The sequence below is a fragment of the Lutra lutra genome, chromosome 8, assembly GCF_902655055.1.
Source record: "Lutra lutra chromosome 8, mLutLut1.2, whole genome shotgun sequence".
In the NCBI taxonomy this organism is placed as follows: domain Eukaryota; kingdom Metazoa; phylum Chordata; class Mammalia; order Carnivora; family Mustelidae; genus Lutra; species Lutra lutra.
In genome coordinates this window covers 106614517-107767949 of record NC_062285.1, presented here as the reverse complement: position 1 = coordinate 107767949, position 1153433 = coordinate 106614517, and the positions used below count along the sequence as shown (strand labels likewise).

The window sequence follows — 1153433 nt, the reverse complement described above, 5'->3', positions numbered from 1 at the left end:
AACTTAAAAGGTAAGCTCCAAATGGGAAAAAAAATACCATATGTTAAAGATTATAGAATACAGCTTAATATTAGAAAGAGCATACATTTCAAAATTTAGGCATTTTTTAAAAATACAAATGATTATTAGATGTACAAAAAAAATTCTCATCAGAAAATGCAAATTTCAACAATGAAGTTTTTTTTCCCCCCCTTTCAACATGGCAGTTAAAAACAATAATATGGGGCGCCTGGGTGGCTCAGTGGGTTAAGCCGCTGCCTTCGGCTCAGGTCATGATCCCAGGTCCTGGGTTCGAGCCCCACATCGGGCTTTCTGCTCAGCAGGGAGCCTGCTTCCTCCTCTCTCTCTGCCTGCCTCTCTGCTTACTTGTGATTTCTCTCTGTCAAATAAATAAATAAAATCTTTAAAAAAAAAACACAATAATATGTGTTTTAATTTGGGGAAGTCATTACTCATATGCATTTCCAGTGAATGTCTAATCTAATGCAATTTTTCAGGCAGATGATACTTATCAAGAGGTTTAAAAATATCTGTGCACTTTGACTTAGTAATTCCATTCCTAGAAATTTATCCTAAAGATATATTCAGAAATTGGCACTTTACATTCACTCTTTCCTTTACCTGGAAGCTCTTTCTGGAACTACATGGGTAGCTCCCTCACTGCCTTCTCATCCATCTTCTGCAGTCAACTATTCAATTAAGACCTTCCCTAACCACCCTATTTAAATAGAAAATCCCAGTTTTCCATCCAAAACTTGCTTATTTTATTCCTTTTTCTTTATTCCTTGCACATAACATCTTCCAGCATACCCTCCAATTTACATATTTATCATGTTTTCATTGGAAACTCAATAGGACTGAAATCTTTATCTTGTCCCCTGATGTCTTGTACCTCCAATTGTCTGCAGGAGTATCTGACATACAGTAGGTTTTTAATTAATATTTATTGAATGAGTGAATGAATGTCAATGATTCTAGCATTATTTATGATAGCAAAAGAAAAAATATGGCAAAAATTCCTCTAAGAATGGTTACATAAATCATGGTCTGTCCACAAGTGTGCTAGTTTCCTGGCATAGTCCAGACAAATTACCACCAACTGGGTGTTTTAAAACAACAGAAATTTATTCTCTCACAGTTCTGGAAACTAAGAGCCTGAAATCCAGATTTGGGCAGCATTTTGGAGACTCTGAGGGAGAATCTAGTCCATACTTCCTACCTTGTGGTGGTTGCTGGCAATCATTGGTATATTACTGTGATGCATTCTTCACATTACCTCTCTGCTGTCTTCTTTCTTTCTATTCTCATAAAAAGACACTTGTCATTGAATTTAGGGCCCACCCTAATCCAAAATGATCTCTTTTCAAAAAAAATTTTTTTTGACAGTTCATATTTATTTTTTTCTAAGATTTTATTTATTTATTTTACAGAGAGAGACAGCGAGAGAGGGAACATGAGTAGGGGAGAGGGAGAAGCAGGCTTCACGCTGAGCAGGGAGCCCGATGCGGGGCTTGATCCCAGAACTCTGGGATCATAACCTGAGCTGAAGGAAGACATTTAACAAATGAGCCACCCAAACGTCCCTCAAAATTCTTTTTTTCAGAAGTTTTTATTTATTTATTTGTGAGAGAGAGAGAGTGAGAGAGAGAGAGAAAGAGAAAGAGAGAAAGCACAAACAGGGGGAAAGGTAGGGAGAGGGAGAAGCAGGTTCCCTGCTGAGTAAGGAGCCCAACAGGGGGCTTAATCCCAAGACCTTGGGATCATGACCTGAGCCAAAGGCAGATGCTTAACTGACTGAACCACCCAGGAATCCTCATTTCAAAATTCTTAATTGCATCTTCAAAGAAACTTTTACTAAATAAGATCACATTCACAGGTTCCAGGAGAATATATCTTTTCAGGGGAATCACCATTCATCTGACTATAGTACATTACATTGTTACAGTGCTACTAAAAATAGTAGGTTAGTTACAGGTTAAAATTTTGAAAAATATTTATGATATAATATTAAATTAAGAAAGGATGATGACAACTATATTTATGTGTGTATATAAATATATAGCTAAACATACACACACACACACACACACACACACACTAAGTAAACCTAATTTTACTTAAATTTGTGATTAAAAAAGCTCAGGAGAAAATATACCAAAACATGAAAGAAAATTAAATGCTGAGATACTGGTTGACAGGAATACAAGTGATTTTTTTTCCTCTTCAAGATTTCCACAGCTTTCCAAAATTCCTACAAAGAAAATAGATTTTAATTTTTATATTTAAAATTCTCTTATTGCAAGAAAAATAAAAATTAAATGAAACGCCCCATAAATGATTTATTGTGAAAGTAAGAAAAATTAAGTTTCAAAATGACGCAGTGATTTAATCATCTCTTTTCTATCTAACACCATTAGGTTTATCCTCATAACATTTTTATGTCAATCTGCTCAGAAAGATGTGTAGTCATTTGTCTCTAGAGAGTTTCTAGAAAAGATGAGAGAACAATTTTGTTGGAAAGCTTAGAAGTGTACCTTTCTGAGAACAAGGGAGTGGAATTAATGAACTCTTAGACTCCCTTGTCGTCTGAAGATTTTGTCAGTTTTAACATATTGCTTATATGATTTATCAAAAGCATATAGACTAACTAGAAAGTTCTTTATTTCCCTGATGCTTTTTGTTTTGCTTTCTTTTAAGATTTGACGCTATCATGCTCACTTTTTTAGATTCTGCCACTTATCCTTGTCATTAATTAATTAAATGATTAGATGAATATTCATCATGTGCTCCTTGCATCCCAGGCACTGTAACCAGTAAGTTGGAATTTGGTGGAGTATTAATGCTGAGTTGGGGAGCAGGTCCTGTAACAGGGGGCTTATTCTTGGGCTGTCTGAATACTGACATCCCCTAAATACCAGCTTCATAACACATACATGGCCACTTCCTCTGAAGCATAAGGGGTTCTGGACGGGAGCCTTAGAGGGAAATCTTGCAAATATAACTCACACAGAGATTCCTGGGGTCTCATCCTCTTTTACTTGCACTTTGCTTGACTGGTGTTGGTTCTAAACATCAAGAATTTCCCCACATGAAATCTGAAACTGGTCTCCAGAACAAGAAAGGCAAGGAGAGACCAAAGAAAGACGCAGGCCACTCCAGATGGCAGGTGGCAGTCTTAATAAGCAAGGGGACTTACATACGAAGCTTTTCCTGGATGACCTCAAGACAAGTAGATCTCTGCACAAGCCTGCCAGAATCTTAAAAGTTTATATAGAGGCCCTGACGGGGTTTAATCAGGTCTAGATGGTCTCAACAAGGCATTGCTCTCTCAAGGTTGTATCCTTGAATGGCTCTGGCTGTGGGAATGGTTGGGCAGCATTTACATTCCAAAGACAGGGGAGGAGGAGCACCTGATTGTCTAGGACCAGTTTGGAGTCAAGGTGGTCACATACTCTAGATGAACTCCTCCAACAATTGGGGTCCCATGTGCAAAAAACCTGGGTAGAAACATATTCTTCAAGGTAACTGGCCATGTCTGTTAGATCATTCTGGGAGGAGAGTAAAGATAAAGAATTTAAAAATTAGTAAATATTTCTGTTGGTAATATTTTAATTCTAATAGTTAAATGCTATTTTATGCAATTGGTAATGTTTGATTAGTGATATATAAGTAAGGCCTTTCTCTGGGGCCTAGAGTGTAAAACAATCAAATATACTTAAACATAATTTTGTATTTATTAATAAACATGAATTCATTGAAATAAGGAAGAACTTGGTTTGAAAACCTTACCTGTATTATTGGAGGCACAGGTGAAGGCAGTTCCTAAATTTCCTAATTATTCTGTCCTGCTGCGGGTACTAGCTACAAAGAGGACTTTTAACACCCACATGAACACTTTCATTTTGAATCTGCTTTAAAAGATGATCCCTCCAGGTATTTAGCAACCCTTTCCATCACTTCAAAAAATCTATCTAGTGTACCTCTAGGCAAATCTACTGGACTGCCTCTCAATTAGCTTTCTAAGTCCGTTTCTCCAAAAGCCATTTAGCACATTAGTGATCCCCAGAAGCTACTTGTATCAAATCACACTTAAACTGGTAAAAAGAGCCACTTCCTTTGTCCTGTAGGGGATGCCAAGTACAACTCTGTTTATGACCATCTGGGGCTGTGGGGATCCCATGCCTCAGCCTTTCAATGTATGTCAGTAATGCATGGGGAAAGCAAGGAAGTCTCAGGTAATGTTCTGTCTTGAGCTCACTCTCTGGTTCTTCCATTCACCTTTGATAATATTTGTAAATTACAGAAGGGAAGATTAAAATTTAAGATAATAACCTAAATGTTTTTGCATGCAATCTCTGATGGCTTCTGGAGGTAGACAATCATCTACCAGAAGGAAGAGTGACTGAGACCAAGCCTCTGACTTATTTCCAGCCTCAGGTTTTCCAAGGGTTAGATTTTTTTTGTAGGTTAATTTTAGATGAAGCATGATTGCTTCTACCCAGTGACTGAGAATGGTGAACTATATCCTGGATGAAACACTATGAAGTCAGGGCTATGCCATATTCATTTATAATATCCATCATGTGATTGACATATCAAAGAATTTTAATACAATTTTCTTCAATGCACCTCAGTTCAAGTCCTAGCTATGTCACATAAACCTGGGCCAGCCCTTTATGGTCCCTGATGCTCATTTTTTCTAATTTGTAAAACAGATTTTTAAAGTTGCTATTCCTTCAGCTTGAGGGGAAAAGGAAAACAGGTGAGTATTAATAAATGGATTTTGAAGGTATGATTTTGTGTGGAAAACCAGTTATTGCTATGTACATATGCTAAAAGTGTTTACAGATCCTGCAAAGCTGAAGTTATGAGGGGAAGTAAAGAGGTGGTTGGAATACTCAATTTGAGTCCTGAAAATGGATGTAGATGTATTATATTTGTCTTTTTACCCAATTTAAATGTTCTTCATAGCACTTAAATCACATATTTTTCTTTTGTTTTAGAATATTTTTCTAACTAGTTAATAACATTTACTGAGGTAGAGACCTTTCCTGTCATGTTCCCAGCTGAATTCCAAGCATTTAAAACAAGTCTAGCACTCAGTAGATATTCAATTATTTTAAAAATAAATCAATACTACCACATTGCAGAGAACCAGTCGTCACTGGATCATTATCTGCTAATGTTTACGGCTAGTTAGTATTTTTGAATCTACTTGAGACTAGAGATTACAAGTGACAAAGAATCACATTTTTAGTATCTTCCATACATAAAAAAGAAAAGTATTTTTTTTTAAAGATTTTATTTATTTATTTGAGAGAGAGACAGTGAGAGAGAGCATGAGCAAGGAGAAGGTCAGAGAGAGAAGCAGACTCCCGCGGAGCCGGGAGCCCGATGTGGGACTTGATCCTGGGACTCCAGGATCATGACCTGAGCCGAAGGCAGTCGTCCAACCAACTGAGCCACCCAGGCGTCCCAAAAAAGAAAAGTATTTTAAAATATGATGGGTAGACAAGTATGTTTTGCTGCTGAAAATTAAGGGATTGTGTAAGAACATATAATTATTAAATCACTATCTTATGGTAGGCTGTATGTGTTTTACTTTGGTTCATTAAACTTAACTTTTGTGTAATTAATATCATACTGTTATTTATGTTACATTTTCTAAGAAACAGATTTCAGTATTTATTTGATATTTAAAAGCATTATTGGGGGGCACCTGGGTGGCTCAGTGGGTTGATCCTCTGCCTTTGGCTCAGCGTCCTGGGATGGAGCCCTGCATCAGGCTCCCTGCTCAGCAAGGAGCCTACTTTCCTCCACCCCCATTCTCTGCCTGCCTCTCTGCCTACTTGTGATCTCTGTCTCTCTGTCAAATACATAAAATCTTTTAAAAATTTTAAATAAAAGCATTATTGGCTCTCCTACTAAGAGAAAACATTTTTGAATGGAATCTAATAACTATATGACAAAATCTTATCTTTAACCAGCATATCCAAATATTGTTTCATGTTTATTCAAGCATGCACTAAAGTAGCAGGCATATTTTTGGCAGTTCTGGTTAAATTACTTCATCTTTTCAGAAACATTTTAAACCAAACTGACAGTTTGGATCATCTGACAGCTTCTATCCATGATTGTCTAATTTTTTTCACAATGTAAGGCAAACGATGTTCTTGCTTATAAAATTAATCAAAAATGTTGTCTCCAGAACTGTTACTTTGCAACTGGAGAATGTATGGAAACATTATAGTTACACTTAAAAACATGTATAGTTGGTATGAAGTGTTCCTGGATGTACTATGTTATGGACTTTAGAAACTTTTTCTAAGTTTTTATTTAAATTCCTGTTAGTTAGCATATAGTGTAGTATTAGTTTCAGGTGTACAATATAGTGATTCAACACTTCCATGGATCATCACAGCAAGTGTCCTCCTTAATCCCCATCACCTATTTCACCCATCCTCCCACCCACCTCCCCTCTGGTAGCCATCAGTTTGTTCTGTAATTAAGAGTCTATTCCTTGGTTTGCCTCTCTCTTTATCTTCTATTTCTCGGTCTCAGTATCATACATTCTAGTAATTTGTCCTCTGGTGGATAAGAATTTTAACAATTTGAATTTTAGATGAAAACTGTTTGATTATTTGGCACTTTCTCAGCTCTTAAAAAAAAGGATCTTATAGGTTTTTGTTTGTTTCTGCTTTGGCAGAAAAACTTTAAAAGACTGACAATTTGTTTTCATTAGTGCCCATCAAGATTAATGGCATTCCATTTTTTAACTTTGAGAAAAAGATCCAAATTCTCTAATACCATTATCTTCCTTTTTCTCATATTGTGATAGTAATTTCAATCCTAAAATAAATATCTGTATCAGTATGTTATATGCAGGGGGAAAAAAATTTAAGGCCCACTAATGTGAGAAACAACTTCTGTATATCATGTGAGACTCTATACTGTATTTTATTTGATAGAGAAATATTAAGGAACTAGTTAGTATCTTTGCCTTAATTAAAATTCTGCTGACTGCAAACAACAGAAATCAACTTGAGCAAATTTAGGAAAACCCAGAAATTTGATGATAGAATTGACTTGCCCAATAAAAAGGGCAACTAGGGCTCTCCAGTGACTCTGGGCAAGATCAAGAAAGCCAACAGTACTCCTCCTAGCTAAAACCTGCCATTTTTCTTTTTTTACTGCAAACATTTGCCTTGCTTTTTCTTTCTTTGTAGACTGACTTCTGCCTCTCCATGACCAGGATGGGAAAATGGTTACTCACTGATACCAAGTTTACATCAACATTGTTTCATCTATGTTAATTGGCTGTCTTTGACCTTCAATTCCAAGTTCTTGGTGAAAGCTTTATTTATTTATTTGGTTTTGACATTGTGGTAACCGTTATGCTATTCACCACATATTTCTTTCTCCTTTATAAGCATGACGTAGGATTGTACTTCCTAGCTCTGTTGTAGTTGGGCAATACCATGTGATTATTCTGGTCAATGAAGTGTGAGCAGTAGTGATGTGTGTTCTTTAAATACCAGTAAAAGACTCCCTAGAGTGTGCTTTTCTTCTGCCTTGATGATCAGCTACGTTATAGTCAATGGATACTTTGTCAGCTTAAGTTCCCGAATGAAGATACATCAGATTAGGGTTCCCATGCATCCATCAGTGGAGCAAGAAATAAACATTTATTGTTTTAAGTCATTGAGTTGTTGAGTTTCTTTGTTATCTCAGCATAGCCAAACCTGTCTTGACTAATATATAAACATATTTGGACTTATATTAGATTTGCAATATTTTTGGATTTGATCTGATATTTAAAACTCCTCCCTAGGCCCCTGCTTCATTCCTGTTTGCCCTATACTCATACTATTTGTCTGTCCTGGCTGAGTACCCATTTTGTTCTGTCATGCTGTGTTGCTGCTGTAAGAATTCTCAGAGGACATATAGACATGGCATTAAACACTAGCTTAGGAGTTAGAAAAATATATTTTATTTATTACTCAGTTACATGATCATGCAGAATTTTATATTTTATAATTTTAATACTCAATTTCTTCATATGAAAATGACTACATTACACATTACCTACCTCAATTATAATATGTAAAGAGTAAAGTATGCATTATACAAATGTAAGTTATTGCTATGTATCTATCTACCATCTCTTATAAATTGCCTAGGTATATTTCCTAGGGTATTGCTGTGTATGATTTCACTTGCTCAATTTAGCCAATGAATACGTAAGTGTATAAGATCATAAATGTGGATAATGACATGTAACAAATTAGTCAGGATTCCTTTTAAATATCTGTATTGCTTCTAAGCCTGTCTTAGTATTTCTTAAATTATGCTTCAATATAGTGATAAAACCAAATAATAATAGTTACATTACTCTAATTACATACTTTGAAACAGGATGCAACATGTCCAAGCAGTGATTTAACTCTATTGCCTCTCTCATGCCAGTGGTAGCGCTAAGTCTATACCTGTGTAGCTTTGTTTCTGGTTCCATAGTGGAATCTATCAATCACAGGCACTGGTGTAAGATTTGAGAGGCAGAAGCCATCTTTGTGTCCTCTCTGACTGTTATTCTGTGAGAAATAAATTCCTGGAGAGGTGAGATCCTTCTACTGTTGCTTCTCAGACTCCAGCCTCCAGCTTGAGGTACGAGGCATACAGGAGGAGGCAGTAATGATGGCTTCTTAATTTCAACATCCTGATGCCCCCCGCGGTCACAGTATATGCTCTTGAAATCAGTCATTCCAGTAATGGATGCACAAGTGGTAGTTCCCCCATTGGGTCAGTTCTGTCCTAGTCTTTATTTCTGGAGGCCCAGTGCAGAGTTTGCTTCTTCAGCAGCCTTCTAAATGGGTCTGTAAACTCCTAACCTGCATTTAATTTATTATTACATAAAATATCTAGAGCAGTGGTTCTCAAACTTTAGTGTGCCTCAGAATGACCCGATGGACTTGTGAAAACACTAATTATCTGGCTCCATTCTCAGAATTTCTGATTTATTAGGCATGGGGGCAGAATCTAAGAATACTATTATATAAGAAGTTTCCAGATTGCTGAATCAGAGACTACATTTTGAGAACCATAGATCTACAATATTTTGTTTCTTACCCAGAATCTGTCATAAAATAAGCACTGTCCTTGAATGTGTCAAATAATCCAGGCCAGTCACAATTGTTGCTCAAAAGCTGAATAACCAGACTCATTAAGTGTTACCTTAATATTAATTATAGGTTAATATTAATATTAATACCAGAATATTAACTGGATTTACAAAATATATATTAAGAGGTGTTAATACAGATTTAATAATTCATCAGTTATGCTAGATCAGCTTATATCATGCTGAGTATACTTTTTAAAAAAAAGATTTTATTATTTATTTGACAGAGAACAACACAGGGAGAGAGAAAACACAACCAGGGGGAGTGGGAGAGGGAGAAGCAGGCTTCTTGCTGAGCAGAGTATGCACTGTGAGGCTCCATCCCAGGACCCTGGGATCATGACCAGAGTCAAAGGCAGAGGCTTAACAACTGAGCCACCCAGGTGCCCCTGAGTATACAATTGTAATTTTATTCTTTGGTATAAAGACTGAGTGATGTCATATAGTAACATTATTATATGGTAACATACTTTTTTCCTCCTCTGTATGAATATCAATCAGTATAGACAGGTAATACTTTTGTCATATAGTGTTTTTCTATAAATTCTGTTTTGAAAATAGAAGCTTAAACAGAACTATCATTTAAGATTAATCATCCTTTCATACTGCATACTTAGATAATCTTAAATTTTAGCTTAATCATCTATTTAACTTAATTTTTACATAAAAGATTTTGAGGCCCAAAAGACATAAGCATTTAGAGAAAAGAGATGAAGGTAGCATCTAAATCTTTGGACACCTAAGTCCAGATTTCTTTTAATTACTGCTATTAATTTTCTCTGGATTGTGGGCTTCACTGTATAGTCAAATCAGCAATGGAAAATTTTTGCCATATTTGAAACAAAAGTTTAAAAAATACATTAGTATGAATTAATTGCCAAACTCATGTTAATATTTAATATTTAACTAGAGATCACTAGTTGCTACCAATTTTTAAGTAGTTATTTAAATGCTATTTAAATATCAAATTATGCTATTTTAGGTTGTTCTTTAATTCTTAGAAATAAGTAAGATATTTGGATGCCCTCCAGTATCTCCCTCTGAATTAAACTACCTCACTCTATAATCATGTCATTTAATCAAAAATTAACTTCCTGCCAGAATGGCTTGTTAAGGATTTGCTAATTCTGACTTTCTTCTCTGAAACTTAATTGAACTCAGCGGTCAATAGCTCTTCTCCCCAGGTCTCAGATAACAAAATGCATTTGGCTTTTTCTTTTTTTTCTTCAGGTTTATCACTTTTCAAACTTGTAACTTTTTTCTTTAAAAAATACAGGGGCACCTGGGTGGCTCAGTGGGTTGAGCCTCTGCCTTCGGCTAGGGTCATGATCTCAGCGTTCTGGGATCGAGCCCCACATCGGACTCTCTGCTCAGCGGGGAGCCTGCTTCTCCCTCTCCCTCTGCCTGCCTCTCTGCCTGTGATCTCTCTGTCAAATAAATAAATAAAATCTTTAAAAAAAAAAATACATTCTTACAATGATTAAAGCAAGTGAAAAAGATAAACAAACAACCATTAATTGTCCTGAGGCTTTGCTATTTTTAAATCAATTTAGGATGATTTTCAATCTCTTCTAATATGATTTTGCATCTAATTAAAAATATATAACCGTCTGGAATTTTTAATATGTTTTTAAACCTCTTGGGTAACTCAAAGAGGTTTGGTTCATTCTTGTCTTTGTGTCAGCTCTGATCCACAGAAAGTATCCTTCCCACGGTGACATAGGCTACCTCATAATGTATCAGAACACAGTGAACATCTCTCATGGAGCTGTGAAATGCTTTAAAAACTAAGATTGTGAGTTAAAGATCTAATCTCATAATGTACTGAGATTTGAAGAGACGAAACTTTTGCAAAATAATTTCTGATTTAGGATTAAGTGATTGATAATTGTCACAGGTGGGTAATGGTACAGTGGATTTACTCTACCAGTCTCTCCATATCTGCATATGCTTCGAATTTTCTGAAGTAAAAAGCTTTGAAAAACAAACTGAAATGATACTGACACGAATTGCGTGGCAAGGTGAGGTGCACTGTGCATAGGTATTTTGCACATAATACACAGAAAAAATATGTAAATATCCTTCTCGTTTAGTGAAAAACAAAGCAAATGTAGCTCCACTGTAATTTATTGTGTGCAGCTAGACTATGACTAGTAGAAAATGAGTTAAAAAATAAGTTGATATGTTAGCGTAGGGATAAATTATTTCCTTTGGTGTTTTATACTGTTGTTTACACAAAAATACAAATTTTTAAGTGTACTTAATTTTTTTAAGTAACTTCATAAAGTTCAATGAAACAAAATTAAATTCAAGAAATGAAATTTAGTTCTCATTCTTTTTTTTTAAAAAAATATATATTTTTTAATTGACAGAGATCACAAGTACGCAGAGAGGCAGGCAGAGAGAGATGGGAAGCAGGCTCCCTGCTGAGCAGAGAGGCCGATGTGGGCCGGATCCCAGGACCCTGGGATCAAGACCTGAGCCGAAGGCAGAGGCTTTAACCCACTGAGCCACCCAGGTGCCCCTAGTTCTCATTCTCATTGCCAAATAACAATTAGTGATGAAGATTGCATTCCTGCATTTAACAGTGATAACTGAGGGATGCCTGGGTGACTTAGTTAAGCAGCTGCCCTTGGCAGGTCATGATCCCTGGGTCCTGGGATCTGAGTTCCACATTAGGCTCCCTGCTCCTTGGAGAGTGCTCTCCTTCTCCCTCTGCCTGCCACTCCCCTGCTCATGTTCTCTCTCACACTCTCTCTCAAACAAACAAACAAACAAATAAATAAAATCTTTAAAAAAATAAAAACAACTGAGTTTTGTAGGACAAATGAGAGCAAACCCCAAAGTCTGAAAAAAAAAATGCTTTAATTCATGACGAAGAAGTAGCTTTAACCTTTTTTGGTTAAGATTATGGACTATCATCCAGGAAAAATTGGCATATATATAAATCAAATATTATAATATTAGAGCATTCATTGAGCACACCCATGGAACTCCAGGTTAAGATCACTTAAGAAAGCATTTCCATTCTAGGCTTCTAAGACAAGATACGGAACTATGAATATTAGAAATTCCTTGCATTGGAGACAAAAAGCACCACTAAAAAATTACGATAAGAATGTAGGCTTAATATATTTAGAGTTTAAAGACAAGAGAAATTATAAAATAAACACTCCACTAGATACATGTGTGTTGACTTCGATCTTTCAATTATTGAAAGAGGTCATCGAGAGGACATGATCTCCAATTGAGCCCAGAGCTGCACCTGGGTCCTGGAGGCTCCTCAAGCCCCCCCCTGTCCTCTGAAAGTGGGTTCCGCCTACCATTCCCCCAGGCCGAGCCATATTCAAGGACACAGCCTTGACAGAGCAATTCGTTGCTCAGACGTTCTGGACCGTACCTGTCGCTGACTCCAGTTAGCGCCTTTATGCACACCTTTAAGATTCCGCTTGTGGGGTGCAGAGATCAACCCGTGTTGCAGTCCTCCCAGACAAGCCGCATATGTAAGTTCCCTCACTTACTACAGCTGCCACTTACCACCAATCCGGAGTGGTCTGCTTCTTCAATCTCTCCTTGCCCTTCGAGTTTGAGCGCCAATTTCCATTTCACCTGGGAAGCCTTCTCAAGGGTGCGAACCAAAGGTAATAAATACTCGGAAAGACGGTAAATTTGAACTCGGAAAAGTGTTTATCCTTTGTTGAAAGTTCTAAGGCTGGTACTAGGTTAGAAGCCAGCGAGATGCCCGGGGAGCGAAATTTAAAGGGATACTCACTTTCTGCATCACCGAAGTGCAGCGCGGGCACCGGAGAACGAGGGCCTCCTTAAATTTTGCTCCCAAGATGCCTCACTGTCCTTACCGGTCTCCCAGCCCTGCTTTGCATTAATCAAAGAAATTCAGGTTACAGCTGGTATCACCAGTCTCTTGAGATGGTTCTCATTGATCCGCTGGTCATATTGATGGCATTCACAAATATCCGGGATTCTGTAGGACCAGTAGAATATGTCTAACGTGACAGTACGTGACATCCTGGCTCTCAGAAGCCAGCCGCCATTTTGTTGGGCTAAACAAACCGCTCGAGGCAGAGGTCCGAGTGTTAAGGAAAGGACGCCTTCTGCCAACAGCTGGGAGAACGAGCCATCTTAGAAGCAGATTTTTTTTAGCCCCACTCAAGCCTTTAAGTGACTCGTGCTAGTCTCGCCAACATTTTAATTGCAAGCTCATAAACCCTAAGCCAGAACCATTCCAGCCCAGCTACTCCCAAATTCCTGACTCCCAGGAACTTTGAGATAATAAATGTTTATTGTTCTCAGCCAGTGGTTATGCAGCAATAGATAACGAACACAATCCGACTCGGGGGGTTTTATCCATTGTACCTAAAGAAAAAGGAATTCTGTGTTGGCGATACAGTCTTTTTTTTTTTTTTTTAAACATTTTATTTATTTGTCAGAGAGAGTGAGCACAGGCAGACAGAGGCAAAGGGAGAAGCAGACTCCCCGCTGAGCAAGGAGCCCGATGTGGGACTGGATCCCAGGACGCCGGGATCATGACCTGAGGCGAAGGCAGCCACTTAACCAACTGAGCCACCCAGGCATCCCTTGGCGATACACTCTTAAACACAATGGTTCACACAAGCTCCGGGGGCGCCTGGGTGTCTCAGTCAGTTAAGCATCTGCCTTCTGCTCAGGTCATGAACCCAGTGTCCCGGGATGGAGCCCCTCATCAGGCTCCCTGCTCAGTGGGGAGTAGCTTCTCCCTTCCTCTCTGCCCCTCTATCCACTCATGCTCTCTGCCTCGCTCTCTCTCAAATAAATAAATAAAATCTTAAAAAAAAAAAAAGAAAGAAAAAGAAAGAAAGAACACAAGCTCTGGAGCCAGAGTCTCAGTTTGAATTCTGGCTGGGTCCTTTATTAGTTGTGTCGCCTTAGAAAAATTACTTGTGTTTTAGTTCTTCATCTATAAAAGAAGGGAAACAATACAAGATTGTTACACCGTACTACAAGATTGATGAAAGAATTATACACAAGAATATATGCCAGGTGTTTATCAAATAATAAGCATTATGAAAGCATTTGCTGTTATTACTATTTCTAACTACTTTTGTCAGTGCTTATTTCTCTATAGATGCATGGATTATTGTTAACACCTGAAATATAGCTTTCCTTATATGCAAATGTGTTTCACTAATACCTTACATAAAAATACTTGAGGATAGATGTGTATGGCTTCTCGAAAAGGTATTTTGTACCTCCAGAGAAGGAGAAATGAAATTCCTCTCACCTTGGTTTTAGGTGGGGAAAATACTTTTCTTGAATATGGAGTCAGGAGAAGTTTCCCCCTATTATTCACATTTTATTTTATGTTTATTTCCGTTTTGCCATTTCAGAGTTGCTCCCACTTTCAGTAGCTGGGGTTAAATGTTTGCATGTTTCCTGTAATAAAAGACTTGAAAAGGTTTATTGTCCATACGTTGCATGCCTACAACATGCAGCTTGCACTTCTCTGTAAATGAATGTCTTATTCCCTTGTATTGTATTTTTGTGTGTGTGTGACCTAGATGCATTCTTCTCTTTAAAGGAATGTTCTTATTGCTCTGCAGACATCATCTAGCCTGAGCTGGAGGTTACCATGGTGATATGGCCATACAGGATGACTTCAAGACTACATCATGCTGAGTTGTTTTCAGGGAGAATTGAGGACTGTTGTCTTTTGCTGATAGGCTCTACTTAATTTGACCCTCTCTGCCTTCTTCTAAGAATAATTAAAGAACTTTGCTGTTTGTGGATGTCCAGGCTGGCTATTGCAAAAAAGTAAAGTAGGTAACATTTATCTTTACACTTTCATTTTTGTGACCTTTCCCCAGTAGTAGCATCCTTTTATTCTCTAGGTATGTGATGAGCATATATTATCTGAGACCTTCATAACAGGGAATAAATTAATCTGGCAAAGTTATCTATGATTAAAAAATTATGACTGTATTTGAGTTGCATTATTTAGGTTTACCACAAAAGTCATGATTGTAGAGAGAACTATTCTAGAGAAAAAAATTTTCTTGGAAACACACATGTGGCAGAAATCTCTGCATTTAGAAATATGCAATGAAATATTTATTTTAAAATTACAACTTATACATATACATAGCTTTCAGATAATTCCCAAAATATGTATACTAGGCAGAACCACCAAGTGTGCCAATTTCTGTCTAAAACAGCACAAGCTTTTTCTTCTTTGTCCTAAACACTAATGCTTCTGAAAATGACATCAGTTTAATTATTTTTTTCTTAGTAACATTTCTATTTTTTGTCTTTATTTTTCTTGAATTGTCTGAAATAGTTTTTAGGGTTTCTCAAATTTTTTTTTATATTCAGTTGGGCATCAAAATCTTCAAAAAGTCTCCACTGGTTACACTTCAATAGTGAAGCAAACAAAAGTCACTATTACTGGTAATTATCCTGTGAAGTAAATGCATTTAAGTCTTATACTATTTCTCCTTATTCATAGTTATATCATCTGGCATTTAATATTTGTTGCCTGGTATGTAACTTCATGTGTGTAGTTGTCTCTTTCCTAAATTGAAAACTACTGGATGTAAGAGATCCTGCTTTACATTTTGTTCTTTGTTTCCAGGCAGCATTTATTTAGAAAGTTCATAAACATTAATTAATTAAAAAGTTTATTTAGAAACAATTAAAAATTTAGGGAAAGTTTCAAGGGAAGTGATTACTCATCATTTTCCTCCAGTGAAATATCTTACACTAAGTCTTCAAGTTCTATTTTTCAGTTGTAGAGAGGAGTCATATGTTTGTTTATGCATTTAGCATATTCGTTTGAATACTAGGCTCTGTTCTTTGAGATGTGAACCAAGGTTTGAAGATCCCTACTTTGATGGAGCTTACCTTGGTTGGAGGAAGTAAACAAGCAATTAAGAAGACAATTTATAATTCCAGTGAATAAAAAGAAGCTTATGATAAAGAGACCATGTGGCTACTTTAGAATTAGCCTCTCTATGCAGGTAACAACCTGGGAAGGTTTAGTCCTAACTATATTGGATTTGAAGATACAAAGAAGCCAAAGTTGCTGAAGTGTAGAGAACCAGTGGCAGGATTATTAAATACAGTAGTGTCCCCTTATTTGTGGTTTCACTTTTTGTGGTTTCAGTTACTGTGGTCAGCTGTAGCCTGGAAGCAGCTAGTCCTCCATCTGACATATCATCAGAAGTCAATAATAGACTAATGTTACTCACAATGCCTATGTCATTGATCTCACCTCATCTCATTACCTAGGCATTTTGTCATCTCACATCATCACAAGAAGGGTGAGTACAGTACAATAAGATATGTTGAGAGAGACCACATTCACATAACTTTTATTATAGTATATGGTTATAATTGTCCTATTTTATTATGTTAATCTCTTCCTGTAACTAATTTTTAAATTAAACTTTATCATAGGTATGGCTATGAAGGAAAAAACAATATGTATAGGGTTCAGTACTATCTGTAGTTTCAGGCATCCTTTGGGGGTCTTGGAATATATCCCTCCTGGATAAGGAGGGTCTACTGTAATGTCAAAGAGAGAGAGAGAAAAAGGCCATGGAGAGAAAAAGCCCTTTGTACACCAGGTAAAAGACTTTGGATTTTTTAAAACAAGTATAATAGGAACCCATTGGAAGGTATTAAGGAAGGATGAAACAAGATCTGATTTACATTTTAAAAAGCTATAGTACTAGGATGTGAAATGAAGATTTGGACAGGATATAGTTGAGATAGGATTAGGAGCATAGGTCAGGAGTTCTGATTTTTTCTTTGTTAAGTTTGAAATATTTATTTAATGTGGACGTAGAAATATGAGGTAAGAGAAAGGTGAGTGTAGGGTTAAAGACGGGGATTTTGGAGCCATTGGTATTTAGTTGGTCTTTAAAGTCATGGAGTGGATGAGATTAGCTAGAAATACTACTTTGTGAGAATATTGACATGACTTGAAATTGAAGCTTGCAGCACCTCAACATATAGAGATTCAGTAGAGGAGAGAGGATCATAGAGGAGACAGAGAATGCTCTAAGTGTGGTGAGAGGACAGAAGCATAGGGAATATAAGATCAGAAAGGTGTGATGGGATTTGGTTTCATGGAAGTCATTGGTGACTTGACATAAGCAATAGCAATGAAGTGGTGGGGACAAAACCTGACTAGGGTGATTTACCTATGAAAACAGTGAAAAGAAGTGTCAAAAGATAATATATGTGTCTCCTAATATGTATAGTGGGTGATAACAGTAATGGAATGAAAACGCTACTGTTTAATGGGTGTTAGCTTTATGTATGGCATTTTATAAGCACTTTTCAGGTATTATTTCAGAATATGCTTGTAACTTTGAAATCTTTTCATTAATTTTATTTTAAAAGTAAAGAAATTGAGATCTAGAAAATGTATGTGAGTTGCTGAGGTCACATTGCTTTATCACAAGCAGAAGATTTGCTGCATTAGTCTTAACCTAAAGAATTAATGGAGTGATATAATTATTGTGTATATTTTCTATAAATTTTTGCTCTTTAATTAAGGTAACAGCTCACATATGTTAAACTCCATTTTTGGAGTTTGTTAGCATAATTGGATCACAAGAAAGTGATAATCACCCCAGCACTATAAAGAATTGATGGCTGCTCAATGTGGTATTTTTTTCAATTCTAAAATCCAAACTTGTAGAACTTAAAATATCTCTAAAATGTATTTATGTCAAAAGTCCCAGATATAATGAATGCATTTCTGACTGAGGGAAAAAATCTTAATTCATTTCTTATTAATTTTTTTAATGTCATTGTAAAATAGCTAGAATAATCCATAACAATATGTTAAAATCGACATGGGTAATTTTAGATGATTAGACTACAAATGTGAAAATGTGCAATGATAATTTAATAACTTACGTTGTCAAATTAATAGAAAATAATTAACTACCCACTTGGCATTATACTAAATTAATTTCCAAAAGATTGAAGATTTATATATGAAAGCATTAACACATCAGGAAATATAGAGTCTTTAAAAAATAAAGTTGGATTAGGAGTGGCTTTATTTATTTATTTATTTATTTATTTGACAGGCAGAGAGGCAGGCAGAGAGAGAGGGAGAAGCAGGCTCCCCACTGAGCAGAGAGCCCGATGTGGGGCTCGATCCCAGGACCCTGGGATCATGACTTGAGCCGAAGGCAGAGGCTTTAACCCACTGAGCCACCCAGGCACCCTAGGAGTAGCCTTTTTAGCATGACAAGAAATAAGAAAAGGAAGCACTGGCAGGTTTGACTACTCAAAAAAAAAAAAAAAAAAAAAAAAGGAATAACACTATACAAAAATTGAAAGAGAAGGGAAAAACTGGAGAAAATATATAGAGAGTATACAAAAGAAAAATGGATAGTATCCATATAAATAGGTTCTATAAATAAATAAAAGATGACCAGCTTAATAAAAGTGGGCAAAAATATGAAAATATAATATAAATCACAGAAGACAACATGTCCAATGAACAAATAAAAAAGATGTTCAGTCACAGCAGTGATTCAAGAGATGCAGATTGAAACAGTGTTGAAGTGGTCTCCAACATAACTAAAGAAAGCAAAGAAAACTGCTAATGTTAACAAAGGGTATGGGGAAATAAACATTTTTAAACACTGTGGGTGTGAGTGATAAACATTTGTTTTGGGGGAGTTTTCAGGAAAATCACCAATTAATGCCACTTGTTTACATTTTTTTTTCTTACAATGGGACTAACACTATCGATACCAATTATAAGTGAAGCTGTCACCAAACTGTCACCAAACCCCCTTTTTCCTAAGGTACAGGTTCTCACCAGGCTGCACAAGAGAAACACCTAGGTAAAATAGCCCCAACTAATCAGATGAGAATTTCTGGGAGGGGGCCACAGGCACTGCTAATATTTAGAATCTTCCCTGTAGAATCTAATATGCATTAGGTTGAGATCTTTTATAAGTATCTTCACCTTTCCGATTAGGGAGAGTAAATAACAAACCTAAAGCTAATTTTCAAGTCTCTGTTGTTCAAGAAAATTGCTGACCTACCCTACTTAAGGCAGAGGAAAGAATTTATCTCTTAGCTGAGCTGGTCTACAGAGTTTTATTTGTATCCCCTAAAGATTTCTCTTATCCCTGAAAGGGAATAAGCCTGGGGATGTCAGCTAGATTTCATCAGCAGCATGTGTTCCTGTCTACAGAAAACAATAGTGAATCAGAGAGTCTCTTCTTCCTTTTCCTTGTTTACCTTCTAATGTCTCTGGAGCTCTGGAACCTTCAGAGGAGCAGACTCCCACCGTCAGGCAGAAATCTGAAATCAGATTAGGTCATACTCGCGTCCTTTAGGTACATTATGCTTAGTTAGAACTAAAGTACAGATGAAGACATTTGATTTAGCTTGTTCTCTTGTGACTTAACATTTCCTTTTCATGGAATTAATGAGAATCATAGTAAAATCCATTCAAGAGAGGGAGGCTGACCAAGAAGTCCAGGCTAGAAAAGTGAATGATTAGAGGCCACATGGAGAGACCACATGGAGAAGACATCTTTGATAAGCTCCCAGCAGACTGCAGCTGCAGATGAGTGAGACTAGTCAGCAGTCTTGAAAGAAACAAAAACAGTTCCAAGCAGAAAAAAATGAAAATATAAATGGGGATGTACTAAGAACAGAAGAAAGGATTATGCGGCTGTTGCGCAGTGAGAGATGGGGAGAGGAAGTCAAGTAGTCTGTTTAGCATCTTGTTAGCCATATTAAGAATTTTAAAATTTTGTTTCAAAATTGAAATATGTTAGGTACACTATGGACTCATTTAAATATATGTAAGTATATGAATACATTACATTGAATATGTAATAAGCTCTTCATAATAGTTATCTCTGAAGATGGCTCTCAAGGGGCATTTTTACTTTTGAAAGTGTATTTTTATAATGTTTTAATTTTATATAAGTATTTAACAGACTCTTTCTTCCAAAATTTCTCCATTTTCTCTTTCTATATAATGAGATGTGGTCATGAACATGTTTAGACTATTTATCTCTAACTCCCTTGTGGTTAAAATGTGGTTAAAGTGAATGGAAATATTAAGTAGCATTCTTGTCTCAGGCTTTTATAGTAGTGGGTTGGTATCTTCCATGATTTCCTTCCTCTTGTTTTAGCTGCCTTCAGAGACAGATGAGAATGATAGAGCCATAAAATGGAAGGGCACTTAGTCCTGAATAAATTTTATGGGAGAGAAAGACACTAATATATGAACAAGAAAAACTTGAGTGTATTAAGCCCCCTGAATTTGGGAATTGGTCACCACAGCTTAGTCTAAGCTAGCTAAATACAATGAAGTACATGCATTGCTTTCATTATGGGATTATATTTAATGTAATAATTGCAGTTGTACCTGAGGTTAAACCTAAAGTCTTTATGAAGCTTTGCTACAAATAGGCCAAGGAATTAATCAGAGCACTAGACCAGGTGAGTATTTAAGGGTTTTGTGAAACAGTATTTAATAATTCCAGTGACTGATCTTATAGTTTTTGGGAGATACTCAAGGATCCTCAGTGCTCTTACCCTATTGCCTTATATGTCAAGCAGCTTCTACTAGTATATAGCATGGACTACCAAGTATCATTAGATAATACATTTTGAAATCACATTTCACTCAGTGTATTATGAAAATGTGATAACATATAAATTTTTTACCTTGTCAATTTTCTGAGACCATAATTAGATTATTAAACCAAGAAAAAGTTTCTTGCTATAAAAAGTAACTTGTACTCCAGTGACCAGCATATTAAATTGCATCCGTATGAAACTTACACCATCTATTTACATTTTATTAGTATTTGTGTCATGTCTGCACAGAACTTGAGGACATAATTCTAAGTCTGCGTGTCCATTTAGATAACAAATCTAGAGGTCATGCAAAAATAGTTCAAAGACAATTTCAGAGGTCATGCAAAACTCTTAGTTCGCTCTCCTTTAATTTATGTTCTTTCTGCCAAGCACATCCAATAAAAAATTCTTTTCTATTATCTTTTTCATTGTTTTTGGCAAAGTGCAACAAACTGGGTTCATAGGATTATATATATATATATATATACATATATATATATATTCCCTATTCCCAGCCTAATATTCTTGAAAATGACACCTAACCTAGGTCTGTTCTCTGCCTAAAACAAATAAGACATTTAAGGGAAATTTGCTGTGCTGTTACTTCTAAAACAGAAAAATTTGATTTAAAAACTTCAACAATTTAGTAAATTGTTATATACCTAATAAAACATAAACAGCCCTAGAAATACACAATTTGAACACTCTGGTAACCTGGAAAAATCTTGTGTTAAGGTAAAATTAAGCAATGGAATAAAAATTATATTTGTGAAGCTGTGACTGAAACTATATAACTAAATAATTTTATACGGAAAAGAAACATAATTTAGAGACTTGATTTTTTAGGATGGCAAAATTATGGGTTGATATTTTCCTCTTTTACTTAATATTTTATTAATGGTGCTATAATGTTTTTTATGCATCCGGTAATTCACTTATTCTTTATTTAATCATAAATAGTTATCAAGTACCTACTTTATCCTAGATTCTTTTTGGGGCATTGGGATTAAAACAGTGGAAAAGACAAACTCACTTTAATAGAACTTACATTCTTCTGAGGGAGAGATGCAATAAATGAATATGGGATATAATTTGCTGTGTCTGTTAGATCCTCCAGGAAGTAGGCAGTGAAATAGACATAGGAGTGAAAATGTTTACAGGAGACTAAGACCAGTGAAGGGAAAAAGGAGAAAGAGATCAGCTATTAATGCTACACCTGACAGTATCTCTAACAGTCTACTGAGGCATTCCAGAGCAAGGAATTCTATTAGAAATGCCTAGATCCTTGTATGGACACATTGCTCAGCCATTGGCTGAAGTCCCCTGGAGAAGAGTGTCTCACCTGTACTTGAAGATGCGTCAGGTCCTGATAGAATGAATACCTGGGGGCTGTTAGTTAACCCCACTAGTCACTTTTGGGTAATAGAAGAGATGTCTGAAAAGAGCATCTCTTTGTCCACAGTTTTTGTAGATGAAAATATGGTAAGAATAGCAAGTGATGTGGGAAGTTTATTTGACATAGGACAGTGAGGAAGGCCACTGATAAGATTATAATTGAGTAGAGACTTGGAAGTTAGCCTTCAATCCATTAGATGATCTAGAATAAGGATATTTCAGGAGATAGGATAGCAAGTGAGAACATCCTGACAAGCCAGTGTGGCTGAAGTGAGGAGAGTTAACAGAAAAAGGTAGGAGATGAGATTGGGAAGATAGGTTGAGAGCGTAAGTAGGAGCCTAAAGGCTATGCTCAAGATATTTTCTGAGTGTCATGGAAGGCTCTGAACAGGAGCACATGGTGAGCTGATTTACATTTTTATAAAGTCACATTGGAAAATTGTAATTTGCACTAGGATGTTAGTGGTGGTGTGGTGAGAGGAGGAAGGATTCAGGTATACTTCCAAACTCTGCCTTTTTAGTGAGTTCAGTGTGAGAGATGAGGAAGAGAGACATCAGGGATGACTTCTGGGCTTGTGGCCTGAGGAAATGTGTGAATGGAGGGGAAGAAGAGGGGAAAAACAGGTCCTAGTGGGGAGATAGAGTTGTTTTGGATACATTAAACTGTGTATTAGATTCCTAGTTAGTTTAGGAAGAGCAACAGGAAGCTCAGAGGAGAAGTAGAGATAAACTTTGGGAATCCTTAGAGTATAGATGCAATTTATAGGAATGAGATTGGAAGAGATCACCTGCCGAAGTGAGTGTAAATAGAGACCTGTACCCTTGATTAAGGCCCAACGCATTCCACAATTCAGAAAGCAAGATAAAGAGGACGGGGTAGGAAAGGAGACAAGAGAAGGAGCATACTGGGAGGAAGAACACCAGGAGATGGAGTATCTTGGAAAGACAAGTATTTAGGGGAAAAAAAGAATGGGATTGGGGAGGGTGGCAATGATTAACATGTCAGTTGTGGCTGAGAAGTCAAGTAAGATTAGGACTGGGTGTTGACTTTTGGAAATGGTAGAGTGGAGATCACTGTTGACCTGACAAAAGCAATTTCACAGTGAAATAGTGAAAAGCCTCGTTTGAAAGCAAGGTTAAGGAAAGGGCACTGAAGCTTGAGAAAAAAGAAGCAATGCAAAGGTGTGTGTATGTGTTTACATTTTATCCCTGAGTTGAGTTCACCAAGCCAGTCAAATTCTTTGTTACAGTTTTAGAAGCTGGGTAGTACTAAACTCTTTCAAAGTAGTATGCTTTGGTAAAAAAGAGTTGGGTGAATTTTGCTAAGGCCAAAGTTTCTACCTTGGATGCTGTTAACCTTAAAAATAAAATGGACAGTTATTTTACCAGCCAAAAAAAAAAAAAAAATGGGTTTAGGAATAGGAATAGCTGGAATAGCAGAGAATTGCAACTGGGGACAAGCACACTATAGCAAAACCCTAGGCTGGTCCATTGAACCAAGGAGAGGAACACCCTTTTATAGAGGGGAGCGGAAGTAGGGAAGACTGTCAAAAAACAAAAACCACTGGAATAAACTAGAAAGTATAGTCGCTTCTCACTGGCTGAGTTGTGACTGTTTCTTATTGGCTGGGTTATTTCGTGGTCAGGTGGGGAGAGGTAAGCCTTTTTACTTCCTGGATATTAAAATCGTATGCACTCGGAGGCTCTTTCTCTTTCTCCTATTTTTGCTGTTGATGAGGAATGCTAGGATGTGAGCGCTCCCCCTGCCAAACTCCTCAGCTCCATTTTAGTGAAGTTTCGCTTTATTTTTCACAATGCCAGGGGCTAAATATATCAATATAAATGATATGAATTTTTTTGTTTGGAGCAGCATCCAATTTACATTTCTGCATCTGTAATTAAACCAGTAGAGGAAAGATTAATTGGTAGTTAAGTTACAGTAATTGCCCTCAGCTCATACATACTATTATTATTAGATTGTTTCCACATACCTTCTTTAGTACTGAGAAGGATCCTCTGAAAGTCCTTTATAGATGAGAAAATGGAGGCTCTGAGCTTCAGGTAATTTGCTCAAAATCATATAGTTTTGAACATGGAATCTCAAGTCTGACTTTAGGCTCTTGCTCACTCTGGCATACAGTGCATCTTCTTGATTTAAAATGACCAAAGGGGGAAAAAATGACCAAAGGGCTTAAAAGGGACAAACATTTATGCCCACCCCAGCCAAAACTTTTAAGTACTTCAGAATGAATTACAACTCAGTAATTAGAGACCTAGAATTACACATCTAAATTAAAGTCAATTTTTTTGGTTTTCCTACATAGAGATTGATTGGTTGAATGATTATGATAGTTGACCTAATTAGTAGAAATGAATATCATATTAAAAATCTTTTGGGGGTTTCTATGTTTTGTATAAATTTTTAGCATAGAAATGTTTTGACATTTCTTTTTTTACAGCAATTCAGTTGTATACTGCTAACATCTTTAAGACCAGTATAAATGCATATACACCATTATGAAATTTTTAAAAATTCTTGATCTTGAGGGTAATAGGAAAGGAAGAACAGATTTTAAATTGGAACTTGAAATATTGACAATAAAGGAATAGATAGGTATATTTCTGTTGATAGATAAACAATGCAGAGGCGTTTACTTATGGTTGTAAAATAGTGATTTGAAGCTATAATGTAGCACCAATTATGAATATAATGTTATACTGATTATGCATCCAGAGCTATGGTAACTATTACCTAGGTAACCACAAAAATATATAATCTTGAGCTGAATTTATTAAATGAAAAGTTTTGTTTTGGATTCCTGCTATTGCAATATATAAAATGATAAGATGATTTAAGTGATTTGGAACTGTGTGAAACAGATTTTAAATTATATTTTACATGGTTAGAAAAGATAATTACAAAATTTGTTTCAATTACATATCCCAAACAACATGTGGTGACGATTTACATTTTATTATATATTTTCCCCTAAAGAATTGAATATGCTCTATATTGTTATTAGGGAATTCTGAGAATTTTTGTATGAATTAGCTATTAGAGATTTTTATATTATACCCTCTTTTATTCAATGAGAAAAGAAGCACTGACAGAATTTTTTAAAAATCGAAGTTACATAGATACACATCTTTAATTCTCATTTTTATTTCTTTTTAGTTATTTTTTAAGATGTTATTTATTTGAGAGGAATGAGTGAGAGCGCATAAGGGAGGGGGAGGGGCAAAGGCAGAGGGAGAAGCAGGCTCCTGCTGAGCAGGGTGCTCAATGAGGAGCTCCATCCTAGTACCCTGGGATCATGACCTGAGCCGAAGGCAGATGCTTAACTGACTGAGCCACCCAGGTGCCCCTCTTTTTAGTTATTATTGCATCATTTTGTTATCTTAATATTGAGACAGACCCCACTCTTCACCCCTAAGATGCCCCCCCCTCACCCCACAACCCCTGTTCCCCCATCCCTCATTTAAATCTGTTTCCAAATTAGGTGTGGTCATGTGACTAAATTTTCTGTAAACACATATGAATAGAAGTGATGTATGCCACCTCTGGAATTAGAGCTGCTTATGTGCCACTGTACTGTCTCCTGCTTGTTAGTCGAATGCAATCTTAATATGGTAGTGACCAGACTTTAATTATACTATAAAGACAGACATTGTGGGATGGTGGAGGAACATGAAGGAAGGAACCTGGGTTTTTGAATGACTGCATGGAGCAGGGTAACTTTTTGACCTAGACTGCTCATTTCAGACTATCAGGTAAGAGAGAAGTGTTTGTCTTCTTTAAGTTACTCAATTATTATTAATTCTCTTTATTACAGCAGCCTAGCCTAAGTAATATACACTGATTTGACTAGATTCATTGAGTGGAGGAATAAATCCAGATGCTTTCTCAAATTCATGAGTTCAAGTTAGCTCATTGCACACATTTTTCCCCGTAATGACATGTGTCTTGGTGCTACACTCTCACGCTCCTCCCCAGTTCTCTCATACTTCAGACAATATGTGGCTCTGCCTCTAATTAATGCTTGCTGTATTTACCTGTGCTTTTTCTTATTATATTGCTATTACCATAAGTAGGGTGGGGTTGGTGTCTTGCCACACTTATATACATTGTAATTTTGTAAGACATTTAACTCAACTTGGTCAGTTTCTTTATGTGTTGTTGGTTATGCTTATTCTTGTGATTAAAAAAATCCAAAGTATCCCATGGTCTGTTTCCTCTCTTTGTTTTATTTTTTCCATCTCTGATGATTTACATAGATTCTATTGAAAATATAAAATTATTGATTGATGCTTTTAAAAATGCAATATATACCATGTATATTTTTCTAAATATATATTTCATACTGGATATTACTTTATACTAGATATTACTTATATGTATTTTTATATACAATATATTTAATGTATATTTTCTGTACAGTATTTATTATTTGTATATTTTCCCATACAATGTATTCCTCTTTTTAATTTATTTTCTGGCCAACACTTCCTGATTTTACAAAGGAGTAAGCTGAGAGATAAGAAGGGATAACTAGCTTAGGCTATTACACATAGCTGCTAGATAGAGGAGCCAGTTCTCAAAGATGGCCACTCTGACCCCAAGTTCATTTTTGTTTTCTAAATAATAATGGAGTGAGGTTCCAGGATATATAGTGGAAATAGAAGCAGAGTCCAGAGCTTGAGGGAAGAAGGGACATAGAATAGGAAAGAAAAGTAAGGGATAAAGAGAGATTTGCAGGCAGGTGGGGAAGCTGGCCTTGTTTTAGGTGACCTAGCATTGACACCACCTGGTTGAGAGGCTTCCTGGGAAGTAACTGTTCTCAGATATCCCAATATTGGAAGAACACTTTTGTTATCAGAACTGGTTAAGCATTCTCAGTGATCTGTAGAGAGTAACCTTTTATGTCCGGAGTGGACAGAAGAGGCTTGGTCTTTTCTGGGAGTCTTAAGTTATGTGGCTGTGGGGAGTTGGAGATCTTGTTCCAACACAGGTTCTGTTGACACTAACAAGAATCTCTTTATTGGGTCTTGCTAATTTCCAAACTGAAAGCAAAACAGAAGGCATCTTTTCCTTGCAACTGGTCATGGTTTGGCTCTCGTTTCCAGCTTAGTTACAGATTTATTTATGGCTTTATCATCTTCCTGGTCCTCTTTGACTAATGTCCCTGTATTCTCCCTATGTGGACTTTAGCACATACTAATTAGAATGTATGAAGTTATAAATGTATACTTTTATATACAGTAGTATTTAAGATGGTACACTGAGGGCAGAAAGAAAAATCTGTATGAGAAGCTTTAAAAAAATCAACAGTTAAAAAAATCTAAGAGATGTTAACTATTTTAAATAATGGAAAAACTTATTTCATGTTCTCATTGATATCTTCATGTACAGATTTTAAGAAATTACAACTGAAATTTTTGGGATTATTCAGCCCCTTAATAATGGCTAACACTTACTGTATCAGCATTAGTTTGCTAGGGCTGATATAACAAAATACCACCAAGTGAGTGGCTTAAACAACAGAAATTTATTTTCTCAAGTTCTGATGGCTAGAAGTCCAAGATCAGGGTGTCAGTGTGTTTGGTCTTCTGAGGCCTCTCTCATTGGCCTCAGGTAGCCGCCTTCTCGCTCTAAACTTACATTATCTTTTCTCTGAGCACATGCATCCATGGTGTTTTTTCTGTGTGTCCAAATTTCCTCTTCTTATAAGGACCCTGTTCAGATTAGACTGGGTTTTTGAATGATGGCATGGAACAGGGCAACCTTTTGACCTAGGCTGCTCACTTCAGAATGTTGGATAAGAGAGAAATACAGAGCCCCATTTTAGCATAATTAACTTAACTGCCTCTTTAATGGTCTGTCTTTCATACAGTCACATTCTGAGGTATTGGGAGTTAAGGCTTGAACATCGGAATTTGGGAGAGATGCCCAGTTCGGCCTGTAATAGTAACTAACACTTAATAAATGGTAATGAGGGATCTGCATTGTTCTAAACCCTTCTTATGTACCAAGTTATTTAATCTGTGCAACGACCTGTGAGCTAGCTACTATGAAACATTTTATTTTCCGGATGTGAAAACTGAGTTACAGAGAGGTGAAATGACTTTCTCAAAGTCACAAAGGCAGTAAATGGCAGAGTTGGGAATCCATGGAAGTGGCCTGATCTCAGAGCCGCTCTCTCAGACACCATACTGCTAAATGTTAGTTTGTACCAATTTAAGGGTGAACATTTTAAGATCAGATCCTCAGGTCAGAACATGACTTCATGTTTTGGCTTTACTAGTCTATGCTTTTCAGAAAACCATCTGAGTTCTTCCGGTCATCTATAGTCTCCTGTCTGTGAGGAATAGCTGACAAGATGATATAAAGCTCTTTGGCAAATAAGAAGGACTACATAAATGTCAACTGTTGGTAGTAATTTCATCAGTATAGGTGTGTTTGCTGCTTGTATTTATGGGCAGCCTAGCTACTGAACTGATACAAGATTGTGTTGATTTCCAGAGAAAACAGGTCTATGACAATGGAAACAAAAGATCATACAGTATGTGGCAATAAACCTTTTGACTCCACTGGTAAATCCAACATGGTACCAGAGATCTCAAGCCCAGTCTGTTGTGTACATTTTGACTTCACAATTAAGTGCAAGACTTATTATTCCCCAAACAAGCAGAAATGAGAAAGAAAAAACACAGCTCTTGACCATGGGGAAATGTCTGACATAGCTCTAGGTTTCAGGGTTATTTGAAACTGGCCTGGTACTTACACCTAGTGGTTGTCTTGTTGGGCATAAACAATCTCATCAAATACCAACGCAAGATGAGGCCATTCTGAGACCATGAGACCATGTCATGAATTTTTAGGCACACAGGAAACGGGGTCACTGTGCCATCCCCAACTAGCAAACATCCCCCTCTCTGGCTGACATGAGAAACTGCTGCTTTATCATCCGTGACAGCGCTAGGCCTCACTCAGGCCTGGCATCTATACTGACAGGATTCACTGAGATATCCAACCACAGAATTGTTCCTGTTTTTTTATAGCATCTAGAGTGAATCCTTGCTGCTTAGACTCTCTTAAGAGCACCCAACCAAAGCCAAACTCCTCTCATAGATTCTTGCTAACACCCTCTTCCTAAAATGGCCCACAGTTCCCACACATCCTTTCCCTTGCTTCAGTGAGTTATGAACCTAACTGGTTCAACTACAGGTGTGTGCCTGGTGGTCTTTAGCTGAAGGGCATTGATAAAGGCAGTGCAGTTGCCCAAGTTAATGTTAGAGAAATAATCCCGTTTATGTTACTATTTCCCCAGTGTGAAAGACTTAAAATCATCTTTTTAGCACATAAAGCTTTGGGGGTTTTCAGGAGAAAGGCCATTGGAAGTTGCCACTATTTCAGTAGGAGAGAAAAACCTCTATTTGTATATCTCTGTTTTGTGCTTTTGCCTTTGTAGATCACATAGGCTGTGTTTACATATATTTCTAGTGTATTTTTCCTTTTTGCTTGCATTCTTGCAAAAGTGTGAGGTTCTGAATACCATGTATTCCATCTTGTTACAATGACTGTCACACATGATTTAGTACAAACTCTCCTTCTATATATTCTTATGCTCTTCCTACCCAAAATAGAAGAAGAAAAAAAAAAGAGTTATACTGGTATGTGCTGCCTGCCCAATTTAGTTGCTAACTGTCCACCCACTGTTCTTTTGTCTGTGCTGTATGCCTATGCTGCGGTTTGAGTGATCAAATTAAATGATAAGCCTAATTAACTGAAAGAACTTTGTAAGCTTCTCACTGGAAAAACTGCTTCTTCTGGCTTCTTTTTTCCCCCTCTCACAGAAAAACTGCTTTATACTTTCAGCTCATTACTGTCTGATAATTTATACAGTATTTGCCTACACATACATGTACACATTCAACTAATTTTATTCTAACACCTTAATTCATGTGCTGTGTTCTGGTTCTTGAAATTTCTCTTTCTCTCATTATGGTTGCATAGCAACCTCTGCAAGTTGTGAACAGCAAAATGACTTGTTATTGGGTGCTAGGAGAGAGTCGTCAAGTACCGTTGAGCTAGGGATTCCACGTGTAAATAGTATTGTCTTATACTTTGGTGGAAGTATATTCAAAGAGGGGAAAATTAGAATCTGTGATCAATCTAGGAAAAATAGAGTTATTTACGTAAAAGAGAAGTGTTTATATAGGTTGATAAATCAACTGACATGATGGATTCGAAGATTTCTGTCCTTTATTGAGATGTGAGTTTTTACGTATTCATTTGTATTTCATTCATTCAAAGTATAGTTGATTATGCAATGTTATATTAGTGACTTGAATTTCGTATGGTGTGAGTATAGAGGTTTATTTTTAAGCCTCTGTTTTGGATTCATTTGCTAATATATTGAGGCAACAATCAACCCTTCTACGTGTGATGCCAGGGTACTGAAGGTAAAGATGTATCAGACATGAACATTAGCGCCAAAACATTTTATAAAATAGATTAAATTCTGTTTTTCACAGGAGTTTATAATCTATCCTGGATTTGGATTTAGGCTTTGAGTCTGACTAAAGGTACAGAGGTCAGAAAGCTCAGTGCCTGAGGACCCTACTCTCATTACAAGGGCAGTTTATTCTTTCAGAATAAAATCTGTGGTTTTGCTGTGGAAGGTCCAGCCTAGAGGAATCCAGATTGAAAAAAATGGATATATTTTTTTTCTTATTCAAGGAGGTTGCTTTTGTAGAATATGTAGTATAGAAAGTCCAATTTTGTCTGCCTAATGTACCTCATTAAAATAGATACACACAGAGAAAACCCCTACTCCTGATTGCAGCTCACAAGGGAGTATTTTTGGTACTGTGCTTTTTCATCTGACTGCATTATACTATACCTTCTCTAGCATCTTACTCCTCTAAAATTTTTTGAAGTACTTGTTTTCTGTCTGAGATCCTTATTATTGTCTAAGTAGCTTCAATTTGCTAAAAGGTAGTGGCCACAATAACTATTTTTATCCATTCTGAATTTAGATCCTATCCATTTAAATTGTGTTTCAGAAAATTGTGTTGGTGTTAATGAACTACTCTTGGTGTTCTGAGACTGAACTGTTGATGAGATCTATGTTTTACATTTTGTACTCTAAAAAAATTTAAGAACAAATACTTCTCTTGACTCTGGATCTGATGTCTATGATAAACTCATGATGGTTAGTTTTATGTGTCAACATGCCTGGGCTACAGTAGCCCAGACAGCTGTTTAAACATTATTTCTAGGTATGTCTAGGAGGGTGTTTCTAGGAGATTAGTGTTTGAATTGGTGAACTGAATAAAGCAGATGTCCCTGCCCAATGTGGGTGAGCATCATCCAATCCACTGAAGGCCTGAATTGAGTTAAAAGACAGAGGAAGGATGAATTCATTCTCTGCCTAACTGCTGAGCTGGACCATCAATCATCTCTTGCCCTTGATGCTTCTGGTTCTCAGGCCTTGGACCTGGAATCCATAGTCCACTCTCTGGTTCTCAGCCTTTAAACTACAATGCTGGCCTTCCTGCATCTCCAGCATACATGGGGCAGATTGTGGCACTTCTCAGCCTCCACTGGTTCTGTTCCTCTGGAGGACCCTGACAAATATAAAACTCTAGGATCAAGACCATATAAAATCAGTCATCTAATGGAAGGAAAGCATAACTAATGTTATTGAGCACCTACTATATGGCTGTATTCATACACTTTCTCACTTAATGCATACAGCAGTAAGGTGGGTATTACTGTAGGACTGGTAACTGAAGGGGTAATCACATCCCAGAGAAATTAAGAAAATTGACTTTTGTCCCATAGCCAAGAAGTAGCAGAAGCAGGTATTCAAACCTGTTTGGCTGACTCCTAAACTCATTCTTCCCACCCTGTACTGAAGTTCAGGGAACTAGCATTTATTGGTTGTCTACTACTTGTCAGACATTGGATGGAAGAAATATATATATATTTATATATATATAAATGTTTAGTATATACTCTCAGGTGCTCTGGATGCAGTGAAGAATTTTAAGCCATGGCTTCTGAACTCAAAGACCTTGTAATGTATTTAAGGAGATTAATCAAATGAGGCAACATTAAAGTGCCAGAGGAGAATTGGAGATAATTACTGTAGGAGCAGAGGTGAAGGACTTCACTAATCCTCTCAGGTCAACTAGCAGCTGGATATCCAGGAAGCATATGTTCATTTTTTCTACTTTTCATCTAAAATATCAATAGAGAGTTTGCTGCTTTTGTCATAAAATAGAGCTGTTTTCAGCTCTATTTTTCAACTATAGTTTTATGATCTTTTGAATCTTGAGTGACTGTGGTGTACATAGGTATATCAGTTTTGTCATGTGCTAGATGTGTGATTCTGGGCAAATTACTTACCTCTCTTTGTGTCCAAGTTTCTCCATTTATAGAATGTGCATAATAATAGCACCTAGTTTATAAGTTTGTTATGACAATTAGAATGATCTAAAGTTATGTTATTAGGTATGTACATATTCAGTTTATAATTATAATGCCTTCCTGGTGAATCTTTTTATCATTCATTCACTCTTTTTTAACATAACAATACTTTTATATATATATATATTTTTTTTTTTGGTCCATAAATCCTGTTATCTTATGCCAGCTTTCTTTTGATCAGCATTTTGCTATAGTATTTGCTGTCTTTTTTCTAGCCTTTTGTCTGCAATTGTTTGGGGTCCATATGTTTTAGGTATTTTAAAATTACATTTATGTTTATTGTAGTTATTGTTAATTTTTATTTCCATTTTATTTCATATTCCATATTCCATTTATATTCCATTTTATTTCCATTTATTCTGTTGGATTACTAAATCTATTTTGCTTTTACTCTCTCTATTCATTTCGAAATTATGTATTTCCACTGAAGGGAGATTGTCTATTTTCCTGTAAGTGTTACCCTTAAAATTTTAACATATATATTTAACAAAGTTTAAAGAAATCAGAATTTCTGCTTTCTTCCTCCCAAATATAACTTACCTAGAATGTTTTCTCTTTAATAACTCCCAGCATGTTTCCATGTTATTATGATCAAATATTTTTTTGTTTCACCTTGATTTTATGTCCCCTGTATTAATCATGGTTCTTGTATATGGTCCTTGTTTTCTTGGTAATTTTCTCAGCACTAACAATTTACTAATCATGTTTTCAGCTTCATTTAATTTTCGGTTCTTACTCTCTAGTAATTTCTAGAATTTGTATTTCTAGAAATTGTATTTAATTTTTTTCCAAATCTGCCTGTCTTTTTCTGATTTTTTAGTTCCATGTTTCTAATTCCTTATTTACATATTTAAGCATTTAAATATGTTTAGTATTTTCTATGAGATTGTTGTGTTATCTGAAGTTATAGGTGTCTTACCTGCTGTTTATAGTATCTGCTTATTCTTGCTCTCAGTGGCGGTTTCCTTCTGTGCTTTCTAGTTTTGGATTGCTTATCCTCAGTAGGCAGTTTGTTAATGGGATTTAGGGTGTATCCTTTAGGAATGATTTTATATTTAGTTCTACCAAGAATCTTAAGAATTAACCAGCTTCCAGGCAACATTTTATATTAATTTCTAAGCTTTGGAGATTCAAGCCCAGAAACCAGTGGGAACTCAAACACCAAATTTGGCTGAGGTCAGGCCTGTGGTTACAAATTGTTGGCAAAGATTTGTTTTCCTCTCTATTATAAAGCCAGAGCAGAACAGTATCCATCCTTACATTTTTCTCTGGTGGAAGATAGGTGCATTTTTATAGCTTATCCTTTCAGGTGAAGATGCCTCCTTTGGCAAGTCTAGTTTTATGGAGGGAGGGGCAATGGCTCAAAGCAGGAAATCCCTAAGTCTCTTGGTAAAAAGTCTTTTAACCAAGACTCCATCCATGTATATCAGCAACTTGGTGTTTCCAGTTCTGGATTTCAGTTCACTCTTCACTTCTGAATTAGTCTTTGCTTTTTCTTCCCCCCCCCCCCCTTTCCTTGAAATGTTACTTCTAAACCTGTGCTGTATTTAAAAAAAAAAATACATTTTGGGGTGCCTGGGTGGCTCAGTGGGTTAAAGCCTCTGCCTTCGGCTCAGGTCACAATCCCAGGGTCCTGAGATCGAGCCCCGCATCGGGCTCTCTGCTCAGCGGGGAGCCTGCTTCCTCCTCTCACTCTCTGCCTGCCTCTCAGCCTACTTGTGATCTCTGTCTATCAAATAAATAAATAAAATCTTAAAAAAAATACATTTCTTATATTTACTTAGTATGTACTTAGGAGTTTTGTAGTTTGAGGGCTCTTAGAATTTCTAGTTTACCATATTGCAAGAAACGGATCTGCATTCATGGGCAAAAGAAGGTGGATTCAAAAAACAGCAGAGGTTGTTATGGCAGTGATGAGGAATGTCTTGTGTTCTTATTTTCCTTCTAAATCATAAATCTTTGTATACCTTTGCATAAAAACTCTTCAGTGATTTTCCATTGCTCTTGGGATAAATTCTAATTCTCTTAGCATGTCTTTCACAGATTCTCATTATCTGTCCCTTATTTGCCCATCTTGTTCTCTTCTTTTTAAATATGATTTTATTGGGGTGCCTGGGTGGCTCAGTGGGTTAAAGCCTCTGCCTTTGACTTGGGTCATGATCCCGGGATCCTGGGATCGGGCTGGAGTCGGGCTCTCTGCTCAGTGGGGACCATGCTTCCTTGCCTGCCTCTCTGCCTACTTGTCGTCTCTGTCTGTCAAATAAATAAATAAAATAAATTCTAAATAAGATTTTATTTATTTATTTGAGAGAGAGAGAGAGAGAGTGCAGGTGCGCAAGCACAAGCCTGGGGAGGGGCAAAGGGGCACAGAGCCTGACATGGGGCTTAATCTGAGGACCCTGGGATCTCAACTTGAGCAGAAGTCAGACGCCTAACTGACTGAGCCACCTAGGCAGCCCAATCCAGTTCTCTCCTTCTCCTGTGGCTTTTTTATGCAGCTAGAATGAACTTCCTTAATTTCTTCAAGTTTGTCAGGGGCTTTTCACCCCCAGCCTTTTTATTATTCTGATTCCTCTGCTTGGAGCTCAGATTTTTTTCCCTATCTCTTCCCTTTACCCCAACTCCTTTGATTATTGTCTAATTTTTAAGCTTCAATTTAAGCTTCACTTTTTGCAGGGAGCTTCTCTCGGTACTTCCCTACCCCACCCCACTCCAGTATGCATTCCGATTACATGCTCCTCTAATGTCCTGTACTTTCTGTTTTCTTTATTGTGTCAGAAAAATCAAGTTTATATGTACTTAGTAATATATCGGTCATGTTTGCCAGGATAATAGGCACCCAAATTATTCCCTCACTATTGATTCTCTATATGCTAGCATGCTGTCGTATTTTCAGCAGTTAGTAAATATTTATAGAGATTTGATTTTATTTTATAGAGAGAAAGAACAAGTGAGAGATCACAAGCAGGGGGAACATCAGAGGGAAAGGGAGAAATAGGCTCCATGCTGAGCAGGGAGCCCAGTGTGGGGCTCGATCCCAGCACTGGGGTCATGATCTGAGCCAAAGGCAGACACTTAACTGACTGAGCCACCCAGGCACCCCAGCAGAATATTTCAAATTAAAATTGCTGTGATTATAATTACTATTTTTAGTGACCATCATTTATGTTCCAGTACTGGGTAGAAATTATAAGCATTATGATATTAAAAGTAAACTTTTGGTGTTATTTATGAGACCCTTTCAGAAATAGAAAATGACCATGTCCTGTAATCGTAATTACCTACTCTGTGAGGCTGTGTATTCAGATCTGTCATTGAAAATGGAGAACATTTTGACTATAAAGTTTACTTTCAAGCCATATATCAAACAATCCATTTTGTCGAGAGTCCATGATGACAAGACTGGCACAAAGGTCATTAGGGTCACTGATACATTCCCCTATGGTTGTGCCATGTTTGTTAGCATGAAGACTGGGAAACACCTTGGTGTTTTTCAGAGTAGTCTTTCATCTAGGCATAGACATCACACCACACTTAGGACCTGTTGAGTTACCAAATGTCAAATAAGGGTAGAGAAAAGTCCAGAGAGACATTGTGGAGAGTATGGCTCCAGGTAATGCTGGGCTCGCCAAAGTAGATGGGCATGGGCCTTCACTGAAGAAACATATACACAAAAATGCACATATAGAAGCATACCAATAATTGAGTATGTTTAGGGATACAAATAGGAGTTAATATGATTATCAGTAAGTCAGATGCGCCATTAGGCCAGTTTGTGCTGCTATCAGGTAAGGAAGGTGAAGTTCAAGGTAGGCTGAGTGATGATGAATTTCTTATTCTAAAATGGGGCTAAGGCTATTTTTAGGGATTAACAGTTCCAGCACAGTCAGATATTCTTGCCTTTAGACAAGATATCTGGCTTAGATATTTAGGTTTTAGGTTGGATTTCTGGCTTATTTACGATCTTGGAGTTGAGATATACAAAGAATGACGATTACTATTTTTATCACCATTTAATTATGTAATTGTGCAGAGTTGTTCTAAGCTGTAGCAGTTAGTTCCATTTGTTATTTTGTGATATATCCCCACCCTCCTAGTAAAGACATCCCACATTAAATGTTGTTCTTGAGGTTTCATTACTCACATGGAGTGAATCTTTGTATTCTCTTAGGCTGAGCTCTTTTAAGAACTACATGAACAGGGCGAAGAGCCAACATTTAGAGTTCTTCTGGGCCTCCAAGGAAGCCGTGATCATTTAGGTCCATCAATCTCAATCTCAAGCATCTGACAAAATTTTTATTTATTTATTTATTTATTTTTTTAAAAAGAGTTAATTTATTTTTTATCTGACAAAATTTTTAAAGTGAAATTTGAATCTGGAGAATATATTATGCCATCAGGAATCACTAAAATTAGGCAGTCTTTTTCAGGAGATGTGTACAAAGGACTGGGTGATGTCAAGTATTGACATCTATTACCAATAGAACCAATAAGAACTAAAGATCTCTGGAATCATTGAAGGTTTTCATTGCTAAGTGAATTACTATAATAATAATTTTTTTTCAGGAATGTTTGGATTCCCTTAAGGAAATAGATATAATATTCAACTCTAAGACAGTCAAGCACATCTTGCTTAGATCTTATATACAAATGATACTGTTACAAATGGCCCGGGATAAACATGCTAAAATGGTTTTCTGAGTTGGGAATACATGAGCATATTAAGTTGATTATGTTGCCATTCAGATAATTCCTTGGCCCAGAATCCTTTGTGGGTTGTGTGTGTGTGTGTGCGTGTGCACATGCACGCACATGTGTGCACATACATGTGTTTTTTTTTAAGATTTTATTTATTTATTTGACAGAGGGAGATCACAAGTAGGCAGAGCAGCAGGCAGAGAGAGAGGAGGCAGCAGGCTCCCTGCTGAGCAGAGAGCCCAATGTGGGGCTCGATCCCAGGACCCTGGGATCATGACCTGGGATCATGACCTGAGCTGAAGGCAGAGGCTTTAACCCACTGAGCCACCCAGGTGCCCCATACATGTGTTTTGATAGAGTGGGAACAACTCTTGGGTAATTGTGGGTATAATTCATAGGCCAAAAGTCCTCAATACACAGTTTAGTGTTCCAATGTAATTTTGTAAAGCATATTATTTGCGCATAATGAACCCCGATATAGCAGCTCATGGAAAAACAATATTGGAAGGATTCTGGTAGGGTTTTCAGAGTTTAAGGCAGAGTAAAACATTAGCTTCAGAAAGACAAAGAGTGAGGACAATTCTGGGGTCCACAGGTACTGAGTCAGCAGCCTGAAAGCCATCAGGATGTTAAATCTGTCATCTTGGTCTTCTCTGTATTTTGGCATGCAGATGAGCTTTTTATGTATAGGGGCGGGAGAGAGCAATTTCTTGGGTTCCTTGCAATTTATTCATTAGGTATCAAAAACTCTTTATCCTATCTCCTGCTCCAGTTATTAAAAATCCCAGAGAAGGGCTTAGATTGATCATGTATGGGTCATGTGCCTATTCCAAAGAGATGGAAGTCAGATCTCATATGAAACATATGGTTTTTTGGGGTACCTGGGTGGTTCAGTCAGTTAAGTGTCTGCCTTTGGCTCAGGTCATGATCTCAGGGTACTGACATCGAGCCCCACGTCAAGCTCCCAGCTCAGTGGGGAGTCTGCTTCTCCCTCTCCCTCTTCTGCTCTCCCTGCTTGTGCTCTCTCACTCCCACTCTATCTCTCTCTCAAATAAATAATATCTGAAAAAAATAAACATATTTTTTTGTTTTTATTTATTTATTTTTTAATTTACTTTTACTCTGTGACCTTCCCCCTTCTCACTAGCCCAGGCTGCTAAACATGATTAATACATCTCTTTTTTTTTTTTTTTTTTTTTTTTTGGTGGGAGGGGGGGCTTAGTTTTCCCTGGAACATGGAAAAAATAGTATGAATTCTTACTTTTTTAAACTTAGACAAAAAGCCATGATCCAGACATCAGACTACATTGTAGGAGAACATTTGCTGAATCAGTTTTTATAGCTACAGTACAAAGGGGAGAGAAGAGTTGGAGAAGACAGCAGCAGTGTAGGAGAATGAATGGCTTGGGACACTCCAATGCTTTGGATCTCATTCTGGGATTAGTTCCAAGCTGGGTGGTAAAAAGTTGAAGCCCCCTCCACCCCACTGGGTTTGAAGATGGGAGATTAGAGGGGACTTGTGATTCATCTTCCACCTGGTTGCCTGGGTAGCAGAGTGGCACACCCCTCTGATATCCACAATGTGAGAAAATAGAACAGGCATAACCGTATCAGATGCCTGGGCAGAAGAGTGTACAGTAGGCTCATTAAATTGAAGTAAGCCTTTTTACTGTTGTTGAGGTTCTCCAGAAGCAGATCTGAGGCAGAGTTTGGGATACAAGATTTTTTTTTTAGGGGTTTAATATCTTTGAAGGGAATGGGGGAAAAAAAACAGGACAAGACAGAAGTCTAGCTGTGATACAGCCTTGACCAACCTCAAGGGAAACTTTGGAGCAAGAATCACCAATCAGAGTGTTTTAGGCTTGGCTGAAGTGGCTGGTCTGTGGGCCCTGATCTTGCTCTTTCATTGGTATGAGCCACCCAGCAATGTGTAAGCACAGGCAAAGACAGCACACTGCTGGTGAGGCAGACCAGGAGGTGGCAGGCAGTGAGAAGTGGTCTGTTAACCACACTTCCTACAACTGGAGTCCAAACTGTTCTTTGAAAGGAGATTTGGGGATGCATCTTTGGTCTACACATGTCCTCATGTGATATGGGAAGAAGCCATTATTTTCTTTTTGTGGCTGAGAAAGATGAAGACCTAGAGGATCTTGTGGTGATAACAGCAGGCCAGAGCAGAAAACAGCCATGGCTTATGTGGTTGTTGACGCAGTGAGAAGGCAGAATCCCTCAGTAGTCACTAGTATAGTGAAAAGAACAAACCAGTAAACCCACCAGGATTTTGAACTTTAATAGATGAGAAAATAAAACAGATTTCTATTTCCTACCTCTACCTTCAGCCTCCTACCTCCATGTCATGTGTTGTGCAGGCCTTCTGGAATCTCTGTCACTGAAGGAAAGGGTCTGAAATAACTTTACTCACTTGAACATCGGTAAAATGTTGATTCAAAATGGAGAAGAAAATGAGTTAATAGAGAAACAGAAAATTTAATTTGCATATGCGGGAACATGGCCTTGAAAATTCATGACCACCTCAAAGTAATTGAAATAAAACTAACTTTTGCTATTTGCTTTTTCAGGAGAATATAGATAGTTCTCAAAGTCTTTGATTAAACTGGGCCAACTGTAGGGTTGCCTTCAAAAGTTTTATAATTTTTAGGTCTTATATCCTTATTTGACAAAAGCGAAACTTACTGTTGTGTTGTTATTTGAATCCATGCCCACCTCTTAGTCCTTTCCCTTTGTATTCTGTCATTCTGGAACATTCTTCAGCATCATTCTGTTCCTCTGTTTCATTTGTCCTTTGTTCAGATATCACCTCCCAAAACCTTTCATGGCTAACAAAGTATTTCCTTAACATACTATAATTTTCTTGAACTGTATATCACTATCTGAGATTATATTCTGTGTTTATTCGTATGGTTATTGACTATCTCCTCACAAGAAAGGAAACTATAAGAGCAGGACATTCTTTATATCCCCAGTTCCCAACACTTGGTAGAAGCTCTATGAATATTTTTTGAATGAATGAATCAATGGTACATAAAGATTTACCAATTCTAGAAATTCATTTTAATTGCTTCTAATGGGAAAAATGATACAAATTACTTTTCTTTACATATCTTACCATATAAAATACTTATGCACCCATTTCAAATAATGCTTCTTAAAGGAATTTTAAAATATCAAGTCAATAAAGGGGCCTCATTTTAAACTTTTCAAGCAGTATTAAATTGGAGCTTCAGATATATGTTTTTCTAGATTATTAAATTAGAATGAAATATTGTCAAATGCATTATTGGACTATTAGTGTTAATTATATATTTTTATTATGATAGTTCATGCCATAGCAAGATCACATTTTGTTAAACAGAGGTAAGGCACTTTTGAGTGTAGCTCAATGTGGACATCCTCAGAAAAATGGCATTGGGGCCAAAGGTAAAAGTAGACACTCACACTTTCCAGCTATGGGATTTGAAAGGAAAAAGTGCTTTTGCTTTTTCTTCCCCTTCCTCCTCCTCCTATTATTCTTCTCTTTCCCCTTCCTTCTCTTTCTCCTCTTCTTTCTTTAATCCTTTTGTAAAGTCATCCCACTGGCTGGAAGCATGGAGCTAGTTTGACCAAATAAGAGCAGTAGAAAACAACACTTCAGCACGGTGTTGCTGTTAGAACATATCAAAGCTGTGAATCTTAGAGAATAGTTTTGTATTTTTGGATCTTCTACAAATTGAGGAGAAATGACAAATGGCATCAGGGGATGTTGATATCTGACAGACTGATAACACTCATCCAGACAGGGTGGTTGGTACTTTCGTTTACCTTAAATGTCTTCTGTTTATAAGAAGACCAGAAAAAAAGAAAGAAAGAAAGAAAAAAAAGTGCTCTAGAATTGACATATTTCTTAGCTTATTGATTAATTTCCTAGTCACATAAATTTTACAATTTCAGCTTTTCCTTTATCAAGATTGCTGAAAAAATGATAATGGATTAATGAAATAAGATAGCTCAGAGGAATTGAAAACTGGCTAATGCTCATATTAAAAGTATAATATAAGGCTTTGAATTGGTGCCTTAAGCAGACAATCATGTTTATCTCAGAGGAAAATCTTAAATGTGTTACTGTGCATGGGATAATATTAAGTTATTTCTTATTTTCATGCCTTAAGACACATCTCAGAGAAATGTGTAAATGTCATAGCAATAATATTTTATATTACTATATATATCTGGTTATTGACTGGAACTTTTACATATAATTTTTTTTTCACCACCAGTATTTCTTTTAATGAGACATGGAAGGCTGTATGACTGGGAAATGGGAAGGGGAGTCAGGTATGATCATTTACAACCACAAAAAGAAAAACCTCTGTACATGTCTTACACCTGGAAGAAGGGAGGGCAAGCAGAGGTGAGGCAGGCTGGGGTCAGGCCTATTTGTAGATGATATCACAGTCCAAGCTGATAGAGAAGGTAGGTCATGGTTGATTCAAGAGCTGGTCATCAGGGGCGCCTGGGTGGCTCAGTGGGTTAAGCCGCTGCCTTCAGCTCAGGTCATGATCTCAGAGTCCTGGGATCGAGCCCCGAATCGGGCTCTCTGCTCAGCAGGGAGTCTGCTTCCCTCTCTCTCTCTGCCTGCCTCTCTGCCTACTTGTGATCTCTCTCTGTCAAATAAATAAAAAATAAAAAAAAAATAATAAAAAAAAAAGAGCTGGTCATCAGTACAGGATAGCTGCACAGCAAAAATGTTTGCAAAACTTTAGAAGAAGATTGTAGAAGAGACTGCTTTTGTCCTGAGGCCAGGAATTGCTACTAAGATCCCATGGTTGTTGAGCAAGGACTCAGTTGCCTCAATGGGCGTGGACTCGGGAGATGACTACTTTCAATGGAAGCAGCTCCAGAGAAGATCTTTTATCCTAGCTTTTGAGAAGAAATAACACATGCAGAAATGAAAGGCCAGACTTACTGACTATGCTAAACACATTTGAAACTTGCAGAAGATTAAGGGGAAGCTTGAAATTACATTAGAAAAACACCAGGATTCTTCCATGTGAAAATTTTTAGAGCAGAATGAGACATTCCAAGCCAGCTGAGCCAAAATGGTGGAAGTTGGTTTGGGCATTAGGGAGGACAAGGAATGGGCAGAAGGAAAAAAAAAATGGATCAGCTAGATAAAGGAAGAAGTTTCTGATAGCTCAACAGATTCTGGTTCAAGATGGTGGCATGGGAATATCCTGAACTTACCTCCTCCCATGGACACACTGAGTCTGCAGCTAGATATGGTACAATTCCTCTTAAAAAAAAAAAAAACTTAAAGGCTGGCTGAGTGATGACTTCATATTCGACAAATGAGAAGAAAGGCAAGTAGGAGAGGCTGGGATACAATCTTACTTTAAGTCTCCCCTCCAGTGCTGTGACCCACAACTGAGAGTATTCAAAACCAGAGCTTCTTCCTGAAGAGAGAAGGATTCGAACCCCCCATCAAGCACTCCAACTTTTAAGACATGGGTTTACATTATCATTATTATATTTTAGAAAAAATGCCACTTACATTTAATAAATTTCAGAAGCAGACACTACCAAGAGAAGCTTGGTTGAGATGTATGTGATGTTGTGACTGCAGACAAACCATGTTGTGAAAAGAGATTCAAAAAGATTGTAAGCATGGCTAGCAGAGTCATTTTTAGAATGGAGTCAGGAGGCCATAAAGGAAATGTAACTTAACACATCCAGATGGAACCTGGACTTTTGACTTTTGCTAACCACAACCTATCACATCCTAGAAAATATCCTTGGCCCTTGACCGAAATAGAGATAACAAAATCCTGTTAGCTAAACAGCCAATCATGTATTAGTCAATTTAAACTTAACAACACCAATCATAATTCTTTCAAAATACTTGCATAAGCCTATGGCTTTTATCTTTAAAAACTCCTGCCTCTTGCCTGTGATTTGGAGCATACTTTTGATTTTGGTCTACTCTTCACCTCCTGGATTATAATCCCTAAAACCCCGAATAAATGCATACATTTATTTTCTGGCTTTCAGTTTTGCCTTTCTTTAGCCAACATTACCTATGGTAATTTAAACAGCATTGGATATGAGAGTTGGGAATAAATACCTTAAATTTGATATAGATGTGAGAACAAGTCACCATGTACTCTGATGTTATTCAGTGTGATGAAGGAATAATTTGCTCTTATACTCTGCAACAATTCTGGGCTCCAAAAGAGCAGAGAGACAAGAAGTAAGCAGAATAGAGCTCCAAACTGTAGCCAAAACAATCTTACAAATGAAAATGAAAAGATAAATCTGTTAATGTCATCACTTTGAATAAAGCCCTTTATCTCTTCATAATTGTTTTCAGGTTCAGGACCAAAATCTTTATCCTGATCTATAAGGCTCTTTGTGGTCTCACCCCATTTTTTTTTCTCCCCCAGACTCTGCCTCTTTCTTTCTCTTCTGTTCTAGTAACAATGGACTTTCTTCATTTGCTCAAATGAACTGTGTCTCCTGCAGCTACAGGCTCTTCCTGCTCTTTGGAGATAGGGAAGACCCCAGTTCCCTTGCCCACTTTACTTGCACTCATCCATCGAACTTCAAGTATCAGTTCCTCTGGGAAGACTTCTCTGCCCTCTCAGGCCAGTGAAGCTCCCCCGTTACAAACTTTTAAGGCATCATGTTTTACTGTATGACTATTTGACTAATGTATTTTATTCAAGTTGACTGTAAGCTCCATGAAGTCAGGCACTGGGTTAGATTTCAGTCACCATTGTACTCACAGCTCTAGCAGTTTGTGATCCCATTCCCTCTCTAACCCATTTCCCTACATCCTACTTGGTTTTGAATGCTCATTTTTGAAATTCCCATGGTACTGTCAGACTCTAGCCACACCAGTTCCTTCTCTTCTACAAACATACGATCAGAGATCGAGGATATGCATCAAACCTTGAGAGATAGTCTACCATCAAGAAAAGTAAGGTGGCATTTGAGAAAAAAAAAAAAAAACTTGGTAGCAATGCATGTAAAAAGCTATAGCTTTTCATGAATTATCTTAATTCAAGTCATCAGAGAACAATTAGGTGAATATAGGAAAAGAGTCCACTCCAAACCAAAAAAAATCAGAGTGGTTAAGCTTGTAAGCCACATCTTGGACTGTTCAAGTGAAATTGGCTTCCATGGTGAATTTACTGTAGTTTTCACTTTCAAAATAAATGCAAATAGAGTAAGTGTTAAGATTGGTGCATGAAAGAGAAAAGTATTTTCTCCAAAATTAATATTCATTCCCTTTTTTTATTGGTTTAGTAATAAGACCACCATCTCAGACCAAAATGATACCCATGATGAGGTCATTGTGCTTCCTACTTGGGGGAAAGTGAGGAAAGGAATACAAAATCTTATGATTTAATTATCAGTGGCATCACTTATTATTTCCTTAGATGTAATTACTTTCTTCATCGATTTTCTCAAAGTCCCTGACAAAAGTAAAGTGATTACAATGCCTCATACCTCATAGTGTGGGAACTTTATGTAATGAGAAATTTTTTCTTTTTTCTTTTCATAGCCTGCCAAACTAGAAGTCATCTAATCTAAATTCCTCATTAGCAGGTGAGAAAATGATACTTGTACTGTGAATGAGTGATATAAACATATGTAGGTTGTTTTTTCCATTTAGGGTATGTGTGTATGTGAGTGGGTAGGTGTATACATATGTACTTTTTTTTTTTTTTAGTGAGGTGGTTCATAGCTAACTAATTTTTTCAAAGATGTCTATATACTCACCACCATTTTAAGAACTAGACATAATCTTCTCTAGATAGTTGGGGTCAGAAAACTCAGGACATTCAATAAAAGAGGGGGAAGATAAACAATAATTGAAAAGACAGAAAACTTGAGAGTTCTGTGTAGTATGTTATTCATCCCCTGCTAAATGTGTATCTGTTACTGCCTATGAAATCTGAGGCTCATTCTGCATTTGCTAACATTGCTGTATTTGGATATTGATATAGTATGTTTTATAATGACGAGCTAAGAAGTTACGCAAAATGAGAAAGTAAGGAAGAAGTATAACTGTGTACTGACATCCAGGTGGGAATACAAAAATGTCTTGGATTTAGAAAAAGCTGCAAACAGAATACAAATAATGATGACGTGGACACACGACATAGCTCACTGCCACCAACTGATGATGAAAACCACAGCTGTACTGAGAAGTGACTAGAGGGATGCAATACATTATGTATGGAAGATGCTTTATATTTTAGAAAAAAAGAGATGGGGTAGTTTCAATCAATTGTCTAGATCAAAATTTGTAACCCTACAAAATTATTCTAAGCCTGCAAAATGTGTGTGAATTTAACAGAAAATTTTACTTGTTGATATTAAAACTTTTCCCCCCTTAGACCCAGCAAACACAGGGAGAAGTAATTAAATATGTCCTGTTTTGCATATATCTGTGTTCTAAAAATAAGGTTGAAAATGTTCACTTTGGTTGCTACAACATTTTGGTTACTTAAAGTTTTGCAAGTTTTGCAAGTTTTACTTATAGACATATTTTGTGGACTTTTGTCAGTATTTCTTGATATGAAGGTTTTAGGATTTTCTTTTCAAAGATTCATCAAAGATTCATTTCAAAGATTCATTTATTTTAGAGAGAGAGTGAGTGAAAAGGGGGAAGGGCAGAGGGGGAGAGAGAGAATCTGAAGCAGACTCCCTGTTCAGTGGGGAGCCTAACTTGAGACTTTATTTCCAGACCCTGAGATTATAACCCAAGCCAAAATCAAAAGTTGGATGCTCAACTGACTGAGCCACCCAGTTTGCCCTGAATTGTTTTTTCAAAAGTAAGATCTAATACACTAGTATAGAATTAGAAAACAGTGGTATAATTTATAGCTCTAAGGAGATCTCAAACATGAAATTATAGCATCAATAGAAGCAATTATATTAATATTGAATAAATACTTACCAATCCAAGTAAGATTGAGATGCTAAGCAGGTAAAAAAGGCAATAAAAGTAATCAAACTTAATATGGCAGAAACCCGGTATAATGTTTTTGGAAATTCAGATTAAAATGACCATATACTGAATTACTTTCTATGAAACTTTGGTATAACTGAAGGGACGACCTGCTATATTTACGTTATTGCATAGTAACCCAGAGTGTGGGCTCCAGATACAGGATGCTTTTATCTGGAGCAAGTAACTTATCTTCTCTATTCCTCAGTATCGAATTCACAGAATTTTTGTGGAGATTAGAGGTCTTAGTATATTTAAAGATCATAGTACAAGCCTGCACGTAATGAATTGCTCCAAATGTTATCTGCAGTCTCACTGTTACTACCAGTATTGATGTTTATCATCTTTATAATTGATAATATTTCGAATCTGCAAGGATCTTAAAGAGGATGTATAAGGCTAAAGAAAGTTATGATAGTATTCAAAGAAATGACGAAAACAGGACCTATACATAACCTTGAGACCTTTGTTCTTGATGTCAACTCCTGACCAAAAAAAGAAAAAAGGGAATGAATTATTTAAATGGTGGTTTGTGAATAGCTAGAAAAGGAACGAGTGGCCATCAGAGGCCAAAATGGATTGAATTTGAATGAATCATGTTAGTCTAAGTAAATTCCTTTTGACAGAGATGCTAGACTGATGAAACACCTCACCCCCTAAATATCATTAGGCATAGTGTTTCCAAACTTTAGTAAGTCACTCAATAAGCTCTTTAGTCTTGTGAACAAGATAGGCATTTTGTTGTTGTTGATTCAATTCAAGATGCCGGACTTATTAATTAGAAAAATAATCAGTCTTGTAGCTTTACTCAAAGGGTCTGGCTTAATGAATTAGTGTAGACATATAAGGTAACTTCTAACAGTGTCTTTCAGGGATTAACTTTGGCTGTCTCCTGTAGGATACATTTTATCAATTAATGTACTGAATAACAATAATGATGAAGAATAGTAGTAGAAACTTCAGAAGACTTTATTTCTACTCACAGCCTATTTCCTCCTCTTCTTCTAATAAAAGTCCAATTTTCTTCAGCTATTAACGTCTTATAGCAACTATGTGCTCATGTGGATAAACGTCATCCCCAACTCCAGGATCATGACTGGTTTAAGACAACCATTATGTCCAAAACCATTTGCCAATGATTGATTTGGAAATGGGCATTTTGACTTATAAGGAAAGTTGGCTGGGAAAGTTTCTGAGAGACAGAAGAGAGACTATGTTTCTTAAGGCCTTTTAGACCTTATCGTGAAGAAAAAATGGCTGAAGCTGCTAATGCCATGAGGAGACCGCAGAGGAGAAAAAAGGCAGCATGTTAAGAAGAGCAGGGAAGGATGATAGACCCCAATCACTGAGAGTATCTTTGAACCACTGAATAAACTTACTTCATGACGTGTGTGAAGTAAAACTTCCCTGCCTTGTCAGTTGAGGCAAGAGTTTTCTGGACCATGTAACTTAAAACATCTGAACTCATGAATCTTGTGTTAAGTGCTGTGCTACATGTCTTAAACCCACACTCCCATTTAATCATTTCAGCAGCACTGTGTATCTACACTTTACAGAGAAGTAAATTATGGCTCAGAGAGGAGAAGTGATTTGCCCAAATCTCACTGTTAGTAAACTGCAAAGTTGAGATATATTGTCAGGTATCATTGACTTTAGCATTTGCCTGGTTGGCTATTATAATATACAATGTTTCCAGTTAGATTAAAAAAGAATGATTATATGGGCGCCTGGGTGGCTCAGTGGGTTAAGCCGCTGCCTTCGGCTCAGGTCATGATCTCAGGGTCCTGGGATCGAGTCCCGCATCGGGCTCTCTGCTCAGCAGGGAGCCTGCTTCCCTTCCTCTCTTTCTGCCTGCCTCTCTGCCTACTTGTGATCTCTGTCTGTCAAATAAATAAATAAAATCTTAAAAAAAAAGAATGATTATAAAGTTTTGAGGGGGATAACAAAAATGTCAAAGGGCAAACTTCAAATTCTAAGAACTTTGACAAATAGGCTGAGTGTTACAGCTGCTTTTGTGCCGAGAGTGTCTTGTTAGAACTAGACTGTCTTGAGTTTCAGATCTGATGACCTTGTGAGGAACTGTGTGTGGTGTCAAAGCTTGGGGATACCCTTAAAAAAGGGGGGGTTAGGAATTCTGAGGCCCCAATAGACGATAACCTCAGGATAAGTGTGAACTAGAAGCTAAACCTGTCCCTGCTCACTCTCTTCCCCAGGATCTCACCAAAAAAGTTTCTGTGCAACTTAGCAGGAGAAAAAAAAAGTTCTTTAGAAATTGTTGCCATATGTGAGATTTTGAATTCAGTTGTAGTAAAAATTCTCATCACTGGGGGAGCAAGAACAACAATAGCAAGAACAAAATAATCCTCCAACCATGAATAGTTTGCTATGCAAATACTAGCAGAGAGAAAACATGTGCAGCTCCATTACCATCAGATTTAGAGTACGAAAGAATTGCTAGAGATAGAGCAGTTACTTCACAGAGATAAAAAATAAATTTCAATTCTCAAGGGGGATAGAAAAAGTAAACATATAGGAGTATGTAGTTGCATAGCCTCAAAATATACAAAGGATGAATTTTTAAAACTACCAAAATAAATAAATCAATCTCTGTACATGGTGATAGATTTTAGCAGGCATCTCTCAATAGTTGATAGAACAAACAGACCAAAAAACGAGTATGTGAACAATACCATTAGCATTCTTGACCTACTAGACTTCTCAAGTCAGGGATATATATACTTTTCAGATTATATAGGGAAAAGTTAAAAATATTGACTGTGTTCTATAAAGACAGTTTCAGACAGAAATGCTACACAATATGTTCTCCCCCTGAAAAACATTTAAATGTAAGAAGCAATAAGAAAAAAAGTTATCATGAAAATCTCCATAAAAGGCCACCTGGGTGGCTCAGTGGGTTAAAGCCTCTGCCTTTGGCTCAGGTCATGTGATCTCAGGGTCCTGGGATTGAGCCCCACATCAGGTTCTCTGCTCAGCAGGGAGACTGCTTCCTCCTCTCTCTCTGCCTACTTGTAATCACTGCCTGTCAAATAAATAAATAAAATCTTTAAAAAAAATCTCCATAAGGTGGGGAATTAGGAAACCCAGTTTTATATGATTCATGGTTCAAAGAAGAAATCATAATGGAAATTAGAGGTGTTTAAGAGATAAAATTCAACTGAGTAAATGTAAAGATCTAATTGGCTTTATTCAACCATCCATGAATGGAGTAGCATCCCATCCAAAGGAGCTCCAAAGAGCTATACAAAATGGAAGGATTTTATAGGCAGAAATGGGGCAGAACAAGGTTCTTAGCAAAAGAAAAGAAAGCATTATTTCAGGCCAGGTTACTTTCCCTTAGAGGAAAGCAGGGGATCTTATCATGCCTAGTACTTTACTAGTGCTGATCAGGAAATTGTAGATTACTTGCTTTAAAATTCCACTCCTGGGAGAGCCTGAAACTGCAGTTAGGTTAGTTATTAAGTCTTGGTGAGGTTTAACATAAGTGGCTCCTTTTTGAAACTGTTTCTTTTAAAGAGGATATTTTTAACTTAGTAATTACAATCCTAAATAGGAAATCTAAGGGGGTATAGGCTAACACAATAATTAGAAATTTGGAGCCTTAAATACTTAGAAAATAAAGCTGAAAGTTAATGTCAGCCACATGTCTCTAAAAGTTAGAAAAGTACAGGGGCATCTGGGTGGCTCAGTGGGTTAAAGCCTCTGCCTTCGGATCTCAGGGTCCTGGGATCTAGCCCTGCTTTGGGCTCTCTGCTCAGCTGGGAGCCTGCTTCCCTTCCTCTCTCTTTCTCTCTCTGCCTGCCTCTCTGCCTACTTGTGATCTCTGTCTGTCAAATAAATAAATAAAATCTTAAAAAAAAAAAAGTTAGAAAACTACAGCAAAATAAACCACAACCATATATAAGAAAGAATATAAGAGCCGAGATTAATAATTTAAAAACAAATATGCAAGAGAGAGTATCAACCAAGGCAAAAGTCAGCTGATTTTGATAGAAAAGATCAATAAAATTGACAAACCCCTGGCAAGTTTGATCAAGAAAAAAGGAGAGGAGACCTAAATAATACATATAAAGAATGCAAAAGGGACATTACTACAGGTGCTGCAGACAATAAACAGGTAGACGGTATTATAATTAGTTCATGCCAGTACATTTGAAAATACGGGGGAAAGTGTTCAAATTCCTAGGAAAACGTAACTTTCCAAAAGTGAGTCGAAGTAGAAAAAGCAATAGGAGTAGTTCTATAAATACATGAAATGAATTAAGTAACCAAAAATTGTTTTCACAAAGTAAACCTCAGACCCAGATGGCTTTACTAGTGACTTTTATCAGATAATCAAACAAGAAATAATTCTTATCTTCTGTAAACTCTTCCAGAGGATAGAATAGGAGAAAACACTCTAGTTCATTTGATAAGGCTCATGCAGTTTTTTCAGTAGCATACCAGTTTTCCCACAAGATACTGAAAGCGTTCTCTCGCATCTGGAACCTGGATACCCGATAATACTAGTTCTATTTAACATTGTATACATAAATTATGCAAATTTTAAAAAAGTTCATCAAAGATTCTGGATGCAAAATCAGTACCTAGCAGTAAATTGATAGATGATGCCATATCAGCTACAAACAGAAAATGTAATTTTAGACTACAACATTCACAAGAGCAACAAAAATGTCAAATACTTAGGAACAGATTTAACACAAGTGTGCAAGATCTTTATGGATATAATTATGACTTTTTTGAAGGTCTTTAAATATGTAAGTAAATAGATATATTACAATCATGGATTAGAATACTTAGTATTGTAAAGATGTCAGTTGTCTCCAAATTGATCTGTAGGTTTGATGCATTGGTCACTAAGGTCACAATAAATTTGTTTTTGTTGCTGTTTTTATTGTTGAATTTGAGGAGTTGATTCTGAAATTTTAAAGAAAATGTGAACGACCTAGATAGTCTTGAAGAATAATACATGATTATTAGAAAACTTACTCTGACAGGTATTAAGACTTCTTATATATAAGTATATGTAAAGTAATGAGTGCACTGTATTGAAGCAGGTTTAGACAAATAGAACAATGGAATTGAGCACAGTCCAGAAACAGATCCAGGGATGTAATTCAGGTGGCCCTAGTGTTAGGTAAGACAGTAATAGACTTTTCAATTTCTGATAGTAGGGTAATTGAGTATTTGTGAAAAAATGAACAGAAGTTACAACTGGTTTATTATACCATATACAAAAGTCAAATGAGGGCATTTTAAAGTTAAGATTTTAGAATATCCATTAAAAGAGTATATTTATATATTGATATAAAGAAAGATTTCCTCATTAAGACAAGAAATAAGACATGAAGATTTCTGGTTATTTCAAGAAATACTGGTTAATTCAACTACATTAAAATTGAAAATTTCTTTTAAAATTTAAAAGAATGAAGAATCACAGAGTGGAAGTTGCAGCATATGTAAGCAGTAAAATATCATATCCAAAATATTTAGAGATTCTTACAGATTACTGAGAAAAAAAAAAACAAAAACCCAGCTGTTTCAACAGAAAAAACAGGTGGAAGACTTGTACAGACTTTCACACAATAGGAGATCCAAGCAAATAAAAAGCTGATCTATCTTATTCATAGGTGAAAATCATAGCTAGATATCCTTACTTACTCAAGAGAGAAAGATGTGAAATTTGAAAAAAGAAAGTGAGGCAAAAATGAGAAGTGTAGGTTTTTCTGATAAATATTTTTGGGGAACAGTATGCTATTATTTAGTAAAGTTGAAGATAGGTAAAATACTTATTCCTCTTCTAATATATTCCCTGAAGTACCACCTGTATGTATGTACCAGGAGATAGTTAATAAGAATTTTTATAGCATCAGCTTTTAAAAAAATCTCCCAATTGAGAGCAACACAAATGTTTATCAATAGGAAAATGGATAACAAAAAATTGTGGAATGTAATGGAAAGTATGGATGGAAAGAATGGAAAGTAATACAGCAGTTGAATTTATAGTTAGATGTAAAAATAAATGAATAATCTGACAAATGATAAACAAGACTAGTAAGTTATTTAATATTGTGTACAATATTATTCCAATTAGTTAAAGTTCAAAACCAAGAAAAACTAACTTCATTGTTTAAAGCAAGGGTTAATTTTTTTAAAAGTCAGAGTATTGCGTATTTCCAGGCAGGAGGGAGAATGATCTGGTAGAAGGAGGCATAATTCTAGGCTTTCCAGGATGTTGTCAATGTCCTAGTTCCTCACCTGATTAAATTATGTATCTGTTTTATGAATATACCTTGAAGTGTATGTTTTACGTAATTTTTAATGTATGATATATATCAAAGAGCTATGTTTAGAAAACAAGCTAAAAGTGAGTAATATTTGACATTTTTCTTCATATAGAGCCAATTTCATTTCATATGAATCTGGATATTTTACCAGTATTGTGCATGAATGCATTCAGATGTGTGTGTGTGAATAAAATTAAGTGATATATATTGATATATTTTTAACTTGAATGTTTCATTGGACAGTATATTTCATTTCTTTATTTTTTATTTTATTTTATTATTTTTGAGGGAGAATGAGAGTGTGGAGGGGCAGAAGGAGAGGGAGAGAGAGAATCTTAAGCAGGTTCCCAGCACAGAGCCCATTGCAGAGCCCATTGTGAGGCTTGATCTCACCACCCTGAGATAGGGACATGAGCTGGAATCAAGATTCTGAAGCTTACCTGACTAAGCCACCCAGGCGCCCTATTTCATCCCTTTAAAGATAATTTTACAACATTTAAATGAAGTGTAGTTTCATAATTTATAAAAATATTAGGGTGAATTTTTACATACAGGCACACAACATATATAGTTATGCCATAGATTCAAAATAGTACTGGTCATGGAATGGTTGTACACATATAAAGAAAGCAGCAAAAAATTTTAAAATTTCATTAATCTGTAAGATCAATATGATCCAATAAGAAGTAGTGTTTGAAGTATAAACATTAATACCAAGGAAATAAAATTCTTAACTTCCTTGAACTTTTCTAGATAATAACTGAATTACCCAGTTCATACTTGAAGATGGGCTATGTTCATTATGGAAAGTAATGAGTGTATTGAAAAGACTTGACATTAAAGACTGTTTGATAAAGAAATCTGGATCCAGTGCAGTGTAGATTTAATGCAGACAGTAGAGCTATTTTCCAATATTGGAAGGGTCATTATGGGAAAGAGATAAATTGGACTTCAGCAGAATTAAAAACTATTGTGCTGCAAATAATACCAGCAAGAAAGTGACAAGAACCCTCAGAACTGGAGAAAATATGTGCAAATCTTATATGTGATAAAAGACTTCATAGAATATATACAGAACTCTTATACCTGGATAATTAAAAGATAAATAATACAGTTTAAAAAAAATAGGCCAAGACTTGAATATTTTTCCAAAGAATATATACAAATGGCCAAAAGCACATGAAAAGAAGGTAACATCATTAGGCTTCAGGGAAATGTAAACCCAAATCACAATGAGATGCTACTGCATACCCACAAGAATGGCTACAGTAAGAAAGATGGATAATAATAAGTGTTGATGAAGATGTAGAGAATTTGGAATGTTCATACTCACCGCTGTGGGAATGTAAAATGGTACAACCTTTTGGAAAAGAGTTTGGCAGTTCCCCAAAATGTTGAATGTAGAGTTACCATATGACACAGAAATCCCACTCCTAGAAATATAGCTGATCCTTGAACAACATATATTTGGACTGTATGGGTCCACTTATATGTGGATTGTTTTGAATAAATACAGTAAGTATATGAATATATTTTCTTTTTTTTTAAGATTTTATTTATTTATTTGACAGAGAGAGTACAAGAAGGGGGAGCAGCAGGGAGAGGGAGAAGCAGGGGTTCCCGCTGAGCAGGGAGTCCAAGGTGGGGCTCGATCTCAGGATCCTGGGATCATGACCTGAGCCAAAGGCAAATACTTAACCAACTGAGCCACCCAGTTGCCCCTGTAAATTTATTTTCTTTGTTACAATTTTCTTAAGAACATTTTCTTTTCTCTAGCTAATTTTATTATAATAAGTATATAATACATGTAATATAGAAGATTATGTGTTAATTGACTTTATGTTATCAGTAAGGCTTCTGGTTACTAGTAGGCTACATTGAAGTTAAGTTTTAGGGGCGTCAAAAGCTATATGCAGATTTTCGACCACATGATATGTTCGTGTCCCAAACCCCTGCATTATTCAACGGTCAACTGTATACCCAAAAGAAATGGAAGGATATACTCACAAAAAAATCATGTATGCAAATATTTATAGTAATACTATTCAAATCGCTAAGAAGTAGAAATGACTCAAATTTAAATGCATCAGCTCATTAGTGGGTATATAAAATGTTTCAGAAATGCAATAATATTCATACAATAGCATATTATTCAGCAATAAAAAGGAATGAAGTATTGATACATGCTATAATGTGGATGAATCTTGAAAACTTTATGCTAAGGAAAAGAAACCAGTCCAAAAAAAAAAAAAAAAACCAAACATACAAAACCAAAAACCCCATGATTCCATATTTATGAAATGTTCAGAATAGGTTATCTGCAGAGACAGAAAGCAGATTATTTGTTGTATGGGCTCAGTGGATCATTGTAGGGAGATGGTGAGTAATTGTTAAAGGGTACAGAGTTTCTTTTTGTGATGATTAAAATATTCTAAACTATAGCTGTTAGAAAAGAATAGCTCCAAGAGATAAAATTAGGATCAGCAAATAGAAGGTATAGGAAGACATTTTGGCTCAATATATGAGAAAAAGCTATGTAAATGAATTCCTAGTGATGGAATGGTCTGCCTCTGTACATGGTGAGTTTCTATTCACTTCTGATGCTTCAGCCTATGTAGATAAATACATAGGAGGATTGAAATAATTTATGTGTGGTTGATGTAGATAGCATTCCAGGTTTCCTTCAACCTTACAATTCTTGGTTATATGAGGAGGGACCTAGCTTGATTTCATAATTAACATTGTATGCGTAACTCAATTCCTTTGTGGGATGGGGTAGGGCCTAAATATGTAAACAAGATAATAAAATATGGAGTGACTATATGATATTTTTTAAATTGCATTGTGAACCAGTTGTCTTTCTAAAGCATGGAAGCAACTCGCTTATTTTGGAGGACATAGAGGATTTTAGAGGACTTATTTCCATAAAGAGATAATGCATCAACTGCCTCGTGCACCAATTGAGGAGATACAATGCTTCCTCTTTACTCTGTTTCTTCTGTTTCCTTGACAAAAAAAAATCTTAAACTTTAATGGGGGAAGTGCTTAGCTTTAGAAGAAAAGAAATGACTCATATATGCTTCAGTGACCCTTCTGATTTAAGACCCTTCTGATTATTCTGGAAGAAACCTTCAGCTTGACCAGAACACATGTATTCTACCTTTATCATCTTCTGCAAATTATGTAGCTCTTTAAATCCCAACTTCTTTATCAGTGAAATGGGGATAATAACAGCACCAATCTCACTAGGCGTTTGGAAGCACTGAATTAAATGACATAATCCATGTACGTCACTTAGCACAGTGCTTGATATATGTGTGGTAAGGACTCTACACACGTATATTCAAAAGCCCAAATAAAAACATGCAACCTCTGACCTGAGAATGGGTAGCATTTAAAGAAATTTTCAGAAATGCAATGGACATCTAGGAAAGAAAATGGGATTTAATCAGGGGAACTGCTATGGGACTTATTTATATTTACTTTTATCTCAGCACAGTTTTCCTTCCAGTTGCCCCACTTGTCTCCTGCTAGGAGTTGTACAGGATGGATCAGCAGGCAGGGATTTCTAGGTAGACATAAACATGTCACCTCACATATGCCCCTTGAGGCCAAGGATGCATCTGTTAGTGGATTGGCAGAAGACAATAGGGAATAATGTGTTGTATATAGTTATCAGAACATATTACTGTCTTTCTGAGGACATATGTGGAACCTCACAGGGCATTTTATAGATTAAACTTATTAAACTTATCAAATCTGTCACTTCATTCTTGATGTTTAGAATACATTCAAGATAAATCCAGCATGAAACAGTGACAATTTCAGCTTCAATACTGACACTAAAAATATAAAAGCACAAATAAGTTATATGTTGGATGCCTGTCTACCTTAAATTTTATTTTCAGATTCCTCCAACAGTTTTTTGCTTTGGACTGATGGGCAGTCACCATCTGAGTTCTGAATTTATAGCTTTTATATTCAGATGCTAGATCAATAATGCTTTCATTCATCTTCAAGATGATACAAAACTAATTTTTAGAGACTAAGGGAATATGTACATCTGTAAATACTTGTAATATGTAAGTGATATGTTTTCATTTTCTGAATTTTTTTTAAAGATTTTATTTATTTGATAGAGAGACAGTGAAAGAGAGCATGAGAGGGGAGAAGATCAGAGGGAGAAGCAGACTCCGCATGGAGCTGGGAGCCTAATCCCGGGATTCTGGGATCATGACTTGAGCCGGAGGTGGTTGCTTAACCAACTGAGCCACCCAGGCACCCCATTTTCTGAAATTTTTTATTCGTTTCTAAAAATGAGCTTATGAAACAAAATAATTCTACAATAACAATTGGCCAATTTCTTTCTCATTCTTTTATTTTGACTTTCATTTTCCCACTCTTTTTGGTGGTGTAGATTTAGCTAATAATAGAGATACTGAAATGCACTACATCATTTAGATACAAAGGAAACCAGCAAGATTGGTAAATATCTTGAAGAGTCTGTATCTTGGTGTAAAGTTTTCTGTCTCCTCCTACCATTGAAACTGCAAAAAAAGTAAACTCCTGTTTATAGAAATTCTTTTTCTCAGTCTCCACATTCAAGATCCAAGTTCAGATTATCAAAATCACTCATCAGCTTTCTACCTGGTCATCCAGGTTCTTATTATTTTCTTTTCTCTCATTCCTCATATTGATATCACTCTCCCCTAAATCTTCTCTACCAACACATTCACACCCATTATCAAAGTGGGTAATAAAATTCTACTAATCTTGTAAGAAAAAGCCAAGAGATCTTTTTCCTAATAATTTCTTTTACTATCAAAACCAGAATTAATTTATTTCTTATGTATGACCCTTGGCACTAAAATACTCTCTTAAATTTAGCATGTATGATGTGGTCTTATAGTTCTAAGAATGCATGTTTTGGTCCATGTTGTTAAATTGAGAACTCTTTGAGAAATGGGTTTGTATCTTTTTTTTTTTTTAAGTGTAGCTCCCAAACCTACCATGATTCTGGTTCTTTGGGGATGAAATAAAGTAGCAGTGGTAGAAATGAGAAGTAAACAATTTCAAATATGTATTAAGGATAAAACTTAGAAATTGTTGATGGATTAGATCTAACATATGAAAGGATTATAAAGATAAATCCTATGTTCTTGTCTTGGACACCTGGAGCTATTGAGTGAGATGTGGAAACATAAGGAATATGATGTGTGAAAATCAAGAGTTCTTTTTTGTAGATGTTAAGAGAGCAGTTGATCAGGGAAGAAATGCACATTTGGATATCATTAAATTACAGTTAATATTTCAGTGCCATTGGAATTGTAGAGATAAACTAGGAAGAGAGAATATATATAGAAGAAAAGCTTGCTCAAATAATCTTGGGAATTTTTCAACTTTAAAAAGGAAAAGTATGAGGAATAGATAAAAAGAGACTAAGAAGGAAGAAATCAAATTGGAGCAAATTCAGAATATTGTATCTCAAAAATTGTAATAAGATTGTATCATTATACTTAACTATCCACTCTGTCTTGCAAGAGGACTGTTTATTTATCCCTGCCTGTTGCCATAACAAGTCTTAGAGAAGGATGCTTTCACACTTTGATTTTGGGCTCAGTTGTATGACTTACATTGGCAAATGGACTGTGAGCAGACATGTATGCTATGTCCAAACAGAAGATTTAGAAGCATAGCAAGTTACTGCCAGGCCTTTTGTTCTAGAGCACTCTGCCAAGAGAGAAGCTGCCCCTTTGACATGGGTCTCCAAATGAGAAAACACGTGTAACGGGTATGAACCTAAAGTACAGCTTGGAGCAGAGCTATGACAGGCAAAGCACAGAGAGGGACTTTTTTTTTTTTTTTTAAGATATTTTTTATTTATTTGACAGAGAGAGAGAGAGAGAGAGGTCACAAGTAGGGAGAGAGGCAGGCAGAGAGAGAGAGGGAAGCAGGATCCCTGCTGAGCGGAGAGCCCGATGCGGGGCTCAATCCCAGGACCCCGGGATCATGACCTGAGCCGAAGGCAGAGGCTTTAACCCACTGAGCCACCCAGGTGCCCCCAGAGAGGGACATGTTTAACTAGACTCAGAAATAGTTATTATTCTTTGAAGTCAGTACTGTTTTGGATTTTTTTTTTTTTTTAATCATGATCCAGCCAAAGCAGACTAATACAGAGGCAAAGAGACAAGAATTTCAAGGAGGAGGAGGAGTGGTGAGTTAAAATTGTGTAAGTAGATATGTATAGAATTTGTTTTTAATCTCCTTTCCTTTGCTGAAGTGTGTAGAATGCTGGTAATGTGGGGGAAATTCAGCTTACAGAAAAAATACAGACACAGAGTATTTTGGATTAAGGTGTCAGTGCACTGCAACTTTACAAAGGAAGCCAGATGTGGAGTTGGAGACTGTAATGAAGGGAAGCTGGGCCTTTCTTTGAAATCAACTGAAACAAGACTTAGTACAAAAAGTTTTTACCTTGGGCATATGTGTAATCATATTCTAAGGACAAACCTACAGAAGAGATTGACAATTATGTTACAACTTTACAAAGAGAATAAAGAAAGTTTCTGCAAAGGCACTTAGCTCAAATTTTGTGATTCTAAAAATTAAAGCTGTATGGATAAAAAAGTATGCTATAGGGATATATTTTCTGAATAGCTTGAACCATTGTATATTGACTTTCAAAAAGTTAATATTTAGAAGCCTCCTAAAGCCACAAACACAAAAATAGGCTTGAAATCTTTACAGTTCTTGTCTTTTATAAATGCTATTATAATAGCAGCCTTCTTCTCTCATGAAATCTCAAAATGAATGAAAGCAACTTCCCAATATTCATTATTATAATGTTGATATTAAATATCTCATTACTATTTCCTTATAGTTGTTTTGTACTTCTTTTTTGTTTTAGTACAAGTAAAATGAGTTTGTCTTATAAGTTTACTCATGGTCTTTCATCTCTTAACAGTATTTTTATCCATAGGCCTTGGTTTCCTCAACCATGGTATCTCTAGTTATGGTTTAAAAAAAATTAACCCTAATGTATTTTCAAAAGTCTCATTTGGAATTTGGGCAAACATTACTATTCAGAGTTGTTTGTGGGGTGAATGGGAGTAGATAGCTGGGTAAAATGCCAAGACACCCAGTTAAATTTGAATTTGATATAAACAACAGATAATTTTTAGTATAAGTATGTTCCAGGCAATATTTGAGATTCAAATTCTATCTGAAATTCAAATTAAACTGGGTATTCTGTATTCTTATTTGCTATATCTGGTGACCCTAAATAGGAGTGTCTACAACCTGCCCCTTCATGTTATTTCCCCAGTGTTGCCTTAGACCCTCTTACTAATGTATCCTGGGACCTCCAAAAGCCGGTGTGAATGACAGGATATGAACATAGTGGCCATTTTAGGACTTGATTGGCATAAAATTAAAATGCCAACTAAAGAGAAATTGGAGAGGAGACTAAGACAATGGGTTGTAGTATGTAGCTCAGGGCCCAGTCAGACCTGGAAGAGAATCGCTATTCAGAATTCCACTTTCTGTGCATTCCTAGTCATGGCTGTTTTTCTGAGATACTCCATTTCATCACCACGTGAAATGGGAATGATAATAATTACTTTTAGTATTTTTGTGAGGTTTACATACAGTTATGTTTATATAATGCTTAGGACAGAGTCTGGCACAGAGTGTCATTGACTGCTACCTAATGACTACTTTCAACTAATAATTTTACATAAATTGTTGTGAGGCAGAAACAGAATAATTATTCTTTTTTTTTAAGATTTTTAAAAAAAATTTATGACAGAGAGAGATAGCGAGAGAGGGAACACAAGCACAGGGGATCTGGAGAGGGAGAAGCAAGCTCCCCGCTGAGTAGGAAGCCCGACATGGGACTCCATCCCAGAACGCTGGGATGATGACCTGAGCTGAAGACAGCCGCTTAACTGCTGAGCCACCCAGGTGCCCCTAGAATGATGTGTTCTGCTCAAAATGTCAAAAGGTTAGCTTCAGTGTTGCTTGTACATTGTGTATTTTATTTAGCCATCAGATTTTAATTTATGTCTAAATGTAATAGTTACTGATTTAACTATTAATAGTTAATAGTCTATATGTAATAATTACTGTCTTGATAATTTTCTTTCAGATATAAATGACTGTGAATATCTACCTATATAAAATCTCATATTTATATTTAAGAACAAATGAAATTTAACAGATTAGTAGAATTAATTATATCCCTTATTCATATGCTAATGGCTTCTTTATTAGACTGATAGCTAGCTATTGACTTGATAAACTTAGTGTGTCTAAGTGATGCTAACTATGTGGAAAGGTAGTATATTGGGCTCAATTTAATTTTTTCTACTGGTTATTATTGTTGATGTTTTTAACTACATATGATATCTTTAATTGCAAAAGATTATGAATGGACCCAACTACAAAAATCTTAGTTATAGACCAAATTTATTCAGCTAAAGTTATGCAGAAGAAACTGTATTTAACCAGAAAAATGAGTTATACAAATGTCTAAAATATAATTTTTCTCAGTATTCACTTTTAATTGTCATGATTACATAACCCTTACATTTCCTTTTCTTGTTGAGAATACAGATGAGTGTGCTAAAATATATTGTAGACTATTTTAATGTAATATTTGGAATTTTAAGAATGATCTCACAATTGAAAGAATACTGGTGGGGAAATTCTTTGGAAAATAACATCTGCATTAATATTTTTTATAAAAGTAATAGTTCAAATTCCTAAAATACTGTATAACATTGGAACTACCTAATTTATAAGGAAAGAATGTCACTTCCCTATCCTATGATCTTTTGGCTGAATCCCAACTAATGTTGAGCTTTTGCGTTGTCATTCAAAAATGCCAATTTATAGCTAATTTGTTGCCATTTCACCCTTAGTTCTATATGGCATAGTCAGAGAAATTATTTAAAAGTATAGAAATTCAAGATGCCTGGGGATTAAGTAGAGGAATGAACAATTGCAAGACTCAGTAGGATTCTGAAATATCTGGCAGATATATTATTTCTAAAAGATGTATTTTTTAATTGGAGATTTTCATTTTAACTGATTTTATAGCAGATTTTGCCCAGTACAATATAAAAAGGAGAACAAAATTTTCTGATTTTGGGGGAGGAAAAAACCTTAATTGAAATAATGAGGTATTAGATTCATTGGTTACTTTGCTGTCATAGTAAGTTAAACTTTTAAAAATAGAGAAAATATGTAAGTTTTGAAATTACTTTTACTATAAACATTTTATTTCCAGTAGTGCTTAGGATGTAGTGTACTTCTCTTTAATATAACACAATTAATTCCATAGTATTTCTAGAAGATGCTCTCATGAGATTCCTATTTCAGAAACCAGAAAAAAGAACACTTGCCTATATCAGAGCATATGAGACAAAATTTTTTTTTCACCTTCTATTTTTCAGGAAATGTAAGACTGTCCTACAGTGTTGGTTCTAGAACAGATTGTTCTTTAGGTAGAGAATAATCACCAGATTTTGTCTAGGGTTGAAAGTTATAGTGTCCTTGTACTAGGATCTGCTTATCTAAGATTCTTGGATAACTAATGGAGCATTGTGACAGACTATTAAAGCATATTTTCTTAAGCTAACTAGACAAGTTAATTTTAATGACATCAACTTTAATCCTTTTCAATGGGAATTTTTACTTTTTTCCCCAGTTAACTGACATATCAACTCTTCATGAGGATGCATCTCAGGAAATAGTTTGCGTAATTTCTAACATTAATAAAGAGTTAAAAGTTGTAGTATTATAAAAATTAATTACCCTATAGTCTCAAGATCAAATATTAAGTGAGAATTAACAATGGGTCAAGTCCTGTTTTAAATTTCCAGGAGCACATTGATGAATAAATCATAGCCCCAGTCCTCAGGAGGCTTATGGCTTAGAGGGAAAAAGACAATTAATGGGGCCATTAAAATAGTGATGTGTGATGTGGTAGTTAGTGGGTGTTCAGAATTCTGTGGAAGCAAGGTCCACTTCTTTCAACTGCAAGGGATCATGGCAATTTCCCAGAGTAGGCAATTTATAATCTGATTACTAAATGGGAGAAAGGCAAATGGTATTGTATGGGAATGTTGGGAAAAAAAAAAGAACTTTGGTAAAGAACTCTCAAGGGAGGGGCATCAGAAACTTTGTTGCCTCATGTGTTTGGAATTAATGTTAAATTGTGCCCATGGAGAGACAATTCTCCATGGGTCTCTCCTATTTCTGTATATTTTGTGAGCAGATGCATTGCTGCTGTTTTTCCAGACTACCTTTTCAGAGGTGTGTGTATTGTGAACAGCTTAGAAGATGGAGTGGTATCTTCTTCTGGAGCACAGGGTAGATCTGTTTATTGTTCGGTATAGTAATGTCTCCCTCTGGAGAAGTCGGGCTGATGTACTGTCCATTATAAAATCTGTCCTTAGGTTCCTCAGGTCAGGGTTTTTCCTCCATAGTGCGGTCCACTAGTTGGGTAGGCATTATGGGGCTCTGCTCAACATTCCCCTTGGGAACTTGGGCTCAAAGAACTGGCTCAAATGCCATTACTCTCACCTTTGCCATTTCTGTGAGTAATGATATTTAGTAGAAGAAAAACTCCTATTTATTCAAAGTTTGATACATTTATTCTTTATTATAATTTTTTAAACAGAATGAAGTGTTTATGGAAAAAGTGACAGGAACCAGTATGAAATAAAAGGGGAAAATCATTATTGTAATAGTAACAAATCTCTTTCTACTCTGATACTTTTGAAATGAGTTATCAGAAATATTATTCATAAAGATACATAACAGAAATGAAAATTATCTTGGAAAATATGGCTAAGAGGGAGCATTCATCTCCTCATGTTTATTGTTCGCCTTTTTTTTTTTAATTTTTATTTTTTATTTTTTTATATTTTATTTTATTTTTTTTTTTTATTTATTTTTTTTAATTTTTTTATTTTTTTCAGCATAACAGTATTCATTATTTTTGCACCACACCCAGTGCTCCATGCAATCCGTGCCCTCTACAATACCCACCACCTGGTGCCCCCAACCTCCCACCCCCCACCCCTTCAAAATTCTCAGATCGTTTTTCAGAGTCCATAGTCTCTCATGGTTCACCTCCCCTTCCAATTTCCCTCAACTCCCTTCTCCTCTCCATCTCCCCTTGTCCTCCATGCTATTTGTTATGCTCCACAAATAAGTGAAACCACATGATAATTGACTCTCTCTGCTTGACTTATTTCACTCAGCATAATCTCTTCCAGTCCCGTCCATGTTGCTACAAAACTTGGGGATTCATCCTTTCTTATTTTCTTTTTTTTTTTTTACAGCTTTATAAACATATATTTTTATCCCCAGGGGTACAGGTCTGCGAATCGTCAGGTTTACACACTTCACAACACTCACCATAGCACATACCCTCCCCGATATCCATAACCCCACCCCCTCTCCCAACCCCCTCCCCCCATCAACCCTCAGTTTGTTTTGTGAATTAAGAGTCACTTATGGTTTGTCTCCCTCCCAATCCCATCTTGTTTCATTTACTCTTCTCCTACCCCTTCGACCCCCCATGTTGCATCTCCTCTCCCTCATATCAGGGAGATCATATGATAGTTGTCTTTCTCCGATTGACTTATTTCGCTAAGCATGATACCCTCTAGTTCCATCCACGTCGTCGCAAATGGCAAGATTTCATTTCTTTTGATGGCTGCATAGTATTCCATTGTGTATATATACCACATCTTCTTTATCCATTCGTCTGTAGATGGACATCTAGGTTCTTTCCATAGTTTGGCTATTGTAGACATTGCTGCTATAAACATTCGGGTGCATGTGCCCCTTCGGATCACTATGTTTGTATCTTTAGGGTAAATACCCAGCAGTGCAATTGCAGGGTCATAGGGTAGTTCTATTTTCAACATTTTGAGGAACCTCCATGCTGTTTTCCAGAGTGGTTGCACCAGCTTGCATTCCCACCAACAGTGTAGGAGGGTTCCCCTTTCTCCGCATCCTCGCCAGCATCTGTCATTTCCTGACTTGTTAATTTTAGCCATTCTGACTGGTGTGAGGTGATATCTCATGGTGGTTTTGATTTGTATTTCCCTGATGCCGAGTGATATGGAGCACTTTTTCATGTGTCTGTTGGCCATCTGGATGTCTTCTTTGCAGAAATGTCTGTTCATGTCCTCTGCCCATTTCTTGATTGGATTATTTGTTCTTTGGGTGTTGAGTTTGCTAAGTTCTTTATAGATTTTGGACACTAGCCCTTTATCTGATATGTCATTTGCAAATATCTTCTCCCATTCTGTCAGTTGTCTTTTGGTTTTTTTAACTGTTTCCTTTGCTGTGCAAAAGCTTTTGATCTTGATAAAATCCCAAAAGTTCATTTTTGCCCTTGCTTCCCTTGCCTTTGGTGATGTTCCTAGGAAGATGTTGCTGCGGCTGACGTCGAAGAGGTTGCTGCCTGTGTTCTCCTCGAGGATTTTGATGGATTCCTTTCTCACATTGAGATCCTTCATCCATTTTGAGTCTATTTTCGTGTGTGGTGTAAGGAAATGATCCAATTTCATTTTTCTGCATGTGGCTGTCCAATTTTCCCAACACCATTTATTGAAGAGGCTGTCTTTGTTCCATTGGACATTCTTTCCTGCTTTGTCGAAGATGAGTTGACCATAGAGTTGAGGGTCCATTTCTGGGCTCTCTATTCTGTTCCATTGATCTATGTGTCTGTTTTTGTGCCAGTACCATGCTGTCTTGATGATGACAGCTTTGTAATAGAGCTTGAAGTCCGGAATTGTGATGCCACCAACTTTGGCTTTCTTTTTCAATATTCCTTTGGCTACTCGAGGTCTTTTCTGGTTCCATATAAATTTTAGGATTATTTGTTCCATTTCTTTGAAAAAAATGGATGGTACTTTGATAGGAATTGCATTAAATGTGTAGATTGCTTTAGGTAGCATAGACATTTTCACAATATTTATTCTTCCAATCCAGGAGCATGGAACATTTTTCCATTTCTTTGTGTCTTCCTCAATTTCTTTCATGAGTACTTTATAGTTTTCTGAGTATAGATTCTTAGTCTCTTTGGTTAGGTTTATTCCTAGGTATCTTATAGTTTTGGGTGCAATTGTAAATGGGATGGACTCCTTAATTTCTCTTTCTTCTGTCTTGTTGTTGGTGTAGAGAAATGCAACTATTTTCTGTGCATTGATTTTATATCCTGACACTTTACTGAATTCCTGTACAAGTTCTAGCAGTTTTGGAGTGGAGTCTTTTGGGTTTTCCACATAGAGTATCATATCATCTGCGAAGAGTGATAGTTTGACTTCTTCTTTGCCGATTTGGATGCCTTTAATTTCCTTTTGTTGTCTGATTGCTGAGGCTAGGACTTCTAGTACTATGTTGAATAGCAGTGGTGATAACGGACATCCCTGCCGTGTTCCTGACCTTAGCGGAAAAGCTTTCAGTTTTCCTCCATTGAGAATGATATTTGCGGTGGGTTTTTCATAGATGGCTTTGATAATATTGAGGTATGTGCCGTCTATCCCTACACTTTGAAGAGTTTTGATCAGGAAGGGATGCTGTACTTTGTCAAATGCTTTTTCAGCATCTATGGAGAGTATCATATGGTTCTTGTTCTTTCTTTTATTAATGTGTTGTATCACATTGATTGATTTGCGGATGTTGAACCAGCCTTGCAGCCCTGGAATAAATCCCACTTGGTCGTGGTGAATAATCCTTTTAACGTACTGTTGAATCCTATTGGCTAGTATTTTGGCGAGAATTTTTGCATCTGTGTTCATAAAGGATATTGGTCTGTAGTTCTCTTTTTTGTTGGGATCCTTGTCTGGTTTTGGGATCAAGGTGATGCTGGCCTCATAAAATGAGTTTGGAAGTTTTCCTTCTATTGCTATTTTTTGGAACAGTTTCAGGAGAATAGGAATTAGTTCTTCTTTAAATGTTTGGTAGAATTCCCCCGGGAAGCCGTCTGGCCCTGGGATTTTGTTTGTTTGGAGATTTTTGATGACTGTTTCAATCTCCTTACTGGTTATGGGTCTGTTCAGGCTTTCTATTTCTTCCTGGTTCAGTTGTGGTAGTTTATATGTCTCTAGGAATGCATCCATTTCTTCCAGATTGTCAAATTTGTTGGCGTAGAGTTGCTCATAGTATGTTCTTATAATTGTCTGTATTTCTTTGGTGTTCGTTGTGATCTCTCCTCTTTCATTCATGATTTTATTTATTTGGGTCCTCTCTCTTTTCTTTTTGATAAGTCTGGCCAGGGGTTTATCAATCTTATTAATTCTTTCAAAGAACCAGCTCCTAGTTTCGTTGATTTGTTCTATTGTTTTTTTGGTTTCTATTTCATTGATTTCTGCTCTGATCTTTATGATTTCTCTTCTCCTGCTGGGTTTAGGGTTTCTTTCTTGTTCTTTCTCCAGCTCCTTTAGGTGTAGGGTTAGGTTGTGTACCTGAGACCTTTCTTGTTTCTTGAGAAAGGCTTGTACCGCTATATATTTTCCTCTCAGGACTGCCTTTGTTGTGTCCCACAGATTCTGAACTGTTGTGTTTTCATTATCATTTGTTTCCATAAATTTTTTCAATTCTTCTTTGATTTCCTGGTTGACCCATTCATTCTTTAGAAGGATGCTGTTTAGTCTCCATGTATTTGGGTTCTTTCCAAATTTCCTCTTGTGATTGAGTTCTAGCTTTAGAGCATTGTGGTCTGAAAATATGCAGGGAATGATCCCAATCTTTTGATACCGGTTGAGACTTGATTTAGGACCAAGAATGTGATCTATTCTGGAGAACGTTCCATGTGCACTAGAGAAGAATGTGTATTCTGTTGCTTTGGGATGAAATGTTCTGAATATATCTGTGATGTCCATCTGGTCCAGTGTGTCATTTAAGGCCTTGATTTCCTTGTTGATCTTTTGCTTGGATGATCTGTCCATTTCAGTGAGGGGAGTGTTAAAATCCCCTACTATTATTGTATTCTTGTCGATGTGTTTCTTTGATTTTGTTATTAATTGGTTTATATAGTTGGCTGCTCCCACGTTAGGGGCATAGATATTTAAAATTGTTAGATCTTCTTGTTGGACAGTTCCTTTGAGTATGATATAGTGTCCTTCCTCATCTCTTATTATAATCTTTGGCTTAAAATCTAATTGATCTGATATAAGGATTGCCACTCCTGCTTTCTTCTGATGTCCATTAGCATGGTAAATTCTTTTCCACCCCCTCACTTTAAACCTGGAGGTGTCTTCGGGTGTAAGATGAGTTTCTTGTAGGCAACATATAGATGGGTTTTGTTTTTTTATCCATTCGGATACCCTGTGTCTTTTGATTGGGGCATTTAGCCCATTAACATTCAGGGTAAGTACTGAGAGATATGAATTTAGTGCCATTGTATTGCCTGTAAGGTGACTGTTATTGTATATTGTCTCTGTTTCTTTCTGATCTACTACTTTGAGGGTCTCTCTTTGCTTAGAGGACCCCTTTCAATATTTCCTGTAGAGCTGGTTTGGTATTTGCAAATTCTTTCAGTTTTTGTTTGTCTTGGAAGCTTTTAATCTCTCCTTCTATTTTCAATGATAGCCTAGCTGGATATAGTATTCTTGGCTGCATGTTTTTCTCATTTAGTACTCTGAATATATCATGCCAGCTCTTTCTGGCCTGCCAGGTCTCTGTGGATAAGTCTGCTGCCAATCTAATATTTTTACCATTGTACGTTACAGACTTCTTTTCCCGGGCTGCTTTCAGGATCTTTTCTTTGTCACTAAGACTTGTCAATTTTACTATTAGGTGACGGGGTGTAGACCTATTCTTATTGATTTTGAGGGGGGTTCTCTGAACCTCCTGGATTTTGATGCTTGTTCCCTTTGCCATATTGGGGAAATTCTCTCCAATAATTCTCTCCAATATACCTTCTGCTCCCCTCTCTGTTTCCTCTTCTTCTGGAATCCCAATTATTCTAATGTTGTTTCGTCTTATGGTGTCACTTATCTCTCGAATTCTCCCCTCGTGGTCCAGTAGCTGTTTGTCCCTCTTTTGCTCAGCTTCTTTATTCTCTGTCATTTGGTCTTCTATATCGCTAATTCTTTCTTCTGCCTCATTTATCCTAGCAGTGAGAGCCTCCATTTTTGATTGCACCTCATTAATAGCTTTTTTGATTTCAACTTGGTTAGATTTTAGTTCTTTTATTTCTCCAGAAAGGGCTTTTATATCTCCCGAGAGGGTTGCTTTAATATCTTCCATGCCTTTTTCAAGCCCGGCTAGAACCTTGAGAATCATCATTCTGAACTCTATATCTGACATATTACCAATGTCTGTATTGATTAGGTCCCTAGCCTTTGGTATTGCCTCTTGTTCTTTTTTTTGTTGTGAATTTTTCCGCCTTGTCATTTTGTCCAGATAAGAGTTTATGAAGGAGCAAGTAAAATACTAAAAGGGTGGCAACAACCCCAGGAAAATATGCTTTAGCCAAATCAGAAGAGATCCTGAATTGTGAGGGGGGAGAAAGGGGATAAAAAGGGGTTTAGAAAGAAAGAAAAAAAAAAAAAACTATTAAAAAAAAGAAAGCCGATAAAGAAAAAATATAAAAAGAGGAAAAAATATATATATATTAGATAAATTATTTAAAAAACGTTAAAAAAAAGAAAACGGTAAAAGTTAAAAAAAATTTAGCAGAAGAAGAGAAAAAGAAAAAAAAATTTGAAAAAGAAAAAAAAATTAAATTAACTGCAAGGCTAAAAAATCATGGGGAGAAAGCCATGAGTTCCGTGCTTTGCTTTCTTCTCCTCTGGAATTCCGCCGTTCTCCTTGGTAGGTGAACTTGGTCCTGGCTGGGTTTCCCGTAGATCTTCTGGGGGAGGGGCCCGTTGTAGTGATTCTCAAGCGTCTTTGCCCCAGGCGGAGTTGCACCGCCCTTACCCGGGGCCGCGCTGAGTCATCCGCTCGGGTTTGCTTTCGGGAGCTTTTGTTCCCTGAGCACTTTCCGTAGAGTCCGGAGGACGGGAATAAAGATGGCGGCCTCCCGGTCTCCGGGCTGGAGGAGCCGAGAGCCCGGGGCCCCACTCCTCAGTGCGCCCTCAGAGAACAGCGCCAAATGACTCCCGTCACCCTGGCCTCCGGCCGCGCTCCGAGCTGACCGAGCCTGCGACCGGTTCAAGGCAACCCTGAGCTGAGAGTCACTCCTCGGCTCTGTCTCTGCAGCTGGCTTCCCCGTTCTAATACCGGTAAGCTCTGCGACACTGAGACACCCCCGATCCTTCTGCGACCCTGCGGGACCTGAGGCCGCGCTGACCCCGCCTGGGCTTCACCCCAGTTAAGCCTCTGGAGCGATGTCCCTCAGCGGAACAGACTTTTAAAAGTCCTGATTTTGCTCCGTTGCTCCGCCGCTCGCCGGGAGCCGGCCCCTCCCCCCGCGGTCTATCTTCCCGTTGCTTTGGATTCACTTCTCCACCAGTCCTACCTTGCAGAAAGTGGTTGATTTTCTGTTTCTGGAATTGCTGTTCTTCTTCTCTTCAATCTCCCGTTGGATTTGTAGGTGTTTGCAATCTTTAGATAAGCTATTTAGCTGATCTCCCGCTACCCGAAGTAGTCTCAGCCTGCTACTTCTCCACCATCTTGACTCCTCTATTGTTCGCCTTTTATGTGCCAAGCACAGTTTTAGATAATAGAGGATTCAGAAGTGACTAAAGACAAAATCCTTACTTGTGTGGAGCCATATTCTCAAGGAGGAAGAAAGATAATAATTAAGTAGACAGAAAGTTGTATAATATATCCAGCAGTGATTAATACTATGAATAAAAATAGAACATATTTAGTATATAGAGACTGACAGCAGGGAAGTACCAGTTTTATAGTACAGCCAGAGAGAGCCTCTGCGATAAGGTAACATTTGAGCAGAGAATTTAAGAATGGGAGAGAGCAAACTGCAACAATCTAAAGAAGAAGATTCTAGGCTGAGGCAAGAGCAAGTATAAATTCCTAAGGCAGCAGCTTGTGCATTTGAGGACCAACTTGAAGGCCAGTAAAACTGCTGGGCAATGCACAAGACAGTTGTAAGAGAATGTGGTCAGAGAGTAAAATGTGAGATCATGGAAAGCCTCTGGACTTTGAATTTTACCCTGAATTAAAATCTTGGCTTTGTCACTTACTAACAATTGTAGGTGAGAAGTTCTTGGTTCCATGAGATAAAATGAGCTCCAGCACCTGTGGAGGGTTAGCTTGAGAAAAGCAAGAAGGGAGTCTGCTCTAATAACAGAGAAAGCCAAAGAGAATATTGAGGTTCAGGTAGGCTGGTATAGATTTTGGTAGGCTGATAGATTTAGTGGTGGGATCTTACGGAATTTTTATTTTTATTTTTATTTTTTTAAAAGATTTTATTTATTTATTTGACAGAGAGAGACCCAGCCAGAGAGGGAACATAAGCAGGGGGAGTGGAAGAGGGAGAAGCAGGCTTCTCGCTGAGCAGGGAGCCCAATGCGGGACTCAATCCTAAGATCCCGGGATCATGATCTGAGCCCAAGGCAGATGCTTAATGGCTGAACCACCCAGATGCCCCATTGTATTTTTTTTTTTTTAATAAAACAAACAGGCATTCTCAGAAGAAGAGAGGAGAGGGGAGGATGTATTGGAAGTTTTAGGGCAACGGAGAGCAATGACATTGGAGAATGGGAGACTGATGGCCAAGGAAATGTGATAGGATATGTTGAGTTCAATAAAACATCACCAGACCACCTGTAAATAAATATTATGTAAACATACTTGTTATTATATTATAATTTTATTACTATATAAAATCTTATTATTATAAAAGTAAAAAAAATAATTATTAGAACTTTCTCTGGTGAAGAAGCATAGCACCTTAATAGAGTTTTAGCAGTGTTACAGAAAGGAAAGGTCAGAAGTGTAATAGGTCTTTGTTGTGCAAGCTGAAGTTGTTTAAGGTCTTTAAATATGGGGAGCTAATTGGGTTTAAACAAGGTTAATGATATAATAATTTAGAATGGGTAGACAGAGAAACAAGGGTCATGATGCAAAGTTTCGATAAATAAACTTTGCTAAGCAAGTGGTTTCTCGGATGAGCAGTCTCTTGACTCTAATAAATTGATCTGTGGGAATTTCCAGAAGCAAACACTGAAATTATGTATAGGTTTGTAGCCTTATTTTTCCTTGGCACAATTTCTTGAAACAAACAACTAAGTCATGTTGACATAGGTGATCTAGAGTCTTATCTCAGTCATAGTGACATGGATGGTCTCAGTTCCCCACCTTTATTTGTCATTCTTCAGCCCAAGCTGGGGAATAGGTAGCTCATCATCATATGGGGAGACAATCAATCAGGATCTGTATCCCCTTTTGGAAAGTCAAGATTGCATAGCAAGTTACTGGTGGCCAGTCATTTCAACCGCTACATATCTCAGGTTTTCTTTTTTCTTTATTATTTGTTTTGTAAGATGATAATTTTTAAAAAGATTTTATTTATTTATTTGACACAGAGAGACAGAGAGAGAGAGAGAGCCCACAGGCAGGGAGAGTGGAAGAGGGAGAAGCAGGCTTCCAGCTGAGCAGGGAGCCTGATGCGGGACTCAATCCCAACACCCCAAGAACATGACCTGAGCCAAAGGCAGTCGCTTAACCAGCTGAGATTCTCAGGTGCCCAGATGATAATGTTTTGAATCACTTGATAGGACACTGCCTGTACAACAACATTTACAGTTGCACATTTGAACCTTGTGCATGGAGATGCACATTTGAACCACGCCATTCAGACAAAAGTAGGAGAATAACTATAATCAGAATTCACAGACTTCCAAGCCTAAATCCAGGAGTGCCTATATTAAACCAGGAGAACAAATTCCATCCATATTCTAAAGAGCTTGCAGAACTAGATGTGGGGTATCAGCTAAATCAGTTACTTTCATGATGTCTTCATTGGTTTTTCCATTCTTATTAATGTTAAAGGTCTCATAAAAATCCATAGGGATGAAAGTACAACAGTTTTCCCCCCAAAGTAGCCTATCTGAAACCTCAAAAGGCCATTATTCTGTCTAGGGCTGCTCTGTTTAAATTATCATATTCTAAACCTCATGAATTTCTTGGTGATACTGTCTAGCTTTCTCTGCAGTCATTGAACCATGGCAGGTAGGAGCTGCTCACATTGTATGTCTTTTAAAGCATGATATGAAAACTATTGAGGACAGAAGAAAGCTATCTAGAATTCCTACTAAGTGATTAAGTTTTTGAACCTCAACTGAGACCCAGTTTTTCTGCCTCTTGAATCAAGAGGAATGATATGGAGCAGGCCCCTTAATTTTTAAGATCTAAATTTGGCAGAACATCTAAAACAATTACAGAGATGACATACATACTTGATAAGTGTTTCATGAAAAATATTTGTTAAAGATAAATTCTCTGACTGTAGGTAAGAAAGATCTACTTACAAAAATATTTATAATGGAATGTTTACTTGTTAAAGTAACAAAAGATGAGAATTGCAAATAACCTGTATTTAGTAGGATTGGCTTTGAGCTTATCAGTTAACCCAGTTCTGTAGAGAGAATATTTTCTTAAGGAAAAGTATTGTGATTACAGGAAAGATTCTACTAAAGGTACTAATAGTTTTAAATTGATTAATGTTCTACTTGGTTTTGAAGAAGAGTGCAGACAATTTTATAAAAATATTAAATAATAGAATTAAAATATTCTTTAGAGAAATATCAGTGGTACGGTTTGGCAACAGATAAACTAAGAAACTGATTAAAACTATTTGTGTATGTACCAGTAATATTTATGCTGTTTGTCATTTTTTAATATTTTGATAATCAAGATAAAGTACTTTCCCCCTTTACTGTATACTTGCATATGTTATCTCTACTTTCTAAATAGAATTTTAATTTTGAAAAGTTTTTAAATAGAATAATTTTATATGTCCAGCAGTATAATAAAACAAAACTTTCTGCAAGGAATTTTTAGATTCACTTTGAGAATTGTTTTTAGTTTGGACTGTGGATGATATGTTCTCTCCAGTTAATGGGGTGAGTAAAGGGGAAGGGAATAAAGTTGGTAGGACATAGATTTAAAGAGGGCGGCAAGAGCCAAATTATGAAGCACACCAAGGATGAGGATGAGGAGTTTGGATTCTACAGGAGAGGTAGGCTATGAAAAGGGTTATTTCTCTCACACATTCAAAGGGCAGGAAATTGAGCTAAAATTGGATTTACTCTCAATTTTGAATATTCTGTTAACACGATAAGGATCTATTTTGAAATGGAGGATAATAGTGATAATCATGATACACTTTTCCCAGTTTTAATTGGTTGTAGCAGTCACATGCTGTTAGTAACAGTAAGCTTTTCCTAAAAGCTTCCTGTACATTATAAGTTTACTTGACCCAGTGTTGAACTGCCAACACCTCTTCCTAAAGAGAGTTTTAATCCTATACCGCGGCTTTGCAGTCAGCCAAATAGCTTCCATATACTTCGTCAAAATGTGGTGTTCAGTCCTCACTTCAGTTCACCATTCTCCTTTCTTTCCCTGTTTAGTTTATTGGATTTAACGTGTTTGAATATTCTTTTTTCTTCATTCTTTCTCAGAAAAAATCCTTGTAAAATTCCAAAGAAACAGTAATACCACTAATAAGAGATTTAATTGTGTATATTTATGGGATATGCTAGAAAATATATTTGACATGAGTGCTGACTCTTTGAATATGGGTAAATTGGATAGATAAAATAATTGTACAAAAGCTTAATTTCTGGCCTGATGGCATGAAAATAAATTGTAATCTTTTTGAATATATTTTTAGCTCATATATAACTGTAACAAAATAAAATAACAATAAATAAATAAATAAATAAATAACAATAAATAAATAAATAACAATAAAATAACAAAAAAACAAATAAAGAGAGTTTTTCTTATGATCCAAATAGATTTTTTAAAAATTGCTTTGCAACAAAAAAATATTCACTTTTAGCCTATAGGAGCTTAAAATCTTGGTAATGACTGCTTGGTACACCAAATAATACCAACCTATGAGGTTTTCCCATTTGAGCAGGATCAAGAGAAGGTAAATCTTTAAGGTATATGGAATCCTAAATTCCTTAGAAATTATGAGGACTTTTACAGGCAGTTTATTCATTGACTTTAAGTCACATTTTTCCCCCATTGTCTCAGATAAGTCAAATATTCAATATTTGTGTTAAAATGGGCTGTTTTGATACTGTTATATATATTTATGTCTATTACAGAGAATATATAGTAGGGTGATTGTGTATCATTAGGTTATAAACATTATTATTCTTACAGCTTATAAATTTGGATTAGTATAATTTAAAGCGTTTCAAAACATTTTTTTTTGACTTATGATATATCCTGGCAATTGACAGGTTTATGAAACAGTGTGTAGACAGGAGTATTTTTCTACGGGTAAGTGAGTTAATTAAAAAAATAAAATAATTAAATATCTGTCCTTGGAGATTAAAAGAATATGAGATACCATTTTTCACCTATCTGACTGGTAGAGACTAAAACTCTAATAACTAGTATTGGCAGAGATATAGTAGGTGAAAATTCACTTTTAAACTGTTGGTATAAAAACAAGCAAACTGGTAGGACACGAGAGGTTTCTGGCAGTGGATGTATCGCTTAGGAATGATTTGGCTGAAAGTAAGAGAGAATTGGACTTAGGGTGGCTTGCACAAATAAGGGTTATTTTCCTTTACATGTCAAGAAGTAGGAAGTTAATTTCTGGGTCAGCAGTTAATAATGTCAGGGCCAGCTCTTGTGTGATTCTCTTATCCATATTTGTTACCTCATGGTCCCAAAATGACTGTTGATGATTCAGATACCTTTTCTGCAGCCAAAGCAGAGAAAAGGTGAAAGAGAGAAGGGCTATGCCAGTGTTGAGAAAATAAAGGGATCTTCAGGTGTTCCTCCAGAAACTTTTGCTCATGTTTCAAGGGCCAAATAGAGTCCTAAAGCCCTTCCTAGATTCAGAGGAGATTTGGAAAGCAAATATTTGGATTCTAGCCATTCTAGTGAGAGAAGATAAAGGAGAAGTTTGAGTACAGCTTTGCGATAGCCACTTAACAGTGTCTGCCAAATGAGAAAAGCAAAAAGTATATTCCCTGTGGTCCAGCAAGTCCATATTCATGAATGTATCCTTCAGATATATTACCAAGGAGATAGTAAAGACTATGCAAAGGAAATTTTTCTCATTTCAGAAGTTCATAAAGCTCCAAATTTGAAGATAATAGATAATAACTACTTCAAGGAAAACTGTCCCTCCCCTATATACACACTCATCAACAGAGCTTGAAAACTTAAATTGGTCCTCTGACTCTTGCTGTAGACAAGTTTTTCTTTCCATCCAAGGTAAGATGGTGTGATGAGATCTGCTTGTAGTGGTCAGAATGACATTCAAATTAGAAGAGACGAGAGATCACATTTCCCAGCAGGGATGCTTGCTGATCTGTTAGTCATTTGCAGGCCCATCCTAATTCTTTGACATAAAAATTTGGGGGAGCTAATAATTCAAGACTTGTGGTGTTTGGGCCCAAGGGTGTTGGTGAAAGGTGTCATGAATATAGAGACCATTGTGTCCGTTATGCCTGGAAAATTCTCAAATCTGGAAGTTGGCTAATGGGAAAGCTTACCATCCTTTCTCATTATTTGCCATGTTGAGAGTGTTGAACTAGACCTGCACTATCCAGTATAGTAGTCATATTGGATATGATTTTACTGAGCAGTGGGATGCGAATGGCAGGAGCTGGAGAGGCAGAAGATGGGGCTGACGGAGTGGATAGCCATAGAGGTCATCCGGAGAGTGCACCACCCTACCCTGGTGTACACAGTAGAGATGCCTGTGGGGGTCTTCCAGAAGATCCACATTTGAGTAAATGCCTTGCTGAGGATCCTATTGGTGGATTTTAATAGCACTGATTATTTACGAGATGGCTTCCTCTTTTCCTCAACTCTTCTTCCAAGTTTTAGGATTTCAGAAGAGAAAAAGAAATTTAAAAATAGCTTAGTGGGTGGTGGGGATATGGACATTGGGGAGGGTATGTGCTATGATGAGTGCTGTGAAATGTGTAAACCTGGCGAGTCACAGACCTGTACCCCTGGGGATAAAAACACATTATATGTTTATTAAAAAATTAAAAAGAAATAGCTTAGTCAATTGGGAATGAAAAAGAAAAAAAAGTGAAAGAAAAGATGATCCCCTCTTCTGCAATTACTAAGTCATAGATTAGGTCTTGAATGGATTGTAAAATCAGAATTTTTTATTTAAAATTTATGAGATATTTTAATGTCTGAAAATAGCAGTGAAATGGAATATGATTTGAGGAAGCTAAGGGATCTACCTGAGGAGTCCACCAGGAGAAGAATGGGGCAGATATGCATCAATAGCACTTGGAGGGCTTGTTTAAAAAAAATTGTAGGTTTCATTTCCAGAGTTTCTGTTTTGGTAGGTCTGGGAGGCTCTCTGGGACTTAAGAATTTGCATTTCCAAATTTCCAGGTAATACTGATATTAATGCTGAGAGTTGAGGGACCATACTTTTAGATCCATTTTAAAGGCAGTAGTAAAACTACAGCAACAATAAAAACAATCTTTCTTCTGCAACTCTTCAGTTCAGTTTGTTTAATTAAGTATAGATAAAGATAGGAGTAAAAGGAAATATTTATTACAGTTTTGTTTGTAGGAGCAAAAAAAATGGGACTGTTTAAATTATGGTATATTCTTTTTTTTTTTTTTAAAGATTTTATTTATTTATTTGACAGAGAGAAATCACAAGTAGGCAGAGAGGCAGGCAGAGAGAGAGGAGGAAGCAGGCCCCCTGCTGAGCAGAAAGCCCGACTCGGGGCTCGAACCCAGGACCTGGGATCATGACCTGAGCCGAAGGCAGCGGCCCAACCCACTGAGCCACCCAGGCGCCCCAAATTATGGTATATTCTTAAAATGGAATATCATATAGTCATTATTATTACAGAGATATGTATCTAATATGTATTTTCCAGTTGTAAAAATTAAGTTTTCCAGCAATATCCATTTTTTTGGTAAGTAAATACATGCTTGCATGTGAATTAAAATCATGTGGAAGAATACACAAGATTCTGTTAATAGTGGTTGAATCTTTGAGGTCAGATGGTAGAGAGCAGGTAGAGGGAATTTCACTTTGAAATATATATTGTTCTAGTACTTTTTAAAAAAATTTTTTAAATTTATTTATTTGACAGAGAGAGATATCACAAGTAGGCAGAGAGGCAGGCAAAGAGAGAGGAAGGGAAGCAGACTCCTTGCTGAGCAGAGAGCCTGATGTGGGGCTCAATCCCAGGACCCTGAGATCATGACCTGAGCCGAAGGCAGAGGCTTAACCCACTGAGCCACCGAGGTGCCCCTGTTCTAGTACTTTTTGATCAAATGTTTGTATTGAAGAAAGTAGTAGCTCTAAAGAATGAGTGCTTTGCATATGGTAATCCATTTAAGCTTAATGCTCTTTTTTGTTTTATCTGAAAAATAGACTGATCAGGTATATAATCTCCTTTATAACAGTTTTTCCAAGTTAATCTTTGCTCAGTAATCCCACTGTTGTGGGCTAAACTGTCTCTCTCCCAAATTTATATGTTGAAATTTTAACTCTTACAATATGACTGTATATGGAGGTGGGGCCTTTACAGAGTTAATTAAGGTAAAGTAAGATCATATGGTGGGCCCTAATACACCCTCTACTGGGGTCCTTATAACTGGCAGAAAAAATGTTTCTACTGTTTAAGCCACGCAGTCTGTTATATCTTGTTATGCAGTCCCAGGAAATTAATACATATATAGTACTTTGTTTATTCCATTCCTAAAAGCATTTGCCATATAATGGGTTTATATTTCTTGTTTTCCACTGGATTATAGCCCCTTTTTATTGGTATTCTGTTGCTGTCATAACAAATTATTACAAAGTTAATGGCTTAAAACACCACCAAGTTATTATTTTATTTATTTTACTTTTTTCTTACTTAAACACTAAGTTACTATTTTAGAGTTCTGAGGATCAGAGGTCCAGTGCTGTTCTCTCTGAGCAAAAATGAAGGTGTTGGCATATTTCTGAAGGCTCTAGGGGAGAGTCTATTTCCTTGCTCATCCAGGTGTTGGCAGAATGAGTTCTGTGTGGTTGTAGGACTAAGGCTGTCCTTGCTCCTAAAGTCCCCCTGCATCTCAGAACTAGCCAGAGAATAGTGAGTCCTTTTTATTGCCATTTCTCAGATGACTGGTCATCTCCTTCCTCTCTAACTGCAGCCAAGATGTTCTTTGCTTTTGAAGATTCATGTGATTAGATTGCGTCCACCCAGATAATCCAGGATTAAATCCTCATCTCAAGGCTTGTAAACTTAATCTTGTCTGCCAAGTCCTTTTGCCATGTTAAGTAACCTATTACAGTTTATGGAGATTAGGGCATAGATACCTCCAAATTTAAGAATATATTTCATTCATTTTTTGCATCCTTAACTTTTATGAAGGCTTGACAAATATGACTTTTTTTTTTTTTTTGGCAAATATGTTTTTTAGCTGAATTTCCCAACTTGAACATGTGACTGAAAGCCAGAATAGAGAGAGGTTAAGAGTGAAAGAGGGAGGTGAAAAGAAAGAAGGAAAAACAGAGGAAAGGAAGGACATAATCTCCCACAGAATTTTACATTATCAAGTAGAAGTCCTAGCATAATGTCCAGTACATAAAAGTGAGCTGCTTACTACATTAGAGCAGACATATAAAAGGCATTTAATAATTTTTTGAACAAATCTGAATCATAATTGTTTTGAATTTAGCTATTAATCAACTCACCAATGACTAACCTAGAGAGGTAATTACAATCAATTTCAGTAAATTGTATTATCTGGCATGGTTGGAAATGAAATGCTTTGGCTGGACAATTGTTCTTGTTATGTTATAAACCATATGATCCTCCTTAATTTTTAAAGTGCTAGAGTAAAATGCTCTTTAAAATAATTTGTTGATGATTATGGAACCCCGAAAATCTTTAAGTGAGTCATCCTGGCATCATAAATAACTTTCAGGGTTGTGTCACCACCTGTGGAGACTTTTAAACAAAATGCCAGAGAAATAAAAATCTTCTGTATTCGTTTTTGGAAAAAAGTGACTTATTCTACAAATTCTGTTTAACCTTGGAGATGCTCATAGTAATTTCTAGATTTAGGTGTAATCACCCTAGAAAAAATTTTAGGAGGCATAAGGAATTTGTTGCGTATTACTTTCATGAGAAGTTAATCTGTTTTAGCCATCTTGGTTGGGTTTTATGGGGATATCCTTGAATAAATGCAAAGGACTTACTCAGCATCAGATAATTATCAGAGTGGGATGGTTCATAGAACATCTGAGAAAACAGGATGTCCTTGATGAAAGCATTGCCAGATTTCTCAGCAAGACAGGGATTATGGTCATAAAGTTGCTTTTTTTTTTTTTTTTGACAGTTTTAGATTTTCTTTAACTGAATGCTCATAGATCTCTTAGTAGGGGTGTTGTAAGTACACAGGTTTTTCTGTCAACCATTTTCATGGCAAATGATCAAAAACTTTCACTTTAAGGTAAAGCACTGTGGCTATATATTTATTGGCGAGCTTCTTATTTACTTATTTTTTTAATCTGAGAGAAACAGCATTAGGTTCTTTAGGTTAATATTGCAACTCTAAACACATGACGTCAGTATGGGTGAAGTGCTTTGCTGCTACGGTGACCCACAATGCTGAGGTGAGCGGGGGCTGCTTCTCATGCTCTCTTTCTCACTTAGTGTACGGAAGAAGCTCCCTGCAGCCTTGGAAGAGATAGATGGTGGGGCTGGGCCAGAGGTGGGAGAGGAAGGACAGATTGCCTGACTTACAGTTGCCTCAGTTTTCTCCCTCCAAATTGACACTGTCTGATGAGAAGCATTTTTCTTAATGCTATCAAGATGGATCTCAATTATCTGATAATTGAGTTCAGAGCCAGAAAAAAATGAAATTCACTGGTAATGAAAAACACTAACATAATTACAAGTTTCAATTTCCCCTCCCAAAAATATTTAACAAATTTGCTGCAAAGAAGCTAACTGGGGTTCTTTTATTGACTCCCCATAGCTCCTTCCCTTTTTTGGTTTCTGCCACAAGTACCAAAGAAAATGAGGGATAAATCCACAAATTAAGTCATCAGCTTCTGAGTGGCCTACATGGAGAACAAGTCAAATGAGGCTTCTGCACCAGAAGATGTGTGCACCACACAGTATTTTATTTTAATGATATTATTTTCTGGTCATGAACTTGATTCTTCGTATGGGGCATTTTGTGGTCATCAGTTGGCAGTGTGTGTGCGTGTGCAAGTCAGGAGCTGACAGTGACCAGTGCGTGCTGTGATGAGGTAATGCTGGAACTCTTGATGACCTAGCAGTCAGAGCATCGCTCTTCCATTTTTATCTGGGTGAAACATCCTTGCCATTTTTACATTATCAAAGAACAAATAGGATTGTGGCTTCATAGTGCAACTTTGTTGCTGATTTTATGTGTCATGTCTGTTATGGTTGCTATAGTGATAGTGTAGCTTCTCTGTGAGTTGGGGGCCCAACACTGAGTAATTGCCTCCTGCATCTTTCTGATTTTATATTTAACGCTAGCTCTAACAAGTAAGTAATAAGCTCAGTGTCATATACACACTGGCTGAGAACAATTCTTACTTTATTCTTTTTTCAAGTCTTCCAAAAACTGCCAGTGATTTATCAGTCCCAAAGGTGTCATTTTTATAATTGCAAAATAAAAGCTCACATATAAACTCTGTAGTTCTTAGAGAAATCTTGATAACCTGTTTTTACTAAAGCATCTCTGGAAAGTTAAATTACTACTTTAGAACTGATTCGTGCTTAGAAGTAGAAATTTATTTTTAAAGCTTCCCGTGTAATCTGGATCTGTCCATCCTCTGAGCGCTATATGGGTACATGTTTCTATCATGCACCGGTATTTAAAAACAAAACAGAACTTGAATTGCTCAGAATTTCCAGATGCCCCTTCTTTTCACAGATATTTATTGATTGATGACTATGTGTGAAAATTAATCGTACATAAGCCTTGTCCACAAAGAAATTGGATATGAGGGTCATAGGCCATGTACATAAATAACTAACATAAATTATCATATAGAAAGTGGAAATAAAAACAAAACCCCAAACAGAAGAGGGTATAGACAAAATGCTATGGGAGTTTAGAGGAATAAGTGATTATTAGAGATTAGAAGGGATTTTTATGGAGAAGATTAATTAATTAGTTAATCAGATATTTACTAAGTGTCTACTGTATGCCAAGGAAGACTGGTACAGTTCTTTACAATTTGATGGGAGCTAGGAGTTGAGTTGGGCTTTGAAAATCAAGTAAGACCTAGAAACATAAAGATTAAAAAAAAAGACAATACAGTTACTAACTTTGTTAGAGTTCATCTTTTCAAATATGTCTATCATCTACCTATCTATGAACCTACTGTTTTTAGAGTTGAACTGCCTGGATTAGGAACTTCAATTTGATTTTATGAATATTTTTTTAAAATACTGGCTTGAAATGACAAATAGACAAGCCTTTCTAGTCTCTCCTTACACACATGGATGTGTGATCCATCTTTGCTCGAGTCTTGACAATATTGGGGAAGCCTTTTGACTCCAAGCATTTGTTGCTTAATTTATAACTCTTGGGGGGAATGCTTGATCTATAGGGTTCTCTTCTGTCCTGCATATGCTGAAAGGTCATATATCGTGGAGTCTGGGACTACTTCCTTGCTACCTTGCCTTTCCTGACATTAACTGACACTAGTATTTTAGTAAGGGAAGATGTATTACTGTCACCCAAATCTTAACCTAAATACATGTTGTCATGGAAAAATACACGAGTGAGGGCTTTATGGAGTAGAATCAGTGGTATTAATATTTGTTTCAGTCATGTTTGGTGAAATTGACTTTTATCAAGGGGTGACAAACTTAAAATATTAGTTCTCTGGGGGAAATGCAGTTCTAAATGACCAGGTTATAAGCATACTTTTGGAAATTACTTATATTCACAAATGGTGAGCTGCATATATTTGTCAAGAAAATATTCAGTTTTGATGAGCTTACTTGCATGGTATTTTGCTCAGAATAAAGAATATACCTTGAACAGTAGTGGGATATGTAAATATAAACTATGAGCATCTTCCTTCAGCCCTGCCAGTAACTTGTTTTTAGTAGGTGAGGAAGACAATGACATTTATTTATTGTGATAGTTGTTTTAGCAGCCTCAGGGTTGATGTAGCACTGGTAGTTTTTTTGTTTTTGTTTTTTTTCTCTCCTCTATGCATGACTCAATATATTTCTTTCTGGAGGCTCACACAGAACTATAAAGAATGAATAATACATGTAGGAGGTGTTTATAATTTCTTCCCTTAGGAAAATTACTTTCATCAATTATTAAAACTGATAATCAATGTTGATTATCTGGGAATGGACAAAGAAAATTAGGACCTTGGTAGATACATATGCAATTTATATATTGAGGGAGATAAGTACAAATTAAAGAGGAAGTTAAAGGGTTTAAAAGGGCTTTGAGGCTTATCTATAATTTTAGTAAGCCTTTGATGTTTGAGATAGGGATGCCGTCAGAGTAGGCTGTGGGACAGATATGAATAGTTTGAGCTAGACCGTTTGTAAGTAGCAAGTTGAGCTAAGGTAGTTAGAACTGTTAGTAAGAGCAGAAAGGATACATAATCAATAGCATCATAAACCGTGTATGGATGTGGCCATGCCCACGTTTGTAGAGGATCAAGAAGATTAAGACTAATATTGAGGGGGAAATGGCTCAAAGAGAAAGGAATTAGCCTTGAGAGGGTTTGTGGAATAAATAAGAAAGAGAGGAGATTGAGCGAAACTACATCCAACATAAAGTTTTGTTATACATGAGCACATTGAGTCAGGCAAACAAGGCACCATTGTAAGAGCAACGCAAAGCAGCAGGAATCATAGGAATGGTAAGAGCTGGTACGGGAAGAAAGAATTACTAGTAAAGACTGGTTCCTTAAAGATAAATATATATGTAAGGGTAGTAAACACAGTGTAGGATATATGGTAAATGCTCAGCAATATTTGAATTTGAACCTGAAATTCAGAAGGATTCCAGCAATCTGTAGCAGCCAACTTGCAAAGACTACTGTCATCAAAAGGACAATGGAAAAATATGTGATACTATTGAGGGATCTGGAAAGATGCTTCATTTCTACTCACAGCACCTAGATCTAGATGACCTAGAAAATCTTGAGACTGGTTTGATATTAAACTGCATTTGGAGGATCCATGCAGTAAATTAAGTTTATTTGTGACCAAGTATTATGTAATGTTGCAGGAAAATATTTCCCCCATCTCTCTGTTTTTTGTTTGTTTGTTTTCTCCCCAAACTTACTCCTTTTACAGTTTCCAGTCTTTTTGAAGAACTCTGTAAGTGTTGGAAATCAGATCATTTAAAATAGTCATACTGAATCATTCATTCATTCATTCATTCACTCAGCAGTTATTTATTGTCTTTTAGATGTCAGACATTATTAAACTTGTTGTCAGAGAGGGAGACTAAAACTTAGAAAAGGATAGCAGTACTTAGTACTTAGTACTTAGTACTTAGAAAAGGATAGCTTTGGAAGCATCAGCGAAACAACCAACCTTCCCTGAAGGAGACATTTCACATCTAAGTTGTGATTTGGAGGGTAAAGATGGTGAAGAAGGAGCTGCCAGGGCAGAAAAACTAGATTACAAAAGACATGGAGATATAAAAGGGCCTGATGTGTTTGGGGAAAAGTGAGAAAAAATGGTGTGGTTGGAGTACAGCATTCAAGAAGATGAGATTCATTGGCATTGGCTGGAAAGCCTTTAAGATACTAAGTCAAGAAGTCTGGGTCTCATTTTTTTCCATCTGTCAAACCAACAGTAGTTTTGAACTACAGAAGTGATTTGATCTGAATTAAGTTCTAGAATGTTAACTCCAGCAGCAGTTGGAAGTTAGATTGGTGGGAGGAAAGACTAGGTTTAGATGGCAGAAAACAGAGACAGTTACTGCAGTTTTCCAAGGAAGAGATAAATGCTTTACTATGAGGGCACTGAGGATAGAAAAGAGAAACCAGATTCAAAAATACTTCTTAAATAAAATTGGTGGGGTTTGTGTCTGGTTGGATAGGATAGGTGGAGAAGAAGTAATTGAGAATGGCTTGGAAGTATTTAGTAGGAAGCTAATTCAATGGTGATGTAAATGAAGATTAAGAATAAAATAGGCTGTGCAAGGTAGGAGGCAGAGAACATTCTGGATTAGCCATGCTAGACCATTGCTTAGATAGAAAAACATTTCTTATCCAGCTGGCATCCAAACAGGAACTAACACTGGCAGGGTATTGCTTGGTAAGCCAGACTTAAATGTAAAATAGAATTCACACATAAGAGATATGTTCAACTGCTTATGCTTTGGCACGAGTGGCAAGCAACTTTCTTATGCAGTGGTATGAGCAATGGCAGCATCTCTTGTTTCCATATTTTTTCTTTAATGTTTTCCCATGCATGGCAAGTTTTCCATATGTTCTGCTGGGTAGATTCTTGTTGCCATATGGCAGCATGTAATATGAGAAAAAAATCATAAAGAAGATGTTTCTAATTGTCTAAAGGGATCGCTCCTAGAAAATAATAATTTCATGCTGGGTTGCAGAACTATTCATAGTAGATAGAATGTCTAAGTTAAGTTGCTGGCCAGTGCAGGAGCCATTAAAGTACAGATGCTAAAAGATCTAGTCAGTTTCCTATATTTCTTACAAAACCAGACAAGTTTAACCCCAAATCAAAGCTTGATACTCTGAGAGGGAATAATTTTACTCTTGCCATAGGGAAAAGGTAGAAAAAGAGGTAAAGAGTAAAGCTTTTGCTGATTTATCCCATGTAGAATTGAGCATCTGTCCTTTTGCAATTCAACTCAGCAAACATTTTTTTTGAATATCTAGGTATTTGGAATATTAAAAGATGAGTGGCCTTAGGACACTGTAAGTAGCACAGTGATTATGATATCAGACACATCTTTTCTGTCTGAAGCCTGGTTTAGTGGCTGTGTATTCTCAGATGGATCACTTCACCTTTTTGAGTGGCAGTATCCCCATCTCTAAAATGGATATATAATGTTTACCTTGCAGAGCTCTCCAGAACATTAGAAATAATATACATAAATGACTTATGGCACTGCCTGTCACAGTAAATGGAGGTTATCCTTATGTTGGCTTTTACCTCTGTACCTAAACCAAGACTGGCAAGTAACTTTGGTGATAGACAGCTTCCAACTATATCTGGAATTTATTGTTTTATTTTGTATGTGTTGAGCAAATACATTTAATGTGTGTTTAGAAAGTTCCAGAATGCTGTTTTCGTTAAGCTTCAGATCTACGTGATGTTTTCCTCACTGGTACTTGTGATAAAACTAAGTAGTTTAAAACATGACATTCTCTGATCATTCAAAATAGGTTTCTCATCCTTCAAAATGATATGACTAGAAAGACTATATTATGATAAGTCTTGTTTTACTAAACATAGAATAGATGAAAGGCTACAGGGGGATACTGACCTACTTTTAAAAATGAATGTGCAGTGATTCTCATATCAGATAAATTAGATTTTAAACTAAAGACTGTAGTCAGAGATACAGAAGGACGCTACATAATTCTTAAAGGGACTATTCACTAAGATGATCTAACAATTGTAATTATCTATGCCCCCAATATGGGAGCAGCCAATTACATAAGAAAACTGTTAATCAAGATAAAGAGTCATATTGATATGAATACATTAATAATAAGAGATCTTAACATGCCTCTCTCAGAAATAGATCATCGAAGCAGAAAATCAATAAAGAAACAAGAGCATTGAATGACACATTGGACCAGATGGACCTCATAGATATATACAGAACATTCCACCCTAAAACAACAGAATACTCATTCTTCTCGAGTGCACATGGAACCTTCTCAAGAATAGACCAGATACTGGGTCACAAATCAGGACTCAACCAATACCAAAAGACTGAGATTATTCCCTGCATATTCTCAGATCACAATGCTTTGAAACTGGAGCTCAATCACAAGGAAAAGTTCAGAAGGAACTCAAACACCTGGAAGCTAAAGACCACCTTGCTTAAGAATGCTTGGGTCAACCAGGAGATCAAAGAAGAACTTAAACAATTCATGGAAACCAATGAGAATGAAGACATTTCTGTCCAAAACCTATGGGATACAGCAAAGGCGGTCCTAAGGGGGAAATATATAGCCATCCAAGCCTCCCTCAAAAAAATTGAAAAATCCAGAATACACCAGCTGTCTCTACACCTTAAAGAACTGGAGAATCAACAACAAATCAAACCAACTCCACACATAAGAAGGGAAATAATCAAGACCAGAGCAGAGATCAATGAGGTAGAAACCAGAGATACAGTAGAATGTATCAATGAAACTAGAAGCTGGTTTTTTGAAAGAATCAATAAGATCATTAAACCATTGGCCACACTAATCCAAAAGAAAAGAGAGAAAGTCCAAATTAATAAAATTATGAATGAAAAGGGAGAGATCACAACTAACACCAAGGAAGTAGAAACAACCATCAGAAGTTATTATCAACAGTTATATGCCAATAAGCTAAGCAACCTAGATGAAATGGATGCATTCCTGGAAAACTGTAAACTCCCAAAATTGAACCAGGAAGAAATTGACAACCTGAATAGACTGATAATCTAGTAACGAGATTGAAGCAGTGATCAAAAACCTTCCAAAAAACAAGAGCCCAGGACCTGATGGATTCCCTGGGGAATTCTACCAAACTTTCAAAGAAAAAATAACACCTATTCTCCTGAAGCTGTTTCAAAAAATTGAAGCAGAAGGAAAACTTCCAGACTCTTTCTATGAAGCCAGCATTACCCTGATCCCCAAACCAGGCAAAGACCCTACCAAAAAGGAGAATTTCAGACCAATATCACTGATGAATATGGATGCTAAGATTCTCAACAAGATCCTAGCAAACAGGATCCAACAGCACTTAAAAAGATTATCCACCATGACCAGGTGGGATTCATCCCTGGGCTATAAGGATGGTTCAACATTTGCAAATCAATCAATGGGATAGAACAAATTAATAAGAGAAGAACCACATGGTCTTTTCATTTGATGCAGAAAAAGCATTTGACAAAATCCAGCATCCGTTCCTGATTAAAACGCTTCAAAGTATAGGGATAGAGGGAACATTCCTGAACTTCATAAAATCTGTCTATGAAAGACCCACAGCAAATATCATCCTCAATGGGAAAAAGCTCAAAGCCTTCCCGTTGAGATCAGGAACACGACAAGGATGCCCACTCTCACCACTCTTGTTCAACATAGTATTAGAAGTCCTAGCAACAGCAATCAGACAACAAAGAGAAATAAAAGGTATCCAAATTGGCAATGAAGAAGTTAAACTCTCTCTCTTCACAGATGACATGATTCTTTATATGGAAAACCCAAAAGACTCCACCCCCAAACTACTAGAATACATACAGCAGTTCAGCAACGTGGCAGGATACAAAGTCAATGTACAGAAATAAGTGGCTTTCTTATACACTAACAATGAAAATACAGAAAGGGAAATTAGAGAATCGATTCCATTTACTATAGCACCAAGAACGATAAGATACCTGGGAATAAACCTAACCAAAGAGGTAAAGGAACTGTACTTGAGGAACTACAGAACACTCATGAAAGAAATTGAAGAAGACACAAAAAGATGGAAGACCATTCTATGCTCTTGGATCGGAAGAATAAACATCATTAAAATGTCTATACTGCCTAGAGCAATATATACTTTTAATGCCATTCCGATCAAAATTCCACCGGTATTTATCAAAGAGCTGGAGCAAATAATCCAAAAATTTGTATGGAATCAGAAGAGACCCTGAATCGCTAAGGAAATTTTGAAAAACAAAAATAAAACTGGGTCATCATGTTACCTGATTTCAAGCTTTACTACAAAGCTGTGATCACCAAGACAGCATGGTAGTGGCATAAAAACAGACACATAGACCAGTGGAACAGAGTAGAGAGCTCAGATATGGACCCTCAACTCTATGGGCAAATAATCTTCAACAAAACAGGAAAAAATATCCAGTTGAAAAAAGACAGTCTCTTCAATAAATGGTGCTGGGAAAACTGGACAACTATATATAGAAGAATGAAACTCGACCATTCTCTTACACCGTACACAAAGATAAACTCAAAATGGATAAAAGACCTCAATGTGAGACAGGAATCCATCAGAATCCTAGAGGAGAACATAGGCAGTGACCTCTTCGATATCAGCCACAGCAACTTCTTTCAAGATATGTCTCCAAAGGCAAAGGAAACAAAAGCAAAGATGAACTTTTGGGACTTCATCAAGATCAAAAGCTTCTGCACAGCAAAGGAAACAGTCAACAAAACAAAGAGGCAACCCACAGAATGGGAGAAGATATTTGCAAATGACAGTACAGACAAAAGGTTGATATCCAGGATCTATAAAGAACTCCTGAAACTCAACACACACAAAACAGACAATCATATCAAAAAATGGGCAGAAGATATGAACAGACACTTCTCCAATGAAGACATACAAATGGCTATCAGACACATGAAAAAATGTTCATCATCACTAGCCATCAGGGAGATTCAAATTAAAAGCACCTTGAGATACCACCTTACACCAGTTAGAATGGCCAAAATGAGCAAGACAGGAAACAACATGTGTTGGAGGGGATGTGGAGAAAGGGGAACCCTCTTCCACTATTGGTGGGAATGCAAGTTGTTGCAGCCACTTTGGAGAACAGTGTGGAGATTCCTCAAGAAATTAAAAATAGAACTTCCCTCTGACCCTGCAATTGCACTACTGGATATTTACCCCAAAGATACAGATGGAGTGAAAAGAAGGGCCATCTGGACCCCAATGTTTGTAGCAGCAATGGCCACGGTCGCCAAACTGTGGAAAGAAACAAGATGCCCTTCAATGGACGAATGGATAAGGAAGATGTGGTCCATATACACTATGGAGTATTATGCCTCCATCAGAAAGGATGAATACCCACCTTTTGTAGCAACATGGACGGGACTAGAAGAGATTATGCTGAGTGAAATAAGTCAAGCAGAGAGAGTCAATTATCATATGGTTTCACTTATTTGTGGAGCATAACAAATAGCATGGAAGACAAGGGGAGATGGAGAGGAGAAGGGAGTTGAGGGAAATTGGAAGGGGAGGTGAACCATGAGAGACTATGGACTCTGAAAAACAATCTGAGGGTTTTGAAGGGGTGGGGGGTGGGAGGTTGGTGGAACCAGGTGGTGGATATTAGGGAGGGCACAGATTGCATGGAGCACTGGGTGTAGTGCAAAAACAATGAATACTGTTAGGCTGAAAAGAAATTTTAAAAATAATAAAAATAATAAAATGAATGTGCAGGTTCTAAATAAAATTAATTCAACAAAATTGACAATAGATGTTTATTTAACATTTCTGGTGTCACAGCAGAGAACGTGGATGTTTCACTTGATAGTAATACTTTTGAAACACAGATTGTCATTTCTAAGTTCTGTTTTGTTTTTACTGAGATAATGCTGGTAACAAGCAACCACAAGGATCTCAGTAGCATCCAACAGTAAACATTTGTTTTTCTCACTCATGCGTCTTTGGGTTAACTGCTATTTGGTTATTCTTGGCTGGGCTCCTCTGTGCATCAGCTAGTATAGACTGAGCTTCTGGTTTTGGTTTGGGTTTAGATCTACTCCACATTCTCTACTCCTTGGGTCAGGCTGAAGGGGAAATGGCTGCATGGGGCACATTTTCCTGATAGAGGCTGAAAATTCCATGAGGCTAAGCCAAATTAAACAGTCACCTTTATAGCCTTTCATAGCATGTGGTGTGTACATTTCCACTTATCTTCTACCTGCCAAGGTAGGTCAAACAGCTAAGCCAAATGTTTGCAGAGGTAGGGACGATAGTACTATGTCTAAGGGAGATACCACAAAAATCACATGCCAAAAGGTATGGGTATAGCTGTAACTCTATTAGGAGACAATAATGAAGAATTGGGAACAATGACCCAGCATATCATGATATTATACTAAGTGAATAAAAATAATGTTGACTCAAACACGCAGTGAATCAAACAAGCTTTATGTTAGTCTCTTTAGAAAAGGCTAACATGGATACATTTAATAATTTCTGCCCTTCTGTGTAATGAATATATTGTTCTTGCTTCGTGTAATAGATCTTTATGGAAGACTTTCTTCCAGGACTGCTGCATAAGCTAGTGTCACTTGTATTCTAGGTTGCTATGTAAATGGAGCCCTTGGAGTCTGTGCCACCTAATTGCCCTGCCTCATGATGTTAGATAGTGTATAAAGAATGGAGGGAAGGAAGACACACCCAGAATCTGGGCCACACTGCACTAACATTAGAATCCAGGGGTCACAGTTCAAATGGTTTTAAGAGACCACCTAATAGTAACGTAGACAGTAAGGCAGATTGGTTACTTTGCAATAGGTATAATCCTCTGTATTATGATTAAGAACAACATTGATGTCTACCTACTGGAAACTTTTTAAAACACTGACCTGCACCAGACATTCCCTTCAAGGACTGTTTTGCCAGCCTCATTTAACAGGATAAGCAGACATTAAACAAAGGAATTACATGAATTAATATGTAATTTGTTATGATGTGTACTAGCCAGAAAATAATTGTGAGAGGAGAAAGTAGATTATTCAGGTGGGAGAAAGTAGATTAGTCAGGTGGAAGAAAGCAGAAGCAAATCCCCTGGGCCAGAAAGGAACTTGAAGCTGAGGTGCAAGTGAAGTGATAAGAGTGGCAAGGAGCATTTCCATCCACTTGTGGTGAACCATGATTTCAGTTTGAAAAGCAGCACCTGTGGTTGCTGGCTGATGGTCATTGCATGTTTCGGTGTATGGCTAAGATATAGGACATTCTGTAAATGTTACCCACAGAGAAAAGAATTAGATGACTGGGACACAAAGCAGGAGGTAAAATTATTATTTTTTTAAATTAATAGACTTATTTTTTAGAGCAGTTTTAGGTTTACCGAAAAATTGAGCCAAAAGTATACAGAACTCCCATATGGCTTTCTGCCAGTCCCCCAAACCAGTTTCCCTTATTAACAACTTGCATTATGGTGTGTACCATGACAATATTAAAATTATATTATTAATAATTATATATTATATTATAATATTTTTGTTACAATTGATAAGCCAATATCAATGCTTTATTATTAACTAAAGTCCATAGCTTACTTTAGAGTTTACTGTTTGTGGTGTTCATTCTATGGTTTTGACAAATATATTAAGACATGTATGCACCATTACAGTATCATACTGAGTAGTTTCACTTTCCTAAATATCCCCTGTACTCTGCCTATACTTCCCCTCCTTCCTCTCCTTGCATGGGATGTTAATTTTTACAATATATCTTTTTGGCCCATTTGAAACTCTATAGCCTAGTTATAAGTAAACTAAAATCATTAAAAATAATAATGAATGACTTTAATTCCTAAGGCTTATAACAATAATGGGATGGAAACCACACAAATCAGTACCAATAATTATACCAAGATAATTAATTACACAGATCAAGACTGGTGTTGGCAAAAACAGGAATCAGAAGCATGATATCAAGTAACAATACAAGTAGGCTATTGGTAAGACTCAGAAACAGAAGGTGAGAAGTCAGAATGCACAGTCATAGCATGAATTTTCAACAAGGGCAGATGTTGGAGAGTTAAAAATGTGGACCCAGAGGGCGCAAACGTGAACCTTTCACACAACAATGGAAGCAGTTGAACCCATAGGTGTTGGAAAAGCTGTATCTCATCTGATAGGATCCACGATTCTTGGATCAAGGATGACTGAGTTGCACAAAGACCGTCATGGCCCATTCAAGTGTGTGTTAGAATTATGGTAGTTATCTGTGGGAACACAGAGGAAGACACAAAGTAGAATTTTTTTTTTTTTTTTTTTTTTTTTGACAGAGAGAGATCACAAGTGGGCAGAGAGGCAGGCAGAGAGAGAGAGAGAGAGAGGAGGAAGCAGGCTCCCTGCAGAGCAGAGAGCCCCATGTGGGACTCGATCCCAGGACCCTGAGATCATGACCTGAGCTGAAGGCAGAGGCTTAAGCACTGAGCCACCCAGGTGCCCCACAAAGTAGAATTTTTAAAAAAAAAAGGTCTCAGAAACAGAACATAATGAAGCATTGGATTTCATTGATGGTTACAAGTACCCAACAAAGTAAGAGATATTGAAGTCTGAAGCATTATCTTTAGGAAACAATGAAAAAATATTCAATAATCTGAATATTTTGCATATTTTTACTTGAGAGTATGAGTAAGTAATTACTGTATTTTTTTAAATTGTTAATTGGATTTTATTGTTTAGAGGCACATTAAGAATCACCAAACCAATTCTCAAATCTTTTATTTATCCAGCCTCTGAATTGTAAATTGATTTCTTTCAGAATGCATGAAAAAAAAGGTTTACGTTGATACTGAAGACATGATATGTTATAAACTACTGAAGAACAAATACATGAAATGCAAAAGAACTTAATTTAATCCTTTTAGGTTAAGAGAACAGGGGAAATAACAGCCTTGTGTGCTCACTCTGTGATTCTGCTCACTATATTTGGCTTAGGAGAACATATGCGAATCAGACCAGCCAGAGAATGCATGTATGTTGGAATTCCTCCATCTGTCATCCAATTTTGTTGAACAAGTAACAGGTTGTTGTGTAAAATGCTCTACTCTTACACATCTGACCTCTTGCCAAAACCCTATTTATTTTACTTCACAACATATCAAAAATCTAGCTTTTCCTTTGCATTTCCATAGCTACATTCTTTAACTACAGTAATTTCTGGCATGCAGTCTCCAATCACTAAGTGACCTTTAAAATGCAAATTTTATTCTGTCTCCTGCCTGCTTAAAACACTTTCCTGATTTCTCCTTGCTCTTAGAACAAAGTGAAGAATCCTTTTCAAGCCCTCAGTGCCCTGTCTCTGTGGTCCCTGTCCATCTCACAAGCCTTATCTGTCACTTTCTACCTGTCAGCCACAAAGGCTGCTCAGGCCACAGCACACATGGACTCTCACCTCCACTTGGGATCTCTCCTTACTCCCTTCCACCACTCCTTTGCTTGATAAACTCTGACTAATTTAAGGAGAAAAAAAAATATTAAAAGCTGTTAGGAGGCTCACAGAATTATTGGGCCAACGAGGGGGGTCTAGAGAATAAAGCTTATGGCCACGAAGCCAGGAACCACATGCCAAATCACTCCAGAATCAGTGCATTGCAGACATTATGGTCCTCAACACCAAGCCCCATATGTGGCTGTTCACCCTGCCAAGTCTGTTGCCCAAGCAACTCATTATTGCTACATCAGCTGATACCCACAGAAAATACCCCTTCCATTGCCCATTCTTTTTCAGTGTCACTCATTTTCAGTTCAGTTTTTCATATTTATCTCTTGAGGATAGAACCTTTGCAAATGTGGCCATACTTTAACTTCAACGGATGCTGGGAAATTGAGTATCTGGAACTTTTTACTCCTTTTCTCTAGGATGGGCTCTGCCCCTACCAAAACTCATTAAATGGTGAATTTATTAAATAAAGAAAACAGATTTAGGTATTGCCTGGCCAAATAACAGTTGTAGTTAATTCCTACTCATTCCTCAGCACTCAGCTAAAATATAACTACCTCAAGGATCTCTATGTATCACCCCTTCCTCCCAGTATAGTTCAGTTCTGTTAGTAATTTACTTTCGCAATATTCTACTTATCTTCCATAGTATTAGCACTATTCTTATGAAATAATTAACTGCGTGTTTCTTCGCTTAATTCTTGACTCTCTTTACTAGAATATAAGATCTCTGAATATAGATCTTGACTCTTCTTGACTCTCTTTACTAGAATATAAGATCTCTGTATCTCAGAGAAACCTTTGTGTCTATAGATTAGTAGGTAGTGTGTACCTAGTAAATATGTTTTCAATGAATAGATAATACCTTGAATGACACGCCCCACTTCAGAATGCTTTCTAAACAACATTGTCCACAATTTGAGGGATTTCCTACTTGATGACAACTTACAAGATACCCATTTCTCTTGGTGAAAACCTAGAGATGGGAAGTGTAGGGTTGGAAAAAAAAAGTTTCCTCTACCCTCTTAGGTTTAGTGCATGGGCCCTGCAAATTAAAATGACAAAAGAAATTAACAGGAGAAGGTTTATGAAACATGTACACGGATCTCGCAAAAAAAAAAAAAAAAAAAAATGAAAATCCAAAGAATTTATTGGCTAGGCTGGAGAGCTTATATACTATTTTATAATATTTATTTATCATTCATAGGCCATTTTAACAAAGGATAATAAATTGTGGGAATGTGACAAGATGAAGGAAAAGAGATTTGGACTCCTAGAAACAGGAAATTATGCAAAGGTTAATATATGAGGAAACTAATGGAAGGTAAGAGTTACTTATATAAGGTTTGTTATGCAGATTCAAGTTGGTGCCATCCTCAGGGGTAAGAGTTGAGCTGTTTTCAGTATTTAAGAGTCATTCTTCTCTTTTTGGAATGGAGGATGGGAGGGGCAAGACCTTCAGAGTTTGAAATATATATCCTGCTTTTAGGCAGAAAGGGAGAGGACAGAGAGTTCCTCTGTTTTGATGTTCTTAATTGCTTTCAGCTCAAAATATCAAAAGTGATATGTTTTGAGGTAACATATTCTGATCTCCTTCAAAGGAAAAACCCTACATGTATTAAACAAATTTATACCAATAGTTTAGATTAAGAAGACTCTGATTGAGCATGCACATAAAATAACTTAATACTTTGCATTAATTTTTTACTTGTACTTTTATTATTTTAAAGTTTTCAAGTTTGGACACATGTACAATTTTCTCAACCCACATGTTTGAGCTTTGTTACCCAATTCTCATACCTCTCCTTTAATTTCCAAAATTATCTTTTCTGCCCATGTTTTTCCTAGTTGTCCCATTTTTTAGGATTCTGAAGGCCTTTGCACTACTTTATCGTTGATAACCAGTCCTCTTATGTATAGATGAGTTCTTGGAGTTCTTTATAGAGAATACATGAGAGGACATTTTCATATAGACTAAAGTTATGAAGATCATGAATCATGTTTCTTTTCTTTTTTTTTATGAATCATGTTTCTTAAAAGCAGTGTCATAATGGGGGGGTTCACTCCGACCAATGGCTAAACAACATCAATAACAGGAAAACCCATTAATATGTGGCAACTATAAGCTTTTGTAATTATGCAAGTAGGGAAATTATGTTCCAAGCTCCATAAAATAAATGTACTTCAGTAAGAGGCTCTAACTGTATAGTAAAAGAGGTAAAGAGGCTCACTATTAAAATTTGCTATATTTAAAACCAGGATACTAGCCATTAAATTGACAGTTTTATGAATATGAAAGGTTGAATGAATCTGGTTTTCTTATTAATTCTGTTTTAATTGATCTTATCTATTTTCCATACCTTTTCTCCTGTCACAACTTTAGGTATCATTCTTGGAAAGGGCTCAAGTAGTGTTTGTTTAGTGATTCACTCTGTGAAAGCTTCTGGAATATCATGTTGAGCAAATCTCCTTCGCTATCCCTCACGGAGCTTATAGTCTATGAGAACTCAGGAATTTTACTGAATGATTGGCAGGTATTTATTAAAGAATCACATAGGCCTACAATTAGAGTTGACACTTACATGATGTGGGGGTTGAGGTGCGTACCTTCTGTGTAGTTGAAAATCCACATAAAATTTTTGACTCCCCCAAAATTGAACTACAAAAAGCCTACTATTGATGAGAAGACTTATGAATAACATAAACAGTTATTAACACATATTTTTATGTATATATATTATATTCTGCATTCTTACAATACAGCAAGCTAAAGAAAAGAAAATGTAATTAAGAAAGTCAGAAGGAAGAGAAAATACATATATAGTGCTGTACTCTCGTTTTAAAGAAAAACCGAATCCATGTATAAATAAATGGCCCCGTGTCCTTCAAACCTGTGTTGTTTAAAGGTCAGTGGTACCATCTACAATTGTACCATAATATAATGACAATCTGCTGGGAAAGACAAATATGGGGAGGATGAAAGCATTTAGCAGGGACTTGCTATCTAATATAAAAGAATCAGGAAAACCGCCCCTGAATGGTGTTAAGGCAGACAAAAGTGCATACAAGAATTGGGGTGAGACATGGGGGAGAGTGAATTGTGACAAGATAGAGGCATTGGCACTTGATGATATTGGAAGGTACCTGTGGACTGAATAAATACAGGCCTGGTGTTTGTGTATGTGTGTGTTTGTGCATGTGTGCATGCAGGCGAAGATTCTCTTTGTGAGCAGTCTCTAGTCAGGCTTCTCTGAATTCTCTTTTTAACTAGGCCCTGGCATTGGGCTTCCATGTTCATCTTTTCATTGTCCAAATTTAGCAAGAATCTTGCTACCTCACTTAAGCCAGGATCTTTCCCCCTCAGTATCTGATCACTCTTGGTATCTGATCAGGTTCCTCATCCTCCATCATCCCAATGAAAGGTCCAATGACCTTTCAGCAAGAGTCCTATTAGTTTGGCTTCACTAGAATTTCCCCATAATGTGTCCTCCTAGCAATTTTCCATCCTCAGACTCCCCACTCCTGCTCTTTGGCTATAAACACCCCCTCTTTCCTTGTTCTGTTCAGGGTTGAGCCCAATATCTCTCTGCTGCTGCAGAACTCAATCATAGTGGCCTGTCTATCAAGCACGAAAGTCCCCATGAATGAAGTCTGACTTTCGATCTTTAACAAGTGTCATGAATAATTTTCTTGTACAGTTTATGTATTTCCTTTCGTGCTGTTTCCCCAGCTGTCAACCTTTTGTGTGGCTTGTCACTGATAGTTTAGAACCATGAGGTAGAAATTTTCAAATAGGTTGTTACGTAATGTTGGAGTTGGGTAGAGGATAGGCGTGGCATAATCCAAGATGAATGAGAGGAAAAGGTGAAATATGAATAGCTAACTGTACTCTAGAGAGTAAAGTATCTTCTATTTGACTGGTAATTATTTATTTCTTTTAATCATTGGAAGGGTGCAGCTTTTGAGGAAATTCAACTTCTGGATCCATTACTCCCATATCTGCCTCTGTTCATCTCTCATACCGTGCTCTCTGCCTGAGACGCCCTTCTGGCCCAATAATCAAGCTTTTATTTTCATAGCAGATAACATTTGAAATATTTTGAATTTAGTGTGTTTTTGTTTTCCTTTTTTTTTAACTTCAAAGTTCATGATTTTCTAGCTATAGTTAGAGGTTGACTCTCCTAATTATTGCCTTTGTGCTATATGCTCTAAACTCCCTGGTTCCTGTATGTAAATATATTTAACCACTTATATTTCTATTTAAATTGTTCGGGGTCCACAATCCCTTTGTTATGCGTGCTTTAAGCTCTTAGCGATAAACTCCTATAAGGATTTAATTTGCTTCTTGTGGCTTTGCTTGCCTCAGGCTCCTGCCAAATGTATCCAGGAACATTAGCAATTTGCAGCAGTTCCAAAGCACCATCGTTTATAAGACAAAAACCAAACCACACTATGATTACACAGAAATTAGAGCAATCAATGGATATAGTACTTCCCTCCACAATACATATGACCCAGGAAATTATAAAATAGCTTGTTAGTGCACAACTGTGTACTTCTATTATTCTTTATTTTTTGTTCACATATGTATGAGCTATGACAAGGTATAATGAAAAGAGAACTGAGTAATGAATTTAGCCCTGGCTCTGTATAAGGCAGCCTTATGACCTTGATCAAGCTTTAAATATCCGCTTCTCCTTATGTAAAACAGGTATGATCATACCTGCCCTGACAGGGTTAGGAAGCAGAGTGAAAATTCTTTGGAAATGCAAATTTTAAGGTGTGATAATGGTTATTGAACTCAATAAAACAGCCAAAGACACACCTAGTAAAGCATGTTTAAATTGGTATTGATGTTGTATTCATTTCCTGCAACTCGAGGAAATCCTCTGTACAAGAGGGAAACTGAAGCTGGATATGTAGTTTTCTCCTGGGCAGATGTCGCTATGTGATACACATTGTACCATTGGGGAAGCCTCAGAAAATTGTACATTCATTTCAGCTTTAGCTATATGAATATGTGAGATACCAGGGAAAAGATTAGCTTTCTGTAAGAAATAAGCTAAACAATGCATTGAACCATTAATGTACTGAATCTAACAGACCTAATTTCCGGAATGTTTGATTTGCAGTTGCTAAAATTTACATGATATTGCAATGAAAATAAAAATAGGCATTTAAGTAAATTTGTTGTTTGCAGGAATTAACAGTGATTTCATCAAGTTGCATTCAAGATCTTCCTCTAGAAGTTTTGTTTACCAATGAAAAAAATAAAAGAGATTAAAAAATATTTTACAACCATTTGAAAAACAACAACTGATTATCAAAGATGAGAAGGCTGGTTCTTGGCACATTCCAAAAGGAATTTTACAAAATCTACTGGCTACATTGGAAAAAATTAATTAATCCTCTATTCACTTCAGCAACGAACCCGAAGTAATAAAATATATGATCCCAGTTTTCTGCATAAGGATACAAAAGTAGAAAGGTTATTACATGCTATAGGCCATTCTGAGAATCAATGCCTGAGCAGGGGAAAAAATAATAACTCTGGCATTCTGGCTCCTGAGAATGAAATAAAGGCATTTGGACTTAGTTTTCTACTTAGGGCTTGTAGCAGTCTATCTCAGATTTACTCCCCTGCATATGTTTTTTTGTAGTCCTCTCTGTTCAACCCATTTAATTTCCTCCCAAACAGCATTTAACATAGGAAAGGAAACCTCCTCTATCTGTAGTATCATGCATATAGTTTGCTTAATATATACGATCGAGTTGAGTTCCTACTCGTATAATAGAGGAGGCATCTATTTAGTGAAATAAAAAAGAGGGAAATGTTCAATTTATGATTTCTTTTTACTTGGTAAGCTCCTGGAAGCTGATGACTTTTTCTGTGTTGCTTGTTGAATACTATTCTTCGCACACAGGCTGCTTTGATTTGGTTTTAGGTGAGGCAGTCTGTGTTTGGGTGCAGGGCGGAGGGGGAAGTCATGCTGCATCTATTAGATTAGCACCTGGCATGCCTGGTCCCAGAGTTGGCTCTATTCCCAAAAGGCAGTTGGGGAGTTCATCACACAGCTGCTCTTGACGGATAACAATAGAGGCTGCTCCACTCATTTTATGCCATCTCACTCAGCGTTTTTAGGAATACTGCATTTTTATATGATGTTGTATATATCTATCAGAAAAGAAGCTTCAGTGAATTGTGAAAATCCATCTGTTACATTTTTGTGTGACACTTGGTTCTTAATTGAACATAGTTAACACTAGTGTTTGTCCTACCTGGGTTTTACTTATCTATATAAATATCTACATATGTTATATATATAGATGTAAATATATATATATATATATATATATATATATATATATATATATATATCAAACACTTGATTTTATTAATTAACCAATTATATGTAACATTAGGCAAGTATTTTCTATTAATTTATCTAAAAACATATGTTATGAGACACTATAGTTTATTTTAACAGGATTTAACATACCAGCTAGTCATAACCAGATTTGTATTATTATAAGAGAGACAAAAAAAAAAAAAAAAACATAAAAAAAGCAATACAAATAAATGAAAGCTGAAAATAAAAGCTTACTCGCAGATCAAATGAGGTGAGGAGAAAAATTTTTTATTATGTTTCAGTCCATTAAGTAAACAATCTCTCTATTAGCCCATGGTGAGCTGACTCTGGGCCATCAAAAATAGCTGTGGAGAGAAACAGATTGATTCATACAGGAAGGATATAAGATAATTTTCATGACCACACCAAGCAGTTCATTTAGGTCTCAAGAGATGGCAGTTTCATATATGAGAAAAGATGTGGAAAGAATAAGGAAGAGTAAGAAAAAGAAACCAAACTATTAAAAACAAAAACCAAAAAACCAAAAACCCTGGAAAGGAAAACAAGAAGAAAGCAGCACAAATGAATTTAGACTCAGAAGAGAAAATGGAATATGAATAGGAGATACTTTTGGGTATTTCCAGGTCTGTTAGGGAGAAATATTATCTAAAGCTATTGTGACCTGGGAGCCTAAATAATACCTAAGGCTCTAAACTTCAGTAGGTGATTTTGATCATATGAAAGAGTTAAATTCAGCTGCGGGGACCTGAGCATGTCTTAAGAAGAATCATTAAGAAGAGCTTTGTCCTTTGGTTTGGTTGATCATCTGTTATTTTAGCTTCTTGAGTAATGGGGCTGTGATAAAGAGACCATGGTGTCAATTTGTCCACAAGCAGACTAGGAATTTTGTAGTATGTGATCTTTTAACACAGTTTACAGTATTTTATTACATTTATTATAAAAATGATGTTTAATTTAGAAATATTAGAAAAAGCAAAGAAACAAAGAGGAAAATTTGTCAGCTCTCCATTGTGAGATATGTAATGTTAATATTTTATGTTTTTTCAGAATTTCATTTTTCATATACAGATATATGTTGACATATATACATGCAGAACTGTATTTTACATGGTTTAACAACAGTTATTTTCCACTTTCTTAAACAGCTTTCTGGTTTGCTTTTTTTTTTTTCCCCAGTGAGAGAGAGCACAAGTGGTGGGGCGAGGAGAAGAGAGAGTGGGAGAGAGAGAACCTTAAGCAGGCTCCACACTCAGGCCAGAGTCCAATGTGGGGCTCTGTCTCATGACCCTAGATGCCGAAATCAAGAGTAGGACGCTTGACAAACTGAGCCACCCGGGAGTCCCTGAGCATATTTCTATTTTAAATACTCCTCTTTGGTAATCATTTAACCTCTCTCCAGATTGAGTTTGTCAGTCTCATTCATTTTTCATGCAACAATTACTGAGTACTTGCGATGTTCCAGGTATTAAATAACCTAGATTAAGTTCCTACTCTCACAAAGCTTACACTGTAGACAGACAAGTAAAAGCAACTGAAACAAAAAGATAGTTAATATCTTTAGTTAATATTATAAATTATATGTTATAGTTAATATCATAATATTAATATTATAACTCAAAGAGTTATAATTGCTAAGAAGAAAATAAAAGGAGTTAATGTGATAGAGAATCGCTGGCGCGAGAGGGGAGTTGTCCTGATATCTAATCTGGGGCTACTGTGGGAATTATGTATATGGTGCCTGGTATATGGTAAATAGTTGACAAATATAAAAAATGACAGTAATGGTATTATGAGTGAAAGTAATCCATTATGGTAATGCCTATCATCAAAAGATAAACTGAGGCATATCAAAATTTTAAGTTTATTTGAGCAAAAATTGATTCCACTTGGACAGTATCAAACCAGAAATGGTTAGGAGCTCTCCATGGTGAGAAGCTGTGGTGGGGAGGAAGCCTTTTATAGAGAAGAGGCAGAAGCAATGTCCGGAAATTATGTGATTTGGTATAGTTTAAGCAGTTACACTGCAGAAAGCCTAGTTGGCTATTGTGATTTGTTGGCTTTGGTTTCAGTTTCTTAACCTTGAGGGATTACAGGCTTAGGTTTTGCTTTGCTCACAAGGCTCCTAAGGCCTTAAAGCCACCTCAGTCTAATGGCTTCCTTGTTTACTTCATTTAATACGACACTAGAATGTTATGTAGTTGCTCTACTCATTCTATTTCCTGCTGTCCCTGTCCCCAGGTAGCCATCTTCCAGTCATGCTATCCCATTCCTGTAAACTGATTTTAAAGTATCACCAGTCTTGCTACCTCTTATTTACAATTTTAAGTTTCTGGAGGTTAAAAATAATCTTAGACGTAAAAAAAAAAAAATTAATGCACCATATTGTAAATGCCTTACAAACTTTTATTTTTATTTGACAGAGGGAGACACAGCGAGAGAGGGAACACAAGCAGGGGGAGAGGGAGAGGGAAAAGCAGGCTTCTTGTTGAGCAGGGAGCCCGATGTAGGGCTCGATCCCAAGATCCTGGGATCATGACCTGAGCAGAAGGCAGATGCTTAATGACTAGAGCCACCCAGGCGCCCCCCCCCTTTTTTTTAATGAGTAAAAACAACTGGATTTGCCGGTTACAAATAGTGAAATTAGTCTTCATAGCAGTCTATCAACTTAAAAAACTTTTTTTTTTCAAAGTAAAGTGGTCAAATAGTTGAATTAAACAGATTTCAGAGATTTCCAGGGAAAAATGATCCTCTGCATCAACTCTTGCTACCTTCCAGTTGTGCTTTCCAGGAACAGCCACTTATAACTCTTTTACTTGTTTTAATTTTCCTAGGCATTTATCTTTGGTTCCTTCAAATATTCCTATACTGCTCTTAATCAATTGTTCGTTTTTATCAACAACTTCCAGTTCCTTAGTTGAAGATTGGCTCTGTTGCATCACTCTAACCCCATATACTTGTTTTCCTCCTTCCTTCCTCTTCATATGGTTATGTCATAGTTTTAGTTACATTATTCATTACTGTTTACGTTTGAGGTCTAAGTAAGGATTTTCAATTCCAAGTCAAGAAGCGGTTATCCTTTCTTGTGATACTTTCTGATTTTTCTTAAAATTCATTATTATTTATCTGGTGCCTATCTTTAATTTTGTCCCTATGCTTTACTGGAGCCTTTATAAATATGTCAATAGTATTTTCCGAAGTGTCATCATCTCAAGTCACAATTGTATTGCTTTTTCATGGTGGTCATCATCCCAGAGACCTCCACCCTCCTGCTCCCACCTGGACTAGTTATTCTTGAGGCCAGATGCACAGCTGCCATTTTGGGATCTCTTTGCCTTCATCATGGGAATTCCTTCTTATTTTTTTTTCCCTTTCCTTTGTTAGTTTCTCTCCTGGAGGGAATGCCCTCTAATAAGTTCCAAAGAAAGGGTAATGATAGAGAAATTTATTTTAGACTTTTACACCTGATGTTCAGATACATCTGAATTTCTAAATTAAAAATTGTTTTCCCTCAGAATTTTGAGAGCCTTTGCACAGTATCTTTCCAGTGTCATTGAAGTCCAACAAAAAAATGTATTTTTGTGCCTTCCTGAGTCACCTCTTTTAGTGTTTAAAGAATTTTTAGAATCATTTTTTATCCTTAATGTTCTAAAATGTTATGAACATTTTGGCATAGATTATTCTTTTCTCTCTAGAGCACATTCTGTGAGTCTGTTTATTTATTTATTTATTTTTAAAAAAGATTTTATTTATTTATTTGAGAGAGAATGAGCACAAGCCAAGGGGCAGAGGCAGCCAGAGAACCAGACTCCCTACTGAGCAGGGAGCCCCATGTGGGGCTTTATCCTTGGTTGCTGACTTGAGCAGAAGGCAGACACTTAACTGACTGAGCCACCCAGGTGCCCCGTGTGATTCTGTTTAATTGGGAGATTTAAGTCCTTCAGATCTGGACACACTTAAAGTTAGTATTTTGGTTGTTGCCAGCTCGTAAGTTGTTTTTTTTTTTCCCTATTCTTCACATTGGTGGTGCTTTTATCAGGTGTTGAACTGTTATGATCCTTTGATTTTCTAATCTACTTTTTTTCACTTTAATTTTTGGAAATATTGTTAGCTTTATTTTCAAGCCATTACTTTGATGTTTTAAAATCTCAGACACACATATATACACACATATATGTTTATGTTTATTGATTGAAGATTTTTTCCTGAATTTGTTTCTTTCTCATACCCTCCTGTTCTTTTTCTTAAGGATGTACTATTCAATTATGTCTCTTAGAATATTAGGTTTTGTTTGATAAATAATCTTCTGTTTTTTTTTATTTATTTCTACTTTTTTGTTTCTTTATTACGTTTATTTTGGTCTTTTTCTTTCAGACTGCTGTTACTGAAACCCACATGACAACTCAGCTTGTATAGTCACAGAGGAACACTTACTTGGAGCAGTTTGACATCATCTCATGTTGCATACTCAGTAGTTCAGCTCTCTGGCAGAGAGTTAGCTCCAGAAGCCAGATGCCTCACATATCCCAGGTTCACTGACACTTCACTTTCCATCCTGTATCTGGAGACTAGCCCTTGTGATTAAGGGCACACCCTTCTGGCAAAGTGTTGCTGGACTTCCAGAAGCACTGTGATTAGACACGGTATCAGTCTACTGGAAAGTAAAAGGGTCAAAGGAGAGATTTTTGAAATTTGTCTCCTATCTCAGGAACATTCGGGGATGCATTAATTTCTTTTTAGGCCAAGACAAACCAATATCTTCCCATGCAGGAAAGAGGGCAACCTTCTCTTTTGGTCATACTTATGGGGACTAGATACTTCTAGGAAAGTCTTTCCAGAGACCAGGCAATTGATCAGCAAAGGAATAACGTTTATATATATATCTGAATAGAGTCCAGTAGGACCTATTCTAGGCTGTTCTGTCCTTTGCCCACATGGTCATTACATTGTAGAATAAAGGGATCAGATCAGTTTATTCTAAGGAATGAGAGATGGTTTGTATCGTCTAGCATGAGACTATCTGGATTTGAAGCCCCTAGTCAATACTTGTATTAACTTGGGTAAGTTACATTACTTCTAAAACTTGTTTTCCCATCTGTAAGATGGGGATAATAATATCTAGTTTATAGAATTGCTGTGAAGTTGAAATAAGAGGATTTATTTACTGTCTCTTAGTACAGTGCCTGGCCCATAGTAAAAGGGCAAAAAATGATTGAGTGTTATTATATGTGTTAAAGGGTAGATTCTAAGTTAAGAAGAGAATCTCACTTAGCTTGTACTTTGATTCAGTCTCAGAAAACTCAGGCTATTGTAAAGGTCACTCTAGGTCAAGGATGTTGTGCTTGGAGATCATGAAACTGTAAAAGGTGATCTAGTGTCTTCCTCAATGATTAACAATGCTTTGGGTGAGAAAGATTAGGCGTTATGAGTTCTCTAGATTTTGGGCATTGATAGCCCCTCTAGAGAAGCATTAGCAATGGGAGTTCCTGCGGTTTTGACAGTGGCAGGATATGTCAGCACAGTGACAGAGTGAAAGGGAGAAAAATATAAAATGCTTTAGGGATGCTAAGAGGACCAGTCCATGGAGCATACAAGAGCTGTCCTGTGGGGATTCCAAGATCTATTGGGAGGTATGCTGATGCTGGTGGTAGTGGTAGTGATGGTAATGATGGTGGGGAGTTAACATTCTGGAAAGATAGGTTTGGCTGCATGTAGGAAAGCACTGTTTCTTTGTGACTAGTATCATCATGATCCTGTTTTTGTTTTTAGTCCCCAAATAAGGTGATTTGATTTATGAGGATTGAAATTAAAACAGAATTTTGCCCTTACCTGAAGTCAGTTTGAAAAATTCAGTTGAATTTCTTTGTCGCTGTCAAGAACTCCACAATCTCTGCAAAGCATCTCTGAAGTCCTTGTCCCTTTGGTGTGAATTGCCTCATTTTCAAAGACCTCATATCCTCACTTCTTCATGCATTATGTTCATAGTTCTTTGGGATTTGTTGTGAGGTCTGTATGGAGCTCTGAATACCAAATATTACATATATTTAGTCCAGGACTGGAAAAATGTTTTTTGTTTTGGTGTGCAACAATGTCATGGGTTATGATGACTTTTATAGGGCTAACCACTAAGAGAAGAAACATTATAGCTGGTTTTTCACTTGCGTAATTTGTTTAAAGCATTGCTAATAGTTGAAGCCTCTTGGGGTAGGATTTCTTTGCATCTTGTGCTTGATTATGTTTGACAGTAACTTCATGGTATAGTAGTAAGGGAAGGCATAATTTGTGCCATTTGGTCTAAATGGATCAAGAACCTTGATTTCTGGCCCAGTGGTTTGATTTTTTTTTTTTAAGATTTTATTTATTTGACAGGCAGAGATCACAAGTAGACAGAGAGGCAGGCAGAGAGAGAGAGGAAGGGAAGCAGGCTCCCTGCTGAGCAGAGAGCCCGATGTGGGGCTCGATCCCAGGACACTGAGACCATGACCTGAGCTGAAGGCAGAGGCTTAACCCGCTGAGCCACCCAGGCGCCCCGTGGTTTGATATTTTAAGCCTAAACTAAAGGATTTCACAGTGCTTTCCTGTATTTTTGCTCAACTTGTAGATTTTTATTGGCTGAGGAAAGATTGCCTATTTAGCAGTCTTTACTTATTTAGTGAATTTGAAAATAATTATTTCATAAGAAAATTTTGATAATATAGCAATGTCAGAAAAATATAGGAGTTATCTTCAGTTTTCATTCTTATATTCCCTTCCTCCCAGATTACTACCACTCATATCAATTCACTGCCTGTTGCTTCTCATTCTAATTTTGCATTGGACTTCAAATTTTTTTCTGCTACTGTAGTCTTTATTGTAGTTTAGACTTTCTTTACTTGTTGTTTGCATTATCACAGCAAATTCCTCAGGTTTCTCCCTGCTCCCAATTTTGACCTTATTCACTTGTCAAATGGTATTCTTACTGAAAATAATAAAAATTTAATAATTATAATTTTATACAGAAGTGAGTCCAAAAACTTCAGTGTCATTTAAAACCCTTAACAATGTGAACTCTTTGAACTTTTCTTACCCTCTCTTTCTTCCCACCTCTCCCCCAGTGACTAAAATCTTTCTGGCTAGCTTCCCAAAGCATACTGAAAATAATCCGCTCTCTTGAAATATGGGATACACACACACACACACACACACACACGTAAATAATCTATGTATCTTTCAAGAATGAGCTCAAATGATCTTCCTTATAAGAACTGCACCATCCTGTAGCCATTATTTATCTTCTTTTATACCATAGGATGCTGCGTTTTAGATGCTGAAGGTGTGAGTTGTGCAGGGTGATTCTCTTAGCTGTCTCATTAGATAGTGAATTCCTTGAGAGCAGAGACAGTATTTTCTGGTATACCCCACTATGCCTAGCAGAATACTTTAAGTTTCTTAAATACTTACTGAGTTAATTGTGTTGATTTGAGTTACTTTTCCATTATAGTTTTCCCAAAAGACATGGTCATATTTTAAAGTTCATAAGTGACACAATCTGTAAAGACATTTCTCATCATCCTTGCATCAATCTCCAGATGAAGCTCTGCAAAGCAAGGTGCCATGCTAACATCATGGGATGGCCACTCAACAGGACTGATTCAGAAATATTATAATCCAGAATGTGAAATAGCATAGACTTAATTACTCAACATTACAAATATTGAGGACCTATTCAACATACAAGTATTGAGCACTGGGAGAAGTAACAGTTCAATAATGAATAATCCAATTCCTTTACTCAATAACTCACAGTATAATAGAAGAGGTAGTTGAGTTTAGTCTAATAAAAATATGTTGAATGCCTACTGTTGGGTGACATGAAGATAAGGAGGTTTCTGCTCTCAAAAACCTATATCCTATAAGGGCATAAAGAAATGGCTGTTAAGTATAGTATGTGTTATAATAGAAGCCTCCAAAGGGGGCTTTGAGAGACAGAAGAGGATTGATTGCTTAATTCGCCTTGTAGGAGTGTTAATGACAGCTTCCTAAGTAGATGTGTAAACTCATAAATAATTTAAATATCATGAGATAAGTATTATGTGGTAAACTTATGTGGTAGAGATAAGTATTATGTGGTAGTATAGTATGCACAGAGGTTTCAAAAAGACAAGGTAGAATTTAGGCTGGTACCTAAAAATGGGTAATATTCAGCAAGAGAAGGGAAAATGGCATCTAAGAAGAGGGAACAGAAAGTACAAGTGCATGGGGGCATGGAACAATGTGACTTGTTTTAGGGACTGGTACCTAGAAGTCTGTGTGATAGGGTGGGGGGAAATGGCAGGCAATGAGGCTGGGAAAACAGAATGGGGTGAGATGAGATTGAGAATGGCCTTGCGTGCCAACCTAAACAATTTAGACTTAAAGTTTGGGGGTCATAGAGCTCCTAAATAATTTTTTTTTCAATTTTAACTTTTAATTAAAGTATAGTATACTATACTAAAGGGCATATATGGTAAGTGCATGGCTTGATTAATTTTTGCAAACTCAATACAACTGTCCAGATCAAAAGTCAACATTCACGCACCTTAGTAAGTTCTTGTTTGCCTCCTTCCAATCAGTACTCCAAAAGGAACCATTATCATGACTTCTAACAGCATTGATTATTTTTACTTGATTATGCATTTCTTTTTTTTCTTTTTTTTTAAAGATTTTATTTATTTATTTGACAGAGATCACAAGTAGACGGAGAGGAAGGCAGAGAGAGAGAGAGAGAGAGGGAAGCAGGCTTCTTGCCGAGCAGAGAGCCCGATGTGGGACTCGATCCCAGGACCCTGAGATCATGACCTGAGCCGAAGGCAGCGGCTTAACCCACTGAGCCACCCAGGTGCCCTGATTATGCATTTCATTCATTCATTCATTCATTCATTCATTCATATTTAGAGAGAGCATGTGTACAAGTGGGGGGGGTGCAGGGTGAGAGGAAGAGAGAGAATCCTAAGTAGGCTCCCCAACCAGAAGCCAAATCTGGGGCTCATTCTCCTGACCCTGAGATCATGACCTGACCCAAAATTGAGAGTTAGACCCTTAATTAACTGAGCCACCCAGGCGTCCCTGATTACATGTTTTAGATATGAAATCAGTGTGAGTACTTTTCGTGTGTCTGGTCTTCTGTTAATGTTTGAAATACTTATTCATATTGCTGTACATGGCTGTAGATTATTTATTTCCATCTCTGTATTCTGTTGTATGAATATAGTTTATCAACTCTACTGGTGGACATTGATGGACATTTAGCTTGTTTTCAGTTTGGGGCATTTTTGAAGTATTGTTTTGAGCATTCTAGTGCCTGTCTTTTGCTGAATAAGGAAGGGAAAAAGAAAATACATTTACTAAGCAATTATGATGATCTTTTATACCATTATTGGGGTAGGTGCCATTACATAGTTACTCTCATGTTACTAATAAGGGAACTCATGAAAACTAAGAAGGTAATCCAAACTCCCACAATGTAGATAATTAACATTTACTGAAACTAGTTATGAGCTAGGGTCCTGTAGCTGGCTATATAATGACTCCTTAAGATGTTCCTGTCCTAATCCCTGGAACCTATGATTGTTACCTTACATGGCAAAAACTTCGCAGATAGAATTAAATGAAAGATCTTGAGATGGGGGTATTGTCCTACATTATACTGGGTAAGGGGTAAATGCAATCAGTCACAAGTATATTTATAACAGATGGGCAGAGGGGTATTTCAGACCGAAAAGGAGAAGGTAATGTGACCAAGGAGGTGGAGATTAGAATGAGGCAGCCACAAGGCAAGGAATGCAGTGGCCACTGGAATCTGGAAGAGGAAAGGAACATATTCTCCCCTAGTATCCCCAGAAGGAACATAGTCTTGCTAACATCTGAATTTTGGCCCCCTGAAACTAGTTTTTGAATTCCCGGCCCCTATATTGATGAGGAAATAAATTTCTGTTGTTTTAAGCTACCAAATTTGTGGAAGTTTGCTATAGCAGCAATGAGAAATGCAGGCATTAATCCACAAGTTAAGAACTTTTCATGAATTATGTCATTTAATGCTATGAGGTAGGTGAATTAGCCCCATTTTACAGAGAAGAGAAATGAGCTTTAGCATGACTGAATAACTTTTCTAAAGGCAAGAGTTAGCAAGAATCAGAGACAGGAATTGAAAAACAGAGCTTGTGTAATTCCAAATATCATACTCATGACCAATATAGTAAGTAGAAGAATCAGCCTCCAGTCCAGGTTTCACTGATGCTCAAAGTCATAATTTCCCTATAACATGCCATGTAATGGATTTGTGCCATTAAAGAAGCTTCAAGAAACTAAATGAAAAATAAGTTAGAATGAGAGTCAGGATACAGGGAAATCAGTTAGGAAACAAAGTGAATTATTTAGATGAGAAATGTTGAGATCCTGGACCAGGTATATGTGGGAACCTATATTAGTGATGGAATGGAATCATCTCTCAACCACAGAGTCGTCACACCGAGGACTGAAAGTGTATTATTTTATGCCCTTTAATCTATGATTGAATGAGTGAATGAGTGGCTGAATGAATGCCCGCTCAGGAATATTGCTCTTTAAATTACTTCAAACCATGAGGAGATTTCTTGCTTGATGGTAGAACCATTAAAAGAATGACTTGAGTCTGTAGGAATCTGTGTTTTGGTATCAGTTTAGAACTGGATAGGAAAAGGAAAACAGTGTAAGAAAGAGATTGTTTATCTCATCCTATAAAATCTAGTGGTTTCCAGTTCATATACAGAAAATGTGCTCGAAATCATGTAGGGTGGAAAATCCAAAGTAGTGATATGAAGCTCTAAGGCTAAGGCATAGGCTTCTTTTGAGGCAAAGCCACCTGGCTTTAAAATTGTGGTTATAAAAATAATGCATACTCCTTTTCAAGATTTTGGAAAAGAAAGAAAAAGTATAAAAGAAATAGTACAAAGCATTAATTAGTCCACCACTCAGAAATACCTGCAGTCAGTATCTTGAGCTTTGCCTTCTACTCTCTTTGCCATGTATGTGGGCCAACCCATTTGGGATCATAGAGTGTCTGAGCCCTGATTTTTTTTTCCACCTATTACTTTAAGGAAAGGAATTTACTATGTCTTCAAATATTTTTTCAAAATTTCAAAATGATTATTTGATTTATTCAACAAACATTGACTAAGTGTCTGTTATGTGCCAGGTATTATATGCTTGATGCTGAAGATACATTGGTGACGTGTACCTGAGGTCACTGTCTTCAAAGGCATATTCATTTAGTGGAAGAGATGAGGGTCCCATTGGCAGTTAGTGGGGAAATCTTTAGATCCTTAGTCACAGGACCCCCCAAAGTGGTTCTTCCTGAGAGATGACTATAGGTGCTTATAAAAATATAGCTGTCACCAGAGGCGCCTGGGTGGCTCAGTGGGTTGGGCCGCTGCCTTCAGCTCAGGTCATGATCTCAGGGTCCTGGGATCGAGCCCTGCATTGGGCTCTCTGCTCAGCAGGGAGCCTGCTTCCTCCTCTCTCTCTGCCTGCCTCTCTGTCTGCTTGTGATCTCTCTCTGTCAAATAAATAAATAAAATCTTAAAAAAAATATATAGCTGTCACCATTAATTCTCTAGCAGTTTCTTGGCTTCCTCCTTTCTTATTATTCACATTAAGCCTCTCCTAGTTTTCCTATAGTAGACACCTGGATCATAGCCTGTTTGAATTTTATAGACTAACATCTGGAATCCATTTGACAGCTCTCTTTTATAGCTCATTTTGGGGTGTTTTCTTTGAGTTGCTGAGAAGGTCATGCCATAGAATTACTCCTTTTGTTCTTTTAAATAGTGTCTTTTATTTAAGTGCTTTGAGAGAGCGAGCACCCTTCACTTTACCATTATCATCTAGTTATTAAAAAGTTTTACTGTACCCGATCTCCCATAGATGCAACTTTTTCAAGTGCAAAAATGTTACGGTATCACTTCAGTGTGTACTAACAGTAGGCATGACTGCATTTGACTCTCTCAGTAATAGTCACACATCATCTTTAACTCACTGAGTGCACGTGTGGCTATAGGCTACTTGTCACAATGCCACTTCTCCTATCTTTAAGTTTTTGAAGACTTTGATTAGATTTGTGCTATGTACACTTCTGCCTACATACTTTGAATTGGCAACTCTGAAATTTGGTGTATTTCCAAGGCTCAAAGAATGTATTCTCAAGAATTACACAAAGTCAGATATCTACACTATATAGAACATGGAAATATCAAACCAACTGAGTAGAAAGAAAAACACCGTTTCTCTTCTTTTACTACTGAAACCACTTTATGTCAGTAGACTCTATTTTCTGACATACTTTACTTCTATCTTTCAAAAAAAAAAAGGATCTAAAAGAGGAGAGTGTGATCTTAAGCCATCTGGTTTTGGCTTTACTGTTTGTTCTTAAATGCGTAACAATCCAACAAGGACCTTCATGAAAGGATCAAGTGTTTCCTTCTGTGTCCTTGACCGTGTAGACACTTTGAAGACCAGGGAGAGGAACATATGAAAACCATGACCTTCGTCACATTTCTTTTTGGGGGCATTTATTTTTTTCATTGCAGGCTACGTAAGATCTATGATCTGGCTCATTTAGCATTACAGGAATTTTCTCTATTTCAGTACTTTTCATTGATAGATTAATTTCCTATTGCGGGTATAAATGACCACAGATTCAGTGACTGAGATAACACAAATTTATTATTTTATAGTTCTGTGGGATAGAAGTTCAACACTAATCTCTGTGGGCTAAGATCAAGATCAAGGTGTCAGCAGGATTATGTTCCTTTCCTTAAGCTCTAGGGGAAAGTCTGTTTCCTGGATCTTTGGAGCTTCTAGAGGCTGCCCAAATTCCTTGGATTGAGTCCCCTTTCCTCCACCTTTGAATCTCTCCACACTGTTCTCTGTAGTCACTTCTGAGTGACTTTCTTTTTTTGGCTTTCCTCTTTTCATCTTTAAGGGCTCTTAGGATTACATTGGTCCTACTTGGTTAATCCAGGGTCATCTCTCTCTTTTAAGGTCAGTTTATTTGCAACTTTCATCCATTTGCATCTTTGATTTCTCTTTTTCATGTGACCTAACATATTCACAATTTCTGGGATTAGAACATGGATGTCTTTGGAGAGCCATTATTCTGGGTATGAGCACAATAGCCACAATTGGGTGTTAAATATTTAGTTATCTGTATCTTCTGTGAAATTATGGAGTCTTTGCAGTAAGGTCTGGGTTCTCTTTATCCTCTCATCTCAGTCCCAGGCACGGTACTTGGAACATGGTATTTGTCTGTGAGTGGTTGTTGAGTAACATGAAGGTTAGTTATAAAGAAAGACAAACACTTAAATAAGTAGAGTAACACTAGACTTGCCAATCGAAGTGTTAGGTATATGTGATCTTGTAACAAGTGTGATATTATCCTAGTTTCATTTCAGCTCCTTTTTAAAAAAAATTAGATTTATAAAATAGGTGAGTATAAATTAAATGTTACAAACTTTGGGAAGTATTCCATAATATATCATTTTTTAAAAACAAAATCAATATATGCTTAGGAAATTATAACTACTAAATAGGTAATCCAACAGAAGCAATTTCCTAACCTTTAAAGAGGAGAAAAAGTGATTAAGGAAATAGATTTTATATTTAAAACTTACTTCCTGTGGCCTTTAAGGATCTTCTCTCTTGTCACTCTGCCAGGTTCAACATTCTTACCCTTGTAGATCTCAGAGAATGGGAAAAGATTTCGGCATGTTTATGTGGAGATTTCAAAATCTATGAGCCAGCGGAAATTACAATGGTGACTAGCTCTCAGATAACAAAATCTTGAATTTGTCAAATGTGTGACTATCCTTTAGAAGATTCAAAGAGGAATGATGAAAGAGAAACAAACTCTAGGACTATTTAAACCTAGCAGAGCTCAAAATTATTGATAGAAGAAAGGAAGGATTCCAACTTCAGTTGTTTGCTTCTCCCTCAATAATAGTTGTATGGAATGCACAAATTTCAGCATTTTTCCTCATTGTAAATGGAGAAGTCAGCCATATTAGGACATCTAAAATGAGTTCCGTCAGATTCCATCCTCTGGGTTAGACCTCCCTTGCTCAGGCAGAGGGAAAGAAGGGTTGAGAAAGTGACTCTGTAAAGAGACTGCCTGCAATTGATGTTTAACTCTACCATTTTCTCTTCGTATGACCTTGCGCAAACCTATTTTCATTTCTTTTTTTTTTTTTAAAGATTTTGTTTATTTATTTGACAGACAGAGATCACAAGCAGGCAGAGAGGCAGACAGCGAGAGGAGGAAGCAGGCTTCCTGCTGAGCAGAGAGCCGGATGCGGGGCTTGATCCCCGGACCCTGGGATCATGACCTGAGCTGAAGGCAGAGGCTTTAACCCACTGAGCCACCCAGGCGCCCCCCTATTTTCATTTCTTTGTCTCAATTTTCTTATCTATAAAATGAGAATAATAGCACCTTCCTGAGAGAGTTATTTTGAAGACTAAATGTGCTAATACAGAGTATAGAAGAGTGCCTCGTTTAAGACCTGCTATCTCTCACTACCTGCTGGACTCGAGTAGAGTCAGGGGGAGGTCTGACTGTGTCAGTTCTGTACACTGCATGAAGACAAAATAGTACCATACCTCATGTTATAGGTTGAACTGCTGGCTAATGGTCCATAATGTAAGAATACAACATAGTAGGATCACTCAATGGCTTACCTTCACCATGTGAAGGAGTTTAAAAGCCTAATCCTTTATTTGCCCTAAAATATTCATTTTATGGTACAGTAGATTGGCAGCAAAGAATTCTGTGCACACCCACTAACCTCACTAATGGAAATATAAACCTAAATTAAAATTTAATATACTTGTTTTATTTAAAAGTTTTCTTAGATTTAAAAGAGATGCAAAGGAGTTGCTAGTTATATGACGTTTGAGATGGCATCTAGCTAGAAGTCCCCAGTGCAACTTTTCCCCACTTCTCAATAAAAACCAATAAAGACAGAAATAAAAAATGAAAAATTTTAGTAATACTGAAAACAAAAGCCATAGCCAAATGACAATTTCTAGTTAACTAGAGGTGGATGAAGTAAGTTTAGCAAAAACTATTAGTTTTACTTCTTGGCATACCTAGGAGAAAGGGGAGGGAGGGCAATAAGTACTTTGTATAAATGTGTAAGGTTTTCATGTACATATTTACATATAAAATGTACAAGTATACACATACAATAATGCTTATAAGAGGTGGTTTTTAAGAGCATTTTGGAAAGCTAGAACAACTTGTTTTGCTCAATTCTAAATAGCGTTGCATCCAAGAATTTTTAGTTGCTATTTCTAAATAATTTAGTTGCTAGTTATTCAGTGGGGTGTTTAAATGTTTAACAACAAATCCTTCAATCTGTCAGTCAACCAACCAAACAAGCAACCAGTAGCTATCTCTGATTAGTAGAATATGCTTATTTCCATACTCCCACTGTGGCCAATTCAAATGACCAATGTGATGGCATGGCATCGAACATTAGCCACTGTCACTGAATGATGGGGCCTCTAGATGTTTTAGCATCTACTCTTTGAGTAGCCTGGCTGGCACGAAGTAGAGCCAGACTTTGCCAAATCCCTGCCCAAACTGTAGAATTCATTTGGATTTAAGATTAAAAACAAATATTATTTTGAACCAATAAGTTTGGGAGTGGGTTTTTTATCTAGCATTAGGTAACCAGAACACTTGCTATCCTACCCTTATTTTACATGGTTATCATGGGGCCACTTCTTGAGAATATTTATGACCATACAGCTGAGCATAGAGCTTGCCACAGCGTAGGTATTTAATGTTTCTTGCTGTAAGAAAGAGAGGGGAGACAAAGGTATCTCAATTTAAAAAAAAAGTAACTATAAGGAGTTTTATAATTTTATTCAAGAATTCCAAGATAATTTGACTAAAAATAAAACACATCTTAAGAATCCATAGTAGGAATGTATTGACTCAAAGTACAGAAGAATAAATATATAAAAATACTTCATAACCAACTTTCTTAATCATTATGTCATTATTGTGAATGACCAGAGTCATGCTGTTAGATTTGTGAAAAATTACACTTTAACTTTTTTTTCCCAAAGATTTTATTTATTTCTTGAGAGAGGGAGAACAAAGAGGGAGAGTGAAAGGGAGGAGACTCCCAGCTGACCAGGGAGCCTGACATGAGACTTGATCCCAGGACTCTGAGATCATGACCTTCATTCTGTTCAAATGATCCATTATGTCCTATTAACTTTTTTGTTGTTTCCTGCCTTAATTCCACCATTCTAGCCAGGCTTCTCAGACCTGAATTATAACATCATTTGATCAACACTTCAATATTACAGTATCCCATTTCTTCCTACCTATAGCTGACAAATTAATCTTTGTTAAACTTTGTTCCTATTATTCTTACACTCAAAATTTTCCAGTTTCCATTTTTTTTTTTTAAAGATTTTATTTATTTATTTGACAGAGAGAGATCACAAGTAGACGGAGAGGCAGGCAGAGAGAGAGAGAGAGAGAGAGAGAGGGAAGCAGGCTCCCTGCTGAGCAGAGAGCCCGATGCGGGCCTCGATCCCAGGACCCTGAGATCATGACCTGAGCCGAAGGCAGCGGCTTAACCCACTGAGCCACCCAGGCGCCCAGTTTACATTTTTTTACAGGAGGAAGTCCAAAATCCCTGGTGACCTTTAAGAACCCTATAATTTGAAACCAGTAGATCTTTAAATCTCACTCTTTTTTTTTTTTTTTTTAAATCTCATTCTGACCAGTTCTCCATACCATTAGCTTTGGGTTTTTCTCTCTGGTATCCTAAATAGGCCTTACTTGTGTTCTCTCTCTTGTTTCGTCTTCTTCTGTCTATTTAAGTCCTACTCATTTTTCAGCTAGATTCAAATTAAACAATTATATGGCAATTTTTATCTCCTCTTCCATTAACATTTTTGGCGGACACTGTTGATACCTTATCCATATCTTCCTAGCATTCATTATTTAGTACATACCTCTGCATTCTAGTTGAAGTACATCCAACTCCCTGCCAGAGGTCTCGTTCTCAGTCCAAGTTGGGCATGAATGCAATCCTTGAGCGGGTGGTGACTGATATTCCCAGCACCCACCCTTAGCCAGTATTGGATCGCACTTGGAGGATAAACACTTCATCTTTTCTCGTCTCTCAGGAGGAATGATTCTGAGTTATAGTCCAGTGTCTCTCAGAGTTCCCCAGCTACTTGCTGGGGAATCTGCTACAGGAAACTGCTGAATAACTTACCTAGATTGACTTCCCTTTCCCTTATTTATTAGTGGTTCTTGTGATTACCTCCTAAAGGCATTACTTGCTCTCAAGTCCTTGTCTACATGGAGGAAATTAACCGTAAGACAACAGAATAGGAGGATCGTCCTTTCTTCCAGACTGCTCCATCATTTATTCTGTGTATCAGTCATTTAGCATGTAGTTCCCCCCACGAACAACATTTATTATAACTGCAAAATGATGAGTGAGGCTGGGAAAAAGTCAACCATCCTTATGTTTTCTAGTGGTGGAAGACAGGGAGTCAAACTAATAAACTATAATAAAATATCATCATATATCATAATACATAGGAATATTGTGTTATATGCTCCCTGGTATTGACCTGATTTTCTATAACCCTCATCAAAGCACTGCATGGTAGAGTAAACATTATTCTATCTGTACTCTCCCTCACTGAGAGTCAGTGACCCATATTATGCCTCCCTCACTTGGAATGGCCACTTGCCAATCCATTTGGTTTGTCTATTCTGCTGTGGTCTTTCTTTTTACAACTAGTATCTTATTTTTTTCAGACAAGCTTTTAATTCAAGCCAGGTTAATACAGTTGGAGTTCTAAGTCTAAAATAGGTGTATCATTAGAAATAGTTCTAAACTATACAGAAAAGATAAAGCCAAAAGCCAGGAAAACCATAATGTGTTGATTACAGTATAAATTACACGTATCAGGTATACAGTTCCATGCAATAATGACCCCATATGGAGAAACTGAATTAATGCTCTCATTTCCTGGGATGTCTGATAGTTGTATCAGGCATTTGGTGTTAAATTTTAGATGGTTATTTCTCCAACTAGATTTTTAGTTTAAGGGATTAAGTAGTATCTTTATATTTTATTTTCCCACCACAGTATCTAGGACAGTCTTTTTAAAATAGGCCTATTTTTGGTACTCATTAAGTAATTTTGAAAGAATGGATCAATGAGCAATATTAATATAAAGATCTGAGATGTATAGCTGAAGTACATTAGGAAAATTTTAAATGATTACATTCCATCTGTAGTTTATATTTATGGAAAGATATAATGTCTAATTACAGTTCCTTAAAATGTATGTTATTTGTTTTCTATTTCAGTCCCACCTATTTCCAGATGATTTAGGTGTTAAGTACAGAGTTATAAATTATTTTAAATTTAATAATAGAATAAATAGGAAGAGAGACAAGCTTAGAGAAGCATAAAGAGTTTATGTCACCAGATTTCTCAGATGACCTCATTACTACTGCTGGGCACACAATTTGGCTTAGTTTCCTGGCAGCTAAGGCAAAAAAAGAAACATACTGAGCTAAGTAATATTCATGTCTGATAAAAAAAAAACATAAAAATTTCTCTGCAGGGACAAATTATTTCTTGGAAATATATTTGGTGAGACCATATATCATGGAGATCTATGATTAAGGGGCAGACTCTACATTTGATGATATCTTAATTTTTCTTTGTACCAAAGGAATAAAACCACTGTTGAAACAAAGAGTTTTTATTTGACCTCTTATGAAGGTTGAGGGCAGAGCATTAAATCAAAGGGAACAACAAATAACTCAGTCAGGGCATTTCTATGGGACTCTGAGCTATTATGGTTCAGCTATTATGGTTCAGGTCCATGTGACCCTTGTATAATTTCTTGCAGAGATAGAATTTACCAAATCCAGATGAATGCATACTTAATCTCATGAGACTGTCATTCTCACATATTTATATTTTTTGTAGTCTTTAACAAGTGCTCTTGACAACTTTAGTTATCAGATGTGAAGGGGCAAAGTTGTCATTCTTTTATGATTCTAAAACCTGAATTAACAAAGGGCCAGCTCACTCTCTCATGATTATGGTAGGAGGCACATCTACAGAGCCCTTATTTTCTTCTACAAAAGAACTTTACGTATTCTTTTTGACTCAAGAGTTCTGAATCTTACCGTGTGGAAGAAAGAACTTGGATTGGAAATGTTGAGGGAGTATGGGGAATATATTATTGACTTAATTTATAGTTCCAAGAACTTGAGGGTAGCCCCTTTGGAACAGTCTGATTTCAAAGCAATTGCCTTTGGACTTAAATCTGTCAACTCTCTGGCTGGCGTAATCTACCTTTGAGTTGTTGAATGAATTAATTTTTACCTTTGCTTATTTAATCCTCAACTGGTTGAAATATTTCCTCCCTAATTTCCTTTCCTTTTCTTTTCTTTTCTCCTTCTTCCCTCCCTCCATTCTTTCCTCCCTCCCTCCCCTCCTTCTCTCTCTCTCTCCTCTCTTCTCTTTTCTTCTCTTTCCTCCCCCTCCTTCCTTCCATCCCTCCCTCCTTCCCTCTTCCTCTCTTTCCTTCCCTCCCTCTCTCTCTATTTCTTTCTTTCTTTATGCATAGAGATATACCAGTAAGATAAATTTGATTTATTTTTAGTTCAACCATTCATCCATCAGACTGATCATCCAGTGTCAAGGACATAGCCATGAGCTACATAGTCCCACTGCTGTGCTCAGGGAGCTACAGTCAAACTGGGAAGATACATCCTGAACAGCAACTGCACTTCCATTTCCAGTGATATGATATGTCAGATGAGTAGAGAAATCCTCTTCATATATAACCTAAAATTTATGAATGAAATAATTAAAAATGTAAAGTAGAGAAGATTTACCAAGAAACTTAGTAGAGCTTGAGTTTCAGGTCACCTTCTAAGTTCCTAGCAAATTTGTGTTTGTTTATTTATTTATTTATTTGTTTATTTATTAAAATATTTTATTTATTTATCTGAGAGAGAGACAGTGAGAGAGGGAACATGAGCAGAGGGAGCGGGAGAGGAAGAAGTAGGCTCCCCACTCCATCCCAGGACCCTGGGATCATGACCTAAGCCGAAGGCAGATGCTTAAGGACTGAGCCACCCAAGTGCCCCTGTACTTATTCTTTTGCACTTTTTTCCTTAATGAACGAGTCTCCCCCAAATTATATAATGTGCATGTCCTTCAAAATTGACCCTCCCCCATATCGATTCACAGATGAGTGAATGAAAAAGTGAGTGAAAAAATCTGAGTTACCATACAAGGATAAACGGTTAATCCAGAAAAGTAAATAACTACAACAAATTATCTTGGAAACATCTCTCTGTCCTCTGTGGGCTTGGTGGGGAGAGAGGCACGGGGACACTTTGGATGGAAGTTAGACAGGAAAATCCCTTCATAAAGTCAGGATCCCTAAAGGTGATATCTTCATGGATAAACTGGAACAAAATAAAGCTTGCCACCAAAAGGTACACGATGATAGTTGCCTGTTTTGGATTTATTCTGGTGGAGTGGGGAAAAAAGTATCCTTTAAGAATTCCTAACTATGAGTCTGGCCTCAGGAGGATTTGAGGCCAGAATTAAATTCAGTCATTTAGCATGTTGCTTAAAATTTAGGTACAGTGGTTCACCAAATTCTGCATGCACATTGAGAAGTTCTCTGCTCAGGCTCTTTTCTTTCTCCCCTTATTGTTTACAGCTAAAAGAAGCTAGTGGACAATTCCAACATTCTGCTTGGGAATCCATCAGCCTAAATCCTCAAGTTCATTATGAAACATTTTATATCTTATGTGTCTGTAGACAATGGATTTGCCAGTTGCTTTGCTACCACAAAATACAGGTCACCCTGCTTTCCTCTCTACATTGTTTTCCTCATGGCGCAGTCAGCTACCACTGTCTCTGTTGCCTTTGCAGCCTTTGCCCATTTCCCAGTCTGAGTACTAACATCACATATTCACAGTTTTGTCCCCCCACAATTTTGTCCTTCCAGTACCAAATTCTGTGCCATTTATCTATTGCTGCAAACAAAGAACTCCATAACTAGGTAGTTAAGGTAGTTAGTATAGCAGTTTAACCGTTTTTCATGATTCTGTGGCTTGGTTGGGTGGTTCTTCTGCTGGTTTCTTGTGGCTCACTAATGTAGGGACATTCTTTCACCTTGAAGTTTGATTGGAGGCTGGTCCTTTCCCTCGCACATGTTAGGGGAGCTTTACAAGAGGGGAAGTTACATGCATAAGTTCTTCAGCCTTTACCCTTACTGGTGTTCTTTTCTTATAGGTTTGGGTTTATTATCTATTGTCATTTTACTTACTGGTTTTGACATACTCCCTGGAGAGAGGGCTCTTTAACCTGAGTAAGCTTTAGTCAGATCAATTGAAGACTAGCAAATGGGGGATTTTTTCTCGGAGATGCCAGACAGGTCAGACAATTCTCTGGGAATTAGACTTTTTGGGGATGCTTCAAATGCCTCCTCCTCCAGTGTCAGTCTTGATTGATTCTCAACCATGGTAGGTTGATTCTCAAACTTACCATGATGTGAATCTGCTGATTTTTAAGGCTCTCATTGAAAGGAGAGGATGGTCATGGGAATTGGGTAAGTTAAGAGGCCACAAAATTTACTATCCTTGCTGAGATTCAGTTACTTTTCTTGAATACATGTTCTTTGTATTATACCAGTCCTTCATTTAATTTCTAGAGTTCTCAAGAAAAATTAAATTCTGATAGTTTTGATGTTGTTCCCTTGCCTTTCTGGAGTAGTGAATTTTGGAAGATTCCTTTTCTGACATTCTGGAAGAGCTTCTCCTGTGATTATTTTTTTGGTGCAGCAAATGGAAATTAATACATTTTCTAAAAATAAATTAGTGGGTTTTGAGAAAGTATAATTGGGGAAGGGACACTGGGAAGGAAGTCTGTAAGTATTCACTTCGGTGAGTGCCTCCTGAGAATTTTGGGACCTCTGTGGGCTTTTTTTTTTTTTTTTAAGCTTTCTTTTTATTGGCTCTTGCTTCAACCCTATAGGGTGAGAACAAAGAATCTGGCTCGTTGCCCTGAGATTTTACTTAATAAATGATGTATACATTAGAGTCAGACAGAACTAGGTTGGAATCACAATCTATCTACTTACTCAGTATGTGTTCTTGGGTGAGTTATTTAACCTTTATTAATTTCAGTTCTTTCATCTGGAAATTGGAGATTGTATCAGAGAAAACCAAGATATATTGTAGATATTATAAAAATGCTGGCCATTTTAATAAGTCATTCAATTTAAGAAATTGTTCACAGGTAATATTAGTAAATGCTTTGATGTCTTCCTATAGAACTTTGACAAATAGTTAAAACAATCTCAGGTAATCATTATTTTTGGCTCAAAATGGGGATCATGAGTTGATAAAGGGTATGTGTTCCCTAAATAGTGAATTTATTTATAAAACTAGTTTTGAAGTATTAAAACAGGGGCTCCTGGTGGCTCAGTGGGTTAAAGCTTCTGCCTTCAGCTCAGGTCATGATCCCAGGGTCCTGGGATCAAGCCCCACATCATATTCTCTGCTCAGCAGGGGGCCTGCTTCCCTCCCCCCACCCCCGCCCCTGCCTGCCTCTCTCTGCTTACTTGTGACCTTTCTGTCAAATAAATAAACAAAATCTAATAAATAAATAAATAAATAAAGTATTAAAACACCTAGTAGTTAAATATACTTTGTTTTAAAGGAACACAATTTAATGGAATTGGGACCACTCTGGACACCTTAGAATATAACTTATTTCTTGGAAGATATAGGTGTTAGTTCAGTGGCAAAAACTGGTTAAAGAATCTAGCTAGTATTTTATCATTGAATTTCTGCTCAATTTAGTTATTCGAAGTTGAACTTAAAAAATACCCCCAAACTTCAATTTGACATCTTATGTTATACTTTATGTTTTAACAACTAAGAACTCAATATTTACTATATGTCTTTTAAAACATAGACATAAAGGATGAAAAACAATACACATACATGCTCAGTAAGTTTTTCCTTTTGGGCACAAAAAGATTATATATATTTTCCTGCATCTTTTCTCATGTTACAGTACTTTTATACTGTAGTAATCCATCTGAGCCAGCTGAAAATGATCAGGTAAATAATGCATTCTTTTGGGGATTAAATAATATCCTGTAACATGAATTTACTGCAGTAATACACATTTGGCAGTGATTAGAGACATTTTTAATTGTTGGGACTCAGAGGAGTAGGAAGTACTGCTGACACTAGTGGGTAGAGGCCAGGAATCCCTCTGAAAACCCTGCAGAAGACAGGGTCCTATAACAAAGATAGACCTAGTCTGTAATGTCAATATGTAAGGAGAAAAGCCCCTTTTTCTAGGGGTCCCCAGAGAAACAAAGACAGACACAGCTTTTCTTACACAAGAGATCATTTTAGGCCCCCAGTTATTTTCTGTGGACTCTCTGTGGTCTGTGGTCTCCATCGGCCTAAGCACTCTTCTTGCAGGACTTCTAGGTAGTGTCAAAATTACAAAGAAATGCAAAAATCCCATTATGGATTTTAAGGGAATAAAAAGAGATGCAAAAACTAAGCCCGCCCCCCCCCCCCCCCCCCCCCCCCCCCCCCCCCCGCCAAAGACTAAGTCCCTACCAGTCTAGGAAATAGTCTGCCCATATCAGAGACAATACATCAGTGGTAAAATTCCTCAGTGCTCTTTCAAAAGTAAGCAAGATCCTGCAACTAATGAATCATTGAACACTACATCAAAAACTAATGATGTATTATATGTTGGCTAATTGAACACAATAAAAAATTTTTAAAAATTAAATTGCCAAGGGGAAAAAAATAAATAAAATTCACCTAAAAATTGAAAACAAAAAGAGTTAGCAAGACCCTGCATTCCTTACCCGAGATAAAGGAACCCAAGACCCCATCCAGTTTACAGGACTCTCTGAGCATGTCCACAGCCCTGTCCCCTTGTACCGTAGTTTTAAGGTCATTACATGATAATGTTAAAGTCTCCACCGTCAGAGGAGTGTAAGCCTCATTAACGTAATGTAGGATACAAGGATAGGCTTGTTTTCTAAGTACACCAGTGAAATCTTATGCCTGCCTTTACATGCAATGACAAAGTTCCCTTTTCTGAATATTCATCTTAAACCCTGAATAAAAAATAAAAACCCTGCTTACCTCACAGCTTTGGAAGTTATTCCTCATGATCTCCTTAATTGCTGCAAATAAAGTTGACTTTGTGTGACAATTCCACCTGCTGCAGTCTGTGTTTAAATCACCAAAGAGTGGCCCCTCCTTAGTGTCAAATAGAGCTGACCTTGAGGAACCCTCCCTAATCACATACTTTCTTACCTCTTTCCTTTTCAATTTTTTAGTATCAAGTTTCAAAAAATCTATTTTCTGTCTTGGTTTTATGAAAGCCTTTTCAAACCCTAGATTTTAAATACAATCTATTAAGTTTCTTTCTAGTATTTTTATTCATTTTACACTTAAATTTTTAATTTTTTTTTCAAATGCTGTGATTTGGAGTTCCAGGGGCAAAAGCCAATTTGCCAGCACCATTGATGAAATAACCTTTCCTCTTTCTCACTGAATTAATGTACTATTGCTGGGATAATGTTTTGGGATCTCTATTTTGTTTCACTGATTTATTTGCATATCCTCATGCCAGTAGCACATGATTTTGATTATATTAATTTTAACATCTCAAAGGCATTGTAATCATTTCAGTTTATGGTCAAGCTAATCCCACTTTATTCTTACTATTTCATAATTCTTCATCTACATTCCTTTGCATTTATTATTTATATGATCTTTAAGATATTTTGTCCAATTTGGAAAAAATCATTGAGCAATCATTGAAAATCATTGAATTTCAGCTTTTATAGTTACTAATTATATATTAATTACATATTTTATAGTAATTAATTTCTGCTTACTCTCTTGTTTTCATTCCTCAAAATGAATATTGAATTGCCTAACTTTAGACTTCCTTCCAAGTAACAAATACATTAAACTCCATTTTTTTAAGTCATACATTCTTGCTTTAATATGATTTGTAGCTATGCCCCATATATTCTGGTTGTAAATTCTATATATCTCCCTGCATACTTTTTGTGTGTCTCACACACACACACACACACACACACACACACACATACATAAACATAAAACGTCTACTAATATAAGACATTAAATATAAAAATATTAAAATGATATCAGGAACAAGTCTGTGATCAAATTTTGAAACATTCTACATGTATATGCTTTTAATTTAATTTTATTATATTATTCAGTTCTTTTATAGACTTATATTTTTATTTATATGATCTCTCTGATTCTTAAAAATTTCAAGATCCTACATTATAATGGTACTTGTTAAATAAATGTTTCTTCAAAACATAACACAGTGCAGAAAAATGTATAAATAAAATGTGTGTAGCATGATGAATTATCCTAAAATGAACACCCTTATTTTTCTTCATCAAAGTCAAGAGGTGCAACATTACCAGAATCCCAGTGCCAATCTATTGATCTCTCCCACTCTATAAATTCCTATCTTGAAATGGAACTGTTATCCTAGCTTCTTATATATTACTCTTGCCTGCCTTTGAAATGCATATAATTAGAATCATTGTAAGCATATAACATTGTATAATAAGGGATAATATTGTATACATTATATAGTATGTATATGTCATTAGATAATATATTTATCATATAATATAATGATACATATTCTATTTTTAAATTCTTTTAAAAAATGTCTTGATAAATTCTTCCATTAGTTTATTTTTATTGCTCTCTAGACAAATTTACTAAAATTTACCTCTTCTACTGCTGATGGATATTTGAGTTGTTTGCAGTTTTGGCTCTTACAAATAACACTGTTATGAATGTACTTATATATGTCTCTTGATACACATCTGTGTGAATTTATTTAGGGTATAAATTTAGTAGTGGAATACCAGTGTCATAGGGCATACCTTTGTTCAACGTTGGTACATACTGCCAAACAGTTTTCTTTCTTTTTTTTTTTCTTTTAAAGATTTTATTTATTTATTTGACAGACAGAGATCACAAGTAGGCAGAGAGGCAGGCAGAGAGAGAGAGGAGGAAGCAGGCTCCCTGCAGAGCAGAGAGCCGGATGTGGGGCTCGATCCTAGGACCCTGGAACCATGACCTGAGCCGAAAGCAGAGGCTTTAACCCACTGAGCCACCCAGGCGCCCCCAAACAGTTTTCTAATGTGGTTTGTGCCAGTTTATATCCCTGCCATAGAATGTGAAAGTTCCTATTGCTTTACAATCTTGCTAATACTTGGTATTGTCAAACTTTTCAGTATTATTCCTACCAGCATTTGTGCAGTTGTATCTCATTTAGGTTTTAATTTTAATTTTCCTGACTTCTAATCTCATGTATTTATTTCCTATTATATATTGTATTTCAAGTTTCTTGCTCATTTTCCTATTTGGGTTTTCTTTTTATTGATTTGTCAAGTTTGTTATGTATTTTAGTTGCTAAGTCCTTTGTCATTTACATAGGACACTTATCTTTCTTTCATTGTAAATCCGCCCCTCCCATTTAAAACGCCTTTCTCTATTCCTATTTTAAAAGATACGCTCTTACATTTTCTTCTAGAGAAGTTACTATTTCCTCCTACTGACCTTTCACAAGTACCCTCCACTTGGAGCTAATTTTTGTATATGTGAGGTTAGTTAGGTTAAGGATCAAGTATTATGTTTTATATGGATATTCAGTTGAATAAACACCATTCTATGTATTTGATTTGTAAAAACAGTATTTTTTTAATAGCAGTTTTAGGTTTTTGGCAAATTTGAGCAGAAAGCACAGAGAATTCTCATACATTCCTTGCCCTCCCACCCCTATGCCCAGACTCCCCAGTATCAACATGCTGCACCAGAGTGGTACATTTCTTTTTCTTCAGAGCGGTGTTTCTAAAATCCATAGTTTACTTTAGGGTTCACTCTTGTGTTGCATGGACATCTGTGCTTCTTGATTCTGATATAAATTGTATTTAAAAATTTATTTTGTAATATTTGCTGATGGCACATAGAAACACAGTTACTTTTTTAAGTGATCTTATGTCCATCAACTTTGCTAAATTTAGTTATGAATTTTAAATGCTTTTCTGTAAATTCTCACTGATTTTCTAAAACACTGTCATGTTATTGGCAAATAATATTGGTTCCTTTTTCATTTTTCAGGTTTTTTTTTCATTTTTTATATTTTTAATACCATGTATTTGTTTTCTTACCTTAGTACCCTGGCTATGTCTGCTAGTACAATGCTGAATAGAAATGATGATAAGCCTTATTTATTTATTTATTTATTATTATTTTTTTTACAAATAAAAAAAATTAATAGATGTTTTTCCAAGGAAGACATATAATATCCAACAGGTACATGAAAAGAGACTCACTGTCACCAGTCATCAGGGAAATGCAGATCAAAGGCACAATGAGATCTCACTTCAAACATGTTAGAATGGCTATGGTCAAAAAAGCAAGTGTTGGCAAAGATATGAAGAATATGAATTCTTACTTACTGTTTATTTTATTTTATTTTATTTCTTTTCAGTGTTCCAGAATTCATTGTTTATGCACCACACCCAGTGCTCCATGCAATATGTGCCCTCCATAATACCCACCACCAGGCTCACACAACCCCTTGCCCCCTCCCCTCCCAAACCTTCAGTTTGTTTCTCAGAGTCCACAGTCTCTCATGGTTTGTCTCCCCTGCCCCAATTTCCCCCAACTCACTTCTCTCCATCTCCCAATGTCCTTCGTGTTATTCCTTATGCTCCACAAGTAAGTGAAACCATATGATAATTGACTCTCTCTGCTTGACTTATTTCACTCAGCAGAATCTTTTCCAGTCCTGTTCATGTTGATACAAAAGTTGGGTATTCATCCTTTCTGATGGAGGGATAATACTCCATTGTATATATGGACCATATCTTCCTTATCTATTTGTCCATTGAAGGGCATCTTGGTTTTTTCCACAGTTTGGTGACTTTGGCCATTGCTGCTATGAACACTGGGGGTAGAGGTGGCCCTTCTTTTATCTTTGGAGTAAATACCCAGTAGTGCAATTGCGGGGTCATAGGGAAGCTCTGTTTTTAATTTCTTAAGGAATCTCCACACTGTTTTCCAAAGTGGCTGCACCAACATGCATTCCCACCAACAGTATAAGGGGCTTCCCCTTTCTCCATATCCTCTCCAACACATGTTGTTTGCTGTCTTGTTAATTTTGGTCATTCTAACTGGTGTAAGGTGGTATCTCAATGTGGTTTTGATTTGAATCTCCCTGATGGCTAATGATGATGAACATTTTTTCATATGTGTGTTAGCCATTTGTATGTCTTCTTTGGAGAAGTGTCTGTTCATGTCTCTGCCCATTTTTTGACACGATTACCTGTTTTGTGTGTGTTGAGTTTGAGGAGTCGATCTTGGATATTAGCCCTTTGTCTGTACAGTTATTTGCGAATATCTTCTCCCATTCCATGGGTTCCCTCTTTCTTTTGTTGACTGTTTTCTTTGCTGTGCAGATGCTTTTGATCTTGATGAAGTCCAGAAAGTTCATTTTCGCTTTTGTTTCCTTTGCCTTTGGAGACATGTCTTGAAAGAAGTTGCTGTGGGTGATGTCAAAGAGGTTACTGCCTATGTTCTCCTCTAGGATTTTGATAGATTCCTGCCTCACGTTGACGTATTTTATCCATTTCGAGTTTATCTTAGTGTATGGTGTAAGAGAATGGTCGAGTTTCATTCTTCTACACATAGCCGTCCAATTTTCCCTGCACCATTTATTGAAAAGACTGTCTTTTTTCCCCTGTATATGTTTTGCCACTTTGTTGAAGATTATTTGCCATAGAGTTGAAGGTCCATATCTGGGCTCTCTACTCTGTTCCACTGGTCTATGTGTCTGTTTTTGTGCCAGTACCATGCTGTCTTGGTGATCACAGCTTTGTAGTAAAGCTTGAAATCAGGCAACGTGATGCCCCCAGTTTCGTTTTTCTTTTTCAACATTTCTTTAGCAATTTGGGGTCTTTTCTGGTTCCGTACAAATTTTAGGATTGTTTGTTCCAGCTCTTTGTTCCCTCATCTTCTCAAAAGCTGGTACTGTCTCAGTGACAACAACAAAGAGAACTCAAGCTGTTCATCTGGCTTCTCCTTAGTTCTTTGGGAGAAATCCTCCAAGGAACAAACATTACTATGACTAGGTATAAGCCAGGCTGTCTTTGGATTCAAGAGTTGGTTTTAATTCTCAGTTCAATTCTCTACTGCTCTTATCTTGAATCTTGTCCATATTCTTTCTCCTTCAGAATTCCCCGTACCCAAGTTCTTCACCTCCCACAGGCACTAAAACCTGCTAAAAGGAATATAGTTGGTAGATGAGGTCTGAAAAGAGCCATCTTCCTTGCCTTTCTTTTTCTTTTCTTTTCTTTCATTTAGAAAGAACAGTAACTGTTTTCAGTTGTCTATTATCTTACTGTATTAAGTTGTCTCTCTGCTCTTTTCTATTTTCAGATGTTCTGAAAGAAAGTAAATTTTACACACTATAATGGGGAGGAATAAAGCCTATTTTCAAGTAATTTCTTTTTCAGAAAGTTAAGTGTTACAATTCTTTAAAAGAAGACATTACAAACAACTCATCGGAATGCTGAATGGTGGGCATTAATGGTTATTTATAGTGAAGGCCATGTCTCATAGATTCCTTAAATTTGTTTAGAAGGCAATGTTGGTAAGATTCTTATTAGGAATATGCTTTCTATGAGACTTTAATAGTAGTTCTATTTTTATCTGGGAAGAAATGAACCTTACAATAGTAATTTTCTTCCTTAATAGATTTTCCTCCCTTAAATAAGCCCAATTCTTTAATCTGGGGTGAGGAGCAGCTTGCTTTAGCCTTTATAGAAAAGTACCGTTACATTATATAAGGGAAAAACAATTCAAGTAAAATATGATTTTAACCTTTTTTGGAAGCTGAAGAAATCGATTCCTAATTTTCCTTGATGTCTCATTCTGGAGGTTGCCTTTACAAAGTCTAGGCTTTTAAATTATGCATGAAGTATTTTACACGATGTTCAAGTTGGTGGGAAAGAACATAGATTTTTAAAAAATGCATGAGAAAACACAAAGGATATGTTTTTATTGATTTAATAAGTATTTCCTTGTCTGCCTACTCTGTGTAGGTACTGGCCTAATCATTAAAAAAATTGGTGAGCAAGACAGATGATGTACCACCTCAGGCAGCTTAAATTTGGGTATATTGGAACGCAAACATGATATCTGGTAATAACAAGTATAATGCGGGAAAATAAAATAGGGAAAGAGCGTAGAGTTGAGTGGTATTTTAGACAGAACACTCTCATCTTAAGTAGCAGCTTGTATATAATATGTATATGGACATAATATATGTATGTATGTATAATTTATTATAAGGAAATGATTCATCTGAATTTGAAATTTGTTGCCATTTCTTTATATGTGCTATTTGTTTATAATTTTATCTCTTCTTTATCTGTGATTACAAGTGTCCTTTCTGATTCCTATACTTGTCTATTTTGGCTCTTTCTTATTTTAATATGATTGATTAATTTTATTTGTCTCCTCAAACACAAAAACAAGAAACCCTTGATTTTTATTTATCCTTTCCACATTTCTTGTTGTTATTTTCCTAATTTCAGCCTCTGTCTTTATTATCTTTGCATACATTCTTTCAAATTCCTCCCAATTTCTTTTTCTCACTTGACTACACAGTAGTAGAATTTTTGGCTTCATTACTCCAGATGAAGATTTTATTTGTTGGCTTCCTTGTTGCTAAATGTACTGTGTGACAAAGGGCTGATTAGTGGGTTGCAAATGGAAATAATTTGTCCAAATATTGCATCAGATGCTAAAATGGAAGTGTGTGTCTCCCTGTGTTCTTAATCCATTTCTGCTGGTGGAAGCAGACATGATGGTGTGAAGTGGAGCAACACTTTGAGGAGGTAGATGGAAACTATTTAAAGATGGACAACTTGGGGCACCTGGGTGGCTCAGTGGGTTAAGCCTCTGCCTTTGGCTTAGGTCATGATCTCAGGGTCCTGGGACCAAGCCCTGCATCAGGCTCTCTGCTCAACAGGGACCCCCGCCCCCCCTGCCTGCCTCTCTGCCTACTTGTGATCTCTGTCTGTCAAATAAATAAATAAAATCTTAAAAAAAAAGAAAGAAAGAGGAACCCAATAAGATACTAGCAATCCCAATTCTTTGCTTTTAAAAACTAAGGGCATTTTCTTTTAATTAATTAATTAATTAATTTTTAAAAAGATTTTATTTGTTTGACATAGTGAGATCACAAGTAGGCAGACAGGCAGGCAGAGAGAGGGAGAAGCAGGTCCCCACTGAGCAGAGAGCCTGATGTGGGGCTTGATCCCAGGACCCTGAGATCATGACCTAAGCTGAAGGCAGGGGCTTAGCCCTCTGAGCCACCCAGGCACCCCTTCTCTTTTAATTTAAAAGAAACTAAATAAAGTTCTCCATGAAACTCAGTTTCTGAAATTCAGAGAAAAACCTTGCTAAAAAGTCCTTGCTTGTTTTGTGTTCATTGTACTTATAAATCTCCTTTTCGTAATATTAGCAATGAAAAGCTCAACATTGTTTTGAGTACTTTTTTCTGAATAGCAGATTATAGTGAAATACAATGTGAGTTGGCACTTACCCTTTCAAAACCCTAATGACAGTCTAGATTATTCTTTGAGATATTTGGAGCAAGTCTGCCATGCTTATATGTAGAAAGCACTAAGAACTCTGTGAGCTCTTAAGAAATTTAATTCTTTTTGTCGGTGAGGTCTCATTGTAAAAACACTGCATACTGCACTTTATAAAATTAATGCAAATGAAAATATTTTAAAAATTATTTTAACTGTTATGCTTTATTTGATATCATGAATTCTTTTAAAAAGTCTTAGGAAATATGCCAGCTTATTGTTCAGACTTTGCAAAGACATTCAATGGTCTAGTCTTCCAGTTCTCAGAGAAAATAAAAGCAATTCTGTTACCAATGTGCTCAACCTGTTTGAAAGAGCCAAAATGGGCTTGCTTACCTCTACGACCTTTCTTCCAGTCATTGACAACCATTTTGAGCTGATTATAAGTTTTCAAAACACTGTAGTCTGGTGCACTCCTTTTTTTTCCACCTGGAATTCCATCTATATTTGCCATTGAGAATTGTAATCAAAGTTTGTAGTTGTAGTCAGATTTTGTCCAGGAGTTTGTCCAGAAAGTACTCATTTATGCCCCTTTAACCTTTATGGGGAAGACTTTACTTCCCTACTTCATTGATCTCAGATACAGCATGTGACTTGCTTTGCCAATGGGGTGTTGAAAAATAAAATGGTTATGCAAAAATACTTGGAACTAAATGATAACAAAGATATGTACAACATATTGAAACTTGTGGAAACTGTTAAACATTTCTTAAGAGGGAATTTTATAGCCTTAAATGACTATATTAGCGAACAAGTGACTCTAAAAATACGCAATGAATTTGACAAAGTTGGAGTCACTGAAATTTCCTGTTCTTGCATCCATATTCTTGCTCAGGACATAAAATTCCATCAGTGTCCATCTAAAGTTGTTTCTGGATGCCCCAAGTGAGTAACTTTCTCATGTGCTCACATGGTCTTTCTTTCTCTGGAACTCAGACTGCTCCTTTTCTTTGAATTCTACTTATAGTTATTTACCATTGTCACCATTGTGATATTTTTTTATGGGTGCATGAAAAACTGACCTCCTTGGATTTTTTTTCTATTGTGTTTAGAAGCTTTATTGAGATAGAACTTATATCCCATAACTTCACTCATATTAAGTATATCATTCAATAATTTATTTGTATTTTCAGAATTGTACAACCATTATCATGATCTAATTTTAGTATGTATCTTTCACATCAAAAAAGAAACCTTGAGCCCATTTATAGTCACTCCCTGTTACAACCCCCAGGCCTACGCAACCACTAACTTGTCTTTTCTGGATATTTCTTGTAAGTGAACTAGACCATATATAGTCTTTTGTATCTGACTTTTTTTCACTGAACACAATGTTTTTGAAGTTTATCCATGTTGTAGTATGTATCATACTTCACTCCTTTTTATTGCCTAGTAGATTAGCTTTGAGAGTCTATGGCAGGAAAAACTAGGTAACTGATTTCTTGAGATAATTTCTAGGACTCTGGGCACAAGCAGTGCTGCTTTGTAACTCACACACACACAAATATATCAGTGAATTAAGCAGCGTGTCATTTCCTTTTCCCTCAACTCTGCATAGAATATAGCATGACCTTGACTCTTCAAGAAGTGACAGAATTCAAACCATCAATAGCACTCTTGGCATAGATGTTGGTATTTCCATGTTGAACTAACAATTTAGTTAGCTTGTTCAAGTTAATATAGCTAGTAAGTGCCAAAGCCTGGATTCCAACTCAAGAAGTCTGGATTCAGAGTCTTACCATTAGGATATACTGGATACTGATGGCCAGAATCAAAGGCATAGCTGTGATTCCAACAATAGGAACATCTTTGATTCCCATCACTGGCCATTTTGGCCATGGAAAATCATGCTGTCTTTCTCTTATTTTAGGATTCTTCAAAATAGAAAAATGTTTTGATGTAGCCTAAAATGATTATTTATTTATTTGACACAGAGAGAGAGATCACAAGTAGGCAGAGCAGCAGGCAGAGAGAGAGGAGGAAGCAGGCTCCCTGCTGAGCAGAGAACCCAATGTGGGGCTCTATCCCAGAGATCATGGGATCATGACCTGAGCCAAAGGCAGAGGCTCAACCCACTGAGCCACCCAGGCTCCCCGATGTAGCCTAAAATGATTAATGACCATACAATGCTTTATGTTTTAGTAAAACAAATGAAAATGATAGCTTAAAATTATAAATGTTACCTATCTTTCATACACTAATGGCCCATTGATGGTTTATTGTTTAAAATAAGTTTAATGTACAATCTTATTTGCTCTTTATTAAAATTATCAAAGAAAGTAAGACAGCTAGTAGTGAGTACCTTGTATGCGCCAGCCATTATTCTGACATATTTTTTTATGTATTATCTCATTTAGTGGTCGTAACAATTCAGTGAAGAAATACTATTTTCCTTATTTGATAAATGAGGAAATACTATTTTTTTCATTTTATAAATGTGGAAAATGAGTCTCAGAGAGGGAAATAACTCACTATTGGCCCCATGACTGATAGGTGACAGAACTTGGATTGGAACCCTGTGTCTTTCCTTTCAGTCCTTCCATTTTATTTTGCTTCCATGAAAGTAAATGGTTGAAAGCAGATTAGATGGATAAGGATGCATAGAAGAAGCTGTGAAAGAAAGGCTGATTCTTCCACCAAGTTTCATTTTTTGTGGATTTTTCATAAGCTATGAGATGTTTGTGTTGTGGATATGTAAAGCTATGTTTGCACTCTGTATGGAATTTACCTGGGAGTTAATTATTTCTAGTCAGCAAATATTTATTGAGCAGTTATATAAGTTACTAGATTACTGTGCTGATGTGAAGTCATTAAACTAAGGGAAAGAAAGAGGGAGGGAGAGAGAGGTAGGAAGGAGAAAGAGGTAGGAGGGAGAGAGAGGGAGAAATAATAATAAAAACTGCCTTTCTTGAAACCCTAAACTCATTGCTTGTGTGAATTCAATCTTTTCAAACATAATTGAACTTGCTCACACCATATTGTATATGTGGGGATAGACCAAATATCTTATCTTGCAGAAATGTGAAAATTGATTTTGACATAATATTCTCTATCTAACATAAAATACAGAATCACTAAATGTTGCTGTGAGGGAGGCCTTAAAACTCATTCAGTCCAGTGATTTTCAAACTTGACTGCACAACAGAAAGCAACCAAAGAATTTCCTAAACCCCAGGCTTTGAGATTCTGATTCAGCGTTCTAGTATAGGGCTTTGAGTCTAAATTCTTAATAAAAATTTCCAGCCAGTGAGTATCAGGTTTGTACACAGGCCCTTAAAAACCATTTAGTCTAAATATCAACATTTAAAGGTGGGAAAATCGAGACCCTGATAGATGAAGTCATTCGGTTAACCCAGAAGACAGGGGTGGCCTGATATTTTGTCAACTATGTTGTTATGAGGCCTCTTCAATAACTGCATGTCAGCCTTTCAGAATTTAAATGAAAGGTATGACAATTTATATGATTTTCTATTTTAATGAGAAGTAGGTGAAAATATCTCAAAGTATTAGCTTTAATCCTTCGTAGAACTGTGATAAGAGAAAGGTTATTTATACTTTCATTTTATCAGCACTGATTGATTTCAGATCTATACAGATATATAATATGACAAAAGGGTTTCATTCTATAGAAAAGCAGAATTTGGCTTAAAATGGTGACTTTGAAAAGGTTGATAATTTTATTATTTTGATTATTGATTTCTACTTAAGTCACTGCATGTGATAAATGGGATATTCATGTTATGATTCTTATGAGTCATCATTAAGTTTAAGGGCAATGAGACTAAAAAGTTTTAATATTTTTATTGAAGCACATTGTTTGCCCTCTATTTTTTCCCATTATATTAAGAGATAAAATATAATGTTGTATTTAGTTTTTTGAGATATTATATTTGTAGTGAATGTATAAAATGGACAAAATCAATATTTATAGAAATATTCCAATGAGTATTATTTTTATTCATGTACTGTTACGATCCTTAGTGAAATGAGTAAGTATTTTATGGTAGGGGAGGCTTGCATCTTTGGATATAGTAAGGGGTAAAACAGTACTTATTCAGAGAATAAGAATTCCCAGAGAAAATAGTTGCAGTTATGACAATTCAGTCACATACATTCTTTTTTTTTTTTTTTTAATTTGACAGAGAGATCACAAGCAGGCAGAGAGGCAGGCAGAGAGAGAGGAGGAAGCAGGCTCCCTGCTGAGCAGAGAGCCCGATGCGGGGCTCGATCCCAGGACTCCGAGATCATGACCTGAGCCGAAGGCAGCGGCTTAACCCACTGAGCCACCCAGGCGCCCCAGTCACATACATTCTTTGTTGAAGTTGCCTCATTGTAAAATGTATTAATGTTAACTAACATGTTGTGAGGCATTGTGGAAATTGAATATGCAAGCACATACATGCACACACAAACTATTTTGAACCAATTGTCTTTTTGATCAGTGATGCTTATCAGTCACAGTTATCACTGTTGGTGCTTAAATGTTCATCATTCAGTCATTCATACACTCACTCATTTAATAAAAGTATATTGAGTATATACTATGTATCAGGCACTAGCGGTGCTTAGTGGAACTTTCAACAGCCATACCCAGAGATGAAGACAGATATCAGTCATGAACCCACCTATATGCACGTTAGAACTTTTAAGGGCTACATTCTAGGTGTAAAGACAAAGTAGAAGCAGAGAGATCCTTGCAAGGAGTTTCAGCTTAGCTTTGAATGATCTTAATCTCTAAAATTGGGTTAAGATGATCCCAGCAGGCCTGTGCCCGTAGGAGACTAAATTTAATCCTTTCTGGAGGAAGATAACATAATTTTAGGATCCAAATTATTTCCACCAACAGTTTTTCAAATGCAAGCCCTGAGACTAAAAGCCTAAACAAAGAAGAACCAATGTATAAAAACAGGAAACAGCAAAAACACTGTAACAGGTCTTATGATATTGACCACTGATGGTGGGGAAAGATGTTTTGGTGAGTCTATGGAAAGCCCCAGCTGGAAAATCACAAAAACTTCCTAGGGTTCGAGGAGAAGGTCATGTTGTATACACTGGATAATTATATGCCTTTTGAAAGATAGTTCCTGAAATGTACTTGAGCACTGATATAGAATGTCTGTATCAGAACATGAGACATCAAGTGACTATGCTTGCAGGATTGTCCATCATGAGACATGTGAGATCATAAGCTCAGGCAAGACCAGTACCAGTCTATCAGAGATGGGAATGCTAAATCCAGACTGAACATGAGGAAGACTCAATGACACAAGCAAGTTGCATGAACAGGTAGCCCTGACACCCACCTCACCTACCACTGTTGTCTGATCCCCTTCCTCAGCTTACACCCACAGCCATTGGAGGAACCCTTGCAAGTAGCTGATAGTGAAGAAAAATTCCTGAGCTTTACATATGGGTTAGCTTGGTATCTGGAGGCAAGTTGAAAATGGAGAGTTGCGTAATAGTTTCATTCAGGAGATGATTTTGAAAGACTATTGCAAGGGAAAAATCCTTCCAATAGGTAGAGTTTTACATAGTGAACATGTGGGGCCCATGATAAGAATGTATGTGTATCATGGGCAGTGACAAATGGGCATGCCTGTTGTCAGCAGTCAGAAAGGAGATTGACAGAGAGATCAAAGACAAAAAAAGGACTGGTATAGAGATATGTTCATGGATATATAGAAGTGGGAAAAAAAGTGTGAAGATTTTTGTATCACATGTTATCTTGAGCATCTACTATGAATGAGGCACCAAACAAGTTAGCCAAATAGACCAAACCAAGTTGGCAAAAATGATTTGGCCTGTTGGTATGAGCTAGCTTTGTTACTTGCTAACTCTATACCATGGGTGCATGAATGAAAAAGCCACTTTGGCAGTATCAGGAGCTTTTTTTGAATCTCAGCGACATGAGATTCCACTCCCCAAAACTGACTTACCTAATGCAGCTGCTAAATGTCCAATCTCCAGCAGCAGAGCCAACATTGAGCCTCCAATATGGCGCCATTCTACATTAGTTCTGTGTCTCCTGGAAAAGCCAGCAATTTGTATTGGCAGGAATTAATACCTTTTCTCAGTATGATGAGACTTTCCTGCCTGCAGAGTTTGTACCAATACCACCATCTGAGAGTTTATGGGGAATTTGAATTCTGACATAGGATCCCACATAACATTGCATCAGACCCAGGGACCCACTATATTGCAGAGGACTTATATTTAAGAGGCAAAAACTCTCTCTCTCTCTTCTGAATGGAAGATGTTTGTCAGATTCATGTGTGGTGAATATTTTTCTGCCAATCTGTGGTTCACTTGTTTGTTTTCTTAATAATGGATTTCAATGAGTAGAAGTCTTTAAATTTTGTTGGTGTTCAGTTTATCAATTTTTTTATGGCTAGTGCTTTCCATATCTTTTTAAAAGCCGCTGTTATTTTGGGTTTTCTTCATAAGCAGCTAAAATTGATTCTAGTTGATATGATTTTTTATAGTAACAAAATAAAACAAAAAACGTCAATTTTCAGTTGAAAATGAATATATTGGTTCCTTAAATGCGAATTTCTTTGATTTTATCTTTTTTTTTAAGAGATTTTATTTATTTATTTGACAGAGAGAGATCACAAGCAGGCAGAGAGGCAGGCAGAGAGAAAGGAGGAAGCAGGCTCCCTGCTGAGCAGAGAGCCCGATGCAGGGCTTGATCCCAGGACCCCCGAGATCATGACCTGAGCCGAAAGCAGCGGCTTAACCCACTGAGCCACCCAGGCACCCCTCTTTGATTTTATCTTAATTAATAACTGGTGGATGTGAATTTAAAATTTAAGCATATTTAATATCATAAAAAAACAAACAGATTTTAAAGCTCATAAAATTTGCTCAACATATTTAATTAACTGAACAATGTATTCCAATGTTAATGTAAATATTTGAAAGCTCACGATATAATTAATGTTTGGAAATTTTTATGTGTGATATACTCATATATTATTTCCTTATAAGTGCCAAATAGATTTTCAACATTATCAGTTTTCTCATAGTGTTAAGTGTGTGTGTGTGTATTTGAAATGGAAAAATTCACCAAAAAGGAGTAACAAATATAATATTTTCATATAATGCAAAAGAGAATTCAGTCTAAAAGTATTAGAACTCAGTGTAAAAGTATATTCTTTAAATAAGAAAATCAAATGGTAAGAAAGTTATATTCAGTTTAACATTATGCGGAAGAAATCCGTTTACATGCTAAAAATAGAAGCCTTGATACTTAGCAGGATAATATTTGCCATTGATTTAATATTCATCACTTACATTTATACTGAAATGATAGCACTTACTTGTAAAAACACTAAACCACTTCTAAGTAAAGCGCTGATAATAAGTTAGTAAAATAGATTTCACAAGGAAACATTTGGGACACCTGGGTGACTCAGTAGGTTGAGCATCTGCCTTCAGCTCCGGTCGTGATCCCAGGGTCATGGGATCTAGTCCCATGTCAGGCTCTCTGCTCAATATGGAGTCTACTTGTCCTCTCCCTCAGTTTCTGCCCCCCTCACTTGTGCGCTTGCTCTCTCTCTTTCAAATTAATAAATAAAATCTTTTTTTTTTAAAAAGGAAACATTTGTATTTATTTCCTTTAAAATATGTCTAACTACCAATTTTATAGTTTTTAATTAGTTTGCAAGGTGACATCTGTGGCTAATTTTTAAACTATACTGAAAATATCCTTTCTCTATGTTACAACTTCCACAATGCATTTCTTCTAGGGTTTAAAATAATATTTTTTAATGGTGAATAGCTTGCACCCATTTTTTCTGCCCCCCCCCTTTTGCTATCATTAGTTAATCTTGAACTTATCTATGTTGCATGAGTTTAAATCCTGGCTACACTATGTATCATAGCTCTACTATGTGAATATGAACTACTTAATATATGACATCAATATATTAGTAATACATAACTCACAAAATTGTTGGGAGAAGTAATAAAATTATGCATGTAACTGGCTTAAAATAGCCCCTGGGGCATTTGATAAGCATTAAATGAATGTTGACCATTGTTGTTAGAATTATACATGCATACATATATGTCTTAGTCTATCTGAGCTGTCATAACAAAATACTATAGACTTGGTGGTTTAACATAGAAATTTATTTCTCACAGTTCTAGAGGCTGGGAAGTCCACGGTCAAGTTGCCAGTAGATTTGGTTTCTGGGCGAGTATTCTTTCTGGCTTGCAGATTGCTGCCTCTTCCCTCTGCCTACACATGAGGGAGGGGGAGAGGGTATGGCGGGAGAGAAGGGGAAGAGGAGAGGGAGAAAAAAGGAGAGTAGGGGAAAGAGGGAGAGAGGAAGAAAGAGGGAGAGAAGGGGAAAGAAGGAGACAGGGAGGAAGGGGATTGAGATGGAGAGAAGAAGAGAGATCTCTTAGTCTTTTTTTAAGGCCACAGTCCTGTCTGATAAGGATCCTGCCATTATGAGTTCATATAACCTTAATTACCTCCTAAAAACCCTACTTCCAAGTTCAGTCACTTGGGGGTCAGGGCTATAACATGGGAATTTTGGGAGAACACAATTCAGTCCACAGTACTGTATTTGTAAAATACCTGTCAAATTTACTTACTTTATGGAAGGATTTATATATATGGAATGATTTATAAATATGTACATAAGTATATAAAAATACATAAATATTTTAAAAGAAATATATAATATACATTTATAGTTTTATTTATATTTAATATATATTATACATAAATGTTTCTTATAGAATTATAAATATTTATACAGTGAAAATACCATATGATTTCACTCATATGTGGAATTTAAGAACAAAACAAATGAACAAAGGGGAAAAAATAAGGAAAGAGAGAGAGAGAAAGAGGCAAACCAAGAGACAGATTCTTAACTACAGAGAACAAACTGAGAGTTTCCAGAGGGGAAATGGGCAGAGGGATGGGTTAAATGGGTCATGGGGATTAAGGAGTACATTTATTGTGATGGGAACCAGGTGATGTGTGGAAGAGTTGAATCACTATATTATACACCTGAAAGCAATATTACAGCATATGTTAATTAACTGGAATTTGAACTTAAAAAAGCAATGAAAACTAGATTGCAGCAATTCATCCACAATGACTGTGATTTTTAAAGAATGGCACAAAAGATGCTATTGGAATTCCTACAATGCTTATGCAAACCCAAATGACTCATATACACACATAATTTAGAAGTTTCCTCCTCTTATTTTTTTCCTCCCTTTTTCCTACTTTTTTTTTTTAAGATTTATTTATTTATTTATTTGACAGAGAGAGAGATCACAAGTAGACGGAGAGGCAGGCAGAGAGAGAGAGAGAGGGAAGCAGGCTTCTTGCCGAGAAGAGAGCCCGATGCGGGACTCGATCCCAGGACCCTGAGATCATGACCCGAGCCGAAGGCAGTGGCTTAACCCACTGAGCCACCCAGGCGCCCCCCTTTTTCCTACTTTTATCATCAACTCCATTTGCTACAAATGACAACACATTCATGAAGAATTGCTCTTCTATACACTGTTAATTTTTCCATAAGGAAAAATTTCCTTACATTTCCATACATGCTCATAAACTTCCAGTTTCAAATGTAATCTCAAAGAGATACCATTCTCTTGGTGAGGGTTGAGGAAAAAGAAAATAAAAGAGATTGTGTTGGAGGATGAAGGCAAATAATCACCCAGAAGGTGGACTTGGGATCGAATGAAGTAGTTTCTTTCAAAATGATTTTCAGAATTGTCCTGACACCTTCTGTTTCATATCTGAGGAGAATCTAAAAGAGTGTCAGTGTTGTCTAGCTGAGCTGCTAGATGACAGTTAGTATGTTGCTGGGTATGGATGCTGCTAATCCAACAGCGAATGCATTGTAGAATCACTTTCCTTTTTGAAAATTATTATTTTATTTTTTGAAAATTATTTGTATAATATTTTGTATTCTTTGGGTACTGGATTTTTTTCCCATGTGGTTTTTATGTGGAAAATCAGAAGATTAATGTAAAGTTTTGCCTTACATAGATATATTGGAAAAGAGTGAAGATAATATATGCTCTTAGAAGAAATATAGGTGACAATAGTAGGAGCTTTAAGGTTTAAGAGTTTTTGGTTTTGCAGGAATCTTAGTGTTTTTAGACAAGGCATTTTATAAGCGGCTGTGAGAATTATGCATTTTTATTTGTCTACCATGTTTATTAAATGACAGTATTATAAGGTCAGAGTACCTGAATTATATCTTGGCTTTGCTCCTCATCGCCCTGTCACTTTCTCAGTCCTTCTAGCCTACGGTTTCCTTACCTTTAAAAGAGAATAATAATAGTACTGATGTGTCAGGTTTACTGTGTTATTTAATCCTTGAGATCATATGTAGAAATGTGCCTGGCACTAAGTAAACAGTAATGTTACATATTACTTTTAGCTTATTAGCCATGTTTTTTTGTAATCCCACTTCTCTGTTAAATCTGGTAACAGAAGTGGCTCTGTGATGCTGTCCCTGGACAGTATTCCATCCGTCTTGTTCCAGTAATAGGTGTGTTTGAACATACAATGTAAAATGGACCAGTCTGAGTCTCTTGTGGTCTTACTTTATTTTTGTACTTTATTTCTCTTAAACCAAATTCAAGTTTTGAAAATAAAGTTGGGGTTGTACCAGCAGTGTCCATCTTTCAAGAAACACTGGGGGGAGGGAGAGAGAGAGAGATTCTTTGATAATATTTGACATATGAATCCGTTTATGCCCAAAGGAAACAAAATCTACTCCTAGACCACTTGGTGGGCCATTATTTTTTTTCTCTCATCCTCCCTCCTCCCTTCTTTGTCTTTCACCTTTCTTTGTTTTTTTTTTCTTTTTTCCTCTCTTCTTTTCTTTACACTAGTTTGAATTGATTTTCTGTCACTTGCCATTTGACCAATGCATAAGTTTTATCTAATGAAGAAGTTAAAATAATAACAATTTTAATTTATATTTAAAGGAGTTGAATGGGGACTAATGCAGCACAGACACAGTACTGAGATCTGAGGTAATGTTTCATTATGTAATATTGAGTCAGTCATTTCAAAGAGTAACACATATTGTATATATTTAATCTTGACAAAAATTATTTGTATAATAAAATCACCCTAAATGTTACCTGCTTACACAACAAAATTTATCTTACTTCTTGTACTTTCTTCTGCTTATCATGAAAGACATCATTATATGATAAACATTTAATCAGGGAATTCACACTTTTGTTTAATACACGTACTGAAGTTTACTGTCATTAATTGAATTTCAGTAAATTATAGCTCTTGTTTAGGTGAGAATCAACCACTGAAGAACAAGGTCACTGATTTTTCTCCATAAACATCAAACTAATGTTTACAAGGATAAAGAATACCAAGTTTGGAACCTTATAGGCTTGGACTTGTGAATTAAAATACTTGGCATACTTAATAGACTCAAAACAGTCAAAGGGAGTGAGGTGATTATCTGATAAGTTTTCACAGAAGACATTTTAGCATTTGCCAAATTTCATGGAAAATCTACTAGAATGATTACTACCATGGCAATGAGTCAGAACATAACATTCAAAGTAACTGATGAAGTTCAGTTTTCTTTGTGCACTTGCAAGAAAAAGTACTTAGGGGAAGAAGTCCTACAGTGAATCAGATTGAGTATCTTGAAATGTTGTTAGCAAATAATAGCCAAGTGGATCTCACTGAAGGCCTCTCCACTGTCATATTGTCCAGGGGAATATGTCTGTATTTGCATGGACCTAGCACATATTCAACACATCCTTTTTAAGCCACTGAGAAAGTAACGGTTTTGTATTACAGAGAAGCCAGGAACCTTATATTTCTGGGCCTACTTTTCAAGTCTGTCACAACCTCTGGATTAATTCATTGACTTTTCCATATCTCTTTTGTCTTTATTTGATCAAGGAGATATACTTTCAGGAATTTTTTTCTGATTGTACTTAGGGGAAGAGAAGGATACTAAAAAATGTTTATAATTTAACTTTAAAACCCTGAATCTCATTTAGCTTTCAAATCCAAATTTAGGTTCTACCTACTTCCCAAATCTTTGTCTGACTTTCTTTGTTCTGAGATTCTGTATTGTATCTTCTAGTCATTTAGCGCTCATTGTTGAAGCCAGTGGGTATGGCAATAAAAATTACACCACCACTCTACCCCAAATTCTGAAGCAGCAAAAAATAAGACAAGTGGGCCAACAGGGGATTAAAAAAAATATTAGTGATAAACCTTGTTAGTGATAAACTTGATGTAGATAAATGTGGCTTGTATCTTATTGGCAAATGGTCTTGTTAATAGTATTCACCAGAATATTGTAAATCTACTGTAGTAACATCAGCTGCTTACCAAATCTCCACATGCTCTTCAACATTACCTTTCCCCTTTGCAATTGAACCAGTTCTAGACATATACCATACATTATTCCAGGTTAAAACATTTAAACTCTATTGTGCCATCGAATTTTCTTCACCTGAGCAACACTGCCAGAAATTTTACATGTACAGTGGCAAGATGTAGGCCAACTGGATCCCTGAGTCTGTGCTTAGAGTTGACTCAACCTGTAGAGCTGCTGATCTAAGCTGACGTTATGTAAATTTTGTTATCTCAGCATTGTCTAGCTTAACTTTCCTAAAACACGTTACCACCATCCTTTGGCAGTGGCAGAATTTCCTCCCTAGAATGGATGGGAGAGCAGAGTGGAACACATTCTCTCTGTAGGAACTATGTTCTTTCTCCCAACGGAGAAAGGACCCCAAATAGCTGAGGTAAATGTGCCCAATATCTTTTCACCAACTCATGGATCATGTGTGGGTATGGAACAAGTGAAAAGACCAATGATAGTGGAGCTCTTGCCACATAAAACAAATATCAAGAGTGTGAAGAAGAGTTCAACTCCCCTAACATTCTAGCTGTTCTTGTTCTCTTAGCCCACTGGATTTATTTAATAAACCTGTGGATTACCAGTGTTGTGGCTGTTCCCTTTGGGGGAAAACATCATCCTACAAAGACAGTCCTCCTTGTACTTCATGAAGTCAGTTCCTGTATACAATCCACTATTCCTTTGGATATTTTTCTGGGACCACTGATGGAGAGTATAATTTTGTTGCCACAAGGCTCTGAAATTGGACCCCCTAAAAATTCAATATTAATGTTTAGGTCACACTTTTATAACACTGAAAAATTTATTTCTGTGCTTATTTCTCTTACATTTTGTTCCAAAATAACCTATCAGTAGCTTATAACTACATTATATGACAACATTCAGATAGGCAAATAATGAAGTGGCAACATGGAGATCCCCCAAATTTGCAGCATGAACCCTTCATATTCTCAATCACTGGGGAGAAATCAACATTCAAGGAAATTAAGTCCTCTTGTAGGTTAAATTAGCAAACACAAAAATGCAAAGAAATTGAAATTAGTATCAAATGATCTTTTCCCTGGCTATTAAATTTCAAAATTAAAGTGCAAAGTTTATCCTTTTCTTTTTCTCTTTTCCATCTCAACCAGAGGAATTTCTTGTGATTAGGACTTCTTCAACAGCCTTACCCAGAGGGAACTCAGAAGTTAATTAACTGCATGCCAATTTTCTAAGTGGCTCACTTTTTAAGAGTCCAAATATTTTATAGAGTATGTGTGATAAGTATAACTCTAATCCCAAGCCTATTGAATTTAGAAAATGAAGCATTTTCCATTTAACAGAAGTTATTCCCAGCCAAATTTTATTGCCAAGAGCTATTAGGAAAGACTCAGTCATTTGAGTGAAGGACATGAAAATAGAGATAGCTTCTACCTTCAAGGTTTAGTCACGAGGATGATAGCTTATACCTGAAGTCTAGAATTCATGACTGTGAATCTAAACACAATAAGTAGAATTCCCACATTAAAAGGTGAATTTCAGCATCATATTATTATCATACCCGTGGAGAAAATGCTCATGCTTCCTGTTCACGCGTGTTGAGAGACATATCAGGCACAGTGTCTAGATCGGTCTGCCCCTGTAACAAACTATCCTATGATCTCAGTGGTTAAAAAAAATTTTTGTTTTAAATGTTAGCTCCTGCTCACTTTATATCTCCTGTGGGTCTATCTTTCCATCTCTCTTTTCACTCTTCATTTCCATTCCAAAGGAAGAATCTTTGCTTATTTGGAACACGGTGTTCATAGTAGAGGGAAAAGAGTAAGATAGGGAAAAACAACAACAACATTCAGTGTCTATTAAAGCAGTTGTGTGGACATGGTGAATGTCATATTTGTTCATATACAATTGGTCAGGATGAGTGACAAGGCCATCCCCAACATCAATGTGATAGATATGTATACTCCTTCACTGAAGGCACTGCATGTCTTACGGCAGTGATGTGACTCTTAATTTGTTTACAGGAAATGGGAGTAAATCTTGGAGAACAACACAGCTATTATAAGTTACTATTTCCTCCTTGCAAAGTTTAGAATGTTATAAAGCAGGTCATCCATTTGTGGGTCTTTCTCATCCACTATACTAAAGATATCTTAATGTCCATTTCCTCTCTGAGTCATGTACTTCAGGCTCCCCAGTATTCAATAAAATGTTGGAATGGTCTAGTGTTATGGTATCAAGAATCTCTTGTGAGAAGGTATTTTCACACATTTTCAATCTCTCTTGTATAGATTTGCTTAGGCCCCAAATAAACTAGTCTCCTAGAAATTTTTGTTACGTTCTCTGACTCGTGTAGTATCGAAAGGGGTGTTTTTAATATTCTAAATATAACTTTTGTTATAAACTTGTAATTTAATAGCACTATAGTCACAGAATGTGTAATTCAGATACACTGGATTTTGAAATTTTTTGAGACTAGTTTTATAGCTTGGTGTGTGATTGTGTAAAGAAACTGCATGCTTGAGAGGAATGTATACCTCTAATATGTGGGTGCAGAGCTTTATAGGTATCCATTAAAGAAAGATTATTAGTTATGCTTTTCAAACTTACTACATCTTTATTAACTTTTTTCTTTTCATGGCTCATCAGTCATTGAGAAGGGCATATTGAAATATTCCACTGTAATACTCAACTTATCAGATTTATCTTTTAACTCTAAATTCTCATTATGTATATGTTAAATCAATTTTATTAAGGCCATTCAGTTTTGTAATTGTTATATCTTCCTGTTCAGTTGAATTAGCTGGCACATAGCTTCTCAGGTAGAAACTTCTTTCCTGGTCTCTTTTACAACGAGCTGTATCCATATACCTAACTAACGAAGTGTTCTCAGTTCTAATTAATGAGGTGGGAGCAAAGCGAAATAACTTCTCATTATGTGCATTAGAAGGAAGGTAATTGCTTCCTCTCTCCTTTTCCTCTTTCTGTTGGCTGAGACATGAACATGTTGTTGACTCAGTTTTTTATGCATTCAAAAAGCAAACAAAAAGAGCAGTACTGCAGGTGGTGGTGGACCATCAAGGTTTGAAGGGCTATGAGTCTCTTAATGACCTTTTGGTCCATTGCCTCGGCTTTCCCAGATCTAATTGAACTTTTGCCTCTGGATTGTCATATGATACAACAGGTGTGTTAGGAGTCTCGTTTGTTACTGTAGCTCAGGCTGTATGCAGACCAAGCTCAATCTGGTAGTAAGAAAATCACGCTAGCTTTTTTTTTGTATTAATATTTTCTTGATATATCCTTTTCCATCCTCTTATATCAAACTTTACATTTTATCATATTCTGGTCATGTTTCTTATGAAGAGCATATAATTAGATCTTTTCCGCCTTCACATCTGAGAATCTTTGGTGAGTTTAGTCCATTAAATTTTATTGTGATTGTTGATAATTTTGGACTTGTCTTCATCATTTTACTTTTTTCTATTTTGTCATGATTTTGTTCTTTCTTACCTCTCATCTTTTCTAAAAACTTTACTTTTCCCAATTTTTCCTTCTTACTTTTTTCAATGATATTACAATAATATGCTTCTTAAAATGATATCTTGATCCAGATTTGAGTTTAGTAGAATTTGAACAACATATTCCTGGACAAACAAAGAAGAAGAAATGAAATGACAAAATTGTATCTAGAAACAAATGAAAGTGAAAACATAACATACCAATACTATGGAATGCAACAAAAGTAGTTCTAAAAGGGAAATTTATTGTGATAAATTAAGAAAAATGTTAGATTTCAAGGAAACAATCCAACCTCATACCCCAAGGAATTAGAAAAAGAAGAACAACCTAATCTCAAAGTTAGTGGAAGGAAGGAAGGAATGGAGATCGGAGCAGAAATAAATGAAATAGAAAAAAGAAAAAAGATCAATGAAATTAAGAGTTGGATTTTAGATAATATAGACAAAATTGACAAACCCTTAGCTAGACTAAGGAAGAAAGTAGTCATGGAGTGCCTGGGTGGCTCAGTCAGTTAAGTGTCCAATTCTTAGTTTCAGCTCAGGTCACCAGAACGGAGTCTACTTGAGGTTCTCTTCCTTTCCTCTGCTCCTGCCCCTCTCCCTACTCTCTATCTCTAAAATAAATAGAAGACTCAAGTAGATAAAATTGGAGATAAAAGATGAGACATTACAATTCATAACAGAAATACAAAGAATTGTTAGAGACTACTATAAATGATTATATGCCAACAAATTGGATAACCTAGAAGAAATAAATTCCTGGAAACATACAACCTGCTAAGACTGAATAGTGAAGAAAGAAAATCTGAACAGACCAATAATGAGTGTAAGGTGATTCAGTAAATAATTAAAAACCTTCTAATTGGGAAAAATCCAGGATAAGATGGTTTCATGCAGGAATAAAATATTTAAAAAAGAGTTAATACCAATCTCTCTCAAATTATTCCCCAAAACTGAGGAGAAAAGAACATTTCCAAACTCATTTTACAAGGCCAATATTACCATATTTTTAAAAAAAATCTTTTCTTTCATATGTGTTTATAGTCCTTCAGCAGACTATATTTTCTAAAGATGGCCACCACAATATATTCCATCTCACATGCCCTTATGCAACTTGACCGTTCCGTTTCATCATCAAGAAGTGGATTTCTCTCTCTTCCCCTGAAATCTGGGTGGGCACTGTGACTGCTTTTCCAATATTTTAAGGTAGAAATGATATTGTTTCAATTCTGAGCAAGGTCCTCATATGGCCTAGAAGACTTCCACTTGTTACTTCTTAGAATTAAGATTTTTATATATCTATATATATCTATATATCTATATCTATATATTTATCTATATATATATTTATCTATATCTATATATGTTAGTGTAAGTATGTCCCAAGCAATATTTAGGATATTTCATACTAAGAAAAAAATTTTTTAAAATCTGAAATTAAAATTGAAGTAGGTATCCTGTATTTGTATTTGCTGAATACAACAATCCTACTTGGAAGCCAACAAACATACAAGAGTTGTGATTAACCTGAAACTATCATGCTTGAGAAGCTCAAGCTGAGTGACCAGGCCCTGCAGAATGAGACACCATGTGGAGGGAGAGAGAAGCCAAGGAGCATCGCGGCACCAGCCATATGATTAAAGAAGACATTTTGTAAATAGCTCCTCCAGCCCTAGTAATTCCCACTGATTCCAAATGGATCAGATATGAGCCAACCAACTTAGGCTTTCCTAAATTCCTGACACACTGAAGTTGTGAACAAAAGAAAATGATATATTTTAAGCCAAAAATTTTCAGGATGGTTTGTTATACAACGGTTCAGAACTAAAACAGATCTGTGTTTGAAGCACAGATAAATAAATTTTATATGTATATACATGTAAATATACATATGTGTATGTATATGTGTATATATATATATGTGTATACACACACACACACATATAAAAACATACACGCAATAAATAAATACCGATGTCTTTGTAGGTCTTAATTTGCTGCTGTTATTATTCTTGATGAATTCTTCTGGTTTCAGTCATCTTTGTTGATGAGCTCATATCTGATTGCTTTTAATAGATGGGAATTGTAAGTATTAGAATTTAAGCTATTCTCCTGGAGGGGAAGGGAAATTGTATTTTGTTCTGCTGGGTCTAGGTCCCAGATTTAATGCAGGTGTCTTAGTTTTAGCTCATCTCGCTAGAAACCCCAAAGTTAGTTTTCTGGTCTGAACTGTTATATGGGCATCCCTACCTTTCATCTTCAATGACCAGTAACCACTCTTATTCAAGTTTCATCTTATGGGTTATTGTTTTTTCTCATTTTGGACAGAGAAATGGTGATTTGTACATTTCTCACTCTTACTTTAAATTTAATAATGTCTTTAAAAGTATCTTTTATTTAAAGGTGTCTTTCTTTTTTTTTTTTTTTTTTTTTAGTAGAGAGCCTCTTAGGTATCTGTCTGCATTATTGCACAATTTCCATCTGTTATTTCTTCAGAAATTTAAAAATGCTTCATAGGAAAGACAAACTCATGTACTGAGGTCCTAAAGGAACTATACCAAATTCCTTGGAAGATCTCCCATCTGTGGCTATGAAGAAATCCCAAGTTCCTAACCTCAAGAGCCCTTCTAAGACCTGGCATGGTAAGAAGTTTGGGAAGAACTTTATTTCTTTAGACTTTACTTCAAGAACAGGATGGTTCAATTGAGGCTTTAGTTCATTTGGATCTTGATGTTTTTAATTTATGCCAATATTTGATCTTTGTATTTTAACTTCTTCCTTGGAATGTAAAAATGACAAGACATTTATTTTAGATATGTGAATCTCTGCTGACTATTATTATTGGACTATCCTAATTTAACATTTAACTGATTTGTAAAATCTTGGCTTATGTTGGACAATGTCAGTGGATATAATTTGAGATACGAAATAGAAGTGAGAGTGTGCTGTTGACTTTAGGTACATAATGGACTTGGATTTAGTCCCTAAGTGGAATAGGAAATGACCAGTTCTTCATGGTAATTAGTTTGTACACAAGGAGAAAATCATCAGGCTCAACTTGTGATGGTCCTATGCCTTTAATTTCAACAGTGTGCAGTTTTATGCAGCTATATAAACAGTTCTAGGTTTTTCAATTTTACTCATCACATGAATTATTGGACTGTTAAAAGTATCTTGTACTTTTTCATTTCTCCAGTTAAATAAAGAAAAAGAAAATTTGCCTGGCTAAGTAGGTTATTAGCTGAAATTCTGGAAGTAGATTTTTTAGTTTGATTTCCCAAGTTTGGCTGTGAGACTTTCAGATAAAATCCTCTGAGTTAAATTTTTTAAAAATTTCTGGAGCTAAGAATAAAGATTTTTCTTCCTTGTCATCAAATACAGTCTGTAAATAGCCCTCTACATTTCATAATGATTAGTATTAGCTTTAAACTTTCCCTTCTGGAGTTACAAAATTTTCCCCAACATTTAATTAGAATTTTAAATTATTTGGGAAACTTTGAAAAACAAAATCTTCTGATGGTTCCAGAAAGGTACTATAGGAAGATAAGATTGTAAGGGGAGCAGTGGCTTCATGAGAGAGAAAACCAAATTGTAGTGATTTTCTTGTAGTCTCCATCAAAGGGGACCAGAAAAACCCCATGTAATCCTAAGCTTAATGTTTAAAGTCAATGGGTTAAAAGAACCAATAGTTAAAGGAGGTTAGTGGGGGGAATGCTTCTTTCCTACTCTTGATATTTCCTTCCCTTTGGAGGGAGTTCCAATAGTATAACCCTCCTAGCCTCTCTTCTGTCCTCCCTGCCCCCACTTTTCCCCACAAATGAGGAGTTAGCCATGATATTGGAGAGCTCAGAAAGAGAAAATGTCCATGCATAGTTTGACACTTTTCTCTTTCTCCCTCAATATCTCTCTTTCTCTCTCTCTTTTTTAAAAGATTTTATTTATTTATATGACAGACAGAGATCACAAGTAGACAGAGAGAGGGGGGAAGCAGGCACCCCGCTGAGTAGAGAGCCCTATGTGGGGCTTGATCCCAGGACCCTGGGATCGTGACCTGAGCCTAAGGCAGAGGCTTTAACCCACTGAGCCACCCAGGCGCCCCTCTCTTTCTCTTTCTAAGGCAGGTGATTTTTAAACTTTAGTGTGAGTCCAAATTCCCTAGAGATGCTCTTTAAGAATTTTCTGGGCCTCCTCTCCAGAGATTTGATTCAGTAGGTCTAAGGTGGACCCATAATTTTGCGTCTTTGCATTTTTAACACATTCCCAGGTGATGTTGATGCTACTGGTCCAGGAACTGCACTTTGAGAACTGCTTCTATAGTACCTCTCTGGCCAAAGAGAGTATGCATTCTGCTCTGCTCTTCTAGCTAACACTTATGCAGGGGCAGCTTTGGCCTCTGTAGTAGGGCCAGCACCAGAGTCATCTCTAACAAGATTGGTAAATCTGTCCAATTCTGGGTCAATTTAAGTAAGCCTACTTTGCAATAAATAGAAGTGTTTTCCATAATTTTGGTGTTCTCTCTGTCTTAACATCTTACATGCCTTTTAACATAATCAGAAGTTGAGTGGGGATGAAAGGTGCTATTACTGCATCTCCTGAAAATCTCAAAATGAGCTTGTATGTTCCCATGTAGTCAGTCTGCCTGACAAGATTGTAGGGAACTTAGAAAAGACTCTATCTTCTCTATCTTTGTAAAGCCAGTACGCAATCCACTGCTATTTGTTGTGCATTCGGATCCAGTGCTTATTAAAGAAAATAGAGTTTGTATAAAAATATTATTGTCACCTCCTGGGCAAGGAGATATTTCATTGTTAGAATTGTAAAAGGTATCTCAAACATAAGAAATTCAGACATGCCATTTGAAACACATGAAATTCAGCAGTCTGTTTTAAATGCTGAAATCATTAAAATGGGACTTTCAAGAATGTTGTCCTGTGCTCAGTGAGTGAGCCATCTTGATATGTGATTTCCTGGGAAGTTGATTTCTCAAGTTTAATTTATCATCGACTTTATTCCTTCAAGGTTTTCTATCTCATGCTGAGTGGATTACAGTCCAGTGACTACTCTTAGCAGCTAGCCAGCTGGTGATAATTGCTGTTAATTTCCTGGTATTTGGCAACCAATTGTTCCTTGACAACTGGAGGGAGATAACATGAGTGTCAGAGGGAATTACAAGAATAACATTTGTTGTTTTTGCTTGATTATAAAAATGGTACATTCTTCTTGTTGGAAGTTTAAGAAATATGGAAAATATAAAGAAAAAAGTAAGAGTTTAAACATAACCCTTCTACTCAGAGGAAGTCACTTTCATAATTTAGTAAATTTCAGCTCTACCTATCATCTATCTTTATGTATCCTGATATTTATACTCAAACCACAGCTACCATTTCAAGTAACAAAAATTTTACATCATTCTATTTATCTAGCTCTGAATTTTACATTTTTCTACTAAAAGATATATCCTCAGCACTCCCCTGTTTAGTTTTCAGAAGGGTAACTTTTTTTTTGTTTTTGTTTTTTGGGGTTTTTTTTGGTAATTTTATTTTATTTTATTTTTATAAACATATATTTTTATCCCCAGGGGTACAGGTCTGCGAATTGCCAGGTTTACACACTTCACAGCACTCACCATAACATACCCTCCCCAATATCCATAACCCCACCCCCCTTTCCCAATCCCCTCCCCCCATCAACCCTCAGTTTGTTTTGTGAGATTAAGAGTCACTTATGGTTTGTCTCCCTCCCAATCCCATCTTGTTTCATTTACTCTTCTCCTACCCCCTCAACCCCCCATGTTGCATCTCCTCTCCCTCATATCAGGGAGATCATATGATAGTTGTCTTTCTCCGATTGACTTATTTCGCTAAGCATGATACCCTCTAGTTCCATCCACGTCGTCGCAAATGGCAAGATTTCATTTCTTTTGATGGCTGCATAGTATTCCATTGTGTATATATACCACATCTTCTTTATCCATTCGTCTGTGGATGGACATCTGCGTTCTTTCCATAGTTTGGCTATTATAGACATTGCTGCTATAAACATTCGGGTGCACGTGCCCCTTCGGATCACTACGTTTGTATCTTTAGGGTAAATACCCAGCAGTGCAATTGCTGGGTCATAGGGTAGTTCTATTTTCAACATTTTGAGGAACCTCCATGCTGTTTTCCAGAGTGGTTGCACCAGCTTGCATTCCCACCAACAGTGTAGGAGGGTTCCCCTTTCTCCGCATCCTCGCCAGCATCTGTCATTTCCTGACTTGTTAATTTTAGCCATTCTGACTGGTGTGAGGTGATATCTCATTGTGGTTTTGATTTGTATTTCCCTGATGCCGAGTGATGTGGAGCACTTTTTCATGTGTCTGTTGACCATCTGGATGTCTTCTTTGCAGAAATGTCTGTTCATGTCCTCTGCCCATTTCTTGATTGGATTATTTGTTCTTTGGGTGTTGAGTTTGCTAAGTTCTTTATAGATTTTGGACACTAGCCCTTTATCTGATATGTCATTTGCAAATATCTTCTCCCATTCTGTCAGTTGTCTTTTGGTTTTGTTCACTGTTTCCTTTGCTGTGCAAAAGCTTTTGATCTTGATAAAATCCCAATAGTTCATTTTTGCCCTTGCTTCCTTTGCCTTTGGTGATGTTCCTAGGAAGATGTTGCTGCGGCTGAGGTTGAAGAGGTTGCTGCCTGTGTTCTCCTCAAGGATTTTGATGGATTCCTTTCTCACATTGAGATCCTTCATCCATTTTGAGTCTATTTTCGTGTGTGGTGTAAGGAAATGATCCAATTTCATTTTTCTGCATGTGGCTGTCCAATTTTCCCAACACCATTTATTGAAGAGGCTGTCTTTTTTCCATTGGACATTCTTTCCTGCTTTGTCAAAGATGAGTTGACCATAGAGTTGAGGGTCTATTTCTGGGCTCTCTATTCTGTTCCATTGATCTATGTGTCTGTTTTTGTGCCAGTACCATGCTGTCTTGATGATGACAGCTTTGTAATAGAGCTTGAAGTCCGGAATTGTGATGCCACCAACTTTGGCTTTCTTTTTCAATATTGCTTTGGCTATTCGAGGTCTTTTCTGGTTCCATATAAATTTTAGGATTATTTGTTCCATTTCTTTGAAAAAAATGGATGGTACTTTGATAGGAATTGCATTAAATGTGTAGATTGCTTTAGGTAGCATAGACATTTTCACAATATTTATTCTTCCAATCCAGGAGCATGGAACATTTTTCCATTTCTTTGTGTCTTCCTCAATTTCTTTCATGAGTATTTTATAGTTTTCTGTGTATAGATTCTTAGTCTCTTTGGTTAGGTTTATTCCTAGGTATCTTATAGTTTTGGGTGCAATTGTAAATGAGAAGGGTAACTTTTTATGGCACTATAATATGCTTTTACATGGTCTTGGAGTATATTGGTTTAAGAAATAACTGGGATCAAAAAAGTCCAGCAAACTGCCAATTTATCATGAAATTTATTGTTGAATCCAAGAGGAATAATTCTTAAAAGCAGTCAGATAATGTAATTTCACTTACTAACCCTAGCCTAATGAGGGCCTATGCAACCAAAGAAACAAGTCTAGGGTTATAGGAAAATGTGCTATTTTTTTAAAAAGATATTATTTATTTATTTGACAGACAGAGATCACAAGTAGCAGAGAGGCAGGTGGAGAGAGAGAGGGGGAAGCAGGCTCCCTGCTCAGTAGTGAGCCCTATGCGGGGTTTGATCCCAGGACCCTGAGATCATGACCTAAGCTGAAGGCAGAGGCTTCTGCTAAGCCACCTAGGCACCCCTATGCTATGTTTTTATTTCATATATTAATGAGTAAAAAACCTAGATATGAGGAAATGAATTTTTTTTGGTGTGGGGAGATATTGCGTATTTTTTTTTTTTCAACAGGCAAACATTTCTTCATAATAACTAAATCTGAGTCTAACCTAAATTTATCTTTCTGGATTATGGATAAATTTAGTCATTAGTAGGACTCCTACTTCTCCCAGGTATTCTTGGCTATAGATTTTTCCCTCAGCACTTTGAATATATTCTCCTACTCCCTTCTCTCTTGCAAACTTTCTGCTAAAAAAATCACCTGATACCCTTATGGGTTTCCCTTGTATGTGTTTTCTTTTTTCTTGATGCTTTTAAAATTCTCTCTTTATCACTACTTTTTGCCATATTAAATACACTTGATGGTACACTTGATGGAGTTCCCTTAGTCGACTTTAATTTTTTATTATTTTTTTTCTCTTTTCCTCTGTTCAGCTTGATTGTTTTCCATTACTCTGGCCTCCAGGTCACTAATACATCCTGCTTCCTTTAGTCTACTATTAATTCCATCCATTGTAATTTTAATTTCAGTTATTGAGTTCTCCATCTCTAATTTTTTTTTTTTATGTTTTCTAGCTCTTTGTTGAGGGTCTCACTGAGGTGCTCTCCTCTTTTCCCAAGTCCATTAAGTATCCTTATGATGATTGCTTTATTACTTTTTAAATCAGGCATATTACTTATTTCCATTTTGTTTAGTTGCTTCCTGTGATTTTTGTCCTATTCTTTCGTTGGGGTCATATTCCTTTGTCTCCTTATTTCGTCTAACTCTCTCTGTGTTTTTTTTTTTTTAATGTGTTAGAAAAGTCAGTTATATCTGGTCTTGAAAATAGTGGCTTTATTAAGATGTCATATAGTGCCCTGAAGTGCAGTGTCCCTTCACCATAATTTGGCAGTTCTGGGGTGTCTCCTATGTGCGTTATAGTGCCCCACTTTTGTGGCTTAGCCATATTTGCCTTCAGTCCAGTCATCTGTAATGGTTGTGGGCAGGGTTTTGTCTCTGTGTTGTTAGTGAGCTAGCCTGGGGCCGCCTTGGGCTTGAGTTGAATCAGAGCAAGCATTTGTGGGAGATGCAATAGCACCAAACTGCAGGGCACTTTCCCTGTGTTGTCCCCCAAGAAACTTTTGTTGGTGGGTGGAACCTACAGTCATACTCAAGTCTGTCCCCAGATGACTGATGGGGCCACAGTTGGACTGATATGTATCTTCCCCTTTCCCTGGGGCAGGAGCCACTTTGGAGTGGTGCTGGCCCCTGTCAGAGGTACTTGTATGCTGCCAGGCTTGTGGGACTGTTTTGAATAGGTTACAGCGAAGGGCATATTAGAGGGGGAAGGTCCACAGAAGAATGCAGGGATGGCCTGTGGTGCCAGCAAGGTCCACAGCAGTCTGCTAGAAAAGAGTACATGCAGCAGCCTCAGAAAACTCCTGCCCAAGATTGGATGGAAGGGGCATGTCTTCAGGACAATATGGGGGTGGGGTATGTTGTTAGCAAGTTAGATGGAGAGTGTTCCTGCTGTCCTGATTCCCACAGGTGTCTGTATCTAGTCTTGAGGGTAGGGAAGGAAAATGGCACCTGCCAGCTCTTTTGTTCTTGGAGAAGTCTCCCAAAGATTTCTGCCCCTCCAGTACACAGTATGAGATGGGTAAATAAATCTCCTACCCGTATACCTTAGGCATTTTTCAAACTACTTCTTCTATACTGTATCTCAGTGGAGTTATTTGTTGTGCTGTCTGTTTAAGGGTGGGGGCTCTACCCTCCTGGATTTCCCAGAGCCAAGTTTGCTGATTTTAAGCCCCACTGATTATTGTTAAGCCCCACTGATTTGTTGGGTCCCTCTGGCTTTCAAAACGAAATGTTATGGGGATTCATCTTCCCTCTGCCTAGGGTGCCTGGCTTCGGTATCTGCTCCTTTCCCCTCTCTGTGTCTGCATCTCTCTCCCTCTCACAGACAGTCCTGCAGTCCCATTCGGCTTCTGACTGCTTTTCTGCCCTTCCTATCCTCTTTGATATGGCTTCTTCTCTACATTTAGCTGTGAAGAGTCTATTATGCCAGCTTTTGGGTTGTTTTGGGGTTATTTACACTGATGTGGGTGTTATCTAGTTGTATCTGTGGGACAAGGTAGGATTGAATGTAGGATCCTGCTGCTCCACCTTCTTCCCTGGAAGAATGTGTTTGCTTTTTGCTTGAAGACTACGTAGTTTGTCCAAGAATACACTAAACTGAATATGGAGGATAGATTCAAAATCTAAGACAACAGAACAAGGTTGAATACATCAAGAATTATATGGACAGTAGGACTGCTGACTATTAGTAAATACAGTTTAAGACATTTGAAAATAAAATTTATGGTCTCAGATGCCTATCATATACCAATTTCCAGGGCATGTCTACTAAATAAACTAAATGTGAGATTATTACACAAGGTGGTAAAGTTTAACCTCATTAATGTCCCTAAAGAGTTGTTGGAATGGATTCACAAAGGATACAAGAAATTGGAACTTGTAAAAATACACATAAATGTCAGGAGAGGAGGACCAGCAATAACCAACATCAGGAAAGACTTATGCTAATATATGCTGGGCTCCCAAATGCACTGGGTCTGTAACTGGTAATGTAGATCTGAGTATACTGTCCTCCTAATGCCAGTATACATATATTTTATGTCCATTCATCTTCATGGATTTAAGGACCTCTTGGAGACTGTGATATCAACAAAACAAAAATGAAAAAAAAATAAAAATAAGATAGACCTTGATTTTTTCAGTACTTAGGGTATAGGTCTAGGCTAGATAGGCATTACTGGTGACTTGACTTCAGGGGCCAAATTATAAGGGGGTGGAGGTGAGAGTGGGTTCTTTGGCACCTGAGAAATAATTCTTTTAAAGGAAAGAAAAATTTGGGGCATCACAGGAGAGCAGTGGCCTTGCCTATAATTGGAAGTTGGAAGAAAAGTGAGTTTGTAACTCAGTGGCTCACATTTTCCTCAGGGCAGGCCATTTTGACTGGACTAGATTTCCTTGTGAATATTCTGGTAAAATTCATTAACTGGAAGATAAATAAAAGTCTTCCAGGACCTGCTGTATACTGATCAAATATTCTTTTAGTAGGGAACTTCTGGTTTGTTAGAGCTGTTTATTATAAATAAACTTATAGTTTATGGATTTATGAGACACAGCTAAACTGGAGAAAAGAAGTTCGTCACATAATTTTTGTAGCTACCTGACTAGTAAGTTACAAAATCTGAAAGTACCCCAAATTAAGCAGCTTCCCTGTGACGTTTATAATAGACATTGTCAGTGCTGGTCATTCTAACTTAAAACACATTCCAGAGTGGAAGTCATTTTAGGCAGGTGAGTCTGGTAGGGTTAGGACATCCCAGATTTTGATTTGGCACTGATTGTGTCTCCGTTCTTGATGTTTGTGAATTAGTAGTAAAGCTTGGTGCTGGGTAAGACATTTTGTGTAATCCTAATTAAACACTGAGCCCTTTGGAGGAGGGCAGTAACTGTTACTTGAACTCAGATGTACTGAGATCCTACAGCCAGACATGAGAGCTTAAATGGACTAGCAAAATCTAAGTCTCTGTGACTGAATGTTAAAATGACCTCAAAACAGAACATTTGTGAAGGTAAAAGGGGAGAAGTGCTCAGTAACATCATTATCATCAGAGCCAAATACATAAATGTTGCTTCTTCCGAATTCTTACATTTGAAGGTGACAGACTAACAGATGGAGGGAATGGATGATGTGTTCCTGACACAAATTACAGAACTGGCACAGAGGCGAAATGAGGGACTTTCTGGACATCTGCTGGAAGTCTCAGTTGGCTAAAATCAGAGTATCTGACATGTTCTTGATTTGCCTTGCTGATGACTTCATCTCCCAAAAGGCAGAGAAAGTGAGAACAGAAACTGCTATCCTAATTTTGACCCTCTTCTCAAAAGAATTAGTAGAATAAAAGAGATAGAAAACCTCGAGGAAAAGAAACAATACTGTTTTGGAAGTTAGTGTAGCCATGAAGGAAAGGCTGGGAGTGTACTGACAAATAATCTACATATTGTGAAGACCAGCTTGATAAATATAAGGGTTTATAGGCTCCCTTCTGTGAGATAGAATTCCATAAGGGAAGAGTTGTGAGTGTATTCATTGCCTACTGCTGTTATAACAAATTACTCTATAATTCATGACTTAACACAGCACCAATTTGTTATCTAACAGGCTCATGGCTAAGAAATCTGGATACAGTATGGCTAAGCTGGATTCTTGGTTTAAGGCATCACCTGTTTAAAATTAATGTGTTGTCTGAGCTAGAATCCTACTGGAGACGGGAAAATTCCACTTCTGAGTTCATTCAGGTTATTGATCAAATTAATTTCCTTAAAGTTGTAGGACTAATGTCCCTGCTTCCTTGCTGGCTATCAGCTGGGGCTAGTCTTTATTCTTAGAGGTTGCCTGTGTTCCTTTTCATGCTTTTTATGTCACTCTTTTCAGTAATAGTACCTCAAGTCTCACATTTTAAATATCTCTGACTTCTCTTTCTCCTGTATATCTCTGACTCCATATGTACAAAATTATCTGCTTTTAAGGACCCTTGTGATTAGATGGGAGTACACAGGGGTCATCCAGAGTCCTTGACCTTCCCTAAGGCCTATAACTTTAATTATATCTGCAAAGTACCCCCTCTTTTTTTTTTAATGTTAAAAGGCAGAGATTAGTATGTGGACATCTTTGGAGGGTCATTTTGCATACTGCAGTGAGGATTTTCTTAAGATTTGTGCTATGCAAAGAATCAAAGTAAGGTATGAAAAAGACAGATGCAATTATCTTTAGCTCACACTTTAAAAGATTATTAACAAAAAGTTTTTAAATACTTAAATTGTAAGGATAGTGTTAGAAAGACAAACACCCTAAATGAGCTGATGCATTAAAAAATGTTAACAAAATATTGAAAGACCATTATATTTATATTTTCAGTAAGAAGATAAAGTTTTTGGCCTGGAGCTGTCTGAGAGAAGGGTATGAAGGAATTTCCAAGAGATAAGGGAACTTTTTCCCTTAAGATAAATAATCCTCTTGGTGGAAAAAAATTCACACAAGAAATGTAAGAACTAATTGTTTTATATGCTCAAATGAGCTGTGTCTTGGCCCACTTTAGCTGAATTATGTGCTAGGGCAGTGAAAGGATTTAAGGAAGAAAGCACCAACATGACTTTTAAAAAATAATATTAAATGGGAGAGAGTCAAGAAACACAAAGTAGGGGCGCCTGGGTGGCTCAGTGGGTTAAGCCGCTGCCTTCGGCTCAGGTCATGATCCCAGGTCCTGGGTTCGAGCCCCACATCGGGCTTTCTGCTCAGCAGGGAGCCTGCTTCCTCCTCTCTCTCTCTGCCTGCTTCTCTGCCTACTTGTGATTTCTCTCTGTCAAATAAATAAATAAAATCTTTAAAAAAAAATAAATAAAAAAAAAAAAAAAAAAAAAGAAACACAAAGTAAAGCATTGACTGTGTCCTGGTCTGTTTAGTAGTTTAGACACATAGAAATATAGAAAGGATTGCTCAGAAGTATCTGGTCTTTAATCAAAGAGAAGAGTTAGAGAAAAAAAGGAGAGTTAAGACACATTCAAACTTCTCAGAATTCTGATTTCAATGTTTATCAATGGCTACTAACCATGAATACTCATGCGGATGTCATAAATTGATGTTGACACACAAATGAGTCAGATAATATTCTTACAAAGATATAGGAAAATTGACAGTGACTGAAGACTATTTTTGTTTGAGTTAAACAAAAATACAAAGAAGATATATAGTAAGTTCTGACATAAACCTCTAGTTTCTCTGTGTTAAAAAACTGAAAATCCTAAACCAGTATAGAAAAAAAAAAAAGCAAATTTTCTGTGACCTCACCCATAGTTGTTATTTTGGAATTTTGTAATTCTTTAAAAATCTTGCCATGTTCCTCTTCTTCTGAACAATTTGTACTTTGATAACTACTTTTTATTTTAAATTGTAAATAAAAATAATGTATTCATTTTTCCAACAAGTGATTTTTGAATACATGTTATAGGTCAGAGCTGGCTCTAGACAAAATCATATTCTTTCCTGCATCTTTCTTTGTTTGTGGGATCAATTTTTTTCTTCCTGAAATGTATTCTTCATAATTTCCTTCATTGAGGGTCTTTTGAAGGTGAACTCCCTCAGTTCTTTTGTTTCTGAAAATGTTTCTATTTCATACTCACTGTTAGTTGATAGTTTTGGTAGGTATGAAATTTGGGTCAACTGTTATTTTATTTTAGGTATTGAAAAGTATAATTCATTTGTTTCACAATTTTTTTTGTTGCTTTTGAGTTCTATTATTTACTAATTGCTATTATTTTGTTGATTATCTCTTTTTTTCTCATTGGTTACTTCTTATCTTTAGCATTCTGCAGTTTCATTTTGATGTATCAGAGTGTAGATTTGGCTTTGTTTAATTTTCTCTGAATTGTTTCTCTGAATTGCTGATACTTTATTGTATACAAGTCTATAAAGTTGTTAGCAACTTTTTTCCTTGAAAATTTGCCTCCCCCATCCTTTCTACTTGTTAAAATTTATACCTTTAAATTCTTTTGGAGTCCTTAATCTCCATTTACAAAATTTTTCTCTCTTTTTCTCTGCCTGCTACATTTCAGATATTTTCTTCTATTCTAACCTGCATTTTTATTAATTATCCCTTGAACAATGTCTATTCTGGACCAAGCTATTGAGGTTTATTTTTATTTCAATGACTACATTTTCAATTTCTATAAGTTCTTTGACTTCTTTTCCCAAGTTGCCTGGTCTTGTTTTTTTATAGATTGCTCTCTAGTGTCTTCAGTTTTTGTCTGTATAATTATTTTGAATATCCATTTTATCATTTTTTACTATAATTCTCAAGAGTCTAATTACCATATGTATTGCTTTTATTGACTCTCACATTGTTTTCTTCCCATAATATGGAAATTTGTATATTATACCTATACTTTTTCATGGAAGATTTATCCTCCATTCAGGTACCTATGGGCTATATACACACACATATACACATATATAGTATATGTGCATATATGTACACATACATATGTAAATTAAATATAAATACATATATATATGAAGTGGAAATTCACACCTTAAACTTATATGATGGCAGGACTTTGTGGATTTTTAGGAGGAGACTTCTATTATTATTTCTATCAAATTTTCATTTGTTGGGAATTTAGTAGTCTTTTGGTTGTGAATGTAAGAACCCAAGGTAGCTTACACAGAAGAGTGGGGTATAGTAAAAGATTGCAGTGTTGTTTCATTGAAAACCAGACAGATGGGTTATGGAAAGTCATACAATCAGATACTAGCAGATAGATTATACCCAGCCCATCTTTCTACTTCCCTCCCTCCTTCCCTCCTTTCCTACCTCTCTTCCTTCCTCCCTCTCTCCTTCCCTCCCTCTTTGCAAATTGTTGGAAAAGGGCATATGGTATCAATTCATATGATCTGGAAGCTATCATTTCATGAAAAATGGAATCTAGAGGACTTCCTTTTTGGATAGATAGAAAAATACGGAAGGGATAATTATAATTTTGAGAGACTTTGAACTATTTTTGGTGTCATTTAAGCTAACAGGATTCAAATAATTACTAAGCTTATTTAGACAGTCATATGGTAACTGATGTTGTCAGCACATAAACAGACCTATACAGTGAACATGGAAGTTAGAGCAGAAACATTATGAAAAATTTAAATGATGAAACCTAAGAGAAGAAAAGAAATATGAAATGTAGAGAAGCATGAAGAATTTACAGTCATAAAGTCTAGGCATTGTAAATGAATGATATCATTTAATCCTATAAGTAGTTGTAAGGGAGATGTAGTCAATGCTTTATTGGTTTAGAAAATGAAGACCTTGATGTTTAGGTTGAGCCAACATCATACAGTTAATAGAAAGTAGAAGTGGCATTTGAATCCAACTCTGACTCCAAAGGTTATCCTAAGAGTATACTGGTTTATTGCAAAGCTATATCATGAGGAGAGCACAGAATCATGGGACTCACATAGGCTTGAAGAAGCCAACTTCTTCTCTCAGGAAATTTTGACAAGGAGTCACAGAATAGGTTTAGAATGAAATAAAGAATTTAAATGTCTTCAATGAATGAAACAAGTTTATTTTAAATAACCTACTTCTATTGTTAAATCCATCTCTTAATCTTGGTTTCAATCCCTCATCTACCATGATGAATTTTTATTCTTCATGTAGTCTCTTCTCCTGAATGCACATCTAGTAAAACTTTAATTTCCTATGTCCCTCTCTGCCCTGCCCCAATTAAGCTCACCATATGTTCCCAGATAGGTATAAAATCTCAATTAAGAGCGCAGGCTCTGGAGTTAAACTGCCTGATATGAATCCTGGCTCCACCACTTAAAAGCTGTGTGACCTCAGGCAAGTTATGAAATCTGTGTCTAAACTTCTTAGCTAAAAACAAAAGGGAAAATAATAACAGTGAATACTTCCACATGGCACATAGTAAGCACTTCCAAAATGTTAACTTTTTAAAATGTAAATTTAATTAAAAACATATAGTACATCATTAGTTTTTGATATAATGTTCAAGGATCCATTAGTTGCATATAACACCAAGTGCTCATCACATCTTGTGCCCTCCTTAAATGTTAACTTTAGTAATATTCTTGATTATGGGAGGGACAATACACATAGGCAGAGTGATATACAGAATATTTATGTTTGGCTTACATGAAAGCCAATTAGAACTGGCCCTAGCATTGGAGCAGGATCTGGATGCATTTAGCTTTTTATTGCTATATAGTGGGGAGGTCCCATGGTCCTGGAAAAAGGCAAAATTAGCTGGGATGTTGAGAAGGTATTCAAAAGATAAAGTACTAGGGCTATTTTCCAGTTAATGCCTGGGTATTCTTTTTTTTTTTTTTTTTAATTTATTTTCAGCGTAACAGTATTCATTGTTTTTGCACCACACCCAGTGCTCCATGCAATCTGTGCCCTCTCCAATACCCACCACCTGGTTCCCCCAACCTCCCACCCCCCGCCCCTTCAGACCCCTCAGATTGTTTTTCAGAGTCCATAGTCTCTCATGGTTTACCTCCCCTTCCAATTCCCCTCAACTCCCTTCTCCTCTCCATCTCCCCTTGTCCTCCATGCTATTTGTTATGCTCCACAAATAAGTGAAACCATATGATAATTGACTCTCTCTGCTTGACTTATTTCACTCAGCATAATCTCTTCCAGTCCCGTCCATGTTGCTACAAAAGTTGGGTATTCATCCTTTCTGATGGAGGCATAATACTCCATAGTGTATATGGACCACATCTTCCTTATCCATTTGTCCGTTGAAGGGCATCTTAGTTCTTTCCACAGTTTGGCGACCGTGGCCATTGCTGCTATAAACATTGGGTTCCAGATGGCCCTTCTTTTCACTCCATCTGTATCTTTGGGGTAAATACCCAGTAGTGCAATGGCAGGGTCATAGGGAAGCTCTATTTTTAATTTCTTGAGGAGTCTCCAGACTGTTCTCCAAAGTGGCTGCACCAACTTGCATTCCCACCAACAGTGTAAGAGGGTTCCCCTTTCTCCACATCCTCTCCAACACATGTTGTTTCCTGTCTTGCTAATTTTGAATGCCTGGGTATTCTTTTTTAATTTTCCTTCCTTCCTTCCTTCCCTCCCTCTCCCATGCCTCCCTCCTTGACTTTCCTTTCCCCCTTTCTGTCTTTCTCTTTCTCTCTCTTTTCTTTCATTCTTTCTCTCTTTATCTTTATCTTTATCTTTCTCTCTCTCTCTTTCTCTTTCTCTCTTCCTTTCTTTCCTTTCTTAAGTAGGCTCCACACCCAGCAGATATCTGCAGATAAATGAGGGTGAAAGAGTGTTAGAATTCACTGAGGAAACAAAATACCAAGTATTTTGGATGAAGCACATTCAATGTGGAGTTTGGATAAAATAATGATGAAAGGCAAGTAAAATAATGATGGAAGAGAGCAAAAAGGGGATGTGGACAACATCCAAAAATGAATAATGGTTGGTAGCAGCTATCATTCCTAGAGCTAGGAAAAGAGATGGTACTATCAGATTATAGGAAATTAGAGGAGGTGCCCTGGAGGGCTCAAGTTTCTATTTCTTTGGGGAAGCTCACCAGGGCTCAAGCTTGGACTTCTTTGGGGACGTTCTGCTCAGCTGTTGTTAGATCACTGTGGAACTGTCATAAACTGGCAGGTGCTCAGACAACCAAGGGTACCTCTGGATACTTGGGGCCTAAGAGGCATGTAACTCAAAGGATAAGTAAGGGAGGCAAAGCTGTTATTCCCACTATGTAAAAGGAACAGGTTCATGTTTATATCCAAACCTGAGTGGGTGTGGTAAAGCTAATGCTGTAAGTGAAAGAAGAAAGTGTAGGCTAGAGCCAACAATTTGCAGCTGTTGGAATAATGCTGATGGAAAGTAAGTAAAATGCGATTTAAAGGCCCTTCCCTCTGCATACTTTTCAGTTTCTTTTTATTGCTCCCCAAGGCATAACGTAATCCAGTAATCCAGCGGACAAGAGAGTCTGGAATATGTACTTTGCATAGTCTCCACACCAGCATCACAGAAACATTTATGGGATTAAGACCTTAGAGCTGAGAACTGTGTAGGTTTATGGTATTGTACAGAGTGTGGTGCGCGTAGTTCAGAATGCAGAGTTTGTAGCTGTTGTAGGTTATTTGCCTTCACAGAGATTAAGTGAAAAGCACCATCTCTGGGAACCAGGTTTCTCACTGTTGGGAATGTGAGTGGACAGATAAGCACGGGAAAGTGATCAGAATATTGCAGGTGGCATGGATTAGAGTTGGAGATACCACTACGAACTCATTTTATCTTAATATAGACACATACAAAAGTATGGTCACATAGAGAAGTGCATGTGCCTATGTGTGAGTGTATATAATGTGTGTGTATACATGTGTGGGGGTTAGTATACACACATATATTTCCTTCCTTTGTGAGCCACAGAGATTAGAATCAACGGTATTTAGTAGCAATGAACACACTTGAAACCAGATCTTGTGTTCTAATGACATTAACGAGTAAAAGAAACCAGGAGTTCTTGAGAAACTGGCTGATTCTCGGACTGGGGCAAGAAATATATAAGATGAGCCTGTAGCATCTTACTGTGTCATAAAGAAGAAACTGCAAACTGCATTGAAGACCAGCCATCTTCAAACGTGTCATGGTCATTAAAACAAGGAAGGTCTGAGAAACTGTCACAGTCAAGAGGAACATAAGGAGACAAGATGACTAAGGAAATTTTAGTATATTGACTGGTTAAGACTTTGAAGCAGAAAGAGGGCTCCAGGTAATAGCTAAGGAAATATAACTATAAAGTATAGACTTTAGTTAATAATAATGTTTCAGTATTGGTTAATTATAACAAATGAACCATACTAGTGTTCACAATAAGAGAAACAGGGTTTGGGGTATGTGGGAGATCAAGGAGTGTATTATAAAGGGGGATATCCCCAACATTGAGAAGTTCAGTGGTTGAGCAGGTTTGGTTGTAGGAAATACTGTTGACAATCAGGTTCTCTAGTGTCATTAAAATTGTAGCTTTCCAGAAGAGGAACCTGGGGTAGCACCTCAACATTAGAGACAAAGTAGGTAATATTAACATCATTGGCAGTAAACCAAATTGCCCCAAGGAGATATCAATTGGGTGTTCTTGGGGACTAGGTAAATTAGAAGTGGATAAGCAAGTGGCTGATGCCACCTACTGCAAAGGAAAAATATCATTGTTCATTGTCTAGATGTGAGCCATTTCTCAGACACAGAGCCCATCAGTTGAAGCACCGGCCATGTTCTCCTGAAGAATCCCACAACGACCCAGAGATACACAGTGGTGGTTCCCTCAGTTATTAACCCCTCAATACTACTGCCATTTCTCAGAGTAACTACACTCTGAAGAAAGGAAATTTCCAAAACTTTTGAAAGCTGTTGGATGCACCATTCAAGCTTATACTGATATTGGGAGCTTAAAAATGCCAGTGACAAGCCCCTATTGGATTGGGGCTTATGGAGTCCAGTTGACAGCTCAGATACTGCTCACTGTAACTAAGGAGTCCAGGGCTAACCTGTGTAGTTATTTGAGAATTTCCCGAGTATCTGATAAGAATATATTAACATCTGGATGAACCGTCATACTGTTTCCATGTGAAGAAAAGCCAAATACCCCTAAAACTATACTACCAAGGCCATGATAATGAATCAGAAACTATGCTGCTTGTGAGATGCATAAATGGCAGAGTTGAGTGTCACCCTCAAAGATCAATGAATACAGTGGTGACCCTCATTATATGTCTAATGATATCTGTATATTTAATATATGTTACTAAGCTGAATTAGGTGCAACAACGCCAGAGGACTCCCTTACATAAAGCACAGAGCCTACTGAGGGGTAGTGATGTGCTGGGTGTCAGTAGTGGTGGGTACACAGGGGAAAATATACTTTTCAGTGCCCGCCCCTCAAAAACAAAACCCTGCAACAACAAAAAATATACCTGTTGCCATCTTCAAATACTGCAGTACCTTGGGGCCACTGGTTTATCTCATGCATAAGATTGAAATTTGGAAAGTGTCTGAGAGAAAAATGCAAAAACCCGGGAGACTCAACATAGACCCTAGTTTGAGCCCGAGACTCTCTGCGGGGACATAACTACTAGCCTCTATTAGCCCCGGGCACAATAGGAGAACTTCAACAATTTTTTTTTTTTTTAAGATTTTACTTATTTATTTGACAGAGAGAAATCACAAGCAGGCAGAGAGGCAGGCAGAGAGAGAGGAGGAAGCAGGCTCCCTGCTGAGCAGAGAGCCCGATGCGGGGCTTGAACCCAGGACCTGGGATCATGACCTGAGCCGAAGGCAGCGGCTTAACCCACTGAGCCACCCAGGCGCCCCAAACTTCAACAATTTTGAGGAAGGCCCTTGAATGTCTAGTGCCTCTTGAAGAGCAGAACCTGGATCTTAGGGAGTTATTGGTCTTCATTCTGAGCTCCAAGAGGACAGAAATGGATCTGTTTTCCTCATGGTTTTCCCAGTACCAAACACTTAATACATTACTGAAGGATGAGTAAATTGGAACTTGATTGCCCAAAACATGAAAGATTAGTTGATCCATGGCAAAATTTTAACTGGAGGGTCTAGTTCCTTAAATAGAAAGTATGTATCATAATATCTTTCTCATAAGTTTTTTTTAAAGATTTTATTTATTTATTTATTTGAGACACAGAGAGAGAAGCACAGGCTGTGGGGGCAGGCAGATGGAGAGGGAGAAGCAGACTCCCCGCTGAGCAGGGAGCCCAACAAGGGGCTCTATCTGAGGATGCTGAGATCTTGACCTAAGCTGAAGGCAGCCGCTTAACTGACTCAGCCGCCCAGGTGCCGCTCTTGTAAGATTTTTAAAAACATTACTGTGCTAAGTTATATAAATGGTTTGGAAGAGTTTCTGACATAGAGATACACTTAATACATATTTGTTGAACAGATGAATGAATAATTGATTAACCCATGTATGAAAGAAAAGTTTTTTAGTTTTTGTTTATAGAGTTTTAATTCATCATTTAATTAATGATTTCTGATTCTGTCATGACTTAAAAACTTAATTTCAGAAATGATGAGTCTGTCCCTGATTTACCCTGGCTGGTAATCAGGAGAATATATATATTTTTTTCCTGTCTTTTTTAAAAAAATTTTTCATATTTATCTTAGTGTCAGCATGCGGTAGGTGCTTACTAAATTGTAGCAGAACTCAACTGAATTTATGGAAGTAAAACTAATTGATTATATAGGTAATGCTCTTGCCTTAGAGCTTGCCAGTGTCTGTATAGGAGTTCTTAGGTTTTTCTTATTTGCTCTAAGTGTATAAAGGCCTTGAAGTTTCTTTTTATTTTTCTTTTTTTTTTTTCAAAGATTTTATTTATTTATTTGACAGGGAGAGAGAGAGCACAGACAGGGAAAGCAGCAGAGGGAGAGGGAATAGCAGGCTCCCTAGTGAGCAGGGAGCCTGACTCTGGGCTTGATCCCAGGACCCCAGGATCATGACCTGATCTGAAGGCAAATGCTTAACCAGAGGCCTTGAGGTTTCTGAGAAAAATCTGGGTTTAGCTTCAGTTTTAGAGACTTCCCACTAAAAGGCCTAAAAAGAGAATTTAGAGGGGTTAATTTTCTTATGGTTATTTCCAAGTTTTCATTTATTTAAATTTAAAAATAGCACTTTCAAAGGCTCAAAAGATTGCAGAAAGCATAACTTAAATATTTTGAAGCATGTAGAAAAATGCTAGCTTTTCTTTTATTCCTAAGTTATATGCATTGTATAACAAGCAGAAATGTATTGGATATTTAATTCATCTGTAGGATTCTCTAATTCATATTAATAAAAACATGCTGAGATTTATTCATGTTGTAGCTTTTCTTGGAAAATCTTTGAGTGCTAAGATTATTCTTTTATACATACAAAACCCTTAGACTCTGGCATATTTTATCTTAACAGCTACCATTCAAGAAAAATATAGAATTCCTTGACAGCTAAAAGCTAGAAATATCTCTGCAGAGGTTTAGTATATTCTGGAGAATAATAAAAGAAAACCTAAATAATTTTATTTGATTGTAGGGTTAAAATACTCAAAATACATACTTTTCTTGCATTTAAAATGTCATTAGTATGTGAAGCACATAACTGATTATCTTAAAACGTTGGCCACATTTATAACCTTATAGATGACTTCATTAGGATGACAGCTGTCAGTATGATCTTCTGACATAAAATTAGGAGTCTGGTAATTTCCACTGTAGTCTTAGTTTTCCAAGAAGCTATTGTCATCTTCAATAATAAGTAGAAACTGGTCCTCACCAGAGGATGCCATGATTTTCTTTTTAAAGTATCACCAAGATTCAACCTGAATATTAACATCAAGCTGAGAGTCTACATTTTTCCTTCCCTAAGGAAAACAGAAAAATAGATGAGTTACAACATGAAGAATGCTCAGCTAGACAACAGCCTATACATTCTTTGATTGCTGATGACTAATAGGTACAGCATTTCTCCATCTACTAATTTAAAAACACCGTTTCAATAACAAAGCTTTTAAGAAGCTAAGTTATTTGCATTGTATAACAAGTAGAAATATACTGGATATTTAATTTATCTGTAGGACTCTCTATTTCATATTAATAAAAAATTGCTGAGATTTATACATTTATCTAGATAAGATGCTTTCCTTACATAGAAATCCTGAACCAAAGGCAGTGGCCCCTAGCTTTTGATGGTTGTAATAATCCTTGCTTTTCAGTTTCATTAATCTGGAATGGAGAGCCCTTTTTGGCAAATGGGATTTGTTCCTATGGAGTCTCACCATGAAACCTGTGAAAAATATCAATGTGACCATGCACTGAATTATCTGGAAAGGTAGAATATGTTCCAAGAGTCAGTGCTTTAGCTCTTTGTCTGCTTTTCTTGTTGTGAATTCTGATGCTGAAAGCCTCCACATTCAAAATGTTTTCAACCGCCAATTGTTGCACACTGTATGCTTCTTATTATTTCTTGAAATTGAAACTGGTTATAATATCGCTAATTGAACTTTTAGTTTATTTGTGCTCTTTTGAGCTATTTTGATGTTGTGAGCATGTAGTATACATTGTTAATGAAGAATGCAAAGCAGTGGTCTCACAGACCTTGCTTGTTGAGTTCCATTGCTACTAAATGCAGTAGGTGTGTGTGTGAGGGGTGGTATACAAAAGGGAAGAAGACTCATTGATGTCATTCTTCTGGAATAATTCTATCAACTCACCCAAATGTGTAATACACACATCGAGGTATACCTAACATTAAAGGTATGTAGGTCTACACAAAAAGTAATAAGGTCTACATGAACAGTAGAAAAATTAGTATCTACTTAAAACAGATTAGTAGATGACAAGGCAATTCTGAGCAGGTATTGGTATGTATGCTACATGACTTACAGATTTCATGATCATATTATTTTTAGGAAATTTTCATCATTATTTTGGGCCATTCATCATTGAAATAACCAGAAAAGAACAGCTGTAGTGACCTAGATGTCTGTTGACATTTAATTTGGAAGAATTTTAAAATTAAAATTGCATTTATACATCTAATATTGGCGTGTGTGTTAAGAATTAGGTGGTCTCCTAACTTCCGTAACTCTTCAGTTGTATCTGCACACATTTGCTGTCCTTCGGTGACAGTTCTCCTCCACCCCCAAGCTTCAGTCCCTTCCTTAGCAGAAGGTATTTACGAAGCATTAGGGCAGTGGCTTGGCATCTAAGTACTTCTGCAGTTATTCATGCTCTAATGTTTGTTCCAGACCTAGTACCTGAGCTCTTGTCTGGAGTCCCTCTCTGTGATGTGGGTCTCTGTGGCAGTATTTGCTTCAATTCCATTCATACTGAATTTAATGCAGATCTCCTACTATATTTCCTGGACATGTTATGTTTTGCACCTCTTGGTCCCTGTATTAGTGCTGCCATAACAAAGCCCCACAGACTGGGTGACTTAAACAACAGAAATTAATTTTCTCACAGTTCTTGAGGATTTAGGAAGTTTAGGATCAAAGTATGGGCAGGGTTGGTTTCATCTGAGGCCTCCTCCTTGGCTCGCAGATGGCTCTTTTCTTTGTGTTTCCACATGGTCTTTCCTCTGCACACATCTATGTTTTAATCTTCTTTTCTATTGGATTAGAGCACACCCTGACGAGCCCACTGAATTACAATTTAATTGCCTCTTTAAGGACCTTATCTATAATCACATTTCACACTGCAGGTTAGGACTTCAACTTGGCAGAGGAACAGATTCAGCCTATCAAAGTTTCTTCTCATTACAACAGAAACAACAATTATTAATATTTTTATGGCTAGCATTTGTTGAGTGCTTATTATGTGCCTACCACTATTCTAGCTTCTTCGCATGTACTGTGCCATAAAGACTAGAGCTCTGACCCCACACCTCAGATCTTTGACCTGTGACATGAGTCTTGTTCCTACTGTCAGATTCTCTGACATTAGCGGGTTGATACCTGACTTTGCAGAGACAGGGCTGCCTACTAGTTATGAGTGTGGACTCTAGAGATGGGCAACATGGATTTTTGTTCTAGTTCTGCCCTATTGGCTCTTTGACCTTGGGCATGTTACTAGCCTCACTGTACTTCAGCTTTCTTATCTGCACAAATGGAGAAATAAAGCTAACTATAGGGTTGTGGGTGATGAATATATGAGTTTACTACAGGTAAGGCACTTATGGTTTTGCTGCGTGTGTGACTGGCTCAGTGAAACACTAAAATAATGCACTCTGCAATAATGCGATTTTGGATCGAATGTAATTCTCAGCCAGCCCCCATCCTCTGCAGCAGCCTTATGCCAGTTATTTCTTTAACTTCATAAAGTGTAACTTCACATTGTACAGGTCATTTTTTTGGATCTCACATATGGTGTCATGATGGAGTTTCACTATACTTGCTGTCTTTTGACTCTTGTTACTATTTCATTTTTTCCTGCCACTGGGATTTCTGCTTCTGTTCCATACTTGCCTTTGGTAACCTCTCTTGTTACCTTTGATGTCAGTTTCATCTGCCTGAATTGACACCTAACCCGCTATTTGAATACTATGCCAGCCTTACTGTGCTTCTGACTGCTGCCTATATTGAATATGTCTTGTTTCTCAGCTGGCTTGGTCATCTGGTTCCTATATCCCCTGCCTACAATAAAACTTGAGTCCTTAAGATTCATCATCTGTTGCAAATCATTTTGCTATCTATGTACAAACCCAAATAACCAGTAGATGACCATGTTTATTGGAGTGATAATGGCTGTAGTGTGTCTGAATGTGTCATTCAATAGTTAGCTGTCAAAAAAATTCTGTTGCCTTATTCAAGAAGTTGTGTGCATGGTAGCAGGACATTTGGGAACTGCTATAGTACAAGAGTTAAGAGTACCACCTTTGGAGTCATACTGATGGATCTGAATACCAGCTCTACCACTCACTAGCTGGATGATTTTAGCCTTTGTTTCCTCATTTGTAAAACTGGACTGAATAATTACATGTCCCAAGTACTCTACAAACATTATCTTATTTGAGGCTCACAACAATTCTCTATATTAGGTGTATCATATCTCATGTCATAATTCAACCAGAGTAGACCCTGCTATTCTTTCTATACTTCCTTGCCATTTTCTTTTAAAATATCTTCTCTATTATTTGGATGCTCAGATATTTATGAGCTTCCTGGAAAAGGGTAAGTACATTATGTTCTGTGTCATGCTAAAACCAGCTCTTACTCCTGGTAATTAAAAAATATATATGTTTTGAGTAAGTAAATTGATAACTTTCCTGAAAGTGATTTTATCATGAATCTGTCATGGCAATTAGAAATGATTGTATTTTTTCACTTTTTCTAACAGAACAGTCAAATTGGGAAAGTTATAGAAATCCCCTTAAACAAGAAGCATGATAGCAAAAGACACTAACTGCAAGAGAACATTGTTTCCAATAGGTCCTATTTGGACTATCTTTCTTTTCTGCAAAAATGTTATAAGCCTTTAAAAAAAGGTCATTAATGAATTGACACATCCTACATTCAATTTTGAATTATTTTTTTTAAATGACTTAGTGGAAATCCCCTTTAAGAAAAGCAACCATAGTGGAAATGCCACACAGTAGAAAAAGGCAGATAGCATCAGAGCTATGATTAGAACCTTGGTCCTACAACCTTAAAAAAGTATAATATTGACAGATCTTGAGAAGAATGGCCCTTAAAGCTTCGTATATCTTGTACAAATTTGTTCTAGTATAGAAAAGATATCAGACTTGCCTCATTTAAGTTTACTGCCTCTGATGTAATTAAGTTCATCTGCGATTTATATATTTGAAGTACAGTCACTTTTAGGTCATTTCTGCTTGTAACTGCTTCATTGAAACACTCCCAATTATGGCAATGCAGCCATTCAGTTTGTTCTTGGTTGCACTCATTGAATACGTGAGTGAATTATGTTATGTAAACAAAATTTCATTTAGAATTCATTGGAATGGAACCTAAGCTGAAACACAAGGGAACCTGCCATGACACATGGGACCTGAAAGCCTTATCTTTCCCGTTGAGAAGATGATTGTAGGGGTAATAGTAGGGATGACCAGATTTCCTGTTACTCCTTTTCTTTCCTCAGTATCACCCCATTTCAGTATATCAGACTTTCCTGAAAATATGGGTTTAATATTATATCATTGAAAATAGCTTTGGGGCGCCTGGGTGGCTCAGTGGGTTAAGCCGCTGCCTTCGGCTCAGGTCATGATCTCGGAGTCCTGGGATCGAGCCCACATCGGGCTCTCTGCTCAGCGGGGAGCCTGCTTCCTCCTCTCTCTCTGCCTGCCTCTCTGCCTGCTTGTGATCTCTCTGTCAAATAAATAAATAAAATCTTAAAAAAAAAAGAAAATAGCTTTGAATTGAATATTAAGTACTCTTTCATTTAAAACATTCCCTTTAGTCACGTGAAAGTTCTCCTCTGGTTACTTTGTTGTATTGTCTCTCTCTTTCCTACTTTCCCCTGTGCACTGCTCCTCAGTACCCCAACCTCAATGTCTCAGTCTCTTCCTCTTTCCCCAGCTTCTTTTTACGTTCCTCCTCTCCTTGTCCTTCTCTCTCTTCTCTCTTCCTCCCTTCTCTGCATTCTTCTCTGCTCTCTTCCATCCTGAAATTTTCAGTGATTTATTATGAAGTACCATTTAGCTATGTTTTTTATCTACTTCATTATTGTATAACCTAGATTCAGTTTCCTCCCTAATAAGGCTACATCCCTCTAGCAAATTTGGAAACAGGGAATTTTGCCTCACATCTGCTGCTGAATCAGTTTTATTTTGCAGCTGCTAATCTTACTGCCTAGCTCTCTTCCTCCAAGTGATGTTTCAGGTAGATACTGTCCCATACAAAGATGCTCCCCTTTTTACAAGCAACTAGGGTATCCGTGTTGCAATAATAATATATTTTTCTTGGTAGACTTAAAAAAATCTTGTTCTACTTTCTCCTTTCATGTGTCACTACTTGACCTTGATATTATCTAGCCCAGTGTTTGCTCCTCTGTATACTGAATCAGGATATTTCTAGTTCTTATTCTATTTCCACATCATTGTAGCAGGTGGTATTTAATAGGCATTTATGTTTCTTGTTAGAGGAAAACACAGATGATTTATTATATGCTTCTGGTCTCTTCATTTTTCCTCCTAACACTTTAGCTTTGGAAAATAGCATCAGTATTTAGAATAGCTAAGGAAATGTTGAAAAACAAAAATAAAACTGGGGGCATCACGGTACCTGATTTTAAGCTTTACTACAAAGCTGTGATCACCAAGACAGCATGGTAGTGGCATAAAAACAGACACATAGACCAGTGGAACAGAGTAGAGAGCACAGATATGGACCCTCAACTCTATGGTCAATTAATCTTCGACAAAACAGGAAAAACATACAGTGGAAAAAAGACAGTCTCTCCAATAAATGGTGCTGGGAAAACTGGACAGCTATATGCAAAAGAATGAAACTCGACCATTCTCATACACCGTACACAAAGATAAACACAAAATGGATACAAGATCTCAACGTGAGACAGGAATCCATCAGAATCCTAGAGGAGAACATAGGCAGTAACCTCTTCGATATCAGCCACAGCAACTTCTTTCAAGATATGTCTCCAAAGCAAAGGAAACAAAAGCAAAGATGAACTTTTGTGACTTCATCAAGATCAAAAGCTTCTGCACAGCAAAGGAAACAGTCAACAAAACAAAGAGGCAACCCATGGAATGGGAGAAGATATTTGCAAATGACAGTACAGACAAAAGGTTGATATCCAGGATCTATAAAGAACTCCTGAAACTCAACACACACAAAACAGACAATCATATCAAAAAATGGGCAGAAGATATGAACAGACACTTCTCCAATGAAGACATACAAATGGCTATCAGACACATGAAAAAATGTTCATCATCACTAGCCATCAGGGAGATTCAAATTAAAAGCACCTTGAGATACCACCTTACACCAGTTAGAATGGCCAAAATGAGCAAGACAGGAAACAACATGTGTTGGAGAGGATGTGGAGAAAGGGGAACCCTCTTCCACTGTTGGTGGGAATGCAAGTTGTTGCAGCCACTTTGGAGAACAGTGTGGAGATTCCTCAAGAAATTAAAAATAGAACTTCCCTATGACCCTGCCATTGCACTACTGGTTATTTACCCCAAAGATACAGATGGAGTGAAAAGAAGGGCCATCTGGAACCCAATGTTTATAGCAGCAATGGCCACGGTCGCCAAACTGTGGAAAGAACCAAGATGCCCTTCAACGGACGAATGGATAAGGAAGATGTGGTCCATATACACTATGGAGTATTATGCCTCCATCAGAAAGGATGAATACCCAACTTTTGTAGCAACATGGACGGGACTAGAAGAGATTATGCTGAGTGAAATAAGTCAAGCAGAGAGAGCCAATTATCATATGGTTTCACTTATTTGTGGAGCATAACAAATAGCATGGAGGACAAGGGGAGATGGAGAGGAGAAGGGAGTTGAGGGAAATCGGAAGGGGAGGTGAACCATGAGAGACTATGGACTCTGAAAAACAATCTGAGGGGTCTGAAGGGGCGGGGGGTGGGAGGTTGGGGGAACCAGGTGGTGGGTATTGGAGAGGGCACAGATTGCATGGAGCACTGGGTGTGGTGCAAAAATAATGAATACTGTTATGCTGAAAAAATAAAAAATTAAAAAAAAAGAAAAAAAGAAATTATGAAACGAAAACTTAAGCACAAAAAGGAAATGGGTCCTGGCTAATAACTAGTAAATGGTCTATTTACTTTTTACTTCTATTATAGAATTATAATAACTTCTCTAACATCTGGAATGGCATGACTCTGAGAACTAAAACAACTTTAAGGTTATAACCTGTAGACATATCAAACTTATATCCAGAAATCAACTCATCATTTCCCACTACAAGTTGTTTTTCCTTCTTGGTTTCTATAGGACCACTCTACAAGTCTTCTTGGCCAATCATTACACATGGGATCGTCCTTGACATAGCTCTCTCCTTCACTTCTTAAATTTAAATCTTCTCCAGTGTCTGTCTATTCTAACTGTTGAATATCTCTTGAATCTCTTGAATCTTTTGCCAGTCTCTCCATACTGATAGCACGTTGTACCAACCTGCTAACTACTGTCTCCATTTCTAATCTTGATTCTGTTTACTCTTTTCTTCACATTGCAGAAAGAGTAGTGTTTCTGTTGTAACTGTCTGAGTGGGTTCTTCCTTTGCTCAACTCAGTGGATCTTAGTTGCTTTTTTGATATAATCTAAAGTTACCAGGCAAATACAACAGGCCAACAGTCTGTGTGTTCAATTTTCCTTTTTCCATTACAAAGTATCCCTGGTTTCTAATGGCTTACTGTGGTGTCAGAGATATGGATTCCATCTAGATTCTAAGGATTCAGCAGGAGATGTGGGTGAGGCCAGTCAGTTCTTTCCTGTACCTAGCTTTCATGTGACCTAAATTGACCAACTGAAGTGAATCTGAGGATATTTCTGGAAATAGGACTCACCATCCTTTCTTGTTTCTATTCTGGATGTGAAAAAGGAAGTGAATAGGTCTAGGAGGTACTGATAGACAATTTGAGATAATCAGTGCAAGCTGGGGTGCCAAGGATGAACTCTTGGTGAGGGATTGGACCTGGGAAAAGAAAAAAATAAACAGGGTCTTAATCTGTCTGTACAGTCATCTCAGGACTTAGACGGATTTTCCTGTTACTTGGTACTGAAAACATCTGCTAAAAACATCTTAACTTAGACCTCTCCCGCCTCAATTTAATCTCTATGATGGAATTGTATAGAATTTCTTTTGGGTCATTCTTTCTCTTATCTCTGGGTCATTGCATATATGGTTTCTCCATGTTGAGTGGTTTACTCTCTTTTCTGTTCACCTCTCAAAAACTTGGCTAATTTCCAAGTATCTTTTAGATCTGAATTTGATTTTAGAAAGCCTTCCTCCACTTTCAGAGATGGTACCACTGTTGTGTTTTCCTTTCTTACAGTATTCATGATATTGGTTCCTATAACTGTCTATTTGTCTGTACCTTCAGTAAACTATAAGCTTTGCCATGATAGGGACCATGTCCACATTGTTAATTACTCCATCTTTGGCACCCAGTTCAGTGAATGGCACATGATAACAATTGGTTCGTTCATTCATTCATTCATTCATTCAGTAAACATTTATAAATTGCCTCATATGAACCTGGGACACTGCTAAGATCTGGACATAAAATAGAGTATATTACAGAGAGAGTCGTCTTGTGGAGTTCATATTTTAAAGGGTAGGTAGGGACAGTATGCCACTAAAACAATACATATATAATAGGTTAGATGGTGGTAACTGCTATGAAGATGAAAAAATCAGGGAAAGCAGAGTAAATGAATGAATAAATGTGAAGCTTTTGTTTTATGTTGACAACATAATAAAATTTGAGAAACTTAATTTTTCTGGTCTTTTAAACAGTTCCTAGCAATTATTTTTTATAAAGAATGATTTACTTTTCAAAATAAATGACCAGCATTTGAAAGATCATTGTTTAATTGTCACCTATAAACACCTTAAGCCTCCCCCAACTCTACATTTTTTAGTGCAATAATTTTGCCAAGTAATGTTTCTAAGAATCTGTTAACCAACTTCTTAGCCTTTTATTCATTGTGTTTGAATAGTTCAGGTTATTATTAAAGTATAGGTTATGATAACTTAAAATAATAAAACCTAGAGAAAATTTATAATCTTTAAATTCCTCAATCATATGTTTGAGCAAGTTGTCAGTTTAAAATTGTCTTTAAAGTGATTTCTCAGAGTCAATTTTTTGTTTTCTTTCCAGAATCATGAATTATAAATTACAGTATAGAAGAACCTATGAGACAACTTTTAATAACAGGGAGTTCATAACATCTTCAAAGTGACTTTAAATTACCTTAATTTCAGCTTTTGAGTCCTGATACATTTTTTTGAAACTGGATACAAATACTATAATAAAGGAAAGATATTTTTGTTGTTATTTTTATGACTACTAACTGACCTTTTAAAAAAGATACCAAAAACTTACATTTTTTATTTAAATTACAGTTATTTGGAAATACAAATTTCTAACCTGGCAGTAACATTTTGCTTCTCCTGCATGTATTTCTTTTAAAATTTATGTATATATTTATGGATTTTTAGCTTTCTTTAGAAGTTCCACTTTTCCTTATAATATTAACAAAAAAATTTAACCTATAATATTTTTGTCATTTTACTTAAAAAGTGGTAGAAAAATTATACTTAATCAATACTTAATGATTATTAATAATTAATGACGAGCCACCCAGGCATCCCTAGAATATATTTTTGAAAGATTTCTATATATATAAAATTTATGAGAGAAAAATAATCTTTAAGACATAGTATGAGAGTATTAGCTGAATTGCACATCATCTGAAATGCAAGTATATAGGTAAAGTAATTATAAATTACTGAAAATATATGTATTTATGTCAATTTTGATTACTTTATCTTACATACCAATTTGATTTAATAGTGTGTGTATGTGTGTTTGTGTGTGTGTGTATCATTTTTGACTGCTTGAAGTTAGCTGAGGCATTACCAATGTGCATTTCTATGAATGGTTTGCTTCAATTAATACCAAGATAGATTTGCTATTGTTCCTTCAACTAAATGCGTTGTTGGTGGCATGTTTCTACTTTAGTTCTGTTAATTTACTAATGTCATTTCTAAAAGCAGTCATACTTACTGTCAAAGTTTAGTAACTTGTGTTTCTAGCTAATTAAGTAAGTGAACAACTGAGTAATTCTACATGCAACTTCTTGACTTCTCTTAAGGAAATGAAGAGTCAAGTCAAAACCCTGGGGATAGAGGTTCAGCTGGCCCTCAGTGCTCACTTCTATAATTTTTGATGAGTCATGATTAGACTTCAGTATCTTTGTATATCATATAAATAGCTAAAAATATTTTGGCAATTATTTTGAGTTCCATGACATAAAAGACCAGGAATCTACACATAATGAGTTGAGACTGGAGCCGGAGCAGCTGGCTTCTTAAGGTTTCTAACATGGGATTCAGGGCAATGTTCATACTTGTGGTCATTCAAAGAATGGGAAAGGGTGATAAAAAGAAAACTATATAGAGGTAGGATTGTGTTGGTTATGAATTTGTTAGACCCTTAGTACATAAATGAGGAACCAATAAATAATTAAATTTATGAATGAATTAATGAAGCTAAGAGAAGCAATTGTGTGCCAGTCATTTGAGTTATGAGGAGGCTTCTGAATTTTATCCTGACAGAATTGGGGAACCACTGAAGGATCTTAAAGAGGAGATAGATGGGCAAGTTTTGTATCGTAGAAAGATTATCTGATGGCAAAAGGATTGAACTGGTGGCAATAAGACTAACTAGATGGCGATCCAGGCAAAAGATGTAGTTTGTTAATAAGTATGGTTAGAATGGAATGTGATTCTGAACATATTAATTAGAAAGGCATTTGGCTACAAGTAATAGAAAACCCAGCTTACAGTGACAAATGTCTAGTTTATTTTTTAAACAGACAGGTGCCTGGAAGTAGATGGTGGCTAATTTTGGTTCAGGCACTCAGTGATGTAAAGACCAATTTTTTTGTGATTCTTTGGGAAATCTCATACTTGTTCCCACCTGAATACAAAAATTTTAAAGAAAAATGAGCAGGACAATGGATGAAAGGAAGAAGGTTGTACTAGGTACATGTGTTCTGTTTCATCATGAAGAGAAAATGTTTTCCAGAAACTTCTTCAGCACTCTTCAAAGTCTTTTAATCCAGATACAGATCCCATGGCCATCCTGGGTTCACGAGAGATTGGGAAATCAGGAGAAAACATCATTATGATTGAGTATCATGATCCATCACTGGGGTGCTATATAGTAGCTTCCCTAAAAAATCATGATTCTGTTAACAAAGTGAAGGGGAGAATAGACACTAGCAAGAGAATGAACAGTATCATCCACAGTTAACTATTTTGACTCCAGCCAGTGGCACAGTGAAATAGGAGGTTGTGGCTCTGTGCTTGGGTGTAAATGTGCGCTTCGTGGGCTGATTCATGGTCATGACTGTTTATGATAGTCCTAGTTAGTGAATATGTAACCAAAAGGAATGGGCAAATTCAATTAAAAATAAAATTTCTCAAGCAATTTAATTTTCCTTATCTTCTACTTTTATTTGTAGCATCCACACACACGACCTGCACCCACCAAAGCATCTCTCTCCCTCTTTGGCCAGGCTGCTAAAGAGCTTTTTTGTTCTGTGGCAATAAAATGAATGGTTTTTGTTTCAATTAGAGGGAGCTGAAATTATAGATGTTAGAACTAGAACACCAAAGGATATCATACTACTGACTTGCATTTAGATTTTTTATTTTCCAGATATTTTATGATTTTATACTTTTTTCATCAAGGCAGTGGATTTTCCTTGTAGCAGTAGCTCCTCTACAGGAGTAAAATCATGTGATTATGCAGGCTTGCACAGTGTGCTTCAGACCTTTGGCAGAAACCGCCGAAAGGACATTAACTCCAGGGAGCCTTCATCAGGCTTGAAGAGCTTTGGCATCTGGCATGTTAATCAGGGATTTTTGTAAAGTCAGTGAAAATGAAGTATCTCCCATGTATTCTTAATTTGTGTAAGAAAATTGAATACCGTGGACCTTTAAATGTTACCAATTTAGCAATAGAATAACAGTAGTCAAGCTCTTTGTCAAGGTACTTTTGTGTTTCCCTAAGATGTATAGAGAAGACCTTGCTTCCTACTACTATATGTGCAATACATACAACTTAATTTATCTCTAAGGAAAAATTGAATGTCTTAAGCAGTTTTGTTGTGCAGTGATTTTTTGGTTAGAAGCTACAAAACATGCACCTAAATTACATAATCAGAAAAAAGAAAAGCTAACTATCTTAGCCAGTGGAGTTAAATTTATGCCACATTTTCTACTATTATGTTTTCTATTTTCATATTTTATATTTATATATCGTAAATTTTTACTGTCATGTACTATAAATGAATACTAAGATGCAAATAGCTTTGTCCTATTCCATAATGTTTTTACATGTTAAATTATAGGCTAAATGAAAATATCCCACTTGTCTGGAAAATGAACAAAACAATCGACAATGTAATTCTTAGATTCCTTGAATTTTAGGTTACAGAGATATTTTGAGAGATCAGCTTCTTAAACCTACTTATTCTGAGATAAGGAAATACAAAACCCTATTCATTTAGTTGCCTGTTCAAGATCTCACGGCTCACTAGGGGAGGTCAGTAGTATCATCACAGGCTACTAATATTCCATGTTTTCTAATGATTCCAAATTCATTTTCCTAAATATCTAGATAGAGTTATTGCTCAAACCAGGAAGTCTTTCGACTGTAACCTAATATCAGATTGATGAAATTGGTCTATTATGCACCACAGAGCCCCTTAGGTAGTATTCTTTGAACCTGAATTTGCAGAAGGATGGAATCTATGAAAGGAGGAGAGATAGTTGACTGAAAATCATTAGAGTTTTATGCTATTCATTCATTAACATAATAGACACATAGATAGTATTTGTCAAGTGCCATGTGCTATTTGAAGAACAGGGGCTATAATAGTATACAAGGCAGAGAAAATTCTTGTTCCATAAACATGCTCCTCACCTGTAAAATACTACGCATAACACATATTAAGCATTCAATAAATGCTATTTTCCTTTACTCTCACTGTTCTTATGATTAGATCTACATTGAAGAATATAAATTTAGTGTCTAAAATGGGCCTGAATAAATCTCCTATCTAAGGAATCTCTATCCAGAATCTAATTCTGTTAGAGATACAGAGTAAGTAATTACTAAAAGTTAGTAAGATAGGGGTGCCTGGGTGGCTCAGTGGGTTAGGCCTCTGCCTTCGGCTCGGGTCGTGGTCTCAGGGTCCTGGAATCGAGCCCCACATCGGGCTCTCTGCTCAGCGGGGTGCCTGCTTCCCTTCCTCTCTCTCTCTGCCTGCCTCTCTGCCTACTTGTGATCTCTGTCGAATAACTAAATAAAATCTTTAAAAAAAAAGTTAGTAAGATAGCAATGTCTGGATATTTTGTCCTATAGATAGGGACATAATTGAGTCTTTTCTAGGCTTTCTACTATTTTATGAGTAAGACCAATAAATCCCATGGACACTAGCCCTTTGTCTATGTCTTTTGCCATTTGTCTGATGATTAGAAGCAATGATGTGGGACAAAATGTTGATGTATTAGGCATTTAATAAATCTACAGATGGTTCTGATAAAAGCCTAATGAGTAAGGAAAGCAAATTCAAAAGCAGAATGAGTGTTTATTTCCATGACGTTGTTTTACTGCCTTTTTCCTGATGGAAGAGATCCAATGTAGTAATCCAGTCTGCCATTATCTCCCTGACTGATTTCATTGAAACTTAATAACATCCTGAGGGACTGGAGTTAGTTACCACTTCTGAAACACTGGGTGACAGTGGCAGTAGAGAGATCAGTCTTCATGAAGGCAGTCCCATAACATTATGCCCATACATAGTCTGTGCTTGTGCACCATGGCCACCCCTCTTATTTACAAGCCCACTGAGCAAGCACTAGGTTTCTGAGAAGAAGGCTCACCTATATCCACAATGGATGAATATATGCATCTGATTATTAATGGTCTACTTCATTGTGAGAGTGTTCTGTTGAGTTTTCTTCTCTAATGCTCTTAGTCACAAGTCTAACCTTGTTTCTTATAAGCCACTGATCACCAGCCAAGTATTCTGTAGCCACAGTCCAATAATTGCCATAACTCCTTTTTCTAGGCTATCTATCTTTGCAGGCAAAGTGGACAGTGAGATACATGACTAATATTTTGCTTGCTGAAAGGATTTCCTTTAGTCCTTGACCTTCAGAGTCTTTTAGAATGTGGCTAAAATAGCCCACTTTTGAATCTGTGTCTCTAGAACGATTAGACCATTAGAAAATTAAGCTATTCCATCTATCTGTTTGTCTAAGTCATATTGTTTTAATTATATTTACTCTAAGACAAATTTTGAGAACTAATATGTACTTCCTCTCAGGATTTTTCTTTAAAAATATCATTGCCGGGGCACCTGGGTGGCTCAGTGGGTTAAAGCCTCTGCCTTCGGCTTAGGTCATGATCCCAGGATCCTGGATCAAGCCCCGCATTGGGCTCTCTGCTCAGCAGGAAGTCTGCTTCCCTTTCTTTCTCTCTGCCTGCCTCTCTGCCTACTTGTGATCTCTGTCTGTCAAATAAATAAATAAAAAAAATCTTAAAAAATATATCATTGCCTATCCTTGCATTGTTCTTTTTCTATGTGATTTTTATATTAATTTAGGAGGACTGGTTAGTTTTATTGTATAACTCATCGGTTACTTAAGACTTATTTTAAGACTTTTAATTAAGTTTAGTATGTATGTTGCCCACATTTGAAGGCCCTCCATAATATCAAGACCTCACTCAAGCATTTAGCTTTGCCTTAATGATCAGACTTTTTCCCTGAGACTTACCCAAATGACTATTTAAATGAATAACAGCAATAAAATATTGTGAACTTACTGTGTGCTAGTTGCCAAGTAGTTAGCAGAGTTGGTGATAAAATACTCCCTTCTAGAAATTTGTGATGTGGTAGAGGAAATTTGTTAATTCACAAATAGCAATGGCACAAGCTAGTCTCTAATAAATGGTCCATAGTAAAGATGTGAATGAAGTATAAATCCAGCCGGCCCATTCTGTTTCTATCACTTTTGTAATGTTTATCCATTTTCAAAGCCCAGCTCAAAATCATCTTCTATATGAGGTCTTCTCTCATGACGATAATTCATAATGATCTCCTTTATTGCAGTATTCCATATTAACTGCATTACTAACATTTATTGAATTTGCACTTCATGTTAGATATTGCAATATGTACTTTAAAAAATTTTATTCCCCAGATTTTACATAGGAGGGTGTATTACTATAATTCTCATTTTATTGATGAGGAAACAGAGACTCGAAAAATTTCCTTCCTCCAAAATCATGTAATTAATAACTAATGGAATTAGAATTTGACCTAGATTTGTTTGGCTTCAATGTTCAAACCTTTTCCAACATATTTCTTCTCTACTCAGATTAACACTAATCTATATGTCATATTTTCTTAGCTTCTCTTTGAGCCGTGTATATTATTTTATTTCCTCAACGCCCATTTGACAATAAAATTCTGTCAACACGTTGGCTGCATTTATTCAGCATCATAGACAATTCTTCTACATGTTTAACAAATTGTGTGGTTCATCTCTCCCTTAAAAGAAAATCTCCCATTTTACCTTGAGAATTTCTCAGTTACATATCTTTATATTTTATCACTAGGTGAGCCTATAGAGTAGTGAGTTTATAAAGTGAATCATAAAGGTTGCAGTTTAAAATGTAGTGAGAATCACATTTTGACCAACTATACATGACACTTAATTTTATCTAAAATATTCATCTTCTTTATTTTTTATTTAGTCAGTGTTGGCTAACCACCAGTGTTACTGTCTCTCTGCTATACTGGCAATACTGTGCTAAATAAGTGGGGGTTGATGAGAGCACACAGGCAGAAAACCCACTCTAATTTTTAGTATTCCTGGAGAATGTGATGCCTAAACTGAGCATTAACTAAACAAACAGAGGAAGAGCATTTTAAACAAATGGGAAAAGTACATGTAGAAGCTCAAGATTAGGAAGAACATGTAGAATATTTGAAGCAGAGAATATATGGGTAGGTGTGGTTGAGACTTGAGAGTGTGTGACAGGTGATGGAGAGAGAAGAGGGCTGAGCTGTATGCAGGGGAAGGCTTGTGCAGCATTTGGAAAGTTTGGACTGTCTTGAAGTCGGTGAACAATAGCCAGGAGATGTCAAAGTAGAGTGTGATACTCAGAAGTGGGTTGTAGAAGAATTACTTTACTCTTGCACTTTGGAAGTAACATTGGGTTGGGGAAAGTGATAAGATTAGAAGCAGATTTCTCAGTTCAGTGGACAAATGGAAAGATACTGTGGTGGAACTGGCAGGACGTGGTGACTGAGTAACTGCAAGGATTCAGGAGTGTAGCCAACTAAAAACAGTGGACCAACCATGTGCAATCCGAAGTTACAGGATTTTGAAGAAAATATTAAGGAATAATAAGTGCAGAGATGATTATAATCTTAGGAGTTCTTTCCTGGTAAATTGTACAGTACAAATAAAGTATTTTATAAACAGAATTTTAAAATAATTTCTAAGCACATCAAATGTTAAAGTGACTTTCAGATGTGATCAACATTAAAGGCTCTTGGAAGATTTGTTGAAGCTACAGTTTGCTCTATTCTTGGCTTTATTTACAAACAGTATTTACTTAGCTAAAGATTTTCAGGAAAACAGCAGTTTTCCATGATACACGGTGGTTTGGGCTAATTCAAACCTAATCAACTGCTCACTTTAGTACTTACGTGACAATGTAGAAGGTATTATAATATTTTAAAATGCATATATTTTATTTCAGTTGTATGTTCTTGCTGTCAAATTATATTAGTACTACTCGGAAATCCCTTTATCTTACTATTCATTTCCTCATTGCTACCAAACTTTGAATCTTTCCAAACTGTTGCATTAACATCCTTTATTCCCTCAGATTTCTCTGTTATCTCTATAGGTGAAATGCACAAGATGAAAATTAAACTAAAATTAGACATAATCAAAACATGATTTCATTGAAACTCAGTACATATTCTCTAATGAATGGAAATCTTTTGTGTTGTTGTGCACTAATGTCTTAAGAACGAAAGTAAATTCCACAGAAAAATTGCAAATAAGTATAAAAGGAAATGAATGAACTAATTGTAATGAGAGGACAAATAATCTGTGAATATTTCTATGTTGTTTAATTGGCAGTGCACTCTTATGGTGTCAATATTACTCAGTGATTTAATCCAAGTTACTGTTATTTGAAGTAATTCTTATTCTGGGATGCAATAGAAGGCAAATACTGGTGGGTACAGTAAGACTAATTAGAACTTTTGCATCTTAGGGGCACCTGGGTGGCTCAGTGGTTAAAGCCTTTGCCTTCGGCTCGGGTCATGATCCCGGGATCCTGGGATCGAGCCTCACATCGGACTTTCTGCTCAGCAGGGAGCCTGCCTCCTTCCCCTCCTCTCTCTCTCTGCCTGCCTCTCTGCCTCCTTGTGATCTGTCTGTCAAATAAATAAAAATCTTAAAAAATAAATAAATAAAATCTTAAAAAAAAGAATTTTTGCATCTTATTAGTGGATTAAATTTGTTTTTGATATTTTATTTATATCCTACCTTTGTTCAAGAATATTTGACTATTTCATTTTACAAAACAGTTAAATATTCTTTATCTGTTTGGATCTTCCCAATAATTCTTTTAGGACATCATTTTTATTCTCATTATATAAAAGAAAATTGAGACTTTGTGAGGTTCAGTGGCTTTTTTTGACAACACCATACTGGTAAATACCAGAGATGGCCCTCAAACTTAGATATTCTGACTCTAAATCTTGTCCTTTTCCTATACCATCATCATCATGCTAAAAAAAAAAAAATGATGAGTTGTAGTGGCTCATTTCTAATTCTACAACATCCACTGAATGCTAATTAAGTGCTGAGTGTTAATTACATACAGAACTGATCAAGGTTTCTGAGGCAGGATCTCTTCTTAGATATGAATAACCTCAATACTTCATAGGATATGCTACTTCATTTCCATTTTTGTTGAGTGTGTATATTCTTCAGTAAAGGATTTTCTCTTATTAATTATGTCCATGAAAGCAAAAGAAATGTCATCCACTGTGAAAAGTGTGAAGAATCAAATTCCAATCCAGATTGTTTTCATTAGATACTGGTAGTGGGATGGGAGATGATGGTCTCTACTGGTAACTAGCCTGCAAACACAGGTGTTCTTGTTTTTTGTTTGTTTTTGCTTTGGTACTAAATAAAAGAGTCTAATGAGTCCAAAACCTATGTACAGCCATCTGCCATTGTCTGATTTTATATAGCTTTGTTCAGCTAGACAACATAGTATACTTAGTTGCCATATATCACATGAACTAGTGGGATATTCCAAGTACTACACTTAAAGTTACCTCTCTTTAAGTGAAAAGGACATAACTTTTTGAATGGTGTAAGAGCTCAACTCTGAGAATCTTTTTATAAATAAGGAAAAACAAATACATTTTTCTAACTGGCTTCTAAATAGTTTGGGGAGCATCTTATTTTTCAACTAGGAATGGGGCTTACTTTTTTTGTCCTCCAAAAGTAGTCTTAAAAGTAATAATGATTTTAGAACTAGTTTTTTTTTTTAGTTAAAAATCAACATTAAAAATTCTTAATTTCTTACATTAAAAAAAAATTCCGCCACTATTCAAGCTTGGGTCTTGGGTGAATTTAGATAATGTTTCCAATTAGAGAAAATAATTTATTAGGGATTAATTAGAGATGAAATGATTGCCAGTAGGGCAAAAATCCTCTCATCTTTCAGCAAGTGGATTATTAGGTTAATAGATAATAGGTAGAAATCCTCAGAGGTAAATGGTCAAATACAAATTATAGTGCTTTGAATGAAATTATCTTGGGGAATGTGAACATGTTAATATGCATGAAATTTTTATTCGTAGCATTTTTATTTTCTTAGTTTACTTCTGTTTATAGCCAGAGGAAAAAAATGTGCTTATTGATCTTTGGAACTTAGTTCTTAGTTTTGCTACTTGCTGCTGAGATTCTGCTAGAACCAACTTATAGCTTTTTTTTAAATTGAAATATACTTAACATATATATAGATTTAAGGTATACAACATGTTGATTTGACACATTTATATACTGTGATATGATTGCCATTGTAGGGATGGTTAGCACTTCTGTCATGTTACATAATTACCATTTCTGTTTTGCAGTGAGATAATTAAAATCTAAATCATTAAAATCTTAGAAAGTTTGATGATTATAATACAATATTTTCTGCATTCACTATACCATGCATTAGAACTCCAGGATTAACCTACCACTTGCAAGTTTGTACCCTTAAACATCTCTCCTTAAACAAATCTGCTTTAAAAATATTGTAAGCCTCTCTTTCTATATGATCATGAGGTCTGTGAAGCATAAACAGGCTGGAAGAAACTACCATACAAATTCTGAAATAGTGAATGAAGGCAAGGAATTCCTCCTTTATATCTTGAGCATATTCTCTGTAGTTTATAAGAACTTTTAAAGGAATCTAGTCCTGGTAAGGACACTGTATTTACTGTTGATCCCTACAATGCCCTGTATGAGGCAGACGGGAGATTTGGTAGCATTAGTGAGTAGGGAAAAAGTCATCTTGGGCTATAGATGGTAGTTGAATAGACTGCCTGAGTTTGGTCCCTGAAGGGCTGTGTTTGAAGAAATATTGATTGATGAATCTTAATCATCCTTATTAGTTTTGTGAAAAAACTCCACAAAAATAAAGTGAATATTGATCCACAGTTACTAGTGCAGTTTTGTTATGAATACTGTACAATTACACAGTTCTATAAAGTCATCGAATTTAGAGGCCTCAGCAGCCCCTGGCATCATGGAGGTACTTCAGAAAAATGGCTGAAAAGTTTCCCTTTTATATTTATGTGTCATCTAGTGCCTAAGTACAGGTGAGGAAAACTAAAGATTTACGTACATTAATGAAAATTTTAGTGGAAATATGGTTTTAAACTTGTATGAATGATATATTAAGGACAAGTTTCCGTTCTACTGTTCCTTGAGTCTGATGAACAAAGACTTTGTTATCTTCATGTTTTGAAATAGATAATAGAAAGTTATAATGCCTATTATTGAACCTAAAAATAGATTATCAATATATATTATTGTATCCTTATGGTAAGAAAAAGAATATCCTTTGAATTGGTTACTCTTCTGCTTTAGAAAAAATAGTATTTTCATGCAACAGTTATATCATTTATTATTTGAAGCTGCAAAGTATAGCTACAATAATGAAGAAAAAGATGTTTTCCGAATGGACAAAATTTATAAGATTATCTAGAACTCAAGCATAACTAAAGTTGATTTAAATGCTTTGTAGTGAGAGTTTCATGGATTTTAGAATTCGCAATCTCTGCTTTTGAATCATGAACCTCTTAAGAGCTGTATTACTTCTTTAGGTATGTAACTCCACCCTCGTCTTATCTCCTTCCATGTGACATTGGCTGATAACCGCTTCCAAGCAAGGGATGTCATAGGGTGACAGAGGCCAGGCTAAGTTCCATTTTCTGAGAATTCTGTTATAAAAGGAGCAAAGAACCCCAACTTTTATAAACCCAATTTCATATAGTAGAACTACCAAAATTATGGTGTATTTTAAACATTTACTTTTAAATAAATGATATTGGGAACCTTTTGCTCTGTTTAAGCATGAACTCTCCAAAGCATAAACAGACTGTAAGAAAATACATCCAAAAAGTATGATGCCATTTATAACCTTTTATGGAGGAACTATCAAAGTTCTAATTTTGAGATCCTTCGTTTATGAGAGTCCTGGCTAATGGGACCTCTTGGTTCCTGCTGGCTATTTCACTGTCTTCAGTGCTGAATTAATGGGAGGGTTCCTGTGGGGACTAACTACAATATTTGAAAAGTATCCTGTAAATGCTTATTATATTCTTCCTGGCCTTTTCCCTTTATCTGAGGAAAAATATTTGTAACTTCTGGATAAAATACAGTTACGAGATCACAGAACTCAATATGGATTTTCTCCTCCCCCTATTTTTAGAGACCTGTGTTAATACTTCTTCTGGGATGTGTGAGTAAAAGAGCTCACTAGGGCTTCCCATCTTTTCTGATAGTGACTCACATGATCAAGTGCACAAACACACATGTATGTACACACACACACACACACACACACACAAAATACAGGCATCTCTCATCGAAATTTAGCCAATTTCTATAAACATGTTTAATATAAAATTTTTAATATAGGAGGATCCTTAATGTTTATCATTTTAAAAAAGCACAATGCTTTCTCAGCCTATACAAAAGTCCCCTCAAATTTTGCCAAATGTTATTAAAACAAATAATTCAAATGAATATATAAAAATCTATTAGGAGTTTATATATAATATAAGGCTCTTAAAAGTCCAACTAAGGAATAATGTAACACTTAATGAACTCATTTGTAGGCATATTTTGAGGAAAAACTCAACCATACTCTGCAGTATTAGATACAAATTACATTGTTTTTCACTGCAAGGGGTGTGTAATATAATGTAATGCAAACAATTAATGATGTATTTTAAAAATTCACAATGAATGGGGCGCCTGGGTGGCTCAGTGGGTTAAGCCGCTGCCTTCGGCTCAGGTCATGATCTCAGGGTCCGGGGATCGAGCCCCGCATCGGGCTCTCTGCTCAGCAGGGAGCCTGCTTCCGCCTCTCTCTCTACCTGCCTCTCTGCCTGCTTGTGATCTCTCTCTGTCAAATAAATAAATAAAATCTTTAAAAAAAAAAATTCACAATGAAGCCAAGTACATTCGGCAAAATAAAAAATGTAAAGTCTTTTAAAATGATAGCTACTTATCAGTTGAAGGAAGGAGGATTTGGTGGTGAGAAGCAGAGATAGTTGTGTAGTCATTGCTGTTGGAGGGATGGGCAAGAGTGAGCCAGTGAAGGAACAAGAGTAAATGCCCAAGTTCCATCTGTGACCAAATTCAAAGACCTGGTGGACATCTCTTCTTGGGTCCCAAAACTCTTTAAGAAAATGACTATGCATCATCTATCAAGTGAAGACTTAGATAAAGCAACACAATGAAAAACAACAAAAAAAGTCTTTCCGAGATGCTTTGCCTGCTTAAACCGGGCCTGAGAAACTGAGATTTTCTTTTGTAATTGCATTTTTGAAAATAAGTTCTCAAAACTTATTTTGAAAGTTAATTTTCAAAATAAGTTTTGAAAACTTAAAACTGGGTGGCTCCATCGGTTAAATATCTCCCTCTGGCTCAGGTCCTTATCTCGGGGTCCTGGGATCAAGTTCCACATCAAGCTCCTTGCTCAGTAGGGAGCCTGCTTCTCCCTCTGCCTGCTGCTTCCCCTGTTTATGTTCTCTCTCTCTCTGACAAAAAATAAATAAAATCTTAAGAGAAAAGAAGAAATATTAAAAGAAAAGAAGCTTTTAGCTTATATTATGCTCATTCTCATGGCAATTTAAATGACTTTGTCTTTGTAATATTTTCTTTTTCCTTTAAGATGTGGTATCAAATATTCCTGGATCTTTTGTTCGACAGTGAAACTTAAGTTGACTGAGTGAGTAAAAATCATCCAAATTTGCTTTGTAGTGTAATTACTTTATCAAAGGTTTACTGTAATCCATTGGGAAAAATTGTTTCTGCCTCACTATCCATGGAAAACGCTTCACCCATGATCTGGTTTGCACATTTTTCTTAGGTCATTTGATCCATCCAGTATTTATTGGAACCCAACTCCTTCACCAATCAGTTCCTTTCTCCATTTCCTCCTTCCTCAGATTTTTAAATATGTACAACATATTTTATAGTATGAATGTGATACTTGATGGCATCCCATGTTAACTGTAGCCATTAATCCATTACATAAGATATTCTCTAGTTATTGCAAAGAGTTTAAATTACACTCTGCTAACTTGGTAAAACTTTCTAGACCAAACACATTTCTGTCATTTTTGTACTCATGTCCAGGTTTACAATCTTTATATACTTTCCTCTATTGTGTGGTTTATAACTTCCAACTTCCAATGCATGAGACTTTTTAGGTCTCTGAATACAATTACCTCATTCAAGACCTTTTACCATTTTTTTGAAGACATTTTTAAGTTAATAATGAGGGGTTGATTATAACCATAATATACAACACATTTAAATGACAGAAGTGCAGAATATGATCCTGTTTGAAGAAAATCTGAACTGTGATGACAAGTTGATCTTAGATTTTTTTCTGAGACTCACAAGTAACTAAAATATTTTTGTCAGCATATGCATATAGATTTATTATAATGCTTTTTAGATTTGGATGTGGAATTTGGATACACATGATTGCACTCCATTGAAGCATATGTTCAGATAGAGAAACCTCAGCTAGGGAGAATGTGTCTAACTGGACTATTCTTCCAACTCTTCAGTAATAGCATGATACATCCACACCGTTTACCATGTAACTGCAGTGCCCCTCCAATGTAGGAAGACTCCTTCTTGATCCCTTGGCTCTGGGTTCAATAGGTCCCTTGCTTTGGCCAGATATTCACCGATATAATGCAAACAGACACATGAAAAGTATTTGTGTGAATTTGCCTCCTTTCTTGTGCCTTAACTACCATTATGGGAAGAAAGTACTGGGCCAGCTCTCTGGTCCCACAAGGAAGATGACAGATCATGGAGCAGAGCCAACCTGAGCCAAGTTGAACACAGATCGATTGACCTCAGTCCTTTTCAGTGAATGAGCCTAGTTGAGACCAGCAGAGGCATTCAGTAAAGCCTAGACTAGAATCAGCAAACTCTAGCTCACCCACCAGCTTATGAGCTAAATAAAATTTTACTGTATGCTGCTGAGATTCAGTTTTCTCTTTTTCTTTTTTTTAAATGCAGAATTATTGTGGCTATAATTAACTGACACAGGGAATACTTACATAAATAACAGAACTATGTTTCACAAACCTATGTTTTTATATGTTATTTATTATTAAATGCTATGAACTTGATTTTTTCTATAATTATACTATCCTATTTTCTATTTTTTGTTTCTATTTTAGTATTTAAAAATGATGGCTGTAGGGGCACCTCAGTGGCTCGGTCAGTTAAGCATCCAGCTCTTGATTTTGTATCAGATCATGATCTCAGGGTCGAGAGATTGAGTACTGCATGGGGCTCTGGGCTCACTGGGGAGCCAGCTTGAGACTTTCTCCCTCTCCCTCTGCCCCTACCTCCACTTGTGCTTTCTCTCTCTCTAGAGTAAATAAATCTTTTTAAGAAATGATGGTTATAATCAACTGGAATAAATTATAAAACAACTAATGGCTCTCCATCCAAAATACTTTTACCATTTTGTTGTTTCAGTTCTGCACTTCTCTATACCTCATGGCATCTCATGTTCTGACCTTAATGTAGCATATTCAGTGTGGAGCTTCTGTTATTGTTAAGCAAGCACACAGACTGGCAAAGCCAAGCCCAAGGTCTGACGGATTGAGCTGGTGAGAATACAATGAGCCACTTATAGACAGTTTGTTACTTATAAAGACAATTAAGAGAATTTTAAGCCAAAGGTGCCCGTTCCCTGCTATATTTATTCCACACACCAAAAATGATGATAATGAAATGAAAAGGACTGGAGATTACAGTGATACCTGTTGGACATACCATTCATTGCTGAGGAACCAAATGTGGACTGCGGCTGAGTGGGTTTATATTCTGACATTATTCTGAGGGAGATGGGCTAGAAATTCCCACAAGTCATCAGAGCACAGACACTAGGAAAAACTGTTTCATGACAACCTGTCAGGGGGAAAAAGAGAGTGAGTAGGACAGGGCACCCCATAACAGCTCCGTACAGGCTGGCCGTTCTCCCCTATTCCAAGAGAATCATAAGGCATCCTGCCAAGACTCAGATAAGACGTGATTCAAACCTCTGCCTGTATGGACATGTGCAAGGTAACCGGGGCACCATGGTGGAGGTATTTCCCTATAGTTAACACCTTGTCTGTTTTTGTTGCAGTAAAAGATCTAAGTTCACAGACTTTACAGAAGTATAACATGCCTCCAGTTGTCTATACAAAAATAAAATGGCCTGCATTACTTGTTATCTTAATGGCTGCACAATACATATATTAACATCTTTTTTTTATAAGTGCACTAACAATTATTTTCTTCTCAGTGATGAGTATTATGCAGACCGTGGTGATTAAAGGGTTACTGTTTTTGGAAGGAAGAGTAATTTTCTGCTTGAAGTCTGAGTTGAATATTGGATTAGATTGTTCTGTGCTATGGGGTTTCTTCTTTTTTTTTTTTTAAGATTTTTTTATTTATTCATGCTATGGGGTTTCTTGTTTAACGCCAATAACTTTTGTCCAGAAGCAATTGTTTGGAGACTTTAACATGTAATCATTTTATTTGATATTATTAATTATTTCATCATTACTATGCTAGAGGAAAGATACTGATTAAGTAAATAATAGTTTGGAATTTGCATTTCAAATAGTGTTGTCAGATGTGAGTTATTCATGACCAAACTATTCAGAGTAAATTATTATTACACTATGGGCTATGATGTAATACTCTGTAATACTGTAACAGTAGATATATGCCATTACATATTTGTCCAGACATGAGATTCTTAAAAATCAAGAGTGAGCCCTAAGGCAAATTTTGGAGTTGGGTAATAGGTTGTGTCAGTGTATGTTCACCAGTTGGAGCAAATGTTCTGCCCTAGTAATGGATGTTGCTAATGGGGAGCCTATGCATGTGCAGAGGGTAAATAGGAAATCCCTGTACCTTCCTCTGAATTTTGCTGTAAACCTAAAACTGCTCTAAAAAATAGTATTTAAAAAACAAAAACAAAAAAAGTTTATTACAGCTCAACCATTATGTTTTTTTTTTTTAAAGATTTTATTTATTTGACAGAGAGAGATCACAATAGGCAGAGAGGCAGGCAGAGAGAGAGGGAAGCAGGGTCCCTGCCGAGCAGAGACCCCGATGTGGGGCTCGATCCCAGGACCCTGAGATCATGACCGGAGCTGAAGGCAGAGGCTTTAACCCACTGAGCCACCCAGGTGCCCCTCAACCATTATGTTTTACTTACTAAAAAATAGTTAGTTTCAAAATAAATTTTGTTTTCTTATAAGTACGGAAAAATGTGAGTTAAACTCTTAAGTTTTCTTTATTTTTTTTTCAGATTTTATTTATGTATTTGACAGAGACAGAAAGCACGAGTGGGAGAAGGGGCAGAGGGAGAGGGAGAAGCAGCCTCCCTGCTGGGAAGGGAACCCTATGTAGGGTTTGATCCCAAGACCCTGGGATCATGAACTGAGCTGAAGGCAGACGCTTAACTGACTGAGCCACCCAGGTGCACCTAGACTGTTAAATTTTCTATATAATTAGAAAACAGTGTTTTTTCTGGGCATTGGCATAATTACAAAATTACGGCAATAATTTCATTATGTTTTTTTATGAACAAACATGGCCTGATTGCTCTTAAAGAGGTAAAGCAGTCAATTCTGCACACAGGTTCTACAAAATATTTCAGCCAATGAATTTATCAAATTAGTACTTTATGTCTCTTCAGTTACTTTTTATAGGCTGTAGGTAAAAGTGAAAATATCCCCCAGTATTAGTGCTAACTCTAATGACTTAAAATAGCTATCCTTGAAGAAACTTTGCATGACAAGTTTAAAATAAAAGTTGTTGCAAAGATGTTAAAAATAAAAAAAGGAAAATATGTGTTCCTTTAATAGACGTAGTCAACAGTTTCAACACTTTATTAAAAAAATGTTATTTCACAACTTTCCTAGAAATTGTACTGTGGTCTTCTTGAAACACAATCTTCCATGATAACCTTGTGATATGTCAATTGTATTTCAAACATTCTTTGACTCGTTAATGTCAAAGATGAAAGTGGTAATGGGATCTCAATATAGCTTTCTGGTTCAGAAGACTACATACTTTAAAATAATCTAGGATAGAGGGGCACCTGGGTGGCTCAGTGGGTTAAAGCCTCTGCCTTCGGCTCAGGTTGTGATCTCAGGGTCCTGGAATCGAGCCCCGCATCGGGCTCTCTGCTCAGCGGGGAGCCTGCTTCCTCCTCTCTCTGCCTGCCTCTCTGCCTACTTGTGATCTCTGTCTGTCAAATAAACAAATAAAATATTAAAAAAATAAATAAGAAATAATCTAGGATAGAGAATACTATTTATAGCAAGGTGCCTGGTGCTAATCTTGCTCTGGCAGGTCATCAATGAACAGGGTATTTTCCTGCCCTACCCTAGTAGGAAGTTCGGCCAATGCCAGAGTTAAAAAGCTCCTTTAACATTCATGCATAATTCAACACAGGCCTTCTGATTTCTGAGCATTGTGCCTATCGTAGCAAAAGAAAAATATTTCACTGAAACAATATACATGTGATGAGACAAAATAAATTGTTTTGTATGGAGAAAAGAAATATTCTTTTTTTATTGATATGCTGTTAGATTTAAAAATCCTAGCACACAAGGTAATATAATAAAAATTAAATGTCTTCCCATTTCATAGTCACATCTCCTTCCTCAGGGGTAATCACCATGAACAGATTTTTGTAGCTTTCCTGAAGTAATATTCTATGTATTTGCAAATCAAAATAAATATACATATTTCAGTATTTATTTATTTACTTATTCCTTTATTCATTTATTTGAAAGAGAGAGAGAGCAAGTGAGCAGGAGCAGGGGAGGGGGGCAGAGGGAGAGAGAGAATCTTAACCATGCTGAGCATGGAACCCCATACAGGGCTTGATTTCATGACCCAGAGATTATGACCTGAGCTGAAATCAGGAGTCGGATGTTTAATGGACTGAGCCACAAAGGCACCTGTAGATAGATAGATAGATAGTTAGATAGATGGGGGAGGGGCACAGGGAGAGAGAATCTCAAACAGACTCTTCACTGAGTATAGAGGACTATACAGATCATGACCTGAGCCAAAGACAAGATTTGGGCACTTAACTAACTGAGCCACCCAGGTGCCCCACTTAAATATATATATATATATATATATATATATATATATATATATATATATATATTTAAAGCAAAATAGAGAAATACCTTGAGAAATATTTTTAATTAATATACTATATATAGGTATTCAGATAAGTAGTACAAGTGGACATATTTCCAATGGATATATTTAAAATATTTTACTGTCGGGACGCCTGGGTGACTCAGTTGGTTAAGCAGCTGCCTTCGGCTCAGGTCATGATCCCAGCGTCCTGGGATCGAGTCCCACATCGGGCTCCTTGTTCTGTGGGGAGCCTGCTTCTCCCTCTGCCTCTGCCTGCCACTCTGTCTGCCTGTGCTCGCTCTCTCTCTCTCTCTCTCTCTGACAAATAAATAAAATCTTTAAAAAAATATTTTACTGTCAATATATATATAAAAATATAAATATATTTACTTATAGATATATTAAATATATTTAATATATTTAAAATATTTTACTGACTCCCTAGAGTCAGTTTACTGAGAATAACTCAACATTACCTACAAATTATTTTAGTACTTTGCCGGATTCCTGTAGGAAACATATTATTCAAATAAGATATTTTAACTTGAATAATAAGAGTAATGAAAGTTAATTGAATGCTCACTATGTACCAGACCCTCTTTTAAGTGATTTACCCATATTAACCTACTTAATCATTGTAACGAAAGCCTACTAATTTTATCCCATTTTATAGATGAAGAAACTGAATCACAGAAAGATAAGTAACCTGTGAAAATTCACACAGCATATGAATAGCAAAGGCTGAGTTTGGATCCACTCATGCTCCTATGTTCCTATGTATTCTTCTATGTAAGCTATCAGTATTTAATAAGAACTACTTCTTTGTTCTTAATTTGGAAATATTATCTTTAAATATATCATATAGCTTTTAAAGAAAATGCATATGCATATGTATTACATGATATGCCCCTTATTGTCCATTCTGCGTGTTCCAAACATAAATGACAGAGAAGTCTTTCTGTGTGTGTGTGCATGTGTGTGTGTGCGTGTCAATCTACTTTCTTTCAATTACTCTCCTCAACCTAAATTGCTGTCATTCCTCACTCTTTCCAAAGAACTCTGAGAAATACAGCTTCTGTGAGACCGTCTTGACAATCACACAGAGTATGCTGGATTCATCTTATGTACCTGAGGTTATGGCATCAAACTTCTGGTCTTATGCGATCCATTTGGAAATTGACTTTCTGTCTCTTTCAGCATTGTGCTCCTGCTATGTGACAGTTGGATGGCTATTGGGCTCTTTTTGGCTTCTTTCCTGCCTTTTTTGTCCCTTTCATCAAAACAAAGAATCCTTTGGTGATATGTTAACTCTTCTAGGACCAAACCATTCTTTAAAAAAAGTAATCTTGATTTTTACAAAAAAAAAAAAAAAAAAAAAAAGTCTTCATCAGTGTGGAAATGTTGATCCATATTATCTTCCTCAGCAGCAACATTCTGCTAACAGTGTCTGAGTGCAGCTGTGCATGACCAAAATATTTCCATATACAGTTTCCGTTAGTCCTCACAGAGCAGAAGATAAACGGTATTGCTGAAAGGAAATACAACTAAGATTTTGAAAGTTTGGGAGGAAGATCTCAAGCTTCTTTCTGAAATCACATCCAGTTCTTATCAATGTCCTTAGATAATTATTTTAAGTTTTATATCATATTAAACCATCAAATTATATCTCATAAAGAATTGAAAATCATTCAAGTGAATAAGAGAAAAAAAGGGAGTGTTACTGCAAGGAAAGAGAGATGTTCCTAAAATTATTTTAAGAATATTGGCACAGAAGCCTTATTTAATACTTTTAGCCTGACTGGGAAGATCCTCTCAATTGCATTTTACATTCAGTTTTATGCACAGGACAAATTTCTTCCCTTGAGAATGGTGAGCTAGAGGGATAGACTGACTTGGTGACAATTTCTTGATTTTTTTTAAAGGGTACAAGTCATAAAACAATGTTACAGATTTGTTATAAACTGGAGATTTTAACTGCTTAGTTGAATTGAGTCTTCCCCTTCCTCCACTTTTTACGCATGCATAAGTTTTTGGGAAAATATTGCTGTTTGTTATTATTTTGTTGTTTATTTAGCTGGTTTATTTTCTTATAATTTTGTTGTTTCCATCAGGGCTAGTGACAAATATTCCATTTCTTTGCCTTTGTTGCTTTGACTTACAAATTGTGAGCAGATGTGATATGTATAACTTCCAGGTGTGATCATGTCAGTATGAGATTGAGACTATTAGCCCAAGACCTCGAGTGACCTCCTTGAACAGCCGCACAGCTGATCTGCTTTGGGCATGTACTGCGAGGGAGAAATAAACCTTTATTGTGTAATGTACTGAGATTTGGGGATTGTTCCTGCAGCATAACTTAGCCAGCCTTGCCTGTGCTAACACACATTATTTTTCTCTTCTGAATATATTTCTATGGATCTTGAGTGATTTGTGATTTGTTAAAATTTCTATCGAGATTTCGTATATTCGCACATTTGTTATGTTATTCCAATTGTCATGTGTTGTTTTGTTATTACATTGCATCCCACACAATTCTCATCCTTTTTTCCTAGAGAGAATTCGTACCTTGTTTTCCATGTTACCACTTTTTCAAATCAAATTCATATCTTCTCTGATTTTGTCTAAGTTGTCAAATTCTCATATGATCTTAGCAACTAGCATTAAGGGGAGCTACCACTGACCATAGGTTTGACTCTTAAAATTAAAAAACATCTTACCTATGTTGGTGCACCTGATATGTACTCATATTACTACTTGTAATAAAAGGATCTTTCAATCTTTTGAGAAGTTGCTCTGATCTCACTAGGAAAAGCAATTTTCCTCTCTCTCCATTTGTAGCATGGAATTGGCAACTCTGGCTCTATAAATATAACTTGGGGGCTGATTCCACAAATCATGTAATTTTATTTAATACCATTTAAAGATAAGGTCCAGAAATATTGTAACTAAATCAGCCTTTTATTCAACACAGAGGTTTAAAGTACTGTGATTACTGGGGAACACAAATTTTACGTCAATCATTTTCTTCATTAGAATATATATTATAAATGATACTCATTTCTTAAGAATTTGTCTTCTCTTTTGCAGTCACTTCCTTGTGACTTAATTTTAAGCATTTAAAAATATTTGTATAGACAATCTTTCCATCACCCTACACTCTGGCTTTGACCTCCTCTCGTCTATGGTATTATCCTCCGTCCTGTCTCAGCCATACATTTCCACAGGAGTACCTTAGAGACCTTGTCCTTTACAATTTTCAGTTTTATGTATCCCACTCTCTAGCTCTCTAGACCATATCCTTCTCTTTTTTATTTTCCCTCCAGACCCAGACCCCTAGTCTTCTTCAGTCTAACCAACACCTCCTCATGTCCTTTTCTTCCACTGAGGTTAAAATCATGATTCTTGACTTTAATTTCTTGTATATGCTCTCTACAGCCTTTTCTTTATGTTACCCTTGCTTTATTTTACTTCCTGAGCAAAACACAAATCTTGTTTAATTAAACTATTCTTCTATACCAAGCTACACCTGTGCAACATAAGGCTAGGAAAAAAGCGCAACTCTGCTAATTTGTCTCACTTTAAACTCATATTTTGAATCACAAATATATCCTTCATTTTGCCCAGCAATCATATTTTGTATCCCTAATCATTTCACATTTCCTCTTTTCTAAATGACTACTTCTTCTCTTTCCTTCTCAAACTGTTATATCTCTTTATCCTCACCTCACTTCCTACTTCACTGAGAAAACTATAGCAATCATCAGTGAACTTTCACAGAAATCCGTGACTACATCTAACCAGCTACCAGTATTAGCACATTCATACTCCAGTCTTCCTACTTGTTGCCAGATATGAGTTCATACTGTTTTTATTTAAAGACAACTCTGCTCATGCTTGAGATCTCATTTCTGTTCCAGAAATGCCCTCCACTCCAATGCTTGTTTCTTTTTTTTTTTACTTGCTACTAGATCACTATACAAATACATTACTATTATTTCTTCTGTCTGAAAGTATTTCTTTCCCCATTAGCTCCAATGCCATTTTCCCAAAGAAGATCTGCAAATGGCCAATAAATACACAAAAAGGTGTTCAGCATCACTAATCATCAGGGAAATGTGAATGAAAACCCAAGTGAAATATCACCTCACACCTGTTAGGATAGTTATTTAAAAAAAGACAGGAGGCAACTGGTGCTGGGAAGAATATAGAGAAAATGGAACACTTGTGTGCTTTTGGTGGGAATGTAAATTGGTATTATAGCTGTTATGGAAAACAGTATGGAGTTTCCTCAAAAAATTAAAAATAAAACTATCATATGATCCAACAATCCCACTTCTGAGTATATATCCAAAGGAAACAAAATCACTCTCTTGAAGAGAGAACTGTACTCCCATATTCATTGCAACATTCACGATAGCCAAGATGCAGAAACAACCTATGTGTCTGCTGACAATGGATAAAGAAAATGTACTATGTTTGTACAATGGAGTATTATTCAGCTGTAATAAGGAAGGAATTCCTGCCACCTGTGACAACATGGATGAATTTGGAGAGCATTATTCTAAATGAAATAAATAAGACACAAAAGGACAAATATTGTATGGTATCACTTACATGTAGAAACTAGAAAAAAAAAACTCAGAGAAATAAAGGATAGGATGGTGGTTACAGCGTAGTGGGAGTATAGGCAGATATCAGAGGGTACAGATTTTTAGTTACAAGATGAATTAGTTTTGAGGATCTAATGTGTAACATGGTGACTATAATTAATAATGATGCATTGTAATACTTGAAATTTGCTGAGATTAGATCTTAAATGTTCTCACCCATACACACACAAAATAACTATGTGAAGTCATACATATGTTAATGATTTTGATTATGGTAATCATTTCACAATGCATATGTATATCAAATCATCATGTTGAACAATTTGAATATATACAGTTTTATTTGTTGATTATAGTTGGGAAATATAGTTGTCAATAAAGTTGAAGAAAAATTAACTATCTCAAGTTAATTCCTTTCGTAGTAGAATATGTTATGTCCCAGACTGAGCCACACATTTACATATTTTAGCTTCTAATTATTTTTCCTAAGTAATATACAGTTTTCTTATGAAAAAAATCTATTTGTATATTGTGATTTCATGCTGAAAAACTAATTATTATTGCACAAAGTAATTGGCAAACCTGAGGATACAAATTTACCCAATAAAATTTCTTTTCAAACAATTTGTCAAGACACTGTAAACAGATTTTATTCCAACTGTTTTCTGTCCTCACATGTCCTTTATAGAAAAAGGACATAATGCTATAATGTGATCCAGATTTGGGAATATTGTTAAATATGAAACTGAAGTTGATCTTAAGAAGTACTATAAATGGTACACATTATTCTATATTATTCTATAGGAAGGAAATATCTCGTTTAAGTCATATGCTTGCTTATTCTATATATAATTCAAAGATATCTTTGGCCAGCTCAAAATAGAGTCCTGCTAGCTCCCAAACTCGAAGTGGAAGTTGAAAGAAAATAACAGAATGAGCAACTCTTGTTGCAAAATATTAATGGTAAATTATTGCAAAGTTTATCTGAATGTTTTGCCTGACTTTTTATGATTATTTTACATATTTTGGATATGTTTTTTACATTTAATTTACAAAAATTATGTAACACATATAGTAATCCTTTTACTAGTTACTATCGGTATATTTATTTACCTGGAAAATGTTTTAAGAGTCCTAGATTTTATGAGGTTACACTTTATACAACTGTAAGTTATTTACTATATATTTACGTAAATAATGGTGTCATATTTAAAATATTTTGAGTACCTTTTAAAAATTGTTTCTAAGATCAAATTTGTAATAAGAGAATTAACCTAATTGAACTGTGATTTTCTCTTTTGCATTGTTCATTACATTTTTATATCTATCAGGAAAACCACGTATAGAACATATATATATGGTCAGTCTTCTAGGAAATCCTTATGACTCCACTCATTATAAGCATCATCAGACTTCTTCAACAAACATTTATGATTTTATTTGTGATCCTGAGTTTTTTCTTTCCTAGACAAGTAGACAAGGTGAGGAGTGAAGTCATAAGACTTTTAAACTGAAGTAAAATAGCTATAGTGAGTTTTCACTTCAAAAAATAATCACCATTAGTGACTATGTATTTATGCCATATTAAATATTTTTTAAAAATTTTCCATTCATTTTTTTATTATGTTATGTTAGTCACCATATAGTACAACATTAGTTTTTGATGTAGTGTTCCAAGATTCATTGTTTACACCTAACACCCAGTGTTCCATGCAGTATGTGTCTTCCTAACACCCACCACTGGGTGAACCCATCCCTCCATCCCCATCTCCTCTAAAACTCTTAGTTTGTTTCTCAGAGTCCACAGTCTCTCATGGTTCATCTTTCCCTCTGATTCCTGCCCCCCCTTCATTTTTCCCTTCCTTCTAATGTCCTCCATGCTATTCCTTATGTACTACAAATAAGTGAAGCCATGTGGTAGTTGACTTTCTCTGCTTGCCTTAATTCACTCAGCATAATCTCCTCCAGTCCTGTTCATGTTGATGCAAAAGTTGGGTATTCATCCTTTCTAATGGCTGAGTAATATTCCACTGGAATATATATGGACCACACCTTCTTTATCCATTCTTCTGTTGAAGGGCATATCAGCTCTTTAGGGCACCTTTTTGAAATTGTTTTTGAGTCAAATTTAGGAGTAATAATATAGGTTCTTATTGTTAGGCATAATATATAATGGAAATATAGTTGCAACCATACCTGTTTTTGAAGAGTTGAAACAGCCCTATGAAATATTAGTCTGACAAACTTGGGCTGCATATCAGTTTGAATGAAGAAAACTCCAAACAGCAAAGAAAAAGAAAAAGAAAAGGAAAAAAATGATTCCTATATTGAATTAAAGTTTCCCTCAAATTCCACTAATTTGTGCTATACATTACCTTAGGGGAATAATGGGAAAAACTTACTAGGGAACACTGTCAGACATATAAAAATTACCTGACATTAAAGTATAAATGTAACCAAAATCATAATCCCCTCATCAATGGTACCATATTCTTTTCAACCAACCATTGGTCTACAAGACACGAATTAGCTGCAGACATTTCTATTGATTTCCATTGTCTAGAAAGAAAGCAAAATATTTCATTTGAGCCAATGCACCAATATTGAAATTCTTTTACTGACAACTGGACAATATTCATCCTGGTTTGTTTAGAAAACCAATTAAAGTAAGATAAGAAATCAATTGCTGATTTTTCTGTTACAGTAAAATCAGTACCATGACATTCCCCTTTCATATCATTTTTATTTTGTTTCCATGAGAATAGTTCTGTAGGGTTTGCTAACTTTCTGTACTTTCTCTCCATCCCTAGAGTCACAGGATCTGGTAAGTAAGAAATAGGGAGTACCCATGGGATTAGTAGCACACATACGAGTGCCAAAGAATGAGAGAGAAACTCCATGAAACTTGGAAGCCTGCTACATCGGTGTTGATTCTAGAGGCTAAGTTTGCAGCATGTCAGGGTCCTCTCCTAAGGAAAAAAGCACATTTCTATACCTTACACAATTCACCCACGAATAAAGAGGCACAACACCTGCAGAGCCTCTTTGGATTTTGGTGGTAATAGAGGCCACATTTCAGTATGCTGCTCTGACCCACTCACCGACTAACCCATAAGCTTTCAGTGGGATCCAGCAGGAAAGGGCTCTGCAGAAAGTATATAGTTGTGGTTTCCACCATCCTGCTCCTTGGGCCTTAATTATTAAAAAATAATTGCATGTCCTTGGTAGATATTGCCTCATTTATAAAATTTTTGTACGTTGCCTTTGTGTAACTATGTAAGTTAAATTTTTAAAAAGGCAGAAACAACCGAACTGTTAAATGAACAGAGCATGAAAAGAACAAGACTAGAAATGGATTTGCTTTCCTCTTTATAAAATAATTTTGCTATGAGGTATAAGACAGGTCCATGAATAAAAATCACAACTTCCAATTAGTTAATTAGCTCATAGAGTTACTAAGCAAATGAGTGAATGTTAATTTTAAGTAAAAACTATCATTCATAAGTCTTCAGTAGTGCATGTTGATAAAGAATAGAAGATTTTTTTGTGACAGGGATTTCAAATAACAGCATTTTTATACTTTTCTTATGCTACTGTATTCTTTTTGCTGTAATTTTCAGTGTGAGCTGGGAGGTAGTGTGATATAGCATTTAAGAATTTAGACTTTGTAGTTACACTATATATTCAAATATTCAAATGTTAACTGTGACATTTTTTCAGATAAGATTTATTTGAGAGAGAGAGAGAGAGAGAGAGAAGCACGTACATGAGTGGGGGTGTGGTGGTAGGGCAGAGGGAGAGGGAGAAGCAGACTCAGTGGGCTGATTCTAAGACCTTGAGATCATGACCTGAGCTGAAGGCAGGCACTTAACCAACCAAGCCACCCAGGCACCACAAACTGTGCCGTTTTTAGGTTTTGGTGCCTTTTATAGGTTATTTTAGTTCTGCAAACTTCAATTTTCTCCCATGTAAGGTAGGGATAATAATGGTATTGGGTCAGAGGTTGATATGAGGCTTACCTGAGATAGAACACTTGAAAAGCTGGCCAGAGAGAAAGCCTTCAATAAATATTACTATTCAGTAGACCACATGTTAGCTTCTTTAATTGTAAAATAACAACCCTTTGAAGCCTTAAAATGGTAGATGTCTGTTATTTTAGGTCATAGCTATGTAGTAAACTAAGGATTTAATCAGTTATTCAAGTACTAGTGAAAAGAACTGTTGTATAATCAAAGTTTATGAACAAATTGTAAAGATTGTTTGTATAGCAATGGCCCACTGAATAATTACTCATGTTTTTTAACTGTAAGAAGTCTTGTCTAATTAAACCCCCTTTCAAAAGCATTTAATTATGCTACAGGTCTAGTTACACTGTATGCTAAATTGTCTTAGTCCTAGTTACCTCATCCTTTTCTTCCAAATTATTTATTTTTATATCTCCCTCATGTAAGGAGTTTTGCAATTAGAACAAATAAGGTGTACACTTAGGAGTTTAATTTAGGTTGAAATAATGTTTTCATCTTGCGTTTGGCGAAAAGACAACTTTTTTTTTCTTTTTTTTTTAAAGATTTTATTTATTTATTTGACAGACAGAGATCACAAGTAAGCAGAGAGGTAGGCAGAGAGAGAGGAGGAAGCAGGCTCCCCGCTGAGCAGAGAGCCTGATGCGGAGCTCGATTCCAGAACCCTGGGATCACGACCTGAGCCAAAGGCAGAGGCTTTAACCCACTGAGCCACTCAGGCGCCTCTAAAGAACAACTTTTCTAAAACATCTTAATTCTCTCATCAATACTGTCAAAGTAAGTATTTGTTAAAGGCAGAAATATTAGTGGAAATATAGGTACATTTTCTCTTCCAATAGAAGATCAAAAAAGAGCAAAAAGCAAAATAGTTTTTTGGTATTTGCAATTACAGGTCTCATAGAAAATAACTGGGTAATTGTTTTGTCAGTTTAGAGATCACACACAGAATTATAGCATTTGCTTCATTTCACTCCGTGTCTTGAATGGATAGAATAAGCTATTTGGGGGAAGATTTTGGTTTCAAAATAAGCTGTGGACTTTTTCCATCAAATCAATATCTCTAAAAATGTGTGCATGATGAATGAAATTTTATGCCTTTAATGATGACCCTATATAGTTCTCAACTGTTTCTCACTGTAGTTATCATAAAATGAACTCACATCAGTCTTTCTATTGTTTTCCTTAAATTGTGAACTTGATTTCCTGTATTTGGATTTCACTGTCTGACCTGAAATTGGTTCATTGATTGTGATACATCTCTCTGTGTTTCTTTTAGTAATTGTTTGCCAGAGAATGTGACTTACACATTAAATGCTAGTTTGTGTAGGATGGGGAGACATCAATGATGAACCCATGAAGAAAATGTATGGTATATAATGGAATATTGATAATCTTCAACACATAACACTGTGACTAGAAGTTTTCATAGAAACTCTTATAATGAAAAATGGACTTCTAGTTGTAGACACTCATAATTCTAATGTTGCTCAAAATTATTATCCAAACTATGAAAGGCATTAATGTGTTACTATTAAATGTGAGAGCATCACAAATATCCTGTTGGAAAATTAGCTTCACCTGAGACAGTAAAGGAAGACTTCTGATTCTTTCTCTGCAACTCTTCTGCTACTTCTACATTTAGACCAGATCTCACAAACTTAAATGCCTGAGGGAATTAACATTTCTTTCATATGGGTAAAGAAAGAAGAATACCAGGCAATAAATGTGTTTATGAACCCCATGTATAGCATTTGCCTAATTTCACTACCTTTATACCAACCCAAACAGGTCACACCTTGGTTTAGGCTAGTTTTCACAATTGGTTTAGACCAAATCTTCATTTTGTGTAGACTAACATGCACTGTCTCTGCCTTCCATCTCTAATAACTCAAGTACACTCTGCATACCATGCACTGGGCTTCTATATAACCAAGCTTGTTACATTGTTTTCCTATTTAAAATGTGCTTTGCCTTCCTTTTGTTACTTGATGCAAACACTTCACTTTCTAAAACCATCTCTGACCCTCACATCACTGCCGCAACCTGGGGCTCTGGTCACATCGAACACAAGACTCACTGAGCCTCTTTAGTTCCACAAGATTTTTCATGACCAAAACTTATTCTTTCATATCCCTCACTCCTGAAAATTTACATAATCTGTGACTCTTTTCCTTTCAAATCAGCTGTTTTTCATCCAGGTTCCACCTACACCCGTACTGCTTCTCACATTGTTTTGCAGTTTTCAGTGTATGTGTATGTTTCCACTACCTGCCTTTCTGGGCAAGGAAAAATTCTCATTTATGTTGCAGCAAACTTTAACAATATCTAGTCCCTAGAGGTTTCTTTTAAAATTAATTACTGTGTGTGTGTGTGTGTGTGTGTGTGTGTGTGTGTGTGTGTGTGGAGATAAACATATAAACTAGCAGTATAGTAAAATTAAAATTCTTTGTGCATATCAAAGTACAGTAAATGTTTCTTTTAGTTTTTTTTTTTTTAAAGATTTTATTTATTTATTTGACAGAGATCACAAGTAGACAGAGAGGAAGGCAGAGAGAGAGAGAGAGAGAGGGAAGCAGGCTTCTTGCTGAGCAGAGAGCCCGATGTGGGACTCGATCCCAGGACCCTGAGATCATGACCCGAGCCGAAGGCAGCGGCTTAACCCACTGAGCCACCCAGGCGCCCTCTTTTAGTTTTTCATGTGGTGAAGATTGCTTTCAACAAATGTGAAAAGACAGATAAAAATAGCAAATGTAAGGCGAATTTTCAAAAGAAATATGTCCTCTCCTTTCATAGTAACAGAGATTGGTCTGTACACAAATCCATATATCTACTATTGTTTCTTAGCCTTGACCTAAGTAAGGGTCTTCCATATCTGTGGTTCTTTTACGATTTTCTACTTTTCTATAGAGTTTTTACCTACTCTTCATTCAAGCAACATCCTTGGAATTTGAATGTGTTAAAAGTAAATGTTTTAAAGTAACTATTTAGCTGTATGCTTATGAGATAACAGACTTTACTATGATGACCTGCACCTAAGTCTCAATTAAACCTCGAAAGACAAATTCAAAAAAGCACAATAAACTGCCATTTGGTGCATGAATGTGTGTGTGTGTGTGTGTGTGTGTGTGTGTGTGTGTGTATGTGTTTGTTTGTTTAAGTAGTATGGGGTAAAGTTAGTGATCTGGAATTCTAAAACACATATTATTACCTATGCCTCCATAAAATATTTTTTTCCTTACTGGACTTAGAATATTGCTATTGCCTGTCTTTGTGATGGTTCTGCTCTAATATTGTAAGATCTTTTAACTAAGCTTCCGTTAAAATTGATTTTTTCCCAATTTCTCTAAAAATATTATCCACATTCTTATGAAATCGTACTTTAAAAAAAATAAATGTTTGCATTTGTGATTGCTTTAAAAGGTTTCTGTCCTTTTCCATTTCTTGGGTATACTACAAGGTTCTGAAACTGTTCTCTGTGATTTCTGAGTTCACCAGGGAGCTCAGGTTAGGAATTAAAGCATTAGTGTCAGATACAGTTTGAATAACACCTCTGCTAATTATCTCTATCTTGATTAAGATACTAAACCTTTCTAAGCCATACAGAAAATGGGAATAACACTGAAACCCATGTCATAGAGTTTGGAAGATTAAATAAGCTAATGCATGTAAAACAGATTGTGAAGCACCTAGCAGATAATAAGTATTTAATAAATGTCTGTTGTTGGGATTATATGATGATGATGATGATCCTATTTCATTAGTGTCCATTTACACTATAAGACCATTGCAATCCAGCTTTCACCTATGTCACTTCAACTGTAATGGTTGCTGCCTATAACGACAACCATTTGTCACATAATTCAATAAGAACGAGAGTGCACCAGGTCCTGTCCTTGTGAATGGAGATACAGCACTGTATGAACAGACAGAAGTCCCAATCTTTGTAAAGCCTACATTTGAGTTGAGAGGTGATACCTAATACACAAAGAAAAAGCGAATTATGTTGTATTTTAGGTGATGAGAATAATAAAGCCAGAATGGAGTATGGATAACTGGGAAGCAATGGTAAGTTTTAAATAGGGCAGTCACAGAGCTTCAACTAGGAAGGTGATATTTGAATAAAGACAAAAAGAGGTGAGAAAACATTTGTGTCAATTTCCTAGGAAAGAGCGATTCAGGTACAAGGCAAATGCTTCCTCAGTACAGGATCAGAATAAGGTCAGAGGATTAAAGGTATCAGGTGTGCCTAGAGATCAGTTCTGCTATGATATAGACCATTACCATATGTTGCTTTTCTTCAAGTCAGTGGAGATTTTGAGACCTTGTAATCACACCCTTTTCAGTTTAGGATCGCTATATGTGTCTGTTCACAGTAACAAGGAGACACGGAGCACCAGAAGGCCCCCATGAGGATCATTTGATTTTCACACAGATTCTTCCCTGTCCTCACTGTGTAAAAGCAGCTCTACCTCCTTCTGATGGGAGTCAGTATCCCAGGGAGGATAGTGAACTCCTCTTTTTGCCACTGATTCCCTGAGAGAGGAAGTCTAAAGCTCTGACAGCAGCTACAACTTAGAATTCAATAAGCCCCTTGTGGTATCTCCTGACTAGAGTGTGACTCCTTTGGGTACTGAGGCTTCCAGCACTGATGAGCTCAGAGTGATGGGGCCAGGAAACACAAAATCCTCCAGTGTGTCTTTGGAAGGGCTAAAAAGTGGGATACCTTCTGCTTCCTGAAAGGACCTTTGTATCTTTCCTATTGAGGATACAGCCCTATGCCGTGGTCTATGATTTAATGACTACAGTATCCTGAAGAATAATGCACTGTCTTTTCAAGAGTGCTTCTTTCAGTTACAACTTGAGAAGACTGTTGTAGCATTGTATGAGCTTAGCTGCTTCTGGATGGTGAGGTTTAAGATTTGACCAGTGGATTCTGTGGTCATGGGCTCACCCTCATTACTCCTTTACTGTGAAGTGAGTGTCCTGGCTGGAAACTATGCTGTGTGGGATTCCATGCCTATGAACTAGACATTCTGTAAGCCCCTTGAAAGTGGTACTAGCTGAGCCTCTGCAAGAAAGGAAAGGAAACCCAGTGCACAGTATCCTCCCTTAGTCTCTTTCTAAGGGAATGAACTCATCCTTCTAGGTTGGAAGGAGGCTGATAAAACCAATTTGACACTCACTGGCTGGTTAGCCTTCACAGGGAATGATGCCATTTTGAGAGCTCAGGGTTGATGTCTGTTGTTGACAAGTTAGACACTCAGAGGCATTAGTAGGTAAATTTGCCTTAAGAAGTGGAGTTCATATATATTCTTCATGTCTGTCACTGTGACCACTCTAGACCAGCTTGGGCTTCATCCCAGCTGTGTTATTTTCATTTTTTGATGGACAGCTTCTAGGCGTGGTTAACTTGATGACTTTGTAGGTCTGAAAGAAGTCAGTTCATCATGACTAGCTCTGGACATACCTTCCGTTGGAGTCCCCTTGGTCAAACATTTCCTTTCTATCAGGTCCTGAGACTTATTTCTCAAAAGGTCTATGATTATCTCCTCTGAATACATGGTGTTGCTTCAGAGTCCCAGTGGCTTACATCTGACTCTCCACCAGAGCTTGCTAGAAGCTCCACATTTTATCTTTTCCCATTACTGACATATCCAACTTCCAGGTCACATAATGCAAGCAGCAGAGCTGAGTGCACCAAGGCCTGGACCTACTGCTGCATCGACTTATGCTCCAGGCCCTACTTGGTGTGGTAGCTTGACGTTTCATCCAGTATGTGGGCCAGAGCAAAGCTCCCAGCCGTGGATTGTGTGGCCCCAGAACATAAAGAGGCCTACAGCTGCGTGCTTCATTCATTCTATAGGAAATTCAAAATGCAGCGGTTTGTATTTTAGTTTGTGGTTAAACACAGCGTACCGCCAACCACTGGATTCCTGATAATTTTGTTGGAGTGTCTGATTTCTGAAATTTCCTAGCATTTATTTCTCATACGATGGAACACGTGTGTCTTGTATCACAGCCTCTAGAACACGAACTGCCTTTTGCTCATCCTGTCTAATCAAAGTGATGTTCCTCAGTGTAAGGGATGAGTGAGATGCTCTGTGGAATGTCTAAGTGATACAGGTCTTTTCAGACCTGTGTTATGACAGCTGGTAACATAGTTAACACAGCCCTGAGGCAAATACACAAGTGGAAATGGTCCATTCTGTAAGAATGGCGGTGATTTCTTATCTTCTTTTCTAATCAGAATGGTAAAAACACATTCACCGAATTAACCACCACCACTCATGTATTTGTGGCTTTAATAATCTGTTCCAACAATGACACAGAACAGCTGCTGTTATCAGAGCTACTGCTTTATTAGATCGGAAATAGTCTATAACCATTCTCAGTATCTATCCCATTTCTTCAGGGGCTAGGCTGAATGAAATTAAGATAGAATACAGAACACCACCCTTCATCTTCAGTCTTTAATGATAGCACTTATCTCTGCTATAACCCCTGGGACATGACGTTGATTTTAATTTTCTATCTTGGCTGGAAGTGGATTATTGGAGGGTGCGCAGTTTCAGAGGTTTCCCTTTGGCCTTTCCTAATATTACAGCTCTTATTCTACACTGGGGACTCTTATGGACTCTACACTAATTCCACATTAGTGACTAGGACAACCAACACTGAGTTGGGTTTCTGAGTGCAATGGGGACACAGTGTGCTAGAATTTAGCCAGGACCCCATTCATTACCTGTCTCCTGTAGATTCCCATTGTACCAAAAAAGAACATGGTAAAACCATGAGTCTTTGGCCACCAGAGTTGTTTCAGAACCTTCGTCTATTGGTCATTGAGAAGTTTGGTTATTTCCCTTTAACTAGGCTATAGTTATTTGAGTAAATGGTCATATGTAAGTCCCTTTGGAGAGTAACCATGTTATACACTTGCCATGGTGTTGCCAGGTTATTTTTTCCCAGAGATTTGAACATCTCTTCAAGTACTAGGCTCCAGGTATGAAAATGGGCTCAAGTCTGGATAACTGAGCAAGGAAGTATAATTTTTATTGTGACTTATCTTACTGCTTTTCCATTCTTGTTCAGCTTGCACTTTTTTTTTTCACCTTTGTTAACTGTTCATCTGTTTTTCTTCTGTGGACATCATGGTCTATTAATCATCTTCACAGTTTTCTTCTGGGCAATCCCCTTGTCTGTTCCCCTGACCTTACTGATGGTTACAGTAATTACTATCTCTTGGTTTCTGGCAATTACGTACTACTTATAACATCCATTACTTTGAGGCCCCCTATCAACCCATGTTGGGTTAATGCCAGGGGCTCACTGATCTCCTCTTCTACATGTACTTCCCTGGACCATAGAGAAGATCCCCAAGGATGGTACCCCTATCACCCACATTCCTGAAGGATTTGATGATTGTATATTCTCTGGATCCTCTTGTGAATCATAATTATTTGGTTCCCGCTTCTCTTAGACTCTTAATTTCTTTTTCTATCATCTGCCAGGGTAACTCAGACATTTCTACTTCACTTAGAGTTGGTATCATTTCCTCCCCCCGTCACCACCCAGCTTCTAAGAACTACTCCACCAAAAACTTTCCTCCATCTGATGGTGTCCTTGGTAGAGTATTAATCCCTTGTCCCAAGAAAATGCTCTATCTCTTCAAGTCAATGAATACTTGCTTGTTCAGTCTTACATTCTGTCACTCTTGACCAAGCATACTTAACATCTAATCCAAGGAGGACTTTTCAGGGTCCTGCTAATAAATGCTGGCTGACTGCTACAGTTCCTTATTGTATATAGTCTTTATCCTCCCTTAGACTGAGCACATCCCCATTTGAGTTATATTGGGTTTAACTCTAGTTATCAGGTTGGTGGCTGGCAGAGAAGGTGGAAGGACATTTGATGCTTCATGACAGAGAGATTCCTGCAGCATATTTTGGGACAGTGAAGTGCTAGCTCTTACCAGAGAAGCACGGGCCATCTTTCTGCTAGACCAGAGAATCTGAGTGGGTCAGGCATCTCTATTCAGATGTTCCTGAACTTATTCTAGCATCTCAGGTTTTCTCTATCTGGACCTGAACTTTATAATAAAACATACTTATCTTAATTGAGAATTCAAATATCTCTGGAGCTTTGTAACTCCAAAAAATCTTCAAATTGCTGCTTGTCTATGTCTATGCTTCTACTGCAAGTAATAAGGTCCTCTATCACAGAGGCCCTGTGGCTTTAGAACTTGGCCACTAACTGCTTGTTAATAGCCTTCAGCCTCTCATCTTTCTGTAGGGCATGAGTACAATATAGCAGTAGCCAATCAACTCCATTATCTTTGTAAGCGTCTCCCAAACCTGTTAAATTTTTCGATGCCTGCATCGTGTCACCAGCCATGGCACTCCTCTCCACTGGGACTGATTTCTTATTCCTTTTAATGTTTTTCAAATCACTATAGGAAAAATTGTCAGCAATTACACCACCACTTTATACCAGGGACTATCTGTGCCTCATTTATCAACCAGAATCTTTACCTTTGGGGTAGTGGTGAGCCAGTCCCAAATCCACATCTTACTGCCTACTTTCTCAGATTACTTTTGCTACCACTTCTGTTGGTCTATATCTAACAAGAAGATGGGCTTAATTAGGCAAGGACTTTATTAGAGAAGATGCCTCTGTGAGAGAAAACATAAGGGAACTGGAGAAACCTGGGGTGGGGGACAAGTCTGACCCTTACTAAAGAAAGTTTGGATGGAAGCATCCTAGTCTGTCCTGCAATCTTAAAAGTTTCAGCAAAATCTTCAGAGAGTCTTGGAGCCTATTTTAGGTTCCATGTGTATTCAGGGAGCAGCCAGTGAGAAATCTGGCCTTGGTGAAAAATGTGGTGGTGGGTTCAAAGTGTAGCAGCCAATGCCTTTGGTCAGTTAAGCTCCCTAGAACTGGAAGTCTGCAAGGTGCATCCTCCTACTGCCAAATCAGGTGAATAAAATACAGCATATTAGTTTAGGAGGTAGAGGAGGGTAGGTTACAAACTCAGGTAACTATAAGGATGAGTCAGGTAATATAAATGAACAAAGTAGGCAGACTGGCTACTGGAATAAAGCACTGCTCAAGCTTGACTATAATTTGGTCTCAGTGTCGGGAAAACAACAGCATTTGGTGCTATGAGGGAATGATTGTTGCATGCAAAAATTGGAGTCTAGCATTGCCAGATCTTCTGGGTTTGTTTTGTTTGTGAGAAGCCAGAAATGTAGATAATTATATGATACATGGATTTTATATACTGAAAATTAATTTTAAAAAACCTTTTGGGCTAGCATAATAGAAGGCATCAACAAATTGATTTTGACTTAAGAGTTTATGCCCCTCCATTCAACTAGCTCAGTCATTCTTCTCAGCCTCCTCTCTGTTACATACCGCAGCTACTTCATTCTGCATTCTCAAATGTAAGATCACCTACCCTTTCTTCCCTGTGCCTTCTAGTACTTGAATTCCTGGCATGGCAAAGACAAAAGCTTAAGATACGCTGTTGAGGCAAATTCTGCCCCATTGTGTCATGGTCACTGCCAAGGATCCCTCTAATCCTTCTTTACTTGTTACCATTGATACACATTTTGAGTTTCCTTTAGCTCTTGTCAATATCCTTCCCAGATCTGTTGTCACCTTTGTCACCATTTCAATTCAAACTAGTAGACACTTTCACACTATTACACTCCTATCTTTAGACAAAATATGTTCCATATGTATGCACCTGTAACTTGGCAGTTCACTTCTTATTTTGAAGATTGACAAACCAAGAAAATAAAAATTCCAGGGAATTTCTTCCTCTTGCTATAGCATGCTACCATCAAAATTTTTCTAAAATTTGGGTGGGCGAAAGCTGTTTGCTACATTTGAATGTGAGTGCTTTTTCCCAATGAGAGGTACATAGTTTCATCTGAATCTTGAAAGCATCCTTGACCCAGAAAATATATATGAAAATTTATATTCTTCTTTTCTGGGTTTTTTTTTTTTTTTCCCCCTGATTCAGAGCCTCTTCTGTAAGAGAAATATGCTTGGTCCCAAGCACCCTTTCGGCATTTTTCTGTGCTGTTTCAGAACCATTCTTTCTCATCCACCAATAATAGAAATTTAGGGAGGTAAATTTTTTCTCCTGCACACCCCTCACATCCCAGCCATTCCTCCCATAGAATTAGTCAGATTCAAAAAATATGATTACACCATCCCACCTTTCTTTAAGTGTCCATCTGAGCAAAGAGCATTTAGAGAGCTTGGGTCCTGTTGAAGGACATTATTTTCAACCTTTTGCAACCCCAATCTAAGCTGTTTAATTGTTTATTCTCAATGCTAGAAGCACTTTAAAATAAGAAATAAGAAATGTTGTTGCATGTGTAGATATGGAAGACTTATTCATCCATTTTCTTATAAAAACAATGCCATGAAGCTTACATTAACTTCAAGAATGTTATTGAGGATATCATTCAGTCATTATAGAGGGTCTTTTAGGAGAGTCCACAAGTTACATTTTTCTCTGATCTCAGAACCAGAAAGTTATAGCTTTCCTTGAGAAACTACTTGTTTTTATCTTAAGGTTCTGAGAATGTGACTGAATAAATGCCATTCTTCTGAAAAGCCTGGAGCCAATCTGTGAACCCCCAAAAAAGGTTAATGGTATTTATTTTGTGTTAAGCTCATGCCAACTCCATTTTATTTCCCCACCCTTTTTCTCTTTGTCTCATTTTTCTTCTCATTTTAGAATTTAATCTTACCTAGCTGTATGACATATGTCTTTCATCATATATCTTCTTAAAACTACTTTATGGACCAAAAGATGTAAATAAATTACACACACGTCAACAGTCCTCCAACTAACAAGTTCCTAATTATATTGAATGGTCACATCTGATACTCAAATATCATGTAAAATTTCATGGGAGTCTTTATCCTGTCCAATCCAAAGACATATTACCACAGATGGGATTAATTTTAGAGTTGTTTCCTGACTACATGGTGACATTTATTGAAAGCACATTGCAGTACAAATGCATGGAGTGGAATTAGGTTGTGTCTACCAGTGGAAAACTTGTTAAGTATGGCCGCGGATGCTGACATTCTTCAATCTCTGCTTCTTACCAGACTCAGAATAGTCCCGTGAGATGTGGCTTCTTGAAGAAATAATTTGACCTTCCAAACCTAAGCATCTCTAAAGTAGAGAACAATTTACTGTTCTTCCGTACAGATAGAGGTAAAGAGAAGGACAACATGAGCAGGTCAAGGTTTCATTAAACTTGTGATACTTAAACTCTTTCTTAGATCATTCACTTCTCGTAAGAAACTCAGACATCTAATTTAGTTGACATTCTCTTTACAATTGGGGTTTTTTTTTTGCATATCAATGTAATGATTGTTGATTTCTCCAATCTTTTCTCTGAAATCTCTATGTTGTTTCATTGTGATATGGATGAGTTTATTCTTGCTGTTTCATGTATTAGAATTTAAAATACCATTCATGGAACTTACATCTAATCAGACTGATTATGGGTTAAATTTTCATGGGGAAATTTACTTTTTCAAAATGGTAGATCTTGCATCTCTATTGCCTAGGACCCTTCAAAAACTTCCCACCGAGTTCAGAATGAATCTAAACTTTGTATCATGATATAATTTTCCCCCAGTCTGATGTCTGACTAACTGCTCTGTCTTCACCTCCTACCATTTTCCCTTTCATTCTCATGGCCCAATTTTCCTTTTATACTTTTAATAAGCAATATTAGCGCCCTCCCAAGTGTTTGCACTTCCTTCTCCATTTTCATGAAGATTTCCCCAGAATCTTCAAATGTTTGACTCTTTCTCTTTATTCCAGTTTGGCTTCAGTACATCTCTTAAGAGAGAGTCCTTTCATGAGCAATAGTCTCTAATATCTAAAACAGACTCCTTCCCTGTGTCCCCACCCAATCATCTCATCTCATCATTCTTTTATTTAATTCATACGGGTTATATGAATTAGTTTATTTACTAGTTTACTTATTTACTGTTTGGTTTTCATTGGTTGAATGTAAGCTCATTGAGGGAGTAAGCCAGTCTGTCACGTTGAATGCCTTATCTCCTGTTTCTATGACAGAACCTGGTGCCCAGTAGGTTCTCAATCAATATTTTTTCTTATTATTTTAATGAATGTAATAAAAATGAAATACAACAGCAATATGCTGGGTATTAACCTCAGGTGTGCTTTACTGAGTTGGTAGACAGACTTCCTGGAAATGTTGACATTTTCTTCACTCGGTGACAGTGTTTTGTTTTGTCTTGTTTTTTATGCAAAACTTGTTTCTTTGAAATAAATCCACTGGTTTTAGGAGGCGCAAATGAATGGCCAATAGGGCATTCTGTAAGATTCACTTTTCAATTTGGCATATTTCAATGGTTTCACTTGAAAACACTGTATACTTTCTACTTGAACCTCTTAATTGAAAAGTATATATATTTTGCTTGTCTGCATTATTTTAAAATTAGTTTCAAAACCCTGAAACCCAGAGTTGCACAATATGGTCATATAAATTAGAAAATCCTTAGAATGAAATTGCCTTCCAAACTCCACATTATTTAGTCTTTATTCCTGTTTTACTATAAATCTGATGATAAAAACTATTTTATGACTTACCCTCATATTTTATTCAAAGTTCATGAGAGATAGTTGTGAAAAACCATGATGAAAAAATAATATTAATTGAGTTTATATCATGTGCTAGGCACTTTTCTAAGCACATTGATGGATTATCTCATGTAATCCTAAAGCAAACTTCTGTGGCAGTGCTGTGATCAGTACCATTTTACAGATGAGAAGACTGGGGCCAGGAGCTCAGAGACAGTGTGTACCTCGGTTTTGAATTCAGGTAATCTGATAAACGGCCTTTGTGGCTTTCAGAAGGGAGAGGGAAGAACATTTTCTTTTGCTCTCAGCAGATTTAGTGGACACTGCTCTACTTGCTGTTTGCCCGGATCACAGTCTCAGCAGACTATGAAGTCTTTGGCTGTGAAGTTGTCTCCTAGGATCTTCCTCCCTCTCTACCCAGGAATCTCTTGCCCATACTGCCTTTAGATATGCCATTCAATCCTTCTCTGAGCATTTCAATTTTGTTTGCTTTTTTTGATTACAAAAATATTTCCTCACTCTAGATAATTTTGTAAAAAATAAAAATGTTACTTAGAGAAATATAAAAATCCCCCACAATCTCTAAATTATCAATAATTATTCCTTTTCTTCCAGTCTACTATGATGTCTTCCCTTTAAAATTAGATATTTTATATCTACATATCCTTATGTGTTGTTTCAGGTTTCCTTACACATGGCTGCCAAGATGGGACTAGACATACAAGAGATTTATAGAGGGAAATGCCTGTGCTGGGTTACGGGGAGAGAGCCAGAGAAGATTGAGAGAATCTTTCCATCTTGATGCAGGTCTGATCCTATTAAAGGAGCACAAGGAGTTAAAAGAATGGGATATGAAGAATTTCAAGCTAAAGGGCAATTCTAAAAGTTTCAGTGCAATGGCTGATCAGAGACATAACCGGTGGGCTGTCCATCAGTTATATTCTGTGTGGCTCATTACCAAGGTCACCAAGATCTACCCGTTATGTGGCACACATCTGTTTCTCCATGCACATTCCAGGAGCAGCTCCTCATGGTTCTTGTGGGTCTCTCAACCCGTGGAGAAATATAAAAGGGGGAGGTTAGTAGTATGAACATGTCCTACATCTGATCTTCTCCCTTCCCTACCATCCATTCTAAACATTCCTCACCTTTAGCTATTACCTCATTAGGTCTTAAGGGCTTGCCTAATTTTGTGCCTCAAACCTGCATTTCTGAGGAATCTGACCTCTTGTTAATTATATCCTCCCCAGGCAAAAGTCACTGTATGTTCTTCTTCACAGTTATGGGGGGGTCAGGGAATACCACGGGCACCAAATGAATCATTTGGGCTCCATGTGTGTTCTCCCTGCTTTCATTGCATAAAAGCATCCCTGTTTCCTCCTGATGATCATGGTCAGGCATCTCTGCCACTATAGTGACTTTTCTCTTTTTACCTGCTGGGTTCTAAATATAAGAAATTCAAAATTGTCTGGTAGCAGACTTGTAGTTCATTGAGACCCTAGCTGTGTCCCCTGGCAGGATATGCCCCTTTTGTGGACCACAACATACAACCCTAGAGATCCCAGAGTTGATTTAGACAAGAATGAAAATTCTCCACTCCACTTGAGGAGTGATGGTATGAGTGATGGTAAGGACACTCAGTGCTTCCACTTCTGAGTTCCAAGAGCCATGTAATCTTTCCACTGGGGACACAGCATCATAATAGAGTTTTCTGACCTCCACACATAATAACAGGAAGGATATCATCCCATCTTTTTTGAGTATTGCCTCAAAGCTAGAGCTTCAGCTGTGCCTCTAGAAGGCCATTCCATTGCTCTGTAAGGCTGGCTATTTTAGATGATGAGATGTCTGGTATAACTAGTGAATCCTGTAGTCCTGGGCCCATTCCCATTACTCCTTTTGTGAAGTAGGTCTGCTTATTGGATGCTGTGATGTAGGGATTCAATGTCTATAGATCAGGCATTCTATAAGCCTCAGGATAGTGGTTGGTAACTGAGTCTCAGAAGGCAGGAAAGAAACCCATATCCTGAGTAAGTATTTGTCCCCATAGGAATGAACCACAGCCCGTATCAGCATGGAAAGAGCCTGAGTGGTTGGTCTTCCAAGTGACCAGTTGGTCTCTTGAAACATAGCACACACTGGGGGGTCTTATGCTGTTATGGACTGAATTGTGAACAACCAAAACTTATATGTTAAAGCCTTATTCCTCATCATGATTGTATTTGGAGATAGGGCCTATAAAGAAGTAATTAAGGTTAAGTGAGTTCATCAGGGTGAGACCCTAATCCAAAAGAACTGGAGTCCTTACGAGCAGAGGACACCAGAGCTCACTTGCTCTCTTTCTCTCTCCATGCATACCCAGAAAAAAAGACCATGTGAGGACACAGCAAGTAGGTGATGTCTGCAAGCCCTCACTGCAAGCCTCAAGGCAAGTAAGGCCTCACCAGAAATAAACCACGTTGGAACCTTGATCTCGGACTTCCATCCTCCTGAATCGTGAGAAAATAAATGTATGTTGTTTAAGCTTCTCAGTCATCAGTATTGTGTTACTGCAGCTGAGCAGAATAATAGGTTACAGACAGGATGGAAATTTAGACATGCAGCATCTGGGTTTGTGGGTCCATTATACTCTTCTCAGCAGATCTGAGACAGTGGAACATTTTCAAGGTTTCCACACATATTCCCTTATTATTCATTAGTCAGACAACTCTGGAGAAATTGAAATTGTCTTAAATATGAGTGAAGTATAAAATTCTAATAAAAAGCACTCAAATTCTTATTGCACACCTGAATATTTAGGTTAACAGTTCTAGGGAAAAGATGGGTAATATAATATCTCAGCCATTAGAGTGTCTATTAAAGGGTGGGAAACCCAACTGATAAGTTATTTCTGCAAGAAGGTATCTTTCACCTTCAGTTCCAAAAGGCATTTTGTTGAGATTGCCAAAATTAGAAACTAAAATTGTCTTGAATATCTTTCATGGTTCATTTATTAAACGTTTAGTATGAATAAATGTGAATCTGATGTTTTTTAAATCTCAAAACAGATACATTAAAAAAATGATTTTCTACTTTTTTGGAGTTGATGTCTTTCTACTTGCAGACAAATTCCTAAACCAACAAATTTTATTTTGCACCTACTATGTATTTATTTTAGTATGTCGTGAGGGTAAAACAATGAAAAACACAGATGTTAATTCTACCCTTAAGGAGATTATAGAATAATGGGTTTCTTTGTCAGAGCTTCACTGAAGGTGTCAAGGTCAAATATTTGTTACATCTTTCAATGCTGCCTGTGTATCTGCTTTAATTCCATTAGCATCTGCACAGTCAAGAAGAATAGCATAACGAGAGGAAATGCTGCCCAGAGTATCTGTCATTTTATTCAGTTGATACACATTGTAAAGATAAATCTTACTAATAGGGTAAGCAAGGATGAGCATTGTCATATTGTGTATAGTGAGCTGGAAATACAAACATTAAAAGCAAACAAAGGAAACCCAGTGCATGAGGCAAATCTAGTTCAAACCAAATTTGTGGCCTACAGAAATGGGACCTGGGTAAAACTAACTTTCTTTCTTTGTTTCTTTGTTTCTTTCTTTCATATTTATTAATTTATTTATTTACAGCTAGAGAGGGAACACAAGCAGGGGGAGTAGGAGAGGGAGAAACAGGCTTCTTGCTGGGCAGGGAGCCTGATGCTGGGCTCGATTCCAGGACCCTGGGATCGTGACCTGACAGAAGGCAGATGCTTTAACGACTGAGCTACTCAGGTGCCCCTGAGTAAACTTTCTAATTGTTTTATATTATTATTCTTTTAAGTTATATATTATAGACCAGTTCTAGAATGCATTCTAATGTGAGAAGATATTTATAAAGTAATACATAATTCCCAGTGATGAAATTCTTTTGTTCATCACTTACCAAAGATATTTTGATCTTTTAAGTTGTCATTATTATTTTTGCACTGTCATGTACTATATTAAGTGTGTAGTGTGTGTGGGCATGTGTATGTGTGCCTGTGTGTGCACATATGTGTGTATCTAGGTGTTCATTGTTGGGTATGACCCTTATATTTCTCTTTTTTTCTTTTTAAAGATTTTATTTATTTATTTGACAGACGGAGATCACAAGTAGGCAGAGAGAGAGGAGGAAGCAGGTTCCCTGCTTAGCAGAGAGCCCGATGCTCAATCCCAGGACCCTGGGATCATGACCCGAGCTGAAGGCAGAGGCTTTAACCCACTGAGCCACCCAGGCGCCCCAACCCTTATATTTCTCCCTACATCATCCAGTTCCTTGTTTTACACTATACACATTCTAGGGTTTCTGCTAAACTACTGTTCTGTATTAAATTGCTAGTTCTCATGGGGAAATATCTTCTCTTTCCCTAAATAGATTTAATATAGCTATACAAAAGTTTATTCCCAAGACCTCTGGCTATATCCAATAAATATGTCCAAGTAAGAACATGCATTATTTTTCATATCATCAAACTCAAGGACAGTATCACTGGAGCAATTTTACAGCTCTCTATAAAATTAAATGCACATAATTCTTTTGTTACAGTTACCTCGGAACACATTGTATTTGAAGATGTTTCCAAGAGTCACAGTAAATTTGTAGGATTGAGCCAAGCAGAAGATACTGCTTTATGAAAACATACAGTTTACACTAAACTCATTTAAAAAAAATATACCCTGAGATGTGGTGGTAAATTTACTTCATAATTAGTCATATTTGCTGGAATACTAAAAATTGCCACGTCTTTCCTCACATGATTTGGTTGCTAGACTACATAGCTAAAGATGTGTAATCTATGAAAGTGTGAGTACTCCCTTAGTACTCTGACGAGACATTTCAGTTAATTATTCCTCCTTACAATTTGTCTTCAATTTGGAGTGTGATTCCATTAGCAAAAACTTTATGAATATAACTAATCTTTGCTGTATCATACTGCTTTCTGGATGAGGAAATATGTGAATCTGGAAAGAGTAAAAGTGAAGGAATACCCAGTGTTAGGAAATGTATGACTAGGACAAGCTTTTCTATTCAAAAGTGAGATGCTTTTGTCTTTTTGAATAATGTAAATCAGTGTCCTATTCTTTCTTGTTTGTTGATTTTTTTTGCCATGGGTCTAATCTTACTATTTTATTTTTAGTCACTAAACACTGTTTTAATTGGTTCATATTTGTATAAAGTACCCTATTAACTAGTACCAAAATTGGTGCTGCAAAATACAATAATATGTGACCTTAATATAATTAGAGAATTATGTAATTATGAAATTAGAGTTCTGATTGGTTTTATTTGATTCAAACAGGAGTGATTCACATCTCAAAGATGCGGGAAGCATAAAACACTCCTACAGCACACATAAGACTGCCTGAGTTTTATATGTGACAACTTATATTTGTTAGACATAATTTTCTAGAATGGCAGTTCAACAAACTCAGCAGATGAAATAGCCCAGGATACCAAACTCGTTTATATTATTACAGCAATAAGCCAGATATCTTCTGTATGGAGTCTCCTGATCTTGTAAAGTAACTTAAGACAGGTTCCAACCTCCAAACATAGCCTATGGAAACCTAAGCCCTTTCCCTAACATTGTGTGGATTTACTGGAGCTTCTGTGATTATGGTTCCTCTGTCTTTGGGCTTATGCTTTTGTACATGCTGTTTCACCCCAAAACAACTGAAGTAATTTGTCCTATTCATAACATATCAAGAAAAGTAGTCTACAAAAAATTGCTCATAACTAAGGTAGTTCCATTAAATACTGATTGGGAAGCACAGTGCAGGAGTTGAGAGAAGAAAGGCTGTACATTGAAGCAACAGAAATAATTAGGAACTAAATAGTTTCTCCTGGATACTTCTTACAGATGTTCCTGCCACACACCGTCTCTGACTCACTCTGGAAATTCTTTCTTTGTTTCCATACACTTACCCTTTAGAGAAAAAAAAAAATAAAACCATAAAAATTCCTGTCTTTTTTTTTTCTTCCTGATACTAGCTTCCATAGGATTTAACTTTTATAAAAAAGTAGCTTCGCAAGACAATTAGTCAAAGGCATTTCCTTTCTGAGGGAAGTCCTTGTTCTGGCCTTGTCTGGATGACTTTTTGTGAATGAAATGTTCTTAGCGAATGAGGCAGAAATGGTTCACTTATTTATCTGAGAGCTTGCCATTCTGTAGTTAGGACTGTAGGGGGCGTCTTGAGGTTTGTGGGCAACAACGCCTCACAGAAGGATGGCTTCCTTAGTTACGGAATTAATCCTAGGGTAAAGTGATCTCTGTAAAAGTAAAGCAGTATTTTCATAGGAAAAGAATTTAAGGTCCCCTTCCTCTGCTTCAGAGGACCAAAGTTACCACTCCTAACTTTATATGGAAAGTGAGTTTTCTCTTTTTGGTTAAGAAGTACTAGGACAGAGGCACTCGAGTGGCTCAGTCAGTTAAGCATCTGCCTTCAGCCTGGGTCATAATCCCTGGGTCCTTCACTAGAGGGCTAGGGCATCGGGCTCTCTGCTCAGCGGGGAGCCTGTTTCTCCCTCTCCTTCTTACTCTTTCTCTGTGTCAAATAAATAAAATCTTTAAAAAAAAAAAGTAACAAGTTTATTCTTGGCCTTTGTAGTGTTAGTGAAAATCTACATTTACAATTAAGTAATGAATTTGCTGGATTTTTAGTGTTGTGCTCTCATAATGAAATTATATTAATTGTGTAATAATTTCTCAATTGGAATACATGTTATCAAGTCAGACTTGATAAGGCAATACCTTCTTGTCTTGGTATTTTCCCAGAAATAGTATCTGTAAAATGCTCTATTTCCAGGGCAGAGTGCATTGATCTGGAACATCTGAATCATTGTCTGTGTAGAAGTGCTTCAAGAGGTATAACAAAAAACACAAAAGTATTCCGAAAAATTCTGTGTCTTGGCAGGCAAACAGGGCCAATTAAGAAGTGAAAAATTATTTAAAATTAACCCAATTGGATTGAGATTTTGCTTTATACTTCATACTCCATCCATGCACTTTTTTTGAATACATACGCACATAGGTATAATTCATTTTTGAAAGAGAACACTGAAAATATCTATTTTGAAAATAATATGGACTTAATATGCAAAAATGTCAGACATATTGCTAGAGACTTTACATGCTCATATTTTAGACATGTCTTCATATTTAAGAATTGTTTTGCACCGTTGCTTAGCAACATTCTGGTCATTTAATTCAAAAGCAACTTCCAAATTACAAAGCCTTTTGTGAAAAAGAAACCCAATAATCTGATTTTTTTCATGTATAGAAAAAAATGCAGAGAAAAGGTCTATTGTTGTGCATAAAGGAACTATGGTATTAAATATTAAAAAATAACATTCTGACTAGATTATTTGTTGTGATCTTTATTTTAAGTCTTTTTAACTAAGATATTAATGACAATGAAGTCAATTGTTCTTCACTCTGTTCAGTTGCTGGTTAATGTGAAATCCAGTTTATATCCAAAAGGTTAAGTGTATATGGAGAGCCTAATCTTTTAAGAAAAGGCTGGATGAAAATGTGGTTCCTTGTTTTCTGTTTCTGTGTTGCCTGAAGAAGAGATTAAGTAGGGACTTAATATATAAAACACATAAATATGTATTATATGCATAGCACTTATGTATCTATTTTAAAAACTTGTTATGTTCTGCCTGAGGTATTAGAGTTTCACACATATTTTATCCTCCACACTAGTTTCTGTGCTCCTTAAAACCAGAACCTTTTCTTTTTCATCACTGAATTCCTATAATCTAGTAGTAGCTTATATATAACAGGCTTTCTGTAAATATGTGTCTAGGGGAATGTTTTAATAGTAGTAATTATCATAATAACAACAATATTTTGAGCAGTTGTCTATGTCTATGTGTCATATACTATATCAAGTAGCCTATTTTAATTATAGAGGCAATTATGGTTGTTTTTTCTGTTTACATCAAGGACAGAGGAGAAGGAAATCTTAAATTATAGCGACTATAAGGGCCAGGAAACACTGCAACAATAACCAAGAACTTGCAGTCTTCCACGTTGTGATAAATAAGGTAGATTGAAATGCTTGTATTTTTAAGTATTGATAGGTTTAACAATTGTTTTTCTCAAACTTGGATCTCAAAACACACCAGGAATAATTCGTTATGTCTTAGTGTTTTGGATATCTGTTGATTTAGCCTGTGCAGCATCTGTTGTCTCATTGGGTAAGAACTTCATGTTTTTTTCCTTGGGAAATCGCCTCCCCTCCATTCTCAGTTCTTGTGGTTACATTGGGACAACCCATCCTCCAACTCCAGAAGTGGGAACATAAGCCATGGCCCATCTATGACAGTGGCCTTCCCTTTCTCTATCCCTGCTGGAATCAATTCAGCAATCAATACATGACTGAAACAAAGGAAACAATTAGTGGCAGTAGGCGTTCTTTTGCAAGTGGGGAAAGAGGTATGCGCTCCTTTCATTGGGATTGCTGAAGTGGCTGGATTTAAGACTAGAGCTACTTGTAGTCACTATTCCTTTATTAGCATCCCTTTGGGACTGAAGCTAATGAGATGAAACAGTGCCAAGGCAAACATCACAGAATAATTGTTCCAAACAATGTCCACTGATGAATGCTAAAATCATTGGGTGAAAGTTTGAGGAGAAACAAGGTATTAACATAGTCTCAAAATGTTTCTTCCAAGTTTTTTATCAATTATAAAGGGAGAAATGTTAACTTTACAATGAAGAAATCTGGCAGAGAAAATTTAACCAAGCAATCAAGGTCGACATCATCAGAAATAAGATGTGTTGGCATTATGTTCCCTCAGTATTATATACTGAAAGAGGGGGAAAAATCAATATTTTGTGGTTTCTTGCCAAAATTGCATAAACTTAACCTAGTTACCAGTCAAGAAGAGATGTCAGACAAATTCAGATTGAGGCACAGCTACAGAATAAGTGATCACTATTCATCAAAAGTTTCAAGATAATGAAAGACAAAGGAAGACTGTGGAATTGTCACAAATAGGAAATGATTGAAGAAACAGAACATCTAATGCAATATGGAAGTCTGGATTTAATCATAGAACAGAAAGAAAGATTTTAGGGGAATAAAAATCTGTTGAAATTTAAAGGTCTTTAGTTTATTTGATAATATTGTACCAATGCTAATTTCCTGGTTTTGAAAATTGTATTATGCTTACCTAAATTGTTAACATTAGGAGAAACTGAAGAATGAGTATTGTGAACTCTTTGTAATATTCTTCCAAATTTTCTATGTGTCTAAGACTGTATTAAAATCAAAAGTTTAAAAAACACACACAAAGAGAAAATTGCATTGGGGCGCCTGGGTGGCTCAGTGGGTTAAAGCCTCTGCCTTTGGCTCAGGTCATGGTCCCAGGGTCCTGGGATCGAGTCCCACATCAGGCTCTCTGCTCAGCAGGGAGCCTGCTTCCTCCTCTCTCTCTCTGCCTGCCTCTCTGCCTACTTGTGATCTCTATCTGTCAAATAAATAAATAAAATCTTTAAAAAAAAAAAGAAATTGCATCAAGAAATTAAGAACAGTAGATTCCTGGCAACTTTATGTACCTCTATCCATCTATATTTGAACACAGACATACCACTAGGCTATCAGCTCATGAGTTGAAAAATTCCTTAATCATTTTAGTTGGATTTCTCTCACTTCCAAGCAAAAGAGATATGACAAATATCTATTTGTTTTCTTCATCAGTGAGTTTACTGTGGTCTGTCTAGAAAATGTCTCATGATTAATAAAGTGTTTCACATAAGGGAATTCTCCCAATAATTTCTATACTCAAAGCAAAATTTTTTTCATTTTAAAAATTTTGCATAGAGACATTTCTATACTATAATTTTTACTTTCGTATTTGTTGTGGAGTGCACTGAATATTATTTTTCATTCTTTCAATGATTATGAATCATCATTTTGAACATACACCATCTTCTATCATAGAATGTGTTGACATCATGGTTGAAGTGTAGAAATGTATGTTTATACATTAGTTGACTTCTGATTATTAAGATTGATCTATTTTATTTATTATAACTTATGGATTCCACTTAGTTCACATGGTTTTACATACATTTTCCTGCTGTTAACCTATTTATAACAGCCCTCCTCCCTGAACTTGCTATTATATATCTGCTGTTGGAGAACACACTCTTACTGAAATAAAATCTAAGTCAGGAGTCATACTATAAATGAGGGAATACTGGAAATACCTCTTATATGATCAAAGTTCATGGATTTTGAGGTATCTGTTTTGGACAAGGAAGTTTTGTTGGTTTTGTTTTCTTCACATACGTAGCTATGGACTATGATCTATGAGGGTGAATTTATTGAATGTGTGACCTTGGGATATGATAGTGTGATTCAATCAGAAATTAAAGTTTGTGGCCTATGTTTTTATTAATATTTTCTAGCATTTGTTTTCTTAATAAGTCATCAGTGCGCCTGCTCACCATGATACATTTCCCAAAGTGACCTAAGAAAAATGAACATCACCTAATGACAGGGAGAACTATGAATAACTCCTTTGGGCAGGTTAAATATGTCTCCATGTGCCAGGGCCTGTGATTACTTCTTCCTGCTTACAGAGTCGTTCATGACATTCCTTTTGTGACAGGTCTTTTGTCCTAGCTGATGAGAATGTAGTCTTCTTTTTTGCCTGAATATCTCAGTTCCCTACAGCCACCTTAAATGCCTGTCCCCTTTTATCTTGGTCTCCTTCAAAATTTGTCTCTTGTGCATGTATTGGGCTTATAATTAATCTGAGCTGATTACACTTCTCCTCACTGCCCATATGCATCTATTATTATCCATTCTTCTTCTTTTTTTAATTCCTTCAAGTCAGCAGCAGCTATACTGTGCTGTCATTTCTTTGGCTTGGAATCAATTCTCTTTTCCTGCCAAGTGCCATAGATCCTACAAAGTGCTTCTGTTGCAGTAGTAATTTCGTTACCTAATATAAATGGACAGCAAGGCGTCAGAGCCTTTACTATAAATAGCATGGAGTTTCTCAAAGGTCTCCCTCTGCCTGTTCACCAGACTGATTTAATCTCTACTAATAGTCTTAATTCATAAATTGACATTTTAGCAGTTCTTTCTGGATTTTTCCTACCACAGTCCCAACTAATTTTTTTTATTGTTTGTAGAGAATTGGTTCTTAATACTCTTAGAACACTTATTTGTAAATATAGCTAATCTTAAAGGAAGAGGAAAAGAGGAATAAGCAAGAAGATTCCGATTTTTCCACTATTTCTTATTCTTGTGAACTCTTTGTACCTCAACATTCTGAATACAATTAACTGTGAAGGGACTCTTCCTAATTGTCAAAATTGGGATCATCAGTTCGTAAGCAAACTTATCAATCACTGGCAATACTCAGGATATAGTGTTCAGTAAAAGGGAAGTGATGTAATGATGTAATGGAGAAAACTCTGGGCAGGGAGTTGAAGAGGCAGATTTTAGTCCCAACAATACCAATATATTTCTGTGTGCTAATTTTGCTAGTTCAGTTCCATCTTCTGAAAATAGTTAGGCTTGACTACATGAACGTAAATTGCTTTCTTCTCTAATATTTTATGAATCTAGAATACTGTCTTCCTTGAGGAAGTCATAGTTTAATCGAAACGTAGAATGAGAAAAGTTGCATCGCCTGCAATTCCTTTTAAGAGTTTTATAGCACAGGGACCATGTTTTATCCTCTGTATGGCCTCAAGTTTAAACACAGCCTGAAACAGAGATTTTGGTTTTTTTCCACTGAGGCAAAAATGACAGATGACAGTCACATTTATAACACATACTTAAAGAAGCGCATGTGATTTTGAGCTACTCCATGTCCAAATGGTAACTTTCTCCCCTTCTCTGTCAGTTATTTTAAAATTCATTGAAACTATTGAATCTTCTCTTGTTCATTTACTTAAACGTCTTCATTCAGGTGATATACCTGAATTGAATTCAGTTTTATACAAAAAACTGCATATGTGTAAGGCGTACAATTTAATGTGTTGGCATATGTATACATCTGAAAGATTATCACAATATGATGAAGATGTCTAACAATTCCAATGATTTCCTTGTGCTTCTCTGAAATTCCTCTTTTTTGCTTCTTCATATATTTCAATACTCAAGCTAATGCTGATCTGGTTCTGGTTACTATCACTAGAGATAAGTTTGAATTTTCTAAAATTTTAAACAAATGAAATCAGGGAATGAGAAGATACTCTTTGGGGGAAAGTGAGGATTTGGCTTTTTGTCCTGTGTAATTATTTCATACATCCATCCTGTTGTAGTGTATAAATAGGTCATTACTTTTTATTGCTAGGTTGTATTTCACTGCATAAATATACCAGTTTCTTTTTTTTTTTTTAAGATTTTATTTATTTACTAGACAGAGAGAGATCACAGGTAGGCAGAGAGGCAGGCAGAGAGAGAGGAGGAAACAGGCTCCCCACTTAGCAGAGAGCCTGATGCGGGGCTTGATCCCAGGACCCCGGGATCATGACCCGAGCCGAAGGCAGAGGCTTTAACCCACTGAGCCACCCAGGCACCCTAATATACCAGTTTCTTAATCCATTTCCATGCTGGTGCACATTTATTTGTTTCAAGTATTTGACCATTACAAAATAAAGCTACTGTGAACATGTATGTATATAACTTGTATGGACATGTGCTTTCAAATACTTTGGATAAATACCTAGGAATGATTGGATCATATGGTAGGTATCTGACCTTTTAAGAAATTACTAAACTCTTTTCCAAAATAGTTATAATGTTTTACATTCCGATTCACTGTGTATAAGAGTTCCAGGTCCTCTATATCTTCATCAGCATTATAGTCAATAATTTTAATGTTAGCCATTCTAATAGGTATAGTGGTATATCATTGTGGTTAGCTTACATTTCTTTAACAGACTCATGATGCTGAATGCTTTGTGTATGTGTAAGCTACAGATCTGTGTATCCTTGGTAATATGTCTGTTAATGTCTTTTGCCTATTTTTTTTTAATTTGGGGGTTTTGGTTTCATAATTCTAAGGCCTGAGGTTTCTTTATATATTAATAGATATAAATTCTTTACCAGATATATAAGTATTTTCGTTCAGTGTGTGACTTGTAATTTTTTTATCTTTATAGTTTTTTTATGAAGACCAGAAGTTTCAAACTTCATGCTCTATTTTTAAAATAATAAATGGTTTACATATTCTGGCACTTTTTTAAAATTAGCAAATAATTACTTACCTCATAACAAATCATGATACACAAGTGTGTTTTTGATGCTATGGAAACCACCTGAGCTAATGGAGTCCTTATTGGTAATGTGGCCATGATTCATGCAGCCATTTACAGTATTTTTTCTTAGTTACATAGTAATTGCTGCTACCTAGTCACTTCATTTTTAGGTTATTTAAAAATAACTTAAGGTAAAGCTTGTTGTAGAAGTAAGCTCCAAGTTGGATAAACTTCATTTACACATAAGTAAAAAAAATGAATATATAAATAATTCTCCGCCTGTATACCTTGGTGGATTCAGTATTGTATTTTCAGTATTGGAATGTTAAGTTTATATCCTGGAAGTGGAATTGTGTTGTTGGAAAAGCACTAATGTGTTCCTAACAGTCCAAAACAATTACTTTTTATATAATGCTTTTTATATAGCAATTATATTTTTTGCCCTTAACTCTATTACTCACAAAGAATAGATGCTAATCTCCAAGACAAGATGTTTTATGCTAAAAGAACATGCAGTCCCAGAGTTAAAAACAAAGAAATAACAAGACTCATGACAAATAGAATCTGTCAGTTCATAAAAGTGCTGTTCTTGTTCATGATAATTGGAAGAATAGAGTTGGGAAGCTGGACTCAATCCCCTTATCACTGATTCATATCTTCCTAATTGGTGCCCCTGATTTTTGTATACAAAAATCTTGTCCATATATTATCAAACTTTGTTTTGATCAAAGTTTGGTGTTAGAATCTTCAGTATGCTCCAGTAAAATAAAGGTAATGGGTATCCTCTTGTTTGAAATGAAAATATCTGGGGTGCCCCAGTGGCTCAGTCGTTAGGTGTCTGCCTTAGGCTCAGGCCATGGTCCCAGGGTCCTGGGATTGAGTCCTGAATTGGGCTCCCTGCTTGGGGGGAAGGCTGCTTCTCCCTCTTCCACTCCACTGCTTGTGTTCCTTCTCTTGCTGTGTCTCTCTCTGCCAAATAAGTAAATAAAATCTTAAAAAAATAATAAAACGAAAATATCCTGGAAAGTATAATATGCTATTAAATTTTCCCATTTTATAATTAAACTTAATCAAAATATTTTCTAATACTTACACTAGACCTGACCATTAAGGTAATGGTAAATTGGATTTGGGGTGAGAAAAGAATGAAAACTAATTTAGGAATATAGCCATTGAGAATAGGAAAAGGTAAACACAATAGGTTATTGTGTGGTAAGATGTGGTAATGAACTAAGGACAAATACTAGAAGTCCAACAATATCTAGCCATTATTTTTTTTAAAAGATTTATTTATTTATTTTAGAAAGAGAGTACAAGCAGGGGGAGGGTCAGAAGGAGAGGAAGAGAATCTCAAGCAGACTCCCTGCAGAGCAGGGCAGCCTGGCTCAATCTCATGACCCTAAGATCATGACCTTAGCCAAAATCAAGAGTTAGATGCTTAACCAACTGAGCCACCAGGTGCCCCATTATCTTATTCTTTAACATTAAAGCTCCCAAGTTCTAGCTGGGCATATGGTTGTCATTTATAGCTACATTCCCACTTTCTTTCAGTTGATGTACTCATGTGACTAAGTTCTGGACAACAGGGCATAATTGGAAATAATGCTATTTGTAGTCATGCCCATAAAAAGAGATGTACTTGCACTCACGTGCCACCTTCTTACTCCCTGCTGTGCAGGCTACAAGTACTTGGTAAGAACACCACCTGTGGACTTCAAGGTGGAAGTCATGTGTTCAGAACTATACAAGTGCCTTCTAATCTCAGGCTCCTTACCTCTGGAGACATAAGGATTGATGAAAGGGATAATAAACATTTATTTTCTTTAAGTTTCTGTATTTTGGGACTTCTTATTATAGCAGCTTAGCTTGTGCTCCAAATAACAATGTCAGGATTATCAAGGAAGAGAAGATACCACACATTTCTAAAGAGGGTTAGAAAGAGAAGTTTAAATGCTTCATATATTTTAATTTTTCTGATGTTTGATAACATGTAGATAGCATTCTTTGTATACAAAAGTTGGACTATTTCTTTGAAACAAGCTGTACATTTTTATGTTACAGGGATGTTCAAAGAATCCATCTGCCAAATTATTTTTTATATGTAAGCTGAGTAAAATGGGTTTCTTCAGAGGTCAGTTTAAAATCTAATGGACACACAAAAAAAATAAATAAAATAAAATCTAATGGACACTCTGCTGGAATCATTAATAAGGTATCTGGTCTCAATATTAGAAATTATTGCTCAGTTATGCATATAGCAGTTAACTTCCTTTTCAATGAATTTACTGATATATATATGTATATACATGTATACATATATACACATATACACACATGTACATACATATATGTACATTCACACACGTGAAAGTAATCATGTTTAAAACTGATAACTGAGTCTTCAGGAATTGTACAAGTCGGTTTTTTATTTGTTTGTTGTTGTTTTATTGTATTATAAGGCCCAAAGTTTGTGTATTTCCCAAAATCTGGGTATCTTCTGATTGGGCTTGATGGTGGTTTAGGTTAGCAAGTGGGAGCTGTGGTAGATTTTGACCTTAATTACATTCAGCGGCCTATGTGTTTCTTGAATTAGTGTATCCTGTTTTGTGGTTGATTTTTTACCATATAGCTTGGGGAGATTGCTTTGAACCTAGCCTCTTGTAAAGGCTGGCCACAAGAGTTTACAAACTTGCCAGGTTACACACTTTATGAAAGCTTCATTCACAGGCTTGTGGCAGTTTTCTTTTAGGTGAGACACTTTAATTCAGGCAACTGATTATTTTTAAATCATTAGGACTATAGCAGCAGCATTGGCAAATACAGGTAGACAGTACTGCCTTTAGCAATCAGGCACAGCCGAGACAAGGATTCAATTATAGAGAAAGGAAATTGATTAGTTTTCTGTGGCTGTGTAACACATTTCCACAATCTTAGTAGCATAAAGTGGTACAAATTTACTATTTTACAGTTTCCATGGGTAGATTTTCTGTTCAAGTCTCAAATGGTTTGCAGTCAAGGTGTTAGCTGGGGCTGCATTCTTACCTGAAGTTTGAGAACCTCTTCCAAACTCATTCAGTTTGTTGACTGAATTCATTTCTTTGTAGCTTCCAAACTCATGGCAGCTTCCACTTTTTTCTAGGTCAACAGGAGAATGTCTCTCACACGTGATCTCTTTATCTATCTATCTATCGATCGATCATATCATCTATCTAATCTTTATCATTATGGAAAGAACATTTAACATGAGCACTACCCTCTTGACAAATTTTGAACGGCATAATACATTATTGTTAACTACAAGCATAATGTTATACAGCATATCTCTATAACTTAATCATCTTGAGTAGCTTAAAACTTGACATCTGTTGAATCGCAACTCCCTATTTCTCGCTCCTTTTAGTCCCTATAAATTCTGTTCTCTGTTTCTCTGAGTTTGATTGTTTTAGATACTTATGTGACACCATACCGTATTTATCCTTCTGTGACTGCCTTATTTCACTTAGCATAATGTCCTTGAGGTTCATCCACTTTGTTGAATGGTGTTGAGGAAACTGGATATCCACATGAACAAAAGAATGAAATTGGACCCTTTTACCACACAAAACCAGTTCAAAATGGATAAAAGATTAAAGACTTAAACATAAGATCTGAAACTATAAAACTCCTAAAAGAAAAAAGGAGAAAAGATTCCATGTTATTGGTCTAGGGAGTGATTGTTTAGATATGACATCAAAGGTAAAGGCAAAGGCAACAAAAGGAAAAATAGACACATGAGACTACATTACACTAATAAGCTTCTGCGCTGCAAAGAAAACAGTCAACAGAGGGAAAAGGATGTCTAGAAAGGGAGAAAATATTTGCATACCATATATCTGATAAGGGCTTAAAAACATATAAGAAACTCCTACAACTCAATAGCAAAAAAACAAAATAAAAACAAACAAACAAAAACAACGAATTAAAAAATGAGGAAAAGACTCAATAGACATTTTCCTAGATAAAGCACAAACAGATGGCCAACATGTATATGAAAAGGTGCTAAACCTTACTAATCTTCAGGTAAATGAAGATCAAAACAACAGTGAGATATCATTTCACATCTGTTAGGATGGTTATTATAAAACAAATAAAAAGGTAACAAATGATGGTGTATTTGTGGAGAAATTGAAATACTTACAAACTATTAGTGGAAATGTAAAATGGTACAGACCATTTGAAAGTTCCTCAAAAAAATTAAAAATAGTATTCACATATGATCCAGCAATCTCATTTCTGGATGTATGTCCACAAAAATTCAAATCAATATCTTGAAGAGACATCTGCATTCTTATGCTCACTGCATTAATATTCATAATAGCCAGTATGTGGAAACGACCTAAATGTCTGTCAGCTGATGAGTAGATAAAGAAAATCTGGTATATACATATAATGGAATATCATTTAGCCTTTAAAAAAAAAAAGGAAAGGAAATCCTGCCACTTCACTTTATCTTAAAAGATTTGCTTGATTAGATCAAACTTACCTAGGATAATATCTTCAATTTAAAGCCCGTTGATTAGGGATTTTAATTATATCTGCTAAATCCATTCATAGTAACACTTTAGTGTTTGAATAACTAGGAGAAGGTTTGTGCAGCAGGGGCTGGAAATCTTGAGGTAGGGGGAAGGGATATCTTATTCTTATCAAATATCTGTCAAGACCACAGGGAATCATTCCTAAATAGGCCTTTAGATATTAAAGTAAGAAATCATTTTCTCAGATGCTTAAGTTGTCTTTCTTAGCTAAATATATAAGCTGAGGCCTAGGCTTTTATCCACTAAGAGAGTTGAGTTCCACCTGGTGCTATGGAACCCAAATTTTGTTTTTAGATTAAAACTGTTTATGCCAGGCATACTGTGCTAGATAGATTGCCTCACACTCAAGAGAACCTTCCACCAACCTGCTCTGGAATTATCAGTTACTGAATTCTGAATGTAGCTTTAGATAGCTGAGCTTCAGTGTGTCGCTTTATTCACAATGAAGGGGCAGATATTATAAATAAATAAATAAAAGGAAAAAATTTCCTTATTATGAAAAGAATAATCCTTCTTTCAAGGTTATGGTAGTAGAAAAAACACATTTTCATAAGCCTCAAGGCTAAGATGTTGTTAGCTCTCATGCAAATAAAATGGCAGAGTACCCAGAAGTTTAGTAAAGAGAATCAGCTCTCAGGTTTGGAAAGCCAGTGCACATATATCTCTAGGCTGAACTTGCTCAGGACCAGTCAGAGCAAGATGTGCAATAGACTTGAAAGCATTCCCCAAACCTCAAACAGATCAGCAATGTTTGAAGCTTCACAGCAAAGGGCTTTAAACACGACCTCTAACTGGATATTGGCAAAACAATAAGCTACTCTGACCAGAGGTGACTTTATTATTTTTTTTAAGATATCTTTATTTGAGAGAGAGAGAGAGAGAGCTTGTGCTTGAGCAGGCAGGGGAGGGGGAGAGGAGGAGCAAAGGGAGAGAATCTTTCAAGCAGACTCCCTGCTGAGTGTGAAACCTGACATAGGGCTTAATTTCACAACCCATGAGGTCATGACCTGAGCTGAAACCAAGAGCTGGACGCTTAACGCTTAACCAATTGAGCCACCTGGATGCCCCCAGAAGTGATTTCTTAAGAAGCCAAGTTTTAAAATAATGTTATAGTCATCCCTAGCAGCCTCAAAAACTATATGAATGCTAAAGGCTGCATTCTCTCAGGAATGATTAGAAAGAAAACCTCCAAGCTACTATTTCTGGCTGAACATGGGGGGAAAATATAAAATCCCTGAATTGTGATAGTCTCCAAACCACACACACGCGCGCGCGCGCGCACACACACACACACACACACACACACACATGTTCAATAGTGAAAGGTAAAAATCTAACTGTCTAAGGAGGCTTATGTGTAACCTTTGACCAATAAGTAGTTTATGCTGACCCAAGAGTGACCAAAACTAAAAAACAAAAACAACAACAACAAGGGAGGAAAATATGAGTGACAAGATCAGATGCTACATAGTGCAGGAAAAATACACATTATAGAATCATTTCAGCCAAGTCTCTAAACAAACCAATGACCAAGTAAGAAACAACAACTAGCTTCATTTATCAGTATCCAGAATTTGTACAATATATTTTTGAAAATGTCCAAGTTTCAACAAAAATAATGATACATGACAACAAATGAGAAACTTTTTTCCTATGATTCATACACAGGGAAAAAAATGGCAATAGAATAGATATTTGAAGTGCTCCAGATGGTAGACTTAGCAGACAAAGGCTTTAAAGCAGCTATTGCAAATATGTTCAAAGAACTAAAAGAAACTGTACTTGAATTAAAAGAGGGTATGAGACTCATCTCATAAAATATGAATATCAGTGATGAGATAGAAATTATTAAAAAGAACAAAATTGAAGTTCTGTGATTGAAAAGTACAATAACTGAAATAAGAAATTCACTAGAATTGTTCAACACTAGACTTGAGTTGATACATGAAGAAAATCAATGAACTTGAAGATAGATCAGTAGAGATTATACAATCTGATGCAGAATAAAGAATGAAGAAACATTAATAGAGTCTCAGAGAAATGTGGAATACCATTAAGCACACCAGCATACATGTAAAAGGACTAGCAGAAGGAAACAAAAGCAAGGGAGAGAATAAATAATCAAGGAAATGAAGGCTGAAAACTTCCCAAATTTGAAGAAAAACATTCATGTACAGAACCAAGAACTTCAACAAATTATAAGATAAACACAAAGAGCAAAACACCCATACTAGTCATAGTCAAATTTTAAAAGACAAAGAGAAAATCTTGAAAAGACCAAGACAAAAAGGAACCATAACAACAAACTGTAGAGTTCAGAAGGCTGGGGTGGATGACACATTCAAAGTGCTAAAAACAAAAACTGTTAAAAAATCTTCTATCTAGCAAAATTATCTTTCAAAAATGAGTATGAGATAAATGGATGAGGTAAAGACATTCCAAGATAAACAAAGATGAGAGACTTTGTTGCTAGCAGATCAACCTTAAAAGAAATAATAAAAGAAGTACTTTTGACCGAAAACAACTGACATAGAGAGTAATTCAAAGCCACAAGGAAAACAGAAATGACACTAGATAGAAGAGAACCAGAAAAAATAAATTATAAAGTGCATATAACAAACTATACATATATACATGCTTTTATTTATTTAGCTTCTTTAAAAGATGTGAGATTGTATAAAGTCATGACTATAACCATATATTTTTCAGTTTTTAAAATAGATTTAGTATAAATGACAGTAATAACACAAAAATCTAGGGAGGAAATAGAGCTACATAGGAATAAAGTTTTTATATTTTATGGAAATTTAAGTTGGTATAAACCTGAAGGAGACTCCAATGAGTTAAGATGTATATTCTCAATCCTTAAGAAACCACTAATAAATGATTAAAAAACACAGTTTTCCAAATTTGTTAGAAATGGTCCAGTGCTATGTAATAATACGAATGTTCTGCTAATGCTTTGATTTTTTTTAATGAGGCACATTATAGTTTTTGGCTTTAGGTTCAACTTTGTAGGTGCTGTGGGATTTAGTTTTTCCAACAGATGAAAACTGACACTATAGCCGTAAGCATCAAGATTCTTCTTGCAGTGAGTAAATGGAATAAGAAATTGGGGAGAACTTTAAATTCATTAGGTTTTAAATTCTTTCATCTGAATAAGATATTTTGATTTTAAACATAAAGTTTCTTTGGATTTTTTTCATGTCTTTTTATGAAATAATTATGGAAGAGATTTGTATTCAGATATGGAGTATATCTCAGCTGCTATTCTATCATTGGTACATCTTAGTCATTTAATTTTATTGTAGTAACTTTGATGAGCTATAATGAGCACAGATTAACATAATTTGGGTTGGAAAATAGAAGAGTATACAGTTTTGGATTCAACAACCCTAGAAGTTAATTTAATCGATAAATTAAAATAGTTTTTTTCTGATGCACTGTACAGTTTTCTGTAGGATATACATTACCCTTCAGAGGATTAAATGTAGTCCAGAAAGAAGTAATTGGTATTTTGGTTGGAACCTCTTGAGTATGGAAGCAGGGGAGTTCTGACAAAAATGTGGATATGCTCACATGGGAGGCACAATGACAGTCTAGGCTGACCATAAGTCAAATGATGATTCTAATAGCTAAGAGTGCAGAAAGCTTAGGGGGTTGACCAGGACTACTCCTTTCTCTAGCGAGTCTTCCTTAGAAAGAAGGGTGTCAAGATGGACTGAACATTACTAAACCTGGGAAGCTTTAGAAAGTCTCAAAGTCTGGTAGTACCCAAACTAATTAAATAAGAATATCTGGGAAGAGACCTAATAACACAGACAAGTGGACATGCCTTATCTTGTTTGGTGAATTTGAAGAATAGCTCACTGCTTCTTTCTGCTCTCATGTTGAAATTTGCCTGAGTACAGAGAGACGTATTATCTGTGCTTTTATGGTACGACTTTTTTCAGCTACAGGCCCTTGTGGGTGAGACCTGTAGTATTCCTTCTAAGGTGGTGACTGGGTAGGTAAATCTAACAAATTAGGGTGAGTTATTAACAGACTTAGCTTTTATCATTAAAGCTGTTTGATTTCTGCTATGCTTCTAAAATTATTTCTCAATGGGTTCCAAACCAGGGACCTAATTTATTATCTCTGAATGACCCTAAGAGAAATGATGTCTTGTAAACCCTGAACCTGAACCTGAAGAATTTCAAGGAACCTAGTTGTAGGAAACACAGCTGATTCCATATATACTGGAAGGTTAATAAGCAGCCTCTGTCCCATTCTCTTGTCCTCTCTCTCTCTGACACTCAGAGTTCTCTCTCATTCGAGCGGTTTGTCTGTATGCTGCACATTGGCTTTGCTGTCTTTCTCTTCAGAAAGGCTTGAATACAACTCTCGTAACTCATGGTGAGTGTAGCTTTCTGTGACACTGGTTCAAACACCAACTGAAAACACCTTGTAACTTTAGAAACAACACCAAGAAACTAAGTACCTGAATTAGAAAACAACTTTACAAGAAGGAGAATAAGATTTAGTTATTTTGGAATATATGCCAACTTTAATTCCCATCAATTATGCTTATGGTGAGGTCACAGGCATAAGAGGGTAGCCCGCCCCTTTCACAGAGTCTAGGTCTGAGGATGCTTCTCAGAGAAGTGCTGACTGGGATGACACCCCACAGTATATCTACAGAACCACCAGATTTCTTCTGTTTTTACATGTATGCCCTGTCTCCTATGTAACCTTCAACAAGTCACTGAAATCTTTCATCCCATAATTGAAAAATTACCAAAATTCTCATTGTGAGAATAAATAACATAATTACATGCACTATTTTGAGAATTTTATAAAAAAGCCTAATTCATCATATTTTTAGAGAGTTCAATTGTATATATTAAAATTCAGGTGAAATAGGAGTAGTTATTTAAACTTCAAACATTGTTACTATTTTTTTAAACATAAAATGATTATTGGAGCTTATATTACCTTGGGAAAGATAATAATCACAATCATTTTATTTCTATAATGATTCCTTCTTAGACACTAATTATTGCTCTACAACATTTATTTTTTAAAATTCTTTAAAGTGTGTTTTAACTGAAGTCTTGAATATTTAATTTTGTTTAAAAATAGTCTCCACTGAATTGTACCTCTCAAGTGAACTCTATAAAAATTGATTTTTGCTTTTCAAGAAAAGTGTTGAAAATGTAGCTTAAGGGAAGACTTTTTTATTATGTTTTCTCCCCCATGTTCTCTTGTGCTTTAGTTGTTTAGATTCCTTTCTTTTTTGTTGTTGTTGTTGTTGTTGTGGTTGTTGTTGTTGTACTTTAATGTTGCAGGACTTGACTGTTTCCTAGGGAGACAAAAGCGTCTATTGTAGTTTTGCCTCCATTAACCAATCATTGAATGGAGGCTGTGCTTTATTTTTTTTTATAGTTTATTTAATTATTTAAGTAATCTCTATACCCAATGTGGGGCTCGAACTGCCAACCCTGAGGTCAAGAGCTGCATGTTCCCCTGACCAAGCTAGGCAGATACCCCAGAAACGTGCTTTTTAAAACTGAGATGTCATTGGACAGAGTTTTGGAAGACTGCATTTGATTCTACCTCTCTATATCTAGTGAAATGTATGACCTTTAATTTCTTTTGTAGCTCTGATATATTTTTTGTGAATGGCTCTGTGGCATGATTCATGGTCCTCAGTTATTATAGTAAATAATTGCATGACCAGAGAATTATGTTTAAAATGTCTATAAAAACCATCAGAGATTCACTGCCAGTGAGAGAATGTTGAACCACAAGAACATGCCAGAGAAGAATCCTAATAGGTGCTACCACATCTTGGTTTATTCACATAATGAGCATTTGCTCCTGATCGAAACAATCTGAGTTTGCGTGAAGAGTTAGAATGCCGTGGTGGTAAAGTAGAAGTGTCATATATGCCCAGAAATAAAGAATACGAAACTTGAGCAAAGAATAGGATCTTTTTTGAAAAATCTGAAAATAAGCCCCTCCCCCCAAATTTAAGAAAGCTTCTATGTGGTTGGATCCCATCCCCCGTTTTGTTCATTGGTTTTGTTTTCTTTTATGTTTGCTTTGAGTTATGAGTATATGGAAGAAGGAGGGCTCACAAGACAGAAGCCTATGCCCTGAATTGGTATAATGTCACACTCTAAGCCAGAATATCAAGTCTTGTGGGAAAATAGGCTCCATTTCCTGGTAGAAAGAGCTGCAAAGTATTGAGGTCATTTTTGAAATCTATACATCCTGAGTTTCTGATAAAATTGACAAATAACATATTCTTTGCAGAGTTTTCATGAGCACTGAATAAAATACAGTGCTTGTTTCAGTGCCTAGCAGAGGATAGCTGGTCAATAGATAACTTTTTATCAGCTATATAGTTATTATTAGAAATGTTACCTGTGTTTAGGTCACCAGAAAACCCAATCCTGTTACTTCTACTCCTATCTTGTATCCCTTCTTTTCTTCCTTTATTGCTATTGCCTGAATTGTGAGCCCCTTTTATTTCTTGCCATGTAGATTGAAATAACCTCTTGAGTAATAAGCAATTGGCTGTTAGTCTCTATTGAGGTACTATAATCTCTGTGAAGGGCAGAGACCCTGACTTTCTAATTTATAGTTACATTTTCTTTTTCTGATACAGTACATTGATCACAGTAGATGCTCCACAAATATTTGTTGAATATATGAATAAAAGATGAAACTCTGCATACAAAGAAGGTTTAAAAAAAAAACAAACCATTATTCTTACTCTGCTTCCTCATACTCAATCAGCTCCACACAGTATTCAAAATAAAATTTAAGCTTTTTAGCTTTACCTACAAGGGTCTCCATGATCTGACCCTTGCCTCTAACTTCATCTCTCACTTACTAAACATGTATCTGATCTTCCAGAAGTTTTCTGAGTCTATCATGATTTCCTGAAAGATATCCTTTCCCTAGAAAAGGCTGATTCCACTTCTTTACCTGGTCTAATTCCTACATTTTTTAAGACTTAGGGCAATAATTTCCTTTTCTGGGACACCCTCCCTGATGTTCCAGCATTGGCCAATAGAACCTCAGTATGACCAACAAGTGTCTGGTATACAGTGGATGCTTTATAATTATGTGAATGAATAAAAGCAGAGTAGCAGGTGTGAAGGAAGGGTAGCTTTAAAATTCATTACCAGGAGTTTCACAGAATACCCCACTTAAGCCTAGGGTTGTGTATTTTCTTTCCTCATTAAAGCTTCATTAGATTTTTTTTTCTACTAAATGGACTAAATTGGCTTTCTTTGTTCTTAAAATAATTCTCAGTAGTGAGCTTGGTGTTACTCTATCCCCAGATGACAATTGTCCTAACCTTTATTTGCACTGAAGCCTGACTTCATTTCTCTTTGATTGCTTTTGTTGATTGAGCAAGTGGCTTATGTTTTATTTCTTAACAATCTCAAAAGACACACTAGTCGATGTAAAGCAGCATTAGTACAGTGCTAAACTATAACATTTGGTAATGACTAAATTATTTTAGCATCTTGAGCACAGAGCTAGTCTCAGCTTCTCCCATAATAATAATGATATCATGTTAGTATAACTGTCTTTAGGAAAGAAGAGAAATCCTGCATCAATTTGACATGACTAATGTTTAAGTGGGTCCTGCTGCATTTGCTTTTCAATAGAAAGAGAAAAATGATAGTTATTCAAAGCACCATGTGAATCTTGTGTGTGCTATTGGTGCATAAGTTAAAGGAGCTCCAGGCAACTTTTTACTTACTCTCCTTTGATTTACTATCTTTCTTAAATTGGGACACACATGCATTCTAAACAATTTTAGGTCAACCAGTGCTTTTCCTTATTTCTCCACTATAACCCAATTCTCCAAGTTCTTAACTAGAAGAAGAGTGACAAAAGAGGCACATAATTTAGTAAAGCGAAGAAAGGTACAGTAGAACATCACCAATAATCCACAAACCACGTTTTCCAATTTCTTAAGAGTAAACTGGGGCTAACCATTCCATGAATACATTTGATGATTTCAGAAGATGCATGGACTTCTTTTTGGAAAAAGTTTACCCCTTATTTTCCTGTATAGTGTTTCTTAAGATTGAGTGGTGCTTCCATTATCTATCCATTAATTCCTCTCCTTACTGTAATAAATAATAACTGACATACTTAAGACGCAACTTAAGATGAATAGGAGTCTTCTTTATAAATATCAACATTCTCTTTACTCAGGTGAGAAAACTGAGGCCCAAGGAAGGCAGGTGACTAGGACAAGGTCATACATCTATCTAATACAAGAACTAAAATAGGTACTAAGACTTCATTCCCTTCCCTTTCTATTTTTTCTACTAAATCAGTGTATATTTTCTATTCTACTTGTTTTTTTGGTGTTATCTTTTGGAGTGCTTATTTATAACAAATTGTTTTAGATGTGGCTATACATTTAAAAAGAAGTGAGATCTTTTGCATAAGAGAATTAGTTTTAAGGATTTGCTGAGAGATGCAAGATGACTATTATCTAGTCCTAATTTCATAAGCTCTCTTTTAAAACAACATTTACATAAACAAAAAAGAAATTAATATTTAATTAATATCACTATGAAGAATGTAAGTCTTATTCAGGTTATTTTGGGATATATGCTATAAGCAAGATATATGTTAGGAATAAAATGTATCTATATTTAATTTGTATTGAAATTAATTTTCACTTGATGCCCTAGGAATTGCTTGGGACTATTCTAAAGTATTGTCTGGATCTGCTTACAACATCTTATTATGTTGCACTCAATCTTTTATATTAATTTACCATACAGAAACAAAGGTACATTTATGATCAGTTCAGTGTTGCATATCTGGCCAGATCAATATTCACGCAATCAAAATACAAATATGTTTGCATGGCATGAGATAATGGTTGAGTTCCTCTTCCCTTTATTTTTTAAGTTTTATGTTAATTCCAGTATTGTTAACGTGCAGTGTTATATTAGTTTTAGGGGTACAATATGGTGATTCAACAGTTCCATATATTACTCAGTGCTCATCAAGATAAATGTACTCTTTTTTTTAATCTTTTTTTTTTAATTTATTTTCAGCATAAAGTATTCATTGTTTTTGCACCACACCCAGTGCTCCATGCAGTCCGTGCCCTCTCTAATACCCACCACCTGGTTTCCCCAACCTCCCACCCCCCCACCTCTTCAAACCCTTCAGATTGCTTTTCAGAGTCCATGGTCTCTCATGGTTCACCTCCCCTTCCAATTTCCCCCAACTCCCTTCTCCTAACTCCCCATGTCCTCCATGCTATTTGTTATGCTCCACAAATAAGTGAAACCATATGATAATTGACTCTCTCTGCTTGACTTATTTCACTCAGCATAATCTCTTCCAGTCCTGTCCATGTTGCTACAAAAGTTGGGTATTCATCCTTTCTGATGGAGGCATAATACTCCATAGTGTATATGGACCACATCTTCCTTATCCATTCGCCCGTTGAAGGGCATCTTGGTTCTTTCCACAGTTTGGCGACCGTGGCCATTGCTGCTATAAACATTGGGGTACAGATGGCCCTTCTTTTCACTACATCTGTATCTTTTGGGTAAATACCCAGTAATGCAATGGTAGGCTCATAGGGAAGTTCTATTTTTAATTTCTTGAGGAATCTCCACACTGTTCTCCAAAGAGGCTGCACCAACTTGCATTCCTACCAACAGTGTAAGAGGGTTTCCCCTTTCCCCACATCCTCCCCAACACATGTTGTTTCCTGTCTCGCTAATTTTGGCCATTCTAACTTGCGTAAGGTGATATCTCAATGTGGTTTTAATTTGAATCTCCCTGATGGCTAGTGATGATGAACATTTTTTCATGTGTCTGATAGCCATTTGTATGTCTTCATTGTTTCATTCCTGGGCTACAAGGATGGTTCAACATTCGCAAATCAATCAATGTGATAGAACAAATTAATAAGAAAAGAGAGAAGAACCACACGGTCCTCTCAATTGATGCAGAAAAAGCATTTGACAAAATCCAGCATCCGTTCCTGATTAAAACGCTTCAAAGTATAGGGATAGCGGGAACATTCCTGAACTTCATAAAATCTATCTATGAAAAACCCACAGCAAATATCATCCTCAATGGGAAAAAGCTTGCAGCCTTCCCATTGAGATCAGGAACATGACAAGGATGCCCACTCTCACCACTCTTGTTCAACATAGTATTAGAAGTCCTAGCAACAGCAATCAGACAACAAAGAGAAATAAAAGGTATCCAAATTGGCAATGAAGGAGTCAAACTCTCTCTCTTTGCAGATGACATGATTCTTTATATGGAAAACCCAAAAGACTCCACCCCCAAACTACTAGAACTCATACAGCAATTCAGTAACATGGCAGGATACAAAGTCAATGTACAGAAATCAGTGGCTTTCTTATACACTAACAATGAAAATACAGAAAGGGAAATTAGAGAATCTATTCCATTTACTATAGCACCAAGAACCATAAGATACCTGGGAATAAACCTAACCAAAGAGGTAAAGGATCTGTACTCAAGGAACTACAGAACACTCATGAAAGAAATTGAAGAAGACACAAAAAGATGGAAGACCATTCTATGCTCTTGGATCAGAAGAATAAACATTGTTAAAATGTCTATACTGCCTAGAGCAATCTATACTTTTAATGCCATTCCGATCAAAATTCCACCGGTATTCTTCAAAGAGCTGGAGCAAATAATCCAAAAGTTTGTATGGAACCAGAAGAGACCCCAAATCGCTAAGGAAATGTTGAAAAACAAAAATAAAACTGGGGGCATCACGTTACCTGATTTCAAGCTTTACTACAAAGCTGTGATCACCAAGACAGCATGGTACTGGCATAAAAACAGTCACATAGACCAATGGAACAGAGTAGAGAGCCCAGATATGGACCTTCAACTCTATGGTCAGTTAATCTTCGACAAAACAGGAAAAAATATACAGTGGAAAAAAGACAGTCTCTTCAATAAATGGTGCTGGGAAAACTGGGTAGTTATATGTAGAAGAATGAAACTCGACCATTCTCTTACACCGTACACAAAGATAAACTCAAAATGGATAAAAGACCTCAACGTGAGACAGGAATCCATCAGAATCCTAGAGGAGAACATAGTCAGTAATCTCTTCGATATCAGCCACAGCAACTTCTTTTAAGATATGTCTCCAAAGGCAAAGGAAACAAAAGCCAAAATAAACTTTTGGGACTTCATCAAAATCAAAAGTTTCTGCACAGCAAAGGAAACAGTCAAGAAAACAAAGAGGCAACCCACGGAATGGGAGAAGATATTTGCAAATGACAGTACAGACAAAAGATTGATATCCAGGATCTATAAAGAACTCCTCAAACTCAACACACACAAAATAACCATATCAAAAAATGGGCAGAAGATATGAACAGACACTTCTCCAATGAAGATAAATGTACTCTTAATACCCCTCACCAATTTAGCGTCCTCCCACACATCTTCCCTCTGGTAACAATCTGTTTTTTCCATATAGTTATGAGTCTGTTTTTTGGTTGTTATTTTTTTTTTCCTTTGTTGACTTTTTGTTTTTTAAATTCCATGTATGAATGAAATCATATGGTATTTGTCTTTCTCCGACTTACTCTATAGATCCATCCATGTTGTTGCAAATGGCAAGGTTTCATTCTTTTTTATGGATGAATAATATATATATCACATCTTTTTATTGATACATCTACCCATGGACACTTGGGCTGCTTCCATAGTTTGGCTATTGTAAGTAATGCTGCAGTAAACATAGAGGTGCATGTCCCTTCAAATTAGTGTTTTGTATTTTATCTATTTATTTGAGCAAGGGAGAGAGTGCACGAGCAGGGGGAGAGGAGCAAAGGGAGAGGGAGAAAGGAAGCAGACTCCCTGCTGAACACAGAGCCCAATGTGGGGCTTGATCTCATGATGAATATGTCATGACCTAAGCCCGAAATCAAGAGTCTGAAGCTCAAGAGACTGAACAACACAGGTACCCTGTTTTTGTAGTCTTTAGGTAAATGTCCAGTAGTGAGATCACTGGATGGAAGGGTAGTTCTATTTTTAATTTTTTGAGGATCCTCCACACTGTCTTCCACAGTGTGAAAGTGGCTGAACCAGTTTGCCTTTGTACCAACAGTGCATGCGTGTTCCTTTTTCTCCACATCCTCACCACACTTCTTGTTTCTTGAGTTTGGTGGGTTTTTTTGTTTCTGTTTTTTTTTTTTGTTTTTTTTAGACATTCTGACAGATGCAGTATCTCATTGTGCTTTTGATTTGCATTTCCCTGATTATGAGCGATGTTGAGCATCTATCATGTGCCTATTGGCTCTCTGGATGTCTTCCTTAAAGAAACATCTGTTCACCTCTGCCCATTTTTATTTGGATTATTTGTTTTTTTTGTTTTTTTGTTTGTTTGTTTTGTTTTTTGTCTTGTTTTGAGTTGTAAATGTTCTCTATATATTTTGGATACTAACTCTTGATTCAATATGTCATTTGCAAATATCTTCTCCCATTCGTTAAGTTTTCTTTTAATTTTATTGATTGTTTCCTTTGCAACTTTTTTTTTTGCTTGCTTTTTGTTGTTGTTGTTAAATTTTAATTCTAGTATAGTTAACATATAGTGTTATACTGGTTTCAGGTATATAATACAGAGAGTCAACAATTTCATATATTTCCCAGCACTCATCATGACAAGTGCTTTTTATTTTAATATATCCCAGTACTTTATTTTTGCTTTTGTTTCCCTTGCCTCAGGAGACATATCTAGAAAGATATTGCCACAGCCAATATTAGAGAAATTACTGCCTGTCCTCTATTCTAGGATTTTTGTGGTTTCAGGCTCACATTCAGATCCTTAATCCATTGTGAATTTGTTTTATTGGGTAGTGTAAAAAAAGTGGTCCAGCTTCATTTTTTTGCATGTAGCTATCCAATTTTCCCAAATATTGGTTGAGAAGACTGTCTTTTTCCATTGCATATTCTTTCTTCCTTTACTGAAGATTGAGCATAACGTCGTAGGTTTATTTCTGGAGTTTCTATTCTGTTCCATTGATCTATGTGGGTTTGTGTGTGTGTGTGTGTGTGTGTGTGTGTGTACCAGTACCATACTGTTTTGATTACTATAGCTTTGTAATGTAATTTTAAGTCTGAAATCGTGATAACTCCAGTTTTGTTTTTCTTTTCGAAGATTGCTTTGACTATTCAATATTTTTTATGGTTCCATACAAATTTTTAAATTGTTTGTTCTAGGTCTGTGAAAAATGCTATTGGTACTTTGACAGAGATTACATTAAATCTGTAGATTACTTTGGGTAGTGTGGAAATTTTAACAATATTTGTTCTTCTAATCCATGAGCATTGAATGTCTTTCCATTTCTTTGTGTCATCATCCATTTCTTTCATCAGTGTTTTAAAGTTTTCAGAGTACAGGTCTTTCACTGCTTTGCCTAAGTTTATTTCTAGGTATTTTATTATTTTTGGCTCAATTGTAAACAGGATTGTTTCCTTAATTTCTCTTTCTGCTGCTTTCTACATGATTAGTATACAGAAATGCACAGATTTCTTTACATCTGTTTTGTATCCTATGGCTTTATTGAATTCATTTATCAGTTATAGTTGAAGTTTTGCATTATCTATGTATAGTATAATGTCATCTGTAAATAGTGAAAATTTTACTTCTTTCTCACCGATTTAGATGCCTTTTATTTCTTTTTGTTGTCTGATATCTGTGGCTAGGACTTCTAGTACTATGGGCTGGGTGAGCCTGGTGGTGGGTATTAAGGAGGGCACATGTTGCGTGGAGCACTGGGTGAGGTGCATAAACAATGAATTTTGAAACACACACAAAAAATAATAAAATTAAGTTAAAACTTAAAAAAGTGGTGAGCATGAACATCCTTGTCTTGTTCCTGACCTTTGGGGAAAAGCTCTCAGTTTTTCTATTGAGTATGATGTTAGTTGTGGGTTTTTCATACAAGGCCTTTATTATGTGGAGATATGTTCCCTCTAGACCTACTTTGTTGAGAGTTTTTATTATCAATGGATGTTGTACTTTGTCAAATGCTTCTTCTGCATTTATTAAAATGATCATATGGTTTTCATCCTTCCTCTAATTGATGTGATGTCCTTTTCCCTTTAAACTGAAACCTCTGTATACATATCAAGGTGCTGTAATGTATATGAATTCCATATAGTTTGCTATATTTGTAAATATATGAAAAGAACTTGCAAAGTTTTATTTATAAAATTATAGTCTGGCTAAATGAAAATATAATAACTATTCTTGTATATATCAGGATGAAAATGGTATATATCTAAGTACTTACATATATATATTTTTAAGATCTCATTCACTTAGTATCACCTAATTTTCTTTCACTTTCTCATGTATATCTACCTCTTTTAAAAGCTCATTAGCAGGGGTGCCTGGGTGGCTCAGTGGGTTAAGCCTCTGCCTTCAGCTCAGGTCATGGTCTCAGGGTCCTGGGATTGAGCCCCGCATCGGGCTCTCTGCTCAGCAGGGAGCCTGCTTCCCCATCTCTCTCTGCCTGCCTCTCTGCCTACTTGTGATCTCTCTTTGTCAAATAAATAAATCTTTAAAAAAAAAAAAGCTCATTAGCAAAGAACAGTTTCCCATTTATCAAAGCATTTCACAGTTCTTACAATTAGACTTTTGTAACAACACTATGAAGGATATTATAATTTTTATTAGGAAAGAAATAAAAAGGCAGAAATATTTTGTTTCTCTAAAACTAGTTTTCAGGTTTCTTGACTCTTGTTTTACTACCAATCATGCTGAAACCTTACCTCCTTTTCTAGTGAAAATGGGAACTATCCCTTGGATTAACTTTGGTAGCTACACGTTCTCAAATGAACTGTTTTTTAGCTAAGAGCTAAATGATAGCTAGCATTCTGAGTTTGTTTCATTGTGTGTGCATGCATGTGTGTGTGTTGACTTGGGAATGGAGATTGATGACAATGGAGAGAGTACGAGTGTTTCTGAAGGAGCATGAGAATGTTTGTGAGGTTGCTATTAGTCTGACCTTGGGAGAAAGGGAACAAGGTGACCAAGAAGAGAATGGTGAGCAAATGGCAAGATGAAGCCCTGAGAAAGAAACCAGATTGGGGAAAAAAAAAAAATCTCTGGATCAGTTAAAGAAGCTTTGGGATGTAACAGAAACCCCACTCAATCTGGCTTAAGAAAGAAGAATTCTTATTGTAAAACATCCAAGAAATGGATATGAGTCAGTCCAGCTCCATCCAGGGTTTTGACACTTTTGAGCTCATCAAGATTTTTCTCTCTTTCTGTAGCTCAGCTCTGTTCATGGTGGTGTTTTACTAGCCTGTCACTTAGGAGTGAGACCTGTAAAAGAGGTATAGATTTTGGGGTCATCACCCCATAACTGTTAATTGTATCATGGGGAAAGGATGAAATCACCCAAGGCTGGGATCTAGAGTGAGAAGGGAGGAAGGCTGTGAAGAGAATCCTGACAAACACCAAGCTTTTAGGGTGGAGAAAATAGAACCCAATAGGGAGACTGAGAAGGAACCTTCTGAAAATGAATACAAGGGACAGAGAGACCATGGGCCAGGTTTAGTGTGTCATAGATACATGTTATTTGGCTATCTATTACAATGTTCCCTTTTTCCAAAGATAGTCTCTCTATGCAGGAATGGCTAGCAGGATCACATGGCTGTGACTCTTGGCCACAGTTGAATGTTTCAGATGTGTCCAGTTGAGCCGAACCTGGCCCATCAGATTCTTGCTTCTAAGAAACTAAACTTAAGAACTGAGAGATGTGGAAATCCCATATGGCAGGCTGAGTTGGAGCAAACAAGTAAAACCAATTAAATAAAAATACAGCCATGGACATATCAGGAAGTACAGGTGTTAAAGGGGCCTCAGCAGCAGTGGGAAAGGAAGTATCTCTTAGCAGAGGGTTGGAGGGGAAAGCATAGGGATTGGGAACATGTTTGCTTTTTTCTTTAAGTTGTTAAAAACTTGAGTATATCTTAATATTTATATTTGCCTCCCCATTCTCATCCAATAAGCTTGCTTCCTAAATCACAGAGGAAATAGAAGTCAAGAGATAGAAAATTTCTCAGTTCCTTGACACCAAAGCTGAAAACTATCAGCATGTGTGTTTATTCCTTTGTCCTTCTTTGCACCATGTCACAATGGAAAATGGTGTCTCTCTGGTAAATTACTTCACCATGACATTGTAAATAGGATCCCAAAATTAAATAACCTAGTATGAGAGGTTACTATTGCAAGATTAATGAAATGAAGTCTGTGTCTACACAGCTATCCATCCTGAGTTCCAGGGGTCTATCTGCAAGATTCCAATCCAATTTGTCCTGGATGGTATTTGGCAACACTTGATAGCTGCTCTCTGTTCTAGTTTAAATATACATGAATATGATTGTAGGAAATTCCAGGAATATTCCTATCTTGCCTTTGGGAAATTGAGACTGAAAAATACTGATAACAAAAATCTCTTCCAATACCTGCAGAAAAGAAAAAAAATGTTTTCCTGTCTGACTCCAACCCCTCCCATTCACTCCCTTCCTTTCAGAAAATGAGAGCTTTGATTTGTTCCAGTTTGAGAATGGGAGCTAGATGGAGAATAGGAGCTGATTGCCAAGTTTCCTGTATGTCAGGTTTCTCCTGTTTTCTCCAGCATATTTTCCGGGATCATTGTATCCTTGATGCCTGGCATAGTGTTCACTACATAGTAGGATGTGAATGCAGTATTGCAGAATCTATGAATGGATGGATACATGTATGAGTGGATGGGTAATTTACAGACGCTGGGAGAGGCCTGAATCCAGAGGACAAGAGAAAAGATAAATGTTAGGGAAGAAGAATTTTTTTCTTTCTTCTTTTTTTTTTTTTTAATCAAAACCTCACTGTTCTGCAGGGAAGGAAACAATATGGACACTGCTTCATACACAACACAAAAAAGAAAATCAGATAATAGATATTTAATGTTCTTTTAAATTCTCTGAATGTCATCCTATGTGAATAATTATATTTGGGAATATGTTTAAATATTTACTTCTAATTTTCATTTCCAAGTGAATTAATTGAAGTAGTTTGATGCAATCTTCTTATTTTGGAACAACCAGCATTATTAAAGTAAGTTATCATGGATTTAACAGCTGTGAGTTTTAAACTAAGCATGGCTATTAAAGCAATGTATCTTGGGTTTGAAAACTAAAACTGGTTTCATTTTATTACATTGCAACTATTAAAATGTGGCTATTTGATCAAAACCTTCAGTTTTCTTTTTAAGAAAAAACATGTTTACACATTTTAAAATTGTTAGTTGTTTGCTTTCTGCACCTATAAAATGGGCAGAGGACAATTCCTATTCCCTAATGCTCTTGGAAAATTAGTTTAGGACAGGCAGAAGCAACTCAATGTGTTTTATTTTATTTTATGTCTAATAATTTGACCTGTCCTGAATTTTTATCACGTTGCCCGGTTTTATCTCTTGTGTTTTTTTTGTTTGTTTGGTTGGTTTTTTATCTGTTTTCTAAACTACCATGAAACACTGTTTCTGTTTGATAGGTCCTTTCTGATGAATAAAAAAGAGAGGCAGATAGAGAGAAGGAACGGAAGGAAGGAAAGAGGGAAGGAAAGGAAAAAGGAAGGAAGAAGGAAGGAAGGCAGTCCCTTAGAAATCTCTTTTCAGATTACAAAGGACTGGAGATACTTTAGTATATAAGGAAGTAGATAAAAGGAACTGTAACTTAGTTACTATAATTGCAATTGACCTCCATGCTTAGAGCCCAAACCAAAATTAGCCTAGGTAACATAGTTTTTGTAGGGCACCTGTCAGGAACAATTTATTATGATGGTTAATTTTGTGTCATCTTGACTGTACTAAGGAATGTCCAAAGACCTTGTAAAACGTTATTTTTCCATGTGTCTGTTAAAAGTGTTTCCAGAAGAGATTAGCATTTGGATCAGTAACACTGAGTAAAGATCTGCCTGTCTTCACCCATGTAGGCAGGCATCATCCATTCTGGTTATGATTGAATTAAAAAAAAAAAAAAAGGCAGAAAAAGGGTGACTTCTACCTGCAGGTATCTGAGCAACCCGTTCTCAGGTTTTCAGCTTCAGACTAAGAATTATACTCTTGGCTCCACTGGTTCTGAGGCCTTTGGATTCGAATGGAATTACAAATACTGGTTTTCCTCGTTCTCCAGCTTGTGGACAGCAGACTGTGGGACTTCTTGGCCTCTGTAATGGCAGGAGCCAATGCGCCAACTCTTCTGTCTAGCTATCTAGCTATTTAGCTATCTGTCATCTAGCTAGCTAGCTAGCTAGCAATCTATCTTATTGGTCTTGTTTCTGTGGAGAACATTGATTAACATATTTGGTTTTATCTTTCTTAGAGAAAAAAATTGAGATTAAATTGCAATTAAAAATAACTAAATTAAATTAAAAATATTTAAAATAAATATTAAAGATAATCATATTATTAAAATAATGTTTTATTGGAATTAAAAATAATATTTGATGAGTGAAAAATAAACTTTAGCTTTGAAACATTCTGATTTAGGCCTTTGTGGAAAAAAACTAGCTTATTTTCACTAATACAGGAGCTGACAATCAGAAGTAAGGGTGTTCCATGAAAATTAAAAATTGGCTTAGTAACAGGGGGCTGGGTAGAGGGCAATCCATGTGGTGGTAATCCATGTTATGCTGTAGCAAATATTTGGTAAATCTGTCTCCTTAGCTAGCTTTGGGAGACAGATCATGTACACATGATCTCTTAGTTTAAGGGGGAAAGAGAACTCCAATGTGTGTGTTGGTTGTTGTGGATTACATTTGCCCAGGAATTTCAGAGAAAGTGAGCTCGAAAAAGAATTTCCTGAATATACAAACAAGAATTCAGAAGACTAGATACTCTGGAAACTCAAGGACCTAAAACATTAGCAGAGACAACTATTTTTAGAATGTGAACAATGGAGCTAACATTGAGAAACACTTTGAGTAACATAGATTGATATATACGACAACAAAGACTGCATTTTAGCCCGTCTATCAGAATAGCTAAAATCCAAAACGCTGTTAACTCCAAATACAGGTGATGATATGGAGCAACAGGAACTCGTATTCACTGCTGATGGGAATGCAAAATGGTACATCCACTTTGGAAGACAGTTCGATGGTTTCTTACAAAGGTAAATATAGTCTTACCATGTGATTCAGCAATCCTGTTTTTATCTATTTACCCAAAGGAGTTGGAAACTTGTATCTACAAAAAAACTAGGACATGAAGGTTTTTGGCAGTTTTATGATAATTATCAAAGTGGAAACAACCAAGATATCCTTCAATAGGTGAATGGATAAGCAAACTATGGTACATCTGTACAATGGGATACTATTAAACAATTTTATAAGTGAGCTATGAAGCCAGGAAAAGACATGAAAAAACTTCAGATGTATTTTCTTAAGTGAAATAATACAGTTTAAATATATTATATAGTTTATAATTCCAATTATGTGACATTCTGGAAGAGGCAAACTTATGCAAACAGTTGGAAGATCGGTGGTTGCCAGGAGTTCATCAACCCCCACCCCACACACACATACTCACCTGACATTATGTCAGAAACTAAGATTCTGAACCAATACAATCATTTCAGTTCTGACTAGAATTCTCTGTTATTTGTTTAGTGTTGAAGAAGGATAAGGCTCAGGAATTAACTAGTTTCTTATTCTCAGCAAGACCAAGGAAACACTGGTTCAAACAAGAATGAGAATCTAAGACTATAGTACAAATAATTTACAATTGTATTAGAGTACTAATTCCACATAAACTTTGGGGATCTTTAGGTAAATACTTTTCTTCTTATTACCTTATCATTTTTGAGAACAAAGGTTATCTTTTGGAGAGTGTATGTGAGCGTGTGTGTGTGTGTGTGTGTGTGTGTGTAATTGATCCAGAACTGCACAACTGTAAAAGTGAGAAGTCTGTGGAAATCTCAGTGGTGAGAGGCTTGGAGGAGGAACAGACTTGGATTATCTAAGTATGAGTGGACATTGTTGTATGCTGGGAAGAACCTGGACTTTGAAGTCAGGCAGACTTGGATCTAATTCAAGTTTTAGTATTATGAGTCCCTGAAGAAGTTTTGTTAACCTCTGTGAGTTTTTATTTACCTATCTTCAAAGCAAGATTAATAATTTATAGCTCATAGGAATACTGTGATGATTAAGAAAGATGATAAATGCTCACCACAGAAGCTCAATAAATGTTAACTAATTTCATTTGAATAAATAGTGGGTCAAGTGAGAAAGTAAATATAGGAAGACACAACCTTGGTCAGAACACCATATAGATCTTCGTTCAAGCTCTATAGAATTTTTGGTACAAACGAATAACATTTTTTTATATTAGTGCTTAATTATTAAATACCCACATCCTCTAATTGACTAAGGTATATGCATTTAAAAATGCATAATTCTTTTCCTTTCTTCAAGATGCTTAGAAGGGAGTTCAGAGAGCAGTTATTTATATACCCAACAGAACAAACAACAAACAGTGTTAAAAAGTGAAGGCTAATTGGCAAGTGAGCCCAAATTACTATGATATGGGAATGTCAGCAAAATTCAAGCAGAAAATGAAAGATTTTATCTGGGTCTTAAAAGAGGAAAAGGGCTTAAATAAATGAGTCTGTAGAATTAGAACAAGGGAGAGGGTTAGATGACTGATGTTGAGTATCTACTATGTCTCAAGCACTATCTATAAATATCACAATATATAGATAGAGCCTGATATAGTGTTTGCATACAAATAGACGGAGACAGAGATAGAAATGGAGACAGATACACACACACACAAACATCTAAAGATAGACATGAATTAATATACATCTTCATTTCAACTCTTTAAAGTAGTTATTATTATCAGGGCACCTGGGTGACTAAGTGGGTTAAGCCTCTGCCTTTGGCTCAGGTCATGATCTCAGGGGCCTGGGATCGAGCCCCACATCGGGCTCTCTGCTTAGTGGGGAGCCTGCTTCCCCATCTCTCTCTGCCTGCCTCTTTGCCTACTTGTGATCTCTCTCTCTCTGTCAAATAAATTTAAAAAATCTTTTTTTTTAAAGTAGCTATTGCTCTCTCTTTCTCTCTCTGTCTCATTCTCTCTCTCTCTCAAATAAATAAATAAAATCTTAAAAATTTTTTTTTTAAAAAATGGGGCACTTGGGTGGCTCAGTTGGTTAAGTGACTGCCTTCGGCTCAGGTCATGATCCTGGAGTCCCGGAATTGAGTCCTGAGTCAGGCTCCCCGCTTGGCAGGGAGTCTGCTTCTCCCTCTGACCCTGCCCCTTCTCATGCTCTCTCTCTCTCATTGTCTCTCTCTCTCAAATAAATAAATAAAATCTTTTTAAAAATTTACAAAAGTAGCTATTATTAACTCAAAGAAATTGAAAATTATTCAGTGAGAAACTTATCCACACTCCTTTAGCCAGCAGATAGAGAAATGAGTTTACCACCCTATTTCTGATCTACACTATGTGTTCTTTCTAATATATCACTTCCTGGGTATCAAAGTGTTTTTTGAAGAGAGGTAATGAAATATAGGTTAGAAAGGTTAAAGTCAAATTACTTACTTGTAAAACTTCTGCTCTTCCCAATTCATAAATATTTATGTATAAATCAAGAATAGGGCTGGGACCATCAGTGTGGAGAGAGGGAAGAGCATAAAGAAATGTATCTTGTTATATAGAATGCTAACCCAAGTTTTTATTTGGATTTTTACCTTCTAAGTTTAGAAGTGAATTTTTGAGATCACTAGTATCTCTTTTCTTTTATGACATTTGTTTGTATAAAATTTTTATCCATTAGGAATTTCCCACATCTTCATAGGTATTTTCTGGGTAGATATTATGTCCAAAATTCACAAGTTGTCTTCTTTAGGCAGAGTGTTAGAATTTGATTATATGGCATTATCCAAAATGCAGTCTGGTAATTTTTTTATTTCAATAAATTTAAATTTGTTTAAATTATATTTTCTTTTTTGTTCTGGATATTTGTAAGAGTCTCTTTACATGCTAGGATAAACAAACAAGCAAACAAAAAATTGTGTCATGTTTTTCTGATTCTAATTCTCCAAATAAATGATTCTCCAAATAAAAGTTGTGTGCTTTCCCTGTAAGGGAAAATTCCTTAGCAAAAACAACCTTATCCTTGACTTGAAATGTTAGTGTCTGAACACATGTGATGATTTTGTTATATAATCACCACATACTTAAAAAATCACTTACTATCTTGAAGAGATTAATACAAACTTGGTTAACTTAGCCCTCTTTCATTTTTCTTTAAATCCTTTTAAGATTTTTTATTTGGTTAAAATTGGATCATAAAGAAAAAAAAGAAATTGCTAGAAATAAGTCTTTGAGTAATTGGGACGGTATTAGAATGTGTGCTGGTACATGTGAACAACAAGCTCTTTTGGAGAAAAGCCTTGATTTGTAGCATTTGCTAATTTTTGTGGTGTAAATACTCCCTCCTCAAAATTGAACACTGTTCAGGGGCGCCTGGGTGGCTCAGTGGGTTAAAGCCTCTGCCTTCAGCTCAGGTCATGATCTCAGGGTCCTGGGATCAAGCCCCATATCAGGCTCTCTGCTTGTAGGAGCCTGCTTCCCCCTCTTTCTCTCCCTGCCTGCCTCTCTGCCCACTTCTGGTCTCTATCTGTCAAATAAATAAATAAAATCTTTAAAAAAAAAAATTGAACACTGTTCAATTTAACAGTGATTATGGCCAAAAGAAGTAAATGCATCTACCTAAAGTTTGTCATTTCTACATAATTCTTTTTTGGTATTTTTTTTTTTCAGGAAGTAAACATGTCTGTCATTTCATGAACATTACCGTAACAATATTCATGCACTGCCACTTCTAGGATAAAGCCATATGTGTGCTATTATTTTTTTAAGTTATAATAATTTTCTTCTTCCTCCATTCAAGTAGGAATAACCAAAAATACAGTAATAGAGCTATTATATTCATAATAAAGACACTAAAAGAATTGAATGAAATAGTGTCATTAAATTCAGAGTTATTTCCACTCTGGCAGGCCAGAATTTAAATGGATTGAAACAAAGCATCACAAGCTAATTTGGGTGATATTGATAATTGATATTGGTCATTTCTAGTGTGGCAAAAAAATCATTCAAAGGCTTCCCTCAGCTTAATACAATGGAATATTACTCAGCCATATAAAGAATGAAATCTTGCCATTTGCAAAGACAGGAATGGAGCTGGATAGGTTATTGTGCTAAGCAAAATAAGTCAGCCAGAGAAAGACAAATACCATATAATTCCACTCATATGTGGAATTTAAGAAATGAAAGAGATGAACATAAGGGGTAAAAAAGAGAAAAGCAAACTGTAAAACAGACTCTTAACTATAGAGAACCAACTGAATGTTGCTGGAGGGGAGGTGAGTGGGGGATGGGTTAAATGGATGATGGGCATTGAAGAGGGCATTTTTTGTAATGAGCATTGGGCATTATATGTAAATGATAAATCACTAAATTCTACTCCTGAAACTAATACTACACTATGTTAACTAACTGCAATTTAAATAAAAACTTGAAACTAAAATGAACACCATGCTTTATGTTTTGCAAAACAATAGTATAATTCTAATAAATTTAAATATTGATCAGAATAATCTCTCATTTTAAGTTAATGAACAGAGATTTTAACTATTGGTAGAAACCAGCTATTATATTCATTAACTATATATTCATTAACTGAACAGAGGTATATTATTTTCCAGATGCTGTATGTGTTTTAAATAAAGTGGTAAATTACTTGGATATAGTCTCAGCATTAAAATATCCTGGAGAGTTATAGTCTTCCTATTTTATAATATGTTTTAAAAGAAAATACATGAAGTATTGTTCACGTGTGCTTTAGGAAGATAACCAAAGAGATTATTAGAGCCTGTCATGGGTTGAGGGAGATTCTGAGAAGGGATTTGCATATGAAGTTTATTAAGGAGTATTTCCACAGTTGTGGAAGGAAGGCAAGAAAACAGACTAGACAAAGGGAGAAGTTAGGTTGTGACGCAGACAGAGCAAAGGCTTCAGTCAATCCAGAAAGAAATTCAGAAGATGATAAGATTCTACAGAGTTTCTTAAGTTGGAAAAAGTTTAACAGGCTTTAATCATCTTATACAGTCATTAAATGCAGGGTACTCTGGAGGAGTCATGACCTTGACTGAGGAGACTGTCTTTGACTATGACAGTTCTCTAAGAACATTCCATAATAGTGTATTTTATCTATTACCTTGACCAGGTTATAGTCCCCAGTTATGCAATCAGACACTAATGTAGATGTTCCTGTGAAGGTAATTCCAGTTTACTTTAAGTAAAGGAGATTATCCTCAGTGATCTAGTTGGGCCTGATAAGTTAAGAGGCCTTAAAAGAAGAACTATGACTTCCTTAAGAAAGAAGAAATTCTACCTGTGAACAGCAGCTTCGGCTGGTACCTGGAAGGTCCAGCCTGCTGTTCCTGTTAGCCTGTCCTATGGATTTCAGCCTTACCTTACAGTCCCTATAATTGTGTAAATAAATTCCTTGCAGTAAATATCTTCATTATCTATCTTCTACTTGTTCTTTTCCTTTGGTTGAACTTTAACTGGTGAAGGCTGAAAGCTGAGGGAGGATTGTCTACAAAGAGAATGCCCAATAGTGGGTTAATTAATCCTTCAGTCCAGAAGTGTCTGAACTAGGCATCACAGCTTTCACTATGGAACAGTTAAATTATTTCTGTCTTTCACATTGAAATGTATACTTCATACCACTTTCCAGACAGAGAAAGATGAGAGAAGACTGGGAATAACTATTATACTAGAGATAACTCATATTCAAGATGCAGAAATCCAAATGAAACAGTCTCTAGCACATATAAAATGAAAATCCGGGGGCAATGCTAACTTCAGGGGCTGCTGAACTCAGGGTCCAAATAAAATGATAAATTTTTGGATTCCCATTCTTTTATGTATCACCTCTGCCTTCCTTTGGATTAACAATATTTTCACCATTTATCTTCTTTACTGCTCAGGATTTCATGAGCCTCATTCTAGCTAGGCCAATGCAAATAAAAAAATTTCATGTTAAACATTCTGATTTTAGTTTTATTTCTTACACTTGGATGATAATACTAACCCTGAATCAAACACTATGAGCAAAAAAGACAGAACATGTTGATTGGTTAACAAACTCTGGGTAACTGGCCTTACACCAGAGACAAGGATTTCAAATTTCATGTAAGGAAAGGAGCTGCAGCCTTAGTGGGGAAGGGATAATGAGATATCAGCTGGGAACAATTTAAATAGCCACTTAGTCACAAAATAAGATAGAATTAGTAAAATGAAAAATAGATTGAAGGAAAATTCCTAAAATGCAGCCATGAGAATTAAAGAGAGAAAATCCAAAAAATTAAAATAGATGGAGGATTCAGTATATATTAAATAGAAATCACATAAATAGAAATGAAATGAAATGAGAAGCTATATTATTTGAAGGTCTGAAGGCTTAAATTTTGCTAGTATTGATAAAAGACATAAATCCTCATGTCCAAGAAGCACAAAGGGTTCCTGAGGAAAATAAAAAAAAATAAAGCCACCCTGTGGCATGTTATAGTAAAAATGGAAATCACCAGAAACAGATCTTAAAATCAGCCAAAGGAAAAAGCCAGAGCAGGTACAAATGAATGGTCATTTTTTACCAGTAGACTTTTCTTAAAATCAAAAAAGTCAAAAGAGAGCATAATAATTAGCTTAAATATATAGGGAAAAATACTGTTCACCTAAAAGTCTATTAGTAGTTTGATGGAGCCAGCTCATAGTGGCTTGCAAATGCAAGCTGTTAAATCACTGGCTATTTCAAATCTGAGCACTAAATTGCAAAGGAAATTCCCAGATATAAGAAACAAATACAGTCTCTATGATATTAGCTAAGAATTTTACTGAATTGATAAAAGACTAGCTCAGATTTCAAAAACTCAACATAATTAAGGAAACATAAAGCAATGCATTTGCAGACATATCAGAGAGAAAATTCAGGACATCAAAGGCAAAGATAAGATTATAAATGAAGATGGAGGAACAAAAAGAGGAAAACTTATGTTGATCTGCTAGTCAGCATTCTTCTCTATATCACTAATATCTTTAAAGTGACACAATTTAAAGATTTATTTATTTATTTTAGAAAGGGGGAAAGAGAGAGACCAGGGGGGAGAAGCAGACTCCTAGCTGAGTGCAGAACCCATGTGAGCTGGATCCCACAACTGGGAGATCAGGACCAGAGCTGAAATCAAGAGTTGGATGCTTAACTGACTGAGCCAAAAGTGATACAATTTAAAACTGTATGTTAGTCATATATATGTCTTTTAGCTAACCCTATTTAAGAAATGGTGTATTTTAACTTGAAATGGTGTATTTTAACCTGAAATGATGTATTTTAACTTGAAATGATACCCAGCGCTCATTACATCCTGTGTTTTTAACAAGAAATGGTGTATTTTAACTTGAAATAATACCCAGCGCTCATTACATCCTGTGACCCACCTTCATGTCCATCACCCAGCTACTCCCCTCCCCTCTAGCAACCCTCAGTTTATTACCTATGCTTAAAAGTCTCTTATGGTTTGTTTCCCTCTGATTTCATCTTGTTTTATTTTTCCCTCCTTTCTCCCATGATCTTCTGTTGTGTTTCTTAAATTCCACATTTGAGTGAGATCATATGATAATTGACCTTCTCTGATTAACTTATTTCATTTAGCATAATACCCTCTAGTTCTATCTACATTGTTGCAAATGGCAGGATTTCAAATTTTTTTAAATTTTTTATTTATTTTTTAAATTTCTTTTCAGTGTACCAGAATTCATTGTTTATGTACCACACCCAATGTTCCATGCAATATGTGCCCTTCATAATACCCACCACCAGGCTCACCCAGCCTCCCACCCCCCACCCCTCCAAAACCCTTAGATTGTTTTTCAGAGTCCATAGTTGCTCATGGTTCATCTCCCCCTCCAATTTCCCCCAACTCCCTTCTCCTCTCCATCTCCCCATGTCCTCCATGTTATTTCTTATGCTCCACAAATAAGCGAAACCATATGATAATTGACTCTCTGCTTGACTTATTTCACTCAGCATAATCTCTTCCAGTCTCATCCATGTTGATACAAAAGTTGGATATTCATCCTTTCTGATGGAGGCATATTACTCCATAGTGTGTATGGACCACATCTTCCTTATCCATTTGGCCACTGAAGGGCATCTTGGTTCTTTCTGCAGTTTGGCAACTGTGGCCATTGCTGTTATGAGCATTGGGGTACAGGTGGCCCTTCTTTTCACCACATTTGTATCTTTGGAGTAAATACCCAGTAGTTCAATGGCAGGGTTGTAGGGAAGCTCTATTTTTAATTTCTTAAGGAATCTCCATACTGTTTTCCAAAGTGGTTGTACCAATTTGCATTCCCACCAAAAGTGTAAGAGGGTTCCGCTTTCTCCACATCCTCTCCAACACACATTGTTTCCTGTCTTGTTAATTTTGGCCATTCTAACTGGTGAAAGGTGGTATCTCGATGTGGTTTTGATTTGAATCTCCCTAATGACTAGTGATGATGAACATTTTTTCATGTGTCTATTAGTCATTTGTATGTCTTCATTGGAGAAGTGTCTGTTCATGTGTTCTGCCCATTTTTTGACATAATTATCTGTTTTGTGTGGGTTGAGTTTGAAGAGTTCTTCATAGACAGGATTTCAATTTTTGATGGCTGAGTAGTATTCCTGTGTGTGTGTGTGTGTGTGTGTGTGTGTGTGTGTACCACTTTTTAAAAAATTTATTTGACAAAGAGACCACAAGTAGGCAGAGAGGCATACAGAGAGAGGAGGGAAGCAGGCTCCCCGCTGAGCAGAGAGCCCAATGTGGACCTCGATCCCAGGCCCCTGAGATTATGACCTGAGCTGAAGGCAGAGGCTTAACCCACTGAGCCAACCAGGTGCCCTACCACAACTTTTTTTTCAAAGATTTTATTTATTTATTTGACAGAGAGAAAGAGAGCACAAGCAGGGCAAGCAGCAGGCAGAGGAAGAGGGAGAAGCAGATTCTCCACTGAGCAGGGATCCCAAAGCAGGGCTCGATCCCAGACACTTGGGATCATGACTTGAGCCAAAGGCAGACACTTAACTGACTGAGCCACCCACGTTCCCCCCACATTTTCTTTATCCATTCATCTGTCAATGGACATCTGGGATCTTTCCATAGTTTGGCTATTGTGGACATTGCTGCTATAAATATTGGGGTGCACGTAATCCTTCGGGTCACTATATTTGTATCTTTGGGGTAAATACCTAGTAGTGCAATTGCTGGGTAATAGGGCAGCTCTATCTTTAGCTTCTTAAAGAACCTGCATACTGTTTTCCAGAGTGGCTGCACCAGCTTGCATTCCCACCCAACAGTGTAGGAGGGTTCTCCTTTCTCCACATCTTTGCCAACATCTGTCATTTCTTGATTTGTTAATTTTAGCCATTCTAACTGGTGTGAGGTGGTATCTCATTGTGATTTTGATGTGTAGTTCCTTGAGCCAAGTGATGTTGAGGATTTTTTCATGTGTCTGTTGGCATTTGTGTGTGTTCTTCGGAGAAATGTCTGTTCATGTCTTCTGCCCATTTCTTGATTGGATTATTTGTCCTTTGGGTGTTGAGTTTGATAAATTGTTTATAGACTTTGGATACTAACCCTTTATCTGTTAAGACATTTGCAAATAACTTCTCCCATTCTGTTGGTTTTCTTTTGTTTTTGTTGAATGTTTCTTTTGCTATGCACAAGCTTTTTATCTGATGAAGTTCCAATAGTTCACTTTTGCCTTCATTTCTCTTGCCTTTGGAAATGTGTCTAGCAAGAAGTTCCTGCCGCTGAGGTCACAGAGGTTGTTGCCTGTGTTCTTCTCTAGGATTTTGGTGGATTCCTGCCTCACATTTAAATCTTTCATCCACTGTGTGTGTGTGTGTGTGTGTTATAAGAAAATGGTGTGGTTTCATTATTCTGTATATAGATGTCCAATTATCCCAACACCATTTGTTGAAGAGGCTGTCTTTTTTCCCTTGGATATTCTTTCGTGCTTTGTCAAAGATTAATTGACCATAGAGTTGAGGGTCCATTTCTGGGTTCTCTGTTCTGTTCCATTGATCTGTTTTGTGCCAATAACATTTTGTCTTAATGATTATAGCTTTGTAATGGAGCTTGAAGTCTGGGATTGTGATGCCATCAGCTTTGGTTTTTGGGTCAACTGTATTTTGAATAGAAAGATTCAATGAGATACAAAGGGAATGATTTTAAAAAAAGCATTTCATCTCTTTCATCAAATCCATAGATAATCTGGAAGTACAAAAGCTATCTGAAATTACTGGCTAGGAAAGATATATTTATTATTTCAAAGGAATTAGACCTATTTGAATTACTAACACCTCCCGGAAGTTTTTCTGTATCTACTCTCTTTGACACATTGGTCAATCCAGCAATTAGACTGATTCATCTTACAAAGTAAATTCTGATGGACATAGTGAAAAATATTTAGTTGTCTTCTTATCCCATTACTTCATTTAGTTTGTAATAAACTATTTTTAAAAAGGATTAATCATGTGTATTTTATGATTGGTTTTGACAAACCCTTTGGGTAAAATTTTATATGAAAGTTATTTGATAAGTATAAAACTATTGTATTGATTTCATATTTCTATTTTTCGTTCTTTTTAAAAAAAGTTTTACTTATTTAAGTAATCTCTACACCCAAAATGGAGATTGAACTCATGACCTCAAGATCAAGAGCTGCATGTGCCCCCAAATGAGCCAGTCAGGCACCTCTTTGAAAAATCTAGAACATTAATTCTTCAGTGCTTATCTGATCTTTATTACACACTTGAAAGTTCGTTTTGGAGGGCATAGGTAAGATGAATTCTACTCATCAAAATTTTGACTGGGATTTCTTTTCCTACTTTAGGTTTAGCCTAATATTTTAAAAAATGACAATACTATGTAATTTATTCTTATTTTAAGAGGTGATCCTAAAATGCTTAATTTTTTATTGAATTTAATTAATTAATTAATTTTAAAGATTTTATTTATTTATTTCACAGTGAGAGAGTGGGAGCATGCATGGGCACAAGCAGGGGGAGTGACAGGCAGAGGGAGAGGGAGTAGCAGACTCCTTGCTGAGCAAGAGAACCCCATGCGGGGCTCAGTCCCAGGATCCTGGAATCATAACCTGAGCTGAAGGCAGACGCTTAACCAACTGACCCACCCAGGCACCCCTATTTATTTATCCTTAAGATTTTATTTATGTATTTGACAGAGAATGAGAGAAAGTGGGTGCAAACAGAGGGAGCAGCAGGCAGAGAGAGAGGGAGAAGCATGCTCCCAGGAGGGAGCCCAATGCAGGGCTAGATCCCAGAACCTTGGGATCATGACCTAAGCTGAAGGCAGACACTTAACTGACTGAGTCATCAAGGACCCCTTTATTTTGAATTTAAAATATACTATTACTTAAATAGGTTTACCTAAAATACAAATTGTTAAAAGCTTTGACAACTGTCACTAGATGTAGAAAAGTAATGTTAGGTTAAGAACAATTTTGGAGGCTATATTTTGCATGAAAAATATTTGAAAAGAAATAAAGCTGTTTAGCCTAGAGAAGAAATTCATAAAAGTAGACATAATGAACAATGAGAAACTATGGACTCTGAAAAAACAATCTGAAGGGTTTGAAGAGGTGGGGGGTTGGGAGGTTGGGGGAACCAGGTGGTGGGTATTAGAAAGGGCGCGGATTACATGGAGCACTGGGTGTGGTACAAAAACAATGAATATTGTTATGCTGAAAAATAAATTAAAAATTATTTAAAAAAAAAAAAAAATGGGACGCCTGGGTGGCTCAGTTGGTTAAGCAGCTGCCTTCGGCTCAGGTCATGATCCCAGCGTCCTGGGATCGAGTCCCACATCGGGCTTCTTGTTCTGTGGGGAGCCTGCTTCTCCCTCTGCCTCTGCCTGCCACTCTGTCTGCCTGTGCTCGCTCTCTCTCTCTCTGACAAATAAATTAAAAAAAAAAAAAATCTAAAAAAAAAATTATTTAAAAAAATAAAATAAGTCAATTAGAGAAAGACAATTATCATATGATCTCTCTGATATGAGAAATTTGAGAGGCAGGGCAGGGGTTCATTGGGGGAAGGGAGGAAAAAATGAAACAAGATGTGACCAGGGAGGGAGACAAACCATAAGAGACTCTTAATCTCAGGAAACAAACTGAGGGCTGCTGGGGGGATGGGGGGTGGGAAGGGATAGGGTGGGTGGGTAATGGACACTGGGGAGGGTATGTGCTATGGTGAGTGCTATGAATTGTGTAAGACTGATGATTCACAGACCTGTACCCCTGAAACAAATGATACATTTTATGTTAATAAATAAATAAATACTTTTAAAAAGAAAAAAAATGTAGACATAATGACTGTCATCATCGTTTTAAGAACTTTTCAAATACAATTATCTTTTGAAGGAGAAATTAGTACGGATTTAGAAGACAAATTTTAGTTTATTTTTAGAAAAACTTTTTAACAACCACATTGGAATAAAAACAATTTATGTGATGCTGTATATCTGAAGTTATCAGAAGAAAACAATTCCTGAATTAGGGGTAAGTTCTGAAATTACAGTATAGCAAGTATAGCAATTTTTTAAGTTCTGCTTACAGGAAAAAATGGTATAGATTGAGAATGTGAAGCAAGAGAAACTTGTTTTTATTTCTTAAAACAGAAAGAAAACACAGCTTAAGTATATATTAAGAAAGATAATCAAGGATAAAAGGGAGATATAAGAGAGGGATTGAAAGGGAAATTTGGGGAGCAAAACTCGACTATGAAAAAGCACATGGAGGGGCACCTGGGTGGCTCAGTGGGTTAAAGCCTCTGCCTTCAGCTCAGATCATGATCCCAGGGTCCTGGGATCGAGCCCTGCATCGGGCTCTCCTCTCAGTGGGAAGCCTGTTTCTCTTCCTCTCTCTGTCTGCCTGCCTCTCTGCCTACTTGTGATCTCTGTCTGTTAAATAAAATAAATAAATAAATAAATAAAAATTAAAAAAAAAAAGCATGTGGATGCAGGGCCCAAGTGGCATTGATAGAAATGCAAGTTGTTCATTTCTTATAATGGAAGGTAAGACAGAGAATATGACTATAGTGTAGTAGACCGAGGTTTATTATGGTGGGAGAATGAAAAGGTTTGTGGTAAGATCTGACTACTCAAGTTCCTGTTCTCTGAAAATTCTAAAAAAGTCTGATTTTTCAACTTTTCTTATTTCATTGAGAGAGGAATAAAAAAGAACAGAAAGGATACTAACACTTAAAGAATATGTACTATATTCCAGGCACTCTCGAGAAATTTTACTTATGTTATCACCTTATAACCTCATAAAACTCCTAAAATAAAGGCCTTCATGTGATTATTTTATAGGTAAGCAAACTGAGAAACAGAGTGATAGGCTATTTGTTTAAATAACACACTGTGACAAGTGACAAAGTCAGAATTTAGGATGGAAATCGGGCTGACTAGATTCCATGTTTTTTTTTCAATAACTCATTATTGCCTAAATAATTGGAAACCACATGCAAGAAACCTCATTTCATTTTAATGAAAAATTAATACTACCATGTTTTTAAAATCTTTCCTAGGCTGCAAATTTTATGATAATGGTCTGAAGCAACTATTATAGACTAGTTTTATTTTTAGTTTTCAAGGACTTAAGACCACATGGTATTCTGTTAGTACTTAACAGACCATCCCTAAGAGAGTGTGCTCTGAGAAGCTAATATGTATTTTTTGACTTTTATTCTTTTTAATTTTTTCTATTTCTTAAACAATTTTTTAAAATTATAGTTGACACACAGTGTTACATTAGTTTCAGATGTACAATATAGTAATTCAGCAGCTCTGTATGTTACGCTATGTTTGCCGCAAGTATAACTGCCATCTGTCACCATGCAACACTGTTACAATATTGTTAACTACATTCCCTGTGCTCTACCTTTTATCCCTGTGATGTAGTCATTCTGTAACTGGAACCCTGTACCTCCCGTTTCTCTTTACCCATTTGCCTACATTGTTTTATATGTTTAATAAAAAAAAAAAAAGTTCTTCATTCTTCAGTCATGATACTCTATAATACTCAGTTGATTATGTCAATATGATCAATAATGGAGGATACAAGAAACAGGACAGAAGTTCAGGAATTCACCTTAGAGGAGCTTTCTGCTGCTTAGCACCTCGGAAATGTTCTCTTCCTGGTGCATCTGCTGGCACACCTGGTCTCCATCATGAAAAACATACTCATAATCACCATAACCTGGGCTGACCACCACTTCCAGATACCGAGGTACTTCTTCCTCAGCAGCTTCTCCTCTGTTTTATGGTTTGGAATTTGTCTTAATTTGCTAATTCCTCCATTTTGCTCTATAATTCTGACGCCCAGTCATTCCTGTACTTTTTGAAATTGACAGTGCACATATATTTAATGTCAAAAGCTTAGCACTATCTTCACAAAATTTTGAATTTCAGGTTCTGTATCTTGTATTTTAAAACCAGTGCAATGTCAGAAAGTAACCACCCAGATGGTGCCAAATATCAGTAATTCTTTTTTATTTGCCTACAATAAGAAAATCCATTGCATATTTTACTATTCTATTAATAGACATGATCACTTATAATCCAACAGCTTAACTTGAAGAAAAATTATTGACTCTGAATGATTGATGTTTTCTTTTTCTTCATGTTAAGTACATAACACATTAAGCTTTAAGCTTCTCTGCCTTTTCTTCTACAGTGTTAGGGGATAAATATTTTATGCTATCCATATACGGGAGATTCAAGAATACTTCAGAAATCTTTATAAATTGGAGAAAAGAAACTTCTATCCTCCTTTGCCCGATTATTATTAATAATAATAGATCTCAGGGACTCCTGAATGGCGTCAGTTAAGCCGCTGCCTTCGACTCAGGTCGTGATCCCAGGGTCCTGGGATCGAGTACTGTATCGGGCTCCTTGTTCGGCAGGGAGCCTGCTTCTCTCTCTGCCTCTGCCTTCCACTCTGCCTGCTTGTGTGCTCTCTCTCTCTCTCTGACAAATAAATACATAAATAAATAAAATCTTAAAAAAAATAATAGATCTCAGTCAGAAAATCAAAACTATGTAAATCATCCAGAGACTCTATCATATATAAATTTAGTAGAATGTAAAATTCTTTGGAAGCCAAAACAAAAATGCAAAGAAGCATATCTATATTATATGTAGCTCCACCCCTCTTATCCTTTTCAACAATGGAAACAAGTAACAAAGACAGAACCTGTCTTAAAATGTTATGTTTGTTTGCTCAAAGGGAAGTTTTAAGAAAAAGGGTTACTATACAATGCGTAAGGATATGTGAAAGAAGAGATAGAACATTGTTTTTTAAAAACACAAGTTTGGGACGCCTGGGTGGCTCAGTTGGTTGGACGACTGCCTTCGGCTCAGGTCATGATCCTGGAGTCCCGGGATCGAGTCCCGCATCGGGCTCCCAGTTCCACGGGGAGTCTGCTTCTCTCTCTGACCTTCTCCTAGCTCATGCTCTCTCTCACTGTCTCTCTCTCAAATAAATAAATAAAATCTTTAAAAAAAATAAAATAAAATAAAAACACAAGTTATAACAATTAAAAATATTTAGATAAATTATTTTATGTTGAATATTGTGGATGGTACACAATTTAAAAGAGTGGATTATGCTAACATTTTTATTTATTTTTATTTTTTAAAAGATTTTATTTATTTATTTGTCAGAAAACACACAAGCAGGGGGAGCAGCAGGCAGAGGAAGAAGCAAACTCTTCAGCAGGCAAGGAGCCTGATGCAGGACTCAATCCCAGGACCCTGGGATCATGCTTAATAGACTTAGCCACCCAGGCATCCCTGTGTTAGCTTTTTTTTTTTTTTAAGATTTTATTTATTTATTTGACAGACAGAAATCACAAGCAGGCAGAGAGGCAGGCAGAGAGATAGAAGGGGGGCGGTGAGGCAGGCTCCCCAATGAACAGAGAGCCCGACGCGGGTCTAGATCCCAGGACCCTGGGATCATGACCCAAGCTGAAGGCAAAGGCCTTAACCCACTGAGCCACCCAGCAGCCCCCAGACGCCCCTGCGTTAGCTTTTTTTAAAGGAGAGTATTGAGCTTTTCTGGCATACAGTTATGTGGATCCCTTTGATTCCATTGTTTTTCTTTGTTTGGGCAGTTTATTTCAGTTTTATTTTTACTCCTAAAGTGAAGTCTTATTCTATGCATGGTCCCTACTCTTAAGGTCCGGGCTTTCAGGATCCCACATAAGTGATGGTCTTCCAAGGGAATTCTCTTCCCTCTGGCCAAGCTGGAATATCATGATGTGACCTCTGGTTTTTAGTATATGTGCTGCCGAAGCGAGCACTGATGTGACCTCTGGTATCATCGTTCATCCATGCAGCTCTTACAGCTCTAGGTCTTGCCCTTTGCTTTTGCAGCCCAGCCAAGGAACATCCCCATAGATTTCTAAATCATCATCAGCCTTGAAATGAGCAGCCATGTCAGCAGCCCAACTCCAATCTATGATGCTTAGTTCAGTAAGACCACGATTCATGGATTTTGTCTAGTTTTATACTTATTTATGGTGGAGGATAGGTCCACTCCCAATCATTCCATCATAGCTGAAGTGCAAGTTCTATAGATAAACTGTTATCCAAAATAGAATCAGCGTTTTTTTCCCTCTTAACAACTGTTTTCCTGAAAGTTATGTATTGAATTGGTCCCTGAAATTATAAACATGATTTGAGTATTGTAGGAGAAAGTAAATAAATGTTACCTTTTGTAACATATTATTTATTGATAATCAAGATTTTCAGCAAAAAGAAAAATGATGCAGGAATTAAAGAAGCTAAGGAAAAGCCCTAAGATTTTATAGTTCATGGGAAATAGCAGTATGATCACTTTAATTTTTCTTTAAAAAAATTTTCGTATTCCCCAGCTCCATCAATTGAAAAGTCCTAGAGGCAGTGACAACATAGTAGTATTGAACCATATCGGTCTGTAATATCATTTTGCACCAAAAGAAAGGAGGACTACTTGAAAACAAGGCTGATTTCAAGTATGGGTCAGAAAATATATGAGAGGAGCCTAGGACATCATGTTGTACTAGAAAATAAGCTATAAAAAACCATTAAGGTGGTATAATAAAAACTTCACAGGTACTGTCACTAACTGAAGATGGGACAGTGTGAGTTTCAAAAAAAACTATGATTTTGATTAAAACATAATAAGAAAAATGAAATCTTGTCATTTGCAACAATGTGGATGGAACTAGAACATATTATGCTAAGCGAAATAAGTCAATCAGAGAAAGACAATTATCATATGATCTCACTGATAGGTGGAATTTAAGAAACAAGGCATAGCATCATAGGGGAAGATAGAAAAAAATGAAGCAAGACAAAACTAGGGAGGGAGACAAACCTTAAGAGACTTTCAATCTTAGGAAACAAACTGAGAGTTGCTTGCTGGAGGGGGAGTGGGTGGATGGGGTAATGGAGTGATGGACATTGGAGAGAGTATGTGTTGTAATGAGCACTGGGTATTATATAAGACTGATAAATTACAGACCTGTACTCCTGAAACAAATATGTTAATTAATTGAATTTAGATTTTAAAAATAAATTAAAAAAAACAATAATGAATATTAAAGGTCATAAGATGGGATGCCTGGATGGCTCAGTCCATTAAGAATCTGCCTTCAGTTCAGGTCATGATTCCAGGGTCTTGGGATCGAGTTCTGCATTGGGCTTCTTCTTGTCTGGGAGCTTACTTCTCGCTCTGCCTGCTGTTCTCCCTCCTTGTGCTCTCTCTCTCTCTGAAAAATAAATAAATCTTTAAAAGGTAAATAAAGGCCATGAGTTTATCATAGCACTTTATTTTTTTAAGAGTTATTTATTTATTTCTGTGTGAGAGAGAGTGCTAGAGGGGGCAGAGGGAGAGAGAGAGGGAGAGAAACTTTAGCAGACTCTGCACTGAGCACAAAGCCGGACACAGAGCTTGATCTCAAGACCCTGGGATCATGACCTAAGGTGAAAGCAAAAGTTGGAGGTTTAACTGACTACACCACCCAGTGACCCCCCATAGCACTTAAAAAAAAGAAAGAAAGAAAGAAAGAAAGAAAGAAAGAAAGAAAGAAGGAGAAGGAATCAAAACTCAGTGCATGCCACTGGAAATAAATAGCATACCAATAACTCTAATAGTTGATCATTTAAAAAGAAAGAATTATGCTACTATTCTACCTTTTTGACATAAACTATAATTTATGTTAAAAAGATACTAATGGTTGTCAGAATAAAGTTCCATTATAGAGAATAATTATAGCTAATAAATGTAGAAGAAATGACATAACTAGAAAATCAGTTTTGCTACCACATGCAAAAGAACTGAATTAGGCAATAGTCAGTAATGGATGCCCAAACCATTAGATGAAACTAAGGGAGAACTTTGCAATGAAAGAAACAGGATGTTACCATCTGAAAACACATGTCAACTAGTCTCACTGAAGCAGGACAATCAATGTGTGCCTCTAAAGTGATGCAGTATAAAGGGCAAAGCATTACCTATAGAATGGTCTTGTGAAAAAGAAAGAACATATACCAGAATTAAGTCTTTAAGAACTTATATCCAGTCTAATGGAATATACAGTGAAATACAACAAGAAATAATCAGCCAAATCTAGACTCTGGATGACATTATGGTTTTCATTTTCTTTGCCTTTGATGTGTATTGAAATAGAAATGATATGCTGTCTGGGATTAGTATTAAAATACTTTAGCCCTACCCCTACTCCTGCCCTGTGTGACCCCCAAAAAGGCAAGGAGAAGAGATTGAAGCTAGTATAGCAAAATACTCATGACTTTTGAAAAAGGGTGATACAGAGCTGGGACTCTATCCCAGCTCCCCCATTTTTGCGCTTTTGATGCTTAACTGACTAAGCCACCCAAGTGCCCAATAGGCCTTATTTCAAAATTAATGTTAATTCCCTCCCTAATTGTCCAGGATAGGAACTTGAACTCAGTTCATATGTAGCCTCAATACTGTACATACCATATCAGGCAGATGGCATCCTCAAAGAAGTTGGCTGATGAAAATTTAATGCCTGAACTATTTATAGAGGTGAATTCAGGGTGAACAAAACCAAGGGATGGAGTCACCTGAGGCTGCAGAAAATGGAACAGTGCTGCTGAAATCTGTGAGAACTAGCCCTGGAAGGGGTCTATGAGAGGAGGCAGAGCTGTGGAGAAAAGGGCCCTGTGGGAAATGCACCATCTTCTAACCCTGCTAGTGTCTTCCTTCCCTGTAGTCCAGCTGTCAGAGGCAAAAGTGTCTTCAGTCCACAGAAGTCAGACTTCAAGAGCACAGAGCAGGGCTGAGAATGGTCGGTGGTTGGGGAAGGCAAGGAGGAGCAATCGAGAAAATACTAACCTAAATGTTTATATTGCTATAGATCTGGTGCTGATATGGAATAAGTTCAGGTAATATAAGCTTAAATTTTACAAGGCCTTCAGAGCTTTCATAATACAGACAATATCTGTCAAATTTCTGTTTGTATAATTCATAAATCAGCTATTGCTTCTGTATTTTGACTATTGTGAATAACAGGACAGCAGGGATGAAACTTGAGGACATCATGCTAAGTGAAATAAGCTAGACAGAAAAAGACTAATATGACAGCATGTCCCTTATATGTGGAAAGTAAATAATAAGTCAGACTCATAGAAACAGAGTAGGAAAGTAGTTTCCAGAGCTTGCTAGAGGTTGGGGGAAAGAGGGAGAGATGGGTAAAAAGGATACTAACTTTCAGTTATAAGATAACTAAGTCCTGAGGCTCTAATATATAACATGGTGACTATAGTTGGTAACATTATATTACATAATTGAAAATTGCACAGAGACTAGAACTTAAATGTTCACATGCACAACACAAAAATAAGTATGTGAGATGATGCCTGTGTTACTTATATAGACGGGGTGAATAGCACGTGCGTCATCTCACATAGCAATGTGCACATACCTCAAATCATCATGAGGTACACTTTCCATATTTTACAATGTTATGTCAATTATGCCTCAATAAAGTTGAAAAAATTGGCTGTTGCTTTAAGTGGAATTACTATTATGTTACATTTTTAAAGTAGTTGATCACTATATTTGTATTTAAGAGTACACTGAAATGTATCCTTTCCCCAGTGTGTTGTTCCTTCTCTTTTATTTGCTGAACTTTTTAATAACATTTTTCCTCCATTTTTAATAGTTATAGGCATTTTATAGACAAACCACCAGAGGTTAAAATGACTTAGTTTTTAATTTTAATGATAATTTATTGAGTTCTGTAATCAAGGTGTCCACAAGAAAAGGACATTGAATAATTTTTAAAAACTAGATCATGGATGTGGCAAGAATTTAAATACAAAAACTTAAAGAAAAAACATGGGTTGGAAAATATATTTGGAAAAACAATATGGACCAAGGTCATGCTATTTATTTTAATTTCAAAACTATACTGAGATGGTGAAAAACCAATGAATTCACTCAAGAAATGTTGAGCATCACAGTCTCATTTAATTATGTATCTGTGCTACTTAGTGAATGAAAGCTACATTACAAGTCAGGATCGACTCTTGATCCATTTGAATCAAATATATGCATTATTTTCATAAAAAGAGAAGTTGTGCCAGACCAGTTAAACAGACAAGAACAACTTCATTCAAGACTATTGCAATAGAAGAGAGAGATCACTTAATAGAACAAAACAAAGAACAAACAAAACAAAGATGGAAGAGTGGAAAGGTATTGAAGGACACTGTGGGGAGTGGGTTTCAGTCAATGAATTAGGCATCTGTGTTTGCTGATTGGCATTTATAGAAGTTAGATTCCCACCCTTCCCCAGAAACTGGGAGAAAAAGGTATTATCATTCTTGATGATTACATTTCAAAGCAATGACTTCCAGGTTTTTGAGAAAGACATTTCTTGATTGTGGATTCACACCTCAAAGGGTCAGAGAAAAAATTTACAATTGCAAGTTTTCTAAAGTAAATGTTCTAAGAAAGGAGGTCGGGAATAAATAAATAAATAAATAAATAGGAATAAACTGGTCTAAAGTTTAGTCAAACTGAAGAACATTAAGGGAAGGCCATATTGGTCAACTATATGAATATTCAAATTATTGGATTTGAAATGAAGATTTCATAAAGCAATAAAGCACTCTATACTTTGTGCTTTTAAGGCATTTTAGGTACAAGTAAGGTAAAAGTTAATCTTGTGTTTAATCTTTAGAGAATTTGGTTCATTTTGTTTTCCTTCAAAGAATTATGCTTCTATAAAACAAAGGCTTCCATATAATAGGCAAAGGGATTTGAAGAGTCTATCCCAGGGTGAATGTGCAGCCAATATGCTGTCTAGATGATGAGGGACAAGAAGCAGCCCAACTGTTGAAAAAAAAGTAATAAACCTTTCCATTAAGTAGAAAGGAACTCTATATACCAGGGCTCCCTTGTGGGAGAGTTGGCATAACCAAAAATTGTAAATCAAAGCATAAGCAACCATTGCATGACAAAAAAATTATTTCAGGCAATTCAGTGAAGAAAATCTACCAGTAAATTGTTCTCTTCTTTCTTTCCTGATTGATATGCAATTTATGTTCCGAAAGGCTCTAGTCTCTCTTGGCTTAAAATTTTATACTTACTGCCTCTTGAGCTGTCTTGTTTTTTAAAGCTGGGTGAAAGTACACAGGGAAATTTGTCAGTAGAATATTTAAAGGAGAATAGGTCTGTGAGAAACCTTGGAAAAGCCAAGAAGAGAAAAATCAGTGATATTTTTAAACAAAGAAAGCATGAAATATAAGGTTATCTTCTCTTAGATATAACCAAAATGTTGGATTTGAAGACATTTGGAATAAGTATTTTTAAGTTTTTATTTAAATTCCAGTTATTTAACATACAGTGTAATATTGGTTTTAGTTGTACAATATAGTATTTTTACAAAACAAAAGAATGGCTAATTAGGTTCAGAACAAATATATGGAAATGTCTGAAAAAAATCAACCAAGTATTATGATGAAAAGTTGTAGAAGTGAGAAAGATAATTTTCTGAATATACTGAGATCCAGTCTGTACCTCAATAAGGAGAAATTGAACATTATTTTTTGAATTAGTCTATGGATATAGCCTTATATTAGTTGTACTTTTATAGCTACTCATGTTTAGGTTAATAATTAGAACATTAATTATAGTTCACGTTACTATGAAGTCATGCATTTTTAAATCACAGTTATATATACTTTAGGCCTTTTTAAAAAAGATTTTATTTAGGGACGCCTGGGTGGCTCAGTTGGTTAAGCAGCTGCCTTCGGCTCAGGTCATGATCCCAGTGTCCTGGGATCGAGTCCCACTTCGGGCTCCTTGCTCTGCAGGGAGCCTGCTTCTCCCTCTGCCTCTGCTGCCATTCTGTCTGCCTGTGCTCGCTCTCTGTCCCTCTCTCTCTCTGACAGATAAATAAATAAAATCTTTAAAAAAAAAGATTTTATTTATTTGACACATTGAGAGAGAGAGCACAAGCAGTAGGAGTAGCAGGCAGAGGGGGACAGAGAGGGGGGCTCACCACCGAGCAGGGAGCATGATGTGAGGCTCCATCCCAGGATCCAGGATCATGACCCCAGCAAAAAGCAGACACTTAACCGACTGAGCCATCCAGGCATCCCATATGTTAGGCCTTTATGCATATATGCCTCCTTCCCTTCTTTTCAACTCTTTCTTCTTTATCTGATACCACATTTGGAGCTATTCAAGCGAAGCTTGGTTCTATACCACTCTCTACTCACTCCACACATGCTCTCAACTCAATTGTATCTGTGCCCCACCCTCCAGGTGGGGTGTGGTGTGTGTGTGTGTGTGTGTGTGTGTGTGTGTGTGTGTGTGTGCATGTTTGTGTCCACACAAAAGATGGTGGCTAAATGAGTCACAGATTTGTACATCTGATGCAGGCCTATTCTCTAATTTCCAAAGCAAATAACAGTTTACCTGGCATCTTTTCCTGGGTGTCTGAAATAAAACCTCAGCCCATCTGAAGCTGAACAGGATCGTCAGCCAATGGTAGCTGTTGTGAAAGGCAGCACCCAGCTCACCTCCCTCTCCCACACAACCCTCCATATCCGATGCTTTACCATGACTTGTTACTTTTACATCTTAAATATCTTTTGAACTCTTTTGCTTCTATCCATCTGTCATGCCAACATCTTCCTCCCAGGGGCCATCATTTGACGTCTATGTGACCGCAACAGCCTGGACCACCTACGTGTTTCGTCCTGCCCTTTCCTCACCTTCCCAACCAACACACCTCTATCATTTCTCCTTTCTGCAGCTGGAGTGCTCTTTCTGGAACGTAGATCTGGAAATCACATCAACACCCTCTTTCAGCTTCTCAAAGACGACTCTTTGAGAATAAAATGGGATTTCCTTTTTAAAAAAATATTTTACTTATTTACTTGCAAGACAGGGAGAGAGTTCACAAGTAGGCAGAGAGGCAGGTGGGAGGGGGAGAGGAGGCTCCCCACTGCGAAGAGAGCCCGATTTGGGGCTTGATCCCAGAACCTTTAGATCATGACCTGAGCTGAAGGCAGAGGCTTAACCCACTGAGCCACCCAGGTGCCCCTAAAATGGGATTACTTTATATGACCTTCAAGGCTTCTACTACTTTGCCAGTGTTATTCCATTCCATGCGTCCTCTTGGTCCTTCTCAGCAGCCTCACTGACTTGCTTTGCTCCATCACCGCTTCGCTAACATATCATCATGTTCCCACCTAGAGATTTATGCTTGCTCATCCCTCTGCTTGAAATGTTTTCTTCCTAGATTGTCATGTGGCCTCTTCTTTCAGGTCTTTGCTCAGGTATCACTTCCTCAGTAAGACCTTCCCTGACCACCCTATTTAAAATTTAAAATTTAGGGAGCACCTGGGTGGCTCAGTGACCTCAGATGACCTCAGATCAGGTCATGATCTCAGGGTCCTGGGATCAAGTCCCACATCGGGCTCTCTGCTCTGCGGGGAGCCTGCTTCCTCCTCTCTCTCTCTCTACCTGCCTCTCCGCCCACTTGTGATCTCTCTCTATCAAATAAATAAAATCTTTAAAAAAAATTTTAAATTTAGAATTCCTCTCCGCAACATCTGTTCTTTTGGTGCCTTATTTGTCTCCATAGCCCTCATCATCTTGATACATACGATATAGTTTACTTATTTTATTTTATTTATTTTAGGCACTGTCAATTGGAACATAAGCTTCTTGCTCGCAGGTATTTTTCTGTGTTTGTAGGTAATATCACTGAGCCTAAGAGAATACCAAAAACACAGAGCTACATATTTTCCCTTTGCTGCAACAGATCTACTCCAAGCTTTCTTCTTGCCTGTTCTGTGCTATGGGAGGCTGGCCTCTACAAATTGTGTATCTGGACTCTTGCCCTCTGGTTTACACTGAGTAGTTTGCCAATTAGGAAACACTTTCAGAGGATCAGAGGAAAAAAGCTATTTAGGTTGGATTTTATTTCCCTTGCAGCATACCAGTTGTGGCTGTGTCTGTCCAGTTAGGGCCAGAGCTGTCCCATAATTCCTTTCTAAAGGTTGAAGGATCTCCAGGTTTTGGTAACTGCTTTCTGTCTTTGCCTCTTAGGGGACAAGTCTTTTGTTGTAATGGCTAGGCTCTCATCCTCTGATCTCATCCTTTGCTTTCTTCAACCCTTCTTAAACCCTTGTAATCTGCCTTTTACCAAAATCTCCTCACCTACCCATCTGAGTGTGTCATCTATTTCTGCAGGTACCCTGACTGATCAAGTAGGCATTCAATAGTAAGACCCAAAATTATATATATATTTAGTGTTAAGAAAATTATCTTTTAGGGAAATTGAGTGTGTAAACACAGTGTGTTTCTGAGTGCATTGTAACTTCTCAATTAGTGGTAATTATTATTATTATTAGGCCAAGACTTATTCTCATGGCTCACATCTCTTTTATTTTAAGATTTTATTTATTTACTTATTTGAGAGAGAGAGAGAAAGCATGAATGGGAGAAGGGGCAGAGGGAAAGGGAGAAGCAGACTCCCCACTGAGCAGGGAGCCCAACATGGGGCTGGTCCCAGGATCCTGAGATCATGACCTGAGCTGAAGACAGATGCTTAATTGACTGAGCCACGCAGGCACCTCTTGTTTGTATCTTGCTGGAATTTCATACAGCATTTTGTATATAGTCTATCAGTTTAGCATATATAGCACATAATAGAACATTTTACTAAATCTTATCTGTTTTTTCCTCAGGTTAAAATATTTTATCAGTAACTAGACAGTAGCATAGTAATAACTTCAAGATGTTGGTCTTCATGATTAATTTATTGTCATTTTGTAAATATGCAAGTGTACCCTCCAAAACTGCTCCAGTAGCAGGAATATATTTACCTTATTTTATGTCAACTGGGTGGCTCCTCTGTGTATAATAGTATAGTTCAAATACAGCCCTATTTACAATGCAAGCAGGAAGAAGATAAATCATAGAACAAGGATTCTAAAAATAACCAGTGATTACCTGTCAGCTCCCTGAGTTTCCCACTGCTGTAGTAAAGTGGCTCACTTCTACCTAATTCAGACAATAGCCACAAAATCCAAGTGGCCAGATGTAAAGCTATGGGATGTTTCACAATGAACTTAAAGCCAGGTTTTAAAATTCTGTGCTCTTCTAATTAATATTTGTGCATAAATTTTTTTAGGAAGGTAATCTACATGATGCCATTAATGACTTTTTAAAATTCTCTGCTGGTGAAGAAATCAACATTGCAGGCTTCTGTTTAGAATTCCTCTTAAGCTCACACCAGAGCATAATATAGTCTCTCTGACACTGCATGGTATCCCAGAAGATCTTTAATGAGCTGGTGCAGAATTACTGGAATGAGAAGGATGTCTACAGGAAGTCCTGTAAGCTCCTCATTGCCAAAAAGATAAAATTTAAAAGAGGGAGGACCACAGCATTTGGTCAAGATATAAACTCAAAAAGAAAATTAAGAATTTTTATTTCTATAGCCACATTATATGATTGACTTCATACCATAATTATAAACTATATAATTAACAATTTTAGTTTTAATAACTTAGTATTGTACTTTATCAATAGTAATAATATATGATATCTAATAAATCTAATATTGTTAAAGGCCAAATATCCTTTGGAACATATCTAATAAATCGATGAGGGATCTATATTTCTATCACTCAGATCTACTGTGACCATGAAAGGCAGGAAACTTCATATTCTTCTACTTTCCATAATTTTTTAAATTCAAATTCTTTTGTGTCAACTTATGACATTTGTCTTCCAGATTTATATTTAAGCAATTTGTCAGGCTTCTCTTCACTCCTGGCACATACAACTGAACCAGCTGTTGTTAATTTTTATCCCTTCCAAGCCTTTTGGATCAGTGACAATAGTTCCCCTCAAAAGATTCATTGATGTTTTGAGATAATGAATAAGAACTTCTTCAGAAATTTCAATATTTTCTATATATAGAAATTGTCAAAAATCATATTTTATTCACCTAATCTTCTAGATTGATTTGCATCTTCAATAATAGCATATCTTCTTTATCTCTACACTACTTGGGACCTTTGTTCTCTGCATTCCTACTTCTTGGACCTAGTAATGCCTTGGCACTCTTTTTTTTTTTTTTAATTGTCACTAATTCGTCAGCTCCAGGGTAGAGAGTGTCCTTAACCAATCTCCACCCATACCTCATTTCCACCCAAATGCTGTTTGAGGATGTAGGCAGACCCATATCCACATTGCACAATTATGGTGAGGACCTGTGCAGTGTTCCTCAATAGTTGTGTAGTGCAAGAAGTAGGATTGCCCTAGAGAAAGGCAAGAGAAATAGGCTTAAAACCCTACAAAAAGATTTATTAGTGTACCTCTAATGTCATCATAAAATTAGTATATCTGACTACAACTAAAAAGAAAGACAAATGAGTATCCATATCACCACACACACACACACACACACACACACACACACACACACACACTCTTCTGAGAAAGAAAGACTATTATTTCCCTAGTCTAATGATAAAAATGGCCAGAAGCACGGTCTGTCACAGATCACTTAGAATGAGGAAATGCAGTAAAGACTGCTGTTAACTGTTGTAGCTGTTCATCTTAATTCATCTAATCTGACTACATTTTTCAGGGCCTAAAGTCTAAGTTCAATGAAAACTTATGGAAGATTTTAAAATGAAGATAATTCAAATTTGTTGATATTTCAAATAGTGAGCTTAAAATGTCGTTTATGGATCTAACCTTTGTTACTTCAAGAATACTTTATTAATCAAATCATTTGGTTTTCCTCATAAAGTTAAGATTCTCTACTTTGGCTATTCCCACCTGATAAATTGCAGGCAGGTCAGCAAGACAGAAGCTGTGGCATATCCCTTCTCTGAGCTAGAACATCTCCATGCCTCTGCCTCTTTGTGATATAAAGGGAATGGTAGATGGACTGGAGAGAGCAATGAGAAATGAATAGATGATCTCTATGGTGCTTTCCAGCTTGAAGAGTCTGGGGCTTGAGATTACAAACTAAGTGATTCATTTAATTCCATTTCTACATAGATAGTACTCTTTACATACATATTCATCAATTATAATAAAATTAGGTTTGGGGATAATTATTGTATCAGGCATACTGTAACATTTCATTCCAGGGATTCTGACTAGATTCATAGATTGTTGCATTTTTCTTTTCATTGATTACCCACCCCTCATTTTGCTTTCATAGAAAAAATATTTATCAAAGTAATATCGACATACAGTTTAAAAATACATAATATTGAAAATCACACTCTCTACTGCTAATTCCCAGTGACAAACACTTCTTATTCTTTCAGTTGTCTCTTGTGATAATCAGCTACATATTTTTAGGTAACATGTTAATGCCATTATTTCTTAATTTGTGTCTTTGTACAATATTTCTTGACTTTTATGGCAAATAAAGATTTATTTTCCTTGTGTTCTTGCTGTTCACTTTCTTCCACTCAATGTGGAAATCGTAACTTTTAGTTAAGTCAGTAATCAGTGCTTATCTTATGACTATGTAAAAATTATCCATTGTTGAGTGTACTGTGATATCTCCTTTCTTGAATATCTTTCCATGAGGTTAAAAGCTTATCCTTTTTTCCATAATTTTGTTTTCGTTTTAGTTAACTTCTCTAGTGGAAGTCTACAATCACACAGGGGATAGGAAAAAAATGAAAGGCAATATTGAAGAAAGTACACCAATGAAAATTTTAAGTGTTAAAACTCCATTGTATTAGGGTTCTCCAGAGAAACAGCTCCAATAAGGTGTGTTTGTCTATCTCTCTCTCTATCTATCATCTCATCTATCTATCAAGACAGTGATTTATATTAGGAATTGGCTCACCCAGTTATGGAGACTGAAAAGTCCAAAGCTGAAGTGTGGGCTGGGGAGAGCCAATGGTGCAGTTACAGCCTAAAGGCCAATAGTCTGAGACCCAGGAAAGGCAAGGTACAGATGAAGTCCAGAGGCAGTCTGCTGAAGAATTCCCTTCTGCTATGGGAGGCCAAGTTTTTGTTATAATCAGGCCTCCGACTGATTGGATAAGACCCACCCACACTGTGGAAGGTAATATGTTTGCTCACAGTTTACAGATTTGAAGGTTAATTTCACCCATAATACTTTCCAAGTTGATAGTAAAATTAAGCATCGTACACATGATTTTGTAAAGCACAGTGCACTTTTTAAATTTTTAAATTATTTTACAATGCCTTGTTTTAAATTATTTCCCAATTTAACCAAATTTTCCCCCAATATGAGAATCTTAGAATTTTTTTCAGAAAAAAAGGGTCTCTTTTCTACATCATTATTTATTTGAAATAGCAATTAACTTTGTTAACATAAGCTGTTCTAAACTCAATATTGCTTGCTTTTCACTAGGAGTTATAAAAGGTTGAAGAGAGAACAAGAGCTTTCAGTAACTAGAATAGAAGCAGGGGGGTAATGAATAAACTAATTTTTTTTCTTTACTTATGCTCCTGCCTCTCATCAATGTTCCTTAAAAAAAAATCTATCTTATACTTCCTTAGACTTGCACTGTGCAATGTGAAAGTGGCTAACCATATATGGCTCTTTAAATTAATGAAAACTAAATGCTACTCAAAATTCCTTTTCTTGACACCACTAGCTATGTGTCCAAGTGTCCAAAAGCCATTATGTGGTTTCTCTTCTGCACAGTGCAGGTGTAGAGCCCTCATGTCATTATGGAATATTCTACTGAATAGCACTACCCTAGACGAATAATATAGAATTAGTAATTAATCAAATGTATTGTTCCTGTCTTGTGAGGGGATTGACGCATGAGTTGGTCTTACAAACATTGCTTGATTCTCTTTTCTGTTAATAAGAGCTGTTTGGACTTTAAAACTGAGACTCAGAAGAAACATTACCTTTGAAACACTCCATTAGGACTTCTGGGTTTTTATAACTCAACCCATTCAATTAATGATAAAGGCCAAGACATGAGTGAGACCGTGGCACATAAGAGGAAGAGCAATATGCTTCCTATTTAAGAATGTGGCCCATGAAGGGGGAGCGCTAGCCCGTCAGGGACAGATGGGGGCTAGATTCTTAAGGTGTATGGAAAACATGTTGGGAAGTTCAGTTTTAAGTAGGAAAGTAGAAAAGACAGTAGAAAAGACATCTAAAAATGTTAAGCCTGGAAACAGCATAAGAAGATTATTTCTTTAGAGGCAGCTCTCAGCTTTTTGAAGACAGCTAGAAAGAAGATAGGATTTAAAGTCAATCGTATCTGGATTCATATTATTTTTCCATCTGCCATGGTCTGAAATGTCTTGTATACATTCCTTAATTTCAGTCTATCTCAATTTCTCATTTGCAAAATGGAGCTAATAATACTTAACAACATGAGTTTTTAAGATAAATAGATGGGGTAAAATATGTAGTGTCTACTGAATCCTTGGCATTTAATAGGAATTTTGTAATTTGCTAGTCCCTAGTCCTTCCCTTATTCACATCTGTTTATACTGCAATAGCAGAAGACATGAAAGGAAAATTCTGCAAGTGTCTGATATGTTTGATCCCATAGTTCAGGATGATTTATACGTGGCTTAATTGATGGGAAGTATAAGCAGTTTGAGATCAGTTAATAGCTCATCACCCCATGACGGGTTCTGAGTATAGCAACAACAGAAGAGAAACAAACGCCTCGTAATCAAGAGGAAGCAGATCTAGAGCTCATGTACTGACTGCCTAACTTAACAGTGAGACCCATCAATACAGAATTAGGTGTGACCATAATAAATGCAAAAGAGAAAATAGTTTCATCACATCAAAAAGGATTTTCAGATAGTGTTGTGGTTCACTGGGGTACCACAAACATCCACGACGTGCTGCTGATCCTCAGGAGATATGTAGAAGTTATATTTTCTACAACTGACAATACATATTCTAAATGACCTTATCTGAGCCACTCATATGGTTGGAAAGCTTTCCTCCTAGAGAGTAACAACTTGTCATTTTGCTTCATTCCCAAGTATCTGCTCAAGCAACACTCTTGCAAGAGGACCTTCTTGACCATGACATCTAAAATAGCAGTTTTCCAAAGTTCTAAGTTTTACTTAGAGGATCAAATTTAATCTTTGGCAACACATACTGTCAGTTGTTTTCTTGAAATGACAGGCTCACTCTGTTCATTTTCAAGTAAATGTCTGCCAATTACACAAGTCTGATTAACCAAAGTTTATCTGCCAGTTGTTCTTTCAAGTAAAAATGTTGCTTCATGAAAAAGGCAGCTAGTTTCAGCTCTCAACTCAAACAATTGTGCATGTTCTTTTCTTTTTTTTTTTTTTTTTTAATTCAAGGACAGTTTAGGTATGGAGCAAAAGTGCTTTGTGTGTGCTTTCTACTTCATCCCATGGAACATTAAGAAGTCAACATTCAATACAGTTAACAATTTTTACTGTTTTAGTTTTAAATGAAACTAACTTTTTAAAAAATTTTATTTTATATATTTAAAAAATTTAATTTTATATATTTTAAAAATTTAATTTTATATATTTTTTTCAGTGCTCCAAGATTCATTGTTTATGTACCACACCCAGTGCCCCATGCAATATGTGCCCTCCATAATTCCCACCACCAGGCTCACCCATCCCACCACCTGCTCCCTTCCAAAAACTTCAGTTCGTTTTTCAGAGTCCACAGTCTCTCATGGTTCATTTCCCCCTCCGATTTACCCCAATTCACTTTTCCTTTCCTTCTCCTAATGTCCTCCATGTTATTCCTTATGCCCCACAAGTAAGTGAAACCATATGACAATTGACTCTCTCTGCTTGACTTATTTCACTCAGCATAATCTCTTCCAGTTCATCCATGTTGATACAAAAGTTGGGTATTCATCCTTTCTGATGGAGGCACAATACTCCACTGTGTATATGGACCATATCCTCTTTATCCATTGGTCTGTTGAAGGGCATCTTGGCTCTTTCCACAGTTTGGTGATTATGGTCATTGCTGCTATGAACATTGGGGTACAGATGGCTATTCTTTTCACTACATCTGTATCTTTGGGGTAAATACCCAGTAGTGCAATTGCAGGGTCATAGTTTTTTTTTTTTTTCTGCAAGTACATGGCAGAATGCAATAATTGGTAGTACAGTTTGGTGGCACTGCCTTCATTCATATTAAGGCACCTATAATTTTACCTACCATTACTTTTACACTACTTAAATTGGCTACAGTAATCAATTAGTACACAAAATAATGTTAAAATAATGATAAAATAAATAATTTTTATTATTATTAAATAAGTTATAAAATCTAGGCTCTAAATATATTCAGAATATTGAATGAAGAAATATGCATATTAGAGAAAACACAGGTGTGCACAAAACTTAGAATTAGAAAAAATATAATCATATAAAATATTTTTAAGTTATAAGAGATTATGATGTTCAATAGCATTTTCATGAATTAGAAATACTTTAAGTAATGGATAATTTTCTAGAGAAATGTAAGTTATCATAATGTACCCAGTAGAAGATATATAATGGAAAACCTGAGGAAACATTAACAGTGTAACTTAACATCAATGATCCTTTATTTTGGGCAAATAAAGAGCTAAGATTAACAAGAAAATATGGGGGGAAACAATAACAATTTCTTTTATTTTCATATTTTTTGTAATGAGCTTTCATTCATTATTATGATAGAAAACTGGTATTTAAAAATACTGAAAGAGAAAGGTTAATTTTTAAGGACTATACTTACTAGTGTTAAGAATGTCACTGATGATTAAACTGGTATGAATTCATAAGAATATTTCATAACACATTCATTTTTCTCTTTCCAATTCAAGTATAGCCACATAATTTGGGAAAGGTGAACATAAGCTATAAGTTAAGAATGGGTTGGGAGAATTCACAATTTAGATCATGTTAAATATGCCTCATTGATTTTTCATCAATGTTTCTCATCTGCAATGTTAAAATTTCCACAGCAGAGGCACCTGGGTGGTTCAGTAATTTAAGCATCTGTCTTCAGCTCAGGTCAGGATCCCAGGGTCCTGGGATTGACCGTTCAGTGGGGCTCCTTGCTCAGCGGGGAACTTGTTTCTCCCTTTCCCTCTGAGTGCCAGTCCCCCTGCTTGTCTGCTCTCTCTCTGTCAAATAAATAAATAAAAAGTATTTTTTTAAAAATTCCCATAGCAAAAACCCACTTTTCTTGGAATTTTTCATTTCCAAAACAAACTTTAAACATTTCCAAAAGATTCTTATTGCAAATTCCTTCCTATCTCCAGATAGCCACGAATAATTGGATCTGGGACTAGATTAGATTCCTAACTTGAATGCTTCACTTAGAACCTTTCTAAATTCTGAGGGCACGTTGGATTAGGAATTAGATCCTGTATTCCCAGAAGCAGAATTTTTGACACAATTTATACCACAGAGGTTGCAAACTGGATGTCCACTTGTCACATCTGCCTAGAGGCATGTTTTCTTTGCCCACTCAAGGTTTATAAAACAATGAATTATTTAACAACGATTTGAAAATATTTGATTTCATAGCCAACTGAAATGTGGGACTCTGAGCTTCATTCTTTCTATCCTGCATGGCAACAATCTTCTGAAATAGAGAAGTTGCAGGACCCCCTCGATGCGGCTCTCACACTCAAGATCCGCATTGCCCATGTGTACCACGTGGCTTACTCCTTTATAAAATTTGAATTTATGATCACTTCTTTAGGTTATGTCCAAAATCTTGCTGTCAGAAAATGATTTCCCAGCATACCTGCTATACTATCAAATTCCTATAAATAAAGACATTTTTTGGTTTATGGAAATCTACAAAATTTCCAGGCAGAGAGCAGATGTGTATCATGGGAGACATTGGTAATTTCAATCTCACATTAACAAAGATTGGATTGTCAATGCCCGTGCAGGAAGTAAAGTTTCCAGTGAAGGGGATATAAAGGATATGTGAGCGTTCATGGGGATGCACTCCAAAGCAATGGGTACCAAACATCTAAGAAAGTCAGCATGATCAGGCTGGAAAGAAAGTTAAAACAGTCCACAGAAAGCAACAAAGTTGCTTTTGAAGTTAATGTGTAAAAATTCCCTGACCTGTGATGAATACACATATGCTCAGATTAAAAACTGTTCACATTGGCTTTTGAACAATCTGAGTCAGTGGCAGACTTCTAAAACATGTGTTTAAATATACATGTCTTTAAAAGAAGGAGACCGATATATATGTTTAATATTCTAGAGTAGTTTGATCTCAGAAATGCTTCTTAATTCCCATCCTTTTCTTGAAAAATAGTTTTGAAATCTGTTGTTTTCTTTTCAAGACACATGCAATTAGTCTATTTTTGACATTGCTCTAAGAGTAAACATGATTAAAATTATAATGAAACCATTTATATAGCCATTAATAAAATATGAGTTAAATCCATATTTAACCCCCCCCACACACACACACACATACACACATGGTTCTTTCTTGAAATCTATTCAACTTTTTGAATTTTGTCTCAGGTAATTTGGAATTGAGATTTACCAGAGTCAGCAGTTATCAGAATGGTTTGCTGCCTAAGGGGATAACAAAAACCAGGGCAGAGAATTTAGGTCCATCTTGGGAAAATAGAATATGTGCTCCTTTTACTCATTCAGAAACATTTGCCAAAATCTGATCATATGTTACCTACACTAGTCCTTGCTGAGGCCAAAAAGAGGAAAAGACATAGTTCCTGTTCATAAGGGGCTAGCGGCTTAGCCAGGCAGAAAAACAGCTCACAGTACAATGTGATAACTGTAATAATGATCCCAGGCAACACAAAGGAAGCACAGAGGAGGCTTAGGTTGATATCGCTGTGAGAATCAGAGAGTTTCCCCCAAAAGCAATAACAGTGCATTGAACTTGGGAAGAGTACTATGACTTTATCACTTAGTGAAGGGGTATACGAAAGCACATGGCAGGTTCAGGGAGCCACAGATAAACTCACATAATGGGAGAATAACTGATGACAGATGGCAAAGTGTTTCATATTGAGAGGCATTTTTCTATGAAGACCGAGGACAATTGGGAAACATACCAAGAGTCTTGGAAGTTATATATAGTTTAAGCAATTTCCTGTCTAGGAATTTATTCTAGGAAAATAATGTGGAATAGAAGATATGATACAGCAGCAAGGATGCTCCTTGCAGCATTATCTGAATACAAATATTTGGAAACATCTGAAATAAGTTTCAACAGGAGCCTGAGACTGAGGTGGAGCTTTAGGATAGACCTTTGGAATTACCTCCATTTTGGTCTGTAAGGTGCAGATTTTATAGTTAAAGCAGAGTTAGACAAAGATTAAGTCAGCAACATCTAGAATTTTCTCAAGACCTGTGCTATTTCTCACATTCTCATCTGGAATCTTCCCATTGATTTTAATGACTTATGAAGAAACTAGCAGATTCAAGGGAGGCCTGGGGAAAAGGCAAAGGATCCAAGGAAAGGGCTGGCTATTGGCTGTGTTCATCTTCCAGAGCCAGGTTTCTGCTTTGTATCTATCTCTTCATTCTTATCCCTTGGTACCTACTGTTCCCATGCTTTGTACATACTCCTTAAAGCCACATTTGTCATTCTCCCTGAAGTGAAACATTCTCAGTATGTCCTGTATGCACCAAGTCAGACATGCTCCTCCCAAAGGCTGTTTTTTTTTTTTTAATCACTCTAACCTCTAAATTTGAGAGAGGCATAGGAAGCCTGACTGCTTGAATGCCCGTTTTGACTACATCACTTTCTACCTGGGTGGCCTTTGGAATTGACTTAACCCTTCTCTTCCTCAGTTGACTCTTCGGTAAAAATTAGGATTAAAAATAATGCCTACTTGTTCTGGCTTGAATTGTGTCCCTCAAATATTCATATGTTGAAGTTCTGACCTCCAGTACTTCTTATATCTAAATACTACGTTATTTAGATATAAGGTCATTGCAGATGTAATTAGCTCAATGATGTCACACTGGAATAAGGTGGGGCCCTAATCAAATATGACTGGTGTCCTTATAAGGTGGGGGAAATGTAGACACAGACAAATATGCCCACAAGAAGACCACTATGTAAAGATAAAAGCAGAGATCTGCAAGCCAAGGCATGCCAATGCTTGCCAACAAACACCCGAAGCTGGGAGAGAGGCAGGAACATATTCTCCCTCACAGCCCTGGGTAGGAGCCAAACCTATGGCATTTTGATCTCAGACTTCTAGCTATCAGAACTCTGAGACAATTCATTTCTGTTGTTTCAGCATCCCAGTCTGTGGTACTTTGTTAAGGCAGCCCCAACAAATTTAAGAATGCAAAACCTATAGATTGATTCTTCTCACGTAGTAAGTTAACCTTTTCAGTCATTAACTAAAAGAGAAATAAAGGGGTAGGTACAGTGGTTCTTTGTGGTACTCCTGAACTATGATACATACCTAGATCTGTTTTGTTCTCTGTAGGTTAGGTAAATTCAAACTCAACACTTAAATAACCAACTCATTTTTAAAATTATTTTTATTAACATATAATGTGTTATTTGCCCCCGGGGTACAGGTCTGTGAGTCATTAGGCTTACACACTTCACAGCACTCACTGTAGCACATACCCTCCCCCATGTTCGTAACCCAGCCACCCTCTCCCTACCCTCCCACCCCCCAGCAACCCTCAGTTTGTTTTGTGAGATTGAGTCTCTTATGGTTTGTCTCCCTCCCCATCCCATCTTATTTCATTTTTCCCTTCCCTACCCCTCAAACTCCCCACTCTGCCTCTCAAGTTCCTCATATCAGAGAGATCATATGGTAATTGTCTTTCTCTGATTGACTTATTTTGCTTAGCATAATACCCTCTAGTTCCATCCATGTCATTGCAAATGGCAAGATTTCATTTCTTTAACAAACTCATTTTTTTAAAATGCCCTTGTGAATTCTCTCAGGCTGCTCCCTACTCAGGGACTGTTGCTATCTTTTTTCCCTAGTTTAATTTGATGCAAAAACTTCAACTCATCCTTAGCTTTTCTATCTCCCTCATGATTGGTTGTAAAATCTTAATTTTTGATAGATGTTCAGATTTTCATAAAATAACATTTAGACTATCTTAGTGGTCTCTATATATTTTTTCTCTGTATATTCTATACACTGCTGCTCAACACATCATCCTGAAATGCTCATTTGAGCACATCAACTCCTTGCTAGAAAATATGCACTGTTTTTGGAAAGGGATTTAAGCTCATTAACTTGGCATTTAAGCTCCTTTGTGATTAAACTACTGTTTAGTTTCCCAAACTCAGATTCCATTCTTATGAAGTTGGTTTCCATTAGCAGTTACTCTCAGGGACAGAGGTCATAGCAAAACAAAGAAAAAAAAATCCCTCTGTTTTAGCATTTTACCTTGTTCCAAAACAAATAACTAGCTCAATTTTCCCATAACCTGTCCTCCTTGTTTCCAGAAAATTTCAATGCTATTTTAAAAATTTATTTTTAAAAACTATATTAGATTTATGAAAAGGTTTATAAAATAATATGATGAATATTCAAGTACCCATCACCCAGAATAAAATATAAAGCATTAAAAAACCTTGGAAAGTCATTATGTTCTCCTTCCCTCCACTTCACCCATATTCTTAAACTTCAGAGAAAACCAGATCCATAAATGTTTTTATACTTATACCATGTTTCCATCTCTAAATAATGGATAGTACTATTTTAACATTTAAAATTTTCTACTTATGCTGTATATATCTTTCTGCAATTGTTTTTTACTCAGTATCAGACCTTTAGGACTCATCACGTTGATTCATGTAACTCTAGTTCATTTATTTTCCCTTTTGTATAGACTTTTACCATGACAACACTAAGATGAATCCATTATCCTGTTGGTAGACGTTTAGTTGGTATCTGGTTTTATTTCATTCATTCATTCATTCACTCAAGAAATATTTATTAATCATCAAGGATACAAAAGGAAAATGAATTCCCTGTTCTCCTGAAGCTTATGTTCTTGTACAAACCTGTCTTCTTTTGCAAATGAACAAGAGTTTCTATGGAATAAATTCCCAGTGGTAAAATTGCTGGGGCATTGATTATTTATATCTTAAAATGAATAGATATTTTCAATATTTTTCTCCACAGAGATTGTGCCATAATATTAGAATGTTATTGATCTATATCCTCACCAATACCTGACATAGTCAAACAAAATTTACCAGTCTGATATCCTCAGGATAACAGTATATCCTCAGGGTTTAAATGCACAATTCCCTAATTACTAGTGATATACAAATATGTTTATATTCATAGGATACATGTTTTTCCTGTGCTTTTACCCATTTTCTACTGGAATACATGAGATTGGTAAGCGTTCTTTATATAGTTTCAAGTTCTTATTTAAATTCCATTTAGTTAACATACAGGGTAATATTGGTTTCAGGAATAGAATGTAATGATTCATCACTTACATACAACACCCAGTGCTCATCGTCACAAGTGCCCTCCTTAATGCCCATCATCCATTTAACCTAACCCCCCACCCACCTCCCATCCAACAACCCTCTTTGTTTTCTATAGTTAAGGGTCTGTTTTATGGTTTGCTCTCTTCCCCCCACCATGTTCATTTGTTTTGTTTCTTAAGTTCCACATATGAGTGAAATCATATGGTATTTGTCTTTCTGTGACTCATTTTGCTTAGCATAATACTCTCTACCTCCATCCACATTGTTGCAAAGATTTCATTTTATATATATTACATATATAATATATATAAAACAAAATATTACTCAGCCATAAATATATAGAGAGATATATACATAATATATATCTCTCTATATATTTTTATATAATATTATATATTATCTTTATAATAAGAGATATGGTTTTAGCTCAAAGAGATATGAGAAAATTGTCTTAGAAAATAGAACAACATGAATGTATTGTTCCTCTACTTTTCTGTCCTTAGGGTGATATTTGAATCTTAAATGCCTACTTCCCACAATTGCTTATGACACAAATCAATGTTACAATGGCAATAGTCCATGTCAGACTTTTTATGCCAGCTAATGTCCAGACATTATATAACTTTATCACTCTCCATGACACTAGGAATAAAAAAAATTATTTATCATACATTGGAGTGACATTGAAAAAAGGGCCCATGGTCATTTTGAGTGTTAGACTTTTGTTTCTACAGAAAATTAAAAACCTATAAAATTGTCTCAAGTAGTAAAGTCTTCGACTTTTGTAGATACTATTAAACTGCAACATTTTTTACTGGGATTCTGTATCATTTTACCATCAATGTGTCAAAAACTTCTGAGTTCTCATTTTTGACAGCGCAGTGGAGGATAGTTATTGAACCATCACGATGAGAGAAGAAAACTATGGAGAACAAGACATTTCAACCTGCTCAAGCAGCCATAAGATGAAATATAACTTTGCTAATGCTGTCAGTATTGCTATTATATGACTCAGCATGAATACACCAGTTATGTCCTAGCAGCTGGCTGTTCTGATTACTCAGGCAGTTCTCATGACATACAAATTGCTGAAAATATGCAATATTAGTATTTAAAGCTAATGTTCTTGTTTTTAAGTGATGTATGGTTAGAAACCAGATACTATTTAGTGTGGCGGAGAGAGATATTTTTGTGTGAAGTACCTGGAGGCCGTGATAGATTAGGTGGGGAAAAGGAGAGTACAAGATGGATTATGCTTGAACTTGCTTCCATTTGCTAGTTTTGAAATCTCTACAAAGAGTACCATAATTAAAAAGTGAAGGGGAACATTTTCAAAGGGATTTGGAACATACAAGGAATATATAGTGCTGTCTCAGGGTTCAGAAGATAAATGTGATCTTGAGTAGTCAGTTTTATTTCAGTTTCTGTGAAGATTGTACTGTAGTTCTGACACAATGAGAGCGGACAGTATGAGAGCTTCACGTCTCGGTGGAGATGAGTAGAAGAAATTGAGAGAATGTCTTGGAGAATATATAAAACACACATTGGTGACCTCCAGAACTAAATGGAGATTGGGGGAAGAGTAAAGCAGGTATTGTGGTCCTGAAGTCATTCTCTAAAACTCAAGGTAGCAAAATAGGATAATTAATAGTAACCTAATTTGTGTAAATTCAATTACGTACATAGGAAGGGATGGTGCCTCATGATTTGATCTTAATAACAGATGGTACGAGGGAGAAAAATCTTTGTTGAAGGTACTTTATTTGTGAGAGAGAGAGAGAGAGCACAAGCAGTGGGGAGGGGCAGAGGGAGAGGAAGAAGTAGACTCACAGCCAAGCTGAGTGCCTGAGAACTCGGTGCTCAATCCCAAGACCCCAGTATCATGACCTGAGCCGAAGGCAGACGTTAAACCAACTGAGCCACCCAGGTGCCCTGAAGGAGAGAATATTTTTATGTACTGCATCAGGTTAAGGAATTATCTCATATTCATAAATTACTGAATACTAAAACAAACAACAAAAGCAAACCAAATAATTTACTTGTTAGGCTTTGTCTTTTAATAGAGAATTTAACCAAGTTACATACATATTAATAAGTAAAATTTTTGTTCTTGTTTAGGTCATTTATTTTATATTTAATGTGCTCTTTTATTTTCCTATTTTTAACTTTTGCTTTATGTATAAAGTCACCCTAACTCCATATTTTAGAAGTAGTGTTGCTGTTTATGTATTTCTATACTGTAGAAATTTCTCTGTACACTTTGAAAGTCTCATTTCACTGCCTTCTGGCTTACATCTGAAAAAATTTCTTTGATTTTTACTATTATTTTGTAAGATATATTTTCTGGCTTGGGATAAAATGTGATCTCTGGACAGGTGTATTGTTATTTTTGTTTCGGTTCAGAAAACCCACAACCATTATCTTTTTAAATGCTTTGATTAGTATATGTTGGATATATACTTTAGATTTAATTTATTTTTTACTATTGCTTTTTTCCCCTCTGCTTCTGAGATCCTAGTCAGATGCTCACTAGATCTCTCATTCTATCTTACATACTTCTTAATATTTTAAAAATATTTTCATCTCATTAACTCTATGATGGATTTTAGTCATTTCTGGGGGTATATATATTCCAGCTTATGAATTCCCTTTTTGTCCCTTTCTCATCTACTAATACTTCCTTTTATTTCAAAATTATCTATAACTATTCCTAGAAGTTTATTTTGATTGTTTTGTTGCTCATATATATGATGCAGACCAAATGTTTAAAATAATTCATATGCAACTACTCTAATATCTATAATTCCATGTCTTCATTTGTGAATGTTTAAATCTTTTTGCTAATTGTTTCATCTGACTGACTTATGTGGCTTGACCTCCTTCACATTTGATGATCACTGGTTGACTTCATTTCTTCATCTTGTCCATTGAAAATATAACACAACACAAATTGGGAAACTTTCTTCCAGAGAAGCTTTAATTCTGCATTTTCTAGCATACAAACCAAGATTACTTCAGCCTCCTGATGCCCCATTATCAGTGGGCAAATCACAAGCTCTGCTTTGCCACTGCATGCCATCTAAGACTGAATATCCTTACAGCAATGTCATTGTTGGAAAACCCTCAGAGCAACCCATTTTATTAGGGGTGTGTACTGTTACAGCACCAGATCACACTTTTTTTTTTTCCATTATGAGGAGAACAATTAAAGACCTCTCACTCTTGCAAAACCAACTATACCTCTTGGAAAGTGTTCTATGTAGTATATAGTTGGACTGCAGTGAGAATGGTTTATCAATACACTTATCACATGTGAAACAGAAGTCACGTTAACTATATAGAGATGTTTGTCATCATTATCTGCTAGAGTCTTTATTGTTAGAATCTATAAAATCATTTGAAATATTGGTGTGCTATGCTTCCTGTTTAATCTGACATTATACTTTGCACTTTTAAAAATCTTGGAAGTCACCAGTTAGACTTTTCAAACATGGCAAGTCATTTTATTTCTGTTTTCTTTCTGTTGTTAGTTTTAAAGTTTATCTCTTTTCCATTGTGAAAAAAATCTTATGCTTGAATAATTACAAAATATATATTTTAAAAAGAGGAAAAATGACAACTATAATCCCTTCACCTGGGAAAATATAATTCTCATTTCAAATCATACAATCCCTGTATTTATGTGCATTTTACTAATATATATTCATTTATTATGAATATTTGTTAATATATTTTCATGTAAGGAATAAAATCTTAAAATACTTTTATATGATTAACTTAGAAATTCAAATAAATTTCAAAAATTATAATAAGAAAAAAAAGATAACATTTTACATCCTTATGTAACCACTACTAATACTATATTATTTTTTTAAAGACTTCATTTATTTATTTGAAACAGAGGAGGATGAGCAGGGAGGATGGGCAGAGGGAGAGGGAGAAGCAGACTCCCCACTGAACAGGGAGCCCTGATACAGGACTTAATTGCAGAGCTTGATCCCAGGACCCAGAGATCATGACCTGAACCAACAGCAGCTGCTTAACCTACTGAGCCACCCAGGTGCCCATCACTACTAATACTTTAATGAACCGTTTCAAGATCTCTAAGCACACACACATACACACACACAGTTTCTATGTAGATATGTAACATTTATTCTTACCTTTTCATGAGATCTTTCAAATGTGTCTTTATGAATTATTACCTTCTGTGATTTGTTCTCATTCATTCTTGCATGCATGTTATACGTTAGGCATTAATTCTCCTTTCGAGAGCCCATTATTTTGAGTGCTAGAACTAGATGCAAGAAAACAAGTGCAAGCTCTGCTCTTGAGACATACCAACTCAGTGAAGAGGAAACACATATAAAACATAGTAGTGTCCTATATAGAAAACATCACGGGTGCTTGGCGGGGGGCAATTCTTCCTAAGAAGGAAAATGGTGTAAAAACCTTAAAGAAGAATATCTGAGTTGAATCTTTAAGTTGAAAAGATGTTTGTTTACCCTGTGGACTTGTAAGACTCAGGATGAGGGAGAAGAAATATGAAACAGTAACTGGTATTCAAGTAATAGCAATTTCAATAGATTCAGTAAGTCAAGAGTGTAAGAATATTAAATTATAGGTAGTGGTGGTAGAAGTAAGCATAATTGGCAAAAATATTAAGCAGCTAAAAAAAAACACATTTTTCCCAAATTCAGTTCATTTTCAGTGATATGTGCTGCTTATATGATCAGACATGGCTATATTGTATGCTCTCCTGCTATGATGATATGATTAGATATTCATTTCAGTAAACTCTTGAGTGTGTTTTAATTAAAATTCCTTCTGAGGAAGTGGAATGTCACATTTTTAAATAGAATTTCAGGTTGCTATAGTAACTAATAAAACTGTCACTATTTATTCTAAATAACATAAAAGCATCTTTGAAGTTGGTAAATCATTTTCAAAATATCCTGACCGTTAGTTACTGATATTAAATTGAATTGTATTAACAACTAGTTGCATGTTTCAGTGTGAGAAAATGCAGAAAATGGGTCTAGAAAAATAGAGAAAACAGAGATATCTTTTTAAAGCTGATGGGTTAGATGGAAACAAATGTTTAATGTACCTTGTACAGAAGAGATCATCTGTTAAGTTCAAATGATCCAGTAAAATTATTTTGTTGTTATTGTTCTTGTGAAAGTATGCCAGCCATTGAAGCATAAAGGTAGTTAAGTCAGGGGAACGATGAGTGACATAAGGGAGTAATGCGTCCTGGAAATATGGGGCTCTTGTCATTTCCCTGTAGGAATATCTGCTTTTTGCAGACTTACTGACGTTGGAAACAAAATGCCAACTGCAAAATAGTTTAAACATTTTTTTTAAAAAAATGGTTTGCACAATATAGTGAATATGATATAAAATCTCATACTTCCTGATATGATTTGAAACTTAATACAGTTTAATTAATACATAACTGTGTCCCTATTTACTTGATGATGGCAGAGGCCATTTGAGTATTTATAAGGAGTAAAGTCAGGAGCTGTGGTCAAGAATCCAAGTTTGGAAGTTAAGAAGAATGTCAGCCAAAGACTTCCAGGACATATACAAAGCTTGAAAGCAAATTACAAAAATTACAAAAGTTACAAGGGGTACATAGTACCAATGGACACCATGATGCTCTTTCTTCTTTTGGAGGAAGCAGCATAATTGGTATGTTTCTAGTTGGCCCTTCTCTGGACTGTTTCCTCATTTTACAAAAAGGGGGAAATAATGCCCACTGTAAATAAGGAAATGATTTTAAACATCCTAGCACAGTGCCCTACAAACCTTGGTTCCATTATTTTGCCTACCCTTTTCAAGTTTCGTAAGATTTATTTAATCCTACCTTGCCATGGAAATTTACAGAAGAGTACTTTCACTGAAGGTACAACTTTGAAGTTAAGGAAGAGTTAGAAACTTCAGCTTTTTTTTTCTTTTTTTAAAGCAGCAGTCCATGCATGGCAAAGCAAAGTAATTGGTTTCACCAATAAAAAGATGCAAAAAGATTCTAAGATCCTTTGTCATTAGTACTGAGATGATTCATAATGTACATTTAAGAATTCCCATCATATTGTTTTGTTTTAACTTTTATATTTAGTAGGATTGTAAGAAAAATTTTATTTTTATTCCTTTATAATGTTTTACATTAATGTTTGAAAGATCTAAAAAATTCAGCTGAAAAATCACATCTTTCTCATATCTTAATGTCTTTCAGGGTTAGTCATTTACCAAGAGGGTTCCTAGAATTTTTTATGGGGTAATGGCACAGATGTATGCCATTCATATTAAAAAGCTATGTAAAAATATTTTATGTGATAATTTGGAATAGAAACAAAATTTTTAAATATAAATTTCCTGAATTAACTATTTTCCTCATTTGTTTTAGCAATACATGACAGATAGCATGTATTTTCTTGGAGAAGATAGAGTTAGAATGTATGATCAAAAGATAAATCTACTAAACAGCAAACAATTGCTATGCATTTTTATAAAAATGAATAAACTAGGACTGGACATGTTATTATTGGTTTTAAAATAGTAAAGTGAAATAAAATCTCTATTAGCTAAAAATGATCCAAGAAACAGATGGCAAGAAAAAAAATATTTTGTGCAGCATCAATTAATTCATGTTAGTTCTAGCATTCTAGGGAAAGAAAAGCTCTTTTCTTAAAAAGTATATATTTTTGCAATGTTTAAAGGTAATTGTTCTGATATTATGAGGTAATGAAATCGAGCATAAAAATCAGATGCTAGAATTAGAAAATTTTGAATTTCCATCCCCTTATCCACTATTTATAAGGATGTATTACTTAACTTCTATAATCCCCAGTTTCCCAACTGTAAAAAGGAGAAAGTAGTTAACAATCATATGTAATAAATTAGATAATGTATGTATACCCTTAGTAACATTGAAATTTTGGTAACTATTAGAAAAAGACAGAAATATGTATTCATGCTTTTTCCAAAGAATATTATAGTCTACCAAATAATCAGCTTTTGTTCTAATAAAATAAAGTGATTATTTAAAAAAAGTACAGAAAGGAACAAAATGATTATGATTTCGTTAACTGAGTATCTTAGTTTTTAAAATATTTGCACACCTTGAGAGCATATATATTTAAGGATAGTGCCATATATATATTTAGGCCATAAATGTCCTAAAGAGAATAACAACCATATTTAAGGCTTAAAATATCACAAGTAATTTTATTGCACTATAGAGATATTTCTGAATTTCATGTGATTTGCAATTAATTATGACACCAAGTAATATGAATAATTATACGCTCCTTCTCTAGATCCATATAATAACCATTTTCATTAATGCATTTGTATGACTTTAACATATCTGAGGAAGTGCTTCCAAATGCAGAGTGTTTTAATCACTGTTTTATAAAGAATTTGGGAAAAAGCTTCCTAAGAAATCAGAGGAAAACTATTTAGAAAGGGTGTGACCACACATCGTTTATTCATGCACTCCCTGTCACGGTGGTTTTCCGTTGTTTCTATATATAGTGCTTTATATTTAAAATTTTTTTGTAAGTCTCAGAATGGGCTTCTGAATCATGTTATCACATTTGTAAGTTTCTTTTCTCAAGCTAGATTAAAAGTTCCTACAGGATAGAACTCCTTTTCATTAACTTTGAATGAACATCAATCAATATCTTGTACTCTTGACTTCTTGATTGGATTAAACTGGATTGCATGAAAGACTCCTGGAGTCTAATTTCAGGAGACTTAGATTCATATTCTAGCTCTCCTCTTCATAGTCTGTGGGCCACTTGTTGCAAATACTTTAAGCCTCTGACTCCTCAGCTGTCAAGCAAGGATCATAACATGCTCTGCCTTCCTGACCTCAAAGATATATTTAGAGCAATAATATGAATGAAAACAGGTTACTTACCATAAATGCATTGTTTCCTTTCTAATCACATACCCTCCAGCTCAGTCAGGAACTCTTTACCAAATGATACCAAATTATAGGGCCCAGATTTTACAAAGGCAACCTTTGTAAAATCTAAACCGTCCTTGTCCCACTTCTTTTCTCATTGAAAACAAAACAAATGTATGTCCACAAATAATTAGCTGGTGTTCTTCCTACAGAACCAATTATTTAATAAAATTAGGGAGGAGAAAGGTTGCCAAAAACAGAAGTATGGCTATGTTCATTGATGTTTTGAGCATAATTTATATCTAGACACTTTTGTTAATTGTTATTCATCTTTAATTTGCCTTGTGCATTATCAACTATGATCACTGCAATTTGGATTGGTTATATGTCTTGCCCTGAACTAGATTTGTGTTTCAATTAGGCAGTTTTTTATTAAACATAGAAAATGTCATAAGCCAACCAAGGACTTTTATCAGGGTTTTTATGCTGCTGATTTCTGGCAATTATTCCCTGAATTATGTTTGCTATAATACCTACTATGTATTTGACATGACTTTTCTTTTTTTATTCCCTACTGTTACCCAGTGTAAGTGTACTATTTGTTTCCTGATGGACCCCAGATATATACTGATAAGATAGTAGCTAACAAGGATGAGAAGCCACAAGATATAAAGGATTTTCATTTCATTAAAAGAGTAATGACTTTGTCTTATAATCATGAGGGCCACAGAAGGTTTTTAGATAGAAGAGTAGAATTTTCAAATGTCTATTCTTATCCTAGTAGTTATTACTCAAGGTCATGACAATTGAATACATTAAGAGATTCTGAAATTTCAGAATTGAGTATACTTAGATTCAGTGGTTTAATAAAAACCAAATGAACAAGCAGCTTGTCTACACCAGTGTATTGAATGCTGTTAAGGTTTGTTTAATGTAGATGGGGCAAAATACAGAAAAGAGGGCTTATCACTATTAGTCTTTTCTCAAAAACACCTTCAGACTCCTCCCACAGATATTCAAGGACCTCGGTTCATAGACCACTCTGTCCCCATCATTAGCATCATCTCCTTGTTCTACTAAATCATAAGTACTGAATAATATGTTTTTGATATCTTGCCATGACAGGAATTGTGTATTGTTCTCATTTCTGAGAAGTCTTAGAAACTTTTCAATCCTCTATAATTTGTTAAGTAATTTTTCTTATTCCCTTTTGTCAAAGCCTGAAACTTCCACAACTTATTCCTAGAAATGTCCTCATTATCTATTTTTTTTCAAGGCTGCTGGCAACTTTCCACAGAACTCAAAGTTGCTCAATCTTAAGCAAGTTGAATAAGGGGGATAAAGATCTCCATTTAAAATTGTATTATTTGTTGGGCGCCTGGGTGGCTCAGTGGGTTGAGCCTCTGCCTTCAGCTCAGATCATGATCCCACAGTCCTGGGATCAAGTCCCACATCAGGCTCTCTGCTCGGTGGGGAGCCTGCTCCCCGCCCCCCCCCACCCCGGATCTCTCCGTCTACTTGTGATCTCTCTCTCTGTCAAATAAATAAATAAGATATTAAATAAATAAATAAATAAATAAATAAAATTGTATTATCTGTGGTATGAAGAGGGATAAAGAACCTATTAACAGTCAGATTTGTTTTGGAAATGGCATAGTGGTTTTGCCATTTGGAAATGGCATAGTGGCATAGTGGTGGCTAGAGAAGAGAGGTGAGAAGACCATGGAGAATGCAATTTTAATCGTATAAGTAAGAGAAGACAAGTGACTGAAAATAGAATGTAGGGAAGAGATCTAAAAATTAGTCACCAAAAAGAACTTGCTCCCTAAATGTGGATGATGAGTTAATAGAAGAGTTGAAGATGGTTACAACTCGTGTAAGGGTTATAAGATCTCATGTATTGATGGTGGGATTGTACACTGTTGTTTCTTCTCTCATATCATCCAACTGGACCTTTACTTGCTCTGCTCTAGTGAAATTGTTCTTATGTAGGTCACTGATGACTTTTATGCTGCTAAACCCTAATGGTCAATTCTGTTCTCATTTTATGTGACATCCCAGCAACATTTGATAAAGTTAATCACAGTGTACTTTTTCATATATTTTTGTCACTAGTTTTCTGGATGCTATACTCTTGATATTTTTTTCTTTCTCCAGCTTTTTAAAAAACTTACTTTAATTCCAGTATAATTAACATAAAGTGTTATATTAGTTTTAGATGTACAGTATGTTGTTTCAATTCTGTATGTTACTCAGTGCACATTGTAAGTGTACTTTTAATCCCCTTCACCTATTTCACCCATTCCCCCACCCACTTCTCTCTGGTGACCATCAGTGTGTTCTCCTTGTTTAAGAGTTTCTTTAGGGGGTTGGGAGAGGGGGGTGGGGTTATGGATATTGGGGAGGGTATGTGCTATGGTGAGTGCTGTGAAGTGTGTAAACCTGGCGATTCGCAGACCTGTACCCCTGGGGATAAAAATATATGTTTATAAAGCTGTAAAAAAAAAAAGAAAAAAAGAAAGGATGAATACCCAACTTTTGTAGCAACATGGACGGGACTGGAAGAGATTATGCTGAGTGAAATAAGTCAAGTAGAGAGAGTCAATTATCATATGGTTTCACTTATTTGTGGAGCATAACAAATAGCATGGAGGACAAGGGGAGATGGAGAGGAGAAGGGAGTTGAGGGAAATTGGAAGGGGAGGTGAACCATGAGAGACTATGGACTCTGAAAAACGATCTGAGAATTTTGAAGGGGTGGGGGGTGGGAGGTTGGGGGCACCAGGTGGTGGGTATTGTAGAGGGCACGGATTGCATGGAGCACTGGGTGTGGTGCAAAAATAATGAATACTGTTATGCTGAAAAAAATTAAAAAAAAATTTAAAAAAAGAGTTTCTTTAGTTAGTTTGTTTCTTTGTATCTTTTTCCTTTGTCTGTGTGTTTTGTTTCTTAAGTTCCACCTATGAGTGAAATCATCTAGTATTTGTCTTTCTTTGACTGACTTATTTCACTTAGCATTATATCCTTTCGATCCATCCATGTTGCTGCAAATGACAGATTTTGTTCTTTTTATAGCTAATATTCCATTGTATAGATAGATAGATAGATCACATTATATAATGTATCTATATCTATATGCATCTCTAATTCTGTCTGTAGTATTTTCCAATTCATCCCCAGCTCTTAGGATGGTACTTAGAACATAACAGGCCCTCAATATTATTTGTTGAATGAATAAATGAATGAATGAATGAATTCAGCTCTCTATGCCCTAGTGTCCTGAAAACATCAAGATCAGACCATGTGTATTAAAACCTCCCTGGGCATTAAAAATCCACAGGAGAGAGATTTAAAAGTACTAGCACATGAGTCAAAATGCAATTCCTGTTTTTGTTCCCTGAACGGCCCCTCTCTCCCAGTGTACGACAACTACTACAAACACCTCTGTTTTCCTAAAGCTTCCCACCCCTTACCCCATCCCATCTGACCCCAGCCCTCAGCCTTTTCAGAATTGGATGTGACCTCTTGTGTCACTCAATAACTCATAGAGTCTGACATCTGTATAGATATAGCTAGATAATCTATACCTATATATCACATATTCTTTTTTTAAACATTTTTTTTAAGATTTTTATTTATTTATTTGACACAGAGAGATCACAAGCAGGCAGAGAGGCAGGCAGAGAGAGAGGAGGAAGCAGGCTCCCTGCTGAGCAGAGAGCCCGATGCGGGGCTCGATCCCAGGACCCTGAGATCATGACCTGAGCCGAAGGCAGTGGCTTAACCCACTGAGCCACCCAGGCGTCCCTCACATATTCTTTATTTATTCCTCTGTTGATGGACACTTGGACTACTTCAATAATTTGGCTGTTGTAAATAGTGTGGCAATAAATATAGGGGTACATATATCTTTCCAAATTAGTGTTTTCTTATTCTTTGGGTAAATATTTTTCTTTCCTTCCCAATCACTCTTTATTTTTCTTTTTTATTTCTCTATCATCTTCTCCTTGACTTTTTAGTATGTCCCAAGACCCAGACTTTGATTCTATTTTCTTATCTACCTACATTCACTTCCTTATAGTCTTACCCAGGACCCTCCAACTTTTTCCCAGATTTATATTTCCAACTAAGACCTCTCTCAAACTCCAGATATGAATATAAAGCTGCATATCCAACACCTTTACTTGAATGCCAAATAGATATTTTAGACTTGGATGAACACATCCCAAAGTATGCTCCTGATCTTTCTTTTTTTTTTTTTTTTTTTAAAGATTTTATTTATTTATTTGACAGAGAGAAATCACAAGTAGGCAGAGAGGCAGGCAGAGAGAGAGGAGGAAGCAGGCTCCCTGCTGAGCAGAAAGCCCGATGTGGGGCTCGAACCCAGGACCTGGGATCATGACCTGAGCCGAAGGCAGCGGCTTAACCCACTGAGCCACCCAGGCGCCCCAACTCCTGATCTTTCTTCAACAAACTGTTTTCTTGCTAGACTTGTCACTTCAGGTGATGACAACTCAAACTCTTGTTGCAGATACCAAAAGTCACGGGGTTATCTTTGACTTCTTTTTATCTTTATATACCACGTGCATTCTTTCAGAAAATCCTCGTGTCTAACTTTCAAATATTGTAAAATCGAATCACTTAAAAAATTCAGTGCTACAACCTTGATTCAAACTATGATTAACTCTCATTTGGATTATTGCAATGGTCTTCTTACTGATCTCCTTGTTTCTATACTTGCCCCTCTGTAGTGTATTCTCAACACAACATCAGGAACGGCCCCTTTAAAACATTACTCAGATCATATCTTTCATCTGCCCAAAATATCATTTCATTCAGAATAAAACCCATGGGGCGCCTGGGTGGCTCAGTGGGTTGGGCCGCTGCCTTCGGCTCAGGTCGTGATCTCGGGGTCCTGGGATCGAGCCCCGCATCGGGCTCTCTGCTCAGCAGGGAGCCTGCTTCCTCCTCTCTCTGCCTGCCTCTCTGCCTGCTTGTGATCTCTCTCTGTCGGATAAATAAATAAAATCCTAAAAAAAAAAAAAAAAGAATAAAACCCAAAAGTCCTTATGATGGCCTTCAATTTCCTGACTGATCTGTGCCACCACATATTCCATTGTTTTTCTGATTTCATCTCTTAGTCATTCTTTCAGCCACGAGAGCATTCTTTTTTTTTTTTTTTAAGATTTTATCATTTATTTGAAAGAGAGAATGAGACCAAGAGAAAGATCTCAAATGGGCAAAGGGAGGGGGTATAGGGAGGGGCAGAGTGAGGGGGAGAAGCAGACTCCCACTGAGCAGGGAGCCTGATGTGGAGCTCCATCCCAGAATCCTGGGATCACAACCTGAGTGGAAGGCAGACGCTTACCGTCTGACCCACCCAGGCGTCCCTTCGATGACGTTCTTACACAACACCTTTTGCACTGTTTCCTCTACTTGACATGTTCTTCCACTAGATGTATGTGTGGTTAACTCCCTCACTTCCTTTAATTCTTATTCAAACTAATTTTCAAAAGAATTTATTTGTAACCTGCCTCTGTACAACAATTTCCCAATTCTCCTAAACGTATTGTACTTTTTTCCCCATAATGCTTATCACCTTTGAACATATTTTTTAGTTCACTTACTTTATGTACTGCCTGTATTCTCCTCCTATACATAAATCCCATGAAGGCTGTTCTGTGCTTTCATTCATTGTTATATTCCATGAATACAAAATGATGGTTGGTGCAATATTTTTTAAATAAACACTTGCTTAGTGAATAAATGATCCCACAAATTAATTTGACATTTTACTGTCACATTGAACACTCACATGCTTTCAAATAATTCTACTTCAAGGTACGTATACCCAGAAGAAACTTCAGCACACTTGCCTTATGCATTATATACAATCCAAAATATATACGGAACTCCTTTGACTTGATAGGAAAAACAAACACAAAACCCAATATTAAAAATTGGCAAAGGACTTGAATAGACATTTCTCCAAAAAAACATCTGAATGGCCAATAGGCGTATGAAAAATTCTCAACATCACTAATCATCAGGGACATGAAAATTAAAACTGCAGTGAGATATCACCTCACATATGTTAGAATAACTACTATGAAAAAAAAAATACAAAAGATAACATGCATCAGTGAAACTGTGAAGAAATTGAAACCTTTGTGTCCTGTTGTTGGGACTGTGAAACGGTGCAGCCAACTGTGGAAATAGTATAGTGTCCTCAAAAAATTACAATGGAACTACCACATAATTCAGCAGTACCGCCTCTGTGTATGTATCCAAAGAATTGGAATCAAGATCTCAAAGACATATATGCTTTCCCATGTTTATTGCAGCAGTGTTTAACTAAGATATGGAAACAAACCAAATGTTCATCTATAGATGAATAGGTAAAGCAAATGTGCTAGTCACCTAAAACTAAAACAGTGTTATATGTCAATTATAGCTCATTAAAAAATAAATGAGTGACTACATGGATTAATAAACAAAAGAATACATAAAAAACAGAAAAATATGTTATATACACACAATGGAATATTATTCAGTATCAAAAATGAAGGGAGTCTTTTTAAGTTTTTATTTAAATTCTTATTAGTTAACATACAGTGTAACCTTAGTTTCAGGTGTAGAATTTAGGGATTCATCACTTATATACAACACCCAGTGCTCATCACAAGTGCACTCCCTAATACCCATCACCATTTAACCCATTTCCTCACCCACTTCCCCCACAACTAATTCTTAGATTGTTCTCTATAGTTAACAGTCTGTTTCCTGGTTTACCTTCTTTTTTGCTTGTTTGTTTTTTGCCCCCCCCCATTCATTTGTTTTGTTTCTTAAATTCCACATGTGATTGAAATCATATGGTATTGGTCTTTTTATGACGGACTTATTTCATTTAACATAACACCTTCTAGCTCCATCCATGTCATTGCAAATGGCAAGATTTCATTTCCTTTGGTAACAGAGTAATATTCCATTGGATATATATACTACTTCCTCTTTATCCATTCATCAGTCAATGGACATTTGGGATCTTTCCATAATTTGGCTATTGTTGATGATGCTGCTATAAACATTGGGGTGCATGTGCAACATACGAATCAATATTTTGTATCCTTCAGGTAAATACCTAGTAGTGCATTTGCTGGGTTGTAGAGTAGTTCTATTTTCAACTTTTAAAGGAAACCCTGTACTGTTTTCCACAGTTGCTGCACCAGTTTCTACTAACATTCCCACTGACAGTGTAAGAGAGTTTCCCTTTCTCTACATCCTCATCAACATCTTTTGCTTCATGAGTTGTTAGTTTTAGCCATTCTCGCGGGTGTGAGGTGATGTCATTGCAGCGTTGATTTGCATTTCCCTGGTGATGAGTGCTGTAGAACATCTTTTCATGTGTCTGTTGGACATTTGGATATCTCCTTTGAGAGAAAACGTCTATTCATGTCTTCTGCTCATTTCATAACTGGATTGTTTGTTTTTGGGGTGTTGCGTTTGATGAGCTCTTTATATATTTTGGATACTAACCCTTTATCATATATGTCATTTGCAAATATCTTCTCCCATTCCACAGGTTGCCTTTTAGTTTTGTGGATTGTTTCCTCTGCTATGCAGAAGTTTTTTATTTTGATGTCATCCCAGTAGTTGATTTTTGCTTTTGTTTCCCTTTCTTCAGGAGACTATCTAGTAAGAATTTGCTATAGCCAATGTCAAATGCTTGCTGTGTTCTCCTCTAGGATTTTGATGGTTTCTGGTCTCACATTTACATCTTCCAGCCAAAAAATAAAGGGAATCTTACTGTTTGTGACAACATGGATGATCCTAGAAGATATTATGTTAAGTGAAATAAGCCAGTCAGAGAAGGGCAAATACTGCATGATTCCAGTTATATGAGGGACCTAAAATAGTCAAGGAATAGAAATAGCACAGGAAATAGTCAAATATAGGAAAATATGCAATGATTTTAGTAACAACATTGAGTAAAAAATGCAGATCTAAAAAAAATTCATATTACAATGATATAATACTCAGGTTGCAGAATGGATCAAAGGAAGAATCCATAATAAATATTCATTGGATTAATGTTGTAGTTTTTAGTGGGCAGTCTATTTATGGAACATCTTGTTCTTATGAAGAAAACAAGACAGAAAGGAGGCCATGTATGAACCAATGTGAATAATGTTTCATGAACTATAAGCTATTATAATAAGCTGTTTATCTAATTCTCTTAAGTTCCAAAACGGGGGCAAAAAAGAATATTTTGAATTTGGGAAGAAATTGTCTATATTCTCATTGCTTGTGCTTCAACTGTCCTTTCACCTTCTCAGTCGAAGGCCTCAGGATTTTCAGGGAGATTACCTTCTACTTCCCCATCTTGGGTGTCTCAGGTCTTACAGAAGAATTTTCAGTAAGCTACTTGAGTCAGGTTATGTCTGTGGTGTAGAATCAACAAATCTCCAGGTGTGATCCAAAATATAAAAAGACCAAAACACCGTTTTATTTATGCAATTTCAAAAGTGGAAATTTGTTCTCAGCATGTAGATATCATAGCAAGAGAACTGGATTCAGCAATTAACTGTATTTTTTGACTTATTTTATTAATTCAATTAGTTAACATAGAGTGTATCATTAGTTTCAGATGTAGAGTTCAGTTATTCATCCATTACATATAACACCCAGTGCTCATTACCTTATGTACCATCCTTAACTGTCCTTAAACATTTAAGTTTGTAAATCAAATGCAAAAGTGGTTTAATTTTAATAACAGATTCTCTAGTTTTTGAAAAAAAACTTAGAAAAAATAGAATGAGGAATGACTAATCAACTACATCAGTAAATTAAAATGAAAATAGCAAGCAACATCATGAAGTATATTTAAAAATCAAAATCGGTTTCTTTGAAATTTTATCAAATTACAGTTGGGATATTTTGGCCACTAAGAACTTTCATTTGGCTTTCCAAATGAAATGTTTGTTTTCTTGCTTTTAAAATATTGATGTGCATTTTAAAATTCAGCAGTATCTTTGTTTCTGAATTTTATTTTACTTTAGAAACATAATAAAGTAAATATAATGGTGATGATAAAGATAATATGCTATTTGGCTAAGACACCTTCTGGAAATTAGATTTTTAAAAAATAATACTCTCATGAATGTGTGCACTAGAAAACCAATTAAAAATGGAAGCCAGATCAAATAATTGGCATGGTCTAGGCATAGGTCTAGTCTAACATTTTAGTCTTCACTATTAATCATATTTTTTTCCTACTAGAAGACACTTAAGAAATATACATCTAATATTCATAGTATGAGAATAGTAGGAGTTTGCATTTCCAAACATGCTTAGCAATACATGAATAATATTTTGCTGCAAATTGTATGATAACAGCTCTAATTGTTTTGTAATCAAAGGGTAGATGATAAATGGGAATAGCCAAGTTTTTTGACTAGGAAATATTTCTTCTTTCCATATGGGATAGAAAATTTACCAATTTCCCTGGCTCTTTACTATGTAAAAGGACTAGATAAAATGAACATGAAATAATTGTCTCTTGTGACAATAATATAAATATCATTGTGCTCTCTTTGGCAGCATATATACTAAATATCATCATTAAGATTTAGAATTTCTAATGAGGATATGGTTTATGATTTTATTAAGCATGTTAATTTTATGCAAGAATTTACATTTTGATTTTAGACCACTAGTTAATTTAAAATGGATCCTTATTTCAGTTTTGTTTAGAACAATCTTATATTTCACACAGTAGTTGATTCCAATAGCTTATCAAAAATAAAATAGGTTTAGGGCACATGGGTGGCTCAGTCAGGAGTCTGCATTTGGCTCAGGTTGTGATCCCAGGGTCCTGGGATTGAGTCCCACATGGGGCTTCCAGCTCAGCTGGGAGTCTGCTTGTTCCTCTCCCTCTGCCCCTCCCCTGCTTGTGTGCATTCTCTCTCAAATAAATAAAATAAAATAAAAAAACAGGTTTGTTTGTTGTACTTTCCTAGATATGTGAGTCAAAATTGGCCTTGATCATTATTATAGTATGATTAATTCAGATGACACAGGTAAGCAAGTCAGTATTACAATCACTTATCACCTTTAAAAAGTATTTTCTCATATGGTGAGTGCTGTGAAGTGTGTAAACCTGGCGATTCACAGACCTGTACCCCTGGGGCTAATAATACATTTATGTTTATAAAAAAATTAAAAATTTTTTAAAAAAGTATTTTCTCATGATTAAATTAAATATATAGCAATCACATTCTTATAATATGCTAACAGTTCTTATTCTATCAGCTCAAAACCTTCTACATCTTTGCAGGGCATAATCCATTTGATATTGATAAACAGCCTGCTGATTCTTTCTTGTATTAAACATAATTCCATTTTGATCAATAAGAAAACTGTAAGTCCCCTTGGAAAAAAAAGAAGAAAACTAAATCATACTGAGTTAACGAATTTGCATGCTCTGGGATGTTACCAGCTGCTGCTCTTAATAATAAATGAAGTCATCACTTTCAGCAATCTGGATAATAAACTGAAATAATTATGTTTTCAGTTTTGATTTAACTGAAAAACAGTTAAAGGGAGGGAACAAACATTCTCCCAACTGAATAAAGCTGTAGTTCACTGGCAACCAAGTCAAGTGCCTTTTTAACAATGGCCTAATTTATTGATATGCATATCCACTGAAGTGAGGAAGACCTCAGAGGGCCTTAATGCAGAGATCCAGGAATAAAACTCAAAAAGCTCTATATTCACAGTCCCCAGATATTATTTAAAGACATTGTTTTGTGATTACTGAGTAGTTTCTCAGTAATTTTCTGACTTTATTTTATATTAATAGCTTACTTGTTGAATACTTAAACTCTAACCTGCTTTTCTGTCACATTAAATACTACATTTAATCCCCAAAATATACCCAAGAGAAGGATGATGCTATCATTATCCCTATGTGAAATGTAAGGAAACTGAAATATATTGACTTGCCCAAGGTCTCACAGTTAGTAAGTGACAGATCTTAGATTTCACTAGTCTTTCTGATTCCAGAGCCCAAGACTTTTTTTACCTCTATGATATTAACTTCGAATGGGCTCATTACTAAACCCACTATTTACACTGTGGAATTAATACATAGATTGCATATTTGATTTAAGAAATGTTTTCAAGAAAAACAAAGACATTCTTTTTTTTTAAGATTTATTTTTTTGAGGGAGAGAGACCACAAGCAGGGGGAGGGACAGAGGAAGAGGGAGAAGTAGGGAGCCTGATGCAAGACCTCGATCCCAGACCCTAAGACCATGGCTTGAGCCAAAGGCAGACTGAGCCACCCAGGTGCCCCTAAACGTGATTCTTTACGCTGCATAGAGCATGGCAGCCACAACCTAATGCTGTGAATATTTAAGATCCCAATATTCCAGAAGACTTCAATAAAAGTATCTTGTAGATAAGTTAAAATAGTTTCTTCTCTTGCTTTGGGTCACAGATCTCTGGTTACCTGATGGAAGTAATGACCTCACTTCCCCTCTCACAATTTTAGAGATTGAGATTGTTCTCTAAGCACCTGAAATCTATTAACTGACTCCCCTAATTGACAGGAGAAAAACAAAACAAAACAAAAAACTGAGCTCATTAAGTAAGCCAAACTTATGGCAGAAAAAAAGGATCTGTGATTTCTTTTACAGAAAGTCTTGTCAGTAACTCTTTCTAGTTCTAATTCAAAATACATTCCAAATCAGTCTGACTTTTCCTGCTTCCAAAGCCAGGTCTCAGACTGTAGCCACTGTTTGGCTACCTAGGAGACAACTCATTTGGTTACAGTGTTTCCATTCTGCCTTCCTATAATCTCTTTGTACTTCAGCCAGAGTGATGTGTCTAAATGTATCCCAGATCATATTTCCCATTCATTAAGACTCTAGAGGCATTTTTTAAAAGATTTTATTTATTTATTTGATAGAGATCGCAAGTAGGCAGAGAGGCAGGCAGAGAGAGAGGAGGAAGGAGGCTCCCTGCTGAGCAGAGAGCCCGATGCGGGGCTCGATCCGAGGACCCTGAGATCATGACCTGAGCCGAAGGCAGCAGCTTAACCCACTGAGCCACCTAGGTGCCCCCTCTAGAGGCATTTTATTGAACTTAGAATAAATCCACAAGTACCAGGGTCTACCTACGTGACTGGTGCTCTGGCTACTGCTATCTTCCCCAGCCTTACTGACACCCTGCTCTCCTGTTGTGCTCAAGCGCTAGCCCACTGGATTGATTCTTCTCCACCTGCCAACTTTGCTCACGTCTCAGGCAGCTGAATCTGCTCTTTTCCCTGGCATCAAGTACTTCCCCAATCTCCTCATGGTTGATTCCTTCTTATAATTAAAATTTTAATTATTTTACTCCTGAGAAAGAAACTCCTGAGTAACTCAATCAAAAGCACCCTGCTCGGGGCGCCTGGGTGGCTCAGTGGGTTAGGCCAGTGCCTTCCGCTCAGGTCATGATCTCGGGATCCTGTGATCGAGCCCCGCATCGGGCTCTCTGCTCAGCAGGGAGCCTGCTTCCTCCTCTCTCTCTGCCTGCCTCTCTGCCTTCTTGTGATCTCTGTCTGTCAAATAAATAAATAAAATTAAAAAAAAAAAAGCACCCTGCTCTCCTCCAGTCGCTATTTCAATAATATATTTTATAGCAATGATTAATATCTGGTAAATTGTGCTTATTAGTGATTATTTACATTGTTAGCCTTTTCCTCTCTTTTTGCATACATGCCCCTAAGTAGAATTTGACTGTTTTCTTCTTGCCATTCATACCTGCCTGGCACATCGTAGGTAGTCAATAAATGCCAGTTAAATCCATTTCTCTAACTAATTGAGACTATGTATCATGTAGTATTTAGACTAAATCTAAACTCTTAGCTTTCAAGTGTGTCCTGAACAAGTGTGCTAAATGAATGGATGGTACCTTGTAGTAATTGTTTTATGTTGACATTTCTGAGATGAACATCTAACCTTTACAAATTGATTTAGGTTTACAAACAGTACTCTGATTTATTTTACAATCACCCCTTTTAAAGAAATGACTTAAGGAATTTTACTTAAAACTTGACGTTTCTGTATATCTAAAGAGATCATAAGATCCTCTGTATTTTTCCTATCTAGCTCCTCTTACCAAGGTTTTTTTTTTTTTTTTCTGCTTATAGGAAATATGAGACAAACATTGCTGAGCATTTAGTATTGCTACTTAGGTACCCTACAATTATTCTCAAGTATTTGGAACTAGTAAAATAAAAATTTAGACTTTTGCTGGTTTTTAAGTGCTGGAAAAACAATGATTAACATATATAGCATACTTCTATTTTCTTAAATCCATTATAAAATATGGGTAGGACAAACGTGTTTTGTTTTCCCTGGAATAGTGCTAGTTTGTTGTCTTATCTTAAACATTCATACTTTCACTCTCAAAGTATTCCAAAATAGACAGCAAGTTACGTGCTAACTATAAGGATGGGCTATATTAACTTTGGTAGCATTATTTATCAAATAGTAAGAAAGGACAATGATAGTATCTACTTTCATAGGTGCTGGAAGGATTAAATGATTTAGTGTATGCAATGTACTTAGTAAGTGCTTGGCATCTGATGTGTGAGAAAGAAATGTTAGCTATCATCCAGTTCTGATGGAAGGATAGATGAGTAAATGTTGTCCAGTTAGGTAGAATAACAGCATTTAGTAGACCCAGAAGTGCTGCCCCATCATAGGTATCTTTTACTATTTAGCTGTATTTAATTTTCACCTGCCATTTCCAAGTTCCCTGGTTTTGATTTGTAAATGGCAGCCAAACTACCCAGACCACCTGTAGTCCTTTAAACTGATTACTTCCCTTGTAGGCAGATTTTTCTGACATTCGACTTCACTAGGAACAGCTTATGCTGGACAAAGTGCTTTAAAATAAAAATAACATTGATACATGACTTGTTTAGGAATATAAGACTACAATTTTCTTTTCATGTGGGGAGAGAATTGGATTTTGAAGGGTGTGAGAACCAGAGGACAGAGATCATTGCTTGATTACAGGTGTTGTGCACTGGGCTTCTACTTTTAGAGTGGAAATTTGTTAGGTAAATCACAGATGTAATAGACACAACTTAAATGAGTTATAAATGTATAAAATGTATAAAAGTATTAAATGTATTGTATCCCCAACCAACACCAAACGGCTGTACTATTCATAAGTTTGGAAACATTGTATGTTATGATGAAAAAGGTTTTGGGGATTCTGTTTTTGTGATCTTCAAGATATCAAGCAATATGTAAGAAATACAACTTTTGCTTTATTTTAAGGGAAACACAGTTTTATGTCTTTTAGCTTATACATGAAGATTTCAATTATTAAATTTGAGGCAGTTTACTTAAGTTTCATTGGAAATATTCTTGGAAGTAGAAACATAATTGGTTCAGAGATCCTCACTCTTGATATGTCTGTGTGAAATTTCATTATTATTTCAGAATGCTAAAGGTATTATAACCTTTTCTTCATTATAAATAAATTGCAAAGGGATTTTGGAAAACATTGCTGATTTATATTTGTCTTTTTGTATTCATTAATCATCTAGTTCTAGATGTGTTTTCTGTTCATGGGTTTGTTGGTTTTTTTTTTTTTTTTTTTGAGGGGTGAAATCTACAGAACCTTCTTGATCATTGATAGAGAAAACAGTAAATTCCTTTACTCCCAAATTTTGTCTCAGGACAAAAATTTTCAATGCTTATTTTTAGTCTGTATTTCCTCAGACTACTTTCCTTCATTAGTGTATTAAATATTTCCATTTAATTTTTTTAATTTATAAAAAGTGTCAAAGTAGCAAATATGCTATATTTAGATTGTGCATTAGTGTGCAAAAATAGATCCTTAAGCTGAATTCACAATCAGTTTCTCTGACTTGGATTTATAATACTTTCTATAGAATAAAGTAAAAAGTGGAGATCATTTGCCATTTAATTAGTTGTGAAATACTCTGAACCAGTGGGAAAATACCTGATTTGTGAAGGACAGAAATCCTGTATGATTGTAAAGAGTTGGAAGATGACTATTTGTCATAAAAGGGTGCTATATCAAAAAGTGGTGTCAGATATTCTGAAAGTGACTGATAAAATAGTAGCCAAAGCAAAGAGACTCCTAAGAAGTAACATGTGTGATATAGGTTGTCAAATAGTAAGTTCTACATGAGATTGGATTTATACATCCAACAAAATCAATAACTTGTTGTTTACTGAATGGATTACTGAAGAATTAGACTCCATTGAAAAGGCAACAAGAAAAATCTAGTATTTATCACCCTATAAAAATCAGTGGGTTATTTAAGATGTAAACGCTCTTCAACATTAAAGACTGAAAAATAATTGTTGAACCTCTATCCAGTTATTTTTAGTGCATAATCTGAAGCCAATATATCAAACTACTACAGGCTAGTTTTAGAGATGATTATCAATTTGGATCATTCATGTGTTCATTGATCAAATAATTACAATAATAAATATAAAAGATGCAGGCATTTTCTGTACAAAACCCTGGAGATCCAGTATGAGAGAATAACATTTTCTTCAGATAATATGGAATACTTCATTGATCAAATGGCATACTAAAAATATGGCCTTAAAATAAATTATTGTTTAAATTATCTCAAGTTATAGTTGATTGACATTTTTTCAGCTTTCTTATAGGAAGAACTGATTGACAAGGCAACTAAGCAAATGTCAAGAGATATTTCATGATAAAAGCATTACTGATAACATTTACTGAGCATTTACTGTGTGTGAGACGATACGTTAAATTGTTCTTCATTACAACCCTAAGGCAGTTTTACTAGTTAGGGTAGGGTAAACTACTTTAACAAGTGGCTCAAACCCAAAAGCTCAGTTGAACAGTCAAAGGATATTACTGCCGGTAGGTGGACAGCTGCTCTCCATACACTGATTCATCTGCACTCAGCTAGTGGAAGGAGAAAGAAAGTATGGAGGAAAAATATCCTCCTTAATAATCTTGGCTCAGAAGAGATGAATATTAGTTTTGTTCAGATTCCATTAGTAAGAACTGGTCACATAGCCATACCTGGTTGCAATGGGAACTGAGAAATGGAGTCTGGTCAAACATTTCCCAGCAAAACCTGATAAACATAGAAGGGGGAAAAGAGCTAAACAGCCAACCTACCTGCCTCGTATGTGTTAATGTGATGGACATTTTACTGATAGGGAAAGTGGGTTATTGAATTTTTAGAAAACTTGCTTAAGATTACCCAACTAGTAAATGGTACATTTAGGAATTTCATTGACAATGCATTACTCTTTCATTTCATTTTTCTTAATTGCCAACTACTTTTTAAATTAGTTTATGTTAAGCCGCAAGTTACTTCTTAAATTCCCTTAAATTTTTATCTGTCTTTGTATTTTTGTGTTTACCTAACTAGATTTTATACTTCACAGCAGAAACTCTGCCTTTTTCCATTTTTGTTACACCAATATTTTTTGTGGCTCTGAGATCACTTCAACTCATAATTAATGTTCAGCCAATCTTATCTAAATGTCTGATTACAGGTTAATGTTGGATCTAATTTAGAAACATAAGGCATGATACAGGAATTGATATAAGAAAGGAATAGAAATAAAGGCTGAGTTCACTGTCTTGGCAAATTTTCAGAAAAAAATTAAAATGCAGCAAGTTAAACTATGAGCACAATCTCTGATGTAACTAAGGAAATGATGCACCTGATATAAAATATAACTGAGTTTTTTTTCTTTTGTTATCATTTGAGAAGGTCTTTCTTTATAAGCTGTTAATATTGTGTGATGTATGGGGAATGGTTGCTGCCCAGTGTTTAAGCTTATTTTTAAATGCTTTAGAGTCTGAAGTAAATGAGTAATAGCTATACTTTTATGTCATTTACTTTCAAAAGCAAAAGAAATATTTTTCCAACTGAAAGGAACCAAATTTATTATGCAGATAGTAATAAAAACACACTGTAGTTAAAAGTGCTCTGATGGGGCGCCTGGGTGGCTCAATGGGTTAAGTCTCTGCCTTCGGCTCAGGTCATGATCTCAGGATCCTGGAATCGAGCCCTGCATCAGGCTTTCTGCTTGGTGGGGAGCCTGCTTCTCCCTCTCTCTCTGCTTGCAACTCTGCCTACTTGTGATCTATCTCTCTCTCTCTGTCAAATAAATAAATAAATAAAATCTTTTTTTTTTTTTTTAAAGAGTGCTCTGATGACCAGATATAGTGATTAACTTAGTGGATATTGCATAAAAATATTTTATATAACTTTTCCCTTCCAATTTCTGTAGGATATTTTGAATATAGATCCAAATGGGGGAATGTGTTAAATATGTTCTTTTGGAAGGGAGAGATCAGATGACAGATAAGATCATATCACACTTGTAGAATTTGTGGAAATATTTAAGAAAAAATAGATGAACCACTCTAAAATTTTTCAGGTTGACTGCATGGTGAAAAGATAAAGAGATAAAACTTGAAATTAAATAAATGTTGCATTCTATATAGGATATCTGGAAAAGTCTTTATAAAAGACAAATCTAAGTCTAAGTTTATTTTAACACATTAAAATGTTCACTATTTTGGTGAGTTTAGAATTTTCTTTAGAGATTACTTCCAAATATTGAATGTACTATTTCCTCAAATTTAAGCACTTATATATATCCTTTGAAATTTTTACCATTTTGCAAACTGCATTAACTTACTTGCTAAATATTGTATTTAAATCATCTTTCCTTTTTTTCACTTAAATAGATTTATTTAAAATTAAACTTTATATCATGCCTTTAAATAAAAAAACCAATTTCCACAAATCAAATGTAAAAGTTAATAAAACTAAAACAACTTTGTTAAATTTATTTATACAAGTAAATAAATTTTATTAATTATGAAATTTATTTCATAATTAATAAAATTTTGCCAAATAAATATTACCTTAAAACATATTAATAAGTCTAGAAAGGTGTTAAAGACAAATAGGCAACAAAGTGAGATTTTCTTTCTTTATTAGAGATTGAAGACAATACTTGTCTCACTATTTAATTTTTAACATTATGTTCACATATACAAAATCATCTTTTACCGCCAGCAGCATGATCCCACATATTGAAATATACCAAGAAAATGTACTGAAGAATTCATTGGTATGGAGAGCATTGGTATTCCTTAGAGGATTTGACTATTTCTTAAGTTTTCCTATTACTGCTATAGAGAAAGTTGGTTTATTTATCGACAGTAAAATAGGTCATGAATTTTTGCTACAGCGTTCTCTCCACTTGAAGTATCTTCAACTGCCATTTCTACCTGTATAACACTTATTCATTATTTAAAAAGATTTGTTTTTAAATTTGTTTGAGAGACAGACAGAGAGAGAGAGAACGCACACAGAGGGGAGGAGGGGCAGAAGAAAAGGAAGACAGAGTCTCAGGCAGACTCCACACTGAGTGCGGAGCCCAAGGCCAGGCTCCAGGCAGTGCTCGGTGCCATGACCCCAAGATCACAACCTGAGTGGAAACCGAGTCTGAAGCTTAATGGACTGTGCCACGCAGGTACCCCAAACACTTCTCCATCTATTAATCCCTGCATTTGTGCCCCTCTTCTAAGAATCCTTTCAGGATCACAGTCAGCAAAACCCCTCTTCTTGGTTTGTGACTGTTGTCTTGGACTGGCATCTTATTTAGTGTATGCCCCAGGGTTTTCTCATTTTAATTATTATTACTCATAGTGCATTAAAATAAGCTGACATGCAGCTGGTTGATTTCACTCTGCCCTGTTTCTGCCATCGTGTTTCCTAGTAGCATCTGAGAGACACGTGTACTGCACGGTTTTCACTCCAAAGTGCGGGTGAAACTGGAAGACAGCCAGCAACAATTTGTGTCTTTTCCCCTACTCTTTCCAAGCACAAAATAACAAAAGACCTTCTAGGCCCCTGCTGGATGCTGACAGGACAGTCTGTTGTGTCATGGCCCATTTCACAACTTGTATGATACAGGAGGCGGCGTGGAAGCAGCAGCATCAGAAGGAAATTATAGGTTAGGTGCAGGAAATATAAGCAAGAAACAGAGGCTGGGCCCCTTGTTTTAGAAAGAATAGAGATTCTGAATGTTCTTGCTGCAATGGGTTTTGCCATTTATTGTTGGACATACGTATATAACTATTAACATATGCATTTATTTTGTTTGTTAATATATTTAAATTCTGACAAGTCAAAAAATATAATTGCTTGTTTAATAAGATATTAGTTGCCCAAGACCCATTTCACAAGAAAACTGATGAACATGTAACTTGCTCAAAATGTTTGCTTACATTTAACATCTGCCATGGGGCTTATGGAGATATCAATGGCCCATGAAAATAAAAAGTCACAAATCTGCTGAAAAGGCATCAGCATTTACTTCAAATGTAAGTATTCATTTTAAGAAGATATTCCAGAAGATGGATAATTAACTCTTGTAGCTGTAGAAAATGTATTTATGGAGCTCTCTCTAAACCCTGACTTTTTATTTAGAGCAAATAACTATTCTTCTAAAATGATTTCAATAATTTTTTTCTAAGTTTTACTCACTGTACAAAAAGCAAAACAGTAACTTTTAATGTGTTGGTTCATTAGCAGAAGACGAACTTTAGAAACAGGTAAAGGATAATGTTTTACATCAACAATGACTTTTTGGTCAGTAATACCAGAGAGAAAATCAGTGGACTTAATTCACTGTTCTCATTCATTTCATGAAATCAAGGTAAAGATTCTTGGAACTTCATTCTACACAAGGTGAAATATCTGACATTATTATGAACAATCTGGTAAATTCAGTCTAGAAATTCAATGTTGAATGTAAAATTAGTGGTCTTATGATGAAAATTTAAATGCAGATTTCTGTGGAGCACAATGTTATGGGAAACCTGTTTTCTTATCAAATTCAGAACTCTTGGAATTGTAATGTGATCTGATTTTGATTATGGTGCTCACACAAATTTATAATTGTGTAGAAACAAGCTGTGATATTCCACCAATCAAAATAGGATTGTCAATAATTGCAAGAGTTTTTTTAGTATACACTCTTAACTAATTGAACTAAAATATTTTACAATGAAGCTGATATTAAATACCAAAAAATTACTTTAGTGTAGCAATATGTGATTTCTTTTTTTTTCCTTTTCAATTTTTTATTTAAATTCTAGTTAGTTAACATGCAGAGCAGTATTGGTTTTAGAAGTAGAATTTAGTGGCTCATCACTTACATATAACACCCTATACTCATCACAAGTGCCCTCTTTAAAATCCAAACAATATTTGCAGTATTGTAACTTACTAAAAGCTTTAAAAGCTGAAGATTGTTAGTGCTTCACTTATTGGTTATAGGTTTCCAAATGATTTTGGCCGAATGCAGACAAATTTAGAATGCTAATCCATAAAATAAGTTTAATAATCCATAAAATAAGTTTACCTATCGCTCATCTAGCCCATCCCCTGTCCACCTCCCTCCATCAATGTTTAATGTATTCTCTATCAGTAAGAGTCTCTTACAGTTTGTTTCCCTTTCTTTTTCCTCCTTCCCATATGTTAATCCATTTTGTTTCTTAAATTTAACACATGAATAAGACCATATGCTGTTTGTCTTTCTCTGACTTATTTTGCTTAGTGTAATACACTCTAGCTACTCTAGCCATGTTGTTGCAAATGGCAAGGTTTCATTCCTTTTGATGGATGAGTAGTATTCCATTGGGTATATACACCACTTCTTCTCATTCCATTCATCATTCAATAGACATTAGGGCTCTTTCCACATTTTAGCTATTGTTGATAATGCTGCTATAAACACCAGGGTGCAGGTACCCCTTCAAATCTGTATTTTGTAACTTTTGGCTAAATACCTAGTAGTGCAATTGCTCAGTCATAGGGTAATTCTATTTTAAACTTTTTGAGGAACCTCCATATTGTTTGCTAGAGTGGCTACACCAGTTTTCATTCCCACCAGGAGAGCAGGAGGGTTCCTTTTCTCCACATACTTGCCAACACCTTTTGCTTCTTTTGTTCTTAATTTGTAGCTATTCTGACAGGTGTGACATTCTGACAGGTAACTCACTGTGGTTTTGATTTGTATTTCTCTGATGTGAGTGATGTCGACCATCTTTTCATGTGTTTGTTAGCCATCTGGATATCTTCTTTGGAAAAGTGTCTGTCATGTCTTCTACCCATTTCTTAACTGAATTATTTGGTTTTTGGGTGTCGAGTTTGATAAGTTCTTTACTGATTTTGTCTACTGACCTTTATTCAGATATGTCCTTTCCAAATATCTTCTCCCATTCTACAAGCTGACTTTTAGTTTTGTTGATTGTTTCCTTTGCTGTGCAGAAGCTTTTTATTTTGATGAAGTTACAGTAGTTCAGTTTTGCTTTTTGTTTCCCTTGCCATATGTAAGAAGTTGCTTTGGGTGTGGTCAAAGAGGTTGCTGCCTGTGTTCTCCTCTAGGATTTTGATGGTTTCCTGTCTCACATTTAGGTCTTTCATCCATCTTAAATTTATTTTTGTGTATGGTTTAAGAAAGTGGTCCAGTTTCATTTTTCTGCATGTTGCTATCCAGTTTTCCCAACACCATTTGTTAAAGAAACTGTCTTTTCTATTAGATATTCTTTGCTGCTTTGTCAAAGATTAGTTGGCAATAGCAATATGTGATTTCTATCTTTGCTGCTCATTACCAGTTGGGTTTTTAAAATATTGACCCTTTGATGAACTTTTAAAAATAATCCAAGTGTTTTAAATTAATATTAAACTTATTTCATGGATTAGCATTCTAAATTTGTCTGCATTTGGCCAAAATCATTTGGAAACCTATAACCAATAAGTGAAGCACTAACAATCTTCAGCTTTTAAAGCTTTTAGTAAGTTACAATACTGCAAATATTGTTTGGATTTTAAATTCTTTGCTTGTATTGTAAGTTACAAGTGTAACTTACAGTATAAGCATTGTAACTTATAATACAAGCAAAGAGGAAGTGAGCAAATTAAATGATGGGAACACATATATGAGATGAAGCTTTGAAATAGAGTAATTGTTATTACATATTGATTTGTCTTAAGACTCTTTTGAAGGAACTCTTGTGCTTAATTGAATAAATTTATATTCTATGCCAGGATTGAATTAACTTGAAAGGCCCTATGATTTTGCAGCATCTAAATTTTATGAAATTTTTAAAAAGTAAATATATAATTAATTTATTATCTAGCTTGCTTATGTAATGTAATAAAAAGTTTCTCTGAGGGACGCCTGGGTGGCTCAGTTGGTTGGGCAGCTGCCTTCGGCTCAGGTCATGACCCCAGCGTCCTGGGATCGAGTCCCACATCGGGCTCCTTGCTTGGCGGGGAGCCTGCTTCTCCCTCTGCCTCTGCCTGCCATTCTGTCCGCCTGTGCTCGCTCTCTCTCCCTCTCTCTCTGACAAATAAATAAAAAAAAAAAAATTTCTCTGAGTGAAGGCAAAAGTACAGGTACATTTGAAATTGTGTGGGTTGAAATAGGTATCCATTTCAATATAAAAGAAAAATAAAAGCAAGAATACCCTCCATTGACCAAAATCTTCTCGGGGTTTCTGTTCCCTCAGTGTCTATAGGGAGATTATTTTCTCAAATAAGATTATGATCTTCAGAGGATGTCCGATTAAGTAAGTCAACCACTTTAAATTTATTAGCCTCAAATGCAATTTTGAAGACAACTGCAGACAAATTTATGAAAAATTAAAAATAGTGAGACCATTTATTCTTCAGAAAAGTAGCAGATATGACACTAGAATAAGATACATTTTTGAAACTCATTAGAGCTTATGAATACTTACCAAGAATAATTCCTTTGCTTATCAAATTTATTAGTGAGTTTTACAAAACTATTAGTTGAACTATATGTGTACAAAAACACAGATAATATGCATACAACTCTGTAGAGTTTCACTGATTGAACTAACTGATGTAACCAGGAAACAGATTAAAAAAAATTTTTTTTACCAGAACAACACAAGACCTTCTATGGCCCCCTCTACTCACAATGAAGTCATAGATTTGTGTTGCCAGTTTTGGAATTTTATATAAATAGACTCATACAGCATCTAGTTTTATTATCTGGATCCTTATGTCAATATAATATTTTGAGAGTCACCCATATGTACGCTTGTAGTTAATTCATTCTCACTGGTCTATAGAATTATGTGAATACCAAAATTTATTTACACATTCTAATTTTGATGGACATCTTGGTAGTTTCCATTTTGGGCTATTAGAAATAGTGCTATTATGACTATTTTAGTGTTGTTTTTGAAAACATGTGTATGCATTTTTGTTGAGTGTATAAATAGAAGTAGAACTACTGGGTCATAAGGTCATATGATTATAGTTATGGTTGTAACTATTTTATACATCCACCATAAGTAATGAAACAATTTTTTAAGCCAAAATAAAAATATTTTAAATTTTGTGACTTAATTTTAAGGCCCCTTTGCCCTCTTAAAGTTGTCCCAAATTGAAGAACAAAATAAATGATCACATTAATGGTAACATTTTCCACTTTATCAGTCTGCAAGCAAAGAAAATATTTTGTCAAGTGTGCTCTCTGTTTCCCAAATAAAAGGACACAATTTTTTTTTACTATTAATGAAATATATACGCAATTTGAAATTTGCTTTTAATATAATTCAAGTTGAATACAGGTCAAGATGGGTCATAAGCTGAAAATGTAACATTCCTTGTCATTGCTAAGCTTCTTTTTCAAATAGTGACAAAATCCAATTTCAAGTGAATGATTAAATGCACAAAAGTAATACAAAAATAATTTAAAACTGAAATGAGTCTCCTTTAAAATCCATTTTATTTAATGGACAAATGACAATATTGAAAAAGAAATAACATAATTCAACACTTTGAATTTTTAAATTTTCCATATTTGAAACTATAGCTTAAAATACAATTTAACATTGTATTATTGTTTTATATAGCATTAAAATGCTTTAATAAAAACATTGCAAAATAAAAGACTCCTATTCAGATTTTTTCGTGAAGTATTCTTATAAACCTTTATAATTATTTTTTTGTACTTTTAAAAGCTTTTTTTCTTCTTACTAAATAAGTAAAAATCTTTTGAGACAATAATTATTTAACTAAGTGCATTGGAAATATCCAGGTTTCAAGCTTCTTTCTGGGAAATGAAGTGCTCCAACGTCAAGGGGTTTTATATTTTAATGTGTTTTATATTTTAATTCTCAAGGGGTGCCAAAAATGGCAAATAAAACACTCTTCAGTTACTTCATAGTTTTCAGTGTTAATTGATGTGGAGGGTTCTCTCTTTGAGAGGAATGGTGAACTGTTTAAAGGAGAGTGAAGTCATCCCACTTGAGGAACATCAGGTTCCCACACAACAACCTGCACAATTTTTGATGCTATACCTATGGGTTTGATATCTTTTACTAAAACTTTTGTAAAACTTTAGCTGGGTTGATATAGTCCTTCAGAAGGGCATGTGGCTTTTAATCCTGATTTAGACTACTTTTATGCATCTAATTCTAAAATGTTTTTCTTCAAGCCATAAAGCCCTAGTGAATCTGTTCATTCATTTAACCAATATTAGCTGAGCAGTTACTATGTGTTAAGCACCACCTAAGCATTGGCGGTATGAGAGAGGATGGACTACATAATTACTTGCATGGTGAGAAGGTTACGGAGGAAATAACATTTGAGATCTTCCAAATCATAGCAGTTAAAACAATGATGCTTTCAATTTCTTGTTAATGAAAGAGAAACAATGTTATGAGATCATTCTATTCAGGTGAGAAATGACTTATTAGTAGGAGAAACTATGTTTAGTTTTGGTAATATAAGTTAGAATACTATAAGCAGATTATCCATCAATATGCTACTGCCAGCCCTTTCAAAATTTTTAAGTAGTTCCCTCTTTTTCTTTAAATATGCACTTATTAAATAATTTTGAGAGTTGCAACATACTTTATTTTATCATTCTTGAATCTTTTTTTTAAATTTTTAAAAAAAAATTTTTTTTTTTTATTCGAGAGAGAGACAGAGTGAGAGAGCATGAGAGGAGACAGAGAGAGAAGCAGACTCCCCATGGAGCTGGGAGCCTGATGTGGGACTCGATCTCAGGACTCCGGGATCATGACCTGAGCTGAAAGCAGTCGCTTAACCAACTGAGCCACCCAGGTGCCCCTATCATTCTTGAATCTTAATGCATATTAGACTATTAAATACCTAAGAAGTCCTATAGTGAAGAAACCTATTTAATGTTATTTATCCCATAATTTTCCAACTGTATTTGAATTTTTAAAAAAATAAAACACCTATTAAAATCCATAGAAAGCTTATAGTCTATGAAATACATTTTAGGACATGTTGGAAATAGATCTATCTCACCAACACTGAAAGATTAGAAAAATTTTAGTCACAGTAAAATAGCTAAAGGTACATTTCAGACAATATCTAAGAAGAAAAAAGTGATTATTTAATCGTGAATGGATTTTGAAGGAATTGGGTTTAAGTCACTGATATTTACTGATGGGTGACATCACAGGTATCATTGAGCTGTCATTTAGTTCTATGTTTAGCTCTTGTGTCTTGAATAGCTCATCTCCACCAGCAAGGAAATGTCACCTGAGAAACAATTATTTTTTATTAAATATTTATACATATATTTAATAAATATTACATAGTAAACATATATATTCATATGTATTTACTCAGCTTTTTATTCAAATAATTATGAGTTGAAGTGGAATATATTATGACAAAGAATATCAAAGACTTAATTCCTTGGATTATATTTTGTATAAAATTGGTTTAAGGAGTTTCCTTATTTGTTTAACATTTAATTACAAAAGGGTTGCATAGCCATAATACCCTTCCTATGCTAAATATGCTCTTATTCTGGAAGCCCTGCAGGATTGGTCATAGTTAAAGCTTGCATTAGAAGGAGAGAATTAGGCCAATATTCCATTCCAAAGCTCTTTATTTGGTATTGTTTGGAATATGTGCAGCATCCATTTTGTTCCAATTAGTATTGGAATTTGTTCCAATTAGTTTGCTTCACTCGAGTAATCAGCTGAAACTTTATTTCTGAAAAATGATTAAAAGAGTTCAGAACAAGTCTCCCCAAAATGTGCCACATTGGCATGTGGCTTATTTGAGTTGAATGCAATTGAGACCTTGCAGGCTCATGTGAAATTTTTGTCCCTCCATTACTACTGTAACAATCTAAATTGGGGATCTTTTTTTTTTTTTAAACATTTTATTTATTTATTTGAGAGAGATAGAGACAGTGAGAGAGAGCATGAGCGAGGAGAAGGTCAGAGGGAGAAACAGACTCCCCGTGGAGCTGGGAGCCTGATGCGGGACTCGATCCCGGGACTCCAGGATCATGACCTGAGCTGAAGGCAGTCGCTCAACCAACTGAGCCAGCCAGGCGCCCTAAATTGGGGATCTTGCCCAGAATCAAAGTTACTGCCTGAGATAAATTTTACTTGAGTGATCCATCTGTATGGCAGGACAAACATCTAATTACCAAATGTCTGTTCTTCTTACTGCCTTGTAAATTGTCCTCCCTTTTGAAGCCCCAGGTTCCTATTGTATTCCTTAGCTTAAGATAGCCTGGGTATACCTCACTTTAACTTTTTGTCTTGGAGCCTCTCATGTATGTGGGTACAGTAGATATGAAATTAAGTTTGAATATTTCTTGGTAATTTGTCTCACGTCAATTTAATTCTTAGACCAGCCAGAAAGAAGCTTTAAAGAATAGAGGAATTTTGTTCCTCCCCAACACTATGCAGCCAGTAAAACATGGATTTTGTTAGGCATGAATCTGAGGATTTCAGATTCAGTCCAAGGATCAAAGAAAAGACATTGCCAATTTACATAAAGTGACAGGATCATATTTGCATTTAAAAATAATTTTGGAGGGAATAGATAGGATTGATTGAGGGGAAAATAGCAAGTTGAAGGACAATATAAAGACTCCACCTGCTATTTTCCCCTCATTTTGGTTATAGATTTCCTTCCCTGCCTTCTTTCTTATTTTTTTTTTAAGATTTTATTTATTTGCCAGAGAGAGAGAGAGAGAGAGCACAGGCAGGCCAAGTGGCAGCAGAGGCAGAGGGAGAAGCAGGCTCCCCGCCGAGCAAGGAGCTCAATGTGGGACTTGATCCCAGGACGCCGGGATCATGACCTGAGCCGAAGGCAGCTGCTTAACCAACTGAGCCACCCAGGCATCCCCTTCTTTCTCATTTTAATCAGAAAAACTTCAATCACTTCTCCACTTCTTATGAAAGCTACATTCATCAATACAAGCGTATAGAAGAGCATCAAAGAAACTAGCAGACTTTCTGTATTGGGGAACAGGAGTTACTTATAGGCAGGAACCATAGACAAAGGGGGCCAGGGAATATGAATGCAGTAGTGGTAGACAATGAATGTTTCAAAGCCTAGATTTTTAAAAACCATTTCTCACATCAATTTCACTTAATTTCTATTTCTTGTCAAGATCGTTGACTTAATCATAGATGAGAATATTAAATCTAGGAAGTAATACTATATTAATATCATATTTCAAATTTTGATTGTGAGAGAAAACAGTTTGAAAAGTTAAGGAGACAAATAGGATAAATAGTAAGAAAAATTATTTTTAAATGATACTACTTTAATCCTGAATGATATTTTTGATATGTGGATTTTTATGTTGGTTCACAAAGCTTAAAATAAATTATATTCCAGTTGATCAATAATTTTTGCTAAACTCAATCAGAATATTTTTAGTATTCAAATAGAATTTATCACTTTTGAAGTAAATTGCAAACTACGAATTTATTGCTTTCTCTTCTGTTCATCTCCTGTACATCAGGACCAAGTAGAACAACGTTTTAGAAGAAAGGAATACTTATCCTTTAAATTGTATTTATGATTTTAATTATTTTCTTAAGTTGTTTTATTATGCAAAATTTTTTGCTTTGATTGTCTCAAAGAAGAGATTTATTAAGCCATACATTTTATATGAGATAGAAGATATAGATTTTTATATATCTAACAAATTCAATGCATTTCACTTGATAATTGACATTCATGGTGCTGAAGTTTTTCTCACACAGCTTTACTTTGAAAAATAAGTATAAGCGTTATAGGGGCAGAAAAGTTTCCTTTCTTCCCTTCTAGATTGGCTGACTGATCTAATAATTAAATTAATAAAAGATAGAGTAACTGAGAAAAACAGAAGATTAATAACATGTATACCTCCTGTGTAAGTGGGAAAGACCCAGGAAAACTGAGTAACTCTCTAAAATGGCCAAAACGATCAATTTAAATATTTTCAGCTAAAGACAAAAGAACATGTGTTTGCTGAAGGGGTGCTTATGGATGAGAAGTAAAGTTATGGTAGGTCACCAAGAAAATCACAGTAAATAAAAGAAAGATCAAAATGCAAATTTAAGTCCTTGCCTGATTTGATCGCAGTTTCTAAAGAATTAGATTTATCCTCCTCTTCCTAGTATGCAAGCGAAATCCCCTTACAAATGGTGATTTCTCTTCTAAAATATAAATGTGTCTTACAAAAGGGTAACTTTTACTCAGTTTTCAGAGCTTCACCTGGGCCTGATGTTTCTTAAAAATAACCACTAAAAATATCAATATGCCAAAGAGGCATATTTTGGGGTGGTATATTTTGCTCCCCCTCAGCTTTATCAGACTAATAAATAATCTTTTATGCTTTATTTTCATTTTTGTACATAGATTATAATTTTAACATCAAGTATTAGGTAAAATACATTTAATTCATTCATTTTTATTGTTTAAGTAGCAGCTATTAGCAACATGAAATTAAGTATGCACCAAAATAAACTAATACAAGCATTTTTCAAGAGATACCAATAATGTGGTAATAGATGGGAGAATGGTAGGTATCCTGAGAAGCATAAGTAACTGAAAAGACATGAAAACCATGTCCAGGTTAACAGCCATGTACCTTATTGAAGGAAAAAGAACATAAAAATTTAAGAATACTACTGTTATGGGATAACATTATCAGTTATGAAAAGAAAAGCATTTTCCTTAAAAGTTCAGTTTTCTAAAGTAATTCATCATGTCAGTATATTAATTTAAAAAGATTCATGATCTTGTCAGCAAAGTCTCACAAAGCATGAAGAAAATAGAAGGGAGGGGTGCCTGGGTGGCTCAGTGGGTTAAGCCGCTGCCTTCGGCTCAGGTCATGATCTCAGAGTCCTGGGATCGAGCCCCGCATCAGGCTCTCTGCTCAGCAGGGAGCCTGCTTCCTCCTCTCTCTCTGCCTGCCTCTCTGCCTGCTTGTGATCTCTCTGTCAAATAAATAAATAAAATCTTTAAAAAAAAAAAATAGAAGGGAGTCATTGTGTATCAGCATAAAAAATTTAACCAGACTATGTATTTTTCAGATTTGCTTATACTCAGTCTTAGGCATGAAGCATTTAATAGGAGGGAATATTTAGTGGGGCAACTTTTCAGTGATCTCACTGAAAGTAATGGCTTTCCGTAGCTGAAAGTAATGGCTTTCTTCTCTACATTTTCAAAGCATTTGATCATTCCTCTGTGTGTGTGTGTGTGTGTGTGTGTGTGTGTGTGTGTGTTTATTTTAAAATTGAAGTCTGCATCTATATAGTTAACTGCTTTAATTTTAAGTGTATGGCTGGAGGAATATTAACATATGATTTTTATACATGAATATACCTATCTAACCACTGTCCAGCTCAAGGTGTTCAGCTCCAGAATATTCCCCCAATCTGTGCTCCATCCCAGGGCACATTTCTTCAGATATAACTAATTTTCTGATACCTATTATGATAGATTTGTTTCACCTATCCTTGAAATTTAAATAGAATCATTTGATGTGGGAAACAAAGGCAGCCAAAAATTTATGGAATGTCCTGACTACCTACAGCCCACTGACAGGTCCTTGAAAGAGGCAGAGTGACATTTCTCTAGGGATTCAACTACCTTGATGTTAATACTCTGCTAAAGGCAAAAGGCAATCCTAGCCTGAACTAAACCCTACCCAGGATCCTATAAATCTACTTTAACATATAAAAATTCCTTTGGAAACTTCCTTTATCTCTAAATCCCCCAAGTTATGTGTTGGCAATCATCCCCCAAGCATATGGCCCACTGATACACATCTGAAGGGTCTCATGACTAAGGTTTTATTAGATGGTAATAAATGACATTTTCCCAACAATAGCTAGCCCTTTCAAGGTCCTGGAAACCTTGCTTCCAGAATTCCTTAGAGACTAACACTATCCCTAACCCTCTCCCAACTTGAAAATATAAAATGGGCCACTCCTCATGATCTCGTGTACAGCTCTCTCTGCCCACGGGTCCTGTCTCCATGCTTTAATAAAATCACCTTTTGCACAAAAGACATCTCAAGAATTCTTGGCTATTGGCCTCGAACCCTAACCTCCTTTCCTACACCATTATTTTTCATGTATGGCTTCATTCAATCAGAATTATGTATGTGAGATCCATTTGTGCTATTGTTATCACTAATTTGTTCATTTTTGTTGCTGTATAATATTCCTCTATGTATGCACATAATCTAAACATCCATTCTGTGGTTTTTTGTTTGTTTGTTTGTTTTGCCATTTACTTTTTCCAAGTACTTGAGTATTATAAATAAAGATGCTGTGTGCAAGTTATTTGGTATACCTGTGTATTTTTAGGATTATCTAAGTGTAGAGGTCTAGCATAAGTTGTAGGTTTAACTTTCATAAATGCTACCTAAAAAGGTTGCCAAAGTGGCTGTACCAATATACACTACCACGAGCAGTGTATGAAGCTTTTCCTTGCTCCATATCTGTTCTAATTTTGGAATAGTCTCTTAATTTAAGTCACCGTTTTATGGTTTTAATTTTAATTTCTTTGATAATAAATAATGTGAAACTTCTCATATGCTTATTGACCATTACAATAACCTCTTTTGTGAAGTGTTCAGACTTTAGACCATTTTTTGAAATTGAGTTATTTATCTTATTATTGTTTAACAAGGGTTCTTTATATATTCTAGATGAGTCCTTTGTCAGTTGTGTTTATAGTGAATATTTCTTCTAGTATGTCTTATTAATTCTCTTGATAATCTTTGATGAACAGATGTTCTTAATTTAATGTACAGTTAGCAATTTTTAGTGAATTTCTTTTGTATGTTCTGCTTAAGAAATCGCTCAGTTAATTGTCTGAATCCTGATCTCATCTCAGGTCTTAATCTCAGAATCCTGAGTTCAAGTCCTGCATTGGGCTCCATGCTGAGCATGGAGCTTACAAAGAGAAAGAAAAGAGAGAGAAAGAGAGAAAGAAAAGGAGGGAGGGAGGAAGGAAAGAAAGAAAAAATGGAAGGAAGGAAGAAAATTTTGCTTACTCTAAGCTCCTGAAGATGCACTACTGTGTTCCTTGTGTAAGTTTTATTGTTTTACTTTTCTATTTGCATCAATAGTTGGAATTGAATTTCTCCTTTATTATGATAACCTTAAGAATAGAAATATATTTTTTTCTTTTTTGTATTTAATTTTCTAGTACCATTTATTGAAAATGCCACCCATTCCCCACTGACTGGCATTGGCATATTTATTTATGTAAATTTGTTTCTTAACTTCCTATTCTAGTCATCAGTTTATTTTGAATATCCTTATTTAATACCACACTGTGTTAATTCCTGTAACTTTGTAGTAAACTTTGTAATCTTTAAGTTTTAAGTTCTATAAAATTTCATTTCATATTTTTTCTACTCAAGGTCCTTGGATTTTGTTTGAGAACCCTACTGGATTAGACAAACTCCAGTCCATATTTTAATTAGTCTGCAAATCTTTAGGAGGGGAGGCAAGGAGTTTTTACTTTATTCCAATATAACTTTACCACACTTTCATTAGGAATATTTTTTTCTCTAAAACTAGAGAAATCTACAGTGAAATGCAATTTTTATTATGAACAATTACAGATTTTATAATGTGTCATTGGAAATATTCAGAATATCTAGACTCATCAAATGATATGCAAGGATAGGAAATTCACAATATATCACCTTCATATTTAAGCAAAAGTCATCGAGCTAGAATAAAATTCTAAATAATTATCTAGAAATATATAGTTCAACAGTTGAATGTTTTAAGAAAATATTGAGAATTAGATTGTAATTATTTTTCTTTTAATGCAATTTGAAAAGATCCTTTATGTAGTTTTTAAGAGTTAGAAAAATATTTTTAAATTTTCACAACTCTTCCATATCTTTAACAGGAGCAGGAAGGAAATGAGTTGTTACCTAGATAAGGTTGTGTAGTGTAGGAAGGTCTTATACTTGTTATTTGTTAGATAATAGGCTTGCTCATGTTTAAATGCAAACACTTTAAAGGGAAAAGCTGGATTATAAAGGAAAGAGAAATAATAACCAATGATATGAGCTGAGGTTCCTGAGAAGTTAGAGGGTCTAAAATAGAAGCACAAATAGAAGGATTGGGCTTGGATAGGATGAGGGACTACTCTTTTGAAAGGGGAAGCGCAGAGGAGAGAATGAATATAGATATATGGTTTGCAAGATAAGTGGGAGGAAGTTGAAGCCTTTTCTTCTGTGAAATAACAAGGGAGACCATTTCCTGACAGGAAGGGAGACAGAGGTTAGAATGTAAAAGGGAAAACTTTTGAAATAATTTATAGACTGAGAGCATTTTTGACTAGAGAAACTTAGCAGGATAGCTGTAGAGAGGGCTTAAAAGTTAATGTTAGTTTTGTTATCATAAATTTGCTTATTATGAATTCTCTCTAGAAACAAGTGTGCAAGTTTTCTGGGGTAGGTATCGCCACAAGCTATTGTGTTTTTAAAAATCTTTTCAAAATATGCTCTCTCACAGACATTTTTTTTGACACCAGTCTGGGTATACTGGTGTATATATATGTATATATTTTTGTATATATATAGAAACATCATTTGATACAGAATAATTATTAGGTTTAGAAATTTTTTAAAAAGATTTTATTTATTTATGACACAGAGAGAGAGAACACAAGCACAGGGGAGCTGGAGAGGGAGAATCAGGCTCCCCACTGAGCAGGGAGCCCCATGAGCATCCTGGGCTCAATCCCAGGATGCTCAGATCATGCCCTGAGTCCAAGGCAGCGCTTAACTACTGAGGCACCCAGACACCCCTCTGCTTAGAAATTTTAAGAAAAGTCTTTATTTTAATTTCCTTAGATTATGAAAACTCTTATTCTGTCTGTGGTGAAGAAAGAAAATAATTGTTAACTCTTACCTGTGTGATTGATCACCAGCAAATTAAAAGTCATTATGAAGTCAATTCAAGTTGTGATGGTATATTATATATATGTATAATTTATATTTATATATATATGTACATACATATATATGCCATAGGGTACACTGACACTGAACTGTGTGTGTGTATATGTGTGTGTGTATATATATATATATATATATATATATATATATATATAGTGTGTGTGTGTGTGTATATATATATATAAAATATGTATGTGTGTGTATGTGTATGTGTGTGTGTGTGTGTGTATATATATATACACATATATATATATAATTGACCCCTGAACAACATGGGTTTGAACTGTGCAGATTTACTTACACGTTTTTTTTTTCAATAAATACAGTATAGTACTATAAACATATTTTCTCTTCCTTATGATTTTCCTAAGAATATGTTGTTTGCTCTAGGTTACTTTAATATAAGAATACAGTATAAAATACATATAACATACAAGTTATGTGTTTACTGACTGTTCATGCTGTTGGTAAGGCTTCCAGTCAACAATAGGTTATTAGTAGTTAAGTTTTTAAAAAGTCAAAGTCTGGGGTACCTGGATGGCTTAGGTGGTTGAGTGTCTGACTCTTGATTTTAGCTCAGGTCATGATCTCAGTGTCTTGAGATCAAGCCCCACATTGGGCTCCAAGCTCGGTGGAGAGTCTGCTTGAGATTCTCTCCTCCCTCTATCCCTCTGCCACTCGTTCTCTTTCTTTCTCTCCCTCCCTAAAATAAAATAAATAAATCTTTAAAAAGTCAAAGTTTACACACAGATTTTTGACTGGGGATCAACAGTGTTCAAGGGTCAATTGTTATACAAACCTATGTAATACATCCTATTGTATAACCTTTAGATGAGTTTCCCTGCTGTCTTCTATTCTTTTTATTCTTTTTCATTGTCAGATTTAGAACTATTAATACCTTAAGTTTGCATAAGACTTCAGAGTTTACCAAATATTTTCTTCTCTCTTACCTAAGTTCGTGCAACTATTATGCTACATACTTAGGCCATAAAGTTAATTCTTCTGTTTCCAATTCTAGTGTCATTTCCTCTACCACAGGGAAAATAGTAATGCACTTTTAGTCAGACCGATTTAATACGGGGGGACTTGACTTGCATTTATTTCTGTATATGCTGTTATTTGAATATGAAGATAAGAGATAGAGGGTTTTTTCCACTTATGTTTCATAAATATTTTGTATAAACTCAATATTAATTAGTCAGGTAATTAAATCCAGTGAATGAATGGTTTAAAAGAATCCTTAAACCATTTATTTCTTCTTTTTTTTTGGCAAAAGAAAAGAATACTTTATAATTTATATATGATCTTACCTTAACTTATTTGTTTTGGAAATATAGGTATTTTTATTCCATTTTTTTCCAGAGTGAGATTTAAAATTATAAGAAGAAATATTAAACATATAGTGTTAAATAACCAAGGAATTATACATCTGTATTTCAAATCTATGTACATTTTATGGAACAGTTTCAAGCTTTGAAGACATGGTTCAGGGTTTAACATTTTATATAAATCAAAAATGGCTGAGATCCAAAAGTAAATAGTACCACTAATAAAGAAATGTCATTTTATTTCTTTATAACCCCCATTAAATGTTTCATTTGTTTTTGCTACACTCTCTAATAGTACTTACAGTGACAAGTGAAAGATCTCTTTGAAAATCTCCTCAAAAATCTAAAAAATCAAGACAAGATCATTTTAAATTTAGATTCATGTAAATAATTCAAACAGATATCTCTCCAGAGATTATAGGTGTATTAAAAGATGCTCAATTTCATTAGTCATTAGGAAATGCAAATCAAAACCAGGATGGGATATTATCTTACACCCTACAATTGCTGCTATAAAGTACATAATAACAAGTGTTGGCAGGGATATGGTGATATTTTGACCTTCATACATTGTGGATGGAACATAAAACTGTTCAGACACTTGGATAAATAGTTTAGCAATTCTTCAAAATATTGCACATGGAGTTACTATATAACCCAGCAATTTCACTCCTAGGTATGCACCCAAACAAATGAAAATATACCCACACAAAAACCTGTAGATGAATTCTTACAGCAGCCTTAATTGTAATACCAAACAGTAGAAATAACCCAGATGTCTATCCAATGCTGAATGGATAAACAAAATATAGTACAATCCACAAAATAAAATATTATTTAGAAGTAAAAAGTAAGGAAGTTCTGATACATGCTACAGCATGGAGGAACTTGAGAGCATTATGCTAAATGAGAGACATCAGTCAGTCACAAAAGATCACCTAGGATTACCTTAATATGGAATGTCCAGAATAGGCAAATATATAGAGATAGAAAATAAATTAGTGGTTTCCTATTAGTGGTTGCCTATGCCAAAGGAAAATTGTACAAGATAAGTTAAACAGCCAAGGAAGACTTTATTCAAGACTACTGCAATAGGGTAGGGAGAAACGGTTCCCCTTCTTGGAGTGCATTTGGGACAGGTGGCATGCCCTCTGTGGGGAAAAAGACTTAGCAGGCACCATTGAACTGCCTTGTTCACTAGCATAGGAATAGGCACACCTGCTGAAGGCAGCAAACCTTGGCTTTATGACATCCTTTAGCATAAACTTCAGACCAATGTGTGGTTGTGTGACTGCTTTTCTGGGACAAACCAGTACCTGCCAGAGCATGATAAGACCCTCTCCCAGAGGATGAGCCTGGGTCCACACCCTGCAGATCCCTACAATTTAGAGTTTTAAAATCTAAATTTAAAATCTAAAAACTTCTCCTGAGGTAAAACACAGTAATACTGTGCCACCTGGCCAGGAGACAGATCAGACACAGACAGGGTGAAAGCAAAGATCTGATGAAGACTGGTGACACAAAAGGAGAGATTGTTTGCTCTTCTGTGAGGGTTTGCTGAAGAGTAACAGGGATGAACTCCCTGCTGAGGTGATGAGAGAGTGAACTTATGCCATTTTCCCTTGCACACCAGCAAGGTCAGACTTCATTGAACAACACAGCGTCCCCAGATGGAGGCTGGAGCTCCTTACACCAAGTCCTACCTGCCTGTACCCTACAGTTGCATCTCCACTAGGCAAGTCTACCTGAGACTCAGTGCAAAAGGCCCTTCCCCAGAAGACCAGCACAAACCCCTCACATAGACCAGGTGTGCTGATCACAGAGTGTTGCAAAGCTTCAGTTCTAGGGGAAATACGATCTAGCTTCTTCTAAACAAGCAGAAAAGTTTAAAACTAGTTTAAACTTGCCACAGAGTGGATAAGGTCCAAACACCCTCCACTGCAGGCAAGGAGAAACTCTGCAGAGGACTGACCTTAGGGAAGGAGCAGCCAAAGCACAAAAGCAGGGTGCACACTCTGAAACACCTCCTGAAGGACCAGGCCCATGACAGTGTAAGACCTCTTCTTTATATAGCCATTACTCTTAGGAACAGGAATATAACAGCCTTTTCTAACAATCACACACAAAAACAGTGACTTAGACAAAATGACAAGAGAGGAATTCACCCAAAAGAAAGAACAGGAAGAAGTAATGGCCAGGGATTTAATCAATACAGATATAATTAAGATGCCTGAACCCAATTTAAAATAACAGTCATGAAGATACTAGCTGAGCTTGAGAAAAGTATAGAAGACACTAGAGAACCCATTACTGCAGAGATTAAATAATTAAAAACTAGTCAGGCCAAAATTTTAAAAAGTATAACCAAGATTAAAAACCTACTGGATGCAATGACAGAGGGGATGGATGAAACAGAGGCATGAAAAAGTGATATAGAAGATAAAAATAAGGAAAACAATGAAGCTGAAAAGAAGAGGAAAGGAAAGGTATTGAATCATAAATGTAGGGAACTCAGCGACTCCTTAAAGTGTAATAACATTTGTATTATAGGAGTCGAAGAAGAAGAAGAGAGAGAAGAGGTGGCAGAAAGTTTAGTTGAGCAAATTATAGCTGAAAATTTCCCTCATCTGGAGAAGGAAACAGATATTGAAATCCAAGAAGCACAGAGAACTCCTATTAAATTTAGCAAAAGCTGGCCATCACCAAGGCTTATCATAGTGAAATTCACAAAAGATACAAAGAAAGAATCCTGAAAGCAGCAAGAGAAGAAAAGTCCTTAACCTGCAAGGGAAGACAAATCAGGTTCATGGCAGATCTGTCCCCAGAAATACAGCAGGCCAGAAGAGAATAGCAGAGTATATTCAATTTGCTGAATGGGAAAAATATGCAGCCAGACTATTTCATCCAGCATTGCTGTCATTCAGAATAGGAGAGAAAAAAGAGTTTCCCAAACAAACAGAAACTAAAGGAATTCATGACCACTATGCCAGCCCTGCAAAAAATATTAAAGGGGACTCCTTGAGGGGGTAAATAAAAGACCAAAAGCAAGAAAGACTAGAAAGGAACAGAGAACATCACCAGAAACACCAACTTTACAAGTAATGCAATAGTACTGAATTCATATCTATCAATAATCACTCTGAATATAAATGTAGTAAATACTGCAACCAAAAGACATAGGGTATCAAAATGGATTTTAAAAAAATGCGACCACCTATCTATATGCTGCCTTGAAGATTCTCATTTCAGACCTAAGGACAGCTGCAGATTGAAAATTAGAGATGGAGATCATTTATCATGTTAATGGACATCAATAGAGAGCCAGAATAGCCGTACTTATATCAAACAAACTGAATTTTAAACCAAAGACAGAAACAAGAGATGAAGAAGGGCACTATATATATCATATATCATAATTAGGGGGTCCATTCATCAAGAAGATCTAATAATTGTAAATATTTATGCCCCCAACTTGGGAGCACCCAAATATATAAATCCATTAATAACAAAAATAAACATAAAGAACATAAAGATAAATGTAAAGAAATTCATTGATAATAATACAATAATTAGTAGTACTTTAACACCTCACTTACAGATCATCAAAGCAGAAAATCAGGGAAACAATGGGTTTGAATGACTGACTGGACCAGAGACTTAACAGATACATTCAAAACATTTCATCTTAAAGCAACAGAATACATTTTCTTTTTGAGTGCACATGGAACATTCTCTAGAATAGATTACATACTGGGTCACAAATCAGCCCTCAACAAGTACAAAAAGATTAAGATTATAACATGAATATTTTCAGACCACAACACTATGAAACTTGAATTCAACCACAAGAAAAAATTTGGAAAGACCACAAATACATGAAGTTTAAGAAGATCCTACTAACGAATGAATAGGTTAACTAGGAAACTAAAGAAGAAATTTAAAAAAAAAAATACATGGAAGCAAATGAAAATGAACACATGGCACTCCAAAACCTGTGGGATGCAGCAAAGGCAGTCCTAGGAGGGAAGTATATTGCAGTACAGGCTTACCTCAAGAAGCAAGAAAAGTCTCATACACACAACCTAACCTTCTGCCTAAAGGAGCTAGAAAAGGAACAGCAAATAAAGCCTAAAGCCAAGAGAAGAGGGGAAATAATAAAGATAAAGCAGAAATAAACAATATAGAAACAAAACAAAACAAAAACCAGTAAAACAGATCAACAAAACTAAGAACTGGTTCTTTGAAAGAATTAATAAAATTGATAAACCAGCCAGACTTATCAAAAAGGGAAGAGAAAGGACCCAAATAGATAAAATCACAAATGAAAGAGGAGAGATCACAAACAACACCACAACTAACACCACAACTAACACCACATAAATACAGATGATTATAAGAGAATATTATGAAAAATTATATGCCAACAAACTGGGCAATCGGAAAGAAATGGACAAATTCCTGGAAACATACAAAGGACAAAAATTGAAACAGGAAGAAATAGAGTATTTGAACAGACCCATAACCAGCAAAGAAATTGAATCAGTAATCAAAAATCTCCTAACAAACGAAAGTCCAGAGCCATATGGCTTCCCAGGGGAATTCTATTAACACTTAATCTTCTCAAACTGTTCTAAAAATTAGAAGTGGAAAGAAAACTTCCAATCTCATTTCACAAGGCCAGCATTACCTTGATTCCAAAAGCAGACAAAGACCTCACTTTTTTAAAAAGGCGAATTGTAGGCCAATGTCTCTGATGAACATGGACAAAAATTCTCAGCAAGCTGCTAGCAAATCAAATCCAACAGTACATTAAAAGAATTATTCTCCATGATCAAGTGGGATTTATTCTTAGGTTGCAGGGGTGGCTCAATATTCACAATCAATCAATGTGATACACTACACGAATAAAAGAGAGTATAAGAAACATGATTCTCTCAAGAGAGCAGAAAAAGCATTTCAGAAAATACAGAATCCATTCTTTATTAAAAACCCCTCAACAAAGTAGATATAGATGAAACATACCTCAACATCATAAAGGCCATATATGAAAGACCCACAGTTAATATCATCCTCAATGTGGAAAAGCTGAGAGCTTTTCCTCTACAGTCAGGAACAAGACCAGGATGTCCATTCTCACCAGTACTATTTAACATTGTACTGGAAGTCTTAGTCTCAGCAATCAGACAACAAAAAGAAATAAAGGCATCCCCATCAGCAAGGAAGAAGTCAAACTTTAAATATTTGCAGATGACATGATACTCTATGCAGAAAACCCAAAAGACTCCATCAAAAAATTGCTAGAACTGATACACGAATTCAGCAAAGTTGCAGGACATAAAATCAATGTACAGAAATCTGTTGCATTTCTACACAATAATGAAGCAGCAGAAAAACAAATAGAGGAATTGACCCCATTTCCAATTGTACCAAAAACAGTAAGATACCTAGGAATAAAACTAATGAAAGATGGGCGCCTGGGTGGCTCAGTGGGTTAAGCCGCTGCCTTCGGCTCAGGTCATGATCTCAGGGTCCTGGGATCGAGTCCCGCATCGGGCTCTCTGCTCAGCAGGGAGCCTGCTTCCCTCTCTCTCTCTCTCTCTCTCTCTCTGCCTGCCTCTCTGTCTACTTGTGATCTCTCTCTGTCAAATAAATAAATAAAATCTTTAAAAAAAAAAAAAACTAATGAAAGAGATCAAAGACCTGTACTCTGAAAACACTATGGAACACTTATGAAAGAAACAAGGACACAAAGAAATGGAAAAATATTCCATACTCATGGATTGGAAAAGCAAACATTGCTAAAATGTCTGTACCACCCAAAGCAATCTACACATTTAATGCAATCTCTATCCAGTATTTTTCACAGAGCAAGAACAAACAATCCTAAAATTTGTATGGAGCTACAAAAGACCCTGAACAGCCAAAGAAATCCTTAAAAGAAGAACTGGAGGCATCACTATTCTGGACTTAAAGCTATATTACAAAGCTGCAGTCATCAACATAGTATGGTATAGGCACAAAAACAGACACATAGATAAATGGAACAGAAATGGACCTACAACTATGTGGTCAACTAATCTTCGATAAAGCAGGAAAGAATATCCAATGGAAAAAAGACAGTCTTTTCAACTAATTGTGTTGGGAAAACTGGGCAGCAACATGCAGAATGAAACTGGGCCACTTTCTTATACCATTCACAAAATAAATTCAAGATGAATGAAAGACCTAAATGTGAGACAGGAAACCATCAAAATCCTGGAGGAGAACATAGGCAGCAACCTCTTCGACATCGGCCATAGCAAATTCTTACTAGACATGTCTCCACAGGCAAGGGGAAAAAAAGCAAAAATGAACATTTGGGACTTCATCAAAATATAAGGCTTCTGCACGGCGAAGGAAACAATCAACAAAACTAAAAAGCAGCTTATGGAATAGGAGAAGATATTTGCAAATGATTTCTATGTTAAAGTGTTAGTATCCAAAATCTATGAGGAACTTATCAAGCGCCACGCCCAAAAACCAAATAATGCAGTTAAGAAATGGGCAGAAGACGTGAATAGACACTTTTCCAAAGAGGACATCCAGATGACTAACAAACACATGAAAAGATGCTCAACATCACTCATTATCAGGGAAATACAAATCAGAACCATGATGAGATACCACCTCACACCTGTCAGAATGGCCAAATTTAAGAACAAAAGAAGCAACAGATGTTGGCAAGGATGTGGAGAAAGGGAAACCTTCTTGCATTCCTGGTGGGAATTTAACCAGTGTAGCCTCTCTGGAGAACAGTATGGAGGTTCCTCAAAAAGTTAAAAATAGAATTACCCTATGACTGAGCAATTGCACTACTAGGTATTTAGCCAAAAGATACATAAATACAGATTTGAAGGGGAACATCCACCCGGACATTTATAACAGCATTATCAACAATAGCCAAACTGTGGAAAGGGTCCAAATGTCCATTGACTGATGAATGGATAAAGAAGAAGTGGTATAAATATCCACTGGAATATTAGCCTTTGAAGGTAATGAAATCTGGCAATTTACAAAGATGTGAATATAGCTAGAGTGTATCATGCTAAGCAAAGTAAGTCATTCAGAGAAAGACAAATAGCATATGGTTTCAGTCATATGGCATTTAGGAAACAAAACAGATGAACATATGGGAAAGACAAAAAGAGAGAGAGAAGCAGACCATAAGAGACTCTTAATGATAAAGAACAAATGGGTGATGATTATTAAGGAGGGCACTTGTTTATTTTATTTTTTAAGATTTTTATTTACTTATTTGACAGAGAGATATAGGGAGAGAGGAAACACAATCATGGGAATGGTAGAGGGAAAAGCAAGCTCCCGCTGAGCAGGGAGCTTGATGTGGGGCTCAATTCCAGGACCCCAGGATCATGACCTGAGCTGAAGGCAGATGGTTAATGACTGAGCCACCCAGATGCTCAAGGAAGGCACTTGTGCTGATGAGCACTGGGTGTTGTATGTAAGTGATGAATTACTAAATTCTACTCATGAAAGCAGTATTATATTATGTGTTAGCTAACTAGAATTTAAAGAAAAAATTTGAAATGAAGTGAAAAAGGACTACTGCAACAGAGAAAGATTGAACTTCACTTCTCTGAAACAAAAGATGAGAGGATTAAGTGCTGGTGAGAATATTAGGGTGAGGTAGTTCAGTGTGATTAGGCCATCTAAATTTGCTAATGTAGTTGGATTCCTACCCTCCCACAGAGACTGGAAGATAGTGTCACTCTCTCTTTTGGTGATTATATTTCAAAAGATGATGCCCAGATCCTTGTGAGACATTCCTAGGTTGTGAAACTGGTAACAGGCTGGGAGAAGATTGATCTATTTCCCCAAAGAGCAGAGAAAGAATATACAATTATAGGTTTCTAAGGTAAATGTTTTAAGGAAAGTTTATGTCAGGAAAAAAAAGTTTAATACTTAGTCAAGCTGAAGGGAAGACCATGTCACTCACCTAGGGTTAGGAGAGGGGTTGTACAAGAACAAGAGTGACTGCTAATGCGTACAAAGCTTTCTTTTGGAGTGAGGAAATGTTCTGGAGTTGATTGTGGTTAATTCCTAGCCACCTCTGGGTATATTATAAACAATTAAACTGTACACTTTAAATTGGCAATTCAGTTAATTATTTCTCTTTAAAGTTCTTTACAAAAATAGGTGTTTGTAATTATTAGGTATGTAGTCCTACCTATCATTACTTCTTTACCAAATGGCTATGAGAATTAAAAACATGCAGTTGTCATCAGTTGTAATTTTGCCCCTAAGATACTCGTCTTTGCTTTTTAAGAAATTTTACAGAGTTCTCATTACTTGACTCCAGGTGCAATTTACTGTTTGTTGAGCACCATTTTTCTCTTCTTTTATACTACCTGCGTTATCAGCCAGAACAGTCTCCCTGTCAACATTGTTACTTCGTGATCATTTTATCTATCTGAAGAGCAAGGTAAGACACCTATGCCAAGTGACATAATATGCACTCAGCCAAATTTTATATCATGTACCAAGACTTGGGTCCAAAATCCTTGTGTGACCTTCAGTTCTAATTTATTCAACAGGTACATATGAGAGCCTTGAGAAATTGTCTTGCCTTTTTAACACATATCTTTGATTAAAGGTCAGGTGCTTTGTTTTTCCTTTGCCTGAGAAAAAGGTTACATTTGACAAGTCAGCATCATTTGACATATTTGACCTCCTGGAAATACTGTCTCTTGCATGTTTCCATAATACCAGATTTTGCTGGTTTCCTTCTACTTCACTGACTATTCCTCCTCACCTTTGGTGAACCTCTATTTTCCAGACTTCTGAATGTTGGACTATCCAGATTCTATGTTTTCCTCCCTTCTTTTCTTTATTTATATCTTTTCCCTATGTGTGCTTTACTGGCATTCAACTTCTTTTTGCTAATTAATGACAAAATTTATGTAACAAGAAAAAGAAATCAGCATTACTTTCACTCAGATAGAGACCAAATAAGAATGAATTTCTTTAGCTATGAATTTCACTTCTTACTAGAATGGGTGCTTTAAAGTAGCTTTTTCATGGAACTAGAGAATGGTATCAAAGTGATGTGACTTGAATATTATTTTTGCTTTCATAGCATTATAAAATGACTGCTTCCTTATTTGACACGCAAGAAATTTTTCTAGTAAGTATGTAAGAGCATGGCCTACCCATTGACTCTTTTTTAAAACAGCAACCATTGACTCTTTTTTAAATTAGAAAACAAATGTAAACTCATTCATTTAATAAATGCTAGTTAAATGTGTCTTATATGACAGGTTTTATTTCAAAAATTAGAGATACAGCAGTGAACAAAATTTAAAAAAAATTCTGCAACTGTGGATTCCACAGTATACTGTGAAGAGAAAGATACAAAAAGAAAACAAATAAATATATAGTATCCTGTAAAATAATAAGTGCTATAGAGAAAAATAAGGATTGGAAACTGAATGCCTCAGTGGGGGTTGTAGTTTTTAAAATGATGATCTGGGGGCTCATTGAAGAGAAAGCATTTAAGCATATTGTTGAAGAAGATGTAGTAAACCATGAAGATTAATACTGAGGTGAAGTGTATTCTAAGCAGAGGGAAAATGACAGTGCAAAGGCCCTGAGGCTTTAAGACATGCATAATGTGTTTTTTTTTTTAAAGATTTTTTATTTATTTATTTGACAGAGAGAGATCACAAGTAGACGGAGAGGCAGGCAGAGAGAGAGAGAGAGGGAAGCAGGCTTCTTGCTGAGCAGAGAGCCCGATGTGGGACTCGATCCCAGGACCCTGAGATCATGACCTGAGCCGAAGGCAGCGGCTTAACCCACTGAGCCACCCAGGCGCCCAAGACATGCATAATGTGTTTAAAAAACAAGAAAGCTAGTGTGTTTTGAGAAAAGTGAGTGAGAAGAAGGGTAGAAGGAATTGAAAACATATAAGTAGGTAACAGGTTCATGCTTGGCTTTGTAGGCAAATTAAAAATGCTAGCATTTAATTTTCATGTTACAAATTGACATTTATCAGAGGATTTTGTGCAAGAACTGGCTTGAACTATTACACTTTTAAAGAATCCCTCTTGCTGTTGTGTTGAGAATAAATTTTAAGGGGCAGAAGTGCAAGTAGGCAGATAATAAGGTCATTGCAATAATCTAGACAAGAGATAGTAGTGGTTGGTAGTGATCAGCATCTATATACCTATATATCCATTATATCTATATCTATATTTTATATCTGTATATCTATCTATGTATACTGGAAGTAGATATGTGTGGATTGGATGTGGAGTGTGAGAGAAAGAGAGATGTCAAGGATAACTTCAACTATTTTATTTCATGAGTAACTAGAAAAACAAATTGCCTTTAACTGACAAAGGAGTGATGCAGGGTGAGGGGTGGGGAAGGTTCAATACAGAGATGGTGAAAGCCATGCTAATTTTGAAATGTCCATTAAGTATTCATATGGAGATGTTGAGAATACAACTGAATGTATAAGAACGGAGTTCAAGGAAGAGAACTAAGCATGAGATTTACATTTGGGAGTAATTGCTCTAGATACATCATGAATAAGATCTGCAAGAGAAGCCTAGACACAGAGGAAAGTGATCCAAATCCCGAGAACAGAGTCAGCAAAAGAAACTGAAAGATATCCACTATGAAAGGAAGAAACCAAGGATGTCTGATATGCTGGGAGACAAGTGAGTATAATGAATCAAGGTAGAACTGATCAACTATACAAATGTGGCTGAGAGATGAGGTAGGATGAGCACTGAGAATTGACTATGAGATTAAGCAACTGGTGACTTTGAAATAGAAGTTTTGATATTGCTGGAAGCCCAATTCTTGGCTTGAAGAAAAAATAAGAAAGGAACTTAAGTAAACATAACTTTTTTATTTGTTTTGACTTGTTTGTTTTTTGTTAGAAAAGGGAGCAGAGAAATGCATGTGTTAGGTTGATAACTGTGAAAGCTACTGGAAAAGTGCGGAGGTTCCTCAGAAAATTAAAAATAAAATCTATGACCCAGCAATTGCACTACTAGGTATTTACCCCAAAGATACAGATGTAGTGAAAAGAAGGGCCATATGCACCCCAATGTTCATAGCAAAAAATGTCCACAATAGCCAAAATGTGCAAAGAGCCAAGATACCCTTCAACAGACAAACGGATAAAGATGTGGTCCATATACACAATGGAATATTACTCAGCCATTGGAAAGTGACCAACTTTGGTTTAAGGCTCACAAATGGCTTTGCTGAACCTACCTTAGACTCTGTCCCTACATTCTCCTCCTTAACTTACTTCACGATCATGCAACTTTTCCACACTTCCCTAGCCCCTTCTCTATTTCCTTTTACACAAACATTTCAAGGACCATTGCAAACAGAATCAGAGTTGTCATCAATACCTGGAGACAAAAGCATTGTCATGCTCTCCTCTCTTGCTTGTTCAAATGGAAACCTGTAGGGGTTGGGTTTTTTAAAAAAAATGAAGTTTTGGTCAAAGTCTGGCCCAAAGTTGAATCCAGAGGGTCTGCACACTCATTCAGCGGTCATTTTCTTGATCTCTGAACACATAAATTCCATAAATGGAATTGGTATACCTAGCTGTAGGAGTGACTCCACATTGAGTCTCTGGTCTATGGAGTAAAAGTTAATGTAATGGGGGAAGCCAAACACAATACTTTGAAATGACTCCTCCCACCCACCCACCCCGAGCATCCAAGAAAACAGTATCTTTTCCTAAGATATATGATGAAGATTAGTTTGACCATTAAAAGACCTAAAAGATACAGAGATAGTAGGCCACTAGCACATAGCCATTTACTTTGTCATGTAGCCCCTGCAGACACTAGAGAATTAATAATGATAGACTATTGCAGCTCTACCAAGTGATAGGCCCAATATCACCTGCTGTGTCAGGCATGATGTTACTATTAGAATAGATTAATAGTACCTCAGGCAAATGGTATATGGTCATTTATTTCACAAATGGATTTTTTCCTATTTCAATTCTAAAAGAAGTCAGAAATGGTTTGCATTCACATGAGATGGTCAATATTAATTTATAGTTTTATCTCAGGACAGTGTCAAATTTCCCATGCTTTCTCATACTAAAGTTAAAGAGATGAGGACTTAAGAGAAATCCCGTAGAACACCATACTGAACCATTATATAGACGGACATAATGCCAATGTGACACAGTGAACAAAAAGTACTTTAGTTAAGAATATATGTAGATCCATATTAATGACCATTGGCCAGGGCAGTCGGTCAGGAACCTGGATAGAAAAAGACTGAGAGATCTGAGACAAGGTCTTTGGTAGAGTTATGTGAATGGATATGTGACACAGGACACAAAGTGAAGATTTTTCCTTTTATACCATTTATATCCATCATGGAAGAGGCACTGCACAATGAAGTAGACAGAATGACTTAGCCAGCTTTCTTCAGTGACTGTCCTGGAATTAAGATAATATGCACAATTTTTTAAAAAGTGATCAAAGTGGTAGAGATGGAGGTTATTTACGGGCTCAATTTCACAAAGTCTTTTACCATTGTGTATCTAGCCTCTCGTCTCTGAATGTGCGACTTCCAGTAAAAGAAGTTAACACTGAGCCTGCAGTGTGAGGCCACTCATATTTGAGAACAATGAGGTGATGACCTTGATCAGCTGAAGGCTGGAGAGCAGTATTACATGATGAGGACAGAAAGTATGCATGTGAAACCCTGATGACCCACTTTTAGTGCCTCCTGGTATTGCCTGGCCCACCTGCTGTAACTGTGGACAAACATGTCCACAGCAAACTGAGAGTGTGTAACGGTCAAGTGTCAGACTATATGGAGGTGGCATTTGGAAATGAATTTCTTAGTGTTGATTAATAAATTCTTTTTTTTTTTTTTTTAGATTTTAGATTTTATTTGACAGACAGAAATCACAAGTAGGCAGAGAGGCAGGCAGAGAGAGAGAGGGAGAAGCAGGCTTCCCGCTGAGGAGAGAGCCCGACGCAGGGCTCGATCCCAGGACCCTGGGATCATGACCTGAGCCGAAGGCAGAGGCTTTAACCCACTGAGCCACCCAGGCGCCCCAGATTAATAAATTCTTAATATGCTACATCTAGGTTAGATAACACAATGGCCTTACTTATTTTTTAGATAAAATTAGAATCTTCTATATAGGCTTTCTGTACAGACTTCTGTATAGAATTTCCTATATAAAAATGATAATGGTAAGTTGCCTTGAATTCAAGGTAATAATAATTCTATAATACCAGTGTTAGAAATTATGACAGTTTTATCTACTATCATGCCATTGTCTCAGTATATTTTCATTTGCTCCCCATTTTAACTTAGACTGAGATTTATGCAAAAAGATTATATTTAGATATATATCTCAATATATATATACATGTATATAAATGTACATACATTTATATATGTATATATCTTTATATAAAAAAGTATTTATATAGGGTACCTGGGTGGCTCAGTGGGTTAAAGCCTCTGCCTTCGGCTCAGGTCATGATCCCAGGGTCCTGGGATCGAGCCCCGCATCCGGCTCTCTGCTCGGCAGGGAGCCTGCTTCCTCCTCTCTCTCTGCCTGCCTCTCTGCCTACTTGTGACCCCCCCCCCCTCTGTCAAATAAATAAAAAATATCTTTAAAAAAAGCATTTATATATATATATAATGGTTAATCCATACGTTTTCCCTTACAATAAAGAGGCAAATTTTAGAATATAAATCTTCCTTTTTTTGGTTACCCTTAAATGCTGTTGTTTTGAAACTAGCATTTGATTACCCACCACCTCTTTCTACTTTGCTCTCTGGATAGCCTATATAAGTGGGTTCCCTTTCCCTATAGCTTCCAGTTAGGATCAGCAATTTGGGAAAAGGTAGGAAATTAAGGTTAGGGAATATTTTACCCTGAAGTCTTTCCTAAAGTATTTTTGAGCTGGTGGTTTTTGTCAATCGAAGGTCCCAGTTCTTCTCAAACTGGTCATTTAATTATGATTATTTGCTTCCAAGTTCTCTTAGCTGCACTTTTTTTTCTCTCTCTTCTGGCATACAGGTGATAAAAATACCTGCCCTCACTGATACCAGCCCCAGGATAGGGTACTATTTTTTTGTGGTTTTTCAATACCCTCCCCATACTTCTGTAAATAGTCTTTGAAATGAATTCTGGGATTCTAAATGATAACAGTAATTCATTGTTTTTCAACATTTTTTTTCATTATCAATCCCCTAAGGAATATTTTTAGATAATATTTTCCTAATCACTTTCCACCCCCTTTCATTAAATGCTATTATAATATCCCAGATTTTTTCACATTCAAAACCCATTTTCCACCACTTGGGGGTGATAGTGCCCCTGTTGAGAATATAAGAGTAACTGGTAACAGAAGTAGCCTAATGGAATTTAAGGGTGGCATGGACATATTATCAAGGACTAAGATAGGACATGGTTGGCTTACAGCGTGTGATATGTACCTGCAACCAGCTCCTTTGTATATGCCTAGAATGCATAGATCTGGTATCCAGGAGATAACAGTGAAGTTGGTCCCTCTCATTATTAGTTAGCAACACTTGGACAATTTTTTCTTCTTGTTACTGCAACCTTTAACTGTGGCTGTGAGAATTCTAGTGCCCAAAGCAGGAATGTTTATATAAATACCAACGGAAATAAATACCGTCATGATTCCAGCGAATTGGAGGCGAAATCTACTTCCTGGCCACTGTGGTCTTCTCCTGTCTCTTCATCAAGAAGAAGAGAACTTACCGAGGTTACTGATTACCTTATCAAATCTGTATTAGAACAGTGGACAAAAAGAGGCCTATTATTGAAATCCAGGAGGTTCACTGTGGTGCCTCTTGTTACTCTTTTGTATTATAAATAGCCATGACCCGTGGAACACTGTGGCAAAGCAAGGTGTCAGGTTCTATAGGAAAGGTAATTCAGATGACCACATTAAAGAAAGTTGTCCCGAAAAGCTCTGGCAGAGGGTAAGGAGAATATGAAATGTATTACAGATTAAGGCAGTTAGGATCACCAACCTAGATCTTTTGACGAAAGAAGTGGAGACTTACATTATTTAACATTTTTTCCTCTCTCATTTTTCTCCCACTTTCTTATATGAACAATGGTTGTGGATAGCTTCTTAGGTTTCAGGGAAAAGTATGATTAAATGTGTGACTTTATAAGTCTCCTGTATTTGGAATACATCTGTCACCCTGGCCAAAGACATCAATGTATGCTAAGAAAAAAAAGGATGACGTTTGGCTTATATCTTCTATTTGTCCTTTTAGATTCACTCTCCACCCTGCTCTCCTTCCTGGAAAGTGCACCTGTAGTGACTATTGCAGCAGGTTCTCTTATCCTCTTTCATTTGAATTTGGCCAGTGAAGAACCTGGCAGATGGTCAGAGGGATGGAAGACAGACACATTGGGTATTTGGCCCCAACTCTTTCCCTGTGGAATTCTTTAAACAAAGGCTATCACACTACTAAATTTTAAGGTAATCTAATTAACCCTTTTCTTTTTGTCTTAATTGAATATATTATCTGTGTCCTCCTGGGACCTTGCCTTATACTTTAACTATGATATATTTTTGTTTATATGAGCCTAATTGTAAGATTATGTATCCATGTTAGTCATATTCCCTATAGCATGATATTAAAAACTAACTGAAGAAATAACTTTGGCCAAAAAAAAAAAAGGTAATCTGAATCTTGAAAACTTTGAAATTAATTGCTAGCTTAGAAAAAATATGAATAGAATCTGACCTGATAAGGTCAGCAGTAATAGGGTGTAACATCATTCTACCAAAACCCAAGTTTGTTTCTAAAATCAAAAGCCTATATGGTAATTCACATACTATTCTACTGATGGGAAAGAAACTTTATATAAATTCTCTATATTTGACTTGTCTGATGACACAGAGGTAAAAATCATGCACCTAAAGTGTCTAACTGTATTTAGTTTAGTATTTTATTTTTTAGACTGATACTCTGCCTATACATTTTACATCTGCAAATATAAAACTAGATTCCAGTTCAAATACTTTCAAAATATAATTAAGATGATGTTGCTTTCTGATCAAATATATAATCTTCAGTGTTTTGTCCCCAGGTTATAGCACAATGAATGACCTTTTAATTAATTAAAATAAATTATCAATATTTACTGAATGAAAGAAAACTTAGTTTAAAAAAAACTACCAAAAATATCATATAAGCATTGAGGAGTTTGTATTACAATCTTATTCAAAATCTAAGCTGAATTCAAAACAATGGGAAAATGTATTAAATGTGAGATTGTTGATAATCCTTGAATTTCTTTTATATAATCTTTCATAGATATAAATATAGAAAAATGTTGCCATTGTTTAATGACAAAAGTATGAAATATATTCTAGCTAACTATATCAATTAGAATGATGAATTATCCAGATATTAAAATTAATAATCATGAATTTCTGGAATGTGGTAAAACACTGATTTTCCTCAATCACCCTTAGTCTAAGTAATTTTGTTAAATCCTTTTTTGAGATTCAGATCTTCCAAATTTGGCCTGTGGCCCAATAAATTAAAAGGTAAATGTTGTCTTAAGTATAAGAAACAAACTGAGGGTTGCTGAAGGGAAGCTGGGTTGGGGCATTGGTGGGCATTTGGATTATGGGTACTAAGGAGGACACTTGATATAATGAGCACTGGGTGTTTTATGCAACTGATGAATCATTAAACTCTACTTCTGAAACTAATAATATAGTATATGCCAATTAATTGAATTTAAATTTAAAAAATTAAATTTAGGGGCACCTGGGTGACTCAGTGGGTTAAGCCTCTGCCTTTGGCTCAGGTCATGATCTCAGGGTCCTGGGATCAAGCCCTTCATCCAGCTCTCTGCTCAGCAGGGAGCCTGCTTCTCCCTCTCTCTCTGCCTGCCTCTCTGCCTACTTGTGATCTCTGTCTGTCAAATAAATAAATAAAATCTTTAAAAAATTAAAAATATAAAAATTTTAAAAAATTAAATTTAAATTTTAAAAAAGGATATATTATGTTCCATGATACAGACTGACTTTTTTTCATAGCAATGTATCTACCATTTGCAAGTGTGTATGTGTGTATTAATTGAACCAGCCACTGAACAGTTTTTATTTTAGAGTCTATGAAGTTCTTGTTTATATGAGCTCTGTCCATGTAATGATTTGATTGTCCATAAACCAAAAAGATGAACTATTTAGAACTGAATAAAAGGAGTAAAAACCTGAAGAAAAAGCAATCATCTAGCAAATTCTATTAAGCTTCTCTATTTTGATTTTAATGAATGTTACTAAATACCATAAAGGAACAAAAACAAAGCTCTAATCCATGGGCTTCAAAAGCTTTTATTCAAATAAGGGAGATAAAAAATAACCATCCTTCACAATTTACTCAGGGCAGTCTGAGTTTATACCTGTGTCCCTAGCTTAATTGTTAGATGCCCCTTTTATTCTCAAGGTGGTCATGTTAGGTCAATAAATTATATAGTCATTACCCTAGAGGTAATGCATACAAACCAATAACTAAAATATAGGGTGGCAAGTAATTAGTATCAGGAAATAAGATAAGTACAAAGCAATTACTATTGGAATTCATGATTGGGTGAGTTCAGTTCTCTCTGTGATCAGGGAAGACTTCAATGCAGAGGTGGCAGTGATGCCAGATCTTGAGAAAAGAAGACTATTTCAATAGAGAAAAAATGAAAAGCAGGCATTTTATTCAAAATATTTATATATTTCATGTGAAAAATTATTCACATTGAAGTTGGAATGTAGATTAAAAGTGTAGATCTTTTTTTTTCTGTAAGATAATCTGGTTTTCCTAGGAAGGCTACACCCACTGTTCTGTGGGGAAATTTTTACATTATACTTCTATCTGACTTTAACCCTCCTCCATTAAGACAATTTAAGCAAGAGACTGATACGCTATGGGAAAAAAATGCTCAGTCTTTCATATATTCAGTCTTCAGTTCAGAAGAGTATGTATGTACTGTGAAGCATTTGTAATGTTTTAACAAGGCTGATTTTTATAAGAATTTTAAGCGTATTGGATTTTTCCCCAAGTTTTTATTTGAATTCCAGTTAGTTAACATACAGTGTTATATTAGTTTCAGGTTTATGATATAGTGATTCAACAATTCTGTATACTACTAAGTATAGAATTGTTGCATGTGTTGCATCACAAACACACTCCTTGATCCCCATGACCTATTTAACCCATCTGCTCACCCACCTCCCCTGGTAACCATTAGTTTGTTCTCTAAAGTTAAGAGTATATTTCTTGGTTTGTCTCTCTTTCTTTTTTTTTCCCTTTGCTCATTTGCTTTGTTTCTTAAATTCCATGTATGAATGAAATCATATGGTATTTGCCTTTCTCAGACTTATTTCATTTAGCATTATACTGTCTAGCTCTGTCTATGTCATTGTAAATGACAAGATTTCATTCTTTCTGATGGCTGAGTAATATTCCACCATATGTGGATGTGCACACACACACACGTGTGTGTGTGTGTGTGTATACTATGTCTTCCGGTAGATACTTGGGCTGCTTCCATATCTTGGCTTTAATAAATAACTCTGCTATAAACATAAGGCTGTATGCATTCCTTTGACATAATGTGTTGTATTTTAGGGATAAATACCTAGTAGTGCAATTGCTGGATCATAAGTAGTTCTATTTTTCACTTTTTGGGGAAACTCTGTACTATTTCCAGAGTCACTGCTCCAGTTTGTATTATAATCAACAGTGCGAGAGATTTCCTTGTTCTCCACATCCTCACCAACACTTGTTATTTCTTGTGCTGATGATTTTGGCCATTCTGACAGGTGTGAGGTGATACTGGATTTCCCTCATGATAACGGATGATGAGCATCTTTTCATGTGTCTGTTGGCCATCTGTATGTTTTCTTTAGAGAAATGTCTGTTCATGTCTTTGCTCATTTTTTAATTGGATTATTTGTTTGGGGGTGTTGAGTTTGATAAGTTCTTTATGTATTTTGGATACGTCATTTGCAAATACCTTCTCCCATTCTGTAGGTTGCTTTTTAGTTTTGTGCATTATTTCCTTTACTATACATGAGCTTTTTTAAAATTTTATTTTAATGAAGTCCCAAAAGTTTGCTTTTCTTTCCCTTGCCCCAGGAGACATATCTAGAAAGAAGTAACTATGGTGGATGTCAAAGTAGCTAATACTTCTGATCTCCTCTAGGGTTTTGATGGTTTCAGGTTTCCCATTTAGGTCTTTAATCCATTTTGAATTTATTTTTGTGTGTGGTCCAATTTCATTCTTTTGCATGTAGCTTACCTACATGCAAAAGAATTTCCCAACACAATTTGTTGAAGTTTTCCCAACACAATTTGTTGAAGAGACTTTTTTTTCCACATTAGATATTCTTTCCTGCTTTTGGAAGATTAATTGGCCATACAATTATGGCTGTATTTCTGGGTCTTCTCTTCTGTACCATTGATCTGTGTGTCTATTTTTTGTGTTAGTGCCATACTCTTTTGATTACTACAGCATTGTAATATAACTTGAAGTCTGGAATTGTGATACCTCCAGCTTTGCTTTCCTTTTTCAAGATTGTTCTAGCTATATTGGGTCTTTTGTAGTTCCATACAAATTGTAGGATTGTTTATTCTAGTTGTGTGTGAAATGCCACTGGTAATTTGATAGAGATTGTGTTAAATCTGTAGATTGCTATGGGTAGTATAAACACTTTAACAATAATTTTTTAATGACTGAGCATGGAATGTCTTTCCAGTTCCTTATGTTGTCTTCCAATTCCTTTTGTCAGTGTTTTATAGTTTTCAGAATATAGGTCTTTCATTTCTTTTGTTAGGTTTATTCCTAGGTATTTTATTATTTTGGGTTCAATTACAAAAATGATTGTTTTCTAAATTTCTCTTCCTCCTGCTTCGTTATTGGTGCGTAGAACTGTAACGGATTTCTATACATTGATTTTATATTCTGAGAATTTACCAAATTTGTTTATCTGTTCAACCAGGTTTTTTGGGTGGTCTTTTGGGTCTTCCATATATAGTATCATGTCATCTGCAAATAGTGAGTTTTACTTCTTCCTTACCAATCTGGATGCCTTTTGTTTCTTTTAGTTGTCTGACTTCTGTGAGTAGGAAGTGCTATCTTGAATAAAAGTGGTATGAGTGGACATCTTTGTCTTGTTCCTGACCTTAGAGAAGAGCTCTCAGTTTTTCACCACTGAATATGATGTTTGCTTTGGCTTTTTCCATATATGGCATTTATTATGTTAAATTATGTTCCTTCTAAACCTACTTTGTTGACAGTTTTTATCATGAATGAACATTGTGATTTGTGAAATACTTTTTCTAAGTCTATTGGAATGATCATATGATTTTTATCCTTTCTCTTTTTGTATGATATATCCCATTCATGGAAGAAGTTGCTGTGGTTGAGGTCGAAGAGGTTGCTGCCTGTGTTCTCAAGGATTTTGATGGATTCCTGTCCCACATTCAGGTCTTTCATCCATTTGGAGTCTACTTTTTTAAAGATTTTTTTTAAAATTTATTTATTTGTCAGAGAGAGAGGGAGAGAGAGCAAGCACAGGCAGACAGAATGGCAGGCAGAGGCAGAGGGAGAAGCAGGCTCCCCGCCAAGCAAGGAGCCCGATGTGGGACTCGATCCCAGGATGCTGGGATCATGACCTGAGCCGAAGGCAGCCGCTTAACCAACTGAGCCACCCAGGTGTCCCTGGAGTCTACTTTTGTGTGTGGTATAAGGAAATGGTCCAGTTTCATTCTTCTGCATATGGCTGTCGAATTTTCCCAGCACCATTTGTTGAAGAGACTGTCTTTTTCCCATTGGACATTCCTTCCTGCTTTGTTGAAGTTTAGTTGACCATGGAGTTGAGGGTCTATTTCTTGGCTCTCTATTCTGTTCCATTGATGTATGTGTCTGTTTTTGTCCCAGTACCATACTGTCTTGATGATGACAGCTTTGTAATAGAGCTTGAAGTATGGAATTGTGATGCCACCAACTCTGGCTTTCTTTTGCAACATTCCTCTGGCTACTCAGGGTCTTTTCTGGTTCCATATAAATTTTAGGATTATCTGTTCCATTTCTTTGAAAAAAATGGATGGGATTTTGATAGGGATTGCTTTAAATGTGTAGATTGCTTTAGGGAGCATAGACATTTTCACAATATTTGTTCTTCCAATCCATGAGCATGGAATGTTTTTCCATTTCTTTGTGTCTTCCTCAATTTCTTTCATGAGTACTTTATAGTTTTCTGAGTACAGATTATTTGCCTCTTTGGTTAGGTTTATTCCTAGGCATTTTATCAATTTGGGTGCAATTGTAAATGGGATTGACTCCTTAATTTCTCTTTCTTCTGTCTTGTTGTTTGTAGAGAAATGCAACTGATTTCTGTGCATTGATTTTATATCCTGACACTTTAGTGAATTCCTGTACAAGTTCTAGCAGTTTTGGAGTGGAGCCTTTTGGGTTTTCCACATAAAGTATTACATCATCTGCAAAGAGTGAGAGCTTGACTTCTTCTTTGCTGATTCGCATGCTTTTAAATTCTTTTTATTGTCTGATTACTGAAGCTAGGACTTCTAGTACTGTGTTGAATAGCAGTGGTGATAGTAGACATCTCAGTCATGTTCCTGACCTTAGCAGAAAAGCTCTCAGTTTTTCCTCATTGAGAATGATATTCACTGTGGGTTTTTCATAGGTGGCTTTGAGGATATTGAGATATGTACCCTCTATCCCTACACTTTGAAGAGTTTTGATCAAGAAAGGATGCTGTACTTTGTCAAATGCTTTTTCAGCATCTATTGAGAGTATCATATGGTTCTTACTCTTTCTTTTATTAATGTATTGTATCTGATTGATTTGCGGATGTTGAAACAACCTTGCAGCCCAGGAACAAATTCCACTTGGTCATGGTGAATAATCCTTTTAATGTACTGTTGAATCCTATTGGCTAGTATTTTGGTGAGAATTTTCGCATCTGTGTTCATCAAGGATATTGGTCTGTAATTCTCTTTTTTGATGGGGTCTTTTTCTGGTTTTGGGATCAAGGTAATGCTGGCCTCATAAAATGAGTTTGGACGTTTTCCTTCCATTTCTATCTTTTGGAACAGTTTCAGAAGAATAGGAATTAATTCTTCTTTAAATGTTTGGTAGAATTCCCTTGGGAAGCTGTCTCGCCCTGGGCTCTTGTTTGTTGGGAGATTTTTGATGAGTGCTTCAATCTCTTTACTGGTTATGGGTCTGTTCAGGCTTTTTATTTCTTCCTGGTTCAGTTGTGGTTTTTTATATGTCTCTAGGAATGCATCCACTTCTTCCAGATTGTCAAATTTGCTGGCATATAGTTGCTCATAATATGTTCTTATAATTGTATGTATTTCTTTGGTGTTGCTTATGATAGCTCCTCTTTCATTCATGATTTTATTTATTTGGATCCTTTCTCTTTTTTTTCGATAAGTCTAGCCAGGGGTTTATCAATCTTATTAATTCTTTCAAAGAACCAGCTCCTAGTTTCATTGATTTGTTCTATTGTTCTTTTCATTTCTATTTCATTGATTTCTGCTCTGATCTTTACTATTTCTCTTCTCCTGCTGGGTTTAGGCTTTCTTTGCTGTTCTTTCTCTAGCTCCTTTAGGTATAGGGTTAGTTTGTGTATTTGAGACCCTTCTTGTTTCTTGAAAAAGACTTTCCTCTCAAGACTGCCTTTGCTGTGTCCCACAGATTTTGAGCAGTTGTGTTTTCATTATCATTTGTTTCCATGAATTTTTCCAATTCTTCTTTAATTTCCTGGTTGATCCATTCATTCTTTAGTAGGATGCTTTTGAGCCTCCATTATTTGAGTTCTTTCCAACTTTCCTCTTGTGATTGAGTTCTGGGTTCAGAGCATTGTGGTCTGACAATATGCAGGGAATGATCCCAATCTTTTGGTACTGGTTGAGACCTGATTTGTGACCCAGGATGTGATCTGTTCTGGAGAATGTTCCATGTGCACCAGAGAATAATGTGTATTTTGTTGCTTTGGGATGGAATGTTCTGCATATATCTGTGATGTCCATCTAGTCCACTGTGTCATTTAAGGCCTTTATTTCTTTTTTGATCTTTTGCTTGGATGATCTGCCCATTTCAGTGAGGGGGTGTTAAAGTCCCCTACTATTACTGTATTATTGTTGATGTGTTTCTTTGATTTTGTTATTAATTGGTTTATGTAGTTGGCTGCTCCCATATTAGGGGCATAGATATTTAAAATTGTTAGATCTTCTTGTTGGACAGAACCTTTGAGTATGATATGGTGTCCTTCCTCATCTGTTATCATAGTCTTTGGCTTAAAATCTAATTTATCTTATATAAGGATTGCCACCCCAGCTTTCTTTTGATATCCATTAGCATGGTAAATTGTTTTCCACCCCCTCACTTTGAATGTGGAGGTGTCTTTGGGTCTAAAATGAGTTTCTTTTAGACAGCATATTGATGGGTTTTGTTTTTTTATCCATTCTGATATCCTGTGTCTTTTGATTGGGGCATTTAGGCCATTTACATTCAGGGTAAATATTGAAAGATATGAATTTAGTGCCATTGTATTGCCTGTAAGGTGACCATTACTATATTTTGTCTCTGTTCCTCTCTGGTCTACTACTTTTAGGGTCTCTCTTTGCTTAGAGGACCCCTTTTGATATTTTGTATAGGGCTGGTTTGGTATTCACAAATTCTTTTAATTTTTGTTTGTCCTGGAAGTTTTTTATCTCGCCTTCTATTTTCAGTGACAGCCTCACTGTATATAGTATTCTTGGCTGCATGTTTTTCTCATTTAGTGCTCTGAATATATCATGCCAGTTCTTTCTGGCCTGCCAGGTCTCTGTGGGTAAGTCTGCTGTCAATCTAATATTTCTACCATTGTATGTTACAGACTTCTTGTCCTGAGCTGCTTTCAGGATTTTCTCTTTGTCACTAAGACTAGTAAGTTTTACTATTAGATGACAGCATGTATGGACCTATTTTTATTGATTTTGAGAGGAGTTCTCTGTGCTACCTGGATTTTGATGTTTGTTCCCTTTACCGTGTTAGAGAAATTCTCTATTATAATTTGCTCTAATATAGCTTCTGCCCCCCTCTCTCATTCTTCTTCTTCTGGAATCCCAATTATTCTAATATTGTTTTGTCTTATGGTATCACTTTTCTCTTGAATTTTCCCCTCATGTTCTAGTAGTTGTTTTTCTCTCTTTTGCTCAGCTTCTTTATTGCCCATCATTTGGTCTTCTATATCATCAATTCTCTCTTCTGCCACATTTGTCCTAGCAGTAAGAACCTCCATTCTTGATTGCACCTCATTAATACCTTTTTTGATTTTAGCTTGGTTAGATTTTAGTTCTTTTATTTCTCCAGAAAGGGATTTTATTTCTCCAGACATGGTTTCTCTAATATCTTCCATGCCTTTTTTTTTTTTTTACTTTTTTTTTTTAACTTTTTTTTTTTTACTTTTTTTTTTTTACTTTTTTTTTTTTTACTTTTTTTTTTTTTTTTTTTGACAGATAGAGATCACAGGTAGGCAGCGAGGCAGGCAGAGAGAGAGAGGAGGAAGCGGGCTCCCTGCCAAGCAGAGAGCCCGATGCGGGGCTCGATCCCAGGACCTGGAATCATGACCTGAGCTGAAGGCAGAGGCTTTAACCCATTGAGCCACCCAGGCGCCCCTCTTCCATGCCTTTTTTGCACCCAGCTAGCACCTTGAGAATCATCATTCTGAACTCTATATCTGACATATTACCAATGTCTGTTTGATTAGGTCACTAGCCATCGGTACAGCCTCTTGTTCTTTTTTTTGTGTTGAATTTTTCCACCTTGTCATTTTATCCAGGTAAGAATATATGAATGAGAGAATAAAATACTAAAAGCGTGGCAAAGACCCCAGAAAAATGTATGCTAACCAAATTAGAAGAGACCCCAAACTGGAGGGAGAAGAAGGGGTAAAAAGAAATTTTAAAAATATATATATACATATATATTAGACTAGTGAATAGAACAGAGCCACCCACTTGATTTGGGGTGTATTTTGGTCTCATAGAAGAAACGACATCCCAAAATTTTAAAGAAAAAAAAACTTATATAGATACAAAAATAAGGGTAAACATGATGAAGGGATGGAATATGACTGTAAAGGTGAAAATTTAAAAATATTCTAAAAAGGAATTGTTAAGATAAGTTGGTTGGAAAAAGAAGAAAAAAAAAAAGAGGAGAGAATGTGCTCAGGCTGGAGACTAGAACAAAGTCCTGTGCTATATTTAGGGTGTATTTTGATCTATTAGAAGAAATTGTATCCCAAATTTTTTTAGAAAAAAAGAGACCTATACATATACAAAAAATAAGGTTAGATACAATGAGGGATAAAATATGCCTATAATAATGAAGGCTTAAAAAGATTTTTTAAAAGAAAGGTATTGTTAAGATAAAATAGTTTGAAAAATTAAAAAATGAAAGAGGAACAGTTAAACAACTAGAATAAGAAAAAAATTAAAAATATTTAATCTAACTTTGTAAGACTAAAGGATCATGGGGAGAAAGCCATGAGTTCCATACATTGCTTTCCCCTCCTCTGGAATCCTATTGTTCTCCTTGATTGGTGAGCTTGGTCTTGGCTGGATGTTCTTGCTGATCTTCTGGGGGAGGGGCCTGTTGTAATGAATTTCAAGTTTCTTTGCCTGAAGTGGAATTGAACTGCCCTTGCCAGGGGCCAGGCTAAGAAATCTGCAGGAGTTTGCTCTCAGGAGTTTTTGTTCCTTGGATGCTTTCCATAGAGCCTGGAGGACAGGAATGAAAATGGCACAGAGGAGCCGAGAGCTCGGAGCCACACTCCTCAGTATGCCCTCAGAGTAAAGGGATCAATCACTCCTGTCTCCCTGGTCTCTGACCATGCTCTGGGCTCACCTGGCCTGTGACCGAGTGTTTCTGTCTCTGACACAGAGCCCCATTTGGAGTCTCCAAACCCAGCAGATTCCTTCCTCCAAAGGAGGAAGGTGAGTCTCCCAGGATCTGCCACTTGTGGGGTCCCTGCTCAAAGAGCAGTGGTCCAACTGTGCCTTGGATCATGGTTTAAGGTAACTCTGATCTGAATGCTCACTCTTTGGCTCCATCTCTGCATACTGGTACCTGGCAGCTCTGCCACACTCAGACACCCCCGATCTTTCTGTGACCCTGCGGGACCTGAGACCACACTGTTCCTGCGAAGGCTCCACCCCCACTTAGCCTCTGGAATGATGTCCCTCAGTGAGCAAACTTCTAAAAGTTCTGATTTTGTGCTCCACAGCTCCACCGCTTGCCCAGCCCCTCCCCAGCGGTCTATCTTCCTGTTGCTTCAGATTCACTTCTCTGCACGTCCTACCTTACAGAAAGTGATCGATTTACTGTTTCTAGAATTGCTGCTCTTCTTCTCTTCGATCTTCTGTTGAGTTTGTAGATGTTCTGAATGGTTTGATAACTATCTAGCTGAACTCCTGTGACCTAATGTCATTTCAGTCTGCTATTTCTCCGCTATCTTGCCTCTCTCCCTCTTCTTTAAATGTGTGATAGAATTCACTCTGGAAACCATCTGGCCCTGAACTTTTGTTTATTGGGAATGTTTTGATTGCTTAATCAGTTTCTTTCCTGGTAATTGGTTTATTCAAATTTTCTATTCTTCAGTTTCAGTTTTGGTACTTTATGTGTTTCTAGGAATTTATCCATTTCTCCTAAATTGGCCAATTTGATGACATGCAGTTTTTCATAATATTCTCTTATAATTGTTTATATTTCTGTGACATTGGTTGTTACCTCACCTTTCTTATTTGTGATTTCATTTTTTTGAGTCCATTCTCCTTTTTTTGATAAGTCTGCTTAGAAGTTTATCAATTTTATTGATTTCTTTCAAAGAGCCAGCTCTTAGTTTCATTGATCTGTTCTAATACTTTTTGTTTGTTTCTTTCTTTCAATATCATTTATTTCTCCTCTAATCTTTATTATTTCTTTCCTTCTGCTGGTTTTTGGTTTTATTTGTTCTTGTTTATTTGTTTTTGTTGTTTTTTGTTTTGTTTTGTTTGTTCTTTTTCTAGCTTCTTTAGGTGTAAGGTTAGGTTGTTTATTTGAGAGTTTTCTTCCTTCTTGAGATAGGTCTGTATTGCTCTAAACTTACCTTTTAGAATCACTTTTGATGCTTCCCAAAGGTAGTGGGCCATTGTGTTTTCTTTTTAATTTGTTTCCATGTATCTTTTAAATTTCTTCTTTTATTTGTAGGTTGACCCAACTCATTGTTTAGTAGGTTATTTGACCTCCATGTATTTGTGGTCTTTCCAAATTTTTTCTTGTGCTGACTTTTAGTCTTATAATGTTGTGGTCAGAAAAGATACATGAGATGAAATCAATCTTGAGTTTGTTGAGGATTGCTTTGTGGGCTAGTATGTGATCTATTCTGGAGAATGTTCCATGTGCACTTGAAAAGAATCTGTATTCAGCTGTTTTAGGATGGAATTTTCTGAATAATGTCTGTTAAATTAATATGTTCCAGTGTGTCATTCAATGTCATTGTTTCCTTGTTGATTTTCAGTTTAGATGATCTGTCCATTGATGTAAATGGGGTGTTAAAGTCCCATATTATTATTGTATTATCAATTATTTTTGTCTATTTTTGTTATTAACTGTTTTGTACATTTGGATGCTCCTATGTTGGGTGTATAAATTTTTTTATACATCTCTTCTCTCCATGTTTTAGGTGTATGTTGTTATACTCTACATCCTTTTATCTCTCAATTTCCTTGACTGATAGTCATTTTTACTGCTTTTGTGTTTCCTACCTTTATACTGTCACTTTTGGTCTCTTATTTCCACTCAAAGAGCCCTTTAATGTTTCTTGGAGAGCTGTTTTTTTTTTCTTTCTTTCTTTCTTCTTCTTCTTTTTTAAATTAAATTCAATTAACTAACATATAGTACATCATTAGTTTTTGGTGTAGTGTTCAGTGATCCATTAGTTGCATACAACACCCAGTGTTCATACATCATGTGCCCTCCTTAATGCCCATCACCCAGTTACCCCATGCCCCACCCACCTTCTTTTCCACAACCCTCAGTTTGTTTCCCAGAGTCTAGAATCTCTCATGGTTTCAGTCCCTCTCTGATTTCCTCCCATTAAGTTTTTGCTCCCTTCCTCTATGCTATTTCTCTGTGCTATTTCTTATATTCCACATATGAGTGAAATAAGATAATTGTCTTTCTCATATAGACTTATTTCACTTAATATAATACCCTCCGGTTCCATCCATGTTGTTGTAAGTGGTAGGTATTCATCCATTCTGATGGCTGAGTAATATCCCATTGTATATATGAACCACATCTTCTTTATCCTTTCATCTGATGAAGAGCTGTTTTAGTGGTCATGGACTTCTTTAGTTTTTTTTTTTGTTTGTTTGTTTGTTTGTTTTATCTGGGAAGCTCTTTATCTCTCCTATTCTGAATGATCACCCTGTGGGACTGCACCTTGTGTTACTGCAATTTCACTGCAGATTTTTCCCATTCAGTACTTTGAATATATCATGACACTCTCTTCTGGCTTTGAAAATTTCTTCTGAAAAATCCCCTGCTGTCCTTATGGGAACAGAGGGGTTCCCCTCTATGTAATTGTCTTCTTTTCTCTTGCTGTGTTTTTTTAATTTTCTTTCATTAATTTATTTATTTGTCAAAAAAAGAGAGAGCACAAGCAGGGGGAGCAGCAGGCAGAGGGAGAAGCAGGCTCCTGGCTGAGCAAAGAGCCCAATGCAGGACTCAATCCCAGGACTCTGGGATCATGACCTGAGCCAAAGGCAGACACTTAACCAACTGAACCACCCAGGCGTCCCTAGCTTGCCATTTTTAAATTATTTTTTATCAATATGTTTGGCCATTTTTATTTTGCTATATTAATTTTATGCCTAGGTGTGGATCTGCTTTTGTTGGTGATTCTCTGTGCCTCCTGGACCTGGATATCTCTTTCCTTCCCCAGATTAGGGAACTTTACAGCTATTATCTCTTCAAATAAATTTCTGCGTTTCTTTCTCTTCTTCTTTTGGGACTCCTATAATGTGAATGTTATTACATTTGATGGAGTCACTGAGTTCCCTAAGTCTATTTTAGTTTTGTATAATGCTTTCTTTTTTCTCTCTTTTGTTCAGCTTGATTACTTTCCATTACTCTCTTCTAGGTCATTGATTCATTCCTCTGCTTCTTCCAGCCTGCACTTCGCTCCATCATGCATGTTTCTCCTTTCATTTATTGAGCCCTTTATCTCTCCTATGTTATTCCTTTATCTTTATGTTAAGGGTCTCATTGATGTCTTATCTTGTTTTCTCAAGTCCGGTGAGTATCCTTATGATCATTACTTTAAATTCTCTATCAGACATGTTATTTATATCTGTTTCACTTACATCTCTGGCCATGGCCTTGTGCTGAGATCTTTCATTTGGATTAAATCCTCTGTCTTTCATTTGTCTAAGTCTCTGTACCTACTTCTGTTAGGGAAGGCAGCTACATCTACTGTTTTTGAGGGAAGTGGCCTTATGAAGAAGAGGTCCTGTAGTGCCCTGCTGTGTAGTGTGTCCCTTCATCCCCAGGGCCTTGCACTTTAGGGAATGGTTCCAAATGTGTGTTGCATGCACTCTGCTGTTGTATCCTGGCTGCTTTAGGCCATTTGCCTGGAGAGGTCCTTCAGGTCCTTCAGGCCATTTGCCTGGAGAGGTTCTCCTCGCCTGTTGTGGTTAGTGTTTGGTCCCTGGCCTGAATACAGCATTTTAACTAGGTGTGCTCTTGTCTGCTTGTGAAATAAGACCTGTTGACATGCCTGCTAGAACTGAGGCCCTGCAAAACTCCTGGGTCTGAAAATACAGTTTTAAAATGGCAAGTCTTCTGGGGGAGCGGGCCTGCTGTGCTGGGAATGGGGCAGGTGTGGCTGGGAAGGGCAGTTCCACTGAAACATGAAGGGGTAGGGCTTGGTGTAAGCAAATTAAATAGAGAGTATAGATGCTATGTTGCTTCCCACAGGTGGCCCTGAGCTTATTCTGAGGAGAAAAGTTCTTTTGTTCTTGCCAGTTCTTTTGTTCCAGAGTTCTCAATGAATACTGCATATTTGGGACATGCTCCAAGATGAGCAACTACCTTCCACAATGAGTGCCCTAGGTGCTCCTTAGATCACTGTTACCACACTGTATACACAAGGGCTGTTTGCCCTGCCTTCTCTCCAAGAACAGCATCAGTGCCTCTGGGCTCTCCCTGAGCCATACCCACCAACCTTTAAAACTCTAGGCTTTCAGCCCCACTGGTTGCAAGAACTCCAAAACTCAGCTACTCTCACTTTCCAAGCCAATAATGTGGGGAATTATCTTCCCCATGTACTCCCCTTTGTGTTGGTCTGGCTCTCGCCCTTTACCACCACCATGGTTCCCTCCCCATTGCAGCAGCCATGATCCATTTCTCTCCCAAACCATGTCTCCACACTTCTTATCTTCTTTGATGTGGCTCTTCTCTACCTCTAATTGTGAAGGTTGTTCTGCCAGCCTTTTGGATAATTTCTGGGGGTATTTAGGATCATTTGATAGTTATCTAGTTGCACTCATGGGATAAGGCAAGCCCAGGGTTCTCCTACTTTGCCACCATCTTTCTCCCTTCAATGAAGAGTTATACATTTAATTCTAGTAAGTTAAGATGAGTGTTTTTCTACTCCAGCAATGCTTCCATTGTACTTTTCCTTATCTTGAGTGAAAGGAGAGTGGCTACTGCTATTTGGGGTTCCACTGAAGACAAAAGAATTTAAGTTAGGACTATGTTTAGTTTGTGTAAAGTGTGGTATATTTTTGAAGGTTACCCTTCCCCCATGTAGAGTTCTGCACTCCTAGTTTCCTAGTGCAAGAATGGCTTCTCAGAACCATTTCTACTCCCTACTGTCACAACTCACCCTATTTCATTGCATGACGATGCAGGGCAAGAGTATTTAATATCGTATGATCATGTTTTATAGCGTCTGAGACCAGAAGTCTATGTGTAGTGAGAGGGAAAAAAAAAGGTCTAATATCTGTAAAATATATGGAGCTACAAGCTAATTTGTGAAAACATTCTACCATTTATCAAATGTGTAAAATGTACAGTTGTTCCTCTTTCTCTCTCTCTGTCTCTGTCTCTCCCTTCATCTCTCTCTCTCTCTGTATCTCTTTCACTCTGTCTGTCTCTCTCTCCCTTTCTCTCCCTCTAACTATCTCTCTCAATATGTGTGGTGGAATTACTCAACATATAATTGACGAGAGTTCCTGCTTTGTAGGGCACAAACCTGTAACAGTACTAGCAAGAGTGTGGTCTGTAATAAGGAACCAGTAAAATATATAATCTATTTCTTTCCCATCTGGCTAAAGCAAGACTGTGTTGCCTTACAGACTTAGTCTCCTCCCTGCACTTTTTTCTTTAAGATTTTATGTATTTATTTGAAAGAGAGAGAGAGAGAGAGAGAGATAACGAGAGAGAGAGAGAGCACAAACAAGGGAGAGAGAAACAAACAGACTCCCCACTGAGCAGAGAGCCTGATGTGGGACTTGATCACAGAACCCTGGGCTTTCTCTCTTTTTCTTCTTTCTCTTATGGGCTTATGACCTGAGCTGCAAGCAGATGCTTAACTGACTGAACCACACAAGTGCCCCTCCTCTCAGCACTTTTTTTCTCCCTATTTGGGTGGTTCAAGTGACCTGCCAGCCACTCTTGGAAAGCTCAGCAGCCAGTATTCTCAACTACCTTCTGGGTCTCACCTCAATTCATGCAAGAAATTTAGGGAGTCAAACTCTAATTTCATTTCCTAACTATATCATAACTATATCATATAATAATTTACTCTAATATTGGCACCCCAAGAATGATGAGGGAAAGGAACACTTGGGATTCAGAATCCAAAATGATATAGGACCAGACAGCCTCTTTCCATTTACCTGACTCTTCCTTCTATGTCAAAGCCTAGAAAGGAAAATTCACACCAGTTTCATCAATTTCCTCTTCTTCTCTCTTCCCTGCTTCCACAATTCCATGGGACAATGAAAGTCTGGCTTCTCCCCCTCCCCCATATCTCACCTTCCTTCTACTAAAAACAAAAGCCATAAATCCTAACTGTCACAGGAGGAAGAAGCATGTTCTCTTTGCTATGCCTATGTCCTTTTTTACTGCCCCTAAGAATGTTGAATCAAACTGAAACAGTCTAGTAATATTTTTTTTTTCTTTCCATATTGCTGGTTCCTCATGTTCAGTGTTTTGCTAAAGAGAGCAAGGTCTCTACCCTTTCCTTCTCAAGAACTATAAACTTCCTGGCTTGGTTTTGGAGGTGGGAAGTGGAAGAATCAAACATGACTTAAAAGGGAAATTAAAATACATTTGGGGGGCACCTGGGTGGCTCAGTGTGTTAAGCCTCTGCCTTCAGCTCAGGTCATGATCTCAGGGTCCTAGGATGGAGCCCCGCATCAGGCTCTCTGCTCAGCAGGGAGCCTGCTTCCCCCTCTTTCTCCACCTGCCTCTCTGCCTACTTGTGATCTCTCTCTCTGTGTCAAATAAATAAATAAAATCTTTAAAATACATTTGGGCTACCATCTGCAAAATACTAATCTTTCAGCAGTTTTTCTTTTTCCCTTACCTTGTTCAAAACATTTGCTTTTAGAATGCAATATAGAAGAATGATGTAAACATTCTGAAACACCTCAAAAGTATAAAAAATTGATATTTAACTAAAAAAATTAGAAGTTCTGCCTTATCCATTGTCTGTACCCTTGAAACTATGGATGTTAGTTTCCTAGGATAAAAGAACGTTTATGACCAATGTTCCAGAAGTGATACCTACATAAGAATATTGAAACTTTTTTTCCTAATTTTTGAATTTTATTTATTAATTTTATTTATTTATTTATTTATCTATTTATTTATTTAGAGAGTGTGTGACCAGAGGGGAGAGGAAGGGGGAGAGGGAAAGATAGAATCTTAAGCAGGAGCCTAGCACGGAGCCTGACACGAAGCTAAATCTCACAACCGTGAGATCATGACCTGAGCTGAAATCAAGGGTGGGACCCTTAACCAATTGAGACAGACTGGTGCCCCAGAATATTGAAACTTGTATGGATATGAATAAAAACAATAAGGGGTGAACACTCTGTCATTACTTACAGCATAACTCTCAAATTACACTCTGATTTATTCTATTCTTAATACATATTTAACAAAAATAAGTTTAAATTATGTAGGTTATACCACCAAATGGTAACGCAGAATCCAAATTTATCTCATAGAAAGATTCTGTCATTTTTATGCCTAAAAGTAAAAGTATCACAGCATCCTTTGGTTTATCACAATTTTCTGTGGTAGGCTACTCAAGGCTAGCAAGGGTATTCAAGTTTGTCTGCAGAGAACTAGGCTTCTTCTATCATCCTTCTCTTCTGTCCTTAACATATACCATTTCATTCTTTGGTATTAAGAAAGTTGGTGGGCTTGTGATCATGTTTTCATTCTATTGAGGAGGAAGGACAAAGGGGAAGGTCAAAGGCAAATGTCTTATTTTCAAAAAAGTTTTGACATTTTCTTCAGGATGTAAAGTCTGGGTTGTCCTTCTACATTCTGCTGCCAAAATTCTATCTCCTGCCCAGCCTCATAGAGTTGGTCATAGGGAGGTTATAAAGGACATTGGAGTAATTTAATGAGTATTTTGTTTCCCAGCCTTTAGAGTAGAGGAAGACAGAGAGGTTTTCAGTGATTCACACATGAGCCAACAGCCAGCATCGGCCATACTGACAGGAGGCTATCTTTTGGTATAATTCCAAATTTAAAGGAGCTTTGGAAATATCATTACCTCTCCTTTTATAATTATAAATTACATCATAATGATAAAATTTTAGTTATGGTAAATATTTATGATTTTTGGTAATATGTACATTAACTATTGACTATAATTTTATGTACTTTGCAGGATGCAGTATAATTAAACACTAATTCCGATCTATCATGACAAACCTTCTTCATGACTGAGACAATAATTCTTAGTCAAAATCATAGTAAGATGACAATATTTTCAATTATAATAAAAAGCCATGATGTGCAATATTAATTTTTCTGCGGGAAACAAAAGCAATTGATTTTCAATTGAAATTCTGCTTGAGTCCCAGTGAAAAAAATCCTTTGGTCAGCACATCGAAAAGAATACAAAAAGGAAAAGAATAAGGCAAAACTCATGAATAAGAATAAGTTGATTCAGGGGAACAACACATTTAGCTCTCTTGTTTTCTTTAGGTAAAATTCTTTATCATAGCTGCAGTTTAAGGTATTATAATGGATCTGATTATATACTGTAGAGTATTTTGAGAAGTTTGAGTATAAGAGTCAGATGGCATTATCTTGAGGTTTTGTTAAATACTTTAAAATACAATGTAAACAACTGATATATGCTGAATACGTGCAGAAATGAATTCACATAAATGAGGAGGATATATGTAATGCATATAAATTCTATGGCAGAAAAAGCCTGAAAGCAAATTGTCATTAGAAAATAAATATCCTAAAATATGACTCATGATGGATGGTTTTGAGAACTTTGACCGACATATGCAGAAATTATTTATTCAGGAAATATTTATAGAGCATCTATACTATGCTAAGACACAGTTGTAGGTGATGAGAATATAGTAGCAAATCAAAGAGATGTTAAGATGTTCGAACCACACTTAAATAGTTAGTTCTGCCTAGAGAGGATGATATCATTATGCAAATTTGGTTTAAGGACCAGTAACTGGGAGCCCTTAGCCACTGTAATCAAGAATGCAAAGACTGGGGTAGTCCTCCTCATTGTTTCAGAGGCTTTACACTCCAGCAGTGGCTACACTAAGGACTTCAATATGTCAGACAACTAATGGTTTTCTAATTGGCATAGTGCATATCAGAAATGGTTTCATATTAATGAAAAGTAGTGGCTCTGTAATATTATGAAGACTACATTTGGACTCTCCGTAGAAAATCTAACAATATTCAAATAATATCCATTGGTAAACATGTTTTAGAGATAACTTCCTGCTTTTGAACAGTGGAACAGAAGACTCTAACTAATCCTGCCTCTGGGATCCCACAGTTAGCCTCAGGCAGAGTGATGGCTGTGCCTGAGGGTAATCATAAGTGTAGCAGGAGACTGTTTTTCTGCCTCTTCTACAAAGTATGGTTGGGGTCCCGGAAAAGACAGGACTGAGATGTTTGACGTATACAAATAGCGAGTTTGAATTGTTTTGTGCCTGCTTGCTAATGGTTGTAGATTTACTAACATCTGACATGTAACAGAATTGGTCTGAGGTAACTTTCATTCTAATTTAGCAGTGAAACTGTGGAAGAAAAGGAAGGCTGTGGAGGAGGGTGATGCTACCTGTCTGGTAGCTGCTATGATGTACAAATATAAAACTAAAAGAATAAAAGTTTAAAAGTGGTACACGATAGGGACGCCTGGGTGGCTCAGTTGGTTAAGCAGCTGCCTTCGGCTCAGGTCATGGTCCCAGCGTCCTGGGATCGAGTCCCACATCGGGCTCCTTGCTCATCGGGGAGCCTGCTTCTCCCTCTGCCTCTGCCTGCCATTCTGTCTGCCTGTGCTTGCTCTCTCTCCCTCTCTCTCTCTGACAAATAAATAAAATCTTAAAAAAAAAAAAAAGTGGTACACGATAAAATCTACTTAAATCAGATTACAATAACAACAACAAAATCCCCTGCCCTATGGCGCTTACATTCCGGTAAAAAAGATGGACAATACATAAATAAATATACCATACATTAAACTACTTAATTGCGTATTTGTAGCCTACCTCTGAGTAAATGATGGCTGAGTCAAGACCTGAATGAAATGGATTGAGGCAAATTAAAAAAAAAAATCAAAGAATACTACCTCAGAGTAAAGTCTTGTCAGGTATCCTCAGGATTTGGGAGCCTGTCTTCCTAAAGTATATGCAAAGCAAGGTTGTTGGAATTCGGTGTCTACTCATCATGCCAGGTGGGGCGGGGGATAGTCCTACGTGCTAAAGAACAGTTTTATCAACTAATAATGTGGCCTGGGGAAAGACAGTGACTATTTTGTCATTTATGATATATAAACTGAGGTTGGAATAGGAAATAGCTAATGTCTCTTTTGATTCCAAAATTTAAATGATTGTTATTCTGACTATTTCTAGTACCACCTGACGTTCCAGGCTTTGATATAAATGAAAGTCAAAGCCAATATTTTTTACAAAAGCTTTATTGAGATATAATTCACACAACTTATATGATTTACCCATTTATGGAAGCACAATTCGGTCATTTCTAGTATATTTACAGTCGTAGAACTATCACTGCAATCAGTTTTAGAGCATTTTCATCACTCCCAAAAGAAACTCTGTACCCATTAGCAGTCTTTCTTCACCCATCCAGCCAAATACCTCTACTTCCAGGGCAGGGAAATTACCAATCAACTTTCTATCTCCATGGATTTGCTTATTCTGGACATTTACTAGAAATGGAATCATGTGATCTTTGTGACCAGCTTCTTTCACTTAGCATAATATTTTCAGGGTTCATCCATGTTGTAATATTTACTAGTAATTCATTTCATGTATTCCCATGTAATATTCTATTGAGTGGATATATAACATATTTTATTTAATCCATTCATCAACTGGTTGACATTTGACTTGTTTTTCCCTCTTGCCTATTATAAATCAGATGCTTCTGTGCGCATTTGTGCACATGTTTTTGTGTGGACCTATTTTAGTTTCCCAAGATATATACCTAAGAGTGGACTTTTTGGGTCATATGACAACTCTTTGTTTAACCTTTTGGGGAACCGCCCAACTATTTTCCAAAGCTGTTATAAGATTTTACATTCTACAAGAAGCATATGAGAGTTCCAATTTTCTACAAGGTAAACATTTAAAGGTAAGCTTTTCAAATTCAAAAGGTAGTCTCAGGGGTAGGATAGCAGTTCATAGCTGCTCCCTCTGCCCCCCACGAATCCCTTATTAGACTGTGACACTCTGAGAGGATCCATGCATTTTTATCACCTGTTATAACTACTAAATAACACATTTATTTTGCCTCTCATTCTTTTAGATTTATATTTCACTATCTGCTGTTACTGAAAATAATGACCTTTCTCAGGTATGACAGACTGAACAGTGGCCCTCAAATATAACCAATTGATGGTTGGGATCTTTGTCACCTTATGCAGCAAAATGGACTTTGCCAATGCAATTAAGTAGGAATCTTGACATGGTGAAATCATACTAGATTGGCCAGGTGGGCTTTAAGTGAAATCCCAAATTGAGAGGCAAGGGGAGATTTGACACAAATTAAGCAATGTGACCACTAAAGGAAGAAACTATTCCACTGGTTTTGGAGATAAAAGAAGGGGCCATGGGCCAAGGAATGTGGCTCTAGAAGTCAGAAAAGTCAAGGAAATGCCTTCTTTCTTAGAGCCTCTGGAGGGAGTACAGCATTGCCTACACCTTGATGTTGACCCAATGAAACTGATTTAGACTGTTGACCTCCAGAATTGTAAAAGAATAAACATGTATTATTTTAAGCCATCAAATTTGTGGTTTCTTGTTATAGCAGTCATATGAAATTAACACATCAGGTAATACATTTGCATTTTAATATTCTTAGAGGAGCTACATTGCCTTACTTCACATGAATAATTCTGATGACAATATCATATATGCAAGAGACAATTGAAGGAGATATTTGGGAGCAAATAAGCATTTTATATCCCATAAAATTATACATTCTATATGGTGCCTTATTCTTAAATCTGTATAATTGCGAAAGTATGCAAAATTCTTTAGCCATTGTATAAATAGTGGTTAGCAGTCCAGGTAACAAAATCTATTTTCTTCTTTTTTTTTTTTTTAAGATTTTATTTATTTATCTGACAGACAGAGATCACAAGTAGGCAGAGAGGCAGGCAGAGAGAGAGGAGGGAACAGGCACCCTGTTAAGCAGAAAGCCCGACGCGGGGCTCGATCCCAGGACCCCGAGATCATGACCCGAGCTGAAGGCAGAGGCCTTAACCCGCTGAGCCACCCAGGCGCCCCCCAAAATCTATTTTCTATCGATTCACTGTGTAGGCATGAATTCATATTTATCCTTAATTTTCTTTTCTTAAAAAAAAAAAAATCTATAATCATTAAGGGTACACCCTTGAGCTTTCTGTGACTCCAGTGGAAGGAAGTAGAACCAAATGGTTTACAGACTCAGGCTTTGGTATCAGTCAGTCATAAATGGTGCTGAAAAATACAATGCATGTATATCAGAGTTTATTATGTGAGGACTGAAGGAGGTTAAGTTTTATAGAGTACTTAGTACAGATCCTATGCCTAGTCAACTTTCAAAAGTGGCCTTTAATTGTTTTTGAATATTATTAGTGAAGTTATCAGTGAATGAGAGATACATATTGATGAAGAGCTCAGATTCTGAAATCAGACACTCTAGATCTGGGTCCCAGCTCAGACAAATATTAGGTGTATGACCATGGATAAGTCATTTATCATCTCTGTGTCTGTTTCCTTCTTTCTAAAATGGTTTTAATAATAGAACCAACTCATAGAGGTGTTGTAACTATTGCATGAATTCATGAAGGGAAGTTTGAAGAGCCATGCCAAGCCCCTGGAAACTCAGTCAATTTGAATATTATTTATGGAAGAATTGCTTTAAATCCACTACCTTATCACATCGGAGGGTCTTTTCAATCTGTATGTGTTTGTAAGTGGGTAGAGGAAACAGATGTCATGTCCCTGTAAATGCCTTCCGCCCCGTCATGACACTGCTTCACACCAACTGTGCTGCCTCTGTCTCTCGAACCAGTCGGGCCCTACCGACCACTTGTGTGTACGTTTGTTTCACTGTTTCTGCTTTTGGTAAAGGAGTCTTATTTTCCTAATGAAACTCCGTTTATAGAATCCCGCTCCCCATTCAGGTCAGGAGTGAAGAGGGAGCCAAGCACCCTTCCCAAGCTTGCCAGAATGAAGGCCATGAGGGAACAAACTCAGTAATACCTGAATTTGATGTACAAATTATCTTCAAAAATATCCAGCCCAATTCATGTAATTTGATTCCCACAAAACATTTATTCGGATCCCTATGTACAGGGCACTTTAGATTATATCATCATATTTACTCATGACCACAATTCCCTCAGAAAGATGTTATCAACCCCACTCTGCATTTGAGGAAACGAAGTCTAAGATAACTTAAGAACACAGTCAAAACACAGAGAGGAGAGAGAATCAGTATTTAAAATAAATGCCTGGGGCACCTGGGTGGCTCAGTGGGTTAAGCCTCAGCCTTCAGCTCAGGTCATGATCTCAGGGTCCTGGGATCAAGTCCCACACTGGGCTCTGTGCTCTTCAGGGAGCCTGCTTCCTCCTCTCTCTCTCTCTCTGCCTGCCTCTCTGCCTACTTGTGATCTCTCCCTGTCAAATAAATAAAATCTAAAAAATAAATAATAATAATAAATGCCTACATGGTCTCCGAAAAACAGATGACTGTGCCAATATTCTTTTAATTATTTTCCAAACGTTGAACATTGTAGGTTGTTTCTAATATCTTGCTATTAAAAATAATGCCACAATGAATATATCTGTGCATTAATCTTTGTCAATTTTTATTGCCTCTAGACAGAATAGTAGGAAGTAGCATACTGGGTCAAAGTGTATGTAATATTTTTAAGATTTTTTTTTTAATACATGAGATGAGATTGCTTCCCAAAAGGTTGTTCCAGCATGAGGAAGAGTGCCTGATTCATGCACTTTCACCACCACCATCATCCTTTAATCTTTGCAAATTTGATGGGCAGTCTGTTCTCTCCGTTCTAATTATGCATAATTTCCAAATGGATGCTACTGCATAGATAAACACAGCCAATGGCAACAAGTGAATGAATCGAAGCATCTATATCTTGAACACAGGAAAATTAAAGTGGCAGTCATTTTACGTTTGCTTTTGTTGGAATGACAAGACTAGAAGGAAATTCAAAATGTCCCTGAATTTATATATTTTTTTTAACTTTTAAACCAGACTACATTGTCCATACATAAAAGTACACAAATCATAACTGTACTACTTGATTAAGCACTGAAATAAATAATGTCTATGTAACCATTATCTGTACTGAAATATATTAGAGACCTCACACCTTGAGAAGCCTCCTCATGCCTGCTCGCAGGGCTGTCCCCACAGATGACCTCTATTCTGACTTGCGTCACCTGTATCGCTAGTTCTGTTCCCCTTTTTGCATTTTACACAGTGGAATTATTTAGTATATGATCTTTTTAGGTCTTTAGGTCTTTAGATCTTATGGTATATGATTTTTTGCCTGGAGTATTTTGCCCCATATGATGCATTTGAGATTTATCCCTGTTGTGTCTAACACTGACTTTTTTTCATTGCTGCACAATATCCCATTTTAAGACTCTAATACTATTTACTTATTACTGTGGATGGTTACCTGAGTTGTTTGCAGTTTAGAGTTATTATGAAGATGTTGCTCTTTATTTAGCATTGTGCTCGTACCACACATTTCTGTGTGCGTTTCTCCTGTATATATAACTGGGAGTGGAACTGAGGAGATAATTATAGTTAGTTTTGTTAGGTACTATCAAATGGTTTTCCAAGGAGATTGTACCAGTTAATGCCCCCACAGCAATGTATGAGAGTTCCAGTTGCTCCTTGTTCTCACCAACACTTGGCATGGTCAGCTATTTCTTATAGTGAGGAGTAGTATCTCATTGCTGGTTTTCAATTTGCTTTTCTCCGATGATTAAGAATGTGTGACACCTCTTTGCATATTTAAAAGCCATTTGGATTTCCTCTTTTTTGAAGAGCTTGTTCAGGTCATTTATTTTCTTTAAAGGGATCATCTATTTTTGTCTTGTTGGATATTTTGAATTTAAAATATTTCAAATGAAGCTTCTCTTTAGACATAAATATTACAAATATCATCTCTCTGAAGCATGGCTTTGCATAGTGTCTTTTGATAAATAAATTTTAATGAAAATTTATTGTGGGACACCTGGGTGGCTCAGTGGGTTAAAGCCTCTGCCTTTGGCTCAGGTCATGATCCCATGGTCCTGGGATGGAGCCCCACATAGGGAATCTCTGCTCAGCAGGGAGCCTGCTTCCCACCCATCCCTGCTCCCCCACCCTGCCTGTCTCTCTGCCTACTTGTGATCTCTGTCTGTCAAATAAATAAATAAAATCTTTAAAAAAAAAAAGAGAAAATTTATAGCAAATGGAGAGATATTGCTACCATGTGGTGGAACTTAATAAAAATTTATTTAAGACACTCTCTGTCTCATTCATCAGTATCCCCCTTTTTTTTGGTAGCCTGTTAACCTCATTTGTGCCCATGAATTCCTAAAATTTGTCATATAATTTATTTTTGCTCTCATATTCCCATCCTTAAATATCATTTATCTTCAGTTATCTATTTTGCTTGTGAATAGAACACATTATTTGTGACAGGAAAAGAGTAATTAATATTTCAAGTCCTCAAAACATTGCTTGCTGAGGTGGATAATAGGAATGATGCAATTTGCAAAACTTGGGAGGCTGAGAAATAAGTGAATTCTGCTGAAGAAGAAACTAGTGAAATAAGAAGACCCTGTGAGAAGATTCCAGGAGTTGAGAGGAGGGAGTAGCCCTGGAGGCTGGAGAGACCTGTGTGGAAAGAGAGCTAGCAAGGGGGAAGGAAATAGTAGGTACTTATGAATATTCTAAAATTCTGGTATGTGGTTGCAATGAATTTCCATTTTCAGTAAAATCTACATTGCAAATTGCTGCTTTCTAGAATTGTGTCCACTTTGAGGTGGGGTGTACAAAAATTTCTTAGGATGATTCAGGATAGGCACAAGAGAATGAGATGCTGATCACTGGGGCTCCATTACACGTGGATTACTTGCAGCTCTAATTTACATCCGCACAGTGTGATTGATGCTATGTTTTCAGTTGTGTTTGCAGTCAACAATAGAAAAAGTGATTTGCACAAAAGCTTTTTGTCTTGATGAAGTCCCAATAGTTCATTTTTGCTTTCCTTTCCCTTGAGTTTGGAGACATGTCTAGAAAAAAGTTGCTGTGGCTGAAGTCACAGATGTTGCTACCTGTATTCTCCTCCAGCATTTTGATGGATTCCTGTCTTACATTTAGGTGTTTTCTCCATTTTGAGTTTATTTTTGTGTATGATGTAAGAAAATGGCACAGTTTCATTCTTCTGCATGTGGCTATCCAGTTTTTCCAACACCATTTGTTAAAGAGACTGTCTTTTTTCCATTGGGTACTTTTTCCTGCTTTGTTGAAGTTTATTTGACCACAGAGTTGAGGGTCCATTTCTGGGTTCTCTATTCTGTTCCATCGATCTGTGTGTCTGTTTTTGTGCCAGTATCATACTGTCTTGATGATTACAGCTTTGTAATAGAGCTTGAAGTCTGGTATTGTGATTCCACCTGCTTTGGTTTTCTATTTCAACATTCTTTTGGCTCTTCAGCATCTTTTCTGGTTCCATACAAGTTTTAGGATTATTTGTTTCAGCTCTGTGAAAAAGTTGATGGTATTTTGATAGGGATTGCATTGAATGTATAGATCACTCTAGGTAGCATAGAAATTTTAATAATATTTATTCTTCTAATCAATGACATCGAATGTTTTTCCATTTCTTTGCATCTTTCTCAAATTCTTTCATGAGTGTTCTATACTTTTCAGAGTACAGATACTTGTCCCTTTGCCTCTATGGTTAGGTTTATTCCTAGGTATCTTACAGCTTTTGGTGCAATTGTAAATGGGATCAACTCCTTAATTTCTCTTTATTCTGTCTCATTGTTACTGTATAGAAATGCAATTGATTTCTGTGCATTGATTTTTATATCCTGCCACGTTGCTGAATTCTATATGAGTTTTAACAATTTAGGGGTGGAGTTTTTTGGGTTTTCCACATGGAATATCATGTAACAGCAAAGGAAACAGTTAACAAAACCAAAAGACAACAGACAGAATGGGAAAAGATGTTTGCAAATGTCTCATCAGATAAAGGGCTAGTATCCAAAATCTATAAAGAACTTATCAAACTCAACTCCCAAAGAACAAATAATCTAAACAAGAAATGGGCAGAAGATATGAACAGACATTTCTCCAAAGAAGACATACAAATGGTGAACAGACACATGAAAAAATCCTCAATATCACTTGGCATCAGGGAACTACAAATCAAAACCATAATCAGATACCATATACAGCAGTCAGAATGGCTAAAATTAACAAGTCAGAAAATGACAGATTTTGGCAGGGATGCAGAGAAAGGGGAACCCTCTTTTGCTGTTGGTGAGAATGCAAGCTGGTGCAATCACTCTGGAAAACAGTACAGAGGTTCCTCAAAAAGTTGAAAATAGAGCTACGCTATGGCCCAGCAATTGCACTACTAAGTGTTTATTCCAAAGATACAAATGTAGTGATCCAAAGGAGCATCTGCACCCCCAAAGTTTATAGCAGCAATGTTCACAATAGCCAAACTATGCAAAGACCTGAATGTCCATTGACAGATGAATGGATAAAGATGTATACATATGTACAATCGACTATTACTCAACCATCAAAAGAAATGAAATCTTGCCATTTGCAACAATGTGGATGGAAATAGAGGGTATTATGCTAAGTGAAATAAGTCAATCAGAGAAAGACAATTACCAAATGATTTCACTCATATTTGAATTTTAAGAAACACAACAGAAGAGTATATGGGAATGGGAGTGAAAAATAAAACAAGCGGGGCGCCTGGGTGGCTCAGTGGGTTAAAGCCTCTGCCTTCAGTTCGGGTCATGAACCCAGGGTCCTGGGTTTGAGCCCCGCATGGGGCTCTCTGCTCAGCAGGGAGCCTGCTTCCTCCTCTCTCTCTGCCTACCTCTCTGCCTACTTGTGATCTCTGTCAGTCAAATAAATAAATAAAATCTTTAAAAAAAAATAAAACAAGATATAAACAGAAAGGGAGACAAACCATAAGAGACTCTAAATCATAGGAAGAATTTGAGGGTTGCTCACAGGAGATGGGTGGGAGAATGGGGTAACTGGTGATGGATATTATGGAGGGCGTGTGATATAATGAGCACTGGGTATTATATAAGACTGATGAATGACAGAACTCTGAAACATATCTCTGACATATCTCTGAAACTAACAATATGCTATATGTTAATTAACTGAATTTCAATAAAAAAAGTTTTTAATAAGATTTAAAGAAAAAGCGATTTGTAGTGCTATAGCAACATATTTATTACAACAAATACAATTATATCATATTGCCAATCTACTACAGCTCTCTAAATTGTGGACATGTGAGAATTATACCAGAATAATCTGAACTGGGCTTTTCTTTGAAAATTAGACTCTTTTTTGCTACATTACTTTTACATGGTTAATCAAATTAAAATTGGTAATATAGATGGTCAATCACCATCTTGTTTCTATAAAGTAGGCTTTGTCTTATTTGACATATTTCGGCTATGTCCTTGTTTTTGCCTCTCAATTATATAATTTGGGGGAAATGTGGTTTTATTGAGTCCAGCAATAGAGAGTAATAGCAAGAATGAATAGTAAAACAATAATTCTGTGCTGTTATATTAACATTTCTTTCTGAAACAAATGAAAGCTGCACCCTCAGAGGGTATTATTATGTTTAAAAACTGTTTTATTATGGTATACCACTAATCTTTCCTATTCCAGTTGGTTCTATAATGTTTTCTCATCTATAGTATTAGAAGTTGATATAATTCACTGAACTACTATCCCTAACAGACAACTCCTGCCTTCTTTCCTACAAAAGAAAGACTGTAACATAAAATTTCCATCAAAAGAATTTTAAGACTTCTACAACTTTGCATGCATGTAAAATTCATGTAACACGTGCATTCATGAAGGCACCTCACACTGCTAAAACTATTACTTATGAGAACTGATCTAATGGGGAGGAATGCCAATGCCCCTGCAAGTGGAAAAGGGATTAGATGATTTCTACAGGGAACCTGAATGTCAAAACTAGAGCCTGATGGTATACTTTGTTTAGACTTTCAACAGAGATTTTCAAAGTCATGAACTGTAGATGTTGCTAATTCCAACATTTTGTAAAGTGACAGAGAACTCATTTTGTGTGGAATCTTCTAAGAAAAAAAATAATTTTTGTCTTTGTCTGACTGTCAAGGGCTGATTAGGTAGCACAGAAACTGAATACTAAAAGACTCCCTTTTTAAATTAAGGAATTCATGTCTACAAGGTTCCAGAACAAAAAAGACTTCTACTCTTGCCAGTGGGATGAAATGATTTTTTTCTAATTGACTACACATGAATTCAGGCAAGTTGTTCAACGAACATGTAGGAAATATTCACTGAGTGTTTCCTTTGTGTAGTATGGACCTAGAATTTCAGGAAAGTTCTGTAGTCTGTATTGTGCCTCTACATGCCTTCTACTTGCCTTCTACGTGCCTATGAGCAAAGACCACCAAAAATTCCCAGCAGCCAGTGGTATTTCCTATTGGAAAAGTTACTTTCTGTGGGTTTTAACATTCAAGGAGGGTGGCCTAAAATTTTTTTTGCTTCTTTTATTAGCCTGGAGAGAATGTTAATGATTAGGTGCCAATTCTCTTTGTACTTTTTTCTCCTCAATTACCTTACAAATTGGTGTCTAAATAAAGCAGGCTTATTACTAATACTATTTCTGTGCACTTTACTGAATCTTGGAAAATGTGTCATACAAGAGCAATGTGCAGTGTCCCCAGCCCTGCTGAATGTTTTTCCTGCCATCTGCTTTATGATTCTTCACTCTGCTTCTCCTACCTGGCTCTCATGATCAAGCAAACAGAGAAGGTAGCAGTGATCTCAGCGGTTTTTCTTTCATCCAGCAGGTATCCTCTTGCTGATAGTTTTGTTTTCTTGAGACCAAATGTCACACACACACACCAAATGAACACAAGTTACTGGAAAGCAGCATGTTGTGGTGTGAAGACAGAGGCCTTTGGAGCCGAGGGCCTTCAGTTTGAATTGTGGGTTTTTTGCTTATTCAGGAGTGTGGACTTAGACAAGGCCACATATCTCTGTTATTCGGTTTCCCTAATATAAATGATAACAATACCCAATAAGAAGTGCTGTGTAGGGGTGCCTGGGTGGCTCAGTGGGTTAAGCCTCTGCCTTCAGCTCTGGTCATGATCTCAGGGTGCTGGGATCGAGCTCCACATCAGTCTCTCTGCTCAGCCGGGAGCCTGCTTCCCCCTGCCCTGCCTCTGCCTACTTGTGATCTCTCTCTCTGTCAAATAAATAAATAAAATCTTTAAAAAAAAAAAAAAGAAGTGCTGTGTAATTAGATATAGGAAAGCTATAATGTTCTTAGAACATAGCAGGTATGATTTAAAGGATAGCCGGAAGTAAAAATTTAAAATCTACATTTTTTCTCTGTAGGCAGCTTGGAATAGAATTGGAGATACATACATACACACACACTCACAAAATCAGTATTACAATACAGAATATGACTTGGTCAAATGATTGAACAGGATAATCATTATTAGAGAATTTTAGAAGCCTGAAGTGAAAGATTCGGTGACATTCGTGAGCTAGTGGCTTTTTCTGAGCCAAAAGCACCACGGTGGGATCACTGTTTCAGGCAGGTGCTCTTGGCATTACTTGATACAAGACACCAGAAGTGGCGATGGGAGGTTAGAAAGCTACTGCAAACATTTAACAGCATGTTAAAGCCTGGAATTGTACAGACAGATAATTCTGTTCACATTGGAATTAAAAGCATTTAAGGACCGAGGGGAGGAAGCAGCACAAATAGGTAATTTGCTCACCAAATGTTAAACAGAGATAAGCATAATTTCTTCCACATTTAGACTGGTAGCATCATTGATTTGAAATGAATTAAATAGCATTGAGCTACTTATTAATCCAGAGAAGACTGATTGGGGTTATGAAGAAGTATCTTTACAAATTATTTCCCTAGCAACTTCACACCCTGATGCTAGTGTTGAGTTTAATAAAAAACAAGACCAAAGAAGCTGTGCCAACTGAAGCATGTAGCTTAGCTACAGAGCTGAGGGAGAGCACCCGGGGCTTTATCTAGACCATTTCACAGGGATATGTAATAGCCAGAGAGAGCACCTCAGAATCTGCTCTCTCCCAAGTTCCTGGCCCTCCCTTCATTCGTAGCCACCGACACAGAGAAAAGACAAGAATTCTAATGTCCAATAGGATAATAGTAGTAACTGTATTATTCTGTTTGCTTAGCACATTATAGTTGTCAAAGTATAATCCATATGTTTTTGGTAGTTTTTATTGGTCATCTTCCCTAAATTTCTAAATATATTCTTAAAATGTGTTTCATTTTTTTCAGGAGTTGCATAATATTTACATTGTTGAAATCTGTGATCTAAATTTTTAAAAAGCTTTAAAAAAAAACCCTAATTTTCAGATCACTTTAGTGATACTAGATGTATAGAAATATAAGAAGTTTGGCCAGAATATTTATGTCTCTTGGTAAGGAAGGGAAATAGAAGCATGGAGAATCTAGATTTTGTTTAAGGAACCAAAATGAAGTGTTTGAGATAGAGTCTTGAAGATTCTGGGCAATAGAAAAACAGTAACATTTTCCGCTATATCCCAGTCCAGCCTTCTTGGATGTATCAGCTTAATATGGATATGGTTATGTGAGTCTAGAGAAAGAGAATGGAGTTTCCAGAACTCTAAACTCAGATATAGAGAATAGCAAGTATTCTCTTTATATTAAAAGTGACTCTTACCACACACTGTGCTCAAGGACAAGTGCCTAAGTCGGCAAACACGTATTTCTCATCCTCAACTCTAATAAATATGAGCTGTGCAATTCACAGTCTATCTACCATTGTTCCTGACAAGGAAATGAATATTTTTTAAAAATATGTGCCCTAAGTGGATGATTCAGCTCTTCAACTGTGGGAAATCAGTGGTGAAGCATAAGCCAAAAGCAAATGAATTAGGAGAGATTTTACTCTGTGTGTGTGTGTGTGTGTGTGTGTGTGTGTACGTGTGAAAGAGAGAGAAAAGCATCCAGTATAGACAGAAAGTTCAGGTAAAAAAAATTGAAGGCAGATGTTTTTAAATGTGGTAAAAGACTGTGTATTTCAAAACAATGATTCTGAGGATTCAGCTAATACTGCGTTTTCCAAGAATTTAAACATCTATTTGGGGAGGGCACAGAAATAAATGACTAGGGACTAATCATGCTATCTCTGTCTTTTACTCTGTTCAAATACATTGTGAGCATAAATTGAATCTAAGTCCCTGTGAGAAGGTATCCAAGGATATTTTAATATGGCAATATCATAATAACAATATGTAAAGTAATTTAAGATGAGAATTCCTTGTATTGCATATGCGGGACAAGATCATAGCTGAAGGTGGAAATTTCAAAGTAGTGGTTTATCAACACATTTTCCCATGCTTAATGCAAGAGTTAATAGTTAAACTGTATCAAAAAATTTAAAAAATTGTGGACAAATATAAAGCAATGGTGTTATGTGACACCATAACAGCAAGCATAATCCAAGGTTTTCCTGAGCAAACCAAGAAATATCATCATTCTGGTGAGAAGTAAAATCAGGTAATATGGTTTTAAGAAAGTCAAGGAAGAGAGAGTTCTCGTAACAAAGTTTGTTGACATTGCCTACCATTTCTCAAGCGCAGAGATAAAGCCTGTCAAGTACTCTTTTGGTTTAACAAAGTGGAGCTCAAAGTTGACTTAATTAGAGAATAATGGTGTGGGTGTGGAATGAGTGGGGACTAAGGAAATGGAGAGATTACAAGTGAGTATGTCAAGAAGAATGGTTGAAAATAGAAAGAGATCTAGAGTAATAATTAGTAGAGTGGATGGGTCCTAGGAGGCATTCAAAAGATGGACGAGACTTGAGTAAGTTTATATATTTGTAATGATAAGGAGTCAAGAGAAGGGGAGAGGTTGATGACAAAGAAAGAAAGATCAACAGAACGAAACACAGAAAGAACTCTAAAGACAGGTATATATTTGAAACCAACTTAAATAAATTTTGAATACTCTATAAAAAGTTCATTTGTGCTTGTATGAAGTAAACCTAAGTGAATTAGAACCAGTGGAAATAACAAAAATACACATTTTTAAGAGGGGTACCTAGGTGGCTCAGTTGGTTAAGCATCTGACTTGATTTTTAACTCAGGTCATGGTCTCAGACTCTTTAGATCAAGCCCCCTGTCAGGCTCCACACAGGGCGTGAAGCCTGCTTAAGATTCTCTCCCTGTGCCAACCAGCCCCCCCATCCTTTCTTTCTCTCTCTCTCACCAAAACAAACAAACAAACAAAAACACTTAAGAAAACCCATTTTATTTATTTATTTGGCAGACAGAGATCACAAGTAGGCAGAGAGACAGGCAGAGAGAGGGGGAAGCAGGCTCCCTGCTGAGCAGAGAGCCCAATGCAGGACTTGATCCCAGGACCCTGAGATCATGACCTGAGCCGAAGGCAGCGGCTTAACCCACTGAGCCACCCAGGCACCCCAAAAATACACTTTTAAGAGTGGATAAACGAATAAGTTATGAATACAAGCTTTCAGTAGTTTGAAATGAGCTTCATTATAAAATACATTAAATAAATGAGAAAATATTAAGAAGGTTGATCATAACAGTAATGGGTTTTAAGTTTTATGAAATGCTGTGATAATTAGGTCAGAATTTTCAAGTGGAAATTGAGTGGTCTTCCTTAGAAATGCAAAATATTCATGAAACCTATAACAAGAATGCTATTAAAGTGTTCAGTTAAATATAATTCCGGCTCAAAATAATAAGCTTTCATTTATCATCCCGAATCTCAATAAAATTTGGCTCCAAATGTTTTTAAGGAAACTAAAATTCTTCTAATAGTTTTTACAATTTCTGGAATGAGAATTTCTGAAACCCTTCTAGGATAGAAAGACAATTTTTTTTAAGAGTTGGAAACCAACGAAACTACTATAGAGAGGAAACTACTATAGAGAGATGTAATTAAAGAATTCATCTGTTTAAAAACTTTGGTTCAATTCAGTCATTATTTCACTTCTCACATAACAGTGTAACTAGATAAACGTTTAGTTTATTGCCTACATTTAGCTGTGTCATTCCATCCTTCCATTATTTATGTCACTACTGGAAAGAAATCAATAATCTGTTTGTATGCTATGCCTGATTAAAAAAAAAGTTTTCTTCATTATTAAGGTACATGATATAGTGTCTCTTAGTAAAATCCTAAAAATGAGAAGCCCTGTATTCTATTATAGGAATGTGACTTCTCATTGTGTAACAATACAAACACCACTATCTGTTTATATTTCACTGCTGCAAGTAAAATTGAATAAGATAACAACTTTCTATATATTCACAAGAGAACAAATTTCATAGACTTAGCCATCCTATCCTCTATGGTATTTGAAATATACTATGACTATTAGTGATATATTCCATTTAATATTACTTATTATTTTATCTGATATATTCAAATATTTTTTGTTGCTGTTAAGTAAGCTCTGTGACCAACGTGGGGCTCAAACTCATGACTCTGAGATCAAGAATTGTATGTTCCACCAATGGAACCAGCCAGGTGCCCCCACAGATATTTTTAATAAAACAGTATTCATTTTCCATCAGAGTCAGTGAGAAATAATAATTTAACTGATTTTTATGTGTAGTGCTGAAAACATACAATGTGGGTCAGAAATTTATATTGTTCTAATGCAGGGAAAGATGCATGTGACAGACACTGTATGTGAATACATTTTGAGAATAAGAGATAGTTTTCAAAATTAAACATATCTTCAGTTTAACTAAAAAATATTTAATATGTAATTTCAGTTTAATAAATAATTCCAAGGAAAGGTAGAGTGATATAAACTAAAGGAGCATCTTATTTTATTATTTTTTGTCTCCCTCTCTGTCTTTGACCTAAGAGACTCTTAAGTAGAGGTAGAAGAGCCAGGTGGGGAGATGGAGTATCTGGGTGATGGGCATTAAGGAGGGCACTTGAGGTTGTGAGCACTGGGTATTATATGCAACTGATGAATCACTAAATTCTACCCCTGAAACTAATACTACATTATATGTGAACTAACTTGAATTTAAATAAAATTTTGAAAAAATGAAATAAAAAATAAAGGAGCATAAAATTTTCTAGTTTTACTTTCTTTTTTATTATAGTGATTAGTTAAAGTTGTTCATAAACTGTAAATCCCCATACAGAATATATACAAAAATGTCCTTACTAATATTTTCCTATTCTGGTAATTGGTGATTTTTTTTCTCAAAACTTGTGATTATTTTTTTTAAGATTTTATTTATTTATTTATTTGACAAACAGATCACAAATAAGCAGAGAGGCAGGCAGAGAGAGGTGGGGAACCAGGCTCCCTGCTAAGTACAGGGCCCGATGCAGGGGCTCAATCCCAGGACCCTGGGATCATGACCTGAGCCGAAGGCAGAGGCTTTAACCTACTGAGCCACTCAGGCGCCCCTCAAAACTTGTGATATTAAGACAGTATATATACAAGATGGGTTTTATGAAACTGTGAAATTTTATTTTCATTTGCCATAAAGTTTGATAAGATATAACCATACGTCCTGGCCCCAAACCATTTTGAATTGAAGTAGCATATTTTACATATTGATTGTTTAATCAACAAAATTATTAATTAACTAATTTGATATTTTAATTATTCTTATTATGGACTAGGTGTTATATCAAATATGAATCATAGTTCATCACTTCTTAAGTCAAATGAATTTAATTTCATTTTAAAAATCCTAATTACAGGGGGGTGCCTGGGTGGCTCAGTGGGTTAAAGCCTCTGCCTTCAGCTCAGGTCATGATCCCAGGGTCCTGGGATCGAGCCCCGCATCAGGCTCTCTGCTCGCAGGGAGCCTGCTTCCTCCCCTCTCTCTCTCTGCCTGCCTCTCTGCCTACTTGTGATTTCTCTCTGTCAAATAAATAAAATCTTAAAAAAAAAATCCTAATTACAGGGGCACCTGGGTGGCTCAGTGGGTTAAAGTCTCTGCCGTTGGCTCGGGTCATTGTCCCAGGGTCCTAGGATCCAGCCCCGCATCGGGCTCTCTGCTTGGCAGGGAGCCTGCTTCCTCCCTCTCTCTCTGCCTGCCCCTCTGCCTACTTGTGATCTCTCTCTGTCAAATAAACAAATAAAATCTTTAGATTTTTTTTTTTAAGATTTTATTTATTTGACAGAGAGAGATCACAAGTGGGCAGAGAGGCAGGCAGAGAGAGAGAGAGAGAGAAGGAAGCAGGCTCCCCGAAGAGCAGAGAGCCCAACACGGGACTCGATCCCAGGACCCTGAGATCATGACCTGAGCTGAAGGCAAAGGCTTAACCACTAAGCCACCCAGGTGCCCCCAAATAAAATCTTTAAAAAAAATTAATAAAACTCCTAATTACAAAATGATTCTTTCAGTGACTTAACATAGAATTAAAGAAAACTTTTCCCATAATTTATGGAAGCAGCTTTTCTTAAAGCAGACTTTGCTTTATTTTTTGTTTATTTTGTTTATTTATTTTTTTGTTTATATCTTTGCTTATTTCTGTTGACTACAGTCATGCTATGTAATGATAAAGGGGAAAAATAACTTAAAAAGCTATTTCAGTATGGCATGAGAGGTATGATAATTAATTCTGCAGCTCTATATCATATTAAGGGAAATGTCCTATCTCAGGTGAATTTGGGTATGTGAAATGCAGGGAAATTAATTTGTGTGGAGGAGGGCAGCTATCCTAAAATGGGGAGGAGAAACGAAGGCTGCTTGTGAGCAGGAAATGACTAGGAATGATGATGACATCTGAAGGACAGAGCCAGTCAACAGAAACTCCTTACCCACAGCAGTGCTTAGGCTGTGGGTTCATGTCAGGCAAAAACCATTTCCTGGTTTCTAGAGGTTACCTAACCCCCTGCAGCACATGAGAAGTGGCTGGTGTCAGGGAGAAACATCCACTCCCTGGAGGGTAGCAACTGGAAGAAATAGCCAGTGTTTGTCACAGGCGGTGAGAACAGTTCCAGGAGCAGAACTCCAACCCTATAAAGGGAATTGGGGAAAAAGAAGGCACTAGAGTAGAAACTTTCAAAGTATGCAAATATGACAGGAGAAAGGGAAAGAAGCAGCTTGGAGGGCTCTACGGTACTCAGAAATCTCTTCAAAGCAGTAGCTTTAGAATATGTCTTCATAAAACAGATTCTAAAATCACGCTGTTGACTGCCACATGTTTTTCTGGAATAAGTAAAACAAAATAGAAGCCCCAGCAACTGCAGTGGAAGCCATGAAAAGTTTTCAGTAAACTTCAAAATACTGGTGTGCTAGAAATTGTACAGGGCATATTCTTGGACCGGATTATATGTGTATGTGTGTATTAAAAGATATAATAATATAAATAAAATATAATCATTTAAAGAGAGCTATACAAAATAACCAACACGATTGGTAGTTGGAATCTTTTTCTTTGGAGAGGAAATCAGTATCAAAATTGCCAAATCTCTAGGAAATAATAGTAAGAGTTAAAATCCTATGTGTGGACTTGACCAAAGTGAAGTGACAGAGATTCCATTTACCACCTAAAAACAACCAAAAAAATAAATGAGCAAAATCTATAAAACAGCAGTATTTAAAACACTGGACATCAAGCAAGGAGGAACAGTGATCCCTAAGAGGTGTGGCACACGTGAAGTGAGCCCTTCCCCAGCTTTTTACCTTGAGAGAGCTTTCATGCTATGTGGCACAGGGAGGAGGTACCTAGGTAGAGATTGGCATGCTCCCTGAGTTAAGGAGTTGGAGCTGAGATCTGGAGAATCCTAGATGGATAGAGTCATGCAGATCAGAAAAGAGACACTTCTGCACCGAGAAAGATCTGCAGTGGATTCCCCTTGAGTATTCACGAGAATACTGAACAGTGCATGACTATGGGAGAAACTATGTGAGGCTCTGAAAAGAGTCACCCTAAAGGATGGGTATGTTGTTTATAAGCATGACATCAAATACAAAAACCCTGAAGTAATAGGTTGGTGGGTTGATTTGCATAATAGCTCAGAATACTCGATGTCAAAAAGGTCTAAAGACAATGAACAGCTAAAAATACATGCATTATATGAAACAGATGAGAATCAGTTTCCTTAACATGAAAAAAATTCATGATTAGAGAAAAGATTAATAGTCCCTTAGAAAACAGAAACACTGTTTAACATTGCAGAGATATATGTATGGATGATTATTACTGGGTCATTTGTAATAAAAAAAAAAGTCTTCCCAATTCTATGAAGAAATAATGTGATTGAATATATTTGGGTATACTCATAAAATGAAATATTATTCAGCACATAAAAGGACAAGAGAAATCTCTGTAACCTAATATAGAGAGAAGAATAAGATGGATTATTTTGGAAATAAAACAAAATTGTGGAACACCAATATAGCATGGTCTCATTTTTGTAAAAATTAAAATAAATTATATGTGTATGTAATTAAAAAAATAAAACTGAAACTGTCTCTGAAGAGATATATCAATAATGAATAAATACAAGGAAGTCACATACCAAGGGCCAATAAATCTATGATCATGTGGATATATTCATAAAAGCACTACCAGAATTGTAAAACTGTAAGCAGTTGATAAACACTGGTGTTGAAGTGTTGACACCTGCTATGTAAAATAGAAACTCAAGCAGTTGTTATTAATAGGACCTAACATTTTTGTTAACCAATAAGGAAATGAATATTGAAATGATTTATTTGAAAACTAGAAGTTTCACTTATAGAAATGTATCATACTTCTATAAATGTGGGAGCATATGTGTATAAAGATAGCTATTGTTTATAATTATCTAAACTGAAAACAATTTAGTAACCATTCATAAGGGCTGCTTTAAAAAAATGAAGGTTTTGAAATACTATTAATATTCAAGGCTTTAAAAGGATGTGCTATAAAGAGACTATTTTGGATTTTAAAAAAATTTTTAAAAGATTCTATTTCTTTATTTGAGAGAGAGCGTGAGCAAGAGAGAGAGCGAGAAAGCCAGGAGAGGGACAGAGAAGCACATTTGCTGCTAAGCAAGGAGACCAACTCGGTCTCGGACTCTGGGATCATGACCTGAGCCGAAGGCAGACATTTAACCGACTGAGCCACCTGGGCGCCCGGAGAATGTTTGGATTTTGTCAACTGACAAATGACAAATAAGAATAACAGTGGCTGTCATTGACAGCCAGTCCTTACCTCTCTCCACTAAATTTGTGCTACCTAGACATGCAGAAATGTCACCAATAGCTTCTTTGACTTCTGGTTTCCAGTCAGGATGGGAGAGGAAGAACAGTGAGAGTTTTATGCCATTCCCACTTCCTCCTGGGTAACTAAGGTTAGAATGAGCTGATGGTTCCTAGAAGGCAATCCTATCTACCCAGTCCTCTCTTGTCTCTATATTTTGGGGTTGTTCCAAGTCTAGAGAAATGGGAAAATAGCCTCCTGTTACTTACTAGTCCCCCACATTACTGGCTTCCCAATATTGTAATATCCTTGCGGTTTTCCTTCATCTCAACCATGACTTTATAAAGAGTCCCTTTATTAATTTCTCCTAACATTCTTTTAAATAGCCAGCTGGGACCCGGGACAATATGTATTGTTTGGTATAACAAAGCAAGCTGAGTATGTCAGACTATGTAAATGACAGCAGTTGAGTTTAGAGATTGTGGAGTCTGGGCTTGAGTCTGAACTATACCACTGCTGAGAGTGGCTCTGGGAAGATTGCTTAACTTCTTTAAGCCTTAATTTTCCCATCTCGGAATAAAGCAGACACTCTGTGCTACATTGGGCTATGGTGAAAATTAGTAGAGAACGTGAATGTAATATACTGACCTAATAGACTGGTCACTATTAATGAAAAGCAACATGAACAGATCTCTTACAGTGCACCAGGCATTCCAGGCCACTCTATATAACTATTTTAGTTTTTTCAATAGTTTATGAATACAGATGATTAGACATATGTGCACACGTGTGCGCACGCACACACACACACACACCCATATATATATTAAAATATACTATATATGTAGTATCTGGCATATAGGAAATATTACTTTTTAAAGATTTTATTTATTTATTTGAAAGAGAGGGAAAGAAAGCATGAGCAGGAGGCGGGGGTTTGGGGAGAGGAGGCAGAGGAAGAAGCAGACTCCCTATTGAGCATGGAGCCTCACATGGGGCCCGAACCCAGGACCCTGAGATCATGACCTGAGCCTAAGTCAAATGCTTATCTGACTGAGCTACCCAGGCACCCCCATAGCAAATACTATATAAATGTTTGTGTTATGATTGTCATTTTAATTTCCTAATTTTAATGATGAGGAAAAGGAGAGGTTAACTATTAAAGGCTGGTTTATCAAACAAATTTAGCTTGGATTTGAATTAAGGAAGGGTGGCTTTAGAACACAATATTTTATGTGCACTTACCCAATAAATACTACTTATGATGGTTATTGTTTATTTTATTTGTGTAAATATATTTAATAAGCATATATTGTATATATAGTTTGGCATATATACACACCATATGAATATTTGTATGTTCACAGGCTATGTCAAGGAAGACTACATATCAAGCCATTATTTTAAAAATTATAGATGTTAATTAAAAGTAAATTATGTTAGTGTATGTCTATCTATCTATGTGTGTATCTGTGTACTGACCACCAGTATACATATAGAGGTAGAAGTATCTGTCTAAAATGTGTACATATGTAGCACATTCAGTTATAATGTCCTCTATTTCTACATGTATGACAAAAATCAGCACATGCATTTAAGATCACTTGTGCTTGCATCTTATAATTTAAAAAATATAACTTTTTCTTGTAGCAAATGAACAGTAGTCAAAAGTTTGAGACTTGTTTCATCAAACAAAATCACTAAATATACCTTATGTTTTGAAAATGTGTAGGTACTTTATTTTAGAGAAAATAGTGTTTGTTTGCTTATGGATATGAATAAGTATATCTCTACCTATGTAAGAGGTATTTTTGCTTCTGTGCTCTCACCAAACTTACATGATGATGATTTTTGTCTGAGAAATGCTATTTCACATGTGTTAAATGAAAGGGTATACTTTGTTCGTTTCTAGTTTTTTAAGGAGTCTCCAATAATATTCAATATAAGTAGTTGATCTTTTAAAACTCTTTCCCCTTATTGTATCTCCTTTGAGAGTGCCTTAAAATACTGAAATATGGCTCAAATGATGGACATCACGTAAATTAATAGAATCTCTGACTAGTGCAGAACTTCTTCTAATGTAACCATGGTTTCATCATTGAACATTTCTATTGTTACTTCCCTATTCTTCTGGAGAGAGGCAAAACAGCAGGACTTTTGATATCTGAATAATTTGAACGTAAAATGACAGCATATAATACAAAGGGAAGATAGCTGAGTTTTATGTGAGTATGGATTTAAATATCTATTTTAATTTCCAAAAGGTAATATGGATTCCTATGGCAAAACAATGACTCTAATTTAAGCTACAATTTATTGTGAAGAATGAGGAGCACGGTGAAGCATTCAGGCAGACTGTCAACACTGATGCTTAAATGGTGTGATTACAGTTGCTCTTTGAGGGCAGAGATCATTTTGCTTGAATTCCTTGCTGATGAATTTGTTGTTCAAATAATATGCTCCCTGAAATATCGTATAAAAGGGATAGCTATGATCAATGGACTAGTGACTTATTTATCTACTCTAGATATTTTCATTGTCAGGTTGCAGTGTACAAAGAAAATAAAGAGGGCAAATCAGTGGGGAGAATGTTGATGCAAGTTACAGACTATGCTTTTAATTTACCCGGTGGCAGGGAAACTTCAGAGCATACACCAGCATCACATGTTTTTTCCTGTCTTGTAATTGGAAGACAACAAATGTTGTAGGAGAGGTGTAAAATAACAAGAAACATTAGCTCCTTTGGTAAGTGATATTGAACAATGTGATGTGATGGGGAAGTTAAATTATACATCATTTATATTGATGAATAGATCTGTGACATAATAGATTAAATTAATAGTTATAATGTGAAGTTTAAATTTAAAAGCTCCCAGACCAAAACCTTCAGAGATAATTAACTAGCTTTCCTTTGACCTGTCGGCCCAACACTGAGGGACACAGAAGAAGATACCATTTTTCTGTAATTTTTTCCTTAGCCTCATCATATTATGTTCAAATACACAAAAACCTCCTACTTTATCTCTTAAAATGCTGTATCAGGGTTCCTAGTTAGGTGTTGGCAGATTTTTTTTTTTACAACTTGCATTCATCCTTTAAGCTGAAATATAATTATGATCTAATGACCCACTCAGGTAAATAACTCCTTCAACTAGAATGCAGAGTCCCATTTTGAATTTCCATGACTTATTTGGAGCTAGTATGGACTTTCCCTATCTATGTTCTATTGTCTAGTACTGAAGATGTTTCCTAACTAATCAGAGATGTAACTTATAGGAATGAATATTTTATTTTAGTTCTAGCTTTGATTCTAAGCAACAAAAAAAGTGTTTTAATATTTATGGCCTTATTTCCTTTACAGGAAAAGCTTTATTATTATTTGTCTTAATATTATTATTAAGGATGGATTCTTTTTTTTTTTTCTTTTTAGTTCACACTGGGACTGTGGAGTGGTGTCATATATTGTTGCGGGCAAAAATTAGTCTAACTCTGGAAATCATATATTATTCTCAAGTTTCTTAAATGTGAATAAATTATTTGTACATGAAGGAGTTAGAAGTGTACTGGCATATTTCAAGTCCCACCCATCATACTTACAACTTACTTCTATTGACCATTTTATCTGATCATACTGGAAATTCTTTGCAGAAGGGCAATCTATTAGTTCTATTGTCTTCTGTTTTCCACAAAAAATATATACATATTATATGTACATATATATTATATATACTATCTAGATAAATATATAGAACAATTTTTCAATCCATGATACAAAGGTGAAAATGATTTTTTATTTTGTCCTTTTTTGCATCTTTAAGTTAAAGTTTTCTAGAGTGATCTTACTCCTTATTTTCAAAGATCTAAATGAAAGTGAGTGGTTGCACTCAGTTTAAAGGCATCATTTAACGCGACTACATTTTTTTTAACTTTATTTTTTCAGTGTTCCGAGATTCATTGTTTATGCATCATACCCAGTTCTCCATGCAATACGTGCCCTCCTTAATACCCACCACCAGGCTCACCCACCCATCCTCCTCCCCTCCAAAACCCTCAGTTTATTTCTCAGAGTCCAGAGTCTCTCATGGGTTCATCTCCCCCTCCGATTTCCCCCAACACCCTTCTCCTCTCCTTCTCCCAATGTCCTCTGTGTTATTCCTTATGCTCCACAAGTAAGTGAAACCGTATGATAATTGACTCTCTCTGCTTGACTTATTTCACTCAGCATAATTTCCTCCAGTACCATTCATGTTGATACAGAAGTTGGGTATTCATCCTTTCTGATGGAGGCATAATATTCTGTTGTATATATGGACCATATCTTCTTTATCCATTCATCTGTTGAAGGGCATCTTGGTTCTTCCCACAGTTTGGTGACTGTGGCCATTGCTGCTATGAACATTGGGGTACATATGACCCTTCTTTTCACTACATCTGTATCTTTGGGGTAAATACCCAGTAGTGCAATTTCAGGGTCATAGGGTAGCTCTATATATAGTTTTTTAAGGAATCTCCACACTGTTTTCCAAAGTGGCTGCACCAACTTGCATTCCCACCAACAGTGTAGGAGGCTACGTGACTACATTTTAATGCATTTTCCTTTCACAATAATTAAATTGTGAAGTGCATGGCCAGAATGGCTCCTGATGTGAAAAATTTGTACTACAGTGATATCATTTAAGAATTGATTTATCTTAGAAAACTGACAACATAATGGATATACAACATTAACCTTGAAACCAGGACCTATAATTAGCCAAAGCTGACAAGGAACAAAGGTCACAATCTGAAGGTTATCTTCAATATCTTTATCTAATTTCTAAAGGACAAACTACTTCACCTAACACCCACTGTCTAAGTGATCACCAAATAATCATTGTAAATTGGTCTAAACTAAATCACCTGTCTATCCGTATACTTCTTTTGTTCTTCGAAAAATAAGTGACAAAGAAAGAGAATATTAGATTACTCTTGCTGATGTCCACCTGGTGCCTGACCCATAAACATATGTGGCCAGTTAAATCAGCGGTGTTTTATTAATCTCAGCCAGTTCAACCAATGTAGTTAGTCCTTTCTAAAATGTGCCCTTCCTTCACAAGTATAGATTTTTCCTAAAGTTTTTCAAGTAGATAATACCATTGCAACCCTAGAGTTTTCCCACTTGAATAAGTTAACCATATTTTGGGGTCATGGAAAAACAATTAATTAAATCATTTAAATGAATTTTTGGCAGAGAGGCAAACTTCAATTTACATGGCAAATACATTATTACGGGAGAAGATGAGAAAATACATACATGCAGTATTACTAAAAGACTTTTCAAGTAATGTGGGTTTGTAGGATAATATGAAACAAGATTTAAATTAAAATGCCTAATATAAAAACGCATGTGGGAAGTAATGTCTTCTTTCCATATAAAGGCAAATAACAGACATAGATGATAGATAGATGATGGATACGTAGATATAGGTTTAGATAAATAGAAAGATACTACATTAAAACAGCAATTGTGTAAATATGCACTGACAGGGTAGATAGCATTTTATGAAGTTGGTAATTGATAAATGAAAGACATCATTCTTCGTATACTCATTTTATGGCCAGTACCTATTTTATTAGTCCTATCTTCAATTATTTAGCTAATTTTAAATGTGTGTAACCCTTTATGCACAGTTTGTTTATATTTAGAGTGTATTCATATGAAATATAATTTATTTGTTAAAATTGAACCATTTGATGTAAATATAATGTAATGTCTTTTCTAAAATGAACTAGAACATAAATAAATTCTTAAAATGTTGTGTTTATGGCAAGAAACATAATAGGATATAATGATGTTCTTAAACACTGATAGGAGTATTATTTATTCTTGCAGTAAAATGGAAAATTTAGGGGTGCCTGGGTCGCTCAGTCGTTAAGCCTCTGTCTTCAGCTCGGGTCATGATCCCAGGGTCCTGGGATGAAGCCCGGCATTGGGCTCTCTGCTCTGTGGGAAGCCTGCTTCTCCCTCTCTCACCCGCCCTGCTTGTATTCCCACTCTTGGTGTCTCTCTCTCTCTCTGTCAAATAAATAAAATCTTTAAAAAAGATAAATAAAATGGAAAAGTTAAGTTGTATTTTCCCATATTAGAAAAATGAACTACCAGGGCGCCTGGGTGGCTCAGTGGGTTGAGCCGCTGCCTTCGGCTCAGGTCATGGTCTCGGGGTCCTGGGATCGAGTCCCGCATCAGGCTCTCTGCTCAGCAGGGAGCCTGCTTCCCTCTCTCTCTCTCTGCCTGCCTCTCTGTCTACTTGTGATCTCTCTCTGTCAAATAAATAAAATCTTTAAAAAAAAAAAAAAAAGAAAAATGAACTACCAGTTTTAATCCCATACAACTTTAATATTCAGTTTTTGATAATATGAACCCAAGTATACAAATTATCTTAGAGTACTTAAGAGAATTTCCTTTAACACACCTTCTGTTTGGAAATTTCATCACATTTTACCATAAAAATAGTAACTGTGAGGTAATTATCTTTAGGAGAGCACATTTTATTTAAGATTTTGAAAATGGTCGCTTCTCTTAAAAAAAAAAAGAAAGAAAATGGTCCCTTTTAAGGCAATGCAAAATCCCAGTACCTAGAGATTAAAATATTTTCTCATAACTGCTATCTTTGGTGATATCAGAAGTTAGCCTGAAAGTTATGGTATTGACATTAAGATCAAGTGAGATCTTGGTGAAGTAAGAGTGATAAATAAATAAGCAAACAAAACTGAGTCTGATATAGAGTAAAGCAGTTACATAAAGTTATTCATGTGAACAATGTATATTTACACATTTCAGTTAATATAAAAAGTCTTTTTTTTTCTTGAGTAAGCTCAATTTGTGAGCCACTCTTCACATTGTTAGAGTGCTATGTAAGTACATACTTACTTTTTTTTTTTTAAAGATTTTATTTATTTGACAGAGAGAGATCACAAGTAGGCAGAGAGGCAAGCAGAGAGAGAGAGAGGGAGAGGGAGGAGAAAGCAGGCTCCCTGCCTAGCAGAGAGCCCGATGTGGGACTCGATCCCAGGACCCTGAGATCATGACCTGAGCTGAAGGCAGAGGCTTAACCTACTGAGCCACCCAGGCAGCCCCAGCACATACTTACTTTTAAAGTAAAAATAATACCGTCAAACAGTTTAAGTAGATATTGCTTGTTTTGATAACTTGCTCATCTGAATTTAATAATTATTATAGTAATTGCTTACAGAAAGTATGCCGTGTTCAACGTTTTATCTATTGTATCTGACAATAAATATTTGTTGCATGAATTAGTAATCTCTTATTTTAAACACAGGGATATTTTCTGTAGATCAAAAACATACAATCCTAAAATAGTCATACAAATAATATTTTGCCATGTCTTTCTATTTCTATGCTCTTTTAAAGAGCTCTTATATAGTCTTGTCAGAGAATCAGTATTATTTGAGGAAATGATGTCTAGCGCTGCTTTCTCATACATTGTTTTAACTCCATGCCATGTGATTTAGGAATACAAGCCGAAGTACAAAAAAGGATAATTTAAATGCATTTTCCCCAAATGAAGGTATAAAGGATTCTCATATATTAACAATCTAACCTAACCATATGTTTATATTTTGATAAAGAGTCAGTGAAGGTAACTGTATTAGAAAGCATTTTATAAAATCATTAGTAGACTAAATGGTATGTTGGTGCCTTAAATGTTAACATAAATTCTATATAATTTAGTTATGTGTTTTCTACTTGAAACTTCAGAATTGAGAGGGTAGAGCCAGGTATGTTTATTATCAAGACCACCCCTGACTTTTATCTGCTTGTACAAATTTGCTCTACCGTGACCTCTAATTTTTATCTCAGCTGCAAATACTAGGTTTTGCCTGCTTTCTCAGGTCTGGAATTACTGGTGCTAATAATAGATGACATTTATTTAGGTCTGTATATAAATGATCTTCTTTAATCCTATGATGTAGATACTATTTTATCCTTATTTTTCACATAATGAAATGGGACATACAGGGAAGTTTAAATAATTTGCCTAAGGTCGGCTGGCATAGGATAGGATTTGAACCAGGCAGTCTACCCAGAGGATGTTGTCAGTACTACATTTTATTTCCTTCCTTAGGGAATGTGTCCTGCCTTTCTCCTGCAACCTCTTGTCACAGAGCTGGGATCGTGCTGCCGTCAGTTTCTGAGCAAACTTCACATGTTGCCAGACTTCCCCCTCGCTTCTCCTTGGCTGCTGGGGTCTCCCCTGTTATGGGTGAATGTGATGATTTAGATGCTCTGCTTACTGAAATATTGGCGTGTAATGTACCACGGTATCTCACTGCTACATCCCACTGCCTGTTGCTTGCCCTAACACCCTTTATAGTCTGACTTCCTCCTACACGTGCTGCACACCTTCAAGATTGTTAAAGAAGGTCAGTTAGGAGACTTCTACAATAATATGGCAGGAAGGAGACTGCATCACAAAGAAAGAAAGAAGAAGACAGAAATGTTTTGTAGTTAAAACACAACAATCTGGGGCACCTGGGTGGCTCAGTGGATTAAAGCCTCTGCCTTCAGCTCTGGTCATGATCCCGGAGTCCTGGTATCTAGCCCCACATCGGGCTGTCTGATCAGCGGGGAGCCTACTTCCCTCTCTCTCTCTGCCTGCTTGTGATCTCTCTCTCTGTCAAATAAATAAAATCTTTAAAAACAACAACAACAACAACAACAATCTGAGTATCGTACTAGATACAGAACCAAAATTTAGAATTAATTGAATGGAGATTTCAAAATTATGAACCTTAGTTACTGAAAGGTTGGATGTGCCATTCAGAATAAAGAGAAACTGAGAGGAGGAAGGGGTAAAAAGGAAAGAAATAAACGTGGTTTTGCCTACACTGATTTTGAAGCAAAGGAGAAACCTACAGAGATACCTTGATATCACCACGTCCTCATGTTCATTTGTTCACCATACATGATAACATCTTTAAAAACTTCAAATATCTCATAGTGAAATGCTGAAATAGCAGCAGCTTGGGAAGTTGCATTAAGAAGTACATAATAGGTGTTCAGTAAATTCATTGTAATTACCAGACTAAGGCATAGATTGATACCTAATTTTGACAGTTTCCAGGCCAATTCATTTCAAATTGAATGTGCTACACTCAATCGTTTATAAATGGGAAGATATCAAATGCTGTCACTAAAGCAGAATCTGCCTTATAGGAATATTCAATTAATCTTAAAAACTTTTGCTCTTCAATTTAAAAATACCCTAAGAATATTTACTTTTGCCCTTAATAACTTCAAAATGAAATGAAAAATCAGTCCCAAAGTTTCCTATTAATAAGTATTAAGTTCTAATTGCAAGGTCATTTTTAAGGTGTTTAATAAGTATCTTAGTGCAGAATTCTATTTCATAAGGAAACAAAGGTTTGAAGAAAGAGATTATGAGTTTTATTCCTGATAATTTGCTTAGGAAATTTCATGTAGCTATTACTTATAACAAAGTATTTAACAAATTAATGCATTTATATTTTTAGAGAAGAAAGAATATTTTTTAAATCTGTTTCCTTTCACTTAGCTCTGTTTTTTTTCCTTTTCTTTCTTTCTTTCTTTTTTTTTTCTGAGTTTCTAAATAAGACACTAAAACCCAATTGGACAGAAATTAATTTAAAAGAGAATTATATTCTTTGGTATATCTTTAAAACTGACTGTCCTTAGGTCCTGAAGGGTTCAGAAATCACAAATACAATTTTGTGCCGTTTTATATCCCCTTTATCTACTTACCCTTCCCCCTACCCACCTCCCCTCTGGCAACCACCAGTTTGTTCTCTGTATTTAAGTCTGTTTATTTTTGTTTGTCTTTCATTGTTTTGTTTCTTAAATACCACATGTGACTAAAATCATACGGTATTTGTCTTTCTCTGACTGACTTATTTCGCTTAGCTTTATACCCTTTAGGTCCATCCATGTTGTTGCAAATGGCAAGATTACATTCTTTTTTGTGGCTAATATCCCACTGTGTAAATGTACTACATCTTCTTTATCCATTCATTTATGGATGGACATGGGCTCCTTCCATATTTTGGCTATTGTAAATAACGTTGCAATAAACACAAGGATGCATATATCTTTTTGAATTAGTGTTTTTGTATTTTTTTGGTAAATACCCAGTAGTGTGATTACTGGATAATATGGTAATTCTATTTTTAATTTTTTGAGGAAACTCCATACTATTTGTCACAATGGCTGTACCAATTTGCATTCCCACTAACAGTGCATGGGGGTTCCTTCTCTAAATCCTCATCAAACTCTTGTTTCTTACGTTTTTTTATTTTAGATATCTTGACATGTGTGAGGTGATATTTCATTGTAGTTTTGATTTGCATTTCCCTGATGATTAGTGTTGTTGAGCATCTTTTCAAGTGTCTATAAGCCTTCTTTGGAAAAATGTCTGTTCACTTCCTCAGCCCATTTTTAAATTGGATTATTTGCTTTTTGTGTGTTGAGTTGTATAAGTTCTTTATATATGTTGGATGTTAACCATTTATCAGATATATGCTTTTGTGCTTTTTTATTCCCAAATTAGGATGCCAAATTGTTTTTTTATCAACTTTATTAAAATGTGAAAACATCACAATAGTCATAAAAGCCACACATGATAATAAACAAATATAATGAGGAAATAAAGAACAATTTTGTAAAGAAGTGCATTTTATATATAAGCTTCTCTGTACCATAAGAGAAATAGATATAGCAATAAACACATTTTAAAAGTAGAATATTTAGGACATGCTTCTGGGTCAAAGTTTCTTTTTCTATACACATACACACACACAAAGACCATAGGTCCATGGTTTTTGCAAGTTGCTGTACAATAACTGATATTTATAATTGGGGTCCCACAGAACTAATGAATTGTGTGATAAAAAGAAGGCCCGTAATAAATATTTTGAAATAAATGAATACTAGAATGTGAACTCCATAAGTATAAATTTGTTTGTTTTTAAAATTCACTGCCACTTCCTCAACATTAGCACATCAAGATGCTTAATAAGACATATGTAGAATGAGGGAAATGAAATTAATAAATTAACAATGAATTAGAACAGGGAAGAAACTATCTGAATCGAAAAATGTGTTTCTGGTTATTTGGATTAACATTGTTCCTCCATGCCCTCTATGCGTGATTCCCAATCAAGTATAAAACATCACCTTGCATTTCCCTTTTAACTCTTTGTTCCTCTGTTACTTATTTCCATATGTAATCAATATAATGTTGTTTCTGGTCTTTACTCCAAATGTCTTGTCTATTTCTTTCACTAAAGTTTTAGTGTCACTTATTTTGCAAATTAATAATCCAAAAATGTCTTACCGCTATCCTAGGACATTTCTCTAGTCAGATCATCCTTCTTATCATAACCCTTTCTCCATTTCCCAACCCCAAAATAAATTCTGTATAATTGTTCAAGCTCTTTCCTCACATTCTTACCTCCTAATGTAACTCATAAAAACATTTAAACCCAGGTAGGAGAAGAGTAAATGAAACAAGATGGGATTGGGAGGGAGACAAACCATAAGTGACTCTTAATCTCACAAAACAAACTGAGAGTTGATGGGGGGAGGGAGGTCGGAAGCGGGGGTGTGGTGATGGACATTGGGGAGGGTATGTGCTATGGTGAGTGCTGTGAAGTGTGTAAACCTGGCGATTCACAGACCTGTACCCCTGGGGATAAAAATATATGTTTAAAGAATAAAAAAAAAATATGCATCAAACTTAAAAAAAAATTTAAACCCAAATTAATATCTACCTTATTTGAGAAACTTACTGCTTTGATATGCATAAATTTCAATGGATTATACCTTTTCTCTTCTATACTGAAACCTATTATGATTTTGTCTTTTTTCTTCCTTAGGGTCTCAAGGAATGTGGCTGGTTTTTGTTCGTTTTGTCTGGTTCATATTGAGTAATTGTCATCACTCAATATATACTTGTTCTGTGAATAAAAAAAATTCTTGATGCCATTCTTCCTTTGCACTGTTTATATAGAATGGAAAAGGGAAAAAAAAACCTGAAAATGGCAGCAATATCCAAAGAATATTGATATGTAAACACAGTAGCCAAAAATATTATTTTGAGAAGTATATTAATATATGAGGCTAAAGGAATAAAAAACATCTATCCTGGATCTGTGGCAGCAGGAAAAGAGACGTGGCAAAACTGTGATGAAATCTCTGTTAGGTTCTGGCTTGACCACTTCTTCCGTGAACATAGTCAACATGACCAGGCCTATGTCAGTACAGAAGGGATGCATACTCCTCCTACAGAAAGCAGTGTAGTGAGCATTGTGACAGGTGGGGATTTATAATCTTTTTCAGGGAATATTGTAATAGCAAATAGTAATAAAACATAAATAGTAATAAAATATATAACAACATGCATTATAATAATTAGATTTGTTTTCCTGTCCCAGACAAAACTAGCCATAATAATATATTGTTATCATATATAAATTTAGGTCTCTGCATTTTAGAAAAATTACACATAGAGTGTATAATACTAACGGGTATCTAATGTATTACATACGGCTCTGGTTACTAATACTTTGATCTCTGACTCTCCTTCAGAATCTCATACTATCAGTATTCATCTAAAAAATGCACTTGTGTATATACATACAAATTTTGCATGTAATTTCAGGGGATTCTAGAACTTTCTAAAGCCTGCCTAGGACCTCATAGAGCTCTGACTTCCAAGACAAGAACTCGTACATTCTCTTTTCAGCTTGTTCCACCTCTTTCCCACCATCAACAGCTATATTCCACGGACAGCCACTATTTCAACCTGTAAGTCACTCTGATTTGTCTTCAGAAATTATCACTTCGGTGAAACTTCCCTTATTCAATATTCTAGTAATCTCTTGTTGCTAAATACACAGGTCATTTTCCATTTATTTTTTAAAGATTTTATTTATTTGACAGAGATCACAAGTAGGCAGAGAGGCAGGCAGAGAGAGAGGAGGAAGCAGGCTCCCCACTGAGCAGAGAGCCTGATGTGGGGCTCGATCTCAGGACCCTGAGATCATGACCTGAGCCGAAGGCAGAGCCCTAACCCACTGAGCCACCCAGGCACCCTCGTTTTCCATTTTTTAATCTTACTTGATTTTTCAGGAATATCTAACGCTGGTCACTACTCCCCGCTTCTTGCAATTTTTTTTTTTTTAACTTGTGTCCATGACATATACCCTCCTAATTTCTCCCTCTTGTATGCCTATTTCTTGTTAGAACCATTTTGTAAATATTAACATTCACTGAGATTCTGGAATTCAGCCCTCATTTTATCTAATTGTACACTTTTCATCATCAATGTTGTTCACTTCCATGGTTTCAAATACCACTAATGATTTCCAAACATTTATCATCAATCCAGATTTCTCATTTGATAGATTAGCCCTTCCAATGTATTTTGAGTATCTCTAATAGGATGGCTCACAGTCAGACAATAAATGTCAACATGATCAAAACAAAATTCATTTTGTTTTAACCTAAATATTCTCCTGTTTCATATCTCACTGAAGAGTAATTTAATCCTCATACTTTACCTTAAAATATCTTTCTTTCTTTATTCCCAATTTTTTATCCTGTTCCTTCCAAAATATGTTCTACCTTTTCTTGTTTTTTTTTTTGTTGTTGTTGTTTGTTTTGTTGTTGTTGTTGTTTTTTGAGAGGTAGAGTGCACATGAGCACAAGTGGTGTGGGCTAGGAACAGAGGAAGAGGGAGAGAGAGAATCTGCAGCAGTCTCCATGCCAAGCAGAGAGCCCATGCAGGGCTGACCTGAGCAGAAATCGAGTCAGATCCTTAACCAACTGAGCCACCCAGGTGCCCCCCTTTCCTTGATTTTAAATTCCTAGACTCCCTCAGGATAAATTTAAGCTCTTAAACAAGACTTACATGTTCTTTCATGGTCATGGTCGCTGTTTCAATTTTCATTTTTCTTCTCTCAGTCTCCCTCAACTTCACATGGTAGCCAGATTGGCCCTGTTCTGTATGCAAGCTATAGTTTACTTCCTCTGGTTATTTGCCATTGCTGTTACACTTTCACACCATCCATTCATGATCTACTTAGTCAACCCTTCTCTTCCTCAGCTCTGATCTCCCATAAATAGATTAGATGGTTCTTTTCTGTGTTTCTATATCACCTCCAATTTCTATCTTATCACGTTGTGTGACTCCTGACTTCTTACACAGCTGGTTACTAGGTGATACATGGACAACTAGAATTATAAATAAAAACTTTGTTTGCAAATATATAATATCAGAAACCTAAAGACTCATCTTATAATCCCAGAACTCTAACATGGATTGGGAAAATAAAACACAGATGTATACTGTAACAAATATTTACTATGGTAAATGTTTACCAAAATAAATTAAAATGCACTGTCTTGCATAATTTCAAGATTAATCAAAGGGTTATAATTCCAGCTTGCCAGGAGTCCATATTATGGTTCCGCTTTATAAATGTAACCTGGACCCAGTTTGCAGTTTGGCACCATTTGGTGATAGGTGTCTGCCACAACTCACATCGCCTATGGCATAATTTTGGGTTCTGTGGCTGAGCGAGACTTCAGAGATTCCAGGGAACTGCTAATTGGCTAACAGCAGGTTGGTCAGGATCAGGGTTTTTGTGGTTGTTATTGTTTGTTTTTGTTAGGGGCTCAATCTGAGGAGATAACACTGGGAAAATATCTGAGGTTATAAAAAACCCAAATTTTGCCTCCTCTCCTTCCAACATAATCTGTCATGGGACATTACCTTGATACAATGGTAGCCTCCAAGTAACATTACCAGCATGCTATCCCAGAGGTCATGTTATAGGAAAGCTCATAAAACAAATTAAAATACTTACATCACACAGTTTATAAATTTTATTAAAAACACAGAGAAGCAAAGGAAAGAGATAAAATAGGATGGCACACATGGGATAAGGTACAGTGTGGGAAGACCATGTGATCAGAATCCCAAGATATGTAGTAATCGAATGTCCTTTTTCTCTCTCTGCCACAATCAACCTTCCACACTAATGATGTGGTCACAAAGGCCAGACTTAAAGTTCGAGCTAGAGTTCAACAGGCAAAATACACTCTGGCTCAATGATACACACTTGTTCTACAAGAGAGAGGTGGGGATAAATACACCTGGTTGATAGATGTACCTCTCCAGTCAGCCTAATGAATAGCCATGAGTTTTACTTGTATTACTTAAGCAGAGGACATAGGGTTGTAATTGAAGTCACCAATGGACAGCCAAATAAGTACTTTGTGAATGATAATTTTTCATGTATATCTATTGTATCCTGAATACTTACAGTCTCTTGTATCTTTATTCTTAGTTTTATTTAATACTATAAATATATAGTTTACAGGTCTCTCATAAGTATTAGGTATCCCTGATCTTTCTGTCCCTTTCTGTCTATATTTAACACAGGTATGGCCTGCTTTCTAACTACTTATCTTATATTTAACAATTCTTATGAATTCCACCCATGTCTAAAAACATTTTACTTACCAGTTCCTCATCTACTTTTAAAAACATTTTAAGACGCTTTGCCTACGTTTTACAAACTAAAAACTGATTCATCTAATATAATAGAATACTTTTTTTTTAAAGATTTTATTTATTTATCTGACAGAGTGAGAGATCACAAGTAGGCAGAGAAGCAGGCAGGCAGAGAGGAAAGCAGGCTCCCCGCTGAGCAGAGAGCCGGATGCTGGGCTCAATCTCAGGACCCTGAGATAGTGACCTGAGCTCATGACCTGAGCTGAAGGCAGAGGCTTAACCCACTGAGCCACCCAGGTGCCCCAATAATAGAATACTTTCAATAGCAAATGTACATGTCACAAAAGTAGCCAACTGTGGTTGATTGTATTTGCTTTAAAAAGGCTTCTATAATATTTTTCTTACCATGTGAATTTGATGCTCCTCCCATTGAGAGGTGAGGGTCTATGTTTCTTTCCCTTGAAATCAAATGGGCTTGTGACTGGTATCTGATAATGAAATATGTTGGAAGTGACACTATTTGACTTTCAAAGCTAGGTCATAAAAAGAGAAGCAGCTTCCACTTCTGCCTTCTTCACTACTTCCCTTTGACTTCTGCTATGATATCTGACTGCTCTTAGGCTGCCATGCTGTAAGGAAATCCAAACTATCCCATTTAGCAATACCACACGTAGAAGCCATAAGACCACAAAATGGGGGTGGCGAGTAGGGGAGAAGTAGAGAGCAAGAGATATCTCCCACGTCAGCCCCAGGTGCTTTAATGGTTCTACTCTTCAGGTCTAGCCACTGTCACATTTCAACCACATGAGAGAGTCTAAGTGAGAGCTTCCTAGGCAAGAACTTCCCAAATTCTTGACCCAGTAATACCATGATAAATAAGAAAATGATTGTTGTTTTAAGTTACTAAGTTTTGGGATGATTTTTTTACTCATTAGCAAATGTCAGAACACTCACCATTTCTCCACCTGGTCTCGACCTCCCTTCCACATCTCACCCCTCCACACTTGTAATATACTAACATGATTCCACCCCATTTCAGACTGAGCAGGAGACAAGAGCCAAACCACTAATGACATTATATATAACTGCCATATTGAAGAGAGTTTTATACAAACTTCAACTCTCTAGGACTTCTTGTTACTAAATTTTTCTTATTAACTTAATATTGAAGACGCTGTTTTCTGTACATAGTCTTTCTAAATCATACATTTGTATTCTTCATTACTCTATGAATCTTTATATCCAAAACAAAGATTACCCATATAAGTTGTTTTCATTGTTTAATTCACTATCCCAGATTGCTTGCACATGTCTTTGAATGAAACATTAAGGAAAAGCTTTCATGTTGGTGATTTATTTCCCAAGGCTTTCTCACCCAAAGAACAGAGTAATCACTGGGCTCACTCCATCCAGTTTATTTATGTTGCCAACTGATTCAAAGAATTAGATTGGTATCAGTGATGTCGGTAAACAAGGTAGTTAGGTAATCAGAAGTAAGCTGAGTCAAATTCTGAAGGAGTTATATCTGATAGGAGAAGTTAAGCAGTAGATATCGCGAGTCAAGCAGTACATGCCTAGCTTCTTCAGGTGCTTGCGTTGGAAAACCCAGGACTTAATACTGATGAATTTTATTTTACTCACCTGTAAGATTGGAGTTAGGTGAGCACTGGGTGTTATATGCAACTGATGAATTATTGAACTCTACGTCTGAAACCAATGATGGATATGTTGGCTAATTGAATTTAAATTAAAAAAAAAGATTGGAATTAGATTAACATTCCCAGTATAAAATTCCTTGATTCTTAAATGTTAAATGCCCTGAATTTGAGCAGAAACAAAAATGAAAACCTTTATTATGAGGAAATTTATATTAGAATAAATCTCTTCTCTTGGTGAAAACTACTGCTGAATATATTTAGGATGTTTCTTTGCTCTTGATATTTTACCTCATAGTGGTCTAAAGAGGAACATAAAAGATTTTTTCCTACAAAATGTTACTTTTCCTTTTAAGCAGAGAAAAGCATTTCTGAAGCCATTACTATTTTAATTTATTGCTCTTAGATTTGATGTCAGATAGCACTGTGTGATGCAAAATAAAATTCTCTGGAACTTGTCTTCTCTTGCCACATGTTGACCTCAGACTATAACAGTTTTTGTCCTTCTCCAACACTAAGATATACTTAGTTCTGAGCTGAAATCTCAGTGACTATTTTTCAAATTGGTACATTTAACAGTAATCCCATGTAAATGCATAGACAAAGGCTGATTAATGTAGTCTTTCCACAAAAATTTATCTTGTGAGAATTGGTGCTTATACATTTGTATGGAGGCATAAGAGTCAGCAACAATGTACTTAGTACAGCTCTCATATTCTGTAGTTTGCATTTTAGACAGGTAAGAAGAGTCATGTGTAGCATTAACATAACAAGGAACATGAAACCTACATAATAAACAATGCTTACTATTTGTGATCAAATTGGATATTAATTTTATGACAATTGATTTCAATTAATTACATTCCATCAATTTTTTAAAGTATGCATAACAAAAAATTTAAAGATTTTTTTTTTTTTAATTTGACAGAGAGAGATCACAAGTAGGCAGAGAGGCAGGCAGAGAGAGAGGAAGAAGCAGGCTCCCTGCTGAACAGAGAGCCAGATTTGGGGCTCGATCCCAGACCCTGAGATCATGATCTGAGCTGAAGGTAGAGGCTTAACCCACTGAGCCACCCAGGTGCCCCCCAAAAATTTAAACATAGCATATTTTCTACATACCTTTTATTTCAATTATAACTTTCACAAACAATATGTGGGAGAAACTGAAAAAGTTTTTACCAAAAGCCTCTTTATTCTTCTTCCAGCCTCAAGGCTAGACTACTTTCCCAGCTTCTCTTGTAATTGGATATTGCCATGCTGTTGTTCTCAGCAGTGGAATTTGAAAAAAGTATGTGTTACCTCTGGACCAAGGATTTTAGAAGTTGGTATGGTTCCTGCATTCTGTCTTTTTCCTTTTGCCGTCTGGAGGTAAAACCCAAGTAGATGGCAGGGCCCAGATAAGAAAGATGCCTAAATTACTGTGTGAAAGAAAAGACCACTGATCAATTCTCACCCTGGAATATTGAGAAAGTGAAAAATACTTCAACTTCGTTTGAGTCATTATGTATTTGGGGTTGTTTTGTTGCTTTTTCTAAATAATACAATGTAATGGTATTGAGTGACCTTCTTTAATGAAATAAAATAAGATTCACATTCTCGTAAAACTATAGGTAAAGTGTGTGATGAGAATTACCTCTATTTTCTGTCCAAGTCCATCTTGAAATTTAAATTCAACAGTAAGCATAAATGCAGAAAATATCATTTAATTGTTTTAACAATGCTAAACTGTTGTGAATATAGGCAAAGTATTTTTGTAATGAGTATATAGTTGAAATGAGGTGATATTGAGATCAACATATCTATTGAAATTCATATTATTTGCTTTCTTTTTGCATCCATATTATCCTTGAACTTAAAAGACAAATTACTCTGACTTACTAAATCTCTGTTATTGTCATGGCCCATGCTTCTTTTGCGCTTGCTCTCAGTAACTTAATCTTTACAAACAAAACCATCCTTGATTTTAATAAAATAAGCACTTTTTATTATTACTACAGAGTAGATGTATGACACCCCGCACCTAAGACAGTATATAGACAAATATCTGAAATAAAATGTGTAGAAGGAGCATTAGTAAGTGTGGTTAATAACAGTGTATACCTTCATGGACCAAATCTTTTCACTGATGTAAGGTACTAGGACTAATGAAAAAGATGGTTGTCACTACCTCTTCCTAAACCTATTTGACTAGGAGGAAAGCATATCTCATCTTAATCATTGGTCGTTGGTTATTAAAAACCAGTAGGAACAGATTATAATTTAGCATATTAATCGGTTTTATATTTGTTTGAGAGACTTTTTGCCTTGAATGAACAATATTAATTGTTTTTCTGGATCTGTACATATTCGGTTCCCAAAAATCTTCAGATTATATTTAAGCAGTGGTTCTTAAAGGGGGATTCCTGATCTAGCAGTATGCCATTCGTGGGAACTTATTAGAAATGAAATTTCTCTGGTCCCACCACAGTCCTACTAAATCTGAAACACTTGGAATGGATTTCAGAAATCTATGTTGTAACAAGCCTTCTGGAGATTCTCTTACATGTTAAATTTGAGGGCCATTAATCTAGAAGAACTGATGTAGGGGTGAGTCCTCTTTACTCACATGAGTGAGTTGATGTAATGCCCTCTGCAAAATTGCTGCTTAAAAATGTCCCTCAGTTTTGGTAGAAAATGTTATTATTATTATTATTTTTTGTAGTGATGTTAGTGGTGAGAAAAGGAAAATGTATAGTTTCTAAGCTGAGAATAACCGTGAAGACTATCTCTTCTTACTAAAATATTTTTAGGGCGTGCCTGGGTGTCCAGCTGTTAAGTGTCTGCCTACGACTCGGATCATGATGCAGGGTCCTGGGATCGAGTCCCTCATTGGGCTCCCTGCTCAGCTGGAAGCCTGCTTCTCCCTCTCCCATTCCTACTTCTTGTGTGCTCGCTCTCTCTCACTGTCTCTCTCTGTCAAATAAATAAATAAAATCTTTTAAAAATAATAAAATAGGGGCACCTGGGTGGCTCAGTGGGTTAAGCCGCTGCCTTCGGCTCAGGTCATGATCTCAGAGTCCTGGGATCGAGTCCCGCATCGGGCTCTCTGCTCAGCAGGGAGCCTGCTTCCTCCTGTCTCTCTGCCTGCCTCTCTGCCTGCTTGTGATCTCTCTCTGTCAAATAAATAAATAAAATCTTTAAAAAATAAATAAATAAATAAATAAAAATAATAAAATAAAATAAAATATTTTTACTCATGACTATTTCCTGCCTTCCATTACCAAAATCATCCTTTCTGTGATATCAACTACCAAGTATCCTTTAACTGTGTGTCAGCCACATGTGGGGATTATAGTTAGAATTAAAACTTTTATTTGATGTATGAATGGGAGTCAGGAAAATCAACACACTTCTTGGAAATGGTAACAACATCTGAAGCTGTCCTTGGCAAGTGTTGTTTACTAAGGAAATCAGAACCAAGGTTTAATAAGGAAGGAATTCTTCTGCAGAGGGACATATTAACTATTATTTGACATAGGAGGTTTTCTCATGTATAAAGGACATTTTCTGTTTTCTGGGCAATTCCAGAGAGTGACAGTTAAAAGAGGACTGATATCTGATTAATATGCAAAAGCTATTATTAAATTATTCCTATCTAAAATGGACTGGGCTGTCTCATGAGTTCATGAGTTTTCTGTAGTTAAGAGTAGTTAAACCATATCAAATGGTAGGTTGATAGAGTGGTTTAGACCCTACTCAAAGTGTGGTCCTATCTGGGACTTGTTAGAAGTACAGAATCCCAGGGTTTACCCCAGCCCTAGTGAATCAGAATCTACAATTTAACAAGATCCATTGGTAATCTGTATGCACCCTATATCTGAGAACTAATGCTCCAGTAGACATCTAGTGAATCATCTAATTATTCTTATACTGAATTCTTATAGGATTATGTTGTGAAGCAGAATTTGAATAACAGTCTGGCGGCGGTGGGGATACATGAGTGTGGCCTCAGACATTTCACTGTGGGGTTGCTAACTGAATTAAAGTCTACTTCAGAAGAAAAAGATTCTGTTTCTTAAATGTTGTACTTAATTTAAGTGAGCTGGTATTTAAATACTGTTTCTTTAGTTAGCTTCGGACTCTTTGTGTTAACCAAAAATGAAATATGCCTTTGGATCTCTTGCACTGCTTCCGCAAGATACTTGCATTAACCCCCGTGTTAAACCTAATGTTTAATCCTTCTCCCAGTTCCCTCTTCCAAGCCCTCTTCCTGTTCCCTAAAACTAGAATATGCTAATTTCCATCACTGAAAATTTCCTTTTTGTTTAGGTACTGGTTTTGTCTCCTGCCTTCTCCCTATGCCTGGTGGGATGGGTCTGTATGAATGGACAGTAGCGGCAAAAGGAAAGCATAGGTAAAGGGATGTGTAGATACAGGGGGAACTGGAACGCGTTCTAGAAACCAGACTTTGCTCAAAGCTGAAATTTACTAGGGCAGGGAGTACTAACCATACAATCCTTATCGCCAAAGCAGTGAAGGGAGAGGAGCTGGAGAGGTAGTGAGAAGTGACAGATGCCACCACACCCTAGCTTGACTCAGGTCAACCATGACTACCATGCCCTGGTCCTGGGAGCAGGAAGCTGCTTAAAGAAATGACAAGCACGGGAAGGCCAGTGAGCCAGAAGGTGCCCAAGCGCATTCATTCGCCTTCCCCCAGCACCGGCCAACACACGCTTTCCTGTAGAGACCATTGTGCGCGGGAAGCCCAGACAAGGAAGAGCCTATCCCCTGCCCACACCTGCCCATCCCCAGCCCTTGGCTTCTCAGGGGGCACTGGGACCAGCGCCAGCGCCAGCAGCCCGGGAGCCGCTTTGAGCGAGTCGTGTGTATCCGCGAGCGCGTGTGCGTGAGGAGGAGAGCAAAGACGTGATTACTTCAGAATTTATTTAAGGGCCGGTGGAAACCACTGCAGCAGCTTCCAGGGGAAGCCCTTGTTCCAGAGGAAGAGGAGGTGGTGGCTGCCAAGGAGGAGGAGGGGGGAAAGACGGAGGAGGAGGAGCAGCAGCAGCCACAGCACGAGGCAAGTGAGGCGAGAAGATGCTGTAGCGTCCGCACCGGCTCCCAGCAGGTTGGTTCCTCCGGCCGACTGATGCAAGCGGCGAGGCTTGCAAAGAGGCTGGGAGGAGAAACTGGGTGTGGGGACCGACTGCTTGCCTTTCCGGAGAAGAGGCGCCTCTTTTGAGTTCAGCGAGACGCCCTAGCGCAGAAATAGTCTGGGGGCCAGGAGAGGACCGGTCGTGCTTCCCGCATCCCTGGGGACGCGCTTCCCTGTAGCTTGCCAACTCCCGACGTTAGCCATGAACTCCGGAGGGGCTCCGGGAGGGGAACTGGGGGGAGAACTTCCCTTCCAGATGCTCCTCACGCCTTTCCCCAAAGCTCCCGTTTGGAGGGACACCCTCTGGGTGGCCTGGGCGCGGAGGGGGAGCAGCGTCGCTTGGTTAAGTTTCTGTAAGTCAAACCCGGTCCCCAGCTCCCGGCTCCCCGCCCCGGGGCTCCAGCTGCACGCGGGGAGTCGAGGCTGCTCGGGCAAAGGGGCCGCTACTGCTTTAAGAGCCGCCTCCCCCTCTCCTCCTTTTGACAATGGTCTGAACCGAGCTCTGCTTCCCAAAGCAAAATTTGTAATATGCCATTTTTCCGATGGACGCTTCTCCTTTTGGCTGCTGACCGAGCCGCGGGAAGATGCCGGGTTGCTGCCACGGCACCCAGCCGGGGCACGTTCCGGGAGGGCGCCGGGGCACGCGAGTGTCTAAGCTGCCTTTCTCCTCCGGTTGCTAGGGAAATGGTCCAGGAGTGCCGGGTGTGAGCTAACCCTCTCGTCAAGCCTGAGACTGCGGTTGTCATTGATCAATTGAAGAAGCAGGACCCGAAATTACAGACATTAGGTACAGAAACTGTGTTTGAGTTACAAGGTTTACCTTCTGCTCTATTTTTTTCCCCACCCCCCTCCTCCCCGGCCCCACCCCGCCCCCAGGGAAGATGAGATGCAAATTCCTCCTTGCCAATTTCTGCTCCATACCTTTTTGCTTTCCACCCCCATCCTCTCCCTTCTTATATTTCTCCACCTCCTCCCTACTTGGCTCTCTCTTTTTGGGTGAGAGATAAAGAATTCTGGTGTGGAAATTAGGAAGTCAACTTCAGGGTGGTGGTGGGGTGGGGGTGTGGCTGAGACAGAACTGTCCAGCCCTGTGGCTAGAGCTGGCTCTTGGCCATCTGTAAAGAAAGTGCAAAATGCTTCCATTAGAGGTGATACTAATATTTCCTGAAGACAGGGGATTTCAAAGAGTTAAATAGGAGGAGGAATATTCATGTAATGTAATCAGACAATGGCTAGGATTTCTCTCACCGAATTACTCCTTGTGGGTTAACTGAGGTGGAGCTGGGTTGGTTCTTAAGACTCAATCTTTGAAGAGGAAACTAACTACCGAGAATAATTGCATCTTTGCCTGTAGGAGGGTCTAAATCCCAGGAATCTGATTTTTATGAAGTGATTCATTGACAGAAAAAAAGCCTTTTGTGACACTATCGTATCTGGATAGGTACTGCTTCAGAGACATATATTGCTAAGAAACACACTGGATCTTGAAAGCCTTGGGTGATGACTCCAGCGGGCATTCAAAACTTTTATTTTGAAATCTGAGAGATTTGGAAGATAGTCAAGGTTATGTGCTAAGAGTAAGGGAGTTGGTTTTCCTGGTATCAGATTCTTCAAGCTAAATTTAAGCACCAGGATAATTAAACCAACCAGATATTTTATTATTTTTTTCCTTTCATAACAAAATAAACAATATCTCTAACTAGGTCTTAAAACCTTCAGTAATTTAATGAAAAAAAAAAAGCAACATTTAGAAAAGGATAACAATTCATATATCCAATTGACTTTGGGGAGGGGTGCCCGAAAGGCAAATATCAAAGTGAGCTCTTAGGATGTCCTTCCTGGTTTTTCAGGAATTATGTGATACAATACAATTTTTAATACTGAAAATGGTTGTGAAAGGTAAAAGTGGAATATGAGGATGGAGTAGATAGAAGGTAAATCGCCTCTGAGCATCTGAAGTTACTTCAGATATTGTCCATTCTATAAGAGGGTGTTGAACATTGAATGTAGATTTTTAATTGATTTTAATATCTAAATATACATTTCAGAAATAGGTTATACTCTATCTTCAGGGTTATACAACTAGTTTGTAATTTATATTAGAATCTGCTTTCTAATGCAAGAACTAAGCTAGTTCATGAAAGTGACCTTTATTTTTTGTAGAAAATTTTTTCCTCCTAGTTTTGATGAGAAGATTTTAACTCATTTGGTTTAACTGGGTGAAGACAAAAACAGATGAATACATTTTATTTCCTAAGTAACTTTAGCATTTAGTAACTTTGATTTTTCCCAGTTGGCTTTGGAGAGTTCAGAGTATGCACTGGAATTAAAACTTTAGGCATGGGATCAGAATGAGCCATAAAGGCACAATATTCTTTCTGCCAAGGTGAATGTTGGTCACCTTATAAAATAAATAAATACTTGTATTTGTAATTGCCCTTTAAATTTTACTGTGTGATCTCAGGCATTCTATTGGAGTCTTACAATGGGCTTGTTTAAAAATAAAATCATGGATTCATATCGCTACAGAAGAGAAAACTGAAGTTTTGAGAGGTGATGTGATTTGTTCTGGTTCCAATGTTGCAGGAGTGGAATTGAATCAAGTTTGAGTGTAGAATTAATAGACTAAGACTCTAAGTCCCCAAGCTGCTTCTCACCATAGCATCTTTGGACTGACGAAATGGGAGACCAGCTTTTATACTGATATGAGAACCCAAAGTTTGTGAATGTTTATTATCTCATGGTGGCAACATGCCTTTGTTAGAATTAGGGTCCTGTATTCAGAAGGAAATTGTAGCTGAGGTAATCACTGCAGTTATGCTTTTCCTTGGAATTTAAACTTTTTTATAAGTAATTCAGAGTGAAGATGTGCTAATGGCTTTTTTCCAAGAGGGATGTGACTTAAAATAGAGATTTAAGAATGTTTAACTAACCCCAAGATGTAAGCCTTGCAAGTGTTTTGGCATAAATTGTCAGTGCTATCATTTCCTCTCCCACTATTTTGTTTTAACCTTAAATGTCAAAAAGAAACACATTGGCTCTTGGTAATGATTTCTCAGAATGACACAGCTGTTCAGTGTGTAGATTCTCATGCATGGCATGTGAACTAATTGTTTTTAATATTCCAATGTGTTAGAACATTTTTTCCTAATTCCTTTTCAATTAATGTAAAGAAAATGTACAGCAGTTAGAAAAGAGTCTCCTTTTTCCAGCTTTGTGATAATGTTTAAATAAAATTCAAATGGAGAAAAATACAAAAAAATACTCTCTTTTCATCATTAGCTGGTTAGTGACAGTAACAATGTGTGTGTGTGTGTGTGTGTGTGTGTGTGTGTGTACGTGCATGCATGCACACTCGCATGTGCATTTAAATACATCTTACATACCTATTCTGTTACCTATTTAGGGTGATTAACAAGTCAAATATTTGCCTTCAGGTAACCCAGTGTTTTGAGTGATGAGCAATAATTCAAAGTACTATCTTAAATTATCCTAAAATTCATACCCCCTCTTTTTTTTTTTTTACATAGGATATCAGTAATAAAATACTTTCCTCTTATCTTTTAAAAAGTTTCTCCTAGTTTTCAGTGGGCCCTCACAGAATCATTCAGATAATTGAATTTATCTCTTCAATAACCCAATTTATTTGAAGAATCACATAATAGTAATTAACTATTGAGCTGTTAGGTCTTGACATTTTATTTGACTATATCACCAGAAATATTTTTCCCCAGGGACAGGAATATATAGGCAGAAAAATGAATTGACCTTGCATTATAAAACCAAAGAATGCTTCAGGATCAACAGCCAAACCAGCATTTCTCCACATAAGCCTTCTGCAAAACCAAGCCCTCTAATTAATAGCTTCTGGCCTCAGTACAACAACTGAAATTGAGATGGGTTTGATTCTTTCTTGAACGTAAGATAGAAGATAAAAGAAAAAATGGGATAATTTCCGATTTTTAAAATGCCATACAGTAGATCAGTGTTGCATCTTAAAGTCTGTTGTCTGTTATAAATCAAGTTAATAAGTGATTTAAAAAATAGTTCATTTATTTCATGACTAGAAGTTTGTGATTAACAGCTGAGATGTGAAGTAACTACATTAGCTAATGTAATTTATGGTTTCTGTTTTCTGGAATATTGAGTGTTAGTTTGTATTGTTTCGATGGAAAACAGACAATGCAGTTCACAGGAAACAAAAGAATATTAAGGGCAACTAGCAGTATAATAACCTAAACCAACTTATGCACCTCAGTCTATTTCCTAGGAAATAGTATCACTTTATCTCTTCTGTGTAGATCACCTTAACAATTTAGTCAGAGAGTCCATAAAAGTGATAAAATGGGAGTTGTAAAGTCAAGAAACTTTCAACTGGTTGGTAAGAAAAAAAACCTGTTGATAAAATCTGAAAAAAATTTAAAAACTGGTTATTATATAAAATAAATATTTAACTATTTGTAGATGCCCTAAATTCAAGGGTGAACATTAATTCATTCAATTATTGAAGTCCTTCAAAAATCATTTTCTTTCTACCCATAAAGTGCCAGGCACTGTACTTGCTTTTAAAATATAACAAATAAGGGTAAGATGGTGATATTTTCTCTAAGACATTTGTCAACTTACGGGGGTAGAAAGGTGATCAACTAGTATGTTGAATAATGTATTACTCTGAATTGAATTGGAGGAATAAGTCATGAAAAAAACCCACAAATCTTTGAGAAGTAGGTGAAACCAACCTATATTTTGTAGGTAGGAGCTTTATACATTATCAGTAAAAGAGGAAGGATACAGATTAGAGGGAGTCAATGGATCATATTTCATTGAGTTCAAAATATTTAGTGTGGTTGGAGTTGGGACAGGGGTAGGAGGAAAAAAAAGAGACAATTGGGTTAATGAGTGCAGAATTTGGTGAGTCGAAGGTCAGGTTGTTTCTTTACTAAGACTTCCCTCCCCTTTACTTCCTTTAAGCAATGATGTGTGAAGTGATGCCCACGATTAATGAGGACACCCCAATGAGCCAAAGGGGGTCCCAAAGCAGTGGCTCGGACTCAGACTCCCATTTTGAGCAGCTGATGGTGAATATGCTAGATGAAAGGGACCGTCTTCTAGACACCCTTCGGGAGACCCAAGAAAGCCTCTCACTTGCTCAGCAAAGACTGCAGGATGTCATCTATGACAGAGATTCCCTCCAGCGACAGCTCAATTCAGCCCTGCCACAGGTATGCTTCCTGGTAGTATTTGTCCTTCCTATTGCAATTGTGAAAGTGACAAGACTTAAATAAGCTTTGCTTTATCTCTAGTCTTATAATTATCTTTTCCCTTAAATTGTATCATGTGCATGTTTTGGTGAGAAAAATAAAAGAATTATTAGTTCACACAAAAGTCTTACCTCAAATTTATGGTACATTGGTGATGGTGGGTGTGAAGGCTGAGTTCCTGTCTCCTCTCTCTTTTTTTGAAAATTTTATCTGTATGTTTTGATAGGCCTATCAGCTGTTGATCAGCATTCAACCACACAAATGTGGGAATAGTTAATTTTCTTTTTCTTGCTTTAAACAGTATTATGACATTTGGAAATATGTATTTTCCATTTTTAGCTGTGTGGTCTATCTTTGGAAATTATTATAGTTTGGAAGTCTACTATCTAATTATATTTTATTTGTCTTTCTTTAAAAATGCCTAACACCTGCTCAAAAATTCCTGGAATTATCCATGTATTATTCCCTCTTCTCAGAAAACATTTCAACCAGTTTCCTTAAAATATATCTAGGGAAATAGAGAAAAGGCAAAACTTAAGCCTTATTCTCACAAACTTAAAATTGTTAGATTGGGTATTTTAAAATATATGCTTGTCGAGAATCTTATTTTATAGGAAAAGATATAATTTTAAGGATTTCAAGCTTATTTATATACTAAGTTAATATTGAGACTCAGTCTTCTTATTTAAGAATAGAACACTTGTGTGTGTTTTAGATATGAGAAAGATTATAGAATACGAATGAGATTTTTAATAATCACCTCAATACACTATGTTTTTCTTTTGAATATAAATTTGATTGGCCCTCTACTATAAGGATAGTATAGAAATATTGAAGAGTTGACCTCCCTCCATAAAGTTGTATCTTGTAGCAAATATCTTTTCATGAATATTAAAGGTTATATAAGCAAAGTTGATAAACTTCTAAACCCAGCTGTACTATTAACTTGAAGTGTGATGTTGAGATATTGAAGACTCTCAGAATGGAAAGAATCACCTAGAGCCATTTATGACATCTCTCTATCCAATAACCCTATAACTGTATATGAAGAACCCCTGTTCCAGTCCTTTTCATTTTCAGTCAGTTTGTCTTATGTTAAGATACAATACTATTTTCAGTAACTCTCACTGGTTTGTTTAAATACATAGGAAGTGTTGATTCACTTCAAAAGATAATTATCATAGCTTCACCAATTATTATATTTTTCAAGGTTGACATTTCAGTCTTTGCAACTGTTCTTCGTAAGGTGATTTTTGAGAGATCACCATCATGCTTACTCTCCTTTGAGATTATCTGAGTTGCTTAATGGTGTTAAATTGGCTCCTGAACCCCTCACACTGTTCATTATCTTCTGTGATAAGCATAGCATGAGCAATCATTTTTCTTTCTGGATAGAGTGCTTTATTAAGGAAGCCTAGGATTACATTATACATGAGGGCAGGTTCAACGTACTTTCAGTATGCCCTGGGACAGTGGTCATCTGAAGTTTATGATTGAGTTGCATAAATGCTACATGAGTTCCTATTTTCCCTAAACTCTTATTAAAAGTTGATTCTTTGGTCCTACATGTAGGACTATGCATATATCCCTCCCGCATTATCTTTGTGTATCTTAGTCAAGCCTGATACTGTCAATTTGGATCCTAAATCTATCAAAATGATTCTAGGAATAATTTAAGTGTTTAAGTAGTTTCTTTGTCTGTAAAAAAAAAATGAGTGAACAAAATATTTTTGGGGAAAAGAGGAGAAAACTGGAAATTGTTTCATACATACTATGTTTTACAAATAAATCTATTCTTAAAGGTACAACATTAAATAAATTCCAGCAGTTCTGTCGTATTGAATATCTTGATTATAGTAAAATCTAAACTTTTAAGTTTTGAATTTTAATTATACTGGTCTGCAATCTCTTATTCAAAACCCCTGGTGTCAGTTGTATTTTAAAATTTAGAATTTTCTTGATTTTTTTGTATGTATATAATGTAAATTATGGAACACTTCTCCAGATGGATTTGGGGAAGCACCCCATAATTATACATTTTCATCTCTGAAGAGAATTCTTTGAATATTCTTATTGCATGGGAAAAATAAAGACCATAAATCTCTCATGTTAGTACAGGTTTAGTTTTGTACCAATCAAGTTTGCAACACACTTAAAAATAAAAATAAAATAACAGTTTTCAAAGTGTATGGGTTTTGGGATTATAGGTTATGGATTCTGAACCATTTAGATAGACATAGTTCCAAAGTCTTTTACAAATACATTGAGATTTTTTTCAATATTGATTTGCATTTTACTATTATAAATATTTGAGTAACACTAGTAATCCACAGGTCCTTAAAGAAAGTGATGGTCCTGTCATATTTTTTTGGTGCTGTCATATTTTTAAAGAAAGTTTTTAATAATCTAATCTGTACCTTAAGGGCTGTAGGTTTTCTGCAAGCAATAGAGGGATATTCTTCTTTAATTGGTACCTTTGAATCTTTTTGACTATTTTGTAAGCAGTGTGACTATGCTGTTTGGTGGCATTGCATTGGATATTTAGCTGAGAGGAGAAAATAACTATAAATGTAAGTTTTGAGGCATAAATAAAGCATGTCAAATTGGAAACTACAATAAAATAAAAATGAAAATTATTGTCACAAACATGGGCTAGAATTCAAAGCAGCGTCAAACTTTATGACATATTATGTTTTATACAATACTTGTAGGTGTTGGTGATTTGGTGCTTTGCTGTAGACACTTTCTCTCTGAACATTTCTTTATGAACAATGTAGCAATGATTTTAACAATCTTAACCATGTAAATAAAGTTTTTTTGTAGCCATAGTGTTTAATTTTTCATATGTGATTGGGTATTTAAAGAGTACTAGTAATTCCGTATCACCAGGCCTGGTGTTTCTAAGCTACACACTCAATTTTCTACCTTTGTTATGCACAGATGCATTTAAATGTTCCATAGAACCTCAGATTCAATGTGCCTCAAACTCAGTTGTCCTCAGTCTTCTATTTCCTACCAAAAATATGGTGCTCAGTCTCCACATCCAGACACTGAAAGTCCTAAACTCAGTCATCATTGGGCCGTATTGTTTTTAATCTCTTGAATAACTCTCAAATCTCTATTCTTTTCTGCCTTTTTTTTTTTTTTTTTTGCACCTGGTCCCAATCTTCCTTCTTTTTCCATCTCCTCTCTCCTAACATTTCCACTTTAGCAAATGTGTCATGCCATGTGTTTGAATAATACACAAATGTCATGCTTTTGCAGGCCATGAAACTTCACGCTTTTCCTCTATCTTCTTCACGCATATTCATCTCTGTGCCCATAATATTCTTCACCAATGTCTTTGCCTCACTTCTCATCTTAACCAAGACTTCATCTCTTCCAGGAAGACTTCTCTGAAACCTTGTGTTCCTTAGCTTTATCATTTCCCATTTTATCATTAAATTATCTGCTTACATGCCCATTTCCCAACCTAGACTATATGCTCCTTAAGAATAGGAACGTATCAAAATCATCTACCATGCTCTGAACCAGTGGAGTACCAAGTCTATAGTGAGGGCTTTCAAAGTAAAACCCGAAGTAAATGCATATTACTTTGGATGGAGAAGGAGCGATAAACTTGAAATAGGAAGGTCTAGGTTGTACTCTGATTCTTTGATACATCATCAACTTGCATCAGAACTTCAAATTTCCATGCTACAAAAATCAGTGAATACTAACACCTCACAGGGTAGTTTGTGATGATTAGAGAAAATAATACAAGTAAGAACTAATTAATTCGTAATGAATTAAATATGAAAAGACTTTTGTCTGTTGATCCGGAATGCCAAAAGATAAATTAATTTCTGTATGTGTATGTCAATGAGCATTAAAATAATTTACTAGTTATATTAACCAAATAGTTTTAAATTTTTTTAAAGCAGGACAGATATTTGTCAATTACTAATATGCTTAGAATATTTAAAGGAAAGGTATGGGAAGTGAGTTTTCTCACTTTCTCACTAATAAAAAAAGTCATTATTTATAGAAGTTTATAATTTCTCTGTAGCACTTCAGCATATATTGAGGGTCTTCTGTTTGTTATTAAATGGTTACATATATTTGTAAAGGGGATAGGGAATAAAAAGAACATAATTTGGCTCCCAGAGAATGCAGGAAATAGGCTTGCTTAGAAAAAATATATAAATGGATCCAAATTAATATAGTACCAGAAGTTTATAGAAGTACTGAAAAAGTTTTGAGCTGTAATATTGACTTATGATTAAATACAGAAAGTTTCATGTGGAAAGTGATCGTAAAGAGGTATTTTCAAAAAATTTTGGAGGAACCCCTTGGTGGCTCAGTTCATTAAGTGTCTGCCTTCGGCTCAGGTCATGATCTCCCTCTCCCTCTGCTGCTCCCCCTGCTTATGTTCTCTCTCTGTGTGTGTTATATAAATAGATAAAATATTTTTTAAAAACACTGGAAAGAATTCAAGGATATTCTCTGTGGAATAGTAGAGCTCTACATAGGTCCTCTTAAAGTCTTTTGGGGGACTGAAGTTTAGTCTATATTCTTTCTAAGCTAGGCTTGAGGTTCCTAATTTTCACAAAGGAGACAGATGAACTAGCCACATACCTGGTTTTTGCTTTTGTTTGTGTGTGTGTGTGTGTGTGTGTGTTTTAAAGATTTTATATATTTATTTGACAGAGAGAGAGGTCACAAGTAGGCAGAGAGGCAGACAGAGGGGGAGAGGGAAGCAGGCTTCCTGCTGAGCAGAGAGCCCATGCAGGGCTAGATCCCAGGATCCTGAGATCATGACCTGAACCGAAAGCAGAGGCTTAGTCCACTGAGCCACCCAGGTGCCCTTGTTTTTGTTTTCTAAGACTAAATTGGAATTAAATAAGGAGAATAACTGACAGATTTGTTTGTCAAAGAGTTGTAGGGTAGGAGTGGCAGTGCAGGAATATGACCTGTTCATATATACAGTGACAGTAAATAATAGGTGTGTGTATATAGAATGATCAGTAGAATTTTGAGTGAACTGGTGATGAGGTAATAATGGAGGAATATCATTCTGCCATTTTGAATTAGGATGGATTACATAATGTACTCATCAGCTAGCTATTGCTAAAATTAAACTATATAGGGGCACCTGGGTGGCTCAGTGGGTTAAAGCCTCTGCCTTCGGCTTGGGTTATGATTCCAGAGTCCTGGGATTGAGCCCCACATCAGGCTCTCTGCTCAGCAGGGAGCCTGCTTCCTCCTCTCTCTCTGCCTGCCTTTCTGCCTACTTGTGATCTGTCAAATAAATAAAATCTTAAAAAAAAAAATTAAACTATATAGAAAGACAAATACTATATGATTTCACTCAAATGTTGAATTTAAGAAACAAAACAAAAAAGCAAAGGGGAAAAAAGAGAGAAAGAGGCAAAACAAGAAAGAGATTCTTAACAGTAGTGACCAAACTGATAGTTACTAGAAGAGAGTGGGTGAGGGGATGGATTTAAATAGGTGATGGAGGGGCGCCTGGGTGGCTCAGTGGGTTAAAGCCTCTGCCTTCGGCTCAGGTCATGATCTCAGAGTCCTGGGATCCAGCCCCACATCGGGCTCTCTGCTCAGCAGGGAGCCTGCTTCCTCCTCTCTCTCTGCCTGCCTCTCTGCCTACTTGTAATCTCTGTCTGTCAAATAAATAAATAAAATCCTTAAAAAAAAATTTAAAAAAAAATTTAAAAAAAATAGGTGATGGAGATTAAGGTGTGCACTTTGATGAGCACTGGCGTTGTATGGAAATGTTGAACCACTATATTGTACACCTGAAACTAATATAACACTGTATGTTAACTAGCTGAAATTTTAATAAAAACTTAAAAAAATAAAATTATGTGACAACAGAAAACTACACTGTCAAATCTTATACAAAATTTTGGGTTAATGGAATGCAGCTGCTCTTGACTTGGATCGGTTGATCTTGGCTAGCTCATTTATGCCATTGGTTAGCTGAAGGCTGGCTCAGTTAGCTGGATGTTAACTGGCTATTGTCTGATCCAGAATGACGTTGGCTGGACCAACTGGGGCCACTCAGCTCTATCCATGTGCGTAATCCTGCAATAGGCCAGCCCTGGAAGGTTCATGGTCATGGAAGAAGAGTAAGAGCAAAGCAGAAATAAGCAAGTGCTTTTTAAGCTTTCGCTTGAGTCTTCTTTTGGTAATATTTCATGGTCAAGCCTAGATACAGAGTGGAATGCAATACAAAATTACATAACAAAATTAAAGGGAGGGTTGGAGCACAAGGACCACCACTGCAATTGTTGTACCACAAATATAAGCTAAAAGAGTCATTTGGGCCATTATTGTATTAAGGAGAGCTTATTGTGATAATGTAATAATTCTAGAGGGTTGTGGGAATTTGAAATAAGATTGTGAGTCTTCAATCTAAGAAAGACAATAGAAATGGAAATAATATTGAGGAGAAAGGATACACAAGGATTGGTAGTGAACTGAGTGGCCAAGGATTTGAAGTTGAGTCAGAAGATCTGAATTTGAATTGGAGTTCTTCCACTTATTAGCCTGAGGGACTGTTGGTAAGTAACTTGACTTCTCTGAAACTCTATTTCCTTAATTGGAAAGAGGGATGATATCTTCTCCTGGGCATGGTTGAAAAGAGGTGTGCGTATATGCTTCTGAAACCCTGAACATTTAAAAATGTCAGGAGGAAAAAAAAAAAAAAAAATGTCAGGAGGCATTTTTCATAAATTGGGGTGTGCTAGTAGTATACCCTGAAGAGAAATTAATTTGAAAAAGGCTACTTGTGGAGAGCAGGAATATGTTTATAATTTGACATTTTTAAAACACAAAGCATTTAAGTGACACTTAAAGGAGTCACTTTTATCCTGGAGACAGAATACCTAGATATCTTTTTTTTTGGCTTGTAACTTACTAGCTCAATGACTTTGGTCAAAGTAGTTAATTCAAACAATGATAGAACCTGCCTCATAGGATCATTATGAGAAATAAATGAGCTGGAACATGTCAAATGATCAATTCAGTGCTTCACAGATAGTACATGCTCAATAAATATGAAGTGCACCTATTGATGCTGTTATTATTACTATAGATATTATCATCATTATCCTTAGCCAACCTTAACTGCACAATTTTACTGTGTAATAATGAACACTAGCACAAATTGAAAGTACTAAAAATCCTTACCTTCAGCAATCTTTATCAAATTTTGCAAGTCCCTTGATTTGGCCTTTTTATAAAAAAAAAAATTCTTAACTACACTCTGCTAAATGGTTTCCCCAAATTTTCCACTTCCTCAATGGCCGATCTCACATGTCCCTTGATTAAGTCAAACAACATCCCTTCATATTGTGCTGAGAAGATAACATCCGGATGGAGCTCTTTCCTTTCCAATGAAACCTAATGCCACGGCACTAAACATTTTATCTCTTACTCCCATCAAAGATGCTATATTTTTGCTATCTCTTATTGTAGTTATTCTCTTTTCTTAATGTGCTTTTCTTGCCTCCAGTTAGTTATTTTTCCCCTGGCCAAATGAAATGGTGTTCACAAACAGCCTTTGTATCTCATGATTTATATCACTTTATTTATATCTCTTTTTTAACCTCTATAATCAGGCTTTTATCATCATCATTCTCTTAAAGATATACTTGTGTATGCTACCAATGGATACGTATTTTGCAAATCTAGTGATCCTTTCATTTCTTCATGCCCCTTGGCATCTCGGTGCCAAGCAATGCTATTAATTATTTCATCTTATAATTCCCATGTCCTTAATTCTTTTGTAACCATTCCTTTTCTAGCTACTCATTATGTTGTCTTTCAATACTGATTCTTTTCCCATGTACCCCCATACTCTTGTTTACTCTCATACTCTTCTTCATTTACTTCCATTCTCCAGTCTTATGCATTGCCGTTTCTGGTTAAGGCTAATACCTTCCTCTAAATTTTTGATGCCTTATTCTCATGTCCTTTTGATTATTATTTTTTCTCTGTATCTACTATCTTCAATTGTTCTTGCTCTATCAAATTGTTCTTTTTTAGTTAACATATTCAGATCTATTTCTTAAAAGGAAAAGTACAAGGCCAACAAAAAAGTCACATAACACCATGTCTCTGCTTAGCCACCAATTTATCTTTTCTTTTCCTGACACTTCATTTCCCAACTTGTTTGTTCTCACTGTCTCAGTTTCTTCATTTTCTATTCACCTTTGAGCAACTGAAGTCTGGCCCTCCCTGACTCCCTGCTCAAAATGATATCACCAGTAAGCAGTTGATGAATGCAGTAGGTATGTTTTATTAAAATTCACTGCAAAGTTTGACACTGTGATTGTGCCCTTCTCAAAGAGCAAAACAAAACAAAAAAAAGCCAAACACCTTATTCTTTTAACTTCTATGACACCACACTGTCTCGGTTTTTAAATCTTTTTTTTTTTTTTTTTTGGCTTTTTCTTCCTTATTTCTTTTTCTGTGAGCAGCTCCTCATCTAGCCACTCCTTAAATCTTAAATAATAAAGATATGATGAATAACAGCAATAGCTGATATTTCTGAACACTCCCACTATGCCAGGCTGGGCTTTACTTAAGCATCCAGATATTCAAATTGGAGTCTTTCTTTCTCTTTAAAGGGAAGCTAAAAAAGTGAGTTGTAAGACTTTATCCACAGAAAGTGCTAAGACGTAATCCAATGAATAAGTCCAACGTTAGTTCAAGCTCCATTTTAAGACTCTACAAATGTTGAGGTGGAAAAGCTAGAAGAGAGACTGGGGTTTTTTGGAGAACTGTTGGCTTCCTGTGCATGATCTACCATTCCATGTATGAGGGATGGGGTGATTACCCTTCAGTTGAACCAAGTGAGAGGAGCTTCAGGGAAAACACTTAAGAGAGCTTGATGTATTTCCTCCAGAAGTTGAAAGATATAGAGTCGAATGTCTAAAACACACAGCTGTGGTAGAGATGCCCATGCCTCTGTAGTAGATTAAAGGTTGCATGGTAGGCAAACTTGCAAGTCCTCCAATGTAAATAAATAAATAAATAAATAAATAAATAAATAAAAAAGTTAAGTTATTAATTTTTTGAACACCATGTCCCCAGGTGTTGAATAATGAGAGACGAATTGGAGGACTAACTCCAAATAAGGAACTGAGAGTGAGTCAAGTAGAACTGAGGAAGATGGGTTCTTTGAGAAAGTCTTGAATCTACTCCAGAAGAAGGGTCATCGATTGCACTCAGAAAGCCCTGACCATTGATGACATCTGTGTCAGCCACATTTCATTGTGATCCTTCATTCCAGTTTTAATCCCAGGCTCTGACTCTGGAAGGGTCAGGAACTGTTGCTATGAGTGTAGGATGTCAGCATAAAGGGAGACCACTGTGTCCATATCCTCCATTGCAGACTTGAAAGCTTGAAACAAGTTTGAGCTGAGTGAAAATGGTGAGGTTCAGGTGGGATAGGAGCTTAGGGTGTTGTATATTACATAGTCCTGTATGGAACTAGAACTAGGAAACTGTAGAGTATTTAATTCCAACAAAAGGACAGATAGTTTATTTTCTACGCATGAACGGAAAAGCTAAGATACTTGCCTGCAATTTCGTTTCGGGTTCATTTCTTCATCTGAGGGAATCAGGAGATACAACAATATTGATTTCTGAATCCAGCTCTTTCATTAAACTGGTTAGATGTATCATCTCAGTTAATCCTCAAAACATCCCAATGAGGTCGTTATTATTATTCCCATTTTTCAGATGATACAACCGAGGCACAGAGAGGTTAAGTAACTTGTTCAACACCACACAGTTGGTAAGTGGTACTCACCAGGATTTTATTCATGGCTTACTTTTGTTTTACTCTGAGCCATCTCCTTCATTTCATTATGCTCATTGGATATAAAGAAATATTAAGCCTCTCTGGAACCCTTCTTTATGACATATGGGCCATTGAAAGTATTTCTCATGACTACTCCTACGTTTTAATAAGGCAAATAATGTTATTAGGAATGAAATATGAAAATATTATTAGAGTTCATATAATTATATAAATACAATTATTTGAGGATCTCAAATCCTTATATTTATAATACCATGACTTTATCTTTTAATGTATGGAGCATACCTTATAGCCCACCAGATACTTTTTATAAGCAAGAAAGTATGGGTTGCATGGAAAAGTATTTAACAAGAAATTAATAGTACCTGGATTTCAGTTTCAGCTTTGCTAAACCCCACAACACAGGAAAACCACTGAACTTCTGAGACTTCTGTTCACTTATGTATGAAAGGGTAATTCTAGTTCTCTCTAATATGTTGAATACTTTTGCTAATTTCAAATAATTACAAAAGGCATACACTTTCACTTTATTAATTTAATCATAACCATTTAATCAATAATTATGACTTATGCAACAAATATTTTAGGGCCTACTCTGTCTGAGGTTCTATGCTTATAGTATAGTGTTGCTGCTATCTATGCTGTCTTTTCTTCCTTATCTTTTCTTTTAAGATTTTATTTATTTATTTGACAAAGAGAGACACAGCGAGAGAAGGAACTCAAACGGGGAGTGGGAGAGGGAGAGGCAGGCTTCTGAGCAGGTAGCTGAATGCGGGGCTTGATCCTAGGACCCTGGGATCATGACCTGAGCCGAAGGCAGACTCTTAATGACTGAGCCACCCAGGCAGCCCTATGCTTTATTTTAAAACCTTGGCTAATTATGGTTCCTAGGAATATATTGTGGTAATAAGAAGGTAAGGCCTATAATCCAGTGAATATCATGTGTATTTGTAAATTCTTTATAACCGAAGATTATCTCTTGTTATTCCATTGCCTGTTAACCTCTAATGTAATAAACTGTCCATGTTCCTGGAAAAAAGGCAGTTCCCTCTCATGTGTTCAGAAATCATTCCCTCTTGCTATTTCAGGACAAAACTTTCCTTCTTCTTTTCCTACATCATCAGTGTATCCATCTTTAGTGGGTTATAACCAACAAGATTCAATGTTATTATATTTCTCCCATCTCAAAAAAATTCTACTAACAACCTCACCTTACCAAGTCACCATCCCATTTCTTTCCTTTTACAGCAAAATTTAAAAAATTCTATGCACTTATTATTTCACAATTCTCCCCACATTTTCTTCGTTTTCTCTTGAATCCACCACTCCAGCTGAGCATTCACCCCCTAAACTTCATCTACTCTGCTTTCTGAAAATTATCTGTAATCTCCATATTGCTAACCGCATTGATCTATTCTCAGTCTCATTCCTGTTAATCAGCAGTATTACCCACTCCATGTCTCTTCTTTTCTGCAACACTTTCCTCATTGGCTCTAGGGCAGCACACTTGCCTACTTTTCCTCCTACCTCCTTGGTCAGTCCTCAGTGTTTGTTGTTGGTCACCCCTAATCCTCAAGACTCATTAGTGCTTGGTGATTCCAGGATTCAGTACCTGTACCTTTTCTCTTTCCATCTGGGCTGATACAATTGATGATCTCTTCTATCTCTTGGCTTTACATATCATCTAAATGTTGATGACTCGAATTACCATTCCTAATGCAGACATTTCCTGTGACCATCAGACTCCTATTGTCAAATGCAGAAATTCAACATGTCCCAAATTGAGTTTATGATCTTCACTTATTCTTCTGCATCTCAATTAATACCCCTGTCAATCTTCTGTTGGCTTATGCCAAATCCTCAGTTTTTTATTTCTTTCATACATTCTGTATTCCATCTAACAGTAAAGTCTCTCTGTTTTATCTTCAAAATATATGTAGACTTGAACCCCAATAACCACCTCCACAGCTCCATCCTAGTCAGAGTCCCCTTCTCTCATCTGGATTAGACAGGATTTTCCTAACTGGCTCCTTGCTTTATGTCCTTGTACCTCATCAGTCTGTTGCCAAAATAATAAGAAGAAAGATCCTGATTCTGATAAAAGGTAAGTCAAATTTTGTTTCACATCTGCTCAAATCTCTGAAATCTTCCCCTTTTCAGTGTAAAAGCCCAGGTCTGTAAATTGGCCTAAAGGTCTAACAGCTGTCCCCTTCCCTTTTTCTGTCTGCCGTCACCTCCTCCAGTTTTCTAACTAATCCATTCTGCTCCCACAATTCTGGTGTCCTTTGCAGTTCAATATGTCAGGCATTCAGTTGTCTTAGGGACTTTACACTGGCTATTCCCTAGGGCTGGAATGTTGTCCCCAAAACAACATGTGACTTGCTCTCTCAACTCTTCAGGAATTTACTCAGGTACCATCTCCTCAGTGAGGCCATGCCTGATCAATGTAGTCAAAAGTAAAATATCTCCCTCTTTAATATTTCCAATTTCTGTTTTCTACCTTTTTTCTATGGCACTCAAAACCATCCAACACAGTGTAGACTTTATTTCATTGCCTTGTTATATTATGTGTTTCTCCCTCCACTAGACTCTGTTCCATGAAGCCAGGGGATTCTTTTCTAATGGTTTACAGCTGCATTTTCTGCCCACAGCAGTGTCTGGCATGTACTGTTGTTCCAAAGTATTAAATAATGAAATGAAAACAAAAGGCATTCTTTTGCTTGTTGAACATATTCTCTGTGGTATCTACTTTGTGCTTATTTGGCAAGTCTCATAGAGCCATAAAAAATTATACAGCATATATTAAATATCTTGACAGAACAAGAAAACACATCAATTTACAGAGCATTATGGCTAAAGTGTTTATAACACTAAAGTCATATATATGAGGCTGGTGTTGATACTACACCTCAAAGATCCTTCTGGAATGAAGTGGGTTTTATGTCAAGAGATTGTGGCATTTTTAATATTTTATAAATCAGAACAAGGGAGATCAGAATGTAAATGGCTTGCTTTGAAGGTATGAATAAAAGATAGTAGTCCAAGTTTTTTTTTTAACGTCAAATTCCATTTCTTTTCACATTTCCATATTCTTTTATTAAAAAGTTTATGTCCTAAATTAAGCAAGTTTTCATGAGAGAATCAGTATGGATAACTAATGAGATGCTACTACCACTATTTGAAATGTATATCTGACTTTCATTTCATGGAAGGAGAAAAATAAAAGAATATTTTGGTTAGTTTTTATTTTTGAACAGTTTATCTTTTAATTATTGATTCTTTTCCTTCCCCCCGCCCCACCTTCTTTTTTTTTTGCTTGTTCTTATTCTCTCAGAAGGAATGATATCAACAGAAAAACAGCCATTAGTAGTCTCAAGATGAATTTCTAACTTGAGTATTCCACTATATTCTATAGTCTAATTTGATGTACCTAATGTACAAATATATTAATTTGATGTACTTAATATTAATCACACATGTGATTAATTTGTTTTTAATTAATCTGTGAAGAAAAATTCTAGATTAATTAACAGAGACATTGAAATTTATGCTGTTGACCTCTTCTGGATCTTTCTCTTCAGGACATTATGGCACAAGGCTAGAGAGCAGCCATCACAGTGTTCTAGTTTGGAGAAGAGAAAGATTTTAGAACTATAGTTGTAGAATGCTTTACAAGCATGACTATCACACTCTAATTATATTACACATCTTTGCATCGATCTCTGCTACTTAATTAGCTTATAAAACAGTAGCTCTCTATTAGCTTACATATCACAGACCTTAGTAGGTTCCTAAAATTTGTTGTCTGATTACTTAACAGTCAAGATTATGTGAATAATTCTTAGTGAAGATTAGTAGCTCAAAGGAACGTAGTGCTTGAATTTTCTTTTTCTTTGCAGATTTTATTTATTCATTTGAGAGAGAGAGAGCACAGCCAAGGGGACAGGTAGGGAGAGAGGAAGAAGCAGACTCCCTGCTGAGCATGGAGTCCAATGTGGGACTCCATCCCAGGATCTGAGCCACTCAGGTGCCCCATAGTGCTTGAATTTTAAATTATTATTTGCAGGGCACCTGGGTGGCTCAGTGGGTTAAGCCTCTGCCTTTGGCTTGGGTCACGATTCCAGGGTCCTGGGGTCAAGGCCCAAATCAGGCTCTCTGCTCAGCAGGGAGCCTGCTTCCTCCTCTCTCTCTGCCTGCCTACTTGTGATATCTCTCTCTCTGTCAAATAAATAAATAGAATCTTTAAAAATATATCCAAATTAAATTATTCTTTGCATTGCAACTGAGTTTGTGGCTCTAATTTTTTTTTTAAATGCAGATCTACTAATTTCCCCCAAGTGTGACAGAATTTATTAAGTGAGATTCTGAATGATTGGTAATGTCTTTCTTGGGCCTTGAATTAGGACACATTTCTCCCCAAATGATATTTTTTAAATACTTTTTTGCCTCCCGAGAAGTGAGATCCTTGATACTGGAACTTGGAATAGTATAGGAAAAACGTAAATATTCCTCTTGACTCTCACTCCCAGGAGAAGGTCAAGAAATCTCAGATTGCCTGCAGAGGCTGGTGTAAGGATTGACACATGTTTCTTACAGCATTCAACATAAGATGAACATTTCTGCTTTGAAACATCACTCTGCTTGCAAGCCCATGTTAGTTTTGATGTTAATTAGAGGAAATTATTAAAAAATGGATGTGATTAGAATTTGGCACTGCATTGTTTTGTATTAAACTAATTTTCCTGGATTATTCTTACTTATGATTGTCTTTTTCTGCCTACTTTTAGAGTACTCTGGTTCAATTAAAATATGTAATATTTTGGCTCAAAACATATTATATATATTTATGTGAGAGTTTAGAATGTGCATTTTTGTTTTAGTGACTTACAAAAGGATCATTAATTTGTGAGTTTTAAAAAAAATAGTGGTTACTAATTTAAATGTATTTCATGAGAAAATCTTACCTAAGGATCTATTTGATATTAAGGAGATAAGTCAGTTCCAAATAATAGCAAGATTATTTTTTCTTATTAACTTTGTATATGAGAAACATTATTCAACTATATTTGTACAAAATATCATTTAAAAAATTCTGTTAGTGGGACGTCTGGGTGGCTCAGTTGGTTAAGCAGCTGCCTTCGGCTCAGGTCATGATCCCAGCGTCCTGGGATTGAGTCCCACATCAGGCTCCTTGCTTGGTGGGGAGCCTACTTCTCCCTCTGCCTCTGCCTGCCATTCTGTCTGCCTGTGCTTGCTCTCTCTCCCTCTCTCTCTGACAAATAAATAAAAAATCTTTAAAAAAAAAATTCTGTTAGTTATTGCCTGATCTATTCTGTCATCAGAATATGGTCCCATGAACCATATACAATCTGCACATAATCCATGGCAGTTGACATTGCTTGAGTTAGAAGAACTTTATCAATTAATGTCTTTTAGTAGAAAAGAGTGATCTCTGAAATCACTTTTTTTAGGAATGTTGTAGGTGAATTTTTTTCTAAAAATGTAACTTCATTTTACAGTTTTAAGTCTAAAGTTCGATGTTGGTATAATTACAAATTTTAATGTCTCCCACTATGATTATAGATTTTCTATTTATCCTTACAATTTTATTAAATTTTTTAAAGATATTTTTTATTTATTTGACAGAGAGAGAGAGAGAGAGAGATCACAAGTAGGCAGAGAGAGAGGAAGGGAAACAGGTTTCCCGCTGAGCAGAGAGCCCGATGTGGGGCTCAATCCCAGGACCCTGGGATCATGACCTGAGCTGAAGGCAGAGGCTTTAACCCACTGAGCCACCCAGGTGCCCCAATTCTATTAATTTTTGCATATGTTTTAGACTGTTATTAGTTTCTTTCTACTATATCATTGTTTTATTTTCATGGCCAATTGAACCTTTAACATCATGAAGTGACTGCTTTTATTCCTAGACAGGCATTTTCTCATAAATTTCTCATAAATTCTCCTTTGTCTGATTTTAATTATATGATAGAGGATTTCTTTTTGTTAGTCTGTACTGTACATATTTATCTGTCCTTTGACTTTCAGCATGTCTGTATTTCTCTGTATATTAGGCACAGATAGCAAATGGTTCTTTGATTTTATTTGTATACAGTCTGACAACTTTCTCTTTTAATTCTTTGGTCTCTGTATTCACTGTGATTACTTGGAATGTTTGTGCTTAATATGCTGTCTTAGTAAGGGCTTTCTATTTTCCTTGTCTTTTTTGTGTTCTATTTATTAACCTTTCATGCTCCCTTTGAATTGATTGAATGCATTTTTTATTATTCATTTTCCCCTCTATTATCCTGTCAATTTTATACTGTTTTGCTATTTTTTTTAAAGATTTTATTTATTTATTTTGAGAGAGAGAGAGAGAGAGCATCCATGAGAAGAGGGGAGGGGCAGAAGTAGAGGTAGAAGAAGACTCCCCACTGAGCAGAGAGCCTGATGCAGGACTGGGTCCCAGGACTCTGTGATCATGACCTGAGTCGAAGGCAGATGCTTAACCGGCTGAGCTACCCAGGCACCTGTTTTACTATTCTTTAACAGTTAATGTATAATGTATAAATTATGATGTGCAAACTCAGTATGCTAAAGTGTAAGATTAATGTGTATTAATGTGTATTTTCCCGCCTTCTGTGTGTGATGCAAAAGATACACTTTTGTAGATTTATACAGGCAATATTCATTTAGATTTAGTCACATGTTTACCATTTATGTTACTAATTCCACTTTTTGGATCTTGAATCTTCCATTTGACTCATTTTTCTTCTTTCTGAAGAACAGCCTTCAAAATTTCCTTTGGTATAGTCTACAGGTAAGTAATTTCTCAGCTTAGGACTTTCTGAACACGTCTTTATTTCATCTTTATTCCTAAAGGATGTTTTTACTGGATATGGAATTTTAAATTAGTGGTTATTTTCTTTTGGCATTTTTAACATGTCATTTTATTCTGACCATCATTCTTGCTATTGAGAAGATAGTTGTGAATTTAATTATTGCCTCTTTGAGGGTTAATTGTCTTTTGTTTTTCTTTTTGGCTGCCTTAAATAATTCTTTTTAAAGAAGTTTTAGTATCATGTCCTTACAAGGTGTTTTTTTAAATTCTTTTCTGTTCTGGGCTTCATAGGGATTATTGACATTGTAACTTAATGCCCTCTCTTAGTTTGGGAACATTCCATTTTTCCTATAATTTTAGAATTCTACTTTCCATATGTTTATTCTTCTCATTTTATCTTTTATGCCTCTTACATTCTTTGCTGTATTTTCTATTCCTTTACCTATGATTTATTAGAAATTTTTTTGTATCCACCTTTTGGTTCACTAATTTTCCTTTACTGTATCTAATTTGATATTCAGTCTATTTATTTGGTTCATCGTTGTGTTGTCCTTTCTGATTTTACAATTTCATCTTTTTTTTTTAATTTCCAGTTTCCTGTGAAATTTTGCAATCTTTTCTTTTATCACTTTGAATACTATAAGCATAGTTATTTTAAGCCTTTTAGATAGCTTCAATATCTGGGACTCCGTGGTCTGTTTCTGTCATTTACTATTTATATTATCACTTATTCTTATTGTCTTGTCATCTCTTGTGTATGGTTATTTTTGACTGTGTGGCAGACATTTGATTTATAAAATTGTTAGTAGAAGTCATTTTAGTTCTAGAACTATATTATCTTCCTCCAGGGGGAACATGTATTTATTCTGGCCAGGTGTCTAGGAAAATAGCAATCCTCATTTGCTGTTATTCAAATAATTCCTGGGGTGATCCATCATCCAGGGATATTCTTTCTAGAGTATAGCCTTTCAGAGTCTCAACTTCAAATGAAGAAGATTCCCTAGAACCACTTCATCTGACAGAACTTGACTCCAACTCCTGCTTCTCTAGCCCTATGAAGCTGGCAAATGTGCTAAGATAATCCCTTTAAAATAGGGGAAAACATAAAAAATAAAACTCGGGAAAATTATCTGACCTAAATGTCTAAGACCTAACTTTCCCCCAGATCCCAATTCTTCACTACTTTCTTGTATTAGGTCATAAGTGAATACTGTGTGTGTACACACACACACACACACACACACACACACACACACACACACACACAGTGTCTGATGTTTTCAGTTTTCCTTATCAGGAAGCTAGTCCAAATTGCATGGTTGACATTACCAGAAGCAGAAGTCCATGAGCTATAATGAGTACAATAAATGTAATTAATCTGAAAGCAATTTTCTTAAAATAAACATACTAATTTCTATGAAAAAATTAAGTAATTATCTTTCTTAATTCATTTTCTAATATGTTCCTAGTCTTGCTATATATTCCTGCTAGGCTTCTGGATGTGAGTAACTGTTTCAACAGTGTTGAAAAATTATCTCCTTTCTTCCAGCATTTCCTGCTTCAAATACATCCAACCCAAAGCTGCAAAATTATTACTTAAAACACAAATCTGACTTTGCCACTCCTTTCTTAAAATGCTTCCATGTTCACAAAAAAAAACAAAGGAAAACAACAACAAAAACACTATTAGAAACAATAAATTAAGTCAGCAAAGTCACAGGATTAAAGATGACTACATAAAAATTGATTGAAGTGATTGATTATTAAATCAATATTAAAGATGATATGTGATAGACATAGGACAATGATAGAAGTATTTAGATAATGAATAAAAGCAAGGGTCAGAATAATGGAGTGGGGGGAAGAGAATAAACATTTCTTGATCATATATTACATTTCCAAGTATTATATTAGTTGCCACCTTCAAATATTTTATTTTATCCTCATAAGAGTCCTGAAATCAATCTCTTTAATTCTCTTTTATACATAGTAAAATAAAATCTCAGAATAGTATGTTTCTTACTCTCACATTAGTGGTAAGTGTCAAAAGCAGAATTTAAATGAAATTTCATTTCATTTCATCTTACTTTATTTTTTTGTGTTAAGTAAGGGCACTTAACATGAGATTTACCCTCTTAATTTTTTTTTTTTTTTAATGGACTCCACACTGGGAACCCAATGTGGAGCCTGAACTCACAATCATGAGATTGAGACCAGAGCTGAAATCAAGAGTCAGACACTTAAACAACTGAGCCACCCACGTGTACCCCTTCTTAATTTTTTTTAGCTGCAGAGTACAGTATTATTAACTACAGGCACAATGTTGTACAGCAAATCTCTAGATTTTATTCATCTTGCATAACTAAAACTTTATATCTTTATACCTTTAAAATACAACTTCTCTTACTGCACTTAAGATTTTAGAGTTGAATATAGTTTGTTTTTCCTTTTTTTGGAAAAAAATCATTGTATTTCTCTATTTAGGAGAATAATTTTATTATTTTTGCCCAAACTATAAAATTGTGTTAAGATGTCTTTTGATTAATTACAGTTATTGTACTCTATTCTTGCTCTCTTTCTAGACTGAACTTGCCCATCTGTGTTAACATAAATCAATATTTATTGTTAGAAACCTGTATGCATTATTTTTACTCAAGATGTTATCTATAATTGCATTCATGGTTGCAGCTAAGTGTTCAGTAGCTATTTAAATGTCCCATATGTTTAATGTATCGGAATGTCTGTATCATACCCATATTCATCATTTATTCAATTTTATATTTTTCATTTTGCTTTCATTCATTGCCCTGATGCAATGTAACCTTAAGTAAACTTTCTAAGAAAGATATTTGAGTAGTGCTATATTTTCTGAACACTTAATGTATATTACCATGTCTATTGACTTTATATAAGGTCGAATTTCACATAACACCCACCTATTTCCTTATATCATGCTATGATATAGATAAAATAATGGGCTTTCATCTTCTCATTGTAAGTTCTTTTTTAAGAAAAGTTTTTGGAACTGCTTTTCATGCACTCCTGCACCACTAACTCTTCAGAGTAGTGATTAGAATCGGAAACAGAAATTATAGCCTCTGAGAGTTTGTGTTCCAGATGCGGGTCAAAGGTACATCTATGTAAATATGTTATATAACAAACTTAATCGGAACTACCACAATATGGGCTATAGGTACTGTAATTATATCCTTTTTACAGCTAAGGAAGTTAACATAGAGCAGGGTTAAGTCACCTTCCTGGGCTATAAATGTAGTATGTGGTAGAGTTCCAATTCTAACCATGATAGTCTAATTTCTGAGCTCTCATGGTGAGCAAAATCTACATTGATATACTCATATACTGATAGGCAACTTTTAATTCCATTTCAAAGTTACTTATTTTTAAACTACCTGATATATCCTAAAAGGAAAGGTTAAGGTGTTTTCAGATAAGATACTAGCAAAATAAAGCCCTTTTGTGAAACTTGAGACACCCAGCTCTATAAGACTGTGGGCCTTGCTGGGCAAAGATGAGTATTGCCTGTGAAATTTGAAGTTTGGATTTCAAGTTATGTCAATGTCTTGAACCTCTCTGTGCCTTGCAGTCTTTGTTTTTGAAGAGTTAGTGAGGTTCATATCCATAGCCAAGAAAAATCAGCAAAAAAAAGACTGAACCTTCAGATTTAAGTAGTTCACATTGTCATGTGGAAAAATGGAAAGGGACTCTGGAAAGTTCCAGTTCCAGTCTCAATCCTTCCAGACAGACCAGAGATAGCCTTCTTTTATCTGCTAGGATCAGATAGGAGCAGAATAAAGGGAGATGAAAGAGAAGAAAGCATCTCTCGAGCAGCCAGCACCAGGCCACCAGAGCAGCATCCAAAGGCAGACTTCTGAAAGCAAAGACTGAGTTTCAACTGAGCTTTGTAGTAGTGATGACAGTGACGTTAGTGTAGGAACTGCTGGTAGTTGTAATCAGAGTAGCTGTACCAGGATTGGCAGGAGCCCCAGAGATGTAATGGCTTCAGCAAAGATTGCTGACGTTTTTTTGTGATCATTAGAGAGTACTCTGTTAAGCACTGGGGTGCTTGGGTGGCTCAGTCAGTTGTTAAGTGTCTGACACTTGTTTTTGGCTCAGGTCATGATCTCGGGGTTGTGAGATCAAGCCCCATGTGGGGCTCTGCACTCAGTAGGGAGTCTGCTTTAGAGTCTCTTTCTCGCCCCAGCCCCACCACCGCTGCTTGCAAGCACATACTCTCTCCTTCTCTCTCTCAAATAAATAAATAAATAAATAAATAAAAAGAGTACCCTTTGAGCACTGAACACTTTCACTGTGCTTTAAAAAAAATGGCTTTGGGGTGCCTGGGTGGCTCAATTGTTAAGCATCTGCCTTCGGCTAGGTCATGATTCCAGGGTCCTGGGATCGAGCCCTGCATCGGGCTCCCTGCTCAGTGGGGAGCCTGCTTCTCCCTCTCCCTTTCCCTCTGCTTGTATTCCCTTTCTTGCTGTGTCTCTATCAAATGAATAAATAAAATCTTTTTTAAAAAAATGGCTTCTATTTCTTCTCTTGATTGTTAGAAGCTTTTCAGAAACAAAGCCTGTATTTCATTCAACTGATATTTCTAACGTTGTGCATTATGTAACATACTGTAACTTTCCGGCAAATTTTTGTTAAAGTGGGATGGGCAAAAGCCAGGTTCAATGAGTTTAAGAGAAAATGAATTGAGTAGAATTAGAGATTTTAAGTATAAGGAGATGTTTCAAGGAATTTTGCTATAAATAGGAAGATACAAACAAATGATGGCAAAAATGGAATCGAAAGAAATAATTGTTTTTTTCTTTTCCTTCAAGATAGAGTAACAGAATGCTTTTATGCTGTTGGATGATGATGAGAATAATCTCCATAAATTTGTGATGTATAAAGGTGGAGGGTTCCTGCAGTTATGTCTTTAAGGAGGTGGAAAGGGAAGACAGTGGAAATGGCTTCAGTAGGAGGTATTTATGTATTTTTTTTCTATGATAGTGAATGAGAGGTATGTCAGTAGAGGTGCTGGTAAGTGGGCAGACAAGATTAGCAAGTTTGTGGAAGTTTTCTGCTTGTTGCTTCTATTTTCTCTGTGCAGTAGGGAGCAAGTCATCAGTTGCGAGTAATATAGGAAGGAAGTTAGATGTTTGAGGATAGAAGATATGAAATAGTTTTCTAAGAGTGTGAATGAAAAAGTGAAATACAATATAGAATATGATTGCTGGAAAGTATTAACAACCCCTTAAGATTTATTATAGCATCTATTATTTACTTATGGTTATATTTTGCGGGGTTTTTTTGTTTTGTATATATGCTTTCTTCCTTTTTTTTCTTGATTAGAATATTCAAAAGGTTATTTCTTTGTTTCTTTTCAATGAAATGTTACTTGGCTTATCAGCTATGTAATTTGGGGGGGCTCCATCCCAGGACGCTGAGATCATGACTTGAGCTGAAGTTAGTTGCTTAACTGACTGAGCCACCCAGGTGCCCCAAAAGTATTCTGTAATTTTAAAAAATTAAATGATTGATTACACAATTTTGATTTTCAGATGATGGGTATTTTTGGATTATTTTCTAATTAGTATTTCTATCTGTAGTTCATTGTGATAAAAAAAAAATGTGGTCTCTACTTGTGCCATCGTTCAAATTACTGATTTTTTGTGTCCTAATGTGGCAAAATTTATGAACTAAGGGAATTTGGGAATAAAACTTCATCATTTTTTAAGGTGTCAAATTCAATGTATATATCATGTAGCCCTATTTTATTTGTTATTAGTAAGTTTTTCTCAATTGTTATTTAATTTTTGTTTACTTGATCTCACATGAACTGAGAAAAACCTAAATTAATTATATAGGCAATTTAATAACATTTTGTCATTCTTTATAATTATAGAGCTTTCAAGTTATCAGCCAGGCATAACGTAATGTCATTCTGAAACTTATTATAAGTAGAATAATTAATGATCACTATTAACAATGTCAAATACAACCTTTTAAAAGAGGATATTCTATAAATCTTTTAATATTATTTTTAGGATTATTCAAACTTAACATAAACAGTTGAAACCAAGGCAAAAGATGACTGGAAATACTCTCCTATGAAACAGTGATATTTTCCATTTTGTGTTTCTTTTATTTGCAGATAGCTCCATTATTTCAAATAAGCAAAGGAATAATAGTTTGAAATTGCCTAAAATGTGCTTCAATCTCAGACATTTTAGTTGACAATTTAGTTAAAATTAACAGCAAATATCATTTATAATTTATCTCATTTTTAGTCTTGAAGGAGAAATGTCTCTTAATTTACCCTCTAATTTGTCCTTTCAGATATAAAGCACCTTAAGTGGGGGAAAATTATCCCATTGTAATATGCAGAATTTTCTCAATGAGCTTGCTTTATAGACAGAAATTCTAGAGTGTCTTTATATTTCATAATTTGCATTATAATAGCTGTTTTTGCAAGAACTTAATGCACTCAACTGGAAGCTTTTCAGTGTGTACAGGGAATTGTATTCTACTAAGCGATGACATGATTTTTTTTTATAAAGAAAAGTAATTATTTTCTTGGATACCCGGGGAATGTATGAGAATTGGAATACCAAGGACAGAATAGGTGATGATGATGATAGTTAAGATTACATTTCATTGATCCCCCAAGTACATCAATACGGACAGTTTTCTACAGAATGATTCCCCTTAGTCATTATTTTTATGAAACTTAAAAATTAGGTTTCTAGGGGCGCCTGGGTGGCTCAGTGGGTTAAGCCGCTGCCTTCGGCTCAGGTCATGATCTCAGGGTCCTGGGATCGAGTCCCACATCGGGCTCTCTGCTCAGCAAGAAGCCTGCTTCCCTCTCTCTCTCTCTCTCTGCCTGCCTCTCCGTCTACTTGTGATCTCTCTCTGTCAGATAAAAAAAAAAAAAAAAAAAAAAATTAGGTTTCTACTTAGTACATTTTTTTAGCTTTATGTATTTAAAACTAATTGTAGGTGTGTCACATAACATCTCATTTAATTATCATTAAATCTCATGAGGCAGCTTGTGCGGTCTTGTAGTTGCATTTCTGTAGACCAACCAAACATGTCCTCCTTATGTTTTATATGCAACTGCAAGCAGAAAGGGTGCTCTGAACTAGTTGGTATTTTGAGATGTTAATTATAGGTTTCAAAGGGGATGCAGTGAAATATGAGACAGCAAAGGAAAGGCATAATGTATTCATAGCCTTTGTTTTCCTGAACATGTTTGCTTACATGCTTTAAACTGTACCTATGTGCAACTAAACTTTTAATTGATTCTAGCCACAGATGATGGAAGGTTATACCCCAGGCCAGTTTCTGTTGTTTGCTGTTATATATTGCCAATTGATATGTAATTATGTATATCAGAAACCTGACAAGTTGAAGAGGTAATTAGTTTCCCTTATGCTTGTTGCACTGCACCTGTAAACTCTCAGAAGAGAACTCTGAAAATAAATCATATCTTGGCAAAGCCGCAAGACCAGTTTAGATAAGCAATAAATGAGCAGGTTTTTCAGGACAGGAATCTTCCTTAGGAGGGTTGGAATGAAGCAATCTGGAAAATCAATATTAAGACCTGAATTTTGGACAATAAAACACTTCCTGGGTAGAAACTGGAGCTTGCCTGAATTGGTGTGTCCTGATTTGCATCTGGGAAGGCAAAGAGAAGAAAATATAGCAACTGTTTCTTGGATTTGGGGATTTTGCAATGGGAAGCTGAAGTTTATTATAAGAAGTGAGATAGATCCCCTTTCTCTCATGGGGTTCTGTGATGTTAGATAATACTACTTTGTTGATAAATGAGGAATTTTTTTTAAAGATTTTATTTATTTATTTGGCAGAGAGAGACACAGCGAGAGAGGGAATACAAGCAGGGGGAGTGAGAGAGGGAGAAGCAGGCTTCCTGCAGAGCAGGGAGCTAGATGTGGGGCTCGATCCCAGGACCTAGGGATCGTGGCCTGAGCCGAAGGCAGATGCTTAACGACTGAGCCACCCAGGTGCTCCAAGGAATTATTTTTTATGAATTTTTGAAGGAAATCACAGAAGCTTTGTTACCTTTTATCACATAAATACATTAAAAAGGTTAAAACAGATTTAGCCAATTTAGATTTGGAATATTAAGAGAATCCTCATAAAAAATGACTCGATGGACAGTAAATATTGTTTAGAGAAAAACCTATCTCAAAGGGAGGTTGATATGCATGATATCAAGTTTGTATTACTGTATAGTGTATTCTAAGATTATTGCAGGGTTTCAAACCACTTGACTTTTGCTTAAGTTTAAATTTGCCCGGAAGGTGGGAGTTGGGAGAGGGTGTGAGGAGTGTATCACATCACAAACCTCATCTGGTTTATATTGACTCTCTGTATTACATCATCTATGTGAAGTTTTGCATGAAAACAATATTGTTGTAGAGATAAATGCCGTAGAAAACGTTTTCTTTGGAAACCTGATGCATTTTCCCTTCTGGACAATAGGAACAATTATAAATCACAGATCTAAGCTAGTGACCTACACCTAACACTACAGATATTTTTTGGTTTTACAACACATTGTTTTTTTTTGTTTGTTTGTTTTGTTTTTTTGATTGTGCCACAGATTCAAGATTTTATTTATTTATTTGACAGAAAAAGAGAGAGAGAACACAAGCCGGGGGAGTAGCAGGCAGAGGCAGAAGGAGAAGCAGGCTCCCCATGGAGCAGGGAGCCCTATGTGGGGCTTGATCCCAGAACCCTGGAATCATGACCTGAGCCAAAGGCAGACGCTTAACCGATAGAGCCACCCAAGTGCCCCTGTGCCATAGATTCATGGAACAAAGGCAGAGGCTCTTGAAATGTACTGAAAACTCTCCATGATGACATGCTCATGATGGGTGTGGTTAACAGAAGTGGGATGCAACCTTGCTCTTGTCTGACGGTGCCTTCTGGACAGGAGCCAGCACTGCATTATGTAACAAGATGTGGGATTTGCTGTGTGTGTTGTGTTCCTGCGGGATGGAGGAAAGGGTGTCAGGGTGGGAGAGAAATGAAGTCATATTTCTGGGAGAAATAAATGCAAAATTAATTAAACATTTTTTCTTATTTGACTAAGATAAATGAACAATATGTGGATTGGAAATGGTTGTTGGCCTCCAGGCATTCATGGCGGCATCTTTCCTGCCTCCTGTTGGTCTCTGGTAGCCTGGGCCCTTCTCTGGGTGCTTCCTAGCTCCTGGTAGGGAGGGTATGTCCATCAAAATATACTTGGGTGGGGGAGATTTTTCAACATTTTTTTCACACTCCCCCTAATCTGATACTCTTGGGAGGTCACTGCCACTCACTGTATAACACATTGTTTTAAAAAGTAAAAATAGCTAATATTTATTAAGTACTTATAATACATCAAACACTCACTTATCCCATTTAAATCCTTACAAAACCCCTTTGAAGTTGATAATTTCAGGTGATTCTTGAACAACATGGGGGTTGGGGCACCAGTCCCCAAGCAGTCAAATATCTGTGTATAAATTTGACTCCCCCAAAACTTTAGTAATAGCCTACTGTTGATGAGAAGCCCTACTGATAACATAAACAATCAACTAACATGTATTTTGTATATTACATGTATTATGTACTGTAATCTTACAATAAAGTAACCGAGAGAAAAAAAATGTTTTTAGTAAAATCATGACGAAGAGGAAATACATTTACAGTGCTGTGTGCATATTTATTGAAAAAAAATCTGCATGTAAGTGGACCACAGGGTTGTTCAAGTGTCAGCTGTATTATTTTGTTTTCCAGATGAGGTGTAGGGAGACTTATTGTCATGTTCAAGGTAAAATACCAGTTAATAATAAAGCCAAGGGATATTGGCTGATCTCAGAGTTAACTTTTGTTTTGTTTTTCTTTAACCTACCAACTATGAATTAATTTCCAAGTTTTAAATTTGGGAGATTTTTAAAATTTTTTATTTTATTTATTTATTTCATTTTATTTAATTTATTTATTTATATATTTATTTGACAGAGAGAGAGAGATCACCAGTAGGCAGAGAGAGAGGCAGAGAGAGAGGAAGGGAAGCAGGCTCCCTGCCCAGCAGAGAGCCCAATGTGGTGCTTGATCCCAGGACCCTGGGATCATGACCTGAGCCAAAGGCAGAGGCCTTAACCCACTGAGCCACCCAGGTGACCCTAAATTTGGGAGATTTTTATATCTGCACTTCTAGTTTCTCTTAAAACTTGGATAATCTGGTGACTACATTTGTATTTATTCATGGAAACAATGATTTTAAACTGAGGAGCAATTGGCCCTTTAGTCAAGTTTCAGCAGGGCTGTCACAGTTGTACTCATGGGAGCTGAGACCTTGAATGAGAAAAGTGATTATGTTTTCTTTGTTTTGATTATCAGGATATTCAGAACATTTGTGACTGAGTAGTAATTTTTTTCTTCCTCTAGTATTGATTTTTAATATTCATAACTTTCTAATGAACATAATTTGTTGTGTGCATTTCTTTCTAGGCATGCCGAAGTCTTTGTGGGATGCTTCATTCCACTATTGTGCTAAAATCTCTCCTGTAATTGTATAAAGAACTTGGGTTTTAAATAGACATAAATTTTGTCATAAATAACTTAAATAGATTGCCTGGAAGGGTATTAGAAATTCTATAGTTGAGCTGTGTTATCCTTAAGTATGTGAAATTTATGTTACTGAAAAACAATGTAGATGATACAGTATCAGTAATGTATCAGGAAATTATGAAGAAAAAGGTAGAGTAGCTTTTAGACAAAGTTGTAGTAAAATAATATTTTCCTAATGGCAGACTTGGGGTGAATGCTTTGTGAGTCTCCTAATTACAGCTACCTAATCACTGGGGGTGGTCTTAGAGCTCAAATTGCTTTAAGTGTGTGTGTGTGTGTGTGTGTGTGTGTGTGTACATGCACACTTATTAAGTGGAATGAAGTCAACGTGTTAATGGAATAAAAATTCTGCACAGTTCACTCCACCAGATATAGAAAGCATAGTAACCATAAGCCCAGTTGGAGCTTAAAAATGCTCTGAGAATACAAAAGAGTTTAGAATACATACAAAGCAAAATACGTAGTCCTGGAGAGCAGACCATGGTTAAGCAAAATTGATCAGGGGAATTTTTCTAGGAAAATCTCTGGGATTGACATGAATCTCCAGACTTGGCCTTATCTACACCTGTTTCCTATTTTACTAGTGGTCTTACACTTTCCCTCATTATTGTAGTACCAATGTCATTTGTATTAGCTGCAGCTAGACAATATGAACTGTCAATATTTTTGTCTTATTAAGGTGTGACCATTTATCTATTTTATAATCATCTTTTTGTTGCACTTTTTGATTTGTGATTTGTGATTTACGGGACATTTTATGTGCCAGTTCTAATTTATTTGTTACTACTACCACACAGAAACATTTCATTTTTCTTCTCAGTATATAACCTTTTATCATTTCTAGGAGCTTTGATTGATCAGAGATCTTATAAGTAATGGAAGTTGATTCTAACTAAATAAAGTGAAAACAGATTTTATAAGATGTATACAAAACAGTGCAATCTCAGATAGAAAACCCAATAGTTAGGTCTCAGAAAGAATAGGGACCATAGAAAATCCAGGGAGATGAGCAAGAAGGAAGGGACAGTTAGTGGGGTGCTTGCATTTGAGTTGAATCCCCTCAAATTCTTTTCAGCCTTTCTGACTGTTCAAAACCACATTCCCAGGCAAAAAGAATTGAAGCAGCCCAAGTTGACTGACAAGCTTACACCTCGGCCAGAAGGGAATAATACTTTCATCAGTGGTCCTAGGGCATGCGATGGAGAGGGGGTGTTCCAAAGAAGCTGAGGTTTCCTTTAGAGAAAGGCAGGATAAATGCTGTGCAGGGAAACTCATAGACAACATTCCTGCTGGAATCTTAAATTCCACCATTTTATTTCCACTTCTACATGTGTACCTCTTGGCCACACAAGAATGAATTTAGTAGATGAATTTGACATTCAGACACAAATGTATTTAGTGCCAGTAATCTCAACCAATTTTTCCTCCAAAAAACATATTTTATAATCAGTTAGAGCTTTTTCTACAGCCATTTGTCTTCCTAATTAAAGAGTCCTGTTGAGAGCAACTGTCTGCACAGAAGTAAGTAACAATTAGGATTTGATTCTATTTGAAATTTAAGACTTGGGCATATGTAGGCCATGCTTCCTCACCAATTACATCACAGGTTACTTCACAGGACTTGTATTTGACCTTTTAAAGTAGAGAATGTCCAACTATGTTTCAAGTGCATTAAGTATTCTTGAGGTTTACCAGTTCTAAATATATTAGAAGGGATCAATTTGTTAGTAAAACAAACATCATTCTTAAGTATAAGCAAAGGAAATAAATGCTAACACCTAAATATTCTATACAGTTGAAGCAAGAATAAATAAAATATATTTAAATATATTAAGCTAAGTGTTATATATCAGAAATACACTATTTTATTTATTTACTTTTTTTTTTTTCTTTTAGGTGTGGGGAGGAAGGGGAGAGGGAGGAGAGAGAGAATCTTAAGCAGGCTGCAAACCCAGCACCACCAGGCTGATGTGGGGCTCAATCTCCTGACCTTGAGATCATGACCTAAGCCCAAATCCAAAGACACTTAACTGATTGAGCCACCCAGGTGTCCCAGAAAGATACTATTTTAAAAGTCAGAGGACATATACATTATTTCAAAATGACTTTGTCCCAACAGAATATTAATGTATATATAATTGCAGGAAAGAGTTGAATTTTCATTCATTTATCCTTTTAGGATCTATGGTTAAATAATATTTTAAATATTGTTTAATGAAACTAAGATAAAGATGTTTAATTAAAAGCTTTTACCCCTCCAAATGGATCGGTTTGAAATAAATTAATTTTTTTTAAAGATTTTATTTATTTATTTGACAGACAGAGATCACAAGTAGGCAGAGAGGCAGACAGAGAGAGAGGGGGAAGCAGGCTCTCCACCAAGCAGAGAGCCCGATGCGGGGCTCGATCCCAGGACCCTGAGATCATGACCTGAGCTGAAGGCAGAGGCTTAACCCACTGAGCCACCCAGGCGCCCCTGAAATAAATTAATTTTTAATGTCATTGGTATCTCAGCATATTTAAAAAAAAGAAACATGACATAGAGATGAAAATTAGGCTTCTATTTCAAGGACATTACCTCAGTAAGGACTAATCACCACACTAAGAAGTTTTTAATGGTAAATAATCAAGAAGCAGTATTAGGATCAGAAATTTGTATATAGGAGATTGATCTTAGAATGTTATGTGACTCTTTAAGGCCAAGCCAGAAACTTTAGAAATTATATTTTAAGAAGACGAACAAGGTATGGCTTTTTATTGGAGAATATAAAAGTATTTTGATTTAATAGACTTACTGGATATGGTTACTTTATGTTAAATAACAACAGCAACAGAGGGCTGAAGCAACTAATAATATTTCTATGAAGGCCAATACTAATATGAAATGGAATATTTCTTTCAGACTAATAGAAGTAACAGGATAGCATTAGTGTTATTGGGTATTCATATGCAGTGTTATTTTCAAATTGCTTTATAACTACTTACTGATTATCCTTCAAGGATGGTCTGCTGTTCTCCATTCATCAACTTGAAAATAAGATACTTTGCATTGGACCTAGTAGAACTGACAATTTATGGAGCTATAGTCATCCTGGAAGTAGCTGACCAGTGCATGTAAGGAAAATATGGCTCACTTGCTTGAAACCATATCACCATTTCTCTTCCCCAAAGTGATGGAATTACAACTAGAATAAATGCCACACTAATGCCGGGCCACGAGCATGCATTCTCTGTACATCAGCCAGCTAGCTCTCATCCTCTCACAGTTTTGCCATTGATGGGATAACATTAAGATTCAGGACTTAAACTAATGAAACCTAATATACAGAAACTGTTCAAATATTTATAACAGAATTTCCTTCAAATGTATTAAAAGGGAAATTTCTTCCCATACATTTTAGAACTCCATCTTTGTCTTCTCGCTTCAGTGAGATTTTTTCACTGTAGAAATTCTCTAAAATTGGGGCATTAGATCAGATGGCTTTGGAGAGACCTTCTGGTTCTAGGGAGATACCTGTGGAACTTAGTGCTTTTGTTTTTTAGTGTAAGAGCTCAACACCATACAATGATCTACAAGGCGCTCAACATAATCTGTCACTACCTCTTTCCTCTGGGACTCAATTCCTACCTACCTCACTACCCATCCTTAACCACTTCAGCAACATCTATCTTCTCACTCTTCCTAGGACATTCTAAGTCTAGTTCTATCAAAGTCTTTCTTTGTTCAGATAACTACATGGCCAACATTTTTAATTTCCTCAGATCTCTTCTCAAATGTTGTATTAATCTGAGAGGACTTCCTTGACAACTGTATCTAAAAGAGCAATCTCTCTACCCACATCATTCTCTGTCCTTTTCCACCCACATAGCCATGTCATGACCTGACATATTAATATGTCATATTATATGTTTAACATGTTTAACATTAATATGACATATTAATATGTTTAACATGTTCATCTCCACCTTGCGGTGGATACTGTTGGTTCCCTTGTCTAACCTGTTAGCTCCCCTACTAACCACTCTGGGATACTCTTGTCTTCTTGTCCTGACAGATTTGTCCTCAGGCCATATAGGACCTGCCTCTCCAGTGAGGCCAAGCCCACCTGAAGACAAGAGAACAAAAAACCCACCCCCTTCTCTTGAGGTGCATCTAGGTGTGGTGCATTCCTAATGCAAATTTTCTCCATTGGATCAATGTAAAGCCAGTCCCCAGCTAAGACTATCTCTTGCTTAATTTTTACTGAAACTTGCCTCCTCCATTCCCCTCTTTCTCACCCTGTTTCTCTGGAACTTGACCCAGTACACTACTTTGGAATGTAATCTCCCTGAGGCTAGACAATTTGTCTCCTTTATTCAAGGACACATTCTCAACTGTTTAGCCTGACATCTATAAATACTTAAGTGATTTAGAATAACTATCTTAGTCTTGAAGTTCCTAATGGTTTTAGGTGATTTGAGCACTCATTCTGTATTGGGTAAAGACAAGCAAAGAAACAAACAAGTAAAAGGCTACCAGCTTTACCTTCTCCACTTGCAAACATCTTAATGTTCAATTAAAATGGGCTTCATTATATCTTAGCTATTATTCTCAACCAACATTGGATTTTTTTGAAGTTCTGTGTGATGATTTAGGCCAAACTATGATCCGTGGGTCAAATCTAGCCTTGTTTGGTATTGCCCATAAGATAAGAATTTTTTTTTTCCTTTTTAAATGGTTGCAAAAAGATTTAAAGAATAATATGATTTCTTGACACATGGAAATTGTATGAAATTCTAATCTCAGTGTCCATAAATAAACTTTTATTGGAACAGAGCCCTGATCAGTTATTCATGTATTATCTATGGCTACTTTCATGCTACAAAGAAAGAATTTTTAGTAATTACAACAGGGACTCTACTGCCCACAAAGCCTAAAATTTTAATCTTTGGCCTGCTGTAGGAAAATGTTTGCTGATCATTTTTTTTTAGACATAGACTCTCATGTTATCTCACTACTTCTTGGGTTCTTATAAGCACTATTATCTCTTTGTATCATGAAATGTCTTTAGTTCAATAAAGCCTGTGACGCCAAACTTTTACCTGTAATTATTTTCTGACCTCTTTCATTCAGGAAACACAATTTATTCTTTCTTATTGGGAACTTCATTTTGTTCCTGGTTACCAAATACTACATGTCTAATGGGTAAACTTTTCTTAGTCATCCAAAGCAGTCACAACTCTATATGAGTATATTTGCTGTCTTACCCAGTAAAACATTCCTGGCACAAGTCCTACTAGTAGAAACAAGGAAAAAAAAATAGAATATATGAAAACACAACAAAAGATTTCCCCTTGTGACAATTTCCTTCTAAGAAGTTTTTAGTACTTTAGATACAAGTCCCACAGTCTTTTATTCCAAATGAAATTAATTTTATCACTAACTCTAACTTGCATTTTCAGATAACAGGACTTTTTGTTTTTTTCTTCCCTACAAAGAATATAGAGAGGAGACAAAGGTCGTGTGTGTGTGTGTGTGTGTGTGTGTGTGTGTGTGTGTGTGTGTTGATGCTTTCTAAGAGGTAGTTTATAATCCAGCTGAAGACCTGTTAGGTAAGAAGTAGAATCTCAAACACTAGCCAAGGATTACACTTGATATTAAGAATAAATGTCTTGGCAGTTTTATGAACTGCTTTATGATTTAACTATCTCAGCAGTTAGATCATAGTGCTAATGAGTTGAAAAGGATGAATTTATTTCCTATAGGTAATTAGCTTTATGCTCTTCTTTGGCCATATAAATATCAATTTAGTGAGATGTTTTGCTGGTCCAGCTCTGTATTGGCATAGATATTAAGATAAGAGACAAGAGTGTGGATGAAATCAGTAACATTTAATTATATAGTTTATATTCACATTTGGGAAGAAACCTTATTTTATGTAAGATATTTAGATTACATTTTAATATTTAAAAACTTGTTATTCTAGATGATACATAGATAAATATAAACTCAAAAGTAAAAGTGAACAGTTAGCCATTATGACTAATTGAAGCCATGACAATCAATATTAGAATCATTTTTTACTATGCCAATGATAACTGTATTAATGTTAAATGTTATTACTTGATTTACTCAACAAATCTATTAAAGATTTATTAAAGAAAATTTATTAAAGAAATTTACTCCAGCTCTACCTAAAATGTCTCTGAACTATGAATTAAAATTTGAAATTTATGATTCCATACAAATTTTAGGATTTTTTTTTTAAATTTCTGTGAAAAATGCTACTAGAATTTTGATAGAAAGAACATTGAATCTGTAGATCACATTAGGGAATAGGGACATTCTAACAATATTAATTCTACTGATCCATGAATACAAGATATTTTTCCATTTATTTGTGTCTTCAACTTATTAATCAGTGACTTTTGATTTTTAATATAGAGATCTTTCAACTCCTGGTTAAATTTATTTCTAAGTATTTTTGTTGTTTTTGATGCCATTGTACATGGGATTGTTTATTTTATTCTCAGATAGTTCATTTTTAGTATATAGAAACACAATTGATTTCTGTATGTTGATTTTGTATCCTGCAACTTTACTGAATTTGGTTTTTAGTTTTAATAGTTTTTTTATGTGTTTAGGATTTCCTACATAGAAGATCATGTCATTGACAGAGACAATATTTTTCCTTTCCTATTCTAAATGCCTTTTATTTGTTTTTCCGGCCTAATTGCTCTGCCTAGAATCTCCAGTACTGTATTGAATAGGAGGGGTGAGAATGGGCACTCTTTTTTTATTCCTGACCTTAGAGAAAGCTCTCAACATTTTTCCATTGAATATGATGTTAGCTGTGGGTTTGTCATATGTGCCATTCATTATGCCAAAGTATGTTTGTTTTTTAGAATTTTATTGAGAATTTTTGCATCTGTATTTATCAGGGATGTTAACATGTAGTTTTCTTTTCTTGTAGTGTTTTTAAGTGGTTTTGATATCAGGGTAATTCCTGCCTCATAAAATGAGCTTAAGAGTGTCCCCTTGTCTTTAATTTTCAGAAGAGTTTAGGAAAGATTTGCTTTAATTTTTCTTTAAATGCTTGGTAGAATTCACCAGTGAAGTCATATCTGAAACAGCCAAAGCAATCTTGAGCAGGAAAACAATGTTGGAGGCATCAGGCTTTCTGATTTCAAACTATATTACAAAGCTTTGGTAATCAAAACAGTATGGTACTGGTACTAAAACAGACACATATCCCAGCGGAATAGAACTGAGAGCCTAGAAATAAATCCACATGTATATGGTCAACTAGTATTTGATAAGGGATACACAAATAATTAATAGGGAATTGGTAGTCTCTTTAATAAATGTTGTTAAAAAACTGGATATTCATATGCAGAATGAAATTATACCCTTTTCTCATGCCATTTATAAAAATCAACATGAAAATGATTAAAAACTTAAGTGTAAAACCTGAAACTGTGAAACTCCTGGAAGAAAACATAGGGAAAAGCTCATTGGCATTGGTCTTGGCAATGAGTTTTTGGATATGACACCAAAATACAAGCAACAAAAATAAAAATAGACAAGACAGACCTCATCAAACTAAAAAGCTTCTTCACAACAAAGGAACCAATCACTAAAATGAAAGCACAAATTATAGAATGTTTATCATATAATCTGGTCAGGAGTTAATATCCAAAATATATAAGAAATTTATATGACAACATAGCAAAAAACTGAGACTGAAAAAAAAATCTGATTTAAAATAGGGAAAGGAACTAAATAGTCATTTTTCTAAAAAAGACTTACAAACTGTCAACAGGTACATGGAAATGTGCTTAGCGCCCCTAATTATCAGGGCAATGCAAGTAGAAACCAGAGTGATATCACCTTATATTTGTTAGAATACTTATTATCAAAAAGACAAGCAATAACAAATGTTGCCAAGGATGTGGAGGAAGGGAACCTTGTGCAATTTTAATGGAATATAAATTGATACAACCTTTGTGGATAACTGTATGAAGGTTCCTCAGAAAATTAAAAATAGAAACACTGTGTGATCTAGCAATCCCACTTCTGGATATACACCCAAAGAAATGGAAACGACTATCTCAAAGAGATATCTGCACTTTCATGTTAATTGTAGAATTATTCACAATAGTCAAGATACAGAAAAGTCCAAGTGCTGATGGATGAATGGATAAGAATATGTGGTTTTATATCTAGAATGGAATATTATTCAGTCATGAAAAGAAGGAAATCTTGTCATTTGTGACAATATGGATGAACCTTGAGGGCAATATGCTGAGTGAAATAAGTCAGACAGAAAAAGATAAATACTTTGTGATATCACTGACATGCAGAATCAACAAAAGCCAGACTTAGAAGTAGAGTAGGTGGGTGGTTTCCAAGCACTTGGGTGGGGGAAATGAGAGATATTGATCAAAGGGTACAAACTTTCAGTTATAAAATGGGAACATAATGTACATTATAGGGGCCACAGTTACTCATACTGTATTGTATACTTGAAAGTTGCTAAGATAGTAGATCTCAAGTGTTTCAGCCACAAAACAAAGAAAAGGAAGGAAGGAAGGAAAGGAGGGAGGGAGAAAGAGTGGGAAAGATGGAAGGAGAAAAAAAATAAGAGAAAAGAAAAAAATAAAGGTAACTGTGAGGTGATGGATGTCTTAGCTAAGGTAACCTTATTTTGGTAATGATTTCACAATATATTTGTATAACAATCATTACATTATACACAAATTTATACAATGCTATCTGTCAATTTTATCTCAGCGAGGCTGAAAAAAATTAAAATTTTCCATTATACCGGGTTCAATCATATATAATAAGGTTGATAATAATACACTAAAGTTTGTTCTAAATTGTTTTTATAGGGGTACCTGGGTGGCTCAGTCATTAAGCATCTGCCTTAGGCTCAGGTCACCATCCCAGGGTCCTGGGATCAAGCCTGGCATGGCATCAGGCTCCCTGCTTGGCGGGAAGCCTGCTTTTCCCTCTCCAACTCCTCCTGTTTGTATTCCCTTTCTTGCTGTCTCTTTCTCTCTGTCAAATACATAAATAAAATATTTTTAAAAATTGTTTATATAGAGCTGTGACTGAGATAGAACCTTTTATTATTTTATTAGTTTCAGGTGTGCAACGTAATAATTCATTATTTGTGTATACTGTAAAATGATCACCACAAGGAGTCTAGTTAACATCCATTACCATACACAATTACAATTTTTTTCCTTGCAATGAGAACTTTTAAGATCTATTTTCTTAGCAACTTTCAAGTATACAATACACGTCTATTAACTATAGTCACCATGCTGTACATTACATCCCCGTGATTTGACTTACTGAATATAACTGGAAGTTTATAGCCTTAAAATGATTTTTAAATAGAAAAAATAAAAATAAAATGAGATCAGAGGTGTATAGGCCCATTACCTTCTCTTAAATTCACATAAAATTATATATTTTTGTCAATAATTTTTCATTTGTTTTATATAATTAAGATTTCCTTGCCTAAATTTTGTACATGCAGCTTGCAAAGCACAATACTTAAATTACAAATGTGTTTCTCTTTATTTACCATAGCACTGGAGATTGTATTCATAAAGTCTAATAGCAAATATTACATTGCTCTTATTAATGTTATGGCTCCATACTTAATGTTATGGGGGGAAAAAAAGAAAAAAAAAAAACGAGAGAAAGCACATTATATTTGATTATTTCCCAATCTGTCATACCCAGTAGCTTACTTGAGGTTTGATCATGAAATCATCTGAGAAAATGTAGTCTTCTTTATTATAATCCCCCTCCTTTTTAAAGTGTTCTCTATATTAAGCTTTTGACACAAGCATAATTTTAAAAATGTGCATCAAAATCATCAGTTAGTATATAGCTATTAACATGTAGTATAATCAGCTATAACCTAATTAAATTCTTTTATATTAGTAAAAGGGGGATAGATTAATTAAAATAAAGAATTCTCAGTCTTGTAAGTGTATAGAAATTGTTTCTAGGACTAGGCTATATTTAGACTATATAGACTATAGACTATATAGACTAATAGACTATATTTATACAATATAAATATTGTATTTCTATGGTCTTCTGTTAACATTAGGAAATTATCTGCATATATGTACCAGGGTTCTTGTGGAATTTTGTGAGATTAGGGCCAAGGAATACTTTTGTACCTTCAACAATTTGAACTGCTATTGCTGGACAAATTAATAATATGAATAATACTCAGATTAATATATGAATAATAATAATAATACTCAGAGAAATTTGTAAACAGACTTTCCTCTTCATTAACTTCCACTGATCACTTACAGATGTTTATAACAAATCCTCCACCATTATTTTTTAGAAATGGTAAGTGTTGACCTGAGCTCTTGGCCTGATTTCATACCAAAATTAACATATGTATTCTTGTTCATTGTTATTATTTCATAAATAATATCAGCTTCATATTCCTCCTGGTTCATTGTTAAAGCCAAAGCATCTTCCCTTATTCAAGTACAGTATCTCCATAAATTTTACAGTGTATCTTTTATGAAGGGTATAGTTGTAAAACATAGTGTTCTTATAGAATATTATCTGAGGGATATTCACACCCTCTCTATTCCTTCATAGCCTATATTCTACTTACTTTTTTATTCAGACAATATAATTTCTTTCTCACATTCCTCATCTCTAAATGTCCCCACGCATCAACATTGGTTCTCTGTCTTCTCTTTCTACATTGACTCTGAGGGTGAGCTCAGCCAGTCTCATGGCATTAAGAATTATGCACCATGTGACAACTCCCAGATTTCATCTCCAGCTAGTAACTCTTCCTCAAGGGGGACTCGTATCTGCAACTGGTTAGTCAATAGTTCCATTTTGACATTGAATAGGAATCTGAAATTTAACGTATTTATAACTTGAACACTTGATTTCCATCCCCAGCCCTTCAAAAAAAATTGCTCATCTGGTTTTTCCACATTTTTTTTAATTTTTTTTTAAAGATTTTATTTATTTATTTGACAGAGAGAGATCACAAGTAGGCAGAGAGGCAGGCAGAGAGAGAGGAAGGGAAGCAGGCTCCCTGCTGAGCAGAGAGCCCGATGCTGGACTCGATCCCAGGACCCTGAGATCATGACCTGAGCCAAAGGCAGCGGCTTAAACCACTGAGCCACCCAGGCGCCCCATTTTTCCACAAATTGTGTTCTTCCAGTTGCTTAGGCCAAAAACTTGAAGTCATTTTATAATTAATTTTCTTTCTCTTTCGCAGGCATCCAAACCAGCACTTAATCGTCTTGGCTCTTCTTTCAATACATAAGTGCATGCATTTATGTATATATGTATTTACACACACATACTTACGTACATATTTCCCATTTCATCTGCCTCCTCCTACCCTCCCCTCTGTTTTTTTTTTTTCACTCCAATCACACTGGCACCCTGGCTGTTCTTCAGAATTCTTCTTAGAATGGTCTCCCAGAGCTAAAGAATGAATCACTCTTCATTTCATTTAGATCTTTACTCAAATTCCTTATTGTTGAGGACTATCCCACCATCTTGTATAAAATGACTTCTTCCATCTTTGACTTTTCCTTTCACAGTACTTACTCCTAGTTGACTATCACTTATCACCTTTATCCAGAATATAAGCTTCATTAAAGCAGCAATTTTATTTTGTTCTCAGCTATTTTTCCAATGGCTGCAATAGTAATGGACACATAGTAGACATGAAATAAATTTTGAAGAATAAATGAATCGAACTGACCTCGGAGTTAAATTAGACAGCAGAAAATGTTACAGTAATGACATGTAGAATATGCCATGGGATAAGTACATTGACAAACCCATGATATATTGCTAACACATTAGGATTTCCAGAATTTGTTAGGAGTAATTGAAATTGGGTTGCTGTAGAACCACAGAAATTGGCATTGCTGAATCAAGAAAATACTGTCTCTATAACTGTCATTATGACCTTGTTAAACTTCAGACTGTGGTAGCTGGAGAAACCTTTAAGTTATATGAAGCACTAAAGAGTATACTCTTTGAGAGTGGGAGGTAGGAGCCATCTGCCCTGCTTTTGTCTTAGCTCTACTACTCCTGGATATGTGATCTTGGGCAAGAATTCTAATTTTCTTCTCTGTCAATATTCTTGTTTGTCAAATAGGAATACAAATAATACTAACCTCATAAGTTTGCTATGAAGGTGAACTGAATCAATATACTTGAAGCTCTTACCTTATAGTCAGCTCTTAAAACAGTTTGCTTATTATTATATTTCCTAGTAAATTTGTACTAAATTTTAAAGGGAATCATAGAAATGTCAATCATGACCATGTATCACATAGGTGTAAATCTGAGTTATTATTAAGCAAGAGAGTGAAATCATGGTATTTCATACTTCCAGAAATAGACTCAGCCCTTGCCTTGAGAATAATGAGCTTATGATACAATCAAACTTAACTTACTCAGTGGGACTCTAGCCACACCATCTCTTAGAGATGTGGTTAAAAATATCAGTACATTTAAGGAAATTTTCAGCATGGAAAGGATGGCAGGCCCATGATCCAAGTTAAAGACAGCACAATTAGAAGTATAACCTAGTCTCTTTTTGCGGTTGATGTCCAAAAAAAAAAAAAAAGGTGATGTCCCACTAAAAAATCCTTTTGTGTTATTGTTAGAGTCAGAGTGAAGGGGCTGATGACTCACCCAGTAAGCTACCTGTTAAATCACGATGTTTCAAGCTCCATCTACCTTCAGAATATATTTGAGAGTGGGCTGTTCATTAGTCATAACTAAAAATATGTAGTACCAAAATGCAAGCTAAAGACACAGAGTCTCTGTAACTGATACTTATTACTAAACTCCTCCTGTAAGTTTCTAAGTCTATTTAGACATTTAGGCAGCCTTGTTTTTGATGCACATCCTTATAAACCAAAAGTAAAGTCAGTTGGGAGAGACACATTTGCAAATAAGCATTTTTGTCCAATGCAGGAACTATATTATTGAGGAGGTTTTCTTTGCAATCAATAGAAAATATTAAATACTTTTATCAAACTATTACAGTGGCACACTGATATAAGCCTCAATACATTGAAACTTGCAAAGTGATTTCTCTGATATTATTTTTAGATTTTTGCTGATTATTAAAGATGAAAGTGACACCAACATATAGGATACATTTGTGATATGTATTATATGTACGTTGTTTGTGTATATATGTAATTTTCATAGTCTTGGGATAAAGTATGTCCTTTTAAAAGTTGATACTATAAATCTTGATATAAAAAATTGGTATAAAAATTAACCTTGGGGTGCCTGGGTGGCTCAGATGATTGGGCATCTGCCTTCGGCTCGGGTTGTAATCCCAGGTTCCTAGGCTCGAGCCCTGCATCAGGCTCCCTACTCAGTGGAGAGTCTGCTTTCTCCTCTGCCTCTCTCCCCTTTTTGTGCTCTCTTTCTCTCTCAAATGAATAAATAAAAATCTTTAAAAAATAAAAAAATAAAAAAAATTAAACTTGATATAAAAATACTGAAGGGAAAACTGATTTGACTACAAAACATCTAACCATACAAAAAAGATAAAATACATATAAAATGCAAAAAGTATTTACGAAAGTATTTATATGTTGAGCACATATATTAAGTACTTAATATATGAATTGGCAAGTATTAATAATTTCAGTATTGCCAAGAATATGGAGAAATAGTCACTTTTACACATTGCTGATATAATTAGAAACTGATAAAACATTTTTGGAGGAGAGTATAGCAATATGAGTCAGAATTTAAAACGTGTATATTTTTGTTAACTTAGTTTAATCTAGGAGAATTTACCTGGCAGAAATAATCGGGCATGTGTTCAAATATCGATGAACAAGGACGTAAATCAAAATGTTTATAATAGTAAGAAAATGTACTAATCTAAGTATCCAACAATAGGGAATTTGGTAACAATGTGTAGCATATTCAAATGGTGGAATGCATTGTAACCTTTTAAAAAGTATGTTGCAGAGATATGCTTTCATCATAGATTTTTACTAAAAAAAAAACCAGCTACCAAATATCAGGAGCAATATGACATTAATGTTGCTAAATATATATGTGGATCTGTGTGTGTGTGTGTGTGTGTGTGTGTGTGTGTATGGTTTGTGTGTTTGTATGTATAACATCAATTTGTTAATGGTAGTTTGTTAATGGCAGTGGAAAAATCAAAAAGGTTTTAGTTGCCGTGAATATTCTACACAGGGAAGTTTAACTGTAAACAAGTAAGCCTACAAATTAACAAGATACATTCAGAGTGGATGGTTGTTCTAAGGAAAAGTAAGGAATAATTTCTGCATCAGGGAAATGATGAGTACTTAAACAGGGAAATCTGGAAAGATGTCTTTGAAGTAGTAACATTTGAACTGAGAGACATAAATGGAAAACAAGGAGCTTGTTTTGAGAGCCTTGGGGAATACAGCCTTCTAGGAAAAGGGAACAGCAAAGACAAGGATTCTCAGACCAGAATGGGTTTGCAGGGATAGAGCAGAAAGAAGCCCTAAGTGATGGAAGGACCTGAGCAATGACAAGGTTGTAAGAAAAAAATCGGGGTCTAGGGGGAAAAAAAAAGCATATTTTAATTTTAGTGCAAATGAATTAAACAGGACTAATGAAATTTTACAGTTAAAAATAGTGAAATAATTTTATTTTATTTTTAAAGATTTTATTTATTTATTTGACAGAGAGAGAGAGATCACAAGTAGGCAGAGATGCAGGCAGAGAGAGAGAGGGGGACGCAGGCTCCCCGCTGAGCAGAGAGTCCGATGTGGGGCTCAATCCCAGAACCCTGAAATCATGACCTGAGCCGAAGGCAGGGGCCTAACCCATTGAGCCACCCAGGTGCCCCCAAAATAATTTTATTTTTAAAGTTACCTTGCCTCAAAAAGTAAAAATTCAGCTAGAGTACTCAGCATTGCCTTCCTAAAACAAGAGTATTCTGCCTTCCCTTTCCCTAACAGTTTAATTTAACAGTGAGTCAGGTTCATTGAATCACAGCTAATTGTAAAGCTTTCAAAATTAGCAGAAATCTTCCATTAAGGGCCCGGTGATTATGTTTATTAGTATTTGTGGCCTGATTTGTTATTAGGTAAAGAATGCTATTACAGTGTAATCTCATGCATTTTAACAGCTGTGTTATTCCTAATCATTTGAAGCAAGCTCTAAACAGAATCTCTTATATTAACAGAGATTCCCTAAACAGTGTAGATAGTAACAATCCATTTTATTTTAAGGCACTTCACAGAAATTGGAGGAACTATGTACTTAGTTTAATGTTATTGAATGTTACTGTTGCTTTATGTTAACTCAGCTAAATATTTATTACTCATAATTTTTGTACAAGTAATATTTTTATCAAAGTAACTTCATGAAACTTTTTACATGACTTACAAGTAATTTCTAAATGTATTTGCCTTAATTTTACAGTAATTGATGAATGTGTCTCAAAAATCTCTAGTCTTAACAAATAGTGACCATTTTAAGCCATTTTTAACTTAATTCTTAAATTATGTTATCATACTCTGTACTTTTATGTTTCTTTGAAATTAAAAATATAAAGATAATCATCATAAATATATAATCACTATACATTTTTACATAATGTTTATTTTATCTTTAGCTTTAACACATACAAAGTGCTATTCAAAATCAACAGATTCAAAGGAAGGGTAGTATACATGGATCAGAAAAATTAAGTATTTTTGTGTTTTAATATTCTAGGTTGTGGAAATAACAAAAGTAACACACACAAAAAAGCCTCATTAAAAAAAAATAAACGTGGTAATGAAATTTCCCACTAGCACAAGACAACACGTTGGAGGTTTTTAGGTTTAATTAAAATGATAAAATATAGCTCCTCTAAGTAAAGCTACATTAAAAAAATACTCAGTGCTTTTCCATATATATGAGACTACTACTGTGTTATATATAGTGCTAAACTTTTATAGTTTTCATTTGAAGTACATAATAGTTAGGATTTTATGTGCTCAGTGTTGAATAGTCTCTGATCTTCTAAATCGGTATTACCCATTTCTAGAGAATAGTATCAACTTGTTTTATAAACCCTTTAGAACAGCACAGTCCAATAGAAATAGTTTAATATTTTCTAGAAGTCATATTTAAAAACAGACAAAATAGGGGTGCCTGGGTGGCTCAGTGGGTTAAAGCCTCTGCCTTCGGCTCAGGTCATGATCCCAGGGTCTTAGGATCGGTCCCGCATCGGGCTTTCTGCTGAGCGGGGAGCCTGCTTCCTCCTCCCTCTCTCTGCCTGCCTCTCTGCCTACTTGTGATCTCTGTCTGTCAACTAAATAAATGAAATCTTTTAAAAAAATAAAAACAGACAAAATAGGTGAAATAATATTAACAATATATTTTATCTGTATATCCAAAATACTATCATTTCAAATGTGGCAGTAGCCATGTTTCAAGTGCTCAGTTGCCACCTGTGGCTCACAGCTCCAAATTTAGTCAAAGAAGTTTGAGAACATTCATATCTCTATGACTTAAAAGAGTCCCTGTAGGCTGTAATTTCTCCACAAGAGAAGCTGTGTTTCAGTTAGCAAAAATGGTTATTGTGGAAGAAAGCTAAATGATGGATTAGATAGTTTTGTATCATGACAAAACAACCAACTGTATCACTTGGCTTTAGATGTTTCCTTTTTAATTTTTAGTGGATGTTTTGGCTCTGAGTGAACAGTTTTCTATGCCACAAGAACTTGTCTTAATTCACTGAGATATTTTCAACTCTTTACTGGGACTTCTTTGCCCTCCATATTCCACAGACATCCCATTTTCCCTCAGGCCTATGACTTTGAACAGATAATCCATTTCTTCTATCTAGAATAAGCTTCTCTCGTTTTATGGGAAGACAAAACTTTACGTACCCTTGATGCCTGACACCAATGGTATACCCATTGTAAATCCATCTCAGAATCTACCAGTTGGACTTAGTTTGTAAAATCAGTGAGACTTGGATCCTGGAACTTTGAAAGTTAGCTGACTTAGCTCTGGACAAGTAAGGAGAGCTAGTGATATATTGCCACCCTTAAAGAGACAGTAAGCTGTGCAGAGAGACAACAGAAAAATGGCAGTGTACACAACCCCAGTGGCAAATGGGTGAGAGATCTGTCCATACTAATTTCAGAGCACGTTGGGGGAGTTTTCCCAAAACAAGGGACATGGCAGGAACCATTTCCCTCTCCTGCTCCCCAGCATAAGCAAAGAGACACCTGTGGGAGGTGGAGCTACACAGACACTTGCTAGCCAACTTGATAGCCCGGTTCCATGCCCACAAATTTTCATGAGGACTTGCACACTCTAAGTCTCCAAGCACAGCTGTCACTGTGCACCATGCCCATCCGACTTGCCACACGCAGCCTTGTATCCCTAGCCATCCTCAGGCACTTGGCTCAACTGTGCCCAGCCAACAATTGTACAATGCCCTCAGGCTTCCAACCCCGGCCATCCTGGGGCACAGTCCCCAACCACCACAGTGTTTCAGGGATCTGGCAAAGGACTAGTGGCCAGTGCAAATTTTGCTATCACTGCTGCCCCATTCAGAAGTTCCCTAGCAGGCATACCCCTCAGAGCTGGCCTGCCTGGGTCTCACTAAATCACAGAAAGCAAGCACAACTCAAAAGAGGAATAGAGTCAGTGCAGACAACTGTACTGAAAGGAAAAGTGGCATAGACACGACAGGATATAAACAACACAGATAGGATACTCTCCTGAAATGCCAGGTTCTGGTGAAGAAGAGACACTACACTGCAGGACACTCCAGGACCTCTTTTTCATAAAGTCACTACTTTCAGGAAGACACAGCTAACTTTCCTAATACATAGAAACACACAGAGAGGCAGACAAAATGAGGAGACAGATGAATTATCCCAAATGAAAGAACAAGACAAGGCCATAGCCAGAGACCTAAGTGAAACAGGTGTAAGTAATATGCCTGATAGGGAACTTAAAGCAATGACCATGAGGATATTCACTGGACTTGAGAAAAGAGTGGAAGACATGAATGAGACCCTTAACACAGAGATAAAGTATAACATACAGAGATAAAATTCTCAGTAAATGAAATGAGAAACATACCTGATGGAAAGAACAACAGGATGGAAGAAGAAAAGGAATGAATTAGTGACCTGGAGGACAGAGTGATGGAAAGTAATTAAAGCTGAACAAAAGAGAGAGGAGTATTGTGCAAAATGAGAATAGACTTGGGGGAAATCAGTGACTCTATCAAACATGATAACATTTGCATTATAGGAGTCCCAGAAGAAGAGAGAAGGGGACAGAAAAATTTTTTTGAAATAAATAAAGGATGGGGGCGCCTGGGTAACTCAGTGGGGGGTTAAGCCTCTGCCTTCAGCTCAGGTCATGATCTCAGGGTCCTGGGATCCAGCCCCGCATCGGGGGGGGGGTGGTCCTCGGGTCTCTGCTCAGCAGGGAGCCTGCTTCCCCCCTCCCTCTGCCTGCCTCTCTGCCTACTTGTGATCTCTGTCTATCAAGTGGATAAATAAAAATCTTTAAAAAAAAAAAAGGATGAAAACTTCCCAAATTTGGGGAAGGAAATGAATAGCCAGATCCAGGAGTTACAGAGAACTACCATCAAAAAACAAAAGCAACAAAAGCAAACCCACAGCAAGACATATTGTAATTAAATTTTAAAATACAATGAGAAGGAAAAAATTTTCAAAGCAGCAAGACCAGAAAAGTCAGTAACTTACAAGGGAAAACCCAAAAAAGCTAGAAGGAGATTTTCAACCAAAATTTTGCAAGCCAGAAATGAGTGGCATGATATATTCAAAGTGCTGAGTGGGGAAAAAAATCTGCAGCCAAGAATATTCTATTCAGCAAGGTTATCATTCAGAAAAAAAGGAGAGAAAGCATTTCCCAGATGAATAAAAACTAAAGGAGTTCATGACCACCAAAACAGATCTTCAAGAAACATTAAAGGGGAAACTTCAAGTGGAAAGGAGAAATAAAAAGTGACATTATAGAGGGAGGAAACGCAAAAGAAGTAAAAAATGAATATTGCTATAAAAAATCCATCAAGGAACTCACAAAAAAAGGAATATAAAATATAATGACATATACATGAAACATGGGGAGGAGAGGGATAAAAATGGGTTCAAACTTAAAAGACCATCAACTTAATACAGACTGCTATGTGCAGAAGAGGTTATAGACAAACCTAATGGTAACCATTTATCAAAAACTACTTCTAAACATGAAAAGAATAAAGAGAAAGAAATCGGAATATATCATTAATGAAAATCAGCAAACCATGGAAAAGAGAAAGACAAGAAAAGATCAGAGAAAATCTTCAGAAACAACCACAAAACATAATAAAATGACAATAAACACATATCTATCAATAATTACTTTGAATGTAAATGTACTAAACACTCCAATCAAAAGACATAAAGTGACAAAATGAATTTTTAAAAAAGACCCATCTATATGCTGTGTACAACAGACTCATTTTAAACCTTAAGACCCCAGCAGATTCAAAGTGAGGAGTTGGAGAAACATCTCTCATGCAAATGGATGTCAAAACAAAACGTGAGTAGCAATACTTATATTTGACAAAATAGACTTTAAAACAAAGATTGTAACAAGAGACAAAGAAGGACACTATATGATAATAAAGGGAACAACCCAACAGGAAGATATAAGAATTATAAATATTTATACACCCAATGGAGGAGCACCCAAATACATAAAACAGTTAATAACAAATATAGAGAAAATAATTGGTAATAACACAATAATAGTAGGGGACTTTAACACCCCACATATATCAATGGACAGATCACCTAAGCCAAAAATTAACAAGGAAACAATGCCTTTGAATGATACACTGGGCCAGTTGGATTTAACAGACGTATTCAGAAAATTCCATCCTAAAGCAGCAGAATACACATTCTTTTCAAGTGCACATGGACATTCTTCAGAATAAATCGCATATTAGTCCACAAGACAAGCCTCAACAAATTCAAGAAGTTCAAAATCATACCATGCATCTTTTCTGACCACAACTCTATGAACTAGATGTCAACCACAAGAAAAAAATCTGGAAAGACCATAAATCTATGGAGGTCAAATAACCTACTAAACAATGAATAGGTCAACCAGGAAATGAAGAAGTTAAAAAGTACACGGAAACAAAAGGAAAGTGAAAAATACAGTGGTTCACAATCTCTGGGATGCAGCAAAAATAGTTCAAAGAGGGAAGTTTATAGGAATACAGGTCTATCTCAAGAAGGAAGAAAAATCTGCAACCTATCTTTATACCTAAAGGAGCTAGAAAAAACAGCAAAGAAAGCCTAAAGTCAGAAGAAGGAAGGAAATAATAAAGAGGAGAAATAAATGATATAAAAACTTAAGGAAAAAAAAAGCCAAAAAACAAAATGAAACAAACAAAAACCAAACAATAGAACAGACCAATGAAACCAGGAGCTGGTTCTTTGAAAAAAGTCCATAAAATTGATAAACCTCTGGCCAGACTTATCAAGGAAAAAGGAGATAGGATTCAGTTAAATAAAATCACAAATGAGAGAGGAGAAATAACAACCAACACCACAGAAATACATTCAATCATAAGAGAATATTCTGAAAAACTCTATGCCAACAAGTTGGATAACCTGAAGAACTGGATAAATTCCTAGAAACATATAAACTACAAAAACTGAATCAGGAAGAAAAGGAAAATTTGAACAGACCAATTGCCAGCAATAAAATTAAATCAGTAATCCAAAACTTCCAACAAACAAAAGTCTAGAACCAGATGGCTTCACAGAAAAATTCTACCAAACATTTAAAGAAGAGTTAATACCTATTTTTCTCAAACTATTCCGAAGCATAGAAAAGGAAAATAAACTTCCAAATTCATTTTGTGAGGCATTACCTTGATCCCCAAACCAGATAAAGACACCACTAAAAAAGAGAATTACAGGCCAATATCCCTGATGAGAATGGATGCAAAAATTCTCAACAAAATAATAGCAAATAGAGTCAAACAATATATTAAAAAATCATTCACTATGATCAAGTGGGATTTATTTCTGGGTTGCAAGGGGGTTCAATATTCACAAGTCAATCATTGTGATGCATCACATCAATAAGAGAAAGGATAAGAACCATGTGATCATTTCAATCGATGCAGAAAAGTATTTGACAAAATACAACATCCATTTGTGATGAAAATCCTCAACAAAGTAGGTTTAGAGGGACCATACATAATAAAGGCCATATATGAAAAACCCAAAGCAAATATCATACTTGGTGAAAAACTAAGAGCTCTTCCTCTAATGTCAGGAACAAGACAAGGATGTCCACTCTTGGTGCTTTTATTTGACATATTACTGAAAGTCCTAGCCACAGAAATCAGACAACAAAAGAAATAAAAGGAGTCCAAATTGGTAAGGAAGAAGAAAAATTTTCACTGTTTGCAAAAGACATAATATTATGTATAGAAAACCCAAGTCTCCACCAAAAAGCTGCTAGAACTGATAAGTGAATTCAGTAAATTCTCAGGATACAAAATCAGTGTATAGAAATCTGTTACATTTCTATCCACTAATGATGAAGTAGCAGGAAGAGAATTTAAGAAAACAATTCCATTTACATTTGAACCAAAAATAATAAGGTATCTAGGAATAAACCCAACCAAACAGGTAGAAAACCTATACTCTGAAAACTATGACGCTGATGAAAGAAATGGAAGATGACCCAAAGAAGTGGAAAGATATGCTATGCTCATGGACTGGAAGAACAAATATTGTTAACATGTCTATACCACCCAAAAATCTACACATATAATGTAATCCCTACCAAAATATCAACAGCATTTTTCACAGAGCTAGAACAAACAGTGCTAAAATTTGTATGGAACCACAAAGACCCTGAATAGCAAAACAATTTTGAAAAAGAAAAAGTCCAGTGGGAGGCATCACAATTCTGGACTTCAAGGTATATTACAAAGCTGTAGTAATCAAAACAGTATAATACTGCCATAAAGGTAGACACATAGATCAATAGAACAGAACAGAAAATTAGCAGTTATATGGCAAATTAATCTTTGACAAAGTGTGGAAGAATATCCAATGAGGAAAAGACAGTCTCTTCCACAAACAGTACTGGGAAAACTGGACAGCTACATGCAAAAAAATGAAACTGGACTACTTTCTTCTACCATACACAAAAATAAATTCAAAATGAATGAAAGACTTAAATTAAATGTAAGACCTGAAACCATAAAAATCATAGAACAAAATAAGCAAAAATAAGCTACTGGGAACTCATCAAAACAAAAAGCTTCTGCACAGAAAAGGAAACAATAGGAAACTATTAGAAGGAAAGGAAAAGGAAACTATGGAATGGAGAAGATATTTGCAAATGACAGATAAAGGGTTAGTATCCAAAATATATGAAGAACTCATCAAACTGAACACCCCCAAAAAACAAATAAAACCATTAAAAATGAGAAGAAGACACGAACAGACATTTCTCCAAAGAAGACATACAGATGGCCAACAGACGCATGAACAGATGCTCATAATCGCTCAACATCAGGGAATTATGAATAAAAACCTCAATGAGATATCACCTCATGCTTGTCAGAATGGCTAAAATTAACAACGCAAGAAATGACAAGTGATGGTGAGGGTCTGGAGAAAATGGAAACCTCATGCACTGTTGTAGGAATGCAAACCGGTAGAGCCACTCTAGAAAACAGTATGGAGGTTCCTCAAAAAATTAAAAGTAAACTACCCTATGTTAAAAGTAAACTAGCCTATGGTCCAGCAATCACACTACAAGGTATGAACCCAAAGAACACAAGAACACCAATCCAAAGGGATCAGTGCACTCCTATGTTTATAGCAACATTCTTTACAATAGCCAAGATAGAGCCCAAGTGTTCATTGATTGATGAATGGATAAAGAAAAGGTACACACACACACACACACACACACACACACACACACACACTGGAATATTATTCGGCCATAAAAAGAATGAAATCTTGACATTTGCAATGACAAGGCTGGAGCTAGAGAGTATACTGCTAAGCAAAATAAGTCAGTCAAAGAATGACAAATACCATATGATTTCTCTCATATGTGGAATTTAAGAAACAAAACAAGCAAAGGAAAAAAATCAAAGAGGTAGGGAGACAGAGAGAGAGAGAGAGATCAAGAAACAGACTCTTAATTACAGAGAACAAACTAATGGTTATGGCGAGGGGGATGGGTGAATGGTGATGGGACTTAAGAATTGCACCTATGCTGAGCACAAGGTGATGTCTGGAAGTGTCGAATTGCTGTTTTGTGCACCTGAAATTAATATGACACTGTATGTTAACCAAGTGAAATTAAAATAAAAACTTAAAATAACAAAAAAGGGGAAAATTAGATTTACGTTTGAGGTGTCTGGGGACATGTTCCATAAAATGTCAAATAGGCATATTGTTTCAAAAACCTGAAACTCAGAGGAAATTTTGGGGGTGAAATGCACAAGTCTGGAATTCACAGACACATGTATGTAGCCTTTAAAGTTATGGAACTGGATGAAAAACCCTGGGGAAAAAGTGCAGAGAAGGAGATGAGGTCTTCAAACTGAACTCCGGGGAATACCTGTCTGAGCTCAGGCGGCCATAAGAAAGACCATGGGCAGAGTGGTTTACTTTTGTTTTTATTTTTTAGGTGCAAAATATAATAAAAATATTAAATATTTTGTATTATTTTATTGTATTTTTGGTGCAAATGTGATAATAATAATAGCAAAAAGGTGTTTTTATTATAGCACAGAGACATACCATTTACTTTACAGTCCTGGAGCCTGGAAGGTCCACAGTCATGGTGCCAGCAGATTTTGGCTTGGTGAGGACCTTCTTCCTGGCTTTCAGACAGCTGCCTTTTTCCTATATCCTCACCTGGAGGAAAGAAGAGAGAACTCTGGTGTCTTCTTTTTTTAAAGGCACTAATCCTATCAGGTCACCCATTCATGATCTGATCTAAGCCTAATCTTGTCCCCAAAGTCCCTCCTAATACTATCATCACACTGGGGGGGGGGGGTAGGGCTTCAACGTACATACACTGAGGAGATGCAAACATTTAGTCCATAGCAACTGTCATTTAGAGTTTTGTTTGAGAAGGATACACCAGGGAAGTAGGATTAAAACCTAAAGAGTGTAGTGTCTTTGGAGCCTTGCTCTCCCCCCTAAAAAATCTTTTTGTGGCTTCTTGTGGTACTTTGGATAAAACCCAAGATTTTTAGTGTGTTCTGTAAATCTGTGTTTTTTTTTTTAAGATTTTATTTATTTATTTGACAGAGAGAGATCACAAGTAGGCCGAGAAGCAGGCAGAGAGCGAGGAAGAGAAGCAGGCTCCCTGCTGAGCGGAGAACCCGATGTGGGGCTCAATCCCAGAACCCTGGGACCACAACCCAAGCTCAAGGCAGAAGCTTTAACCCACTGAGCCACCCAGGTGCCCCAAATCTCAGTGTTTTGAAAAAAGGATGTGAACAACTCCAGGAAATGCCACTGACCTGTAGTAAAATGTATTTAAGATTTGGTGATGTCAACAAGATTGGAGTGGTGGTATTTGAAGGCAGATAGGAGTTGCCTGGGCAATACAGCCAAGGGAACTAGTGGAGACATTAAAAATTTGGCTATCAATGGCAAGAAAGAGTAGTAGCTGGAAAGGAAAATGGACCGAGAAAAGATACATTTAGACTGAGACAGGCTCTAGCACATTTACATACTTGAAGGTGTGTGAGTGCTGAATTACATCTACTTGCAAAATCTGGGCTAGAGTATCGCACTAGACAAGAGTAGTCACAGTGCCATTCGTGGTGGGGGTGGGTCTCAGAAAAAGAAACTACACTCCCGGGTGTTTGCCAGCTGCCCTATTTTTCTTATTCTCATCCAGCAACCAGCTGCTAGAAGCAAGTGATAGGAAATGCCTGCTTACATCCCACGTTTTCTCTCGCTTTCTCGAGTTCCTAGTCTGCTGTTCTTTCTCTTTCTTTCCTTACTTATCCAAGTCTGATTAATCTAAGCTTCTAGCCACTTTCTTTTTCATTCTTTTCATCTTTCCATAAAATCTACAGCTTATTCTGAGGAAGTTAACTGAAACAGAAAAAAAGAGTGCAGTTCAAGCTTTATCAGAACAGTTATGTGACTAATGGAGAACCACGTTAGCTCTTTTTTTTTTTTTTCCCAAGGAAAAAAAAAAGGACAGAAAAAGCAAAAAATAAAAAAAAAGAATGGTAGACTATTAGGTAGTGACTGATGCTTACTTATTGAGCACTGACTGTTTTACAAACTAAGTGCTTCATGGACGATGTGCTGTTTACATTTCACAACAACATTTATTTGTTGTTTTTATCCTCATTTTATAGATTATTTTTATAATCCATCAATTAGATTTATTTTTATCCTCATTTTGTAGATTATTTTTATTATTTGTTATTTTTACCGTCATTTTTATCCTGTTATTTTTAACCTCATTGTATAGATTAAGAGGTTAAAGAACGAAATTTAAGATCATGCATTTCAGAACTTTTGGAGCCAGGATTTGAACCCAAGGAGTCTGACACAGAGCCCAGGCTCTAAAGCTCCTAAATCATGCTGCTTGGGACAGAGCAGGGTGTGGATGGATATCTGAACAGCCTGCCAGAGTCCTGTGGCTCCTTTGAGATGGTGTCCTTCCGAATTGCCTCAAAATGCATGGATTAGTTCAACCCATGCCCTGAAAGGAGGGCACTGTGTCTCTGCTAACAACTGTAAGCGGTAGTAATAGCGGCAGCTATGATAGCCACACTTGGTAAGAGATGACCTTTGCTGGATGATGACTAAATGTCAGCCACTTGTGCCAACCATTTTACTTGGAGCATTTCACTTAATCTTCCCACAGCCCTGTGCAGGGGTCCCATGATGGTCTTTATCTCACAGATGAGGGAAATGAGATTTGGAGTGGCTGAGTAATTTGCCACCTTGCTCATAAGTATAGGAGGAGGCAATATTACACCAGAATCTAGGCTATCAATCTCAAAATCTTGGACATTTTTATTTGCTCAAAATTTTTGATTAGTTCAGCCAATTCTCCACAGTCTGTCTCTGCTTTATCTTCTTGTGTTTTCTTCATCCCTATTTGGGAACAATTTGTAGATGACATTTTATTGATTTCCAGAGAATATGAAATATAGGAAGTTCATACTTTGAGAATTCTCAGTGAAGCTTATTTCCATTCAAATTTTTTATTACTCAATTTCTATATCCAACTAATTTATTTAGATTTCATGTTTCTCCTCCCTCCCTCCTTCCTTCCTTTCTTTCTTTCTTACTTTCCCTTCTCTATTGTCTTTATTGGTAATTGTTCTCTGAAATATTTCTGTGGTAAATTTTAGCCATCACTTGGTTTTTATATCATTCTGAACACTGAATGAAGTTGAAATGTAAATTCAAACATAATGCACAACGCCAGAAGTGAAACTAGTAATCTTTTACATGATGACATAAAATTGTTTTGAACACATGTTCAAGAACCATATGCTTTGCCAAAAGGAAAAACAAAAACAAATAAAAACCCTCTGGGCAGAGAAAGTTTTCAGGTTCCATGTTTTATTCTTATAAGCTCATCATTCATTTTTCCATAAGCTATGACAAATTTTATATTTAACAGAAGGAAACATCTTTAAAAAGCGTAAGAATAGGAATTTTAAATTTTTTTTAAAATTCGAAAGCAATAATGAGTAGAACTTTGTCTTGATTAACAATTGTAATTTTTCAAAATATTTCCATTTAAATGTCAAGTGTAATCTTTGTTATTACTCCTGTGGTTAGATAGGTTTACTTTGCTTTCCAAATGAGTTAACTGTGGTCCCAGAGAATAGCCTCAGAAAACCAAATAATTTTATGTAGCAAGGTCAGAAGAGCATATATGGCAAAGCAAGAACATCCATTTTTTTGGTCATTTTGGCTTTACCTAGGGACTTCACTGGCAGCATTGAACAACCCCTTAAACATAAGAGGTGCTTTCAGAGAGGTTGCAAAGCAGTCTCCCAAGATACAAGCCCAGAGATAACCAAAGGAAAGACCCGGACAATTCTCCTGAAAGTTACTGTAGTCAATAGGATGCTAGATGCAAATGGAAAAGAACCCACATTTCTGTCCAACTATATTTTTGGGGTCCCCAAACTCACAGTTGCCAAAAAAAGTTCTCGGGACACAAATCCAGTCAAACAAGGGTCAGAGCTGTCTGGGAAGAGAAAGGATCCACAATCAATGGATATCTGAAAGCCAAATCAGGAGTCACAATTTAAAGTCCTAGTATTTATCTATTTGATTGCTTGTTTGCTTATTTATTGATTTATGTCTGCCTGCCTGCCAATCTGAATTTGGAAAGGAAAAGACAACATAAAATTTTACCTTCCTGTTTCAAAAGCAATCTAGGAAAGATGACTTTGGTAAGAATCCTTACCCTTTGCCAGCTTTTGCCAGTTTCCCCAGGATATTGTCTGCAGGCTCTGGAGTGTGTGGGTCTCACTTTAGTAATGAGAAACTATAGAGTTGGAGAAATAGTTTCCCTCTACCCTTGATGGTGAGGGTTTTGTTGTTGTTGTTGTTTTACGATTTTATTAATTTGTTTGTTTGGCACAGAGAGAGAATGAGAGCACGAGCAAGGGGAAAAGTAGGCAGAGGGAGAGGCAGAAACAGGCTTCCTGCTGGGCAGAGGACACCCCCCCCCCCCAAAAAAAAACCAGGGGATTCTGAGGACCCTGGGATCATGACCGCAGCCGAAGGCAGAGGCTTAACTGACTGACCCTTCCAGTCACGCTTGAGTTTTTGTCTGAGACTCTTTTTCTCTAGAGCAGCTAGATTAAAAATTCTCTACTGTGGCCACTGCATTTCAAAATAATCTTTGGTTAAGTTTAACCTGCTTGTTTAGCTTTAAAACAAAATTTTATTCACCTGAGGCCTCATATGGGACCCAGTGCTGCTTAAGTTCCACCTAGAATAATTCTGGACCTACTCTGGTTTCCGTCAGATCCAGAACGACTCCGGACGAGGTCTGGTTTCTGAGTGGGACCCACTTTGACCCTGGACCTGATCTCGTTTCGAAGCCGGAAGTGGTCCAAGCCCGGATGTGGTCCGGTTTCTTCGTCAGACGCCCCCCCCCCCCCCCCCCCCCCCCCCCCCCCCCCGGCATGGACCCAGTCCTGTTTTTAAGCCATGCCCCGGGCCTGTTCGTAGACCTGGTGCAGTTTCTGTGTAGGACCCAGTCTGACCCTGAACTCAGTCTGATTTCTAAATTGGACACAATCTAGTTCTAGTCCGTTTCAGGACCCAGTACAGAAAAAAAAAAAAAAAAATTCTCGAGGTTGGTAAATTCCTAACGCAAAGCGGCAGAGGACCCGAGAAGGACTTAGGAACCCCAGAGGCAGTGAGAAAGCAAAGAGCTGGAGGTGCTGAACAGGTACCCGTCCACGTCTGGTTGCTTCTTGCTCCAGGGATGGGGAGGGACGGGGCAGCGGGGTCTTCTTTCATTCTCTGTTTTGACATTAAGAACTGTTAAGAGGGAAACTGAGGCATATTAAAAATCTTAAGAGTTGGGACTCCGGGATGGCTCAGTCCGTTAAGTGTATGACTCCCAATTTCAGCTCAGGTCATGTTCTTGGGGTGGCAAGATCCACTCTGGGTTGGGCTTTGCTCTCAGTGCAGAGTTTGCTTCAGATTCTTTCTCTCTCTCTCTAAAAATAAATTAAAAATCTTTTTAAAAAATTTTAAGAATTTATTAGAGCAAACATTGATATACATTGGGCAGCATCCAATCTAGCAGGTAAGAAGGAGCTCTGAGGAGCTGTACGAATTAAAGACTTTTATAGGTATAAGGAAGTGGGAACAAAGAAGTTAAACTAGGCAAAAAAAAAAAAAAAAAAGCGAGTTCATTGTTTCAAAATTGCTTTCCCTTTAGGGGATTATACGAGTTTATTTTGAAGATTACCTAACTAGTGCTGATCAGGAGATTCCTGATTGACTGGTTTAAGTAAGATTCCATTTGTGGGAGAAATCTTGCTTTGGTGACTTGGGATTTAACATAAACAACTCCATTTTAGGGGCAGGTGGGCGGGCGCGTGAGGTAGGCAGGGAGCGGGAGGAAAAAAAAAATCTCCATTTTGGGCTTGTGGTCTTGTTTTTAATAAAGGATATAATCTTCCCTAGGTATAAAATGTAACAAAAAAAAACTTGGAAAAAAAGGCAGAAAAAAGATATGTTTCTGACTCATGTAGCCTAAGAAAAGACTAGATAGATGAAAATAATGGGATCTTTAAGTTTGTACATCCCAGCCCCTGTCCCACTCTTTTCCAAACCAGTGTATTACCAAATATTATAGGACTGATTGCACAGCAAAGGGGATGCCCACATGCCTAATACGATTATTAGTTACCTCTTTTATTCTTTGGCAAATTTATTGATATTCCTTATCAATAGCGTGTATATAGCCTATATACACCTGCTCAGATCTTGCCTATATTACATAAACAAACATCATTTTTTAGAAATGAAGATTTTCATTCCTAAATCCACTGAATCAGAAACTTGTGGATGAGGTGTGGAATCTGCATTTTCCTTATCTTTCCAGATGTGCCCGAATTTGAGACTAACTCAGAGGTAAAATTAGAAGGCCTGGGTAATGTGATAGAGAAGGAATCTTCCAGGGATTCTACAAAGTCTGATCTGGATAATGAGTGGTGGTATCATTAATGGAGGTCTGAGGGTCATTTGAGAAGAAAAGATGAAGACTTCAGTTTGGATGCATTATATTTGGGTTTTCTCAGTGACAGTAAGCAACAGGACAGATAAGGATTCAGGAATCATCAGTCCATGCAGTAGTTATTACCCTATAAATGGATGAGAACCTCCAGGGGAGTCACAGAGTAAGAAGACAAATGAGTCAAGGATTTAATTTTGAGGGATACCAGTTTCAGATAAAGAGCCATGCATGAAAGAGTCTGAGAAGGAGTGCTCATGGGGGTCAGAACTAGGAGAAAGTTCAGGATTTTCATGGAAGCAAGTTTCCTGGGTTAAAATTCCAAGAAATGAAGATTCAACCGTGTTTTGGTGAATATCCAATAAGAATTTTATTTAGCTGTACAGGAAGATTGTTGTGCCTTTGGCAAGATAAGATTCAGTAGAATTGAGGAAGCAGAAACAGGTTTGGGATTAAATGATAAGTGAAGATACAGAGAGGGAAAGGTATACTGTTTCTTCTAGAAGATGGACTAAAAGGGAAGGAGAGATAAGAGGGTATCTGGAGGATAATTCAGGGCTAAGAAATGTATATTAAGATACAATAATTGGGGTGCCTGGGTGGTGCAGTTTATTAAACATCTGACCCTTGGTTTCAGTTCAGGTCGAGATCTCAGGGTGGTGTGATGGAATCCCATGTCAGGCTCCATGCTCAGCTCCAAGTCTGCTTGGGAACCCCCCTCCCTCTCTCCCTGCCCATTCCCCTCCCCAAGTAAATCTTTTTAAAAAGATATGATAATATTGTTTAATGTTGTAAGATAATTTATGGTGACAAAATACATTAAAGGTAAACTTTCATCTTTGTGGAATCATCTTAGAATCCAATAATTTGTTTCTTCTTTTATTTCGATCACACTTAAATCTATACTTAATTCTAATAATCAGGGGAGAAGCTATCTTTTATTTTAGGGAGTTTATCATAATTTTTAAGTGTAGATATTCTGGACACGTGCTTACATGACTGCTATGAACTAAGTAGTTTCACCACTACACAATTTTTGATACATACAATATTTATGATAAGTGTTGGGTAAAATAAACTTTAAAACAAGAAGGAAATATCTCTTTAAAAAAGTAGTGTTTACAAGTCTTAAAGTCATTAAAAATCAAAATAATTTTTATGTGTTATATTTATTTAAAAAGATTTTATATGATGTATACCAGAGTCGGGGCTGCTTAACCCTATCAGATGTTGAAACTGCTATTGAAACAAACAAATACAAATCAAATTGATCCTGTTTTGTCTTTCAGTAATGTTTAAGGATATGGATAGATAATCTCATTAAAAAAAGTTTATTCTTGGGGCGCCTGGGTGGCTCAGTGGGTTAAGCCGCTGCCTTCGGCTCAGGTCATGATCCCAGGTCCTGGGTTCGAGCCCCACATCGGGCTCTCTGCTCAGCAGGGAGCCTGCTTCCTCCTCTCTCTCTGCCTGCCTCTCTGCCTACTTGTGATTTCTCTCTGTCAAATAAATAAATAAAATCTTTAAAAAAAAAAAGTTTATTCTTGGTATATCATCTTTAGTGATTTCTTCTAATTTCTTTTTTTTTTTTTTAAAGATTTTATTTATTTATTTGACAGAGAGAAATCACAAGTAGGCAGAGAGGCAGGCAGAGAGAGAGGAGGAAGCAGGCTCCCTGCTGAGCAGAGAGCCCGATGTGGGGCTCGAACCCAGGACCTGGGATCATGACCTGAGCCGAAGGCAGCGGCTTAACCCACTGAGCCACCCAGGCGCCCCACTAATTTCTTGAATCCTATAATATTTTATTTCTGAAGTCTTTTTGTTGTTTTATAGTAGGTGTTTTATAGTACGTCTATCATCTGGTCCTATATATCCTTTGATAGTAGAATATCTGATCTAAAGGCTTTTCTAAATTAGAAGAAATAAGTCTGTTTTCAAAGTTACTCATGGATAGCAATATCTTAGCTTTCCCAATATTTATAATAAAGTCCTTCGTGCTAAAATGCATTTATTGTAATATGTGGTAATTATCTTGGAACATGCAACAGATAGATTACCTCCAGTTTACTCAAAGCCACTACTCTAAGAAAGAAGAGAATGAGTCTGTTTCCACTAACAATGTGTGTGCGTGTATAAAAGTATTTATATATGTTTGTGTATATATAAATGTGTGCATATGTATGTATATGTAAAAGTATTTGTGTGTATATGTGTGTATATATGAAAATATGTGTGTATACATATATTAAAAATATGGCTTATTTATTTGAGAGGCAGGGTGGGGAATCGTGGGAACTAGGGAGGGAAAATTGAAACAAGATGGGATCAGGAGGGAGACAAACCATAAGAGACTCTTAATCTCACAAAACAAACTGAGGGTTGCTGGGGGTTGGGGGGTTAGGGATAAGGTGGTGGGGTTATGGACATTGGGAAGGGTATGTGCTATGGTGAGTACTATGAAATGTGTAAGCTTAATAATTCACAGACCTGTACCCCTGGGGCAAATAATACATTGTATGTTAATTAAAAAAATATGGCTTATTTAAGAATGTCACTAAACAAATTTATCTGAATAGGATTATTCTTATCACATTGCTTATAGTATTTTACCTTTCAGATTCCAAACACCATATATAAATTTGTTTTAAAAAAAGTTAGTTCAAAGACTTAACTTGATTGATCATTCTAGCCTGATTTGAACTAAAATAGTATATTTTAATATCCAGTCATTCAGTTGTATTTATTGAGTGCCTATCATATGCAGACACTGGTCCACACCTGTAAATTGAGCAGTGAACAAAATGAAGCCATGAGGAAATGTGCTGAATAGTAAGGGAGACAATGTGAGAGCATTTCTAACATTTTGTAAGTTTTTCTATTGATTGATTTTCATTTTCTCATTTCTATGTTCTCTTGCAGTTTCTAGGTTAATGTTATTACCTAGAAGTGTAAATTATCCTCTTCTGAATAATATAAATCTAAATCCAGTAGTGTGATATAATTATGTGTAGATTTTTCAGTTGAAGTGGTCTTAAAACTCTTCATAATTATAAATACAACTTATTTAATTTCTCTGCTTTTCTTTTCCTTTCCTTCTCCAAACCAATTAAATACATCTCCCTAGTCTGAGCTGAGAGTGGTTGCAAGGGAAAAGATTTTTAACTAGTGTAAATAATTATATTTTGTAAATCAGTTTTTAAATATTTTAGCATAATTTATTGTAACTTACCATATGGCATAACATTTAGTGACTCAGAATAGCCTTAAGGTTTTTTTTTTTTAAATTTTATTTTTTATAAACATATAATATATTTTTATCCCCAGGGGTACAGGTCTGTGAATCGCCAGGTTTACACACTTCACAGCACTCACCACAGCACATACCCTCCCCAATGTCCATAACCCCACCCCCCCTCCCATCCCCCCTCCCCCCATCAACTCTCAGTTTGTTTTGTGAGATTAAGAGTCACTTATGGTTTGTCTCCCTCCCAATCCCATCTTGTTTTATTTACTCTTCTCCTACCCCCTTAACCCCCCATGTTGCATCTCCTTTCCCTCATATCAGGGAGATCATATGATAGTTGTCTTTCTTCGATTGACCGATTGACTTATTTTGCTAAGGATGATACCCTCTAGTTCCATACACGTTGTTGCAAATGGCAAGATTTCATTTCTTTTGATGGCTGCATAGTATTCCATTGTGTATATATACCACATCTTCTTTATCCATTCGTCTGTAGATGGACATCTAGGTTCTTTCCATAGTTTGGCTATTGTAGACATTGCTGCTATAAACATTTGGGTGCACATGCCCCTTCGGATCACTATGTTTGTATCTTTAGGATAAATACCCAGTAGCAATTGCTGGGTCATAGGATAGTTCTATTTTCAACATTTTGAGGAACCTCCATGCTGTTTTCCAGAGTGGTTGCACCAGCTTGCATTCCCACCAACAGTGTAGGAGGGTTCCCCTTTCTCCACATCCTCGCCAGCATTTGTCATTTCCTGACTTGTTAATTTTAGCCATTCTGACTGGTGTGAGGTGGTATCTCATTGTGGTTTTGATTTGTATTTCCCTGATGCCGAGTGATGTGGAGCAGTTTTTCATGTGTCTGTTGGCCATCTGGATGTCTTCTTTGCAGAAATGTCTGTTCATGTCTTCTGCCCATTTCTTTTCTTTTTCTTTTTTTTTTATTTATTTGACAGAGAGGTCACAAGTAGGCAGAGAGGCAGGCAGAGAGAGAGGGGGAAGCAGGCTCCCCGCTGAGCAGAGAGCCCGATGTGGGGCTCGATCCCAGGACCCTGGGATCATGACCCGAGCCGAAGGCAGAGGCTTTAACCCACTGAGCCACCCAGGTGCCCCTCTTCTGCCCATTTCTTGATTGGATTATTTGTTCTTTGGGTGTTGAGTTTGCTAAGTTCTTTATAGATTTTGGACACTAGCCCTTTATCTGATATGTAGCCTAAAGTTTTAAAAATGATTTGCTGAGAAATTATCTTACTTTGGATGTCACTTTCTGATAAAACCTCCCAAATGAGAGAAAAAGATTGTCTTCCTTTCTGTATTTAATTCATCACACAATTAAAACATATTCATTAAATAAAATTTAGATATTCACAGGACAATCTACATTTTCTGTATAAACTTGCTACTTTTCCCATTAGGTATTATCTGTCTATGATTCATTTCAACAACAACAGAAATTATTCTAGATTCACAGTAAACCTAAATTTAAGATTAAAGTCTTACCTTCACATACAAAAAGTATTCTTGCTTCTCAAAGGAAAAAAAAAATCACATTCAAAAGGTAGAATTTTATTTCCTTTTAAGTGTATGTGGTTTAAAGAAAAATATAATGTCTTTTTATCTAGTGAAGAAAAACATAGCAGAAGATCAAATAGGTCAAGACTAATTGGGTCTATTTTAATAGTAACTTTATATTGCTATTTCCAAAAAAGTGTCCAAAACACTTTTTAATTCCTTTTCTGAGAAAGGATTCGTGATGTGGCTTGAGAAATTGCTCATTCAAAAGTAAACTTTGAAGAAATGAAACATAGTGATATGTGTTACGAACAAAAAGTTTCGTTGAAGCCATGGTATACAAGAAAGCTTGGAGAAACCTGCTTATTACTATAGATCTCATTAAACCTATAAAAAGATTATGAGATCTATTAACCTTGGCTTATGCCTCTACTTCATAAGAGAGGCCTGGTTGTTTCATGATTTTGTAAGTAAAATATTCAAGGCTTAAATATATAAATATTGAAATATGTCATTCTTTTTTCCTTACTCTTTATTCAGTCACAGTGTGTCCTGATGAAATTATGTCACCACACTCTCATGATTGGATGAGAGGGAGAGCCTGTAGGCCACACACCTGGTAAAATTGAAGAGCCAGACTGTTTTACTCTGTCAGTATGTAGTTCAAAATTTAAAACAAAATAAATGAAAACAATATGCAATGACTGCTACTGCAGCTGCTTTTGCTTATGCTCCTACCAGCTAACCCTTATTTTCATTTGCTATGTGCAGTCATTTACCCTCCCAACAACCATGTGAGACAGGTACTATTATTATGTAAGTTTTCTATGTGAGACACAAAAGCACAGGAATGTTAAATAACTAACCCAAGGTTACACGTCTGATCAGATTCAAACCCAGGTATTCTGGCTTTAAAGTTCATATCCCTAACTATGCTATCCAGCCCCACATATTAACACTAACACCAAACCACATGACATAGAACCACCATATGTTGAAATTAAATTAGCTTCTGAGTCTATTTTCTGATTGCAAAATTCTGGATAAATTTGTCTCTCATGTTGGGGGACCCTGCTTGTTCCGACAATTATATAACAGCCTTGGGAATTAGGAATGAGGTCAAGGAGTTGCCTAAGGAAACTAGAGTTGGGGATATAAAATGCAAAACCCATTTAGAAGAAGCTGAAAACAATTGATGTATACTAGTGATCATTTGAGCAGAAAGATAAGGTTTTTTAGGAAAACATTTTTAAAAAATTTTGGCTGCTCTGTGTGTGTGTGTGTGTGTGTGTGTGTGTGTGCAGAGTGAGGCTGGATCATTTGTAAATGCTCATATAAAGAGGAGTTCTTTACATGGAATTTTAACATCTTCTATACTTTATAGTGCTTCCTCAAAAGGATGTTTTTAAACTGCCTTATTTATTACTAAACACTAGGTAGAAATGAATTGGATGGATATGTTCATATTTTTATTATGTGGTCAGACACTGAATGAGGAGTATTTTTAATCTCTGTTGTAAAATATCTCAGGTTAAAAATAAAGTATGAGTCATCTGCTATGATGGTATAGTCAGTAGCTAAAAATCACAGTGCTTTTAAAACATTCTGCTGTGTCAATTTGACTAAGTTGTTCATACATAATTGAAAAGATACTGCTTTTTCTTTATAAGATTTCATATTGTAACTGATATTTATAAGGTTCTGAGGTATTAAAACTCAACTTTGTAGTAATGGCCACAAAAAATTCTTTTCTTAGAAATGTAAGGATTCTTAAGTATTCAGAAATGACAAGACAATGAAAATGTATAGGGAAAGAGGTATATTGTGAGGTATGCATACATTTTTTGACTCATACTCATAATTATTAATAATGCAGGCAATCAATTGATCACTTAGTGTTTTTTTTCCTGAATGTTGCTTTGCTTTTAGAAATAAAGTTAGAGTTGTACAGATGCATAAAAAGATAGAAGAAAAATAACCTTTATGGATTTATTGATACAAAAAGCTTAATCCTGTGAAATATTGTTACTTTATAGTGAGCCCTTATATTGTGGACATACAAAATTGAATGTAGATTAGAAATGTGTGAATTTTGAGTCTAGTTGCTGTATTAGCTATCTACTCCTGTGTAAACTGTACACAGTTCTGTAAACCTCAAAACTTACCAGCTTAAAACAACAGCGTTTATTATCTCACAGTGTGTGGGTAGGGCTTTGGTGCGGTTTGGCTGGATCCTCAGACCCAAGGTCTTTCCTAAAGCTGGAATCAAAGCATTAGCCAGGCCTTCAGATATTTCAGGCTCCAGTCAGGGAGGAGCGGCTTCTAAGTTCACTTCTAGAGCCTGGCAAGCTTCACTTCCAGCTGGTTCTTGGCATGAGATGTTTGTTTCTTGTCACATGGATCTCCCCATAGGGATGCTCACAATGTGGCAACTTCCTCCAGAGGGTTCTGAGAGAGAAAGAGAGAGTTGTCACAATTTTTTCAGAACCTGATCTCAGAGGTGACACTCCATTACTTTTAATGTGTTTTCTCTAGTTCTAGCCCACATTCAAGGAGAGGGAAATATGCAGGGCATGAATTCCAGAACATGAAATCATTGAGAGCCATTTTAGCATCTTCCTACCACAGTTTCCAAAGACATACTAAATATTGTAGAAGAAGGAAAAGGTATCTTATTCCTCTCTTTCTCTTTTTGAAAGCTTTCTTCCTTATGGAATTCTCTTGTTTGGTCTGAAATGATTCATCTCTTCCCCACGACTGATTCAAGTTTGCTTTGAGCTATTATCCATCAATAGGTACTCGTTGAAGTAATCTTATTTTGTGTGTAAGATGTTTAGCAATTGCAATGTGGACAATAAAAGAATGAGTAACTTAATGTACTTCCTCCCAATGAGTTTGTGCTGGAGGTGTTTAGGGTGGGTTAGAATATGTTGAAATGATTCACTTCGTGTTAGTGACTAATTCTAATAACGAGTTATCCTTTAATTATGCCTTAGGTTTCAATGCCTTAGAATAGAAGAATAACGTATAATAGCACCTAAAAGGAAATCCTTTTTGTTAGAGGCCTTAAGAAGACCTTGCTTCCACTGTACAGGCAAATGCCTACTCTCAATATCCTACTATTGCTTTGGGGGTTTTGATTTGACATATTTATCAAGAGCTTTTAGAACATAGATGGGTGTAGATTAATCTCTGCTAAGGAAGTTGAAATTTATATGGAAAGAAATGGTAGAATATCTGACAATTAACACATGAATATAAATATAATGGAAGTCCAGTGGATGGAGAGGTTACTTCTGGCTGGGCTGGAGAAGAAAATGTTTGTTTTGAATCTGAGCTATGCTTACAGTTCCGATGATTCAGGTCAAGGCTACTCTGGCTTATATTTTTAATAACCCCTTATGGTAGGGTAAATAACAATCACCCAAAGATATCCACGTCTTAATTCCCAAAACCTGTGAATATGTTACCTTGTATGGTAAAAGGGACTTTTCAGGTATGTTTAGATCTTGAGATGCAGGGACTGTTATGAATTATTTGGATGAAGTCAATGTAATCATAAAGGGCCTTGTAAGAGGGAGGCAAGAGAGTTAGTCAGAAAAAGGAGATGTGAAAATGGAACCAGAGATTGGAGGGATGATCTTTGAAGTTGAAAAGGGGGCAAGGAATGCAGATGGCATCTAGACTTTGGAAAAGGCAAGGAAATAGTTCTCCCCTGAAGTCTCTAGAAGAAACACAGTCCTGCCACCATTCTTGATTTTTATATTTCTGACCTCCAGAATTGTAAGAGAATAAATGTGTGTTCTTTTAAGTCGCTAAGGTGTACTGATTTGTTACTGATTTGTAGCAATAAGAAATTGATATACTTTTTATTCTCTGGAATTGCATTTTTCTATCCCCATGCTAGGTAGCTTAACCCTTCTAGGAAGTCCTTTGGATCAATTACCTTTTAGGATGTATACCCTCCTGGGTAGGCCAGATATGGTCTTTGGGATTATGTGTCTGTTTGTTTAGGGGTTGGGGAATAAGAAACGGGAATAGGCTTTGGTGCCCATGTCTGAAGTTGCTGGACATTCTGAAAAGCAAGGATACTGCACCATACATGAAGGAGATAACAAATGTTGATAAAGATGGGGAAAAAATGGAACCCTTGTACACTATTGGTAGGAATGCAAAATGGTGCAATTACTATGGAAAACAGTACAGAGGTTCCTCAACAAATTAAAAGCGGAACTGCCGTATGATCCAGCAGTCTCACTTCTGGGTATTTATCCATAAGAATTAAAATTAGGATCTTGAAAAGATCCCATGTTCAATGTAGCACTATTCATAGTAGCTCAGATGTGGAGAAATCTTAAATAGATAAATGGATAAAGAAAATAGGACATAAAGGGCACCTGGGTGGCACAGTTTGTTAAGTGTCTGATTTGGTTTTGAGTCTGGTCAGGATCTCAGGGGTCATGAGATCAAGCACTGCATGGCTCTCTGTGCCCAAGACTGGTAGTCTGCTTGAGACTCTCTCTCCCTCTGCCCCTTCCTACTGCATGTGTTCTCCTTCTCTCTCAAATAAATAAATCTTAAAAAAAAAGAAAATATGACATATGTTTACACATGTGCACATACACACACACACACACATATATATATGCACAATGGAATGTTATACAATTTTTAAAAAGAAGGAAATCCTACCACATGCAACAGTATGGATGAAGCTTGAGAATATTATGCTAAGTGAAATAACCCAGTCACAGGACAAATTCTACATGATTGCACTTATGTGAGGTATCTACAATAAAGTTGTAGAAGCGGAGAATAGTGGTTTCCAGGGGCTAGGGAGAGGGGGAGATGGGGAGTTGCTAATCAACAGGTATAAAGTTTCAGTTATGCAGAATAAATAAGTTCCAGGGACTTGTGCGACATATGCCTATAAATTAATAGTACTGCATTATGTACTTAAAAATTTAGCAGAATAGACCCCATGTTAAATGTTCTTAGTTTAATAAAACATATAGAGAAAGATTTTTCCTACCCAATATACCAATAATGTCCACAGTAAGAGAAGATGCCCATCACTTTCGGCAGAAACATTTTTTTTTTTTAACAGTATTTTAGCATGACCTGGTGTAGCTCCTTGGTTGAGGATGTGGGGATACTTGTCACTGTAACATTGTTCTTGGCCTTTGGGCCAAGCTAAAATTGAGAAAATTTCCAATTTTAATATTGTGTTATATAGCTACTGCATTATGCATTCAGGATTCACAATCCAGTTTTGGGGATGCTGGAGGCAAAGAAGTAAAGACTGATCTACCATTAAAATGTAGCTACAGGCTGTCCTCAGTCTACATATATTGTATGAACTGAGACTGGTGCATGTCAGAACCAGAGAGCTGTGTCCTTGCTTTACATGGTAGCTGAGTTACCACGGAGCTGTGCAAAGTCAGGATGTGGTTCTTATATTCGCTAGTTTCAGTTAACACTGTGCCATGCAAAATGAGGACTGTCTGCATTTTCTGTCTGGGTGGCTTTAAGCAAGAGAAATATGCATGCTTTGTTATTGCACTAATCTCAGGAGACTTCACATTCTCTGCACTTTGGAATTCTTACCTGGCTGTGTGGCTCAGATGAATGCTCTCAGTTACATTTGGGAAGAATAATTAATAATGAAAAATATCTTCCAGGAATATGAAGGAAAAGAAAGATCTGAATATAAAATATTCTAAATTATTCATGATAAATCAAAGCGTATTATAAATTTGAAGCTTGACTTTGTTTTTTTGTTTTTTTAAATCTGATCAAATGAATAAAAGAAAACAAGACTGTCTGTAGAATATATACTGACTAGAGACCATTCTGTCATTGACTCTAAGTCTCCAGGTTAGAAGACTCTTCCATTATGTTATAATATCAATTAATTTAGTCACATAACATCAGTGCATTTTATACTCTCATTTCAGTCAGTTTCATTTCCTTTCATTTAATAGTATTTTGAGAAAGTGATATTGATATTGTAAACATTGATTCATATCAGAATTTTGGTAGCATCAATTGAAATGGAGCTGCCCAGAAGAAAAATAGAGAAATCATATGTCCTGTTGCTATTTCTGGTTACCATTCTAATCATCATTCATCATTTCAAAAGCAGAAGAAATAGGAAATGAATTTGAAATTGACTTCTTGTGATTTAGAACTTGGTGAATGAATTTTTTCCCCAAATAGCAATGCAAGGAGTTTGTCTGCATATCCCTTTGGTTCAGATTAGACTTTGTTCTGGAAAGTTTGCATATCTGATTTTAGAGTGCTAGAGATACCTGTTTTTTCAAATTCTCAATCTATCTGATTCCTCCATGGCTGTTATTTCCAAAATTAAGGTATGATTATGAAATACATAACATTTAGCTGAAAATCCCATGCCAAACCTTTCTCAAACTGTAAACTTAATGTATTTGACAACATTTTATCTGCTCTCTTTCCAGCTTCTTGATTATCTTAAAAATTGTTAGTGTTAGTTGGCTTAATACCTAGAGTCTGGTAAGGTAAATATTTTTTAGAAATATTTATTTAATATACATATATATTTTAATAAAGTATTTGCTCTGTTTAGTTTTCAGTTCACAAGCAATTCTTTCTTACAGTTATTTATAATTCAAAATGATAAATGGCCTTAAGGTACTTTGGTGTAGTCAATAGAATTACAGATTTTAGTTGGAAGGACCAGGTGTATTTTATTTTTTCTTCTAAAAAAATCACTTCATATAGAATAATCTCCAGATATTTTTCTGACCTGGTAAATATTTTAGGCTATTATTATTGAGTTACAAATAAAACCTGATACTTTAACAGGGTAAGATGTTGTATTTTTTTTCCTCATTATTTATTTGTGTTTTGTGTCAGATAGGGAAAGATTAAGTATAAATGGAGTTTAATTATAAACTAAGATCACAGAAATTGAATCTAACTCTTAACCAACGATGGCTGATAGATATATCTCCCATAAATTAAGTGTATCTTGGATTATAACATTGATACCTCTTTTAAGTGTTGGATCTTTTCTCTCAGTTGCTATTGCACATTTTGAATAGGCTAAAAGGTGCCCACCATGGTGCACAAAGATGTGATGCCAGATAGCACACATGGAACTGAAAGAGGAGTAAATTGTGATAGGTTCATGGTATGGATTTTATTCACTAAATAATTCTAGCAAAAATATTGCTCAAATTTTAATAGGAAGAATAAAAATTATATATTTTAAAATAGGGTTAAAATTTATGATAACCCAAACCATAAAATGTGCGAAAAACTATAGGGTGGATTGAGGAGGTAAAATATAGGATTTAGGATCTTTTGGCTTTCAGGGAACATACATTCTAGAAATTTAATGAAGATTTATGCCTAGAAATAATCCATATCTAGGTCTTATCCACATGTATTCTAATCCATATCTATTTCAACATGTATCAGTATGTAATCTGTCAATAACCATCTTTATTTTACTCAATTTTTATCTAATCTGTGTTTATGCATCATTTCATGTATAGTAATAACTAGTATTAGTTGACAATTTATTATAAGTTACCAATAAGTAACTTTGCATGAACTATCATAATTAGTTTTCCAAGGTCCTCCTAAGATAGATACTAGGGCATAGATTGACTTATTTTACATGAGGAATATCAGGCAATTGGCTCACGTTCACAGAGCTAGTGAGTAATGAACATAGGCTTGAACCTGTTCTCTTGATCACTAAGGTATTTCTTCTTCCATGTGTGCTGCATTTTGCAGGCTTGAGGTAGAATTGAAGGGCTGTTGACCCTCTTTAAGGCAGGGTTTCTTGGGATGATGCCTCTGTTGTGTTAACAAAAATATCTGGTCATCTGTCTTGCCACCCAGAAGTTCAATTTCTGCAGTAAACTCAAAGATACTCAGCTTCTCAATGGTTGCTTTACCCTAATGAAACAAACATATAATGAGGATGAAAATCTATTAATATAGGATAACGCACATTTCAAAGTGATCCCACGCACTAATGTCACCCAATCAGCTTATTCTCTTTGCAGGAGAAATTCATAGGAAGCTAAACTCAACATAAAAGTATCAACTTACTTTAACATGTATTGGTTGTTCTTTATGGTAACTTCTGAGGACACAGAGATAATAATAAGTACAGTACTGAGCTGACTTAACCTTTAGTTTTTTTTTTCACCTGGGTAAAATGACAATTATAAAATGGTGTAGTAAAGTTGTGATAGAGTTAAGTACAAGATGTTGGGATTAATAGCAGAACGAATACTCTAGCTTGAGGGACTCGGGAAAGTCTCCTGAGAGGAGGTGATGCCAGCAGTGGATCTCAAAGGGTAAAATTTATCCAGAGGAGGGAGGTGGCTTTCTAGGCAGAAGGATCTGTGGTGCAGAAGCATAGAAGTTAAAAACAAACAAAAAAGCAAAAACACTTGACACAAAAAAGGGAGTATAGGGTTCATTATGATAGGAGTATAAGAATTCTTTTGAGGAAGTGGTTAAAGGTAAAAGGAAAAAAGTAGTCCAGAATGATATAAGGAAAGACCTCATTAATACTCTTGATATTTTCTTTTTCCTAAGAAGAATAGGTACTTAATTAAGAATTTTGGGTATAGAAGTAACCTGTACATACTTATATTTGAAGCATATCATTCTAGAGTAGAGTTTCTCAAATTTTAGTTTACGTCAGACTCATTGGGGGCCTTGTTTAAACACAAGTTTCTGAAACAGCAAGACTGCAGTAAAACATAAGAAAATGCATTTCTTTCTCTTTCTCTCTCTCTCTCTCTTTTTAGAGAGGGAGCATGCACATATGGGGATGGAGGAGGGAGAGGGAGAGAGAGAGAAGTAGGTATGCTTAGCATGGAGGTGGGGTGATCTCATGACCCTGTGATCCAGTGACCTGAGCCTAAATCAAGAGTCAGACACTTAACTGACTTCACTACCCAGGCACCCAAAGAAAATGTATTTATGAATTTCTAGGTGACACTGGTGTTACCTGTCCCCAGACCACTCTTTGAGAACCCCTTCTCAGGAGACAAGATTATATGAGCATAAGTGTGAAAAAAACAACTCAAAAAATACACTCTTTTGGTAAAACCAGCATATTTGGGGGGGGGCGGATAAAATGAGATTTTGAATAAGATAGTGAATGCAATAGTATTAAAAGTAGGTGATAGATTGAGTTGAGCTAATATTTTAGAAGGAAAAATTAACTGGGTTGGTATATGGATACGAGGGTGAGGGAAAACTTTATCAACCTCCGAAATCAAGATTGGGCAACTGACTGTTTGCTGGAAGTACCAACAAGATAAGCACTAGAGGAAGAAATTGGATGGGAGGCATCTGGCCATAGTAATGGGAGAGGAGGAGAGGAGATGATGTCTGATTTGGACATACTGAGTTTGAGATAACCGGGATACATCAGTGTGTAAAAGTTGGCAAAGAGGAGCTGATAGAGACTGAGTCAAGATTCAGCAAAAGATTTCCTTTACCATCAGCCATATGGAAGGGAATAGACAAGAAGAAAGCAACACCCAAAAAAATTCATTAAGAAAAATGTTTCAAAGAAGGCACTCCATGGAAAAGGTAGAACCTTTAATCTTATTGGTACTTTCTTCAGAAAACCCTGTTTCATGTTATACTGTACAGTAATGTCTTTGAAACATATTAGATTTCTTGTTTAGGTGTGAGTTTGAGGATAATACTTTGAAATTAAAAATATATGGCAAAAGTCTTTGGAATTTTACTTTTTTACTAAATTCATTCTCATACCTATAGGTCAAACAAGGATATTATTTTTTCCCATCAGAGATGATCCATTTCACTTCAGGAAAACTCTGCTTGCAGCGCCATTCATTCTTTTTTTTTTTTTTAAAGATTTTTATTTATTTATTTGACAGAGAGAGATCACAAGTAGACAGAGAGGCAGGCAGAGAGAGAGAGAGAGGGAAGCAGGCTCCCTGCTGAGCAGAGAGCCCGATGCCGGACTCGATCCCAGGACCCTGAGATCATGACCTGAGCTGAAGGCAGCGGCTTAACCCACTGAGCCACCCAGGCGCCCAACGTGCCATTCATTCTTTCTACAAATATTGAATAAGTATGTTTTCTCCCAAGTCACTGTGTGTCTTGCCAAGAAATTGTCCTCATTTCCCCCCACACACCTCCACTTATTTAAAAGAGCAGAATTGTTAGAAATTATTGCCTTTGGAGTCAGCCTATTTAGATTTGAACACTTATTTGCTGTATGATTTTGTCAAGTTGTATAAACTCCTGAGGACTCTCTTCCATCTTAAAAATTATGGAACTAACAGCTAAAAGAGCTAGGATGCTCTTTAATAAGGCAGTAGAGTTCTTTATAATGTGTCTGGTATAGTTAATGCTCAATAAGTGATAATTACATTGTTACCCAGCCAAGGTGTCAGGAAAAACTTACCCAGTGTGCATTCAAAACCAAAACCAATTCTGGCAACATGAAATACTCAAACTTATTGTCACCCTAAAAATCTCCTTAACACCTATATAGTGTGATTTTAGCACCTTATTTCTCAGAATCCTTCCTCATGTTGCTAGATTGAAAGATCTACTTTGACTCTGAGATTGACATACTCTTTGACTGAAAAGATCCTTGAAGTCAGAGAGCATGTCATAGCCTCTAGATTCCATACACCTGATTCTATATGATGCCTTGCACTTATTATGTGTACAGTATACATACACCGACTAAATTGTCTGTCATTCTGACTCCCCACTAGATTCTGAAACCTTTGAAAGCTGTGACCTTGACTTATCATGCTCTTCATGCTCTTCATGTTCAGCACAGTGGCTCAGTCAATCATTGTTTTATGAAAGAATTCATTGTGTGGCTCATAGAAAATTCAGATTCAGGCTAGACTGTGCTCAAAGTAAAAATGTAGATATTTTCCTTTTTTTTTTAATGTTAAAGAATGACTAAATAGGGCTCTTTCAGGCTTCCATAGGAAAGAAGATATATAAGATTGGTTGTGTGTGTTCCCTGCTTCTTCTCTGCCTCCCAGGAAATTTACCCTGTAAAGTTGCCAAGGAAACACTAACAGCTTAAGTCTGGTAGAGGAGAAAGATGCCTCATTAACAAACTCAGTTTCATTATTTGGATGCTTGCCTCAAGGAGATGCTGTTCTGTGATGGAAGATTGTTTCCATTAAGCATTGTGTGAAAAACTGAATGATTTTTTTTTGAGGAAATTTCTTCTTCTGTATCTCTTTCCCAGTGCTGTGAACCTACACACTAAGATGTTACATAAAAACATTATTGACTTGTAGTTCAATGTATTTAAACTATTTATTATGGCTAACCACATAGGTTAGATAAAGTTTTCAAGCATTCACTGTACAATGATTAAGGCATCAGGTCTTTAATTTGAAGTATTGATAGTATTTCATCAGAAGATAAATTTTATGTATTGTTTATGTCTATTAAATCATTTTGTATATTTTCCTTCTTATAACTAGAAACCCTGGGAATATAGAAATTTATTGCCTTAAGATAAGATAATACAGAATTGAGTGCCTTTTCCATTAGGAGGATGTTTTATCAGTAATGTATAATGGAAAAAATGTACATGGTGCTTGGTGGTATAACACTTGGGATTCAGAGATTCTTTGCAGAATTTACCAGCTTTTTGATCTTGGGCAAATCATTCAGGCATTGTAAAAGATGGGTTGTGCAAACACTATTGCCTTGAACCATCTTTCAAAGTAATTTATTTATATAAAAAATGAGAAATTCTTCATCCTGTATATACTCTGCTTTAGCTTTTTTTATGTGTAAAAATGGTATTATGTGCTTTATTGAGTTACCCTTCCATTCAAAAAGTATTTATTGAGCTCCTACTGTGTGGCACTGTTTTAGAGAGTGATGAGAGGTGTTCATCCTTTGTTGGACTCTTGACAGCATTGTTCTTTTATCTTACTTCTTTGGACTTAGGATTGGTTAAAATTTCTACCTGTTAGTAGTCCTGGTGCATTACCATTCTGGATCCACTGAATCACCCATACCTCTTTAAAGTATCCTTTTTTTTTTTTATAAAGATTTTATTTATTTATTTGATACACACAGAGAGAGATCACAAGTAGGCAGAGAAGCAGGCAGAGAGATAGGGGGAAGCAGACTTCCTGCTGAGCCGAGAGCTGGATGCGGGAATCGATCCTAGGACCTTGAGATCATGACCTGAGCGGAAAACAAAGACTTAACCCACTGAGCCACCCAGGTGCCCCTAAAGTATCCTTTTATTAAATGCTCTTTTATGATGTTTTTGAGTTTGCTATTTGTTTCCAGATGGAACTTTTCACTGATTTAGATAGGGAAAGTCTGTCTGAGATTTTGCTACTTAAACTGAGATCTGAGGGAGTGAGGATATCTAGAGATTGAACATTCTAAGCAGCATGAAAAATATGTGAAAGTTGACCCTGCAATAGGAGTCCTATTTGGACTGTTTCTGGAACAGCAATGAGATCAATGTGACTGGGTGGCATGAAAGTGGGATAATGGAAAAAGGATGATATCAGAGAGATGGCCAAGGCCAGATCACTAAGGCATTGCAAGACATGGTAATAAGTTTGTGTTTTATTCTAAGATTAATGGGAAGCCATCAGGGAGTTTGGATCTGGGGAAGAATTTGATCTAACTTGTATTTTGAATGGATAGTTCCAGCTGCTGGGTAAAGAAGATATGGGGGAAGGGGAGACAAGGACAGATGGAAAGACAAGAGTTAGGCTATTTTCTTTAGTCCAAGGGAGAAATTTCACCAATAGTGGTCCAAGGGATTAGCATGGTAAGAATGTATGTGGTAAGGAATAGTCAAATTCAAGCCATATTTTAAATAGAATTGGAAGGATTTGCTGATGCACTTGGACCCGAGAAGTTGGGTGAATGGTGATGTCAAGATGGAGAGCAGTGGGACAAGAACTTAATTTGTGGGAGGGGGGTTGAGGTGGAAATCAAGTTTGATTTTTGCATTGTGAAATTTTATATGGCTATAATACATCCAACTGGATATTGGATTAGGCAGTGAGGATCTCAGAGGATAAGTTGGAAGTTGAAGATAAAATTTCAGAATTCATCAGTGTACATGATAGTTAAATCAGTGCTAACAAATAAAATCATATAGAGGGTGAAACTGAATGGAAGCCACGAAAAAAAGTATTGAAAGATAGATGGAGCAGTCAGCTTTGTTGATTGTACTTTAGAGATCAAAGAAAATGATGATGGAACATTGACAGTTGATTCAGCCATTTGGATATCATTGGCAACCTTGATAAGATTGCTGTGATACAGTGGGGACAAAAGCTGCATGAAGAAAGAGTGGGAGATGAGGAATTTTTTGAGGAATTTTGAGGAATTTTTCTGTATAAGGATGGGAGAAAAATGCTTAATTTTAGTATTTTGAATATATGAACTTTGTAAACTTCTCTACAAACATATAACATACCTCATCAAATGTTTTTAAATACCTTGGAGCAAATTTTCAATATAATCATTCAGTAAAAATGGTTGATATATATTGCTTATTGATTTCACTGTACTGATATATTTTTGATAGGCTATTTTAATGTACTAAATGTACTCTAAATTCAAATTGAATCACTTTCCCCAAAAGCATTCTTAAAATATTCCCAAACTTTAAATATATATAAACCAAATTTTAAAATATCAGTAACTAATAACAATATTGTAATGTTTTAGGTATTTTTATAATATAAAGTGGCTTTTTAGAAATGTAAAACTTGAAATTTGGTATTAACTTTAAATGTAACTATCAGATTTCAAGATATTCTGTGTCTTAAGGCATGAGCAATGTTAGACTCAATGGACTCTTAAAATTTTATTTTCTTTATTTTTAATCTATTTGCTACAAAGTCTGTTTTAACATCTTTTCCTTGACCATAACTGGCTAATCCTACTCTTTAAGTATAAAAATAAGGATACAGCAAATAGCCCTGAGGGAGACTTCAATCCCAATATCCTCTTTTTTTCCCCCCTACTTCCATGTGGGGGAAGTAAGACTTAAACATCAAACTTAATGACTTGCATTGAAAACCACATGATTAATCCCTAAGCTCCATTATTGAAAGTGTCTGTCAAGGGAAAAATTCTGTTAACTGTTGGAGTAGGGGATGGTGGGGAGGGGGGCACAGCTGGGCAACCAACAGCATCAGTGGCGCATAATGTGGAGTTTATTTTAAACCTCTCCTAATGTGATAACCCAAGGTCCCCGCTGCCCTCAGATCTCCTTCTATTTAGAGCTCTGACACTAGTCACTGCACTTGCAGCTCAACCTTCCCAAGACTTGAGACTTCTGATTCATGAGCCAGCCTTGGCTTACCAAGGAGCAGAGCTTTCCCACATTAGACGAGGCTGCCTTCACACAGCTTGTGTCAAGGACTGGCTAATAGCCTCACTTAGCTATTTGATACTCTGAAGAATAAGTGAAACTTCCATTACCCTAACTTTTTTTAAGAGATAAAATTGTTTACATAGTTACGGATCCTAGTTTAGGAGCACCTGTGTTGCTCAGTCACTTAAGCGTCTGCCTTACGCTCAGGTCATGGTCCTGCGATCTTAGGATGGAGCCCCACGTGGGGCTCCCTGCTCAGTGGGAAGTCTGCTTCTTGCTCTCTTTCTCCCTCTCTGCCTGCTTATGTTCTCTCACTCTCTCTTCAAATAAATAAATAAAATCTTTAAAAAAAAAGGATCCTATTCTATTTTGTTCTGTGTAGATGATGGCAACACATGTAATGGAGGCTATGTAATAGTGGTAGTAAGCAGCAATAGTACCTGAGCAGTAGCATGTGGGCAGGTATTGGTTCGTTTGGCATACTTTTATAAATTGAACTGAGGAGCAATGAGTTAAATGGATTCAAAGAGTGTATTACATATGCAACATAAACAGAGTCACCGTGGTGTCCACTCTCCATATCCCCAGCAGTGTTAGGGCTAGGTGAGACAAGTAGGGTGCTTAGGGCACAACATCTGAGGAGTCACTCACTCCTAGGATTGTACAAATGCCAGTCCTGTTCCTATTGGATTCTAAAAATAAGGTGCCTAAGGGACAACATTTAAGGAGGCACTCATTGTCAGGATCCTGCAAATGCAGGGTCAGCACTTGTGTGACCCTCATAATTAATGCCTCCCTAAATTATATACCCTAGACATTCAGATGCCTCATTCTAGTACTGGCCTGGACCCTAGTCCCACAGGATGACACGAAATTGGATGGACCAGGTGACAGACAACAAGGAGGGAGAGGTTACTGGGGAGGAGCTAGTCACATAGTGTACCTAAGCAGTTTTATTGCCTGCAGATGGGATCTAGGGTGGGGAAGAGTGAGGAGGAAAGTTCCATGCCTCATTGGTGCCAGAGAGGTGAATGAGATGCAGCTGTATGAAAGCTCTTTATAAGACTGCCTACCTTGTTCTGTTCTTAGGAGGCTGACAGAACATTCCACCAAGATGTAGCCCAGCCTACTGTTTACCTCTGCCTATATGGTCCATGTGGATATGTTCAAGGTAACCAGAATGCCAGGGTAAAGCTATTCCCCTAAAACTGGTATTAAATAAATTCAAGTTTGCAGTCATTCAAATATGTTTTGTAATACCACTTCCTAATAGCTATATGAGACTGGGTCAGTTATGTAAACTCTTTAACTTCTTCTTCCTTTTTTTTAAGATTTTTATTTGTTTATTCAACAGAGAGAGACACATCAGGAGCACAAGCAGGGGAAGTAGGAGAGGGAAAAGCAGGCTTCCCCCTGAGCAGGGAGCCCGATGCTGGGCTCCATCCCAGGACCCTGGGATCATGACCGAGCTGAAGGCAGCCACGTAATGACTGAGCCACCCAGGCGCCCCAACTTTTTAACTTCTTAAGTGAGAAAAGAAATAAGTACTCTATAAGGCCGTAATAATGTTAATGTTTATAAGGCATTTTACCTGGTACATAGTACTTACTATGTACTTCAAGTAATAGATATTTTATTAGATCTAAGTGAACTATTAGATCTAAATGAAGCTATTAAATCTACATGAACATGGTACATAATATAGTTAAATTCTGTAACCTAATTTAAAAAAATCAGTTTATTTTGAATGTTTTAGTCAAACATTATTATAATAACTAATAAACTTTCTAGGAAATTGATATTTTTACTTCTTGATATATTTTTGTTATCTCCATAAAAAGATACCTAAATAACAAGATAGATGGATTTGTAAAGAATTTCAGTTATATTTGCAGAAAAAATATTCAGCAACCATAAAAAAATTGATTCACTTTTAGTTATGTGTAGTGTTCCTCAAAAGATTTATCTCACCTATTAATTTTACAACATAAATGCATTCATGAACACTTACGCTCATTATTCACACCTGAAAAGTTTATTTTTGCATCAAGTGATAGATAAGCTGTGTTTAATTTGGGCATCCATCCAAGTAGGACGCTTTTTTTCAACTTATACTCAAAATAGCATATGAGCTCAAAAAATCATTTTTCATTTAAATGAATAACCAGAATAAGAATGTACATCTGTACTCTGTTTAGAGCTATGAGTTCCTAGTTTGCTTTAATTCAGCATGTTAAAAATCATGACTATCAGTGCCTTTTGCATTCATCTTCTAAATTCTACTTTTGCTTTATTTTTCTCAGAGTGGTAACTGTCACGAAAGGCTTAAAATTTTAGGAATCTGAAAATTGATTCAATTTATCTAAGATAGCAGTAAATCTTCACATATATGATAGTAAGAAATCTTTATGATATGACTTTAAAAATACGACAATGCATAAATAAATGGCTAAAGTGCTTTTATTTATTTATTTATTTATTTATTTATTTTTAAAGATTTTATTCATTTCATTCGACAGACAGAGATCACAAGTAGGCAGAGAGGCAGGCAGAGAGAGAGGAGGAAGCAGGCTCCCTGCCGAGCAGAGAGCCCGATGCGGGGCTCGATCCCAGGACCCTGGGATCGTGACCGGAGCCGAAAGCAGAGGCCCCAACCCACCGAGCCACCCAGGCGCCCCTAAAGTGCTTTTAATCTGAATCAATTTCTTGTTGTCTCTCTGTTAATGACATTAGAAGTGTTTCTCTTTAATGTACTTTTATATAAAGTCTTTAGAAAGGCATGTATTAACTCAAAATATACTTAACATCATTTTCTTTCATTTTAAATGTACTTGGAAATCACTTTTTGTATGAATAGAACTTTGTTTTTTGTCATGGTCATAACTGGTGTATTTTCAAACGGTGCAGTGATTATGCTTTATTTTCTGTTGATCTAGTGTTTCAGCCACTTTACTACCTTATGTTGTCAGTTCATTACATGAAATTCTAAAACAGGTTTAAAAATTATAGTTTACCTTTGGATTAAAAAATGCTTGTGAGTTTATAAATATGTTTCACAGTTTGGTTTTATTATATAAGGGCATTAAGATTACTTAGATGATTTAACAGGAATGTTAAAGAACATGTTAGATCAAATAATTTAGGTGATTTGATTGTTCATGGTGTGCATGGTGCTAAAATAAAGAATTTCAACAAGATGGAGAGGGAGAGCCTTTTACAGATAGACTTAACAATAATGCAGTCATATTAATTAGGATCTTTCTGTTTTGAGAGCCAGAAACTTATCTTAAAGTTGCAGGTGGGGAGAAATCTAGTTTCAGAAGTCGCTCAAATGATAGAATCAAGGGCATGGACCCTACCATTATATCTTCCCAAATCCATATTACCTTAATTTTCCATAAGACTTTGGAAGTAATTTGAAGCAATTTTTATAAGCCTCTTTTGGCGCTAGAGTGAGGGAGAGGAAGAAGTTCCTCAAAGGGATGCTGAATAGGGAAAAACATTATGTACAATATATTTGTTCCAGTGCAGATAACAATTTTCTTGGCAAGTATTCCTTATGGTTGCCTTATCATTTATGGCCCTTGATAAAATATGCATACAGAAATTCATCACCCATTAAGTTCTTGCTTGAAGTCAGCCTTTTCCAATGGAAACTTTCATCACATCATTTATTCCTTCCTTCTCCCCTGTCCTGCTTTTAATGTTGCCTTCACATGCTCATTTCAGCCCTGTGTTTTTTGTTAAGATTCCCTGTTTTTGAGACACCAGGGAAACAATGATGTGATTAAGTCCCAAATGAATTTGTAGCATAAATCTTCCTAATGATGTAAAGGTATTGTCTGTTTCTCTGGTCATAGGCATTTAATTTTCTCTTCTCTCAGTCTTGACTCAGTTCTCTCTCATCTCTGATTTCTTACCGCAACTGTATTTCCCAGGTTCCTCATCCTATCCTGTCAAAAAGATGCAAACAGATAAATGATCAGGGTCACAAGAAAGAAACTTTTTGTCAAGAAGTACAACTCTTCAGTGTAGCCGCAGACTCGTCCCACAGCCACTGAGCAGTTTTGGCTAAGCTCTATGTGTACCTGTAAACGGGGCATACGCTGTCCAGTTTGTCACAGCCTCACCCGTTTCTCTGTTTATGATACATTTGACAATTGTCATTACTCAGGAATGCTCTTCTGTAGTTACTGATTCAAGTTTAGAAATCAAACCTTGTAAAAGAATAGCTAATCTACCCATGTCTGTTTATATTTTTATCTTTTAAGTACAATAATAGAGTGGACTACAGATGATTAAAAATTTTATAGGGTAATCATTTTTATGGGATTTATATTCTTACAAATAACATGTTAAATTGCAGTTTTTATTAAAATTTCTTTTTTCTGTTATGTCCTCACTTCAACTCCTTAGAGAACAAAACTGCTTTCCTACCTAGAGCGATTTTTGCATATATCAAAAATAATTAGTCTGTTTACATTTTATTTTTTTTTACAGATGCCACAGAAGTAGGGAAAATATCTAGATTTTTAGATATAGACTATTTGTATAGTGTTGTAGTGTGCTAGGTTGTCTAAAAATAAAACAAAGAAAACAAGTGTAGCTATGTGCCCTAACTTCGTAGCTAAATAAAATATGACACTATGGGACTGGGAAATTCTCCATGCTGTTGAGTGGCATTTTACAATCAACACCTCTCCCCTTTTCAGGATATCGAATCCCTAACAGGAGGGCTGACTGGTTCTAAGGGGGCTGATCCGCCGGTAAGTTAGATTCTTCATTAAATTTAACTATTGGCAAATTGAATTATGTATACACCAGATCATCAGTTACTTGTATACAATTTGTCATATAGATATTTTTTGAAATATAGAGCTATTATAGTAATTAATACAAAAGTGAACTTGATTTGGGGTATTGTTTGGTGTTTTAAAAGTTTCAGTATTTCATAAAATTCATCTCCGTGTATTGACTCTAAGATAAGAATAAAATCTTCATTAGAATATGTCAATTCTTCATGTCCTATGGGCTACACCAAAACTTTTGGAACGTGAGGGTTTACCATTCTAGATATGAATGTATGTTTGGGTTGTAATATATTTTCTAGTTACTGAGAAAAATTATGTTATTAGCACTTTATCTCAACAGTATTGATTCTTGATATTGCTATTTCTTTTCTACTTTATCCGGGGAGCTTCTAGAAAATTAGAGAAAGTGTTCTGAAATTTTAAAGGATTATTGTTTTTAAGCAATAAGAAGGATTAATGGTCTAGTATTGGAATATCTTTCTTTCTGTGGTATCTGCTTTCAGAAGATATTGACTAAGATAATGTGATTTCATATTTGAGGTACAAACATGAGTTTGCAGTGTATATCTAAAGTAATAAGATTCAGTTCCAACAGAGAGTCAATGCATAAATTTTTATCACTATTTGCTTTTCACTTAGCACTGTGAGGTTTAATGCTGAATACACAGAACCCGATGTTATCAATTTTAGGTATACTTCATTGAGGTACCTAGGTGAAGTCCATAATCACATTAAAACATCAGGGAGATGTTAAAAAGATAACTTTCAATGTACCTCTATCTCTTCTGTCTCCTTCCTATGTTTCATGATGTTGTCTAATCATCACATTGCTCCTGAAGTAGGCCAAACAACATATTTTAGTCCTTTCCCTTCCTTTTAATTTCATTGTCTGAATTTATATGGGAAAAATATATTGTCTTCAGATAACTGCTCATATTTAGTCCTTGACCCTATTATATTACAGCATAAGGTAAGATGAAATGTAAGTCAGCCAGCCAGCCAGTATATTATGACAGGATTTACAGCTGGTCCTATATTTTAGTAGTATAGGTGACTGCTTATGTGATGTAATTCCACTCTCCTGTCTGGTGTGGTATTTGTACATAGCATTCAACTTTTATTAGAAGAGTAAATCCTTTTCCTTCAAAATCCCACCCTCACTTGACCACTGATTCCTAAAAGAATTCCACAGTTAAAAATTTGTCCCTAGTTCAAATAAAAATTAAATACCTCTCTCCTGCAAGGGGTGATAAAAATCTTACTCATTATTTATCTATTAAAATAAGTTAATCATATCCTTTCAAAAAAACATCTTCCAAATATGGAAGATTGATTGGGCATAAAATGTAGTTGTTGAAAGAAGCTTCTTGAAAGGAAAAATGATCACAGAAAGGAAAGATGGTATACAGAAGGCAAGCTTCATCAGATTCATTCCCAATAGCTAAAAGTGAAGGGTGTGTGTGTATATGTGTGTGTAGTTTATAATATTGTGAAATAGAGATTCTCTCTTGGCCATGTCCTGCCATGATGTTGGATATTTTATACTGCTGTTTTCATTTTCTGAAATTCAGACTGTGCTTATTTTTTACCTACATGATCTTAGGCAGTCTAATTAGGGAGTTAACAGTACACATAAATGTAGTACTCCCCATTGTCAAGGAGCTGTCTAGAACATATTACTTGAGAAACTGTGTAATAAAATCATTTTTTAGTCCCATATAAAGCTTACATAAAGCAGTCGAATAGAAATGAAATGGTAATAGGATCTAGTGTCACTTCAGACAATTAAGAATAAGACTTTGAATGAAACTATTGTTTTTGCCCCCCAGTTAGAAAACTTAAAAGTCAGATTACATTAATTATAACCTAAATCCACTTGAAATTGTTTATAATTTTTCCATTCTTTAAAAAATATCTTTATGATAGATCATCTAAGTACTATTGTCCATTTCTACAGTTAGGTCTTTTGTATAAATGTTTTTTATATTAGTAAAACCATTCTGTGATGAAATTTTATTGATAAGAAATTCAAGGTCTTATATTTTCCCCCTCATTATACAGAATATATAAAGTGCTGAAGGAATGGCATCTCAGAATGCCACCACAATGATGCATAGCTGTGAAATAATTTCTTTACCAGTATAACATAGATCTCAGGGGTGTAAGTGGTATACTTAAAAAATCCTTTTTTTTTCAGTGGGTACACATATATTATTTCTGAAGGATGAGAAAAAAGTGAAGTTTGTATTTTATATAGCATACATGTGCAAAAAGTTGTGTACATTTGCAAATGTCATTATAAATAAATTTGTATACCTGGTAAGAATAAATTTGAAGAACTCCAAGAATATAGTTTACATTAATATTTTTAACAGTAAATGTTAGCTAGATTTTTTGAAAACTCAAGTAGTCTCAGTTCAGTACTAATAATGAATGGGAGAATCATTCGTTCATGATTTTCAGACGCAATTGCAAGTTTTTTGATGACTTTCTTCTTCTGAAAAGGATTACAGGAAGGATTTTTTCCTTAATTCAGAAACTGAAAATTAATTGGTTCAGTAGGTAGAATTTGCAGATTTTTCTAAATCACAGTCATCTTAGAAAAAAGCTTTTCTGTCATTAAGAAAAATATTATCAGTTTAATATTGCCTTAGAACTATCTTTGAAAAATTATATCAGACATAGTTTAATTTAGCATGTGTTTTTCATTTACAAAAATTGGATCACAAGTTAACTTCCAGTGTAAAATTACAGCATATATTTACATATAAAAATTGAGTGAAAGAAAATAATTAATTTCTAAAGGGTAAAAATATCATTAAGTTAAATTAATGCTTTTTTGTATACCATTTGCCATAGTGTTTTAATTCCTTTTCTTAAAGTTTCATTTAAATTCCAATTAGTTAAAAAAAATTCCAATTAGTTAACAGAGTGTTATATTAATTTCAAGTGTACAATATAATGATTTCACACTTACATACAACACCCTGTGCTTATAAGTACACTCCTTAACCCCATCACCTATTTAACCCATTCCCCCACCCACCTCCACCTGGTAATCATCAGTTTGTTCTCTGTAGTTAAGAGTCTATTTCTTGGTTTGCCTCTCTTTCTTTCTTTTTCCCTTTGCTCATTTGTTTTGTTTCTTAAATTCTATGTCTGAATGAAACAATATGATACTTGTCTTTCTCTGACTGCCTTATTTTGCTTAGCATAATACTATCTAGCCCCAACCACATTGTTACAAATTGCAAGATTTCATTATTCTTTATGGCTGAGTAATATTCCTGGGTATGTGTTTGTGTGTATCCCACATCTTTATCCATTCATCAGTAGATGGACACTTGGGCTATTTCCATAATTTGGCTATTGTAGATAATGCTTCTGTATACATTAGGATGTATATAGCAGTACAGGCCTACCTTAAGCAAGAAATATCTCAGACAAGCAATTTAACATTACACCTAAGGAAGCTAGAAAAGGAACAACAAATAAAGTCTAAAGCTAGAAGAAGGAAGGAAATAGTAAAGATTAGAGCAGAAATAAATGATATAGAAACTAAAAAAATAGATTAGGGAAAATATTAACAAATACTGAAAATATTAATATTAATATTAATATTAATAAATATTAATATTAATAAAATTGAAAATATTAATAAAATTAATATTAATAAAATTGGTAAGCATCTGTCCAGACTTAAGAAAAAGGAACCGAATAAAGAAAATCACAAATGAGAGAGGATAAAGAACAACCAGTATCACAGAAATACAGTCATAAGAAAATGTTATGAAAAACTAAATGTCAACAAATTGGACAACCCAGAAGAAATGGATAAATTCCTAGAAACTTAGAAACTACCAAAATGAAAATGGCAGAAATAGAAAACTTGAACAGACCAATAACCAGCAACAAAATTGAATCAGTAATCAAAAATCTACCAATAAGCAAAAGTCCAGGGCCAGATAGTTTCACAGACAAATTCTACCAAACATTTGCAGAAGAGTTAATACCGATTCTCAAACTATTCCAAAAAATAGAAATAGTGGGAAAACTTCCAAACTCATTCTGTGGGGCCAGCATTACCCTGATACCAAAACCAGATAAAACTCCACTAAAAAAGAGAACTACAGGCCAATATCCCTGATTAACATTGATGCAAAAATTTTTGATAAAATACTAGCAAACTGAATCCAAGAACACATTAAAAAAAAAAAAATCATTCACCACAGTCAAGTGAGACTTATTCCTGGGTTTGCAAGGGTGGTTCAGTATTTGCAAATCAATTAACGTTATATACCACATTAATAAAAGAAAGGGTAAGAACAGTATGATGATTACAATAGATGCAGATGAGGTATTTGTCAAGGTACAACATCTATTCATGGTGTTTTAAATTTTAAGTGATAATATTGAAATGTAAAAAACTGGTGAACCTTAAGGAATCAGCGGTATCCTAGGTAATCCGTTTTCAGCCAACATTTAGAAGGCCAGGATAAGGTCTAAACAGTGCAGCTTTAGGTAGCCAAGAGAATTTTGGATGCTGAAGACTAGGGCACAAAGCATAAACATTCCTAGTCAGGTATATTAGCTGTACTTGTTTTCTGGAGAGCTGTGGGTTTGTAGGTCCATGTGGAACCACTACTGTGATAGATCACCGTCAAGTCTTGAGCCCCAAGTCTGAGCCAGAGTGTTAGCCAACCCCAGTTAGCAGCCAGGATTTGTCCCAGACTGTGGTCTAGTTCTAAATCTACAGCTGGAATTTAGTAGCTCAGCTTGGCCACAGAACGTAAGTTTAATGACGGTAGACCCATGCAGACGAAAATTCACAGTGAGGAACGTTTTTCTTTGTACTTTTATTTAAAGAAATGTCTGAGTATTCATTAGCTGTTTACTTTCTTATCATTTCTGATTCTTTTTAAGAGTCAGCATGGGCAAAATTTAACAAATACTAATGTGGGACAAACCCTAGAGCACATGAAACACATTTCTGAACATATCTCAGTGTAACATACACATTGGTTCAAGTGTCATGGTATTTCAGAGTGCAGTTACCAGTGTTTGAATGAAGTCTACCTCGTTTGCCTCATCCACAACTTACAACAATAATGCCACTGGCGCTGTGCAGCTCCTTCCCTCTTTTTCTGTTTGTTATCTCAGAGTAAGAAGATCTATAAGTTTGCTTCTTACAGAACTTAGTGCTTTTAATTGTTCTGTTTCCTTCATCCAAATGCTAATGGTTCTCTTTATTTCTAAAGTGTGGTGAATAACTGAATATTCATCTAATCCACATCCTTGGGTTTGTTATGTACGCTGTCCTGAACATTTTCTAGCTCTGTTAACATTCTCCCCATTGAAGAACCAGAATAGTACAGTCCATATTTTTTACTTTCTGTTCTCATTTTAATGACTTCCTGATGATTCTTAGCAATTTGGGTAAATACTCCATAGAATCTGAAACAAATTTATTTTCCCGAGGGTGATACTTAGACCAGGTTATATATTTTTCAAACTGTAAATTGTCTTAAAATTTAAACGTCTCCAATTTTAATTTGATTACTCAAAAAATGCCACTGTTCTATTTATTTGCTATATAAGATAAGGGAATAAAGATTGCAAATCTGAATTGTGATCTAATATAATTTCTTTCGACCTGGACTTTATATTGTTGTATTATATACTTTCATTCTTCTATTTGTTTATTTAAAATTCAGTGTATATTTGAGTGTACACTATGTGATAGACATTTGTTTAGGTTTTTGGAAATGCAGTGAATCAAAATACAGTTTCTCATTTCAGAATCTTGCAATATAGTGGAGTAGACAGGTTGGCAAAAATAATTATAATGTAAAGTAAACAAAGTGTGAGACAATCCATATAATACAATTGTTGGGAATGAAAGGGGCTGGAGAATCAAAGGTGAATAGAAAGAAATATCGTCTAACTTGATAATTATAGGATAAGTTGAAGTGTGCCATCTGAGGAAAGTGGGGCATGGCATTTTAAGCAGAGGAAACAAGTGTGTGCATAGGTCAAAAAATGAAAAAATAACTTACTGTGGCTAGAGTGTGAAATAAACTGGAGTGTGGGAGGTAGTGGTAAAGACAGAAGGCTAGGTTAGGCCAGGGCAAGAACATGAGAAATTTCATGGAAGAAATTTATTCTCTATACTAAGAATGAGGAACCATTAAAGTCTTTAAACAGGAGATCAGCTCTCTTCTTTAGAAGGCTTTTCATTTTCTTTTGACTCTACTTGGAGGGTGATTTAGATAACAGTCTAAAGCAAGGAGGCAAGTGAAGGCTCTTGCTGTCATCCAAAAGAAAGATAATAAAAATGGTAATTGCAACCTGTGTGTGTGTGTGCGTATGTCTACTCCACTGAATTATAAAACTAATCGAAGGCAGTATCTCAGGAGACCATCAACATTTTGAATAACACACTGAATGATTAATATGAACCTATAGAGTGACAGTGAGAATGGAGAAGAATGGACTGATTGATGAGATAATAAGGACATAGTGATTACTCAAGAATAAAGGCTTGTTTAGAGGGAAGAGAATGAGACTTACTGAGAAGTCAAGGCTGAATTTGAACTTTCTGGTTTGGCAATTGAGTGGATGAAAGTTCCATACATGAAGACAAGAATCTCATGAGATAGAGTACTTTTGGAGTGGGGATGATGAGTTCAGTTTTGGACACATTAAATTGAGCTGACTGAGTTGGGAATATATGAGTGATTTTTGGAATCAGTGAGGTGAGATCTCATTTCTGGCCATTGATTTGGATATGTAGAATAGTTAGTAATTGAAGCGGTTGGAGTTGATGATGTCATCTCCAAAAATTGTATTCCAAGTGAGAAGATAAGAGAGCTCATAATAAATTTCAGAGGAAAAAAACACTTAAGTGAAGATCAAAGGAAAGGGAAAGGTCATAGGGTGAGTATGCCTCCAAAGGAGGCAAGGAAGAAATACTAGGAAGGTGAGGATTAAAAAATGCTAAGGTCCAGAGAAGGTGGTAAAAAGGGTTATTAGCAGTTTCATGATGTCATTGAGTGTTCAAGATGAAAGAGTGCCCATTTTATTTAGCAACAGGAAGATAAGGGGGTTATCTAGGTGAGAGTAATTTTAGTGGCGTTAATTTAGTTAGAATCAAAGTTCTGGGGACCTGAAAGATGAAATGGCAGAAAAGGATTGGATTCTGTGTCTGTAGAAAAGAGCTTGATTATGAAAGAGGTGGGAGGGAATTATAGCCAATATAAGATATGAGGTTGAGTGTGTTGAAACATATAGAAAGTACATAAAAAGAGAGAATTTACTGAGGAAAAAGAAATTTATTGCTAGAGCATAAGATGAGGCAAAAAAGGATGGACTTCAGGGCATATTACAGAGAAAGGGCACATTGTCTTCAAATGTGAAATGAGTGAGAAAGAAAGGAAGGATTCTTTTTAGAAATGGAGGTCTTAAGAAATTGAAAGTTTCCATTTAATGATTTCTGTTTTCCCCACAAAGTGTAAAGGATCTAATTAGCTGATATTAGCAGGAAAGATAATGGGATGAGGTATCTCAGGAATATAGAGAAGATTTATCTAGCCTTTGTGGATTATGGGCGAACTATGTAAACCGCAGATGGAACACTGGAAAGTGTTTGGGGTCCACCTGTGGTTGTTGGCAGTGCATTTGTAGTGGTTATGTGACTTAAAGGTGTGTTTACTTTTACCTCCGGCTGTGCTCTGTATTTCAGGTATGGGAGGTATGCCTATGACCATTTTAATTTTATGTCGTTCTGCAAGACCATTGCTATGGAAGGCCAATGGGACAAGATAGTTGAGAATATTAGCAAAACCCCCTTAATCTACGATAAGTTAGAATTGCAGGAAGATAGGAAGGGATTGATAGAATAGAGGATTCAGAGTTTTCAATAAACTTGAAAAACATGTGCAGTGGGTATAGGAAAAAGGATAGAAGATTGTGGTGAGGGAGTAAGATGCTTGATTTGAACCTTTTAGGACCAAACATTTCCAGGTGCTGATAAGGTCCAGGTGCTAGTAAGATGTGGTCATGGAAATGGGTGAAGTACAGAGAGAATGATGCTCATTGGAACTGATGACACCAAGAAACTGAGACCAGTGTTGGATGGGTCATTTCTGTGGGCCCTGCAGTCTTTCCTGTTACATTCAGTCTCTCGGTAGTCCTAACCTATTTTACAGTTTAAATGCCATCTAGACTCTAATAACTGAACTGAATAATTTACATCTGGAGGTTGGATCACTTCCCTGAACTTCAGACTTGTGTATCCAACATATTCACTTATACATTCAAAAAAGGAATTTAAAGCATAACAAGTTAAAAACTGAGCTTCTGATCTTTACTGTCACTTTGCAAATTTTTTGCAGTTTTTCCTGTATCAGTTCATGGCTACTAATTCAAAAAATCAAGATTCAGAATCATTTTATAGGTTCTACCTTCATAGTTTATCTAGAATCCAGACAATTCTTGCTAACCCCACAAAACTATCAGCCTGGTCAAAGCCACCATCCTTTCTCACATGCATATGCTCAGTAAACTAAGCAGGATAAATTTCTTAAATTCAGATCATGTCACATCTAGGCTTATGTCATTATTGGCTTCCCATCAGAATAAAATTCCCAGACACAATGGAATCATTTCTAAGACCCTTCATGACTTCTCTTGTTACAGTACCTCTAGGAACTCCTCTACCTTTTTATTTTTCCATATCTCATTCCATTTCGGTTGTACTAACAATTTGCTACCCTTTTCCTGTGCAGGGACTTGCTATTATTCCTTCTGTTTGCCATGTTCCCTCTCAATATACCTCCATTTTCTTTAGGTTTCTGTTAAAATGCTGTTTTAATAGAGAGGTTATCTATGAGCACCTATATTGTTTTCTTGCTCCTATGTATTTACTGTTTGTGTTCTTCTACTAAAATATAAACTCTGTATGGGAAGGGTCTTTGCCTCTTATGTTCACTATTTTAGCCAAAGATCTAGAAATAAAAACTGGTTATATTTCCTCAATATATATTTGCTGAATGAATGAATGAATGAGAATATGTTTTAAGTACCTGATTTATATGATTACATTTATGTGTTTAAAATGATAACTAGAATACTGAATGGAGGAAGAGATTAAGAATGTTATAGTAATCCTATAATGAGATTATACAGGTGTATTTGAGACTATGGTAATGGTAGTAAGAACTAAAATAGCAGAGAATAAAAACCTTACAAAGCAGTAGGACTCATGGATAAATTCAAATATTGGCCACTGGGAAAAATAACAGTAATAAAAAATGAGAAGGATATATTTTGGATACTGTATATCTCATTTATTTACCTTGCTTAGTATCACTATATATAAGCCTCTTGAGGGGAGAATTTTTCTGTCTGGACTACAGCTGTATTTGCAATGCTTTGAACATAGTGGGCCTACATAAGTATTTAATGACCAAATTAATGAAACAAGAATGATAATGGTAAAAGGTCTTCAGAGGGTAAAACAGTGACACTGTATTAGAAATTTCAGTAAATAAGGGAGGCAAAAAAAAAAGTGGAGCATAAAAGATAAAAATGAAACTTCCATTGTTGATTCAAGATACTATTTAAAGCTCTGAACCATAGTACCATTGGTGATAAATATCCTCACATTCTGTGGACAAGTGCTAGACATACTCACCAAAGACTTACTAAGTAATAATTAAAGTAATATCAGTCCTGCAACTGTGAATTATCATCTTGAGCCTTCAACTGTAGGGAGGGCTGCAGGTTTTCACCCTCTGAAAGAGAGAAGGGTGTGCCTCTTCTAAATCAGATGAAGGTGAACCAAAGCAATGACTCAAAGAAGGAGCCAGTGGTATCTCCATGTTTGGATATTTATTCAGCAGCTAAATCAGCACATGGATATTTATTCAGCAGCTAAATCAGCAGATGGTTCCATGGAATAGATTTAAAGTGAGAGAAAGAAATTAATGTGAATCTTTTGGAATATGGGGATATGCATCATCAATGAATTAGATATTTGCTTCCAATCTGATAAATTTGGATGGCAGTATGGTTAGAGGTATCCTAAGGATACCAATGGAAAGGGGTCTTAGTAGGAGTGGCTGTTACAACAGTTTGTTTTGTCAAGGCTCATGAGCTTACCATGGAACAAGTTGAGGAGATAGAAGGATAATGGAACCCTTCATAAGATGGCTACTCTCTACCACAATGGGACCCAATATTAAGAATTAGAAGAATGTCAAATGTTCTGCCAAAGACAGAAATTGGGATGTGAAGGGAGGCAAGTAGTTAGCAAATAACAAAGTGCCTTTATTGATGAGCTGTACAGCATAGGATGTCCCCATGAGAGGATGTCCAAAGAATTCCCTAATGAACCCCGATTTAAAAATCTAATATTTAGGCATCTGGCACATAAAAGTCACCAGTCACATAAGACTTGGCCCATTTTTTTTCTTCTGTAATCCCTTTTCATATCCCTGCCCTAATCTAGAAAGAAGACCTATAAAGAAGGCAGAAGACAGGTGGGAAAAAAAAAATCATTTACCTCTTCCCAATACAAGTTCCTCAGTCCTAAGTTGGAATGACCAGGGAAACTTTGAGTTGAATAAGAAACTAAAGTTTTGATACAGGGCTGTATTAGAATTTCTTAACCTGAAACAGTCTTAAAATCTAAAATAAAACTTATTCTTACAACTATAAGTGACCAGAAAGCTATGAATAGCTCAAGCTAAAGCAGTCAGTCATGGGGAGGTAATATATGGCAAAGCATATTTAATGGCAAGGATGGATGAAAAATGAAGTTGTTATTTATTCATATCTGTTACTTGTATGCAGTTACTCATTTAAATTGAATTCAGCTCATTAAATAAAGTCATTTATATTGTGGAAAGAGAATGTCATTTTTAGCTATTAATGACAAAGAATGGTGAAGTAGGGGAGAAATAATGAGATGGTGTAGGTCTCAAAGTAGAGATGATTTTAGTTGATACTGGAGGGGTAATGGATTGGAAATTCTAATGGCTTTCAAGAAAGGTGCAGACTTTACTTTCTGAAGTGAGCTATGAAATGATGAACACAGTAATCTTAGTGCTACCCATGAAGCTATATAAATTCAGTTAAGATAAAGTGATGGTAGTCTCCTTCAACAAGATGATGAAATACACAGGAAAGTTTTGTTTACTGTAAAATAGAGGTTTCAGAAGGCACAGTGAAAAGTTTGAGGGGAAGATAAGAATGGAAAGTAGGATAGAGAAGAGCGAACACAGAACACTATAGCATAAATGTGCTAGAGAGACTTGTTGACTTAGAAAGGTTAACATTTTTTGTGTCCCACAAAGATGAGAAAGGTTAACTGGTAGGAAAGTTTCCATAGTAATTCATACCAAGTATATATATAGATGCTGCTTAGACTGCAATTTACAAAAAATAAATTTTAAATATATATACAATGTAGTATACAATTACATTTTATGTAAATCTATATTTGAATTGTTTTGTGATCCATGGAAAATATCATAATATATAACGATTTAGAAGTGCGGGCTCTGGAAAGTGACCTCAATTTGATCTTTGGCTCTGCCTCTTACTAAGTATATATGTAATCCTGACCAAGTTATTTACTTCATTGTGCCTCAGTTTCCTAAACTGTATGATGAGGGTAAAAATAGAATCTCTTTCACAGGGTGGTTATATATAATGAGTTACTTCCCACAGAATACTTCAGATAATGCACTGTACGTGCAAATCCCCTGTTAGTGTTCACAACAATAATTGTTATATAAAGGAAAGTCTTCATTAAATAATGTGGGATCATTGCAAAGAACTGGCTTAGATTGTATGCTATATTTTAACTGGAGAAGGTGAAACAATAGTCTATGTAAATTAATTTTAAATTAGTTTTTTTTTCCTTTTTAAAGATTTTATTTATTTATTTGACGGAGAGAGAGAGAGATCACAAGTAGGCAGAGAGGCAGACAGAGAGAGAGGGGAAGCAGGCTCCCCGCTGAGCAGAGAGCCTGATGCAGGGCTTGATCCCAGGACCCTGAGATCATAACCTGAGCCAAAGACAGAGGCTCAACCCACCGAGCCACCCAAGTGCCCCAATTTTAAATCAGTTTAACCCAATAATTTGATGAACCACAAAGGATATTCTCCATAGGAGTGGATAGGGTGGATAGGGAATAGGAAAGAAAGGAATCGACTTCATTATAATCAATAAATTAATATTTTTAACTTGTCAGAATGGTTAAAGTATTGATGGCATGAATATGTAGCCAAAATACTGAAAGATAGTTCATATGCAGGAATTTTATTGTGAGAATAATGTGATGGTTAGCGTATATGGTAACATGATTCCCATGTTATGTTACTTCTTCCTCATTAATGCTTTAGAGATTAGAACTATTTAAGCATTTATATTTCAACATAATCAAACTGTTTAATTAAAGGGACATTAGAATGTGTTTTCCTACATTCAGAATGTAAGTGTGAAAGTGAGAAGAGTTGAATTATAGGCTAATGTCTGAAAGTTGGTTTCAAAATAATACTGAATGTGGGAAACATGTATGAGATCTTTTGGCATATTGTATCACTAATGATTAGTATGATAAGAAATATTTTAGAAATGATTTTTCCAGGATAGGTCATTATTTGAGAAGCTCAGAGTAATGAAACAACTCCTTGTTGGAAACAGTCTTGTTATTTACTGTTAATTTCTAATTATAAGAAAAGAGGTACTTGAAAAAATTTTGAGGGGAAACCAATATGTGAATGAAAAAAATGATAAGTAAAATCAATTAGAAATTTACATTATTGCAAAGATACATATTTTTGTTAATAATAATAACATAAAACATTGAAATATATCTTGATATATTGTTTTCTAATCATATAAATTTTAATATGAATTAATTTACTTATCTTTGGTCTCCAAAATACCTATCATAACTTTGTCTAAAAGAGTAATACAATTTCACCTACATTTATATTTTGTTCTTTTGTGCCTGCCTTCTTTTCTCTGCTATTTATTTTTATTATACATAAGTATATTTGCTTGTATATATGTATATATATATTTATAGGTAACATGCAAACAGGTATAGTATATATGAAGCATATATAACATATATACTCATATGCATATATATATACATATATATATATATATATATATATATATATATATATACATATATATTTCCTCCTACAAAAACAGAACAGATTTTTTTTTAGTGTCTTGAGTTCTTCACTAAACAAGAGGCTGGTTTCTAATTAGATTGTTCTTATCTAACACAATAAAGTAGAACTATTTTTATTCTTGATCAAAGATGCTTATAATTTAGAATGTTTATCTGAAAAGACGGATGAATACAGCTTTATACATATAATTGCTCATTAAAATGTGAAAAATACAAAGTAAAAATAAAGGTTTATTTAGAAAACATATTTGTAATGCCTGTTGTGTACTTAGTGTTATTCTAAGCACTTCAGAAAAAAATATCTGAGAAAAAAATAACTCAGTGCAATAGATTTTTTTTTATTCAGAAAAAAAACCCCTCAGTACAATAGATTTTTTTTTAAATTAACATGTAATGTATTATTTGCTTGCAGGGATAGATGTCTGTGAATCATCAGTCTTACACAATTCACAGCACTCACCATAGCACATACCCTCTCCAGTGTCTATAACCCAGCCACCCTATCCCTCGCTCCCTACCCCCCAGTAACTTTCAGTTTGTTTCCTGAGATTTAGAGTCTCTTATGGTTTGTCTCCCTCCCTGGTCCCATCTTGTTTCATTTTTTCCCTCCCTACCCCCTAAAACCCCCCACCCTGCCTCTCAAACTCCTCATAGCAGAGAGATCATACGATAATTGTCTTTCTCTGATTGACTTTATTTTGCTCAGCATTATACCATCTAGTTCCATCCACATTGTTGCAAATGGCAAGATTTTGTTTTTTGATGGCTGCATAGTATTCCATTGTGTGTGTGTGTGTGTGTGTGTGTGTGTGTGTGTGTGTATACACACCACATCTTCTTTATAGTGCAAGATTTTTGCACTCTAACTAGTTAGCAGTTGTTTCTTTTTAAAACATGATTAATAAGTATAGGAAGAGGTATAGAGATACATAATTTTGTGATACAGGCAATAATAATGGTAAATGTGTTTTTGAATATTTAATTTTTATTTTTTTGGAAGATTGTTTTGAAAGGTAAATGTTGAGCTAGATCTAATTTCCATTAAATTAAAACTTTTATTCTGGATGGAAGGAAATCAAGGGTCTTTCTTTTCCTGTTATCTAAAAGTAGTTCAATTCTGTATATAGGCTTTAGCAACTAATAAAGCTGGCGGCTGCAACTTGTTTACAGTACATAAACTTATTTAATTGCCGGAGTTATTTAGAATATGAAATTAAAACTGGTTTTTAGGTAACCTTTTCAAAAGTATCTGTGTGTCACTTTTTCTAGGAAGCCCCAAATAACCTTCATGTAGTTTTTTTTTTTTTAAAGATTTTATTTATTTATTTGACAGAGATCACAAGTAGGCAGAGAGGCAGGCAGAGAGAGAGAGAGGAGGAGGCAGGTTCCCTGCTGAGCAGAGAGCCCGATGTGGGGCTCGATGTGGGGCTCTATGTGGGGCTCTATGTGGGGCTCGATCCCAGGACACTGGGCCTATGACCTGAGCCAAAGGCAGAGGCTTTAACCCACTGAGCCACCCAGGCACCCCACCTCCATGTAGTTTAACAGCTAAATACCTGTTCGCCCTCAGTGAGATTAGGCTACTGGACGATGCCTGACTGGCCATTCCAGAAAGTTGGCATGATTGCACCTAGCTGCCCTCTAAGAGGAAGGGTCTAATGGGCAATTCCAGCAGAGCCTCAGGTGACAGGATGTGCTCAGCTCCAGGGCTGCTGCCTTTGCTTTTCCAAGGACCCCCATAAGGTGATGGATGCTCTTTCTCTCTTGGCAACATGAAAAGGAGCTAGTTTTCTAAGAATTTACCCCCTTTCAACTTGTGGTATTCATTAAAGTTTGGCTGGGTAAGAAACCTCAGACTTCTTCGGCTAGGATCCTTCCCTTTTCCCTCATTGGCTTCCAGAAGACAGGAGCCAATATTAAGCCTTGCTTGCCTTCTAGCCGTACTCAAGGAACTTGTGTCTCTTTGTGAAGGAGCACTTATCTGGGGAGAAAACAACTTTCTCTAGCCAACCCTATATAACTAGGTATTCTTTTTTAACAACTGAGCTACCCAGGTGCCCCTAGACACTCTTTTTTAAATGCATACAGTGAGGGAAACATGAACCAGCAAAATGTAAATGCTTGAAATTGCATGCATATTCTTTTTTTCACTTAACATTAATTATAACCGTGGCAGGCACTTTAAAAAGGAATGTGATTATATATTTATAATAAATTTAAGTTCAGATTCTGTAGAATTCTTACTTTAAAAGTCATGCTGATTCAAGAACACTGTGTAATAAGAATATGTCCTTAAGACTTTGATTTTATTTTCCAAGATTAAATTATTTTTCAAAAAGATATTTGAAGCTGTTGAAGTATATTTAGAAAATCTTAAGTATTATGGAAAAGTGGGAAGTTAAAATACCAGAAATTGAATATTTGACCAAAAGAGTTCACCAAGTTTTTTGAAAATTTGTAAATCGTGTTCTGGCTACATAACAAATTCTGCAGATATTCTTATATTTTACTCATAGAAGTCATTTATATTTTTATTGGAGTATGGTGAGAAGTTTTGTTTAAAATCCTGGTTATTTTCTCTGCTCTCCATTTCTTTTACCACAGATTAAAACTGGTAATCCACAAGAATGACTATTTTATCCCTCTGTAGACAGCTCTCTCTTCAAACTTTAGAAAAAAATCTTACTGCGATGTCTATTTAGAAACATTGGATTTCATTTCATTTACTTCTCTAAAAGAGCAAGAACTTAACTATAATTTTACATTACAACCAACATCATTCTAATTTTTAAATAAAGGTATTTAAGTAATTGCATTACATTTTTAAGTGGGAAAAAATGGCCAATTTGAGATAAAGATTGCCCAAATGACTTCTTAAAAAATATGGTTGTTTGTAAAAGAAATTTTAAATATAAGAATGAGAGAGGTTGAAATAAAAAATGATAGAAAAGATATACTGTATAATACTAACTAAAGAAAAAAACTCCTATGTAGCTATATAATATCAGAAAATAGTCTTTAAGAAAAAAATTACTGAGTGTAAAAAGAGACATACTTCAACATAAAAATTGATATACCAGGAAGATAGAAAAATTTTTAATTTTTATGCACCTAGTAACATAATAGTTAAAATATAGAAAACAAAAATTAAGAGAAATAAAGAGATGTAAAAAACCTTTGGTCATCGTGGAACGTTTTAATACTTTTTGTAATTAAGTGATCAAGAAGATAAAATTTGTAAAGCTAATGATAAGTTGAGCAACAGGAAAAACAAGCATGATCTAGTGATATATAGAGAACCCCGTACTTGATTTTAACAAATTAACCAAATGTTTGTCATATAGGAAAATTCAACACGTTCTAAAGAATTGGATCAGGTTGAATATTGTCTTAAAATAGCAGAATTTAGCTAGAAATTAGTAAAAGGATAAAATTTTAAAATTGATAAGTAGAAAATACTCAAGTTTTTGAAAAGTAGGACAAATACTTATAAATAACTACTGGTCAGAGAAGAATTTGAAAATTAAAAATTTTTAAATTCAGTGATGTTGAATACCACATATTGAAACATATAGGGACAATTAAAGCCTCAGAGAGAAATTGATAATATTTATATAAGAAAAAATAAAGGTTAAAAATTAATGATGTAAGTATTCATCTTGAAGCTAAGGAAAATGAAGCAAATAAAACCTGAAGAATAAGAAAAAAAAATAATGAAGCAAGTAGCAGAAACTAATAAAACAGAATAGAAATATTTAAAAGAGTATAAACAAAGCTAAAGTTATTTGTTGAAAAAATTATTAACACTGATAGCTCTCTATTGGGTCGGTAAAATAAGTGAAAACACACAAATAAATTAAATATAGTGAAAGGATTTTTGAACAGAATTTATGCTTATGAATTTTAAATTGTAGATAAAATGTGGAAATTCCTAGGCAAATACACCATGGCCAATTTGACACAAGAAGTAAGAAATACAAGTAATACTTTTTACTATGTGAAAGAGGTCTTCAAATAAAAATCTCACAAAGAAAACTGTAGGAGCAGATGGTTTCATTAATGGATTGTAGAGTCCATTAATGAAGGAATTATACCAACTATTAAAAGCTTTAAAAGGCAATTAAAAAAAATAGTTCCCAAGTCATTTTATGAGGTGTATTAGTTTTCTATTGCTGTGTAACAAATTACCACAACCTAAGAGGCTTAAAGCAACACACTTATTATCTCAGTTTTTGTGGTTCAGGAGTTTGAGAATAGACTAGCTGGGTCTTCTGGTCAGGGTTTAAGTGGCTGTGATGAAGGTGTGGGCTAGGCTGCATTTTCATATGAAGTCAGGCTCCCTTCCAAGTTCAAATCAATTGTTGGTATATATGCCTGTATATATATATATACATACACACAAATATATATACATGTATATAAATACATGCATATATACATGTGTATATATACACACACACAGTATATATACACACACACACTGTGTCTGCCTGTATACACATGTATACACATATATATGCAGTGATTGGGATGACATCTTATTACCTTTGCCATATTCTGTTTAGTTAGACCTTGCCCATGCTCAAATGGGGAGGATTAGAGAAGGGATGAATATGGAGCCATCCTAGGGTCTGTCTGCCACATGAGGCCAGAGGGAGAAGTCTTAAAGCAAAGCCTGAAAATTAATCTAAAGTGTTAACTAATTACATGAAGAAATACATAAAAACATGACATCAGAAATTAGTTAGGTTTGTTCCAGAGATGCAAGTTATTTAACTTTTGCAATTCAGTGATTATAATTCACCATATTAATGAATAGGGAAAAAAATCATATAATTATATACATAGGTGTAGCCAAAATGTAGATAAAAATTTAGTACTTCTTTATAATGACATATTTCTATTTTATATAATGATCATATGATTTAATATCATATGATGGTTTAATATCATTATATATTAATATGTCATTATTTATTTATTTATTTATTTGATAGAGATCACAAGTAGGTAGAGAGGCAGGCAGAGAGAGAGGAAGGGAAGCAGGCTCCCCGCTGAGCAGAAAGCCCGACATTGGGCTTATTCCCAGGACCCTGAGATCATGATCTGAGCCAAAGGCAGAGGCTTTAACCCACTGAGCCACCCAGGCGCCCCTGTAATGATTTTTATGATAAGATTTCAACATTCTAAGAATAGAAAACTCTTTTATTCACTAATTACTGTCATTATTTTATTCAGATATTTATTCAGCAACTAATACTCACTAGGAATGCAAATGTTTTTCCCTTTCCATGTACACTCATAAAGATTACTCCCTTTAAAATATTAGCAGCTCTAGGGGCACCTCTGTGGCACAGCTGGTTAAGCATCCAACTCTTGATTTCAGCTCAGGTCATTATTCCAGGATCATGATCTAAGGGTCCTGAGATCAAGCCCTGTGTTGGGCTCCACAATCAGTGTAGAGTCTGCTTATCCCTCTCCCTCTCCCACTGCCCCACCCCTTGCGTGCTCTCTCTCCCTCTCTGTCTCCTAAAAATATGAACAAATAAAATCTTTAAAAATAAATAAAATATTGGCAGCTCACCATATGCATTCACTATACAGAGATTATGCTTACCAAGTACTCACACATCAGAAATACACACAAAGTACTTTACACTTATCAAAATTTATATCTGAATTTATTTATATTTAATAATAAATATTTTTCCTCATCTCCTTCCTTCTGTTCCTCCGTCTTTTTTATTTAACCAAATATAAGCTCTTCCAGACTTTTCCTTATTTAACAGCTGTAGTTGTGTCCAATTTTCAAGATTTATTTAATATAATTATTCCCCTTTAATAGCTAAATCACACACATATTTTTTGGCTAATGCTGCAATGAATGAAATGAAATTTTTCTAGGAAATGTGACTTATTTTGATTTTTTTAAGTGGAAAAAAGATGGATTATTATGAGTAAACTATGTAAAATATAATACTTCCCAGGTAGTTGAGAGTATAAGAAAGTTTTTCAAAAATGAGTATATTTATACATACTTAAAACTGATTAAGAAAGTATAAAAAATAGCATTACACTCATTAGGTAAAAAGATAAGCTGCTCCAGAATGAAGATTTGAAAAGTATTAGCTTCTTCGTTTTGCTACTTTCTGCAGAACTTTAATGCTATAAACAAATTATCAAAATGCATACATCACTAACAATAATTAGAGAAGGGTTTATATTAGTATTCTTTGAAAATATTTATACATATGTGGAACTTCTTACTTGTAATTATGATTTGTTTATTTTATGTTTGTTGACATTGGAACTTAATCTCTCTCAGCCAAAAGAAAAAAAAAAAAGCTCAAGTATAAAATTGACTTTACCTGGTATTGTTTTTAGAAGATATCACTAGTATTAAGCTAAAGAGTATAGTTGAGGGGCACCTGGGTGCTCAGTCTGTTAAGCATCTGCCTTTGGGTCAGGTCTTGATCCCAGTGTCCTAGGCTGAGTCCCACATTGGTCTCCCTGCTCTGAGGGGTGCCTCCTTCTCTCTCTGCCTCTACCTCTTTCCCTGTGTCTCTCATGAATAAATAAATAAATAAAACTTTAAGAAAAAAATGAGTACAACTGATATCATACAGTAAGACTCCCTTCCTTTTTTCCCCTTTAAAATTCTAGTTATGAATTAGTTTCTTTGGGGCCACTAATCAGCTCTTTTGATACTATGGCAGTCTTGATTTGCTAATCTGAACTAGATGAGGTTGGATCCCATAAGGAACACAGGAAGAATGCCATGTTCTTGCCCTTAAGAAATGTAATTCTAAAATCATCAAGACATTAACTTAAGTTCACATATTTTAATGCTATTCAAACAATTTTAAATATTTATTTGGACATGAAGGAATTCCATTTTTAATATATAGTGAGAAAGATTGCTGCAAATACTTGAAGTTTCATTTATATTAATGTTGTAGATGTGGCAAGAATTCTAATGTATTGTCAAGTAACTATAAAAAATGCGGGTTTGCTAAAATGTATGAAGGTTTTATTTAGATTTGTCATCAATCAGGGTATCCATAGCCACACATCTAACTCTCTTATTATCTCCTGTCGAAGTTGGATTTAATAGGAATGACTGAGAAGCCGGCTTTCCTTCCTTTTCCCTTTTTATGATGCTATTGTCTCTGGAAAGCTCCTATTTTTGGAAGTCACAAAAAGTTTTTTTGTGCTGATCCTATCAGAGGGCTCTATAGTACTTATGCTGAAATTAATAGACTGGAAAGTCTTAATTTTTAAAAAAATTTATTTAACTTTGATTTAGTTAACATAGAATGAATTAGTTTCAGGGGTAGAATTTAGTGATTTGTCAGTTTCATATAACATCCATTGCTCATTACAAGTGCCCTCCTTAATGCTCATCACCCCATTATCCCATCCCCCAACCATCTCCACTGTAGCAACTCTCAGTTTGTTTCCTCTACTTAAGAGTTTCTTATGGTTTGTCTTACTCTCTGTTTTTATCTATTTTTCCTTCCCTTCCCCTGTGTTCATCTATTTTGTTCCTTAAATTCCACATGAGTGAAGTCATGTGGTATTTGTCCTTCTCTGACTTATTTTGCTTAGCTCAATACCCTCTAGTTCTATCGATGTCATTGCAGATGGCAAGGTTCCATTCTTTTTGATAGCTGAGTAATATTCTACTGCATTTTATATCTATCTATTGATCTATCTCCATCCATATTCACAATAGCCAAAATATGGAAAGAGCACAGATATCCATTGATGGATGAATGGTTAAAAAAGATGTGATGTATATTTGTAGTGGAAAGTCTAATTTTTTAGAACTTTAGTTTTTTTTCTGAACAACTCATGTAATACAAAGTGTTATTGCCTTGCATCTTCCCTTTAACTTCTCATTATTTTCTCAGAGTTCATCTTTGACACCTATTTCTTTTTTTTAATCTGAATTTTATTTTTTTTTTTATTTTTTATTTTTTTAAAGATTTTATTTATTTGTCAGAGAGAGAGAGAGAGAGAGCGAGCACAGGCAGACAGAGTGGCAGGCAGAGGCAGAGGGAGAAGCAGGCTCCCCATAGAACAAGGAACCCGATGTGGGACTCAATCCCAGGACGCTGGGATCATGACCTGAGCCGAAGGCAGCGGCTTAACCAACTGAGCCACCCAGGCGTCCCTGAATTTTATTTTTTTAAGTAATCTCTACACCCAATGTAGAGCTCAAAGTCATGACCCCAAGATTAAGCATCACATACATACTCTACTGAGCCAGCCAGGTACCCTTCTTTGACATCTTTTTCGACTTACAATTGTTTCTGATTATTTTCTTTTCCTTCTTCCTTATATTCTATATTCTTCAGGTGATTTTTAAAAATTATTTTTCATTCCTTAAACATTACACTTGTTTCTTGCAGTGTGTTTGTTATGTAAAGTAAAATATATCACTGAAATTACACATGTTTGGCTAGTGTTGTAAAGGCAACAACAGGGACCTGTTATTAAGGGTGAAAGATAAGGGTTCCTGGGTTGCTTAGTTGATTAAGTTCTGCCTTCAGACAGGTCATGATCCCAAGATCCTGGGATTGAGTCCTGCATCCGGCTCTCTGCTCAGCAGAGTCTGCTTCTTCCTTTACCCCCCTGTCCCTGCTCGTGCTTGCTCGTTCTTTCTGTCCCTCTCTCGAAAATATAAATAAAATCTTAAAAAAAAAAAAAGAATAAAAGATAAAGTCAAGGAAAATCTCTCTGAGAAATTAACTCTAAAAAAGATGAATCATCTAAAGGGTAGATGTTGAATGATCTGGGCAGATGAAATAATATGAAGAGTGTAGTGAGTTAAATAGTGTCTCTGAAAATTCATGTCTACCCAGAACCTCAGAATGTGACCTCATTTAAAAAACAGATCTTAAGATCAAATCATCTTGGATTTAAGATGGGCTCTAAATCCAGTGACGAGTATCTTTATAAGAAGATGAGAGGACGCTGAGAAGCACACAGAGGAGAACACCATGTGAAACTGGAGACAGATTACAGCCATGCACTGACATATCAGTGAATGCCGAGGATTCCTGATAACCACCAGAAGCTGGAAAGAAGCATGGGGCGGGTTTTCCCTCAGAGTTTAAATCCTCCCCAAACTGCCCAACAACCTGATTTCAGACTCCTGGCATCCAGAACTAAAAAAAGAATAAGTTCCTCTTATATTAGGCTTCCAAGTTGTGGTAGTTTATTACAGCACGCTTAGGAAACTAACACAAGGTGCATGGGATTTAAATATGACTGAAGTTTAGGGAACTACAGGAAGGTGATGTCAAATTAAACTTTCCCTGTGGCCAGATCATTTTGAGTCTGATAGGAGTTTTGTTTTTTTTCAAGTGCTATGGGAAGTCGTAGGAGAGATTTATGTGAGGGAATTATATTATCACGTTTATGTGTTAAAAATATTGGGGCGCCTGGGTGGCTCAGTGGGTTAAAGCCTCTGCCTTTGGCTCAGGTCATGATCCCAGGGTCCTGGGATCAAGCCCCACATCCGGCTCTCTGCTCAGCAGGGAGCCTGCTTCCTCCTCTCTCTCTGCCTGCCTCTGCGCCTACTTGTCATCTCTGTCTGTCAAATAAATAAATAAAATCTTTAAAAAAATATTATGTTGGATGCTCTTAAAAAATGAGTGGTGTAAGGCAAGAATTGAAGCAGGCAGCGTGATGGTATGACTCCAGGGAAGAGATGGTGGGAGTCTGACTGAAGCTGGTGGTGACAGAAGTGCACTAGGCTGAGGTATATTTTGAAGTTCCAGTTGGTGACTTGCTGATGGATTAGCTGTATGTGTAGACAAAAAATTAAAAAAATGCCTTTTTAAGTTTTGGGCTGAGATACTAGATAGATGATCATGACATTTACCAAAATGAGGAGCACAAAAAGAAAAATTTGTAGGGAGGGAAGGAGGGGAATGTGATTCAGCTGGAGTTGTTTATATGGATTGAGATTTAAATTTCAGGGATGAGAGTACGTACATAATATTTAAAGACATGGAAATAGTTAAGATCATCTAGGTAAAGAGTGTAGAAAGAGAGGAGAGAGCAATCTAAGCCAGTACTGAAGCAAATTAGAGGAAAATATGCACTATAGGACATTAAATAGGAGCTTCCTGGTTGAAAACTTATGAGTGTTACATTAAAGAAGAAGAAAGATGTTAGGGGAGCCAAATTCTAGTGCCTCACTATTGTAGACTAAATAATATTTATTTTTATATAAATAAGGGATTTATGAGTCAAATGATTTAGAGTTCAGAACTTTTTGCCTAACATCTTGAGAAAAATTTTTAATTTTCCTCAGTGGTACATTACAGGATTAGATTTCTGAAGCAAATTGCCAATGACATTTTTGTAAGACCACAAATCTAGTTCACATTGCTTTCGATAATTCCTGTGAACAGTAAGCCTCATAGCATTCTCTTAATTTTATAACCACATCACATGGTATAACTTTTTAAAAAGTGCCTATATATAAAACTCAAGTGGTGCATAAAGGAAGATATAAACCCACAGTGAAGCCAAAGTTTTGTTCATACATATGGCTAGGCAGTTAGTCCACTTTTAGACTCCTAGAGATGCAGAACTGAAACGGATCTTACAAACTGTCTAGAAGTATACCTTTACTTAAAAATAAGGGAATAAAGACTCAAAAAAGAAAAAAATAAACAAAAAATCAAACTCGCCCACAGTCCTATCTTGACAGAAATGGAACTAGCTTTTTTTGGCAGGGAGTGGGGAGTGCAGTCAGAACTGTATTGTGGAAACTCCTCTTTAGAATTAATCACGAAGGAATGCTGTCATTCAGAAGGCAATAATAGATTCTAGTTTCACTGCGGGAAAGAACAAAAGAAAATATTTATTATATACTGTGGTTATATGAGTCATAATAAAGGACCCTGGGGCTTAATCCCAATTTTATCACTTTAATAAGCATCTTGATTTTTCTCAAGCTACATATTCTCACAGAGCATCAGTTTTCCCATCTGAAAAATTAAACTTGCATTTCACAAATGCACTGTTAGGGGAGGAATTGTGATAATTCTTGAATAAATGTAATGAAAATTCCGAGTCTCTTGTAGCCTTCAATCATAATGCCATTAAAATAACACAACTTGACTCACCTTGCAAGCTGGTCTTGACAGGAAGGACCAAGTAGAAGAAAGAAAGAAGTAGTAATGAAAAGAAAGAAAAAATAATGGCAACATTTTAAAGTTCTGCTCATGTACACATAACACTGATACATCGGCCTTGAACTCTTTTCCCAGTAAGGTTTTTTGAAAAAATGTTAGAGACTTCCCCTGCAGCAAGAATAAATCTTCTCTACTTTCTATCTTAATAGATCACTTTTCCCCCCCATCTCTAATGGTTTTCACCTATAGTATCACTCTCCTTCTCTTTCAGCACTTTAGGGATCTTTAACCTTCTGATAGTCCTTTTTCCTCCAACAGTCCCTTCCTCTCCAGTGACCCCTCTTTCTCTCCTTTCAGATAGTCCCTGTACTTAAAACCATTCTATAGGGTGATACTGTTCTCTCTACTTTGGGTCTATATCTCTTCTATACAACCAGATTCAAACTACAACATTATGCCTTCTGCTATAATTTCTCAGCCACATTCTCTCCTTCATTTTCTGTGGAATTATTTCTATTCCCAAACTATAACAGAATGTTTGAAAATTATATTTGGAGCTGTAGTAATTGAATCCACTGACCTAATTTCATTCTTCATTTCCCTTGCTCTCTCTGTGGCATTTGTTACTACTCTGTCCCTGCCTTGAAAGACTCTTCTTTCTCCACTGCAACCAAGCAACCATGCCCTAAAATTCAGTGCTTGGGCATATGCTTCTCTCTGGACATACTTATATTCCTACAGGTTAAGAACTACCCTAGCTTCCACTTCGGGCAGCTAAATCTAAAATCTCTGGCCCCAGATCTGAAGTCTCTTTTGATCTCTATTCTTCCACTTGAAATTGAAGAGGAAAAAAAACTTAAGTAATATTACAGGGGTTTCTGACCTTGTTGTGCCCTACCCTTCTCCTTACCAGTCATTCTTGATTACCGAATCTAGTTTTAACTTTCAAAATTATATATTTGATTTCATTCTCCTGTTCAGGAATTTTTACTAATTCCTGTTTACTGTAGTTATAAGCCTAAACTTAGGTGGCTTTGCTTCTTATGTACTGGGAGTTCTATGAGCCAGAAGACAGAAAGGAAGGAAGGACAGACAGACGATAAGTAAAATTATTTTTGAAAATCCCTTAGGAAGAAACCATGGTAAAGACTGACAACGCAATGATTGATTAACTCATTCAATATATTTATTAAAATTACTTAGGTGTAATATTTAGGGAGTAAAATTAACATTTTCAAAGTATACAGTTTGATTAGTTTTTCATCACCACCACAATCAAGATATAGAACATTCCTGTTACCCTAAAATTTTCCATGCCCCCTTGTAGTCAAAACCCTCCGTGACACTCACATCATGGCAGACATTGATCTGTTGTTTGTGAAGATAATTTTGATATTTCTGGAATTTCATATAAATGGAATCATACAGTATGGCTACTTTCACTTAGCATAACAATTTTGTAATTATTATATAGTCTTGTTGGTATCAGTAGTATATTCTACTCAGTAGTATCCCACTGTATAGTTACACCACAATTTGATTATCCAGTTGTCAGTTGATAGACATTAGGGACATTTTAAATTTCTGGCTATTGTGAAGAAACCTATGGAAATTCAATTGCATATTAATTTCTCTTGAGAAGATACCTACAAGTGGGATTTCTATATTGACTAATAAGCGATCCTTAATTTTGTAAGAAACTAGCAAGTTGTTTGCCAAAGCAGGTTATCATTTTGCATCAACACAGTGTATGAGAATTCTAATTGTTCCAGTCTTCTTACCAACACTTGGTATCGTCAGTCCTCTTTTATTTTTGTCACTCTAATGAATATCTCACAATATCTTGTTAGAGTTTTAGTTTTCATTTCTTGATAAGTAATAATATTGAGCATGCTGTATAATGCTTTTTGACCACTATACTTAATGGTTGTATACCCATTAAAAGATTTTTTTTTCTCTCTTTAAGTTCTTTAAGTTCTTTACATAGTGAGGAAATAAGTCCATTATTAGATACATATTTTATGAATATTTTATAATCTCTTGCTTTTCATTTACTTTAACAGTGTCTTGCAAAAAGAAACTAATTTTAATTTTGATGCAGTCCAATTTATCTTTTTTTTCTTTTATGATTTATGTTTTTGGGTCCCAAGAAATTTTTGCTTAAATAAAGGTAATAAAGACTTTTTTCCTATAGTTTATATGGAAGTTTTATAGCTTTAGCTCTGACATTTAAGTCTGTGTTCCATGAATGGATAGTTTTTGTGGACCATGTGTCAGTATTCAATTTTTCTCATGTGGATATTCAATTGTTTCAGTATCAGTTGTTGAAAAGACTATAATTTCTTCATGAAATTATGATCAAACCTTTGCCACAATAAATTCACCATATCTGTTTTGCTCTGTTTTAGACTCCTTGTTCTTTTCCATTGATTTATAAGTCCATCTTTTTTCTCGATACCAGAGTCTTGATTACTGTGGTTTTATACTAACCCTTGAAAGATTTATACTTTTGTTCTTATTTTGACTATTATAGGTTTTCACATTTCCATGTAAACTTTGAAATCAACTTGTCAAGTTCTACAGACAAGACAAACAATAGCAGTAAAACAACCTGCCATGGTCTTATTGAAATTGCATTAAATCTATAGATCAGTTTTGGGAGAATTGATATCTTATCAGCATTGAATTTACAGTCTGTGAACATGGAATGTCCCTCCATTTATGTAGTTTTTTAAAAAAAATCAACTCTGAAATTGGTTTAACATTTTAATTTCCAATGTTCATTGAAAAAGATGTATAAAATTGGGGTGCCTGGGTGGCTCAGTGGGTTAAAGCCTCTGCCTTCAGCTCAGGTCATGATCTCAGAGTCCTATGATTGGGCCCAGCATTGGGCTGTCTGCTTGACAGGGAGCCTGCTCACCCCCCACCCCCCTGCCTGCCTCTCTGCCTACTTGTTATCTCTGTCTGTCAAATAAATAGATAAAATATTTTAAAAAAGATATATAAGCTTAAAATTTATTTTTCTGTATTAACCTTATATTCTATGATCTTACTCTACACACTTACTAGTTCTAGTTGCTATCTATGTAGATGATCATATTTTGTGAAAATAAAGACTTTATTTGGTTAGGACTCTCCAAAAAATGTTGAAAAGAAATAATAAGGCTGGGCATCCTTTTCCTATTCCTGTTGTTAGGAGGAGTAATGTCATCATTTTGTTTTTAAGAAGGATATCAGCTCTAGGGCTTTCTTTTCTGTTTTGTTTTGTCTAATTTTTAGAAACTTTTTCATTTCAAATTAAAGAAGTTCCCAGTTTTAGGGACCATTTCAATGAACTTGATCTGTATTTTATTTAATTGTTTTTCTGACTTTCTATTGATTGAAAAAAATGTGCCCTTTTCTAGTGAATTATATGAATTAATTTTATTTTTTAAAAGATTTTATATATTTATTTGACAAAGAGCGAGATCACAAGTAGGCAGAGAGGCAGGCAGAGAGAGAGGGGAAGCAGGCTCCCTGCTGAGCAGAGGGCCCGATGCAGGGCTTGATCCCAGGACTCTTGAGATCATGACCTGAGCCAAAGGCAGAGGCTTAACTCACTGAGCCACCCAGGTGCCCCTATGAGTTAATTTTAGTTGTTGAACTAACCTTACTACTATACTATGACATATTTTACTTTTTACATAATCCTGGATAAATATATTGTCATTTATAGGATTCTAGATCAAGATTTTTTGCCTTTCAGTAGAGATGTTGCTTCATTGTCTGTAAGCATTCATAGTTTCTGACAAGAAGTATCCTTTATTTTATTTTTATTTATTTTTTTAAAGATTTTTATTTATTTGACAGAGGGAGAGAGATCACAGGTAGGCAGAGAGGCAGGCAGAGAGAGAGGGGGAAGCTGTCTCCCCACTGAGCATGGAGCCTGATTCAGGGCTTGATCCCACAACCCTGAGATCATGACCTGGGCCGAAGGCAGAGGCTTAACCAACTGAGCCACCCAGGCGCCCCAAGAAGTATCCTTTAATTTGTAATTATTTTTTCCTATATATACATATATATTGTCTTTTTTCTCCTGAGGATGCCTTCAAGATTTTCTCTATATCTTTGATTTTTAGTATTTTTACTATGATTTGCCTGTTTGTGTTTTTCTTCTTATTTCTCTCTCTTGGAAGTCTCTGAACTTCTTGAATACGTAGATTTTGTTCCCAATTGTTTTGGAAATTTTACATGTATTTTAGACTGTTGGATATTGTCTTAAACGGGTTTTTAAAGTTCAATTTGTTTTTCCACTCTTTTTTCTCTATGTGTTTCAGTGTGGATAATTTCTATTTACTTATTTTCAAGTTCATTGTTCTCTGCTGTATCTAGTTTGCTACTAAGCCCATCAATCAAAAATTTTTTAAAGATCTGGGGCGCTCGGGTGGCTCAGTGGGTTAAGCCGCTGCCTTCGGCTCAGGTCATGATCTCAGCATCCTGGGATCGAGTCCCGCATCGGGCTCTCTGCTCAGCAGGGAGCCTGCTTCCCTCTCTCTCTCTCTCTCTGCCTGCCACTCAGTCTACTTGTGATCTCTCTCTGTCAAATAAATAAATAAAAAATCTTTAAAAAAAATTTTTTTTAAAAGATCTTATTTATTTACTTGAGAGGGAGAGAGTGCATGAGCAGGGAAAGGGGCACAGGAAGAGGGAGAAGCAGACTCCCTGCTGAGTGGGGAGCCTGATGTGGGGCTCAATCCTGGGACCCTGAGATTATGACCTGAGCCAAAGTCAAATGCTTAAGCAACTGAGCCACCCAGGCACCCCCATCAATCAAATTTTTAATTTCTGATACCATGTTTTTAATTTCACGCATTTCCATTGGATTCTTTTATTTATGGTTTCTATGTTTATGCTGAAATTTCCTATTTTGTACATAATACCCACTTTTTAGAAATCAGATTTCCCAATATATCAGTCAGATTTATTTTAAAGTTTCTAGCTGAAAGTTCCAGTGTTTGAATAACTTGGATTTCTGTGTGTCTGGTTCTATCAAACTTTTTTTTCCCCTTTTTGTATGCCTTGCCATTAATTACTCATTGAATAACAGACATTGTGTGAAAGTAAAAATAAACTGAGGTGAACAATATTTATGTCCATAAGTTGTTACCCCACTCTATCAAGCCATTAATGTGGGAGCAGAGTCAGTAGTTAGTATTCAGATTTGATTTGTTTCATTGCAACAAAGGCTTAAAAATCTCCTTTTTTGAACTATATGTTTATTGCATTTTATATGAATTTTGGAACGCCAGATGGTTTGTTGAAGTGTTCCTGTCCCACCCTCAACCTCTGGAAAACACTATGTGCCTATCCTTCAAGGGGGGGTGGAGAGAAAGCTTTGCATTCTTACATCTTCTGTAGCAAAAGATTGTACTTGCTTGTTACTCATTGCAAAGCTCATGGTAGGAGCCATGGAAGTTGGGGCTGGGCCTTCACAGTTCTCCTCAAGTCTTGGTCTTAAGCTGGGTCCGTGCACCAAGACTGAGAACTGGGTCTTTCTCCATTTTGCTGCCCCTTCCTCAATGGGAATTTTGCTATTCCTCCTCCAAGGTAGCTGATTGCCCTGATTTAGTAGGTGTTTCCACAAGCCCGTCTTCTTGCCTTCCCCACAGTAGTAGATCTCTTCTTTATATCATTGCATATTCCTTGGCTTGAGTAGGCTACTTGCTTCTCCCCCAGTGGCAAATGGCTTTTTCTTACTGTTAGTGCTGGTTAGAGGGGATGGATTTCTATACTTCTCCCGGTGGCAGTTGCCTTTGGACTGGGCTGGTCCCTTCCCTAGTGGCAGCCAACCTTTGCCTGGGACCAATGGAAGGGACTTTCTATCTTTCTATCTCCTGTAGACAGATGCCCCCCCCCTTTGATTAAAACAAGATCAGTTGTTAGATATTAGAAGGGTTCTTGCTCTTCTCACAGTGGCAGGTATCTTTTTCTTTTTTCATGTCTGTTCCCAAGCAGCAGCTGAGCTCATTTAGTTAAAGAGCTGGTAGTCGACAGGTGCAGACTCCTCTGGGGCATGGAGCTCTCAGGATTCTGATCTCTCATGAGAGCCCATACTAGGCTTTTAAGAATTTGTTAAAGTATGAGTTTACTTCTTCTCACTTCCTTTTATGTCTGCTTTTATTTGCCTCCCATGTTCTGCCAATAATTAAGCAGTTTGTATATCCTGTTTGTCCTTAGAGGGGTTTGTTAACCTTAGATATTTGATTTGTCTGGATGCCTTGTATCCTCACCTTTCTGATTGTTTAAAAATATATATATATATTATATATATTATGGTATATATAAAATATATATATATATATTATATATATATATATATATATATTATGGTTTTCATATAGCCTGGTTACTCCTCATTGCTAGCATGGGGGCAATGCTCTCTTAATACTTTCTTTATTCTAAGTGGAAGTAGAACTCCCCATACAATTACTTTTATTCCAGTTTTGAAATATATTATTCTTCCTTTGGTTGATTACTAGATAAACTCTCTGGCTTTCCCTGAGGAGTGATAAGAACAAATAATACCACATTTTCAACACTAGAATGGGCCTCAGGAAGGTGAGATGTTGTACTCTAAAAGAATTGAGGGAACTGAGGGCATTAAAGAAATAACAGATTCAAACGTCCTACCTCATACTTAGTAAATACAATCTTTGAAAGAAACGGTGAATAAAATCACTATCATTATTCAACTTATTTTCTTCTTCTTTCTACATCTCTCTCTCTCTCTCTCTGGCTTTCCTCTCTCCTTTCCCACTAGCTGAATTCAAGTTAATGTAATGGCTTAGTATGTGAATCCTCTGTACTTAGCTTAATATTAAAGGCTTTCCAGATAGTGTTTGCATGCTGTATTCTAGTTTTCTTCTCTTTCCAGAGAAGAACATCCATTCCAGGCAAACTTATCTTCTTCCTTCATTCCTTTCATGTTTTTGCTTCTGAATAGACTGCATTTTCCTATTCAGATTTTAACCTTGAATTTTTAAGACTTCTAAATTTTCAGTAACTGAATGCTACTAAAACTTATTTTTACATTTAGCATTTTTAAATAAAAATCTAACTTGAATCCAATAAGTTAAGTGGGATGATCAGTAAATATAAATTTTAAATAATGCATGCATTTTCATGGCTCATTTCATCATTCATAATAAGCTGAAGCCTGTATCATGTCATGTCTTTGAGCACTATGCAAATAAAAAATAAAACTGCTTTCTGTGGAATTTTTAAATAAAGAGCACCACCTTGTGGGAATATATATATTTATATGAAAGGAAGACAGGAATAGTAAAGGAATACTAACTTATTTTTAAAATATCTGTAATTTATACTATATTAAATTGTTAGTGTAAAAAGAAAACATCATACTTTTTCCTAAGGAAGATTAAAAGATAGCAGAAGATTAAAAGAGAGAATTAGAAAATTTTTATTGTGTAATCATTTCAGGTGTTTTTCGTATTCTATGAATCAATGAAAATCTTCTGCAAAATTATAGTTGCTAACGATTCCTTTTAAGCACATGTTATTCTAGAACTGGTTTTCAGCATAAAATAATATTGTTATAAAGAATTATTGAGATGATCTAACCCAAAAAAGTAAGGAAACTAAAATTGAGGGAGTGTGTTTAGAGTGTTCATTAGGTATATCCAGTGGTGGGATGGGTATGTTCATGGAAACATCATTGCTGTTCGCCTGACTTGTTTTGTCCAATTAGCAAAAATTAGAGTATAGTAATGCTTCACTGACCTCTACTGAGAATATAGATTATTTAACATAAGTTAGTTTTGTTATAATAAAACAATGCATAACAGATAATATACTATTGTCTGCTTAAAAACAGTTATTATTTTTCTACACCCTTTCTATGGTGCCTTGTTCTTATTTCTTTTTTAACTACAAAGAGTGCATCTGTTGTTTCGTGGAACTTAATTTGAAAAGACCTAATGTTTTTATGGATTAAAGTATTGCTGGTTCTTTTAAAAGTTCTACATTTGGGGGATGCCTGGGTGGCTCAGTTGGTTAAGCAGCTGCCTTCAGCTCAGGTCATGATCCCAGCGTGCTGGGATCGAGTCCCACATCGGGCTCCTTGCTCGGCAGGGAGCCTGCTTCTCCCTCTGCCTCTGCCTGCCATTCTGTCTGCCTGTGCTCGCTCTCTCTCCCTCTCTCTCTGACAAATAAATAAAATCTTTAAAAAAAAAAAAAGTTCTACATTTGGCATTGTTTCATTTCAGCTTACTTGCAAAGATTGGACTAAAGTGTATTGATATTCTTCTTACGAAGTGGAAGCCAGAACTAGAAATAGTTCTCCCCACAAATATAAAAAGCAAACATAGCCTTCTGCATCTTACAAACTCAAACACTGGTCTTATGCTTTAGAACTTCAAATCGCCTTACTACTTTTTGATATCAAGTCATAATCATTCTTCCATGTTGAAATTGCAGAAGAACAAAATGTGGGTTTTTTGTTGTTGTTTATTGTTTAATTGTTATTGTTTAAACATGGAATTTTCTTAAGCCAGGTTGTGCCCTGTTGTAACCTGTGTGATCTGAGCAAATGTTTCTAACGAGTTTAAGCAATCAGACTTTGATTCTTGCAGTTTGTTGGAATCTTTATGAATCCTGATTCTCTTCTTTGGTTCTTATTTCTTTAATTTTGAGTGATAAATATAGTTTATCTATAAATATATTTTTGAGTCTTCATATACAATAGCAACAGTGAACTAGAAAGGGTCAGTTAGACTTCAGTCTTCCTTCTGGTAACGTACATTCAGATGACTCCCAATGCAGTTATTCATTCTGTTAAGAAACCATCTCATCCCATCATCCAACTTGTATGCCCTCATCTTTTCTCCAAGAGCCATGACTCAGATGATCATACCCACCAAGATTATTGAGCGATAGCAATTTTTCTCTCTATAGTCTTATAATCAGATGTAATTCAAATAAATCTATTTGTAACTATTCATAATCTATTGCATTTAACAAAGCATGAATCCGAAGAACCAGGCTGCATACACTTACTATGCATGATTTCCAGAAGTCATTAAATAGGGTGAGTTATAGGAGCTATAGGACAAGAGTCTCCAAAAGAATTTTAGTGGTTTCAGGGTCTTTAATGTTTATGTTTCAGTTTTCAGAAGCCTTCTTTCTAGTACATTTATTGGAAACCTGTCCTTCAGAGAGATCACATATGACAATAAATTATTTTGAGTAAATTTCTTTTTTTTAAAGATTTTATTTATTTATTTGACAGAGAGAGAGTTCACAAGTAGACAGAGAAGCAGGCAGAGAGAGAGAGAGAGAGGGAAGCAGGCTCCCCGCTGAGCAGAGAGCCCAATGCGGGACTCGATCCCAGGACCCTGAGATCATGACCTGAGCCGAAGGCAGTGGCTTAACCCACTGAGCCACCCAGGCGCCCCATTTTGAGTAAATTTCAAGTTATAATCCTTTTGCTTTTTAAGCCAATCTGAATAGCATAATGTATTTAGTGAAAGCATATTGTATTTTTAGAAGATATTTTAAATAATTTGGATATGTATGTCTTAAGAATTAAATGAGTGTATATAAAATCCTTAGTCCAATATTGGAGCAAGTAGAGGGATCAGAGGACTATAAGTATTATACAGAAGTGAAAACTAAGGCCAGAAAAATAAAATAACCTATATAAAATTTTACATAATTCTGTATAGAAATTGTTCTGTAACTAGAGCTAATCTACTTTTCTACCTTTTTTTATGGTACTTCTTTAACCCAGTTATATAAGCAGTTTTTATGTTAGTCGTCTTATAATAGGTTTGAATTTGTGAAAAATTGTATATGTGTATGAAAATTGTATATGTGTATGTATTTAAATAGCAAGCTAGAGTATGTGCAATAATGTAATCAGAAGGTAAAATATGCCAATGAATTTAATCAATAAGACAGCATTACAAGAAAAAAAAAATGAAAGTAGTGTGAAATATAGTATGCAAGTATCAAAGTGGGAAAATAGGGCACCTGGGTGGCTCAGTTGGTTAAGTGTCTGCTTTTGGCTCAGGCCATGAACTCAGGGTCCTGGGATCAAGTCACGTGTCAGGCTCCCTGCTTAGCGGGGAGTCTGCTTCTCCCTCTGCCCCTTCCCCTGCTCATGCTTGTGCACTGTCTCAAAAATAAATAAGTAAATCTTAAAAAAAAAAAAAAAGTGGGAGGATAAATAGTAAGCCAGTTTAACTGGAATAGAGTTTTCATAAGTGACTAGGTTACATTTTGTTGCATACCAGACTCACTGACACTCAATGATTTAAGACAGTAACCATTTATTTAGCCTCCAGTTCTATGGGGTGGCAATTTGGAGTGGGCTCTACAGACAAGTTCTGCTGGTGTGGGTGTGTGCTGAGGCGAGCTTCTTTGGGCCTATTCATATGACTGTAGTCAGTCAGATCAAGGAGGCTGGCTGGTTTAAGATGGCTGAGCTGGTAGGGCTTGTCTTGTGTGTTCGCTCATCCTGCTGCTGGGCCAGGTATGTTTAATAGGTAGCAGTGGCAGAAATCTCAAGAAGGAAAGCAGAACATGAAAAGACTCTTTGAGGCTTTGATTCAGACCTCACATAACTTCATTTCTGGAGCATTCTATGTTCCACAGTAAATTATAAGCCAGCCCAGATTCAAGGAGTAGGTAACTGCACTCCTCTTGTTAGTGGGTAGAACTGCAAAGAATTGTGGTCACTTTGGTAACCAACCAGAATTGTAGCCATGGAAATGAAAATGGTACAAATTGTGATATAATAATCAAGGGAACTTGGAATCAGACAAAGAAATGAAGACAGTAGAAAAGTCAAATTAAATTATTTGAAGTGACTCAGTTAATGAGAAGCAACATCATTTATGTGGTTAAAGATTTGTAGTAAGGTTTGCCTGGATTAAAAGGCCTTTCAGTTTTACTACCAATTCCCTTCACTAAAAACTGGCCTTAGGCATGTCATTTAATTTAAGTTCTCATCTGTTCCTTCATTTGTAGAAGGCTGGATATGATAGTGACTACCTCAGGTGATGGGAAGGATGAAATGAAATCATTCAAATAAAGTGCATGGTTGTAAGCTTGATAAAGTAAAGGCTCAAAACTGTCATTAATTTAATAGTTACAGTATTCATATTTTCTTGGTGGTATTACAGTTAGTATCCTGATTATAACAAAAACACATGTCAGGAGGAAATCTCAGTTGAAGGTAATTCTGTTTGGGACAAGGTTTGAATGCAGTGTCAATGGCAATAGTTTCTGGGATGCTGAACATTTTAAACTGGAACTTTAGATGGAAATCAGAGATAGACATACCCATATAGAGATGCTAGTTGACACCAAGGAATACAGGAAATCTGCAGCAAAAATCTGTGCAAGGAACAGAGCATGCAGCCAACACTAAATATTTAGGAATTTAGAAGATTAGATTATGATTAGTTTGGCCTGTTTGATCATATATGTAAGATAGGATGGTATTTTTGTTGTTGTTTGCTTCCTGGCTCTAAATTTTTGCTCATTCTGTTTTTAGTTGTTTACATCATCACCAACTGTTAGATCTTACTCCTCTGCAAAGACTTACTCATATATCCCCTGCTTTCCATGCTTAATGATCTCAGCCGGTATTATAGGTGAATCATAACAACTCAAGAAATATTTTAATTGAATAAAAAGAAATGCAAGATTCATAATATAATGAGATTCCAAAGTTTTATGTTTCATATATGATAAACATTAAATTTAAACATATCTAATCACATATGTTTATATATAATCGTATTCACATTTGCATATCATCAGTCATAGCTAAGCTTCCCCAAACTCAGATTAAACAAAACAAAATAAAATGAAAAAAACTAATAGTTCTTCCTGATATTTAAGTATAAATTTAACACTAGCCGGTATAAGTGGTAATAACTAACTGTATCTGATACAGGAAAAAATAGAACCATCTGGTTTTTTCAAAAGCAACCTTGTATTATTTTATTAATGGCTCACCAAAGGGCAGAGCATTGTCCAGATCAACAATTTTGGTCTCCATTGTATAATTTAGTATTATAATCTTAATATGAACTCTTCAGTGAGATATTATGTCATTTTTCAGTCTTATTCAGTCTTATTCAGTCTTATTTAGTCTTAGACATTTAATTAGAATATATTATATTCTATATAAAGGCTGTTCTTGTTTTAACTTTCTTAGTTTAAATCCCCCCAAAATAAAATAAGATAAGACATTTCAGCATTGGTAGAACCTTTTGTGACTGCATGATATATTTTATTGCTGACTTTAGGAAAACTAATTTTTTCAACTGAGTAGACATTCTTTGTAAATGTGATTAAGGGGGGGGGAACGTGTGTGCATGAGTCATGCTGGAAGTGGGAGGGGATGTGGGTGGTTGTAGTTTATTTTTCTAGGCTGTAGGTGGTATTTTGATATTTTGGGGATATTTCAAGGCTTAGGAGTGAACATTCTATTGTACTTTCTATTTTCTTTTGTCAGAGTTATGCTGAATGTTGTTTTTGTTGTAGGTGGTATTTAGAAATTTGATCCAGAGGAACATGTTTTAAGATTAAAAAAAAGTGGGATAAATCAATACCAGTCAAACATACTCCTACACTACTCATCTGGTAGTTGTTATTGCTTTCATAGTTTTATTTATTTTTTTTGTGAGACAGATAGTGAATGATGATCACATTGTTGGCTTTCATAGTTGACACACTAAGGGCTTTGACAAATCCCTTAATAATAAGTACTTCCCTTAAAGGAGAGAAAAGTGACAAGAAACTAGAGAAGAAATACAGAAAAGACACACCTAAATATATAGAAATGAGATAGAAAATTTAAGACAAAAAAGTAAAAACTAGGATTGGTGTCTCCATTTTCCTGTATTAAATATGGAGTTTTAAGAAATTCTTATATAGATACTTCAAATTTATAAAGTTATGATCATCCTGCATTGATCTTATGTGGATGTGATCAGTGAAACCAGCGTTGCTTCAAGATCCTCCTTAGCATTCCACTTTATCTCTCCATAAAATCATCTAAACTCGTGACTCCAAGTATAGCTATAAAAATGACATGTCACTGTAAGGATAAATTTATCTTATCATATAGATACTTCTTTTATTTATTAGTTGGGTTTTTCCTGAGCTCTAGATCCACTTTGTAACTTGAATGTCACGACAAATCCAGTCTTACCCTCTTTTTCTTTTTTTCTCCTATGTTCTATATTTTACTAAATGGTTCTTCTACGAAGTCAGACTCTCCAGTTCAAAACTTGGATATCATTCTTTTGAATCCTTCTTTTTTCCGAACAACTCTTTCATTGCCGACTTCCATCAATTTCATCTTCAAGATACATCTCAGGGTACCTGGGTGGCTCAGTGGGTTAAGCCTCTGCCTTTGGCTCAGGTCATGATCTCAGGGTCCTGGGATCGAGTCCTGCGTAGGGCTCTCTGCTCGTCAGGGAGCCTGCTTCCTCCTCTCTCTCTCTCTGCCTGTCTCTCTGCCTACTTGTGATTTCTGTCAAATAAATAAATAAAATGTTGAAAAAAAAAGATACATCTCAAACCAAATATTTCATTTCTTTTTGCAGTCACAGGCGTGGTCTCAGTCACTGCTGCCTCACAGTTGGACCTCTGCAAAGCCTCTTCATTCGATTCCTTATGCACTGTTTCACTCCCTCAGATTATTCTATAAATTTGACGTGGCTTTCTTTTCCTGTAATATGTAAATCTGGTCACAGCAAAGCTGCAGTGAGATACCCCGGGAAGTAAGTTGGAGCACAGGAGATATTAGTCAAATGGGTGGAGTCCAGAAGCTGAGCTTTAGAAGATCACATTGTCACAGATGGTGAGGACAAGGTCAAGGTATGGCCATCTACGTGCATGTCAGAGGTGAACTGCTGGAGGTGAGGAGACTGAAAAGCTGAAAAAGCAGGGTGCTGATTGAATTTCCTGTATTTTTTAAGCTATTAAGAATGGTGATAGGACTAGGTGGACGACCTGGACTTTTACCCTTACCTGGAAGTGATGAGGCAGCTAGCTCACCTCCCTCACACAAACACTGGAGGAGTCAGTGGAGGCATGCTAAAACATAATAGTTAAATAAATCCAGGAATCCTAACCTAATACCCAAAATGTCCAGGTTTCAGCAGATGTTAATCCTGAGATAGCAAAATGGTTAGAATGATGTGATAAGGATTTTGTTTTATTTTTAAAAATATTTTATTTATTTATTTGTTAGAGTGAGAGAAAGAGCACAAGTAGGGGGAGCAGCAGAGGGAGAGGGAGAGGGAGAAGCAGTCTCCCCGCTGAGCAAGAAGCCTGATGTGGGACTCAATCCCAGAACCCTGGGATTGTGACTCATGACCTGAGCCAGAGGCAGATATTTAACTGACTAAGCCACCCAGGAGTGCCCCTCCTCTTTTTTTTTTTTTTTTTTAAGATTTTATTTATTTGTCAGAGAGAGAGTGGAGAGCAGTACAGAGAGGGAGAATCAGGCTCCCTGTTGAGCAAGGAGCCCCATGAAGTACTGGATGTCAGGACCCTGGGATCATGACCTGAGCAGAAGAAGGCAGACACCTACTGAGCCACCCAGGTGTCCTCCCAATGGAAATTTTAAACCAAAAAGTACAATACCAAAAATAAAAATGAGGTGGCTGGGCTCAACAGCAGAATGAAGAAGGCAGAGGGAAAAAAAAAAAATCACTGAATTTGAAAGGAAAAAAAAAAGGGATTATTTGTTCTGAAAAACAGAGTAAACAAATTGAAAAACAAACATTCTCACAGACAGGTAGAACTAAAATGAATTATCTGTTCATGTCAATAGAGTCCAAGAAGGAAAAGAGAAAGAAGGTGAGCTGAAAAATATTCTAAGAAATAATGAAAAATGATCATTTTTGAGTAAATCCCAAATACGATAATTTCAAACATCTACACCATGCCAAATTTCTGAAAAAAGAAAAAATCTAGAAATCAACCAGACAGAAATGACACATTATCTATTAGAGAAAACCAATATGAATGAGAGTAGAATTTCATAAACCTTGGCTCTCAGAAGAAAGTGATACAGTATTTTTTTTATAAAGATTTTGTTTATTTATTTATTTATTTATTTTATAAAGATTTTATTTATTTGTTTATTTATTATTTATTTGTTTATTTATTTATTTGTTCATTTATTTATTTATTTATTTATTTATTTTATAAAGATTTTCAGATTACAAGTAGGCACAGAGCCTGGCAGAGAGAGAGGAAGGGAAGCAGGATCCCTGCTGAGCAGAGAGCCAGATGCGGGGCTCGATCCAAGGACCCTGGGATCATGACCTGAGCCAAACGCAGAGGCTTTAACCCACTGAGCCACCCAGGCACCCTGATACAGTATTTTTTAAGTGCTCAAAGAAGAGAACCGTGAACACAGAATGTTATCCTTATCTAGTGAAAGTATCCCTTAAAAATATAGAGGGCAATCAGGACATTCTCAGATGAGAGCAAAATAAGAGAATTCGACATCCATACCTACTCAAAAAGAACATTTAGGAAAAAACGGAAGAAATTCCTTGATATTGGAATGGGCAGGGATTTTTTTGATATGACACCAAAAGCACAGGCAACAAAAGCTTAAATCAATGAGTGGGATTACGTCAAACTAAAAAGCCTCTGCACATCAGCAAAATACAGATACCATATGATTTCACTCATGTGGAATTTAAGAAAGAAAACAAATGAACATGGTGGGGGGAGATCCAAGAAACAAACTCTTAACTATAGAGAACAAACTGATGGTTACTAGAGGGGAGGTGTGCAGGAGGGTTAGGTTAAATGGATGTTGGGTATTAAGGACAGCACTTGTGATGAGCACCGGGTGTTGTATGTCAAGTGATGAATCACTAAATTCTATACTCGATACCAATATTATACAGTATGTTACCTGGAATTTAAATAAATTTTAATTTATTTAATTTATATTTAATATTTATATTTATATTATATTTATATTTATATTAAATATTTAATTTATTTAATTTATTTAATTTAAATAAATAAAAACTTGGAAAAGTATATATATGTATATATATACTTTTATACGTATATATATGTGTATACGTATATGTGTATATATATATTTCTTTTGCTGTGCAGAGGCTATATATATATATAGATATATATAAATACATATTTATATAAATATATATACGTACATATATATGTATATATATGTATTTCTTTTGCTGTGCAGAGGCTTTTATAAAAACTATATATATATGTATATATATATATATTTAAATGAAAGGCAACTTACGGAATGGGAGGGAAAAAAGGGGAAAAAAGGGAAAAAAAAAGAATGTCTAGAAGGAGGTCTCTAAACAGGAGAAATAACAGTAGACCCCTGGGAACATCAGGAAAGAAGAAAAAACATGGAAAGGGCGGAAATGTAGATTTTGTTTCTCCTCTTAAATTTTCAAAATCTACTTAATTGTTGAAGCAAAAACTACTACGCTGTCTAAGGTGGTTCTCAAAAGCATTTATGGTGACAAGTAATGTGTCTGAAAATTGTATGTGCAGCCTGTTCCTTCAAGGAAAAATACTCCACTTTTCACCACAAGAGGGCAATGCAAAATCCTCTGAGAGAAGGATTGGTTTTGACCGCAGATAATGTGTAAGACAAGAAAATGACTTAATTTCAGGAAGTTATTAACAGCCTTCTCTGCTCTGGGGAACAACAAAGTTACAGTTGGTTTGGGCCACTTCATCACTTCACCTGAAGGCCAGAAATACGCTGTTTAGTGTAAAGAATACAAAACAAAAAACTTAAAACACTTTTTTCATCCCACAAAACAAGCTTATAGATTCTGGTTTTATAAAAAATGGGATTCATTGTTGCAGAAGGAACATTCAAAGAAAGAATGGAGACTTCTTGCCTTATCCACAATTTTAAACCCTTAGCTATAAAATTCATATTATAAGCTGCAAAAAGACGCCAGCCTTTGAAGCAACAATTTATCCGGCAGCCCATGAGAACAAAAACCTCTATTGTAAAGGTTAGAGACATTTCTAGAAATGAAAGAAGCTTCATCTTTTATTTAGAATCCGTATTTGGTGTGGTGGAGTACAAAACTGCTTTACTGGAAAAAAATGGTAACATTTTCCTTATATTTCAAGCCATTCCAAAGTGGAAACCAGATGATCACAGAGAGTACCCTTAAATACATTTTTTTTAACCTCCCAGCTTTGCCAAAAAGATTTTTTAACCTCCCAGCCTTGTAGTGTTTTAAGTACCTGGTCTTCTCATTTTTGGCATATATTCCTGAGTTCTTAATAAAAATACAAAGAGCCTCACTATTACCCCTGCAGCCCACCCCTCAAAAATCAAATTACCTTAGGTCATCTTTTTTTTTTTTTTTAAAGAATTCTTATTTGTTTAATAAGAGGTAGAGAGGGGGAAGCAGGATCTCCGCTGAGCAGAGAGCCCGATGAGGGGCTCGATCCAGGAACCTGAGATCATGACCTGAGCCGAAGGCAGAGGCTTAACCCACTGAACCACCCAGGTGCCCCACCTTAGGTCATCTTAATGAGGAATTACAGCTACTTTGATACTCTTCCATCTTGTTTGATGGTTTCTATTTAGTCTCATTATCTTCATATGTTTAATCATAGCGTTTTTATCTGTATAAATATTTGAACCTCAGTTTCTTAAGTTTTGTTCCTTTCCTCATAAAATTCCTCTTGCCAAGAATGTCCTATTCCTATATGTACTATACCCTTCTCTACTAGCAAGCTGATTTTTTAGCTTTCAAGAAGTAATATAAAAGCCACTTCTTCTGGAGATTGCTTCAGTTTTCTTTTGCTTTGTTATTTGTTTTGTTTTTGTTTTGCTGTCCTGCAAAAAGAAAAAAAAAAAAAAAAAAAAACCAGGAGCAGCGACAACAACCTAACCAGGATTATAGCACTAGTTTTCTTATGAGTTCCCAGGTGATCTCCTGAGTAGCTTGTGTTACACTGGTGTAGTTTCTGAATGTAGGTGAGGTCCAGAGCTGACCGCTAAGAATTCTTGAGATGTCTTTGTGCAAAATCGTGGTTTTATTAGAGCACGGATACAAGACCTAAGGGCAGAAAGAACTGCTGCTGCTCAGAGATCGTGAGGAACAACTGATTGTACACTTCGGGGTCGGGGGAAAGAAAGGTAAGGGAAGCTTCAAAAGGCACTTTGGAATACATATTTATATAATATGTATATTATATGCTTCATATGCTAAGGAAGACTCAGGAAACCTGAGTCCTTGCTCTTGTCAGGCCTGGATGGTCTCTCCCTATAGCAAGATACTAACATTAAGATAGCTGGGAGCTTCCTGGAGGAACTTTATACTCTGCCTGTCTCAAGTATTTGTCAATGGGCTGCCAGTTATAAGGACATTTCGTTTTACCTACCGTTCCTTCTGCCTTTGTTTCCCACATTAACATTTTATTAGAATTGTTTGCAGATCTGCTGCTCCACAAGGTTGTCAGAAACTAAAAGCGGTGACAATGAGAAATTAATCACTTAAATCTCCGGAATCTTAACACGGGATGGAGCACGACTTCAGTGTCTGGTTTATTAAAAATTTCCTAAGAAAAAAATAAACCTTTTCTTTCTAATTATCCCAAGCCTTTCTACAGGTTATTCTTTTACTTTGCGCAAGAAAGAGAAATCACAGATGTGATGGTATGATATTGCAAAGTGTTCATTAAGGCAGAAGAGCATTATAATATAAGAGCAACACTTTGTTTTTGGAGTCCGACAGTTACCATACTCATCACTTCCTAGATATGTGAAAATGATCAAATTTTTTTCATCTCTGCAAGACTCAGTTCTTCTCATTAATACCATGACTACCTCAAAAGAGTTGCCATGAGTATTAAGTGTAGGAAACCAAGTAAATGTAGTACTTACAGAGTGCTTTGCACAGTGTGAGTGATCATTCCATTTCCTAGTTAAGCGGAAACTCAGAGTACCGTTAGGTCTGCGGTGCTTCTGAAAATCAGAGTGTAAGCAACTTAACAGAGACCTATCAGTTGGTCAGAGCCCATGGCTGGGGCCAGAAAAGAGGACAGTGGGAGCAACCAAGGGCCATTGAGGCCCTCGGGACATAGCCTCTGCCTCCCTTCACACACATCCTGGTTTAACTTTTCTTTGGCTCAGAGATTAGAAAGGACTCATTTGCAGTTTGCCCACTTCCTTTCTTATTCCAAGAGCCACTGAAAATGTAAATTTATGTAATTTCCATCACCAGTTAAAGAAAGCTAATGGTAAACCAAGCAAGAATGAAGTAACAAGGATGTTCCTATGTCCAGCCCAATGAAGTGTTTCCATCAAACTATATTATTTTATTGCCTTATATGTTAACTACCTTTGCTTTTTTTTTTTTTTTTCCTTCTAAGAGAGAGCAAGTGGGGGGGGTGATGGGTGGATCAACAGAGGGAGAGGGAAAGAGTATTAAGCAGGCCCACGCCCAGTGCAAAGCCAACTCTCCATCTGTGGACCCTGAGATCATGATTTGAGCTGAAATCAAGCGCTGGTGACTAAACCACCCAGATGCCCCACTACCTTTGTATTTCTAAGAATTTTAGTGCAGTACACACCCACACTTCCAGACGATTTTGTGTGTGTACGTATGATGGGGTTTTGGAATATAGGTGAGGTTCGGTTGGGTGAGGTCCAGAGCCAACAACCAAGAAAGAATTCTTGAGATGTCTTTGGGGCAGAATGGTGCTGTATTAAAGCACAGGGACAGGACCAGTGGGCAGAAAGAGCTCCTGCAATCAGGGTTGTGAGGGGTGGCTGATTATATACTGTGGGGTTGGGGGAGGTAAGGAAAAGGGAGGTTTCAGAAGGATTCTCAATTTTAGTATATGTGCTGCCAAAGCGAGCACTCAGAAGGATTCTCATATGTTAAAGAAGACTCACGGGATACAGGAGGCCTTGCCATTGTCAAGTCAGGTTAAGGTTATTTTTTGCTTTAGCAAAGCATTAACGTGAAGATGAGTGGGAGCTTCCTTGAGGAGCCCGATTCAAGTATCTGTTAATGGGCTACAGGTTATAAAGATGTTTAATTGTATCTACATTTCTTTCTGGAAGCTAGGTTATTGATAGAAATGCTTTGATCTTGTAGATTGCTAAGACATTTATAAAGTTAGGAAGGCTTCTGTCTTGCAGTATTGTGGTCTCTATAAATTAACTATTTGTTTTTCCTTTCTTTAGCTTTGGGGCAGCCAGGAGTGCCTGAGTAATATCACATCTATCCCATCTTTGTGGGGGAGGTTGTGGGGTGTCAGCTTCTGCTTTGTCCTCAGCTAGCCTTCTGTTCCTTCATTATTTATATACATAGACACCTCTATTTATACATACAGATAGATAGATAGAGGGATTCATGATATGATTTTCAAATGAGGTAAGGATGATCTTTAAGAGAAATTGTTACAGGTTTTTGTCCCTTTAGTGCCCAGGCTCTTGGTCGCCCCACTTTGAAGAATGAATTTGAAGAGGTAGACTAGATTAAGAGTGGTGTACAGCAAAGCACCAGATAGAGGTTTAGTCAAAGGAACTGGGCTCAGAGAGAATCATTTTCACAAGATCAGTCATTCATTCAATAAGAACTGTATTGTGAATGTAGGGTCCAGAATTTTTTTTTCTTTTTTTTTTTTTTTTTTTTAGATTTTTATTTATTTATTTGACAGACAGAGATCACAAGTAGGCAGAGAGGCAGGCAGAGAGAGAGGAGGAGGCAGGCTCCCTGCCGAGCAGAGAGCCCGACGCGGGGCTCCATACCAGGACCCTGGGATCATGACCTGAGCTGAAGGCAGAGGCTTAACCCACTGAGCCACCCAGGTGCCCCTAGGGTCCAGAATTTATCCAGACTCTTAACTCAGCATTTTTTTTTTAACCAGACAACACTGACAAATTCAGTAGTATAATCCAATTTATACTCATTATAATAACTAGAAATGTGTATTATAATGTAAATATTACTAGTAGCATTGAAATCAATGTTTAATTGTATGGATCAGGTTAAAAAAAAGTTCTACAGCTCTTCCATAGGAATGTTTATGTAAGAATGTGACAGAGACTAACAGCATGATTTTTCTTTTTGAATGAAAGCATTATGTAGAAAAGATGCAATTATATAGAAAATATTTATTTATTTATTTATTTATTTATTTATTAAGATTTTATTTATTTATTAGACAGAGATACAAGTAGGCAGAGAGGCAGGCAGAGAGAGAGAGGAAGGGAAGCAGGCTCCCCGCTGAGCAGAGAGCCCGACGTGGGGCTCAATCCCAGGACCCCGGGATCATGACCTGAGCCGAAGGCAGCGGCTTTAACCCACTGAGCCACCCAGGCACCCCGAAAATATTTATTTTTTGAAATCATAGGTATTTTGAAGTAGTTTTAGCTGCAGTAGGAATTGGCTTTGATCTCTGATGGCTAAAGCAGAAGTTTTATGATTTTTGCCTTGAGCTTTTGGAGGTAGTGATCTAGGAAAGGATGGAGATAATGGATCAGAAAGTCATTAGGACTAAAGCATCAGGCTTCCAAAAACAATTTGATGATGATGCAGTCTAAAGAATAATAATAGTAGGAAAGTATGATAATAGGAGATATAGGTACTTTCTTTGGGTTTCCTAGCACCTGACACTCTCATATGCTTAGAGAATTTTTCGCCATGTACTTCTCCCCTGCCCACCACCACCACCTAGTTTTATTGGGATAAAGTTGACACGTGGCATTATGTAAGTTTAAGATGTATAACATAACAATTTGATATATGTATATGGTGTGCAGTGATTACCATGATAAGTTTAGTTCATGCCCACCACTTCACATAGTTGTATTTTTTTTCTTGTAGTGAGAATTTTTAAGATCTACTCTGTTAACAACTTTCATATATGCAATACAGTATCATTAACTATAGTCACCATGTATATTACATCCCCAGAACACACTTATTTTATAACTGGAACTTTGTAACTTTAACTACTTTTGCCCATTTCTACCAGCCCTCAGTCCCCACCTGTGGCAACCACCAATCTGTATCCATGAATTGTTTTTTTTTCCTTATATTCCACCTACAAATGAGATCATACAACAATTGTCTTTCTGGCTTATTTCATTTAGTATAATGCCTTCAAGTTTCATCTATGTAGTCAAAAAGGGTAGGATTTCCTTCTTTTTATGGCTGAATAATACTTCTATATGTGTGTATATACACACACACACATATACATATATATACATACGTGTGTGTATGTGTGTGTGTGTGTATGTATATATATAAAACATTTTCTTTATCCACTCATCTGTATATGGTCAGTGAGGTTATTTTCATTTCTTGGCTATTGTGAATAATGCTGAGATGAACATGAGGGTGGAGATGTCTCTTCAAGATAGTGATTTCACTTCTGGCAGATATATACCCAGAAGTTAAATTGCTGGGTCATAGGGTAGTTCTGTTTTTAATTTTTTGAGAAACCTCCATACTGTTTTCCATAGTGGTTACACCAGTTTCCCTTTAGTGCCCAAAGATTCCCTTTTCTCTACATCCTCACTAATACTTGTTATCTCTTATCTTTTTGATAATAGCCATTCTAACAGGTCTTAATTGATTTCTCACTGTGGTTTTGATTTGCATTTCCCTGATGCTTAGTAGTGTTGAGTACCTTTCTTGTATCTCTTGGTCATTTGAATATTTTCTTAGAAAAATGTCAGTTTGAGACCTTTGCCCATTTTTACATTGGATTATTTGGGGTTTCTTTTTGCTATTGAGCAATAAGAGTTTCTTATTTTTTTTAGCCCCTTATCAGATATGTGATTTGCAAATACTTTTTCCCATTCCATCATTTGCCTTTCATTTTGTTAGCTGTTTCATTTGCTGTGCAGAAGCTTTTTAGTGTAATGTAGTTCCATGTTTGTATTTCTGCTTTTGTTGCTAGTCTCACCATGTATCTCAGGGGAAAGCAGAGTCTATGTGCCCTACAGAAGCTTTTGGGCTTTCCTCTGGTCAAGCAATAACTGCCTTCTCTGGACCTAGCAATTCTGCTGTGCCCAACTAGCATCATCATGGAGCGTTTGTGATCAGAGAAGCATTCGTATCGGAGAACTGTATTTGTTTCCTAATTTGGTTTTTTTCTTATATTCTACCTACAAATGAGATTATACAACATTTGTCTTTCTGGCTTATTTCAACAAACAAATGAGCACAAATTTAGTAAGTTAAAACAGCACAAATTTATTATCTTTTCCAGAAGTCAGAAGTCTGAAATTGGTCTTACTAAGCTAAAATCAGGGTGTCAACTGTGAAGTTCCTATTTCTTCTGACTTTTCTAAGGAAGAACCCGTTTCCTTGTCTTTTCCAGCTTCTGGAGTCCACTGCATTCCGTGGCTCGTGGCCCCTTCCTCCTATCTCCATGCCAGTAGTTTGTCATCACCAAATCACTTTCTCACCCTTGCATTCTGCCTCCTTCTTTTAAGGACTGTTGTGGTTATGTTTGGGGCCACTGAATGATCCAAGATAATCTTCCCATCTCAAGATTCTTAGCTTAATCACATCTGCAAAGCCTTTTTGCAGTATAAGGCAACGTAGTCACAGATTTCAGAGATTTGGATGTGGATGTCTTTGAGAAACCGTTATTCTGCCTACCACAAAAATCCTTTCTGTGGCTCACCAAAAGCAGTAATATTTATTTCCTAGGGGCTGCAGTGATTTAGATTCTAGTGGGACATCTGGAGTCCAGTGCAAGCTATAAATTCAGTGGCATTCAGTGTTCTGTGACAATAGTATATTCATTTGATGGGTCTTGGTGTTTAATGTTTTGGTGTGGTCCCAGTTACTCCGAAGCCTCTGGTTTTTGTTTTGTTTTGTTTTTTTTTTGTTTGTTTGTTTTTTGTTTTCCAAGCCTCTGGTGTTTTTTTGTTTGTTTGTTTGTTTCTTTCCAAGCCAGCTGCCCCGGGTTCCAGGTTTTTTTGGTGCTTCTATGAGCTACTGTGTACTCTTTACATACAGTCCTTGTCTGTTTAAGTTAACTAGACCTCTGACTATATGAGAGATAGAGACTGAATAGAGAGTATGAGTGAGATAGATGATATTTAAAGATGGAAGGTCTAGGCAATACAACAGCAACAAAACAACCCTTCCAAAATAACAAACAACAAACAAAAACAAGGGAGTTTCCAGCTTCCAGCTGTTAGAAAGTCTAATCACTGATTTATTGAATAAATGTAGTAGATATTAATCAGTTATTTTTTTAAAGATTCATTTTTATTTTATTTTGAGAGAGAGAGAGCGTGAGTGGAAGAGGGAGAGGAAGAGGGGAGAGGAAACTTCCTGTTGAATAGGGAGCCTGATGAGCTCAGTCTCAGGACACTGAAATCATGGTCTGAGCTGAAATCAAGAGTCCCACGCTTAACCCACTGAGCCACCCAGGTGCCCCTGGTTATTTTTAATCTTTAAAGATTTTCATCTAAAATAAATATTTTAAATGACTCTTAGATATTAAGGAGTCTGTCTAGTTAAATCAAAGTATCAAAACTCATTAAATGTAATATACCTTGTACTGAAGTAATTGATACATTATAAAATCAGGTGATCAGTCTCTCTCTACACATGTACACACACACACACACATTCAGATCTATGTTACATAAACATTTACAAAGTTCATATGATTCAATTTGTGTCCATTTCTTATTGTGGTGGTGACCACAGAGCTCGTTTTATCCTTCTTTTTGTCATATATCCCTTCTGGAAGAGGTAAGAAAGGTCAACTAATTTAGTTTACCCAGGGAAGCCTGCTTAGTATCTGCCTTTGGTTCTTTTCCTCCCTTTTATTGCCCTGAGCCATTCCTTGCTATTCCAGTACTGAAAACAACAGGAGACTATAAATACCATGTGTCACTGTGTCCCTTTGCTCTAAAAAGAACTACCTCTAAAGCTTGCAAATGTGACCAGAAGGTAGAAGAAAGGAAGAAAGAAAGAAAGAGAGAGAGAGAGAGAGGGAGGGAGGGAGGGACGGACATTAATAGATATTTGACTTTCATTCTAGAAATCAGATTAAAAGCAAAACAAAACAAAACACAGCAGAACTGTTCATTGCTAGTTAGCTCTTGCTAATGGGACATAGAACACAGGTAAAATGGATGTTAAGATCAGCTGGCTCAAATTTCTTTTACAAACAAGGAAACTGAGGCTTAGATAGCTTAAGTAACCAGCTCAGGATCAAGACATATTTAACAACTTCATTGTTTGATTGTATTTTTATGATTTCTTAAGCTGCCTTTGAAAATAAAAGTGCTCAGTTTATTAAATATGTTAGGTAACCAAAAAGAAATCCTTTTCTAATATTAGTACTTTTCTAATAATAATCTTAGATGTTAGTATTATATCCTAAAACTTCCTTCTTTTGAAAATTATATTAAAGATAGCACTAGAGGGGCATCTGAGTGGCTCAATTGGTTAAGCAACTGCCTTTGGCTCAGGTTGTGATCTTGGGGTCCTGGGATGGAGACCCTGTGATGGGCTTCCTGCTCAGTGGAGAGTCTGCTTCTACCTCTCCCTCTGTCCCTTCCTCCTCCCTTTAATTAATTACTTAAAACTAATAAATAACCATATCAAACTTTCATTTAACTTACTGTATTTCTTGAATAATTTTATTGCAGCCAATATTGAAGTTTCAGAAATCAAGATTTGCTTATAATTCACATACATTGAAGAATATTAATGGATATTTCATCTTAAAATATCATAGGGTGAATTTAAGATGTTACTAAACCCTCAAATCATTTCCTAGGTATAAAAAAAAAATACATGAATAATTTTTATTTTGTTCTTAGTAGCACATATATGGCCACAAGAGGGCAATCTATGAAAATAATTGAAATGGCAAGGAACGCAGCATTTAGTAAGTGGACAGTTGTTAGGTACCTCTGATCACGAATTTAGCATCATTGTCAGTCTATTATAATGGGGTTCCATTTTTAACTATATAGTATTTAATTTTATTCATGACAAAATAGCTCTACATTTTCCTTTAGGTTGTGCTGTTTATAGTTATACAATAGATATATCCCACGTGTGACACTGGAAGAAGATTACATTCTTATCGTAATGATATCTTAGAAAAACAATTGTACTGAACTGTTAGTACTGTACTAGGAGAGTGGCAGTGATCAAAATAACTTTCATTTGTAAAGACTGTCTTGAATTTTGTTTAACTCTTGCCTAATCACTGATAAGGCCGGATTTCCTGCTTTGAAGCACATCTCCTGAGACTTAACAGGAAAAAAAGGGATCTCTTATGGATTAAAAGCCATTTTGATAAGTATTAGATTGATTATTAATTTTATCTATATCCCTGTGACTCAAGGTAATGTTGCATAAGAATGATTACTCTTCACAGGATCAAAGAGGAAAAAGTGTTTAGAGGATGAAGAATAGTTTTAGCATACTGAGTTCTTCAAAAATCTCTGCCCACTCTAACTTCCCACCCCAGCAGTCCTCAAAATAATACATATCATCTAAAATGTACATTCACTTTTGTTCTTAGGAAAATAATGCTGTAGAGTCTTCCAATTGAATTTCTGGAAGCAGGTGTTCTTTATGATAGCATCACCTTAATTCCTGCCAAGAACATAATGTTCAGTGCACAATTCCATTTTTATTAATTTAATTATTGTGTTCGGTACTCTGCCCATTCTACCAGACATACTGCAGAGTGACTCAAACAGCTCAAAAGAGAAATTCTATTTATATCCAACATTATGTTTATTTGGTTACATCCCTTAATTTTTAAGATTATATAATTTTGGAATTTAATAAATATATAATAATAGCAAATTTGTTACAGAATTATATTTTTGGTGTGTCTCGGACCATGTATAGATTTACTTTGAGATTTTTTAAGTTGAAACACAATATATTAATAGAAAATATCCCTTTGATGCGCAACGGAAAAAGCTTGAAAATAGTTTTTTTCTTTTAGAGAATAATTCTTTCAGGTAACTTTAAAGTTCTTTTTTGTTTGTTTGTTTTGGTTTGGTTGGCTTTTTATTAATTTTTTTAAATTTCTTTTCAGCGTAACAGTATTCATTGTTTTTGCACCACACCCAGTGCTCCATGCAATACGTGCCCTCCTTAATACCCACCACCTGGCTCCCCCAACCTCCCACCCCCATGCCCCTTCAAAACTCTCAGGTTGTTTTTCAGAGTCCATAGTCTCTCATGGTTCACCTCCCCTTCCAATTTCCCTCAGCTCCCTTCTCCTCTCCATCTCCCCATGTCCTCCATGTTATTTGTTATGCTCCACAAATAAGTGAAACCATATGATAATTGACTCTCTCTGCTTGACTTATTTCACTCAGCATAATCTCTTCCAGTCCCATCCGTGTTGCTACAAAAGTTGGGTAGTCATCCTTTCTGATGGAGGCATAATACTCCATAGTGTATATGGACCACATCTTCCTTATCCATTCGTCCGTTGAAGGGCATCTTGGTTCTTTCCACAGTTTGGCGACCGTGGCCATTGCTGCTATGAACATTGGAGTACAGATGGCCCTTCTTTTCACTACATCTGTATCTTTGGGGTAAATACCCAGTAGTGCAATTGCAGGGTCATAGGGAAGCTCTATTTTTAATTTCTTGAGGAATCTCCACACTGTTCTCCAAAGTGGCTGCACCAACTTGCATTCCCACCAACAGTGTAAGAGGGTTCCCCTTTCTCCACATCCTCTCCAACACATGTTGTTTCCTGTCTTGCTAATTTTGGCCATTCTAACTGGGGTAAAGTTCTTTTTGACCTAAGAGGCATCCTCTCCAGTACCTTTAGTGTTCTTATAATAGGTAGGATATATAAATCACATTTACAAACTTGGTATAAATGATAGCAGCATGAGTTCATGTTCAAACTTAGAAAAGGAGTAACTGAAACTAACTTTACATATTCTACTCTGGAAACTAGACATTTCTGTCAAGTAAGTAAGGCTCTGGGATTGGGTTTTTTTAATGAAATCTGATAATGATTGCTAGTGAGAATGGTTTCTTCCTCTTTCTGTGACTTTGCATCATATTTCTGTCACAGATACTGAAGCTATAGTGCAAGTAGAATTATGGGGTATAAAAGTAGAAGAGAGAAGAATCAGGAAATAGCAATAATGCTTAGGAAGATGCCTGCAGAATGAGGGAAATAACATTAAATGAATTCAACAGATCTTTTTTTTAAGTACTTATGATATTAGTTGTTTTCAAATAAGATGTCTAAATACACCGTTCTTAAGAACATTCCCAGATACATGTTGTTATAGCTAGTTTACAGCATTAGAAACCATGACTTGAAAAGTTAAGTACCTTGCCCAGGAACACACAGTAGCCATTACGCAAAGGATCAGAGCCAAGATTCAACTCATGCCTTCTGAGTCCAAGTCCAGTGTGTGTGTGTTTGTGTGTGTGTGTGTGTGTGTCTGTGTATGTGTGTGTGTGTGTATTTTGTTGTTGTGGTTTGTTTGCTCATTTTGCTCTTGTGAGAATTCCTAGTGGAAATCACTAAACTACCAGAATACTAGAGATCAGCAAATTTCCTGAATATTCGTAGTGCCAAACAGAAAGAAGAGGAAGAAGGAGAATGGAAAAATAGAGTAAAAAGCAAGAAAGAGGGATACAATTTGCCAGGACTGGAAATGGAGAGGTTTTGATTTGGTATCTGAGAGGCACCAAAGCATAACTGAGAAGTAGAAGCCACTTTTCCCTACATATGCTCTTACTCATCTGCATTCTGCCTTAAGCCCTGTTCTACCCACGAGCTGCCCGTTCTTGTGGTCTGTGCATAAGCTGTGTCTCACTCAGACACCAGAGATGATATGGGGCTTGCTCTCAGGTGTTACTGCTGTGTTTATTCAACTTTGGCCAAATTTCTAAAGCTTCTTCAAGCTTCTTTTCAGGCCAGTTTCTTTTGGTTTTTTTTCTCAATTCCCTCCTTCCCTCCCTCATTTCCTGCCTGCCTTCCTACTTTACTTCCTTCCTTCCTTCTAAACAGAGAGATTTTTTGCTAAGCCTGGTGAAGGAACTAAGGAAGATCATGTCAAGACACTGTACCGATGACACCGGCGTTTGGTTTTGACACACAGCCCCCAGATCTTTCCTGTCACACTGATTTTTCCTGCCTTCTTGGAGCATTGTCCAAAGAGACTTCGAATTTTAATAATGAATCTGAGCACTGTATCTGAAGTCAAGCATGATTTTTCTCATTAGATTTCATGTTTTGGGATGTAAATGTAAGCTTTGAATTACCCATTCATAGCTTTGTTCCAGCGCTTAGGACATGTCCATGCAAACTGAATGTATTACAGACAACCTTGACATATCAGAATTACTGAGACATAAGGTTAGGCCCCAACCATGATCTGGATTAAAGTGTGTAAGTGCACAAATTCAGCAGTTAGGTACTAATCTGAGTCCAATTTTCTCTGTAGGTTATTCACAGTTCTCATGAGCTGAACAGATGCATTCTGATATCCCAGAAGCCTCCCACTCTTTATGTAGAACATAATTATATATATATATATATATATATATATATATATATATACACACACACACACACACACACACACACACACATATGTATATGTATATATTCATATTGATATATATTTTGTATATATAATATGTAGGGTTTTTTCCCTTAGAAAACTGAAATATGCCATTTTATTTATTTTAATGATAGTAGTGACATATCCCATACTATCATAAATTTTTATTTAAACAACCATATTTTTTAGCTAAGTAAGTCCTCCTATGGCTCAGGACAACTCTTTGCAAGTTGATGGTGAGCGTGAAATTGAATTCTAGTACTAATTCAGAGAGTAAAACTGATTATTTTATTATATCATAGCATTATCTCATAGCATTATTACCTCTATGCTTTAACAAACTGGCTTAATTTCATTCTATATGAAATTTGCCAATTTTTAGCATTTTAACAGACTAAGTTATTCTGAAATGTCTTTTACTAGCATAGTTAATTACATTATGATCTAACTTCCTTCACTTTTCAGTTGATATCATATTTAACATATTGAAAGATTTTTCCATTTATATAACCTGTAACTTGGAAGTTGTTACTGCTATCAAAATTCTGAGAAAGCCTAGAACTATAAAGGACTATGTCATTGTCTTAATTCTGATTGCTGTCTAAGGTAAAATTTGGAGAGGAAATTCCTTAAGACATTTTGTCATCACCCTTATCATAATTAGATACTGTATATAAGATCGTGACCTGGGACAAATGCTAAACCAGTGTATAGATTCTAGGATTTGGTCTGGCTATTAACCTGTGAAATTAATAATTAAGAAAGAGGATGTAAAGTAATGAGCATGCTTCTATTCTGTATTTTTCTGGATTTGCAAGTTTGATTATGATTGTCATATGATTGTCATCTACCCTAGGAAGACTGTATTTTAGTGTTTATTGAAGGAAGATCCATTTTTCCAAAACACCTGTCTCTTTCATTTCGCTGGTTCTTTCCTGTTCACCATTTCACATGGAATCTTTTCCCTTGGTAAGGAGAAGATATATTAATTGTGAACCAATTAGTAAGGAATAATATGACAAGTGTTTTACTATAAAGGATTGGTGGCATAATGTTCTGATCAAGAAAATAGTGAAAACTGTTTCTTTGTGGTGTGTGTGTGTGTGTGTGTGTGTGTTTCTTTTTTGCGAAGCTATTTGAGTAATATCCCAAATGTAACTGTGTTGTTTACAGGAGATAAAAGAGTACTGAGTAAAATTGGCCTTTTTTAACCCCAATATCACAGTCTTACTTTCATCACATCTTAGGTGAAAAATGATGTGGTTAACACTTCTCTCTTCAAAATAGACTCCAGACTCAAAAACATGGTATCTTTAGCTAACACATAACAATTTCATTTCCACAAAAAAATTTCCTGGTGTCCTGATTTATCTAACTTAAATTTTAATTGTTAAAATATCTTTGTAAAAGTGCTTTTAACTAACATGTATGACAGTAACACATGCTCTCTGGCCTCATGTCTGTGGTTCTTCACAACCATAACTATTCTTTTTTTTTTTTTTTTAAGATTTTATTTATTTGCCAGAGGGAGAGAGAGAGAGAGAGAGAGAGAGAGAGAGAGAGAACACACACAATCAGGCAGAGAGGCAGGTAAAAGCAGCGAGAGAAGCAGGCACCCTGCGGAGCAAGGAGCCCAATGCAGGACTCTATCCCAGGACCCCGGGATCATGACCTAAGCCGAAGGCAGCGGCTTAACCAACTGAGCCACCCAGGCATCCCCAACCATAACTATTCTAATTAGGAATTTTTCTAATTAAACATGAAGTATTGTTTTAACACTTTTTTTCTTAGCATAGAAGATATAGTTAGGAGTATAGGTCTTTACGCTCATAAGGCTTATAAATTCAATTTATAGGATAAAGAAACAAAAATGTAGATTTTTCTGTCACATTTTATGATGCAGTCATCGGTATCTTAGAACTAAAGGTGAGTAAGCCATTATCCATGCTCTTTAAGAGAACTGATGGTGAACTGAGGAGATTAAATTGCAAATAATTCTCATGTAAGAAATATAGATATAAGCCTTCTAATAAAACTATAGACAGAAAGATCCGGGACTATATGAGAAGGAGAAATTATACCACTGGTTGACTATAAGAATGAGTAATTTTATATTTATAGTAATACTGAATGAATAATTACAGCAGAGTAATTCACACAAGAATTGGTTGCAATTATGACAAGCGGAGTTATTTAGGATGCAGGGTTTCCTTTCCTCTCTCCCATTTTACACACATAGAGTAGGCTTTGGCCTACTTCTAATCTAAGTGGAAAAACCTAAAGCCACCCAACCATGTTTTAGGGTTTTTCTCCTTCCCTAATCACTTCTGATTATTATCAGCTTAAGCAAAATTAGAAAAATCAGTTCCTTAGCTTCTGCAATTTGTTTTGATTACCAGATGTTGTTATGTTTCTGTCGTCACCAAAAATACAGTGTATTGTCTATAATTTGGAAGTAAAAAGTGAATATGCATTTTAGGGCCTCCTACCCATGCAAGTCTATAATTCTATTATGCAAACTAGCTTGTTTAAAGTGAGCCTTTTCATGGACTTCCAGGGAATGGTGTTGTCACTCTAGCTTGTGTATGTTAACCAACGTTCATTCATTCAACAAATATTCATTGATTGTGACTTAATGTGAGGCTCTGTTCTAAGCACCAAGATTACAACAATAAGCAAAACCAAATTCCCTGCCATTACATAATTTACAAGGAAAAAATGAGTTAGTTTCATATTATGTCAGGTTTTTTGGTATCAGATTTGTATAAGAAAAGATCCAGATACATATCTAGATCATCAGGACATTTGTTCTTCTTTGGAATGTCTGTTTTTAGAAACTGTACCCACATGCCCATAGGATACAATTGTGGATATACTGCAAATGCAGTCTGAAAACAGATTGTAGTGGGAGTTTTACATTGCATATGTAAGTTACTCTGACATCTTTGCAGATCACTTAACTGCTCACATTTGTAAACATCTTTTGGCCTTAGACAGAAAAATTAATGTCTCAATTCTGTACAGTAGATGGATGAAGTTAATGACATATCATTTTAGATCATTAAAATTGCCTAAGACACTCATTATTTAATGAACATTTATAAATACGAATTTGTATTGCTCATGACACTCCTTTTTATCTACTCTTTTTTAAAAAATATTTTATTTATTTATTTGACAGGGAGAGATCACAAGTAGGCAGAGAAGCAGGCAGGCAGAGAGGGGGAAGCAGGCTCCCGGCTGAGCAGAGAACCCGACATGGGGCTTGATCCCAGGACCCTGAGATCATGACCTGAGCTGAAAGCAGAGGCTTAACCCACTGAGCCACCCAGGCACCCCTTTATCTACTCTTTTAAATTCGTGCTGTACTTTTTGAGCATGTCTGTTTTCACTATTTTGAATATCTCCTGAAAGTTTCACATCTCTAAATAAGCTGGAATATTCCTCTTGAGGGACCCCACAAGATTGCTTTCCTATTCACACTTCTACTTCGTGCCAGGAAGGCTTATCTTCTATTTGATTAAAATAGATTGATATTGCAACTGTAAGTTCATTATCATGCCTGCTCTTCACTGTAACTTCTGTCTTTCCCAAGGTGGTTGTGGAAGAGCATACTATCTTGCTTTTCTTTTCTTTTTCTTTTTTTTTAAAACTTTAAATGCATCTTTTTTTTTTTTTACCCCCTTACCTTAGAGTTACTGTGTTCCCAAAATGGATAAACCTTACTGAATGTGTATATTCTTAATTACATCAAACTTAATTTTCCTCTAGACTGTAAAACTTCTCACTTTCTTTAAATTATAATTTATTTAATATTATTGCTATGAAGAGGGGGCGAAACAATGCATTGACAACCTGGGCACATTTTATTAAGGTCCATTTCCCCCAGACTTTCCTTGACTGCTGCAAATGCCAGTTATTTTTAATTCTGAACTGGTTTATTTTTAAGTTTTTTAAGCTTTAAGCTGTGTTTTTTTTTTTTTAAGATTTTATTTAGTTATTTTGACAGACAGAGATCACAAGTAGGCAGAGAGGCAGGCAGAGAGAGAGAGGAAGGGAAGCAGTCTCCCTGCTGAGCAGAGAGCCCAATGCGGGGCTCGATCCCAGGACCCTGAGACCATGACCTGAGTCGAAGGCAGAGGCTCAACCCACTGAGCCACCCAGGTGCCCCTAAGCTGTGTTTTTAAGCCATGTTTACCAAGTTCCCTGGGACTGTGTCAAAATGCCTCAAGGGTAACTTCAGCAGGCTCTAAACAAGGACTCTGATTCTGTTACCTCTGACTCAAAGAAAGAAATTCTGCTTTTATATGTCTTATATCTTGGGCTCCCACATATAATTTCATTTAAAATATATTCTGCTTATGGTTACCAGCGAGAAGGAGGGTGAGGAGGGGATAGGTGAAGTAGGTAATGGAATTAAAGAGTACACTTATCAAGATGAGCATTGAGTAATGTGTTGAATTGTTGTACACCTGAAACTAATATAACATTGTATGTTAATTATACTGGAATTAAAATTAAAAACTTAATAAAATAAAATATATTCTGTTTAGAAAAAAAATTTTATCACTGGGTTATATCTACACTTTACTCAAAGAATCTATACTGTATCCCTTACCATTGACATCTAGCACTCCCAGATTGTTAGGGGTATTGGCATTGAGCTCTGTATCAAATTACAGGCAGGTATTGTTGTTTATTATAATTCCATCCTGACCTTCCATTGAAGTCAGAATGGGAAAACAATCATGTGACTGAACATCATCATCCTGAATATCATCTGGTGACTTCATTGGTCACCAAAATGGATTTGGGTGACCTGGTTGATCAGGAAAATTCCGCCTCCTTTTTCAGTCTGCCTGGTTTGCTGTCCAAGTTCTCAGCTTGGATAAAGAGGCTGCTGTCTCCAGATAGAAGCCTCTTGCTTCAGGCAGGAGCCCAAGTAGGCTGCTCCATTAGTGAAACACCTATGCTACCATAATGCTTACTGGCCCTCCTTTTAGCTTCTTTTTCTGGTCTTTCTTCATTTCTCTGGACTATTTAATATTAGGGTACTGGAGAGTTCAGTCATTAGACTTGTCTTCTCTCTGAATATTTACTCCCCTAAGTCTATACACTGAAGACGCTCAGATTTATAATTCTTGCCAGGACTTTCCACTGAAATCCAAGCTCTTAGATCCAAACACCTACTTGAAATCTCCATGTGAATGTCTAATAGATATCTAAAACTCAACATGCTGAAAATTGAGTTTTGGATCGTCCTTCTAAATCTGATCCAACCATAGTCTTGCCTAACTCAGTTATGGCAATTCTGTCCTTCCATTGTGTAGATAAAATTCTTGAAGTTATGCTTGTCTCTCACTTCCAAATCTACCTTCAGAATTGTTTTAGAGTCCAGCCATGTCTCATCGCCTTTATCCTATCTACCTTTGTCTGAGCCACCATTAGCTTTCACCTGAGTAGTGTCCTAGCTCATTTCCCTTGTACCACTCTAACCTCCTCTCCCCAGGCCTCGTTTGTTTTTGTATTTTAATTTTATTTGTTTATTTTTTAAATTCCAATATAATTTTCAGTTGTACAACATAGTGATTCAGTAATTCTATACATTACTCAGTGCTCATCATATTTAGTGTACTCTTAATCCCCTTGATCTGTTTCACCCATCCATCACCTACCTCTCTTCTCCTCTGGCAACCACCAGTTTGCTCTTTATATTTAAGAGTCTGGGTTTTTTTTTTGTTTTGTTTTTTTGGGGGTTTTTTTGTTTTTTGTTTTTTTTTTTTTTTTTTTTTTTGGTCTCTTGTTTTCTTTTCTTTCTTTCTTCTTCTTCTTCTTTTTTTTTTTTTTTGCTTTGTTTCTTAAATTTTACATCCGAGTGAAATCATGTGGTACTTAGCTTTCTCTGACTGACTTATTTACTTAGTATAATATTTTCTGTATCCACTTATGTTGTTGCAAATGGAAAGATTTCATTCTTTTTTATGGTTGTATAGTATTCATTGTATATATTATCACGTCTTCTTTATCCATTTATCAATGGACACTGAGTTGTTTTTTTTTTCCCATATCTTGGCTATTGTAAATAATGAAAAGATGTTCAACATCAATCTTCATCAGGAAAATGCAAATCAAAACCACAATGAGATATCACCTCAAACTCGTCATGATGGCTAGAATAAAACACACAAGAAACAACAAGTGTTGGTAAGGATATAGAGAAGGAGGAACCCTCATGCTGCTGGTGGGAATGAAAACTGATACAGCCACTGTGGAAAACAGTATGGAGGTTCCTCAAAAAATTTAAAATAGAGCTACCCTATGATTCAGTAACTCCACTACTGGATATTTACCCATGCTTTACTCTTAACCCAGAAGCCAGAATAATTTTTTTTAAATGTTAGTCAATCACTTAATCATGTATCTCTTACCTTCAAGGCCTTCCAAAGCCTCCCAAACCTGCTTCCTTGTCTTACTCAGAATAAAAGTCAATGCCTAGTTAATGCCCTATAACATCCACCTTACTCTGGCTTCATGTTTTCACTCTGACTTCATCATCTAGAACTTCTATGCTCATGTACCCTCCTTGTTCTTTAGTTACACTCTGAGCGTGCTACTACCTTACCACCTTCGTATTTCTTCTTTGTTCTACCCAGTACCCTCTTCCTTTGATACCCCCATGGCTCATTTCTTCACTTCAAGTCTATTTCTGTTCAAATGTTACTTTCTTATGGAGGCCTTTAAATATGTCTAAAAAAATTCAGTTCTGTTTACTCCACTGGAAGATAAGCTCCATGAGGAAAAGACTTTTTTTTTTTTTTCTGTTTCATTCACAGTAGAATCCTCAGCAGTTCAAATAGCTATAAGAATTCAATACACACACATATACACACATATATCTTTGAATAAATAAATGGCCTTTCCTTAAGTTCTTTCCTTTAATATCTAAATAACATATCTACTTTACTATGGGTATCTTGGAGCCCTTACGATGTCTGAAGATGTAAAAGGGGATTTTAAATTTGCCTGCCATTTGCACCAGACTTGTTGCTTCTGATTCATGCTGTGGGCTCAGTTCCAATTACCTTAGATACTCTTGGTTCCACTGCTACCAGAATCTGTCCTCTGCTTGAACATGCTTAACTCATGCAGGGAGGCATCCCCATCACCTTCCTTCCCTAAGGTGTCATGAATGTAGCTTTTTATGGGTAATTTTAAGATGATTAAAGGTATTACATGACCAGAAAGAAAATAGGTTAAAACCATTAATAGGTGTAATAGTTAATAAAGCTTATTGGCCATTCTCTGCCTCAAATTATGCCTTTCTTGCTCTTGTGTGAAACTTCAGATATTTGTTCATATCTTTACAGTTCTTTGTAAAGTTCTTTGAAAGATAACTATCAAAGTATAAAACTTGGTACATTACAATTTATAGATTATAAAAACTATTCAGTAGTTTAGACCCATTACTGCATCCATTTTGGATCCAGAGGACAAATTTGAACCATATAAACTTTTAATGCTCAGAGCTCTCATAAATAATTTTTTTCTCTGATATATAAGTTATGGATTTAGTTGTGAGATATTTAACCTTTGATATGTTTGTTTTATCCTCTTTCAATAAAGAAGCCTTTCTTTTTCCATCTCTCTAATCAAGTTATCTTTACTGCTAAGCAGTTTTCTTTTTAACTGGTTAGCTTTGTTTTGTTAGTAGCCATAATGAAAATTAAATTTTGTATGTTGAATATTAAGCTTTAATGACCAGTTATTTTACTTTGTATATTTATAATGTGTTTGCCATTTATTCAACTGGGAGAAACACTAAAGTTGCCAGAAAAACATTTTAACATTTGAATTGCAAAAATAAGGAAGCTCTTACTCAAGTTTCTTATAATAGAAAATTTTTTTGGCATTCCCAAGAAGGAAATAACAGATTTCTTTAATATCTTGCAGTATATATATCAAGTGAAGATATTAACTGGCCCTATTCATTGTTCAGTGACATATATATCATATGTGTGTGTGTGTGTGTATCTGTATATATATATATATATCATATATATTAAAAAATGCACAAATATCTACAAATCAGGCCATATCCAGGTAGAGATTCAAAGGATGAGGAAAAACTAATGTTTATATCTTATGGTATTTGTTTGAACTGCTTTTGTTTTTTAAGATTTTATATATTTATTTGAGAAAGAGAACAGGGTAGAGGGAGAGAAGCAGACTCTCCAGTTCCCTGCTTAGCAGGGAGTCCAGACTGGGGACTTCCATGACCCTTTTTACTCAAAAGAAGCAGGGTGATGCTCTTCACAGTCTTTGTATTTTAGTTTTTTAATAATATATATGCAGGGCTTTATATTAATTAAAGATGACTTTAAAAGATAATTATTTGTTTCTAAAATTTATTCTTATTTTTAAAATTCTATTATATTAACTTACAGTGCTATATTAGTTTCATATATATATAGTGAATTGTTGTATCCCTTGTGCTTAGTGCAAAACTTAGAATATTATAGGCACTCAATTCATAATTATTGAATTAATGAATTGCATGGTCCAATTGAAAGAAGTTTGGCAGGTCATTGTTATCAATAAGAGTGCTATGGGCATCAAAAGCAGAATTTTAGAATATGAAAACTTCTCCAGGTTATTGAGAAATAATATATTGTTGATTAAATTTTAGTTTTCTTGGCTCTACCTTTTATATTTAATAACCATCATCTGAAGCTAATGATTACCTACATTAATTTATTCAGTAACTAATTATTAACAACACTATGCCAAATATTGTCCTAAGCATTGGGAATGAATGCAACAGTTAATAAAACAAAAAATATATTCCCTTATAAAATGAATAAATATCATTTTTCACGTATAGTACAATGGAAAAAATAAAGGTAAGGGAATGAAGTGTTGCAGCATAAGAGCCAGGGCATACTTTTTACATTCCCTTCAGATAAAGCCCTTCAGAAGTGCTAACATTTAGGCAAACCCTTAGTAACTGATGGAGAAAACCAGAGCAGCAATTGCAAATACCAGGAAGACAACAATGCTTACTATGGGATTTGAAATCACAACTAGATAATCCTTCTTCCCTTGCTTTAGTGCCTGTTCCCCCTCCGCCGCTCTACTTTTTCCCAGCACTTATCCCCTTCTGACATCCAATATAGTTTACTTATTGTGTTGGTTTCTGCACTTCTTCCTACTGCAGTGAAAACTCTACAAAGAAGAGTGTCTGTCTATTGTGTTCACCAGTGTATCCTAAATGCCTAAAATAGCATCCGACTCACAGTTGGTACTCGGTAGATCTTCACTGTGCCATATGAAATGATATTTGGGAGACTGCAGGATTGTGTGGCAGTGAACAGTATGTAGGGGTGCAGTGGCATGAAGTGAGGACAGAGTGCCAGGATCAATAATTGGAGGACTTTTCTAGACATGGAACAAGCTTTGTATTTTCTCGAAAGTGTGATAGGAAGCTTCTGGAGGCCTGAGAGTAAGAGCATGGAATGGCCTGATTTATATATTTGAAGATCTTACAGGCTGTTGTGTGGAGAACCATTCACATTTTTCAGCAGCTCCCAATTGTGTGGACAAGCATGCCAATGTGCTAATAACTCACCTGTTGGAGAGCTTAGTAAGGGCCACAACTGAAGTATAGACTAATTGTGTGAGGATAGAAGGATTCTGGTCTGGGGGCGCCTGGGTGGCTCAGTGGGTTAAGCCGCTGCCTTCGGCTCAGGTCATGATCCCATGTCCTGGGTTCAAGCCCCACATCGGGCTTTCTGCTCAGCAGGGAGCCTGCTTCCTCCTCTCTCTCTGCCTGCCTCTCTGCCTACTTGTGATTTCTCTCTGTCAAATAAATAAATAAAATCTTTAAAAAAAAAAAAAAGAAAGAAAGAAAGATTCTGGTCTGGAGGGCACTGGAGTTGGATTTTGAATATGAACTTGGATCTCTTTGATACTAGATCCCATGTACTACTGAGTTGGTGCTTTAATAATACAATCAAAATTCAAAGAATTATCCAGTTCCTTGCATCTAATCAGTTTAATCAAATTAATATTTATTTTGCATGACTGGGGCTGCTAATGTGTATAATGCTGTCGCAGGCACCATAATCATGTTACCGATTATGGGCCTTTTTATATTAAAGCAAAGCATTTATAATAAGAATGTCTGTCTTTGTTATGAAATGTTAATATTTATGTTCCTTTCATTTATTTATGTGTGGTGAATGTCAACTACAAGGCAGATAAATTGAAGAAATTAATGTATGCCCATAATTTATCATGATAAACACACTCTTAATCCTGTGTCTGCATGGCCTTGTAATCAACAAGCTGAAAAGCTGTGACTTGGTCATAGCCATTTAGATATCTACAGTTCCACCCAGGAGGTTGTAGTGATCCAGGACATAATCATAACTTTTAATAATTCACTAGTACTCACATTCATTTAAAATGAAGTTTTGCTAAGATTATTCCCTAGCTGTTGTTTAAACTTTTCATTCCTTATTTAGTTATTGGACTGAAGACTCTACTGATAACACATACCTGGTCACAGCACCTGGCCTTAAAAGAGAGAAGGAACATTAAAAATGGAATTTAATGCAGAAAAGGTGAAAAGAGAAGCTTCTCAAAGAAGAAATACTAGCCGGTGGCTTTGAGGAAAAGAATACAGCAGATCAGTGTTTCTAGATCTTGTTCACATTATAGCACAGATAGGAAATCATAATATTTTTACATTACATTAATGTAGACAGAGGAGGATGCTTAAGCCTCGTATAGAGGACTTCAGGGGCTGTGGAAGTCCCAGGATCTTACGAGTCACCCTGAAGCTGAGCGACTGCTGTCTCAGTACACCTATAATCTGTTTGCAACACACTGGCTGGGAAGCTCTGTCCTACTTAGCTTAGAATGATTCATGGTATAACCAAGAAAAGCAGGACAGTTTTATCTTTCTTACGTTCAGTTTGATTATAGTAAAAAAAAAAAAAAGAATTCCATTATATCAGCTATCCCTTAATCCTGTTTGCACATTGAAAAAAAAAAAATCCTGGGAAGATTTAGAAAAATGCTACTTTGGCATCCTTAAACTAATTAAATAAAAAAATCGCTAGTGGTGAGGCCCAAACATTGGTATTTAAAGCACCATAGGGGATACTACGGTGCAGAATATTATACTGTACTAGACGATCGCTAGTGTCTTCTGTGTCTCTAATCAGCTAGGATTTTAAGTGATGTTAGAAGATAGTCTCTAGCAAACTAAGTTTGGGGAGGCCGGTGAATATTTGGATGCTGTACAGGGACAATTAAGGAACACCCACAAAAGAGACTGTCTCTCAGAAAAGAGAGTGCAAGACACTGCTCATGATGCCTAAAAAGATCCCCATAGACTCAAAATTGACAGGAAGCTTCCCTTTCTCCTTGTGACAAAAATTCAAGTGGAAGTATCAGTCTCAGACTTTGAGATGAGAGAAAAAGAGATAAGGAGAGGGACAAACACATGTGAGGTTGTAAGGAAAGGAACTTCAGTATAAAACGACCCACTGTTAATCTGCTGCAAGTGAGTGAGCAGGCAGTGAAGAGAGGCCTCAGCAGACTGGAGAAAGGTTTATTGGACTGCTGTGAAAAGAATATGGGGGTGATGGGGGCCCAGGCAGTATGGAGGGCGCTTTTAAGGTTGAGGATGGCAAGTGGCCGGGGCATCAATTATCTGATCAGTTTGTAGCAGAGAAGCTGGACAATTGGATTAATACAACTATTTACTGAATGGGTCAAACAAAAATATATTAAAAAATAGGGTGAACGTATTGGCAAGGCAATGAATGATACAATAGGCCGTGGATTCATAGTTGGGTATGGAGAGAGTGAAAGTAGGAATTCGCTGATAGATTGGGACAAAACTTGGTCAGATATTTATTTTCATGATGCCCAAGAAAAAAGTATAGTGAATGAAAAAAGAGGACATGAGAATGGGAGAAAGGGGAGTCATGTTCCCTTCTCTCCAGGTGTTAGGACTCCCATTAGAGTAATACTTCTGGCCTAACTTTTACTTCCCTGGGAAGAAAGGGCTTCCTTCATAGATGAGTTTGATAGAATGAACTGGACATGTGTAACTCATCCCTTCTATCCCTTCTGTTACCAATCTGTGAAACTGCCTCCTCCAGAGAGCATGCATTCTAAACTGCTTTCTCTCATGACGTAAAAACTCTAGATTCTAACAACCCACCCATTCATAGCCAAATTTATCCCTTTAATTGAGGGAGTTAAAATCAACTGATTTGTTTGCATAGACAAGCTATGTTCTTTAGTATAGGTATGTTTTAATATTCTGTCTCTCTTTTACATGACAGTTTCATACCATTTCCTCACATCAAACATTCAATACTCCCTCCCCTAACCCGACTGTTAGCTGATGTCTCAGCTTCCTCAGTTCCTGAGCACTTATGTAAACTCCCAGCACAATAATTACCAGCAAGGGAATCCACATGCTCTGTCTTACCACCTGTTCCCAAAGATGGTGTTCCCTTCTCTCTAAAGTCAGTGTCTTCCTTCATAGATTCTATCTCCTTTCACCAACTGAAGCACACTGCTCCAGAAATTCATCCCTTTCCAGCCTACATCATAATTTTTCACCTCATACTAGCCTCTCTCCCTTAAGCACAACTTGTTCTTATTTCTCTCCCTCCTTTCCTTATTAGCTATCACCCCATTTCTTTGGTTCTTTTTGCAACAATATGCTTTTATTGTATAAACACACTTGTCTCCAGTTCTTCTGTTTCATTGTAAATTTATACCAGTGAGGCTTTTCGTGTGCCATGCATTCCCCTTCCTTTCCAGCCCTGGTCCTGGACACCAAGAGTTTGCTGTTCTGGAAGAACCATATTGTCATTTATGAACTCCTTTTCAAGGAGGGAATCATGGTGGCCAAGAAGGACGTCCACACACCTAAAAACCCTGACCTGTTAGAAAAGAATGTGTCCAATCTTCATGTCATGAAGGTCACGCAGTTTCTTGAATCATGGGGTCCATAAAGGAACAGCTTGCTTGGGCATTTCTACTGGGAGTTTACCAGGAAGGTATCCAGTATCTCCATGATTACCTCCACCTGCCACTGGAGATTGTGCCTGCCACTCTGCGCCACAGCCATCCTGACACTAGCAAGCCACAGCCCAAAGGTGTGGAAGGATAGCAGCCTGAAAGAATCACACAAGGGGAAGCTGACAGAGACACCTACGGATCAAGCCCTGTGCCCCTTGGTGCGAACAAGAGAGCCAAGGCTGGGGCTGTGTTGGTAACCGAATTCCGGTTAGAAGAGGATTTGGTCATAGATGTGATTAGCGACTTCAGTAAAGTTGGAGGAGATTGTTTTTGTCTTGGATAAATCCATAGCCGGGGTGGGGGGGAAGGCTTTTCTCCCAACCACCTGCTAAAACCAACCTCCACATTGCTCAATCTAGTGGCCAGTGTTCAGTCCTTGTCTTAATTGATCTCTTAGCAGCATTTGATACAGATGATCACTCTTGCCTACTTGATTCGTGTCAATCTCTGGACTTCCAGGGCACATCCCTCTCTTGGTGTCTCCCCACCGTGCTTCACTGATTTGTTCCTACTCATTCTCCTTTGCTGGCTCTGGACTCCTATTGTTGGAGTGCACCAAGGCTTGGGTTTGGACCACTTCTCTTGTCTATTTGTCTTCACTTCCTGATGACTTCATCCCAGTTTTTTGGTTTTCTGTCTGCATGCTAATGTGGTCTCCAGATTTGTATATCCAACTGCCAACATGACATCTCTGTTTAGATGACCAATAGAAACCTCAGTCTCAACATGCGCAAAATGGAGCGATTGAATTTTTCCCAAACCTGCTTCTTTCACAGCTTTCTCCATCTCATCTGGTGGCAAGTTCATCCTTTCACTGCTCAGGCCAAAGACCTTGTAGTTGTCCTGGATTCCTTTTTGTCTTTCACAACCCACATCTGATTCATCAGGAAAATCTGAATACTTCCACAGAATTAGAATAGTTCATCAGATAGACAATCATCAAAGAATTCCTTGACATATGAAATCAATTAGGAATTTATTAATTCCCTTTTCATATTCTGTACGGAATTAAAATCAGTGGCAGATAAAGCAGTAGCAAGATGTAATTTTGATTTATAGGGGGTTTTGTAATCAGATAGACCTGGTTTCAAGTGATACGACTTTTCTATTTGTCTAAGTGTGATTTTAGACAAGTTATATTTCTCTTAAGACTTTGTTTCCTTATATGTAACCGAGGAATAAATACCTCCTTCAGAGAGTTTTATAAAAGGCAACTCTGGCTTCCCTGTAATATCATTCGGTAGATAGCAACTGTTGAGCCCTTGTTCATGCTCTTAATGAAAATAAAACAGGATAGTGATTGGCTTTGTCTTTCAAATGAAATTCTTGAAAAAAATAAAATTCAGGAAAAATAAAGTACTTGCTACCATGGCAACTGAGGCAGTAGACAGCTTAAAGAATAAGAAATGATAGTCTCAAGATTGCTTCAGTCTGCTTCATGGTTTTCACTCATATTGCCTTTGTTTTTGTAATCTTGTAATCTTTCTAATCTTAAACATGGGATTGTGAGTGGAGTGTTCATCCATATAAATTGTTTTTTTTTAATGTTCTATTATTCCAGGATAGCTGTGATAACATTATCCTAAAAGCTCTTGCACAGAATTGATCACCATCATGCTTCTTCTCTTCCTGTTATCCTGTCAGTTAAACCTGTATCTTCTGAGATGGTAGAAACAAAGTATATAAGATAAAGTGAACTATATGAAAGCACTAGGACATCTGCTTTGTTTGTTAGAACATACCTTTCTTCTTTCTCTTTAATGTGGTATTTCTCCCAATACTCTCTGAATGTGTGATGGAGAGAAGTTTACCTGTATGTGCATTTGAATGGTGGATGCTGTAAGTTTACAGAGTTACTTTTTAAATCTATTTTTGAAACTGCTATTTTTTTTAAACCTATTTACTAAACTACTAGGCAGCAGCATTATTTAATACAAACAATATGGGTTGGTAGGTAGAATATATGGATTTATACATTCTCTTTTTTTGTTCATTTATTCAACCAACAACTTGACTATTCTTAAAAAAAGTTATTTATTTGAGAGAGAGAGTGAGAGAGAGCATGAACAGGGGGAGGAACAGAGGGAGAGGGATGAGTAGACTCCACGCTAAGCATGGAGCACAATGTGGGGCTCAACCCCATGACCCTGAAATCATGACCTGAACCAAAATCAGGAGTCAGACGCTTAACTGATTGAGTCAGCCAGGAGTCCCTTTGCCAACAACTTGGCCGTTAACGTACCAAGCAATGCACTCAGCGCAAACTTTGAATGTTTAGTATACCACTTATTAACTGTAAGAATCTGGGAATTAGAGTAAGCATTTTTGAGTTCTCAGGACTAGTAAAAATGAGATAATTACTATTAATATACCACTCATTAAAAAAGAGAAGCAAAACAGCCAGAGGAAGATTGGTTTCAAGTTCCCCAAATATTTATTGAATGCCTACTCTATGCCTTGCCTTGTGCTGGTTCTTGTTACCGACAGACAAGGAATTCTATATAACTTTTGCATAATAAGGACTCTTACTTCATCTCAGACTTTAGAAACTGATTTAAAAAAATAAAATAAAAATTTTATGTCAGTGACCAAGAATTTTTTTGTATCCTGATGCATTAATTATGGTGTTAAGTAATAGAAGACATATTTGGAAACTGGACAGTAAATAAAATAGAAAGCATGGATTTATCCAGAGTGGAAATATTGGCCAGAAATCGCTAAGAATTTTGCCCATTTCTAGGAAAAGTGAAACAATATCAAAAGTGTATTATGAGATAGAGCATGTAGAGTGTAACCATGTTTAAGTTCAATATGTAATGGTCTATATGTAGTTCTCATGCCATAAAATGGACCCAATATTTCTCAACTCACTTTATTTATGTTTATAAAAGTTAGAACTCAGAAACCCTTCTGGTATTATAAAAACTTTAACTATGTGGGCATCTGTTATTCACAGTGGTAGATGAAGAATTAATGTCCTATCATAGAAATTTAATGTGATTTTTTATAAAAATACGCTAATGACATATATTTTAGAACATGAGATAAATTTAACAAATTTAGTAAAATTATTGTGTCATAGAATTATAAGGTTCTAATCCATCAGTATTTTTCTGTTAAAAGAACAAAAGTCAAGCCTGAATTTCATACAACTTAATATTTTTAATTTAAGCATGAAGATGTGTATGGGCAATTATAATACATATAAGTATTTGTGAAAAATGCCATTCAAGCAAAGAGAAACCAAAGTGCAAAGAAGAGTGAGTATGAAAAGAACATACCATTTTAAAATTTTCTAATTTGAATTTTGAAGACAATATGTATGTAGGTGTGTTTATGCATGTATATGTACATATGTATATGTATGTATACATACATATGTATGTATAATGCACACAAAAATGTATATACAGTTATATAAACACATCTACATACATGCCTGTATCTAGATATGTATAAAAATTTTATGAGATTATGTTTAAAAAAAAACTCCAGTGTATTATCATCAAGATGTGATGATTAATTAAAGGCAAATTTAGTATTTTTATCTTGTTTTAAATAGAACTTGTAAATTTCAGTATGCTTGATTTGTGTTTATTTCTTTAGTCTGAATGACTGCAAATCTTGAGGGATCACAAAGGATACTAAATATTGTCTTTATTTGAGACTCCCTCAATGAATGGTTAGGTAGCTAAGAAATATCCCCTGAACTCAGAAGAAAGTCTTTGAGGTATTAGAAGTTTTGTTTGTTGTTTTCTTTTTTTTTTTTTAAAGATTTTTTTTTTATTTATTTATTTGACAGAGAGATCACAAGCAGGCAGAGAGGCAGGCAGAGAGAGAGGAGGAAGCAGGCTCCCTGCTGAGCAGAGAGCCCGATGCGGGGCTCGATCCCAGGACCCTGAGATCATGACCTGAGCCGAAGGCAGCGGCTTAACCCACTGAGCCACCCAGGCGTCCCTGTTTGTTGTTTTCTAACTGGGATCCTGCAATGTGAGATCTCACAGCTAGAGCTAATGATACTTCTTGGGTGGAGTATCTCATTGGCTTGCTACAGATGCAGTGTGTTTTCTCACTTCACCTGCCCGTCATCTCTATTTTAACTGTAACAGGTGTCTGGTACTTCACTACCCCTCAGTAAAAAATTTGTTGAATAAATGAATGAATAAATGAATGAGTGAACAAACCCTACAAACTTGTGTACAACCAGCTGTGACTGTCAGGAAGGAGACTCAGAGACAAGGTGTAAAAGTAAACTTAGAGTGTTGGCTCTCTACATAGGATCATCTTTTCTGAATCTTGTAGATGTCATGATGTGAAGAGAAGGAAGCAGATATAGTTTGAAGTGCATAAATAAAAATATATATTTAGTAGATAGATAAGATAGATAATTTAGCTGGCAGTGTGTACCTAACTAGCTTCCACATGCCATCCATATGGATCACTGGGATGTATTGCCCATCTGGACTGCAAATTTCACTCCATCTGGCATGACTTCTAACTGAATGCTTGGCTAGAAAATGCTTTGTTATCCTATAGTGTGATGGTGTAAATTGTAGTGATATCTCTCTCCTTGTCCTCCTCCTCCTCCTTTTTCTCCTCTCCTCCTTCCTCCCTCCATTTCTCTCTCTCTCTCCTTACTCTCTTTTGTCCAGTATGGCATTTTCTTTCCCCTCTGAGGGTTTATCAGGAACTAAGAGCAAATGAACAGCCCTTTCAGTATATTTCTTTAATTCTTCAAATTCTTATCACTCTAACAAATTTTCAAGTTTCTTATCCAATACACATAAATGAACAAAAGAAAAGATGTATCGAATTGCTTGTCTTGAAGCAGAATATAGCTAACAGTTATTTGTTTAAAAAGTTATATTGAAGGGCTATAAAAAATATGTGAGCTGTATCTTCCTGATAGTATATGAAATAGTAGGCTCTAAAGTATTTCTTTTGAAGTTTTTATAAAATCAAGCTGATAACATACATTTCAGAAGGCTTAGGAGTAATTATTCTCAGAGGCCGAGGGGTATATTAGATGACTTCTGGGAATCTTCTCTGTAAGTTTATTAAGAACAAGAGTCTGGCTTCAGGATTTTATTTTACCCATTTTTAAGAAAGTGTAATTGAGTTATCCTTTTACTTTTTCATCTTCAATTTCTTTCTGTAAAAATTCAAGTGGTTGAGACAGCTGGACTTAAGCTTTCTAGAGTTCATATTCTTAATTTATCTCTCCTGAGAAAAGATATACCTTGAGAGATTTTGGGGGTGGTCTGTGTGTAGTAATTGAAATGGACATATTATTTACTTTTTATATGATTGGTAGACATTGCCCATAATCTAATGACTGCTACCATAAGCCTATTAAATTTTGTTTCACATAGTAATACTGTACTCTATAGTTTTACTTTCAAGTTAATACTTAAAATAGTCTTATTATAAATTGAACTCAGTCAAACTAAGAATGAAGTTTCTTGACAAGCCAAAAAATCTTGGAAAGCTATTTGGGAAACTTAAGAAAGATGTCAAAATATACTAACCAAAAGTATGAAAATATGTCTCTACATTTCATATATTTCTTGAGAGAAGAATGTTCTAACTTTACTTGATTTCAGAGAAATAGGGTGTTAACCAGATTAAGTCTCTTTACTAATTTCACTTAAGAAAACATTTATATATGAAAAAACACATGTAACACAGTTACCTCATATGCCCTGAAATGTTTTCAGCCCTATTTCCCAAAACATTCCATGACATCTTATATCTTTTCATGCTTTGAACCTTCTCTTCAGAAAGTCTTCAACCTCCTGCTCTTGCTAGGGTCACTTTAATATCCCTTGAGTTAGGTGCTTTTCAGATGAACACAATCTCCTTTACGTTAAGTCAGTCATTAGCACTTAATAAGCTACATTTCAGTTGTCTTGGTAGTTGACGACCTCTTACTAGTTGATGTCCTTCCCACCAAATTTTAAAGTTCCTTTTAGGACAGAGACTGGATCTTTTACAGTTATTACTCTGTGGCCTAGAAATGGTGCCAGACTTCTATAGCCACAACGGACAAGGCAAGATTCTGTATCCTTTCAATTTTCAGATATGGACACCACCTTCACTACTGCTACCAGGCAGAGAAAGAAAGTTGAGTTGTCTTCAAATAAACCCTCAGAACAATGACATACTGTCATTATCATAAATAGCCCATTTAGAAAACAAAAATTTGGGAAGGAATATATATTTTGACAATTTCCACAACATTTAGAATAAGCACTGTATTTAAAATAATTATATATTAATACTGTTTTTCCTTCCAGCTTCTTTCAACATTAATTCATACTGCCTTCTTTCCCTTCTCCTCACAAAAACTGTGGAAAAGAAAGCACTCTGCTTGGCAAAAGCTTCAGAATTCCTTACTTTAGCAAGGATGCAAATTCAGCAAATATATGAGATTATACCAGGAAGATGTAATAGTATACCAGAAATATTTGATTTATTGGCCTCTCTAAATAATAACAAGAAATCAAGTGAATTCTCTGGTCTATATTATATCAGAACCATTTAACAGATAAGCATAAAACCCATGGAGATTTTATTTGCACCATAATAATCCATTTGGCCAAAAAAAAAAAAAAAAATTCCTTAAAGCCTGTGTTCTCAAGAACCTTCGCAGTTGCTTTTGAGACATTATTTCCACTAACAGCTCTTTGAGGAGCATGACTTACATGGCCCCATTAACCATAGGAGGAAATGTGATCCCAACATATATCTTTGAGTGGGAAAAAATAAAACAATTTTACATAGATCACTGATTACCAAAGCCAGTATGTATATTTATTTGTTTTATTTAATTTGAGAATCAGTGAATTCCATGCAGGCTGAAAAACCAGAAGGGGAAAAAAAAAGATTATTTTGAAAAATATAGTAATATGGCTGCTTAAGTAATCATGAAAAAATAAAACGTGACTTCTCAACTTAAATTGCAGTGGTAGAGTTATAGTTAAGATGACTAATGGTTTTAGCAAATAGGTAATTTATACAGGAGAAAAAAATTTGTAAAAACAAAATAGTCATTTGAGTGTGCAAAAAGCAAATGGATGGGAACACATCAAAGGGAAATAGGAGCCAGTCTGAAGGAGCTCTCTGTGGCCAAAACTGGGACTATCTGAGTATCAAAATAAATTATATTGTATTGTATTATAACCCCAAGTATAGAATAAATATACATGAGTCCATCTGATACAAGTAAATGGTTGAAAAAATAACTGTAGATGAGGCAAATCTTCTCTACAGAAGAATTCTATTTAATACATATAAACACTACCCTCCTCCACAAAGAAAAGCTTAATTTCACCACTTTCTATCACCTCTTTGAGGATGTACTAAACTTAGTGGCCAACTTCCAATGGATAGAGTATGGAAAGGAAAAATAGTAACTTTACAGTAGAGAAATCTGGCAAACACCACCTTGTCAAGTGATGGTTAGTATTGTATGTGGATATCATGTACTCCCATAATGATGTCATGAGGTCACTTCATTAATATCATATGATGAGAAGGACACTTTACCTCTGTGGTATGTACAGCCCATAGCCCGAGTCTAATCATGAGGGAAACATCAAATAAAATTAATATAGGCATCAGAGCAGGAGAGCCTAGGGGATGCTTGGCCAGTACTTGATGGTCCTCTGAAGACTGTCAAGATCATGAAAAACTAGGAAAAGCTGAGACGGTGTCACAGACCAGAGGAACTGGGGAGACGTGGAAACTAAGTAAACATGATACCCTGGATTGGAACTTAGAAGAGAAAAGAGACATTAACGGAAAGACTAGTGAAGTCTGGAGTTTATTTGATACTAATGTGCCAATATTAGTTATTTAGTTTTGACAAATGCACCATAATAATGTAAGATGTTAGCAGGGAGATTGGGCGAGTGATATATGGGAACTCTCTGTACTAGCTCTCCAAGTTTTCCATAAATATAAAATTATCCTCAAATTAAACATTTGTTTAAGTCTTATCTTCTGGTTTATTTAGCAGTATGCTGGGTAAATAACTATCTACTTGCTGAATTTACCAGAATGTAGGACTCCTGTCTAAGGAATTGAGAATCATTTTTCTGCTTCCTCCTCATTGATATTATAAATCTGAGTCATAATTGGAATAAAGATATAAATGAATAATAAGTTAAGTTTTCAGAGCCTATCACCATCATATTCTTTTTATAGGCTTCCGGTTCAAAGTAGGTGGTTCCTGGTTCTTAATTATGTGTAACTATGCCATCTTAGATACATTCACAAAGACACTGCTTTTGGCTCATTCTCATCTCTGTTCTCCTGAAGTCTCCACCTTTGAACCATGTGTAAATGGAGCATTTATTTTTACTTCTAAAAAGTGTAAAGTCATCTGAATATGATCTTTTATACAGACTGAATACTTTGTGTTAAAAGACATAAAAAATGAACATGATTTGCAGTGTAGTCTAGATCTTTGCAGTTAGTGCTTTTAGATACTGAGTTCAAAATCTTCATGTATCTAAAAGATTTTTTAATTTCTTGTTTTTTATATATGAGAGATAAAGTTTTGATTTTTTTAAAAACAAGTGTATTGGACGTCCTTAGTCATTGATTATGAAACTTACCGAATTTTTGAGTTAAAATGAGGGAAGGAGAGTAATAATTATGCCCATGTTGTAGTGTTCTTTAAGAGTTCAGAAAAGTAGAAATATTTAATGCATTTTACTTGATAATGTTTCTAGTATTAAATAGCTTTACTGAATCGTATGCCTGGAGCCTCTGTGTTCTAACCGGATATAATATGTTTTGATCTATAAATGTAAAAAGAACTCTTCGCTTTAAATGAAAAGGATTTGTACAAAAGTCTAAAATCTTGTTGAAAAGACTGGGAGTAACAAAGAGATTTGGAAACATACAGAAATACGAGTGATAGAACAAGAATTTGGTACTAAATATGGCTTTAAACAGCATAGGAAACATGCTTCAGGTTAGTCAGAAGAGGTCCTCTGAATTACACTGTGCACGCTTCCCTGAAATGAAACTGTATGTTATTGGTTAACCAGGATATTTAGCATAATCACTCTGCTAGACTGTGGTGGAGGGAGGTGATTATCACTGAGAACAGATGGGCAGGTCCACAGCACTGCCAGATTCTGCACAAGCTTCATTTATTGTTGGTTCTTGCTTTTTCCCTTCTGTGTTTTAATTTAAAAAAAAAAAAACATTATATGTTTTAAAGAACTAGCTGCACAAAAGGTCAGTGGCTGATAATCTTTCAGCTTAGATTTCAGACGCAGGAGAAAGATTCAAAATGCTGTCACTGTGTATCTATGAAGGATGGGGCAGATTTCATTTTACCCTCTAGCCTCCCTCAATGCATGCACGGATTTATCTGTACGCTAAGCTGTCTGCTCTGCATCTGTAGCTCCTTGTGGATTATATTGTCTCTGTGATCAGAATGATTTTCTCGGATATGAACACCGTTTCTGGCTCCCCTAAAGTGCATCCTCCTAATGGGACTCGGTTTTACACTTTTCAAGTAAGTGTATTTTAAATGGCTTCACTACTTAGGAAGTTAATGTATAGTCAAACTTTCAATAAAGGGAAATAGAAGCAAAGGAAAACTGCAAAGTGTGAAAGTGTTAAAGAGGATGTAAGAAATGGATAATGTGCATGCCAGTTTAATCTATTTTTTTTTTAAATACGGAAATAGGACGGCATTAGGATTCTCTGAATTCAAGCAAAATAATAATGAACACTTAATTTTCATAGGGATTTTAAAATTTGCTACTGTGTCATCTTTGAGGGCTTATGAGATGTGTGTCCTGATATTGTTATTTATGGCTGTCATATGGTGGACATTACAGAGTTACTTCTCTTATATATCACAGGGAGAATAGAACTAAGGGATGTATTATGGAACTTTGAAAACTGTCTCCTCCGGGCTTAGAAAAACATTTTATATTTCATACATAGTTTAACAGAATTTCTATTATTTAATTTTGTTACACATGCAGTATATAAGTAATCACTAATATAAGAGGCTTAAATACCACATTTAGTATGCTTTACAATTTGAGATAAAGTAGAAACTCATTAAGATGGAAGATTTGGTGTTATCAAAAAGTCAGAATGATTTATAATATAAATATAAACATGAGTTACAAGCTGTTACCTACTAAATGTGTTTCGGTTCCCTGTGAATAAATCAGCCATCAATCTAGAAAATGGTTAAGTGTAAACTGAATTAGATTCTTCCTCATTTTTCTCCTCAAACTGCATCTTTTAGTACTAAGGTTTACTTTGTAATTCAGTCATATCATTATTACATGAAAAGGGAGAATGAACCTTCTTCCCTCTGTGTGTTTTACTTTATGTGAAAAGAAACAGCCTAGCACTTATTTATTTTAGTTATATAGTTATAATGTTCTGAAAAAAATACACATAAAGACCTAGAGAATTAATACAGTAGAGGTAGTCAGAATTCTTTTAAAAGAGAGCTCTGAATAAATGCACATCTGATTTATTAATGTCTTTTGCCTTTGCAAACTATAAGCAGCAAATATAATCACTCCATCTCTCTCCCCTTTTCTACTTCTATTTTTAATCCTGTTGCCTGTCCTGCTTTACACCGACGTCTACTGATAGTGCAAGTCTGTGCTGTTACAGAATATATTCACTCCCAGTGGCGATCTGCTTATTGTGGCAGTGACTCAAAATGCAAGTGCCCTGGGGCTGTTCTGCAGAATTATTACTTTTTTTTTCTCCTCCGTACACGGAGATATAAACACTCTTTACAATATCCTGTAGTCGGGCTCTTTGGGGCAGTTTTTGACATTAGGTATTCTAGTTCAGTCTCTTGAAGTTTAAGGGTCAGTAAATTCCATATGCTCAGTCATGACACAGGCTTTTTACAATTCCTTTGGTAAAGATCTTGCTGACACCTTTCTTGGCAGGTGATTGTCTTTGAAAACACAGTGGAATGATTTTTAAACACTTTTTTGTTGCTGATGTTATATGATTCGTGTAAAAACTAGGAATTTGGTAAAATAGAAACGTTGAAAAATATGAACTCTATTCCACATTTTGAATTCATAAAGTGGTATTTGATCCTGACATTTATGATGACAGGCAATGGATATTTAACTTTTTGTTGCTATTGTTTGTTTTTGTTTGTGGTAGAAGAGAAGGAAGAAAAACAAAATAGTTTTGGAAGGTAAAGATTTATCAAAGTTGACTCTTGGCTTTTATTTTCAAAGGGCAGAATTGGACATGATTATTTTTCTTCTTTATATGTGTTAACCTATTTTAAGGCAATATGTTTTCTTTGGTTGAAATACTGTTATAAGAAATGAGATGCTGTAGAAGTAATAGACCATTTCTCAAAAAAAAATGTGTCTTTGAAAATGATGAGTTAAATTTTCAAAAGTGGTTCTCATTATGGAATGACATAAATGCATCTCAGAAATGATTCTGCATCAAGGAGCTGAGATTTTAATGCTTACTTTCTTAAAATTATTTTAGCACCAAAGTTAACATATGCAAAAACATTTAAGATAGCTTAGCATGAATAATGTTGAGTTTCAGTTCCATCTTATTAAATGTTCAAACTATCCTTCATTTTTGTTGAGATTTTACATTACCAAATTTTAAGAGTAAGAATTAAAATGTATTTGACCTGAACAGTTCAAAGGTAACAAGGCAACAAATAAGCTGAAGGATATTTTAATTACAAGACTTTCATTGCATTTTAATTTATTCAAATGTATTCATACTTGCACATACACATGCAAATATGGTTTTTGTATAGACTATCTAACACTTAATTTCCTTATATGTGAGATCTCATTTCTTTATTCCTATGCATATACGTGTATCTGCCCTTTCTTTTCTTTCTTTCTTTTTTTTTTTTTAAAATTCAGTGGTTCCTGGATCCTGGGTGATGCCAGAACTCAATCTGCACTATATGTTTAGTGAATTATTTATCACCAAAAATCAAGTTCTAGAATGTAGTTGCCCAGGCAAAAATTGAGATTAAATGCTACTATAGGAGAAAAAATTGATTAACATGTTTGTATGCATCAGAACTGCCAATTTATGGTGCTCAAATGTGTATAAATGGGAAACCTTCTTTAAAACAAAATTAAATAGATAGACTATACATATGAATGTAGTAAATTCTTCTTAATTTTATGTCCATAAAAATAATGCCCCATTATCATTTCACTTATATTTTTGCAAATAAAGTCATCTATATGCTTTATTAAATCTCTAGATTGGCTAATCGTGACTTAATGTGTGAATACTCCCAGAGGTATTGGTGTCCAACACACTACCCCTCATTTCCTAGAGATTTTAATATCTTCACCTAGTAGTTTTCAGACTGTATCTGCACAGCCCTGAAGTTTCATGAGAGTTTGTCAGTAGTTGCTAGAGACAGTAGGGAAGAAGATACACCCTGAGGCTCTTAATGTTTCCTGATTCCATATTAACTAGTTTTATTCATTGGAGCTCTATGCAAGTTTTATGAACAATAAAGCAAACAGCATGGTGTTATCCAAAACAGAACAAAATAAAGGTTGCAAACTGCTTCCTCCAACCAAAGGAATTTATTTTTGATGGGAACAACTTTGTCTATTGAATCCACAGAGGAGTTATTTCTGCTTAGAATACATTTCTTTGCCATTTACTCCTAGCATTAATAACATTAACTGCCAGGACTGTATGAGTGGTTGACTTTGTTGCTCCTGGGACCCACAGAAAAGAAAATATGGCAACATAACAATCACTGTTTTTACATTTAAAATACTTCAGGTATCCCCTGTCCTTAAAGGATAAAGTCCATCTCTCTCACTTGGCATAAAAAACTCTTCATGGTCTGGAGCACATGTGACATACTGCTTTACTTGTTTTGCTTTCCCAGAATGTTGTTTGTATGCTTCTGCTGTCTTTGCCTCTTCACTCAACCTGCCCATTGGTCAGTTTTGTTTTGTTTTGTTTTTTAGCTTGAAGACCCATCTCAAATGCCATCTCCTCTGTGATCCTTTACTCAGACACCTCATTTCTGCAGGCTGTATGAAGTGCCTTCTCTTTGCTCCTTTGCCTGTCTGTACCATTGCTGAATCCCTTATCATGCTTTGTTTTAGTCCCCAGGAACATTTTATTAATCTATGTCCCTAGCACATCATGGATACTGCCAATATCTCTGTTTAATAAGCTGGGGGGATATATGAGATAGCTAAATGGTTAAAATGTGAAAATTTAAAACAATCAGCAACAAATATTTTTTTCAGACTACACAGTTGGTGAGAGGCCTAACTATGTATTATTAAAGAAAATATCTAAAGATAGGTAAAGGTCAATTTAATACTAAGCTTTTGTGTACTGCTGTTAGATTCTTCAAAATCAAGTATGGATACCTGAGTAATCAAGGAAAATCTTTAATTTTTCTATTTTTAAAATATGCTTTTATGGCAGCTAGACAAAATCTCTTTGAGATATTTTTTCCTTGTATCGCTTTTGCATTCCTTTTTCCTTTCCTTTTTTTCATATTTTATCAAGAGAGTTAAAATTTGAATAGTATCTATATTTCCCATTCAGCAAATAGGATTTAGCACCTGAAATATATAGAACACTAAAGGGCAAGCTGAACATCTCAATTGCATGAAGAATTTCACTCAAAAAGAATTTCACTCAAAAGGATATTACTGGTATGTAGTATGGGGCATCATATCTTTGTTATCAAAAGAAGTTGAGGTAATTCTGGCTTTTTAGCAAAGAACCAGATCTTTAAAATATTCTATCCTTTTGGTACTACCTAGGAGTCCACTGTTATTTTTCTATTATTTGGAGTACATTCTGTTGATAATTTTGAAATGCACTGAAAGTATCTAGCAGAATTCTTGGCACATGTTAGATGTTTAAAAAAAAATAAAAAAGAAATGAAGGAAAATTAGCCTTAAAGAGAGAAGAAAGACACCGTGTGGCTCTGGGGTTACATGGTAATATAGGCAGAGGTCCCCAGGCAAATGAGAGAATTGAGATTTTTTTCTCTGGCATCCAGTTGTATGCAGTCATGATTATGAGTGGTAGAGATATCCAAGAGATGGTTCAAGCGGTAGACCAGCACATTCAAAGGTACCAGCTGGTGTGTGGGAAAGGCAGAGTTTAGTATAACTGGAACATAAACTGAAGATAAGAAATGGTTAAAAGTGATGTGTGCAAACTCTAGAATAAAAGATAAATTTGCATGTTATCCTCATGGATCTTGGTCTTGGTATTTAGAGATTTTTCAGAGAGAATTCACAGGCTTGGATTTGCTGTTTAGTTAGACTATTGCATTGTGCCTTGGTTTGGTGGCAGGACTAAAGCAGAGAGAACAATTCAGTAGCTTTCAAAAAAATTCAGACGAATTTTTATAATTTCCCTGCTTTATAGCTAAAAATAAATGAAAGACTGGTACTCAAACTGACAAAAAAACAACAACAAAAACTGGTGCTCACAAAAGGTTTTCAAAGAGTTGTTAATAATGCAGAGAGTAAATAATGAAGTTTCTGTCTGAATTCAAGATTGTGGAACCTCAAAGGCTATGCTCTCCCCTATTTTCTGCTGCCTGTAGTGTTGATGATTAAATATATTAGCAAAAGTATTCCAAACTACAGGATTTCCAACCTCAATGATCTGTTGATTTATAAATATAGAAGACTGTGCTCCACCACTTCAAAATAATGTACTGCTGCCTCATTGCGTTAATTTAAGGCTTTCATTTGGTTCCATCTCCTTATTTTATCTTTATTGACACAATATCCTCCTAATTGGAAAGATATTTTTATAGTAACCAAATTGTTAATAAACTTACATCTTGGAATTGCACTGAAAGACAAAAAGAGAAATTGAGGGGAAATGCTCTCCTAAATACACACTTGTGTTGGTTTAAGAATGCCCTCTACATCAGTGAGACCAGCCAAGGGAATCAGTGAATAGCCCTTGGAACTTCACATAGGAAATCATAACTCTTTGACCTGCAGAGGTTTCTGCTTAATGGAAATATGGTGGACTATATGTTTTGTGAGACCAGGAACTGTGTCGTTCTTTTCACTGTTAAATCACTAGCACCAAGCAGAGTGCCTGGCATACAGCCACGATTAGCAAATAGATATTGAATTAATTTGCATATTGAAAGGAAGAATGTCTTGCTCCTCCTTATCATATAGGCATTACTGATATTCTGATACAGAATGACCTCCTCATAGGAACACATAGATGCTTGTAAGATTCCCAGGCTGAGATCCACAAATACATTTCACTTATATTTAGCTAAAATAGCTACATTTTTCAGGTAATGTCTGGAGGGAGGGCAACTGGAAGTAGGGAAATGATTCAGGGTGTTCCTGAAATGAGATAAGCATTTCACGCACCAAGTACAGTGTCTGGTAGTTAGTAAGGGCTCCATGACCAGCAGCTGCAACAGCAGAAGCAGTAGAGTTGGGGTCTGGGAACCACACTGGAGGTGGCAAGGATGAGCCAAGAGAAGTTAAGCATGAGGGAAAAGCTAGTAAGAGATAACATTCAAAAGAATTTATTAACTTACCAAATATAGGACACAAAAGAGGATGAGGCAAGATTACCTCGAAAATTTCTAATGAGAGAGCGAGGGAAATGGAGGAGGAACAGCTTTGAAAAACAATATATTTATTTCAGTTTTGGACAGATTGAGTAGACCAGTTGGAAACACAAGCTGGGCTCTCAGGAGAGAGGTCTGAGAAGTAGACATAAATGTGGGAGGCATCTGCTTACAGTGGAGGGGCAGCTATGGAAATGGATGAGATGACCTTGGCAAAGAATGAAGAGATGGGGCAGTGGGGCAGATGGGGCAGGACACAAAATCCTTGGACACTTTCACCTACCCAGAAGTATCATCAGTTTGATTTATGTGTGCTTGGTTTATTTCATAAACATGTTTTGGAAGCTTTTTCCTTATCGAACCTCTCCTTGAATATCACCCTTGAACCTAATTCAAGTTAGAATTTTTGTGTTTGCTTTTTTTTGTAAATGCATTTTGATAGCTAACATTCCCTTCAAACCCCCTCCTTGAATGTCATCCCTGAACCTTAATTTGAGTTAAATCGTCCTCTTCTTACATTTCCATAAAGTAATTAATGTATGTCTGTTGTACCATTTATTATACTGCTTGTAGTTTTTCACGTATCTCTAAGAATGGTCTGTAAACTCTTGGAGAGCATAAGATGTATTTTACTTAACTATTTATATATTTTTATTGACACTTAGCCTAATGTCTGTCAAACAGATGTTGTCTATATATTTTGAATGAATGAATGAACTCATGTTTGAGACTGCCCAAAATTAATTCTCATCTGTTAATTCATGAAATCATTTAACACACCTTGTTGAAAATTCCCATTATGTCAAACTTTAATAATGGTGAGCAAAACACCTAGTTTCTGCACTTAAAAATCTTGGAATTGCCTCAAGTTGTCCAAAGGCCATGGTAGTACATTATTTGGTGCCCTAAAGTAGAGAGACAAAAATGCTTTGACTTGAGAGGTACATAGAGATAAAATTGTTATGGATTGTAAATTTAATTAAGTAATTTTATTTCCAAATCTACTTTTAGTTTTAGTTCATGGTTAACTTTTCCAGTGTTACCATATTGGTAGCAATAAAATTACATAGTAGTTAAGATCATGTCCTTTGAAATTAAACACAGGATTCAAAGCCAAGTTCCACCATTTATGGGAGTGTGACTCTAAACAAGTAGAATCATTTCTGTATTTTCCCTTCACTTGACTATTACAAAAGAATAAGAATAACTCATGAGGTCATTATGAATGGTAGGTGGATTATTTACGAAATCATGTGTAAAGTATTTCCTTCTGATAAAGATGGTCCTCAATCAAGATTAGCCCTTGTTGTTTTAATTATTAACATATTTTCCAAATAATAGCATAATTTATTTTATAAGTGATCTTTTTCCTTTTGGCTTATTTTAAATTTAGAAAATTTTAATGCTGAGAGAATCTATTTACCACTTTAAATACTTAAAGGAGCTTATCAAAATATATTTCATTACCTTTCCAAGATCTTAATTTTATATAAAATACTTTTGTGTTTATAGAATGTAAACTTTTGGAGCATTGATACTACATATCCTTTTGAAAATATACTTGGGTTCCTTTTATGAATACATTTTGTATTTTCAAAATGTGTTTTGTAAATTTACTTTGAAACTTACCTTACATTTTCATTATGACTTATTATCATCTACAGTTTTGCACACATGCAAATGTAGATTTCAAATCATCAGTTTATGAAACTGGCTAATTTAGTGTCAAATTTAAAATATCTAAAAATTTAAAAAGAGCATCTCACTTTGGATATTGGGTGCCCTGTACAATATTTAAAGATCTAAAATAGTTGTGTTCCTGGGAGCCAGGAAGATTCAATGCTATTATTGGCAGCAAAACTGTCTGAGAATTGCTGAACATCTAAAAAATAATTAGGCATTTTAACAATACTAAAAAGTGTACAATTTTTTTAAAGAATTTCACAAAATGATATGTTCTATCACAAAGCAGAGTTGGCAAAGTTAAATGGAAAATGGAACAATGCCATTAAAAAATAAATGAAAGTAACCTAGTTCCTATAGCTTAAAATTTCAGTTTCAGTTATATTGGTGAAAAAAATACAGATGATTCATAGGAAACAGCATTATACTTATTAGTTGTTCTCTATCAGATAAAATCAGTGCAAAAGTGACAGTTCTGAACTACAGTGTAATTTTACACTGTTACATATTATAATTTCCTTTTATCCTGAATTTTTGTTTTTCATATTTAGCACAGCATTAATCTGCTCTATCTAAGAAGATCTATCTTTGGTTATGTTAGGCCTACAAGAAGCCACAGGTGTATTTTGATTCATGTTACAGAGAAGCTAAAAGAGGAAACCTTGCTTGAAATTATAAAAGATGTTATCATAAAATAATATAAATTTATCATATTTGAAGAATTATACCTTTTCATTGTTTAACTATGTTGTTTTAATACTATTTTGTTTAGATGTTAAAATATTTAATGCATAAAGAACCAAATGTTTTAACAACAACATAATGCAGTTCAAATAGTTGCAAACACATTTCCTTCATTATTCTTTTCACTTATTAATAAATTAAGAAGTATTCTTATATGATTCAAAATCAATATTTTGAGGAGCAGTTGTTTCAGATCAAAATAAATATTATCATAGAGAATCTCTCACAATACATTGACTTTGTACTGAGAGTCAGTTAATTCTAAATGTGTCATTGAGGAAGACTTCAACAAAGAATATTGCTTTAGAAATTAGTAAAGAATTTTAGGATGCCTGGGTAGCTCAGTTGGTTAAGCAACTTCCTTCAGCTCAGGACATGATCCTGGAATCATATACTCTCTCTCTCTCATTCTCTGTCTCTCAGTTAAGTAAATAAAGTCATTTAAAAAAAAGAAAGAAATTAGTAAGGAATTTTAAAGTAATTCTTTTACACAAACATAAGTGAAAAAAATCATTTTTCAGTTTATGTATGCCGGCCATGTCTGTGACTGATCTTCTTGTAGTTCCAAAACATACTATGGACCCCCGGCCTCTGTATCTTTACTTATGCTGCTCCTGGGCCCATGCTCGATGATGCACATGGGGACACAGTCATTCAGTATCTTTTGGTGCTGGTGATCAAGAAGAGAAAATACTTCTTAAGCTAAAAGGCTTGTATGAACAGGTTGGATCCTGAAGTAGCATGGCATTCTGAAAAGAGCAATGACTGGTGGTTTGTTTTACTAAATCTTAAATGTCCAATATTTACTCTTCTCACTTTAAAAATTGCATTACAAGAAACAAACTGCATATTTTCTTTGATGCTGGACATATTTATTGGTAGAGAACAGAGAAAGCTAAGAAATCAAGAAATATGAGGTTAAAGGAAGAGCTTAAAGAGCGTTGAAAGGAAGATGCTTCATTTTCTAAGAAAGAAAAAATGAAGATGAGTAAGGAGATAGAACGAAAGGCTTGAAAGAGAGGAAGAAAGTGGAGGTGGTTCATCTCCAATGGCCTCATCCTAATAGTTTTACCTAAAGTGGGTGGGATAAGTAGGTAATATTTTTTAGGGCAGTAGGAAAGGTTGGAAATAATGGCTGTGTTGGGGATAACAGCTATCAAGCAACAATGAGAGTCAAGCTGGGATTGGAAGCATAAGTTTGTAGCAGTGAATAAGTGAATTTTTGTGTTAGTCTCCCTAAATGGAAATTATAATGGGAAGAAATATTGGCAGATATGGCAAATATATTGGCAGTGGGGAATCCTAAATGCTAGGTTGAACTGACTGAACACAGTTGAGTCTTCAGGTAATGAACATAGGAAGTAATATTTTTAAATTAAAATTATAGTTTACTTTTTTAAAAAGGAAAAAAAAAGAAATCCAACAAAAAATTATGCTTTGATGCTTCTATAATACCATACTACAGACACAAATTCCAAGAAAATGTATTTTGTCTAACATACATTTCCAGGATATTTTATCATGCCTACTACATAGTAAGCACTCCAAAAAAAAATGTGGAATGAATAAATGTTCCTTAAAGGTCTGAAAATGTTTTAACCTCATAAAATATTATGAATGAGTAAAGTTAATATATTTTGTAGTATTAAGTAATTCTCAAACTTATTTTAATGTTTACCTATATCTAATAAAAAGATTAAAATATAATACAAAACATGTATTTAGGGAAATATGAGCAAATCAAACATTGTAGATAATGACAGAGGACAGTCATACTTACTATACGTTACACAAAAGGTAGAAGAATTTTTTTATACATATAAAATGACATAGACTAGATTACATTTAGAAAATTACCCTTACTTTTCATATTGCATTAGTCTAATTTCATTTAATATAGTCAGTTAGGGTACCACATTTTCAAAAAATATAGAGAGAAATTGTAATATGGAATGCTACCAAATAACTTATTCCATGAAAAAAATAGATCTTGAGAAGGAAAAATAGAGAAAATTGTGGACATTATGTAGCCTGGGGTAAAGAATAAGGCAGAGGGACCCAATCTCTTCCACTCAAAAGAAAGATTCTTTTGGTTTGAATACACTCTAATTGTTCACAATGTGTGGTGAGAAGACTGCAGAAACACATGAGTCTGAGGGAAAACTGGAGCAGTTTCAATCGCATATAGAAAATGAGTCTACGGGACACCTGAGTGGCTCAGTAGGTTAAGTCTCTGCCTTCGGCTCAGGTCATGGTCTCAGGGTCCTGGAATGGAGCCCTGCATGGGGCGGGGGGCGGGGGGGGGGGGGGGTCCCTGCTCAGCAGGGAGCTGCTTCCCTCTCTCCCTCTGCCTGCCTTTCTGCCTACTTGTGATCTCTTTCTGTGTCAAATAAATAAATAAAATCTTAAAAAAAAAAAAGGAAAGAAAGAAAGAAAATGAGTCTACACCTATTGCAATGATAAAATAGTACAGTGGGCAGTCATCAAAGATAACTCTGGGAACTCTATAGTGGGGGCTTTCACATGGAGGCAGAGTACAAAACACAAGGAGCAGAAGAAGCAGATTTGTGTTTCGTATCTGCAACTTGAAACGTGAAAAGGCAAAAGTGAGTGAATTTTATTGTGATTCAATTTCCTCCTTTGAACCAATGAGAGCAGTTAATATGTTTCTCAGGGTTGATATGAGAAAACACATTTGAAAGCAGTCCATTTAAAAAACACAGTTCAGTTAAGGCTCTTTTGCAAACAACAGAAAGCAGATTCCAGGTTCATTCATCAAAAGAAAAGTGTTTTAGAATGATATGGGAAACACTGAAGGAAAAAGAGAAGAATCAGGATTTTATTGATTCATGCAGCCTACTGTATGCCAAGTTCTGTTCCAGGCACTGGATAAAGAGTGAGCAAGTAAAGTAAGATTATATTTTAGTGGGGTAAAAGATGTAGTAAGATAAATAAGACGCTGTGTAGTACATTCGATGGTGATAAACGCTAAGGAGAAATACAGAGTACAGAAAGGGGATAGGGAGTTTTGGAGGATGCAGTTTAAATCGGGTGGACAAGGAAGTTACCCTGGAGATGTGAGAGAAGACATGGTTGAATCAGAGAAGCTTTCTACATCCTTATCCTAGAATGAACTGAAGGGTAGTCTTTTCTGGTAGTGTCCTCACCAGATGGGTTAACTCAACCTACCTTCCTGTATTCAGGATTTAAATTCAAAGTTGAGGAAGTTTGGTTGGCCCAAACTGGACTTAATGCATCATACCTCGCCTTTTGCCTGGCTTACCTAATCTCTCTCCCACAGCTCTCTCACTTACTGCACTGAGGTACACCATCGACAAACTGTGGGGCACAACAGATTTTAGATTTCCTTTAAAACATAAGGTAGTGTCCATTCCATCTATATATTCCTTACCACTCCCAGAACTTTCTGTATCGTCCTTTCTCCATTTTCTACCTTTTTTGCCCCCAAATCTCATTCATTCTTTAGAGTTCAGTGCAGTTTGTGTCTTTCATGAATATGTCACATTCCTAGTTAGGTTCAGCCCCCTCCTTGTGAAGATATCATAAAATGTTGTGCTTACATCTGTCCTAATAATTGGCACAAATCTGATTATCCATTTCCCCATTATACTCTGAGTTCCTTAAGGACACAATGTATATTTGTTAGGTGAATGAATTTTGAGTGCTCAATAAATGTCTAAATATATAAAGGAGACCTGTGCTTATTCCAAAGATCACAAGATGCATTTTGTATCACATTTTATGTTGAGAATATGTTGCTTAAAGGTGACATTGTGACTATAAAATATGAATTATCTGACAGATGATAGTTGATTAGCCTCACTATGTTGCATGTGCATGTGAGCATGTGTGGGTGTATATGTGTATGATTGTGGATGTTTTCTTTGCTTGTTTGGTAGAGACAAGTTATAATTAAGGAATAATTTATTTTTGTATGGATTTTAAAAGAATAAGTTTTAAAATATTGGGGTCAGTTGAGGTGCTCACCATGAGGCTCAACATGAACAAATGTGAAACAGGTGAATGTACAGTGCTCTTTTTATTAATGTTATTATCCAAGTATCAAGTATTGAAAGAAATACTTTCCCAAGATTATAATTACTTCCTGTTGTCAGTGCACATTTGTTCTGGAAATTGAAATTTGGCTTTCAGATGTTACGTTATTGCTACAGTTTATATTATCCCACCTGTCTTGTGCATCAGAGTAAAAGACCCTTTGAGTTGTTATAGGAATTCTCAAGTTTCAGAATACATAATTATCCAAAATGCAGGCTACCAAGTGCCACCCCCAGAGATGATTCAGAAAATGTGGTAAGGGCCAAAGAATTTTCATTTTAAATAGAATTCCAAGTAATGTCTGTGCAGAAATGTCACGAATTGGGAAACAGTGGTCAGGCGATTGGGGAATTTTTAGCCCTATGAAAGGTACTTTCTATTTGAAGGACAACTGATGAGTGGGTGAAATATCCACAAGGCCTTGCTCAGGTTTCAAGACAGTTGACCCTTGAACAGTGTGGGAGTTGAGGCACTGACCCCCTGCACAGTAGAAAATTTGTTCATAGCTTTCAGTTCCTTCAAAACTTTACTACTGATTGCCTACTGTGGACTGAAAGCCTTACCAGTAAGTCGATTAACTCATATTTTGTGTGTTCTGTGTATTATATGCTGTATTCTTACAATACAGTAAGCCAGGGAAAAGAAAATCTTATTAGGAAAATCACAAGGAAGAGAAAATACATTTACACTACCATACTATAAAAAAAAAAGTCCGCACAGAAGTGGACCCGTGCACTTCAAACCCATGTTGTTCAAGGGTCAACTGTGAGATGTGCTTTTGATTTGATTAGAAAGACATGCTTTTGATTTGTTGTGGTGAAGTCACTTAGTTATTTCTTCCATGGGCAATTTTTAACTGAGTGATGTATAAATTGCAAGGAGTCCAAACTACTGCTAAGAGAACCTGATTAAATTGAGGACCAGCACTCAGGAATGAAGAACTTTAGCTTCTTCTTCCTTTAGGGCTATGTATGTTATGGGATTTCCAAATTCAGACCTATTAGATGGCCATGTAAAGAAATATTCATTTGTTCTTAATTAATGATTTATCTGTCACCTAGAAACTGTGTAAAATCAAACAAAATCTCAGAATTATTCACTGTAGTAAAGAACCAGTTCCTTTTTTTAAAATTCTGATTTCAAATTACAGCTTGATTAAAATAATAGATGTTCATTAGAAGAGGAAGGTTAGGTGTTTGCTCTTCCTGGGCTACATAATTCTCAGTTGTCAAGAATAATCCCTCCTTACGTCTTTGGTCGTTATCTATATGACTTCAGCTAATACTCAATATTAAGGCCTACAGAGTGTCACTTAGCTTTCACAGAATATCTGCCCTTATGCCAAGTTATGTTTGCATCTTCGAAATCCCAAGTTCATAAGAAAATGGTGATGTTAAAACCTGCATGAAGAAGGTTAATCATATGATTAGTTGTAAATACACTAATTTCTTGTCCCCAGATTTTTTTTGAATTCAGCTTCAATGAGAAGAAATTTGTCAATCTTACTAGAATTTTATAAAATAAGCAGTTATTAAATATATTTTACCTATTATAGAAAAAAATGCTTTAAATACCTGAATTATCAGTGTTGATTAATATTTCCATCTCCTGCACTTTATGCTATATTTAAGAGGGACAGTGGTCACTATGCAGACATTTTAAGCTAGCAGAATCAGCCCAGAGCTGACATTTTCTGAGGAGCATCATATATGGTTGAAGAAGTATTAAGATTTGGAATCAGATCAAAATATATCTTGCCACTTACTGCCTATGTGACTTTGGGCCCGTTATTTAGTTACCCTGAATTTTAGTCCTCTCACTATAAAATGAAAATAAACCTATCTCACAAGAATTTTATGAAGATAAGAAATGATGTAAAGGGGTATTATGAAGATTGGAGACGAGTAAACTGCTACGTATGTGGTAGGTTTTTTGTGTGTGTTTTTTTGTTCGCTTGTTTGTTTTGTTTTTGTTTAGAGACAGAGAGAGAGAGTGTATGGGGGGAGGGTGTTGTGGTAGAAGAGCAGAGGGAGGGGGAGAGAGAGAATCTTAAGCAGGCTCCATGCTTAGCAAAGAGACCTATGTGGGGCTTGATCTCACAATCCTGAGATCATGACCTGAGCTGAAATCAAGAGTCAGATGTTTAACTGACTGAGCCACCCAGACACCCCTACGGTTGGCCTTTTTATAATAAAAAATTATGACCATAATGATAATACTAATATTAAAATACCAGATTTTTTTCTTTTTTTCTTTTTTTTTTTTTTACCAAATTGTTTTCTAACTTCCATGATTGCCCCTAGTGATTCTTACCGCCTGTAATTCATGCCTTTGTGTAGACCTGTGTAGACCTCTCCTTCATTAAATTAGAACTGACACTGTGTGAATAAATGAAGATTCAAGTGACAGTTGGTGCCTTCTGAAATGAGATCAGGAAGCATTGCAGCTTCTACTTTGCTCTCTTGGAATTGCTCACAAGCCAGCTGCCATGCTGTGAGGGTGCTCCAGCAGCTGTGTGGAAATGCTCACATGGAGAGTAGCCAAGCACCCCCTCCCCTGCCCCCGCCAATAGCTAACACTAATTTGCCAGTCATGTGAGTGAAGCATTTTGGAAATGGATCCTTTAGTAGTAGTCAAGACTTCAAATGCTTGTTGCCTCCGTCAACCTCTTGACTGCAGCCTCATAAGAGGCTCCCGGGTAGACCTACCCAACTGAGCCATTTCCAAATTCCAGACTCATGAAAACAATGGAGAAATAATAAATAATCACTGTTGTTTTAAGCTACCAAAGTTTGGGATTTGTTATGCAATGATAAGTAACTAACACAATTACCAAGGTCAAAAGACAACTTTGTCTTCTCTAAGCAAGTTCATGGTAATGTATTCTGTCCATATTTCATTATATATAAATATATATATATATTTTTATATATATATTTCATTATCCTTAATATAGCTTTTTAACCAAACTAACTTGCTCTTTTTCCACCTAATTTATCTTTGCTCCCCACTTTACCTCAATGCTTTTACCTCATAAATACATCAGTCTTAACAGCATCAGTATCTTTCACATTAAACATTTTTTGGGCCTTTCTCCCTGAAAGTCTTTTCTAAGATATTTGCACAATACACTTAAAAGTTGCTTGTCAGCTGGTAACCTAACTTTTCTTCTTGCATTCTTTTAACAGGTCATATGATCTAATCTTATTTTTTAGTAGTTAAATGAATATATGTATGTTCTTTGGTATTTGCCAAAGGCTTTTTCTTAGTAGAGAAAGCATGTGATTGAAGGTCATGTCTACTCTCTAATACTGTGCATGGGAAAGAAACTTTTTTTTTTTTTGAAATATAGTTGACGGACGATGTTACATTATTAGTTTCAGGTGTACAAGATAGTGATTTGACAACTCTATGTTATGCTCTCCTCACAAGGGTAGCTACCATCTTTCACCTTACGATGCTACTACAATACCACTGAGTATATTCCCTATGCTGTACCTTTCATCCCCATACTATATTTATTCCATAACTGGAAGTCTGTATCTCCCACTCTGATTCACCCATTTTGCTCATCTCTCCACCGTCTTCCCCTCTGGCAACCATCAGTTTGTTCTCTGCATTTATGGGTCTGTTTCTGCTTTTGTTTGTTGATCAGGACTGGAGGCTTTTATATAGCGGATAATCAGCCCAAAGGAAAATTTAAAAAAAAAATAAAAAAAGAAATAACTCCTTATTGGTTTCTACTTTTTAATGGAATATTTTGCTGTAATTTAGTTTCCTTCTAAGCAGAGAAATGCTAATTTTGGTAAGCTGGATAATTAAAATAATTATTTTGTGGAAGACAATATACACTAATATTTAACTTCCTTAGATAAAATAACATATTGTATTGAAAGAATTTGAATCCCTTTTTTTTTTTTAAAGATTTATTTATTTATTTATTTGAGAGAGTGAGAGTGCAAGCAAGCGTGGGGGGTGGGCAGAGAGAGAATCCTAAGTGGACTCCATGCTGAGCCCGGAGCCTGATGTGGGGCTTAATCTCAAGACCCTGAGCTTAATCTCAAGATCATGACTTGAGCTGAAACCAAGAGTTGGACACTTAATTGTGCCACCTAGGTGCCCCTTGAATACGTATTAAGGAAGTCTATGAATCAGAATAGCCTTTTTAGTATGCATTTTATTATCCTAACAAAATTCAAAATAACATTAATTCTTATATTTGATTTATGATAATGTTTATGTGAAATTCTAATATCTTCAGCTGTACTCCACAGCTGTTCCTGCCAAGACTGGATTTTTCAAAAAAACAATGACTGTCTAAAAATTTTTAAAATTGTTTTGGATAAATTGCCAATCCCCTCTCATCAAAAAATAAATAAACAGGGGATGTTTTCAAAGAATACATACCAGATGAAAGCATAGCAATTAAATGGGCTTTAGGACATGTTTTCAGAGAAGTATTTCCTAAAATATGAGATTTGATCATCTAAAAAATTTCAGAATTTTTGCTTTAGCTCAGCAAAATACTTCAAACAGCTTTTATAAAGTATGTGCATATATACATATAAAATATACATATATATTTTATGACATTTATATGATCCTGATAGAGATTTATTTATTTTTTATTTTTTAAAAATATTTTATTTACTTATTTGACAGAGAGACAGAGACATGGGAGAGGGAATACAAGGAGGGGACATGGGAGAGGGAGAAGCAGGCTCTGGCCTGAGCAGGGAGCCTGATGTGGTACTCAGTCCCAGGATCCTGGGATCATGACCAGAGCTGAAGGCAGATGCTTAAGGACTGAGCCACCCAGGTGCCACAGGAGAGATTTATTTACTTGTGTCTGTGATACTATTAGAAGCTTACACAAGCTCATTGCGAAAGTAAACCTGTTATTATTAATAAACAGAACAAACTTTAGTTACCCATCTGGCTCAAGAAAAATAGTAAAAAAGAGAAACTAAACCTTATCTAAGGCTTATCTAAGGTGTTAGTAAAGGCTGTTATGTTAGATAGAATTAGTTAAGAGGAGTTTAAATTGTGTATTTAAAAAATCTCAAAGCAAGGGTGCCTGGGTGATGCAGTCAGTTGAGCATCTGACTCTTGGTTTTGGCTCAGGTCGCAATCTCAGGGGCTTGATATTGAGCCCTGTGTTAGGCTTTATGCTCAGTGCAAGTCTGCTTGAGATTCTCTCTCCCTCTCCCTCCATCCCCCCAACCCTGGTTATGTGCCCCCCAAATAAATAAATAAATCTTTACAAATCTCAAAACAGCACTACTAAAACAAGAGAGACTTACTTTCTTTTCCCACATAAAAGACTATTGGATACCAGTGGTCTACATCCCACTGCAAGGGAGGCTGGCATAGCTGTGTGGATTGTGCCTCTGGCTGGAATGCCCTTAGCTCTCTCTGTCCTCCCACCATCCTCATTAACCACTATTCACCTTTCAAACCTCAGATATAAAGTCATTTTTTCAGGCATACTATGGCAGATACTGCTACTTGCCTCCTAAATATCTATTTCTTTTTTCTTCTTTATTAAAAGACTCCTAATTCTTAATTAGGCACATTTCACCTGGCTATACCATCCCCTCTTACAGCGAGATATGGCTGTATGACTAAGTTTTCATCCACTAATCTAAGGTGTGAAGCTTTTTTTTTTGTTTAAGAGTTTATTTATTTATTTGACAGAGAGAGAGATCACAAGTAGGCAGAGAGGCAGTCAGAGAGAGAGAGAGAGGAGGAAGCAGGCTCCCTGCCAAGCAAAGAGCCTGATGCGGGGCTCGATCCCAGGACCCTGAGATCATGACCTGAGCGGAGGGTAGAGGCTTAATCCACTGAGCCACCCAGGCTCCCTGGTGTGAAGCTTTTTAAAAGAGGTAGAAGGCACCGTTTCCCACTTTACTCCTTTCTGCTAGTTGGAATGCAAAACTGATTGCTGGAGCTCAAGCAACCATCTTTGATGATGAGGTAGAAGCACATACTTAAATTGGCAAAAAACAAAAAAAGGAGTATAGGCTTCTGGCTACTTGGATTTTCCATAGCTAGCCTTGGATCACATATATACAATAGTCTTTTATATGAGACAGCAGTAACCTTTCTTGTTTCTGTCATTTTTATTTTGTGATTTTTATATGTAACTTTCTCCTAATTAATATGACAGCCTTTGCTGACCCATTAAGTAAGGTCAGATTTCTTTGTTTTATAGCACTATATATATTTTTTTCATACTAGTCATCCCAGTATGTAATTATGCATTTATTTTTTTAAATTATGTTTAAAGATTTATTTATTTTTAGAGAGAGAGAGTTGAGGGTTGGGAGAGGAGGAGCAGAAGGAGCGAGAGTCTCTAACAGACTCCCTGCTGGGTATGGAGCCCAACACAAGCCTCGATCTCATGACCCTGAGATCAAGACCTGAGCCCAAACCAAGAGTCAGATGCTTACCAACTGAACTACTTAGGTGCCTGGAGTATATATCTTTACATTTATATATATTGGCCTTCTTTCTTTTTTAGTGAAGACTCTAGACAGCAGAGCCTATGTATATTTGTGCTCACTTTTATTCACTGGAACCTATCATGGTGCTGACCGCAAAGTCATTATTTCCTAAATATCTGCTCAATAAGGAATGATCACAAGATCAATATATATGAGCTTTGATTGATAATCTTAAGTGGGACTTTAAGTTTCTCATGAAATCCAGTGAATAATGTTTATGTTTCAGACCCATGTTTGTACTGATTGTATATCCAGCAGTAGTAATGGATTTATAACCATCAATTTTGTCATAAGACTTAATTGGTAAAAGGAGTGATGTGAAAAATATCTGTTTTGGCAGATGAAATTCACTGTCCCCATTACACTGCAATGAAATTCACAGTTTCCAGTTATCTTAATTACATTTGTCTTTACTTTTAGGAACGATATCCATTGTGGAGATGGGGATTTTAAAAAGTAATTATTAAGTGTATGCTCACAAATTATATTAATTGTGTATGTCACAAGATAGAAATGTAACGGTTTTAAAATCAGTGATTTCATAGTGAATTTTAAATAAATAATAAATAAATAACTATATGTATGTAAAAATCAGTGATTTCAGAAAGTGCATTTTTATGTAATAAATAAGTAACTATAATTATATATGTGTATATATATATATTTTTTGGCTTCATGATGGAATGTTCTGCCAGTTTTCAGAACCAAAAGAAGCAGCAGTTTGCTTAGCATTCAAATTACTTTTAATACAGTTCCATGAAAATAGGAGAAAAACATCAGTTTACTTAGTATTCGAATTACTTTTACTACAATTCCATGAAAATAAGAGAAAATATCAAAATCTTTTTGTTTGCATATCATCCAACCTCAGGTAACACAAAGCCTTACCATAGCAAACAATCAAGCTTGGTAAATGTGAGAGCAGTATAAAACATAAAGGGATCAATTAAATTAGGACTTTGTTTCTGTAAGTGGACATGTGACTTATTTGAATGCAAGCCCTCTCACAAGAGTGGACGTTTTTTTGAAGGAAAACAAAATTCTATAAGGATACCATGGTAACTGCAGGTAGAAATGCACTTACACATATTATGTTCATGGGAACTGGAAAGTCAAAGGGTATTCTAGGGATAGAGATTATTAAAAAAGTAATTCGTGGGTCGTGCAACATGTTAACATTGCATTCATTTAGTCTTAATAGAAGTATGCAAACTTTTATACCTGGGAAGCTCAACACAATGGCATAGAAATAAGAATCACCTGCTCCAATTCTTTTTTTTTTTTTAAGATTTATTTATTTATTTATTTGACAGACAGAGATCACAAGTAGGCAGAGAGGCAAGCAGAGAGAGAGGAGGAAGCAGTCTCTCCATTGAGTAGAGAGCCCGATGTGGGGCTTGATCCCAGGATTCTGGGATCATGACCTGAGCCGAAGACAGAGGCTTTAACCTACTGAGCCACCCAGGCGCCCCACATACTCTGCTTCTGACCATTTTATATTTAATATGATAGGTGTAAGCTTTTTTTTTTTTTTTAAATACAAGGAATATCAAAATTCTGATGGGACTTCTGAAATATCAAGAAAAAAGTCAATAAATGGTTCATTTAGTGTTAGTTTTAAGTGTAGTAAAACTCCTTAAAAACTGATCATCCATCACTGTTATACAGAATATTATGTTATCTAGAATTCTCCATTAATCCCCTGATTAAAACAAAACTATATTAGCAAGCAATTTATCAACAGATGGTAAGGCGTGGCATGGAACCTTTTGGCTGAACAGAAGTAGATGATAAAAGAGAAAATGTGAGTTATTTTTCTTGGGTGTCTACAAAAAATGGATATGTAGCCCATGATAACTATTTCTGTATTGTGATATTAGAAAATGTAACATTAAATGTGCAATTGAATACCATCTGTCTAGTTGCAGGCCAGAATCATGATCACAGATCCGACATATTAAGTAAAGCTCTAATGAGAGAGTGGAAGTCAGAGGTACAGTTCCTACTGAAAATATTTATAGCTTAGAACAGTGTACAGATGGAATTTTTTTCTTTTCTTATGATATTAGAGTGCTTTTAAGAGAGAAATACTGACCATTTTGAGATATTGGGGTCAACCAAAGCTGCTTTAACACACATAGATATTTCAAAAATATTATAGTTAAGGGTAGCATTTAATTGCTATTCTACAGGAGCATTTTAATTAACAGTTTTAAGGCTCCTAGCATCAGTGATTAAAATCTTGCTGCTCTTTTCCTGTCTTCCTTACGGGGGTTATACATTCTTAGCAGTGAGAAAAGAGTTGTGATTGTGGTTGTCGGACCAAACACAGGATTAGAATCACCAGGGGAAAGCTCTGAAATCAGAGGCAGAAAGAAGAATGTAGGGATTCAGGTTTATGAGAAAGACCTAGAAATAGAGACCACCTGGGGAACCCAACTGTTGACTCTTCCATTTCTCCTTTAAGGGTCCAGTCTTGCTAATGTCTAATCAGAATTGTTGTCTGTAGACATATTTTAAAATGGACATGTATAGATTGTTAGTATTTTAGGATGGTGATATAAACTCTAAGGATAACACACTTATGTGTTGCCAGAAGCAAGGGACTGACTGTTTTCTCTCTAGTACAGAGAATGTGACTGTAGTTGTGTACCTACCCTGGGTATTGGCAGATAAGGAGAAGACAGGCCGAGATATGATGCTGCTTTGTGTGGTGGCGGCTCTTTTCTTAAGGTCTGTGACCCTCACCATGTAAATTGGTAACTTATAGCTTGTATCTCCGTGCTGTTCCTTCCCACCAATCTGCAACATAATCTAAAAATCAGAAGATAGCATGATATTTAAACTTACTATTAGCTTAAATAATTAGTTAATTAAACTCGTTGCCTTCTTATGATGCCAGCTAAGCAATATGAGTTCCTATTATATATTGTATAGATTCTTTTACACTTAGGTGATGAATTTTTAGTAATTTTTCTTTATGTATTTTCTTTGCATATGATGCCAATAATTCACATTTATTATTTAATAATGAAAAATAGACATTTCTAGAAAAACAGCCTTGTTTAGCATTGTCCTTTTTTTACGATTATAATTATAAGAAAACACTTATTTTATTAAACTCTTAAATTAACTCAGAGCAAAATTGACTTTTTTTGTTATGCAGTTCTAAGAATTGTAACACATACATAGATTATGCAACCACTGCCACAATCCAAATATACAGTAGTTCCATCACCCCCAAAATTCCCTCCTGTGATCACTATTTTGTACTCCTCTCTGCCCCCAACCATCCTCTGGCAATTTGATCTGCTCTCCATCACTGTAGTTTTACTTTTATCAAGTGTCATATGAATGAAATCATACATAATTTAACCTCTAGAGACATTCAACCTAATACCTTTTAAGAGTCATCCAAGTTGTTGTATGTATTAATAACATGGATGCTTTTAAAAGCTGCTTTTACAGAGTTCCAAATAAATGCATTTTTTCCCTATGTATACCATGGACCAAGTGACAATTTTGATGTTTCTTACTAGAAACAGCATATCTTAAACTCTAAGGCCAAAAAAAAAAAAAATTAATTTGATCTCTATTACAGTAACGATGTGGAAAAAAGATAATACTTTATTTCAAAAAACACATTTGCTAGAGGTTTTATCAGAAGAGCATTTTTAGGGCACCTGGGTGGCTCAGTGGGTTGAGCCTCTGCCTTCCGCTCAGGTCATGATCTCAGGGTCCTGGGATCGAGTCCTGAATCCGGCTCTCTGCTCAGCAGGGAGCCTGCTTCCCTCTCTCTGCCTGCCTCTCTGCCTACTTGTGATCTCTCTCTCTCTGTGTCAAATAAAAAAATAAAATCTTTAAAAAAAAATGTTTTTAGGGGCGCCTGGGTGGCTCAGTGGGTTAAGCCGCTGCCTTCGGCTCAGGTCATGATCTCAGGGTCCTGGGATCGAGTCCCGCATCGGGCTCTCTGCTCAGCAGGGAGCCTGCTTCCCTTCCTCTCTCTCTGCCTGCCTCTCTGCCTACTTGTGATCTCTGTCAAATAAATAAATAGAATCTTTGAAAAAAAAAATGTTTTTAAATTACATTAAAAAATAATGTTTTTTATTAGAACTTCCAACCGTTTTTATGTTTAGGAATTAAAGATATGTACTGTTAGTGTATTTAAAGGTAAGAGTTGGATTTTAGCAAATATAGTTTATATTAATGATCATTTAATTATTGACGGGTGCCAGAGTGATCGGAGATACCCGTTAATAGCGCTATAACCTTAGGTAGTTGAGTTAATCACTTCTCACCTATTAAAAAAAATCAATAAAAGCATGCATTTCTTTGGTTTTGTGTTATTAAATAGCATATATGAAGCTCTTTGCATAATTCTTTTACTCATCAAGGGCTAGTGGAAGCTATTTATATTATTTAATTCCTCTTTAATTCCACAATAAAAATATTCCAAACTTGTTTAATGTTCTACTTCTATGTGTATTATCTGGTGTTAAATTAAAAATATAGGACCATGTACAGTGGTCCATGTAGAGTATGATCCTTTTGTTTAAATGCTTTTAAGTGAATGAATTTTAAAAATTCTGGAATTAAATTTTGAAAGATATTGCAACCAGTTTCTTTTCCTGAACAGTAGAATTTTCATGTATTATAAAATATCAAAGGATTTTTGTCAGTGTACTAAGATTTTGGTGATTTTATTTTGTTTTTGCTTATTTGCACAACTTGTTCTAGAGTAAATGGACATTCCTTTTTTGCTAGGGAAGATAAAAGTTACATATAATGTTCATCTTAAAATATTGTTTCATTTCTCACTTGTACAACAGAGCTAATAAATATGCTACCAAGTTTTTTTATTGAAGATAAAATATCTTTTATTAAGATATTTATTAATATATTTTGTTCAAGTTAAAAAAATGTAACACTATTATCCCCAGTGCATTTGTTTGGTCTAAATACAATTATTTGTGAGCTTGTTTATCATGTGGCTCTATCCTGAAGAAATCTGAAAACCTGAAACATACATATCATACCATGTATGTACATTTTCAGCAGTATCATTTAAAAAGCATGGTTCAAGATGAATGCATCTTGATGACTAAATTAAGTAGTTAAAATATTGGTTTGTTTTTTAGTAATTCATTTTGAATATCATTTTGAAGAAAGTAGAAAAATACCTAACTTAGTTTTACTTTAAACAATGGTTATCTATTTTGGCCATATACACATACTTTATTATTTTAAATAAATAATTAGAAGTTTATGTCCTTATTTAGCAAAGGATAAGGGCGCCGGGGTGGTTCAGCCAGTCGAGCATCTGACTCTTGGTTTCAGCTGAAGTCAGGATCTCAGGGTTGTGAGATAGAGCCCTGTGTGGGGCTCCATGCTCAGCAGGGGTTCTGCTTGAGATTCTCACTCTTCCTCTCCTGCTGCCCCTCCCCACTCATCACTGGGGACATTCCAAGGGTTTAGAAGCTCGCTTTTTACAAACCTGGGACAAAGACCATATATATACATATGTATCTCTCTCTCTCTCTCTCTCTCTCTCTATATATATATATATATATATATATATATACTCACTATATATATATTTAGTGAATTTTCTTTTTTTATAAGATGTTTTTCTTTATTTATTTGACAGAGAGAGAGAAATCACAAGTAGGCAGAGAGGCAGGCAGAGAGAGAAGGGGATGCAGAGAGAGGGAGCTTGCATCCCCGGCTGAGCAGAGAGCCTGATGTGGGGCTCGATCCCAGGACCCTGAGACCATGACCTGACCTGAGCCAAAGGCAGAGCCTTAACCCACTGAGCCACCCAGGTGCCCCACATAAATAATTTCTGAAGTTGCTTCTATGATTCTCATGGTGTAAGCACCTCATGATGCTGAAGTAATCTCAGTTTTTAAAGGTAATCCTTATACATTAAAAAGTATACATTGTACTTTTCAAAAAACAAAGCCCTTATGGCAGGGCAGGTGGCCCATCTTGTGATTTTCCCCTGTAGGAGTGATACACTCGAACCTGGAAGGTGGACTTAGACATAGTATGTTGATGTCCAGTGTGATGTCTCCCTGAGGAATTGTCTAGAATAATATGGAGTACATTGATTTTTCCTTATTAGCTGACTTTTAAAACCAAATTCTCCCCACAGAGAAGATGCGATTTCCCCGTAAATATGTATATGTGACAAGTTTCAGAACATCAGTTTCAGGTCTGCCTTTGGCAGCTCATTTTTTTTTTTTCCAAAGGAAATGAATAGTAGTAGATTTGTGTTAGAATGAAGTGATCAGATGACAGATAAAGGGGATATGTGTTGCATTATCTATGACATTTTTGGAGACTCAGCTTGTAATTTTTTTTATAAGATACTTCTAGGAATCTGATTTTCTTATTCTTATTTCTTAGGGCAAACAGTCTCAACTATGTTAAGTACCATCTATCTGAGGATTCCTGGGAGTTTAAAACTGTGTTCCGGACTTGATATATCATTTTATAATTGGAGTTAATTAGGGAGTGGGAAGAACATGTAATATTCTATACTTATTAAAATGTTTTTCTTTGGACGATTATAAATATTTTCAGAAAGAGGTTGTGCACATCACTATGTGGTCTCACTTTGGTGCTCAGTGTCTTCCAGTCAGTTCCTTCTTTATAAAGCAATGAGTTTGAACCAGATAGTCTCTGAGTTTCTTTCAGCTTTAAAAGCCGGTAGTTTAAAAAAAAAAAAAAAAAAAAGCCTATACTTCTATAAGTTTTCTCAGTTCAATGATATCACCTTTGAAGTGCCTTTTGATTAATAACTATTTTTGTGTTTAATGAAGATGAATGCTTTCAATCTATAATGATAATTAGAACTAATGTTATTTAAAATAGTTGTTTTTATACCTAAGTTTATTTAACAAAATGAGTAATGTTTTATGTCATTCACACAGAATTCTATAGAAGCTATTTCTCTTTGTTTATTACCATTGAAATGAAGAGATTTATATAACTTTTTATTTTATATACTTGAATGGGAACAGTGATTTGTATTAAAGGTTTTGAAAATGAGACTTCTTCCATGATGCCATTCTACAATGTAAATATTTCTATGATAGTCTTTGTCATATTTTATAACAATTAAATGTGGACTTCTTTCTCTCAAAAAGTTCAGAGACTGTATCTTACTTACCAAAGTTTATATTTCAACATCTGCAGTGATGCCTGCCAAAGAATACTGATTTAATATCTGTTAAGTGAACAAATTAATGAATGATGAGTGAATGGTACACCATTTTAGAAACCAAGAGGGGAGACAGTTTTAAAGAAAGGAGTTACACATTGTGTCAAATATTGGACAGATTATTAGATGTGGTCTAAAAGGACCATTGGGTTTTTAATTCATTAAAAGTAAAGTTAGATTGCACTGAACAAATTAAAAATCAAATGGAAGCAGTGAAGTTAGACCACTTAAGAAGCATAGTTATATAAAGGAGAAATCTAAGGCAGAAGAATAAAGGTTGTACATATGTGAAAGGTACTGTTTTTAAATCTTTAAATATGTTACTAGTATATAATTTTTGAAGGCTATGCTGAAGGATCCAATGGAGATGCCAGAGGAGGAGGGAAGTCAGGGTAAGTAGTGGAGTGACAGATCAGAGGAGGGAGAAGATAAAAGTAGTGGCACAAAAGAATTGATATTTTTGGGAAGGCATAGATGGTTGAGTTCTTTGGAAAAGATAATTTAAAAAGAAATGAGGGGTGCATGGGTGGTTCACTCAGTTGAGCATCTGACTCTTGGTTTCAGCTCAGATCATGGTCTCATGGGTGGTGTGATGGAGTTCCATGTCCAGGCTCCATGCTCAGCAGGGAGATGGCTTTAAGATTCTCTCCCTCTGCCCCTTCCCCAACTCATGTGTTCTCTCTCTCCCTCTCTCTCAAATAAATAAATCTTTGAAAAATTATTTTTAAAAAAATGAATGCATGTAAAAGAGGGCAAAATGAAGAAATTTATTCCAAATTAGAAAGACTTAAAGTGGCTGTGACTTCTCTGTAAAGACAATGTTCATTGTCCATTCTCATACATAATGACTTGCAAAAATAATCTCTTCTTGCCTAATAACCTGAAGGAATCTTGATACTACCATATTGGAATGCTCTGAAGCAAGTGGGTATTGCATAGTCACTCTCTTAAAAAATGGCTGTACACTCTTGAAATATTCCTCCATGAACCTTATTCAGCTATTACCTTTAGTCCTAAATGCACAGAAGTTTTCAATGATATTTTCCCCCCTAATACTATATCACCTGTAATTACCTGTATAATAAAAACAAAATAACGCAGGGCATTCTCCTTGTTATTTTTATTTTATATGCTGGTTTAATCATTTTTTACTTATTTGATTTTATGATCAGAGAACATCTATGCAATTAACCCTTGGTTTATATTAGCATACTTTATTCTTCTTAGTAACTTACCACTTTCAGATTCATTCAGTTTTTATGTTCTACTGGATTTTTAGAATTTTCAGTTCATGTCCTCCAAGTTATATTTATTTTTCTGCAGTGCTTGGCACCAGACAATTGCTACAAAGCTAGGTCTGAAAAACATGCAGGCCCATCCTCTTCTTAAGAGATAAGAAGACTTTAGAATTAAAGAAGTTGTGTCAATATTAACTTATTAAATGATTTTTATCTTTGATGCTATCTCTATTTTCTGTCATAGCAAAAAAATGTGAACATGGAGTATTTGTTACAGTTAAAAGAAAGCCTAGCCAGAATTCACTGGAAACAAAAGGCTGTCCCTGGATGCTGGATATTATTGTTCGCACTTTGGTGGGATGAATTGGCTCCGTCCATATTTGCTGTTTATCTCAAGTCTCAGATTATAAACCTCAAGTAGAAGCACCCAAATGGCTGAACGTATGGGTGCTCCAGTCGTTAAAGGTCCGGGTAAACATCTGACTTCTTTGCAGTGAAATGCAGTTTATTTCCTTCTCAGGAAGGAGACCCACCCACCCACCCGTCCATCCCTCTAACAACTCTCTCTCCTAACTCAGTTACTTTACCTCAAGTAGTGACCACTTTAGCTAAACTTGTCAGTGAGATCTTGCTAGGGAATTTTAGGAGAAACAGAAAAGAGGAAGCTTTATACTTGTACGTATAAAGTTTCGGAGCAGTAGAAAGTCCCCTCTCCCTTTTTTTAAACCAACAGACCCAAGGGAGAAAAGGAAGAACTTCAGAGGGGTAAGAGAGAAAAGAACCAAGAAGAGTAAGAAAGGGATATAGATAAGAAGAGTGAGTCTATGGCCGTTCAAGTATTCTTGTTATCTTAATTCCTGAGACCCGGTTCTTTTCCCATCCTTGACTTTTGTGAGACACTTATTATTCTTATAATATTCTATCCTTAGTAGTCAAGTAAATTCAAATTGTCTGTTAACTCTGGTTTCTGTAAATACGTTCCTTATTTGTAGGTCAATTAAAATGGATAAAATATGGTGGGGTTTGATGTGGGTGAGATAGTGAAATATTTATATAGGTTTTACATTTATAAACTTTTAAAATTATGAAATAAATTCTACCATAAATAATGCCATACAGGTTGATATACTACGCAAATCACATTAAAAAGGAGAGAAAACAGAAATTATACACTTGGAAAACCCTGTTATGTTTTACTTTGAAGAATTAGTTTTTTGATATTTGACTTACAAACAATAGGTTATTTCTAGTTTAAGAAATTACTTGCTTATCTGAGTACGTTTCTTCTGGAAATACTTTCAGCTTAATGTGTCTACATTCAAAGTACAAAGGATCTAAAATTCTCTAGGGTTAATGCAAACCGGTGCAGCCTCTCTGGAAACCAGTATGGAGGTTCCTCAAAAAGTTAAAAATAGAACTACCCTACAATTCAGGAATTGCTCTATTAGGTATTTACCCAAGGAATAAAAAATACTGACTTGGGGGGTGCTTGGGTAGCTCAGACCATTGAGCACCGACTCTTGATTTTAGTTTAGGTCATGATTTCAGGGTCCTGGGATCGAGCACTGTGTGGAACTCTGTGCTCAGTGTGCAGGCTTCAGGATACTGTCTCTCCCTCTCCCTCTGCCCCTTCCCCTGCTTCCTCACGCTCTTGAAAATAAATTTAAAAATCTTAAAAAAAATACTATCCAAAGGGACCCATGTACCCCACTGTTTATAGTAGCATTATCAACAGTAGCCGGGTTAGGGAAAGAGCACAAATGTCCATCAACTAATGTATGGATAAAGAAAATGCGGTACACGCACACGCACGCGCGCGCGCGCACACGCACGCACACACACACACACACACACACACACACACACTAGAATATTATTCAGCCATAAAAATGAAATCTTGCTATTTGCAATGATGTGAATGGACCTAGATAGTATTAAGCTAAGTGAAATAAGTTAGAGAAAGAAAATTACCATGTACTCTCACTCATGTGGAATTTAAGAAATGTAACAGATGAACATGGGGGGGGAAGAGAAAGGCAAACCATAAAACACTCTTAACTGTGGAGAACAAACTGAGGGCTGCTCAAGGGGAAGTGGGCCAGGGTGGGGGACTAAATGGATGATGGGAATTAAGGAGGGCATTTGTGATGAGTGCTGGGTATTGTATGGAAGTGAAGAATCACTAAATCCTATACCTGAAACTAATACTTCCCTGTATGTTAACTAACTGGAATTAAATAAAAATTTAGAAGAAAAAAGAATAATCTCAGGATTCAAGTAGAGTTTTCCTATGCAGCATACTATTGTTTTCAATTAAACTCACACTAGAACTTTTTTTTTTTAGGAGCCTTCTTCCTTAAAAGCTTTTCTAAATATCTGTCTGAACTTTTAAGTATTAAGAATGATACTGATAGCAGAGGTTTTAAATTGGATAATTGTTACTATTAAAATGTGTACAATGTCTTCTTAATTCTAGACGAATAACAGCTAGTTTCTATAAAAGATGCCAGTATTGGGGCACCTGAGTGGCTCAGTGGGTTAGGCCTCTGCCTTCGGCTCAGGTCATGATCCCAGCGTCCTGGGATCGAGCCCCGCATCAGTCTCTCTGCTCAGCAGGGACCCTGCTTCCTCCTCTCTCTCTGCCTGCCTCTCTGCCTACTTGTGATCTCTGTCTGTCAAATAAATAAAATCTTTAAAAAAAAAAGATGCCAGTATTTCCAGAACTATAATTCTGAATTATATTCACAACTTCTGAATTAGTATCACAAGTTATTATTAGCAATGTTATCACTTTTTAACTTATATATATGATCAGAAGAATAGATATCTTTTAAATTGGTTCGCCAGATTTATTTGTTTTTAATTGTTGGAAAGTCCCCACATGGAACTTTGTTTTTATCAGACTAGTGATTTTACACTTCCCAGCACAGTAAGGACCTATTCCAAACTCTGTGCATTTACTTTTCTTTACCCCCGAACTCCTGGTTCCCTCTCACATCACCCCACTGATCTGAATTCTACATCTTCTTCCTCTCCCTTTTCATGATTCATCCCTGAATATCTTTCATATATGCTCTTCTTTCCTTGAATTCTATATATACTTTTCTAGTATCTACCTCAAAACGGTTATGGCAAATATGAAATTAGATAGCATCTGTACAATGATTGACAGATTTTAGGTGGTTTTTTTTAGGTGTTCAATGGATATAAACTTTCTAATGAAGAATATACATTTGAAACTTTGGTCTTGGCTTTAATCAAACCACGAACACAATGGGTTATGTTTCATGATGTTTCATAATGAAACTTCTTTTGAAAAACAGTGGAGAAGCTTTGGAAAGTGCTGTGTGTGTGTGTTTGGTTTTTTTTCCCCCAAAGATTTATTTATTTATTTTGAGTTAGCAAGTGTGTGCACAAGCAGGGGGAGGAGCAGAGGGAGAGGGACAAGCAGACTCTGCCCTGAGCACAGAGTCTAAAGCAGGGCTGGATCCCATGACCCTGAGATCATGACCTGAGCCAAAATTAGGAGTCGAGCACTTAACAGACTGAGCCACCCAGGTGCCCTAGAAAGTGATGGTTTTTGCATGGAAGGCAGAATTTGGAAGTTTGCATCTGTTAGTAATTCTATCAGAACTCTATTGTAACGGACACGAATAGATTCTTTAGACTATCTCAGTCAGGGCTCCAGAAAACATAAAAATTATTCATCAAGAGAAGACTAACCTTTCATGTACATAGATTTAGGAACCCCTGAAGTACCTTCAACAATGTCTCTGCACACCCATGGTTTTCTCCTGAACCACATTTTATTAAGTTCATGCCTCTCCTTATGGCATCCTCATACCATAAGTAAACCTCTTATCAAAGTTGCTAAAGTATGAGTTTAGTGAATATTTGTAAAATTTTTAGCTATCTAAAGATGGGATTTTCATATATAATTAACTTATTTTCTATGGCAATTTCTATGATACAGGATATTTGTCAATTTGGCAACTCTTAGAATGCTTAACGGGAGTCCTCATAATCTACTCCAACACCAAATATTAAAGTGGTTATCATTGGGTTATAGCATTTAGGATTTTTTTTTTTTCTTAAGAGCTGTCTTTTCTGTCTTTCATGCTATCATGTCTGGAGGCAACCTCGTCTTCCTGAAACTCATCTTTTAGAAGCTGCCAGTAGTGTCTGTCTGCAAAGCAAAACTTTCCCTGCCACACTTCGTTAAAACCCACAGTGGCTCCTAATTTTGCTAAAAGAAGACGGCCATTCTTCCCAGTTGAGTTTTAAAACCCCTAGAGGATGTCTCCCGGGGATGTTTTTGGCATAATTCTTGCTGTTGTCTACCTCACACTTTTTTTTCCCCCACCCCCGCCTCTACCTCACACTTTTTGCTAGTTACTTGCCCTCCACAGTAAAGCCTGTTTCTTATTGTGTGTTTTTGCTGAATTCATCCACCTTCACCAGGATAATTATTTAACCTTTAAAACTCCTTCAGATTTCTCCCCTTTAAAATGAATCCAACAAATGTTTTTATTGAGTAGCTACTAATTTTATGGTGGGAAAAAGCAGAAACAGTATAGCTGCCCTAGCCTCCTGTCTGAAGGAGAAGCAAATATTCATTAGATACTCAAAGAAATATAAATACAAAAAGTTAGTAAGACCTATGAAGTGAAGGGATGAGATTCAGAGAAAACTTTTCCTGAGGACGTCCAGAACTTCTTCAGTCCAGAACTTGGCCTTAGCCGATTCAAAGGAAGGACAGGGAGTGGGGTGGTGGTTGAAGAACTCCTGGACAAGAGTTTTTCTACCATAGTAAGAGTCAAGTAAGGACTTCTCTTGGTACTCCCGTATCACTGTATGCACATCTCAGTCTTGACACTGATCTCATTAATTTTTTATTTCTACTTGCTTCACCAAAGAGATTGTGGAATTTTTGGAGCATGAACTGTGTCTAATTTATTCTTGCTTATTCAGTCATAGTTGCTGTCACATAAAAGGCATCCAAAACTGTTTTTATGAATTATTAGCTTTTATCCTAATTGAAATGTTATGCCTCAAACTAGTGGGTTTAAATTAGTTCCAATATCATAAAAGAAAAGTGGGACTTAAGAATCAGCATATTATGTTCATACATTTTGCTTTGTCATCTCATATAATATATAGTCTGTGTTGGTCTTTTCTTCTGTATAAGACGCAATAGAAATAGATGCTTTCATTTTAAATGAATGATAGAAATAATTTTGGCATGTTATTACACTTAAATTTATTTAAATTAATTTATAAAATTAATAAAATAAATTTATTAAAATTGAATTAAGTAAACTATTGCACTAAAATAGCTAAGGTATATACAGAAATAAGCAATTAAGTTCTCATTTAGGATAAAAGCTCCTTTATTGTAATTCGTGTGAGAATGCCTTTTGCATAAAAAGTGGTTAGCTGATATTTATTCTTCCCTGATCAGAAGTATCAATAGATTAAATTTATCAGTGGTTTTCAGATAGATGCATTCTGTTAAATTTTCTTTTCTTTCTTTTTTTTTTTTTTGGTAAGAATTTATTTATTTATTTGACAGAGAGTGAGAGAGCACAGAGAATAGTAGAGGGAGAGGGGGAAGGAGAGGGAGGGGCAGGCTCCCCCTGAGCAGGGAGCTCAATGCTGGGCTAGATCCTAGGATCCTGGGATCATGACCTGAGCCAAAGGCAGGCACTTAACATCTGAGCCACCCAGGCGCCCCTTGTGTTAAATTTTCTGAATTTAAGCTTCTATATTGCCCAAGAAATCATGCCCATAATGTTCAAATGTGAGGCGGTAGCACTGAAACTTTAACTTTTGGGTCCTGTGACCTCTTTTCCTATCCTTTGCTTTCTGTTGCCTACAAGTATAAGGTTACGTGATGCTGAAAAATAGTACAGGCAAATTGTTGGCACATTTAAGGTATATTAAGATATTTAGAGCTACATATTTAAGATCTGAAAAAGCCTTCTGTGAGAGAGTCCACTTTCTGACTAAGAGTAGGCTCTTAATAAACATTTATAGATGTTTATAAATGAGTCGATCCACTTTTTCTTTAACAAAGAAGTAAGACATCCTGATAAATCACCTTGTTCTTTTCAAAACATATATAATCCTCTTTTAATATTTTATAAGAAGAGTCAAATGGTGAGAACATTTCAATACTTATAACTAATACGTGATTACCTATTGCTTTTCACATATAATTCTATGTCAGTGCTAAAGGATTTTTTTAATTTAATTTAATTTTTTCAGTGTTCCAAATTTTATTGTTTATGCACCACACCTATGATCCATGCAATACATGCCCTCCTTAATACCTACTACCAGGCTCTCCCAACCCCCCACCACCCTCCCCTCCAGAACCCTCAGTTTGTTTCTCAGAGTCTGCAGTTTCTCATGGTTCATCCCCCCCTCCAATTTCCCTTAACTCACTTCTCCTCTCCATCTTCCAATGTCCTCTGTGTTATTCCTTATGCTTCACAAGTAAGTGAAAGCTGATGATCATTGACTCTCTTTGCTTGATTTATTTCACTCAGCATAATCTCCTCCAGTACCTTCCATGTTGATACAAAAGTTGTGAATTCATCCTTTCTGATGGAGGCCTAATACTCCACTGTATATATGGACCATATCTTTGTTATCTATTCATCTGTTGAAGGGCATCTTGACTCTTTCCACAGTTTGGCAACTGTGGCCATTGCTGCTATGAACACTGGGATACAGATGGCTTTTCTTTTCACTACATCTGTATCTTTAGGGTAAATATCCAGTAGTGCAATTTCAGGGTCATAGAGTAGCTCTATTTTTTCATTTCCTTTTTTAAAAAAATTTTTATTTTTTTTTAAATTTCTTTTCAGTGTTCCAGAATTCATTGTTTATGGATCACACTCAGTGCTCCATGCAATACGTGCCCTTCATAATACCCACCACCAGGCTCACCTAACCTCCCACCCTCCTCCCCTTCAAAAACCCTCAGTTTGTTTCTCAGAGTCTACAGTCTCCTATGGTTCATCTCCCTGTCCAGTCTCCCCCAAATCACTTCTTCTTCCCATCTCCCCATGTCCTCTGTGTTATTCGTTATGCTCCACAAATAAGCAAAACAGTGATAATTGACTCTCTCTACTTGACTTATTTCACTCAGCACAATCTCTTCTAGCCCTGTTCATGTTGATAAAAAAGTTGGGTAGTCATCCTTTCTGATGGAGGCATAATACTCTATAGTATACACAGACCATATCTTCTTTATCCATTCATCTGTTGAAGGGCATCTTGGTTCTTTCCATAGATTGGCGATTGTGGCCATTGCTGCTATGAACATTGGAGTACAGATGGCCCTTCTTTTCACTACATCTATATCTTTGGGGTAAATACCCAGTAGTGCAATTGCAGGGTCATAGGGTAGCTCTATTTTTAATTTCTTAAGGAATCTCCACACTGTTTTCCAAAGTGGCTGCACCAACTTGCATTCCCACCAACAGTGTAAGAGGGTTCCCCTTTCTCTGCATCCTCTCCAACACATGTTGTTTACTGTCTTGTTGATTTTGGCCATTCTAATTGGTATAAGGTGGTATCTTGATGTGGTTTTGATTTGAATCTCCCTGATGGCTAGTGATGATGAACATTTTTTTGTATATCTGTTAGCCATTTTATGTCTTCTTTGGAGAAATGTCTGTTCATGTCTTCTGCCCATTTTTTGACATGATTATCTGTTTTGTGTGTGTTGAGTTTGAGGAGTTCTTTATAGATACTGGATATCAGCCCTTTGTCTATACTGTCATTTGCAAATTTCTTCTCCCATTCCGTGGGTTGTCTCCTTGTTTTGTTAACTGTTTCCTTTGCTGTGCAGAAGCTTTTGATCTTGATGAAATCCCAAAAGTTCATTTTCACTTTTGTTTCCTTTGCTTTAACTTTATGGTCAAATAATCTTCAACAAAGCAGGAAAAATATACAGTGGAAAAAAGATAGTCTCTTAAATAAATGGTGCTGGGAAAATTGGACAGCTATGTGTAGAAGAATGAAACTCGACCATTCTCTTACACCGTACACAAAGATAAACTTGAAATGGATAAAAGACCTCAGCATGAGGCAGGAATCCATCAGAATCCTAGAGGAGAACATAGGCAGTAACCTCTTTGACATTAGCCACAGCAAATTCTTTCAAGACATGTCTTGAAAGGATTTTCTTTTCTTCTCTTTTCCTGTCTGCCTGTTTCTCCCTGCCCACTCTCTCCTTTTTTTTTTTTCTTTTTTCTTTCTTTAAAAGATTTTATGTATTCACTTGACAGGCAGAGATCTCAAGTAGGCAGAGAGGCAGGCAGAGAGAGAGAGGAGGAAGCAGGCTCCCTGCTGAGCAGAGAGCCTGATTTGGGGCTGATCCCAGGACCTTGAGATCCGGGGATCCCAAGCCAAAGGCAGAGGCTTAACCCACTGAGCCACCCAGGCACCTTCACTCTCTCTTTTTTCTGTCTCTGCCTTTGTCTCTCTCTCTTATACACATATACATGTCCCACACAGAGTTTTGTCTTTTAAAAAAGAGATGCCAGTACTTTTGACAATGTTTTAAACTACTTAGCCATACTATCTCTGGTAGCTTTCCTATTTCAACCATATTTCACCTTTCTTGCATCCCAGTCTCTGGTACCTGTATTCCCCAAGGCCCAGGCCCGGGCCAATAAATGTCAGTTAAGAAGACAAGAACGAGAAAGAAGATGCACAGCTCTCCTGCCTCTGTTAGTGTGAAGCATGAGAGCATGTGCTATATTTTCAGTGGAGGAGGCCAAATAGGTCAACTCATAAATTAACATTTGAATTTTTTATTCAAACCAAATGAGTCTATTGAAGTAGGATGATAATTAGAGTAGATGTGTGTCAACATTGGTCTGGGGGAAAAATGAGCCAGAAGACTGGAAAGAACTTAGCATCGTAGAACAAACACTGGATAGTAATGAAAGAAATGAAATGTAATGTAAAAGAAATGAAATGTAAAAATCATTTAAGAAATAGGATTGCTTTGCCATTTTTGAGGTTTGCAACTCCCCACCCAAGTGTGAAGATGTTTTTCTTTTGATGTTTGATGTTCTCCTCTAGCAAGTAGCACTTGAACCCATTCTTAAGTCTATAATTACTGAACCCTAAAAGAAAAAGTCTTACAGTGTTATCTTGAGTATGATTTTTAATATATGTATAAAGTTCCCTTAGGTTGAAGTCATGATTTTCATTGTGCAACAAGAAAACACAAATTTAACTTTGGGATAAAAAATATTTTCTTTCCAAATGAATAAAATGTTGGAGAATCCAAAATATATAACAACTCCCCGGAAATCCAATCTTACATCATCTTTTCTTGCTCTCTAATTTCCTCACCATTTAAAATATGTACACACACACACAGACATACAGTGCTGCCACCACAACCACATTCCTTTTTTAAACATAGGAACAAGGCTGTTTCACACTTATTTTTGAAATGTAGTTGGCTGTTTACTTGAGTTTTGTACCAGTTAGAGCATCCTGAAGCAGTCTTGACTTTTTTAAAGAAATGAGGGATGGCATTTTCTCTGTTTTAAAATTGTTTCAGCTATATGAGGAATTTGAGAAATAAGATAGGATCACAGGGGAAGGGAGGGAAAAATTAACCAAGACAAAACCAGAGAGGGAGACAAACCATAAGAGACTCTTAATCTCAGGAAACAAACTGAGGGTTGCTGGAGGGGAGGGGTGTGGAAGGGATGGAGTGGCTGGGGGATGGACACTGGGGAGGGTATGTGCTGTGGTGAGCACTGTGAATTGTGTAAAACTGGTGAATCACAGATCTGTACCCCTGAAACAAATAATACATTGTATGTTAGTAAAAAAATGGGTTCAACTATTGCATGAAGTACAACATTTAAAAAAATACAACTTAAAAAAAAATACAACTTTTTTTTTTTTTTTTTTAATTTTTAGGACCATCAACTCAGGGGTGGATTTAAGAAGAGTTTAAGCTATTCACATAGCCCTCTATTTTAATTCAAAAACTTATAAAAACAAGCTTCATGCTTTTTCTAGTGCAGAAAGGACTCTATTTCAACGTACTCCTCTCAAAAACTGGCACTCAAGCTACTGTCGAATGAAACATGCACGTATTCATAATGTGCATTTCAGTATGTGCTCACTCAGGCCCCTGTACCTGGAGGGTAAACCCGCAGGTCCTAACCCATTTTCACCAGCTCTTCCCATTTGCCATTACAGGACTTTAAAATGTTTTTTTTTTTTTTAAGATTTTATTTATTTATTTGACAGAGAGAGATCACAAGTAGACAGAGAGGCAGGCAGAGAGAGAGAGAGAGAGAGGGAAGCAGGCTCCCTGCTGAGCAGAGAGCCTGATGCGGGACTCGATCCCAGGACCCTGAGATCATGACCTGAGCCAAAGGCAGCGGCTTAACCCACTGAGCCACCCAGGCACCCCAACCATTACAGGACTTTAAATAGCACAGGGCTGGCCACAACTTCAGGTATTTCATAATTCTACAGAAATGTCTCAGGAGTCCCCCAAACAAACCATTTGAGCTACGGTGATCTTCATCAGTGGTCCTGGCTTCTTTGACTGTCCTGGCCTCATTGATGTACATGACTCTGTAGCTTTGGGATTTCACTGGGGTGGGTTTGTCTCTGCTACCACCTCAATGCCAGCCCCATGCTGCTTCAGGCAGATGTGTGGGAATTTTTTTATTTATGTGCAGTTAGCAGCGATTTATTTGTGTTTTGCTTATTTGGATTTCCTAACTATTCTCAGGGAACTCATATCAAATTATAATTTATATGAAAATAGATTTGCATTTAAGTAGTCAGTATAGTAGGTCACAGTAACTGTGCACCAATCCTTCATTTGTTCTAAATACTGGTGTAAGGTCCAAGCTGCACAAATTGAGAAACACAGAGAATTTTTGGAAAACCATGAATATAATTCTGTATTTTAATTTAGTCATGAGAAGAACCAGGTATCATATGATAATATTTCTTACATACTAGGTGGAGTTAATCATCTATATATTCTTTGAGAAATGAGCCACAATCCGGGGATCCCAAGAAGCTTTATTTGATAAACCTGATAGAAACTCATCTGCAAAGATGATCTGTGTGTAAATGGGATATCTTCAGAATAACAAGATAATATCTCAAAAACTTTTTAAGGATTACTAATTTTAAGCACATAATTATTTTTTAAGCACTGCTACTTTTTAAACATGCCATTTTTTCAGGCAAGACCACCTTGGGAGTACACTATAGTTGCGCCATCCTGTGGCTCTGATTTAAGAATTACTTTAGTTTACCAAAATATATACATTTCTTGTCAGCAAGAGTACATTAGCCTCTACAACTTTTTTCTCCATTCTATAATGTATATCCTTGATACATATATTTTTAAAATTTATAGCATTCTGTTATGACCACTTCAAAAATGCACTGTGGATTTTATGCTAAAATATTGTTTATCTGCATGTTATATCAAATAGCATCAATTCAGAGTACAATATAATTTTTACAATGATATTTTCAAATCTAGATAAATATGTCAGAAAATTAAATATATTTCCTTCTTAAATAGTCTTTAAAATAGAGGCCATTTATTTTGTTATTTAAAATAAATCAGGGTGTTGTGGTATTACACTTCTACCTATTAATGACTTAACAAAATTGAGTTATAAACATATTAATACAGTAATTTTTTTCAATTAAGGGAGAGCTGTGGGGCGCCTGGGTGGCTCAGTGGGTTAAGCCGCTGCCTTCGGCTCAGGTCATGATCCCAGGTTCTGGGTTCAAGCCCCACATCGGGCTTTCTGCTCAGCAGGGAGCCTGCTTCCTCCTCTCTCTCTGCCTGCCTCTCTGCCTACTTGTGATCTCTCTCTGTCAAATAAATAAATAAAATCTTTAAAAAAAAAAAAGGGAGAGCTGTGTTAATGGCTGCTATGAAATTTGACGTAGGTACAATTCTATATTCCTATCTCTCAAATTTTAAAGAACTAGAGCAGAAAATTTCTGTGTCACCTTTTTGGCTAATTAGAGAAAAAATAGGCTATGTATTATATTTTGTTTCTGTTAGCTATGTAGAATTCTTAAAAATATCCATGAAACCTTTTAACATTTTTAAAGTTTTTCTTTAAATTCTAGTTAATTTGGGCGCCTAGGTGGCTCCGTGGGTTAAGCCTCTGCCTTCGGCTGGGGTCATGATCTCAGGGACCTGGGATTGAGCCCCACATCAAGCTCCTTGCTCAGCAGGGAGCTTGCTTCCCCCTTTCTCTCTCTGCCTGCCTCTCACCTACTTGGGATCTCTGTCAAATAAATTAAAAAAAAAAAAATCCAGTTAGTTAACATATAGTGTAATATTAGTGTGAGGTGTACAATATAGTGACTCAGTACTTCCGTATAACACCCAGTGCTCATCACAAGTGTACTCCTTAATCCCTACCACCTATTTAACCTATCCTTCACCTGTACCCCTCCCACCATCATCCCCCACCCCTAACCATCAGTTAGTCCTCCACAAGTAAGAGTCTATTTCTTGGTTTGCCCCTCATCACATATTTTTTAATACTGTCACTAAAATGTTTCATCTCTGATGAAGTAAAAGAAAATATCATATTGCACACCCAACCATATTATGTGGACCAAATAAATGAAATTAGAAGTAAATTAGGATGTAATTTTAAAATTATGACCTAGGGCCACTGATTCCCAAGTATATGACTTGTAACTGGAAACTCACCATCCTTCAAGGAACTTGTCGATGCCTTTTCCCATGGTAATTCACTTGGCTCTTGAGAACATTAGTACATTAGTCAGATCTCAATGTGTGAGGCTTAGAGCATTAATTTGTTCATACAAATTAGGCCATAGCTTTCCTATAGACATCTTTCCTGGGACTCAGATGATATTAGAGAAGTAATTTATGGCCAGTAAGTACATTTTTGCATAAGCATTAATTCTCTCAGACCATTAATACTTTTAAGTAAATTACCCATTTAGTGAACTAAATGGTATTTAATTTGAGAAGGCTTAGTTATTATCTGAAAGTATTTAAGTCTGAGTAATAACCTAGACTTTGTATTTTCAGGAATTAGCTTAAATAATAGAAAAAGGAAATTATTATAGCTATTCACCTATGCAAAGACTAACTTTAGTGATAGCTTATAGGAACTGCTAAAATAAGGCTGCGTCCAGAAAAACTGATAACCTTTCTCATAAGATTTTGAATAAGAAAATATTAACTCTAATTATATGACTTTATAAGGTTGATCAATTTTAAAGATCCTTCTCTACTCCGGTAAGCAGAAAGGAAAATATGGAAGAATTCTAACTAGAGTGAGTTTGACATTGTATGTCTATAGCAGGAAGGATTTTAAATATTCTTTTAAGATTTTGGGATTTGGAGGGGTGCCTGGGTGGCTCAGTGGGTTAAGCCTCTGCCTTCAGCTCAGGTCATGATCTCAGGGTCCTGGGATTGAGCCCCATATCAGACTCTCAGCTCAGCAGGGAGCCTGCTTCTCCCTCTCCCTCTGCTGCTCTGCCTGCTTGTGATCGCCTTCTGTGCCAAATAAATAAATAAATAAATAAATAAATAAATAAATATCTTAAAAAAAAAAACAAAACTTTGGGATCTGGAGATTTTGAGTTTATCTGGTGCAGAAAATTATGTTGATTTGGGAATATCATGATGAATGAATGTAGATCTAATCTTTCCACTCATGGAGCTTTTAGTCCAGTTGGCAGACAAGTATGACTCAAGTAATCACTCTAAGTAATGTACAGCTATAGATAAGGAATGACATACAGTGTAAAAGCACTTTAAAATGACTTTTCAACTTGGGAAGGGGAGAGAAAAGACTTCCATAAATGAATATAATTATATTCCTTTTGATCACAAATCCAGTATTTCATAAATTCTCTAGCAGCCTCTGTAACTATAATTTATTGGTAAATTGATTTGGTTTTACAATGACTTATATCTAAATGTGAATAGGGATGGAAACTATATTAGTCAGAGTAACCAGAATGATTGGTAGGATTTACATTAAATTGGTTAGATAATCTTAACTTCATCCTGTGAAAAAGGCTACTAGTGTATATGTGTGTAGGTTTTAGAATAAGAGACCTGATAAACCACTTCTTATTTAACCCCTTTTCTTTTTTCTTTTCTTTTTTTTTTTTAAAGCACTCTTTTTTTTTTTTTTTAAGATTTTATTTATTTATTTGACAGACAGAGATCACAAGCAGGCAGAGAGGCAGGCAGAGAGAGAGGAGGAAGCAGGCTCCCTGCTGAGCAGAGAGCCCGATGCGGGGCTCGATCCCAGGACCCTGAGATCATGACCCGAGCCGAAAGGCAGCGGCTTAACCCACTGAGCCACCCAGGCGCCCCCCTTTTCTTTTTTCTTATTAAATATTTTATTTATTTATTTATTGGGTGGGGGGAGATAGCAGGGAGAGAGAGCATGAATAGGGGGGAGAGGGAGCCTGATGTGGGGCTCCATCCCAGGACCCTAGGATCATGACCTGAGCCAAAGGCGGATGCTAACAGACTGAACCACCCAGGTGCCCTTTTTTTCTTTTTCCTTACAACATCAGTATAAATATTTAAAAAAATCATTTTCAGCATTTTAAGAAATGAAGAGCTGCTCTGCCATATTCCTTCAATAAAAAGATACAAATAAGTCGAGTAGTGCCAGATTAACCATCCTTATATAACTTACATCTTAGCTTTTCTTGGATTTATCATGAATTTCAGTAAGAACCCCAACAAAGAGTTAGTTCCTATGTTTCATGCTATCTGTGGAATTTCTCCCTTAAATTTATTGTCACTGATAAGCTTTCGCTTGATGTCTTATCAGCCACAAAAAGTTCATGTAGGTGAATTGAACCAAAACAAACTGACAAAGCATTCATCAAAGATAGCTCAAATGTATCCACTTCTGGTCTCACTTTGTTGCTTACTTAATCTCACCTTCAGCAATAAGCTTTCACACATAAGATCACCTATGAAGTCTAATCAATACATTTTACATTTAGTTTGTAAAAAAATAAAAATTTCAGAATTTTGCATCTTTAATACACATGGAAATTGTAAGAAATATTTCACAAGTGATCATCAAACCAAAGTCAATCAAGTTTAACAAGGAACTAGTTTAAAATGTTCCCATCTCAATGACCCCATTCTATTATTCATGATAAGATGTGCTATTCATATGGACATTGGGGAGGGTATGTGCTATGGTGAGTGCAATGAAGTGTGTAAGGCTGACGATTCACAGACCTGTACCCGTGGGGCTAATAATACATTATATGTTAATTAAAAAAAAGATTTGTTATTCGTATGATAGCCATAGACTTTTGTTTATTCATTGGGTTGACTTTGATAAAATAACTACCACACATTTATCAATATATAATTATTGGACTATCATCATCTCAAAGTATTTGGCCTAATTAGTAAGTTTTCATTATGATGAATGAGTAATGATAACCCAAAAGTCTATAAATATAATGTACATTATCTAGAGTATTTGGAAGTAGTTGGCAAGTGACCAAGGAACACTCAGTCAGTGATTTTCACATATCATGGCTAGTCATGGACTAGTGTAGTGCTCTCAAGAGTCACCTGAGTTGTTTTCGAACATAAAGATTTCTTGGTTCCAATAAGAATTTCCAACAACTTCTTACTTAGTTTACTTTGTGTTAAACTGCAGTAGTCTCTATTGCTACAAAATTGTTTGAATTATTCTGATGAGCAGCAAGGTACTGGAGCCACTGATTTTTTTGTCCTATTACATTTAATTAAGGTCATATTTAAACACAGAAGTATAGCTATAGCATGTACATCTGTAATCTTTAAGCTTTTGGGTTTTTTAAGATTTTATTTTTAAATAATCTCTACACCCAGTGTAGGGCTCAAATTTATAGCCCCAAGATCAAGACTCACATGCTCTATTCATTGAGCCAGCTTGGCACCCCTAATCTTTAAGCTTTTGTTCTGCAGACATGAGTTGGGATTCTGGATATTTTCTTCTCATAGGCAATTAAAATGCTATTATTTATTTTGAAAAAAATCTCAACTCTATCAATATACTAATTTGTGCTCTAATTTTTTTCTTTTATGAAATTAATTGTAATGTTTTGTGTTTTGCCATTCAGAATATCAGTGAAGATATTAAATAACAGAAACCATTGACTAAATAACCATCTTCTCCTAATGAAAGTCATTATCTGAAAATTATACCTATTAAATTTGTAGATTGTCAATTCAAAGGATCTCAGATTACTGAGGCATAACCCCTTTTGGGAAAAACAGGACAATAATTAATGCCAATGCTATTCCTTAATTATAGCTATCATGTTTAATGAGATTTTATTCAACAAATAATATATGTGGTAATATTTTATGCACATTATTGTATGTTATGTATTGTATACCATATACTCTAAATTAGAATTATAGTTTAAATATCTCCCAGTTAGAAATCATGAAAATCAATTTTTGAATCAATATTATCTTAAATTTATTTTCTACAACATGTAATACAGGGTATTATAAATATTATTTTAAAAATTGTTAAATACATTAAACAAAACTATGGCCATATATATAGGGAAAGAGAATTTTTCAGAGCTTTCAATCTTCTAAGCTATGTAGTGAATGCCTAAGAGGCACACATGGGATGTAGCACTTCAAAAATTTGCATGACCACGAAGCCCTGTGTTTTTGAAGTATTTAGAAGAAAACTCTTTAGGAAATGCTCTTCTAAAGCCAACGAACTTCCTTAAGATTTACTCACGAAGCATATCCTGCAATCCTATTCTCCAAAGAACATCTACCTTAAAAGAAAGAAAGAAAGAAGAGTCTTAGTTATTAGAATATCCACCCAGCCTTCTCATTGAGAGTGAAATGAACTCACATGGTACTGAATGAGAAAAACCCTGGCATACATTTCAAACAGCCTCCAGTTATTGTGCTGAAAAAAAGGTGCATAGCTTTTTAGTTCAGGAAACATTTCTATTTCAAATACAAGAACTAATAATATCCACTTGTTCTATATTGCCTTTTCACTTGGACGTAACATTTTCTTCTATTAGACTATTCACCATACCTCAGACAGAACCCCCCTTTGCCACCTATGGGAATGTGAGCACTAAGACATCAATTTTTCTCAAATATTTGCCCAAATATTTCTGAAACCATTTGTTCCTGGATCTGAAAAAGACAAAGTAGGCTTTCTATTGGATTTTGGACTATTAAATGTAAGTGTTAGCTGATTTGGGGTCACATTTAATTGCATCCTGTTTCTGTCATCAAATCCAAAATTTCCTCCATTTGGAAGGAAACCAAATTGGAAAATTGGAAGAAACCATTGTACAGAGAAAGAAAAGAAAGGAAATGTAGGAGAGAAGAAAAGTGGAAGGAGATCTGGGGACGTTGGGTTCCTCGTTCCAGTTGTCTCAGAAACCCGGACATATCTCAGTCTTTTTCTAGGAAAAAAACCCTACTGTCCTGGAAATATGTTCCATATTGCCTTAATAAAATTTAATTTGCTGTCATTTTTTACTATTTGAATACCCAAAATTATATCTCCCATCCAACCAGTCACATCCCCTGAAATTTTATCTTCATACAGATCTTCACACCACTTGTATCCAATCTTCCTCACTGTTGCCATTTTATTTCAGGCTCATTATTTGTATTTCAGTTAGTGAAGCACTCTTTGACTTGGTCTCTTGATTCTAGTGGTAGCCTCTTTCAGTTTAATTACAATATCTAACATGTAAATTGTATCAGATCAATTTCTAGCAAAACAAAAATAGATTTTGAATCATTTTTATTTGTTTTATCACTTCCTTTAAGACAAAACCAAAATCTTAAAAGTTCCAGGAAGGCCATTCTTAATCTGATTCTCAGCTACTTATCCAGCTCTATCTCTTGCTACCTACCCCATCATCACTGTCAAAACACACTCTATATTTCAGTCATCCACTGTTGGTAAACAAAAACTTTGAAACATAGTGGCTTAAAACAACAATTTATCACTATTTCTCATGATCTGTGAGTTGACTAGATGATTCTTGCTTGGAGTCTCTCATGCAGTTTTAGTTGGAAGCAGTTGGAGCTGGAATCATGTGAAGTCTCAACTGGAATGGTCAGCAAAGATGGCTTCTTCAGTCATGTGTTTAGCAGTTCAGTGCTCCTCTGCATCTTCCCAGTTAACAGAGTCCAATGGCACCAGTAATTCTTCTGTGAAGACCAGGCTCAGGGCTAGAAGAAGCAGGAGGCAGAATTTGTTAGGGTTCTGTTGGGTTGTATAGGCTATCCTTGGAGCTACACTATTATTTCTGCCACATTCTATGGGTTAGAATACTCTCAGGTTCTACCAAGATTCAAGAGAGTAGAGAAATGGAGTCCAGTCCACCTCATGACAGGAACAGGGTAAGATAACATTTCAGAAGAGCATTCAGGGATCTGATACACACTGTAATATGTGAAGCATTTCCTTGACTAGAAGGTTTTCTTCCCCATTTCCTATCTCCAGTATAGAGTTCCATGTTTGTATATAAGGTTGTTCCTTCTCCAATCTAGAATTTTTGAGATACTGACTAATCTCATTAAGCAGTTTTACTATTTAATTATTTTAAAGTTCAATTATAATTTTTGTTGTATGGCATTATTTTTATTATAGTAATGATAACACATATATTTTAATTCTTTAACATTAAATTGGCTATACCAAAATTATTTATTAGAATATTTGTCCTTAGCATATTCATTCAGACTTCAGCATGGTCATATAGGAAAGAGCATTCTGAGGAAGAGAGGAACTGAAGTAATCAGATTATTTTTATTACAACATACAGTTACAGAGTATGATTTTTTTTTTTTTTGAGAAAAGTTTTGAGGGGACAAAACTGAGACTATAAGGATATAGCAAAAATTACATGAATCCACTTATTTGAAAATATATTCATGTATATAATTAAAAAACCCATTTTTAACATAAATTCACAAAGTCTGAGGAGTAAATTTTATAATACAAAAATAAGTTCCAAGTTCCACAAATAAGTGAAATCATATGATATTTGTCTTTCTCTGACTTATTTCATTTAGCAGGTTCATTCATTTTGTCACAAATGGTAAGATTTGATTTTGTTTTATGGCTGAGTAATATTCCATTGTATATATGTTTACCATATCTTTATCCATTCATCTGCTGATGGACACTTGGGTTGCTTCCATATCTTGGCTGTTGTAAAAAAACAAAACAAATGAACAAACAAACAAAAAACAGAAACAAGTTCATAAATATAGAGAACAAACTGCTGGTTGCCATAGGGGAGGTGGATAGGGGGATGGGCAAATTAGATGAAAGGGATTAAGAGGTATAAACTTCCAGTTATAAAATAAATAAATGAGCTGAAAAGTACAGCATAGGGAATATAGTCAATATATTGTAATAACATGGTATGGTGAAAAACAGTGACTACACTTATTGTGGTGGCCAATGAGTACTGTAGAAAATTGTTGAAGTACTTGAAACTAATATAACTTGAAACTAATATAACATTGTATATTAACCATACTTCAATAATAAAAATTTTTTAAAGTAACTATAAAAACATAACCCTTCAAAAAAAAAGGGTCATTTTCTTAAAACATCTTCTGGTGCATATCATAGTACTATAATGTAATAAAGTTAATTAAATATAATAATGCAGTACCCAGTAATAAGGTACACAATTGGGTATTCCATTTTGGGTATGGGTAAACCTGCAATTTCATAGTCATTCATCTCTTCCATGATTTACCCCACAATATTTTACTGAGCATCTGCTAAATGATAAGTCTTGTTTGTCTTGGGCTTGATGTGTTAACATTGCCACCAAATTTTGACTATAGTTGTAGCCTGATCATTTTTCTACTCACTGTGATCTGTGTTCACCCTAATCATGCAAATTAAATTGCTTTTGCCACGTTTTCTGTCCTATTTGCCAAATTTACTGAGTATTTTTCAATTTATTTATTTGATCTCACTGCATTATTTATTACTGTTGCTAATCCTTTCCTTCTCAAATTCTCTCATTGGGATTATAAGACAGCTCAGGCACGTGATTTCTTCTGATTTCCTTCTCAAACTCTTTCTTACCCAGGGTTTTTCCTCTCCTTAGCCATTAAATATTGATTTTCTCCAGGGTTCAGTTCTTAGTCCACTGGTATTTTCACTTATATGTTCTTTCTTTATATTTTTATTCACATATCTGCCTTTGTTAACTCTTTTATAACATAGCAAAGACATCTTGACATTATTTCTACTCCCAGTTGTCCCTTATGCACTCCAAGATCAGCTCAACTCAAATGCCAAATTAAAAACCATCATTAAATACTTTTAACTGCTCCACAGAGCTTCCTCAGCCAGAATCCTGAGTCTATTGAAACCAAATTCTTAACAGGAAACTTATGTCTGTTCAAAATCCTCTAAGTACTGTTTACCTCTGCTGCCTGCTTTACGACCTTCGAAACATATCGCTTTAATCCTCTAACCTTCTGGCTAATTGCATTGCATCATTCTCTGTATATCCTGTAGAAGATAGCTCTTTACTATTTTCCCAAATAAAATTCATCCAGCTTTTACAAGGGCTGTTCCCTGGGTCGGGAATGCTTTAACTTCCCAAATGCCTAGTAACTTCTTAGGTACTCATGAAGACTTAGCTCAGATCAGATGTTTCCTTCTATGTGAATTCTGCCTCAGGCCATGAGCTCTATAATCTCTGGATTTTCCCTGTTCTTAAGCATCTCACAGATCTCCATTATATTATTTAGCACATTGCCTATAATCTTTTCACTTGTCTACCTTCCTAGCTGGACTGGGTTTTAAAAGAGGAACAATTTTGTCATTTATTCCATATCTCCTGTGTCTAGTGTTAATTGGCCGATTTACTTGAGATTAAAGATAAAAATAAATTGGACTTTTTTTTTGCCACAAAGTTCACGAACTTTTCTCCGGAAGAAAACTGTCTTTGCTTTGGAATGTACCTTAATCAACTTGGTTTCTTATTAAGATAAAATGGTCTGGGGCTGCTTTGGGAGAACACAGAGACAAATAAGTTGCTTTACATAATAAGGTAATTGGACTCTGCAAATGTGGGGAGAAAATAATAGGGGCCCCAACAGGAAGATGGTCAGCTGGAGAGCAACAATTTCTCAGTGATGTGGAGAAGTAGTGGTTCAAAAAAACCTTTTAGAATAAGAATGCCTTATACTCAGATTGCTATTATTTATCCTGATGTTATTATGTATTACTATCATCTATCTTGAGATTATTGTATTTATTGTCTATTAAACATGTAAATGTCTTATGTGAATGATGTTTTGAGAATATTTAGAGAAAAGGGCCATATTCAAGAATTCAATAAGACAAGAAATTTGGAGTGATGAGATTGTTGTGAGAATGAACACTCCTGTATTTTTAAAAATATCAAGGTGGGGGGAGAATAGGACTTCCCATAGGACATGATATGTATGTCGCAGTCAGTATTATTTAAATTTCAAAATGAAGGAGACCTCAGTTGACTTTGAAGTCATATCTTTATAGAAGCTAAAATTTCTGTCAGTTCCTATAGTGTTTCTAATATGCATCATTAGATATCTTAAAGGTAGATTTTTTTCTTAGAATACACATTAACTCTCCACTTGTCAATTCAAATATTATTTTCATTTATGAACGAGAGTCACTAGTATTTTCCAAGAAAACATGTAACTCTTACCCACCATCATTAAAGGACAGACATTTCTAGAAAGATAGAAGCAAAGCTAAGACTATATATAAGTAAAGACAATAATAATATATGTACCAATGCTCTTTCCAGGGATGTATGTGTTTCTAAAGGATATGGTTGGGTTAGGACAGATGGGACAGTATGATTCTCTTCTTGTGTGGAGGCAAGCTATGGCTCAAAGACATGATTTCTACTATTTATTTCTCTTGTGGGAAACTAAACTTCCTTAGTAAGTAACTAACTAAACTTACTAACTAAAGCTTTGAAATAACACAAATATTTCCTTTGCAAATTTAGTATAGCTCTGTAATAAGCACCCATAGTGTCTTTGTGGAAAATCATAGTATCTATTATAACATTAGTGTAATGACTACCCTCATAATTCCTAACTGTGGCTATAGGAGTCATGAATTAATGTTGTCATTGTTTAAAGGAAAGTAAGTATTCTAATTCCCTTCTTACCTTATTAAGTAAGAATAGTCCTTTGTGAGGAAAACACAGTAGAGCTTTGTCTCATGTCCTTATTACATTTTTTCTAGGTACTTGCTATTGTTGTTATAATTAGAGATCAGTTGTTATTTTTTCTGATTAAAATAATAGTCATATGGAATTCACAGATTGTCAAAGAACCACATAGAAAATTGAGAATTGAGCTCAAATCCACAGTTTTCTTTGTTCTTTCTCTAATTCTCTGTTGCCTCTCCAGTTCATTATGTCACCGATCCATTTACAAGTTAATCAGCAAGGTAATGGTTACCATAAAGTGAAGAGTATAGAATTTTGTTTCAACCAAAACTCAAAGGTAGACTGTTGATACCTGCATTTCATATCATCCAAGATGTGTAATTGATCTATACGATTTTTTTGGTAATAAGAATACAAACAAAACTTAAACAACTTAGGTTTGTATTTTAAAGTGAGCCTAATTCCATAAAGTGAACACAGTTTCTATAAAAGATAAATGCAGATTGTCATGGACAAATAATTTTGCTGCCAACACCAAAATCTAGGTGCTGGAAAATATTATTTCCTCTTCTCTTCCAGCACACCCACCCCCAGCATCTGCCACACTTCTCAATGCCAGGCATAGGGCATGATTAGGAATTGAGAAGTCACAACCTGTTCTCTTTCCCAACTGGAGAAGAAGGCAAAAAGGATCAGGAGCTTCCTGGACCAGTGGTTTTCAAACCTCCCAGACCCTATAACCCTGAGCTTGTAATAAATCCAGTATTTTCTAATACAGTGCTCTTTTTTACTTTCTGAAGTGACATTCACCAGAAACATAATTCATCTAAATATATATATATATACATATATATACATATAACATATATATATATATATGTTTTTAAAAAGTTAACGTAATTCTCTAACTGAAGTGTAAAAGAAGTATAAAAGAAAGTTAATGCATAGTAAATAGCATGTATTTCAATCTATAAATGTTCAGGAATGTCCAGACATAATGGATTTGTTAGATGCTTTAATTTATTATGCAGGGTCTCTGTGAAATGTGGCAGAAGTATGCTATATTGGTGACTTGAGTCATCGGTAGTGGGGCTTTCCAAAATGTGTTCAAATGAAATTGAGTCTGGTCAGTATTCCTTTTGCTACTGAGGTATCATTACTTCTAGGCAATCCCCCTTGACAGAACAATTAATTATATGCATATACTAATTCATATGTGTATATATATGTGTGTGTATATACATACAGATAGGTAGATAGATCTGTATTAGTTGTCTGTGTCTGTTGTAAAAAAATTCCACAAGCCAAATAGCGTAAAAACAAACAAAAAACAACCAGAAATATATTCTCTCACAGTCTAGAAGCTAGAGTCCAGAAGAACCATTCTGCCTTCCAAGCCTCTAGAGAAGAACCCAGTTTTGTTTCTTGCGACTTCTGGTGGATGTAGGTATTCCTCGGCTTCTGGACACGTTAGTTCAATCTCTGTTTCTGTGGTCTCATTGCCTCCTCTTCTGTCTCAAAACTCCTCCTACCGGTCCCTTGTAAGGAATCATGTGAAGCCATCCCTTTCCTTAATAGTTCAATCCCATCATACACCTATAGTGGTATCAAATTGTTAACTGGTAGCCCCCCAGCAAGGCAACTCACAAAAGTCTTTTTATCTCAGAGGCCTGATCACAGATGTCTGAAGCACTCAAACTATTAATCTTTTGTTTATTGATTACTAAAAAGATAGAATCTATCTGATTAATATAAAAAAGGGAGCTATTTGTTGATAGGTGACAATTTTTCCACAAGCCTATTTTATTTTTTGCGAAGAAAATAAAGCCTCTTCCACATTATCATAGATAATATATAGATCGTATAGGGATGCACCAAAACAAAATTACTTTGTTGTATATTTCTTCTTGGCGTTTATGATTTCCCTGTAGCACTGGATTTCCCATCATAAAAGACAATTGTTCTCATGGAAACTTCTTTTAGAAACATTAATTTTGCACAAAATTGTCTTGCATTAGCAGGGACAGTTGTTAAGGAGGGGCTCATGGACGTGCTTGTCAGATTTGACTATGCCATGGACAATTTCCTACAGCTGAATTCATTTGAATAGCACTCATTAAAAAAAGAAAATGTCTGCCAGTGAATTGTTTGTAATGCAAGGAAAGAAAAAGTGGAAATGACCTGATTCTCTGTAAGAGAATAAACTGTTTTGTCGTTATAGAAGAAGACTATGCAGCAATTAAAACAATGAACTATAGTTACATGTATCCATACTGAGAAATTAAAAAAAAAAAATCCTTAATATTAAGTAAAAAACCAAGTTATTTTTGCAAATGTTTAAACACACAATGATACTGTATCTTTATGAATGTATAAATATATAATATGCAGGAATCTGTATGGTAATACCATACTCCAAGGTTGTGCATATCCCTGGATAAAGAGATAAAAAGGGACTAGATGAAGTGGTACAGACTTTAATTGTATCTGTGACATGTAATTTTTTTTCCTCTGAAGAGAGATCCTAAGTTAATATGGAATTATGAAAGATCTCTGAAATCTTGATAGTTTATATGTCATATTATTTCTGTGCCTTTCTATATGTTATTTTTACTGAAATATACCAAAATAGAATTCTAAATTATAATAATATATGAATATAAATAATTATTTATATATGTAAATTTTTATTTTGAATACTCCTTGTTTTTGTCAATAACACAAAAGAATACATAGATACACAATTTGCCTTTAAAAAATATTCTTAAAGCCCTAGTTAAATACCTATATTTATTTAAAATGAGACAGTTGATAAATTCCCCCGTACCAGAGTTCCTTCTTTTAATTAGGGATAATTTCTTCCACCTATTTTTTTAAAGATTATATTTATTTATTTGAGAGATAAGGCACAGAGAGAGGGAGAGAATCTCAAGCAGACTCTACACTGAGCGCAGAGCCTAAGGCTGAGCTGGATCTCAGTACCCTGAGATCATGACCTGAGCTGAAACCAGGAGTCAGATACTTAACCAACTGAGCCACCCGAGAGCCTCTCTTCAATTGATTTTAATAGCAACTTAATCTTTGCCTAGTTCTTGGTGTGATAGGTACTGTCACATATGAGCTATCAACCTCAGCCCTCATGGTGAGTTTACAGGGAAGTTTTTCTAGTTGTAAACATATTTAATGTTGAAAAAGAGGAGGTTCCAAGAGATTAAATGACTTCACCAGAATTCGTTGTTGGGCTAGTATTGAGCATAGTTCTTTCCTTTCTTTTTTTTTTTTTTTTAAGATTTTATTTATTTATTTGACAGAGAGAGAGAGATCACAAGTAGGCAGAGAGGCAGGCAGGCAGAGGGGGAAGCAGGCTTCCCGTTGAGCAGAGAGCCTGATGCGGGGCTTGATCCCAGGACCCTGAAATCATGACCTAAGCTGAAGGCAGACGCTTAACCCACTGAGTCACCCAGGTGCCCCAGTTCTTTCCATTCTTAACTGCTAACTCTTATGATAAATCTTTTCACCTTCCTTAAATATTAAAAGAAAATTTCAAAAGATCTGTCACGTATTTACTCCAAGTTGTGTTGTTTAGTCCCTTGCTATTTGCCATTTTATTTGGTTTGTTTGCTTTGGTGAAGGCAGGAGTGAGAGTTGGTGAGAAGTACAGAAACTGCCTGAAATAGGCAATTAATACAAACATCTCTCCTTCTCTCTCTGTCTTTTTCTCCACTGAAGGAATTCATTTGGGTAAACAAGCTCTCTTTTGGAATACTAATTATCCCAAGATGGGTAAAAACCTTAGTTACATTTTTGTTGCTTTAATCATATTTAATGGAAAGGAATTGAAGTTAATGAAATCAGCTTGGGAGGATAAAATTTGCCCCAGGCAATCATGCCTAAAAGGAAATGGAAAATAAGAAAATAAGAAATATAAAAGTATGTAAAACCATTAATCTAAGTGTAGTAACATTTTAAACTGTGAGCTCATGGAGTGACTGATACTCCACCTAGTGAAGTGTCTGGTTCTTCACACAGGTTCAATGACAGTTTATTAACATTTAAGAGAATCAATGCAAGTTCTTCCATTTTACCACAAATCCAACTGTGCCTCTAAGGCTTAAACATGCTTAGAATCGTCTGGAAGAGTTACAAAAACATGAAATGCTAGGACCACCCTGAAGCTATTGATTCCTTAAGGCATGAGTAGGCCAGAGAATTGCCTTTTCTGACAATTCCTCCTGTGATGCCATTTGTGCTGGTTGGGGAAAATCATACTAAATTTTGCTCCTGCTTCATTGATTCCTCCTTTTCAATTTCCTTTGCTGGTATTTCTCCTTCTCAGACTTCCTAGTACTGGACTACCATGGAGCCTAGTCCTTGGCTACTTGGTGATCTCACATATCCAGAAATCTGACCAGATCTTACCATTTATGTTGCTACCGCCTTCTCTGAGCTGAGGTGACCTCTCTTCTGGATTATTACAGGAGCATCTAACCGTATACCCTGAACCTTGCTTCTACTCTTGTCTTTTTATGGTCTGTCCTCATCAAGAAGTCAGAGTGATGTTAAAATGGTCAGTTCTTGTTATTTTTGTGCTCAGAACTCTCCAAAGACTTCTCATCTCTTCCCAAATAAAACCTCAAGTTTACAAAATGACCTACAGAATGAAATTCATACTCTGGCTTCACCTCATACTATCTTCTCTTAGTTCTTAATGAGACTGACAGGGACTTCTCAATTTAAAATTTAAACTCTTCTTTCCTCTCCTCATCCTCAGCATTTTCAGTCTCCCTGTATCTTCTCAATTATATTCCCCAAAGCACTTATCATCTTATTTCTTATTATATAAAATACGTATGTATTTATTGAATTTTTACATTTATCTCCATCCCCACCAGAATATAAACTCCATAATGTTTTGTACATTGGTATGTCCAAACATCTAGAATACTGACACTCAATAAGAGTATATTTAATTATTTAATAAAGGAATTAATTAATCATCGAGATCCACAACTTCATCTTCTTTGCCTTGTTATTATCATGATAATAGGAGCATTTGCTGCTTATGGTGAACATGCAGTGATTGTGCTATGTGTTTATTCTACCTTATCTTTTTTTAATATTCCAAACCAATTTTGAGCTATTATTGTGCTTAATTCAGAAATGAGGAAACAGACCTATTGGGTATAGTAACTTTTCCAACACTAGCAACTAGTGGGGATGACAACATTTGATTTAATAAAATATGATCCAAGGGTTGTGACCTGAACCACTATGCTGTGATGCCTATAAATTCACTTGTTGGAACTTGTGCTTGTATCAAATTATGAATATGGGTGACATGAGTCTAAGTTAAAGATATGGATCCACTCTCAGCATGCTGTCCAAATCAAATGTTCAACCATACAAGATTGTAGGAAAGATAGAGCTCTAAGGAAGATTCAGTAAGGAAATATGCGTTGAGATCCCTCATAGTTAGGCAGCTCTTTTGGCCCTCAAAGCTCAAGGGTCTTGTTCTGGTTGAATATCTGAACAGGCCAGGCATTGTGCCAGGCCCTGGAAGACACTGGTGGAATAAAGAACTCTCTTGCAGGCTAAAGGGAAGAAGGGATTCTCAAAATGCTTTGTGATCTGCACTCTACTAAAGGTGTGTTAGTGGTAGAATAAATGGTCTGTCAACAGTGTCCTAAGTTTACCAGGAGATGTAGAGAGGCATCTCAGGCATCTGGGTTTGATGAGTAAATTATTTACAAAATGTTGGTGGAGAGCCCGGGAGGGTATCCAACGACAGGACAATGCGTGGGCAAAGGCACAGAAGTGAGAAAGAGCTCATGTCTTCTTGATTATCTTTGATTCTAGTTCAGGCAACACTCTATTTTTCGCTCTTTCCCTCCCTTACTTCTTTTCCTTCCCTTGTTTCTCTCTTTTTTTTCTATCAGTTAGAGAGTATTTTGTTTGGGAACAGTGTATGGATTGCCAGTGGGGAGACTTTATTGAAAAAAAAAAAAGTGAAAAGTGAATCGAATGCTTAATGTTGGATTTCAGCTACTACATAATTGTCCCAACAAATTTTTTTTAAAAGATTTTATTTATTTATTTGACAGAGAGAGATCACAAGTAGGCAGAGAGGCAGGCAGAGAGAGAAGGGGAATCAGGCTCCCTGTTGAGCCAGATGGAAGCCAGATGCTGGGCTTGATCCCAGGACCCTGAGACCATGACCTGAGCTGAAGGCAGAGGCTTAACCCACTGAGCCACCCAGGTGCCCCCCCAACCCCCAGCAGATTTTTTTTATATCACATTAAGTAATTATTCTCTTTTGCCTGGTTACCCTGTCACTGTTTCTGGTTAATTTTTTGGTGTCATATATAAAATACATATATATTTAAGTGCTTTTTGGAAGATACTTAATTTAAATTTGTTTTCCTTCTACTTCCTACTTACATTTTAGAGCTCTATGGTACAGTGTGTGCCTGATCAATTAATATTTACTGATGTAAAATCATAAACTTGTCAGGCACTTTCAGGGAATCATTCATGATTTCTAAAAAAATGTTTATTTTTCACATTTAATATATGTTATTAATATATATTACTAATTTGGTAATCTACAGTAGCTAATTTGTCATTCATATCTTTTTATTCCCTAGAGAAGTTGAATAATGTTATTTTTCTCAATAAAAAATTTGGAACTTTAAGAGAAAGTTTCTGTTTTTGATTTTCTGTTAAAGTCATTGTGGAGAAAACAAGACATGTTTAGCTGGTGTCTAAAATAAGGTGGTTGATAGTTTTTAGTATGATACTTGAGTAGTTTGGAAAATATAATTAAAAGCTTTATTTGTAAAGCACAATAAAAGTCTTAGATGAAAATCATAGTTTATATGTAATATTAAATATTCATGAGTATGTAAAATGTGTAGAGTAAAATGTGGAAATTACTCTGAGCTAGTAAGGATTACTGTGTTGATAGTTCAGAACAATAATACATTTATCTTGTTTCATGTTTATCTTAAACCAATCTGATATGGAAGTAAATATAGTTGTCTGCTTTGTTGTGATTTTTGATGAATATTAAGTGCTTTGATAATTGATTCTTATAGTGTGTTCTGTGCATGCTGAGATGCTGACTGTATTTATGAGACTCATATTTTCACTGAAGCCTTAGCTGTGATGATGTGTGAAAATGAATTTGAGGAACAGATTTGAGAATGTGGCTTTGCTTATCTTTTATGACTTGCCTGATTTAGTTAAATGCTTTTCTCCTAGTTGTTACCTTGTATTTTATTCTGGTTTCACATATAAAAGGTAGATTTATACTCAGCTACAACAAAGACAGCATGAGTAAGTTTTTCAAGTTAAATAAATCATATAATAGAACTAAAGTTTTCATACAATGCCTAAATGTGAATGAAAATAAAAGCCCTACAAAATTCCTTTTTTTCTATAATAATGTCTTCTTATTCTTGAGGCTTTTTTTTCCTCATATGAAGAAATGTTGATAGCATCATAAAAGAAACCTCAGTTCTCCTTTACTTTAAAATTGTCTAATGTTTACAGAGTTACTCATTTGTGGGTTTTTCTTTGTTTTTTCTTTTTTCTTTTTTTGTGGTGGTGGTGGTTGGGCAGGGGTGAGGGCAGAGCAGCAATCTGTCCATGCTCATGAGTTTTCTTTTTCTTTCCCTCCTTGCCCAGATAACATTTGGATAGACAAAAGAGAAGTTTAGATGTTTTTGTGGTTTTGAGCTAGATTTTCTTTATTTTAGGTGTCTCACCATGATATCATGGAATCAGCTACAGTGAAATTTTACCTTCCAGGAAATTGGACATCATCACCTGGTATGCACTGAAGTGATCTGATCTGATCTTGCAAATATTGTTCTAGAACCCAATGCCAAGGAGTACAGACCTGGCCTTTGCCTGGAGTCAAGAGTTCCCAAACTCTGGGACCCTCTTATCCTTAAGACAGGCTTCTTGAAAGTCACCAGCACTCATAGAACTTGTGTAAATCCTTTGGTGCTCATTGCCCTGAAGAGTTTAACTTTGTATTTTATTCTGCAGGCTGCCTTGTGCCAGATCTACCAGATCTGCTGAGCATGCTCTCATGTTTTTTCATCTAGGCAACTTCCTCAGCCATTATCTTGTATTATGGTGGTCATAGCACCTGATAAAACTGGGCCTTCTCTGAGGCTGTTGAGGCTTTTGAGGATTATATAGAGGAAAGTGGGAAATTTCTCAAGAAGATCAGTTTCTTCAGTCAACCTGAATTGATTCAATCTACCTACATCTACTTGTATGTCAGTTATTTTATCTGGACTTTCTTCTGACTTCATGGTCTGTTATCTCCGGTTTGGTTCTTAACAGACATAAATTCTACTTGGTTGCTTCTAGAAAAGCTTTTGTGTAAAAGCTTTATGAGTTCCTTTTTTCTTTCTTTTTTTTTTTTTTTTGCATACAATTTGTTTCCTACATGTTTTGAACTTTTCACTTAAATTCCAGATAGTTAACATACAGTGTAATATTAGTTTCAAGTGTACAATTTAGTGATTCAGTGCCTACATACAACAGCCAGCCCTCATCACAAGTCCCTCCTTCATCTCCATCACCTATTTATCAACCCCTCCTCCACCTCCCCTCTGGTAACCATCAGTTTGTTTTCTATAGTTAAGAGTCTGTTTCTGGGGCGCCTGGGTGGCTCAGTGGGTTAAAGCCTCTGCCTTCCGCTCAGGTCATGATCTCAGGGTCCTGGGATGCTCAGGTCATGATCTCAGGGTCCTGGGATGGAGCCCAGAATCAGACTCTCTGCTCAGCAGGGAGCCTGCTTCCTCCTCTCTCTGTCTCCCTCTCTGCCTACTTGTGATCTCTGTCTGTCAAATAAATAAATAAAATCTTAAAAAAAAGAAAGAAAGAAAGAAAGAAAACCATGGTGAGCTGAGGTGGAAAAAAAAAAAAGAGTCTGTTTCTTGGTTTGTTCCTCTATCCCTTACCCCCTCCCAAGCTTGTTTGTTTTGTTTCTTCAATTCCACAAATGAGTGAACTCATATGGTAATTGTCTTTCTCTGACTGACTTACTGCACTTAACATAGTATTCTCTAGCTCCATCCACATCCTTACAAGTAACAAGATTTCATTCTTTTTCATGGCAGAGAATAATCCATTACACACACACACACACGTTCTTTATCCTTCATCAGACAGTGGACAATTGGGTTGTTTCCATAATTTGGTTGTTGTAGATAATATTGCTGTAAACATTAAGGTGCATGTATCCCTTTGAATGGGTATTTCTGTCTTTCTTATGTAAATACCTAGTAGTGTAATTGTTGGAGGGCAGGCTAGTTCTATTTTAACTTTTTGAGGAACCTCCATACTGTTTTCCAGAGTGGCTACACTAGTTTGCATTCCCATCAACAGCTAGAGCAAACAAGCCTAAAATTTGTATGGAACCACAGAAGATCCCAATTAGTCAAAGCAATTAAAAATTAAAAAAAAAAAAAAAAGCAAAGCTGGAAGCATCAGAGGTCCAGACTTCACTTTATATTATTAAGCTGTAATGATCAAAACAGAATAGAACCCACAACTATATGGTCCATTAATCTTATTAATCTTTGACAAAGCAGGAAAGACTATCCATTGGGAAAAAGTCCCTTCACCAAATGGTGTTGGTAAAACTGGACAGCAACATGCAAAAGAATGCAACTAGAGCAGTTGCTTACACTTTACACAAAAATAAATTCAAAATGGTTTAAAGACCTAAATGTGACACAGGAAACCGTTAAAATCCTACAAGAGAACACAAACAGTAACCTCTTTGATCTTGGTCAGCAACTTCTTACTAGATATATCTCCTGAGGCAAGGGAAACAAAAGCAAAGTTAAACTATTGGGACTTAATCAAAATAAAAAGCTTCTTCATAGTGAAGGAAACAAAACTAAAAGGCAACCTAAAGAATGGGAGAAGGCATTTGCAAGTGACATATCTGATAAAGGGTCAATATCGAAAATACATAAAGAACTTATAAAAATCAACATCCAAAAAATAAATAATGCAATTAAAAATGGACAGAAGGTATGAATAGATATTTTTCCAATGAATTCTTGACTTAAGTTTGAAACTTAAACTTCAGTAATGAGTTGTTAGTCTTTGAGGTCCTGTTATAGCCTTCTCTAAAGAATTCCAAAAGAATGAAAAAAAAGTAACAAGAAAACAATTTAATTTACAAGAAGAGAAAATGTAATGACAATATTTCAAAACATTACAATATTTTATTGTATCCATTCTTCAACTTGGTAAAAAGTCCAGCAAGGGAGTGAGAAATGAAAGACAAATATGATGTTAGTATGCAGGGTCACTGGAATAGGACACTGGCTAAGTCAAGGAAATTTGAATTTAGAAATGATTATAACTGTAGAGGATCTTTGCCATACCATTGATAAGCTCTAGTTCATATTTCACACATTTATCACCGTAGGAATATTTCTAATTAGGAGCAATTTTTGTACCCAATTTTATTCCCACCCTAAAAATTTACAAGTTTTAAAAGCTTGTAAGTAGTGGCAAATCCCTATGGAAAAATCTTCAGCTGAGTATAATCTACCAGAATTTATTTGCTATAGATACTGAGGTCCGTTCGGTTGCACTTTTTTTTTTTTTTTAAATAACATGGGCCTAAAGAATAGGATAAAAAGTGTATTGAACAGGGGGTGGGAGGTTGGGGGAACAAGGTGGTGGGTATTAGGGAGGGCACAGATTGCATGGAGCACTGGGTGTGGTGCAAAAACAATGAATACTGTTACGCTGAAAAGAAATAAAAAATTAAAAATAAATTAAAAATTTTAAAAAATTTTAAAAAGGTGTATTGAAGACATATAACATTTAATGAATATATTTATTGAATGAATTTATTTATTTATTTATTTTTTAAAGATTTTATTTATTTATTTGACAGAGAGAAATCACAAGTAAGCAGAGAGGCAGGCAGAGAGAGAGGAGGAAGCAGGCTCCCCGCTGAGCAGAAAGCCCGACGTGGGGCTCGAACCCAGGACCTGGGATCATGACCTGAGCCGAAGGCAGCGGCTTAACCCACTGAGCCACCTAGGCGCCCCTATTGAATGAATTTAATGAATATATATATATATATACACATATATGTATATATATTCTCTCTCTCTCTGTATATATATATGTGTGTGTGTATATGTATACACATATATATGCACACATACACTCAGTACATAAATTTGATAGACCCTAGAATCGTAAATGATCTTTGGAGAAAATTTATACAGTATCCTTTTGTGCTAAAATATTGCAGGGTTGTTTATAACAGTACCAGACCTGAATACCTATAAGCATTTTGAACATTTTAACCATTGCCCTTTTTTTTCTTTTTTTTTTTTAAAGATTTTATTTATTTATTTATTTGAGAGAGAGAGAGAGAGAGAGTGAGATAGAGCATAAGAGGGGAGAAGGTCAGAGAGAGAAGCAGACTCCCCATGGAGCTGGGAGCCTGACGTGGGACTCGATCCTGGCTGGGATCATGACCTGAGCCAAAGGCAGTGGCTCAACCAACTAATGCACCCAGTTGCCCCAACCAGTGCCCTTTTCATCATTGTTACACACTGTACTTTATTAATCTTTCTTCAGCCAGGTGACATTGGATATGAAACTGAACCTAATTTTGTTCAGAAAGCTAAGTACCCCTTCATAGCATTTCATACCAATGTTATAATACAAAGTTGGAATGTCAGCTAAATTTTAGCCAAAAACCAGACACTTGAGAAACATACTCTTAAGTGACATTTGACGAATGGAGACAGATTCTTGGTTGAGATAAAAGGGCTTTTGCTTTCATTGGTGAGAAACTACTTTAGTTAATAAGTTGAGAGAAAGGGGTAAATAACAATTTAAAAAAAATTCTGGCCACTGTGCTAAAAAGAAGGAGGTCATGGGTTGGGGGTAAACAAATAATAAGCATAGTTCTTGCTTTGATAATTAAAACGAAGATCAAGATAGATTCCATCATATCATCAGGAACTTACTAATAATGAATACCTAAAATTCTGAAAGTGGAATAGACTATCCAAAAGAGGCATGCTTCTGGTACTTAGGTATTCATAGAGAGGCTAAATAACTTAAGTAAAAGAAATTCCTAACTGCATAGTATCTTATTTATTGATTTATTGAATTTTCCACCCAGTGTTCCTTTGGTTGTAACCAACATACACATACATGTGAACAGATCAAGAACAGGGGGTATTGATTATGAATGTTTGAGGAGCCTCACAAAGTCCAGGCATAGGAGGGAAAGACTACTTGACTTCATGAGAACTGGCAGGACTTTGGGAGCTGAGATGCTTGAACAGTCTCTCAGGGATTATATGATTCTTATTTCATTTTCCTTTTTTATGTCTGTCCTATTTTCCTTTCTCCATAGATTGGCTTAGTCATAAGTTTGAAGAAGCTTATAAATATTGACCCCAGAACCAAAGGATACATCATCTTCTAGCTGTAAAGTATAAAGCTCACTAGTCACAATCTCTACATCTCTCATTGGATTCAGTTAGCACATCTCTTAAAATCGGACGACCAAAATCATAACTTTCTTTAAGCAAATGTCATGGCTGCTTTTATTTCAATTTTTGATCCAATTAACTGTGGCCAAAGGTTATAGTTAGAGGGACATTTGCGTTAAAGATAGTGCTGACTTTTTTAGGAAACCAAGAAGCTTGGTTACGAAGAAATGTATCCATCACATTTCTTTCCTTTCCTTTTTCTTTTCTTTTCTTTCCTTTCATTTTCTTTATTTTCATTTCTTTTTTAAAATATTTATTTGAGAGAGAGTGAGTGGGAGAGAATACAGGAGCAGGGGCAGAGGAGAGGGAGAAGCAGGCTTTGTACTGAGCAGGGAGATCGACACGGAGCTTGATCCCAGGACCCCAGGATCATGACCTGAGCCAAAGGCAGACACTTAATGACCGAGTCACCCAGACACCCCCATCACATTTACTTTCTTAATTAATATCTACTTGATGAACTCTCAGTAATTTCCAGAAGTGATTTCACAAACCTGAGAGTTGATCTATGAGTTTCTTTCTAATTTTAAAATTCCATTGTTAACAACTCTGTTATTATTGTTACCTCTAAATTCAATAATCTTGTCTCTAGTCTCATTCCATTTCAGTGTACTCTCCTGTGTTGTTCTTTTAGGGAAAAAAAAAGTCTTCAAAACCTCCCCAGTACCATTAGGAAGGAAAAAGTTTTCCTTCACGAATCTTGGGAATACAGGCCTTCATCCTTTCTATCTCATATCTTGTATACCATCACATGCCAATGTCAGTCATCCTGATGACTTGCTGGTTGCCAGTTACTATTTTCTTCTTCTTCATCATTAGTTTGTCTTTTTTGCTCTGCAGTTTGATTAAAACTGATCCATTTATAGCCTGGAGAACTCTCCATTACTCAAAACTCTATGCAAACATTAATTAAGTCTTCTATGATCCTTTGATGTGGCCTTTTCTTTCCCTTTTCTGAGACTTCATGGTACACTCTACTTTCACTATCATCATATTTCTTCTCCAGTGTTGTTATTTAATTATCTGTCTTTTCTGCTGTGGTATGGTTTTTTGAAGGTCAGGAGCATTATCTTTTACCTCTGAATATGCACTGCCTAGTCAAATTCCAGGTACATTGTAACTAATTAATCAATAATCATTTTTAATGAATAAATACTATAGCCAGTTTGATTTGCTGACATGGTTTCCATTTACTGGATATAAGAAAACTGGAAAACTTACCTAGAGAAAGGTGGATGATATGTTAGGAAAATAATCCAAGTTATTTCTTTGATATTATTTTTGTATCTTTGACCCAAAAAGTTATAACTTTTCCCACCTTATATTTCTCACCCATAAAATGAAGAATGAGAAATAAATGATCTCTAGTAAGTTTTCAACACTATAACACTAATAATATGGAAGAATATTGACATTTTAGTGTTAGTAACATCAGTTTTTCATCACAAATATTCTTGTGGTAAATAAAAATTATCTGTTGATAGTTACAATCTAGGCTTACCACCTAATTGATATAAATGAATTTGAAGTACATTAATACAAAACAAGGAACCAGATACACAGGTAGAAGTTTCAAATGTATTTCTCCTGCTCTGACATCCACAGAGCCCTAATGTATACATCCTTTTGTCTACTTCACATCTTTACTGGGGTGTCTCATAGATACCTTAGACACACTCAAAAGAGACGTCTTTAGTTTCCACCTGCAAAACTTTTTTCTCTTTAATCTCAATAAATAACATCACCATCTTTTCAGATTCTCAACCCAAAATTCTAGGATTAATTTTGAATCTCTTCCTTTTTCTTATATGTCTCCCATCTACCAACTCCCAATGGAAATCAGCAACTTGTATCAGCTTTACCTGATTTCATGCATCCAAACATCCCAATTTATTTCCAGTGTGAAGCACTATCAACTCTTAACTGAAATATAACATAGTCTTAAGTGGCCTCTGTGCTCCCATTTTTGTCTCCTTACCATAGCAACCAAAGCTATCACTGAAAAACGCATATCTGATCTCATGCCTTCCACAGTAAAAACTTTCCAGTGCCTCCCAGTGTAGTACATGGCGGGGGGGAAAATGCTTCATATCTTCACTCCGTCCTTGCCTTGATAGCCTGAAGTATTATACTCAAACATGCCTAGGTGCTCTGACCCCAGATACTTGAATCATTTTATTTTACTTTATTTTATTTATTTTATACATTATATATTTATTATAGTTTAGTATATATTATGTGCATTCATATGTTTATTTAATTATTTATTTTTGCTCTCCATTCCCACTCTTTGCATACAACTATGAGGTCTATTTTAATACATAGAAAATATTTATTTGATGATGATGGTAGTTTTCAGAATTAGTACTCCATGGTTTAAAATTATAAGTCCTAAACTTAATTTTCTCATTTATAAATGAGAAGTCATACTTTTCTACTCATAATTTTAGCCAATTCTAGCCTTTACAAGGCTTTTGTTAAATCTGTGCTTTGCTGTTTATAAACTTAAGATCTTTTTCTGTGTTTTGGTCAGCATTATATGGTTAATAAATTTGATTTTCCTTCTAATAGCTTAAATGGTTTGACTTTTTGCACCTTATATTTCATCATACATCATTTTAAACATCATTTTTAATTGCTTAAATTACTCTCAAACCTTAATAAATACAATATATTCAAGACTAATTTCCCTTAAATATTTCAATACTACAACTTAATACGATTTTTACTTAAAATCATAGTTCTAAATCAGGTGACACAAAACAAGAAATAGCCCTGCTCACCAATGTATTCTTAGTGCCTAGAACAGAAATATGAAGCTTATGTTCATTCCTTCATGGTGGACTATTGGACTGGGTTTTAGTTCTCCCGTTTGACTTTCTCCAGTCTTGTTTTTCTCCCTTCCCTGCACATTTGTTTTAATGTAATACTCATGATTCTAGAATTATGCAATATTAAATAAAAAGATTAATAGTATATCAAAACAGCAGAAAAATATGAAGTCAAAAAATATGATATTGCCTCATTACTTGATGCTGGAAAGGTAAATTTTACCATTAGGCTCAGAAATCTTTTTTGATTGGCTAGAGAAATCTATAATTACCTCATTTTTATATGTTGGACTTAAATTTTTATTTAATACAGAGAAGTGTTTACTTTGGTGGCATTTCTTTGTTTAATGTGGTCCATTAAAATAAAAATGTTTCTCATTTTGACCGTCAGTTTGATATTTTCCTCTTCTGACACATTGACTGTGATAGTCTATTCTTTGAGCTCTTCTTAGCATTGAGAAGAAAATAAGTTTCATTAATGAGATATAAATTAGGATATTTGATATTTTGCATTTCTTCTAAAATTAGAACTGTAGCTGCAGGGTTTTAATTCTAGACAAATAATCCATAATTAGATGGGCGCCTGGGTGGCTCAGTGGGTTAAGCCGCTGCCTTCGGCTCAGGTCATGATCCCAGGTCCTGGGTTTGAGCCCCACATCGGGCTTTCTGCTCAGCAGGGAGCCTGCTTCCTCCTCTCTCTCTGCCTGCCTCTCTGCTTACTTGTGATTTCTCTCTGTCAAATAAATAAATAAAATCTTTAAAAAAAAAAAATCCATAATTAGAATATAATACGTTTTACTGGTATGGAAAAGTATCACAATATCTCTTTCATAGTTATTATTATACAATATATATTTTCATCCTCATTGGCTTTCTTAAGTTGTAGAGTGTACAGTGACTTTTAAACATAAAATATAATTTTCTGTTGTTCATGCTGCTGATTCTGTTGTGTGGATGAGCACTGTAGTCCCATGATTTTGAGAAAAATAAAGCTTAGCTTTAGCATATTTCCTCTGCTGCTGATTATAAAGGTAATTATTCTGATGTTGCTATGGAAATACTTTTTAAAGCACTTTTTGTAGATTTTGTTGCTGGTGTAATATTTCTGTCTATTTACTTATTTACAAATTGGTGAACCTAAACTGCATTTTGTAGGCAGAGACAATTACAAGGCACTATTGCTTAGGGCTGAAAACATAAGTACTTGGTAATTTTAATGGAATGCAAATTCCTTCCCATTGTCAGGAAATTCTTTTATTTCACCTCATACCGAGAAGTTTGTCTACTTCTACTTATAAGTCAACTTTTTTCAAAACAAGTGCTGTCTCTAGAACATATGAAATATGTATGGATATTTTCTTCAGTAGAAAGCTGTTGCTTTATATCTAATTCTATTCTAGAAAGTAGAGTCCTTTGTATTTTACCTAGTCTTTTTGGTGATTCTCTGAATTCCTATTACCTATATCACTCTCTAGTTCTTGATCTCTTTTAATCAAACTGTCTGCTTTAAAACTGTACTCTGACATCCTCTGTCTACTGATGGTGACTGCCCTAATTTTTGTTCACCTGATAAATGGTGCCTATCATTCATTCTACAAAAATTGTTGAGTATCTACTAAGGGCTAGGCACTATTCTAGGAACTGGGATACTGAAGTGAATAAAATAAAAACCCCCCTTTGTAGAACTTACATTCTACTGGGAGTAAATGGTGATGATGATATAGAATACATAATATATAATATGTAACATATTATATAATATGTCTATCAGATGATCACTAAGCACTAAAGAGAAAAGTAAAGCGTGGGGACCCTGGAGGTGTTAGGGAAGGCTTACCTGAGATTATATTAGAACAACAGCTCAAAGAAGGTGAGAAAGGGACTATGCAGATATTTGAGAGGGGCTTGGAAGAGTCATTTTAAACCTTTTCAAGATGAGTTTTAGTTAGGAGGGTTTGAGAGCTCAGAATAGAAAGAGTAGAAGTAAAATACCATGAGTAGAGACAAGTTTTTCAGAGAATCTTACTCTAAAAGAAGCAGAAAAAAATGGGGTGTCCAAGGAGGACATGAGGAGATTAATGATATGCTTTCTGGATAGTTGAAATTGCATGTTTGTATGCTGATGGAAATAGTCCAGTGGAAGAAGAAGAAAAATCCATCAGTTTCTTTGTCTGTTTTCTTAGTTTGCTGATACAGTGCTGACATCTATTAAAATAAGGTTGATTAGCCAGATTCCTACAGGCAAAGAAAATGTTATGGTTCAAAAAAAAAAAAAAAAAAAAAAAAACAGACCCAAGCATTTTGACCATATAATTAGCATGGATTTTTCAAAATTAATCCTTCTTGCCATCACTGTGTTGTAGAATTAACTGAATTTCCCACCAGTTGTGCTATTGTGCCATAGCCTTACTTCTTCTGATCAAAAGCTAATTTAGATTCTCATAAAGAAAAAAAAAATTCTCATAGAAATCTTTTATTTTAATCATTAGGTCATATTCCTTTCTAGAAGTGTAAGTACAGTTCTCTTATGGGAATTCCAAAATATGAGTAAATCATATGTAGACTAGATCAGAACCACCGAGGTGTGAATAGTTAAATATCATTAAGAAGTCAAATGTGTTAAATATTTTAAAATATCTGATATTTGTTATTTTTATCTTTGTAACTCAATATTAAGGTAAGAAATGCATTTTTTTGGTTTACATTATCATGTGAGGAAAGTATTAACAAAGTGTCAAAATTATCAATTCAGTTACTTAATATTTTGTAAACAAACAACTAATTGAATGACAAATGTCTACCTTATGCTAAATCCTAATAATTCCTTGAGATTACAGCTTTAGAAACTATCAGTTCAAATTGTACGTTAAAGTAACAGAAGCCCAACTAAAACTGGTTTTAAAGTATGGCATGATTTACTGATAACTGAAAATCCCCAAATAAGGCAGGATCCAGCATTTGACTGTACAGTACTTTAACTAGTGTCATCAAAAACACAATTTCTTTTGTTTCTCTGTTCTGCCTTCCAGAGATGTTTTCTCCATCATCAAATAGGCAAAACACAGCCATAAAATTGGCTTCCATTAGCAACCAGGGTCACATACATCCTTATTCAAATCTAGGAGGAGATAGAACATTTTGTGCAGGATAGAACATTTTGATACATGCAGGAGATGTAAATAATTGTTCTAAAATCTGAATACTTAAGCTAAAAGGAGCCAACAATACCACTACTGGCCTAAATATTTATAATAATTTCCTGATATTTTTACTTTACTTCTTTTAGCAATGATTGGGTTTCTTAGACAAGAGTAGAAAGGAATGTATGCGAGTTCTTGTTGTGTAATTATATTAATCAGATCAAAAAATATTTACTGAATTTACTGGATTTTGCAGATTAGATGGTTCCTGCCTTCAAGGAACTCAGAGTCTCACAGGAAAAAAAGATGTGAATGAGCCAGTGGTATAATATGTTAAGTGTTGTAACACTGCTGGGAGAACATATATAAAATATCTGCATTGCTTTTCTAGAGCTGAGTAATAAATTACCATAAGTATGGCATTTTAAAATAATACACATTTGTTATCTCCAAGTCATCTTGGTTTTGGAAGCTGGGCACAATTTAGCTAGGTTTTCTGCTCAGTCTCACAAGCCTATAATTAAGGCTTCAGTCATTCAGATCTCAGTACTCATTTGGGGCTTGGGATCCTCTTTCAGGCTCAAAGGGTTGTTGGCAGAATTTAGGCCCTCGTGACCGCAGTGACCCCAGAGACCGGCTAGCTCCATTCCCCTTCAAGTTCAACAGAAGAGTCTTTGGTCTCCATGGGGGCCAGTCCTCCCCTTTGAAGGCTTTCCCCCAAATAGACCAACCCTACCCAAAATAATACTTTTGATTAACTCAAAATCAATGAATTTGGAACACTAATTACATATGCAAAATCTCTTCATCTTTACCATAATCTTTTGACTAGAAACAAGTCATAGGTCCTGTCCGCATTCAAGAGAAGGGATATATAGGGGCTCCTGAGTGACTCAGTGGGTTAAGTGTCTGACTCTTTATTTCTGCTCAAGTCATGATCCTGGGGTCCTGGGATCAAGCGGGTGTTGGGCTCCCTGCTTAGCGGGGAGTCTATACTTCTCCCTCTCCCTGTACCTCCATCCCCATTCATACTCTCTCTCACTCTCTCTCAAATAAATAAATAAAAATATTTAAAAAGAAAAAAAGAGAAGGGATGTATAGAAAATGAACAACAGGGGCGCCTGGGTGGCTCAGTGGGTTAGGCCTCTGCTTTCGGCTCGGGTTGTGGTCTCAGGGTCCTGGGATCAAGCCCCATGTCGGGCTCTCTGCTCAGCGGGGAGCCTGCTTCCCCACCTCTCTCTCTCTGCCTGCCTCTGCCTACTTGTGATCTCTCTCTCTCTGTCGGATAAATGGATAAAATCTTAAAAAAAAAAAAAAGAAAAAAAGAAAATGAACAACAGAGGGGAAAAAAATCAGTGTCGTGACCCTGGCCCTAGGGTCCATTCACCATAGGAGCCAAATTGAATCCATCTAAAGGAGCAGAGGATTAAGGAAGACTTCAAGCAATGGGTAAAATATGAGTTTCGTTATGGAAAATAGGACATTTTTATTTTTATTTTACTTTATTTTTTTAGGATTTATTTATTTAATTGACAAAGAGAGCACATGTGAACACATGGGGGAGGCAGAGAAAGTCTTAAGCAGACTCTGTGCTCAGTGTGGAACCGGAGGCAGTGCTTGATCTCACAATCCTGAGATCACAACCTGAGATGAAATCAAGAGATGGACGCTCAATCAACTAGGATACCTAGGCACCCCAAGATATTTTTAGATTAGAGAGGAAAGGGCATGTAGGTACTGAACTAAAATGAGCAGAAGTGTATATGGAATTCCAAAGTGGTTAAATGTGGAATAGAGAAATAGGTCTAATATGGTTCAACCAAAATGTTGATAAGAAAAAATGGCTTTAGCTTTGACTATGTATGGTCATATCATAATATGCCATAAAAATTTTAGGCTTTCTTCTGTAGACAATGGATAATGATCACTGGCATTTTCACTATTGTCCATGCATCTACCCATTCATTCATCCATCAATATTTACAAAATGGTACTTTGTGCAAAGCACATCTTAGATGATAAGGATATGGAAGTCATGTTACCCTTTCCCTGCCACGAAGAACTTAGTCTAGTGAGTAATGAGTCACATTCATTTAGCAACTTGTATAAATGTGATGATGAGATAAGAATAAATCTGTAGCTTACTTGGTTCAGTCCCAGAGAGACTTTGCCATCCAGAGAACCCGGTTCAGAAACCAAAATTAATTCAAAATAATTCAGCTCCTTTACTTCTGTTTCTTGAAGCTGGGAAGGGAACATAAAGTTGGCAATAATATTTTCTAAACTTTCTCTTTTTTCCCCCCATCTGCTGTCCTCAAACTAGAAGCAGTATGTTAAAGACCATAGAACCTTAATAGCCTGGGTCCTGGAAAGAGTGTGTGGAGCCAAGTTTCCCAGGCCACTAATTAGAAAAACTTCCATTGAGATGTAAGGGTGTCTCTGTTGCAGAATCTGCCATCACCTAACTAATAAGAGATATTGTACCCATGGATAAGAGCCTGGGAGAGCAATGCATTCTAAATAAAGCTCCATTTCAGTCAAAACAGGCAGATGGGAAAGCATTCTGTGAAGAATGCAAGTAAATAAGGAATGATCTATTACAGAAAAGGGCTTCTGAGGAAAACTTTGGAGAGGAGGAAACAAAGTGGAGTGAAATGAGGAAGTGATGTAACTTCTATAAAGGTAAGTCTTGCAGCAATAGGTAGGGTGGATTATAGTACTGAACCAGCAGGAGCCTGCGGGCAGAAAGCTTGTGTGACTTCCTACTCAGAAATAGTTCCGTTGTATACTTAAAGAGATGCAGTACTTGTTGATTCAAATTTTTCTATGTCTAAAGCATTCTGTTTAAAAACTTTGAAAACATTTTTCATAGAGCCAATCTTTAGATAGATATAATACTCTCTTTCAACCTATCATATCTTTCCAAACACAGAAGACATGTGGAGTTACATTAAATTTTGCATACACACACACACAATATATATATATATGTATGTGGTGGGTCCACACTAGATGGGCAACAATGTATTTCTAAAAAGAAGGTATTTATATACATATGAGGGTACTTACTCATTCCCTGGGAAGGTGTAGCCAGTGGAACTAAGAGAAAAGTACAGCCTGCAACAAATTATTTCAAAGCAATTAAATAGGTAGCTTTAAATATCTTAAATAATGAGTGCTTTCAGTCCAGTCCCTATTTCTTTTTTTTTTCCAGTCCCTATTTCTAATATTTTTTTCTTCTATCAAATCTACAGATTTAATATTTTCATAAAGCTGTTTTAGGACAAATAAGTGAGAATAGTTATGTTTTAAATATTTTCCTTTATTCATCCTAATTTCTTCCCTTAGGTCAGTGTATTATCTGATTATGCTTCATTGTAATAAGAACATTTTCAAATATCAACCCTTCCTCTTGCCTTTACATAACAATGATGTAAATTTGATAATATAGAATCAAGCAGTCCTGGATATAATAATGTCTTCATAATATAATAACATAGGTTACATATAAAAATGTGCAGTGATTTTAACAAAGGTCTTTACCATTTCAAAATCTCTCCACTTGGATGACCTATTGCTATTCAAAATTGTACTTCAATTAAGAGAATAGTCTTATTAAGCACTCACTACATATATAGACCACACTTACTATTGTGGCTTAAAAATTGCAGGTGCTTATAATATATTGGCTCTTATTCAAAGAATTAATGATTATTAAAGATCAGAATAAAACTCCATCTACTCAATTCCATGATTAATATGTCAAATTACCACTCATCAGAGTTACTGTGTAAGCAGCATTTGTTAGTGGCTGTTATCTAGGGCATGCAGAAGGCTGGAAACTCACTTTGATCTTTTGTTAGTGATCATTAGACCACCCTTTCTTCCATGTGACTCCTGAAATTTCTTAGAAGTGTAAGGAACATTGTTTCCTATTACCGCTAATCATTTAGTTATAGTCTAATTTAAATTGTTATGAATTTAGCACCACTCCTTTTTTTTAATGTACTATAATTTTTGGATTTTTGTGATTCTCTAACATTATATACAAAATAAGGTAGCCTATAAAAAGAAGTTTCTTTTACAATATGTTGATAATTTGGTACTCCTCCACTTGCCCTCCCTCCCAGAAAATGGCTTCTCATCATACTTCCAGTAGAATTCAGTCTCTCTCCCTGGCTGCCAGGCACTTCATGGTATCAACTCTGCCTGCCTACTCTGTCTCTTAAGACATTTACTGTCACCCACTCTGTTCCCAACACACTGGCTCTTAGAATATACACTGCTTTTCCAACCAGAGGGAAGTTGTGTGGGTGTTCCTAGGAAAGACAGTCACGACTCTTGACCCTCTCCCTCACAACTGTTCTCTTGACTGACTGCTGTCCTTCAGATCTCAGTTAATTTGTGTGTTTTGTTATGTGTTATTCAGTTAAATAGTAGATGACCAAAAAAGGTGAAGGAAGGAAAGAAAAGGGGGGAAAAAAAAGAAAGGAAAATGGAAAGGAAATAACAATTGTCTTTTGCATTGTTTCTTGTATACTGTGTGGAGTTACAAATACATAAACCCAAATAATTCCATTTAAAAACTGGTTCATTATGAATACTATTATGATAAGCTCTAAATATCATTTGTGTTATATTCTTCTATTTCTTAAACTGTGTAGATTTTTAGGAGCATAGTAATTAATGCAAGGACTTCGAAACATTTCTTTAAGTATACTATTTCATGCAATTTGACATACTGCAGATCTTTGGATGGTTCATTATAGTAATGAAAACAACATTGCTGTAAACAATCAAAGTAACATGCATGTAAGTTTACGGATATAGACTCTCCTATTGCAAGCTTATATAATGTGGGTCTCTATAATTAGCTAATCAGTTTAATAGTTTTTACTAATTTAATTTTCTTCTCCATTTCCTATTAATAGATTGTCATGGTTGATTTACCTGGTGTAATTAATAACTTAGGAGCTACATTATGACTGCTGAAAGGCATTGTTAAAGTGAACCTTTAAATATTTTCAAGCTATTTAATTTCCTTCCTTAAAAACAGATTGAAGAGCAGAATCAATTAGAAGAGAATAAGAATTTCAGTATAATATTAATATAACTTATAGTCATTTTAATTGACCAATTTAAGAATTCATTCAATAAGTTATCATATATTTTAAATCCTTGAAAATTGTATTGTTGCTCTATTTTAAGTAATTACCATTAAGAAAGTGGAAAATTTTTTAGGAGGAAATAGAAAAAAATTTTTCAGAGATATATATTCAAACTTCTCAATATATAGCAAAAATATTACCTTTGTATTTTTGTATGTCAATGACTTTACAACAAACTTTTCCACTTACCTTTAATGGGTGGATCAATAAAATCTTAAGGGTTTGCCTTCTTCTTAGAATTGCAATTCTGTATAACTCACGTATCAACAAAATATTTGAACATGTATAGTGTTCTAGCTAAACTAAGTAATTATCTTGTTAGATATATATGGTAATTATGTTGTTAGATAATTATGTTCTTAGTTTACTCAGTAAGTATTTCTTGAGCTCTTGCTTTATGCCAGACACTATGGTACAATCTGAGGCAATAGCAGTAAAGAACAGAGTCTGTCGTCTCTTGGAAATTATACTTAAATAGGAAAAGAGGCAGATAGATAAATGTCACAGAAACCTATAAGGCAGGAAAAGTGGTTGAGAGAGTATTAGGGAAGAGGAAATAATAGAAAAGGTGACAGGGTACAAGATTATATTGATGATTATATTGATGAGTTTTATATCAAGACAGGCAGCTAGGCATGTGAGAGCATCAGAAAGTATAAAGAGATGGTATGCAGTGAGCATGCTCCTTCTAGCTTTGAAGAATTGCTGAGTTTGGGGTATGTGAGACAGCAGAAGATGGTTTATAGAAAATGAGATGTTTATAATGGAAATTATGGGAATTTGGGTATAGTTATTGTGGGAATTTGGGTATAGTAGAGTGGGACAGAGCATAACCTTGAAAGAGGGTAGCTGAGATATGATTGGGGATTGGAAAAAGAAAGCCAAAGTTATTCTCCAGGGATATTGAACCATTGGGAATTCTGACTGGAAAAAACAAAGTGACAATGAGCCAGGTGTTAAAATCTTTAGGAAATGAGTGAAAGTAATTTAATCACATGTAAACATTACTTCAATCAAGAAAAGTAGCAGGCAGTGGAAACCAGAGTTTGGGCTTCAAAACATGGAGTTTTCAGGAAGGAAGTAGTCTGGAGGAGGCAATGAAGAGTAAGGACTCCTATGCTAGGCATTTCATTGGGCATCTAAGGTGCTTCCATAGCAAACCAACATTATTAGTTTATCTGATGGCAGTGGCAGATTGGTGCTCAACACCATCCCATTGTTGTTCTAATGGCCCCTGATAAATAAAAGAATGTGGAAAGCTACAAGCTACATTTTCATGATTCTCTTGCAGTCAGAGCTTCAGATGTGATATAGGTTTAACCTCACGTCTTCTCAGAAAGCTCTTGTTCTGTAGCTGTGCTCCATTGGCGGACAAACACACTAGAGAGGCAAGTGGGGCTTCTGGTGCAGAATTAGCAGCAGTCTCAGCATCTTGTCAAATATTGCAAGGATGCCGAGAGGCAGGGCATGTGGCACAGGTCTTCCTGGTGCAGGTTGTATCAGCCGTGCTGTGGTTCCAGAGCTGCCACTGCTTTTGTTGTTTCTTCTGCTCCATGTAGAGGTGCCAGAGACTTCTGACTTGGGAAAGAGATAGCAATTCCCCTGGATCTTTGTTCTGTGGGATATCTTTAAGGTTAGTTAGTAAATGTTTAACCTGAAGTCTCTTTCTTCAGCCCTCCCAGTGAGTCAGTCATTTACTATGCTGTGACAAATCCTCCCACAACTAAAGTGGCTTCTTCTCTCTCTAATAAAGCCTTGAGCAATAGAGAACAGTCAGAGAGAACTACACAGAATTCCATATGGTAGACATACAGGGAGGAGGTAAGGAAAAATGTTACATTAATGACTTCACTTAGGTTTGTCTTTTGATCATGAAGCCTTCCTTTTGGCTCTGTAGAACATATGGGGTATTTATTCAACACGTTTTAATGTAGGTTTGATAGAATTTCATTTCATTATCTAGTTATCTGTGGTCCTTTACTAAGTGATATGACAAAGGATCTACCTATCCCAGGGGCATGTCTTTTCATAATTAACCTTCAAAAATAGTTCAAAAAAATGGACACATTTGTATAAAATACAGTAAAACAACTTTACTAGTTTGCTGAGATTGCTGGAACAAAGTATTACAACTGAGTGGCTTAAACAACAGAAATGTATTGTCTCAACAGTTCTGAATGCCCAAAATCTGAAATCGAGCCATTGGTAGGGTTAATTTCCTTCTGAGAGCTGCTCGGTAGAATTTGTTCCATACTTCTCACCTAGCTCGTGGTTGCCTTGGGGATCCTTGGTTTGTAATTAGTGTTCTTTCTGTGTCTTCACATGGTCTTCCCTCTGTGTCTGTCTCTGTGTCCAAATTTCCTTGATTTATAAAGACACAATCATATTGAATAAGCACCCAACCAAATGACCTCATATTAATGGGGACAACAAAGATCTTATTTCCAAATAAGGTCACATTCACAGGTACTGGGGCTTAGGACTTTAACACCTTTGTGGGAAAGCACAATTTAACCCTTAACAGCAACCAAATAAAAATATAAATATCTAGTACATGTAAGGTAAGGTAAGTGTATAGTAGAGTTGATAAATGGAGACTGGAAGATTGTATAACTAAATTACTAACTTAATCGCCACAAGAATGGACGTGTATGAGGAAATATCATCCTCATTTTGCCAGTGAGTAGACTGTGTCTCTGGGTATTTGCATAATTTGGCCAAGTTTAAATAAGCATAAAGACAGTATTTGAACTCTGAAATTGTAGAACTGATCTATTTGAAACACATTCAATACACTTTTCCACTCTTCTACACTGTTTTCCCAAAACAGAAAATCTACATAAGAATTAAAAATCTAGAAAGCATCTTTTTCTTGATACTTATAATCCTTATGGAAAAATATAGTATTGTAAGAACTGTTTCAACCATGAGGAACAGAAAATGTGTGTGCTGAGAATTTAAGATCCTTCCAGGTGTGTGATACTGATATGGTAGAAACTTTGGTAAGAGTTTTGGTAAGAGATGATGAGGACTATGGAAAGGGAGAGAAGGAATGAGATCCCAGAAATATATCTGGGGTAGAATTTGTAAGTTTTGATGATTTAGTAGGTGTGTAGTAATGAGAAAAAAAGGGAGTTTAGAATGACTCCCAGATTTGTGTTTTGAAAAAAGGAAATCAGTCATAAAAGCATCCATGTGTGTATAGAACCATATTCAAAAAGAGAAGATACAGGGAAAGTAAGTTTTGAGGGCATAGGTTTGGAGGTGACTTTGAAACATCCAGATGGTGAGCACCAAGAAGTTCAAATATAAGAATCTGAGCTGATGGATAAAGCCAATGCTAGTTTTTAGCATCTAGGACTGAACATCAAAGTAAATGTGGAAGAGTACTCAAATTGAAACATGAGTCAGAAATCAGAGAAATGGATAATGAAGCTGAAATAATTGTGGCATCATATTTAGAATTTTTGCAGTATACATCTTTAAATTTTAATTATGTAAGTACAGTACATTGATCAGTATCAATATTATGCATTTGAGTTTGTGTATTATTTGTTTTAATGAGAATATGATTATGTACATACTGGTTAATCATCAAGATTTCTGAGAAACAGTGGACTTTATCCTAAATGTAAGCTTCCTTTGAATATACTTCTTGCCAACCATTCAGAACATCAAGCTTACTAATAAGAAAGAGGCGTATAGCCTTATTGTAGTTTCCATCACTGTTGAATTAGCATTATGTGCTATTTTTTAGGTACCAGATATTATTGATTACAAATAAAATATAATATAATTTCATTTTTATAGTGATTTTAAAATTCTTAAAGTAAACAAATATTGTAGAGTTCATGAGATGTCAGTAATAGGAGCATGTTATATTTTCTCTCTCATTAAATTCATTTTAGTTTTCCCATACATAATCTTATAGATTAAAGCAAAGCAGGGAAAAATGCTAAAGGAATGCAAAAAAAAAATGCATAAGAACAAAGGCAGTAAGCATCTACAAGTGATTCTTCTTTAAAATAAAAGCATAAGTGCCAGCTTAAATAGTGAAATGTCATAGAATAACAATGAGTTAATTTATTTCTATAGTCTGATTGAGGAAAGGACAGTGAATTGAAGCAAAGAAAAAGGCTAAATTATGTAGGATAGTTTAGTGTATTTACTTTGAGAAATAGAAATCAAATTTATTATTATATATAAGTAATTATTTTGAATGTCCAGCTTTGTTATAAATGCGTCATTTATTTTTTATTTTTTTTTTAAGATTTTATTTATTTATTTGACAGACAGAGATCACAAGTAGGCAGAGAGGCAGGCAGAGAGAGAGGAAGGGAAGCAGGCTCCCTGCTGAGCAGAGAGCCCGATGCGGGGCTCGATCCCAGGACCCTGAGATCATGACCTGAGCCGAAGGCAGCGGCTTAACCCACTGAGCCACCCAGGCGCCCTAAATGCGTCATTTAATTGTTCAGAATACTATGGTACCTCCCTAAATCTTTCTTTTTCTTTTTTTTTTTTTGAAAATTTTTAATTAAAGTATGGTTGGCATACATTATTATATTGGTTTCAGGTGTACTATATAGTGGTTCCACGATTATGTACATTACAAAATACCACGGTAAGTATAGTTACCCTTGTCACCATACAGTGTCATTAATAGTATTATTGATTATATTCCCTATGCTGTAAATTTTCAATTTTGTTATTAATTTTTTTAATTTAAATTCAATTAACATATAATATATTATTAGCATATGTAATTAACATATAGTGTATTATTATTTAGATTCATAAGTCTTATACAATACCCAGTGCTCATTACATCATCCAGTTATCCCATCCCTTTACCCCTTTCCCCTCCAGCAACCCTCAGTCTGTTTCCTATGATTAAGAGTCTCTCACAGTTTGTCTCCCTCTCTGATTTCATCTTGCTTAAAATAAAATAATATAAATCTTTTTTTAATTGAATAGTCTCAGTGGAGAATTTCCTTATATGTGTATTAAATTATAAGAGAATGCATAACTCCAAAAAGGTCCTAACTTTGAGTAGATGAAGATACTCTTTTAAAAATTGATTTCTAAAAGGGTTGAAATAAAATATGTATTTATTTTAATGAATGTGTAATATTCCACTGTGTGAATGTATGCTAATGTATGTACTCATACATAGATTAATGAGCATTAAGTTATTGCTATTTTTTTGCTGACACAAAATGTAGTGTAGTGAACATACAGTTATATACATTTTAAATAATTTTGAAGGTATGATAGGATAAATTCTTAGAAGCATATTGAGTTACCTGCATTTTTAATTTTAATAAATATGAGCAAGTTATTTTCCAAAGATCTGTATGACTTTATATTTCCCTGGTTGAATGTGTACCTGCTCTGCCTGTCACCTTATAAATGACATCTGTAACATTTATGGCCTTATATTTGACATCTATGACACTATAAGGAAACACTGGTGTCATTCTGTAAATGAGGAAGTTGTATTTCTAGGCAAGTGGGATATTTATCTCTATGTTTATCGACCTTTTGTGTCACTTGGTAATCCCTCTTTTCTGCCCTTTATTCAGCTTTACAAAAAAAATTTGGCTTAGTTTTTAAAAAAATTTCTTTATAAATTTTCATTGGTTTCAGTTTAATCTATCAAAGCCTTATTTTCATTGGTAGACACTGTTTGTCAGTAACTGCACACTGGATTTTACATGTCTAACTAAATATCAGTAATATGACTCACAAATCCCAACAAGAAATAAACCATGCCACTGACTTTTTTGGTTCCTGTATTCTTTTTTCCCAAGTCTCTACTTTGAAGACATTAAGGACTATGGTAACTATTGTGTAATGTAATTTTTTAAAATTTTGTTAGAAAACATAGAATCAAGGTATTCCCATTAGCTATTAGATTATTTTAGGAAAGGAGTCTTAGTGGTTTTTTAAAATATGAAATGCCTTCCTCAAATACAAGATCACACAAATGCTAATGAAGAAAAAAGCAAATGATCAAAGCCCACAACAATAAAGCACGATATTAGAAAGAGAGGTATGCCTGTGAAATGCCTATGAACATAAAATGGTTCACTTCTAATTTGCGAGGTAACCTTGGAAAGCGAGGTCCATGTTAAATGTGCTTTTATGCTTAGTTGGCCTCTTTGGTAAATCTGCCCTAAATAATTAAAATGTTCTTTGAATCTTTAAGGCATTTTGAATTTTGAACCCGAGTACTGTAATTTCTAACTAATTCAGTGTAACACATCAATAAAATGATTTCACAAACTCCACTCCTGTATCCATACTAATCTACCTGAAAACACAATGCTAGATAATTTATTCACCCCGTAACTATGTATTGAGCCTCTGCATTGGGCCATGCTTTGTGCTGGGCACCAGAAAAGATGACTAAAATACAGAACCTGACCTTGAACAGGTGTCAGTCTAACGGGAGGTCAGTCAAAGAAAGCTGTGATGACATCAGAGTCACTTAGGCATGTATAAAGGGGAACCCCAGGTCCAGCTGGTAGAGGGAGGACAGAGAAAGTTTCCTGAAGAAGATGACACTTGTGGTGAATTTTAAAGGAAGGTTAGAACTTAGATCAAGGCAAAATTGTATTGAAAACTAGGATACAGAATATGCAGTCTAAAGTGGAGAGTTCAGGGAATTTAAGTAATTTAGTTTAGCTGAGAGCATGCACAAAACACTAATGGGAGGGGGAACAGGAGAGGTAGAAATGTACCAGGCTATCAGATGTCTTTTGTGTCAGTTTGAGGCGTTTAGATTTTGTTATGAAGACATTGGGGAGCCATTATGGGATTTTAGTAAGGAATAATGAGGCAACATCTACGTATTAGACACATTGTTAGCTAACATGCTGACATTGATGGACACTACAGAAAGAAGACCTAAAGCAGGCAGAAAAATAAATTACGTTGTGCATCTCAGTAGGTCCTAAGGGATTCCATTTACTATGGTAACTGTAGCCCTTACTTATTTAGTGCTACATGCTTATGTGTTAAATGCTTTTCATACTTTTGTGTCATTTAAACTGCACAAGAACACTATGAGGTTGTTACTAGGCTATTATCTCTTTTTAAATGAACAAATAAAAGTACTCTGCTTCCAAATTTTGCAAAATTAAAAGGGGGATAGAAGCGACCCTTCCTTTGAATCGAGGGTATCTGCTTGTGTAGATGTGCTTGATCTATCAGCTTCTTAGTTGGAAATGGTTGGCCATTAAACTCCTTATCAAGAATCCAACAATAAATATTCATTCATTTGTTCTGGGTTGTTTTTGCTGTTGTTGTTTTGCACTAAGCATTAATTATGTTCCTGATATTGAACTAGGTGCTGGAGACATGAAAGAGAACAATACAATTTTTTCCCTAATGGACCCTCCAGTATAAAGGAGAGCCTAATGAAGCTTTGGGTGTATTTTTACATTTTGGAAATCAAATTATACACAGACACATGCTCACACTTGCCTAGTGCTTTATAAAACAATATTATTCAGGAACATTTTCCTATGCCTTCCAAATTTTCCATGATTTTAAATAATATTTTAATCAGTTTTAATTACAAATATCATTGTATGTAAATCTTGATCATCATTTCTGATTATTTCCTCATAATGATTTCCTAGAGGAGGTATTAGTTGCTTAACAAATAACTTTGCAGAAGACTATAATGACTAACAGTCCCACCAGCAAATGCCAGTAACAGTGAGAGAGGAATTTTTCTAATTTTTTCTTGAATGTAAATGTTACCTCTTGGCATGCTGTTGGAAAATGTGCAGACATGGGTCAAAAATGGTCAGAAGGTTGACCTAGCATTTTTTAGAATTTTCTCTGAATGCCAGAGAGTTTTCAGTTTCTGTTGTTTTGCTTGAAAATTTTTCATTTTTTAATTCCTACCAATGACTATTTTTTGAAAAGCTGTCCATTTATTTTGCAATGAAAATCTTACGGTATGTGGCTTTTCCTTTTCCTAGTAAATTATTGTTGTGAGTTTAACAACTACATGTCTACTTCTGTTTGAAGATTATGGAAGACATGAAGATGGGAAACAAGAAAAAATAAAAGACAGCTAATTAGAATATTTTAATAGGCACATCACCTTCCCTCACTGAAGCTGAATCAGTTTTGTGGGGGTGGTTATGTTTTCAGACTTGGCCATTTTTTTATTATTTCTAGTCATGAATATTTTGTTTGCAATAGCAATGTCTTTGAAGGCTTTCTTTTTTTTTTTTTTTTTTTAAGATTTTATTTATTTATTTGACAGAGAGATCACAAGCAGGCAGAGAGGCAGGCAGAGAGAGAGGAGGAAGCAGGGTCCCCGCTGAGCAGAGAGCCCGATGCGGGGCTCGATCCCAGGACTCTGAGATCATGACCTGAGCCGAAGGCAGCAGCTTAACCCACTGAGCCACCCAGGCGCCCCTGAAGGCTTTCTTTTATGACGACTACACAAAACTAGTGCCTCATGACATTAATTAAAAAAAAAAAAAAAAAAAAAAACAGGGGCGCCTGGGTGGCTCAGTGGGTTAAGCTGCTGCCTTCGGCTCAGGTCATGATCTCAGAGTCCTGGGATCGAGCCCCGCATCGGGCTCTCTGCTCAGCGGGGAGCCTGCTTCTCTCTCTCTCTCTCTCTCTCTGACTGCCTCGCTGTCTACTTGTGATCTCTCTGTCAAATAAATAAATAAAATCTTAAAAAAAAAAAACAGAATTAGTTATGAGCAAAGACTCTGGAGTTATGTTCTGTGTTTAAATCCCTGCTCTGCCACACACATTTATGATTTTCTCTACCTTCTTCGTTATTGCTAAAGTGGGTATAACCATGAAATAAATTTCATGGTGTTGTCTTTAGAATTAAAGACATAAAATCTGCAGAGTTTTGAGTAGTATCTGGCATCTAATAAGTAATTAATAAATGCTAGATATAACATTATATATTTTTCTTTTAAAATTCAGTTCAGTGGTCAATGATTTCATGTTGCCATGCTAAAAGTTTAAAAGTTACACACATATCAGATTCAAATGTAAAAACAAATTTGAATTTGTCTGTAATAATTAGAAAAATGAACATGTAGACAAGTTCAAAGTTCAAATTATCTGGAGCTCAAGAGAAATGTATGTTTCTTTAGGAAGTTATATATATAATACACACACACATATGCATCAGCCTTGTTTGTTTATTTGTGTATCTGTTACTAAGAAAATGTACAGAATAGCTGTTTGAAAAATCCTCAGTTTTTAGAGATTCAGTTGAGATTTGAAATTGTGTGTGAAGATAAATTTTGGAATCTGCCAGTCGAAGAAACCAAACTATAAGGCATAGGCAGTTTGGTGATTGGAATAGTCAAGTTGCTTTATCTGTGAAATATGTGAAATATGTGTCTTTCTTTTTTCTTCTTCTCTCCTTTAACAGAACATCTAACAGAATATAATGGTTCTGAACTTTTAAAAATGTTCACATTACTTCTGATGAAGAAAGACAAGGTTGAATTCTCACAGAAACCATCTTGAGGGCTTTGTTATCAGGGAAAAGAGAGAATATTTTCTTCAAAAGTGGTGTCTGACTTCCTCTCTTGTTCAAGCTAGTCTTTCAGAACTCTGACCTGACTGGGTCCACAAAAAAACACATTTGATTGTGGGAGTAAGTAGAGGCGATCCATGCCTTTGAGCTTGGGGCAGAGAGAAGCCAAGGACTGCATTTAGCACAGGAAGACTTTATAATGGTTTGGAATCAAGAGCTAACACTGCAGTGAAGGGTCCTCACAGTGGGTTAGATGAAAGGAGCAGATTCAGACTGCAAGGCTTGGGAGTGTTCCCGGAAGCAAGAGGACACGATGAAGGGGAGGAAGCTATTAAGGGTCCTAAGATCCGGGCACCTGGGTGGCTCAGTTGGTTGAGCGACTGCCTTAGGCTCAGGTCATGATCCCGGACTTCCAGGATCGAGTCCCACATCGGGCTCCCAGCTCCTTGGGGAGTCTGCTTCTCCCTCTGACCTTCTCCTCTCTCATGCTCTCTCTCATTCTCTCTCAAATAAATAAATAAAATAAAGAGTCCTAAGATCCTTGGGACACAAAGGACTTTACACATATCCCTACAATTAAAATCTTGTTCATCTCAGCCCTAAACCTGGTATTTGGCCCTGATACATGATCTCAGACCAAAGGTGAGAGAAGAGGAGGAGGGATAATACACCTTAGTAATATAATTTGAAGGTCCGTCCTCATCAACAGAAAGGCTAGTGTTAAAAGCCTTTTTTCCCTTACCATTTTCTAAGTCCTATATAATATCTGAAATCTGTGAGCCCTTGTGGAGGGGCACCACTCAGATTTCTACCATCTGCACATCCAAATACCTGATCAGGAGTTCGTGGACAAATGGTTCTACTTTGCTTTGGACTAAATTAAGTGGTATTTTTTCTATACTTTTAAATGCCTATAAAATATGCTCTTATTATTTGTAATTCTTTAAATTTTAAAACGTTCCTGCCATAAACATTTTCTCATCTGTTACCTACAGATGATTCAAGAGACATAAGATTTGTATTATGTATTTTTTTTCAAAGATGCAAAGCAAATATATCTAGATGATAAAGTTAATGCCATACTGTAAAATTTAATAGAATGGACTAGAATCCAGAGCTAAGGGATTTAGGACTTATTTATTTCAGAAATAGGAGTAAAGGCTCTACGGCATTATTATTTTTTTTTAATTCCTAGCACTAATAAAATCATCAGCTTATAGATATAAATTGAAGAGCCTCTGGTCATGTAACAGAGCCTCAAATGCAAGCTGTGTTCTGTGCTAGTCTCAAACTTCTCAGTCTTTAAGAGGTTTGACAGGTCCCTCCGCCCTTTCACAGATGATTATCCGTCTGAAGTTTATTATACTTCGGGTTTTGAGCAAAAGAAACACTTGTGTGTCTTCTGTCTGTTTTAAAAGGATCTCTCCAGCAGCTATGTTGAGAGTAGATAGAAAGAAACAAGACAGAAACAGAAATTAGTTATGAGGTTACTGCAGTAATCCAGAGGACGGATAAGGACAGCTTGAGCCAGCATGATTGCTGGGAAAGAAATGGATATGCTTTGAAAAGTAAAGCCAATGGAATCTCTTAATAGACTGATAAAATGTAAGACAGGAATCAAGGGTGATTTCAGGTTTCTTGGCCTTGGTAATATCTAAAGAAATTTAATGGAATATTGAATACCAAAAATTACTTCAGTGATACATATAAAGTTCAATTAAAATATTCCCCAGATGTTTAAGAATTTCAGCCTGGCTTTTAGTTATGTGTATCTAGTTTCAAGTTCATGAAATATAGATGGAAGGATGTACTTCCTAGTTAACAATCTATGTAAAAAAGGGAGGGGGGGGTAATGCTTTCTTGCTAAAACCTGCAAGAAAATAATTGACAATGATAACATGCAGTTTTTAGTTTAGGCATGATAAAAAATGTGGAAAAGACTTAAGGGGATTTGTTTGAAAAGAAGATCAGTTTGAATCAATGATATTGCATGCTGAAAATATAGTCTTAGGCTTATCCATGAATATGATGGAATATATATAGTGGATCTATAGTGGAATATATATAGCAAAATATGTCCACTAGTATTGTGTCTAGATAAGCCTTTATGTCAGCCAGGGTGGCTCATCTGAACCACAGAGAAAACAAAATGGTTTGAGTAACTATCTCAATTCTCCCAAACTGCTTACATAGCCACCACCAATCTAGATGCAAAAGTGAGAAGTTAATTTGGTATATAAATGGATGTTTGAGGCCTTTGGTCTTATTCTCTTATGTAATCATGGTTGAGAAAGACTGTTCTAGATAGGGGCCACCTTATCTAGCTGGTCACCTGTTTTTGTAAAGAAAGTTTTATTGGAACACAGCTGCATGCATTTGTTTACAACTTACCTATGCTGCTTTTGTGTCACGAAAGTAGAGTTAAGTGGCAGGAAAGAGGTTGTATAAAATGTTTGCTGACTGGTAATCTCATTCACTGAAAATAATATATCTATTCTAAACCTTCCTTGTTGTATAATATCTGAATATTATATCACATTTATAACAAAAGACATTGATAAACATGAGTTTCAAGATAGAAATCAATGAAGTAGTATAAGAATAGAAAATCTGATATATCTTGTGTTTAATTCATCAAGTAATAATTCCTTAGCATAGGTCACATTCTTTGTTTGGTTTGGAGTTAAAAAAGGATGTGGGGGGCACTGGGTGGCTCAGGGGTTAAGTCTCTGCCTTCGGCTCAGGTCATGATCTCAAGGTCCTGAGATCGAGCCCCACATCGGGCTTTCCACTCAGCAGGGAGCCTGTTCCCCCCTCTCTCTCTGCCTGCCTCTCTGTCTACTTGTGATCTCTCTCTCTCCCTGTTAAATAAATGAATAAAATCTTTACAAAAAAATAGTTTAAAAAAGGATGTGGCACAATCCATGTGCTCAATGAGCTTATCTTTTAATAGAGAATGTACACATAAACTAATGTAATGCAATGTTAAGTTAGAGTTATATGCAAAGTCCTATCTGAAATTAGGTAATTCTGTTGAATGTGTATTGGGAAATGTTCCATGCAGAGTAGGCATGTGACCTGGGCTTTAAAGAACCTTGGAAATTTGACAGGAAGAAAAGAAAGAAGATACATTCTGGGGCACCTGGGTGGCTCAGTCAGTTAAGCGTCCGACTTGTGATTTCGGCTCAGGTCATGATCTTATAGGTCATAGGATCAAATCCCTATGTGGGGCTCCACACTCGGGAGTATGCTTGAGAATTTCTTTCTGTCTCCCTCTGCTCCTCCCACTTGTGCTCTCTCTCTCTCTTTCTGTTTCTCTAAAATAAATGAATAAATCTCTTTAAAAAAAAAAAGCATTCTAAGAGATGCATGAACAAAGAATAAAAGTTACAAAAATGTATAGGTGTTAGTCCTTTCAGACAGCTGCCACAAAAATACCATAGACTGGGTGGCTTATAAACACCAGGAATTTATTTCTCACAGTTCTGGAGGCTGAGAAGTCCAAGATCAAACACCAGCGGAATCAGTGTCTGGTAAGGACCCACTTTTTGCTTCAGAGACAAATGTCTTCTTTCTATGACCTCACCTGGTAGAAATGAGAAGGGAGCTTCTGGAGTCTTTTTTATAAGGTCACTTCTCTAATTCATGAGGATTTTGACCTCATGGACTAATCACCTCCCATAGACCCCACCTCCAAATATCATCACATTGAAGATACATTGAACATATAAATTTGGGGGGAACATAAACATTCCATCTATAAGAAGGTCTCTGTTGAAAAGTAAGTACAAAAAATATTTTATAGGCCCAGTTTCACTGAGTATCTGACCTCCAGTTTTCTCAACCTGGTTCCTTGTACCAGAATGGCAGCATTCTCATGATACTGACGGCTGCTGTGCTACTTGTTGGTAATCCATGCTCACTCTGTATCAGAGACCTCACAGCATCCCCACCAGAACAGATGTTCTTGAGGTCAAGAGGGTATACCCAAGAAGATCCCCCATACCCTTTTTAGATCATTTCTATGTACCAGAAACTCTGAAATTCCCTAATCCAATAACCCTAGCCTTGCTTCCGAGACCTGAATGGACCTCTTCCTTTAGTCTATAGACTTCATCTCTGACATGTGCATCCCTAGGACACATGAGCCAAAAGGAGGCTGCTTGTGGAGAAGGAGCTTGGTCCTATGGGCCACAGTGTACACATACACGCATGTATCTAAGTCCCCTCACTGTGTGGGACAGAGCCAGTGGTGGTGGGAAAAGAAGGGGGACAGCATTAAACCTCCATTTGCATTGTTGTGATAGGCCCTGCAAACGTTTTGGGCAAGCCTATAGCCAGAGGCCAGAAAACATGTTCCAGCTGCTAGCTAGCACTATAGATCTGGGTATAGATCACGCCCACTTGAATAGGGAACCAGAACTCAACAAAGACATGGAATAAAAACAGTTATGGGAAAAACACCTGGCTAAAGATAACAGAATGCCAGATCCTGGCCTTTTGATTAATTGCCAAGATATTTTATCTCTTTACAATGATAAATTGTAGTAGCTACTCTCAATACATTCAGGTGCACCTTCTTTTTAGATTTTAACAGTTTGCTCTTTCTTCCCTTTCCTTGCCATAGTCTACCTGCCTCTGAGCTTCAAAAATTTATGAGAAAGAGGATTAAGAGTTTTAAGTACATAGGCAATAAATAAGTTTATTTATAATTAGTTTATTATATACTATGAAATCGCATGTAAAAATATCTCACAACCAGTTGTAATCTGCCTCCAGAATATCACTCTTTAATCATATTGCTTTAAATATAGTATTATTTTTGCTCAAGTTGTCTTGCTTGTATCTTTTTCATAAACTAAAATAATCCAAAAGATTTTCTTTTTAATGAGTTTTAAACCCAGCATTAATTAGCAGTCTGCCCCAGTTTTCTATACATTGTAGATTCTGCTTAAAATAACTTTTTTTGTGTATTTATACATAGGCATCTGCATGACTATTTAGGCTGTGAGGTGCACTTAAAAAATGTAGGATTTATAAATAGGGAGAAATGAGCAATCTACTCAGTTTACCAGAGACCCAGGAAAATTTGTTTCTATACAAAGACTATAGTTTTCAGTTCATACTTAACCTATAAGGTTTTCAAAAACTGCATAGATGACAAAAATTTCATCTTTTTTGTTATTCCTTCATTTAGTAAAGCTTATTCTTTTTACAAAACAACTAAAGAGTGAGTAGCCTATATATCTAGACTTCGCTAGCCAGAGTTGAACCAGAAAATTTGATCAGAGTCGGATTGCAGAAAACTGTATATGCCGTTCTAAACTTCATCTTTGAGCAATGGGAATTTGTCTGGCTTTTTTGTTTTGTTTTGTTTTGTTTTGTTTTGACAGTGAGAAGAGCAGATCTGAGTTTCAGGGATATTTCTTGGGACTCTGAAGGGCTGTTTGCAAAGTGAAGATTCTGAAAAAGAAGAAACTAGTTAGAAGGCTATTATGATAGTTTTTGCTGAAAGTGGACCATGGCAATGGCTGTGCGAGGGAGAGAATAAGAGAAAAGAACTAATCAAAGAGAAATGTTTCTTATAAGAGGAAAGAATGTTTAGTTTGGAGAAAAAACCCACACACAAGGTTTCTAAATAACTGAAGATCTTATGTTTGGTCTCAAATTCTCTCTGTCTCACTTTCTCTTTCTCTCTTAAAATTTCTGTGGGTGGATGGCTTTTATGAAGGCTGTGGTTTCTTCTAGAGGAGATGTTCCAAGTAAAGGGAGCATTTTAAGTTGTATTAGTTAAAAAATGGTGGCCTCGTTTTACTGTATCTTCGATATTCTTTAGATACATAATAAAAAATAAATTTAGATTAATTTAAATCAGGTTCTCTAAGAGTGAGGCTAAAACAAGAAAGACTGAAAGCTTTGCTTATAATGAGAAAAGCTCACTTAATCTCCTTTATTAAAATTATTAATTCGATCAGGGCATGACTTCCATGAAAATATGGTCTTCTACTGGAAAACAAGAAAAGAAAAAAATGCTCCCAAAATGCACATCCACTTTTTTTTTTTAAGACTTTATTTATTTGACAGAGAGAGAGAGAGAGAGATTACAAGTAGGCAGAGAGGCAGGCAGAGAGAGGGTGGGAAGCAGGCTCCCTGCTGAGCAGAGAGCCCGATGCAGGGCTTGATCCCAGGACCCTGAGACCATGACCTGAGCCGAAGGCAGAGGCTTAACCCACTGAACCACCCAGGCGCCTCATACATCCACTTTTTTAGAGAAAATGTTCCTTATTATGTAACTTCCTCTCACCAGAGCTCAGATCTGTTCTTCTTCAAAACCCCATTAGTGTCTCTCTACCTCTATGCATCTTTGGCTTTCAGTTTCTTCTTCTTTTTTTTTTTATCTGTCTTGAAAGCATGTTGACAATAGCAGTATTAGGAGCACTATTTATACTTAAGAGCCAGTATTCATCTTAGAAATAACACTACCTTTAGTATATACTTTTAAAATTTTTATTTAAAAAATAAAAATGTTAATAGATAAGCTTCTAACAATAAATGTAAAGATTTAAAAAATATGACCACATAATATTAGCTTCTTCTATAAAGTGGCTAGTATTATTTAGTTATAACAATCCATGCCTCAAACATTTGCAAAAGTCAATGGCAGTGTATCTACTCATTTATTTATTCAGTCACTTGACAACTATGTTTTGAGAACCCCTTTAGTGCCAGGTACTTCTCTGGGCTCCATAATCTAGCAGTGGTTAAAATAGAGACATGTGCTTATGTCATGGAGCTTACAGTGTGGTCAGGAAGAGACAATAAACAAACCCATTTAAGCAAATATATACAATGTTAGGTAGTAATAAATATCCTGGTTGAAAATAAAGCCAAAAGAATGTTGCAAATTTAAGTAAGGTCAGATAACACCTTGATGAGAAGGGGACCTTCTAATAAAGTTCTGATTGAAACAAATAAGAAACAATCTAGGAAAAGGCAAAGGAAATGGCAAGGGCAGAGGTCCTGAGGTGGAAGTATTCCTAGCATGTTTAAGCAGAGGGAGAATGATTATACCACAAAGGGATTAAGATGAAAATATTCAGTGGTGAAAATCAGAGGAGAGGGGTGCAGATAGTGTAGGACATTGTAGGCAATATCTAAATGACTTGGACTTGAGTGAGTGAGTGAGAAAATGAGATAAGAAGCAACTTGAGAATTGTTAAGGTAGGTGTGTGAGGTAAGAAACCACTTGAAAATTGCGAGCAAAGGGTGGTAATGCTGGTCTGACTTTGGTGTAAACAGGATCTCTTGACTACTGTGTTGAAAATAGACCAAAGTAGGGCAACTACTATTATTGGCACTGGTTTTGAACTCTTCCCTGAGGCAGCTTTATCTGAGTTAATCTGATTGTGAGGAGCAGAGGTCAAGACTATAAGAATCAAGTCCATGGACAAACAGAAATAGCAGTTAAGAAATCAGGGTCAAAGTAACAGCTAAAATTCAGAGAAGCTCACAGCTCAAAGATATAGGTCATGTAGCAGGTCAGGATATGCACATCATTAGTATGAGTGAATGAATGACCACTTGACACCCTAAATGATTTTTAATATAATACCCAAGAAAGATAAAATCTGTGTATGTTAATTTAAATTATATTTTAAAAACAAATAACTTACATATTTTAGAAATGGAAATTGAACAGTTCCTATTGTACATAACTGGAGGCCTGTGGTTAGATTGAGGCGATACTGGATGCTGGAGTGTTGTCTGTAGAGTGTGTGCTTTGGTCTGGAAGCTTTCTAATAAGAAGTGGCTAACAATTTGGATAAAATGTGCAAATGAATTCAAAATTAATAAAAGTCATGGAAATTATTTAATTCAGCAACATTTATGGAATGGTCATTATGTTCCAAGCATTTTACTACAAACAGGTGCTTAGCAGGGATGGGGGTCAGGGGTGCATAGGACAGGGAGAGTGTATACTACAGTGGTTAAAGCTTCGGCCAGAGAAACTAGAATTCCAATTCTGATACTCTTAGCTTTGTGACATTGGTAAGTAATTTAATTCTTCTAAACCTCAGTTTCTTCAGATATAAATGGAGATCTCAATTTCTGTTTCATAGGGCTGATGGAAGATTAAATTAAATAATTATATGAAGTGCTTAGCAGAGAGCCAAGTACACAATGACCCAGTTAATGGTGACAGTTGCTCTGTTACTGGTTTGTTTTTTTGTTTGTTTGTTTTTTGGGGTTTTTTTTGGTCTAAGTTTAAGAGTTTATAGGTTAGGACAATAAATATACAACTCACAATTTTACATGTTATAAAATAGATTGATACTGTATGCAGATAGATGGTTCAATGTAATTGCAAGGAAGATATATCTAAAGATATCTGTAGGAATCAAGAAAGACATCACATAGGTAGATAAGGGAGAAAATAAGTTGGATTTTGGAAAATGTTCAAGGTAGAGGTCATCATTCACTAATTCATTCATTATTAGTAATTTTGTGTATGCTGTATTCTGGAACTATGCTAAGAACTGAAAATGCACATCTTTATAAGAAATAATCTTTGCCCACCATTTTCCATTATGATGGGAGCAACTTGTGAGAATCAACTGTTACACTATGGCAGTCTGTATTCCCTAAAGCTTCCTGTTGGTTATACACCCTGAGAGGGGAATTGAAAGAAGGTAAATGAGTTTGAAGTAACGAGAGGAACAAAATGAAAAGAAAATCCTGCAAGTATCCATTTTAGGTGCTTTATAAGCATGTTTTCCTCATATTAGGGGAGGACACTTAGAAGCAGGGATGCTAATTATCTTGTCCGATCATTTAACCAGGAAAGGGAAGAATTGGGATGCACATGGCTGCAGCTAACTTCAGTGGAAAGGGAAGCACATGTTGCTATGTGCCCAAAAAGAAAGAAGACCTGGATTATTTGTCAGCATCTCTCATGACAACCACAGATGGCTCTCTGCTTTGAGGAGTTGGTCAGAACTCATGGAACCATCAGATACATAGAAAAAATAATTTTTATTGCACTTTAGATTACATGATCTCTAACTACTAATTTGTATTAGAGTAGGACTGGCCATGTAAAAGGAGAAGCACTAAGCCCTTTGAGGGAGACAAAAACCTTAGAACTTTAACAGGGTTCTTTCTGTGTACAGTTGAATTGTGTTAAATAAGAACTTTGTGAAACCCTTATGTGCTGCAGGTGTTATTGCTCACATCATTTCTTCCTTTCAAAAGGGATCAGAAGCACAGAAATAGCTACTACCAATGATCTCAGGGCAATTATTGGGGCATCTTCCCTCTAAGAGAATGGGATCAAGATTGCATTTGATTGGTGATCTCAGGAAGATGAGTGCCTTCCAACCATGGACTGAGAGGGTGCACATCATTTATACCTTCAGGTGAGGGAGGCAGAGAGATCTTTGGTTTTTACCCTTTATTCCCTGGCTGACTTTGAAGAATTTCTTAATCCCCCTGAGCTCTACTCTCCTCATCTGTAAAATAGGGAAAATAATATTCACTTCAGAGGCTTCTCAAATATAAATAGGATCTAATGGGAAGTTCTCAGCATGGTACATACATGATAACTCATCCTCCCTTCTCCCCCTTTCTCTATTCCTCAGCAGTATAATTATTATTAGCTGAGCCTCTACCTCCAAGGAAAGAATTAACTGAGGAAAGAGGATGAACTCTCCTGGGGCATTGCTTTTGACTCTGCATCTCTGCTCCGATGTAGAATCAAGGACAGAGAGGAGATAAAAGGAAAGAGAAAATGAGAGTTATAGACTTTTTTTTTTTTTTTTTTTTTTTTTTTTTTTTTTTAGTTTATCAGCAATTTCTGTAGCTGGAACAGAAGAAAAAAGTAGTCACTGACTCCCCCTTGTTGTTATTGTGGTTGATAATAGAACTTGGAGAGCAGATGTGGAATGGCGCACCCTTCAAAGAGACATTACAGAGGCATTGTACAGAGATAGGACGTATGTCCTAGCAGGGAGAGGATGTTCCATGAGTTCACAGCAGGGGTGGCAGAGTCTGCAAAGGGTAATGTAGCCGAGGTACTGAAGTTCTCATAGCGTTGTACCTGCTAGCTTATAGTATTGGCTTGTGACCAGCAGGCCAAAAATGTCAGAGAGAAAGAGTATCTCAACAATTTCCTTCTTCCATTGCTTGATGCACAATGCTTTTCTTTATCTCACTTTCTCAAAGGGAAACATGCATTTTTAAATCTCTATGACCAGACCTTCTGACAGGATGCAGCAAGAAGGGCACACCATAATTGTGATATTTTTGCAAAAAATTAATGACCTCAGTGTAATCATGAGAAAATATCAGATAAACCCAGATTGAGACTCATTCTATAAAATATGTAACCAGTACTCCTTAAAAAGGTTGAGGTCATAGAAGACACAGAAAGGCTGAGAAACTATCACAGGTCAAAGTAGACTAAGAAGACATGAGGACTACAACATGGCATTGTGGTGTCTTGGATTGGATTCTGGAACAGAATAAAAGTATTAGTGGAAAAATTTAGGAAATATGCATAGTTTATAGTTTGTACCACTGTTAATTTCATAGTTTTGACAAATGTTGATGGTTATGTAAGATGTTAACAGTAGCTGAAGCTGGGTAAATGGTATATAGGAACTCTGCTATCTTTGTAACTCTTCTGTAGATTTAAAATTGTTTCAAACTAAATTAAAAGAGAATTCTATGGCACATACCACAGCATGATCTCTTGAGCCATGTCAGCTTTATGTAAATTTGTGAGAATGAAGGCTGTCAGGGTTTTTGTTCATTTTATCATCATTTGGCATAAGGTGTCCTTCTCATCTGTCTCTTTCCCAGCCAATGTTAGTGAAGAGCCAGGGAAAGGAAAAAATATGGAAAAAGGAAATGGAGCCCTGCCCATGTAGGTAAAGTACAGAAACTCTTTAGAACTAGAACTTAAGGTAGTGCTTAAAAAGTATCTCCAAAAGACGTAAGAGATATGGGGACTTATTTAGATGCAAAAATGTCATGAGGAAAGAGAAAAGGTTCTTTTTATAGTTCATCCCGATTATGTTTTTCTAATGTAACTCATATACTAAAAGCATAAAGGAAATTCCATGTTCTAATAAAGAGGAAATTAATTCACAAATAATCTTGGAAAGAAGAGATATTAAGTCACTAGTTTCATCCAGAAACTCAAAAGCATCTCATTTTTTAATCCTTAATTTTCAATATTGTTGAGCCAACAAGTAAGGGGTAATGAAATGACCTTAAAAGGTGGCCTCAGTGCAGTTGCTTCTGTGGTTTTATTAATCACAAAGAACAATCTCTAAGAGGCTTATTTCTGTAGTCACAACTGTCATTGGTGAATAAAGCATTTGGTTGTCTCTAGGGAAGTGGGACCTCTGCCAAATAGCTCATATGCATGAGGAGCTAAGCATGGGTTAGAACATGTATTTTGACCTTTATGATTCAGGACTATTAATTATGACAATTTTTTTTTCTTTACAGAGTGTTGAATTCTTTAAAAAAAAAAAAAACTGTAACCCCACTCTCCAGGGAAATGGTGCTCTAGTATGGCTTAAGCCACTTTCAAGTCTATTAAGTCAGCCCTATTTTCTTGGAGGCGTCATAGTCCGGAAGAGCAGGATGTGGTCCATTGCATAAGATACCTACTTTCTCAGACTTACTTTTTATGACTCAAAGCTACCTCCTTTTCTGTCTTACTAACCCATCCTTCTAGTCTTACTCACATAAACATAGCATCATCAGCATCCCATAATACACATATACTCAGAATATCCTTTCTGTTTTATTTCTGAATGTTGAATTATCTCATACCATCTTAGAGGGATGGCTGCTAGAAACCCTAGGCTCTGCTCATATGTGTTAAAGCTGACAAAATATATAGAGTAAAAATTTATTGATACCATTTTCCCCTTCACACAGATTTATGATTATTTTGCCACATTTGCTTCATGTATTTCCTTCTCCAAGTTTTTATCTGGATCACTTGAAAGTAAGTAGCAGACAGCATGGTACCTCACCCCTAAAGACTTAGCACACACATCTCTTGTAACAGTGGAGACTTTCTTCTATTATAGTGCAATACTATTATTGCATCCAAGAATTTCACACAATAGTATTCTCCAGCAGTCCACAGTCAGTCTTCTCCCATTCTCCCCAAAGTACTCCTATTATTTATAGCTCTTTTATTCAGTCCAGAATTTAATCAAGGATCACATGGATCCATAATTTGATCTGCCATGTGCTCCATTTCCTAAGATTGATTTGCCTATTGAAGAATCAAGGTGATTCTCCTTTCTCTTACCCCATTTCACAAAAGCCTATCTCCCTCTATAGAAAAGAAAGATGAAAGGAGAAAGGAAGGATGGAAGCAACAAAAGAAGGGAGGGAAGGAGGGTAAAAGGGAGGGATATAAGGTATCATTTTCACCCAATTTACATTTTTCATGGTACATAGTTCTAAGTTATAAAAACTCCTGAGACACCAAACAATAAAACAAAGCATAGCATTGCATCTGTGAAGTATTGTTTAATCAACTTACAATATTCCTCCCTAACTTTTCTATTATGCTATGCATTGCCAATAAAATTTACTTCCTCTATCTTATAAACATCAAACTTTATATGTATACTGTTTTTCTTTGAGTAACATTTTGACTAATAATTAGTCAATAATTTTGACTATTAACAATTTGACTAATAATTTTGACTAATAAAAGTTTGTGAGAATTCAAACCAGAGGAAAATTAAAAAATTGAACCTTATAATATTATACATTTTTGCCTTATGATATTATTCAAGTTTAAAAATAGAGCCTTATGCTACTATACATTTTTACACATTTAAATGTATTTATTGCAGGCAGTTATGTTAGGCGATTAGGGAGTGACTCTAAGCTTAAAATACATTCCAAGTAGTGAGAAATGAAATGGAAATACAATTTAGGTAGAAGAAAAATGCAAAATTTCAGTCTTAGAGAAGAATTTGTGGTTTTTTTGTTGTTGTTTGGTTGATAACAGTAATATTAATTGCAAAGGTATTATAATTCAGTTTGATGTATTTAAAAGAATGATGTAATAGCTTTATTTTAATATGCCAAATATATACATATATCACTACAATATATTAGAAATTCCATAGTTTGTTTCCAATTAAACATAGAGTAACAAATTATATATATATCACTTTAAAGATGTAGGAGGAGGTACATTCCCTAAATTTCATAGGGAATAATTGAACAAATATATTTGAAGACCAGTGTCCTAAATATTTTCAAACCATGACTTTTCGTCATATTTACAACAGTGCCTCTCCCATTCTCATTCTCCATGTTGGCTCTGGTTCTTCCTCTAATAAAATGGACGTTCCCATCATGACATCTCATCTACTTATGCCTTATGCCTGTGTTCTATCTTTGTTGTTACTATGGGAAACCTAGTCCTGCTCCTGGCAAAGTCCAATCCCTTCTTCAGCTCCCCTCTTGCCTACACAAAGACATTTTCAATAACCTTCCTTTCTTTCTCCTTGTAGCATCAACATTCAAAAGTTGGTTCTTTTGAATGTGAATACCATTTTTAAAAACGCTTTGATTCCACTTAGGGTTCTACCTACACTCCCCACCACAATTTCTCTCATTTTTATAGCAAAATGACTCAGAAAATTGAGAACGCTTGTTGTCTCTAATTTCCCTCCTCAAATTCCCTCAGGCTCTTGCCCTATCTCTCCAGCAAAACTGATAATGTCAAGAATATCGGAGTTTTCCATGTTACCAAATCCAGTGATTAAATTTTAGTCTTCAAGGGTATTTGACTGAGCTGATTATTCTCTTCATGCACCATGTTCCAGCCTTACAGTAATAACATTCTATGTTTTTTCTCCTCTCTCTCTGGCCACTCTCACTCAGTTTCTTTTATTATCTCCCTCCTTATCTTCCCAATATTTAGATATTGAGGAGTACACTGGACTCAGTCTTCGGAACTCTTCCTTTTTTAAATGTGTTATATCATATGCCTTGGTAGTTTTTGTCTGAATTATATACTTAACTACCATTTTATAAATAATGACTCCCAAATTAATGTCTCCAGCTTGGACCTAAACTTCAGATTAAAAAAAAAAATACATCTTGGTTTTCTAAATGGCATCTCAATTTAACATATCAAAAACTGAGCTACTGACTTCCTACCCCTTGCTTCACACCTACTCTTCTCAAAATTTTCCACATCTCTCTTCTGTTCTTCTAGTTGCTTTGGCCAAAATTCATTGACTCATCTCTTTATCTCACACCCACAGATAATTTTTCAACATATCCTGTTGGCTTTATCTTCATAGTATATTTTTTATATACTGGCTACTTAATCTAGTTACTTCAGTCACTTCCGTGGCTAACATTCTGGTTCAAGTCATCCTTACCTTTCTCTCTGGGTTCTTGCAATGGCCCTCTCATTGGTATTCCTCTCTTTCCCTACTTCAGTCTCTGTCACAAGCAGCTGCCCAGAGGATTACATCAACACTGAAATTGGATCGAGTCACTTCCCTGCTCAGAATCTTCCAATTGCTTCTCAAAAGCCTCAAGTCCTTACAATGGCCTATAGAGTCCCAAATTACCTCTGGGAACTGGTCTCCTTTGCTTTGCTTTCTTGCTCACTCTGCTCAAAATACTCTGTCCTTTGTACTTGCCCTTCTAGCATATCAGATATGATATGCTATCCTACCTCTTAGGTATCCACATGGCTTACTCTGTCATCATCTTTACACCTTTGCTCAAATGTCACACTATCCCTGAGTGCTCTCTTTCTTCGCTATCTAAATTGCACGTCCACCACTCCCTGTTTTGTTTTACTCTCTAGCACCACCACCGCCTAATATTATCCCTACTTGCCTGTTTGTCTTCTTTATTGTCTGTACCCCTTCCACTGTCCCTGCAACGATTCTCACCACCATTCCTTGCAAGCTCCCTAAAGGTGAGGATTTTTGTCTGGTTTGACCAAATACAGTCTTCTACTCTATCTCCATACTCTGGTGGAGTCCCCAGTCCTCTTCTAGGAAGTCTATCAATATTTTTGAGTAAATGAATCCATGGTAAATATAATGAATTTTTGAAAAAAGAATTATGAGGAGATATTCTGGCCTTTTTTTTTTTTTTTGCAGATTTTAGTGTATCAAACATAAGTAGCATAATACCTACATGATACATCTTTTCCTAAAATAATTTGTAAGATAATTTTAAACACAAAACTCTTTCTGCTTAGGTTTGAATAATTATGAAGAAAAAAGAATTGATTACATTCTGGGACAGTTGAAGAAGTATTCATTGACATAGTAGGACATGAGCTGGGCTTTAAATAAAGAATGTAATATTTAGAAATGTAGAGAGGTGAATACCAGGATGATCCAAGCAAGAGAAATGAGGTGAAACTACACTAAGCAGGCAGGGATGTGTGTAAACTTGCTTTTCTTCCTGAGCAGAGCATCCCAGTTAAAGGGGAGAAGCTATGGCTTAAGGATGTAGGTAGAGGCTAGTACCTTGAACGAAGGGCTGAGAACTTTTCACTTTATCCTCAAGACATGGGATATTTATCAAATGCGAGGTGACATATTTTGAGGGGGGAGTATGGGAATGAAATGCTAAACAAAGTGTTGGATAGATGATGTTCTGGCTCTAAGATTAATTAAACATAAGAAAGACAAAGTAGAGAATCTGGATTGGCAGTTATTTCAGTAGAGTGAGGATGAAGCCTTAAAAAAAAAAAGTAATGCTGAATTCCAGGAAAATAGCAGAAAGTAATTTTCCTGAAGCATGGGAGAATGGAAAGATACAGTAATTTGTAAGAAAGGGTTGCAAAAGTCTAACAGAGTGGGTGAAAAAGGAAGACCTCTCTCAGAAGATAGTGTTGAGGAGGGGAGAGCATTCCAGGCATAATGAATAGCAAATGCAAAGTCTATTTGCAGGCAAGAGTTTAGTGTAAAAAGGGAATGGGTAAAAGTAGCATTATGCTAAGTAGCAAATGGCTGGACATGAGGCCAGAAATTAAGTCAGAAGTCTAGAAGAAATGAAGTCAGATAATGGCTTACCATTGACAAATTAGGGCATCATTTCCTTATCTGAAAGACAGTTAGTAGAGGAATTATGCTTCGAAGAAAGTTGAATGAGTTGAGAATGTTAAACGTGAGGAGAATCCATGGAACATGTCTAAGCCAATGTCTCTATGCTGCAAGAAGAGGGATAGAGTGAGAAACAGGCATGAAAAGAGTGGTAAGACTGAGGGGGAAAAGGCACACGGAAAGGTAGGAGGTGGAAGGTGCTCTAACAGAGAATGTGCTGGTTTGGAAGCCTTAGGAAGCCACAGAAGATTTTGCTGTTGCCTTTTCTCCTGCAAAGTCAAAGTCAAGGCCCCTTAACAGCATTTGCTTTTATCTGATGAATGTGAATCTAACACCCAGAACAGGATGGAAATATACAAACTTTAGTAAACCTCTAATTGTGTTTAGTGCTTTTATGTTTACATGTTCTCAAGCATAAACATCCAGCATAGAAGAAATAGTATGTTCCTCATTTAGAAATATTAGTAATGGCAAAATGGTGATAGAGACAACCATGTTAAAGAACGATCGCAGTGGCCTGGATGCATTTCTCTCTACTTGGCAATAATGACCTTCCACTGAGGCAGGTGTTTACATTTATGTTGAGTTTCTACTGTTTGCACTTGCAATTTTCAGTGGATTGCATTTCCAGGAATATCATACAAAGCAACATGCCCCAAAATGAATTATCAGCAACAACAATAAAATCAGAATTGTCGAAAGGGTGACATTATACCTCCTAAAATTCCCAGGGAACCCATCAGTGAAACAGCAGATGTTGTAAATAAGTTGTATATTTCTCAACTATATAATTAGTTTATTCAGTATGAATTTATTAAGCATCTACCATGTGCTCAAAACTGCAAAGCTATTTATTCGTGATACCAGGAAAAATGTTAGGACTTATAATGAGGAAGATCTTATCATGGAGAACATGGACATATATACAAAAGAAGACAGTGAGAATAAGTTAAAAAAAGAGGGCGGTATGAGATATATGAGAAGGAAAGAGAGAAAGAGAAAGGGAGAGGGAGATCATTTATTTCTAACTGGTGGAATATCTGAGTGGCCTTCTCTATGCTGGTGGAATACAAAATGGATCTTTTTAAAAAGATTTTGTTTCTTTATTTGACAGAGAAAGAGAGAGAGATCACAAACAGGTAGAGAGGCAGACAGAGAGAGAGGAGGACGCAGGCTCCCCACTGAGCAGAGAACCCAATGCGGGGCTCAATCCCAGGACCCTGAGATCAGGACCTGAGCTGAAGGCAGAGGCTTTAACCCACTGAGCCACCGAGGCACCCCAAAATGGATCTTGAGGGTAGGGAGGATATCATTAGTAAGCTATGCAGCCAGAGTTAGGGCAACATTCTTTTCAACCTCCACTTGTGCAGTGTTTTGAATTGTTAAATACGATGCATAGGCAAGTTTCAAAGAATATAGCATTTTTTCAGGTCATATATAGCTTAAATACTGTAAGGTCTTAAGTAAGATTATACTTGATAGAAATTTTATTGCACACAAAAAGTTTTATGGATAGCAACTAACAATTGAATTATTTGAAGTTATGTGAAAATTAAACTTTAATCAAAGACAAGTTTGTAGATTGTTTTTTCAAGATTGTGTGATGATGGGGTATAGTAATTATTTAACAGAAAATTAAGATAAAGGCTCTTTTTTAAGTATCTTTTTGACTACCTGATCCATAACCAAAACTGTCTAATAATATTTCTCTGTTATTTTGATTGCTTTAAAGTGGTGCTTTGAAGCATACATACATGCAAACATTCAAATAAACAGAAAAATCAGAAATAATGTCCTTGAACATGGAAAAAAATATCTTGAACTTTCCTATTACCCCCAGAATATTTGGTAAAATACTTTATATTATTAATAATTTGATCTATTAATAATATATTTATATGTTATTGCTAGAATACTGAGCTGCTAGAGAACCATTTTTGAGCTTTCTCTAATACTTTGACACTTTAAATATCTGAAAATTCATGAACTACCTGAGTAATTAACAATGCCCATTAGTACAGTTTATCATTTTTGTAACTCTCAGTGTTACCAATTAAAATATGTTGAGAATGGTAAACAGTATATCTGACCTAAGAAAAATTGAACATTGGTGATCTGGTCTAACTAATTTGTAAAAATAAAATAGGGTCTTATTTATGTGGCTGACCTCTATGAACTTAAAGCTGTTGTACTGTGCTCAGTTTACCTCTGTTCCATTGTTTATCATTCATTCAAACATTTCAGGATCCTGCTCTGCTCAAAATACCTCATGTGAGAAGCTTACAATAAAAAGACCACAGTTTCTGCCCTGCAGAGTCATGTGGTCTTGTGTGGGAGTTAGACATCTGCACATATAATTACAGGACCATAAATAGATCCCCTGGTCTATGGGAAACCTCAGGACAGATTTCTTTTTGTTGAAGACAGGCTTCTTAGAATAAAGGATATGCCATCTAAGCCTCAGAGAATGAAGAAGAAACGTTCAGGTAGACAGGGCAAGCAAGATCAGCATGAGCAGAAGAAATAGGTGGTTCAAAGTAAGAGAGATCCAGTGCCTTCGGTAAATGCTGTAATGTCATGGGTCAAACTCAGATGCCATCCAGAGCCAGATTGCACATGGATTTTAAGCAGGATGATAATTGTGTTTTTGAAAGATCACTTTGGTGATGATGTGGAGAGAAAAAGCACTGGATGCAGGAAGAGTTGTTAGGAATCTGGGCAAAAAATCTTGATGTTAACTAAGACAATAATAGTGGAGAAGGAGAGGGTGGATACATACAAGAAATAGCAAAAATGTAGAATTTCAAAACATGATGATCAATTGGATATTATGACAGAAAGACAGGGAGAAATCTTTGTGTTGTTTGTTTCTCTCCCTTTTAATATGTATGTTTGTATGTGTGTGCTGGTGGTAACTTCAGTGACATCTCGAATTATGATGGAGCAGGGAGGCACACAGTCTTTAAGGACCATCCCTGCAAAAAGACATATGGACCCACTGTGTTCACTCACCATTATTTGTAACAGTCAAAATATGGAAACAAACTGTCGTTGATGGATGAATGTATAAAGAAAATGTGGTGTGTGTATGTGTATATGAATATTATTCAGCCATAAAAAGGGAATCTTGCCATTTGTGACAACACAGATGGATCTTGAGGGCATTATGCTAAGTAAAGTAAATCAGACAAAGGCAAATACAAAATAGAATCTAAGTTAAATTAAATATGGAATAATAATAACTAAAAATTAAAAAAAAAACCCTCACACATGTAAAAAAGAGATTGGTGATGATTGACAGAGGTGGGGTGGAGAGTGGGAGAAAGGGGGAACGGGGCTGAAAACGTAAAAACTTCCAGTTTCAGAACAAGTAAGTCATGGGGGTGTATAGCATGGATACTAGAGTTAGTAATACTGTATTGCTATTTGAAAGTTGCTAAGACAGTAGACGACTTATTGCAGTGCTTATTTCATATATAGACAGTTACTGAATTATTACCTTGTACATCTGAAACTTAATATAATGTCAATTATGCCTGAATTAAAAAATAAATTCTAAAATGGCAAAATGACAGGTGATGAAAATTTTAAGTAGAGGTAGTGGGAGGAAGTATATAACAAAGCAGTATATATTACACATTTATGCATTTGCTAGTAAAAAGTGGAATTTATTCTGGCTTCACTGTGATCATACCCTCTGTATGTGTCTGATCCCATTCTCCAAATGAAAATATTTTTTTAAAACCTGCAATAATAAAATGACAGGGATAGATAGATAGATGGGAACATTTCTTTGGATAAATGCTAGAATTCTTAGCAATGATTAAGGCTTTCATAAAGTATTTAACTATTTTACATGTCTTTTAAATCACTAAATATGAAAATTTAAATGGAATGGGTGATGGGTACTAAGGAGAGCACTTGTGATGAGCACTGGGTGTTATATGTAAGTGATGAATTACTAAATTCTACACCTGAAGCCAATTTTATCATATATGTTAACTAATTAGAATTTAAATAAAATCTTGAAATTAAAAAAAATTAAATGGAAGTGAAGATGTTAATAATCAGATTTTGAGACTCATTACCCTCACACACATTACAAACTATTTACATAATACAAGTTTTATCTTCTGTCTTCTGTGGCCATGTATATTAATTACTTTTCCTGTCCATCAAACAGCTGTCTTTTTCATGATGTTAGGCTCAATGTTACTGTTTTTTCTCTGATCCTAACAGAAATAACTGGAATTGACTAGGATAAAACTCTGAGGGTGGATCTGAGAGCTTGGATGTGAAATACCAGCCATGGAAGCAGATGATTCATGGGACAATGTCAGTCTCTGTGGATAGGTGGGGCTTTGGGACATAGAACTTACTGCTAGAATCATCTGTGACATGAGTTTCCTGTCCTTAAAGACATAGGCTATGCGTTCATTCCAATAATAATAGTTAACACATAGCAAGTACTTGCACTTGCCTCTCTGAAACCTGATGAGACTGTGTGTTTGCTTCTGTGATTTAACCCTATTTTACAGATAGGTAATAAAGTAAGACACAAAAAGATAAAGTAAATTTCCCAAGGATATACAGCTATTGAAGGATGGTCCCGGGATTCTAACACAGACAGCTGCAACTGGAGAGTTGCAAAATTTAACCACTTTGCTACTTTACCTTCCCAGCAGTCCCCTTTCTCCCTCATTTAAACAGGCTAATGACAGACTGACCCCCAATAGACATCTAGTTAAGTCCATTCATGGACTTAAAACATTAGTTGATGTTCCAGATGCATCAAACTAAACACCGTGAGGTGCATATTCAGATGTTTTTCATCTTTAAAAGCAGAGATCAAATTGTTTTGCAAAACAGGAATATCCATTGAGTAAGATAAAGTATATGTTATGTGTAAACATTTTTAAAGAAATTTTAAAAAGAGGTTCCCAGGATTTCATATAATTCATTATTTGAGTATAAGAAGGAAATGAGGTGGGGGTGCCTGGCTGGCTCAGTCCCTAGGGCATGGGCCGCTTGATCTCAGGGTCATGAGTTTAAACCCCAAGTTGGGTATAGAGATTACTTTAAAAAATGTTTAAAAAAATAAGGACATAAGGTGACTGGCATATGTTTTCAGGTTTACTTAAAATAAAAATTAATATTTCACTAAAAGATCACATATTTTTCTTTTAGTTTTACTGCATTCCCTCATCAACAGATTGGAGTTGACAGTTATGTAAAAGTAGTATATTTAGATGGACTAAAAATGTTGTCTACTATTATTACAATGATTACTATCAGCCAAGAGTGGGTATGAGTATGACTCTTCTAAGCTAAAGATGTATAGTTAATTTCCTATTATTGCCAGTATGAGTTACATAAATTAAAAATGGCATGCCTGTTAGTTTTAAGAAGTAATCACTAGCTGATTCGACAATTCAGCAACCAAGTTTGAAAATATTTGTGTATATTTATTGAACAGAGTTATGCAGTTTAAAAATATTGGCTTATGTTTATAGTAAATAGATTTGTATCCTAAAGCAATTTGTGCCTGAAAAATGCATTGATAATATCACTTCTAGTACTACCATGGTTATTTTCTCTTTCTCTGAGCTTACATCCTAAAGTTCTCTGCCTTGAGTATTAGATTGTGTTATACTGTTCATGTTATAATAAATGAGAGTGGCATGCAGTGTGGTGCTTAAAAACTTTAATGCCAAGTGACCAAGTTCAAATACTAACTTCTCCATATAAGACATTAAAACATATCAGATTGGGAAAATTACTTAAATTCTCTGTGTCTCATTTCCCCACATGCAAAAATGAGACAATCATAGTATCAACACCATGTGATATTGTGAATATTGAGTTGGCACATACAAGTTCCCTAAGACAGCACTTGAAATATAGTGAAAAATATATTTGCTGTTATTATTGATCCTATGAATTACATTGTATTAAAAATTAATTTCTAACCCTGAAAATGTATGACAGTGTATTATGTGCAATGAACTAAGTGAAATGTGAAATCAAAAGAGGAAATGTTCTTTCCAAACGTTCAATTTTATCCAGCAAGAGCTTTGTATTGAAAGGTAACTATTTTTCTTTAGATCTTGATGTTGAAAGATAACTAATTCACTGTTGATTCATTTATCATGGTTATAATGGATAAAATTTGAATCAGTTTAATAAATTACTTTCTGAAAACAAAACTTGTGGCCATAAATGAAGCACTTTGGCCAGTAGTCTCGACCACTTCAATCCATTGCAGCAAATTTCACCCAAACAAAACAAACCAAAACTCAAAATAAAATTGAAACAGTAACAATTTAAATGGAATTTTCAAGCATTAGGTAATAATTAGAACTTAATCCCTATTAGCACTTAAAGTTAGCAATGCTATTTGTATTTTAATGGAAGATATTTAGTAGAGAAAAACATTAAATGATACCCAAGTAGATACCTATAATGGAGATTCAAAAGCTGAGAAGATCCAGTAGGGTCTAATGCAGTTTTGCTAAAGTAAGGGTCTGACCTAGTATGACGTGTACTCTCCGTTCTAATGGTTATTTATTTTCAAAGCACCATAAGGAATGCTGCTGTTATTTCAACTTGTTGAGGTATAAGTAAGTTAGAATATATGCATTTGAATAATATAGAAGCATGACACCAAATAGAACTTGTGAGTGTTGGAATTAGACAATATGAAAACAATATCTGAAAGCTTTTCTTGGCCCCCTATTCACCATTAATTCTACTTCCTCTGGAATGTTTCTGTTGTACTTTGCACATGTTTTTACCATGAGGCCCTGTCCCATAACTATTCATCTGCTTTGTTTTACTCACCAGATAATCAGTGTCACTTGAAACAACATCTTCTTTTAACATGTCTAGTATGGAACTGGGCTTAAAACCGTGTGGACTAATATTTAAAATTTATCCATTATACCTATCTCAAGAGATTTTGACTTTTAACCTGATGATATTTCAGGCCTTTTATTTGGGCTTATTTAGAAACTAAAATTACTAGAATATAATGGAATTATTAATAAGGAAATGACCTTTACCCAGGCAGTCCCACATTTCTTTTTAAGCATCCTTTAAGAATATAGTACCACAAATTAAATAGTAGGGCATTTTAAAAGTGATTCCTACCCTAGAGATACTTCAGTTTTCTGCACAAGGGCAAGAACTAATTTACTTTCATATGTTCACCAAACCAAAATAAAAGCAGGAGGTCATGCTATAAAGTACTTTGAAATGATTGCATTTATGTTAGAAATTCCCAACTGTGCAACAAGAAATTTAATTCCACTTGAAATCTGTATCCTATAGAACTGAAACTACTAGACTTCAGAAATTGGAAAACTGTTCTGTGAAAGTTCTTTTCCATTTTGATTTTTAAATACTTTAACTTTATTTCTCTCATAATTTTTATAACAACTTTACTAAGATATAATTTACATACCAGAAAATTTGCCCTTTTAAAGTATATAATTCATTGTTCTTTGACATATTCATAAATTATACAACCTTCATGACTATCTGATTTTAGAACATTTTTATAACCCTTCCTTCCCAAAAACTTATATTGATTAGTGATCATTCTCCATTTCTCCTTCTCCAAGCCACTGCCAACTACTAAACTATTTTCCTGTTCTATCACTTATATATTCTGGACATTTCAGTTAATTGGAATCACAAAACAGGTGGTCTTTTGTGGCTGACTTATTTCACTTATCATATTTGTAATGTTTATCCATGTTGTAGTATATTTTAGTATACTTCATTTCTTTTTATTGATAAATATGTTTATCAATATTTATATTTATATTTATATTTATTTATTTATATAGATTTATTTATATAGATCTGTCATTCAATACCTAAAATTTTGTCTATCCATTCGTTAGTTGATGGACATTTAGGTTATTTTCATTTTTTGACAATTATGAATAATGTTGCTGTGAACAATCACATATAACTTTTTTGTGTAGACATGTGTTTTTATACTTTTTGGATATATAAGTAAGAATGGAATTTCTGGGTTATATGGTAACTCTATGTTTAACATTTCAAAGAGGTACCAAACTGTTTTCCAGAGTGACTACACCATTTTGCAGTCCCTCCAGCAATGATGAGTGAAGGTTCTGTATAACTTTTTATGATACATAGTTGAATTAAAGAAAAATTCTATCTCCACTTTTATGGAATAACTTTCAATTTTTATCACAGCATAATCTATATCATAGTATATCTGGAACAACTCTGTTACCTCCTTAGACTGTAAGCAGAATTTAAGAGCTGGAACCTATTTTATCCATCTTTGTAATGCCAGCACAATTTTTTAAAATTTTATTTTATTTTTTCAGTGTTCAAAGATTCATTGTTTATGTATCACAACCAGTGCTCCATGCAATATGTGCCCTCCTTAATACCCACTACAGGCTCACCCATTCCCCTAACCCCTCTCCCCTCTACAAGCCTCAGTTTGTTTCTCAGAGTGCACAGTTTCATGGTTTGTCGCCCCCTCCGATTTCCCCCAATTTACTTTGCCTTTCCTTCTCCTAATGTCCTCTGTGTTTTTCCTTATGCTCTACCAGTAAGTGAAACCATATGATAATATGACTTTCTCTGCTTGACTTATTTCATTCAGCATAATCTCCTCCTTCATCCTTTCTGATGGCCAAGTAATATTCCATTGTATACAGGGACCACATCTTCTTTTTTTCTAATTTTTAATTTTTTTTTATTAACATAATGTATTATTAGCCCCAGGATTATACCATATCTTTATCCATTTGTCTGTTGAAGGGCATCTTGGCTCTTTTCATAGTTTGGAGATTGTGGCCAGCACAATTTTGACATGTGACAGTTATTTTTTAAAAATCTTGAATAAATAAATGGTGATTTGGATTTATCATTTAATAAAAATATCTATAAGTATATTATCACGTTTGATTTCTACTTTCCGCCAATGTGGCATTTATGAAAGTCTGAAAACTTCCCAGTACAAAAGCCTACATAAAATGCACCAAATAGTTCATTTAAATACCATTCCAGTGTTTTCTGAAGACTGGAGCAATCTGAAGACATTTGCTGATCCAAAGAACTAGAAACTTGGGTTTAACACCAATGAGATAAATTGGGAGCAAAGGAGAAGGAAAGGGAATTGGGACTAAAACCCCTGTATCCATCCAGAACTAGTAAAGGGCCACCACACTCTCAGAGACAGAGAGCCTACAAGAAATCTAACACCTGCAGAAAGATGTCAGGAAGACTATCAGTATAAACCTGAGTTAAGAAACTAGGTTTAGAAAAAAACAACAACAGCAATGATTGACAGGATGTTGCCCTTGAAAAGGGTGGGAATTCATATTTTTATTAATCATTTAAACTTAAAGTAGTCCCTGCTTCATAGTGCTTAACAGAAGGAAAATATATTCTCCAGACCTTACAGAATTCCCACAGATTAAGATAAACCAAATATGAGCTTGCAATCACTGTTTTAAATCATGAGAAGAACTAAGTTGCCTTGTGCTAGAATCAGAAGAAACAATAAATAGCAAATTCTATTCTCAAGAATATTGGATATTAGAATTATAATGCACATAATATAAAATAAGTATAAAATATTTGAAGAATAAAGAATGAAACTAGTATGCCATGTTTTAAAATTTATTCATCAATAGTTTTATAAGAAACAAAATTTAACTACTTTTTTCTTAAAAAGGCTTATTGACTTGCATTAAAGTTGTTATTACCAAACTTGAACAGTTTAACATTGTTTTTATTTAACAAATGCGGTTTCTGTGACAGGCCCAGCATGAGGAACTGGCAATATAGCAGAGGCAAAAAGTCTCAGGTCTGGCCCCCATCGTTTACCATCTAGAAGCAGAGATTTTTATATTGGATTAGAATTAAAGCTTCTAGTTTTTCGTCTTATTGGGATCTGAAGATTTACTACCCTAGATTAATAAAAGTTGAAGGAAGAATGGCATGAATAATTTAAAATAAAATGAGAGTTAACTCTCCCAAAATTCTCATTAATTTTAAACAACCATTTTATTTCTGTGTTTTATGTATCATTGTGTTCTGAACAATTCACATTTCAACGTCTGTCAAGATTCTTCAATCAGGGTCCCCCTTCTGTATGTACCATTGACTTCACCATACAAATGATTCCAAGAGTGATCTATTCAAAGTAATAGAGCAAAATTAACAAACCCATAGCTAATTAGAAGGCTAACCCTTCTTTAAGGGTTCTTTAACCCTTCTTTAATGTATTGGGATCAGAGACTTAGAAACACTAATTAGATTTTCACATACTTCTGAAGAACAGGTACAGGGTTTTTGAAGAACACAATCAGAACTATTTCAGAGCAATTAAGTTATTACAGAATGGGACAGGGTGCTAGTATAGGTTTACAAGTGTGAGGTTGTTTAAAAGAAAACTGAGGTGTGCCTGGGTGGCTCAGTCAGTTAAGTGTCTGCCTTTGGCTCAGGTCATGATCTCAGGGTCCTAGGTGTCTGCCTTTGGCTCAGGTCATGATCTCAGGGTCCTAGGATCGAGCCCGAAGATGGGAATCCCTGCTCAGTGGGGAGTCTGCTTCTCCCTCTGCCCCTCCCCCTGCTCATGCTCTCTTTTGCTTGCTTGTGCTCTCTCTCTCTCTCTCTCAAATAAGTAATTAATTCTAAAAAAAAAAAAAAGAAATAAGTAGGAAAATATAAAAACACAATATGAAGGATGGGTTAAAAATGTTTTCTTCCCTGAGAGTTATAACCTCCTTCTGCTTTTTCCTGTATAAAATTCTCACTCATAGAATATGTTCTTCCTCTTGAAGTATTTATCTGTATATCTATATCTACCTATTTATTTCAGAGAGAGAGTGAGGGAGAGAGAACACAAGAGGGGGTAGGGTCAGAGGGAGAAGCAGACTCCCCAGTGAGCAGGGAGCCTGATGCAGAACTCGATCCCATGACTCTGGGATCATGACCTGTGCTGAAGGCAGTTGCTTAACCAGCTGAGCCACCCAGGCGCCCCTGAAGTATATTATTAAATAAACTAGTTTAACACCAAAATATAAAATTAGGAAGAAAGAACATCTGAATATATATTTTGGCTTCTAGATATTTTTCATTCTCTCAAGCAACCTTAGGTTAAGGAAAAAAAAAAAAAACAAGTAAGGAGTATTATAGGACCTCTTGTCAAGTGAAATAGCTTTTCCATGGTGATGTCTCTACATAATTTATGCATGTAAACAAATGATAAATCCAAGTCATGGTCCTGCAGTTGAAGAACTTTCTATAGGAGAAGTTTCTAACTTGGACTATTTGAAACACTTGAAGTTTTGAGGAAGATGTAAAAAAAAAAAAAATACAATTCCAGAACAGAATGGCAAGTGGGATTCATCTTGGGTACCAGTCTGGGGTAGTAAATAGCTGCTGCATAAAGTTGCAGCAAGAGGAATGTTACGAGGTCGCTTCAAGAAACAGATGATTATTTCAGGTTGTCTCAGGGAAGGGAGGCTCGAGTGTCAACACACATAGGGTTTACTTGATGCAGCCGTAGAAAGCTGGTTCTGGATAGCGAAAAATCAGTCTGTTATGCAGCTGATTATACATTTCACTTTCTACATGCAGTTCTATGCACTGTATGTTTTTGTAGCAGTTCAGTATTGATGGGCTTATTTCATAAATGAGTAAATATCTGTACAATACAGGTAAGTCAAGAGTTTTTCCTAACTTTCGTTTTGTTTGTTTGTTTGTTTTTAAGAAAGAGAGAGCACGTTCACAGCAGACAGGGGTGAAAGAGGCAGAGGGAGAGGGACGGAGAGAATCTTAAATGACTCCATGATCAGAGTGGAGCCTGACGTGGGCACGACCAGGAGATCATGACCCAAGCCAAAATCTAGAGTCAGATGCTTAACTGACTGAGCCATTCAGGTGCCCCTGGCTAAGCCTTTGCCAAAAATCTCTTATGAGCAGTTGAAAAGGTTAAGAATACTGAGGAGTGGTTTTCCATATATATTTTTTTTCTGGAAAATGTGTCTTACAAAGCCGTTCTCTAGAAAGCAGTATTCTGAGACTCTTTTTGCTTCTACTCACCAGAAAGATTTAGATATTAGAGGAAGTCCCCTGGGAGAAGAAGGAACAATGGCATATTTCTTATGTAAAGTGTTGTTTTCTGACTCCTGGGTGGCTCAGTGGCTAAGTGTCTGCCTTTGACTCAGGTTATGATCCAGGGGTCCTGGGATTGAGTCCCCACCCCCTCAACTGGGGCTTCTTGCTCCGTGGGGAGCCTGCTTTTCCCTCTGCCTGCCTCTCCCCCTTCTTGTGCTCTCTTTCTGACAAATAAATAAATAAAATCTTTTAAAAATAAAAAAGATAGAGTGTTGTTTTTATTATCTTTTATTGCTAGGGAAGGGACACCAAGATGATCAAAAGGGTAGGAATGAAAAAATTTCCAATAGCAGCAATAAACAAATGTTATTGAAATTGAAAATATTAGGTGTCCACAAGAAGACTCTTTTTATTAAAGACTCTTTTTATTAAAAAATGAATATGCCAGTGTGTTGTTACCTTAATAAATTTAGCAAGGTCCAGAATCTAGCCCTTTGCTGGGCAAATCCAGAAATTTGTTTTTTTTTGGGGGGTTTTTTGTTTGTTTGTTTGTTTGTTTCAATGTCTTTGAGTGGTAGCTAAACTCATATGAAGGAAGAGGAAGTTAATAATGTCATTTACCTGCTTAAATCCCTTCCATGGCTCCCCATTCCCTTCATCAAAGACCAGAACAAATAGCATAGCTTATACTCCACTGTAGCTATACTGAACTACTATTTTTTAGATGTTTTATTGAAATATTCACATACCATTTACATACATATCTGGGAGATATTATGAGTTTGACTCCAGACCATTGCAATAAAGCAGGTATCATGGGACCTGGGTTGCTCAGTGGATTAAGCCTCTTCCCTCTGCTCAGGTCCTGGTCTCAGGGTCCTGGGATGAAGCCCTGTGTTGGGCTTTCTGCTCAGCAGGGAGCCTGCTTCCCCCTGCCTCTCTGCCTACTTGTGATCTCTCTCTCTCTCTCTGTCAAATTAAAAAAAAAAAAATCTTTAAAAAAAATGAAGCAGGTATCACAATAAAATGAGTCAAATGATTCTCTGGTTTCCCCATGTAATCTATTAAGTGTGCAGTTCCATTACATCTGAAGAAAGCAGTATACGTACCTTAATTTAAAAATACTTTATGGCTAAAAAAAGCTAACTGTCATCTGAGCTTTCAGGGGTCATAAACACTGATCACAGATCACTATAAAAATATTGTAATAATTAAAAAGTTTGAAAGATTGGGAGAATTACAAAATGTGACACAGAGACACAAAGTGAGCATATGCTGTGGAAAAATGGTGCTGACAGACTTCTTGCACTCAAGGTTACCGCAAGCCTTCAATTTGTAAAAAACGCAATTATCTGCTAAGTTCAATAAAGGGAAGCACAATAAAACATGGTACACATTATAGTTAACCCATTTATAGTGCAATTCATTCGCTTTTTATTAGATTCACAGAGTTAAGCATCCATCACCACAATCAATTTTAGAACATTTCCATTACCTGCAGAAGAAATTGCAAATCTCTTAACTATCACCTCCTCCAATCTACTCACTTCCCCTAGCTCTAGCAACTACTAATTTATTTTCTATTTCTATATATTTGCCTATTTGGGATATTTCATATTAATCAAATAATACCATACTTGGTCCCTTGGGCCTGGCTTCTTTAACTTAGCATGATATTTTCAAGGTTTATCCATGTTACAGTATGTATCAAGATTTTTATATTTCTGTATAATATTCCATTTTACATATATATTACATTTTTTTCATCCATTCTTCAATTGTTGGATGTTCAGGTTGTTTCTACTTTTTAGCTATAATGAATAATGCTGCTATGATCACCCATGTATAAATTTCCATGTGGACATATGTTTTCCACTTTCTTGAGTATTTTCCTAGTAGTGAAATTATTGAATCATAGGATAAGTATGTTTTACCATTTGAGACACTGCCAAACTGTTTCTTCAAAGCAGCTGTACCATTTTACATTTCAGCCAGCAGTGTATGCGGCTTCTTCATTCTTGCCAACACTTGTTATTATTTACCTTTTTGATTATAGCCATCCTAGTGAGTGTGAAGTGGTATCCCATGGTGGTTTTAATTTGTATTGCTGTGATGGATAATGATGTCAGATATCTTTTCATTTGCTCACTGGCCATTTGTATATCTTTGGAGAACTGTCTCCTCAGACTTTTTGCTCATTCTTTAATTGGGTTATTTGTCTTTTTATTATTGAGTTGTAACTGTTATCTAAATATTCCAGAAACAAGTTCTTATTATAATATATATGATTTGCAAAAATTCTCTCTCATTTTGTGGGTTGTCTTTTCACTTTCTGGATGATCTCATTTGAAGTGCAAAAATTATTAATTTTGATGGTGTCAAAATTTGGGTGGTGTCAGCTTGGGCTGCCACAGGCAGGATGGCTCACCGTAATGTATGTTCTCACAGTTCTGGAGGCTGGAAATCTGAGTCCAGGGTCTCAATAGCCACGTTTTTTTCCTGACTTGCACACAGCTACTCTATGGCTGTGTCCTCACATCATAGAGAGAGAGCTCTGGTATCTCTTCTAATAAGGACAGAAATCCCATCCTGAGAGCCTCACCCCCATGACCTCATCTGAATTTAATAATCTCCCAAAGGCCCCATTTCCACACACCATCACACTGGGGATCTGGACTTAAGTGTATGAATTTTGGGGAACACAATTCAGGCCATAGCAGATGGTGTCCATTTTATGTCTTTTTCTTGTGTTGCTTGAGCTTTTAGTGTCATATCTAAGAAATCACTGCATAATCCAAGATTATAGTGTACCCCTATGGTTTTTTCCCAAGAGTGTTACAGTTTTAGTGTACTTCAGTGGTTGGTTTGTTGCTTGTTTTGACTTTAGGAAGTAAGTTGTTCGTGCTGTTTCCTTGATCTGGAAAATATTTTACTCAGCATACCTTTTGCCTGGCTAATTCTTCGTCATTTCTCACATGTCGTCTTAGATGCTTCCTCCATACACATACTTCCTGCAGGGGTTAGTTGAATGCTGAGGACCCTGGATACAGCCCCCATCACAGCACGGATCGCATGGTTTTGTAATCGCCCCAGCTGCCTTTATTTACCATGTCTACTTCACCATTGTGTACACTAGAACATCTGAAAGAAATTACAGAAGCTCCTGCGTATGAGGCATTCAGTAATATTTTATGGGGTCAATAAAGAAATAACCAAAATATCAACTTTTAATTTATGGTGAGAAATTGAATTGTCAAGCAGACCTGGTATCCAAACTGAGCTGACAAGGGCAATTCTCTTCTCTGCAGAAAACGACACAGAAAATTGAATTATTCTAAGAGTATTTCTTGGTATTCATGGGCTCGGAACATGTTATATTATTTGAATGTTTAATGGCACCATGTCATGGTGTGTCCTGACAATTCCAGAGCTCACATACACTTGTCTCTGCCCCTTTCCTCACCATGACCATGATCCTTGAGCCTTGACTCCCTTTTAGAGAGAGTGCTTAGAAGACCATGGCAGCTTTTTCTTTCCCATTGTTTTTCTCTGTTATTTGGTGCCATTCCTTCCCCTTTCTTACTGACAAATTCTGCTTTACTTTTATACTAATATAACATAATAGGACACAGAGTGTTATTCTCTGAGCTGCATTCCTCTTCTAAATGCTGCACACAGTAAAATTTTCCATGGCAGGACAATATGTTTTAATATCCTTAATAACTTCTAGGGCACCCACTAGAGCGTTTTAACTCCATGAATAGCAAACAATGTCATAGCCCAAATATTTTTGGCTATATAATTATAACTCTGTTGATTAGAGACATGATTTAGTTTTGTTTTGTTTTGTTTAGAGTTAGAGCTTTGTTGGGCCATGTAGGGAGATTTAAATATTCAGCCTGAATGCTATTTTGTGTGCCTGGGAGTGTTTGCCACAGCAGGTGTTACCTAACCAGATGCTAAAGGCTTTTAAATTAATACGCAGCATCTTGTCAAACATGCCTCCTGCTTTACACCGTCAGAGCTGTTGAAAATTGGCTTTTCCTGCCAACAGAGTTGTCGGTTGGCAATGACTCAGCCCTGACATGCTTTAGCTACAGTGCTTACTGGGCCAGGTGATTTTACTAACATGCTTAGAATGTTGTTTTAAATTAAAAAATAAATTTATAAATAAATTTCCAAATTATTTTCAAGCATTAAATGAGCAAAAAAGTATCTTTTGGACATTGGTAGGAATAAAAGACTCATTCCCTCTCTTTCCATAAGAATGACTCAAGCTCAAGGACAAGCTCATTAATTGGGTTAGAGAACTAAAAGGCTTGGTTCCTATGTGAAGGTTTCTTTCTGATGATCTACCTCTCTCTTTTCTCATGTATCTGGTATAGTAAGACCAGGTGTGAGGGCTTTTCCTATTCAGGGAAAAGTACAAGGGGAGCTGGAGCAGGTTAAACAGAAAGAATTCGTGGGCTTAGTCTTCCATCTTGGTTCTAGCTCATTGAATTTGTCTTTGTCATTTTGGTAATAATATGCAGAGGGACCACAAGGTTTGGGAGTTAGAGAAGCTACTCAAAGTTAGGATTTGGAAAGCTACTCAAACTTAGAGCCAGCACCCAAGAGGGAATGGCCTTAACATGTTCCATTCTGCTCACCTGAGTCAGGAAATCTCTAAAAGGCTTTAGGCTGTAACCCTGGGTTCTGGCCAGACTTGTAGGCAACTAGTCTGCCCTCAAACAACATCTCATAGCAACCAACACAAGGGTTCACTGAAAACTCCTTAAATATGTTTTATCCTGTAATTTCACTTTGGACTCCAGACAACATCTTGAGTGTTGTGTAAGCCCCAGAGTAATGGCAATAGGTGGAGTGAGAGAGATGTGGAGGGAATTACAGCAGATGAGGTCACCTGCATTTTAGGGGGCTCTTAAGAACAGTTTTATGATGACCAGAAAATTTCTTCATAGTTGCTATCTTTGTAGACATTAATATTGTGCTTAAGAGAACAGAGTGTTATTTGATGTGTTTAAGGTAATATTAACCAAATTAATGGAAGAGTAAGAATATACTCTGTACAAAGGAGCAAATGGGCACAATAAACCATTTTCTCTTACAAAAATGTGCTGAGTATTTTTACTGTCATGTTAATGTCAGTCGTTTTTCATCATGCTGTTCTGCTAATGATACAGAGGGATCCTTTCTTCTTGAGAACAATCCTGCTGTCCCTTATTTATTATTAGGATCTTCTAAAAGAAAAGTGTGTGTGTGTGTGTGTGTGTGTGTGTGTGTGTGTGTGGTGGGGAGTAGGGAGCTCAATGAAATTTATTTAACTAATTATTTATGTTGGTTGTAGGACTCTCGAGTTGCATTTCAGTTGCCATGAATGGGGGAAAATCTGCATGACTTCCTGAAGCACCAAATGAAATATACTATCCTAATAAAGAAAACTGGCCTTAGAAGAAAACAAAATTATATGGAATGACTACAGATAGCTCAAAAATTACAGAGCACATATTATTTATTGGACTTATGTTGTAAGCAGGACCTATAGTAGTCACATTTGCACTAATGATCTGATTTTTTTTTTAACTTTAAGATTTTATTTTTGTAGAGCAGTTTTGGATTCACATCAAAATTGAGAGGGAGATACATTGATTTGCATAGACTCCCCCTTACTAACACGCGTAGACTCTCCCATTGTGCACATCCCCTATCAGCTGGTACGTTTTGTACCTTTGATGAGTCTACATTGACACATCAGTATCATCCAAGTCCATAGCTTATATTATAGTTCACTCTTGGTGTTATATATTCTATAGATTTAAAAAATGTATAATAACATGTATCTATTATTACTGTATAATAGTGGGTATTTTACCCTCCAAAAATTCTCTATGCCCTGTCTATTCATCCCAGCTCTCTCTGACTCATCCCCTGGCAACTGCTGTTCTTGGTTTTATTTTGTTTTGTCTTGTTGTTTACTGTCTCCATAGCTCCCCCCCCCAGAATATCATATAATTGGAATTGTGCATTATGTAGCCTATTCAGAATGGCTTCTTTCACTTAGTAATATGTATTTCAGGTTCCTCTATGTCCTTTCATGGCTTGATAGCACATCTCTTTTTAGTACTCAATAATATTCCATTGTCTGGATGGAATTTATCCATTCACCTATTGAAGGACATCTTGGTTGCTTCCAAGTTTTGACAGTTGTGAATGAAGTCAATATAAACTTCCATATGCAGGGATTTTTGTAGACATAATCTTTCAATTCTTTTGGGCAAATATGAAGGAGCACATTGGCTGGCTCATATGGACTAATTAAATCATTTTTACTCATACCAACTGAATAAGAAGGCACTGCTACCTACATTGCCTAGACAGACAATTATGGCTTAAAAAGTTCATTGCTTTTTGACCTACATATGAACCTAGCTCTTTCTCACTCTGAAATTAGTACTGTTTGGACCAAGCCACATATAACTTCTATGAGTAGGCAGAGTATAAGGCCAGTTTACACATTAGGCATGTGAAAGCACGGCTTTGGGCTCACAGTATTCTTAGGGCCCATGCAGATGTTCCAATCACTTTAAAAAGTAAAAGAAATAATGAATATTAACTAGTCTGATTTATATTAATCTTTATATCAGCACAATAGTAAAATGCAACTTTTAATACTTTTTATGAAAGAAGGGGCCCACAAAAACAAAAATACCTAAGACCCACAGAAGTCCTAATGCAGATAGAGTAGTCAGTTTTGAGATACTGAAAAATATACTTCCCTCAAAATAGATCCCCAACGAATCTATGATAGCGTTTCCTGTCCTCCAGTATTCAATGACAAAGCTGAATCATTTCTAACAGCTGCTTTTAAAGAACATCTGATATGTGGGGCAGCGCTATACATAGTAGACAGATTAAAGACTAGAAAGCAAAGCAGAGATAAGATATAAGACAGGAACATTTTAGTGGGAATGTAATAGGTGAGACATGATAGGAGCATGGTTTCATGCTTAGACAGCCTGAGCCTGCTTGACAGCACCTATGTTTGATTTCAACAAACACCTACTTTTAGATGATGCCAGTTTCCTTGATTGCAAGATTTTAGAAAACAAAAGTTATGTAGTACCTGTGTCTCCATCTATATAAAATGGTTCTTACAGCATGTTTGATTCTAAACAGATTCACATCTCTCAGGTCACTGTAATACATTAACGTAATTTACTATTTATGCAGTTTAGGGAAAAGGCAACACGGTTCTCTCATTGGAATATGGATACATAAGAAATCAAGAGGGCACAAAATATTATTTGCATGGAGTTTAAATCTCATTTTCCTTTTAAATTGGGCAGCCTTACTCAACAATTTCTGTGAAAACTCCGAGAGTCCAGTTGTGCCTGTCAAATTGTATTAGCTATGCAGGCGATTCTACCTTCAAGCTATCTAGCCCAGGGCTGAACATGAGACATGGCTGTTTCACACAGTAATTTTGGATGACAGCTTTTCCTGAGCTCATGCAAGTCTAGGAGGCAATTATGAGACCAGAGGTCATTAACACTGCATTTGATTATATAACATAAGGTAGCAATAATAATAATAATAATAATAAATGTATATACATACAGAGAGGGATAGGGTACTAATTTCTGTAAAACACATGACTGTGTTTAATTTCTGTAAAACACAAAACATTTTATTTGCAAACTGAATTTCTATAGACTCTTGTGAATTTTTATAACTGATATTCTGAGATTTGTATATATATAAAATTTAAGGAATATATTAAGACTTTTTTATTAACATATATTAACAGGAGTACAGGTCTGTGAATCATTAGGCTTACACATTTCACAGCACTTACCATAGCACATACCCTTCCCCATGTTCATAACCCAACCACCCTCTCCCTACCCCTCCACCCCCAAGCAACCTTCAGTTTGTTTTGTGAGATTAAGAGTCTCTTAATGGTTTGTCTCCCTCCTGATCCCCTCTTGATTCATTTTTTCCTTCCCTATCCCCCAACCCCCCGCCCTGTCTCTCAAATTCCTCATATCAGAGAGATTATATGATAATTGTCTTTATCTGATTGATTTATTTCACTCAGCATAATACCCTCTAGTTCCATCCACATTGTTGCAAACAGCAAGATTTCATTTCTTTTGATGGCTGCATAGTATTCCATTGTGTGTGTGTGTGTGTGTGTGTGTGTTCTGACTAATGTGAGGTGGTATATCATTGTGGTTTTGATTTGTATTTCCCTGATGCAGATTGATGTTGAGCACTTTTTCATGTGTCTGTTGGCCATCTGGATGTCTTCATTGCAGAAATGTCTGTTCATGTCTTCTGCCCATTTCTTGATTGGATTATTTCTTCTTTGGGTGTTGGGTTTGATAAGTTCTTAATAGATTTTGGATACTAGTCCTTTATCTGATAGGTCATTTACGGATGAAGTCCCAATAGTTCATTTTTGCCCTTGGTTCCCTTGCCTTTGGCGATGTTTCTAGAAAGAAGTTGCTGCGGCTGAGGTTGAAGAGGTTGCTGCCTGTGTTCTCCTCAAGGATTTTGATGGATTCCTGCCTCACATTGAGGTCTTTCATCCATTTGGAGTCTATTTTTGTGTGTGGTGTAAGGAAATGGTTCAGTTTCATTCTTCTGCATATGGCTGTCTAATTTTCCCAGCACCGTTTGTTGAAGAGACTGTCTTTTTTCCATTGGACATTCTTTCCTGCTTTGTTGAAGATTAGTTGACCATAGAGTTCAGGGTCTATTTCTGGGCTCTCTATTTTGTCCCATTGCTCTATGTGTCTGTTTTTGTGCCAGTACCGTACCGTCTTGATGATGACAGCTTTGTAATGGAGCTTGAAGTCTGGAATTGTGAGGCCACCAACTTTGGCTTTCTTTTTCAACATTCCTCTGCCTATTTGGGGTCTTTTCTGGTTCCATAAAGATTTTAGGATTATTTGTTACATTTCTTTGAAAAAAACGGATGGTATTTTGATAGGGATTGCAAAGACTTTCTGTTTTTTGGCTTCATCTCGTCAATGTAATATTTCTATTATTAATTTGTTCTAGAAAATATGTCCTATGGTATAGGAAAGGAGTTATAGATCATTATACACGTAAATTTATGTGCAGTTATATTCAAAGACATGTAGATTTAAAATACAAAGCTTTCCACTGAGGATTACAAATAGAATTGCTAGAAGAATTTTCAATTTTCAAAAGAGGAGACACCAAAATATAGTAAATTGGGGGTACAGCCTAAGGAAGTCATTATAAAAACATTTTGAAGTCATTAATCTTTCTAATTTAAATGCTAGATGGTCAAGTCAGCATGCTTCCATGCCATATGCTTTCCTCAGAGCTATTTTTGATTTGCACAAATGTTAGATGGTTGGAGAATAAACTTAAAAGATGCTTTTTTTGTGGTTGGTGAGGTTGGTGGTGGTGCTTAGTGAAGCTGAATTCCAGCTCACCCTTTATTTTTTCTCTTCTCTCTCAGACTGGTTTGCACCTAACGGTTTTTCAGCCAGTATGTACTCAGATATAGTGCAGAAATAAGGCCATCACCAGCTAATTAATAAAGTGGCCCACAAGATTAGAGAACGCAGGTTTAATTTGAAGTTAAAGAGTGTTAAAATTGTAATTATGATGAATGGATTGTCAGAGATTACTCTGGAGACTGCTGCCTGGTATCAATGACTTGATATTAAAAGGTTGAATTTCCCTTTTGTCATGCAGCTTCTCCTGACCTGCTTTTCTGAGGTGAGGATTCACCTACTAAATCAAGGCCTTTCCAACATTCAGTTAATGAGAAAATATGTCCTTTTGCTTTTTCCAAATAAACCCCCTCAAGTCAGCGCACCATCCTGAAATGAGTCAGAGAAGTTAGCGGTCTATTTCAGTCCTGTATTTAATATTAAACAGAAAATGCATCTCAAGATGAACATATGTAAAAGTAGAATGTTCTGCATCTGTTTGAAGATGGACAACCTAGTAGGCTGTGATGAGTTGCCAGGTAAAAGGAAGCATGAGGAGAAGGAAAGAGAAATGATGGCCAGAGGAAGCTCTTAGTCTAAACGCTTTCCTCCTGCCCACGTTACTCCTATAGAATGTAATTAGGTGCAGAAGCTGAGGGAATTTGTATCTCGCCCTTGTAGCCTTCACTTTTAATATATACAGGAACCAAAATTAGAGAAGCTTCTTTGCATGAAACCAATTGAGAGCAACTCACTACCCCAAGGACTATTATTTGAAATATAAGTAACTCAGACACTTGAATTACTCAAGTTCATCCTTAGCTCTGATGCCAGCAAGCACAGGCAAAACCACTTTCAAGATACCAAGGCAGGTTACCTCTGCTCTGGGGATCTGACAGGCCTGGGGGACATGGGGACCAGTACGGGCTTTTCTAGAATTAGTTAATCTCTCTCTCTCTCTTTTTAGATTTATTTATTTATTTATTTGAGAGAGAGAGCAGGCTTGCACATGCCAGTAAGTGGAGAGAGAGACAGAGAGAGAGAATCTCAAGCAGACTCCCTGCTGAATGTGGAGCCCTACACAGGACCCATGAGATCATGACCTGAGGCAAAACCAATAGTCAGACACAACTGATGAAGCCACCCAGGCATGCCCATAGAGTTAGTTAATGTCCTTTAATCAAGTTTTTTTTAAATAAGATTTGTAAATTAGAATTAGGGATGTACAGAAATTAGATGACTTGTGTTTGGTGTAAGAAGTGATACTTTAAAATTTTTTAAGTTACTAACCAAAAAAATTTCTCTCTCTCTCTCTCTCTCTCTCTATATATATATATATATATAAAACAGAAAAAAATTATATTTTTGCTTGGCTATGTTTATTTAAATTACAGTGTAGTTAATATACAGTGTGGTACTAGTTTCAAGTGTATGGTATAGTAATTTAATAGTTGCATATATTAGTGTTCATCAGGATAAGTGTACTCTTAATCCCCTTCATCTGTTTCACCTATCCCACCCAGTCTCCCCTCTGATAACCATCAGTTTGTTCTCTCTAGTTAAGAGTCCGTTTCCTGGTTGGTTTCCTTTTTATTTCCCCTTTGTTCACTGTTTTGTTTCTTAAACTCCACATATGAGTGAAGTTGTTCGTTATTTATCTTTCTTTGATTGGTTTATTTTGGTTAGCATTATACTCTAGGTCCATCATTGTTCAAATGGCAAGATTTCATTCTTTTTTGTGGCTAAATAAAATTCCATTACACACACACACACACACAGCACACCTTCTTTATCCATTCCTCTCTTGATGAACACTTGGGCTGATTCCATAGTTTGGCTTTTGTAAGTAATGCTGCAATAACCATGGGGTGCATATGTCCCTTCAAATTAGTGTTTTTGTATTCCTTGGGTGAATACCTGGCAGTGTGATATGGGATCCTAGGGTAGTTCTATTTTTAATTTTTTGAGGAACCTCTATATTGTCTTCCACAGGGGCCATACTAGTTTGCATTCACACAACAGTGCACAGAAGGGTTCCTTTTTTCTCCACATCCTCACCAACACTTGTTGTTTTTTGAGTTTTTTAATCTATCCATTCTGACAGTTGTGAGGTGATATCTCATTGTGGGTTTGATTGGTATTTCCCTGATAATGAATGATGTCGAGCATCTTTTTGTGTGTCTGCTGGCCATCTGGGTGTCTTCTTTGGAGAAATGTCTGTTCATATCCTCTCCCCATTTTTAAATTGGATTATTTGTTTATTGGATGTTGAGTTGTAAAAGTTCTTCATATATTTTGGACACTCACCCTTTATTGGATATGTCATTTGCAAGTATCTTCTCCCATTTGATTGGTTGTCTTTTAGTTTTGTTGGTTGTTTCTTTTGCTGTGAAGAAGCTTTTTCATTTTGATGTAGTCCTAGTAGTTTATTTTTTGCTTTACATTTTAAAGAAACTAATCTATGTGGTGAGCTGAATTAGTTTTGAGGGTGATATAGCTAGAAATGATTCACTCTTGAGTAAAAGTTGCTTAAATGGTGAATGACTGAATGTGTATAAACATATTGAGAGCAAAAACTTTAGCTTGCTTCCTTTATTGTCATCTCCCTAGCACTTAGAATGATGTCAGTACACAGGAGTGCTCATAGGAGTGTGTGTGTGTGTGTGTGTGTGTGTGTGTGTGTGTGTGTGTGTGTGGTAGGTACATGAGTACGTGTTAAGAAAGGACAGTACATTCCCTTTGGTCTGAGATTACTTGGTGTGCCACTTTGTGTCTTGACTGTTCTTTAAAATTCCAAGAAAAAAATAGAGTAGGGAAGGTCATTTTGGTTCTGGGGAAAAATAGGAATTTTGGCAGACTGCGTTTGGGAAACCAAACGATTGGTCTGAAAAGTTGTTGAATATGGCTTGTGGTTGGTAACTGATCTACTACTCCTATGTCAGTGACTCTAAGCAAACTCAGCTCTTCCTGTAGTGAATTCAGGTGTGGTGGAATATGAATGAAGTTTTCTTCTAATATTTATTTTTGCTGTCTTCAGCTTCTGAAAATACTCTGTCATTTTACAATGACTGAAAGCAGGGCAAATTAGAAAAGGAAAGCCTATGGTCAGGAGGGAAAAACAACAAATTATCATCACCTATACCACTGAATGACTGTCTAACATTGGTGAATTTCTTAACCTCTCTAGGCCTCAGTGAGACTTGTTTTTAAGACTATATTCTTCCAGCAGTTTTAGGTTTCTAGCAAAATTGAGGGAAAGGTACAGAGATTTCCCATATACCTTCTTTTCCCACACATGCGCATCCTCCCCTATTTCCAGCATTCCCCCATCAAAGTGTCCAGTACAATAGATGAACCCCATCACCACCTGAAGTCCACAGTATACATTACTCTGGATAATTATTCTGCTCTTGGTGTCGTACATTCTGCTGTGGGTTTAGACAAATATATAATGACATGTATCCAACATTACTCCATGCAGAGTAGTTTCACTGCCCTAAAAATCTTCTTTGTTCCACCTATTCGTCCCTCTCCCCTAACCTAACCCCTATCACTGACTGATCTCTACAGTTTTGCCTTTATCATGTGCTTGAAATCATATAGTACCTAGCCTTTGTAGAATGGCTTCTTTCACTTAGCAGTATGCAATTAAGTTTCCTCCATGTCTTTTCCTGTCTTGATAGCTCGTTTCTTTTTAGCATTGAATGATATTCTACTGTCTGGATGAACCAGAGTTTACCCATTTACCTACTGAAAGGCATCTTGGTTGCTTTCAAGTTTTGGCAGTTATGAATAAATCCATTATAAACATCCATGTGTATGTTTTCGTGTGGACATATCTTTTTTAACTCCTTTGGGTAAATGCCAAGGAGTGGGTTTGCCGGATTATATGAGTGTATAGTTTTATTTAGTGATATTCTAGTATTTTGTTGCAGTTTTATTATGATTAGTGAGATAATCAATATAAATTGCCTGGCAGAGAACCTGGCATATTATAAGGGCTGAATCAATGTTAATTATATTTGGTGTCATTATTATCTCATAAAAGATATATAAAACTCCGTTCATTTTGACAGTAGATACAGAAGAGAGAAATGTCAGAAGGAAAATGTAAAAACATTTGATGGTTAGCTCTATATGAGGCATCTGCCTCTACTGTAGTCGCAGATACACAGAATGTGCTTGTCTAATTCATGTTGCTGTGCATGGAAGGTATACTTTGCCTTGGGCCTCTTAGTTCCCCGTATTCCCTTTGGACTAATTAGGAAGGATAATACAGGTAATTGTAAGTAATGGTTATCTAATTCCTCAGATAAGGGGGGAAAAAAAGGACTGCTAAATGCACTTCAAATCTGAATCATATAAACCTGATGAACAGCTAGGGTCCCATGGAATAGAGAAAAAGCACTACTAGACAAGTGGTCTGGAAAGCGATGTTCACAGTCTAACTCTGTATGGGCTGTGAACTTAATGAACTTGGGTTTGAGTCTTAATATTTCAATTTCCTCGGCCATCAAAAGGGAATGAGACTCACCCACTGGTTATTTAGAGAACAAGATGAGATAAGGAACTTCAAAGTAGTACCTGAAATTTTCTAGGAAGTTAATAAATTTAAAATTAATCTTAATACACAGAGACACCAAATAGCTTGCTTAGATTCAGTTCCACGATAATAAACAAATCCAGAGTCATCTAGCACCAGTAACATCATGACCAATTTCTGTCCTCAGTTTTGAATATATGATTGCTCAGTGCACTTACAGATTTGTATTTTCTGTTTTCTAAACATAAAAAGCATATTTCTCCATTGTAGAGAGTTTTGATGATAAAAATACATAGGAGGAAGCAAAACCAAACTAAACCGAACCAAACCAAAGCTCTCCTATTATTTTACTACCTGGAAATACCTCATGCTAAAATTCAGAAATATTTCCTTCTGATATTTTATCTTTCTATAGATCGTAAGCTAAATCTCTAGAAAGATAAACGTATATAAGTTTTTAAAAAGTGGTCTGATGTTAAATAGAGATTTAATTTATAGTTTGTCTAATAATCTTAATAAGTATAGGTTTACTTCTAAAGGCCTCTATGTTAATAGCATGTAATGTGACATTGTCACTTTCTTTTGTCCATCAAAATTATGCTGTTTTTATAAAGTTTTGGTCTTTTTATGGAAATATTCATTGTTTTCTACTTGTTGCTTATGTCCATTCTCCACTAAAATAGAATGCCCAGAGACTATCAACAGCAATTAAGCAGGCAGCAATCAGAGGAGAAAACATTTATCTGTAATGCCAGCCTAAATGTAACAATGAACTCCTTCATCTTGATTCTAAGCTCCAAGTTACTCTGAGGTCTTTGAAGTACCCACTTGGTCTAAAGCCACTCAGAGAGAAACTCAGCAAAATAAGTGGTTTGAAGCAAACAAAAATGTAAACCCTAAACCTTTCCCAGCTTTGCATAATCATCATATTCATTTACTTTTGGCTATATTTCCCTTTATAGAGTTTAGGTTAACCATAACTGTCTCCCTGATTTTCATTTTTATTTTTTATCTTCTGACAGTGCCTTCTCAGCATGGAGCTGTTTTCCCAAATATTTAAATATTTGACAAGCGTCAGTTTTATTACTGAGAATCAATTTAAATGATTTAATGATTTAATGATAAACATGGGCCTATTTACTTTTCAAAATCATTTTAAAATAATATTTGCTTATAAGTTAGAGTAGCCGAATAATTGAATTAAGTTTCTTGGTTTTTCTTTTTATGTAATCTGTACTGTGTCTAAACTCTCTGCTTTATGGTAAAAACACCCAGATCATACGATTTCGGATCCTGTTTTGGGGAGGCCATTGAAGAATCCTCCAAATTGTCACTTGTCACGTGGAGAGAGGATTACTCCAGAACCCCCAATATTTTTTTTCTAGCAACATTTAATCCATTTTCATTTATAGAAAATGAATACTGTTGAGCAACCACTATGTCTTGGACATTGAGAGTGTGGCAAGGAAGTCAGACAAAATCCCAGTTCACATGGAGTTTATGTTTCAGAGGAAAGGACGGAACAAGCATAAATTAATAATTTGCTGGATGATGTTATTAACTCTTAGTTAATTATTATTTTGTAAAAGGTACATTTGCTTTATCTTGTTAACATACAAATGAACTTCTTAATCCCTGAATAGCATGTTTAATAGCATATTTTGTGGTTGTTGTTGGTAGTGGTTTTATTTTGTTTTGTGTTTGTTTTCTGATGATTTAGTTTGAATATTGCTGTATAGAAATGAAAGTATAAGATTTTTGGAGTTGTTCACAAAATTAGCCAAAATTAAATCATTCTGTATTATTAGTGTATCACCATAGTGATGTTAATTTCAATGTGCTGTATCTGATACATTTTGAAACATATTATATTCACTCACCAAAGCAGCATATTACAATAAAATGTAAATGTTAAATATCATAGGGTAGCATTTTCTGAACATTGGAATCAAATTAATTTAATAACAGCAATATATATAGAGGCCAGTCATTGAAAATTCATTATTCCCATTTTTTACATTCAAGTTATATCTTGATTTTTTTATTCCTGTTGAAAACATTTTTTTTAAATATTGAAATATGTCTTCAAAGATTTTTATTCCCTTTTCAGGAATTTGCTGCACTGACAAAAGAATTAAATGCCTGTAGGGAGCAACTTCTAGAAAAGGAAGAAGAAATTTCTGAACTTAAAGCTGAAAGAAACAACACAAGAGTAAGTATAAAACTGCATCTGCTTGGAATCAATTTCATATACAGTTCAGTGCCTTACTCCTGTATACTCATAAGAATATAAACATTTAGGGGCACCTGGGTGGCTCAGTGGTTAAAGCCTCTGCCTTTGGCTCAGGTCATGATCCCAGGGTCCTGGGATCGAGCCTCGCATCTAGCTGTCTGCTCAGCGGGGAGCCTGCTTCCTCCTCTCTCTCTCTCTGCCTGCCTCTCTGCCTACTTGTGATCTGTCTGTCAAATAAATAAAAATCTTAAAAAAAAAAAAAGAATATAAACATTTAAAAACTTGAGGAAGACTTTAAGCAGACACCAACTCATAGTCTGTTACTTAAAGTAACAAAGACTATTCTACAAAACTCAAAACAGGAAGGCCAGAAACCTAAATTACAGTCTCAACTTCCAAATCACTATGCTGCCTCAGAAAATGTTTTTATTCCTTCTGGCCTTTGCTTTCTTTAACTTTAAAAAGAAGGACTGGGGGCACCTGGGTGGCTCAGTGGGTTAAGCCTCTGCCTTCAGCTCAGGTCATGATCCCAGGGTCCTGGGATCGAGCCCCGCATCGGGCTCTCTGCTCGGCGGGGAGCCTGCTTCCTCCTCTCTCTCTCTGCCTGCCTCTCTGCCTACTTGTGGTCTCTCTCTGTGTCAGATAAATGAACAAAATCTTTAAAAAAAAAAAAAAAAGAAGGATTGGATTTCAATAGTCTCAAACTTTCAAACTGTTGTATTGGAGTAGGGGGCCAATACTCCAAGGCTGGAGGTTGGCAGAGAAGATGAGACTTGAGAGGGTATGAGTTTCCGTTATGGGGTGATGCGAGGAAGTGGCTTGGCATTGGTCCTCACCTTGTTAAAATGTATAAAACCACTGGAGCAGAGCTCTCCTAATTAAAAGAGACATAACTTTTCTATTTTGGAAGATGATTGAGGAGACTTCCAGTTCTGATGTCATGATTTTGACGGACTTGACTATTTTCTGCTCTTGGAAACCCATGTCTTCTTTCAGTCTCATGCCCTGTGACAGTGAAGTCCAGAATTTGATCAAAGATGCTATTTTTTCTTGTTCAGAAGAAAAAGTCACTAAATTTCATGAAATATGTAAATCACCAGGTTACCTATAACTGAGAACAGTTTCTCTACCAAAAGAATGTGGAGGTGAAGACACATTTGTGTGGATATGTAGTTCAATTTCAACATGAAGTAGGTGAAAAATATTTTCATTGTTAAAACTCTGGTAGATAAATGCTAAAAACTGAGAAAGTGGGGTATAGTTAATAGTGTATTCATTTGGTGATTGGTCTCAGAGAGTAACATAAAAATAATAGCTCCACAAACAGTGAGCTTGTGCCTTTAATGAGGAATACCATGTATCGATAATGGTTATATGATCAAACTCAATTTATCTCCTTCTTCATCAGGGTCTTATTTTATGGTAAAGAAAGTCCACACAGTATTCAGACAAGGAATTGGTTTTCATTGAGACTATGATAAGCCAGTCATATGGACTGCCTCAAATAGAACATGACAAAGACAGTTTATATCATCTTATCAGGTGTCAGATGATTTTTTTCTATTTCTTTCTCCCTGTTGATATTTTTTCCCCACCCTTGATTTCTAACTTAGAATTTTTTCATGCAAATTTAAAGGTTACTTCTGCCATGAGATTTGCTCTTCCCTATTTCACTATTTTCCATTCTAATGCTTTAGGCTACATTCCCTGATGTAGCACAGTACAGCCAAATGTAAAAGTAGGATCGGGAAGCTGAACATGGAAGGAAATATAAACTTCTTGGTAGACTTTCAATTAATTCTCATATTTAAAATGCACCAGAAACTCTTTTTTAGCTGTGTATTTTTCCTTTATACAACTTTTTTCCCCCCTACAGCCCTTTACTCCTTTCTAATGTCCTATGAGGGATATGTTACAATTATCCCCATTTTACAGATGAAATAACTTCTCAGAAAAAGGCAGATAACTTGCTGGAAATTAGGCAGTGAATAAACAGAAAAGAGGTTTAAAAGCTAAGGCAGTCTAACTCCAAAGCCTGTGCCCTCAGCCGTGAGGCCATTAGCACAATTATGCAAGTTCGATCCATGGAGGAGCACCTGGGTGGCTCAGTCGGTTAAGCATCTCTTGATTTCAGCTCAAGTCATGATCTCAGGGTCATGGGACAGAGCCCCCCATCAGAGCACTCAGCTGGGAGTGTGCTTGAGATTCTCTCCCTCTTCCTCTGCTCCTCTCCCCAAGGCGTGTGTGCTCTCTCTCAAATAAATAAATAAATAAATCTTTAAAAAAAAAAAGTTAGATCCATGGAAGTACTCCAAGATTGACAGCAGCTTAGAAAAGACTTTGCCCTAAGAGTAACCCATTGCAGTATGGAGTGCATCATTCCTTCCTGATTATGACTAATTTCAGAGAACTAGGAGGTCTGGCGGCAGCATCCATACACACTCTTCACTGTATTACACTCCATGAGGCCCAGGAGTACCTGTGACTGTTGCACCTGCAGAGGAACCTGGGGGATAGAGGCAGTAAGGCAGGCTACACTTGCGATACCTCTTCAGGGGTCAAAGTGAGAAAAATACAGATACTAAATTCCATTAGGGTAACAGAAATTGAAGCCATTAATAAATGTGGCTTTAAACATAAATAATAGTTACTTTGAAAACATGAATAAAACTGGAAAATAGTTTTTCCACCCTCCTTAAAGCAGTGGTGTGGAGGACTTTTGTTGTTGATTAGGGAAAATAGGGAAATAGATCTACGAAAACTTCTCTGTGTAAAGTATCAATTATATAACAACTTCCTAAGTTACATAACCACCTGTCACCCTCCCCACCACACAGAAAAATATCCAAGGCTAAAAATCAGACATACATTCTCTCTTCCCCCATAGTGCCATCTTAAATTTGCCAAATATAATACTTTTTATAGTTTTGATAATAGTTTCTCCTTCTACATGTTCTGTTTTTGGGGTTTTTTGTTTTTGTTTTTGTTTTTTTGTTTGTTTGTTTCTTGCTATAAACACCTACTTACTAGTCATGGAGAAAGCAACAAGCTAGTATTTCCTTCTCACACCTAAAGAGAATTTGATTGGTATTATACTGTAAGGAAGTTTAAAGTAGGAGTGTCTCAATTTCCAGGGTCCTGATACCTGTGATTCTCTTTCCATTTTGACTAGTTAACATATGCTAATGAACAGAGACAAATAACACAAAAGAAGACAGTCCTCAAGGAGAACTCGTAGAGGATAGATTATGTGTGTTAATTTTGAATATCATCAAAAACAATAGATGAGAAAGGGCTCTACTGTATAATATTTGAATGAATTATATCTTGTCCAAATAGAAAATAGAAGTTTCAGAGGAAGTTCAATGGATAAAGTTTATCTGATGTATCAAATAATAAAAATTTGATAATATTATATAGCTAACATTAGTTACCTGTGAAATGTTTTCTTAAGTGTTTTGTATATTTAACCCACTTTGTTTATCCTTACAGCAATCTTATTACCCCCACTTAACTTATGGGAAAACTAGCATATAAATAATTTGCCCAGGCTGCCACATGGCTTTTAAGTGACACATACAGGGAATCAACTCCTTAGCTTAACCACTGGCTATGTATTTAAGAACACATATACCTAATGTCACTCACAAATCATACACAATACAAGGGCTCATGTTTAGGGAAAAACAGAGTTTGTTCATTATTTTATAGTTCAGTTCTAATGTTCAGTACTTTATTTTGCATCAGTTGTGTGCAAAGTAATGTATGAGCTATTTATTCTGATGTCAGAGCTGAAAGTTTTAGCCATTTATCATTTTGTCGCTATAGCAACACCTGGTCCCCAGCTCAAAAAATATGAATGAATGAAAGAAATGAAAGTAATCACTATATTCAGCTGCCTCAAGTAATTAAATTGAGGACATCCAAATAAAATCATTCTGATATTAATGTTTGTACAAAAATAGAAATTTCAAAAATTGTAGAGTATATTTACAGAAACATTCAAAAAGCTTTATTATTGAGGCACCTGGGTGACTCAGTTCGGTTAAGTATCTGCCTTTGACTTAAGTCATGATGCCGGAGTCTGAGCATTGAGCCCCACATTGGGCTCCCTGCTCAGTGGAGAGTCTGATTTTCCCTTTGACCCTCCCCATTCTTGTTCTCTTTCTTTCACTCAAATTAATAAATAAAATCTTCTTTAAAAAAAGCTTTATTGTTTAATATTTTCACACTGATGAAAGTGTAGAAAAACTGATTAAATAAAATTTGTTATTTCTAAAACTTCTCTGACCATACTTAGGCAAATTATATGTATAGAAAATAACTTACTCCTGCCATTATTTCAACTTAACTCAAATTGACTACTGAACCTTACCATATTTTGGCAGAATTAATTAATGAAAAAGTAAAAGAAAACCAAGAATATTAAACTAGTTATTATTTCTTAATATCAAAGTGGAGAATTTTTATTGTTGCTTTAGAACTGTTTTAACCGTTTTTGTGGCTGAGTATCTCAAAGAAAGTTTTATATTATTGGCAGTGTTTTAGAAAGTAGCTATTGTGAGGCTTTGAAAAAGAAGTTACAAGGGGTCCCTGGGGGGCTCAGTTGGTTAAGCCTCCAACTCTTGATTCTAGCTCAAGTCTTTATCTCAGGGTCATGAGGTAGACCTCCTGTCAAGCCCCAGGATGAACCTTAGGTAGGCTCTGCACTCAGTATGGTCTGCTTGAGATTCTCTCTCTCCCTCTCTCTCTTTGAATGAGTAAGTGAGTGAATGAATGAATAAATAAAATCTGTTAAAAGAAAGTTAAAGCTGTTATGATTTCAAGAGCTACTCTTAATGTTAATTATAAATAATAAAGCTATAATTTCCTCTTACAGGTCATCAACTAAAATACTTAATGGTCCTTAATTTAAGTTAAAGACTTAATTTGAAGCATTCTTTACCATGCCTTTACTTTTGTTTTCAGTCACGAAATTATATAAATGAACATTTAAATACAGTGAGACAACTGTCATAACTAAAGAGAAGCTTCCCATTCTTGACAAACCTCTGTCTACACTAGTTAATAAAATCCCTCCAAACATGTTTCCTTAATGAGTTGAAAGTACAGTCCAGTTGAGAAAGAAAGAGCCTCACAGCCAAGGCAGGTGAAGATACATGGGTGGATACAGGTGTATGGATATCTGAAAATGCTCTGCTAGGGCATGATAAACAGAAGAGGGACTGGACATAGGCCCTCCCAACAGCTATTGCAGCGTGGGACTCAAATGTCTACATAGAACCATAGGGAACTGTAAACAGTAGTTGAGAGCAGAGGATGTTGAGTTCACTGAGCATAAAAGCAACTAATTTATGTTTCTCATTCTCAGGTGTTAGTGTTGTGTTCTGTGGCCATATGACAGCAGCCGACATTATGCTGAATTCAAATCTAATAAGAAGTTGTATAATTTTAGAAATTTAGTTCAGAAATTTCCAATGATGCAATATGTACATATGTACATATACCATGATACTTTTGCATATATGCAGGCTGTGGTCATTTAAAATGAATCCTAACATAGGATTAGTGGTCATTTATGCAATCCTTGTAATCCCTTGAGTATACCAAAGAGAGTGCCTTCTGCAAGACTTATTAAATATTAGATAAAAGTGTAGCTCCTAGCAATGGTGTACAGTTAGTAGCTTGTTAGTGTTATCTTTGTGAGTTCTTTATTTTTCATTTATTTTGATTTCTAAGCTTAGAAGCCATGGATATTGAACATTTTGGCCTCATTCTCCAGAATAGATAACTTATATTTATCTTACTTCAATTCAACAAATGAATATTGAACATATATTCTGTAGAATATTTTCCTAAGTATTGAGGAGTATTGAGAATGAGTTAAATTGTTAAGCCTCTAAGAAATCTGTTTTATATTAGTACACATTACTTGGTTTTATTATTATATGTTATAACGTTTTATATTATAACATATACATATAGATAGATAGATAGATAGACGTATATATATTATCCTAATTGCATAAAACAGTACAGCTTAACTGTTTTAATCAGGAAGACATTAAGGAGTATAAGAAATCTCCAAACCTAGAAATCTCCAAACTTAGTTTCCATGCACAATGCCTAGGACCATATTTCTTAGCCTTGTGAGTTTTCCTTACATTCATAGTTCTAGAAACATGTAGCCTCTGCTACTACCTGTGCCAACAAAATGGCCCCCCAGCCTAGCATGGTTCCTCACTGGGATCCCTTCAGGATCTGTCCTGTGTGGGTGGCTCTCGTTGGATGACTCTTAAGTCACATGTCTGCCACCTAGTGGTTAAACATGCCACGGAAGTGTTTTTTGTTTCCAGTATTGGGAAGATGATGTTCAGCATTCAGGAAATTATCAAAGATGTATGTATAGAAGATTTTGGGCAACCATAAATACCAAGACTCCACTATAACCTAACTTTTATTATACTCTTTTCCATGTTAAAATTCTAATAGCAGCAGTACTGACATATATCTACCCAACAATACAACCGTACTTCTCTTTTTTTCTTTAAAGATTTTATTTATTTAACAGACAGAGATCACAAGTAGGCAGAGAGGCAGGCAGAGAGAGGAGGAAGCAGGCTCCCCGATAAGCAGAGAGCCCAATGCGGGGCTCGATTCCGGACCCTGGGATCATGACCTGAGCTGAAGGCAGAGGCTTTAACCCACTGAGCCACCCAGGTGCCCCGCTATACGACCGTATTTCTTTTTTTTTTTTTTTTTATACGACCGTATTTCTTAAGCAAAAACAAAATCACCTTTTCTCAAAAAAGAAGCTACATGACCAGGGTTCTTCCATATGTACATTCCTGCTCTTATTAAATCTCAGTCATGTATTAATATTCTGTAGCTTATGGACTACTTTAATGTTAATCAGAATCAAATACCCAATATAAAATAGAAAAAAAGGGGAGAATAACTTAATTTATATTATGTATATGCTATAATAACAACAAAAAAGATCCTCTCTTCTCCAAGTGGTCAAAAAGTCCTATTGCCAATTATAAATTCCAATTCTAAGCCTTCATTCCTGGACATCTGTATATGAACCAATATATATTCATCTCTAACTCTAAGTATATACTAATTTCAGGATGGTAGCTCCCCAGCCTAGCCATGTGTGATCTCCAAGAAAGAATTAAGATAGACTCTTCCTTGGCTCATTTAACCATTTGTAGGATCACCTGCTTCTGGATGATATGATAGCATGGTGAAACCAGGGCTGGGAGCATCAGTCAATTGCATTACTCCTTTCACTGTAAAATGCATGTTCTTTTTTTTCTTTTTTTTTTGTTCAGAGGTAATGTCATATATGATAAGACTGTAAGCAAAAATCTGATAAGATGGTATTGCTAGTAGAAGCAGAGCCATTAGAGAAAGCAAATCCATATCCAGAAAAAAAAACATTTATTACATTAAGAATGGATAGTCGCCGCCTCCTTGATGGAAGGGATTTGCTGTAATCGACTTGCTTCAGGGTAACTAGCTGGTCTCTAGGTATACATCATGAAATGGGTTCGGAATTGATGGCTGCAGCTAATCAGTTGGCCCTTCAGCTGTGGTGGTAACCCTATCAGCCTTAATTGTGAGAAGCCCATTTTACCAGGTCAATGAGTAACTTGAAACCATGGGCACTTTTTTATGGCCATTGAGCAAATGTGATGGCGGCCAAAGAAATAGACTGATACCCAAAAGGTGAGTCATTTTTGTCTTTCAGATTATCAAAAACCTCTGCAACAGTGGGTACCAAAGAATCAGTCCTTGTTTAGAGCTAATATCCAAGACATTTGGTATTCTCCTTTCCTCAGAATAATGGTTATAGATACTTTTAGAGAGGATCTTCTGATTAGCTCTTGTTTCATAACAAACTACCCCAAAACTTAACATCACAAACAACATCTTACTATACTCACAGATTCCAAGTCAGGGATCCAGAAAGGAGATAACATTTGTGCTCCCAGCTCTCATGACTTAATGACACTGAATGTGCTGGTAAATGATTTTTTTTTTTTTTTTTTCACAAGAAAAAAAAAAAAAACCACTCATCTGTATAGCGTTTGGAATTCCCATGGTGTAACTACTTCCCCCACTGTAGCTGATTTCAAACTACCAACGTGATGTTACTGAATGCAGAGCTGGGAAATGATGCATAATTGGAACCAGCCTGTAGTATTTCTACCATTCAAATACAATAGAAGTAAACAACTCAAAGAACATGGGATATTTAAGAATTTCATTAAAAACTTGGAATTTAGTAATATAATTACGAAGTAATACATTTCGAGTGCTTATCTTTTTTTTTTTTTTTTAAGATTTTATTTATTTATTTGACAGCTAGAGATCACAAGTAGGCAGAGAGGCAGGCAGAGAGAGAGAGAGGAGGAAGCAGGCTCCCCACGGAGCAGAGAGCCGGATGTGGGGCTCGATCCCAGGACCCTGGGATCATGACCTGAGCCGAAGGCAGAGGCTTTAACCCGCTGAGCCACCCAGGCGCCCCTCGAGTGCTTATCTTTTAAAAATATTTTTATTTAATTATAAGCTTACATAATTTAAGCTTTAACAGTTATTGTGTTTTAACCACTGGCTACCAGAAATCCTGAGAATTAGCCATCTAATTAATAATAAATAATAATAATAATAAATTTATTATTTATTATTTAAAGGCATCTAATAATAATAAATCCTGAGAATTAGCCACTCTAGCAAGCTAGTATGAGACAGCTTTAACACACCATTGCAAGGGATAACTTGAATATCTGGGCTTTGAAAGGTTGACTGGGGAGCCAGCTGTTTCACATAGGTTATAGGACTTTGTTTGAACTTAACCCTGCTTATCTGATGTTGGTCTTTCTTTTTTTTTTTAAAGATTTTTATTTATTTATTTATTTGACAGAGAGAGATCACAAGTAGAGAGGCAAGCAGAGAGAGAGAGGAGGAAGCAGGCTCCCCGCTGAGCAGAGAGCCCCATGCGGGACTCGATCCCAGGACCCTGAGATCATGACCTGAGCCGAAGGCAGCGGCTTAACCCACTGAGCCACCCAGGCGCCCTGATGTTGGTCTTTCTTTAACAAACTCTGCTCTAACCACACCAGCCTCCTTCCGGTTCCTCAAGAAGTCAGGCCTTAGCCTGTGTTGTACCTTTTGCCTAGAGTCCTTCATCTGGCTCCTCATTTGGCCAGCTCTTTCTCATTCTTTTCTAAGTCTCAGTTTAAACATCACCCTCTCAATGAAACGTGCTTGCTGCTCTAGGCAAAGTAGGTCTCTCCTCTTTACAGCTCTCATAACTCTATTTCAGGGTTAAGTTCGCACAAAATCCCAGAACCTGTTGGATTTAACCAATGCATACATGTATCTGTAGAATTCAAGAGAGTAGAAAACCAGGAGTATAATTAGGGATTGATCAGTAAAAGGAAAGCTCTTTGAAAATATTGTGTCATCATCATACTGAGAAACTATTAATATTATTTTGACCCTTAAATATGATCCCTACCTACTGATCTATATACATTTAAGATCTTGGGTGTCTGTGTTCTTTTGTGCCAATGCATGGCAAAGTTTTCTGACACTTTGAACCATAATTAGTGATGGTGAATGGAGGGAAATTTATTTATTAAGGACAAAGAAAGGTGACACTAATATGTGACACAGAATCTAACAATGACATTGTGAAAACCAAAAATTTTCACTACTTTAGGAAATGTAAGCTTTAGGAAAAAGCCTGCACATTTTTTTTTCTTTCCTTCCTTCCATCCCAGTATCTAATATCTTCTTTTTCCTTTTTTGTTTGAGTGATTTCTACTTTATTTTACCTAGACACCATTTGTTAGCCTATGCTTTTCAGTATCCTTCTGAAAATCTCTCCTACAAAACTTCCTGCCTATGTATTGTTGTTCCCTGGCAGAATCTCAATAACTGAGAAGTTAAACCAGCAGGTGGTTCTTTTTGTTTTTGTTTTTGTTTTTGTTTTTTATGTATCTTTGTTTTTAGCAGCTGAACTCCCTTTATGAAACAAAACAAAAAGTGAGGCCCCAATTCACAAAACGTTGAAAAGTAAAATTTCTTTGGAAAATGTTAAAACAGACTGAAACAGTGTTCACTGGACTTTCTCCCGACTTAATCATGGCTCCAGAGGCTATTCTGGGTGAATGTAGGTTCCAGAGTAGACAGTTTAAAAAGCATGCCCTTTGACCTCCTTTTCCTGAGTGATTATTGCAAATCTTGGTTACTGTATCCCAGTTGATTGCATATATTTTTCTATTATTTCTACTTCTATTAAGAATTAATTGTGAATAAAATCATTGATTTTCCCTATAATCGTTAGAGCAACATGTGATTGTAACTATCACTATAATCACTCTACAAATGTGATTATCACTATAATCACATTCAAAGCAACATGGTGACTATATTATGCTCATTACCTTCTTTGCAAGATTTTTTCCATGACCAAATGTAAATTTAATTGGTTTTGACTTTTAATACTTTTTTCTTAACACAATCATTATGCATTGTGCCATGTTCTTTAATAATTATTCTATTTGATCATGTGCTCTATTGCCTATTTCTACTGAATTCATACTGAAATTAATAAATTGTCTAAAAGAATGGATAAGACCTTACATGATATTTCTTAAATGAGTAATTTGTTATATGCTAGAAATTGGACTTACTTTAATGTAATTTAGGAACCCTGGTTTAGACTCAGGTTTTTGCTTCTTTGCTGCTACCTGTGATAAAATCTGAGACTGTCATTAGATACTATGCAAACCTGCAATCGTTTACAGTAGTAGTCATGAGCATTAGTGACTCGTGTTCTTAAGATAATTATGTTTAGAATAATTGCATTTTCTGTTAAACCCAATAGCTGTTACTGGAGCACTTGGAATGCCTCGTGTCCCGACATGAAAGGTCACTCAGAATGACAGTGGTGAAACGGCAAGCCCAGTCCCCCTCAGGAGTCTCCAGTGAGGTCGAGGTCCTCAAGGCACTGAAATCTTTGTTTGAGCACCACAAGGCCTTGGATGAAAAGGTATAGTATTGATAAAGGATTCTTACAATTGTATGTGTCAATTATACCTCAATCAAGCTGAAATGTAAATAATAATAATAATAATAATAAACTCTACGAATTTTAAAAAGTTCTAGTACTGACAAAAGACTTCAAGCTTAACAGTGCTTTTGTCGTCAGCATCAGCTCCTTTTCTTCATCCGGTGGCTCGACTGACTCCTGACATAAATCAGTACAGAGAAGCGCATCTGAATTATAGAAATATCATTTTGTTAAGTGCAGCTGGATTATTGTGTGTGTATGGGTCATACTCTTAACCATGTTGTTTTATTGGTGCTGAATCTATGACTTATCAAGTTATATTTGTATGATGGTGCATTATGGGCCTAGTCCAGATGGCCATTTGAAATTTAATATGGTTGTTCAGACTCCCTCTCTCTTCCACTCTCTTTCTCTTCTTCTAGTGGCTTTCTGAAGTGCATGTCTATAGATGCCAACACAGGGCACTGCTAACTGACAGTTTAACATACATTGAGGTGCAAATTGGATGTACTCCAACCTTTGGAGATTAATATTGGAAGCATACATCTTTTTTTAGATCTCTGATATCTTAGTTCTGAATATACATTTTGAAGATTCTCTGCATATCATAGCATAAGGTATTAGTGGAAAAACCTGCCTTAGGTCTTTTTAAAAGTAGCAATAAGCTTTTCTTAGCTGTTACTCAAATAACTTCTACTGACATAAATAAGCCAATATGATGATAATATCCTTTGGAGATTAGTAAGGCTTATGACATGATTTTAATTTTGTCAAATGTTAAAGAATTAACTTTTTAAAATTAATAAAGCTTTGGGATTCTGTAGAGTGGGAATTGGGGCACTTCATTAGAAAGTACCCGACAAGTTCTGAGTATTAAAATCCAAATAAGGGATTATTATCCAGTTATATCTAGGTTTCGAGCATGCAGACACTTGTGCTGTAGTTAATATTTATGTACATAGATACTTTTATCATTGGTCTTTCAGATGTTCTTACAGCAGGGATTATGTGAAGTATGTGCAAAAGGATAACTATAATTCTATCTTGTAGATTATTAAGAAATTATAGCTTATTTTCATTGTAGCTGTGAGAGACAAATAGTTTATGAATAATTTTGAATAAAACAAAAATTGATATTATATAAAGATCCTTGATAAATATATCAAATGTCAGATGATCAATTTATTTAATGCTTAGTTTTACATACCCTTTCTTATTACAAAAGTACATTTTGTACATTTTGTACAAAAATTTGGAAGACTATATTTATGGAGTATCTGTTATATGTAGGACAGATATTTGGTCACACAAAAATAGATCAGACATCCTTCTTGCAATTGAAGAGTTCATAGCACTAGAGATTCATGTCCGTAATAGGTGATGTTAAGAAAAAATATGTATAATGCAGTATGGAGCAACAGAAAAGTTGTAACTAATTCTACTTGAGAAAATGATGAAAAATTCAAGAATGCACAGAGGGGAAGACATTTGGTCTGAATATTAAAGAATGTGTAGGAATTTTTGAAGCAGAGTCATAAAGATGCTCTACACACTAGGGTCAATATGTAAGATAACCCAGAGATGTAAGAAGAGCATGGCCTGTCCAGAGAAAGTATAATAATTTTGAATGGCTTTAATGAAAGTGCTTGAGAATGTGTGATTTTAGATGTTCCCTGTAAGCATTTCCACATCACCTGAGGGATGCTTTTATGAAAGAATGTATGTAAGGCTATAAAGAATATTGAGGACAACGTGATGGGTATGAGTACATTTAAGAAAGAAATAATTGTACAACTTAAAATTTAGAAATAATTTACTATGTAGACGTTCAGTGAGCTTAGTATAACTAAATGAAGCATTTATAATGGCCCCAGGAGCTATAATAGCATTTACTAACTCACTGGGAGTGCCACGGACATTGATGAATCCAAGGGGCAACTGAACTGATTATCAGCTAAGTATTGCTGACAGTCTGAAGGAAAGTGTTATGAGCTCAGATTCTGGAGTTGGACAGATATGGACAAGTGACTTAACGTCTCTATACATCTGTTTCCTCTTCTTCTGAATGAAGATAGTCATAGTATGTACCTCTTAGAATTGTCATGAGGATTAATTGGGATCTGACATGCAAAACTCTTAGCCAGTACTTAGTATACCGCAAGTGCTCATTAAATGTTAATGAATATTACTATTGATGTGAGTAAATTTCATTATTTGTTAAAACTTTCAAGCTAAGTAAGGATATTGGTGTCACTGTTGATCCACATGCTTGTTTTAAATAGCATTCTATTTAGTTATTGAGGGATTAATCTCTGCCTTCATAGAAAATTTCCGTAAGAATAGCTCACAGCTACTTAAGAGGATAGGGAAGGTGGGGACACAGATTACAACATCCTAATTTAAGTAGTATGGATATTATGTTTTCATATATAGAGATGATCAGAAGAAGATGCAATTAACCATGTCTTTAGGACAAGACACTACCAACTTTACCACAGAGGGTAAAGTTACACATGGAGAACTAAATAAAGTCTAAAAAAATTGAACATAGCTGTAAACAATTACAGTGACTGGCAATCCTCATTAAAAATGTCTTTATTTATATATCCATTGAGTTGTAGGATCAAATTTTCACAATTAGCTAAGACCAACAATAATTTTGACATCACTCTCCAATATGTTTACCAATTTTGTGGGCTGGAGGAAAGAGATATCCATGTGTTTTGCAATCATTCAGACATCATTGACTGTTTTTGTTTTTTGTTTTTAAAACATATTGGCTATGCCTGGGGAATATAAGCAAAATTAAAGATACTCTGCTTATCTTAAAGATAAGAAAAAAACAGTAAATATATATGCACTCCACATATATTTCTATGGTCTATTATCACAGTACCAAAACTGGATTTGAACTTCTGGTCGAAGGAGATTTTTTTTAATAATGTTTTCTGTTATAAGAATGGTAATTCCAAAATGAAACCCTGCCATGCCTTACTTTTAATTTGGAATGTATGCTTCTTCAACCAGAGTTCCTCTTTATTCTGAGACATATTTGTTATTTTTAGGGACTCATTTTATTTTAAATCATCAGGGATTTAAAAATGTAAGTAGCCTCGAAACATCTTTTGGGGAAAAAAATTCTTGAGTTATTTTGAAGAAATATGCCCTTATGAAAAAAACTGATATAACAGATGAAATTAAAAATAAAAAATTCTACATGTACAGAAATATCTTAGAGTTTACACTATAGCTCTATAAACAACCGATATACATGAACTTAAAGATTACACAGACAATGGATTAATTGAATGTGGTTAAATAGTAAAAAAATCAGAAAAGGTTACGTAGAGAGCTAAGGCTATCAACTGTGCACTTACATTTAGGAAAAAAATTAAAATTATAATTTGTCATGACATATCAATCATGTCTAGATAGCTCCACGAGAACACCAAATCTAACAAGGAAAATAAAGGTAACTATGGCATTCTGCTGGTGCTATGCTTAGCAGAGCAAAGCAAAATACTGAAATGGTTGTCAGAGATCATAATCTTTTTTTTCCTATTAATGCAGTTTTTGCTATGTAGACAAGGTAAGATATCAAGATTCTTTATACCCTGGAAAAGTTTCTCCTTTGGATCTTACTTTTTTTTTTTTTTTTTTCCTTATCAGTTTAGCAGAGATTAGTACAAGATGAATTAAATTCAGAGAATAATTTATTCTCATGTAAATGTGACTAAAGCATTCATATCATACTGTATTGATAATTACAACACCAATTCTTACATTTACAGCTAATTCAGAATATATTCAGTAATTGTTTTTATTTTCTCATAAAGAGAGCTTTAGATTCATTACTTTGTGGGTGATAGGATCTCAAGCTATAGATACCATTCTAAATTTATTGAGGGTTGATTCTATTTTCAAATTGTTTTATCAGCTTAATGATTTTTACTTCATGGAGACTCAATATGAGAATAAAAATGCTTAACTTGTAAATAGGAGCCAGTTTAGAACAATTTCTGTGATTATTAGTTTAGCAAAGAAAGTCAGAAAGATGCTTTAACCTAAAAGATAGCCTGGTTTTAGCCGTTCCTTATATGACTTGAAGGACTCTTTTAGAAACATTCCAGTGTATCAGTGTATCTTAAAATAGGACACCTTCATCATAGCCGTCTAAATGTGATCTGATCAATGTTGCATATAGTGAGATCGTTAAGTTACATTTAGACTGTTCCATAGGATGTTCTCATCTACTAGGATTCTTAGACCTTTCTCACTCAGAACAACCGTATTTTATAGTTGGTACTTTAGGAAGTGGGCATAAAACTTTATAGTCATCCCTGTTAAATGGCAACTATATCTATTAAGATCTTTGCTGATTTCTGCTTTCCACATAACAGCAATCCACCTTATTTTCAACCTTCAGGATATTTGCTTCTTTTGCATATATCCAAGCTACTCATAAGAAAAGTATTCCCCAGGTCAAATCATCAAAGATTTCCTTTGAAGTAGCTCTTGTTCAGTTATTAATCAGCGTTAGTTTTATCCATTTTAATGAACAATTATTTGTTTAACAGAACTGGTACCTGGCAGTCCATCTAGCATATCTAAGTATCAGGAAAGATCCTGTATAATTATCTTTGATATCAAATATCGATTTATGTAATATTAATAATTTTCAGAGAATTTCAGCATAACTAAGTAAAATTAATAATAAACTCCTCTTAGAGTATTATGCTTTCTTATTCAAGATGTATTTCAGGAGTTAAGTGCACCCTGCCCCCTGAATATGTATCAGTTATCATTGTATAGCACAAAAATATGATTGAGATTTTTAAAAATTTCTAATTAGATTCTAGATTAATAGGATATTAGTTTTTTTGTCTGTTTACTAATTGGAAAATAATTTTATAATGCAACAGTAAAATTGTTAGGTAAGTTTTTAAAATATAGTTGTTTATTTAACCTATGTCATATATTAATAATTTATTAAACTATATTATTTAAGCTATATATTATGTTCTCAATTAAATCTTATTTTTTAAATGTTATTCATTAAACTATACTATCATTGAATTAATAAAATTAGTTTATAAAAATATAACATGATATTAAAATACATGTTAACTTCACAAATACTGTAACATTCCCATGGGAAAAAAAACTATGTTAACTCATAATCAAAAATTCACCATGGGGGCTCCTGGGTGGCTCAGTGGGTTAAAGCCTCTGCCCAGGGTCCTGGGATTGAGCCCCGCATTGGGCTCTCTGCTCGGCAGGGAGCCTGCTTCCTCCTCTCTCTCTGCCTGCCTCTCTGTCTACTTGTGATCTCTGTCTGTCAAATAAATAAATAAAATCTTAAAAAAAAAAAAATTCACCACAAATTGCATCTCAAGTTGAAGCTATAAATTTTGTTGATTCTTTTCTAAGGAGAATTAAGCCACTATAGACATTCATTTTAATTCAAATTTCTTTCTCTGAATTTCTTAAATTTTTTACATGATCAAAAATATCTCATTTTAAATATATGTAATAAAGAGCATATCTGAAGATCTGAACATAAATCAGATCTAAATCAGTTTTAGAAGTTCTAAGAAAGCAAGAATTGAGAAACTACTTTGCGTTTCATTTATGTATGAAACATTTGCAAATCGTAATTATCTTCAAATCATAATTATCTTCAAACGAAATGTGCAGAGTCTTTGGTTCTACAGAATATATTGCCTTAACCTTTGATATCTGGAAGCTGGTTAGGAATTCCAGAGGAAGCAACTACTTGCCAATCCCTAAGTAACAATATAGACCTCTAATTAACAAAATGTATGTGCAATGGACATTTTTCAGGTTCTAAGAACCCTTTATGAAGTTATTCATACCAAATGAAGCTCATGTATTATTTAAAAAGTAGAAATTTTTTTTTTAACCTATGTCATACTTAATCAGTGACTCTGTTTTTCAGATGAATTCATAACATACTCTTGAACTTTGCCTCCCCTTACTATGAGTCAGGATTAAGAACAAGCAGGTCTATCTCCAACCCCATTGGAAATTCTGTCTTTGGAGCACAAAATGACTTGCTTATAAGGAAATCCCTTGATATCATGATGCTATAAGGTGACAATGTATTCATAGTGTTTATGAGCACTGAAGGCTATAAAGACTTTAGTAATTTGCCAAATGTGACTGTCTCTGATAATGGTATTGATGGATTCAGCACAGTTTAACATGTATGGGATGTACATTACTGCACATATTTTGGTTTTTCTTCTAGGTAAGGGAGCGACTGAGGGTTTCTTTAGAAAGAGTCTCTGCACTGGAAGAAGAACTAGCTGCTGCTAATCAGGAGGTAACATACCAAACTTTCTCCTCTTTTGAGGTGCAATATCACTAACATTATAGCCCTTGTGTTTCACGTCACTTTTATTAAAACTGTCACAAAAAATAAATGCCATTCTGTATTTGCCACTGAACAAGGTCTGTTGAAACTAGTGGCCAGGGTCATGTTTTCTGATTTCTGGTGATTCAGATCTGTCACTAAGAGATGAAAAGGAAATGACCAAAAACTAGTGACAAAGGGGCTTAGAAAAGACTGCAGTCAGAATACCAGTCGTTTCAAAAATTAAAACACAGCTCCGAAATTGGAAAACATGTCAAATATCTGTTAAACTTAGAAAATGTCACAAGTGAAGTTGACTCCTTGGAGATATAAATATACTTCCCTTAAGGTTCTTATTCTTATCTTCTCTGAGCATCTGCCCATGTCTAGTGGCATCCCTGAATCCACTCCTCTTGCTCTCATTCATGACTAAAGTACTATAGCCGTCTCTGACATTTAAAGAGTTATTTTTTTTTTCTTTAGAAAAATTTGCTAACTTTGGTTTTTAATACACAAATGAAGTTGGGTCATTAGACCAGACATAGATATATAGATAAAAATACATTTAAATATATAAAATGTATGAAAAGTAACCTGTGTAGGTCACCAAAATAGCCCCATCTCTTTTTCTCTCTCTAACATTTACTTATAAGGCTACTTTTTTCCTCCAGAAATTTATTCCAGTGATGTAAATATTGGTATTGCTAGTAGTAGACATATTAAAATAATCATATAAAATCTTTTTTAGTTTTGAATTATTAAAGATATGGGAGGCTGATGTCGTTAATTATAAATATTATCAAGGCATTCTTATTAAAATAATATTTGCATTTGCTTTGTATGCATAAATACACATTTTTAAACCATGATAAAAGTCTCAAGTATAAATTACCTTGTTCTTTAAAATAATCTAGCTCAATTAAACAAGTTTAAAGTTAACGTTTGTTCTAGGTTAGCAATTTAAACATTTAAAAAATGGACTTTTAAATGCAGGGAGAATGAGTTCAATGTGAACTAAATGCTAGCAGTATCAAAAAACAAATGGCAGCACAACAGTTTAAAAAAAAAATACACACACACACACACACACACACACACACAAATTTTGGTGACCAGATCAGCTTAGCAAACTGGATGGCTTTAGATAAATAAGTAAAATAAAGGGAACAAAGGTAAATAAAAGATTGGTACCTCTTAGTCATCACAGGAGAAAAGAACCTCTGAAGTAATAGATAATGACAAGAAGATCTCTGTCTTTTTAGGAGAAAGAATAGGTTTTACCAATAAAGTAAGTATATGCATTCCTGAATGTCCAGAAAAAAATATTAAATGTTCATTTATTTTGTGTCTTATCATTGTTAATTTTGATTTTCATGTATGTCTAAAAGTATATTTATTTTGGGTACATCCCTCAAAATATTTTATTGGTAAGACTAAAACAACAAAAGCTTTGGCAACTACTCCTGTGAAAGCCTTGCTTACCGTGTGGTGATAAACCTGTTTGTCACAAAGGTCTAGTGAGACCTCTTGGCAAAGTTATGTACCCCAAAGTAAAAATATTCCTCAAGTTCAAGTAAGCCTCTGAAAATTTGTTCCAGACGTGGCAACAGCATAGTTCAAGCAGATATAAAATGGAAGAACAATGCTTGAGAGAACCAAAGTGGAGGAAAGACTTTTGACGGTTATCTTAAATAATTTAGCCTCAAATTTTATTGTAGTCTGTTGTAGGCAGCATGGTCCATTTGATTGCTTTGTATATTTTAAATCACTAACATGATTCTACAATTATTACAGCCCTTCTAAATGATTTTTGTTTTGTTTTACATCATTTACAGAAGAGGAAAGTAATTGTGCTCATTATTAACTCCAATAATTTTTTTTTCCCCTTGATTTTTTTATTAACTTCCAGGTGGCTTTACCAGAATCCGTGCTTAGGAAGTCACATATCTAAGGATGGGGAAGGGATTAGGAAAGACCCCTTAGTTTTCTAACAATAAATTTTTTATAAATAATTAATGATTTTAAGAGAGAATGCATGGGAAAAAGCCAGCTTTTCCTTCGAGCTGAAACTTGTATTTCATTATGAAAATTAAAAAGAGAGAGAGAGAGAGAGAAATCAGAAGACACCTACAGTTTGAGTTCTCAGAATAACAGTTGGTATGAGAAATCCCTATAAACCAGGCATCATGTATTGATGATAAGATAACATTTAGAAATCTGACCAAAAAAGTTTAGAAAAATTTACACTATTGTCAGCTTTAGAAAGGGGAACTAAATAACATTTGAATGTTAGAAGTAATTGAAGAAAGTATTTTAGAAAATAAAGGGCAATTTTTTAATAGAAAAAAACAATTTAAGAACACAGTCTTAAGAACCAAACAAAAATACGTAGCATAGACAAAAACAATCAGGGACTCGAACAAAATTCTGCAGATGGCTGAATGAGCAAGGATTTGGGGAAAATTTCATTTGATGCTTTAGATTTTAAATTAAAATTAAAATTACTTACAAGTGTCCCTCAATGGTTCAAATCTGAGCCTTTCCTGAGTTTATATAGGAAGCTTGACAAGTAAGGATACCATAGTGTTCAAATCTCTTTGATTCCCAAGTTTCTGGTAGTGGTAATAACTGTCCAGATATTTATCCAAACATATTCCTGAATTATTTCCGTTCCAAAATGCAGAAAAGAGAAATCAGAGAGCAGGGGTTTAGACTGCAAGTGATATAGTCATATACCTTGATCTATTCGTACACATATATGCATATGTAGAGTCTGAGAAGATGACAGAATAGAGTTTATTCTATCATCATCATTTTAATAGAGTTGATTCTGTCATCTATATATCATTATTCTCTTTCTGTGCCTGTCGTTGTATCTGTCCCTATCTCTGTCTCTCTCATCTTGTCCCATTCTCCTACATGTTTTGGAGTTCATGTTTAATACATCTCCTTTTTATAAACTCTCCCATGGAGCCCTCATCTTGTTCTCATGCATCCCAGGCTACAACCATGACTTCGGTGGGGAAAAAAAGAGAAAGGACAAAATCTGTAGCTCAAAATTCCTGCTTTTTTCTGAGCCTCACGGCATTGCCACACAGCTGTTGAGGAGACTGTTTTCTGCCACAGTATCCAGCAGGGGGCAAGGCGGAGAGGTTGAAATCTTGCTCAGGGTTTGCAAATCAAGATATGCACCTGGATATCTGTCATCACATACATGGAATGAGTTTTCTAATTTATACAAAGGCACCATATGTACTGGTGGGCCTGGAACTCCACCTAGTTTTTATAAGTGTTCCCTTAGATTCCCTATGGTCCATTAACTAATGAAATAAATAGCCTTATTCAAAAGAATATGAGGCAACCGTATGTTCTAATTTGGAAAGAGCTCCAAAACATTCTTTTACAAAAAGAAAAAGTTGCATAGAATGATCCCAACGTTGACAAATATAATTAATAATAATACATTATTGTAGGACTAGAAAAAATTTGAGTATATAAATACCAAACTCTCATTATTAGTTGTCTCTGCTGCTTGTAGGCATATGTATGATGCATTTCTTTCAAATTTGAGTTTTTAATAACTCTTCATTATAACATAAACAAAATGATAAAGATATTTTAGTTAGATGGCATTTTCCATGACTAGATAGTTCTCTTGATCACTTAGCGATAGCAATAGGTAATATTTACTGAGAGCTTTAAATTCCTAGGCACTGTGCTAAATACATTTGTATCAGCAGAATAATCCTGGAGTTTTGGTACTACTGTTATTTTATAGATGAGCCCAGAGAGGTAGTTTCTCTTAAGGTGCCCTTCTCTTCTGCTACAAAATGTTCTTATCTCTGAATTTGTTTTAACTCTCTGTACTCAGGCAGTTCCAATCTCTACATTTAACTGTGTCTGTAATCAAACCCCCATCCAATACTCTCTTCTTTGTGCATATACGTTAAAACCACTATAGTTCACGTGTTCATTAATTTTCACTTGGAATATTACGATAGGTTTTCATTTATTCTTGTTTCCTATCCCTTTCTGCTGTGTAATTCTCCAGGGTTATAACCCTGCTAAGCAAAGCTCTAATCATAGTGATTATTTCTTACAACATATTCTAAGATGTAATACATACTTATATGTAATAAATACCGTATTAGTACATTAACAACATAATGCTGTAATATACTGTATGAACACGTGTGTTAATAATGTAATCATATATCAAGAACCTCTTCAATGGTCCTAATCTACAAATCTAGCTCTAACTCCTACTACCCCTACTGCCATGACTGAGTCATTCTAAGGTCTTGTTAACATAATTATATTCATTGTTTTTGAAATCAACCAACATGTTTCCTGTATCTTACTTATGCTAATGTCTCTCCTGGAATGCTTCCACAACCCTCATTCATTCACTGAAATCATATTTCCCCATTTAAACTCAAGTTCAGACATTACCTTTTTAATGAAATATTTTATGAGTTCTTGCCACAGTCATCATTCCTTAGTTTAAATTGCTAAAACTCATTGCTTCAGCATCTATTTTGACTGTTCAGCAGCTATTGGAGTTAATTATATATCTGTCTAAGCCTGCGTTGTTAGTTCCCTGAGAAAAATGGACTGCATCTTGTTTTTATTGTATTCACCACAGTGATGCGAACCTCATGATTAACATGTATTTGTCAAATTTCATTGTATAGCATTTGTTCTAGCCAGTGTTTTCACATTGTTCCTTTGCGATTTCCTTAGTATTAAAGTTTGAATAACCTTAGGCATGCTCAATTAACAACACTACATTGATTATATGGATTAAATGAACAAGATGTTTGTTCTTTCCAAATATAATTATTGAGTAACCATCAAGTGCAGAAAATTCCGAGTCTCTGACAGGAGGAATAGGAAAAAACACAATGATAAATGAAACATTATGCAAGATTTCATGTAATTTGCCCTCGAGATGAAAATGAATATATAAATGTAAGTAGGTATAACTTAATGCAAAACTAAATAAATGAAAAACATAGGACGCAAATGCAGAGAGGATAAAGATATTTATTCTCAACTGAAGGATCAGAGAAGGATCACCCTTGAAAGAAATCTATGATTTGTCTTTAAAACTAGGGGGAAACATTTCAGGCTGAGCAGACAGTATGGTGGAAAGCAGAAACAAAACCCTGAAATTGGCCATTTCAAGAGTAGAGAGGATGGTGTTGTGTCAGTGAGGATTTGGGTATGAAAAGATGTGAAAGTGGAAGATGGGTAGGTGGAGAGGACTAAGATTTCAGAGGGCCCTGAATACCACGATCAAAGAGTAGAATTCATACTTTAAATTCATACTTCATGAAGTGAAGAAGCGGTGAAGGTTTTGTTGTTTTGTTTTGGTAAAAAAAAAACTATGAAGGTATGTTCTTTATTTCCTTTCTTTTTTAAAGATTTTATTTATTTATTTGTCAGAGACAGAGGGAGAGAGAGTGAGTGAGCACAGGCAGACAGAGAGGCAGGCAGAGGCAGAGGGAGAAGCAGGCTCCCTGCCGAGCAAGGAGCCCAATGTGGGACTCGATCCCAGGATGCTGATCCCAGGATGCTGGGATCATGACCTGAGCCAAAGGCAGCCGCTTAACCAACTGAGCCACCCAGGTGTCCCCTTTATTTCCTTTCTTTTGTAAAGTGTTAGAGTGGAGTAGAGCTGGAAAGTTGACATCATTGACATGGCTGGCTGACGTAATTAGCTGATACGTGATTTTGATCATGACACCTCAGTTCAACAAATATTTATTGGGCATCTTCTGTTTACCAGGCATTGACTTAAGTACTAGGTATAAATATATTAATAAAACTCATATTTAAAGAATCAAAATTCTCTCAAATATAAGAAATAGATATGTTGAAAGTCATTATAGTGGGAAGTTGTTATTTCATGGGTATGGAGTTTCAGTTTGGGAATATGAAAAAGGTTCTTAAGATGGATAGTGGTGACGGTTGCACAACAATGTAAACATACTAAACCCTACACTTAAAATTGGTTAAAATGGTTAATTTTACATTACGTACAAAAAGAAATTAATTATATTACAATATGACTAATGTGAAGATAAAAGTAACTACAAGGCTTTTTAATATTACAAAAGAGAGTAATTAATTGTATGGGCATAAAGAAGGAAAAGCAGATGGTATTATAAACATATTCCTAGAGAAATTTCATCATTTGTAGCAGCATGGATAAATTTTGAAACATTACACTAAGTGAAATAAGCCAGATAAATACTGTATGACTTTACTTATATGTAAAATCTAAAAGGGTTGGAGTCCTAGAAATAGAGTAGATTGATGGTTGCCCAGGCTGGCGACAGGGGGGAAAAAGGAGAGGTTTATCAAAGGATGGAAACCTTCAGTTATAAAGAATAAGATTAAGGGATCTGATGTACAGCATGGTAATGATAGTTAATGATATTGTATTGTATATTTAAAATTTGTTAAGACAGTAGATATTAAATGTTTTCACTACCAACAACTAAAAAATGGTAATTCTGTGGGGTGATGGATGTATTAACTAACCTTACTGTGGTAAGCATTCAGAGATAGGTATATAAATCAGTGCATTGGGGATAAACTTGCACAATATTATTTGTCAGTTGTATCTCAATAAAGTCCAAAATCTTTCTAGAGAAAAAAAATTACCTAGAGTTTGAAGAGTGACTTTTAAAGAGCTTACCAGATGGACTTGTGGGAAAAGAAGGGAAGTAGGGAGGAAGAGGGATGAGGACTGGACTGCAGAGTTAGGCAGAGCAGAGTTGGGGAAGCATGGGCTTCCTCCTATGGGCAACAGTGAGTCAAGAAAGAGTTTTTTTTTTTTTTTTTTTTTTTTTTTTTTTTTAAGATTTTATTTATTTGACAGAGAGAAATCAGAAGTAGGCAGAGAGGCAGGCAGAGAGAGAGGAGGAAGCAGGCTCCCTGCTGAGCAGAGAGCCCGATGCGGGGCTCGATCCCAGGACCCTGGGATCATGACCTGAGCCGAAGGCAGAGGCTTAAACCACTGAGCCACCCAGGCGCCCCAAGAAAGAGTTTTTAAGGAGAGAAAAATGTGATCACATTTTTAATTTTGCAGACCAATTGTACCTTCAAAAGTTAAGGATAAAAAAATGTATATAATAACCAAAGTCCTATGTTTATGGTTCAGATTTTTTAAATCACTATGATTTTTTGAAAGAAACTAGGGACTGATGTCAGAAAATACTGAACTGTGTAAAACAGAAGTATTACCATGTCTGGCATTTCTTCTGTTCTTTTAGTAATGGGAAATAATATAAGTGAAAGAATCAAAACAGTATTACAAATATATATATAAATTTGCTGTCATTTTATGCCTCTTTGAATAGCCCCACAGAGGTAGCTTGTATTGTTAATGTTGAGTACATTTTCCAGGCCATTGTCCTAAAAAAGTGAGTCCAGTTTATTTAGGCACAGAAAATACAATAAAGTCTTTATTTCTTGCAGAGTATTTTTGTTACTGCTTTAAATTGGAAAACCACACACATACACAAATGTACAATAAAGGGAAATACAAGGAAGAATAAATAGATTACTTCTTAACAATGTGTTCTCCTTTAGCAGAGGCCCATATCCTTTTAAAATTATTTTAATTAAATGAGACAAAATGGATTATTTTGAAGTTACATTAAAAACTCAATTGACAGACTAATTTTCACTAAATATACAGGTGCACTTATTTTAAAAGCTTTTCTACATGATTGCATTATACATAAAAAGAACTGGTACATTCAATTGTAGGCTGATCTATATATATTTTTTATATTGCTTTCATTCTATGTTTGTTTATTCCAAGCAATGAACTTACCAACTTTCAATTAGAATTTTCTTAAGGAAATTAGCATTTCATTCTACTTCATCTGTGACCAGCCTTATCCTTGAGGTCTCATTTCCTAAGGGAAAATGAAAGAACTTGTATGGGCAAATCAAGTATCATTCACATTTAGAAGAATATTGCATCAGAATGGTGAGAGGAGCTAGAGGTAGCAAGCTCGTGTTTGTGGGACTTATAAGACTGTGGACTTCAGCCATTCCATTAAATACATTACACCATTAAATCACCATAATGATTTCCTGAGTTGGGATTAGATCCAGTGCTTTGTGGAATCCATGGAAATTAATGGAAACATGGAAGAGTTGAATAGATATAGGCAAAGATGGAACCTACCCTAAAAAGCAAATAAAAGTCTGGGAAGGAAATGAGAGATGTAAAAATCAACTAGGTCAAGAGTTAATGAAGCAAAAAAGAGATAAGAGATAGGTAAAAAGAGGGTTTTAAGTGTGGAGATTGGAGATGGCCAACAGTGTCAAATGTTTCACGAAGACATAAAAGATGATGTCTAATATGAGATGGTTAGATTTACAATTAGGTCACTGGAAAGGTTTACAAAGACAGTTTCAATAAAATATAATAGAAGGAGAATAGCTATTATGAAAAGAGTGAGTCAATTAGAAGTTTAGAAAGGGAGATGATGAGTAATACTCTTTTGAGAAGTTTGGCAAAGAGGAGAAAGGTGGTTAAACATTGAAAAAATAGGCCATGTTGACAGATAGCCTATTGAAAATGCTTTCAGCCAAAGAAGAAATGAAGGAGAAGCAAGATTTGATGGGCAGCCACAGTAGAGGTTAGACATGGTTTCAAGATCAATTGCAGGTGGTAGAACTCTGTTCTCTGAAAAATGGAGAAAGGAGAATGGAATGTGTAGTGTAGAGATGAAAGAAAAGTTTGATTTGGAGGGAAAAGATGTAAGCATTTTACCAGATATTCCTCCCAAGAAAATATGGGTTCTTGGCTAAGGGAGGTGGGAGCAGAGGTACTTTTTATGAGCTTAAGGAAACTGAAAATAAGGCCATGTAGAATGTGGCAAGGAGCCATTAAGACTAAGCAAGGAAATTTTACTGTGAGATGATGGACTCAGAGGAGGTTCTTACAGAGAGCCCCAGCAAACTAAAAATTGCCAGTTTCCACTTACCAACTAAAACAACGTGGATTCTACCATGGTATTTCCTTATCTAAATCTATGAAGTTCTGTTATTCACCATAATTTGAAAGGAAGAAATATGAATATGAAATTAAAGTGGTTTCAGATGACTTTGGCCACTTTGAATCAATCCAGAGGTGAAATGATTTCTAAAACTTAACAAAGTTGCAAATCAGGAAGCTTCTGAAATCCATGAACGAACTCAGCTATAGTTCAGTAGTATGAGAGAAATTTAGGTCCTGAAGATGATCCAGAAAAATGTATAAAGTGGGAAAGCTGTTAAGCAGCACTTAGTAAAGAAATTTGCTTTGGGGGAACAGATAGCAATACTCATCTGAAGTCACATGACCATTTACTTGCAGATTTAATGAAGTGACCAAGTCATTTTCCTCTTCAAATTAAAGCTGCCATTTCTATGAATGGAAAGCTCCAGATACAGAAAAAAGAGACTACAGCAAAAGTTCTTGAGTTAAATTATTTCAGAGTCCTAAAATTGATCATTATTTATCTCGATAGACTCTGCCAGTTACTCATTTTTTGATCCTTTTAATTCTCTCTGCCAGTTCCACGAGATGAATGTTTATCACTGCTTTTATAAAAATGATTGATCTTAAAGCAACTTTCTAATTTATTGCATGTTTATGTACACCACAGCCTGATTCAGCTGATTAGCTTATGTTCATCATTAGTAAATGTATGAAACCATTTTTGTAAATTTCATGACCGACCGACTTTGAATTAACATTCTAACAGAGATACAAATACAAGTGTTTTTCTGTGTATTATTAGTATTTGAAGCAAATTGCTATAGCTAAACTTACCTGAAAATATTATTTGTTTAATGACAATGGTGTTTGCATAAGCTAATGACATCTTGCATCTCCCAACTTATATCCCAATGTAAAACTCTCTGATGTGACATTTTTAGATTGCCTGCAAACATTATGACCTTCTGATAGACCCATTTATTGGAAACCTATACTTCCTGTTGGAATTGTATCATTTTGGGTTAGAAAAATGTGTAGTTATTAATTGATTTTATTTCATGAAAAAGTTTAATAATAGTTGAACAATGTCCTTTTTTTTGCTTTATATTGGTAAATTCAAAACTTCAGCATTGTCAAACTGGTAGTTACTCACAATGGCCTACAATTGCTCATTATGCCTCTCAGTTATGCTTTATGATGATACTGTATTGTAAAGATGAGCATAGATACTGTAATTTGCCCATGTTATTATCATCAATGGAAAATGTCTTCTTTGCTGTTGACAATTACACTGTTCCAACACAAAGAATCTTTCCAAATAAAGAGAAACCAAGATGTCTTATGACAAAATATGTTAAAAGGCTTAAAATGAAAAGAGCCAAAGAAATTGCTGTTTGCTACTCCCACTGTTTTTACTATTTCCAAGACCTGTCTGAAGCAATTGTTTAAAATATAGGTTAAAGTTGTCTCCTGTTGTGTTTGAGACATTTGAAGTCTGTTTGTCAATCTTTTTGACTCTTTTTCCTACTTTGGTTAGAATCCTTTCCCTGAGGAAAGCATAGGATTTGTTTTTCTTGTGACAACAGGCTTGGCTGTCTTTTCCTTGCATGTGGAGATTACAAGTTGTTTTATTTCCCCTCTTACTATTTTTTTTTAAGATTTTATTTATTTATTTGAGAGAGAGACAGTGAGAGAGAGCATGAACTAGGAGAAGGTCAGAGGGAGAAGCAGACTCCCCATGGAGCCGGGAGCCTGATGTGGGACTCGATCCCGGGATTCCGGGATCATGACCTGAGCCGAAGGCAGTCGTCCAACCAACTGAGCCACCCAGGCATCCCAACCCCTCTTACTATTAATAGCAAGATCACACTTGATATTAATACTTTGATCATAAGCATCAAAAATTGACCCATCTTATTTTACCCACATGTTTACTTAAGTTTTCTTATTAATTTTAAAGCTAACAATTTGACAAAGATTACTTAACTTTTAGAAAATTAAAATGAAATAATGAAATTTAGTGAGAGACAAGAGAGAAAGGAAAGAGAAAAAAAAAGAATATTTAACTTGAAGTTAAAGATCCCAGTGAAGTCTTAGACTGATCACTTTCTAATTCTGTAGCCCTTGGCAATTTATTTACACTCTCTGTACCTCAGATTTCTTATCTGTGAAATAGAATACTAATAAACTCTGGATCAGCCTATCTTTCAAAAATGGCATGATATTTGGATGAGATTATATATAAGGAAGGACTTGGTAAACTTGAAATACTAAACCCATATTGCTATTATAAGGCTCAAAAAGCCAGTATCAGCTAGTTATTAGTTGAGTAGCAGAAAAATCTTTTCTGTTGACTACTTGAACTTGATAATAAACAAAATAACAGTAGTTTATTTTATACCCAAAACTAAATCTCCTTTTCTTGGATAAATAAACATTTATTCATAGGATGATTCTGTTGTTACAACATTCATTTTATAAATTATTTTGCAGTTCACTTAAAAAAATTTTTTTTAATTTCTTTTCAGTGTTCCAGAATTCATTGTTTATGCACCACACCCAGTGCTCCATGCAATAGGTGCCCTCCATAAATACCCATCACCTGGCTCACCCAACCCCCTACGCTCCTCCCCTCCAAAATCCTCAGCTTGATTCTCAGAGTACGAAGTCGCTCATGGTTCAACTCCCCCTCCAATTTCTCCCAACTCACTTCTCCTCTCCATCTCCCCATCTCCTCCATGTTTTTCCTTATGCTCCACAAATAAGCGAAACCATATGATAATTGACTCTCTGCTTGACTTATTTCACTCAGCATAATCTCTTCGAATCCCATCCATGTTGATAAAAAGTTGGGTATTCATCCTTTCTGATGGAGGCATAGTACTCCATGGTATATATGGACCACATCTACTTTAGCCATTCATCCACTGAAGGGCATCTTGGTTCTTTCCACAGTTTGGTGACTGTGGCTATTGCTGCTATGAACATTCGGGTCCATATGGCCCTTCTTTTCACTACATCAGTATATATGTATCTTTGGGGTAAATACCCAGTAGTGCAATTGCATGGTCGTAGGGTAGCTCTATTTTTAATTTCTTAAGGAATCTCCACACTGTTTTCCAAAGTGGCTGTACCAACTTGCATTCCCACCAACAGTGTAAGAGGGTTCCCCTTTCTCCACATCCTCTCCAACACATGTTGTTTACTGTCTTGTTAATTTTGGCCATTCTAACTGGTGTAAGGTGGTATCTCAATGCAGTTTTGATTTGAATTTCCCTGATGGCTAGTGATGATGAACATTTTTTCATGTGTCTGTTAGCCATTTGCATGTCTTCTTTGGAGAAGTGTCTGTTCATGTCTTCTGCCCGTGTTTTGATGTGATTATCTGTTTTGTGTGTGTTGAGTTTGAGGAGTTCTTTATAGATCTTGGATATCAGCCCTTTGTCTATACTGTCATTTGCAAATATCTTCTCCCATCCCGTCGGTTGCCTCTTCGTTTTGTTGACTGTTTCCTTTGCTGTGCAGAAGCTTTTGATCTTGATAAAGTCCCAAAAGTTCATTTTTGCTTTTGTTTCCTTGCCTTTGGAGATATATCTTGAAAGAAGTTGCTGTGGCCGATGTCAAAGAGGTTACTGCCTATGTTCTCCTCTAAGATTCTGATGGATTCCTGCCTCACGTTGAGGTCTTTTATCCATTTTGCGTTTATCTTTGTGTATGGTGTAAGAGAATGGTAGAGTTTCGTTCTTCTACACATAGCTGTCCAATTTTCCCAGCTCCATTTATTGAAGAGACTATTTTTTTCTACTGTATATTTTTCCTGCTTTGTCAAAGATTATTTGACCATAAAGTTGAGGGTCCATATCTGGACTCTCTACTATGTTCCACCAGTCTATGTGTCTGTTTTTGTGCCAATACCATGCTATCTTGGTGATCACAGCTTTGCAGTAAAGCTTGAAATCAGGCAACATGATGCCCCCATCATGTTTTCCTTTTTCAACATTTCCTTAGCAATTCAGGGTCTCTTGTGGTTCTATACAAATTTTAGGATTGTTTGCTCCAGCTCTTTGAAAAACGCTGGTGGAATTTTTATTGGAATGGCATTGAAAGTATAGATTGCTCTAGGCAGTATAGACATTTTAACAATGTTTATTCTTCCAATCCATGAGTGTGGAATGGTCTTCCATCTTTTTGTGTCTTCTTCAATTTCTTTCATGAGTGTTCTGTAGTTCCTTGAGTACAGATCCTTTACCTCTTTAGTTAGGTTTATTCCCAGGTGTCTTATGGTACTTGGCTATAGTAAATGGAATCAATTCTCTAATTTCCCTTTCTGTATTTTTATTGTTAGTGTATAAGATAGCAATTGATTTTTGTACATTGATTTTGTATCCTGCCACATTACTGAATTGCTGTATGAGTTCTAGTAGTTTGGGGGTGGAGTCTTTTGGGTTTTCCATATAAAGTATCATGTCATCTGCGAGGAGAGAGAGTTTGACTTCTTCTTTCCCAATTTGAATACCTTTTATTTCTCTTTGTTGTCTGATTGCTGTTTCTAGGACTTCTAATACTATGTTGAACAACAGTGGTGAGTGTAGGCATCCTTGTCATGTTCCTGATCTCAAAGGGAAGGCTGTCAGCTTTTCCCCATTGAGGATGATATTTGCTGTGGGTCTTTCATAGATAGATTTTATGAAGTTCAGGAATGTTCCCTCTATCCCTATACTTTGAATCGTTTTAATCAGGAATGGATGCTGTATCTTGTCAAATGCTTTTTCTGCACCAATTGAGAGAACCATGTGGTTCTTCTCTCTTCTCTTATTGATTTGTTCTATCACATTGATTGATTTGTGAACGTTGAACGACCCTGCATCCCTTGGATAAATCCCACCTGGTCGTGTGGATAATCTTTTTAATGTACTGCTGGATCCTGTTAGGATCTTGTTGAGAATCTTAGCATCCATATTCATCAGGGATATTCGTCTGAAATTCTCCTTTTTGGTGGGGTCTTTGCCTGGTTTGGGGATCAAGGTAATGCTGGCTTCATAAAAAGAGTCTGGAAGTTTTCCTTCTCCTTCAATTTTCTGAAACAGCTTCAGGAGAATAGGTATTGTTTCTTCTTTGAATGTTTGGTAGAATTCCCCAGGGAATCCATCAGGTCCTGGGCTCTTGTTTTTTGGGAGGTTTTTGATCACTGCTTCAATCTCATTACTAAATATTGGTGTATTCAGATTGTCAGGTTCTTCCTGATTCAGTTTTGGAAGTTTATAGGTTTCCAGGAATGCATCCGTTTCATCTAGGTTGCTGAACTTATTGGCATATGACTGTTGATAATAATTTCTGATGATTGTTTCTATTTTCTTGGTGTTAGTCATGATCTCTCCCTTTTCATTCATAATTTTATTAATTTGGGTCCTCCCTTATTTCTTTTGGATTAGTTTGGCCAATGGTTTATTGATCTTATTGACTCTTTCAAAAAACCAGTCCTAGTTTGCAATTCACTTATTTATGTAGTTGGTAAAAACTAATAGCGATCTAGAGGTTTTTGAGAGATTATTGTGTGCCTGGCACTGTCCTAAGCACAATGTATCCCCCCAGAAACACACATTTTGCAGTTAATCATCACAATTAATTTATGAGAAAAGCAGCAGGAATCCAGAGCCAGGATATTTGACTCAAAATTTGAGTGTTCAGTAGTAGCCACCAAGCTCCCTGGCCTTTCTCTTAATAACAAAATTTCTTTATATATGAAAAATTTGTTTCTAAATAAACAGTTTGCCTTCTGCCAGTTACTTAAATTCATCATGACATCTTCATATTTGTTATATTCCTATGGATCATTTCAAGAGTCATAGCTTCCTTATATTGATGGAGAGCTAAAAATAGGTGTTAACTAAATCAATAAAACACATATTAAATCAACTAGTTAAATCAACCATCCTTCAAGCTGTCTAATTTTGGGTTGAAATTAAACATTTAACTCTATAGAAGAGACTAAAATGTCTAGATATCTGCAGCTATTTGGGTAAATAAGATTATTTTATTTTAAACCTTGTGTCTTAGTGTTTTTTCTTATGTTAGACTTCAGTTCAGTGAATCTAATTGGCGTTCCAAAGTAAATATCATGACAGCATTGTATTGGCCCCTATGTTTTCAATGTAGAAAATATGAGACCTCAGATTATATTAGAGAAGTTCAGCACTTCTTTATTTCCATTTCATTTTTGTCAGGGAAGAACAAAGGATCTTAAGTGTGGAGAAATACGGAAGTTTCAAATGGGTAAACTTTTAAGACTCTAAGAGGAAATGGATGGACCAAAAGGGTGCAAGAATTGTTTTAATTTTTTTCTTTTTCTTTTTTGTAATTAGTAATTTGACTGCTCATGATTTTACTTTTTAAAAACTCAATAACAGAAAATATACAAAATTCGATAAGCTAGTATTTACCACATGTTGTTTGTCTCCATCTATTCAGGCTGCTATCACATAGATTGGGTGGCTTAAACAACAAATACTCATTTCTCACAGTTCTGGGTGCCAAGTAGTCCAACGTCAAGTTGCTGGCAGATATGGTGCCTGGAGAGAGCTCACTTCTGATGGGGTCTTTTCATTCTGTACTCACATGGCTGAGTGGGTAAGGGAGTTCTCTGGGTTCTCTTTTATAATGACACTAATCTCATTCATAAGGCCTATGCCCTCATGAACTCATCACCCTCAAAGGCCTCACCTCCTAATACCATCACACTAGGGGTTAGGATTTCAGCATGTGAGTTTTGAGGGGATACAAACATTTAGAACGGCACCTGGCCAAACTGCGAAGTTTGAAATCACAGTCCCCCCATAAGACTAACCTCACTTCAGATACCAACTGCAAGTTCAAGGCTTTGAAAACCTACTCTCAGATTCCATAATTCACTAGAAAGACTCACAGAACTCACCGAATGCTTTTATACTCACATGGCTTATTATAGGGAAAGGATACAGATCGAAATCAGCCAAGGAAAGAAGCACATAAGGCGGAGTCTAGGAGGGCTCTAAAGATTAAGCTTCCATTGTTCTCTAGATATATTACCTTCCTAGAATCAGTGCATAACAATATGCCAGAGGACTGCCAACCAAAGAAGCTCACCAAAGCTTTGATGCTGAGTTTTTACTAGGATTTCCTTATGTAAATATGATTGATTGATTGTCCATATGGTTGATCTCAGCCTCCAAGTCAAGATGCAAACCCCCCTAAGTAATATGATTGGTCTCCCTGGCATGAACAGCCCCCAACTATTGTATGTCCCATCCTAGAAACCACTGTGGCCAGACCTTATTCTAAACAAAGACGTTCCTATGACGCATGGCACACATCACCTCCTAAAAGCTGAGGGCAAGGCCAAAATCTTTACTATACAACAATAAATTATCTTAACTTTCTATCTTAATTGAATATTTTTACAAACAGTAAGTGCTAATAATATCTCTTATTTAATAACATGTTGATAAAGCAAATACATTATTTTTTCACCCAGTAAACACTGCCAGTGGGAGATAAAGAGGATAATAAATTATAAGTAGGATCAAAATACATGTTGAAAAACTTTTATAAAATAAAAAAAAAAGCATAAGAGAGTGAGAAAGAGAAAATATAGTCTTTTAAGAGAAAATTGCAAAAAGAATATAGTATCACTAGAAATATTTTAGGGACACCTACTTCGTGACACATTAGGCTGGGTGAAATATGAAGGTGGTGCTTTTCCACTCTCTTTTAAGCAGATTTAATCACTTACCTCTCCTCTCCTCAGGCTTATGGATCCCCACATCATGAGATAATTGTTATTTTTAAGAGCAATTCACTGTTAGTGAACATTTATTGAGAGACTGTTACTGCCTCAACACCTTACAAGGCAGGAAGTATTGTCACCATTTTAAAGATTCCAACATATGGTTCTGAAAAACTTCAAGTAACTCACTTGAAATACACAATTAGTAAAGTGTTGAGCCACTGCCCATTTCTTGGGTCTGTTAATTTCTTCAAATCCTTTCTTTTCAAAACTCTTCATAAGGTTTTAGTTATTCCTCAGGGATTCCCAGAAGTATAGTTATTATCTATCCAAGTGATTGGATAGATTTGTACCCTCACTAATGCTTCTTTATGTTTGTGTATGCTGAATAAAACAGCTGCGGGAAGAAAATAATTTTAAAAATTTAATATTTTATTAATTGGGTATTTACCCCAAAGATACAGATGTAGTGAAAAGAAGGGCCATCTGGACCCCAATGTTTATAGCAGCAATGGCCACGGTCGCCAAACTGTGGAAGGAACCAAGATGCCCTTCAACGGACGAATGGATAAGGAAGATGTGGTCCATATACACTATGGGTATTATGCCTCCATCAGAAAGGATGAATACCCAACTTTTGTAGCAACATGGACAGGACTGGAAGAGATTATGCTGAGTGAAATAAGTCAAGCAGAGAGAGTCAATTATCATATGGTTTCACTTATTTGTGGAGCATAACAAATAGCATGGAGGACATGGGGAGTTAGGAGAAGGGAGTTGGGGGAAATTGGAAGGGGAGGTGAACCATGAGAGACTATGGACTCTGAAAAACAATCTGAAGGGTTTGAAGAGGTGGGGGGGTGGGAGGTTGGGGGAACCAGGTGGTGGGTATTAGGGCACGGATTGCATGGAGCACTGGGTGTGATACAAAAACAATGAATACTGTTATGCTGTAAATAAATTTTAAAAAATGATTTAAAAAATTAATATTTTACATATATATTTTTAAAGATTTTATTTATTTATTTTAGAGAGAGTGAGAGAGCACAAGCAGGGGGAGCAGCAGAGAAAGAGGGAGGCTGAGGGCTCCATCCTAGGACCCTGGGTTTTTGCCTGAGCTGAAGGCAGCCACTTAACTGACTGAGCCACCCAGGTGCCCCATTAATACCTTAATATTAGAAGAAGTGTAGTCTACTGAAGTTCTGGTATCCTTTTTTTTTTTTTACTTTTTTTTTCTGATATTTAAGATTCTGTCACCTAAAAGGATAAATACGTGGACAGAGAATACACCATAGTGGAATAGTTCTCAATGAGCATCACTTGTAAAGCATTTGAAAAATGCAAATGTATCTAGAAATTCTTACCCATTGTTAGCTTGAGACCTGGCTGTCTTCACTTAAGAAATAAAAGGAAAACTTATAATTGCTTCTGATGTTTACTGAAATTGAGAACGGAGTGAGTATTTATTTTATTTTTTTTTTAAGAATTTATTTATTTATTTGACAGAGAGAAATCACAAGTAGGCAGAGAGACAGGCAGAGAGAGGAGGGAAGCAGGCTCCCCACTGAGCAGAGAGCCCGATGTGGGGCTTGATCCCAGGACCCTGAGATCATGACCTGAGTCGAAGGCAGAGGCTTTAACCCACTGAGCCACCCAGGCACCCCCGGAGTGAGTATTTAGTAGAGAAAAATCATGGACCTTGAAGCAGACATAGGTTTGACTTCTTGTCCTGCCATTTATAAGCTAAGTTTTGACATAAGTCAGTTTACATATGTATGTATGTATGTATGTATGTATCTATCTATCTATCTATCTATCTATCTATGCATTCTTTTATTTTGAGAGAGAGTATGTGCAGGCAGTGGAGGGGGAAGTGGCAAAGGAAAAGAGGATCTCAAGCAGATCCCAAGTTCAGCATGGAGCTTGTTGTGGGGCTCAATCCCTTGACCCTAAGATCATACTTTGAGCTGAAATCGAGTTAAACATTTAACTGACTGAGTCACCCAGGGCCCTTAAGTCAGTTAACATTTTTAAACTGGTGAATATCTATCAGTAAAATATGAATGAGATCAATAACTACCTATAAGCTGATTATAATAATGAAATAACATGAAGTAAAAATATAGCAATTAATATAACAACTACTCAATAAATGACAAATATCATGTTGATAATCAAAATTGTGATGATTCTTCTCTAATGAGAATAATTTGAGACACACATAGAACTTGTCCCATAAAAGAATGATTAAAATGCTGTGCAAATGCTTAGAACCATTTTTCCTAAAGCTAGTTAAAACTCCACGGATATGATTTGGAAAGTAGGACTAAGTTCACCAGAAAATTTTCTTTGATGAATGAAATTAACATACTCAAAACACTATTTCATTATCAAACAAAGATTCAGAGGATGACACATAACAGGCTCAATGTGGGAGTTTTTATGGGCATAGGACTAAGTCCTGATTTGCAGCAAGAGGACATTGATGAGGTAAATGTTTAATCAACTTGCTCTCAGGTCCAGTTTCCTAACTCTAGTCATTCAGACAATAACCCAGTTCTAATGTGCATTCTGATTTGCATGCATGGCTGAACTAACATCCAACCCTGAGTCACATTGCATTCCCGGTATTTATGGTAGAATAGTAAAGTCCATCTGTTCATCATGACCTCTTTATAGCAAAGCCCCCAGTTCAATATCATGCTCTCCTATCTTTGCACACTTCTGACAGTGATGGGAGAAACCCTAGTGGTTATTGAATATATTGCTGAGAACCATGCTCCCTTGATACTTAAAGAAGCTCCTTCCATTGTGTCCGAATTACTCTCCTCACAAAGAGAGGGCATAATCTTAGACATACTTCCTGTAACAACTAAAGTAATTTTATCTGTATGTAAGCTCAATATAGTGCTTCTAAAATATACAGCTGGTTTTAAATTACAGCATCCATTTGAGCAAGTTGTTTTTAATCCTTTCTCACTGAAAGGATTGGCTCAACTGACACATATACACACACATATAATGACTTCTGTCTTTGGATTGAAGCGTGCCACAATTTCCACCACTTCTAGCCAGCAGAATATGGAAGGGGATCAAAATGTTTATAAAGATAAATTTTAGGGGCTTGATAAGGAAGCAGTACAGATGATTTTTGCTTATATCCCATTGAACAAAACTCGGTTTCACAATCACTTTGAGCTGTTAAAGAGACCAGCAAGTACATTCTCTAGTCAGGTGGCCATATGCAGGAGTTCTATGGCTAAAGAATGGGGAGTGGATTTTAATGTGCAACAAGGAGCATCTAGAACATGTGACATATAAAGAATGTCTCAGATTCATTAGTAAATTGAATAAAGTCATGTAATAAAAATATTTACACAAATATCAATAGCATTCCCAAACTAGCAGTAAGTAAATAGAAAATCAAAATAACAAAAATTGAAGACCATGAAAAATGATTAATCAGAAACATATATAAGGATAATAATTTAAGATATTATATTTAGCAGAAAAAAACATTCATTCAACAAAAATTTATTAAAACAACAATTATAACTAATAATTATAGAATGCCCACAGACGTTCTTAATGTTTTATGAATTTTAACTAGTTTTATCTTCATATTAGTAATCTCTGAGGCTGGTATTACAAACATTATTTACAGAAAAAGAAACTGAAGCTCAGAGAAGGTAAATAACTTGTTCAAGTTTACACTGACAGTACATGGCAGAACCAGAATTCTACTTAATATCTCATACTCTTAAGTAACACTTTGTCTTATCCCCTGGACAGGTGCCAAGTACTGTTTTGGGCCTTGAGGACATACCTGTAACCAAGTCAGAAATTGCCCCTGCCTCAAAGAGCTTGTATTAGAAACACATAAATTTAAAAATGATTTTATATAATGATAAATTCTATGAAACAAATTACAAAGGGCTATGGATAGAGAGTACTGTAGATCTCATCCACAATTATTTTTAGGATTTTTCTTTATTCTCTCAGTTCTTTCTTTTGAAATATCATTAACCAATGTCATCATATCATCTAAAACATTCCTATTTTGAGCAGAAAATACCAGAGAGCATACAAAAATATGTATTTGCTTCATTATTTCATTGTCAGGGATTATTTAGCCTATATTTCTACTGAAAAAAATGGCATTAGAAAAAATGTGTGAAGGGATTCTAAAACTCAGGAAATGGAGTTACAGTTCTGACTTTCCCTCCATCCATCTGAACAGTTTTGAAATTGTTTATTTTATGTGTTACTTGAGTCTAGTTGACACACAGTGTTACATTAGTTTCGGTGTACAACATAGTGATCCCACCAGTTTACACGTCATGCTATGGTCACCACAAGTGTAGCTGCCATCTGTGCCCATACATCTCTATGACAATATCATTGACGATATACTCTTAAAAAGGAGATAGGCATGAACTTCTACATCAGGGATCAGCAAACTCTTCTGTAAAGAGCCAACTAGTAAATGTTTTAGGCTCTGTGGCCCATACAGCTCTGTCATAACTACTCTACTATTGTAGAGTGAAAACTATCCTGGATAGTCATGTAAACAAATGAGTTTGGCAGTGTTCCAATAAAAATGGATTTAAGAACCCTGGAAATTGAATTTCTTATAATTTCTATGTGTCACAAAGTAGTATCTTTCTTTTGATTTTTTTCGACCATTCAAACTTTTACAAACCATTTTTAGCTTCCAGGCCTGACAAAAACGGACAGGCTGAGAGCTGTAATTGATTACCCCACACTAGGTGATCACTTAGGACCTGTCCTGGAGGCTCTCTGTCACTGGCCCCTTGGCTTTTCACTGGGCTGCTGCCTCTACCCACACAATAGATGGGAGAAAGCCCCTGAATTGAAGACTATATGCACTGGTCCTCAAACTGAAGGGTATATAATGTTCAGTCAGAGGTAGATTCAAATTCAGATTCTCTAAAATGAGGTCCACATTTTTAACAAGCATTATAGGAGATTTTGATGCACTTGATTTCAAACTATTAACAAAAACCTGGACCTAAATATAACATGAGCATCGAACATAGAACCCATAAACGGGAGATTACAAAACAATGAGCAGCACAATAGAAATAAGAAGGAACCAAAGAATACCTGATACTCTGTGAAAAGTGGATACTAGGGAGTAGATGGAAGTTATATGGACAGGTGAGAGGAATGTGACAGGTTTAAAACCCTCTTCTGTATGGAATACTTAATTTGGTGCTATAAATAAATTCTGCCCTGGTTGAGAAAAGAAGGATGAGACAAGAAAGGAAAGAAGAAACACACTACAAACAGGAGCTATAACTTCCCTGCAGGGGATTTTACTTTCTCTCTAAGTGGTTCTGCCATTTTGTTGCTCTGTGACTATAGGCAATTTCCTATATTCTTTTTTCCTCAATTAGCTCAAACCTCATTATGAACTTCTAAGGTTATTGTGAGGTTTAAATAATATCAAGTGCTTAAAACTGTGATTGGCACCAAGTATCTTTCAGTAAATATTTTTGATGTTGATATTGATTTTTTTAGCCATGATACTCCTTTTAAAGATGATTGAACTGAGGTCCAGGGAGATGGATTTGTGTGTCCCACAGTGGGACTAATTAGGTGAGGTTTGTGGGGGCCAGAAAAAGGTTTGTCATTCATTCTCTGTACGCTTTATTTTCTTTATCCATGGAAGTAAAACTATAAAGACCACATAAGTTCTGCTTTATTTCCGTTCTGACATTTTCTAATATTTTCACATTTAAAAATCACATAAAAATAAAATTAGAATACGTGCAAAAGAAAGTAGCACTTTATTATTACCATTAGAACCAAGCAAATACATTACTTTAAAAGGAATTGTTCAGAATAATGGGTTTAGTATGCTTTGGTTATTTCTAAGGAAGAACTAAGTGGATAAACTCTTTGTATTGTCCTGGCTTCCTTTTTTATATGCAAGAATGACTAATGGACATTGTTTCTGCCTTCTGTATTTTCTCCAGTGCTTTTCTTTTTTTAAAATTTTAATTATTTATTTATTTTTAATTTATTTTTAATTAACATATAATGTATTATTTGTTTGAAGGGTACAGGTTTGTGATTCATCAGTCTCCCACAATTCACAGCACTCACCATAGCACATAACGTCCCCAGTGTCCATCATCCAGCCACCCTATCCCTCCCATACCCCTCTACTCCAGCAACCCTCAGTTTGTTTCCTGAGATTAAGAGTCTCTTATGGTTTGTCTCCCTCTCTTCCTCTTGTTTCATTTTTCCGTCCCTTCCCTATGAGCCTCTGTCTTGTTTCACAAATTCCTCATATAAGTGAGATCATATGGTAATTATCTTTCTCTGATTGACTTATTTCGCTTAGCATAATACACTATAGTTCCATCCATGTCGTTGCAAATGGTAAGATTTCATTTTTTCATGGCTGCATAATATTCCTCTGTGTGTGTGTGTGTGTGTGTGTGTGTGTGTGTGTGTGTGTGTGTGTGTATTCCACACCTTCTTTATCCATTCATGTGCTGATGGACATCTAGGCTCTTTCCATAGTTTGGCTGTTGTCGACATTGCTGCTATAAACATTCAGGTGCATATGCCCCTTCAGATCACTACATTTGTATCTTTGTGGTAAATACCCAGTAGTGCAATTGCTGAGTCATAGTGTACCTCTATTTTCAACTCCTGAGGAACCTCCATACTGTTTTCCAGAGTGGCTGCACCAGCTTGCATTCCCACCAACAGTGTAGGAGGGTTCCCCTTTCTTCACATCCTCCCCATCACCTGTTGTTTCCTGACTTGTTAATTTTAGCCATTCTGACTGGTGTGAGGTGGTGTTTTACTGCGGTTTTGATTTGTGTTTTCCTGATGTCGAGTGATGTTAAGCACTTTTTCATGTGTCCGTTGGCAATCTGGATGTCTTCTTTGCAGAAATGTCTATTCATGTCTTCTGCCCCTTTCTTTATTGGATTATTTCTTCTTTTAGTGTTGAGTTTGATAAGTTCAAACTTACAGATTTTGGATACTAGCCCGTTATCTGATATGTCATTTGCAAATATCTTCTCCCATTCTGTCCTTTGCCTTTTGTTTTGGTTGACTGTTTGCTTTGCTTTGCAAAAGCTTTTTATCTTGAAGTCTCAATCATTCATTTTTGCCCTTGTTTCCCTTGCCTTTGGTGATGTTTCTAAGAAGAAGTTGCTGTGGCTGAGATCAAAGAGGTTGCTGCCTGTGTTCTCCTCAAGGATTTTGATGGATTCCTGTCTCACATTTAGGTCTTTCATCCATTTTGAGTCTGTTTTTGTGTGTGGTGTAAGAAAGTGGTTCAGTTTCATTCTTCTACATGTGCTGTCCAATTTTCCCAAAACCATTTGTTTAGAGGCTGTCTTTTTTCCATTGGACATTCTTTCCTGCTTTCTTGAAGATTAGTTGACCATAGAGTTGAGAGGCCCTTTCTGGGCTCCAGTACCATACTGTCTTGATTATTACAGCTTTGTAATAGAGCTTGAAGTCTGGAATTGTGAGGCCACCATCTCTGGTTTCCTTTTTCAACATTCCTCTGGCTATTTGGGTTCTTTTCTGGTTCCATACAAGTTTTAGGATTATTTGCTCCATTTCTTTGAAAAAAGTTGATGGTATTTTTTTTTTTTAAGATTTTATTTATTATTTATTTGACAGAGAGAGATCACAAGTAGACGGAGAGGCAGGCAGAGAGAGAGAGAGGGAAGCAGGCTCCCTGCCAAGCAGAGAGCCCGATGTGGGGCTCGATCCCAGGACCCTGAGATCATGACCTGAGCCGAAGGCAGCGGCTTAACCCACTGAGCCACCCAGGCGCCCCAAGTTGATGGTATTTTGATGGGGGTTGCATTAAATGTGTAGGTTTCTCTAGTTAGCATAGATATTTTCACAATATTTGTTCTTCCAACCCATGAGCATGAAATGTTTTTCCATTTCTTAGTGTCTTCCTCAGATTCTTTCATGAGCATTCTCTAGTTTTCTGAGTACAGATTCTTGCCTCTTTGATTAGAGTTGTTCCTAGGTATCTTATGGTTTGGGTACAGTTGTAAATAGATCAACTCCTTAGTTTATCTTTCTTCTTTCTCCTTGCTGGTATATAAAATGCAACTGATTTCTGTGCATTGATTTTATATCCTGACACTTTACTGAATTCCTGTATGAGTTCTAGCAGTTTTGGGGTGGAGTCTTTTGTAATATTGTTTCATCTTATGGTATCACTTATCCCACAGATTCTCCCCTATTGATCCAGTATTGCTTATCTCTCTTTTTCTCAGCTTCTTTGTTCTCCATCATTTGGAGAACAAATTAATTCTCTCTTCTGTCTCATTTATCCTAGCAGTTGGAGCCTCCATTTTTTATTGCATCTCATTAATAGTTTGATTATTGACTTGGATAGATTTTAGTTCTTTTATTTCTCCAGAAAGGGATTCTCTAGTATCTTCTATGCTTTTTTCAAGCCCTAGTATCTTTATAATTGTCATTCTGAACTCTAGTTCTCTAGTTCTCACATCTTACTGATGTCTATATTGGTTATGTCCCTGGCATTTGGTACTTTTTCTTGTTTTTTTTTTTTTTTTTTTTTTTTTGAGGTGAGTTTTTCCATTTTGTAATTTTGTCCAGAGAAGAATAGATGAATGAGAAAACAAAATGCTAAAAAGGGAACAACAACCCTAGAAAAATATACACTTCGGAAAGTAGTTGTTTTTCAGTTCATAGAATTGCTGCTATTCTTTTCTTTGATCTCCTGTTGAGTTTGTAGATTATCAGAATGGTTTGATAACTGTGTAGCTGAATTCCTAGGACCAGACAAAATTCAGGTCTCCTATTTATCTTCCATCTTGCTCCTCCCCCTTCTCCAGTGCTTTTTAAGCATTTTGAAATGCTTTTCTTTTCCTTAAGACTTTCCCCCTTACCATATCAGAGTTAAAAAGAATTGTTCCAGGACACAGTCTACAATTTTGTCACTTTTGCACTGATTGGGGGAGAAAAAAGGTGGAAGGGACAACAAAAAATGTGTATATTCACAGTATATCACAGTATTAGCCATGCCTGGCTGAGGAGATCAAATCTAATAGTGCTGAAAGGGAATACAGTCCCATCTTCAAGAAGGTTACTTTTACTTATTATTTTTATATCTTTATTGGTCATCTCTCTTTTTTAAGTGTTATTGAGGTATAATTGATATACAAAAACTGTACCTATTTAATGTGCATACATTTTAATGAGTCTAGACTTAAGTATATGCTCATTAGTACCATCACCACAATCAAGATACTAAGCTTATCCATCATCTCCAAAAATGTTCTTGTGTTCTTTTGGTGGTGTATTTTGTTTTTATCTTTGTTTCTGTGGTAAGAATACTTAATAAGAGATCTGTGTTCTCAGCTCTGTTAAAGTGCACAATACCATATAGTTAACAAAGGATACCTATACACCTATGTTGTAAGCATCTGTAGAATGTATTGATCTTGCATTACTGACACTTTATATGCACCAAGCAACAACTCCTCATTCCCCATTCACCTCAAACCCCTGACTATGCTAAATTTCTTCTCTGATCTCAGAAGCTAAGCAGGGTAGGGACCTGGACACTACTCAGATCAGAGACATTAATTTTAATGTGACATTTTAAAAGATTCACATATTTGTTGATGGAAATACAGTGTGTTTGGATTATTAAAGTGGAAATTTCATTCTAAAACATCCAAAAATTCCTGACAGCATATGATTCACTCTTGAGTAAACAGATGACATAAACATGATCAGTATCAGGTATAGATTTACCTTTATTAATTTAATAATCAATATTTGCTCAAAGCATTTTAATATTTCTCAGTATATGTAAATAAAATAGAAACTTTCATTCATTTCTTAACACATTTCATAAAAAATACACATTTTTTGAGACTTTTAAAGACAGACTCTTATTCACAGAGCTTAGTGGCTACTCTATAAACTAATCATGTCTGGACCCAGTGGCCCCTTTACACTACTGTGACTCTCTTTTCAGCATGACTTGGTCTCCTCATTTTTGCTTTTTTTTTTTTTTTTCTTGGAGGGTATGGGATAATTACTGCATTCAGTTGTCCTCCTGCCCTCACTGAAGGCCATGTCAAATTAGCATGTTTTTTTGCTTCGGATTTTAGGTAGAAAAAGGGGCCAAGTGATTGTGGGAAGTATCTTGAAGGAAACCTTTGTTCTATGCCAACATGTCCTTTATGATAAACAATGCCTTTACTAACTCCTGTTTGTTTGTTTTTTCATTGTGAGACATGTTAAAAGATAAACTGAAGCATATTAAAAATTCTCAAAGTTTCTTTACACAAAAATCCATTCAAATTAAACTGTAGGGTCAAACTGGAAATGGTTAGAAGCCCTCCTTGACAAGACAGGGGTTGGGGGGTGCGGCAGAGCAGACCATATAGAGAGAGAGCCAATGCAAAGAAAAGATATTGATTGGCTCTTATAAAGCGTAGTGCGCTGTTTGTGATTGGCTATCCTTGACATTTTGGTTCCTTAACTTTGTGGCATTTTAAAGGGTGACAATTTGGTTTGCTTACATTGCATGCCATGGCATTAGAGCCACATCAGTCTAATGGCCTCCTTATTTAATTAATTTAACGGTTTGTTTTTGTTGTTGTTTTAATAAGATTCTGTCTTCAGGGAGGGGAGGAGTTATTAGCAACTGGCATCTTCCTGGGTGTTAGAAATTGCAGTGTTCTTTTTTTCATGACAATCAAAACTTTAAACTACAACATTCTCAGCACTCAGTACTGAATTATGACAATTGTTTATACATGGTGTTACACTTCTCAGTTTACCTCAGTGAATATTATTCTCCCCTCTTCATTCCTTTTTTTTTTGCTTATTTATATTTTAAACTGAACCTTGCTTTCCTACAGTGATAAATATAATTTGTTCAGAATTTGTTTTCCTATTATTGATACTTTTGGAAAACTCTTTAGGACTTTGTTTTTGCTTTTATTCTCTTGATTAATTCCTATAATTTATCACAATTGTTTTTGCTTTTATTCTCTTGAGTAATTCCTATAATTTATCACATTAGCAGCTTCCTTGGTCATTTTTATTACTGTTCTTCCATTTAATGCCACTCTTAGCTGGTAACCTGCTGCAACAGCAGTCCTATACCTTAACAATGTCCTCTAATTCTCTCCAGTTTAAGTCATTGTGTATTTCCTGTAGTCATTTATATGCCCCTAATGAAAATGCCAGCATTTGACTTTATTGTAATTTTAAGTATTAGAGAAATATTTGAATAATGGAAATAAATTAAAATAAAGAATAAACAACTATCAAAAAAAAAGAATGACTAAAATACCAATTAGATGAATAGAGATAGTTTCATAGAGAATTGTAATTTATAGTAGAATTAAATATCAATAGTTATATTACAAACATAGCTATTGAAATTAATATTATAGTTAACATTGAAAGTGAATACCTTAAGTATTCCGTGCAAAAAAACAAATCTACCTTAGCAAACATTCGAAATCCTATTGTTGTTGCAACCATTGTCTTAAACTTAAAACTAACAATAAGAATTTTGCATGCCAGTTATTGTTTTAAAAATGGGCTATAAAAATGTTACTGTTAGTGGGTTTTTTAAAGATTTTATTTATTTATTTTAGAAAGAGAGAGTGTGTGAGTGCAGGGAAGGGCAACGGCAAGGAAGAGAGAATCTCATGCAGACTCTGAGCTGAGCACAGAGTGGGATAAGGAGCTCAATCCTGCAACCCTGGGATCTTGACCTGAGCCAAATCAACTGACTGAGCCACTCAGGAGCCCCTCTAATATCATTGTTAAAAGGATTTTTTCACCATCAAAAACTATACAAGGAATTCTTATGTTTTTTAGGTATAAGCAATATCAGTTCATATATAAAATTTGAAAATAGCCCAAATTCATGCCTTGTTCATTTACTGTGTTTTCCATCAAAGAATGACCAGAAACTTACTGATGATGTGCATTTAAATTTGAGTACCCAGTAAATTCATCTAATGGGAACTGGGAAAGCTGGTCAGCCAGAGTGGAGCAGATTAAAAATAAAGGTATACACCATGTTCTCATTTATTCAATAAATATTTGTCAACTGAATAGAGGTAGTATAGTGGTAAAACTTTGAAACTACCACCAAGTGAATGGTTTCTACGTTTTCTGCCTCCAAGCTCTTTGGTCATTCATTAGGATAAGTGGATTCATACATAAAATCATTGATTAAATAACTATCTTCTAAACTTGACAAGAGGCAAAATCTCACAATGCAAACCTCTGATTCTCTTCTCAAAACAATTCAGTCATTCATTGAATCTGCTGAGTTTCACAAGTTTTTAGTCGCTCACTGAAAGACATTGAAAATGAATGTTACATAGGAGCTGCTCAAACGGCATTACCCTATGACATTGTTTTACACGGGTTTTAATATGCTTCAGTGGTGCTTAACAGATCAGTGGCCAACACCTAGCACTGGAAAGTGACACACCTTTTGGCTTGAGGTCCTTAATTCTGTTTGAATAAGTATCTCAATCTTTATAGTTTCCCAGTTAACACAAATCCATATAACAACACAAATCCAAACTATTGAGGCTAGAGAGTCATTTAAGTGTAAATCGTAAATCTCTACTGTTCTACTAGTTACTTTTCTTTGCTTTTTCATGTTGCAACATCAGTGGAATCTAAGCATGGAATTCAGCTAAATTAGAATAAGCATATGTGTAGAAGCAAATTATGTGTTAGCGCAGTGAGACTTCTGCAAGTCTCACTCTTGGAATTGTTAATTGAGTTTGGGGTAAAAATAGAGGAAAAGAATCTTTGTTAATTAGATATGGGCAGTGTCTGGAAGTTGTTGTTAAGTAGGTAAAGGCAACTATGAATTCACAAATATCAGAATGACAATCCCTGGAGAATTAGGATGAAGAGTAGACATGATTTATTTTAAACAGTAGTTGGGCAGTTTTCAAAGTAAATTGAAATGCCTGTGCCACATAAGAGTTCTAAATAAAAATGATAAAAATGTAAACAGCATGATTTTTATTCCTGGGAATAATTAAAGATATTTTTCAAACTGTATCTCAGTTGTTTTGCCAAATCAGGACAGGTAAATGCCCTTGCTATCAGACCACAGAACTTGTAGTCTTGACCTAGATAAATGTTTGGATTATGTATGCGATGAATCACTTCAGTAATTTTCAAAAGCCATTAAAACATAATACTTAAACAACAAGTTTTAACGTTATCAGACCTGGATCAGAAACCTGTCTCTGTTACGTCTTTTTCTCTGTGACCTTAAATATATTATTTATTCCCTTGGTGCTAGGTTCTTATTTTGTAAAATTAAAATGATGCCCAATTTATGCTATTGGGAGGATTAAAAGAGATTATGCTTGTAAATTGCTTTGCAATTTGTGGCATATAATAGGTATTCAACATATTTAACATATATAACAACTATTAGTATTGCTAACAGTTCTTAATTAGAAACTTAATTTCTAAATTTCTCTTTCTTATTTTTTGGCCTTCCTTGTCAAACTTCAGAATGTCCTGTAGATTAATGTTTCAAAAAATAAAGAAGAGAAAAACCAAGTAAAAATTAAATTACATTGCTTTTCTTTTTTTTTTTTTTTTTTAATTTGTCAGAGAGAGAGAGGGAGAGAGAGCAAGCACAGGTAGACAGAATGGCAGGCAGAGGCAGAGGGAGAAGCAGGCTCCCTGATGAGCAAGGAGCCCGATGTGGGACTCCATCCCAGGATGCTGGGATCATGACCTGAGCCGAAGGCAGCTGCTTAACCAACTGAGCCACCCAGGCGTCCCTGCTTTTCTTTTTCTATGTTAAGAATTCTGTTTGGCTGAAAAAAATTTCTAGATAACTATGGAATTCCATTTTTCCATCTAATGTCAATCTATTCTAAATCTAGATCATATAAATACAGCATGTACTTCAATATACCTGAATTATATTACCTAGGCTGCAATATACCTGTAAACATTTTGTAATATATTTTTTAAGATTTTATTTATTTATTTGAGAGAGAGACAGTGAGAGAGAGCATGAGAGGCGAGGTCAGAGGGAGAAGCAAACTCCCCATGGAACTGGGAGCCCAATATGGGACTCGATCCCGGGACTCCAGGACCTGACCTGAGCCAAAGGCAGTTGCTTAACCAACTGAGCCACCCAGGTGCCCCAATATTTTGTAATATTTTAAGACACAATGAGACACAAAATTCTGGTTAACTTTCATTAAGCTGTCTTCCTATGATCCCATCCCTATCCTCCTTTATAGTTGCCTATGCCTTCTGCCCTGTTTCCTTACATTAGAGTTGTGAATATCCTACAAGACTAGGTCAGTACTTCTCATCCTTCCTGTATTTTCTCAATGAATTCTTCCATTCTCAGGGGTCCTTGTTAATCTTGAATCATTTTTGAACATTGGGAAGATTTCAAGCTTGCATTGTCTTCCACATGGATGACTAATTTTCTTCTCCATGTATAAATTTGCCATCCAGCTTTTCCAACTCCCTATCAGGTTTTCCATTCGTATAGTCTTTTTTCATGCAACTATCTGTAAGTATTTCTAGATTGCCTCCTACTTGTTAACCAGTGTCTTAAGAACTGGGAATAAATAATCAATAAATGTAGTTCTGGTTTTGAGGCACTCAGTGGCAAAATGAGCAATCAGAAAACTAACAGCTGGGGCGCCTGGGTGGCTCAGTGGGTTAAGCCGCTGCCTTCGGCTCAGGTCATGATCTCAGGGTCCTGGGATCGAGCCCCACATCGGGCTCTCTGCTCGGCAGGGAGCCTGCTTCCCTCTCTCTCTCTCTGCCTGCCTCTCCGTCTACTTGTGATCTCTCTCTGTCAAATAAATAAATAAAATCTTTAAAAAAAAAAAAGAAAAGAAAACTAACAGCTAATAGTGATAGTGATAATTTGTATAACATGAGTTATTGGAGAATGCAAAGGAATTATATAACTTACCTCTGGAAGGAGGAGGGTCCCAGATTCCATCCCAGAATGGGTGACATGTAAGCAAAGACCTAAAAGGTGTTTCAGAAGCAGTCAAGGAAGAAGGATGTGTAGAGGAAAACCGCAGTCTACCTCCTGTGGTTCTCTTTTACTCTGACATGACTACCACACTTAGAATACTTCTGACACCGGATGTGTGTGTGCCTGAGTGGGAAGGGAGCATTCTTCCACCAAGCATTCACTAAAACACTTTCAGGTGTCTTACAGTTTAGCTTAATTCTGACACATCCTGGAGATAGTGGTAGATCCCACAGGTTAAAGGCTCTGTCCTACATGACTACTTCCTTCCATTTCAGATGTCAATTGTTTGTTTGTTTTTACTTTTTTAATTTAAATTCAGTTAGCCAACATATAATATTAATACATCATTAGTTTTTTTTTTAAAGATTTTATTTATTTGACAGAGAGATCACAAGTGGGCAGAGAGGCAAGCAGAGAGAGAGAGAGGAGGAAGCAGGCTCCCTGCAGAGCAGAGAGCCTGATGTGGGACTCGATCCCAGGACCCCGAGATCATGACCTGAGCCGAAGTCAGAGGCTCAACCCACTGAGCCACCCAGGTGCCCGAATACATCATTAGTTTTTGATGTAATGTTCAGTGATTCATTAGTTGTATATAACACCCAGTGCTAATTAGATCACATGCCTTCCTTAATGCCCATCACCCAATTACCCCATACCCCTACCCACCTCAGATGTCAGTTGTAAATAAAAGTTGTCATCTGTGTTCCTGACTGATTCGCTATAAATCAGAGATTCCCATAACCCCCTCTTTGGATCCTATTAATTTGCTAGAGCAACTCAAAGAACTCAGGAAAACAGTTACATTTACCATTTTTTTTAAAAGATACAGATGAACATCCAGATGAAGAGAAACATAGGCAAGGTCTGAGAGGGTCCCAAACCCAGGAGTTTCTGTCCCTATGGAGTTGGCGTATGTCACTCTCCCAGCACATGGATATGTTATGTTCACCAACCTGGAAGCTCCCTCACCCCCATACTTTAGGATCTTTATGGAAGTTTCATCACATAGGCTTGATCAATCATTAACTCCAAGCCCTCTCCCCTTTCTGGAGAATCAGGGGGTAGAGTTGAAAATTCTAAGCTTCTAATTATGGCTTGGTTCTTCTGGTGACCAGCCCCCCATCCAGGAGCCAAAAACAATTTGACAGAGGCAAAGGCAAGAACAAAACTTGGAAGATTGGCTTGGAAATATCATGGGTTTAGAAATGCCTAGAGACAATGGGCCAGGCTCTCAGAAGTTAGATGAGCAATCAGGAAACAAAATAAGAGTGGAGTTGAAGCAATAAGCCAGAGCAAGAAGCACACACATGGCAGAGTTTTAGTTGAGGTACTTTAGTTTCTCCTGTCTTTCTTTTATCTTCATCCAAATAGTGTTCACCACAGGAATAGTAAATAACCCATAGTACTAGGTACACAAAGAGCTCATGTTCTTCTATCTTCCTGAACAGTTTTCTCCCCCTGCCATTGTCTCCGACTGATAAATGCTTAGTCATTCTTCAAAATCTCCACGTAGAAATTCCATGTTGCCTTCTATGTCCCTTGTTATATTTTCAAGGACGCTTTTAGTTATAAGTGACAGAAAAGCAAATTTGAGAAAAAAAAAAAAGTTTGGGGCTCATATTAATGAAATGCCAAGGATAGAGGTGATTTAAAAATGGCTAGAATTAGGAGCAGATCTGATTCATCTTTTTCGTATGCTTTTCTCCATGAGCTAGAACTGATGGTAAACAGCCATCCTGATTGTATCGTACCAGCTTAAGCCTATAGAAAACAAATCTTCCCCCATAGCTCTGCCTGAAACATCTCAAGGAGTATTCCAATTTCCCTGGCTTGGATCATGTGCCCACACATTTGCCCTGAGCTCTGGCCCCCTGACTGACAGTCTCTAGGTTTAGAGTAGGGAAGGAAAATTCCACAGTGGAAGTATAGGATATTGTTAACAAAAGTAATATTGAAGGGATGCTGGGCATTTAAAAACATGTCAACAAACAGTTGACAAATCATGGTTGATCAATTAAAATGACTGTGGGCAGTTCCCCTTGACCAGAGTTCCATGGGCCTTCAGTGGATTGATAAACTGGAAATGTAGGCACAGCTATGCCTGGATGTGAATCTCTCCAGGGAGGGGTCCATACCTTAATGATACACAAAGGTTTCCTGGATGGGAAGGTAGAAGTACTTGGAAGGGAAATGCTTTTTCCCCATCCCCACCCACTATGAACTTCCCCTGACTTAAGCCATGTAAGGCAATTTGACAGAAAGTAGAAGGTATCAAGTTAAGGAGTTAATTTTCACTTGATTCCTGCTTAGTTCTTATCACACTCTGTTTATCTCAGTTTAATCACTTCTTAAGTGTGGATCATAAAACCTATTTTGTAGGTTAAAATAATTTTGCACAGTGCTTGGCACGTGGTGAGTTTCCAGTACTTTCTGGCAGTTATGTAACAACTGGGTAAGCCAGTTGTTACAGAGTCTACCCGGAAGTGCTTCCTCCTACCTGCCATGCTGTCTCGTTTGTAGTAGGTCATGCTGTTTAGCAATGAGGGATCTAGGACTACTTTGGTATCCTAGACAAGTCACCCTCCCCTCCCTTTGATAGCACTCCCTGTCAGTGAGAGCCCAAAGAATGTTTTGGGGGTCATCAGCTTCCTTTCGTTCTGAGTGTGTTAAGCTAGTTCTCAAGCTCTCTCCTGCATTTGCTGCTGCTTTTTTTTTTTTTTTAAGATTTTATTTATTTGACAGACAGAGATCACAAGTAGGCAGAGAGGCAGGCAGAGAGAGGAGGAAGCAGGCTCCCCAGTGAGCAGAGAACCCGATGTGGGGCTCGATCCCAGGACCCTGGGATCATGACCTGAGCTGAAGGCAGAGGCTTTAACCCACTGAGCCACCCAGGCGCCCCATTGCATTTGCTTCTTAAGCCAGCTGGGAGAATTTCCTAAAGAGACCTCTGCTACCTGGAGGCCCTGTGATTTCTAGGTGAACTTCTCTGCCCTTTGAAAACATTAAAGAGGCCCAACCCCCAACATTGCATTCACAGGAGAGAACCTCTACCTTTTTCCCTCCTGAAAGAAAGAATCAAGATTATTAACACCTACAATTAGATCAGATGCTGAAGCTTTGCTTTCATAACTCCTCAGGATAATTTGTTATTGGGCAAAAATAGAACAAAATCATTTAAATCATTGAAGAATATAGAGGATGCTACATCTGTTCTCCTACTTCAAAAACCTAATTTGTGGGCTTGGTTAAAAAACAACCAAAAAAAGGAGAATTTGTACGTTGGTTGTTGAAAGTTATGTCATTCTTAGAACTGTCATGTGTATACTTTGTAAAACACTTGATGTTTGTCCTTTTTTTAATAGATGCACAGTTATATTTGCATATAGTGTTTTCCATATGAATTTGGCATTTTGACTTTTATTATTATTATTTAGGGTACTAATTCACTGAGTCATTCACTAAACCTTTATAGAGGGCCTGCTTTATTTTAGGCATGACACCATGTTTAAAATTTATCTGAATTACTAAGCCAATAGAACTTATTCTGAAAACAGAGTTAAATTTGGTTTTTAAATTTTTTTTTTTTTTTAAAAAGGTCTCTCTTCGGGGTACCTGGTTGGCTCAGTTGTTAAGCATCTGCCTTCGGTTCAGGTCATGATCCCAGGGTTCTGAGATGGAGCCTCACATGGAGCTCTCTGCTCAGCAGGAGGCCTGCATTTCCCACTTTAAAAAAAAAAAAAAAAAAAGCTCTCTCTTCACATCTAAGTAGATTAAATAATGGAAGAAAATACATAGAATTTTAAAAAATTTATTATTACCTTTGTCAACATATTTGTTAAGCCAGGGATGTTAGTGGAAATGTCAGCATACAATGCTTAAATTTTTAAAAAATTTGTAATAAAATTTCATTATGTAATGATGATAATATAATATTATTCTTTTATTCAAGAGACAAGATGTTAAGAATTAATATAAAGATGATATACCAAGGGACTATTTTATTCTTATTGTTCCGTTAGTATAATCCATTTCTGTTCTAACATCAGAGAAATGTCTCCGAAGTCTCCCACACACTCTAAATCATTCTTTTTTTGTTACTTCTGAATGAATTAGGTTTTATTCTTTGTTTATCCCTATCCATACATTATTTAAATCAACACATTTTTATTGAATAAACTAAACCTTGCACATAATAATATAATGTGCTGCTTCATATGAAAATGTTGTTTTCCATAAGGTCTTCCTTTGAAAATTGTTTTCCCCTGAGATATTATTAGGACTTCTGATAGCTAAATAAATAAGCAAAGTGATTAAGCAAATAAAGGAAAAAGTATTGGAATTTAATCAGTGAAATATACACAATAATGAGGGAAACTATAGCAAGTGGTTGATGGCAAGGTACATTTTCTCTGAGGAATGGTATTTCAGCTGAATTTTGAAAGCTGAGATTGTGTTACTTGTGGTCTGAGCTGGAATAGAATGTTTCAGGCAGGAAGATTAAGTTCCTAAAATGTGGGTGAGAAAGAGCCTGGTGTATTTGAGAGACAGAAAGGAAGCTGTTGTGACTGAAGGGATGATAAATGGGGTATTCTAGACTTTGTTAAGAAGTTTAAACTTAAGCTAAATAATTTGGGAAAACATTGAGGTTCTTTGGAATGCAAAGAGTGACACAATGTAACTGAAGTTTCAAAGGTGAATCTGGCTTTGTTAGAATGTTAGAATGCTTTGTGGATGATAGCTTGTAGGTGGCCAAAAATGGGAGCAAGGTAGAACCTGTTGTTTGCTGACTGCAGTTCAAGAAGAGCACTTGAAGAGTTGTTCTTCGTTATTTGGTGATCGGCCCTTACAAAATGATATGCATATGTTAATGCTGGAGGTCATATACCAGATACCTGATCTCATGAACACAGCATTGTGCATGTGGGCATTGAAGTAGTGGCAGGGATGGGGACGGCCACGGGACAACTTCTTGACCTTTTACATTTATTTGGCAATTATTGGTCTATGCGACGTACTGGACTCATGTGTGATTGACTATTTATTGTGTATTAAATACTATAGGCATTGATTTCCCCAAGAACCAATATTAACTCAATATCTGAGTTGTTAATGATGAAGTTTTAGAATATAAGTGAGGTGAGGTGAGGTGAGGGCCGGAGCCGATGACCAAGAAAGAATTCTTGAGACATCTTTGGTGCAAAATGGTGGTTTTTTAAAGCACGGGGACAGGACCCATGGGCATAAAGAGCTGCTGCACTGGGGTTGTGGGGAGTGGGCTGATTATATACTGTGGGGTTGGGGGAGGTAAGGAAAAGGGAGCATTTGAAAGAAGAAGACACACAGGACACTGGAGGTTTTGCTATTTGTTAAGTTAAGGTTTTTTCTTTTAGAAGGTATTATCAGTAAGACTGTTGAGAGCTTCCTGGAGGAATGTCACACTCCTGCTATCGCAGGTCCTTATCAATGAGCTTTAGGTTTGGAAAAAATTTAACTTTATTTACATTTCCCTCTGCCTCAGTCTCCCTCAGTTTTATGGAGGGGAAGATGATGTTAGGGCTTCAGGACTGATTTATGGATCTCTGGAAGTTAGGTTATTGATAAGAGAGCCTCTTCCTTGTAAATCACTAGGACATTTGTAAGTGGAGGGAGATTCAGGTCTTGCAGGATTGTGGTCTCTATAAGTTAACTACTTGTTTTTCCTTTAGGGCAGCCAAAAATGGCTGAGGAATACCACACATGTCAAGGCAGGGGTGGGGGGTGGGTGTGTAGAGTGCCAGCTTCTGCTTTGTCCTCAGCTAGCATTCTATTCCCTCATCATTTATATAATAGGATTTGCCAAGAAATTAATAAGTTATGGTATTAATGTAAAATACCTTCAAAAATATGTATAAATAGCAACTGTATTTTAAAACATCATTTTAAAATGTTAGAATGCTATTTTTTCCTCTTATTACTAAGATCACTTAAACTGTAACTATCTGAGAATCTTTCTTAGTTGAAAATACTATGTAAAGTGGAGCTGAACATTTTTAAGAATGAATTGTTTTTTGAGAAGTCTTCTGCAAATTAACTGAACTAGCAGCACTAAGATAATGGCCATTAAAATAAGGATAATGAGAAGATGCATTTAATTCTAAGTATTCATGACAGTGGCACAAAATTAAGTCCAGTTTGTGTATTTGCTTATTTTAAAATTACAGATATGCTACCTCTTAGAGTGAATGAATGTGCTTGTAACTGGCCTTCAGCCTGCAATGTTTTCATTTCTCTTCCTTTTATACTTTAAAAATATAGACTGATATGAATTTTATCACATTTCATAAATTAATTTTAAAAAGTAATTTCTGAATTAATACCACATGGATCCTGGCATTAATTTAGACACATTTCCGACTATATAGATACATTTTTCAACTAGAAAATATTTTCTTCAATGAATATCATATTCATGTAATTATTATTCAAAATGCTAACCTAAATGTTAAAAATATTTTTAAGTAATAATATGAATAAAATTTAATGCTTGTTTTCTGATTATTTGCGTGTATTCATTTGTTCTTAGCCACATTTGAATAAATTCAATTTTTCTATACTTTATGCTCTATTTTAGATTTTTAAGGCATAGTGCTTTTATTTTGCAGATTGTTGCCTTGCGTGAACAAAATGTTCATATACAAAGAAAAATGGCATCAAGTGAGGGGTCCACAGAATCAGAACATCTTGAAGGGATGGAACCTGGTCAGAAAGTCCATGAAAAGGTAGGACACAGATGACATGGTCCTACCTAGAAATATTTACTTGCTATGTCATTTGACAAAAATACGAAATATGAAGTCCATGTTATAAACATTCTTTATTATGTTTTGATTTGTTGGTCAAAAGGTCATGATGACTTTTCATTTGGTGATTTAATTTGATTTTCTTAAAAATAATACGCATGTGTGTAAATATATAAATATATGTTTGAATTTCTCAATACTTGATACTTAACATGATTCTCTGAAATAATTAAATTATATATCTAATTGAACATATGTATAATTGAATAAATATATTTGCACAGATAGGTATTTCTTTAATATATAGCCAGGAATTCTAAGTATAATAACAATACTTTTTATAAATGGTATTATGTACAATTGGCAATTCATCTGTAGTGTATCACTGCAAAAATTTTTTAGTAATCTCCTATTTGGCATTTTCCACGTGTTTAAGAAGGTCCTAACAGTATTCCTGTTAATGAGAAATTTTATTAAAAGATACCTGAACTCTTGGGACTTTTTACTGTTTTTAGAAGGGAAAGATTTTCCTTTGGTTGGGGGTTCTACCCAGGGTAAGAACACCATCAGTCTGTTTGGCCCTTTTCTGGGCTAACCCATTTGTTTCCAGCACAAAAGGAAGGTCAGTTGCTGGTAGGTCTGGAATCAGATAAAGATGATGTAGAGTTTGCATATCCTGTGCCTGAGGCTTAGATAATCTGCGGGGATATTTGCCATTACCAGCTACATCTTCAGATGGTTGAACTCTTTAAACATCAGGACTGTATGAATTAGGTAGCAATAAGTGTCATTGTCAATGTCAAGAGGTTTCAGAACAGAGATCAAGAAACAAGGGACTGGACCATGAAATAAAAGCACCAATCTTCTTAGCTGAAAATAAACTGAACCCTTCCTTACTTATCCAGTTGAAACAAATGGAAGGGCTTCCCGTGTTTCCTCCTTCAAGTATGACAAAGGGGGCCAAATCAACCAGACTAATTTCCTGACACTCATCAGTTCTGGTGGCTGAGAGGCAAAGAGCTCTTAATTTAAGGCTTCACTATTTTAGCCTTTATCCATGTATTTTATAGAACTCTTAAGATGAGTATTAAAAATAAACTGTGGTCTGACAGCTAGGTTTCATGAGCTGTATTTCAAATTTGAATGAAATTATTTCTTGTCCCTTCAGATAAGTAAACTGATACCAGTTCGGTAAACAAATCAATGAGCTCTTTAGAATAAGCTGTTTGCACTCAAAACTCACTTTAGGAAACTAACTTGTAATTTTCTATTACTGTTTCATTTTAATTATGTCATCAGTAATACAGTGCTATATCTTTACTTATTCGGGTATAAAAATGGACTTTGTGGTCATGAAGCCTTTTTCTCTTAGAAGTCTACAAAATACTGTGTGTGGTGTTTTTTTTTTTTTAACAATGATGTATTTATGCTAATCCAGACAAGAATTAAAGAAATATGTCTTTGAAAGGCAGAAAGAACTTGAGATCTTGTCTATTCCCTAACAAACCATTTGATATTTAAAGCATTCATCTGGTACTTTCAGGAGAGAGGAGAGTACTCACACACTTTTTTTTTTCAAATGTCATTTATTTTAACATATAACTCCCAAATATCTAGGCATTAGAAAGTAAGACAATTCATGTCAGATTAACTTTCAGAAACTGGTTCTAGTATCTGGATGAGGACCTATGTATAATGGATGTTTGTTTCTATTAGACTGCACATATTCTGAGGACTCTGAGTAGTTAGTGATATAAAGTACTTGTCTCTAACTTTCTTTGCCTTTTGGTTCTTGGAGAAGGCATTTCAACCAGTGTAGAAGAGAGATTCTGTGCCATTGCTAACTTACTCTTCCTTATGGATGTAACTAAAGATTTTTAAACATTGTAGTTATTGGTATTCTTTTTTCCCCAATTTCCCAGAAATATAAGAAGAGTAATTTCCAAATGCTTTAAAGTAATGATACACTGGTATTAAAAATAGCATGCCCCCTCCTCCAATTTAGGCCTAAAATATATATCATCATGTATGTGTTTTTTTCTAATTTAAAATAAGTGACTTGTTTCAATTCATATTACTCCTGAAATGTCCTTCAAGAAAGTATTTTGAAAATTTGAGAGGTTTTTGTTTATTTATTTATTGAGGTATAATTGATACACAATATTATTTCAGTTTCAGGTGTACAACACAGTGATCTGATGATATTTATATACCTTATAAATTGATCACCATGATAAGTATAGTGACCATCAGTCTCCATACAAAATTTTTACAGTATTATTTACTATATTCCCTACGTTGTGTATCACATCTCCACATCTTATTCATTTTATAACTGGAAGATTGTACCTCTTAATCTTCATCATATATTTAATCCACTTCCCAATCCTCTTAGCTTCTAATTACCATCAGTTTTATTTTCATGTATTTATTTATTCATTCACTCATTCATATCATGTTTGTTTGCCTGCCATTTCTTTGTTTCCAGTTTTATTGAGATATAATTGACACAAACATTGTGTAAATTTAAGGTATACCACATGGTGATTTAGCATATGTCTGTATTGTGAAGAAATTACCACAATAAGGTTAATTAACACATTCACATCTCACTTAATTACCTTTTGTGTGTATGCGGATACATATACTAAGAATATTTTAGATTCAGTCTCAGCAACTTCCAAGTATATAATACAATACTGCTGATAATAGTCACCTTGCTATATGTTAGATGCCCTCCATATTCTAACTGCTGACATTTATGGATAAAATATGAAATAATATCCTTATCATTATATTTATCATCCTTATATAAATACTCCTAACTTACACACATAAACGTTATAAAGCATCTTTACTTTTTAAAATTATTCTCTGTTGCTTGATTATTTAAAGTATTTCAATACCATTGAATAACAAGTGTTATGGGATTGTAATTTAAATCCTACCACTTAATTTTTTATTGAGAATTGTTTTAAAAGGATAATCAAGCAAAAAAAGGAAAAATTATTTTGGGGAGTGTCTGCGCAATGAAGATTGTCAGTGAAGGATGACTGTGGTATTAATGCATAAATTGCAAAGTGGTGGTTGGGGAGATATACAGAAAACTATTGTGAGATACGATGGAACTGCCAGAGAGTGACTTGTAAATCCTAGTCACAAGGATTTACCCTTTGCTTAGGGTAGTAAAGTTACTTAAATTACATAGTCAGGGTGGGTTATTAGCCAACAGATGTTTTATCTCAGTGGCTTGAGAATCCTGTTGACAAAATAGTTGATAAAAATAGTCTCAAAAAAGCACACTCTGAAACAGACCTTATTACTCATAGAAAAGCTGTGTAATTGTTATCAACGCTTAAAAAATTAAAAGAAAAAGTAAGTTTAACTGAAACTAGTTTAAATGTTTCTGTGGGAAACATTTCTGTTTCTGTGGGACATAAATTTCATCAGTTGTTCTAGAAGAACGTAAATACTCAGAGGATAATAAAATATTTCAGGACACTAAATTTTATCCCACTGAAAGTTCAGAACTGGGTTCAATAACTTTCTTCCTGTTAATCTCTAGAGGAGAATTAATTTGTGAAATTTTTGCATAAATACACTGCTCTTGTAAAGGAGATAATGCTCCTGACTCATATATTCTGTACTTCCAATTATTTTTTGCAGCTGCAAATACTGTTAAGTGATGTGGATAAGTGGGATGTTAGACACTGGTGGAGAGTCAGGAGACATCACCTCTGTAATAAATTTGGTGAGAAAGTAGAGTGAAAAATCAGCATGCCCCAATTAATATTGCAAAATGCGATAAATAAGTAGTGTCAAAAATGATATTAGAGTTTAAAGGAGAGATAAATTAATTGTGATAGGAGGTGTCAGAGAGGCAGCATGGAATAATGATTTGTTTGATGTCAGCACCTGGATTCAAATTCCATCTCTGCCAGTTACTAGCTGGGTGAACTTGCACGTTAACCTCCCAGAGCATCAGTTACTGGTAAATAGTCATACCCAACTTACAGCTTTCTTTTAAAGAGTAGAGACACTGACTGTGAAAAACAAAATTTAATTATAAGCCATAAATAGTATGGTTATAATATTGATTAATACTATGTTTTCATGGTTGTGCATTTTTCAATAAATATTTATTGATAACATTATTGAAGGTGTTAGGATATAGGTACTGGTCTGGGTGGTTGGGACATAGTAATGAACAAGGCAGATGGGAGTCCAGGCAATAAACAAATGAGAGGGAGTGAATGTGACCAAGGGGCTTGTGTGAAGTATGTTACATAGACATGGCGAGGAAGGACTTTTTTAGCAGATGGGGATTGAACTGGAACCTGAAAGAGGACACAGATTCAACCACATGGAAAAACTTAAGAGTTTTTGAGGCAAAGGAAACACTAAGTGCAAATGCACCAATGGTGGAAAAGAGCTTCTCTGGCACATTCTTGGGAAGGAAGGATGACAGGGTCCTTGAAGCCTAGTGGTCCATGGAGAGAACAGCAGGAAACAGGATGGAGCAGTGAACAGGGTGAGATCATGTAAGTTCTTGTAGGACGTGGTAAGGAGTTTAATTTTATTCTCAAAGCAATGGGAAGATATAGAAGTATGTTAACGTGGGAGCATCTTGATTAGATATCTTTTTTAAAAAATCACTTGCACTTTTTCACACATCAGACTTCCGAAGTTGATTGAGATGTTCCTTTTCTTAATTTTACCAGAAATGAAATTGAGACTTAGAATGATTAAAGGACTTCTTGGTCCAGAGCAGGACCACAACCCCGGTCTTCTCACCTCCAGACAATATTATGCTCTTACATTCCTTCTCACATGCCTGGATGACTTCTATATGTGTTACTGTTGAGTTTTTACAAAAATTCATTCTAACCCAATCTTAGTTTTTCTGATCTTTTCTTCTTTTTTTATATATATATACATATATATACTCCCTTGTTTTTTAGAGTTGATTTTCTTTTTTTTTTTTGATCTAAACCCCTTTTCTTAAATTTTTATTTTATTTTTTTCAGTGTTCCAAAATTCATTGTTTATGCACCATGCTCAGTGCTCCATGCAATACGTGCCCTCCTTAATACCCACCACCAGGCTCACCCAACCCCCCCAACCCTCTCCCCTCCAAAACCCTCAGTTTGTTTGTCAGAGTCCACAGTCTCTCATGGTTCATCTCCCCCTCCAATTTCCCCCAACTCACTTCTCCTTCCATCTCCCAATGTCCTCTGCGTTATTCCTTATGCTCCACAAGTAAGTGAAACCATATGATAATTGACTCTCTCTGCTTGACTTATTTCATTCAGCATAATTTCCTCCAGTCCCATCCATGTTGATACAAAAGTTGGGTATTCATCCTTTCTGATAGAGGCATAATACTCCATTGTATATATGGACTGTAGAGCTGATTTTCTATCCAAGAGTGTGCTTTTAATTTTTTTTTTAATTTTTCCCACAACTTCTTAAAGTTATTAATTTATTTATTTATTTATTTATTTATTTATTTATTTATTTATTTTTAACTCTGAACATATCCCCAAGGCAATGGCAGTCCAAATTTTTGCTCACTACAAGTATGGCTCTTAAACCTAGGCAAGAGAGGTCCATGATTTAGTGGGCCTTGCTGTGGCCCTCTTGCCCCTCTATAGGATAAGAAGTTCAGGAGACCAGGGGAAATTGCACACCTTTGAGCCACACCACCACCCCTTCCTGACCACATGCCATGTACCTAGAAGCTCAGACTCTGACCAAACAGACCTTCACCTACCTCCAGGCCTTTATTGACTTCTTCCCAGGAGCAATGTCTATATCTGCCTGAACTCTAGTGTGCCCATTCCTAGACTGAGGGAGTGGCCAAGGGGCGCCTGTTTGATGGGGTTCCACAAAATGAAAGTGCTGGCTGAGGTATCTATTCAGGCAAAACCAGTCCAGTCCTCTCTGGAAGGAGCTGAGACTAGGAAGAGAAGATGAGCAGACTACAGCCCAGGGGCCATAGCTAGCTAAGTCCTGCCATACAACTTTAAGGAGACTGAGAATTATTATTTAGAATTTGATCTAAAAGTCAATGTGAAGGTATCCTTTCAAGGGAAATAATAGGTTATATTTTTCTTGACAGTTTGCTGACTTGATTTATAATCATTATATATTTACATTTATGGTATATGGACCTCTCTTTGTTGTTTTGCCCTGCCTCCCCCCCGCCCAGATCCTAGCGACCTACCTATCTGCTAACAACTATAAGAAATACAATTTAGGGGAGCCTGGGTGGCTCAGTGGGTTAAAGCCTCTGCCTTCGGCTTCAGGTCATGATCTCAGGGTCCTGGGATCGAGCCCCGCATTGGGCTCTCTGCTCAGCAGGGAGCCTGCTTCCCTCTCTCTCTCTCTCTGCCTGCCTCTCTGCCTACTTGTGATCTCTCTCTCTCTGTCAAATAAATAAATAAAATCTTAAAAAAAATACAATTTAATTTCAACCTTTTACTCTGAATTATTACATCTGTTTGCATGTATGTGTAAAACTAAAACAGAAGTCGCACAAAACAATAGTTGAATTTTACCATGTGCAATACCTTTTGACAGTTCTTATTCCTCAATGACTGATACATTACTTTAGTTCTTCACAAAGCTAAGGGTGAAGGAGGTGGCTGATTTGTCAGTGACATTACAAAGTGTGAGGCACATTTTACGATGTGAGGCCCTTTCTAGGGTGGTGGCTCTCTGCTCCCCTCAAGTTTCCTTTGCTTGTTATCCTCACTTTGAACCTAGGTGCTCTGAATGAACCAAGCTGCTTGTTCACTTTTCAGAATTGTTGTTCTTATTATTCTCTTCTCTTAGAATCTGACATTAATTCATGACTGTTCTGAAGTTAAAATGTAACATAACAACTTAAGCAATGATAATATGTAAATGTAAAAGCTGAATAAATACAAAATCAGATATGGATTTTTATTCACATTCTTTTAGTTCCTTTGTTCTGATAAGCAGAAAAATTATGGCCCAAAAATTCATAAAACAAAATGAAAAATCAGTGGCAAGAATAATCCTCAGATCAGAAAATCTAGGAACTAAGTATATAGAGTTTGCTTCATAGAACTTTGATCATGAAGGACATTGAGCTGAAGTGTTATAAGAAATGAAATATGGCATGGGCCTTTACAAAATTAAGGGTTTTGTGGATTTTTAGCACTACGATGCTGTATTTTAGATGAGCCACTAATGACAAAAATAGGCACTTAGGAAAAATTAATATATGAGCAATATGATCCTCAGTGATGACAAAAGGATTTTATTTCATCATGCTGTTATGGTCTATTATGAAATACCATAATATGAAGATACTGCATAATCTCACACAAAGCTGATAGCTGCACATTTAAGTTTTTGGCTTATGAATATACCATATTTCTATTCAAAAATACTAATACAGCGCCTGGGTGGCTCAGTTGGTTAAGCAACTGCCTTCAGCTCAGGTCATGATTCTGGAGTTCCAGGATTGAGTCCCACATCAGGCTCCCAGCTCCATGGGGAGTCTGCTTCTCCCTCTGACCTTCTCCCTTCTCATGCTCTCTCTCACTCTCTCTTTCTCTCTCAAATAAATAAAAAATATCTTTTTAAAAAAAGTACAAATACTAATAAACATTATTTGGCACAAATGCCTTTCTTTCAGAGTCCTCTGCTAAATTCTAGTTAAAAGTAGTTATCCACAGCGATGTCTTCAGTGTATTCACTGCATTTTGGCTATTTTTGTATGCCTTCCTCACTACATGTCAACTACTGCCAGCAACTGTTCTTCCAGAAATTTAGTCTTTGTTAACTGTGGCTTATTTTATATATTATTGATTAAGCCCCAGTTTCTTCTCTGTATCAAAGATAATCATCATTTGGATTTGTTTACATCTGATTAGCCCTAATAGAATATTTTCTCTGTGCATTGATCCCATATATTGTAATCTAATTCCTCATAGCAACTGTGTATACTTCTCTTTTATTCTTTATTTAAATTTTCAAGCAATGAAACCAAGCAAAGGGATGGGATTAATGAATTTGCCATCTTGGGTTTAGCGCACCTCTCAGGAAAGAGAGGTCCAAGTATAGCCCGTGATACATATGGCTGGAATGGCTTAGAGGTCTATGACTGGCTACAAAAGGGCCCAGAAGAGCCAAGTTTAGGATGTTCCATGGTTCATTCATATGTACATGAAGTTGTGCCATGTCAGTTTTATAGGAGCTCAGTTGAAGAAAAAGCTTTGGACCAAAAGTCAGCCATCTTCTATATGCAATAGCAAAAATGAGAAATAGAAATCTTCTAATGTTGTGTGGGAGCTCATTAAACTCAAAATAAATCTCTGAATGCAGTGCCTGGGTTTTTATGCTTTAACTGTGACCTTACTAGATGTGAAGAGAAAGGGGAATTGACTTGTCTATCTTTGAGAGCAAATTCAGTATCATATTATCAGCCCAGATATGAGGGCAGAAGAAAAAAGCACACAGTTGCTGAAGCAGGTTATCTTCAGACTTTAAAAGAATGATTCACAGAATTTGACAGAAAGTGTGTTCATTTATCTCCATCCTATTGGCATAATTTGAGTGTTTATTTTATACCAAGGATTTGCTTCCTTAAAGTGTTGTAGAGAAGTACAAGTACTTTTTCTTCTTTGTCTGTTGTTTTGTCTGATCTGCTGAGTCAATCCAGGAAAAATTTTGAGTCTGTTATTCAGATGCTCTGCGGTTGACCTACTTTTATTTTTCACTTTTGTAGAGTTTATCCATCTTATCGTATCTCACGAAGCACAAGTTTGCTAGGTATTTAATGTGTGTTTTATAGAATCCACTCCTGCAGAAAGAGAATTCCTAGGACAGGAATATTAGGAAATTTTGTGCTATACTTTCTGAACTAGCATCTTAACTGTAGTATTCATTAGATTTTTTTTTTTTTAATATTGTCAGGCTCCAAGAGGAGCAGTATTCAGCTTTTCCTAAACTTGTATGACCAGAAATCCCCTTTATCTGCAGGGAAATTGCATATGCCAGGATGAGTATTCTGAAGAATATTCCTTAATGGTGGCTCTGGCCTTTTAAAGATAGGCAAACCCGGGGCGCCTGGGTGGCTAAGTGGGTTAAAGCCTCTGCCTTCGGCTCAGGTCATGATCTCAGGGTCCTGAGATCGAGCCCTGCGTCGGGCTCTCTGCTCAGCGGAGAGCCTGCTTCCCTTCCTCTCTCTCTGCCTGCCTCTCTGCCTACTTGTGATCTCTGTCTGTCAAATAAATAAAGATAGGCAAACCCTTCTTCAGGCCTCTGTGGAAATCTTATTAACAAAGGCTACACACCAAAATGAACAAGATAAATAACTGGCATAAAGCCTTTTACAGCTTTCCAAAAGTGCTTTTACACAGTTGTTTTATTTGATCCCTGCAATAACCCTGTGAGGTTTGTAGAGCAAAGATTACTGGCTCAAAGTCCTACAGCTTGTGAACAGGAGGAGCCGATGCAAATGGTATAAGGATACAAATGTTAAAAGTGAACGTGGCTGAAGAAAGGCCGCGTATCAACTACCTGATTTCATGGATTTCAAAACATAAGAGTATGCACTTTAAGCAAAGTCTTAAATTTGTCCATGTGTCTAAGGAGATGAAAGGGCTTATTAGACTGAGCATGAATCTTTAAAAAATTCAAAACTAAACCTTATACAAAGACAACTTTGTGGTCTCCTGTGTTGATGTCTCTAGCAGTCATCTATCAGTTATACTCCCCCAGCAATTCTTACTGTGCTCTCCTTGTCATCATTTTTTTTTTCTTTATCCCATTTTTTTCTTTATCCCATTGGGATATCCCAAATTGGGATATCCCAAAGAATCCCCAAATTCTTCCAACTAAAAGAAAAAAAAAATTCTCTTCTGACCTTACTTCTTCCAACAGCTGTTGCTCTCTTTTGGCTTCCCTTTGCCACAGAGCTCTTCAAAGGGGTTGTCTACTCATTTTCCCCAGGTGCTTTCTTTGCAGTTTTTATAGATCTATTCTACTAAGGTCTTTGTCCCACCATTTCACAGAAACCACTCCTGTTGCCATCATCACTAATTTTGTATTGGTAAATACAGTGGCCAATTGTCAACCTTTGTTGTCGTTGATGTTTTAGTAGATCACTCTTTCCTCCTTGATCCCCCCACATTTTTTATTTACTGACATTATAGGAAACAACACTGTTTTTCTCTTACTTCACCAGTGGCTCTGTTTCAGTCTCCTTCCTTTCTTGGACCACATTCTTCTTCCTGACTACTACTACTACTACTACTACTACTACTACTTCTTCTTTCTTCTTTTAAGATTTTATTTATTTATTTGACAGGGGAGCACAAGCAGGAGGAGTGGCAGGAAAAGGGTGAGGAAGAAGCAAGGCTTCCTGCTCAGCAGGACTCAGTCCCAGGACCCTGGGATCATGACCTGGGCCAAAGGCAGATGGATAACTGACTGAAGCACCCAGGTGCCCCTTCTTCCTGACTTCTTAATGTTGGAGTGACCCAGGTCTCAGTCCCAGTTTCTTCTCTCAATGATTGCCATCAGTCTCGTACCTTAACTAGAATCCATAAGCTAATTATTTACAGACCTTTACTTCTACTTCAGACTCTACAACGAAACATATTTATCCAACAGCCTATTGAACATATCCACTTGTACATCTAAAAGATATTGTGCACTTAAAATGTTCAAAGCTTACCTCTTGTATCCCCAACCCCCCCCCAAATTGTCTGCATCTTCCCCATCTCAGATGATGGAAGCTTTGCCTTTCCAGTTGCTCAAGGTGAAGAATATCAAATCATCCTCAAGTCCTCCCTTATGTTTCACACCCCACATCAAATTGTAAAGAAATTAGATTTGTCCTACCTTCAAAATATATCTAGGATCTGATCACTTGTTACCATCTGCATTTAATCACTACACAACCATTATCAACCATCTCTTACCTGGACTATTGTAATTATTTCCTGGCCACTCTCTCTGCTTCTCCAGTGTACCTCCCAGTCCATTTCAACATGATTTTATTTCTTACTTCTTATGTATTGCCCAAGACTTCAATATTCAATACAATGTTCAAGACCTCAATACACTATAGAGTAGCATGGGTCAAAATGGCATACTTGATTTTATACAGTCTAGTAGCCCTCTCTTAGGACCATTCTTGCTCTGCCTGAATTATCCAAAACCCCCCAAAACTTAATCAGGTCAAGAGCACCAGTTTGTTTTGTTTTGGGTTTTTTGTTTGTTTGTTTGTTTTTAACATTTTGTGAAAAGAGAAATAGAAAATGTCATAAGGTAACCGGTGAGCGATGATTTTTTTTAAATTGTCATTGCCTCTTTTGAGTTTCCAAAATATCATCTTTAAAAATAGGTGGCCCCTCAAAATCAAATGCTATCCATATACCATTGCAATAGCCCACTGACATACGGGGTAAATGAAATCATTCCATCCCAGTTGTTGACCTGGTCTGGAGTTCTACCAGCAATAGTGACATCCCATGGCAGACTGCTTCTTCAGGGAGGATTTCTCCTTCTTCAAGTGACACCACTTTGAGGCTTAGTTTCATACCTAGGTTCCCAAATTTATCAAGATGACTGGGCCAGGAAGGTCTTCCACACTCAGCTGCACGCTGAGCTAGAAACATAACTGATATTGGGCGTTGGACTCAGGTCCCAGTGCATATCATACTTCCCACATGGTAGGTTCTTCTCATGAGTTCTTGGAAATCTTTCTGATCCAGTCAGTTGTCTTAGTTCATAGGATAATTGGGAATAACACTGAACTTCAGAATTGAAAGGAAAGCAGTCTTGTTTTTTTCCTTTCTCTCCAGAGGTTTCCTGGTAATTATGCAAATTACCCTCCTGTTATCCTCTCTTACATCAAGAGACACTGGAAGAGACTGTCAAGGTTTCATTAAATATTCTTCTTCTAGGGCAGGGGTACCTATTTGCCTTATATTTACATACCTAAAAGGAGTGCTGAGTGATTTTTCCTGAAAGAAAAAAGATCTTCTTCAATGTTATTTCTTTATCCTATAGCTAAACAAAGAAGGAATTCAAGATTTTCGGTCATAAGCAAAATGAAAAAAAATCGCCTCTATACACATAGCTAGTTATTATCTTATAACTATTTAGATCATTTAGGAATTTTTTAAAAAGATTTTATTTATTTATTTGACAGAGATCACAAGTAGGCAGAGAGGCAGGCAGAGAGAGAGGAAGAAGCAGACTTCCCACCCAGTAGAGAGCCCCATGTGGGGCTCCATCCCAGGATCCTGGGATCATGACCTGAGCTGAAGGCAGAGGCTTTAACACACGAGCCACCCAGGAGCTCCAGATCATTTAGGAATTTTATAGATGAATCATATCATAATATGGGAAATAGCTACTTCTTATATTTTTGAGTGTTACTAATATCAATCATGGGAATATTGAATAGAAATTCCTCATGTATCATCTAGATTCAAGACACTACAAAATGAAGTATATTTCAGTCAAGCCACATATACCAGATATAGTGAATGAATTGTATCCTAGTTAAAGATTATGAGAATATTAGAACTTCAGAGTAACAGATAGTCCTCAGATTAAAATATTCTTGCTTTTAAATTTGGCAGAAATTATACATGGTTTAGAATGTCTCAGAAAATAAGAAATATATTTTATACTTATTAATAAAACACAATCACATTGAACTAAAGAACTGACAAGTGAAGGCTCATCAGCTAGATATTTTAATTAAATAATATTTCTAAGTATTTACTGTGTCATAATGACTTTGCAAATCTTAGTGTTGAATAATAAATTAATGGGGAAGTAACTATAAGAAATCATCTGGTCTAGAAATATTTCCAAATAAGACAATATTTGGCAAACTCTATTACAGAGATTTATTTCTTTCCATCTTTCAAAAATATGAAATAGTTGCCTTTCCAATTGAAATATCAAATATATTTTAAAATAATTAGTTGATACTAGGATAAAGAATACTAATTTCTTGGTTCTATTATATCTTTTATTATAATCACTTCACATTTGATTATTTTATTACTTTAAATTCTTTGCCTCACTATGCCCGACAATTTTTCAGGTTTGATGACTAGATTGTATACAGTAATTAATAAAGTACCTGGATAATATTGATCTGTGGTTTTTAACCTCACCTAAACATATAATTACATAGGGAGACTTAAAAACAATTATATACCTAGACCCCACTCCTAGATATGGTTTAGAGTGAGAACCATTTTTATTGAAGTCTAATTAACATATAGTGTTACATTAGTTTCAGATGTATAATATAATGACTTAACAATTTTATACATTACTCACTGCTCATCAAGATAAGTGTACTCTTGATCTCCTTTATCTATTTCACTCTTCTCAGCCACCCACCTCCCCTCTGGCAACCACCAATTTGTTTTCTGTACTTAATTGTTTCTTTGTTCATTTGTTTCTTAAATTCCACATATGAATGAAATCACATGATATTTGTCTTTCTCTGCCTGACTTATTTCACTTAGTCTTATATGCTGTAGGTTCATCCATGTTGTTGCTAATGGCAAGATCTCTTTCTTTTTTTATGCCTGACTGTGTGTGTGTGTGTGTGTGTGTGTGTGTGAATACATATACCAGTCTTCTTTTTTCATCCCATCGTGTGTATATGTGTGTGTATCACATCTTTTTTTTTTTCCTTTAGAGAGAGTGTGGAGGCTGGGTAAGATGAAGGGATAGAAAGGGTCAGAGGGATAGGGAGAGAGAGAGAGAGAATCCTAAGCTGGCTTCATGCTCAGCGTGGAGCCTGGCACAGGGCTTGATCTCAACAACCTTGAGATCATTACCCAAGTGGAAATCAAGAGTTGGATGCTTAACTGACTGAGCCACCCGGGCACCCGGGTACCCTTATACCACATCATCTTTATTCATTCATCTATTTTGCTGTGGTAAATAATGTTGCAATAAACAAAGGGTATATATATCTTTTTGGATTAGTGTTTTCTTTTCTTCTCTCTCTCTCTCTCTTTTTTATTTTAAGTAAATACCCAGTAGTAGAATTAGTGGATCATATAGTAAGTCTATTTTTGATTTTTTGAGAAACTTCTATACTATTTTCCACAGTGGCTGCACCAATTCACATTCCCACCAATAGTGCATGAGGGTTGCTTCTTTTTCACATTCTCACCAACACTTGTTATTTCTTTTGTGTGTGTGTGTTTTATTTTAGCCATTCTGACAGATGTAAAATCATATCTCATTGTGGTTTTGAATTGCATTTCTGTCATGATTAGTGATGTTGGGTATCGTTCCATGTGTCTGGTGACCATCTGTATGTATTCTTTGGAAAAACATAGGTTCTCTGCCCATTTTTTAATTGGATTGTGTTTTTAGTGTTGAGTTATATAAGTTCTTTATGTATTTTGCAAATAATCTTCTCCCATTCAGTAGATTGCCTTTTGGTTTGTTTATGGTTTCCTTCACTATACAAAAACCTTTTAGTTTGATGTAGTCTTCATAGTTTAATTTTGCTTTAGTCTCTCTTGTCTGAGGTGGCATTATCTCAAAAAATGTTTCTATAGCCAGTATCAAGGAAATTACAGCCTATTTTTTCTTCTAGGAGTTTTATGTTTATCACATTTTGTGTGGAAACCACTTTATATTTTTATTCAACTCTCCTAAGGATTAAAATGTGTAGTCATAGTTGAGAATAACTGATACAGAGTACAGATATTGTTACGTCTGCTTTGTTCTAGGTTCTAGATTTGCAAGGTTTGTAAATAGGTGACTTGTATATGATTAAACAGGTTTAAAGAGTCAGTGTGGAATTAGAAAAAATAGCTGTGAATTCCATGCTGGAGAATTTCAGAACAAAGACAAAATATGCTTATTTGTAGGATAAGATTGAAATATGAAGTCAGATCTGATTTGTGATAGCTAAAATGCAATATGGAAATTAATATAGACAATCTAGGCAGACCCAAATGTCCAAAATCATAGCCTTGAAGCCTTTGGACTCCTCAGCGTTTAAATACTTCTTGGTCCTTATGAATTTTATTAATGGTTTGGTGGCTTGATTTGGGTTACTCTTTTTTCCTATATTTTGTTACTTTCAGGTAGGCATCTTCATATTCTGAGCACCCAATCTAGTATCTGGCATATGACAGGCTAAACAGATAGTAGAGTTTTAGTGCTGAAGTGAATGGGTAAATGAAATACAAGCAGAGATTTAATAAATTGATAAATGAAACAGTGAATGAACAAAAGTAAGCAGAGAGGGAGAAAGAGAGAGACAATGAACAAAAGAAATAATGGAATGGGACGCTGGACTACTTGGGTTCCTGTTTGAACCTTATTACTTTCTAGTAGTGTGACCTTAAGCAAAATACCTATGTTCCTTGCTTCAATTTCCTTTTCTGTTACAGTAGTTTGTTATAGGGATTAAAAGTTTATGCACATCATGTACTTGGAATAGTGCCTAGTACATAGTCAGAACTTAAATGTTAGTGAAGTGGAGTAATTATTACAAACCCATGCTTGGAGCCAGAAATCTTACCAGCTATATGTCTTGGGTAAGTAAGTACCCAATAAATGATAGCTATTATTATTAGTTGTCATTATTCTAATGGAAGATACAGTCTTATCTGAGGATCTGGAGGCAAATCCAAGTTTGAGAGTTTGAAGTAAGATGAGGAGTATAATGATCTCTTAAAATGAAAGGAAATAATATTTGCTAGGGCCTCAGATTGGCTGAAGTCTTCCAGAGTCCCTCCCTGAATCAGTGCTTGGTCTAAGATTTACTCATAGAGTTCACAAAGAGACTTCACTATTGGTTTGTGGAGTTCCTGATTGATTAGGTCTTTATTCTGTTACCTTTTTCATCCTAACATTGCTGACTCACATAGGAAATTTCCAATGAACTATCAGTTCTAGTTCTTTTTTTTTCTTATTGTTTTTGTGCTTAGGAATTTTCCCTGTCTGATTTGTGTTATTTCTTTATTTTGGGTTCTATATTTCAATAACACTACATTCTCTTCTCACAGAATGAAATGTTTTATAAAATTTTGCCATTTTATAGATTCTGTCCAATCCTCCACAGAATTATTAAAGCTAGATTATTTACGTTATGATTGCAAATCTTGTGTAACTTTTTTGACCAATCAATAATTTATCTCTAACTGGGGGCACCTGGGTGTCTCAGTTTGTTAAGTGTCTGACTTCAGTTCAGGTCATGGTCCCAGGGTCCTGGGATTGAGCCCACATCAGGCTCCTGGCTCGGTGGGGAGCCCTCTTCTCCCTCTGCCTGGTGCTCCCCTGCTTGTGCTCTCTCTCTCTCTCTGTCAAATGAATAAATAAAATCTTTGAAAATATATAAAAATAATTTATCTCTAACATAATATTCATAGAACCATTTTAGAAAATGGAATAGAAGGGCTTGGTGTGACCTCTTAAATGCTGATGAGTTTTAAGTGTATCTGTGCTTTCAATATCTGGATTTTATTAATGGTAAGATAAAGTCCTACTTTATTATTTTCTCTAGAGAGATTAATAAGCCATGAGAAGTAAAATGCATAAGAGAAAAAGATCTTGAAATTCCTCACAAGAGAATCTAGCATTTATGTTTTAGATGTGAAAAACGTGGGAAAGCATATGTCAAAATGTACAAATCAAGTGTGGAATTATGTTCGTAATAAAGTAAGTTATCAGCTGCCATAGTGGCTATAGTTAAGAATACTGTATTGTATATTTGAAATTTGCTAAGAGATCTTAAATGTCCAAAAATCTTTTTCTTAAAAAAGAAATGGTAATTATGTGAGGTAATGGATGCGTGTTAACTACCTTATTGTGGTGATCACAGTATACACATGTATCAAATTATCATGTTGTGTATCTTATGCTTACACAATATTATATATCAGATATATCTCAATGAATCTGAGGGAGATTATCAGCTGTCAAATATAATAGCTTCTTAGGGCAGGGGGAGGTCAACCAAGTATTCATTCTGCATAGGCAGTGTCCATCTACCTCTAAAATCTTATGATTAACATAGCTCCTAAATCCTCTGGAATACCTTGTCAAGGAATAGCTAGCTGTCCAAGTGGAACTTAATTATTAAGTCATACTAATATAGCACTTTAAGTGCCCTCTGTTCTGTACATCCAACAGGCATTATCTTACCACTTTAAAGAAACATGAAAATTATTCATTAATATGTTTCTTAAACAGCTGTTCTTTTGTGGAGTAGAAAGGCAATGTGTAACCACTAAAATATGCTCAAAATCAGCAATAACCATTAAAGTACCATAAAATGCAGAGTGAAAATAGGCACATTAGAAATTTAACTAGACTACTATTTTTAAAAGACACATTACAGTATTTTTTAAATAAATACTAGAGCTTCAATAGGATGGAGAATATTAATGGTGAGTTCATTTTATTGAGGATTATCAAATACGAAGAGAGGCCCATATTTCCAGCATTTACTTGGTAGAAAATGGAAGAACATGTTTAAATTTCTGGCTTTATCTCAAGATTATCTTTAGAAGCGGTAGGACTGTGATATGGTAGGGCTTCTGGGACTTCATTAAACTTCATTTGGTCTTATTGTAGAATGTGTATTTCTACCACTTTTTAAATCTTAATGTGCATTTATAATAATGGTTTCCTTAGTTTACATCAGATTGTTCTACCATAAAGATAATTCATCTATATTATGCTTTAGAATAGGGCAAAAAGGACTCAGTTCTATTTTATATTTACTTTTTATGAAAACATTTTTTTCATGAGCTTTGTGCAATGATGGCTGAAAATATTGTCTCCATATTTTATTTCTTTTTGAATCCTTACTGTTTTTCCTAAAACTCATCTTACTCATTAATGGAAACTTTTATTCATTCACTCATTCATTCATGCATTCATTTAACAAATCTGTTTCTGTGGAAGATGCTCTAAATCACTAGAGACACAAGTAATCAAAACATTTATTCAGTTAACAAACGTGTATCTCATAACCATCATGTGTCAGGCATCATTCTAGGTATTTGTGATATACAAAATGAAAGCATAAATGCTCTTTCCCTGCTAAAGCTTATGACCTAGCAATTTGGAGGAGGTTAGCAGATAATAAACAATAAATTTACCTAAGTAAATCATCTAGTATGTCATAAAATGATATTGAAGAAAAGAAAAAGTAGAGAAATACAAAAAAATCAGGAGACTTGGGGAGACATGGAGGTAGGAGTAGTTTGCCCTTTTAAATAGAGTGGTCAGGGTTGGCTCCATTGAAACAGTTGAGGTTGTGAGCCATGTGGAATACTAGTGAAGAATTTCAGTCAGTAAAAAAAACAAAAAACAAACAAACAAAAAAAAACCTCAAGCCAAGGCTTCAATGTGGGAGAGTGATTTACTTATTAGAGGAGCAGTTAGGTTGCCCATGTGGCTAAAGCAAGAGAACAAGTGGGAGAATAGTAGGAGAGAGGTCAGGGAGGGCAGGGCTTGGAGGGGAGGCAGGACTTGGAGGGGAGGGCAAGGGAGTAGAAAGTGGGGAGCTGTGCTTATTGCTTGTTATATTTTTGTTTTTGTACTGGGTAGGATGGAAAAGAATTGGAGTGTTTTCAGCAGAGGAATGACTTGGTGTAACATGATTACTATGTAACAAGATTACCATGGATCATTCTGACTCTTTTAAAAAGGAAAGTAAGAGGACAAGGTTAGAAACAAAGAGACCAGTTAGAAGATTGTTACAGTAGGGGCACCTGGGTGGCTCAGTGGGTTAAGCCTCTGCCTTCGGCTCAGGTCGTGATCCCAGAGTCCTGGGATTGAGCCCCGCATCAGGCTCTCTGCTCGGCAGGAAGCTTGCTTCCCCCTCTTGCTCTCTGTGCCTGCCTCTCTGCCTGCTTGTGATCTCTCTGTCTCTCTCTCTCTGTCAAATAAATAAATTAAATCTTTAAACAAAAAGAAGAAGATTGTTACAGTAATTCAAGTGGGAGTAGATGACCCAGACATCACGTATCGAACAAGAAAATCCAGCTACAAATTCCAGATGAGTATTGGTAAAGAGGATGTTAAAGATCATGCCAGTGCCAGTCACCAGAAATAGGAGCCCATATATCTTGGCCCACTGCATCTTCTAAGCGTTCAGGAGTTGTCAAAAAGGATTAGATGCACAGGCGTTCCTTGACACACAAAGAGGTCATGGAAATGGGTCCAATTCAGATATGTCACAAGGTAATGTTTAGTATAAGATGTGACATTCAGTATTTGGGGTAAGTTTATACTAGGGGAATTGATTAGGCAAATAAAACATTGAGCCAGGACCGAAAAAAAGAGCATGCCGCGTGTTTATCTGGTAGATGAAACAGAAAAATCACAGGTTGGGAGACACAAGTGGGTTTAGGATTTTCAAGGGGACCAGTGTAGCTAAAATAGAATAGACTATAGCAAAAGATGGGAGTGGGCATAGATGGGCAGATAATGTGGGTTCTTGCAATGATAGGAGTTTTTTTAAGATTTTATTTATTTGTCAGAGAGAGAGCAAGTGCAAGCAGGGGGAGCAGCAGGCAGAGGGAGAAGCAGGCTCCCCACTGAGCAAGGAGCCTGATGGTATACTTGATCCCAGGACCCCAGGATCATGACCTGAGGCAAAGACAGACACTTAACTGATGGAGCCACCCAGGTGTCCCTGATATGGGATTTTGAGATCATCATAAGACCTTGACTTTTACTTTTTTTTTGTCTGCCTTCTCCCCTCCACTTCTTCCCCCTGCTTGTTCTCTTTCTCTCTCGCTCTCTCTCAAATAAATAAATAAATCATTAAAAGAAAACAATGATAAAATTCAAAGAGTATCAAAAATAGTATCTTCTCTCTGCCCCATATCATAAATACGTAGGCAAAACCCAACTATTTACAAGTCATGTAACTGACAAAGGACTTGTATCCAAAATATTTATATAAAATTTGTATAACTCATCAATAAAAAGACAACTCAATTAGCAAATGAGTAAAGAATTTGAATAGACATTTCTCCAAAGAAGATATATAAAGGCCAATAGGCACATGAAAAGATGCTCCTCATCATTAGCCATTAGGAAGTGCAAATCAAAATGACAAGGAGATACCACTACATACACACCAGAGTAGTGTAATTAAGGAGGTCATGTGATGTGGTGAGCACTGGGTGTTATACGCAACTGATGAGTTACTGACACTACATCTGAAACTAATATAGTATATGCTGGCTAATTGAATTTAATTAAAAATTTTTTTTAAACTTAAAAAGGCAATAATGAGTTTTGGTGAGAATATGAGAAATTTGAAGTTACATCATTGCTAGTGGGAATGTACAGTGGTGCAGTAAGTTTGGGAAATAGTACTTCAAAATGTTAACATAGAATTACCATATGATCCAGCTATTTTAGTCCTAGGAATTCACCCAGAGAATACAAAACATATATCCACACAAAGACTTGTACCCAAATATTCATAACAGCATTATTTTCAGTAGCCAAAAGGTAAAAACAGGCTAAATGTCTATTACCATATGAATATATAAATAACAGGTAGCATATCCACATGGTGGAATACTATGCAGCAATAAAAAACTGGTAATTTGCTATAGCATGAATGGATCTCAGAAACATTATGCTCAGTGAACAAAAGGCTATCTACTCTGATTCAATTTATGTGAAAGGTACCAAATAGGCAGGTTTATACTGGCAGAAAGTAGGTAAGTGGCATCTAAGGCTGCAAGTGGGGATCAGCTGCAAGTGATTGCTAATGGGTAGGGGCTTTCTCTTTGGGGTGATGAAAATGTTCTCCAAGTTAGATAATGTGGATGGTACAACGCCTTAGTTATAGCAAACACTGTTGACATTTATACTTTAAATGGATGAATTTTTTGGATACAAACTATATTCTCAATAAAGCTATTTAAAATAACCACAGAGTTTTCTTTTAATTCAATAATTTGTCATTTTAGTTCAAATCCCACAATTTATTTTAAAGATAAGTCTACATAACAATGATTTGGAACAAAAGTTATATTATTTCTCTAAGATATAAATCATAGTTTTTATATGACATGTACTCTGAAATTATGAAAATATATATTAAGCTCACCATAAAATATATTTAAGGAGGTTTGCATAGATGAAATATTACACATTTTTTAAAGCATAAGCGATTTAGAAACACTTAGGAAAAAGCTGAGGTTTCAAGAACTTTCCCCTGGGTAGTCCCAGATTTTGTTGTAGTATATACATCTGTTGCTAAAGGAATTAAAAAGGTTAACATTTTATGTGTTTTATTTTAGTTGCCTGATTACTGTTTATATTTAATTAAATTTTTCTTACCTTGAGCCCATTAAAAATATGCAATTTTTTAAACAAGATTTTAATGGACCTCAGGTGCACAGAATTGGAATAATCATTTTTCTAATTAGAACATTAACATGAATCAGTTGACTGACAAATATTTGTTGAATCTGTGTGTGCATATATAGTATATTCAGTACACATACACACACACACACACACCCCATTCCTGGTACTTGTCTATACCATACAGCATGTATAAGTGTATCCTCTTGATTTACATGTTCCAAGTGAAGGCAATATGGTAAAGGTTTGATGAACTGAACTGGGAATTCAAAGTCTTGCCTTTTAATTCAAATCCTGTCTGTGTGATTACCTGAGTCTCACTTTCTCTCAAGTTCTTTAGGGCTCTAGAATCCTAAGTGTATTTTTTTTCAGTTATATAAAATATTTTCTAAAAGCAAAAATTTGTTTTCTAGTGATTTTTGTACTTTCTATTGTTTTTCTATTTCTGTTGTTGACTAGAGAAAGTCATTCATGCATGAAAGTCGTTCATGCAAGGAGGTAGAAGTTCTAGTAAAGCTTAAGTTTGCCTTGTTACTTGAGAGTAGTATACAGACTTCAAAGGTATTTTCTATTGTGAAAAAAACAAACCCTGTCATATTGTACCTCAATAATACAAATTTGGCTATAACTGACTGGCAATTGGCTCTGGCCTTCTTTTCTTTCTTTCTTTTTTTTTTTTTTTAAGATCTTATATATTTATTTGAGAGAGAGAGAGAAAGCGGCAGAGGGAAAAGCACCCTTCCTGCAGGAGCCCAATGTGGGGCTTAATCCCAGGACCCCAGAATCATGACCTGAGCCAAAGGCAGATGGTCAACCAGCTGAGCCACCCAGGCACCCCTGGCTCTAGCCTTCTTCCCTAAACCAGTTCTTAATCTCTGCCTAATGATTGTAAACTTGCTTTTCTCAGTTCAATGTACAGATAGTTGTGTCGTATGTAAAGGTCACTATCAATACTTTTGGATTTTATGCCCATAAAAATTGTTGGTTTTTCTTTAGTTGGTTTTTCTTTAGCTTCACAGTTCCTCTACTTTGTATGTGGCATTGCATGCCTCAGGGACAGGTATAACTTTGGAAAGAATTCTTACTTCTGATCCCCAGCAAGCAGCCCTCTCAGCAGTGGGGGGAATAGAGACGCCAAGGGACTATTTGGATCTCAGCAGCATCTCTGACATTTCTACGTGTTTGCAACACCTCTTACTTGTTTTACTAGATTATTAGATGTTCAGTGTTTGCAATATAAGAGTTCAGCAATATCTTCAAGGTATTAGGTCTGTCGATCTGGCATCTTTAGATACCATCTTAAGACTCACTCCATCTTTTCTGCTATTTTAATTTAAATTTTCCAGGCAGTTTCTCCATGTGTTGGTTATTGAACTTTTTAAACACTGCTTGCCATTTGTCTGCATTCCCTTTCTCTCTGTTTTCTCTTTCTCACTGTTTTTATGGTGTTTTCTGTTCTCCCTCTTTTCTCTTGCAGTTAGTCAGTTTTGCTCTAGTATGTCATTTGCATTCTTACAAGTTACGAGCTAGGCAAAATTGCACAATAAAAAACACCGGCCTTGTGGAAGAATAGGGATTTGAGTCACAACTTTAACAATGACATAAAACAAAGAGGTAGAAAACTAATAAAAATGGAACACAGTTTTATAGGTAAAAGAGAATTGCATAAATACTATAAATATGACTTTTTACTTGGAAAAAGACCTGAAAATTGGGTGTTGGTTGTGTTTTAAGGTTCGTGCATTATGTGAAGTGGTGGAAGGAAGGGTATCTGAAATAAGACAGAAAGTTATAACACAGTGGTCGTGGTTTGACTCGAAGCATGTGGTGCACTGAGGTAGTGTTAGATGTTTGAGGAACCTGCATGTGTTCATCTTGTGTATTCCTGCACAGCTCAGTTCAGTTAGTTATGGGTTTCTGGGTTTAGCCACTGATTCTCAGGAGTGAATAGGGCAGAAGAAAACACAAAATTTAGAACACAGTTGAATATAACATATAGAGCTGTTGAATCATTATGTTGTACGCCTGAAACTAATGTAACATTGCTTGTCAACTATACTTCAGTTCATTGAAAACTATACTTCAGTTCATTGAAAAAAGAAAACACAAAATTTATATAATTTTCAATTTGTTTCTTGTATCTGTTGTGTTAAATCAGATTCATGTTTTCCAAACAAGCACTCCAGCAAAATAACTACTTTCTTTGCTTTCGCTCATCTTATTTTTTTATGTTTATCTTTTTTTAATTTGGTATTTGTTATTTGCGTTTAGATTAAAGCAAAGCGCATCAGCATTTTCTTATTTTGACTTAGTTGTGCCCTTTTTCTTTTAGTGCTATTTCTCCACAGTTGTTGCACTATCTTCACCACAAAGCTTCTCCAATGCAGCCGGGCTGTAGGACGTGCTTCTGAAGACATGGGTCACCCTGTTTCTAGGCAGCAAGGGGAGAAATCAGTCTCAAAGTATTTAATCCTTTAAAGCCTCCTTCCTGTGGGTTGTGTGCACTCAGGACTTTTATATTCTTAGCAATACAGAAATCAAGGCTGTTTTACGTTATACTTTTATTCCAGCTAGGTCAGATTCACACTGGAAATAACCTTCTTTAAAAGGAAAATGTGTGTAAGTTCTTTTTCTGAGTGTCATTGAAAATAAAACTTGCAAATGCACACAGGATCTTGAATAAAAATATTGTAATTTCTGTTTTTTTCTTATTACTTAGTAATATACTGTTTATGTAAGTATAATATTGTTTATAATAAATTCTGAATATAATTGATAAAATAATTGCCATTTATTAAATGTTTAGGATACACCAGTGTTTTGTGCTAAGTTAATATATATAATGTGATATGTATGTATATATGTGTATATTATATGTCAATGTATAAAATAATTAATATAATACAATTAATATAAGTGTATATTATATTATGTTATATTATTTATTAATATAATAATAGAATATAAATTAATATATATTATACATATTATATATATACAGCTTCTAGTTCAAATGCATCTGCTAATCTATTTGAAAATTATGGATCTACCTTTATATTTAATGTCAATTAAGAGTTTTCCTAGAAACTTAGTTTTCCTTCAGAACTGGTTAGAGTTCTTGTTTCTCAGTGTGAAAGCTCTATCAGTTTCATTTCTTTAAGTTCATGAATTTTAAATTAAAGATGTAAAATATCCTAAGTGCCATTTCTTTTTCGTTTCCTGCAGCGTTTATCCAATGGCTCTATAGATTCAACTGAGGAAACTAGTCAAATAGTCGAACTACAAGAATTGCTTGAAAAGCAAAACTATGAAATGGCTCAAATGAAAGAACGTTTAGCAGCCCTTTCTTCCCGAGTGGGGGAGGTGGAACAGGAAGCAGAGACAGCAAGAAAGGATCTCATTAAAACAGAAGAAATGAACACTAAATATCAAAGGGACATTAGGGAGGTAAGTGATTCATAACACTTTCAGCCTTTGCCTTCTGAATGCTGCTTCTAAGAAGGTTTCTCCAAATCTCCTCTAATGGCATATAATCTTTACATCTTCTCAGGAGACTATAATTTGGGATGCATTATCTTAGTTTCAAAAGGTGTCCACAAAAGCAAAAATAGTTACTTCATCAACCTTTAAATATGTATGAAAAGAAAATTTGGTATCAAGTCGCAGACAGGGTTACTTTTTCATTACAAACTTCTACAGTTTGTAATGAATTTTTGCATTTTTAAGCTGCTGATTTTAAATAATTTTAGACATGGGTATGAATAATGAATTGCTACACTCTTAGCATATGGGAATACTCAACATCACTACTTTAAATTTTCCCCCTTTTATTTTGGTGTTGTGTCTGTGAATGTGAATGTATCTGTGTGAATGTGGGGACCTTTCTTTCTCTAAATCTTTGATCCTTCCAAGATATAACATCACCTCATCTGTTTAATAGAGTATTGAAAATTACTGCAAAAAGGTACAAGGAGATGTTTTATTTGTAACATTGCCTAACCACCTTACCAGCTGAGGTGAAATATTTAGAATCTTTCACTTTTCACTTTATTCAATTAAAAAGAAAATTATCTGTATTTGTGGAAATTTTATTTGGTGACTTTTCACCTTTTTCATTTTTACATATTCTTTTAAATTACATATTTTTTATCTTGTAAAATATTTTTTGTATATAATTAACTAGTTGTTATTGGATTTGACTCTACTGCATGTATTCAGTTCTTTTCTTCCCATTCCCTCTTGAGCACATTTTACATTCTTTGCTTCTAACATCTCATCAAAACTTCTTAACAAAGTCATTGCTAACTTCCACATTGTTGAACCCTGCACTGGATCTAATTATCACTCCCTGTAGTAATTCTTCACTTGACTAAAAGCACCCTCTACTCTTCTGATTTCCATCCATCTTTACTTTCTACCCTCATCTCAGGCTCCTTCGTTGGTTCTCCTTCTCCCTAGACTTGCAGTGCCTTCTCTTCTCAATCTACCTTCACTCCCCTGCTAAGTTCATACAGTCTTATGGCTCCAAAAACCACCCACTGCCTTATGACTCTAAATTTATATCTCCAGCATATCCTATGTCCTGATTGCCTGATGCCTGGAAAATTAACATATTCAAGACTATTTTCCTGTTATCCTCCCACCCCAAAGAAACCAGACTTTCTTGTAGTCTTAAACTTCCCAGATGTCCCTAAGGCTATTATCGTTAAACCAGAGTTGTAGTCTTACACTTCCCAGGTGTCCCTAAGGCCATTATCGTTATCTGGATCAAAAGCCTTGGAGCTGTCCTTGGTACCTCTGTTTCGCTAACACTGCATTTGATTCAGCCATAAAACCATTATTTCCAGCTTCAACATATATCAGTAATGTGACCTCTTCTCACAGTCTTCATGGCTCTTCCTTATTCCACACAACCATCATCTCTCACTGGATTATTACAATATTCTCGTGACTGGTCCTCCTTCTGCTTTTGGCCCACTTCAGTCTACTCAACATGGCAGCCTGAGTGATCTGTTACACTGTAAGTCGGTGCAAGTTAATTTCCTGCTTCAGTGACCATGTACCCTACTTACAACAAAACCAAAGTCCTTGCAGTGGCTTACAAGCCATGTATGATCTCCACTACCACCTTCCTGACCTCTTTGAAATTATCTCCTACTCTTTCATTTTAGCCCATTCTGTTCAGTCAAGATGGCCTCTTAAAGTAGCCGTATCTATACTGTTGCATTTTCTTTTCCTTCTTCCTGCTCAAATGTTTTCTTCTCAGTGAAATGTTCCCTAACATTGTTATTTGCACATATACACTCGCCCTCTTCTTTCATTTTCTTTGTTTTATCTCACAGCCCTTACTGCCATCTGACATAATATGTACTTTACTGACTTACTTGTTTGTCATATACCTCCCTTTTTACTGTACATAAAGATTCATAAGGGCTGGGATTTTTTGTTTTGTTTTGTTTGCTGCTCTATTTTAATCACATACACAACTACTGGGTATATAATAGGCATTCAAAAACTCTTTGTTGAGAGAATGGATATTTACAGGTGTTTGATATAAATATCAAATGGCACAGATGAGATTAGACTGTGTACTAAAACAATGTCTACTGTCTTAGAAAAAGATAGGTGATCTAGGAAGTGGCAGAACTGTTCTACTCCCACACAAATGATGATACTGTGCTCTCTATACCTTTGTATGAGTTGATCATCGAAAGATACGTCTCTCATTTTTAGTCCCTCCCACAAGTCAAAGTTAGAGAATTTATAAAATAGCTGAAGGTTTGCCACTCTTCTATATCCCTGTCTGGAAACACTAAGATTTCTGGTTAGTAAAGCATCAAGGCTATTTCTTGAGCTCTTGCTCTTTCTGGTTTCTTCTTTGTCTTGGTCCCAGAGATTTAGCTGTTTTCCTTCCCTCTAGCACTCCTCTCCTACCTTCTCTCTTCATGTTTATCTAATCCAGTGTCACCGGTAGAGCCCCATATCTCCAGCTCCCCTTTCTTATTGTTTATGTAAAAATAACCCCTTAGTTCTAATAGTCTTTGGATGTAGGTAACAAAGAACTAAGTCAGATGGAAAATATCAATCATATGATGCTGGTGCTCTTTTATGAGGAACATTTCTAGTTGGTAAGGTGTTCAGCTTTCACATGGAATTCTTTTAAAATACAATGAGTCTTATCAGCTCTAAAATTTTTAAATAGTTATATTTTGGAAGATATTCATGAGGAAAGAATATCCTTCATCATTCACTTCTTAAGGGTGGTCACAAACAAATGTTTCAAGAGTCAGGCCAGCAGTATAAATATATGACATATTGGGCAGGAAACATGCAACATAGGAAGTGGTAGAGTTAATGAGACCTGGACAAGGAACCTATACTCTGTCTGCCTTTCTGGATATATCATGTGTAGTGTGTGTGTGTGTGTGTGTGTGTGTGTGTGTGTGTGTGTTAAGGACACTGTCAAGGCCAGATAGAATATTTCCAAAAAGGTTCAGGTCACAGGCCACAAGGCCCTAGTTTGCTGCTAGGAATTTCTTAAGGATCAACCGTGAAAACATTATCGGTGTATTACATTTAATTTCTCTAATCTCTTACATTGTTCCTATCCAGAAGGTAATTGTCATTATCCCCATTTTTCTCAAGTGAGGTAAAGTGACTTGTCAAAGGCATATGCACTGCCTTCCCCAGCACCCCACTCCTTCCAACCCCCCAACATCGGGAAGACACAGAATTAGCCCAGCTTCAAAACTTGTGCTTCTTCCACTGAGCAGCTTCCAAAATGAACAAAATAGAATCAATTATCAGTGATAACACTAGCATAAAAAATGCAGCTACACTATAACTGCCCCCAAATAATCAATCTTTTTGCTCTTTCTTTCCAATAAATAATATGTGAAAATCATGTACTTTAAAAAGGTATCACTTATACTCAAAACTCCAGCCTCTGCTTTTATTTTCCTGACTGATAATGTACTCTTGGGGATGGACACACAAGGTCTACTAAATTGCAGCTTTTTTTAGTAGGAGAATAAAAAAGTGATTCTTTTGGCTATCCCTATAGTGTTGCTAACACAGTATGTATGTCTTCTATAAGCAATGCATGTTTGTTGAATTAATTAAGGAAAATAGGAAATAGGAAAAGTGGACAATATAATTAAAAACTGAGTGCATTTTCTTTACATGTGAGGACAGCCTAATATATCTAAAATGAATTGTGTAAATATATTTCATTAATGGCTTTAGAATATATTTTGACATTATTCTTTTTTTTTTTAAAGATTTTATTTATTTATTTGACAGAGAGAGATCACAAGTAGACAGAGAGGCAGGCAGAGAGAGAGAGAGAGAGAGGGAAGCAGGCTCCCCGCCGAGCAGAGAGCCCGATGCGGGGCTCGATCCCAGGACCCTGAGATCATGACCTGAGCCGAAGGCAGCGGCCTAACCCACTGAGCCACCCAGGCGCCCCTTGACATTATTCTTTGTCAAGAAATAAATCTATTTAAAATTTACTTTTGTTTGAAGTTTTGTCTTATTTGCTCCTTAAATTGAATGTGACCTATAAGAGTAAGGATCTGGATTAAAGCTAAGTATAGTTCACATTATTAGAAAATGTGGATAATCTTATAGCACTTAGCTCTCCACTCTTTTTTTTTTTTAAGATTTTATTTATTTAACAGAGAGAGAGGGAGAGAGCACAAGCAGAGGGAGCTACAGAGAGAGAGGAGGCTCCCCACCTGAGTGAAAAGCAGTGTTTAGCCAATGGAGCCACCCAGGCACCCCTCGCTCTCCACTTTTTAAACAAGATAGCTACTAATTGGGTATTGGATAATAATATTTTATTAAAGATATAGATATGCAAAGAATTAGAATTTTCTATGATGTATTTAAATGATATATTGTTTTGTGAATTAAACCAGCTTATCTTTCCAACTTCTTGTTAAGAGTTCTTTAAAGATTTTATTTATTTATTTATTTGTCAGAGAGAGAGAGGGAGAGAGAGCAAGCACAGGCAGACAGAATGGCAGGCAGAGGCAGAGGGAGAAGCAGGCTCCCTGATGAGCAAGGAGCCCGATGTGGGACTCGATCCCAGGACGCTGGGATCATGACCTGAGCCAAAGGCAGCTGCTTAACCAACTGAGCCACCCAGGCGTCCCTTAAGAGTTCTTTAAAAATTCCTTAGTGATTAAATACATATCAATTTTGTCTTTTCTATTGTCCAAAACATGGATCTACATTACTATAGAGCTATATTTATTTGATACAGTAAAATCCATTTTGTACACAAACTTCAGGTCAAGAGATAATTGAATCTTTACACTGTTTTTCTCCTTTTAGGCAGCAGTTTTTAGAGACTAGAAAAAGCTTCCTTTTTTAGAATTTCCAAGTGACATGCAGGGAAAAGATATTTCTCTGACTTGTAAATTCAAAATTTATTTTTGGCAACACAGCTTGCAGTTAAAAATTGAATCTCCCACATGAATCACTGAATCAAAAATGCAGTAGCAAAGTCTGTACAATGACTTCTGCATGCAATGTATGCTATAGAGTCAGATCAGCTAATTAGAGGCACAGTAGTAATTAATAATAAAAAAGCAGCTATTATTTATGGAGTGTGTATTATTCATAAGGTCACACAAGGCACTTAAAATATAGTATCACAACAATGTTATGGGGTAAGGATTAATATCCCATACAAAAACAGAAAACAAAACAAAGAAGCAAGCAAACCAAAAGAAAAAAAGAAAGAAAAAAGGTGAATTATGGAAAAGATAATCAACATATTTCCATGGTAACTGAGTTAATGAATAGCAAAAACTGGGATTTGGAGCTAGTATGTGCTACTCCAGTGCTCACGTTCTCAGGAAACCTGTATATGTCTTTAACTGAATTTATTGCTATTGTTATTTAGTTAGAAGTTTATATATGTAGGATAGATTCAGAATTTTCTTTTTGGGCTATAAAATCGACATAATATTCCCAGAATTCTTTGTGAAAATGGAATTAACAGAATACAGTACTCTGAAAGAATCCTCTAAGATGATAAACTCTACACTCAGTGAGCTAAAAAAATAATATTATAGAATTGAAGAAGTCAAAATTTAAAATAAAAGCTTTTCAAATAGTAGCTTTTGTTTGCGTTAGCTAAAATCTAGAGATGTGTAGATAATGTTGAAAAAATTAGTCTGGGTAATTTTTGCCAAATTGTTGGATTAATTGAATTTCAGACATCTGATCTTTAATATTAATATAATAACCAAGTAATCTTTAGTTGGATCTTGAAGGTCAGTGGGACCCAGAAGAAGGTAATAAAAATGCATTCCAGGTGGAAATGAAGTCACAGTGTGTATTAGTTTCTTAGGACTCCTGTAACAAATTATCACAAATTGCGTGGCTCAAAACAACAGTAATTTATTCTTTCACAGTTCTGGAAGCTCCAAGTCTGAAGTCAAGGTGTCAGCAGAACCATATGCCCTCTAAAGACTCTAGTGAAGAATCCTTCTTTGCCTCTTCTAGTCTCTGGTGGTTGCTGGCAATCCTGTGTTCTTGGCTGATAGCTGTGTAACTCTAGTCAGCTTCTCTCTTAACTTTGCATTTTTTCCTCTTTATGTCTGTGTGTCTTCAAATCTGCCTCTCTTTATAAGAATAACAGTCATTGAATTTATGGTCTACCGTAATCTTATGTAATACCATCTTAACTTGATTACACCTGTAAAATCCTATTTACAAATAAGGTCACATTCACAGATCCTAAGTGGACATGAATTTTTTTAGGGGTGTGGGGGGTATGCTGCTCTTTCCAGTACCTAGAAATAGAAGTGTCAGGTCATGAAGCCATTTGTTTTCCAAGCTTTATAGCTCATATTTTCACTGAAGTTGGGGGGATGGGGTTTGGGGTGGAGTGGGGTGAACATATAAAGGTATTTAAGCCAAGAAGCAGTATGATCAGACTGGCATTTAATATTCTGTCTTGGTCAGCAAGTGAGAGAATGTGGAAGCAGGAGAAAGACCAATAGCAAGATACAGGTTAGGCTATTAAGTGGGGAGTTAGGGTGAAGATTTCAAGGATGATTCCAAGAAGAAAATCTGATTTGTGGGCAGGCAGGCATGATGGGTTTCATGGCAGAAATATTGTTCTTAATTGCTTTTAATTTTTATGTATACACAATTTTTCAATGTCAAATAATAATTTAAGAGGGTACGAATCTAAACACATACACACAAACACACACGTACATACAGAGCACCTGCCCACTTCCCATCTTACCTGCCTGAGATTCTTAACTGCAGTCCTTTAGCTATTACTGTATAGTGCTGTTTTCTCTCTTATTTAATCTATGCCTTGCTATTAAATGAGGATTTTAGCTCTTTTATTCTCTCCCTTCCTTTCTCTTCCCCCACATCCTTCCACTACAGTTACCTCAAAATCACATTTAGTATCACTATTATTATGGCTATGTAAATAGTTCTCACAAGTAATCCAAGTGGTGGTTTCCTATGATACCATTTCCTATTGTTGTGAAGCTTTTTGTTTTTCTAGGATTTTATTAAGTACTTGATATATTAATATGATCAAGTTTTTTAAAACTATGGCTTGTATCTTCCCACCCACTCTACCAGATTAGTAAATTCCATAATTTCAATTCAGTTATGGTCAGTGGTCAAGCAGATAATTTATCATTCTTTTTCTTATTTTCTTTGAATCATTCCTTTTTCTTCTGCCATCCACCTCTGGCCTGTACAAGCTTATCTATAAGCCTGACTCATTGCTTCTGCTACAGTTGTAGGATTTACTTCTACTATCATTTTGAAAATCTAAGACAAAAAGTGATCAAGATCCTGAAAGCAGAAAAAAAAATCTATAAAATCTATAAAACCTAGAGCACAGGGGCGCCTGGGTGGCTCAGTGGGTTAAGGCCGCTGCCTTCGGCTCAGGTCATGATCCCAGGGTCCTGGGATAGAGCCCCGCATCGGGCTCTCTGCTCAGCAGGGCGCCTGCTTCCCTTCCTCTCTCTCTCTGCCTGCCTCTCTGCCTACTTGTGATCTCGGTCTGTCAAATAAATAAATAAAATCTTAAAAAAAAAAAAAAACCTAGAGCACAAATAGCAATTAAACTTTGAGAGAGGGTGGAACACCTTTCTAAACTGAAAGCTAGAAGTTAATGATTTGTGCATGTGGTTCTTTCCAGTTGATGGTGAGGGAAGACCAAGACATTGAAGGATATCCATTTACGGGCTTCTGTTTCTTCTGGAAAAATGAAAGAAAATTTATCTGCTCTGTGCATGTGGCAGGAGGTGCTGGGTCCCAAAGGAGAGGACCAAAAGAACTGACTAGGACGACTGATGAAAGAAATTTGGGTAGTAATACATGGAAGCCACCATGATCACATCAATTTTAGGCTCCTTATGCAAAGAAGCTCCTCAAATTATCAGGAAACCACAGTGGGCCCATGAAGTTCACCTTTTTTTTTTTAATTTAAATTCAATTAGCCAACAGATAGAACATCATTATTTTCAGATGTAGAATTCAGTAATTCCTCATTTGCGTATAAACACCGAGTACTCATCAGTCAGGTGCCCTCCTTAATGCCCATTACCCAGTTATCTCATCTCCCTACCCACCTCCCCTCCAACAAGCTTCAGTTTCTTTCCCATAGTTAAAAGAGTCTCTCATGGTTTGTCTCCCTCTCTGATTTCCTCCCATTCCATTTCCCACCCCCCCCTTCCTCCAGATTCTGCTTATATTCCTCAAATGCATGAAACTATATGGTAATTGTCTTTCTCTGATTGACTTATTTCACTCAGCATAATATCCTCCAGTTCCATCCACTTCAGTGTAAATGATAAGATTTCAACCTTTCTGATGGCTGAATAATATCCCATTGTACATATATACCACATCTTCTTTATCCATTCATCTGTCGATGGGCATCTGAGCTCTTTCCATAGTTTGGCTATTGTGGACATTGCTGCTATAAACATTGGGGTACAGGTGCTCCTTCAGATCACTACATTTGTATCTTTGGGGATAAATACCTAGTCGTCCAATCACTGGTCCATAGTACTCTACTTTTAGCTTCTTGAGGAACCTTCATACTGTTATCCAGAGTGGCTATAACAGTTTGCATTCCCACCAACAGTGTAGGAGGAGAGTTCCCCTTTCTCCACATCCTCACCAACATTTATTGTTTGTTGACTTGTTAATTTTATCCGCTATGACAGGTGTGAGGTGTTACCTCATTGTGGTTTTGATTGTATTTCCCTGATGCCGAGTGATGTTGGAAATTTTTTCATGTGTTTGTTAGCCATTTGTATGTCTTCTTTGGAGAAATGTCTGTTTGTGTCTTCTGCCCATTTTGTAACTGGATTTTTTGTTGCTTGGGTGTTAAGTTTGATAAGTTCTTTATACATTTTGGATACTAGCCCTTTATCTGATATGTCATTTGTGAATATCTTCTCCATTTCTGTAGGTTGCCTTTTAGGTTTGTTAATTGTTTCCTTTGCTGTGTAAAAGCTTTTCATCTGGATGAAAACCCAGTAGTTCATTTTTGCTTTTGTTTCCCTTGCCTTTGGAGACATGTCTAGCAAGAGTTTGCTGTGGCCGAAATCAAAGACATTGCTGCTTGTGTTCTCCTCTAGGATTTTGATGGGTTCCTGTCTTACATTTAGTTCTTAATCTCATCTATTTTTTTTCCAAGATTTTATTTATTAATTTGACAGATAGAGATCACAAGTAGGCAGAGAGGCAGGCAGAGAGAGAGAGAGAGGAGAAAGCAGGCTCCCTGCTGAGCAGAGAGCCTGATGTGGGGCTCGATCCCAGGACCCTGGGATCATGACCTGAGCTGACGGCAGAGGCTTTAACCCACTGAGCCACCCAGGCACCCATTAATCTCATCTATTTTGAGTTTATCTTTGTGTATGGTATAAGAAAATGGTCCAGTTTCATTCTTCTGCATGTGGCTGTCCAGTGTTCCCAACACCATTTGTTGAAGAGACTATCTTTTTTCCATTGGATATTCTTTCCTACTTGTCAAAGATTAGTTGACCATAGAGTTGAGGGTCCATTTCTGGGCTCTCTATTCTGTCCTTTGATCTATTGGTCTGTTTTTGTGCTAGTACCAGACTTTCTTGATGATTACAGCTTTGTAATAGAGCTTGAAGTCTGGAATTGTGAGGCCACCAGCTTTGGCTTTCTTTTTCAACATTCCTTTGGCTATTCAGGGTCTTTTCTAGTTCCATACACGTTTTAGGATTATTTGTTCCACCTCTGTGAAAAATATTGATGGTATTTTGATAAGGTTTGCATTGAATGTATAGATTCCTCTGGGTAGTGTAGACATTTTAACGACATTTATTCTTTCAATTCATGAGCATAGAATGTTTTTTGCATCTTCTTCAATTTCTTTCATAAGCGTTCTGTAGTTTTTAGAGTACATATCATTTATGTCTTTGGTTAGGTTTATTCCTAGGTATCTTATGTTTTTTGGTGCAACTGTAAATGGGATCAATTCCTTAATTTCTCTTTCTTCTGTCTCATTTTTAGTGTATAGAAATGCCACTAATTTCTCTGCATTGATTTTATATCCTACCACATTGCTGAATTCCGTATGAGTTCTGGCAATTTTGAGGTGGTCTTTTGGGTTTTCCACATAAAGTATCATGTCACCTGTGAAGAGTGAGAGTTTGACTTCTTTGCCAATTTGTAAGCTTTTTATTTCTTTTTGTTGTCTGATTGCTGAGGCTAGGACTTCCAGTACTATGTTGAACAAAAGTGATGAGAGTGGGCATCCCTGTCATGTTCCTGACCTTTGGGGAAAAGCTCTCAGTTTTTCCATGAGGCTCACTTCTTCAGCTGACCCTTCTTAATATCTTTTTTAAAAAGATCTGGAGGGGAGGAGGGTGGGGGCATAGGTGAGCCTGGTGGTGGGTATTAAGGAGGGTGCATATTGCATGGAGCACTGGTTGTGGTGCATAAACAATGTATCTTGCAACACTGAAAAATTAAATTAAATTAAAAAAATAAAAAATAAAAAGGTTATCTCCCTACTAATAAATTTTCATATAAGCTGTTAGGAAGATAAAATTTTATCCATATTATCTATGAATTAAATAGTTTAAAAATTGTTTAGAATATCATTAATGCCAAGATTTTCTCCATTTGCATTGGTAGTTGATTTTTCCCTAGAGTTTTGTGTTCACTGAGTTCTTTAAATTCTTTTTTTTTAATTAGAATATATATGCAAGGAAAACAGTTAAGGTTCAAAGTCAATTGGTTGATTCATTTGCAAATATGATTCAAATTTACTTTTTATTTTGGACCTCTTTTTTTAACCATTGAGTTACTCTTATTTATATCTGAAGATAAGAGTACTGATGATATTGGTTATCCTTAGTTGAAGATTGCTTTGCAGTGTGGAACAGTAGCCACCATTTCACCTTTATGGCTTACAACTCTACCCATAATAATACTTACCTCTACTGTATAATGAGCTAATTTACCTGTCAGTGCTTTTCTAAGAATGTCAGTTCCACAGTAGGTGGTTTCTTGTACTCCACTGCATTCTCAGAGAAGGAAACTTTTCGTTAACCCAGGATGTAAGGATTATTGGGAAAATTCACATGAAGTCTTGCATACCTTCCTTGCAAAGAAAGGAATGAATATTACTTCAGGAAAACAGTAGCTTTTAAATCTTACTATTTTATTTAAATAACAAGGCAATACATTAAACTCTCTGAAAATCTGATTTTAATTAATTTCTTATTTTAATTGTAGGCCATGGCACAGAAGGAAGATATGGAAGAAAGAATCACAACCCTTGAGAAGCGTTACCTCAGTGCTCAGAGAGAATCTACCTCCATACATGATATGAATGATAAACTAGAAAATGAGTTAGCAAATAAAGAAGCCATCCTACGGCAGGTTGAGTATCTCTACCTTGGTTTTGTTCTGGTCCATGTGTGTTCTAATCATTCTCACAAAACATGGAGTAAATAAAATAAGGTATTTCTTGGCAATCAACCATTCTCTAAAACTTAGAATAGAACTGACTAGACAGATGTAATTTTCAGCATGTAATTTATATATTTGTCTTAATAAAAATAATGATTAATAATTACTTTGGATCTAAACATGAGCCAGAAAGTGCTAAACGGTTAACATGTATTATCTCACTTAAATATAACCATCACCTGTGAAGTAAGCACAATTATACTGAGGCACTAAGGTTCAGAGACATGAAAACTTTTCCAAGGTCACACATTTGGTAATTGCCAGAGTTATTACAGAGGTCTAAGTCTATTTGACTTTAGAGCAGGAGTGGACAAACGATGGCCCATGTGCCAAAACTATGGCTCTGTTTTACAAATAAGGTTTTGTTGAAGCAGCCATACTCATTTATTTCACCAATCTACGACTGTTTTTGTGCTACAATAGTAGATTTAAGTAGTTGAAACAGAGACCAAATAATACACAAAGCCTAAAATATTTATTTTCTAGTATTTTAGAGAAAAAAGTTTTGTCAAACCTATCTCTACAGACTGGACACTTAACCACTGTGCTGCATTCCCTCTCTCCACCGGTTAATACTATAATTTTCAGTATTATGCTATCATGGTATATCTGAAGTCTTAGTATTAAGTTATAATCCATCTGTCCAAGTTTATACTCAATAGTAACTTTTTTTCTTTTTGCTGCCATTGGTAAGAGCTTTTCTGTTTTTTAAAGTGCTGAATTTTATTGAGGAATGTGATTAAGCAATATATGAAAGTACGAATAGAGTCATCTCTTTGCACAGCAGGTGTGGTAGTAGTGGATGATTTTAAATTGCGAATAATGGCTGAAACCCAAAGCCCCTGGTGGCTGGGATTTGTTACCATCACAGTTTCTCTGTAAGTATCTCTTTTCCCATCCCTATTTCAGATGGAAGAGAAAAACAGACAATTACAAGAGCGTCTTGAGCTGGCTGAGCAAAAGTTGCAGCAGACCATGAGAAAAGCTGAGACCTTACCTGAAGTAGAAGCTGAGCTGGCTCAGAGAATTGCAGCCCTGACAAAGGTACTGCAATAAGGCATTTAGTCAACCTACATGTTCTTAGAGAACTAGACTTAGTCATACAGTACTAGTACTTAGTTCTTAGAGTCTTAGAGTACTGGTAAGCCAAATGGAATCTATAGATTTTCTTTAGGTTTTATGAAATTCAAGTTAATTTAATCTACCATATTGGGTTTATTGGTTAGATTAATTTATCATATTATATATCTTATTTACGATGCCATGAACGATTTACATATGAATGTGATGATACCGCTGCCTATTTAAACAGTAGTAAATATAAAATATCACATCCTTGTAGTTGATTTTCCATGATAATATTTGTAAATTAGAATAATCACCAAATATAACAAGTAATGATGATATTTAATATGTATATAGATAGGCCATGATTATTTAATAGACTTAACATAAATTGGTATTAAAAATGTAGGAAATATCATAAGCAGTTTATTGCATTCTGACTATAGTATGAAAAAATTTGTTAGAAATTGGAAGTTAGATTTGTAGAAATCTAAATTCTGAAGTCAGTAAAGGCTATTTTAATACAGTTTCTTCTGAACCAATTAAATTCAGTAATAATCTGAGTGGGGTTCAAAATTATCTGCCATGGTATGGCTGTTAGAGTCTACAGTTTTCTGCATATTTTAGAATTTTGCAAGATTATAATGTTAAAATGACTATCCTAAACTTTCACAGTCAAATGGAGATGGACATTGTTTCAGAGTGTATGTCTATGTCGCTACAATGAAAGTTTTGATTTGCTCACTAAAAGCATGTTTGACTTTCTTTTTTTTTTTTTTAAAGATTTTATTTATTTATTTGTCAGAGAGAGAGAGGGAGAGAGAGCGAGCACAGGCAGACAGAATGGCAGGCAGAGGCAGAGGGAGAAGGAGGCTCCCTGCTGAGCAAGGAGCCCGATGTGGGACTCGATCCCAGGACGCTGGGATCATGACCTGAGCCGAAGGCAGCTGCTTAACCAACTGAGCCACCCAGGCGTCCCGCATGTTTGACTTTCAATATCAGTTCAAAAATATACACACATATTAGAATTATTTATTTATTTGAGATAGAGAAAGCAGGGATGAGGGGCAGAGGGAAAAGAAAGAGAATCCTAAGCAGGCTCCATGTTCAGTTTAGGACAGACCCTGACATGGGGCTTGATCTCAGGACCACGAGATCATGACCTGAGCCAAAACCAAGAGTTGGATGCTTAACCAACTGAGCCACCCAGGTGCCCCTAAAATGTACACACATTTTAGATATTTATGCAATCTTTGCCATGTGCTAAGTTTTCCATGCCACTGTAATAAATGGGTAAGATAGATATGCGAACTGCAAGTTACAAACTCTGGCATTAGGGATTATCCAAAACAATTGATGCAGCAATATAAAAGCAGATACACACATTTACTTTCCTGGAACAGTCGATGGATGCCTGTTGGTTAAAATAGGGTAATTAATCATGTAGTGAAACGGCAAACATTTGCAAAGTAGAGTAGGGTAGAAAGTATTGGAATAGTTGGTTGTCTACAGAGTATTGGAATTACTAGCTGAATAAAACATTAGTATGATTAGGGTAATGTTACATTCTGGATCCTTATATAGTCATAGACATACCATAAACCCTTCTGGCAATTTGAGAAATGTGTGATTTCTAAGTTGAAGATAAATTTATCATTTAATTTGGGAAATAGTCTCTAAATTATATGGAAATGTGCAAATATACTAGTAGTAGTCTATTTTTTTTGAAAGCACATTTTAAATTACTCAAGTATGAATACACACACACACACACACACACACACACACACACACACATCCTGAGGCTTTTCATTTGAGGAAGATGAACTTATATAACGAGTTACTGAACTATTTTCAGAGGCGTGGTGAGTGGCTAATAAAAAAGCAGTTTTTGTAAAATTTTAGTGTAAAATAATCATCAGTATTATCCAGAGTAAAATATAAGAATATCTGGAATCTCTTTCAGAGTAACAATTTAAAATTCACCAAATAACTGCTGCAAATTAACCTCTGGTGGACTGAGGATGAAACATACTTTGAATCATAATACTTGACTTATGAGTCTTCAAATTATACATTCCTGAGAATCCTTAATTTAGAATATTAAAAAAGATAACTTGAAATATGTGCCTTATCTTTTTTGCCCTTCATTTTTCTCTGGGGTTATTTATTTATTTATTATTATACATATATTCATTCATGTACTCGAAATAATTTCCTCAGTTTACTTCTACCTAATAATATGTTGCCAAAATTTCACTTCATCTGAATCCTCTAGATTTTCTCCTTTTTTCAGTAGCATTTTATCCTTCTTAGGAAGTATTAAAAATACTAGGGTTCGTTCTGCTCTCTTTTACCACTTTCTCTTAGGCTGACTCTATATAAACACCATTATTTCAACTACAGAGTTTCTAGATTATTGACATATTTCATACACATTTGTCAGTGATGAGGTTTTATCCTCAAAACACTCCCTCTGCTCATAACATTTTTATAACATTTGAAGGGACTCTTTCATTTGTTTTCCCAAGTTTTTTGGCTATAATGATCTTGCACTTTTTCTTCTGACTTTACAGATCTTTAGGGACTGTCTCTAGAACCTGCTTTACTTATTTCTTTTTTCATTATCAGTTCATTTTCAATATATCACTAGTGTTGATCATCATAATTTTTTCTACTTAATAATTTTTGACACTAAAGTAAAAAGATTTCTGCTTAGCTTAAAGCTAAGCTTTCCTCTCCTATACTATGAATGACATTCTAAATAATGTTTCAGACATTTTATTTTGCCTATAAATTTTTTTTCTGCTTTTATTGTTTGCTACCTATTCTTTTTTTTTTTTTTTTTCCTCTTTGGTCCTCCTCTCTTTAACTTTTATTTCTTCTCCATTTTTAAATATACACATGTTTTTCTCAAAACCATATCTATATATAATTTCCTCTAAAACTTTAGCTCATTTGAAATTTTCCTATGTCACATTTAAGAGTGAAATCAAGATAAGCTCTATATCTGATCAAGGAGTACAGAAAATAGCAGATTGTTCTTGTATTTACATGACTTACTTAAACTGCAGTCTTCACAAAGCTAAAATGAACATAAATCAATAGTAGTTGAAAATTGATACCAGTTTTTGTATAGAAATGTTGTCTGAATTTATTCCTTGGTTGATAAGATGATCTTTTGTATATGTGTGTGTCTGTGTGTGTATAGATAGTTAGGTAAAGCTCATTTAAGGCTTAGAAAGTCAGAAGTATGGATTAATGGCTATGGATAAAGGTTATAATTTGGCTTTGACAAATACACACAAAATTAACCAATAAAGACTTTGGGCTCCCAGTTTTTTTTTATTTATGATGTTTACTTCTTTAATTAAAATGCATTTTCCCTCAGCAAGGACATAATTCATCTTGAATTCCATAAGGTATTTCATTCATTTTTAGTACCAATAAAAATATCAACGGTAACAAAGTAATTTAAACTTGACAGAAATCGTGTTCAAACTCTGAAGTGAATTTTCACAGTATTTGGTATGTTTTCAGTAGTTAAGTTGGAAATTGGAAGAGACAGTTTTGGAAATTGAAATGTTCATGCTTTGACTACCTTGAATCAGTCACCTGATTAATTCTTATACCACCAATTGCCTGTTAAAATGTACTTTTGAAAGATTACAGATACCTTAATGAATTTAGATTATTTAATTTCAACAACATTTTGCCCCATTTATTGTATTCTTATTTGAATTCTAGGTTTTAAGTGATATTAGAAAACCATTTTGTGATATTTGGGAACTATGGTAGCTTTCTCTGTTTCTTTCGCTTGGAAATTTGGGGAGAGAAATTGGTTATTTGTTATTTCTTCATTATTTTCCCATTTATGAAACAAGAATATCAAAAGGAAAATCTTACAAAATGTAAATGTTGAGTTGTAATTTGTGTTAGTACACCAGTTAAATGTTAAATGTTTATTTTGTAGATTAGTTGGAATTTGTTGCATAAAATACAAAATAGTACATATGTGTATGAGCCAGTACATGAATAGGCTGCTATTTCTTTTCAGGTACTGCATGACATATTTATATATAGTCCTATATTTGCATAAAGTAAGTTTCACTGTTTTAGAATAAACTTATAAAATGTAATAGAATATGCTCTGGAGTTCAATCTTCTAGATCTGACATAGGATAATTTTGATGTTACAATTACTTGAGTTGTAATTATGATTAAAATGTTGCTTTAACTTTACATGTAATCTGTGCATAACATACTAATACAATTCAGCTATCAGCAGTGTCACATGTGTTAACACTCTGTGTCTGTGGTAACCTGATAATCACTTCCAAGACATGTAACTAACCCTGGCACGGGGCAAATATTAGCTCACACAGGCACCGTGCTGCCTGCTCACTTTAGGGCACTATTTTGTTTCCATAGCAACAAATCCACCCAGAAACAGTTTTGGAGTGGTTCCTAGTATCATTCAGGAGAGTTCGTAAATAAATTCTCCTGTCCTCACAGTGTATTGTCATCCTGATAATTTGAGGACTTTTAATCACTTTATTTAAAGTCTCCAATTAAGACTATATCTGAGAACAGGTGCTAAGGTTCTAGACCTAGAGTCATACTGTGTGTTCAGAGACCGGAAGTCATTTTGTAAGCTTGTCACTGTTGCTGAGGAAACTCAATTCTGCTTGAACTGGAGAATACCCACAATAATGAATCCCCTGGCTTAGCTTTTTCTTGATTTCTACAGTGTTAGATTTGTAATAAATTTTCCAAATTTATTTCACCTGGGTCATTGCCGTAGCATACACCTCAACATTGAGATACATTGTCTCCATTATTCTTAAGTAATATGATAAACAAACCAAAATCCAAAACTTTTAACAATCTGTCAGAGACATATTCTAGTGTTTGGTTTCCCATAATTCCAATTTGTACATGACTCTTTCAGAGTTGCTTTATTTTGTTCTGTAATAGTCTTTCATTGCCAGCCATCACTAACCTTCCATACCTTAGGTTGGTAGCTTTTGATTTGGGCATATCATTGTTTTTCATTTATAACCATTGACTGCATCGTGTTCACCAGATATCAGTGTAGTTCTTTTCATATAAAATTCTGTCTATTAAAGTATTAAATTTGCTGTCACATTTTTCTTTTAAGCATTCTGTGCTATGTTCTGTTCAGTGTCAGTGTCTTTAGTTCTGATTTTTCAATTTTGTCCCTCTCCTTTTCCTTGACTTGTTAGTCTGATCCAACCTCTTCTACCTCATCTGATGATTATCAATATGTTATGGAAGCTAAACTACAAGAAATGATCTCCATACGTAGGAAGGTAGTCCTACTGGACTTTACTTTCTATTGCTAAATAGAATCCATCTAAGTTTTTCTTTTCATTTATAAAAATTATGTTACTTTTATTTATTGATAATCAACCATCTGTGCAGTTCAGTGCTTCCGGAGCTTAAGATTGGACAATGGCAGGTTTGTGTTCAAACCATGCACAGTCTGCATGTTACATTTGGCTGATTTCATTGCTCATAAATAAGTCCAATGTTTTGCTGATGCTTGGATGTAACAGGCCTTTGTAGCTGACACATTTCAAGCAATGCTGTTCAGCTGCCTGTTTAAAGAAAGTTTATTTTTTGAAAATTACATTTGCGGTTGGTAGTAGCTTGCTTTACATTTTATTTCAATTTATTTAGAAGAAAGGTGTTAATCAAATCTTACATGTCAGGTACATTTTTCATATTTCTCAACAGGCTGAAGAGAGACATGGAAACATTGAAGAACGTATGAGACATCTAGAAGGTCAGCTTGAAGAGAAAAATCAAGAACTCCAAAGAGTATGTATTTTAAGAACCACTCCCCTCAATCAGTTTATGGGCATGTAAGAAATGAATGTCTTTCTTGATGATGGGTTCTATTTAAAATCTTATGAATACGCTCTCTGCACTTAAAAGGAAAGAAAAGTTTCTGCCAGTTTAATCACATCAGACATAAAATAAGATCAATTTTAAAGCTAGAAAAATATAAAATACCTTTGTAGATGATTTTCATGTCCAGTTTACTTATTTTTTCTTGAATGTAAGGCTAGGCAAAGAGAGAAAATGAATGAGGAGCACAACAAAAGATTATCTGACACTGTGGACAGACTTCTGACTGAATCCAATGAGCGCTTACAGCTGCATTTAAAGGAAAGAATGGCTGCTCTGGAAGAGAAGGTAAAATGTCAGAAGAGGAGACTCGCATGAGTATTGAGCAGTGTTCTCAGGATCGTGGCTGTTTTATACCTGCTGCATCTATTGCATTAGTCAGATGTTCCATGTATTTTCCTTAAGTGTATGTGGTTTATTCTTAGAAGTGAACAAGTAGTTTCTGTAAAAATACGTAAGATAAATTTTTCAATGAATAAAAAATTCTGCATGGTATGTAAATCTGGTTTATTACATGGTCATATAGATAAATGCATTAAAATGTGTTTTGTGATGAAAATATTTTTGTTATCCTTCACCTGGGGTGCATAAAAGAGTGATAAGACAGAAAACAGTATTTTGGGGTATGTGGGAATCCTTCTTGCATTGAACTTTTCAAATGTTTCATGTAACTAAGTCTACTACTAGTCTAAAAGCAAAATGGGAGTGAATTTATATTACCAGTAGAACTAATACTAATCCCAGTATAGGGATTAGGAATGCAATAATTTCAGCTGCATTGTTTAAAAAATAGGGGGGGGGCTTCTTTACAGTGTGCTATATCATTCACAATTTTATGTCTCATTGGTAGTTGGCAGCCACCAGACCAGTATGAGTTATGTGAGCTGGTTGCCAATTCCAGAATATTAACAAAGGTAGGGACTAAAACCCAGGTGGACAAATCATTTTGGAAATTTAGACTGAATGCCAGTCATTACTTAAGCTAGACATTTTCCCCTGATCTATACAAAATAGAAATTGTTAAAGTAGGCTGGTGGATATACCCATTACAAAGTGATAAGACAGGTCTTCTACCCATTCAGTTTCAAATACATGGCCACTTTGCCAATTGCTATACAGTTAGTTTAATTTTACTAAAATTAAATTAGAAAAGAATACATTATTTTAAATCATGCTTTGTAGTAAATATAAAAAAGTATAAAGCTTTTACAACAGTAATAGGTCCATGACAGAATTTTTAAAAAATACCTATGATGCAACTTATTTTCACATGTCATAAGATGTGACAGTTTTGTAAATAGTTAAAATTTTATTTTTATTTCTCTAATGTTTTAACTATTATTAGAAATTAATTTTTCTGTATTTGAAATAGAAGTCCAGAATTAAGTTTCCCAAAAATATGATCTGATAATTTTTTTTCTTCAGGTAATAAAGATAACTTCATCTGAATTCTTTATAATACCTTTGGCTAATATTACACTGTTACTCACTTTTTCTCATTTTAAGAGTAACCCTATTATTTCAAATTTTAAAAGAGTGAGAAGAGGAAAGCATAAATAGCCTAAAAGATAATGTTTATTCCATTTGTCAGTCCGAGTGTTACAAAATAACATTTCCCATTTAAATTATGTATTTTTCTAAATGTTAAGGTATGTTTAAAGATTCTATTTAAATTTGGTTTCCATGGAAACCAAGAAATAGCTGCACCAAGGAAAGAATCAAAGAGAAGGAATCAAAGAATATTCTTGAGCAATGAAACATTAATTTACATATTTAATTATTTTCTGTTCAGCTAATTAATTCTCTATTTTTTTTTCTTTTCTTTAGAATGTTTTAATTCAAGAATCAGAAACTTTCAGAAAGAATCTGGAAGAATCTTTACATGATAAGGTATAATGGAAACTTATGTTTTAGCCATTTTTCTATTTTACACTGATGAATATTTTATGGTAAAATAAATTTGATAAGAAATAAGTTTAGGATGTTATCTTTTTTAAAAAAATATAACTTTCATACATACAGAAAAGTGTGCATATACGGAAAGAGCTTGGTTTATTTTGACAAACCAAACACGCTAAAAATCAACACTATGGTACCCCCTGCCTTATTAACGTACGATTACTACTTTTATCTTAAATGATAATCACTGCCTTGACTTCTAACAGAAAAAAAATGCTTTTGATTTTTGTGCTTTATACAAGTGGAATAAAAATATATGCACTAATTTGTGTTTAGTTTGAGGTATCATTTTGGCAGAAATGTATTAAATATCTATTATGCATAATAAATTATGCTATGTATTTGCAAACATGCTCTTAATTCCAAAGTAGCTGAAAAATGTAATTGTGGAGAAAGAACTCACCTTTTACAAAACAGCAGGTTGCAGAGTAGCAGATACCATAAGTGAAATTGACAGTAAGAACTACAGGTGGGAGGGATCACCATACATTGCTGCTATAAATAAGGCTTCAGGAAGGTGTGAGTTGAAAAACTTTAAGGAATAGTAGGACTATGTTGCAACCCTTTCAAGTACAGTGCATGTGGCATGATTGTAGGTGCTTTGTGTGGGGTGGGGGTGAGTAGGGAGTTTGATATCTTAAATAATAATGGGCATAACAGTTTGGCTAGAATCAGTTATTCTTATTGTACGATATATGGTAGAAGAGGCGGATAAGGGCTAAATTATGAAATGTTAAAAGCTGTAATGCTAATATATCTTTTACTCCTTTATTAGCCTGTAAATTCCTGTTAGCAATTTTGTCTGATTTCATTTTGTTTTGTATAGGCATATAATATAATATAAAATCATTAATTTGAGAAGTAACCTATAAATGTGTGTTGAACAAAAGAGAAGGGAGAGAGAGAGGGAGCAAAGGAGGGAAGAGAGGGAGGGAGGAAGAGAGGGAAAATCTAGCAAAAGTATGGCATAGGGAGAGTATTGGAAAAGATGAGAGAATAAAATTTTTTTAAAAAGCAATTATACATTTAGCCCCACTGGATGCTACATATTATGATGTCAATTTAAAACTACTGGGTGCCACAGTCAGAATATATACAAGCTTCTGCAAGATAGATCTGCTATAGCAATACAGTATGGTGCCTAGAAGATAGCATCTAATTCTTTCTGAAGTTGTTAAGAAAGTCTACACAGGGAAGATACTATTTCATCAGGCTCTTGAAGGCATATAGGATCTTACCAAATAGAGAAGGGTAGGGCAGAGGACAGAGCCTATGCAATAGCACAGAGAAAACAAAGATGGTTGATTTGCTGAATCACCAGAAGTTTGCTGTGACTGATATGTGTTTAAAGAACTAGGTTGTGACCAGATTGTGGATTTTGGACTTGATCCTGTTATGCAATGTTATGTTATCCAAAGCTCTGTGTGCTCCTGGCAAGATCCCCAGAACCCACTCCCCCACCACCTACCCAAGGCTTGTAGCTTCAACAATCTGCCTAAACAACCAGCAGTACTAAACATTCCATGCTTTGCACCCTTGTTCATGCTAGTAACTAGAGAAGGCAAATCCCAGGTCATCCCTCATTTCTAAATATCATCCCATACAGTTGAATATATTTCCTAATCTAATTACATGTCCTGTAACTTCTCAAAATTCTACTCAATAGTTGATAACTGACTATCCATCATTAGCAAAATCTCTATATTCAACCTCTTCTTATTGTTTCTCTTCATCCTGTTTATTTCTAAAATTTGAAATTCCTAATACTTGTTTTGAATTTCTCTCCATGTTTGGTCCCCGAGTTCAGTGTCATATGATCACGTTCTGGGTCCTCTCTGTTGGTAGAGTTCATGTGTTCAAGAGCCAACTTGTTATCTTTATTTGGACACTTTGGCACCTCAAACATGACAAGTTGGTCCCTCCACCTCAAACACCAGCACCACTAACCTAAACCATCTCTAGCAGCCACCTTCTGAGTAAATCACAACTCTGCCTCTTACTCAGGTTAACCTTGGAGTCATTCTGGACCCCATCCTTTCTCTCTCACCCCACATTCAGTCTGACAGCAAATTCTGTTAGTTCTGTCTTCAAAATATAACTGAAATCCAGCCATTCTCTCTAACATGATTATTGTCCAAGCCACAATTCTCTTGCCTATGTTTTTAGATGAACAGTAATAATTTAATTTTTCCCTCCCTCCCAGTCTTATTCAGTGGTCCATTTCAGGGGGTATAGCTCAGTGGTAGAGCATTTGACTGCAGTGGTCCATTTCACTGCTCTTAGGATGATCACATTACCTCTCCGCTCAAAAATTCTCTAGTCATTTCCTATTTCACTCAGAGTAAAAACCAAAGACTTCAGAATGGTTGACAAGGCTTTCATGACTACCCTTCCCAAGCCGTGCAACCACACTTTTCTAAATCTATTTCTTATCTTTCTCTTTAACCTGTCCATTTCAGCCACAGTGACCTCCTTGCCCACTCCTTCAACAAATATACTCCCCTCCCACTAAGGGGCATTTGCACCTGCTATGCCTTTTCCTAAGACATCCCCATTTTTTTTAAACTCCGTTCCTTCCTTTAGCTCTTTGCTCAAATAACACTTTATTGGAGAACCTTCTATGACCCTCTTATTTTCTTTTTCCTACCAACATCCTATAGACTCTATTTTTTCATTGTATTTTTAATAGATTAAAAATTATATGATGGCAAAAAATTTTTCATTTTGCTACTTTATCATACTGCCTAGCACAACAGAGGTGCTCTGTGAATATTTGTGGAAATAACAAACAAAGGAATTAATAAATGCAATAAGAAACCATTGAATATTTTAGGCAAATAATTTATTTGAGCATATGTATTTTTTAAAATGATGCAACTAGGGGAACCTAGGTGATGCAGTCAGTTAAGCATTGGATTCTTGGTTTTAGCTCAGGTCATGATCTCAGGGTCCTGAGATTGGGCCCCTCATTGCACTCCATACTCAGCTCGCCGTCTGCTTGAGATTCTCTCTCCCTCTTCCTCTACCCCTCCTGCTAATGCTCTTTCTCTCTAAGGTAAATATTAAAAAAAATTTTTTTTAAGTAAAATGAGACAACTAGGAGAAGAGTTTGCAGAGAAGAGATTGAACGCAGCACTACCTCAGTGGAAGCTAGTGAAATAATGCAGGAAAAAAGTAAAAAAAAAAAAAAAAAAAGTGTAAAGTAGAATGATGGTAGTAGGAATAAAAAGGGCAGATGAGAGAAATATTGGGAAGGCCACACTGACAAAAATGTATCATGAGAAATGAAGTATGTGTCAACTAAAATGTCAAGCATTGGGTGCTGAGAAAAGAAAAAAAAAAAAAAGCAATAGAATATCCAGAAGGATACATTTAAACTTTTAGAACAATATAAAAGTTATAATCATGAAAACAAAATTAAATGCTTACAGAAGCATTTAATTAAGGATTATAAGACAACCCTTATCTTAAAAGACTGAAACTGTAATACCAATCTGAGAAAATTTTTTTTAACGTACAAATAGTTCTATCAATATCAAGCTGATAATTTTAACTTATATTTGGTAATGACTTTTTTCCTCATCTTTTCCCATTCTTCTTTCTCTTCACCCATGTGTACTATAAAACTTATAGAATAATCAAAGTCCTTCACTTGCTGCACAAATAAGACCTTTTCTTTATTTTTTACCTGGCTATGATTATGGCTCTGCATTTTGAAGTGACATATACATAGCTAGCCATGATCTTAGTAGTCCCACATGTTTGCAAAAATTTAGGATTAGTGAATGTCGGACAATATAGATAATTTTTTATTTATTTCTGCTATTAACATTCTCATTACAAGGAGAAAATTAAGCATATTTTACTGTCATGCCTAATAATCTTTAATAAAACTATATCCATTAGTTTTACATTTTTAAAAATCCATTAAGCTTGGTATCTTGATTTATCATAATTGAATGTTGGTATTATTGGCAATTGCATATCTTCTGAGTAAAACTTCTTTGATTTTTAGGAAAGATTAGCAGAAGAAATTGAAAAGCTGAGATCTGAACTTGACCAATTGAAAATGAGAACTGGCTCTTTAATTGAACCCACAATATCAAGGTAACATTAAATTAAAATCCTATCTGTAACTCACCAGAAATCAAGATGAATTCCTTGTGATTCCATACTGCCTCAAATAAAATAAATAAGTACCTCTTATTGCTCAGCAGGCATTACCCTATGTTCACTCCTTACTGAGTTACTGTTTCTGTATTCAAAAATAATTATCTAATTTAGTAAACTGTTCTGCAAATATGCAAAAAAGTTTAAATTATTACCTTTTGTATTCTGCTTGTAATTACATAGCTAAAAATACATAAAAAGAGTCTTAAATGAAATAGAACTTTATATAAGGAGATTACATCTCATTCTAGGAAGAGGCGACACCTCTTTACATGCAGAAATGTTTTCAGTGTTTAATGTTACTGAAGAAATATCATTGATGACAGTCCCTTAGCACCTACCCATTTTGTTAAATTAATTGCAAATACAGAATGAAGGAGAAATTATACAAGTATTAAAAACAAGTACATCTAGCCATACTCATCTACTTTGACTCTGTATCTCATCTTGGAAGTAAGAAGCAGTGACATGATTATTTATTCTCTAGATATATAGACCAATCTTGATAATTCACATATAATTGTCTTTTGTGCTTAGGGCCTTTTTTTTGAGGTTAATAAGAGACCCTACAAGGATTTACTCATTTGATCATTTATTTATTAGACAACATAATCATATCAGCTATCTGAAACTTTTGACCACCACAGACTTTTAGAAGTTCATTTTCTTGGTCTTATGCTGATCCTAAGAAAGTTAGCTCCACAGGGGCTGGAATTATTGTTTGTTTCAGTTACTATAATCTCAGCATCTAAAACAAACAAATAAACATTGGTATATTATACTCACAATACATATCATTGAATGAGTGAATATCTAATAAAGCATTTTCAGATACTCAGAGGAAAAATCCAAGTTACAAAATTCAAAAGGTGCTTACATCATCTTTAATATAAGTGTTAATAAAAGTAATAATGTAAGTAATAATGTAAGTATTAATAAAAATAAAGGTGCTTATATTCTATTTAATGTAAAATATTAATAAAAATAAAGTTCAGCATTTTGAGTATTTCTACCATCAGTATAATATAAGAAACGCAGTTCTGCAGGCACAAAAACACCCAAAGAACTTTAAAAAATTTGTCTTTAATTTAGAAATCTTGTTTATTTTTCTAAACGCTTTGTTATGATTTATGTATCTGAACTGAAACTATTTTTAATTCAGTGGTATATATTTTCATGGTGATGATGATGATGATGATGATGGTGTTGATGAAGGACAAGAGCTGATAAAATATCAACAGAGTAAATACATAGAATGCGCATCATCCAACCAACAAATTTAGTATTTTTTAATTGAACCAAATGGCCATTTTGTTGGCTTGTTGATCTTTGGTCTCAGAAACACAGAGTTGTATTTATAAAGGGGGGTGGAGTGTGAGGAGAGAGACAAACAAAAAATCAGACTCTTAACTGTAGAGAACAAACTGGTGGTTATCAGAGGGAAAGTCGATAGGGGTATGGGTGAAATAGGTGAAGAGGATTAAGAGTACACTTATCATGATAAGTACTGAGTAACGTATAAAATTGATGAATCACTGTATTGTACAGCTGAAACTAATCATTGTACATTAATTATACTGTAATTAAATATATACATATATATGATTGGGGGAAAGACAGAGTTGTAGAAGTATAGTCTAAAATTACATCAATGCAGGAAGTCTTCATAGACAGCCTAATAATGGGACATTTATCCACAATGAAGGATCATCATGGAAGCTTGGGAAGTACATATAGAACAATTCTTTGACAGAACAGCTTGTAGTAGAAACAAAGCTAAACCAAGAATAAGAAGACTGACATCCCTGGGTCTAAGACAAACAATTACTAGCTGTTTGATTTTGGAAAGTCCATTTTCCTTAATAAGTTCAAATTTCATATGTTTTCGACATGAATTGTATATAAAATAATATTTTTATGACTGTCTCACGAGCTTACTTTGCGACGAGTGAGCAAAGGGAATTTTGTAAACAGTTAAGTCACAAGTATAAAGTATTATAGGAATTGTTGATAGATAAACAATGAGATGGAATTTATAATATGTTAAAAGATAACAATATTTATTGAACAGCAATTAGTTATCAAACATCCATGCTTCTGAGTGCACAATTTAAAAAGAAATAATAAAGAAAACAGAAGATGCATGAGAATTTCATAGATCTACAGGCAGACAGATAGGAAGAGATGAGCTAAAGTTGGTGAGTTTCATCCCCTGCTAGTATCTAATCTAATAATAAATTGAGTTCCAGAATGGCTGGAGAAGGTCTGATTTGGTTCAACTTTGAAGAAAGGTGGGATCTGGGTCAGTGGAAAGGACAGTGGAAGATATTTTAGGAATCAGAGAGATGGGTAAATGATGTTCTCTAAGAAAATTCAGACTTGGTTTATCTACAGAAGTTCTCTGGTGAGATTATATGCAAAAGTAATAGGAGATTCAGGTGGGGAAACTGCACAGGTTCGTGTCTAAGGGAACCAGTGACTATATTGTAACTAAGACCTCCAAGTGAGTCAAAATACTGTACACCAAAAATTATTTAAAAGTTGAAATGTATGGAAATATTGACTCTGATTTCTGTTAGTAATGTACCTCATGGAGTTGAATAAAAAGGAGAGACGTGAGCAGTAACTGCTTTAGATGAACTATAAGCAATGGGCTCTTCTACAGTTGATGTTGGTTCAGGCCTTTGTTCTTTCAAGATCAGTTATGTACTTTCTACTTGAAAGATATTGCATTGGAGATACAGTGGTAATGGTGATGAAAAATACATGTTTCAGATGGGAAATACAGGGATACTGTGAGGACAGTTACAATAGAGAGAATACAAGGGGCTACGGTAGTATAAGACAATTGGAATTTTAATCTAAGACTTTAAAAATGTTAACCACCTAAATGTGTGAAGACTATTTCCAGCAGGAAGAGCAGTATGTTCAAAGGCCTGGGATTAGAGAAAAGTGTGAGTTGTTCAAGAAATTGAAAGGAATTCTGTATGACTGGATGGAGAGAGAAAAGACAGATAGTAACTAGAAGTGAATCTGGAGTAAGAAAGAGGGTTCTGGATTGTGGAGGGGCATGTAAGGCCATTGAAGAGTTTTAAGCAGTGCTTCGATAGGAGCAGATCTGTGTTTTGGTTCACAGGTTTATAAATGACTTGGAGTTGAGAGATAAAACAACAAAACAACAATACTCCTAGAATGATGAGTTATAATTTTAGAATCTCCACTCTGATGACCATAGAGATATTACTCAAGCAGTGACAGAAAAAAGGTATCTAGAATGTTCTGAGGTTGACATTTAGACTATATATTTCATTCATTCATATCTTACCAGATATTTATCAGGTGTTTATTATATGCTAGGGATACCTCCTTAAGCATACAGTGGTGACAAAATCTGACCTTTTTCTTCATGAAACATAGACCCTGTTACAGAGGCTGAGAGAGGTCCTATTTATGAGTAAGACCTGGCTCGTTAGTTTTTATATATGACTAATCCATAATAAAACCACTTTGCTTGATTAAATATCAAGTTCACTGCTATAAAAACGAATAGCTGTCCTCTGCTTGGGGGATGATTTCTTAGTTCATTTGCTTTAAAGTTCTATTTGACAGAACAAGGATTTGCATCAGTTAGAGCAGTGCCTTCTACTGTTGCAAAAGCCAAGGCCTTACCTAACCTTTTCTAATCTTGACTATCACTTGGAAATCCTTGGTTCTTCCCTTTTCTTTTTCCACAAAGAGAACTAATATAACATAGGAGATCATCAGGACTCCCAGTTCAAGATAAGATACAGTATTAAGCATATTTCCTACTGATGATAGATCATTTTATAGGACAGCATGCTGTCACTGTTATCATCATTATTATAGCAATAAACTGAATTTGTTGTAAATCTATATGTAAATAATGTGTCTAGAGAAACCTTTATTACACTTTGATTACAGTGTACTTTACTATAATGTTCCCTGAAAACCAGTGTGATAATATTTTTCTATTGGAATTTTCCAAATATTTCATCTCTAAGCAGATTTCAGAATCAAATGTGCTTACTAAAAGATTTTTCTTTATCTTTTTGAAACAATGTCTTAACAAAAGCTGAAAAATTGTCTGGTGGTATATCCTATTTTATTAAAAAATAATATTATTAACCTTGAGTCAATCTCATTTTAAGTATTTTGTTGATTTCCTAAATTGACAAATAGAACTCTGAAAGATAGGGAATTCTGGGACCCCCAAATTATACATGTTTTACTGTTAGATTAGTGGAGAATATTTACAAATGATACAGCAATAAATAACATATGTTGATATGTACACTAAATACTTTAACAAAAAACATTTCCCAGAATTTAAGCCATCTTGGTTGTCAATCTCAACATGTTTCATTTTACTACCACAATTGAAAATGATAATGAACAGATCTTTTGTATTCTAAATAGATTATTCACTTCACTTTCAAGAATGAACCTAAGACTGGAATTTCTGGCCTAAGCCTTAGAAGTGACCTCAAAGAGTCATGGCAACTCATCAGTTTTCTTCCTTGAATTTTTCTTTTTTCTTGAGGATTTATTTTTTATTTTTCATTGACAATTAAGCAGGTGATAGTGATTCGCTGGGAAGTTTAACCTTTGTGATTAGTCATATTTCATATCTTTCCTTTTTCCAGAACTCATCTAGACACCTCAGCTGAGTTGCGGTATTCTGTTGGCTCCTTAGTGGACAGCCAGTCTGATTACAGAACAACTAAAGTAATAAGAAGACCCAGGAGAGGCCGCATGGGTGTGCGAAGGGATGAGCCAAAGGTTATTTTTTTTTTTTTTGAATTTCAAGTCTTTGATGATTCTAAGCAAATATCTTCCTCCATCTTAAATAGAATTTTAATACTGAAAGAATTCAAACTGCTAGCATTTTTAGTGTTAAATGTGACATATGACATATTTTTGAGACTATAATGCAAAACCACTGCTTGTGCCAGAAATAAGCAGTCCCCACGCGTGTATCCACATAACCTTATGAATTTGGTTCTATTTTTATGCTAACTTCAGACATAAAAAGATTGAAGCTCAGAAATTTTAAGTGTTCAACATTACACAGTATAGCAGCAAAGTGATAGACCCAAACTTGAATCTCTGTGTGGTTTCAAATTCCATGCTTTTTTATGCCTTATACTGTACTGACAAACAAATGGACTTTGGGTTTGCTTGGGCACTTATGCAATAGTATTCATATTGTTAATTAAAATTAGTTAAATATTTTAATTATAATTACTATTTTAATAAAAGTTTGAGGAAAATGTACATAGACTGTTGAAAGTGTTTCTAGAGAATACTTTATCTATAAACTTTCTCTATAGAGAACACTACAGGATAAACTGCAGTGCCAGTCTTCATTCATTTGATCAGTTTCTTAGTTATGTATATTGTGAGTTTAGAGTTGCATTTTACAAAGAAGAAATATAGTTCTTTTGTGCCCTAAGTATAATTTGTTCTCCCCAACCACTTTTATGTGTTGAATACTATATAACTTAATTGTCCGTATTTATATACAGGTCCTTGATACTTTCTGGTTTTTAATTGGTATCTGTGTCATGTATAAATTAATCTTTCATAGTAGGTATTTAGTATCTGTTAAATGAGTGAATCAGAAGTGAACAAATGAAAAAACAATCAGGTCCATCTTAGTTCTTTTCTCATTTGTATATGACAAATAAATTAGGGCTACTTGGTACCAAAACGATTTATAACACAAACGCTAATTCAGGTCCTCAAAGCTTAAATAAATACTCTGGGAAATATCATATGGTTCCTCCCCCAGAAAATCATTTTACATAATCACAAAAATGAAAACCAATTTTATAAAACAGAAAACTCTAGGTCCTTTCTCTCTTACTTCCCTCTCTCTCCTACCCCCAGATAATAGCTTGAAAAACAACAGTAGGTATATTATCTTTAGGGGCACCTGGCTGGCTCCATCAGTAGAGCATGCAACTCTTAATCTCAGGGTCATGATTCGGAGCCCCACATGGGACGTAGAGATTACTTCCTAAAAAAGATGTTCATTCACATGAGGGATTTATTATATCAAATAAAAAACATAGTCATATAAATTAGTGTGCCTTGGGCTTAAAAAAAATCCATGAAGCATTTAAGTGATCAGAACAGAAGAGATGAAATTAAATCACTTTTCAATATTATTTTGATTATGCTTTGTTAGAATCTATAAATGAATGTTGCAAAGAGAATTATTATATAACTAGTGTGATAATATTTGCAGTCTCAGCCTATAATAAGAAAGTGTAGGTAAGACTAATTAGTATAAGAGATGGAAATGCTTTAGTACAAGTGAAAAGAGATTGTTATATTTGGAAAGAAGGAAAAATGTTTCAAGCATAGATACTTTAAAGTAATTGTTAACTTGAATTGGGGTTGAACTAGAAATCATGCATAAGTTTGTCATCATTTCTATTAAAATCTTGATATTTATGCTGACAGTATCTGCCATTACTTAAGATTTCAGGGAAATATTTTATTGAAACAATGCATTAAAATGGTAATAATCATTTCTGCTTTTGCTAGGTAAACTATAAAAGCATGTGTGCTTTTTGTTGATATTTTTGAGAATAGTGCTTTGATAATGAGCAATATGATACATACAATAATTACTCATTTACCACACAGGTGAAATCTCTTGGGGATCATGAGTGGAATAGAACTCAGCAAATTGGAGTGCTAAGCAGCCACCCCTTTGAAAGTGACACAGAAATGTCTGATATTGATGATGATGACAGAGAAACTATTTTTAGTTCAATGGATCTTCTCTCCCCAAGTGGTCATTCTGATGCCCAGACTCTAGCCATGATGCTTCAGGAACAGTTGGATGCTATCAACAAAGAAATCAGGTGAGTTCAATTATCACTGATGGTTTTAAAGGATTAGAAGAGCTTGATACTAAAAATGACATAATTAAATCAGAAGCACAGGGATCATCTGGGAACCTTTGAATTTTAAAGCACTTTTTACATTAAAATTTACTATTTAAATGATATTTGTGGTAATAAGGTATATTCTTAAGGTACATTTAACAACTGCCATAAAGGTACTAAATAGCATGCAATTAATATGCAGCCAGCTCCTTAAAAGTATTTGGACATCAGAGTGAAATTAACTAGAACTGAATTATTTCATACTAGATATGAAAAAATGCACTATCACCACACTGGATAATAGATGGTTTCCAAGGAGTAGAGTACATTATAGAGTTGAAGTTGTATAAGTTATCAATTCAAACATTGAGAAATGTTGATAATTTCAATTTTTAACTTAATATGTATGTTCTCAAATCCCAGTGACATTAATAGTCTTTACTTACCATTAACTTGACTAACCCCAGTGAAGAACCTAACTGTGTCTGGTGAATTTATAGTCTTTCAAACATCAGGAAACTATTCTTGTTTTTTTCTCAGTGGATGAACAGTTCTTTACTATTTTGAACAATGGAGTTTTTGGTGTGTTTTTTTTTTTTTTTTTTTCATTTTTCTGGCTCTAGCTAAACCTGTTGGCCTCCTAATATGATTCACATCTATCCAGTTCTCTACTATCATCAGCCTCTTGCACATTTCAATAAATTCTCATGTAGATGACAATAATACTTTCTGGTTTCCTCACGGTACATGGGTTCCCATCTAATCCAAAGTAACATTGCAACCAGAGAAGACTTTTTTAAAACCCAATGTGCTTAGGTAAAGGAACCCTTTTTCAAACCCTTCAGTTGTCCTTAAGATAAAGAACAAAATACTCCATATTATCTACAATGCCCCACCTTCCTCGACATTCTCACCTATTCCATGTTTCATTATATAAGACTTCCAGTTCTTCGAATGTTCCTTGCTCTCTCCTTTATAGTTGCTATTCCTTTCTTCTGGAACATTCTCCTCATTCCACACCATTGTCCCATAACATTTCACCCTCTTTACTTTTACCATGAACATCTCTACCATCCTTCTTCTGTATTTTTGTTCATTTTACTGCCTTTCTTACCTTCATTAGATTGTAAATTATATAAGAACAAGAAATGTATCTTGTTTTGCCCACTGTTTTATATCTAGATCTTAGCACTTTTCTTGATAAATAGAAAGTGTTTCATAAATATTTGATTAGCATAAATAGAAAAATAATATGGAACATAAATTAAAACTGAATAACATTTATTGACACTATGAAACCAATGATTTAACACACTGAATAGATTTGAAATCAACTATGGTTCTGTGATATTTGTTTTCATTGAAAATATATACATATACCCTCAATGACAGCCCAGGTCCCTCTTGGAACTCAACTTTGTTACCTTAAGGTAGTAGAGCCCAGTTATAATCTTGGCCTAGACTAATTAAGTTGATACCCTTTTATAGGTTTCCTTGCTGACCCTAATAATGTATTTAATATAACTGTTAATTTGTAAGAAATTAAGAGGTACATATAATTCAAGTATATACCAATATTCAAAAGAAATAGACATCTTGGGCAGCAGGGGAAGATGGTAGAGTAGGAGGAATGTAAGCTCATCTCATCCCGTGAATAGAACTAGATAACACTCACATAAGTGAATATAACCCAGAAAATGATCTGAAGACTGAAGAACAAACTCCACAACTAAAGGTAGAGAATATATCTGTAAAAATTAGTCAAGGGATTCACAAAATAAAAGGATATAAAATGTGACACCATATGCTTAGAATGTGATGTGGAGAGGATTAAAGAATGGGTTCAAACTTAAGCAACCATCAACTTAATATAGACTGCTAATGGTAACCACAAATCAAAAACCTGTCATGGATATGCAGAGAACAAAGAGAAAGAAATCCAAGTATATGACTGAAGAAAGCCAACAAACCATGAAAGAGAGGAGAGAAGAGAAGAGAAGAAAGGATCGGAGAAAAACTATAAAAACGACTGCAAAACAAGTAACAAAATGGCAATAAATACATACCTGTCAATAATTATTTTGGATGTACAAACTAAATGCTCCAATTAAAAGACATAGGGTGACAGATTGGATTTAGAATAAAAAAAAAAGAGCTATCTATATGCTGCCGACAAGAGATATATTTCAAACCTAAAAATGCTGACAGGTTGAAAGTGAAGGGATGGAAGAACATCTGTCATGCAAATGGATGTCAAAAGATACTGGGGTAGCAATACTTATACTAGAAAAATTGACTTAAAACCAAGACTATAACAAATGACAAAGAAGGACACTATATAATAAATAAAGGGGACAATCCAACAAGAAGATAGAACAGTTATAAATTTGCACCCAACATGGGAGCTTCCAAATACATGTTAATAACAAACATAAAGGAACTAATTGATAATAATACAATGATAGTAGAAGACTTTAACTTACATCAATGGATGGATCATCCAAACAGAAAATCAAGAAGAAAACAGTGGCTTTGAATGACACACTAGATCAGATGGAATTAACAGATATATTTGGAACAGTCCATCTTAAAAGAGCAGAATACACATTCTTTTCAAGTGCGCATGGAACATTCTCCAGAATAGATCACATATTAGACCACAAAACAAGTCAACAAATTAAAAAAGACTGAAGTCATACCATGCACCTTTTCTGACCACAATACTGTGCAACTAGAAGTCAACCACAAGAAAAATCTGGAGAGAGCACAAATATGTGACCGTTAAATAACATGCTACTAAATTAAAAATGAGTTATGCCTCCATCAGAAAGGATGAATACCCAACTTTTGTATCAACATGGATGGAACTGGAAGAGATTATCCTGAGTGAACTAAGTCAAGCAGAGAGAGTCAATTATCATATGGTTTCACTTACTTGTGGAGCATAATGAATAACACAGAGGACATTGGGTGAAGGAAAGGGGAAGTGAGTTGGGGGAAATCGGAGGGGGAGATGAACCATGAAAGACTGTGGACTTTGAGAAACAAACTGAGGGTTTTGGAGGGGAGGTTGGTTGGGGGTTGGGAGAGCCTGGTGGTGGGTATTAAGGAGGTCATGTATTGCATGGAGCACTGGGTGTGATGCGTAAACAAGAATCTTTGAACACTGAAAAAATAAAATTAAATTTAAAAAAAGAAAAATATAAATAAATAATTAAAAAATAGATAAAAATGGTATCACCAAAAAAAAAAAAAAAAAAAGAAGAAGAAGAAGAAGAATCAATGGGGAACTCAAAGAAGAAATAAAAAATTAAATGGAAACAAATCAAAATGAAAAATGCAGTGGTCCAAAGTCTTTGGGATACAGCCAAAGTGTTTCTAAGGGGAAAGTTTATAGCAATGCAAGATAGAAGCAAGAAAAATCTGAAATAAACAATCTAACTTTACACCTAAAGGAGCTAGAAAAATAAACAAAATACAAAACCAGGGGTGCCTGGGTGGCTCAGTGGGTTAAAGCCTCTGCCTTCAGCTCAGGTCATGATCCCAGGATCCTGGGATCGAGCCCCACATCGGGCTCTCTGCTCAGCAGGAAGCCTGCTTCCTCCTCTCTTTCTGCCTGCCTCTCTGCCTACTTGTGATCTCTGGCTGTCAAAAAATAAATAAAATAATTTAAAAAAAATACAAAACCAGCAGAAGGAAGGAAATAATAAAGGTTAGAGCAGTAATAAATGATAAGAAACTAAAAATAAATGAACAAACAAAAACCAATAGAGGAGATAAATGCAACTAGGAGTTGGTTCTTTTCAAAGTTCAATAAAATTGATAAACATCCAGCCGGACTCCTAAAATAAAGACCCAAATAAAATCACAGATGAAAGAGAAGAAGTAATAAGCAACACGACAGAAATATAATTTTAAGGGTGCCTGGGTGGCTCAGTGGGTTAAGCCGCTGCCTTCAGCTCAGGTCATGATCTCAAGGTCCTGGGATCGAGTCCCTCATTGGGCTCTCTGCTCAGCAGGGAGCCTGCTTCCCTCTCTCTCTCTGCCTACCTTTCTGTCTACTTGTGATCTCTCTCTGTCAAATAAATAAATAAAATCTTAAAAAAAGAAAAACAATTTTAAGAGAATATTGTGAAAAATTATATGCCAACAAATTGGACAAACTTGAAGAAATGGGTAAATTCCCAGAAATGTATAACCTAAACTAAAGCAGGAAGAAATAGAAAATTTGAACAGACCAGTTATCAGCAATGAAATTGAATCAGTAATCAAAAAACTCCCAACAAACAAGAGTTCAGGACCAGACAACTTCACAGGCAAATTCTACCAAACATTTGAAAAAGAGGTAATATCAATTTTTCTCAAACTATTCCAAAAAATACAAATTAAAGTAAACTTCCAAATCCATGCTGAGGCCAGTATGACCCTGATTCCAAAACCAGATAAATACATTACCAAAAAAAGAACTGTAGGCCAATATCTCTGATGAACATAGATGCAAAAATTCTCAACAAAATATTAATGAACCAAATCCAACAAAACATTAAAAACATCCACTATGATCAAGAGGGATTTAGCCCTAGAATGCAAGGGTAATCAAATATTCACAAATCAATGTGATACAGCACATCAATAAGAAAAGGGTTAAAAAACACATGATCATTTCAACAGATGAAGAGAAGGCATTTGACAAAGTACAATACCCATTCATGATAAAAACCCTCAACAACGTAGATTTAGAGGGAAAATATCTCAACATAATAATTAAGGCTTTCCATGAAAAACCCATAGCAAGTATCATACTCAGTCATGGAAAAGTTTTTTTCTTAAGGTCAGGAAAAAGACAAGGATGTCCATTCTCACCACTGTTATTCAACATACTACTGGAAACCTAGCCATAGCAATTAGACAACAAAAAGAAGGAAAAAATGTCCAAATTGGTAAGGAAGAACTAAAACTTCTACTAATTACAGATGACATGATATTGTTTATAGATAATCCTAAAGACTCCACCAAAAAACTACTAGAACTGATAAATGAATTCATTAAGGTGGCAGGGCACAAAATCAATGTACAGAAATCTGTTGCATTCCTATACACTAATAATGAAGGAGTAGAAAGAGAAATGAAGAAAATAATCCCATTTACAATTGCACTTTTAAAAAATAATAGAATATGTAGGGATAGCTTAACCAAGGAATTGAAAGACCTATACTCCAAAAACTATTAAACACTGATGAAAGAAATTAAAAACAACACAAAGAAATGCAAAGATATTCCATGTTCATGGATTAAAACAAATATTGTTAAAATGTCTATACTACCCAAAGTAATCTACAAATTTAAAGCAATCCCTATCAAAATAACAACAATATTTTTCACAAACTAGAACAAAAAATCCTAAAATTTGTGTGGAACCACAGTAGATCCTGAATAGCCAAAGCAATCTTGAAAAAGAAAATCAAAACTGGATGTATCACAACTCCAGACTTCAAGTTATATTACAAAGCTTTAGTAATCAAAACAGTATGGTACTGGCGTAAAAACAGACACATTGATCAGTAGAACAGACTAGAAATCACAGAAATAAACTCAAAAGTATATGGTCAATTAATCTTTGACAGAGGAAGAAAGAATATACAATGGGGAAAGACCAGTATCTTCAACAAATAGTGTTGAGGAAACTGGACAGCTATGTGCAAAAGAATGAAACTGGAACATTTTCTTCCACCATACACAAAAATAAATTCAGGGGCACCTGAGTGGCTCAGTGGGTTAAAGCCTCTGCCTTCAGCTCAGGTCATGATCTCAGGGTCCGGGGATCGAGCCTGCATTAGGATCTCTGCTCAGCAGGGAGCCTGCTTCCCCATCTCTCTCTCTGCCTGTCTCTCTGCCTACTTGTGATCTCTCTCTGTCAAATAAATAAATAAAACCTTTAAAAAAAATAAATTCAAAATGGATTAAAGATCTAAATGTGAGATCTGACGCCCTAAAAATGGTAAAAGAGAGCATAGGCAGTAATTTCTGACATCAGCCATAGCAACATTTTCTAGATATGTCTCCTGAGGCAAGGGAAGCAAAGCCAAAAATGAACTATTGGGACTACATCAAAATAAAAAGCTTTTGCACGTAAAGGAGACAATCAACAAAGCTAAAAGGCAACCTACAGAATGGGAGAAGATATTTGCAAATGACATATCCAATAAAGGGTTATATCCAAAATATATAAAAAAAAATTCATACGACTCAACACCCCAAAAATAAATAATACAATTAAAAATGGGTAGAAATGAAAAGAAATTTTTCCTAAAAGACACAGATAGTCAGCAGACACATGAAAAGATGCTCAACATCACTAATTGTCAGGGAAATGCAAATAAAAAGTACAATGAGATATTACCTCACACCTGTCAGAATAGCTAAAACCAAAAACATAAGAAACAGCAAGTGTTGCTGGTGAAGATGTGGAGAAAGGAGAATCCTCTTACATTGTTGGTGGATGATGGAAACTGTTACAGCCACTCCAGAAAATAGTGTAGAGATTCCTCAAAAAGTTAAAAAGAGAACTATCTGGGATGCCTGTGTAGCTCAGTCAACCGGTTAAGTGGCTGCCTTAGGCTCAGGTCATGATCCCAGCGTCCTGGGATCAAGTCCCACTTGGGGCTCCTTGCTCATCATGGAGCCTGCTGCTTCTTCCTCTGCCTGCTGCTGCCCCTGCTTGTGTGCACGCTCTCTCTCTCTCTCCTCTCACACACACACACACAAATAAAATCTTCAAAGAAAAAAAGACCACAACTACCCTAAGAGCCAGTAATCACACTACTAGGTATTTCCTCAAAAAATACCAAAACACTCATTCAAAGGGATACGTGCAACCCTGTGTTTATTGCAGCATTATTGACAGTAACCAGACTATAGAATCAGACTGAGAGTCCATTGATAGATAAACAGTAAAGAATTGGTATATACATACAATGGAGAATTATTCAGCCCTAAAATAGAATGAAATCTTGGGGCACCTGAGTGACTAAGTTGGCTAAATATCTGAATCTTGATTTGGGCTCAGTCATGATCTCAGGGTCATGCGATTGAGCCCTGCCTCAGGCTCTACATGGAGCCTGCTTAAGATTCTCTTGCTGGAGGAGAGGTGGGTGGGGGAATGGAGTAACTGGGTGACGGGCATTAAGGAGGGCACTTGAACTAATGAGCACGGGGTGTTATATGCAACTACTGAATCACTAAATTCTACCTCTGAAACTAATAATACAGTGTATGTTAATTAAATTGAATTTAAATAAAAAAATTTTACCAAAAAAATTCACATGTTGCAGGTGTACAACATAACCAAAAAAATCCCCCCTCCCTCTGCCCCTCACCTCCCCTCACTCGTAAGTGTGCATCTGTGTGCACTCTCTTTTTCTCTCAAAAAACAAAACAAAACAAAACAGAACAAACTGAAATCTTGCCATTTGCAACAACATGGATGGAGCTAGAGAGTATCATGCTAAGTGAAATAATTCACAGAAAGCCAAATACCATATGATTTCACTAATATGTGGAATTTAAGAAACAAAACAAACGAGCAAAGGGAAAAAAGGGAGGCAAACCAAGAAACAGACTCTTAAGTGTGGAGAACAAACTGACAGTCACCAGAGGGGAGAGGGTGGGAGAATGAGTGAAACATGTGATGGGAATTAAGGAGTTCATGTACCATGATGAGCACTGAGTGTGTATGGAAGTGTTGAATCAGTCTATTGTACACCTGAAACTGATATAACACTATGTTAACTATACTGGAATTAAAATGTAAAAACTTGTTATAAAAAAGAAATAAGCATCTTCATAAAAACAGTGGTAGCATCTTCGTAAAAACTGCTAACGCTAGAATTTATTTCTGGTTAAGATTTTTCTTCTTCCACAAACTATTGTTAACCATTAAAAAAAAATTCCTCTTTTCTGGTTCCCTTAGTTTGCTAATTCTCCCTTAAAGGAAGGGATTAAATTACTTCATTTGCCACTGCCTCATTTGTTATTTAATCTGTGCATCTGCAGTTAGCTACTATTTTGAGTGCCTTACTTCTGTGGTCTTATTTATTATTCCATCCTTTTTAATGATTTATGTGGGACTTTCTCCCCAACGCATTAGGACATTTCTTTTTTTTTTTAAGATTTTATTTATTTATTTGACAGACAGAGATCACAAGTAGGCAGAGAGGCAGGCAGAGAGAGAGGAGGAAGCAGGCTCCCTGCTGAGCAGAGAGCCCCATGCGGGGCTTTATCCTAGGACCCTGAGATCATGACCTGAGCCGAAGGCAGAGGCTTTAACCCACTGAGCCACCCAGGCACCCCACATTAGGACATTTCAAAGGGACTCTTTTCTCTTCCTTCCTCCCTCCCTCTCTTTCCCTTTCTTTCTTTCTTTCTTTCTTTCTTCTTTCTCTGCATTAGGATTCTAAAGATCAATGGATTATCATTTTTCTAAATAAACTGAACATATCGGTAGCATTTGATTTCCTGTTTAATTAAACTTCAGTCTACCTATTACTCAGTTTATTTCTCTAGGTTTGACTTTCCTTTACAATTAATACGATGTCTAGTGTTCATAACCACAGTTTATTCGTAGAAAAAACAATTTTTCTGAAGGAGTCATTTCCCACTCGGCATTTTAAAGTACAAAATTTCTTTTTGTTGTTGTTGTTGTTTTTCTAAGAGGAGACATTTTTTTCCATTGAAATGTGTTTAAAGCGTTAATAATGTTGTGTTATGTTACTTGACTAAGCCTTTCTTTGGGATTCTGATCTTTGGGTGAACTTAAAGTGTACCCATGAAAATAAATTTCAAAGTAAGAGAATTCTTATTCTTTTTAAAAAATATTTTATTCATTTATTTGAGAGAGAGAGAGAGAGAGCACACAAGAAGAGAGCAGGAGCAGGGGGAGGAAGGGCAGAAGGAGAGGGACAAGCAGACTCCCCGCTGAGCAGAAAGCCGGCCATGGGGCTGGATCCCAGGACCCTGGGATCATGTCCTGAGCTGAAAGCAGATGCTTAACTGACTGAACCACCCAGGCACCACAGAATTCATATTCTTTGTGGAACTGAAAAATTATAACTAAGAGTAAATGTGTCTCAGTATCTTTTTACTTAAATTTTGGAAGCAGTTTTACGTTCACGCAGATCTGAAGGTTCACGCAAAGTAATAAGATTTCCCGTATATCCCCTGGCCTCACACATGCATGGCCTCCCCCATCATTAACACCCTTCGCCACAGCAGTATATTAAAGTTGGTGCACCTATACCGAAACATAATAATCACCCAAATTCCATTGTTTACATTATAATTTACTTTTGATGTTGTATATTCTGTAGGTTTGGAAAATGTCTGACAAGTATCCATCATTATGGTATCATACAGAGCATTTTTCACTGCCATAAAAATCCTCTGTGTTCTGCCTATTCAACCCTTTCCCCCTGCTGACCTCTGATAACCATTGATCTTTTCCTGTCCCTGTAGTTTTGCCTTTTCCTAGAGTGTCATATAGTTGGAATCACACAATACATAGCCTGTTTAGATTGGCTTCTTTTGCTTAGTCATATGCACTTAATGTTCTTCCATCTCTTTTCAAGGCTTGGTAGTTCATTTCTTTTTAGCCCTGAGTACTATTCCATTGTCCGGATATACCACAGATTATCCCTTTACCAACTAAAAGAGATCTTGGTTGCTTTTAAGGTTTGTCAATTATGTATAAAGTTGCTATAAACATCTGTATGCAGGTTTTTGTGTAGACTTAAGTTTTCGACTCCCTTAGGTAAATACCAAGGAACACAATTACCGAATGATATGGTAAGAGTATGTTTAGTTTTGTAAAAAAAACCAAAAAACTGGTTTCCAAAGTAAATATGCGAAAAGAAAACTTTGCAGTTATTATAACCTTGGATTTTAGGACTATGTATCATAGATCACAATAAGCCATTTGTAGTTAATAGGAAAATATCTCAGGAGAGGTTGTTGATCACCATTTTTAAATCAACTGCTGCTACACAGTTTCATTGTAACAATATACAAAATATGTATAGATTCGACTTAAATAGGATATTTATGTGACCAAACTAAAGCTCTTTGTTCTTTGCATGTCTCTAATAGTTAATTTGTATGTATTCTTGAAGCTTCTCCTTAAAGAAAAAATGGGTAATAGTGCTTTGTCTTCTCAAAAACATTTATAGCAACAGTTGAAACAATTTCTTTTATTCTGTATGTACATATCTATCTACCTGTGGTTATATCATCTCCATATTATTGCATTACCTGGTGCTTTTTTGAAGTTGACTTGGCTAAGTAAGTATTCTTTAAAAAAAGTCTCAGGGTTTTATTTGACCAAATGATAATTATGAATGACCATTCGTTGAAGATTCCATCAGTTATACTTTTTCATCAAGTGGGAGGTCAAGTTCAGTATCTTTGTTAGGATCTGAGTTTCTAAAAGTCCATTTATTGGCACCTCAGTCCAAATGTAAGATTAGGATGAGTGGCAGGGAAAAAAAAAGGATTAGTAGCAGAAATTATCTAGGCAGGCAAGGTTTTAAAAGGTTTAGCAGCTGGAAAAAAAGTTTTAGCAGGTGGTAGTATAGAAAGAGGGTTAGACTGAAAGTGGGGAGGAGCTATATATCACTTGAAAAGAAGGATTTTCTGAATTTCAGCCAGAAAGCCTCTGAAATTTATTGAAAGTTATATCGTTGCCTTAGAGAAAAGAAAACGTTAGATTTGGTATAAAATATTCACAGAGCTCTTTATTTATTCATTTATTTACGTGAATTCCAGCTACCATCTTAGCACCATATCATGGATCCAAATTAAACTGTATCTTTCAGGCTAATTCAGGAAGAAAAAGAATCTACGGAGTTACGTGCTGAAGAAATTGAGAACCGAGTGGCTAGTGTGAGCCTAGAAGGCCTGAATTTAGCAAGAGTCCACCCAGGAACCTCCATCACTGCCTCGGTTACAGCTTCTTCGCTGGCCAGTTCATCTCCCCCGAGTGGACACTCAACGCCAAAGCTTACCCCTCGGAGTCCTGCCAGGGAAATGGATCGGATGGGAGTCATGACACTGGTATGATGATATGCATGAGAACACTTGCCCCCATTAGGATGAATGGTGCATGAGCTGATACTTACTGGGTGTTTATTCTAAGGACCTTCTGTGTTTTTTGTTGTTTTTCTTTTTTTCACAACATCCCTATGTGGTGGGTGCAACTATTTATCCCATTATGAGACAAACAAATGTAGCCTACAAAGGTGTAATTTTCTAAGATCACATAATAAGTAAATGGAAAAGCAGTAGTCTAAATATCCCAGCAGCTATCTGAATGACTTAAACCATTAAGTAAATTTTCATGGGATCTTGATCAAGTAAATTGGGACTGGGTTTTTTATTTTTAAGGCAATAAATCACAAAAAAAAACCCATATTATTATAATTGCTTCAATAGAACAACATAGAATGTTAACATTTTATAATATAGGTAATATAATTTTAATAAGAAGAGCCATCAGAAAAAATAGTGACAATTTACCAATATTTTTTAGAATTTCATGTCAACATTTTTACCCTTCTTTACTCTTTCTTTATTTCATTTCTTTTTAATATTTGGGATTAATAGTTGGAAACCTAAATTAAGAGGCACACTGAACATAATTGAGAGAAAAATCAAAGTGCTCTTTGCTAAAAATAATACAGAGGAACGTCTGGAAGGAATGACAGGAATGACTACTGAATGCTATGATGGTTAGTCACTTAGTTCTCGTGATAACATCTGCAAGTCTGAGGGTATCACCTCAAGAGAGAGCAGAGGTAACTGGGGTTTGAGAGCATGAGTAAATTGCTTATGCTTACCACAGTAAGTGGAGCTGGATTTTTCTTCAGATTTTCTGACACAAAAGCTTGTGCTATTCTGTCCCTTTGTGTGTGTGTGTGTGTGTGTGTGTGTGTGAGATAACCTGGGAATATGTTTAAATGACATTAATGAAGATTTAAATATTCTAAAACATTTTTAGAGGTAAAATTCTGTTTTTGTAATGAATAGTAAAACTTCACTGCTAAAACAATAAAATTCTAATTAAAGATGAGTTTGGAGATAGAAATTAATTTAAAACAAATAGGTGAAATAAGTTTTATACAGTATAAAACTAGCACAAATATAACAAATGGAGGAGAAATTAATGATACTACAGAAGAATATGGGGTGTATACAGTGTTTCTAAATACAGTCAGAAGGCTGTGAAGCTACTATAGATAGTGTCACAGTGTCTATATCTGTGTGTGTATTTAAGTGTATGAAATATCTGAAAAACATTTTAATTCATTTTCTAAATGACATCTTTACATAAATATGTTGCAGTGATATGTATTGTAGCTAATAAATTGTAAAAATTATTTCCATTGGAATTGATTTATATTAATGTACATATATGCACATATTTATAAAGAAGTCATATCTCTCTATATATAGAAAATGCTGTCACCTCTGAGGAGAAAGTACCTTACAAGTTTTTTAAATTTTATTTTTACAAATTTGTTATGTATGTAAGTTAAATATCTTTTTCTTTAATGTTACAATTAAGAATTGAAACAAAAACTATTCTTATGGTATTACAGTGTTTTTCATGTTCAAACTCTTTATGATTATGGACTTTCATACAATAAAGATTAACATAAAAGAAAAATGGCAAAATTTTTTTTTTTTAAAGAAATTTTTACCTTCTTAAGCTACTGAGTCTTCTAGTCTGTGCTCATTTCCAGACTTGATATTAAAAGATATTTTTAAATAGGGGCACCTGGGTGGCTTAGGTAAGTGGCTGTCTTTGGTTCAGATCTTGAGCTCAGGTCTTGTCCTGGGATCTAGATCCTACTCAGGCTCTTTCTTCAGCAGGGAGTCTGCTTCTCCCTCTGCTGATCCCCACCACCTCCCATCCCCTGGCCCTGGCTCATGCTCGTGCTCTCACTCTCAAATAAATAATTAAATAAAATCTTAAAAAAGTAATTTTAAAATAGACATTATAAAAAATATCCAATCAGGACAAAGGACAGCTAATCAGAACTGACCCCACCTTGACACAGCACAAACTTTTAGCCAGTATACTGAAATATACCCAATATATGCAGCTACGTTGTGATCTGCTTATTTTCAAAATCTAGGAACCATCAACCTGACTTTATTAACTAAACAGGATATTGTCTCTGGCTTAGTTTCTGTTTATATTTGCTACATATATTGATGACTTGTTTATTATCAAAGCTATAGTAAGAGTGTTATGCCCACAGAGCATAATTTAGTCAGTATTCAAGGCAAGGAAGCTTCCGTTATTTCTGTTCTGCTATTCTTTTTTATACTTTTGCAATATAGTGTTTTGCTCATTTAAGTAGTTCCATAAACATTAGCATCATAATCTTTGATAGTGTTATTATTTTATACTAATAAAATGTGTATAAACACATTTAGACATAATGTTTGTGTATATCTGAAAAAGGTGCCAGTTTTCTGCATTTTCTTGAGCAGTTAGTCATAAATAAATCAATGGCAACTGAACATTATTACACTATGATTACCATACTTAAAAATGTTTGAAGCTTTTCCTGAGGGTAAAAATGTAATTAAAATTTTCCGTATCTGACTCAGAAAAAAGAAATGAAACCTGGGAAGTCCTTATCTCCTAATAGCACTTTGTCATTAAATTCATCACTGTTACAGTGAAAGACAAGTAGATTTTCTTTTACCTGTAGAAAATATTGGGGAGGAAAGATAATCTTGTTGGATATAATCCATGTTTGAATAGTCAGAGGAAAATGAAAGGTTTTAGGGACAGAAAAACAGAGATGGAAAAGATTATTGTATTCATTTGTATTGGATATGTTTATATGTTTTACAAACATTATTTGTCCTCATTATAAAATGTGCTTTTATTTACTTTTACCTCACCACAAATCTATAAGCATAAAGAACATTCCACCAATATCTAGTTAGAATATTGAATGAAAAATATATAAATGTAAATGTAACTAAAATGGAATAAAATCATTTTACTCACACAAGAAAAATTAATCAAGATATTAAGGGAATATAGGTTCATTGGAAATTAGAAAGAATTCGCTTTTCAAAAAATTCTTTAAAAGCGCATCAACAAGAAAACAGCAGTCATAGAAACATGTTACACTGAGGCCAGAGCTTTGGGCATTTGGGAATGAGAGATTTGTTGGGATGCCAGGAAGTTTGAGATACCTCAGGAATAGCATCCCAGCCCAAGGGAGGACCAAGGCTCTGCATAGATAGGAATATTTATAAGCTCCATATATGTGCACTGATTCTTCACTTATCTATGATCTTCTTCATTCCCATTTATGTTTTCTTGGGAGGGTATAGTACCATATTTATTTCTGGCTAGATCACTCCATATGTGCTTCCTATTCCCTAGGGTTCCATGTCTCAGATCTCATACACGTATGTTTGACCCCATCATGTGGACATGGTCTCCACCCATTCCATCTGAGAAGTTTCCTCTCTGAAGTCCTTCTCAGGAGAAGTCCTTCTGTAATGGTTAAAGACATTTATTTAGAAAACAATGGAATGAAAAAACAAGACAGTCAAGTTATAGAATACTATTTAAACTTGTAACATGATCAAATGGTACTCTCTAATTAGTTCTGTTTTATGTTGCTTTTATTACTGCCAATCACAGCCAAGTGATCTAAGGAAACATCGGAGAAAGGTACTGTAAATATCTTTTATATGATTGCTAACTGAATGTTGCTTTTCTATGAAAGCTTTAAAATTATATTCCCATTAGTTGAACCATTTTATAAACATAAAAAGAAATACTGAGTTAAGTGTTATCCAGTTGTGTAAATATGATTATAAGAGCAAATGCTTCAAAATAAAATTGTTTATGCTTTGTAGGGTAATGATTAGATTACGTGGTCTAAATATCATAGAGTTAGATTGTTTATTGTCAGTGCTAGAACAATGTGCTTATTTTTAATTGTAGGTTTTACTATTATTCAGACCAACAGATCAGGAGACCACGGCCAATGAAAAGATAGCTTGTTACTCATACTTCCCAAGAGGAGGGGGGCATGCCATAGAATGCAAAGGCAAAGGGAAGTACCCGAGTAGGTTTTCCTGAAGCAGAAAGAGCTAGGAGAAAGGATGAGTAGGAGCTTTACTGTGGTTTCTGTTGGAATGGCAAGACAGGGTAAGCAGGCTTAGGATTGGGTAGTTTTAATCATGTAGTGGGCTCTAGGTACTGGGCCATCTCTAGTTACTGATTCCCATCCTGGGATAATTAAGGTAGAGGAATATTGCCTCCTGAAGTGTAAGAACCAGATAGAGAGTATGATTTGGCATACTGGGCTAGATTGATTAATGTGCACATGAAAGGCATACTCCAGGGAAGTAGTTTGCTATCTCTAGGAATTAGCTAGCCCTGGGAGGAACATTCTGCCCTGGGTCAAGCACGATACCAGATGCCAGAGCATCAAGAATACAAAACTTATAAAAATAGTCATTAATCTGTTGCCTTCCTATTTGGTGTGACATAAATAGAATAAATATTGGAAATGAGAAACAAAATTGACTCCAGTTTTGATTCACAAAATGACATCTTGTTAGATAATTGAGAACAACAGAGTTCGGACACATGAGATATCATATGGGAAAGATTTCAAAGATTCAACCTATTATCCAGTGTATAAATTTATTTTTCAGCATCATCAAGATGTGATAGACTATGTCCAAACACTTAAGAAACCAACAAACAATTTTTTTCTTTTGTCTTTTTTAATTTAAAGAAATCTATATTATATTTGTATGGCTTAGATTGATGGAATTTTTTTTTCTTGAGTTATCTATATTCATATAGTATCTTCTTCTTGATACTATCAGTTGGTTTTCAATTGTCAGATTTATCATGCATAAAGTTCTTTGTCTTTGACTTCCTCTACCACTTAAAAGGGTCACACTGGAAATATAGAAAGAAATCTGAGTAGATGATGGATGTAAAAGAAGTTCAGTGGATATAAGGAAAAAAGTCACAAAGGAAGGTCCTGTATAGAGATGCAGGCTCAGGGAATTCAGGGGGTGAAGAAATGGTTGGTGAGAAAGGTAGGTGGTCTTGGTCATTAAAAGACCACAAACTAAAAATTGTTATGTATCAGGATAAGGAGTTACAGGTGTGATTCTGTTTGTACTTCAAAAGAACCTGCTAAGATAATTATTATCATATCCATTTTATTGATGAAGAAATTGAATCTTAGAAAAGGTAAGTAATTAACCCGTGTCACTCAACAAATAAGAGAAACCAGAATTCAAATCCATCTCTGATTTTAAATCCTTTCTCCTCTATTTTATTTATATAGTGTAAGCTCTAAGCATTATTCAGGCAAACAGTTTGTGTATGGTGTTTTTAAAAGCTGGTATTTGGAAAGTTGGCATAGTTTGACTGGCAATGTGGACAGAATAAGTCACTTTAGGAGGTGTTTCAGGGGGAAATTCTGGAAGCAGAAAGGTTAGGCTTAGCAGAAATAATCACAGAAAACAGTTACAGCTAGACTATGGGACTGTGAAGACATAAACACATATTAGGAAGAGTTTGGAAATGTACTTTCTGAATTTAGATGAGATGTGAGTTTAGAAAGAGTTTTCCAGAGTATTAACATCATCCTCAAAGTAGTTCTTGGAAAAGATTCTTCTGGTGGCAGTATACTGGTTGAAATGGAGAGAGGAAATCCTATAAAGATGCCTACATAAACTGTTAAAAGTAGTCTAAGCTTGGATGACAAAAGCCCAGTCAAACAATTTCATTAAGTTTCTCCAATGCATGAGGTCTTTATTGTGTATCCTACATAAATACATTTATGCATAATAGCTTAACATAGAAACAAAGTAAGACATTATGTTGACATAAGATAATAAACAGCTTTAACATTTTTGCTATAGTCATATTGTTAACATTTTGTCATCAGGACTGTATCTTCTAACTATGCTTTCCATCATCTTTCTATGTGTATATATTTTATGAATTTCAATGCACAGTGATGCCATGAAAAATATGCAGGATTATTGTTAAAAAGTACATCTTTACAATCAACTCAGTTGTTGAGAAGTCTTACTGTAATGCACTTTTACATGTCTATCTCTGACAAAATTTGGTTTGGCATCCTGAATTGTTCTGGATTCTGAACTAAATTATTTAAAGAAATCCCTTCCACGCCATCTTATGGTTTCTGTATGCCTTTGTCCATATTCTCATGAGAAGTAGTGAAATGAAATAATTTGCAAGAAATTTTTTTTCCTGATAAACTGCCACTCATTTTTTAAATATCTGGAACATATTTCATTATCCTGATTTAATACAATTTATCTAGTAAAGTTGTATTTTTACCACCTTCTCTTCTCACTTCAAAAAATCTATGAAAAGATATCCATGTTATGATAACCGGCGATGCATGCTTTTTTTTAGTGAATTAGCTCAAATATGTGTTCAGTAACTTTTTATAAAGCATTTGCATTCCTGTTATATTGAAATGGATTCCAGGATAGCTTTTTCATAGTCCCTGGGTATTGATCTATGATGTTTATTTACTCTAAAATATATTGTTGTGGAATGTGTCCATTTTTTTTTTAACTGGAACATCTTCACTTTTAAACAGTTATGACACTCACATTCTTCAATAATGTGAATTTATATGTGTAAGACCTATATGCCCCAAGTTTTTTTGTTTTGTTTTTATATTAGAATCAATTAGCCTTGCTTAATGATTTTTCCATTTCCATCAATTTCAGTTGAAATCTAGAAAGAATTTATCTGAATGTATTGTTTCCGCTTCTAGATTGCAGTGGTGGAAGAAGATGGTCGGGAGGATAAAGCAACAATTAAATGTGAAACTTCTCCTCCCCCTACCCCTAGAGCCATCAGGATGACTCACACCCTTCCCTCCTCCTACCACAATGATGCCCGAAGGTATGACTCTCCCAGCACCCAGAACTTGGCATGCTCTCCTTCTGAAAATATTCCTCTTTCTTTCAGTGTTGTCAAATTGACTGCTTAAACATTTAGGTGAGAAATTTGATTTGAGATTTAACTCTTCATTGGGTATTGCTCTGCTCCCTGTCTCCAGCATCACTTGTGAGGGGAAAAAAAATTGCATTCTGAGATCAAATTTTTAGTTTTAAAATTAACTGTGTATTTGTGGTCTTATTACTAGCCAATGTGAACAAGACAAACTCTTCTATTTTTAGCAGATATTTCCTATTAAAGTCAAGCTAATGGAAGGTCTTACTAAGAGGAATAACAGAAAAAATTAAGGGATTCTAGGAAAGGGTTATAAATTTGGCTTAGGTATAAGAGTAATTACGGTCTGAAGTCGTAACTGCACTTAATTTACTTTTAGCAGACCAATGTGTACACCACCCTCCAGGTGCTGGTGCTGTGGGCTAGAACAGCTACTCAGGCAGAAAGTCCTTAGGAAAAAAAGTATCCATGCCAAAGTGTTAGAAGAAAGGATAAGGGAAAAATACCCATTTTTCATAGTAACTCATCCTATGGTCCTTTCTGTCTGCCTACAAAATTGCAAGCAGGTCTCCATAATAACTAATGGCATAAATAAATCTAAGTATGCAGTTCACATCTTAAATATATGGTCTTTTACGGTCTTATAAATTGTAGCATCTCTAGACACATAATTGATATAACTGAACATAATGACTTAGTATTAAAACCTACGTAAGAATCTGTCTTCTAAATCATATGTGTTTTACAAGAAATATATTTGAAAACAGAGCTTTCTGTGCTCACAGGCATTTTTTTCCTTCTGTTTTATTTATTTTTAATTTCTAATGTGGAAAAAAAAATAGTTACTCCAGTTTCAAAATATATGCTTTCACCCTCCAAGAAAAGTGTGAATTATATTTTAACATGTGAAAGCTATTGGTTCGGAGTTTAGAGAATGTGAACTCATTAATTAGGATGAATAAGTAAAGTAATTCATCATAGCGTTGTCACATTAACAGTGGTAGAATAGATAGCAATATGTATTGAACCTCTCCTATTAATACAGCATCAGTGAGAGTGCCCAGGAATGGAAGCTCGAACAACTGCTTAGAATTCATTTCAGTTTATCATGTACCTAAAAGAATACCTGAGAACTGTAAGAAAAAACATAAAGTGATCACTAGAGCATATGATTATTTGCTTCTAAATCCTACCTCGATGATTTAAAATGAAAAGAATTAGATTCTAAAACTGGGAGAGGGAAAGATGGCTAGACAAAAACTCAGGAAATTTGTGGCTGGAGTAGCCCCTTAAATTTCACTGTTAGATAAATTTAAATGTCTTATCATGGGTCATTATGTTTATGACTAAAAAATAATAAACTCTGAGAAGGAACTAGGGAAAGGGTCACATGCTGAAGAATGGAAGGTCATTTAACATGCAATGAATAAGCCAACCTGTGTTCCTTGGTTCATTCAAGATTATGTCAAAAGTAAGGGGGAAAACATTTAGAACAAAAATAATCTTTTCTAGAAAAAAATTGGATAGCCGTAAGGCTGGAAAAACCCCCAAACTTCAGTATGCTTAAGAGCAAATGTGGGAGGAAAGGGAGAAAGTAAGTGTTCTTCCGTTTGTCCCTTTCTAAAGGAGCAAGTCTTGTGTACCTTGTGGGACGAGCAGTTTGCTCTCTTTTGTGTTTTGCAGTAGTTTGTCTGCCTCCCTTGAGCCAGAAAGCCTTGGGCTTGGCAGTGCCAATAGCAGCCAAGACTCTCTTCACAAAGCCCCCAAGAAGAAGGGAATCAAGTCTTCAATAGGACGTCTGTTTGGTAAAAAAGAAAAAGCCCGACTTGGGCAGCTCCGTAAGTGTGCATGGGTTTGACTCTTCACGGCCACTCATTGCGGTCACTTCTGAGGGTCTATCTGCTTTTCGTTTCATTTCCCATCTTTGCATTTCTTTCTTTTTTTAATCAGCTTTTTTTTCCCTGACAAACTTTCTTTTTTAATCGGCTCTATAAATTCAATTTAGCTGAATAATGTTGGGCAAAACTTACAGGGGAAAAATATTGTAAAACGTATGGTCCTTTTGATTTTTCTACGAATAACAGTAGCTAGAATTTATTTGATGCTGACTCTGTAATAGACACCAGGCCCCTATGAGACAAATGTTATTACAGTTATTCTTCTTTATTGATGAGTAAACAGTGTCTTAGTAACTTGCAAAACTGAGAAATTTATCCTAGTGTCAGTGTTTCAAAGCGGTTTAAAACCACTGAACATTCTGCCACTTAAGGGACAGATATCTATACACGTTTTTCTGCTGAGACAATTGAAATCCCTATAAGAAATCCAAAATAAATTTTTCAGTCAAAATAAAGACTTACGATACGCAGGGCAAAAAAGTACAGGATTTCTTTGTTTAAAGCTAACACAGCTTCCACAAACAAACTCTACACTGTGTAGGTGGGGAGACAGAGGAAGGAATAGGTAGTAGAGCTTGTGTTACTTACTTATTGTCAGTTACTAATTGAAGAAAAATATAGGTCAGTACATTTAAAATGACCCTAAGTAAATGTATAAACATATGTACATAGATAGGTGATGAATGATGGATGGATGGATGGATGCATGGACATATTTATAATTGTCTGAAACAAAAAGAATTTGAAAAATGTATTTCCTAAAATTATAACATATACACTTGGTTTGTGTGTGTGTATATGTGTGTCTCTTTCTACATATTTATTTTTTCATCATATTGGCTATTTGTGATTGCATCTTCTTTTTTCCATCTTTTCGTATTTTTCTTAGAACTATAAAATTATTGGGAAATATTTAGCTCCTACCTCTAACACTAAATGCTGAACAGAATGGAACAGATTTCTTAGCACTTTCTTTAGTTTCCCAAATAAAGGAATGATTACTTAGAAGTAATGTTCCAGCTGCCAGGCTTACTTTCCAGTCATGGCACCAAAAGAATTTCCGAGAGTAATATTTATGTTTGCAAATTTACAAATGTGGTGTATTCAAAAATGCTCTTCCCAACTTCCATAATGTAAAACCCACGCAAAGCATCTCAAACCATAGGAAACTGGTGTGTGATTAAATGTGATTAAATGTTACTCAGCAGGTTAATTAAATCGTCTTTGGATTTCTGTTTCTCAGAAGAGGAACTCCTTAAGCCATAAAAAATTATTGCATAAGGAAAGAAGATAGAAGATTATTCTTTGTAAAATATAAAATATACATGCTGAGGCATTGTTTTCATTTTTTATTTGACAACTCTTTATAATCTCACCAAATTATTTGCCATTTCCAATATATTACAGTGTAATTCACAATAATGTTGATAATTATTTTAAGATATTTATTTTGCTAACCTAGTAATCATTTTATTTATACCTATTTCAACATATATATCATTTTAGGACCTATAATTTACCTTTCCCTTTTAACATATATTTAATTGCCTTTCTCTCATAGACTCTTTTTTCTATTTTTATTTTGTATTTAACTTTGATGAGGAGTAACTGAATCGGAAATTTTGCCAATATTCTATCAAAATCAAGGTATCCAGGATATAATTTAATGTCTGGTAGGATATAGATTCTTCTAGAAACCCAGCCCTTCTTACCCATTTAAGTGACTGTGTGCCTCTATGTCAGACCAGATGAAAAGGGAATTAGTAATAATTATTTTCATCAACTCCATCCAAGTTGGAAATTAACGATAGTTTTTAGGGATCATAGCATCACCCCAGGAAGAATTCTGAACTCTGAGCAATTTTGTTTTACACTGAAGAACAACAGAGATACACTATAAATAAGGCCAGAGTCAGCAGCAGGTTAAGGACTGCAATGCTGATGAGGACAACAGTACAGATATGTGTACCTCTGGAACTATATGGAAGCTGCACTGACAGTGAATCAAAGCTCCTGGAGAGACCAAGAATAAAAAGTCTTTATTGGAAATAAGACTGGAGTAAATGACAAGAAAATGCAGACACAATTACATTTTAAAAAACCATATATTTACCAAAAGAATATGGTATATGGTACCACTGGTACTTCGGTTGAAGGATATGAACTCAGGTCTACTTTTGTCTTGGAAGGTGTATCCAGATTGTAAGGGGAAAACTGTGAAAACTTTTCAAACCCAGGGACTACCACCTGGTAGTGCTGACTTATGCATCAGAAGAAACTAAGAAAGCACCCCTGGTAGTTATGATTTTAATAATATCTTGATATGGCAAATTCAAACACAGGCACTGGCAATGTTCTTCCTTCTACCAATGCAAATAGAAATAGAAAAAGAAAGATGGCATGGAAAGTAATATGGTAGGGGGATGATGGTGTCAAAGAACCAAATTTGAAGTTTTGGACCACGTCCTAAGATTTTGAACTCTTAGTTAAAGATTTAGATCATGGGCGCCTGGGTGGCTCAGTGGGTTAAGCTGCTGCCTTCGGCTCAGGTCATGATCTCAGGGTCCTGGGATCGAGCCCCGCATCGGGCTCTCTGCTCAGCAGGGAGCCTGCTTCCTCCTCTCTCTCTGCCTGCCTCTCTGCCTGCTTGTGATCTCTCTCTGTCAAATAAATAAATAAAATCTTTAAAAAAAAAAAAAGATTTAGATCATAAGCTCAAAGAAAGAAAAATAATCTCAGGGTAGCTATACTGGAGGCCTCTAAATGAAATATGGTACGGACGACAAAAACTATCTAAACAAAACTATGAACACGTTCACTTGGTTCCATCAAGAATGATGAGGAACAAAGGAGAAATTATTAGTAATTCAAAGAGGAGAATATTGGTAAAGGGAGTGTTGTTTGCAGTGTATAACAATCTGAAAAGCTAGGGTTATAAGACAAACTTCAGATATGATGAATCAGTCAGTGTGACTGCATTAATAACCCCTAACCCTGGTAAATCAAACTGAATATGCAAGTAGTCATTTTTTTTTCAAATGTGTTGCTAACAGAGACAGTATAAACATGGAGACCCCAAAGTGCAAAGGAAAGAACACATCAAAAAGTATTTGAATAAAGTTAACAGAAACTAAACAAAATTGTTCTATTCTAGAAGTCTATTTATTTATTTTATTTGAGAGAGAGAGAGAAACGAGAAGGGGAGAGGTAGAGAAAGAGAGAAAGTCTTAAGCAGGCTCCACAATGGGTGTGGTGGGGCTCAATCTCGCAACCCTGAGATCATGACCTCAGCCAAAATGAAGAGTTATATGCTTAACCAGCTGAGCCACCCACTTGCCCTATTCCAGAAATCCTTAAAGCATGTTTTCCTTGAATACCACGATTATTCACTCAAATCACAGAAGTAGCATGGAAAAAAGCTTGGTAATAATGGAAGATTTCAAGTTTTCAGGTACCTTTTAGAAAATTCATTCTGCTCTTTGTCAGATGGCTTAACAGTTCTATTTATAGTAGTAATGCCTATAATGTAGGAGCAGGATTTGCAAATGAAAATCTCTGCTCAGTGTATCAGATGATAGGCAGGGTTTAAAATAACAGGAAGTAATACAGGTGAAAATGAGTGAATGAGCATTTATTCTTCCATTTAAAGCATTCATATTTAATTTTTTTAAAGATTTATTTATTTATTTATTTGACAGAGATCACAAGTAGGCAGAGAGGCAGGCAGAGAGAGAGGAGGAAGCAGGCTTCCCACTGAGCAGAGAGCCCCATGTGGGGCTCGATCCCAGGACCCTGGGATCATGACCTGAGCTGAAGGCAGAAGCTTTAACCCACTGAGCCACCCAGGCGCCCCCCCCTTTTTTTCATATTTAATTTTTAAGTACTATGCTGGAAAGGTAAAACATATATGAGCCAAGGTATCCTGAAGGTACCATTTGGTACCCTGAAGGTACCATTTGAATTTGGGGAGGGTATCCTAACAGAGGAAGTATTCCTTCTAGCAGATGTGGGATCTGGTTTTAGTTTCTCTTTCTCCTTTTATTTTTACTTACTCTCTTCCCATATTCCAAATCCCAAGATGAAAAGATGCAAAAACAGTTTTGATAATCTTGTTGAGGGGCATAGAGTCCACAAGACCAATAAGAACTTCTGCTGACTTCCTACAACAGATCGTCATCTGTCAAGACTTAGCAGCCCAATGACCACAGCTCTTTTTTCCTGATTTATGCATCCAGATGATGCATCGCTGATATTTCCATTAGTACTTAAACATGTTATGTCTAATCTATATTTAAAGTCATCACTTGATCCTGCCATCTTCCTTAGCTGTTGACTTATCTTTCTCCTGCCTCTAATATCTAAGCTTAAATGAGTTGTCCACAATTACTATTTTCACATTCTCATCTGTCAGTCACTTTATAACCTACCACAGCCTGACTTCCACACAAACTACTACTAAAATTCTAGAAACAACTTTAGTCTCAACCAACATAGAAGATTGGTTAAGACAATGAAGGATGACTGTTATCTCAACAATTTAAGAGGATAGTAACACACTCACGATTGTATTTATTATGATGTGGACTTAAGGAAGAAGCAGTATATCTGAAACAGGAGACCTCTTCCTTTTAAAAACATAATTTGAAAGATTTTGGTACCAAAGTTGTATGTATAATGAATGATAGATAAAAGCGAACATGTAAGAACAATGTCAAAAAGGCCACTAGCCCCAAATAAACTGATGATTGGAAAAACTGTCCAGACTAGAAGGGGACTTACAAAGTCCCATTATTATTTTTGTTTAGTAATTTTAAAATTTAAAGAAAATGAATAAAAGTAGGGTTCACTGTATGTGAACAACGTATACAAATAAGTGGAACTATTTAAAAATTCGTTTTTGCTTTTGCTTGCTTAAGGAGAAAGATTTGACCCAGAAAAGAAGCATTAACAAGAGGGAATTGAAACCCAATAGGGTTGAGATTTTGAGGGGAAAAAAGAAAAAGAACACAGATATAATCCAAAGTCATTTCTGTCTTCCTACTTTGGAGTGAATAAGCCCATGTGGAGCCACGCTTACGTGTAGAGTGCCAACCATGGACTTCAGTAAAATGGTGAAAGCATAACTGTTGGCATCAAGGAACTTCCAGCTTATTAAAGTAGAGTCCATAAGCACAAAAGGCCTTTTATTTTAAATAAAATCTTCAGTACATTCCTGACTCAGGAAAATTTTACCTGCTACGTTGTCTATCCTGCCCAGTTAGCTAGGGACGGGGATATTGAACCCCATAATCTAAGATTATACATTGGTTATTGGAATCCTGACTGGCTTGCCTTTTAATTCTATCCGAAGGCACTAACCTATTTTGAAGGAAAGCAAATTAAACTGTGTTAAAAATAACCATGTCAGATGACACGAGTTTGTTTTTCTGACAAAGTTACTCAGTTACAGAATAGAAAAGGCAGTGGGTAAGCTGTGACTCATGGCATCCCTGTGGACAAGATGTCAAAATGGGGTCTCAGTGATGGAAAAATTCAGTGGGTTTTATAACTGGTTGAATAATCCCCCTATTATAGTGCTAACGAGTGGAGTGATGCCACCTTGGATCAAGATCTCTGGTGGCATAACTAGGACTCCTCTGTCTTTGGTCAATACATCCCCAGTCACTTGACATAAGTATTTCAATAACACAGGTATCTGATTTATGGATTACTGATATGGACAGAAAACACAAATGAAAAAAAAAAAATAGAGTTGTTCCTGAAAACTATTCTCAAAAATATCTCTCCATATGATCTTAATACATTCTTTGGTTTACTACCTGGGAAACACCTAACTCTCTCAGGTCTTCAGAGAACCCCAATTATAATGACTACAAAGAAAAAAAGAACAGAACGCACATGACCATCCTAGCTGATGTTGTGAATGATAAGGATAAAGAAAAGAGGCCATTGACAGACATTGTAAGAGAGGTGAAAAGAAATCAAACGAAGAGATTTTCAAAAATGGAGAATTGATCCAATAGAACCAAATGTGACAAAGCTGTGGGAAAGAAAAAAAAAAACAGAAAAATATATTAAATTGGAACAGGCAGTGTCCCCAATTTTGGGTGTATAAATTACATATATAACTGAGTAAAAATAAATACTAGATAGATAGATAGATAGATAGATACTTCTTTTGAGAATTTCCTTAAGTGAAAAGAAATACATTTTTAAGAGATTTTTTTGACTCCTAAATTGCAGTTCTCTTTCCTTTATGGTCATCTGCCAGATTGTATTATAGTTGCCTGAACTCACTGACATACTATAATTAGCATAATGTAGAAAATACCTTCATAATGACAAAAACAGCATCAATATTGCACCAGAGTTATTCAGCAAGCACCTTTCTACACATGAAATTTGGGTGGCTTGTGCTGGCCTTTACCCCAAAATTTAGATTTTCCTAGATGCTCTGGAGCCAACAGATACAATAGAAATTCCACAAAGTACCAATTACAAATGACTCATGCTCTGCATGGTGAAAGGGCCTTTCTTTGAAGAATGCACTATTTAGCTTTCATTGTGAGTGTATTTATTACACTTTATGAGCCAAGCCCTATGTCTAGGTGCATTTTTCAGAGAGCTAACAGACTAACAGAGAGCAATTAAGTAACCATTTATAAATTCAAAGTGTATTTAAATCCAAGTGAATGCTATAAGTTAATACTAAAGAAAGGTCAGATGAAAGAAAAGATGAAGCCACCAGTGGGCAGTCTTCTTCTCTCTGGAATTAAAACTCCCTTTTTAGGGCGCCTGGGTGGCTCAGTGGGTTAAGCCGCTGCCTTCGGCTCAGGTCATGATCCCAGGTCCTGGGTTCGAGCCCCACATCGGGCTTTCTGCTCAGCAGGGAGCCTGCTTCCTCCTCTCTCTCTGCCTGCCTCTCTGCTTACTTGTGATTTCTCTCTGTCAAATAAATAAATAAAATCTTTAAAAAAAAAAAAACCTCCCTTTTTAAATACAAGGACAGGGACGTCTGTTGGACAAATGGAGAGGTACAGACCTTGCAATGCGGGTTTTGGCTTGAAATTCCTATAGTCTTGTACTTCAAGGGCCAACCTGAAATAAATTAAGTTGAAAGGAATCTAAGGACCAACCAAAATAGAGATATTTGCCCTCATAGTTCAGATGAACAGATAGCTGCAACCAGTACCATTCATAGATCTAAGTCTATGAGTGAGGGTCCTTTACTGAATTCCTTGGCCAGGGTCATACAAAGCCTCACACTTTGCAGTACCCTTCTTGGAATTTTCTGTTATCTCTCTGTAACTGGGAGAGTCTGGGGCTGGCTGTGCTATCTGGACAGGACACTCTTAGTCAAGAAGCCAAGATTTGGACCTGTGAGTCTAATCACTGGAAGCACTGAAAAAAAAATTTTTTTTAACCTTTCGGACCCTGGGAGAAACCAGGGAGGTAGTGCCATCTGGGCATGGTGCCTGATCCAAGCAAACAATGTGGATCTGAGTCCCTGTTTCTCCCCTTCAGAATGTACCTTGACTCTCTTTCCCATGTTTGGGTTCAGCCAGATATCCCAGGGAGCCCAGAGACTTACACCCATGAGGTGGTTCCGGGCCAGTGGCCCAATTCTGCTTGCAGGAGGGTGATCTGACAAGTGAGTCACTCACTCCTGCTGTCTAGAACACTATTGTATGATGTTGGACCACTAGGGTGTTGTCCTGCTGATTTGGGGTAACTAAAAGTTTATATATAAAACAAGCTGGAAAAAAAATACTTGAGTGGGACCCTCACATCCTAGGAGTGGTCCTGTGTCCAACAATTCCAGCTCCTCAAAGACCTCACCAAAGTAAGTATGCTTAGTGATACCCCAGAGAACTTAACTGAAGGCGGGGATTTGGACTTGGGTATTTGCATGCACAACTACTAGGTGACCACTGACAAAGTGATAAGCAATTTATTATCTGAGGAATCAAATGAGTCATGAAACTCAAGCCTTCAATGCCTGAGCACCTCGTGCCACGAGAAGGTAGAGAGTTAATGATGCTCTCTTCACATTCCTAATGAACCTCCCAGAGAGTGAGTAACCCCTAGCTTCCGCAGGCTAGAGTTTCATATCAGGATCACTCTTGACATTTTAAGGACAAGCTAAAGGATTTTCTACTCATTAAAGAATTTAGAATCCTAGTTCCCTAACTGATATGTGTCAGTTTCCCTTTGCAGTTACTGCGACATTGGAAAATGTGCCTCCCTCCCCCCATCAACATACGCAAGTACCAATTTCCTTCTGGAGATCAGTACTGTCTCCAGTTTAGAACAGAACCGTTTAGAGAGAGCTGTCCAGCAGAAATACAATTCAAGCCACAGATGTGAGTCACATGTATAATTTTTTAATTTTCTACAAGTTATATTAAGAAAAGTAAAAAAGGCCAGTGAGATAAATTTCAATAATTATTTAAGTAAATATATCAGAATATTTCAACATGTAATCAACATAAAATTATTAGATAGCTTATATTCTCTCTTTTTTTTTTTTGCATTACATTTTCCAAAGCCTATGTATATTTTATACTTCCAACAATTAATTTGGACCAGCCACATTTCAAGTGCTTCCGTATGACTAGTGAATAAAATTTTGGTATAGATAAATGGGCAGATATTCCTAAAGTCCATACAGCCATATGAACCCACTACTACCTAGATAAGGATAAGACAGACTATCTCCAGAGTCAGATGATCATCCACTGAGTAAGAGTTCATCAGCTGGTTTGGCTGAGATTATCTTTACCAATAGCTGGAACCTGAACTTGGCTGGATCAGTTCTATGAAAGAAGGTTCTTATCCAGAAATATTTTAATTGGGTTAAAAAATGCACCTGATTATATGTTTGCTCCTGCTTAAGGGTACTGTCCTACATATGATCCTTAAAAATAATTTTATCTACTATGGCCATAAATGTTATTTTGAAACAGGAGATATCTGTAATTCTCTATTACTTGCTGTATTCAAAGGATATTAGATTTTGAAGTATTCATAGTATTTCTAAGCTCCTCATGCTTTTTATTTTTATGGTTTTATTTACGAGAAACAAATTCTATTATCTTTTTTTTCTGGGTCTAGATTTGACTCACAATATTCTTCCAGAGCTGTCTTTTTTTCCCTCCCAGAGCTATCATATGTTTAAAAATGTTATTTTTGCTAATTAAAGTGTTGGGGTCTTGAAAAAAATAATTTAGATGTTCTTCTTTGCTCAGAAAAAATAGAAAGCCTGATTCATACAGCCACTTGGTGGTCGAAATGTCTTGTCTAACCTAATGGGTCTACCTCATCAATCTCTATGTTCCCATCTGGACTGATCAAGAATTTTTTAACTTTTAAGTGAATCATTCATTTCCATTTCCATTTCCATTTCAAGAGAACAATTTTATTGTTACTTGCAGACTGTGAATAATAATTTATGGATATATAGTAAGGCAAGTACACTGATGAGAGAAATAAAATGAAAATACCCACTCACTGTGCATAAGTGGAAAATCTCACATTTAAAAATGACCCCCAAGAGTCCTTCAGTCAGCCAGTGGATGATTTTCCTAATGGTACCAACAATGACATTCTTTCATAATAAGTTATTTAGGTATTAATTGCACATGTGCATAACTGAATAAAATAAACTTTGGTACCCAGATTCAAAATTATTGACTAGATCTAGACAACAGTCAGTGTGTTTTCAATTAAAGAGAACTTTGTTATAATTTGACAGTTCAGTAACAGTTACTAGGCTATGAGATTAACATTTACACCAATGCTCCAGAATATATAGCATCAAGTATTATAGATTGTTTGCTAAAATAAATTATGAAAAACAGTGACAACAAAGTTTGTCACTGGTGCTTTAATAAGATATTTCATTTCACTAGAAAAACCATAACCTGGTCAAACCCTGCAGAAGTGAAGCTGGGAAATTACAGTGACAGAATGGTAAAAATTAACCTTAATAATTGTATTTATTGATATATTGGTGACATTTGTGTGTCTGTGTAGTCTTTGTAAGGGTTAGTATTAGCTTGAGTCTTTCTACCTAATCTTGAGCTTAACTGGAGTTTTTAATCCCTTACACTTAAAAAATATGTATACCTTAACCCACTTAAAAATAGTGAACATTTTTCATTTACCTTGGCTTCATGTTTTTTGCATATAGTAAATATAAGAGAAAATAGAGCTCAGGATTAAGTTCTCATTTTTCAATTTTAACTAGAATTTATGAATTAATTATGTTTATGGGTCCTGAATGAAATAAGTGCATTGTAAAATGTGTAATTCTGTGTTTCATGCCCAGCATACTTTTTTTTCCTTCCCTCTTTTCCTTGCAATGTAATGTATATTGCATATTTTCCAGCACTAATAAAAATGACACCACACTAAATAATCTATGGCATGCTGGGTAAAAGCAGTTCTTACTAAGATCTTCTAAAGACATGATTTTTTTCCAGGTATAATTATAAAATTTACAAAACAAAAGAAAACCTGCCAGAACATAAGAAGTTCTGGAAGTAAGGCTTATACGGAAGGATTTAGGAGTCAGCCAGGTGAGGAAAAGAGGATTCCAAAAGCAGGATAGAAAAAATCTTTAGAAGTCAGCAAATGCCTCTTCATTTCCTTGACTTGGAATTAAAGACATGCTCCTGAATGGGTTCCTTGGGCTATCATTTATCCCATTATACATAAAATGTGTCATATTTTTCAAATGTTGAAAAAAAACCTCACTCATTACACCCATATTTGCTCTTGTTTTTCGTAAGAGGAAAAATGGACCTGGAAACTGGCAGACTGTATTTGTCAATGCGTTTATTATGTATCATGTTGCTACTAGACGCAGTTGAATAGGAGGCTAATAGGGTACCTTTTCTTTTCGTTCTCTCAGTGTATGTTCATTTATGCACCCATGCCATTTTATGCATGTTGGGTTGGAAATATAAAGAGAATCTAGGAAAGAAAAAAGAATATGTAATACTGAAATGTTGACCAACTCACTTTTAAAAATTTATTTTCAGAACTGACATAATGTATCCAACCCTAATATGAATAGTTACTTCTTCACAGGAGGCTTTATGGAGACAGAGGCTGCAGCTCAGGAGTCCCTGGGGCTAGGCAAACTTGGAACTCAAGCTGAGAAGGATAGAAGACTGAAGAAAAAGTAGGTTTGGAGATTTTCTTCTTCCTTTTTCTAGCTTTTACTGACTCTGTTATTTGTGGGGAATTAAAAAGAGGGTAGTTGGAAACCATAGACCAAAGCCATTATTGTCCTGGTATTCCCTAAAACTTCTCAGTGCTGGAATTTCCTAGTTCTGCTGGGCTGCAGTTTGAAATAGGTATACAGATGTTTGGCCTATAATAGAAATAAATGGTTTATTCTGAGAGACCAATGCATTTATTGCAAAACACGTATATATTTAAAATATTTAAATGTAGCCTCATAAGTAATATAATAATCTATTTGATGTTAAATCCAGTAATGAATTGGTACAATAAAATGAGAACCTATACCATCCAACTTTGTGTTTCCTCTTACAATTCAAGTACCTCCTCTTAAATTGGAGTACTTAAAAGGAGAATATTTCTCTTTCTGATTGAACATAAACTTATTTTAGACCCAGAGCAGATTGTTTTGCATCTGTCAGGAAACTGATAGTGTATCTTCTCATTCACATGTAATATGGAACATTTAAATGACTTGCAAAATTGGCAAATTTTGAGTCCCAGCAGCTGTTAGAAAGCTAGTGGGTCTATAAATAACATATTTTTAAAATACAAAGTAGCATTTTCAGTGATGAAATAGTACCTATAAAACATGTTCTTTAAAAGCCAAATGATTTCTCTATCCCCGAATCTAGTGGTTACTCCTTTTCCTCTCCTCTTTCTCAAGTATTTATTACATTGTGTTTGTAGTTTTCATGTTTACCTTCTTTCCTATGAAATGATATTCATTGCTCTAGTTACCATTATTTTAACAGATATGCTCATATGGTTATAGTATTTGGGATAATCAATTGAATTCATATTTTACCTTTTCATTTGCTTTACAGATTACAGATGTTTACTAATAATGAGGAAATTGCAAGTTGTAGAAGAGCTCACTAGCCTAATTATTTCATTAGTTTTCTACTTAATAAAATTATATATGTATATATGTGTATCCAAATTTAATAGAAACACTGTACAGAAATAAAGAAGTGACCTTGAGAGCACTATTTCTTGAATACAATCAAATGCTCAGTTGCATTCAGTAGCAGTAAATATTTCTTCTTTCATTATTGATCACTCAAAAATATAATTAAATATTATCACAACCTGTTCAAACTCTCTTCATTTTATTTATTATTATCAAGGAATGCTTTATTCAATTTTATGGCTTTTTAATGAGAAAAACTAGATTCTTTAGAATTTATTTCAAGTTTAAAGAACTTCCAATTTTATTTATTTAAAATTACTTTACGCCTAAAGGAGTAAGATTAATTAAAATACAGACTGGCAAATGAACTTGGTCTATTTCACTTAAAAGGTAATTTTGGCTTTTTCCATAATGAAATATTTATATATAATGGCAACTTGACCAGTTTTCACATTGCATAGAAGGGTGATATTGAGGCAAATAATATATTTCATTGGTGGTTTTTGAACCAAATTAATGTTTTTTTAAATGGTTATGAAGTTCAACATTTCTCATTATGTGGTAGTTTTAAGGCTAATGTATTTAATTTTTATCTATTATTAATTTTAAATACTGTTGGATTGATTTAATGTTAATTTTATGGAATTCTCAAATCCCAACTACCCTCTTAGTCAGAAACGGATTTTAGTTCTAGATTTGGTTTGAAGATTTTACTATGCTTGACTTTTGAGTTTTATTTTGCAAAATATTTTGGCCAAATATAACTTTAAAATGTGTTAAAGAAAATACTTGTCTTTAATATTAAGAAGAATATTAAGAGCATTCTATGTTATAATAAAGGGTAACATTTCTCAGTACAGTTATTTCCTATAGGATAATGGTATATGGGTTAAAATGAATCCAGCAAGACAAGACAGAGTTGATTAATGGAAGAACAGAAGTATTTATGTTATTATTGAATATTCCATGACAAGAACCTCAGGAGTATAAATGTGTAACCAGTATTTATGAGATGTGTATAAGTGCTAACCCTTATCAGGACTCGAATGACCCTGCACCTTGGTTTCTAGATTACCACAGAGTGAAGTGTCTTCATGTAATGAGTTTTATAAGATAGACAAGATCAATTGTTTCATGTTTATTGGTCTTTCAAGATGGAGAAAAAATTCAGGTACATTTTACTGAAGAAAAAAAAACTAAAGCAAAAAGGGAACAATTTCTTTCGAAATAGGGAACACTATAGGTTTATGTGCATAGTTGCAATGACTGTAGCTTCCTAACAATTGTTTCTTTATGGTCTATCCACTGACTAAGCCAAATGATGATTCCAGGACAAAGTACTTGGTGTAGACCTATGTTCACTGTCCCAAAGTTTATATCAGAGCTTCATCAGTCTCAGTGGCAATAAGCAGAGCTGAAGAAAAAAATTTTTTTTTCAACTTTGCTAGCATATCAGGTATCTACAGTTGATAATCTGCGAATTTAAACTTAATTGAGAGAAATCTTATCTCAAGAAGTTAATTATGACACATTTTTAAAAAAACATATGTGGGAGATACTTTCAGAGAACAGCATTCAAGATATTCCAAATTCTTGCAAAGTTCAGAAATTTGCGACATTGGCAGTTCCAAACAAAGGTCTAATTTGAGGCACATTTCCCATCCAACAAATTAAGCACAAATAGGTTTGAACAGCTTACTGGGTCTGGGTCCCTACTTCATTCTATCATTCTACTTTTACTTTGCTTTGTGATGTAGGCATTTTTTTTCTTGTATTTCTAGTTATTTCTCTATGATTAGACATAAGAATGGTACAACAGTGGATCTTCTAAAGAAAATCTTGTTGACTTTTTCCTTCCCGAGATGGATATTATCATGCAGGTGCTGTTCCATCAGAGCAGCATCTTAGCTAGGCCTGAAGTCCGTCTACTATTGTTCTGTCTGGTTTGCTTTTACTATGCCTTATCTTTATTGTTCTTTCCTTTAAAACTTCAATTACCTTAATTATTCCAGTAGGTTTATGTAGTGTACAGTTAATACCTACAATAATTGCGTCACATTGAAACTCATCTAGTGATTCTTCAGGTATTTCACATTAATTTCTGGTCTTCCCCACTACAATTTGAACAGTTTTTCTGCAGCCTCGTGATATGGCTCTCCTAGTCTTTAAGCACTGGGTCATTTATTATTCTCAATATGTTCTCTCCATATGAAAATTGTGATTCTCATGGTTCTCTTGATATGGTCTCCTTCTGGAGTATCACAGCTTTCTGAGATCTTGTCCATCATCCTTTGTTTGATTTCAGTGGACTCCAGGCACCTTCTCTGACTTAACACATACTAAATGGCATCTCTATTTCTAAAATTCACATTATGAGCACCTAGACCTGAGAATTTCACCTCTCCCCTTTTGTACCTGTCTCCCTGATCTTTAGGAACTTATTCATCCTTCTTAGTTCTCTACCCATTGTTCTAATCTAAGATCTATAGCTACTTGCTCAAGATGGCCAACTAAAGCCAACCACACCACTACAAGAGGTAACTGGGGCATGAGAGAAACTATTGCAAGGTCAAAGACTTACATGGCCCATCAAAATCTGAATTTCTTTTTATTGTTGTTTTGTCTGAGCATAATATTTTTTGAAGTATAACTAACATACAATGTTATCTTAGTTTCAAATGTACAACATATTGATTCAACAATTATGTAGATTATTCAGTGCTGAATTTCTAAATGTTATTTAACTCCCCAAATTTTCCTTAGAGATTGTGGGTCTTTTTAGGACCCAATAATTAGAAACTCTGTTCTTCGCCTACATTTAGAATTTGATAATAGACAATGGAGTCAGGCAATCAGAGATCAAAATGTCAACTTTATTACCGATTGAGCTGTTAGAATTTAACTGACAAATATGGCAAAAATGGGGGCTTCCCAACACTGAAGCCCCAAATTAGAAAACCTGACATGGAAAGAGCTGGGTCATCACAGGCTTCCAAAGTGTGCAAGTATAATCCCCACCTATCCAAAAAATAGCATCTGTGATATTATGATTAGGTAAATGTGTCTCTCTAGCATCAAGGACTATGAACTCACTAGGAAGGAAATGAAATTTTATGTGATTAACATCTAAAAGAATTTTCAAAGTGTAACATTTCAGTTTAAATGTATTAATATCTCATCATATTTCTTGCCTTTATTTTCCTGGAATATACATAGTTGACAGTTTTCCATATCACCATCACTAGAAAAGCTATGGTAGGGTGTATGGCAATCTCCCTGAGTTTTTAGAGATCTGGAAATATATGTCACATATAACATTAGTTGATAATTGCCAAAAGTGTAAAACTATTGGTTCAGAGTAATTTTCCCTCAAAATTTAAAGGTACTATTCTTCTTGCTTCTAGTCATATCTAGTATCACTTTATTGTCATTCTTTTGTATATAACGTGTAGGGTTTCTTTTCTCTCCCTCTGAATGAAAGTTTTAAGATTTTTTTCTTTATATTTGGGGTTCAGAAATATCATAAGTATTTCTATTCAAATTTTTTGTTTCTTTTTCTACGTTTTTTCTACTTTTTTTCCTACTTTTTCTACTTTTCTTTTTCTACTTTTTTTTTCTACTTTATACTTGCAATCTGAAGACTAGTTAGTCTGAACTGTTTTACATGTTTTGACTTAAAAATTGTTCATCTCTAGACTCAACTTTAATTCCAAGAAGCTTAGAGACTTTAAGATGAAAGATGAAGTTATCTGTTTCAGTAGTGATACACTGGTCTAACCCTCATGACAGTCCTTGATAGGCAGTGAACATATTAAAATTGACAGAATACCCTGTGAATGGTTACTTATCTCCAGAAATATAAATTCTGAAATTTTTATCTTAATTTTTATAAGAATTTTCCTCCTGCATTTTTACACTACGTAATTTTTTATTGAGATGTGTATGCATACTGAGATCTTTTGTATCTTGAGACATAAATTGAAAAATCCCATATTAATATTGATATACTAATTTATCATTCTCAATCTTTAGTTATAATATATGTAATGCATTATTATTATGTTAAGTATGCTATATTCTTCCAAGTGGATATCATTGCTAAATGAATATGGATTTGAAATCAACTTTTCAACATCATTAAAATGAAATTAACATTCCAACTCAGCTATCAGCAGCATCCTCCAGAGAAGCGGTTTTATCCTTGGAGCATGGCAGTCATAGTTAATCATTACCAGTGAATCTTTATGTTAGAACTTCAAAGACATAAAAGTGAAGCTCTGTAGATTTAGTTAATTTATTTCCATTGCAATCCTAAGGGTCTTCCTCAGTGCATAATCTTTAATGTGTTTTGAGATTCTGCACTTTTAATCTTTGGCATTTGGAAGGTTCAGAGTTTGCATATCTCTAAGTAAAATAAATATCACTGAAAAATATTCATAATGAAAGGTATTACATAAATTCCACAACATTGATTCATTCAATAAGTATTTATTAAATGTCTGTGTGCCAAGTTAAACTTAAAAATGAGTTATATTCCAGAGGTTAATTTGTAAGATGTGTGTTAGAAGCTTTGAATACATTTTGCCATGTAAGTAATGTTATATATATGGAAGGTAAATGTCTTTGCTTCCTCTGCAAAAATCTATTCTGTAAGCATGCTATAGGAATCGAATCTGGTTAGAGAAAGCAAAGGGGGAATTTGTGGTAGGATATTAGAGAATCTCAGAGATTTCAGAAACAACAGAGACAGGACAACTCCAAAATTTCAACAGTAAGAGATTATGAAATATTTCTCTAGAGGGTTGTCAAGAGCTCATATTTTCTGTTTCACCCCATTCCAAATTTTCAGTTCCTGGGAGAAAGCATGTAATTGGCTCCATGTGGAACTGATATTTGCACTTGGATCCATCAGTTATAGTCAAAAATTCATTTAATACAGACATGACCGACCACAGGAGAACATTCTGGGAACTCAACTCAAAACAATCTAATAAAGTAGAATAAAGTAGAATATTTCAGAACCTAAACCTAATGTTCTCAATATTTCTCTGAGAAAATGCGTCCCAGTTTCCAACTTGAAACTTTGCAAGCATGTCTTCTCTACATACACTGAGCGAGAGCTACCATTGCCTTGTCATCCAATTCTATGTACATAAATACTTCCAAATACATGTATTGATAATAAATGCTTAAAATTAAATTGATACATTAAAGGCTAGCAATTTTCATCTTTTTAAAAATATTTTATTAATTTATTTGACAGAGAGAGAGAGATCACAAGTAGGCAGAGCAGCGGGCAGAGAGAGAGGGGAAAGCAGGCTCCCTGCTCAGCATGGGGCTGAGACATGGGGCTCGATCTCGGGACCCTGAGATCATGACCTGAGCCGAAGGCAGAGGCTTTACCCACTGAGCCACCCAGGTGCCCCAGCAATTTTCATCTTAAATAAAAATTAGACTGGAAGTTGGTTCACCAAAAAAGACATTTTCCTTCTCCCTACTTTATGGAAACTTATCTTTGTCAACTCAAATTATTGTAAACTGTGAGACAAATATTATTTTCTGAAAAATCTGGTTCTTCAAAATACCCACTTACACTTACCGATTTTTTAATATTTATTTTCTTAGACTGAAAAATATGTTAGGCAAAGAGTAGCGTGTGTGTGTGTATGTGTGTCTGTGTTTGGGTGTATATACATGCATGTATATATTTGTGTGTGTACATACATTTTTACATGTACATACATACACACACATATATATATTCATACACCTATACATGTATATTACCTATGTCTATATAAATATCTTTTAGATTTCAAGTTAGAAAGGCATTTCTAAAGGACAACTGAATACTCAAAATATTTAGGAGAATGGGAGAATTATTATTATAGGGAAAGAGCTCAAAAGTATTTGGAATAGATAATGACAACATTTTAAAATTAAATTAAATATTTATTTCTACTAATATAAGCACACTTTGGAATGCTGAATGAACCATTTTTCTTTTGAAATAATAGAAAAATTTCAAAAAACAAAACTAAGAGCAATAATAAATACTAGGAGACATGTATTTTATCTAACATTCACCTACAGTGGAAGAAATTATAGATATAAGCATAAGCTAAGTAATATTTTTATTTACACTAGTACCTATAGGTTGTAGTGTTTTCTCTTGTGTAATTGTGGATGCATGTTATAAGAGTCTGCAGCTATGTAGCTTAATTTTGTTTTCTTTTAGAATAACGAAGCTACGATTTTTTTTGCTTTATAAAATCAATTTCATTTACACGTTAATCTGCATTTTCCAAGAAAAAAGCTGTAAACACAAGATACAGACAATACATTTCAAGTCTAAAACAGAGTAAATACACAAAATAAAGATAATTTAATGATGTTTCAAAAAAATAAAAATAATAAAGTGCTGCAAGCCTAAAGCCACCTCATGTTCTTATTTGAAAGTTGTTCTCCAAACTAAAGACTGGTTACCTCATTGTTAGATTCTAAAATAATGTATAACATTTATTAGATTATTTTTGATCAATAAGAAAGGAGATTACTGGTGACCAAGAGTAAATGGAGTCCTTTAAGAATAAGCTAGACATGTTAGAGGAGGAAAAATGCTGTAGAAACACCATTTATTGAGTTCAGAAAGTATTTCATTTACTTTGTAAATGACACTTCTGAACATCAGCTTGGGTTGAAACTAACAAAATGGATTTATATCTGATGGGACCATTGTGATCGAAGGGGCTGAACAAAAGAACTGATAACACAGAGAGGGCTAGACTCAGCTCTTTCACAAATAATTTAAATAAGAGTATCAGATTTGTGCAGGAATGAAGCTGGAAGGCATAGTTAAGGTTTTAGAGAAATCATTTTGTTTAAGGAAGACCTTTACATAGAGATCCAGATCAAACAAGATAAAGTTTAATAAGGATGTTTATATAATCTCCATCCAATTTCATGACTACCCTTACCAGTTACTTGTGTATAGGAGGCTATGGTGTGTGTCTATGTATAGGGGGATCTTAACTGTAACTCCTGAGATAGCAGTTTCTGTTAAAATAAGTACATAAATAAAGACAAGTTTGCAACGTCTGACAAGGAAGGTAATGATTTTCAGTATCCATAAGCAATTGATAGGGCCCACATTCTATGCACTGCACAGATCACATAGCTGGGTATTGTGTTAATTTCTGAGAAATACTCTTCAAGTGAATATGTTCAAACCAGCATCTATTCCAAGGAACATGATCAATATCTTTGTGATAAGACCTTGGGCCAAAAGTCAAATGTTGTTACGGATAAATTTGAGCTGAATCTAAGTGAGAACTGTTAGCAATCACATATCTGAGAAGAAAGAATTAACCACCTGGAAAGAGAGTTTTTCTTCATGATTCTGTCCAATGTAGAGCTGCCAAGTATGTGTACGTGGCAGAATTATTATATGGGGGATTCAGATTTTATGTAAGATTGACTTACATGCTCTTCAAATTGTCCCCACCCTGGAGTTCTATGATTCTCCATATAATTCAGAGAACAGAACTCAGGAGAACACTTTTTATCTTACTTTTTTTTTTTTTTAATATCATAGTGCCTGGCATACTGAGAGTACTAAAACATATTTTCTGAATAGCTGAATGCCTGAATAGAAGCTGCATGGGGAAAGAACTCTAAAGAAAACCTAAGGAGGGCACGTGTTGCATGGAGCATGGGGTGTTCCATGCAAACGATCAATCACGGAACACTACATCAAACATTAATGATGCACTGTATGGTGACGAATGTAACATAATAAAATATTATGAAAAAAGAAAGAAAACCTAAGAAAAGAACAGATATTAGAGCAGTGACTTCTACTCAGATGAACAAACCAGGAAACTGGACTTCGTCTTCTCCCTTGGTCTGTCTTGTCCTTATTCTTCCTCTGTGCACCTCTGTTTACTCATATACCGTCTCTTCAAAATCTCTCCAAGGAATTGATTTTCTTCTTTCCTTTTTCAGACCATCGTAGTAAAGCCATGTTCTATTCTTGCCTTCCTATGATCCATTCTTCACATTTCAGCTAAAGATATCTATCTAAATTGAGTTTCTGAACCTGCCTACATCTCTCAATTATTACTTAGTTTCCTTAGGATAAATTCCAGATGCCTTTATATGGCCCATACGTCCCTGCATCGTCTGGTCCCTGTTTATATCACCAGCTTTCTCTCTCTCTACTTCCCATCTTGCATGTTATGGTCTTAAGATATTTAATATCTATTACTTATTTGTAATTACTCCTCTCTCCCTGTGTGTGTATATTGTGTTCCATTTTCCTCCTCATTCTTTGTATAATAATGATAATCATTATCTATTATATATGTAATAACTGCTAAGCACGTGGGGCAGTGACCATATTCTAGGTGGTGTTCTACACATCTCATATGCATTATCTCTTTCAATTTTCAAAAAGCCTTCAAGGTATCAGCTGCTTTTTTCCTCCACCTGTGAGGAAACATAGCTTTCCAGGGCCTGGGCCATAGAAGAGTCCAGACCTCCAGAGCTCAGCTTTCCTCTGAATTATTTGGGATCTCAGGGTAAAGCTGCAATTAAAACCATGTGGCTGTCTGTCAGCTGGACCTTGAATATCCTGTATAATTTTGGATGCTTCATATAGGGAGTCAAAAAAGAACTCCTCACTCTCTTTATACTCTAAAAAGGGTAGCATATTTTTTATAGAGAATAATTAGTTTCTCATTTGACCCTATCCCGTCTTTCAACACAAGCAACAAATGCATTCAAACCGAACACCTTTTTTTTTTTTTTAACACTGGAAGGGGAAGGTAGTTTCAAAGCACAAGATGTAGCTGTGTTAAAGATTAATTTTATTTATATATTTAGCCACATATAATATATCAAAGTTTGATAAAAGAATAGTAATGATTGCTTATAGATAAGCTATATAAGAAATTTAAATCTGTGCTTGAATCAATCTTAGGCTGTTCATTCCAATGAAACTTATAAAATCAGTATCAAACAGCAAGGATAATTAACCTCCTTTTTTAAAAGAAAAAAAAGTCACTAATTAAGGTACATTTAAATATAATGTTGGCATCTTAATCTGGAAAGACTTCTCCCCATTTATTCCGGCATATATAGGATCTTTTATTGGCTCTACATAGGGTTTTCATAAGGTCTTTGAAGATGCCGTCTCTTCCCGCAGTTTTTTAAAATTAGCCAGCCATCGAGCAAGCTTGTCTTCTTCCTTGTTTCCATGTTCCTAAGAAGGGCAGTGGTTATCTATATCTCATTGCTAGAGTTTTATTTTAAAAATAGTTCTAGACCAAAAGATTTCCACTAAAAAATATATGTATGTTTTCTGCACATGTATATACAAAAATAAATGTTTTTGTTTCAGATTTTACATAATCAAAACTTTAACCGTGGGCCTAACTGGGTTAAATTTACCAGACAAATGAACAGCAGAATTCTTAGAAGAATAAAGACTTCTTAACCTCTCTTAAAGAGTCTCAAGAATCTCAAACTTTAGGGACGTCTGGGTGGCTAAGTCGGTTAAGCTGCTGCCTTTGGCTCAGGTCATGATGCCAGGGTCTTGGGATTGAGTCCTGCATCGGCTCCAGGGAGCCTGCCTCTCTCTCCGCCTCTGCCTGCTACTCTGCCTGCTTGTGCCTTTCTCTCTCTCTCTCTCTGACAAATAAATAAGATCTTTAAAAAAAGAATCTCAAACTTTAGCTATTTGAAATCAATTTAACATTAATGAAAAGTTTTCCCAAGTAGGGTGATGATCAACCCTACTGAAAACTTCTGAATCATTTCCTTTTAATTATAAAGATAACTGGAAATGTGCCTGAACATTTATTTTATCTTTACCCCAGCACACTAGCCCCTTTCTGTCCTCTTCTTGCTTCCTGTTTAGCTTTGACTCCATGTGCATAATTTCAACACACTCAAAAATACCTAATTTTTTTGCACCTCTTTCATTTGGTTGTATCCAAATGTCATACTCATGGCCACAGTGAATTTTCTTCATGTCTGTGTTTGAACACCTCTGTGCTGCTGGAGAAGTAGTTGAGCCAGCTTCATTTAGAAACTCAGCAGTGCCCAATAATTGCAATATTTTCCTCTTACCAATCTTGTTTCTATTCTCTGCAACTTTCGTTAGAGACCTCCACTGTCTTCAAACCTGCATCTTCTGCAGATGAGCTCGCAGTCTGCCTCAGAGGAAGAGAAAAAGAAACCAGCAGGGTACCCTGAATTATTTGCTGCCCAAAAACTAACACTAGTGCCTCTCCCGATTTATTAGAGGAAAGTAGGATACTCTCTTCTTGCCCGAACCCATCACTTCGCAGTTTCTCAGTCATGTTGTGCTGACTTCTCATTTGCTCTTATGCCTTCAGATCCTGCTCTCTTCTGTGTTTTGGCTGTCAGCATTTAAACATTCTCTAGTTTCACATATTAAGAGAAATCTTCTCTTTATTGCACATTTCCACATCAGTTACTGCCCATTCACTTCCCAATCCGGTGTTAATCACTGATTTTAAAATCTTTCTGAGTCACCGGCTTGAACCTTGAGAAGTGAGAGACAATCACATTCCACATAGGAAGCTCATGTTGTGACTTACTGATCATGTGAAGTTTTAACATTCAAAGTTGACTCGTTTATAAACAGGCAAAGGCCCATTCATTCAATAAGAGATCTAGAAGATGAAAGTGAGACAGCTGAAAAGTTTCAGGTACCCATTTTGGACTATGACATATGTTAGCTGGTAATGTCTCCGTGTGTCTGGATGTATGCTGATGTTCCCAAGGAAAACATGCCAATAATTGGTTTTGATCTTATTCATTAAATGATAACTTAAAACCTGTTCTTTTTCTCTGTCAATTAAAACTTGTTACTTGCCTGTTACAGTGATCTTTAACTGAAGAACATTTATTTTTCACAGAATCTGTCTTGCTATTATCATAACCTTGACAATCTGGAGTGAAGAGAAAAAAGAATAATGAGGTTATGTGTTGTTGTAAATAACTGCTTGTAGGAAAGAATATAGAAAGAAGAAAAGTAAACACTTTATCTAAATGAAAAAACTCTGCAAATATATATTCTCTCTGACATGAATTTGTAGTATTTTCCCACAACATATGTCAGAGTCACTTGTGACTCTAGCTTTTTGTCCTTTGCAAAACATTTAAGTCATAAGCGGAAATACTTAATATTAGCGAATGAGATGACTGACTGCTCAGTATTGCTTTAAATTAATTGACTATGGAGAACAAGAAAGTTCATAAAGACTCAGAGAAATCGGACAGCTTACAAAAGTTGGTAACAAATATATCAGAACTTGAAACAGTCCTTTTTGAGTGTCTCCTTTATGTCTGTGTTTCCTGCTTATTTTCATAATTTCTCTTATATTTTATATTTAAGGTATTTTTATTGGTATAAGTTTTCTGTTTTTGAAAATGACAAATGAAGATGTGAGAGTTATTAATAGTCCACTGTGTGCAGATTTAATCAACTTGTTTTATTTGAGAGCAATTCCTAGACAGCTGGTAGGCTGCGAAAGATTATTTTGTCCATAGGAATAACTGGCCCCAAATACGTTTGGCAATTTTCCTGGAGAGCTCAGAAATTGCCTTTTTTAAGAGCTCATCAAAGAGTTCACAGGTATGTTGACAGGAAAGCCATTTTAATCCCTTAGAAGCAATCTCTTTTTGGTTTTAATTTTCTTTCTGTTGCATGTGTGATGTAAAAAAAGATGCCTTAAACTTCTTAGAACATGGTGGTGCCAATGCGTATGGACATTTATGGGTTTTGTTCATGTGAAAATTTGAAGAGCTTCCCACAGCTCTGCCGGAGCTAAGGCCAAAGAATATGCATTCTCCCAAAGGCCTATCTAATAAAACAATACCTGGTTTCTCTGAATGAATGCGTTTAGATGAGGCACGTACAGGGTGTTCCATTGCACGTCAGCCTTTTTCTTTACAATGATTGAGCAGTAAAAATGGAAACTAACTTGCCTAATTTCTGAGATATGAATTTCTGCTTCATATTTTGTTGTACTTAATATATTTTATGAGTTGTAGTAAGTTTTATTTTTTTGAAGAATTAGTCTATTATGCTTGTATAGAAAAATTTAAAATAATATTCTCATTGCTTTTTGTTGAATTATTTAAATTCCATATTTTCCCAGTGCCACTACTATATCCAGGGAGCAAGAGGGCTACCTCAAAAACTACATTTAAATTAATGCTGTTTTGTGATGTTTTATGGTAATATTGGTAAACCAATCGAGCTTTCTTTTTTCCTCAGAGAAATATTTATAAACATCTGTCCAAATAAACATTCCTATTGAAGGAGACTCAGTTGGCACCAACACCATTTATTTTGCCAGCTCAAACAGCGGAGGAGGAAGTAATGTAGCAGGAGGACAAGAGTGATAAAATTCTTTCATGCTTTCTCACATGCTGAAGACTGGCAAATGCATACTTATAAAAATAACAATTATTATGACATGTGTGAGACTATTAAAATTATGGACCCGGAATGTAAAATTTCTTCCTGCCCCAGATTAAGGTGAAGAAACTGAATATCAGCACTTACTAGTAATTTTGACCAAATCATGTATGAGAACTGGAACCCAGATATTCTGACCCTCACCCCTAGCACTCTCTTAAGTCACTGCCTCTCCAGGGGTCCATCATACTTTGTCTTGAGCTCTAACAATAAGCACGTAAGGCCATATAAGGATCTGAGCACTGTTTTGTAAGTATTGCTTCTATTTGTAAAACAAGCCAGGAGTGGCCTGAGGTAAAGAATGTTCTTTAATAAAGTGCCTGATTTCTTCCCGGGGTATACTAGAGGCTGGGAAAAATGTGGTCATGCATGTTTCAGAGTGGCTCATTTTCAAGAGACAGACTTACTAGTCAACAATTAGAGCTGCCCTCAACCTGATCATGCTTTTGGACGCAGTGAGTATGTGTGTCATGGTGAAAAAAACAAACAAACAAAAAAGACACCATGTCTTTCTCATATCTGAGCTTTTGCACATCTGAAATGATGCTCTTGTTTTATTCCATGGCTTTCTTTGGACTGAAATGTATCCATTAACATTTGTGTGCTTTTCTTTTCCATCCATCCTTCTCCATCTCATGAAAAGCACATCTGGGTAAGTTGAATGACAACGGCTGCTGAACATGTTTATTTTCAGCACCATCCTTTTTTTCTTTTATCTTTAGTATTTCTCTTTTCAGTTGTAACACAAGCTGCACTGCCTCTGACCTAAAATGAAAATTGTGAAGTGTATTCATTTCTACACCATAAAGGAATCATTGGTTCAGAGAAATGTTCACACTCAAATTTATGATGGTGGCCTTGCAAACACTTCTGTTTCTTCACTTCTATCAGGCACATATCAAAGGCATTCCAGATGTCATTTCCTTACTTCTCGAGTCATTCTCTAGGACTTAGTATGGCACTCCGTGAGGCTTAAGTCATAGGCCACTTCAGTACTTTGGACAGTGCTGCATGATTGGGTCCTCCTGTGTGTTCCCTAGTGCTCCTTGGTTTCCCACTGACTTTGTGTTCATCACGAGAACTGTGCTTAAATGAAGAGGGTTAAATGCTGGATCCTACCCAGTAGGACTTTTATGCCTAGATTCCAAAGTAATCCTTAGTTTTGGTTGATTTCTTTGGTTGTGTGTGTTCTTTCCAGTATTTCCTATACTACGGGTTAATATTCAAAGTTTTAAAAAATCTAAACTACTCAGTCCTGCTCTTTGAACTAAAATTAAAATATGTTAATATCTATTCCTAAGACAAATTTGGTTTCAAAGCAAAACAAGTTATGTACAACATTTATAAAATATTTACATTGGTGTAAACTTTTGCCTTAGTAACATGGTGAGCTTTTAAAAACACTTTAGTTTGGGAGAGGTATTGCTTTTAAATTAAAAGTCACACACACACACACACACACACACATATTTGGCAAATAAAATGGCTCCATTGAGATGCCATTATCCAGAAAGCTATGGAGAGTGCCCCTAATTTGCTATATAGATATTTTATATACCAATACAAGGTCATGTACTTTGTAATATTGCTTAGTTCATTACTATGGCTTATATTTGTTATGCTTTTCTGCTCTAATTCTAAGCTATATTTACTATTACTAATTATTTAATAATGAAGAATTGACTTCAGTTAGGATAATTTATGATATTAAGGAAAGCTGTAGTGAGTGTTCTTAAAAATGCAAGGCGAGCTGTGGTTAGGGTACTGTTCAACTTTGCTAGCCAGACTTGTAAGCCCTTACTTTTTAAAAATAATGAATATTCTAGACATTAGATTTAAAATATTGTTTTCATGTCGTCATATAATACCAGTCTTCTGTTTCCTAATGACTTTTAAATTTCATGAGTAAAATGATCCAAATAAATAAAATTTCATTTCCCTATCACTTTTTGAATGAAATTCTGAAAAAGAATAAATGCATGATGCACTGTCATTTATGGACTTTAAAAAGCTGATGTAATTGTCTTCGTTCTAAATTTCACCTTCTTGTAGTCTTATACATGCTCCTGGAACTTAACATTTTAGGGCCTCAAAATCAGTTCCCTAGTAGAATCTCTAACAGAAAGCTTAGGAAGTTAAAGTACAAATATAGTGAAAATATGGAAGATCTGAGGTGGAAAGATCATTCATTAGATTAGGAAACAGAAGATAAGAATTTAAGCACCAACTTTCCCATGTGTTGCATACCCTTGAGTGAGTGACATATTCTCTTTATTTATGATACTACCATCAACTTCCTACACCTCCGAAGAGCATGAGAAAATATGTGTAACCCCAGAAGCACAAAAACTAGAAACTTCAAAATCTGAGTTAAGGAGGGCTGAAAATTAGATCAGGCACTAAGGTAATCTAGTCTAAATGATATCCAAATCACCTGAAAATTACCAGTGTTCCTCCAGTAAGTCCCCACTTTACTATCAGGAAGTGACTAGGGAGAACAGACCATAGAGTCTTTCAAAAGTGAAATTGTTCAATAGAAAGTAATACAAGTCCCTTTCATTTTCAAGAACAGCATGAGTGATTGTATTGCTCCATCACATTTGTGTGGGTGTGCGTTTGTGTGTTTATACCTTTTTAATGGTTTTGAAACTGATTAAATTCAAAATAAAGCGAGGAGAGAAATTATGTAAATCCCAATTCAAATTCACAAATAAATTAAATTTCTGAGACTAAGCTCTCCATTTCAGAGCAGCTTGAAGAAAAAAAAAAAAGTTTCAGTATGAATAAGCTTTGGTTTTAATGTAGTCAAACTATTTCAGTTCTAAACAACCTAGCATGTGTTCTTAGAACCTAAATAGAATGCGACTTAGATGTGTAATGGTCTTTTATATGCACTTCATGTGAAAATGTGCCGTAATACGATATACAAACACACATTCACTTGTACACACACACAAAATCACAGTATGCTGTGCTTTTAAAACCAAGTCAGCCGTGTTAATGTTGAATTCAAAACTCTTAATTTTATGGAGCTAAATATGTGTATTTAGGCAATCAATGTTCTGAAGCAGCTGATTGGGAATTTGACATTTCTGTTTAGAATAATTATGTGAGTTAAGATATACATTTTCAGCTTGCACATGTTAGAAAAAACGTGGGTGGCACCACATTTTGTTCATATTTGCTGACCAGAATTTCAAATAGTTTCTCAAATATGTAATGTTGCTTTTCATAGAATTGATCAACAAGTCTAGATTTCTGAATGATAGAGTTATAGCCTGTTGTCTGTTTGAAATTTGAGGACATCATTTCCTACTTACCCTTCTGACTATTCAATTTTAATGGAACAATTAGTAATGATGTGAAGCGAAGTGTGAGTAAATTTACTGCTAGCATTATGTAAAGGAGATTTATTCTCTGGCCTACACTGTTAATACGAGATTCTGCTGTCAAATTATTTTGACTTATATTTTATTCTTGGTTCTTATTGAGCCACATATTTATTTCTTCTGGTTATATCGATAACTAATTACTTGTCATGTGCTACAGTAAATAAGTAAGCCCTTAAGATAAATTTTTCAGAGAATTACTTTGTATTACAATTACACAAAATCAGTTGAACTGAAACAAGTTACAAGAAATTCAGCTTTTTCTTCCCAATTAGATAAACGAGACCGACCTCCTTCTTCTGACAGAGGTATGCGACCCGATAGTAAGGGGGCAAAGACTATACATATTAGCCAGGAGGCCAAATAAATCTATATACCACTTATGAATATAAGTGAACCACAAGAAAAGTGGGAGATCATTATTTCGTTTAATACTAACAATTAAGTAGATGCTACTGGTGTTAATTTAACCAAATTCCTACATTCCATTTACCCTCCTTTCTCAGTTATGAAAAATTCAAAGGGTAATTAACTAAAGGATCATATGGGGGGTAAGAAACTTAAATCTGTGGCCAACTTTTTGGGGCTCTAGTTCTGGCTCCACCACCCACTGGTTCTGTGCTCCAATTGACTTTAGCTCTTCAATGTCCTTGTCTGCAAATGAGTATTAATATGTATCTTATCATTGTGAAAATTAAAGAGAGTATACATGTAAAGCACTTAGGCTTCACACAAAATATGTGATAAATGAATGTTAGCTTTTGTTGCCTGGGATCCAGACCCGAATTTGTCTACATCCAAAACTTCTGTTCTTTCAAACCATGATGCTGTATTTCTGAAGAACAGATGTGGTTTAGGTGAGACAAGAGAGCACGTTAGATCTATCATGGTACATTATAAATGAGAGGTGTAAGACATGCAGAAACTGGAGTAGACATAAGTTACAACATTTGTATAGAAGAGAAATCTAATTCTGCTTGGGAGAGGTCTTGGAATCTTCACAGGAGGGAGGAAGCATTAGCTGTGTCTGAAGGATGAGTCTGAGTTTGCCACAATTCTGATGCAAAGAGGGTGTTTCAGTCAGAAGAAAAAGACAAGCATCACAGAGGGTCAAATTGAGTGAGGTATTGGGGGAATGGTGGTGTTTCGGCACTGACTGAGCGCAGGAGTCTGCAGAGAGAACCAGCGCCAGATTACTAAGCATTTTTTCCATCATGCTAAGATATTTGACCTTTATTTTTAGGACAGTGGGGAGGTTTTTAAGTAGGCAAGTCTTAACAAAAAGTTTGCATTTAGGAGGGTCTCACTAGGAGTTGGAAAAAGGATGGGAAGGAGGTAGGTACAAAACAAGAGACGACTCTGGGAGTCCATTGCCATGATCCACAAATGATGAGAATTTGAACAAAAGCCTGGGTAGTAGTCAATCAATTTACAAAACATTTAATATCAGAGAGTACATTTTTTGCTCTTTCTGAACAGCCAATATAGGTAACTGCTAAACAAAGTTCTTATTCATTTTTAATAATTATAATTCATACTGTCATCAAAGATCCCAGTGGTTGTCAACATTGAGAGTTTTGCGACTACAATGTAACAACCATTCAAAAGATCGTCTTGGCTAGAGCATGGGAAGAAAAACAAGAGGCAGTGGAAGAGCAAACTCTCATCTCTAGGACTGTAGAGTCACGGGTGAGAGATGGGATGCATGTGGTACTACTCAACAATCTCCAGGACTGATTTTTGCACTGTAAATTTCCAGATTCTGAAGGATAGAGAGTCCTTTTGGAATGGAATTATCACGAAAATGAAAGGAAGGGTCATGATTTAGGCAAACAGTAAGATTCTGATGGTTGAAAGTAAAGAACTGCTCAGCTCTGGAAAATGGTACTCATAATGATAGAATTAGTAATGCACAAACTATTTGCAAGTAAGTTCTCAGTTCTGGTTAGAAGTAAGTGAAGATGATTAGAAAGGGAAATCAAGACTAGACCTATTTAGTATTTGTAGTTCAGGTTGAGGATTATACTTTAGACATTTAAGGAACCATCGAAGGGTTCAGAGGACAGTGCTATGACAAAAGTAACAGCTCACATTCATTAGCTGCGTCCTTTGTGTGAGGCCCTGCTGTAATCACATTACATGTATTTTCTCAGGTCACTTTCACTGCAACCCCCTGAGGTAGGTACTGTTATCAGCTTTATTTTGCAGATGAGGAGACTGAGGCACAGAGAAGTAAAGTGACTTGTCTGTGGATGCACAGCTAAGAAGAGGTCGCACCAAGAATCAAGCCAGAGCAATCAGACTTTAGAGGCCACTCTCTTAGCTCTTCTGCTAGCACAGCAGGATTTTTTTGTTTTGTTTTATTTTTTGTTTTTTAATGCCACTGTATTTGAAGGGTTAGAAAACTCGAGATAGGGCCCATTAAAGGGTTGGGGAAAAAATAAGGTGGCAACGAGAGTAGAAAGTAAAGAAAGATGAAATAGAAAACATGAAGGGGAAACAGGCAGGCATTAAATGGAAGGTGACTGGCGCGGCTATCCTGAGTGACAGAGGAAAGGGTACTGTGGGCTCTTCACACAGTCATATCACAAATTGGCAATCCTAAAATTAGCATCGTAGGCTAAGTGGTCTGAGAATAAGGTTTCTCTTCACTGACAGTGATGAACCATCCACGCTGGGAAGAATATAAGAAAGGAGACTTTACTGGCCATGGTCTGTGACTTTTTCGAGTAATTAATGAACTTTATTTCTCAGAGTTTAACACTTTCTTGAACTTGTTGATTTACAGGTTGCAAGTTGTGTTCCCCTATTATGATGGTGTGAGGACAGGAACTTTGCAGGCTCCAGGATTAATCAAATTTGTTAGGTAGTCAGTCACCTGATTTTTTATAGACCTACTATGTGCCAGGTTTTGTGTTCAGCAAAGAATAAAACTGACTTAATCTCTGAGTCGATAAAATGTTAAAGATACTCTGGGTAGGAATGCTTAGTATTCTAGGGCACTTATAAAAAGAAGTAGTAAATATTGACTCAGGGGTGAGGAAAGGGTGGCTTCAGAGAAGTATTTCTGTATGTCTTGAAAATCAAGGCAAAGTGAGTGGGGAGACAAGGCAGGGAGGCATGAGGACATTGTTGAGTGTGATAGAAACACAACTTGCAAATACGCAAACATTCTCCTCCAATTAGGTCAAAATTGCAATAACTGAAGAGAGACGTAAAACCAAAAAAGGAGAAGCCAGACATTTCTGTTTGGATTGAGTCACTGAGGCAAAGTCATACTTGCTTAAATTCATGTGGATTAGGAGTTAGAAATTACAAACCCAGCAAATGCCCTTGATTCATGTACGTTTGTTAGACACTCAATCGTTTATCCAGAAATCCTTGGGGCTGGTTATGCCTAGGGTACCCACACCTTGGTCCTGTCCTCAGATCAGGCCTAGCATGCACGGGCTCCCCTCTGTAGAGTGATATATGGGCATGCCAACGACTCGCACACCCAAGTGTTTCTTACCTGTTGACCTCCTAAGGTGTCACTTTCCAGTCACAGTAACTCATTGACACCTATTTCAAGAGAGTCTGACGCCTTTGGGGGAATCTAATGGCATTCTTTATTTAGATGAGACTGTGTTTCTTAAAAATACTCAACAATTCAAAAGTTTTTCTTATTCAGTACAATTAGTGCATTACTTTGAGTTTTCACACAGGTGATGACAGCCCTGAGCCAGATAGATTTTCTAAAAGGAAATGTTACTGGTATCATCTAAAAGCTAGTCAACATATTAAAACAAAAATGCATACCGTTAACAGTAGTGATATATAAATTATCTTTTGGGGAAAAAATGGTTGAATATTACATTGTCTGGAGGAAGAAAAAAAGAGAAAGAAAAACAAAAATATTTCTTCAGGTCTGCAGTAATTTCCAGAGTCACACGTATACTAGGATCATAGCCTTGCTCTGGAAGAACTGCCCTTGACCTTTGAAAAGGCTGAATCTGTAGTACAGAAAATATGCATATCTTTCCACACATGGACTGGTCCAGCAGAGAACACCAGTATATTCAAAATGCCTGTTCGTGGCAAATCAGTTTTTTATTTAGTATTTCTTATAAAGTTAACATTACTATATCTCTGTCTGTGGGCCCAAAATATCTCATGAGCAGAAGCATGCCCCCCCTACAATTAATGTTTACCCTTGATAGTCTGTTAGAAAATCATCATGTATCAAACTCTGTGATTTCCGATTATTATAGTTTGCCTGTATTTTTTTTTTAACATTACTTCTTTCTCATGCATACACATCCAGATATATGTCTCTTATAAATTCTGCATGGTGCAGTGTTTCTTAAGATTGAGAAGAATTAAATGTAATACTGCTTTGAGAATTTCAGTGCATTCCTTTACACAGTTGATTCTGCCCTCAGATTAAGAGAAAGCGCATCTGAAGTTAAAGTCATGTAGCCCTCAGTTCTGCTACAAAACCCAGCCTGCCGCCCAGAATCTGGCAGCTGTTTTCAACTCAAGGGCCTTTACGTGGGCTCCAGCCCTGCCAGCTGGGGACCAAAGGACAGAATCCAGTGGACTAGAGCTCCCTTTTCTTATTATCTTGGCATATTCTTACTAAAGTTATTATGGTTACAAGAGCTTGTGCTTTTAGCAAAACAAAGCAAAAACAAAACAAAACAAAAACCTCTTTTAAGGGCCAGATTGCCCAAGGATTTCACAAACAATCGTGTGATTAAATTTCCATGATGACAGAAAATAGAACTATCTGAGCACATTGGAACTGCGTCTTAACCAGCCTGCTGTCAGGGATCCCCAGCCAGATCAGACTCAGGATCAGCTAGAATGGGAGTTACTCTGACAAACTGGCTCAAGAGGAAACAGAATTTAAGGATTTTTTTTTTTTTTTGAAACGAAACTTTGAATGGTATTGTAAGCCCAAGTAGAAAAAGCTATTTGGACTACAAAAATATATATATACATTATCGCACTCAGTTTACTCTAACAAGGAGCACCTAACTGCTAACACTGGCAGACAAGTTCAACATTCACAGCTATTTATTGAGCGCCTTGTCTGTGCCTCACCTTGTTCTGGATGCTTCTAATTATCTCTAAACAGAATATGTGAATTCATCGGTCCTCCTTGAGCTTATATTTGATTGGGATATAATAGATTGAGGTGTAAATGATACTCTGTGTTCGAAGATAAGTGCCATGGAGAGAAATAAGTCGAGGAACAGGGATAAGGAATGTATGGTGGGGGTGGAAGGAGAGAAGTGGGGGAGACACTCAGAGAAGGTGACATTTGAGTAAATATTAAACGTAGGAGAGGGAGTGAGCCATGTTGAGATAGAAGGCACAGGCATTCTGTACAGAGAGAATAGTAGCACAAGGGTCTTGAGGCTGAAAGAGGCCTGAGCTGTTTTCCAGGGAACAGGGATGAGGCAGTGTCGCTGTGTGGGGCAGCAGCTGAATCAGCCCAGGAGGGTAGGAGAGTGGATCCTAACTGTTGCTTTGCCTTTTATTCTCAGCCAGACAGGGAGTGATTGAGGGGTTGTGAGCAGAGAACTTACAGTAGCTGACTCAAGTTTGAACAGGTTCTCTCTGGCTCGTGTGGTGTAATATTTTTAGAGAAGTAGTCAGAAGTTTCATAAAGTCTAGCTATTAAAAATGGCTTCTGTACAACTCCTGAAGTTCACCTGTGACAATGTCATTTGCTTCCTAGGTGCCAAGGGCATATTCACTTGCCTTTTTACTAAATGTAGCAAAAAAGATGTATGTTTGTTTCTTCCCCTTTCCTGCCACTCAGCTGCGACATCACAGGAAGTGTTTCTTGCTTCCTTGGGTATAATCTACAACTCTGAATAAGGCTCATCAGCTCCATGGAGGCCTGCTTTCCATTGGCTTACACACGTTCCATGCTGAGTCCTTCCTCTGACCTTCTGCCCTTACTGCTTATCCTGCTTCCAATGCCTTTCCACATGCCCTTCACAGCCACCGTGGTTGCCATGATGCCTTCACCAACTGTTTCCATTGCCAGTGACCCATTTTCCAAAATCCTCCCACTCAGAACGTGCATCACCAAGTCTTACCATACATTTGTGTACCATGTTGTGGTTTTGGACAGTTCATGGGTTTGCTTTTTCTATCTAACCAGGGATCTTGTGAAAAACTAGGGCCATGCCTGTTTCTCTCACATTCAGCACAGGTCTGTGCTCACAGCAGGTGCTTACCATGAGTACCATGATGGTTGGCTGGTTGACCCTTCAGCCCCTTTCTCTCAATACCAGGAAGAGTGAGACCGGGCTAGTTGAGTCTGTTTTTCAGTGAAGGAATGTTGGGAAGCCCGAAGGAATGGGGGATGGTACAGCCGTCCAGGTGAGGAAGCCCCTCTAGTGTTCACCTTGGATTCAGGGCACCGGTCACTCTTCCCTGTCACAGGTGCTGAATGACTTACACGTAGAACTTACCCATGTTTTCCTTGCTATTCCCTCAAATGAAACAGCAGTTGATTTATATGTCTCTTCAGATGCTGTAACTTCAGTTTTTGTTTTGTCTCTTTGTTTCTTTTTTCACACTGAATGTGTGTTGGCAGCCTTTGCTGCAAATAGGGAGAGTTCTCACCGAAAAGCCTTCTCAGTTACGTACAGTTGACCTTGAACACCACGGGTTTGAACTGCTCAGGTCCACTTATCTGAGACTTTTCGTTGATAAACTGCAGAATTATAATGTATTTTCTCTTCCTTATGATTTTCTTAATAACATTTTTCTCTGTTTACCATAAGAATACAGTATAAAATATATATAACATACATAATATGTGTTATTCGACTGTTTTATGTTATCAGTAAGGCATCCAGTCAACAGTAGGCTATTAGTAGTTAAGTTTTTGGAGAGTCAGAAGCGCAATGCATATTTTTTACTGTACAGGGGGTTGGTGCCCCTAGCCCCATGTTGTCCAAGGGTCAACTGTATCTTCACATATTATAATACGCAATTGTTTGTTTGATGGTAGGAAATAATCAAATGCTTCATTTTGGAGTTCATAGATATTATTGATGAATTTCTAAGCATGAAAGACATATTCAAAAGAGCAAATTATACACTCCATTTTTATCATTTGTGTGTAAGATCAAAGCATACTAAGGAACAGAGAATATATTTTCCAATATAGTCCTGGTCAGGTAAATATCAATTTGAGTTTCAGCACATATTTGCTATTTCAACAATGAACGACTCAAATTGGTTTTGTAAATGGATGTCAGTTATAAGGCTCAGTAGTAGAGACAATGATTAATAATGCATTTGTCAAGGCTCGTTACAACATTTTGCTATCAGAAACAACCATTTGTTGTCATTGGGGTGTTTCACTTTCATTAAAAACAGGAGTGATTATAAATGAAAAGGAATGTAGTATTGAATTTCACACCTTACATTGCTTTCTTGTGATAGAAGTTAATTTCCCTCTGAGTTCTCTTTAAATGAGAGGTAATTTCATAGTCTAGATTACAAACAAACAAACAAAAAACTCTGAACATAGCTATCTGGATCTGAAGAGCATACTAAAATGAAGCACATGTCTTGAATGGGACTAAACAACCAAATTTACCTACTGCCTCTATACAGACATTTTCTCTACCATTGAAATTGTAAGGAGAAGTGAGCAAGGCAGATGGAAGAAGCCTCATTTAGATCCCGTGATGTATGCTTGAATATACATATATGGGCCATTTTCTTGTTAAAGAGATAAGCTATTTGCTGATAAAATAATTCAGCTTCTCAGTCCATTAACAATTTAATGTTTGAATATTGGGAATAAACGTTGGAAGAAATTATTTTTAGATGTCAGTGTTTCACTCATAATATCATTTGGTGATTTCCATGTATTACTAAAAGGAAGGAATTCTGTTATTCTGTATTATCTCAGAAAAAGTGTGTAAAAGACTATTGGTTTTTAAAAAATATTGTCATTAAAAATAATCGCTACTGTCTTTTTCCATGCTACCTAATTAATAATCTTTGCTGTGTACTTCAGGCATGAACTTCTGGAAGAAGCTCGGAGGAAGGGATTACCTTTTGCTCAGTGGGATGGGCCCACAGTGGTTGCATGGCTCGAGGTAAGAGAATGAAACCAGAAAGCTCTCAAATTCATCTTTTCAGTTTGATACTTTTTCTAGATACAGGTAAGGATGGGTTCCAGAAGTCACAGCTTTCCAGTAGCCTGGATTAGCTTATAAAAGAGCTATTTGCTTTATCCAGGAGGTTGTGGGCATTGTTTTGATCTTAACTCTGATACATTCCTGTGATTGGGGCAGAAGGAAGCACCTAGTGTGATAAAAAGAAGTTTCTCTAAATCTCACCATCTTCATGTCCAGAGAAAGAGAAGACAGCTATTAAGCCACGTATCTGTTGTTGCAAGAAAACATCTGTCCCCATCCATCAGTCCAGAGTTCTTCCTCATCCGCAGGTTACAGAGAAGAGCCATCTCTCTATTCAACACTCCTGTGTTACCCAAGAGATCACTGTCACCTGATTGCGTGGAGAACCAACCACTCCTTTGTTTGTAAATTAATTCCAGAACCTAATTCTCTAAAGCCTAGAGGCAAGCTAGGTTTAGCTGTTTGGAATAAAGCAAGAGAATAATGTGTCCCCTTGCTCCCCTCTGGGTCTAAAGTGAGTTTTACAAGAAAACAAGATCTACATTCAGCACTTTCTACAGAACACTGGGGCTGGGAAAAATAAAAACAACACCTGAGCAGAGTGGGGAGGGCAGCAGAAGCAGACTGGGACAGTGAAGGAAACACACACTTGACCACAAAAGACCCCTTCATACCACACAGTAGTAGTGTTCACAGCCTGTTCCATTCAGTTCTCTAATGTGGGCTGCTGACAGGTGCCGGGAGATGCCAATATCAGGGCAAAGAAGAAAATAGGCTTTTCTTGCCTGGCAGAGGCTCTAGGAACCCATTGTTTTAAGTGGTTGGAGATGATAAAATCCCTGACTTTCATTATCCTATCATATCCAAAGCTAACAAATTAATCAATGAGGAAAAATTAAAACCCAGTTTAGTTTAAAAACTAGTCTTATATAGATAAAGACATACTTTGCATTTTTTTTTTCGGACTGAGTGAAAGAAGCCTGTGTCTTGCTTTATTTTATTCTCTCGTGTCAAGGGATTTTTCAGAGCTCCTGCTTCCAAATATGCTTTTAAAATTACGATACTTTAAAAATCAATTATAAATCAACATGCTTAAGAAAGCACACTTCAAAATTGATAGCAGTTTTTTTGTTCAGTGTCACTCCATTAAAATGAGCTGCAGTTTGACAGAGGGTTAGCTGCTACATTGGCAAGTGATGAACAAACCCTTCGATAAAAATGAAAAAAGCCTTACCGTCATTAAGGAGCTAGGAAATGACAGGCGGTGAGGTTTTGTGCTAATTAAACCTATCCTGAGCACACAGATATTGCTCGTAATGTGCTTCTTAAGGTGACTCAAATTACAAAATGGAATAAACAAGATGAATGAGCGGGGTGATCCAATGAAAGAGAGCCCTTAAGTTTCACCTCCTTTAGCGCCTCCATGCGTGCACAGCCTGGCAGGAATGATGTGCAAACTTAAGTCTGATGCTTCACACACCATTTATCCACACCAGAAACTTTTTGAAAGTCTAATTAGGGATGATACTGAAAACAATGGATGGGCAATCCTTTGGGTAATGTTATTCAGTATAGAAATCTAAATATCTTTAAAAAGGGGAGGGGTGAAAAATCATTAGGGTTCAGTGAAGGCATATTTAGATGTTTACTTATTTTGAACAACTTGAGTCTATAAACTAAGAAGTCACCTCCCATCTTCCATCATATCTAATGGTGTCTGTCAAGGTGAGGTCAAAACCTTGTACCTCGCCTGTTAGAAGATAGTATGACCTTTTCAGTCATGTGCTATATTTAGGTTCCCCTCTGTCTTGTCTTTTATCTTAAGTCACAGTCCAGGCCATACTGACTCAAAGATTTGGCTTTTGGTTTGTTTGTCTCCCCTATAGAGACAAGTAGTGTCCTCATACGACAGAATTTTTTTAAATAGGATATCTAGGTTAGTTATTTATTACCATGTAACAAAATATCCCCAAATGTAACATTTATTTTCTTCATGGCTTCTGTGGATCAGGAATCTAGACATAACTTAGCTTGGGTTTTTAATCAAGCCTCTCACGAGGCTGCAACCAAGGGGTCAGCCAGATTGGCAGGCACCTCAAGGCTTGATGTGGAGAAAATCCACTTCCAAGTTGACTCTGGTTTTCACAGTTGTAATTCAGTTCCTTGCCAGTGACTGGTCAGAAACATCATCTCCCTGCCACCCTGTGGGTATCTCCACAGGGCTGCGCACAACATGGCAGCTGAATTCTTCCAGAGCTAGAGAGCGCTGAGAGGAGGGAGGGAGAGAATGAGGCAAGAATGAAGCTACCCTCTTTTTGTAATCTAATCTGGAAAGTGGCATCCCATCACTTTCACAGTAGCCTCTTCATTAGAAATAAGATACTGATTTCAGTCCAAACTCAAAGGCAGAGGATTACACAAAAGCAGAAATATCAGGAGGAACTCCCTGGGACTTATTTCAGAAGCTGCCTTACCACAGCGAGAAGTAATAGAGCTGAATCTCTGTTTTACAAATGAAGAACATAAGGCCAAGGTTTAGAGAAGTTCACCAGTGCCACTGAAGCAATTAGAGCCTAGCCTTCTGGTCCAGAGATTTAGGCATTGACTTTTTCTGATTTATAGCTTTTCTTCTTTCTCTTACTCTCACTATTCTCACTCATGTTTTCTCTCTGTTTGCTAAGACTGTTCATATCAACAAATAAAATAGTGCAAAAAAAAAAAAATCACTGTTTTGGATGTTTAAAGACCAAGATTTAAACTGCTCACTTGCATGTGCCCTGCTTCTTATTCACAGCTCATGATGGGAGGAAGGGAAATTGGAGAGAGTATTCCTTTTTCAAATGTGTGTAATTCAAATGCTACACCACAACCCATGTGAGTTGGTGTTCATTCAGCACTTAAGATGCGTGCAGACACTGTGTACCGATTCCATTGTCTTTCAAGAGCATCATAGCAAAGTTGAAAAATTGGAATCCCTAATTTCTAATGCATTATTCATTTTCTTACTTTCTTTGTCTAAAGTTTTCCAGATGCTTATAACTTTAGTCTCCTCCTTTAGCACATCATTTTATCCTCCAAAACTTTGTTCATGCAGAACATCAACTTAAATTCACACAACTATCGCATGCTCTAGGTAGGTATGTGAGAAATGGGGCTTAACTACAATACACGCTTGCATCAAAATCACATGACTGGAAGTGGTAAAGCTGTCTCTTTCTGCGACAGAACTCCTTTGCCCTCAGAATTCCAAAGGAGATTGATAAATTGAATTCATGCATTAAACAAAGTCGATAGAGCCTTTACCAAATGCAGCTTGTGGCTGTTCTTGTCCTTAAATTCAAGGGGGCAGGGATGGATTTGGTGATGTGCAGCTATTATGTTCAACGTAATAATATAAATTAGTTGTTAGATTGCACACCGTAGAGTTTCAATTTCAAATCTTTATTTCCATCCCTGCCTAGCTGATATTTTGTAATAAATTGCTTAATGCCTTTATGCCTCTATGTCATCTGGGGAAAATAATAATAGCATCTATCTTTTGGGGTTTGGGCAGTAAAAGGGTTCATATGTGTAAGGTACTTAGAATAGTGCCTAGCACATAAGAGATACTATTAACTGTTAGTATAATCTGTGTGTGTGTATTTATTTCCCTATCCAACAGCTCTGGTTGGGAATGCCTGCTTGGTACGTAGCGGCCTGCAGAGCCAACGTGAAAAGTGGTGCCATCATGTCTGCTTTATCAGACACTGAGATCCAGAGAGAAATCGGAATCAGCAATCCCCTGCATCGCTTAAAGCTGCGACTAGCAATCCAAGAGATGGTTTCCCTAACAAGTCCTTCAGCTCCTCCAACATCCCGAACTGTGAGTCAGTTTCTGCCCCCTCTCCCTCCCAACGCTGGACAAAAAGCAGCCATTGTAAGTCCACAGAGCCAAACTGTGGCAGCACACATTTCAATGTCAGCATGAATTATTCTGGAGAGAGTTAGCTTGCTCTTCATTAACCTTGCTGCTACTTTTAATAGGTTTTCAAGTGAGGAGCTGTGATTCTGATCAGACTTGAAGGCTGCAACCAAGATAGATGTTTGAGCTAGTTTCTAACTGAAGTCTAGGTTTTTCTCCCAGGCAACAGGATCCCAAGTTTACTCTTTTTTAAGATGTTCCCTTTAAAACAAAACTAAAAACAAACAAACAAACAAAAAGAAACAGATGAGATGTTGGCATTAGTGCTTTCTGAAGATGCAATGCCGAACTCACTTCTTTTTTTTTTTTTTAAAGATTTTATTTATTTATTTGACAGACAGAGATTACAAGCAGGCAGAGAGACAGTCAGAGAGAGGAGGAAGCAGGCTCCCTGCTGAACAGAGAGCCCGATGTGGGGCTCGATCCCAGGACCCTGGGATCATGACCTGAGCTGAAGGCAGAGGCTTTAACCCACTGAGCCACCCAGGCGCCCCCGAACTCACTTCTTACACAGTTTTCATAATTATGCAACTATGCAGATATTTGGTATTTTATAAATACCAAGTGGAAGACCTTCCTTCAAATTCTCTTTGTTTCTCCTGTATAAATCCCTATTCTTCTCATAATCTTGTCCCTACCCTAGCGCTAGAAAAGAACAAAATGTCTAAAAGAAAATGCATGCCAGATGACAAATTCATGTACTCAGAACAACTCCAAATAATATTCATTCTTTCTTTAGTCCATTGCTGAATTATATAATACCTTTTGCTGGTAAAGCATATGGTTTCTGATGTTAACTGAATTTCTCTGGCCCCATGTCTTATTGCAGAACAACAAACTATGGAAGAATGAGGTAAATTTGAGATGTGCATAAAAGATAGAAAAGTGGTATTACTTTATTGCAGTTTTCAAACATAAAACTAAACTTGAGTATAGCTTTTTCTCTGTGACCTTCAACAGTCTGAAAGAATTGGCTTCATGTTATTTGTATCTATCTTTACATTCCTTCCCAGTATACCAGATTCTAATGCCAGAAATACCAGGTCAAATTTAAAAAGGTTTTATCTTTCTTGTGTAATTCCATTTTAACTTCTTTCTAAGTAAGATGTATAAAAAAGATATAATTTAACAAATCTTATGTATAACATTATTTTTAAATGTCTATAATGTTGCATACTATAGCTGACATTTACTTAAACTAACAATAATACAGAATATGTTTGACATAAAAGCTGAATAGGCCATTAAAATAGATGTTGTAAACCAAATTCAGATCTGATAGAATGTAGTTTCCAAGTGAGCGAAAAGCATCACAGTTGGCTTGTATCAACACTCTTTTCCTAAGAGCAAATGCATACACAGTTATTGAAAATGCAAAATCGAAGCATTGGAAGTCCCAGTTTCGAGAGGAAAAGTAGAATATATTTTATGATTTTTATGTAGCATGCAAATCCATTTCTTAATGGAAAATAGAATAATTAAGCACTATTTTTCTAAAAATGTCTATGTGAACTTAAAAATTTAATTCACAAACTATTAAAATTAAGAGCATATTCAGTTTAAAGAACAGTCAAATGTGAAGAGAACTTAAAAGACTCTTCACGGTCTAGTGATCCACCTCAGTTCACCTGAAAGGCTTTATTAACTCTCCAGGTCAGGATTCTAGTGACACAGAACTATTTTCAGCTTGCTAAACTTTCATGCTCGTGGGTGATTGTAAGCTTTGGCAATTGCTCTTCTCTCTGCCTGGAACATTCTTCCCACTCCAGGATCGCCATCCTTCCCCAACTCATCCTTCATTGAATGATTCTTGAATGTTTTCCCTTGAAAAAGCTTTCACTGTGCACCAAAAGTCTGGTTTACTTCCCTTCCTCATTACCAGTCCATATACTTATAAAAATTAATTAAAAATTTCTTAATTTATCCTCCACTCTATCCAACCAAGAATATTATCAGTTTTCCATGGTTCCCAGGCCTTAATTCACTGCCAGGCAAATTGTAGAGAATAATCAGTAAACATTCATCTTAAGAATGGTGATTGTACAAGTCACTCTATCAGCCATTACAGAGGCTATGAAATCTGTATGGCCTTGACTTCAGAGATGACAACTATGTAAGGAAAGTAAGATTTGCTCAACACTAGGAGATGAGATAGTTTAATTTCTTAATGTTAGGCAGAAGCAAAGAGTTGTGAAGTTCCAAAGAAGGGGAAACCATTTCTGGTTGAATAAGGCTTCAAAAAAGAATTAACAGAAACAAGATGGGATCGGGAGGGAGACAAACCATAAGACACTCTTAATCTCACAAAACAGACCGAGGGTTGCTGGGGGTGGTGGTGGAGAGGGTGGTTGGGTTATGGACATTGGGAAGGGTTCGTGATATGGTGAGTGCTGTGAAGTGTGTAAGCCTGACGATTCACAGACCTGTACCCCTGGGGCAAATAATACAGTATATGTTAATAAAAATAATTAATAAAAGAAGAAAAAGAAATAAATCAATCAATAAAAAAGGAATTAACAGTTCAAAGGTAATCTGAAAAAAGAATTAACAGTTCAAAGTTAATCTATTATTAATTTTTAAAAATTATTAATTTTGTTTAATATTAACTTTTGGATAAGACACCTTTTCAGTCTGCTTCCTTTATCTTTTTATAAAGATAAATTATTTTGCAACATTTATTATTTATATATTTTTTAAACTTAGTATAGCATGAACATTTTCCTCATATGTTAATATACAGTTATGGTATCATGTTTACTTGCTGCATAATTCCTTCATGGAAATACCATAATGTATTTAACCAAATCCCTAATATCGGACATTTTGCTTATTTAACAATTTTCATTGTATTCACAATACCATAGTGGATACACACATAGTTATACTGTTGCATAAACTGTTTCCATACAACATTTATGTATAGGGCATTTATAGGCTTATTACTATGAATCTTAATGACCAGACTGTATTGTGTAACCTTTCCTCATCATTTTGTTAATATTGTTACCTTGCTTAAATTTATATTTTTATTTTTTATTTATTTATTTATATTTTTACACACAAACTATATCTTTTATTTGTAAGATTTGTTTAGGTCAAAAGTTCTTTTATATATAAGTTAACACTTTTTCATATGCATATTGATTTAGTATTTAAATGAATTACCTATTGGTAATTTTTTCCATTTTTCTAAAGGATACAGGAATATCCCTCTTTTTACTAATGTGTAAAAATTCTTTATTCAGAGAGGATATATACCCTTTACCAACTATTGATACAAGTTACATAAAAAATAAGTTGTATCTATTTGTTTTAAAAATGAACTACTGAAGCCTGCCTGGCTCAGTTGTTAGAGCGTGTGCCTCTTGATCTCGAGGTCACGAGTTCAAGCCCCACGTTGGGCATGGAGCCTACTTAAAAATGAACTACTGAATACTTTTTCTTCCTTTTACTCCAAGATGGAAATATTTACTCATATCTAATACATTTTAAATATGATTTGCTTTGCTTATAAATTTCTAGTAATGAATCCACTACATAAAGTGAAGACAAAAACATCTTTTAAAGATTTTATTTATTTATTTGACAGAGAGAGATCACAAGTAGACGGAGAGGCAGGCAGAGAGAGAGAGAGAGGGAAGCAGGCTTCTTGCTGAGCAGAGAGCCCGATGTGGGACTCGATCCCAGGACCCTGAGATCATGACCTGAGCCGAAGGCAGCGGCTTAACCCACTGAGCCACCCAGGCGCCCCAAGACAAAAACATCTTAAAGTCATCACCTAAGATTATATATTAGGATCCACATTTTATTTTATTTATTTATTTTATTTTTCTTTTTAGAGGGGGTTAGGGGTAGAAGGAGGGGGAGAAAGAAAATCTTAAACAGGCTCCATGCTGGACGCAGAGCCCAATTTGGGGATGTTATCGTTTCTCCCACAACAGTGTAATTATTTCAGACCATACATGTGTTTCTTTGTGCTCAGGTTTGAGTTCGGGTTCCTCAGTCAGGTGTATCTTGCTTATTTCCTCATATTTTCAAGAGAAAAAGACAAAGTCATTTACACTGACTTTTTTTTTTTAACTGAATGGAACTTCTATCTGATTCTGCCTCCTTTCCTGTCTGCATGAAATGGGCCAGACCACCCAAAAGAAAATCTAATATTTACATTTATTACTTTCTTGGGTCAGCCCTAATTTTCCAGCTTTCTGTTTGATCTTTCTGAGCTGCTGCTGTTGTGGAAAGTCTCTTACCTAATGGAATCGGGATAGAAATACCAGTTCATTGAAATATTTGGTTAAAGAGGGATGTCACAGATAATAAGTACATGCTTTAAAAATTTTATCTTCAATAAAAATATGTAAATGTTCAGGCACTTGCCAATTTAGATGAAACACTTAGGACTTTTCTTTGCGTACAATTCCAGTGCCTGAAGTTCTACATTATCTCTTAGAACTTCATCCATAAAACATCTTCAATTTTTCTAGTATGAATTTCCTTTTAAAGTGATAATTTCAAGATACTGAACAAGCTATTTGAGTGCAGGATCCTCCTGGACATTTACAATCTTTTCCCCGGACTTTGATGAAGTTGTATCTCACTGATAACATGCTATAAGATTTGCCAGTATCTGTCTTTCCAAATAATTCAACTCAGAGTTAATATGAATGAAACTTTTATTATTACTTTATGTTATATTTATTTAAACTGCCTAATTAAAAAAACAGTGCAGTAGAAAAAAATAGGTTTGGGAACACAGAATTCAGCAAATTCCAGCAGAAATGTAAGGCATAAAATAGACATCAGTCAGCACAATATACATGGGAAACAAAGAGCGTTTATGAAACGAAGATTTACTGGAGTGGAGGTTGCTTAATAAAATTTCTAAAGAAATTATAGAAAATTTCTAAAGAAATAGTAGTAAATTTCTAATGAAATTGTGATGATATCCAACATCAGTGGACACCTAAGTGTCAGGTGCTGTTCAAAGTGCTTTACGTGTTATAACTCATTTAAACCCCACAACAACAACATTATGAGATAGGTACTTTTTTTTTTTTATCTCTTGTATAGATGGAAAAAAACTGCTGTACAGAGAGGTTAAGCGACTTGCCTAAGGTCACACCGCCTTGTGGTTTGCCCCAGAGTATATGCTATGATTTAGTACACCCTCTTGCTTCCTGCATCGACCTGTTTTCTTTTTTACGGCGTTCTTCCAGTCTGCTTTCATTCCCCTTTTCATTATTAGTAAACTCATAATAAAGTGAGGTGCAGTTGTGCAAATGCTAGTCTTCATATAATGGAAATATTTCTTTTCTTATATTGAGAAACATAAAATCAGATGGGGAGAAATGTGGATCTGGGCCATTCGAATGTGAAAAGTAAATGTCAAGTTTATTTACTTTGCAACTCAATTACCAAGTAGAATACTACTGCAAAATGATCTAGGAAGTAACAGAAGTGACTTCCAGGTAGATAAGGTTTAGGATTATCCTGAGATCTTGCTGCTTTACTTATTTTCTATTTCTGCCAGCAAGAGAAGTGATTATTTTCCCATAATTAATTTTTATGAGTTATATGTTAAACTAATTTTAATATTTATTTTTATGCTGTAACTCTCTCCTGAATGACTTAATTAGGTAAGTGCTTTAATCCAAACATCCTTTAGGAATTTTCCTCCTAGTTCTCATTTGATAATACTATCTACATATTCTTCTCTGATGGGACTAAGGTGAGGCAATCAAGGCAGGTCAAATACAAAATTGAGGGAGGCGAGCACTGTCGGTTGCGGACCTTGCATTTGCATAGCAATGAAGGCCCTCTACCGATTCTTTAAGATACACTCTTCACTGAAATGCTTGAGCTCTTTATGACTTACCCAGGTGAAAGTTCCAAACCTTTAGCAGGTGGTGAGGAGAAAGAAATCTGAATAATTGACTTACAGTGCATGGGCTTGCTTATAAAATCAACTTGTTGAAACCTTGACAATGTCTAAACTATTGGGTTGTGCCAAAGCTATTTTATGAGTTACTTTACAAGATTCTGGAACAGACAGTGCTCCTCACAGGTAAAACCACAGATCAAAAGAGAACAACACACAACTTGGGAAAGTTTGCCAGCCATACTTTAGAAAATTGCCCTCGGTATATGTTATTTTGCATGTAAAGCTACAGATAAAACCCTGGCTTCCAGCATCTTGCCTGTTCCAGAATTTGATAATAGACCAACCACTATAGACTTTAAGATAAACTCTGGAGGGGATTATACATGTACAAATTCCAGTATGAGATAGTACCGTCAAGTTTACTCTAGAAGGAGGGAGATCTTAATTATTTGGATTCACAGTTAACATAGAAGCTACAGAAATCATAAAATGAGACTGGCTAAAGTGAATTTCAGGTAATCATCACAGCAGCTCACTTTGAACAAACAGTACAGCCGTTCGGGTGGACCACTGTGGTCACTGGGTGTAAAGGGTATGTGACACATGAGTGTTAAGTTCTTTTTAGTATAATACCCTCTTTACAAAGTTAATAAAAGCAATTTATTCTGTAATTTAATGATTCACTCATCCATATGCCTCTGTCTGTTTATATTGAGCACCATTTCCAAAAGTTGGGTGTAGAGGGGAGGGTCTCTTAATAACATAGGTGACTCCAGTATTCAAAATAGTTTCTAGGGCACATAGTTTTATCTTATAGGGGAAAAATTCAGATATACCCTAAATTTCAAAATGGTAGGAAAATGAGAATTTTGCACATATAAATTTTACAAATATGTTGGCTGTCCTCTGGGATTTTTCTTAAGTATGCTCTGTGTCCAATTTGGGGCATAACTTCCCTTTGTTACTGAACTAGAGATATATAAGTTCTTATTATATATTATGCATTACTCATATAGATATATAATTCTCTTATAAATGAGATTTATCTTACATTGAATTATACTCATCAATTTAGTTTATATGTTATTTTTCAAATTATACTAAATTACATAATTTATAATAGGAGGAAAATTCAAACAGTATTATTTGTTGGTAGAAGAGGCCAGAGAGAGTTACACTGAAGGCTTATGTTGGGCATCAATTTTGCTACTTCCGATTCTAGACCCCTTCCAAAATAAGTAGTAAGCAATTCATAGGATATAAATTCCATTGTAACTATAGGATGGACGTACTTGGACGACCTTGCAATGTTCATAAGGATTCCCGGTGAAACGGTGAAATTTAATGAGAAGTGATTCCCAGTAACCATTCCCATCAACAATATGTCACATCTGTATGTTACTAACTGGACTTTGGTTTAGAAATTGTGCATTATTCAGTATAGAGCAAATATCATGGGTTATTTTATTTAGAAAGCAAATGAGACTTTATAAAGAATAGTGCCTGCAAAAAGGAAAATTTCCTTTTACATCATGTTCTTCTCTATAATGGTATAGGGCACTGCTGAGAAATTGGGAATCCTAGGTTTTGTAATTTCTGACAGCATTTAGTAAGGTTGAAGAAAATAGTCTTTAAATTAAAAATAGCATTTCACTTCCTTTTCCTCTCCAAGAATATAGGAAAACAACATACTTAAGGAATTATAGAAGGAAGAAATCATTTGGGAAAAGCTGATACTAGTTTCCAGACAGGTGATGATAGTGCTCTCTTTCGCTTTGTACTGACCACCAATTTTCTCTTTTCAAGGACAAGGAAGAATCAAAACTTTGTGAATGACATACTGGTAATTGCACAACAAAGTACCTGTGCCTTTGTTTTCTGAAGAAAAGTAAATACATTCCTCTACAGATCAAATTTAATCAGTTCTTTATGATTACAAAAAAAAAAAAAATGGATCCATTAGCTACCTACCTTTGAAATGCAAATCTTGGTGTGGCCTTTTTCCTGATTAATAATCACAGGAGCATCATTTTAAATCTATCCCACAGGAGCTTCACAGCATCCCTCTTTCTATTTAATCTTTTTAAGTAGAAGAAAAAGGAAGCTGTGAGCAGACCAGCAATGCTGTCTCTCCTGTGCATGTTGTAGAAGCAGGAGCACAGTCCTGTTGCCATGGGGCTGGTAACTTACAGTTCTGCTGCCTTTCTTCTTTACCACTGCTTCCCTGCCGTGGACCCCACTGCTCCCCCACCGGGCCTCCTCCCTAGCCTTCAGGCAACGTTTGGGTGACCCATGAAGAAATGGAAAATCTGGCCGCTCCAGCAAAAACGGTTAGTCTTATGGCTTTGTTAAACATGAAGAAAAGTCCTTTGGCTGTTATTGGGATGAGAGAGCTATTGTGTGTATGACAGATGAGAGTAACGGGTATGTTTACATAATGAAATGCATGAAAACTAACATTTTTCATTAAGGTTTCATTTTACTGCACTTGGATGTTGTAAATGAAGCAGGACTAGATGGTCATAATGTGGTTAATATCGGAAGAGTTAGTAATATGCAGGCGATAATCAAGGATTTTATAATGCTTATTTATCCATTTTGCAACAGTGGGAATTTTTAGTAACCGATATCTCTTAGTATTGGGCATATTCACAGGCAATGCATGTTCTCAAACCCAATTAAACATGTAATAGAAAAGTCCAGATTGAACACTCCTTTTTTTTCCTTTTTCTTTTTTTAAAAAGATTTATTTATTTATTTGAGAGAGGGAAAGAGGGGAGGGGTAGAGGGAGAGAGAAGAGGAGAGGGAGAGAGAATCCCAAGCAGACTCCCCGCTGACCACCCAGTGTGGGCCTCAATCTCACACAATCACACAATAGTGACCTGAGCTAAAATCAAGAGTCAGATGCTTAACCGACTGATCTACCCAGGTGCCCCGAAGTCTCATTTTTAATATAATCATTTAATTTCTTGTACTTTACCAATACAGAACTTAAAACTCCACCCCTCCAAAAAATTCTATTCATTTGATACTCGAACCACAGGCTTAATGAAATTTTTAGTGACTTTGATTAGAATTGTCAGCTTTTAAAAATATAATATTACATATAGTCGTTTTTCATTTAAAGTAACAAAGCTGAGTATGTCATACATTTTATTCTTAGCAGCTGCTTTTAATTTAATGTCCTTTTGGTTGTATCTATATGTGAAAAATTGATTATCTAGTTTATGAAGGATAAAAATGTCAGTGTCATTTTCTAACTATATTTCTAGTTCAGTTTGTTGGACTTTACTCTTGTTTACTTTTGTTTGTTGTTGACTATTGCTGAAATCTATTTGATTACTACAAAGCTTTGTTAGAGGGCAACAGTTACTTTTTGTACTTCATTAATTTACTTTGTTAGATTTTTATTTCATTATGTGTGTGTGTGTATATGTGTGTATGTATACATTTACATGTGTTGTATACTTGTATGTATACAATCAGGAATTTTTATTGTAGCTTTTTTTTTACATTAACATTTGGAAAATAACATACTTTTAAGAATAAAAAAAGGTTTGGGATGACCAGATCAAGTGTATCATGAAAAGTCCATATGTCATATGTGTGTATGTTTAATTGGAATTAACTAGAAACTATGTGGTTGCTATTGAACTGCTAAATTGATTACTGTGGGTTTGAATAAGGATCAGTATTTATCTAGTTAAGTCATAACATTTTCAATAACAAACAATTTTGCTCCCGCTAGAATAATTTTTATTGTCTTCATTTGAGATTAATTTATATTTATCTGCTTTATTAATCATTCCCTGCTGCTAACACAGAAAGAATCTGAGGAAGGAAGCTGGGCCCAGGTAGGAAATTCATATGCTCTAAAACAATATCATTTAGTATGCTATGAGGATATAAAGTAAGAAACTGTAGTATGGCATAATATTATAAATCTTCACTTAGCTTAGGTTAGTTAGGCTTATGTGTATATTTGAATATGCTATGTTTAATACTATATATGTCTTTTTAATTCTCCATAATTTGCAAAGAAAATGAATATCATTTCCTATCTGGCCTCTTTGAAAGGGAAATTTTCTTTCTTTTTCAAAAGAATGAACTGTAACTTAAATTTCTCTGAAATTGCCCCTGAATATATTTAATCAGGAATCATTCAAGTTGGATATAAAAGGGGGTGTTTAAAAAAAAAACCTTATGAAACATATGCTTTAAAGAATAATGGAAAGTGTGGGCGGTCTGGGGTCGAAGGCTGTGTGTCCACACTGAGCCTGCAGGTCCGAAGCCCCTTCCATTAACTGAGATGACGATATGAGATAGGAATCTGTACTTTGAACAAGCATGTGTGTTTGCAAGGAAACTGCACATTTTTTCAGCATTTCCACATGACATGCAACCAAAAGAATTAATGCATGCGATCGCACATCTGATTCAAACCTTTGACTCATGAGGAAAATTTGGTAGTTTTTACTAGGACCTATATTTAAACATTCATTAAATTAGGGTGGTATTTGGGTTTGATTTTGGTAAGAATTTCATCCTTTTTAAGAACACACAAAAGAAGGGGAGCACCTGAGGCTTCCATTAGAAATACATGTTATAATTACAAGTGTGACTTGGTTGTAACATAAAGAACTAAATAAAAGATGCTGTAAAATTAGTAGATAGTGATAGTCCTTTTTAATAATTGGTTTAGAGGCGATGATTGACTTGGTTTTCATTTCGGCTGTCATGAACAATGGTTAGATGAGTTCACTCATATTGTTACATTAAATAACTAGATTATTTGTCTTTGTTTTTTGATGATACCCTACTTCTTAAATACAGAGTCTGTATATCTAAAAGAGACTGATTCTTTCCAATCACCTTTATGGACCCTGTCTGCATGCTTCACTAGACAGCAACAGTGTCCACACTGCATGCAATCTCTCACCCTTGTTGCTCCTCTCTCTATTTGTTTACCAAAGTTTCTATTTTCACATTGAGATTTGCCATTATACCACAGCAATGATAGCAGTAACATTGAAGAGAAGGAAATGGTGGGGTATTAGCTGACAGATAAAAATCAATTAAATTAAATAAATTTAACTATGCAAAGAATCATTAAGCTCAGCATTTATATTATGCCATTAATTCTATTTTTTTAATTTAAAAATGTATATTTGTATAGAATGTAATTTCTTCTGAGAATACAAAACAAACATAATCTTTTTCTGTAAGCAGGTGCCATGATACATGTACCCAAAGTTCCATTTTGTCCAATTAAGTCAAACACTTAAAGGCTAGGTATTATTTCTGCTTTTTTCCCATATAGCATATTAATTAAATATCAGTTATAAGAATATGCAATATCCTCCTATTACCATCTCATTTTATTGGCTAAGAAACTTGACTGCTATAAAACAATTCTAGTGTCCGGTTTTTCTACAGACTCTGGCTTATGGAGATATGAACCACGAGTGGATTGGAAATGAATGGCTTCCCAGCCTGGGGTTACCTCAATACAGAAGTTATTTTATGGAATGCTTGGTAGATGCAAGAATGTTAGATCACCTAACAAAAAAAGATCTCCGCGTCCATTTAAAAATGGTGGATAGCTTCCATCGGTAGGTTTTTTCAAACAGTAATTAAAATGAAACAGTAAATAATGTGTATATTACTAGAACAAAAAGATGTCTAAGAAATAGAGAATTATGCTATTCAAAACATCTGTGTGCATATACTTGGCACATATTTTCATGCAGCAAATTTCAGTGACTAATACAGACTATCTAATACAGAGCAAATTACAGTGACTATCTAATACAGAGCTGTGTACATATTATGAGCTCAAAGTTCATGGAACCACACTTGTACACAATGCAATATAACTTTTTTTCTGTATCTTTTGGAAATTCCATATTTGTGATTTGTATCTGTGTATGTTTTTATATTAGGAAATTATTTATTAAGGATGAAATTAAGTCAGTTTCAACTCTATAAATATACATATAGTTATAAATTATATAATTTAGGTATATATTAGAAAAAATTTGAGAAGGAATTCTCTGAAGAAACTGTTTCTTTGTTTTCATATAAATCTTTTAATGTTTTTATTTGCGCATTAATTTTCAGAAAAAAACACTGAATGAATTGTGAGACAGCCATAAGGACCCATGAATAAGATGTAACCTCTTTTTTCAAGTTGTTTACCATCTAGAGGGGGAAGAAGAACCTTGTTATAATACCATGTCATAAATGTCATGCTGATATCTTTGTAGGTTATGTGAGAAATTGTCGGTTGGATTATGATTCTTTTTTGTTCACTTCAAGTTTTTATTTATTTATTTTTTAAAGATTTATTTATTTGTTTGAGAGAGAGAGCACACCGAGCAGGGGGGAGGAGCAGAGAGAGAAGGAAAAGTAGACTCCTTGTTGAGCAGGGAGCCCAATGTGGGGGCTTAATCACAGGAACTTTGGATTATGACCTGAGCCAAAGGACTGAGTCACCCAGGTGCACCTCAAGTTTTTATTTCAATTCTAGTTAGTTAACATACAGCGTATTACTAGTTTCAGGAGAATTTATGGTTCATCACTTACATACAACACCAGTATCCATCACAAAAATTGCCCTCCTTAATACCATCACCCATTTAACCCTTCCCCTACCCAACTCTCTCCATCAACCCTCAGTTTGTTCTCTATAGTTGAGTTTGTTTTATGGTTTCATAAGTATTTTTTTATTATGATAAATTAATAAATATAAATCTAGTTGATTTTGGCTTTCAAACCCCTATTTGTTCACATCCTGTCCAACATTTAATTAGTGACTAAAATGAAAATGGTATAAAAAATCAGATATGTTGATGACATAAAATTAGGATAAAGAGATAATTGGAGCTCTTCAATTAAACTTATGGAGGTGTTTTGAATCTTAATACAGTTGTTGATACTGTTGGATTAAATTTAGTAGAGATAAGTGTGATGTGGTTTTTAGAAACCATTAAAATGTTGGATAGGAATCCATGATTTAGAAGTAGATCAAGTGAAAAAGTTATGATTTATACTTGGCACAGAAATCTCAGTTTTGGTTAATGGCTTACAGGACATATTTAGACTGTGTTTATTGTCAGACTCAGTGAAGTTCTACCATATGGTGAGATGACAATAAGAAACTGTATTAATATATAGGCATTAAATTGTTATTGATAAAGTGCTAAGAGTCCACTGGAAAAGTTAAATTAATTTTTTTAAATATATTTAACTTTACTTATTGTTTTTATTTTGAGAGAAAGAGAGGGAGAGAGAGCAAGTGAATCCTCATGCAAGCTAGGAGGAGGGCAGAGGGAGATGGAGAGAGAATCTTAAGCAGGCTTGACTCCCAGTGTGGAGCTGGATGCGGGGCTCAATCCCACGACCCTGAGACATGATCCCAAGATTATGACCCTGAGACCATGACCCTAGCTGAAACTGAGAGTCAGACACCCAACTGACTGAGCCACCCAGGCACCCTGAAAAGTTGAATAAATTAAAGACATTTAGCTTGGATAAGGAAAGACTTTAGATGTTTTCCTGTTTTGATATTATTACATGGTGGAAAAATAATATTTGCTCTGTTGAACATGTGCTTTTCTAGTTCAAATAATTGTAGATAGTAGGGTGAATGATTTCTGTTCAATAGAAAGAACAGCTTTGTAGGACTCCCAATTACCCTATCGTATACACATTATTAGGCCATGAGTTCCCTGTCCTTGAACTCAAATTTTATGTGGTTGTAGTAGATTTTCAAATATTAGAATCTTTGATGACATATTTGCAGCTGTTTCCCATTCTTCACTGATTGACTTTTGTTTTACATTATAGTAAAAATGATTATTACATTGATCAAGGTTTTTTTTTTTTAATAAAAATTACAGAAACAGTGGGGTTCTCTTGGTTCAGGGAAATACACGAGCTTCATCTTTATGCTATGCTTAGTTCTGACCTAAAGCGGGTAGAACTGACTGCATAGAGCATCCCACTGTCATTATAGCCCAGTTTTCCATCTGGTAGACATTGATGTAATAATATATATCCTCCTTATAGTACAATTTTATATTACGTATAAACACTTGACAGAAATGAGCCAAGAGCCATTGGTTTAACCTCAAGCTACCTAATGTCTATGGCTGTTATTACATCAATGTTATCTGTTTTTCCACTACATTAATTTGTTGGGGCTGCCATAACAAAATACCACAGACTGTGTGGCTTAAATAACAGAAATTGATTTGATCACAGTTCTGGAGTCAAGAAGTTCAAGATGAAGGTTCAGTATGATTGATTTCTTCTTGGCTTGCAGATGGCTGACTTCTTCTTGTGTCTTTACACTATCTTTCCTCTGAGTGTGCACTTTCCCTGTTTCTCTGCATGTCCAAATTTCCTCTTCTTTTTTTTTTTTAAAGTATTTATTTATTTAAAGAAAGCTCTACACCAAACATGGGGCTCAAACTCACTACCCCAACATCAAGAGTCACACACTCTTCTGACTGAGCCCACCAGGCACCCCCAAATTTCCTCTTATATGAGGGCACCTACCAGTGAGACTGGAATAGTATCCACCCTAAGGGCTATATTTTAATTGATTTACCCTTTTAAAAACCCTATCTTCAAATATAGTCATATTCTGAAATACTGAGGATTAGGGCTTGAACATTTGAATTTGAGGGAACATAATTCAGCCCATAACACTTTGATTTTTTCTCATTTCTTCTGATTCTGAAATATTTTAACTCAGCATTGTTCTTACTAAAATGGAAGGCTTAGAAATGCATCCAGTGCTTGGGTGTAAGCTGGCCAGTGTGTATGGCTAAATTTGTGTGTATTTCTAAACAAGAAATCACTAATAACAATGCTCTTTACTCTTGAAGCCTAGAAATTCTTTTTTCCTATTGTACTCTTTCACGTCTTTTATATTTAATATCACCATGTCTTCTTTCTTCTCTCTGAACATCTCTAGTGTCTGGATTTTCTTTGTATGCTCATGGCAATTGTCCTTTCTGTGTCCTTTATTTTCACAGCATTGACCCCTTAATTGATTTCCCTATCCTTAGGTTTACCTATTCTCCCCATCTCCAATTTTCCTGCCAGGTTAATCTTCCTACACCGAAACCAAAAAAAAAAAAAAAAAAAAAAATTATGATCAATTCTTTTTGCTGTGAAAACCATCCAGACAGTTCTCTATCACCTAGATGTATTCCACACTTAGGCTGAATTCAGGCTTTCCATAATGTTACCCCATTCTCCATATGGAATCATATTCCTCCTTATTTCCTGGCATGGACTTCCAACTCTGTACAGTATGTCTCACTATCACCACACATTTAAAAATTTCATTGGCAACCCTGTGTTCAGGCGCTGCATTTTCTTTAATAACCCTTTTTCTGCTTCCTGACCTTTAAGGATCTGATCAGTTTTCTACTCTTCCACAATATCCTTTCCACACAGAATTTCATTATCTGCTGACTCATTTCTTTCACATACTCTGTAGCACTGAGAGGGGGTAGCTATTCATTTTGGTATGTGGTTCCCTGTCTAACTTTAACTTATTCATGTGTTTATATGTTTTTCTCATCAGCTTAAGAAGAAAGTATTCATTTCTTATAAATTTCTTTCTTTCATCATAATAGTGGCTTTAAATTCTTTCCAAATGAGTAAAGTGTTCATTTGTCTACAAATAATGTCAAAATAGCTTGATGGAAGAAAAAGACATGGATGAACAACATAATCCACAGTTCTTTTCAAGACTATGGTTTTCTTATTTTGAAATTAATATTTTTACTTTTTAGAAACATTGTGTGCTTAAAATAACTGTAGTTTGTTTCCCACCAGTAGTAAAGGATTTAATTACAAATGTAATTTATTATTCCTTTGCCCTCAGAAGTAGTACATAGTGTTGACTATGCTTAATCAAAGAACATTTATTATCTGCTGAGTAAGTTCAATGTGTTTTCTTCTTTTAAAAAAAAAAATAACAGAACAAGTTTACAATATGGAATTATGTGCTTAAAGAGATTGAATTATGACAGAAAAGAACTAGAAAGAAGACGGGAAGCAAGCCAACATGAAATCAAAGGTAGTATATCTTTCTTTCATATCAAATGCCTTTTTTTCTGGGATTTTTAGCTTTCACTTTTATGAACCCCAAGTGGTCTATATGTTACAAGGTCACTAAATAGCATAACTATTTATGTCACTAGTTAGAATAGTGTCATCATTATTTCTTTTTTGTTGCTTTTAGGAAACATTAAACATAAACATAAAAAAGATAGCATCACTTTATAAGGTGAATATCCATCCCATCTAGAATGTATTCTTGAATTTTTTAAAAATTGCGTTGACCCCCATATGAACAAATGAATCATGAACAAATGAATAAATTGAGATGTACTCTTTTAACCTGCTAATTATACAGTCTGTTTGTCCTAAAGATATCTTCAGGTAGATATTTTTGTCAAACTTTTAATAGAACATTCTCATATGATTCAGGGAAATATGGTATATAATTTATTTATAGCAGTTCACCTTTGGTTTATATCATTTGAATTTTCTTTCAGTGCTTAGAAATTTTATTTTTGTACTATGCTTACAGAAATTATACAGGGATTTTATATAGAAGTTACACAGAGATTTCACCTCTATAAATGAGACTAATCCATTAATAATTTTAGCTATAATTGTTCAGTCAAAAGAAATGATTTAGAAGCATTGCTAATTGCTGCAGTTCAAAAAGGTTTGATTTGAATAAGAAAAGATGCTCCATATTACAGATTATAAAAGTATTGTATTTAATATTAATCCTCTAAATGTTGAGAAGTGCCTTAATATACAGGGGAGAGAATTGTTTAAAGGAACATTTTAGATCCTGTATTTATTAGGCACCAGTTTACTTTTAATTACTGTTGTTGAAAGAAAATTTCATTGTTGGGTATAGGTATCTATGGGTCTTTTTCAGTAAAAGTCATCAGTCCACTTAGGTCCATTTATACTTTTTCAAAGGAAAAAATTTCTCATTATGGGAAATATCACCAAATTTTTTGTTGGAGATTTTGGATAAAGCAATGTTCCCATTTACTCTCCACCAAGGGTTGATATGTGGGAGCATTTCACCAAATTCAATAAGTGTTTGTACATTAACTGTTCACAGTTAGGCATGAGTCAGTTTTCATCTTCACTTTCTTTGGGACTCACTTTTTTGGGGGGCTCACTTTAAATATGAAAATAGTATGTGCTGCATGTTACTTTACCCTTTCCTTCCTATTCAAGTGTAGTGCTGTTTTATTCTTTAGGATTATCTTAGACTTCTATCATTTTCATTTGTGATAAACAGTGTCAGAAATTACTTTTATCTTCGGCAGTTTTGGGACAGCACATTAATTCTAGTAGAATGGGCTTGAATGCACGTGAAGGTGATTGGTTAATATATTTTTCTGTATATGGTTCATTGGAGAGTGATAGACACACAATGGATTTCTTGTAACAGTTCATTTGACTCATTACTTAGGAGCAAGAAAGTGTTTTTCCATTATCAAAATTGAGCTGTTTGATTTCACGTTATTTTGGGGCCCCAGGAAATTGCAAGTTGTTTTCAGTACTTTGTCATTCAGTTGAATTGAAATTTGGGAATGAATTGATCAAAGAAAGACCTTAGAAAGAAGTCTATGCTTGACCTAACAAAAGATGTTTTAGCATACAAATAGATTTTACCCATGGGAAACCACTTTCTAGTTTTCTTAAGTATTTTTTCCGATTCGATTTTATTATGCTTGGTCTCACCACATGGAATGTTTCATATGTAGGTACATGTAAAAGAGAAGGAGAAATTACCCATTTAGCCCCATACCAAATATTGTATTAGTTTTTGGCAGCTACTGGTTACATCATAGCCCTGAGAAAAACTGCTGTGATTCGCTAGGATTGTACACACAGAGTTCCATATGATAGGAGGCTGTGAGTGAGATTGTAAATAGCCATTATTTCCTGTAACTGATCCAATGACATTTGCAGGAATAAGTCTTGATGCTGACGAGGGGTCTCTGTTATTATCTGAAGTGTTAATTAACCTTGACCTTAATAAACAGCTTTCTGAAATGAGGGAACCATGTGAATATCAAGAATGTACTAACATTTAATTTGTTGCTAGGAAACAGTCAACACTGATGTCTAGCCATTTATTGTTGAGGTCAAGAGGATCCTTACAAAAAGCTTTAAAGTCAGGGCATAAATTTTTCTTAGAAAGGAAGCTGATTTACAAAAATTTTTTTAAAAAAGCAAATTGCTGTTCAGAAGGAATAAAGTTTAGATTAGTGCTTTATTTACCTTCACCTTATAAGTAAATGGATTATTTTCTATTTATAATTTTATAAATTTGAGGACTCTTAGCTACAGGTGTGGCAATGGAATTTTTAATGAAGATATATTGTAGAAATACGGTAAACACAAATGTCTTGTCTATATTTGCAGAAATATGGTAAATGCAAATGTCAAAATATAAGCCCATCTCTAGAAAAGAACAAGCTCTTCCTACTTACAGATCCACTTCATACAAAGAAAACTGAGCGGTTTTGTTATTTTTTGAGGAAATGGTTGTAGCATTACTTTTAAAAAATACCGCACTTAGTGAAAGCAATTGGAGACTGATGCTGTCAGCCATACCTACCTGCCCAGTTTCTGAAGTGCAAGTTTAGTGCAACCAATCATTTGAATCAATCAGTTGTTATCAACAGCAGTTGGTTAATTTAACCACAGTATAATACTAACCCACTTATATCCCATTTTCTGAGATTTAACACCTTAGTGGAACAAGCTAATGAAAACTCAGAGGAAAATATATACTTTAGGAATGACCCACGGAGACCCAGTGAATGTGTGTGTGTGTGTGTTTGTGTGTGTGTGTGTGTGTGTACTATAAAATTTCTCTATGTAGTAAAGAGCATTAAAGTCTTTTGCCTTGTTGAAGACATGAAGAAAGAAAGACCCATAAGTGTGAGGGAGACAGTAAACATCATTCTCCCTAAAGAAATTCATTCTGCTTTGGCTGAAACAGGAAACAGTAATAAGACTGGGAGGTGGGCATTATGAGTCTTTCTTCACATGTTCCTCATTAAATAAAAAAAAAATAAGGATTGGAAAAGATACATAGAAAATCCAAGTAATCTAATGATATGCCATATGATTCAAATTAATATGTGAATTAAGTAGAGTCTATATATAAAGATTCAACATGGCTAAAAAGAAATGAAATACCAGACCGTGAAAAGACAGGGAGGGACCGAAGACGCATACCGCTAACTGAAAGAAAAGTAGTACATGATTATACTGTAAGAATCATACCATATGATTCCAACTATACGACATTCTGGAAGAGGTTAAACTATGGACACAAGAACAATTGGTCAGTGGTTGCCTGTTGAGTGGAGAGGGAAGGATAAATAAATGTTGCACAGGGGATGTTTAGGGCAGTGAAACTATTCTGTATGATAATATAATGATGAATACATGTCATTATACACTTGTCCAAACCTGTAAAGTGTACATCACCAAGAATGAACCCTAATGTTAGCTGTGGACTCGGTGTCAATGCCGGTTTGCCTAATGGAACAATGGAGCACGCTGGTGAGGGATTTTATAGTCAGGAGGGCTGTGCATCTACAGGGACAGGGGCTATATGGAAACACTGTACTTCCCGCTCAATTTTGCTGTGAACTTAAAAATACTCTTAAAAGTACAGGTTGTCTTGAAGTTTCAATAGAAAAAAAGCTACTATATTTCCCAAAGTATTCTTTATACTTTTTCTGGAAAACAACAGAAATATATTGTCTCATAGTTCTGGAGGCTGGATGAAGGTGTCAGCAGGGTTGGTCCTTTTAAGGGCTATGAGGAAGACCCAGTTCCATGCCTCTCCCCTACTTTCTGGTGGTTTTCTGTCAATCTTGATGTTTCTTGACTTTAAACACATCACCCTGATCTCTGCCTTGATCTTCATGTTGTTTTCCTTGTGTGCATATCTTACTTCCAACTTTCCCCTTTTTGGAAGGAAATCATCATAAGATGATCACAAGTAGAAATCATCATAAGAGATCACAAGTAGACAGAGAGGCAGGCAGAGAGAGAGAGAGAGAGAGAGAGAGGGAAGCAGGCTCCCTGCTGAGCAGAGAGCCCGATTCGGGACTCGATCCCAGGACCCTGAGATCATGACCTGAGCCGAAGGCAGCGGCTTAACCCACTGAGCCACCCAGGTGCCCCAAAGATGCAGATTTTTATACATTGCCACTGGAGGTTTAAATTGTGAGAGTAGAATTTATTTAGTATACCTGTGGGTATTCAAAGCAGTACTATCCTTAATACCCACAGTGGAATCTAGCCAAGTGTCCATCAACCATATAGAATGGATCAATTGTGGCATAATCATACAATGGAATACTAAGTAACGATGAAAATAAGCAGGAGACTTCTGTTTTCCATAGCACAGATGAATCCCATATTGAGTGAAAGACACAGACACAAAAGTACATATTGTACAATTTCATTTATAAAAAACTAAAAAAAATCAAACCTCAAAAAACTAATCTGTACTAAGAAGAGTTAGAATACTGGTTACTGCTGACGTGAGGATGGAGACTGAGAACCTGACATGAGGGGACCCTGTGGGCAGAGATATCACTCTGTTGCTTTAATGGTATGCACAATCCTAACTTGATGCTAAGTGAACGCATTAGGACAAATGAGTAATGCTTTTGAAAAACTTAAACGATATATAAATACGCTGCCCCCCACTTGTGACTTGACCGAGGGCTTGATTTTTGCATTAATATGTGATTGAAAAATAATGAATTGACAAAGTCGTGGGTTAAGTAGCAAACTATGGAATCCTTGTTCCATCTTACTGCTTAGTTCTTTGACTTACTGCTTCAGGTAAAAGAAAAAAACCGGTATCTCTAGTCCACATTCAATATTTAACGAGTAGTTAAAAAACAATGATGAAGAATCATACTAGCTTCCCATTTTGTCGCCTTCACTGAGGAGCTATATATCAAGACACAAATGAGAAATGTCCCCATCTGGTGATAAAATCACTGAACTTCAGACAGACCCCTAGAGCTCCAGAATGGAAACAAGAAACACTTTGAGACATGGTGTTCTGGGTGATGAAAGTGCTTTTCAGTGATAACAAACACTCTTCCAATGACAACTTTTTTTTTCTAGGCTACAAGTAGCATAGGTAAGTTACAAGAAGGTAAATACATGCAACACAAGGGGGTCAGGTACATCAGCGAGTGGTTCAAGAAATTGGCATAAATGCTGACTTGGCCAGACACCTGTGGCTCATTTCAGCCAATAGGTTTATTTATCGTGGAAAATATTGTAGCCTAAAATGATGCACCTCTTCTCCTAGATGTGTTGGTGTGGAGCAATGATCGAGTTATTCGCTGGATACAAGCAATTGGACTTCGAGAATATGCAAATAATATTCTTGAAAGCGGTGTGCACGGCTCCCTTATAGCCCTGGATGAGAACTTTGACTACAGCAGCTTAGCATTATTACTACAGATTCCAACACAGAACACCCAGGCAAGCTCCTTTATGCTGTCGCTGCACTGTGTCCTAATTTATATAACGATAAACTAAACTTTTAGGGACAAAATAAAAGTTGGCTGTGTATTCATGATTCCTAATGAGAGTTAGCTCAGCTCAACCTTTGAAACGTGTCACTGGGGCTTTAATTTCAAGCCACTGGATTTCTAGCCAAAACAAAATCATAAAATTAAGCAGGAAAAGGGATTTAGAGGTTATGTAGTCCAACCTTCCAGCTGAATGCCAGATTTCCCAAAACAATATCCCTGGCAGATGGCTTTCAGTCTCTACCTCTCTGAGAGGTGTTCATTTCTATTTACATGTCTGAATTAGACAGACACTTAGCAATGAGGATGCCATTGATTCCCCAGCCTGGATAATTATCTGAAATCATCAGAGTTCCTTAAAAACTTAAAGCCTTCAAACTTCATCACAGGCCTAAGAAATCAGATACCCAGAGATATGGTATAGGAATCCTGAGTATCTCAAGTTCCCCCAAATAATGATTATTGGCCAGGTTTGAGAATAGACGTGATAAATATCAGACATAGATATGACAAAAATTTGGCAGTCAACTTCACTTTTTATTTTGTTTTTATATATTACGAAGTTTATATAAAATACTCAGTTGGATTGAAGTAAGGCGACTTACTTTACTTACTTACTTTGGAGTAAAATAAAGTGAGATCAGAGCCCCTTGACCTCAAACATGTGTGTGTGGCCATTTCTCCATTGTCCACAGACTAAAGAAAATTGCCCTACCTTATATTTATAACTAAAACTTACAATAGCTTGTCGACATGGAGGACTAAAAACTTAAGCCCCCATAAAAAAGTTAGGATTTGTAATGCTTTCTCAAATAAATGCAATCTTCATCGTTTTTAAAATATAATGTGACTTTTGCAATGATAACTGTACTTTCATGTCAACAGGCAAGGCAGATCCTCGAAAGAGAGTACAATAACCTCCTGGCTCTGGGAACTGAACGGCGACTGGACGAAGTAAGTCCTTCTGTATCATTCACAAGGGATCTCAGAGAGTACAAATAAAACGGCTTTCAAGGAATAGTGCTCAAAAATTAATCAGATGCTTGTTCCCTGGATAGAATCTAGAATTTTCCCCACTATTGTTCTTAAATATTAAATTTTATGACTCATTTGGTTTTGGAAAAACCTTTATGAATTCATAAATATTGTATCAGCAGTTAGGAGCATGAAGGAGTAATTCAGAAACAGTCTCTTTTATGAGCTGTGACTACAGAATTATGTTGAGTGACATTAAAAAAAAAAGCAATGATAACACTAATCCTGATAAATTCAGCTTTTTAATAAGGAATGTGCTTATTTCTTAAATATCAGTATATCTTCACAGGAAATTTTAGGATATTAAAATGAGAAAACTGGCTTTCAGTAAAGGGGAAGCTTTTCATTATTTTAGATAGCAATATTGAGTTTTCCTTAAAAACATATGAAAACATTTCAACAGTCATAGGATTTGAAAGCCATATGGAATGTAAGAATCCCAAGCATCATATATGCATGTTTAAATTATTTGGAAAATAATAAACATGTAAGTAGCCTCCTGAGATAAAGGAACACAAGGGGCACAAGGACTTTAACAGTCCTTCTGAGTTTGTTTATTTTTAAAGATTTTATTTATTTATTTAATGGACAGAGATCACAAGCAGGCAGAGAGGCAGGCAGAGAGAGAGGGGGGAAAGCAGGCTCCCTGCTGAGCAGAGAGCCTAATGCAGGGCTAGATCCTAGGACCCTGGGATCATGACCCCAGTCAAAGGCAGAGGCTTAACCCACTAAGCCACCCAGGAGCCCCCCTTCTGAGTTTTTTACAGGCCCTTTCTGGAAGAAGTAAGAAGAAAACCAGAGTATGAAGTAAAAAACGCAAATTGCAAAATGCAGGTGTTTCTTGGCTATAGAAAAAACTCATTAAAATAATTTTGTGAATGAACCCAGCAAATCCTCAAATGAGGCAATTATTTCACATTCAAATGGGCAGGGCAATGATCTTGGATTTATAAAACCCATTTGTAGAGGAGGTTATAGACAGATTAGCTCTACAGTCTTGACATCAGCTAACTTCCTATAAATTCATACTCCTGTCCAATCAGGGTAATGATTCATATTTTTAAAACCCAGTTAATACTGAACTTATTTTCATTTTATAAGTTGTTTGATAATCTTTTGTCCTTAATCTTAATTGTTGAATCAAAAAGATAGTCTACATAAACCCTGTATCCTTTTGAACACAATTATTCTACTTGCTTAAAAGTTGCAAAAGGAATTTTAATGAAAATTATTAAAGATCTGTTTATTGCTATATTTTTATTTTTACTTTTTTTTAAAGATTTTATTTATTTATTTGACACACAGAGATCATAGGTAGGCAGAGAGGCAGGCAGAAAGAGAGGAGAAGCAGGCTCCCTCTTAAGCAGGGAGCCCAATGTGGGGCTCAATCCCAGGACTGTGGCATCATGACCTGAGCCAAAGGCAGAGGCTTTAACCCACTGAGCCACCCAAGCACCCCTATTGCTATATTTTTAAATGTGGATTGACCCAAAGGAGCCAAGTAGAGATACAAGCCTGTATGAGTCAGTGTTGCTTTCTGAAAGAAAGAAAGAAGCAGAAAGGTCTAAATGGAATGTGACTATCTGCCTTTAAAATATGCTGCATCTTTTTCTTATTGTTAAAAATATGGCACACAATTTTATCACTCAAACTCTGCAGTCTCTTTTGTCCTAGTTTTTTTGTTTTTGTTTTTATCTATTATTTATTTATTTATTTTTATTTTTGGGGGTGTGAACAAAAAATAGCTTAAACAACTTACCCAGAACCAGAGTGTACTTGTTTCTGGGGCTGATTACATTCAGATTCCACTGAAAGAATTTGAGAAGTGCTCATGTGTTTCTACAGACTTTGACTTCAGTTAAGTGGTTATCTTTTAGCCTCACCTCATGAAAACTTTGTCCTCTGATGTTGTCGCTTGTAGGTCCTATTAGCTTTCTGCAGTAACACTATATTAAAAGAGCCACACAATAGACGTGTACCCCTCAAACAAATAATACATTACATGTTAATTAAAAAAAAAAAAGCTTTAGGTTACTACAAAAAAAAAAAAAGCAAAAGGAATCATTATTTAAATCCTTAATTGCTTATTTTTCACTCCTTAACCCATATGTTATAGGAGCTGTAGTCCCTACAATGTAATGTAATGATTCATAGAACTGAAATATTTATCTTTATGCAAGAACTCTCAAAATTCAAGAAATCAGAGAGGCCACAACTGTGAAACTCTGCTCCTTTTCTTTATTTATAAACATTTGAGGCCGAGGACCATGCAGAACCTGGCAGCTGAGAAAAGGAATAGCAGAGAACTCTTAAGCTATAAACTGGCTACTTAATTTAAACAAAATTTAGATTTGGGTAATAAGGATTCTAGTAGTTGGCTATATCTATAGAGATATACAGATTTACATATAATTTCATTAATGATCTTCTTTTCCAAAATGACTCTGAATGTAAATTATATTAGCAGTCTATGATGAAGAATACCTTATAGTCTTAATCATAACACAATAATTTGAGATGAATGTTGACCTATTTTGTTCTATATGCCAAAATGAGGTCACCTGAGCTAGTAGGGTCAACCCCACATACTGAGCTGGAACTTCAGTGAATAGACAGCCATTGCTTAGATAAGAAACTTAATGATATAAGAAGCTAAAAATCTATGTAGAACAATTAATAGATTTCTTAGAATTTGACAATAAGAAAAATTTGTGCTTAATAATACTAGTTAGACACTAGGTTACATATCACTCCTTATGAATTCAGAGAAAGTTCATTGTATCTGAGCAGGTACTTTGTGTATGCACAGAGAGGGAAGAGAGTATATCATAATGATGTACCAGCATTACACTTGTAAAACAGCAACCAGAATTATATTCTGCTTTCAGTAGCATCTAAGGAGCGCGTGGATTTATTAAAAGGATGGTTTCCAGGCTGCACAGGTTTTTCAGTAAACTACAAGTTAATTAGTATCAGCTGAAATCTGACAAACGACAAATTTAGAGTTTCCTACACAGACTATGGGCGGTAGTATCTCATGTGTTCCAGGCTGTATCAAACATAGCTTTTTTCTTTCTCTTGTTAAAATAAAAGTAAAATCCATGAAGCAGTTCTTCAGGTTTGTGAGTCAAATGCAGTTCGCCCAACACCTGTTAAACTAAATATGTCATCTCATACAGTAACATGAGTTGCCCTAAAGTGTAACAAAGAAGAGGTCATATTCTTTTCAGGGAAACATTTGTGGCTTTACTTTAGATTTTCAAAACTGTTTACTTTTAGAGATAGCAAACCTTAAGAGTTGAAGTCACAGGAACATTTTTATAAAAGCATTTCTGTTGCAAATCTCCTATGCTATCATTTTGGAATCAGTAGAACTCTCAAAATAAAGCACAGTATTTCATATGCATGCTTTACAGACCGAATATAAATCCTCAATATTACCTGTTTCTAAGCACACAGTTTTAAGTAGCTGGACTAGTTTACTTGTTATCACATCAGATTATAATTCTATTATTGGCAGAGTGATGACAAGAATTTCAGGCGTGGGTCAACATGGAGAAGACAGTTTCCCCCTCGTGAAGTACATGGAATCAGCATGATGCCTGGCTCCTCAGAAACGTTACCGGCCGGATTCAGGTTAACCACAACATCTGGGCAATCGAGGAAAATGACAACAGATGGTACAGTAGTTTTACATTTCTGCTTATAAAGTAAAACAAAACAGAACAAAAAAACCTGTTTAGTAAAAGCTAGTATCATTCTCTGACCTTGCATAGCTTTCTGGAATTCTTTTCTTAAGTTGGTTTGCTCTGCTTGAAGTTTACTTTGCTTTCATCAAAAACCAGACTCTTGGAATCGGCTGATGCATGAACCCATGGCACCTCGTTTACATTTTTAAAAAGAATTTAGAAAATCCTAAAAAGGACAATTTTGGCTAATGTCCACATCTAGGAAGAACAATACTCATCTGCATGATTTGTGTTTCTTTATTCTTCTATTCTCAAAGTAAAGAATTTGTTTAGTTAGAGGTTGGATTTGGACTAATGGTCCTTAGTGAATGGAAATTAACTCTGTGGTCACCCTACATGTTTGAATATTATGAGTTTTATATTTTGTCTTAGAAACCCAGACTCATCAGATATTTTTACCTCTGACCAAGGCAGAAGGCCTTAAATAAACAAGCACAACTATGAGAAGAGAATTAAACAAACACAAAACCAACAGTAATTTCCCAATTAGTATTATTTCCTTCTGTGGACATTAGACTTGTGTGACATACTTCACAAAGGAAAACAGCCATTCTGAAGGAGAGACCACTTTGAAATAGTAGTCACAAAGTTATTTCTATTTGGAGGCATTAAAAAAAAAAATAGCTTCCCTCTCTCTTTATTAAGACAATTGCCCAGAGTCATTATTTATTTTCAAGGTTATAGCCCTCATGGCCCTTAAAATTAGTTTCAATATAAACCATGATCTCTGATCTACACATCTTCTCACTTGTTAATATTATGGAACATGTTAACAAAATTCATGAGGAATCTAATGTGATTCAAATTAGTGAAGAAGCTCTTCAATACTTGGAGAGGGGAGAAAAATCCACTATCTGGAATTCTCTAGAAGCAATCTTCGCTTCAAAAACAGAAGCGCGGTGGGGAGCTGCTTTCCTTACAGGCTTCTAAGGAGGAATACACAACTCGAAAGCCCAGCTGAATCACACTGGAGTAACTTTTATTTAGTAACTTGGTCTAGCGGGAAGGGATAGGAGTGGCTTATGTCTGAGAGAAAGAAGGTCTACTAATATGTTAAGGATCCCTTTACGCAGGGGGTCACCCTTCTCATCTGAGATTCTGGACTCCATCATCCAAGTTCCTCTAAAGCCCTTTTCTCCGTTCGCAGTTGCTTCATCAAGACTGCAGAGGTTAGACAACTCCACTGTTCGCACATACTCATGTTGACAAGCCACTCAAAGGAGGCAGCACTGACTTGCTGTGAGTAGCTTCCCTTGGCTGACCAAAACCAAACCACCCCAAAGCGGCACCTACATAGAGCAGGAAATATACACGACACGCTTTGGGATGGCCTCACAGTCCAGAAGGGAGATCACCCTTTCGGATTGCTAGACAGTAGGAGACGAGTCTTAGTCTCATAGCTCTGAATCGTGTCCTTCCAGTCACCATCTGCCTGCTCTGACTGATGTAAGGTCCCGCTGTTGGAGGCCTGCCACTATCTTATGACACATCGGCAGGTCGCAGCCCTGGCCGCCAGCACCTACTTTTGAGTAGCATTTTATATGGACGCACATAGGGTTTTACTGAGGACAGTTTGACACTTTGAGAATGACACACTTTTAAGTGAGTAGTTTATGCAGGGGCAGCTGACGCAAGCAGAGAGTGCTTTTAGTAGGTACCAGAGTCAAATAGCAGAGACAGGAGAATGTCCTAGAGGTGGTTTATTCTTAAAAACAATAGGCTGACAATTTTTGCACTTTTAGCATGTTATTTTCCATCGCTTTTATTTATATTTGTTGAAAACAAATAAATGGGTTGTAAGGAGCTGGGGCTTACGGCAGAGGAACAAAGTGAAATTACAAGAATGCAAGTAGGACTAAAACTTTGATGATATCGTCGTAAGCTAGCAGCAGGCATTTAAGAGAAATACTTAGCTGATGAAAAATCCACTTCCAAGTCCGTATAAAAATGGAGTTTGACTGAAAAACAGTCAGTAGTTAGACTGTGGTCTCCTGGATGATACATGTCAAGTGCTCATGAATTTTTTTTAACCTAAAACTGAGTTTTACCAAAATATTTACCATTTATAATAAATTAATATTTTGGAAAAATAATTTTTAAAGCAATATTTGGAACCCAATGTGTGCCCAGGGATGGAGAGAGGAAACAGTTATAGGCAGAGGAACAGCTCATCTTGTGCTGTTTATTCATTGCCTTGAATTAAAAGCTCCATGCAATTTATTGTGGGTCTTTGGGGCCTAATACGGGAGCTGGTGTGCTGCCTTATTTGGGTCACTATTTGAAGCTGCTGATAAAACAAAAAGCTTTCTGATAAGAGATTTAATTTCAGAATGTAAAACCCAACATTAAAAATTTAATTACGGTATACAATTTGGCATCTAATTAGGCATGATCTAAAGTATATAATGATTCGGCTAAGTAAGAGGCGTTCCAAAACACTGTTTGTAATAGCTTCTACACAGAACATGTTAACTTCCCCAGGAACTGAATACTTCACTAATTTACAAATGACTATTTAATATGTGGAGTAGTGCTTGCTTCTTAGTTCCTGACTGATGGGTAGAATTACTCTTTAACTATTTGCAGTCTGTATTTTGTGCATGGCATTCTAGTTCATATTTCCCAGTTTTTACCATTAAATGGGATAAAGGTATTTATTTTTACAATAACCTAATCTGGGGCAACCAATTTCTGTTAGCACTTTTATTATTAAAATAATTCAGAACGTGTCATTTGTTGCTTCATTTGTGTTGGGAAGAGAAACTGTGAGCTTTTCCTAAGCATAGTATGACAGAAAAGAATCAGTGATGCTACATCAGATATGCCATTTATTACCATTTTGTTTTGTCACAATTCAACAAAGGTGTCTTTTGAAGAGCTCTAAAAGATATGAACTAGAATATGACTCTCTTCCATGGAATAGGTCAATTCAACCAAATTTACTGATGAGCGAGCTCTAAATTTTTCAAGAGGATAGCTCACATTTTCTGTGAATACCTTTGTTTCTATTTACCACCATGCTTTCCACAAACTTGAGCAAATCTTGTTATTTATTAAGTTGGCCTGCACAAAATCAGAGAAGAGCAAATGTTAATTACATACAGCTTTCGTCAGATCCTAGCTGACGTTCTGTTCACGGACTCCCAGGGCAGACGTAGGGCAGGCTGCATGGAGATCACCAACGGTGGCAGAGGGGGAATTGTCCAGGCTGGGAGCTGTGGGTAGACTAACGCTGTGCATTAAATATTTTAGATGTCTTTTCCGTCTACTCTACCTAAAGTGCACTACCATCTTAGAAGACGAACAGTGAAGACCTTTGTGAAGACTGAATTCTAAGGAAACAACCACAATTAATGGCTTATTCAGCTGAAAATGTGATCTGGGGGGAGTCAGATATTAAGCTTGATTCGTTTACTACAATTGTAAGAAAATGCTTAAGTCATTTGAATAGTAAGCATCATCCACATCATAAATTCTGTACAACAGCTTTTATGAAATGGAGCCACTGTTTTTTTCATGTTTTATTGTAATATACTAGGCATTTATGTATTACTGTGTATGTATTTCTTTTTAAATGTGTAAGTCTTATGTAAATGGATATAAATATGATTTTTAAAAAAATAAAATATATGGTTCATGGAGTCTCGAGTGCAAACATTTGACAATTCCAAGTACTGTTTGTATTTTACCATTCCACCATTTTTACAGTTTTTGAATTGTAACAGTCAAATCGATATGTTTCTCCTTCAAGTCTGTCAATACTTAAAGCTGAAAACCTGCCTCTGATCATGTAAAAAGGAATGATTTAACCTGGAACTGGAGCCAAAAATAGTCCTTTAAAGGCAATCAGGGATGTCCTATATCTTTAGAAATAGCACTGTGATGGCTCGATCTCCTTTTCAATATAAAACAGAGCTAAACTGTTTACAAGAGTCAAAAGCAATTATTTAAAAAAATTTATAAGGAATAAACATTATCTTCTCTTGTTACCTGTGGACCAAGAAAAAAAGAAAAGAACTCTTTACTAAGAACCACATGCTCATCAGATATCTTGAACCGCCAGCCAGCACTGCTCGGTGAATGTCAACCACTGCAGAGTCTGAGGCTCATTTCCATTGAAAAAAATAAAAAATAAAAAAAACAAAACCCAGAAACCTTTCCCTTTTGTCAATGTAACAGGGCATTAGCCAGACTCATGTCTAATGTTATAAGCTTCTAGCCAAGATGGCCTTGTTGCGACTTCCCTGAAGTCAGTCTTATCAGAGGAAATAAATGAAAGACAGAATGATTAACATATATAGTGTATAAAAGTATAGAAGAGTAACTCTTCCCTGTGGCTTTATTTGGTGGTGTTACTGTTGTTTATTCTTTGTTTATATGGGAGATTTCAAAGTAAAACCTATTTAATAATACCATTTATCTAACTGCTGATTTTCTGCTGCTCGATCTTATGAAGCGCAAGACCTGTCATTAGTAATTTCCTTTTTGTATTTAATTTGCTATGGTTGCACGTACATTACATTTGTTTTGATGTCTATTTTTGTTTAACAGATTCAGTCAAAAGGTAATGGTAACAGAAACCCTCTCCATTGTCAATAAAAAAAAATACTTCCAGTTCTCTGTTTAATCTTTGTTTTCTAGTCACACAGTGTTTAACAATTTACTTAAACCATAATGCAAATTGTCCTTTGAGGGACTCAATTATTTATCTTCAGTGAGTCGGCCACAAGGGGGAGCACTAAACTTGCTTATGAAGGTGATTGTAAATTTTCTAAAAATGTTGCCTGAGCAGGAACAATGGGAAAGAGCTTTCTAAGCTCATCTGATGACGGGCATCTTGGCTTAAGGAAATGAAATGTAATATAAAAAAATATGATGTTATAATAACAAACGATTTGTATCTACTCTTAATACATGACTTAATCACATAAATCAGTTTCTCCCCTTTAGAGATCATCTGGTAAGAAATAGTCAAATTGTTTATAATAGACTCTAATGTAGGGAGAGAAAAAGATCTACCTATTCCCTCAAAAAAAGTATAAAGTACTCTTCAACGTAGAATATAATTTCTGCCAGATTCTAAACTCCATTTATGGATTAAGCTCAGAATCTCAGTATTTTTCCTTCTGACCATCTATCAGCCTTATGAATTTTCACATTTGTAATGATGAGAGCCTTCCCAAATACACTTTTATATAAATAAAAGTGCTCCTAAAATGTAAAGCAGGTCTAATTTTTATATATTTAATGTATTGTCTTGAACAAAATAGCTCAATCGGAAAAACTTTTCAATAGATTTTAAAAGAACAACTTTAAATCTTTCCAATGTCTTACAGTAAAAACTTCCATGAAGATATCAAAAGAAGGCCATGCAGACTTTATTTCAGCACATTTAAATATGACTGTATTAGTAACATTATATTGTATTTTTTGAGGATACATTTAATCCAAAATATTTTAGGTACAATCTAGTGAAAGTGCTTTATGGTAAGTATTAAATAGAAAATTCCTTTTTTTTTTTCTTCCAAATTTTAGGCAATCCACAACTTAAGTGTATCTTTCTTGGTCACATGATCAAGGGTATCACTTTGGTCATGTGAAAGCAACAGTACTTTCTCTCCAGGCTCATGCACTGTTTTCCAATCCCACTCAACTGGAAAATAACTCAAGCCTGATTGCTAACATGTCCCTTCAGAACTGATTGCAAGACAAATGTACCCTTGGAACATGTCTTTGTTTATACCTTGCAAATGAACGACAATATGCATTCGGCTAAAGAGTTTGCCATTTCAAATTAACTGACTCTTATATGAAGAAATAAGGTAATACATTTTAAACATTAAAAATGTATTATTCATCAAGATTAAGTTGCAATTATGAGTGAAATGTACCCAATAGAAGAGACACTTTAAGGAACCCGACAGCTTCAAATTATAAGTTGAATGTCTATCTAGTTGGTGTAACTCAGGAGAACAATGAGCTGACTATATTTTTTCAGGTTTAACAATCAAGTAGCCGATTTAAGTAAATAGGACATTCCTTTGAGAAGCCATTTATTTATACAGCCTATGGTCCAAAAAAACTATTTTTCAGAATGTCTTATACTGGTTATAAGTAACTTTTATGAAACAAACAAGTCAATAAGCTCTTACATGTTATCTCTCTGTTTCATGTGCCCAAACCATTAGGTTAGGACAGCTGCTCTTAAAAATAATGTTCCTGACGGACTGCAAGATTGGGAAATACTTTGAGCACCATCAAAGACTCAGTGGGCATGGTATATTTTTTTACTTTAAATGTATCTTTGATAACCAATACCATGTAGAATCCTAAGTAATCCTAAGTAAATCACATATTTAACTAGCTATGTCAAGCTACTCTGGCTAACTGGCACATTACCATAAGCTTAGTAACAAAGACTCATTTTCAATTACTTAATTTCTCAATACTTTTCTGTAAGTTTAAATCAAAAGATGTGTTTGGATGTCACAATATATTTCTCAGTGAGTTATTTAAAAATTAGAGATTCCACATAAAAATCTGGATTTGGGGTTTCTTAAAAACTCCTGGTCTTTAGCATAATGTAAAAACTTTTATCTTTCTTCCTTACGAACTTTCCTTATCAGTATGCCCCATTTCTGTGTCATTTGCTTGTTTTTATAGGAAGTTGGAATCCTTAAGTGTACAGTCAACTAGGAGTCTGAGACAGGAGGAGGATCTCCAAACAGCTCTCATCTCCATGACAAAGAGATTGGATAAAATGACCTCTAGGTTCCACCAGGCACAGGATTTCCCTTGACTAAGAAAAGATGACGAAAAGGCAGAGCTGCGCTCCGGTAGCCAACCTTCCCTCAGGATATGTATGACAAGCCAGATCCTTCTATCTAGAAGTTCATCTGTATAGATGATTACCTAAGACTTTCCGTGTTATCTATCGATTTCATTTAAAATAAACATGCATGAGGACATCTCAAGAATATTAGAAAATATTCAGAATTGCTGTAAGAAAAATTATAATTTTCTGACTTCAACTTGACTTTTAGGTTTTAGGTCAAAGCTACAGATTCCTCATTTCAGCAAGTAACTCTATATTAATGTGTCTCTTTCAACTAAAATATTTGGGAGGGTTCAGTTTTAAAAAAATCAATCATTAGATATATTTTTCTTAAAGTGCTAGACAACCTCTAAGGAGCCATGTTACAGACAACTGAAAATGATGCTCTTTGGGTCTAATGAAACAGAAGGCACAGGTATTTCACTAGCTTCAAGTACTGTTTTTTTAGACCAAGCTTTATAATTCATATTTCAGTTTGCAAGTAATTTCTATTTAAATATTTATTTATGGGAAATAATTCCAAAAATTTGACTCCAATCAATTAGAAAATTGATTCAAATTGACTCAAAATAGGAAACAAAGTCATGATGACTGCTTCAGCACTTCTTCTATGTGCCCAAAAATGCTGGGGTCTTCAATTGTAGGTGTTATCTGGAAAGAAAATACAAGTCCGATGAATGTTCTTCCTTGAACTCCTTTCCCTCTCCCTGTAATTAAACAATTAACCTGCAATACTGCACTCTCCATTTTCTTATAAAGGCATATAGAAAATGTTCAAAAAAGGGGACTCCAAATTTAATATTTTAAAATGTATGTATAGTCTTCCAGAGTAATAAACTGTTCAGTTAACAAAACCAGAGGTCCTAAGTGGTAATTTCTCTAGTCCTCTAATGAGCCTTTCTATGTGCCTCCCTAGAATTTTTTTTTTTTTTTTTGTATTTACAACTACTATTTACTGCTGCATCACCTTCTGTTAGATCTTGAGGATTAAAGACATGTATAACTATGCACATATAAAGTGCACAAAACTTAAAAAGTATATATATACTTAAATTAGCCAAATGTTTGCCAAAACAATTTTCACTCACAACAGGAGAAATAATTAGCATATGCATCAATTAGAACTGTTGAAGCATGCATAACCAGCCTCAATTGTTTGCTTTCTCATTTAGTAATAGACATTAATGACTACAATAAAGGAGGTTGTGTCTTTAATTCAGTAAGACTGCATTCCCACAAGTTGTTTGAATTTAACATATTTACTAATAATAGTAAAAGTATTTCCACACACGGGTACCTATAATCTCAAAGCATATGCTGTTAATCTGTGTTCCACATCCCTCATTCCTAGAGAGTGGCTATGCCATTTCCCCCTTTACATTAAAAAAATGCTAATGCCAAAGAAGTGGGAAGAAATGTTTCAGAACCTGACATTAACTATTTTTGATAATTTACCTTATATGGCTTGCCGTTGACAAGGGCAGACAGAGCTGACCGGGGAATTTTGCCAGACCTCGTTTTGGGTAACTGTTTGACAAACACTGCATTTCGAAAAGCAGCCACAGGGCCAATGCTCTGTCGAACATGGTTTATAATTTCTTCCAAAACTTGTTCCTCTGTTGTATTTATGTCTAGGGAAAAAGTTCAGATCATAAGCACTGAGTTAACCTTCGCTCATCATTCAGGGTCCAGACACTCAGGGAGGACAAAGATTTCTCACCTTTTCTCAACACACAGAGTGCTAGGGGGACGTGGCCTTTCAAAGGATCTTCCTTGCCAACAACAGCGCAGTCCGCCACAGTGCCATGGGAAAGGACTGACTGTGAGAGGGAAAAGCATGCGTTTAGAAAATATATGTGCACATATATAAGAATACAAATACACACGTATGTATGTATGTATTTCAGCTGGGAAAAAAAGTACATATCAGAGAACGCAAAACCTGTAGCTGCCTGTGTGGAAATTACTACAGATTCACGATTCCTATCATTATAACTGGGGTGACTGAATTGTTAGGACCCCTGTGGTAGTCACTTATAAAGGCTAACCGTAATTAAGACAAATTACTTTATTTACTGGAAAGTGAGGACTTGTTTCTTCATCTCACCTGCTCATTAATGAAGTCGGGGCAAATAAGCAGCAGATGCCACATGGGGACAAATTGCAATGGGCACCCGGAAAATGGTGACCTCACGGTGATGTGGCTTTGGTGCTGGCTACCATAAGAGCACTCCCCAGAGAAATCCAAGGCAGCCCCATGATTAGGCAGTGATTTTATTTATATCTGGTACTGAGCAATGAACAGAGCATTTCTTTTGTTGAGGGACCATCCCCCAAGAGAGGATTTCCCGACTTGAAAGAAAAGGCTGGGCATGGCTTTGAAGCCCTGACCTCAGATGATCACGCCAATCGAGGAATCACTTTCATACCACTTACCCCGAGCTCTAAATATCCTAAGGAACAAAGTGGCTTTCCCTTTGGAATCACAAGAACCCGCAGAGTGACCACATGAGACACAGAAGCTTAGGGTTACAAACACATTTCTGCCGTGAGGGTGCTTCTAAAAAGGAATGTTCAAAATGTCTTCTTCCGAGAGAGTGATTGGTCTTTAGTGACTGCAAATCCCTAATGGCTAGAGAAAACAGCGGGCAATATACCGACAGCTCCTTTGGCACTTCTCGATCTTTCAGCAAATAGTTACTAAATCCTTTTCTGTTCCAACCTTTGCACCAGGCTCAGCGGTGAGCAAAAACAGGTGGAGCACGGTCTCAGGGAGCTTACAGTCTAATGGAGGAGGGCGACGTTAAAAAACAAGCACGAGTACTCATTATTAGGAATGTCTAAATATGATAAAGGCTCCAGTGAACTAGCCTGGTTTTTATATGAAAGCCCTAGGAAAAGCAGCCAAAAAGCCTTGGGAAATATATGGCAAAAGCAGGAGGATAAACACGGGTCTCCATGAAGCCTTCAGGAAATGAGAATGAGCTCAGGTCTGCAGGAGGGTAGACGCTGATGAGGCAGAGGCGGAGAGGCGGGGCCAAGCCCTGAGGAAGGACTTGGCACAAACCATTCCAACCTGAAAGAGATAAATGTGGAAGGAAAGCAGAAAGCAGGACTGAGAAAGGAGCAAGAGGAGATGAAGGTGCAGAGGTAGAAAGGGGCTGTGCTAAGGACTTCCAATTTTAGTAACACTGGAAAGGCAATAAAGCACTTTCTGGAGTTGAGGAGGAGATACAGGTTTTTTGTTTGTTTGTTTGTTTGTTTGAATAGACTTTTTTTTTTTTAAGAGTAGTTTTAGATTCACAGCGAAACTAAGTGGAAAGCCCAGAGATTTGTTGTATATGTCCTGCTCCCATATATGCACAGCCTCCCCTGCTCTCAAAATCCCTCACCAGAGTAATATATCTGTTAGAAACGATGAACCAACATCAACACGTCATTCTCATCTTAATCTAGAGTTCACATTAGAGTTCACACTTGGTGTTACACATTCTATGGGTTTATGACGTGTGTCCACCATTTTACTGCATTTTACAGAATAGATTCACTCGCCTAAAAAATTCTCTTGTGCTCTGCTTATTTGTTCTTAGTCCCTGCTAGCCTATGGCAAACACTGATCTTCTCAGAGTCTCCAAAGTCCTTTTTCAGAATGCTGGAATCATCTATAGTACGTAGTCTTTTCTGTTCAGCTTCTTTTTACTTCAGAGTGTATTCTGAAAAACAAACTTACTTTGCGTTTATTGTGGAGAATAGAGAACTGTTAAGGGTGAGTATTACAATTTGTTGAAATCGCCCATGAGGCTACAGTAGTAGACCAAGCCTATAACGGGGGTATGAAGATTCTAGAGTTTCTTTAGAGGTAAAATGAACACAATTTTATGACAAATTAGATATGGTGCGAAGAGGAAGGTAGAGAAGCTAAGGATGGTTCTGTGCTTTCTGGCTTGAACAGCTGACTGGATGATATGGGTGCCATTTTCTAAGCCAGGAAATACTAGTGAAGGCTGGGCTTGGAAGGAATGATCATGTATTAAGTCTTGGAGATGTTCCATGGAAGCACCTTTGAGATACCCGAGTCGAGGCAGTTGAATCTGATGGGAGTCTTAGTCTGGAGATGCACATTTGAATGTCATTAAATGCACAGATGGTAATGAAAGCTGTAGACGTAGATTAGATTAGTTAGGGAGAAAGCAGTGAGAAGAATGTAAGCTATTAGGAACGCCAACATCTAATGGCTACAAAAAAAAGGACCAGCTGCCAAACTAGACTAAAACGGCACAGCCAGAGAGGAGAAAAATCAGCAGAATCTAGGACATGCCCCTTTCAAGTTCCCAAGTTTCCACAAATTCTTCTTTCATTTTTGCCAAGTTGAAAATGAGCTGTCTCTTCTCTGAGCTCCTGGAAGACTCCATGAACTCCTAGCCTGTTCAGTACAAACTCAGTGCACTATCTCACATAGCCCCTAATGCAAGGAAGAAATCAGCATCTCCTACATCTTCTTGTTACCGTCCACGCTGAAGGACCCAGTTGTAGGAGTTGCCATCCACATAGTTTTAGACTCTGATACTGCTGAGGATAGTATGTGTTCAATAAATGATTTTTGTGCTCTACATTTTATTAACTTCATTGCTGAGACAGAGACATGCACCTCATCTTCCATTAGTTGGGCCTCATGAAAAAGCTTCTGCAAAACACCGACTGTACAGACCATATAACACCATCTTCTCCCGGTGCTTTAATCTGAACTCACCAAGTACTCTCAACAGCTTCCTGATTTGTTAAGATTTTATTTATGGTTTAGGTCCATATGCTTAGAGACAAATTTTATTGCCACAGATTTGTACTGGTAGGTAGTATAGTCAGTCACAGTCCTTGGAAGAGAATATTTTGTCTATAGCAGATAAGATACAGACTTGGTAAGCCAAATGCTATCATTCCAATTTAGGATTCCTTGAATGAGTAGAGAAAAACTTTTACCTGCCTAGCCAGGGTTTGTTTAAAAAAAAATATATAGGGCGCCTGGGTGGCTCAGTGGGTTAGGCCGCTGCCTTCGGCTCGGGTCATGATCTCAGGGTCCTGGGATCGAGTCCCGCGTCGGGCTCTCTGCTCGGCGGGAGGCCTGCTTCCCTCTCTCTCTCTCTCTCTCTCTGCCTGCCTCTCCGTCTACTTGTGGTCTCTCTCTGTCAAATAAATAAATAAAATCTTTAAAAAAGAAAAAAAAAATATATATATATACACACACACATATATGTGTGTGTATTTCTTTATACATTATATATATTTATATAATATATTATATATTTATATATATTAAATGTCTATACTTACATTTATATATTAAAGTTCTCACTGGTGCCATAAGCCTCTCTACCTTAGTTTTTTAAATGCCAGGGTATCTGTTCAAATTACTGTTTAAAAAAATTGCCCGTCTAGGTATTTTGTCACCTAACCGGTATAACTATAATTTTAACTAAATCAACACCAAATCTTCCAGTTTGCCCTTCTTTCACCTTGTTGCTTTAATTTTGCCAAGTTCCCATCCTCAGTGTTAGCATGTTTAGAAGTGGACGGGAAAATGCTCACAGCTTTTCCATATGGGCAGAGTATTTTAAAATCAGAAGTAATATATAACACACTTTTCCACAACATCAAAGTTTCACATTTTTGCCTAGTTTGTGGACAAACTCGAGAATCTGTGACCTACATAATCATTTGCTGGAAATTTATGTCATCTGTAAATGGAGTTCATTACTATAGTGGATAAAATATTGTATTAATCGATCAGTGTTAAAAAGATGCCATAAAGGGAGGGAGACAGCTTTCTATGTTGGCTCTACAAATAATATTTACATGCCAAATTATGATTTCAACAACTGAATCGTTGAAAAGGAAAGCATCAAAGTATGTCTTGGCAACATTTAAGGGACAGAGGCCAAACAAATGTCCTATGGGGGTAAAAAATATCAAAAGCCACTTTCATATGCTTCCTCCACGTACAATCCACAAAGCATCCGGGACTCACTGGCAGTTAAGAACTGATAAAATGATACAACTTGGGAGGTAACTGACTCACCAAAAGTGTGCAATGGTCCCAATTTACGACTCTTTGTCTTTAGGCTGGTGTGAAAGCGACACGTGTTCAGGAAAAACTATATGTCAAACCTTGAATTTCGGTCTTTTCCCAGACTAGTGGTATGCAATAGACACCCCTTTCTTGTGATCCCTGGCAGCGGCGAGAAGCCTTGGCTCCCCATCAGTGATTACCCGGTAAACAACGGATACACTTAGAACCACTGGGTACCCCTACAACCATTCTGTTTTCCTTTTCAGTACCATAGTCAATAAATTACACGAGGTACTCAACACTTAATTATAAAGTCTGCTTTGTGTTAGATGAGTTCACCCAGCTGCAGGCTAATGTAGGTGTTCTGAGCATGTTTAAGGTAGCTTAAGCTAAGTTATGACTTATGGCAGGTTAGGTGTATTAAATGCATTTTTAATTTATGGTATTTTCATTTTACGATAGGTTTAGCCAGACGCAACCTCTTTCTCAAGTGGAGGAATATCTGTATAAATATAGATAATAGGGGAATACAGATTACAGGGTAATAGGCCTGGGAAATGCCGGTCATTTGTTGTTTCCGAGATACTGTCATTTTTTTTTCTTAAACCAAAACTTTTATAATACCCAAATTAAAACTTTACAAGTAGACTAAAAACTAAACATGTATTAAATACAATGTGCCACAATAGTACCACAAAGAAAAATAATTTGATCTTTCTGAGAAAGAAGTCATCTTGAAAATTAATCATAAAATGAAATACCTCTATTTCCTTGATCAGTTTTTTCTCTAAAATTAAATATTTTAAAATAGTTTTTGATTTGTAGTTCATTTTGGTATTAAACATTATATTAATAGATTTTTAAATTACCATTCTAGTTCTTCGTTTATCATACTGGACAGTAGGTGTCTCAAATAACAGAATAAGATATCAATAAAATACCTTTTAAATCAGTTAAAATTGCACATTAAAATTGCACATCAGTTAAAAAGCACATATGACAATTTATATTTGATGAAAAACATATAAAAAGTATATACACTAAACACAATAGAATGGTTGGGGAAGAATGGAGAATAAGAGTAAGAGGTAACAATAAAGGAATGCATCAATTAAAAAATGAATAAACAAGAGGTGTTTTTAAAAAATATACTATATATTAAGGAACATAATTAACAATCTTCTCTATCATGGGTTCACAAAATATTAATTTATTTGCATTTTAGCTTATTTTAGGGGCAGTGGTTCCACTTTGGATGCAAATTATAATAACCAAAAGAGCTTTTAAAAAATGCCTACACTTGGACTCAACCCCTTGATTTTCTGGATTAAGTGTTGGGTGGAAATTAGGCTTATGTATTTTTTTTGTGATTAAACATTGCAAAATGAACACATCTGTGTATTTAATCCAAGAAATTGAATATTACCAGCATCCCAGATGATCTTCTCATTTGGACAGTTGTACTTGTAAGAGATCCAGATGTGATTCTAATGTTTATGCAAGGTTGAGGTCCATCCTCATAGTTCATCCTCAGGCTGATGCCTTCTTATCTTATGGTATTATATCTCTCACATTTTGTTCTTAATATATAACATTCCAAGCATCATTTTTTTCATAGTGGGTAGCACTGATTTGTAAACCTTCCTTGTCCTTATATCTTTAAAATGTATTTATTTTGTTATATTTGATTGATAGATTAACTATAGAATTATTATTTAAAATCATTTCCCACTCAAATTTGATAGCATTTTCCAGTCTTTTAAAAAATTTTTAATTTAAATTCAGTTAATTAACATATAGTATATTATTAATTTCAGAGGTAGGGTTCAGTGTTTTCATCAGTTTTATATAATACCTAGTGCTCATTATATCACATGCCCTCCTTAATGTCCATCACCCAGTCACCCTATCCCCCAAACCCCCTCCACTCCAGCAACCCTTAGTTTGTTTCCTATGATTAAGAGTCTCTTATGGGGGCACCTGGGTGGCTCGGTGGGTTGAGCCACTGCCTTCGGCTCGGGTCGTGGTCCCGGGTCCTGGTCCCGGGTCCTGGGTTCAAGCCCCACATCGGGCTTTCTGCTCGGCGGGGAGCCTGCTTCCTCCTCTCTCTCTGCCTGCCTCTCTGCCTACTTGTGATTTCTCTCTGTCAAATGAATAAATAAAATCTTAAAAAAAAAAAAAAGTCTCTTATGGTTCATCTCCCTCTCTGATTTCATCTTTTTTATTTTTCCCTCTTCCCCTATGATTCTACGTTTTTGTTTCTTAAATTCCACATTTGAGATGCATCATATGATAATTGTCTTTCTCTGACTTATTTTGCTTACCCTCTAGTTCCATCCACATTATAGCAAATGGCAAGATTTCATTTTTTTGATGACTCAAAAGTATTTCATTGTGTGTGTATTTAAAAATGGATAATACATATTTATATATATTATAATGTATATAATGTCTAATATATATTATATATAAAATGGATATATATATCCATATATATAAAATGGATAAATAAAATGTATATGTGTGTATATATATGTATATATATATATATATATATATGAATGGATAAAGAAGACGCACATATATATATATATATATATATATATATATATGCAGGTCTTCTTTATCCATTCATCTGTTGATGGACATCTGGGTTCTTTCCATAGTTTGGCTATTGTGGACATTGCTGCTATAAACATTGCGTTGTAGGTGCCCCTTCAGATCACTACATTTGTATCCTTGGGTAGGTACCCAGTAGTGCAGTTGATGGGTCTAAGGGTAGTTCTATTTTCAACTTTTTGAGGAACCTCCATATTTTTTTCCAGAGTGACTTTACCAATTTGCATTCCCACCAACAATGTAAGAAGGTTTCCGTTTCTCTGTATCCTCGCCAACATCTGTCATTTCCTGACTTGTTAATCTTAGCTATTCTATAACTGGTGTGAGGTGGTATCTTACTGTGGTTTTGATTTGTATTTCCCTGATGCCAAGTGATGTTGAGCATTTTTTCTGTTGGCCATATGGGTATCTTCTTTGGAGAAGTGTCTGTTCATGTCTTCTGTCCTTATCTTGATTTAATTATTGTTCTTTGGGTGTTGAGTTTGATAAATTCTTTATAGATTTTGATATTAGCCCTTTATTTGATATGTCATTTGCAAATATCTTCTCCCATTCTGTCTGTTGTCTTTTGGTTTTGTCAACTGTTTCCTTTGCTGTGCAAAAGATTTTGATCTTGAGGAAGTCCCACTCATTCATTTTTGTCTTTGTTTCCCTTGCCTTTGGAGATGTGTCTAGCAAGAAGTTGCTGTGACCGAGGTCAAAGAAGTTGCTGCCTGTGTTCTCCTCTAGGATTTTGACGGATTCCATGTCTCACATGTCTCACAGGTTTTTCATCCATTTTGAGTCTATTTTTGTGTATGCTGTAAGAAATTGGTCCAGTTTCATTCTTCTGCATGTGGCTGTCCAATGTTCCCAACACATTTGTTAAAGAGACTGTTTTCCATTAGATATTCTTTCTTGCTTTGTTGAAAAATCAGTTGATCATAGAGTTGAGGGTCCAATTCTGGGTTTTGCATTCTGTTCCATTGATCTATGTGTCTGTTTTTGTGCCAGTACCAGACTATCTTGATGATTTCAGTTTTGCAATAGAGCTTGAAGGGGGTACTATCATTTTTGTGTAAATTTTAATGGATTTGAAAGATTCTATGACTTTAGTGGTTAAATTACACAGATTTTCAATTATGCTTTTAATTGTAGAAGTATTAGTTTAAATCAAGCACCTTCAAAGGTGCAAGGATCCTGTGTTTAGTAGGAGATTGCCTCTGCAGTGAGAAGAAGAATACTTCTTCATTCCCTCTGATATTGGAGTCATCTAGGAAACTGTTAGTTTCCACATTATCATCAATATCCATATTTATACTTAGGAAAATATTCAGCAATCTTACAACTATTTAAAGCCAATAGTCATTTAATGCTGGATAGAACTGAAATTGCATGGCATCTTTGCTGAATACATACTTTATGGAAATATATTCAATCCTGAAGAAATCACTCCTAAAAATAGCAAACAAAATAGCTAACTTGGAAAACAAACAGTGAAACTTTGGTTCAAATAACCTTCCAAAGGGCAAATTGCAATGAACACAGCTCTAGGATTTAAGTGCAGTATTTTAACAGCAGATTTCCAAGTTCCCAAGGATACTAGTAGGATTATTTAACGAAATGAAACTTAAGCTACAAGTGAAAGAATGAAACCAGGGAGCCTAATTTGTTCCCTGGAGGTGTCTCCACATGAAACCTGTCCACAATAGTGAAAGAAAACCAAGCAAGAAGGACCACATTAGCTCCTAGTAATTTTGGCTCCTAAGACCTGAAATAGCAGATTTCACACCCAGTTTTCCACCAGAGTATCCTAAGTGTCTATCTAGATGCCAGGCTCTCAAACATTAATCAACTTTTCAAATAGATATGATTATTACTTAATAGTTACAGAAGGCCCTTACATGTATTGAGATTTGGATAAGATCCTCTTAAATTTATAAAAGCATTCTAGAACTCTTTTTCTTATGATGAGAACAGAAAAGAACGTACAGTTTCCTGAAATGTTTTTAATGTAGTAATTTTAATAGAATTTGTTTGATTTAGTCTTATATTAAGTAATGCACATGTCATATTTTACTTTAAGAAAATGTAAAGACACTATTTTCACTATATGTAAAAGCAACATTCAATCTATTTTTAATTATTACAAATGAGATTCCCCCAAATTAAGACCCTCCAATCCTATTTCAAAAACCCAAATTGGAATCTGGCATTCAGAATTGACAATTGAGAATCCTAGGGAGAGTCCCAGAAATTATTTACAAATAAAGTAAGGTTTGGGCACTTTTAATAAATGTTGGTTATGTCATCAATAAAAATAATAAAAATATGTATGTAAAAACATACACATTAATTTTCAATGTTAAGCAATTTTGCTAAGAGGTGAGAAAAATCCAGTAAAGAATGTTAGTTCAAAACTTTCTAATAGATGCCAACATAAAGAAGACAAATTTGATATGAACTGAGGTATTAACTTCCTTATTAGACATAAATATATAGTAGAGTTAATCATTTAATTCATATAAAGGGAGACGTTCACATCAAGAAGGCCTAAAGGCTGATGGGTCATTCTGTGCGATAAGTACTCCAAGACCTTGTGACAAAATTCCTATTGGAAACCATTGATTCTAGCATGTTTTTTTTTTTCAATTTTGTCATTTTACTGCCTACCTTCTGTCTGTCTCATTCTCTGATTACATACAATGAAAAGGATGTCAGTGGAAACATATTAAAGCATATATTTAAATAGGTTGATACTTCTCTTTTTTGTTCTAAAAATAAGAGAGAACCAAGAACTTTGACTGATAATAAAAGCTTTGCATATGTAATCTCCATATTTTGATTAGCTGACTCTGCCAGAAATGCAGGTGGAATATTAGAGGTAATCTCTTACAGGCAAGAAATTAAAAGTTCATGCAACCAGAACCACCTTTTGCCAACACACCAAAACACATGAAGCGTGAATTTCAATTTCAGGTTATCACAAAATTCACAGTAGGTTAAAAATAAGATAATATTATAATAGCACACAAAGCCACTTACTCCAAAATATTACATAAAAATATTTCCTTTTACTCAACTTATATTACATTGTCACACACACAAAGCTGAGATGACAAGAAGCATTAAACTATTTTGTTTTCACTGAAGATAAATGACTTTTAAAGAAGGTGACCATCTTCAGATTACAGGAAGGAGAACTCAACTTTGATTCTGCATGTTCTGATCCTATGGAATTATTTTTAAACATTGTCTTTCATTTAAACTTTGCTCTATTCCATTTAAAACTTATTCTGGGTTTGGTTCTGAAAATGATGGAATAAATCGGTTCCATCTTATCACGTTTACTAATTGCAATGAAAAACTCTGGGCTAAAAAACCAGATCAGATGACTCTATTAAAATTATAAGAACTTGAGACACAACCTCCTTTTTCGGTTTGTTTCTTTGGAGGTTTTGGGTTTTGTTATCATTATGGTTTGTTTCTTTGTTTTGCCTCCTATATATTCTGGCCCGGGTACTAGAGCAGCCCAAGACAGAAAAGCCCAAAGAAATGTCTGCCTCTACTGAAGCCCAGGGAAAGGAGCAGAGAATCTGGGAAATAGTCCTTTTCAATCTACCTCCCTACTCCAGATGAACACCCACAGAGAAGCAGTTCCCTTCTTCCTTCCTACAGAGCTGTAGAAACCTTGTTGACTCTCCGCACCCTACTCCAAGTGAATGCCAGCAAAAGAGCTGGGTCCTTCCCCTTCTCCACTACTGGTGTGCAGCCTGTGGGAGGGAACCCTTGAGGGATGCCAGCCCCAAACACATGCACACACCCTGGGAGCCTAGAAAGATTCAGAGCCATTTGTGACCCCCCGCCCCACCTCCCAAGAGCAGCTATCCAGTCCCTGAGGAGATCCCTGTTAACTTGCTCTGCTCTACACTAAGCAAGTGCTACCAAAGAGACAGTCTCATCTTCTGCCCAGGGATGCTGTGAATGTAGAACATGCAGTATTGACCCTTGATAAGAGCACAGGAAATACAGCCCTGACTTTTTACCCAAAATAGCAGCAATGGGGAACCTTGGAAATCAGAAAGTGACGAGTAGGTTATGGAGAGGAAGGAGTTGGAGAAAGGGATACTTTAAGTCTGTGTATGAAGTCCTGAGCCTACCCCATGCACCCCAGACATGGTGCATGCAGGAATCCAACCAGATTCAGCACAGTGTAGATTCTGAACACTTAACTCAAGTTTCAGGTTGGCCTCTGAGAGAGACACAAGTGAGATGCACCAAAATAACACTGCAAAGAGTGAAAATCAAATGGACATTGGAACCACAGTCCACAGAAAGTGAGTAGGGACAGGTGGTCTGTTCTTAACTAAAATAAGTAATCACAACACAAATCCACATGATTTCAACAGGATCCAGAATCTCATAATGCAATATTCAAAATGTCTAGGATAAAAACCTAAAATTACAGGACATAAGAGGAATCAGGAAAACCTAAACCTCTCTTAAGGAAAAAAAAAAAAAAAAAAAAGACTATGAGTCAATAGATGCCAATGCCAAGATGACCCAAATATTAGAATGATGAGACAAAAATTTTAATGCAGCTGTTATAATGGTGGCAGGGGATAAAACTTTCCTGGACTCCTCATTGCTCCTACAAAAACCCCTAGCCTCCTGAGAATCTTCAAATACCATGAGAATTTGATCTATAGCTGTTTGTCGGGTTAATTGCTCTGATCTGAAAGGATAATAAAACTTTTCTAATTTCCCTGAGAAGGCAAAATTATCAAAGTCAAGAGGAGACTAGATCTCTAGGTTAAACTCACAACACGCTGGGGAGACTGGCTCAGTACCTTCCTAGGTATTTACATATCATAAAAAGATGAAGCCTTAGAACTTGGAAACATTTCTAAGTTGTAAGAGTTGAGACACACAGGGCTATTTGGCTCCTGGAGATTTTATTTACATATCAAAGAGATGAGTTTGGAATAAGGCCTTACATTTGGAAGGAGACCTTCTGATGGGGGAGGAAGGTCAATGCCTCCTTGCTCTTTACAGGCCCACAAAAATTATCTTCCTCATCTCTCTTCTACGAAGTGTCTGGCTGGCACTTCTGTAGTACCTAAGGCTAGAACCTAAGAGGGCAATGACACACTTATTATCAAGAAATCTGTCTTTGACCCTAACACCTCATTTGCACATTCAGTATAAAATTAACAAAGATGAATACTAAAAACCCAATAACAGCCATGGTGCAAGAAGAATGGGCAAACATTCTTGGAATGAAAGGGAGCACAGTTTTCAGTAAAGAAACAGAAGCTACAAAAAAGGAATGAAATGACTTAAAAGAAGGGAGATAGGGGTCTAGGAGAGGAGTGAAAAAAAGTAAAAAAGAAAACTAATAAACTGATAGGCATAAATATAAATTTATGAATAATTTATTTAAATGTAAATGGTCTAAAAACATCAGTTAAAAGATAAAGACTACAGACTGGATAAAAATAAAAGTAAGACCCAACTATATGCACAGTAAGTCCACAGAAAGCATAATGATCCAGATGGATCTGTATGGATTCATAATGATCCCTCATGATCCAGATGAAAGGGTGGCCAAAGACAAATGATACAAACACTATTCAAAAAAGATGGAATGGCTATGTGATTACCACACATAACGAACTTCAGAACAAAGAAAGGTACTATAGATGTTTAAAAAAAAGCAATACATAAAAACATTGCAACCAAGTAAGGTTTATCCCAGTGACATAAGGCTAAAGAGCTGGAAATAAATTAATGCAATTCATGTATTAAAAAAGCAGAAAAAGCATTTGGCAAAATTCAGTGTTCATTCAAGACTCTTAAAAAAATCTCATCAAAATAGGAACAAATTAATCTTAACTTGATAAAGTTTATCTACAGAAATACCTTCATTTCATTAAGAATGAAACATCATTCTTAATGGTAAGGTATTAAACGTTTTTACCCTAAGATCAGAAAGAAGACAAGCGTGTCTGCTCTCACCAATGTTATTCCGTATCATACTGGAAGTTTTAGCCAGTCCAAGAAGGCAAGAAAAAGGAATAAAAGGCATTTAGACTGAAAAGAAAGCAATAAAACTCTCTCTATTCACAGGCAACATGATTTTCTACATAGGAACTCTCAAAAATCTACAAAAACAATGCATTATCAGTTTAGGGAAATCAACAGCATTTCTATCCACTAGCAGTGAAAATTTAGAAACTAAAACTTCAGAAAAGATTATAGTAGCTTAAAAATTAAATACTTAGGTATAAATCTGTATACTGAAAAGTATAAGATGCCGATGGAACATATTCAAAAAGACCTAAAGAGGGGCATTTGGGTGTTAAGTCTGTTAAGCATTTGCCTTCAGCTCAGGTCATGATCCCAAGGTCCTGGGATCAAGCCCCGAATAAGGCTCCCAGCTCAGCGGGGTGTCTGCTCCTCCCTCTCCCTTTCCATCTGTGCAAGTGATCTTTCTCTTTCCCTCTTTCTCTCTCAAATAAATAAATAGATAAATAAATCTTAAAAAAATAAAAAGACCTCAAGAAATAGAGGCACATATAAAATTATTGGATTAGAAGTTTCCATATGGATCAGATATCAGTTTTTCCCAAAAGAATCTATGATTTAATACAGTCATAATAAAAATCCATTGTAACTACAAAAGGTTCATTCTGAAATATATGTGGAAAAGTAAAGAAATTAGAACATCCAAAACAGTTTTGAAAAAGAAGAGCAAATGTGAATACTATTCAACTTTAAGGCATTCCATGAAGCTATAGTATCAAGACAGAATAGTATTGGTAAAAAGATAAACACATAAAATAATGAAACAGAAGAGATACTCTAGAAATAGAGTCACTCAAGTACTATCAGCTGATTGGACAAAGGTGCAAAGGAAATTCAAAGGAGAAATGCAGTCTTTGCAATAATTGATTCTTGGAACCATCAATATCCATATTAAAAAATAATTATAATCCTCAACCTATATTTGCATCATACACACACACATGAAAACTCAAAATGTAAATGTAAACTGATACAAAATGCAAAATAATAAAGCTAATGTAAAACATGAAACTATAAAACTCTTAGGTCAAAACAAAGGAGAAATATTTATGACCTTGGGTTAGGAAAGAGTTCTAAGATATGCCAAAATTATGATCTGGCAAAGAAAAACATCAGTGAATTTGACTTCATCAATATGAAAAATACTTCTGCTCTGTAAGGACGCTTTTAAGAGAACAAAAAGACTAGCGACAGACTGAAAGACAATATTTGCAAGTCATGGGGCGCCTGGGTGGCTCAGTGGGTTAAGCCGCTGCCTTCGGCTCGGGTCATGATCTCGGAGTCCTGGGATCGGGCTCTCTGCTCTGCGGGGAGCCTGCTTCCTCCTCTCTCTCTGCCTGCCTCTCTGCCTGCTTGTGATCTCTCTGTCAAATAAATAAATAAAAAATCTTTAAAAAAAATATATTTGCAAGTCATGTATCAGATAAAAGACTCTCAAAACTGAACAATAGGAAAACAACCTAAGTTTTAAAAAATGGGCAGAACATTTTTTTTAAAGATTTTATTTATTTGTGAGGGAAAGAGAGAGAGAGAGTGAGCGTGTATAAGCAGAGGGGAGTGGCAGGCAGAGGGAGAAGCAGGTTCCCCACTGAGCAGGGACCCCAATGGGGGACTCAATCCCAGGACCCTGGGATCATGACCTGAGCTGGAGGCAGACACTTAACCAACTGAGCCACCCAGGTGTCCCTTGATTTTCAACAGGTATCTTATCAAAGAAGATATGTGGATGAGAAATAAGCATGTCAAAAGATGCCCAACATCATTAAGGCATTATGGAAAAGTAAATTAAAAGTAATGACATACCATTACTCATCTAATAGAATGGTTTAAATAAAGAATAATGATAACGCCAAGTGTAGATGAAGATGGGAAGAAACAGAAACCCTCAAACACTTCTGGCGAGGATGTAAAATTGTGTAGCCACTCAGAAAAGAGTTTGACAGTTTCTTATAAACTTAAACATACACTCACCACATAACTAAGCCAACTCACGATAGGTACTTATCCTGGAAAAAATAAAAACTAATCTTGCCCCAAAACACATACATGAATGTATATATTATTTAAAATTGTTTCAAACTAGAAACAATTCAAATATCCTTAAGTGAATGAATGGATACAGAAACTGGTTAGTACATCTACAAATGGAATACTACAAGCAATATAAACAAATCATGATATACACAAAAGCTTGGATAGATCTGGAATGTATTTTCCTAAATGAAATAACCCAGTCTCCAAATATTATGTAACTGTATGAGTCCATTTATATGACATTCTAGAGAAGCAAAAACATAGAAACAGAAAAATCAGTAGTCACCAGGGATGGGGAGGGTCAGAATACGAAGGTCAATGTTAAAAGAGAATTCTTCAGCAGTGTTGACATTTTTGTGTATCCTACCTGTGGTGAAGGTTCCAAGAATCTACACAAGTATAAAACCTCATAGTATTGTAAAACAATAAAGTGGATTCTACACTGTGTAAGTATACAAATTAAATATATTATATTAAAAAAAAACTCTTCTGGAGACACTGTGACAATGTATTTACATTGGAGGAAAATTCTTAGGATTTAAGAGTAGAGTAAAATGTTTAAATCTCATACCAGTTAAAGATGGTATGCAAACCAGGTTATTAAGCAAGAGAAAATCAAGAAGCTAGAGGCAATTAAGTAGCAAGCATCAAGAAGCAAGAGTATATAAGTTCTCCTATAAGTAACACATAAATGTAGCTTCTTAAAATTCCTCCCTACCACCCAGAGAGAGATCAGGGAGTGTGGAGAACAGGAGGATTTACACAAGAGGAAGTGAGTTGAGACAGATACGAGAATAACCTAGCCTCCGCATCAAATGAAGGGTAATTTTCCAGGTATGCTGACTTAACCTCAATTATTGACTTCAGTTCAGCTCTGTTCTCAATATCACCTGGAACAGAAAATCCATATTCATCTATACCTCTTCAATAGCACCTGCAGAAATCCTGTGACCCGCAACATTTATCACGTCATCAACTCGAGACATAACATATAAATAGCCTTCTTCGTCCATGTAACCAGCATCCATGGTGTCATAGTATCCCTGAAAATAAGAATAGATAATGTCTAATTAGCATGTATTGCTAGGTAATGCAATCATTTAAGTTTGGTATAATATAAAATGTGATAGAAATGGATTTATGGCATGCATTTAACTTTTTTTCATTCCTAGTCTATGGAATTAAACTCCTTTTGATTTTGATAACATACTAGAATCTCTTCGCTCCACTAATAGCTAGGAATAAGTTTAAGCATTCTTTTTTTTTTTTTTTTTAAGATTTTATTTATTTATTTGACAGAGAGAAATCACAAGTAAGCAGAGAGGCAGGCAGGCAGAGAGAGAGGAGGAAGCAGGCTCCCTGCTGAGCAGAAAGCCCGATGCGGGGCTCGAACCCAGGACCTGGGATCATGACCTGAGCCGAAGGCAGCAGCTTAACCCACTGAGCCACCCAGGCGCCCCAAGTTTAAGCATTCTTATATATATTTAAGTTAAATGTTTGAACTTAGAGTTGTGAAGGTTATGAACTCAATTTTTTTTAATGGAGAAGTAACAGTTCAATATTTCCAACATACTTTGGTATTGGAAAGTACTTCTTTGATGGATTTCTTCTTTAATTATATTAATTTTTAAAACTTTTAAAGCTCTCTATAAATAATTACAAAATACAGCACTGGTTTATTAACATGAATTTGGATTAGACCCAAGCTTCCATGAAATGTAATAATAGGGATGAAATTTAATTTTTAATCAACTCAAAGTAGCAGCACATCTTCACTGGTGCAGAAATCACGACAGAATGAAGAATCAAGAAGAATAAGAAGTAGAACAAAATATTACTTCTAATGCTTTTCAGTTATCTTGACACTTATGTTAACGAGCACGGGCTTTAGGAACAATTCAGATGAGTCACTATTTGAGCCTCTTATTCTAAGACTCAGGGTGCTCCTCTGTTACACAGGGTAGTGGGCTCTACCCTCTAAGCTTCTCCGAAGCACAGATGAGATGGTGTATCTAAGGAGGGCAGGCCCTGGCACACTGGTAAGCCCTCAGTAACTGGCCGCTCTGACTGCCACTTCTGTTGGACAGAAAACCTGGAGTACAGTTACAGAGCATGGACCGTGGAACCGGACTTTATGAGTTCCATTTTCAGCTCCAACACTTCTAAACTCCAGGCAATTTACTCAACCTTTTTGTGCAGTGATTAAGCCCTTAGATGAGAAGTCTGAAGTCAGGGTAACAAGGCAAGACTATATACGGAGTCGCTCCACATAACTTAACCATAAACGGAGACTCTGAAGGAGCTTTTGGTGTTAAAGGTGCCGTGTTGAAACCACAGGCACACCTTCTTTGCTGTTGTCAGGTGTTATTAATCACATCAGGACTCTGATGATTTAATGGTGGCCCATCAGGCAGATAGACTGGACTGACAGGGTTCAGCTCTGCTGACAAATCTTCCCAGCCACAGTCAGTCGGGGGCTGCTTTAACCTCAGCTGCTGAGGTCATTTAATTCCACGATCTCTTTCTAAAGGAAGCTCTTTTAAATCTTGTCATTGGTCGGCTTGACTAGGTTACCTGTCATTCACTCAAAAATAATCAAGATAAAATGCTAAACAGTGAGACTTGTGTTTGTTTTTATACGAAATCCTGATCATTCGTTTTTTTTTTTTTTTTCTTTTTCCACCTACTGCCTAACGAGAACCAAGAATCTCTTGGAAAGAAATAGAAGTCAAAGGACAGCAGCAATACTATGGCGGGACCTGACGTGTATCATCAGTAAAGCGTTGTTATAAACACGAAACACATCACCATGATATGGAGAAACAGGTAAATAACAAGACAAAAAGTAGAACACTTTTTGTCATCCAGGTGGCTGGAATTTGTGTTGCAGGAACACCATGTCTAGCATGTGTCTGTATTTTAAAATAGGAACTTAAAAAGCTAGGAGAACATTTAAGAACAAATGTCAAAAATAGGTAAAAGAATGGAAAAATACAACTGTGGGGAATCCAAATGAACTTTGCTCACATAACCAGCTGTAGAGAAGATTAAGGGGTTCTAGGGACAGGGTACAATTCTGACCAGGTGCTCTCAGTCTATAGCAGGATTCAATGCAGGGAGGAATAGAGAGAGTCCCCTAAAAGTCTTTAACTTAATAAAAACTTTCCTGATATTGAGGGCTGCTAAATTTCAGGAAAATGTGCGAAGAGGAACAGAAATGTCTATGCCCAGAGACTGATAAAAATAAATATAAAAATGACTTACTTTAATCATTGTGGTTTGGGCATTCTTGTTTCTGAGATCTGGAACTTGGTCCAGATAAACTTGAAAAGTTGTACTGTTATCTATGATGCCAGGACTAAGTGCTCAACTTAACAGGCAAGAAGTACTTTGGAAGGTTTTAAAAAAAGTATAATAAAGTTCTTACAGGAAATTTCTCAAAGTATAAATGCTTGAATGCCTCCTGATTCTTCCAGAGTCCTGAAAAAGCTCCAGGCGGTAATGGCAACCTTATAGAAAAACAGAGCAGTTAGAATTATGATCCAAGTGGTAATAAAGATAGATTGAGTAGACTAATTTCTAGTGGGATGGATAATTGCAAGTCAATCCCACATTGAAATACAACCCCAAAACCTGCTGGACATATCATTTCTGACTGAGGCTGAAGTAGCTGGCTATGACACAGCAGCGCCATTGAGGGATGACTACAGTTTCTGGAAAGGGCACAAAAGAAGCATAACATCTGCAAAAAGGAACCACAAATGCATCACTGAATTACTTTTTAAAACAAATATCCATCTACCATAGGCAAGTAAATTTTTTTTTATTTTTTAATTTAAAAAAAAATTTTAAGTATCAAGGTCCCAAACTGCCCCCTCTGCCCATCTCTGTGTGATGAAATGTTCCAATTCAACATTCCACAAACAATCTCATCTTCACAATCAATCTGCCTCAGGGAATTCTCTCTCACTACGCCCTCTTGCATTTTTCCTTTTTAGGACCATCCCAATGTCTGTGATTTCTCATTGGATGAACACATGGAAATACTTGAGAATATGAAATATAACCTATAATATGATAATTGTCTTTCTCTGATTGACTTATTTCACTTAGCATAATGCCCACTGGTATGAGGAATTTGAGAAACAAAATAGAGGATCATGGGGAAAGGGAGGAAAAAATGAAACAAGATGAAACCAGAGAGGGAGACAAACCATAAGAGACTCTGAATCTCAGGAAACAAACTGAGGGTTGCTGGAGGGGAGGGGGGCTGGGAGGGATGGGGTGGCTGAGGGATGGACACGGGGGAGGGTATGTGCTATGGTAAGCTCTGTGAATTGGGTAAGACTGATGATTCACAGACCTATACCCCCCCCCAAAAATAATACATTATATGTTAATAAAAAAATAATAAATTTGTTGTTAAAAAATGATAAAATAAAACATAACATAGGATGTACCCTTCTTTCCAATCAATTTGCTCTTATATTTCTTGCTTTCCTCCATAACCTCAAACAGGTGTTCTACACCTGGCAGGGCTCCATCTTTGTCAGTCTGTCTGTACAGGTAAACGAACAAGTTCTCACATTGGTCCCCTGTAGGAGGTGTCACCTAACGAAAAGAACCACTCAGATTGTTTTCTGGACACAAGACCCTTTTAGATGCTTTAAAGTTGGGAAATTGAGATATTGTAAAACTCAAGGAATTTCAAAAAACTTCCCTCTCCAGGCTCATACCAGAAAAAATAAGAAGTGAGGTAACGACTTCACAGAACTGATGCTGAGAAAACTGGAAACAAAGCAGACAGGCCACGGCCCACATGAGGCAATGTCATGCACCCCCTACCCCAATATTAGAATTTCGAGGCTCTGAATTGTATTCTCACATTCTATCAGATAGAAAGTGCTGCTACAGGTAGGATCGGCGGCCCAGCTCCACCATCTCGCCAGCCTCCCGGGAGGCCCTCCCCTTGCGAGGTCTTCATTTTGTACTAGTTTACAATGGAGGAACAAATGCAACATCTGCATTTCTGGGCCTCACATTGTTGCATAAAATGCGTATGAAAGCAGTTTGTGGGGTGCCTGGGTGGCTCAGTGGGTTAAAGCCTCTGCCTTCTGCTCAGGTCATGATCTCAGGGTCCTGGGATTGAGCCCTGCATCAGGCTCTCTGCTCAGCGGGGAGCCTGCTTCCCCCCCCCCCCCACCTGCCTCTCTGCTTACTTGTGATCTCTGTCTGTCAAATAAATAAATAAAATCTTTAAAAAAAAAAAAAAGGAAGCAGTTTGTAAGGAGAACGACAGAGATTCTGCTGTTGTTACTCTCGCTGTTCATCGCTAAGCCTGCGCGTCAAGGCAGAGGCTGAAGATGATCCCTTCGTGTCCTTGTAACTAACTTTGCTACATCAGTCTCAAGTCTCTAGTATATAATTTCACTTCGTCAGTTTGTTTTTATTGTTAATATTTTATAGACAATCATAAATCATTCGTTATTAAACATGGAAATAAAATATGAATAGGGCAGCCACCAAAATACATTCAATTCAGCAGTATTTTCAGGACAGTGAGGATAAAGAGGGAAGAGGACACCACGAAGGGATGGTAGATGGTAAATCAAAGCCAATCCAGGCCAGAAGTCATAATATTAATGAGTGAAGCTGGCTATATGTAAAATAATTGACAAAAATATCGATGGACACGGATGCTGCTCACATATTAAATAAATAATTTTCAGTTGTTCCTCCCCCCCCCAAATATATCACGATATATAATCCTCTCTGTTTTTTATGGTGATAGTTTTAAACTATAAGAAAAATAAAAGGTAACTGTGATAATAAATGGCAACAGACACTCAGGCAGCTTTGGGGACATCAGAGAGCACTGGGGTCTGAGGCAAATTAGAATTCAGACACCAAGTCTAATGGGAGCACCTGTTCCTTAGCTCCGTCTGATTGCTGGTATACAGAAATGCACATCCAAATCCTGAAACACTTAACGCTGCCCATACTGAAAACTGTGTATGTAGAAGGACATACTGTTAAATAAGCCTCTCTTTCATTTTATCTACCCCACATACAAATTTTGATCCCCCAGCAACCACATTGCCTCCTCCCAGTAGAGACTCCTACGTACTTGCACTAATAATCCCAGAGAATTAGTACTTTGGGTACTGTAGGCAATCTGAGTTTCCTGGTGGCCTAGTATGCACCTGATTCAGGCAGTGCGTGCACATGGATGGAGAGTGTAGCATTTTCTGGTAAGAGTGTTATTAGAGAGAAAAGGAATATTTTACACTTCCCAGAAGTTGGTTACATCTGCAACCTCCGTCCTTAAAAAGAAGATGCCTTGATAATTTTGGTTTTCTCTTACTTCCTGAGAGAACTATGATACCAATAATTAGTAACAGATAGATTATATTCTTATAATTGATTAAAACTTAGACAATTAAATTGTATGTAGCCATCCTCCAAGGGAACAAATTAACAAACTTTTAGCACATGGGCTTTTTCAGCTGTTGCACATTTTAAACACTTAAATTTTTTGAACAACAGGGACAGTAGGGATTTTTATACAATTTCTCACTCCTGTGAAAAAGGCCTGCATAAATTTGTATATACCTACAGACCTTGAGAATTAAGAAAAACATAACAAGGATATGATACAGAGACAGTGCATGAAATGGAAGGAATAAATCAAGGCCAAATGTTATTCTTCTTTAAGGACCAAAGAAATAAGATCATTGAAAAAAAAAACAAAAGAAAATCAGATGTATGGGAACTAGGAAAAAACAGTATTTTAGGAGCCACTACAGTAGAATTTTAATAATGACTGAATATTCAACAAGGTCATAGAAGCACAGATTTTGTTTGAAAGTGATTCGAGAGAGGTCAGGGGACTTAGTGATGAAGATACTTTTGAGTGTTTTCAGGATTGTCTGTGGAGCAGACAATAACAGGAGTGATTAAAAAGTAAACAGGAAGTAAGTAAGTGGAGACAGGAAGTTAGACCACACTTTTTAAAAGTTTGTGGGTGACTGCAAGGAAAGATGTGTCATTGGTTTAAGGCAGAGAAGCAGGCTGATTTAAGATGGGAAAGATGTGACTAGAAGTAGCCAGTGAAGAGACAATGAAGATATGAAGTTAGAGAAGAAAACACCAGAGGAATTATGTTTTATTCATTCATTCATGTATGCGTGTGTGTATGTGTGCGTGTATGCGTGTATGCGTGTGTGCATTAACTCGTGTATTTATTTTCTCCATTCAATCAATATTTGTTGGATGCTTGATATTCCTCAGTCACCGATTTAGACGTTGATGATATAAAGATATAAATTTTGGTCTCAGACACATGAAGAGCCTGGCATAATGTGTATTATAAGAAACTTAGTATTTTTATGATACAGATGCAGAGAAAGACATCACGAATGATGTCTATTCCATTAAGTTAGTGCAATAATGTAAAGATGTTTGTCAGGCAAGTTTGAAGGCAGCTCCCTAGACTCTGTACCAGCAGGAGCTCTTGGAAGGGAAAGTGTTATCCCTGAAACTAAGCCCACACCTAAAAGCCAAGGTGTGGATCTGCCGGAAACGGCATATGTGCCTCCCGATCATTTTTGAGATGTTCCAGAAAACTGCTTCAATATCCCCAAATCTCATTGAGGAACAGGCCGGAGAGCAAGATACGAGATTGCAATTAGTAATCAGCAGGATAAAATGAGGGATACTATCTGTTCTTCACTAATGAAGTACAATATATTTTAAAAATTCAGATGTTGCAATTTCAATATTAGAAAGCGCGTCTAAAAAAAGATACTTGAAAGATACTATATAATGGTCCAAAAGAAAAGCAGGAACAGAGAAGAGAAGCAACAGGCTCCAGAGAGAAGTTAGGTATATATCAGCTAGAGTAGATTTTTTTTTTTTTTTAAGAATTCCAAATTAACATTTTTCTTGTTGAATAGCCTAATGATTATCCTATTCCTTCTGGAATAATGGATGCCATGGTGCTCTTCTTCTGAAGTTACAGAAAAAGAAAACTGTTTTCTGTAGTTACAATAACATGAAGATACGGTAGACTGACAGAAGGAGGGGAAGGCTTGAAAATACTGAGACACAGGCTGGTTAGTCTCTGCACTCCTCCTTCAAAGCCAAGATAAAATGTTACTACTCTGTGATGATACCTTTCCCAACTTTTTCAAGCAGAGTGAAAGGGAACTTTGGTTGCAACCTGTCCAGTTGTGAATCGAGTTACCCTCAGAGAATGTCTTTCTTCAGAGACCAATCTTAGGGGGAAAGAGAAATAACTGAAGTGATCCCGTGTGTGTGTGTGTGTGTGTGTGTGTGTGTGTACACACCCGAGCACACACTGATGGGGAAGCATGGGAGTGCTGAGAAATCCTTAAATAGGTAAGAAAGGAAAGGAATGCTCATCGCTGTAGAACGTGACATTCAAGATCACTCTGGAATGTAAAACTCTTCGGTCTCCCTTCCCAGATAATACAGGATGGTCTGTATTTACTGTTCCATTAGGAATCCCCACAACAACAGAAGTAAATTGAAGATGTAACTCCTGTTGCCTAGAGAATTCTGGGATTAGATCCCAACTTTGCCCTCCCAGCATTTCCTATGGAGTCTGAGGCTTCACTTGAGATTTTTATATGAAGCTACTTTTTGTCTCCCCACAAAGGGACTGATTAGGCTGTAACTTCTTTCTCTCTGGACAAAAGACCAGGTTATAAATGTGAATTCTAGTGGTGTCACTCACTGTGAAAGATGTTTAGATATACCCATGTCTAAAATGAGGATAATATCTGTCCCACGGTCTACACCCCAGTGATGTCGTAAGGCTAATAAAAGGTCATACTAAAATTTGCATCTGATATTTAGAAAGGAACATGTGTCATCCTTAGTTTTACTCAAAGGATATACTGATGAAAAGAGAGCTGTCCTGACCCTCTCCCAAGACAGCAGCAAAGTGACTACATCAGTACCGGGAAGCTATAAAGATGTGAACACACACCATTAGGGGACAGGAGTTCAATATCTGGAGGCTGAGAAACCGGCAGGCACCAAAGCAGAAGCCACTTGGACCCTGCCCTATAGCTCCCTCCTACTCCACCACTGTCCGCAGGGCATGGCCTCCTCCCCACCCCCAGAGCACACAGCAGGAGACCGGCAAGCCTGGCTGCCAGTAGCAACAGCTAGATCTGGTCCAAGAAAATGCAGGCCCATAACTGAGGCCTCATTTTTTTTTTTCTTTTCAAAAAAAGCCTGAATACTGTGGAAAAGATTTATTAGTCAGTACAAGTTGGTTTTGATCAACTATTGCCCACTTGTTACAATAGGCAGAGAGAGACCTATGGCTTTAATAACCTCGAGCAGTGTGGCACTGAGGAAGGCAATTGCAGTGAAAATGTTCTTTCACGCCCTGCTCTGTGTTGCTTGGAAATTACTGGCTGTTTTACTTCTGCACTTTAGAGCTCTGGATGCAATTGCAGGGACACCTCCCACAAGTCGTGAACATTCTGTATTCATAGCAACTCAGACACCATAACTTTCCCACTAAATTAACTGCCTGGAGTAGGTTTCAAAAATCAAAGGAATTTGCTAACATCTACAAAGACACGTAGTTTCTCTTCTACTAGAAAGGCAAAATCTGTGAATGCAGAGAACATACGAAAGCTACAGGACTCCTGTTTATTACAACCTAAGGTCTACAGTAGTTTAAGGAATCACTTAAATGTCTCCCTTCCAGTGAAGGGATCCCCAGGAGAGAAAAAGAGTGATTTCTAAAAAGCATTAACAAAGAAGTGGAACAAAAGAAGTGGAACAAGAGTTTTCTGTTCTTCAACATTTCCACATACCACTATTTCTCATTTTAGGTGAATTGTCTTAATATGATAAAAAGAATCATTACACTTAATATCTTGAAAAGGGTGGAAATATGATTATAGCTTCAGATTTTAAAGGAACTGTCAGAGAAAGATAGTTTCCGATGTTATTTATTTTATCCAGAGCAGATTTTACAATGAAAGAAGCAGATATAGCAGGACTTATAAAAGCAAACAAATCTGGGCTCAAAACAATGAGTCATTTTTTATTGACTTACTGTAATATAGTTTGAGATCCACACATTTCAAATATTCCATGCAGCCTTTCCCCATATTTTTGTAATTATACTACAAGTATAATTAGTGAACATAAGTAACATTTGGGAGTGCTGCCCTTCCAAACTGCTCCTACTCAGTCACCATACAAAATAATGAAGAAAAGCATGGGTATGAATAATTGAGCACGGCATCTATCTCTGGCCAGGGCTCACTCCCAGGCGTGATTTTTTGAAGCCGTCTCAGTTTTAAGTCCCCCATGGACCCTAATTATTCTTATTACGGTGGCCTCACCCCATATATATGCACAAATAATAAAACACAGCAATAGACCATAGAAACAAGAATTTTTTCTGGCAGAAAGTTGTAATTTTGCTTTTAAAATTATTTGGCAAGAAGACACACATTTTAACTTACATTTGGCTATTCTCAGCAGTTACTGTATATATTCAGAAACTGTACAGAGTGGGAAAAGACCTAAACACTGTTTGCAAATGAGATGAAAAATTTATGAAGACTAAACTGACCCCGAAGTTGCTACAATGTTCAATTTCAAAGGTATTTAATTAAACATGTGTTAACTTTTGTTGTTAAGTTTTTCAAATTTGAGGGTCAATACATTTCTTAAAATTCAGAATCTCAGACGTTTTGTGGACCCTGCCACCAGGCATAATCCCTTTTACAGTCCACCAAGGTTTTTTGGGTGACCATGTAGCCAATATCAGGAATGAAGCCTGCTGTCAGATCCCGTATGGTCTGCCTGGAAAAAAATATTCTCTCTCAAATTACACACTATTTTTTTAAAAACCAGAATAATCTTCATTAAGTCAAAAAGCTGTGCTTTTTTCTTCCCCTTAATTCAATTAAACATATATTTATTATGAGCTCTTAAAAAGCATTCATTGACTATTTCACATTCTGGATGAACGGTGTATCCCCTCAAGGCACAGAGAACAGCTACGGACTAAGAGAAACATGTCTTATTGATAGATGTTAAATGTGAAAATGTCCTATGCATGCTACAGGCAGCCACTGAGATGTACAAATAATTTTGAGGTTGATGGGTTAGGGTGGAAAGGCCACTGGAGAAGTGGGTTTCAAAAGGAAATCCTTGCTCTCCCAGATAAAAACAAGTTCCTAAAATAATGTTTCAAGAATTATTCTTAAAAAAAAAAAAAAAAACAGAGAGAGAAAGAGAGAGATCTTGGTGGGAACATTTTTTCCTGTTTTTTTCTACTTTATCTTTTGAATACAATAATATATATATATCATTTTCAAACATCTGGTTTCACTATGAACTTAAGAAAGGAATCAAACTCCACTGCATGTCATAACATATAATATCTTCAAATAATTCACATAGAAATTTCAGAATCCCAGATCAGTACAATGAAATTCCCCATTCAGGAATGCAAAGGGAAGAAAATAATTCTGAATTGGTGACGATCTAAACGACAGAAGGCTTCAAGGCAATACCTGTGTTACTCTTAAGTACTAGAAGCAACATTAATGACTTCAAGAAAAAATACAGTATATGTGGCCTCTTGCTATATTTTATTATTTTTGAATGGAAGTAGGGCAAAGCCACCAAAAATTAGAATGACAGAACGTGTGAAGGTATAAAACTGCTGACATCAAACGTTCCCCCTGGGATCGTACATGAGTTGTTTTATGAAATAGACTCACTAACAGTTAGATTATACAAAAAGTATGCTGCTAGAGTGCTTTTAAAGGCTCTCAAAAACCATGTGCTTCCCTAAGTAAGCTAAACCACCACCTACAATCTTGTTCAGATTACTAATTTCTTAGAACGCCATCCCCCCATCACTACCATTTTCCCCCTAAGAGGTCAGATTTCAACCAGTTCTATGTTAACATAGGAGGCTCAAAATAAGATGAATAAATGGTATATTCAGTATTTAATTTTTCCATTTTGCCAACAATATGTCTTAAAATTTAAACTTGAAAAACGTAATATAGTGCTTACATGTTTAGGGATAACGTGAGAATCTGAGAATTGTATCATAAAGTGTATCCGTTCTGTTAGCTTTTTGTAAGGTTATACTATTTTGACCCAAAGAAATATTCTTTTTTAAGTTGCTGTTTTTCATTTCATTTTCACAGAATTTTAAATGATAGTTTTTTTTAAAATCTAGCTCCATTCCTGTTGTTGTAAATGCCAAGATCTCATACATTTTTACTGCTGAATAATAGTCTATTGTATGAATACACCACATTTTCCTTCCCCCCTTCCTCAGATATAGGGTTTAGGTTTGGGTTCAGGTTAGGTTTAGGGACAGGTGAGGGTATGTGCCTGGTATCGTGCAGTTCAGAGACCTAACCTGAGACAATTTCATACCTCAGGTTAGGTCTCTGACCTGAGACAGGATGCCAAGTCATAAGAATTCATTTTACTTTTTCATTTCATTTCATTTCATTTTGTTTCATTTCATTTCATTTTTAAAAGGAAGTTCCACACCCAGAGTAGAGCCCTGTGCAGGGCTTCAACTCACAAGCCTGAGTTCAAGACCTGAGCTGAGACCAAGAGTCAGATGCTCAACCGACTGAGCCACCCAGGAGTCCCAAGAATTCTTTTACTTTTTTTCCAAGAATTTTTTTTTTTCTATAAAGAAGAAAAAATTCCAAATGACCTTTCAAACAGAAAACACCTTGTGTAGACTTTTTTCCCCACCTTCAAAGATAAGTATCTCTGGAGGTATCCTCAAACTACGGTTAGGTTCAAATTCATCACTGTGCTAGGAACTGAATAAAAATATCACGAAGGAGCTCTTGGGTAGCTCAAGCATTTGCCTTGGGCTCAGGTCATGATCCCCGGGGCCTGGGATGGAGCCCTGAGTTGGGCTCCCTGCTCAGCAAGGTGTCTTCCTCTGCCCCGCCCCTGCCATGCGGCTGACCTGTGCTCTCCATCGCGTGCACGTGCTCTAAGATTAATAAAATCTTAAAGTCACCAAGGTGCTTGAACCAAAAGAAAATTTCCCTCTGGTTCAGCTGTGACTCCAGACAGGATCCAAAGAGGAGTTCTACGATCTCTTCCCTGGGTTTTATGGAGACTTACTTTACTCTTCTGTGTTACCAAGAATTTTTTTAAATAAATGAGAAAACAAATCTTTTTTCAGGCCTGACATAAAATGTTCTTTATTTATAGTAGCTCCTTCTGCCAAGTTCTACTACTAAACCACATCAGTAAGGATGCCAATGCCTTGCTTATCAGGGGCACTAAAGCAACCTGTATTAATTATTAAAATGTCACATCCTGCTTGTCCCCCAGTTTTTTTTTAAGATTTTATTTATTTATTTGAAAGACAGAGATCACAAGTAGGCAGAGAGACAGGCAGAGGGAGAGGAAGGGAAGCAGGCTCCCTGCTGAGCAGAGAGCCCGACTCGGGACTCGATCCCAGGACCCTGGGATCATGACCTGAGCCAAAGGCAGAGGCTTTCAACCCACTGAGCCACCCAGGCACCCGCGTGTCCCCCAATTTAACCAACTTCCACTTCAGTAATATTTTGACTTCAAATTTTGACACCTTACTTACAAATGAACAAGGATGAAAAATGTTAGCAAGGAACTGTGGTATTTCCTGAGTCAGGGATTTTATATTATGCTGCTATTTGACTCAGTAATTATACTTTTAGAAATTATTCAGTACTATAGTGATTATCAGAAAAGAAGAAAAGACAACACACAAAAAAAGATGTTCAATACGGCATTATTTATAATCATAAATATTCAAAAAAGACTAAGAGCTCTAGAATGGGGATAAACATTTTTAGGGGCAGAGTTAAAGTGAATGATGCTCATGAGACAAGTTTAAGGGAAAACAGCAATACAAAGATGAGCTGAATTGTTTTGACAATCTACAATGCATGCCAAAAGGAAAAAGTCATATATACTATAAAATTAATGTTGTATCGCCAAAGGGTGGGAGTATAGAATCGTTATATACTTCTTTATATTTCTGGTATTTAAGTTACATTATATCATCAAAAAATAATTAAAATGCAAGATTTATCTTTTAAAAAAATCATATCTAGGCACGCCTGGTGGCTCAGTGGGTTATAGCCTCTGCCTTTGGCTCAGGTCATGATCTCAGGGTCCTGGGATAGAGCCCCATATCGGGCTCTCTGCTCAGCAGGGAGCCTGCTTCCCTCTCTCTCTCTCTCTCTCTCTCTCTCTGCCTGCCTCTCTGCCTACTTGTGATCTCTGTCTGTAAATAAATAAATAAAATCTTTAAAAAAAAATCATATCTAAATCTGTTCCACTTTATGGGGTTTCCATGTTTATTAATTAATTTATTTTTTAATTTAAATTCAATTAGCCAACATATCGTATATCATTAGTTTCTGGTGCAGCGTTCTATCATTCATTACTGGCATAACACCCAGTGCTCATCAGATCACGTGCCCTCCTTAATGGGGTTTCCCTCTTTAAACAACAGGAGTTGGCACTATGTATTCTCAAACAATGCATAAGCTTCTTTTGCAATCCCCTCCCTAGTACTATCATCACAACCACTCCATTTTTTTAATACTATATAGCAATTCTTGCTCTCTTATATAATATTATTGCAAATTTTTCTTACTTTACCACAATATTTCCTAAACATCGAGCCTTCAGTTTTTGCATGTTGTCATCCAAAATCGTAACTGCAAAGTAAAATATAAACAAATAATATAAATTTGAATAAAAATGCATAACCTTAAAGCTTAAACTTTTCCATGTTTCCTATTTCTAACCCCCAAAACTGTCACTTGACAGGCATCTTTTAATTCCTATGAGACCATGACCATACAACTAGGCTAACATGTCTCACAAAAAATTAAAAGAGCCCAGGCTTTGATTCTTAACAAGATCATGAATTTTCCCTTAGAACCTCCCTTAAGTAAAGACAGTGGATTTCAAACATGCTCTTAATTTCATAATCCATGTTTATACCCACTTTAACATGGACTTCTATTCTACCAAAATACATCAAAAACATATGCAGCTTTTCAAAAATTAACAAATCAAGTTCTAAAATTACAAAAAAAAAAATATTTCAAGCACTAAAAATAAAAAGTATTTAAAAGCCTGGGAAACATCTTTCTCTGATTTAAAGCTTAATATCCACTTCTGAGCCTTCAAGATCCATTTAATTCCCAAATATTATCCCAGTGCTTTCTGCAGCACACTGACAATCCTGAAAGATTTTAGGAGGCCAAAGCTTGAATCCACATTCCGTAACCTCTAATGCAAACTGGAAACGAGGATATATCATCGCGTTTTAAGCTCTAATTGATTCTTTGTGTGGCTTCATTTATCCAGGTTATTCTACTGAGCGAAGCTATGAGAAAAGGAGGATTTTGTCCCCAGAAAAAGTTAATCATTCCCTTCTTTGTGTTTCCAGAGCACTTTGTTTTAAGGTTGTATTCTGACCATAAGTAGTGGCATAAATATTCCTCTCACAAGATTGGGAGGTCACTAAGGGTAGAAGTCGTGCCTCACTATGTTTCCCCAAATTCCAGTACAGTGACCAATTTTCTCTGTGGCCCTGTACACGTATTGCGCCTTTGATTTCTCTGTATAAAAAGTAAGAGTGATTCTTCTCTCAGTGTTGTTATAAGAATTACTTAAAGGTATTCAATGCATGTGACACTTACGTTACATTGAGTATTTTTCACACACAAAAATGGTTATCTTTCCTTTCCCAAGTGGATACCACTTTTTTATTATAATACTGAATACTACATTATGCTTCTGAATCTCTGACTAATCACAAAACATAAAAATCATAAGTCATAAAACCACTACCTCCTTGGGTATAGATACCTCAGTTCTAACATTTAACCTATGTGATTGGTAAGCCGATGGCTTTCAGACAAGAAGTTTCTGTACTGAAATTTCATGAGGCATCAAAGCTTAACTCTTTCTTAAAGCTGGCTATAAAAATACTGAAAGGGAAATGTATTTAACATCTCCCACAAACATCAGCCCCTAAAAATGGCTCAACACAAAGCAATTTTTCTGATAAAAGGAGCAGGGATGATAGAACCGTTCAAAGTGAGGATTTCACTAAAGCTGGGTTCACCTTCCCATGCCTGGAAAAGTCATTGACTTCACAGAATATCTATTTCTGCCCAAAAAAAAAAAAAAAAATCTAAATTTTCTTTTTATAAATACACCTGCGCTAGGCTAAATCAAATAATCCACATTTCTTTAACTAATCATTGTCCTAGAAAGAAAATAAAATATTTTTATGTCAGATAGGCAAAGGATAAGTCTCTATATTTTATAATTTACAAGCAAATAGAAACTATATGTAGGAACTGTATTCTGTCTCCCAAAGATGGGTTTTCCTCATACATCTATTAAACTAAATTGTGTAACCTTATACATATAAAATAACTCCTGTTCTTTGTATTCCTTGTCTGTGAAGTGAACGTGTAAGTCTAAATCAGGTCAGTCCGTCTGGCTTCTCTGAAATGGCAGCACACGACGAGCTAAGACTTAGTTCAGTCTGTTGACTGGCAAGTGCTTGTGTAATGCTCCCTCATGTTACATCATGACCCCAGGAAGCATGTGGAATTATTGTTTCCATTTAGAAATAAGAAAATTGAATTTCTGAAAAGTTAGGTGACTTGTATAAGTTATGCAACCAGCAAGTGGAGCCCAAGGGAAATTACTGAACTATCAAAGCTATTACCAACAATCTAAAAACAAATATTTAAAATATATCTTCTCGTCACATACTAGCAGCATGGATGAAGCGATTTTTCTATTTAGAATCTTTACTTTTTATATTTATCTTTAGACAGCAAGGCTCAGAAGACTTATCATCACTCCTAAATTAAAAGGTAGCATATGTAATGGGAAACACTGCAGCTTTTGTAGCAAAAACATGCAAAGAAACAAACAAAATAAAACACAATGGTGTGCATTGTCTAGAGGACCTCATCAGCCATATTACCTCAGGAAAGTGATTCAGCCTCTCCTGGCACCAGTTAACTTATCTTTACGATGGTAATGATACCTCTGAATTAACTATAATTCATCATTAAATGAAATGATGTATGCAAAGTAGTCTGCACCAAGCAAGTATTACATACATATTAATTTCCAGCCATATCCTTAAAGTGCCTTATAAATACTATTTTTTGGTTATGACAGTCATTTAGAACATGTCCTTGGAAGTCAACAATCTTATTTTTGAACCAATGGATTAATAACAGAATTAAGGCATTTATTTATAGTATGAAGTATTCATTCAATCAAATACTTTTAAGCACCTACTGTGCAGTTTGATTCGCATTAGACATGGGAAAATAACCAAATTTATTGCAAATAATCAGGGTCATTTCTTACCATTGTATCCTGGAACACTTTTTCCTGCTTGTCCTGGAGGAGGTGTTTTGGAATTACCTAATCCAATGCATGATGCTGTAATTGGGGATCCAGTCTCTGGAGAAATAAATATTATTTATCATTTAACATTTAAATTTGAGATCATGATGTTTCTTTGGTGTATGCCCTGCCCCCGATCCCCCAGTTTGCCACAGAATTTATCTGCACGAGGAATAGATGAAGGGAGGAAATGCATTATTTAAAAATGAAAAAAAAAAAATCCAGTAATCGACACCAGATTAACAGTTTTAAACCTTAAGGACACGAATTGAGAACAATGTATAGAGTAAAGCTTCTTCTGAAAAAAAGACAGGTCTCTCTGACGTTCTTGGTTATGAATCAATGGGCATGAAGAATGCAGAATTATGTGGCTGTGAGAATTTTAAAACACATGCCAAGGGACGCCTGGGTGGCTCAGTGGGTTAAAGCCTCTGCCTTCGGCTCAGGTCATGATCCCAGGGTCCTGGGATCGAGCCCCACATCTTTGGGCTCTCTGCACGGCGGGGAGCCTGCTTCTCTTCCTCTCTCTCTCTGTCTGCTTCTCTGCCTACTTGTGATCTCTGTCTGTCAAATAAATAAATAAAATCTTTAAAAAAATAAAAAATAAAACACATGCCAAGAACTCAAAGATCTCTAGAGAAGATGCTCTCTCTTAATTCACCTAAAAGTTTTTATCATGGTAAATAAAAGCTACGTGCAAGATATTTCTGTTACTTATGGCTTAATCTCTGGAATAAGTAACCCAAAGATTTTGGGGAATACATGAACAATATCTTCTCTCATTTTTAAAGAACTCCAGCTCCCAGAGAGCTTGCATCTAAAGCTGAACTTAACATTGCTTTATTAAACTGCTCTTAAACTGCTGTCCCTGGGCTTCTAGAAGGCAGGCAAATGGGTAAGCAGGCAGGTAGAAAGGCAAGAAGGAAGGAGGGAAAGAAGGACATTTATGCTATGCTGATAATTTCATCAAGACCAGAGACTTTGCCACAATTAATCTGCACGGATGAACAAAATGATAAATCTGTTTTCTGTCTCGAGTTACTAATAGTCAAAATAATAGCAGCAATTATATGATAGCCACAAATTCTGAAAGTGATTATTTTTACGCACAAATGCATTTGTTATTATTGGTGAACTCAAGTTTGGGGTTAGCATGGTCTTTTAAATAGGAGATGTGCATGTGTAGAGGAGCAGGATGAGAGAGGTATTGACTGTGAAAAGTTATGGAACTAGTGGCTTAGTACACACACAGACAGCACATATACCCAAGGGATCAACTGCCAAACCAATTAGATCCAAAGCAATCCAAAATATTAAAAAACATCTTCCTAAGGACTCAGAATGTATTCTTTCCACTATGACTTCTACCATAATTTATCACACATTTACATCGCTTCAGAATGGTGGGAAGAATTTATTACTGTTTTTACTTTCCAGAGTAGCTCGGTTTATTATTCACATGTTATGGATGGCGGCTCAGCTCGCTTCAATAACGGAAGATGAACTCTGGAACATTAAAACACAGTACCCAAGTCACAGTCCAGTGCTTAAGGTGCTAAGCCATATGGTCACCGCTGAGGAGAAGCAGCAAGTCACCAGAGCAGACATTTCCAATGTTAAACAAAGAACTTTCAAATGGCTTCATACCATGATGAGTATTTCAAAGGTGTTCATACCAGGACAAAGAAAATGGATAGGTAATACACAAAATAGCATTCCAGCAGTCATGCAGTACCCCTGTCTTTCCTCCCTACAGCATAAACAAAGCAGGGAATAAAACCCCCTTTTTGCAAAGGTTAGCAACATTTTTCCCTTCGCCTTTTTAAAAATGTCTCCGGAGTGACCTGAGCTGTCCTCCAAACTGACAGAGACACAAAAGCGGTGTGGTAGCGGTCGAGGGAGCCGACCCCTGTTGAATGAGAGTGAGTGTGCAGAGCTTAAAGGAAGGTGTGCAGACAGAGCAAGGTGACACCAGCAACAGGAGCCACTAGGACACAGGACGAAGGGAGCTGTTCCCCTTCGGATGCTTCTGTTCCCCCTCAAAGCCCGGGCAGGGAAGCAGCTGCTGAAGTATCTTCTATGTTCAAAGTGTGTCTGATCGCGGTTGGTTTACACCAGAGGCGTTCAGTCATTCCAAGTTCAAATCTCTACATTTCTTAACACCACAAAGCCTCTGAGCAATGTGTCAACAGACAGCTTTAGAACCTACAAGTGAACCTTCCGGTGGCTTCAGGACCTGCTGTCTGAAGGAGAAACAAACACAAAACCACCACAACAAAACTCTGACGGCACTCTGCTGCATCTCGCATCTGGTGGATTCTCAGGAAGGATGTGGGCCCTCGGGCCTTCTTCCTCGACATTGGGAGAAAGGAGATACGGGAAGAGGAAGTGAGACGAGAACCTCGTCTTAAACAAAGACACAAGAATGAGTCAGTGATGTGCTGTCGGTTTATCCTGCCCCAGTGGGCTGATGCCACACACACTTGCCTGATTCGTAAGCATCTCCGTGTAGTGACTCCATACTTACAATCTTTGAACCTTTAGCTGTTTTGATCTAATTAATGATTGTAAGATGTATGAACAGACCATTCTTCTGTATGATTACTTTGAATTTTAAGGGCAATGAAAAGGATTATCCATTCAGGTACTTAAAGTAGATGATATAAGTCATTCGAGTCTCTCGCTGACTTTAGTTAGATTCATTTGCGGGTCTGGAAAACCAGCTGTTGGTAGTGATGTGTAGAAGATCCAAAATGCCAGTTCCTTGGCTCCACACAGGGAGCCATAGTTAGGACAGGAGTGGGGGGTGAGAACGACCATCATGGTTGTTACAGGAATGCTGGTTTTCTCTCTCTCTATCTCTGAGCATCCTGAGGCCTAAAGAATGTACCGACCCACCTGCACGGCAGGTGCACGCCCGTGTGCTCACACATTCACACACATGGACTGCACCCACCCTGGCTCTCAGGCTGGTCCGTGTGCAAAATAGGCTTCTGGCTGGGGCAAGCCCTCGGGCATCCTGCTGGCTTGAACCAAACTTCTAAGGACTCCCAAAACCCCACTGCAAAGATGTTCTAAAATCATCTGTTTCACACTGTCCAGGCTATAATTAACCGGCTAACAGTTATCTAGGGAGACAGGAAATCCGGATACCACACTGTGACCGGGAAATAGCTGCGAACCAGAATGTTCTCTTTGAAGAACAGAACTGGATGCTTCATTTGGAGAAATCTCTCCAAAGATACCTAATCTTAGAAAGAGACACCCGGGAAGAACATGACAGGAACTGAAGCTTGGGAAGACTACGTTATTTTGGTACATTTATAGTCATACTGCATTAACGGCTAACACAGACACTTCACTTACTGCCTCTCTACCTCATTGCATTAGTGAACTGTTACTGAAAGGAATTTTCCTTAAAACTTCTAACGCTAAAGGAAGAAAAGGAATGGAAATGAATATACATTTTTTTTTCAAATAGGAATTACTCTGTGTACTATGCAAAGTGCTTTTTGTTTATATTATTGCATTTAATCCAACTACATAGGGAGATAGGGAGAAAAGGGAACATTCTTTTTACAAATGCAAAATACGAAGGACTAACCTAGAAAACTTAAGCCATTTGCCCCAGTTTGCATAGTTCTTACAGACAAGGAGAAGAATGAAATAGATGAGTGGAGAACACAGAGAGCTGAAGAGAAATCACCCAGACTGTGTCTCAGAGCAAGAAAAATCCTTGTGGCAGAGAGTGAACCCGGTCTCTCATATTCGGGAATGGTGGTATGGTGGGACATATCTCTTATTATCGAATATTTATTGAGCAGCTTTTGCGTGCTAGGCTCTCATTAGAACTGGGGATAAAAGAGTAAACAAAAGTGACCACAATTCCTATGGTCAAGGAGTTCACATTCTAGTTGCAGAGACAAATGATGAAAGACATAAATAAACCATATGGCATGTTAAAGAGTGACGAGCACCAAGAAAATTTTTAAAAAGCACAGACAGGGTATGAGATGTGATGGGGAAGAACTGCAATTTTAGGGTGGCCAGAAAGAACTCCCTGAGAAGGCAACATTTCAGTAAAGACCTGAAACAAGTGAGGACCTGTGTCACGTGACATCTAAGGACAAAGAATTTATGAGAAAGGAACCACAAGTGCAAAGGTCCTGGGGTAAGTTTATTCCTAGAGTGCTTCAGAAATAGTTAGGCAGAGGCGCCTGGGTGGCTCAGTGGGTTAAAGCCGCTGCCTTCGGCTCGGGTCATGATCCCAGGGTTCTGGGATCGAGCCCCGCATCGGGCTCTCTGCACAGCGGGGAGCCTGCTTCCCTTCCTCTCTCTCTGCCTGCCTCTCTGCCTACCTGTGATCTCTCTGTCAAATAAATAAATAAAATATTTAAAAAAAAATTTAAAAAAAGAAAAAAAGAAAAGAAATACTTAGGCAGGGGCCGCTGGGTATCTCAGTGGGTTAAGTGACTGCCTTCGGCTCAGGTCATGATCCTGGAGTCCCCGGGATTGAGCACTGCATCGGGCTCCCTGCTCAGCAGGAGTCTGCTTCTCCCTCTGACCCTCCCTCTTCTCATGCTCTCTCTTTCTCTCTCTCATTCTCTCTCTCTCTCAAATAAAAAAAAAAGAAAAATCTTGGGACACCTGGGTGGCTCAGTCAGTTAGGCCGTTGCCTTCGGCTTGGGTCATGGTTCCAGGGTCCTGGGATTGAGTCCCACATCAGGCTCCTTGCTTGGCGGGTAACCTGCCTCTCTCTCCACCTCTGTACGCTGTGTGCACGCTCTCTCTCTCTCTGATAAATAAAATCTTAAAAAATAAAAAGGAAATAGTTAGGCAGTTGGTGTTATCGAAGCCGAATAAATGAGGAAAGTATTAATAGGAAATAAGCTTAGATAGGTAGTGAGGAGACAGATCATTTAAAACTATTTTGAAGTCCTTGTAAGACCTTAAGCTTTCAGTCTAAGTGATCCTGCAAGCTAATGAGGGCTTTTGAACAAAATGTTAATGACCAACAACAATGCAAATAAAATTTATGTAAATATTTTTACAACGTCCAGGTTCTGTGGACGTTTTTTAGTTGGGGTTTTGAGAGAGATGTGTCTGAGAAAATGCATGGACAGAGAGTGTATTAGAATAGTTGTTTCATATTGAGATTTCTGTGGCTTCCTGAACATGAGGAATGGGAGAATTCATTCTCATATGAGAATTCACTAGACTAGCAGAAAGACGAAGGACCAGTCAGGTGGTGCAAGGGAGACAGATTGTCCACATAAGCCAAAGATAATCATTTTTTGTTACATAAGTGTTAGTGTGTGTATAGATCAACACAATATTTCTGAAAGGCAATTTGGCAATTACAAAAGCCCTTAAAAATGCACATACTCTTTAACACAGTTGTACCACTTTATGGAACACATATAAGGAAATATTTGTGGGAGTTCACAAATATTAAGCATGAAGGATATTTATCACAGTATTACTTATATTAATGCTTAGAAGATTGTTCAAAAATAGAGATTATGCCAAATTAAGAATGCAAAGATATTCAAACATCATAGAAAAATATCTGATAGGAAATAATTCTTACAAAATATTGTTTAGAAAATCTGTAAAACAGAATGAGTATGATTCTTTTTTGTAAATATTACGTGTTGAACAAAAATACATATGTTGGCAAGATACATATGAAAATACTGACAGAAGTTATTGATGAATGGTGAGCAAAGGGGAAATTATATTGAAGAATTCAGAAGACTATATCCACAACTTGGAAATTGACCCACCGTGGAGATTAAGAATGGCTATAATATGTTTCAGCCTCATCTTACTGAAAGGCGGGTCCTCTCTATTTGAATCCGGGCTGCTTTTTGATGATTCTAAGAGAAAAGAGTGGAAGCAATTCCTTGTTTCCAGGCACAGGCCTGAAGGGTTTTAAATCACTCTCTCTCTGGAACCTCTGAGCTACCATGGAAAATGGCCCATTATTCGGAATCTTCCATACTAAAAATGCCATTTGCAGGCATTCACATCAACAGTCCTGACCGACTCTAGCCTTCCAGTCATTCCAAAGCATGAGAGTGAAGCCATCTAGGACCCACCAGACTAGCCCATTCACCACCAAATACTGCCTGAGTTGTCTCGATCAACAGTACATGGAAACAAACAAACAAAAACCAGTACATGGAACATAAAAGCCCTGCCGATCGATGCCCAGTACACACACCCAAGAAACCATGATACGTGGTTGTTGTTTTAAGCTGCTAGGTTTTGAAAAAAAAAAAAAAATTTTTTTTTTTGCACAGTAATAGGCACTTTGGAACACTAGCCACTAAAAATATTATAAAAATTTTCAAAAAAAGAACTGCTGCAATTCTTAAAAAACACTGTGCATATAATGATCTGAAAACTCTCCTAAAAAAACCCAAAAACCAAAACCAAACCAAACCAAAACAAACAAACAAAAAAACCCTCTCCTAGCCAGTAGTGGAAATCTCGTTGTTCCTGGGTGCTTGGGAACCATTTGTATCAGCAGGACCAAAGACAGTCTAGTGCCTGACATTTCATGCTCAGAAAATGTTTGCTGACTAGTAAATACATACTTCTTACATGAGTTTAGGCTCCAGTTCCCATTATTAAGGTCAGAGTTCTTAAAAAATAAATAGCAAGTCACAGAATAATGCAATTCTAAAATGAGTCAGGGACTGGGAGAGTAGAGGATTCAGAGGAGAAAAAGCTGTATGTTACCGTTATAATTCTGTTCCAACATTTTCTTATCCCAAGAATGATATTCAAAGGTCAGTCCTTCAATACATATTTATGGAATTCTCTGAAAGGCATTTCTTTTAATGAGAAGGCAGTGTTCAGGGTGGGAAGACATGCCAAACAGAAATGGCATGTTCAAAGGTTGAGCAGTTCGACCATCAAGGGACTGACAGCGTTATTCAGCACAGCAAAGCTCAGGACAACTGAGTGGCTAAGAGAAAACGAGAGACAAAGTGAGAGAGACAAGTGGAGGCAGATCACAAAGTGTCTTCTACGGCATGGTGAGAAATGTGGATATCATTGTGGGAACAAGGAGAGATACAAGGGGTTTAGCAGAAGTGATTGCACAGGACTGCATGGTAGAAAAATCACTTCAGTTGCAAACTGGATTACTAAGCCAAGGATCCCAGTTCAGAGCCAGAAGTCCATTAGATGCTGGCGGTCTGAGGAGGGTGCGGGGAAGTGGGAGACGAGACCAAATCTGAGCTATGCTCTGGGTCACATGGTCTTGGTGATTGTTTGGGTCTGGAGAAAGAGCAAGAGGGAGAAGTCCAGGACCACCCCAGGGTTTTGGCTTACACATGAAAAGCAACATGGAAAGAGGAGTACGTGTGAGAGAGGGTTAAGAGGAAGAACACAGTGGCAGGTTCATAGAGCCCAACTCCATCGATAAGAGATCCTGTCGCATTTGGAAATCGCTATTCTGTACAAACCGTGGTTCTAGAAACACTACATTTAAACAGTATAGATTTAGAAGCTGGTGGCCCATGCAGAGAGCTGAAGTCCTGGAAATCAATCAATTCAGCAACCTGGTACTGCTGAGTCATATTAATCACAGCATCATGATGGGCATAAAAGCAATTTGTAAAGAAACCATTCTCTCCACCTTTGAATCTATACAGTGCACTATAAATAACTTGAATGGTGGTAGCAAAAAGAAAGCAGAGCAGTGAGATGTACACCAGTGAAAGAAAATCAATTTAATCTTTGTGTTCCCAAGATGGTACGATTACTGTTTAAAATACTTAATTCAAAGCAGCCTAACTTTTTGTACTGGAAGCAGACCATTAATTTGAGCTGGGGTCTTATCCTTCTCCTTTACCAGCTCCTTACTGCCTGTAACTGTGGGAAAACTCATAAATAACTTGCAGTTGAGTTAGATAAGATATGCTGAATTAATGAAGGCTTAAGATAAGACCGAGGAAGGGAGGACTCTGGACAAGAGTGCAAGGAGAGCTCCCATTCTAATCTTAACTAGCTGGTTGACTCTGCGAAATTAAACTCTCTATGATTACTTTTCCTCATGTATAAATTGAGCCCTTATGTTCCAAGTTTTCTTGAGTCTGGATTATCTACAGGCCAGGAGCCTGAAGATGGTCTTCATATTTGTGAAGGGTGATTCATAGAAAGGAAAGAAAAAGGAACATGTTTATTGAGTCTTACGATAGCCCGGGAAGTCTGCTGCATCGTTTGTACACATTTCACTTCATTTCAAGCTTTCTACGGGCCCACGAGATAAAGTGTAAGCAAAAGATCAAGGACTTGCCCCTGGCTAGCAGGTCAGTCGCTGAACCTGGATTTAAGGGCTGTCCTATTAGGATTCCGCAACACTTTCCACCACCTACATCGCTTTTCCAAGGAGAATAGTCACCTGTGGTTTTCGAAATCAGAACTGACAGCAAAAAGAGGAATTGGGAACCATTTGGAGGGTTGATGGACCTGCAGTGTAGGGGTTTACATGCAACAGCGGGAAAGAGAATTTTCCAGATAGTCAAGGGAGGGCTTAGGAACTCCTGTTTTCTTATAAAGATCTACAAAAACATAACAGATTTTCACCTTTCAAGAGTGTATTAAATGTGATTCTTGCCAAAGGTAGGAGGATTAGAATAGATGACGTTTCAAAGACCAAACCGACTTTATAATATTACTTGATTTTCCAGTGTTCACGCTTCTGTGAAAACATTATCACTAAAACAATAATGAGTACAAATACAAGTTCTAAAAAGCAGTTATACATATACGAACTACTTCATGTAATCATATTTAGGGGGAAAAAAACAACGTGATGTTCTTTCTACATTATCATGCTGTAAAGAGGACAAGGTCTGGTTCGATGGCTGCTATTCCACTTGGGAGATTCATTTTCAGATGGATTAAAAATTTGTCAACAGTTACTCACTTTCAAAAAGAAAAGCCTCATCAAGCCTGCCTTACATTTGACAAGAGATTATTCCTTCCACAAATCAAATTCACGGAGCTTACCTCTAAGCCCCTGCTTCTCAAATGATCAGTAAAAATTACCTACCTTAAGCTAATGAAGATTGCTCTAAGTGAGAAAAAAAAAAATACTGTTGCCAGGCAACGATGATGATGTCAGGACGTTTTTCTTTATCAGCAGATGGATACTGTCGGCATCCCCAGCTGAACACTGCAGAGATCCATAGAACTGTTCTTTCCCTTAATCACAACTTCTCACACTAAACTACGTAAAATGTCTTCCCCATGAATGAGAAAAAAAGAGATGAGTTTATTGTTGACCACTGCATTGAGAAAAACAGAAACGCAGCAGACAGTAGTGATTCATTCACATCACTGAAGACGCAGCAGGCTACTGTCCGAAAGTGGCCTGGGGGTGTGTATTTACCCTGGACAGCCCAGGTCATGGAGCGAAGGCATTGGCAGCACAGCCCACTTCGGCCCAGCACTCTGAACTCCACAGTGTGCATTTCGAGAGTTAGTGCAACTCATCGTCTTTGAAATACAGGCCTGTACTTTAAAGAAGCTAAACCACTCGGACTCGGACATTAAGTAAAACCCAAAAGCCAGGAATAACGAAGAGTTAGAAAGTAAACACAGGAAGGCGGCATTTGGTTGTACGGAGGTGTATTTCACGCTGAGATCTGCAGCCAGAGGAGCATTTGCTAGCGACTATGGACACCCTAGCCAGAGAAGAGCTTGCCAAATAATTAAGGATAGCATCTTCAAGGTAAGTCACCAAGAAGAGGCTTTCCTCACTGTCGTGTCACCCATACAGAGCTTCTTACACCTTAGTCCTAGAAAAGCATTCTGCAGCAAAATAGACAGGACTTTGCATAGGGCAAAGTACATTCGAGTTATAAGAAAGTCACACATTTTGCACATAGTTGTAAAATATATTTTTTAAAAGGCAGAAATAATAAGCATCATAAAGCTTCCAATGCTGAATTCCAAAGATGAAAAAAAATTTCCTATTATGGACTAAATTTAGGACTATAAACCGACAGATTAGAATCTCTTGGCAAAAAGTATACGAACTTATGCACGAGAGTAGAAAGTCTGAGAAAGCAGGGGTAACAAAGGAAGAGGATGATGCGGAAAAAAAGTGGCTTAAACTTTGCTACCTTTTATATCAAATCATCAGATGTTGGCTATGGGTTTCACAGTTAGTGTAGCTAGGAGGAATGAGATGATACTATATTTGAACCTGTACCATTTACCACAGAGATCCCTGTTCAGAGTAATTGTTATTAAACTGCAATTAATTTATTCAATTTTTGTGGCTTTGATTTTTGTAAAGAAAATATATTGCTGTCTTTTAAAAAAAAAATCCTGGGCTAATGGATCTTATCCAGATAAACCTAAGGATATGGACAAAATTGGGTCAGCCTCACCAATTTTTGTGGTTAAAGCTGTTGTCCAAGTTGTCTGTTCTTAGAAAGTACATCCTACCAAATTGTGCAAAAATAAGGATTATCACGTCAAGTAGCCTTGGCACATTTTAATAATATGGTATTAGGGTTGTGTGTACTTTTAGGATCAATAATTTTGATTTAAGAAGTGGCATGAGTGAAGTTTGCTGGAGGATTTGGAACCACTTTAATAAAATCCAGCATTATCAGACTCCTCAAAGAAGGAGGATTTAGGCTATATATAGAATATAGTGACTTCAGAACTGGCAATTGCAATTAAAACTGTAGCAGTTCAACCAGAGACAGAATTACTGTGATTACTTTAAGACATAAGAACTCAGCAAAGATGGCTCAAGGCATATAAAGAAAGATCAATAACTTAAGTTGTCACCAATGTCTCAATCCACTACGTGACTTATATTTTCTCATTGAAATCCCTTCTCGGGGCTCTTGAAATTCTATGCGGAATCTTACTCCTCCATTAAAGTGATAGAAACCAAACAAGTAAAAAAAAAAACAAACAAAACCACCCAATTGTTGCACCAGTTGGCAGCTCTCGCGTCCTTTCTTTCTTTCTTTCTTTCTAAGATTTTATTTATTTATTTGACAGAGGGAGAGAGATCACAAGTAGGCAGAGAGGCAGGCAGAGGGAGAAACAGGCTCCCTGCTGAGCAGAAAGCCCAATGCAGGGCTGATCCCAGGACCCTGAGACCATGACCCGAGCCAAAGGCAGCGGCTTTAACCCTCTTATGTCATCTCTATTACTTCCTCTCTACTTGGGCAGAAGGTACTTGAAACACGTTCCATGTCAGCTCTGTATCTTCTGAGGGGGACCACACAGATAATATTTTGGCAGCAGATGCGAAGAATCATGGATCCCTTTCATCTCAACCCTTTACCAAGTTGTCTTTTATAAAAGCCTTCATGGAACTCGAGTATTCTAACCTCGCAGTCGTTGTCTTTCATTAGTTGACTGATGGCATGTGCAGAAATAGTATTTCTACCTAAATAACATTAAAAAGTGGGACGCCAAGCTCTGGTTACCATGATTTCTAAACCAGTATCATAGCTTAGCAGTAAATAGCAAGGAAAGGACAAGAGAAGAGAGGAAAGGTGAAAAACCTCAAAAAAAGAATAAGGTCTACTACGTTTTGGGTTTTAGTAATTAGTCTCTGAAGTTTAAGGAAGCTTTTTGTTTGTTTGCTTGTCTGTACTTGGTCATTCACTCCTAAGGAAAATCATTCCTTATAGTTATCTTCAATCAGAAATAACAAAAAAACAAAAAACCTTCCTGCAAAGGACACCAGGCACTGCATAGACAACTCTTTCTCTCTACAACGGTGCTCCTGTATCTGATTTCTGGAAAAGCGAAAAATGATTAATAACGGTACAGTGATTTTCTGGTGATTGTACACCCGAGGATAATGAAGTTCTGGCTGTTTATTTTTTTCTTTTTTCTGCACATGAATTACCATATCTTAATGGGACAATTTTCTATTCTCTTAATTTCCCCCTTGTAAATGATGATTGTAGCACCTCTGTTTCTCTCTCTGTACAAAAGAAAATGGAAAATTCAGTCTCTAATCCAGATGTTTTCAGTCATTTTATAGATAAGTTGCTAGGAAGATAAGACATCTGGGTAAAACACAACAATTTGCCTTTTATCCAGATTTACGAACCAAGTGGATACAACCATCCCCATCAAACTTTAGCAAGACGAATTTTCTTTATGAAACCACATAATGTTTGCTATCACAACTATCACTATCACAACCCAAAAGAAGTACTTAATATTTCAGTCATGTTGAACAGTGGTCTTTATTAAAGTATTCCTACAAGGAGTTGATCAGTTCTCAAATTTTCCACAGATTAGTTCTCAATTTAGAAATCTTAGTAATTACATAAATCAGACACTAAAGAGGGTTGATATTGAGGGGCCAAAAGAGAATGTTAGTCACTAGAAATCTATAGTCACGAATACAAATTTCACTTATGTAACAAAAACAACATGGTAATGAAATGGGTTTCCTGCAGAGTGCCTTCTTACAACTCAAGTCACAGGAATTAATCAATTTTCATTCATACATTTTAGTTACTTAACATAGCCCTAATTAATTCCAAATCATACATCACTGTTTTGAAACAGCTCATTTGTGCCCATATATTAATGTGATCAGAGAGCAAATTCATAAATTATACATTGTATGGAAGGCTTGTAAGAGTGTACGATTATATAAAAAAATCAATTTCTAAGTCAATAGAAAGAAAAGAGATCTTGTAGAAAACCTGACATTTGAAATGAAAAGCACTCCTTAGGCCAAAGCTTAGCATTCCTTCAAATGTTATCAGGTTTTTATTGGTATACCTCTTCTGGAAATGCACCCCCAACTATTCGATATGTAAAACATTAGGAAATTGATGACCGTCAGAAATATCGAACTTTCCTTTCTTTTTCCTAAGAGTTAATAATAACCCACAAAGTACTTGCCTTCCCCTCCTCCGGTGATTCAACATTAATGTGATACGACCTTAAGAAAAGTGAACGGCTACAAATATTAAACTTCGGTATCACTTCGCGATTACCACAACCTACATCTTTGAAAATAATGACTTTCTCTAGACAACAGAATAAAAATCCTAACTAGATTTTGTTAGTGGCTGACATTTGCATCATCTAGGATGAATTTCTTTCATAACGTTTGAAATGACCTCCCTAGCCGGCTACTGCCTATCTCTCCACGTGTAGGAATTTGTGTACTTTCACTCAACACAGTATCAAATTCTATAAAATCAGATGAAGAGGGGACAGAAAGAATCAGTCAGGACTAGTAGAAAGCCACTGTCTTCCACTGTATTGAGCAGCCATTCAACCCTGATTAAAGTGATAGCATCCTGGCGTAATGTGGCTATTTATTTGCTCTGAACAATACATAAAAGAAAACCTGCAAATTCACACGAAACCCAGTACCCGCCAGGGGCCAAAGATGCTTGTTTCTCAGGCGTCAGTAAGCTTTTCTGTAAGCCCGAGCGCACTAACTACATACATCTGCACATGCCATTGTGTACCATAATATTAAGAAAAAGGAAGAGAACCATGATTTTATTTATTAATGTGCTGGTTTCCCTTCAGTAAGCTGTGGCATAGTGACCTTCAATGGGGGGAAAACAAAACTCTTCCACAAACACTCGTGAAAGGTCGCTGTGTGGGAAACAACCCCTCACTTTGGCCAGGAAAGGAAAACCACCTCAAAAAATGGACAAGATATTTTCCTCTCCCGGCCCAAGAGAATAACTGTCAGAACTTCCCTGGGGGATGGGGGATGCAGCATTTCTATAAATACTTTTCTCTGCAAAGGCAATAATTCTTCACTTGTTTTTACGTATTTCTACATATGGCCTTGCTCTTTCTCTGAATTCTGTCTTATCTTTTTTGTTTCCTAAATAGTTGCAAATCTGAATCTAGATAAGGAATTTCTCTCCTGGCAAATAAAACTAGAAAGACCAGAAACACTTCCTGGTTTGCCTTGTAATTAAAGGAAACTGTAGGGGCGCCTGGGTGGCTCAGTGGGTTAAGCCGCTGCCTTCGGCTCAGGTCATGATCCCAGAGTCCTGGGATCAAGTCCCGCATCGGGCTCGCTGCTCAGCAGGGAGCCTGCTTCCCTTCCTCTCTCTCTGCCTGCCTCTCTGCCTACTTGTGATCTCTCTCTGTCAAATAAATAAATAAAATCTTTAATAAAATAAAATAAAATAAAGGAAACTGTATCCCACTCTGACCACTCGTTTTATATTTTATGTAACAACAATATGGGAAATATGTTTTTCCAAAGAGCAATAAGCAAGAAGATAATGTAAAAAAAAATTCCTTTACCAGCATCAAAGCATTCTAAAATACTTAACACTGAACTTTGATTTTAGTCTCTCACTTGACTGAACTTTGATTTTAGTCTCTCACTTGATCTTCTAATTATTTTTAAAATCAGCCTTATTTTTTGCAAAGAAACTTTGTTAATTTTTTAATTCAAATTTGACACTCTGCCCCAGTTACTCAGAAGATGAACATTCTGAAAACATTAATCTAAGAGGCTTGATCTAATTTATACAACCAAGTGGAATTGAACTAAAGTATGTGCAGCGGAAGCCCACAAGGTTCTCATAGCTCACAGTTACTTTAATGGGTCAAATGGAAAACCCAACAAAATCTCGACACTTAGTGAGGGGAAAACAGGTTCCAGATAATCTACTTACTTTCACATATGTACACAATTATGCCTCAAAAGAAGCAGCAGAGAGGTGTTTTTTTTTTTTTTAAATTTGTGTCAGATCTTATGTTCTATCTACTTAATACAACAATTTGTTTCCCAAGGATCACTTAGTGGGAGAAAAAGAGAGAATAAACAAAATAAGTAAATTATGTAGACATTGAAAAATGTTTTGGGAAAAGTTACACTTCTCTGTCTTCCATGCTAGGCAGAAGAGATATGATTTTATGGAACACAAGAAGGGAGCCAGAGAACCACAGAAAATCTTATGAGAGAATCAGTGCTTTAAAAAAAAAAAAAAGACTCTGGGACCAGCCTGCAAGGTGTATAGGAGAGCAGAGAGAACAGAGATGGCTGATAAGGAGAATTTAAACTGGAGCAGATAATAATGCAGCTGCCACAGCTTGAAGGCAAAGGGGGTGTGGAGGTGGTATGAATCCAACAGACACTTCAAAGGAAAATCTGAGACGTAGTGACTTACTGGATATAGGCAAAGCAAAGAGGAGGAGAAGCAAAAAAGGTCTTCAGGACTTTACACCTAGGGACCAAGAGAAGGGTGTCATCAATGTCATTTGCAGAGATAGTTTTAACAAAAGGAATACCAAAGAATTGTGTATTTCTACTGAAACCAGAACCACCTAAGTCCTGAGTTTGTGCCTGATGGTCAGAGTTCTGAATTTCCCTCCCTTGCAGTGTTTTTGAACACTTCTGCAGTATTTATGTACATGCTTGGAAAATGCTCACCAGTTTGCCACCAGTGGTCTAGGACAGGTACTCTGAAGACCTTTTTGGACCATTCCAGGGTCTCCACATCACATCGTTCTCCAGCCACAAATAATGTTTTGAATCTGAATACAAGAAGTAGGGAGAATTCAAATTATTCCTGGAAAATACATATAAATAATGTCATCCTCATTCTTTTAAATGGTCTAGAATCCGACCACATTAATTCTGTCATTATTGTGCTCTTATCACAATATCATACTACAGAATGGTGAGAAGCATGATTCGTGTTGACCCAAAAGTAACCAAATGCACATCACAGCACTGAAGAGAGGGGCTTCAAAAGTAGAATCCACAGCTACAGCTTCTCAGTTTTGAGAAGAGCAACTGAGTTGATCATTGTAATACACCTGTCATATTCATCTAATGACCAAAGATGAGAAACCTTTTCCACCTTGACATTATCTCTGCTAATTTTAGCTCCACGTTTGATTGCTACATTCTACTTAAGTCTATACACAAAAATACACTCTTGAGTGTCAACTAAAGCAACATATAAGCTCATAAATATGATGTTCTTATTCATTTTGGTGAGTTTCTTTGGTAAAGATTACTCTGATTTCAAGCACATATTTACCCAATTCCAAGGATATACATAGGAAAAACAGGTTATTTAAAAGTAAATGCCACTGTGGCCTTTTAGGTCAAAAGATTCTTATCAAAAGAAATATAAGGTTATCAAGAGATGATGAATTTTTGACATGGAGCACCATGCCACAGAACAGAAAGGATGAAATAAACAAATGGAATTGGGTTGACACTATTGGTGGTTCACTGAGAGAATGATTGTTTTCTTCCACTCTTGATGTCTCCATAGTCTGTTTGTCGAAAAACGAATGCATGTTGGTGGGAATGCAAGTCAGTGCAGCCACTTTGGAAAACAGTGCAGAGATTCCTTAAAAAATTAAAAATAGAGCTACCCTATGACCCTGCAATTATACTACTGGGTATTTACCCCAAAGATACAGATGTAATGAAAAGAAGAGCCGTCTGTACCCCAATGCTCAGAGCAGCAATGGCCACAATTGCCAAACTGTGGCAAGAGCCAAAATGCCCTTCAACAAACAAATGGATAAAGAAGATATGGTCCATATACACGATGGAATATGGTCCATATACACCTCCATCAGAAAGGATGAATACCCAACACGGATGGGACTGGAGATTATGCTGAGTGAAATAAGTCAAGCAGAAAAAGTCAGTTATCAAATTATCAAAAAACTCCTGTATTGGGAGATGTGGTGTGAGCTGGGGTTTTGTCCAGCCTTCTCAAGGAAGTGGCCTGTCATTCTGGGATTTAGGCAAAACTGACTGGGAAGGGCAGCTGCACTGAAGCATGGGTCAGAGCTTCTGAAGCAAGTTAGGTAATGAGTGATCAGTGCTGGTTGGTTACCACAGGTGGTTCTGTGTGCTTGAAATAAGTCAAGCAGAGAAAGTCAATTATATGGCTTCACTAACTTGTGGAGCATAAGGAATAACATAGAGGACATTAGGAGAAGGAGAAGAAAATTGAATTGGGGGAAATTGGAGGGGAGATAAACCATGAGATACTGGATTCTGAGAAACAAATTGAGGTTATGGGGGGTAGGGGGTTAGGTGAGTCTGGTGGTGTGTATTAAGGAGGACATATATTGCATGGAGCACCGGGTGTGGTGCATAACAATGAATCTTGGGTCATTGAAAAAATAAAATTTAAAAAAATAAAATTAATAAAATTAAAAAAAAAAGAAAAACCACCTTAACTTGACAAGAAAAAAAAAAAAAGGAATGCAGTTAATTCATTTGAAGAGTTTGAAGAGTTAATTCGTTGTCATCAAAGAGTTTGAAGAGTTAATTCATTGTCATCAAAGTAAAAACCAAATAAATAAAAAGGCTGCCTACTCATCTTAAATAATGTAATATAGCCATAGGAGATTTCTTACCATTTTCTTATTATCTCATGAAAATTCATAGAGATTCAGACATCCCCACACCATGCTTCAACTATATACACCTACGTCCTCTGCTATAGACATGTATTTCATTCTATACTGATTTGTTTCTTATCCATTTCCCACAGTAGACTGTGAACTCCTTGAGTATTCATGTTCATGATCTGAACACCAATAAAAATATCTGGGATTTCTAGAAACATAGACATTCCTAGAAACTTAGAAAGATGAAGTACAAGGTGGGGAGTCGGCAAAACTTGCGTCAGCTTGATTCATTCTTCTAAGTAAAAGAGGAAGCCTGCTGTTTTGTTAGAGTGTGGAAACAGACAATGGAACAGTGACTTGAAGAGAGAAAAGTTCTATTTTAGGAAATTTTTTATGAATATCATAAAAGTGAAAGAACTGAAGAGCAGCCTTGTAGACTCAATCAGTAGTCTCGGAGACAGTACATCCAACACAAACTGGGTGTAGTACAAAAATAAGGAATGGCAAATCGTGCTAAAAGTTCTGTCTGGGGACTCTAGAATAGGCAGGAGAAATCAGGAAACAAAGTAGGAGTGCCCATAATGGAGGGAAATACCAGGAAAAATAATGAAAGGCAGAGAAACACAATTTCAAATTTCAGGTCAGAAAAGAACCCATTACTAGTCTTTGTTAAGAAACGATTTAAATAACGTGGATCAATCATTTCGGTGAGTCACTTCTCAAAGTACGCAAGGCTGCTAAGGTAATATTTAAATCTTTGAGAGCACTCAAGGGAAAAAGAAAAAAAGGATGAAAATGGGAAAACAAAAAGAGAGAATAATAAGAGACAAAGACTAGAAAAGAATAAATCAGATTTTTTGACATATATATATTTGCAATTTGAGATAAAATTTAGATAATCAAATGTGTATTCATTTATAACTTGCTTCAGATTAAAATGCAGGGGTTGGGGGGGCTCCGAGGTGACTCCATCGGTTAAGTGTCCAACTACTGATTTTGGCTAAGATCATGAACTCAGGGTCACTGGATTGAGTCCCGTGGGTTAGCACGGAGTCTGCTTGAGATTCTCTTTATTGCTCCCTCTGTCCTCCCACATTCATGCGTGTATGTGTGTGTGTGTTTGCTCTCTCTAAAATAAATAAAAATTTTTAAAAAATTAAAATTAAAAAGTATTAAAATGTGGATATCAAATATGACCTCATCTGACAAAACCGATATGGTACAATGAAACAAATATTAATACATTAAATTATTAAAGCTAGATTAAAATAGAAAAAGCTTAGTGTAAAGTTTTATAGTTTAAAATGTGGTCAATACATCTTTGGCTTTAGATGTTATGTAAAAACAAAACCAAAAAGTTGTTTTTTATTAAAGATTTTATCCATTTATTTGAGAGTGAAAGAGAGATCATGATTGGGGGGAAGGGCAGAGGAAGAAGCAGACTCCCTGCTCAGCTGAGAGCCTGATGTGGGGCTCGATCTCAGGACATTGAGATCGTGACCTGAGCCAAAGGCAGAGACTTAATGGACTGAGCCACCCAGGCACCCCAACAAAACAAAATTTTAAATATAAAGACCATATTATTGATAATCCTGTGGCTGGAAATGTGAATTTATTTTAATTATATCTTCTTTAAGCAGTTCAATTCCTAATATGACAGAAAACCTCTGTGATTATGAACATTATACATGTAAATAATTTGTATTAAAATTCTTAAAGAGGTTTGGGTGACTCCAACAGTGTAGGCAAAGAATAAGGACGTTTTATAGATCTCAGAGGTCACATTCCCATCGTCCATCAAGCCACAGTTTATTCCAAAGAACTTTAGATGGTCCAGTGATCATGTATTTAGTTTATATATAAGACTGCAGATCTACAATTATATATATTTTTGAAAACATGGTGTAAAATATTGTCAAACTATTAGCACACAAAACAAAATAATTTTTGGCTAATCAAAGAACAATAAATATCTTGATATTACCTGCAGTTTTGTAAGTTTCAATTAGTTTTTTGGCTTTTTTCCCCAGTCAAGTAAATTACAATTAATCTAATTAATTGGTTATAAATGATAACTAATAATTACCTTTGAGTTTTTATCTGATGACAAATTTCCACATTATATATTTTAAAACTTAGTATTTATCATTATGGTTTTGCAGTACAAATCTATCACTTATTTTTCTCAGATTTTAGTTACATTTGTATCATTATGGTAGCAATCTCCATGCTGGCACTAATAAGCAATATTGAAAGGGTTGATATTCCATAATGCATAGAAAAAGTGATTTCTGGTTTTTCTGGATGTCAGACAACCTCTTCCGTTTCCATTAAAATCACTTACTCTTTACTAAAAGTAGAGGAAAAATTGTGAGAGCATTGGTGATTTAGAAAAATGTCAAAGTAGTACAGATACTTCCTTTCCCTAAATGTACTAGAAACTACCAATCTATTTTTTTTTTTAAAGATTTTATTTATTTATTTGACAGAGAGAGATCACAAGTAGACGGAGAGGCAGGCAGAGAGAGAGAGAGGGAAGCAGGCTTCTTGCTGAGCAGAGAGCCCGATGTGGGACTCGATCCCAGGACCCTGAGATCATGACCTGAGCTGAAGGCAGCGGCTTAACCCACTGAGCCACCCAGGCGCCCCTACCAATCTATTTTTTTATTAAAATTCCTCAAACTGCCCCAAAGTTACTACTTTTATCAATTACAAACTCCCAATTATGTAACATTAATGAACATTAACATACTGTATACAAGGATTTAGGAACAGAATATGACTAATGAAAAAGTTAAGTCTTACAGTAAATACTTAATCAAATATTATTTGACTCTCAATTCCTCATAGTAAGCAAAACCATTCTATGTTATGTGATATTTTTATAACCAAGATGATTACTACAAGAAAAAAAATGTTAGTATAACTCTATAACTTAAAGATAAATTACAAGATAATTTAAAGATAAATTCATACCTAAGGGCATAAATGGTCTTATTTTTTAAAAGACATTTTGTGGCTTGCAAGAAAAAAAAAGAATAGTAGTATCACTTAACAGTTACATTACTCATTAATGATTTTGCCTTTATTTTATTAATATGAAGAGATAAATACCCCATATAAAAAATTTAAATAATTTCTCATTAAAAATACATTTTATAAAGGGGCATTTTATACATTTTATAAAGACTGAGTGGCTCAGTCAGTTAAGTAACTGACCCTTGATTTTGGCTCCGGGGCTCAGGATAGATCTCAGGGTCATGGGATCCAGCGTTGCATCTGGCTCTGTGCTCAGTTCTTGGTGTCTACTTGAGATTTTCTCTCTCCCACTGCCCTCCCCCTGCTTACAATCTCTATCTCTAAATAAATAAATAAATAAATAAATAAAATCTTTAAAGAAAAGTTTATAAATGTTATAAATTAACCATTCTTTTGTAGTAATTTGGATTCTAATGGATAAATTTATCTAAGTAAATTACGTAGGTCTTCTATCTGCACCGTACAATATGGTATCTCCTAGCTATATTTGGCTACTTAAAATTTAAATTAGTTAAAATTAAAAAAAATATATCACTGTCATGGTAGGATTATCCCCTTGTCAAGAGTTCAATAGTCACATGTGGCTAGTACCTACCATATGGCAGAACTAAGTTTGACGGGACAGTGCTGTCCTAGATTATGTAGACTTATAAATACATGGGTAATGTTCTGATGATAGTAACACATGGGAAGATGAATTTACTTCCAAACATATAATACTAAAAACTTAAACAAAATTATAATATACAATATCCAGAGTAGGGAAAAACACAGTGGAGGGGATTAATGGGAATGAAGTCTGGACGCCTTTCCCCCATTCTATAAAAAATTGAGTAGAATTCAAGACTCAAATGAAGCAGAAAATTAAGTCAAGAGAAACAGGAAAACAGCAATACTGTCAAATTAATTTTAGTCTCAAATAAAAAGGAAGCTGCACAGAAATGGATAAAAAGCTAAATATAAATTCTGATGAAGAATTTTCAGGTAATAAATTCGGAACAGAAGAAAACCAAAATGAGTATTTCTTTCAAGCTCCATAAACTACCAAACAAGTGAAAATTACTCTTCACTTGTGCCAAAAGAAGTCGAATAAAAATAGATTATTCAGCAATGCCTCATCAACTCCTAGTTCGCTGAACATCATTACTTGTTGCCACTAGTGTCCCTGAGGTTATCTCCATTTTCCTTCATTCTATTTTCCTCCACTTGCTCCCCACCAGAATTCACTTTTAAAATGCAAAGCCACTAGCGTTAGTGTTACACATGCATTTGTCACTCTGTCAAGGATCTACTAGCATTTGTCCACCAGTCTCTCCTTCAAGCACAACCAGGAAAGCTAGACAGAATGTAAAGATAGAAACATCTCTTTAAGGTATCAGAGAACTATGAGGTTAATGAGCCTTGGAAGCATTAATGTCCCAAAGAAAAAAAAGGTACAGAGTTGTCTGACATCGACTTACAGCTTTTCCCCCTTTAGTACATGTGCCATAGCAAACAGTGGTTGAAAAACCGAGAAACGGGACAAAAATTGTGTCTGAGAGGCTTAGAAAATGAACAGCAATTCCTGCCATCACAATCTCTTGGAAGAGGAAAACTGGAACTCCAGACCCGCAGCGGGAAGGGGTGGGATATTTCAGGGTTTCAGAAGGAGCGCCTGAAGATTTATATCCTAACAATAGAGATAAACTGGAAAGAAACTAGCTTTCTCAATTCTCAAATACTGAAGTTTAGCCTCAAGTTAGCTAAATCCCTACCTGGATGGATATCTTCCCTTACGCTAACTGTGCACCAAAATAAGAATTACTCTGTGGGACCTTAACAACTCCAGAGTGTCAAAGTCACACACAATGATCTATTAAGATAGAAGGCTATATGACCAACATGCAAAGGAAAAAAGAGACATCAAAAAAAGAATCACAGAGAAAATCAGATATTCTTGTTATTAGACACAGACTTCACAATAACTATGAATATGTCCATGAAATATCTGTATAATATCAGCCAAGAACTGGTAATTATAAGAATCAAATAAATATCTTTGAACTAGAAGACAAAAATATAAACTTAGAAACTAAAAGTTTAGACACAACTGAAAAGAGGATTAAAAACCCAAAATATAAGTTAAAAGAGAATAACCAAACTGCCATTGAAAAGCATAAAGGAGAAAAAAAGAGTCTCTGAGACATAGGTAATATGGTAAAAAGTTCTAACATGTGTCATTAAAGTATCAATGTCTAAGAAGGGAAAATTAGATAGAAGCAATATTTGAAGGGATAATGGATAAAAGTTTCTAAAAATAATAAAAGCTGTCAGGTCACAAATTTTAGAAGCAGTTTGAATCAAAAGAAATTGAATCCATAATTTATGGGGGGCTGGGTAAAATAGATAAAGAGGATCGAGTGTTCCTTAACATGATGAACACTAAGAAATGTACAGAACTATCGAATCAACTATATTATCCACCAGAAGCTAAAAAAACACTGTATGTTAAGTATACATTGATAGAAAAAATAAAAAATAAAAATTTTTAAGATAAATCTAAGAAAAGATGTATCTTTCACACAATAAGCAAAAGAGCATTAATGAGCTAAAATAAGAACTGAATAAATTAAGAGATAGCTAGGATTATGAATTGGAAGTCTCAATATTAACATGTCAGTTTTGATCACATCAATCTATAAACTCAAAGTAATCTCAAAATTCTACTTGTGTGTGTGAGAGTGTGTGTGTGTGTGTTCATGTAAACTGATAGGCTAATACTAAAACATGTATGGAAATACAACGGGCCAAGATTAAAGAGTAAAGAACAAATGAATGTACTGTTATTATTACTACTATTGTGTATCAAGACATGTTATAAATCTATAGTGACAGAGACAATGGGAGAGCAGCACAAATATAGGCAATTCGGCCAATCCGTGAAATAGAATTGAAGCAAGAAAAAAAAAGAATTTGTGGACACTTTATGACAAAAACAGTATATAGAGCCGTGGGAAAGATGACCATTTAAATGAATGAAACTAAATTACCTGGATACATATAAGAGGAAAAATGAACCTTGACCCCTCACCTCATTGCATATGCACAAATCAAACCAGGTAGATTATATGAAACGTAAAACAATAAAGCTTCTAGAAAATGACACAGAGGAATAACTTCCGACCTTCAAATAGGAAAAATGTGTAAGTAGGATTTTAAAAAGCATGAACCAGGGGCGCCTGGGTAGCTCAGTGGGTTAAGCCTCTGCCTTCGGCTCAGGTCATGATCTCATGGTCCTGGGATCGAGCCCTGCATTAGGCTCTCTGCTCAGCAGGGAGCTTTCCCCTCTCTCTCTGCCTTCCTCTCTGCCTACTTGTGATCTCTCTATCTCTGTCAAATAAATTAAATAAAATCTTTAAAAAAAAAAAGCAAGAAACATACAGAAAAAAAAAAAGTTGATGAAAAGGTACATCTCTTTATCAAAAGTCACCACTAAGTGAAAGAGAAATTGAAATCAGGAGGTGAAGATTATTTGTAATACATATAGTGAATAAAGAACTTGGATCAAAAGAATATGGAAAGTCCTACACATCAATAAGAAAAAGAAAATTAAAATGTGCCAAAGATTTGGATATACATTTCACAAAACAGAATCTTCAAATGGCCAATGAAATACGAAAAAGCAGTTAGCTTTAAAATACAGTAAGTGAGAGTTAATATCTATCTTGTATAAATTATTAAAATTTTACTTCACTTCTTCAATAATGGCTTTAAATTATTTACATTTCTGCTTCGAGTACCATGGTAATAATTGGCAACTAAGTTTTAAAAAAGATTCAATAACGAAAGCTGGATGTTTGATTACTCTTCCGCAATCCGTCATAAACCCAAAGACATCCAACATCCGGTCATTGTCACTCTGAGACTCAGACTTATATTTGGAGCAGTGAGTCAGATGTAGAATATCTCTGAAAGCTTTTGAAGTAGAAGGATTGATGACGTTAGAACATAAGGGGCACCTGGGTGGCTCAGTGGGTTAAGCCTCTGCCTTCGGCTCAGGATGTGATCTCAGGGTCCTGGGATCAAGCCCTGCATCAGGCTCTCTGCTCAGTGAGAGAGCCTGCTTCCCGCTCTCTCACTCTGCCTGCCTCTCTGCCTACTTATGATCTCTGTCTGTCAAATAAATAAATAAAATCTTTTTAAAAATGAGCACATGGGGCACCTGGGTGGCTCAGTGGGTTAGGCCTCTGCCTTCCGCTCAGGTCATAATCTCCAGATCCTGAGGTCAAGCCCCGCATTGGGCTCTCTGCTCAGTGGGGAACCTGCTTCCCCCTCTCTCTCTGCCTGCCTCTCTGCCTGCTTGTGATCTCTGTCTGTTAAATAAAGAAATTTTTAAAAAGGGGCGCCTGGGTGGCTCAGCGGGTTAAAGCCTCTGCCTTGGGCTCAGGTCATGATCCCAATATCCTGGGATCGAGCCCCACATTGGGCTCTCTGCTCAGCAAGGAGCCTGCTTCCCCCCCCACCTCTCTCTGCCTGTCTCTCTGCCTACTTGTGATCTCTGTCAAATAAATAAAATCTTTAAAAAAATTTTTTTAAATAAATAATAAATAAATAAAAATTTTAAAATAAGCACATAAACAAAATGGGAAGAACTTTTCATTATGAGATTTTTAACTTCCCTGAGAAACAGACCAAGAGTAGGTGATAATATAGTGGACTTACTATGTGCAAACCACCCAGTTTTATGCATATTTCCTAGTTTTATCATTCTGTCATATTTATGTCACTTAGAAAATAAAATATTATTGATCCAATTGTCCAAACACTACTTAAATCTCATTTCTCTTCACCATCCCACTAGCCACCTGCCTCAGAGGTAACCAGCATTACTCAGATATTTTCATTCCCATGCATTTTTTTTTACCTGTTTGCATATACATAAACAAGACAATACGGTTTTTACCATTCTTCAAATTCCTCTTACTGTATGTAAGGAAACACAATCAATTTTCACTTGCTTTTTATACTCAGCATTATTCTTTTGACATTTATCCATGCTAATACCTGAAGTTCTGGTTGATTTCCACTTCTAAATATCCTGTTGAATTAATACAAAATAGTATGTAATTTATTTACCATTACGTTTTTACTATACATGTAATTACTTATATTTTGTTTTGTTTTGAAACAAACTTGTTAAAAACGTTCAAGTACATGGTTTCTTGTTCACATGTTTGAGATTCTCATTCTCATCCCTCCATATCAATAAGGGTTAGGTCATGAGGCATATATTTTTTTAAAGATTTTATTTATTTATTTGACAGAGAGAAAGAGATCACAAGTAGGCAGAGCAGCAGGCAGAGAGACAGGGGAAAGCAGGCTCCCTGCTAAGCAGAGAGCACGATGCAGGGCTGGATCCCAGGATCATGACCTGAGCCAAAGGCAGAGGCTTAACCCACTGAGCCACTCAGGTGCCCCCATCATGGAGCATATTAAGTGCGTGGAGCATCTGGTATTACTAGACAACTTCACTTTGCACTCTCCATAGTAGTGTAAAAACCATTCTGCTGCTTCACAACCTGCAAGCAAATATCATTGTTTGATATTTTAACTTTTGTCTGTGTGATGGGAGTAAATTGCTCTGTTTATTAGTGAGATTAAAGATCTTCCAATGTTTTAGACTACCCTAGTCTTCTCCATGAACTGACCGTCCATATCCTTTGACCATTTGTCTATTGGATTGTATGTTTTCTTATTGATTTGTAGTTCTATTTTCTGTACACTGAATGTTTAATGGTTATATATGTTGCAAATATCTTCTCTGGGTGAATAATTCATCATTTAAGTTTGTTTATTCTTTTGGTGGGCGATTATTCGTTTTAGTGCAGTAAATGTCATCAATATTTTCCTTAATGATTTGTGATTTATGCTTTAAATGGTCATTTCCTACTAAAATATATTAAAATCTTTATCCATTTTCTCCTGAAGGTATTAATTCTTTGCTTGACAATTTTAGGGCCTTGAATCCAGCTGATATTTATTTTTGTGTAGCGTACACGGTAGGGAACACATTTTTCCTCTATATACAGCCAGTTGTTCCAATACCAATTTCTTTAAGGGTCTCTCCTTCTTCCACTTATTTGTTAAGCTACCTCCTCTGTAAATCAGGTTTCCATAGCAATGGGATACTTTATTCAACTTCATTAGTGTGTTTGTTGATCCCTGCTCCTGTACCAGTGTCTTGAGTAGAAGAAAAAGAGGTTCTCTGTTGTTATTTTTATCTCACGCTCCCTCTCTTATGATCACCCTCTCTGTCCAATAGGTTTGCGGGGCATGAAGTGATGCCGTGTCACAGTGATGGTCCAGAATTGTTATTAACACACAGTGATACTCAGGATATCAGAGATCCTATTCTAGGACAGCAGGTGGGCAGTTTAATTCTCCAAATGCTGGGCTGTTCTCTGTCTCATTCAGACTTCTAGACCAAAGCTTGCTCTCAGTCCCAGTCCAGAAAACACGCTCTCACCATCATTAGCAAGCTCTTGTCGTGTGTGAGGTGTCACGCCACACTGCATGGTCAAGTCATGAGTCGGCTCTGACACCACAATGAGAACACTGTGCAGCCAACGCCTGCTTGGACACCTAGCAAGCCTCTAGCTTCAGCCCTGTGTCCTACTTTGCACATCGATTCTATTTCCAATCCGCAGACACGCTGACTTTATTTTTGAGCTCATCTCTGGTGCTCTGGTTTTTCCTTTTTGTATTCTTTCATTATTACGCAACTGGAAAAAAGGGCTGCATCAGAGTGTTAGGGACTGTGATACCCTGAATGGAAGTAGCAGAACTGAATTTTTCTAACTTGATTAAGACTGAACTAGCAGATCATGGGAAAATGATGATGATAACTACGACACTTATGTTCTGGAAGGAGGAGGTGGGGAATGCAGAAGGAGGAGGGCAAAAAGAACACAGGCTGTGTAGCTTTCTTGAGGTCACATAACTGGTTAAGTGGCAGACCTGAACCCAGGGTGTCTAACTCCAGAGTAAGAATCTTAACTATAGCACCGGTACTGCCTTGTCCCAGCTTTGCTGCAGGGTGGCTCTGGAATCCCGGCATGTCGCTTCACCTCTTTGTGACAACATCTTCTCAGTTGTAAAATGAGATGATTACAGTGGATGACCTCTAATCTGTGCTTCTGACTTCTAATTGACGATCATAAAATGAATTTATAGTTCTGCTTAGCTCCCTATTTCAGAATACCCTCTGAAATTTGCTTCGGGAGTGAAAATCTTTGGCAAATCTCCAAATTTATTTTAAAACAATCTTTAATGAGATATGTAACTCATCTGAAAAACACAATTTCATCATTGGAAATGTCCCGTAAGAGAAGAGAGAACACAAACTCTACAGAAAAACCGTGAACCTCCCATTATAACACCTGGTGAATGTCAGTTCACTAAGTATGAAATGTCTTGAACAGAACTATAAAACGAAAGGTATGGCTGCATGAAAAGATTTGAGTCCTGGTGTTAATTGTGTCTCCAACCCAAACTCAACTCTTGAGGGCTTTGGTTTCCCTGTTTTTAAAATTTAAAATTTCCTTGTTTTAAAAAAAAATTTTTTTTAAAGATTTTATTTTTTTGAGAGAGAGAGAGAGAGTGAGCCTAAGCTAGGGGAGCAGCAGCAGGAGAGGGAGAAGCAGACTCCCTGCTGAGCAGGGAGCCTGATGTGGGGCTTGATCCCAGGACTGTGGAATCATGACCTGAGCTGAAGGCAGATGCTTAACCAGCTGAGCCACCTAGGTGCCCCTAAAAATTTTTTTAATGAGGCCCTTCTCACATCCCTTTAGTTCACAAGTGAGAATCTATTACAGAAGTTCAGTGAAGGTATTATTTGAATAGGCTGAAAATACACAAGAAGTAAAAGCTGCTTTTATGCCATGAATGACAAAAATGCCTGGGTCAAGTTAGTTTCTTAGTATACCTCTCATAAGAATATGTCTGGGTGAAGGATGTGCGCCCTTGTCAGATTGCCTGAGTTAGTTTCTTTCTCAAGAGTTTCTTAAATTTTCCTGTCCTAATACTACCCATCTGTAAAATGAGGATAATCAATTCCTACTTATAGTGATAACTGAATGAGAGGTGCTTAGACCGCTAGAGCACGTAGTAATTAGTAAATGTTTGTATTTATTAACAGTAGTGATTTGAATAGCTGAAGGTGTACATCGTTAAATATCTATTTAAAAATATGTGCAAACCATCATGAGTAACTTGGGTTCCTAAAGACAGAAGGGCATTATCAGGGGGAACTTACTGCAATTTCTCTTACACTAAAATCTCATATTCCATATTACTATTAGTTTGGAAAAAAAAAGTGATGATTTAATAGGCATCCAGTACTAGTGTCTGCTTTGTATGCTAGTACAATTAGAAAAGGTTTCTGCCTTCACAATAACAGAGAACGTCTAAAACCCATGTACAAATGGGAAAAGATGATGATGTCGCAAATAAGAGACCTTCCTTGGCTTGCAAGTCACACACAACTTTACAACCCTGCAGTCAGAATGCATTTGTTAGGAAAGAGTGCAAAGAACTACAGTCACAGTTTCTTCAAAATTCCCCAGAACTGTCTAAGCCATGGAGATTGTCCACAACCTAAGAGGTTATTAACAAAAATCTACTTTTCTATCCTTTTGGCTGAAATGGAGAAAATAAAATTGAAATGTAGTAAACAAAGGGACAAAGTGAGGGTGAGTAGAAATATTGTAATGGAAGGTTCATTTTACGAACAGTTTTATTTTAATGAATGTATTCTTTAGATTATGGGTAAACTTTTATGTAAATCCAGATCTAATGTTTCCTAAAACAAAAAATTAGAAGGACAAGAACCAAAAACAAAACCACTGAAAGCCCAAACTGAAGGCGTCTTGCTTCCACCTGCAATCAGGGTATGATATCTATTTTAACTCCTGCTTTGGGTTTTAACAACATAAAATTCATAACTCTTGGCATTTAAGTTAAAAAATTCAAAACAATAACTCAAACCCATTGTTCGACTTGAAGAAATTATAAAACCCTTCTTTTAGCTGATGATAGCAGGGACCAATTTCAAAGAGGTTTAAAAAGAGTTGATGCTGGAAACTGCCTTGAAGATACAAATTGCTATAATTATCTTTGAATATACATATCATTAAACTGAAATGGATGTCAATAAACCAGCAAAAGATATTTCAACTATTCAGAGCATATTAGCACAAAACAACAGAAAAACAATTTCCTCCACTCTTTCAACAACACTAACTTGGAGTATAATTTTCATATTTTATCTGTATATATGAAATCAAATAATATTTTCCTTCTATTTACATCATTATTCTATTTTCAAAAGACAGACAGATAGTATTATATATGTATAAATGCATTTTAAGTCATTGTCAGCATGTTACTTTAACGGAAATATAGGCACCGTGGTTTCAAAAGGAGAAATATTTTGGTAAGAACTGAACTGAAATAAACACAATCTGGTATTAAAAAATAGTCATAGTATAGCTAAAATTCTAACGGATTCAAAGCTATGTTTAGAACAGTCATTCTTAATAACATCCAGAGTCTTCTGGCTCTTTCCAGAGAGGTATTGGAGTGCCAAAAAGTATCTATAATGTTCAGTTATTCATTCTGATTGCAGTTTTTCATGTAATTTGCCCCGTGCATCCCAAGTTCACCTTGTCAGAGAGTACTGCCTCCCCAAGGCTGCCCCAGGGTCCTGTTGACGGATGGCTCTAATTGCAGTCGGTGCTGTAAACAAGGCAGCTACTCCATGCTCTGCGAGCACGCGGAAATAAGCACCAGCATCTGGTGTTCCCACAGGCTTTCCCTACAATGAGATTCATTTAAAATGTCACCGGGTAAAATGTCTCATATTTCACTGACAGTTCAATACTTACACATTTAACACAGCAATATTAATAAGATGGGGTGCTCCACAAATCTTGGTTTTAAAATATCCCCATGTTCTATCGTAAATAAAACAAACCAAATGCCCAGGCTTCGGAGAGGCCATTTACTCCCATTACGTCATCCTGAAAGCTTTTCAAGCTGCAATTGTTCCTTTCTTGAGTTTTGAAAGATAAAGGACAGGAAATAGAGATCACATTCAAATTAATAACATAAAACATTCTTCCGTTAGCCAAGAAATTAAATACATTGTTTAGGTGGGTAAACTAAAGGACAAATATGATTGCTACGAATTTCTAACTTTAACACTCTTTTTCATAATACTTTTATTTCTTTTTTTTAAAGATTTTATTTATTTACTTGAGAGAGATAGAGATCACAAGTAGGTAGAGAGGCAGGCAGAGAGAGAGAGGAGGAAGCAGGCTCCCCGCAGAGCAGAGAGCCCGATGCGGGACTCGATCCTAGGACCCTGGGACCATGACCTGAGCCGAAGGCAGAGGCTTTAACCCACTGAGCCACCCAGGCACCCTCATAATACTTTTAAAAGTGACAATAGTGGGTTACGCGGTGGACTCCTGATTTCAGCTCTGGTCATGATCTCAGGGTCATGAGATAGAGCCCTACATCTGGCTCCCTACTCAGACTGGTCTGCAGGACAGTCCCTCTTGCTCTTTGTCTGTCCCTCCCTCCAGTTCACACACTCTCTTTAAAAATAAATAAAATCTCAAAAAAAAAAAAAAGTGACTATAACAATTCTCCAAGTGTTTGGGAAGAGAAAAAGATATGGAATCACAGGGATTTCTGAACAATAACTTTCCCAATTAAATGCCTCACTCCAAGGAAAGCAACTTCTATGACTTAAAAAAAAAATTCAGTAAGATATCCACAAACGTATCTTTTCTATAGTCTCAAAATGACATTTAACAAAGTCAGTGGAAAACCCATGAATAAAAATCTAAAAATTTTTATAGAATATGTAATCAAAAGGACACAAAGCATTTTTTTTTCCTTTTTTAAGAGTGAGAGAACACACTGCGGGGAGGAGCAGAGGGAGAAAGAGAAAGAGGGAATCCCAAATAGGCTCCATGCTCAGCACAGAGCCAGATGTGGGGCTGGATCTTACAACCCTGAGAGATCATGACCTGAGCCCAAATCAAGAGGCTATTGCTTAACTGACTGAGCCAGCCAGGTGCCCCCCAAAGCATTTTTTAAAAAAAGATTTTATTTATTTATTTGACAGAGAGAGAGAGATCACAAGTAGGCAGAGAGACAGGCAGAGACAGAGGGGGAAGCAGGCTCCCTGCCGAGCAGAGAGCCCGATGTAGGCCTCAATCCCAGGACCCTGAGATCATGACCTGAGCCGAAGGCAGAGGCCTTAACCCACTGAGCCACCCAGGCGTCCCCCAAAGCATCTTTTAATAGACTTTTCTGTGAAATGGAAAATGAACATGGCATACATAAATCAGTGATTCTACAAAAATCTATGTTGGCCCAACTATACCCCCTTATTTCTCAATCCATTCTCAATACCGCTACTTCTTCCTCTGATTCTAGAGCAAGGTGCCTGGAATGCTAATATATGTTATGTGAAAAAAATACATATTATACACACACACACAGACACACACACACACACACATATATTTCACACACAAGCAAATCCTTTTTGGGGGGGTTGGGATAAAAAAAGGAAAACAGGTTTCTGATTTTCAACCATTTCTTAAAGACTTAAAGGGTTAAAGAACATCAGAAATTCCCAAAAGATGGTTACTATATGTAATCTTTCCTAAACTTCTCTGTCCACACCCCCTATATGCACATTTCATGGATCTTATATTCTGTGAAACACACTTGGGAAACATTGATATGGTAAAAAGAGGAAAGAAGTTGCTGCTAGTAGTAAACTGAGACCTCTCCCCCAACAGAGACTAATAAATGAACGGATGATAAGAAGAGGCCAACCACAGTATTCGTGAATTCCAATTCACTATCTGCATCTACTTGGATCTTGGATAGGGTGTTATCAGTTTGTGTTTTCTTTTTTTTTAAAATGATTACCCCCAATAGTCTTTAATGTAAGTATACATATATATATATTTTTAAATAGAACCTTTTTCTCATATTTTGTTGCTTTTTCTTTTGTTTTTTTAAAACCAAAGTATTTATTGCAACTAGAAATTCATTTTTATTAACACAACTATCCCAAAGCACTTAATTTCAATTTATTCCCTTACCACCTCATACAGGTCAACATGTTAATATAGTACAAAAAGCTGTCAGATATAATCTGGCAACTCATCTACATAACTTGACTCACAAATTTTGAAGCCTTGAGCACATCCGTCTAAAACGAACCAGCAGGTTTATTCTTTTGAAGGCAGTGAGGTGAAAATTTGACTTTTACTTTTTCTATCTGTCTTGGGCACTGTTCAGGCCTTGGTGTATGAGATTGTGACTTTGGAAACTTGATCTCACCCACATAAAGATGATTTATTAACTGACTTTATACAATTGACTTTCCCTGTCTATGCTGCCATTTTCTCGCCTACTAAATAAAAATAAATCACTTTTCCAATATTTCCTCGATAAGCTAAAAGCACTGAGATAATACTCTAAAGTAGTTTGACCTCCACTGAAGAAAGATATTTTATAGCCAATTGGAATTGAATTCCACTACAGTTCCAGTGTTATGGGACAAAGATAATATATACTCACAAAACGGTGATATTAGTACCATAACAAAATGCTACACCATGATTACCAACATAGAGGACACAATTTGATATATTTTATAATGCCTTCAATTAATTATGTCTAATGATAATGGCGGCTTAAACACGGAATATTAGTTAAAAACTCTACCATATCTTTTTATAAATAATAATTAGTATTATAATTCTGAAACACACCAAATACATTTTCATCAATAGTCTATTTATTGAGCATAAAAATCATGATAACATAGCATTCCTATTAGGACACTAAAGGAAGTGATGCATATAATCTCACCATATTCGTTTGTAAGTTAGCTGATCTCAAAAGGTTCAGATTTTTGCATTTTATTTTTTTTTAAGATTTTATTTATTTATTTGACACAGAGATCACAAGCAGGCAGAGAGGCAGGCAGAGAGAGGAGGAAGCAGGCTCCCTGCTGAGCAGAGAGCCCGATTCGGGGCTCGATCCCAGGACTCTGAGATCATGACCTGAGCCGAAGGCAGCGGCTTAACCCACTGAGCCACCCAGGCGCCCCAGATTTTTGCATTTTATTACCCATTCCCACAGAATTTTTCGATGCTATGATATGTTTCGCTGTTTTAGAATTTAGTGACTCAAAGGCTTATTGGTTTATTGAACACTGTCCTCCCCTGCCGTCCTGTAAACACACAAGCTTGTGTACATATATGTACATGTGTGCACACACAGGCAATATAATTCCTTTACAGTAATTTTTAAAAATAATAACACACTAACCACACTGAGTTGCCTGGAGAAAATGACTCTGATTCCAGAACTTGCATATTCAGTGAGGAGCAACAGCCAAACACTCTTCAACAGAAAAGTAGGAAGATTCTAAAACTCTGGGGATTTTTAACAAACATATACACCAAAAGCAGTAATGTGGCTAAAAGGTAACAATAACTTAAAAACTGCGCAAAACTCAAATTGATATTACTGTTTGCTTTTATTCCTTCCCCAAACTAATGGCTAAAGTGTCCATTGCTACCCAGAAACCAAAAGCAAAAAGCAATCCCTCCAGTGGCAAAGCAGAGATTCTAAGCTTACAGCTATTAGAAATAATGAATTTTTAACATCAGAGATTTACAAAACATCAACAGCTAATATTTATGATGTGGTGAGTGATGGTACAAAGCATAGAAACCAAGATAGATAAATACCTGAAGATTAAGGTGCGCATACAATTCTCTACCACTTACGAGTCAATGTGTTCACAGGAATCAGAGATGATAGACTGTGAATTAGAAAACCAACTGATGTCTCAGCTTCTCACATAATCCCTACTGAGGTTCAGGGTCAGCACTGGGAAGTAGTGAAAGACAGTCCCTTACCAAGACAAAGACAAGCTTAAACACTAGAGTTAGATCTTTGAGAAAAAAAAAAAAAAAATCATTTTCTTCATTAATCCTATGATTTCAGTTTATCCAAAGGCTTGGTGTCAAAGCTACTTGTAGTTTCTCGGACTTTGACATAAAAATTTCCAAGTCAGCTGAGGTTCTTGCCTCTTTTGGTGGCAGGATTAGAAATACATCTGGGGGGCGCCTGGGTGGCTCAGTGGGTTAAGCCGCTGCCTTCGGCTCAGGTCATGATCTCAGGGTCCTGGGATGGAGTCCCGCATCGGGCTCTCTGCTCGGCAGGAAGCCTGCTTCCCTCTCTCTCTCTCTCTGCCTGCCTCTCCGTCTACTTGTGATCTCTCTCTGTCAAATAAATAAAATCTTTTAAAAAAAAAAAAAAAAAGAAAGAAATACATCTGGTCTCTTTGAACACTACTTCTGAGAATATCACCAAAGGCATGTTTGTACTGCAGTTCTAAGGTGAAGACAGCAACATCCCTTATAGATTAGTTCTGAATTTAATTTCAGCAGACAGGTACAGCAGTGCCAGCTTGTTTATTTTGGAAATGGGATGACATTGGCAATAGCATTTGTTAAATCTCTACTACATGCCTCGTGTCTTTACCGAAGGATGAAAGTTTGGGCATGCAACATCTAAACTTGAGACTTGTTAAAACATAAGCAGTTCCCCAGGATATAATATTTAGCAAAAGGAAAGCAAAATGCAGAATAGTCCGCATATCATTTGGATGATGCCATGTGTATGAAAATAAAGGAGGGGGGATTTCTTATGTAAGAAGAATCCAGAAGATACAGAAGATTGCTTCCAAGTCAGAGAAATTGAAGAGCTGGGAACAGAGGACAGTGAGATTTGCACTCTTTACCCTTTCATGTGTTTTGAAATATGAACCAAATGAGTGTACAGCCTCTTTGGAAAATGGGCTTTTTCTTCTGTAAAGTCCCTCTCTCAATAACTCACATTATCTTGTTCCAATCTTGAAAACATTACTGCCGCTTTAGACCCCAATCAGAGAACTGCTCTATGCCTTAAGACCTTCAGGTCTAGGATTTTGTTACTACAGCAGATTCTCTTTTAAGGAGTAAAAAGTTGCTTATAAATACAATTGATAACTAAGAATTTATATTGACTCACTTCATAGATTATTTGCTAGAGATTTCCCATAATTTCATGGGCCTCACCTGTGGGGATATGCTGCTACCTTGCTTTCCTTTATCTATCCATACCGCTATCTAATCTGACTCATGGGGTGCTTTCTTTTATTTTATTTTAAAGTTCTTATTTATTTATTTGAGAGAGAGAAAGCATGAGCAAGGGGTGGGAAGGGACACAGAAGGAAGGAGAAGCAGACTACCAGCTTGGCAAGCAGCCTGACATGGGGCTTGATCCCAAGACCCTGGTATCAAGACCTGAGCTGAAGGCAGATGCTAAACCAACTAAACCATCCACAAGCCCTGCTCATGATGCTTCTGAAAGGTATCCGTGTCTGTTTCCCGCTCCCAGAGATTCTGATATAATTGGCCTAAGTTGGGCCTGTATTGTAATGTTTCACGGGTACCCTAAATAATTCTAATCTGCAGCCTGGGTTGAAAACCGTAGTCCTTAGATATTAGGCATTACTTGAGGTTAGGCAATACCACCTGCCTCATCAGCCTAGAGGATGAGCCTGGACCTCAACATGAGCCTTTTCCCACCTGTTATAAATAAATGAGCCAATCCAACTATTAATAAAAAAATATATACTGATAACTGAAATCTGACTATAGGGGGCCCCTTCACTGAGAAAATAATTGGGAAGAATTGCCTCATTCTTTATGTCTTGCTCTATAAACTAGACTCCAGACTGTACCTATATATTATGATTTATAGGACCTAGCACCCTGAACACAATGATCCTTTCTCCACAGTCGGGAAGAACAGCCCCAGGCCAGCTGCTGATCCTGTGTTGCCAGAGACTTCTGGAAGCTAATTTCAGTGTTGAGGGTTTTGTTTGGTTGTATCAAAGCTTGAAAGGATTTTATTTTAATCTTTTAGATGAAGGGTTTTTGACTGGACTTCGGGGAAGTTTATGAGTATTCTGATCTTTTTAATGTGTAGACATTCATCTTCCTAGGGAGATAAGTCAATCTGATCGGATTCTAAAAAAGGAGTCCTTAGCCAAGGTTTCTAGGCATGAGAGCCTCCCCAACATAGAAACCTCCTCAAAGATTTTCTGTCTAGATCTTGGAAACAGCGTGGCACCCATATTGGTAAGGAAGAAGTAAAACTGCCACTATTTGAAGATGATTATGACATGATGCATATATATATAGACTCCCTCATACTAGTAGTAGTAAATGAATTCAGTAACGTCATAGGCTACAAAATTAATACTCAGGTATCAGGGGCGTTTCTATACATTAATAATGAAGTAGCAGAAAGGGAAATTAAGAAAACCACTCCATTCACAATTGCACCAGAAAGAGTAAAATACCTAGGGATGAACTTAACCAAAGAGGTGACAGACCTGTACTCTGGAAACCATAAAACACTGGTGAAAAAAAATGGAAGATGACATGATTCACACTTTAAATATCTTACCGTTTTGTCCATTGTACCTCAATAAAGCTGAATTTAAAAAAAAGAGAGAACTATCCCTTCTGGCTTGGTTCTTCCCCTGCCCTCTCCCGGATCGCAGAGAGTAGACCATATGGGGCCTTATGATGAGGCTACCCTCCAATGAATAAGCCATTGCTTCCACCCAGGTCATAAGAGTCCATCTGTCCCACTAAAAAGATGCTTACCTCTGAAAGTATTAGTGCCAAGTAAATGAAGCAGAGCATTGGAATTGGTAATTTTGCTGAGCTAATGAGGGCCTCTGACATATTTACCACTTCCAGCAGTCACAGAGAGTGTGTATCACTAGGGTAGCTGTTAGCTCGTGGCTTCAAGCAGGAGAGCGCTCACCTCTGAATTCCTCCACGCTGAGGAGCCATCACTGCTAACCATACTCAGAGACAAACTCAGGCTTTCCTTACTCAGAGTGCGCAGTTACACTTTGCTATAAGCAGAGAAATTAAACGGCTTCTTGCTTTTATCACGCTAGCAGATTTCTGCCCAGGAAGTAAAGTGTGGCTATTCTGTATGTATGCTGCAATTCAGCCTGAGGTTGTACAAAGCCTGGCTACTCCACACCATCCAATAATTTACCTAAAATTACCTCCAAACATCCTAATATTGCCCCCATGTTCAAAAACAAAACAAACACAGACCTCCTATGGCATTGCTGACCAATGACACCTTACTTGCAAAAACTCTCTTCAGCTGTTGTCCTCCCAGACCTCCTTCTGAAGCAGCTGGCCCTGCTGATGCCCCCTCTTCTGGAAAGCCCCCTTCCTCTTCACGATACCATCTTTCTGATTCTCCCACTGCCTTGTTAATTTTTCCCTCACAGTTTTTATAGCTTCCCTTTCATAATCTTTACCTCTCTGTACCTTAATCACCTCAGGGACTTAAATTATGAACTCTTCTACATCCTCTAATTCTGAAAGTTCTTCTGAGTTTCGAACTTCACCTTCCTGATACCATACAAATGTCCGAGGAGCAGCTTTAAGATTGACACTACCAAAACTAAAAATACTCTTTCCCCCTCTACAAGCAGGAATGACCACAGTTCAGGTGGTAACCACCATTGTCCTCGCTAAAGACAGCAGAGCTATTCTCAACCTCCTACTGGGCTCTACCTTACGATATCCACCTGACACCCTAATATCCTGCCCTTTCCTTAAAGGTCACTGATACCCTGGTTCTGGCCACTAGCTGGCACTATTCGGTAATTTCCCAATTGTTCATCTCTAAATTACGGGTAGAGAGTCAGAGAACTTTGTTTCAAATCCCAGCTCTGTCAATTGTGTGCCATTGGTAAAGTTACTTAATGCCTCTGACCTTCAGTCTCTACAGCTGTAAATAGGGACTCAAAATATTTATCCCATGGGTGTATAATAGTTATCTATCACCCAACACCCAATCAATGGTAGCTATGATTACTACTGGAACTGCTTCACCCACAGAGCTTTCCCGGTCTACTCTAATTCTAAACTTCCCCTCAGATACTAGTAGACAGATTTTGAGCCAGGGTGGAATCCAAACTGCCACTTACCAGCTATGTAACATAAGTCAGCTTGTTTAATATCTTTGATCCTTATTTAGTTCCATCATCAGAAAATTGCATCAAAACGGGTACAAGAATTAAATGTAGAGTCTTTACCACAGGCAATGGCTCAATGTAATTTCTGAAGAAAGTTTTGTATCTTCTACACCGTGCAAGAAAGTTCTCAGTCAGGTGGTGTTTTGGTTTGTTTCCTTTCTGTCCTTCCCATTCATCTTAGTTCTTTGACTATCTTGTCTGTGTTCAGGACCAGGAGTGTATCTGGTATTTATTCTGTTTCCTTATCAACCCCGAGGAAATACTGAGCTCAAAACAGGCACCAGTAAACAGTGTTGATGGACCCACGACAGGAGCTGCACTTGCTTGCTCCAACATAAAACATGGGCACACAGAGAGAAAAGTAAAGTCAGAAATAAATATCTTTGAACAACTAGTCATGTGAGAAATCTAAAAGGTGCTGGCATCAGCATTGTAATCTTTTCCGATTGAGAAGATCAAATTATATAGCCTGAATCAGAGTAATAACTGTGTCATCATTTTTCTCCTTCGGTATATACATAAAAGTACATTGTTGTTATACTAGATTAAAAAGAATAAAGAAGGAAATAATTTTCCATTAGATAAGAGCGGGAGAAGGCTCTGATGTGTGCCTTTGACCGCACTACTTAGCAACATCATGGCTACTAGTCTTCAAAAGAAGCGAATCTCTGTCTTTAAAATAAAAATGGATCACCAAATTCGAGAAAACCAGTTAACATGGGAAATGCAAAATTTTTACAAAAAGAAGACAACTCTATACATGGAAGCAACAGTTACATTTTTAAAATGAGACCCCGAAAGGGATAAGAATTCAGAAGGTCCATGTGTGGAAAAGACATCACAGGATGTCTTCATGGAGACAGCAGGTCCAGTGCATAAAGAAGGTGGTAAGTGCACTGAAAGTACCTGTGGATGGTCTGAAGAGTGTTCAATACAAAAATAATTTGAAATTCATTAAAGTAGTATCCTCAATATTCTCAAACTTTAAGACTTTCAAACCGGAAAATGTTTTGATCCATGTATACAAAGTGATTATAATGATGTCTAAAATATGTGTATGTAGTCCTATTTTACCAATTATACATATATATTGTGATATATTTTTTAAGATTTTATTTATTTGAGAGAGAGAGAGAATGAGAGAGAGAGAGAGAGAGCACGTGTATGAGAAGGGGGAGGGTCAGAGGGAGAAGCAAACTCCCTGGCAAGCATGGAGCCCAATGCAGGACTCGATCCCAGGACTCCAGGATCGTGACCTGAGCCGAAAGCAGTTGCTTAACCAACTGAGCCACCCAAGCGCCCCATATATTGTGATATTCTGTGAGCCTTTCAAACTAATTCCATCTACATTATTTTATCTGATTCCCATGCAAAAAAGGAAGTGTAGAGCTCATCCTCACACTAATCATTAGAATAGATAAAGGGTACCTAAACTCTTCCTTCAGGAAAAGAGGATTCAGTGAGCGATTATCAAGCTGAATATTCTGAAGTCTTCAAAGATATACACAGCTTATAAACTAGTAATGATAAAGCCCATCAAAAAATAGAAGTGAAAGTTTCTACATGTTTGGATAATGGTGAGCCATGAAATGTACTGATTTATTCACACATGAAAGGCTTCAGAGCCACTCTTATTTCACTCACCAGTTCTACTCTGAAAGGACAGACAGATCCTTGAGGGGACAGATCACTGGGTTATTGTCCATATATGCTACTCATTCTGTTAGGATCGACACATCCCTGTGCATAGATTCCTTTGCCTGGCTCTTAGAATTAACATGCTCCAAAGGGAGCTGCCGTTAGTGCTCTGATGACTGCTGCAGAGTTACCAGATTCTGAAGGAAGAAATGTGGACTATTTGAAAATTCAAAAATTCAAGCATTATGCTGGCTGGATTGCATAGGAATGAATGGTTGGTGTTTGTACTGTAGAACTTTATTCTGGGAAAGAGTAAATCCGAATGTTTGGATAATAACAGCAGCTTATTATATCCTGGCAACTATTCTAAGGGCTTTTCATGATTAACCACTTAAATGATACATAAGAAAAGTACTGTTAATATTGATATTTTATAGATGAGGAAACTGAGGTTGAGAGCAGTTAAGCAACTCATCTGAGGCCAAACAATTAATGGGTAAAAATTTCAGGAATCATTCTATGGGAGTCTTTTTTTTTTTTTTTTTAAGATTTTATTTATTTATTTGACAGACAGAGATCACAAGTAGGCAGAGAGGCAGGCACAGAGGAGGGGGGGGAAGCAGGCTCCCTGCTCAGCAGAGAGCCCAATAACGGGGCTCAATCCCAGCACCCTGAGATCATGACCTGAGCTGAAGGCAGAGGCTTTAACCCACTGAGCCACCCAGGCGCCCATTCTATGGGAGTCTAATCTGCTGTGCTTCCTCTCAAACATGAAAATTTTTCAGTAATTTAGAATGAAACCTTCAGTAAATGCATTTTAAGAGTTAGCATCACTTTCTAGGACAATAAACTGAAAGGAATTCTGGAATTAAAAGTTAAAACATATTACCAAATAATATATTCATTCTAGGAAAAGACATAGTTGATTTGGAGAAGAGTCACCGAAGTACAGAATGGGGCGAACATGCGTCAATCCTCTAGTTTTAATAATGAAGAAATGGATTCCTGCAGAGGTTGAATTAATTTACTCAAGGTCATATAGGAAGATAAAAGGAAAACAAAATAAATAGCACAGATAATCTGACCATATTCTTATATCACAATTCAGAATCTTAAATCCTCTACTTCTAATTTATCATCTGAGAAGGTAGAATGTACTACATATCTTCAAAGTTAATTGCTGAATTATTAAGAGAGCCATCTGTCCTAGTTTACCTAGTGAGCATACTAAGAGTTTACTGACATGGCTTGCTGCTCTAAGGTATACAACTTGTGAAAAGCAAACAAGTGTAAAATGAGAGCAAGCTTTCACTCCTTGAGGATCTCCAAAGAGACTGTTACTACGTAGACATGACAACTGCCGTATCAAGATCAAGTACATCAACTAGTTTATGACTTAACGCCAAGTTAAACTGAAGGTGACCAATAACTAACATCCCATGCTAGTCAATAACTTAGCGAAAGAAAAGTAAGCGGCTTTCTTTCTTTCTTTTTTCTTTTTTTTAATTTAAGGTAAAATCCATTTTAGTATATTTTGGTATATTTTGTATATTTTTATATACAAGCAGTTTTATATAATTTTCCTCAGATTTACTGACATATAATTGACAAATAAAAATTGTATGTATTTAACACATACAACTTGGATGTTTTGATACATATATATACACTGTGAATAATCAACACAATCAAGCTAATTAATATATTTATCATCTTACATAGTTAAGATTTTCTTTTTCTTTTGTGTGTGTGTATTTGTGGGGAGAACACTTGCAAGCTATCCTCTTAGCAAATTTGAAGCATACAATAGAGTATTTTAAACTAAATTAGTCATGTTGCTGTATATTAGATCTCCAGAACTTTTTCATCTTGAGTAACTGAAACTTTGTGCACCTTGGTCAACATCTTTCCATGCAAAAGCAAAGAAACATACATTCTTCTCAAGGGCATTTAAAACATTCTTCAGGGGTCCCTGGGTGGCTCAGTGGGTTAAAGCCTCTGCCTTCAGCTCAGGTCATGATCTCAGGGTCCTGGGATTGAGCCCCGCATCAGGCTCCCTGCTCAGTGGGGAGCCTGCTTCCCCCTCTCTTCCTGTCTGCCTCTCTGCCTACCTGTGATCTCTCTCTCTGTCAAACAAATAAAATCATTAAAACATTCTTCAGCATAGGTCACACATTAGGCCACAGAACAAGTCTTAACAAATTTAAGAAAAGAAAAATCATTCCAAGTATCTTTTCTGACCACAATGGAATGAAACTACAAATCAATAATAGTAAGAAAAACAATAAAATTCATAAATATGTGGAAACAATACACTCTTGAGCAAACATTGGGTCAGTAAGGAAATCAAAAGAAAATTTGAAAAGTATCTCAAGACAAATAAAAATGAAAACACAACATACCAAAACTTAGGGGATGCAAAAGTGATACAAAGACATGAAGTTTATAGCAATAAATCCTGACATTAAAAAAAGAGAGAAAGATCTAAAAGGAACTAACTTTACATCTCAAGGAACTAGATAAAGAACAACTAAGACCAAAGTTCACAGAAACAAGGAAATAATAAAGACTAGAGAAGAAATAAATCACATAGTTAATAAAAACAATAGAAAACATAACAATTAAGAGTTGTTTGAGAAGATAAAAATTGAATAATCTTTAGGTGTACTCACTAGGAAGAGAGAAGATTCAAATCAGAAAGAGCAGATAATGTAATGGGCACTTCAGAAATAAAAAGGCTCAGGAAGAACTATAATGGGGAGATGTTTGTCAAGTTAGTTGATTTCTTGCTTAGCCACACTGCTGTCATTACAGAAGCCTGGGTTCCACTGTATCATGTAATCGAAATGTGTGCACAAGATACACATTGTCCATTAGTACCCAAGCAAAGACAAGAATAAAGAGGGCCCAGCCAGCTTTCTTTACCTTGAGAAGTGGTGTTGGGTTTTGATTCTGCAGATGACAGGCTTTTTGTTAAAGGGGAAAAATACAAAACAGAAGAAAGAAGCCAGAAAGCATCTCTGAGTATAACCATCATTTACCAACACATACACATACCAGATACACACATACCAGGTTGCTCAATTTGTTTCTACCTTCAGGTTCCTAGATTAAAGTGTTGCTTGTTTCATTTCTACTCTGACAACACTGCTGTACCAAATATGCCTTGGTCTGTATGTTATTGGGGTTAGGTCTGTTGGAATCCACTCCATTAATAAAGTAAATTTCCAAAAAGTCACTGCTTATTTTCTTCCTCTCAAAAATAAGGACTGAATTGTTCAGAATTGGTTTACATATTTTAACTGGTCAGTCTAAACTGGCTTCTAGAGTTGCATACTTCAAATGCATCCAATTCAATGAATAACAGTAAATCTTTGCTTATTAAAAAAATAAAGCCTATTATTTAAGTTGTTCATGAAATTCTCTGGTAAAGATAACTAGAATTACATAGTCCTTCATAATAGAAAATAGTCTTGACTTACAAAATCAAGTTTTTTTCTTTTTCTGATCTTCATCCAGGCATTTATTTAACAAATATTTATTAGAACCAAACATATGTCAAGAGCAAAGCTAAGGACACCTATTACTGATTACATGCATATTCCAGGTTTTTGTGTATTTCTCAACTGGCATTGGACCAAAATTTAAGAGACATAATGCTTATGTCATAAATGACTATATGTGAGATATATGTATTAATGCATATGTGTGTGTGTGTGTGTGTGTGTGTGTGTGTGTGTGTGTATCTTAAAGATTTTATTTATTTGAGAGCGAGAGAAAGAGAAGCAGACTCCCCAGTGAGCAGGAAGCCCAATGCGGGGCTCAATCCCAGGACCCAGCAATCATGACCCTAGTCAGAGCCAGATGCCTAACCAACTGAGCCACCCAGGTGCCTCTATACTTTAAAAAAAAAAAAAAAAAAAGGCTAGTAGCTGAGAATTGATGGTGAGAAAACACTACGATAATCTATTTCTTCTCAGACTTTAGAGCAGACAGGGGCAAACAAGCAAATCAAAGGGGCCTACAAACTAACATGAAACAGGATCTGGGACCCAAGCCAGCGGGGGAAGCCTAAGGCGCTAACGAGAGAGGACAAGATTTGACCTAGTCAGAGAGGTCAAGGAGGGCTTCCGTGAGGAGGAGACACTTGAGCTGAGGAATATATTTCAGGCAACAAATGGGCAAAAACCTATAGCAGGAAAGAGCATTATAAAACTTCCGGAAAACAGGAGCAGGCTGTGTCTTAGAAGGGAAGAGAGAGATCCAACAACCTTCAAGGGTTGAGGAGCCAAGAGTGATTAGGACTGAAAATGCCCATTAGCATTTGAAAAATAGAGATATCCAGGGAAATTATCAAAAGCTGCTATAATGGGATGATGGCGACAGATGCCAACAGGGGAGGACTGTGGAGGAAGGCAAGCCTTCCAAGATGAAGAAAGTGTTCTAACTGCAAGGGGATAAGGGAATTGAGAATTTTTGTGGAATTTGTTGTTGTTGTTGTTTGTTTTAATGAAAGAAACAGAAATGTGTTACAAATTTGGTAACTACTGGGAAGCTAAAGCCAAAGCAGAAAGCCAGGATTTCCAATGTTCCCGCCCTGCACATGCAGAGCTGTGTGTCCTCCATAGCAGAAACGAAAATCGTATTTTCCACCTGAAGAGTTCCTGTTGGAACACACATTGTTTCAGTTCAGGTGGGTGACTCTCAACATATTCAGAAGTTAAACTGATTTTCCAACTTAAAGATAGCCATTTTTGAGTTTTTTCAGCCAATGCAGTTATAGGTATGTATTAAATTCCAGAATATTAAAAAAATGATCTTTGCTGAGAAAAAGGATTCATTCATTATTCATTCATAAAATATCATGAACCACTTACATGCATTAAGAGAGATGTTTTATGAACTCTAGATGACTTGGGCACATAATGAACTAGTACTTCAGAACATCAATTTTTGTTAAATCAAAATTCATCATTATATAAGAATATCATCACACTCACCAATTCACTATCTACCTTATAGCTCTGAAATGCTGTAATTCATTAAAAATGAAAATAGGGCACCTGGGTGGCTCAGTGGGTTAAAGCCTCTGCCTTCAGCTCAGGTCACAATCTCAGGGTTCTGGGATCGCATCTGGCTCTCTGCTCAGCAGGGAGCCTGCTTCCCTTCCTCTCTCTCTGCCTGCCTCTCTGCCTACTTGCAATCTCTGCCTGTCAAAAAAATAAATAAAATCTTTTTAAAAAATAAATAAATAAAAATGAAAATAAAACTTTGAACATACTGAGCTGTATATGACTTTATTTCTCTTTAGAAAAGGTCCATGAGTGATCTGTTATATTATTCTATTCACTATGAAAAGAATGTATTTTTAATTTTTAGTGGGAGATTTTAACTTCCTAAATAAAAAAAAACACTTATCAGACAAAAATAAAATAAGATTAATTTGATAATGCACCTAAAATTAGGGGACAAAGGGGGATGATCATTTTGTGGAGGTTAATAAATATTTTTTTTACTTGCTGGACTGGTGACAAGTCAGAACTCATTTTCAGTTTATTTTAGTTTTATTTTAATTAATCGAGCAAGTAAGTTTTTTCTCTGTATTGTGCAGCTCAAGTTGTCAACTAATCCCTTGACAAATGGTTCATTTACACAACAAATTTTACCTACCACCTGGAAGGCCCTGTGCAAAGCACAGGGTGGTGGGGCGGGGCGGGGGTGGGGGTGGTTTACAGAAATGACAAACATCTCCTGTCTTCAGAGTTTCCAGCATCACAGCACTGAATCTGCAAGGTCAGAGAAATCGAGATGGTATAACAGAAACACAAAGAACACTTCCATTGGCCTAAGGAAAAGCAAAGGAAATACCAGAGAGGAGATGATATTTAACTTGATCCCTTAAGAAAAAGGACCACTTTGCAACATGATGAGAAAAGTGGAATTTCACTAGAAGGAATAACTCAATCCCTGTCAGATCTGCTCATATAAATGCCCGTATTATAGGATTTGTAAGTGGGAAGCTGAGTCGGAGGCCAGGAATCAGAGATAAGACTTGAAACACAGTCAAAAGTAGATGACGATCCATCACTTGGATCAGGCAAATGAGTTTGAATTATGTTATTTAAGAGACAAGAGTTCTTTGAAGGCTTATTTTTTTGTTAATTTTTGAATTAAACTTTTTATACGAGATAATTGTAGATTCACATGAAAACAGACCATGCACCCTTCACCCAGTATTCTGCGGTTCTAACAGCTTGCAAAACTGTAGTTGATCATCACAGTTGGGATATTGGTATAGCCAAGACACAGAACAATTCCACTCCTTAAGGATCCCTCATGATGCCCTTCAGAGTCACAGGTGTTCATTGTTAGTATACAGAATTACAGTCCATATCTGTGTGTTCTTCTTGTACCCGGACACCTCATTGAACTCACTTGTTCATTATGACTTTTTTAGATGTTCTATAATTTTCTACATAGATAATCACGCAGCCTCAAAAAGAAACATTTTTTTTCTTCCTTTCTAAAATGTTTTTCTGGGGGCGCCTGGATGGCTCAGTGGGTTAAAATGTTTTTCTGTTTCCAGGACTACGTTGAATAGAGGGAGAGAGTGAGCCTCCTTGCCTTGGTCCAGACGCAAGAAGTATTAAGCCTTTTATCATTAAGAACTGGCCATTGGCCATTCCTTTAGAGGAGGACTATGGGGACAAATTCTCTGAAGTTTTTCTTCATCTTGAGAATGTCCTTATTACTTCTTTATTCTCAAAGTATATTTTGATGGATATAGGATTCTGGACTGATAATTCCTTTCTTCCCACACTTGAATAATGTTGTGTCACTTTCCTCTGGCCTCCGAAGAAAGACCCTGTCATTCAAATGGTTTTCCCGGGATGCCTGGGAGGCTCAGCTGGCTTCAGCGGCTGACTCTTGATTGCAGCTCAGGTCATGATCTCAGAGTCCTGGGATGGAGTCCCGAGTTAGGCTCTGTGGCAAGTCTGCTTGAGAATTTTCTCTCTCCCTCTGTCCCCACCCCACACTCACACACTCTCTCTCTCTCAATAAATAAATCCTAAAAAAACAAAAACAAAAACAAATGGCTTTCCCCCATAGGGAAGGTATCCTTTCTTTCTCCGAAGACTCAAGATGACTTTTTGTCTTTAGCTTTCAGAAGTTTATGGTGTGTGTGTGTGTGTGTGTGTGTACGCACACGCGCGTATATGTGTGTTTCCGTAGATTAACCATTTAGAAGTTTACCCAGTTTCTTGAATCGAAAGATGCATGTTTTTGGCTAAACTTAAGAAGCTGAAAATTTTCTTTCTTTCTTTTTTTTTTCAATGCTTTTTCGGCCCCTCCCTTCCTCCTCCCCTTTCATGACTCTGATCCAAAAATGCTAGATCTTGTGTTATCATTCCACATGTCCCGGAGGCTCTGCTAATTTTTCTTTTCAGCTATTCTCTTCTCTTGTTCTTCCAGTTCACTGATTCTTTCCTCTGCCTCCTTCATTCTCGTATTGAGGCCATCCACTGGGCTTTTATTTTTTTTTAATTTATTATTGAATTATAGGTGACATACAATGTGTTATATTAGCTTCAGGTGTACAGCACAGTGATCTGACAAGTTTATACATGACATGATCCTTACCACGAGAAGTGCACGCATGTACCATCTGTCATGATACATTATTGAATTATTATTGACTATATTCCTTATGTTGTACTTTCCATCTCTGTGACTTATTTCTTTGACAACTGGAAGTCTGTACCTCTAAATCCCCTTCACCTATTTCACCCACCCCATCCAATGAGTTTTAATTTTGGTTATTGTAATTTTCTTCCATATGGCTGCCCTTTATAATTTCTATACCTTTATTGTGACCTTCTATTTTTCCATTTCTCTCAAGAATGTTCAAATATCATATGCAAGCACTTTTATCATGCCTCCTTTAAAATCTTTGTCAGATAATTCTAACATCTCTGCCATCTCAGTGTTGTCTCTATCAATTTGAGGTCATTCTAGTTCTTGAAATGAGGGGTAATTCTTTTTTTCATCAAAGCTTGGATATTGTATATATTATAATAGGAGACTGGCTCATGTTGACATCTTTCGTTGCAGATGGCTTTACTTTAATTTCACTCCATCGAGGAAGGGACAGGAAGGGTTAGAAATCCAGATACTTCGTTTGGCCTCCACTGATATCCAACTGGGAGAATGCTTCTCACTGCTGCTGGCTGGGTTCCACTTCCAACAGTGGGCTTCCACTGATAACTCCCTGATCAGGGAAGTAAATGTGCCCTGTTACTGCTCCCTGCATGGCCTCCTCTGAAAACCACCCCAATAGGGAGTAAGAGGGGTACCTCATTATTGGTGGGAGGAGGTCTAAGTCCAGACTCCTATGGGCTTATCTGTCATTGCAAGTTTGAGGGGTCCTCATTACTACTAGGCAGGGATAGAAGTCTTGGCTCCCTAGTCAAACTTCTCTGACACCCTACGGGAAGATGGAAGGTTACTGTTCCTCCTTACAGCTCGACAAATGCAGAAGTCTAAACTCAGCTTTTGGTGGTGGTGGGCGGCGGGGAGAGACAGCGTGGATCTTTCGGTGGTGTTTTCCTACTCTAGAGCCATCTAAAGTTTTGGGTTTTACTTAGGTTGTCCCTTTCCTACTCCTTTGGCTTAAGAGATTGTGTTTCTTTTTTCCTTCTCTCTCTCTCTCTCTGTCTCTCTCTCTGTGTGTTTGGTTTAGTTTTTGGGTTAGTTTTTTTGTTGTTATCATTGGCATTTCTGTGTTGCCAGGTTTTTCAGCAGAAATCTACAATATACGCAGAAAAAATAAAACCCGGGGTCTTAGCACCATGTTGATCCTTGGGTCCCAAGATCCCTAAAACCAGTTTCCCTTCTTCTGTCCACCTTTCTGTCTTTTCATGTTCTAGACATGCTTGTGACTTTTAGTTCTAATTGGAAGGAGGAATAGAGAAAAGTATGTCATTTTCATCTTTGCAAAAGCAGAACTCAATCCTTTGAAGGATATTAGGCAACAAGTTCTATGTTGGCTTTTGCATTTTAGACAGATAATTATAAGTGGGGAAAGCTCAGAAATTGGAGGTAGAATAGAGGTATCCTGGAAGGGCATTTAAAGGCAGAAACACCTGTTAGAACGTGCTATAGACTAATTATCAGATGGTAACCTGAAATATACAACTGGAGAGCACAGGTGCAAGTCAGATCAGAAGCCAAACACAGAATATGTATCAGTCAATGACATACTTCTGCACGTTGGCTGAATATCAGCTTTGAATATATGGCAGGAGGCAGGGAAGAGAGAGAACACTTTTGATAGGTACTAAAACATAAATTCAACAAGGTATAATGAGTGATAGGGTGTGATATGTAAAGATCATGAAATCTGAATCACTTCTTAATTCTTAGTTTCGAGGACTGGGTAGATACAGGTAAAATTAACAAAACTACAGAGTACATAGAAAGCACGTGAAAAGAAAATGAGTTTTGCAGGGAAGCATGGAGATGATGAGTTCAGTTCACAACATCTTGACCATAAGGTGTGTACACACCATCCAAAGATGGGCTACCAGTAAGCTGCTACTCATCAGAAAGCTCTGATATAGACAGGAGTAGTTGGAAACCTTGGTTTAATTAGTACTACTCAAATCCAACAGCAGGAAGATTACCCCAAAATATAAGCAGAATGAGAAAAGAAGACTAAGAATAACACCCTTATAAACCCTAATGTTTAGGACCAAAACAAGAGAAACTGAGAGAGGAAAGGTCAAGCTGTCTGAGAGAGAGAAGAACAGAGAAGTGGAGCTCAATGTGGTTTCATGAGAATTCATTGTGTTTAGGGTGTGCTATGCACTGTGCTGCAAGACTGGTTTTGGAGGGTCTCACGCTCTACTAGATATAAATGGATAATATCAAAGCAGTATGCTCGGCTCAGTGATCAGTGATAGACATATGCTCAGGGCGCAGCTGGAACCACAGAAAAGGCATGAAACAAAACCAAAGGCTGTATGAGGAAACTGAAAAGATGGTAACATCTAAGCAGAGTCTTCAAGCATAGTAGGAATTAACCAGTTAAGGAAAGACACAGGAAAAGTTATGCCAGAAAGAAGAAACAGTACAACAGCAAGAGGGCATGGAGCTCAAGAGGAGAGAGAATTACTTGCAGGAAACAGCATGCTGATGCACTGAGAGAGTGAAAAGAAAATCAGACTGAAGACCTTTTGACTTGGTCATTTATGAAGTCAATGTTGACCTCTGCTGTGGTAGATTCTAGGAAGTGATGTCGACAGGAATTGTACCACAGTGGGATAAAAAGCAGCTAGAAGAATATGAAATTCACACAGTGTGGATTTGGTACTTTTTTCAAGGAGCCTGGCAGAGAATAAAATAAAGATGGGATAGCTAGAAGTGGGCAAAGGTCTAAAAAGCTTTGTTTTATTATCAGAAAGAATAGAAGATGTTTACACAGTGTATTAAAGAAACCAGAGTGCAGATAAAGGGTTTTAGAATGTAGTTATTATATTTAATCTTTTATATAAAAATACTTATAAAGTATCTACTCTTCTTGAGCACATCATTCCAGGATAAAGACAAACAACTGAGCCCCTATTATTTGTTTCAAATAAAGTAAAAAAATAATAAAAGGCTGACGGTAAATGCACAAGAACAATATATTCTCCAGCTCTAAAGGCAGCCTAATACTCTCAAATATAAATACTTAGAATAGCACCTTCAGCTCTGTTGCGTTTATGTTACCCATACCACAGTTCATTATAAGTATTCAGTGTGGAGGTTTATTTTGTTTACTTCAAAGGGAATGATTATTTTTAAAAAACCCTTTTATTCTACTACAATAACTTTAGTACAATACTTTCTAGAAATCCTTTCGGGATAGACATCCAGCTGATTAGTATATGTTTTTCATAAAATAACTTTTACTGGTTTTAGTCACACAATTTAAATGGTGGCTATTATTTTCTGTGTCCCTTTCTCTTTTTGACATCATATTTTTAACTGGAAGAATATATAAAAAAAAGTCTCCTGCCCCCGATCCAAATTTTTCTGTTCCCACTTAGACACTATTTCTTTAAAAGTTTCAGTAAAAAATAATTATCTTTAGGTGGTATTAATTTCATTTTATTACCTCATACAGAACTGTTGTGTTCCCATGTAGAAGGGGTCCATAACAGATATAGGAATGTCCGACAACCCAGCCTAAGTCAGAGGCTGCCCACCACACCTAAAAAATAAGAAATAATAAAATACATACATGTTCACCAGGGAAATGTGCTGTATCATGAATTTAAAACCATGATTACCTCTCCAGGTTTAAGTCCATAGATAGAAGACATCGTCCAGTTTAGCATCACAGCGTATCCCCCCGTGGGTCTCACGACACCCTGAAGGACAGAAAACGTGAAGTTAACATCACCAACCAATGGGTTCAAAGATTCTTTGCTTTCACATTATCCATCTTAAAGAGTTCCTGTTTAAATTATTTTTTTTAAGATTTTATTTATTTATTTGACAGAGAGAGAGAGATCACAAGGAGGCAGAGAGGAAGGCAGAGAGAGAGGGGGAAGTGGGCTCCCCGCTGAGCAGAGAGCCCAATGTAGGGCTCGATCCCAGAACCCTGGGATCATGACCTGAGCCGAAGGCAGAGGCTTTAACCCACTGAGCCACCCAGGCGCCCCTGTTTAAATTATTTTATATTCTATTAACTACATACAACTTTGGCTTTCATATAATTGTATTTACATAAATATTTATTTGGCTCCCTCAATCATAAACACAGAAAAATTTGTCTCTATCGGTGTACTTATAGAATCCTCTCTCACAGACCAGTCATGACTTTCTAAAGAAAACTTAATGACCTCACAGAATCACATGAAATAAATATTTTTTCCAGGGTAACATAAATTAACAACATTACATTTACAGATATTTTTCCTGAACAAAAATGGAAACTCTCGGGTGCTTGGGTGGCTCAGTTGATTAAGTAATGGCCTTTGGCTCGGGTCATGATCCTGGAATCCTGGGATCAAGTCCCAAATTCAGGGTCCCTGCTCAGCGTGGAGTCTGCTTCTCCCTCTGACCCTACCCTCCTCAAGCTCTCTCTCTCTGTGTCCTTCCCTAATAAATAAATAAAACCTTTTTAAAAAAATAAAAAATGGAAACTCAAAATCAAGTGCACAGAAAAGTCAAAGGTCATTGTGTCCTTCAAACAGGCTAACGTAAGGATGGCTATCCCTTAATATTATTACATAATAATAGGATGCTCAGAGGAAACAAAGTCATATTCTAACAGGAGCCTCATGACAATGCTATACTGGGGATTGTGCTAGTATAGTATCAGAGCTAAACAATTCTTTAATGATGAATTCTGCAATTCTGACAAAGCAATCCTCCTGGGTGGGATCTAAGGCTGACAGATTTGCCTTATATTGCACGTGCGGCAAAAAAGTAGGGATTGCTACATCACAGTATTACAGCTTTCATGGGCCAGTTTCTAGCAGCTTTCCATGATATGGAACATATTCAACTTTCATACAAGATTAATATTTGAACACTGGCAAAAGAGCCACCATAAATAAAAGCAGATGATAAATTTAATAATTGCATTTATTGCTTCACTATAAACATGAATCAACATTGGCTTAAGAAGGCTTAACCATGTGAATATTCAGAATGATCACGTGAATGCTTGCTAAAAAACAAGCTATATTTCACTCACATGAACTTTGAAGCTTCCTTTAGAAGAGCAATTATTATTACTCTGTGCAGAAAATAATTACTGTACCTAAAGGCAAACATGGCCCTAATTAATACATGTACTACCAGTTGGAACTTTCTGGCATAACTCAGAAGCTTTAACATGCATACGTGAATCAGAAAAATGAAAAACAAACTGACTTTCCATGAGTTACTAAAGTTGCTGCTCTCCTCAGGTACCACTAATAAAACAGAGGTATCCAGCTGTAGAACACATTTTATCTACGTGCGAAACACCTGGTCTCTTGGCGAATGTCTCACGCAGCTTCCTTGGCATCTCACAGCTACTTTCTATGTTGCATGACATGGTTAGCATGCAGCTGGCTCTCTCCATCAACACTGGAGTATTAGAAATCCTTAGTCCCTGCCAGTAGGTTTCCACATACATTCTCCCATGCAAACTGAGCAGCAGTTCTTTTCTCGGGATATTCTGTTCTGTCCTCCATGAACTTCACTCATTAGTTTGTTTTATTGAGATCTTTTCTTATGATTCAATACCTTGAGGAATTTGATAGTCATCAACTTGCAAATTTTTTATTCATTTTGTAGAGAGGAAAAAGTGAAGCTTTTTTTCATGGATAATATGCTATCTGTATACTATGGTAGACAGTGATAAGTAATGTCAGTAATGATTTCATTTAATATGTTTCAGAATTTTCTCTCCATCTACCAGTCCCTGCATTTAGAGCTCATTGTTATCAATAATTCTAAGTATTACTATAACTGGGTACATTTTTAGATTATACGGTATAGAAGGTAAGATGAATCCAATGAGAATGATAAAAAGGAAGAAAAGGCAAGAAAAAAACATAAATGAGTAGTAATTCATTTGTAAAACTAAAAAGATAACTTAAAGGAATAAGCTATCAAATTTCTATTTAACTCCCAAGTAGACTTTATCCTATACCCTTCTTTAGAGGATATTACCTGATGCTCCTTTCCCCAGAAAAAGGGGAGTGCATCCATTTGATGCCAAAAAAAGTGGGACTTAAAAATGAGACCATGCATGATTAAGCATTTAAAATTAAAAAGTATCTATAATTTAATTTAGGATCTTATTAACAAAAATATTTCCTTAGTTCTAGCAATTATTGCTTTTTATTTTTCCCCATGCTAATACCACCCAAAAGCTACAAAAGTCAAAATGACTAAACGTTGCCATCAAAGATTCTTATGAAAAACAATTAAAATGGAGCTAATAGAGAGAGAAAAGCCATGGTGTCTGTTTTTCATTGGTCTTTGGTATCCACTTATTTTTATTTTTTTAAGGATGAGTATAAAAATTTCTGTTAGGTATTATTTTACCATTCATTAATCTAGGTAATAGATCTGAAACTTGGTCTTTGCCTCCAAAATATTTGGGTAATAATTATCAATTTTCGGAGTATTTGATATGGTGCAGGAAAAAAAAAACCTGCATAATTCCATTCTACATCTTCATGTAGATCTTTCATAGAAAGTTTGAAAGTAAAATAAAAGTGAAAAGATTAGGTTGAAAAAGAGAATTTCTTTATTGTAATATTAATATGTGACTAAAAAATAAGATGATAAAGCTTTTTCATTTGTTTCTTATTTGTAATCACATTTTCCAGGTAATGATAATTAAAATGTAAGAGAAACATTGTTCAGCCAATGAAAACACATAAATCATGCTCAAAAATGAAATCATTATATTCTAATAATCAAAATAAATCAGAAAATAAAAACTCTTTTAAAACATATTTAAGGAGGGTGCCTGGGTGGCTCAGTCAGGTAAGTGTCTGCCTTCGGTTCAGGTCATGATCCCAGGGTCCTGGGATCGAGTCCTGCATTGGGCTCCCGGCTCGGCGGAGAGCCTGCTTCTCCCTCTGCCTCTGCTGTTCCCTCTGATTGTGCTCTCCCTCTCTGTCAAATATATAAATAAAATATTTTCTAAAAAAAGAACATACTTGAGGAGCGCCTAGGTGGCTCAGTTGGTTAAGCATCTGCCTTCAGCTCAGGTCAATATCCCAGCGTTCTCGGATGGAGTCCTGCATCTGGCTCCTTGCTCAACGGAGAGCCTGCTTCTTCCTCTGCCTGACTCTCCCTCTGATTGCATGCTCTCTCTCGCTCTCTCCCCCCCTCGGTCTCACTCTCTCTCTGACAAATAAATAAAATCATTTAAAAAAAATTTGAAATCTTGAGTATGAGGTAAAAATACTTAATGTCAGCACTTACTCCTAAAACCCAAGCATGCTGCATTTTACTCTTTTGAATATCTGTTATTACTTTCCTTATGTACTTACACTTATGTAATTATACTCTACCTACCTTAAAAATAAAAACATTGGGTGAACTAATATATTGTCAGAAAAGCCCTGTAACCTGCCAAAATACTGTTCTGGTATTTGTAGTATTAGCCATAACACTTAAAGTCTTCTGAGGAACTTGAAAGACTTCCAGATGGGAATAACACTCTACACGCTAAATAAAGACATGAAAGTGAATTCTATCTCAGAAATGCAAAAGGGGGGCACCTGCGTGGCTCAGTGGGTTAAAGCCTCTGCCTTCGGCTCAGGTCATCCCAGGGCCGTAGGATCGAGCCCACATCGGGCTCTCTGCTTAGTAGGGAGCCTGCTTCCCTCTCTCTCTCTCTCTCTCTCTCTCTCTGCCTGCCTCTCTGCCTGTTGTCTGACAGATCTCTGTCAAATAAATAAATAAAATCTTTTTTAAAAAATGCAAAGGAGACAACATAAAGGGGCTTTTTAAAACATGCAAAACGATGACAATAACATTATATGTTTAATGTATATAAGCATTTTAAAACTTCAATCCACACAGGTAAAATTAAAGGATGGTTATTAGTCACCCATGAATAGGACCACAGAATCATCACAGATGGTCCTTATAATTTCCAGCTTAATGAGCTGCCTTTGAAAACAAGGAAAACCCCAAAATATCATCAATGCGGCCATTAAAGTAAAACATAAAATAGGAAAGAAAACATGTCAGCATCAAGTGTGGTATGCAGTTTGTGTTGCCACACTTAGGAAAAATACACAACAGTATGGGTTTTACCAGAAGAAGAAGACTGAGTGTGATAAGATTGAGAGCTTAGGATTCTTCATCCTAAAAATGTGGTGTTTTTTTTTTCTTAGTTGATCTATAGAAATCTGAAAAGCAAATCTTAAAATATTCAAGTAAGAGAAGTTTGGAGTACTCAACAAAACTTCATACTTTCTAAGTTGATACCCTCTGTCATCTTACTCTGCAACAGGCTTATAAAAAACAAATCTGCATAGTTACGTCCATACGTATTTATTAACACATTATATGTGTAAATATATACGTTTATATGTGTGCTCATGCATGTTCCAATTTGGCCTGACAAGTTGAGGGAAAAAAAGAAGAAAGGGTAAAGAAATATTTTACCTAAGTAAAAGAAATCCATTATGAGATGATTGGGATTAAGTGAATTGAGAAATAAAAGATACAGTTCTGATTACTTAAAAAATCCAACAGATCAACAATAATCTGGTTCTTGTAATGGCTTTATAGTTGATATCCCCTCTTTCTAGAATGAACCACCACCCCCACCTCTTCCCTGAACCTGGTTAGCTCCTGCTTCATCACAGAAGTACTTAAAGACATCATGAAAGTGCCACCTCGTCTAAGAAGTTGTCCCCAGTCCCACAGTTAAGTGTCTCTCCTGATTCTTCCCTGGCTCCCAGGCCAGCAAACATCTTTGAAGTGACCAGCCTGACTGAGGGCTATGTCTTTCCCCCTATCCTGAGAATGGCTCTTCATCTTCAGCAGGGTCACTGCCATGGACTAGGCATGTAGTCGATTTGTTGACTGAATATGTGAACATTGAGTGAATAAGCACATGTAAGAAAAATACAATTCTTGTTTTAAATAGTCTTCTTTGTTCAGGAGAAAGCTTTGAAACTTGTAGAATTTAGTGAATCTTATTAGCAGAAATGGGATGGTTCCATTTGGGACAGTGCATCAAACATAAAGTCTCTTGCTACAGGCTTTCGTATGCCTCTGAAGTTGCCTCTACGGAGGACATTTAGCAGCAATATAATTTTTATTGATCTGAACAACTGTGAGATAAGAGGCAAAGGTATAGTGAGTTCAGCATTTTAACTGTACCACAGATTTTAAAAAAAAAAAGTTCACTGCTTTTTTTATTTGACTTTCTCCTGTTTTTTGTTCTAGGGTAGGAAATATGAATGTCACCTAACATGTAGGAATAAAGGTGACATAAATTCTGTAAATGCACATCAGGACCAAAAGCCTACCACTTTCCCATCACACTTTCCTCTCTTTTTTGTTCGTTTGCTTCTTTCTTGTCTTTATTCAAAAATTTTTTTTATTATATTCAGTTAGCCAGCATATAGTACATCATTAGTTTTTGATATAGTGTTCAATGATTCCTTAGTTGCGTATTAACACCCAGTGCTTATCAGAGTCCAGCATCTCTCATGGTTTGTCTCCCTCTCTGATTTCTTCCCATTCAATTTTCCCTCCTTTCCTTTGCGGTCCTCTGCATTATTCCTTACGTTCCACATATGAGTGAAGCCATATGATAATTGTCTTTCTCCGCTTGACTTATTTCACTTAGCATTACCCCCTCCAGTTCCATCCATGTTGATGCAAATGGTGGGTGTTCATTCTTTCTGATGGCTGACTAATACTCCATTGTATATATGGACCACATCTTCTTTATCCATTCAGCTTCCTTGCTGCTTGCTTGCTTGTTCTTTCTCCTCTTGAAGTCCTCTTGACATGCAATATTGTATTAGTTTCATGTGTACAACATAGTGATTCAATATTCATGTACATTAGGAAGTGATCACCATGATAAATCTAGCTACTATTTGTCACCATACAAAGTTGTTACATATTATTAACCATATTCCTTATAGTCTATACATTGTATCCCTGTGTCTTACTTATTTCTTAACTAGAAGATGATACCTCTTTATCCCTGTCTCCTATTTTGCCCATCTCTTCTGCCCCTCTTCTCTGGCAACAATCTGATTGTCCTCTGTATCCATGGGTCTGTTTCTGTTTTGTATTGTTTCGTTTTTTAGATTTCACATATAAGTGAATTCATACCATATGTCTTCCTCTGAATGACTTCTTTCACTTAGCATGATGTCCTCTCATGGTTTCAATCCTTTCAACCCTTTGTGTCCTTTGCTTTCCTTCCCCTTTTCTCCTGCTCTCCTTTTCTGCTTTGACACTGAACTTTTTTGTTCCTTCTGCATGTGCAGGTATGTGATGATCACTGTCCCTTCATGATACCAAGCTGGAAGAAGATACATATAACCATCACTAAATCTCCCCTTCCCCAAAGGACCTCCCCCGCATCCAGATGAGGGATTCTTCCATCGTGCAGTACTCTGAAGTACCCTGAACACAGGTACCCGAACTGAAGAGGCTAGAGGCGCACAACACCACAGAAATGTATGCAGAGCAGCTCAGTTGTGGCTGCTGGAATATTTACAGCAGCTGACAGATTAACCTCTCCTGCAGCAACCTGACAAATCCAGGGTTGGCAGATGCAGAGATGCAAATACACCCTAAATATATCTGCAACTTCTAACCAAAGAACAGATTGCCTTATGTGTGTCTTTGATGTGCCTATGAGAAATGAGTATTTTTAAGCAGAATATTTTTTATGGGCTCACAACATTATTTTTCCTCATGAAGATCAAAGATTGAGAGAACAAATTATAGGATGACATGAAATTTATGCTTAAGCGCTTCATAAATGTATGTGTGCTCATCTTTCCTATTCTTCTATTCTGGGAATCCAAATATTAAAATTTCAAATCCCATTAATCCTGATTATACCTACCGAGAGTGAAATGAGAATCTTATGAATAAAGAGGAGTCTGGGAACTAACTAGAGAAGTAAAAGATCATTTAACAAATATCCTGAGGATTTACCATGGCCCAGTTTTTAGGATGGTGACACAGTGGAGTCAAAGATGTGTGAAATATATTCTAAGAACTCTGAGAACATGCAGTGTTACGAAGATAAGCAAACAAAAACTAGCAGGGATAAGGTAGAATAAAATGAGTGGCATAAAGATTTGTTGACAGTGTATAATTTCAATACAATTGAAATTCTAAAGTGCACTAGAGGGATGAAGGAAATAGTTCTGAGGGACCTTGAGAGACAACTTTTTCTTGCCCTTCTGCATGCCTTAATTTGCAAAACCTCCACACCCCATGCTTAAACACCAGAACTCTACATTGAAGACCGACAAAGGTCTGTCAACCCAGATGCACTTCTTGGACCCAGACCTTCACCTCTGACACCTCACTAGGCATCTCCACATTAACATCCCATAGAGGCATCATACTCAATGTGTTTCCAAACTCCCAGCTTCTCCTGCCCTAAACCACCTCCTGTGTTTAGTAAATATTCAAAACCATTCTCCTGTGTTCTCGGTGTCAAATCTTGGACCCGTCCTCTGACTCACTATCTTTGAACAAAATCTGATTTCTCTTAATTAAGTGTGCTACCCTAAGTCCTAAAAGCCTAAAAATGAAACTCCTTGCCTCCATTTTGTGTACTTGTCTGACTTCCCAGCAAAATGCTGCAAAGGCTTACCTTCCTTCATACTCTTCTCTCCCGCTTAAGTAGCATTAGTGTCCTCCATTCCTTATATACAGAATATAACCTAAACTTCTTATACAGAATATAACCTAAACTTCTTGGCAAAATTTTAAGAGTCTGGCCCCTACCTATATATTCAGTCATTTCTCCTCTTCACTTGTGCCACATGCACTAGCCATCTTGGAAACTTCCATGCACACTCCTTCCTTTGTGTATGCTAACCCTTTCTGCCTATAATACCCTTCTTTCAGTGATGGCACTCTATGACGAAGTTTTATTCATCCTTCAAATGTCATTTTATAAGAGCTTTCTTTGACCACTCTTTGGTGGAACAGCTATCCGGCTCTTCCCACCACTGGGTCCCATTACCCTGCTTTATTTTTCTTCATAACATTTTTCACATATTCCATAGCTCTTTGTTTCATGCATAGGTCCTGGTTATACTTCTAAAAAGAGAGCCAGACCCATATTTGGGTGCTCAGTCATATTTGCTGAATTTATTGACTGTAATCCTCCAGACACTATTCAATCTCATCTTTCCCCTGAGAGAGTGCTGTCCTTTTAGAACAAGGATCACAGTCTATCTTGTACCACCTGCATTCATATACATTACAACCCACCAAACTGAAGGGACTGTGGTTCACTCCTATCTTCTGGCACAGAAGGAACACTCAATACACATATGTTGAACGGAGCTGAATTCGACATACAGATCTATCATCTGAAATAGATTATCTTTAGGATGGTACATTAGGAAAAAAAGAAGAATGACTGAATCTTTAAACGATCTTCAGTTTGGGCATCTAGGACTCCAAGGAGAAGTTCCTGACCCAGACAAAACCTGGGAAAGCTAGGATCCTTCTTTATTTGGAACCAGGAATCACCACTTTCCAAATTTGATGCTGTATACATTACTGTCATTCTACCACACTGGCTGAGTCTGTTCTGAGTCGCCGACAAGCTCCTCTTCTCTTCCTGCTATAAAGATGCCCATCCAGGCCATGGTGAAGGTCAGGGTAATTTAAAATCTTGAAGTGTCACAAAGGTTTTTATAAGAATCCTTCAGGCTTATAGGAGCTAAAGTGATTTTTGGAGGGTTCTTTTTTATTTAGTTAGGTTATACTGTGTTTTCAGGGTCAGGGGTTTCCTCTCATGTTGATACTTTTCTATTAGATTATAACTTTCTGAATCCCCTTGTATTTTACGGCCAAACATTCAGTTAGCCTCTGGATGGCTGATGCATAATGCATAATTGCAAAAGGTGGAGGATTAAAGTTTAGGTGCAGAAGATCATTCGGACCTCTGGAACAAGGCATACTCATCAACATATAGGAATATTTTTCAGATGACCAGAGTTGTTACAGAAATCCTAAGAGTTTGATTCTACAATGACACAAATATATTTATGTATACGCATTTATTTATTTATTTATGCACTCCACAAAAATTTGTTAAGTACATACAAAGCACAACAGGAGACTAAAATATAATAAAACACGGTCTCTGTCCTCAGAGAGAATATATTCCCTACCAAATGCTTCCTTTTTTACAAGCAAGTGAGTTTTTTATGGAACATCTTAATTTTTCTTTTTAAAAACTAATCAAATGGAACAACTATTTTAAGACTATTAACAAATTATATTCTCAGAGCTCTGATGCTACAGAAATCAAATTTTAATAAAGAGGCCACTATTCTCCAGGATGCAAGTGATCGTGAAAGTCCCTTCCCCCACTAAAATTTTATGATTCAATGACTACTGAACTCCTTAATGAAAATGAATAGGGAGATGACACTGTCAGCTTTTATGAAGTTCTATGAAGAAACGGTATTAGTTGGAGATACAGGCAAAAGTGATATTTATTTGTTATCTGACACCTTCAAAAATATTGATGCTTCTAATTTTGTTTTGTGAAAACATCTTTCATGTAAGCAGATTCAAAAATCCTTGGATGTCTTCAGTGCTGCAAATCGCACAGTTCAATACTTTGGATAAATTGCATGCTGTTCAAACTGTCTAGGTCAATTCTCAAACTTGCATTTAAAGCAAAGAATTAAATTCCCTTAGATCAAAAATCAATTCCCTACTCTACAAAAGTTATATCTCAGTTTAGAAAATAAAAATATTTAATTTAAAACACAGTTTTATAAAACTGTATTAAACCCACTGACATTTGATCAAATATCCATTCATCTTAATAGTTTACTAAAGCAATGGCAACTTGCTGATATATGTGAAGATTCTGGAAGAGACTGGGCCAGAGTGTTTGACATTAAGTATAATTAATATTTTTCAAGATTTAGGGACGCCTGGGTGGCTCAGTTGGTTAAGCAGCTGCCTTCGGCTCAGGTCGTGATCCCAGCGTCCTGGGATCGAGTCCCACATCGGGCTCCTTGCTCGGCAGGGAGCCTGCTTCTCCCTCTGCCTCTGCCTGCCATTCTGTCTGCCTGTGCTCGCTCTCTCTCCCTCTCTCTCTGACAAATAAATAAATAAATAAAATCTTTAAAAAAAAATATTTTTCAAGATTTAAACACAACATTCCTTTAAGATATAAAGTACCCAAGCCTAGTCCTCCAGGTACAGTCTGCATTTTCAGTCAGTCATCAAACATTCTCAGTGGACAGGAAATCTTGGCCACTGCACAGATACTTATCCCTGAGAGCACGAATACCTTGGGCAGCCCCGTTGTTCCGGACGTGTAAAGAATATACAGCGGGTGTTCCGAAAGAACGGGAACACAGTCATGTGACTGTGCTTTGGCCATCTCCTCATCCCAGTCAAGGTCACGACCTGGAGCCAAAGGAACTGTCTCCTACACAGGAAGTATACAGGAACATGCAGTGAACAAAGGATGTTACATCAGAACAATGGCAACTGACTAAATCTACCTATATTAGTCTGAGTATCTGACTCAAAATCTAAGCCTAGATAGCATTAAATATCAGATTTATGACTACATATTTCAGGGTCATGAGTTAAAAATATTCCTAAAAAGTTTGATGTTGGCTTCCACTGAACTGACCAAAGAAACTGTTTTATTCTAATCTAAGGATAGCCTTAAGAAATCCAAGGGGATGCAGTCATGTTTTTATCAACAGAGCTTAACCAAGAGAGGTTCATGTTTCCCATAAACATATGTACAGTATTAACTTTATAAACCCATATCTATTTTTCTAACTTTTTTTCTTTTATTTTGCAACTAAAGTCTTCATAATGAAATGTCAACTAACCCATTAAAATGTTTCTTTATACATGGCAATTTAGAACTAATACTGTGGCCGTTCTTTCCAAATGAGAAAATATTAAATCATTTTCAGGAGTAGGGAGATATCCACTTTTGCTTTTTCAAGAACAAAAATTCATTTTGAAAATTAATGAGCATATGTGACATATCTAAAATGTTACCCAGGGGTGCCTGGGTGGCTCAGTGGGTTAAGCCGCTGCCTTCGGCTCAGGTCATGATCTCGGAGTCCTGGGATGGAGCCCCACATCGGGCTCTCTGCTCAGCAGGGAGCCTGCTTCCTCCTCTCTCTCTGCCTGCCTCTGCCTGCTTGTGATCTCTCTCTCTGTCAAATAAATAAATAAAAAAAAATAAATAAATAAAATGTTACCCAATTTTCCCTCCACCTTAGTCATCCAATAATGTGGTAGGAATGTTTGTTTTCTTTTTTGTTCCTTGAACCAAGCTCTGTGTTGTACTTTATGGTAATAGAGTCACGAGTTAGTCAGAGAGACAATTAAAAGAGATTAGACCTCTTTACTTAAAATACTGCCAACAAAACGAGCCAGCTAGATAAGGAGTAAGGAAGTGGCTTATGGAAAAATTATTCTAATGGGGAGTCACAGCTATTTAAGTAGAATTAAGATTCAGTACACATCTGATTATTTTCTGAAATGTTAACTAAGCTCCAGATGACACGTCAGGAAGTTTACATTTGGTGAATGATTAGTTTAGGCCCAGGCGAGGCTCCCCATTCTTCCGTGAAAGCTGGTAAGATCCACCCACTAAAGAGCCTATGTAACCATTCTCTTCATCAAGGCAATCCCCCAGTGAAGCCCAGAAACCCTGAGGGATTGAGAAAAGCTGAGTCATTTCCAACTTTTCAGGATCCTTAATAATCAGGTTGCAAATATGGTCGTATATTTAAATGAGTACATTTACAAAATAACACTTCAATCTAATATCACAATGTCTTTGTGAATAAACACATTACAGGTAACAATCAGAGCAGAATTTCATAAAAGTGAAGTTTAAGGCCCAATTAGCTTCTCTGGCCTCACTCTAATAGACCCTGAATATGCCAATAAGAGAGATAAAAATAGTTCACTGTCACCAGATTGTATATTTCCATTTGTTTTTATGAATGTTTTTATGAATCAGAGAAACACAACTAATTTCAAATTACCAAGCCTTTGTAATTGACATTACAATAACAGACCCATAAAAAGAAATTCTCACACTGCATAATGAAAAATGTCAATGGAACACTCGCAAAAAATTATTACAGATCAAATGAAATGAGGAGTGAATGAATGAATGAATGAATGAATGAATGAATTCTTCAGGCTAAGAAAATCCTTTACAGGCACATGTAAAGAAGACTGGGCAAAAGGCAGGGAGGGAAAAGTCAGCATTAGCTTTTACATAGATACTTTTACTTCTGTAGACACGTCCTGGTAGCGTTCTTGAAAGGCAGTACTGGCCGAGCACCAGAGCTAACTGATGTGATGCTGTGATTCTGTCATCGCTTGCTTGAGGCTTAGGACTGGCAGCCTGGTTTTTACCTCCTTTGGCAAAAATGCAATCTTGGTTAATGAGACATACCACCGGGCCTCATAATCTGTGTCTCTAAACTGGAGGCAAAGCCAGTCCACTGGGCTTAATTACTAACTAAACAGCAGGACTACTATAAAGGACAAGAGACAACCAAAGCCATCATCAAAGATAAAGAAGATTCAAAATAGAGGGAAGTGTCTCAAGAAAAAGGGAAAGAGAGAGAGTATGAGCCAGTTACAGAAAGGAAGGATGGAGGAGGGAATCTCTACCCACGAAAAGGAAAGAGAAGAGATGTGCATTCGAAAAATATGAATAGGAAACTTGCATGTCCATTTCCAGTGTGTTTGTAAAGTAAAAGAAATAGCATATATCTTCTTGATTAAAAGTCATTGAACCAAAGTTCAAATCTTGGCACCACTTATCAGCTGTGACTTTGGGCTATGACCGCTCCATAACTCAGTTTCTTCATCTGTGAAATGGGGCCAGTAATAGCATCTACTTCATCAGTTTGTGAAAATTAAATAAGTATATGAAAGTACTTAGCTCTGGGCCTAGCATAAGTTCTTCACAAATTCACGAGTTTATGCATATGCAAAGGCCACACACATACTCACAGAAACACATGCATTTGTGGGTGTGTGTGTGTGTGTGTTCCTACCCTTCCTCTGACCTCCTCATACCCAAAGCCTCTTTCACTGCTGACTCTGTATTCCTTGACTTAACAACAAGCCTTTTTAAAAATATGCTTGAGGGCATCTGAAAGAAACTCAAAATTCTTGAGACAGTAAGAATATTAAAATCATTGAGTGCAGCAGTCCATGAACCACAGACTACTAAAACTTTATACAGAAATTTAATGTGGTAATGGGAATTGCTAGGTGGTAATCAAAATGACATAGTTTTAATGCTTTCTATTCTTATATCTTGTCATTTAAGCATTTTTTGCAGACAACCTCAAGAGTTCCATAAAATTACACAATTCTTTGCACTCTTGTCATTTTTCGTCTGCAAAAAATTTTAATCTGCTAGGAACCCAAGTTGCTTCCACTATAAATAGCTGATACTGGCATGGATGTAAAATTAAGGTGATCATTAGATCAAATTTACTAGGAAAAGCACTGTAAAATGTATTCATTGTGTTTTTTAGACTGTTTTTTCTTCTTTCATGGATCACAAAATAATTTGCTTAGAATATTCACATTTTGTTTTCCTGAACACGGTTTTATTTCCAGACTAAATGCCTTCCTTAAAATTTTTAAAAGGCAATTTTTAAATACAAATTAATCATATCACTCCACAAGGCAGGAGAGCTCAGGGATCAAGTGATCAGAGTGCGCTGTGTTCAGATCATGACCCTGACACTCACTAGCTGGGCAAGTTGTTTTATCTCTGCTCACTGGATTTCTCTTACATAAAATAGGAGTAATGCTCATAAGTTATCAGGAAGAATTTTTAAGCTGTTCACTAGTAGAGAATGAAGAATCAATTGGTAAGCAGTCAGTGAGTGAACGTATTATCATGATTATTACAATTTAAATTGATACATGACACCACAACAGACTAAGTGCAGAACCCAATTCATTAACATTACATATTATTATATGTGTTTCAATCTTTTTGTTTTAAGCTAGTTTTTTTCATAAAGACAAAAAACATCATTCATACTTTTTTTCTTTTTGCAAAAATGGTGATATGTGGGAAGTTATTTAATTGTTTATAAATCTAGTGTTTCTTTCACAAGGGCAAGACTATAATCATCCTTAGAACATCACCAGAAGCAAGCACCAAATTCAGTATTCCTATTACCATATTTGGACGATTATAAATGAGCACATTATCTGGTTTGTGTTGTCCTAGTCTCAGTGCTTCTTCTAGAAGGGGGATGTATTCTACTCTTCTTCCAGGTTCAATCCCAAATGATGCTGTAACAACCACCTTGGGCTACAATGGAAAAAGCACAGTAATTGAGAAAGTTGAGCAGTGCTGATTAAGGTAAGTATAATATTTCAGGTGCAGGTTGGCAATTTAACATTCAACAAGAAGTGCTGTAATGATTCTGTTCTCTATTGAGTAAATGGCCTGAAAACTATAAACCCTTTGTAAATGTTGTAGACCTAACAACTTCCACAGAAATCTCGCTTACCTGTTCCAAACTTTCCGCTCGGTGATGCTTTGGGCCAATAAGTATGAGCTATTTAAAAATACTTCCCAAAAAATTCATGAGGCCACGCCAAATTGCCCTGAGCTGGTGATATGCAACCCTAGGGGCCCAGCACTAACGGAGGCCCCCATACTGGCTCATCTGTGCTGAGGTGGTAGTATTTCTTAGGTGGGAAGGGTCAGCCTATTGCTAGTAGGAAGGGTTACTACATTTTTTTATGTCAGTATCTCTGCTTAAATGTGACCACAAAAAAAAGGGGACCAGAATCTCTGATTTATTTTTTCTTTTATGATTCTCATTCTAAATACATTCATTTTTGCCAAATACTACACTTGTAATTTTGTTGTATTTTTCTTAAAAGGGCCCCCAAATGATTTAAGCTTCAAGCCCCACAGAGCCTAAACCTATCATTAAGTTACACTTGGAACTTTTCTTGACTTGACAACTCGCTAGTCCTTCTTCAAGATACACTAAGGTGTAGCCGAAAGGTTTCCCTGAGGGGAGCTGAAGAAGTCACGGTTAATGTGCTTTCTGGGCAGGACTCCGGTGCCCAACTGTAGTGAAAATATTCCCTCATCCCCACATTGCAAAGGAAGCTCCCCAAGCCCAAATTTGGATCTCATTTATCTCTGTGTCTTCTATACCTGGTCCAGTGCTTGCCATACCATAAGCTCTCAATAAATGTTTCTGGAACTGAACCAAAATCCTCATTAATTTGCAGAAGCAAACATGTCTTTATCCTTTTAAGTACACTACTTCTTCACCAAGAAATCCAAAGCAAAGGAGGCAGATAATAAATTATTCAGGAGACAGATAATCAATCCATGATAGTGCATCTATTCGTGAATTCTGATTTCTAGTTATGATGCATTTCATCTAGGAAAGGTTTATATTATACCAAGTATATGCATATATCATACTGTCTGATTTTTGAATATTATTTAATATTCATGGAGCTGAAACTCAGTACAGTTACATAGCTTGCCCCAGGTCATAAGTGGTGGAATCAGAAAGAGGGCTACTTCTGTCTGGTTACAGAACCTTTCTCTTCCCGCTGTATCAAGCTGCCTTTCAAAAGAAAAGACAAAAGAAAGAAAAGAAAAATAAGTCTTGCTTCCTTTTATTATATTTTTAAAGACCCGACACTTAAATAGAGTTCACATTTTAATATCTATAATACTCACAAAAATAATTCTAGACAACATTCCCTAAGATTAGAATTCAGAATAAATGAAAGTAAGTTCCATATCAAATTAAAAATATATATAGAATATATCAAAGCTTGAATAATTTAATAAAGTCAAAATTAGACTCTTTCCCTCAAAAAAGAATCCCTTCTACATTTCTATTCAACAGCCTTTTATTGGAGATTTTATTTGGTCTAGACCAACTTGTTAGGATACTGTACAGTCTTTCCATTTTCATTTGTTAAAATAAAGCTTTTTCCTTTAAAAAAAATAAAATAAATAAAGCTTTTTCTTGAGGTAATTTATTTGAAAATCAGGACATCAAAATCATTCCTGATTTCAACTATTCATTCTATCCAGATATATATCTCCATCTTCTCACCTTTAATTTGACCTGCTCAATGGTCATGCTCATAAGTATATACACTTATTCCCAAAACTCCTTAGAAGGGTGTGTGTGTGTGTGTGTGTGTGTGTGTGTGTGTGTGTGTTGATGCGGGAAACAAAGGCAGAAGAAAAACTATTAAATTTCCTTACTACCTATAGTCCCTTGACAAGTCCTTGAAACAGAGTGATATTCCTCTAGGAACTCAGCTGTCTCGATGTTAATACTTCGTTAAGGACAAGAGGCAATCTTAGCCTGATCCCCAGAATCCTGTATGTCTACTTAACATATAAAAATTCCTTTGGAGGGGCACCTGGTTGGCTCAGTGGGTTAAGCCTCTGCCTTCGGCTTGGGTCATGGTCTCAGGGTCTGGGGATTGAGCCCCGCCATCATGCTCTCTTCTCAGCGGGGAGCCTGCTTCCTCCGCCACTCTCTCTTCCTGCTGCTCTGCCTACCTGTGATCTCCGTCTGTCAAATAAATAAATAAAATCTAAAAAAAAAAAAAAATTCCTTTGGAAACTTCCTCTATCTCTACCCCCCAAGATACATGTTGGCAATCATCCCATCAATACATATCTGAAGAGTCTCATGACAGTTTTTTTCCTAAACAGTAACAAATGCTCTTTTCCTAACAATAGCAGCCCCTTCAGGATCCTATTTTGTTTCCAAAATACCTGGGAGGCTTATGCTCTCCCTAACCACCTCCCAACTTATAAGTATACCATTGGCTGCTCCTCATGAACCCAGGGCAGCTCTTTTCTGCCCACAGGTCCTGTCCACATGCTTTAATAAAACCACCGTTTTGCACCAAAGATGTCTCAAGCATTCTTTCTTGGTCCTTGGCTTCAAACGCAAATGTCTTTCCCACATCATGTGTGATGAATAAAAACAATAGCCAGTGATACATAGTACACATTTTATAAATCCTCATTTTTATATATCTCAATTACCCCACATCATATAATTTCCTTAAAAAGGAAAGAATGCATATACTACATCTCGTACTTTTATCCAAATGGAGTTTAGGATTTCTAGAGCTAAAATGCTGGTGTCTACAGCTTCCTCAAAGGAGCCCCCAGTTGCCCACTGGTTTGCAGGTTAGTGACTATTTCCCCCCGATTTACTTTCATAAGCACTGACTCAACATGTTTGAAAAAGAGAGAAGAAAAATCTATCCAGTTAGTCTACAAACCAGCTCCCCAGTTCTAACACCTGATCTATTACCAGATGAAGTCAGATATGCAAACCCTCACTTTCTGCCTTGCACCCAAGGGACCCTCAGTCCATATTAGCTCCCTTGTTAGGAAAGTCTCATCTCTGGCTTGTGAAACTCTGAAGGTCAACCATCTGTCATTCCCATAATGACCTTCCTTCCTTAATCAGCCCGCTGTGATTACTCTGTTGCAATCGCCCATTATTTCACAGACAGAGGACGGGCCAATGGGTCTTATCGCAGCCTCTCTCCTCCCTCTGGCTCACATCATATTGCAACATCTGCTTCCTCTTAGCCTTGCTTAAAACGAGACACCCACCTGCTCAGAAACCTTGATGAGTCAAGGTCTACAGGACTCAGTTCAGACAAAACCACCTTTGCAAGCTCCCCACCTCTCCCTCTTCAGCCCCCTCTGTCTCTCCCCTGTCCTCCAAATGAATTTTACCCATTTCCGTCTCAAGCCAGACTCCTATTCTTTTTCTCTCCTTTTGGATCCCACAACATCATTCTCTTCAACTGGCTGAATCTTAGCCAAGATCTAACTCAAATCTCGACTCCAGGAAGTCTGCTTCAGCCACTCCAACTAAAAGAAGTCACTCCTTCTAACTCAGGGGTCTGTAACAATGGGTGAGAGCCAGACCCCAGCCACAGCACGTGTCTACTGAGTTTTCTAGGGACACTGTCATGTCCTCCGCTTACACAGTGCATCAGGCTGCTTGAGTGTAATAACACCTGTAGCCACCTGTAACCCATAATGCCTAAAATAGTCACTGTCTGTAACTTAACTGAAAAAAGTTGGCTGATTCCTGCTCTACATTCATAAGGGAATGATAGCTAACCTGTTCTTACTAAGTACTAAATCCTGGGCACTGTGTTAAATGCTTTCAGTTGAATATCTCAATGATTATTTCACAACAGCCTTATCAAGTTTGTTATTCGAGTACCCCCATTTAAACATGCAATCCACCCCTCCCCAATACCCCTCTTCACCACTGTGCTTATACTACCATTCCCAGAACTATGTATGTTTTAAAGCTACTATGTGTTCCATCCACTTGGTAAGTAATTATCCAGTACTATCCAGGATAGCACCTGGCATATAGTAGGAAGTTAAGAAATATGTTAATGAATAAATTGGTTATCAGTTATTTTCCTTGTAGGTCTTATACACCTCAACTAGATGGCAAGCTAACTTGAAAGGTATGCACCTAATCTTATATTTTATAATCCTCACAGCACCTAGCAAGATGTTTTTTACATAAGATTGACCCCAAAGTAAATTTCCGGTTAATGTATATATGCCAAAGAAAACACACATTTTAAGTATCCCATTTGAAAGGAGGATCTCATAACTACAGATCATTCTTGGGTGATTAATTCACAGACAAATACGGCTGCACTTTTTGTAGCTACTACTGATTTCTCCAAATAAAGCACTTACCTTTGCATGATCAATACGACTACTTAGTTCTTTGGATGCAAATCCCCCAAATATGAGACTGTGGATGGCTCCTATCCTTGCACACGCCAGCATGGTATACATCGCCTGTGGGATCATGGGCATGTAGATAACCACGGTGTCACCTTTCTTGACACCATGCTTGACCAAAACACCAGCCAGCTTAGAGACCTATAACAAAATCATCACATCAGCAGAGTGTTTTCTGTGTTATTTCACTAATTTTCTAAGTTAAGACACTTACACTAGAAGATAATCTCCATCTTGGTAGTGGTTCAAAGAAGCCTGAGTAACACATGTTTGAGGATGATGTAAGCTCAGATAGTAGTAGTAATAAAAGCCACTTGTATTACAATGATTGACTATAAACCAACTTACTATTATTATGCCATATCAACTCTGTGGCTTAAATTTCCTTAATTATCCACTCAGCAACATAATTACTGAGCAACTATGATGTACCAGACATTGTGTTTCAAGTTGGGAACACAACAATGAAAAACAGAGATACAGATATGTCCCTGTGGAGCTTTTATTCTAAAGGGGAAATCTGTCCAGTGAACAGAAAAGTAACATAATGGCAAATATGGATATATGTTGGTTTAACTGTTGAAAGAGACAAGTATGTGTTAGGAAAGAAACCATTATCATACACTTAGAAGGTAAATCAGACAGATTGTGTTATTATTATTCCTATGTTAGAAACACAGTAACCGAGACTCAGATATAACAAATAGCTAACCTGGGACCAGAGAGAGAGTAAATGATGCAGCAAGGAAACCATCACAAGTCTTTGAACCTCATATTCTTTGTCCTTTCTGCTGCCTGAAGCCAATCATTTCTTTCTTTATAGTTTTTTAATACTAATTATCTATGCAAACTGACGGCCCTCCATATTGAGATCAAAGACACAAATTTCTTTCTACTTTTGACCTACGTTTTGGGGACCAAAACAGACTGTATAAAATATGCTTAGACCTAACTGAATAAGAAGTTCAACATCCTTCCATTTAAAAAATGTATACTGAGCACATGTATATGGCAGACATTGTTTTCTGATACATCCATAAACAAAACAAGACAAAGATCTCTATCCTCAGAGAGCTTATGTTTCAGCAGACTGAATATTTACAATAATCATAAGTAAATTACGTATCATGTTAAAAGGTAGTCAGTACGTTGCGGGGAGCGGGAGTAGAACAAAGTAGAGGGATTGAGAATGTGGGGGATAGGATTCTCAACGGGATGGTGAGGGCAGATCTCACTAAGAAAGTGGCATTTCAGGGGCACCTGGGTGGCTCAGTGGGTTAACTTCTGCCTTTGGCTCAGGTTATGATCTCAGGGTCTTGGGATCGAGCCCCCCCGAATCACATCAGGCTTTCTGTTCAGCAGGGAGCCTGCTTCCCCCCACCCCCCGCCTACTTGTGATCTGTTAAATAAATAAATAAAATCTTAAAAAAAAAAGTGGCATTTCAGCAAGGACATGTACATGTTAAGAATAAGCGGATATCCACAAGTATGCTCTTTCAGGCAGAGAGACCACCAGTACAAAGGTGTGAGGGGGATCATCTGTGATGTGATGTTGTAAAAGCAAGGAGACCAGGGAGTTGGAACAGAAAGAACAAGGGAGAAAGTGGTCGTAGATCAGGTCAGAGGGCTAAAGAAAGGGCCCATACGCGTCCAATGGGCAGTGGGAAGGACTATGGCTTGCCCTTGGATGTGGTTGTTCGAGATGATGAACAGAGGAGGCCTGAGACAAGGAAATGGGCCACAGGGCTATTTACAGATCCCTTCATTTCATTCTGCCTCTCTTACATTTTCAGCAAGTTCAAAGAACTTGGAACCCTGATCATTCTTCCTTTTTCTCTTTATTCACTTCCTCTGTGCAGATGGGGAAAGATGTGTCCAAAGTTAAGGGCTCTGATGAAAGATAGGAAGTAACAAACAACTCTCTTAGTTTTGCTTTCCCCGATCCGCGCCTGCTAATTTGGTGCTATTTTTTAAGAACTCAAAGCTGCCCAGCCAAAAATTATGAGAAAGATATACCGAAGCAATATAAATCATCTACTTAAATTCTATATGAAGCTCAAGACCAAGAAAAACACTGGAAAGTTATATCCAAACCCTCAGGGTGCAATCCCTATAGAAAGTGGCCAGGCTCTGTGATCATATCGCTGGGTGTCCTGTTGAAGGTACAGAGTGAGGAGAGACCAATGAGAAGAGTTTGTCCTATTTACAGCTATAACTTCAGCATCTTGAATAGTGTCTATTGTTGAATAAAAATGACCTTCATCCAAGACCCAATCTAGCAGTAACTCTATATTCCAGTCTTCATAAGTTTGCTGGAAGATGCCCCAAAACTTTTCTGTCCTCTGAAAAAAATGATAGCGATGAATTCAAGAACTTTTTTGGAAAAAAAAAAAGATTTCAAAATGACCAAATGTGACCCCAAGATGTATTTAAGTGGGAGTCCTGTCACACCTTCAAAAACAATTAGGGAGCCAACATATTAAAATTAGGAGACTTCATATACAAATCTAGATTTCCAGGTTCTCCTGAAAAATTGTATAAGTCTAGCACCACTGGGCCTCTGTTGTTGAATGACAGCAATCAATTAAACCTGATACCAGCGACTAGGCTGAACTCACCATTCCCTGGGACCATTAATCACAGAGCATAAATTCTTCCTTCCATCCTGAGTTTAAGACATATTCTGCTACGTCTTGCTTATTTTATGTTTATGCTATAGGAGCATAGTCCTATAACCATAAATGACGTGATATATACTGATAATGAATTTTTTCCCCACCCATTTCTCCCATTTATATTATCTGCTTGGCTCAGGCATCTGAATTGTGAACCACTTCCTTGAAGACAATTAGTAAATTAGGCTGCACCAGGGCTATAAAACCACTAGATGGCGTCCGTTTGGCCTTGGTTTTTTTTTGTTTTGTTTTGTTTTTTCAAGATTTTTTTTATTTATTTGACAGAGAGAGAGAGAAATCACAAGTAGGCAGAGAGGCAGGCAGAGAGAGAGGGGGAGGAAGCAGGCTCCCTGCGGGGCAGAGAGCCCGACTCGGGGCTCGATCTCAAGACCCTGCTGGGATCATGACCTGAGCCAAAGGCAGAGGCTTTAACCCACTGAGCCACCCAGGCGCCCCCGTCTGGCCTTGTTAACCCAGCTTTTTACCGTCCCTCAATGTTTTGTTTGATACTGTGCTAACCACATCAGAGTTGCCATGGAAAAAAAGTTTTACACGATCAGCAGAGAAAATTTCTTTTTCAGTAGTGTCCAGGGATAAATGTCACTCCAGGAAAAGTTTACACTGTAAACTGTATATTATATACATATATGAAATTATATCTTTATGTCTATATATGTGAATGAAGTTGTATGGGAAAACATTTCTAGTGAGACTTCTAATAAATAGGTATATAAAAAATATTAGCTCATAGCAAGACAAACAAATGGACACTGGTTTGATATGAAATATGTGGTAATATTTCATTAAAAAATGCTTCTTACTAACATTATATCTAGAGATAAGCGATACAGGAGCCGTAGAACAGAATACTGAAATCTTGATTCAGACACAAATAAAATCATTTCGAAAATAAGTGGAAGCAACAGCAAACAAGAAGAGGAAAAAAATCTAGAAATCCCAGCCATCTGAGAGTCCATAATCACTCAAAGAAAGTGCTATGAAACTTCAACACAAAGGGCAATTCAATTATTGCTATTTCACGGGTCATCTTGTTTTTATTGACTTCCAGTTGGAACATCATCAAAGAGAAGGAAATTCGAGGTTATTTTTGTTCATTGTTAATATTCTTATCCTAGATATCTGAATGTAAATTTATAATTTTTATCACTATCCAAAGAGAAAATAGTTAACATGTATCTTGTATAATCTACAGTTTCTCAACCAAAGGAAAAGTTAAATCATGTCATTCACATAATCCATATTCATTTTTTATCTTCTCAAGACTGTGTTTTAATTCATCAACAATTTAATCACTTTCTGTCACTCACACACCACTAAACTGGTTTTCCGTCTAATGTCAAGGGTGGTACATGGAATATGAAATCAGGGTCAGGCCATGCCTCTGTTAGCAGGAGGGTAACTAAGCTGTGAAGGAAGCCCGAAAAAACAAAATGATATGTACACATTCATTTAGATGCAACACTATTTGCTTCTTCCCAGTAGAGACTATTTCAATGGACCATTTGTTTAATAGCTAATTTAGGGGGTACCTGGGTGGCTCAGGTCATGCTCCTGGGGTCATGCTCCTGGGGTCCTGAGATTGAGCCCCACGCTGGGGTCCCTGCTCAGTGAGGAGTCGCCTTCTCCCTCTCCTTCTCCCATCTCCCACTCCCCCTGCTTCTGTTCTCTGTCTCACTCTCTCAAATAAATAAAATCTTAAAAAAAAGAAATCTAATTTAAAGCCATTCAAATGTATAAGTATCCTGTCATTGATTCAACTTATACAATATGTATATGCATATATCCTGAAGTCAAGTTTGCAGATGCAAAATAGGAAGATATACTCTTTAAAGTAAAGAAATGCAGAGTCCAGGAAAAAGGACATAAATAAATAGTAACGACAAAATAAGAAAATGTAACAACAGATATTTATGTTATGTGAAATTGTATACACATATGGGCGCCTGGGTGGCTCAGTGGGTTAAGCCGTTGCCTTCGGCTCAGGTCATGATCTCAGGGTCCTGGGATCGAGTTCCGCATCGGGTTCTCTGCTCGGCAGAGATCCTGCTTCCCTCTCTCTCTCTCTGCCTGCCTCTCCATCTACTTGTGATCTCTCTCTAAAAAAAAAAAAAAAAAAAAAATTGTATACACATAGATTTGATTTTTTAATAGATTTGGTTTAAATATAACACACCATTTTCGATACATGCAAAAACTTTAAATTTTAAAATTATAAAATGAAAAGTTATTAGTATAACTAGTAAAAAAATTTTAATAAATTTTGTATGTATTCATTCTGCAAAATCTTCATTCAAAAGCAGTCCTTAGGTTAGTATAATTTCATGATCAACTGTCTATGACACAAATATTAAATGTTAGATGAAACTGACCAAAGACTATGTTCTGTGGAGTAAATTAGCACTTGCTTCACAAACAGCCAAATGTCTCCTAAAGAAAAGCATGTTTGTATGAGAAAGATAGTGCTGGTGTCCAAATTATAGTAAAAAGATAATAATTACAGGCAATTTCAGGGCCATGTCAAAGAAAATTATATGAAAGAGAAAACAAGAGGAAGCATGTTTCCAAGCTGCAATGATGTGCCACTGCACACCCTGGTCGAATCACCCACAGAAAATATAATCAATTTAAAAACCAATTATAATATCTGAAGAAGCAGTCTTCTTTTCCTAAAATTCTACTTGAAAAATAGAAACCTTCCCAAGGTGTTCTATATAAAAACACCTTGAAAGATGGGGAGCAAATAGGGAATTTGCAGGTGGCTCCTCAATGAAAGGTTGAATCAGACTTTTCTAAAACCCAGTAAGTATAGCCAGTGATCCTAGATAAAGACACAAATGTGGAATAGATTCCACAAGCACAAAGGGATGGCATCCTTTAACTGTCTGCATGAAAGAAAATGTTGTTATTGCTGAGGAGATTTAAGCTACGAGATGCCTATTCATTTCTCTCCTGGACCATTTGTCATCTCCTGGTTTCCAATCTTGCCCACTATAGTTTCTTCTTCAGAGAAACCAAAGTGATGGAGCGTCCCATCATACTTTGAATAAAATATAGTCTTGGGGTGCCTGGATGGCTCAGTTGGTAAGGGTCTGCCTTCAGCTTAGTCATGATCTCAGGGTCCTGGGATCGAGCCCCATGACAGACTCCCTGCCCAGTGGGGAGCCTGCTTCTCCATCTCCCTGTGCTCCTCCCCACTGTTCATACTCTCTCTTGTTCTCTTGTCCTCTCAAATAAATAAATAAATAAATAAATAAATCTTTAAAAAATATAGTCCTTACAATGGTGCACAAGGTCCTACAGGATCTGTCTGGTGGACACTCCCCAATTTCATCTTCTTCCTCTTTCTTCTCATTGCTAACCTCTTGGTAGCCCCCTGATGGCCCAAGTTTGTTCTTGTTCCAGAACCTCTGCCTGACCTGATTTTCACTCAAATGGGCACATGGTTCTCTCCCAGTGTCCATTTGGGTCTGTGTCACTGAATCATCTCCTTGGTAACAAACAAGTTACAAACATCTCCTTGGTAAGAAAGCAAGTAGTTTTCTCTGACGAACATATCTAAAATGGCAGCCCAAGTCATCTGTAGCATCATATTTTCCTTCATTTATATTGTATAAGTTTTCACTTAAGTTGTATTATCTTTTTATTCATAATTCATCTCACTAATCAGAATACAATTTTCCTATGAGGAAAGATTATATCATTCACCCTATAGTCTATGATGCCCACAATAGTGCCAAATATTTATCAGGTGTCCCAAAAGTATGTCTGAATAAATACACGGACACCAGCATCATTCTAGTCCAGAAAAATGAATTCAAAACACATCTGTTTTGACATCTTTCTAAACACACATCTTTCTAAAAGGTGAGAGGTGTCCCAAAAGTATGTCTGAATAAATACACGGACCCCAGCATCATTCTAGTCCAGAAAAATGAATTCAAAACACATCTGTTTTGACATCTTTCTAAACACACATCTTTCTAAAAGGTGAGAGGTCAGCCACCCTGAAAATAAGACAAATCATCTACTAAGAACCTATCAACGAATGATAAAAAAATAAATTAATTAAGTGAATGAAGTATCAAAGCCATGGACCCGAATTTCAGGTTTCCAAGAAAGCCAAGGTAAATGTTTTAAGAAGAGTTTTAGGTGAGGCAGGCCATAAACCTTCACAGTCAGGCAATGAACTAAAACAGGATTCTCACAGCATTACAAAATAAAAATACCCTGTGGGGCCCCTGGATGGCGCAGTTGATTAAGTGTCTGACTCTAGGTTTCCATTCAGGTGGGATCTCAGGGTCCCGAAATGAGCCCCTGTGGGGTTCTGCATTCAGCCAGGAGTCTGCTTCAGATTCCCCCTCCCTCTCCTTCTGCCCCTCCTGCTCATGCTCTCTCTCTCTCTCTCTCTCTCTCAAATAAATAAAAATAATAAAATTTTTGAAAAATTAAAAAGATAGAAATAAAATAAATAAAAAATGAAAATTCTCCAATGAATTGGAAAAAAAGCACAATGTAGAGCAGACAAGTGATGTTTTTGGAAATAATTATTTCTCTCAGACAAGGATTAGATTTTTATTTCCTTTTTAATAGACGAGTAACTGTTCTTTTTCATTAATCCATTCAGTAAATAATATGAGCTTATGCTATAAGGCCTGTATTAGACACTATGTTATGTTGGTTAAAAAAAAAAAACCAAATACATAAATAAAATATTACCCCTATCCTCAAGGAATAGTACTCTGGTCAAGAAATACATATTAGAGTAGTATAAAAAGCAGTTATAAGTAGTATAAAAAGTATAAAAAGTAGTATAAAAAGTAGTATAAAAAGTATAAAAAGTAGTATAAAAAGTATAAAAAGTAGTATATGAGTAGTATAAAAAGTATACATAAAAATAAACTTATGTATGGAGAAAGTGTCCTGGACTTCAAATCATGGAGAAATAGCTTCTGACATAAAGGGAAGTAAAAAGAAGTGAGTTTACACTTCAAACAATCTCGAAAAATCTGGCTGAAAAAATTCAACAGGATTGGTTGTCTCGTTATTATTTTGGGTTTATGCTTAGACATTTTTATTTTGAATGCATGACTCTAAACATGGGGAAAAGGAAGCTAACGAATATTAAATGTTGCTCTCTTGTTTAATCTATTCCTTCCTATAGTATCTATTAAATTGGTTTTATATTTGTTTTCTTTACATGGTGTATTCTCAGAATCTAATCTAATTTATAATTTATTCAGTTGAGAAGTTAGTCAAAACAGAGTTTCAGCTACAATTTTGGTAAAAATTTAAATCAGTAGTTGGTGCCTACTCATCTATAATTTCAAATGAAATACAAATATGTCTGTCTGCTAAAATATATTTTACAACATGGCATTATACAAAATAGTTCCCAAAAATAATAAGGCTTATGGGGAAATAAGGTTGAGCTAGGACTCAAAAATCAACATAACTGGAGCTCTTTAACATTAGTAAAAATACGATGACAGCATCATGTTCCAATGATCAGTTACGGCTTTAAACAGTGGGACTCAATGCTTCCTGTTCTATGATATTCTGCTGCAGGGCATTCACTTCCAAATTTCCTTGCAAAGAAGGACTAGTCAAAATAGCAGTGTAGATTATGTAGCAATATCATTAATTAATTTTTTAAAACAGGAGAATATCTGCTTAGCTTTAAATTCTCAAAAACCACTTAACTCATCAACCCTTGCACTAAAGGATCTTCATTTTTTTTTTTTCTTACGGTTTTCAGATTTGGATAAGGTGTTCTCTTTAAATTGTGAGAAAGGCACTTCTCCACCTGCTAACAAGGCAACAATCCAATAGGAAAATGAATGGGCAAAAGATATGAATGGGCACTTTAAGAAAGTGGAACAAATGGCCAAGAAACACAGGAAAAAGGGGCTCAAGTTCAGTAGTCACTAGGAAAAAGCAAATTAAAACCATAATGCAGTATCACCACACATTCACCAGAAAGGCCCAAATTTTAAAAAAAGACTTAAGATTCTAAGGGCACCTGGGTGGCTCACTTGGTGAAATAGCTGTCTTCCACTCAGGTCATGATCCCAGAGTTCTGGGATCAAACCCCAGGGCAGGCCCCCTGCTCAGCGGGAAGCCTGCTTCTCCCTCTCCCTCTGCTGCTCCCCCTGCTCATGTGCTTTCTCTCTCTCATTCTCTGTCAAATAAATAAATAAAATTAAAATTAAAAAAGACTTGGGATTCTCAATACCAACTGTTGACAACTGGCATTCTCATACACCGCAACTGGGAATGTAAACTGGTACAACCAGTTTGGAAAACTGTTAAGTGAAACAATCTCATACACAAAAAGTTGGATAGAAAAGCCAGACGCAAATGAGTACACTCTACTACTCAATTTATACAAAGCTCACAGACAAGTAAATGCCATCAGGGATGGTGTATCTAAGTAATAATCCCCTAAAGGCTGAATGAGAAATGACAAAAATGAAGCAGTAACGCATGCTTCTGGGGGCTGGAGCTATTCTGTCTCCTGATCTGGTTATGTGGGCATGTTCTGTGTGTAAAAAATCTAACAAGCATTACATCAGGCTCTGTGTACTAATCTGAATGTATATGACATTTCATTTTAAGTTTAAAAAATGGCATACTAGGAAAAATACCTACACAAAGCACTGTAAATTCAATCTCACACCAGCGTCGTTCACCTACTCACCAAGCATGGAGAAGGTAATTCCCCTTTTAGAGATAATACGTTGTAGCAGAGCTGACTGTCATACAACTCAAGTTTTTATTGCCTATTTAAGAAGTTTAAAGAAAAGAAAACTAAGCATATGCACTCTTGTATCCCTTCACTTCAACAATGCAACGACTGGCAGGGTTGTGGTGTTTACATTTTAGGTTCTTGCTTAAGAAAATGCTGATGATGTGACATACAAAGAAATATCAGATTATCTTTCCCTGATAAGAGTTCTGAGAAGATGGAATTCAGACTTTGAAAAGAGCATCCTAAAGGGCAGAGTTGGAGGAAAGACTTCTCATGGGACATGGCCTTTGACTTCAGAGTAATTTTCTCCTCCAAATTACTCAACCTTCATAATTACAACCACCAGCATAATTATTTTTCAAATAATTACCTTCAGTGGAGATAACAGACATTTTCAGTTTGAATTAAATCAGGAAAATTTAGCACACACTGGATTTCATCAGTTTTCCATATATTCATGAAAATTTCTCAAATGCTTTTTAGAGTTCACACTTTTATTTTGCAAATAAATAAATAAAAATTCACAATTGAGCATCTGCCCTTGGCTCAGGGTCATGACCTCAGGGTCCCAAGATCAAGCCCCACATTGGGTTCCATGCTCAGTGGGGAGCCTGCTTCTCCCTCTTCCCCCTGCTCATGCTCCCTCTTGTGTTATCTCTGTCTCTCTCTCAAATAAATAAATAAAATCTTTGAAAAAATAATTTAAAAATTTTAAAAGATTTTTTTCTTTTTTGACTGAGCACTAGTAGGCAGAGAGGCACGCAGAGAGAGAGGAGGAAGCAGGCTCCCCACCGAAGCAGAGAGCTCAATGCGTGGCTCGATCCCAGGACCACGGGATCACGACCTGAGCCAAAAGGCAGTGGCTTAACCCCCTGAGCCATCCAGGTGCCCTAAATTTAAAAATTTTTTAAAATCACAACTGTTTGAATACCAAGGAAAGCAAACTTACCATACACAAATGGAGGTAAACTCAAAATGAAATTAGAGATAGAGAAAATAAATTCAAAGTAAGAATTTCTAAAAATGATGAACAGTGTATATAATATATACATCCAAATACAAACATAAACTCACACACTCGCCTTTATTTCACTGCTAGAACCACTAACTTGTAAAGAGCTACCAAGAGGAGAACACAATGAACACACACACCTGTCCTGGGATGCAGATCTGAGTTGCAAGTGTGGAAAATTCATGAAGGAAATATTCATCTTGAACTTCCAAGCCAACTGTAAATAAGTTACAATTCTTCACGGGTAGTAAGAGGTCAGAATTTACTTAGAAAGAAGCTCTTGTTATATTACTGATATAATTCAAAGATAAGAAGTTCCTACAATAAAGGAACTTAGAGTCATTTAGAAATTTCAAATCATATTTCCTTCATGCATTCCTTCATCATTCAATACATGTTCACTATGCACCAGTCCCCACTCTGTGAACAGAACAAAGTCCCCTTCCCTCAAGGAAAGTACATCCTAGAAGAGAAAACAACACAAAAGAAGTTAGCTAAGTAAAAGAAAAACAATGGTACTGAGTAATAAATGGCAAAATTAAAAAGATAGCAGAAAAGGGAGGTCTGAAGTGGTGTGGATGTGGGAGCACTTTTATTTAATATGGCTAGGGAAAATCTCATCCAGCTACCATGGAAAATAACATCCAGCTACCATGAACCATAAGATACCTGGAAGAAACACTATCTTAAGCAGAAGGCAGGTAAGTACAAAGGCTTTAAGTCAGGAGTGGAGTAAGCTGAAAGTTAAATGCAGGAGGCAGTGGGCTGGGGTGTACAGTGTTTGGGGCTGGGGTGTGTGGTTCATGGGTCTGGGGTGCATGATGCAGTGGGGCTGGGTGTGCAGTGCATGGGGCTGGGTGTGCAGTGTGTGGGACTGGGATATGCAGTGCAGTGGGGCCAGGTTATGCAATGCAGTGGGGCCAGGGTATACCGTGAATGGGGCCAGGGTGCATGGTGCAGTGGGGCTAGGTGTGCAGTGTGTGGGACCAGGGTATGCAGTGCACTGGGGTCAGGGTATACAGTGCAGTGGGGCTGGGGTATACAGTGCATGGTGCCAGGGTGTGTGGTGCAGTGGGGCTGGGTGTGCAGTGTGTGGGACTAGGTTGTGCAGTGCAGTGGGGTCAGGCTATGCAGTGCAGTGGGGCCAGGGTGTACAGTGCATGGGGCTGGGTGTGGTGCATGGACCTGGGGAGTGCAGTGCGGCGGGGCCGGGGTGCGTGGTGTGGTGGGGCTGGGAGTAAGTTGCAGGAGGTGATGACACAAAACCACAGGTCACAGGGAGGAGTGTCTTTTGTTTTTTTTCTGTGTGGTCAAGACAAAGTACAAATCTGTCGTGTGGTGCTGAGAGTTCTCGGAGTCTGGTTCACTGGAGCCCTATCTCCCTCACTGCTCGTGCTTATACTTTATGCCAAAACCACCGCGGGGGCACTAGGTTCTCCCTTCCCTGAATATCTCCGTATGTGTGATTCCTTCTGTCAGCAGGACTCTCCTTCCCACGATTTCCCTTCCCACTTCTGGTTGTTTGGGCTAATTTTAGGCATTGACTCTTCCAGAAAGCCGTTCTGTGCTTATTAACAGTTGGCTGAGCTGCATGCCTTCCCATGTGTTTCTACAGATCATAACACTGCCCTCTAACACTACCTTTATTACATTTACATAGGGTTCTTAGCTCCTTAAAATTAGGAAATGGGTGCATTTACCTTGTACCCCTTGTTCCCAACAGGGTTTGGCATACAAAACAAACATTTGTTCAATGAATGAACAATGGATCTTGAACCAGGCTCAAATCTCTCTCCAAGAAATCTTAATAAAGGATTGTATAAATGATCAGATCTACATAAAAGGTGACAGTTTTGGAAAAGCTCTACTTCTGAGTCATTCTGTAAAATCGTCAGATCCTTCATGTCACTGAAACAATTTAGCCTAAAATGTGTCTGTTCCCTAATTAAATAAGAAATGCTAACTAACTTAATAAAGTTTTACTTAGCCAGAAACTCCCAGTAGAAATGAGACAGGGGAGATTAAAACAAGTAAAGTACAAAGCCACTTCTCTTTGTTTGCTCTCAATGGCATTACCATTAAATCTTTCTTTCTCTGCCTTCTCTACCTAATAAAATAAAGGCCCCAGGGAACCGGGAGCAGGTAATCAAAGCCAAGCACAATGCCTCCCTCTTTCCTAACACTTCTTCCTTTAGTACTTTAGAGAAGAAAAGCCTGGGGAATCAGAAGCTGTCAGCAGGTGAGAGAAACAGGCCTTTTAAGTACTTTTATGTCAGGCTAAACTGAAACCAATGAACCAGTACAAACCTCAAAAGGGTCTAAGAGTCTAGACTCAATATTAGACAATCAAGATGACTTAGCAGAAATGCTTCTAAGCAAATTGTGTGTGCATTTATCTATACGCTTGCACAATTGATTTAAAAAACAACAGGAAATTATTTAACTCTCCTTAGTTTATGTTTCTCTAAAGCCTTCTCTTTTGGCTCTGATGGTTATGTATCAAATTCAATATTGGTGTAGATAATATTCAGAAATATGTAAGTAAAGTTCCTAATCCGTAGGCTACTTAAGATTCGCCTGTGTCTTAGGCCTTAATATTAATAAAATGAAACTGTGACAATATGCCCAAATCAGAGGAGTAAGTTTTTAATCATAGATAAACCCTCATCTAAAAGCCAAAAATGCAAACCTAAAATAAAACACAGGGTCCAGCAGGTGATCGGGAGACACTACATGATCTCCTATAATAAAACGTGGCCTCAGATGACTAACAGAGTCATTTGCTAATGGAGTTCTTTCTCTCCTCAGCCCCAGTGTGAGCTCTGTTTCTGTATAATTCATTCTGAAAACAGAGTTCACATGTACAGACCAATACAAAGTACCCAACAGTATAAATGTGTCATTATTTTGTTTTGTTCTGTCTTGGGCTGCCTAATGCTTGAACTCCCTTCTTACTGGATTGGAATTCCCCCAGTATGAGTCCTGAGGGAACTAGGGCCCCAATTCCTACTATGAAATCAAAAGAAAAGAAGACATTTCTTCCTCCTCTTTCTGGAGGAAGAAATGCCTGATACTTTAGGCACATGACCTAAAATTGGCCAACTAGGTATGCCTACTATGTCCATCTAGGGGGTTACCTCAAGTCGGCAAGTCTAGTTACCAGACAATGTGTGGTTTCTCCTTAAACTTTTACCTCTGCCCCCTTCTCCCTTGGGGTGTGTCATTTTTCTGAACCTGGTTCTTTAGACTTCCCTTTTCATGAATTCCTCTTATGTTTTAGTCAGCTGAAGCTGGCATTCACCGATAGAACCAGGCTGAGACCTAGCTTGAGCAAAACTGGATTAAATTTCTCTTTTGATTGTTTGCAACAACTCAGGATTGTCCCCATTGCCTTTTTTGGAAATATCTCACAAGTCTAAACAGGAACACTGTTGATGCAAAAGGATATAATTTCTGGGAGTCAAGGAAAGTTGACCAAATTTTCTAAAAACCAAGTAGAAACCCTAAGTAGGTTAAAAAAGCGAAAGAAGACAATGTGCTTTCAAAAGCCTTCATTTAAAAGCAAATGCTTCCAAACCAACTCTGCTACACCAGTAGTTCTCAGCCAGTAACCACCTGCCACCCAGGACACATTCAGCAATGCCTAGAGACATTTTTGGTCATTTCACAACTGCGGGAGGGGCGCTACTGCCTCTCATGGGTAAAGACCAAGAACACTGCCAAACATCTACACTGCATATAACAGCACCCTTAACAGAATTCTCTGGCTTAAAATGTCAATAATGTCGGGGCACGTGGGTGGCTCAGTTGGTTAAGCATCCAACTCTTGATTTTGGCTCAGGTCATGATTTCAGGGTCATGAGATCAAGCCCCGTGTTGGAATCCTTGCTCAGCGGGGAGTCTGCTTCTCTCCCTCTCTCTCTCCTTCTCCCTTTGCCCCTCCCCACTCATACTCTCTAAAATCAATTAATTAAAATAATAAATAAATAAAATCTCAATAGCATCAAAGCAGAAACCCTTCCCTCTACTCTTATCTCCCTTTAAATCGTATGTAAATAAATGCCCCCACAGAGCTAGAATACATGTTGCCCAGTCCACAATCCCCAAAAACTTTTATAATTACTTCTGAAACCTCATTTCTACCCTAATGCTAAAAAAAAATCTGATAATTCATCTGTCAATATTGTGACTCACCCAAAAACTACACAGATGGGAAAGAATAAACAAGGGAAAAAGAGCAAATTAGGGAAACGCACAGTGTGTAGAAAGACCTGTAAAGGGCGAGGAGTGCCGGAGGGCATGACCAGACAACCAAGGTGAATTGGTTGTGTGGGTTGTGTGCATGGCCCAGAAGGTCTGGAAATGAACCTTCGGGAAATGCTTCATTCCAAATGGCTTCTACATCCCGGGCAGGGGGTGGGGCAGATTTTACTCTCTAATAGCAATTTTTAAGGAAAAGGTTTTTAACTGGTTTTTTCTTAAAGAGAAAACTCTTGTGTGTAATGTCAGGTGGTGATCTAACAGGAGGGGAGGCTGGTAGTGGGGAAGTCGGGATGCTGCTTCGCTACGAGGAAAGCGGAAAAGGAGCCAGACTGACATGACGGCAACATAGATGGAAGCAAAGGCCGGGAGAGAACTTAGACATATCCTTAGAGGTTTGCTAAGTTCTCCCTGTAAAATGAGTCTCTTCCAGTTCTGTAACATGTAAAATAAGGGATAAAAACTGTCTCTGAGTTAGCACACCTCTAGTTTTTCCAATGCACCTAAAAGGAAAGCATAGTAGTGTAGGTCAATGAATTAAGCGAAGTAAAGTTACACGATGTGGATGTAGGTTCAGCAATTTCTATATGATTTCCAAGTAACATATACGGAACATTTACGATAGTACCTGCTCCAGAACCTCTTTGTAGGTAATAGTTGCTTTAGTATTTGTCACAGGACTGTCGTAGATGATAGCAATCTTATCTCCTTGACCGTTTTCAATATGACGATCGATGGCATTGTAACAAATGTTAAGCATCCCTTCCACGAACCTGAAAAATTGGAAGGTAAGTGTTAATAATTCTTTCGAAAATATATTGTTGCCTAACTAGTTTGTGTATTTCTAGTCTGGCATCACTGCCCTTAAAATAGTGTTTCCCCATTCATGCTAAGCCAGGTAATGATGTGTACAAAGTAGATATTTAAGATGGCACAGAAGGGACATCTTTCCTTTTTTTTTTTTTTAAGATTTTATTTATTTACTTGAAAGAGAAAGTACACATGCATGAATTGGGGGAGGGGTAGAGGGAGAAGCAGACTCCATGCCGAGCAGGGACCCAGACGTGGGGCTGGATCCTAAGACCCTGGGATCATGACCTGAGCCGAAGGCAGCCCCTTAACTGACTGAGCCATCCATGCGTCCCCAGAAAGGACACCTTTATTTTAATAAATATGTATTTGTTTTGATGTGCACTGAAAAAAAAAATATACCTCACACTTCAAAGGGATAACTTTGTGGGTTTTATTGTTAGGAAGAAACTAAGTATAGAGCACCAAAACAATCTAGGTTACACAGATGAAATGAATTGTATATAGGCCAAGCAAACATCAGGCTGAGAGGACAAATCATAGATGTGTGACTGAGTTTGGGTATCTGCTATAAAAAGACAAACGTACTGGAAAATTCAATTCTTCTTTAAAAGATATATATAGATACAGATATAGATAAATAGATTTTTTTTTTTTTTTGCTTCAATGAAGTGTGATGTCTCTGGTTGCAAAGAGAATAGTTAAGCTCTGTTCTGCATCTTTGAGATGTTTCATAATTTGAATAAAGAATGAACATACACATGAAATTTTAATTAATTTTTTGGAAGACTTTTGCAATTTAGTGCTTTTCATCTCCTAATTGTTCACTAGCTTCCCAGTGAAAATACGGACACCGTGTAGATAGAGATACTTTTTAAGGAACTCTATCTCATTTTTCCAAAAGAAAAGGCTTTGCATTTGCTACTTGTTTAGGAGGAGAGGATTAGAATAAAGTATTCAAATGGACCAGTGGTCTAGTTGTCCCAATGTCAGACTAGCAAATATTGTAACAATGCAAAATAACAGGAAAAAAAAAAAACATTGATGCAAGAAGAAAAAGCCTTGTCAGGTAGCCGAGGCTCACCTCAGGTCTTTGCTCAAAAAGCCCCGTGTGAAATGAGGCAGTGAATTAAAAGCAGCTATAGATTTGGTGGCAGCATGAAGAAATTACACATACAGAACTCAGCAGGCTGAGGCATCGCTGAATCGGGGTCAAATGACCCCACACACTGCAATAATCAGAATATGGCGACCTGACAGCACAGCACAAAAAGTAATTAATGTAAGGATTCTCAATCGCCAACTGTGATAGATTCAGTGTTTGTTCAAAAATATTGTCTCTTGCCCTTGCCCCCACCTCCGTGAGCAGAGACGACTTCCCTGGCCGTGGGCTCCTCTGTGCGAGCACGCTCTGCGGAATCAGCACACAATTCAGGCAGAGCCCTGAACGCACTTGTGCAGCTGGGCTCACTCTCTTTCACCTCCTCTCCCCCGGGAAGAGCCTCCCGGTGCTACAGCTGCCTCCTCAGCCTCCTCCCCAAGCAGGTATTTGCAGGTGGGAGTAGAGCCCAACAGAAGCGGGGAACCCAACCCAGTCAGATGCAGGTCTTGGAGCCAAGTTTCCAGCCATGCCTATCCTGGGTCATCTGACCCCGTGACAACCTCGAGATACCTGGAAATAACCGCTGAATGTGTTGGGATTTGGACATTTTTGGGGTTACTGGATAGGCAGTGTAATTGCGGCCATAATTAGCAAATATGCCAAGAAAAAAGGGTAGTTTGCTCAGCATTTTGTGGCAGAAATAAGGAAAGATGTTTTATAGGATTTTCTCACAAAAATATTTATTTCTGTTTTTTTTTTGTTTTGTTTCTGTTTCTCAGACAGAATATTAGAGTATTGGCTTGCTGGAACACTTGTCAATGTTGTCATTGCTCTTTCTTTTTCTCTATGACTTCCACTCTACCACACTTTGTGCCCAATAATTAATTCCACTCATGACCGTGCACAAAAAAGGGGCCCCCTCAATACTAAAGAACATGAGGAATTCACTTTATCATCTGCTGACTGTTCTTCTACCTCTTTATTTGTTCCCAGTACCTTTCATGGAATCTTCTTCCTCTGTCAAATCTTTGACCAAGATTCCTAAGGTTCCATATCCATCCCTTGGCTCACTCTGCATACACTCTCCGGGTAATCTTTACACTCATATGGCTCCAACTTCCACATATGGCTCGAGCCCTGACCTCCTTTCTGAGTTCTGGACCCTTATAGCCAACAGTCTGCTGGACATGGAAGGGTTTCACAACGAGCGTCCCCAAAACATGCTATTCTGATGTGTGGCTTATTTTGAGCAGAAGACAATCAAGGCCCAAAAGACTCGGGAAGACCTTTAAACTGTGCCCTCCCCCCGGCCCCCACTACTTAACTGCTTCTAAGACTTTAGTTAGATGGCCTGGTCCAGGAAAAGATCTATCACCAAAGGTAACTACAAAGAGTATGGGCCAGGCATGGTAGGCTTGGGGGGACCGCTTGGCAGGACTTATTTGTTCAAATTCCCGGTCTCATGGTCTCTGCAAACAAACATTTGCTCTTTCCATCTTCCTGTGAATTGTCTTCCTTCCCTTTGAAGCTCTAGGCCCTCACCCTCTTCACCTTAGCTCACGATGGCATATAAGCCTCAACAGTCTCTCTTCAAATCTCTCACATCTGTATGAGGCTCCCATACATTCACAATTAGTTTTTTTCCTATTAATTTCATATTATGTCAGTTTAATTAACAGATCAGCCAAAAGAACCTAGAAGAATAGAGTAAAATATTTTCTCACCCAGACAACATCTCTATTTGGAAAGAATAACATGTCCAAAACCATAGTCCTTTTCACCCCACCTCAACCCATTGCCCCATCCCAAGTACAAACTCTCCCCTCCCCCTGTTTTCCATATTTCAAGAAACAACCTCACACCCAGGGACCTGAATTAGAAACCCCAGAGTCAGATTTGATCCCTCATTCTCTACATTCAATTGGCCATATGGAAGATCACATTAATCTCCCTAAGTGTTCCATTCTCACATTGATAACCTGGGTTAGAATTACTGCCTCCTACTTAATCTCCCTGCCTCAGGCCTCAACCCATCCTCTCAAGTCCCCTCTCTATGCTACTAGAATGTTTTTTAGTCCGTAAATCAGACTGAGAAAGACAAATTCCATATGACTTCACTTTTAGGTGGAATCTAAAAAATAAATGAATTAACAAGTAAAAAGGAGAATCCGCTGTGTAAACACAGAGAACAAACTAATGGTTGCGAGGGAAGGAGGTGGGGAGATGGGTGAAGGTAAGAAGGAGATACAGGCTTCCGGTTATGGAATGAATAAGTCACGGAGGTGAAAGGCAAGGCATAAGGAATATAGCGAATGATATTACGACGGCATTTTACAGTAACGGACGGCAGCTACACTTGTGGTGAGCACAGCATAATATAGAGAAGTTCAATCACTATCTTGTACACCTGAAACGAAGGGAACACTGTGTGTCATCACACTCAAATTTTAAAAACAAGTTTTTAAGGAATGTTTTTCCTCAGTGTAAATGTTCTCATACCACAGAGTGCTTAAAGTCATGTAATAGTTGTAATATGAAGTTCAGAATAAAAACTATGTATCTTCCAGGGGCATGCAAAGACCATTCATCTCAGCTTTCTTTCTCCCCATACAGCTTCCCACATTCCAGCTTCAAGGAATTACAAAATGAGTAATTCCTGAGTCCAGTCAGCAACACTCACTGTGGCCATCCTTGACCTTGACCACCACCCAACCCCAGGCAGTTCCACAGCCCTATGCAACAGATCCCTGCCATGGTACTTGTCACATGGCAATGACAACTGGTCTACTTACTTCTATGTTTCCTTCATTATACTGTAAGCTAATTGAAGCAGAGACAATGTCATACTCTCCCTACAATCCTAGGATTTATTATAGCAGTTCTCATATTAGGCATTCAATATATATTTGATAAATGAATGAATAAAAATATTAGTAAACGTCCAAGAAACATTGGATTTATGATCCAGGTAGAGTAGCCAAGGTAGTTTTTGCTATCTCATTTTAAAGTTGAGAGAACAGAGACTTAAAACAAGAATAATTCCCAGGACATTTGGCAAGAAATTGGATAATGCCACACCTGCAACCCAAGACTTTAGACACCTAGACACACATTGGTATTAACATCATATTAATTAATTCATTTATAAATAACTTATTTTCTACCCTCAAGTTCACGGATTCTTTCCTTTGTGGTCTCCATTCTGCTGTCAAGCCAATTCAGTGAATTTTTATTTTGATAATTGCATTTTTCAGTTCTAAAATTTCCACTTGGTTTTTCTTTAGATCTTGTGTCTCTTGGCGGAAGCTTTCTTTAGATTTTTCTCAAGTATTTGAAAATATGTAGTAGTTTCATATTTAAGTTATTAATATCCTAGGGTTTTCTTTTTTAAGGATACCCTTAAAGATATTTAAAGAATTTTTTTTTAAGATTTTTATTTATTTGACAGAGAGAGAGAGATCACAAGTAGGCAGAGAGGCAGGCAGAGAGAGAAGGGGAAGCAGGTTCCCTGCTGAGCAGAGAGCCCGGTGTAGGGCTCAATCCCAGGACCCTGAGGTCACGACCTGAGCTGAAGGCAGAGGCTTAACCCACTGAGCCACCCAGGTGCCCCAAGCCCCAAGATATTTAAAGAATTTTAAGGGTCCCCTTTAGGACAGGCAGAAAGAAAATTCAAATAAAGGGCAGGGCCTGAGGCAGTGTTGCAGTGTTGCAGGAGATAACAAATTGGCATGGCTCCAGAAGTGGTAAGAGTTGATGAATATACCCCTATAAATCGGCTAGACTTAAGAGATTGGTTTACTGTGGCTGACTGGACCAAGTGACCTGCAAGGAACCTCCCAGCTCAAAGATTTGATTATTCTACCATGACAAGATTCTTATTTCATTTTAAATCAAATCATTTCAGTAAAGGTCAATTGAATACCTTCTATGTGCTGTCTCTTCATTGTCCCTTCTAAATTCATGAGCAGGTTTTAAACAGGTTGTCTCCCCAGATTATTAAAATAACTAATGCCCACTATAGACAACTGAGAAAATATACTTTGGGGTATTTTGTTTATATATGTAAATATTTTGCCTCTATGTTTAAGATTACATAGTGAGCCTTTTCCAAGGGCCTGAAAAATTTAAGAAACACCACACATTTAATGATGGCATAATATTCCATCCAATGGCTGTTCAATAATAATGTTAACCCTGTATTGTTGCAAATTGCTTTTCATAATACTGTCATTATTTTAAATGATCTTGGAATGATGTTTCTTATAGAGAAATACTGGTTACATTGTTTTTTATTATATTTGCAGGCAAGATTGCTACAATCAAACACATACATCAAATTTCTTCATTTCTTCTGGAAATATTGAATCAATTTACATTACAAACAGCAATACCTGAAATTCTATTTTATCACACTCTCCAAATACAGATTATTCTCAGTCTTCTTCAGTTTGAGAAGTGAAAAGTAGTTTTAGTTTTGGTTTGACTACTGGTATTAAGTACAATGTCTGATCAAAAGTTTTAAAAGTTTTAAAAGTTCTTTATATTGAACATTGATCTTATGTCTGACATTGTTAGAAATTACGTTCTCAATTTATTCACTAATTTCAATTCATGGTGTTTCTTGACATAAAAAGATCTGAAATTTGTATGCAGTCAAATAAACTCATCATTTTCTTTTGCAATTTCTTCGTCTAAGAAAAATCCATAATACTCTCTTCTGGTTTCATTTTTTACCAGACATATGCCAATAATTTATTCATATATGTATAAAATCTGTATGTAATATACATGATATAGAATATATTATACATATGTATTGTATGATATCTGTGTGTGACTCTATATATATGGATAGGTATATGTATACCTATATATTTATATTTATATAATGATGTGGTAGTACAATTATATTTGTTTATCCATAGTCAATTTTACAAGTATCAATTTTTGTGCAAGCATATATTTTTAAATAATGTTTACTATACTCATTCTTTCATGATGCTCCATTCTTCCCATATGTATTATGCATATATATATATATCAGAGTCTTTGCCAAGGCTATGTAGTTTCTAGATACAGCTACTCGAATGTTCTGTCAGTAGAGTCTTGTAAAGAGTTCTCTTTAAACTCAGTCAGCTTTTACTTCTGTTTAAAAAAGAAAGGAAAAAACTTCATATTCTTTATTCTACCACATCTCGGCCCTGAATTTCTTCTGCAGAAAACTGAAAGAAATCTGAATAACAGAAAAAAATACAAAAGTGAAAATAAATTGATAGCAATAATGGAACCACTAGAAATGGTGCTACCACCCGATCAGAGCGGAGGCAAATTTTGGCCTATATGAAGCAAACAGAAGTAGAATGACTGCTATATCCAGAAGTCATAAAAAAACATGGTAGATCCAAGTGTACTGATAGGGAAAGATTTCCATGACATCTTTTAAGATGAAACAAAGGAAACAATGTGTAGAAAAAAAATCATACAACTGTACCATAGAATATATTTATGGGGAAACCATAAACCCCAAGCAGGTAATAAAGAGGCTCACCAAAAGGCTCTCAGTACAACTCTGAAATAACTCCACAATCAGAGGCAAGTGGGAATAAGAAATGGACCGTAGGTGTTTGGATGGAAAATCCAGACATAAGCCATACAAACATACCCCCACCTACACACACATCACATAAACTCTCACCAGCCCGGTCTAACTTTCTGAAATAGGGAGAGTTTCTGCCTGGATGCTCCTCTAGAATATTTAAGACCTGTAGAACAGGGACAAGATTCTCTGTGATTTCCAGGAGGTCTAGAACCCTACATACCACTGCCACCTGGAAATCCCCTCTTTTCTCTCAAACAATCACAGGAAGAAGGACTCTAGTAACCAAAATCTGTATTTGCTGACACATGAACTAATATTCTTACCTCGATTCTGAAATGTACTTCAGTCAGTTACCTGAAACTGGACACTCAGAAGAGTGTATGTGTGTATGCATGTGTATGTAGCTGTTCATGTATGTGTGTATGTGTGTATATATACATAAATTTATACCACATGCCAATAATTTATTCATATATGTATAAAATCTGTACATAATACATGTGATATAGTATGTATTACATGTATGTATTATATGATATCTCTGTGTATATATATATATGTATGGATAGGTATATGTATACTTACATATTTATATTTGTATAATGATGTGGTGGTAAAATTTTATGTTTATTTATCCATAGTCAATTTTACAAATGTATTATGCATATGTATAAAAAGAAAGAAAGGAAGAAAATTCATATTTTTTTATTCTACCACATCTCGGCCCTGAATTTCTTCTTCAGAAAACTGAATGAAATCTGAGTGTAACTAAAAGCTGACTGAGTTTATAGAGAGAACTTCTCACAAGACTCTACTGACAGAACATTCAAGTAGTTGTATCTAGAAATTTTGCCCTGGCAAAGACTCTGATATATATATATGAGAATATATATGCATAATACATATGTATACACACACACTTATAACAGGACAATATAAAGCTTTGTTATCATAAATAACAAGGGGAAAGATATCTTTTTAACTTTAACAATATATAAAGTGTACCTAAAAATCAATATAAAAAGATTAAAAATCCAGTAAGTAAGGAATCTCGGCATGCTATCCATAGAGGGGGAAAAAACTGATACTGGCCAATAAAAAAAAAAAAAAAAAAAAAGATGCTCACCTTTGCTGAAGATCAGGAAAACAAACAAACATTAAAACAATAATGAGATATTATTTTCCCCCACTGGATTGATATATTGATATAAAGATATGATACACAGTACTTTTAATTCAGCTAAAGCAAGATGCTTATATATTTATCTCTGTGCTGTATAAAAGCACAAGGAGTCTAGAACAATGTGCAAGAAAATATGAATGGTGGTAACGTTGGGTAAAAGAAAAATTGATGGGACAGTATGAAAAGGGATAGTCTATATTTTTCTGTAACAAATACTTCTGTGTGATTTGGTTTTTGCTAACATGCATTAATGAATTAAATGGATGATATAAATATATTTGAATAAAAATATAGATCTTAACAGAAGATTGCTTGGCACTTGGCTTGACTGAATTATCAACTTCATATCATTATAACTACCATTAATGAAAAATGTTAATTAAACCTTTTTTCAATTTTCTTCTAGTAAGAAGGAATATTTCTTATACTTGTGACAACATCTAAACCCAGTTTTAAGGAACTAAAACTTGGATCATTAAATTTTTGCTTCTTCTTTTTATTTATTTTTCTCACCAGAATCAACCTCAAGCAGCTATACAGTATACTAATAATGGCTACATAGAACCTTCGAATCACATAGCTCTATTATAAATCTGTGTTCATCGGATCTGCTTGCTGTCCACTGCGATTTCAGTTGCCCTCATTCCAGGCACTTGTAAAACTGCGCATGAATTGAGGCACATGGTCAGGAAGCTCGCCATGGCGCATGAACACAGCTAGAGAAGTAATGCAGGAAGTCTTCAAGATCCAGCCTGTGTTTTCCACACTTCCTTCTCTCTGTCACAAGGACCAGTGACATTCCAAATGGTGGCTGCCCTGTCCACTGTATTTTTGAGTGAGCACATATGTTATGAAGCAAATTTCCCAGGTAACCAGAGACAAATGTGCATGAATGAGAGACACCTGGGCTATAGATGTCCCTAAAAAGAAGTCAAGACACACCATCATCAGTGTCTGAGTTCACGAAGGTGGACCTGAGAGTCTTCAGAAGGAGCTCCAGTAAGAAGAAAGCTCTTGGCAGGGGTGCCTGGGTGGTTCAGTCTGTTATGTATTTGCGTTTGGCTCAGGTAATGATCCTGGGGTCCCCGGGGTCCTGGGATTTGAGCCCCATGTTGAGCCCTGCCTTGGCACCCCTGCTCAGCCGAGACTATGCTTCTCCCTCTCCCTCTGTGTGCACGCTCTCTCTCAAATAAATAAAATAATTACAAAAGAAGAAGGAGGAGGAGGAGGAGGTCAAGGAGGAGAGGGAGGTCAAGGAGGGGAGGAGAGGTCAAGGAGGGGAGGAGGAGAGGAGGAGGGAGATAAGAAGAAGCAAGCTCTTGAAATTCTTTCTAGACTGCTTTATGCATAATTTTCTATTTTCCCTTGCTTTTTCATTAACCCCTGCTAGTTTACATCTAGCATCTTGTTTGAATTTGACTTCTCTTCTTCCCCTTAGCCTACCCTGAATCCTGTCTTCCTAATACTTGACTTTAGCCCACCCTGTATTTCACACTGACCTTGTTCATCAAAAGGGTTAAACTGGAGTGTGTACTTGGCCCACACACTGGGCTGAGTGGATGAAGGTAGGTAGAGATCTCAAAGATTTGTAAGAGGTTGGGAGCCTGACGAGTTTCATAGTCTTGATCTCTAGGTACTGGAAGAAACTAGTGCCAAATGTTCACATGATTCTTCTATTCCCACAGTCTCATGATTCCCAACCTTCTGATGGTTGAGAGCTAAAATTTTGTTAATTAGGCATGTACGTATTAAACCAGTTTTCAAACATTATAAAAGGAAATAAAACTCTGACACTAAAAAAAAAAGAAAACTTCTTTCAGAGGGAAAAATTGATAGCATTTACTCTGTGAATCTGATTACCCAGGTACAGAAAGTGGAACTGGTAAAGTTTAAAATATTCCTTTCAATTTCACCACACCCTCCTATTTCAAGAATAAAACATACCATATGTTCAATAGTGTGACCTATGAAATTCTTTTACAAACTGCCATATTTCAATCTGTAAGAAACAATTGTTGAAAGAAAGAGACACCTAACACAACCATATTTGGGTTTTTTTCTTTTTAAGATTTTATTTATTTATTTGAGAGAAGGAGAGACAGAGACAGACAGAGAAAGCACAAGTGAGGCAGAGGGAGAGGAAGAAGCAGACCCTCCACTAAGGAGAGAGCCCAACATGGGGTCTCAATCCCAGGACCCTGGGATCCTGACTTGAGCCAAAGGCAGATGCTTAACCAACTGAGCCACCCAGGTGCCCCAGCACAACCATATTTGGTAGTCACAGTCCTGCAACCTTCTGTGTAGTCCCAGCTTCTGATTTCTGTACTGGTCATACATTCACCATTAATTAACTGGAAAGTCCAACTTACAATTTACCTTCTGATAGGAGCTCCCTTCCTTGGATCATGCTATAATTTCCTTCCTTGACGACCACCTATTTGGGTCTTTATTTTGGCACAATTTCAGGGAAAAAAAAGTTCAAGCTCTTTTTTAAAAGTTAAATAAACCCAAGGATAACATATTGAAAACAATTCAAAGATGATGGATATATTTGGCTAGCTATATACTAAAATACTAAATCCATGCTAAGATAGTGAGGAATGTATAACCATGATAAGAAACAATTCATCATTTTATAGGCAGACTTTTGGCAGATTACAACCCCCAATGTTAACTATCAATAATGATCTTCTTTTCAAAAGTTTTTTTATCCAGCAAATTTAACAGTAATTTGTTGTTGGTTAGAACTGAGACTATAAAGAAACTGGGGAAAATATAATTGGGAACATGTCCACCACTCTAAAAGCCAGAATGATTTGCAATAACTGTAATAGGAAGTAAAATGTGGCAAATTTGCTGGCAGAGGTAGAAACAAAGTATGATGAAAGTACAGTAAAAAACAGATTAATTCCAGCTAGAGGAATGTGGTTAGGAACAGGAGGATGTTGAAATGAATGTAGTATATTTGTTATAACGGTCTGAACTTTGAAGTAAAAAAATCAGAGTTCAAATATCAGGCATTTCAGGTACTAAATGTAGGACTGCAGGCAAATTAACGTGCTTAGGTCTTTCTTCCTCCATCTATAAAACCGGGAAAATAAAACAAAATAAAAAACAAAGAGCACTTACTCTGTGCCAAGACAATACTATGAACAGTTAACACAAATTCATTCAATTCTCATAATGACTCTGTAGATACTAATATCATCTTCATCTTACAGATAAGGAAACTGAGGCAGAGAGAAGTTAAGTGCCCTCCCAGTGGACTACATGTCAAACAGTCAGGCTCCAAGTCACAACCACTTATTCTGTGTTGTAAAATGTACTCTACAAGCACAATTTTATACACATTTCATTGACTCCTTTCAATAATTCTATCAGTTAATTACTATTTTATACACACAAGTGGGGAAACTGGCTTAGGTAAGTTATGAAAGCACAGTTTTGTGGCAATGGATACGACAGGCTAAAGGGAGGGGGACTATGGCCAGATTTCTTGAATAATAGAGTTGCAGGGATAGAGATGGAAGGCAGGAAGGGGTGTGAGAAATATGGAACACTGAAAAAAGAATTTTAGAGAAAAAGAGGAAGAGAATGCAAAGAATGCATCCTAAAGAAACCAGGGCTCAAGAGGAATCAGCAAACTTTAGCCACATGCCAACTCTAGCCCACAATCTGTTTGTGTAAATAAAGTTTTACTGAAACACAACCACACTCAACTGTTTACATACTCTCTGTGGTTGCTTTTGCTTGATAACAGCAGAACTGAGTGTTTGCAATGGAAACTTACTGGCCCATAAAGTCAAAAATATTTACTATTTGGCCTCTTAAAGAAAAACTTTGCCAATCCTGTCTCTAGAGAAGACTTGTACAACAGAAATTTCTGTGATGATGGAAATTTTCTGTCTCTTCACTGCTCAGTAGCATAGCCACAGGTAGCTGGTTAAATTTAAATTTAAATTAATTAAAAATAAATATAATTTAAAATTTAGTTCTTCAATCATACTAGCCACCTTTTGAGTGCTCAGCTTAGCATGTTTGGCTAATGTCAATGCAGAACTAAATGTTAGCTGTTACTTAATTCTAATTAAACTGAAATTTAAATCATCACATGTGGCTAAAGACTACCATATTGAGCAATGCAGCTGTAGGGAATTTTGAGGAGGCAGAAGTGGTCCCCAACACCAAATACTGAAGAGAGATCAAATGAAGTAAGGACTTCAGGTCAGTTCACTGAAAAGGACCACATAGGTATTGATGATCTTTGGGAGAACAATTTGGATACAGGGATGAGCACTGAGGCTACTGGCATGGACGCCGGTGTGTAAAGGAGAGGAGAACCTAGCATACAGACAACATGGGTGAGAAGTGAGGGTAGGAAGACAAGAGGGAAGCTCTGGCTTCTCTTTAGCTTGTACCAATCTTTTAAATGGCTTTTACGAAAAGGGTGAAAAGTGAAGGTGGCTGAGGGGGGAGGCACTGAAAATTAACAGAATTTTTTAATGGCAATGGCAAGTGAGATGGTTACAAAAATTAGGCAAAGTTAGGTTCTGGTTTAGAGTGCAAGGGCATTAATGCTGCTGGAATGGGAGATGTTGGAGTGGAGCACACCGTGAACCAAGACAATGAGGACCAATGGAAGCCTCATCTGAAAAGCCTGGAATGCCTTGTTAAGGACAGGCAGGCTAATTAAAAGGTCTAGAGCTGGAGAATGTCCTGCTTAGAAATGGATTTCAAGTCAGACTGGAGAGGCAAACGAGGAAATGGAAGCAGTTAGGATCTACTGACTAGGCAGGAAGAGCAAGTAAGTTGTGAAAACATGGGGGGAGAGAAACTATTACAGAAACAATCAAAAAGGAACTAGAAGGAGGAGGAAGAATGGTATCAAAGAAGCCTGAGAGTTTCTTCATCTCCGTATGTCAAGTTTATGTTGCCTTTAAGGGAGACCTGAAATAAGAAGAAAAAGAAACAGTTTTGAAGTAGGAGAAGAAACTAATATTTTGTTAATTGCCAATATGCCAGGTTGCACACCTGGTAATTTATATATATATATATCAAATCATTAATGCACACCGTCCCTTGAGGACAACACTGTTATTCTCATGTTATCGATGAGAAACACACCTCAGAGAGGTCAACCAACTCCGCAGAATTATAAAACTAACATGCGGCAGACTGCAACCCAGTTCTTTCTGACTCCAAGGAAAATGGGAGGGATTTCCAATTTCACATGTCTGTGTGCTTTTTTGAGTAATTCTTGTACTTTCCCTAGAGGCTGTTTCCTGTGGGCAGAGACCATGTGCTAGCTCATTAATGGCACACAGCAAATGCTCAATAATTATTTTTAAACTTTTTTTTTTAACTTTTTTTTTTTTAATTCATTTATTTGACAGAGAGAGATCACAAGCAGGCAGAGAGGCAGGCAGAGAGAGGAGGAAGCAGGCTCCCTGCTGAGCAGAGAGCCCGATGCGGGGCTCGATCCCAGGACCCTGAGATCATGACCTGAGCCGAAGGCAGCGGCTTAACCCACTGAGCCACCCAGGCGCCCCTCAATAATTATTTTTAAATAACTGCTTGCAAGTGTGAATGAATGTGAACTGAAGTAGTGCTCTTCTGACACATTAAGACAAATAAGAAAAAGAGTCTCATGACGTAAGCGCTCAGTAAAAACACAACGACTGGCTCAAAAGACTGCCATGGCACACAAACAGAGAGGGCTTTAAGCATTTTTAAGAAGGCATCATATTACTTTATACACACGGGGACATCTCATCTAAATTACAGAGAGCTGGCCTTGAGCCCTATCAACTGACTGTTCCAGGAAACCCTCCAAATTGGGTAATTGCTTACTTGGGGCGGCATAATAACCTTATGTTAATTTAACCACTAGGGATATTGTTTCTGTAAAAGTATTTGGAAAGCACATCTCCTTCTAGGACAATTATTTTAACAGGGAAACCGAACACAAAGAGAGAGACATCCTTCAGCCCTACCGATCCTCCTCCTGTGAGTACACACACACAGAACCCGGCCCCATTCACCAGCCCTAGCCACAGATTGTTCCATCTCAACGTGAAAGGACAGCGCAGGCATCTGCACCTCTACCAGAGCATCTCAGATTAAAACGGAGTGAACAGCCAAAGATGAGAAATACAGCCAACAGGAAAAAGAAAGAAAGAAAGGCTCTCAAGAAATCAATACCTGTTATCTGAACTGCATCCACTGTCAATGAAGAGAAAAGGCATGAATGAATGATCTTAAAGATCCACGGGTTATGAGTCATGCTGGACAGTTAAATTCAAAGCTGAAAGTGAAGACACCACTTTATCTTGTTGGTTTTATTTTTCGTGTAGAGGAAATGCAGGAAAGAAACAGAGTTTAATCAAACAAATAGAATTTGATTTAATAATATAAAAGATAAAATTATAATTAATTAATAGTAATGGACAGATGTTAAAGATCCAGTCAAAACATGTTAAAATTTTGCTTCCCTCTCTCTCTCTCTCTCTGCCTGCCTCTCCGTCTACTTGTGATCTCTCTCTGTCAAATAAATAAATAAAATCTTTAAAAAAAAAAAAAAAAAAAGGGGGCACCTGGGTGGCTCAGTGGGTTGGGCCGCTGCCTTCGGCTCAGGTCATGATCTCGGGGTCCTGGGATCGAGTCCCGCATCGGGCTCTCTGCTCAGCAGGGAGCCTGCTTCCCTCTCTCTCTCTCTCTCTGCCTGCCTCTCCGTCTACTTGTGATCTCTCTCTGTCAAATAAATAAATAAAATCTTTAAAAAATAAAAAAAAATAAAAAAAGTTAAAATTTCAAAGCATGAATTCATTAAGATTGAAATATAATCATAATTAAATATAAATTTAAAAGTACATTGTAAGGGAAAGTAAGCTTCATCAGACAGTCCTTTTCAAGAGAGCATTTAGGATCTCCATAGGAGCAGAGGTCCTCCATCAGCCAACTCAGAAATAAGTCATGAGAAACTCATAAGGGACCAAACTCCAAACCAGAGCAGGTTCCTAGGAAGACACACTCACAGACCAGGGCCCACAGGATCTCCAAGCAGATAACCCTGAAACCTCCAAACTATCCAGAGAACCAAGAAGGGACAGAAGAGGAGGTGCCACACTCCAACACTAACCAGTATTTGTTGGAGGGAAGAGAAGATGCCTCTCAGTATTTAATCCTGATAACAATGATGAAGTGATGAAGAATGAAAAAAAAAAAAAAAAAAGGAGAAGAGAGAGCAGCCCAGGCACCATGCAGAGAAGGAAGCCAACTCATTAATATTTGTTACTTTTCCCTGGTTAAGGAGAAGTGTGAAAAGAGGGTAGAAACAGGTAAGTGTTGAAAGTAATGCGCTCAAAACCTGAGGACTTAATGGCTTTTTCCTATTTTCATATTACATCTTCATCTTAGCTCTCCATTTCCTTCTCTTTAAGGCTATAACTCACACAGAATGACACACCACAATGTTCTGATGGAACTCTCCACTACAGCTGACGCTCCCAGAAGGCAGACACCACATTCATTAACTCATTCTGCACAACACTTAGCTCATGTCCACAGAGAGATGTCTCATACAAGCTCTTATTAGAGAGGAGGAATACAATCAGTCATTTTAGAATGCCTGAGAAGAACTTTTTCTTCCTATTGAACCATACAAATTATTCGGACACTGTTTCTACAAAGACTGTAATTGGGAGAAATACAAAGGGACATCAATTTGGTCTTACTGCTTTAAAAAAAAATTTTTTGAAGCAAATGTGATACAACATTAAGATTTTACAAAGTTCAGTGTTCAATGTTCAATAAATTTTTATCTTTATTCTCTAAATATTTCGTAAGGAAGAAAGTTATGAAACTTTATGAACAATATTAATCTTTTTGGAGAAAAAAATTGACAATATACATTAGAAAGTGTATAATTTGGGCGCCTGGGTGGCTCAGTGGGTTGGGCTGCTGCCTTTGGCTCAGGTCATGATCCCAGGGTCCTGGGATTGAGTCCCGCATCGGGATCTCTGCTCAGCCAGGAGCCTGCTTCCCCCTCTCTCTCTCTGCCTGCCTCTCTGCCTACTAGTGCTCTCTATCAAATAAATTTTAAAAATCTTGGAAAAAAAAAAAAGTGTATAATTTCTCTTTGATCTAGACATCTAAGAAAGTTAAGAAAGAAAAAAGCAGACAGAGCCAGAAAGAGAAATCTTTAGAATGTTGTATCCAGAGATATAAATATATCTGCCTATTTTTAACAGCAAATAAAGAGAAACCACCTAAATATCAACATAAGAATTGTGAAACAAAAAATTTTACATTCACCCAAGATGTTAAAACATTCTAAAAACATTAAAAATCATGGAATAGAAGAGAGGAATGGAAAAATCACATCTTATTACAAGTGGAAAATGAGCTATCAGCAGTATAGATAGTATAATTCCATTTTTCAGCAAGAACAAAACAGAGACCTAGAGAATCAAACAGTCTGATCGACATACAGATTTTTTTAAAAGGGAAAACACATACACAAAAAATAGGAGTGTGTGCCAAAACTTGCAAATCTAAAGAAGGTTTATAGTCTAGTTAATTGCACGGTGCCAATGTCAAGTTTGGTTTTGATAATGTCCTACTTGTGTAAGATATTATCACTGGGGAGAGCTGAGTGATAGGTATAAACAACTTCTTTGTACTATTTTGTATCTTCTTGTGAGTCTATAATTATTACAAAATAAAAATTTTTAAATGAGATAAAAAAACTGAAGGGGAATATATAAAATATACCAATATGTGCACTAAGAATGCATTGAGATACTGAACTACAGTTGATTTTCCATCTATTTCAACTTTCCTGGGTTTACCCAGTTAGAATTTAAAGAAATACTGCTTCTTTAGGGAAAAAAAATCATAAACCAATTTTTTTGTATTAGTTTCAGAGATAGAATTTAGTGATTCATCAGTTGTATGTAATATCCAGTGATCATGACGTCAAGTGCTGTCCTTGATGCTCATCAAACCTAAATTCTGATAAAAATTAATTGCGAATAAAGCAATGTCAATGAAGAGGCAACGTCGATTCAAACCGAGGTCTCAAACTTAGGCCTTGTGATTATAAAACATCTGCTCTTTTAACTAAACCACGCAATGTGTCATCCAACCTCCCACCTTCAGCTCTCACCAGAACAACCTCACAGACACAACCATGCTATAGACATAGCTACAAAAATAAATCTGATTTGACTAACTAGATACCATTGAACATAACTCGAAAAATCTATTAGGCCTTTTTTCCCTACTCTTATCTTAAAAATAATCTTGGAATGGTATCACAAACTCTCTCCGTACTTTATCCTTGTTGACCCCCAATATCTTCATAGATATTACATTCATAGGTAAAACATTTTCCATTAACATTTTTATAATTTGAAACTTAACTACAGTGCAGCCTACTCAATTTTCTGAGTTTATTATCTAGCCCCTGCTAGGCCCACTATTTCCCTTTATTCTTTTTGCTGTTACCGGTTTTTTCCTCACCTTCCTTGTATTTAGCACCTCTAGCAGAAAATAAGAGGCTGTACACATGTAGAAAATGAAAACTGGTTGATTCTTTTATCTATGAAAGGATTCATTAGTTAGAAAGCAGCTACTATTGGTCCAAATGTGTGGTTGTATCCTCTAGTTACTCACACCTCAACAATCAAAGGCAATTCAGAGTAGAGCTGACTGTAAAATAAAACAAATTCTAATACACCTATTTTCAGAAAATTATTACTAGATAGTCCCCATCACTCAGAATTACTCTTTTTAAACAGGAAAATGAAAGCGATCTTATTGCAAGCAACACTTTTTTCCTTTGATGTGTGAAGTTGGTCTTCGAAGTTACACTCTATCTGGATTCTCATTCAGCACTTGGAATAGTTCCCGGCTTTAGAAGGCATTGGATCAACGTCTGTGGAATGAACAAGAGAAAGGAGGAAAGGATGGCAGGAACAAATGAGTTAATGAATGAATAAGTTCTGAGCGAAAAAAACTCCACTTTTATAAATATAACAGGCCAACGAACATAGATGTGTGTGTAGATATATGCATATAGGCACCAGGCTTGTTTTTAAATCTATAACACTAGTATCGTGATAGTAAGATGGGATTAACTGGAGAGGAATTAAGATACAGTGAGAAGCTGATATACTCTAAAGTCTAACAGATCTGGTTTTTCATCCCAGATCTGCTACCTGCAGGCCAAGTAAGCATCAGCAAGTTACTGAACCTTCCTTAAATTCTTTAAGAATGTATGTGCTTGATAAATTAACAAACTGAGGTAAGGAGTATTGTTATTATTACTGTAATAATATATTTTGTATTCTGTAACATTTAAACACACACTCACAAACACATACACATATGTGTGCACACTCACATACAAATACACACAGAGAGAATAAAGTCATCTTCTAGGATTTAAGAGGTTTTGATTGCAAGCATTATTATTTCTATCAGATACAGACTGAAATAATTAGATATTTAATAAGAAAATCTTCCTAATTAAAGGTATTTTTTGCCAGTTATAAATTTAAAAATTAATTCTTTTATAAGTTCATTAAACCTAGATAAGAGAACAATTTATCAAATTAGATCTACCAAGCCTGTAATTACAAATTACACTTCAAACAGCTCTTGAAATATTCAGGTGAAATAATAAAATGTTTATAGTAAACAGTAGAAGAGCTTGAGCAGTCAGGATTCAGCATTTTAAAACAATAAAGCCAATGTCCTGTGTTCTAAAATTCAAGCTCTTAACAGGATATAATCAGCTTTTATATCAAATAATAATATTAAGATTTGTACCATTACGACAATATCACAAATGTGTCCTAGAAAAATAATATTTTATATTATCTCATTGCTATCACTTTTTTAGTTCTTTTTTAATTGAGGCATAATTGACATAAAACATTATATAGGTTTCAGGTATACAATATAATGATTTGACATTTGTATAAACTGCAAATAATTATCACAGCAAGTCAAGATATTGTTCATCACCACACTGAGTTACAATTTTTTTTCTTTTTTTCTTTCTTCTTGTGATGAGGACTTTTAAGGTTAACTTTCAGCAATCACCAAATATCCAATACAGTATTATTAAGTATAGTATTCCCATGACATTTATTTTATAGCCTGAAGTTTGTACCTTTTGACCCCTTTTGCCCATTTCACCCAAACCCTTACGATCCCCACTCCGGAAACCACCGGTCTGTTCTCTGTAACTATGAGTCTGGATTTTTGTTTTGTTTTGTTTTGTTCGTCTGTTTTTTAGATTCCACACGTAAGTGAGATCATTCGGTATTCATCTTTTACAAATTTTTTATAATTTTTTTAAAATTTTTTTAATAAACATATAACGTATTATTAGCCCCAGGGGTACAGGTCTGTGAATCGCCAGGTTTACACACTTCACAGCACTCACCATAGCACATACTCTCCTCAATGCATCTTTTACTACTTTTAACCAATGATTTTCATTTGATCAGTAAAATTTGGTTTATTTCATTAACTTACTGACTACAAAATGACAAATAAATGACAATCTGGTAACGTGATATTGGTCCAGCTCAAAAATCTGAAATTCTTAGAACCTGATATGTGTCAGATAGACAACTTTTTTGGTCCACACTCACACGGGGACTTGGTCTGTACCACATAAGTGAAGTATTTACCTCTTTGTAGTATGTGTGTCTTTGGCTTGATGACTGAGTGCCCATGAATTCTGTAAAATAGTCTCTTTTACAACTAAAGATAAATGAGCCTAAGAGAAGCAAAGGGAGCCAACTGCCTCATCAGGAAACTTAGACCCAAACAGAATGCAAACTGGTGCAGCCACTCTGGAAAACAGAACAGAAGTTCCTCAAAGAGTAAAAATAGAACTACCTTAAGACCCAATTACTCCGGTATTAGGTATTTACCCAAATGATACAAAAATACTGATTCAAAGGGATACATGCACCCCAATGTTTACAGCAGCATTATCAACAATACCCAAATTACAGAAAGAGCCCAAATGACCATCAACTGATGAATGAATAATATGGTATATATATACAAGAGTATTACTCAGCTATAAAAAGAATGAAATCTTGCCATCTGCAATGACATGGATGGACCTAGAGAGTATTATGATAGGTGACATAAGCCAGTCAGAGAAAGGACATATACCATATGATTTAACTCATATGTGTAATTTAAGAAACAAAACAAATGAGCCTTAGGGTGGCGTGAAGAGAGGCAAACCGCAAAATAGACTCTTTACCATGGAGAACAAACTCAGGGTTACCGGAGGGGAGATGGGTGGGAGATGGGTTAAATAGGTCATGGACATTAAGGAGGGCACTTGTGATGAGCACTGGGTGTTGTATATAAGGGATGAATCACTAAATTCTACTCCTGAAACTAAAATTACACTGTATGTTAACTGGATTTTAAATAAAAATTTGCAGAAAAAAAATTTCAAACCCTTTGATGCCTTCATAGAAAGAAGATTCATGAATCATTTTGGGTTCTGGTAGGATGGATAATTTAGGTATACCTACCTACAACTTATATAGGAGCCCAGATAGAAGAGAGATTAAAAAAGATAAATCCAGGGGTGCCTAGGTGGCTCAGTGGGTTAAGCCTCTGCCTTCGGCTCAGGTCATGATCTCAGGGTCCTGGGATCGAGCCCCGCATCAGGCTCTCTACTCAGCAGGGACCCAGCTTCCCCCCTCTCTCTGCCTCCCTCTCTGCCTACCTGTGATCTCTCTCTCTCTGTCAAATAAAATCTTAAAAACAACAACAACAACAAAAAAAAAACCTGTATATGAGTTGAAGTTTCAGAGTCAGTGCAGTTGATATACACAAGGTTGTGTGCATTTCCCTGGGGATAGAAAGGTGACTGAGACCTGATCCCTGCCCTTCCGTTACCTCGTTATGATTCGTGAAATTACTGGTAGAAGTATCAGTGTGAGCTTATCTAGTAGATGTATAGTGGATGGAGATGAGCGTTGAGTATTCTTTGCCAAACTACCTTAAAGGGAAATAAGATTCAAAATGATGTGCTTATGAGGATAAAAAAATGAGTCAAGAACACATGTAAAAGCGGGATCTGGGAAATCAGTGAAGATTTACAATTCCTCTAAAATCAGAGAGTGGGAGATACACAGAAACACAGATGATAAATGAGGAAACGGGAAGCTACACCTCAGATTAGAAATTTTTAGAACTCTAACATAGCTCTCATTCTTTTACCCTCTAGGTCCTGACATCTAAACAGCCACATGATAACCAGACAGAAGTTAGAGTGTAATTACAACTCATTACAGAAATCGAGCTCCACAGTGTGACCCAACTTGGTTGAAAAATGAAGTCCACCACTATGTGACAAGTCACTTAAATCACTCTGTCCTTTGTTTATACAGCTATAAAAGTGCATTATAACTATACCTATTTCACAAGGTGTTGGCAAGATTTAAGGAACACATATATACTTGTAGCATGGGGCCTGAGCCAGAGTACGTGTTCAATAATTAGTTACCTGCCCCTGCATTGCCCTAGCTGCTACTATTATCATTATCATTACTGAGACCTAATACATCAACATGGAAGAAAGGAATAGCTCCAGCATGAGCTAGAGAATAACCACATGTGAGTTCCCTACTACAGACCCTACAAATATCCCAAGTCTTACTGTGGCACACCCCCCAAACACTCAAAGGAAGCATTTAACATTCTTAGATCATTTGTTCCCCGAAGTCTGGCAACATCTATGGAATAACACAAATCAGTGAAAGCGCCCACAGCTCATTGTCCTTGTACTGAATTTCAAAAAATATGACATATTATTGACCAATTGTATATCAATATATATAAGAGAGAGCTGTATGCAATACGATTCCTGAGAAACTCATCTCTGCCCTCAATGTCAGCCATTTACCAAGGTCTGTCTGTCGCACTAGGCTCAAGAGGAAAAGCAGTGGAAAAAAAAACAGGAAAGAATACTGCATATGAATGTGTAAATCAATAATAAACGCAGTAAATAAAATCAACAAGTTCCATAATTATACACACATAAGAAGTCCAGTATTTTATTTTATTGAGAGGTTGGAGGAAAGGAGAAGTCTCAAATATTCATACTTACATGAATTAATTAGGCTATTTATCACCATGTTCTAATAAAAGTAGTAGTAAAACATACTGCAAGCAATGAATAATGTGGTCATTATACATTTTCCATAAGCCAAAAAACCAACAGAGAATTTTTTAGAAGATTGATACTGTTTTCTAGTGTCCAGGAAACATTTCCAGAGTAGGTAACGATATAAAGCCTCTCTCTCCCCAACTTTGGGACTGCTGTACACATTTTAAATATTTACCTATAAAACACAGCTCATTTTTTCAAAGAGTATCAATCTATTACCCCATATATAATACGAGTATTTTCCATGTTTCCAAGAATTAGATTCAGGTGTTTTAAGTTACTTTCAGTGGCTTCAGTGGAGAAGAGATAAGAAAGAAAAGCTAAAATTAACTCTTAGTAAAGAAACACTATAATGTAGTTTTTATTTATTTATGTATTTATTAGAGCACACACGTGCGGGGGGAAGGTGGGTGAGGGGGAGCGGGAGAGAGAGAATCTTAAGCAGCCTCCATGCCCAGTGCCACCATGATGTGGGGCTCGATCTCACAATCCTGAAATCACCACCTGTGCTGAAATCAAGAGTCTGGCACTTACTGACTGAGCCAGCCAGGCGCTCTTATAACATAATATTTAGATGGAGTATAGAAGCTAATTTCAGACCGCCTGGATTCAAATCCTAGATCTGCTACTTACTAGTTTTATAAGTTTAGGCAAGTTTCTTAAACTGTCCGTATCTCCATCTCCACACCCATTAAATCAGAATAAAAACTGACCCTATCCCACAGGGTGGTTATAAATATTAAATCAATTATAGCACTCAGTATTGTACCTGGTTCACAACACGGACACAAAAAAGCCTACCTGCTTTTACTACATGCTGGACACTATGTACACCAGCAACACAATCATTCCAACAATCCTATAAAGTTATAATTATTGCCTTCTCAATCAGTAAGGATAGGCTGGATTACACTACAGTAACAATTGCAAATTCTCTGTGACTTGCAAAAATAAAAGTTTATTTCTTACTCATGCAACTTCACTGTGGGTTCAAGTGGACTCCCCAGATCTGCTATTAATGCATGTCTGCTCCGCAATGCAGATGGCTTGTAGCCCACATGTGTTTCACAATAGCCAATGCAAGCCAGAGGGCTGAGGAAGGAAGCTTTTGCAAATGAAGGCTTCACTCTGAAGTGACACACCTTCCTCCTCTCACTGCATTAGCCAAAGCTAACCACATAACTCCATGTATATGGGGATTCCAATCCTTTGGCATGCCTGACCAAGAGGAGAACAGATACTGCTGAACAATAATACCCATCGCAGACCAATTTTATAAATTCTGCCATTTTACAATTATTTGGGCTAAAGCACTGTTCGAGGAGTGGGAGCCGGAATTTTAACCCAGGAATCAATTTGTTTTCTCCACTGATAATGATCCTGGACTTTTTATTCGCCTACCCACCAAAATAATATAACTAACAAACTCCCATTGGTAACTGGCAAACATCATTTGGCCTTGATGAAGGAGGGGATTTGGGAGGAAGGCAAAGTCAGGGTATTCGTGGTTTAGAAAAGCACTTAACTCTCAATTGAGAATCAGTAAAACTCTATGAAAATAAGAAAAATTGTGGGGAGAAAGCAAAGTTAGATTAGTATAAAAGTAGACTTTTCTAAGCTCCAATGCTTTTGCTTCTAATTATTTAGCAAATAGTCTATAATACTGACCCTATGCTCCTTTGACTACTATCTTACCAATTTTTTTTTTTACAAACATTGCTCATGTCTACACAGATACTGAGCATTCATTTTTTTTTAATCTTCCCAAAGTTCTTTAACTTAAGTGAGCCATCCACTTAGGAGAGAGGTCTTGAAAGATTATACTTGGGAAATGTTTTTATTCTAATATCAAAACCTAGGTAGAAGTATTCCTGTTGTCCAGAGTTAGCTCTTAAGTCAAAGACCTATAAAATCTAATTGCTTTTCTCCCACTTAGAAACATTTATATTTTAAATCAGTAAAATTCACTATTTACTGAAAGTCACAAATTAAGTTCTACCCTCTCTAAACTACAATTTGAAAGAGCTTATTTATTTTTAGCTATTCTAAGACTTTCAACTGGACTACTTCAAACTCAAAAAAAAAATTTTTTTAAAGATTTTATTTATTTATTTGAGAAAGAGAGAATGAGCGAGCAAGAGAGAGCAAGCTAGTGAGCGTGGGGAACAGAGAGCAGAGGGAGAGGGAGAAGCCAACTCCTGCTAAGCAGGGAGCCGCCTCTGAGGGCTCAATCCCAGGACTCTAGGATCATGACCAGAGCCCAAGGCAGATGCTTAAACGACTGAGCCATCCAGGTGCCCCGAAATTCAAAATTCTTAAACTTCAACTTTCCTGGATATCATAATAATACTCCTCCTAGGGACGCCTGGGTGGCTCAGTTGGTTGGACGACTGCCTTCAGCTCAGGTCATGATCCTGGAGTCCCGGGATCGAGTCCTGCATCGGGCTCCGGCTCCGCGGGGAGTCCGCTTCTCTCTCTGACCTTCTCCTCGCTCATGCTCTCTCTCGCTGTCTCTCTCTCAAATAAATAAATAAAATCTTTAAAAATAATAATAATAATAATAATAATAATAATAATAATACTCCTAGATTACACTGGGGAAATAAGTCAGAGAGAGTCAATTGTGATACGGTTTCACTTACTTGTGGGGCATAAGGAATAACACGGAGGACATTAGGAGAAGGAAAGGAAAAGTGAGTTGGGGGAAATCGGAGGGGGACACAAACCCTGCGAGACTGTGGACTCTGAGAAACAAACTGAGGGTTTTGGAGAGGAGGGGGGTGGTGGGATGGGTGAGCCTGGTGGGGGGTATTAGGGAGGGCACGTATTGCATGGAGCGGTGCATAAACAATGAATTCTGGAACACTGAAAAAATAAAATTAAATTAAGATGTTAAAAAAAAAAGAATATTACTCCTCCTTTCTATGCACTATCTTTTTACCTCATTTGGCCATAATTCCAACAAAAGCAAATAAAATTAACCTCTTTTATAGGAAGTTCTCTATCTCCATGGTTTAGATAAAGGATTTGAATTGCACATTCAGATGTGCTTCTAAAATTGTAATTTATTTTTTTTTAAAGATTTTATTTATTTATTTGACAGAGATCACAGGTAGGCAGAGAGGCAGGCAGAGAGAGAGGAGGAAGCAGGCTCCCTGCTGAGCAGAGAGCCCGATGCCGATGCCGGGCTCGATCCCAGGACCCTGGGATCATGACCTGAGCAGAAGGCAGAGGCTTTAACCCACTGAGCCACCCAGGAGCCCCTAAAATTGTAATTTAAAGAGGTTATTAGATTCATATATTGTCACAAAGATTCATCAGCCTCCTACATATTTCCCTTGCACATGTCACACCACCGTGGAAAGCAATGAGTTGCTGCGTGTTGCTTATGAAAGTAGAATTCTTAAAAAGAGAGAGAGAGAGAGAAAAGAAAGAAAATAAGGAGTACCAGCAGATACAATACCTTCAACCACTGGATTTTTTTTTTTCCTCACCTAAGAGTATATGGCGCGAACAAAGGAGAAGTAAGCCACCTTCCAGGAGGTGCTTGCTCAGAGTTTGGATTTTCCCATGCACCTGGTAGTTGATCCAGTCACAGCTGATTGAATTTCCATTGTTCATGGATTGTGCCATTTGTCAGGCAATCCATCCTTGCTTATATAATTGCAGCATTCCTGTAGTTCACTCTGTTCTGTCCTGGAGGTTCAGCAGCATGACAGACTGAGAAAATTAGATATGGCACAGTATCAAGCTGCTGACCTTCAGAATATAAAATAAGGCCCATCTTTTAAAATTGGGCTTTCTCGATAGAGGTTTTTCTGCGGGACTGGATTTCTAACAGGCCATTTTTCATGTCGACCATGTACCTTCTTAAAATATTTTTTGTATTTATAGGAAAATGACAATTTAAATTTTAAATATGCCTGTACTGTGCACGAGATTATGAATAAATTCATTTCATTTAGAGTTTGTCAAAAGGGGACAAATTTTTCATCTTTAGGTAAGCCTCTCACCTTCAAACCAGAATTAAACATCATTTTAATAAACTCTGATAAATATGAAGGAAAATTCAAAGAAGCTCAATAAGTTAAAAAAAAAAAAAAAAAAGACTAAATTTCCCAAATAGTTTAATGTGGCTGACTAATGGATTGCCAAAGCACCAAAATTCATTAGGGAAATTAAATTACTTTCCAGTTATATAAAATTCACATTATATTGTCCGTATTTGTTTTCCTTGGAAACAAAGTCAAACTCACAGAAAAGTTGGAAATACGAGATAAAGAACTTTTTCCTCCTCTGAACCACTTACTTATACAATGCCTAATAACCCAAGAATAATTAAGTAAATCAACGACTATTATTTCATCCCTTTTCAACTGCCTCCTTATTTTCCCTGTAAACTCGCAATGAAATGTGTAACTATCTAGAGAAATAGAACTGTGACAGCATATAACAAGAACAGACAGACTGGCTGAGTAGCTCTTTATTTCATCGTTTAGACTTTTCCGTGGAGTTTCCTCCGGGAACTTCTAGTACCTAAACAAAAGAAAGATAAGAAACCACACAAAGCTGCAAAAACAGGGAGGCCTGTTGATGAGGAATGGGTTTCAAAATAAGCAAAATTCCCTTCATTCCTATGTCACAGATTTCTTCACTTCTGCCTTTAAACACGGTTTCTCCTAAAAGGGGAGGAAGGAAAAGTAAAGAGAAGGAGGAAAGTATTTCATAGCTCAGGTGCATCTACATGCTGTCATTCTGTCTCCCCTTGCTGTCTCTAATTCCTCCATGGAATGTTCCACCCACCGTCAGCTCACTCTGTAATGCACTGCTCTTGGTCTCGCCTCTGTCCCTCCATTCACATCACATTATGAAAAGTCCCTGAGGATTTCTGAATCAAAATTGCTCTTTCACACCTCCGTTGCCTTCAAACATCTCTAGAGCCCTTAACCTCTACTGATGGTCCTTCTTTTATCTGTTCCCTTCTTCATACTCCAGGACATTGAAATATCCTGCTCTTCCTTCTCCTACTTCTTTGACCAAGTCCCATCCACTCTTGCAAGGTATTTTTTCCTACTTGTCTCTAAAGTTTAGTTTTTAGTATGTTCCTCTTCCTCTCTCTCCCTCCACCCCCATCTCCACTCAACATTCATCAGGCTTTAACTTTACATCTTTTCAAGTTAGAGTCGAGTCTACAGTCGTACATCAAGCCCCCTCCAGGTTTCAGCCAATGAACTTTCATTTCACAATCAATTCCCCAACTTGGAGATCTGACTCACATTCTTGCCATTACCATAACTTCCTTCCTTCCCTGAACCCCACTTTCAGGCGGTCACAATGTCGCATTTAGCCTGGGGATAGGAGTTACTCAGTTCTGGGCAAGTGCTGCCCATTGCTAGTGGATGTTCCACTTTTTTGTCAAAAGAAGACCAAAAATTGAATTGATACCAGAAATGTGGATTTTAGGTGAAATCTTCCCATGTTTAAATACTGAGAACTACTTAAATAAACAAAAACTCAACATCTGGCTCAAACAAAACCCACTTGTAGGCTTAGAGTCAGATTGTGACCTGTAGCCCAAGAAATGAAGGCAAAACCTTTTGCTTCCTATTCCAAGATTTCTGAAACCATCCTGAAACTACCTTCTGAATTTGAGTGCAGCAGTGCCCCCTCTTAATTGTGGTTTCACTCTGCTGTTTTCAGTTACCTGGGGTCAAACTCAGGCCCAACATTTGTTACAGTGTCTATGTCCTTCATCTCACTTGATCTTATCACGTAGGCATTTTAGCACAAGAAGAAAGATGAGCACAGTACAATAAGATATTTTGAGAGAAAGAGACCACATTTACATAATGTTTATTACAGTGTATTATAATTGTTCTATTTAATGAGTTGCTGTTAATCTCATACTGTACCTAGTTTATAAATTAAATTTTATGATAAGTATGTATATATAGAAAAAAAAAAGTATATGAGGGTTCAATTCTATCCATGGTTTCACACATCCTCTGAGGTCTTTGACTGTATCCCCCATGGGTAAGGGAGACTACTGTACCAGTAACTCAAAATATCTTCTACAAGCCAACTGTCCTCCCATACATAAGCACACTTGATTTTTTCTAACCTCTATGCCTTTGTCATGTTTGCTCCCCACACAAAAATATTTTTCTTCTAAAGTCCTATCTTAAGATCCAGGATCCAGTTTGAATTACCATATCTTTGAAAACCTCCCAGATCATATTTCAAAGACATTAATACCCAGTATTGTGTGTCAGGCATAGCTCCAAGCATTTTACAAGTCCCTCCCTACACCCATATAATCCTAAAAATTAATCCAAAAAAAAATCCTGATACTATCCTAATATCCCCATATAACCCTAAAAAAAAATTCTGATGCTGTCATCATTCTCATTTTACAAATAAGGATATTGAAGCTTGCCCAAGGTCAGTGGCAGAACTGGGGTTGAACTCACACCCATCTTTTTCAAGTACAGAAAGAAAAGTAGTAAATTCATGTTCTGGTCATGCATGAATATATGGCATGTTATGTACCAGGAAAAAAATGTAAAATTCCATAACATGACTCACAAGACCATTTACCATACGGCTCTCTTCTTCCATTTCTTTATAATTTCCCCTGTCATTCCCTAAGCCCCAGCCACATTAGCTTTCTTTCAGTTTCTACAATCTACTGAGCTACTTCATACCTCACGGCCTTTGCATATGCTGTGCTCTTTGCCTGGAATGTTCCTCCCCAGGTTTCATGGCTTATCTCTCTACTTACTGGGATCTCCGTATAAACATCATTTCCTCAAGACTCCTTCCACGATTCTTCTAGAGAAGACTATGTTACATCCACCACTAACCACTGTATTTCATAATATCTATTGCAATTCTAAATAACTTTGTGATAATTTTTTTAATGTATGTCTCCTCTGCTGCTATGTGGTAGGTTCCTTCACTATCTCTTCCATCATTTTCTCTGTAGTATCCACACAATAAGTGAATGATTGATGTCTTTAACTCTTATGGAACATTTGAAGACTTAGAGGAATTAAACAACCTTTATCTTATAGCTAGTAAGGAACTGAGATCTTGCATGTTGAAAAACCCACACACTTTCCATTATAGACAGGTTAACCAAGCTGAAATCATTTTCTAGTAATCTGCATTTAGTTGGGAGCCTTTCCTTTTCAGCTTATAGTCACTTATTACATATTAAATTCTAAATCAAATAGTATAGGAGAGTCTTATCATGGAATGTTGTTTAAATAAAAATAAGCAAAAATGGGTTGCAATGCTTTCAGAAAAGAATAAAGTGATGACCTAGACAGAAGAGTCAACCACAAAGTACAAGACAAAAGTGGACTGCCTAATCTTTACTTCAGAGAGTGGCAGCTGGATTTCTATTTCAGCCTAGGCAGCAGGATATCTAATGCAGGAGGAGAAAATAACTCAAACATCCATTTCCTTGTTCAGGATTAGAGAAACTACTTGGAATTCTAATTGCTTCACCTTTGACTGCAGTTTTCCACTGAAGTTCCTAAAATAGAAACTTTAGTACCCCCAAAAGCCAGATATCAAGAATGTGAATTAATCACCAAACTGTAACAAAAGGTGGTTCTTCCCAACTTCCTAGAGCACCTACATGTAACTGGGATTTATCTTTCAGAGATCTCAGAGATTACAGTACCTGAAATGTGTGTTGCAGGGCTATTCACTTCAATGGAAAGTCCCTTCAGTTTATCACCCTTAAGGATTTCTATTCCATGTTCATACTCCTGCGTATGTAAACTGCTATGGGATAGTTAGTTTATGCCACTGTGAAAGCTCGCATGCGTTACTATTTATGTGTTGGAGCTTTTGATAAGTCTACAGATGCTGAGTGGAGTTTACTTTCAAGAAAAACAGACAAGATAATAAGGAAGACAGAGAAGTCAAAGGGCACCAGAGATCTTGATTCCAGGTAAGGCAGCTCCGTCTAGGAGAAGAAAGCTGTAGCAACCTCGCCTCGGTTTACTGAAAGATTTGGCTGTCCACATCTCCATTGCCCAGCTCCCAGTGACGCAAAAAATAAGCAAGTCTCTTTCACATCAAATTATGCTTATATCCCCTTACCACCTCCCAAAGACATACAGAAGCAAAAATCATCGCATCTACGTATTCTGTTACTTTACTAACATTTTTTAAAACTCGTACGTCAGCTCTACCCTAGATCCTAGGGATAGAAAGACAAAAAAAGAGAGACATTCATCCTGCCCTTGAATTTAGCTTTATAGATAACTGTTAACCCATGAGGAATATCTGCAAATATGTGTCCAACACAGTAATGGATTCTATTTGAAACTGAAAGCACTTATTGAAGTTTAAGATTAGATATACGGTCTCCTACCTTCATTTTCCTGCCTAATTCTTCTCTGCCAACCAAAATTCTTAGTAAAATCCAATCACACTGCTAAAATAAATACGGACACACAAACTTATCTTTATGCACCTTGATCTTTTGGGTTACTATAAAACAGGTATGGCCACGTGATTCCAAGAGCACAAAGATGAAGAGTTTATAGTGTTATCAAATGTCAGTTATTTAAAATGCATTGAATTTTTGAAAACACGAAGACCCTTTGGTAAAAATGTCATTAAAGACATTCAATGCAGGAGCGCCTGGGTGGCTCAGTGGGTTAAAGCCTCTGCCTTCGGCTCAGGTCATGATTCCAGGGTCCTGGGATGGAGCCCCACATCGGGCTCTCTGCTTAGCGGGGAGCCTGCTTCCTCCTCTCTCTCTGCCTGCCTCTCTGCCTACTTGTGATCTCTGTCTGTCAAATAAATAAATAAAAATCTTTAAAAAAAAATTCAATGCAGATAATTTTAGAAAATTTAGGCAAGCAATTAGAGATTAAGAAGAAAAAAGTTAGAAAGAAAATATCCAGGTTAAGACCACATAGATGGCTCAGTAGGTTAAGTGGCTGCTTTTGGCTCAAGTCATGATCTCAGGGTCCTAGGATCCAGTGGCACATGGGCTCCCTGCTCAGCAGAGGAGTCTGCTTCTCCCACTCCCCCTGCTTTTCCCCACCACTTGTGCTGTCTCTACTTCTCACAAATAAATGAACAAATAAAATCTTTTAAAAAAAAATCTCCAGGTCTAAAATACCTATTTGATGAACCTTTGACTTCCACATTCTCTGCACTCACTCGGGCCCCTGTCAACCCCAACCAAACCTCTAGAAACATCTGCTTTCCCTTCCATTGTCACTGCTACTGCCTTATATATGGCCTTCATTTGTTTTTACTTGGAATATCCCCATGACTTTTCTTTTTTTTTTCCCCCATGACTTCTTAATTAACTTCTCTTCACATGGTTTTGGGGGAGGGGGTGGTCACATAAACCATTTTCAGTACTATACTTTATGACAGATATATAGACACACAACTTTGAGAATACACTCTTAGGAAAGACCATGATTTTTGTTTTGATCTAAGAAACACAAGGAGAGTTTTCTCCTCCCGAAATAACTATGGTATAAGAGTGCAAAGATACTCTTTGCACTCTACTCTTCCCCCAAAATTTTTAAAATCTATTTCATCCAAGCCATGGTCTTAATTCGTTACCCATTTAATCCTCATACTATTACCACATTTATATATGAGAACACTGAAGCAGAGAGATTAAGTAACTCAGCTGTGAACACACAGCCAGTAACTGGGAGACCCAGAACTCAGACCCAGTATTCTGGCTCCACAGAACATGCTCTTAGTCATCATGGGTCATCATGACTTACATATATACACACACATATGACATATATACACGTATGTGTGTATATGTTTATGTGTACTATATTATGTCTACATATATACATATATGTACACACATATATGTATATATATAGACATATAGACATAGACATATAAATACACATGGTGTTTCGATCACTGTCAGGCATGTCAAAGAGGGTTAGTCAAACACTACTGAAAAAATTAAACCAGAAGAGAAAAGGTGCTCAGATTCTAAAGGGAAAACTATGTAAACTGTTCCAAACAATGAAGGGGGGGCATGATGACAATACAGAACAGGGTCTGGTTGGCTTGCCTTTCTCCATTTCAACAAGGAGACATTTGTCAAATCCAAACCTGTCATTTCCCCAATCTCATTGCTGGGAATTTGGAAATTTGGGAAACCCCACTGCAGTGTTTCTCAAACTTTTACAGGAAACATCTCTCTCTAATGGCCAGCAGATGAGAGCAGCCACATTCTTATTAGGCACATAGCTGAACAAGCAGCCACAATTCCAGTTTTCATAGACTGTGTGCCACACCCTTACTATTCTGACAAGTCTGGCATTTATTCTACAATGTATCTCTGTTTGGTTGTGATATAAAAATAATGTTTATAGCTGCTTATAGTTGCAACTCCAGACTATATATATATATATATATATATATATATATATTCCTACCATGATTTCTAGCACCACCTGGCCTATATGTGCATAATTCTGGAGTACCTCATATTGTGGCTTCATATAGACAATAGGGCTATGGATCTAATCTAAGCTGGCTCACAAGCCCTCCTCTCACCTCTCCAGCCAACACAACAATTTGCAACCACAGTAACATTCAAATTTCAGCCTGTTTTCCAACCCCTGGTCTTTAATAATTAGATCCTTGTCCACCTTGAGAAGATACACCCATCCTTTCAAACCCTAGTTAGGCGTGATTTTACTGAAGTCCTTCCTCATTTAAATCTCTTCCTCCCTGCAGTGTGTGGATACTTGGCAATACTTGCCTAGTTTATCCCACTGTTCCCATTTGTCTCCGTGGCTGTCTTCCATACTGGACAGTGCTGTCCCTGGGGCCAGACCCTTGTTTTAGTCGTGTAATATCGTCAGTGTCAAGCAGAGCCCTGCCGTGCCAGTAAATCTCTGGGCTATAGGAAACTGGGCTCATAACAAGTAGCCCAACTCCTCAAGAGACGGCAAAAGAGTTGACTATAAAATTTAAATTAAACACAAATCGAAAGATCTGAGCACATCTCCAGTCCTGAATTTCTCTCTTAACAGTGCCAGGTTCCCCGCGAAGGGGACGTCGGGCCCGGTCGCCCAAAAATCGTGGGATATCTGGCTTGGCGAAGGAGTCACTCACCAACTCGTGGAAGGGGGGTATCTGTTCTCCAGCGTTTTGGTCCAGGGCTTGTACCAGCTGATCTGCTCGGCCGCTTTGCCCCAGAACCTCTCGGGGTCGGCCACCGAGGCCGCGAAGTGGGTCTTGTACTCGCCGCCACCGCCGGCCGTAGACAGCGCCCGGCAGCCCCGGCCCCCGAGAGCGCCCCGAGGGCCGGGGGCCACGTACGCTCTGCGGGCCGGGCCGGCCCCCCGCGCCGCCGCGGACCCGGGCAGGGACCCCCCGAGTCCCCCTGCGCCGGTGACTTTGCGACACTGCAACCAAGACGGCTTCATCGCCGCCGGTCGGGCCCCCCAGCTGGCCGCGCTGCCCGAGGTCCCGGAGTGCACTCGTCAGACGGTAGCTGGGGCGCTCCCGACTTCCCAAAGCCGGCAGGGAGCGTGCGGGAGGCGGGGGCAGCTCCGGAGCGGAGCGCCGGGCGCTGGAGTTTGGCAAGAACACTAGAGCTGCAGGCAAAAGCCGACCTGGAGCGTCGGGGAAGCAACAGGCTGGAGTCGGGGCTGGGGGGTGGGAGGCAGGGGCCAGGGCCACCTCGGGAGAAACCCAGGTCCTGCGTGCGCCCCCAGCGCCGCAGCTCCCGCACGGAAAGCGCCCTGGAGCTGCAGAACCTCCTCCCTTCTCCCACACGCCAGTGGCCCCCGGGGGAGGCCGACGCACCGATCTCGTTTGCAACAAACAAGTTTTTAAACAAACAAGTCGAGCGCAGCTCCTCTGACTTCATCTGTGCAGAGCCAGCTGGTGGAGGCGTACCCTGCGGCGGAAACCAAGGCCCCTGAAGCGCACGTTTCCTTTGTTTTTAAAACTCAGCTAAGTCCCTGGTTATTAAAAACACCGGCGGCTCCAGGGCAAGGGCTGCTCCAGGATTTCCCGGCAGCTGAGAGGGTAGGAAAAATGGAGAAAGGTTGCGCTTAAGTGGGTAGTAGTTTGAGGGAATGATTGACCGCCCCTGGGGACGGCAACACCCTTAGGATCCGGATTTACCAGCTGCCAGGTTTGCCCCAAGGGACTTGTTGCATTTCTTCCCTTCCAGTTTGCCTCTTTGGAGTTTCTGTGGGCCTTTTCTTTATGGGGGGGAGAGAGCCAAACGGAGGAGCTAAGTTAAGATAAAGTGAATCAAACAACAGAGGAAGAGGAAGCTGGGGAAAATTAAAAGAGAAAGGCAGTGTAAATTACTATCCGGGTCTAACATTTCTAAAAGCTCCTTCACCGTTTTTTACACCCAAGTGAAATTCAGATGCAATCTGTTTGCCTTAACATTTGCGGTTTTAAATGTAAAGATGTTTTTTTTCCATTGGACTCTCTTTCCTGCTTTGTCAAAGATGAGTTGACCATAGAGTTGAGGGTCTATTTCTGGGCTCTCTATTCTGTTCCATTGATCTATGTGTCTGTTTTTGTGCCAGTACCATGCTGTCTTGATGATGACAGCTTTGTAATAGAGCTTGAAGTCCGGAATTGTGATGCCACCAACTTTGGCTTTCTTTTTCAATATTCCTTTGGCTATTCGAGGTCTTTTCTGGTTCCATATAAATTTTAGGATTGTTTGTTCTATTTCTTTGAAAAAAAAAAATGGATGGTACTTTGATAGGAATTGCATTAAATGTGTAGATTGCTTTAGGTAGCATAGACCTTTTCACAATATTTATTCTTCCAATCCAGGAGCATGGAACATTTTTCCATTTCTTTGTGTCTTCCTCAATTTCTTTCATGAGTACTTTATAGTTTTCTGTGTATAGATTCTTAGTCTCTTTGGTTAGGTTTATTCCTAGGTATCTTATAGTTTTGGGTGCAATTGTAAATGGGATGGACTCCTTAATTTCTCTTTCTTCTGTCTTGTTGTTGGTGTAGAGAAATGCAACTGATTTCTGTGCATTGATTTTATATCCTGACACTTTACTGAATTCCTGTACAAGTTCTAGCAGTTTTGGAGTGGAGTCTTTTGGGTTTTCCACATATAGTATCATATCATCTGTGAAGAGTGATAGTTTGACTTCTTCTTTGCCGATTTGGATGCCTTTAATTTCCTTTTGTTGTCTGATTGCTGAGGCTAGGACTTCTAGTACTATGTTGAATAGCAGTGGTGATAACGGACATCCCTGTCGTGTTCCTGACCTTAGCAGAAAAGCTTTCAGTTTTTCTCCATTGAGAATGATATTTGCGGTGGGTTTTTCATAGATGGCTTTGATAATATTGAGGTATGTGCCCTCTATCCCTACACTTTGAAGAGTTTTGATCAGGAAGGGATGCTGTACTTTGTCAAATGCTTTTTCAGCATCTATGGAGAGTATCATACGGTTCTTGTTCTTTCTTTTATTAATGTGTTGTATCACATTGATTGATTTGCGGATGTTGAACCAGCCTTGCAGCCCTGGAATAAATCCCACTTGGTCGTGGTGAATAATCCTTTTAATGTACTGGGAAAATGTTCCATGCTCCTGGATTGGAAGAATAAATATTGTGAAAAGGTCTATGCTACCTAAAGCAATCTACACATTTAATGCAATTCCTATCAAAGTACCATCCATTTTTTTCAAAGAAATGGAACAAATAATCCTAAAATTTATATGGAACCAGAAAAGACCTCGAATAGCCAAAGGAATATTGAAAAAGAAAGCCAAAGTTGGTGGCATCACAATTTCGGACTTCAAGCTCTATTACAAAGCTGTCATCATCAAGACAGTATGGTACTGGCACAAAAAAAGACACATAGACCAATGGAACAGAATAGAGAGCCCAGAAATAGACCCTCAACTCTATGGTCAACTAATCTTTGACAAAGCAGGAAAGAATGTCCAGTGGAAAAAAGACAGCCTCTTCAATAAATGGTGTTGGGAAAATTGGACAGCCACATGCAGAAAAATGAAATTGGATCATTTCCTTACACCACACATGAAAATAGACTCAAAATGGATGAAGGATCTCAAGGTGAGAAAGGAATCCATCAAAATCCTTGAGGAGAACACAGGCAACAACCTCTTCGACCTCAGCCGCAGCAACATCTTCGCCAAAAGCAAGGGAAGCAAGGGCAAAAATGAACTATTGGGATTTTATCAAGATCAAAAGCTTTTGCACAGCAAAGGAAACAGTTAACAAAACCAAAAGACAACTGACAGAATGGGAGAAGATATTTGCAAATGACATATCAGATAAAGGGCTAGTGTCCAAAATCTATAAAGAACTTAGCCATTTGTGACTACGTGGATGGAACTAGAGGGTATCATGCTTAGCGAAATAAGTCAATCGGAGAAAGACAACTATCATAGGATCTCCCTGATATGAGGGATAGGAGATGCAACATGGGGGGTTAAGGGGATAGGAGAAGAGTAAATGAAACAAGATGGAATTGGGAGGGAGACAAACCATAAGTGACTCTTAATCTCACAAAACAAACTGAGGGTTGATGGGGGGAGGGGGCTTGGGAGGGAGGTGGGATTATGGACACTGGGGAGGGTATGTGCTATGGTGAGTGCTGTGAAGTGTGTAAACCTGGTGATTCACAGACCTGTACCCCTGGGGATAAAAATATATGTTTATAACAAATAAAATTAAAAAAATTTTAAAAAAAAACGCATTAATTAAAAGATTGTGTGAGACAAAGTTAGACCCCTGCATTGCTTGGGTGAAACCATTTTCTCTGGACCTGGCTGTACGCCGTCTTATTTTAAGTAATTGCACAAAAGAGATTGTTAATGTAAGTCACAAATCAGAAATGAGTGAAGACATAGTTGAAGCAAAAGCAAGGAGTAGAGTGGACAGGTAGGACAAGTGTCACCAATGAGACTAGAAATTTTTCATGGAGCTCAGTACAGAAGTGCAAAATAATGGCAAATCTAGGCCAGAGTTTGAGGGTGCAGCATTGGCCTTTAAATTAAGACACTCAAAGCCTGTTAACTGGCCACAAGCTTAAGATCATTAGGCACTGAGTCTCAGTTTGTAACCTAGTACTGCCACTTACTAGGTAGAAATTTGGAAAATTTATTAATTCTCCTACACTGTAATATCAGTATCTGTATTCTGAGGCTCCTAATCTTTACCTCACATGATTGTTGTGAGGTTTAAGTATGTATACATTGATTAACATCAGGGCAGTAGCAAACCAAGCTAATTTAGGACAGCAACAAAGCATAGGAACAACCCACCAAGCCTGAAGGACAACCTCAAAAACCTCCATCTTCATTAACATACCTAAAAGTTTACAACCAGAAAATTTTGAAAGAAATTATTTTAATTTAAATATGCATGTACTTTCTATACTTCTTCAAAAAATAAAACTGTACCTTTCATTAAATTGGGGACAGGGTAATTGCAATCTTTTCAACGTTTGCATCTCTAAAATTCTGGCTTTTAATACAAAATACTTATTTTCTTGTGTACCAATAAACTGTATATATTTTTCTTTTTCTCATTTATTTTATTTTATTTTTCATCCTAACAGGTGTACCCTTTAATCCCCATCCCCCATTTTCCCCATCTATTCATCCATCTCCCTTTGGTAGCCATCAGTTTGTTCTCTGTCATTGAGAGTCTATTTCTTGATTTGTCTTTCTCTCTCTTTCTCTTTGCTCATTTGTTTTGTTTCTTAAATTCCATATGTGAGTGAGATCATGTGGTATTTGTCTTTCTCAATCTGACTTGCTTTGCTCAAGATTATACTCTCTCTCTCTACATGTTGTTGCAAATGGAAAGGTTTCATTCCCTTTTTATGGCTGAGCAATATTCCCTTGTGGATATATAACACGTCTTCTCTATCCATTTATCTTTTGATGGATACTTGGGCTGCTTTCCTAGTTTGGCTGTTATAAATAATATTATTATTTATATCATTTATATGTTTATATTTAACTTATATAACATTTATATAGCTGTTATAAATAATTTTATAATAATAAGTTATAATATTATAAGTAATGCTGCAATAATCATAGGGATGCATATATCCTTTCAAATTAGTATTTTTATATTCTTAGGGTAAATAGCCACTAGTGTGATTACTGGATCATAGGGTAGTTCTATGTTTAACCTTTTTGAGGAAACTCCCTCCTGTTTTCCACAAGGCTGTACCAATTTGCATTCCCATTAACAGTGCAAGAGGATTCCTTTTTCTCTACATCATCCCTAACACTTGTTGTTTTTGTGGTTTTTATTTTAACCATTCTGACAGGTATGAGGTGAACATATTTCAACATAATAAAGAAAGGTCTTATATGAGAAGAACACAGCCAACATCATACTTAATGATGAAAAACTAAGAGCTTTTCCCCTAAGATCAAGAACAAGACAAGGAAGTCCACTCTCATTATTTTTATTCGGCATCTATTAAAATGATCATATGGTTTTTATCCTTTCTCTTATTGATGTGACATATCACATTGATTGCTTTGCAAATATTAAACCACCCTTGCATCCTAGGAATAAATCTCATGTAACTGTGGTATATGATTTTTTAAAATATATATTGTAGGATTTGATTTGCTAATATTTTATTGAGGATTTTCCCATACATATTCATGAGAGATAGTGACCTGTAGTTCTCTCTCTCTCTCTTTTTTTTTTTTTTTTTTGGTAGTGTCTTATCTACTTTTGTATTAGGGTAATGCTGACCTCATAGAATGACTTTGGCAATTTTCCTTTCTCTTGCATTTTTTGGAATAGTTTAAGAAAAATGGGTATTAACTCTTCTTTTTTTTTTTTTTTTAAAGATTTTTTTATTTATTTATTTGACAGAGAGAGAGATCACAAGCAGACAGAGAGGCAGGCAGAGAGAGGGGAAGGGAAGCAGGCTCCCTGCTGAGCAGAGAGCCCGATGCGGGACTCGATCCCAGGACCCTGAGATCATGACCTGAGCCGAAGGCAGCGGCCCAACCCACTGAGCCACCCAGGCGCCCTTAACTCTTCTTTAAATGTTTGGTAGAATTCACCTGAAGTCATCTGGTCCTGAACTTTTGTTTGTTGGGATTTTTTTTTTTTTTATTACTGATTCAAGTTCATTCCTAGTAATCGGTCTGTTCAAAGTTTCTATTTTTTTCTGCTTTAGTTTTGGTAGGTTACATGTTCCTAGGAATTCATTCATCTCTTCCTAGTTGTCCAAATTGTTGACATATAGTTTTTTTTTTTTTTTAAGATTTTATTTATTTATTTGACAGACAGAGATCACAAGTAGGCAGAGAGGCAGGCAGGGGTGGGGGGAAGCAGGCTCCCGCTGAGCAGAGAGCCCAATGCAGGGCTCAATCCCAGGACCCTGAGATCATGACCTGAGCTGAAAGCAGAGGCTTAACCCACTGAGCCACCTAGGTACCCGACATATAGGTTTTCATGGTATTCTGTTAGAACTGTTTGTATTTTTGTGTGCTGGTTGATATTTGTCCCTTTCATACACAATTTTATTTGGCTTCTCTCTCGCTCACTCACTCATTCTGTCTCTGTCTTCCTTTTGAGTCTTGCTAAAGGTTCATACAATTTTTTTATCTTTTCAAAAAACCAGTTCCCGGTTTTATTAATTGGTTCTATTACTTTTTTAGTTTCTGCATCATTTATTTCTGCTCTAATCTTCATTACTTCTTTCCTTTTACTGGGTTTGGGTTTTATCTGTTCTTCTTTTTCTAGCTTCTTTAGGTGTAAGGTAGGTTATTTATTTGAGATTTTTCTTGCTTCTTGAGGTAGGACTGCATTTCTATAAACTTCCTTCTTAGAGTTGCTTTTTCTGGATCCCAAAGATTTTGAACCATTATGTTTTTATTTTCATTCATTTTCAAACTGGACAGCAACATGCAAAGAAATGAAACTGGAACACTTTTTTATGCCAATAAGAAATGTAAATTCAAAATGGATTAAAGATCTAAATGTAAGGCCTGAAGCCCATACGAATTCTAGAATAGTTCACAGGCAGTAATCTCGTTGACATGGTTGTAGCAGCTTCCTTCTAGATGTCTCTTGAGGCAAGGAAAACAAAAGCAAAAATAAACTATTGGGATACATCAAAATAAAAAATTTCTGCACAACAAAGGAACAATCAACAACACTAAAAGGCAACCCATAGAATGGGAGAAGACATTTGCAAATGACAAATCTGACAAAAGGTTAGTGTCCAACATATATAAAGAACTGACAGCTCAACACCCCCCAAAATGAATAATCCAATTTAAAAATGGACAGAAGACATGAACACTTTTCTAAAGAAGACATAAAATGGCCACTGACATGAAAAGATACTCAACATAATTTATTATCAGGGAAGCATAAATCAAAACTACAATGAGATATTATCTCACTGCTGTCAGAATGACTAGAATCAACACAAGAAGCAACAGGTGTTGTCAAGGATATGGAGAAAGGGGAACCCTCTTGCACGGTTAGTGGAAACACAACCACTGCGGAAAACAGTGGGGAGGTTCCCCAAAAAGTAAAAAATAGAACTACTCCATGATCCAGCAATTGCACTACTAGATATTTACCCAAAGAATACAAAAATACTAATTTGAAGAGATACATACTCCAATGTTACAGCAATGTCATCCACAAGAGCCAAAGTATGGAAACAGCCCAAGCAAGCATCCATCAATTGATGAATGGATAAAGAAGATGTAGTAAATAGATACAATGGATACAGTAGATTATTACTCAGCCATTAAAAAGAATGAAATCTTGGGGCACCTGGGTGGCTCAGTTGTTAAGCATCTGCCTTCAGCTCAGGTCATGATCCGAGGGTCCTGGGATTGAGCCCCACATCGGGCTCTCTGCTCTGCGGGAAGCCTGCTTCTCCCATTCCCACTCCCCCTGCTTGTGTTCCCTCTCTTGCTGTATCTCTCTCTGTCAAATAAATAGTTAAATAAAATCTTTTTTAAAATAAATAAATAAAAATAAAAAGAATGAAATCTTGCTATTTGCAACTACATGGATGGAACTAGATAGTATAATGCTAATCAAAATAAGTCAGTCAGAGAAAGACAAATACCATATGATCTCACCCATACGTGGAATTTAAGAAACAAAATGAAAGAGCAAAGGGAAAAAAGAAAAAGAGAGAAAGGCAAACCAAGGAAGAGATTCTTAAATATAGAGAACAAGCTGATGGCTACCAGAGGGGAGGCAAACAGGGGAGTGGGCTAGATGTGTGATGGGGATTAAGGAGGGCACGTGCTGTGATGAGCACAGGGTGACGTATGGAAGTTGAAACACTATATTGTACACCTGAAACTAATATTACACTGCATGTTAATTAACTGTAATTTAAATTAAAACTTTTAAAAATTGCCTTCTCACATAATGCATTTGTGATGGCATATCCAATACAAATCATTAATATTTAATTTAGATCACTAAAATCCTTGAGAGATCATTTTTAAATTCTTCCATACAGACCATTCCTAAGAAATTACCCTGTTTCTGATTCATATTCTACTACTAAAGCCACTCTATGGTACTCAAATATTTGTAATAAAAACTTGAATATATGAGAAATTATCTTACTGTCAGGGAATAAATGATGAAAAGGAAAAGAAATATCCTTTAAACTAATATTTTTTCATAAAATATAGTAAATTACCTAACATTATTTTAGGCTGTCATTTTTTTTTCCCCTGTTTCTGTGAATGTGCTTGTGCAGGGGGGATATGAGATTAAACTAGGAAATGAAACTTAAAGTCAGTTTACCACAACAAGAGCTGTTTCTATGTAACCAGGAGGTGAGCAAAAATTTTTTGGTTTCCATGATAACACAAGGATCGCAACTGAAGCACTATTTTAAAATTAGAGGAAATATAGGGACAAATTAATGACTTACTTGAGGTAGATCATGATATCAGATGTCTCATTTATTTATTGGAAGCAGCGTAGGTAAAAAGCAAAACAAAACTAAAAAACGTGAAATATGTGTGAGATATGTGGACACCCTTTTCCAACCATTATTCTGAATGATGAGATGCGTAGATGACTCTTGCGGTACATTCCTATGGTGTTGTTGACACAACTTTCTGTTTTTAGAGTAGAACAAATAGATATTTATGGCTTGCTTAGGACATTTGTTTTAAAAGAGGTTTTTGTAAATTTCATTAAGAGCTCTAGAGTACATTTTAGAATTTTCAGTGAAGATGTTTTATGTATACGAAGTATTTTGGTTAACATGTCTTTGTTACTTGCTTACACTTGTGTTTTTGTTTAATTAAGACACTCTGATATCTTGATATGAATATAAAATTCATTTCTTTATATCTGTATACTTATAATATATGGATATAATGCTCATAGTTTATAACATTTTATTATTTATACCCATCGAAATTTGTATCAGCTCGGTAGAAACCAACGCATCACATTTGAAGGAGCAACAAAACTTACTTTTTTAAAAAAATCTTATCTTTTTCCTTTTTTTGGTTGGTTGTTTTCTAGCTACAAACTTCAGATACTATTATTGGGCTCTGCCAGACATTTGAGCTGAACAGACTGGATGAGTCTTCTTTGAATCTGCTTCAAGAGCTATGACAACACCAGGAGGCAGGACAAAGGTTTAGGTTATTTGAAAAACCATCACACCTGCCAAACTAAGTTTAAATCTGTGTGTGTGTGTAAATTGGCTGATTTCTGCTTTCTTCTTCTTTAACATTCCTGAAGGTTATTTCTTCAGCGCTTTTGCAGTGAGCTAATGTACTAGTCTGCTAGCCCAACGTCCTTTCTCCAGGCTCATGTAGCTCCTATCACTCAGCAAACCCAAGTATTTACTGAGAACCTCTCACCGTGCTCAGCAGGAGTCCAGGAACACAAAGAATTATTTATAATGACCAATAATTCATTTCTCTTCTCAGGTAGCTCCCAGTCTAGCCAGGAGGAAAACAAGTCAACAAATGCCATTCTAGTTTGTTACTCCCTTTAGAAGTAGGTGAAAAAGCAATAGTGGAGGACTCAAGAAGGGAATGGGAAACTCTGGGTTCATAGCAAAAAAACAGTCCTTCTAAAACATAATTTAATTTTTTCATTCTTTTACCTTAAATCTGTGAGTATCTCCCCACTGCCTATGGAGAAGCTCAAAGCCCTTAGCACAGACCTGTGATGTTTCCTTTGGTAATTATACTGCTCCCCAGACGGCATTCCGAAGTGAGTAGTGTATTCTTATCTATCGGTAACTAATAAATTATCCCTTAACTTAGCAACTGAAAACAGCAAATATTGATTATATCATATGAGATTCTATTGATCAGGAATTGGAATGGCTTAGCCGGCTAGTTCTGGTTCTAATGAGGTGGTAGTCAGGGTGGTTGGTCAGAACTATGGTCATCTGAATGCGCAAGAGGATCTGGTCCATGCTTACTCGTGGCTGTTGGCAGACGGCTTCAGTTCATTGGGCTGTCTTGAGGGCATAGCTGCTGCCTTTCCACAGACGAGTGCTTTCTATGTGTGTGTGTGTGTGTGTGTGTGTGTGTGAAAGAGAGAGACAGACAGACAGACAGAGACAAAGAGGGACAGAGAGATACCAAGACAGACTCCACCATCCTTTATGACCCTATCTCAAGAAAGGCAATTTATCACCTCTGCTTTCACCCGATCAGGAGCACAGACGAACTGTGGTGCAAAGTGGGAGCAGACTACCCAAGGGTGTGAACAGCAAGAGTCTGGATGACTGGGGACCATCTAGGAGGCTGGGGACCACCTAGGAGGCTGGGGACCACCTTGGAGGCTGGCACCAAAAGTAAGGATACTTTTGGTTTTTCATAATGACTGGAGATAGCTACGAACATGGGCAAGACCATTTTTTGTACAAGAAAGTATTGTATCCAAACTGTCAACCGTGTTGCCAAATAGCTCTTCTACACTTTGCATACCCTACCTTCTCCCCTGTGTGCATACCTGGCCCTATCCATACCTGGCTTCTGGCAATTCTCTGAAAAATACTATTTCTTCTGATCTCCAAACAACTTCCTTCTGACTACAGTGCCTTCTTCAGTTGGGCAACCTTTCAAACTCCCTCTTTACCATTTAGTATAAACCCCTTCATTTCTTGGATGTATTCCCTGATTACATTAAGCAATGATCCCTTGTTTTGCTCTGCCCTGTCTATGTATTTGTTATAGAACTTATTACACTGCTATAATTACCTTTACCAACTCTTCTCTTCTAGAAGACTGTAAGCCCTAGTCAGAATATGTTGTATAATCTTAGCTTAACCTCACTGTCCCCATACATTATGCTGTCCCAGCACAAAGAAGTACTTCTTATCATAACTTTGTTGAAGGGATGACCCAGTTAGTGATATGTTGTTTGTGTTTGTATTTGTGTATGTGTGTACATCATGGTGCCACTTAAGAGAGAATGGCAGAACACAGAAGCTTGAGAACAACGGATGTGCTCTGCTCAACCCAGATTCTGCTTTGTCCCATTGGTGTCCTGCTGAAGTACAAATTTACCTTCACATTTCATAATATATTTTTTTAAATAAACATTTTGTGTCATTGAAAAAAGGATAACTGAAATTTGTATTTTTGTAGATCATGTTTGTTACTTTTAGGGGACATGACCTGATTAATACGCTTATCTTTCAAACAATGTTCATATTAAACAGTTTAGGATTCCATACAAATCAGGAAAGAATAACCCTGCCTCAGTGCATTTAATGATGTTTAACCACTAAACCCCAAAAGTGAATGCAAGTTCTATGTTATAGCCACTAGAATTTATTAAACTGGATCTGCAATAATAGGTTAAAAAGCTACTGTATTAAAGAGATAGTACAAATAAGAAATGGGCTAAGATATAAGCAACAGGAATCTGAAGCTATGAAAACTAATGCTTCCTATTCTAAACAAGTCGGTACAATAGCCAAATGCGTTAACCTAAGGAGTAGCTTATTAACCAAAGCACCTGTGCTATCTAGGAATAATTTAGGAGTCTTCTAGGCCTTTTTACTTCTAGTGTTTGATCCCAGAATTATCTGTTTTTGTGTACTCCTATTTATGAAAGATTCAGCTTGCCAGTCCTGACCATGCCTTGACTGATCTCCACCGAATCTTCCAGATCTTGAGAGGCTTCCTGGACTTTCAGGAGCTCATGATTATGTTACCAGACATTCTGATTATGTTACCAGAACATTCTGGTAACATAATCATGAGCTCCTGAATCTATATCTGTGACCAAAGGTCTTCAAAGCATCCAACCATAGAGGAGGCTTGGGTGTGCGGATGGTATATTGTTTCTTCTATTTACCATGTTTGCACGTCATGGAGGTTCAGCACCAGGTTCCCACCTTCACTCAAGTTCAGGAAATCCTTTCTCCTAGATGTTACAGTCACTTTTACCTTTTGGTAAGACAGGCACTTAATTCTTCAGTCATTCTTTGCCTTTTTAACTCCCTTGTCAGGTCCATATTTGAGAGCTATAAGGAAACTGCCCAGACTTCTCCCACACCAAAGCAAGCAAATAAACAAACCCTCAAATTTTAACATCTTCAACCCCATTCTGAGTTTCTTTTTTTTTTTTTTTTAAAGATTTTATTTATTTATTTGACAGAGAGAGATCACAAGTAGATGGAGAGGCAGGCAGAGAGAGAGTGAGGGGGAAGCAGGATCTCCGCCGAGCAGAGAACCCGATGCGGGACTCGATCCCAGGACCCTGAGATCATGACCTGAGCCGAAGGCAGCGGCCCAACCCACTGAGCCACCCAGGCGCCCCCATTCTGAGTTTCTTAATCCTAAGAATAGTTAAGTGGATTAGGCCCTTAAAATATATAATTTTAACACAGCCAAATATTTGATGCCAAATATTCCTTACTTACTCTGTATCATACTAATCACTGTTTTACTAACTGGAGTACATTCCAAGGCTATTCAAGGCACAGGACATTCAAACCGCTTAAGAAAATGGTTTTTGTTGTTGTTTTAGTTTCTTTGCTTGTTTTGAGACAGAGAGAGAGAGAGAGAGAGCAAGCATGAGTGGTGGGGGGAAGGGTGGAGGGAAAAGGAAAGAGAGAATCTTAAGCAGGCTCCATGCCCAGAGTGGAGCCCAACCTGGGGCTTGATCTCACAACCCTGAGATCACGACCTGAACTAAAATCAAGAGTTGGACGTTTAACCGACTAAGCCACCCAGGTGCCCAGGAAAGTTCTTAACCTACTAACCTTAGATTAAAGATCAGTTATTTTAAGATATTTCTTACCCCTTTCCTCAAAAACTGTCCTCCTCAATATTATCAAGACCATGCTTTTTTCATGTTAAGTTTTCTGTAATGGAAAAACATTAAAAACAAAAGATCCACCTTGTGTAAACATGTAGAGCAGAAGGGCACCTGGGTGGCTCAGTTCATGATCTCGAAGGCCCCCTGGGATCGAGCCCCACACTGGGCTCCCTGCTCAGCAGGGAGTCTGCTTCTCTCTCTGCCCCTCACCCCATTCATGCTCTCTCTCTCCCATTCTCCCTATCTCTCTTTCTCAAATAAATAAAATCCTAGAAAAAAAAAAAGTCTTAAAAAAAAAAGAGAACAAATATAGCAGGAGTTCAGTTATGTGGATGCCCCCTTTATATTTTGTCTTCCTGGGATTAGATGTTTTAAGAACTAAACGAAATCTTTACTTCTGCCTTTGAGCAATACTGTCTTAAGTAACTCTTAGACCACAATCAATATTTGAATTAAAAATTTAGAGTAAAAAAAACAGAAAGTTTCCTTAAACATGAACACTTATGCTTTCAGGATTAGATAAGCAATAACAGTAAAGTAACTAACTTGGACCTCTATATGCTTCTTAATTATCTACCATATGTGTAATGCTTATTGATTTTGACAGTGCTACATAAAGCAGCTACCTGTAGCAACACTCTCTAAGACTCTATATATAAAGCAAATAAATTTGAGCCTCAACACTGTAAATGCATTTGTGGTAATTTAAAAAATCTAAGCTGTTAAAATTATGTTGTAATTAAGATATGTAACCAAATTCTTAAGTTTCGACGAAAGTCAAAACAACAGAGCAAAGACTTCTACAGTAAAAAATAAATATATCCTAGCGATTTGGTTATGTTGTATATAATGGAACGATAATCAAATTTTATTTGTTGCTATAACCTTAAAATTGACTTGTTTCTCCACAAATATTATTAGAAAATAATATTGGACCGATTTACTGCAGTATAATTATAAATTAACTCAAAATAGACAATGATGTGAATGTGCAACTGAACTGTCACAATTTCACTTTTGGTAATCAACGTTGTGTGCAAGTTCTAAATCCAGGGGTTTTGGGCTTTGTAGTAATACTTTCCCCACCTTTCAAAAAATAGTGTTTTTTTTTTTAAATTTAAGTTCGAAATTAGTTACTATATAGTGTATTATTAGTTTCAGGGGTAGAATTCAGTGACTCATCAGTTGCATAGAACACCCAGTCCTCATTCCATCACATGCCTTTCCTAATGCCCATCAGCTTGTTACTCTCATCCCCCTTCCAGCAACCCTCAGTTTGTGCCCTATCGTTAAGAGTCTCTTATGGTTTGCCTCGCACTTTGTTTTTTTTTTTTTTTTTTAAGATTTTATTTATTTATTTGACAGACAGAGATCACAAGTAGATGGAGAGGCAGGCAGAGAGAGAGTGAGGGGGAAGCAGGATCTCCGCCGAGCAGAGAACCCGATGCGGGACTCGATCCCAGGACCCTGAGATCATGACCTGAGCCGAAGGCAGCGGCTTAACCCACTGAGCCACCCAGGCGGCCCTCGCACTTTGTTTTTATCTCATTTTATTTTCCCCTCTCTTTTCCTATGTTCACCTGTTTTGTTTCTTAAATTCCACATATGAGTGAAATCATGTTATTTGTCTTTCTCTGACTGGCTTATTTTGCTTAGCATAATACCTTAAACTTAATCAGCTTAGGTTAGAAAAATGACAGTCAGTAAGCTTGCAAAGGAAAGACTCAACCCACTTCTATTCTCTTTGGAGATAGAACATAGGTCTAAAAAAAAAAAACATTAAAAAATGACAATGATTCAATTGTCACACAGTCAAAACAGATTTATTAAAAATGAAAGAGCACAACTATTTAAATTCTACCTTGAACTTACCTGTAACCACCCCCTTTATTAAAAACAACAACAACAACAACGCGTGGACTTCTATCCATTCTATAGAGGTAAATTAATAAAATCTGAGGTGTACAATTTGAAATGTATCTGTTCAAAATATATGTGTAGCTAACAGTCATCCAAAGGAGAGAAAAATGGAGAAAGGGAACTTACGAATGCGTTAAAATGGTATGATTTTTTTTTCCACTCTCCACAATAACTTTTTTTTTTTTTTAAGATTTTATTTATTTATTTGACAGAGAGAGATCACAAGCAGACGGAGAGGAAGGCAGAGAGAGAGAGAGAGGGAAGCAGGCTTCTTGCTGAGCAGAGAGCCCGATGTGGGACTCGATCCCAGGACCCTGAGATCATGACCTGAGCCGAAGGCAGCGGCTTAACCCACTGAGCCACCCAGGCGCCCCTCATTCTCAAGTCTCTTCTTAACAAAGGGGTTATCAGAGGTAACTTCTGCATCCACAAATATTTTTAAATGGCTTTAGTTGGCCCTTACGCTTGATGAGATATTTTGGTTGTTTATTAAATTCTGGCTAACAACTCATTTCTCAACAGAATTTTGAAGATGCTACTTCATTAGATTCTAATATCCAGTGTTACTGATAACATTTTGAGGTTGATATAATTCTTAGTCTTTCGTAAGAAGACCTGTTTTTCTGACTGAAAATCTTTTATGATCTTGTCTTCATCCCTGGAATACTGAAATATTCAAAGTGCATCACTATGGGTTTCGATAATCCTCCCCCCATTTAGTATAGTAGGTATTTTGTGGGTTCTTTCAATCCTAAAATTCCTGGCCCTTTAGCTCTGGAAATTCTCTTCTGTCATTTCTTTAGAATTTCCCCTATCTTGCCTTTGTTCTCTTACTGGAAATTATAATATCTGATGTTAGGCCATTGTCAGAAAGCCTTTTTTTTTAAGATTTTATTTTTAAGAAATCTCTACCCCAACATGGGGCTCAGACTTACAACCCTGCCATCAAGAGTCGTATGCTGTACTGACTGAGCCAGCCAAGGCTCCAGGAAGTTTTTTGTTTAATAGTTTTTTGGTTTGACAGTGAGAAATGGTTTTACCAGCTAAATTGCATAGTAACAAAATTAAGCTAAATCTGCAGCTCCAGAGTTTTTATACAGTTTGTTTAAAGCACACAGCAAGAAAAAAAAATTATAAAAATGTTATATTGGCAAATATGTATTAAAATTTAGAGTAATTTAGTTTGCCATACCTTTCTGGGTAGATTGAGGAGAGTCTTAATTTCATGAATAAGAGAAAAACCAGAGCAAGATGACAGGAATTGAAATCCTGGCTTCACCATTTTCAAGCCAGGAGATATTAGGCAAGTGACTTCATCCATCCATGCTTCAATTTTCATCTTTAAAATGAAGTATCAGGGGTGCCTGGATGGCTCAGTGGGTTAAAGCCTCTACCTTCAGCTCAGGTCATGATCCCGGGGTCCTGGGATCGAGCCCCGCATCGGGCTCTCTGCTCAGCGGGGAGCCTGCTTCCTCCCCTCTCTCTCTCTGCCTGCCTCTCTGCCTACTTGTGATCTCTCTGTCAAATAAGTAAATAAAATTAAAAAAAAAATAAAATGAAGTTATTAGCAGGACCTGTCCATAAGGTTGTAATAAGGCTTGAATTGTTATTTTTTTAAAGATTTTGTTTACTTATTTGACAGAGAGAGAGATCACAAGTAGGCAGAGCAGCAGGCAGAGAGGGGGAAAGCAGGCTCCCCGCTGAGCAGAGAGCCCGATGTGGGGCTCGATCCCAGGGGCTCAATCCCAGGACTCTGAGATCATGACCCAAGCCAAAGGCAGAGGCTTAACCCACTGAGCCATCCAGGCGACTGGGTTGAATTGTTAATTCAAGGTTAAGCTGTATGAAATATCTGTGTCAAACTGGTTTTGACTGATAATTTCAGTTTCACATGGTTGAGCCTAATGTAAAAAGATTCAGGAACAAATAGTGCCTGACGCATGGTGAAGACTACACAGCATAAGTCTTAGCTATGAGTCAGTTAAACTAGATACCATTAGAGTAACAGGTCCAGGTAGCCATTGTTAGGTCAGTTTTGGTAAAGCCATTAAAGAATACTTCTCAGAAGTAGAGAAAGTAAGTGACTTTCACCTCTAGGTAACCAATCTTTTGCAAGTCAATGTTTTTCAAATTGTTTGCTTTTGACAAAAATTGAAGGAGGACCTAAATGAGCTATGGGTAAATAGGTTATTAACAGTTATTTTTGGTGATAGATTACTGTGCTATTTTTACTTATAACATGGAATTCAAATAATTGAGTAATGTTTATGTTAAAAAATACTGTCATTTCTATCAACTTATTTATGACAGCATATTTTTTGTTCCATATAGTAGTAAAAATAGAAATGGAATTGATCCTAAATTTGTTGCATTCTAACATTAAGTGATATTAATCTTTGCATATATTAACTAATATTTTAAAATTTAAATTTTAAAATAATTTAATCTTACTAAGAGATTCATTTCTAATTATTTTCTTTTTCTTTCTTTCTTTTTTTTTTTTAAAGATTTTATTTATTTATTTGACAGGCAGAGATCACAAGTAGGCAGAGAGGCAGGCAGAGAGAGATGAAGGGAAGCAGACTCCCTGCCAAGCAGAGAGCCCCAAGCAGGGCTCGATCCCATGACCCTGGGATCATGACATGAGCTGAAGGCAGAGGCTTTAACCCACTGAGCCACCCAGGCGCCCCAATTATTTTATTTTTCTAATAAATTTTTACCTTTAGTTATTTTGGATGACATTTATAGAATATATTGTTTTGAAGAATTACATATCATATTAAAATAACTTGATCCAGAAAAATTACATATTAAACTGTAAGAGATTTTTAACAAGTTAATAAATCAAACTTAGTTTATAGTCATAACCTAATACTCTTACTTCTGAACAGATAGGCATAAATCAACAACTGTGTTGTATAAGAAAATGTTCAACTGAGGAATAAGATACCAGGCCAGTGCTGACTTCTAATTTCTGGGAGTGGAACTTCTTTTTTTTTTTTCTTTTAAGATTTTATTTATTGAGAGATATAGAGAGAGAGAGAGAGAGTGAGCACACGAGCAGGGGGCGGGCCAGAGGAAGATAGAGAGAGAGAATCTCAAGCCAAGTCCATGCTGAGCTGAGAGCCCAACTTGGGGCTCGCAGGATCCTGAGATCACAACCTGAGCTGAAATCAGGAGTGGGACGCTTAACAAACCAAGCCACCCACGTGTCCCATGGGAGTGGCACTTCTTAAGCCTTTCTCCCTTGGATTTGGTAAACACCATTTCTCCACTGTTAAGGCAAAATGAAAACCCTAGATTAATAATTTACAATTTGGACAATGTTCAGCTCGCCCCATTCCCTGAGGTTCTGCTTAGATAAACAAAGCTGGGATAGAGACTAAGGCAATGATATGTAACAGCTGAGCTATCTGTAATCAGCCATGAGAAAGATCATGGCCTCTTAATTATTTTTTATCATTCTTTAGAATGGAGGGAATTGATGCCTCTTTTTTCTCAGTCTTGGGTTTTTAGTTGTTGAATTTAAGTCCATCAATAAGAAAATTGATACTCAGCTTACAAACACAGAATGAAGCTCAGATTTTTTAAACTGTATAGGGAAGTTATTGTAAAAACCCTAGAATGCATCCTCAGATACAGGGAGCCACGACCCCCAACTTGAAGTTCTATAAACAATATGCTCTCCAGCTTATAGACAAGTGCCATCTAAACCCGAGACAGCCTGGGATTCCATCAGAACCACAGAATGCCTGTACTGCTATTTATAAGACAAGTTTGTGGAGATTCATTTTTTAAAAAATCAAAATAGATAAGCCTATTATTAAGCTTCTGTCATTTTATCTAAAAATTTCTGGGAAAGTATAAAATAAAATTAAGATTATTACAATCAGTACTGCAAGGTAAAATTAAGAACAACTTTTAGTGTCTTAGTATTAATCAATTCTTTAAAATTGTATTGCAGAATAAATGTACCAAAACTGGAAGAGAAGAAAAAAACACATGAGGAAAAGTATAGTAATTGTCCTGATGAAATTATATATAAGCAAGTCAGCAATTGGATGAAAAGACTATTTCCCAGTATCCAGATGTTTTCTAAAAATGACTAACAACATTGTTTCTTTTGTTTTTGGCCGCCATTCTCTAGTTTATCACTGACCTAATCAAGTCAACATCACTGGGGGCTGGGAATAGACTCCAAGTATATGAAAACAAGGAAATTAGAAACACATCTCAGTCTTCTATAATGTAGAGATAGCAGAGACAAAGTATCAATACATTCAGCCCAGGAAATATTAGTAAGAACAAAATCACAGAGAACAGTTTGGGAATATATAAAGAAACCTTAGAAGTTCCCAACTTCCGGGGCACCTGGGTGGCTCAGAGGGTTAAGCCGCTGCCTTCGGCTCAGGTCATGATCTCAGGGTCCTGGGATCGAGTCCTGCATCGGGCTCTCTGCTCAGCGGGGAGCCTGTTTCCCTTCCTCTCTCTCTGCCTGCCTCTCTGCCTGCTTGTGATATCTGTCTGTCAAATAAATAAATAAATAAATCTTAAAAAAAAAAAAAAAGAAGTTCCCAACTTCCAATAATCTTACAGTTTTCAATTTATACCACATTATCTTCTCAGAGTACTATAATTTAGAATTGATTCTGGCCTCACATGTGGAAGGACAACAGATTTGAAAGTTTATGTGTAACTTTTCTTCAATATCTAAACCAGTGGCTAAAGATTACAACCATTCAAGGCAATGCATATATTTATTAACATAATCGTATTGCCCAAGAGTACAACATGTTATTTTCCACATGTCATTTTCTATTTGACAATAACATCTGATTTACTCAGTGGTCAATCTTCTGTTCATTTCAACATTTGTAATAATCTGAGAACTGATAGTGAACAGGAATGTTCGGATCCATTGAAAAAATTGGTGTTTTAAGATTCATGCATCTTGTCTATTGGCTAGACCCTCAATTCAGTATTTTATGTAATGAATGGACATTTTCAACAAGCTTGTTATTTCATTTCTCTATCCACATCAAAGTGGAAGGAGAAGAACTGAAAGATTTGTTTGAGAATCTATATATTCATTCCATAAACTTCCATAAACATTTTTAAAAGAACTTCCCATGTGTTCAGCCCTGCACTGACAAACTAAAATGTTATATAATAATTAAATAATAGCCAGAGAAGAGACAAAAATGTAACCATACTAAAGCCAAGCATAAAACTGATCGTCATGAAAATGACTCTAAATTGTTATAATAACATCTAAATTATGCTTATGATTCTTTGTGTGTGAAAGCAAGTAGGAAGCGTGTTTATTTTAGTAGGATGTTTTAAATATCATCTTCATTTTCTAGGATTGTAACTTAAAATACATTGTTGAAAATGTAATCTTTAATACTTAATTTATAACATTCATTTACTGAAGCAGATTTCACAACAGCAGCAGGTATACAATGATATTAATGGGCAGTGCCTCACTGTTTCTTTAGAAACTTCTAGAATTTATTCTCATAAAATAATCATCTCCAAAGGCCAGTAGAGAAATTTAATAAGCTTGAGATTAATTATGATTACATTATGTCTCAGAAAATGGACATTGTGTAATAAGGTACAGCTAGATTCCCTGAAGAAACCACAGCAGTTATTTCCAATTGGCTATTTCTATTAGATACAGGAATAGCACCAAGAAGCTTTGAAAATTTAATAATCTCTGTCCTCCCTAGAGGACTCAATCAGTAGATTGAAATGAAATGTTATGCTGGATTTCAAAATAGAATATTCTGAATTATGTACACAAATTAATATTAGTGGTTATTCAGAAAAGTAATCAAACATTGCACCTGTGAAACTAGCCATACAGAATGGCATGAGTTCATAAGTTCAAGGGCTTCATAAAATATTGCTGTGGGCAAGTAAGCATTTAAATCAAAATTGAAAATACAAGCCTCAGGTCTATAGCTTAATGTATTTTCTGGTCTAAGTTGCATATGTATTAGCATATTTTGTGCTTATATAAAATGCAACAGTTTTCAAAAATAAACACAAATGGCCACCACCAGTCAAATTAGTAACATCCCAGTGAAATTCAGTTTGGCTAAAATCCAAAATTGGCAGTCTCATGCCTGATCTTCTAAAGATGATCTTTCTTTTTTATGCCATATATTTATTATTTTAACCTAACAACACACCTCAGTGCTAGTCATCACCAAAACAGCTATACATGACCATCCATATTTTGAAATGTAAAGGTGACAATTATTTTATATTTTACTTGCGATGTACTGATTTCTAGGCTTTCCCCAGGAATGGTGGTTTTGAATCAATAATCGTACATTATTATTGTTATGTTTCTATAAAACAGACTGTTAATTCTTCTTAGCGTTCCATTATATGTAATTAGAGTTAAAGTGAAAAGGAAATAAAAATAAAAATTCGACCTAATGTTTGGTTCATCCATTTGCAAAGTAATTGAATAAAATGAAAACTTGCCATCTGTTCTATGTATTCAAAATTCATGTGTTTGTAACATGGTAGCCTTTCCAGAGGAAATATATTAAGATCATTTTTGACGGCATGTTTCAAAATATTGTGGACTCTCACCAACTTAATGGATTTGATTCTTGATACGTATCAGTTTTTCTTTCCATTCCTTACGTTTATATTACAAATCTATGTAGGTATTTTAAATAATGAAAATAACTTTTACCCTATTTTCTTGAATGCTCAGGAGAAATTTAAAAAAAAAAAAAAATCTGCTCCCTAGGCACAGTCACTGAAACCTCCAAAGAATGAGTCTTTAGATGTATTACAATTGGGAAAAATAGAGCTCTTTAAATAGTAATATTGTATAAAATCACCAGATGGCATCTCCTAGTCCCTATAGACGATTTCTCTTCTCTTGGTAGACAAAACACTTAAGAGAACAAAATAAATTATTCTGTACCAAAAAGGAGCTGTTTCTAAGTACTAATGTTATTTTTGTATCATCCTTTCCCCACTTGTTAGTTTCTCTCTTTCCTTTTTACTGATATTAACAAAAAGAATATTTATTGCCTATGTAAACTGTAAGATTTATTACCAAGGAAATGCCTAGAAGCAAACCCTAAAGTTCTGCTCTTAAGATCCCTCTCCAAGAATATGAAGTCCAGGGTGTATGTCAAGTGTCTGACAGATGCTCATAATTTGACACTGGTACTTCTGACTCGAAGCTCACTCCTGCTTCAAGAGGCTCAGCTCAGAAAGCAAAATTAAATGTGCAGTGTCTAAACTGAGTTTACTGATCATTCTTGTTTTCCTCTGAGAACCTCAAACTGTGGTTTACAAACAGTTTTCTTGCAGAATGTGCTGTGAAATAGCAAACCGGTTTTAACTTATCTGTTACCTTGAGGCTTTGTTTACTTTCCTAAATGGAAAAGCAGCAGGAGATAAAGAAAGAATTCTGGAGAAGTATACCATCTAGAACTGTTTCCCAAGCTCTTTGGCTATGGTCAAGTACGATGTAGAAATAACTGATTCAACAGAAATAAATATTTTGTTTGAGATGGCTCAGGCCTTTTTGTATTCTAATAGGTTTGGTGAATTTCTCAAAGGGTAACATGAATAAACACTGAAATCACCCCAGTGTACTCATTTGGTTGATTTCTTAGGAAGATTTGATTACAAGTGAATGTACTTTGGGAAGGATTGGCCTGATAGAAGCTAATGTTAATCACTTGTTTGAGAGAATTAATTATAAAAATGTTAATACTATCGTTAATGATGTTTTTTCTTTAAGTGTGATATTAATGAATGAAAAAATTTGGAATATTTTTCTATTCTGATTGCTATTGGGACATAGTTTATAATATTTTATGTGTGGTGTGTATCATCACATATTTTCTCAAAGAGAAATGTCTGTGTATATGGAAAAACCTGAGTAGGTCACTGAATTTTTCACATCTATATGAGACGAGTTGATGCAAACTATGACATGGCATGGATTGTTCAAATAGATTTTTTTAAAGTTTTTCACTGTATCATACAGAACATTAAAGTCTGAAGATGTCAGTGGAACTATTTAATAAATCTACCTCCCTTGCTTTAAAGAAATTCTAGCTCAAGAAGAGAGAGTAGGGGCACCTGGGTGGCTCAGTGGGTTAAAGCCTCTGCCTTCAGCTCCGGTCATGATCCTGGAGTCCTGGGATCGAGCCCCGCATCGGGCTCTCTGCTAAACAGGGAGCCTGCTTCCTCCTCTCTCTCTCTCTCTCTCTCTCTCTGCCTGCCTCTCTGCCTACTTGTGATCTCTCTCTGTCAAATAAATAAATAAAATCTTTAAAAAAAAAAAAAAAGAGAGAGTAAAATGTTCAAGTCTAAATATTAGAAGAAAAAAAAAACCAGCAAAAACCAAGAAAAAATTTGGCCAACAGGCATAATATAACACAAATAAGAAATTTCTCTTTCCCCCACTCTCCTCTCTTTAAGGAGCCCAAATGTTTCCAGCCCCAGCTCTGTTCTTGGTGACATGCTGTAAAGGCCCCCATTTCCAAAGCCACTTCATGGTCCTTATTTGCTGCTGAAATTTCAGCATTTAGGTATTTGTTTTAAGTAGCAAGGAGAGGAAGTAAAAGGATTCTCATTAAGAGCATTTTCTGGAAGTTGCACACCCTGCTCTCCTTATATCCATCACTAGAATTTAGACATATGGTCAAACCTAAAGGCAAGGAAACCATGTGCCAAGCTAAAAATTGTGAAGAAAGGGAGAACAGTGATTAGGGGATAATTAACAGCCTCTGCCACTCAGGAAGCTAGTTAAAGCTGAGCTTGAAAGTTAATTCAACTTCTTAGAATTCCTGTGTATCCTTTCTTTGTCACATTTCTACTTATTATGTGAATATACACAGGTTCTGCACTATGAAACTCTTCAAAGCTTACTTTGAATCTCCCCTCTCTCTCGAAGCTTTTCCTAACTACCAAATATCTCTGAATGATGATTTATGTCTCTCTAAATTTCCATGTATTCAGTCTACACCACAAAGTCTCGATGTTATTGTATTATGGGTACTTCTGTTTGCATGCAGACTTTTCCCAACTGTATCTCCGGTTTCAAGAGGGCTGAGAGCGTAATGTTACTACAGGTTTGTGGCTGGCCCTAATTTTTGATTTTCTGGATCCAGTGACTTTGTGTCCCCATCCTAGTTTACAGGCTGTAACTTTGCTGACTTCTGTTGTTTATAAAAATTCATCCCTCCCCTTAGCTTCTGTAGCACCACCCACTAACACTTCTTATGAGTCCCAACTAACATGTTAGTGCTATGACACTGTGTTCCCACAATTCCCAGTAGAAGAGATCTTGAACTTTGACTCCCAGTCAGTGCTCACTTGTAGGATATTTTAATACAGTCAAAGTTTGCACACTGTTGACCTACAGTATGGTTTGTGGACAGGATCTGGTTTGTGGACAGATTTTGTTTGGCTCGTCGAAGGTCATTGAAGGAGTGAATTAGTGGTCAACATTTAAAAATCAGATGTCTTGCTAAAAAAAGAAAATAGAATTTCTAGATGCTCTTGAAAAATTCAAAGATCTGGGAACATTGGACCGACATGCGTACATGCTATTAAAAAGCTTGAGCTGAGTAGCTGTTATCCCGTTAGAAGACATAATGCTGTATGTTCACTAAATACCATTTCCTTTTCTTTCTTCTATTTTTCCTTTTTTTTTTCTGAGCACATAGCTGAATTACATTTTGCAATAACTCAGGTATCACTGTTTGACGGAATTCAACCAATCCAATATAGTTAAAAGTAATATATATATAACTTCAGGGAATGGCTACTGAAAAAATTGCCTATATGATACTCATTCTTCACTTCTCTGTTTCTTAGCCTATATGTAGACTGGTGCAGAGGATACAAGTGGACAACTTCAAGCTATAAAAGACAATGGGGGCACTGCACAGAAGGAATCTGACTCCTTGCACTATTACATGGAACAGAGTTCCCATGCTAATCTCTGCTATAACATAAGCAATAGATAAACCTTTATTGTATTAAACCATTGGGATTTGAAGATTGTTTGTTACAATAGTTAGCCTAAGCCTCTTTTTTTTTTTTTTTTTAAAGTAATCTCCACACCAAATGTGGGGCTTAAATTCATGGCCCTAAAATCAAAAGTCACATGCCCTACCAACTGAGCCAGCTAGGGGCCCCTGATATACTCCCTTTAGACAGTGGTAGACAGGCTATAGTTCACCATAATCTCTACCAATCCCAATTTACCTTCCCAATTCCAATAAGGAGTTGAATTTTTTTTTTTTTTGGAGGTACTATTTTATTTTTTTTAACTTTTTAAACTTCTAAATTTTAAGTACAGTAAACGTAGTGTTATGTTAGTTTTAGGTGTATGTTAGAGTGGAATCAACAATTCTATATATTACTCAGTGCTCATCATGATAAATGCTCATCATGATAAATGATGAGCACTGAGTAATATATAGAATTTTTTTTTACCCCAAATCAATACAGCTTTTATTGCATCTTTAAAATATCACAAATAAGTCTGCAAAATCATCTGGCATCTTGCTGTTTCTGTAACGGAGGAGTTGAACTTTTGACTTAAATTATGCACCTAGAGGAGTCAGAGTAGATTTTGAAGACCAAGTTTAAAAGGAATTTGACAAACTGAAGCATTTAAAAATTAATTTACAAAGGCCTGGACTACTTGCCATAAAAAAGAACAGTTGAAGGAATTATGAATGTACAGCTTGGAAATTCAAAAAGTATTTTAAACAATCTCCCAATGTTTGAAAGTGTTATGCAATGAGGATTTGAGCTTGCACTTCCTATCTCTGGAGGGCATAATTAGGACCAACTGGATAAAAATAGAACTAAAATATCTCCTTCCAGAGCATAACAGACACTATTCTTATATTGGGTTAATAGGTTGAACTACAACACCCCTGAATTCCAGAAAAATTCTTATATTTTTATGAAGTTGGTGCTAAAAAGTTATTCACCTAATATGTGAGTGTATATACCTATTATTAGTTCTGCTTACCTTGGGACATTACCATTTCTGTTTTGGTTTGGTTTGGTTTTTACTGTTACAATGAACGTATAATGCTTTGTTTTTACAAAGTGAGCTTCAGCTGTGCTACGTATTGATTTTTTATGAATACAAAATGAAATTGCCTTGATGAAGTAACTAGTAGTCAATAAGTCCTAATGATGCTAGGATTTTTACTTTCATAGTTCTTAATATTGAAGATAGATGAACTTTTATGTCTCTTTACACGAACTCTCTTAAATAGGTCCAATGACTATTCCATTTATAACCATCTTTAAACTTCATATTATTTTTTTTGCAGAATCCTAGTTAATGTTAGTATCATTAAAATATAAGATATAAAATAAAGTAAAATATGAATCACTGACATCTACCTCTGAGACTAGTAATGCATTATATGTTAATTAATTGAATTTAAATTTAAAAATTCAAAAAATAAAAATTAAAAGACAAAAATAATAATAATAATAACCAAAGACCTTAGATGCACAAATAAACAGTCTAAAGCCTAAACAATTTTAATATTGGGGTAATCATTGAGATATGCTTATTCAATCTTTAAATAAAATCAGTGTTACTTTTTTTGTTCCCCTTTATACTTACAGGGTTGGATCTCTCATTTTCAATACAGCTTCTCTGACCCCTTTTATAAGTTGGTGGGGAGTAATTAGTTAAGGGTTGCAAAATTACGTCTTGGCTACCTTCTTGAATGTATGTTTAGGTGTTTTGACTTGTGCTTTGGGGATCTGGGGGCTGGAGGTGTGATTGGCACTTTGGAAAATTGACTTTCAGTAAAAGCAGAGGAAGAAAGTGTTCCGATTTGATATTTGTACCATATTTTTCTTCAAACTGACAAGAACAGAGAGATGATTTGGGGCAACCTAGACAGCATAGAAATAATGTGGGGGGAAAAAGATAAAAACTAAACTAAACTAAAATACAAAATATATGAAAAAGACTTTGCTAAAATAATTCCTTTACCTGAAAAAAAAAGTATTTTTACATTTCTTCCCTTCTCTGAACTTTTTCAATCTATATGACCTAAACTGAAATAAAAATGTGAAAGTTACTATTAAAGTCACTTGACTTTCCCTTCCCCAATCTTATTCACCTCTTTATCTTTCCAGAAAGAACCATTGGCCTAAATTTGGAATTTATTATTCCCATGTATATTTTTGAATTATTACTACATAAGCAAGTATTTTTAAAAAGATTTATTTATTCCTTTTAGAGAGAAAGAGCATGGGAGAAGGGGCAGAGGGAGAGAGGAAGAGAGAGAACCTCAAGCAGACTCCCCACCAATCCTGGAGCCCAATGTAGGGCTCAATCTCACAACTCTGAGATCATGACCTGAGTCTAATCAAGAGTCTGGTGCTTAACTGACTGACCCTCCCAGGTGCCCTGATACATAACCAAGTATTAATAAATTATATATTATTGATTTGCCTGCTATTAAAAGCCATGGAATTGACCCTTGAACAATGCAAGGATTGAGATGCCAACCCCCACATAGCTGAAACTCCATGTATAACTTCTAAAGCCCCACAAACTGAACTACTAATATTTGCAGTTGATTGGAAGCCTTAGTGATAACATAAACAGTTACCATAAATTTCATATGTTATACGTGCTATATACTAAATTCTTATAATAAAATAAGACAGAGAAAAAAATGTAATTAAGAAAATCATAAGGAAGGGAAAATGCATTTACAGTAATGTACTGCATGAAAAAAAATCCATGTGTAAGTGGACCCATGCAGTTCAAACCCATGTTGTTCCATGGTTAACTACATATGCACCATACAGAATGTAATTAGCTTTTTCCTTATTCAACATTACAGGGTTTTGTTTTGTTTTTAGAAAGTAAATGCATTCTTGTTAAATATTTTACCTATTTTTTCCCTTAAGCATTTAAACAATTAATTTGTTCTAATCCATTCATTTGGTTCCAAAGTCAATAAGTATAAAATACTATAGAGTTGTCTTCCTCCCACCTCTGTACTTCAGTCACCCATTTTCCACCCACCTCAGTTCCCCAAAATAGGTACCCTTAGTTACTAATTCCTTGTGTATCTGTCCAGAAATGTTTTAAATGAAGAAATAAATGATAGCATGCTATGCACTGTCTGTACATTGTTTTCTTTTTTTTAAATAATATATTATCTTTTCCTATCGCTGCACAGAGAACATCCTTTGTCCCTTCTTAGCATGTTTCATTTTGTGATTGGACCTTCACGTACTTACCATTCTATTAATGTACATTTACATCGTCTCCATTTTTTAGCAACTACAAATTAAGCAGCAATATATAACACATATATACATAATTTTGCATATGAGTTATATTAGTTACCTATTAAAGCATAACAGATGAGCTGCTTAAGTTGACAAATATTTATTATCTGACATTTTCTGTGGCCTGAGATTCCAAGTACAATCCAGGTACAGTATTTAGCTAGATTCTTCAGCTTCATTAACTCTCATCAGAAAGCAATCAAGGATTGGTCTGTGTCTGTATCCAAAGGCTTGACTGGGGGACGATCTGCTTTCAAGCTCATTCACATGACTGTTGTCAAGATTCACTTCCTTCGAGACATTTATTTAGAGTAAGGAAATATTAAAACCATACCTATTATCTCAAAATGATAATAGGTATCAAGGTATCAAGAAAATTATCAAGAAAATTAAAAGGTATCAAGAAAATTAAATTGGAATATATAAAAATACTGTGTAAAATTAAACTTTGAAAAATCGAAAAATGAGATGATAGAAATAAAAAATAATCAATTTTATTTTTTAAATGCCTTGATGACTATTCTGTGCCTATAAGTTGGAACACAGATGCTAGAGTTTCACTGAACTATATGACTAGGTGTGGAATTGCTTCATCAAAGTATGTGTGCATCTTCAACTTCACTAACTATTGTAAAATTGTCCTCTAAAATGGTTTAAAAAAAACGATTTTGCTAGTTTACATTTACACCAATATTTTAGGAGACACAACAGTTCTACATATATTTACCCACCTTTTTGTTGTCAAACTGTTACAAGTTTGCCAATCTCTGGGGTGTAAAATAGTATCAAAATATTATTTAAAATTTTGTCTCTGTGATTACTAGTGAAGTTTTGCATTTTAATGTAATTTTTTATCAATTTTTTTTCTGAATTACCAGCTCACAGCTTTTACCTACTTTTCTGTTTTCTTTTCTTCTAATTGATTCATAATAATTCTTTGATCTATTCTGAAGAATAGTACTCTATTTGTTGTATGCATCTCAAATCTCTTTTCTTTAAGTTTCAGGTCTGTTTTCTTAATTTTCAGTGGCTCTTTTTGGAAAAAAAAAACTTGTCATTTTAATGTAGTATATATCTCACATATTTTTATATATGGCTTCTTGTGTGAAGTCTTTGTGCTTTCCCCCACCCCATCCCAGTAAGAAAAATAATTGTCTTATACATTCTTTAACATTTTTATAAAGTTTTACATCTGAGTCTTTAATCCATAGACTTTAGTTATCCCCTGAGGCATGGTTCCAAGAGTTTGTTTTTGCTATATCAGTGACCACATTGAAATCCATTTTTCCCTAATACAAACTATGCTGTCTTTGGTGTTCTTGTGGCCATGAGCACCTGTTTCACTGTGGTGGCCCCTAGAAGGGGAGGTACCGGGGTGAAGAATATGCTGGGTTTTGTATTCACTAGCTACTGCCAAATCATTATTCTAAGGGAATTATTAAATTGGTTCTAACACCAATAAAGTATGAGTTCTACTTCATCATGAGTGTCACTAACCATTCATTTGACCAATCTGATGAGTCTTAATTGTTCTATCAGTAGTTATCTTAAAAAGTCATTTTTTTTCTTTCAACTTGTTTACTTGAGATACAGTACACAATGTATTCGAAGTGCATGGTCTAGTGTCTAGGTCTAGTTTGTATGATTTGTGAATCCCAGTTTATTTCTTTCAATGATAAGTAAATATTCCCAGAGTGTTTTAAATAATGTAACCTTCCCCCATTGTTGTCTCATGTGTAATACTGTCTTAAAGGTGATCAAGGAAAAGGAATTTACAGCTATTTACTTGAATTTTCTCATCCCTGTGTTTTGAATATCATGCTAATAATATCTTGTATCTTATGAGCACTTGACAGTTTTAAAGAGTTCCAAGTGCATTTGACAGGCATTTAAGACTCAGATTAAAGTTTCTCAAAACTAAGCATAATAAAAGTAAAATGTTCTTTTTTGTGTGGATGAGTCACTTTCAGTTTCTTCGTTATCTATTATGTTATGTTTAATCAAAAATGCTTGCATATTTATATCAAGTTTCTGTTTACCCCTTAGATTATTCATGCCTGAGTGGAGTGTCAGCTGCAGAACTAGGAGGTTTAATGAGTTTCATGGGGATACCTCATTCCAAGAAGAAAACCTGAAAAAGGAATAAAACACAAGTGCCTGCATACTAATATGGGCCATTGTTGGAGCTGATCTCAGGAGCACAAGATGATAGATAGTCCCGACAAATACACATCTCCTTTAGAGAGGCCTTTAGTTCCAATTTGGTTTTCTTTTTATAAGTTAATCTCCTACAGACACTGTGCTAACACTGAATATATAAACGACAAATATCCAAAGGGAGAGGTTACCACTACTCTACCCTGAATACTGCATTACTCTGCACCTGCTCAGGTTTTATTTTAGACTGTTGCTTTATTCTCCTGCTCTTTTCTTTCACTCTTTTTTTTTTTTTTTAAGAACCATTGTTGTTTGAAATAGAAATGGATGCCATAAGAACAAACATTTAGCTTATTAGCATTCTACGCAGACATTCTTTTTCTATGAAAAAGAGCTTTAATTTACTTTGGTGAAGATAATGCATTATAAAGTACCTTTTTTACATATCTAATATATGCTATGTCGTGCTAGTCTGTTGGGACAGCAAGCAAAGTTAATTTAAAAGAGTGAAATTTAAAGTTGATCTAAGAAGTGCATGAAACATGGAGAACTACGGCAATAATTTGTGCTTTTCAGATTAAAAATTCCAATATATATATAAATAAAAAGCAAGTGATTTGGATCTGTATAATTTAGATACATTGTTTTGTGTGTGGTTGTGTGTATTTTGCATGTGTGTGTATGTGTCTATGTGCGTGCAGTAAAATACATGGAATTACAATTTGGTTTTATATTTCATAGTAAAAATCCAACAAAACACTTCCAAAGTACCCTACATTTCTTAAGCCAGGTGAAATTTTTGAAGTAATATTATCCAGTGGTATTCAGGATTTCATTAACTCATCTGCAACACAGGGGAATATACTGTTTTTTAGTTTTAAACGTTGTTTTGAACTATATTCAACACTTTGAGATAGATAGTCTCTAAATTTCCTAATTTCACCAGATTTCAAAGAGAATAAACTTCATTCATTAAAGCAGAATGATGCTGATTCCTCCACACATAAAAGAGTACTCTGATGTGGTGCTTGGGTAACAATGAGGAAGGAGATAGGCCAGAGAGACAAATGGGAATCTACATTAATATAATGACTAATTCATGTAAAGCGCTTTATGTATTATTTACATTATTTTTGTGGTTGATGTTATCCTTTGTAATCCATCTCCCTCCTCCCTCCCTTCCTTCCTCCCTTCCTTTCTTCTTTCCTTCCTTTGCATTTTTTTTTTATTTTGGGCAAATGACTTGAGAGAAGTTAGCAGCTTGATCAGTATGCATGTTTAGTAAGTGTCAGAGTCAGGATTTGAACTTCAGGACTACAAAAATTAATATCCTATCCAACATACCATGCAACAAGAAGTACACGGGGAGTTTTGGCAGAGGGTGATTAGATGTGCAAATGTGTCCAATAAAGCCACAAATTTGTTCTCCATGTTCTTCAGTGTTCTAGAGGAGGAAGTAATGTATTGTTAACAGCATGTATCTATGGAATACAATTTCTTGGAAAATTTAAAGATGTGAACTATTAGTACTAACAAGGCCATATAGTGCCTTAGAATTTACAAAAATATTTTGTATGATTTACATTACTTCTTGAGAGTTTTGGGTTTTTTTTAAGTCATGGTTTCTAGTCATGGTTTGCATTTCCTCAGTCAACAAAGCCAGTAAGGAAAGTATTATTAAACAGTTTTGATAGATGGAAACAATGAGGTTCAAAGACTGAGCCATTCAGAAATTTATCAGAACTCAAAGGTCTCCAAATGTCTAGTCCCCTAAACTCCTATTCTTCCACTATCTCAAGGGACTATTAAATACATCAGAGATGGAAGACAGAGAGTCAAGAGCCCAACAATGATTTATGTTAAGAAAATGAGACAGTGGGGTGCCTGGGTGGCTCAGTCAGTTAAGCATCCAACTTCAACTCAGGTCATGATTTCAGGGTCCTGGGCTTGAGCTCCATGTTGGGCTCCCTCTTTGGCGGGAAGTCTGCTTCTCCCTCCCTCTCTGCTCCTCCTCCCCACTCATGCTCTCTCTCTTAAATAAATAAAGTCCTTTAAAAAAGGAAAATAAGACAATTATTGCAATTATTCATACTTTCCAAATTCCTTTTTTTTTAAGAGTCACCCAAGTATTTGGATTCTAAAACATCCAAATAATTCTCTCAATCTTTCTTTTCACTTCACCAAATTAATTAAATGAAAAAAATACTTCTCCATCAAAATTTTTAAATTAGATAAGTAAATATTCAAGAAATACTCTTTAAAATTTCTTGAATATACTGATAGTAAATGCTACAGTGTTTTCAATCATCATTTAGGGAGGTCCCACTTATCTTACTGGTTAGACACTGTGACTCTGTAGTTCTGACTTCCAGAATCCAACTCCTAGTTCTAGAACACATTTTCTAGACAATGATATAACATTTATGAATCTAATTTTTCCATGCATGTTATGGATAGAATAATATGCCTATGAATCACTTATGATGCTTGATTATAACTTTTACAATACTACTCAAAATAAACTTCAATAACCAAAATGCAGTGGCCTATGTAAATTCAGAGTTCAGAGTTCTCAAGAAGTCCTTGATCACACCTCTGGCTTCATTTTTCTTAAGTTGCATGACAATGTTGGCTTACTTTAGGGTAGCCAAATGCCTGTTGTACTTCTTAGCATCCCATCTCACACTGTTCCTTCCAGAGCAAGAGAGCTCTACCTTACCCATAATCATCATATGCAAGCCCTTTAAGCTTCATTGGGATTTAACTATTTAGAAGTCCTTTAATTTTTTTTCTACAGTGGGAAGAATGAGAAGGAGTACTCTTAGTGGTTTAGCCTAATATACTGATCATAGTCTCAGTAGTAAACAGATCACATAGCAAGCTCACAGTGAGGAAAGAGAAAGAAATGGCAGTGGAAAATACCAAAATCATTTTCCCCTGCAGCCTGCCATATAGGGTGGTTATAGACTAAAAGAAGTAATCTATGTCAAAGCAGAACCTCTGACACACAATTAAAAATACATAAACACTAGATAATATTCTTCTAATGCTCTTGCTTTATTTTCATTTCATTTGATTATTTCATTAGCAGACAATCTAAAATCTAGAAAGAAAGATTATATAGAGTATCTTATAATTTTCCTAGGATACTTATTCTATAATACTGAATTAATCTGTTGTTATTTCATGTATTTGAATGAATTTGGCTTATACAGAGAGTCATATCATACATCTTGATTCAAACAGTTCTTTGCTCTCATCCGCCCTCTTTTTTTCCTATAAAAATATTTATAAATTAAATTAATCATTCAGCAATGGTTGATTTGGCAAAAAAAAAAAAAAAACTACAGTAGAGTAATTCATTAACTAACTCATTGGTTCTCAAGCTGTATGTGTTCATGATACACTTTAAAATGTACCAGTTTAAGCTGAATATTTAAAGGGATTAAAAGAAAATGAGCAATTTTTTTAAAAAAGCACATTTTCCGAAGATTGAAGGAAAGAAACCCTCTCATTAAAGTTATTCAACTATCCTTTTCAGAACTGAGCCACTGAGTAGTTTTATTTTCTACTCTGACCACATTCTTGAGAACTTCTAAGATATTTTCATATATTCTGATAAGCATATCATCTCTTTTTTTCACTGTCCTTTTCTCTGCAGCTTTTTTTTTTGTCATAAGAAATTCCATGTCACTTCACCAAACTTTTCATGATGATCATATAGCTAAAATTTATTGCCTATTATTTCCCAGAGGCTGTGTTACAGTTTTTATATGCCTTAACTCTTTCAATCCTCTAAATGGTGACATTCCTTGCCAGAGATGTTTTGGTCCTTTTAGCACACATTATTGGGAGCTCTAGAGGAAGTCTTTCTTTTATTGCAATCTATGTTTCAAGGAGTTATTTTTATAGTTTGAAAAATTCACTTACAAGAAAGAATGCTTATATTGTCATCTCCTAAAACATGCACACACACACACACACACACACACACACACACACACACACACCACCTGCTATGTGATAAGTCTAGAGCTCTTCAATCAGCAGGAGTCTCCATGCAAAGGAACTGTACAGTTCCTGAATTTACAGCTTCATATTCATGTACAAAGACTGCCTACCTATTTCTAAATCATAGTTTCAAATTCCTGGAAGAAAGAATCTGATTGGTCCAGATAAGGTTAATTGTTCATGAATGAGTTACGCAGCTATATCTACCAGGAAGAATCTTAAGAGTTGTAGAAGAAGAAAGAGGAGGAAGGGGTGGAGAAGGATAAGGGGGAAGGGAAAGAGGGAGAAAATAGACCCAATTGATTAATTTTTGCTATTTGTACTAATTTCTCTGATAAAAGGCTGCAATGTTATGAGTGCTTAGTGGGATTGGAGGAAATGGGACATACAGAGACCAGAAGAGGCTGGAAAAAGGAACAGGAAAGTTACTTTGCAAAGATGCAATTCCTTAGCTTTATGTCTAAGGGTCTGTGTAAGTGCTTTAGTAATGAGCATGGAGAATTTATTAATTATTTAGTTATTTAATTATGTTTAACTTCATATCATACTTGGTTTTCTCTGTAGTGTGAGATGAATCATTCTTATCCAATTTTTCATAATTTGAGTCAAAGAAACCTTCCTGATATAAAGTTATATCAAAATAGGGAATTTCAGCAGAATTGTAGTTAAGGTTCTTATACTCAGTGAGGGCAGACCATGTAAGTAGCAAGCCTTACAGAATACTGCAGTAATAAGACATTGCTGGCTGGAAGTATTATGCCATTATACTCATTCTTTTAAAACAATTGTTCTTTCTAAAAGCAAAGAAGTAAAAGAGTTTATCAAAACATACCACCGCATAACTAAGGACTCATGCTCAGAAGTGCAAAAATCATTTCCTGGGACATGATGTCTATAGATGTCTCTTCACATTCTTTCATAGAGAATGACTTAGACTATAAATGACCAAGAGCTTCCTCTTTTCCAAGTGTGTTGGACTCTTCACTCCACCATACTGAAGAATATCATCGTTCTCTCCGTTACCAAGAAGTGCCACAGATTTTCTTTCAAGAAGCTAACTCATTAATATCTATAATGTTCATCATGAATATTAACATAAAAAAGAATAAGATCATGCATTATCAATTCAAAATCTCAAATCAAGATCTGAATCATCCCTTGCATCCTGGTTCTTTTAACAGGAAAAGTTATATAAGAAGACAACATTTAGTATTATCAGTCTTTTCATTTTAACAATTTCAGTTGCTATGCAATGACACCGCATTACAATTTGAATTGGCACTTCGTGATGACTAATGATACTGCACATTTTGTGTTTCTTGGCGACCCGACTCTTCTTTTGCATGCCTTTGTCTTTTTCCCATTTATAAAACTGTGATTTACATTTTTCTTGTGGATTGGTTTCCTTAATCTTAATTTTATTATTTATTGAATAAGATGCTCTGGAGGCAAGTTCTCTGATGCATGTGCATGAGACAATGGATTATCTTCCCAGTCTTATAACGGTATCCTTTGTGAATAGTCTTAATTCCATAAAAACAAATTTATTAATCTTTTTTTTTATGATTTGCTTTTTTAATGAACTGTTTCTGGGATCTTTGCATACCTCAAGCACATGAAAATTTTCTCCTCTATTTTATTCTGGAAGCTTCATTAGTTTACCTTTTATATTGAGATCTATGATCTATCTCTAACTAGTGTCTATGAGTGAAATTTACTAATATTTATGAATATCCAACTGACTCAGCAGCATTTATTGAAAAGACCCTCTTTCCGTAGTAAATTCCAGTGGTGTTCTTGTCACAAAACTGATGAACATATATGTGTGAATCTGTCTCTGAACTTATTGTGATTCCTTAATCTCTATACCTATTCTCATGCCAATATTACACATTCACAATTACTATACTATAGTATAAATCTATACTATAGATTTATCCTAAGTATTGATATCTACTAATATAAGTACTCCAGCTTTATTCTTCAAGATTTCCTTGACTCATATAAATCCTTTCCATTTTCTTATAAATTTTAGGATTAGCTTAACTTTTATTTTAAAAAAGCTGCTGGGAATTTGGGATTTTACATAACATAGACTAATTTGGATGAGGTCTAAAATCTTTAGTGTTTGAGTTTTCTATTGCTGCATAACAAATGACAACAAATTTGGGGGATTAAAACAACATTAATTATCTCATTTTCCATAATCCGAAGTCTGGGCATGGTTTATTAGCGTTCTCTGCCCAGGGTCAAGGCTCACAAAGCTGTTTGATTACAGTCAAACTGTTGGTTCAGTCTGGGGTCTCAAATGTCGCTCAGGGTCCTCTCCCAGTACCTCTGTCATTTCTTTTTTTTTTAAATTTGCTGCATGGATTACTTTTTTGACTACTTGCTGTGACAATTACAGTAACATCCCAGCTTGATATAAAATAAATTGGAGGGGAAGGGAAGGGATGCAGGGCAGGAGAGGAGAGATGAAGAGACACCTAGATAATCCAAAGGGGAATGGAAGGAAGGGAAAGGAAGTTACCACAAGAAGAAAATATAAACCCTAGAGAAAGCAGCCCTGCAAGAGTCCCTAAATTAAACTCTTCTGCTTGGTAAAACCTGGTTTATATTTTTCAAATCTGCGTCTGTTAAGTCAAGGCTGGAGAATGGAACAGCTGAATAGTCAGTGTAAGAAGGGAAAGCCAGATACCTTCTAAAATAAGAGGGGCAAGAGGGCTTAAATGCAGGTCAGTTGGTCAGAGGGATAGAGCTATCAAAAGGAAAGGAGAACCAGATTCCTGTGGACTTTCCCTTACTACCCTTAGACCTCTAAAAGTGAGGAAGTCAGGTAGGTAATGTACTACAATGTAGGTTTGACGAAAAGTTGACTTTTGTCCTTGGGTTAGTCCTGGTGCACAGTCAGGCAAACCTAATCCAGCTGATTCCTCAACCCCACAGTTCACACAGGAGAGAAACTGGCCTGGGATCTGTGTTAGCACTCTGCATCAACTCAAAGACCAATTTCACCTGGGTCTCATAAACTTAGCTTAAGATTCTCTCCCTGATCCCTTGGATACTACTGAAGCTGGGAAGCTAGAGGTCAACAGGGTTAAACCAGTAGATGCCAGCAGTGAAGTTCATATAGTGTCAGCTGCCTATGTTATGAGTACAAGTACTTGGGAGGGACAATATTGACTACCAAGAAGATGAATGGAATAATCTGGTGTTGTAGCTGATAGCCCAAGGCCTGGTCATCAGAGGGGTTCAACATGTGAAGCTGGACAGTCATAAGCCACAATGCTCCTGATGAGCTCCTGTGTGTCTGTGCAGGGTGAACTTGGAAGTTGATTGTAGCCTGGGTCATTGGGAGGATGACATTTACCTTGACCTCTGAATTAAATATGGTGAGTGCCATGGTGGTCCTCACCAGCTCATTGGTTATATGATTTTCCCTTCATTAACCCTAGGACTGGCTCTCTCCCTTCTTGAAGTATTTGTTCCTTACTATGTAGAACTCATGGCAGCTTGCTTCTTTAAGAACAGGAGAGTCTCTTACTTCTTTGCTGTCTAAACCCTCTTTAAAGAGTTCATGTGATCAGTTAGGCCCATCCAAGAAAAATATACTTTTCCTTAACTTCACCTAATTAGGGACTTTAATTATATCTGCAAAATCCCTTCATCTTTGCTGTATACCTTGAGTTAGAAGCAAGCTGAGGGCCCTGCCTACATTCAAAAGGAGAAGATTATATAAGGGTGTGAATCATTACAGGTCATTTTACAATTCTACCTTGTGCAAAATAATAAGTCTTCCAATCCAGGAACATGGTATTCTCTCTATTTAAGCCACTTTTAAACTTCTATCAACTATATTTTGTAGTTTGGATCATAGCCCACCTATTGGAAGATTTATTCCTAGGAATTAGATTTTTGTGCAGTTATGAATGATACTTTAGTGTTATTTTCTAAATCCTGTTTTCAGGATATAAGAATAAAATTTACTTTTTTTTTTTTTTAAAGATTTTATTTATTTATTTGACAGAGAGAAATCACAAGTAAGCAGAGAGGCAGGCAGAGAGAGAGGAGGAAGCAGGCTCCCTGCTGAGCAGAAAGCCCGATGTGGGGCTTGAACCCAGGACCTGGGATCATGACCTGAGCCGAAGGCAGCGGCTTAACCCACTGAGCCACCCAGGCGCCCCTACTTTTGTATATTAACATTAAATCCAACAATCTTGCCAAATGTACATAGTAATTTCTATTAGTTTATCTATAAACATTACTAGGTTTTATATACTCACAGTTTTGTCATGTTTCCCTTTTCTTCCTCAATTTTATACTTTTTTCATGCTTTTTGTCCTGGATAGAACCTATAGTGCAAAATGTTCCCAACCTAAAAAAAAAAAAGAAAGAAAAAGAAATAAAATTAAATATTTCACCATTAATTATGATGTTAACAATGGGTTTTTCATAAATATCCTTTACCAGTTGAGGAAACTTCCTTCCCTTACAGTTTCTGAATCTTTTTTTTTTTAAATCACTAATGAGTACTTAATATTGTCAGATGATTTTTCTGCATGCATTGATATGATTATTTGTATTCTTTGTTCTCTTCACATGATTAATTATATTTATAACTTTTAAAATATTAAATCAAGCCTGTTTTCCTGAGATAAAACATTCTTCATCATGATAATACATCATATATATTTTTTACCTTATTTGACTTGCTAATTTTTATTTAAGATTTTTACTTATATGCCATGAAAGATATTGTTCTGTAACTTTTCTTTCTTATAGTGTTCTTGTCAGGTTTTAGTATCAGATTTATTCTGGCTGCATAAAATGCACTGGGAAGTATTCCTTCTTTTTACATGCCAAAGAAGTTTTTTGTTTGTTTTTTTGATTAATATTATTTCTTCCTTATATATTTACAAGAACTCACCAGTAGAGGCTGGAGTTTTATATTTTGTGAAGACTTTAAGTTACAGATTCAATTTCTTCAAAACATATAGGGCTAGTCAGACCACTATTTTTTATTTTGTCACTTTTGGTAAATTGTCTTTCTTAAGGAATTTTTCCTGTCATTTATCCTGTCTTTCTTCTGTGTCAGTTGCAGAGTATTCTCAGTCCAGGCTTCCAGAATTCCAATCTCTGCTCAAATGACCAATGAGAGAGTAAGTTAATTATTGACAAAAATTCTTTTCAAGCTGTTAAGTTAGTTTACTAACTATAAATGATTGATTTAGTGGATATATATTGAATAGTCTTCCATATCTTTCTCATAACCAATAATCAAGAGCTTTTTGTTTATATTTTGAATCTTTTAAATAATTTTTTTTCTAAAAGATTTTTGTTTCTGTAACTTTTGCTAATGAAGTCTCAGTAACTGAAGTGAGAAAACTAGTAAAAAGTTGGAAAGGATTGAATACTCTTTTGTGCATGTTACTCCATTCCCTGCCATGTAGTCACCAATTGGTCATCTAAATATCCCCTTGATAAGTCACCAATGTGGCATAATATGGATATGCTTCATAATAAAAATAAAAATGACTCTTGCATGTCTTGATAATGTCAAAACATCTTAAAAATGTGAAAAAACCAATTAATCATTTAGGTTTTTAGCTTGCACCTAAAATATATGTATTTTTTGACTACCACATCCTTTATACAGCTATTTATTCTTAAGTGGTTCTGAAGGCATTTCAGTATGTGGGAACTAAGATGCTAGCAAATACACCTGAATTTTGGGAAATAATGGAATTTGTTAGAATATAGTGAAACAGTACTTATGCAAAATATATATACCATTTAAATATTTTGTAAAAAATATTTTCATTTTTTTTAAGAAAGATTTTTATTTATTTAGCTAAGAGTATGAGACAGAAAGAGAAAGAGTGCTCATGACTGGGGGAGGGTCAGAGGGAAAGGGAGAAGCAGACTTCCCACGGATATAGAACTCAATCCCAGGACCTCGGATCATGACCTGAGCTAAAGGCAGATGCTTAATCGAATGAGCCACACAGGCACCTCTGCCATTTAAATATTTTAAAAGATTTTGAGAATAATTCATTAATTCCTGAAATGGTAGTACTTGACATTTGGGGATTTTAACTTTTATTTCTTCATTATGTCTTAGAAAGTTTTTAGTTATTTCCAACATGTCTAATTGTACCAAGATTTTACTTATTTGAAACTAGATTTTAAAATACTGCATCATCTTCTTGTCTAAACAACCGAAGAGATATTTATATTTATCAAGTATAAAGAACTAAAGTTTTCACTTTACAGTATTCTATAAAATGATTTTAAAAATCAGGCAAGCTGGGACACCAGCTCAGTGGGTTAAGCCACTGCCAGGACCGTGGGATTGAGTCCTCCGTTGGGCTCCTTGCTCAGCAGGGAGGCTGCTTCTCTCTCCGCCTCTGCCTGCCTCTGCCTGCTTGTCTGCTCTCTCTCTCTCTCTTTCTCTCTGACAAATAAATAAATAAAATCTTTAAAAAAAAAAAATCAGGCAAGTAAAAATTGCCTGACTTTGTTTGTTGGTTGATTGGTGTTTTTGTTTTCTCACTTTGTCTAGTATTATCAGAAGGGTGTAGGGTTAGTGAGGGATCAAATGGAGGGCATGCATCCTTGGACAAGGACAGTCTTCCACAAGTATAAGTTGAATATGCTGAGAATTCTGTTACATCTTGATAAACATCACCCGTGTTTTACACACCAGATATGAAATGTACTCTGAAACCCAACAGTGACTGTCCCTCTTGGGCATTTTGATGCTTTTCCCCTCTCACTGCCTGGGTAGGTTCTTGTTGATGCTTAATTGGCTTTACAAATAAATTATCTTTGTTCCTACTGCCAAAAATCCCTTTAATGGCCTCTCTCTAGACCTCAGTTCCTCATTATCCATAATTTAAACTTGCAAACCACTTACTCTCTTAAGCCAATGCAAGGGTGATTTTGTGCCCAAGAAAATAGATTTCTTAGAATTTAATACACAAATACAAATATAAGACCAGCTTACGCTGTAGGTATCTGTTTGGTGGTCTTATGGATGACAATTGTGTTTAAATATACTATAATATTGAGATTTCATCCCTTAGGCATCCACTCTTTTGTGACTTCAGTGTTAAAGTCTATGTGTCTCTCACTGGGTAGAGTCATCCTTCAACAGCTGACTGCTTGCCCTATAGGGAAGAAACAGTTGAAAACTAGTCTCTGTGCTAGCAGAGAGAGAAAAAGAACTTCCCACGTTAGAAAAGATATCAGGATGAAGGAAAGAAAGCCCAGTATAAAGATTAAATATTTGAGATGCAAGAAGTTGTTTTCCTGTAGATTCTTCACAGATTTGCCTGTGTTTAGTTCTATAAAAATATATTTATTTGGAAGGATTAACTGTAAAGTGGAAAATTTAATTGAAATTAGTGACTACATTTTTAATCCATTCATATGGGTTATTTAAATGGAGAGAAGAGTTGTATCTCCTTTCTGCTGTATTTGGGAGGGCTTTCAGTTAAACAAATATCTCTTCTATGTGTATTAAAGAATTTTTTTTCTAAATACAGGAGATGTGTACAGACTGAGATTAAACTATGAGAAAGAAAAAGACAAGACAAGGAGCTTATCTTCTGTCAAACTGCATTTTCCCTTAAGCCGTTGTTAAAGTAGTTTTGGAATTCTCTGGGAGTTCCATGATATTAGCATCATGGAACTTTACAGCTGATAAAGACCATCTAATTTACATCCTTCACTTCCTGGGTGATGAACAAAGATCTCCTAAGTCCCAGTTTGGAAGTGATTTCACAATATCAAAATGTCATTGTCTCCTTAAATAAGCATTTTTATCTATAATTGTTTCAGGAATGGAACTGGTAACTGTAAAAGAATAATGTTTGGATTAGTTAGTCAATTGAAATAATTTTTGAATAAGTACTTTAGACAAAACACATTGTTTTAGTAGCAATATGATATGTTGTTCGAAACCTCAGCGGCTATTTTGCTTATTTTCATGTTATGTAAAGATACTGAAATAACATTATTAGCATTAAAGCTTATAAATGGAGATGAAATATAGTCAAAACTTTCCCTTAGCAAAGCAGAGTTATCATAAATAACACACACATCCTTTGAAATTTCCATTTTGTAAAAGCATAAATCCAAGCCTCCAAGTGAGAAACACCAACAAACAGTTAATATTTAATTAGAGTTCAAATTACTTAACACTTTAAAGCATGGAACTTCACTAAAAATCCCTCTTTTAAATTCACAGCATTTTAAATTTTACACAGGGTTTTAAGTATTGAGTATCACGTGGCTCTGGATCCTTCTATTTGTTAAATGACTTATTTTGAACAGCGAGTTGATTCCCTGGAATGCTTGTTGCATTTCACTGATTAATGTCTTAGTAGATCAAGAAATCAAATTTAAAATTTTCTGACTTAATGGAGAATATTTTAGTGCTACACAATAGAGAACTGAAAGGCAGCTTCGTCACTTGGAATTTTAGAAGTTGCGTGAAGTAGAAGTTACCTGGAAGAAATGTTACCAAATGGTACATAGACGTAGATGTTTGAAACTATTCAGTCTATAAAATTATCAGGGCTGTAAAATTTAACTAGTTATAAGAATATTTACTGGTCGGAGACACTCTGTCTTGAGCCATTTTCTCTCTCCCTTCTTCTAACTTCCAAAAGTGGGATACTATGGGAAAAATAGAGAAAATGAAGGGAAATAACTATTAAAAAATACCTAATCATTGTTCTTTCAGGTTAGCTGAAAGGTTAGGTATATTTTGGGCACTATGGTCACTATTTTGGTCACTATGCTCATCTAAAATTGTGGGACAACATTTTGAGAATCAGTGCTTTGAGCCCTTAACCCTACTCTATCTTTTCTTCAAATCTATTGCAATTTCCTCCTTTCCTCAAGTTTTGTTGGGTCATCCTGATAGAACATTTCTCCTCTTCTGAATAATGTATGAATACTATTCTGATAAATAAATAAATAAATTCTGATAAATTATATATATATATATATATATATATATATAAATACAAATGTTATATATGTAAAATTATTATTTGCTATTATTTTGAGCCATGTAAGATTGTCATTTAAAATAGTTAAACCACTGGGGTGCTTGGGTGGCTCAGTTGGTTAAGTGCCTGTTTTCAGCTCAGGTCATGATCTCAGGGTTCTGGGTTTGAGCCCCTCATTGGCTGCCCTGCTCAGTCTCCCTCTCCATCTGTCTGCTTCTCTCTGTGTCAAATAAACAAAAACTTGTTTAAAACATAGTTAAAAAAAATAAATAAAACATAGTTAAACCATTAAAATGTTGGCAATTTCCTATAATTCAAGTTAATATTTATTAAACAATATGTGTGTGCTTTGAAATGGGCATTTATTTAATTCCCTCATGTGCTTATTGTATACCACATTTTACTGTATATGATTAAACATATTTTCCTGTCTAACTTATAAATTCCTAAGGAAAAGGACTGTTGAATTTTTTTGTTTGTTTCTAATGAAGAAGACCACAAAAAAAATTTTGTTGAAATAATGAATGAGTAAATGAAAGTGGCAATAGGGAAGAAGCAAATGCAGTTATTGCATTAACATATCCACTTGTAACATCCCTTAGCCAGAACTTTTTTTTATAAAACATAGCTAGAGGGGAACCTGGTTGGCTGAGTTTGTTTAGCATTTGACTCTTGATTTCAATTCAGGTCATGAGCTCAGGGTGGGGAGATTGAGCTCCCCACTGGGCTCTGTGCTCAGCACAGAGCCTGCTTAAGATTCTTTTTCCCTCTCCCTCTGCCCCCCACCCCTCTGCTCACACTCTCTCGCTCTCCTTCAAAAAAAAAAAAAAAAGCTAGAAAAGAGAAAAGCTATATAAAATTTCAACTTTTGATATGTAATTTTTAATCTAGAAGCATAGATATTTATCCATTCATTTATTCATGTATTCATTCATTCAACAGTATGTGGCCTGTACCTACTATGTTTTGGACATTATACAATAGGTATGAGAGACAAAAACAATAATAACAAATATTTCTTGAGTTCTTATATGCCAAGCACCATTCTAAATGTTTTACACATTTCAACTCATTTGTACTCACAGAACCTATGAAGTATTATCTATAGCTAACAAGTAGTGAAAATAAGAACACAGACAAGTCAAGTAGCTTCTGCTCAGTCCATAAATGGTAAAGGTGGGCTTCAACCAATGCAGTCTAGTTCCAAAGTCTATTCCCTTAACCATCATCTAGTACTGCTCCTCCAGATAAAATCCAGACCCAATACCCACTGTACTTTGGGGCTGGAAATCATTTGTGTTTTTTCCATCACTGCATCCTGAGCACCCAGACCCATGGCTAATACATTTATGTACAGAGTAGCTATTGTTGAACAAATGAGTGAATGCTCAAGAATTCTTCTAAGGGGAGTGATATGGTGAGATAAAATCTTTAGTAGAGACAGAAAAAAGGAATATGGAAGGTCTCAGGATGCAGGTCCTAACCTTGTCTGATAGAATTAGGACAGGTTTTTTGAGAAACGTGCAAGCCATATTTAGAAGAGATCAGCCATAACGGTATTCTTCATGTAGAAAACAGCATTTGCAAAGCTCTGAGTCTTGAATTGAACTAGGTTCTACTTCTGGATATTAGTAGAATATAACAGAGATGAAAAAGCTGGGAAGTTCCCCTGGGGTGGGACTAGAAAGAATGATGTATCTCAAATTCAGGAGATTCCATTTAATCCTATGGGCACTGGGGAAGGCAGCAGGCTTTGTTTTCTTTCTTCTTTACTCTCTGAATCTACCCCTTGAAAGCCTTTCAGTTCAGGGCCACCTGGGTAGCTCAGTCAGTTAGGTGTCTGGTTCTTGATTTTGGCTCAGGTCATGATCTTGTGGTCTGAATGATTGTTCTCTCATTTTCCAACTTTTGTGATTTTTGTTTCGCTAGTCCAGTTCTGTTTTCCTTGGCATTTGAAGATTTTGTCTCACTTGTACTATCCAAAACTTTTACTAAAATCTGGTCCTATTTAGAGAGGGAATGAGATTTGTGGTATCCAAACAGAAATTCTGAATAAACAACAGTTTTCCTTGAAAGATTTATGGTTTTGTTTTATTACTGCCTGAAGCACCCAAGTAATTGCCTTTTGTTTCGAAGTGTTCATATTATCTTGGTGTAACATATTTAAATACCCCTACCTTTATTTTCTAGACACAGTGTAATTTAAAAAGTATTAGCATGCATTTTGTTGTGATATGCTTTAAGCTATGGTCTGCAAAAAGAGAATTATGGGAAATATTCTGCTACTGTGTGTTTTCTTTCCAGGAGAAAAATTTATTATCACCCTAAACCTTCCCTTCTGTTTCTTAATTTTCTCAATTTCCAAAACTGGAACACAAACTCCTCATGAGTAGACTAGAATTCAGTTCTTGAAATCCGTGGTACAGTGCTTTCTACTTTGTAGCTGCTACTGATCAACAAAAGAAAAATAAAATGAATGAATTTCCTAAATAATAGACTCGCTAGTTGGGTACACAATGTTTTTTTAATTCTAGTTATTCCCAGGTTAATATAAAGAAGTTGGGTTGTTTGCCACATGATCTAATTATTTATATGTTGTTGTCCTTATAGCCAAACACCCTGAGTTTATCTATAATTCCTCATTGTGTTCTTTCTCTCTATTCTCCCTTTGGCTTCCTGCATTTCACTGAAATTCTCTTTATCAAGGTCACAATGACTTTCATTTTACTGAGTGCAAAGGCATTTTTCCTATCCTCATCATATTCCAACTCTTAGAACCAACAACACCCACCCTGATATTGAGACTCTTTTTCTTCTGGTTTCTATGATACCGCATTTGCCTCATTTTCCCCCTAGTTTACCACCTTCCAGGTATATAATTTTATTATCTATTATTTTGGTCATTTGTTGTAATGGTTGTATTTTCTTTATAATTCATTATGATTTATCAATATATTTCCTAATATTAATATGTCCTTGAATTCCTATGAATAACTCAATGAAGTTGTAGAGGGTTATTAGTTTATTGCATTTTCAATCACTTCCAAAGTTTTTAAATTCTACATATTCATAAGCAGATTTGCCATTAAGTGAGAAAGGGAGAGAGAGCTCTTTCCTGTATTTTGATCTCAGAAGTACATATGTTAACTTTGAAAATGATAGAAAAACAATTTCCATTTTTCTAAGCTTCACTAGTTTATACAGCACCAGTCACAACTGCAATAAAGCCATTAAGCAAAGAATTCTTAAATAAGTTTAGTAAGTTTTTAAAATACATTTAATAATACATCTTAATTTTTATCATGGTTATTTATTAAGAATTTTTTTCTGGGGCACCTGGGTGGCTCAGTGGGTTAAGCTGCTGCCTTCGGCTCAGGTCATGATCTCAGGGTCCTGGGATCGAGTCCCACATCGGGCTCTCTGCTCGGCAGGGAGCCTGCTTCCCTCTCTCTCTCTCTCTCTCTCTGCCTGCCTCTCTGTCTACTTGTGATCTCTCTCTGTCAAATAAATAAATAAAATCTTAAAAAAAAAATTTTTTTTCTTCTGGAGTCAATATTGGAAACTTTTCAGGAAATTGTCTATTTCATTATGATTTTCAAATTTATTAGTAGGTCTATGAAAAGCAGTCCCTTAAAACTAATTCATATTTCTTCTTTTTCTCCTGTTTTATGTCTAAAATTATTTTTTCTTTTATTACATTTTTCAGAGAGTTTATAGCATATCTTACAATACCTCCTCCTCATTCCCACCCTTTACAAATATGCAAAAGCTATTTTACAATAGAAGTCATAATTTTTAAATTTACAAATTGTGCTTCTGTCCTAAAGTTTTATAAATTTTCAGTTTTCTACTTTGATCCCATTTATTTCCATTCCAATATGCTCTGTTAACTATTTTTGTTTCTTCTGTGTTCTTTATTTGAATAATTTATATTAATTTCTTCTTCTTTCTTAATAACAAATACCTTCTTTAAAGCATGTCATTTCACATGTAAGTATACATTTGGCTGTCTATCCTACACGTTCTCATTTTTCTTTTCTTTGTATCTATGAATTCTGTTAATGCAGATTTTATTTTCTATTTGAACAAATGATTTCTCTAGGAATTTTTTTTGAACTAAGTTTCTAAATTCTTTCGGTTTTTAGCTCTCTCTTCCTCTGAGAAGTATTACTTTCCATTAATGTCTGGTACTTGCCCATCAGAGCTCTCCATTCATCCCTGACACCCTGTGCCTGGCAGTTACCCCTGCTGATTCCACAAGTCTCTCATGCTTTTGCTATATGTGCATTTAATTTTCATCCTGCATGGTTTTGCAGAAATTATAATTTGTGACTTCCTCTTTTTTTCCCACCCATTCTCCTTGATGCTTTGTATGATTTTTAGGAGAGCAATGAAAAGATAAGTAACTAAGCCACTGCTACTTTTTTGGAGATTGAATTTGTAAAATATTTATAGTGACTTAATAAATCTGCTATGGTGGAAAGGATCTTCTCTCTGCCACAGTGTCTGCTCATTGAATATATGAATATACTTTTTATAGCATCTCATCTCTACTGAAGTTAATTTTAAATTAAACTTTTTCATCAACTAATCTAACTTTAAGTTAATTAATGTTCAGGCATCCTGTGTCTATTCAAAGAATGTGTGATTAACATTTTAGAAGCTAAATTGAATTTATATCTAGGGAATTGTACCAAGAGTGGTGGCTGAATTATAAGGTATTTTGTAGGATAATAAAAAAATAAAATAAAATGAATCCAAAGAAAAACAGCTAATTGTCTATTTGAATGTCTTCAGTATTTAGAAAGCTAAGTAAATCATTAGAATAGGCTATTTTCTTTTCATGGACTTATTAATTATTCATATGACCTAGTGAACTATTATGTGACTTTCTTGGTGAATTTGATCTGATTCATTTGTATGTATGATATGATCAAACTAATTGGTGTCTTGGACTCCTTTAGCTTTTACATATAAAATGAAAGGCTATCCAAATTTAAGAAGAAAAATTGAGGAAGGAAATTAATATCTATTAGTGTAAGTTTTAAAATATCTCTTAAAAAGAAGTATTTTCTAGTTCCTAATTTTCATGTTTTTAGTAATGGACTCTAAATAATGATCGATACACAAAATCTACTCTTATCCAAGTTACATGTAAGCCTTCTGCATATAAGCCCATTATTCATCACCTTCGTACAGTCTCTCCTCCCGCTAACAAAATTGTCTCTAAAAATTCTACTGGTAGATTTCTATAGGGCTAAACATCTCATAATATTACACTGCATGTGTTTTTTGAACTATCATATATCATTACCTTTAAAAGTTGCTATAGTCTGCTCAGTCAATTTCTAACACTATAGTTTGGATACAATTTTGAACACACCATACTTTTTATACTCTTATTTAACAGTTTTAATTCAAACTTTCCATTGTTATTTGATTCATCGTTTAAGGGTCCTGAATGGATTCTGCTTCTGAGAGAAAGCTAAATACTTATGTCAAAAATACTCTAGCAATTTTGTGGTTATTGTGTTAATTCTTTCTTTTTTTTTTTTTTTAAAGATTTTATTTATTTATTTGACAGAGATCATAAGTAGGCAGAGAAGCAGGGAGAGAGAGGGGGGGAAGCAGGCTCCCTGATGAGCAGAGAGCCCGATGCGGGGCTTGATGCGGGGCTCGATCCCAGGACCCTGGGAACATGACCCGAGCCGAAGGCAGAGGCTTTAACCCACTGAGCCACCGGCAACCCGTGTTAATAATTTCTACGATACCTACGTTAATGTATTTTCATGTAGTTCACCACCAGCCACACAGACCAATTTCCTTACTAATAACTTACTTGTGATATATACGCAGTTTGATCTTTCTCTTCTTTCAGGTCTTAACTCAAATGCTATCTTCTTGGCAAAGCCTTCCCTAGCCTTCCTATTTAAAAATATACTTCCAATATCCCCTATCCTGATTTATTTCACTCCATAGAATTTATCTTCCTGTGCTATATTTTACTTATTTATTTGTTTACGGTCTGCCTCCCCTCTCTAGAATTTAAGTTTTATGATGTCAGAGATGTTATATGCCCTTGTTAGTGCTCTAATCACTGTTACTAGAATAATTTCTGGACTGTCATAGTTCTCAATAAATATCTGTTATATAACAAAAAACAAAACCCAGAGTGAAATAGACATTATGTATAGATAGAAAATGTCAAAGATGTTATAGGAAGTAATAGAGAATGTTTTTAAATAAAACATCTGTTATTATATTATGCAATATAGTATGTAATATTCTTGGTAAGATGTGCCAACAAAAGTTGGTCCGTGTACGTTTCTGTATTTCCGCATAACACATATCCAGTTGTATAGATCCATAATATTGGGCAGAATCTTGAGGCAGAAAATGAGAATGAAGTTCTTAGTACTCTGGATTCATATTGACAATGAAGATATTAAATGATGAGCTGAGTATGTGCTATGAAGAGTGAGGTTATAATATATAGAGAGTGAAGAGTGAGGATATATATATATATATATATAATGAAGAGTGAAGGAGATATATATATATATATATAATGAAGAGTGAAGTTATAATATAATGAGACTTTGTGTCTCATTCAGTCGTCTTCATTGTAACTTGCTTCTCACTGCCAAGAACAATGTAAGAGCTTGAAAAATATAAGACCGCTCTGTCTCTATTGATTTTTTCCCCTATCTTAGGGTACGCCTAGTACTAAGTAAATAAAGACCCCCCGTATAATTGCTTCCTCTACCATTTAAGGTGCTCTTTAATGTCTAATGAAGCCAAGTGTTCCGTTATAACCGAGTAGGTAGGAGCATCACTTCCAAAGCAGCAAATACCGATCATAGCTCATTTTGGCACTGGTGCCTGATGCAGGATGAAGGAAGTAGCAATATGCAAGGTGGAGATAAATCACTTAGCTGGCTGATTACATCAAATTGCTTCCAATATAATCAGCCGGGACACATTTACCAAACTGGCATTTCAAATCATTATAAGGAAGTTGAATTAATTGCCTAGTTATATGGCTTAATATTATGCGCTCAGTATGTGCCGTTAGTAGGCACTTAAAATGTTAATTATTACATATGGAAGGAAAAATAGAGTAAATTCATAGCTGATTTTTGTTTAATGTTAGACTTATTCTTTACATTATAACTCTGGAATATTGTCCTAATTATAAACTCTGTTAGTTATCAATGTTTTTGATTAACCTGAAATGTGTACAGAGGCATCAGTGGAGAAAATTAGGAAAAATAGACTGCACCCTACAACATCCAGCGCCTGAATTTCCTTGTGTCATTCTCCATTTAGAGTCAATCAAAATTAGATTGCTGCTCATGTTAAAATTTTCCTAGTTCTTCATTGCTATGTCTGCCAGCCCCTGGACCGCAATTCAGCAGTGCTGTGTCCTGTATACATTCTTCTTGATTAAAAGGCTTTACTGGTTGGTTGTGATGAGGTTTTACACAGTCCCTTGATGCGCAGAGTTCACTGTCTTGGCATTTTCACATTTCATTACATAGAGAAAAATGAAACATGGGAAAGATTGGGCCATAGTACACATCATATTTCCAAACTTTGAAACTGGTAACATGACAAATGACAATAAAAATTCATTTTTTAAAAAGATTTTATTTATTTATTTGACAGACAGAGATCACAAGTAGGCAGAGAGGCAGGCAGGGGGCGGGGGAGCAGGCTCCCCACTGAGCGAAAAGCTGATGCAGGGCTGGATCCCAGAACCCTGAGATCATGACCGGAGGGGAAGGCAGAGACTTAACCCAGTGAGCCACCCAGGTGCCCCTAAAAACACATTTTGAATCCTAATACAGTGACATTGAAATTAATGTAAATGGTGAGTTCCATGACTGCCTTCCTTTTCTACTTAAATATTGAATGCTACTGCCTTGATTCTATAACAAAGATTTCTTATGCCTTTTTTTTAAAGTTGTGCTCAGAGCTAAGTGATTCCTTTTCTTAGGGACTTTAAGACTGACAACATCAAAATTAAAAGTATAAAGAGTTGATGGAAACTTTTCTTTATTGCTTCAAAATAATTTGGTCAGAGAAGTCTCTAAAATTTCACTCCAGGAAAAATCCTTCCAAACTGTTAACACTGGCAACCTCAAGAAGGATTACGAGGGTCTTTTTTTAACTTGTTAAAACCAGAAACATTATTTTTGAAATTTAAAATACCTAACAATATAAATTTGATCACAAAAAATAATGGAACGCTCATTTCAAAGAAGACAGTAAGTCCTTAGTTTTTATTTAACATATTTATGGCCCTCCATATATTCGTTGCCATAAACTAGAAAATGCACTTATTCCACTGTATTTATTCCCTGGGTGTTTTTATAGTAGCCTTCTTTATCCTGCTGCCCATTATCCTACCATCCATTATCCTACTACTCTTCTCGTATGGGAAGAATTCCCTTGATTCAAGTGATCAGAGTTCTATCTTCTAATACAAAAGTTCAAATATCTAGGTATCGCATCTCCCTGACTCCCGAGAGTGCCGTGATACTGAACTAGTGAAGTTCTTCAGCTTTGACCTTGAATCTGCAAAGATGCAAGTACCACTAGAGATGCTAGTGTAGCTGTAGTAAGTCTTGTAGAAGTGCCAAGAGTGTCATCCTTCACATAGACTTGACTATATTCCCTGGTTCTTTTTTTTTTTAAATTTATTTATTTGACAGAGAGAGATCACAAGTAGACAGAGAGGCAGGCAGAGAGAGAGGAGGGAAGCAGGCTCCCTGCTGAGCAGAGAGCCCGATGTGGGGCTCGATCCCAGGACCCTGGGATCATGACCCGAGCCGAAAGCAGAGGGTTTAACCTGCTGAGCCACCCAGGTGCCCCTATTCCCTGATTCTTAACTAAACTTTTACTGTATGCTTATTTCCTGGGACTGATTCTCCAGCTTTCCTATGCACTGTTGAACTAATCATTATTTATTTAGAAAAATATTTTCTTTCTTAAGCTCTCCAGAATTAGTGGTGTTGCTTACAACAAAAGGTCTGGTGAAGAAATTGGTATTTGGGAATAGATTGTTACCAACGGATGCTTTGAGAAGTAAGATTTTTGGATTGGTTATGGACTAAAGAATGAGGGTGGGTTAAATACAATATAAAGATAATTTCATTGGTTTAATTTTTACTTTTTAGAAGGTGACTTCCAGAAAATTTAAAATTACCTAAGACTCATATCTCTGGCTCATGGGTTTTGGCATTGGTTGAAAGAGTGAGGACCACAATAGCGTTGATTATATGGGTGAGATTCTGGGGGACTTGAAATATCCTCATCTTCCAATGCCATTGAACTCCTCTTGCCAGATAAAGAAACCCTTTCCCATTTGCTTGAAACACTGTAATTCCCCTGCATAAGAGTACTACAATAGAAAATTAAGCCAATTTGCAGCAAGGTTAGGGAGGGCCTGAGGACCACAATAGGAGCGCTATTGGTCTATACTTCCTTGGAGTGTAAGTGATACTTTTCTGTCAAGAAACAGTTTTGAATGAGCTTTTATATATGGATCTTCCACTAGCAGGACTAAGAATCAAAGGGAACAAGGTTCAGGAAGGCCGCGGGGGCAAGAGTAAAGCAATAGCTTATTTTTTATGACTGTCATGAGCTGATCTGTGCGGGTTTGGTGAAAACCCAACACTGAGTGGAAGGGAGGGGATTACTATTTGATGAGTGTCTTTTTTGTTATTAGTGAATGTTAGTTTGCCCAGGATACAGGAGGAGCTTGTGTCTTCGTCCACAGGGGGCTGAAGTACATTGGAATTTACTGAGAATATTGTTTGTAAAGACTATACTTAACTATTGCCATTTTCTTACAAAACTATATTTTGGAAAATTGTATACTGTCAATTAAACTGCTTTTGTGTAAGCTGGTTCAAGCCCTGTTTACAAAAAAAAAAAAAAAGAAGAAGAAGAAGAAGAAGAAAGAAAGAAAATTAAGCCAATTTCTTTCATATCCAATGATCCATTTTTCATGGTCTCTAGGGTTTCAGTTAGGAATCATGTATCAGCATGGGTCCTACAGGCTCAAAGAATTTCAGAACATGGATATTCACTTCTGTAAATGTGTGGCAAAATGAGTGAAAATAGATTCTAAGTGTGCTCAACAAAAGGGAGCAATATGATTTGAAACTGGGCTGAAGGTATCGGTATGAGCACATCTCCCAGAGTTTATTGATTCAGTATCTTAGTTCAGTCAGCTGACATGGGTCTAATTGTTTGCTTCCCTAAAGTGACTTGTGGCTAGTCACCCATGTAACTTGCCCAAACATTTCAGGGAATTGGTACACTGAGCCCAGTTAGCTCCCAGTATCACCCGTCACTACTACAATCTGTCAGTAAGAAGGAGCTTACTGTAGTCAGAAATTTGATGGAGTTCTGACCAGTCTGCCTCTTGGCTGACCCAACGGACACCTAATTCACAGGGCTTTTATTTTACAATTCCTGAAATTTGTTCTGTAAATTCCAATTCTGCTCAAGTTAACCAGAGTCCATTTCTATAGCTCACAACAAAGGGCACTCACTGGCTGATGTAGATTTATGGAACTTAGTAATGTCCTCTGTTTATCGGGAGGGGTACAGATATTGATAAGAATATACCTTTTAAGTTCAGCTTTGAAACTGAGTAACTATGACTTTGAGCACATACCATGTTCACTTGTAAAATTAGGATATCTGTTTGTATTTTGAGTTGCTTCCAAGCCTAAAATTTGCAATATTTTAACCATAACATAATCTACGTGCAATAAATGTCTGCAAACTAAATTTACATTTCACCCAATGATTTGACAGCTGCTACCCCAAATATTCATGTGTCAACAGAATTAGAATTATTGGCAAAGCCTGCTCTAAACCCGAGGTTATTTTCCTGCTGTGTGATATATCCAACAAAGTTCTAAATTATGAAACGACATTCACTGTTTATCTCCTGAAAAAGAGCTCCTTATTATTTTTTTCGAAACTTGTGGCTAGAGATTTTGATTGTTAATTTAACAATAATTACAACTAAGCCAACTTCTTTAGTCTACAATATAATATAATCTCCAGGACAGTGTGGAAGACAATTATAAAAAGATTAATTTTACAAATACATCACAACTGTGGTTAGTGCCCCAAAGTTTAATAGGGTGCTATGAGCACATATAATGAGGCACCTGACAGGTAACTGCCTTGACAGAAGCAATGTATTTTTCAGATCTACGATGAAGATAGAATCTGGATCATATTAAGGCTGGTGGCTGATGGGTCCAGGGCTGTTCTCCAGTTGATGTGTTTGATGAAGATCAAACTGAAACACAGGGCAATGTATGGGGTGTCAGTCTGCTGACATACTTTATTAATCCTCCTTTCCTTTTGGAGTTCTCAAAGGCCTTGGATCCAGCTTTCTTCCCCTTATCAACCCCAAATTAGGTATTCACATAGTAATGAAAAGGCAAATAAATGTCTTCTGGTGGCCTCGAGCATCAAGAGATCTGCAGAGCTCTGCCTTCCGTGGATGCAGCCTTTCTTCCTCCCGGTTAGTTCCACTTTCTTTTAAACTTAGAGAATAAAAGTTTCCACCTGCAGGAAGTAAATCCAAAATTCTCCTTGAGAAGCAGCATCCCATAAAAATCCACTATCTGCAAAGCAGAAAATAGATTTTCTTTTAGGCTAGTGTTCTCATTTTCTTTGCCACTTTAGTTTAATTTAAGTCCTGGGCATGAGTTTATTTTCACAGAGGTATTTATAGAGAAAAGAAGAGAGAGAGAGAGAAGTTTAAATTTGAATTTCTCCAATGCCTTTAAGATATCAAGGCTCTCTCCAAGGAACATGAATGTGTTTCCTTCATAGTGGCGGCTTCCAAAACATGATGGCTAAGAGCCAGGCTCCAGAGCAAGTAGATGAGGTTGTTACTTATGCTGTCACCGTCGTGCGACACCCTTTACTCGCCCAAACCTCAATTTTCCGGTCTGTAAAATGTGGCAATAATAAGATTCTGGTGAGGACTGAATGAAATACATTTGTAGAGTGTCTGGTACAGTGCCTGGTTAATATGTGCACACTAGGTGCCTGCTACTAACATCATCGTCATCACCATTTTTTAACAAATAGTACCAGAATATCAGCGGAAGTTCTCGGCCACAGAAAGGTAGGGAAAGGAGCGCATTCGTGTCACATAGGCAGCCTCTAAAAATAATTTAATTTATACAAAACCTATGCTCATCTACATTATTCATTTTCACCATTTTTATTGACTATGCCTCTTTGGATTAACCTTTATTTATTGCATTACAAAGCAGCACATTAAAATGTTTGAGTAAGGTCTCTAAAGTCAGAACGCCTGGAATGCAAATGCAGTGTCTACCATTTGGAGCTAAGCCCTGTCAGACCAGTTACCTCTCTGAGCCTCTGTTCTTACATCTCTAAAATAAGGTTACTAATAGTGTCCACCTCATAGAGTTGATGAGAAGATTAAATGAGATGAGATATGTCACCTTTTCAGAACAGAGCCTAGCACATGCTGAACATTCAAGAAATGCCAGTTCAATATAATTATATTACAGACTATCATGGATTTGGCATGTTCTTCTTCAAAAATCAATAGTGTTCTCATTTCTTACCCTGTAAAGCCTGTGTAAGGATTTTGCGCAGTGTGTTAAGAGTTGATAAAATTTTCATTGAAAGTTGAGGTTGAAAGAAGCAGTCTTGCCAAATCTCAAATTTTCAGGATTGATTCAAGCAATTTTGTGGTATCAGTCAGAGTTCAGTCAGAAAAATAAAGGAACTACTCTGCGATTTCAAGCAGGAAAGGAATTTAGTGCAGTGAACTAGTGACTTAAAAATACATAAGAAGGGCGGGAGGAGCAGTGATTGTGGAAAGCACTCACTATTACTCAATATTACTCACCGTTATCACCAGCCATGACATGATTAGAAAGTTCCAGAAGTCACAGGAAAATTTCACTAATGACCTCAGCTCACCAGATGAACAATTTCCAGGGATCCAAAGGAGTTGCGAAGAATTGTATGTGTTGAAGCTTCTTTCAAATATTGTGGTCTCTGCTTGCTGGACTCTAAACCAGAAGGCTGCTGGCAAAGGATTCTGGGCAATGCATTTCCTAGACTCAGTCACTGTGATATGAGGACGGCAAGGAAAAAAAAGTGCATGCTGGTTTTTCTTGGAAAAATAATATGCAAGTGACTCCTTTGACCATTCAGTATCCATTTGGACACTTATACTTACATTTAAATTTAAAAACAACAACAAAAGTAACAGAATTCTTAAATCTAACATATTGAAATTATTTCTTGTTCAAATACAGGTGGGCTCACTCTTTTTTTATAAAGGAAAGATACCAAATTCTACCAGTTACTTTATCCAAAGCAGAGTGATGTTTCCTATCCTTCTAGTTTGGTCATGAAAACTGTTGGGTACACTTTAACTAAACCACAAATGTTAAAGTTACCCACCACAAAAATGCTTTATATAATACAGTAGGAGAAAGAAAAAAAAATAATATAGGTAAACATATACAAGCATATTCATAGTGAATCATGTCTGGCACTACAGTGACTTCTGCACCTAGATAGGAACCAAATATTGATTTTAATAGCTTTCTTTTTTGGTAACAGTCTTGTCACAATTGTGCTCATTTAGCACTTGAACTGCTTATAATTCTGTACATGGTGAGTTGCCCTAAACCTTAGTGGTCCCACCTGCCTTCACGTTGCTACAGTCCTCCATTAGTGTCTCCTCCCATAGATGAAAGTGGTAAGAATGTCCTAGAAAAACCCTGCTGTTTTGCATGCTACCCCACTGTGTGACAGAGATCTTATTTTTCTTTAATAATCAAGACCATTCACTTCAAACTGGTTAGTGAACCTCTTCTTTGTCTGTTGGTTCATTGGCATCTCATCTTTCAGTTTCATAGAAATTTCATTTGCCCTATGGTAGAGGCGTTCCTGTGTAGGACAGGAAGTCAAAGTTATTAGGACAGGAATTGAGACATTAGGAATGAAAGGAGCCACTCCCACGTGTTTCCTTAGTTCCTGACCCTTATATTCTCATTATACTTGTAGGTGATCAGGTACCTGGTAAAACCTGTGAATCCTTCAGGTATTAGTTTAATACCTCACTTACAGTGCAATAAATCAGTTCCTTGGTCAGAAACAAAGTTTCCTTTGACAGAAACAATGGATCCTATGACAGGAAGTCCAAGGTTGATGCTGCTAGCAAAGTTTATGGGACTAGGAAGGAGAATCTATACCCACAGTGTCTCTTCCACTGAGCTCCAATTGCTACCCTTAATGAGACATAAAAATTCAATGTATCCATTTGGCACCTGGTGACTGGCTGGTGGTAGGGAATGGTGCTGCACTGGGGACTCAGCCTTCATCTCAGCCCTTGACAAACTGGGTACTCAGTAACGGTTTTCACTGGCTGGAGTAGCTTTCGAGGAAGTCTGCTCATTTGGCTTAACTTTTCATGACTTCCATCCAAACTACTTTGAATACTCTGTTTCTTAATTTATTGAGCAAATACAAGAGTAGTTTTTGAAAGACAGAGGTTAACATGCACAGTTCAAAATCATCTTGTCTATGAGAGTTTCTTTGGCAGTGTGTACCCTTTGGCGAGGCAGTGCATTTAGGGGATACAAATATCCTTAAACTAAGTAATGACCTAAAATGTCCTCTTCTGCTGATCTTTCATTTACCTCCTCCTCTGACTTCTGGTCACCAATATTCCAGTCATGTTCCTTCCATATTCGTTGCTATTTAGTCAATCCATTAAAATCATCTATGAATCGCATATATCCATCTATCTGGTCCTTTCCATGACCAGCAAAATGAAATACCAAATGCACTGCTCCAGGTCCCATCTACCAGGAAGATTTCTCTTTCCCCATCCTTCTAGGACCCAACTGAGTGGAGTCGTTCTGCTCTAGTCCTCTAGTTCTGACAGGTTGCAAATCTCTTTCTGTGTCAAAAAAGATATTTTTCTTTCTTATGAAATTGGTTATAAGAAACTCTCCATGGGGCACCTAGGTCGTGGGATTGAGCCCCACATTGGGCTCCCCGCTGAGCAAGGAGTCTCCTTGGGATTCTCTTTCCCTCTGCCCCTTCCCCCACCCCTACCCTCCCTTGGAGCTCTATCTATTAAAAAAAAAAAAAAAGAAAAAAGAGAAAGTAAGGAAGGAAGGAAGGAAGGATGAAAAGAAAAGAAAAGAAAAGAAAAGAAAAGAAAAGAAAAGAAAAGGAAAGGAAAGGAAAGGAAAAAAACCTCTCCATGATGTCACAGGTATAGGCTGAGGGAGAGGCGGCAATTTTTGCTAAATGCCGAATCTAGAGCTTTTGCTCTCAACCATAGGGGAGTCAGAGAGGTAGCAGTCTATCTTTTATTTTGGAGGGAATATGTTAAGATGACAGAGGCCACTGGCACTTTAGGAAACTGCACTGAGATAGCAGGCCCTAGAATTTTCATGGAGATCACTTGCCAACTTCTGGCACATTATGTGTTATTCAAGGTATCTACGATACTTATTGATTCTTGTTAACCGGCTCCAAAGAGGATGTCATCAGTGTAGTAAATTCTGAAAACCTATGGGTTGTAAAGATGATTAAGATTCCTGTGGATAGGGTCACCTGGGTGAGCCTGGATGGCTCAGTGGTTAATGCCTCTGCCTTTGGCTCAGGTCATGATCTCAGGGTCCTGGGATCGAGCCCCACATCGGGCTCCCTGCTCAGCAGAGAGCCTGCTTCTCTCTCTCCCTCTGCCTGCTTCTCTGCCTATTTGCACTCTCTACTTCTCTGTCAATTAAATAAATAAAATATTTTTTAAAAAAGATTCCTGTGGATAGCTAGAAAATTTAAATAGTCCTGGTGAGAAAAAAAACAACACAAAACTGCTACTAGTAATCTTTTTAATGGGTTTAACTTTAAAGACTGGCTATAGGTTTTCCATTTGTGTGAATTAGTGCTTTAGAAATACTGAAAATTGGGAGAAAAGGAAAATATTTTCATATCTAATAAGCAGATTTATAAAACAAAGCAGATGAATAAAATTGATATCTAAGAGTAGGAGTATTATGTAAAAAGAACAGGTAATCATGTAAAACAGTGAAAGGAAGCAAGATAGGATCATAAGATAGAAATAAGAACTTAAAAATGGATTTTAGAGAGATAATGAAGATGAGGACAGAGTACAGATAAGGCAAAGGAAAAAAAGCAATGATTATATAGAATGCTACGATAATCCGTTCATGAGTTATTTTATCTACTGTAATTAGTTTTCTTTTTCAATTAACAACCATGAAAGGGAAAACATCCCCAGTGCTGAAAAGCATTTAAGAGTTGTATATAAGAAAAATAACATTTTGCTACAGTGCCAATGCCAGGAATATCATAGATTTTATTTGAAATTTAAATGTGCCTAATGTTCATCTTTGTGTAGATATTTAAAACTCACACATGCTGGGGCGCCTGGGTGGCTCAGTGGGTTAAGCCGCTGCCTTTGGCTCAGGTCATGATCCCAGGTCCTGGGTTCGAGCCCCGAATCGGGCTTTCTGCTCAGCGGGGAGCCTGCTTCCTCCTCTCTCTCTGCCTGCCTCTCTGCCTACTTGTGATTTCTCTCTGTCAAATAAATAAATAAAATCTTTAAAAAAAAATAAAATAAAAAATAAAAAAAAACTCACACATGCTGATTAATTATTTTCATTTTCATGGTTGCCATTGTTGTCAAAAAATTTTAAGTACTTCTCTTGAATAATTTAATATCATTCTCTCCTAGGAAAATTAGTCATCTTCATGCTGCTGTTATAGATAAGAACAATATTACTATTTTTAGAAACCATTTTCTTTGCTTCAACTGAAACACAGTATATACAAAAACTTATATTTTCTTCCAAATTTCTCCTTATTTAATATTTTTTAGCATTTTAAATTTCACATTTTATTATTTTTATTTTATGGGAATGTACATCTAACAGATTTTTAAAAATCAGCATCTATTTCAGATTATTTAATTTTACTGAGTTTAAAGTATTAGACATTTAACTGACTGAGCCACTCTGGTGCCCAGAATTGCACATTCTTAATATTGCAACACTGGAGGGGAACTGAGAGAAGCACTATTAAAAGTATGTAGTAAGCATCTGGCATAGAGTGGGATTAGCACCATGTTGACTATAGTACAAAACATAAATGCTTGTTGCCATCTCATCATTTACGATCTAACTCATAAAGCACTCTAAATCCCTCCTCATATGATACATCTGTGAATTTAAAAAATCTCATTTCATTGTTTTATGGTTTGTATTTTTAAACATAATACTTCTAAGGATCTGTCCACATAAGAGTTAAGTGGTATGCATTTTATTGTTAGGTAGGATTTTGTTTTGTTTTGTTTTGTTTTGTTCTTTTCAGGTTTCACTTCTGCTATTTTATAAATTAGTTTTATTGAGCTATAATTCACATGCCATAAAATTCAACCATCTAAAGTATACAATTCAGTAGTTTTTAATATGTTCGCCATTATCTAATTTCAGAACATTTCATCACTCCCTAAGGAACCCTTTTTCAATCATTACTCATTCTTCTTTTATCTCAGTCCTTAGGACTCACCATCTACTTTCTGTCTCTATGGATTTGCTTGTTCTGTACATTTCGGATGCGTGGAATCATATAGTATATATAGTCTGTTTCATCTATTTTCACTCACTTACAATGGTATTTTCAAGATTCATCCGTCTTGTAACATGTATCAATACTTCACTCTCTTTGTGGACAAATAGGACTGTATGGATATACCACATTTGTTTATCCATTCATCAGTTGACTGATAATGTAGATTGTTTCCATAGCGTGGCTATTATGAATAATGCTGCTGTAAACAGTCATAGACAAGTTTTTGTGCAGGCATATGTTTTCCAATTGTCCTGGATATGTTTCCAGGAGTGGAATTGCTGTGTCATATGATAACACATATCTGTACCAATAAATTCCATCCTGCTTTAACAAAATAAAACACACACACACAGAGGTTAAAAATTTTATGAATGTCTTTGTCACACTAAGCTGGATCGGTATACAAGTTATTGTTCATTATTATCTCTGGTTGTTGGCAATTTCGCAACATTCCTGAATCATTTTATTCTCTGGCTAGGCCAATTGAATTGTGGCCTAGAATTACCAATGAAAAGCCCTTCTGTGAGAAATACAAACCATTGCTCCTGGATCGACAGTGGGATGAGAGTGAGCTTCAGCAGATGTGAAATTTTACAATGGCGTCTGAGGATTCCCCCGCAAGTTATCTGCTTTGAGGCTGGAGACAGCTATGAACATACATGGTGAATCCCTACATTTCCTGAAGTTGCTTGAGTCTCAGAAAGCTAGCAGCGAACCTGAGAGTTAGAGCCTTTTCCTGATCTTTATTCTTCCAGCATACCCAATGGTTTTCCAAGTTTTGACTTCCTTGTATTAAATCTCTTCCTTCTCGGATTACTTAGAGTCATTTTTTTTCTTACTGAAATCTGATTCAGGGGCGCCTGTGTGGCTCAGTGGGTTAAAGCCTCTGCCTTCGGCTCAGGTCATGATCCCAGGGTCCTGGGATCAAGCCCCACATTAAGCTCTCTGCTCAGCGGGGAGCCTGTTTCCCCCTCTCTCTCTCTGCCTGCCTCTCTGCCTACTTGTGATCTTTGTCAAATAAATAAATAAAATCCTTAAAAAAATAAATCTGATACATTTATGTTGGCAGCATTACCACACACCTATTTTTAAGTCCCATGGAATCAAAATTCTATTCACACATTTAAGAGATTTTTATTTTATTTTTCTTAAGATTTACTTAATTATTTTAGAAAGAGAGAAAGAGAAGTTTTGAGAGTAGGGGGAAAGGGGAGGGGCAGAAGGAGAGCATCTTCAAGCAGACTCCCCACTGAGTGTGGAGCCCAACTTGGGACTTCATCTCAGGACCCTGAGATCATGACCTGAGCCTAAGTCAAGAGTGAGATGCTTAACTGACTGAGCCACCCAGACACCCCTAAGAGAGTTTATGTTAAACATTAACTATAATAAGAACCATTCTCATGTTGCCATATACCTTGTTTTGGCATTACTATAGCTCCATCCAGATTGTCTACAAAAGAGGGAAAGTTTTCTACTGGTGCTTTATGCTGAGGTCACCACCGTAGTGCCTGTAGCATAATGAGCTCCACTGCCTAATTCTTGAAATATCACAGCTGGTAGAATTTTCTTCCTGCTGTCATCAGATATCTCTTCATGGACAACATGTGGGACCTTCTCTGATTTGTTATGAAAGAGCTCTGGTTACTTATGAGACATTATGGGGATGCATGGAGAGAGAGTATTCATTTTTGGCTTTCACCTTTGAAAAAGAGTCCTTGGAGTGTTATTTTTCCACTCACTTTGTTTTCAGCCAGTCGTCTAATTTCTTCTTTTATAATACATTCTGGTACTACAACCAAGGTATGTAGAGAAATACACTGACATAGATGTTATCTGTAAATATACCTGTAAAGACTACCATTTTCTGAGAACCAACTATGTGCAGATACTATATGATACATTTTATACAATACTAAGGTTAGTTTTCAGTGCATACTGTCTTCAAGGCACTATGCTAAGGAGTTTATAATCATCATCTTATTAAATCATTAAACAATTTGATGAAGTACTGTTATCATTTATATTTCACTTATGGAAAAACAGAATTTATAAAAGGTTAAATGATATTTCCATAGTCAAAAAGTTACTAGGTATTACAGCTAGCTGTTGAACCCAGGACTGTGTGTCCTTGAAGCCCATATTTGTTACACCAGCTGATTCTCTAGCTGTATCTATGCATATAAAAAAGAAGTCTGTTGTCTTCTTCTGTATTAGTCCAACCTGTCTTCCATTACCACAGGGTGTTTTGTTTTATTTTCTTTATTTTTAAATATTTTATTTATTTATTTATTTGAGAGAGAGAGGGCGTGCACAGCCATGAGTTGGGGGAGGGATAGAAGGAGAAGGAGAGTGAATCTCAAGCAGACTCCATGTTAATTGCAGAGTTCAGCCCAGGGCTCAATCTCATGATGCTGAGATCATACCCTGAACCAAAACCAAGACTTGGGCACTTAACCAACTGAGCCAACAAGGCACTCCTATTTTGTTTTTTTCATTAAGCAAATAATATAGTCACATCTCGCTCATAATTTTTCAGTGGTTCCCCATCACTTATACTATGAAATCTCTATTTTTTAGCATAGTTCAAAAGGCACTTTGTGCTTTGATTCCTTGAACTGATTAAGCCTTAGTTCCCTCCACTTCCTCCAAACTATATCTTTCCCAACACCATGTTTTTCCATCTGACTGGGATGCTTATATGACTCACAAACTCCTAATCATTCTTCAGGTCTTCCCTCCAAACCTCACCTTCTCTGTGAAAGGTCCATTGATTTGATTTCTTCAGGAAGACTTGGACAGAATGTCACCACTACTGGCGTTGCTCCTTGGCCATTTGTGTTAGTAAAGTATACTTCTGTCATAGGTGTGTTGTGAAGATTAAGGAAGACTGTCCTTGGAAGAGGCTCCATAGAAGGCTTTGACTACTAAGCACTACCCAAATATAGAAAATAAGCACCTTGTAATTTTATATATTTTTAATAGCTTCTCATTTTTGTTTTTCTATCTTTACTATTGTAAATTCTTTTATATAGGGTTTGTGCCTATGACCACCAAAGATGCTGGGAATATTTCAGGCCTGGCTTATTGGATAACATTTACCTGTTCCTGAGACTCTCTGTTGGTCACCAAACCCAATTGGAAAAGGTTTTAGGTCCTAGAATGAAAATGATTTGTAATGATGAGGTACATGTTGATTTGTATTTAAACAGTATTATTGACTGGGAAGAACTGATGTGAGCCAGCTGAGCAACTCTGGTGATGACAGAACAACCATAGTTTTAATTGTTTGGTCACTTAAAAAGTGGGGGTGCTAGGCCTCCTTTTAAGGACAGCCTGATGGAGCCACACAAACTCTTGGCCTGCTCGGTCGACTGCCGGGGTATGCTGATGAACTTACCATCTCCTCACTAGCAAAAAGACGACAATACAATGGTGAATCACAGCCTTTTAAGATACACAACAATTCCTATTCCTTCTGTTTGGAGAGCTCGTACAGGGCGCCCTCAGTGAAAGCTAACAATAAAGTAGCCTCATGTTCTTAAACTAAAATAAGTATATGTGAATGTGTCTTGTCATTGTCATCCTCAAATAGAAAAGAACCCGAGATCTATGATCTGAGTAACATATTCAGGCATTGTTAATGTCCCAGCTTTTTATCTTTATAACCAGAAATTCTTAGCAATATTCTTGTCCTGTATCAAACACTGGGTGAAGGTTAAAAAAGAAAGAAAAAGAAAAGAAGAAGAGGGACACACACACAATACACACACACACACACACACACACACACAGAATGAAGGAAAGAAGAGAAATGAAGGGAAGGAAGGAAGCCTGACAACAATCATTCCTTTCCTGAAGAGGAAACCCTTAAAAACCTTACCATTCTTGGGACACCTGGGTGGCCCAGGTCATGATCCTAGGGTCCTGGGATCGAGCCCCGCATGGAGTCCTGCGCTGAGCCCCGCATCAGGCTCCCTGTTCAGCCAGAAGTCAGCTTCTCCCTCTCCCCACTCCCCCTGCTTGTGTTCCCTCTCTCACTGTGTCTCTCTCTGCCAAATAAATAAAATCTTGAAAACCAGAAACCAAAAACCCCTTACCATTCTTCATGTATTTATTCGCATAACAAATAATTACTTTATGGCACGAATAGCTCAGACAGCTTACTGCGTGCTGGGGGCCCTGCCTTCGTGGGGACACCAGATAATAACAGAAAACCAAATGAATTAGAAGACATTAGATGGTGATAAGAGCTACATATGAAAGTAAACAGAGTGATGGGCTAGGGAGCGCTTGGGGAATGGATCACTTTCTATTAGGTGGTCAGGGGAGACTCCTTACCTTATTAGTGCGACTAACCACCTGTTAGTGTGCTTTCCTGGGTGAGCTCACACTGCACCAGGAGCTGTGCAAAATTTTAAAAAAAGTAGCCAAAGACAACTGCCCTCAAAAACATTAGTGAAGTTCGGGAAGAACTACAACCAGTTTGGTCCCAGAGAACCCGATCGGCTTCCTCTGTGTTGTTGCTCACACTCTTCCCCCTTCCAACGTTCAGGCCTGGTCCAAATCCAGTCAAAACAGTTTTCCATCACAAGACTGGTTTATGAATGTGGTGATTCACGCTGCTGTCTGCCTCTCTGCGTTTGGCTCCGAGCAGTGCTCCAGGCATGGAGACACGTAAAGCCAGTGTGATTCAGATTTGAAAATATCTTCAGTATTATGTTCACTGAACACTCTCATTTTTATCACAGTTGTTTTTATTGACAGATATGAAAAGGAGAATTATTCTTATCACAACCAGATTTTAAAAAAGAGTCCATGAGAAGAAGTTCAAGTGCCTGGGAGTACCAAAGCTCTTTTGCTCTGTGTGGACAGCAAATGAGCTAGTCATTTAGAAAAACTAACAGTGTGTGGATGAAGTAGTTAACCCAACCTGATGCATCCGGTGACTCTGAGTCATTGACATCTAGGAGGGTGGTTATTCAGCCTCGATGTGCAGAGAGCTAAAAATTTCCTCTCTGAGCTTTTCACACAGACTCACTGTAGAGGATGATATTCCATACATGGGACAATGACTTAGCTGATGTCCACAATCTAAAGGAAGGAAGAACAAGGTCACCAAGGTTTACTTAACGCTTTCGATGTGCTACTCTGGCAATGTGCCAGATGCCATGTATTTATTTCCTCATTCCAGGTGTCCTTCCATTTCCGGGTGGACTACTTCACCAGGGCATCAACCTCTGCCTCCAATGAGTACCGCTCAGTTGCATTCAAGTCTTCTGCAGATCTCACTGGGATATAGACACGGAGGTTCCATGGATGTAGCTAAGGTTTATCAGTACAGAAGAGAAGCGTGCACATCTCCACAAAAGAATGCAAGCTCATAAGGGGCTATAGGTGCCTACTGACAGAATTTCCTTCTAGAAACTGTATTTTAGAGGTGGATAATCCTATAATGTAATCATATTCAAAATATAGGTACATAACCACTTTCACTAAAAAAAAAAAAGGCAGAAGAAAGAACAAAGAAAGAAAGTAAACAAAGGATTCTGTCATCTTGCCTCTGACTTTTTAAACTTTTTATACAGTCAGATCAGCAAAGAAAAAATAATGTCAATACTGGGAAGAGATGAAGGGAAGAGTCAAATCGTGGAACACAGGTTGAGAGCCTTTGTGGCATACCCCCTTAGGCTAGGACATAAATTAAACCATTCCCCAAGGGTTGCCTCACAAGAGCAGACTGTCTATTAAGGCAAGGTTTAGAGATCATCTTATTTATTGTCTGAGTTTTTGTTGTTTCTTTGTGTAACTAAAGCATATTGGACTTTTCCTCCCTGTATTTTCATTGGAACCAAGGTTATACAAGTGATCTGAATTATATATTAGCCGTTCACATCTTCATGAAATCTCTCAATATGACAAATTTGAAAGGGAATGATTATGCGAGGTCTGTTCAGAATAGTAGAGCCACAACAGGAAACGTGAATTGCCTTTTTGCCATTTATCCGTAAGTTAATTACTCACCTATTCATGCCTAAGTGGAAATTGTTGAATTTTCTTCAAACGTTAGTTATTGACCAAAATCATAGTACTATATAGATACACATCATTCAGGCATTATTTTCTTATGTGGAGTATACCTCCAGAAGTAAAATATGAGCCTCCAGGGTAATTGAAAAACCACTACATTTTATAATTATCAGATAAAGTCTAAGGCGATAAATATTGTCTTTAAAACACCTGGGAAACCATTATTTCTGAAAATAAATTGTAAACTAAGCATGATTTTATTTTGCAGGACTTTGAAGCTATAAATCAGTTTATGCTTGCCTCTATTCATTTTACCTATTGCTCCCTCACTTCCCTATTTCCAAGGAAGTGATAATAATAATCCCCTGTATCTCATAGGGGCTATTATGAGGATAAATGGCATAATATATGCAAATATGTTTTGGGCTACTTGATGAGGTATAGAGAGACTTGGGTCACTGGGAAATACTAACAGTGTAGAAGAAGTGGTCGACAAGCCTTTACATATATAAATGTGGCTAGTATTAATTGCTGTTGAGGAGCTATAGAATGAATATGTAATAAGATTTTTATGCTTTCATGTAAATAAAATTTCAGAGATACATTCAATATATTGTCAAAAAAAGGAATCCATGATTTACTACATCCTCTGATTCAGATGATTCAAAATAAATGCTATTGATTTCTTCCTCTTGAGTTCATTATTTTTGATTACTCCAGTAAGTCCTCAAGGGCCAGCATTCACAGCATTTTTTTCTGGGCTGTTGAACATAAACTCAGAAATATACCCAGACCTTTTTACACGTGTTACAACTATAAACATATAAATCCAATGACTATATAGAGTTAACAAGTTGTATTCTTCACATTAATTCCTAAAAGACATTGTGTTATCTTCCATCTTAATTGTGCTATTTTCAATCCATCATTTTACCCATAAAAAGAGATGAATAACGATACAAATTATCAGAACCAACAGATAATCCATTGATCCCTCCAGCAGAAAAAAACAGTTGTGTGCAATGGGGACAGCTGTGGGGATTTGTCAAAATGTGGCTGTAAATGTGCTGGATTTATTTTTTCTTGGCTTCAATATTTTATTGGAGAGGAGTCTCAGCTGGGTTCTCCAATCCCTCAGCTGAATTGTGGTTATTCATGGGTTCAAGGTCATCAATAATCAAAAAATGAATGCAGATTAATATAGGGAATTGAATTTAATTCTCATTACTCTGGAGAAATAGCACTGGGAATATTCTATGCCTGCTTGTCTAATAGATCCCTTCTGTGCTCCCAAGGCACCTTGCCTACAGAAATATTTTCACTTGAATATATAAATAAGCCAGGCAATGGCATGTATCCTTTAAATGACCAAAAGCATCGATTGTGCATTTTTACTCGCAGCAGCTAGAATAGTGGCTGAAATGAAATAGATTCAGTATACAACACGTTTATATGGATGCATGGATGTCTTGAAAAAAAAAATGACTCATTAACCATTTTAGATCTCAACTTGGAAAAATACTATTCTTGTATTTTGAGGTCAGATAAAATTAGGAAAAGAGAACTGGAAAAGAAACTTGGGAGAAAAGGGTAGAATTCAAATAGTCCTTTAAAGCACAGATGCTTTGTTGGGGAAGGGAGACACCTTCCTAGGCTCTTCAGTTACACATAAACAAAGCAAGTTCTCTGCCTCCTGTTTTTTGTTCCAAAAGGAAACTGGGGCAATTATTTGGATCTTTTAAATCAGAGCTCTGTTTCTGAGTACTTGTTCTTTCCTTTGGCCAAAACCTACCTACCTCTCTCTCTCTCTCTCTCTCTCTCTCTGTTTTGTTTTGTTTTGTCTTGAATATGCTTAAAACTGGATGCCCTGCAAAGGCAAAGTAGTTGCCTTTATAAAGAGTATGTATTGTGCTTTGAAAAGTTACTCATAAACTAAAAAGAGGTGAGTCTCTGTCATTTGAGGTAAGGCGTATCTGATCTTTAACCAAGAAGTAAATGATGCGTCCAGCCCCTTCCAGGGATCCACATATCACAAACCCTCATCAGGAAAGGCTCCACATCTCTTGCCCTGTGTGTTGGTGTCTTGGAAACAAAGGCAACTGCTGTTAGTAGGTGTTGGTAGTAGGTTTCCATGCTGTGCTACTGCTGAAGTTTGAGGCAGACCATAGTAGTTCCAAAGATAGGGATGATTTATGTGGTGAAGAACGGCAAAAGGTGGAAGAAAAGACAAGTTAACCAAGTTCTCATATTCCTTCTCTTAGGTATGCAAGCAGTGTTGCCTAACAAAATCTCTTAGTAAGATTTCATTGAAATTTCAAAAAGTAGTTAAATGTTTTATTTTACTTTATTTAAATGAATTAAAAGACTCATAAAATACATGATTCAAGTTAATAATGTCAAAGACAAGCTCAGGAAACAGTACTAAATTCAAGAATTATGGCCAAACACCCAGAATTGCTTTTTTGCGCTAATGTGTGAGCCCACTTGAAACTACTGAAAACAAATAAGCAAACAAAAACAAACGAACAAACAAAAGTGACTTCAACTAGGCCAACAATGTAAAAATTTTTTGAAATATTTGGTGAAATAAATGCCAAATCCCACCCTATAACCACTCTCAGACTCACTGTGAAAATGTCTATTACATGGTGTTAAAATAAGCCACACTAAGAAAGTGAAGGAAAACGAGACATGATGGGTGAAATTAGACATGATGGGTGAAACCAGACCTTGAACTCTAAAAGTGCTGAGAAAAGGGGATGCTTGAATCTTGCTCTGTTTGGGGAGAGATTCATAAAACTCCTGTATTTCATATGTTATCCAAATATTACACCAATATATTACATTTATTATCTTGTTAAATGAAATGAGTTAGTTCATACATTCCCTCAGAAAGCCCAAATTATGAAGAATTTGTCTTAAGCAAAGAACTCTTCTTTTTTTTTTTTTTAAAGATTTTATTTTATTTATTTGAGAGAGAGACAGTGAGAGAGAGCATGAGCGAGGAGAAGGTCAGAGAGAGAAGCGGACTCCCCGCGGAGCCGGGAGCCCGATGCGGGACTCGATCCCAGGACTCCAGGATCATGACCTGAGCCGAAGGCAGTCGTCCAACCAACTGAGCCACCCAGGCGTCCCAGCAAAGAACTCTTCTATCTTCTTTGACCAATTCTGTAATAGGTCTGAGAATCTCATGGGTTTTGTACAAATGTGGAGTTGGACCCTTGAAATGGTATCAAATCTTTAAATTGTGATGGTAATTTGAGATTTCAATGTTTATCATTATTTTTAGAATCTATCCTTTTTTTACAGGTAATGTTCAAAATTGTTGTACACGTGCTGCACAAAATTAATTGCAGAAAATATTCATCTTATGTCCAAAAGCTCCACTGGGATTAAGGTAAATAAGTAGAAAAGGTATTAAAATATTAAGACAATCTTTTAAGTACCAACAACAAAAGAATGAATTATGGTCTTTGACCTAAAATGAAAACAGTTTTAATCTTGTGCTACCTACAATGGTTTGGTGTGAACTCTTGCTTGACACTGAATATATTAGAAAGCACTTAAATACGTAAACAAATCAAAGGTTGGATGCTTCAATTTTAGACAGTCTAAAATACACTATTTCAAAATTTAGAGGAAATAGGCTTTTAACTGAAAAAAAAACTGCACATGCAGTTTTTTATGCAAATAAGATATGAAGAAATTAAGGAAATGAAAATATTTGCGTAACTATAAAGGAGAAGATCCATATACAAATAATACTGAAACTAATGTCTACAGATACTATTGTCTAGCTATTATAAATTCAAAGTATGGTCTTGATGGGATAGGGTTGAGCAAACTGAGGCATATATTACAACTTTAAATTTTCTTTATAATATCTTAGCATTGAAAGAAGTCAAAGAAACATGTATTGTTCTAGATGTTGCCTTATGAAATGGTAAAAATTTGATATAGGTAATACAAAATTATATAATTAAATTAAATATTTTAATAGCTTCTACAAAGTGTGGATTTTTCAAATATTACCCCCAATACAATGTTCAAACACTCAATAATTCCAGCTAGTGTATTATAAATTTATAAACAATTCCAATGTTTTCCAAATTGAAGTTATTAAAGCAAATGAATCCTATTGAAGCACTGTGATGATTTGACAAAGGTCTAATTTGGCCTACCCTACCAGTAGGGTACAAATTACTTGAAAACCTTGATTATAACAACAAAATGAGTAATTCTACTGACATGGAAGCTAGAAACTTGTGATATGAAATAAATATTTAATAATTTATTATTTATTTTGCCTTATTACTCATCCAAATACTTTGCTCCTTTCAATAGAATAAGCAAGCATGTGTCATATTTAAGTTTGTTCATTTTTGATATATTGCTGACTTTCTGTAATAAAAATTATCAAAGCTTAGTGCATATTTTTCAATGGGTTCATCATGAAGGGATGCTTGTCAAGGTAGAAAGAAAGACAGGGTTTCATTTAATAGCCTGTAACTTCTATGACTTTTTATAACTTTTAAATATTTAATCTTATTGTGTATGGACCTACATTTATCATGTCTTTGTGGCCTCACAAATGTTAGGTGTAATTCTGATGGTGAGTCTTGATCTGAAGCAAGTGGACGTTTCTATTTGTACTAATCTCGTGAAGAAGGCAGAGTATCAAAGTATAATTTTCTACAAGTTAAAAATATAACTCATAAAAACATTAAAGTAAGCTCATGTCAAAAATATTCACGAGGGACTAAGCCAAGGGTTAAACTTGTTCAATGGAGTACAGGAAGGTTCAAAGTGTGTGTAGACACAGAAAGAAAAAAAATGCTGAAATGGCATTGTTAAATTAAATACAAAACTGTTTAATATCCTCCAGGGCCATAAAACATAACCTTTGGGGTTATCTTTTCTATCAGACAGAAATCATTTGTATCTCAACTGAGCCAAAATCATTTGCAATTTAACAGTCTTCTAAAGGTTACATCTAACTGCACAGAGTCTGGAACTTTATCAATAGTAAATAGTAAATCAAACAAAACTGAATCTTCTTAGACAATCAGATAAGCTTCGAGTAGACCCATTAGTGTTCTAGTAAGTCATGGACAGGACAAGAAGTCATCCTTTGTATCCCCCATTTTGGATACTTTTTCTTGGTAAGGGAAAGGAAATAAAATCTGGGAAATTCAGCCTTAAATTGGGGTGAGAGAGGGACTCTTTAACTGGAGCTTGGGCAGTGGGCCAGGACCCTGATGAATACATTTAGACTCCAAAACATGCTCTGTGGTAATCGTAACTTGGCCTTGGCTCTTTAGAGGCAGGTAGGAAACAAAGCTCGGAGGTGCCCTGTGCACTGGGACTCTTCAAGGAGGTGCCCACACTAGTGCACTCCAAAAGTAGCCTTATTTTATTGTAATTGTAACTTATTCTGTGTTTTGATAACATTTCTGTGTCTCCAGCCTTCAGTAAAATCCAGCCAAGTGATAGCCTCATCTCCAGCTGTGTTGTAGGAACTTAAATGGTGGGTCTGTTCCATGACTGGGTTAGTTACTCATGTTAAGCATGGAGAGAAAGGGGAGGGGCAGTTTTCCTGAACAAAGCCAGTAGAATGGTACCAGCAGTGGTTCAAGGCAAAAACTTCATAACTAATACTGTGCATTAAGTCCTTTTGCATCTCAGGTATCTAGTGGTTTCTGTTTTCCTGACGGATAGACATAGTTCTTATTATTTGATTATATTATCTCTATTATTAATGTCAGTTATAGTATTAGTATTAATAATAATAATAATAATAATAATAATAATGTTCCTCTGAAACATTATCTAGGAACCACAAAATTTAACAATATAATATTCCTCCCTGACTTTTCCAATGCACTGCTCTAGTCCTTTTCCCCACAGACTTCATCCTTGACCCAGAAGCAAATATATAATGAACGATCAATAGTTATATGAACTGGTGCCTCATTTAAATATGCCACTATGGGTTTATATCTATCATCGATCAATGGTTTAATGGGTGGAAAGATTTATTTCATTTGACACCAGTCTAAGAATGATCATTGGTATTTTGGAGAACAGATTTTGAACAATTAGAAAAATGTGTAATCAATAATAAGAGGGTCCTTATGTCCCACATAAAGCAAACGTGTCAAGAAATATTGTATGACTTACCTTTAATACATTATCTTTCTCCAGCTCTCTATTGATTACCTGTGACTTACAACAGTTTGAAGGAGGAAATAGATACCACATAGGTAACCTTGTTTCACAGCTGAAACAAGTGGAGTTTATTTCCAGTAGCCGGACTGCCTTGGTGAGAGGAGCTTGGGCCAATGGATTTAGCATCCAGAATTATAAATTCATAGAAAAATGTGGGACTGTGAGGGCTTAACGCTAAGGAATAATATGCAAATATTATTTAGAAAAGATAGATAAACAGATGTGGAGTGAAATTATCTGGATCAGCAATGCACTCAAAGTGTTCTAAGAGATCAGTCTGGCTCACCTTAGGGTCTCTTCATTTTTCTTTGGTTCTCATTCTTCTCTTTCTCCGAGGACTTAATTCTATCGCAACATTGTCATATCTGCCTTTCCTCATTGTCTTCTCATGATAGAGTCTGGAAAGGACTGTCATTCAGTTGTCACTTCCACCTGCTTGTTTTCGCCGGCAAACAAAGGCTCCCTATTACTAACCGTGTGAGCTGGGAAAATGTCTTTACTTTGAAAGTCTCTTGCCAACAACATATTTCAGCAAATAGTTTCATTGGCTAGGTTGATGTCTTGACTAATAATCTGGAGTTTATAACCATAAACATGCGACCCAACATAAATAAGACTGATATCCAGGCAAGACATGAAGAACCAGCATTTTTACAGTTATATCACTTGTGACTGTGTCTGAGAATTCTATCCATGAAACTGTCTATTACTTTCCAAAAGCTGAAAAAAGAAAATACAAAGAACTGCTGGAATGTAATTTGAAGAGTTATTGACTAGAAGACATTAGGGTGAAATACAATTAACACTGGCTGTATAACGAGACCACCTGAGCTCAATCCCTGACTCCTTTATTCTTTCTTTTAAAGATTATATTTATTTATTTGAGAGAGAGAAAGAGAGAGAGAGAGAGAGAATGAGCAGTGGGGAGGGGGGCAGAGGGAGAGAGAGAGAGTGCACAAGTGCACAAGCAGGGGGAGCAGCAGGCAGAGGGAGAAGCAGGCTCCCTGCTGAGCAGAAAGCTCTATGCAGAACTAGATCCTAGGATTCTGGGATCATGACCTGAGCTGAAGGCCGATGCTTATTGGACTGAGACACCTGGACACCCCTCCCCTGCTCCTTTATTATAAGGATTATTATTATTTTTTTTTTAAAGATTTTATTTATTTATTTGACAGAGAGAGATCACAAGTAGACAGAAAGGCAGGCAGAGAGAGAGAGGGAAGCAGGCTTCTTGCTGAGCAGAGAGCCCGATGCGGGCCTCGATCCCAGGACCCTGAGATCATGACCTGAGCCGAAGGCAGCGGCTTAACCCACTGAGCCACCCAGGCGCCCTATTATAAGGATTAATTCATTTAATTCATCTCTCTCTCTCTCTCTCTCTCTTTCTCATTCCGTCCTTCTGGCTCTGTCAGTCTCTTTCACACACACATACACATACACACGCATATGCCACATATCCTGCTTATATCAGGGCTCAGACAGCTATGACTTGCAGACCAAATTCAGCCTATCACCTATTTTTGTAAATAAAGCTTTATTGGGAAACAGCCATATCCATTTGTTTACATTTTATCTATGGCTGCTTTTTCGCTTCAGAAGCAATTTAGGAGTTGTGACAGAGATCATATGGTGGCAAAGTCTAAAATATTTATTATCTGGCTCTTTACAGAAAACATTTGCCGATCTCTGGCTTAGATTATAGCAGAATACCAATATATATATATATATATATATATATATATATATATATATATATATATTTGTCTTGTCTGTTTCAGGTTGAAAAAATATGACAGACCACTTAGTGCCTAGGTCTTGGTTTCTACACCATTCTCCAGTAAAAAGAAGCAGGGCTCCTCAGAGAAATGGTTTATTCTATGGCTGGGGCAGGAAATACATGGGGTGTGAGCCCAGAGCATCTCATAGTGCCAAAAATTAAAGAAATGATAGAAAAAAAAAAAAGCAAAATAAACATTAATAGGGGCATGTCAAAGAGACAAGTAAAGGTACTCCGGATGATGAAAGCTGAAACATTTGAGTAAATATATAAATAAATAAATGATCTTGGATTATAACTCAAGGTCTAAAATAAATCTCCATGAGTTCATACTAATATAAATAGATGACTGAAGAAATAAATAACGGAGAAAAATAGAAACATCTCCAGTAGGAAGAATTTTAAATAATTTATGTAGCTACTCTGCCCTCAAGGAGGTGAAACGTAACGGTCCATTTCGTAAGTGTGGCTGTGCTAGTGACTTCCTTTGAAGAGGACAGTACAGAAAAAGGAAAAAAAAAGAGTTACTTGGCAGGAGGGAAACCTGACAAACACTACTGAAGCCAGGTGATCAAGGTCAACATCGACAAGTGAGTAAGTCAGATTGGTAGCATGTACCCTTGATATGATGGGATGAGAACGGTACTTTGCCTCAGTGGTCTTCTTCTACAAAAATACATAACCCAGGTCTAATCATGAGAAAAATCCCAACTGAGAGGCATTCCAAAAGTATCTGAACCAGTACTCTTCAAAATTCTTGAGGTCATCAAAAACAAGGGAAAATTTGAGAAATTTTCACAGCTACAAGGAATCCAAGACTACATAACTACTAAATGTAATGTCATTTCCTGGATGGAATTCTGGAACAAAACGAACATAGGTAAAAACTAAGGAAATCTGAGTAAACTATGGAATTCAGTTAATGATAATGTATCAATATTGTTGTTGTATCAATTGTAGCAATATATCATACTAATATATTAATATGGGACACCAGGTTTTGGATAAATAGAACTCTCTGTCCTATTTTTATATTTTTCTGTAAATCTAAAACTATTTTAAAGGAAAAATTTTATTTAAAGATTTGGGAGGAAACACTTGAAAAGTTATTATATTTGATGGTCATATCTTACACATTTAGGTATAGAAATTATTTCATCAAAAAAAAAGAAATTATTTCATCATATGGATCTAACAAAGAGAATAAAATGAAGAGAAAAGTTCCAAATATTGTTATTCTCTTGTAGTTACTTACTGTACTGAAATGTTTACTTGAAAATTTTTGCAGCTTTTGCATTTGTACTAATGGGCTCTGATCCTAAAAATACTAGAGAAATAAGAAACTCTATTTCAAGTAGAAAAGACAAAAATAGCAGGAAATAACAGTCATGCTCTGAAATATAATAAAGTCATTCAGAGGTTCTATGTCATCACAGAACAAAAATGAGAAAAGGATGCAGTTAAAGGGTAAAATCTACTGGGGATATGTTTAATTCAAGCATTGTATTTTGGAAACTACCCAAAAGCAGTAAGAGATTTAGCACAACGTCTGGGAAATTAGAGAGAGCAGTACGATAGAATGGCAGTTCATTTGTACCTTCGAGGAAAAAAAATCAGCATAAGAAGAAAGAAAACAAGTTTTCCTACATTTAAAGGAAAAAAAAAAAACTGTAAGCCATAAACATATTTCCCAAAGAAAATACTATTTGCAGGTAACAAATGTACAGCCTATATGCAAGGGCATATTTTTTTTAAAATCAGGAATAAATTCAAAATTGACACAGTTCATTCTAGAGATGGCTAGAGTTAGAATGCTTTAAAAAGTTAAGGAAAAAAAAAATCCAAAGCCATCTTCTGAAGCATTTTAAATGATGACAATATGCTTAGTTTTAAAATGATGATTCTAAGCCAAATGAAGTCACTCTGGCAGACTTTCTGGAAGAGAAACCAGGTATTTCTGAAGGTCATTTTGGAATAAGGTATAATGGATACGCTGGGCTTCTGATGCTAGAAGCAAAGGGACAGACCCTGAGTCCATCCTCAGGAAATATCTTTTTCAACCTATTCAAATGTAAGGAAGTAATGTAACTTTTTAGAAGACTGTGATATTCCCTTCAGAAGAACATACTATTGTGAATATAGTTAATCCACAAATCAATGGTTTCCGTGGCTTTCCCTGCTGTAACAGAAAAACATTTAGAATTATCCCACCTTTACCTAGAAAGAAAGATAAAACAGATAGTCCTCGAACAAGTCAAGGTAATAAAGCAATTTAACTTATCAATTCCATGACACTAAATTGGAGAATATCTGTTAAATTGAATATGGTTATCAGCTATTGGTATTCTAGGTTGATACTTAAATATAGAAAAATCATACAATGCTCTATCAGGAACTTAATTGTCAAAATAATTGTCAAAATCTGAGTATACCGATGAACTCCAAATTGAGCATACAAATTCTATACATGTTTACTTTAGCCTGATGTCTGTATAGTTTGTTGCTGTTTTTTAAAGCAACTAATATTTCAATGAAGAGTAAAACAACAAAGGTGAAACAGACAGATCCCTTTGACTACTCGATAGTTATGTTGTTTAACATGTTGGCTGAAGAGTAGGAATTAATTTTGCTTATTCCAGGATAGCCTCAGCATAGTTTAATCAAGGTTCATTTATTTAACAAATGTTTACTGAGCACAAAATTAGCATCAGGGATACAATTACAAGTAACATTAAAAAGGGTCTCTGTCTTCGTGGAGCCGATAATCCAATAGAAGAGACAGGTGCTAATTAAATAATCACATAAACAAGTGTGAAACTGCTCTTGTAATAATTGATAGGAAGGACAAGTACATGGTACTATGTGGCACAGTCAGAGAATTGGAAAATCTCTGAGAGTCACATTTGAGATCCGATTTAAAAAGCAAATAAAAGTTCACTAGAACAAGAGAAGAGAGGATATTTCCCAGGTAGACGGAAGGATATATGCTACTACATTCTGGTGAAAGTTAGTGTGGGCCATGAAGGAACTTTGGAGATCATGGTAAGAATGTTTGCTTTATATTAAGAGAGTAGGAAAGCATTACATTTTAACCAAAACGGGATAGCTGTTTTTGCCCTCAAAAGATGCTATGCAATCTAATATGTGGATAGATGATGAAATGGAGTTGACCCAGATTCAGGTACATTCGTTAAAGGGTTATTATAGTATCTCGGAGTCTGTTTCTGAGCACCTGAGCCTATGATACTTTCCCTGGAGATTCTAACAAGTGGATAGGTTCAAGTACCATTTAGGAAATAATATGCACCGGACTTGGTAAGAGATGGAATATGGGCCGGGAGATAAAAGAGAGAAAAAGAAACAAGTATAAAGATTAGCCTCTAGATTTCTGGCTAGTACAGTTTGATGGGTATTGGAGCTACTCTTTGAGACAGACTGCAGAAGAAGATTATTAAAGAGGAAAGATGGTATTAAACACAATGAGTTCATTTGGGATGTTGACTTTAAGATACCACTAGAACGGACACGAAGGGATGACCACAGTGGCACTTCCTGAATGGCAGAATAAGGATCTCTGAAAATCTGCATAAAGACAATGAGAACACTGGCAATAATTCTCAAAATCAATTTTTTTTTAACACTCTAGGAATTAGCCAAAGGCTTACAACAATTATGAAGCTTAGAAAAATGGCTAAATCACAACAAGAACAATGAGCTCTGTGGCATTTTAACTTGCCTTACTCCAAAAGTCCACTGGGGGATTTGAAAAGGTCCAACATATTCCTGGAAATCCAGAAGAACATGCCCAGATGCCAGGCTGCACATATGCCTGGGAATGACTTTTGAGAAGGCTCTGATTGCTCCCCTTTGGCTGTTAATGATTCTCTGCCCAAGAAAAAAGTAAAGACTAAGGCAGAGTTTTAACTGTGTGATGAGGCATTGTAGACATAGCCTAACACACAGAGCCCATCAGTAAAGACTCATTGGTTCGAGGCTTTTAAGGAAATACTTGCTCATTAGCTGATCACTAAGTTAGTCGAGAAGAATCTTCATTGGCGACACACAACAAAGAACACAGGTTGAATTAGTTTAAGTAAGTCACTAAACAAACAACTTTTTTGGTGGAATTGTAAAGTGGTGCAGCCATTTTGGAAAACATCTTGGCAGTTCCTAAAATTCTTAAACATAGCGTTACAATAAGATCCAGCAATTTGACTCCTAGATCTATGTCCAAGGGAAATGAAAATCTGTTTACACAAAAAGTCATACATAAATGTTCATAGCAACATTATTTATAATAGCAAAAAAGTGTAAACAACACAAATATCCATCAACTGGAAAATGGATAAAAAATATGGCTGTATCTATAAAAGGGAGTATTATTTGTCCATAAAAGGGAACGAAGCATTGATACATGCTGCAACAAGGATAAATCTTGACACATCATGGAGTGTGCAAAACCAGATACCAAAGGTCACATGTTGTATAGCTTCTATATATACTAAATTTCCAGAACAGGTAAATCTAGAGAGAGGAAAGACTGGTAGCTGCTAGGGGCATAGTGGGGGTTGTGGGAATAGGGACTGACTGTTTCTGAATGTGGTATTTTCTTTTGGGGTTATGAAAATATTCTGAAATTATATAGAGGTGATGGCTGTACAAATGTGTAAATATATTAAATTGTACACTTCAAGTGGATGAATTTTATGACAGGTACATTATAATGCCATGAAGTTGTTACAAAAAATAAAAAGGATGGAGTGATAAATTTCAATGTTTGGTGTTTAGAGGAAATAAGATAACTTTGGATGCAAGTTACAGAGTTTTCTTTAAATCTTAGTGTGTGGATAAATGGACAGTTTCATAATTGTCTTAGTCCATTTAGGCTGCTATCACAGAATCCTAAAGACAAAATCTATTTCTCACTCTTCTGGAATCTGGGAAGTTCAAGATCAAGGCCCCAACAGATTGTGTGAAGGCCTGCTTCTTGGTTCTTCTGCCTATGTCCTTGTTTGGTGGAAGGGCCAAAGGAGTTCTCTGTGGTCTCTTTTATAACGGCACTAATCTCATTCATGAGAACCCATCCTCATGACCAGATCACCTCCCAAAGGCTACATATCCAAATGCCATCACACTGGGGGTTAGGATTTAAACAAGTGAATTTTGGGGAGACACATTCAGTCCATGACAATAATGAAGTTATAGAGTACAATTTTTTAAAAGAATATAAAAAAATAAAATAGGGGAGACAAGGGGCCCAGGGACTCGACAAGGAAGTGATTGCAGAAAACATCTTGGAGACATTACATATATGTCTCTGATTTACATTGCCTTAAAGCTATCATGTTAGAGAACATAAATATGTCAAAAGTTACTTTGAAACCAGGCAAGAAATATTATTAAGATAAAAGGAGCTCACTAAGGAGATTAAAGCATATGGTCCTTTGCTGTTTCTTAAACTTCCAAACTTTTCAAAGGCATGTGGATCCTAGAACAAAGCATAAAAACAGAGCCAAAACTAAAAGGAGCCCTTCACAGTAACTGAAATAGCCAAATGTAAAATGCAAATTGTTTTTAAGGCACTGGTGTTGTGTTTTGAGAATGCTTCAAGGTTTTTCAAGAGAAGCTGGAGATGGGCACAGTTTATATGTATAAAGAAAAGAGATTTAAATGAAAAAGAAACAACATTCCTTTCCATGTACGTGGTACGTTTAAACCACTACTCAGTTCTGAGGGCCAGTTATACACATATATATGAAAAGCTAGAAGAAAACATTTTGAGTGTGTTCTTTTTATGAGAAATACGCTGTAATTACAAATCCATCTCACACTGGTCCTCATTGTCTAATGTAATTACAGCACTTCTATCTGCTTTGTCCACATTATTCAACGTCATGTTCATATCAATACTATTCCTCTTGGCCAGCTAACATGCTGGCATTTAAACAGCTGTCATCCTTGAATATTAATATGAGAACCATCAACGGGAAGACTGGGGAATTGATAGGTGAATTCGCTTTCACGCAGTGAATGAAAAGCTGATATGATCCAGGGTAGGTCTTTAAAAGTACTTTTTTGAGAGGTGGCAATAGGACAAAGAGAAAGAAAGGTGGCTTTTGAAATCAAGCTCATGAAGGCACATGGTTATATTCCTTAGCCTGTGTATTGACTTTCTTATCTTAAATAGAGAATAGTATCTTCTTCAGAGAGATACAGGAAATATTAAACAAAACGATGTTAATTAATATTTTGTGTGTCCCTGGAATGAAATAAGCTTTCAATCACCATAGCTACCATTGTATCAATTATTATTGAATCTTATTTTACATCATAAGCAACAAAAGCATCAGAAAAAAAGTGATATTGTTGTGACATTATATCATGTCTAAATATTAATAAATAATTGTCATGGGTCTTGGCCAACACAGTTTCATATCCTAGGAACTTGGTTCATGTTCACATGAGAAAAGATGAGGAACACATAATAATTTCTACTTAAATGTGGCACAAAAGTACAGTGTTTATAAAACAGTATGTTCCTCCTTTTGCAATAAAAACAAAAAAGACGAAATTCCTCCTGAATGAAATCATGTAACAACTGGTAGAATGAGAAAAATGAATAAAAAATCAAGCTCTTTTGAACCTTCTCTCTTTCCCAGAAAAAAAGTAGAATGGGGGGAAATGATTATCTTTTCATATGACTATATTTGCCACTCAAATATGAATAGCACCCGAATAGCGGACAAGTATTTCATAGTTAAAGAGGATGTACTCTGGTCTTGCTATGCTACAAAGGAAAGATAGCTACAAGGTTGCACCAGTGGCATAGATTACAGCAAATTGTCATTAAGAAATTTTCATTCTTCTCTGCCAGCTCATAGGTGTCATGAGATCAGAATGTCTTATCCACCCATTAGTCTCCTAAGTGCACTATGCTATCTCTGGTATGCTACAATATTGAATAAATGTTGGTTCAATGAATGAAACATTCTGACTGGGTATGCTGGAAACAGAGCTGTCACCACGTTTCAGCAGGAAAGGAGAATAGTCTGCCCTTTTACTGGCAGAAGCAAGGGCTCTTCCATATTTGATTGCTCTACCACGCGAAAGCTTGATGGAGGTAATGGTGACAAAGGGGTAGAAGTTTAAGTAACTAGAGTTACAGAAGGTCTATGTGCGTGCGCGCATGTACGCACAGGGTGGCTAATGGACCCCGGGGCTTTAAGACAGAAAGCCTAAAGAAACCGTTCCTTTGGGGAATTCTAGCTGGGGTTGGATATGCTATTGAAACTTAGTGAGATACAAAAAGATGGGAGGCTTTCTGGCCAAGAAGCTGAAAACATTTTAAGTAGAAGGAGTAAATTGGCAGATCTTAGTGCAATGGAGTTACATTATAGGTGCTTTTGGGGTGGATTTAGAATCTAACCCTTATTTAATGGCATTTAATGCCTAAGAGAGTGAGCCTGATTCCTGTTCAGGGCCTCCAAAGGCACTGACAGACTGGAAAGAGAGATGCAGGCAATCAAGGTCAGCTCCATATTTTTTCCAAGAATAGTATGCATGTCCATCTGCTCACACAAGATTTAGATTAAAACCCAGTAAGCATTCCCTACTGTGTGCCGGTGACATTTTATCTTGTTACCTCCTCCCAGGAAACAATTTATTTATATTCATTAGGTTTGCAGAGGCTGATTTATTAAAACAGAATGGAGTAAATCCTTCAGGCAAACAGAAACATTTTATAATTCTCATCCATCATTTGTTCTCTATTAGGATTTTTATAGTTTCAAGTCGGGAGGAATAGTGCACACACTTACGGCAGGCCCGACGCTGTAGCAAACAGTTGACACAGATGATCTCCTCTGATCTTCACAACAACCTATTCCATAGGTACAATTATAATCCAAATTTCACAGATGTGGAAACAAAGCAAGAGATATTGTCAATTAGCCAAGGTCACACAGGTACTAAGCAATGGCTCTAGGATTCAAAGTCTGTGAGCTGATTTCAAAGCAGGGACTCCTAAACTCTGGGCCACACCGTCACCATCACCGTGCACTGAGTCACTCATACTTAGGAAGTAGAGAACCAGGCCAATAAGGTTTCAATGTTTGTTCTAAGTTTAGTATAGTACCCCTTAGATTTTAATGCGTTTAAGAATTACTGTATAAGAGCCTATACCACAATCAAATTGTATAGATGATATAAGGGAATTCAGGGACAAGTGTTGCCTCATTAGCTGACTTTAGAACTTAACCTTGAAGGGCGCCTGAGTGGCTCAGGTCATGATACCCAGGTCTCCAGATTGAGTCTCACATCGGGCTCTCTGCTCAGCGGGGAGTCTGCTTCTCCCTCTCTGCCTGCCTCTCTGCCTGTTTGTGATCTCTCTCTCTCTCTCTTTCTCTGTCAAATAAATAAATAAATAAAATCTTAAAAAATATTTAAAAGAACTTAACCCTGAGAAGAAGCAAGTTCACTGTCATGTGCAAAATCGCAGCCAGCCCGTGAAGCAAACGCGATGTGAGTAGAAGCCAGCCCTCCCTCAGGTGCTTGGATGTGCCAACTGCTGGTAACTCATCTGTTCACTTGGGCTTAGACCTTGTTTAGGTACCATTAGTTTGCCTGCTGTATTGCAGTTAGTATATGAAATGTAAAATATAAAATAAGTACTTAGAAATGTATTTTTATTAGTATTGCCTTTCCAGGAAGCCTTAATCACTCTCCATTTATTCATTCATTTGTTCCTTTCTACTGTCTCTCACCCTTCTTTCTATCTTTTCATAATGCATTCAGTGCTAAGTGTTAGGTATGTGGACCAAACAAAATAAAACATAATCCAAACATGTTCAGCTTATGCCATTTAAACAAGTAAGGAACAACCATAATGCCTTATGTTCTTAGAAACATGCCAAATATTAACCAATGGAACTAGGTCTTTTGCCTACAACCATAGAAAAATCTAAAATGCTTAGAATTATGTCTTGATATTTACAGTTTAGAACTCTAATAGATAAAATTCTGGTAAAAGAAGAGGTTTGAAGAATCTCTTTTGAATTTGGTAAATGCATTTGCTTGTCATCATGATAACATTCTTTAATTGCTAGAAAATAGGAATAATGTATTTAGCTCTTAAAAATGTCCGTGTTGGGGCACCTGAGTGGCTCAATAGGTTAAACATCTGCCTTCGGCTCAGGTCATGATCCCAGGGTCCTAGGATGGAGCCCTGCATTGGGGTCCCTGCTCAGTGGGAAGCCTGTGTCTCACTCTCCCTCTGCTGGCCACTCCCCCTGCTTGTGTTCTCTCTCTCTCTCATTCTCTCTCTCTCTGTCAAATAAATAAATAAATAAATAAATAAGTAAAATCTTCAAAAAAAAAAAAAAGAGTCCATCTGTTATGAACCTAAGAGACCAATTGCAGTTGTCCGTATTCTATTTTTATGTTTCTACATTTAAAATTTTCTTGGTGAGGATTCCTGGATTTTAATTTCTAAATGTTACAATAATACAAATAGAATTAGACAGTTTGATTCCCAAATGCTGTTCTGTCCAAATAAAAACTTTTTTTTTAAATTTTATTCTGTATAAACATATAATATATTTTTATCCCCAGGGGTACAGGTCTGCGAATCACCAGGTTTACACACTTCACAGCACCCACCATAGCACATACCCTCCCCAATGTCCATAATCCCACCCCCCCTCTCCCAACCCCCCTCCCCCCATCAACCCTCAGTTTGTTTTGTGAGATTAAGAGTCACTTATGGTTTGTCTCCCTCCCAATCCCATCTTGTTTCATTTACTCTTCTCCTACCCCCTTAACCCCCCATGTTGCATCTCCTCTCCCTCATATCAGGGAGATCATATGATAGTTGTCTTTCTCCGATTGACTTATTTCGCTAAGCATGACACCCTCTAGTTCCATCCACGTCGTCGCAAATGGCAAGATTTCATTTCTTTTGATGGCTGCATAGTATTCCATTGTGTATATATACCACATCTTCTTTATCCATTCGTCTGTTGATGGACATCTAGGTCCTTTCCATAGTTTGGCTATTGTAGACATTGCTGCTATAAACATTCGGGTGCACGTGCCCCTTCGGATCACTACGTTCGTATCTTTAGGGTAAATACTCAGCAGTGCAATTGCTGGGTCATAGGGTAGTTCTATTTTCAACATTTTGAGGAACCTCCATGCTGTTTTCCAGAGTGGTTGCACCAGCTTGCATTCAGACCAACAGTGTAGGAGGGTTCCCCTTTCTCTGCATCCTCGCCCGCATCTGTCATTTCCTGACTTGTTAATTTTAGCCATTCTGACTGGTGTGAGGTGATATCTCATTGTGGTTTTTATTTGTATTTCCCTAATGCCGAGTGATATGGAGCACTTTTTCATGTGTCTGTTGGCCATCTGGATGTCTTCTTTGCAGAAATGTCTGTTCATGTCCTCTGCCCATTTCTTGATTGGATTATTTGTTCTTTGGGTGTTGAATCTGCTAAGTTCCTTATAGATTTTGGACACTAGCCCTTTATCTGATATGTCATTTGCAAATATCTTCTCCCATTCTGTCAGTTGTCTTTTGGTTTTGTTCACTGTTTCCTTTGCTGTGCAAAAGCTTTTGATCTTGATAAAATCCCAGTAGTTCATTTTTGCCCTTGCTTCCCTTGCCTTTGGCGATGTTCCTAGGAAGATGTTGCTGCGGCTGAGGTCGAAGAGGTTCCTGCCTGTGTTCTCAAGGATTTTGATGGATTCCTTTCTCACATTGAGATCCTTCATCCATTTTGAGTCTATTTTCGTGTGTGGTGTAAGGAAATGATCCAATTTCATTTTTCTGCATGTGGCTGTCCAATTTTCCCAACACCATTTATTGAAGAGGCTGTCTTTTTTCCATTGGACATACTTTCCTGCTTTGTCAAAGATTAGTTGACCATAGAGTTGAGGGTCTATTTCTGGGCTCTCTATTCTGTTCCATTGATCTATGTGTCTGTTTTTGTGCCAGTACCATGCTGTCTTGATGATGACAGCTTTGTAATAGAGCTTGAAGTCCAGAATTGTGATGCCACCGACTTTGGCTTTCTTTTTCAATATTCCTTTGGCTATTCGAGGTCTTTTCTGGTTCCATATAAATTTTAGGATTATTTGTTCCATTTCCTTGAAAAAAATGGATGGTACTTTGATAGGAATTGCCTTAAATGTGTAGATTGCTTTAGGTAGCATAGACATTTTCACAATATTTATTCTTCCAATCCAGGAGCATGGAACATTTTTCCATTTCTTTGTGTCTTCCTCAATTTCTTTCATGAGTACTTTATAGTTTTCTGTGTATAGATTCTTAGTCTCTTTGGTTAGGTTTATTCCTAGGTATCTTATAGTTTTGGGTGCAATTGTAAATGGGATGGACTCCTTAATTTCTCTTTCTTCTGTCTTGTTGTTGGTGTAGAGAAATGCAGCTGATTTCTGTGCATTGATTTTATATCCTGACACTTTACTGTATTCCTGTACAAGTTCTAGCAGTTTTGGAGTGGAGTCTTTTGGGTTTTCCATATATAGTATCATAGCATCTGCGAAGAGTGATAGTTTGACTTCTTCTTTGCCGATTTGGATGCCTTTAATTTCCTTTTGTTGTCTGATTGCTGAGGCTAGGACTTCTAGTACTATGTTGAATAGCAGTGGTGATAATGGACATCCCTGCCGTGTTCCTGACCTTAGCGGAAAAGCTTTCAGTTTTTCTCCATTGAGAATGATATTTGCGGTGGGTTTTTCATAGATGGCTCTGATAATATTGAGGTATGTGCCCTCTATCCCTACACTTTGAAGAGTTTTGATCAGGAAGGGATGCTGTACTTTGTCAAATGCTTTTTCAGCATCTATGGAGAGTATCATATGGTTCTTGTTCTTTCTTTTATTAATGTGTTGTATCACATTGATTGATTTATGGATGTTGAACCAACCTTGCAGCCCTGGAATAAATCCCACTTGGTCGTGGTGAATAATCCTTTTAATGTACTATTGAATCCTATTGGCTAGTATTTTGGCGAGAATTTTTGCATCTGTGTTCATCAAGGATATTGGTCTGTAGTTCTCTTTTTTGATGGGATCCTTGTCTGGTTTGGGGATCAAGGTGATGCTGGCCTCATAAAATGAGTTTGGAAGTTTTCCTTCCATTTCTATTTTTTGGAACAGTTTCAGGAGAATAGGAATTAGTTCTTTAAATGTTTGGTAGAATT

At 36.2% G+C, this 1153433-nt stretch overlaps 2 protein-coding genes and 1 non-coding gene across 18 annotated transcripts; 1 reads left to right on the top strand and 2 right to left on the bottom strand.

Annotated features, from left to right (window-relative positions):
* Positions 1-415357: 415357 nt before the first annotated feature.
* PPFIA2 (PTPRF interacting protein alpha 2) lies at positions 415358-909491 on the top strand. 16 transcript variants are annotated; one of them, XM_047740328.1, is made up of 35 exons: positions 415359-415476; positions 416184-416290; positions 420475-420725; positions 501775-501828; positions 705969-706070; positions 716995-717159; positions 723452-723526; positions 762046-762162; positions 786799-787020; positions 798346-798492; positions 799492-799626; positions 804894-804980; positions 805408-805491; positions 805738-805869; positions 807409-807471; positions 811556-811647; positions 816375-816510; positions 818386-818606; positions 829496-829733; positions 833356-833385; positions 836504-836634; positions 838369-838523; positions 849678-849771; positions 863904-863912; positions 874685-874766; positions 878470-878670; positions 886918-886980; positions 888476-888505; positions 890070-890263; positions 894653-894750; positions 900070-900245; positions 901181-901249; positions 904851-905010; positions 906227-906318; positions 908332-909491. In XM_047740328.1, exons 3-34 carry the CDS (start codon positions 420477-420479, stop codon positions 906283-906285), a joined length of 3870 nt encoding a protein of 1289 aa, XP_047596284.1. In that variant the 5' UTR covers positions 415359-415476; positions 416184-416290; positions 420475-420476; the 3' UTR covers positions 906286-906318; positions 908332-909491. The 16 variants fall into 16 exon arrangements, with proteins under 16 accessions (XP_047596285.1, XP_047596284.1, XP_047596287.1 ...); XM_047740329.1 differs by lacking the exon at positions 416184-416290 and having other exon boundaries at positions 415358-415476; XM_047740331.1 differs by lacking the exon at positions 415359-415476 and having other exon boundaries at positions 416057-416290; positions 890088-890263.
* Positions 909492-910435: 944 nt separating this feature from the next.
* On the bottom strand, positions 910436-1066347 carry ACSS3 (acyl-CoA synthetase short chain family member 3). Its single transcript, XM_047740345.1, has 16 exons — positions 1065832-1066347; positions 1032409-1032553; positions 1017017-1017205; positions 1012436-1012570; positions 1008524-1008664; positions 997806-997886; positions 997631-997726; positions 976328-976479; positions 961633-961736; positions 946158-946253; positions 943399-943462; positions 932125-932206; positions 929618-929740; positions 913635-913734; positions 913370-913545; positions 910436-912565 (listed from the first exon to the last, which is right to left on the bottom strand). Exons 1-16 carry the CDS (start codon positions 1066143-1066145, stop codon positions 912497-912499), a joined length of 2067 nt encoding a protein of 688 aa, XP_047596301.1. The 5' UTR covers positions 1066146-1066347; the 3' UTR covers positions 910436-912496.
* LOC125108134 (small nucleolar RNA SNORA26) lies at positions 941805-941918 on the bottom strand. Its single transcript, XR_007129814.1, has one exon. It is a non-coding gene; the product is annotated as a small nucleolar RNA SNORA26 (small nucleolar RNA).
* Positions 1066348-1153433: the final 87086 nt, after the last annotated feature.

Coding starts and splice junctions, on each gene's coding strand:
- PPFIA2 (XM_047740329.1), top strand. CDS start 420,477: ATGATGTGTGAAGTGATGCCCACGATTAATGAGGACACCCCAATGAGC. Junction 787,021..798,345: donor ATCAAAGGGACATTAGGGAG/GTAAGTGATTCA, acceptor TTTTAATTGTAG/GCCATGGCACAGAAGGAAGA. Junction 811,648..816,374: donor ATTGAACCCACAATATCAAG/GTAACATTAAAT, acceptor TCCTTTTTCCAG/AACTCATCTAGACACCTCAG.
- ACSS3 (XM_047740345.1), bottom strand. CDS start 1,066,145: ATGAAGCCGTCTTGGTTGCAGTGTCGCAAAGTCACCGGCGCAGGGGGA. Junction 976,480..997,630: donor ACACAACAGTTCTGTATGAG/GTAATAAAATGA, acceptor ATCTCATTGTAG/GGAAAGCCTGTGGGAACACC. Junction 912,566..913,369: donor TCAACGGCAAGCCATATAAG/GTAAATTATCAA, acceptor TTTTCTTTCCAG/ATAACACCTACAATTGAAGA.